The 914,437-nt window shown below is 46.8% G+C and overlaps 57 protein-coding genes and 5 long non-coding RNA genes across 133 annotated transcripts in view; 31 read left to right on the top strand and 31 right to left on the bottom strand.

Moving 5' to 3' along the window:
• The window catches only part of LOC121593693 (gamma-aminobutyric acid receptor subunit beta), a 73,829-nt gene extending 40,835 nt beyond the window's left edge, over nucleotides 1-32,994 (top strand). For 8 of the 10 annotated variants that reach the window (XM_041916277.1, XM_041916275.1, XM_041916281.1 and 5 more), the window contains 4 exons: nucleotides 15,999-16,136; nucleotides 26,460-26,744; nucleotides 30,544-31,022; nucleotides 31,676-32,994. In XM_041916277.1, the coding sequence (XP_041772211.1) occupies nucleotides 15,999-16,136; nucleotides 26,460-26,744; nucleotides 30,544-31,022; nucleotides 31,676-31,840 (1,067 nt within the window). In that variant the 3' untranslated portion in view covers nucleotides 31,841-32,994. Of the gene's footprint in view, nucleotides 1-10,554; nucleotides 10,693-15,998; nucleotides 16,137-26,459; nucleotides 26,745-30,543; nucleotides 31,023-31,675 lie in introns of all 10 variants that reach the window. The other 2 variants (XM_041916278.1, XM_041916279.1) reach the window with 1 other exon arrangement.
• Nucleotides 32,995-35,377: 2,383 nt separating this feature from the next.
• On the top strand, nucleotides 35,378-41,935 carry LOC121592551. Its single transcript, XR_006004680.1, has 2 exons — nucleotides 35,378-36,961; nucleotides 37,026-41,935. It is a non-coding gene; the product is annotated as an uncharacterized LOC121592551 (long non-coding RNA).
• Nucleotides 41,936-43,917: 1,982 nt separating this feature from the next.
• On the top strand, nucleotides 43,918-45,271 carry LOC121591844. Its single transcript, XM_041912883.1, has 3 exons — nucleotides 43,918-44,523; nucleotides 44,597-44,891; nucleotides 44,964-45,271. Exons 1-3 carry the CDS (start codon nucleotides 44,342-44,344, stop codon nucleotides 45,195-45,197), a joined length of 711 nt encoding a protein of 236 aa, XP_041768817.1. The 5' UTR covers nucleotides 43,918-44,341; the 3' UTR covers nucleotides 45,198-45,271.
• A 99-nt stretch (nucleotides 45,272-45,370) lies between these two features.
• Nucleotides 45,371-58,394, bottom strand: LOC121591843 (mitoferrin). Of its 11 annotated transcripts, XM_041912872.1 has the most exons (4): nucleotides 54,838-54,941; nucleotides 54,731-54,779; nucleotides 54,015-54,302; nucleotides 45,371-49,244 (listed from the first exon to the last, which is right to left on the bottom strand). In XM_041912872.1, the coding sequence occupies exon 4, from the start codon at nucleotides 48,978-48,980 to the stop codon at nucleotides 47,739-47,741; it is 1,242 nt and encodes a 413-aa protein (XP_041768806.1). In that variant the 5' UTR covers nucleotides 48,981-49,244; nucleotides 54,015-54,302; nucleotides 54,731-54,779; nucleotides 54,838-54,941; the 3' UTR covers nucleotides 45,371-47,738. The 11 variants fall into 11 exon arrangements, with proteins under 11 accessions (XP_041768806.1, XP_041768805.1, XP_041768812.1 ...); XM_041912871.1 differs by lacking the exons at nucleotides 54,731-54,779; nucleotides 54,838-54,941 and adding an exon at nucleotides 57,874-58,394; XM_041912878.1 differs by lacking the exons at nucleotides 54,731-54,779; nucleotides 54,838-54,941 and adding an exon at nucleotides 57,375-57,396.
• Nucleotides 58,395-62,010: 3,616 nt separating this feature from the next.
• Nucleotides 62,011-66,406, top strand: LOC121591879 (probable nucleoporin Nup54). The gene is made up of 4 exons (XM_041912926.1): nucleotides 62,011-62,252; nucleotides 64,279-65,215; nucleotides 65,299-65,689; nucleotides 65,776-66,406. The coding sequence occupies exons 1-4, from the start codon at nucleotides 62,195-62,197 to the stop codon at nucleotides 66,286-66,288; spliced, it is 1,899 nt and encodes a 632-aa protein (XP_041768860.1). The 5' UTR covers nucleotides 62,011-62,194; the 3' UTR covers nucleotides 66,289-66,406.
• On the bottom strand, nucleotides 62,335-63,499 carry LOC121591881. Its single transcript, XM_041912928.1, has 3 exons — nucleotides 62,973-63,499; nucleotides 62,751-62,898; nucleotides 62,335-62,663 (listed from the first exon to the last, which is right to left on the bottom strand). Exons 1-3 carry the CDS (start codon nucleotides 63,229-63,231, stop codon nucleotides 62,492-62,494), a joined length of 579 nt encoding a protein of 192 aa, XP_041768862.1. The 5' UTR covers nucleotides 63,232-63,499; the 3' UTR covers nucleotides 62,335-62,491.
• LOC121591880 lies at nucleotides 66,400-68,003 on the bottom strand. The gene is made up of 3 exons (XM_041912927.1): nucleotides 67,777-68,003; nucleotides 67,236-67,702; nucleotides 66,400-66,631 (listed from the first exon to the last, which is right to left on the bottom strand). The coding sequence occupies exons 1-3, from the start codon at nucleotides 67,848-67,850 to the stop codon at nucleotides 66,501-66,503; spliced, it is 672 nt and encodes a 223-aa protein (XP_041768861.1). The 5' UTR covers nucleotides 67,851-68,003; the 3' UTR covers nucleotides 66,400-66,500.
• On the top strand, nucleotides 66,747-94,202 carry LOC121591882. 4 transcript variants are annotated; one of them, XR_006004570.1, is made up of 4 exons: nucleotides 66,747-66,900; nucleotides 68,735-68,894; nucleotides 68,981-69,145; nucleotides 77,433-78,101. It is a non-coding gene; the product is annotated as an uncharacterized LOC121591882 (long non-coding RNA). The 4 variants fall into 4 exon arrangements; XR_006004573.1 differs by lacking the exons at nucleotides 66,747-66,900; nucleotides 77,433-78,101 and adding exons at nucleotides 92,638-92,768; nucleotides 93,913-94,202 and having other exon boundaries at nucleotides 68,802-68,894; XR_006004572.1 differs by lacking the exons at nucleotides 66,747-66,900; nucleotides 77,433-78,101 and adding exons at nucleotides 84,535-84,725; nucleotides 84,886-86,298 and having other exon boundaries at nucleotides 68,802-68,894.
• On the bottom strand, nucleotides 68,863-109,824 carry LOC121591877. 5 transcript variants are annotated; one of them, XM_041912924.1, is made up of 5 exons: nucleotides 109,769-109,824; nucleotides 102,884-103,630; nucleotides 71,396-72,058; nucleotides 69,826-71,224; nucleotides 68,863-69,742 (listed from the first exon to the last, which is right to left on the bottom strand). In XM_041912924.1, exons 2-5 carry the CDS (start codon nucleotides 102,996-102,998, stop codon nucleotides 68,863-68,865), a joined length of 3,057 nt encoding a protein of 1,018 aa, XP_041768858.1. In that variant the 5' UTR covers nucleotides 102,999-103,630; nucleotides 109,769-109,824. The 5 variants fall into 5 exon arrangements, with proteins under 5 accessions (XP_041768858.1, XP_041768857.1, XP_041768856.1 ...); XM_041912923.1 differs by lacking the exon at nucleotides 109,769-109,824 and adding an exon at nucleotides 104,340-104,426; XM_041912922.1 differs by lacking the exon at nucleotides 109,769-109,824 and adding an exon at nucleotides 104,073-104,141.
• LOC121591883 lies at nucleotides 105,923-106,929 on the top strand. The gene is made up of 3 exons (XR_006004574.1): nucleotides 105,923-105,951; nucleotides 106,054-106,247; nucleotides 106,764-106,929. It is a non-coding gene; the product is annotated as an uncharacterized LOC121591883 (long non-coding RNA).
• Nucleotides 109,825-113,061: 3,237 nt separating the features above from the next.
• LOC121594285 (ras-related protein Rab-36) lies at nucleotides 113,062-115,727 on the top strand. Its single transcript, XM_041917384.1, has 4 exons — nucleotides 113,062-113,709; nucleotides 113,807-114,002; nucleotides 114,109-114,316; nucleotides 115,645-115,727. The coding sequence occupies exons 1-4, from the start codon at nucleotides 113,354-113,356 to the stop codon at nucleotides 115,713-115,715; spliced, it is 831 nt and encodes a 276-aa protein (XP_041773318.1). The 5' UTR covers nucleotides 113,062-113,353; the 3' UTR covers nucleotides 115,716-115,727.
• A 23-nt stretch (nucleotides 115,728-115,750) lies between these two features.
• On the top strand, nucleotides 115,751-118,351 carry LOC121594284 (dynein intermediate chain 4, axonemal). Its single transcript, XM_041917382.1, has 3 exons — nucleotides 115,751-116,004; nucleotides 116,152-116,286; nucleotides 116,353-118,351. The coding sequence occupies exons 1-3, from the start codon at nucleotides 115,870-115,872 to the stop codon at nucleotides 118,162-118,164; spliced, it is 2,082 nt and encodes a 693-aa protein (XP_041773316.1). The 5' UTR covers nucleotides 115,751-115,869; the 3' UTR covers nucleotides 118,165-118,351.
• A 1,995-nt stretch (nucleotides 118,352-120,346) lies between these two features.
• LOC121593395 (60S ribosomal protein L22) lies at nucleotides 120,347-123,005 on the top strand. The gene is made up of 4 exons (XM_041915692.1): nucleotides 120,347-120,459; nucleotides 120,950-121,692; nucleotides 121,944-122,071; nucleotides 122,376-123,005. The coding sequence occupies exons 1-4, from the start codon at nucleotides 120,429-120,431 to the stop codon at nucleotides 122,635-122,637; spliced, it is 1,164 nt and encodes a 387-aa protein (XP_041771626.1). The 5' UTR covers nucleotides 120,347-120,428; the 3' UTR covers nucleotides 122,638-123,005.
• Nucleotides 123,006-123,494: 489 nt separating this feature from the next.
• Nucleotides 123,495-144,596, top strand: LOC121591811 (serine/arginine repetitive matrix protein 2). Of its 6 annotated transcripts, none has more exons than XM_041912804.1 (9): nucleotides 123,495-124,293; nucleotides 124,400-124,501; nucleotides 134,645-135,124; nucleotides 135,242-135,304; nucleotides 138,279-138,438; nucleotides 139,692-139,747; nucleotides 139,817-142,342; nucleotides 142,423-142,653; nucleotides 143,624-144,596. In XM_041912804.1, the coding sequence occupies exons 1-9, from the start codon at nucleotides 124,052-124,054 to the stop codon at nucleotides 143,739-143,741; spliced, it is 3,978 nt and encodes a 1,325-aa protein (XP_041768738.1). In that variant the 5' UTR covers nucleotides 123,495-124,051; the 3' UTR covers nucleotides 143,742-144,596. The 6 variants fall into 6 exon arrangements, with proteins under 6 accessions (XP_041768738.1, XP_041768735.1, XP_041768733.1 ...); XM_041912801.1 differs by lacking the exon at nucleotides 143,624-144,596 and adding an exon at nucleotides 142,825-143,337; XM_041912799.1 differs by lacking the exons at nucleotides 123,495-124,293; nucleotides 124,400-124,501; nucleotides 143,624-144,596 and adding exons at nucleotides 131,007-134,084; nucleotides 142,825-143,337.
• LOC121591812 lies at nucleotides 125,005-128,902 on the bottom strand. Its single transcript, XM_041912805.1, has 2 exons — nucleotides 127,175-128,902; nucleotides 125,005-126,598 (listed from the first exon to the last, which is right to left on the bottom strand). Exons 1-2 carry the CDS (start codon nucleotides 127,290-127,292, stop codon nucleotides 125,418-125,420), a joined length of 1,299 nt encoding a protein of 432 aa, XP_041768739.1. The 5' UTR covers nucleotides 127,293-128,902; the 3' UTR covers nucleotides 125,005-125,417.
• On the top strand, nucleotides 129,073-130,475 carry LOC121591816. Its single transcript, XR_006004565.1, has 2 exons — nucleotides 129,073-129,904; nucleotides 130,023-130,475. It is a non-coding gene; the product is annotated as an uncharacterized LOC121591816 (long non-coding RNA).
• Nucleotides 144,597-144,942: 346 nt separating the features above from the next.
• Nucleotides 144,943-146,865, bottom strand: LOC121591814 (PXMP2/4 family protein 3). Of its 2 annotated transcripts, none has more exons than XM_041912811.1 (4): nucleotides 146,523-146,865; nucleotides 145,891-146,035; nucleotides 145,435-145,810; nucleotides 144,943-145,362 (listed from the first exon to the last, which is right to left on the bottom strand). In XM_041912811.1, the coding sequence occupies exons 2-4, from the start codon at nucleotides 145,977-145,979 to the stop codon at nucleotides 145,243-145,245; spliced, it is 585 nt and encodes a 194-aa protein (XP_041768745.1). In that variant the 5' UTR covers nucleotides 145,980-146,035; nucleotides 146,523-146,865; the 3' UTR covers nucleotides 144,943-145,242. The 2 variants fall into 2 exon arrangements, with proteins under 2 accessions (XP_041768745.1, XP_041768746.1); XM_041912812.1 differs by lacking the exon at nucleotides 146,523-146,865 and adding an exon at nucleotides 146,111-146,305.
• Nucleotides 146,866-146,997: 132 nt separating this feature from the next.
• Nucleotides 146,998-153,973, top strand: LOC121591813 (E3 ubiquitin-protein ligase RNF185-like). 4 transcript variants are annotated; one of them, XM_041912809.1, is made up of 2 exons: nucleotides 146,998-147,300; nucleotides 152,038-153,973. In XM_041912809.1, the coding sequence occupies exon 2, from the start codon at nucleotides 152,065-152,067 to the stop codon at nucleotides 152,917-152,919; it is 855 nt and encodes a 284-aa protein (XP_041768743.1). In that variant the 5' UTR covers nucleotides 146,998-147,300; nucleotides 152,038-152,064; the 3' UTR covers nucleotides 152,920-153,973. The 4 variants fall into 4 exon arrangements, with proteins under 4 accessions (XP_041768743.1, XP_041768740.1, XP_041768741.1 ...); XM_041912806.1 differs by having other exon boundaries at nucleotides 146,999-147,422; XM_041912807.1 differs by lacking the exon at nucleotides 146,998-147,300 and adding an exon at nucleotides 147,956-148,156.
• A 955-nt stretch (nucleotides 153,974-154,928) lies between these two features.
• On the bottom strand, nucleotides 154,929-164,095 carry LOC121592344 (WD repeat-containing protein 26 homolog). Its single transcript, XM_041913744.1, has 3 exons — nucleotides 164,078-164,095; nucleotides 158,079-161,324; nucleotides 154,929-156,609 (listed from the first exon to the last, which is right to left on the bottom strand). The coding sequence occupies exons 1-2, from the start codon at nucleotides 164,093-164,095 to the stop codon at nucleotides 158,085-158,087; spliced, it is 3,258 nt and encodes a 1,085-aa protein (XP_041769678.1). The 3' UTR covers nucleotides 154,929-156,609; nucleotides 158,079-158,084.
• A 2,512-nt stretch (nucleotides 164,096-166,607) lies between these two features.
• LOC121591815 (transmembrane emp24 domain-containing protein 5) lies at nucleotides 166,608-167,923 on the bottom strand. Its single transcript, XM_041912813.1, has 2 exons — nucleotides 167,263-167,923; nucleotides 166,608-167,168 (listed from the first exon to the last, which is right to left on the bottom strand). The coding sequence occupies exons 1-2, from the start codon at nucleotides 167,632-167,634 to the stop codon at nucleotides 166,941-166,943; spliced, it is 600 nt and encodes a 199-aa protein (XP_041768747.1). The 5' UTR covers nucleotides 167,635-167,923; the 3' UTR covers nucleotides 166,608-166,940.
• Nucleotides 167,924-169,178: 1,255 nt separating this feature from the next.
• On the bottom strand, nucleotides 169,179-178,561 carry LOC121592676 (serine/threonine-protein kinase 3). The gene is made up of 5 exons (XM_041914332.1): nucleotides 176,489-178,561; nucleotides 172,208-173,016; nucleotides 171,752-172,132; nucleotides 171,045-171,676; nucleotides 169,179-170,978 (listed from the first exon to the last, which is right to left on the bottom strand). The coding sequence occupies exons 1-5, from the start codon at nucleotides 176,509-176,511 to the stop codon at nucleotides 170,808-170,810; spliced, it is 2,016 nt and encodes a 671-aa protein (XP_041770266.1). The 5' UTR covers nucleotides 176,512-178,561; the 3' UTR covers nucleotides 169,179-170,807.
• An 891-nt stretch (nucleotides 178,562-179,452) lies between these two features.
• On the bottom strand, nucleotides 179,453-219,750 carry LOC121591329 (transcriptional coactivator YAP1). Of its 13 annotated transcripts, XR_006004528.1 has the most exons (9): nucleotides 216,292-216,575; nucleotides 214,423-215,957; nucleotides 190,432-190,586; nucleotides 185,512-185,715; nucleotides 184,771-184,871; nucleotides 184,529-184,679; nucleotides 184,390-184,454; nucleotides 183,595-184,265; nucleotides 179,453-183,522 (listed from the first exon to the last, which is right to left on the bottom strand). XR_006004528.1 is itself a non-coding variant. In XM_041911695.1 (8 exons), the coding sequence occupies exons 2-8, from the start codon at nucleotides 215,244-215,246 to the stop codon at nucleotides 184,161-184,163; spliced, it is 1,605 nt and encodes a 534-aa protein (XP_041767629.1). In that variant the 5' UTR covers nucleotides 215,247-215,960; nucleotides 219,618-219,750; the 3' UTR covers nucleotides 179,453-184,160. The 13 variants fall into 13 exon arrangements, 12 of the variants coding, with proteins under 12 accessions (XP_041767629.1, XP_041767628.1, XP_041767632.1 ...); XM_041911695.1 differs by lacking the exon at nucleotides 216,292-216,575 and adding an exon at nucleotides 219,618-219,750 and having other exon boundaries at nucleotides 179,453-184,265; nucleotides 214,423-215,960; XM_041911694.1 differs by lacking the exon at nucleotides 216,292-216,575 and adding an exon at nucleotides 219,618-219,740 and having other exon boundaries at nucleotides 179,453-184,265.
• A 2,954-nt stretch (nucleotides 219,751-222,704) lies between these two features.
• On the top strand, nucleotides 222,705-227,856 carry LOC121592091 (mediator of RNA polymerase II transcription subunit 23). The gene is made up of 7 exons (XM_041913378.1): nucleotides 222,705-222,882; nucleotides 222,999-224,941; nucleotides 225,010-225,507; nucleotides 225,586-226,213; nucleotides 226,288-226,444; nucleotides 226,547-226,991; nucleotides 227,079-227,856. The coding sequence occupies exons 1-7, from the start codon at nucleotides 222,838-222,840 to the stop codon at nucleotides 227,713-227,715; spliced, it is 4,353 nt and encodes a 1,450-aa protein (XP_041769312.1). The 5' UTR covers nucleotides 222,705-222,837; the 3' UTR covers nucleotides 227,716-227,856.
• Nucleotides 227,767-229,656, bottom strand: LOC121592095 (probable cytochrome P450 4ac1). Its single transcript, XM_041913382.1, has 3 exons — nucleotides 229,016-229,656; nucleotides 228,678-228,942; nucleotides 227,767-228,598 (listed from the first exon to the last, which is right to left on the bottom strand). The coding sequence occupies exons 1-3, from the start codon at nucleotides 229,566-229,568 to the stop codon at nucleotides 227,899-227,901; spliced, it is 1,518 nt and encodes a 505-aa protein (XP_041769316.1). The 5' UTR covers nucleotides 229,569-229,656; the 3' UTR covers nucleotides 227,767-227,898.
• Nucleotides 229,657-229,800: 144 nt separating this feature from the next.
• LOC121592092 (probable cytochrome P450 4ac1) lies at nucleotides 229,801-232,058 on the bottom strand. The gene is made up of 2 exons (XM_041913379.1): nucleotides 231,182-232,058; nucleotides 229,801-231,092 (listed from the first exon to the last, which is right to left on the bottom strand). Exons 1-2 carry the CDS (start codon nucleotides 232,056-232,058, stop codon nucleotides 230,098-230,100), a joined length of 1,872 nt encoding a protein of 623 aa, XP_041769313.1. The 3' UTR covers nucleotides 229,801-230,097.
• A 55-nt stretch (nucleotides 232,059-232,113) lies between these two features.
• On the bottom strand, nucleotides 232,114-234,428 carry LOC121592093 (probable cytochrome P450 4ac1). Of its 2 annotated transcripts, none has more exons than XM_041913380.1 (5): nucleotides 234,113-234,428; nucleotides 233,658-234,047; nucleotides 233,319-233,583; nucleotides 232,887-233,242; nucleotides 232,114-232,452 (listed from the first exon to the last, which is right to left on the bottom strand). In XM_041913380.1, exons 1-5 carry the CDS (start codon nucleotides 234,360-234,362, stop codon nucleotides 232,115-232,117), a joined length of 1,599 nt encoding a protein of 532 aa, XP_041769314.1. In that variant the 5' UTR covers nucleotides 234,363-234,428; the 3' UTR covers nucleotide 232,114. The 2 variants fall into 2 exon arrangements, with proteins under 2 accessions (XP_041769314.1, XP_041769315.1); XM_041913381.1 differs by having other exon boundaries at nucleotides 233,658-233,988; nucleotides 234,113-234,199.
• Nucleotides 234,429-235,829: 1,401 nt separating this feature from the next.
• LOC121593997 (uncharacterized aarF domain-containing protein kinase 5) lies at nucleotides 235,830-238,018 on the bottom strand. The gene is made up of 3 exons (XM_041916828.1): nucleotides 236,514-238,018; nucleotides 236,278-236,442; nucleotides 235,830-236,165 (listed from the first exon to the last, which is right to left on the bottom strand). The coding sequence occupies exons 1-3, from the start codon at nucleotides 237,887-237,889 to the stop codon at nucleotides 236,057-236,059; spliced, it is 1,650 nt and encodes a 549-aa protein (XP_041772762.1). The 5' UTR covers nucleotides 237,890-238,018; the 3' UTR covers nucleotides 235,830-236,056.
• A 269-nt stretch (nucleotides 238,019-238,287) lies between these two features.
• Nucleotides 238,288-242,021, top strand: LOC121594295 (pentatricopeptide repeat-containing protein 1, mitochondrial). The gene is made up of 2 exons (XM_041917397.1): nucleotides 238,288-239,790; nucleotides 239,858-242,021. The coding sequence occupies exons 1-2, from the start codon at nucleotides 238,393-238,395 to the stop codon at nucleotides 240,488-240,490; spliced, it is 2,031 nt and encodes a 676-aa protein (XP_041773331.1). The 5' UTR covers nucleotides 238,288-238,392; the 3' UTR covers nucleotides 240,491-242,021.
• Nucleotides 241,850-257,074, bottom strand: LOC121594294 (glycogen-binding subunit 76A). Of its 5 annotated transcripts, none has more exons than XM_041917391.1 (6): nucleotides 256,663-257,074; nucleotides 255,611-256,085; nucleotides 254,851-255,181; nucleotides 246,976-247,026; nucleotides 245,069-245,231; nucleotides 241,850-244,219 (listed from the first exon to the last, which is right to left on the bottom strand). In XM_041917391.1, coding segments are annotated over exons 2-6 (2,511 nt in total). In that variant the 5' UTR covers nucleotides 255,612-256,085; nucleotides 256,663-257,074; the 3' UTR covers nucleotides 241,850-242,254. The 5 variants fall into 5 exon arrangements, with proteins under 5 accessions (XP_041773325.1, XP_041773327.1, XP_041773326.1 ...); XM_041917393.1 differs by lacking the exon at nucleotides 256,663-257,074 and adding an exon at nucleotides 256,161-256,515; XM_041917392.1 differs by lacking the exon at nucleotides 256,663-257,074 and adding an exon at nucleotides 256,165-256,515.
• A 167-nt stretch (nucleotides 257,075-257,241) lies between these two features.
• On the top strand, nucleotides 257,242-260,639 carry LOC121594297 (divergent protein kinase domain 1B). Of its 3 annotated transcripts, XM_041917400.1 has the most exons (6): nucleotides 257,242-257,955; nucleotides 258,035-258,137; nucleotides 259,041-259,358; nucleotides 259,420-259,587; nucleotides 259,660-260,352; nucleotides 260,427-260,639. In XM_041917400.1, the coding sequence occupies exons 3-6, from the start codon at nucleotides 259,149-259,151 to the stop codon at nucleotides 260,637-260,639; spliced, it is 1,284 nt and encodes a 427-aa protein (XP_041773334.1). In that variant the 5' UTR covers nucleotides 257,242-257,955; nucleotides 258,035-258,137; nucleotides 259,041-259,148. The 3 variants fall into 3 exon arrangements, with proteins under 3 accessions (XP_041773334.1, XP_041773336.1, XP_041773335.1); XM_041917402.1 differs by lacking the exon at nucleotides 258,035-258,137 and having other exon boundaries at nucleotides 257,242-257,426; XM_041917401.1 differs by lacking the exons at nucleotides 257,242-257,955; nucleotides 258,035-258,137 and adding an exon at nucleotides 258,217-258,814.
• Nucleotides 260,640-260,974: 335 nt separating this feature from the next.
• Nucleotides 260,975-267,056, bottom strand: LOC121594292 (tonsoku-like protein). Its single transcript, XM_041917390.1, has 4 exons — nucleotides 266,745-267,056; nucleotides 263,413-266,656; nucleotides 263,138-263,340; nucleotides 260,975-262,226 (listed from the first exon to the last, which is right to left on the bottom strand). Exons 1-4 carry the CDS (start codon nucleotides 266,761-266,763, stop codon nucleotides 261,070-261,072), a joined length of 4,623 nt encoding a protein of 1,540 aa, XP_041773324.1. The 5' UTR covers nucleotides 266,764-267,056; the 3' UTR covers nucleotides 260,975-261,069.
• A 132-nt stretch (nucleotides 267,057-267,188) lies between these two features.
• On the top strand, nucleotides 267,189-270,637 carry LOC121594296 (deoxynucleoside triphosphate triphosphohydrolase SAMHD1). The gene is made up of 6 exons (XM_041917398.1): nucleotides 267,189-267,922; nucleotides 267,995-268,082; nucleotides 268,158-268,244; nucleotides 268,306-268,754; nucleotides 269,922-270,117; nucleotides 270,191-270,637. Exons 1-6 carry the CDS (start codon nucleotides 267,687-267,689, stop codon nucleotides 270,515-270,517), a joined length of 1,383 nt encoding a protein of 460 aa, XP_041773332.1. The 5' UTR covers nucleotides 267,189-267,686; the 3' UTR covers nucleotides 270,518-270,637.
• Nucleotides 268,778-269,735, bottom strand: LOC121594299 (multiple coagulation factor deficiency protein 2 homolog). The gene is made up of 3 exons (XM_041917404.1): nucleotides 269,411-269,735; nucleotides 269,067-269,329; nucleotides 268,778-269,000 (listed from the first exon to the last, which is right to left on the bottom strand). Exons 1-3 carry the CDS (start codon nucleotides 269,581-269,583, stop codon nucleotides 268,810-268,812), a joined length of 627 nt encoding a protein of 208 aa, XP_041773338.1. The 5' UTR covers nucleotides 269,584-269,735; the 3' UTR covers nucleotides 268,778-268,809.
• Nucleotides 270,638-270,909: 272 nt separating the features above from the next.
• Nucleotides 270,910-391,853, bottom strand: LOC121594298 (heparan sulfate 2-O-sulfotransferase pipe). Its single transcript, XM_041917403.1, has 5 exons — nucleotides 390,684-391,853; nucleotides 314,313-314,473; nucleotides 274,622-274,734; nucleotides 271,680-272,239; nucleotides 270,910-271,592 (listed from the first exon to the last, which is right to left on the bottom strand). Exons 1-5 carry the CDS (start codon nucleotides 390,725-390,727, stop codon nucleotides 271,268-271,270), a joined length of 1,203 nt encoding a protein of 400 aa, XP_041773337.1. The 5' UTR covers nucleotides 390,728-391,853; the 3' UTR covers nucleotides 270,910-271,267.
• Nucleotides 275,101-275,742, top strand: LOC121594301. The gene is made up of 2 exons (XR_006004934.1): nucleotides 275,101-275,317; nucleotides 275,371-275,742. It is a non-coding gene; the product is annotated as an uncharacterized LOC121594301 (long non-coding RNA).
• Nucleotides 391,854-393,218: 1,365 nt separating the features above from the next.
• LOC121591778 lies at nucleotides 393,219-527,026 on the bottom strand. Its single transcript, XM_041912708.1, has 17 exons — nucleotides 526,872-527,026; nucleotides 523,079-523,345; nucleotides 510,343-511,577; nucleotides 467,893-468,079; nucleotides 466,556-466,692; nucleotides 458,645-458,770; nucleotides 456,835-456,939; nucleotides 418,738-418,823; nucleotides 415,229-415,465; nucleotides 402,009-402,167; nucleotides 400,596-400,768; nucleotides 399,623-399,816; nucleotides 398,837-399,538; nucleotides 397,965-398,267; nucleotides 397,212-397,888; nucleotides 396,905-397,134; nucleotides 393,219-396,787 (listed from the first exon to the last, which is right to left on the bottom strand). The coding sequence occupies exons 4-17, from the start codon at nucleotides 468,077-468,079 to the stop codon at nucleotides 396,510-396,512; spliced, it is 3,594 nt and encodes a 1,197-aa protein (XP_041768642.1). The 5' UTR covers nucleotides 510,343-511,577; nucleotides 523,079-523,345; nucleotides 526,872-527,026; the 3' UTR covers nucleotides 393,219-396,509.
• Nucleotides 527,027-540,938: 13,912 nt separating this feature from the next.
• Nucleotides 540,939-541,665, bottom strand: LOC121592989 (cytochrome b5-like). Its single transcript, XM_041914993.1, has 2 exons — nucleotides 541,342-541,665; nucleotides 540,939-541,262 (listed from the first exon to the last, which is right to left on the bottom strand). Exons 1-2 carry the CDS (start codon nucleotides 541,591-541,593, stop codon nucleotides 541,131-541,133), a joined length of 384 nt encoding a protein of 127 aa, XP_041770927.1. The 5' UTR covers nucleotides 541,594-541,665; the 3' UTR covers nucleotides 540,939-541,130.
• A 1,295-nt stretch (nucleotides 541,666-542,960) lies between these two features.
• LOC121592783 lies at nucleotides 542,961-547,095 on the top strand. The gene is made up of 3 exons (XM_041914572.1): nucleotides 542,961-545,982; nucleotides 546,058-546,190; nucleotides 546,267-547,095. The coding sequence occupies exons 1-3, from the start codon at nucleotides 543,520-543,522 to the stop codon at nucleotides 546,647-546,649; spliced, it is 2,979 nt and encodes a 992-aa protein (XP_041770506.1). The 5' UTR covers nucleotides 542,961-543,519; the 3' UTR covers nucleotides 546,650-547,095.
• A 313-nt stretch (nucleotides 547,096-547,408) lies between these two features.
• On the bottom strand, nucleotides 547,409-552,244 carry LOC121592781. Its single transcript, XM_041914568.1, has 3 exons — nucleotides 551,649-552,244; nucleotides 547,961-551,579; nucleotides 547,409-547,890 (listed from the first exon to the last, which is right to left on the bottom strand). Exons 1-3 carry the CDS (start codon nucleotides 552,007-552,009, stop codon nucleotides 547,539-547,541), a joined length of 4,332 nt encoding a protein of 1,443 aa, XP_041770502.1. The 5' UTR covers nucleotides 552,010-552,244; the 3' UTR covers nucleotides 547,409-547,538.
• A 9,753-nt stretch (nucleotides 552,245-561,997) lies between these two features.
• On the top strand, nucleotides 561,998-586,753 carry LOC121592785 (putative mediator of RNA polymerase II transcription subunit 26). The gene is made up of 6 exons (XM_041914579.1): nucleotides 561,998-562,371; nucleotides 576,087-576,278; nucleotides 584,339-584,625; nucleotides 584,703-584,870; nucleotides 585,320-586,308; nucleotides 586,383-586,753. Exons 1-6 carry the CDS (start codon nucleotides 562,279-562,281, stop codon nucleotides 586,403-586,405), a joined length of 1,752 nt encoding a protein of 583 aa, XP_041770513.1. The 5' UTR covers nucleotides 561,998-562,278; the 3' UTR covers nucleotides 586,406-586,753.
• A 1,514-nt stretch (nucleotides 586,754-588,267) lies between these two features.
• LOC121592788 (bladder cancer-associated protein) lies at nucleotides 588,268-589,257 on the bottom strand. The gene is made up of 2 exons (XM_041914581.1): nucleotides 588,548-589,257; nucleotides 588,268-588,444 (listed from the first exon to the last, which is right to left on the bottom strand). Exon 1 carries the CDS (start codon nucleotides 588,831-588,833, stop codon nucleotides 588,594-588,596), a length of 240 nt encoding a protein of 79 aa, XP_041770515.1. The 5' UTR covers nucleotides 588,834-589,257; the 3' UTR covers nucleotides 588,268-588,444; nucleotides 588,548-588,593.
• A 287-nt stretch (nucleotides 589,258-589,544) lies between these two features.
• Nucleotides 589,545-591,275, top strand: LOC121592786 (DNA primase small subunit). The gene is made up of 3 exons (XM_041914580.1): nucleotides 589,545-589,790; nucleotides 589,923-590,880; nucleotides 590,965-591,275. The coding sequence occupies exons 1-3, from the start codon at nucleotides 589,655-589,657 to the stop codon at nucleotides 591,158-591,160; spliced, it is 1,290 nt and encodes a 429-aa protein (XP_041770514.1). The 5' UTR covers nucleotides 589,545-589,654; the 3' UTR covers nucleotides 591,161-591,275.
• A 594-nt stretch (nucleotides 591,276-591,869) lies between these two features.
• LOC121592782 lies at nucleotides 591,870-597,151 on the top strand. Of its 2 annotated transcripts, none has more exons than XM_041914570.1 (8): nucleotides 591,870-592,281; nucleotides 593,388-593,485; nucleotides 593,604-593,824; nucleotides 593,896-594,669; nucleotides 594,736-595,089; nucleotides 595,169-595,612; nucleotides 595,691-596,348; nucleotides 596,408-597,151. In XM_041914570.1, exons 1-8 carry the CDS (start codon nucleotides 592,069-592,071, stop codon nucleotides 597,057-597,059), a joined length of 3,414 nt encoding a protein of 1,137 aa, XP_041770504.1. In that variant the 5' UTR covers nucleotides 591,870-592,068; the 3' UTR covers nucleotides 597,060-597,151. The 2 variants fall into 2 exon arrangements, with proteins under 2 accessions (XP_041770504.1, XP_041770503.1); XM_041914569.1 differs by having other exon boundaries at nucleotides 595,151-595,612.
• A 57-nt stretch (nucleotides 597,152-597,208) lies between these two features.
• On the bottom strand, nucleotides 597,209-609,944 carry LOC121592784. 6 transcript variants are annotated; one of them, XM_041914574.1, is made up of 6 exons: nucleotides 609,551-609,944; nucleotides 608,893-609,295; nucleotides 603,736-604,057; nucleotides 601,670-602,192; nucleotides 601,267-601,591; nucleotides 597,209-600,061 (listed from the first exon to the last, which is right to left on the bottom strand). In XM_041914574.1, exons 3-6 carry the CDS (start codon nucleotides 604,040-604,042, stop codon nucleotides 598,835-598,837), a joined length of 2,382 nt encoding a protein of 793 aa, XP_041770508.1. In that variant the 5' UTR covers nucleotides 604,043-604,057; nucleotides 608,893-609,295; nucleotides 609,551-609,944; the 3' UTR covers nucleotides 597,209-598,834. The 6 variants fall into 6 exon arrangements, with proteins under 6 accessions (XP_041770508.1, XP_041770507.1, XP_041770512.1 ...); XM_041914573.1 differs by lacking the exon at nucleotides 608,893-609,295; XM_041914578.1 differs by lacking the exon at nucleotides 608,893-609,295 and having other exon boundaries at nucleotides 601,670-601,952.
• A 3,501-nt stretch (nucleotides 609,945-613,445) lies between these two features.
• LOC121593943 lies at nucleotides 613,446-657,680 on the bottom strand. The gene is made up of 8 exons (XM_041916742.1): nucleotides 657,586-657,680; nucleotides 656,147-656,342; nucleotides 628,857-629,025; nucleotides 628,544-628,675; nucleotides 616,188-617,468; nucleotides 615,086-615,276; nucleotides 614,460-615,006; nucleotides 613,446-613,711 (listed from the first exon to the last, which is right to left on the bottom strand). Exons 2-8 carry the CDS (start codon nucleotides 656,177-656,179, stop codon nucleotides 613,599-613,601), a joined length of 2,466 nt encoding a protein of 821 aa, XP_041772676.1. The 5' UTR covers nucleotides 656,180-656,342; nucleotides 657,586-657,680; the 3' UTR covers nucleotides 613,446-613,598.
• A 9,008-nt stretch (nucleotides 657,681-666,688) lies between these two features.
• On the top strand, nucleotides 666,689-668,296 carry LOC121591979 (probable prefoldin subunit 2). Its single transcript, XM_041913116.1, has 2 exons — nucleotides 666,689-667,088; nucleotides 667,217-668,296. The coding sequence occupies exons 1-2, from the start codon at nucleotides 666,925-666,927 to the stop codon at nucleotides 667,530-667,532; spliced, it is 480 nt and encodes a 159-aa protein (XP_041769050.1). The 5' UTR covers nucleotides 666,689-666,924; the 3' UTR covers nucleotides 667,533-668,296.
• Nucleotides 668,297-668,375: 79 nt separating this feature from the next.
• On the bottom strand, nucleotides 668,376-671,081 carry LOC121591978 (molybdenum cofactor biosynthesis protein 1-like). 2 transcript variants are annotated; one of them, XM_041913115.1, is made up of 2 exons: nucleotides 670,970-671,081; nucleotides 668,376-670,335 (listed from the first exon to the last, which is right to left on the bottom strand). In XM_041913115.1, the coding sequence occupies exon 2, from the start codon at nucleotides 670,193-670,195 to the stop codon at nucleotides 669,629-669,631; it is 567 nt and encodes a 188-aa protein (XP_041769049.1). In that variant the 5' UTR covers nucleotides 670,196-670,335; nucleotides 670,970-671,081; the 3' UTR covers nucleotides 668,376-669,628. The 2 variants fall into 2 exon arrangements, with proteins under 2 accessions (XP_041769049.1, XP_041769048.1); XM_041913114.1 differs by lacking the exon at nucleotides 670,970-671,081 and adding an exon at nucleotides 670,424-670,961.
• On the top strand, nucleotides 668,844-669,455 carry LOC121591977 (B9 domain-containing protein 1). Its single transcript, XM_041913112.1, has one exon. The coding sequence runs from the start codon at nucleotides 668,844-668,846 to the stop codon at nucleotides 669,453-669,455; it is 612 nt and encodes a 203-aa protein (XP_041769046.1).
• LOC121591976 (molybdenum cofactor biosynthesis protein 1-like) lies at nucleotides 670,988-675,463 on the bottom strand. Its single transcript, XM_041913111.1, has 4 exons — nucleotides 675,032-675,463; nucleotides 672,715-673,255; nucleotides 671,447-671,884; nucleotides 670,988-671,138 (listed from the first exon to the last, which is right to left on the bottom strand). Exons 1-4 carry the CDS (start codon nucleotides 675,239-675,241, stop codon nucleotides 671,083-671,085), a joined length of 1,245 nt encoding a protein of 414 aa, XP_041769045.1. The 5' UTR covers nucleotides 675,242-675,463; the 3' UTR covers nucleotides 670,988-671,082.
• Nucleotides 675,464-700,120: 24,657 nt separating this feature from the next.
• LOC121593815 (palmitoleoyl-protein carboxylesterase NOTUM) lies at nucleotides 700,121-714,483 on the top strand. The gene is made up of 5 exons (XM_041916518.1): nucleotides 700,121-701,147; nucleotides 710,931-711,366; nucleotides 711,460-711,756; nucleotides 711,907-712,113; nucleotides 712,189-714,483. The coding sequence occupies exons 1-5, from the start codon at nucleotides 701,085-701,087 to the stop codon at nucleotides 713,232-713,234; spliced, it is 2,049 nt and encodes a 682-aa protein (XP_041772452.1). The 5' UTR covers nucleotides 700,121-701,084; the 3' UTR covers nucleotides 713,235-714,483.
• An 87-nt stretch (nucleotides 714,484-714,570) lies between these two features.
• On the bottom strand, nucleotides 714,571-716,026 carry LOC121592994. Its single transcript, XM_041915005.1, has 3 exons — nucleotides 715,631-716,026; nucleotides 715,303-715,560; nucleotides 714,571-715,221 (listed from the first exon to the last, which is right to left on the bottom strand). The coding sequence occupies exons 1-3, from the start codon at nucleotides 715,850-715,852 to the stop codon at nucleotides 714,889-714,891; spliced, it is 813 nt and encodes a 270-aa protein (XP_041770939.1). The 5' UTR covers nucleotides 715,853-716,026; the 3' UTR covers nucleotides 714,571-714,888.
• A 162-nt stretch (nucleotides 716,027-716,188) lies between these two features.
• On the top strand, nucleotides 716,189-718,242 carry LOC121592995. Its single transcript, XM_041915006.1, has 5 exons — nucleotides 716,189-716,426; nucleotides 716,496-716,612; nucleotides 716,685-716,975; nucleotides 717,609-717,725; nucleotides 717,809-718,242. Exons 1-5 carry the CDS (start codon nucleotides 716,325-716,327, stop codon nucleotides 718,127-718,129), a joined length of 948 nt encoding a protein of 315 aa, XP_041770940.1. The 5' UTR covers nucleotides 716,189-716,324; the 3' UTR covers nucleotides 718,130-718,242.
• Nucleotides 718,243-721,004: 2,762 nt separating this feature from the next.
• On the top strand, nucleotides 721,005-722,422 carry LOC121593387. Its single transcript, XM_041915678.1, has 3 exons — nucleotides 721,005-721,427; nucleotides 721,505-721,621; nucleotides 721,700-722,422. The coding sequence occupies exons 1-3, from the start codon at nucleotides 721,329-721,331 to the stop codon at nucleotides 722,018-722,020; spliced, it is 537 nt and encodes a 178-aa protein (XP_041771612.1). The 5' UTR covers nucleotides 721,005-721,328; the 3' UTR covers nucleotides 722,021-722,422.
• A 2,454-nt stretch (nucleotides 722,423-724,876) lies between these two features.
• LOC121593386 lies at nucleotides 724,877-726,324 on the top strand. The gene is made up of 5 exons (XM_041915677.1): nucleotides 724,877-725,353; nucleotides 725,412-725,459; nucleotides 725,542-725,652; nucleotides 725,724-725,997; nucleotides 726,082-726,324. Exons 1-5 carry the CDS (start codon nucleotides 725,300-725,302, stop codon nucleotides 726,138-726,140), a joined length of 546 nt encoding a protein of 181 aa, XP_041771611.1. The 5' UTR covers nucleotides 724,877-725,299; the 3' UTR covers nucleotides 726,141-726,324.
• A 135-nt stretch (nucleotides 726,325-726,459) lies between these two features.
• On the top strand, nucleotides 726,460-727,652 carry LOC121593385. Of its 2 annotated transcripts, XM_041915676.1 has the most exons (5): nucleotides 726,460-726,536; nucleotides 726,626-726,664; nucleotides 726,847-726,957; nucleotides 727,020-727,296; nucleotides 727,378-727,652. In XM_041915676.1, the coding sequence occupies exons 1-5, from the start codon at nucleotides 726,477-726,479 to the stop codon at nucleotides 727,452-727,454; spliced, it is 564 nt and encodes a 187-aa protein (XP_041771610.1). In that variant the 5' UTR covers nucleotides 726,460-726,476; the 3' UTR covers nucleotides 727,455-727,652. The 2 variants fall into 2 exon arrangements, with proteins under 2 accessions (XP_041771610.1, XP_041771609.1); XM_041915675.1 differs by having other exon boundaries at nucleotides 727,020-727,465.
• Nucleotides 727,653-727,790: 138 nt separating this feature from the next.
• LOC121592343 lies at nucleotides 727,791-728,572 on the top strand. Its single transcript, XM_041913743.1, has 4 exons — nucleotides 727,791-727,928; nucleotides 727,989-728,105; nucleotides 728,167-728,412; nucleotides 728,481-728,572. The coding sequence occupies exons 1-4, from the start codon at nucleotides 727,791-727,793 to the stop codon at nucleotides 728,562-728,564; spliced, it is 585 nt and encodes a 194-aa protein (XP_041769677.1). The 3' UTR covers nucleotides 728,565-728,572.
• Nucleotides 727,857-737,504, bottom strand: LOC121593384 (probable cytochrome P450 301a1, mitochondrial). Of its 4 annotated transcripts, none has more exons than XM_041915670.1 (8): nucleotides 737,419-737,504; nucleotides 732,882-733,352; nucleotides 730,678-730,828; nucleotides 730,487-730,599; nucleotides 729,735-730,130; nucleotides 729,506-729,671; nucleotides 729,122-729,370; nucleotides 727,857-729,053 (listed from the first exon to the last, which is right to left on the bottom strand). In XM_041915670.1, exons 2-8 carry the CDS (start codon nucleotides 733,211-733,213, stop codon nucleotides 728,727-728,729), a joined length of 1,734 nt encoding a protein of 577 aa, XP_041771604.1. In that variant the 5' UTR covers nucleotides 733,214-733,352; nucleotides 737,419-737,504; the 3' UTR covers nucleotides 727,857-728,726. The 4 variants fall into 4 exon arrangements, with proteins under 4 accessions (XP_041771604.1, XP_041771606.1, XP_041771607.1 ...); XM_041915672.1 differs by having other exon boundaries at nucleotides 737,387-737,502; XM_041915673.1 differs by having other exon boundaries at nucleotides 737,395-737,502.
• A 5,360-nt stretch (nucleotides 737,505-742,864) lies between these two features.
• Nucleotides 742,865-858,622, bottom strand: LOC121591582 (neogenin). 2 transcript variants are annotated; one of them, XM_041912275.1, is made up of 10 exons: nucleotides 857,443-858,622; nucleotides 752,229-752,540; nucleotides 751,400-752,156; nucleotides 751,217-751,332; nucleotides 748,888-749,485; nucleotides 748,029-748,813; nucleotides 746,663-747,952; nucleotides 745,812-746,013; nucleotides 745,616-745,749; nucleotides 742,865-745,542 (listed from the first exon to the last, which is right to left on the bottom strand). In XM_041912275.1, the coding sequence occupies exons 1-10, from the start codon at nucleotides 857,693-857,695 to the stop codon at nucleotides 745,304-745,306; spliced, it is 4,686 nt and encodes a 1,561-aa protein (XP_041768209.1). In that variant the 5' UTR covers nucleotides 857,696-858,622; the 3' UTR covers nucleotides 742,865-745,303. The 2 variants fall into 2 exon arrangements, with proteins under 2 accessions (XP_041768209.1, XP_041768210.1); XM_041912276.1 differs by having other exon boundaries at nucleotides 748,888-749,050.
• A 3,293-nt stretch (nucleotides 858,623-861,915) lies between these two features.
• Nucleotides 861,916-864,754, top strand: LOC121592002 (CUE domain-containing protein 1). 2 transcript variants are annotated; one of them, XM_041913156.1, is made up of 3 exons: nucleotides 861,916-862,007; nucleotides 862,368-862,852; nucleotides 862,910-864,754. In XM_041913156.1, the coding sequence occupies exons 2-3, from the start codon at nucleotides 862,691-862,693 to the stop codon at nucleotides 863,672-863,674; spliced, it is 927 nt and encodes a 308-aa protein (XP_041769090.1). In that variant the 5' UTR covers nucleotides 861,916-862,007; nucleotides 862,368-862,690; the 3' UTR covers nucleotides 863,675-864,754. The 2 variants fall into 2 exon arrangements, with proteins under 2 accessions (XP_041769090.1, XP_041769091.1); XM_041913157.1 differs by having other exon boundaries at nucleotides 861,958-862,007; nucleotides 862,099-862,852.
• A 668-nt stretch (nucleotides 864,755-865,422) lies between these two features.
• On the bottom strand, nucleotides 865,423-867,332 carry LOC121592001 (ADP-ribose pyrophosphatase, mitochondrial). Its single transcript, XM_041913155.1, has 2 exons — nucleotides 867,041-867,332; nucleotides 865,423-866,959 (listed from the first exon to the last, which is right to left on the bottom strand). Exons 1-2 carry the CDS (start codon nucleotides 867,324-867,326, stop codon nucleotides 866,304-866,306), a joined length of 942 nt encoding a protein of 313 aa, XP_041769089.1. The 5' UTR covers nucleotides 867,327-867,332; the 3' UTR covers nucleotides 865,423-866,303.
• Nucleotides 867,333-867,723: 391 nt separating this feature from the next.
• LOC121591999 lies at nucleotides 867,724-887,239 on the bottom strand. 5 transcript variants are annotated; one of them, XM_041913151.1, is made up of 5 exons: nucleotides 886,578-887,239; nucleotides 885,919-886,497; nucleotides 885,490-885,848; nucleotides 876,078-876,201; nucleotides 867,724-867,804 (listed from the first exon to the last, which is right to left on the bottom strand). In XM_041913151.1, exons 1-5 carry the CDS (start codon nucleotides 887,065-887,067, stop codon nucleotides 867,758-867,760), a joined length of 1,599 nt encoding a protein of 532 aa, XP_041769085.1. In that variant the 5' UTR covers nucleotides 887,068-887,239; the 3' UTR covers nucleotides 867,724-867,757. The 5 variants fall into 5 exon arrangements, with proteins under 5 accessions (XP_041769085.1, XP_041769086.1, XP_041769087.1 ...); XM_041913152.1 differs by having other exon boundaries at nucleotides 876,078-876,198; XM_041913153.1 differs by lacking the exons at nucleotides 867,724-867,804; nucleotides 876,078-876,201 and adding an exon at nucleotides 881,658-883,054 and having other exon boundaries at nucleotides 886,578-887,238.
• On the top strand, nucleotides 869,570-871,229 carry LOC121592000 (probable chitinase 2). Its single transcript, XM_041913154.1, has 6 exons — nucleotides 869,570-869,688; nucleotides 869,763-869,942; nucleotides 870,010-870,110; nucleotides 870,250-870,357; nucleotides 870,419-870,673; nucleotides 870,731-871,229. The coding sequence occupies exons 1-6, from the start codon at nucleotides 869,595-869,597 to the stop codon at nucleotides 871,196-871,198; spliced, it is 1,206 nt and encodes a 401-aa protein (XP_041769088.1). The 5' UTR covers nucleotides 869,570-869,594; the 3' UTR covers nucleotides 871,199-871,229.
• Nucleotides 887,240-914,437: the final 27,198 nt, after the last annotated feature.

The raw sequence follows: 914,437 nt of genomic DNA, 5'->3' as shown, positions 1-914,437 counted from the left end.
TCTTCGAACGAAACGTACCTGAAGCACGATCATGAGCGACAGACACGAAATCTCTCGTTCATCTGCCGATTTGCCAGATGCAGCAAAGCACAGTGGGTCCATCGATGGGGGAAAACCCGAAAATCCTTCCACTACTGTCCGGCCTCCGCTCATCCACACCCACACACACTTTCGGTTCGTCCACACGACGACGCACCGAAAGCACCACCATCGAGCGATGCCGTGCAAACTAGCCCGCGGAAGGAACGTACTGTTTCAGAAAGTTTGCGTGCTAAACATTTCGTATTTTATCTTTTTTCAACCCTCCTCTCGTTATCACCCAAGGACACCCACCCTCCGTTATTCGCAACCCTCGTTTTATTGTTTTTCGTTGTGTTTTTTTTTTTTTTTTACACCACAACCAACTAACCAACTAACTGCCACGCAAATAACTGCTGGATCCGCCGCAATAGCAACGCGGCGGCAAACTGCACCAGCCAAACTAAACTGTCGGCTACAACAAAACGGCTACCTATGACAGCATCCCAGGCGGGCAACTCACGGGAACACGCTGTTGTACGATTTCATACGGCTGCGAAATATTTTTCACCTTTTTTGCCTACTACCAACAGCGCTCTTCTTGCACGGTTCAAGCCCTTTCGTTTTTTTTGGGAGCCCGTAAAGCATACCGAAAGGCAGGAAGCACCTACGTTTATGCCAAAGACGGCTTTAGTTTTCTGTTTTTTTCTGAGTCTCTCCTTCTCTCTGTCTTCCTCTCATTGCCCAGCTCGAGTTTGAGTGTTTTTTCCCCCTACTTATGGTAAACGATCGCCACCGTATTCGCCAATTCTCGTCTTTTTCTCGAGTTTTCTCACAAAAAGATGTGTTTTAATTTACTATTCGAAGCTTGCATACTTTCTTGCTCATAGTTTTCTTCCTTGGCCTTACCTTTTACATGTATACTTATGTATTTTTTCTTTTCCTCTTGGTTTAAGAAATCTGTGCGCGCTCCATCGTTCTTTCATTCCTTCCATCAGTCGTCCATCGAAAAGAGCGGGTGTATTTTTCACCCCGTTATTCCTTTTTCAGCTGCGACTTAACAGTGTTTGGCAGCGTTTGTTGCCTGCACACTGTTCCTCCTTTGTACCAACAAAAGCCCTCTTCTTGTCAAGTTGCTGCTCGTTGTTTGTTTTAATGACACTACTGTGTCTCGACTGTGTTTTAATTTTTAGTTGGTCTTGGCTTTTTTATCGTTATTTTTATGTGAACCAATATAAAGCGTAGTTCTTTATTTTTTTCGATTAAAGCGTTTTCCGTATCCCACCATTGGCTAGGAAAATTGAAAGATTTGCGTGCTGCAGCCACAAAACAAGTTGCTTTAAGGAAAATGTCAACAACAACAGTGTGAATCCATGCGTTTAGTTGCAAAGTTGTTTCAGCAACATACACTGCGCCTTACGATACCTTCGATTAGTCCCATAACACACAAAACACACCGTTTGAAGTGAATTTTTGGTTTTGGTTTCTTTCTCGTTTTTTTTTTTATTTTTTCGTTAAGCCGAACAGCATTACCGTTCAGGACATGATGCCACTCAATCAAGCTACTTTTACTTTCAATGCCAATCTAAAGCTACAAGTAACAATCTCTCCTTTGCAATCAGGAACATTGTTTACATTGTTTTGTTCTTTGTTTCCTTCAGCATTTTTCAGTTGTTCTTTTCACATTACACCTAAGGAAGGATTATTGTTTCGGATGTTTTTGTTTTCAACCTTCGTATCGCTATCTTTCTCTCTCTCTCTCTCTTCAATAAAGTCTTTATTTTGCTCTGCCTCTTTTGATCATCTCTTCTTTATCAAAAGTTTTCGATATCGTCCTTTGAAACTCGATGGCATACGTAAAGAAAACACCACAACAATTTTCTCACAACCTAACTCTACGCTCACCTCATAGCCCTTTTTTCTCTCTCTCTCTCTGTCTCTCTATCGTCACTCTCTATGCTCCCACACACATACACACACACACACCCACACACCCTCATCACGCTCTCTTTTTCGTCATTCCATCTCACACGACTAAGCCACCCGCCACGGTCGCTCCCACTGCGCTCACTCGACTCATGCCCTTTGTGAAAATCAAACCATGATCCGCTATGCTCCCAACCTTTTCCCGTACAATTACCTGTGCCAGCCCCGTCCCGCCGTCCACTACCCATCCGTGCGTTTCATTCACATGTTTCATACTACCGCAAGTACAAGTACAAGTACAGCAAATTTCAACGGTTAATTATCGGTCGCCTTCTCTACTACAGCAACCGCAGAAGGTTGACTTGGACTGTATAGTCTCACAAAAAAAAAAAACAACAACAAACTGTAAACAAATGAAACTATTGCTATTACTACCTACTGAAAACCTTCCAAAACACACAAACACACCGACAAAAATGAATACACTCGAATTACTGGTCAGCCAAACCAAACTCCCGAGGTGAAATACTATCGCACACACAACGCGTAATTCTCTCGTGTGTTGTTTCCTTCCTCTTTGTAAGTGTGTCTTTTGATTTTCGTTTCTCTTTTCGTTTTCTTTTCCATACCTCTGCTATCTTTGTAGTTTTCGTGCTGTTTTTGCATTAACACTGATCACTTCCGAAGGGCAAATTTGAAACAATTGCCAGAGATACACCCTCTACCCCTACATTCCCAATTTATTTAATTATATTACTTTATTTAATGATATTTATCAAAACAAAGTATAAACAATGATTGCCTTACTCACCAGGCCTAATTCAGATGATGCCTGTGGGTGTGGTATATAATTTAGCCTTTCAACATCGTACAGACAATGTCACCCAATGAAACAAACTTCAGCCAATCTCGATAAGCTACTTTAATTTTCTCAATCTCCATAATCTTCCGGCAAAATGTTGTGCCTCCGCTTTCCACTCCCGACAAAACGCCTGCACACCTCACAACATTACCTTACCGGTCCCACACATTATTCCCGTTTATTCCCCGTGTGAGGTTTTTGTTCCCCGATCCGATCTCACATCCGCAAGCGGAACCGTGTTATCTTTCTGATTGCATTTGTCCCCGCCCTCCGGGGGAGCGATCGATTTAAGTCATCAATCTTCGGCTGACAAAAAGGAGAAGCAACCGTGACAACAACAGCAAAACACATCCACACACAGTGGTGAGCTACAGCCACCATCTGAAGTTGATCGCTTGGCTAATGCAACAAATCTATGCAATGAAAGGCAAGCCGTCAGCACGGAGCTGCCGAAAAGACACTGACACTGCTGCTTTACGCATCGCACATTTAGCGCCGCCGCACAATGATGGATGGATGGGTGAGAAAATTGTTGCGAATAGCTACGAAACCGTGGTGTGTGAGCCCTGCTGTCGCTTGGCTGTTGTTGTGGCTCGCACAAATGCTTTTTTCCGCACCGCTTTTTCCGTGCCGCTCGTACCCAAATACCCCGGGATGTGTTTAGCGACCACTGACATGGATGGTGGTATCGAACTGAACGTTTTGTAAATATTTTTCGCTGGTTTTAAATAAGCATGCAAACACGAAGTTTACATGAAACATATTGCTGAGATGGTATTGACATCTGTTACAAAAAATGAACAGAATAATCTTCTCATCCCTGTCCGGTTTGTAGATATAGCTCAAATCTTCGATCGAAATGTCGCTCAGACTGTCGTAGTATTGCGAGCATTTCATTGCACCACATGAAACCTTCTAAAAGATAGCACATGAACCAGCAGACTGTTACTTACCAACACGTTGGCATGATACGGTTGGGAAGACTCTTGGTAAAGGCTCCCGAGTCTTGCGACCAGTTTTCTTTCCGAAGGTCGCTTGTCACTCAATACATCCCACCAGGCTTCGATTCCAGGAAAGCCCAAAATAGAGAGCTCCTACTAGAGCCTCCGGTTCCTAGCAGGCAAAGGTTTCGGTCGTCCTTCGAACGACATCCAGCCCACCGACACTTAACTGCCACGCTTCAACTCTTGCCGTTTGCCGCTTTGACTTTATCTTCTCGGTGCCACCCGCCCCGAACTCTTCTGGGTTGTATGATAAAAAAGGAAGAAACAAGACAAGAAATCTCAATACACTCCCGCTCGTCGACCACCCTCCTACCAGTGAAAAGAGATAACAGACACATACACAGATCCACAGCAACAAAACTATCCTCGAAACATCCTACTTAACGACCGGAAACACTTTGCGGTTTATTGCACCTGCTACACCTGATAGCAAAAGGTGGCTCGGAAAAGTGGAAATACTGCCCCGCCTCCGACCGGTGCTCTGTACATGTTCTGTCCCACGTCAAACACAGCCCCACACACAAGGACACACCCTTGTGCCGTGGTTCGCTATTTATCTGGACCTCTGCTAGCGTCGAGGCTTTGCGCTGTGTAATATCGACCATATTTTTCAGAGCCCACTTTCGGTCGATCATCTTCTTCTGCCTCACCGACAGTGCCCGTGAGTGGCCAACAGTGTGGCCCATCTTGTAGTTTTGAAAAGACGCCCGGCCGACGCCCGGGCATCCGTTCCGGAAGCCAAAAAATCGAACCACTTCCGGTTGCGAAAACAGCCAAATCTCGTTCGCACTCTCTTTATCTCGCTCTCTTGCTCTCTCTTTCGCTCTCTGTCTTACAAATCGCCATAAATCAGTACTCAAAACACGCTTCAATAATGGAACCCGCCCCCGTCCCGCTTTCGGACCTCTAACAACGCTCAAACTTCTTCGACGCTTCGAAGGAGATCGATGCCGTTATGATGGCTTTTATCACACCCGCGCGTCTTGAAGTTGAAAAAAATCGAAGAGAAAGAAAACAGAAACTGCCACACCACCACATCATCATGTCCGTCCGCCCATTTTACTTGTGGTTGCGGTTTGGCGAAAAACCACGTCTGTGTTTTATGGGAGGATTAGTGGGAGCCTTCTGCTGTCCGTTGTTTGCATGCTGCATACACAGCCTGCTGCGTTGGATTTTACGTGTACCCAAGTGAAAGGAAGTGGCTTTTATGGTGCTGGAGGAGGGAGAAGAAGACAACAGAAAAAGGCAGCACAGGACGTGAAGTTTCAACTTTCTATTTAAGCATTCCCTTTTGCTTCTACGAGCAAAAAAGGAAGATAAAAAAAAGCACCTCCCCGTCCCAAGGTAACAGACGATCGTCTTGGTGGTGATAACGCCGACGACAGGCTGGTAGTACCTATGTGAAATTTTAAACCCCCCTTGGTTGCTTTCTTCCATCAAGCAAGCAAAAACTAACGAAACAGCTTGTCATGCTTGTGCTTGTGCTGGAAGAACAATGGATTTTGTATGCGTTCTCTCTGTGGCAGAATTTTGGAAGTCTGTAAACTTGCTCGGATCGTGAAACACACGGCTCAAACCAGTCCCGAATGATGGTGAACGTCAAGCAATGAATGGTGAGTGTTTTTTTTTCTGTGCAAAACAGCATAATGCTACAGCCACATGACACACGACGTTTACGCGACTAGCATGTCGTTTCAGCAAAGGGAGAAAACTAAAAAAACGTACATCAAGGGAGTGCGGAGGACAAAAAAAAACACGGAAAAAAGCAAAGAAACATCAATATGCTAGGCATCACATTTTTTCTCCCTCTATACATCTTAACCAACACACACACATACACAATTGCCGAGACGATGGCAGAATGAATTGTTTGAGAAAATTGAAAGCATTCAAGAAAGACACTATCCTGGCGGGGTAGGATGGGAGAAAGCGGAAGGAAACGCAAATGGAAGCCTTTTCCAGCTGCTTTCCATCTGGCCCATCGTGGTGGAACCCGGAGGACTGGGGCACAGATAATTGACTGATCAAATATGTCCTACATAGTACACATTTGTGCGCCCGCACACATTCGTCTTCGTCATCGGGCTACTGCTACGCACTGTACAGCCGTATATGCTAAACTGCTGCTTCGATGTGTCACCGCCACCATCTCCGCTGCGGGACCTCGTTCCAAGATGGGAGCTACCGGCACTGTTGGATCAATTTCTTCGTGCCCGTGCGAAGCTGACGCCTCTGACGCCTGCTCCATTATGTGGCGGAGTTTTCCGATGGCATCGTTTCACCATACGGTTACCCCAACGGCAGCCACCGCAGATGTTGCCCGCGCCCGTGTGCCACTTCAAGACACACTACGGTGATACGGTGATGATGAGGCCGAGAAGCTTTCTACGATTGGGTAAAGCCATACCAGCAGCACAACGAAACTTCTCCGCTGGCCCGGTGCCTACATACTTGAAGTTTGTCCTACTCTTTGCTCTGCAGTTTTTTTTTTTCTTGGTCTGTTTCTGTATGAGCTTCTTCTAAGGACCGAAGCAATTTCCTACCCTTCTACCTTCCCAACACACACTCCGCACACTGGCCCGTACCCGATTGTGTGCAAAGTGCTGAAATGGTGCCAATTTTACATTCCCGAGCGCAAGGCACACACACCCAGATCCACACAGGTTTGGGCGTGCGGAAGGAAGGATGAGGAGGAAGCGGTAGTTTTACAACATTTTTTCCCTCTTCCCCCCCGCCATCGACAAGCAGCGTCTGCATCAAATGGACATGAACTATTCAGGACACGGACGGAACTCGAGAACGAACTTGAGCAAACTCATCTCGTTGCGACGCTGGTACGGGTGTTATACGATCCGTTCGAAGAGCGTCGTTTCCACAGCGTGACGATGTATTATATCATAACATTAGACATAAAGACACAGAGAGATAGAAAGAGAGAAAAAAACATACTACACGGACATTGGCATGGCCATCCATCCAACCTTTTGCCAAGCTCTTGCTGGTCAGCTGTCATTATGCCCCCGCTTCCAACGCGTGTAGGCGCTCGCATTGGGAAAACTTCCACAACCACTGGCTTTCGATTGCACAGTGCTCGGCGTGTCACCATCATCTTAGGCAAACGGCAAACAATTGGACGGTCCAAGGGGGGGGGGGCGAAAAACTTTCCTCCCTTTCAGAGCCCGTTCGGCCCTGGGAAGCTGTATTGACAATGACCGATTCCCTGTCCCAGAACCAGGTTATATTGTTCGATTTACAGACAGCAAGATAAAGACGGGGCGGACTCTGGCGAAGAAAAAAAAACCGGTGCGGGCCGAAGACAATTTCCGGTCTCCTACGGTGCTGCGGTTCTCGTCTCGGCAGCAGTGTCGAGTTTTCTTACGTTCAATGTTAGCAAAACGTATTATGTCACCTACTGGACGTTTTGAATTGATCTTTCATGCAGCGCTGGGTGTGTCCGTGTATGTTTTTTCAATGCTCCGAAGCAATGCTCTGAAGCATTACTAGGAATATCTCGTAACGAGTGATCTAGCATGATGGAGCTTCTGCAAATAATGGAATAATTGAATCGGACACTGCAGATGAAGTTTGATAGATCGAAGGAAGATAGTAACAGGGACGGTTTGGAGATGTGGATGATAAGTATTGCTTTTTAAAAGGCGCCCTGTTTCGTCCTCCCATTGTCGAACATCTTTTGCAGGTGATCTGATCAAATTATTGTTTGGATGGTTGCTTTTTTAATTGAATTGTAATCACACTTAAATAAGGCAAAAAAGTTCAAACATTGAATTCAATAAACGAGTACTTATTTCTTATATAGCATTGATTGATATGTATCTTTTGAGTTAAACATTTAGTTGAACTATTGTGCTACTGTATTCTTACCTACCTTAACTTCTATATGCTGTTTCTATGAGTTTTGTTTCATTTATTATCCCACTCTCTTTCTCTCTATCTGTTGCTAAAAGCATTTAAATTTTCCTATATTTTTTTCTTTGCCTAAAATGACATTTTCCCTCTGAGTGTATCAGTTCCACGGCAACGACTGCGACAAAGTGCATGCATTTAGCACCCATACCATCTTACATTCCTTCTTTTTATCTTATCAATCTCTTCTGTTTTTCTATCTTGTTTTATTTTCCTAACACCTTCAATCCACACGACTTGATCAACCACTCACAGCAGCACAAAGCAGTGCTGCTCTCCATCAAACTGCTTCTCATCCGTTGCTGCCCTACCATGAGCAGCAAAATACGTTTTTTCTTATAGAAACAATCCAGCTTTGTTTTCCCGGGAAGGACTTTTTACTTCCCAAATAAAACTTCCACCGACAGCTAAAGTAAAACTCCCTCGACAGTTTGGTACCGACGAATACTCGACGGTCACGTTATTATTATTTAATGTTTGGCGTCCGGCAAATGGAAATTCGAAACGCTACCTTTTTTTTCAACCATCCCAACCTTTCCATCTCAAAGCGTATGAGACAACCAGTTTTTTTTTTCTGGCCCAGTCGGCCGGTCGGTATCTTTCCGGTTGTGTTTAATTCATTTGTTTTTACTTCGTGCTGAATCGTTTCTCTATAGCCTTTGCCCCATTCATTCCCAGCGCTCTAGCCCTACCCCGAAGGCCAGTCAGTCGCCTAGTAGTCGCCAAAGGGCCTCGCCGGGACAAGAAAGCGAAGTCCAACAATCCACTCACAACTTTTTTGTTGGTGCCATATCTGATCTGCGATACTTTGTCAGGGATTGGTGTTCATTTTGTTCACTTTTTTCTGTTTTTTTCTTTCTACCCTTTCATTGCTACACATTTGTTTGGTCGTTTTTTTATCGGTTTTGCTGTTTCGGCTGCCAATGTTTAATTTATCATTTATCGTCGTCACTGTTACGGTTCTTCCGGAGTTTTGGGGGCTTTTTTTCTCTCTCTCCAGTTTGGCATTTGGTAAGGATCGTTCTGTTATGCATTTTTTTTGTTTTGTTTTAACAGACACTTTTCACTAATTTGGCAATTCTAGTCAATGATTCACGAACTTGCGCGACGTTTTGTGCTCTTTTGCTAAGCAAGTTTTCTTTTTTTTGCCTTTTTGTTCTCATTCTAACATTGAAGAATGATTACGTTCTTTTGAATCATTTATCAACAAACTTGGAGCGATTTAATTAGCTACCGCTAAAAACTGTTTCCATTTTTTTTTTGTCTAATTAATGACTGGCTCACAATTGTAGTATGTCGATTTGCTTATTTGAAATTAGGCAAATATAAATCTAGTAAAAACTTCATGAAAAGAAAGTGCAAGTAAAGTCAATACATACGACCTAATTGTATCTTTATAAAATCTAAAACTCTTTTTTTGTGAGTATCACTGGGATCTTTGCTAACAGCTAACAGAACATTATTCTTCAATAATTACCTCCGTGTTAGAAACCCTTCATACAGCAACATACCAAACTGTTTTTGCATAGTTTAAATTTCTACATTTTTATTGCAGCTTTTCTAAAATCCTTAAACTTCACGCTTTTAGTACTCTCGCTCTGTCTCTCTCACTCTCTGAATCTTTTTCTCTCCCAATGTTTCTCCTAATGTTCCTTGTCTCTATCTCCTTTACAGCTTGTCTGTACCTCATTCCCATAGCGCCATCGAGTTCATTTTCAGTTAAATCTTTCTTTACAGTTATGATATATTTCTATTTTTTTTTTGTGCATCGCAATTGTTGATATCTTTGTGTTATTGAAAGGTTCTTATCATTTATATTTGAAGTGTGTCTTGTTAAAAAAAAAAATCTTGTTCAAAGCTCTTGTTCTTTTCCACCTATAATAGTAACGAAATCGACGGAAAACATCTGAAATATTTGCCCGTCAAATGTTTTCATCAGCCAGGCGTATAAAACAGTACAACGATCATCTACAATTCTGTTAGTGAATTTCTTCGCTTTCACTCGTTTTAAACATCGTATGATAGTAGAATACTCTTCACCAAATGCTCCCGACAGCGCATTAGGAACATTCACTCATGTTTGTTTTATTTCGTCCAGCCTTCTTTCTTTTTCTTCCTTTCCTGACTCACCGGTTCATCTGCGCTAAAAGTCCGCGTCTGCTAACTGGACTAGAGACAGTTTTGTAATGTTGCTAATCGTTGTTTCATTTTTGTTCACTATCACACTAACCTGCTACTCACCAATTAGGGTAACGTACACGTACACGAACGAAAGCGAGGACGAATCATGTTGTGCTCCCCATCCTCAGGATGTTGCTTCTCTAATATCGTTATTAATCTTACGTTTTCTTTCATTTCTTTTCTCGTGTCATGTACGCACGATAATTAATATTTAAAAAAAAAACACTACAACAACAAATGCTTAAAACTTTACCACGAATAATCCATCCGTCCCGAAATCGTGTGAACGTCTGAAAAACCAAACTCACATTCGTGCCGTCGTATTAAACGTTTTAAAAATCGACACATACACACACACACACACACAAACGCACACCAATACTACACGGATGAATATTACACCATCGTCTCTCGTACGTATTTTGCGAACTGGTTCGCGTGTGGCATCTGGCGCTCCCGTGGAACCGTCGAAATACGGTCGACTTCAAAACAAACCAACACTTGCACACCAACATATACACCCAAAAACACCAAAAAACCACTTCGTGCGGCAAACAAACAAAAATAAAACAAACAAACAACCAATTCTCTAACAATCAAAACTCACCCGCCAACCTCCCCCCGCCCGCTCGTCTGCAGTCGGTTATACGATGCGAGATATCCGGTACTTCTGGAAAGACGGCCTAAGTAGTGTCGGAATGAGCAGCGAAGTAGAACTACCACAATTTAGAGTACTGGGTCACAGGCAGAGGGCGACCGAAATTAACCTAACCACAGGTACCCTATCATTAAACAAGCAAACAACAAACAAACCAAAAAAAAAAAAAAAGAAATGTAAAATTACACCTCAATTCATCAATAATCTGCACCCTATCAGTGCAAAAAAATAACCCTTTCGTTCATCATTCTCTCTACTTGTGCATCACTCATTTCCCAATCCTGTTTGTCTGTCTGTTCTCCTGCTCTAGCTCTTCTCCCCCATTCTGTCTCTTCTACTAACTCTGTCTATGTCATTCCTCTCTTTCCCTCTCTCTCTCTCTCTCTCTCTCTCTCTCTCTCTCTCTCTCTCTATCTCTCTGTGTGTCCCGCTATCTTTCTCGATTTCTTAGTACACTAACGCAGTGTGCTAGTTGTGTTTGCACAGTTCAGTTTGTTCAGTTTCATTAGTGTGCCGTGTGTCTTTCTTATATCCCCCCTCTTTCTACGTCTGTTTCCAACGTGCACTCTTTTCCTGCTCTATGTCGTGTTTCACAGTTTCTGTAATAGTCTATCCTTCCTTCTTTCTTCTGTCTTAACACTCACTGTCCCAGTCTGTCTTTCTTACTTCGTGTATCTTACCGTCCTACGTCTATCTCATACTTCATGCTCATTTTCATCATCCCCCAACAAAGCCAAATCAACTAGCCTACCAACTCATACCGTTACTCATTTTTTTATACATTAATTTCCTTTACTTAACAAGGTGTTGTTAAAACGTTGTCCACTGGTTTTATTTGTTTAGTTTTTTATGTATGGCAACAAGCAGTTTTTAAGTTTTCTTGCCAAAACATTTTTCGTTCTTCTCCTTCCTTACACTATTCTGTTTCCAAACACTAAACACACACGATTTACTTTCTTTTCATCGCTCTAACTTTTCACAGCGAAATTACTTACACACCACACGGTTTTATACCCACGCCCTCCCCCTTTTGAAGCACATGTCCAAGATTGAACGAATCGTTTTTCTACGTTTTACGTTGTTTTTTTTTTTTTTTTTGTTGTGCTGACCTGGCTGACCAACCGCTACCAGGGTTTTCGGGTGGCACCAGGCCTGTGGTTGTTTATATTTTCAGTATGTAATAAGTTTTTTGTTTTTTTTTTTTTTTACTTTATTTCATCATACAATTAGCACTTGTTTGAACAGTAATTTTGAGAACAATTTTACCAACCATACGAAACACGCACCAATATATTTCTTTTTGGCGTCTCTAATACACCCTACCCATCACGTCACGTTTTGGATGAACAACACACTGCAAGCAAAGCAATTCGATACACCTCAGGGTTGTGTATACCTTTGTGTGACAGGCAGCCCGAAACCGAACGGCTCACCGAACACGCCGTTCGGGCCTAGCCTTTTTTAAAGCTCGTTTGTTACCGATTTTTGGTTTACCGATTTGTGTTTTACATTTTAGCAGCAACGTATCTGTGCATTTTGGTTTATGGTTTGAAAGCGTATAGCGTGTGTACTATGTTTAGTTTCACCAACAAAGAAAAAAAAACAAACACACAGACACACACACACACCATTTGCAGCAAGTACATGTGTTGTTCACAGTTTCACACCACGCGTAAAATTGCATTTTTTTTTTTATAACCGGCAATTAGCAACAATCGCAAATATAAATCTTGTAATTTTATTCCTTTTTTTTCGTTTCTATACTTCAAATCTTCCCTCAATCGGGGCTATAATGAGAGAAGTGCACCTATTATTATTTTTTTTAATACACAAAACACGCAAAACCAATAAATCGTTGTTCGTTCTTCTTATGTCCATTTTCTGGCTATACGGCAAACATTTTACCAACCAAAACCAACACCCAAAGGTAACAAAAGTGACGCAAAGCTCACGTACGTACCACGGTTGCCAGCGCCGAACGAGATGTACATTGCAGACACACGGATCGTTTATACTTTTGAAATAATTGCTCTTCCTCACACTTTACTAGCGATGTACATGGTTTCCGTCACGCTGAAACAAGGCCAAAAGGGGCTAATTCCTGTATTATTTGTTGTTCGAAGCCAAATTTTGCTACAGCCAGTAAGGGCCTGCGTAACTCTTGAAGGGCTTACCTTTATATTTTCCCCCGTCGAATATGGTGAAGAAAGATGTTTGGTTATTATTTCCTTTTAACTACAAAATCAACAACACTCAACGTCGGTTTCCGAGCACAACACAAGGTACAATAAAGTGGATATTTAGCTCCAAACCTGCGCTGGATATTTCGCTCTAAATGTTAACTCTTCTGCTGAGAGTCCAGCAATCTACCAGGAATAGAGGAATCACAGCTTTCATTTCTCTCCTCTCAGCTGTTCACGCAGCATTCATCGTAGCGCCAAAATGGCTCCGCTTCTCCGCAAAACACCACTTTGCGCCTCATGGCAGTACCGTCTGCTATGGAGCGCAGAGTTGTTTTCATTTGTATTTTGTTTCTGTTTTTTTTTTGCCACAATGCGTTTCACTTCGATCGGGACACTGTCGTGAAACGCATCGGAACTGCGAACTAGCAGAACTCGCAAACAATTACAATTCGCCCTGCCCAAATATCATCAAAAGTTTGCGCCTCAATCATAACTCTATCATAGTGCTGACCTGCGTCAACACCACCGCTTCACTGTGCTGCAGCGGCGTGCATAGAGAAGGGTTCTACTTTACGGACTTTGTTTTCATCGCTCTACATGCCGGTTGTTTATACTGTCCGTATGTTTCACTACTTCACTCTTGCTCATAAACTTTAACCTTTTGGTCTTAGTTTCACTCTTTTAATCTTACTATCTGTCGGTGTTTTTTTTATTATTTTTTATTAACAAAACGTTTACCTTTCTAACCCGTCGGAAGATTCGCGCAGCATACGATGGACAGTGCATACAGTTTGGCAAGCACAAACACACAGTACGGTGCGTTCACTACCGAGTAAGGCTTGCTGCTGTAGCGTGACCGTGTTTGACAATAGTAGCGAACAGGGCACTACACCCCCTGTGTTTGTTCAGCTCCTACTTCTAATACGTTCTAATACGAATTAATTCATGTCGCAAATTATTCATTACCCATTGTTAACCATCAAACCCGCATCGCATTTGCTGTGAAAACCTTATGTTATTGCCCCGTTAGCAGTAGTACGGTACCACACGCGCCCTCTTGAACCGTTCATCTCTAGCTGATGGCAACGCACACAATCGTGCCTGTGCCCCTTTTTCGAATGCGTTGTACACGCCCTACATACACACCGACCGTTTGCTCTGTATAGCGCACCGTAAACTGCCCACATCCTCCCACCTCCCGTTCACCACTTCACTTCACCCCAAGCGAAAAAAAATGGTCCCAACAAAGTGCAGCCAATCCCTTGCAGGTGCAGGAGACGTGCCAGCCCAAAGCCACCCCTTCCCCCTGCAAAACCCGGAATACAACGGGGGCAGCGGCAACAAGGCAAAACAAAGCACGTCCGTCCGCCGCATCGTTGTCTCGTCGCGTGTGCGTTGGTTGTGTGCTTCTCCGTAATTTGTGCTTCAAATGCAGCCTTACGTCAGCAGCTACGAAATGTCAACTACAAGTGACACTTGACACATTTGCTTCCGTTACTGAAAGAAGACGTTTCTACCACACACACACACACACACACACACATATATAAATATAATACACTTTCACACACAGCAGCAGAAAAAACAATCCTTACACAACCGTTCGCTTGGCACTCGGTTCTTATCTTGTCGGATTAAAAGAGAAGCAAAAGGAAAACAAACAAAACAAATCCACCATAACATTGTAGCTGGTAGGAGTATGAAAAAGGAGAAAAAAGCGGGCATTGCATTGTGTGCCACTGACTTTCACGCACACACATGCAGCGTCCATTTAACCTAAATCACTCACTCGGTTAATGGGGAGAGCAAGGCGTCACTTTTGCATCTCTTCCATCCTAATTAGTCGTCCGGGAGACACTTTTGTATGGTACTTTATTTGCACGGTGCATAGTGAAAACCATTCCAAGGCCCTTCCTAACCTTGACCGTATCACGATAATGAACTAGTTCTGTGCCTTTCCTTTCCTCTGTGTTTGTCTAGAGAGCAGAGGTTTTTGAGTTAAATGAAAGTAGGAAATAAAGCTCCATGGGCTCTACAAAACACACAACGTTTGCCTAGCAAAAGAGTAGCTGCAAAACCCCGCTAGTCGTACTCCGTTTCGCGTGCCTCAATGTGTGGATTTATTTCGGTTTTTTAGCTCATGCCACAGTACACTCATCCCCACAGAGGTCACGCTAGCTGTCTTAACTAATAATCTTAAAATTAAAAAAAAATCCTTTAGTTGGAAAATGCGCGTTTTCTCATGTATAAATTTGATCGTTTGACGTTAAGATAAATTACAAAATTACCCAGTGCCAACAAGAGCCGTACACAAACACCCTAGATAACCGCCATCACACCACAAAGTAGCGAACAAAAAAAAATACTCAAAAACAAAACTAACCCAATACAACAACAACCAAAAAAACAGAATAAAAAACAAAACCTCCCTGTTCAGAACTCTCTACATGGTAGATTATAATTGTATCAAGCTGACCAGTTTTCTAATTCACATATCTTTCTCTCTTTTCTTTTTTCTTTCTGTATACAAACAATATCCCGCTCTTTTGTTTTCACTCTCTGTCTCTGTATATGTGTGTACGTGTGCGTGTGTATATATTTGCATTGTTTGGGTAAACAAATGAACCAAACCATCGCCTGCCCGCCCGCCCGACCTGGTTGTGAAAATAAAAATAACTAATTACTAAAAAAAAAAATACTTCTATACGGTTCCTGCACTCCAAATCGCGTTTTGCAAATTTCGAATAATTAATCAACAAAAAAACAAAAACCCCCCTTGTCACGCTCCCCTTCACGCTGGGCATACTCACGCGCACACGCATGTATTCTTCTCCCATTTTTTGTCACCATTTGGTGCTCGCGGGGTAAATTACTTCTTGCCTATTAACCGTTTGTGCTCGTAAACCCGCAAACATTAAACTACCCCAAACCCCAAAACTAAACTAACTGTAACTCTCCTACTCCTTCTGCTAATACTACTCTACTGCAAAACTGAACCAACCAACGCGAAATGGATTGGTGGCCTCGACCCCGACATTGTGATTCAATATCGCATAAAACAACCCCGTAACAACCGTCCATGCGATCGTTGACTTGAATGTATGCGCACGCCAAACCCCGTTCTTCTTCGAATAAAAAAAACACACACACACACAACTCTCTTCCCCTATTACACCGTTTACCAAAAAAAAACAAAAAAAAACAAAAAAAAACCAATGCCCAAATGCTCCCCCCACGCGTAGTCGGCTACACGATGCGAGATATCCGATACAAATGGAATGAGGGCCCCAACTCGGTCGGAGTCTCGAGCGAAGTATCTTTGCCTCAGTTTAAGGTTTTGGGACACCGTCAACGTGCTATGGAAATCAGTCTCACAACAGGTACCTGTAGACGGTCACCGATATCTCTTTGTTAAATATAATCTCCTTCATTAAACCTTCATTAACTTATACGTAATCAGCCTCTCTCCCTGCCACCGTTTGTTCGATCATTCCGCTACCATCGTACCTTCGTCTTTTTTGTTTCTGTTTTCGTTGTTTCCGTTTTTTTTTTATTACTCTATTACTCTACCTCAACCCTACTCTTATTATCATGCTCATTCACCATCCAATGCGAACGTAAAACCCCCGAAACAATCGAACCGTACCCGAAAGCAATAAGCAAAGCAATGAGATTGTTTATCCTGTTTTGTTTTTTATGCTCCTTACCCTTTCCCCTACGTGGTTGCTGGAAAAAAATAAAACAAAACAATAACGCGGCAACGCGAATCCCACCACCCACAATTCCGCCGCATTATCGATCAATCATACTTAAACCGCATATCAATCAAACAAATCAACAAGCCAATATTATATCTCCATAAATGTATGTATAGACCGCTACTCGCTCTCGCCCATTTTCTCTGCCACAGCAACATGATTCTATTGCTCAAAACTACGATCAAGCCTCAGTGTATCTAATGCATCTATAGTAATGTTCCTCTGGATTAAGTGTGTGTGTGTGTGTGTGTGTGTGTGGTTTTCAGTTTAAAGTTGTATTTTATCTGTCAAACTCTGTTGTGTTTTGTTTTTTTGTTCTTTCCCATTTTCTACATTTCTCTCTCTCTTTAATCACCGAACGAGCAATAGTATATTTGCAAACTAAAAACCAAACATCTATATCGCCTGTATGTGACCCCCTTTTCTTGTATCTTAAATATTTTTATATATATGTAAGTGTGTGCGTGTGTGTGTGTGTGATTCTATGTATCTTGCTCTGCAAACTTTTCTCTCTAGTCGTAAGTCATCAGTAAGTCATTTTTTAATTCATTCCATTCCATTCCCTTTCATGTATCTGGATTCCTGGGCCCGAGGATCCATTTACGATCGTCGCTCGTAGCATCGGGCTCGTTTTTTTTTATCGTTTCGCTTCTAACATAGAGATGTATAAAGTCTTAGCAAGTCCCAAGGACGGGAAAAAAAGGAGAAAAGCTCCTTCCCCGAAACAATCTCTGTCACTGAGCCCTCTACACCAACACACACTCACGCTCAACTAATCCTACCAATCCACACGGAAACACATCAATCCCCATTTTCTCTCTCTCTCTCTCTCGCTCTGTGGGTCGTCTATTGTTTCGGACGTTGTTGATGCTGTTCCCCCTGATGTTCCAGTGAATAGAAAAAAAAGATGAATATAATAATAAACAAAACCGATTCCAAAACGAAATCGGTTTGCGGGTCAGTCAAGCGCTCGAGAAGCTCAAGCGCCGCTCATCCTTCGAGAAAAGTATGATTAGCAAATGATGTGTATTGGATCGGGGCTTTTCCTTTCTCTCGTGGCACGTGTGTCTCTGAAAGGGTTCTTGGTGTTGTAGCATTCAAAGGGGGATAAGTATAAGGATCAACATACACACACACATGCACACGCACAGAGTCCCCGCCCTACTTCACCGGTACGCACGATCGAGTGAGAATGAATATTTCTTCCAAGGTTCTATTTTTACGGTTTTTTCACCCAAAAAAAACAAGAAACCTTCGCAGCAGGCTGCATCTATCACTCGGCCCCGCTGACCGTTCGTATTACGCGTTCAACACACACACACACTAGCCTTGGGATGGCTTGTGTGGCTGAAACATGACATGGGGCTCATGGGTACGGAAGCAAAGCCCTCGAACTCGATCGGATTGACAGGTTCATTAAAAAAATCCACGGTCCACGGTCAGCTCAAATCGAGCTCAGCAGCAGCCCGGGCAGGTCGAGCCTCGGGAAAATCGAACCACCCGGAGGGCGGGCCACCAGAAACAGGCCCCAAACAGGGGCAGGGAGTACAGTCGGAAGCGAAATAATAATAATAAAAAAATGCATAGCCCTCAACGGATGTGTTTAACTTTGATGAAAAGTTATCATAAAGCCAGAGAGTGCCAGTGTGTGTGTGTGTGTGTTATGATGGAAAATGGAAAACCATCATCATCGACAGGGAGAAGGTCTGGCCCGGGTGCTGCCCATGTTCGGGTGTTGTTGCCCGTACGAGAAGACGTCATCATGCGTCACTCGATGCGGAAAAAGCTTTTGTCGGAGGGTTTTTTTTTTGTTTTTGTTTGCGCCGTACCAGGTCGATACCACGTGGTTGTGGTCGGATTTGCCTCCGAATGGAAACGTGTTTTGCCAGGGGAACTTTTTTATAGTACAGGAAGATGTTCCTATACAACAGTTGTACTATAGTAGGCTGTATAACTTCTCTCCTAATTCGTGCGAGAGCACTGTAGATAAGATATCGTTTTTCGGAGCTCCTAGAACGATTCCGATCATCTACATTGAGTGCGTTCATTCGTTGTCTGTGGCGCTGTGACAGAACGCGGCGCAATAGAGAGCGATTAATGCTAAACTCGCTTTCACCCGCAAAAGCCGCAGAATCGTTCGTCGTTAAATTAACGACGCTTGTTGCTAGCTCCTCCTAATCCACACACCACCGAGCCGGTACTACAATGCCGGTTTAGCACAAACCGCAAACTATCTCCATTGCCGAACACATCGTTTGGAGCGGAAACCTATTTTATTATAGCTGCACGCATCCGCCACACTTCCATCCTATCGGTTTTGCGATAAAGTGTGGTACGGTGTGTAGTGCGCTTCACCTCCAGGCACCTCCAGAACTCTAGAAGCGCTAGGAATAAACGTGATTTGATGACTGCTTGAACCTCCGGATCGATTGGATTGTCGAAGCCACCGGAACCGGGCACAGACCGTTGTCTCGTTCCAGCCCGTTCTTATCGCAACTATCGCAAAACGATGAAACTCTACTTCCCTTCGATTTGTGGCTGTCGTGCTCTCGTAGGGCAGATAAGCTTTGGGCTATTATTTTTTACGCGAACACGATTCCAATACCGTTGTGATAATACATCACCTAGATGACTGCATTAAGCAGCCACGGTGGCCGTAGCTGGCGCTCAACCACAATAAGGAAATGTTAGCGCTGTAATGTAATGAAGCAAAGTATTCAAATCACGCCTAAAGCGTCCCTTTCTTTTTTGCTGCTGGGTTTCCCCCCCATTGCCGTGCTTGCTTCCTCCCCACCCATCCGTAATCCATTTTACACGCCGCGGGTGGCGCAAATAATTGGAAATCTCATTACCCCGCAAAAGCTCGCCCGCACGCCGGAACGGACAGCGGGGAATTAGTTGCTGCTTTCATCCAGTGTCCCTACTGTCGGATGGTGGAGCAGTGCAAAATGGAATGGATACTTTAAGTCCAACAATAACAATAACATCCCCAAAAAACGAATGGCCACTGGAGCTTCAATATTACACCAAATAAAAGAAGCAGCGATCCACCCATCATCCTACGCATACACCGCGCAAGGCCAGAACGATAACCTTCATTATGCGTAATGATATTTCGGATGGGAGGATGGGTCCCCAGTTTCTTCGTGCCCACCTTGACCAAGTGCCTGCTCGGTGACAGATTTTGTTGCGCGAACGATCGTTACCGCCAGATGTCACCTCACCGTGCGCTCAACCGTGACAGCCGACCATTTATGAGAGCGTGCGGATCGGCCTGGGGGGACAAAAGTGCGTGTGCTTTTATTCTCTCCTTCATCATAATTATCCTGCTGACCTCGGTGTTGTGTGTTGGCTGTGCAATGACGGCAACACCAAACCAATATCAAAACTCGCACGCTCACCTACCTACTACCCCCCGCGGCTCAATTCCAATGCGAACACACACACACTCTATTGCACAGGTTTTTGTGGGGCCAGCAACCCCCGGCGCTTGATTGAGGTTTCGTTCCGGGGGGTGGGGCTGCAAAATTATTTAAATAAAGCTTTAGCCACTCTTAACCTTCTGAGCCACCCCGGCCGGCAGAACCACCCGAAGGATGGTGGATTAATTTGGTACGCCCTTCACCGTCGTCATCATCATCACGGTAGTCACGCAAGCATTACGGGAAAATTACAAACCCGCCAATGTCATGTATGGCGGCCATTCGCCAGCAACGAGTCGCCATGTTGAGTCGTCCGCTACTATAGGAAAATAGTTCCTTCTCAGAAGCAAAGGTTTTTTTGTTGTTTTGTTTCAGTTTGGTTTGTAAAATACGTTCGAAAAACCAACTAGCCACACTAATAACAAAACACGCCGGATATTTACGTGGCATATTTTTACCCCGCCACGTTTCCCCGGCTTCCGGGCATTTCGCGAAACAGTAGTGTAGTGAGAGACGACGCGCCGTTTGCGTGACGGCCAATTATTAATCTCCGCAACATACAACCCTGCCCTGGGCAGCGGGGGTAGGCAGCAGTAGGGAAATGAACGAAAATATTAATTATCTACTCAAGGCACCTCGAGGACGGCCGGGGACGTGAGATTCTTCGGTTGGCAAAGTGTTCTCCCAAAGTGTTGTTAGGGGCATTCGCGAGGCGCCTACGCGATGGAAAGTTTAGAGCTATCGGCGAGCTTTTTTTGCAGGGTCTTCCCCAGGGTTTCATTCCACTTCCACGTGCACCACGTTCTCCACGTCGCGCTTCCACCCAAGCTACTACTAGATGAAGAATACAGGCAAAAAGCACAAAGCACGCACAGGCTGGCGTAGAGGACACACACGCGTTCTCCGTAGGTAATCACAGTGCACCGAACCACCGAACCAGGTAAGTGCCCGGTTTGATTATCTCCCTTATTTTCACTCTTCTTACACCCGTTCGTCCGTCCGTCCGTTCCGGTGTCTTGTATTAACGCCGCCACCACAAGCGTGGACAAACGCAGGTCGTTTATGGGGCTCCCTCTACAAGACATCCAGTATGTGTGGACCAGGTAGAGCGATCCTGGTTGTGATTGTGCGCGCCCAACCACCGTACGACACCGAATGCCTACATCTTATGGCCCATCAATCATAGCACACTTTCCAACGCTGGTGGGCAGACGTACTGGAAGTAGGGAAACATGAAATTATTTCTGTTTTTGGTTTTCGCAAATAATTGCCACTATGTCGCTGAGGTACACACTGTACCACTCAGCGAGCAAACGAGCTCCACTATGGTAAACTTGTTTCCAGCCAGAGCAAACGGACCCGAAATAACGCCTCAAGGTCAAGAGATAAGCATATTTCGTCCCTAATAATTACATGGAAATGGCAAACAAAAAAAACATTCCAAACATTCTCTAGAGTGATTGGTTGGTACCGTAATGTGAACTCAAACTTTGCGCGTTGAAAAACGTATTGCATAATTGTGTGCAGTGTGCAGGTTTTGTATCCACACCAGTCCACACTAGACCCCTTAAATATACTTGCCTAGCCAAAGACGCCCACCCAGCGTACGCTGGGACGACCCGATAGCCGCGAACAATGATCTCAATGCCAGGGTGCGTATCGATGAGAATAACCCAAAATGAGAAAAGAAAACTGGAACCCAACCTACACAAACCCACCCACAAAACTATCCCACGAAATCCCTCCCCCAATACTGCAAATACAGTGTCTAATCGAAAGGAGCTAAATTTTAAGAATTAAATTTGCAACACCCCCTGCCATCTTCCCCCAGCTTCCCCCGCTGCTAATGATTATTCGACCAATTTTCCTCCCTCCTTGGGGCATAGCCCAAAATCGAAATCGAGTTCGGAATGTAATTGGTTAGCGGAAAGTGCCGTCCGTGGTTCAGCTTTTCCACCTCCCTATTGGCGACATAGATTGCGGATGTTCACAGCAAGAAACTGCGATAGGACCAAAAGGACAGAGCTACCAAATTTTCAGCTAAATTAAACTACACGAGGTCGAAGAGGAGGTGAACAGCAAAAGAACAACAATCGATTCGAGTTCCGGGATTTGCTTCTTTTTTTGGTGGGAAAGGAATTCCCAAACTGAAACCTGTGTGCACGCGCGTCATTTTGGTCCTTCGAACCGGATTGACGCTCGGTCGGTTGATGAGATGGCCGGCACCCGTCTTGATGGTGGAAAGAGGGAAGCTAGGGGAATTTAATCTTCTCCCGATGCTCTCACAAAATGCCAACCAGTCCCACTTGTTTGTATGTATGTATGTATGTATGTATGTATGTATGTATGTCACCTTACTCCCTTCTAGTTTTGCAATTCCGTTTGATTGGCGAGTAGATAGGAACTCGAACCTCGATCGGGAACAATCGAAATAGCAGCTCCGAACATGGAACATGCCTTCCACAGGGTGTAGAGTATTGGAAGCTTGAATTAAGAAGGAAAACTACCTCCCCTATCTCTCTCTCTCTCTCTCTCTCTCTCTCTCTCTCTCTCTGCTCGTGCCAAACAATCCCAAACCCCTCTCTGCTGGACACTGTATTCTAAAAACACACACACACACACACTACCCTATTTTTCTCCCCACTTCCTCCCCATCCAAGAAAGCTAGCGCTCGGTTCGCTTTAGCCAAAACCGCTCAAACTCCAAAGCATCTACAGGACAATGTTTCGGATTTGATTATTTGTAGCTACGATGCAAGAAACGATGCACCAACCGACATAACCGATGTTGATGATGCAGAGAGAAAAAAAACGAAATCGCATCACCCCCACACACACACACACACATACATTATTAGCCCACGCCCATCTTGCCCTCATCGCTCGAAATAGCAAAGAAACAAAGCGAACCCATCCTCCACATTGAACTTCATCCATTCGACAGTCGTCCAGTAACTAACGTTGAACCCGTTCGTTTCGTTTTGGTTCATTTTTTTCTTTGTTGTTATCTAGAATAGCATTAGAGTTGCGAGCGGGTTTTTCGAAGTCCATTCTCCCCCCATTTTCGCTCATCACACACACACACATACTGCTTGTGATATCAAAATGGTCAAAATTGCATTATATGCATCGCATCTAGTTTAACTCCTTGTCATTTTTGTTCGTGCTGTTTGATTTTGCTCTTCTTTCTAGCTAACATATTCTTACATAATAATAGAGTTTAAATCATCTTCTTACCGAACTGGTTCCATAGTGTATATCTCCGTAGTGTTCCAAAAAAAAAAAACGCTTGCCTTGGGTTTTGTTTTGCCGAATGTTTCATATATAACGCCCCAAAACAAGCAGCTGCCAGAAACGCCAACAATCATTAAACAAACCTTCAAGAAGAAGCCACAAACACACACACACACACCTATAAAGTAGGATAATCATTAGCATCTTTTAATGACGGCTTGGGGGGTCCGTTTAACCCATCGCCATCGTGATGAGATTTTTTTTTTGTTTTTCTTTTCGAGGGGAGGATTATTTGTTGGAAATTAACATATCATCTCACTCACCGCACCCCCTTTTTTGGCTGTCCCAAATGTGTCTATATGGGTGTGTGTGAGAGGGTGCCTTTTTTTAATGACCATTTTAATTCTTCCCCTCACCGCATGAAACCACACGGCGCCGACTGTCCAGCAATAGGAAAAAGGAAACCCCCATCCTCTAACCAACGCCATCCACGCTAGAGCTTTTCTCGTTTCCTTCCCATCTTCTATTTTGCATCGCATTATACACGTCCGAAAGAAATACGATAAAACCCATAAAATGACTACCAAACGCTAAGAGTCGGTCGGTTAAAACCTCAATCTCCCATTCCACATCCAGCTTTTGTTTCGTTAATTTTCAACATTCTCGTATGTAAAATACTTGTCCAAAAAAAAAGAGGCTTCCACACAACGTGAGCAAAGTCCCTCCTTGACCGCAACATATTAAAGGGATTACTTTACTACATCTTAGTGGTCACACCATACATTTGCTTTGGCGCTTAGGAGCGAGTAGCGTGCGGTTTGGTATCGTTTTACTTGCCCCTTTTTTTTAACCTCATCGTTAGCCATCGTTTATCTTCTGTTCCTCATTTTTTTTTATCTAACCATCTAATAGCTGCATCCCCATTTTCTTTTTTCTCCCTCCCTTACCCCCTCGTTTTTATGCATGGGTTTTTCGATACGGCAGAATTTATCTACTCATCTACTTATACATTTATAATCTTTATAAATATTTGCATCCATTGCATTCTACTGTCCAAACCATTCTTCTGCAAATGCAACGCGCGAAACGGCATCAAACCGAACCCGAATCAAATGAACCACACACGTACACCACACACGTACACAAACACACACAGTAACCATCAATTACTTTTGACTTGTACGATGTAAAGAGTGCTTTTGTAAGTTGTGTGGTTTAAAAATCATGTCCACCTGATAAACAACATTAGCACATTAGCCTTAGTACCACATACAGAACTCTCTCTCTCTCTCTCTCATACTGCCGCTTGTTCAGTACTATTTATTCCTGTTAGGTTTGATTCAAACGTTTTCAAATTAGAAGTTGCTCGTTTTTTTTAATACGAAAAACACCAAAATGAAGTGTGATTTTCATCGATTTTAGATTCCTATTCGAAATTCACCCATTTCAATGTGTCTCTGTTACTTTGTTGTAATTTCTGAATTCTTTTTTAAAATCATTAACTTTATGTTTAAATTTGATAGAGTCTTCATTATGAAAGTAACAGCAACAACTAATATTACCATACCTATGCATTTAAACCCATATAACAAAACCAAATAGGCATAGCGATAAAAAAAGAAGTAAAGTATTGTAGAAACCAACAACCAAGCTTAACACACGTGAAAAACTGCCCATTGCTAATTGAACCTAGCTAAGTAATGTACTTGCATGTTGCATCTAGGATAGTGAAGCTGCCAAATTCATTCACACAAACCGGTTTGGCTCTGACTTTATTTCACCTTGGCTGCGGTTTAGTAATCTTTTAACGTTATTTTATTTGTTATTTATAACATTTTGTTTCGTTTGCTATCTCTCTTCTCTTGTTCTGTGCCTGGTTCTGTGATGCATAGGAAGGATAATGAGCGGATTTAAGTTTGTCCTTACCATACCATACACAAGCTTGTTGGAGATGTTTTGCCCACCCGTGGCTGCCTTCTAAGCTGCCCGGGCGTGTGTTTAAGAGATTTTAATCGTTGCGTTTTTTTCTTTTTTGGATCTTCTATCAGCAAAGTTTAGTTTTAGGACATTACTCTAACCACTAAACCATCACACACCACTAGCAGAAGCATTTTCATATCGAACTCTATTATCAAGCGGGAGGTCAGTTGTGCTGGCAATCGAAGGGGTTTGTTTTTTTTTTTTTTGTTTTCCTTCTCCCGCCAGCATCAACAACACCACACAACGTTATGCGTTTCCAATTTGCCCAGTACGAGTTTTTCTTCACCATATTCTTCACCACCTTGCAAGTTTTGCTTTTACTCATTACAACTATTATGAAGAAGAAAAAAAAACAATTTTCGTTCGAATGTAAAGATTCGTTCACTAGCTCTTCTTTTATCTCCTGTACAAGCTACTGTGTTTTGTTCCTGTTTTTTTTTTTGTATCTCTTTTTGATCATAAATAAATTACTGGTAACGATTACTTTTATCTACCGTTTGTTCTGTTTCGTTTTCATGATTACTACTTTCTCTTGTCCTGCGCAATTGTTAGGTACACTGCGTACTCTACTCATTTTGCATTGTTTCGTTTTAGTCCGATCTTCACTTGTGTATGCTCTTTTTCACCTCACATTTACCTAATTTTCTTGTTACGCTTTAACCAATCTGATAGCTTTTAGACTTTGCTGTTGCTACAGTTTGTTTTTTTTTTGTCACGAATTTTTATTTTCTTTTTACCTCACTAGCCCTTAAGCCTGTTAGGAAATATTAACTACATCTTTTATCTACATACCATTCTTTCCTACACTCTCTGATACACTTTGTTCTTGTACCATTATACTGCGCCAGTCAACCTATTTAAGCATTTTGTGTTTGCCCCTTTTTTACCCTTTCATATCATATCAACGTTCTCTCTCTCTTTATCTTTCTCTCTCTCTCTCTCTCTCTTACTTTCTCTTTTTTGAATGTTTCAATAACTACTTGGCTTTATGATTTTGAAGAAAAAAAAATACTCATCATCTCTCCCCATCATCCATGTCTCAATTTTCTACTGTCAATCATCAGTTCCTTCATCCACTCATGGCAATCATCACCGTCATTATCATCATTATCATCTTCAGTACATTCATGCACCATTCATGCACCATTCTCATCACTATATATATTCACATCTAGCATATAGCATATAAGGAAGAAAAAAGAAACTAAATAACTCTACCTACTCACTAAAGCAAGAATCAAAGCAAAAATACTAATCGAAACATTGTCTGTAACCTTTACTACCTTCTTCTTTTCTGTTTTTTTTTATAGGAAATTATTCACGTTTAGCATGTGAAATACAGTTTGTACGTTCGATGGGTTATTATCTCATTCAAATCTATATACCATCCGGATTAATTGTAATCATATCGTGGGTATCATTTTGGCTAAATAGAAATGCTACACCAGCACGTGTTGCATTAGGTGTAACTACTGTCTTGACAATGACAACACTGATGTCGTCAACGAATGCTGCCTTACCGAAAATATCTTATGTAAAATCGATTGACGTATATTTAGGCACATGCTTCGTCATGGTATTTGCCAGTCTGCTGGGTATATAAAACTACTTTTCTTATTATAACAAAAAAAAACTACCTCTTTGTATACATATATTTATGCTCTAAGTAATTCGTTGTCACTGTTTGTTTGACTGTACTCTGTTAGTTTCGTTGCATTGTTCCGTTTTGTACTGCTCCTACGTGCGGTTAACATACGGTTAAGAACAATCGTTTATGTTTATTTGGTTTTTGAATTTTTGATTTCCTTTTTTTCTCTTTACGTATTTATCTACTCTGCCAGATACACGAGTCCTTGTTCCAACCAATTTCTTCTGATATTGTTTTGCTTATATTATTTCACTTGTTCTTGCTTTCGCTAACGCTCTCTCTCTCTCTCTCTATCTTTCCCTGTTACTCTATTTGTATCGCTTTATTCTTTCGCGTCATTCTGTGGGCGCAATTGTCTCGTACTTGTCACATTGATTTACCTCAGTTTAACGTACTTCTTCCGTTTTATTTGTACTTCAGCTTAACGATGCTTATTAACGTAGTTTATACGTCTTTTGGTTTTATTTTATTTTGATTTTGAATTATTTTTTCACTCTTTCTAATGTGTTTGTAAATTTACTTTATTTTCCTTCTGTTTATCTTGTCTATCCGATTACTTTCCTACTGTCTGCTTTCTTTTATTCACTCCTTCTCTCTCCCACCCCACCACAACCAATACACAGTGCCATCTATGTGCGTTAACGTGTACACCACTTACCCCGAAAAACCCAGCAAACGGCTCCCTCGACTAGCCGTCGTGTGTAAATGGCGTCGCACTGAATATACTAATCCACTAACCACTAACCATCCACCAACCGGGAAGGTGTGGGGTGGGCGGGAAGGAGGAGAAATGAGGGGGAACATTTTCACTTTCTATCAAAGCTGCACACGACGCTGATACTGGCTGGCGCAGACGGCCGTTGGCCAACGGCAAACGGCAACCCAGTATTCAGCGCCGTACGAGAGCTTTTGTGTAGGGAAACGGAAAACCGCCCAAACGGCAAGCGGAACCAACCGCGGCTACTGCCCCTCGAACCGGGAGATGGAAAGTGAAAAGTTCCTTCCACCACCCCCGACCACCCAACCCCTTCCTCCCAAGCCCCCCGGCGGAGCACACACGTGAGCTGTAGGGAAAACACTAGCACTACTACTAGCCCAGTAACCGAACGTTTCCTTTTTCTTGATACATATGGAACCTGTATGCCGTGAAGCGAACAATCGATCGCTTCTATGGAAAATGCCACCAGCCAGAGTGCAAGGACGAGTCTTTCTCTCTCTCTCTCTCTCTCTCTCTCTCTCTCTCTCTCTCTCTTTTAAAAAGTTTTAAATATCTTTTTCAAGCTTGCTTTAAGCGCAAGCCCCTGCACCTCCGTTTTATTTTGTCATTTGCTCTGCCTCATTCAGTGTGCAGAACCGTGTTTGATCTGCTGCGCCTTCACATTGTATTTTCTGTCACTCTACAACGCCTATCGCAGCCGCGCACTGTACCAGCACATCTCACCTTCAACGTGATGATGTTGCAATTGCATTGTTTGAAACTTTTCCATAAAAGATCTTGAGTTTACCATGCGCCTCAGCTCAACTAAATTCGATAAATTCATCTACAAAACCATAACCAGAACAGCGAAACACTCTACCAAAGTAGAGTAAAGCGAAGTATCGGTTGGATTTACAACTTTAATCATCGTTATTTACACCAAAAACTTGCTTATACAATTATATTCATACTACGTTAATAGTCTTACTAAGCAAGCCCAAACTTGCAACGATGCAGGATTTGCGTTTTAATGAAACTTTAGCTTTACAAAACATTTTAAAAAAATATCCCTCACAACGAATGATCTGGATGAATTTATTGAATAATACCAAAGGCCCCCACCCCAACCGATGTGTGGCTGCTTCGCAGCAGATGTGGCGCATCCATCATCAATACCGCGCTACCTTCACCTTCACGCGCGCTAGCGAGACACATAAAAATTACATTGACAACAATCACCCAGCACCTACCGATTGCGGCCGTTCTGCCAAAAACAACTGCAAAATAAAAATGGCATCCCACCCCATGATCCGAATTTGACAGCAAACTTTACTTCCTAACGCGATGGCGCCCACTACAAGCGCGCATTCGCTAGCAAAGATGGAAAAGCTCACTCATGACAGGCACGCGCAGCCCGTCGCTTAGTGCTTAACGCCATTTTACCATTTTACGCTTTTGCCCTGCCGAAATTACACGCAGATAGGAACAGCGAACCAAAGCAAAAAACAAAAGAAACCTGAACGGAAAATGAGCAGCAAAATTTTGGAAAATGTTTTCCATATCGTCTCACTCTTGCTCTGTCTCTGTCTCTCTGTGTAAGCAGCCTGTTCAGCGAACGGAGAAGAAGCTCTCGTCCCTTCTCTCTTCGGCGCTGAAACTGTACAGTAACACACATGCACACTGAGTCAAAATGAGTATCAGACTAGCCGCAAACTGTAACATAATGGCACGTGGTGGTGACAAATAGCGTTACTTTTAGTTAATTTGATGAATTTATCGAATTTTCTCATCTCATGCATCCATTTTTTCAACCCATGCACCCATCGTGAAACCACCACTCCTCCTCCTCCTCCTCCTTCTCCTTCACATGCACATCACTTCACTGTCACATGTTTTACGAGGCATCAAAGTTTAGCTTAATTCTTCAAGTATGCCAGTAAGAGAAGAATCAAGGTAAGCTTGTCTGAAATGTGCAACAAAAGCACATCAAATGCCTTGGCAAAGAAATGTGTTTCACCATCTTGCTCATCGCTCATCTCACCCCCCTCTTGGTACACTCGTGAGGAGAGGAGCGGGATTGGTTGGTTCACGGTTCGTCACTTGCCCATCGTTCACATCACACATCCAGTAGGTCCGGACGAGTGTGCGTGTGCATTGGATCACTCGTTGTTTTGTTGTCGGGGGGGTTTTTTGTTTTCGTTTTCCGTTCTTTTTTTTACTGTCGTGTTAGTTCTAGCTCTCCAACAACAACCCCCCGCCCCCCTTTCGCACTGCGCACACCATCGGCACACTTGCTCACCCGTGCGTCGGATTCGCGAATGGATTCAATCCCGTGGGCGCTATGAGGTGCCACATACCAACACACACACACACACACACCCATACCACCTCACTGTGTGTTTCTGTTACTGATTCCCGTGTGTGTGTGTGTGCGCGCGTGCAAAGAGTTTTTTCGTCCTTCACAAACACTGCAACAACTGGTTTCCTTACTTTTCGGCAACAAGCAACAGTGTGCAACAAGAAAGAGCAAAACCTCCAAAACACAGCCTCACGTGTACATCTCCGCGTCTCTTCAAGCAACTTACTTAATCGCCTCTTCTTTTTCTTTTTTTTTATTTGTGTGTGTATGTGTTTTGTTTCGTTTTCGTGTGTTGTCTAAGTACATAGCGAACTGTTTATTTGATGTGTTTAGTTTCTTTGTTTACATTTATTTTTTGTTTTGTTTTCTTCTCTTTTCTTTTCTCTCCTTTGTGTGTTGATTGTGTGTGTTTTGTTTTGTTTTTTGTTTTACTTTTAATTTTATTTCGTCTTTACTACTTCCGTTGCATCTACTTCTCTAACCACCTTTGTGTGTGCGTGTGATGCTTTTGCCTAATTTTTGTTTTGCGTTCTGGTGACAATGTGTTGATGTTCTAGAGCTGTAAACTTCTAGTGGTAGTCGTGTCGCTCACTCACATACCGTTCCGCTGCCTGTTGTACTGATTTCTCTTTCTTTTCGCCCCTCCCCTCTCCGCTAACCTCCAAAAAAAAACACCCCTCCAAACCCCAGAGTACGCCACGGTCGGTTACATGGCTAAGCGGATACAGATGCGCAAGCAGCGCTTCATGGCAATACAGAAAATAGCGGAACAGAAGAAGCAGCAGCAGGCAGACGCGAACCATCCGCCGCCGCCGCCCCCGGTGGCGAGCGACCACAGCCACGGACACGGTCACGGGCACAGCCACACGCACCAGCACACGCCGAAGCAGCAGATGGGCAGCCGGAGCGGCACGATGCAGAACGTGCCGCCGAACATGGGTTCGCGCGGCTGCTCCATCGTCGGGCCGCTGTTCCAGGAGGTCCGGTTCAAGGTGCACGACCCGAAGGCCCACTCGAAGGGCGGCACGCTCGAGAACACGATCAACGGCGGTCGGGGCGGTGGGCAGCCGGGCGGCGGCGGTCCACCACCGGGCGGACCGCCCGGCGGTGGCGGTGGCGGCCCGGACGAGGAATCGGCAGCACCCCAGCATCTGATACACCCCGGCAAGGTAAGCCCATTCAGCCGAGCTCATAAATTAGTGGTGGGAGCTCAGAATCGGACCTACCCGATTCCAATTCCGTGTTCGGAATCAATTCTGGAGCCGATTCCGATTCTGGAATCGATTCCGATTCTGGAGCCGATTCCGATTCCGGAGTCGATTCCGATTCCAGAGTTGATTCCCGAGCCGATTCCGGAGCCGATTCCGAAGTTGACTCCGGGACCGATTCCGTAGTTGACTCCGGAGCCGATTCCGAAGTTGACTCCGGAGCCGATTCCGAAGTTGACTCCGGAGCCGATTCCCGAGTCGGCTCCGGAGCCAATTCCGGAATCAATTATGGAGCCGATTACGAAACCAATTCCGGATTTGATTCCGATTCCGGAGCCGATTCCGATTCCGGAACCGATTCCGGAGCTGAAACCGGAATCGATTCCGGAAACTGATCACGGACCTACTATCCGGAATCGATTACAGAAAATCGCGGAGCTAACCGGAATCGATTCCGACAAAAACTTCATTTTTCCCATCACTACTCACAAAGCAGTCATACAAATGAGTAACTTTACAGTGAAGAGGACTTATTGCTTAATAGCAGCTCCTATTTCCGTTAAGCGATTGTGACAGAATGTATTTTTAATGTCATTCTTTTCCCACTCCTGCAGGATATCAACAAGCTGCTCGGCATCACACCGTCAGATATCGACAAGTACTCGCGCATCGTGTTTCCGGTGTGCTTCGTCTGCTTCAATCTGATGTACTGGATCATCTACCTGCACGTCAGCGACGTCGTGGCCGACGATCTGGTGCTGCTGGGCGAGGAGAAGTAAATCCGATCCGTGATACGGCGGCAGCCTGCGCCGAAACAAGAAAAAAAACCCCCCCTTCCAGAGACCAGACAGCGCCCGAGCGCCCGCGACGGAAGCGATCCTAGCGGAAGCGAAGCCGGGAGCCAAGACACTGCTCTCCAACCCCCATCACGATGGTCGAAGCGAATTCCGCGGGGCGAACGAAGTACGAGCAGCGTAAGCGCCACCAATGATAGGTTTAGGCAGAATCGCGCTACAACACCCCCTTCCCCTTTCCCCCTCCCCCCAGTCAGTCAGACAGATGAAGTCGAGAGATAGAGAAAGATAAAGAAAGAAAGAGAGAGAGAGAGAGAGAAAATTAACAAAAATAGTCAACACAGTTCATTCGATTTCAGCTCATTCCCCTCATCTCGAAACATAGTTCCTTGGTCCCTGTCATCGCGAATCCTGTTCAAAGGACTTCATCTCCATTTCCTCCTCCCTCAATCCCTACTTTCGCCCTCCCCCTCCTCATCCAATTTGTACCTATATTTACGGCTTTGGTTCGATTTTTATACTTATACACCAAGAAAGATGAGGAAAAGCAGTAACCGAGAAAAACAAAAAACAACTTAACATTAACAAAGCAAAAAAAACACGACATTTAACGTAGTCAAACAACACAGTGCAGTGCCAGCGATGAATTGACAGCTAAGGGGGTGAAAAAAACAGAATTTGCACGAAAACACGCACACACAGACGAAAGAGAAAAAAAACAACAACAACAACCGGTAAACTGGGCAGGACGTGACAGGATTTGATATATATACATTGCAAACATATGTATGTATATATATGTATGCAAAATGTAAAGAATCCTCCTGGGGGGGTGGGTTGTATCGAGTGAAGAAGGAAGAGTGTTTCAAAGCCCCCCCCCCCCCAAAAAAGGGCGTCAAACCTGGGTGTAGATGAAACCGAAACCCAGCCACACAACCCCACAGACAAACACACACGCGCATATATATATATATATATATATATATATATATATATATATATATATATATATATATATATATATATATATATATATAATAGGCGAGGATCGTGCCGCCAGCTCGAAAGTATTAACTTTAGATGGACAGAGGACAGAGCACAGAGGTGAAAGCAGCAACAAAAAAAAAAAGGAGAGATGGTAAAACAAAACGGCAAAAGCAAAACCCCCCAAACCCTAGATTTTATTGTTCAACTAGCGCGATACTACCACGCTCGTCCACAGTTTGAATGGCTAAACGAAAGTACCACACCGTAAGCTAGCATCCAGCAGCAACAACCGCAAACAACAACAACCTTATCTTAATCGATAGACAAACAGAACAAATCCCCGTCGAGAGACGCACACGCCACCACCACAGGCGCGAAACTGCTTCAACTGTTCAACTACACTCAGTTTAGGGAAGTTTAGGGTAAACAGCACTCCATACACCAATTGCAAAACCAAAACACACTTACAGACACGCACAGGAAGCCGGACCCTTGCCCTTTGAAGCTATCGGTGAAGCATGGCAAACGCATTGCTCGATAGTAGTATTAGTAGCAGATAAGCTGTCTGTCGCGTCTATTGAGTCTATCGGCGGTTTAGCGTATCGAGAACCTCATGCCGGTCTTTTTCGACCTCGGATATGAAATGCTGATCAAGCATTCTGGTTGAGGGAGCTCCAATAGCGCACCAGCATTTCTTCACGCACATACACACACACACACTCTTCTCGACTCGACTCGACTCGATCGTTCGATCCGTTTTTTACATGCTCAGCAAACCAGCATCAACAACCTACCAGCCCCTGTTTATATACAGCCCTGGTCCTTTTCTAGTTGTACTTGCACGCAACACACACAGAAAACCCCTTTTAGTACATACATGCCTAGTACATGCCAATGCCCTGTGAATGCCCTTGTAGAGCACGTGCTCTGGTGCTCTCGTGCTCCACAGTGTGTGCGCGCTCTGCACATTTTAACACAAAGCCACAAGCACACGCACATACACGCAGAGAAACTTATCACTACTTGTTACAACCACTTATTACTACTAGTACTACCAATTACTAACTACTAACTCTATCACTGCTACTACAAGGGCAAGAAAGAGAGAAAGAAAGAAAGAAGAAGAAAAAGAAAACCCTGTATCTATTACAACTTCTGGTCGATCGATCGGTGTTACACCCATCACCTTCATTCATTCCACGTACATTTGCGTTGAAAGTGTGGTTTCATGGTTTGTGTGCGCAGGTGTTTGTTTTTTGTGTGCGTGTGTTGATCCCTCCAATTTAGGGATCTGCCACTGACCGCTGGCAGCAGAAATCCGCACAATGCATCTCCCATTGTCACGTCTTTATTTTCACACACACAGAGCCACCCACAGCTAGATTGTTAGTCAAATTAAGCGTTTTAAGCGTGTCCGTGTGTGTGTGTGTTCAATGGTTCAACCGAGTCTAATGCTCTAAAGGCACAGCACGCACCCACTGGTTTGAACCACGTTCCCGTACTTCCGGGGATCGAGAAATGCTTCCAGGACGTATCTTAGTCGAGGATGAGCGAAATGAATTGCAACTGAACAAAAAAACCGATGCACCATCCACCTCCCAGCCCATCTCGATTTTGCCAAAATCATCCACACACCAACCAGAGCAAGGCCTGCTTTTCTGTGTTTAGCTTTCGGCCTGTGGCTCATTTTTTTTTTGTTTTCGGTACCAGAAGAGTAGGCGACGAACGCCCTAGTAGCGAACATGCATTAGAATTCGAATTAGATTACTCGGCTCCGTTCATTTCACCCTTCCTCTTCCACCCGCGTGTGTGGCATGTGTGGCGGATGTGGAGCCCCCAAACCCTCACCCAGCTAGTAGGGGTGCGTGTGTATGTGTGGGTTCGGGTTAGAATAAGTTGTTTCTAGTAGCGAAAAGGAAGCTCTACACTAACCGTCAATAGCGAAAGATATTACAACCAACAAAATAAAACGATTCACCACCACATAATGCTGCGATGCACCCTTCTCACACCTGTTCACGTATATACACACACACACCCACATAGACTCCCATCCTCTCTATCTCTCTCTTTCGTGCATAACCTATAAGAGGACAAGAAAAAAAAACACTCACACACATACACACACACAAACACAGAGAGAACACAAGCAAACAAACAAGCCAGAGAAAGTAGTTCAAACGAAAACGCGAAAAAGAGCAACTCTATCATAACGTGGTTATAAGAGCAAAACAAACAAACAAACAAAAAAAGCGAGTCAAAACAAAAAATCGTGATTACAAAAGTTGTTGTTTCCGAAATTTTATAGTTATTCTATCTCCTATAGGGGTTTGTTAGAGCGAAGCACGATACAGAGCCAGCAAAAAGGAAAAGAAGCAAACAAGAAGAAACAGACGGCGAGGAGCAAGCAACAGATGGGAAAGTAAAAGTAAAAACAAAACAGAAACAGTAAGAACATACCAGCCCATAAAAGAAAACAAAAGAAGCAAAACAAAAGAGAGAGAGAGAGAGAGAGAGAGAGAGAAAGAGAAAAACGAGAAAAGAAGAAAACACGAAGATAAGAAAAAATGGATGAGGAGGAAAAGAAAACTCTAATTAAACTAATTAAATACATACGTAGACATTGACTATTCGGCACCCGATACCAATTCACTTAACCCCGTTAAAGAGAAAAAGAAAAACACAACACAACACACACACACGAGCGCGCGCGATAGTTTCGGAGGTTTTTGGCTGCGAAAACCAAAACCACTAACACAGTGACACAATACCCCACATAACACACTCACAAACACACAACATAAACAAATACACACACACACACAGAAAAGAAAGTAAACCTTCCACACGAACGACACCAGAGTGTACTAGTGTACTTGTACTATCACTACTACTACCACTACTACTACCACTACTACTACCACTACTATTACTACTACTACTACTACTACTACCACTACTACTATTACTTGCTTCGGTTGTTTCGGCCTTCAAGAGTTGGGGGTGTTTTGCGAAAAGTGAATTCGCATGCCCGCGCGCCATTATACTTCATTACTTGCTCTTGAAAATTGCGTAGATGATAAAACCAACAAGCAAACAACCCAAACATACACACACACACAGTACACAACACAACTCACACACACACACACACGATACACAACAACAAAAAAGTACACGCTGAAACAACCACACAACCACAACAAAAACCCCGTGCAAAACGAAGAAACCGCGCAAGCAAAACAAACAAACAAAAAGTACACATTTATACACACATTAGTAAGAGAAACTCGTTGTAACCAAACGTATTGCAAACGTAACACAAACAAAGCAAAGCAACAAAAAAACGGTAAAGAAAATGCAAACCGTTAACTGCAGAAACAACAAAAAAAAAAACAAAACCAAACCAAACTGTCAGATTGATTGGAAAAAAAGGAAAATAGATTGTTTTTTTCATACTAAAGCTAATTTCGTTGTTCGTTGTTTTGTTGTTTTTTTTTTTTCTTCACTTTTGTTCTCATCATCTGAAACGGAATCAAACCGCCTCCACCCTCAAACCAAAGCATATGCACAGTAGGAGCTGATTGTGGATCATTTTACAATTCCCACTTTCCCACGTTTGACGCGCTAGTTGTCAAGCTAATACATAGTAGTAGCAGTAGTAATAGTAGGCTGATATATCACCATAGAACGGGAAGTGCACGGCCATTTTGCACGCTCTCTTTATCCCTTCTCTTTCCGCTCTTTCTCTCGCTCCACATCGTCGGAGCAGTCAATCGTCGTCCTTGGTAACCAACGTAACCTTCGCTCAGTTTACAACCGACTTCTGCTGAAGCCTGGTTAAACGTTCCAGGACACTGCCACTGTGGCAAAACAGCAGCAAAACACACACACACACACACACACACACACACACACACACACACACACACACACACACACACACACACACACACACACCAAAACACAAACACTTACTGCACAGTTTCCCGTTTTCCCGTTTGTTTCTCGATCATATTACACACTTCATCATTCATAAAAGTAAACCAACCATTAGGCAAAACCACGGCACAGAGAACGAGAGAGAGAGAGAGAGACGATGTAAAAGTTACGCTAGGGGTAAGAAACTAGTAGGCCAAGGCTACTGCGATGTTTAATAAAAACAAACAAACTATCGTTCCAGAACTTCCACAGCTACACGAGAGCGGCGTTCCGACCGAAGATACGAAAACAACGGGGAACGTGTGTCACAAAATGCTAAACAGTAAGAAACAAAACCAAAGCACATACGAAAATGGGGGTGAAAAAAACTAGATCAGCATAACTAGGCAAGATAGAACCAAAACATTGAATAGAATGCATCGATACAAGCGTAAAAGGAGCAGTTAAATTACGCTCCAAATCAAAACATACGCCACCACACACATACGTTGTTGCACTTATTCAATGCCGCCGGGTAGAGCATAGAACGAGCAAACGAATTCACTTTGCTCGCCGGGACGAGTATTTAAAATTCTAAATTTATATAATAGCAGCAAAACAAAAAGCAGAAGCAACAAAGTATGCAACATTGATGGAAGAAACAGAGATGGAAAGTGAGAAAGAGAGGAAAAAGTACACTAAATTAAGCAAACACTACCAGTTACTAATTCTCAGTAGGAACAAACCAAAACTGTTGGTCGTGTTTTTATCTTATAAAAGTAAACATTCGCTTACTGGCAATACTTGCAATTATCCGCTTGACGGTTCACAACCAATCCGCTTATTGTTGAGCACCCTGTTTTTTTGTTTTGTTTCAACTTTCAACTTTCTTTAATCCCCATTTGCGCTGATGGTTCTTTTTACTATCGGTTCTATTTCCAACACGACGTTTTATATCAATTTTAGAACATTTACTAAGGACACTTTCCCTTTTACGTTCCAGTGCAACGCTTCTATGTAGATGAAAATGACTTATATAAATGTTACACAAACACACCCAACACTTAGAAGAATGACCATACATAGTAGGGTAATGATCCATTTAATGAACAGAAAAAAAGTGAACAACAAATGAAAACAACAAAAGAAACAAACAAAAACTATTTAAGAAGAAAAAAAAGAGGAAATAAATAGAATAATGTATTCAACAGCAAAAAGACAAAAACAAAGCAAAAGAGAATTATGAAATTACACCTAGATGCTGCTAGATATATCTGTAGAAGAATGTGTCTTTTCCAACGGCGGAACAGGGGCGGTAGGAAGCGGAATTCCGTAGTAGTAAGTAGTAAGTTTAGTTTTGTCCTGCCGCTGCCCTTCTCCGGATCCTCCGGTTGCCGGAACCGTTCCGGTGGAACGAACTGCTCAATTATATAAGCGAATCTGTACACCGGGCGATGCATACGGAATGCAAACCCGGCCTCTATCGCGCATACCGCGTACGACAAGTGGGTGTACAAATGTAGTGAAAATTTAATACAATCACACACACACACACACGCACAATATAATACTGTTACATATGGTTTTGTAGGGATAGAACAAAAACGTATATAACACAATATTTAGTATGTTCCCAATTTTACGGTAACCACACACACACACACACTATAATATATTTGTAAGCGGAAAAACGATACACACACACACCCACACATCCCTCTTAACACATTAGTATGAGCACACACACACACATGAAACCGTGTAGGCCACAACTCTTTTCATGTTTAGAGCATTTTAAAATACCTTATACTGGCTAGCGAAGCAAAAAAGAAGAAAAGAAAAATAACAGGAAATTAAAAACTGTAATAATCAAAGTAATAAACGGGAAAACTTTCGCCTATCGGTATCGGTAAAAGCGTGCACAAGCTCGTCCTTATGATGGCAGGGCGAAAGGACGATGGCCATTATATTAGGCAAGATATAATCGAGGTGAATCGAAATGAGTAAACTAAAGAAAAACACACAAAAACGCAAAAAAGTTAATATAAAAAAAAACATTCAACAGCAACAACAACAAAAAAAACACAGTAAAAAATAACTTATCACCAGCAAAAGCAAACAACGTGAGCGCACTTATGAAATTCGAATTGTGCATGTGTAGTAGTGCAAACAATGGTGCCGATCTATTCGCCGAGCTCCCTTCCTTACTTGAGTGGGACAGGGCGCGTTCGGCCTTTGGACCATTCACCAAAACGTTCCACAAACCAGCCTCCTAGTAGTTTAGTATTGATCGCTGCTCGCTACTACTAATTCTACTACTACTACTACTACTACTACTACCACTACTACTGCTAACACCTGTTTGGGTGAGGCGGTCCCAACACACTTGAACGATATTGGTCAAATAGATCATTTTGCGCAAAACCGCACACATATGATGGGATTCCATCCTATAAGATGGCAACGTTCTTTGCTTAGAATAGTGTTTCGTTCTTCCCAAAAGTCACAATCGAAACTCTACCAAGTAACTCTACTCTTGCACCAACATTGGCAGGAGTGTATCGGGTAAAGATGCAAATCAATCGCTTAGAAAAGCACTACAGATGCAGATTTAAAGGCACTTGATTTTGTTTTTTCATTCATTCCACTTCCTTCACTCTCGCGTAAACAACAAGACTCATGCTGCCCCCTATCAACATTCATCCCGTTAAGCAAAAATGCCCAACGCTTCCCAACACTTCCGTTTCCTTTCTACTCTCACTAACACCAGCTCCAAACCCCACCTCCCACAAACTAACTCCCTCGTTCCAGTAGAACACAAAAATAGCTACCAAATCAAAACAAGTAAGGCAAAACCCACAACAATGTGATTGATCTCGGTGTGTGTGTGTATAAGAAACTTTACCAAACACACTCTTACACACACACAAGGCAGTGATTCTCGAAGTCGAACTCAGAAAAAAGAGAAAAAAAACGAAAAAAAAGTTAAATGTTATTTAGGGGACAAAAACGAGTTGCATAAAAACCAAAAATGAACAACTACACGAAAGAAAAACAAAAAGCAACAAAGCAAATTGTAGTGAAAACTGATCAAAGCAACAGAAAAATGTGTAAGTATGTGTTAAATACTCGCTGTATTCTAATGTATTAGTGAAACAAAGAGAAAAAAACAGAACAGAACAAAACAAAAAAGCAGTAAAAAAACAAACGTATATAAGTAGAGATGCAAACAACATCAGAAAGTTAAGTAGCACTGTTTTTTTCTTCTCTGAATTAAAAGGCTTGCCGTGTACCGCAAGGGTGTGTAGCGAGCGTTATTGAACAACAATTCAGAGGAGAAATAATTATATACATATAAAACAGCAAAGTATGAACACAGCAAAACCTAATGTACGAGGAAATATTACATATATATATACAATTATATATATATGAAACTGGAAACAGAAAATGAGGAGATAAAAAAACACAAGAAAAATTCTAAATAAATATAAATTTTTTATATAGGAATGTAATATCTTAAACAAACAAACAAAAAAAAGCACACAGGTGAAAGGAAATGGAGGTAGCTGATGACCGCAGCAGCATTGATTCAGTTTGCGCACAGAGCTGTGAACATATGTGGAACAGAGAAAGAAGATAACGGAGCAAAACTCTAGAAAACTAGACAAACAAAAAATAACTGGCGAACTGGAGTGGCGAAACAAACTAAGATAAATCGTTACACAAACAGAACAATACACTACACAGGCATACATCCATACAAAACAGAAAAAAAGCGTTCACAAGAACGTCGAAAACAATAGTTTGTAAATAGACACAAACCTGTTTTAGGTTGTTTGTTATTTTCGAAAATCGGTAAAAAGGACATACAAAAAAGCCACACAAACACGCATCCTTTTCTGTCACCTGTGAGAGCCCGAGCCGACTAAGCGGGGTCATAAGGGTAAAGGGTAATGATACCCCCTCTTGCTGGGTTTTAATTTCTCATAGCAAAGTTACGCTCAATGACCGAGTATAGACCCGAGTTCTACTCGCGAAGATTATAATCAAGCATCAAGTAGGTGAGGAAAACACAGCGATAGAGACGATAAAAACAGATAAAAAATCAAATTGCATACATATTCCAGTTTTTATTACCAAACTCTTGCTAAACAGAAACACCCCCCGCCCCCTCTGCTCCTCTTCCCCAACAAACGTAAGTAGCGAAAAAAAAACACAAACAAAACTATAAATATATACATAGAAATACTAACTCAACACAACACAGTACGAAGCAAACCAGAACACGAGAAAAGGAAGGAAAGAAAGAAGGAACGAAAAAAAAACAACAACAACATAAGCCTTAAGCTGGTATTTTCCGTCGGTCCACCACCGTTACACAAATGGTTATAGCAAAACTTTTATCCAAAAAAAACAAAAACCGGGCCATAGCCATCAAAATGCCACTAGTTAAAATATATTTATAAAATAAAAATAACTACTTACGCGATCGTACAGGCGAACACACACACATACACGCACACACAGCAGATCAGGAGCACCCCAGTAGGATGGATGAAGCGAGGATGGAGATGGAGAAAAAGGCTAGCGAAGCGTGCGCCACCATTCCTTGCACAAACAATGCACGTGGCTAGAGAAGAAAGAAAGAGAAGAGAAAACACGGTAATTAATAAGTTATCTCAAGAGCGTCTGTGAATTGTGAAATTGCACGCGGGCAATATTGAATCTAAACTATAGCAGCAAGAAGCAACAAGGAACGATGTGGAAATCCCCCAGAAAGCAATGTCCAAAACCGAGCAAAAGAGAGTCGATCGTAGAGCGAACTGTAGCTGCATGATGATGATAGGCAGGCAAAAAAGAAAGGAAAAATTGGATTCAAAGTGGCAGGAACATCGGTTCGAAACAAGCGTTCGCAACTACTAGAGCAAAGAGAAAGGAACAACCGAGAAAAAAAGATGCGTGTAATGCATAAACTTAAGCTACAGCGGTAACAAAACGAAAACGAAAGCAAAAAAACAACAACAACACTATAGCAAAAATAAATAAGAAAAAAAGAAACAAAAACAAACACAAAGCATATTTATATTGTTCCAGTGCATTGGGTTTTGTTTTGATAGTGATAACAAACACAGAAGGCAAACAAGCAGTAACGAAACAAACAAACAAACAGAAAGCAGCATAGCATGAGATTAATTTTCCACTAAAACCACTTTGTGTACTGTGTTAGGACATTTTAATATGAAAGAAAATTGTAGAACTGTGACAAGAAGAAGGAGCAAGATGAACAAAAGACGAAGAAGAAGAAGAAGAAGAAGAAGAAGAAGAAGAAGAAGAAAGAAAGAAAACACAAACTACAGAAAACACAACATAAAACAAGTAAAAGTAACGAAAAAAAAGATTAGCAAAAACCCATACAAAGCAAATGGATATTATAAGCACAAAAACAACATAACAAAGACACAAAAAAAACACACACACAAACACACACAAAGCAAAACAGTTACTGTTAAGGAAGGCGGGAAAGGGAAGATTAGATGGAATACATAGAAGAGAAGAAGCAGCAGTGAAGCAGAACAGTACACAGAGAGCGGTAAAATGCGTAATACAACAAGGTGACATATGTATCGTTTCGTCATAACTTTAAAGGAGGAAAACAAAAAAGACAGAAAATAAACAAATTTAAATAAAACATTGAATTGTTTTTTCTTTTTCTTTTCTACGTATTGCTGGACCATCAAAGGTCATTATTGCAATTGCTGTACTCAGCAGTAGTGCAGAGTTGGTCTGAGTTTGCCTTGATCCTGTATCAACATTGTCATTTATATGCTTCTTTAAACTAATGTCCATGATCCAGCTTTGTAGTTTGCCGGGCCCCAATTACGGTACAGTATGGGTCCTAAGTTCCAGGGCCGGTATGAGTATGAGGGATTCAGTTCCAGGGCCAATATGCATTCAGTATCAGTATGCGTGGGTCTATGTGGGTTTGGGATACATTTCTGAACCGGGAGCAATTCCTGTCTGTCTGTGAGAGCAGTCATACAACCGGTATGCGTACATAAATGGATCCAGTACCTACATGGGTTCAAGAACAGTTCCAGGATATGTGCCCCAATCGGTATCGGTTCATGAGCAGTCTCACGGCCGGTATGGGCACAATAGGATCCAGCTCTAGGACTGATATGGAGACGAGATCACTTCCAGATCAGTTCCTAAATTTCAGGATCGGTATTGGTTTTCCATCATTCCCATGATCAGTGTGAGAAGTGGATCAATCATGAAATCGGAATGCGTTCAAAAATAAATCCAGGACCGGTGTGAGTTTAAGATCAGTTCCAGAACAGGTATGTTTTCAGCATCAGTTGTATGATTGGTATGGGTTAGGTATCGACAATTCCATGATCTAAATTGATTCAGGATCGGTATGGGTTGAGAGTCACTTCCATAGTAGAGTATAGGTATATTATCTGTTTCCGATTTGGTATGGGTTTGCGATTTCTTCGAGGATCGGTATGGGTTCTCTCCAAGTTTCGAGCTCAAGGGATGGTGTGAGTTCAGAATTCAGAACAGGTAATCTTTCAGGAATAGGTCTAGAAACGATATAAATCCAGAATCATTTCTAGGTTCGGTATGGTATCATGCTCGGTTACAGAACCGGTATGGGTTAAGGATCAGTTCCTGAGCCTAAGTATAGCTTTGCCCGTTCCCTGGAGTTATGCATATACCCTTGAAATTATTCAGCACAACACAACACAGCGACCAATTTAAATAGTGAAAGAGTGACAAATTAAAAAAAAACCTTACTTGCACCTGTACTTCATGTACATCGAAATGTTTAGAATATGTTAACACAATATTTCATCAAATAAGGTACATCAGCATCAATCGGTTGTATTAATTCGTGTTACTTTAGATTTGTTGCATTGCCGTACAAATGAACAGCTGATCACTTCAAATGAACAGAAAGAGAAAAAAATAGAGAAAAAAATAAAAAAAGAAAAAGAGAGAGATAGAACGTCCGCACAGTGTACAAGAGAGTAACAGAGTGTCTATCGAGAGTGAATACGGTATTACTCTCTTTCTTGACGTCAGTGTGATGATGATGATGATGCTCCGTTGCATTATACAAGAAAATTAGAACATACATCATCTTTATTTCGCACTGCCGCACCAAAATCCAATAAGATTTACTCTAACTGTACGTCATCTATAGGTGTCGCAGTCAAACGTCAAATAGCATTCTAACAAACCTTCTCCAACCAGTGCATATGCCTTCCAATGTAAGACATCACTGTTTCTACAGGATAAACACGTCCACTGCGCATGATCGCTTCTTTTGCTCGACAGGCAGAACCGCGAGCGTGGTGGTGGTGTGTCAGCTGTTAACAATTTCTCCTGCCCGCACACAGCTATCCCGGCATCGGATAGCAGAACGAAGCGATTTTTGAAAAGGGCAATGATACAAACTATCTGTGATACTAGTTCGTGACAGTTTCTAGCTTCGAATCTGTGATAACAAAACACGTTCAGTGCACACTTCCACCTCCACCAAAATCTAGCCAACAACATACACAACAAATGCTGCGGTTCTCACTGTATCGTATGGTGGTGCTGCTGTGTGTGGCCATCATGCTCTACACGGTGTACCGCTGGTGCCGGATCCTGTTCGGACCGGGACCCGAATCAGACGGCCGTCAATTTCAGCACACCTGCAACATGACCGAGCACTACCGGCAGGAGCTGGAACGATTGTTCGAAAGGTTGGTTATAAAAAAAGCACTTGTTCTTTATTGTTTTTTCCGTTCCAAATCATTCACTGCAGTACGCTTCCAGAGTACACCGGCTACTGGAGCAGCACGGGCTGACACACTTCCTCTGCTACGGGACGCTCTGGGGGCAGATACGCATGGCCAAGATGCTGCCGTGGCGGGAAAAGGCCGAGTTCTGTGTGCTCAACGAGGAGCTGATGCGGCACGAGGAGGCACGCTTCATACGGAACTTTTACGCGAGCGAGCTGCGCATCCACTACCTGCACTCGGAGGGCATCTACCGGATATTCGCGCAAGAGTCCACCGCCCAGCATGCACCTCCGTACGTGGAGCTGGTGGTATTTCAGCTCGATGAAGTGGTAAGGAAAGCTAAAATGAGAAAAAAAGAATCGTCAATTAATTTCGGTCTGTTTGCTCTCGACTTTATACAGCAAGGTATGTACAAACGGATCGGCTGGAAGCGCCGCCTGTTGCCGCCGAACTGTGACTGGACCCCGTCGCTCGACTGCTTCCCGCACAATCTGCTGCAGGGTACGCTGCCGAAGCGGCCACTCGGCCACCACCACCACTACACCGTACCGATGGGTGGGATCGAGCTGCAAAAGTACCACTATCCGGACAGTTGGTGGAAAGAGGTGAAGGTTCGCAACTGCAATCTGCAGTAACCGTCCCACAGCTCAAGGGGATGCAGTGCTCAAAGCGGCTGTAGGCCGCCGTACCGTGACGGATCTCTTCGGATGCTCACAGTGATAGATTAATAAATCCCATCATTTTTTTTTCTCTCCAAATCAAAGGCGCATTTCATGTGCTGTAATTCAACGGTGTGTTCAAATGCATATACAGGTTGTTGAAATAGTACTGTTTTATTCCTTTTTCTTCTTCCGTTTTTCGAATCTCCTGTGGGCGAGACGGGTATGTTTGTGTGTGTTTTTTTTTACGGTACATACGTTTTGTGACTGTTGTTTGTCGCTGGCTGCCCAAGTTTCACTTACAGTGCGCTTACAGCATCTTATTCTATCCAGCCCTTGCTTTTATTTGTACCTTTGGGGAAAGGGGAGTCGTCTGTCCATCCATCAGCTACGGGAGAAACGCACACATTGTGATGCCCTTTCGTGTTGCCATTTCCCGAACGCTGCCACCAACTCTTTCCCGATGCGTTGCGCTTTATGCCATAAGCATAAGGAAAAGCAACATCCAATCAAAAAGAAGGAACGTAAAAACGTAGAGCAAAGTGGTTCATTTTAGAAAGGAAACACATATTGAGGTATGGAGCATCGTCAGATGGATGTTGCTGGTGGCGAGCCCACCGTCCCCCTCCAAAAACGATCGCCTCTAGCCTGTGCTCGTTTTAACGTTCCGCTGTATGTAATTGACTTGTCGAATGTAATGAGTGCTCATCAGCGGGTTCTCGATCGCGAAAGCGTTTGTGCGATCTACGTCCCCTTTGAAGAACAGTGTTTATTGTGTGTTCAGCAATACAATTAATTTGATTTCATTGATTTCAGCCCCCTTTCTTCCATTCTTTTCCGCAGTTCCCGCGCGCGATCTTGAGCAAAAAAACAACCGAAAATGAAAGCTAATAAAAAGAAGAAAAACATCAACATTTTCACATTCTGTACATTTACAAATGGCATCGTAGTAAAATGGTTACAAACTGATAATGAGTATAGGAAACTGCCGTACACGCCCACTAAACACATGCGCGGGCGTCTCGCGAAGGACAAGGCTCGCAAACATCCTTTTCGTTGCAATGGGGCATCATCATCAGCTGCATTTTGGGGAAAGTTGAAGTTCCGCTCGTGCGTGGTGAAGCTGTATGCCACTTCTACCCTCCCCGTTTGCCAACAGCACACGATCGTTCCCATGATCACTTTCACCAAAGCGGTGGCAATGAGATGTGATGGTATGGCCAGCAGGCAAAGCGTCCCACCGCTTCCTCCCTTTTCCGAAATCAATCCGAAAAATAATGGAGGGAAAAAATACGGAACAAAGACTATGCGAAGATTAATACAGGAGCGGGAATTCGCCAACTGTATTCCCCTTTCCCCTCCGACCGACTGTAGCACACAAAACGGCACACTAAAACGATGTCTTCGAGACATGCGCTTCGTGTGCTCTATCCCTCTTTCTCTCTCTGTATAACTCGCTCTCTCCCTCTCTTTCTCTCTTTCTATATATATGGTAGTGGGACAGCGCAATGTAATCGACAAGCAGGTCGTCCTGTCCCTTTGTCCGACTGTTTTACATCCTACATCCTATCACGTGGCCAATGACGTGCGACCGATCTGTGCGTGTGAAGTAACTCTCTCTCTCTCCATTTCCACAACATCACAAAACGGTCACCAACAGTATCGTTCACTGTTTTCCATCCAATTCCATCCGCCGGCCTTGGAACAGGGTCCCCCTGATCTTTCTGATCCTTTCTTGTGATCTTCCCATTTTGCCTGAACCATCGTTCCCGCGCTCTCTATCTCCCTCTCTCTCACACACACACACACTCTGCTATTTCGCCGGTGATAAGGTAAACTTAACAAAACGCTGTACTTTGTAAGGTGCGCCCACGGTTTCATACACGCAAACTGACTGTGTGCGCGCGCGTGCGCCCGGGAACAGATGATTCTTCTTCGAAGCCGTTCTCTTTTGGAGCGCGCACACGTGGACTCACGCAAATTTCCTCTCTCTCTCTCTCTCTCTCTCTCTCTCTCTCTCTCTCTCTCTCTCTCTCTCTCTCTCTCTCTCTCTCTCTCTCTCTCTCTCACACACATACACACATGCACGCAAACGCACGCACAAACAGCTCACTCTTTTGCCTCAGATGCTGATTTTAACTCGCTATCTAAACGTTGCCGTTTTTGCCTTTCTCCTATAATTTCCACCGTGATCGAGATGATGCTGCATGATCGCCGTGACTTACTGTGTGTGTGTATGTATCTGCTCGTTTTTTCTTTCTCTCTCTTTCTCTCTCTCTCTCTCTCTCCTTCTCTCTTTCTGCTTGCTTCACCTAGTAAACGCTAAACCAACAATATTATTAACTTATCAACACACCGTACATGTTCCGCGCACTTCGAGTGCCGGGTCGTCGTCGGTTTGCCCCATCTAAACCCGAGGGGAGGGAAGGCAGGCATGGCAATAAGGGGAGCCAATCACTCCCTCCACACAACACCTCCTCCCCCCCCCCTCTCCTCCCCATCGTTTTGCCAGGCGCTCTAGTTCGTCCTTCGGACGTCGGTTAGGTGGTTTGTATCATTCGAGTGCATCGTGTTGTAGCTCATCGCACCGTAGATGCCGGCACCGGACATGGCCGGCAGTTCGGGGCCACCGCGCGGGATCAACCCGGCCGCCGTGCTCCCTCCCTTGCTGCTGTCCGCTCCGGCCACACTGCCACCACCACCACCACCACCGCCGCTGCTTTCACGCTCCGGACTTCGGATGAGCAGGCTGGCACTGTTGACGGCGCTGCAGCCGGCAGCCGGTGAGGCCGCCTCGGCACTGACGGCAGCGCTCGCCGGTATCATGTACCGCAGGTCACCATTGCCTCCACCCACCACCGCCGTCGCTCCTGTCGAACCACCGCCGACCGGTTTCTTGACGCGCGACAGTATGTACTTGAAGAACTCGTACGTCGACCAGCAGATGGCGGTCGCCGGCATCTGGTACAGGACGCGCGCCTGCATACCCTTGAAGAAGCCCATCACGCCCGCGGTGCGGTAGATCTTCTTCGCCGCCTCCCCCAGGCCGCGCGTCTTGCCCGCCCCGTCCTCCTGCGTGTTCAGCAGCGTCTTGCACACGTCGAGCGGCGTGGTCAGGGCGGAGGCGGCCGCACCGGCCACCCCACCCGCCACCATGTGGACGGGCGGGTTGTACTTATTGTCTTTGTTGAGCAGCTTCTGGAAGAACTCGTACGTGGGGAACTGGATCGCCGAGTACGGTATGTTCATCACGAGCTGCGTCGAGTAGGAGCGATAGAACGCCCGCCAACCCTCCGTCCGGTACACCTGGGTGGCGCAGTGCATGATCGACCTGTACGGCGAGTTGTACATCTGTAGCCGCTGCTTCACCACGTCCGCCGGGTTCGAGACGGCGTCGTGCACGAGTGTGGCCGCCGTCGCCGACAGCATGTAGTTCAGATGGTCCCGATCGGAGACGGTCGCGATCAGCTCCTTCGAGCACTCGTACGCACCGAAGTAGAGGGCGTGGGCTGGGCCGGCCCCGGCCACCACCGCCATCACGCCGCGGAACGGGCGCATCACGCCCTCGTGCCGGATCATGTCGCGCAGCGTGGACGTGATTGTGTCGTGCGCCTGCATGTGTGTGAGCGACTGCATGCGCGTCTTCACCGAGTCGAGCGGGTACATGACGCAGTGCTCCATCACGCCCGCTATCGCACCGGCCGTCATGATGGCCGGCACGCTCGACGTCGGCAGCTGCTCATATTCGTCCGAATTCATCACATATACTGCAAGCGGGCGGGTCGGCTCTATCTCTCTCTCTCTCTCTCTCTCTCTCTCTCTCTCTCTCTCTCTCTCTCTCTCTTTCCGTCTGCTGACCCCGGTATTTGCAAATAGGTTCCGCCGGTACTGCGTGTTTGTCGCAGGCGTTTGGGAAGGTGATTGTAGCGCACGATGAACGCGTGTTGATTTATCTCGCTTATCGTTAGATGGTCAACATTCTCCTTCGCCAAGCTTCAGCTCCGATCCCTGCTGCTGCTTAATCTGAAATAAAACAATAAGAGCGACAAAAACGGTCAGTGCAAAGGGGACATGATAAAAGGAGGCTTTTTTTTGCTCAAACATCACCCAAGTGGGAGTCATTTCGATTTCAACATTTTCGCTTCAACTTTCGATCGAACAATCTTTCCGCCAGCGAACCAGATTTCGCAACGCAACTCGAGTTCAGCCCGGCGGAGTTCAGGTCATGTCAAGGCGAATCATTATCGTCGTTACCGGTCCGTTCCCTCAGAGGCACTGTTCTGGTCCAATCACCAGGATGATAATTAAAATGCCGCATCCATCCACACACCTAAAAATCTCACTTCGAATAACTTCCCACCGACGCGATTGGGGTCGCTATCTCCAGTGCACGAGGGGGGCACAGAGCAAACTGGCAACATCGAAACTTATTGCTCCAATTGGATGCACAATAGAGCCGTCTACTTGAGAAGCGCAGCAACTCTGTTCTTATCGAACTGTTTCCGTTCCTGGGCCGCCATTTATCAAATAAACACGTTATCGCGGGTTCGTTCCAGCGGTCACGGTTGGGAAGGAGTCCATCATCGTGTGTTGACCGCGTGTGCCACCACTAAAACCAATAGTGTGTGTGTGGCTGTATCCAATGTGTGGCATTCTGCCCCAGGTTCAAGACACCCAGTAGCGGCAGGTTGTTAGTGAACTATGTCAACCGCGATCACCGCACAAACCAACCATTATCAACTACTGATTTTAGTAATCGCCGTGCGATAAAAGTGCGCCTCTAATCATTGTACCACACGCACACACGATAATTTCAATAGTTGTACACACGCACACGAGGATCGTCACCATCCAGCAGTTCCTACTAAGAAAAGCCACAAATCATCCACAAAAGGAATGCTATAAGAAATCGCTGAACCTCAACTGAACACGACGTACCCGATACGATTTTTCGCCGGCCGTACGAACTCACTCGCTGTGCTGTTCGCGATGTTTCCCTGCCGCAAAGCAAATGCCAAGGCGCTGGTCATGTACGGCGTATCATATATTTACAAATACTTTACTACTCTCTCCCCGGCCCATGCTAGTGTTGGTGATTGCCGTCCATCAAGCCGGTCTCCCGGTCCAGACACTCATCATCACAACACACAGGCGTACCTTAAGGGTGGCTCTCCCCATTGCTCACTCTCAACTCTAGCTTATCGCGCGTTGGAGCAGCAAAAAATAATAGCTTCAAGCCGGCGTCTAGCAGTAACAGTAGCATCAATCACAGTGACGTAATGCTGAGACATTGATGACAAAACGGTGGCCGAAGCGCAGGAACGGCTGATAAAACCCAACCACGAGCGCTCGATAGACCTGTGGTGTTCCGGGAGATTATCGGCCACAATCGCGCCGTAAAGGGGGAAAGAGCGTGTGCCGGGCTACAAGTGGAGAGCGAACGGGTTCTCTTAGTCGATTCACACCCGCCGTGTTCGACCTTGCACCCGGGGGAACCGGTGGGATGGTTGGTGGGAGATATGACTCCAGCCACATGGTTGAATGCCAAACCAAAACAAACCATTCGTCAAAACCCTTAGCGAGCGAGAGCCGGTTTCGCACGAACTAAAAACCATCGTAAACGATTATCAGTCGCAACCGGTTGACGCCGCCAAGGGATGGCAGAGTGCATTGCGCATTATTGGCACCACTACTAGAGCCCACAGACAACACGGGTGGCACGAGAAGATGTATCGGTGCGTCACGTTGGTCACGTTTGCCGTTAAACGGCATTTCAAAACTAAACCACTTTGGCGGGTGGCGGTCGCGAAGCGTAAGCTGATTGCTGTAAGCTGATCGTGTAAATCTCGTGCGATATCTTGTCACATAGAATGGAATCTTACACATCTAATCACGCAGCAACTTAGATACAGTTGTCGGTGGAACGCATCACGTTTTTGTTATTCGAATATATCTCACAAAAAAGTTTGTGAATCATTAACCTTTTTTTCCAACTGAGCACATCGCTTGCGCTACTGCACTGCAACACACGGCGGTTACAATGCAACGCAGCCATCTGCATTGCACATGACCCAACCAAACGCACCCGGGTACACACGACGGGTACGGGCGATGCTGCTGTTGCAATTTATTTTTAGCGCTCACACAACAACATTCATTGAACTGGCAAATGAGCAGGAGTAGGAGATAGATTGAAGGCAAATTTCCTTCCCATTAGTGTGCAATACGTGCAAACACACTACTGCCGTCCCCTCTCAACCTAGTTTGTATGCGAATGCGCTAATGTTTAACCGGAATTTCCTTCCTTTTGTTCCCGTTTGCGTAACGCTGCGTAACCACACATCTATGCGTACTGCGTAATACAAGATGCTAGGTGAAACTCATCACTCATATCACCCATATAATTGTCAATTGCAGGACCGGCTACCAAGCCGGTATATCTTCGTCGAAGGGAGCATGATCGTGGCTACACTACTAGCAACACGTCCGCACCAGGTTCGCAGTAATGCAAACGCGTTCGTTTGCGACACGTAGACCAGGTCGTCCATCCTCATACCAGCGTTCGAAGATAGTTGGTGTCTCGACATTTGCAACGCCTTTCCGTGCGCGTAATCGCGTGTGCAATTTTCGCTTTGCGTTTGCATTACGTAGTGATCCTAGAATCGTACTCTTGGTGCGGTAATAGTGCAACACTAAAATAAGAATAAAAATGGTACGCGATTAAACACACATGTAGTAGCATTACCTCGAGCTTCCGTGCCACACACACACACACACAGCACTATATCTCGATAGCCTTGAGTAGGGTAGCGGAGAGGTCCGCTGATTAGAATAATAAACAGCGTTGACAACTCATGCCTTTTTGCATGATTATTTCTCAAACACGGGCGCAAACAGATTCTTCCATTACATTCCATCGGAATACCGTAAGAGAGTAACATCGGCTGCTGATTAAACAAATTCCAGCTAGACGATCGGATCGAGGATAAAGAAGCACTTCTTCTGATAGGATTATTTCCTTCCGGCATTCGCTGGCGCTTGTGTAACAACAGAAAGCAAAAAAATCTCGTGTTTTGATAAACCCGTAACAAAACGCACAAGTCGTCCGCAAACGTATGTAGGGTTGTGCTCATCACACCCTGACCTTGAAATTCGCACCGTCATCGCGAACGCGCGCGCGACGGCTCGGTCGGTCGGTCGGTGTCTATGCACACTGACACTGCTAATGTACTGTAGGGTCGCGCTTTCAATGACTCTGACCTCAATAGCAGTGTTGAAGTACTGGAAAGCAAAACTCGAACAGAGACAATGGTTATCGAGAACCTTAATCAGACTCCCGGTTCGTTTTGAAATGCATCCCGACCCAGAACCTTTCCAGTAATACAGAACAGAAACTATACCAAAACGACCAGATTTTTTGCTTAATCGATTTTTCCCGTCCTACGCAAAACAAAAATCGTTAGAACACACCCAAACCCCTTTCACCAAAGCGTCGTAGCTTCCATCGCCGGTCCAAGGTTAGGGCACTGCCCAAGTTCAGGGAACGAATTCCAAGGTTCATTAACCAAGGCACACCACACACACACACACACACACACACACACCATTCGTGCTGTGTGTTAAGCCCACCTGCCAAAACATTTCATGAGCCGTAAGAGAAAGTTTGTTCGAATGAAATGAAGCTAAGCACCAGCGGCTGTCCCGAAATGGTAAGCTTCTTGAAGGGTATTATACGATTTGGGACGATTTTATGTCGCCAACAAATCGTTGACAACCACAAAATACAGCAGACAACCTATAGCACTGTTGTTAAATCCATACAGTATACCTGAAAGTACCCTATCATTTGTTTATTTTTAGTCTCTACCGTCGTCACTCGTCGTAAATCGTCTCGTCGGGTGTTTTCTTCTTTTTCTACATAAACAAATGTCCTTATCTCATTGCTATTGAAGGTGTAATTTTTGTTTTTATCGAATGACGCATATGAAGAAGGTTATTACTGTGCCGTTTCATCGATTCTAAAGGTAGCTACAGAGTAGTAGTGGAATACACTACCGTGTATGTAGCAATACCCTCTACAGATATGCCCGATGAGCCCAACAAAGCGTAAGGACATCGAAGGGTGGTGCACCAATACACCCAAGTGTTGGTGCTGTTGGTACGCATTCACACATGCACAGAGACCAGAGCGCAGCTACTGCTGGGTTCAATAAGGGAGCAGCAGAAAAATCAATAAAACAGGGCACCACAACCACTATTGGCGGGCGAAAGGAAAATTCCGAAAATAAGCATATTTTACTCGATATGATTTTTTTTTTAATATTATTTCCAGGGAGAAAGTATAGAACAGAAGGGAAAATGTATTAAATTCAAAATCCAATACAGGGTCTTTGACTCTTTCTTATGGGAAGTGAGCTTCACTTGATGGAAATTGGACTCTATGGTACCCTTTTTGGACAGACTCCTTAGAAATTCCTATTGGATTTGTCTCACAAGTGTGCTATAGCGTCCAATTCCTATCCCAAAGATCATTTCACGTCAGAAAGAGTCCATAAAATGTCCCACAACGATATAAACTCCTGAAAAATCCTGTAAAATGAGTGTATTACTCTCTGGAGCAAACGTACATGAAACAGTCACAATCACCAATTTCATCCGTGAATCATCTCAACAAGCCAAATGTTCTAAAACATACCCCTCGACCAAATTGGATATCATTGTTCACTACCATAATCGAATCGAATCGAACTGCTTGAACAAACTGTGCAAATGATTGTAAGTACATACACTTACCGTCTTTGATAGACTTTTCCGCGCACAAACAGCACAGCGACGGTTGTACCATCCAAACCGGTAGGCAGGCAGCACGATGCGCAGCAAAAGGTTCCGTTCGCTACGGGCTTTTAATTTTGAAAACAAACGGGCTGATTGTGATCGTTAGGAACGTTCGGTGGTTAAATTCGGTGCGTCAGCGATCAATTACTCTGCTGCGCGGCATACGACGTACTACTTCTACTACTACTACTTGGCTCGCTCCGTTCAGTGGGCCCAATACTTGCAGGGATGAAGGGATGTAAAATACTGCAAATAAATAGTAAACAGTTGAAAGTTGGTATAAATAAATTACTCGCACACATGGGTGGGTTTGTAAAAGGGCAACAGAGTTCGTAGTGTGTAAAAGTGCACAAAATACGGGGGAACAAACACTTGGGGAAATTGTACTCAGTGTGTGTGCGTGTGTCATCGAATTTGTAATTTGTTTTCCAACAATTGCGACCCTCATTATTCACGCCGTACAACAGTGCTCGATAATCACGTTTCGAAAGCGACAAAAAAACACACACACACACACGTTGTACTGTGTGCGGCCATTCGGCTTAAGCCACAAGCTCATGGCGATCGTGAAGTATCGCACGGTACAGTTGTAAGCATTTCATTTTCAAACGGCCAGACTTGTGTGAAAAACCGACGTCAAACGTGAACGCCGCCATGATGATGATGATGATGACCTTCCTTTAAAATAGCTCTAACGCCTTAAACGCCGTTCTTCTTCTTAGTCTGAAAGCATGTTACATTAAATTAATAAACGATAAAAAGCTTCCAACCAGAAACGGACCAACGCGATAACAATATTAATTTACAGCTGCGTTTAAACGATGACGCTCCGGTGTATCACACTAGCGATCTTCTGCCTTGGCAATGAGTTACACGATCCAATTTCTAGAAAGAACAACAACAAACAGTAGCTCTTCAAAGTCTCAAGTATTTGCTCGATGTCACACTCGTTTGATGTCCGCGGACAACCACACTTCCGGCACCTAAAGCGAATGTGCCGTAGCCCGTACTTTCCAGCGCTAAACAGCAAACAATTGCAAAGATGACGTGTGAAGTAAGATGTGTCCGTGTCTTATTTGAACGGACGCTGCACTCCTCTTCATCATCGTTCAACTATTTGTTTGATTTAATCTCACCCGGCTAAGCTCACTGAAACCGGGACCTGGGCGCACAGAAAAAAAAACTTCCCCGTCCCGTTGTTAGTGTAATAAAACGAGCAACAACAACAAAAATGCCATGCTTTGCTGCAACAATCTAAGCCATAAACGATTCGGGGCTATAAAAAAAGGGTTCTTTTTCGCATTCCTTGCGCTTGACCATCGGCAGTTTCGCGAATTTAACGCGCGACGCAAGCTCAGCGTGCGGGCAGCTGCTGCTGCAATATCACGTGGAACCGGTTTTTCTGCCGGCCTGGTGGTGGTATTTTTGGGCGTGTGTATCCTGTACTGCTGCGTTCCCAGATCGTTCCGTTCGTTCGATAGTTGTGCGTGATGAGTTTAATATTTTCATATTTTACTATTTAGCCGGTTCAGTTAAATGTCCGTTTTTTTTTTTTGGCAGCGCTTCGAAGGTGCTCAGAGCCACAGTACAAACGCGCGGCCTACTCTGTCTCATTATTGATTTGCTGAGTAGCGCAGTAACGGCGGCTGAAGGACGACACCAACTGATTACACTGCCGCTCCGTCCCGCGAAGAATCTTACTAGATTCGCTCAAGCGCCGGTTCATCGTCTGTTTCAAGGCCCTAAAAGTAGTACGGTACAGGCGGATTGTACTTGCCAAAAAAAACACGGTTGCTGTAAACGATCACTGCACAATACACGTTAGATTTTGTTCCAGTTTCACTCACGACTTCAACTTCGGGCTTCGTGTTCGCTTCCTTTCGCAGCAAACGATACGAGACGTTGGCTCCGGGGGCCTACTGCGATGCAATATCATTCAGCAGACAATTGACAGCTTTCTGCTGTTTGTTTCGTTTCGTTTGTGACACACAACATCCGAGATCGTGCATTTTCCATAAACACACACACACACACGCAGCGCGGTGAATCCCGGTCGAATCGCCAACTCACGAGCAAATAGAATGGCACTGCGGCGCTCGAGACGACTTCATATAAGAAACCGGGGCCGACGGTCAGTGAGACCGGTTGATATGGGCCGGAGCAGAGCAGCTCAACTGTGCGCAACCGAATAGCCGCCACTATCTGCCGGTCCTTCTCGTCGGGTCAGTGAGCAATCGTTCAAGGTTGAATTGGCTGGATTGGCTGGATGCCTCGGTCCCACCGTTTGTCGGACAGGATGCTTTGGCCCATCCGAACGCAAAACAAAACCACCGGAAGCGGTACCACCACTATCACACTACCTACCTACCAACGCCTGTGCACACGAACACAAGCGCACACATGCCCACACACCAATGTAAAATTGTTTTTAATTGGTACAAAATAACAGAATCCCATCATCAGCTGGTGCAAGCACGGTGCCGTACAGAACAGTGCAAATTACCGCACCTCTCCGTCAAACAAACAGCCGGCTACCCGCTGCCAGTGTGTTGTTCTTGCGTGTTGTTTTGTTCTCATCGCGCGAGTATTGCGCAATTTTTGACAGCGCTTTTGCTTCGGCGCACCATCCCAAACACGCGTGTGCTTGGGATGCAAAACCGGACTGACTGCGACTGCGGGGCTGAAAGGGCGGCCGCCAGCGATCATCCAGCTCGCCTGTCAGCGCCCCCGTTACTGGTGAGGGATCATTAAAAATAAACGCTTCCACTGCTACTCGCCACTTGTAGCTGCTTGCCCAGCGCTAGGGCTTCGAGAAAGTTTTAGGGCGTACACAGAGCGAGAGAAAGAGAACCAGCACATGAAAAGTGTAGCAGCAGCAGTTCGGCTGCGTACTCGCGTAATGCTGCTGCTGCGGCTGCTGTGATTGCTTTTGCATAATTTGAGATTTTGTCCACCGCACAGTTTGTCGATAACGAAGCACGAAGAGCAGGCGACGACCAAGATGATGGTGGACATCGTGTTAGTTGAGCCATTCTTGCGACAGTCACACCGCGAACTAGCAGCGTAAAGCAATGGGCTGTGGATGTGTGTTTCTTCCCCGTTCACTTTCTTGCACGCACTGAAGCAGTCATTTTGGTGCTTCCTCTTGCTTGCCCCCTTCCTAAATCTTTCCCTTCAGCCAACAGCTAACACCAACACACGCACTAAGGGGTTTCGAGTCAGGTTTTCTCAGTCCCTGGCGTGAGCACCGAACACGTTCACGCACGCACCAACCCATTTACTAGACACACATAGATACACTCACACACGCGTACGTACGGAATCTGGCGGTGAAAACACACGCGTTATGCTTCAATTGGCCGCAACCCACTATGAACCCACTTGCGCAACCACGTTGGGTAGGAGAACGGAACAGTGTTTTCTTCCTAGCGGCCCGGCGGCACCGCAGCTATGCCGGATGATAGGAGCACGTCGAAATGGCACGTTTCTGGATAGGTAATCTCTACCCCGCCAGCTGGTGGTAATCTTTACCCCCGTTTTCCTCTTTTCTCTACGCTCGCCCCGTGAAGGGGATACGTAATCGTGTTTTTACTCTGCGCCCTTTCACGCTCGCTCTCTCTTTCTCGCTCGCTCGCTCGTTCGCTCTGTCATCTCTGCCAGCGAGGCGATGATCTGCGGCACTGTGCCTTCTCAATTGGTTGCATTTTGTCTAAAATGAAAAGAAATCTACGACTCTCGGTTCCTTTCGGAAGCCGCTAAAACCAGGCAGCGGGAAAAGAATCCAGAACGATCAGAATGACAGGAGGCTGGGAATTACCTGGTGCCGATTCACCGCTGGCTCGCGTTCCTTCCTTTCGTTCGCCTTTCTGCCACAGGAATCTTCGTGATGTTTCTTCTTCAGTGTTCCAGTGGGAAGGGGAACCACACTCTGCAGGTTTCCGGGTGTTCTCGGGGCCCGTTTCGTGTGCCGCGGCTGTTCGGTGTGAAGCGATTCCGGTGGCCGCCCGCACGGTACAAGTTGGAGCTTAACGTTCCTCGCTCGCTCGCTGCCAAAACGGTGTGTGTGTTATCACGTAATATTGGCTGCTTCTTCCTCTTCTTCTTTTCAACGTGGTGGAACTTGTGATGGTAGGTGCACGCGAGAAAGTTTGGGAAGATCGGTATCTTTACCACTGCCGGCCACCAATTGCTAAGCAGACGCCTTGGAGCGGAAATGGATTCATCCAGCGACGGAACAGATGCTATTACACGCAGTTTTCCCTTAATTCATAAAACTCTTTCACTTTTCCTGCACACACACGCACGATTTGTTTTGCTAAACCGCCATATTGATGTTGACAGTTGTGGTCCCGTTGGGCAAGGCGAGGATTTTTGACGTCCAAACCAAGGTGGATAAATGAGATCAGATGGTGGGAAAAGGCCTTTGGGGGGTCACCATAGTTAAGGGACTTTACATCATTTTAAAACCGATAACCAATGGTTTCCGCACACAAATAGCAAATAGAACAGAATTCTTTGTTACTAAGTGCATTTTTATTTTTCTATGGTATAGTTTTATTGAAAACATGGGATATATTTAAAAATGATTTGAAGATTTGTTTCGGCACGAAATTTAAAATCATGTGAGTAAGAGTTCTAATCTCACTTAAATTGCCATGTGTCTCGCTCAAAGACTGTGTAGGTACGAGGTCAAGTATTAGACAAAATCGGATTGACTATCTTGGATGCCATGTGACGGCAGAAAGCCCTAGAAAACTTATCAAACCCGTACCAGCATTAAACGGCTTTGAAGGCATTCAGAAGGCATTTAAGGCCTTAGTCGCCTTAGAAGGCGAATTAAGATTTCAACCGAAACTTTCAAGGCTGTAACGGGTTCTTTTCGAAATATTTCAACTTTTTGATTCAACAAGAACAGATAGCTTGCCGCCATCTTCGCTTGTATATATACTGGTTTTGCACCCTTTTTAATGTAACTGCCAAATAGAGCAGTGACAACGCTTTTGGTTCCGAACCGAGAAAGCGTGTGTTCAAATCCTGATTTTTTATGATCTTTTTTCTGTGCTTATTTCTTTTTATATTAATATTTTCTTTCTATAATGAATATAAACAAACTTTTTGTGAAGCAAAATGAAAATAATACCTTTTTAAAAAATATAATAATATACTCTATCTTCACCCATCATTATCAGGATGGGAGAAATATGCATCTCATTTCTCATTTTATTAGATTTATCGAAATGAGTTTGATATATTAACACCTTTCAACGGGTTGGTCTTTAACAACCGAATAATGCAGACCATCATTAATAAAGTGAAATAGCTCATAGCTTAACGCAAGAGAACATAACACGTAAATCGTGCTATCGAATCTCACCGCGCGGCTACATGAGGTGAAATATACAGCGAAATGAACTATTTGACAGGTGAAATATCTGACGGATAAAGCATCACAGCAACCAGCTGATGAGCAATGTAAACAAATAACGTGCACAAAATCGTAATTAAATCCATTAAATAGCTTCAATATAGAGCACTTCGTTAATTTTCAGTCAACAGTTAATAATTTCTTCCAATTAGGGAATGTTCTGCTTGAGAAGATATTATTTTAAATAGAATTTCGAAAGCGGATGTTGTGTCTCCCCCAACCCTTTAGCTATACCTGTCAGATATTTCACCTGTCAAATAGTTCATTTCGCTCAAGGTGGAATATATAATGAGGTGCAGTTATAGCGATTTTGGCGATCCCCCCCCCTGGGCACCGATTTTGACAGATGGTTTTCCGCTTGTATATGTATTGATGGATTGTTTACGTTTTGCATGGTCAATATTTGGTGGAGATCAATTTGGGTGAATATTTTAGTTTATTAGAACACAGCCCGTGATTTAAAATGGAAATTTTCCTTCGAGAACTAGAAGCGTTCGCCAAACGCGGAAAACTAACTGTCAGTTTTCTTCGTTGATTCTTCTTCCACCTAGCTGTCAAAACGGGCTTATAACTTGACCTGATATCTTTACGGTCCTTGATTTCGCTGTATATTTCACCTCATGTAGCCGCGCGGTCACGCTCATATCTGGGAACACTACAACAGTGCAGTGTTGAATACACTTGTAAGGTTTTCTTTTGACAGTTGCAATTTCAAATTTCAAATTAAAAGCGAAATTTTTCATTGACATATTTTAAAGGCATTTAATTGCTGCTAAATGCACTGCTGATCGCCTTCAATTCGCCGGCGATTACAAGGCGATTAGAAGGCATTTAACGGAAATTTGCGGGTAGGGACCCTTCAACCATTATTATTAAAAGAGACATCAAAACATTTGGTGAAACATTCAACAATCAATTTTCCTGTGATGATAAAAATGATAATTTATCATTTCTATCATAATTCAAATTTGAATCGAAAAGGGCTCTTATATGTCAAACCTGTAACGAACTTTTGGCTATTTGTCAAATCTTTCTTCATGTCCCAAATAGCCAGAATTGCTTAAGGCACTGGTCTAATCTTGTTGCTCGCAACATTGTTGCTGGCGAAATGTATGGATTTTGACAGCTAGCGCAACTTTGTTGCATGCCAAATTCAATCCAATTTGATTTTTGTCTGGCAACATTTTTTATTTACCTTGGTCATGATGATCGGGTGTATGAAATGACACAGCAGCAGTGTGCGTTTTGTTGACATCCGCTAAATTTGGATTTTAAGCATTTATAATACATTGTTTGGTGTATATTTTGTTTTTTTCAACACGTTATTCAACAAGTGAATGATAAAAAATAAACTCTGAGCTGTTAATTAGCAATTTTTTGACGCTAAACAATGTCAAAGCGAAATGTTGCAAGCAACATTCATAGACCACCTCAGCGATATGTTTCCGAGCAACAATGTTGCGCGCAACAAGATTAGACCGCTGCCTAAGCAGCTCATTTTGGCACGCTAAAGATCGCTGCTCTAATTCGCCTTTTGCAGTAGATAAACAGCATCAAAGTTCTATGTGGGTCTTTCAAACGGCGCCTAAGCAGCTTCCTTATGCCACGATGCCAGGGATTATTTTTCTTTGTGTTTTACTTTCAAGCAAGCGTCATCGATGAAATAAACAACAAGATTTGTTTCGTTTAAACACATATGTATATTTTTTAATCTTTTGTATTGATGAATTACTCAAAATTTTACACAATTTACTGATAATTCACAATCACTTCACTCAATATTCATTCTTCATTTAACGAATCTAACTTGTGCAGCAGCAATGAGATTATTGCCGGCGTTTGTCTTTGACACTTTGACAAGAGCCACCTTGAACCGATGTCATGCATTAAAAAGCTATAAAGTTCCACCAAGTTCAGCACCCTTTCTTAACAAGCCTTCAAGTTCCATCATGAACCCTACATATAGTGCTAATCAGCCGCAAAGTTCCAAAGAGTACCATGTGCCTGTTAAAAAGCTCCATAGTTCCGCAAAGTACCGTCTATCTCTTAATCAGCCACAAAGTACGACATCGGACCGATTTTTCGTTAAACAGCTCTAAATCAGCTATAAAGTACGAGCTGGCTATTTGGGGTCTTTCTTAAAAAACAAATTTCCTGACCTCTTTCCTACACAGTCTTTGGTCTCGCTGATAATGAGATAATGAGAATTTGAAAATATGAAATATAAATGATTTCTTAGTTTTTATCCTAAACGTGTATAAAACACAATGAATTATGGAATTAATTTACGAAATAACTCGAAATAATACACTTCAATCTATGTGCTAATTGTTAATAAGAACTCGTAAAGCCCAACATATATTTTTAAAGTTTATTCGAAAAAAATGTGGTACATAAATTAAATGAACAAATTAAATAAATGTAAACAAAGTTTGAATTCTGGGCACCTTACGTCAAGTGACGAACTGTCAAAATGCTCTAGATTCCACCACCTGATCTTTTTAATCCACCTTGATATTTCACCCTGTCTGGCCGCACGGTAACGGCGCCCTGTCAAAACTGTAAACACAACCAAACGAAACGCGGCGCGGAAATTCTACCTCGCTGTGCTGTATTTAATTTAATTAAAAGAACCGCATCGCACGGTGCCGGTTGTGTCAGTTGTGCTAAATCAATAAGTGTGTTCTTTGCCTCCGCCCGTGCTTGTGGTATCATGTCGTTCAACTTTGGAAACACATCGGCGCTCGGCTCAACGAGCACGCCGGCCAAGCGTAAGTGTTGATGGGCAGCAGCAGGAAACAGGGAAACGGGGTCAAGTGCTTCTTTCGCTTTGGTCAACAAAAATCGCCATCCTTGGCGTAAAATATCACTAATTTATTGCATCGTCTAGAATAGTATAATTTGTCCCTCAACTAGATAATTTACATCGCACGAAACTGCTGTGCGAAAAAGGCGACCGTCGTTTGTAAAAATATGAACAAATAGAAAAATCGCTTCCTAATCGCCTGGTTTACCGCAGCAACGTTTGTCCCGGGTTGTCTTCGGTGGTAGTGGCGGAAGCGGCGGCTTCCCTCTCCTTGGACATGTTACGCGAGTACCTTCGAGTGGATCGGTGGGTGCTGCTTCTTCGCCGCGTAGTTTCGATGGGCGACTGTGGGCCATCGATGTTTTGGAATCCTTTCCTGTGGTAGTGTCAGGAGAATAGAACATTCCCCCAATTAGGGCTTTTTTATCACTTTAACAACAACAAAAAACACAACTGTTCTTACCTCTTGTAGCACATGTAGCCGAAAATCCCGAGCACAACTATAATGAAGACGGACGTAATCGTGACGGTGATGTAGATGTAGAACATCTGGATCTTATCCGACAGCATGTCCGATCCGGTAGTCGATTTGCTCTGCCACATGTCGGGCACTGTAAGCGAAGCAAAAAAAAAAAGAAAACACTTAATCTCCCTCGAAAATGCTCCATGCCCGTGCGAAAGCTACCTATGTAGTTTCCATTCTCATCACTAACACCTCCGGGCGGGGTAGCCATCGTGGTCGTCGTGCTGGTTGTGGTCGCGGGCACGGTGCTCGTCTGATAGTACAGCGCAGGCGAACGGGTCGGTGGTCCGGGGAAAATGATTTGACCTTTATCGCTGAGAAAACGGTGGCCAGATTTAATGTACATGGTCAACTGACAGGAACGATCGCGATCTTTTCCCCTTTCCACTTGGTCTTTTGGCTTCTGGTTAAAACACCGCATAAAAGCACATTCCACTATACGCGCGTGCGGGGTGAGTGTGTTCGGGCACTTGAAGAGGTCGTTAAAACGTTGCTTTACTAATTTAAAAAGCAACACGCAAGAGATGAAAACAAAAGAAGCACAAACTACGTCACAAAACCAGTGCTACCCTCTTCGTAGAAGAGAAAGCAAACATTCTCTACCGAAAACGTCTGAGCCCTGTCGGGAGCCAGTGACACTTATTGGAAAGCACTAAAACGAAACCCGCAGTGTTTCCGCTTCCGAACACTATCACCAACTGAAGCCACTGATTGCCGATTGTTTGGCCAAACCGTGGTCAATCCATCCAAGGGAGCAGCCTGGGAGGGGAGCAACCACTATTGCGCCACTATGTTTTGAAAAGCCTCCTTGACATCCTGAGGGTGGGGGCCGCCACCTGACCAGGGATGCTTATGTCCTGCTCGATAAACAACGAAACGCGCAATCCAATTAGCGCGCTCCCCTTTTTGCAGCGCACCGTCTGATGGTTGACCGATTTACTGTTCAATTTGTAGTCAAAGTATTCAGGTCGGCAACAATCTGGCTACGGCTACAAGCGAGAATGTTCGTTCTTTGTAAGCTGAAGGAAGACATTTTTAAGCCAAGGACGGGTACGATACGGTCTTTTAGCATAATACCATCCGGTGCTGGTGATTTATATTGGAAATTCTTAGAACGAGACACATTCGTGCTTGAAGACGACGACGCATTGTTATTTGTAATGTTTTGCTTGAATTATTCTATAATATTCCACTTTTTGTTTGCAATTGGAAGGCAAACCGCATTCAAAACAAAGCTCTGCCTCCCGACGAAGGGGTTGCACATGCCGGAAGCGCATGCCTACCATCGCGTGGCCATACGATCTGACGGCTCGTCTTCTGGTCGAGCTGTTCCACCACGTCCACGGGTACTGCACGTGTCCGGCGTGATACGCTTGTGCTCGCTGTCCAACACGAGCGTACCAAAGTACAAACCCAGCTAATCCTATTAACTTTATCGGTTTTTGGTCTTTCTTTCTTGTTTCGCTAGCGGCTTTTGGCAATTTCTCATTCGGTGGACAAACGTCGACGCCGGCTTTCGGTGCACCCGCCGCCACCGGTGCAACGTCCGCCTTCGGTCAGCCGGCAGCCACGTCCGCGTTCGGTGCAACGGCGGCAGCAGCTCCCGCATTCGGTGCCGCGCCCGGAACGGCAACCACCGGCACGAGCGCCTTCGGAACGCTAGGATTCGGCGGGGCCACCGGTGGAACGACGACGGCATTCGGAGCGACCCCCGCCAGTTCGGCACCGACGTTCGGGTTCGGCACAAACACTGCTACAGCGGCAACACCCGCGTTCGGTGGCTTCGGTACGGCCACATCGACCGCTGGTACCGGATTCGGAGGATTTGGAGCCACCACTGCCACCAGCACGAGTGCCCCAGCGTTCGGTGGGTTCGGCGCGACCGCGCAACCGTTCGGCAGTTCGCTAGCGACCACCTCCGCCCCATCGTTCTTCGGGGGGCTTGGAGCGAGCCAGTCACAAGCAAGCACTGCCACCGGATTCGGTGGCTTCGGCACTGGCAGCACGTTTGGTGCGTCGGCTTTTGGCCAGCCGGCCGCCGGTGGTTTAAACTTTGGACAGTCAGCGTTCGGGCAGCAACAGCAGCAGCAGCTGCAACAACAACAACAGCAGCAGCAGCAGCAGCTCGCTCAAGCCCTCTCGCCCGAGGAAGCGTTCGTGCAGTCCGTGTTCAATGTGTCCATCTTTGGCGACGAGCGGGACACGGTCATCTCGAAATGGAACTACCTGCAGGCAATGCTCGGGACGGGCAAATCGTTCTACTCGCACAATGCACCGCCGGTCGAGATTACGCCGTCCAACTTTCTGTGCCGGTTCAAGACGATGGGCTACAGCAAGCTGCCCGGCCGGGACAACAAAACCGGCCTGGTGGGTTTGACCATCAACAAAACGGTGGCACAGATTAAGTAAGTGTCGGATACGATTTCGATCGCAAAAGAGGGAAGTAACAATTGCACTTTTGCTTAATTTATCTTTCCCCTTTTTGCAGAGAGCAGCAGCAACAATTCATTGCCAGCATGAACCAAATCTTTGGCAACAAACCGAACATTACGATCGTGGTGGAGAACGTCAAGTCGATCAACGACACGAAGGTGCAGGTCATTATCTACATCGAGGAAAAGTCAACCATCTCGAACGAGGTGAAGCGCGTGCTGGCCACCGAGGTGGCCAGCTACCTCAATCAACCGATGCCAAAGCAGCAGCTTACCCAGCTCGGCATTGAGTCGGTCGTTGCGTTGGTGCTGCCGGAGGAGGACCAGCTGAAGGAGTATCTGGACAATCCGCCGAAGGGTATCGATCCGCGCATGTGGGAACAGGCCAAGATGGATAATCCCGACCCGAAGCGGTTCATACCGGTGCCGATGATTGGTTTTCAGGATGTAAGAGTTGTTTTGATTATGATTGTGCTAACGTGTGCTAATTGATAATGAAAATGTTTTTCTCTCTCTCTCTCTCTCTCTCCCAGCTCAAATGGCGCATCAAGTGTCAGGAGAACGAAACCGAAATCCATGCCTCGTACCTCGCGAAGGTGGAGAAAGAGATCGCCGAGCTGAAGCAGCGGCACATGAACACGACCGCCAAGATAGCGGAGCATCGGCGCAACTTTGCCGAGCTGAGCCACCGCATACTGCGCGTCATTGTGAAGCAGGAAAGTACGCGCAAGCTTGGGCTGGCGCTGTCCCCGGAGGAGGAAGCGATACGGACGAAGCTGGAAAACATGCACGCGCTCGTGTCCACCCCGACCCAGTTCCGTGGCCGGCTGAGCGAGCTGCTGTCGCAGATGCGCATGCAGCGGAACCAGTGGGCACACGGCAACTTCCTGAACGAGTACACGCTGGATAAGGACGCCACGCAGGAGATGCAATCGTTCCTGACGATGCAGCAGAAGGCGGTCTCGTTCCTGATCGACACGATACACAAGGACATGAAAACGCTCAAGATCATTAGCGAGGGCATGACGCAGCTGGTGCAGAGCTAGGTTGAATGAAGGTGGTGGAGACCGTAGATTTGATTCGGGAACAGAAACAGACAAACAAACAACTCCTTATTGGTTCGATGTACGTTTATTGCGGAATAAAATTAATGCTAAATCGTAATTGCTTTATGCGTGTGTGTGTGTGTGTGTGTTGAAGGATTTTATTATGTGCTTGTGTGTGCAGTGGCTTGAATGGTTCATTTGTTAAGAGTAATCTACCTAAGAATGATGTTATTGTACGGATGGCTGTCGACGATCGGGTGTCCGGGCATGGTGTACCGTGGTGATACATAGTACGTCGTTTTTTCCATCGCTACAAAACGGTTTTGGGGCCAACCGTACATACCTGAAGATAGAAGAGAGAGAGAGAGAGGAGCAACAGTTGTGACAGTTGTTACATCAATTTAAATTTTATCGTTTGACAGTTTGTACTTCATCCAAGAATTCGTATTAGCACACTAATCGAAGTAACCATTGCTGTCTTCGTTTCGTTTCAGTTCAAACTTAATTACTCAGTTGGTGAAGACGTGTTGAAAGGAACGTATGGAAGTAAAATCTAGAGCAGTTGAAAGCTTCATTTCAGCCGCAGAACAGTTCCTCACGGATAAAATTAAGGTAAGTTGCATGCAAAAAAGTACAGTGCACATTTTTAAAACCCTGAATTTTCTACAACCGAACTAGAATCCTTCCAAATATTGAGTTAAGTTTAAAGTCCTACATTCTTGAATTGATTTTCTTGAATTCAGTACAAAAAATAGTCGCACAGAGAATCTGTGTCTACTCCAAACACAGAGAGGGTTGATTGTGCCAAAGAAGAACAAGCAGTGAAGATGCTCCAGAATGTATCCTCCATACGTCATCCTGTCCCAAGAATTCCATTCGTGTGACCCTTTTTCCACTTTCTATCCCCACATCCCCTTGTAGAATTTCCCCTTTTTCGCACAAAATACCTGAGCTCAACGTTGGCACCTTCGGTATGTAGCTGCTGACGGTTTCCACATCCTCCTCTCCCTCGCGTGCACTTCCACCGGAACCGTTCTTCGCTCTGCGCCCTTCACGCTGCTGTTGCTGCTTGCGTTGCTTCTCCAGCTCCTCATCCTCCTCCTCGTCGTCCGTCTTTTCGTACGTATTTTTCGGCTTTTGCAAACACTTGAGCGCGTGGGTGTTGGTACGCTTCCGGCCACACCGGCACGTATCGAGCAGCGTTTTGAACATCTGCTTCGAGACGAAAAACGACTCCCCGTGGCCATCGTACTCGCGCAGGCTAACGTTCTGGTTGCGGGCCTGCTGTATCTCGCGCAGCTTCTGATTGTTGCGCTTCAGGTCGTAGAACTCGGTCGTGGCCGGTTGCGTGATGTAGCCCCACTTTTTCCGATACTCCCGGCGGCCCTTGCTTTCCAGCTCGATTTGCTCACGGCTTGAAGGGTGGGTGAGGAAAAGTTGAATATTAAACGCTTGCTTTCAAAAGGGAACACAGGGAAAACCACTTACATTTTACCATCACGAACGATGGGCTCCAGCGGAGGATGAGAGATCCTTAATTCTCTACGCACTGGTTCGGCCATCGGTAGCTTCTACTAACATAATTTGTACCGGAAGAAACCAATGACAAAATGCTAGGAGTTGTTTGCACGCCTGCAGCTTATTTATAACCGAGTACACCAAGCACATACCCATGGCAACGTGTTTTCTGCAGGAGCTCTGCAACGTGGTTACCATGGAGCACTTGGGGCAATTGTTTGAAAGGATCGTTGCCTTAGAAATAGAATATAATACGAAATAGAAATAAGTTATAAGATATTTGAAAATTTATTTCAAATAACTTATTCTACAATTTGTAATGAAGGATTTATTTTTCTTCAGCGTTTTATCTTTCAAATTTTGAGTAACAACCGTCGTTGGCTAAGAGCCTCTGTAGCCCAAACAACTAATGGAACAATATGTTCATATCAGTATTTCCTGTAATGTGCATAAAACTTTCATGAATTGCAACCAGATCTGCAATAGATGCTTGTGATTGGAATTAAATATCTTGAAATACTGCCGTAACATTCCAGAAATTGAAGAATTATTGGACAGGGATTTATTCCATAACAGGATTCTGAAACCAGACATCTTTATCCGATATAAAGTACAACTCAGATCTTGTAGACACGATCTGGAGTGGAACTGCTCCAATTCTTTCACCTATTCAAGAAACAAGAACCAAAAAGATATGGTTGTAGCGGGATCAAATGAATAAAAATACAATACAATTGGTGTAAGCGCAAAAATAACCCATTCAGCAACGAGGAGACGGCATCGTGATATCATAAAAATAAGGCAACAACCTTCGAGATACTTTCAAATTGAAATGGTTTATCACGGCGAGTGATAACTATTTATTATCGTTCATGCACTTATTTCATGGAAGTTTTACGCTGCTTTTAAATATCATTTGGTTAAACAGTAACGCTTACGCTATCTAAAGTCGACTAACCCGCACAGAAGCAGGTCTACATTGAAGATGCATCCAAGACGCACCAGTCGGCAAACTCCTCTCCCGCTGCAAAAACTTCTGCCGGCCTCAGAGAGACATTACAGAAACCCATGTCCGGCCGCTTCCGCCGGTATGTATCCCTCGTGGCCGTCGCGCGTCCGCACGAAAAACCACTGCTTGTAGTTCTTCAAACCCTTCTCCTGGTACTCCTTGCAGGCGAGCAGCGTTACCACATCGCCCTTGTGCACCGAAACCGCATCCGAGCAGTAGTTCTCCGTGATGGCAAGCAGTGTCTGTCGAACGGCGGCCGCAGCGGCGGCTCCCGCTGTGCAAACTCCACTCCCAGGCACCGATAACGTCCCATTCGCGTTGGTCGTACCGGTAAGTGAGATGCGCAAGTGATTGCTTCCATTGATAACTTTGGTAGGCTTTCCAATCGAGGGTGGAGAGTCGGCTTTACAGAGCTGCTGTTGCTGCTGCTGCTGCTGCTGCTGCTGCTGCTGCTGCTGCTGGCGCAGCTGCGTGATGTACTGCTGCTGCTTGAAGAGCAACTGTTGCTGCTGCTGCTTCAGCAGATGCACGTAATCGCCACTGCCGGAGCAGATCAGCTTCTCCAGCTGCTCGATTGCCAAAGACTTCTCCGACCTGGCCGAAGGAACGACCGTGTTCAGCACCTTGGTGGTAAGCTTCAGCTGCGCGTACTGTGCCTGCCCATCGGCCGTCTTCGGTTGATTGGACGCTACCGTGCGCAAATACAGCGAGTCCAGATCCCGCTCACTGTTGCAGGCGGTGATCGACACGGCACTGCGACTGTTGGCACTGCTTCGCTTCAGCCGGGGCGTTCGGCGGCCCTCAGAGCGCGTGCCACCCCGTAGCTGCTGTATTTCCTTCTCGCTGTCCGTCAGGTTGCCACACGGCTTCGGGAAGACGTCCTTGTTCGACTCCCAGCAAGGGGTAGGCTTCGAACTGGATGAAGATCTGTTTTGAAAAGAATATCACACACATAGGCAATTCAGACATTGCAGAGATCCAGAACAGAGGAGAGCACACGAACATCTTACCTTTGGTTTGATGGCAGTATACCGAGCGGTAGACAGGTGTCGTACGCCACATAGCCCTCCTCCGCGTGGGGCGTCTGCACGTACAGCCAGTTCTGGTTCTTGAACACCGCGTTCACCACCATCCCGAGTGGTAGCGGTATCTCGATCTGGTAGCTGCCGGGCCGCGTCTGATACAGCGTCGCGGCGGACGACAGCACCACGGGTATGTTACCGGGCGAGGACAGCGAACACTTGGACAGGAACTCGTCCACGTTCTGGATCTCGTACCCGAAGCGCTGCGAACGGTAGCGCTCCCGCCGTCGCCTGTGATGATGCCTGCTGTGATGCCGGTGCTTGGTAGAGGCCGACGGTTCCGACACCGTCGTGTACAGGGACGGCTCGGAGTAGGTATTCTTCAGCGCTACTGCCAGCTTCTCCTTCAGTCCTTCGCCGTACGCTGCCGGCTCCTTGTTGAGATTGATCGCGTGCTGATTGTTGTTGTTGTGATGCACCGGTCCGTCCACCACGGTGGTCCCATTCGGGTAGAGCAGCAGCCGATCCTTCTTCTTCAAACGTTCACTGTTCTTGCGGTTGCTCTTTCGGTACAGGTTGGAGCTGGCACCTGTGGGAGTGGCAGTCGGTGCGGCAGTGTACTCGTTCGCATGCACCACGGAGCGCAGCTTCTCACTGTGGTACTCCGAGAGATTGTTATCACTGACGTACTTCTCGCTAAACAGTCGCTCCTTGCTGCGCGTTCTAGACTTTTTCCTCACGATCACGTGATGATGGTGATGTGTATGCCCGTTTAGTGTACTTCCATTGGAGGTGGGTCCATTGGTTTGACCTAGAGGAGCGGCACCTATTCCTGTACCGGAAGTTGTGATTTGCCCTGCAGTGCTCTGCACACCAGCAGCCATTCCATGTCCACTTCCAGCCAATATGCACTGACTCGTCTTATCTACTGGCGATGACCCTGCTGGAGAGCACTTCCCGGAGATGCTCTGTAACACTGGCGGCTGCTGTGGATGCGTCTGGTTGGTCGGGCCACTCCCGGCCGTTCCAGTTCCTTCGCGCGACTGTTCCCGCAGCACCCATGTTAGTGAAATCTTTGGTCTACGAATACTCAAGTTTTGACCCATAGTAGCTGCCGATGGTGCAGCACCACCGATACCCGTGCCAGAAGCGGAAGATGACGGCAGCGCGTCGTTCGTGCTGGACGCTGCAGTGACGTCTTCCTGCTGCACCCTACGACCCACAGCCGACGTTGACGCACCGTCGTTGATGGCAACCGCTGCAAGAGCGCGGCCTACTTCACCAATCTCGGCGTACTTTACCGGCGCGGGCGATGGTTGACGTTCCGGCGATTCGGTCGCAATATTCTTACAGTTTCGCACCAAATCGGGACAAAATGCATCCTGACCTGCCGCGCGCCATACCACAGGAGACAGGGGAAGAAGCAAAAAGGGGGGGAGAAGAAAAAGAGCAAATAAGACAACATCGCCATCGATCCGGATGTGTGTTCTGTAGCGGGAAAATAACCTCTTGGGAAAATAGAGGATGGTCTCCCAAGTGGGTGCTTCGCCGTACTTACTTAGCAAATGCTCCTTGATGCGCTGCCGCTGCTGGTTCGGTACGTTGTAGCGATGCCGCAGTACGGCGGCGGGTTCCGCTCGCTCGGGCCCCCCTCCTCTCGGGCCTCCCCTTCCACCCTCTCTGCGTACGGTCGCACCAATCGACGAGCTATCACCGGACGTTGATCTGCCACGATGAGCGCGGGGCCTGTCATTGCTGGTGTCACTGTCGTCGGTGGTCGTGGCTGCCTGGTGCCTGCTGGCAGTAGCAGCAGCAGCCGGTACACCACCCCCACCACTACCACGACCGTGGGCAGCAGTGGACGGTGAGGAGGAGGATGCGGCACCACCAATCCTCTCGCCAGCTGGAACCGGTCGGTGTGCGTAGTGCGCCCAGTACGGTGGCGGTGGTTCCGGGGCCCTTATCGGTCCGCGAGATCTCGGCGGCAGAACCGGCAGCGATGGTAGATTACGTCCGCCCAGCTGCTGCTGCTGTTGCTGCTGATGTCGCCGTCGGCGTCGATCGGCTACGATGGCCGCTGCAACAACGGCCACGGAACTGCCGGCCGGCGGCGGCTGCTGCTGCTGCTCGCCCGCTACTGATGCGCCCGGTGCGGTGGTCTCGCTCGTTCCAGCCCTCGGTTGGCGGGACGTTCGGGCCGCGCTGCTACTACCGGTCGCTGCTGCACGAAAGCGGAAGGAAAACGGAAAAGGAAATGGGACACAAAACCGCCCAGTTAGTATGCTTTCGCACTCTTTCGTCCCCGGAGGGTTGAGGCTGCCCTTTTCGCTTAAGATAGTAATCGAAGGTTTGTTTTGCTTCTTTTTTTTCACAAACTGGTGGTGCCATCCCAACCGGTACCCCCGTGCATGGACCATAACTTGTCGCAAGTTATTGCTGCGGGCAACCGGTGAGAGGAGCGAATCCGTTTGGAATGGCAGATCGAAAGCTCATTCCTTCCGATAACTGCAGCCGTTTGTGCACAACCACGCTCCTGCACATGCCTTACCGTAATTCGCAATCTCACACACACACACACCGAATGATGAAGCATTCGATATTACAGATGTCAATCGATCGTACCCAATCGAGGAATATCCATGGGGTGGTAAGAGATTCTTGGTGGTCCCCGGGAAAAGATGTCTTATTATTGCCCACTTTATTTACCGTTCGCAACACCTTCAATGCATTCCGAACACTCGGTTAATACAACCTGCTCAAATATCACCCGCATGCGAACATGTGACATTGCAAAAAAAAAACCGTGACAGTAAAGTGCATGATTCACGCCGATCGTGCCACCCGATTGTCGGTTGGCTTCGAAAGATTGGCTTCGAAACCCCCCGCGGGGGCACTATGGAAAACACGACACCAACGAGTCCGTCGACGTGCTGTGCCCTCTTCATGCCCTCCTACTCTGACAGTAATTATGCGCACGATTATACACCTTAATAACCTTCATTCAGTAACTGTTTCATATCTCCCCTCCGACTGTTTTAGAAAGTTGTCACTCACACGAGCGAAAAGGGTTTGGCTGTTGGGGTGGGGGAAGATCTTCTTTCCAACCCAATCAGTGTTCATTCCACCCGACTGTGTTGGAACATGATCACTCAACCGAGGTGCTCAACAAGTGCGCCGCAATTACTCGTTATTAGCGCGCATGATAGCACGATCGTTTGGTTTGGCTTTCTTGTCCGCATGCTAATAACCTCATCATCTATAAGGGGTAACATCTATCTATAGGGTATGAGAGTAATTTGGATTCAGAGAGTGAACTGTAAACACGTGTCCTCGTCAATCGTGCGTTAAATTTGATGAACGGCGCACTCGGATGTATCTTATTACTGGAATGATACACACTTAGGGCCTTACCGATTTGAAAACTTCCAAGACTACGACCTACAGCTAATTAGTTGTCATATTTTGGGCATTAGGCACCTTGCAACAAGGACATTAAAACACAAAGACAACATTTTTGAAGTGATAAGCAACAGAAATTCGCATTATTGCAGTTGAACAACTTTCGCCTATTTTCGCTTGCCAAAGTGTACTTCAATTTTATGCTTTCGCACAGCCCGATAGCGAAGATAAAACTCCAATGCCATATCATGCCGGCAAAACTCTCACTAGCAGTATCTACCTTCAAAGCTAGCAAAGGAATAATTGGCGCCCCATAGACCGCTCCTTCCCGTTTCAAACTCTGCCACAAATTAATCTCATTATACAAAGTGTGCTGCCAGTGTGATGCACCTCCGACGTCGGTGTGTCGGTGCTATCTTAATTGGAATTCCAGCCGACTTTTACACTTTGCAATTATGTCGCTCACTTCCCCATCGCCCTTCCCAATGGCCCCATTTCGATGTGACGCTTGTGTCGATGGATGTTAGATCGCAAGAAAACGCGTTGACGTTCCTGCCGCACCAAAGCAAAAACGCGGAATTGCAAGTGTACACAATTGTTCGCATAGCTTTCGCTTTCCAGTGCGGCCCAATGAACGTCTTGGTCCCAACAATAGACGCGCACGAGGTGACGACAAGACATCCGAGGTTCCGATCGAGACAAAAGCTGACCTTTCCCACCGGGAAGGGAGTACGTTGGTTGTTGTTGTTGTTGGTGTGGTTTTAATGACGTATCGTGCCATCATAAAAACCGGGGTGGAAGCACGTGCCAGACATCACTGGTTCCCTGGTTCAATACTGCACGGGGTTTGATGAATTTCACACAAGCGCTGCCTCGATTTTCCACCCCAAAACGAGGTTCAATTTGTGGCAAATTGTCCAACATCGCCCGTACCATGTCCGCCACCATCTTCACATCTGGTGTGCGTGTCGATGCTCAATTATGCATAAATCGCACAATAACTAATTAACCTGAAAACTACATCCATTCTAGTGTGAGCGCTTGTGTCCCGACCCAAACAGTTCCGTCGAGCATTTGCGGTCGATAATTCCATCTGAGCTCTGAGCCTCCTGTCGAGCCTAGACCGTCTGCCCTGTCTGTCTGTTGGATTCCTCTCCCCCTCTATGTATGCCATCTGGCAATAAAAAGGTGCAATAGACGGCTACGGCTAGATTAAGCTCCGCCGGTTCACAGGTTCACATCTCTCGCTCGTCTCGGCTATCTCGGGACGGGACGGGATGGACCGTCGAACGGTGTCAAAGGTCGTGTACCTTTTGCCCGTGGCCGGGCCAGGCTGGTCATCGCAAGTTCTTCCCATCCGTCCAGATCTTTAGCTGCAGCATTTATCCCGATGGTTGTTTAATTGAATTCCATTATCGTGCCTTTGAACGAAGATCCCGTCCTGCACCAGTCGCCAAGGCGAAGGAGGTCGAAATTAACGGGTCTTTCGGTTTCGGTCACCGACACAGGTAGCCAAGCGAGAGGAATCAAAGTGGACCGTCTTTTCTCCCTCACGGCACCTTTTTCTTCTCGATGCCAAAAACATCCCCTCCACATGTTCTGTCTGTTCCTGGGCCTGCTTGCAATCCAATGAACTCGGTAAATTTGAATTTAATATCATCCCTCCCCGGTTCCGGTTCGGCCGGTCGGTCGGGGGTGGTATGTGCAATCACGTTTTTGCATCTCCGTTCCCAGTGAGTGCCTTATGGGTATCGGGCCTGTGGTATCGGGGTATATTGGTATCAGCTCATCTTGCTCATCCCAGTCTTTCCCCACATCCGCACAGCTGCACTTAAGGCCAATGGATGCAAATTGATGCAGTGTGTGCGACGTGTGGGACGTGATATTCACCTGTGCCTGTGCCTGTGCCGTACCGGCGTAGACATCTTCACTTTGGTAATCTTGGCAGCTAGACTGCGGTTGCAAACGTACGCTCATTAATGTGTCCATCACATGCAAAAGGGCGGGTGGCAGTGCATCAAGGAGCAACATCTGCTAGCGGGCCAGAACGACCACCGAAGCGGAGGGTTGCACTCGTCAAAACTGTCTTGCATTCCATTCGGCCTGACCGGCCTGCCTCGGTCTAGACACGGCACACGGGGGCCCGATCTCTGCTGCCCGATTCTGTGTTGTGGAAACCAGAACGCTGTTTGATTAACATTCGCCGGAGAGTGCAACGGGTGTGTGTGTTTGGACAAGTGGAACAACTTTCGCAATCGCACCGAGACAGACAGGAGGGATAGGATTAATTGTCTTGCAGCGTGTCTCATTATCGCTCAATTTGATGCAGACACGTACCGAACACCATCGATACAAGGGTTCTCACGTACATTGTTCGTGTTGGAATCAATGTCATTTGGAAACCTGCTCAATTGAGTTCAGCAATTAAAGTATGTGTTAGTTGAAACGATCCAACGCTGTGATTAGTGAATAATCCGGTTCGAAGGACCAAACTTATTACGGAACTCTTTTGGATTTGGATTGGGGGTTTCCACTAAATTTAATTGTTTAAATTAACCCTTTTAATCTTTAATCTTTAAAACGAGCAAGTAACTGAACTGCTTTTTTTTAATATTACATTACACAGCAAACCCAACATGAACAGTTTAAATACGGCAAATGCATCGCTATATTAGGTGCGCCTCCGTGGAGCCGTATCGAAACGCACCGACCTGCAACCGCAAAGCGTGTGTTGTTGTAGGTTCAAATCTATTCTATAGCCGCAGTAAACTAACTTCTTTCAACCTTAGCTAATCAGGCAGAACGAGTTAAGCAGCAAAGTATGGTTATAATTGTCCAACAGATATATCTGGAACTAATTGCACTTTTTCAATAAGCAAAAACGTACTTAAAGACTCTGCCTGTTCTGGATTCGGGTGCATGAAAATCCATCCCATTTTTAACACCCGCGCTTTAAAAGTAACCGTGTTCTCTCTCCCTCCGGCACGAATGCATTTTTCCGAGCTCACAAGCACACACACACACATAAAACATGCTCAAATGTCGATGATAGGGAACGGTTCCCGCTGCTAACAATTTTCCCCTTCGCCTGTCGCCTGTTTTGTTTTAGTGCTGTAAATATTTTAATCGTATCGCTCGCGACATTCAGCTGCACGGCCTTTTCCCTGCACACTTTCCCTTCTGCTGCAATAGCATAGCATGGGGTGGAAGGGAGGCAATAGGAAGCCCCTCACTACGTCCGCGCAAAGTAGCCGATTGCGCCGATGTCTGTTTTGCCACAGCATAACTTCCATTTCCATGCTGCAACGGTGGTTCCTGCTTACATTCCAGCAGCGATGGGGAAACGCGCATGTGTGGCACAGACAGGGGCGGTTGAGTTGCATTTTCCAAACCGCGCACACATACGATCGTACACCATCGGGCACAGGTTGTCGGCACATTGTCTGTGTAAAGTTCAGAGGTGCGCAACCGTACGGCCGAAAGCGTTCCCGGGCAGCGTAAACCATCTACTTTCATCCTCGACTTAGGCGGCGGCTTCCTCCAGAGCGTTAGGAAGCGAGAAACCGCGAGGTGAGAAAGCCTCCTTCGCAGACGATCGCAGGCAAACGGCTCGATCGCGGGGCCATCCCGCGGTTCCAGGCCCAATAAATCGCACCGACAACGAGACCGACCAATCATAAAATGCCGTATCTAATGTGCATGTTAATTTATGGAAAATCGACATTATGAAATCCGAGCCACCTCTCTCGGCAGGAGAACACGGGGGGACGGACGGAACCCGGCCTAGACAAAATACACATATATCGCTCATCGCAAACACATGTGTGTGTGTGTGCCTCCTGTGCTTTGCACCCGTTGCGTCGGAACGGGAAAAAAAACACGCCCGGTGGACACGCCGTGCTCGAGTTAAACCCTTCTCGGGCGGTTCCTTCCTTCCCATTAACACACACCGATAGTGTACAGGCGCGTGACGTCGGTCCGATTCAGGGTATACGGTGGAACCTCGTGTGTTATCTTGTGGGGGTAGGTTTTGGGGCTATGCATGATCGTCGCAAAACAAAATACGCAGGAAGAAAATGTCCGCCTCAAATACATCGGAGTGGACGCATCAGCAGCAGCAGCAGCAGCATACGGGCAACCGGTTTCTTGATGTGTGTGGGGTTGCGTTTTAATATCACTCTTTTTTCCCTCCGTAGTTAGTTTGCCCTTTGCCGTCTTGCACAAACATGCACACGCACTACAAGTACACATGCGTATGTCCATCCGCTGCCGTACTGTCTGGGCCGGAGAACTGTTTACAGTGCAACGTGTAAGTGCCTTGCGAACATACCGGCCGGTATTCCATTCTTGATCTGGAGATGATTTTGCGCACAATCGGTGAAGAAGGGGCGACGCGGCTACGGTGTGATCATCAAACCGCAAAAGGAAATTAATGCTTAATGGCCCGAAGGGGAACAAGACGTGCTGGAAGGTGGCATTTGTTGGTACATTTGTTCTAATGATGGTTGTGTGTTTTTTTTGCATTTGCTTTTTACTTTTCGAATTCGGTATAACTATGGCTTCCGATGCTGAGCGCATGACAGCATGCGAGCCTGGAGGAGGGGGGTGGATTTCACGCACAATTACATCCCCGTTGCAACGGCTTTGTAGCAATGGTGACATGACCATGTTTATCGCCCGTCCTATTTGGCTTTGGAATTGCGGATTGTCGGCATTGCTGACAAAAGCGCGCTGTACAATGTTGAAGATTCCCTTTTCTGCGCGGCAAATTTGCAAACATCCGCTCAGCTCGCCTTGTTTGTACTGTGGACGATTAGTCGTAAGCCTAGCAATGGTATTACGCATTAAAGGTGCATTTAAACGAGTGATGCGTGTGTATGTATGAAGTTAATCAAACAAAATGGTGCGATGACTAAGCCACTGGGCAGAGAAAAAAGGCACGGACATTAGCTAAATGGTGCTAAATGGAGATATAACATATAAGACCATCTAACCAAAACATGAAAGTTGATACAAGATACCAGAAACAATTTTTCTGAAATGTAATCCTTGCTTTCCAGTTTCGCAATTCAACATTATAAGGTAAACAAAATTACGGAGATTCATTTATGACTGCGGCACATTAGTTCTACTCGAATTAGAGCACTGTGTCCTGAGGGAATGTGTTGAATCTTGCCAGTATGTAAAAAGTTGTCTAAGTCCGCAGAGTTAGGCTGCTATTTCGGGATTCAATTCAATCGAATTCTCAGCGCAGTTCACACAATTCACTCGGAGTAAAGATAAGAAGTAAGAACTGGTCAGTTTTATCAGTTCTTAGAAGTGGCTGAGAACTACCCATACACATATAAGCAAGAGCGTGTAAACTATGAGGAAATCAACGTAATTTAGCGATTCAAAGGCTATGCGGGATAACGAAACAGAGAGTTGTTTGAAATTATTTAAAAAAGAACAATTTTATCAAACCTAACACTGAGTGAGATGCAAGACAGTGTGGCATGAATGAGAGTTAATCGCTCAAAAACTTTTGAATACTTCTACTTTGAGTCAATTGACTGAAAAGAGTGATCTTTTAATTTCTGAACAACGTAGATCCTAGATATTGTGAGGTGTATAAGCAATTACTGAAACTGATAACAATTTCAAACATGCTTGGGACATCTCTCGTGACGTATCACGCTTACGCAAATAATACTAACAATGTTACGTGAATATTAATACAAGAAAATGTCTTGTTTCATCGACCAAACAACGTTATCCACACAGGTGAAAACATATCTTGCCAAGCTGATCTACAACACACACACACACACACACACACACACACACACACACACGCACACACACGCACGCGCGCACACACACACACACACACACACACACACACACACACACACACACACACACACACACACACACACACACACACACAGACATTACATCACAGCTAAAGCCGACAAACTGGCGGAGATGTTCCGCATCGTCAAACCTTTCGCAAAAATTGGCCTGCGGTGTTCAAACTCATAAAAATGTATACACCGCCTCAGCATCTCCGTACGTTCCATATCGCGCTAACTCTTCTTCCCGGTTGCACGAGCTTTCGCGCCAACTAAAACAACCGTGCCAAGAATTAGATAATGCTCAAGCGCGAGGACACCACGGAAAGCACACACTGCGGCTACAAAACGCCCGCTTAAAAAAAAGGTATACACACCGCTTACAAAACCATATCTCGCGCCGATTCGCCCTCGGGCGAGAAGATGCCCAGATTAGCGACACCCGCTTACGGTGCAGGACCCACATCATCAGACGGACTACCTCCTACCTACCTACCAGAGGCTAAATATTTGCACCCACCAAACCCACCTCCCCCATGGACTCCCTTTCCTTTGCTTTCGCCAACATGCAAAGCCATCGCGTCATTCGCCCGCACTGCTCCGGGGGAATCCGAGACGGAATCTTCATCCCGAGGCTCGGTTACGCCCAGACGGTTACGGAACCTACACGCACAAACCTTACCACAGCTTCGCAAGAAATATGTGAAATTCGCGTGCCGCTTTTAAATATTTCTTTCGGAGCTTTCCGACCGGAGGGCGGAACGAACGTGTGCTTCATTTCCTTGCCAGGAAAAAATGGCCGCGCGCGCGCGCGCACACATCGACCAGTGTTTGTCCCGTATCGCCCGGAACGATCTTTTCGCCCATTCCCATTCTCGAGCGCGCGCTCGCTAGGTCTTTCGATTACGAGTTTGTGCCGTTTTTGTTAGACCTTCTCACTTCTCGGTGGGTAAATTCTGACTCCAAAGTCAAAGCCAAGTTCTGCGGATGCTGCCGGTCCGCGAGCGATGATCGCGCGCTTTTTCGTCCCGGCATTTCGTGTACACAATTTCTTCTTCTCGCTGTCCTCGCCTTTGCTGACCATGCTAATGGAACGCAACCATTCCATTCCGCTCGTTACACCTTTCTTTCGCAGAGCGAATTCATTTCGAATGGTCAACCGCCTGCGAGACGCGCGGCAGAGTGAATGATTTGTAAATAAAAGCGAAAGCAACAAACCACCACATCTCGGGTCGCAGCATCCTCATCTTCTGCCCTGCCCTGCCCGGTGGGAAAATTGACCCCAACATGCCATGCCACAAGGCTCTCGCATGGTTGCAAAACCAGTTTCCCTTTCGCTCGTTGACAACAATTCGTCGTAAATTCTGTGCTCCACTGGGACCGCTGGCGGAGCTAATTAAACCGCACGCGGCTAATTTGTGAACGCGCGTTGTTGTCATACCGAAAACCCAAGGGGGTTGTGATTTAATGTTGGGATGATTATTTTTCGGGGAGTTAAGACGCCGTAGTATACGCAGCAGCACGCAGCGTAGTTGCAACTTACTCTTAGGCACGTCGTAATGAATTAGTTTTTAAGTGTGTAGTGTTTTCTCTTCCCACCATTAAATGCCACCGTTTTGGGGATGATTGTGTTGATCAAATTTGTCACTGGGGTTTTTTTTGTGTGTGGAGAGAATAGTTTCTCAGGTTTGCTGCCTGCTGGCTGATGTCACTCTCCATTTCAAATGACATTCATAGCGTTCTTGTTAGTTCCTAATGAATCGGAACACAGATTTTTATCACACAAATTATGAGCTTCTACTCATCGTTGACCAGTCCTGCTCATCTCAGGACCTTAATAAATTACCGACAAACTACCCCGCTTGATAGCGATCTCCTCTAACTCTTCCTCATAGTGGGGTTCACATGAATGCCTGACACCACCAAACCCTATTTTCTCCCATTCTTTACACCTGTTAGTTCTCCGCCAAGTTCTATCACCACACAGTAACACACCTCAACCGTTCCCTCTCTCAATCTGGCACTGTTTTCTTCCCCTTTTTCTAAGCATTAAAAAGTAAAATCTTTCTTCGTCGCTAGAGAGTACACGCAAGCCTCTGTCTTCGATGGCCGATTTAAACGCACGTTCACACGTTGACGCTACATCCAAGGTGGAATGACCCGGCTCGCGTTGTAAAGATTCGGCCAGTTGGCTTTGCTTCGGTTCACTGCCTCACGGAAATACCACCGTGCTCATGGTTGCTCATGAAAAATGCAACATTGCTCGCTTGCTGTAAGACCGCGGTTAAGTCGATTCATTTTTAATTCCGTAAAACTTCATTTCACCAACCGACTTATTGGGCAACTTTAGCCGAGGGTTTAGCAACAACAGAGCTCAAAGATAGTTGGTTTATTTTGACACCAAACGAAACTCTTTCGCTCTACGCTTGCTCAACGTTCTGTTTCCAGCGACTGTTTGCTGCTAATATTTCCATCAACATGTTTCACAATGGTTCGTACCAAACGAGAGCCAACCACCCGTTCGAATTGCCCTATTAAAGCGAACATTATGTCGCCATTTATTGTCTGCTAAACAGTTCTAACTGTTTTGCGTTACAGATATCTGCCCGTCCGCTATTATCCGTAACAAGAAATGGCACAAATGGACGCAAAACAAACAACCCATCGTATATTAAAACGACAAGCCTAAGAACAGAAAGCATAATAGCTTGTGCGTTGTTTTAAGCATTCGTACAAACGAAAAGAACACACTAAATGGGTGCTTTTGGGAAATGAAATTTCCTAGCATTTGTTTGCATCGAAGCTCGTTAGGAGCTTTCTGGGAGGGCAGCACCAAAGACAACTCCGAAACTGAAGCGTGGGTTTGATTTATTCTTCCCCTACAGCGCTTCCCGAGGGAGCGGGGAGTAACAGCGATTGTGCAGCGATAAACAGTTGGAATTTAATGTGACAAGATAATTTATCGAACCTCATCTCAAGTTTCCGTTTTGTTTTACGTTTTGAATTAACTCATTAGTCCTCAATTCAATGGGCACGCTTTGATTTACTAATGTCAAACCAAAGACAAAGAATCGATTCCTAATCAGCTCTACAAGCAAATTCTTTGCAACGATTTCACACGCACAGATACAAATGCTCCGATCATTTGCTTACCGCTTTAAAGCCAAACCCGGCAGGGAAAAGGTTGCTCCCGTTTTGGCTTGGCTGGTCCAAACTGGTCGTCCTTGAAGATGGCACACGCAAAAAAAACACACACACACAATTTCCGACCCACAAAAAAACGACAACTGACCTTCTTTCCCCGCAGACACACGGACAATCACAATCAAAATTGACACGCTAACGACATACTTCAATTATCGATCGAGACACATCACACACGACGAACGTCGTGTCAGGCACGTCAGGCACGAACGTCGGGACCGAACCACACCGCTCGGCTTGCTGCTGGTAATATCTTCTTCACCTGTCCACGGTGCAATCATGCAGCCCCACAAAGTATGCGGCGGTACGCGCCCCCTCCCCGCGGGCGCGCTGTGCAGCGAAGCGAGTGTCAAAGCGCAACCCCCGAACCGGGCAGAACAATTTCAAACATGTCGTCGGCGGACGGGCATGCACCACTGCCCAAAAGGCAGAGATATTCACCGTTTTACGATTTCATTCATTCCGAGCGCATAGTTTGTTCGTGTTTTTTTTTTCGTTTTTTGCACACTCCACCGACACTTTGTCATTTTTTGGAATGTTTCATATTTTTTATCTTTCGCTTGTTTGTTCTTTTATCTGTGGATTGGAGTTATTTTTTACACCAAACGCATTCCGCTGCTATGTGTTGCTGTGCTTGTGGCACACTCGTTGCGTTGGACGATCGCGATGCTTCCCTGATAACGATCACACAAAGATCGCGTTTGGTTTAAATTTCAATTTTACGCTGCTTTTTATGCTGCTACTTTGCTACTGTTGTTACCTTCACTGTGTTGTGGTTCTATGCTTCTATCCACTTACAAACCCACCGGGGTGAAACTTTTAATTTTCACTCTTCCATTATGCTCCCAAATTCAAGCCGGCTGGATCTGATTGGATTTTTCTGTTTCTATCTGTCTGTCTGGGTGCGAGCGTACACACACACACACACACGTCCAACAGCCCACCCCCCCTCAAAAGCTTGACCAAACTTTACGCAACGAAACTGGACGATTCGCTCGTTTAGTGATGAAGAATGTTTGCTCGTACCGTCTAGCCTCCTAACCGCGCCACGGTCAGGCTGTGGTGCCCAACGACAGCGAAACCCATTCCATCGGCTGCCTTTTTATGTTCTATTCCCTTCCTAATGTGGTTGTGGGCATTTTCTTCTTCTTCTTATTCTTCTTTTTCTTGTATGCTCAAACTAACCGGCAGACACTACACCCGTCGAACGCGACGAGGCACCCCCAAAAATCGGCCGAACCAATTGGCAACGGGCGCGACGGCGCGATCGATCCTCGAGACTCCTCGCGCGTCGAAATTCCTTCCGAGGCCCTATGCTATAAGGCTTCCAACTGTATCGCCTCGAGCACCGTTCGAGCCGTCAAGGTCTTCTAAGAACGCGGTTTGCCCGCGCGTTTTGTTTGGCACACACACACACACGCACACACACCAAGGCTCGATCGCAGAAGAATTTTGATATCCCTTTTTGTCCAAACGGCACAAAGAAATTCAAGGAAGATGCGAACGAAATTGTATCTTGTTGGAAATTATTGGAATTTGTATTTTTTTTCTTTCTCTACTCTTTCCACTCACTTTCGATCCCTGTTTTTCGATTGTTTGGCTACATTTTTTTGTGTTTAATTTCTTGTCACACTTGTCAATTGTTTGGAACTAACAAATTAATCAAAAGACTTAAACGCTGGGTAAAGAAACGAACCTCGCTTAAACTAACCGATCACGCAGCATCAAAGGCATTGCTTGAGCACTGGCACTACCGTGTATCCTTAAACTTCCAGCACACACCAAAAACAAAACCTCACAACCAACACTCGCGGTTGAACACTCGCGACGCAACCTTTTTGCGTAAGCTCCGGCGGACGGGACGGGTTTTTGTGCTCCGAGATCTCCGTCACACAGTGCAATCCACCCGCTACAGCGCTTTGCCACAAACTGACTTCGGGTTGGGCTTCATTTCACTGATCTGCCTCCGTCGCACCGGTCGCCGAGGATGACGACGACGACGATGACTACAGCGACGCGGGCCGTCCCGCGTTCCCGGGGCCCTGTCCGCTGTTGGCTGTATCCGATTACACCTGAGGTTTTGTTCGTTCGTTCCATTTCATCTCTCCCGGCATGCTGTGCACTCTCATCCCAAAACACGCGCGGCCTTCGTGTGTTATCTCGCGCGTGCTTCATCCGACCCGGAATCCGAATGGATGCTGCTGTGCTCTCCGTGCCGCACGGGAGAGCATTGCTCTCTTTCGCTTCGTGCTCTTAGTAGCGAGAGCATAGCAACATAAACGTGGTACCGTGCCGTCACAGTGCAGAAAGAAACGGCCGATTATTTGGAATGAGGCGATGAACCGAGAGAGCGAAACGATTCGAAGAGCATCGCGTTATGCTGCTGTCAACAAAGCAGCGGGCGGGCCAGCAGCCACACGGACAGCGCTGCAAAAGGATTCACGCTTTGAGGTAACGTTTGATAGTTGGTCAAACATAACTTATTGATTGCATAATTTTTACGGAAAATTTCTACTCTATTTTAAAGCTTTAAAGCTTTTCTTCCTTAAAAGTGAATAATGTTTGCCACTTTTTTGATTATTTCATCTCTTGATTGTCTTCTTTCAACCAGAATCCATCTGTTGCTAGACCGCATCAAACACAACGGCCACTCGTTCAACATCCAACCAGCTCTGCTGTCTAGAGTCGGTCGACTCTAGTCAAAGTGTATGCAATGAGCGCTGCCGGTATCTACGTCACTCGATCTGTCGCATTTCATGTCAACGCCGGTACGGCAGCATAACAGTGAGGAGTGAAACGAAACCCGGGCCATAGGCAAACGCTCCCGCAGCAGCATAACAGCCTTACCCTCAACCGCCTCCGGACTACGGCAACTAAAACAAAAGATTAAACCCGATTCTGCCCGATGATTCGGTGTAGCCTGTCCACCTTTAATCCGGGTGGATCGTTCACCGTGGCGTGGCTATTTCGTAAGCCAAGAAAGCCAACCTTCGATACAGTTGGGAGAGATGGGCAGGCCAAAAAAAAGGGTGTCTAGCGTGTGCTCTCTCCTCGCTGCTTGTGCGTCCGCGCTGCTAGAAAAATGAAATCGAAACAACAAACGAAAACAATCTTCACGCGCGCCACCCAAGCCCAGCCTCTTCCAACAGCGCAACTGTGTGTCCACCTTTGGTGTCCCATCTGTGAGGTTCTTTTTTTGGACGTCTTTCTTTCACTCTCGTCCTCTCGTGCCTTTTTTGTTTTGTGCTTGCTCATCCAATTCTGATGAGATTAGATTTTTTTAACCCCTTTACGCACCCTATTCTACCGTGCCGAGACGGTCGGCTGGCTCAACTTCGATTCGATCGACGAACATTTTTCTCCCTGGCCTTTCGAAGCTTGGCAAAAGCATTCGTTGGTGTATGTGTGTGTGTGTGTATGTATCGCGGATCTAACGATCATCTCCCGTGCTTGACAAACCACACCACTGAAACAATCTCGGCCGGGGGGTAGCAGGGCACCAAAGCACTGGCTGGTAGGCTGTAACGCGCCAAATTACACGCTCGTGATGGTGGTGAATTTATTTAGATTAGCTTCCATTTTCGGCCATACGCGTACATATTGGATGCGCATTACAACACACACACACATATACACACACACCAGCACACGAATAAGGGCTAAAGGAAGGCAACAGACAAACGAAAGCAACACGTGCCCGTGTGTTGTTTCTGTGCTTCTCGCGTGCGTTTGTTTAGAAGAAGGGTCTTAATTCCTGCCTGATTAAGATAGAACCGCCGCTTCACCGCGGTCTGCAAAAGAGGGGAGGGAGTAAAGGGGGGTTTCAAGTGACGAATGTTGATTTGTTGTACACCCCTTTCCCGCCCTTAGTCGGGTGGTTGGGTGAAGAAAAAATCGTTTTTCTCCTCCCATCGCAGTGGCGTACAGCTTCTCGTTAAGGGTCTTCTGGGGCCGCTGTAGCTTATCGCGAAGAAGCAAAAACACAGAACCAAAAAAAATATATATAGGAGGCAATATTTCAGTACTATTTTCTCTATTTTCACCCCTCCTTCTGTTCCTTCCCCTGCCCGAGTAATTTATCCTGAACCGTTTTGTTGCCTACGGTTCCACCGGTTGCGCTGTTCGTCTCTTGTGCTCCAGACAAGTCTTTCGACCGATCGAAGCAACAACAACAACACGCTCGCTGTAATTTACACATCGCCGCATTCGTGTGCAACTTGACCGTTTGATCGATCGAATGCGGTTGCCACAAATGGGTGGGGTGGGAGGTAGCACACAACATTGCATTTGCTGACATTGCTCTGCCTTGTTCAAATAAACTCCATAAATTATATCAATCGCGGCACAGAATCGTCGCACGTCGCTGATGGATGGACGTGAAATGATGAGCATCTCCTGGCACCGATACCTCTTGCCAGCGCTGCCGCTGCTGCACATGTTTGTGAAGGTGGTTCAAAAGCCTCCGAGCAAAAAGGAAGCACAAAAACAACCAATCTCAATCGAGAAAAAGGCGAATAAAAGCACACACACACCCAATGCATCTCTCCCAGGTGGTGGTGATGCTGTAGCGCAAAGGCAAGTGTCAAGATTCCGAACGGGCGATAAACTAAATCATGTTTGCCTGCCATATCATCCCCACCGCAACCGATACGCTTCCCCATACTGTGGTTCCCGCACCGCCTGGACACCATTGTCGTTTGACACATGTTTTCCGCCTTTCAATGCTACCGCGGTTGATCCAGGCTGCTTGGCGGGGGAGAGTTTGTGGGGCGTTTCGGGGGGGGGGGGGGGTACAATCGCGTAGGAAATGCGTTGGCGAATGGCTCCGCTTACCCATTTCTGGCAATGTGCGCGCGCGCGCTCGCGTCCTGCTTTGCCGCAGCAGCAAGACGGCTGGGTTGTTAGTGTGCGTGCGTGCGCTATTTCTCGTTTGGGTGGTACGAGCGTGTGCGCGCGCGCCGTCGTCAATTAATTTATTCGTTTGCTTAATTTAAACGTAATTAATTGTAGCATAAGCCTGCTGGTGCAAAAGCGATGATTCCGTTTGAATCGAGCGAACCGCAAACCGAACCTTCGTTTGTGGTTGGAAGAGGTGAGCGCGCTTCTTCTCGCTTCGTTCGCTTCGCTTCGATCGTCCGCAGGTCCCAAGCGGGGAAGCTGGTACCGTAAATGGACGACAGGCGGAGGGAGGAGAAACATACACGCATTACATCACTCGCACACACACACACACGGTGGGGGTAAGGCATTACATTCCGATGCTGGCGCAAACAACCCTATTCGGGTGCGTGTGTTCCTTGGGCTGGGAGAGATCGGTATCGGAGGTATGGTGTCACTGATCTTATCGGATCGCTTGTAGTGATTTACACCTGGGAACAACTATTTGCTTCTTCGACGTGCTGCACGTCCCATTGCACAGGTTTCTAATGTGCCAATGCAATAACATGTGCCACTGAAAGAGATGTTATTGCATGTTTTAAAGTAATTTATGTGTGGCAGATCTGCTTATATCACCTCTTTTGATTTAATATTATTCAAGATATTGGAATTGATGTCTCATTAAAATTGCAACAAAACAAACCTTCAATTTCAATTCCTGCTTTCCTTTTCAATTCTGAGAACAAGTTTGACCTTCAACACCAGTATTCGATCCTCAAACACACACACACTCAGACATTCCCTGAAGTTACCAAAAATAAACCGCCAACCCACAACCACTTGGCTGTTCGTTCTCAACGCTTTCCACTGTCACTTTCAGACAACTTTTCACACATACACACCCCATCTGTCCAAAAAAAAAAAAACGCCCCTACGAGGCCTTTGACATTGCGCTCCACATCCGACATTGACGTTTCATCCGTTGACTTTAATCCGCTGCAAAAGTCCGTTTTCTGTTTCAATTCGTCTTCTTTTGCTCCCTTCGTTTGAGAACCGTTTCGATTGCGTCATAAACAAATCGTTTCCCCGCGCTTTCCTTTCCACAGCTACGAACGGATTCTCCATCCAACTTTTTTTATGGCGCGTTCCTTCCTTCCCGCATCGCAAACTGGAAGCGATCGCTGGAGTGAGCTAATCTCAAAGCTTGTCGCCTTTTGGATCATTGAAGCAACAACAGCAACAACAAAAAAAGAACATGACCGAACATATCCCCGTCCAGCTATCGCACCTCACATTTGTTCTTAATTTTCTTCCCTTCCCCCCCCCCCCTACCCCTTGGGTGGAGAGATTCGATCGATCGCTTGCGGATCGCTCCGATCCGATTGATGATCGCCCGTGACAGGGCAAATTCTTGTCCCCTTCTCTCCCATTCCTGCACGGAGTCAATCTTTGCCTCGCAAGTAAAAACCCGCCCGCTGGTCTAGGAATGTGATGGAAAGAACAATAAAAAAAACTGGTAAAAAAAAACATATTACCTTTAAAAAAAACCCTAACCCGTTGCTCCTCCGGTACACGACACGCTACAGGGTTTAAGGGTTGATACCGTCGGCAAAACGCTTCCAGTATTGGGCACGGTTGGGAAACGGATTAGCACAATAATCATAATAATTTAATCAACCATTAAGATGCGTCTGATTGCCATCGATACCGGCTGCTGAGCAGTCGGGGAGGAAATGTTCACACATCAATCTGCCGTGTGCCTTGGCGAGCATAAAATCCCGCCCGCGAGCGATTATGATATCCGGTACGATGACTTGTCGCTTTGTTTTCACTCTCTGTTACTTCAGAAGTCTGTTTCAAAGCGTGCGCTTTGCTACTGTTGACGCGTATCGTTCGTTGCCCATTCGGGTTTTTTTTTATGGATTTATTGCATTTACAACGATAAATCAGCAGCAGCAGCTGCTGCTGCTACTGGCAACGCAGCACGGTGGAGTTTCGCTCAAGCTTTTGATTGAATATTTTCGCATACAACTTGTTTTGCCTCATCGTTCGGCTTGGCCAGCTTGCAGGAGTAATTAAATCAATAAAACTAAACTTCTTTATATGAGTTTTGGTTTTTTTTCTAACGAGAAAAAGGAAAGGAATTGTTTACCACATCTCCTCGTTCGCTAACGAGTCTAATTCTCGGTGCAGAATGCGTGAGTCATGCAGTCCGTGATAGCACTCTTTTGCTCTTTTTGCCAGCAAAATGTTCGGGGCATGAAGTTGGGTGATTAAAACCTCGCAAACCAAAGTATGAAATTCCATCATTTTCCCCCTAAAAAACAAAACAAAAAAATAACGCCTTAATTCCCGCCCCATTCCCACGGATCAGCCTGCATATATCCCACTCGTTACACTAATTTGCCGCTGTGTTTTAGCGAATGCCACAAGGCAACGGTACGGTACGGGACCCGCCGACACAGAAGAGGCCAAAACACGTTTCGTTTCTCATGAGTTTTCATAATTCCCCCAAGGGGCGTAATAGCTGGCGGCGGCGGCGGCACCGGCGACGTTTCTTCATACAAGCGCTGCTTCAAGAAGCATCAAGCATGGTTTTACTCACACGCATAAAAGGATTCGTTTTGTGCTGCAGCCATCGGTTAAAATTCCAATCGTCCGTTATACATGCCTGTGTAGAGAGATGGTACGGGCCGGTCTGGTGGTACAGTCGTCAACTCGTACGGCTTTAACTACATGTCCGGTCATGGGTTCAATCCCCGAATGGAGGACCGTGCCTGTTATGGGTTATCAAAAAGTCATTGAAAGCCAAGCCAAGTATTTGAGTGCCACAGGCAGGTCTTGACTAACAATGGTTGTTGTGCCAAAGAAGAAGAAGAAGAAGAAGAAGAAGAAGAAGAAGAAGAAGAGATGACTCGGTAATAAATAAAATAAAGAACCAAGCATCAGGGTACTCAAAAAAAGCAGCAGCAAATAGAAGGAAACCATCTTGAGAGGATGGCGTTGTCAGAGAAAATTTTGGAGGCACATCTTCTTCATATAACACATCTATTTTTTAAATCACAATTTTGTGTCACAAGATATTCCAAACACATTGTATAGGCTTTTCCATTAATGGTTTCACACATTGTCGTCTCTAGCAACATGGAGGTACGCATAACTCAACCAACTCAATCTACTTTATTACATAGCTTTAACTAAATGTTGTAATAGCCTAAAAAGTGTGAAATTTTGTACAGTCGGGTTCCCCCTGAGTTACGCGACACTCGAGTTACGCGAATTCGAGATACGGGAATTTTTAGCTTTGACACTTCATACGTCAAATTGGTACAATTTCCTCCAACAATTAATATTATTCCGTAATAACGTAATATTCCACTTACACCAAAATCCGAGTCACGCAAATGTCCCTGGACCGCATTATTTGCTGAAATTTGGTGAAAAACTGTAACCCCAAATCATAGAAATTAGTATAAACGAAAATTTCGTCTGACGTTAGTAATTTATGATTTCAAGTGATATCTTTGCCTGATTGGTCATATCTTTTTTTATGGAATCCAATAGCAGTATCCAGTCCAATCAGTAGTAGTGCCGTATCATGTGAAAATCCCTATCGTATGTGTTGCAGAGACTCAAAATAATTAAGCTTAAACCCTGTTAAGACGATACCATGATAAGGAACGCAATTCCTTCTTGCACGTGTACGCTATCGTGCAACAGAAAGATGCCCTCTCTTGCTCCTTTCTTTTCTTCGCTCACCAAATCAACCCAAACTAACCGAGCTTTATGGTTTCCAGAGTGCATGTTTGCCAACAACTGAGGCAGCCGCATCGCTCCCATCCCATCGAAGGGCCAGCGCAAGGCAGCACCCAGCACTGCACAGCCCCGGCAGCCGCCCGGTACCGCTGCGTGCACAGTACCACCGGCAAAGTCCACACGACATCGCACGGGGGCAGCGGCGCGCGATAGCGCAAGATTACGAACGCGGAAAAGCGGACCATCTCCGCGCCCGGGCAGGAGGAAAATATTATACACTCTATCGAATTTAATAGCCCGATCGTGATATGCGTGACTTTGGCCGTGGCAGCCGGTCATCATCATCAACCAGGCAGCCGCAGCAAGGGTGGCAAGCGGAGGGCAAGTTCATCCTTTCGTCAGCGGACACTGGCAGCGCTACGAGGCAGAACAGGGGGACGCGCTCCAGAACGTGCAGCTCAAACGTCAACGATCTGCCACAATGGAGCGCACACCGGATGGCGCACTGCACTGGCAACAACAGCAATAGCAACAACAACAGCAACTCCAGCTTCCCAGGAGAGAAGGTCCGGCTGCAGACAAACCGGGAAGCTGGCGGCGCACAACGCACCCTTTCGCCCCTAGAACACGGTTGGGAAGGAAAAATTAGGGGCCCATCCTGAGACAAGCAATTCCCGCCGCCCGGAAGATAACACGAATTGACCGCACGACCTTCTGTGTTTTTGCCCCCGCACTCTCTCTCTCTCTTTTTTTCTCCTTCCAACCACTCCTTCCACACCTTCTTGAGACGCGGGTAATGATGATCTGAATCCGCATCACACACATATCTCCGAATGGCACTTGCGAATGGTGTGCCGCTCCTTCCGTCCCTCCGCGTGCAAATGATACTGCCGCAACGGAACGGCCGCAATCAGTCGCAAGTCGCCCCAGCGATCACCCGCATAACATCGTGCACCAGAGGCTTCCCCTCACTGCCTCCTCCCACTTTTTTACCGTACAAGGGGTGATCGGAAGGGATTCCCTTTTTCTACCGACAATGTAAGTAGCACGGCCATGGACAGGGATGGGGCACAGCAGCAAAAAAAAAGGTCGTGTAGTCGCCAACCAGCCAGCCAGCCAGAGTGCAGCGCGCAAACACGTCCATCGCCCCGACACAAGCACACACACCCTGTCAGTGTGTCTATCCCGTGTTTGTTCGTTCGCGCATCGTTCGTGACGGCGGCCCAAAACGGAACGGCCGATGCGAACAGCAAACGGTGGTACCGCTCGTTTTGCAACCGTTTTGCATAATTTCCTTGCCTGTCCCAAAAATGGAACCCGGTCGGGCCGGGGCAGGGCAGGGCAGGGAGGAACGACGAGAGCGACGTAAACGGTTCGGGTGATGTGCGACGCAAGAGGAACCTTTGCGGACAGGGAGGATGATAATGATTCTACCACGGGACGCTTATCCACACAGGCACACACACACACACTGCGGGACAAATCCCGGTGGCGATGGCAATGGATTTCAACGCCCCACAAGCGACTAACTCCGCTTTTTTGTTGTTGGCCAAATGGGGAGCGTAACAGTAGCGGTAGAACGAAGCAAATAACACACACACACACGCGCGGGCAGACATAACGACCAAGATCCGCAAAAAAACACTGATTCCGGCGCACACGTATAATCAACTCGTGTTTGTTGTCTGATTCGCTTTTTTTTCTTTTTTTTTCGTTCATCTCTTTTAAGATTTTGGAGGAAATGTAGTAATACTGGTAGCCAGGTTCGCCATCCGTCCGCAAACGTGTTATCAATTTCCCGCACTTAATAATGCGCTGCCGGGAAGATTGATCGCTCGAAAACAAGCGCAAATCCAGGGGGTAAGCAAAAATTCTTCGCAGAAGAATCATTTTTAGTCAGTTTTTTTAATGTTGGATGGTTTTCTTGTTGTTTTGCATCCAACGTAGAACTAGACAATCTGCCACACCCCCCCCCCCCCCCCCCATTCGGTCTTTTTCTATGTATTACCTTGTAAGGGATAACACCGCCTAGCCCTTTTCGTCCCCTAGTCTCCGCTCGGCTTGGGCAGCATTTGCGCGTCTGCATCACTGATTCGATTGCAGTTCACTCTCCGCCGGAGATAAACGTTGTTGGCAGGCAAATTACGGCCACCATCACGCGCTGGATTAAACTAAAAAGCGTATCGCTAACCTTTTAACATTGTAGCAAAGTGCTCTGTGCACCAGAAACGCTCCAAAGCTCCAAACTTTTACACATTTTGTACCACACCACCTTTGCGCTGGCTACACCAGAACGCCAGAAAGCAAAGCGTTTTATAGTTTATTTACACGAACAAAATGAGCGACGTTTTGTTTTATGTATGCCATTTTATGCATGGGAGTTTAAATGAATAAATATGATCTATAAATTACTCAACACCGCGCTATCCCCCTTTCGCCCAGCAGCGAATCTTCCTTTGCTCGCTCGATCGTGCATGGATCGTGGGTTTAGTTTGGTTCGTTTCAGTTTTTTTTTAAAGTGTCACCTACAAAAATCACAACAAAAAAACAACATCGAAATGTGTTCAGTTTCTCACCAACCCCCCCTGGACGCTCCTAGTGGGGGTAGGAAAAGCATTCAAGGGGGGAAGCCCATTTTATGAATGGTAATAAAAAAATCACCCATAAATTGATACTGTCCCGCTGACGGGCCGACGACGAATGCGCCAGCATCAAATGCCGCCGCAGCACCTGAAAACGCTCCATCGGGTGGACCAAAAAAGTACAGTAATCTCCACACCCTCGCGCACACACACGCAAAGGAAAATCTGTTGGCCTTTTTTTCACGATCGCATCGCGCTTTGGTCGATCGCTTTTTTGATCACTTTTTAATTGCCCCATAAAAGCAATCGAATCGTCCTGTGTGTGTGTGTGCGTTTGAGAGAGATTGTTTTGCAACGGGTGAAATTTCCGTGCTTCTTCTGGACGATATCGAATGATAATCTTTCCATCTTCTCCCTTTCAGTAAACGCAGTGAAGAGATTCTTTTTGCGCGTCAAAGAAACAACAGCCGCGACAGTCTAAAACTCCGCTCGTTGGCGATTAAATTGCTGCCCAAAAGACTTGTCTTTTTATTACCCTTATCACACCGGAGCCACCATACCACCGCACAGCGTTCCGGGTGAGCGATGCGTGACTGCACATCAATATCTTTGGGTCCGGTTTTGGGAAGCAGCGGAAGCAGCCGGGCAATAATGTGCGTAAATGAATAATAAAAGTAAATTTAACTTTAATTCAGAAGTGCACATTTGCTTGCCAAGTGTCGCTTTAGCGTTGTGGGTGTCCACCCATTCACCTCCCAGCTGGCTCTTTATTTCTGAGCATTGTGGTTACTACGATCGTTACGAGTGGTGAAGAAACACGAGTTCCCATCTCCTCTTGCTTGGGATTATGGTTTTATTTTAATCTTATTACCCTCCCAGCGAACAATATAAACACCAACCGAACGCATACATATTTAATACCCACTAGAACCCCCTCAATCAGACGGGGGGAAGCAGTCCATCAAGCTACCAGGTGTGGTGGCGTAAGCACCCAAATTGGAACCCTGGGAGAGGTTACAGTCCTTTCGCCCCGGTTCGGTTTTCACAGCTGCATTCTTTTTGTTTCATCCTCTCTCTCTTTCTCCCTCTTCGTCTCCTCCAACTGCTGTGCTCGAAAGTGCCATAAAATTCGGTACGCGTTCTCCCGTGGAAAGGGGGTATGTATGGATGGCACCAGCACGTCAAGGAAATGCACCCGTCAAACATCGCCGTGGCCATTGCTTTCCGTATTTTTCGTTTCTTTTTTTTTTGTTGCTTCTGCAACACAGTTTTTGCACGTAAATTACCGGATCATTACACTCTTCCATCCCCCGGGTTTGTGCTACAATCTCAAAAAAACGACAAAACGAGTCCACCAATCGATCTTGCCCGCCGCTGCATTCGAGCCGATATCGCGAGCGCGCGCGCGCGCTTGGAGATGGTGATTTGCGATCGTACGCGCATTAGGTTGGAATTTAAAACGACTTCTTCTGACCTTCGATCCTGGCGTCGGTGGCGGGGCTGCCCGATGCTTTAATCGTTTCCGTTTCTTTTTTGTAGCCCCAAAAAAAAAAACAAAAAAAAACTAAAGGAAAAAGGCAGGGAAAGGCCTTCGCCTTGCTGCCATTCTTTCGGTACCGAATCGATCAATCGTGCTTTATGTTTCGTGTTTTAATCCCACCACCCTTCACCAAATTGCGCTTTCGTCACATGGTTGACGTTTCAGTGTGTGTGAGTGTGTTTCAGCTGTTTTTTTTAAGCTGCCTTCAAAAAAGATGCATCGAAGTGCGCACCAAAAGACCCAATTGCAAATTGACCCATCGCGCAAATTGATCTGATCGATCGTGAATAGCTCTGCCGCTGCCTCTCTTTCCACTCTTGCTCACAATTTTTCCCATTTTAAGCCCGTGTGTGCCGCTCCCGATTTCTACGCTGATTCGTTTCCTTATCCTTATCCTTTAAGGCTTTAAGGGCAAAGGGATCGGCCAACCTTCCCTCTTTCTTTCGCTCTCTCACACTCTCTCGCCCGCCGTGTCAAACCGTGTTGATGGGGTAAAGGGTGAAAATTAAAATGAAGCGAAATAAAATTAAACGACCGTACTTGCAATTACCGCCCCATCCTTTCCGCCCTTCCCTTGACTCCCTGCAAAACCGTGACAGGCACAGTGTTCTCTGACCCATCATCAAGCGCACCAGTCCGGCATTTTGTTACTCGCACTTCCTTACATCCTGTGCTGTACCGAGGTGGAATTAAAGCGACTAAAAACAAAACACCAACCGACAACAACATCTCCCCCACCCGAAAAGAGATTATTTATGGCTTTCACGGGCGTCGGTTCACAAAGTCGAAGGAGAAGGACGCCCGGAGATCCGTCTGGTTTTACCGCGGAACAAATGGGAAGGCGGCAGCAGACCGAGCAAGCAAAACAACAACGGTCCAGTTCGGTTCCGTCCGGAGAATGTGCCGATTCGCCTTTCTGTTCTGCCCACCCCAATTTCCAAAACGATAATGCGCTTCGATCAAATCTTATCCCTTCCTTGCTTGCCCCCTCTCCCCTCCCCTATCCTTCACCTTTAAAATCCTGTGCAAGAATCCTGTTTTTTTTTTGGGAGAAAGAATCCACCGAACAAAAACCAAGCATCAAGCGGAACGGAACCGAGTCCGGTTCGGTACGTTGAGCTGCAAATTTGTCGGCAATCACCAGCTCCGACCGGAGAAGGTCCGCCAAACACCCGCAGCAGCAACTTCATACTGCACACGCGGGTCCGGTTGTGTTTTGTTTTACGTTTGGTTGGTGTTATTTAATCTGCAAAAAAAACAAAGCGCTATCCAAACTGTCCAAACGTCTTTTCCAGCTTTTTGTCCAATTTCATTGCCGGAATGATCAAATTTTGAGGATTTTTTTTTTCTGTTAATTTTTTGCTTATCACTATACTATTCTCAAAAACAAAAGACGCCGGTCAAGATGGACAGTTTCCTTCTGCTCTCGCCATCAACAGGGCTCGGTTTTTTGCGCTTTTTTCCCTTTTCGGCAACGGTTTTTTTGTACAATTCGCTCCGTACCACTTTTGCGCACCATCATGTAATTATGATTACCCTCCCGCGTATGTAGAATTGCATATGCACCAGGCGTTTGGTGCAGCCCGGCGGATACATTAATAAGCTTTGCAAACGAAACACAAAACAACAACAAAAAAGTACAAATACACCGTGACCCGTTGGCAGGCACGATGGGCCACATTCTAGCCACCAGGCTGGGCTGTCCGGCTTCGATGATGCATTGCTAAAATTAAATGCACACACACACACACAGACTGTTACTGCCGCCGCCACCAAAAATCGTTTTTCGTGTGTGGAGTTTTTTTTTTGCTGCTGTTGGTACAACACTCCCCGTTCTTAACTTTCCCAGTTTTTTTTTGGTTTTGTTTCTGTTCAACTGCACATGCATTCCACATACTCTCCATATCGTTTTTGTGGGGCGGCCCACAACAACAACGACGATGATGATGATGATGATGGTGATGGGCAAAATGGTGAATTATGATTATATGTTGCCCGTGTGCCTTACATGTTCCGGAATGGCACAGACTCATATAGACCGGGGAGGTTGGCAAACCATAAAGCACCCCGCGGAACATCCGAAATTGTTATGGGCCAGTATTCTTCGCTGCACTTCTTGTATCCTTCCTCCTTTATGCATCATCTACCGTTGGGCTCGGTGCACCGTTCGATGGGTTCAATCTTAAGGAAATGTGGAATTAGCTCAATGCTCTCGTCCCATATGATGAAGGATTTCGTACAGCGCCTTTTTACAATAATCTTAAGTTTCAAACAGTATTTGGATTTGAGCATTTTTGGATGAAAAATACGGCTAAGCTGTTAACAAATAGGTACAATAAATTGATACAGCCGTTAGTTTTTGGTCCTTCGAACCGGATTTTTATATGGAAATCGTAAACTATGCGCATTTGGAATGTCATGCCAGTATGATTACTTTTATATTACCATAGCATTTTAATATGAGCACCAATCTATCAAAAACATATAGAAATTAGATTGCAAATGCTACGAAATTGATACAGACGTTAGGTTTTGGTCCTTCGAACCGGATTTTTATATGGAAATTGTATACTATGAGCATTTGGAATGTCATGGCAGTATGATTACTTTCATACTTCCATCGCATTTTAAAATGAACACAAATCTGGATTTATGTACTATTTCTTCTTCTTCTTCCTCTACTTGACTTAAATGCCTACATGAACACCAAGATATGGTTTTCTATCACTTCTATAAAACGCATTGTTTATCTGAGCTGACATTATTTAATTATTTGAGATTACCGAGGCTTCAAAATTGGCTTTAAACACTATGAATTCAGGTAACCAAATTCAGAAAAAAACAATCTGTAACTGCTACACTAAAGTCAAACAAACATCACTTGCATAGAGTCATCACAATCGCTCGGAAAAAAAACAAATTGAATTGATTAAAAAATCTCTCTTCTACGTGTAATATATGTTACATACGAACTTTATTAAAATAAAACCGAAATAGAAGGAACTATATCGGCTATCGACTTTATGCTTCCATGCTTTCAAACTCAATTTAATTAACTCCTTCCTGTTACATCCACTCTCGAAGCCCGCCCAGCAATGGAATGCCTTCCCTACCTCACCCAAACCCCAACACTTAAAATTAAACATTTCAATCGGATTGGATTAACACGAATGGGAAGCCTCTTTCGCCTTCCAAACGCTCATAACGAGCATCAAAGCACGGCTTTGCGAAGTGTGTGCCACAGCCCGCTGCCAGGCTGGTCGCACCGTATGGTTTAATTTAAACTCCCTATAATCTTCAATTCACTCAACCACCCGTAGCAAGAAGCCGACATAATGCTGGCCGCCGCAGTGCTGGCTCGCTGTTGCCTCCGTTGCCTTTCCCACCTGTGCCCGGGTGATCGGTGCAATGAGATCTTCATCGAGCGTTCCAACGTTTCCCTCCTACAAATCGGAAGGAACGGAAAGCAGCAGCAGCAGCAAGAAACCCCTTGCACTGGTAAACAGGCGAGAACAAACAAATGCCGTGCAGCGGAAAAGCAGATCTCGCATGCACCTGATGATCGCACGGTTGCACGGGGCCGCAAATGCAGCATCATGTCCAGTGCAGCACCCTGCACGCACGCAAACGATCGACCTGTTGTGCGGTGCCGGTTTAATTTCTATTCTTTCCCTTCCCGTGGTGTGTTGTGCTGCCTGGCATAGTCCTACTCCTATCTTGGCGCAATTTCACTCGTACTGTGAACGCAATTATTCCTCCCTCCCCACTGGTTCTCTGGGTGTGTTCGCTGATGGTGGTTTCGGCCCACATGGTCGCTTTGGCATCGGTCAGTCGACCACTACACGACGCTCACCCGCAGTAACCGATGGTGAGGAATAATTGCGGTAGCAATTACGAGATTATGATGATGTTGTTAGCTAAATGTCAAATTTTTAACCCCACGCCGCACGACCACGACGGGCTGAGGGGAAAGGAACCTGCTATCGCTGCTAATGAAAATATTTCACTCAACGTTTAAGATAATTCTGATTGTGCAAGGGGTCGGAGCAGTGTCTGGGTTGTTGGGTGATGGTAAACAATTTCAACACAGCCTAGTTCACCCTGACATTGGACCTTGGCTGCTGTTTTAATTTGGGGTTTTGTTGCATTCCTAGCAAATAGGAAGATAATAATGAAAATAGGGGAGCAAATTTACAGCTAAAGTTGTTAAATAATATCCTCCTAAGGTTGTGGTATTGTGTTCTTAAAGTGGTGGTAGTCAATAAAATCTTTAAAAATATTGGGAGTCCTTGAAATGCAACATATTTCTAAAGTTTGTATGACATCAAAAGCAAAGATGTATCAATTAATGAGGAATTTCAGTTTGATGTGATCATCATAATTCCCATAATGATTATCATAATCTATGATTTCGACAAATTGAGTTTTCTTGTAGATTTGATGTGATTGAAACCTTCAAATAATTGAGACAATTCCAGTACCTGTCTTACCTACTTACTTATCTAGTGCTACAATCGCTTTATGGTCATCGCCAGTATAACTATTTGAAAGTGACTAATTGTCAATATCTCAGACTTAGGAATTCATTTCAATGACCGCATTTTTCCCCTCGATACTTTTCAACACAGACACAAAACTTGCTCCAAACTCGTTGCTTATGAAAAATCATCACTTTGGCTGCTCAAACCCCAAGTAATATAGTGGGATAATTTCTACAGAAATTATTTCAAATCCTTCAAAAAACGCCAACGACTTCTTCCCATACTTTGTTGATTCCTTCCTTCCAAAACTAGGTTAACTAGCAGCACGGGATAAAGCGGCATTCCTGCACTCTACTCTAACCCTCTTGCCAGGGGCCTCAAACCGTGGCAGGGGTGTAAGATAAATTTGTCCACCTTAGTGCCCTCGATGTAACAAACGATTCCGACACGCAACCGCAAAAGGCCGCGCACCGAACCCGCCGATGACGAGTAGGAAACAATTAATCTTGTTCTAGTTGCACTCGGAAGCAAATGCCCTGCGTTGGGGGAGAAGGGGCACCAGCAAACATTTACCCCACCCCAATGCAGATGCATTTCAACCTCAGCACACCAAACGGGTGGACGCTTATTAGCACCGAACCGGTACGAGAGAACGATGATCGACAACTTGCACTCTCTCTCTCTTTCTGGGCGCTACGCGAGCCCTCCGATTTCCTTTCCAAGGCAAAGCGGCAGAACATATTCGCTCCGGTACTCCTGGTGAGGCGGGAAAATTATGATAATGAAATTGGAAGCCTACCAACAACCGGCTGTTGTGCAACGAACTGCCGGCCGTTTGCACCACCGAGCCACGGCACTCCCACGATTTATACCATCCAGTGGTGCCTTAGAACCTATGCGGTAGAATTGTGCTGGCTGCATTGCTCACTGCAACTGTACCATCGTAAATCCAGCTCCAGCGGGCAACCCACCACCAAAAGGAAAGGTGGTTCTTCCCGTACCAGGAGAGGAATTCAGCACCATCACCACCACTGGCACCAGCGTTTCGCATAAAAATTTATGCTCCCTCCGGTGATCGGCACGAACATTCCTGCGAACAGACCGAGCCTCCCCAGCGTTATGATCGCGAGTATACGATTATGTTATAATTTCACCGCAAAGCCCGTGCCTTTTTCCATCCTCTCGATGTTTCATCCTCTTGTTTAGGAGAGTTAAATGCGCGAACGAACACGAATAAGCGATAGAACAGTTGGATCGGTGCCAGAATCCGCACTCCCACCGGCGGAACGCCAGGAATCCACAGCCCGCGAAAGCTCACGAGCTCACAGTGCCTCATCGTTAGGGCATCATCATCTTCGGCCGGGCCGCCTGCGAGTGCCTAATACACAGTGTGAAGACAAATCATCACCATCATCATCATCATCATGATGATCATGATCGTTAATGTTCTCTCGTTCTGGGCAAAGCAAAGTGAAGAAAAACAGACACAAGGTGCAAGAGATTTATGCTCGAAATAGCAACGCGTCTAACCAATCCCGCCACGCCGGGCTTTCCCAGAACAGACATCCTTAACTGCGCCGAAGCCGATCCTGCTGCAAAACCACGTGCAGGCCGGGGCTCTTAGCTTCATTCCGACAAAAATCAATCACGATTTCATCGTTAAGAAACGCTGCCCCGACTGCCATTCCTGTTTCCCGACGATGGTTTTACGCCCGGCTCTGCTCGGCGGTGCAATCGGACGCAGCAAATGCCCGTTGAAAGGCCCATCTGGCAGGCTCTTTGCTGCCACTGATGAACGACTGCACCGAAGGGCACACACGCTCGCCCGGTACGATGGCGGGCACCAGATGACTGATGTTATGATAGGTCTCTCGAAAACTTTGACGATCGGTTTGTAAGAAAGAGATGTGGGGGAGGGGCGGTTAATAAGGGAAGAATCTTTTTTTTCCACCCTTCTAGCTTTCTTTCGAGCGCGCTCTCTGTAGCTCTTTGTAACTTCACTAGTTCTAAAGAGGTTCGGAAGGGCTAGATAGTGCACCGCACGATCATCTACAAAATCGCTGATAAATGGCCCCCGGTTGGTCGGAAAACGAGCCCGCGCAGAAGATAATAAAGGGAGCCCATCGACAAAATAGCGTCGAAATGACGTCAAGCCTTTCCTTTTTCCCTGGTGCCCCGTAGCATAAATCAAATGGGTTTTGGGGAGGGGAGGGAGAAGAGAGAAAAAAGTGAAGATCATACGTAGCATTGACGTGATCGGTCTGGATCGAGTCAAGGCGATAAGTTTCGCTTACGGAAAGAACATTCTTTCAATGTCTTCTGCGATCAGATTTTGTGCTGCGATTTTGTAGCAGTATTAAATTAGTTGTAGTAGTAGTAGTAGTAGTTTCAAGTTACCTTAAAATAATCTATTGTTGCGACTAGGGCATCTTAATTCCCTCAATTTGGTCTCAATTATTGTCCGTAACACATGCATTTGATTGATTGTAGTTCAATGTTACTGTTGTAAATATTTCACTTAATTCCTTACAATGTGCAAATTTAAGTCATCTAAACAATACTTAACTTAATAGTTATTAAAATACTAAGATTGTGAATTAGTGTTGGATAAATCTGATTCTGATTCATTATGATTCTCGAAAGATCCATGAATCTCTAAAGATGCATATATTGCGAAAGATTCACGAATCTCCAAGGATTCAGGAATCTCAAGAGATTTCTAAATCTCCAAACATTCATAGAGCTTGAGCTTTTTATTATTCTCTTTCTAGGCGTAACAACATCTTCTTGGCAAGTACCACGCACCCAGATAGTTGGTTTTGCTACGGGGAGACGGTCTATGCAAGGCTTTAACCCACGACGGGCATGTTGATAAGTCGTGAGAGTTAACAACTTTATCATGGGATTGCGTGAATTCAATATTTTGAAAATCACACATCTTCAAAGATTCATGATGATTTATCATCCCTAGAGATTTATGAATCTTAATGGATTCATGGATCTTGCATATAATCCTTCGAGGATATTGAGATTTTCAGATTTTCGAGGAAATTCATGGATGTTTTGAGATTTATGCACCCTTAGAGATTCACGAATCTTCAGAATTTAATGTTTTTTAATCCCTTATCGCTAAGGATTCTATGAATGAATCTCCACAAAAATTGTTTGAAATTCAACACTATTGTTAATGCTCCAAAGCAGTCTTTTAAGTCGGAAAACTTTAAAAACCACATAGAAAGTAGATAACTTTTTCCTTACTTATTCAGTTATAGATTGATAAATAACAAAACTAGAGACATAATCTACAACGACTGTAAGTGAAACTTCACTAAATCAAAGTGTAATTAAAAGCTCCATTACAAGCACACTCACCTGTCCGATGTTCCGTGCCGCTGTCGCCCTGTGGTGCTGTGGTGGGCGCAGCCGCCGCAGAAGATTGGCTCACTCCCGTAGGGAAGATCGCGTTTTTACACAATCTCGAAAACATTTTCTAATCGTTCGCTTCCCGAACGCGCGCGGCCTAATATTCTTCCGCAAGCCGCACGGTCGACACTTTCTTTCACGCCGTTTCACCACGGCTTCAAACCACCGGCATCGGTTGTGTGCACTCTCGTATGCAACACGTACTAACCACGTACACAGGATCCACAGGACGGGGCTGGTTGCGGATGGCTGATGGAAGTTTTGCTTTTGCTGCACCGCACCAGTTCACCATTGCTCATCAGCATGCCAGCGGCTGCCACTATCACTGCAGGTAAACCGGGCGGCAACCAATCGCGATCAACAGCAACAAAACCGGTCACGCACTCATTTTCACGGCGGCACAAGCAATAGGAGGGAAATTAATGAAAGCAAGACCGCAGCCACGTAGGGAGGGAAACAACACACACACACACACACACACACACACACACACACACACACTGGAGTGTACTGAAGAGTAAAACTTTCACGTGGAAGATTGAGCGAGCTGTTTGTCAGGCACGCGCTAAAGCCCCGACGCCGACACTAATTAATCTAATTTCATAAAGCTCGCGCGCCAAAGGTTCACCGACAAAAAAGACGCACTGCACTTATTTGCTATACTTGATGGCTGCTAGTGGTCGCAGAAGCGGAGCACTGTGTTGGGGGAATGAGGAAGACAAAAGAGATGGCTGTTAATTGTTTCGGGAAAAAATAACCAATTTTTACTAGAACTCTCCGATCGATTCGAACTTGATGCTCAATTTAATGAACGAGTTTCTTTGTCGGGTTAATGAATGTCCAGCATATTCTTAACCCACCCGGCATCTAACTGTGAACGCTTAATTATGCTCTCAACCGAAAGAACTCAAACACTGTCACACACACACACACTGGTCCCTTTTGGCCCTCCGTAACGATGATGTCAGCCCCATGGGTGGCATTAAATTAACAAATGACTATCAACCGGGCCGGGCGGTAGAGGACCATCTTCACGCAAACTCAAACCCACGGTCACAACTGCTAAGGCCCTCAGGCCCTCCAAGGAGCTGACGGTGCACTGATTTTTCCATATACTCTATCCCTCCCCTTCCCTTACACAAACACACACACACACACGCACGCACATACATGCGCTCGAGAGCGCCTAGTTGCGCCGATCGACGACTGCAAAATGCGCAAAACCAGCGTACAGCTCCCTCTAATGCGTTGTTTGTTTGTTTTTTCTCCCTCTCCCTTAGGAAGGGTGTCTCGCTTTCGCACCCACCGCACTCTCCCGCAGCACCCCGTTTTAGTAGCAGCGGCTTGAGTGTTCCTCCCTATGCACGTTCCGTATGTAATTAAAAACAATAACAAGCATACTCACATACGCACGAAATAGCATGTCAAAGAAGGGAGAGAGAGAGAGCGAGCGAAACGATCAAGTGTTCCATGAGTTGGTCCAGCCATCGCAACAGATACAATCCAACTGAATGGGGACACCTTTTTTGGGTGGGGTAAATCCTCACGGATGTATAAAAAATTAAAAAAAAAAACAGACAGAGAAAGAGAGAGAAAGCTTGCCCCCGAAAAAGGGAACAATGAAGCAAGAAGTCCCTCACGGTGATGTATGGAATATTAATCAACCTTCTTCCGTACCTTCGCCTCGCCAAGTGACCAGAACGGTCCACCCCCGCTGTCCCCTTTTTGGGCTGTGGAAGTTGATGTCTTCGTCATGAGCAATTATATCGTGATCCTCACTCTCTCTCTCTCTCCCTTTATCTCTCCATTGGACGGAAGAAGCTCCTCTAAAAACAGGTGCGGGTGGACACAGTTCGATGAATCGCTAGTAGTGCTGCTCATCCGCTTGCTTAACCTTTCCGCCGAAGAACGGAACGGCCCCGGCCAGGGCTCGCTAATGGCTCGTGCTCTCGAGCGTACGTGATTTACGCTTGGCAGACGAAGACGGCACTTTGTCGCAGAGGAAAGCGAGGGGTATCATTTTACGCTACGACAGCAGGATGTTCCACACACACACACACGCCGGATGTCCGTGTCCGTGGTGCTGGATAGCAAAAGGTAACCAAGATTCCAAGACAACAGCTTCTTCTCCATATGCTGCCGGGCTGTAGGCCGTGGCTGTCTAACCGGGGGAAACGCTTCAAACGCAAAGGCGCGCAAAGGGCCAACGAACTGCTTCGCCCCCACTCCCACCACGAAACCAGCGGCGTGGAAAGTGCACCTTCCTGGCGCACAATATGCTTCTTCTTTCGTCCCGACTTCATGATCGTAAGCGACGAACCCTCCAGCAGGTGCGTTATGCTTGTGTGCACACAGGCTAAAACGTTGGTTCGCGATGTGTAAGATCTTTCTCCAGCCAGCGTCCTACTCTCCGGGCTGGTGGGGGAGGGGAGGGGGGCAAAAATCGGTTCCCTCCCTCCGAATATTATCTTCCCTCCCCTCTATGTCTCTCTGGCTGAGTCTATGAAGACGTTTACATCACTGCACAGTGACATTGTTTCCCAAGTGAAAATCTCCTCTTTCCTCTCGCTTTTTTCTCTCTCCCGGCGTGTGTGTGTGTTTCATAAAGTAAAGACAATAATTGCAAATTTTCCTGCAATGGTTCAAAACGAAGGGAGCAAAGGGAACAGAGAGTTGTGGTTAGCATATGGCGGGGAAAAGTAGGGAGGTGGGGAAAACTCTATTGTGCCTGCTGTCTGTGGTCAAGCTGTGTTGCATCGTCGAAACGGTACCGACACACACGTACGAGGGTTGGTTTGGCTCCCTGTGTTTTATGTTTAATTCATAAACGGCCTGCCGCCGTTCCGGTAATGGTTGGACGAACTTTTGCTTAATTTTCAACCACCTGTTTATTCTCACCGTCCGGTAGATTCTTCGCGGGCAGTTCCACAAGACCCCCCCAGGGCTCCCATCCCCTACCCCCGCGCATCGTTGCTTTCGCGCCCATTGTGGCTGCTGTGGCGGATGTTGTTACGACGGTACGTAATAAGCCGCACGGTTTGCCATGTGTGTTTGTTTGCCAGTGAGGATGAGTCATTGTTTGCAGATATATTGCTGTTTTTTTCTTTTTCTTTTTGTAGCCCACGTTCCCACTCTCCGTACTGTGCCGTATGTTGCTATGCTGTAGACGTTGAAACATTGCTTTCTTGAAGAACAATCAATTGAACAATTGTACAAAACGTCTAGCACTGCCCACAAGCGTTATGCTCTGCTTGACAACGTCAACTCTTACCCGATCGTACACAGAAGATGGCTCCGCAGCTTCTTAATATTTGTAAGCTAACCCGATCTTTCCCAACATCAAGGCCCAAACCTGCACATTCAGATCATCAAAAGGGACCGATCCCGACAAACCTTTCACATCCTGTGATAATCTGCCCAGCGTCGAGAATTTTCTCCACAATCTTCACCACTCCAGATCTAGGTTCTGGGTTCGATAGCCGGATCGCAACACGCTGATCGATAAAAAATCGATAAACTTATTAATTTTAACCTCACGCGCGGGCGCAGTGGGCGAGAGCACCCAGCAGTGATCCATTGGAATGTGGCATCCATCACAAGCCGCTAGGGCCCGGGCAGGTGGTCTCTAGCCGCGACACTCGGCTAGAATACATCCCAGGCCCGGGAGAGCGAATGCTCCCGGCGGTGGTTTCAAACCTATTTGGGAAACAGTTTGGAGGAGGAAAAGATCATCAAATATCAATCGATAAAGCCGATCTCAACCACCAGTTTGCCTCTTTATCTCTCTCTCTCTCTCTCTCTCTCTCTCTCTCTCTGTCTCACTCGTTAGGCGATGTTGGAATTCTGGGAAATTCCTGGGGCGCGCACGTGCTCACTACGTACCAAGGTCCTAGGAAAGCAGAGTGACAATTTCTATTTAAATTCAATTCCGTAATAAAAGCCAACCCCTGGCAAAGCGATGCTGGCTTGGTGGCACACACGCGGCAAAAAGGAGCATATGGAAAGCCACATGCAGCAGGGGCTTCTGGATGGGCTGTGATCGCTCTGGAAGACAGTTTAAACGGTTGTTTATGTAATAAAATCCACGATTTTACTGTCACCGCCATGTTCGGGAATGAAAGACGAAACTACCCGGGACGGCTCCAAGTCCGTGCGCCGTAATGGAAGACACCGTGCCTTCCCAAGGTTCTTCCCGATGTCGACAACCTGTCAGCCGGTCGTGAGCTGTACTGCAGCTTGCCTCCAACGGAGAGAATATTTTTCTATTCGCTTTGTTTTCTCTAGCACCGCCGCTAAGCGCCCAATTCTGTTTCGACTGTTGGGAATTGTGGCACACACCATCCAGTACGGTACGCATTCTTATCTTGCAGCATTTCACGCTTGACCGCTGAACCCCAACGCTACGAACCCGGCGGTACGGTGTGAAGAGTTATCGTCCGTCACCATCACGCCACCACCGGCCCGAAACAGCTGCTGTTCGTCCTGGTGGAACGCCGTGATTAAAAACGGGGTTGAAGAAGCTTTCCATCTCTCACCCGCAAGCATCATCATCATCATCCGGCGCGATTGGACCTCTCTTACGAAGACCTCTCCAGTAAAACCGTACCGTAGAATGGTTGTGCTAAATCTTCTTTTAATTGGCTTTTTGTGGATTGTGTACGTACGTACCACGCACGAAGCCACACACAGCCCCCCAGCGGAACGGAAAGATCACGAAGACGATCTTTTTACTATTACGAAACAATCACCACGATCGTTATGGATTATGATTTTCTCTCTCCCCCTCCATTAAGCGATGCTTTGGGGGCGATTTGATGAACCAGCGCCCAAAAGTCATGCGACCAGAACGGAGGAAAAACTGGACCATCATGATGATTATTAAATCATGCAATCCCCCCCCGTGCAAACCGTACCTTACTGTGTCATTTTCGGTATTTTACGGCGAAGCTTTAAGGGGGGTTCCTTCCTTCTCGCTGATTGAAATCATTACCTCGCTGTATGGCTCTGTCTCGCGACGGTGTTGCTGGTGCAGGGCAGTAGCGATGAAGGGACGCCTGCACAAGCACTGATTAATTTTAATGGATCGAAATGTATGCGAAATGCAGTTTCTCTTCATGTACACACACACACACTGAACGCAACGCACAAACACAAACAAAGAGTGGAATGCATCGAGGAAAGAAGTGGGGGGAGAACACTGCCATTCCACGATCGTAGTAGGTCGGTGTATACTACAGGCGGACTTTATAAGGGACCTTAACAAGGCTGAAGGGAGGAACGTGTTTGTTGGAGCTGTTCCTATTGGAATATCTGCGTGCCAAAAGAACAAAAAAACGAGCCACTGCTGCGTAGCGCAACCACCAGTATAATGGAAATATTTGCGTTGTTCTGTTCTGCGTGGGTAAAACGTTAATCCCATCAACAATTGCGTTAATGGGTGGATTATTTTTTTTATGATGTACATTAAAATGCATAGAACTAGATGGCAAACAAAAAAGACCGCAAGTACAAGTTGATATACACGCGATGGCAGCGTTTCTCAAACAAACAAAGGAACAAACATGGCTTATCTGATCTACCATTTGCGAATTAATATTATGAAATTGTGATAGTTTCTGTAAAAGGTAAAATTTAGAACTCAATTTTAGAAATGAAATACGAAAAGGCTCTTCTTTAAGCTTCATGCTTAGCGAAGCTTCTCCTTTTCTGCTCTTTCTTTCATCTACTTTCTAACCTCCATGCAAACAACCACAACCTGTCAGCTGCCTGCTTGCGTTTGCATTGCCTCTCTAGCTCGGAGGTGGCCAAAATTCAACCACAATCACCGCACACCTTCTTGGCGGGCCAATATGCCAATGAACGCGTTGCAAAGCCAAACAAAAAACAAAAAGAAGAGCCTACCATCAACGGCGGCTCATGTCAAGCTCACTAGATAAGGGAAGGAAGGCGTGCAAAACACCCCCCCCCCCCCCCATCCCTTCCGTGAAAGCAAACCTGCCCGAGCAAAGGCCCCGGCCAAGGCGCACGGTAGCAGTTGTGATTTTTTGGAGTAGAATTTCAAGCCCCTACACGACGCGACTGTGCACCTGCCCGAAAATAAGAGGGAGAATGGCGGGGAGGGGGGTGAGGTAAAAGGGGATCTCTAAAACTGGTCAACGGGGCAAGGTTGTCCGGTGTCAAGTTTCCCAGCAGCGGCAACAATGCAGCTGTTTTCGTTCCATCTCAAGCCCGAAAACCGTTTGAAATTATCAAATTCCTTTCAAAAATCTCTTTCTCTCTTTGGCTCTCTCTCTACCCCCTTCTCTTTGCTTGAGAACCGAGGGGGAAAGGAGAGTCGGATCTACTCTTACCGGCTCAAAACGAACGGCGTGGCGGAGGGAGGGGAGGTGAATCATTGACAGGGTTCGTCACTTTGTTTGGCTCGTTGAAGTCTTTTGTTTTCGTGCGTTGGGGCTGCTGCAGTGGCGCGCCGCGTACCGATCGGCGCCCTTATTGTCGCAGCCCGTTTTCACTACCGTAAACGGGAGAATAATTAACTAACGCACTCATAAAACGATGTTGGGGCGTTGTGGGGATCGCTCTTTTGTCTTGTTTTTACCCCTTTTTTTACACACAAAAACACAAAGCAGCGGACACCCACTGAACTGGTGGTTGTTGTGGCAGGTTGCAAACAAACCACACCATTCACCGGTACACGCGAGGATCTTGTCGTCACTGTCACTGTATTAGCGGGTGTTTGGAGGTTCTTTTTTTGTGCGCGCTTTTTGACCTCCTACTCTGGATGCTGCTTTGGCTGCAGCTCGCGGGAGCTTGATTAATTCACTCCGGTCGTACCTTTTACCACTTGTAATACACACACACGAGCGCGCGCGCGCGCACTCCCCGGCACTCGTAGTCGACACCGGTGCCAGCACCGTACTGATCTGATTAATAGTACCGGAGGGAATAGCGAACTCTGCTGTTGCTGCTCTCGCCCCGAGCCCTGCACAGCCGACGCCATCCGTCATCCCCACAGCAACAGCAAAAAAAAGGGGGTGGGGCGACACCTGAGCGGCTTTTGGGGTTACCCTCCCCCCGGGTGAGCCGGCAGCTCTTCATCAAACGCACGGCCCACGGTCGGTTTCCGTGCAGCAGCGTGCGCCTGGAGTCCACAACGCCAAGCTGAGAAAATGCAAACGCGAAACACCATCCATCCGCGCTCGGAAGGAATGAGATGCAAAATATGGAATTGATAATGCTGGGACCGTTTGCTGCTTGCTGGTAGCGTGTCGGATGCACCGACCACTCACCATTCCATTCACAGCGCTCCGTCACATAAGCCTGCGCCGGTGTCGGTGCATCGCAAGAACGTCTGGCGTAAAAATTGCTCAACATTTGCGCTCGGGAAAAAAGGAAGCAACGGGCTAGGTCGGCCGTTTGGTGCCACACGCGACACACACACACACACACACACGATCGGCGAATGAAAAGCACATTAGCACACGCCCGGGTCTTTTTCTTTTTCTCCTGCCTGTCGCGTCCCATTACGCACGCCGGCCGATGTATCGATGATCGATGCTGGCACCCGGCCGAAAGAAGCCGTGAATGGGGGAAGCGAAACAAACAAACGAAACCGGCTCGGTGCACTTGCAAAACACCCGTGGGACACCGCGCACCAGACGCGGCACGACACGGCACGGGGGTATATATAAATAAACAGAAATAAATCATCGTTGCAAATATGATGAGCGCCCCCGGCCGAGCGGCGCGCAGCGACCACGCGCAACAGGGGAGCGATGGATGTCGAACTAGTTTCGGGCCGGTTTGTCGTCTGGTTGGAAATGTTGTCTATTGAAACGCCGGGGGAAGCATCATCACATCGGTGGGCCCATCATGCGAATGCAATCGTGTGAGAAAATAAAGGCAGCAAGCACTTTTGGGCGGTAGTCGGCGTTGCAGGAACGTAGATACACACGGAACTAGTAACTAGGTTCCGTGGTTGCTCGGAATGGGTTGGTTGTTTATTGCGCAAGGCTTTAGGAACGGTCAGGGGTGGAAAACTAACCTTATTTGTTCTTTTCTTGCATCTTACGAATTACCTTAAACACTTCAAGTTCCTCTAAATGACTAACAAACTCCACCAAAAATATGAAAATATCCCAAAAATAATGAATTAGATGGAATATAATTTTAGGAGAAAAAAGAAATCAATCTATTAAATGTCTCTCAATAGATATATAAGCAATAATTACTGAAATGATTGACTCGAATAGTGGTCAGGGTCAGGGAGTGGACAAGATCAGGGACCCAAATAGTCGAGAAGTTGGAGCTCATCTGCCAAACAAATCTCTCAAGATCTTAAGACATTAAAATTTAGATGTTACATACTGTGGCTATTACCGTTTTGATTCCAATTACGGACATCTTCAAACTCTGGACACATATTATGATTTTATTGAATTTTTCACATTTAATCCCTAATTATGCCGTTTTTTTACATAATTTGACATAATTGACATGATGTACTAAACTGAATTTCAAAAGTATCTAACCACTAGTAGGTCCTGATGTCACGAAAAAATAAATATAATTTTGTAGGACTGTTCACCGCCGGAGGCAATTCATTATCAATTTCGTTTCAAACATATGCCAAAGTAATTGCTTCAATAATTCTTGTTAATCCACATATATCAGTACATCGATGCACTCGAACTTCGATACAATGTAATGTATGACCGATTAAATGTGAATTAGTAGAAAGAAGACGTGCCAAAAAAGCATTCAGTGTCCGTAATTTGAAGCAATACGGTATTTGGATTGGACCTTCTACAATAAAATTTCTCATCCCAGAGGCTCAAATCTGAAGTCCTAAAACAATGTTCTAACTCGCGAGCCGATCTTTGTCGAACCCTGATCCAGAATGCTGTCTACAGAGAAAGATAACCAAGACCTTCTCACGTACCAAGTTAAAGTTGTTCTTCCCTGAACCCTCATCCGTCCGGATCTTCACATAGAACACTTGCAACATTGATGCATTCCTTGTAGGCAGTGGGCCTATCTTCCTGTTCAATGAGCCAGTGAGAATGTTTAAAATTGAAGCCAATATATTGACGCACAATCTGTATTGGGACAAAAAAGCACGTACCATGGCAGGCCACTCATCATCATGCTTCGTCGTGTATCGCGACCGCCTAGAGTAAAACGGTAAATGTATTTCAAAATCCTGTTCTATACGCCCCAACACGTGGTTGGCAGCGCGCAAGAAGCTGATTAAGAAATTGGCTTTTGGAAACTGTAGCACTGTAGCACTGCTTTGGACGACTTCTGTTCCATGTTTGCTGCTTAGCTGTGCTACTAATCCGGTTCTAGACGGGGGTAGCATTTCCGATGGAGACATCAACTCATGTTCTTACTGCGTTGCAAACGGTTCTGCGCGTCTTTTCAATGTCGTTTGGTACATCGCAATGTCCCAACACCATCGGTCGTTTATCGGTGGGTCTAGATCTGAATGCTAGACAGACCATATCCCAATCAACCGTAGCCTGTTGCGTCTAGCAAGCAGCATGCAAGGACAGCTGTTTGGTACGTAACAATGAGTGCAGGATCGAACGCAGCACTTCAATGATTCGCCCAAATCCTTCGTACAATTCATCACCCATCAGCAATGGGATCCTATTTCAACCCAAAAAAAACCCGTCCTCCTTCAATATTACAGCTGTTTACCTAACCCGCGAGTGACACGCTCGTTTCGATTTGGCTTGCGATCTTCGTTTCTCACCTTCTTCCAGCACCACAACACCTGGAGTTTCATTCCATTTCCGCCTATTTGCCGATGTGTGCGTGCGTGTGTCCCACATGCGATCTTCACCCATCGAGAGGCACAGCTGTGTGTGTGTAGTGTGCGTGTACGTATTGTCCCGCTGTTATCCTTTTTTGTGTTGTTTCTTTTCCCGGGATATTCGTATTTCTATTCCGTCTCCCATGTGCGCTTCACCTCGCGCTGTGCCCAAGTGTGCCAGGGGGAGAGACACCTTGCGAGCGATGGAATTGCTGAACCGTAGCATTCGCTGGTGATCGTGGCGAGCCGTCAAGCGTTCAGTGAAGTAGATCGGAAATGGTACGCACTGTGGCATAGGGGCCCAGTACAGGACCTTCACTAACTGGCGTGCAGCAGCAGCTCTATTCCTATTGAACTGGCGTGTTGTCTTGCTCGCTCTCGTTTCCTCCCATCCTTGCAACTGCCTACTGAGGCCCTGTGTTTCTATATTGTGGCGGTTGCCGTGGTGCTACCTACGGTCCTACGCATGTATTGGTGCGTGTCCCTTTTTGCTGGCTCCTGGTAGGATTCAGAGCTTGTGCTTGCCCGCGGCTTTGCGTCCTCGCGGCAGTTCCACTCGCACTCCGTTACCGTGCAGACACGCAGCAAACCAGTGCGCCAGTATGTCTATTTTTCGCAAAAACAAGCGCCCGAAACCGACCAGCTACGAGGTGCTGAACAACAACGTCGACTACGGTACGCGGCGGATCGAACAGTTGCCACGGCCGTACAGCTGCCAGGTGACGCCGTACCGGGAGCTGGAGTTCAGCGAGCGCACCAAGCGGGCCGCCCAGGCCGTGGTTCCGTTCCTGCTGCCCGCCTGCAAAGCCATCCTCATCGGGGACGTGTCGGTCGGGAAAACGTCGCTAGTGAACCGCTTCTGTCACGAGTCGTTCGACGGTGACTACACCGCCACCCTCGGGCTGGACTTTGAGGTGGAACGGTTTCAGATCCTCAGCCAAGCGTACAGTCTGCAAATGTAAGTGTTTGTGCCAAGTGAAGTCCATTGGAATTCAAAAAAAAAATTGTGCTAATTGCGTGTCTTGGGTGCTTTGCATTCTTTCTTTGTCTGACAGTTGGGACACAGCAGGCCACGAACGGTTCAAATGCATCGCACAGTCCTACTACCGCAATGCGAGCGTCGTAGTGGTTGCGTTCGACATGACACGCCCGGAAACGCTGCTAAACGGCAAACGGTGGCTCGATGAGGCACTGCGGTTGAATACTGCCCCTGTGCTAAAGTTTCTTGTCGGCACCAAAAAAGATCTGCTGGTAGGTAAAGCACTGAATGGTGTCCTTAACTATCCAACAACCCTCGTACGTCCAGTAACTAATGCACTTCTTGATTTTGGTTTTTTATTTGGTGGACACTCCGCAGAGCGATCAGGCACTCTGTGATATTGAGCTGGAGGCGATTAAAATGGCGTACGACATCAACGCCGAGTATTGGCCGGTTTCGGCCCGGACCGGCGAAAATGTGACCAAGTTTTTCCGCCGGCTGGCGGCCCTCGCCTTCGACTATGGCGTGCAGCGGGCGATGGAAACGAACGCTTCGCTGCTGCAACCGAACGGGAACAGTTTACTGAGTAAGTGAGTGGTTCTGAGGGGTGGTGGAGGGGTGTGTCGCAATGTGGTGGAGATGTAGCGGATCGTCCATAAATTACGTAACGCACAAAAAAGGGATGTTTTGATCCGCTTGACGAGTAGTGCACTTTACGCTAGAGAGTTGCGTCCATAAATTACGTAACGGGTTCAACATAGGTTTGCTATCGTAACTGTTGCGCAACAGAGATCGATGCAGGTACAAGTTTTTGAAGCGCGATACAAAACGATAGCAGTGTCAGGACCGATTTGAGTTTTGGATTAACTCCAGACTCGGTATGGGGCTAGTATCAATTCCCGGGACGGTTTAAAATTCAGAATCACTTTCATGATCAGTATAGGTTCTGGAGCAGTTTTAGGGCCGGATTGAATTTAGAATAAATTCCAAGAGTGGTTCTTTTAGGATCAGTTCTATCTGTTCCGGTATGGGCTGGGGATCTGTTCCTGGATTTTGTTTTTCTTTTGGCATAACAACCGTTGTTGACCAAGGCCTGCCTGTACCAGTATTGGGATTGGCTTTCAGTGACGTATTGATTATGATCCATGATCCATTAGGGGCTTGAACCCATGACGGGCATGTTTTTAAGTCGTGCGAGTTGACAAGTTCCAGGAATGGTATGCATAAAGGCCGGTGGACATTCTCAGTACTCGCTTGTGTAATATTGATTTTCACTAGCGCATCTGGCGGCGGCTGGTGAAAGCTTTTCTTTGATCATCGAGCGAATGGTCGGGCCGGATCTCAACATAAAGTATTACTTTCATCATTTTTCGATGCGAAAATGGCTGAAATGGTTGCACAATATATTTACCTATCAATTGAAAAGCTTTTCCAGTCCAGTTTAAGTAAAAACCATGGAAAAAATACATATCTTCTGAAGCGGGTCCAAATTGTTTGACAACATGCTTCGGTCAGCCGTCGCCAGAAGCGCTACTGAAAATCAAAATTACACTAGCGAGTACGGACAATGTCCCCTGGCCTTAACGAACAAGTCACTGAACCGATAAGGAATCGGGATCAGCCTCAGCATCAGTATGGGTTCAGGAGCAGTTCCAATATCTCTATGGGTTCAAAATCAGTCTTATACATGGGAACTCGGTTAATTATTTAAATTATGAGTTTTTCTCATATGCTGGAGCTACTGAGCCAAATTAACTAGTGCTAGTAGATATCCTTTATCCTTCCTGTAAGCGTTACGTATTTCATGGATAACGCCATACCTGTCTGAAATGAGGAGCAGAGCTAAATTCATTCACAAGATTTTTCCTTTACGAATACAATTATTTACTTTTTTTCTCATAACTTTCATTACAGATCTGTATTTCTTGCGCAAGGAGAAGAAGGAGAAAAAGTTCCTCAAATGTCTAAACTGTACAATAAACTAATTTATTATTGCCCATATTTAATCATCCCAGTAACCAATGGTTTTCTTCATTGTCCGCATTTCTCCCGCGTAGTGTGTTGCTTCGCTCAGTTTTGTGTTGTTAGCAAAAAAAATAACCATCCGAAAAAAGAAAAGAACCGAACGCAAAAACAAACATGTCCTCCAGCCACGCCGCACCGTCCTCCAAATCGGTCAAGTTCTACTCGGCCTCGCTCAGCGCGGGCGCGGCCAGCGACAGTAAATTTGTGGTGGATATCGTGAACCGTCTGGAGGAGCGTAACCGGCTACAGGTATCCGCAAAACAGTTGCTAGGGCAACCCACAGTCAGTGGCCAATAAACAATCAGACAGCGGCGAGGAGGGCTCCTTCGTTTTTTTTTCCGTTACTAAGCAAATGGTTGTTTGTTGATCCATTTCGGTCCCTTCCAACACGCACAGATTCCCATCGACGGTGTGGACCGAACGCCGGCCAATCTTGCGCCACCATTCTTCGGCGAGGAAGCGTTCGTGTGGAGTCGCTTTCGGGAGCAGTTTCAACCGTTGGCCACCGATATGGAAGATGCCACCGTGCCTGTAAGTGTGTGAATTTGAATCTCCTTTTGCATGATTTTCTAATTAGATTCTTATTTAAACTGCCAGACCGCCGACAAACCGGACGGGTTCGACAACTTTGAAACCCAACCAAACTACGAGGGCGTTATCGATCGGCGCAGCCCATCGCTGGAGGCGGGCCAGAAGACGTACCACGTCAAGATCCGCCTGACCGAAACCGACGACATCGTCCTGTTCGAAAGCCCCAGCCATGTCGTGTCGCTCGACGCGGAAGAGGCAGCCCGCGTGCAGGAGCAGAACCGCCGCTTCGAGACGCGCCCGAAAGCGCGCCGAACGGCGGACGCCGAGGCGCAGACCCGCGACCTGCCGTGCAAATCGCGCTCCGTCAACACGGAGTGCATCCACCGGCAGGATGTGGCCTCGTTCGTGTCCAACTACGACATGTACGACACGTACAACGATCTCGAGCGGCACACGAAAGAGATCAACGTGGCGGACTCGGCCTCCAAGCTGGAAATAACGACCTACTCCCGCGAGGGCATGGAGGACATCGACGAGCGGCTCAATCGGAGCGCCAACTTTCACCTCTCGTCGATGATCCTGCAGCGGCTGCTCGCGGGCAATGTGTACCGCGAGCAGCAGATCCGGTTCCGCAACATGTATCCGCCCGATCCGTGCCGCGAGGACATCCGCTACCTGTACCGGCTGGACGTGCTGTGGACGTACCGGACGGTGGAAACGCTCGGCAAGCCGGTGGCCAGCGCGAGCTGGTGCCCGGCGAACGGGGACATTGTGGCGATAGCGTACGGCATCTACGGCCACACCGGCAGTGACGATCGGGGCTGTGGGTTCGTGTACGTGTGGAACATTAAGAACCCGGTCAACCCCGAGCGGCGCTACCGGTTCGATTGTCCCGTGACGTGTGTGGCGTTCTCTCGCCGCACCCCTCAGCTGCTGGCCGTTGGGTTGTACGATGGGCGGGTGCAGGTGCGTGACATCACCGACACCACGCAGACACCGCTGGCCGTCTCGAGCCGGGACCGCTTTCCCGTGTACCAACCGATCTGGGACCTGAAGTGGGTCGAGTTCGACAACGAAGGCAAGGACGAGGTGATTGCCGTCTCGCAGAACGGGTGGGTCATGAAGTACACGCTCACGATCGGCCAGTATCTGCTTCCCTATCCACTGCTGCGGCTCGATCGCGTCGAGGGAACACCGGAGGGACACGGGAGCACCGGGACGTCCGCGCCCGCCGACCAGCAGCCGGTCGGGGTGCAGTCCGATCTGCACCCGCAAGCACTGTGCGTCACGATCCACCCGGTCCAGAAGGACAAGTACTACATCGGCACGGACGAGGGCGCGGTGCACTGGTGCAGCATCAACGATCCGTTCCAGCATCTGGGCGTGCTGCAGATGCACAGCCGCGGCATCTTCTGCCTCGAGTACTCGCCCTGGAGCCCGCGCATCTTTCTCACCTGCAGCGGCGACTGGAGCATCCGCATCTGGATCGAGGAGCTGCCCGAACCGATCGTGACGCTCTGCACCGGGTTCGCCCCGGTCCAGGCGGCCTACTGGTCGCCCACCAACAGCACGGTGATCGCGAGCGTTACGCGCAGCGGCGTACAGCTGTGGGATTTGAAGCGCCGCAGCTCGAAACCGGCCTCGGAAACGACGCTCGGCAGTCTGACGACGGCCCTGACCGTGGTACGGTTTACGAACTGTGGCCGCTGCCTGCTGGTGGGCGATGCGGAGGGCAAGGCGCACGTGTGCGCGCTGGAGGATATGCCGTTCCCGCCCCACTTTCAGTACCGCGAGCTGCAGTCGGCCCTGTACGGGAAGCTGGTGACGGCGCCGGAGCTGCTGACGCGCGTCAAGCGCATGGGCTACCTGGGCTACTGAGTGTGGGATGGGATGGGGAAGGTTGTATTTGGGGTTCGTCGCCTGCTTCGTGTGTGGCCAAAGTGCGGCAGTTCTCACACGAGCTTCCCGATCGCACGCTGCGTTTACATCGGACTGTTTCAGAAAAACTATTATCGGTTGCTTGAGCTATTAAAGTATTGGAGGGGGGGGGGGGGGGGGACAACCATAACACACATACGCACACACACACACACCCTTCTCCAGCGCCTCCTGTGCATTTGCATGTGATTCCTGCGCGGTCGGTTACGAGCGCGCTCTCATGGCGGTTTTACGATCGTTTTAAAATGATTTTAAAATTCGGTCATAAAATTATTTTATAATCTTTACCCACCTCCCTGTACCTCCGCTCCTCTGCGCTCTTACAAGACGCTCAGTTCCTGTGGATGAGAGAGAGAGAAAGAGAGAAAAAGCCTCCGCCAGGCTCCTTATCGAAATGTGTTGTATGCGCGGTGGCTGATTGGCTAGACAAAAACCACTTGCGTGTGTGTGTGTGTGTGTTGGAGATGATCCTGTCCTGGTTTGCAGTGGATAAGGCTGGAAAGCCTCTCCACTCTATCCGCTATCTATTAGATGCTTATTAGAATACATTTTGTGAGCAAAAGCTTGTTTTCGCTGTTATGCTTTTATTGCCGTTTTCGATCGAAACAACTGTTTAGCATCGGCTTTTGATCGCCACCCGCGTGACGATGCTGGTGGGTGGTTGGGTGGGGTGCGATATGATCGGTGTCGATCGTTGCGCATGATCGTTACGGGCCAATAAAAATAAGAAGACAAGAAAGAAGAAGAAAAAAAAAAGACACACATAAAAAAGCAGACGGTTGGAGAAGTTGTTTTGATTCCTTTGCTGTTCTTTCCTGCCCCTAAATCTTCCACCCTGCAACACGAAATGATGGGGGCACGTTTTTATGACTTTTTAATGGGCAACCTAAATCGTCCGAAAAAAAACCCCCTCACGGGTGAAGAAGAGAAACCCGGGGAAAGAACGAAGGTAATGTGAATGTGCCACAAAGCACAAACCGCTTAACGCCGCATGACAAATGGAAAGTTCCTTCCGTTTGTGGTAAACGGGTTATGGTGGGAGGAGAGAGAGAGAGAAAGAGGGGAAGGATCGCAGCAGCAAAAAACGGATGCACAAAGTTGTAATTTTTCAGTTGATGGCATGTCCTCCCCTTAAAAATTAAACTCAAACCAAGCACAAAACGGCGACGAAATCAATCCTAAAGTTGAAGCTTTTAAAGTGAAGAAGCAATGGGACAAGGAAAAAAGTCCACTAAAAACGATGGTGATCGCTTCCCTGGATCGACTGGTAGAAGACTTGGCCGCTTGTGGAAGCAAATGTAAACGTTAAAATGCTCATTTGCGAAAGCGATTCGGTGTGTGCGCGTGCGAAAACCCTTCGGGCTATTAACACTTACAGGATGGAGAAAGAATGAAAAAAAAAATGGCAGAGAGGAATGAGGTTGAGGAGGAACCATTTACATCCGGAGGGTGTTAAAATTGCACACAAACAGCAGCATAAATCAGACGTCTCGCACTGCGCATCGTGTGCATTTTACGCCTTGCCTGCTTGCGCAACGACTCCTATCGTATGACACATGGTGTATTCGAATCGTATGGGAATAATCGTTAGACACGGTGAGAATGTAATTTCCAACAGGAAGACGATTGAGTTGGTGGGAATGAAAAACGGCAATGATTCGATGCATAAAACTGTCGCATAAAGAGAATCAGCGTTTAATAGTTGGTAGATTTCCTAAATCAAACAACAATGTTCTACTCTGTAGCATTTCACGCAATCAACACATTGCAAAATGAATCGTGAGAAAGTGTTATTTTCAGAAACAGTTAAAACGATTGAAATTCTGTCGGATTTTTTGTTGCAATTATTGGTCATCATGTATCATAAAAAAAAATCAAATTATGCATTTGTTTTTAGAGCAAAAAATACACATTTATGATTGTTCGATAAAATTATCATGTAATAAATGTATTTATCTTTAATCAATTAATCTAATCAATAAAACTTTAACGGAAAACTGCTTCATCATTTGAATTAGGTCGACTGTGAATCGACCTCATCGCGTAGTACTGCACAAACTCCGCTAGGAGCGCTAGCGTACTGTTGACGTTGTTTGCTTGACATTCGTTTGGACGTCCAGAATTTTCTACCATGTGTCATCGTTCCGGAAGCCGAGCATAGATGCTAGCTACCTCCGTTTTGACATCTCTTTTCCATCTCAAGTATGGGTCCGAAGAAACCGTCTGAGAAGCCCGGTAAGCTAAATTTCGTGTATTTTGCGGTGAAAATGTCCTCCCAGTGTCGTAATTCGACTGTGAAACAACTCATTAACCGTGGCTGCATGTAGTTAGCTGGTGATTTGCACGGGAATGTGAATTTTCGGTGAAAAATAGCAAGTTGATGTTTGATTGTGTACGCCACGAGGGCTGTGTTCCGTCAGAGGCATGCATCGCATGCGAATGGTGCGACAAAAGGACGGAGCGCGCACCACAAGTGTAAAGGACTGCTCTTCCGTGTTTGAAAGTGTGCCCAATGCAATGCACACGATGTCGTGCGCCCGGAAACGTGTTTACGAATGATGATCTTTACGCGAAGAGGGAATCTCTCTGAAAACTGCAATGTTTGAGATAATTTACTTCGTTTCTGACAACACCCTGTGGGAGGACATAACCCTGTTTCACCGCATTGTCTGTTTACCTTTTCTTAAATTGATACTAATTATGTTTTCATTTCCGTAATTTCTAGCCGGCCAACCGGCCGAAAAGAAAGAGAAGAAGCCGGCAGCCGCCGCCGCTGCTACGGCTTCCGGATCTGGTGAGAAGAAACCCGCAGCGGAAAAGAAGCCCACGGCGGAGAAGAAGCCAGCCGCCGAGAAGAAGCCAGCGGCTGCAGCAGCTGAGAAGAAGCCCGCTGCCGAGAAGAAGCCGGCCGCTGAGAAGAAGCCCGCCGAGGAGAAGAAGGCCGAGAAGCGTGCCGCACCGGCCGCCGACAGCAAGGCCGCTCCGAAGAAGAAGGCACCGGCCGCCGCCGCCGCCGCTGCTGCTGGAACCAGCAAGCCTGCCGGTGAGGCCAAGAAGGATGCCAAGAAGGCTGCCCCGGCCGCTGGTGGTGCCGCTGGCGCTGCTGGCAAGAAGGGAGCCAAGGCTGCCCCGGCCGCTGCTGCTGCCACTGCCGCCGCTGGCAAGAAGAAGGCCGCGGAGAAGAAGGGAGCTGCTGCCGCAGCCGCCGCCGACAAGAAGGGCGCTGCCAAGGGAGCTAAGGCTGCGGCCGGTGCCGGTGCCAAGGGTGGCAAAGCTGCTGCCGGTGGCAAGCCCGCCAAGGCTGGCGAGAAGAAGAAGCCGGTGCGCCGTATCAATGCCAAGGGCAAGAAGACGACCAAGTCCCCGCGCCCGAAGCTGACCAAGGAGCAGGTGAAGGCCAAGATCCAGAAGGGCATCCAGAAGGCTCGTGCCACCGCTATGCTGCGTGCCAAGCGTGCCTCGACCAAGGTGAGTTTAAGTGTGATGATGGGGAGCAGTGGTTACCGATACGGGTGGCGGCGGGTGTGTGCGTGTGTTTTAATGATGAAATGTTGAAGAGGGAATCTCATTGATGCTAGAGCATGTGAAAATATTGCATTACTTCCAACTGAAATTCCACACACCAATCCAGCCCACATCGGATGTCGCTCGCTGTTAGCAATTGTTGTGAAATTCGATGGAACAGAGATAACAATGTTTCTATTTCTCCTGCTCTACAGCTGGTCAAGGGTCCGTATGGAACCTGCGTCCGCAAGATCCGCACGTCCGTGCACTTCAAGCGGCCGAAGACCCTGAAGCTTCCGCGTCGTCCCAAGTACCCGAGGAAGTCGGTCGCCAAGCGCAGCCGGTAAGTAATCCGATCCATCAACAAGTAGAACGTTCTATATTGGCATTCAAATTCAAAATAATACTTACAACACGATTGCATTCCAACTTTAAGAATGCAATCGTGCAGCTATTGAATGCTAGAGCGAATCCTCTTTTTATTTGCAACTGCTTTCTACCACACCCTTACTAGGAAGCTTACTTAATGAAAGAGACAGTTTTTAACACAATGTGCTTAAAAATCACGCCCTTATCCTTCAAGAAACGCTGTTAATGCTCGTTAATTAATCCTAATTTTACATTCTGTTTCCTTTCCATACTATCAGCATGGATGCGTACAATATAATTAAGTACCCGCTGACGACCGAAGCGGCGATGAAGAAGATCGAGGACAACAACACGCTCGTCTTCCTGATTCACCTGCGCGCCAACAAGAACCACGTGAAGGCCGCCGTGAGGAAGCTGTACGACGTGAAGGTGCTGAAGATCAACACGCTGGTGCGACCGGACGGCAAGAAGAAGGCGTACGTGCGGCTAACGCGCGACTACGATGCGCTCGACATTGCCAACAAGATCGGCATCATCTAAAGCGCTAGTTTTGTATGGTTTTTTGGCGAACACTCCTCTCTCTTCCCTCTCCTGCCAAGGTGCGGGGATGGGTGGGGGGAGTGTTCAGAGCGGGAAAAGGAGAGGATGCTGCGTCGCGTGCGTACCGAAGTTTTTTTACACGGTGTGTGCGCGCGTGTGTATCCTTTTTGCATTCCTACTCTCCTCAGATACGTTTCTCCTGGCGCGTTGTACGCGCGCAATCCTTTCCACACCCATCCGCGGAGAAACCGTTCTGTGTAAAGCTTGTGCTGGAATCGTATCTAGCAGAAGGTTAGAAGAAGCACACACGATAACAACTGGTGAAGAAAAAATATAAAACATCTGTTCAGGAGAGGAGAAAATGTAAATTTAACATTGCGTTGTGTTTTCTTTTGTTTTCATTGATGACAACCTTAATTACTGACAGGAGGGGGAGTAGCAAAAGAGCTCAGATTATGTTTAAAAATTACTGGTATTACCATTTATCAAATTCCTCGGCTTTTACTACATTGCGAGCGATTTTCAATCCAGTTTCCATATCAGAAACTAAAATCGACGATCCTGAACGACTGGAAGAGAAATCGGACTACTCACAGCAGTAAAATGTTCGGACACTTACGTTCCAAACTAAAAATTTTAAATTAATATGAGCTTAAAACTACCACATTTTGTCTACTATACAAAATTCAAATGCATCTTACACTAAAATCCAATCCAAATTGCTCTCCGTCATCACGTCCACCGTCCACAACCTAACGACCAATTCGAATTACGCACGCTGCTTTGCCCACCCCAACCGCTTGACAGCTGTCACAACACATGCGCGCCTGTCAAAAGCCCGATAGCAGGAAAAGTGCATGTAGAAAAAAATAAATGATGGCCGAACATTCTGGGACGCAGAAGTGCACGCTCCGTGAAATCGCTGCTCAGCTGCTGTAGCTGGTAGCTTGTTGTGTGATTAGAACAGTTCCGTCACCGTACCGACGGGGGCCCCCGACGCTTTTAGTGCAGCCGTGGCGTGATTTCGTAACCAGTCGCACCAGCGGACAGGAAGCATCATCAAATTCACGCAGCAGCGCGCCACCGTTCTTTGCCGGCACAACCCGTGGTGGTGCTGGTCGGTGGTGGGATTGCCTTGGGCAGAGCAGTTCTTGTCCGTGTTCTGGGAAGGCGCGGAGTATTGATTTTTCTTGCCCGTTCGCTGCCCATCAATATATATAGTGCGTGTGTTGCCTTTCGATCAGTGGTGGAGTGCGGCTGCGGCACGGATACGGACGGCCGGGAGTTTGAAAGTGTGTGTGTGTGTGTGAGTGTGTTTTGTGTGTGTGTGCAGGAGAAACAGTAGGCGGTGTCGACGGCGGTGACTTTCCGCGCTTGGTGATCCTGCGCTCCTGTTGCCGTACATCCGCCCAAAATGTACAACGGCATCGGGCTGACCACACCGCGCGGTTCCGGCACGAACGGCCACGTCCAGCGGAACGTGGCATTCGTCCGGCCGGGCAAGAAGGACAACATCAACTACCGTACGGAGGACGATCTGGCGAAGCTGGACGCACAGTCGAACCGGCAGCCAAACCAGGGCATCCTAGACCACGAGCGGAAGCGCAAGATCGAGGTGAAGTGTGCCGAACTGGAGGAAGTGCTCGAGAGCCAAGGGTAGGTGGTAGATTGAAGACCGAAGAGTCAAGACGAAGAGTTTGTTTGTGACAAATGTGTATTTTCCGATTCTAATCTGTGGCCCATTTTGTTTGGTCGATTTTAGGCTCAGCCAGGATGAGGTTCGTGCCAAGGTGGAGCTGTACCGGACGAAGCTGATGGACCACGGGACGATGGAGCTGCCGAAGGACGAGTTCGGAAGATTGCTGTAAGTAAAGCAGCTTCGCCCCTTTCTTCTTTTGCCCACCACTTTGCACATTGGAACAACCATCCCCCTCTTCAGTCGTGGCACCGTAGCTAGTGAAGCCCTCTAATAATTATGACCCTACCATATAGACACACACACACCCACCCACGTGCGGTATGTACCTCGCACACCTGCGCACAGGTTCACCATCCCATTCCTTCCTTGAATGGTGATTAATCCTGCCCACAATATCGTTTCTGTGTGTATGTGTGTTGGTGCCCGTGTCCTGCAAGGGCTTCGTGGTGACGGTTGTGTCGTTTCTCGCACGCGGTCAAGCATAACGAGTGCTACCCCCCTGGCAGAAACCAGGGAAAGCTAAAAATGGAAATATTTTATGGGGACGAGCCGTTTGCTTTCTTGGTACGTTTTTAGTAAAAAATCAATGTCTCTCCCCCCACGTGTGTGCGCGTTGCGACTTAGTTGTAATGCCATTTGACCTGTGGGGGATGGAGCGATTGTCCTAGTTTTGTTACAAGCAGAGGAAAGATCCTTTGATGAATCATATTTATTGATGTGCTGGAGCCAACGGTTGTAACGATTAAATTAATCCTATACTTACGTATACGCATTTAGGAAAGGGGCTTAGGTCTGCCAGTAGCTCCTAGGTTTGTAGAAAAAGTTTGCTTAATTTATTTCCTTCCATCTAAATTCATATAGCGTCATATTTGTGTGTTTGTGCTTAATGCTAAGGCTTCAAATAATTCTGCTCGCCCCTACACACACTCAGTAGTGCATACTATAGCTGCTCTCTCTCTCTCTCTCTCCCTCTATTTTACACACCTGAAGTGTATGGTGTTATACCCTTGTATCTCGATTTGGCACATTCATTCCCACTCCCGTCCGAGCTCTACTGCTTGCATCTCGATCAAGCGCACGGTCAGTCGTCCTCTCGCGTAGAGTAATCCACCGCCCCATCCCCATTGCCGCCGGCCGGCTGCTGCTCCTCCCCCTCGACGTACATCGTCGTGAGCGGCTGCAGGAAGTCGTTGCTAATGTTGCCATCCTCGCTGCCGGTCGCATCATCACCCCCGCCGCCACCGGCCACACTGCGCACACCCTGCATCGCCTCGTTCAGGATCGCCAGCTCGGCAAACGTCTTGTGCTCGGTCCATTCGTCCGCCACGAACGGTTTGACGCGCGGCAACCGCTCCTTGTGCCGTAACCGCTGGTTCGTGTACCGATCGAACAGCTTGCCGGACGTGTTGCGCTTGACCGTGTTGCGCGGTGCGTAGTAGATTTCCTTTATCTCGGCCGGGAACAGCTGCGTTATCACGTCCGCGTAGTGGCTCATCATGCGGTGCTTGAACAGGATGTTAAAGTGCAGAAACTGGTCCACGATCAGGTGCGTGATGATGGTTTGGCCCCGTCGCTCGAGCGGTTCGTTCGGTTTGTAGCTGTTCAGTATCCAGCGCCCGGACTGGGACGATTGCAGCAGCCGCAGCATGCTGTCCCGATCGATCCGCACCGGTATGTCGCCGACCGCACCGGACGTGCGTTCCTTTAGCGACGGTGGATCGGCCTTTCGCTTCAGCAGCGGCTGCACCAGGGACAGGGAGGCGGCCGCATAGGTGGGCGGTATGAGCAGTGGCGATTCTCGACCGCCGCCACCACGCCGCTTCAGCCCGATGCCATTGGTTGAGGTGGAGTCGTGTTCCGTCTTGATGCTTGCGCCATCATCGTCCGAGCCATTGTTCAGCTGGCCGGTGGCGGTAAGGTCCACATCGAACGGATACTTGCGCTTGTACGATCCGGGTGCGGTGATGCCGGCGGCCGGTGACGATGGTGCACCGCCCGCCGTACCATTAAGCGCGGGGAGTAGTAGTTGGCGCGGTAATAAGGCTGCGGCGGACACTGGCTGCGTCGGCGGCACCGTACCGTTCCCGTTGGGCAGCTGCAGGTGGGCGGCTATGTTGCTGAGGAAGCTTTGCTGGTCGTGGCGCCACTGGCGGAGCCGATGCTTGAACAGTATCTTCTGCCCGAGCAGCCGGGGATCGCTGAACAGCTCGTTAATCTCTGCATCCTCGATCAGCACCAAACTGACCTCGTCGATACCGCAATCTAGAGGGCGACGAAACGAAAAACGGTGACGATATTTAATTAAGAAGGTTATAAAATTTCGATGCACGCGTGACGGAGCGGGGGACGTTCGCGATCAAAAAAAAAAAAAAATACGCTACATACTACGCCGCACACACGCTTCACGCATGCGTTGCTGGATGTGTAATGGTAACGGAGGAAGGAAAAGGGGTAGAAAAATAATAGGCAGGCACGAAACCAGTGTAAGTGAGAGAGCGAGAGAGAGAGAGCGCACGTTGGGATGAGTTCGCCATAGACTACTCTTGCACGATCGCACTGAAAGGACGTGTACCATGCGGTGTTGTGCCTGCTAGTGCGCGCTCAGCAGAGGACTACGCACTGTTCTACAGTCCAACAGTACAGATTCGTCATGGTAACGACACAACGTTCTGTGAGCTGAAATTGTGGCGGGTATGATTAACCACTCTGCCTGTTACAACGCACACACACACACACTGCGCTGAGACAAAGGAGCAGATGCGCGGAAGCATCTTTGTTACATGCTCTCTTGTGCGCGTTCTCTCTCTCTCTCTCTCTCTGTCACCGAGTGATACTTACAAACCATGCGCTTAAATGCTGCCGCACTCAGGCCCCAATCGTTCACCACCAACTGCTCCAAGAGGTTCCGATCGTACTCGCCGAGCGTTTCCTTCGAGTCATCGCTTTGTTCCGACATGCTGTGTAGCCGGGTAACGCACCCGAAATCCCCGTGTTCACACGATGAAAAGTGCAAGTTATGGCCCTTTTGTTGCACCAAAAAACTACACCCCGCACACACACGGTTGTGATTACACTTTTTCCGATTTTCCCCACAATAGCGCGCTAGAAGATCACAGTCGCGCCACCGTTGCCGCTGTTGCGTGCATGATGGGCGTAGATTTTGTTTTCTCTCCACTTCCTATCGGACACGGTTTCTCGGATGGACTTCTCGCCTACCTACTACTCGGCGGCCTATCGGCCTATCTTTCACTTAACATCAATTATCTTCAAACTCTTCTCGCGGGCCCCTGGTGAAGAATAGTATGTGCGGCTGATGAATGCTCACAAACGCCAAACTGCTGCTGCTGCTGCTCGCTCCTCCGATCGGCCCGCGACCGCGACTGGCAAGAACTTCAAAAACTGGCAAATGGTACACAAACGCGAGAACTGTGAGCGCGGTGGTATTAACTATTCTCAACACACTGCCTGCCTGCCTGGCTGCCTGCCTTGTGCGCCACTACGATACTGGCTTCTGGTTGAATGACAAACAACCATTCCAAAGGGGCCCGCGCGCTCGCGCACACACACGGAACCTACACACTACGGATGAGCGCGAAACGATTGAATTGAGTTCTTTTCAAGTACGTAGAATAGAAAGATTACTTTAACGTTACCATGCCGGAGAGACACACTAACACGCACACACTCAGGCGCAGCACTACACCGCGAGCAGCGGAGAGACGGGCAAGGGCCAACCGACTGGGTCTTAAACACACCACATTCTACTTGCTGCTAGCTCGTCTCGTCGTGTACATGCGCCATCCCTTTCTAATACCCTCCAACCCAACCGGATGGTAGATGGCGTGCGTTGGTTGCTCTCGGATTGTCGATTGTCGTTTTAGGAGGGTATGGTTGAGGTTTTTCAGCATAATATGTGCCTCAACACACGCCGCTGTATGTTTTCCCTCCTTTACCCCTGCTACTGCTGCTGTGTACCGGTTCGTGTTGCTGTGGCTGCTGCTGCTGCGACCAACAACCTCCTTGCGTGTCGTCGTCTCTGGCAGCCCGCGTACGATGTGGGGAGGTGTTTTCGTAAAAAGGAGGAAGGTAAAGAGCAAAAAGGAAACCTCGACGAACCTCCTTTATTCTTCCCGTATGGTAAAAGGCGAAGAAAACGAGTCGCCGCTACTATACCAGCCGAGATTGTTGGATTGGCTTGGCTGGCTGGTTGGTTGGTTGGTTGGTTGGTTGGTTAATGTTGGTTTGTTGGATGCTCAAAAATAACTCCGAGGTAGTACAGCAGCACACAAGACACAGACACCAAAACGGAGAGAATGTGGTTTTTTACCCTCCACCGACGGACATGCGGCAAGCTTGACTTGACTGGCTGGTGACTCTGGTACGGTTTTATGTACGTGCGCGCATCGGTATGTTTGGTAGTCGATATATGTATGCTGCTGGTATTGCTGTGCTGCAAAACGATATGTGCGCGACCGGAGACGATGACGATGATGAACCCCTTTTACGGCAAAGGTACGCGCGTACTGCAACTACTAACTCTAACCGACCACCACCACCACCACCACTACTACTACTTAGCACAGTCCGCCCCGGAGAACGATCTCAGACTTCTCGGACCGTATTGTGCGTGTTTGTGTATGTGTGTTTCTGTTTCAGTTTTGGTGAAGCTGCTTCTTGAGAGAATTGATGGATGATGGCGTAGAGAATAGGACAAACGTCGAGGAACACGTAGTAGGCCCCCGCTGGCTGACCGGTGGGGCGCGCAGTAAGCCGGTGACGCTGGCACGGAGAGCAGCATGATGATCAGCAGCAGCAGCAGGACGAAAACTATACCGAGCTAGCGAGAGAGAGAGAGAGAGAGAGAGAGCGAGAGAATATGTGTGTATGTGAGCGAAATAGGAATGCATCACAGGAGGCCCTGGCGTTCATACCGGCTAGCACGATGGCTGTGTGTATGTGAGAAAGAAAGAGAGAGCAAGAGAGACACTCGTACTAGTGAGAGTGACAGCAGCACAACAACCAACAGGGCAAGGGATGGAAAGGACACGGGAGATGACATGGAGAGAGAGAGAGAGAGTGAGCGGATTGAAACAAAAGGGCGAGAGAAATCCGATTGGTACGCGGGGATTGCCGTCCCGCACATCATACCCCCGCGGAGGAGAAGGACCGAGGCGACCGCATGATGATGTTGGTAACGAATCGACCATCTCCAATAATGATTTTTAAGTGTCTGTCTGCAGCCGCCATGAGCATGACTAGCCGCCTTCTCCACCCCTCCACCGGGAGAGTAAGCGAATAGGCGAATCAATAAACAAATCTAGCGTGGCGATAGTGGCAGGAGATCGAAAGGGAGAGCACACACGATATCATCTAGCATGAGATAAACAGATGCCAGTCGAGCGGCCACAATCGGAGAAGGCATAAGAATTAGTGGAAGGCGTTCAGAGAGAGAGAGGCAGAGAGGCAGAGAGGCATGTGGAAGAATAGCTGGGGACTAGGAGATAGTGAAACATGATCGCAATGTTTAGCCATGCGAGATGGCGGTAAGGAGGAAGAAGTAGAGACAGAGTCAGTACACTTCAGAATTATGCTTATTGTGTGAAAAAAATGTGTAAACTCGAAGAAGTTTACAGAGACACACCACGGTGGTGTAGATTTGATTTCAAAATTGTTTTATCCATTTTAGCATAAACTCTAGCAGCCGGACGATATATAAAAGAATATGACAATGGGGTTGCGCACGACGAGAAACTGCGATGAAGGCGAACATCAGCGTAGAGCGAGCATATGCGGGACGAATATGGATTGGAATAGTAAATAACCGAAGCAGCAGAAGCATTCGAACGAAACAATTATGCGAGAAGCGACAAGCCAAGAGGGAAGAGGCCTAGAGCGAATGGGAGAGAAAGACAGCACCACCATGCACGAGAATAACCCTTTTCCATGACTCTCGTCGCCTGGCTATGACCGTGACAAGGACGAGAAGGAGGAGGTGGAGGAGAAGGAGGAGTAGGAGATTGACACTTCTCGGACGGGACGGGACGGGAGGAGAGGGCGCTGCGAATGTTAAATTGATTGTACCATCTTGGCTCCCTAGGCCTTTCCCATACATGTCCATACAATACATTTATGCCCGTGAGTTGAGTTTTTAAACCCTTCTTCTGTAGCTGGGTTGCATGGTATGGTGGAGAGGGGAAATTGCTGCTGAGCCGTTTGATTTCAGCGATGCCAAACAACTACCAACAACTTCCTCTGGAGTATGATGGTAACGAAGATGGCCAACCATGGGCCGGTTGGTGACTAGCCGACTGGTTAAACGGTTGACAATGCACGCGGGTGGTGTACGTTTGCGCGACACGTTTGCTTTTTTGTTGAAGTGAAGCGAAGATGCAACCTACCGCCCTGTGCTGCTCTGCTCTGCCCTACCGCCCTCTGTTACGAACGGATAGGAGAAGAGGGTGTGAAGGAGGCCTAGCATGTAGCTAGCACTTCAAGATACCGCCGCATACCGCCGCCGTCGCCGGTAAGTGGAATAAAGAGCACTCCAAACGGAGATCAGCACGACGAGGGGAGCAAGAGCTGCTGGTGGTGGTGATTGGTGGTGGAGTTTGGTGTGTGTGTTTGAGTTTACGATTGAAATTGAAATGCTCTAGACACGGAGATGAGAAAGAGAGAACATTGAGTGCAGGTTGTACAACCACACACACATGAAAATACCTCCCAATAACACCGCTTGTGGTGCAAAGCATTGAGGGAAAAAGAGCAGACATATAAAAACCTCGGCAGCTAAGCGCATACGAAGAGAGGATGAGAAGGGGCTTGTTTTCGTAATCGTAATTGACAAAATATGATTCTATTTATGGGTACACGGAGCATCATGATCTTTGCTTTAGAATCTCCATCCCGTGCACAGCACCACACGGCAGGTACGTGCAAGCAACCGGCCGGTCAACCGACCCGGGGCAGCCCAACTTCATCGCTTGGAAGGGCATTTTTTGAACCGCATCCAACAGCCAAACTCGGAAAAGGGCACTCTTTTACTCGCAGCAACCAAGGCCTGGCCAAAACATGTTGAACATGGAAATAGAAAAGCATGATGATGAGGATTGTTTAAGTTGGATTTAATTGGCATTGGAATTAGCATACACACAACAACAACAAAAAATCGTATCAAAAACGTACATCAATGAGAGAGGCTCCTTCCGGAAATCACTGGAACTTCATTGTACAGTACAGCATCATCATCCACGACGAGAAAGGACGAACTCTCCTCGGCTTTCGGCTCTCGGCCTCGGTATCATGCGCAATGGACCGCCGTGTGTCGGAACGGTGTGTGGGAACCATTCACGGAGGCGAAAAAATGCCATCTCGGCCTCAGCTTCGTTCCTTCGTCCGCAAAGATATTAACCATTTTTGCTCACAGTGCGAGAGGAAAGTGACGAAGCGGGTGGACAACCCGCTGCGTGCGTGCAATACAGCGCACTACATGAATGAGCTTCCAGCAGGCTTGCCAACCACTCTGCTGCTGTTGCTGTTGCTGTGGTGTAGTAGTGCAGTGTTAAAATGGCCAGCTGCAAGAAACGAATCACCATCCTTCCACCATTTTGCAGCGATGGAAAGTAAAAGAAAAACGGCCATTTCCCGTTAAAAGTGTGCAATGTTAAGTTAAGGTAACAAAGGGATACGCAGCCGGTGGTGTGGAGTTTGATGAAGTGATTTTGCCAGCCTCAGCAAAATGGCAACAGTCGACGACGGATCGATAATCGTAAAATTAAAACCATCCGCACCATGGTGTCGAAGCAGCAGGGAAAAGAAGGATGCGTCGCAGCAGCAGCAGCACACAGCGGGAGCGGGAGCGTGTTGTGTGGACCGACTGTTCTTCCATCATGTGACGCCATTGATGCTGGCGGAGGAAAATTAAATCCCATCGCAAGGATGATGGCACCGAACGGCACCTGTGAGGTTAATTAGTATGGAAAAGATGGAACTAAAAAACACGAAGAAAAACAGCACCGAATGATGTGAAAGCAGCGCTCTTCTCAGTGTCCACCAAACAAATCACTGAAAAGTCTTCCATAATAACCTCCCAGCCTTGGTCTGGGAGTTACCTTAGTGTTTAAGAAAGCTTGTGCTTAAAAGGGAGTGTGTTAAGGGAAGGTAAACAGCTTTCCAATAAGAGTAGAAAACAAAAATCCGTAATCCAACTGTCTTCCAAGAAAGTTGATACACGTAGTTGATAGGTTAAGTAGAGAGATAGTCACAGTTTTGAGGAAAATAGCAACATTATTACGCTCGTTAAATCGACGTCTTCCATAGAGATAAAGTTACATTGTTTAAGCTAACAAAAAATCGTACGGAAGATGAAGAAAAAGCTCTCACCGGCAACCAAATTTCGGCGCCGACTGGCCGCGATGAAGAAGAAACGGGCCAGCAAAACCACTTCCACAACCGCTGGTGGCCCCTTTCTCAATCGGAAGCAGCCGAAGGAACAGTTCTTCGAGCATGATCTCCGGTACAACGTGGAAGAGTCGCCGCAGCAGCAGCAAAGCACCCTGCAGGAGGACGATGGTATGGATCCACCGGATTCTTCCACCAATCCGGAAATGGGAACCTTTTCACACCGTCAACCGTTGTCGCCAATCGCTGCATTGTCCCGTTCCTCATCCGAATCGTCCGTTTCGGCGCGTGCCGTCGGTTCGCCTTTGTGCGGCGGTTCGGAAAGGAGAATCAAATCAGCCGTACAGGTGAACGAGTGCAGCGTGCCAGTGAAAGGGAAACAGCGCACCAAAAGTGGTACAATGTTTGGACGCAAGTATCAAAAAGCGAAGGGAGGAGGACGCCAGATGACAGTGCCGCCACCCTTTGGCATGCTGAACTGGAACAATCGAAAGATGCTGCTAAAGCTACAGCAGCAGCTCCGCCTGCAAGGGCTCTGTTTGTCGTCGCTTTCGGCGGCCGGGGGACAGCAGCAGCAGCAGCGTAGCACCGAGCTGGCAGGCATGCTCAATGGCGCTACCAGTGCCGGCGGTAGTATCGATGCCGATGGTGGTACACCCGCCGGATGCTTCTGTCACTGCGCATGTGCAGCAACACTTCCGGTGGGTGCCGGCGAAAATCACGAACCACCACCAACACACGGTGGCCACGCCACTTTCCACCCCGAGCGGAGGGACGTTTGCAGCCGACCGACGACCGGCGGCAGTGTGCGAATTGCACGACCACGTCAGCCCAAAGCGAACCAGGAGGACAGTGTGCAATCAGCGGCAGGGCACGTTCGCTCGTCCCATCGTCATAACCGACACCTGGGCGACGTTTTGTCCAGGTCTTTGTATCAGCGACAGGGCCACCACCACCGCCACCCACAAGACAGCGGTTCCACTTCGCGCTCGTCGTCCTGTGACTCGTCGGAAGTGGTTTCGTGCCAGGTTCGGAAGCTGTACCACTATCACCACCATCACCACAACCAGGACGAAGCAGAGCTAAACGTCAGGACACAGTCTGGTTGTCCGAATCGGCACCAATATCTCGAGCCACAGCACGCACAGCTAGTGCGGGAACATTGTGGCAGTTTTCAGCCGCATCTACATCCGCATCATTTGCCACACAGTCGACATCATCATCCTTCTGCTCCTCATCAAAAGCTGTGCATCCGTACTACGACTGCCGCTGCTTCCAGATCCTCTGCCGCCGCCGCCGCCGCCGCCGCCAGCATTCCGATCTGCATGCATGCCATGCATAGCGTTGTGAGGTAATAATCGAAACTCGTGTGTTGGCGTGTTGTGAAACAATCCGTGGTGGTTCTAGATACTAGAGCGCTATTTCATCTATCGAAATTTGAAAACTGTCAACGTAGAAATAACTACGTTGTGGCATGTTTAGTTTCGGAGGGCCGGCTTACATCACCGAGCGTGTGCCCTAGTTGCAATTAGTGTTTTTTATTGGGTTATAAAATACAAATACCTCCTTTTACCCTTTGGTCGGTTCGTCACAAGGTTCGTCAATGTCTGTCAATAACAGCAACGAAACCTCCTTAGAGCCCAGAAGATGGTAGATAATATTTACCCTGTGAGCCTTCGTAATGGGACCATTTGGGAGAGAAATGGATCATAAACACGCAAGGCCACATGATGATGGGACACACCGGCTCCTCCACTCTATGAAAAATGGCAATCGTTAAGCTGCTCGTTTCTATATGCAATGGTTCCCCCCACATTTTCTTCGTCCTTCCCATAAACCATATCAGCCTAACAAGGTTTTTACTTACTCTTCTTTCTTGTTTCTGCTCTCTTTTTCTTCCCCCCGCACCAGTGTACGGGAAACGCATCACATCGCACAGGCCCAGCAGGAAAAGAACGCCAAGCTGCGGGAAGCGTTCGGGATCTCGCAGTACTTCGTCGAGGGTACGAGCTTCGACCAGGATCGGAAGGCGAAGGAAGATCTCGCCAAATCGGAAGCCCTGCAAAAGGAGCTGGCTGAGAAGGAGAAGGCCAAAGAGATGGAGCGGGCGAACCGGAAGCGGTACGCGCTCGTTCGCACACCGTCCCCGGAAAAGGAAGCCGGCGGTGGAGGAGCGGGAGCAGGAGGCAGCGATCGTAACGGCAAGCAGCGTAGGCGCGGCAGCTCCAATGACGAGCGCGAGGAAGGCGAACACGATGACGATGACGAGGAAGAGAATGGAAGCCATGATGGGGGGGATGGTAAGGTGAACAACTCCAAATCGACGGCCGGTGGTGGACTGCGACGCGATAAGGAGGAAAAGAAGAAGAAAAAGAAAAAGGCACGAGATGTGTAAGTAAAATGTGTACGCACACGGTTGCGCAAAATCACCGGTTTTTTGTTTGCGTAAAATGAAAACGTACTGATATTGATTCCATCCTTTTCATTTTATTTCTTTTTTGTTTTTAGATCTTCCAGCCCGGAGCGCAAAAAGGATAAGAAGAAGAAATCGAAGAAAAACAAAAAAGAAAGGTAATTATAAAACAAAACAAAATGTTAACCTCAAACGCGCGCCTTTACTTTGCTTCAAAAGCGTGATCCAGTCAAACGCAATATGTGAAGCTTTGCGGGGAATGATCGGAAGTGGAGATTGTTTCGTTTTTCTTCTTTTAATTTAACATTGGGCAACGTGAAGGGAAGGGGAAAAGAGAAAAAGTACGCCAAATTAGTCAAAGTTTCAAAAAAGGCATGTCAGTGTGTTTCGTTAGCTTTCATGTGGTAACTGTGTTGTTTTCCATACAATCATACTCTCTCTCATGCTCCTGGGGTCAAGGTGGGAATGGTATTGCTGTAATGAGTAGTCATTTTGTTATACAAAGCCAGTGCAACACACACACACTCGTTCCCACAACGGAACCAGTTGTGTTGGGCGGTCTTTTCTGCAGGGCAAGGGATTGCACATACATTATTGGGAGAGGTTATATTATTGTGTGTCTTGTGTGGTTTAGTCTTCCCAAAAGAATATGGTGGTGGTAATAGAGTCGACCCAGTCTCTGCCGTACGCCTTGCATCTTTTTGTGTAAATTGTTGTTATTCTCAAAATACTAATCTCTCATCATCTCTCTATCTTCTTTACCATTTTCTCTCATTTTTTATTTTTGCTCTCGAAACACTACTACTACCACTACTACTACCACCACTACTACTACTACTACCTACTGCCAATCCAATATGTCTTTCCGATTGTGCGTGCGCGTCTACCAAATGTTGTGTGTGTCTTCTTTAAAAAAAAACATACCAAACTAAAACCTACATACCCGGAAAAACCATAAACCGTGCTAATTTGATTTGTGGCTAATGAAAACAAAAAAAAAACACAAAATATCTCCAAACGCGCACAACTCATTTTGAAACAAAACAAACGAAAACTATTCAAACTACTACTAAACTTTCCCCCCAAAACAAAACAAAACCAAAAATTCATATTTATCAATACAATCACGCGCTCTAGTTGGTAAGTATTTGTGCTGTGCCTGCCTTTTTACTATAAGTTTTTCGTATTGTTCCTTCTCTCTAATCGTTCTGGTTTAAGTTTTACCCTCATTTCACCATTGTGTTATGTGTGCGCGCGCGTTCCGTCACTGTTTTTAGTTGAGGAGCTGCTGCTGCTGCTGCTGCCGTTGCACCACCATATCAGCCACAATGCAGTTTTTTTTCTTCAGTTCTCGTGATTTAGTACGGTGTGCGATAAGTTTTAGAGATAAAGTTTACACTACATCGTAGCTGTTCTTCAGCGCATATTGCATATTTGAAAAGGCTATTATTGATGTTGTGTGATTCGAATCGTTCTGGACTTGGGAACAGTTCGCCATAAGAATAGAATTCAATATCTGTGAGCATCGCAAAGACCTAAAAATGATAGCATTTAAATGTTAAAATCATAGCACGAAAACGTTCCATTATAAGCATAACAATTTGTATGCTCCTAACGTGTACCGATAGAGTGTGGTTATCTTCTCAGTTGCTTATTGCTTGAGTCTTTTGCAAAATTGTATTTTTTTTATTAATAAACAATCGCCTTGCTCCTTTCTACTTGTTTTAGTGTAGGTTTCTTTTTTTTATGCATTGATTTAGTATAGTGCTGTTGTGGCCAAATGATGATTTAGCAATTCAGTACTAGTGTTTTCCCCGATTCAAACTATGTTTTCTCAATTTGTGTTTAATCCCAGAAAAACCACATCAACGAACAAACAAACAAACAAACAAACAAATAGGAAACGTTTCTTATTTTATTCTTTTTTCTCTCCTTTTTTCCACCGAAAGACAGACCAATAATATGATGAAAATATATTTAACATGATGGAAAGGTAAAAATTAATTATTCCCTTTTTAATAAAAAAAAAACAAGCTGCGATTTCTGTTTACTACATTTTTAACATTGATTGTCCCTTCGTGGAATGACTTTTATTACTTACTGTCTCTCTCTCTACCTCCTACTACATATGTAAAGATAAACACATATTGTTATTATTTTACTATTTCTGCGGTGACGGGTCTACAAAAAAGAAACATTAAATTATTAATCAATTAACACTCGACATGAGGAAATGGCAAGACAAATTGATTGCAAATGCGGGTGAAATGTAGTGAACATAAACCAGCAACAGTCTCTCACGCTATTTTACATTTTCGCGCTAAAATTGGTTTTCGTCCGGCTTTCCTATTTTTGGTATAAACATGAAAAATCAATGCGTTTTTTTGTTTCTTTTTAATCCATAATAGTAAAGCAACATGTTTAGGAAATTAAAATTAATTTCTTTTCTGTTTTTCCTACATTGAGCTTTTGATTGTTTTCTTTGACTATAGGAGACAACTTGTGTCCAATGGTTAATGCTAGTGATGCACCTTAGTAGCAATTATCAACGCTTTTCCAATTATATATAAAAAAACAAAACAAAACAAACTTGCATTGCGTATTATTATGGTAATGTTTTAAGTAGCGCAATCTACGGTAAAAGTTAAAAGCCCTGTCGACACAGGGTTGTTAACCAAAATCTTCATTATTTTCCCTAATCATTTCGAAACAAAAAAAAAAAAAAAAAGAACCGGTAGAGCCAACATCGTCGTCAGAATTTTATCTTTTTCGTAACGATTATAAAATAACAAATAACACAAATCGGAAGCATTCTCAGGCAGCGCGAGATTTACAAGTGGTGTTTGCGCTGAATGATTCTGTTCATGCTATTATACATATATATCTCTCTATCTCATTTTACCCGTCAAATACAGGGAATTGGAGTATGAATTCTTTCCAGCAAATCTTTCAAGCTTTGAAATTCTAATATATGGTTTTTGCACATTTTTCCTTATATTTTTTGGTTTTGATCGAACTCTGGACGTAAACACACACGCACGAACGCTCGCTCTCTGGTGGGAATACGATTACTATGCTGCACTATCGGATCTTCGAAACTGGTTGAAATGAAATGAAATCGGTCCATCATAGAACGAAGAAAAAACACTCGAAAAAATCGCACCGTGACGATGAGAGCGATTCGTCCGATTCGGAATCGGATTCCGATTCGAAAAGTGATGCATCCTCGGATTCGGACCGTGAGAACAACAGCAGCAGCAAGCGAAAGAAGAAGTCTTCGAAGAAGGAAAAGGTATGCTCATTCTACGCTGTTACGCATTCAAACCATTTCGTACGTGGTTCTATGTAAATTTGACACCATAATTATATATAAATCTACTAACTCTAACCCATTATGCGCTTTTCCACACCACAATATAACACACCCTTTCTCTCCGCGTCCTGAATGTGAATAATCTCTCTGCTCTGGTACTTTACTGTACGACGAGCGTTTGAAACAAGGAAATGAACCAGAGAAAAAAAAAGGAATTAGCTTTTAATTGCACGGTATAATCATAATCAGTATCTTTTCATCACAGTATTATGCCCCTCCATCCTAACACATCCACTCTCTTCATACTCTCTTTCTCTCGCTCTCTGCGTGTTACCAAACTATGTCATCATCTGCTTCAGAATTATACGTTACACCCTTTTCCTTCCAACACACGATACGGTTGTTTGAGTTTGGATGCTAGTTTGTAATCTAAAATGCGCTTCAGTTACGATGCTTTTCGCTAAACCGATGAAGCAAACTACTACTACTACTTCTTACAATATACTACTGAAACAACAATGATTTCAAAACCCCCCATGCCCCCTCCCATTCTTACTGCCCGTTTCTCTGTTTGTCGTGACTATATTATTCAACTGTTGTAACACTTTCTTTTTATCGCATAATTAAAAGCGGAACTCTTGATCGAAAAATTAAGATCTGAAGGTATATTTGTAATAGTTTACTTATTCTAAATCGAAAACAACATAAATCAACACCCAATATATCTATAAATATATAGCTTTGTATATTTTTTGGTCTGTTTGGAGTTTTAGGTTTTTGTTTTTCATTTTGTTAACTTGGTTCGATTTGATTTTAGCCCCTGTGTGTGAGGTGGTGGTGAGGATATTTAGTATATTTTATGTTTTTTTTTCATTTGTCCATACTGAAGTATTGTTTTTTGTTGTCCCAGTTTGTGAGCAATTTCAGTATGATTTAACAAGATGTTTTAAATTTTCCTTTAAGTTTACTTCTTAAATTAGAGTACGTGACATATGTTTTTATTTATTTTTTTTATTCATTGCAGCCACTCTCAGTGTCTCTCTCTCTCACACACACTTACCTAGATAATGTTATTCATTCGAAGCTCAAACATTAGTTCATAGTAAAATTGATTACCCTTTGACTTCTTTTTCGTTGTTAGATGTTTCTGATCTTTGAATGCTGTTTTCTGTAATATCGTAGCGTTCTGTCCGATTAATTTGCGCCTGTACATTGTTTCATTCTCTTCGCAGAAAAAGAAGTCACAGAAAAAGAAGAAGGCAAAATCCCGATCGCCATCGCGTAACAAGTGAGTGTCGATGGAGTTACTGTTTCAATGGTAAACTTTTGCTAACTTTATCCCAAATGTTCATTACAGATCGCCGGTAGCCTCCGGCAAAAAGGTTGCCGTGGAGGAACCGAAACAAGACAAACGCAACGAAGCCTCGGCCGGTGCGAAACACGACACGGATAGAAACAGACGCTCGCATGATCGCAGCGCCGGTGGGCGAAGGGATCGTTCGAGCAGTCGAAATCGGTCCGATGTCCAGCGAACGCGGGAGTCTAGCCGTGAACGAGGTATCAATGCTCGCCGTGGCGGCGGATATCGTCCTGATCGGTACGAGGAACCGCGCTTCGGTAATAATAATCGTGGTGGTGGTGACTATTTTAACCGGCATCGCGATCGAGACCGCGATCGAGACAGTAATCGCACTGCGGAGGAGCGTCCACGTCGCAGTCGGTCAAGGAACCGGCGCCGGGAGCGATCGCCAACGAACCAGGAACGTAACGATCGATCACGCTCTCGTTCGCGGTCGCGCTCAGGAAGCCAACGGCGTCGTGCCGATCGTGGGGCGCGGGGCCACAGTCAGGAAAGGTCAAAGCACAGTTCGCGTCGCGAACGCACGCCCCCGAAACAGCAGGCGGAGCACGAGCGCGCCCGCAACAGGGACGGCGATCGGGAGAAGGATCGTCGCGAGCGCAACAAGGACCGTGACTGCGATGAGCACGACCACCAGGTCGATCGTCAACGCGACAGGGACCGCGTGCGACGAAATGACGATCGGGATAGAGGCCGTGAAGGCAAGCGGGATCGTGAGCGGGACAGCAACCGCGATCCGGCAAAGCATCGTCGCTCGCCGAGCCCGCAAAAGAAGGACAAACGATCGCCGGAGACAGCACGGCGCCAGCCGCGGGAAGAGGAATCCACTGCGAAGAAGCGTGACAAATCTCCGCGCCGTTCGACTGATCGCCAGAAGTCCAAATCGAGCACGGTGGTGGAATCGAAAGCACGCAAACGATCGCCAACTCCGCCGCCGAAAGCGGCATCGCGCGATAAATCGATCCCGAGTGGGTCTGATAAGGTGGAACGGCCAGCATCATCCCGTCAGCCGGCGCCTGCCAAGGTGGCAGAGGAGAAGGAACAGGCATCCTCCTCCGACTCAGAGGCCGAATCGGAGCTGGACTATTCGCCGGCCAGACGTAACCCGGAACGGTACAGCGATATATTGCAGCGCAGCAGCAAACCGCGCACGGAGACGAATGGTAAAGAGGATGATAGGAAATCAACCAAAACCACCAAACCTGTATCGTCCAGGTCTGGTTCGCCACGCGAGCCTCGTAGATCGAGCAGCCCAAGGGGAGAGAAAGCGGACAGCAAGACAGCAAAGAAAGACAGCGCACCGAAGGCTCGTCGTGCTTCTGTCAGTCCTTCGCCGCCGCCGCCCGCCCGACGCGATCGCTCTGCTTCGCGTGGCAAATCGCGGCGATCGCCTTCGCCCAAGAAAAGGGACTCCTCGCGTCACGATGGATCTCCCGTCGCGAAGAAACGGGAGAAGTCGGTCGCGGCGCCATCGGAAAAGTCGGAAAAACGCTCCACCACATCGCCCTCCTCCTCTCGGAGGGTAAAGTCTCGGTCGCGGTCACCGCCGGAGGTGAAAAGACGCCGCCAGGAGCAAGCATCTCCTGCAGCAAGGTCGACGACAAAACCGACCTCGGAGCGAGAGCCAACCGAAACGGCTAAGCGCAGCGAAACACGCACACCGGAGAAGAGTGAGTCGAGAAAATCTCGATCGAAGAAGGCGTCTTCATCGTCCGGTGGGGCAGCAGCTACGTCATCGTCCTCGACAAACGCCGCCCCTGTACAGCAGCCGGTAGTGAAGCTCCATTCGCCCGAATCGGAACACTCACAATCAGACGGCGAAGAACGGCAGCAGGAGCGTAGCAGCACGCAACGCGATCGAGATGATCTGGACGCATTCCTTCCCATTTACGACGAAACCCGGGAGCAGGAGAAGGATCTTTCGCTGCTGAAAGCCCTCAAGCACGATCTAGCGGCAAAGGCCAAGCAAAGCTTGGAGAAGAAAAAGTCCGTGTCCGAGGTGGGAAACAGCAGCAGCAGCAGCATCAGCAGTGCCATAGCGATGAAGGTTGGCGTTCTACCCTCCACGAAACCGGGCGAACCGGCCTCCGCAGAGGCACGCGAACGGGAACTGCAGCAATCGAGCAGCAGCCACACAACGGAATCAGCTAGCAAGGCAGCACCGGCGGTGAAATGTTCGCCCGACGAGAAGCTTCCTGGCGGCGCGAAAACAAATACTACCAAATCAACTGACCCGGCAGCATCACAGGAGGACACTAGCAGCACCAGCACTGCACTGAAGAAGGATATCCACGAGATACTTACCACCGTCGGTGCGTGGGCCGTTGCCGATGGTTCGGAGGCGGCTGCCAGCCTGGCGAAAACGACGATTCTGCATGCGGTCGACGGCATACTGAAGGAGAAAATATCGGGCACATCGAAGGAAGCGAAGCCTGCGGCCGTTGCTGGCTCGGGTAGTAATAAAACGCGCCCCAGTACCAAGAGCAGCCGTTCCCGCTCTCGATCTCGTTCCCGTTCGCATAAGTATGTTTTTGCTTGGTGTTGCCTATGGCAACCAGTGGCATACTTTGCTCACACATCTTCTTATCGTTTGTATCTCGCAGGTCGCGCAGCTACAGCAGCTCTAGCAGTGATTCGGGCAGTTCACGGTCGCGCAGCCGCTCGTCCTCGTCGCATAGCCACAGCTCGTCCGATCGGGGCAGCAGCCGCTCGCGCAGCCGTTCCAGCAGCCACTCGTCCCAATCTTCCCCGCGTTCCCGCACCGCGTCCCGGTCGCCCTCGATACCGCGGCGTGCCGGGTCGCCCTCGTTTCTCGATCGGCGCCGCATCACCAGGTAAGAGAGTGTGTGAGGGAAAGAGAGCGATGTTTTCTTTACACCATCAATGCGCACCGGTAAACAAGCGTGTTTAAGCACTATTATTTATTTATTTTTACTTATGTTTCTTCGTTTTTCTATGTTTTTTTTGTATTTGTATGAATCTACCTTCCCCATAATACCGAAAAGATCTTCCCGCTCGCCACCCCGTAGTTTCCGTTCGCGGCCCGATGTCAGACGTCGGGGACGCCATTCGTCCAAATCCCCCCGTTCGTCGTCTGACGCGTCCGCCTCGTCCCACCGCCGCCACTCATCGCGCTCCCGCAGCCGTTCGAGAAGCGCCAAGCGCCGGCAGCGCCGTGACAGCGACCGAGAGCGGTCGCGTTCACGGGGCGACAAGCGTTCTGGCGGCAGCAAAAAGGCGCCGGCACGCCGTGATCGATCCTCCTCCCGATCTCGATCTTACTCCCGGCGCCAAGATCGTCGCGCTGATCGTTAGTTATTATGCTCAACTCAAACTGTCTGACCCCTTTGCGGTGGTTTTTTTTCTGAAAATTGAAATCATAATTTACCATTTAAGATACACTTCCCCAGTATGGGGAGGGGGAGGAAAATCATTAGCATATTTTACAGAAAAAAGTTGGACCTGCAAGACAAGATGTTGGACAAAAATGTTTAAATATATTTCTCATGTTCCCTCCAGCCTTGGATTTCGTTTTTTGCTTTCTTTTTTCGTTTATATGTATTTCATTTCTTTCATTTCATTAGGTTGCGTTTTCTTAGAACATTTTCGCAGTAGTGTATTATTATGAGCTTGTGTTTTAATTTTGTTGCCGATCTTTCGTGAGTATTTGAGCATTATTAAATTATATTTTCGGGTGTTCATAACTTTCCACTTGCAACCCCTAATCTAACTAACCTCTTTATCTGTTGACTGTATTTCTCTAACAAACAATGCTACCCCCTCACTCACCGCTCGGATCAAAAGTGCACGCAAGCGTCCTATACCGTACCGCAGACCGACACCATCGTCACCGTCGAGCGCCAGCAGCTACCACAGCCGTGGCAGTCACTCGAGAAGTCGCAGCCGTAGCAAGAGCCATTAACCACTACAATGCGCGGTACATGGGCACAGCTTCCCGTACACTAAAGAGAGACACTCATCCCATACACACAATCCAAACAGAAATCGTAGCAGATTATCCTATTTACAATTCGTCCAGCGTGTGCGATGAGCGTTTAAACAGAACAGCAATAGAAAAGAGAACTAGGTGTCAAACCTAGCAGTATCCTATTGTGCCCTATTGCAGCCCGATATTTAAACTTCCATTTGAATTTGGATGAGAATAGGAGGACGAAGCACATGCGGAATCAATCAATCTTGTGTACATTCCAGAAGCAAAGGAAAAGAAGGATATTGCCGACCATCAAATGTCCTTTGATATTCATATCAGATGGATGGATCCGTGTGTCATTTCAATGAAATTATTTATTCGCAATAGAGCACACCCCCTTGGGTGTAAATGTAATAAGCACACATACACCCAAGACGAGAAGATGAAGAGAGGATATTTAATGAAAGAATGTTTAGGATTTATTTTGCAGTATGCGCCGTGCATGACTAAGTTGATATTATAGAGGCACTGATTACTTCTACAGTGTATTAATTTTCTAGTCCTTGTCCTAGGTTTACAAAGCCATAAAATGCACACACAAAGCTTATGTATTCGGTTGCAATAATAGTACTAACTCTAGTCGTTTTAGCAATTATTTATGCTATTTATTTTTATTTATTTGAATTTGAAGAATACTCATGCGTGTGAGCATAACTATTATCTTAGCAATCCCTAGAAAGCAAACAAAACACACTCAAAATGATTCCTTGCAATAAATTTCCCACACAGGAGGTCGGCCATCTTAAACTCACAAACGAATAAAAGCGGAATGCATTACTAATCATACTAAATCAGTGTTTCGGCTGCGTTGTGTCATGTACAGATGACGATACAGGGGTTTCCAGGGGTTCTCATAGTTGTGGGACTCTTTCTTGAGTATTTCCTATTGGAAGTGAACTTCATACGTTAGAAATTGGACTCTATGGCACCCTTTTTGGGACATGCAGCATGAAAATTCCGATTAGATTTGTTCAACAAGGGTGCTATAGAGTCCAATTCCTACTAGATTAAGTTCATTTCCCACAGGAAGGAGACAATAAAGTGTCCCACAGCTATGAGAACTCCTGGAAAACCCTGTAATTGTGTTTCTTTCTACCTAATTTAAACAAACAACAAAACGGTTTTAACATCATACTTTCACACTCCTCTCGCCAGGGTTATTTTAATTTGGCTTTATAAAACAAACAAAAAATACAATATCCATTAAACATTTCCGCAGTGTAGCCACTTTTTTCAGCCGTTTTTTCCCCTTAACCCCTTACATCCTATCAATAACGCACTGTTACTGATTTTTTGTGTGTCTGTGTGTTTGTTCAATTTTCTCCCGAAAGAAGTAAACGTGTCCCCGGATTAAATGCAACGTGCTCTCGTTAATTCAAATGCTTGCGTGATGTCACGTGTCTCTTCGCAACCGTTTTGCCAGAGTATTTCTTCAGGTGGATTTGCTCTGTTCCTGTGCCCGCTGCTGGCGAAACTGTTCCGCCTTCCTTCTCTTCGTGGACAGGAACACCATCCAGCAGAATCCGATGATGTTGGCAAACAGCACGCGTAGCTACGTATAAAGAATCGGAGATGAAATTAATGTTTCAGATGGAATCTTTTTATAGAACGCGTTTGAAATTACCATCGGTGGAATGTAGTTGAAGTTGATGAACACGGGCAGGGTAAGGTACTTCCAGTTGCCCCGCAGAATGCTACGATACTGGGTGAACAGATTGCCGAGCGCCTCGTCGTGTGTTTTGTACTCGAACCGGGAGATAAAGTACAGCGACAGGGCGGTAATGACCGGCGCAAAGAGGGCCCGCTCGCCCAGCAGCATCAGCAGCTTCTTGAACCGGGTATCGTGCGTGATGCGATCCAGCCAGCTGTAGAAGAAGTGCGACAGCGGACCGGTAAAGATCAGCCCGAACAGCCCGTACGCCATGACCGAGTCGGTGTTGACCTGCTTCGCACCGCCCAGCTTCTGCGAGACCAGGTTGGCGGAGGATGCAATTACGCAGCTGTGTAAAAAGGGAGCGAAGCGGTAAGTTGCAGCAAAACCAGTTTCTGCTTGGCGGGGCTGCAGACCCTCCTCGCATACCTTGTTATAGCTTTCGTGCGAAGCGGATGCTCGAAGAGCTGCTCCAGATAGGAACCGAGCAGGTTGTAAATCGGTCTCGAGAGGGACATCTTGGCGGTTGAGGGTCACAAATCTTCTTCGTTCCCTTCGATAACGTTACAAAACACTGGAAAGGAATGGAATTCAAATATAATTGACCAAATGTATGTAAATTGTGTTTTTTTTGCGAAATGGGACGCACACTACAACCGTCTGTGCGCGGATTCAAGCTTCAATTAACTCTCTACTTATCAGTCAGACAACAAGCAAGGGAACGATAGCGGGAAGAGTACGCAATGAGAAAGCTTTTTTAGCATTATCAGGCGATAGTACAATCCTTCGCATTCGTCTTCGCTGCGGACAGCCCTCCCCCGGAGAGGTTTATGCAAGTGTGCCACCGAAGAGCGCAACCAAATTGTAGCCCCGTACCGGTTGGATAACGTACGATTATTTCACCTGATAAGCACCAGTCTTACCCTCGTTTCTCCCTCAACCAGCTGATAGTACGACGGTAAACAATTCCACAGTCACGCCATCTAACCCTCGGCGCGCTTAGGTCAAAGGTTCGGGCTAGCCGGAAAAGAGGTCATTTGAAGAAAGAAAAGTGGCCTTACCGAGGATGACTGAGCTGCTTTCAGATGGTAAATAATAATGTTCGTGACATTAACTATACACTTTTTGCTAAAACTACACAAATGCACTTGAAGAAAAGCTAATTTCCAGCGAATATTTCCCCTCTCTTTATGCTGCGCACTTTGGAACGATCCGCGGTATGTTTTGATAAACCGTGCTAACGGTACAACCAACTGACAGCTGGTTTGACAACCGCGTATCAGCGGTAAACAATTGCTCTTCCTTTCCTTGTCTTTTGCACCCTCAAACAACTGTAATTGCCAAAATTTTCAATAGAGTTTCACAAAAAAGTCCTCAGAAAGCACAAAAAAAAACACAATCGTTGCGATTAAATACCTAAATGTTACAACAGTAAAGCGCACCTGCTTGTGTCGCCCGGGCTTAAGCGACCCGCAGCTGTCACTGCACTGACAGCTGTGCGCGCTCTCTCTCTCCCTCGCCCTGTCAAAGTCTGAAAAAGAAAAATATTATTTCATCACACGCAAACTACTTTTCGTACGGTGCGGATGCATCGCAGCGCACCAGCTCCGCATAAAATTCAGGGCAAAGTTATCCACATTACCTACACGCGTTTCCAGTTCAAGTGCAACGCTTCAGTGTCCTTTGAAATCTGGAAACAGGAAACAGGGCGGAAAAAGGGTACGGCGCAACACCAAACAATCGCTCTCGTGACTGTTCGGGGCGGGTACAGAGGTGCGGATCATCCACTCCATCGAAGGGCAGCCATCTGAACGGAACCCAGCGAAAAGCGAAACATACGTACGTGTCTTTTCTGTGCGGCGGCGGCTCAAAGAAGCCCTTTTGTTTTGGCGTAGAGGAAGAGGAGCAAAGTGCGTGACAGTGCGTGGAAACAATAGCTAGTGCTGCTTTTGTTTGAAACGGTACGTTTGTGTCCCATACCAATTTCGTACATTTTTGGTGCATTTCTAACAAATCCGAGACCTTCGAGCTGTGATTCCGCTTGAAGTATATCCCTTTCGACTGTGTCCTGTGTATTCCCGTGAAAAAAAAAAGCAACGCCAACCAGGATCGAAAGGAAAGATCCGATTTGTGTGTGTGTGAGTGGGCTGGAAAGTGAATCGGGGATATCGAACTCGATCGAAACGTCGCGAACTTCACCCGCAAAAGGGGGAGAATATGAAATGGTTGAATTGGCTACTATCATCTGTCTCGTCCTCCCCACCATTCCACCCCGTTCGTGAAGGCTTAAAAGAGAAGCAAAGCAACACTCGATATGCGTATGTGTGAGTGTGTGTGTGTGTGTGTGTGTGCAAACAGCAGGGATGTCACAAGTGCAGCACCAGACAACCAACACCCCCCCCTTCCCACCCTCCACCCCCCTTAGTAGAGTGTGTCCTCTCCGAAGGGGGTTTGGGTGCAGAAAGGGTAGCAGTGTCTGTCCGGGTTCGCGACGATTTGTTTTGCCTCTATCGTCGTCGTGTCCCAATTGACGTTCCACAACACGCACAAATCCACACGTACACACACACACACACACACACACACACACATTGCATATTATTGTGCGCCTGTGCGTACCACCGTGATTGTTTTTTTTTAACATTTTATTATCATTGAGAGGCCAGTTTTCGACGGGTGGTGTCCGTGATCCGTAGTAAGCATATTCTGTATTAAATTGGATCAGTACTAAAGCGCTCAGCTGTGGTAATTTAGGGAAGAGGAGGGAACGAAGGCTAGTGGTGACACGGGAAATTTAACCAAAGGAACGAACAGTACTTAAAAACAATCAGCCCCCCCGCCAGCAAAGTACTACGTAGTAGGCGACGGTGTCCTTTTTTTCGATGTGCTGACCTACCAGAGCATATCTTACGTGAAACCGTAAAACCAGTTCCGACCGGAGGAATCTTGTGTTCGGTACACAGCGCGTCAAGAGCGTTAATGTTCGAGAAACAATTCCTTGGGAGCAGACAGTGTGTGTGTGTGTGTGTGTGTCGTTTTTTTTTTGCAATTTTGTGAATGTCCCCAACTAACAAGGAGAATCGTTGAATTTTGAAACTCTGTTTTTTCTCTCTCTCTCGCCTCCAAGTTTGTCAGCCAAATGGCGCCCCGGGAACGGTGATGGCTGGCTAGCTCGATTGTCCGGCAGCTTCCCGTCTGTGCGTATGATGGTTTTTACTATTTTTTGTATCTCCTTTTTAGGCAGTGCAAAATAGAGCGTGTAATGCACAAACACAATGACCTTCGAAAGGTATGTCGACCGCAAGAGAACGCGGACCATCGAGGAAATGTGTACGCCGTCCTCGCCGCCCCGGGGGCGAAGTGTGCTGTGTGGTTCGCTTATCCCAACCTGGAAGTCATGGGACACACACACACACACACACACACACAAACTGGATCGATACATCTAATAACATCAACAAAAACAACAAGACCCGTCAACGGGAACCACTTCTCCCGACGACCGGTTTCCCAAGGGAATGCAAAACCAGGAAGCGAAACGATTAGCGGCTGTTAATTGAAACTTTTGTCCCCCCCCCGCCCCTTAAGAAGAGAAAAAAAATCAACCGACTTGTAGGAAAAGTGGAAAACAGCTCGTTTTAGGTTTTGACTAAAGATGCGCAGCACTCCACACGTGTCGTCGCACAGCTTCATTGCACATCACATGATCTCGATGCGTTCGGTTGATAACGCCGCACGCGGGCTCCTCCATGCGACGTTGTTGGAGAGTCTGCGGCTAACAGACACACACCCAAACACCCGCCAAAGACGTCATCAACGGTGGGGTGATGCGTGGTGTGCAGTCCAAAAACCAAACGCACGTTTCACTGTGCGCAGCTACCACCACACCGGTTTGCCGGTTGAACGATTTCTAAGCATCCTAAGGTTGGGTTGGCAATCGGTTTCAGTTGCTCCGGTCGGTGCTGGTGCTAATGAAATGCTTCTTCTTCGCGAGCGAAGGCACGAAAATGAAGGGGCACACGGGCCAGCCAGCCAACCGTTTAGCTGATGAATATACTAATCCATCCATCTGTAACGGTTTTCAACGGTGGTCAAATTTCGCTACTCACACACACACACACACACCACGGAGCACACACAACTTCAACGAAACCTTCAGCCAAGGGCGTACTGAACCAACGAGGCGGGGTGAAGAAGCCTTTCTCACAAGCAAAACGCAGGAGGCGGTTGTTTTGCCGTATGGGGCTGTAGCGATTTCCATCCGCTTGTGCATACATATTTATGTACAACGGGGGGGGGGGGGGGGGGGGTGGGCTGTCTTCTTTTTTTTTTTCTGTTCGGTTTTTGTGCAAGTTTCGAACGTTTTCGACCGGACGGCGACAAGTACGTGCCGTGCTGCAATAATTTGGGTCGGTTGGGCACAGTGCGGGACCGGTACACGCCCGGTCGCACGAGGCTGTGGTGTGTTTGTCGCAAAAAGCCCGTCCGTCCGGCAAACCGCTAACCTTGAAAACTAGGTTGTGACTAATTGTTGTTGCTTGTCTGCATTAAAAACCCTCCTGTACATGTCGGTGGTCGTCCAGTATGGCACGATGTTCTTGCGGGGAGAAAAAGAGAAGGGGGGGTGGGGGGGGAGGGGCAGTGATTGTAAGATATGCAAAAGTAAGCTGTTGAACCCGAACCTCTTCGCCGCTGTTTGAAAATTGCTGTGGACGGTCAGGGTCAGCTTTCGTCGTATGTTTTTATGCTCACAGGTGGTGGTGGTGGTGGTGGTGTGCCAATGTGCGTTCGAACCAGTTGGTAGTCAATTAACGAAAGTCGTCCGCACTAGTGCGTTCTAACCAATGATTAGTTGTGTTCATTGCCAATGGCGCAGTTTACACGCGCTCTGATCAAGTTTGTTGTGCAGACGAAGTAGTGGGAAGACGATTGCGGTCACTGGAGAGGAAAGCTATCCAATCATCATAAAACACAAAAAACACACACTAAATGTCCCACTGTTTACGATTTTGTATTAATTTAATATTCTCTTTCCTTTACGCGCGCTTGAAACAATGCCCCCCACCCCAGCCAGCAGTAAGGTTTGCCTTCACCTATTGACCTTCTCTTACACACTGTGGCGGGTGGCGCCACTCACTAATCTCGTCCACGATGACGTATGTGGTGTGTTTGTGTGTGTCAACCAGTGCAGAAGACACGTTCGTTAACATACGATGCACTGGCGCAATCCTACAAAGCACCTTCCTCGAAAAGGACACGTCATACCTTTCCTATTGATTTGTTACGCACACACACAAACACACGCACATGTGTCTAATAATTGCCGGTTCTCCGGATATGGTGTACCACGTTCTTCTGCCGTTTAACAAATACCATTCGATACGTGCATGTTGTGGGTTGGCCACCAGCGTCGATAGACTCTTCTGCTGGGGAGCGTAAAAAAGCGGAAACAACTTGTGGGAGCATCATAATTATTCCACGTTCCGCAGGACAATATGTGTTCCTCGGGAAGCGTTGTTTCGTGTTCTGTTTGCCAGTGTGATGTTGATTTTCTATAAATAAAGCACTCTCCCTGAGGGCGGGTGTGTGTGTGTGTGTGTGTGTGTGTACATTAGTGATGGGAAAAATGGAGTTTTCGTCGGAATTGATTCCGGATAGTAGGTCGGGAATCGTTTCCGGAATTGACTTCGGAACTATAATCGGAATCAGAATCAGTAACGGAATTGAAATCGGCTCCGGAATCGGATTTGGCGCCAAATCGGCTTCGAAACCGGAGTCGTTTTCGGGACCTCCACAAGAAGAGACGTTTGGATCCAATGATGCTACGTATTGATAGCCGCAACGATCCATTATCATGTACATTCCCGTACTGATTTCGCTTCTGCAACTTCTTATTTCAATTCAAGAACTGATTCTCATTCCGGAGCTAACTCTAATTCTGGAGTCAAATCTGTTTCCATTACCGGGCAAATTGCGAGTCCCAGGTCCATAAGATTCCAATTCTAGAGCCAATTCCGATTTCAGAATCGGCTCCCGAATCAGAATCGTTTTCAGCATCGAAATCGGCTTCGGAATTGATTCCGAGCAAGGAATCGGAATCGGGTAGGTCCGATTCCGAGCTCCCACCACTAGTGGGCATAGTGATGAGGTGCAAACAAGTTAACAAAAACCAAACACACACATACACACGCTCTTCATTCTTGAAAGACTGCACCGTCGTAACCTTGTGGGGCTTGAAAGCACATTATCCGTCCTTCAGTGGGTCGGTGGGCGGCAGTATCTAACATATTCCAAAACATCTACCACCCAATCAAAAACACTCCAACGAGACGGATTAGAAATGAGGTGGACAAACTGGTTTCCTCCCCCCAGTGTCATCCCAATATCGGCGATGCAACGATGGTTGACGAAATGGACTTTTTTTTTCTTCTGTGCAGCACCGAACTGAGTGCAAATGTCGACAGGAAACCTTTGCTTTTCGTTGGCATTTTACGACACACCGTGTTATCGTTGCGTTAATGTTCGCCTTCCTCTGACTAATTGCTTTTCCCTCTCTCTCTCTCGATCTCTTTTTAGGATACGAACAGTGTGCTCTAATCCGGCATGGCATCAACGACAGATATTCCTCCGGCCGTGGGCAACGCGCCCACCGCTCCCTTGCTAGAGGATCTCAACGAGGACACGCCCTCCTCCTCATCGTCCAGCACGGCGACGACGACAGACAGTGGCAAACCTTCGACATCGTACAGCTTCTCCATGCTCGGTGCGGATACGGCCATCCCAGGCAGCAGCAGCAGCAGCAGCAGCACCAGCTACAGCATCAAACGGCCACAGTCCGGGGACGATAGTACCCAGCCGGCGGCGGCCGGTGGTAGCAAAACCAAGACACAGCTAGAAAACGACACAACCGGCGGCGATGGTGCGGGCGAGGGCGCATCGACAGGTGCGCCATCCACCGATGCCGGCGAGGAGGAGAAAAAGGACGACTCCATGTTCGAGTGTAACATCTGTCTCGACACGGCCAAGGACGCGGTGGTAAGCATGTGCGGGCATCTGTTCTGCTGGCCGTGCATTCACCAGTGGATGAACGGGTACCGCAACACCTGCCCGGTGTGCAAATCGTCCATCAGCAAGGAGAAAGTGATTCCGCTGTACGGGCGCGGCGGCAGCAAGGAGGATCCGCGCAAAACCGTACCGCCCCGACCGGCCGGCCAGCGTACCGAGCCGGAGCAGCCGCACGGCTTCCAGAGCTTCACCGGCGACGGCAGCTTCCACATGTCGTTCGGTATCGGGGCGTTCCCGTTCGGGTTCTTTACCTCCACGCTGAACTTTGGCGACTTTCGCGGCGCGGGCAATGTGACGCGCGAGAATACGCGCGAATCGGAGGAGGACCAGTTCCTGTCGCAAGTGTTCCTGTACGTGGCGCTCATCTTTCTGGCCTGGCTGGCCATGGCCTAGAGAGATAGAGAAAGAGGGGGGGGGGGGGGGGTGAGGGCGAATGTTAAAATTTTCCGAAATCAAATGGGACAGAGGGATAAACACACAAGGTTGGCGAAACAAGTCAGAAACGGGCACGCGCATACACGCACGGTCGCACGTACACACGTATCACCCCAGGCGTCGCGGAACCAGGTGCAATAGGTGCGGCCGCGTTTAAACTATTAACTGAAGAAAGACAGCTTTTTTTTTTTGGGGGAACGATTGTAGTAAAAACAAAAAAAAAATTACCTCCTCGCGGTCAAAAATGCTATTCCTCATCATTTTTTAGGGAAATACTACAAGCACTCTCGTTTGGTAAGATTGAATCACGAGACGACCGGTGCAATCTACTTTGTGATAGCTCTTAGATGGATCCCAAATATGTTTTCTTCTTCTAGGAAACAATCGTGCTTTTAGGGAAAATAGAACGATTTTTACAACCGAAAACTACTACGGAAAAAAATGTAATGACCCCCCCCCCTCTCCCATGAACCTCATAAGAGTCATTTTATCTAAAAAACAAAACAAAACTGTAATTCCTGATACGTATGTATGTGTGCGCGCGCGCGTGTATGTCAAGTGTTGTCATTTTTTGTTTGCGCATAAAGATGTATGTAATTTATTGAGTGTAGTAATGTATAGGAAGTAAATAGGGGAGAGGAGGGGTGCGCATAATGCATTTTGCGGGTGAATCAAGAAAGGGCGGCGACGAAGATTTTGTAATTATATATATATATATAGATACTATTGTACGTACGTATGCTTTATCCATCTTTTCGTTTATCGTATCGTTTCAAAACACTTCCCACTATTAGCCCTTTTAGCATATGAAGCAATGATTATACATATATTTTTTCTCTCCTATCGTTTTTCCTTTCTCTCCCTCTGCGAGGTAAACGAAAAATCACACACAAGAAACAATCGGAATGAGAATATATGAGGGGGATGTGCAAAATAGAAAAAAGAAAGAAAAAGAAACAAGCAGTGGAACAAGTTAGTGGTGTAGAATCGTGTCAATAAAGTTTAAGTGCTACATACAGTTCAAAACACAGTGAAAGAGCGAAAACATTGTCGAAACATTGGAGTCCAGATAGGGGGGAAAAACCGTATTGAGAACGAAGTAGAGAAGTATTACTGAGTAAGTAAACGCGTTTTGTTTTTCTTATTCTGCTCCTTTTTGGAAGTAAAAGCTTCGGATGTATCCGTTTGGCAGAAGAACAAAACAAACAAAACAAGAGCAGCATGTTTCATTACTCAGTTAAGATCTCTAATGTCTCCTTTACTTAAGTTGAATCGTTGCGTCAGTGCTCGAGTGCTTTCGAGCAAATCCACAACAGACGTCGTTTCACTTTACCGAAATTAGCACGTTTTCCGTTACGTAGCATTAGCTGTATCAGAGTTTGGGTGGTTTGCCCAATTTATTTACCAGATTCAACAGAGCAAAACCAGCAAAAATTGCATCCTTTCTTTCTTGACAACATTCCCAGTTGATCATGTTCCTTTTTCATCTTCATGTTTTTGATCTTTACAGGATTTTCCAGGAGTTCTCATAGCTGTGGGACACCTTCCTGCGTTAAATGTACTTAATCTAGTAGGAATTGGACTCTATAGCACCCTTGTTGGAGAAACTCAATAGGAATTTCCAAGCATCCTGTCCCAAAAAGGGTGCCATAGATTCCAATTTCCATCATTTGAAGTTCACTTCCAATAAGAAAGACTCAAGAAAGAGTCTCACAACTATGACAACCCCTGGAAACCCTGTATTATGTGAGTGTGTGTTCCTTTTTCTTATCTTTCTTAAGCAACACTTCTCTTTTCTCCTTAAACACAGTGAATATGCAAACACCTTTCCCGCACTGTTGACGCTAACGTGTCTCGTCATATCTCAAACTCAGTCGCATAATTGCAAAACTTAAATTCCAGAAAAAAACTAAAAACAGTGACACAAAAAAGCTGCTAATTGAAGAAAAAAAAAACACTCGAAAAAATCTGATTCGCACGTTCGTTTTTATTTTACCTCATTCAGTTAGTAGCAACAAAACGGCTGGGATGAAAAAGACACAAACAAACACGAATTGAACCAATTTTTTGTTCTTCTGCTGCACGGAATAATGTAAAAGAACGACACTTAAAACACAATCTCAGCCGCATTGTTTTGTGTAAGTCACAATGTATAATTTAATGTGTTTTTTTTGTAACGTGTTCTAGTAGCATGGGTTTCCTTCTTTTTTGCTTAACCAGATAAGGAGGATCCCTTCTGCTTCTTCGCTTCAGCCTTCTAAACATTAAAAAAAAACCGTTGCATGCATGCTAAACCATTCTATAAACGGTGTTGTCTCGCGTACCATTTGTGCCGTATCTTATTACCTTCTCCACGGGGAGACAACTGCACAGCGCAATGCACACACACACACACCCACTTGCCTCTTGCTACTTAAATATTCACGTTGTTTTCGCTTGCTTCCTTCCCGCCCTTTCGTGCGGTGCAATTTTCTCCTGCTTTACTAAACGCGCGACATCCTGGCGGCGGCGGTGGTATCTAGCATCGGATAATCGCGGACTCAGTTTTGTGTTTTACCTTACATAATTAATCTAAGCCAATCGGTAAATAAACCAAATGTTGCTCCGCTGATGCTGCTGCACTACTGCTACTGCTGCTGCCGGTGACGATGATGACAGCCCCATTCTCATCATCCATTGCTTGCTTCGATTCATATCGAATCGAATGAACCATTCAACACGCCCGCCCCAGCGCTCCATTATTTGCTACGGGTGTGCGAATCGATCGGGATTGCTTCTCACTCTCTAGCGCATTACAAAGTTTTACAATCGTCTATCGGTGTGGTTATAGAGAAACGCTCTCTTAACGCTTAACACATCTTTCGCTCTCTCTCTCTCTCTCTCTCTCTCTCTCTCTCTCTCTCTCTCTCTCTCTCTCTCTCTCTCTCTCTGTTATCTCTCTGTTCTCTCTCTTTCGTTCGGTTGTATTAATTTTCTTATTCAACGTCAACTTGCATTTTATTAACCTCTTCTTACACACAGTGCCGCTTCCTTTACTATTGCGATTATATGGTTTCGTTTTCTGCAAGCTTTTTCTTATATTCGTTCGATTATTAAAACTACCGTTTAATGTCTAAGGTTTTTGTGTTTTGTTTCTCGTGTGTATGGTGTGGTTCTAAGCTTCATACATTCTGTGGTTTCCATTTCGCGCCACTTACAATCCGCACACACACACACACACACACACACACTATTGCCCCTATCGAATTTGAAACTGCCGACCTTTAACGGATGCAGGCAGGCAGGCAGGCAGGCAGCAGCAGCCGTCTTCGATCGTCGATCTAAGCGCTTTATTGCACCACCGCCACCACCGTTCCTTCCTTTCCTGTTTACAGTTGGCGCCTTTCTCGCGCCCAGCAACAACAACGTGCACATGGTGACCGATGCAGGCGACCGACAAGCGCAACAGCAGCAGCAGTAGCAATGTAACGAATCACACGCACCACATACACACCCGCAAACACAAGCGCTTCTCATTGTTGCTGCATGATGGCGGCTTTGTGGGTGCAGCAGGCGCGTGTGGGGCGATGGTGGACAACCGTTCTTCGTTCCTTAAACGCTAAACGCTCTTGAGACCTGGGAGGGGGGTGATTGGGGTTCATTAAATATCTGCAAAGAAGGAAGGGAAAACCACACACACACACACACACACACACACGCACACACAAAAGAAACATTAGAATAAAGACAATGCGGCAACAACTAACTGCATATATCAGTAACGTACACGTGCACGCAAATTGCGCAAATTATGTATGCTTGCATTCCCTTCTCCTTTTCTACATTATCTATAGTTAATACAGAAGTGGTGCTATTTTTAACGACCATGCATCGATCAATCGACCTTCGTTTTTTGCGTGCCACGCGTACGCTTATCTTCTGCGCAAACACTTTCGATGCATGCTTTCCATGGTGGAGCAAGAGCGGCGAAGCGCAGAGCATCGCACGCAAACATACACTGATGGAACAGATGGAATTGCAAACCAAAACCAGTACGCTTATCAAATTACAGTGCGGCATGGGAGGGAGGAGCATTTTGTGCTCTGCTTCATGCCCCACATTCCCAACAGCGCAAATGCTTCCTCTTCGTTCAGAGCTACGTCCCTAAATACCTCATCGGAACTAGTGATGGGTAAAGTTGGTAAAAATCCGGAGTCGATTCAGATCCGAATCCGAATAATTTCGGAACCGACTCCGGAAGGAAGATCCGCCCAGAATTATACGACGTCGTTTGGAATCGTCTGGAGCCGTCCGAAGTCATCCGGAGTCATCCGAAGTCGTCCAGAGTCGACCAGAGTCGACCGGAGTTGGAGTCGTCCGGAATCGTTCGAAGTCGTCCGTAGTCGTCCAGATTCGTCCGAAGCCGTAGTCGTAGTCATACGGGTACGAGTCGTTCGGAGTCGTCTGGAGGCTTCCAGAGTCGTCTGGAGTCATCCGGAGACGTCCGAAGTTGTAGTCGTAGTCGTCCAGGTAGGAGTCGTTCGGAGTCACCCGGGTAGGAGTCGTTCGGATTCGCCCGGGTAGGAGTCGTTCGGAGTCGTCCGGAGTCATCCAGAGTCGCCCGGAGTCTTCCAGAGTCGTCTGGAGTCGTCAAGAGTCGTCCGAAGATGTAGTCGTAGTTGTCCGTGTTGGAGTCGTCTGGGGTCTTCCAGAGTCTGTTGTTGTCCAGAGTGGAGTTGTCCGAAGATGTAGTCGTAGTCGTCCGGGGTAGGAGTTGTTCGGAAACGTCCGGAGTCGTCCTTAGTCGTCCGGCTAGAGTCAACCGGAGTTGGGGTCATTCGGAGTCGTCCAGAGTCTTCCAGAGTCGTCTAGATTCGTCCGAAGTTAAAGTCGTAGTCGTCCGGCTAGGAATCCCTCGGAGTCTTCCAGAATCTTCTGGAGCCGTCCGAAATCGTCCGAAGTTATCGTACGGGTACCAGTCGTTCAGAGTCGTCCGGACTCTTCCGAAATCCTGCTGGAGTCGGAGTTGTCCGGAGTCGGCCTCCGGAACAATTGTTGGATTTGGATCTTTGTCGTGGTTACGCTGCAAATAGCACATCACTTATTCGAGCCTTACCCAGTACCCCCATCACACTTACCTAACATTATGTGATATTCCAGGACGATGTCGATAGCACTTCGATACTGCCACCGGGTCCTCCTGCTCCACCTCCTACGTTGGGCGGATGGCCAGAACCACCACCACCGCCACCGCTTGAGGATGAGGTGGAGGAGGACGTCGAGGTGGCGGAACCGGTCGAGCTGATCGAGGCACTGTCGGCGGCACCACCCACACCACCACCGCTACCGTTCGTGTGCACCTGCGGATGGTGCTGGAGCGTGTTGGCCACACCGCTACCGTTCGCCGTCCACTGGGTTTGCGGTTGCTGGGGGCCCCAGATCCGCACCGTCCCATCGTCGGACGCGGACGCCAGCAGCGCCGGATAGACCGGGTTCCAGCTGACACAGTTGACCGTGCGCGTGTGCCCGATCAGCGTCGCCAGCGGTTCCTCCCGGCGGATGTGCCAGATGTACACCTTGTTGTCTTCGCTGCCGCTCGCGACGAAGCTTTCGTTGACGCCGCCGAAGCACGAGTAGATCGTGTAGTTGCCCTGCGTGACGCCCTGGAACCGGCGCACCAGACACTTGTCCTGCAGGTCCCACAGGTGCAGCCCCTGGGAGGAGATGTTGAGCAGGGCGAGCCGGTCGGCCGAGTTCACCGAGAACGTCATGATCGGGCACTGCTCCTGCACGATGCCGTAGTCGGTGCGCGGATTGTCGAAGCTGTACCCCCGTATCCGGTAGTGCGTGTCGGCCGCCAGTACCGTCTTGTTGTCCGACAGGAAGGACAGCCCGTTGACGCGCACCCCCTCCCAGTTGTCGTGCAGGATGCCGTCGAGATCGACCAGATAGAACTGGCCGCGGGTGCCACCGGTCACAAAACGCGTGCCGTCCCGATTGAACGCCGCACAGGTGAGGCTGTCGTCGGTCGAGTGGGAAAACTTGGTCACCAGCTTTTCCTGCTCCACGTCCCAGATCCACAGGTCCGGGCAGTCGTCCGGCCCGCACGCAATGAAGTGCTTCGAGTCCGGGCTCCAGGCAATGTACGACACGCCGTACGTGTGCCCCTCGAAGGAGCGCTTGTTGCGCAGCAGCAGCTTCACCGGATCGACCTCCCACACGATCACGCTGTTGTCCTTCGAGCCCGTCGCTAGCCGGCGCCCATCGGGCGAGAACTTGCAGAACCACACCTCGTCCGAGTGGTCGTTCAGCACCTGCAGCGGCTGGAGCGGGAACCCGTCCGCACTGCAGTTGTGGTCGACGAGCAGGGACACGCTGTCGATGCTGGTGCTCCACGTCATGTCGTGGCACTGGCAGCGGTCGTTCTGCAGCTCCACCGCCTGCACGAGCAGGGAGCGGAGCCGCCGCGGGGGCAGCATCACCGTCGCCGGCAGGTACGACTGCAGCCGGTCCATCAGCCGGGTGCGCGACTTCGGCCCCTTGCCCTCCCACCCTGCCCGCGCGTACAGCTCCGCATTGTTCGTGCACATCATGTACGAGGACAGCTGGTGGACGCGGGGCGTCTTGTGCTGCAGCGGCGTCAGCTCGTTGCGCAGCACGTGCAGCGCATCGATCGGGCGGCCCTCCTCCAGATACTCGAGGTACTTCTGCTCGAGCAGCAGAAACTTCATCTCGTTCAGGCTGGCCCGATCGCTCCGGATGTCCACCAGCGACTGGAGCTCCTGCAGGTCGTGGTCGGCCTTGTTCCAGTCGCCGGACAGCACGTGGATGCGGAACTTGGACGCGGCCGGATGCTCCAGGCAGCAGCCCGCCTCCTGCATCAGCATCTCGGCACTGCGCTCCAGCCCAATGTCCTTCAGGTGCTGCCCGATCAGCCGCACGATGTCCTGGTTGGTGCGGTCCAGCTTCACCGTGCGGTGGGCGGGCGATGGGCGCGATGAGCCACCGCTGCCGCTGCCGCCGCCGCCACCGGCCTCACCGTTCGTGGTCAGTCCGTTGCTGCTGTTGCCCATGCCGTTATCGTTCTCGGCCGGGTTGTTGTTGCTATTGCTAACGGTGGCATTATTACTATTACTACTGCTGCTGCTGCTGCTGCTGTTGGCCACGGTGTGACCATTTTGATCACAGTTTGATGCGTCCATCGGGGAAGCAGTTGAGGCGGGGGTGCCACCACCCGGTGCTGCTCCGTTCCGATTACCACCACCACTGCCGACGTTATCGTTCAGCATCTTTCGACGGCGCTTCGAGCGTGGACTGCAGTCGTTGTTGTCGTCGTCGTCACTACGCTGCTGCTGTTGCTCGCTACTCACGGCGATAGAGTAACGGTTGCCCGCCTCCTCCACTACTGCACCGTGCTGTTCTGTCGCCGGTTCCTCCCCGTCTTCTTCTTCTTCGTCGTCGTCGTCGTCGTCGCCGCCGGCTGCGCGATGCACCGAGTCTTTGTTGCTATCGGTGGCAGTGTCTAACGCGCGTGCGGACCGATTAGGTTGCTGGTGAAGTGAATGGCCGCCGCTCGTACCACCCGAGCCGTGCTGACGCAGCAACGACGTCGACGCAGCGCCGGACGAGCTCGAAGTGGCTGGAGCTGAGGACGACGAGCGTGCTGGCCGGCTCACCGTGCCAGTATCGTCGGGCTGATGGTGCACTGCTTCACCACTGTCCACGGGAGCCGCCGCTGCTGTGACGCTACTACTGTGACGCTGCGCTGCGGACGCTCTGGTGCTGCGACGCTTCGATCCTCCGACACTACCACTACTGCCGGCACCTTCCTCACTACCGCCTTCTCCGCTTCTGCCCCCACTTCCGCCGGCAGCTGGCACGAGGACGGCGCGCGACCGGCGACGACTGGCTGTGGGGGTGGCGACAGCAGCAGCAGGACGACGACCGTCGTCGCCCTCCCGTTCCTCCTTCTCCCGATCGGCCACAGCCGGGCGAGAACGATGGGCGTGCGGAGCCGCTAGCTGCCGTTCCTCGCCTTGCTGCTCCTCGTCGTCCTCGGCTGCGAGTGCTGGTCGCTGCTGATGCTCCTGCGGCTGTTCGGCGGCCACCGCGAAACCCCTACCGACTGTGCGTTGCTGCTGCTGCTGCTGCTCCTGCGGACCGTCTACGACAGCGACGACAAGCCCGATACTGTCGACCGGCGGCGAGGGCAAGTCTTGCTGCGTCGGCTGGTACGAGTACTTCCTCCGCTGCGCTGCTGCTGCTGCTGCTGCTGACGGTGGTGGTGGTCGTTCATTGAGGTCTTCGTCCGACGACGAGGACGAGCAGGACCTTGCCGAAGAGCCGCCGCCAATCGGTTTCCGAAGGCAATCAATTTTGAGTTTCTATCGCGGGCACCATTCAAACTCTGCGAAGTACACCATATGTAGGCAAGAGACAGATGAAACAAAGAGCGTTCGGGGGAAGAGGATCGTAAAATCAGCGTAAAGACAAAAGAAGGAATGCTCCTGTTGTTGCGCACGGTGGTGATAATAGTGTGAAATCTTGGTGTGAGAGAGGGAGAGAGCAAAGATCAGGACAAGTAAAGGCGTGAAACTTTGAGGAGGAAAAAAACATGTGTCCCTAACGCAATCTTTCTTCTTCTTCTTAAGTAATCATGTCGAGATTTTCACTACGTAACCCTATCACGAATCGGACGGACTCGAACAGGACGGGAAACGAACCGCATCCGGCCAAAAACTTCACCTACAAGGGCAATCGAGGGGACGCGGCCACCGTGCCTCGCTACTTCGTTACCTTTGCACCAAAAAAATACTTACCAAAAAAGGAAAATTAATCTAAACCACGACTGGTGCGAAGGATTCCACTTCCCAGCACACACTTTGCTCGTCTCCACACGCACACATACACACACATATACAATGGTGATGTTTTCGCGCAGCCTACTACTACTTCGATCGGGCACCTTCTTCCCGAAACGTCTTGTGGCCGCCGTCTTTCCTCCGGCCCCCGTACCAGTCCGCTCCTGGCCCCTCGCAGCACACCGCGTTGCAGTGTCTCTGTGTGTGTGTGTGTGTGTGTCTGTTGTGTGGATCAAGAAATCACATTACACTGCACCTACTTCGATGCAGCCCCAGTAAGCAGGTTGGTGGTGTTCCGTCGTTCTCCCGGGTCCAGGTTTTATGCACCGAACTCAACTGTCGTAACAATGCAACTGCTGGGAAGGGGGATGTACAGGAAGAGCAAAATGAAGAGAGAGAGAGAGAGAAAAAAAAACATCATCACTATTTAGCAAAAACGCACACAACACACGCACACTTGTCACGAAAAAAGTGCATCCATTTATATTGCCCCAACAAGCATCGTCACGGCTGGCTGGTGCAGCAGCAGCAGCAGCAGCACCACCACCACCACTGTGCCTGTGTTGGTGTGTGGTGTACGATGCGATTGAGGTGGAGGTGAGGGCAGGAGGGAGGGGGGGGCGGTAATTTTTGCACGATTTCGATACCGATTGGCCCCCTTTTCGGGATGGTGGTGTTGGCATGGGTGGGCACTGCCTTATTTTCTACACTACTTTGCTGCACACCTACACCTGCTTTTGGCTACGGGGCTTCGGGAATGGAAAACTTCCAAAACAACATTACTTCCGCACAGTTTGTGGTGGTGCTGCTGCCATATGCAATTTCTATTGCTTTGAGCTGCGCTAATTGCTTTTCTATTCTGTTGGAGGGTGTTCTGTGAATGCTGCTGCTGCCACTTTGCTACACTGCTGAGACGACAAGTCTTGAAATCGTTTTCACTTTGACGTACACGAAGAGAGGCTGAGGACAACCGCAGACGAACGGCGGTTTGGGGAAAAGAGAGAAATAGATAGAGAGAGAGAGGTAGTGGAAAAGAGACACGCGCCAGCCCGCTAGCCTACTCTCGCACGCTGCTACAGTGCGACGTTCTCGCGCAGCACTCCTTCTCATCCCCACACATGCACACTCTCTCTCTTTCTCGCTCGGTTGCCGAATGCGAGCAAATGGCCTGTCAAAATCAACCAACACATACAAATACGGTGGCCCTACAGTACGCACATTAGCGAGTAGCGCAAATGCACGGCCAAAAAGAAGAGAGAGAGTGAGTGGAAGAAAGAAGGAGAGAGAGGGAGAGATTCTGTTTCAACACAGCTCAAAAAGGGCGATATCGAATCAAGAAAGTACTTTTTCCAGTGAGATTAATGTGCGTTGTTGCTCTGTTGTAGCCCTTTTGCCTCTTCCCTCGGCTAACGAACCCTTTGCAACGGGCCCTGTACATACGGGCATGTGTGTGTTGCGTGTGCAAGGAGCGCGTGCGTGTGTGTGTGTGTGTGAGCGTTGCGTTTGCGATGTTAGCGAGCGAGAGCGAGAAAGTGAAAGAAGGAATAAGAGAGATATATCATCAGCGCGTAATATTTACGCTTCTTGTACTCCCAAAACCAGCTGATTCGTTCATGATGCTGATGTGTTGATGCGTACACATGCTACAATGTAGGGGTGATTTCGTTTGGAGATTGGACCTTTCTTCGATTATGCTATTATTCGAAATGAAGTGTATTGAGCAAATTCAGCTCAACTCATATCTTCGTAATTTTTTCATGTTTTGCGGGCTTAAAATCTTTGTTTTATGCTTAAATTTAATTTAAAAAAAAAAAAACATTGCAAGCTATTTGTTCTAGAACAATTAAGGTTGAACCAACACCCCAGAAGGGAAGAAAAAATGTGACAGCTTCTTGTTAGGCAAGTTTGTGGAGTAATAGCTTAAAACTTCTCCCACCTGGAGGCAGTATGTGTAGATGTCGCTTTTCCAAACATAAATATCTCTCTTTTTCTCTCTTTGCTACCTTTCTAACAAATAGTCACCTTTCGGGGGGAAAGTAATAAATATAATTGATTTTCAATTAGAAAAATAGCATAGTGACACAGATTTTTTTTCCGCAGCGACAACACACCCTTTGCGTAGCCACAAAATGGGAGCCGTAGGGCGAGCAACACGAAATTCTTTGTTTATACGCCGTAGGCTCAGTTTCTGTGTGCAGTGTGTATAATGTTTTTGTTTACATTTTATACGCACCCTTTTTCTCGGTTCACGCACGCACGCACACACACACACATACGCATACGGGACAGGACATTCATATCCCTTTCTACAGATCCTTTTTTTTCTGTGTGTGCAGCTTGAGCCTGGACTTGGAAGCATAAAAACCATGTTGGTGTGAGCTCACGCACACACAGCCACACAAGCAGCCATATACACACACACACACACACACAGGCATCAACGTTTATATGTGTTTCTTTGTTTGCTGTGTGGATAGTGTTTCAAGTAAACTCCAAATGGCACACTTTGATTTACATTTCATTAGCGCTCAATGGACCGATTTGCACAGGAAAAGATCAAAATCGATCCAGAAATGCATTTTTTTCATTCAACTAACATGGATTCAAGTGTTAAGTTAACACATATGTATGTGTGTGTGTGTTAACAAACGCACACACTAGCGATTGCCCATTCCTGTGTTGTTTTCCATTGATCTTTCAAGCTGTACCTTGAATGAAATCAATACTGCAAAGAAATTCTACTTTATGCTGCGTTTTGATTGAAAACAACGCATGACGAACAGCACCAGAAACGCCATTCCAAGGGGTAGATGAATTAATAATAGAAGTGTGAACTAATAGATGTAACGTGGGAAGCAAGAAGTAGGACACAACAGCAGGGTGTAGCAAACACAACATACATACGCATGCATACGCAGGCGAACAAAAAGAGAAGAAGAAGAAGAGGAGAAAAAAACAGAAAACACCAATGGAGCATAACTCTCTATTGGTTGGTTTTCCTTCGCTGGCCACTCTGCTTTTCTGCCACCATATTTCCATTTCCATGCAAACCTAAACTCTGGCCCTCTCTCTCACTCTCTCTCTCGTTCTCTTTCTCTCACTCCTCTCTTCATGCTTGAGCTGTCATTCTTCTGTGTCCAAAATGAAAATACCTTGTTTTGCACCACCTCAGAACAGAAAATTAGTGATTTTCATCTAATCGTTTTGGTTTTTCACAATTCACACACATTACACACACACACACACACACACACACACACACACACACACAGATGAACTACTCTTATTGGAGTCTGATTAATTTTGTTCCAATTCAGATCGTGAAAAAAGTTATGTTTTCACAGTGACTCGCACACACAAATACTTGCATGCATGAATCGTACACATACACAAACTTACGCACACACACGCACACACACACACACACACATACACGATGGTGATTAAGATGTGGTTTTCTTTAGTACAGTTCTTCCTGCCCTATCCAAGTATGCCTTTGTTCCCAATTCAAGATTGCACATGAGCCTGCGAAGAGGAAAAAGAGGTGCGAAAGGGAAGAGGAGGGGTGTCAAGGAAGTGAAAAGAAACAACAAAAAATCCCCTGCTGCCTTTACTTTCACATACAACGCTGCTGTTTGCTATTTTCAAAGCAATGGAAGGTGTTTTTTTACACTGCTGCTAACACACCACAAAACGTATTGACTGCCATTGACAATTTCATTTTTCCCCACACAAAGGTGCAAAAATAACAACAACAACAACAACAACCACAAAAAAGATAGAATTATAAATGCGAAGAAAATTGTGAAGCCTCACCACCACACCCGCTCGCTCGATCGCCCGCAGCCAGTGTGCGCTCCGTTGCTTGGTGTACTTTGGTGAACGGGAGGTTTGGTTGGGAACGGGATTTTCTTACGATGCGTTTTTCGCTTCTCCGACGCACAGATTGCAATTGAACTTTGTCGTTGACACCAGAAATAGAGAAACAGTAATAACGCGTATGTGTACGGTGGACATACGAGTGAAGGGATGCGTTTGTCTCGTTTCCCTGCAGAGAGAGAGACAACACACATACTCAGAGAGCGAAAGAGAGAGAGAGAGAGGCACAGCACATTAAGCACGGGTTCGACAAAGCAGCATGTTGACATGTGTGCGCGTTTTGACAGGAACGGTTTCTTGGAGCTTGAACCTGTAAACAAATTGCAATTTTAAAACAATTTGACGAATTTTAAAACATAAAACGTGAAGCTTTATTGAGAAAGCTTATTAATACCAATCCTTAACAACAGCTTGCTTATGCAAAATACATCAAAATGAAATTACATGAAACATGCTCCTTGTGTGTGTAAGCGGCACTTTCGCAATGAAAGGTCAGTACACAACACAACCAAACAACACGTCACTCGGTATTTCAACTTTTGCGACACATCTGGAAGATCCGGGCAAAGCAGGCGTAGAGAAAAAACACCTGTACAAATTAAGGAAAAACTCAAGGGGGAAAAATGCGTTAACAGATCGCTCACAGCTGTTGTTTGTTAATTGTTTTGTTTTTGTTATTTCTTGAAAAATATTTTTTTTATTGCTCTTGCACTGAACGTAACAAACAGAAAGAAGCTCAATTCGAAGATGACGGCCGAACAAAATTGACGACTTTTCACTTTTCTTGTACCGCTGACCCAAGCAGTTGAGCAATTTTGGCGCCCTTTGTTGCGATAGCAAATTCAAATGCGCCGTTTTTACTGCCCTTTTCTTTTATCCCTCTATGCTGAAGAAAATGCAAATGGAATGGATGGAAAGCATGGCTTGTTCGAGGTGGAGTGCACTACACAAGCAATCGACTGTATTTTCCCTTTCACAAACCCTGACAGATAAGGATGCGAAATCAATCTTTTGCTGTACTGTAATGGAAGAAAATTACATTAACGTAGAAGGAATTGGAAGAACATTTTCTCGACCGGCTGTAATACAATCTGGCCGCCCGGGGGAGAAAGGGGAATGTGTCTGTTGCGTGCGTTCGTTGGTCCGTGTGTGCGTGATTCCCAATGCCACACACACCAGGCGGCATATTTAACATTTTAAGTAACAATACTAGAAACAACAGCAGTCAGTTCCTGCGCCCCGTTCTTCTGCTTCGCGCGTCTAAATGCGGCTCTTGCCACTGCCCGTCTTGATGTCGAACAGCTTCCGGACAAAGTACACCTGCACCGAGGTGGTGAACACGATCACCAGGATCTGCAGCACGGACCACTTCCAGATGTACGCATTGTTGTCCAGAATCAGCGCATAATCGCGGGCCTCGTTGTTGCGCGAGTGGGCCTGATACTGGAACATGGCGTTCAGGTTCCGTTCCACCGTCGAAATGGTGCCCTGTTTGTGTATGAAAGATAAAGACAAAAACACGATTGTACGATAAGATAATGCTGCACTGCAATAAACCAAACCATTCCCCATGCCCACGCACCGTAAAGTTGTTCATGTTGACGTTCAAATCTTCGATCTCCTTGGTGAATTTTTCCCACTCCTCGTACCGGATCACGGTAATGTACAGGTTGACCAGCTTGCTGGCAAAGCGCGAAAACTGGTTGTCGATGCAGACGGCGTAGAAGCCGCCCATTGCCGCACCGTCGGTGTAATCGCTCGACGCCTGCCACTGGTACGGGTGGACAATTTCGCCGCGCGGATTGCGCACCGCAAAGCCGGCCATCCCGTCACCGCCCCGGATTACGTGGAAGCTTACGTACAGCGTGCTGCCCTGCTGGACGTACTGGAAGTAGCAATCCTCCTTGCCGGCATCGATGTGCACCTTGTAGTCCATCGCGACCGCTGGCAGCATTTCGTACCATGGTCGGTCGTGCTCGGGGATGTCCTGCAGCGACACTACCGGCGGTGGATGGTGCTGTCCGCCGAGCTCGTGCGGGGGTGGCTGCTGGTGAAATTGTTGCTGCGGAGGCGGCTGCTGCTGGAATTGCTGAGGAGGCGGATGTTGTTGTTGTTGCTGGAACTGCTGCGGCGGCGGTGGCTGGTGGAGCTGCTGTTGGGGAGGTGGCTGTTGTTGCTGAGGTGGTGGATGTTGTTGCTGCTGCTGGGGAGCCGGTTGCTGGAACTGCTGTTGCTGCTGCTGGGGAGGCGGTTGTTGCTGGAACTGTTGTTGTTGTTGGGGAGGAGGCGGCTGTTGCTGCTGGGGAGGAGGATGTTGCTGCTGGTGCTGCTGTGGTGGAGGCTGTTGCTGCTGCTGCTGCTGCTGCTGCTGATACTGTTGCTGTGGTGGATGTTGTTGCTGCTGCTGCTGCTGAGGTGGAGGATGTTGCTGTTGCTGCTGCTGCTGGTGCTGTTGCGTCCCAACAAGAACGTACAATTGACAAAACACTAAAACATACAGCACGACCGTCCCGCGAGGGAGCCTACTTTGCCACGTAAAACCTTTCCACACGACCATCGCTTCACGGTGTATGCAACTGGTTGTGCTGCGCGGTGCTGTGCTGCTGCCGAGGCAGACGGCTTGCTGGTGAAAGGCAGTGCGAGCAGGACAGCCTGCACGCACACTCTCTCTCGCTGCTTGTCCGGTCTCTTTCTAGCGCACGCAAGAGCAGCAGGTGAATCGGGACTTGTTTTGACTCGCAGCAAGCCGCACACTAGCTCAGTGTGGCCAGATTAGTTTGGCGGTTATCAGTAGGAGCACCAACATTTTATCTGTAATTTTCAGTTTCAGTTCAGTTTCAATTTGTATGGGTAGTTTTCGGTATGTTTTGAAGTGTTAAAAGGAGGGGGGGGGGGGGGAGTGAGTGCTAATCTGCAAGAGAAAATACATCCTTGTTTATTTAAAGGAGATGCATCAGATTTGGTTCATATCGGTCACACGAATGAGGCCTTTCTGAAGCATCAATCTGAAAACTGTACTAGGGATTCTATGCCAACGAAGGTATTGATTGATATGCACATTTCCTTTTGAGCGGTGGCGATTCCCTTTTCTAGGGGTTCCACGCATAGGATTATTCGCAGTGGCAGCTCTTCTTCTGGTTCTGGTCGCTAAAGATTTCCATATTTCATATGGAGTTTACTGCTTTAATCATTTGGAAAATGGTTTTAAGACTTTTCGGTCATTATTGTAAGAAAATCTGTGATTTTCGGAAGGATAAATGAAAAATCGGTAGTTTTAGAGTGCTCATCTGTGAATCGGTAGGAATACAGATAAATCAGTATTTCTGGTCACTCTGAACAACACACAGGCTTCAAGAATTTGCGTGTTTATGGCTGCGTGTCGAAAGTTTGTGAAGGTGCAGGACGAATGCCCCAGCTTCTTGATCAGCTGGCTGTGTGCATGTTCGGACCGATTCAAATGCAACGGTGTCCCAACGGTGTTTAATATAAATGCATGGCAACCTTAAAGTTCAACTTTATTTATCTCGAGCATGTATGTTTGTTCCGTTGTTTTGTGTGTTTGTGTGTTTTTTAATAATACGCCTCACCTGTTCACCGCTATTATTTTGCTCTTCTGTTCTTCTTTTCACCCTACTCTCTCTGCCCTTCAATCGCCTGTTTCTCCTGTATTTTTTTCCGGGCGAACTTTTCCGTAACGATCTTTTGCCCTCCCGTTTTCCTGTTACACGCTATTACACTACTATTTTTCTCAATAAACTTGTATATGTTTCAAGAATAAAATGTAGCACTTTTGTTCGTCATTGCTGTTGTTCGTCTGCGATCACCAATGGACCCACTTGTGGGTCTGTCCCCCTGCTGTGTCTCATCACGTTTTAGAGCGGCGGGCGCTCAATATGGCTTAATTAGCGTATAAAATATGTGTTCTGATCATCTTCCCAATCCCAATCGATTTCGAGTCCTTCAATTTCATTGTGTGTGTTTCTGTGTGTTGAGTTGTTTGCTTCCTTATATGGTGTATATAATCGTAAATCACGCTCTTGCTGGCTATATGTAGTATTTGTGTGTATATGTATAATTTCTTTGCCTTTCTTTTCCGCCGCTACAGGATTATTGTATTCTACTTTCAATCTTTTCCGGTTAGTTTGAGGTTTCTCTTTTTCAAGGTATTTATTCACGTTCGTTAGAATTGGTTTTACTGCTGACTAGAGACCGTTCTCTTTCATCACCCTCTCCAACTCCCTTTCGTGCACAGCCCGCAGCTGTGGGCTGTAATGGTTGTAATAACGATCAACGAGTGGTCAATAAATTGTTTTATGCTTTTGCGGATTGGCATGGAGACTTCCAAGGGAAAAGGATAATGCCAACTAATCGTTAACGAGGGGAAAAAGGCAATGTAGCCGCGTCCGCAAGCTGTGTGTTCGCTCTACAGTTTAACCAGCGAGTGGGGGTGTATCTCAATGTATAACAGCGACAAAAAGAAAAAAAAACCGTGCAACACATTGCACTTAGCTTAGTTAGAGGACGGAGCGCGCGTGGTAAAGCGGAAGGATCGAACAAATACATACACATTTGCGCCACATGTGCCAGCAGCAGCTGAGCGCAAAGCTAAAAACAGATTAATCTCATCGATAGTTCAGATCAATGCGTTACTACCAAAAATTAAACAAAAAACTGCGTACCAACAATGACTTACACCCGGGTGGTTCTAGGGCGTGTGTTTTGTGTGAGTGTTAATTAAAATCAAATATCAGATCAGCCCTACCAGCCACACATCCGACGAGAGTATTGGGATGGCCGACGGGGCAACTAAAATACTTAAAAAGAGAGGAAACTATCTCTTCCACTATCTCCTCAACAGCCTGCCAGAGACGCTCAAGCGAGCGGTTGAACGCTTGAGGGTCCCTTGAGCGCGACTGAGCAGGGTGTGGATGTGTGTTTGTTTGTTAAAAAGTAATAGGAATTTGCAACTAATTGGCGCGGGGGCCACAGAAACGGAAAACCTATTCCTATTTAAATATGACTATCCGCTAATCACCCCACATCAAGCACACACACCATCCGCCAAAGGCAAACGGGAACAAGAAGCTGGGAGGGGGAAAGCGTTCCCGACCACCGCCGACACACTACTCAGAACTCTTCCAGCTTTTGCTGCCGCTTCTGCTGTTTGGCCTCGATCGCGTCCAGTATCGGTTGGCGTTTGGAGGTGTACCGCTTCTTCGTTTCCGCCAGCTCCTTCTCCATCTCCTTGTCCAGGCTGGCCAACCGTTGCTCGAGCTGTTCGTAGTTCATAAACTTAAGCTGCGGGAGAGAGAGAGATCGAAAGGGTTATTTAAAAAGGGATTAAAGAAAAAAAACGACACTTACCGAATCATACTCGGCCGCCGTCGGTTGCAAAAACTGCATCTGATGCATATTGGGACTGACGGCGGAGATTTGATTCAGCTGCAGCTGCAGATGCGACTGATACCGTTGCCGCTCTTCGTTGAACTGTTGCTGCTGCTGCTGCTGCTGCAATGCTTGGTGCTGCTGGTGCTGCTGGTGGTCTTGGAAATTTTGCGTCATCGGCGGTGCCGACGGCGACACGGGACTGTGGGTGGCCGGCGATGGGAAGGCCGGTGCTGCGGCCGACTGCTGCACCAGATTGCTTACGAGCTTCTGCACCTGCGGCTGCGGTTGCTGCGGCGAGGATGCTAAAGGCGATTGGGGCAGGTGTGGCTGCTGCTGCTGCTGCTGCGGGGCGGAAGCAACGACCGGGGTCGTCGCCGCCTGTGGACTGCCGTAGCCCGGCGAATGGTCCGGCTGCAGGTCGACCGATGCCCCATCGTCGAACGAGCTCATCGCGGACGGTGGCGACTGCAGCTGGTGATGATGGTGGTGGTTGTTGACGGCGGCCGCGACCTTACTGTTGCCAAAGCTGGCCGCCTCCGCCTCCTTCTTGTCGAAGTGGTCCAGAAACAGGGGCCTATACTTCGGCTTGTCCGGGTTTGTATCATGTCCTGTAACGGGGATGGAGTGTGTGTGTGTTTTCAATGCCGAATCTCAACAATCGATCGCTTCAATGCAACACTTACTTTTCATGGTCGATTCCTCCGAATCGGAATTGATCACCATCGTGCCCAGGTTCGACTGCAGCTCCACCATCGTCCCATTGTCCGGCACGAGCGTACCGTAGTCGGTGTGCGCTATCATCGTCCCGTCGCCCTCGTCGCCCCGGCCCGGCACCAGCGTCCCACAGTCGGCCGGGAACTCCTTCATCGTCCTCGAGTTCACCTGATCCTCGTCGTCCGAGTCGCCCCCGTCGTGCCCGTTGGCATTGTTGTTGTTGTTGCTGTTGTTCTGCAGCTGCTTGTTAGCTTGGCTAATGGCCGCCGCGTGCCTGTAGCTTTGGTTTTCCCGTATTTCCTTCGCTTCCGCTATCATCTGGCTCAGTATGCTGCACGGTTTCGCGTTGCCTGCCAAAAAAAAGAAGAAGGACATTAACCCGTTTTTACAACCCCATTTACAGCACTAAGGCCTATTCCACTTACGTATAAACTCGTGCGCCAGCAGATCGGTGGCAGTGGCCCGCTCCTCCGGATTCTTCACCAGACACAGGCTCACAAAGTCAATGAACTCGGGCGACCAGATGTCCGGATCACGGAACGAGGGCGGCGGCTTCGTCGGTATCATGAAGATGGCCCGCATCGGATGGATGTCCCCGTACGGGGGCTTGCCCTCCGCCATCTCGAGCGCCGTTATGCCGAGCGACCAAATGTCCGCCACGCAGTCGTACCCAATCTCCTCGATCACCTCGGGCGCCATCCAGAACGGTGTGCCTATGACCGTGTTCCGCTTCGCCATCGTGTCCGTCAGCTGGCCGGCAACGCCAAAGTCGGCCAGCTTCGCGTGGCCCTCCGAGTTGAGCAGTATGTTGCCCGCCTTAATGTCGCGGTGGATCTTCCGGCGCAGATGCAAATACTCGAGCCCCTTCAGTGTGTCGATCAGTATCGTCGCTATCTCGTCCTCGGACAGTGTTTTCTTGCGCAGCCGCATAATGTCGGACACACTGCCGGCCCCGCAGTACTCCATCACGATCCACAGGTCGGTGTTCTTGAAGTAGCTGCCGTAGTACTTGACCACGTACGGCGAGTCGCACTGCTGCATGATCGAGATCTCCTTGATGATCTCCTGCAGGTCCGTGTCGACCGGTACCTGCTTGATGGCGAGCACCTGCTCGCTCTCCTTGTGCAGCGCCTTGTACACCGAGCCATAGCTACCCTCGCCGAGCTTGCAGAGTATGTCGAACACCTCGTCCGGCTGCCGCGTTAAGCTTTCCTCCGAGAGTTTCTTCAGCTCACTAGGGGAAAAAAAGACAAGAAAGGAAAGGAAGAAAAGGGTATTAAAACCAGGACGATTGCCACACATACACACGCGGAGAGTCTATTTTTATTCTGCTACACCTTTTTCTCAAATTATGTTTTTTGTTTAACGATTCTGTCATGCAATCCCAGTGAAGACAGACCACAAACATTGGCCTCCCCCTTGTTGAGTGGCCTAATGACCTTATAATTTCTCCCACGTTTGCTCCACACAAAACCACCGAACCGGTTCAAGCTTTGCGATAATGTGTCGTCGCTTGGCCACAAAGCAAAGCGAACAAAAAAGCCTCCTTTCGATGACGCAGAACGACCGGAAGGAAAGCCCTTATGATGATGACTTTTCGATGGCCGTTCGCGGTGTGGAGAGATACTTCTGCTCTCTCTATCCTCCCCGTGGTGGGGGTTCATATCCTGCGGTATATATTAATCGCTTCAAAAAGGCGCTATCGGCGTTGGCCGTTTGGTCGGCGCGATACTTGAGCGAAAGTACACACTCAGTTTGTAGCGCGCAGTATCGATTATTGGGAAACTATTTCTGTACCTTTTATAGAACAGCGCTTCCCCCCTCCACACAACACACACGATGATGAAGTTCTACATGATTTAGCACCGTTATTCGGTCAGGGGGTTTTGGTATTCCCCACCGTGTCGCAGCACAAAGAGGCGTGTCACGGTCTTCCTTTCTCCCAGTTGGCTGTATCCTACTTTTTAAGCGTTCTTTTGCGCTCCATTTCCTTTACGGTACTACGGGGCAGGTTTTGGTATGTCGCTTCACATATCGATACCAGCTGGTGGTGGAAAGCTTTCGCCTTCTTGTGTGTCTTCTAGTGATGGGTAAAATTGGAAAACAAATACATAGTCTACTCCAATCCGACTCCGTTAATTTCGGAATCGATTCCGGAAGGTAGGTCCGTCCAGCATTATCCGGAGTCGTTTGAATCCACCTAGAATTGTCCAAGGTCGGAGTCGTCCGGAGTCATCGAGTATCGTCCGTAGTCATCCGAAGTCGTTTGGAGTCGTTCGGAGTCGCCCGGAGTCGACTGAAGTCGGCTGAAGTCGTTGGGAATCGGAGTCATCCAGAGTCGTTTGGAACCACCTAGAGTTGTCGGAGGTCGGAGTCTGCCGGAGTCATTCAGTATCGTCCGGAGTCATCCGAAGTCGTCGGGAGTCATCCAAAGTCGTGCGGAGTCGCCCGGAGTCGTCCGGAGTTGTCCGTAGTCAGCCGAAGTCGTTGAGAGTGGGAGTTATCCAGAGTCGTTTGGATCCACCTAGAATTGTCCGAGTCATCCAGTATCGTTCGGAGTCATCCAGTGTCGTCCAGAATCATCCAAAGTCGGCCAGAGTTCTCGCAGTCGTCCGGAGTCGTTCGAAGTCGTTCGGAATCGTTGGGAGTTGGCCGGAGTTCTGGGAGTCGTCCGGAGTCGTCCGGAGTCGTTCGGAGTCGTTGGGAGTCGGAGTCATCCGGAGTCGTTTGGAGTCATCCGGAGTCGTTCGAAATCGTTCAGAATCGGCTGGAGTCGAAGTCTTCCGGAGTCGACCGAAATCGGCCTTCGAAACAAAGGCCTATATACGAAGTGCACGCGCAAAGTAAAGGACAAAAAAACACAACGAAATGAAATGCCTGATCACTAGCACACATTACACCAGACAGCTCAGAATGACTCCGACACCGGGCGACTCCGGACGCCTCTGACGACTCCGGGCGAATCCGACTCTGAACGACTCCGGATGACTACGGACGAACGACCCCGAACGGCTCCGGGCGACTTCGGACGACTCCGAATGACTCCGGCTCCGGAACTAGTGCTTCGGATTTTGACGGAGTCGCAATCGGACTAACAATAGCCGGAGTCGGATCGGAGTCCTAAGTGCGCTCCAAAGTGCACATCACTAGTGTCTACTATATTATGCTTTGGGGGAAGGTTCCAGTAATAATGACAGAGTTCCAAAAATTAATTTAATAAATTATTCTATTTCCCACGTCTAACTACTCGTCCCACGGCTGTGTTTACTACTACATAACTTACTCCTTCAGATAGTTTTAACATCGATTTCAGGCACTTTAATATTTAATGCAATAATGCGTACTTCCGAAGGGTTTTTGTGTGCTTGGAGAGGTTGGAATTCCTCGAATCGAAGCTTCCTCCCAGCATAACAATTCTTTGTTCTTGCTGCCCGACAAGACGAACCCCGAACTATTATGCGTCAAAGGTACACACAAAGGACCGGAAATATAGATCGTGCCAGACCTAAAGCGGAACAGGTCGATCCCCCCCTCCCCCTAATACGGAACCTGTTTCTTGATGCATCTGAACCTGTTTGAAGGAAGCCGGCAGGCTTGAAGGTGCAACTAACGCTGATCTAACGCACTTGCAGCAAAGTTGGTTGTGGAATAGATCATCTCAAGACACAAAAACCGGCGCTTTGTCTTTTTTGAGGCGAGAAGGAACTCCCTCCAAAGCCTCCATAAACAATTATGATATTTCACAGTCCAGTCCAAGCTCTCAACACGCATCGCCACCAACGGACGACCGAAAGCGTCGTCGTGCCGCTCCGTACGTGACGGTGCTAATGTAAACATAGCGCGTTCAGAAGAGGGGAAGGAGGGCAAGAGGACCTTTGGTTTGCCGCTGCCCTTCTAGCATGGTGTTGTGTGCATATTATATACGCGTTCTAACGAAAAAAAGCCAGGTTCTTACACCAGGCACTGCATTTCGTGCGATCCAACAAAACAGGATGGAGCATGGGGGTTGAGGGACTTCTTCATAATGCTTACCCTCCCCATCAGCCCTATGACTTGGTCATGTGTGTGTGTGTCACAGCATGGACATTTGCCGCAGCAGTGTGTAAGAAGTGGAGCCGTTTTAAGATACACAAAAAGAAGAGTGGAAGAAGGCGGCAGTAGCGTTGAGAACTGCTTGATGAAGAGCTTTACTCCCTTCTGCCTATTTCACCCTCCACTTGCTAAACCCTTCAACGTCCCGGTGATGGTAGTACACACACACACATCATTATGCCCCGAAGGTTAAAGGCTTTTGACTTGAGCGAGCGCAAGCACGCTCCCGCCTTCGTGTGATGCGTACTTGGAGATTGCGATGGGTTGAGTGCGGGGGGGGGGGGGGGAGAGTCATGTAGGCGAGTGTTTCTGTATGTTCGTCTTCTCTCCCCTTTCCCTCTCCACCTCCTCCTCAAGCTATATTCATTCTTTTTATTCCATCCCCCAATCTCGGCGGGGGCTTGTGATTCTTGCGCGCGTGGTTCATATCGCAGCACACCAACGCGCCACTCTCTCGCCCCCCCCCCACCCCCCGCGGGAGTTCGAGTGCGTGCCGTTTCGGGTCGCTTTTTCCTCTACCAGGCAGTGATAAAACCACGTGACTAACTAAACAAAAAAAGAAGAAAAAGAAAAGGCGATGCAGAAAACACGCGCGTACGGGTTAGACTACTTACTGTTTGGAAGACATCGCCAACATATACGAAAAGGGGGCACACGGGGCACAGAGACTGCTACGAGATGATGGATGCACCCCCTCTCAGTTCAGATCGGCGAGCTTTTATGTCTGATTGTGTTGTGCTGGGGCTGTTTGGTTTTCCTTCCGATTAAAGTACGTGGGGGCTAGTGAAAAGTGCGTCTGGCCGAGCCCACACACAACAGCCCGAAACGGAAAAGAAAGCCTTTTAATTAAAGGAAACCACTCTCTCTCTCTCTCTCCGTCTCTCACGATGTGCGCGTGGTGCTTTACGAGATTGAGTTTTGGGAAAACTTAGACACAAAAAAAAAAAGGAAAAAATAAACAACCGGAAAACTAGATCACACACACTCACACGGCTTATTGGTTACCGTTGTGACACGTCCGGGTTGCAATCACGAAATTGAAATCAAATTGTACCAAAACAAAACAAACTAAAAATGCACACACACACACACTATCTGTTCCGTTTTGCTCCCTGACAGGTAGGTGCGCCCTGGGGGTGGCTTTTTTTGTCACTGCTATTCTTTTCTGCACACTATTTACACACTATTGCACCATTCCTTTCACGATCACAAGCGCTCACGCACAGCAACCGAGACACGACGCGGCACCACAGGGGAATTCTGGATCACGATGTTGACCCGCGTTAAATTTAGCCCGTTGCGGTTGACACAACATTGTCTGGCGGCTTAGGCGAGGACGCACCGGAGCATCATCGGGGGGTTCTGCTGCATTCCTCCAGCCTCCGTATCTCTCTCTGTGTGTTTGTGTTTGTGTATGTATCGCTGCAGCGGGTACTGCTGATATGTGTGTTTGCTCCGTGTACACCAGCAGCTGGTGCGGTGAAATGGCCTACTCCGTCGTACACACTCTCCTGTGTGATGTGTAGTGTGGTGAAGATTCGATTTTCTGAAGAGGAATGAGATCTATTTTTACATAAATTTTTCTTCTTTCCCCACCGTGGCGTGTCGGACGACCCTTATTCCTTGGTCGGTTTGCCACCACACACTAGGAGCAAATTTCAAGGCCACAAAGCTGCACTAGCGGATGCACTCGGCGCACTTGCCCAGCAACTTGCTGTCGCGGTCAATGGACACTGGCGATGATGGTGGTGGTGGTCGTGGGTGCATCGACAGGAATGCACATCTCGCAACGGGGAAAGATTCCGTCCTCCGGCCTCGTGTGTGTGTTTTATTGCTTCTTCATTTATTATTTTTCTCACACACCAGCACACAACAGCGGCGACGGGTAGAATGTGTGAGATTGCTTCTCTCGCACTCGCCTGCTACGAGTGGCTCCTACGGCTAGAGCAGGAGAGGCGAATGCACCCCCAACACGAAAGTGCGATGTGCCGCTGCTTCCGGCAGCAGCCGTGCGTCCGTCGTGCCGTACGCGCAATATTTCGCCCTATTTTAGGACAAGCACACACTGTAGTAGTGCTTTGTATGTGTTTGTGGGTGTGGAATGATTGGACCAACTCCTTCGCCGCCTGCAACTAACGAGGGTTTGCTGCTGCTTTTGCACTTTTGCGCTGATTGGGATGCAACAATTTTACAACCGCACACACTATGGGACGACGCGCACTGTAACCAGCGACCAATTCCAGCCTGCCTGGATGTGTTGTTTCACAACCAGACAGCCCCCGCACACAACACTGTGCCGCTGTGTTTATGCAGTCAGCTGCCTTTCACGCTCTGTGTCTCTGTGTGCGTGCCTGTGTGTTTTTTTTATCTCCCAGAGGTTGGAACGGCAGCCGCCACCAAGTGTGGTGACCTTACGCACCGCAAAACCCTTGCCCGTCTGCTGTTCCTCTGTCGCACTTTTGCGGTGTATTCGCACTCGGGATGGAACTTTGTTTCACGTTCGTTGTTGCAAGTGCGTGTTTCTGATCGCGCAAAAAAGGTTTGCAATGTATTCGATGCACTGATGTAGCGCGTACACACCGGGCCCGAAACGACCGGTCCGAAACTCACACCGCAAGCAACACACACGGACTCAGGCGAGGCGAACTGTCCATCCCACCGTCTTTTCAGAACTGTCACCGTGTACGCTCGTGCGTGTATGCGTGTGGCAGCGTGTCGCGATGGTGCTGGTGTGTGTGTGCGTGCATGACGTTTCGCACTATCTTTCTCGCTTTTTGTTCGCGCAGCCATCCCTATCGCACGATTTATGGGAGGTAGAAGCTGCAAAGCGCCCTCACGGTGGAGTTTTATATGTTTTTTTCTGTTATGAAAAGTAAGTAAAGCCCATTTTTGGCTATGTTTTACAATTATACGGTATAACATAACGTAATTTACAACATATTTTAAATAAAAAAAAGTCATATAAAATTTGCGATGAAGTTTCCTTGACTGAAAACTATCCTCAGTCCGGCTTGTTCACTTGGTCACGTGATTCCGTACATCTGTTGATTTTGTTTTTTTTTATGAAGTACAGTTGTAGTTCAACAAATTATTCCAAACATCCTAATTCGATATTTATAACAAACGTAAATTGCTTGTTTTTGGACAGCTGCATCATTTAAAAACACGAATGAAAGGTACGAAACGTTAAGCCCCTGTGAAAATACTACAACATGCACGGAGTGAAATATTTCACATTCCAGAAATCATTTATTTTTAGTTCTATATAAAAAAAATTAGTTGATCCAGTTGAGAACGTGTTCGACAGCATAATCTTTTTTTATTTATATTTGATTTGATTTTAATATAGGCTTATCTTCTTAGCGAATTGCTTTTAAAAACGGCTATTTTGAACTGTTGTCGCTGCTGCTTACGAAGCTCGCGAATAGATGGCGCACTGGTCGTTGCGAAAACCGTTAAATCCGGTAGATTTTTTAAATGGAAGATGTTTATGAAGAGCAATTAATAATATATTTTTATGTAGTCCAAACTATGTCATCATTTCATCCCATGTACTAAGCAAAAGGTAAACAGGTTTGTTCTATTTGTTGGTTCTGGTTGGTGGATTTCTCACTTTTATTACGCATTGCTTTAGTTTGTGCTCTAGAAATAGCTCTTTCCCTTCTCTCTAGTACATACAGTGTATTACAAGGCTTTGGAACAAAGACAAATTTACTCTATTTGCATTATTCCCGTCCCCCCGTTTTTTACAGTGTGTGCTAGAGTTTTTTTTATATATGTGTTTCTGTGTTTTTTGTTTGTTTGTTTTGCTACAATTTTGAATCAACGTTCAATTCTGATTGAACGATCCTCGCTTTTGCTTTCTACAGGAGTGGCTCTAAGCCACTCGTGCATTATTGCATTACCACGTGCATTTAGGCACGTGCCTGTCTATCTCCGTTCGTAGAGCATTGCATGGCTGTTACTGCTTCCTCTAGTGAAGCTCGTAGCACACACTTGCACTCCATGGGAACAACCAACTGTGTGGTGCAATTGTGGTGCATTTCAAACAGAGTCAGTTAATGTAAGTGACACTCAAACCTAGCTGACGAACAAACACTTGGTGGCTTTTGCGGTTGAATTAGCTGCATCTTTTGGTGTGGATTAATAGAGTTTTTTTGTCGATATTAAACATTAAAAATTATCGCTGACAAAGAGAGTTAAAAATATTAGAGAAAAACGCACCTAAGCAAACTCCCTGGTGCTTTTTTGTAGACAACGCTAGCTGCTCTACCTAGTTGAGTACCTTTACCACAAGGAAGTACGATTTGGTGTTCCCTTTTGCTTCCAGAATCCTCACGTGTAGAGCAATAGGTGTCTAGAAGTAGTATTTTCTACCAGTTCTACAGTTCCCACAGAAAGGGAAGCAGAATAAAGCATCCGTACGCTTCTTGCGAATGTGTTGGAAGCGTTCAACTATCTTACTTGAGTCGCATTAGGTGGGGGTGAATTTCTGTACGAAGTAAGAACGTTCTTCTTCTTTTTCTTCTTCTTTGCTCTATCTAATATCGCTTTACGCTAATGTGTAGCTCGGCTCATCAACGCTAACAAATATTTGCTAACAAATACTGCTTGATGAGTGCTGCCAGGGTAAAGCCACTAGTACAGGGCATAAACAATGTGTGCCACCGCGTGTTAGTGTCCGCATGAACTGTTCGTTTGGTTCACCATCACTTACTTCACTGCTGATGCACATAACAGAACACACACATAAAAAAAAGGAAGAAGGCACTTATGTTTGCTAGAGAAACTAAAAAAGACAACACAAAACAAACTGCTTCTCAATGCAATTCTGGACGGCAAAGATAAATGTATCTCGGGCGGTGGGGACGCACCAAACCGTACGCCACCGTTTGCCAACGTTTGCAGGATTTATCTTGTTAAAATATCTGCCCAATGCTCGCTATGCGATTCAACTTGCGCGAGTGATCGCGATCGCCCCACTCGAGGGACCGATCGTTTGTGGATGGATTTTCGCTCAACGAGCGACCAACTCGATCGTACCAACGGATCTACAGCCCAATTCCTTTCCTATTATCATCCCCATCTACACTGCAACCGATCACTGCAAAAAAGCGACTCGGAAAATGGTTCCAACAAATGGATCCCCCAACCTGAAGAGCTGGCGGAAGCTGGCAGCAATACGTTCGGTTTTTTTTTCTTGCGTTTACGTTGCGAAGAAGTAGAACAAAACATTAAAAACGAAACTATATTGGACGGCAATGTTGCAACATTAGCATAGAAACACATCGAAAAAATGAACAAAAAAACGCTGCGGCCAGTTTTCCCTTCCAAAAGAAAATAAAAAACAAACAGTAGCAAGCAAAATCGAGGCAACAATGGTTAACGCCGGGTTAGCAGCAGCATCGAACGATCGACGTTCCTTCGCGCTGGTGCAAATGAAGGGGTGGGAGAGTGGTAGTGATGGTTGAGAAAAATGAAACCATTTTTCTCACCCAAGTTGAATCCAAATCCAAGAACCAACGCTTGATTTTTTTTTGTTTGTCCTAACAATACTACTAAAATCGAATAGGCAACGAAGCTCTGTAACTGTTGCTACCGTTGCATGCTTATGATTTGTTTTTAAATGTTTAAAACTAATGCTGTGGTTAAGCCTTACAATACCAAAGTAGTAAATTGAAGTAATTGCCTTAGCGCGCTTTTTGTTTTAAAACTTAAATCAGTAAAAAAAATGGTTTGAAAAATGGCTTTAGGTATAAAAAAATATGCTGCCAAAAAACTATGATCAGGGAAATCAGCATTGGATCTTTCGATTTTGGTTCAAAAATTCCCCGCAGTTTGTTTTATGTGCGCAAACTTTGTTGACCATATGCTGCCGATTTGCCAGTAAATCTGTATGTTTTTTGCTTTTCTCACTTTTGTTTTCCTTTTTTTTGCAGTAGTAGCTCGATGAGCGTGATAATAGAATCGTGATCGTGCGAATAAGTAGATGCACCGATGGGACACGATCGGTTGGGATATGTGTACATATGTATCTTGTTGCTTAATGAGCTAGGTTTTTTTTCTTCCTCTCTCTTCCCTTCACGTTCACCGTTCAACCGGACATGAAATAGTCACTGTGAACATTCCATTCGCACAGTCCAAACTCGCTCGCTTTACTTGCATCGATCTTGTCGATGACACAGTCACGAGCCAAGCGAGAACGAACGCCCGTTCCAGATGGAGCAAAAGGAGCGGGCGCGCTGGATGTATATAAAAACGAAACATAAAATCTATATAATTGCAATGTTACACCACTTCACGGCGTACTAGCCTAACATTGATGGTGTGTGTGTTTGTGTGTGTGTGTGTGTGTGAACGATATCAATGGATATTGATCGTACTTGTTTGTTACTTTGTTTGTTTGTTAACCGATACGAAGAGGATCATTGTTTTTTGTTTTGTATTGCCGGTCGTACAACGCATCGCAGACAGCAGACAAAGGCAGCCGTTCCTCTTCGCTTCGCTTTGCACATATTACTGTGGGGGTTTGTGTGTTTGTGTATGTGTACACTGGGGCAAGTTGATTCCAAAAAATTAACAATTGACCCTTTCTTTATCATCGGCCGCCCACAGCAGACACTGCTCGATCGGGCGGGCAACATTGATATAAATGCATCTCCAGCCATCGAGCGCCGGAGGAATTTGTTTCTGTGTTGCATTTGGCCCCACACTCCCTTGAAGCGCTTCGTGTGCGCCAAACAAGAGACTATTCTCACTCCTGGGACTAATGGCGGCTGCACCTGCTGGTGCTGCTGCTGCTGCTGCTGCTTTCAAAAACGAGTTGCTCGCTCCATCTTCGTATATCGGTTACGGTGGCTCCTCCTTCTGCTGCCGTGTTACTACCTCTTATGGCTAGAATATTGGACCACATTCATTCACTGTCCCGCATTCATGCACAGTCCTCGCACTCGCACACACTGTCTCAATCATACTAACCTCTTCTCGCACGCTACAACGATTACGCAAACATGAGTTTTAATTCTCCTACATGCCTAATGCCTCCTATACGTTATCCTTTCCCCATTGCTCAAGCTACTTGACCGTATTGCGCCGCTGGGCGGTAGATATGAGAGCTGATCTAGCCATTCCATCCAGGCCGGCGGCGCATACGTAGCACACGCGGTTACACGTACTCGCCGTCGCGTTCTCGCATCTCGCTCGCCTTCGTATACGTGTTCCAAACCGCAAATAGCCAATTTCGCCATTTTGCACATTATAATACACTATCTTCGCAGCTCCCCATCTACTGCCTGTACTATCTGCAGACTGTTTCATGCTTTAATTACTTTCTAACTCCGCGCGCTAAACACCACACCACGTTCTACTTATACCACATATCGTTTTCTTTCTCCGGTTTCGAGTGTTTTTTTCTTCCTCTTTCACTCACTCGAAACGGATAAGGCACTTGAATTGCTTGCAGTTCCTTGTGTCAGCTTGCACGGTGGATGTGTGTGTGTGTGTGTGTAATCTTGTCGCTTATCCGGACACGATTACTCACTCCGTGCGATCTTTTTTCCTCTTCTCATGCTTCTCGCCTATCTTGCGCTACATCCCTCACATACTACGTAATTGGATACTAGTTGCGCGCTGCAAATCTCACATTCTTCTAAGTGGATTAAAAAAAAAAAAAGATTTAAAAATAAAATAATAATCCGTACGTACAAGCTAATCGACTAACCACTAATAATTCGTCCAATGTGCACAAGCACATCGGTGCCCGTGTGCAAGCAGGATGTAGTAATAATAAGAGATGTATATAGGTATCATTAACGGAACATAACTCGGACAAGGAGCAGTTTCCCCCGTTCAGTACGGGAACCACGCTGCGTTTCCTTCATTTGTTTCATTGTTTCCTAAGCTGCGATCGCACCACACGTACACACACACATACACACGCACACTACTTACAGTCTTCTTTCCCTATTTGTATCTCCAAGTAGAACGATTGAGTCTTATCGCTAATTATATTGTTTGGGGCTTGAGTTGTATCTCTAAGTAGTACGTTCGGGCCTTGAGAGTCTCTAGATCAGGTCTTCAAACGATCTTGTCTATGCTGGTGTTTGTAGGCTGATGGTATTTCTTGGGGATGCAAGAACATTGTAAGTAGTATTTGTGTTTGTGTGTGTGCGTGTGTGCAAGTCAGTGGATGCGTGTACTAATCGCTGGCGTAGTGGGCTACTATTACTCTACATAAGATGGTTCTACGCGTTCTGTTGCTGCGGCAAACGTTGCATCATCTTAACGTTAGATGATGTCGTAGAGCGTGTTATCCGGTTTACTACTCGTCGGATCCATCAGGCTCAGGTTGGTGACGGCATCGATCTTTTCCAGCAGCAAAGGATCGTCCAGCTGTAGGTGGGAAGAGCGAAAAAGAGCATATTAGTGATAGGGAAACGTAGCTTAATGTGTCTTATGATGTAAAAATAGCCTGATCGTAGCACACAGTAGGTAACATCACTAAAGTGCAACTCACCATAAACTCATCGGGCGTCTCGAGATTATCCCCAAATGCTATAGTGTCCATCGTGTTGTCCGTCACTGCAATTAAGGAATAAAACGAATTAAAAATTCATATGCCCGATTATAATGCACTCAAACCAATCGCCACTTACTGCTTAACCCGTCCATACTGTCATCTATACTGGAGAGAAATTCGGGCGTGTGGGGCATCGACTGCGTCATGGACGATTCGCTCAGACCGCTGTCACCGGACTCCTGGCGTGCGTGATCGGCAATACCGGACAGGAACGGGTCGTCTCCCATCTGGAGAAGACACAGCAGGATTGTACGAGCACAATGTAGAAGTTGGTTCGGAATGGCAAGGTATGGTACCGATGTATGGGCAGCTACTTACATGTGATTTGATCTCCTGCTGCCGTTTCCGAAGTCGTTCCCGCTCGAGCTGCAGGTTGTACAGACGGACTGTTTGCTCCTGTACGGCCCAGTCTTGGTTAGCTGTTGGTTGTTTGTTTTTTCGTTTTCAAGGGAATTGAAACAGAAACCAAATTAGATCGGTCATGTTTGGGGTAGTTTAAAGAATGGCTTAAACTAATGGTTCCAAAATGAGATGAAATGTAATGATTCAAGCTACTACTACGAGATCTAACAACACTCTACTTAAGACAGGTTGTTTAAGAACAGCAATAGAGACAGATAGATTCAGGTAGGTTAGTGGAAGTATTAGTATGTTTAAAGTTAGTTAGAACGTAAGGTTGGAATAGTTAATACAGCATACTAAATCAGCAAGATGTCATCTACTTTCGCTATCTCACTCTCGCGCGCCTAATGCCAGCTGACTACCATGGCTAATCTACTAAGCTCGTTAAAGCGTGTCCCTGTTCGCTACCCTGCCTATTCGCTACACTCTACCTCCTGCCTACTCAAGCTTTTCTTTTGGCAAAGCGTAAATGCCTACACTACCGAGCAAAGTGTGTTGTCAAGAAGTTGCAGATCGCAACAAGAATGAAGAGTAAGGTGCGGGAAGATTTCGTAGTCGCTTGTTTTGGAGGAAAAAATTGGGAAATGGCGTGAACTATGGCGGGCGAAGTTTTTCAAAACAACAACAAAGGGAAATAACAAACAAAAAAGCACGTACACAACCGAGGATCCCGCCAGGTGGTCGACCGAGTCGCGTGATTGATATAGTACCGTTCGCCCTTCTCTGTGATGCCTTCCTCCCATCCTTCCGGCAGTGGGCCCAGATCGACATTGCTGCCGGTTAGCATCGCGGCCGGCGGGGCGGCATTTGACGGTTGTGCGAGATTGTCATTTGTCATTTGAATTGTATCTGGAAATACCACTGAAGAGAGAGAAAGATAAAGAGAGAGAGAGAGTGATAGAGAGAAACAATAGAGAGCGATGAAGAAACGAGCGAGTAAAGTGAATGGGAATGGGCTGGAGTAACTGAGAGCGGCGATATTTTCTTCCAACTTTCTTCCAGAGCAGTTTTCAGGGCTTTCGAAAGGGTTCTGTGATTGGATCGGAAGATCCATTTGATCACTACTTGATCGTGTGAATGTTAATGGATGTTTTAGATAGGCGCGCGCGCTTCAGACTGTCGTTTGGTTCATCTCTAATTGTGATCTCTTTTTGTTACAACTCTCCAACAATGTTCAAATGATCTTTCTCTTGGGTATGGTGTGGGAAATAGGTTTTTTATGACACTTCGATACTTGCAGCAACGGGGAAAAGGCACAATTTGTGTACTCGTCTTTGGTTGGGTATTTGGAAAGCGTTCGAACTTTCCCAAGCGAAGAACAATTTGGTATAGATCTGTTATATGATCCAAAAGATCAGAAAGATGCTGAAACCCCCAACATATTTAAGGTCCTCCAAAGAGTTGGGATGTCCCTGGGATTTCGATGAATCAATCAATGTGATGTGCAAACAAACGTCCACTCCAATCCAACACGGTCGACACCTTCCAAGAAGTACGACTAGCTTCGCTAATTACCCCGTTACAAAGTGTGTAATCTACACCACCTTTGGCGAACGTTCGTCACCAGAAGCGTCCTCCAAAAACGCTTCAAACTACAAGTATAGACAAGAGGCCCGTGCTATCGCCAACCTCCCATTCCCCTTTCCTCACCGTCCGTCAACCGTGCTTCAGCGGGGGGGCACTAAAAAAGTGACAACGCTTATCTGCCGGGGCCGGGGGGCCCGGGTCGTGACGTGGGGCCTTCGTCGTAAAGTAATGGCACCTGCGGTCTAGACGCGTCTAGACGCTACAAGCGTACCCTAACGCGGCGTAATAGCGAACGAGATTGCAGGGTTTGCTGTAGAGATAACGGAACATAAAGCTTCCTCACCTGCCTGTTCGTTTCCCATTTTCATTTTCCCTTTCTCTTGATCAATCAATGTGGCCAATAGAGGTTTTTTTTTGCGCGCATGTGTTGCTGTTGCTTCGTATCTGATTATTGGATTCGCTTCATTCAATTCCACGGTTTGTTTTATGATACGTTCTTTCCACTTCCTCCCCATCGATGGCCAAAGCACATCGAAGCAAAAACAGGAAAAAGGGCCGTATTAGAAGCCGGACGTACCCTTTCCGGATTGGTGTTCCACCCTTCTTCTCTGTACTCCCTAACCCCGCAACATTGGAACCCCGGCGTCATTGCTGACACACTTCCGGCGAGTGAATGGATGTCTGGAAATGGGTGATGGCTCTCTCTCTCTCTCTCCATTCCCTTTAATACGCGAGCCGAACGCCTTTATTTTGTTTGCTCTTTATGTTCACAATTTCTTATCATACCAATGCTGCTGCTGCTGTTGTGTGTAATCAGTAAATGGTCAATCGGTGCAAATCGGTGATACGAAAAGAGGATGACGCAGTGCACTGGCATGACGGCGTACAAGAGGGAAGAGGGTATATTTGAATACCGGTACGATTTCGAAGTGTATCAAAAGTTCGCTCCCCTGCCGGTGGGAGGTGGCAATGAATGAAATTCGCTTGGAGTGGCAAGTCCCCTGCTAGGAGTAGCTGAGGGAATAGGGGAGACTCTAATGCATGAATGAATCAATGAATGAAACTCTACCAGCAAGTGGGGAGGAGGAGAAGTTGGTAGGCGGGAGTAACTGCGATTGCCGGGAGGACGGTAAAGTAAATAAACAATTGCTGGATGGTAAACAGATGTGCGAGAATGCTCTTCGGCAATAGAGTGTGCTTGTGTGCGTGGTGCGCGCACTGAAACGATTTAGCTAACATTGTGTTTTTTTTTTCTTCGGATACTAGTTTATGGTCTATATCTATTCAGGAAGAAAAACAGAAATGACTATTTAAAGACCTTTCTAACATATCGTTTAGCACACATTAATTGACTACAATCCGACTCGGTCGTTTGCCAGCTCTTACATCCGCTCACACCGATCACATTTCCCTAAAACGGCCGTTCGGGAACCTGCCACTAGAAGAGGTATCGCCTTTCTTTTCCATTTCCACCTGTGTCAGCACCCACCCTCCTTCATTTCCGTGTCCCACGAGGTCCCAAATCAAACCCTCAGTAGCTGCTCAGAGCTCGCGTGAATGATGGTCGGCAATGATTCATTGGAAAGCAATCGCATCTCGAATAACCCTTTTATGGGGGTAAGGGAAAAAAGTGGTCGCTTCTCCGCTAACTTGTCGGAGCCCCTGGGACATCAAACACCACATCAATGCTAACCCGTTTAGCCCCCTCTCTCTGGCGGGTGCGCAGGGCGTTTGGGGATCGGATCATCAGTGGCATCGTATTCGGTGTTGCTATGGTGTTGTTTGGTGAACGGCGACGACGACGACGACGACGACGAAAGTTTTATGAATGAAAGCGCACACGATTCAATTGCGCTCATTCATTGATAGTGACCGTTAGCAGGGTTGGCTGTCTACTCTTGAGCCCCGGTGGCTCTTGGGAGTGGTTGTCAATTGGGAACGCGATTGGGACGGATGATGTGTGTGTATATATTTACATACGTATATATTTGCTTGGTCCCAAATCCGATAGTTTCCAGCCCAACCCCTCCCGGTGATGTTAGCATGAACCGATATTGTTAGATATGTTGAGGGGAGGTGGGCAACATCCAGCAGCTTTATTCGTGTCATTCAATGCACTGGCAGAGCGCGCGCCGTGGTGCATGCATTGTCGTGGTTGTCTATTTTTTGTTTGCCCAAGCTTTGCTTGCACCGGATGGAAGGAGTGGCCGGAGTTTGAAAGCTATTAAGCCACTCTGCGTGTGCCACACTCCAATCCAATGGGTACCGCGTAAGGCATACGGTTACATAAACGCGAAGGGATCGTCTGTTGAATCGATCGTTTGTTGTTTCAGACAAAAAAAAAAAGGGAAATCAGAATCTTGGGAGAGACGTAATGCGAGAGGTTGTCTAGCTCTGCCGATGTGACTAAAGCCCCCTGTGAGGATCGCTATCAAAACATTCGACTGAAGAAGAGACACCACTGACCCACTTTCAAAAAAAAAAAGATCATATTCTTCTCAACGGGAAAAGGGAACTCAATCTGTGTCTCGACTCTCAGGCGGGTCGACTCGCAATCCCTTAATTACGATTGACCCCAACCGGAAGCCTTCGAATGATGCGTTTCGACGGACGGACGCCGACGAAGTGAACTTTACGGCCTCAATATATTTGCCTTCCGATAACCGATTGCCATCAGTCTGGTTAGGCCAGAACTATCCCATGTAAGGGTCTGGCCCTTCGGGCTGCAAAATTCAACGCAACTACCTGCCGCACATGACGGTTCTGTTGGTGTTGGTGGGCCCGATTAGTGTTTCCCGATTTATTGACGTTCCTGGAGGGTCGTACGTGACTGTGCGTGCGTTTGCTCGGTAGGTGTACGGAGTATTTTTCTTCTTCTTCTTCTTCTTCTTCTTCTTATTCTTCTTCTTGTTCCCTCGTTGCTACATCACATCCTGCCCTGGCCTCCAGTTCTTATCGTCTTGTAGACCGCACTTTTTTGCCTTTTTTTCAAGTTTCTTTTTCCTTCCACGCTACACCGGATAGTAGATGACGTTTTTACCAATTTAAGCCCCGAGACAGCGCCGAATCGACCGAAGGCTACCGAGCTTTGGTGGTACACGCGTACAGTTGGTAGAGTGCACACAAAAAAAAGCAGACCAACCAACAAGCAGCCCACTCGGAGCGACCTACTTCCGGTGGTAAATGATGAATGAATCGTTCGTTCCGAGTACTGGCCGTCGTCACCGGACCCGCCGTGATTGGGAGATAGTGAATGGGAATTGGAATGAAAAAAGCCAAAAAAAACCAAAAACTAGCACCTTATCTGTGCGTAAGTTTTTGGGTGGAGTAAATTTCGACGGAACACGTACTGTTTAGCGGGGAAACAAAAGTAAACACACCAATAAAACCGTTTCGATATCGATAAGCGCTACTAAACAGATGGACATAGTATGTTTTTGTCTCCATTTTTTGGGGGGGAGTTGGAGAGAGATCTCGCCAGGGAAATGGGTGGGAAATTGACCACAAAAAACTCTTCACCTCTCTTCACCTGCCCTTTCCTAGGCCCGATGGTTTTTCGGCGGTTTTATCATCTTTCCTTTTCTCACGTTTGAGCTACTACTGTTTAGGTTTATAATAGTAAAGGTTAACGTATCTCACACGCCGGGCGGGAAGATACGCCGGGTTAGTTACAGGTGGTGGTGCAAACGGCTGTTGATCCTGCCCAATCGGATCGAGTTGGTTCTTTTTTTTTATTTTTACATTGAGCTTGTGTTGTTGTGTGATGTGTGTCTTTGGTGGTTTGTTTGTATGTGCGTTAAAGTTAATAAAGAAACATGGGAGATCCAGCGCGAAATGCGAAAGAAAAAAACCCTCCCTTTGTACACGTTTGCAAAGGGGAAGAGGCCCCCAACTCTGCCCAAGTTTCTTTAGCTTGGGCCCAACTGTGAATTTCCTGCGCAAGGAGGAAATCCTTGCCCTTGAACTTTTGCTTTCATGCTCTCGCCCTCTTCCCAAGGTGGAACCCACCCCCCTCTCCCTCACCCCACGGGGAAAAGCGCGGCCACTCACCATTGTTGGTCGGCGTCGGTGAGGAGATCGTGGGGCTGAGCAGTGTCTGGGAGCCGGTGTTGAACAGAGTTTCGACGCTGGACTGCTGCTGGAACAGGCTTTCCTGCATGGCGGTGATGCGCGGGTCCTCCCACGTGGTCGTCCGTGTGTTGTGACTGAGGAGAGAGAGAGAGAGAGAGAAAGAGAGAAGGTAAATCGTTAGCTAGCGAAAGTAGCAGGCACGCGCGAAGGCACTCAAAGAACCCATCGTTGGTTTCCCCTAGCAACCGACTGTTTGTAAACACTCTGTGGCCCGCGAATGGTGGTGGTCCTGCCCGAGGCACTGTGTGTGTGTGATGGTTGGGTTTTTCCCCCGAAACAAGACCACCCGGCGACCGACCCTCCGCCGAGGGGTACAGGGCAGCGGACGGCTCATACCGATTGGAATGTGGCCGGTTGCAAACACGGTGCCACGGTGGTTTGCACAGGTGCGCTTCGACGGTGTGCAATCGATCGACGGAGGGTGGGAGAGTCGGGGACAGGAAAGCTTCACTTCAATGGAAACGTTTTTGCCCGTACTGTCGCAGAACGCCGGGATGATTCATCTTGTGCGGGAAATTGTAACACAGAGTGGGTAAAAAAACAATTGTAGATGCAGCCGATGGTAGTTGAAGAAATGAAGCAACTCCAGGAAAGAATGTAACGCGAGTCTTCCCTAACTCTCTCCTTCACCGTTCAAACCACCATTCCGGAGCAGGAGATGGACCTCCCCGGGACAGTCAGTAACTAATATGTTTACTTGCGCAGCACAACAACAGCCGCACCGCTTGTGGCATACCATCCTGGACCATCCTGCGTGCGTGTGGGCGGCCAGATAAATCCATCACAGAGCAGCGCGGCAAAACACACGTCGAAAAACACGCGCACCCGCTTAAAGATGCTGGACGCTAAGCCCTCCCATGTTGATCTTCCGCGCGCGCACTGCGAAAGCACCCAACACACATACACAAATCCACCATTGCTCTAAACGTCTTCATCGTCTAATGCTCATCGATGACGTCGTGCGATGCCAGGCTATTGGCACCGCCCCACCCGGAGCGGCTGCTTGGTCAAACGTTCCTGGACCTGGTGTGGCGATGGCCATAGATCTTGGGATCGGGAGGAGATTAACCACGTTGGCGGTCGCTTGCGTCGCGTTGGAAAAACGGAAAAAGGCGGTGGAAAACGCGCGCGCATCGAACAGTGGTTTATTTTTAGCGTCATCGCCGAACAGCGCAGAAGGGCAAAAACAACCCCTTGCAGTCACTGCCATTTCCCCACACCCAAACACCCAATATACACACACACCCAGCGAAGATGGTTTGTCCGACCGGACCTTGCGCGAAATCGGAATAGAAAGAAAGGAAGCAACGAACAAACAACGACAAAAATGAAGCAGAACGGCTGCCTAATGCTAGCCAACCCTGGCGCCCCAACATACCCTTCGCTGCTTAGATTTCTCCCTTCCCTGTCTGCGAAAAGCCGCTTGCTTGTGGCATGCCTGTGTGTGTGTGTGTGCTTTCTTCTCTGCCCATCCGCAAACGCTCCCCTTAACCGATCCGATCGGTTACTTTTACTTCGTCGTGTTTGGCTTGTCGTAGTGTTGTTTTTATGTTGTTTTTGTCCCCACTCCCCGCTCGTACTAGTCCGCCCGTTTCTAGATGAAGTGGAGCCACAGTTGTTGTGTTATTGCCGATCGTGTGTGATACATTTTCAGCTTCCCTCCCGCCACCGCCACACGACCCAACACGGCAGCTCGGAAGCGAAGCAATTGGGCCCCGGTGGTGCGGTTGTGCGATCGTGCGAAGCTGTGATGCTTTCCAACTTCAGCTCCATCACCGCTCTCTTTCCCAGCTTCCCCCAGCTGTTTTCCATCGTCGGTGGTTTCCGCTAGCGTGTGTGTGTGCGTGTGTTGGATTTTTTTCTTTTCGGGTGGTTAGAATCGAACTGTGCGAGACTGGGTGGGGCGATCGACACCACCTACCCGTGCGCTGGGGTATGGATTAGAGCGAAGGGGGAGGGAGGGGCTGGCAGCGGAGTGCGGAGAAGGGTAATGAAGGTAATTTGTTTATTTTCCCTGTTCATTTGTTATTATTTCAACAACGTCCTTCGGTAACGGGTTTAAAAACTTCCGCCCCCGGTAAACTTACCGCGATGTATACAGCTCACTGTGATTATGCGTGTGTGTGTGTGTGTGTTAGTGTGTGTAAGAGGAAGGAGAAAGGGTGTGCAAAGAAGCTCGCAAACACGATCGATCAACGCGCAGCATCACGCCTTTCTGGGGCTGCTGTGCTGGGGGATGTAATTTATCAGATTTCGTTTCTTTAGCCGACCAGTGCGGGCGATGTCACTACCGATGGCTTCCCAGCACAGCACAGTAGCGCACAAACAAGGTGGTGCATTTATCAACCGACACAGATGGATGTGCAGCACCACGCACACGTTACAGTTGGGCCACGTGCCACGGCGAACGTTGTGCACATTACGTCATGAAAACAAAGCCGTACGCAGTGCTGATTCACGTCGCGTGCATCACCCGACTGTCATCCGGCATGCACGAGTCATCCGAGGTGCAACAATCTGTCGGTACCATCATTTCTCAGGTGAAGAGAGAGAGAGAGAGAGAGAGAGAGAGAGCGCGCCCGAGAAGGAAAGGCCCTTCCCGTATGCACTTATATGTAACGTCCTTCACCTATCAGCAGGACGTGCCGAATGCACGGTTCTGTTTCGCTGGGCACCAAGTAGCCTACTCTCACTGCAGTACCAGTGCTGTGGGATTGATCCGCGCCGGGCGAATCGTATCTGGTACGTGCCCCGATCCCGGTGGCGTCACGATGTTGTGGCGCACTTGTGATTGTGGCGCCCGACTGGAGGGACACCGAGGCACGAGATAAACGCCATCCATTGTTAGGGACGTGCCGATAAAGGGCATGCAGGCCGAGCACACGATAAAGGGGCTTAAGTATGTGTGTGTGTGTGTGTGTGTGTGTGTGCGTACAAGAAGTCAATTCAAGTGGATATTCCCCTTTATGGCAGATAAGTTGTCATTTATGGTAGGTGTTACAAAAAACCCAATCTTGAATATTAGAAAGGAAAGATCGCATTCAGTTGGAAGCTATAGATATCAACTGCAGATCAACTGTAAAGTACTATTAACACTTGCAGATTGGTACAGAGCTCAAAAAACAGCTTCCCAAGCTCTTTTGTGTATGAGACACGTACACAGATCTTGAGGTTTATGTGTTAAGGAGAGGAGATAAGAACTGCAAAAAGATTTTCCCAAAAGGTCGTACAGCTCCAGCAGATTGTGTTTAAGTACTTCTGAACTTCTCTAACAGTGGTGTGCTCTCTGGGGCGCACCAACGTCTCCGATCCGACTCCGGCTATTGTTAGTCCGAATTCGACTCCGGCATAATCGGAACCACCAGCTCCAACCGGAGTCGGAGGTGCCTGGAGTCAGACTCGTCCCGCGACCGACTCCGGACGATTCCGACTCCGGCCGACTACGGTCGACTATGGAAGACTCTGGACTGACTTCGATTACGGGCGACTCCAGCCGACTACAGAAGACTCTAGCCGACTCCAGGCGATACCGGACGGCTACAGTCAACTCCGCAAACGGATCCGCTAAATGCTAAAGTCCTACCGGTGTCCGGTTCCGACATTTTCGGAATAGGATTGGAGCCAACTCCGGATTTTTGCCAACGTTATCCAAGAATAAATCTCAAACTGACTTCAGACATTTATTTTGTGGCATCTTCCTGGAAGTTACGTTTATTCGATTAAAAAAATAAATGTAAAATATGTGAAGATATCTCAAGATCTCAAGAATAAAGCATGTTTTGTGTTTGGTTTGTTTATAATAAGTAAGTCTTTGGTAATCATCCCTTCTGAATCTAAAGTAGTGCAAAAAATAGATTATGACTACTAAAACATATAGGAAATCAGTTCAGCCGCTACTAAATATGCCGCAAGGTCCATTAAATGTATTTCCTGTCGTCTAAAACCACGAAAGCTGCAACCTAGTAACAAGTGCAGACAGCAGGAGATGCGTTACTATATCTCACTCCTACTTAACGTCCCAATCAATTGCCATTAGCGAAACCCATTAGACACGAAAAGCAATCACGCTACGCTGCAATGTTGTAGCTCAAGATCGCGAAAGGATCGCTGCCTTTGATTGGCTGTGTTTTAGATTTATTAGTCACGGCTTTATTGTTTTCGCTGTAGCTTTTATGTTCATCTCATCGCGATACCCGCGATCGCACCCAGAAACTGAGTGCTGGGGTAGGGAGGAGGGGCACAGTTTGGGATCTGTTGGGGCGATCATATATTTATTATTTGCACTGGGTCTGTAACGCGTGCCAGCACGTGCGTGAGCGTTGTTAGATGTTGCAGCTCGATGCCAATCGATCTTGCGCACAGTCCGAAATTAATCGAAAAGTCAGCGAACCGTCGGATATGGCGTTACGGAAGCATGGGAAGATAAAAAGGCCTCACACGCACGCACAGGCGTTTCCTGTAGCCGATCGGTGAACGATAACGAGCCTCCGGTTTACGGTGAGCTGAGGCGAGATTTCAGAAGAACTCGATGAAAAAGTATATTATAAATCAATTAACAACTCTCCGAATCCGAACACGATCGATCATAGCAAAAGCCCGCATTTGATCGGACCGGGTCGGAAAGCAAATCAAACAAAGAAACATTAAAACGCACTTAGTGCAGCGGCATGTAAGTAATTGGCGTGTCGGAATCGTACATTTCTCTCTCTCTCCCGTTTTGCACCCCCGAGTCAGATATCGGTTGGATTAAGTAAAGTTTGTAGTAAATTAGATTTGACTGGCGATTAACGCATCCCGTTTGACACTGTGCAAAAGAGAAATTTTTGCAATGTTACTACGTATGATCATTACATCCAGCGCCCTAATGATGCACGCCCGGCCTCTTTCAATTAATTATCAGATCGATCAGGTGTATCGTTTGCTTTGTTTGGTGTTTTTTTCGATGCTGTGCGTATGTTTGTTTGGCTTTTAATTGGATTATGATTGCCTTTTTCCGCTTCGTCGTGTTCGATGCGGATGGTAGACACCCACAAGACAAGGCAACCGCGCGCATTTCCGACGCTTCACGCCATCGATGATGGATGCATTTTCTACTTTTCCAACATCCAAGGAATCAAACATTTTTTTAAGTTGTGTATTTGTGTGGGTGTGAATGCATCGACGAAAATGTATCAAACCAAGCGAGAGAGGGAGAAAGAAGTAGAAAAAAAACGTGTAGCTTTCGCTAGGCAACATATGCATAAGCAGGGGCTGTTATTTTCTTCTCCAGTGCCTCCCATGCTTCAAAGTTCGAAGTGATGCTTAACGAGGCCTACTTGTCATAATGATCAATAATGGGGCGCGGGAGAAGGGTACGATCGAGTATCATGTTTCACGATCGTGTGTCGGTAGGTATCAATTTTAACGAGCGAACTCCTTGTGTTCGAAAAGCGCACGAATTTTGTACATCACAATTAATAAAATTGAATTAAAAAAAAAACAAACCCACCCTGAGTTGAGAGCACCCCACACACTCAACCCCTTCTCTTCGCTGCACGAATTGCGACCGATCGCGTGTACGAAAACGTCACGGCAACCAAGAATAGAATGGCGTAGGCGCCACCAAAGCCTGCCTGCCTGTGATGGGCGGTAAAATTAAATTACAACACACCGAAAAGATGAGATGATGATGGGCCCCGAAAAGTAACCGAAACATCGTCGCGAACAAGAATATTGATACGGTTGATGCAATTGTTCTTAATATTCCTCCTTCTCTCTCGCTCTCGCTCTCGCTCTCCATCTCAGCTGCTGTTTGGCAGTTGTTTTTGAAATTGATTTTTTTCACGCTTCGTGTAAGATTAATTGTAAACGAAATGCAACGAAAACAAATTACACAAAAACCCCTGCGAGCGAAAGAAAAAAAGAAAGATGATGCTGATGATCGGGATCTTTAGCCCCGTGCGGCCAAAAACTTGGGCAGCGAAGCTGTTTACGTGTACCGTCGTCCGTCGCACAACATGGCGGCGGCGCAAGCAAAACCGCGTAAACCGGTGCTCACACACACACACACACACACACACACACACACACACACACGCTGCCCGCTGTTTTCTAGTGCCTTGATTCAGTTTTAGATTTTCCTCAACGAAACTCCAAAAATAGCACCACGCCAATCGCCCGAACGTGGCACACACAGGCGGCGGCCGCCAAGAGACGCGCGGGAAAGCGGCAACCAACAAAAACAAAAAAAAGGTAAAGGTGCTGCTGTACGGCCAGACCAGAGTTGGGGCGGAGGAGAAGCAGGGAGGCCAGCAACAGACCGCAAAAACGTATGTACTAAAACACAAAGATATAACGACGGCTTTTTGTTGGGAAGGGAGTACTGCCATGGATGCGAACGTGCCTGCCTGGATGCTATGGAAACCCCAAACCATTTTCTGGAACCCCAAAGTCTGTGTGTGCGTGTGTGCGCGCTCGACGCAGAAATTGAGGAACTTTTTAGCATCAACTCCCGGCTGCTGGTGTTGTGTTGCTGTGGTGCAGTTTTTGGTTCACTGTCACTAGAGCGCACATTCCTGGCGGCTAGGCGCGCTCGAGCCACCTGGACGCGAAGGTAGTGCTTAAGTCCAGTGCGGGTCACGCGACCCACATAAAGCAGCCACGCACTCCCACCCGGGGTGCACCACACCCGGGGAGATGGTGGTGGTGGGTGTTGTGCCAAGAGACTGTTCTCATAGCTTGCGCGTGTAGAATATACACACAGCTGCGGTAGCTACAAAATATAACCCTTTTCAGCGTGAAAACCCACTGATTATACTCTGTGCTTGTGTGTGTGTCTTCACACAAACATGCATACACACATACTCACTTGTGGAGGCTGCACACCGATCCCCCGCACACGTAAAGCCAGCGTCAGGCCGGCGGCAAGCGTGGCGCGTTTATGATTATTTACCTATTAATAAACGAGAAGTGGTTTTCCAGCTCACACACGCACAGCGTGATGTGCGGAGGTGCGCACCCCGTGTGCTATTGCAAAACACGGCACACAGCCAGCCACAGGCAGCCGCTGACGCTGAACATGAATCAGAATTACTGGGTAGGACATTGCCCGGGACGCAGCCGGTCCCACTGTGCACTGTGCGTCCCGGCGTTCTCGGTTTTGTCTGCTGTCCGTTGTCCGGCTGATTTGTTAGAGCGGCCCTTTCCGTACCCCTCCCTCCCCCCTCACCCCCCGCTTACACACTGCACCAAAGTGTTGTTCCCCAGTATCTTTGATGGAGGAGGCAAAAAAAAGAGAGAGAAAACGAATGAGAAGCAGTCGCAGTCCTCGGTTGTTGCGCAAAATGTTTGACTAACGTAACGGCTACAGCGCAACAGGAGGGAAACTGCAGCAGCCAAACGGATATCACATTGGCGGATTATGGGACGCCAACTATTGGCAGGGACAAGCGAAAGAGGGGGAAGGGTTTAACAAAAAACAAGCAGCAAAAAACCGCGCTAGATGCGTGGGCCCTGCCGCACGTTTGCGCACGCTCAGCGCCACGCGGGCGCAATGATCATTGTTGCAAAACTAATAAAACGTCAGCAATGGGAGACTTGCTCTCGCGTACTCCGTCAACCCCCATTGCATCCCCTCCCACAGCGTGGGGTGGTAGTGTTTGTGGGGGGAAAAAGCGAGGCACTAACATACAGCATACGCGATGCGGCAGGCAGAATCGGTCTAACAACATCGGAGCCGCACAGCTGCAGCGGCTCTCCCAGCGAGCTCGCAACAGTGCCTTCGCACCCCCTTCCATTCCACCATACCCCTACGAGAGTGTCCTTAGAGTGTCTAAGAGGAACAGAGGCGAACGTTTCGAACGGTGTGTGCTGTGCAGTGGATGCCATCGCTATCGCACGATCTGCTTCTCGATCGGCAGTACACCTCTGGACGGAATTATTACGAAACCGTTCGCCGCTGGCTGCTGCTGCTGCTGCTGCTGCTGCTGCACTGCAAAACACAACTGCACCAGTAACCATTGGTGACACTGCAGGCTGCATCACTGGTCTGCCACTGCACTAATCTTATGCAGCAATGCAGCAGGGCATTCTTTATTGCTCCATCCGCTGGCCTCCATCGAGGGCTGTATTAATTGTGGAAGGTTTCTTCTGTGTGTTTTTTTGCGTGTGTGTGTGTGTGTGTTGTTCTCTGCTGGGGGAGCAGGGAATGTAAAGCCAGGGAGGGCCTCGTGTGATCTAATGCCTGACCAGCAAGGGTAGGCGGGTATGGAATCATAACTATGGCCGCAGCCCTTCCCCAATTGAATCTCATTGATTAATAAAACAAAGGCAGGCGCGGTGCTTGAGTGAGTGAGAGAGAGAGAGAGAGAGAGAGAGAGAGAGAGAGAGAGAGAGAGAGAGAGAGAGAGAGAGTCCTTTCAAGCAACAGAACAACGACGACGGCAGTGGAGGGCAGCAAACATTTATGAATGAATAAAACAGCACACACTGTTAGGACATGCGCAACCGTCCTCGAGAACAATGAGGCTACACGCATCCGCAGGCACCTTCTCGTTCACCTGATGTGCGGTGTCACCGTTCACAGCTCGGTTTTACTCGTCAAGAGCTCGAGCGGCTTGACGGGGGGCTGTGTCTTTGTGGGCCCTTCTCCACCCATACCCATGTCTCCTGGTGGTCGACTGCCGACTGCCGACATCCCTTTAAATGGTTGTCTCACACAACCCGGTAGAAGAAGCAATACGGACCCGAGAACAGAAGCGATCCTTCCAGGAGGAGAGCCCGTCTGGAATGAATTGCGCCTCGTCTGTAATCCGTTTGAAAGGATCATTCTTCTTACCGCCAACACCAGAACGAGAGGAAGAGAGAGAACGAATGAGATGGACAAAGGACGTCCTGCGGGGACCATTGATCCCGGTCGGAAGATAAATGCCCTTGCGTCTGTGTCTGTCTGTGTGTGTGTGTGTGGCGGTTGTCTCTGTTTCGATTTCGATTTCAATTAGGTTTCCAGGAAAAGATTGAGAAGCAGAAAGCGAACCCGAAAATCCCATGCTCCGTGTTTTTGGGGATTTTATTGCCCGTCTTCGTTTCGTCTGCAGTTTCGTTCGCACGGCGTGAAATCGTCGGCACTTCTTGCCCTTGGCAAGAACAGGGGGAAAATAGGTTTCGAAACAAAAACAGCGTTTAAGGAGTTAGAGGAGTTCGTCGGTCCTTTGTGTGCGTGTCCTTCGAAGCGCCACGCTCGGGATGCCGTGTCGTGGGAATACTCCCCGGCACTAGCTCCCATCGCACAGGGGGAAATGGAACAGGTAGGAGAGTGCCACCAGCGGGAACACAAGTGCACAGAGTGTCTCGAGTAAAGGATTACCCAGGCTGTGTGTGATTTACTTAACGAGAAGAGTGTCGCCAAACGCCGTACGGACGCCTTTATTGCGCGATTCCGGTTCTGTCTGGGCTGGTCTATCGTTTTGCGCAAATCATAAACTTCATTAGGCGGGCCCGTGACGGTAGCAGGCGGTACGGACATGGACTCCTCACTCAAGACCTGCCCTGACGCGTCTGGCGGCTTTCTGCGTGCGTGCGTGCCCGCTGGGACGGGAGACGTTGCTGTTCGGATCATTAAGCAGTCTTCTGTGTCTATAATTGGAATGTCCATGATCTCTACACCCTGGCTCCCTGCACACAAGGCCCGACAGAAAGCACACACACACACACACACACACACACACACACATACACACGCTCACAAGTCCCTCCACAGGGTGAATCAGGGCGCGGATGACTTATGCGCACGCGTTCGGGGTGCGTTCTCGTGCGCGCTTGGGCGGCGCCTGAAGTGGTTTGTTTTCGTACGAAAAAGAGCACGGTGCCTCCTCCCTTTCGCCACTGCGCCACGAAGTTCTCCAATGTCCACTTGAGGCAGCGGAATCTAAAGGACGAAGGATCGGTGCAAGTGCACCGCAAAAAAAAACCCGGCGTCCGGCTGCGCGCGATTGCGATTAGACGCGATCGTCTGCGTACTTGGCGTAGTCAAAGTCGAGCACAAAAAGCAAGCCGTTTGAAGCGCAAAATACACGCAGCACTGTCCCCTGGTTGGCGTTCGGTTTTTGATTGTGGCGTTTCGGAGCAGGAAAGCCCGTGCGCCCGTGCGGGAATGGTTAAAAATAATTCAAACACCCAAATAGCGCGCGCGCCTGCTTAACGGCGACCGAGAAAAAAAAAAATAAAACGACGCGTCTTCCTTCCCCCCGACGGCCGTGGAAACGGAGTGCGTGGAAAACGGCAAATGGAACGACCAAATAGCGACCAAAAGCGGGAGGATGTTGTGCACTTGCTGGTCGTGTTGGTGTGTGCGCGCGCGGTGATCATCGGGAGCGGGACCGATCTCGTCTTTGCCGCCGCCGCCAGTTCGACCACTTCGAAGGCCACTTCTTACCAGATGTTGAGTGGGGATCGAGGGGGATGGGTACGCGGTGGGTGCCGGGATGGAGCGGAAAACTGACGGGATGACGGGCGCCCGGACGTCATCAGTGACGATCGTCGCTGACCCCGCGATCGAGCGCGCACGCGATCATCCACGGCGCGCGTTTTGTTTTTGCTCTTTCTTTACTTTACTGTGTTTTTTTTATAAATCAACGGAGGGTGGTGGTGTGAGGAGGGTTGATGTGTGGAACATATGATCATGTTTAATCTCGATCCACTCCCCCCCAACGCAACTCCCCATCCAATTTGAATTATGGAAAAAGGAATGGAGAGAATTAATTGAATATCGGGTTTGGGGCAGTGCCGCTCCACATTCCGGCCAGATCCTATCGTCCTGTAAAAAAAAAACAATACACTTCTGCCCGGCCAAGCGATCACCGAACCGAAGTGTGAGCCTTTTTCTTCGAACTGTTCAACTGTCCACCGCCCCCCCCCCCCCACCCCACATTTATGTCGCCTATATGTTGCTGCTTGAAAAGTTGGAAGGCGCCAGCCAGCGCCAAGCGGCGTGACAAATGGTAAATAAAAATAAAAGCGGGCTGCGGCGGCCCCAAACCGGTAGCGAAAAGCGACGTTTTGGTTTGTTGGACGTTTGCCATGCGCCGCGCGCACGTTGACCGTCCTCCCCTTCTCCTCTTCACCCCCTTTTTCATCTCCCCCACAAAAACCCATTACAAACAAACGAAACCCACAGGGGGTACTGGCCGCCGCCCTTGCGCCGAGCAAAACAAAGCCGCACGAACGTCGTAGGTGACAACAATATCGCGCCACAAGAAACCCACACACACACACGCGCGCGGCCGCGTGGAAACCCCCAATGTTCCGAAAAATCGACACGCCAGTCTGCCAGTGAGGGCCGGCGAGACGGCCCGAACACGATGGGCCATTTGCCAGATCGAAAACGGTCGACACACCTTCGCGCCGACGCCAACCGGCCGCGGCAGCAAGGGACGGTCGGGCAAAACAAAGCGCAAACTGTGTGTGTGTGTGTGTGTGTGTGTGTGTGTGTGTGTGTGTGTGTGTGTGTGTGTGTGTGTGTGTGTGTGTGTGTGAGGGGGCCAACTTTACCGCACTTAGCAGACGCGCACAGCAACCACTGCGGTTGCTGCCCGGCGTTGCGCTAAGCTGGGACGCGCACACGCGGTTGTTCACGCAAGACGCGCGCACCAGCCAGTGCGCCCGCGGGACGTAGACGGGGTTGACTAATGACCTACCAGAACCAGAACCGCAAGTGGCGCACCGGTCGCACAAGTGTGCGTGTGTGTGTGTGTGTGCGCAACGCCTCCTCGCCTGCCGAGGTCCCGAGACTCGCAGGTAATAAGGGGCGTCGGACGGCGGATTTCGGGAGATGTTGGTCGGTCGGTCGGTCGGTCGGTCGGTGTCAGAAATAGAAATCTCTAACTTTTTCCGAAAAAGAAAAACAACACAACTACACACGCACGCTCATACACTCAGACTCAGAACGTTGTGTCGTCGTCGTTGACTTCCTCGGAAATACTGTTCCGTTCGAAGAGGTTTGGTTTGATTAAACTTGGAAGACGGGGGTGTTTGGTGATCAGGAAGCATCCTGATGCCTTTCCCGTACCCGTACCAGGATGCTCGCCCCCTCGATCCCCTTGTGGCCCTTGTGGTCGGAGCTCCGGGTGGGAGGAAGGCGCGGTCTGCCGAACCACTTATCAATCCTTGAAATAGCGGTCATTTTTCAACCGCAAGCTTGTCGGAACACTGTCGGACACAGTCTATGGGCACACACACACACACACACACACGTACACAAGGAAAGGGAAGATTATAAGCGGAGCGGGAAGGTGATGCGGAGGTGTCTCTATCCGCACGGTTGTCGATAAATCTTCCGGGGGGCCACGCTGAAGCGCTAACGTTTGACATAATATCAAGAGCGAGCGTGCGAAGGAGGAGAAATGCCTCTCGCCCTGTCCCATATACCGACGACCGATCGAGAGTTTATTTCTCAAACCCCCCCCCCCCCCATCCTCCTCCCCCCTACCACCGGTCGGCAATATGTCCCTGCAGAACGCCGGCGTTGGCCGTTGGCTTTGATTGAGATGGCCGATCATATTTCAAGTGGCACCGGATTCCGCTGCCAAACAACGTTAAACAACACTGCTGATGGTGGTCGGAGCCGCTACTGCTCGTTCAGGATCGCTTTTCCTAACTCCCCTCCCCCCATGCTTAGAGGCCAGAGTAAGAAGCAAGTTAAAGAAAGTGAGCAAAAAAAATAAGAGGAAGAACCAGAAGCGCCAATCAAATAAAATTCAGAAAAGAACCATCGCGTTTCCTTGCGCGGTTTTTGAGAGGGGAAGTGATGCCTGCGACACAAGCTGTGACCGGGCAAAAAAGAGAAGAAAAAAAACAGCCGATAAAACACGCGCACGCGGGGAAGAGGTTGTCAGTGGTGGTTCGCGGGCTACTCCTGCACTGACCGGATGAAAGTTAAATTTAATTGGAATTGCTGTTGAAACGCGCCGTGAAAGCTACCATAAATCTGACAACATCTACCGCGCGCAGCGAATGTGGGGACGCGGGCTGCGAGCGTGGCCGTGGTACCTTTCCACCCAGCCCCACCCACCAGTCCGTGCGCGTCCGGTCCGGAAAGCCATTTTCATGCGCCAGGTCCGTCTCTTCCTGGTTGGTGCGGGCGTTTAGTTCGTTGCGTTCTAGAGTGTTGCTCTCCCTCTCGCGAGTTTGGAAAAGGGGAGTGAAAAGATGCAAGATTTACACCGAACATGTGTTAATAGGGGGATCAATGCGTTGGCTAGGTGGTATCAGCGCAAAGTTGGTGTAGGAAATTTGTAGGACCCAGCATTGCCCTCGCTCAAAGTTTTGCTGCCTAATCCAGGGGTTGAAATAGAACAAAACCGAACCGAAAGCATTTCCGACCGTCTTTGATTTCCGGTCTAGCTTGCAGAGTGGAGTGGAGGAGACCCACAGAACACATCTGCTGGACGCGGTGTTGCGAAGATCATACAACAGCTCCAACAACTCCCACATTGGTCAGAATGGGAACGGAAGGCGCGACTGACCAAAACAGACTACCGCACCGAATGTTGGAGGACACATTTGAACCAGCTAATGGAGAATTAGGTTAAAAATTGTTCGTGTATGTGCGTGTGCGTGTGTGTGTGTGTGTGTAGGAGTTGGACGTAGGGGTGGACCTTAAATTTAGAGAGTCTAAATGCTCTTGCCGCCCGCTCCAAACGCAACCGAGACTACACCATCGGTCGCCAGAGAACAGAGACGTTAATCACGCACCATGGAGCGCGTGTGCGTGCGTGTGTGTGTGTGTGTGCTTAGCATAAAGAACTAGTGCGGCATTGCTACCGGACGACTCAGATCAGACACATGCGGTCTGTGGTTTGTGATTTATTTTCACCATGGGTGCCGAGCCGGCGCGGCCTCTTCTTCGCTCGATGCCGATGATTCACCGATTCACGGGGCGCACGGGGTAGTGGTGTGGCACTGTTTGCGTCAGTGTGTGGCCGGTCCGCTCTATCCGTTGCGTTCGATCGATGCCAAATTTTGACGATCACCAACCTCAACCCCAACCCCCTTCCCGCTTGCTACAGTTAGACGGACTGCGTAGGTTGTCTGCGCTCGCTCCAACAGTTTCACTAACCGTGGTCAGTATCTAACGGACGTACCCCGTTTGCCTTGAGCTCCTTCCTTTGCCCTCTCTGGGAGTGTATTTTTCCACACACATACACACACACATAGACACACTCAGTGCGCGAGTGCGCAATTGCCTAAAATGTGTGTAGTTTGGCCCACTAACCGTGCCGCACTCAGGTTTTACTTGAGCCGCCAACAGCGCGAAGAGTCTTCCCACGAAAGGTGAACAGTGGACGGTGGACGTGAAAGGATAAGCGAACCCGACGCTAACAAGCGTGACACACGGCCTGCTCGCGCGCTAGTCACGTATTGGATGCCCTTTTTTTCTTCTTGTTTTTTTTTTTTTTTTGCTAGCCACAGTTAGCCAATTCTTCGTGCGAGTTCGCCAAAAGGTTTCCGTTTAATTTTGGGACATACGGTTGTTGTTGGGTTGTCGCTGACTCATCTTGAATGGCGGGTAGAGGCGGGTGCCGAAACGGTTACAAAGAGCGTGATCAGCAACCCGCAGCATCCGGTGGCCGCCTTTTGACGTCACTGGGAGTTGGAGAAGTTAATCCATCCGCGTACATCTGCCCATAACAACCAGATGTGTGTTCATCTTGACGTGACAGCTTTCGGTGCGCGAGAGATAAGCGCGAGATGTTGTTCCATTGTGAGCAGGGTTAGCGTTGCTTTTAGGTATTTCTCTAGCGCTGCAGGCAAAGCTTGTTTTCAAATTGGCATGGAGACCACAGCACAGTTGATAAAACGTTTCACTGATTCAGGCTGAACATTTCTGCTTTCAAAGGTTATACTAAAAAACCTCCCCTGCAACGCGTTCTTAAGATTATTCTAGAACCTATTCATGAGCATATGAATCGAAAAAAGGGTTAACTTCTTGGAGCAACGTTTTTTGGCTACTCTACATCTTCCAACCAACAGCTCAGCCACTTAATCAGCCACTAGAAACACCCATTAAGGTGAAGGTGGCGGACACATGCACACACCGAAAGGTACACCACACGAAGCACCGAAACCGACAATGCAACCGAAAACTCAGCTTGCAACACCGACATCGATCGCGACAAAACAACAGCCACAATAAAAAAAGACCACTCGACTCGGGCTGGCGGCATGCGGCGCCCCGTTTGCGCTGCCCTGCCCGTTGGCCACCAGGCGGGTGTGTGCGCGCGCGCCTCACGCGATCACGTGTGAGCCGCCGAGGCAACGCCAGTTTTCGCTACCCAGCACAAACGCTTTGTGAAGCTGCACACTTCTATTTGCACTGTCAATATATTTATATAAATATTTTCACTTGTTTCTTTTCTTTGTTTTTGATCGTGTTGTGTTCTCTCGCTTTCCGCAAAGCAGCAGCAGCATAGATAAACGCACTAAAAGCATTTTCCGTTTTGGCGCAGCCGTGTGCGTGAACATAAAAAAAGTCGTTAGAAGAACAAACGCGCCCCGACGCCTTCTGACGGGCAAGTGGGTAGTAGCGAGGGAGACGGAAGGGCTCCGTTCGATCTGCACACACACACAAAAAAAACGTTAACATCGTTGCAGCGCTGAAGTTATCCAGACAGAGCGCGTACGATCATCGTCATCATGATCATGTGCTGCCTGATCGTTTGCATCGTTTTCGCACATCGTTTTCACCGACGGTTGGCCGCGGTTCATCGTGTCGTCAATGAAAGAATGCCAATCAGTGCGCGGAAAGCCCAACCCATGCACAAGAAGAATGGAGAAGGGGAAGGAGGGGAGAATTGGAGATGGCCGGTGTAGGCTTTCGATGCACTGCAAACGCAGCAACACAGCAGAAGAAAAACAATACCCATACCTCAGCGAAGGTTACTCGATCTGCTATTTGTGTGTGTGTGTTGGTGAGAAATTATGGTCGCCTTTTCCGTCAAGCGCTTTTGAATGGTGAGGAATTTTATCGGTTATAATGCGGCCTCAACGCGTCGACTCGGGTTCTTCTTCCTGTTTCCCGCCTTCCTGGAGGTGGAGCCGCGTTGCGCCGCCATGCTTGCGAGACGCGGCGTGCGATGTGATTTCGATGCTCGTTTGATTGCCCATCGAATGCAAATGGCGATCGAGGCGGGCGTTTACCGGCTTCGGCTAATTGTCGTCACCAGCCAGACGCGACGCGACGAGATAACGAGAAACACCACAAAACGTGATGTGTCTGCGTCTTCGGCTGCCGGCGGGAGAGGAATCTAACGGATATCGGTGTACGGAGAGTGTATGGTGAATTTCAATTCGCCGCATCGTTCACAACACATCGTTCGCAGTTTTCTACCAACTAAAGAATGCAAAACAGCATAAACTCTATACAGAGAGAGTGTGAGGGAGTGAGAGAAGGAGGAGAAGGCATGAGCGGAACTGCAGGGACTTAAATTTTAAATTAATTTTATATTTAAGCCAACAAATCTACCGTCACCTCGGTCTTTCCTCTATCTCTTGCACACACACACACACACACGCACACAAACGCCCGAAAATAGCACTCGGTTTAAGGTTTTATTTTGTGCCTCATGGGATTCTTAAACGCGTTTTTTTTTTAATTTTATTTTCACTTTCCGCTCCCTTCTCCCTTATTTTTTTTTCTCGCTGCGACAAAATCGTCCGGTGGAGCCGCCGTTTTCCACCCCAAACACTCCAACCACACCATTGCAACGAGGGTTTGGGCCGGGGTGTGTGATGAATTGCAAGCCGTTATGCGCCGACGACGATGGGACGATCCGCGTCCGTCACTCGCGTGTGGTTGTGTGTGTGCGCGCCGCGATCTTCTTTAATTTATATACGCATTAGCCCACAGGTCTGGGCTCGCTTTTTGGACTTTTGGCCGATGTCTTGGGCAATGGAAAGTTGTCCGTAAAGAAGACGGGGGAAATAAACAAAATGCTAGTTGGCACTAGGGATAAGGATCGCATAGAGATATTGGTTTAGAAGAGCAACCGGGAACTGTGACGATGAGACGATTCTTTGTGTTCCATAGTCTGCAAAAGTGATCTCCTGTCAAGACCATTAATGACATATAATTTTAAACTTGTAATATAAGCAGTCAAAACCGGTCTTTGCTGCATAAATAGGCTGTTTTTGTGTGCTTACAAACATATGGTAAGCGTGTACAACAGTGATGGAAATAGCCACCCAAAAGCATGTTACATCTTTTCGTTACATCTGTTCAAATCACGACTCAAATCATCATCTCTAACTTAACTTATCATCTCTTACTATTTGAATTTTAAGCTATCAAAAGAGTCATCTGATTCACTGAATACTCTGTATGCACATCCCTAAGTGTAGAGTAGTTTGTTTTGCGCGATGGCGGATGGGACATGCATAAAATGATCGTCACCATATTTCCGTGTTCTATCCAACCTCGCATGACGTAGAAGCCTGATGCTTCTGTCGCAATAGCGTTTAGATAGTTGCTGGACGGCGTAGATCACCCACCCAAGGGGGTGGAACGAGGGTGTGGTGGAGGGGTGAAGGTATATTTTTAGCCCCATGTCAACACCGCCTTTGGCCGCGACAGGTGATCGTGAAATACAAACCGCACTGCCGGTGTAAGTCTCGTGGGCGGAAGTGAGAAAGCACACAGCACCGGCCGAAAACATCACCGTTCGAACGGTGTTTTCCCTTTGCCAAAGATAAACAGGGAGGGGGGGCAACTAATCAAAACCCGTTACAGCATTATGGAACTTGCTTGCCATAAAACTCGCATCAACCATCACCGAGCGAAAAAAGACACATTTCACGTCCGCTCCCGAACGCGCGCGCTAAATGTGCAGCAGTAAAACTCGATTCGGTTGTTTTGAATGCGGACGAAAGTGCGGTTTATTGCTAAAACGTTACCTAACCGATCCCGATATCATAAAAACCCCACCCGGTGCCACAAACAACAGCGGTTCATATTTCGGGCGCATTTTTCGCCGTTTCGGACGCCCTCGATCGCCCTCGGTGCGGTTTAATTAGTGTCGCTAGAACGATCAACACCGATTAACTACCCAGTGCCCAGTGTCGACTATCAGTTTACACGCTCTGTGTGTGTGTGTGTGTGTGTGCGGGGAGGGTCCGCCATAAATTTATTGCAATTTTTTTTTGTACAACACCCCACCCCCCTCAGCGGCATTGTCCTTTTCGGCACACATTTTCCGCGCAAAGCTTTATGCTGATGCGGTTACACCGCGGGCCCGGGGCCATTGCGCACCGACAAACGCACCGAGCGGGTGTATCATGTAACGCGTGGTGGTTGCCGTTGATCGTGATTTTATTAATTCTTAAAACAACGCTCCAAATCATACCTTAAGGTATGTGTGTGTGAGTTTCAAAAAATGTGTATATACCGGCACAGCGATCGTCCGTTTGGTTGTGTCACGGCGAATTGGCATACTCAGTAAGAGGGCGATTAAAATTTGTTTGCTGTTTTTCACCTCCTTTTTCCTCTCGTGGCTACGGGGAAAACTGAGAACGATTTTGTTTTTTTCTTGCCTATCGTGAAAATAGACCCAGCGCAGCGAAAATTCTACGAAAAGGATCCAAATGACTGATGGAAATATTTCAAAGGCGCCTACCTGCCGGAGCTTGTTTGTCCTCCGATTGGTACTACGTCGCTTTCACTCTCAGAAGTGAAAAAATTAAATGTAGCCAAACGAGTGCTAATAAACATCGTGCCGGAAAACAACGCAGTTGACGAATTTCGGGGGAAAAAACAAAACTGGGTCTGGGTGAGCAGTGGAAAACAACACTTACTCACACCCATGTGAACAGGCAATAAAATGGTCGCTCAGTTTTCCCCCCGCCGCATGCCAATTCCGGTGTAAGTGGGGGAAACCCGACCGACAAGATAATATTTTCGCGAATAATAATAATAAAAAAACGCCAACACAGAAAGTAGGTTCCTCTCAACAGCGGCCCCAAAGTGGTGTCCAAATTGTCCAAATTCCTGGCATACTTGAACCCTGGGGAGAATGGAGCGGAATGCAAAACATGCTTAAGCTTGTTTCCTTTATTATCCTTTTTGGCTGAACTGGGCACCTCCCCCAACTCCACTCGTTAGCAGCTATTTTGACTCGGATGACGATCTATCCGTCACGTCACTAGTCTTGTTATTGCGTATGATGGATTTATAAACCCCCCCCCCCACTCCCCCTTCTCTCTCTGGCATCCCCAGAGATCTTTCCGTTTTCCAAGAAGCAACCTGTCACACTACCCCACAACCCACTAACACACTACAGCCAAGCGCACCAAGCCGTAAAATGGATTGAATCGGAACGAATTTATGGAATAATTGCTCCGAAAAAAAAAAAAAATGCTTCAGACGCTTCCACCCGGTGTCGGTTCGTTGTCTTGCTGTCGGAAGTGACGTCTTTACGCGCGGTCCGTTCTAGGCAAACAATAATTTACGATCGGCACGCTGTGTGCCGTGGGAATTGAAGCAGGCCGAATGTGATTAACGCGCGCGCCCGTCCCGCGGTAAACAATCGTTATGACTCACGGTAGAGTGGTCCCGAAAACCCGTAAAGACAAACCAAAAAGCAAACACCTTACAAAAGGCGTTTAAGACAGATGGTTGCATTTGTCGATCTTGCTCGATCGCAATTAGCCTGAGATCCCGAGGAAGGTTCAGGTTTTGGGAAATTGAATTAAAAAAAAAAAAACCAAACCTTCACATAATTCACCTCCAAATCTGGATGACGCACTTGGGTGTGTGTGTGTGTGTGTGTGTCAGGTGGTGTTCCACCACCCTAACAAACGATCAATCGATCAATGAGATAAGGCTAACACACCGCGCATGTACACTAGCCGAGTCTAAGACAGCAAAGAACTCAAAATGAAGCATCAAACCATCGGCTTGAATGGTGTCTTGAGCGGCACAAAAAAAAAGGTCTTTGGACTGGCAAGTACTCTGGCTGAAACGATTGCGATTTGTGGAAGCAGAAGAGTTGTGGAAGCTTCTTCGCAGGCTCCTTCTTTGCCGCCTGCTCCATGCGTTGGGGAGGCATGGGTTTTGTGTTTCCCATAGGGTCCATCATTTCACGGTACATTCCTGCCGTATCCGGTTACGCGCACCGAACCCGGGGCCAGAATTTCACATGTGCCTGCTGTGCTGTACATCACGGAGCGTAAAAGGAGAGGGCGCAAACAGTGAGGGGGGGGGGACACAGTAATAATCGTTTTGCTGATTCATTGCGCTTAAGAACTGCGGCTGCTTTGGGGGAAGGGAAACGGGCTGGCAGTGGCTGTGTGTACCTGCAGGGCTTGCCAGTGCACGAAAGACTCTTGTCTGGACGACTCTCCTGCTTGCTCTGGTGGCCACACCACACCAATAACGCCACGCCAGGTAACCGACGAACTTCACATTCCAGCTGACGGACGGACCCGAGAACGCTTTCCGAGAACTGTTCAGGACGAGCTCGTGTTAGATCCCCGGCTGCGGAAAGGTAAATAGTTCTTAGTGTGCAGTAAGCGGCAAAGCCACTTGACGCACCGGTACTTGCGGTGTGTGAGTGTGTGTGTGTGTTTGGTTGGTGTTAATTATTAATTCCTGTGTCCGAGCTGCGAGATGCTGGTCCGTGCTCCAGTGCAGGATACATATTTACATAAAACGGCTCAACCTAATGCACACTTTCTGCATCTCATCTGTGGCAGCGGTGGAAAGCAGAAAAGGAGACAAATATTTACCCCTGTCCAGAAGCGCAGAAAGCGCGGGCTTCCCCATTGCGGCACTGAAAGGCCAGCAGCAGAGGCAGAGGTTAATGAGCGCCCCCGGAGCAGCCTAATGAAGTGTGATGACCGCGAGGAGCGCTTGGAGCGTTTAATTAAAAATAATTGGCCTGGTTTTCGGCTTCCCCGGCAAAATCCCTCAAACATCAAACGAAACACACTCCAAGGTGATGATCCCATTTCGATGACCTCTCGATGAAACAAAAAAATAAACTCTCGTTCCAGGTTGTGGTCTCGTTTGATTGTTTTTCCTTGCTTGGCCGACACCACCACAACCCACAAGCCATTATCAAAAGTCGCGTCACCTTGAGTGAAAACCGCCGAAAAGTAAGCAAATGTTATCTTATCAGGTCGGTGATGATGACAGTAAGTTGTTGTAGTTTCTTGTTTGTTTCGATTCGTTTGTGTCTGTGAGATATTACTCCGTAACACACACCCTAGAAGTTCCAAGCCCACTGACCCTATCAGCAAATCAACGGGGAAAGACCCTCTATCGGAAGTCCCCGTGTAAGACACGGGTTCCACTTCCAATCAAAACAAAAAACAGACACACAATTCTTCTGATCAAAATTAGAAGGAAGGGGTGTGGGGGGGGGGGGGGAACTGGACCATCGGTTGGAAGAAAGAGGCATGGGGCGGCATGGTGCGTTACAGCATCTTCTATTTCCGTCAACGTGAGGTCACTGCCACGATCAAACGGACCGGGTGGTTGATGTCGGCGGACCCGATAGTGTGGAAGGAAGGCTTTGGTGCTCTTGTAAATAGCGCCCATGTCAAAACGATCGCGATAGCCCATCCCACCCAGCCCCACCACTTAACGGGGTAGCAGCAGCAGCAGCGGGCGAGTTAATATTTTTCAATTATGATTATTAGCAGCAGACCCGGGGCCACGGGTACCGTTAGGGAGCGTAAGGCGCTTCCAGCGAGGACAAACCGGATAACACGACCGGAGTGAACAGGAGATAGAAGCGAGAGACATTGAGATGGAGACACACACTTATTTGCATGCTGTGTAAGAAGTAGAACTTCCTATGTGCTCCGAACGTCGATCGGGGAGAGCTGGTAATAACCAACAATCTGTTTTGCATACGTGCATACGGAGGTGTTCCTTGGCCAATTAAACTTCATTAGAGCGTACGCGTACGTAGGAAGAGAATGGAAAAAAGGGAGATTGTATTGAGAAGGTGGTACGACTGGGGCGAACCCTTTTGCTTCCTCCAGCGCACTCTTCATCGCATCGAAAGACGCTCGTTACGAAGGGTTAGCCCGCAGACAGTGTGGGACCTCCCTTCGCACTATCAATCTCAATGTTAATCAAACTCATGCCCAACCCTCGCCGGAGCGCGAACTTTGACCAGGTGAAACCCTTTATCAATCCAATTCAACGCGACGGCTTATCCGATAGACCATCTGAAGAGAGCGCACGATCGAATCTTCTTGATGATCTGCGGCTCTTGAAAAAAAAAAAAAACGATAAGAAACGGTCAACGGCCAGCCGAGTGTGCGGTTCGAAATAACCCATCTTGATCATCTGCTTGAACACACACACACACACACACACACACACACACACACACACACACACACACACACACACACACACACACACACACACACACACAGACGACGCAGAGTATCGGATACCGAGACACGTGCATCCGTCGTGCACAACCCTCGGGTACGCTCTTGACGCGTCTATCCTGTGGAGTGCTCTCTGTTCGCTCCCCCAGAGTGCCCAACGTTGCCCAACACGTGAGGCTTGAACAACGCCGTCATCCACACAATCTCCCGCACACTATCAGACACGTGAATGATCGTTTGGAAAGCAGCAAGATTGCACAGGTGTGAGTGCACTCATTCTTCTTCTCGATTGTGTTCTGGAATTCGAACCTGGACAACTTCCCAAATGTGGGAAAGTGTCTTGCCAAAAAAAAAAAACTATTGTTTCACGGCAAAAGAACCCCCTTTTGACCTTCAAACTGGTCCCATCTCCACTCGGTACAAGTCGTCGCGCTCGTTGGCGGTTCTGCCTTAGTTCTGCCTTGGTGAATGGTTTAATTATGCTTGTTGCCCGGAATGGAGCAACCAAAACGAAGTCTTCACATGATTCAAACAAACAAACAGAGAGCTGTCTGTGTGTGTGTGTGTGTGTGTGTGTGTGTGTGTGTGTGTGTGTAGGTTCCGTTCGATTTGCTCCGTTCGATGCACAGGGCACCCGTCGCAAGACGTGTGAAAACACTTGTGCACATATGTGCCCATCGGTGCATGTGTCCAAGCGTGCCAAATTATGGGTTTTCCGGTGCGGTTGCGCGTTCGGTTTTAGCGTCTGCTCTTTTTCCTCTGCTTTTGTTTTTGCGCCGCCCTGTTTTGCGTGACGGCGTGACTTGACGCAATCGTACACGGTACAGCGGAACGGGGGTTGTAAACAAAGAGCCAAATTGTGCCGCCCTTCGAAGCGAAGTACCCGGCCAGCGCACTTGGTGCGAGAGGAGATGGCGCAAAGCTGCGATACTTGACAGTTTTGCGAGAGTGGCAGAGAGGAGTCGTAGTTTCGAGGACCCACACTGGGTGGTGCTGCACGTGAATCGAACCAGTTTATGGTGTGTCATTAAACAAGGGAGGGGGAGGTATATTAAATTAATAACTAGCAGCAAGTCGAGCCAGAGTTCTTTATGGATGTTTATCTCATCTTTTTATAGCTTTTTGAGTGCTCCAAGACGGCAACACCACGATTGGGGTAGTTGTTTTCATTGCAGTAAAAGGCGGTTAGAAATCGATGGTTTGTGCTGAAGGGTGCGGGATTAGTTGCACTTCTTGAGGTAGGCGAAGTGTCAAGCTGTTTGTTCCTGTCACTGATCCCACTAAACTTGATCCCATGATTAAAGAGAGCATACGAGAGCGAGACCTTGGGAACAAAGGGTGGGTTTTGCTGCAGCTGACGCTGCCAAAGTGAAGACCACCGAGTGCGACCTTCAACGAAGCCACCCAACTGTCTTCGGGTCGGTAGCTGCCCCTGGTCCCCCCCCCCCCTCCCCCGTTGTTTGCCCACCCATCCCACCTGGAGAACAATCTCACGCGGGAAGCCATACACCCTGCCACTGCCCGTGTACTTACTTGATGTAGTAGATGCGCCCGTCCTGTGTTTTCGCCTGCTCCCAGCCCGGCGGCAGCTCGCCAAAGTTCGCGTGCAGGTTCGACACGTCGTACGAGCGGCCCCGGCTGTGCAGATGCTGTATCGCCGCCTTGGACAGGGCCGCCTGCTGCAGCACGGCCGCCCCCAGGCTGGTCGCATCGTTCTGGGCGGCCACGGCCGCCGCCGCCGCCTGTGCGGCGGCCGATTTGCTGGCACCGGCCGCCCCAGTTCCACCAGTCCCACCACCACCACCTCCACCACCACCGCCACTACCGCCACCGGCACCATTGCCGCCGGCGGCAGCGGCTGCAGCGGCGGCGGCGGCCGCCGCGGCCACCGCACCCCCGCCGAGCCCGCTCATCCCGCCCGGGATTTTGCCGAGCGAGGCGGGACTGCTGTGCGCGCGGCTGTGATGGATCGGCAGCCCGTTCGGGCCGGTCGCCGCCACGCCCGCCACCCCGCCGAGTATGGTCGTGCCGGAGCCGAACGCCGAGTCGGCCGAGTTTTCCCGCGAGTGCGACACGGACGGCGACTTGGAGCCGGACGACGGCGGCATGAAGAAGGATTCGGGCAGCTTGCGCATGCGGTACGGTATCTGGAGCGGCACCTTGTTGCTGAGCGCCTTGTCGAACAGCTCGTTCAGCTTATCGTTCGAATCCTTGTCGACCAGTATGATCAGGTTCTTCTTCTTGTTCGCGCCGGTCGACTCGTTCTCGTCGGCGGCCACCGCTGCAACGGCGGCGGCTGCTGCTGCTGCCGCTGCACTGCCATTGCCGCTGCCCGCTGCACCACCGTTGAATGCCATTTTGTACGCACGCACGCGAAATCAACACAGCACAAAAGCACGCACGCACTCACACGATCACTTTGCTAACGCCGAAGAAGGAGGAAAGAATACAGACAAACCAAGCCGAACTCTTTTAGGCGTCCCGACCCAACAGTGCGCCGAGACGTTTGGTTTGGTGCGGGAATTCAGGTTTTTCACTTGAGGTCCCGGTGTGTGGACCTTGGTGTGTTTGGGTGTGTATATGTGTATGTTGTGGGGGGATGCTCCGTACCGAGGCCGGGCTGCGAGAGAGCGAGCGCACGGCTTGCTTCGTTAGAATCTTTCACACTGGCGCGCCTTTCAGCGGGATGCCCGTTGGGGAACGAGGGAGCACTCTGGCGAGCTCTGGGATGCTGCTGCCTTGGCTGCTACTGCTGGAGTTGACGGTGGCTGCTTGGATTGGCAGCGCAACGGTTTAGCAGGAACAAGTTTTCGCAGCGCCCTTTCGGCTGATGTTTTGTTGCACCGTTTTTTTGTTGTTGTTTTCGTTACCGCTTGTTTTCAATTATTTTTTTACTTCAATTTCTGCACCGACTTCACAGACACTGGATGCACACATTCACAGACGCATTCGGCTGCAAAACATTATTTTTTCTTCTTCTTCTTTAATCATCATTTGCACACACACAGATTCACAACTAAATCACCAGCAACTGCACAGCACACACGGCTCGTCGTGCTGGTCGGGATCTGCTATTCCAAATGGGGGGAGAGAGAGACAGAGTGAGAATAATTTACTTCATTATGGAAGCACTTGGCAAGACACGTTGGATCTTCCTACTATGCTTAAATATGTGTTTTTTTGCTTTGTAATTTTTGCTATGATTAGTTAAAATGTTTTGCTTGCAACGCAAACGCAAGCAAACGAAATTGTTTCACTTTTCGGCTCAAAATCACGCGGGAGCTGTTCGTACGAGTGTAATACACAATATCACGTAATATTGATCGTCCAAGCCACCAGCACTGCGATTAGCCCAGAATGGCACACCACAACTTTCAACAAACACACTCGAAAGCTAATCACCTTTCAAACACAATTTTCCATTGAACGCAACGCAAACTGGATCGGATTCGATTGAAGTAATATGTTCCTGAATCCGAAAACTCGATCACCAAGCTGAAGAAGCGAAACAAAAATCCCTTCTTTCGCCGTCCAAAGCAAAGAAAAAAACAGGCGAGCCGGAGCGGATCTCGAGATCGACACACACGGCGACGCTCTACTCTGGCTGCGTACCCGCGAACGAATAAAGCTGCCTGTTGGTGCTGTGTGTCGCCTCCCCCCGTCTCAACAAAACTGCTCAATCTGCGTGTTGGAATTACGCTCTCACTCGCTTGCTCTCTCTCTCTCTCTCTCTCTCTCTCTCTCACGCACACATACATGATCTCTCGCGCTCTCGTGGGGTTGGACGGCGGAGTGCGTCTTTGCTGCTGTTTGCAAACGGGAAATCAGCGCCTACTACTACCACTAGTACAGCGAAGCGCATAGCAGAGAGAGAGAGAGAGAGAGAGAGAGAGAGAGAGAGAGAGAGAGCGATCGAAGGGGTGGGAATCTACTACTACGTACAGCTTAGAGCAAGCAACAGTGGCCAGCACAGTGCGTACTTCTGCTGTCTGTCTGTTGCTGTCTACGTAGTCGCATTTGCGCCCCTTTTGGATCACGTAAAAGAAAAAAAAAGCTGAAACCAGAGTGTGTGAGAGACAAGACGCCAACATGGAGTGTGTGTGTGTGCGATCCCGCGCGTGTATGTGTGTGTGTGCTGGCTCGCGAAAATGCGTGCACTTGCAGTACGAGCAAGGGTTTGGGTTGGGAAGAATTGAACTACCGTTTAAAACGGGGTTGGAAAAGGGGTGAAACGAGAGAGAGAGAGGGAGATGGGGGTGGCTTTTAGTACGATTGTACTAACCATCACACACACACACAATAGTGCTTGTTGGGTGGGTGTGTTTGTGTGGTCGCCATCGATGCGCGATCGATCAACCAACCCCCTTTTTGTGCAACGCAACTTTAATGGGCAACAACAACTGGGAGGTGGGAGGGGGGGGGGGGGGGGAGTGATAGAATTGCGTCTCCGTCAACAACAACAACAAAAGAAGTAATTTAACAAAAAAAAAGTGTCCTAAAGTGTATGGGTGGCCCACTCACTACCCCCTCCCGGGTGGGGGGGTTGTTTGCACGCATCACCAATGCTTATTTGCTAATTCAGCAAACCCCTAACGCACACACACACACACGCGCGCGCGCTCGAGGGGACCTTTTTTTACTTTTTCCTGCTCTTTTGATCGCTCTCTCTCTCTCTCTCTCTCTCTCTCTCTCTTTCCTTCTCTCTTCTCTCTGTTTCTTCTTCCATCGCCTGCACGGTGCAGTTGAATGTGTAAACGTCATCCGCAGGCGTTGTGACGTTGATCACCAGGGAGGCAGCCCATGTAAAGCGGGAAGATCACACCCAAACAGTTGTGGGGGGGGGGGTGGGTTGAGGGAGTAAGGGTGCATGATTAATGGCAAATCAACTCGAGTCGCACCGGATCATTCTATGCTGCAATGCCTTCTCTCTCTCTCTCTCTCTCTCTCTCTCTCTCTCTCTCTCTCTCTCTGACACACACACACACACTCTTGCGACATTGCGTTGTTTTTCTTTTTCGACACACCCGATCGTGCGCTTTGATCGTGCTCTTTTGGGCTTTTCTGATTTAATCACTCTCAAATCAAACTGTGATCAAGCACACACACACGCTCAAACGTACGCCCATTCCAACACACACACACACACTTGTTCTTAGCGGGGCCACGCAAAACAGCGCAACATGAACGGAGCATAAGATTTTCTGACGATATCTTGCGGCTCTCGTTCGTGGGTTTGTGTTTCTTTCCTTCGTTTCCTACATGCACACATGCGCAGTCGCCAACAACAGCAACAACAACAACAGGTCACGAAGTTGCTGCTGCCAACCACACTTTTTTGCTGTCTCTCTCTCTCTCTCTCTCACTCGCACACACTTGCCGATCGACGACGCGCAGCAGAGGGCGGGCGAAAGGCGGTTGGGGTGGTAAGTTCGATCTTTCTTGAAAGGAAGGGTGATTTGGCGGCGGTGGCGATGGCCGTGCGTCCATCTGAGACTGTCGCCCGCACTCGTTTGGTGCGTTATATTTCTGGCCACCTTTTACGTACACAAACACACACACACACACACACCGTGTTCCATCCGCGCACTGCTTAAAACCCTGCAACCGCGCAGATTTTCGTGTGACCTCTGACCTCTGAACCTTCTGGTGGGGATGGGTGATCCCCTTTCTTTCCTAGACTCCGGACTCCGAAACATTACCATCCGCCGCCGAACTCGCGCAGCTCTACGGGTGAAACCACCTCAGACAGAACCTCAACCATGCCCGCACACAGGTTTTGTGCTTCCGCCAGCGTGCCGCAACTCACCCACCTCCTCTCCAACCTGCCTCAATGTCCCTTTTTCGGGGGTTTCTCCCTTATGCTGCGTCCCTTATTTCCCCCCCGCTGGCTGAGCGGACTTACGCACCTTTGCCTGCCCCGGTTCAGCACTTCAACACTTGAGCATTCTCTCACATATGTCTGCTTACGCTCTCTCTCTCTCTCTATTTCTCTTTTTAGCTCTCTTTAATACACTTCACAGACTCTTGCTTTCCTGTTCTTCCATTAATGTTTTCTGAGGTGGTGCTCTCTCACTCCCTCACTCTCTCTGCTCAATTCAACCCGTGCTCAGGTTTTGGGTTTGCCGAGATTTTGCTGTCACTCTTTTTAAGTGCGTTTCGACGACTTTTTGACTGACTTGTTGACGTGGTGGTTGTTGTGTGTTTGTTTGGCTTTTTTGTTTTTTTGCTTCGTTGGTTCACTTTTTCTCTTTCCAACCTCGCTTGGATTTGGATTTCGTCACACTGTGCGCTCGCACAGTGATGTGTTTGGTGTTTATGATAAATTATAAACACTACCTTAATGCTGCCAAACAAACACATCACATTGGAGCTTTTTCTTTCTCCATCGGCCAAATTGTAAGCGAGGAGGAGAAACGGGCACGATTCTTACTCAGCAGCAGTAGAAGCAGCAGAAACACACCACTTTGCACTGCCCCGAGCACACGGACACGAATGAGGCGGATCGAGCTGGGCCGAGGGTGAGAAAGATCGAGCGACTCCACAGCATCCAGCAAGTAGCACTCCCCCCAATAGGAACTCACTCGCTGGACTCACACACACTGTCTCTCTCTCTCTCTCTCTGTCTCTCTCTTTACGGTTCTTGCTGTAGCACTTTTCTGCTGCACAACAAACTGCTGCTACGATATGATCAACTCCGACTAAAAGGGCCAAACGGACGATTAACGAACCTTCTTTCTTCATTTATTTGCCTATTTTTTTCTAATGCCGATCGTCGTTCGAACGATCCGTCACCATTTTTGATCACCAACAACTAAGCTGCGGTTTTTTGGGAGGCTTTTGAAGCGCAAACAAAACTCGAAACACACTGCTACACCGCACCGTAATGACTTCGGACGAGCTGCGGCGACTCCGGCAACACGAGTGACCGCACGGTGCCGCGCTGGGTCCGTTCGAACCCGCTCCCGCCGCTTTGCTCGCGTTTGGTTCGGGTTCGGGCGCTGCGCTTGGAGAGGCGGGAGGTGGGAGGAGGAGGAGGCGGAGGCTTATCGCCAAACTTATCAGAGACCTCACACAAACAATACAGGTATGTGCACATCGGGGAGGCGCGAGAGGTGAACCTGTTGCATGTGGCGTTGCGCATGTGAGCGCTTGCTTGGTTGATTTTTTCTCGATGTGGTTGTAGTTGTTGCTGTGTAATGTTTATTGTAGGAGTGTACATGTGAGAGGGTTTACACCCTTTTTTGTTCTTCTTCGTGCTCCTCTGAGCGAGTGCGTTGGGTGCAAGAAAGGTAGGCTGAGAGAAGGAAAGCCCTTTGAACTGTAGGACTTCTTGCTGTATGTGTGCGTGTGTGTGTGTGCTGTTTTTTCTTCGCTTCTAAACACCATTCTTCTTCCCAGCACACAGGTGCGACCTGTGATTAAGGGGGATTTCCTTCTCTGACTCTTTCTCTCTCTCTTTCTCCGTCCTTTAGGTTGTCGATGGTGCTCTTTTACTAACGCATTACTATGCTGGTCTCGTTCCTCGTTTGCTGTATTGACTGTATTTCCTACACCCTTCTCCCTACGTGCGAGACAGCATCTGAACGTTGCAAGAGAAATGTTGATTGCACCCAAGGTGTGTTTGCATTGAGAATTACAGCAAGTTCTAGCATTGATGTTGCAAGCTGATTTTTCTAATAAAATTACTTTTTAACTAATTTTTATTCAAATAGACATTAGTTTCTCTTCCTGATATATATCTTATCATTCACCAAAGCTAAATATATAGATAGAAGTACGTGTATGTGTGTGTGCGCGCGTATGTGCATAAGTGTTCGCTTCGGTATGGGATCGGTACTAAAATCACGGCAGCTACAAACACACATATCACAAACAACACTGGCAGGTAGAAAAACAGGTTATTTATTCCATTCCTTCGATAGTGCTTTTTTCCTCTTCTTTCTCTCTCTCTCTCTCTCTCCCTCTCTCTCTCTCTCTCTCTCTCTCTCTCTCCCTCTCTCTCTCTCTCTCCTCCCTGCTCTTTTCTAAAAAAGCGGACATTTTATCTGACTTTGGATGTACCTTTGGGCTGTTTTTTGCTGCTGATGTTGAGTAGCTTTAGCTGATGGTTTCCTGCTCTTGCTGCTCAGCCCGCAACACGGTCGCTTTGACTTTCGAGACACCCAGAGGTCTGGATGTCTCTTCTCTAGTCTGTCTGCTTTGCTTTCGTCATGTCTCGAACTCTCCTCACTCTCCGCGGCTCAGTTAGGCCCTTGTGCGGCCCGTGATCCTAATGCTGGGACGAGCTCGGACGCAATCGCAATCGAATGCGTCTCTTTTCCCAAGCGCGCCCCCTCATCGGACACCATCATCATCATCATCCGATCATCATCTTCATTTCACGTCACGTTCTCGAACACACTTTCAAAACGGCTTCTCGGTTTTTTGTCGGTTTTGGTGTATCCCGGGGGTCGGAGGATCTTTTCTTAAACCAAGAAACACACATACACTCACAGACGACATACATGTTGCCGTGAATATGATGACGTTCTTTTATCGTCTTTCTCGCACAACGTGTCTGTATGTAATATGTTGCGATCATCACGATCATCAAGGGGAAGAGTTTGCTTCTTACCATCGATTCTAAACATGATGGAGGAAATATAATATTGTTCTATGTAAAAAAAATATAATAAATTAAGAAAAGTGTACTAAATGTCGTACATTTTTTAATACTTATCAAAACTAAATGCATGAAACACACGACGAAACGTTACGTCTAACAGCCATTTTTAACTGCGACCATAAAAACTACCTGTGACAATCATATAGCCAATGGCACTCCGCAAATCGGCACCGGTCCATACTCCATTGTGTCTGACCCCTCCGTGCAGGATCGGCCATCAATTTCACCGCCAGCCATCTTGGCTGGAACGAGGCGCCATCCAGTGCTCTTGCTCGCTCTTCGCTCATTAGGCAGTCTCGAGCGGCGCTGGTGGACGAGCGCCCAGAGATCGGAGGCGGCGGCGGTGCGCGACAAGTGTTTGCGTTCTTGCAGGATGAAGCGCAAGAACGCACAATCTCAAGATGATCGCTTGCCGCGGACATGGTTTTTGCACTGTTTTGTGCACAGGATTGTTCGAAACGTGATTAGATTGAGCAACACCGTTCCGTATGTTTATTTATGGAAGGCTTAACAAACACGATGCAAATGTACTGCCCCGTGAGTTATCTTCAGAATGGTCAGATGATGGGTTTTTTCTCTCTTTCTCTCTGTCTCTTTCTTTCTTTCTCTCTGTCTTTCGCTTTATGGACGACGAGACATGAAGGAGGAAACTGCGGTGATGATGGTCAAAGCACAAGGCATTGACCTACAACGTGACCTATTTCGTAGATTCTTTTTGCCCGGTTTATCTTGTTGCCTCTTTGATTTGGGGGATTTGAATTCGAAGATCCGTTTGCTAATGTGTTTGTTATTGTTGTGGGGTTTAGAGCTGATTGTTTTTTTTTTGTTAATAGAGGGGGTTGAGGTTCTGAAGGGGGTTTGTATATCAATAACTTACTTATTTTAGATATTGTTGTGGAATTAAGAATCATATAATAGCACAATTTAGACCATTTAATTTTTTTTAAATCTAAATTAAAGGAATGTGTGTTTTCGGTTGACATCGATTAATACGATATTAGTGGCCAAATATCAGATAAGAAAGAAAGATCAAATTTAAGATTCAAACGGACTTTTCGGAACGTCTGTTCCATTTCATTGGATGGGAGTCATTCCATTCCTGGAACAGTTTCGTTCTGCTCCGGAATCAATCTCAACCATCTGGCCATCACTAGCTCCGCCCACCGCTAGCTTTGTTTACATCGTCCGGTAGCGGCGCGTTGTGCCGCTTTGCTACAAATTGTGCGTGAAAATTGATCAATTCTGTATGAAATAGTATGTAAAAGTTGTAAAACAGCCTCAGAATGTCTGCTGATTTAAGGATTGTAAAGCTGTTCGAGGAAGTCGTGGTAAGTGCGGTGGTAAGAGGGCCGCCTCATCGCCACCGCCTGTTTACTTCGGTCCGGTGTACGATGCAGACGCGCTGAGAGTTTCTTCTCCAAACACATACACATTTACATTGCAGGAGGATAAAAACATTGTCCCCAACTTCGATGAGGAGGAGCAGCGTAAAAAGACCGAGGAGGGGTACAAGAAGATCGGCACGCTGTTCGGTGCGATGGCGCCCGAGTCGAAGGAGGCAGCGATCCGGAACTATCTGGGGTACGTGGCGAGCGTCAACCACCAGAACCGGGTGCACAACTATCTGCAGGTGATGAACCGGATGGTGGCGCTGAACATCATACCGGCCAAGCTGCTGTGCGATCAGCTGATGTGCTCGGAAAAGCTGGTGTACAAGAACCCGTGCTTCTGGATCGAGGCGTTCCGCCTAATCCGGAAGGTGATCGGTGGCGTGGACTACAAGGGCGTGCGGGAAATCATGAAGTGCTGCAAGGAGAAGGCGCTATCGTTCCCGGCCAGCGTGAGCGTTAACATACTGCCCCAGCTGCTCGAGCTGGTCGAGCTGATCGAGCACATCTTCAACCGGAACGCGTGCCTGCTGCCGGCGTACTTCATCATCAACGAGATCAAGAAGACGGACTACCAAAACATGCACTGGCGCGTCTCGAACCTGACCGCGAACTTTATCGAGGAGTTTGTGTCGGTCGCGCAGATGCTGTCGATCATCGGCCACTCGGCGATGCTGCCGATCGTGGAGCATTCGTCGTACGCGGACAATCTCATCATCCCGTGGAAGCTCGATCCGGACACGCTGAAGCTGTCGCTGCGCGGGAACCTACCGTACGACGAGGAGCTGTTGCAGCCGCAGGCCCGCCTGCTGCGGTTCGTGCTGCAGCAGCCGTACTCGCGCGACATGGTCTGCTCGATGCTGAACTTCCAGAAGCAGCAGAAGCAAAAGTGTGCCGCCCTGGAGGAGCAGCTCGTGTGGCTGGTGCTGAACGCGATGGAGTGCTCGGAGAAGGAGGCAGCGCAGGGCGGTCAGGGTGCGGCCGGTGGAACGGGGATGAATGAGCACGAGGGCGACCAGAGCCACACGCAGTGGATTTGGCTGCACCTGAGCTCGCAGCTGATTTACTTCGTGCTGTTTCAGTTTGCAACGTTTCAGAACATTGTGAACACGCTGCACGAGAAGCTGGCGGTGCGGAATCTGCGCCGTGGGCGGGATCATCTGATGTGGGTGTTTCTGCAGTACATATCGGGCAGTATACAGAAGCACTCGATACTGAACTTTCTACCGATACTGAAGCTGTACGATATACTGTACCCGGAGAAGGAACCGCTGCCAGTGCCGGACAATAACAATCCCAACTGCACCCACCAGATGGCACCGACCTGCATCTGGATTCATTTGATGAAGCGCGCCCAGACGGAAAACTACAACATCAATCGACCGGTGCCGATTGCGCTGCGGCTACACTTTGAGTACCTGCAGCATCTGGCCATGCCGAGCAACAATCCGACCCTGTTTATGGGGTCCGAGTATCGGTTCGCGCTGCTGTGCAATGCGTACTCCACGCAGACGGATTACTTTTCCCGCCCCATGCAGGCGCTGATCGATACGATACTGGGCAATAGTAAAAACCCGCAGGCGAACATGGTAGGCGGTGGTCAGCCGCTGCCGACGGCACCGCTGTCGATGCGCGTCCTGGACAGCCTCACGATCCACAGCAAGATGTCGCTCATACACAGCATCGTGATGCACATGATCAAGCAGGCGCAGAACAAAAGCTCCATCCCGAACGGAAACAACATGGCGCCGGCACTGGTGGAAACGTACTCGCGCCTGCTCGTGTACACCGAGATCGAGTCGCTGGGGATAAAGGGTTTTCTGGGGCAGCTGCTGCCGCAGGTATTTAAATCGCAAGCGTGGGGCATACTGTACACGCTGCTGGAGATGTTCTCCTACCGGATGCACCACATCCACTCGCACTATCGCGTGCAGCTGCTGACACACCTTCACTCGCTCGCCTCTGTACCGCACACGAATCAGATGCAGCTACACTCATGGTAAGTTTTGCAGCGCAGTTCTGTAGCAGCAAAGAGAAACGTAATTTTGTTCCCGCTTTCAATTTCAGCGTTGAATCCACCGCGCTCCGCCTGATCATCGGGCTCGGTTCGGTGGAGGTACAGGCGCAGCTTTCCCGCTACGTCAGCGAACCGAAACCACCGGGTAACATTGTGTCGGGCGAAAGCGAAGAGCTGAACCGTGCGCTCATCCTAACGCTCGCCCGCTCGATGCACATTACCGGCACGGGGAACGATCCCCAGTCCAGCGCCTGGTGTAAGGATCTGCTGCAAAACATTATGGTCAATACGCCGCACGCCTGGCCCCAGCACACGCTGTACTGCTTCCCGCCCGTGCTGAACGAGTTCTTCATGCAGCACAACATACCGAAGGAAAGCAAGCAGCTGCTGAAGAAAACGGTCGACGAAGAGTACCGCAACTGGGCGTCGATGACGAACGAAAATGACATCATTGCGCACTTCGGCATGACGGTCAATCCGCCGCTGTTCCTGTGCCTCGTGTTCAAGATGATCATCGAAACGGATGGCATCAGTCCGGTGGCGTACAAGTGAGTGGGACCGAATTTTGATTCTTATTCAAGGATTTTTTTTTTCAATTTGCAATTTGTGTCCTTTTTTTTAAACAGAATTCTCGAACGAATCGGAGCGCGTGCGCTATCGACGCATTTGCGCAAGATGTGTGACTATCTGCTGTTTGAGGTGGCCAACTCGGGCGGTGGTGCGCACGTGAACAAGTGCGTCGACACGATCAACGACATGATCTGGAAGTACAACATCATTACGATCGATCGGTTGGTGCTGTGCCTGATACTGCGCACGCTCGATGGCAACGAGGCGCAGGTAAGCTTCTACATCATACAGCTGCTGCTGCTGAAAACGACCGAGTTCCGGAATCGGGTGCAGGAGTTCATTACGATCAACTCGCCGGAACACTGGAAGCAGAACAACTGGCACGAGCGGCATCTGGCGTTTCACCAGAAGTTCCCGGAAAAGTTTGCCCCGGACGAGTCCGTCTCGCATCCGTCGCTGCCAGTGTACTTTGGCAATGTGTGTTTGCGGTTCCTGCCTGTGCTGGACATTATTGTGCACCGGTACCTGGAGGTGCCGACGCAGCTGAGCAAAACGCTTGACGTTATACTGGACCATTTGGGGTCGCTGTACAAATTTCACGATCGTCCCATTACCTACCTGTACAACACGCTGCACTATTACGAGCGTAAGCTGCGCGATCGGCCACAGTTGAAGAAGCGTTTGGTAGGTAGCAGTTGATAGTGGATAAAAAGCCAATCATAATTGCCTAATCGTTTGATGGTGGTTTGTGGTTTCAGGTTGGCACGGTTGTTGGATCGCTGAAAGACGTACGACCGGAGAATTGGGCCCTTACCGAAGCCTACCAGGCGTACATGATGACGAAAGAGTCGGACAACGTGAACTGGGTGCCGGAGTTGAGCTATTACATCAATCTTGTCCGTCGCATGCAAGACAGTATCCTTTTCAATAGAGAAAATCACTATAAATCTTGAATTTTTCCCCTCCAAACGCTACGTTTTCCTTAACCATTACATCCTTTTTCCCCCCTCGCAACAGCTATGGATGGGAAGAATATATTTGCAGGCACCGACTGGCGGTTCAACGAGTTCCCGAACCCGCCGGCCCACGCCCTGTACGTGACGTGCGTCGAGCTGCTCGGGCTGCCGGTTGGACCGAGCGTGGTCGCCAACAGCATCATCGACGTGCTGGTCAAGGGCTACCCGGTCGTGCCGAACGGCGTGATACACAACTGGGCCAACACGATCGGGCTGATAATGGCCGCCCTGCCCGAGGCGTACTGGAGCGTAATCTACGAGCGGATGCAGGAAGCGCTCAGCTCGAAGGCGATGAAGGAATGGACCTACCGGCAGAGCCCGTTCGATATGTTTAACTTTAAGATCGTGAAGGAGGCAATGCTCGACCGGAGCTACGTGACGGTGCTGGCGATCGTGCACAGCATATTCCACCACTTTGGAATAGGGCAGCTGGCAACGATTACCGAGTACGTTGCGGCACAGTTGTCGCGCAAACGCGTGTCGTAGTTTTTTAATGGGTCCTTTCTTTCTATTCTTCTCCCTTTTTTTTGTAGCTCAATCAAGGAAAAGTTGAAGCCACTGGTACACACCGAGTATCAGCTGATCTACCTTTGCCACGTGGTCGGACCGTTTCTGCACCGGCTAAGCATCGAGCGGGCCCGCGCAGTGGCGGACATCACGCTCATGCTGTACGAGCTGCTGGAACAGGTGGACAAGGCGCAGCCGGCACAGCCGCTGCGCTACATGGATCCGATTTGCGATTTGCTGTACCACATCAAGTACATGTTCGTGGGCGATACGATGAAAACGGAGCTGGAAGCAATCATTCGCCGGCTGCGACCGGCGCTACAGATGCGGCTGCGGTTTATCACGCGCCTGAATGTGGAGGAGATTGGCGTCGATCAGAATGCTGCTGGTGGTGGTGGTGGTGGTGCTGGCGGTGCTGCAACGGCCACCGGGCAGGGAGTGGCAGGAGCTGGACCTGGGGTTGGTCCTGCCCCGAGCGGTGTAGTCGCTGGTGCACCCGGAGCAACGCAGGGAGTCGTTGCATCGGGACAGGCAGCACCAGGTACGGCGGCTGGACCACAACAGCCACAGCAGGTCGTAGGCGTTGTGGGTAATCAAAACGTTGCGTTACAGCAACAACTGCAGCAGCAACAGATGGGTCAGGGCATTCAATCGCATCATTAAACTACAACCATAACTTGACTGCAGGATGTGGGAGAAGACATAACGACATGATTTGTCCTTGAAGACTACTTCTTCTTTATTTGATAAGTGTGTAGAAGATCTAATGCTATACAGATAGGAATATAATTACGCTACATCGAAGGACGATCGGCTAACCCTCTTATTTACTGTAGTGTCCTAGTTTTAGCGCCGTTCGAATCTAACCATAATCGGATCCTTCGTACGCAGAATCAGGTCCGCTACGAAGATCAACTCTTCGCGCTTCGTAACGGGCAGAATGCGAAAATGCATCAGTATCGCCGCAAGGACCGTTTTCAGCTCCAGTATAGCGAACCGTTGCCCGATACAGTTCCTCGGTCCCGCACTGAACGGCACGTACGCGTACGGGCTCCGTTCGGCCACACATTCCGGCAGAAAGCGATCCGGATCGAACCGTTCCGGGTCGGGAAATACGGCCGGATCGCGGTGCAGATCGAAGATGTGCACGTTGAAGAGTGTATCCTTCGGCACCAGCCGATCACCGAACATTGTGTCCTCGGAGATGTTGCGCGAAATGAAGGGTACGGGTGGGTACAGCCGGAGCGACTCCTTCAACACCATATCCATGTACCGGAGCTCGTTGTACTCGCGCTGGGTGAACTCATCGTCCGCGTCGGTGCGGGACTGTGCGACCTCTTGCAGCTCTTCGTACAGCCGCTGCTGCACGTCGGGACTGTGGGCAAGCAGTAGCAGGGTGAAGATGACGGCCGCGGACGTCGTGTCGTGTCCCTCGAACGTAAACGTGTCCACCTCTTCGCGGATGCCGTCCTCGTCGATCTGTTCCTTCGCTTCGGCGGCTAGCAGTGTGTCCAGCATGGCGTACCGTTGCTTCAGGTTCGTATATCTACAATCAAATGAAGCACTGTGAGATGTCTTTCCAAGCTACTGAAGATCAATTTATCACTAGCGTGTAGTTGGCGTACATGTTTTCCTCCGAAAAATCCCCAATGTTGCGTACATTCTGATGGAAAAGCTCGCGTCTCTGCTGGATGATCGAACGGGTGAACGCGTGCACCGGTTGGAGCAGCTTCTCGAACCGGCCCTGCAGCCCCGAAAGCTTGTAGGTGAAGTCCTCAAACAGCCACGGATTCATAAGCCGCTGAAGCAGCATCGTACCGATGGCTTCGATTTTGCTGCGATACTCATTCGCCATCATCATCGAGTCGAGCTTAATTCCCATGGCCGTTTCTAGAGCAAAGCATGGGAAGAATGATACCTAGACCGAACTAGAAGGGGACTCCACATGCCTCTTGTGTCTTACCACAGATAGTGTTCAGCGTAAACTTGGTCGCAAGTGGCTGCAACGCTACCGGTGCACCTTTATCAGCGTACTGCTCAATCTGCGCCACCAACCGTCGGCACTCCTCCTGGAAGGTGAGCAGAAAGCTGGGCAGAATGTTGAAGTGAAAGGCCGGGGTCAGAATGCGCCGACGGTGCTGCCACTTCGACCCGGTACTGTTCAGCAACCCGATGCCCAGGAACCGGTGCAGCAAGGTGTATATCATTCCCTTCTCTATCAGTTTCGGACTCGACAGTAGCGGTTCGACGTCTTTAGCCTGGATGGCGTTGAGATTAAGGATCCCGCGCACCAGTATGCGATAGGTGTCACCGTACGTGGCAGCCCATCCACGCGGCAGCTGAAAGGTACGGCGTTGGTCGTTGAACAGGAGATTGTGCGCATTGCCGAGGAGTGGCAATGCCCGAGGGCCGGGGAATTTCTTCCCAGCACGGTAGTGAGTGGACAGTTGAACACGCAGCTCGTATAGGATGAGTAGAAACGCTACCAACAGCAGCACCACGGTAAGGATGTCCATCTCTTGAGGAGTGTGAAGTTGAACTGCAGAGTGGTGGATCGCCTGGTGTACTTTGGCGTTCGGTTGTGAGCGGTTGATACGCGAGCATGACGAGTGCAAAATTGGACTGAATAAGCTGACCCCAAATGGAGGGGAACTATGATTAAGGCTGAGTGGCGATTTCGGCGAACTCTCCTCTTGCCATGATAACCCTGTAGAAGCTCTGGAAGAGGGGAAGATCCTGCCTGGAAGTGTGTGAGTATCACCTGGCACAGAGAGCAAAAGGTTGGAGAATGGTGGTTGATGGTTGATTACTTTTATTGTTTATTTTTCGTTCAAATTAAGTATTGAATTGTAGCTTTACTAGACGCCGTACGCAATGTTTGTCAACGCGACTGATAATCAAAGCAACTCTGCTCAAGCCAATCACGATCGTTCGTACCCACGGCGTTATACAGCTGATAGTGGAAGACTACTACTGCCCACTCTAGCAGGACGTAAACAAACGTTTTGCGACGAGATAACTCGATGAGGGGAACTGCAATATTCCTTACGCATTCTGTCTTCGTTCAAAGCGAACCTTGAGTGGCGTCGCCGATCGCAGCACAAGATCCGCGATGAAGCGTATTTCCTCGCGCTTCGTGGCGGGTAGGATGCGATAGCGCAGCACCAGATAGGCGACAGCTGTTTTCACCTCCAGCAGTGCGTACTTCTGGCCGATGCAGTTCCGTGGACCCGCACTGAAGGGGATGTACGCGTACGGGCTTCTTTGGGACACACATTCCGGCAGAAATCGATCCGGATCGAACCGCTCCGGGTCGGGAAATTGAGCCGGATCACGATGCAGATCGAAGATGTGGAGATTCGCAATGCATCCTTGCGGTATGATTCGCCCGTCCGGCAGGTGGATCTCTTCTGTGACGCTCCGTGAGATGAATGCAACCGGTGGCCACAGCCGAAGACATTCCTTGATGACACGATCGAAGAATTTGGCTGAGTTTAAATCGTTCGGGGAGAGATGTCCATCGGTGAGATCGTTTTGGGTGGCAAGTTGAGAGAGCTCTTGGTGTAGACGGGTTTGAATTTCTGGCTCCCAGGACAGGGTAAGCAGGATGAAGACGAGCGCTGAGCCGGTTGTGTCGTGACCTTCGAACGTGAATGTGTCCACCTCCTCGCGGATACCGTCCGGTTCGATCTGGCCTTGCATTTCCGCTGTAAGCAATGTGTCGAGCATGGCGTACCGTTTCTTACCCCCTGGCGTGGTACTGTAGAGAGAGTGATCTTCGTCTTGCGATGCGCTAAGATCGTTCAGTTTTCCCTGGGCGAAAAGGTCCCGGCGCTGAGCGATGATGCTAGCGGTGAAGAGATGAAGCGGTTTCAGCAATCGTTGAAGTTGCCGCGAGTACCCCAAAAGCCAGTAGGTCCAGTCCACGTACAGCCAGGGACGGACGGCACGGTTCAGCAACATCTCGCCCACCCTGTAGATGCCTTCCCGATACTCCTTTGCACCGTCCAGCGTGTCCAGCTTCACTCCCATGGAGGTTTCTTGGGTTGATCAAAGAAAACGAGAACGATCCTTCAGATCAGATTGGAAGATCACAAAGAGACACAGTGCACTATCTATCCATACGCACCACAAATAGTGTTGAGCGTTAGCTGGGACATTGCCGACTGTAACTCGATCTCAACAGCTGCCCCCTCACACCCATCCCACTTGGAGTCGATTTTGGCCGCAAGCTTTTCGCTCTCCTCACAGAACGTTCGATGAAAGCCGTTCAGGATGTTGAAGTGAAAGGTTGGCGTTAGGATGCGCCTGCGCTGGAGCCACTTTGCACCGGCACTGTTCAGCAGCCCGATTCCGATGAACGGATACATAAACCGATACAGCAGGCTCTTTTCCGTGTTGCGAGATCCACTTAGAAAGGGTTCCGCCTCTGTGCAGCGCGTTATGTTCAGTATGAAGAGGTACCGATTAAGCCACAGCTTGTACGATCCACCGTATTGGGAGGTCCAGCGACGGAACGCATCGAACGCTTTGGCCGCATCCAGCCCGCGCGTGTGATAAAGCGTACCGATCAGTGGCCATACCGGTGGTCCGGGAAATTGCCGGAAGGCAGTGTACGTTGGACCACGCTTGTCGAACACATCCCAAACGAACCACAGGAGAAGAAGCAAAAGGATGGAAAGGGTAGAAATCACTAACGGCGACTGCACTAGTACGTTCCAATCGGATGCCATGTTTGTAACTGAATTGCAAACCCATCGAAGACGCATTACATTCTTTCGCCTCCTCCGCCAACAACTGTGAGGGACTGTGAGACTTGTGATTGTGCTGTTTGTGGGGAAATGTCTTGCTCTAGAACCGATAAGAACCGCTGTTGTCTGATGGAATGCGCCGTGTGTTTGTAAACTTGGTAGCGGTAGGTCATGGAGTACAGGCGCTCTCGATGTAAATAGGAAGCCGGCGCTAAGCCGGCGTAATTTTGTTAAAGGGGAGAATCCATAACCCATTATCACCACTTTTCCATAACCACTTAAGATAGCAATCCTGAACCTCTATCATGAACCTATCGCCGTTCCAATCGCACCTTCAGTGGAGTTTTAGCACGCAGCACAAGATCGGCCATAAAGACGATCTCATCCCGGCGCGTCACTGGTTTGAGCCGAAAGCGTTCCAGTACCGCCACCAGCACCGTTTTCATCTCCAGCTGAGCGAACTTCTGGCCAGTACAGTTCCTGGGTCCAGCACTGAAGGGAACGTAAGCATAAGGGTTACGTTTCTCCGCCACCTCCGGTAGAAAGCGGTCCGGATCGAAGCGTTCCGGGTCGGGAAATTGGACGGGATCACGGTGCAGATCGTAAATGTGGATGTGTGACATGGTGTTGTGCGGAAAGGTTGTGCTATCTGTGGGAAGGTGAGAAGAAGAGATAAAGGAAAGGGAGCTATTTAGCGATTCAGATTCTTGAAGCTTAATGAATTTTCAAACGGGAATTCAAGGGGAATGAATCTAAAACCTGAAATAGTAAGATTCACAATTCTACAATAATTCAAGAATTGCTAAAGCTGCAATATTTCATTCCGTGATGGGTCCCTGAAGATCACACGTCCAGCCATCTGATGATCACATTTACACGTGTGATAAATAATGCAATCTTTGGTGTGATCTCTTGAGGTCTATAAATTCTTAGCGATACACATATTTTGGAAGCTTCATGAATCCTTAGTGATTCATACATATTTCAAAAACAAATGAATGTTCAAAATTCAAGAAGTCCTACGCTAGATCTACGTCCATTAGGAATTCCCAACCCAGTTTCCAACCCAACAGTTATTCTTACCCACAACGAGCTCTCCGGAGGTGGTTCGTGAGATGAAGGCAACTGGCGGGTATAGGCGTAGCGATTCCTTGATCACCCGATCCAGATACGGCAGGTTCTGGTAGTCCTGGACCGAGCGGGGGTCACCGGACGAGCGATCCAACACTTCCTGGAGCTCCCCGTAGCAACGTTCCTGGACGTCCTGTTCGATTGCGAGCAGAATGAGCGTGAACATGATCGCGGCCGCCGTTGTGTCGTGTCCCTCGAACATGAACGTGTCCACCTCTTCCCGGATGCCTTCCTCATCGATCTGCTGCTTCGCTTCGGCGGCAAGCAGTGTGTCCAGCATGGCGTACCGTTGCTTACTGCCGAAGTATCTGGAGGAGGGAGAAACCACACAGTCTTAGTAGGCGACAGACCGGCATCGTGTGTTGTCATGGGATATTTCCTTACATGTTTTCCTCTGTGGTGCAGTCAGCAGTCAGCTGGGCCGCCTGGAAGGTTTCTCTCCGCTGTCGGATGATGCTGCGTGTGAAGTGATGTATTGGTTTGAGTGATTTTGACAGCGGTCCATCGTAGCCTAGCAACCGGTAGACACTGTCACTGTACAGCCAGGGTGACATCGTGCGATGGACCAACATTTCGCCCACCTCGTACACCTTCTGCTTGTACTCATCAGCCTCACGGTAAGCGTCCAGCTTCACACCCATCGCCGTTTCTGTAGCGGTTTGAAGGATATCAACTGATTAATTGGGAATTTTTTATCTCACAAATATCGCCCGTTTTTTTTACCACAAATCGTGTGCAGCGCAAAGCTCGTCACAATCGGCTGCAGTACAACGTCCTGCACTCCGTCGGCGAGCTGGTCCAACCGGCGCACTAGCTGCTCACTTTCCTCCTGGAAGATGGTCAGAAACTTGGGCAGAATGTTGAAATGGAAGGCAGGCGTTAGGATGCGCCGTCGCTGCTGCCACTTGGCGCCCTTGCTGCACAGCAACCCGTCGCCCATGAGCGGATGCAGAAACCGGTACAGGATGCTTTTGCGCGTGTGCTGCGTACTGGAGAGGATCTTTTCCGCCTCCTGTACGCGCGTCACGTTCAGTATCACGCTGCCATCGATCCACTGCCGGTAGGAGGCCCCGTAGCGGGTGGCATTCGCGCGGGCGTACGCGAACGTTTGCACTGGAAAGACGGGAAATCGATCGTAAGGAAGGCTCACCCGGAGGGGGGACTTCACGTTCACTTACCGGGATTTTTAAACAGCAGCTCAAACAAACTGCCAAACACCGGGACGATCGTTCCGCCCGGGTAGCGCAGGGCCGCTCGATAGCCATCCGTCTGCTTGGAGCGGTAGTCACGCACCAGCAGGATGGCAATGCAGCTCCCGAGAACGCACACTAGCACCGCGAGCAACATCTTAAGCCCTCCGATTTGCCGTTCTAATCCGTTGCGTTGGACGTGCGCGACGGTACTGAACGATCGCGTGTACGAACCCATTGCTACCTGGTCGGTATTCCTGATTCCTGATTCGCTGCCGACGTGACTCGGGTCACAGGGCCAACATTGCGGAAGTAGCGAGAGAAGTCCAGTTTCGCACGCTGCCCCACGCTGGTGAGGGGGGCGTGTTTTATGGAGTACGCCGCCACCTAATAATCACGCTAATCGGTGCAACGGTCGGTTGTGCGCGCAAAAGAGCAGGTCAGACGAGATGCACACACGAGACAGAGAGAGAGGGAGAGATTAAGGAGTTGAGTAGCTTACAAGTGCAAGTAGGGTTAGTCACTCTCAGTACTACGGGTCATAGGAGATCGTGTGTTTTTTTTCTTTTCATTTCTGTTAATTCTAGGGCGAAAGGCGCTAGAACCACTGGTGTGTTTGAGCAGGTTTTTGCCGTTGCTGTGTCTTCCTAATCTCGGATCTGATGGGCTTTGCGCTATGCGCCGTCTGTAATTAACACGTGTTCTCAACACAATATCGAGAATGCACTTTGAACGGCTCTCGGTATGGCTCGATCAGCAGGATAGTGAAAGCGTGTAGTATAAAAATATGAATGGTTGTAAAATAGGGTTTACTTGAGGTTTTTTGTTATATTTTGTAAAATGATTAACACACTTAAACAATGTGTGCACGATTTGAGTTCGCGTTCAAGGTTAACACCCGCGTGGAACGGAAGGCTTAGCACGAATGCAGCAGGCAGTGTGGCGGCGCTCTAGACGCGTTAATCGATAAACCGGCCTAATTATGGTGGGGGGTTATTATCACATCTTGAGAACGCAATCTATCGATATATCGGTAAAAGGGTAAATCGTAAAAATGGCATCATTCTCAGTGCAGGGGAAGGAAAGCGAAGTAAGGGTTAAATAATTTCTTCTATTTAGCGTAACGTCCCTAAGCGGCCATATACAGGCTTTCAAGACTCAATAACATGCCCTCGTAGCCAAGGATTGACTATATACGACTGTGTTGTGTGTGGTAATGTTTTGAGTCCTTCGAGTTATACCACTGTACCACGGTACCACCTCTCAAGGGTTAAATTTATGCTATTTAAAACAAACATTTCTTCGCAAAGTTACAGATGATGGTGGAGTGATTTGTGTTTTTTTTAGTAAATAATCAATAGACATCCTTCTAGAGCAGGGGTTCAGCTTTCAGCTCGCGGGCATCGAAAGTAACTAAGTTGAGGATCATTTGACGTTACCTTTGACTGATATGTTGAACCTTTAAATCTCGTTTTTACAACAAAATACTTACGAGACTTGTACAGCTTCGTATTATTATAGAATTTCATCTAATAAAATTATTAAATACAATTTGATTCAAATAAGTTAAAATAATATAATATTTACTTAAACCTTTACAAAGTCTCTTGCCGAGCTCTGGATAAGAGCATTCAAATTGATTAAAAACTCTACAGATTTTCCTTTAAAAAAAACATAAAATAGCGCACAAGCACAAGCGTATAATTTAAAGTTCGCTTTATTTGTAATATTTTCGTCAATTTTTATACATTTTTGTAGCTATAAAAAAAACAACTCAACTCCTTCCATCTGATCACTTTGTACCTTTGAACCGGAATCGAATAGAAAACCCATCCATCGACCGATCAGATCGGTGGAGTAGTTGCCGGATCGGATGACTCTCTAACGATACGACATTTACTGACTCGCCCAGCGTCACGAGAGTGTATGTTTTCACACTGCAACATTAATATTCATCAGGTGCGAAGTGTCCGGCGAGCGGCCCACTCTCGTCAGCAGCTTCAGATAATTGCTCACCATCCAATAATGGAATGATTGTCGCCTACAAACAAAACGAGGAAAAATGTATACAAAAAAAAACAAAATTGCATTACAAAATAGTTTGCAATTGCATAGCGATGCTGGGGTGGGGGGAGAGCCGAGCCCCGACTTACCACAGGAGAAACTCGAAGCGCAGCTTGCGAAAGGTGACCCACAGAAAGTTGCGCACAGTGCGACGGGCTGGCCCGAGTGCGGCCAGTGCACAGCGGGCCATGATTCGGGGCCGATCGATCGGATCGCCATGATCCAGTGCGATCGAGCGAATCGTGTTTAGATTGCTGTCAAGTATACGAAACATGTATTTAGTATAAAAGATTTCGCTTTAACATTTACCATCCAATCTGCTTACCGAATGACGAGAATTAAATTCCGCGGCATAGCCCTTAGCGTGCCCATGATGCGGTCAAAGTGGTCCTTCGCCTGCCGTGTCATGTACGCGAGGTCCTGCTCGGTGAGGCGGGTGGAAAACCCGCGCCCCTTCAATTCCAACGGTCGCTGGAGCAGTATCTCCGCAAAGGTACGATAGTCCGGCACGTTCAGCGCTTGCGAGAACCGTTGCATCGCAGCGTGATCACGCAGCACGATCGCTTCCCAAAAGCGGGCAAGATTTTCCCGCACACCCGGCGCCAGCTGCTCGTACAGACCGTGATCGAGCAGTACGAGCTGCATTCGCCTCGGATTGGCCGGATCTTTGCGCACAAACACGTTGCCCGGGTGCGGATCGGCATGCACAAAGCCGGTGGAGAAGATTTGCTGCCCGAAAGCGGTAAACAGCTGCCGATCGATCTCGGCTAGATCGAGCTGCATTGCAGCGATCGCTTTGCGATCGCTCACTTTACAGCCGTCGATAAATTCCGTCGTCAGGATGCGTTCGTTCGTGTGGTTCCAGAGCACTTTCGGCACGTACACAAAGTCCAGCCGGGCTAGGTCCCGTGCGCAGCGCTCTGCGTTTTTTGCTTCGTGCACAAAATCAAGCTCCTCGCGCAGCGTTCCCTGCAGATCTTCAACTATCCAGCCGAAATTGTAGTTCTTGTGCAGGAGCGCGACCAACCGCTGCAGGAACAGTATCGTGCGCAAATCGCCGTCGAACCGTCGGCGCAAATCGGCATACTGCACCTTGACCGCGACCTGTTCGCCCGACCTGGTAACGGCACGGAACACCTGTGCCAGACTGGCGGCTGCGATCGGCTCGTACTGAAAGCTCGCGAATAGCTCCTCCGGTGGCGCGCCAAAGTCTTGCACGAATAGGGCACGCACTTCGCCCGGCTGGCGGGTCAGGCAACGGTCTTCCAGCTGACGCAGCGTCTCAACGTACTCTTTCGGGATGATGTGATTAACGGCGGCTACCCCCTGGCCAATTTTGATGTAAAGGCCACCGTTTTCGAGGCATCCGGCGAGCAGTTTCTTGGCCGAGCGGAGATGAATTTCGGGCAGCAGTGCTTCGTACGCCCCATCACCTTCCTGCAAACCCTTCAGGCTCCAGGCGTAATCCACCGATATGCTCAGCCCGATGGCGAACGAGCGAAGGAACCGTTGAGCGCCGGCAACGTTTTCGAACCCGTTGGCCAATCCATCGTACAGGACGGTGCCGGCAATGCTACCGGTGAGACCGTAGGCTAGGCTGCGCGCTAGGGACCGTTTCCGGGGGACACTTTTGAGGGCGCGTGATGAGTGGAAACATCGTCGCGTGGTAATGTTCAACACTGGCCAAATATGTTGGAACATTTGCGAGCGACGAACGGCACCAATACACACTGTTCACAGAGCGATAAGTGGAAACATTTTCGATACAGTAAGATTTGTTGATGTAATTTTTGCAACCCAGTGTGACTTTGTTTGCAAAATAGTGACAGCTGATTGTGTGATAAGTGTTTTGAGAAGGAGGAGAGGGAGGTGGAGAAGGAAACTAAATAAAATATGAGTATATTCATAGAATTGGAGTCATAATAATCGGAGAAAACTTGCTAAGGAAAGATACCGTTTTTGTGTGAAATTAAATTTCAAATAATGAGGAAAAACAAATAAAAACTAAAATTAAAAAAAAACGACCATCCAACTTGCCACCGTGTAAACGTACCTTTAGTAGTCAGCTGTCAACTTGAGCCGGCAACGCAATTGCGAAACGTCATGTTGGATGTAAACATAAACACATGCGCTCGGCAATGTGCGGCACGGTCCAGCCTCAGTGGAAAAGAATGTGAAAAAGTGTATTTTAGTGATAATTAAACATGTCCTCCATCATACTGAACACGCTACGGAGACAGTGCGTCAGTCAGTTCCGCACGCGACTACTCCAGCAGTCGTTTTTGGCGACAACAAGCCGTGGATTTCACATCGCACCAATCGACTGCGCCCCCAAACCTCACCAAAAGGATGAATTTTCCCACCTAGAGGCTGCCCATAGTCCGGACCAGTTTGGCACACTGTCGCCCCAAGTAGAGGAACCAGAAACACCCGACGAGGGTGACCTAAAGGAGGAAGACTTTCTGCAAAACATACCCGCCCCGGGACAGAAGCTGTCCGTGCGGCAGTATGCCGACCTGATCAAGGACCACCTGAAGAACAACCGCATCCGGGAGGCGCTGGATGTGGTCGAGGTGCGCATGAAGCAGGACCGGGTAAAGCCCGTCAACTACCACTTCAACCTGCTGATTGGTGGGTGTGCCCGGGTAGGCTACAGCAAGAAAGCGTTTCAGCTGTACAACAAAATGAAACAGCACGACCTGAAGGTAACGGGCGGCACGTACACGTCGCTGTTTAATGCGTGTGCGGTGTCACCGTTTCTGGGCGATGGGCTGAAGCGGGCGAACCAGCTGCGCGAGATCATGCTGGAGAAGGGGTACGAGCCGAACGAATCGAACTACAATGCGATGATCAAAGCGTACGGACGGTGCGGCGAGCTGAAGACGGCGTTTCAGCTGGTGGATGAGATGGTGGCGCGTCGGTTGAGCATTGGCACGGATACGTTCAACTTTCTGCTGCAGGCGTGCATTAGCGAGCGAGAGTATGGGTTCCGGCATGCGCTGCTCGTGTGGCACCGGATGCACCGGTTGCGAATCAGCCCGGATCGGTACTCGTTCAATCTGTTGCTTCGCTGTGTGCGCGACTGTCAGCTGGGCGATCTGGAGACGACGCAGCAAGTGATTGAGCAAATTCTCGCGGAAAGCATTGGAGGTAATGCCGGGAAACAGGTGCCAGCGATTGAGGAACCGTCGGTTGAAGCAATAGAGCGGTCGGAAGAGGACAACGCGGAACAGCAGCAAACGCTCGCTACAATCGTCACAAATCGAGAGCTTACCGAGCGCCTCAATCACGAAGGTGTTCCGGATCTGCTATCCCCCCAGCCCCATCTCGGCAGCTTGGTAAGGTTGGGCGAAGTGCGAAAACCGGAGGACCGTTTGTTGCTGCTCGGTGGCTCGTCGAACGTGTTCGCTGAAATGCGGCGGTGCGGGGCCGAGCCGGACATACGCACCATTACCGAGCTGCTGGACGTGATTCCTTCGACGTATGCCGCCGAAAAGCAGCTGCTCGGTACGATCAAGCAGCTCAAGCTGCGGTGCGATATCGATTTCTTTAACATACTGATAAAAAAGCGATCGATGCGGTTCGACTATGAGGGTGCAAAGGTACGGACCGTTTTGTTTATTTTAATTGAACTGAATATTAATTTACGCTTGTGCATTCCACCCCCAGGACGTGCTGTACATGATCGAGGCGGCCAACCTGGAACCGGACATCGTCACGTACGGTGTGCTGGCGCTCGGCTGCCAAACGCAGGAGGAAGCTCGCTCACTTCTGAAAATGATGCACGAGGCGGACGTGCGCATGAACATACAAATCCTCGGCGCCATGTTGCGGCAGGGTTGCGCGAAGCAGAACTTTCGCTACGTGACGGAAATCCTGCAGATCGTGAAGCGCGAGCGGCTAAAACCGAACGAACCATTTCTGCGCCATCTGGAGGAGTTTGGCCGGGTGTGCGAAAAGCGGGACCGCGAGTACGATGCGAAACCGCGCAAAAGGGGAAGGGATGAGTTTAAGCAGGAGTACAACCGGTACCGGATGCAGCTGGATGCGTGGCGCGAACATATGGGACTGCAGGGGTTGGCGCTCGACCAAGCGCTCGGCATTGTGCGCGAACATCCGTGGGAACAGTTTAAGGAGCCGCAGGCGGAGGGGTACGAGGCGGTGAAAAATCCAAAGCTACGCCACAAGCGAAAGAAGCAACACTCGATACGGAGGGTCGATGTGGAGGCGATCGAGGACGATGATGATCGCGGGCAAGGAAAGGAGCACGATCAGACGAAGGAAGTGAAGTTAGCGCATTAGCCGGCAGGAGTGTAGCCAGCACTAAGCTAAATAAACGTGAGCCGTAGAATGTGATTTAGTCGAGTGAAGAAAACCTTCCGTTCGTTGTTTGGTATTTTAAATAATGCGCACTTTATTTCAACCTCTTAACTGAGTATAACTGGCCACTCGTTCTCTCCTCTCTCTCTCTCTCTATCTTTTTTTTTACAAACATTACATCAACCAAGGTGTCTACTCCCGCCCGTTTTCCCAGGTGAGGGATTGCCCACGTGTCATGGATTGCTACGATGGATGGGCTGATGCGATCACGATGGGCTTTCTCCACCACAGTAGTGCCACACCACACCACACTAATCAGCGCACACTAATTACACCGGCATATTACGCACCTGCTCACAGCTATTGCTAACGTCCTACAAATTACTAAAACAAAAAAACCTTTGGGATGATATTACAATTACTAAACACGCGGGTTAGTGTAGAATGGGATTTCCTTTACGGGATTACAGGGGAAAATGGGAGGGTGGTTTGTTTACAGTGTTCTGCTTTGTTTTTATATTTTAAGACACTATTATTTATTATGTATTACAGGGATTATCGAGGGTTTTCTCATAGTTGTGGGACTCTTTCTTATGGGAAGTTACCTTCAGATGATGCAAATTGGACTCTATGGTACCCTTTTTGCGACAGACTGTTTGGAAATTCCTATTAGATTTGTCCCACAAGTGTGCTATATAGTCCAATTCGTTAAGTTCATTTCCAGTAAGAAAGAGTCAATAAAGTGACGCACAGCTATGAGAACTCATGGCTAGTGCCTCCGTCCATTGCTTTCCCCCTGTTTCAGCATACAATATGGCCTGTTTTTCTTTCGCCTTCTGCTTCCTTCCCTTCCCGTCCGATTGGCGGTCGTGTGAATTAATTCGGGGTGAGATATCGTGTGAACCTTACAACGCTATGCACTTTGCTTCTTCGTCCCTTTTTCGTTATTTATATACAATTAGTAGCACTTCCACTACTACCACTACTATTACACTACTAAACATAAACTTTCGCAAACATAACATTTGTGTAACATTTCTTATTTGTTTCCTCTTTCTCTCCCTCTCGCTCTCTCGCTCTCTCTCGATATCCGTTTTTTGTTCGATTTAGCTTTTATTTTTTTCCTTTTTCACTAAGATTTATCTCACCAGGGAACTGAGTTTAACACTACTAAAGCTTTCTTTAATAGGGGGATTGCCTTCGGCTACGCACGTGTTTTTGTGTGTGTTTGATTGTTTGAGGAAAATTTGTATTCCTTCGAGCTCAATACTTTACCAAAAACTTCGAGTTCAGTGGTTGAGGTGAGGTTTACTTTCGTGCTTTTTCTCTACATTTTTTTACTTACTTTCATTTTATTTTTGCTTTCATTTTTTTGTTCCTACCCTAAGCACACTATTTTGTTGTGTCTGTTTTTGTGTCGTATTTGCTTTCTTTTTTCTTCCTAACTTTGGTACTTTGTTGCTAAGAGTGTGTCTCTGTCGGTGAGTATATTAATTTTCGGTCGGAAGGGAGGGGGGATTGTGTCCTCGCTCGATCGATGTGATAAAAATTCGAATTATTTGTTTTTCTGTTTTTTTTTTAACTCCTCTCTGCTATTTGCTTCTTTGCTCTATAATACTACGACCCGACGAGCCCGATCGGTAGCCGATCCGTTTGCACAAAGATGTTCCTTCCGTTTTTTGTCCTTCAATTTCAATTTTGCACCGTAGCACTGTTTTCTCTCTCTCTCTCTCTCTCTTTTTCGGCTTAGTAGAAATTGCTACACCAGGCCGGTTCGGAGCTGAGGGCGGCGGACGGTGTGCTGCCTACGAGCGGCAGCCGGCTCGCGATCATCGGCGTCGGCTGCGTGATCGGCAGGCACTGGAAGACGTAGTTGGTGTCGTAGTTGTTGTCCCAGAACTGCTCCCCCCGGCAGTGGAACCGGATCGCCATCTCGATCCGCTGCCCGACCTGCACCGAGTTGCCGTGCAGCGTGAAGCTAAACTTGTCCGAGAAGCCGTCGCACGAGTTCTCCGCGTACACCGCCTGCAGGTCGGCGTAGCTGCGCCAGTTGTCCAGCGTGTACCGCACGTACACCGACTTGTGGAAGTCGAGATTGCGCACGCGCACCGTGCCGGTGATGGTGAGCGTGATCGGATCGGTGACGGCCGCATTCTCCAGATTCACCTGCTTCTCGCGCACCCGGTCGAGAAAGCAGGGCAGTGCGCCCGGCTGCTGAAACAGCGGCACCAGCACGCGGTCCGCCTTCGGCCCGAGGCTAATGATTTCCGGCATCGGTTGCTCCGCGGCCGTGACGATGGTAAGATCCTCGTACGCGGACTGGGGCACCTTCGGCACCTCGTCCATGAACGTCCGCACGTCGGTCAGATCGAGCCCGAGCACGTCCGCAAAGCGGACGATCTTCTTCCGGCCCGGTGTGCCCGGTGGCGTCTTACCCGTTTTGAGCGACGAACAGCGCCGGATGCGTTGCGGTTTGCTTTCCTCCTCGTCCTCATCGCCCGATGACATGGTCGCCCGGCGGCCCCCACCGTGCTTCCGGTCGTCCTCCTCGTCGTACTCGTTGCTGTCGTTGAAGCGGCTCGAGGCGCGATCGTTCCGTTCCTGTTGCAGCTGCTGTTCGTGATCATTGCTCACGATCGTCGTACAATCTTTGAGTATTTTCTCCACCTCCGCCAGCTCGATGGTGGCGGCACTCTGGCAACCGGTGCTGTGCGACCCGTCCTGTGGCTCAATGTCCTCCTCGTACTGTATGCCGTGGCTTCTTAGCCGCTCCAGCTCCGTGTCCGCATTGATCACGACGGTGCCGCGCGGCATAATCGCATGCCCGTTGCCCAGCACGGCTGTTCGGCTGTCCGGCACGTCCGTCCCCGGAGTCGTGTGCACGCCCTCCTCCTCCTCCAGCGGTTCCATCGTCACGTCCTGCAGCGTGCTGTTCGAGTTGGAGCTCATGCCCGTAAACGTCGAGTGGTTCGATTCGGTCGACTGGGACGGTGGCAACGATTCGGAGCAGCTGTCACTGTCGGCGGCGGTGGCAGCGATATACCCCCCGACCGGCACCGCGTGTCCGTTGGCCGGTTGACTAGAGTGAAGCAGTGCGGTGAACGGGTTGATCGGTGAGGTAGCGCTGGCCACGGTGGCACTTTCGACGGTTTGGTGCTGCACGATCGTGCGCAATGCGCTAGCCGGCGCTGCCGGTATCGTGCAGTCGTAGTACTCGCAGCCGCTATTGACCGATCGCTGCTCCGGATCGGAGCTGTCCGGATCGTAGAACTGACAGTCGGACGAGCTGCTGTGGCTGCTGGCCGCCGAACCCTGGGGCGTGGAGCAGGGAGAGGAACAAACGTAGCCCGATTCGGGTGCCTGCGGCTGCTGCTGCTGCTGCTGCTGCTGCTGCACTACGGTCGTGGGGTCTTTAGCGTCTGGTGCGGTGGTCAAGGGCAATCCCGTCGGTGTGGCCGTTGCCGTTTCGATTAAACGTGTGTACTCGCATTCTTCGACCGGCGAGCTAGGGCTTTCCACCTCCAGGCCAAAGTCGAAGCAGGAATCGGCCTCGGCACTGTTCGGCACGACCAGGGAGCGGAGCGGCTGCAGGCTCGTTACGCCCGTCTGGTCGGTGGTGTTTGCCGCCGACAGCCAGGTGTTTTCCGTGTGCCGATCGTCCGCTGCCGTAAGTTGGCTCTCGTCCTCATCGTCGTCATCACCGGTGCTGCCCTGGAAGAAAAAGAAGGGGGAAAACTTTAGAAAATGTCACTCGAAGCACTGTAAACACTCAAAGGAAGCAAAGAGCTACAACAGGAAGGGTTCGGTTGGTGTTAGTGTGCCATGAAAACTGCTTGGAAACGGTGTTAGTGATCAAGGTTCATAATTTACTACAGGTCGGTCCGTCCAGTGTACTTTGACAGGTAGGGAGTCCAAAGTTACTTAGCAACTCATACAAAGTCCTTAGCAACTCTTACCTATCTGCCAATCTGCACGGAAATCTCTATCTAACATGGTTACCAAAATTAGAGCTAAGGATCGATACCTGTAGTATATCTAAGCACCTTGGTAGTGATGTGTTTTTGAAGCTGTTTATAATGGTGTGTGTTGGAGTTAAGAATCGGACCAAGTTGGCAAGCAAGAAGTACGGAAACAGGGGAGAAAGGGGAGGGGGATGCGGGAGCTAATGATGCAGTCTAGTGTTGGGTAAGTCAGATTCAGATTCAAGAATCTGAATGAATCTTTGAAATGAATCTGATGAATCTGAATCTTGGTTGGATCTCAAGCGATTCATACATCTCTAAAGATACATAGAGCTTGAGCTTCTTATTATTCTTCTTCTTGGCTTAACAACCTACGTGGTCATGTGCACCATCCTATGCAGACTTTCGAGACTTGTTCGGCAAGTACCGGATAGTTTGTTTTGCTAGATTAATGCAAGGCTTGGAGATTCATGAGTCTTTCGATATGCATGAATCCTTGGAGATGATTCATTAATCTTTGAAGATTCGATTCGAGATTCACTCCTCGCAACCAAGATTCATACGGATGAATGCAACCCAACACTAATGCAGCCCTTACCTGGGAGCCAAGATTCCGTAGGCGTGACTGCAAGCTCCGGGCGAAGGCTTCGGCACGGCTCCGGCAAGACATACCGATCGGGAGCAGTGCGGTGATCCCGCACGGTCTGTCAGGTCCAGTCGCAGACGGATCGCCCGGTGTGGTCATGGAAGCAAGGCAGTTTCTGTGTTCGAGGAAGAAGAGCAGATCGAGACGTGGAGGGAAACCATATGAGTACTGAATCGGGGCAATCGGGAGCAAATTAACTAGGTACTACACTGTTCCGGGTAAGGTAGGTCCAAGAATAAATGTTCCAGGCATCTGTACTGCCCAAAAGGATGAAGCTGTTAGCCACACAAAATGGAATGGAAATACACCAGATGCCTTAATGAAAGGTTAAAAACTGCTATTTTTAGCCGATGGAACTCGAACGCGATAGCGATAAGCAATGAGGCGTAGTGTGGTGTTGCAATTACTGGGGAAAACGTATGTACGGGTATTTTTCATCCACTTCTTGGCGAAATTTCGGGGCAATTTGGCACTCAAGTGTCCGGCCAGACGAGGGATTGGACGATCATCGATTGGACTCTGGGATTGCATGAACACAAATTGATGGTAAATCGGGCAAAACATCCGTATATTTGCCAAAATGGGATGCTTCTTGCCATCTTCCTTTCTTTGATCGAAACCTCTCAAAATATTTTTGTAAGAGAGAGAGGGTGGGGGGGGGGGGGTAAAAGAAGAAAGCACTTTTGCGCAATATTTTCATCGGCGCATCCGCCGACGGTTGAACGCACCAGCGCCACACACATACGTTTTTTTTATTTGCCTTTTCTACATTCAATTAAATTTATTTATGGCACCAAAACGGACGAATGGTCTCCTTCTGGCCCTGTCTCTGCGCCAGTGACGCATGTTTGTCCGCTGCCTTCCCATATGTTTCGGCCTCCATCATGTGGGGCTGATGGGCTGGCGGGCAAGTGGTGAATATCACGAGGTTGATGAATTAAATTGCGCTCGATTTCGCGATCCCCAAGGGGGGGGGGGGGGAAATGTTTCCCCGTTTTGGATCGGTATCGAATTGACGCATCTCTCTCTCTCTCTCTTTATATGCACTTTCGATGCGATCGAGCTCTTTTGTCTCCCTTTTTAGGTGATCCATTGCAACAAAGAGCTAGTTGTATTGCACTTTTTTTTGAGGATTCAAGACACCGTTATCACCTTCAGTGCACTTTAAAAACCAAACCCCTAAGAGCGAGACCAAAAAATTCGATTAAAAAGCCACGGCTTTCGAACGTGGTCATCAGTCGCGGCTATTTTACCGTACACGATGCTTTCGGTTACGGATTCTTTCTATAAATACTTGTTGTGTGGCGCCGCGTAACGTACACGCGCGTCCTTTTTCCTTGCACAAATGGGACATGCGAAGCAACGGCGAAGACGATCGATGGGGGGAGGGGGCGGTCAAATGAGGGCGAATGTTTATAGTAGTGATAGGCTCGATCAGCAGACTAGAGGTGTATTAGGAAAGCGAAAAAGCTTCCGGTATAATGTTTATTTAAAAAGAAACCGGTGAATTGAATGTTTTGTTTGTCTCGTTGCTTGGAAAGCATAAAAAGTATTTTTAAAAAGCAATATTTACATTGTTTAATCTTTGTTTTGCGTGAAAGTATACAAAAACAATACGTAAATTTAACAATAAGTAAACTCATCAATGAATACAGAAAGCGATGTAAACAATTCACAGAAAATTAAAAAAAACAGATAAATAAAGCGACAACAAAAGAAAGTAGACAACAGCAATAAAAAGGCGAACAAGAGAAAATAAACAAAACAAACAGAAGAATATTTTTTTTACACAAAAAAAGCCACAACAACAAAACAAAGAAACGGAGAAAAAGGAGGGACAAAAAGGAAGCAATAAAAACCTGATCAAAATGATCCACCCCCAGGCGTAGAGTGACCAAGCTTCATGTAATCTGGAAAGGAATAAATCGAAAGGATAATTAAAACTATATTCCGACACACGCACACGCACGCACAGAAACACAGGCACACTATATTGGACGGCTATGGTGATGGTGTTAGTGCTGTTGTTGTTGGTGTACGTGAGAGGTTGCGTAAACTGAGCAAACGCCAGCTGACTCCTTCTTCTCCGACCGACACCAGACACGGTCGCGTCACGCCACACAGGGAAAGTGTTACTTTGAAGGACAAGATGGTGGCGCGCGCGTGGTACCACCGAACTAACAAACCGACCAGAGGTAAGTAGTGAGTGGAAGGAGAGTAAGAAAACAAGGATATAACATCGTGAAAAAACGATCACCGCCCTAAGGGGGGGGGGGGGGGGTAAGGGGGTTAGAAAATCCGGTTGAGACCGAAAATGCTTTCGAACGCGATACTATTTCTCTCCTATTCTTAGCTTCGCACCACGCGAACGGGGCGACATGAGAGAAAGACGCAAGGGACCACCACCACACCATCGAAATGTGCGAATGCGAAACCAAACATGACTCTTTCGAGAGGGGAGATGTCACGCAGCATGCTGTGGTGGCGGCCGTTGTGTTTGCAAAAAAAGGTAGGAAAGTGAGTGCGGTCGAATCGAAAGACACAAATAAAAAACAGTCGCAGCAAGCATTGGTGCCATTGATTCCGCGAACGGTGTACAACACACGACACGGGAAGGATGGTTTTGGGACCATCAATGACCAAAGTAGCAGCAGCAGCAGCAATGTTGCCGTGGTCATCGTTGTTGTAATCCCAAAAATAAAGACGAATGTCAATGTCGAGTGGGGCGAGCGTGTGTGTTTGTGTTTATGGTGTGATGATTAGATGATACCGATTTCAAACGGCACACACTCACGGTGGGACGGACACGCTAGCAACGTGGTGTCTGTCGGTGTCAGATTCAAACGATAATAGTAATTTCAATCGAGAGAGAGAGAGAGAAAGAGAGACGAGGAGAAAAACAGAGGGAGAGCAACAACTCTAATAGAATGTTTGAAAATCGTGTGTGCGTGGTGTTGTTACAATTTAATTATAGACGAGTTTCAATGATGCATTGTGTTAGCGTTCCGAACGGTCCGAATATGCCTTATTGAATATGAAGGCATAAAGTATGGGATGTAACATGATTAACTTGGTAATTGAGTTCGCCCGTAGACACAAAACTATGCCTCCACTGTCAGACAGCGGGCAGGCCACGGGTTTGGTGTGTCTAACCTCATCATGGGAGACAGTAAGGTAGAGCTAGAGCATTGGAAGTATTTTGGTAGTTAGTTAAGGAGATGTAATATTAAACGGTAAGAATCACTAGTAGCTTGAGTCAGTTTGTGTTGGACAAACTTTGAGTAGAAGCATTAGGGAAAGGTAAGAATTAGTGTTGGGAGTTTCGGGATTCGGGAAGAATTCGAAGATTCAATTCAAAAGTTCGTATCGCATCCCGATGGAAGGAATTGAATCCCCGAAAGATTCCATTGCCATTGGGATTTGATTGCAATTCGAAGGGATTATTTCATTGGGATACCAATAACGAATGGATCCCAATGAGATTTGGAAATGGAATCCCATTGAGAAACTATAAAGGTGCTAATCGTTGCTCCAAATTGGGATTCGGACAGCCACGATCGAAGAGGAAAAGATGCTTAGATACTGCTGTTGCTTTAATTTATTTCATGAGTATCCTGCTCAGTGTTGCGTAGAATATAGCAAAATGTTCGAAAAACATCTAAGGGAACCACAATTTTATGTCATTTTACAATGACTACGATCGTTCCCGAATTCGATCGAGTTTGGGAAAGTTCCTGGGAGATTCGATTCCCACATAGTATTCCTTTTACGATTCTTGTTTCCCAACACCAGTAAGGATGCTCTCTGGAACCTTGTCAATGGCCAAATAGATACACGTTTTGGCGTCTCGCAGGAGGCAAACGAGGTTCAAGCCCCGTCCAATGCACTGGACTGTGGAAACAGGGTTTCCCACGATTTAATAATTGGTTCCCATCAAGTTTTGGATGGTTCCCAAATTTTGTTGTTGCGTTCCCATGATTTTTTGGCCGTTTCCCAGATTTTTTTGGTTCAATTTTATTGATATCCAATCGGACAATAGAAATAAATTATGGGAACGAACCAATAATCTATAAGATACGATAAATAAATTGTGAGATGAGCCCAAAAAATTATGGGAACTGACCAATAATTCGAGGGGAAACCCTGTAAGAGTAATCTGGGAGTGCTCTGAGGCATTCGAATTACAACAATAGCGACGAAGAATAATAGGAGATCGATGTTTATAAACAAAAATGTAAGCTGGCAGCGATTATAAACACTATGTCGAGAGAGATATTCCATTTCAATTACAGGATGCTATCTACAAGCTAGTACAGTATAATAGGAAAGCTATAGGTACTGATTGGGAACTGATCTTTAAATATAGAGAATACAGATAAGGGAGAGACAGAGAGAGAACCTTAAAAATGGTAAATTATAACCAACCAGAATGAACGCATAAAGCTTAGAAAGTGATCTTTACAGAGTGAGAGAAAGAGAGAGAGAGAGAGAGAGAGAGAGAGAGAGAGAGGGGAGAGAGAGGAGAGAGATAGAGATAGAAAATAGATAGAGAAATATAACTTTCTAATAAGGTACAGGACCCAGAAAGGTAACGATGAATTTAAGAATTATGATCTTCTACGCTCAGAGAACCTTGACAAAACTACTGAAGGATACACTTTTTCCATACTTTCCAACGCTACTTCCACTCCATTACTATGTTGCTTTGCTGCTGCTTTGAATCATCTAAAGGGATGAACTTTATAGAATAAATAACTGATCTTAGCAATAGACAAGGGCTAAAGGCGCCTCACAGACGACTTTTTTCATTTCAAAGTAGTGTGTACGCCATACTGGTGATAATAGCACCATCTAGGCCAGACTAATTCACACTAACTCCCCATGGTGCGATGCAAAACGGATGCCACACGTTGTTGTGACATGCCATTTGACCATCGCAGAAGGAAATGCTGAATAATCTGCTACAAAAAATTGGAATAGGAAACATATCATCCCACTTGATCTTTAAAACTCAGTCCACTAACAAGCATCAGGTAGTTTTGGGTGTGTAAAACCATTTGCTTGATTAGAGGTATAAACTATCCCATAATTAACAAGCTGCTCATGAGCGGTGCATGCATCATCCACGTGCATACCGCTAATCGTAAATCGTACCAAGCTGCAAAAGAAGCTACAACTATTCCTCCAGCACCACCGCCACCACCACCACCAGAGCTTTGCTCTTTGCCCGGGCGCTACCGATACCGATTGCATCAATTACACTGTGCATCACCGTTGCATTCTCTCCTTCTCCCTTTCTCTCTCCCATACACACTGTCCCTACTTCCTAATCAACGGGAACACACACACAGACACACACATCGAACGAAGACCGAGAACCGTTGCACTGAAGCGATCCGGTCCAGTCCGCACGCGCCTATCAGTCGCACAAAACCAAATGTTGTAAACAATAACAGAGAGAGAGAGAGAGCAGCACCGTCTTGGCGTTATCGGAGGATGCAGGCGGATTCACGCGGCTTTCCGTGCTGTTGTGTGTGGTGTCTGGTGCGGGAGATTCGTTAGCACAATGTTTACCAACATACTAAGAGACGGTACGGCAGATAACACACAGCTGATGGAGGAGCGATCGATGAGTGTGTGCGGAACCAAGCTGTAAAGTTGTACACCAAGCGCCGCCCGTGGATTAATTGCCAGAACTCAATGTTCAAGAAGGAAGAGAGAGAGAGAGAGAGGTTTGCGAAAGGAAAAATAATAAGAAAAAGTAAAACAAAAACAAAAACACCAAAATCATTTTAAAGTGTTTAAAGATCATTTGTTTAACGGTCTCTGTCAAGCTGTTTTGAAAGCGACAGAGATTGCAAAGCGCCAGTGAAATGATTCACATTGCATCGGCAGCAGATTGTTATCACACTAACCTTCACAGTCGATCTGGTGTGAAAGGACCATGCATGTAATAATAACGCGTTCTAGGAAAATGGATTTTTTTGCACAAATGCGTCTTTTAATCCTACGGAATAACGGCAGACAAAGAGTTCTATTTCAAACCAATAAAATATGGTTAAATAGGTTGAATCGGACAGATTTACTTGAATTCAAAGGTTTGATTACATTAAGTAATGTATTTAATATTGAAAAATTGTCAAACACCTAGTAAAACATCAATTAGAGAAGGTTTTAAACGCGACCGGATCGACTGAAGGTTAAAATTGTCGTCGAAGCAAAGGCGACATGGAGACGCCTGGTGTTCGTGCGAGGTTCCAATGCTGCTGCTCTCCACCTTTACCGCGCACCACCCTCTCTCAATTTGGAACTAATTTATCAATTTATGAAATTTAACATTTTCGGCACAGGCACGATGGTCAAGGGCAGCCGGAGATTTGCCAAATTGAAGCTCAATAGGCTCAATACGTCTGAAGCGACGCCTCAATCGCGTACAAAAGTAACTCCAGCGTATTGAAGAGTTTGTGTTGTTGTTGTTGTTGTTGTTAGTTTAACAATAGAAAGGTTTTTTTTAAAGCAATACAGCCATTTTGGAACGTTTCTCATGAATACAAACATGAAACATTTTTGTAATATTTTTATATAGAAAATGGATACATTTTGTCACTGAAAAATGAGGTAAGCGAAAGGCCTCCCAAGTGCTGCAGTTAATGCACCAGTCCATTTGAACGTACCGCTTGGAAAACGGTGCAGACAGGAAGGTAGGTGCAAAAAACACAGCACAAAATATTCCGGAGCGTGCCGACCGTACCGTGGTCACCTTCAAATGACATTCCTTGCGTCCACCACCAGCGTTCATGGGAGCAGAAAGGTTGGAGTGCGGAGGACGCGCGCGCGTCAAAAGATATATATTGTTGCGTTGCCGCCTTGTGTTTTTTTCTTCTTCTCCCGCCCAGTACCGTGTGTGTATCATCATGCACTTCCGCGCCCGTCCGTCGCTCCACCAGGGCAGGGACAGGGACACAGGGTTTATATGACCATATGTGACGGTGCGCTTTTGCATCGACGAAAACCATCCCGTGTCGAATGGGGTGTGTCAATTGCATTCGGGAAAAGGGTAAAGAACCGAAGGGGGCGAGGGGCACGATCATAATGATAGCAAATCGATGATAATAAGCGTTGCCGCACCATCGTGGGCTGATTAAATCGATTGACTTTTTAAAAATAAAATCCCGCTTTTAATTATAGCAAGACGAGAGGATGTAGTTTTAGCATTTGAGCGCTTTCCAACCGCAACGCTGGGCAACGAGCGTTTAACCATTTTACGTTAAACTGCACGTGAGAAGATGTGTGTGTGTGTGTGTGTGTGTGTGTGTGTGTGGCTGATCCGGGATCAATCAACCGATCAGCTGACGACTTGCCTACCCTTCCTCGACAACACGGCGGCGCCATGTTTCCAACGGGCTGGGCTGCGGGTGCGGCGTAATTTATCGCGCCCCACAAACGTTCCTTCCCAGACTGGCTGGGGGCAGACACAGGCAGAGGTTTTCACTTCAGTCCGCTAGGCAAGAGGTGCTATTAAAAGTGTACGAGTGGGTGGACATGGGATCAGCTGTGTGGGGGGATGCATTGCAGGTGAAGGGCTCGGCCATTGGCCCCCAAATGCCGCGCGGTGTTTCGCCGCAGTAGCGTCAATCATCACCTGATCGTGACATTTGACCATGATCATCTACCTGTGCGCGATCCTAACTTTCTCAGGGGGGTGATAGGGGGGGGGGGGGGGGGAGATGAAGGATGGGCGAGCAGTTAGTACACCCACTCCCTTGCGGACAATGTTTACGATGGTTACGATCGTGCGCTAAGATGATCGTACCAACACTAACAGGAAGGTGACAACAGATCAGGTGAACCATTTCAATACTTGGTGAATTAGGTGAAAGGAGGGGAGGGGGGTAAGCATTCAGTTAGTCTATTTGGCAATGGCAAACCACCGTACACCAATGTAAACACCGTGCCGAACACAGCAACTCTCCCGCGTGCATCGTGATCGTCGCGATCGTCAGCGTCTGGTGACCGACAGCAGGACCACCATTGGATTCGATTGGCGATGCTTATTTTTAACAGCATTTACATTAATAACACACACCAACACACACCCACACACAGGGAATACATTTACTGTGTAGTAGTGTTAACGTAAGGAAATGCCGGGTAAGAGGGGGAGTTGCAAAGTAGAAGTGTTCGCTTCAATAACGGAAAAATGGCTTTTGTTTGTGTTGGTGAAAGGGCGATCGCAGGATGTTGAAAAAGAAGCTGTTTTCCGTACAGATCCCTGGGCGGTTGTGGTTGTTTTGATTTTCCAATTCGGCGAGAGCAAATTACTTTTCAAGGCGCGCGTTAAAATCACAAAAATACAGTGCTCACACTGTATCCCTTACACAATGGGTGCGTTGGAGGTGAAATTTTGGTCAAAAATCGTTGTTTTTGGGTTCACTGTAGGTGGTGGTTTTGTTGAGTTGTAATGGAGCAGTTTACAAATATTTTACATAACTTATTCGAGGAACGTAAAAAAAAAAAAAACAAAAAATGTATATAGAATTTAATAGTTTTTGCCAGAAAATTGATCCGTTTTGTGCAAATTCGTTGAAGAATTTGCTTGAAATCTTGTATAATTTAATTCAATAAACATTCAAAAAATACAAAAAAAAAGTCAAATTTAGTACACAGTGAAACAGTACAGGACAAAAGTCGACAGTGTAACACTATTCCATTTAAACAAAAATACCAACTAATCATTAAATTATTGATAAAAAAATAATCATTGAGCAATTATATTTTTGCAGAAAAAACGTCAAATTCAACTTACGCGGATGCCTTACGCGGAACGCATAAACCGCGCATCTGGAGCGCAGACTGTAATCACCTACAGGAATTTTGCAAATTCCACGTATTCGATGATAGATATCGATATCGATATCAAATTAAAATGATAAGCATTTATCTAAATTAAAATGCATCACTTTTCTTCGTAAAACGATAAGATGAATTTAATGAAACAATTAACTCATCAACCAAACGAAAAACAAGATTTGGTTTTTAGGAAGCAAATCACAATTTTGTTCAATAATCTGTACTGAATCATGTGAGGTGTTCATAGCTCTCGAAAGAGATGTTCAACACACGGGGTTTCAGCATAGTAGCTTATTCTGAAATTCATTATCCTATCCCTAATAGTTCCTAGCCTGAACTAATTCTAGTTTGCGAGTTGATTCTGTAATATGGAGTTCATGAACTAATAGCTCAATACACTACCATGAGGGAACTCTGACAACCGAATTTGTGTGTTGAATATATTTTAATGTTTCGCAATCTTTAGAAATGACATCGATTACACCAAACATATTGATTTCCTGTGAGGTATATTATATCATATCATTCGTTCTTTAAAACGTAACCAATGGACTCAATATTGCTTCCAGCTTGTCAACTGCTCCAATATCTTCACAGTAGTTTATCGATTAGGCATCTGTTAAGATTGCACGACGCATAAAAGGGGAGAAGAAGCAACCCATCATCAAAATGGTCAATAGCAGAACACGAAGAAAGTGAAGTTATTCAATCGATCCCGCCCGGCTGGAAGAGAGAGAGTTCAGTTGGAGGTCATACTGATGATTGTGGACGAGCGCGCGAACGATCGCTCCAACCATGTGGTGTGCGGGCGCATGCGTCGATACCGAAAAAGAAAACATCACCCCCCACCCCACCCCCCCGAAAAAAAGTGTCCCACCGCTTACCGTAGCTCTATAAGCAGTCCAATAACGATCGCTGTCACGGTGACGATGATGGTGGGCTGATCGGCGCCAAACAGATGCCGGATCAGCTGCTCGACTGCAAAACCCCCGGTCAGGGTCGATGAGTTCGTGGGTCGTAGTGTTCGCGCTGTGCCGCAGCAGTCTGCGGTAGAGTTGTGCTGGTCGTAGTCGGCCGCTGGTGGTACAGGACGCTGTCGTCGCCAAAGTGGGCGCCACTCGGGGGCCGGCTGCGTTTGGCGTGTCGATGACAGACACGGTTCCACTGCGAACAGCGGCGTCGTACACTGGTCAGTGAGCACAAAGTGCCTATGCACTTCGTTTGATGACGTTGCAGAATGCACAGGACACACACACACACACACGGAAGATGAATAATAACACTATAAGGCTATGGACATTATACAAGATTTGTAAGAAACGACACTAATGGCACCGCACTGGAACAATGTAACAGCAACACACACTCGTGTACAGCACCAAGGACGAAGGATTTTAGTGTAAGGGATGGCGGGCACGAAGAAAGGCCAAAAAAAGCGTATGACAACGATGTGATGCTCCGAGGCGAGTGGAGGGGGCCGAAAAGCGATGCTTTATGTATGTGTGTGTGTGTGTATGGCGACGTTTTGACCACCAAAACGAACGACAATTTCCCTTAGTGCACTTTCGAAGGGTTCCGGCGGAGGATTGGTTGATGTTTTAATTTTGCTATGCTGATTTTTGTTTTTTCAAACAATTTTCTCACTTTTCGCTCCTGTTGTGCACAATATTACACACACACGCACTACACACTACTTCGGCTATTCGCGTATCTATCTTTCGAGCACCTCCACCAACCACTCCACTGTTTCACACCTTTTTCTCTGCTTTAGCTCTTGAAGAATCAACACTTTAGCACCATCGGCAGCACACACTCACTGACCGGATCAGCGGAGGATCACTCGCCGCCACACGACACAACCACACCATAACGATCATCCGCGGAACCCAAGGGCGATCCCGGAACAAGGGGGCGCAGCAATCTGGTGAGCCTCTTGAGTACAGAGACGCGCAAACGAGATGCTTCTGCCGTCCCCCGGTGGACGGTAGGTTGGCGCAAACCCTTTCCTGTGACAGAGGATAGCCGTGCGATGCTATCCTTCCAGAAAGGTGCGTACAGCCCAAGGGTGCTGTCGTTGGTGTGTGTGTGATCGAAGTAGCCCAATGTAGCACCAATGTTCCTAGCGAATGAAGAAGGAGGAGAGAAAAGATTAAAAGGTTGTTCTGAGGAATGTTCAAGAAAGAAGCACACGCACACACATATACAAACGCACACACAACTTTGTCCTTCCACTGCTTGAAAGAGGTCACAAGACAACGGAATGCGTGGGACTTCGTATTACACCAACAGTCTGGGAAGGTCCTGCGAGCTTATAAGACTGTACAGCGATGGTATTGGTACCGTTACATTCTCACACACACAAACACACAGACTGTAAGGGCACTTTAAAAAAGATTCGTTCAATTTTGCGCGCCAACGTGTGTGGCACGGCGACGACACAATGTTACAATTTGCCACAATCATCATCCCCCTGGCGAGGACATCACACTCGAGCAGCACGTGGTCTGTGTGTGTGTGTGTGTGTGTGTGTGCGTCTGACTGAACGCGAACCAAAACTAATTCACCTCTGCCTGCTCTGATGCAATCAATCGTCGGCCACTTGGATCGAGAAATGAAACTGAACCGAGGCCCTTTTGGCTTGGTACACACGGACACGGACACGTAGAAGTCCTGCTGGGTGATGATAAGATACTTACCGGTTGTGGGTGCTACACGGGTTGTCCGTGGTGGTCGTTGCCGAAACCGATGATCGACCCCAAAGAAGGGTCTTTCGGCTCTTTGGTAGGGGTTTGGGCAGGGAGCGCTCCTCCTCCTGCTTTTGCCAAAAGATTTTTGGGATGACCACTTCCAACCAAGCTCGCGTACTGCACGCTAGCGGCCACAGGGAATGTCCGCTGCTGTACTGTGCTGTGAGTGTGTGTGTGTTTTTCGGTGGCAGCGTGGCACCCTGGACACGGAGGAGGCACTCGAAAGATGTTCCGCTGCGGACGTCGCTTTGGCAAAGACTCCCCAGGTCAATCGCAGCCCCCTGTGAAAGCGCCAGAGCAGTAGTGGTCGGGCCCGTGTCGGGCCGCCGTCGATACCGTTCGCCCGTGTACCAAAACCCCAAAGTGTCAAGAGAAGGACGTTGCAAGGTCGCGGAATGCTCGCGCTTGTCTCTCTCTCTCTCTCTCTCTCTGTGTCTGTGCTCAAACTCGCTTCGCTCGCCCAGCTGATGAGGGCTCTCGCGGTACACGCGAACGCGTTCCCCGCGCACTCAGTTGCGTTCTCACAGCTGCATAGCAAACATCGCGCGGCCCCGTATGGCATGCGTTTCCTATGCTCCGTGCTATGTCGTGTGTGCGTGTGCAGGCAAATGCGCGCATGCGGGTTGTCGTTTGGGGGCTTGAGTGCTTGATGCTCTGCCGGTGGTGGTTAACCAACGGCCTCGGATCATTTCAGTGGTTCCACGCCTCGTTGTGTAAATTTGAGTAATTTAATTCTAATTTATCGTTTACCACAGCCACTGGAAACCATTGCTTTTGCCTAGCTGCAGCAGCTCTAGACGAACACACATCGTCCTACATGCGCCCGTCGGCTTCCCATTTGACAGATGAGCGCGTAAAGCGAGTGAACTTTCACTCTCGTTCGGTTCGCTCTGCTGAAAGAGAGAGAGAGAGAGAGAGAGAAACAATCAACAATCAACCCGAGAGATGGAAGGCGGGATCCCTCTCCGGGAGCGTACTTTTCTCTTTTTTTGTTTGCTTCTTGGTAGATACTGGCGGGTAAATGCACTTACAGCAATGCAACACCCTTCAAGCAAAGCTGTAATTATGGAGGAAGTTAAGTTATAAGAATACCGATAGTAATGATTAGATTAGATGATAAGATGGAGGGCAAATCACTCAGAAAAGGTGCCACTTTGGGGCAGCAGGATAAATAAAACAATTGTGCAAATTCTTGAGATTAGAACCCGCCATGTAAACACTGTCTGAACTACTGAAGATAAGGTGATAAGGTCCATTGCAATAATCTGCCTTTGTTTTAATTGCAAAAATTCCATGCAATTTTTTTGTTTGTATATTCCAGACAGTCGGGAAGTTTCGACACAATGCCTTGGGAACTAGGTCATACCAGCGGTTGGCTTTGTTTCCTGAGGCGGAGATCGATCAACCCGGTGCAACGACCTCATGTAAATGACCTTTGTGGCAGGCAGGTGGAACACACACGTACACACACACACATGCACTGTTATCTGCAGGAAGTGCAATACACGTTATCAAAAAACGGCGAATTCGGGGATGCAGTTTTGGGACTGCAAGATTACGCGTACGTGAATTGATTGTGCCATTTAAATTCGTGTAAACAGATTCGACTTTTTTTTAAGCTTGTTTGCAATTTTGGGAAATAACAGGATTCCGCTATTCTGACGAAATTTGCCCTGATGCTCACCTCACTCGCTTTTTGTTGTGCAACATGCGCGTCTTCCCCTGCTGCATTCGAGCGTGCGTGCTGCGTGCGGAAGGCGGAACACCACGTGCTGCTTCACCAGGAGTTGAATGAATTCGAACCACGATAAAGGTTAGCACGCGCCGAGTGTCTTGACGCCTTGGAGGGAATTCCAATTCCTCCGAAGCAGAAACATGCGCAATGGCACTCCGCTCCGTTCCATGTTCCGTGCTGTTTGTGCTGTTTGGGAACTTTCAACGTATGCATCCTTCCAAACGCGTCATATGACGTCACTCGCGAAAACAAACCCAAACCTTGAACGCCCATCTTCCCACCCACCAGGACCGACAGAATGGACAGGCGCACGCATGGCAAAAATGTTTTGCGCCCTTCACGGGCACACGGGCTGTGACAGTTTTGGTAGGCGCGGACAGTTGTTTTTATGTAACAAAATCAATCCGGCCCCATAGCCGAAAAAGCCCAAAAAGACCCACCGCAGGCAAAAAAAAAAAAGAACGACCGACAAACGGCCGGCCATTTGTTTGTTTTGTGCCGGGGTCACAGTGTGTTTGTGTGTGTGGGTTGGCGGCATCGCCGGAAGTTTGGTTTAATTTTCTGCTTTTTTGTTTTGTTTTGTGCACCAAAGGTAAGAATGCATCAGCAGTAGCGGCTGCCAAACAAATCAGTCAAGTGACACACACACACACACACAAGTGGGGATATTTTTTTGTGCTGCCGGAAGTAACCCCCAGCAATGACAATCAGCAGCAACAGTGCGCTGGTGATGCACAACCGGTTCAAGAACATGACCCGCCGGTTGCGCTTCTCGCCGCGTAGACGCCAGTACTGTGTGCTGACCAGTGCCGCGATCCTGCTGCTGGTAGTGGTCGGTGTCGTGGGCTACCTGCTGACCGGCATGCACTACTGCTTCGATGTGCTGGTCGAGTGGAAGGTGTCTAAAATAGTAAGTAAAACGTAAGTTCAATGTAAACCGTCTCCTAAGGCACGCTTCACGCATTTCCCAGTGCAATCAGTATTACACGAACGAAGTGACCGGCTACATGTGTCCGGAGCTGTGTGCCGGCGATACCATCTCGGAGTTTCACTGCCCGCCCGCTTCCCACGCGGCAGCGCATCCGTTTAATGCGCATCGCTTTCTGGCCCGCAAAGCCCAACAGTTTGTGGTGGTGAAGGTAAGTGTACGAAAATGTTTGATGAGAGCTTCTTACCGAACTTTGGCTTGCCCCCCATATCTCACCCTGCAGCATGCCGTGCCGGATGCAAGCTACGAGAAGCTGTCCTGGATCGACAGCCACCGGCAGGAGGAGCACTACCCGACCGAGCAGGAGTACGGCGGTATCGTGCGGCGCTACATCGAGCTGCGGTACGGCGTGCAGCTTCCGTTCGACAAGCTTGCGGGGTTGCTGGCACTGAAGAACAAAAACAATCGCATCCTGTTCCACGCCAGCATGCGCAACAGCTGGAACCTGATCCAGAACAACGAGTACCTGCTGAGCCGGCTGTACGAGGAGAAGGAGATCTTCCCGCAGGTGCTCGGTACGTGCGGCGAGCTGTTCCTCACCGAGCTGCTCGAGACGGTGGAGTTTGTCGATGAGGGTCGGTACCATTTTACCAACCACATCGACCTGTCCAAGTGGCGGTACCATCTGAAGGTGGCCGTGCTGGTGCTGGACTATCTGGACGAGATGGGCCAGAACCGGTTCCAGATGTGTTCGGTGGTGCTGGGCGGGTTTGGCATAAGTGACAGCCGGATGAAGTATCACGACCTGCGGTACATCAGTACGGAGGCGGCCATCGATCGGCGGCTGTCGGATGGGCGCACGTGTGCGGTGGATGCGGACTGTAGCTACTACGATTGTCGCAGCCGGTGCAATGCGACCAGCCACCAGTGTACGGCCGGTTTGCTGAACAACAATCTGCAGATTGTCTGTGAAAAGGTAAAGGGAGTGTTGGATTGAGTTGGAACAGGAAGGTACGATTGAATGAGCATTTTACCTTGCTTTTCCCGCAGATATTTCGCGGCACTGCCGAGGAGCCCGGGATCCTGGTGACGGAGAAAAGCTCGCCCCGGTTGCTTCGCATACTGGATCGGTGTGCGCGACCTGCTAGTCGGTCGGATGTGGACGCCGCCCGACCGTGGGGCCCGTCGAAGACGCTGAAGAAGCAGCTGTACAACGAGCTGACCAGCATTTACGAGCAGCTTGCCTCCTCGCTGTACTCCTAACTTTAGGGTGCGCTTTCGCACCGGGAAATGGCGAGACGCGTTAGTCAATTGCAGTGATAATCAAAAAAACGTGTGCGCACAGACACGTTGTGCGTACAAGTAACACACATGGTATTAAGCGGAGATGCAGTTCGGTTGCAGTTCTCGGAGACAATCTCTCTCTGTCTCACTCTCGGCGTAACGATATTCTTTACGATATTCTTTCAACGCTTATTAACGGGCTATGTAGGGCAGAGCATTCAGAGGTGAAGTAGAGTGAATAAACCACACAGTCGACAGTATTGTGGACAATCGACACCACCGCTGCCGGGGAAGATCTTCGGACGTGTTCGGCTGGTATCAGGTAGAATGGCGCAGCGTACCTTTTTTCGTAGTCAAAATTCCTTTAAACACTTTATTTAACCTATCTACAACGAAACAAAGCGCATCATTAGCCTACCGGATCGGTGCTGAGCGTTACCTGTAGCCCGTTGCCTTCGTTTCGCCGCGTTTGGCCCGCCGGCCACAGCGAACGCCACAGCTGCTCGATCACGGCGAGTAGTTTCGCGTACCGCTGCTCATCATACCCGTGGACGGGCAAAATGGCATGTATCTGCTGTGGATAGCGGCCCGTCGGGCTGTGTTCCATCGATCGGATCGATTCGTCCGTTTCCAGATCCACCCACAGCTGCACGTCATGGTCAAAGCGTACCTCTTCTAGGCGAAACACTGCCCTAGCACAGCACCGCAGCAGGGCCACAAAGGAACGCTTCGTGAGGGCAACATTGTGCGATAGGTCGAGCTGGGCCAGTGCAGGACAGTTGGGTCCGATGGAGGGTAAGAGTGAGCCTTCCAGCTCATCGTCCGACAGCCGACAGTTGGTGAGGTTTAGTACACGCAGCCCGTCCAACCGTTGCCGCTCGGTCAGGGTTTGCCAAAGCTTGGGCTTGAAATTATCACAGTGCACAGGAAGCGAGTGGAAGTATGCTTCCCGTAGGGCACCGTCGCTCAGCTGCTGTAGCAGGCACGCTACGGAGCGTTCGGTAAGCTTGTTCTCGGAGATGTCGAACGTTTCTAGCCGGCTCACATCAATGCAGGGCGCATCGGTGGTGCTGAAGTGTGTTACATCGGTCGAGCGAATGCGCAAAACGCGCAGCAGGGGTAAATTGCTGCACAGTCGCGCGAGTGGGACGAGTGCCGCATCTTGCAGTGGGTTGTGGCTCAGGTCCAGCTCGGTTAGCAGTCCTCCACCGAGTGGTGCTGTTGCTGGTGCCGATGCGCCATCCGAGGGGCTCTTACAGCCAAAGCAAAGCATCTCGACACTCCGACTGGTGAGCAGATTCATCCGTAGTCGCAATACACGCAGCTGCCGACAGGCGGGCAGGTAGCGCACGAGCGTGCCAACGTCATCGTCCGTGATGCCGTTCATCGACAGGTCCAGGTGGTTCATCCAGTCCTGCTGAAAGAACGCCACTGTCAGCACCATCGAGAGCACGTGCTTGGGGGGGACGGGTGTCGCCGGAACGGTTTGCGCAAAGTCGGGCTCGATCGTGATGATTTGATTGCGATTCATCGTTATGAGACGCTTGCGCAGGTCTTTGTCGGATTCTAAAAAAATATGAAAGGTTACATTACAAAAAAGGTCTTATTTTGAAGGCAAGTCTAGACACTGGTGGTGCGAGCTCGGAATTAATTCCGGAGCCGGTTTCGTTGGTGGAATTGATTCCGAGTCCAAAGCCGATTCCGAAGTTGACTTCGTCCCGATTCCGGAGTTAAATCCGAATCAGAAATTGATTTCAGTATCAGATTCGGGTCTGGAATCATAATTGGTTCCGAAATCATAATCGGCTACGGAATCGGAATCGACCTGGAAATCCCAATTTGCTCCGGAAACGGAATCAGAATTGACTCCAGAATTGGAATTAGCTTCGGAATCAGCTTTTAAATTGAAATAAGATGTTTCAGAAGCGAAATCACTAAAGGAATCTCCATGAATGTTTAAAAGTAAATTTGGATTCTTTGCGACTATCAATACGCAACATCATTGGACCCAAACGCCTATTCTTATGGAGATGCCGAAACTAACTCCGATTTCGAAACCGATTTCGATTACGATTCCGGAACCGATTCCGATTCCGGATCCGATTGCGATTCCAGAGCCGATTATGATTCCGGAGCCGATTATGATTCCGGAGCCGATTATGATTCCGGAACCAATTCTGATTCCGAATTGGATTCCGAAGCCGATTCCGATTCTGAAACCGATTCCGGAGATGATTCCAATTCCGGAAACGTTCCCGATTCCGAAGACGATTCCGATTCCGGATACGATTCAGATTCCGATTTCGGATACGATTCCGATTCCGATTTCGGAATCGATTCCCGAGCCGATTCCGATTTCGAAATCGATTCCCGAGCTGATTCCGATTCCGGAATCGACTATCCGGAATCGTTTCCACGCACTTTTGGAGCTATCCTACTAGGCAAGATAGCTATTTCATCACTACTAGACATCGTACCTAGCTTGTTTTGTTCGCAATACTCTTCGTAGAACTCCTCCAGATCGATGTGTTCCCAGCCGGTAATTTGGCCGTGCATTTGTAGCACACCGTCAGTGGAAGCGCTCTGCAACACTACGTTCAACGTGTCGGAATCGAAGAAAGAATTCACGATACAACCCTCCGCTGGCTTCAGATTGATAATTGGCCGTTTCCCATGATTCCTGCGGGTTGGAAAGGAAGGCATTAATGATTTAATTCCTCCATATCTGTCCCTAAACTCGTTTGATACTCACATTGCATACTGCTTGGCGACAGCTTTCCGTAACCATCCAACCGTTTGTGTGGTAAAAATGAGCTTCTCGTCGTAGCTCACCCGATACACCTCACCATTGTCCAGCCTCACCTGTATCGTGCATTTCTGCGCAGCATCACGCAACGATGGCTGCGCACTGCATTCGCCCGTCTGTTTAATCGGCGTCCTGGCAGGGGAGCGAGTAGTCCCAGCAGCCTTTGGCAGCAGATTTTCCTTTTCCTCCAGCGAAGGACTAGCAACGCGCTGGAAACCCGCCTCGAGCAGCGACGTTTGATGTGTGGAAGATCGCCGACCGTACAGCGAGCGTGATTCGTTCGAGTTTCGGCGCGATTGTGTGCGCCGGAAGCTTTTGGCTGAATTGTTCATCAGCACGTTAAAAGCACTGCCCTTGCCATTTTCCTGCTGCGATCGTTTGTCGTGCGAATCGGGCTCCACCTCGAACGGATCGTCATCGTCCGAGTCGAGGAGAGAGTTTAACCGCGCCGTTGTCTCGCCACCCAGCTCGACGGCACGACTGGTGGCCGGCAGGGAGGACGAAGATTTGCTCCGCTCCAAACTACCACCGACCAGCGCCGTACGCTGCAGATCGCGTATAACGCGACTCTTTTTAGCCGACTGCTTCATATCATCAACCAGCCAATCGTCTTTCTCATCCTCCTCGTCGTAGTATCTACACGCTGGACGTTTCTTCTGCGCGGAGGTGGTAGGAGCCTTCGGCTCGTCCGCGAGATGGTTTTTGCGCATCGCTTTCATGACGCTAAGGTACTCCGACACACCGGCAGATGTTGATTTCCGTTTGATTACGGCACGATGCTCGCGATCCTCCTCACTGGGCGAATCTTCCGCACTGCTGTAGTGATCGTTCTCATCGTCGTATATGACGTTCCGATGCCTGGCCGATCCGCCCACCGCCTCACTGACGTACCCGGAAGAGTTGGTGCTGGTGGCCGGCGTCAATCGACTCGATCTTGATGGAGATATTGCTGACGGCGGGATGGATGCTTCCAGATCTCCGTTTGTGGAAGTGTGTCGTCTCGTGCCACGACCGACGGTGCTTGTAGGTTTCACAGCCGCTGGTGGTGAGACGGTAATGGCCGCCGCATTAAACTGTGCCACTAGACGCTCTCGCACATCATTATACTGTTTGGTTTCAGCACTCATTAAAGGTGCCTTCAGCTTTTCGTACCACCCATCCAGCATGCTTAGCGCGGTTTCCCCGTAATCGTTCCGCAGCGTTGCGTTCGCTCCACGATCTAGCAGCACCGTAATCACGCCCATATGCCCGTTGCGGCAGGCGTCGTGCAGTGGCGTTATTCCTTCACAACTCGTACCACCCTTATCGTTTATGTGCGCACCACGGTCGAGCAGCAGCGCGACAATCTCCGCATGTCCGTGTATGCACGCTTCGTGCAGCGGAAGCCACCCAGCATAATCGCGCTCATTGACCGGATGGCCCAGCTGGAGCAGCTGCTCGGCAAGCGTTTTGTTGCCGGAGATGGCCGCCTGATGCAGCTGCGTCTCTCCCTTCTTGTTCCGGCGCACCGTAAACCGTTTGCCACGCTTTCTTCCCCTCAACGATGTGTCCGCTGCGGACGCGTTGTTCAAATCTTCGCCGATCGTGAGCGCAGGATCACCGTCAGATTCGTCGGACAGATCCACCTCCAGATCGATCTCATCACCCACATCCGGAGTATCGTGTTCCGCGTCCGCTGCGTCCTCTTCCTCCTCGTCCACGTCGTAATCTGCCAAATCAAGCGATTGGTTTGCATCCGGCAGCTCTTCACTGTCCGGCTCGACGGTGCCCGACAGTTCGATACCCTCCGCGATCGCTTCCTGCTCCAGCTTGTCCGCCATCAAATCCATACAGTTGGCACGCAGCAGCTTCACAGCCCGCTGCACCGGCACACGCTGCAGCTCGATCGAGTTCAGCTTTTTGCCTTCATCCTTCGCCTGCAGATAGACGGTCTGTATCGTGAAGAACGATTGCTTCTGCCGCTCGTACAGCTTGGCAATCTTCATTAGCGTGTGGTACGCTTCCTGCGGCTCGTGCGCTATGATGCTGTGCTCCTTCCACAGGTACTCCAGCGCCTGCTCGTACTGCCGGTTGTCGATGTACGTTTGGTAAAGGCTCACGTAGCACGGCAGGAGCTGCCGGTCGGCCTCACCGTTCGCTTCCGCGCACTCCAGCATGCGTTTGTAGTAGTCGATCGCTTTGCTGAAGTTGCGCAGCTTGCACGCCCCATCACCCATCCGCTCGTACAGCTCCTTGCGCCGGGCGTAATTGGTCGCATCGGTTGTGATCAGCTCATCCTCCATGCGGCACATGGCGACGAGCACTTTTAGCTTGCGTGCGATCCGCTTCGCATCACCGGCAACAGGTGTCTTGAGCCGGTAGGCACGCTTCAGCGCTTGTCGCGCACTCTGGAAGTCATCCATGCGAAGGAAGAACGTTGCCATCAGCGCTAACGTTTGGCACATCTTAGCCGCACGGCTTGGCAAGCGCGATGCAACCTCCAGGCTTAGGTTGAGCAGGCGCAACGTTTGACCACAGTGTTCGCCCCCGTCGCCGGGTGCCGGGTTGATTTCGCACCGTGAGCTGCACAACGCCATCGCGTTGTAGCACGTGTAGAGCAGCTCGAACAAGTCCGCTTCCTTCGCCAACCGTATCGCCCGGTCCATCTGCTCCTTGGCACGATCCGGTTTGTTCTGGTAATCGAACGTGAGCCCGAGATTGAGATGCGCACGGGCCTGCATGTTGATCAGTTCCGTTTTCGACAGCACACGCTTCAACTCATCACAGATGGAAAGGGCCGTACGGAAAGACTTTTCTGCCTCGGCCAAATCCGTCTCCGATTCGGCCGGTTTGCCAAGGCGCTGGTTCGATTCCGCCCGGGCCAGATACACCCGCCCAACGGTGGTGTGCGCTTCCTGCAGCGCTTTCGTGTTGCCTTCCCGCTGGGCGGCCCGCATGTACGCGTGCACGTTGGTGAGCGCTTCCTTGAACTGGCCCAGCGTGCAGTGCATCTCGCCGACCATCCGGAAGGCGAGCCCACGGTCCATCGGTTTGTGCAGCTTCTCGTACGCTTTGGCCGCCAGCTTGTACTCGTTCAGGGCGCGCTGATGCTCTTCCCGATCCTTGTACATCTCGCCGAGCAGCAGGCACGTTTCGGCCAGCGCACCATAGTTGTCCTCGTTTGCGTACTTGACCTTTTTCTTCAGCAGTTCTAAAAGTAAACACAACAAACACCAGCAATCAGCCGACAGTGCCTTCCAGGGGCTGGAACGCCGATACAAGATCGAACAACAACTTACTCTGCTCGCGGTATTCCATCGTGGATGGTAGGAGTATTCACCATACAAACTTAAACTAGCATATAAATAAAACTTTCAGTTAACAGTAATAAAACAAAAATACATGTACAATCTTGGAAACTGCGTCCGGCGACACAGGACCCGCGTAAATCCTCCGCTCCGGTCAATCTGCTGGAGAAACGTCAAAATTCAAGCGCGCACAAATAAGGTGCGTGAAAGTAGCCCGCGCAGTCGTTGGATCCCAAGAGCGGGCTACGGCTGCTGTCAATTTGCGGCCTTCGACGCCGTAGGAATGTTGTTTGGTGTGTGGTTTCATAATTTACATTGCGATGAAAAACAGGAAACAATGTAGCAATGTGTAGACAAAGAAAATTGCTTTCCAAAAATAAAGTCGATTGTGCAACCAGTTCCAAGAACCGGTCTTGAAATCCACTCGAGTTTCCGCCATGCTGCCCGTTACCTAGCAACACAGGCGACCAATTATTCAATGTTTACGTTGGTTGACAGCAGATTGGTAGTGGTCTGGGTGTTGCGAGGGGGCTGGTGGGTGCTGTGTGCCTGCGTGTCCACGGGGTATTTATTTACAAAATCGCTTCCAGATGACATTTCCCCGTCCGCGAAGGCGATGGATTATCGGGCACGGCCGCGTGATTTTCGGTGCTAGGCTGGGAGGAACACAGAAAGCCTCATTGTTTCGGGTTCGATTCGTCAGCGTGGAATTGTTGTTCGCCTTGTACGACGATGCGGGCTGGTCAAGTGTGCTGCGGTTGCTAAGGTTACGAGGCCCGCCCGCCTGTGTTTGGTGTTGTTAGTATCGCGTTCGATGATACGGTGAGCGGGCAATCTTGACGCCACACAGGAAGCACAAGAAGCGATAAGCTATCGAAGAGCTGTTATTGGAGGGGATACGGAGCGACATCAGATAAAAGCACGATCGTCAGAATGCAGCCGTCCACGGTTCGCTGCGGCTCAACGGGCATAGTGCTGCCGATAGACGAAATGGAGCGGTCCGAGCTAACGGTACCCGACGCGGTTTACGGAACATTTCGATTGCCATCGTTTGTACGGGCGGTGACGGAAGCGCCCGAGTTTATGCGGTTGAAGTATTTGAAACAGTTAGGCGTATCGAATGCGGTGTTTGATTCGGCTCGGCACACCCGATACGATCACTCGCTAGGGTAAGTACGGCTAAACGCACACGAAGAAGAGAATGCGTACTAATACAGTTCCTGTTTTTTTCGCTTCTCCAGAGCATGCTACCTGTCCGGAAGATTGCTGGACGCGGTGAACAAGACCCTCAACCCGCCCGTTACCGAAGACGAACGAAAATGTGTAATGGTAAGTCCAATTTTCGGACAGAAAGGATAGACATTCCCGTTTGGGTTCATGTGCGTGCTGCGTTTTCCATTACAGTTGGCGGCCGCCCTACACGACATTGGCCATGGGCCGTTTTCCCACCTGTGGGAAAAGTTTGTCGAAGTTTACGGAGCACCTTGGCGGGTAAGTGGGTTGTGAAAATGTGCGTTGAAAGATCCTTTAAAATACCCGTTTCATTTTGCAGCACGAACGTTCCTCGGTGGAGCTGGCGCAGCGTGTACTAGATCGGCTGGAAAACGTCTCGGTAAAGCAAATCGCTCTAATATGTGCGCTAATAAGGGGCAATGCAGCCGACCTGTTGACGTCAGATCGCCAATTTCTCGCGCATATCGTTAGCAGCGATGTGGACGTCGATCGGTGCGACTATCTGCAGCGCGATGCACACCACGTGCCGGGGGTGATTGAACCATCGCGACCGTTCCGGCAAATGTTTGACCGGGTGCGGGTCGTGACGGTGGAGGGTAAGGCCCGGCTCGCCTACCACTGGCAGGACTATCCGCTGGTGTATGAAATGGCCTGCGCACGGCAAGCGTTCCATCGGCGCTGCTACCAGGACGTGGAGGTGCTCGGTGCGGAGCTGATGATGCTGGACGTGATGCATGAAGCGGAACGGGCAGGCTTTCGGTTCGCGCGGTAAGAAGCAAACCCCATCCCGCTGGCTTTGTACTATACTAGTTTGTTTAACCTTTTATTTAGCATTGCTTTCGGCAGGAACGTCCGTAGGGGCATCGGCGCGCTGTCCGGGCTCATTCGGACTGTTGTCGACCGTCGAGGGTTGCGTTTTGGGATCGTTTAGATTGATGGCATTTATGTACTCGGGGTAGTTTAGCAGCCCATTCTTGTCCGTATCGGCAAACTCGATGAAATCATCAATGACCTCTGGAAAGGTGGCAAAGCACGTTTTTAAAACGGATTTTCTTACATGTGATTACATGCATTCTTTACCAATGATATGGTTGAATTCGTCATCGTCCAGCAGCGGCGCACGATCATCGCCCGTCTGGGTCGCGGCCCGATCGATACCGTGCAGCTGACCGTCGGATTTGCTGTGATGATGGGTGGCCGCGTGCAGCATTTCCAGCCCATCGAGATTGTCGTTATTGTCCGAATCGTGCAGCTTGAAGTAGTAAAAGTTTTTCTCGTCCTCCGACATTTCCGTCAGGCTCTGTTCGCCGATTGGCAATCGCTTCAAGTCATCTTCCAGGTGGCTAAAATGAAGCCGAAAGGAGGAGGGAAATCGTACTCCATATTTCGGGTTTATTTACGGCATGGCACTACCCCACACTTACTCTCGCTCCGGTTGCAAATGCTCGTCCAGGTGATGTTTGTCTGCTTTGCGGCTAAACTCGCCCCCCGGATGATGGGGTCCCTTTGCGCCTACAGTAGGAACGGGGCCATGTAGCAGGGTAGCGCACAGAACGATGGAGTGTAACAGAAGGCTGTTACGGTAAACGAGGCTCATGCTAGTACCGTTTGCTCTTTTTTTGTTGCTTTTATCACTAAATGGCTGTGACTAAAGTGTTTGTAATCTATTCAAGTGTTTGCATCCTGGCGAACGGGGTTTTGACAGTTTGCTGCACTTTATTATTGTTGCTTCCTTGCGTATCCTTGTGCATGCGCAATGGCAGGGATGCTGCGTACCAGAGCGAACCAGTGTTGCCAGTGGATGATTTGGTTTTTAATTTTAAATTTTAAAACAATTTAATTTAGCTAGTATTTATACATTAATATTTAATATATATTTATAATTAATTCCATGCTAATCATTGGTCTTCTTTGAATGTTATTTCTCGCCCACAGTGATGGTAACAGTGAACCACTCTCGAAAGTGCATGACAAACCGGAGCTGTTTAGGTATTTAAACGATAATATTACCTCTGAGCTGGCCGCTAGCAAGCTGCCCGGGCTCGACCGAGCCAAAGCACTCATTGCTCGCTTACAGAGCAAAGATCTTTACAAGGAAATTATCCGTTTTTCAATCGACATGATCGAAGAGGTAGGTGCCGCTGGCCCCTAAAGTGCACTAAATGGCCAATTTTTAACTCCAATTTCCCATTTCTTTTCCCAAGGTGAACAAATTCAACCACCAGCAGGGAAAACCCATCGTAGCACAAGCCTTCCGCTACATAAAGTCTACCAAGCAGTGGTTTGGTAGCTTCAACGTTACCTTCTACAAGCCGTCACTAGCGAAGGGTGATGATGATGATGATGATGTGGCTGTCGTTTCCCTGGAGGAAGCACGGGACCTGAACCATAGTAATACCGTAACGGGCGAATCGGCCGAAGAGATTAAAGAGTATATTATTTACTGTACCGATACGAACCCGACGGTACACAGTACTGCCCAGCAGTACTTTGCAAAACTGCGGGGCGGAAGTGCAGCGAAGGAAAGCTAGTCCGATGTGTAGTATTCGTTTGTGTGAAATGTTAAATTATTATTTTGTTTTGTTTTGTTTTGTTTTCTTTCTCTTCTTCTTTCTGAATTATAAATGAAGAGGCTTTTAGTGTTCCCTGCATACGGTGAGGGCATTGGTATAGAATTACCTCAGGAAAAAGAAACGCATACAACACCCATTTTCAAAGATTTACATATATTTATTTTAGTTCGAGTGTGTGTGAATTGATGTGAACCAAAAAAGCAACAAAAAACAGAAAACAGAATTTCAAGAGATATATTAAAGGTTCGGTTTTTTTTCGGAATTTCAAATTTCGGGTTTTATTTTCTTTCCTTCTTAAATGTTCAACACAAAACAATCAAATAGCACAGCTCATAGACCCTTTCTCAATGTTGTTGTAAATTTAATATTTATTTTACACATGTTTCTTCTGCTAACGACACAAAACAAATACACCACCGACGATGCCGCGATCGTCGCCTCAGGCGATCTCCCTGCTGATCGGTGGTTTAAACATTCTTACGCCGCTCGATGGTGGGCCCCTACACGCTAAATGAATAGTTTATACATAAATAATGATGTTGTTGTGGGAATGGTTCAGTGTGTGCTTAAGGGAGTGGGGTGTCTGCATGTGTGTGTGTGTGTGTGTGTGTTGGGCCAGTTGGCCATCTTTCCTTCTTATCGTAGCTGCAAAGCACCGGCAGTGCTGTTGGGCGAGCGCGCGCGCTCGTGCCATAAAAGGAACAGTTTTCATTTCAGTGGTACCTGCGTCGCCAGGTACTGCTTGTAGAGCCGCTGCTTGCAGAACTGGTAGAACTCGATCTCCTTGGTGAAGTTTCGCCGGACCAGATTCTTGATCTCCTCGCTGACCGGCGGCTTGAAGTTGTTCTTGTTGATCTTCTGCAGCACGTTCACCTCGTTGAAGTAGACCGAGCTGGCGCCGCTGAAGAACCGCGGCACGTACTTCTCCAGCACGGTCAGCGTGGTGTTGAGGTCCTCGAGTACGCCCACCACCGCGTACTGGCTTTCGACCGCGTACTTGGCCCGCTCCAGTGCACCGGCACTGTTGAAAGGGCTGAGTGGGAGAAAGAAAGCAAAACAAAAACCAGTTAATGAATTGTGCCACGTGGTCAGTGAAAGGATGATGGAGAGCTATACGTACAGACACTCTTCACCGTGTCCGCAGAAGAACAGTGTCTGCCGGCGGTGGTCCCCGATGCCCTCGTGCACCGCATTCTGCGAGTAGGTGCACTCCGGGTCGCCCTGCAGCACGCACGTCTCGAAGTCCTTCTTCAGCCAGCGCGGATCGGGCAGCGGCAGATCGGGGAAGGCTTGCTTGCGCTCCACGTAGTACCAGGGCGCCCGGACGTAGTAGTACCAGCTGATGATGCGCTCGACCGGATCGCGCACCATGTTGACGTAGATCGGCATCGGCAGGCCGAAGCGGGTAAAGTTCGTGTAGCACACGTGCTTGACGTAGACGGAGGGCACCGGCAGGTCCATCACCATCTCGGCCAGCTCCTGCTGCCGCTCGGGCGCTAGCCGGATCACCTCGAGCCGCTGGACCACGTCCCGGTGGAAGGTGTAGTCGTTGCGTACGGCTAGCCGGCGCAGCAGCTCCATGAACGTTTGGCTGCCGACCTTCGGCACGCGGTTGAAGAAGATGATCGGCACCTCGGCCCGGCGCGTGTTGTTCAGCTCCGTCGCTTTGAGCGTTTGCATCTGGAATTGGGGGAAAAAAGGGGTTGATGATGAAGAAGGGGGTTTTTGTTTCTGTTTTGTTGTCGAATAGAACGAGCTTGAATCACAAAAGGGGGGGAATGCGCAGAATTGGGTGTCTGCGGAGCGAAAGTATGAATATTTATGAAGCGAAAGAGAAAAGGCAAAGACAAATTCCATCTCGATCGTGACAATGCTATGGTGGGTAGTAAGGTAATTGTTGCTCATCAAACTCTGTGTGTGAGTCGAACGACGCGGAAAGGGACACCAAGAAGCAAAGAGCTGAGATTTGCATAAAAATTAACAAAATTCCTCTTCTCACGCATTCCTCCTCAATTCGGAGTTATTGGTGTTTTTTTTGGGTTTTTGGCCTTGAAAAGGAAAGCATTGGATTGTGGGTTGTTTTTTGGTGTCATTTTAACAGTATTTGCGTGTTTGTGGCGCTTTGGAGTAGGTCAGTTGGACGAAGAAAGTGATCATTGGCGTTAACGTTTGGAGGAGTTTAATGCAGAAGGATAAATGGAAGTTATAATTAAAGAAAACTGAATTTTGTTTACTGCAATTTCTCTGTTCTCGCTTTAATTTCTCATCCTAAATCCTATCTCTTAGTTGGTCCAAGGTAAAAAACACTAAAGTTGATTAAAGCTACATCAAAGAAAGCATTAAGATAATAAACATCAAGCCCCACCTTTAACACAAGTAGGCCATGTGTAATCGTCCGTGTACGTGCTTATGGTCGCACCTCATGAGAAGCGAGAAGTCAACGTGTCTTCACGTTTAGCCTGTGCCTCTGTGGGCATTCTTCCATAGTTCAGGCCAAATAATGATTTGCTGCCCGCGCTTTGAAGTGATAAAGCGTCTCCATTTCCAGATCCTACTCGCCCCCCAAAGGGAAGGTAAGCCTGCACAAATTTTCATCTTTTAATGGACATTATGGGTGAGCTTTGTTTCGGGTTTGTGCCCTCTTTTAAGGCTGTTTTAGTTTTAGGTGCAACTTGAGGGTGGAGCCCAAACCCGGAAGGAGACACGATTTGTTATCACCACCTGTGTCAGCTCTCCCCCGCCCCCCCCCCGCTCTCCTCTCGCACAAATGGACACATGTACACATCTCAAGATTGGAAGAAAATTGTCCGTTTTTTTCTCTGTTGTTCTCGATGACCTACTTCCTGGGCCCCGCGAGCCGTTCGCTAAGCGTGAGCCCTTGGCAGAAGACAAACATTTCGGTAGCAGGACAATTTTGGAGTGGCACACCGGGTGTAACGGGCCCATAAAACGGTTGAATTATGGCTGCACGTGTCAAAATCGTTTGCCAACAAAACGATGGGAAGTGTGGAGCGCCTTTGTGGGATGGGGCAAAAGCTATCCCTCCCCGAGTGCCGGTGAACCGGGTGTAAGCAAACCTTGCTAAACGATTCCTGCAATGGGGTGGGATGTGCTTTTTTTTCTCGCTCTCGCTCTGTGCCTTCTTTCGCGTGTAATCTTCCCGCCCGGGAACGGGGACCCTAGACTCTAGGATGCATTTATTGTCTGGGGCGCAGGCATCGTTGTTCCTGCTAAATCTTTGGCGACAACCGCGTGCACAGAAGCAAGTAAACCAACCGTGCGAAGGGGAAGAGACACACACACACACACACACACACACACACACACACATACGTTATTCGTGTATGTAAAGTGGCACAACATCTTGCAAAGATAAATTTTCCCCGCTTGTCGGGTCGCAAGGGGCGCTTCGTAGCGCACAAATAGAAGGTGGCGTATTTGCACCATCCTCCACGGCACAAAATCGCAACCCGGCTTGGGGAAGGAGCCTTTTTGTAATAAATTTTGTCCACCAACGCTCTGCCTGGCTGGCTTCTCAGGCCGCTTAGTTGCTGGAACGATCGTTAAACGATCTTTGGGGGGGCACACATCCAACAAACGGGGTCCGAGTACGTGCAAGGATCGTTAAGCTTAGGTGCGGGAGTTGATGCTCCGTTTTGCCTTAACCGACCGCCATGTTTGACTTTCATGTTTGCAGCTTGCTTCTTCAATTATGTGATTCTATCTCTCTCCCGAGGGAGCTTCCTAAAAAGGGAAATTAAGAATGCAGATTTAGAATGCATTCAGTTTTTTTCTGTTTCTTTTAAAGATATTTTGGGTAGGTTCTATTCTACCAAAATTGCTTTCCTTTGCTTCTCAGTGCCTTCCCAATGATTGATGTTTGATTAACTGTTTCTGGGGCCGTGGTCGGACAAAACCTAATTGTGGCTTTTTTTTTGTTCTTGCCATATTTCACAGTTCCCCGTGAGCGATGTCTTCGAAGCGGTGAAGTGAAATGGGAAATTGGAATAGTCATTTTTTGTTGCTGTCGTTGTTGTTGTTGTTTCAGCATTTCAACTTTACCTGTCCGGTGCTTTTAAGATAGTTGTACGTATGATGCAGATTGCCAATCAGCTCTCGGTCGTGGTGCTGGAGGTGTTCGTCCGGATGGTGGCTTTGGTTAGCGCCGGCCGACGCTGGAAGAGAAAGAAAAGGATAGAAGAGATGAATGTCAGAATCTCCGGAAATGCCTCTAACGTATGTGTGGACTTCTTTTTTCTCGACTGCTGCCTTTCTTCAGTGAAGAAAAATTCGGTTTCACTTCACCCCCGTATTTTCCCGGAAGGAAGCAATTAGTATCCGTTTTCCGGATGGGTCGGTTTTTCTTTCTGCTCGTTAGACGAAGTGTGTGTGTGTGTGTGTTTCTCGTTCTGTGATGATGGTATCAATTATGATTGCATCAATTTCATTCGTCATTTGCTGCCTGCCTACTGTGTTGTTTGCCTTTGCTTGCCAGTGCTGTCAGGCAGTTCGGCAGCGAAGTAGGCCATCGTGCACTTAATCCTGCCGAAGTTTGTAGTAGGCTTTGAGGGTGCAAAGGACATCTGCGCTGGCAGTGTTTCATTGTACCCCAGTTAAAGTAGAATTAAGTGTGCTCCAGGAATTTACTTTAACATATTTTTCTGCCCACAATCTCCCAGTGCCGTGGAGTGTCCCAGTGATTGGAGTAGGTAAAAGTCCTTACCGGAACACGTACCCAAAGAGGAGAAAAAAACGCAAGTAAGTCGAACCAGTGGGAGAATAAAATTACTTTAACTACTCTCGTCTGACAGACAGGCCGGGTCCGGGCTCTTGCCCCAAGAAAGGTCACTAAAGTTTCAGTGCTCGTAAAAGCTGCAACCGTAATAATGTTCCCGTTTGTAGCTGGAGCGTCTGATGAGCGCCAAGGAATGTTATACGGGCCTCAGGAACGGTCGCGTACCGAGTTTACTACCTCAAGATGTTTCTGTTCCGGCATTTTGTTTTTTTTTTTGGAAACATTGCAAAGGACTTAAGAACGGGTCAGTAACGAATGGCGGAAAAACAAAATCGAAGACACTGGCGATGATGCTCCAGCGTTTCGGGGTAGGGCTGGAGTAGAAGTCATCTTCCTCGGTGGACTCTCGGTTAAAGTTCGTGACAAAATAAACGTTCCTCATTACGCAGATGTCTCTTTCGCTGTTTGCGTGCTCAACGGAGCGCGAACTTTTAAAACTGGAACTTCACCCAACACGGGAAAAAGAATCGAAAAGTAAGGAGAGAGGGGGGGGGGGGGGTTGTGCCTTCATTAGTCTTAATGCATTTTCTTTTTATGAGGAATAGGGTAGTGAGTTTTCTTGAACCCCTTTTTTGCACCGGTAGGATTGTTTCGCTACTTTATCGTTTGTGCACACTGTATGGGGGGAACGGGATTGTAAATTTGGAAAAATCACGTAAATTCTTACCAGGAAATAGGTATGCACAAGTGCATGATGAGATTTTGTAGCGTTCGTAGGTACAGGAAGGTGTACAAGGGCGTTGAAATACACTTTTTTCTTTTACATTTCACAAAGATATTTCACAAAGATATTTGGAAACTATTCAAGAAGATTCGTAGTCGAAAGTAAACAACGAATGAGATTGTTACCTTATTTACGAGAAATGTTATGAAATATTGAAGGAATGGTAGCTCAGTACGTTCCCTATCTGTGTGTGAAATACTGGGCAAGCTTAAAAGTGTGATAAGGATAAAAATAGTCAGTGTTACGTGCCTGGATAAGGTTAATGGAAAGTTCAAATCGTAGACCTTTGCTCGTTTACACTGGAGCGAACCTTGCCATAAGAACACAAGAGGCAGAGCACCAGTACCTAAATGTGTTGATGGATTTTTGCCACCAAACCCCTCTTGTGCGCCAAGAAATATTTTTCTGGATCGTTTGCAAAGGCATTACTTCAGTAAGACAGCATGGACCTTGGGAGGGAACTTCCTGGGGTGTAAACCTCGTCAGCCTTTTTCTTATAAGTCGTCTCTTCTTCTTTAGTTGTATAGTAAGTTTTTGCTACGGGAGTAGCAACCGCATTCCTCTGCAGCTCTGTCTATATTTATCGAACGTTTGAAGACACTCAAAGCTCCACCAATCTTGGATCAAATGCTTTTCCCCATCAAAAATTTCAATCAATTTATCACCAAATTGTACAACGCTAGAAGCTGGCACCATGTCCAATGATAATAGTTCTAGTGCACGCATATTGCTCTAAATCATATACGAGACGACTTAATCCCTTCGATTTAATTGAAGAAGAAGATAATAGGACAAAATTTGGGTTGGTAGTAATGCAGCGGCTTATCAGACTTCTGTTCTAAGGCATTAGACGACCCAATCTAAAGAATAATCCTTTTAATCACTCCAAATGAGCAAAGAAAGCCTGTCAGGCTTTAGTTGTAGATATGTATAGATGTCTTACATAGTTCATCAATGTTCAGTGTATGTTATACCCCTTGGGCTTCTAAAGTGAACTGGGTCACACAATGGTTTTGATTTTTCCCACCCAACGCACACAAAACTGACACACACTGACGAATAAGGGGACTGCTTACTAAACCTCTCATCCTGTTGGCTTTTTGCACTTGTGTTGATGTACCCGCTCGAAGGCACACTCCAACAATCGCTAAGACCCCTGGAAGGCATCGTTTTACATCCCCGACGAAGTTTGTGCACATCGATCAAACCAATTCGAGGGTGGCCGAGCGCTGTGCATGGAACGGAGCCGAACCTCAAAGTGTGTGATGACGATGTGACGTGAATTTGACCGCAGAGCACTGCCCTCCTGTTTCGTTTCCGAGGATGTCCAACAACGCGGTTTATGTCCCTTTTGTGTGTTTCCACCTCCCCCCCCAGGGGAGAGTGAACCGCAGCGGTATCGTCACTGAAATGGAACCTCTTCCACAGAGCCGTGGAGAGAGGGTAAGGTCGACTGCAGCAGAGACAGCTGCAACGTACTGCATCGTCGCTTGAAATCGACAATACATCAGCGGTTGTCCGCAGCAGCAGCGGAACCGGAAGGCTGGGCTGGAGTGTGAGCAACCCTGAATCCGGACAGAGCCGGCTCTGGGGCTCTCTAGTGACAGCCAGCAGCAGCAGCATCACTCGATGCAACGTAACAACGCAACATTTATGCTCGCTTATTCACGGTTCGTTAGCGCTGTTTACCAGTTCAACAATTTTCCCAGCCCGTCAGTCAAGTTCATTATAATTTTTCATCCGTCGATGTGAAAAGACAGTGCTGCTGTGGGAAAAAGCACCCATAAACCCCTCGTCCCGTGATAGCCCACTCGGGTGCGTTTGCACTGTCCGGTGTTTTGTGTTGGCGCGGTCACAATTTCCGCGGGGCCTTTCCGAATGTGTCGGACGGTCCCGACAGTTTGGTGAAGTTTGTTCTGCCAGTTTTTGCTCGATATTTTTTTCTGGGAAATATATCCAGGTAAAAGGGATGCAAGCAAGGATGCATTAATCAAGTCAGAATTGTTTATTTTCACTGAATCTTCGTAGTATATCTAAAATGTAAGTACATAAGAACCCTTAAATATGATAATATGTATTCAAACCCTTTTGTAAGGCTCTCGGGTAATCTTAAACAATCGAAAAACAATCCACACCAATTTGCAACCCAAAGTTCTCTTCACGGTTCTCTCCAAGGAACGCTAATGTCCCGTACCAATACCCTCCCCAAATAAAGGTTTTAGTCGGAAAGCCTTTTCTGGCTGTTCTTTTTGCTGTTGAAAAATGGTTCTCCTTCCTAATTCCACCGTTCGCTGGAATCGATAAAAAGCAATTACAACCCGGGCACAGAATTGCATATACCGCACAGTTGGACACTTTTTGGAAACAATCGTACCGCCCGTGCGCTAACCGAAAGGGCGTAGTCCGAAACCCCCATCGAAACACGGGGGACTCTATTCGCCCAAATTGAACTCGTTCGAGAAGGAAGCGTGACAATGGGCAAAAGGAGGGGGGGGGGAACATTGGGTTTGCATCGCTTACCCAGTTCCCTTTTGGGAACCGGTCACCCAGTTCCGGTACGGTGAACCGATTTGGGACCGCCGTAGCGCCGTAGCGCCGTTTCCAACAAATCTCGGAAGGTCTTGCCAGCAACTGGAGCCGGACGGCGATGGGGCGGGAAGGGAGCGAGTTTATGCATGGGCTCGTAAAATTTAATTTCCGTCCATTGTTTCGCGTCCGTCCGAGACACGACGATGTGGTGTGTGTGTGTGTGTGTGGTATCAACGCGGGCCCTGGCCATGGAATTTTCGCACCCTGGCCCGGTGCGCAATGGAAATGATGGCCGGTTTACGTAGAAGCTCTTCAGAATTTCCGCATTTCCGTAAAGCTGCACTAGCACGAGGCAGCAGCAGCAGCAGCAGCAGCAGATTGCCGCCGGATGTAATGTCGTAAATTTTAGCCCAAGATCACCACAGAAAGGGTGGGTAAGGGTTACCGAATGGATGGTGCATGTCGCTCCGAAGCTATCGATGGAGGCTGATGCTCTAACATTAACACACACAAGGTTACTTACGGAATCGATGCTATCGGGTGGGGATGGGGGTTTTTCGGTGGGTAAAAAGGTGGCCGGCCTTTGTACTCACGTTTATGATCACTATCAATTCCCGATTGCCGAATCCCAATTGTCGTTCCGACGCAGCCAGTTCGGCACAATTGGGATTGCGATACAGTAGTTCCAGTGCTGCTGGTGATTATTATTTCAAGGCCCACAATCGGGCCACAACTACCTGATTGGTATCGTATTGACGCAGGACGCCGGGCCGTAACGCACCTGTAGCTTTGCGTAATTGGTTCCATTTCGAATTGAGTTGGGTTTGATTTGATTCCGTCGTTGGAGCCATCTTGTACATTGGACACTGTTTCGGGAAGATAGTTCAGGCTAAACTCCAGTGAACCTTCCACTAAAGATTTCATGAAAAGCTAGAATATAATAGACATATTCTGCAGCCTGACAGGCGTACTGCTGGGAACGTGCAGCAGGAATGTGGTGCAACCCGGCATGAACGATTCTTTGCACCTTTGCAGTAATCAGTGATGCATTGTTGCGAAGGAATCATTTACCACGGAGACATTCTCGGGTACAGCACTCTTATGAATTCATAAAATGCTCTCCACTGTACGGGAAGAATCTATTGCATTCGGATGCTCTTGAATAGCATCCCAAAAAGCATCCCTAGATGCATGGCTACACTCATTTTGAATTCATTACTGTGTGTGTGTGGGAATGGGAAGGCAAAAAGCGTCACCATTTATCGTGTGTGTGGGAGTGCTTAAATCCCGGTGTCCGGTGTCTATGTAAGTCCAATATGTCCTGTCATTGCCGTTTCCACCGATAGCTTTTCTCTTTTTCTCTGAAACAATTATTCATTTTGAAAACGCATTCGATACGGCGTACTATCTCGTACCGGTTGGGCAGTCAAACACAGTCGGCTTTCGGTTCGAATGTGTTCGCAACGATTGGCAAGGGCTGCTTGCCGGATGCTAGGAATTAATTATCAATTCTAGGACCGTAAGTGAGTGTGTTCAGCTTCGGCGCTGGAACGCTGCAGCACGGTGACCGGTGACCGGGGACGCTTGGGGGCTGTAGGCTGTGTTTAAAGAGCAAAGAGCAATTAGGGTTGGCATTTGTTTCTTAGGGCTTATGGGTGGCATGATTGGATCGATTAGCTGTTTGATGAAAAAAAAGGCCCGGACTGACTGACCGGCGCTGTGGTTCAGAGGTTAACCCCGAACGGATGCTTCACATTTCCTTCCGTTCTGGCTGGTTGCAAGCAGGGACATGGGTGGAACATATGGGTGGAAGTCGAAACATTGAAGATCGATAGACGACACGTACACCATGAATCACGTGGGAAGCTTCACACGGTTGATGGTTAATCTTTGAAGGCTTTAATCTAGTTCTAATCTTTGGTGGAATCTATGACTATTAAAACGATTAGTGAGAAAGCTTTTTGTTTGTCTTTTAAAATCGTTCTTCAACAAAAAGGCATGATGAACCTTATCAACTTAGCACGTTTACTTTTCGCATGAATCTTCCAAGCTGTGACCCATTAAATGTAAATGTATGATAACAACAGTTTAATCCTCCGAGGTAGAGCCCGTTCGGGAGAATGTGCTGATCGCGCGCTGGTGCCTATACCGTAACGCGCTGACAGCTGCTGACATGCTGCCTCGCCTGTACACCCCCGGAAGCGAAACCGAAAGCAAAACTGGGACGACTAGCGCTAGAAACCGGGGGAAAAACAAACGTCAACGGGGACGGATTTTCATTCTCATCATACTTTCAAATGGCGTGAGCGCGGATGCGACTGCAAACCTCCGACATTGCAGCCAACGGGTCAGCCAACGGAATAATTTATTCATTTCCATCGATCGAGTCCGTTCGATCGACTGTCAAATAGTCGCCGTGCCTGAAAGCCTACGACGCCTCCGCTATATATCCGCTGCGATATCAACGCATCACATACGAGCAGCGTTGCCTCAACCCACGTAGACATACTGGGGCCGATGGGGCGGTAGAGGAGATGTTCAGATGAAGTTGCACCATCAATGATGTGTGTATGTGTGTGTGTGTGTGTGTGTGTGTGTGTGTGTGTGTGTGTGTGTGTGGTGTGTGTGTGTGTGTGTGTGTGTGTGTGTGTGTGTGTGTGTGTGTGTGTGTGTGTGTGTGTGGTGTGTGTGTGTGTGTGTGTGTGTGTGTGTGTGTGTGTGTGTGTGTGTGTGCTCCCCTGGCACACTACTAGGGGTTTTAATTCGGTAGCAAAATATTATTATTTGCTCATCACCAAACGCTTGGACTGTTCGAAGGGAACCGCTGCCCGTTGGACAGTCGTACGCCATTAGACCACTTCGGGCAGGGATCGGGATGCACGGGAGCGAATGTTGTCTTTGGAAGGAGCTTACGAGTGTACGCATAGCGGAGGTGTGATGTGAGCGTTGGTGAAGCGTGAAGCGCAAGGATGTCGTTCTCTTGGCAGTGCCCTGACGAAGGAAAAACACGTTCGATCAATCGACATTTGGGGTGGGGTTGTTTGGGAGAAAAATTGAACAACAGACAAACACATAAACATATGAACCCGTTCGTCGTATGGCGCACGGATGACTGCGTCCGTTTAACGTCCCACCGCATGGAGCAATGGAGGTCATGCAAACATATTTCGAGCGATGGGACAGTGTCTGTTTGAAGAGATGGGATTAGCCATGTTGAGCCTGTTTTCGAGTGGCCAATGTATTGGGATAGGGGTTTCTTTATCTTGATTGATGTGTATAAAAGTTGTTTCCTGTACTAAACAGAATGCATTTGAAAGTATCTATCAATAGCATTGGAAAGGGCAGTAAGAATAGGAGCCTGATTTACAAACCTTCGTAGAAAGTACGCTCGATATCGTTGCCTATTCACCTCCGCGAAAAGGGAAAGCACAACCATTCTAATGCAGCTAGCTCGAACTATAAACGGCTTACACGAATCGATCGGGTCGTGTCCAACCGCGTGTCCAACACTTTACTGGTCGGACAGTTCAATCGGTCACCCTTCACCAAAGCTTTAGCGTACACCGTACACCCGTAGACGCATGTGGTGTGTGCGATTTCTTCCCGGTTTTGGAGTTGGAACGGAACGGAGCTCGGTATTCATAGTCGGTTTGCAATTGAGAGCACACGACGCACGACATCGATCGTGAATTTCGTCATTCCATAAAGGAGGAAGGGGGGGGGGGGTACGGTAAGGCGCCGGCACACTTTGGTAGGCTAGCTTGCCATTAACAAACGTTCGGTTTCATGTATGGCCATGTTAAACACGACGAAATTTAATGAGCTCGTCTATTAAAAGTGAATTAACATTTTTTTTGCTCAATTGCCTCAATGCTGTCGTGTTTGGGAGTTTGAATAGAGAGATGTGTAGGAGTTGTTCTGTCTTTGTTTGGCAACATTCTAAACATGTTTAGAATTCAGAAGATTACAATAGAGGGAATGTATGAGGAAGTTGTTGGGGTATAGAAAGAAATCTATGATGTTAGTGTATTTTTTGAGATATTATCATTTTATGTAAGAACCTTCTTTTGTCTATATAATCTGATGTCTGCAAGGTAATATTTTTCAGAAATGTCTTAAATAATTAACGAGGTTGTCTGAAGTATGTAATTGAATTTGTTTCCTTCATGAATTGACCGAATAGCTTCTCCAAAAGAGCAGAGAAAGTCATTTAATTAGGATTTCAACTAGTTATGAAAGATAATAGTCTGTTATTTCGAACAAGATCATCTTTATATTAAGAATATCACCTCACAATTCAAGTACACCGCTCGTACACAGTATCGAATCTTTAGATCCTGAACTAATCGGATATGTTTCAAGATGTCAACAAAGGACTAAGAACCTTGAAATAATACATAAGTGTGCTTGAGATAAATACTTTGTCCATTGCGCGTTCGTTCTGTATTTATTTGTCTCGCTTTGATAAAGAAATTCCTAAATCTGCTTAGAACTTCAACAATGTTTACAAATATTCGGATTTTGAACTTTACCATTGGACTTGAACTTTACGTTGGACAAAAACAAATGCGAATTTTCTTCCGAATGGCGATTTCAGCAAGGACTTCCCTGCAGTGGCAGCAGTACATTCCATCCCCGTTCCAGTTCCGTTCCGCCTGAATTACCGCGCCAGCGACAAAGAACTACGAAATAGCAAACAGCTAGCCAAACGCTTACCATGCCACCACCGACCGGGTACAGTGCGCATACATCATATTGCCCACAAAACCACAGCGTGCTGCAGAGTGCGCGAACCAGCCACCAGTGCCCGTTCAATCGGTTCAATGCGACCTTTAGGGAGGAAGGGGGGGGGGGGGCCAACTCGGGGAGTTTCAAATGGTGTAGAATCAATTGTGGAAGAGAAGAAGCACCAGAAGCGTGTAACCGATAGGGCCGAAGTGCAACCGCGTGCCGGGTCTGTGGGGCCCGAAGAGTTGCAATTACTGAGCGGGTAACGCGTGCTCGCTGCCAAGTTTCCCGCTGCAATCGTCTGTGCGGTGTAATTGATCACGGTACAATGATACGCACAAGGGAGTTTTGGGGACGGAGGCCATGCCAGGTAGGGGCTCGATTGTATCTCTCTCTCCCTCTCTCTGTCTAGTATCGGTCATCCTACCAATCTGCCCCGATTGGGGGTCCGCTCGGGTTGACTAATTTATGGTGCAGAGATTGTGGCCGTACGGGTTTAATGTTGCTTACTGGCGCTAGCGTGTGCTGCATGATGCTACCCTTTCCCCTGGTGGTTTTCTGCTGCTGTAATCCAGCAGATTGGGTCAGGTGCAAAAATGGCGCAGTAAATGGAGGAGAAAAGAAGAAAACATCAAAACACCCTAAACCAGACCAGAACCACCAAACAAAACCATCGGACGCAATCGGTTTCGGTTTGCGTTGTTCCGTGTTGCGTAGTTGCATTGGAACCTAATTGCTCGCGAGAATTGATTTTTGGGCCGCTCGTTCGTTACAATGCCGTTTGCAAGTGTACGAGGCGGCCCTTGACGGTATGATTGACATTGGCATTGTTGAGTGTGGTGTGCCGGTACTCTTGCAGCATGAATGGGAGACATTTTCCCCACGTTTTTATCCCCATGCATTCACGTCCCACTGCCATCGCTATGAAAAGGATAGCATTGAGAGTCGTCGTCTTGTGCGTCGGACGGCTGTACGCACATCTGTGCCAGTGGAGTGGAGACACTTGAAAACGAAAAAACCAGGCTTTGTGGTCGGTTCAACTGTGATAGTACGGATGACAAATTGGTCGAAATATGAAGTAAACGCATCGGACGGGTGCGCTGTCAGTATACAATGAAATCTGTTAGCTTGGAGTGTCGTGCATTGCAGAGGGAGAGGAAGAGAGTTAACGCACACGAGCAGTTGATGGGCAGAGTGCACCCTTTTGAATGTGGTGTGCAACATTGTAGATTGACTGTCCCAAGCTCTCTATGACAACTTTTGATGTCTATGCTCTTGTGAAAGGTTAGTTATTGAATGTTCTTCTCAAAGTTCAACGCTTGGATGTTCTTTTGTAAGTAATGCCGTACCCAAGAAAGCATACATTGGTTGTTGCAATGTTCAGAAACTCGTGGCCGCTGAACATGATGCTGAGCATAAGTTTTAATCCGTTCTATTGGTGTCGGGAGCATCAAAAGCTGTATTCTGTGCCAATCACGAAAGGCTTCATACACGCTCACCATGTCACCATCGCCAGGAGCATCTAGATCATCTCCGATCCGTTTAACCTTGTCGCCAGCGCTGTAAAAGCAAATCTCCGCACCGCGAGCAGCAGCTCCGCCTCGAACCGTCTTGAACCGTGTAATTTGTTGCCGTACCATCTCGAAACGATTCAGTTCAATCCCAGCGACACCAAGAATCGAAAGCCAACAACAACAAAAAAAAAAAGCAAACGAAGCAACTTCAGAAATCAAAAGGTGAAAAAGACATACGGCGTTGGCAGCAACCAACCGGCACCAGCGCCAGAATGAAAGTTTGTAATCCAATTTAAGATGCTAATAAGGATTTGTTTCTCGCTGACATTGGCCACACAAATCCGGCGACTTCTCGCTCGTCTTTCATTAAGGGGGGACGAGATTTGGGCTTGGATTTTGTGGTTCACGCGAAGCAGCACGTAATGATGTCAACGAGGCGCGTCGTCTGACGCGGTCGCGGTGGCTGCTGTTCTGCGGACGTAGTTACATCTTCCGAGATAGACACCGATAGACGAGGAGGGAGAGATAGAGAGGGAAAGGTGGGAGAGTTTACACCGGGAAGACACCGCCATCCCATATAGTGCACGGGTAGCATCTCCGGCAGAGAATCTCCGTTTCTCGATTCGATACCACCCCGAGAGCACCGGGACCGAGACACCAGAGATAAGGCGAAGAAGACCCTGAAGCTTCGTAATGATGTGAAGTGTAATTAACGGAAACTGTTTAATTTTCCAGCGCACACTACTTCGGCTACTACGTGTACACGCTCTCCGGGCCATGTTCGCTCCAGATGCTGTTGCCATTGGAGTCGACAGCTTTAAGCTGCGGCTGGAGCTGATTGGGGCTTCTGTCTTTCCCCAAGAATCTTCGGCAATAGGGCAATCGAGCAACGCGTGCCAAGATTACACAGCGAGACAGAGAGACAGAGAGAGAGTGTATCTGAGCTGGGTGGCAATTGTCACAGCATTCACAAAGGTTTTCGTTTTGTATCGACCATTAGGTTGTTCGCAGTGCGCGCGGGTGTAAGTTATAGCACGATAATGAAGTTTAATTGTACCTTAAATTACGTGCGCGCGCGTTATCGTATCCCGGAGCTCGATGGGAAGACGTGCCACCGCACGCACTTTACAGCGCGAGAAACAGTATTGATTGAGAGTCGTTATGTGTTTCACTACGGTAACGGTGTGAAACGAGCAGCGCAGCGTTACACCAACTGTAATCAAACTCTACTCAAACAAAAGTTTTCGGAGGGGCAAATTTCATAATCCTAACTGAAAGGCATCGACCATAAGGGGATGCTGCCGTCACTCGCCGTGGCGGGTGTGCTGCTGTCGATGTTTGAGAAGTTCGTCAGTTTTAATGCTGCAACTGTTGGGGCGTAAACTTTGCATCGTTCCGTTGGTTTTATGGAGCTGGCGGGCACGGTGCACTATTCTTCCCTTTCGAGTTCCACGCTCCAGGGTAGCTAATTATGTTTATGTGCACATTTTACACAATCCACGTCGCGTAGGAAGGGCGGTAGAGGCAACCACTTCCGCACAGTGCACGCGCTGTCAAACGTACTTACACGTTTCGGTGGAGACGAGATTTGTATGCATCGAGAATAATCAACTTACGCTTCCGTGCTCGTGTGCGGATGAGAGCGAGAGCTTGGAATCTTATTAATTTGCATAAAGAAGTTAGCTTCGGTGCATTATATTGCACACCGACTGCTGTCTGCTGCCATTAGCCGCCGTTTCTTCCCGTTGCGGATAGTATGGAGCGATTTTTGTTGGTCCTTCCCACACTTCCCATACTACTACTCCCTGTTTCAGGTTTTGTGTGATTGTAATTTGCAATAGCATCATCATTGCAGGTAAACGCTTTGCTTTGCTGTGCAGGCAAAGGTGTTCTGTGCACAGAAACCGGCCATCCCGGGGAATGCCGTCTGCCGTCGTGCCACATTGGCCACAAAATCTGAAACCAATCCCGAAACGCTCAGCGTGGCTTAGACACTTGACTATAAGCACAAATAATGTTTCCTACCGTTTTTTCGACGCACTTTTCCATGGGAGCCCATATCTATCCAGCCTTTTGTTGGGTGGTTTGTTGGGTTTAAAATCTGGCAAATGACACCGGGGTAAAAATCTTCCACACCGGCACAGAGCAGCAGGCGAGCTGCACTGCATTGGATTGCAAAACGCCAGGTGTGTGATGGTCGAGATCTGTACATAGCAATGCACACAGCATGTGTAAAACCCGGAACCCCGGAATGCTCAACGAAGCCCCAGAAAGGCGGGGGTCATCTCTGTATGCTGCAAAATGTTGCATGCTTTGTCAGTGCGCGCTGGCTCTGGTTCGGTTTGCGCTGTCCTGATCTGTCCTGGTTGAATGTCAAATGAAAATAAACGATTTCATTTTGCAGTGCTTGTTGGGGTAACAGCAGCATTTGTTGAAAACGTTGCGACAAAAACGGTAAACCCGAGACGATCGGGTGAAAAAAAAAGTGGTATGCAGCAGATTCCCGGATTTGTCCTGCCCTCGTGCCTCTGGTGCCAACGTGATGGTGCGTCCTTGGTGCTGTGCGTGTTCACGGTGGACACTATAACCCATCCGATAAGGCAATGCTCTTATCATTATTATCTTGATAATGATAACGTTTTTTTGTGATTAATAATATGGTAAATAATAACGATGTAACGATGCGACGATAATGGTTGTTTGATACGAAACTCACAACGTTTGCCTTTATGGTAATGATTTGCGCAGTGCAATTTATTTTATAATTTTATTCATGAAAGAGATTGAACATACTTTTCAATCATCTTATCTATCCTTCTAATCAGGCGTTAAAAAGCACTACAAAATGTTTAAATTTGATACCTCCGTTTACAATGATTAAATCGATTGCAGCAAAATGTGATCAGTTTAGCTAAATGTCACTGACACAGTCATGACAAATTCAGACTGAACAAAATCATGTCAGCGTCACGAGCACTACTGTGACGATCAGAGGTGAGACCGCATTTTGGTGGTGACATTGTGTGCAATCAACTCTTGGTCAGTCACTTGGTCGCTACTTTTTTGTCGATGATAATCACGATATTGGCGAGTGGTCTCAAGCAACACAATGAGAATGCTTTCTCGCTCTGCCTGCTTTGATGATCTGTTGGGTAGAATGATAAAGCATTTGAGCGCCGCAAGTGTATCAGTTCCCTTTGAGTCTCACCCCTGATCATCACAGTTGTGTACGTTAGCTGACTTGAACTTCTTTTCAGTTATGAGTATTCGGGTGACTGAAACAGTGACATTTGACAGCACTGTTCACAGCAAGAAAAAAAGTCATGATTATGTTTCCGATGGGATGAAGCTCAGCTTTTCAGTCAGAGTATCTGGTTGGACTTAAGAATTCGTATGTCGTGTTCGGCATGTCATGACGCACTTTGATTGAGTATCAGCAATGAACATCATGTTACCACGGATATATTCATTATTTTCAGTAGTGATCATCACGTGTTGCTCATGACATTTTGCAGCACTGATTAAATCATTCTTAGTCTATGAATTGTACGATCATAGGGACCCCAATTAAAGCCTATTATTAGAATATATTGAAACGCTTCTTCATCTAAATGCAAGGGTTAAGCTGCAAGAGCTGTCACTTCAATCCAATTGGTCTGTTCAAATCAATCCTGACCGAACCAAGTACTTCTCAGCACCAAGCCACATTATGGGCATTGATATCAATTTACTATTTTCTCGCATTTTTCCCGCAACCAAAACCCAACCAGAGCACCGCCTCAGTTAAAGTACCGAGGAATTGTTATTGCCTGGACAACGATCGTATCCTGCTGCGCCTGTTGGACACACACACACACACACACGTCGGCCATTGCGTTTAGTCGTTGCGGTGGCGGACTGGGGAATGGATTTATCGGGAATGGGCGTTTGGATGAGCCGAAGCAGGGTGCAGCGTGTGCACCAGGGAAGGAGGGTTTTGCCACGAGCGGTGGATTATTTGTCTAGTGGTTAGTAAAAATCATCTCCTCCTGGCCGTCTCGGTGGTGTCGCCTGCTGGGCGAGCTGTAGTACGGCAGCGAATCAGTGCCATCATCCGAAGGGCACCGTTCAGCCGTTCACCAACCACCCTCAATTGCTGTTCCCCCCATTCCATCCCCCTGACCGACGACTGTGCAAATTGAAGATGAAAATTGACTGCCCTGGTAACGCCTCGGGCCCATCGAGCGTTTCGCGTGTCATGTCCGTTCCCCCTTGTGTTTGCGCCGGCGTTTCTTGCTGGCGCTCGCTGGCAACAAAAGGACAGGACAGGACGGAAAATTGCGCACACCCGTCGTCATTCCAGTGTTGCCGTTCCGGTGTGTTGGGGGAAATTGTCCAGCCGTTTTTTTGTAGTTGTTGTCGTTGTTGCTGCGTTGATATATCTATACATTTTTTGTCACTTTTTGTTATTTCTCTCTTCGGACGAGAGAGCCTGTTTATTGTACTAGAGCCTCACACAGCTGATGCAACATCCATTCAGCTAAATAATGTTAGTTCCAGTATCTGCCCCCGGGGCCGTACACCAAACGATTGTTGTCCTTTGCATCCATTTGAACCGTTGTTGTCAATTTAAATTGTTGCTAGTATGTTGCTTTTGAGAGAGCGAGCTTTTGTATAGGGGGCCCGCTGCTGTCCGGGGGCCGAAAGATGTTGTGTCGAGGGGCGCAACTAAGCAAACCCCATTTTGTCATTGTGCCCTTTCTGTGCGAGTGCCGTATGGGGCGATGGGATTTTAAAAGAAGGGTAAAGCAAAACAGAACATTGAACCAGTTCCACTAAGCTTTCTCCATAAAGATCAAAAGAGCCGGTACGAATGTGAGTGACTAGGGATATGTGTTTTTTTGTATTGGAAAACAATATTTAGTCCAGCACGAAGCACAAACGCAATGGAATCAAATTCAAACATATTAGAAAGGGTTTTTTTACAATCCACAATGGTGCAAACCCTGTGATTTAGATGTTTTCTCCCTTGTCCAACTAGAATCTGACCGAAAAAATACACCTTTCTCGTTCGTAGCTAAGCAAGGGAAGCGTGATACGTATATATGTTCGTGGAAGCACCTGAATTTTGTGCATTTAATTAAAGAAGCTACCAGCAGTATCTACCGCACTCGATCTACCGTGCACAGTGCCATAAATTAGATCGTCTCCATCCCAAAAGCATGAAGCACCGGAGCGTTCCGCTCGTGTCCGTGCGTGCGTGCGGGGCAAACATTTTTCAATCAAACTCAAACTCGAAATCGTTTCATTCTCTGAGCTCGGTGTGTGTGTGTGGGATCTTATCATGCTGCTAGCCCTGCTCTCGCTGCATGCACACTGAACAATAAATGGGTAAGGTGAGCACAACAATGTAGTACTTTATGCAGCAGCGAGCTTTTGGTGCTGCTGCGAAGCGGAGCTGTCCCGTTCTGGTTGTCTGGGCTAGGATGCAAAACATTTGCGTTCCCTTCCAATAACTACACGTGCCTTTTGTGCAAAGCAAACTTGCAAGTGTAGAGAACCAGGGAGCAAGAGAGAGAGAGCGAACGAGGGAGCAATTGTTTTCGGGAATTCCTTCGGTTGGGTGCAATTGGTGCTGGAACAACTCGAACACAATATCCGGCACTAACGTAGGGACGAAATGTAGTGCGGAAGCGTTGGAATCGTTTTTGGGTGTTTAAACTGCAAAACACTCCTCTTCATTGAATGCTTCACCTTTCCGGGCAGAATAGGGAGAATCGACAGGACCACAGGCCACAACTACTGCTAGTCACATCAAACGGTACGGCACGTCGGACGCTGCATGCGCCCAGTACCATGCCACCGTGACCGGGAAGAATAATCGTAATTTACTTTACCTATCATCCAACCCCCGTGCTTGCGGTATGTAAATATGGCAACAGAGAGTCGGCCTAGTCGACCTAGTGTGTGCTGGCGACGGTGATGTAGCCATACACCTTACTGCCAGCACCCTCCCCACCCAGCATCACTCACGGTCACCGCAGTGACAAAGACACTCCAAAGGATGGATGGGTTGTGGACGCGGATGTGTCGGGGAGCTTTTGAGCTTTATGGAGCGTCAACGATCGAAAGTTATTGCGTACCAGCAGTCGACCGCACGGCTGCGAGAGAGGATTTGCATTTGCAAAGGAATCGCCGCATCCCTTTGCAACCCGGTTCCGGTCGCAGCTATGCGTGCACCACAATGTGCCGTGGGCGGGTTGAAGCAGAACGTGTCTCGTCAGGTGTGCTCGCCTTACAAAATAGGGCATCAAATAAGGGAATGTCCTTCTCCCAGTGCGAATGTCCCGTCCCGGTGCATTTCCAAATCAACTTGCCCACCTGGCGGGGGTACTCTCGGTGCTGGCCTTACAATGATGCAAAGCAACACCACCACTCTGCTTGCCGTAGTCCAGTCGGGTCTTTGAAATTGAAAAGGGCTACACAGAGCATTTGCCAACGACATCCGGGGAGTCGGTTCCGGGGCGCCGATTGCAAGAAGCAACACAACAGAATTAAGGATGATGGAAGGCGCTGACGAAGAAGGCGCACTGAATTAATTTCAGTCGATAAATCAACCGAAATGAGGCGTATCTCGTCAAACGAAAGGAAGGGAGGGGGGGAGGGGGGGGGGTAATAGGCCGTGGGAAACACGGGACGGGAGCAACTGGCTGCTTGCTGTATGGCACCAGACACTTTAAAGGACGGCTAGAACGGATCACGGTGCTGCGTCTCTTTTTCGTGAAACTGATCCGAAGCTATTATTCAATTAGAGCAGGAGCAGCAGCAAGCGACAGCGGTGTCTTCTTTCCGATTTGGCTACCACCGGGACAGTATTTGCCTGAAGACTGCTAGGCTGCCAGGGAAGAAGCTCCCCCTGCCTGAAAGCGACAGGGTTCTGAAGATGCCGGCAGCAATTAATTCTGTTTCTTAAGGCGGTTTAGCGTTCCGTTCGCTTGAGTTTTCCGATTTTCGGTGTCGTCTTTGAAAGATGTATTCTGTTGCGCGAATGGGGTGTTCTGCTCACTAACCCAGCCCGTGTCCCGATAGCAAAGTAGAGCTGTTAATAGTGAGGTTTGCTGGTCGATAGTGTTGGGTTTTTGGGGAGGGTTTGTTAAACGATGGGCTCAGGAGATTAGTTTGGACCTGGTGTAGAATTATTGAGTTTTTTCACACTCTCGGAAGCTGATGATACACTTTCTCGTCAGTTTTTGTGACATTAGGTGGCAGCTTTAAGGTTTGTTTTGACATTTCTTGCCATCCAATCACAAAGATTCGTCGAAGCGGCCGCTAACTTACACAGTGCAAGAGAAAATCCCCTAGATTAACAGGATATCGAGAGCCACCGCTGAAGGAGCTAAGGCACTAAAGCCTGTCAGGTCAAAAAGCTTTAACGCGTGGGATGCGCAATAGTCCACAGTTCCCCGAAATTCTATTCTCATCCCTGTACTAAGTAGTCTTCTGTGTTAAATTGAAGGCATCACTGATGCTACTGCCTAACCTCAATCGGTCAAACTGTATCAAACGATTGTTTGTGTTGCGAGCAAACAGTGATTTCTGCGTAATGACTGACAGAGAGCAGTGAGACAGTTTCTGAAGCCCACCTCAAACCTCAACCGTTCTTCCCAGAACCGGTTACCCCCCCTCAAATCTGTTTCCAGCAAATGAATCATTTTAATCAGAACACAGCGGATGCCGGTGCTTGCTATACCTGCCTTATCAGCGCTGTGGCGTCACGGTGAATTTGTTGCTAAATTGCTTCCTCCAGGATTTAGCTCTGTGTGTGTGTGTGTGTTTGATCGATTTCGTATGCAAACGCGTCGAAGGATGGTGCTGCTGGTGGTGGATGCCACCGTTTGGAAAGAAAGCGACAGTGTACCTACCGTACACCACCGACAAGTCACTAACAGAATCAACAATCTCGCTCTGCTTCCCCGCACGGAGGTCGTCATCGATTGCCTTTGCCTCCCCGAATATGGGGCCTCTCCGGAAGCCGATTGCCGACTAGCTACTACTTGGCTATGCCCGCCCAACCCGAAAGGCCATTAGCAGGTCCCGGGTGTTCCGGGCATTTCAGGCTAAAGGACTGAGCCCGGTGGTCAGCAATTGGGTAAACATTTACACAACTCACTCGGTTTATCTCTGCACCGGTGCACCGCCGTTGTAGTGACGGGGGCGTCGTTTTGTGCTGTGGCTGTGCTGATAGTGCGCCAGGAACTCGGCATACGGGTTGATCAATCCTGGGGCAGAGCTGGAGCGAACGTAGGTAGCCAAATGGGCCCAACAGGTGGACCGGCTGTGGAGCGTCTATACCTAGCCCCCGAGGAGGAAGTTTCCTGTTTCCTGACAGTGTGGCATGGCCAAAACGCCATTAGCCAGTACGCGACAGGTCATCCCTTTTGTCATCGAACGTGCACAACGTTGGAATCTCTCTGGTTCGATTTTCTTACCCACGCAACCCGCTACGGGAATGCGTTGATCTCCGGATCGGGTTGGCTGTGGCGTCTGATTCTAAAGATGATGATGGTGGGTAGTGGTGGTGGTGGTGGTGACGATGGTGTCCTAGTGGTTGACCGCAAACAATGCTACTGCTGCTACTCGCACGTAGCACTGGCTTGCCGGGGAATCGGTCAGTCGGCAAGAGATTCCGGTAAGCAGTGGACTATGTTTGATATGCAAATCTAACAACTGTTTTCTCACTCTGCTCCACCCTCGCCGGGAGTAGGGCGTGTGGTAATGGAGGGATGTCTAAACGATGCCGTGTCTCCCATCAGCACTTGCGGTCCCCGGTACACGATGTCGAACGATAATCAAACGCGTGTTCCGGTTACGAATGTCACCTTAGACCGGTACGGTGAGAATGCACTGAATGCAGACGGTTGCAGTTGCCGGACACAAGAATGCAAGAATACATGTGTGTGTGTGTGTTCGGTGTGGTGTGGATATTAAAATATTTCACTAACTGCGCTATTGAATGGCTTCCGTGCGGTTTGTGTATTGTTGTGGAGGATTCGGAATTCGGATCGAACGACCGGGACGCGGTAAAGAGACATGATGCCAACAAATGGAGTACGTTACTAGGCATGGCTTGCGGCTACTTTGCTGCGGCTACTTTGCTATTTGGAGGAGAGGAGGGTTTTGTTACCTCATTAACGTAGCTGTGTGGAAAAATAGCTTCCTTCGGCTGATAGTGGATTGAGTTTGAGAAGAATGAAAGAGGAGTACATTAGAGCGTCTCTGCTGAAAGATTAGTAAATTGGCTAGTGAATTCCAGTCGTGCTCGCTGTGGTTTCGCGCACTGCTCACTTGGATCACGGGGAGTGCAATATTTTATCGTTTTAATAACTAATGCCTTTGTTTATCTTGCAGCAGAAGCGCTCTAAGCTGTTGCTGCCAAGCATGCCGGTGGGAAATTGCGCCCGACGGCGCTCCCGGGACGCTCGGACGAGAGTGAGTGAGGTACCATTTAGAGCTGATCGTTCCCGAAACGAAGATTAATTAAGCACACTCGCACATACTCGCACACACACACATAGAGCGGGAGAGCGCAAGGTGCGCTATTTAGCCATATTAAAAGTTGGCCCTTTTGGCGGGCCAACGCTTGTCCTGCTGGGCTGCCCGAGGTTCGCTTGGTCCGACAAGGTTCGCGCGATGATTTTTTTCTTTCAATACCGAAACTCAGCACGCTCTCTCTCTCTCTCTCTCTCTCTGTGGCGTTAAGAAACAAGCTCGTGTAGTAAAGTAAAATGCCCCCCTTTGCTGGGTGTGTTGTGGGAAGGACGAACGCACATCTTTGCCGTTCGGGATCACAAAAACAACCTGCCAGACCCCGCTAATGCCCCGCATGCTTCGAAAAGCAACCGGTCCGCAAGCATGGCACACGGCTCTTTCTTCTGGCGCATTGTAATTCTTCTTCGCGTAGGTAGCTGCTGTGCTTCTATTTTCCCCAAGCTAGAGAGAGAGAGAGATAGGACCGGCTCTGGGTTGTGTACGATCTTCAAAATTTTCCACATTAATTATTAACGTCCGCTGCTTACATTATCGACGGAGCGTTGCGCTTTCATCTTTGCCATCGTGCGCTCGGTTGTGATTTTATTCACTTTCGTCCTGGCCCGGACGCCAATTGAGGCCGTCTCAACCCGGTCGCCTGCCAACCTTGCCGCCCCCGTTCCAGAACCAGGCGGGGACTTCGGCGGGTGCTTCGGTGTTCTTGGGACGCCCGCTAACGTCTCGAGTTATTTACCGTAAGCTCAGTTGAGCCATCCCCGGAGGGTGTGGGTTGGTGGGGGCCGAAGGCAGTGAATGAGCGACTGGGTGGAATGGAAGTTAGCAAACGCTCGGAATAGAATTACATCACCGACCGAAGGGAAAAAGATGAATTCTAGCGAAGCTCGCTCGGAACGTGCCAAGCTTCAAGGCTGATTTCTCAGGTGTGTGTGTGTGGCTTGATGACGGTTTGTGCCGGTGTTTTTGTGCCTGTCTGGCACTGAAAGCGAAGGTTCCGCTTTCGTTTGTACTCTCGTGCATCTGTGCCCGGTTTTGTGCGGAAGTGAAAATTAAATTTATCGTGCTCGGCAGGAAGGTAGGGAAAGTTTTTAAGTCGGCCTTCGGTAGGTGTGAAGATTAAGCAGCATTCCCGTACCGGGTTTTGCACGCTCTGGAATGCTGTTGGTGTCTCGTATTAGTTGACCAGCGAACGGAGCGAGCAGGTTTGGTTGGAGTTTTTGAATGCAATTTGTACATAATTGACTTAATCGTGGAAGGAAAACGTAAATTCACTTCAATTGGACGCATCGAAAGGGACGCCATTTATGCTGTTATTTTAATCAAGCAATCTTTATGTATCATTTACGTTTAAAAATGCAACAACAGGGCACAAACTACCATATTCAACCAATTAATGCCACTCTTTTTCCCTCCCGTTGCCAAACTCGACACTATTTAATCGACACACGTCTCGCGCAATCAATCGCGGCGGGGGTAATGCGCGGTGGTTAAAATTAAAGCAGTAATTTATTCCCCACCCAACGCGCAACGGCAAACGATCCCTTACCCGAAGCAGATGGTAATCGGGCGGTGGCGGTGATTTGCGTTAGAACGTACTGAAAAATCGCCAGCGAAAACAGTGTGTGTTTCGCCGCGTAATGAGGCCGGGCGCTGCAAGTCGCGGCGTTCGGGGGGGGGGGGGGGGGGGGGTAGTGCGCGCACTATTAACTATCTTCTCTTCCTCACATGCGGGGAGACTAAAACGAGGGGTGAAGCAACAGCACCAAATAGACTTTGCGCATCCCAATTTCTTCCCCTGGCTGCCCCTGGGCATTATTGGCGCCCCTTCAAGCCCGTTCTGACCGGTGGCAGATGGTTACGATAATTACGCTCGGCATTACGGTTTAATGATACTATTAAGCGGCGGTGGCCGCCGCCTCGCCATCACTACCCTCCCGACGCACAACGAGTATAAGTCTTTTATATTATCGTTTTCTTTCGGCAAAGAAAGGAAGAAAGGAGAGGATGATGGTGGCAAAGAATAAAATAGATTGTTCCTTTGCGAGCTCGGTCGGTCGGTCGGTCGGAAGAGTCGGTGCGATATCCGGAGCTTTCCGTTCGGCAATCTTTAATGATTGTTCTGGCGCTCTTGGTGCTCTGTGTGTGTGAGTGTGTTTAGTAGGAAGTAGTGTTGGGAGATTCACGATTCGGAAGATTCGAAGATCCCTAGAAGATCCCTAGAAAGATCTTCTCTAGAAGATCCCTGCATTGCGAGTGGAATTGCGATTCGATTGTGATTCTGATTGTGATAGGGATTCTGATTGCGATTGGGAATCTGGTTGCGATTCGGATTCTGATTGCGATTGAGATTGCGATTGAAATTACAGGTTGTCCCCGAGATACGCTATTAATGAGGGTCAAGAGAAACCACGTATCTCTAATTTCGGAAGCCGAATCACGCAGTTTTCAGTCAAAATATAGCAAATGTTCGTGTAATGTAGCATTTAATGAGAAGTTATAGGCATTAAATATTTTTTTTGATTTGATAATGAATAAGGAACCGCATATCTCGGGGTCCTGTACTAATTCTGATGTAAGTAATGCAAAGTTAAATAATATGGAGTAAAACAGAATGACCTCTTATTCCAGCTTTAACTAATTCCGCCAATCCTCGCTGCAAACTAGAATAAAACGCTATACCACATTGGGATCGGGATTCAAAGATTCGAATCCCATCCAGGATTGGGATTCGAAGATTCAAACCCCTTCTGAGATTAATTTTTCCTACCACTACGAAGAAGTGATCGCAAAAAAGGGGTTTTGAAAAAAATTATGCTCCACCGCTTGTGGTGCATCACATAACGTGGGCGAGCTTCGTTTACTTTTCATTTGTACTCGCGCGAGCAGCTTTTCTTGCCACTAACAGCAAGAAAAAACGGGGCTAGAAAAGAAAGGACAGGCACCGGAAAGAGATAAGGTACTGGGCTCTGGGCCCTTGCCCCGATAACGACTTTTCGGGGATGATTTATTAAGATTCCTTTTGCCTTGCAACGAGCAGTGCCGGACGCGGGCCCATCCCGGTGCGATTAGCCATGCTCAGCTCAGCCTTTCGACCGTACGCGGGTGGGCTTTAATTAGCATGAAGCGAATCAGTGGACCCAGGCACGCCGGACTGCGGTAAGCCCGACCCCGGGTAATCGGCTTCTTCGGCGGGCGCGCGGCTTAAGCGACGAACCTTCTCGGCGAGCTTCAAACGGGAGCGTGGAGCGAGACACACGGGAGAAGAGATGGTTTAGAAATTAGAACCATAATTAATTCATGGTGGTTTTGCAATATTTAACGAACGATATACACACACACAGCACGCAACTGTCTAGATATGGGGTTTGGCAGTGGTTGGCCTCGCAGCTCCCGGGCGAGTCCTTTAAACTTATCTACCTCACCCGGGCAATCCGCATCGTTGCGTTCTGATCCCGCTTTGCGGAGGATGCCGAGGAGCTTCCGGATTGCGTTGATCGATTTGTTTGTTTGTTTGTCTGTTGAGTCGTTGTGTGTGTGTGTGTTTCCGTTTGTATGCGTGAGCAATTTGGCGTTGTTTGCGGCCGGTTTGGCTTCCGTACTGCCGCCGGTGATAAGTCAGTCGTTTGTGTGGGCTTTCCGTTCAGTGCGGTAAGGGAGGGATTAGAATTTATGGGTCAGTGAAGAACATTAAGAATCGGGACAGAGGACGATCAAACCACAGTCAACGCTACCGGGCGCGGTGCGGTGAACCTAACCGCGAACGAAACAACTCTCGCGTAATGGATTTTGGAGAAAAGTGGTTGCAATTTGAGACGCTTGACAAATTTATGTTTAATTTAGCTCATCAGCGCCAGCGCCAGAAACTAAAGTGGAAATGGAAAAAGCGCATGAGTGTTTTTTTATACAGTTTTATATTAGTTTGTTATTTGATTTTTTTCTCCAGCCCCGCCGCAAAGCGAAAAGTTAACAGTTTCGCTCAATCAAAGTTGCGAATGTAATTCCCACATTTCGTAGTATCACCGGCAATTGGCATTTTGGCAAAAAAAAGAAGCATTTTGGGGAATGGTGATGATGAACTGAAGTGCCTTCGAGCACTGTTTGGTGTAGTTGTACGCGAAAACGCAAAAAAAAAACCAAGACCTATCGGTGTCAGCGTATGTAGCGCGCAAGTGGCACTCGAACGATGTAGTTGATTCAATAAACCCCCCGCTAAAACCATATTCTCGGCACAACCGGCGGCACAAAAGTTAGCGCCGCAAAAGTTTATCTATCGCGCGTTTGAGGAAAAACTTTGGCTCGGTGTTGACATTGGATAAACTTCGTTCGCGATCGTTACCATTGTAAAATGATGTACTCAGGTGTGTGTGTATAAGTGCACGTGTGACTGTGATTACTATCCCGCAACATTGTAAGTGCAGGTGCAGGAATCCGTGAACAAAAGCTCCTTTCCCCTGAATTTCTAAGGAAATTTCTTGGAGCAATGTGACGTTTCAGTTTCGGCATTGTTGCGGCCCCGTGTGTGTGTGTTTGGCACAATGGAGGATGATGATGCGTACTTCTTCCGCTTTGGTGGGTGTGCGTTTGTGGGCTTTGTTCTGTTCTGTCATGCGAACGGGCGGCGACGACACCGGGGAAAGGAAGCTTTATGCAATTACACGTGTTCCTCTCGGGTGCAGCGCCGCCGAGCAAAAGCTTTTTGCCAATTTGTGATGCCACGTGCGATGAATGTCTTGTGTGCGTGCCCTTTTTCTTGTTTGTTTGTTTGCAATTTTGTTGAAAGACCCAGACAGAACGAAAACCGCTTAAACCACCGGCAGATGGCAGCCACGGTGGGGCACAAATGCAATGCTAGTTTATGACAGCTATTCACGGGGTTTTGTTTGTTCCAGCTGCCAGGGATATGTTGCACACACACAAAGAGCTCGGCTTGATGTTGACGAAGTTGTTTTTTTTTATGGATTACTGATGGAGCAGGAGCGGTTGATGTTTATGCTCTAAGTAGGGACATAAAATCGTTGCTCGCTAGCGCCAAAACTGATAGAAACAGAGGGACAGAGTGGGAGCGCGCTCGGGCCATTATTTACGACCGATAAAGTGTGCAATGCTGCAATGAATGTAAAGTGCATCGTGATGCACCTGTCACCGGATGGTTTGGTGCAGACAAAGAAAAACAAAAAAAAAAACCATAAGCCAAACCAACCAACCGACGAGTGGAAAAATATCATAAAATCACATGAAACTCAAATAAACCCCAATTAATGTTCGATTTATCAGTGGCTCTCAGTCTCTCTCACCCGACCCAGCTTACGTGAAGCGTCGAGTGGTAGTGGTTGCTTTTTTTTGGGTAATTTGCCATCGTTGCAGTGGTCTTACACTTATCGCTTATCGCGCGTGGTATCATTTTTTAAGAGCAGTGTGTCTGTGTGTGCCACTGTGTTGCACAATTTGCGCGGGAGATTGCGGTTCGGGAGCGGGACGATGCACACCGCATCGATTTATGGGCCCTCTCCCCTCCCCATCCTACCCGATCATCAATCATCCGGTTTGACTGGAGCGCTCGCGTGCCCTTCGACCTGTGGTTGCGGTAAAAATCGTTGCAGCACCGATTCGCAGCATAATTCGCATATCCAATGCATTTTTGCCCGGGGAAGTGAAGGAAGTGAACGGGTCAGGTCGGGCGCGGATCACGTTCGGCAAGTGAAACAAAAACAAACAAAGCCAGCGCGCGGGTGCAAGGGTTGGCAAGCTGCCGAAGGTCAGTAAGGGAAGGTTTGATATAGAACGAACGAGAAGGAGAGAATCATAAAAAAAGTAATAATCCATAGCAGGAAGCGTAAAACACGTCGGAGAAAAAACATTTGGTCTATAAAAAAGAGAAAGAATTGAGCTACAAAACGGCAAATGCAACGCAATTGGCGATTCATCCTGCAGGTTGCTGCACCAAACACTGCTGCGCCTCTCCTGCGCATTGATTGCTGCTCGCTAATTCATCAATCTTTTCGAACGGTTCATAAATAACGATGCTAGTGTTGCAGTGCGCGGTCAAAACCCGGAGCGCCAGGCGATGTAGCCAAACGCACGCTGTGTACAGCGTTGGCCTGTTTAGGCAGGAGGGAATATTGAATCGAAAGTAAGTGCCATCAATCTTTCCTGCTGCGTTTTTGGTTTGATTCCAAACTTGTTACGGCAAGTGTTTGCGAAATTGAACACTCTATGCGCTGTGTAGCGTTTTGTATGGAAAATGTTGAGCCACGCTGTGGCAGTTGGAATTGTGTTGTGTTGATTGTGTTGAAATTTTTGTTTAGAGTTTGGAGAAATAACTTTTACTGAAATATCTTTACTACATTGCCGCAGCGCTCATGCTTAGAAGCGTATGTTTATCAATTGTTTGGTAATTATCATCCTCGCTTCCAGTGTTTTGTTCTAGAGAGAAAGTAATTACGTGCTGCAGTCTTAGCTAATGAGGAGAGTTAAACAAAAAAGAGAGTTAATTCGCATGCTCGCCATGAAACATCAACTTTACTTTCAATGTATAATCAACTTCTTACAAAAACCTCGTAATGGAAACCCATCGTTTCATTATTAGTCCGCAGAGACACTTGGAGGGGTGTGTAAGTGAATCTCGAGCTTTTTTCCCCCATCTTGAGTGATGTGCACCGATGGCCGGTTGCTTTTTCTTGACCGTTTTGCGCAAATGTTTTCTAACTCCATTTTATCGCACTGCACCGCGGAGTGGAGTAAAACTCGAGAGTCATTTGCATTTGCCCGCCACTGGACGTGCATTCAATTAAGCTCTCTGGAGTTGTGGTTCTTTTTTCGTGGTCGGTTGGTGCTCGCTAGATCTTTAGGCGCATCTGTGTCCACACAAAGTCAGACTGAGCGGCCCCACTGGGCTTTAGTAAAACCGAAAGCCAGTCGCCCGATCTAGTTATAATTACATCCCACTGGACGGGAATGTATATGCCCAGCTGCGCCTTCTGTGTGTGTATGTCCGTTTGCATATTGCTCAACTCCTCCCGTCGAATCAGAGGTGTGAAGTTTGAAGTCTAATTACTTTCCTAGCTGCTTCGGCTCGCTGATCACTTTCCCTAGCAATAAACTCCAACGCACATCAACCATTTCAAAAAGCATAAAAAAATACAGCGCCGCTAACTGTAAAATGAAACCTCGTGCGATGAATGATGGACTCATCACTCAGCGCGGGGGCTGGGTAGTTTATAATAAAGTGTGTAAATAGAAGCCAACCCCTCGCTTGCACCCGACCTGTGGCCGACGGATAAGACGCTCCCGAAAGCTTTTCTGTAGGTGTCATTAATCATCGATCCTTTAGTAGCATTCCTTTCTTTTTTCCCCTTTTCTCGGGTGTGTGTGTGTGTGAATCCGGGAACGGGGAAGAAAAGTCCTTGAAGAGTCAAACGCCGTGCCCGACCGTGTTCGTCATTACTTTTGTTCCTGGTGGCGTAGAGTGGCAGAAACCGGGGAAAAACAACGAAAGATATTGCGTCGTCGGCATATCGACATGCCCGTTTTGGTTCCCTTCTTCCCGGCCCGTGCCGTTTGCAGTGCGATTTGTTTTCTTTCGTCTTCGATTGCGCCATCTTGACGCCATCTGTGCCCTCGTACGCCCCCGTACCCGTTACGAAATTGTCTCTCCTTCGTAACGGCTCCCAATGAGAATAACAAATGTGCTGCACATGGACGTTGCGAGTTTGTGTGAGCCGTGGATTGCCCCCCCCCCACATTTTTAGCACAATACGATCGATCATCGATGAGAGGAACGCTAGCAGTGGATTAAAAAGGATCTTCTTTCGCTTTTTTCGGTGTGCTGCAGGGGTTTTATTTTAAATTCTGTAAAATCAATGCCATTTTGGCGATGAAATATGAACTCCACACACGGCCGTTAGCAGCGCTTTTGCGGGGCTAACATTTAAAAGTGGCTGTTAAGAGGGGACATTTTAGAATGTAAATGGCCATTTCGTTGCTTCAATTTGGCACCCATATTTGGGTCAAGCGTTGGGCTTCATTTGTCACAGGGCGGACCTTTTTCTATTAATATAAATTTTCTTCTCTTTTGAATTTAAAAATTTATTACATGCTATTAGTATTTTAAAAATTCAAAAAACATTAACCACAGTTGTGCACGGCAAGGTCGTTCGCTGTGGCCTGTACCCTAACCCTCCGTGTCAGCTACAGAGCACAAAACAAACACAAACACACAACATAAACGAATTCCAGACAAAAATCGTTGCTTTCGGTCCACTGCTGAGCTGAAATTTGAACGCTGAAATTTGACCCACCCAAAAGAGGAGGGAGGGTACGGTGGAAATAGCTGATCCTATTAAATGCCAACCCTGCATGAGAACCCGAACAGTTTGGAATGGTGTGCAGAAAACAAAAAAAAACTGCCCTTTGTGATTGAAATTAACCCATCGAGGCGGGTTTTTTTTGCTGTAGCAAAACCCTAACGCTCAAAAAAGTAAGCAAATAAATAAAAGTAAAATTGGTACGCTGTCAAGATCGTGCCGTCCGTATTGACATGCTAATGAAAGGTAAACCAATTAAAAGGGAACTGTGTAGGTGCGGGTGGGGTGTGTTTTTGCATGTCGCTGGCGTTGTTAAATTAAAGCGTATGTTACTTTTTTTTCTCCTGCTGCTTTAATCACCTTCCCGCTTCAAAAGCCCTCCCTGTCGAACTTCCATTTCCATTTGATTAGCCCCTTAAACGATGTGAACACACACACACACACACACACACACACACACACACACGGTGTAAACATGTGTGTCATCAAATGTAGGTGTGCACCGGGTGCGCACTTGAATTTAGCTCGAGAAAGAAAGCAAGCAAAAAAGCGAACCTTTGCTACCCCCTGATAAAGCCATAACGTACGGCGGGTGTAAAACAGGCAGTACGACGGGTGCAAGTAATTTTAAACCTCGACGACACGGCGGAAGAATGTGCCGACGCGTGCAAGAACCGACAAATTACTACAATCAGCGCCAGCAGCACCCGCTTTGGGGAGCCGGCCAGGTGGCGGTGAAGCAGCACCCGGGAAAACGGAAAGCAATTAATCAGCACGGCCAGCAGCAGCAGCAGCAGCAGCACGAGGGCGGTGTACTCGTGTCGGAGCTGGCACAAGGGTGTATGTGGTGCGTACGAAGACGCGCGTTGGCTTTTTTGTGTGTGGATTTGTTGCTGCTGCTTTGGCTGGGAAAAATTGCTCGCACACATGTGTGTATTTTGTCTATGCGCGTGTATCTTCTCGGTGATCCGGAAAGCTTTTGCTGCACCGTGTAGATGGGATCGGTGGCATGGGCGAATAAGGGAATGAGGGATAACGCGGAGATGTATTAAATTAAATAAGAGTTTAAACCAAGTAGCGGGTGTCTGACGCTCACTTGTGAGAGCTTTTTTTTTCTTGCAAGCTGCTAGGATTGATTGATGAGGGCAAGATGATGAGGACGCGATTTATGTCCCACGTGTGTATCGCAGCGTTTCATTTTTAGTAGTCACTTATAGGGAAAATCTGCCGTTCGAAAGAAGCTGGCTTTAGCGCAGCTTCATTATTGGGGTCTTTTTGGTATTATTTTTGAGTTTTAAGCAGCACAGTAGTAGGAAAAGAGTCGTTATTTTACGGGTCAAATTTTGCATGAAAGTTCCACAGTGTTGTAGGAATTAATGTTGGGTTAATCTGATTCAGATTCATGAATCTCATTGAATCTTTGAAATGAATCAATGAATCTGAAAATCAGTTGGAAAGGTTCATGAATCTAAAAGATTCGAGAATCTCGAAAAAGGTTCATATATTTCATATATATAATTAAAGATTCATACATCTCGAAAGGTTCATAGAACTTGAGTTTCTTCTTATTCTTTTTCTTGACGTAACAATCTTCATGCTTTCAAAACTTCTTGGTACCAGGCTGCCAGGAGCGTCTGTTTAACTATGTAGAGACGGTCCATGCGAGACCTAATCTCACGACGGGCATGTACCATAGGATCGCGCAAATTCAATAGCTGTCTAATGATTCATGAATCGCGGGATATTTATGGGTCTTCGTGAATTCATGTATCTTTGTAGATCCTTGAATCTTTGAAGATTGAAGATCTTTATGAATTTGTAAATATCCAAAGATTGTTGAAGATGCTGATTGAAATGCTGATTTATGAATGTTTGGAGATTCGATTTTAGATTTGAATCACTTATAGCTAAACATTTATAAGAATGATTCTTAATGAAAGATTCATGAAACTCAACACTACTAAGAATTGCGTTGATTGGGCTCAATTGCATTTTTTTACTATGAAAGTTCTCTTTGGAGGAGACTTTAACCATCCAGGAATAACTAGACTCTAATGCTTGTTGGTCAGATGAACGTAGTTGTTCATCACTAGATATAATAAAACCCTAGAAATTGAATGTTGTTGCATGCCTTTTTTGTCTCTTTTAAGTTCTTTACTGATTCTCATTAAGCAAGATCAACAAATCACACCGTTATTAAAGCTGTGCTCTTTCTTAGGTCGCCTTTTTTATGGTACTTGCACGGGAAATTGCTACTAAATGGGCCAAAACCATCGCGTAGTGCAACTGCAAACTGCAACTGCATGGGGCTAAGATTTTTGCCAAACCCCTACGAACACGGCGCAAGATCCAACATTTCCGACAACGAAATGGTCGGACAAGACGGTAAAATGAATCATTCTCGAAAGCGCTCCAAAACAACTGCAAGCGGAAGTTTACTCTATCGTTCGTCCTGTAACCCCGTCGCTCCTCCTCTACCACCGTTACCGGTGGTGCCATCTACCGCTGCAAAATGGCGGTGGCAATGATTGTGACGAAGCCCCCGTAACCGGAGCAAAGGAAAGGAAGCCAATGATACAATTTATGGCATTCTTAAAAGTGGTCCAAGTAAATGGCCAGTGCCGTTTCCAGGGCGGGATGCGGGAATTGAAATGGACGTTGTGTGTGTGTTTGTGTGTTTGAGAGGAAGTGGGTCAACCAGTAGAGCGCAGAGCAGAGCCGGGCAAACCCTGCACCGTATATCCTTACAGACCTGTGTTTGGCTTTACGCCTGCGGAAACCGATCGGTAGACGTATGTTTGTACTTCCGGGTTTGTGTGTGTGTGTGTGTGTGTGATAGTGTCTACGCGACTAAACCCATTCAGTCAGCCGGGTACCGCAGCAGGCTGGTGTACACCCATTCGAGGTATAAACTGTAATTTATGACTCCATCAAAACAGTAAACGAACAGTTTATCGATGGCGTCGCAGGGACCCGTCGAGGGATGCCTACGCGGTACACGCCGTTTGCCAACGACGGATGTCGTCCCAACTACACGCAAACAAATCCTTTTGCTGGCAGGGTTCAGCCAGCCACTTGAGCCGGGCGCCGAGTCGTTCGTCCCTTTGAGTGGTTCGTTGTTAATTTAATTTATTTTTGTTATTAAATTGCCCATCTAGAAGCGGGCACGATAAGCGCAGGCAAGCAGCTCGCTAGTGGAATAGAAGGTGACACATAAAAAAACTGGGGGCGTTTGTAGTTAGCTTGCAGTGAACGAAATGGGGATATTGCAAAAAAAGCGTCCAGTTGTCGATAAATATTTGTCAACTACGAACTAAACCGGGCCGCACTCAATGCAGTTTTAAGTGCAAGAAAGCAATGCTGTCACCGAAAACTCGGACGTGCCTATTTCATATACTCCTTCTCACTCTCGTCTCCTTGTTTGGTGCCATTAGTAGTCGCAGCACTCGGAGTAGGGGAAGAGGTGAGATAAATCGGATGAGATTATCACAAAAAGCAGGCATGGCAGACAGGAAGATACGGGAAAAGGTTGAGATTGGGTGGGCCGATGATGCTGTGGGCTCACGCGCGCTCTTCCTGCAACAACGGACACAGCCCGGAGAAACCAGTGGAAGGTGCGTACAGCTACTGCTACTGCAAGGGGGTAACTTTTTATTGGATCAATTTACCGCACAATGTTCGACAACAAGTAGGGAAGCCCATTTTAATTCGAGTGGCTGTCGCTGGACGACCATTCCGTGCAGTGACATTTTTCCGTTCGATTGTGCTTTGATGGAAAGGTTCGCTGTTAGTTTGTTGGTAGTGGTTGAATGGGAGGTGCTTTATACCCTGACTACTTTCTTGGTGAAGGGATGATGAGTGCCTTTTCCCTTGAAGATGAGTTTGTTCAACCTTGGGGTTTTTTTGTAAGAAGCGAACAAACATTTTATGAGAAGTAAAGTCATCCGTGAAAGCACTTAGTACATGGATTATAGCCTCACAAACGGAGTACTTTAAAAAGTATCTTTGCTTTTATCTATTGAACCAGCTTGAATAGACCCAGCGATATAATACTGTTTTGTACCTTATTAAAATTGAATATAGTTGACTTCAATATCATATTGTGTGCATTTAAAACAATGGATTAAAATTGTTGACTTTTCATGGGTTTATCTTCACTCGCACTAATGAAAGTGCAATTAACCACTGTCAGTAGTGGTATTCCATAAATCAGCAGACTAGATTTAACACTCCAATCAGTCGAACTCTAATCGTTAAAGAGGGTGGTTAAAGAATGGCACCTCGTAGCGTTTAAAACGAAGTGCAAATGGTAGTTTGTGAACGTCTCATGAGCCTGTTCCGGTATCTACAACAACTTGGCACTATTAGACAACAATCAGAGCATGAAAAGAAAATCCAGTTTCGAATGACCGACGTCCCTAATCGACTTGAGGTTGCAAAGGAAGCTGAAAATCAAGACTAAGGGTAAAATCGCCACATACCTATGTTTGCTTGGCCGGGAGGTCGATACAACCGGCCTAACAGTAAACTAATACCTGGGAAATATAAACATACATGTCTAGATGTTGAAATCGCGTCCACAGGCTACGTAATGGCAAGCAATGACGCCAAATCTCAATGCAATCATTTGAACCGAATTTCGGAGGAATACTCCGTAGTCAGCGAACCGGTCCAACATCTCTCAGCTCCGGCCCATCGGCAATTTCTGGACTTAAATAATGCAAAAGCTCTACTCCAACAATTTTGTCGTGAAATCGTGGTAGAACCTAAGAACATGCCTGAACGCATGTTTCATCTGCCGTGGCGACAATGCCGGATAGCTGACAAAAAGCTGCTCACAAGGTCGTTGATTTATTTTTGCAAGTAAGCTTAGATAATTACTTTTCAAATGATGTTCATGGAAATGAATTATATCTCTTTTTTGTCTACAGTCAGCCGATTTTTTTTTGTAAAAATTATCACATTCATGGTTTATACCTCAGCTGCCGGCTAAAGAACTACGGCAAAACCATTTGTTACTGTCAAATCTGAGAATTAGTAACAGAGATCTAAAATAATTACTCCAAACAATACTTATATTACAAAAAGCCAATATACAATTTTGGATCTTCGATCTACAATTTTGGATATCTTTGGATAAACTACATACAATACACTCGCGTTTACATCTAATTAAAACGTAAATTCTCCATCCCGCTTTGGAGTGGATTCCATATGTTCAAACCAGCACTGTAAAGGTTTTTTTTGCTTGTTCAGGATGATAAATTATTAAACCTTGTTAAACGTTATACCCACACAAAGTTTGACGCCTCTTAGTCTACAGCCGTATGCAGCGACCGGCAGCGATGTAGTAATTTAATACTGTCAAATTTTTTTTACTCATAGCCCCCCCTCTAAAACATGTTTTAGCCCCCATTACCAATCCGTTTGAAATTGTGCAAAATTTATCGCCCCAAACGGCTATGCACAAGGGGGGGGAAATTCTATCCGATGAGAGAGTTTTCCACTGCGCCCGGCAGCATCTCGTCTAAGCGCGCGTGTACCGTTCAATTTCTATAAATTGAATTCATCTTTTACCGATGTCGTCGTATCGTGCACCCCTCGTGTCTTCTCCCCCATTTGCCAGAAGCGTTTTTGCGCGCGATATGATCCGCGCTGGTTGCTTTTACCCTCATCGCCTCGGCTACACCCTGTTTTCCTCTTGTGGCGCGCATAGCAGCTTTAGGAACGGATGTTGCTGCAGAAAAAAAGCAAACTTTTCATCGTCCCTGCAATCTGGCCGGCTAGACTGGGACATTTTTTGTTGTTGTATGTGGCGCTGCTGTTGATGTTGTTGCTCTCCCCGTGCCTGTGTCTGCGCCAACCATCAACGGGCTGGGCAGACGGGTGCCCGAGATTGAGCTGTGAGTGGCGTGGAATATGATCAATTTAACGTTATCGATCGTTATTGGATCGGCTGATGGCTGTGTGTGTGTGTATGAAAAAGGATTCTCTCCTGTACAAGGCTGTTGCTAGCTGCTTGTTGCTCGACCCGGCTGCCCCATGCGCTGCGCGTATGCTCGTGCTTAGGATATCGTGTATGCATGTACGATTTTTCGCTCAGCAATGATAGCGTCAGTAATCTGCCGGCGGATGGCGTTGCGAGCAGCACCACACGCAAATTGACCGAAATCTGCGGGCTGCGGAGGCTGTCGTCGCGCTGACAATTTGTTTTTGGGTAGGAAAAATTGGAAGTAGTTTAATTTTCTCCCCATTTTTCTCATGTTCAGTTTTTGATACTGATACCAGAGTGTGTGGTGTGTGTTTCCAGCTTTGTTCCGTTTTGCATTTTGTGCGAATAATAAACGCCCACAAACGCACACCTTTTTCGTGGAAATAAAATTTGCAAACACGTATTTGCCTCTGGTTTAGTTAGTGGGAACGTGTGGCTTTGGTTTGAAGTGTGCTTGAATGTAGTGCAAGGGGAGGGCTTTTTGTTTTATGAAAATATGTTGGAAAAACGATATGCTACAGTAAGTTTGTGGAATTTTAATGTCATTTTTTTAGAGCGTAAGCAATGCATTCTGGTTACAATTCAATGGGAAAATATGTTCTTTCTATTGTTTTATTATGTTTCAATACCGTACACACCTCGTTTTAAACAATTTTGCTGGAAAATAGCTCACCAAAACTTCTCTAACTGGTTTGTAGAGTAATGCTCATGCTTGAATTAGCTACATATTTCTGAATTGCATTTGCCGAATTACGGTCCGGAAACTACGCCACAAATAAATGCATCTCCAAGCATAGGAGCCTCTCCTTTGTTTTGCCTTTCAGCACAAGCTTTTATGATGCGACTCGGGTTAAGGATTTCTTGTACGCTCCGGATAATGGGCAATGTAACAAGATTTATCGCTCCTAAAGCTTTACATGTACGTCTCTCTCTCTATCTCTCTTTGTTTGTGTGTGTGAGGCACCAAATTATCATTAAGTTGTGCAGAAATTTGCTTCCCTAGCTGCATCGCACTCAAGTAATACTTGCTCGCCAAAAAAGGGTAATTCAATATGGGGGGGAAAAAAGGGACGAAAAAGCTCTTGCAGCTGCCCTATTCTTCCCAATGTTCTCCCCGGCAGACGGTTTGCGATAGGACGCTAAAGTTATTGTTGCTCAAGTGGTTCACATCCTGTGTGTGTGTGTGTGTGTATGAAACAGGGCGAGAAACAAGAGCTCCACATTCCAACCCCCGGTGGCAAACGGCCAAAAAGTCAAACTGTGCTCCTTAAGAAACTCCACGTTGCCTAAGAACGGTCCTTCTCGCGCGCGAAAGGATACTCTGTTCGCGCGCGCACGTAGCAGTGCCAGAGCATGGTGGCACCATGGGGTTGTGGTTTTCCAATAAATTAAAAACTGCACCTCGGTATGTTTTCGGTAAGCGCGAAACAACACGTGATCTTGGCCGGGGAAAAAAGCGAGACAGAAAAACAAAGTCGCAATCGTCGCTGCACTACCGCGGTGGAGCGGTTGATTTGTGCGCTGCCGCAGCTTGGGCAGCTGCTGGATTCAGTCGATTAGGGAAGGAGCTGAAAATCCTCCCAGACGCTGCATAAATTGAATACGCGGAAATGTTCACCCCCCCCTTTTTGGCACACTTGGGATGCGGCGGCGCGCGCGCGGCTAGTGTAAGGATAAATGGGCGTCTCATTTCGGGACTGCCGGGCGCCTTGCCCATGGGAAGCAACCGTTAAAACATACACACACAGGACCCGTATAAACGGTGAGCTAAAACACTATCGGCCCAGTCACAAGGAAAGGGAAATGGGAAGGACTTTCTGGCCCGCGGGGTTGAAGCTAGAGAAAAAGCCCGACAATTCTCGCCCAATCAGCCGCGCGCAAATCCTCGATTGGATATTGGAAAGGGATTCCGAAGACGAGCAAAAGTACAGGCTCGCAAAATCGGCTGGTGGCTGCTGCTGCTGCTGCTGCTGCGGGAAGCCGGAAAAATCAAATAAATAAATTTTCACTTCATGTCCCCGTTTCATGCCCGGTCGCTTCCGGGATGGTTCGAACAGCTCGATTGGCTTTGATTCGCGAATTGGAAGTGGTGTTGTGCGGGCACTTTTTTGGCACCGCCGAGGTCGTACACCTCGCGCGCGTGTGTATCTTGTACGGGTTTTCCGCATTCGTGTGGCATTATAAAAAATATACACACACACGCTCATACAACCGGAAAAAGACACTCCAAAAAAACCACACGCGCGAGAAAAAGGATTGCCTCTTCGCGTAACGTCATTTCCGTTCTCACTTTTCGGGCGCTCGCTTTGATTTCGTCCTGCGTCAAACCGGGCCGTGCCTGCGGAGACACATCGTCCACAGTAGTCGGCACAACAGGATTTGGGAGGCCAAAAAAAGGTAAAGAAAACAACGCCCAAACACCTTCCTCAACACGTCCGTCCCGGGGGTTTAATGGTTCGCACTACTTCCCATTGCCACGGCTGCTAACAGGTTCATGTCAATTGCTTCGATTGCCTTCTTGGGGTGGGGGTAATAATAATATTTATGCAACATATTTTTGCCGGCTGGATTGTAATATTATGCTTCATTAAGTTTTATGCTAGCGTGTGCTGGTGCTGCTGTTCTGCACAACGCATCTCTCACCCCTGCCCTGATGGAACCGTTCGCAATTGCTTCTGATGACAGAATGGGAGATGAGAATTGGTTCGCAAAAGCCTCCATTTTGAGGTGGTTGAAGTTGTGTGTGTGGGTGTATATTCTGTTGAAAAACGTACTTGAAACACCCTGGCAACCCTTGCTGTTATAGGTGTCATTCGCTGAGTTCTTGTGCCAGTGAAGCGTAATTCTGTAAATGGGACAAATGTATGCGTGTGTCTGTGTGTGTGTGTGTTTGACATGTGAAAATTCTCGCGACACGCTCGCATGATGATTATTCGCAAACACCATCAGTTGAAATATCAAATTGTTGTAAAATGTGTGTTGCAAGTAAAAAAAAACAGAAACCCAAAACCACCTCGGAAAACCCCAAGGAGTCAACCAACGAAGTGGGTGCAGGTTTTATGACCCATTTGTGGGTGGTGGTGGTGGGCAGATCGAAAGGGGGAGTGGTGAGAAAAACACCGCTTTTACTCACGCACCATTGACACTGCTTGACTGTCTCTGCACACAGAGAGACAGAGAGAGGTGCAGCCAGCCGGAAGAATCGCTTTGTTTGTGGGAAAAGGGGGAAATATTTAAACATCTAAGCAAGCTTTAACAAGGGCAATGAATTCGACTGAGCGATTAAATTACCTCGTGAAAAGGGTAATTGATAGAGAGATAAAAACTGTATTACTACTATTTGCTTGCGCTAAGTAAATATTGTAATTAAATTACGATCATGATGCGATAGTGCAGGGGGTGTTTGTGATTGTCGCGTTGAAGGTAATTGAACATAATTAAAAAACAAACAATTGTTAACATTCACAATAATTATGGGTTTAGAGAGAAGTGAGCGAGTAATATGGCTTTTAGGAATAAGCTTAAAGTAACATAATTAATTACATGAGCCTTCTGTCCCAGCTTCAACATTTTTTGTGACACAATGCTAGGAGAAAATTCCCCCAGAAATCACACGCCATTTTATCTCCAGCGCTTGTGCTCTGTGTGTTGCCCTCAGAGACTGACTTACTCTTCCAATAAAGACCTCAAGCCTTCGGTGCATTCGGGTGGAATAATTATACGGCAAACATCATTTGGCCGGGTAGAAATTCAATAAATCAATTCTCCGGTGGCGTGTGGCAGATGTGAAGAGTCCTCCCAAAAAGAGAAGCAAAAAAAAACGAACCCAAAGCAAACACAAACACTGGAACAGTATTGTGTGTGCATAGTGGGCTTGTGTGAATCGCCCGAAGCCCGGGCTCCGAGAATGTGCAAATAATTATAAATATTCAATTAGCGTTTTGGGTAGAAGAGGTTTGTGTCGTTTCGAAGCGCTTGGCAGAACGGTTTTAGGGAGGAGGATTTGTAAATGAGCCGTAGCCTTTCGCCAAACCCAACGAGAATGATTTTGGATAATTTCTATATGCTACGCTTTGAATGATTTTGGTTCCGAAAGCAAACATACCGCCCTATAGTTCACTGCTGTGGAAATGAAAATGTCAAAACTACAGCACTAGCACTGGCGTGACCCGATCGTCTGCTCTGTTCGACTTTTCGCGCCATTTAAATGATTGTAATGCGTTCGTTTAATTTCTCTGTACGAGAATCGGCTATTCTACGGTGGCCAATTCACCTGCTCCGGCGTAGGTGCGTCCATTAGCCCTTTTTGTCGATTAGCCGGTAGGTGCAAGATCTTACGGAATGGTTCATTTTGTCGTACCGCTCGTTGTAATGGCAGCTATTCAGCACTGGCCACGCGACGGTTACAGATCGGCAGATGGTTTTCTGTGGGTTTGGGGTGGGCCCTACATTACCACGTGCTGATGGTTCGTGGCAGACGCGCAGAGGCCTATTGGTTGAGTGCACGTTTACCATAACTGGACGGCTGTACGATGAACGACTGGATGGAGTGTTACGTGCAATTATGTAGCGTAAGAGCTTGACGAGATAGATGTCCGAGCTAAAGATGTCCGAAAAAACGAGCTGCCTCTTCATTTCGGACCGTAAGCCCCTAAAATGGGACCACAAGCGATGTCACTGTCCCGTGCAGATCTGGTCTGGTTACGTCAATCAAGTGAAGCGCGCGCCCCGGGCACCATTCGGAGTGTGCATCAGCTTGTGCAAGCCGGTAATGGATGGCCTGCCGAAATTGGGAATCTCGCCTCCGAAGGGTCAACACCACGGTGGGGGGGTGGGCGACTCTTTTAAAGGGAACGCGTTTTGAGCGCGTCAATTTACATACGGCAGGTACAACGGTTGGTATAATTTGCGTGCGGCAAACATCACAGCTCACCGTGGAGTTTCATTTGCATGAAACAATTAAAGTGCGTCTGGTACGCCGTGTGTGGGGGGGTTTTTGGAGTGAGCTTTTGCTCAATATATGTGGCGAAAGATTCGGAGTTCGATCGTTCAAATAATTATGCATAACCGCTGGGTGAGATCAAACGGTTTGAGCGATGGAGCGATCTGCCTCTAGCTTCCGGGTTGAGGTGTGAAATTAACGCTATAAAATAATTATTTAGTTTCTTTGAAATACAGTCCTTGATTGCGTTGGAATTTGTTTCCATTATAAACGTAACCAAATCCTTGAAGTTTGAAATTCAAGATGAACGTCTGAGCTTGATTTTTAATTGTTTTGAATAAATTTAATTCAATCCAAACCTCTATCAGTGTTTGACGTTCCTGTGTGTTAGAAACAACACAAATCTTCTCAGTCTCATTTCCGATACAAATAGCTGAATTTTCCTATATTGAATTCGTTACATAATTGTTGTGACCTCGTTATTTCCGAGTCTGCGTGCCGTGTCGAATCAAAATAAACACCAATGCATTGTAGGAAGCATCAGTGTGTGCCTTTCCCGACCGTTGGGCGTGCTGTTGGGGCGACAATTTCATTTTGATGGCAGCAGCATCCTGCACTCATTACATCAATGGAAACCCCGTGCAGTGTATTGAGTACCGGGAAGGGGAGGGAAGGGGGTGACAAAAAGTCCGGGACCTTACCTTGGCTAATTGAATTACCACTCAGCCCACTGGCGGCGGACAGGGAGGACGGTGGCTGCAGTCGATCCTCCATTTCGCGCAACCGCGACGTCAAGCTCTGGGTGTGCAGGAACAGGAACAGCGTGCACGAGATTGCAATCAGTGCAACGAATTCGGCGTATCTGTGACGGGGGAAGAAGCGAAAACAGGGGGTTGAAGATGAGTAACGCTATAAATTGAGACGAATTCAGTTTAGCTGCGGTATATTATCATCATCATCATCATCATCATCATCGTCAAGAGCGGGAGCGCGTTACGGTGTGTGTTCCAAATCCCATGCGTCCCGGTGTAAGTGTCAGCTGTGCACAGGACGGTGTGGGAATGGGACGTACCTGGACGTCTCCAGCAGACCGTACGCTAATGACAATAATGGGATGGAAAAACTAATAATCCTTCTCGCGTACCGTTTCTGACAGTATGATGTACATTGGGTTTCACACACACACACACACTTACAAACAAGCGCCATGTACGACCACTCATCCTGTCAGTCAGTCAGGTTGAAGTGTTATTTGAGCGCTGTCGGTAGAGCATGCTCTGATACCTTTCGCAGGCCGGAAAAAGTGGAGCCCGCGGTTTAAATCTAATGCACGATGGAGTTGCTGTGGGTGGACGGGTGCGCGGGAACGCGATGGGGGGTTGGGGCAATTTTCTGATTAAATGAAATGTGTCGATGGATTACAGCCGCTTGGCTCATTGATGGTGCTCGGTTGACTGAGCCCGTGAGCTCCCAATTGCCAAGGGATTCTAGATTGAATTTGCCCAGACTCGGAGGCTAACGGGGGCCACTTGTCGCTGTGCGGTCGAATTGATGTGCCGGGCCGTTTGATGCTGCCGTTTGATGCGATTTCGCATCTAATTGGCGCAAATCGGAGTCATAATTTTGCGCTGTAGTGACCTGTTTCGCTGTGTGCTGTATGAAAGGGTAATAAGTTTGGGGGAAAGTACATGAAAGTTGGCACTCAAAGAGCAGAATTATGGCTTAAAACGACATTTTTGGGAAAATTTAGTTGTAATAATTGCAATGAAAAGATAAGATTCAGTAAATTTTGAAGAATAACTGAAGAATTAATAGTGTAAAAAGGATAATCAAAATTTGAGAAAACACAAAACAATTTAAAATAGGATTGTTACTTTCTTTAAAAATTACTAGACTGTATATTGACTAACCGTATCTTGGGGATGATAAGTTTAGATCTTGTTATTACCTCTGAAGTATTACACCCCACTTTGGGGAATGTATTGCCTAAGTAGCACATTTTCGCAACCCACCGAACTACCAAATTGAAAGAACCCATTTACAGAACAAATTTGAATGTACATTCTCATTTTGTACCTAAAATGCTTCAGAGAAACTTTCAAAGTATGTTCTCGATCCAGGTTAAGGACCATCTTTAGGTTCTCTTAACCTTCTCCATCAATACTCCGCTCTCCTTGTGGTCGATTTGCAAACACTTTGCAAACGGGGAACGCTTGCCACTCTCAATTCGCTTTTTTCCAATCTTTCAGAACCCGAAAGTCGAAATTCCGAAAGTCACACGATCGAAAGCCGCCCCAACCAGCTGACATTTACTATCCGCGCGCGCACGTTAATTTCAAAGCAGCACCAACTAATTTGTACTCCTACAATGTTAACCAGCTGGCGTGTAACTAGCGATTGGGGACGATTAGCTAATGATGATGTTCCCGCCACCCGCTTTGGCGGCATGGTTATGCTGTTTTTTTTTCTTTGTTCGTGTCTTTGTGTTTTTACCCCTTTTCCACCATCTAACAAACCATCTTTCGTTGGGCCTTACTTTCAAGCCATAAGTCGTCCCGCGAGTGCCGCGTGCGTTTGGAAGCGTGCGATCACATCGGGGACATAAAACAACGGTTCGCTTTTATGTGAGTCGTCTCAAACAGTTTGCACTTCTTTTCTGTCACCCTGGTTGGCGTCTTTGCTTTCACTTTCCCGGCTGCTGTTCCGCTGTTCCCTGCGAAGGTTGCAAACGCTCGACCCCGGAGCGTTATCTTTTCTGCTCGATGTGTTTCATTCGTACCTTTTTTTTCAAGGCTCAAGGTTTTGTGCCATCATTTCCATTTGCGGGCGGCACAACCAAACCGCCGGGGTCTGGCGTAACAGCATTCCCTCGTCTTAGAAGTCAAGCATGAGGTGGTCCCTTTCGAATTGGTCGTATTTAAAACGACCGTTGGATTATGTCAAGGTTGTCCCAGTTAGTGGGACTTCTTCTATTCTCCCTTCCCTTTCCATTTCCTGCGAAGCGCGTATTCGCTCCCAACGGTGTTGCAGCGCTCGAGCACAAGGGTATGCATCTTCAGTTCGTTAGAAGTGGCGTGTTGCACAATTGTGTGCCCTTGTGGTGCTTTAGTTTTTGCTTTTCTTCTTGCCGGTACTTGTGGGCTATTCTCGATTTTCCCGCGGGGGTTGGGAAAAAGCTTCGGACGGACGAGCTACACTGACTGGCAGAACGGAGGCACGGACCACGCTGGCAGACGTTCCCAGGGCAGCGTGGAACAGAAAACAGCTGAAGAGGTGTCCAACACACCGATGCGATCTATTAGTGGTGACGACTTTGCGATTGTTTAGTGCATGTAAAGCTGGTGCATGGGACTGAACTTGATGCAGTGCATCGGTTTGATGCCGAGCAGGTCGATGGGAGGAATGTGGATGAAATTCCTGATTGAATTCCTGAAGCATTCGTTTAAAGCGAGTGGAGTTGAGTTTGAATTCAATGCTGCTCAGGCGGCGAGGGTGTGAACATTGCGGCTCGCGCTGGGGCCGGTAATGAATGCCAATAGTTAGTGCGAGCTTCATGAGAAAGGTTTTTGACTTTCGGAACTTCGGGGCTGCTTTGGGCTAAAGTTTGAGATTTTATTGCCAATTGAAAGGATTGCCGATTCAAGTGAATAGGAAATTGCTGGAATGCAGCTCAGTGATTGGAGGGATAGCAATCTTGGGATGAGATGGGCTACATTCATCAGATTTCGCTCTCAACACTCTATTGATTATTCAAGTTAGAGACCTAGAGGAATAGACATTTCAGAAACTACTACTCACAAAATATATACAATTGTAGCTTGATTGTTAGTAGAAAAGATTGGTGTATGCATGGTACAGCTAACTAAAAACTTTTGTCTTGGAATCTCAGATTTCCATTAATATTTTGAGTGCTTGTACAGGTACCTGAGCAACTGCTACTTGCTTTATTCGAGTTACGATTACTGTCTTTGACATTGCTCTTGTACTCGTTCCATTGTCTTTTGGTCTCATTTTAATTTAGTTTATTACTCAGCATTCATCCTTCTGGAGATTATAAAGACCTTGCTATCCAACTCTGTTTCACTATCTTCATCTTAGTTTAGCATCTAGCCGTGATTCACACCAATTGCCAGTGCGTTTCGTGGGCTTGCAATTTCGATTTTCGTTCCAAGTCCATTGGTTATTCCCATGGTTAAATCAATCTAATGATACTCATACCAAATGTATGGAGATTATTTGTTGGCACTCCTACGCAGTAACGCAATATAACGCAGTACAAATAACTGGACGAGGACGAGTGGTGAAATATAGTACGGTTGGGGAGATGCAAAAAGGTATCCTACATGATTCACAAACAAAATTGGAAAATAACTGAACCCTTTCGAATGCATTCAATTAATTTGGAAGTTTAATGGAGGAAAGATATGTACGAAAAATGTAAATTAAAACGCGAACTGAAATGTGATCCAAACTGTAACTACGTATGTGCAACTGTTTTAATAAAAGCTTCTGTTCAACATTTCGGTGATGCTCGACAACCATCCGGCTGGTTGTTTTCTGTAAATTTCATCTACCTCATCGCTTGTTCATCGCTCTTTAATTAATCGACCAATTAAAACGCATTCCACTGTTCTGTAACAATTCTTTGCATCGCTTTTTCACTACAACACCACAACGCGGTTTAATTTCACCCATTATCCCCATTAGCAGCTTTAATGGGAGGGCTCCAATTGTCGTTGCCCGCCGGGCGACATGTTGCAGTGCTGACCGCGCAAAAGTTACTGCCACCGATTCTTATCGCAATTTGGTTACACTTTTCCACTTTGCAACCGTCAGCCAACGGCCAACAGGGGAGTGCGGATGTTTGCAGATCCGGCAGACAAAGGGAAGCTACTTTTGCCACCCACCCTCCCACGGTGCCAGGCTCTAATCTGATCGGAACCGATCGGTAAGCATAAATAATTCCGTGGGCCGCGATTGTGTACTACATGACAGGGTCGTGAAGCTTGCATCAGATCGGCCCGAAGTGCGGCTCGTGCCGGGTTTGGTTCAGCTTAGCTTTGACGGAGGGGATGAAGCGTACGTACGGGGCCAGACGGGGCAGATGCACAACGTGCTTAATTTCTGCACAACTCCCCGTACCCAGCTCGTGGTTTTGTGTGTACCCAGCACAAATAGGGCTGTAATTTGCCATTACCGTTAAACGGGCAGGCCTCGTCGGCGTGATGCTACAATCCGAATCCGAAACATCTACAAGCTGCTTGAGCTACAGCACGCTCGTGCGAACGGCGGTGGAGAACAGGATAGACAGGGGTTTGTAGTTTTTCTTTACGAGCATTGTTGCTTGTTGCTCCGCGCGGAGTGTAGCGATGGGTAAGCTTGCCGGGTCACACCGCGCACAGACCCGTTACACTCGCGTGGGGGAGAATGGCGAAGCATTACAACTCAATCCGCTGTACGTTGGTCTTCGCTGCAATGGGGACTATGCTGTCCAGCTGATGTTGCCGGCGCTGTTGAGTAGAGTGGCATTTGCTTAGACATAGATCCGGCGATTTTTTTTCGTGCAATTTTCCTGATTTGTGTACAACTGCTTTGCTTTGGGTAATTGATAAAGTCACAAAGCTGAACCATGCTCGCTTGATCTATGTAAACTCAAGCTCGAGCAAAGAAGTTGTGCTGGAAGTTGGACGATGCGTAGTCGAAAACGGAAGAGCAGGAATGTTTTGTGGAAAGCAGCATAGGCAGCAGCAATTGTAACGTCGCTCGTTTCCTCATGGACCGGGGCAAAAACGGTTATTATGAAGCGGCAAAGTTGTGCCCGAAGTGAGAAAGCATGGCAGAAGAAAATAAAACATAAACTAAACTCCTGCTGCTCCCTGCCGAGAGTTTTTGTTTCGTTTAGTTTGGAAATTGTGCAAAGTACTTGTAGTACGCTTGTTGTACTTTGGCCCTATTATCATGCTGCTGATGTTCTTTAGTAGGTGGAAGAATTTGGAAGACGAGCGAGCTTGTGTACTGCCGTAGCAGCAGGAAAAAGTTGTTTCCTTTCCTTTAATTATTTTTAAGCGGCTTTGTGCTATGGAAAAATTACGCTCCAGTCAGCCGGAACGGCAAACTCGTATTGATGGACTTTGGTGTAGTTTGCTATTGACTCCTTGTACTTCGGTGGGGTGAACCGAAACAATGGGTGCCGGTACTTATCGTCTGCGTTGAAATGCAGAAGAAAAAAGATGGTTCAAAGTACATATGATCGACGGGAGGCTGTTTGTTCGTTCTGTAAGAGCATTTTCGGAGACTAACGAGCTGCTCTGGGAATTGGTGTGATGTTTTATTTTCCTCTTTATTGATGAAATAGTAATGAACTTCTAGAACTCTAGCATCACGGGTAATGGATTATTAAGAAAAAGGCATTTACTTTCTGATAATAAAGACAGATCTTCGCTGTTTGTACCGCTGTATCATTATTTAAAATTTCCATTAAACTTATTAATATTAGTCCTTCGAACCGGATGAAGCAGCAACATGTCGTAGAGAAGCATAAAAACCCTTGAAAGGTATCCCATTTTGTGAGCCACATTGCTAATAGAATTACTACAGCCTCATGATCCGCGTCGAGCGAGCTCGAGAGACAAAAAACAGCTGCCAAGCTGAGTGAATATGTGTGTCACAGGTGTAATCATTAGAGTGGCAGAGTGGAAAGCTGGTCGTACGAAACCATACCTTGAATGATCCTTATCCCACTTCGGGACATCTTCAGGCAGTTTCATTCCATTTTCGGAGTCGGAAAACTACTGCCACACTGCCAACTAACTCACAAGTATGTGTGTGTGTGTAGATCTCTCCTTTTCTGCAAGTGAGCTGATGTCCCGGGGGGCATTCAGCGTCACACATCTCGGAGCAGAACACTGGGAAGCAGAAACCCGGGTGCGTCAGAATACCCGCGAGGTGACTGGTTCGGGCACCAGGTGACACTGGCAAGCGCACGGTAAGGTGCCGAACAATAGCGGATTATGACAGTTGCAACCCGGTGGCGGTGTGTGTGTGTGTGTGTCTGGTTCGCTGCAGTCATAATTTTAATGAACTCTGAACTTGGCACCGCCCGGATTGCGGGATAGGGGTTCGTGCTGGTGCTAGTCACCGGGCCAGGTGAGACGTTAAGTTTGTGAAGTTCTTGTACCGTCCGATGCAGCAAAAAACGAAAGAGGAGTAGTTGTTCAACCACTTGTCCACTCCTTTCCTGCGTTTTCCCATCACACTGCAGTGTCGCCGGTACATCCCTTTGGGGATAGAGAGAGAGAGAGAGATCTCGCGCGCAAAGCACTGCAATTGCTTCCGTGAAATGTGTGTGTGTGTGTGTGGTCCGTGCCCGTTTCACTCTCGACTGGAAAATCGTTGGCAGTGGAGTGTACCGCGGCCCGAATTGGTGCAGCCGAGCTGCTCTGCACGCACCCGACGCGAAACCTTTTTGCTGCCGCTGGTTCTTCTGGTGACGCCGGAGGCACTTTTCACGCGTGAGGTGCCTGCGTGCCCCAGCGTGTGTTGTGGATTATGAAAAACTCGCCGTATGTGTTGCAAAATGAGCACCAGCAATGTGTGTGTGTGCGTGAAGCTGTGTTAATCCAACTTGATTCGTTGGCACAGTCGTTTGTCCTCTTTGTCCGGACAACTGGTGGAAGATTGTTTTCCATGAAAGCGCTTCCGTTTTTCGCTTTGATGGCGTTGGTTGTCCCTACGCTTGATCGTAATTGCACTCCTCTTGCTCTTTGTTTAACATACTTCCGCTCGGCGGGATGGCTGAGTCTTGTAAGTTGTTAAGTAATTTTGCAGAGAATGTAGCTTTTTGCTGTTGTTAGTTTTAATACCCTTTTAGCAAGTGAAGCAGTCTAGCTGTCATAAAAGTGTATCATTTAATAACGGTTGAAATTACTCTAATTAAAACTACCCTCAAAAGTCCCCATTGTGACGCAATAGCGCCAAGGCGTTTCCCACCTATCGCTGGCCTTGAGACGGGTTTGGTCGAGCTGCCGAAAGGGGTAGTCTTGGACAAAATTCCGACGCACTTTTTCTCACCCTTGGTAAGTTGTCGGCGGCTTCACGGGCTTCAATACCTTCAAAATTCGAAAAGCTCTTTTTCCTATCGCTCTGCATCCGCCGAAGCGAAATTGCTTTACTTTGTGCAACCCGTCTACGAGCGCTACAATGAGGGTGGTGTGGGGTGAACGAAATGATATTGCACAGCGCTGGACGACCCACCAGCTGACGGGTGGGGTTGGGGAATTTTCTCACCCGGTTTGTGGTTTGCCGGTTGTAATTGTTTTGGTGTGGTTAACATTTTTCAACCAACAGAAGGCTATGCAGCGTGTTGGAAAACGATACAGAGGACCAAACAAAGTTTAAGATAAGAGTCTGAAGGTTGCGAGCAAGATGGGAGGGTAACGGTCGACACAATGAAGACAAACCATAAACCAATTAATAAGCAGTTGCTTTGGGAATTGAGTTTAGTGTCATAATTTAGAATTATATTACGATTGCAATGTTTGATGTTTGATTTAATGCTACTTGCTTGTTGGTGCGTTTAATTACGCTTGGTTCATTGCTTGATTTCTAGCATAATATCGAATTTCCATAGATACAGCGTGCATACCTGTAATGAAAAGCGAAAGAGATGGTTAAAATAGAGAAAGTTATTTTACTGCTTTTTTAAAGCATCTTCACAATGCAGTCGATGCTGGAGATGTAAGGCTTTTAATTCATGGATTGCAGTTCTAAGGCAACAATTAACAAGGAGCTCGCTGTGTTGGTTCTTCTACAAAGACAGCATATCCTTCTCTTTATAGCTAGCTTTTCGTGTGCCTTTCTGTTAGAAAGCGCTCGTTATAGCCCCTTTTTATTGCAAGAAATGGCTAATCTGAGCTGCAAACAACAAAGCAGAGCATCGATAAAACAGAAGAACACTCTTTGGTTACACTCTTTGGTAACATCATGTTCAGCACAACAAAGGAACAGCGGTTGTGAAATTTCCGCGTCGCTATTTTTAAAACGAAGTACATAGAGATCCCGCTGGACACAAGGACTCGAAGAAACCGAGTCAGTTAATCGACACAGCTTTAGCATCACGGCAATGGCTAATCGGAAATCCTACGCCACGCTGTCCCCGTAATCATTATCGAGGGACGCCCACAGCGCTTTTTCCCACGTCGAATCGAATGCTTCTCCTCTCCGGGTAACGCAACTTCCTGCAAGTTAATTCTGACGTTCGTTACGAGTAGCACGATCGTCCTGAGCATTCAACAACGAGAAGAAAAAAAACCCCTCCACCTGACCTTATGCCTTCAGTTCACAGCACCAGCTTCCCTCGGAACTCCCCTAGAATCAGCCCTGAAACCGACACCAATTGACACCGCGGCAGTAAAGATCCAGCCTCAGCTGGGCCGGTCTAGCCGGTGTCATCGGTGCGCCCGTGTCCCCGGCTAGTCCAATTAAACTTTGAAATTGTGTTGTTTAATTTCATTATCTTGATTTAAAATCAAGCTGCAAAGTTTGGGGCCCCGCGATTTGGGGCTGCGAAGCGTGCTGTTTATTCTTCCACGAGCACCGGGTGACCGTGGCCGCCAGCCGTTGGGCGTGGTGGGCGGCCCTCGGTGAGGGGAGTCGAAGTCGCTGCCTTGCTGCTTTTCTGCTGGGAGTTTTTCCGCCTGTCGGTTGCGCTATTGTCACACTCACACAGCGCGTTCCGGGCGAAGACGCTCGGGCCCGGGATAAGTAGGTTTTCAGTTTCGGAAACAGTTTTCTCACTTTTCGTCATGCCAGATTGTTGTGATTGTGTGCGATTGCGGCATTGCCCTGCGTCCTTCCGTCTGTTGGCCGTCGAGGAGTTATAGAGAAGATGTGGGGTGGACGGAACCTTGAGATATAATCTGCATCTTTGCGCGATGGAGTGTTGCTTTGGCGCAAACGGACGTCCCACTATCGTGCGCACCATCTTGCGCTCCATTTTCTGGTGCAGCGTGCGCCTCCCACCCGGTCCTGGCGCTATCTGTGGGACGTCCTGTTTCTTGATCTCCCTGTTCCCATCTCCCTGATGCACAATCTGTCCCAGCACCGGATGACAGATTTTAATGAGTTTGGCTTTGCTGAATGAGGAAAACATTCGTTTGTCGTGGCATTGTCCTGGCGGTTTTGCCAGAACTTTTGCTTCCACCTGAAGCTTCCTTCACGGTCCTTTGTGTCTGCGAGCGGAGAGTTGTTCGCGTGCTTCGCCTTTCGCAAGCGTATTCAGGTCAACAGGCGGACTAGGGTTCGAAGAAGCAAGGAGCACAGAGGTACCCGGCTGTGGTGCTGGAAGGTGATAAATTTGCACCCACTGAATCGGTTCGCGCCGTGATTGTGTGTGCTCGTCTGTAGCCTAACGTAACGAGCGCTCAGCCCGGCCCGAGAAGTATGATGAAAGATGCTTCCTAATGCCCCACGATCGACTGAATCATTCTGCCAAGATGCGCAAGATATAGCGGTGCAAACGTTAGCCCCCGGTGCGCTGCTCATCCCGCTGGGGTTCCCGCGGAGGGAAGCGCCGAGACGGGAATCAACTTTGCTCAACCCCTTCCCTTTGGCCTATCTTCTGTCAATGGTTCCCGGGATGACGGGTTGCGTACAGATGTCTTCGCCCTGCTTCATCTCGCGCCCCGTGAATGCTGTTCCTGCGTTTGTTCTGATTCGCGCGGATGGGTTGGTTTTTGTTAATTTGAAGTTTTCTCCTGCGAGTGCGAGGAGAAAGCCAAAGGAGTCGTGGTTTGTTCCACGAAAGATGCTGTCAGAGCGCGAATTTTCGCCCGCGCTTCGCATCGCACCGGGCTCCACTATTGTTCCGGCTGTGAGGGAGTGGGGAGTACGCTCACAGTTTTGTGCAGTTTCTGGGCGTCTTCATTGCGGCGGGCGCCCAGTGTGCGCAAACACGCCGCAATAAAGAATGGCCGCTCGGTTTCAATCGTCCCCGGGCCGGTGTGACAAAAGGATTCGGCAGTGCAAATGCGAGAGCGAAGCGAACTGCAATGGATGCAAATTTCACACTCCAACCCTCGAAGTTGGTGGCTGCAACGCTTTTTTTTGGGTAGTTTTGGCACTGTTGGTGGGGTATGTCAGCGTAAAGTTTGTGTGGATTGGGGTGCAGTGTTCGTGGTGCAGCTGGAGGAGTAGCATCAGTTATCGGTTATTACATTGCAGGAAGAAATGGTTTATCAGGGCAAAAAGTTAGATTAGGGCAAGTTTGGTCGGTGCTGCTGCTGCGATCGTTTTGCAAAAACACAGTTAGGCACAGTTTTCCGGGGGGATGAAGGAGGTGAAACGATTGCGGTGTATAATGGTGACCTTTATGAGGATGCCGGCCGGCACGAAAGCCTTAATTTGTAATGCAGCACCAAACCACGGTTCGGCGCACGTGAGCGCGCTTGCACGTGAAAGTTTTGTTCGACAAGAGCATTAGATATGTTTTCTGGGATGGAAGTTGGCGGTTGATATGATTTGGATGGTGCAGAGCGTGCGATGATGATTGGGGTAGATTTGCAAGCAGACAGTGGAGATGCTAATTTCAATGAAAGAGCTTCTAAGCGTTAGATTGGTGTTACTCTCATTCACTGCAGTATCGTACAAGACATCGTGGCTTGGATGTTAGTGAGCTATCCGCTTACTGCTACTTATTGCTCATAGTTCCAAAACTGTCATTCATCAGACTTTATCGTTTTTGAAGGTATGTTGGAGATGCCAACGCTTTTTTCGAAACTTTGCTCTGTTCCACACATATTGTTCTAATAAAACGATCCCTTTGCTTTTCTCAGAATTTGTATCAGCTGGCCGGCAAATCAAATCGCACGGCCAGCGTTCTGCTTCGCGGTTCTAGGATCTTCGCAATGCAGGCACCAAATCGAATGGAAACGAAACTTTTCCTTTCACTTTTTGCTATAGAAAAATGAAAGCCCTTGTAGCGGAAAAGCGCGGAAAGCCCGTAATCGAAACCGGATCGAATTAGGGCAGCCCCGTAGCCGAACGTATTTCCTTCCCGTTAGACATCAGGTGTCTGCGGTGGCGCGGCGAACCGTTAATCAATCAACCTTCCACCTCCGCCACTTTGAGCCTTTTGGGAATGTGTTACAGAAACTGCACACCCACCCCTGGGGTGTAAGTTTTTGCTTCCTCCTTCCTCGACCAGCTGCCCCACCAAGGCGTGCAGGGAAAATGGTTGCGATTATTGTTATTAGTTTGATTAGGCCCCCGGGCTCGTGCCGCGTGCTGTAACACATCCTGCAGGAAGCGAGTGAAAGTTAGCGCTTGCGTTCTGCAGCACTGGCCCATTTGCCCGGCCCAATCGGCAGCAGTGGCGGCCCTTGCGAAACTGTCAATTAGATTAGCGTGTGCGCTCGTACGATCGTACGCGTGCAAGGAAATGGGCAACACGGCAAGCCAGAAAAAAGCACTCCCGGCGCGTGATGGAAACTAAAAGTTGACCCGTTTTTTTTTGCTGCTGTCCGCCATGCCATTAGGCCGCTGGGCCCTGCAGAGTGCTAGGGCACGATTTCTTGTCAAACCACTGTTACTATCGATCGGAGCAAAGACAAGAGACCGGGGGCGAGCCGCCGCCAGGGCGTAATCGTCTCGGTTACCGAAGTCGTCCAGTTAAAGTTGCTCTCCTTGCTTCCCGGCCCTTTCTTAAGAACTGGTTTACTTTCCTCGCTCGGTGGTTCCTCGTGCGGTGGCACCACCGTGACGTGTAATGCATCGCGGCGGCGAAAGTGGAACCGCAGGCGGTGGGTACGCGTACATTCTCCCCGTTCGGTTGCGTTTCGTAGGATAACTGGGTCAGCTGCGATCGCTTTTCGGTCCCCGGGTCCCGGTCTTGATTCGCAAAAACGAGGGCTGGCTCGATCGCGTCTAAAGCAACAGCAGGGAAAAACACATTCAAATCAGATCTGTACCATTGCCCTTAAGTGTTCCACTTCCCCTCGGCAGTGCAGCTAAGCTGCAGCCGCAAACTCTGCGACACATTATCTCGTGGAAATGGTTTCAGGCTGTTTCCAGCGTGAGGTAGGCGCGCATTAGCGACCGAGGATGATTGTTTAGCGAATAACCGTAACGCGAATGAATGCATCTAATTGAGTTTTATTGAGAAGACCGCGATCGTTCGCAGGACTGGGACCCGCTGCTATAGCACGATGTTCCGAATCACGATTTGTGTGCGTATGCGAGAACGGCTAAATTTCATTTGCCGATTCGTGGCCACCTGCAATGGCGCTGGTCATTGATTGTGTGCCAAGCTCATGCGACCCTGACGGAGCATAATAATCATTTCGCGTAAGTGATGCAATTGTGCGGTGCATTCTGGAGCAGAAAGTAAAACAAAAATGGAACGAGCCTCTCCAACCACACGTCCCTTCCAAAACAAAACTGGTAGTCGACCCCTTTCAGTGAAGGTCGACGTGAAGTCGTCGTTGCCAAAAATTGCCCGGTAGCTTTCGCTTTCGTTTCGCATTGTCGAGATTCGTCCGCTTTGCCGAACGTGTTCGCCTGGATTGCGTGATGGACGTGGACGACGTGGTTGCCATTTCACACCAACACTACTCTTTATTCCCCTCTCTTCGCTTATCGGAGGGCAGCCGATATGAAACTGGTTGCATTTTGCAGGTGCGAACTGCTGGCGAGAACGGCGTTCGTAGCGGGCTGCATCTGTTCGCACGTCCCGTTTGGTGCTGAGCCGACGAAAAAGGGATTTTCGCGTGCGTGCGGGTTGCATGCGTGATTGTGGTTTTGATTGATTTTCATACCGGAGATCAGTGCGCACTGCTCGCACCCGGGGATGGATCGGTGCCAACTGTTACCGGTGCGTGCTTGGTTTTCCCCACCCGCTGGGCTAAGCTGGGCCAGGTGAGCATCTGTCGCTCAAGGGTTTCGGTGGAAAATGAACCTCGCGTGGAGCTTTGCATTTTGCTTCGAGGCTGCGGGTTAACTTTATTAGCAAGCGGAAGTGGCTATTCTGTGAAGGGAGCTCAGTTTCAATGGTTTATGTTTAGCTTGGAATAGAGAGAGCCCTTTCGTAGCATGCCAAGGGTAGAATGGTTTGTAATTCGCTTGATTGGCGTAGTAGAGTGATACGAAAACACTTTGTTAGATTACGGATCATGCTTCTGTTGATCGAATACGCAGAACTTGTAAGCTTGAATTGTACATGCTTTCGATTGTAGTTTTGCCGTAGTAGTTTCTGTATTTGCTTACGATTTGTACATATCATTCGTCTGTTTCGGTTTAAATGCATTATCGTTTTCTGATTGCTTTAATTTGGAAATTTATGTCTCAAATGGAGTTGCTAGATAACACTATACTGATACAAATTGTACATCGAAATCAGATGAAGTTAATGTGCTTCTTCAAAACATACGGAATCAAAAGTCTAACATCAACTTCTGGAGACATCCGGAGTCGTCCGGAGACATCCGGAGTTGCCCAGAGTCGTCCAGGATTAGCCGTAGTAGCCGGAGTTTGTTTTTGTGGTCAGGCGTTTCATCTCTGACTCCGACTCCGACTTCTGCTGACTCTGGTTGAATAAAACTGGTATTATAAGAAAGAAAAGCCGGTTTAGGAAGTTCAAGCGCAAAACAAAAGAGGAAATAAAACACCATGAAATGAAATGATTTCGGTCGATTTCGACTGACTTAAGACCAATTAAGTCCAATTCTAGCCGACTTCGACTCCTGACGACTCCAGTCGACTCAAGACTCCAGACAACTTTGGATGACTCCGGGCAACTCCGGATCACTCCGTAGAACTCCGGATGACTCCGGAGAACTCCGGATGACTCCGGAGAACTCCGGATGACTCCGGAGAACTCCGGATAGCTCCGCAGAAATCCAGATAACTACGGCTCTGGAGAACTCCGACCGACTCCGGGCGACTCCGGATAACTCCGGATGACTCCGGATGACTCTGGACGACTCCGGATGACTCGAGACGATTCCGAATCTAGAAGACTCCGATTCCAGACGACTCCGGGCAACCCTGATTCCCAGGAGGAACTAGTGGTGGAACTCAATTTTATTGTTGCATCAAATAAGAAAAATTGGAGTGTCAGGTTGGCTTACGAATCGCTTTAAATTCCTATCAGAGGCATTACAACAACAGACATTTTTCCAATTTGCTTGCACAAGAGTGCTTTAGCTCACTAAAACATAACTATATACATCAATTCACTAAACATCGCATGACAATGACATAAGTGGTATGGTTCTGTAGCACAAACTCAGCTCTTTGTTGGAACACTCTACCTCCCTCTGGGGTGCTAATTGTTGGGAACACTTGCGGCACTCTAAGCCCCATCGTCGCCATCAGCACTTAAAGGAATCGCGTGCCGATCGCTGATGTTGACCAGTGACCAAGCTGCATTTTTACAGTGCGAATAAGGCAAAAACTCCCCCTTCCCAGCGCGTTGTTATCCTGTTCGAGTATCATCAGTCAATTAATGGGAATCTCTCTACACAAAACAATCAATGGCGCGTTCACATCTGAGTGGAATTAAAGCGAATGTTTCCCCCCTGCTCAACCCCTATTACGCTTTCACCTCCGGACAGCCGCCCTCAAGCCCCGAGCAACAAAACGTGTTAAATGAAAGCAGTTTACCCCTAAACAACATTTCACATCAACATAAGTGACGGATTCGATGGGATGTGGTAGGGAGGGCGGCAACTGTTTGTCGCATTGATTGAACCTGCCAGGCCCTGTGCATGCCAGCGCGCCAGACACCACACCTTCGCACACCCAGCCTGTTCCGTTTGTCAGTCGTTTTGCGTTTTGCTTCTTCCGACCACTGACCATCTGCCTGGTAAGCTCTGCTATGGGGGAAGAGGTTTGTGTGTTACGCTTACGCTCACTAAACGCGCATCCCCGTACGGTTCACCGACGGTATGGCTGAAGTTTGTTGAACCGTGGCACTGCCATACCGTCGGTGGTGCAGCGATGCATTGCCACCGTCTGGTACGGGCATACCGGCGCGGTTGGAATTCGCGTTGCACTCCGGCAGCAGTCAACCGGGCGACCACTTGACACGTCTTATCGCTTTGGTTTGTTTGGCGTGTGGCGGGAGGGAAAAAAAGGTGCCGTTGAAATCAGCGAAAAAAGCGGCAAATGATTCGCAAGAGCGATTGGGCAACAGCTGGACAAAACATTGCGTTGAAATTAGCTGCAGCGATGCGCTCAGCGAAGGAGAAATTACTTCAATAAACAATTTATCAAAACATTCCATCACTTAGGCAGCAGCAATTCCACGCAAACACTCCAGCACCACTGTTCAGCATGACAAATGAGATAGCACACAAAAGAAGAGCGCCAAGGGTTTGAAAGGCTGCCAGAGACTGTTCCGAACTAGCTCCATATTTAAATGCGGCTCGCCCGGCGTTCGCCTGTTTCCCCTTGGTGTAAAACTAATCATTTCCATGCCGTTGGTTAGCTAGTTACCCTAAATTGCAGAGCAGCGCAGGCAAGTTGGGCTGTCCATTTGCAAAAATTGCTATGATAAGAAATGAGGTTAATGACAACGGCATAATCAAGGGAATGCAAAAGCCCCGGACCGAGAGAATGCAATAGCAATAGACATGATTTAAAAGATTGTACACTTTGCAGTGAGGCAGCTTTTTACAAACTTGGAGAACCTAATCGTCCCGATTCCTGGTTGTGCTTGGTCCTCCTGCTTTGGTTGGTGCTCTCTCGCTGCGTTGCAATTTAAATATTTAACTCTCTTTGTGTGTGTGTGTCTGTGTGTGGGTATAGTTGCTGCCTTGTGCTGCCTCGTGCATAATTTATACTGCCAACAAGCAAATCGACAGCAAACCTTCGCACCGTCCAGCCATGGTCTTGTGTCGTGGTCCATCCCGTGGTCTTGGCGGGTCGTGGTCAGAGTCAAATGGGATAAGTGCATTTTTTGGCGGCGGGAAGTTGACGGATGTGAAGAGGCATTTGCACTGAAGAGAACACATAGCACAAGCACAGGCAGAGTGCCACCAAAATACACATCACGCCGAGTAGCTTCCCTGGCCTTGGGAGGTTTTTTGTTGATCTTTTTGGTGCGCTTCATGCGAACTGAAACAACCAACGAACGGTGGAAAACTGTGGAGCGACCAGGCTTTTTTTACGGATGACGGTTTTCCTTCCGCGGGCAAAATCCAGCACCGTTCCGGGTGGACCCGTGGCCAATGCGTTTGACTTTCCAGGGCACTCCAGGTTTTCTTTCGCCTGATGCCCATTTTCCGTCCATTCTTGGTAACGGGGGTTCATGTTGCAGAATTGCTGCTGTAGGCCATCGATGGTCACCGATGGAGAGGCGCTATTTTTTTTTTTTGCTGTCTTGTTGGCTCTCTTCACCTTGGCTACTGCTGCTACTGCTGTTGTTGTTGATGTAGTGCGGTCAGTGTAATTTAGCTCTTCTTCCCGGTGTTCGGTTTTCACATGATGCCTTTTTTGTGTGTTTGTGTGTGCGTTGCTTCCCCACGTTCACGAACGTTCCCAGTTCGACAATGCTTGCTTATGTGCTTTTACATCGTGCCCTGGTCAAACCGCAGCTCGGTCTCAACCAGCCTCACAAAACGGTAATGATGCAGTGACGGTGGAAATGCATCATTCGCACTTTTGTATTGCTTCATGTTCGCTCGTTTTTGGCCCTCCGCCCTTCTGCGCCGCGCCCCATTACTGGCTATTTGCTGCCGAAAATTGTTGAAATTTTTTTCCTGCTGCAGTGAGCTGCACTTTGATACACACACACACATACAGGAATACGGGGAAAAAAGGGAAGCTTCTGTGCGCCAATGGTTCGGAGAGTCTGAAGGATTGCCTGGACTCTCCTGGTTGGAAAATGCAGTTCATTGGAAGTGCCCGGGGCTATCCAGCCTCGGGTTGGGTGCGTTTTTTTTTGTAGTTGCTCTTCTTCTCTTCCCAGTACAATCTTTAACGGTGGTAAAGGGAATTTAAAAAATGCATACCGCTCATCACTTTTCACGAGTTTTGCTGCGGGAAAGCGACTGCAGTGGCCAGTGGAGCTTACGGCAAGAATTCTAGCGATCCAGCAGCAAGCTTGTGCCGTTCATTGGCGGTGGTTAGCAGGAAGGGTAGCTTTTTTTTGGTTACGTTGGAAAACACTTTTCCCTCATTAAGCGATGATTCACGATGGTGGGATTTTAATCCGAGCGAATAATGCTAGTTTAGTGATTTATAATGAACTATGTATGCTCTCGCCGAAAAAGGGATAATATTTTATGTTTTAAAAGAGGATTTATATATACAATCTTCTGATTGCTGATTGAAGAGCATGTAGAAATTAAAAAAAAGGTATTTTAAGTAAATCTTTTAACAATGATTGTAAGAAAGATTTTTTTCATTCAGGCTATTTCGATGACATTGTATGATGTTGGTAGTAAGATATTTGGTGTATAATTCGAATCGTTCAATGAGTTGTCTTTAATGAGACAAGCAACCTGATGAATATTCAAGATTGCTGCATGCTTAAAGCACAAATACCGAATGTTTTAAAGGTTTAGTTTTTAAATAAACCTAAGCTCAAATCTATGTTCCAAAGCAGTCCTCGTGTTCAGTTTCTCGATTCAGCAAAAGCGTACGATCTAACGGAATATTTTACTTCGCCTTTTTTTCAAACACACACACACACACTGATTAGTGGTTAGATGCCACAGTAAGTTGGGCGCTAGAAGACAGGGTGCGATGCCCGGGAGCGGGATGCATTTCTACCCAACCCTTCTGCTTCGGTTCGATGTGTCAGCCATCCGACGGGGTACCATTTCCCCGTCGTGTGTCTTTAGCTCCATTTGCCCTGCTGCACTGCGCTTTCTTGTGTACCAGTTTATGCAAGGCGTGTCACCGCCATCGCCCTCGACCGCCCTTCTCCCCCCTGGTACCATAAAACGCCACCGGTTGTGCAGCGGTGCGAACCCCGTGCACAGGCAAGGTTAAAAGAAAGGCAATAATGAACGGTTTAACGCGATAGCTTTTTTTTCAATGTTGCTGTGGCCGAGGGGTGTGTGCCGCCGGCGCCCTGACAACTGTCCACGACCACGGACAGGGCACGTTGTTGCGTGGGTCATGGGCGCAATGGAAGGTGGTGCCGGTTTTGCTTGTGGAGGAGATACGATTCGATGGCTGACGGTGTTGTGGTGCTACCGTGCATAGCCATCCCCGCTTTCTGTCCCGTGCTTTGTGAAGCGGCGGCGGGAAGGGTTAATCGAAGCGTTAGCGAATGGTGTTGCACCGGTGTGTCCCAGCCGGGTACGTTTGCGTCTCGATAGGAAAACAGAAACATTCTTAGCACAGGCATCGGACATCGGGAGCGATGCTGGGCTGCGAAGGTGGCTGGAAACATAAATTACGTCACGTCGTCGACGTTGGCGTCGGTGCATGGACGCGTTTTGCTGCAGATAGCGTCCTAGTCGGGCGTGTAGCAATCGACGTGCTTGCTGTACCTTCAAAGGAAAGCGGTGCTGGAGCGCTTGGGTGTGAAAAGTTGTTTGTGTGTGTGTGTGTGTGTGTGTGTGTGTGTGTGTGTGTGTATGTGAAAAGCGGGAAATCACTTTCGCTTTGTGATTACAAAATACGGTTCGCCCTTTTTTAATACAGAAAATAGGTTACATGTGTGCACAAAGAAGGTGCCGCAAGGAGAATAGCAATAAGCACGATATAGAGTATTCATACAACGTTATATATATATTTAAATAATCTTGCTTATTACAATCCTTTTCTTCTATGCTTACCAGCAATTCGAGACAGTTGATGAAGTGATTATGTTTCGTTACGTGTAGTGTAGGGATAACGATTCAGCTAGAAACCGATTTTCTATTAAAAAATGAATCCAACGACTCAACCACTGGTTATATCAACCAGTTTTGTTACCTGCACTGAATAGCAACGAATTTTTGTTTAAAATTAATGATCAGATGTACAAAATTCTACACGAAACAACTCTTGATTTTAATTCAAAGTGTAACCTGAGGACTATAGTAGTTTGGCAGTGAGTTTTAGAAACGGTGAATTTTGTAGTTAAGCTTTAAAGGCGCACCAACAAAACTAGTTTTTCCTGTATTCTCTATAAATCTTTGCTCACAGGTATTTCTATCGCAATTGACTTATTTTGCTCATTTTGCTCCCTTTTTTGTCTTATTTGTCTTAAGTCATAAGTCTGTTAGAACCTTCTATAGCAGTTTGCAACAGTACGTGATTTAGCAAGCTCTGAGAACTCTAAATCACGTCTGCTATAGAAAAAGGCATTTCGGTTCTTTTAAGTGAGCGATTCAAGAGCGTATGCGATACAAATTAATAGTAGTTTAATTAGACTGATAGACTTCGTTAGCTGTTTTGACGATCGTTTATTTTAACAGGAATGAACAACAAATGAACCCGGTTAAACCAAAACGAACATTAAACGACTGTTAAAATGGGTTGATTTATTCGTGATACCAGCTCTACTTTTCGAAAATCGATAGAACTACAGATTAATTCGTTTGTCTGATCACATGAAAAGCAAGCCAATATTAACACTCTATCATTCAACCCTGGAAAGCAAATCACATAAATAGTTTAAAATAGACCATTTGTTGTTTTGTCTCTATATTTGTGAATGTTGGAAGGTTTTTGCTGTTCGTTACTTCAAAATGATCATGAATGTTTGCACTCATTTTTATGATTAATTTTAATTTGATTTTTCAACTGAACCATAGTGTTCTTCTTTTGTGAACCGGTTCATTCATTTTTTCACGTGAACTGAATGAACCGTACGGTTCTGGTTCATTTGGCACACCTCTAGTCTGCGGTAAGCAGTCAAGAACTAACTTGGATTTGTAAAATACTAAGCAAATGTATGGCAAAAACCTGAGTGTTGCAATTGTACCTTGAAAAAAGTAGCTGATTTCAAAGATCAAACATAAAAAGATAAAAAAAAAATCAACCATTAAAAAAATAGGCCTTCTGCCAATGCAGCATCCGCTCGGTGCAGCAAATCAACGAACCTCCTAGATCAATACTGTCCCAGCGCAAACGTGCGCGAAAGGAATCATTTTTGTGCGGTGTAATTTTAGCACGTACGAACGTCCCACGTTGTAATTACAAAATTTTTCGCCCCACAGACAAACTCTCTGGTATTGATTTTGCACTACTGGTTAGCTAGCTGCACCGGATCGGATTAAGTCATCAAAGAGAAAGAAGCTCCGGTGTGCTGTAACAGCGCGATTGCACAGCGCAGCACTATTTTCAGCTCAGCCCTAAAGGTTCAAATCAGTACATCTATTACACACCCATGCGAACGAAACCGTTGTGGGTGAGGGTGTGTGTGGTGCAATACATAGATACAAAAAAAAAAAACGGACGAAAGAAAACAGCAAAACCAGCGAAAACAAAAATCACTTTCTCTGTGAAATATTTGCCCTCCATTGTGTCGCTATGCAGTCCGCCACTCCGTCCCATTCCCCCTTTGCTACGCGTTTACTGCCACCAATATTTATGTTTCCTGGGAAAGACAGAGAGAGCGAGATGGCAGCGAAAGAATGCATTTGTGCAATGGTGTTTCGATGCATGCGATATTCGAGCACGTGTGTATGTGTTTTTCGGTGTGTTAAACAAACAAATTGTTTTGCTTTGGGGGGTGGTTGTTTTTATTTTGTGTAACCAACCCCCTTTCCCGTTCGGTTCTTTGCTTTGACCACCGAATAAACCGCGTCCCACACCCGTTGCAAAAACGCATGTACCTGCACACACACACGCATACATACGTAATACGATGCCGGGTTGAGGTTTTGTCGTGTTGTGCGTTTTGCTTTTTGTACATTGCGTATTGCCCTCCGTGCGTAATGATGCAGATGTAGTGGGCGTCCATATTTGCGCTTCCCTTTCCGCCCTCGTTTGTCCGCACACATTGTAACGGATGCACACCGGTGTTTTCTTTTCGTTTTTTTTTTGGAAAAGAGCTGCTACTATCGGAACTCTCACTCTCGTTGCCTCTTTCTCGCTCGGTAATTAAATATTTATACAAATTCAATGAAATCAACACGGATCATCCGCTGGCTGGCCCCTGCCACCTGCCCCCGGTAGGTAGACATTTGTAGCTAATAAATTTCCTTGCTCTCTATCTCCCACCCACCCCATTGAGCGGGGGTGTGTTGGAAAAAGCACACATTTCCCCGAAAAATTTACATCACTTTCCTGTTTTAAATTGCATTAACGACGCACTGGCAACGGAGGGACGGAGTATGGAAAATAAACGGGTAGAGGTAGGTCCAAGGGATAAATTATTTCCCCATTTCACTCACCCATCCATCCTTTAGTAAAAGAGAAAAATGTGTGTGTGTGTGGGAGAGGATTGAAGAGCAGCGCTGCACCGTTAAAATATTTGAAGCTCGTTTGCAGTGTAAATAGTTTTTATTTGTCTTTCCGAAATGCTCCGAGCGCTTCGCAACCACCCGGGTCGGGTGCACACGGCGTGTGGTGCAAAAATGTGTGTGCTTAACACGGACGACCACGGTGGTGCGCTTGGGTGTCACATTTTCATTCCATTTCCGGAGGAGTGGAAGTTGTTTTTTTTTAAAGTATTTTCTCCTCCAACCGATCACCGGCACACTACTGGACAGTGGTCAGCGTTTTTGTGCAATTGTGCACGCGCTGTTGTTCGACGGTCTTTCTCCTTTCCTCCCGGTCTCATCCCTCCTCGAGAGCGGGCGTTGCATGAATGCGATGATAGCATACATTCAGGCGGGCGAGTACGGGCGATCGTAAGCGGAAGGGATGAAATTAATATGTTTTTCTTCCGGCGAAAAGCGTCGCCGCTGTATCTGATCGGTGTGGAGCGGGGATGGATGGCAACAAAAAAATGGAACGGTATTGGGTTGAGAGGGAGGGGTGGGGGGGATTGAAAGATACATTTCTGCCAATGCTGTCAGCACATTTGCACTGTATATCATCGACGTTTAAGGCGGGCAGAGTCGGCGGGAGGGGATTGTCGTTGTAAAGCGGTTTTTATTTCGTTGGGGCTTACTTTTTTCTCCTCTCTGCTAGGAACGGGAACAATGGTAGGGAACTGGTTTACAAGTTATGTGTATTTTTTTGTGTTTCACATAAATATTAGTATGTGTTTCTTGAAACTTCAATAATACAGACGTAATTGAATTTTGAATTCAACAACAACTGAATATTTATGGAGAAAATGCCTTTTAGAAGATCTATGTGAATAGTCCAAAATTATTAAACAATGGGGTCTTTCACGATTCTAGTTAGTTTTTTGTATGGAGTTTGACAGTTGGAGGCTGGAATCATGTAAACACTCCATACAAAACCACACATAAAACTAGCCTGCAATTTTCAGACTAGATTATTCTAGCCTCAAAGCTAAAATTAGATTCGAGTACCTGCTCGAAAAATGGCAAAACAAGCCGGTGTTTACATTTATCCCAAGGTTAAAGAGATCTGGTGATGTAATCCAGAAACAAAGTGTATATATTCCAGGTGGTCTCATAGCTTGTTTTTGTAACCAAATTGGAATATCACTTTTTGACAGGATAGGTGAAAACTGTTGCTCAAACAGGCTTTCTGATAACTTGACGAATATACACAACACTCATAAAATCTTCATTCAGAAGCAGAAGCGATAAAAATCAGTCTTCTAAATTCATACACCTTGGGATAACCCCAGCTGTATATTATACCCACTTAGATAGCTGCTCAAAAACTGCATACAATGCAAACAGCTGACAGGCTGAAATTTCAGCCCCCGAACTTAAAACGGAAAGGGCCCCAATGTTCGTTATTTTCATATGAAATAAATATATTTTAAATTCTGTATTTTGTAGCATTTTCAAGTGAAGAAGATACTGCTAAAGCCTTAAAATTGATAAAAATAAGTAAAAACTGTACAAAAGATTAAATTAGACCATTAACCCCAAAAACGGAAAGACACTGCACGCTAACAAATTCCAATTTTGTCACAAAAAATAGGCCACATAAAGCAATAAAAAAAAGAAAAACAACCACAGTGCCATCGTAATGTTGTGGGTGGGTTTGTTTACCTTTCCGCCGGTGTTGTGTGTACAATTTAACATTTTTTTAAACCTTCTACCCCACCTTCCTCGTGCTATGGTGTGTGCAAGGTAAGGTGTGTAAGGTGTGTGTGTGTGTATGTGCCTCGTAAAATGCGCCGACGCGCCGTTCTTTAAGTCAACCCTTCCTGTTCCCCCTCCATCCCATGCCATGCATTGCCAACGTTCGAGTCAGCAAATTTACCACCAAAGTGTGATTTCAATACGGCCCCGCACAACAAAAGGCAATTTTGGTTCGGTTTTGGTCGCGGTGGTGGTGGGTGAGGTTTTGCACCCCCTTTCCCACCCCTTCCCCCGGTCTGGTCTGGTGCCCTGTTTATGTTTCGGATGTTGTTAACGGGTTTGTTTACGGGCTTGTGCAGCCGATAATAGTTGTCGAACCGTTCGTGCACGTTCGCATACGCATACATTGGCGTTTTCTTTGGCGTTTTTAAGGCCTGGCGGCTGTGGTGCGTTAAATGGGTGTTAAATCCTTATTAAATAATTGCCCACCGGGTGGGCAATGTTACACTATGCAACAAACCAACCCAAAAGCGATGTCTTTGTGCAGAATGGTAGTTGTGGTTACAAGCTATGCCGGGAGCTTTTTGATTTGAAACTCGATTTGCTCAACCGTTAAGCATACTAAAGTAAATAATCAGTATTAAAAATTGGCATAACTTTGAGCAGCTTACGGTCGTAAAAATCAGTGCAAGCAGATTTGGAGACATTTAGCCAAGTTGTCAGATTGCAAAACTTTTGCCATCGACATGCACCCACAAGAAGCCGATGGGATCGCTCTTCCTTTTGACTCTTGAGGCGCATCGCAAAACGAGTCACAAATTTGTCGAAAAGTTTCCTTTCGCCGGCGAAGGTTAAAGACAATCGGGCTCAACTTTATGATGATTCAATCGCTCTGTTTTTGCTCCTCCCATCGGGAAAGGTTCGACTGCAAGTTGTCGAGACGCCTCCAGCTCCACGCCGGTACGCCGGACCGAGCACATCCGAGAAAGAAACTAGTCTGTGCCGTTTCCTGTTTGTCTCGCCATTCCGAACGCCGGGAGCGTGAACTTCGTACGGGAACACCTCGCCCACACCGGCAGTCACTGCTCTGCCCTTCTGCTTTTCCGGATGAAGTTTTCTGCCCCCCCTCCCCCTCCTGTTTCTACCGGCTCTCTTCAACAGCTTTTGAATCAGCTATTTGTGGAACCGATTTGACGCTAGCGTACCCTCCCGTGCACCGTGAAGAAGTGTCTCGTTCGCGATGCGCAAAATAATTCAATCACCGAATCCGTCGCGTAGCGGAAAATCGTCTGGGCGGAAAAGTGTTTGCCCGCGTCTCGTGCCACCTTCCTTCTCCCGTTTTGCCCTTTACAAAATGTCGTTATAGCTTCTTTTTTTATTATACAGGGATGGGTAAAGAATTTACCATCTTCCGATAGAGTCGAACGGGGTTTTCGCACTTGCTTAAGACGGGCGGGACTACCGACGGACGGAGGAAGATGGACCAGGGCGGTATCGTTTGGGCGTGCCGGGGCGTGAAGGGGGAACGCGTTTGGAAATGCAATTAGTCTGCATTTATGTTTGTCACTTTGGCGAGAGGCATTTTCGTAACTATTTCCCGCCCGGAACCATCCAACTACTTACCATACCTTCGTTCGGAGGGGAGCTGGGTGTGGCCGCCGTTTAGCCACGTTCCGTTCCGTTTCGCTTTGCCCTGGCGACTGGCAATTGAATCTGGCTGGCCGGGCGCAGCTGCAAACGGAGGCGGTCCGTCGATCGGTTGCAAATATTTAAACCCCCCCCCCCCTGCGAGGCGAAAGCGTGGGCACGGAAGTGAAAGATTTCGTACAAATTTTCGCGATCTATTTTCGCAAAACCGGGCGGCGGTGTTGGCGAATAGTTTTGTTGCCCGGAATGGTGGCGAGAGTTGGGGCAAAATCGGTGCCTTAGAGCGGTGCAAAGTACACGGTTGGAATTTATGCGATGTGGGGATGAACGGGTTGCGTCTGAGGGCGTCGGCAGGATGGGCAAGGCATTTTTAACACAAAACTCAAAATGGGTGTATTTCAAACAATTTCAATTGTTGAGGATTTCAATGAGGATGAATGAATGAGATGGTGTTATAGCGTTCGCCACCTGAACATTTCTTGGTTGAGAATTTTGATAGAGTATGTCAATGCAAATAAGTTCAATTTCGAAAACGAGACAGAAAACTGCAAAAATAAATATCACAATGGAGACGATTTATGTATACAATTATCAAGATATTATTTTAGGTAAAATCCATCATACAGATAATTTATTTTAGCAATGCATATTCATTAAGTTTGTCAAAATATTGTATGAATAGTTTATCTGGACCGGTTACAGGTTTGTACAAGATAATTTCGGGGGTATGTAATAACTTTAGGGTGCGTGCAAAGAATTTTTGAAAATGCAACGCACATTGCAGGTGACTTGTAACTCCAAGGGACTCCATGGGAGAAACTGATTCAGAACTCATGTTGATCCTGGAATTTTACAGAACTCATACTTATGCTAGAATTGAATCTGATCCACACAGATGTAAGAATTAGTCAATAAACCTACACTTGCTCTGGAATTGATCCTAACTCCTTACCGATCCCAGAAATTCTGATATTTATCCCGAAAACATACAGGGTTTTCCAATTGAGGTTAGACTAGCAGCATATTTTTTTTGAATAGTCGCAATAGATTCTTGACTAGCATCCTCTATTTTTGATTACGATCAATGGATTTTTGACTAGGAGCAATTGATTTCAGCAGGCCGGTTGCTGGCGCGGAGTGACCAGATTGTTTTTAGAGGTTATCGGTAGGAAATTTAAAGCATATTCGGTAATTTTCGGTAAAAACAACTTTTTATTCACTCACAAAGTTTTTAAATTCCAATTTTATTGTTGAACGGTGAATACTTAGAAAAACATTTGATTTTCGGTCAGAAAAATTGAGTTTTAGTGTGCTCAATTGCAAACCGATATTCGATCGAAAATCGATAGAACTACATATGGTCACTCTGAAAAACTTGTGCAATCTAGCTTTTGGTTAGGTTATGTCTATGGGTACACTACTGCATAATTCAGCTGTTAAGTGCTTTTGTGTTGTATTGTGCATTCATAAAATCAAAACAATAGCATCGAAAACCTATCAGATAAAATATATCTTTCTTTGTGGATGATATATAACAGTAAAACAAATTATTTAAACAAATGAGCAGATGAAATTAAATATTATCCACAGATTATTATTCAAGTCCATCTGTCACACCGGATGTTATAAACCCGTCGCTTTTAGGCTGTCATGCAGAGACCTGCTGAAATCAATTGCTCCTAGTCAATAATCCATTGCTCGTAATCAAAAATAAAGGATGCTAGTCAAGAATCTATTGCGACTATTAAAAAAAGTATGCTGCTAGTCTAAACTCAATTGGAAAACCCTGTATCAGAACTTACACTAAACCTATTTCAGTTCTTTTTACTTTCATCGGTACTATCGTCAATTCGGATGACTTGAATAGCTCGTTCTGGGTTTTTAAGGACCGTCGCTCTTAGCAAAGATTGACTATCCGTCTGCTTGGTACTTAATAAGCGTTGAAAGCTTGTATAGGCCGGCAGAAGGTTAGTGGTTGCAGTAACTTTTTTTTGTAAAAATGTTGCCTACAATGGTGGCCACCTAAAGTATAACACCTGTATTCTGACTCTTAGGATTCCTGTACAGTTTCTTGGACCACTTATTCGAAAACTTTCCACACTAGTCGTAGATGAGATATTTTAGCTTTGTTTCAGCCAAAAAGTAGGCCAATATATGGACAAATCTCGAAAAACCTCACAAAAGCGTTAATCTATTGAAGTCATACTATAAATTGTAACGTTCTTTTACAAAACTGTCTACCTTGCTTTCTAAAAAATCCAAAATGAAGTCGGCGTAGCGTTTTTAAATAACCAAACCAGTTGCTATTGTATAAGAAGCATCCAAGAAATCAAGTTCTACAAGGAGATTAGTAATCAGGAACTAACTTTTTCCCATAACAGGACCGTTTGCAAAGAAGGCATGTGATGAGATCATGAGAAAATCTTCGAAACTGCTTGGTTTTCTAATCCAAAAAGTAAAAATGAGTATATTGACGCTTAGCTTTGAGATTAGTTCGTGAAAAAGTGTCTGTCATGAGCGACTAAAACACATCAAACAATAGCAAATAGCAAGGTGCACAATCCATTGGATCGATTTCTATCTTAGAAATGGGGAGAGAAGCAAAAAATAACAACATCAACCCAACTAACCAATTTACTCTCACACGCTTGATCGCCCTTAACGCACCTCGATTGTGTCGCTTGCTTCGGCCACCCGCTTTGCACATTCGCGAACCGTTCCGGTGATTTGCATACCAATTTGCCGCTTTCGCGTTGCCGTATCGATTTTCAATCAAACTGCTGCCTGCCAGGCGGAAACATCGATCACCGAAAGAGAGAGAGGGGACATTTGGGCATCATCCTTAAGCCTGAGGAGAGTCGGCGGCGGGCCCGTTTGGGGGAAAGAACGCAGCTAGTTAGATGCACAAATGAACCATATCGGCGGCGGCGGCAGTACTCCATTGTTCCTGGTTCGTATGTGCGCTTAGTTTATTGTTGCATTCAAGCGGCAACATGGCGGTGTCGCTTTGGGCCACGCAAGGAATTATGGCCACGTGTTAACTAAAACACTGATGCTGCATCCCAGGCATGATAAGCATCGGCCCGAAGCCAGTCCAGCTGTGTGTTATCTCATCGTAACAATAATGTGACTTTATCAGCTGGGCGAATGGTTGGCGGGAACAGGGCTCATCCCTTCGGGGCGGAACACACACAAAGCACGTCCTATCCTCTCTCCACCAAAGGCACAGATGCCGGTGACAGTTGGATGTTGAATGCGCCAGCTCCTCCGGTTTGAGGCCGCACGACTCGGTGGCAACCGGGAACGTGTGACTGCATATTTCATTGCCGTTTTCATGCGAATGGTTTCAAATTTCTCAAACCCTCCCGCAGGCTGTCTATTCCCATTCTGAAGCTGCGGAGTGGCGGCGGGGCGAACGGTGGTGTTCTCAATTCCTCGAGCGAGATGTCATCACGTCGGGCGGTCGAGGGAGGGCGGGCGCGAGAGGTACGCAGCTGGAAGCGATGTTCAAATTGGACGCCATTTCGCGGATGGCGGCGGCAGTACGAGATGCGTGTATGGTTTCGTTGTTTAAGGTTTTAATTTAGCACCACATAGGTCCACGCTGCGTCGGCTGCACGGGGCGACCTCTGTGACACAAGCGCGTTTGTACGCTCCCTTCTCCCCTTCAACCCGCCTTTCTCTTTCTCACTGAATTGGAGAGGGAGGTGTAAAAATGAAGTGTTAAAGTGCAGCACGTTTGCTCAACAATTAGTCGTCCCCGCGTTATGTCACCTTTGCACAAGGGATAATTTGCGTTGATTCTCTCTCTTTCTCTCATTCACACGATTTGACGTAGATTTCTTTTCCACCTCATCCCTTTTCGATCGATAGAGATGCAACCAGCTACCGAGTCTATCCTTAGCAATGTCACGCAGTCAACCCGCAGTCAGCACAGCTTGCGAGCGAGCGAGCTTCTCCAGTTTACATATGCTCACTAAATTAATTGTTAACTTTATCATTATGCGAGCATGTGTTTGCCCAGAGCTCGATTGATTCGATGCAAACTCTAGCCGGGTGGAAAATGTTCGCAGATACCGACACCGCCACGGTGATGATGTGTGTGCAGTGCAGGGCTGTGAATGTGCCTGCGATAACTGAGCTCGTAAGCTGTGAGACATATGCGAAGCGTACGTACAATCGGCTTGTGTGCGCTCCCGTCCAACGTTGTGTAGCATACATGATTGTACTTAGTTCATGCATTGATCGAACACAGAGAGAAAGAGAAAGAGAGAGAGAGAGTGAGTGGAATGGAGACTATGGGCGTAGATACAATTGTTGCTCTGCCAATCCAACTATGACCGGCCGATGCTGCTGCTGTTTGCTGGTGGTGTAAATTATTGTTTACAGTACGTGGTGTGTGATACGAGTTGACAATGGGGTTGAGTGAATTGTGAAGGTCAACCCGAAAAGGGAGGAAACGTGGCGAGTTGGAGATTGTTTCAGGCGCAAGACAATGCCGTTGCTTGGCACAAGGCAAATATGATAAGCTTTTGAGGCAAAAAAATGAGACACACTTTGAAGAGTGGTTTGATGTTTAGGAGCATTAGATGGTTGGTTGCATGTTAACAACATTAAACAGTCAGGACACATGGGTCTCTGAGCAATAGAAACGAATAAAAAGTCAAACGAAACTGCCAGCAGGGTTGGGTCACACTGGTGTATGTTAAAGAAAATGTTTCCTTTATTTCGACGTTTTTTATGGATCTACCAAGAAGCTGTATTTTGATCGTTTCCGACTCATCTGGAGTCGGAGAGCACTCAATCAACTGTCAAAATACTATTGGTAGAACTTCAAAGTAATGTTTGAAAATTAAGTTTAACATTGTGAACCCCAGCACAGCTCTGCAATAATGTTTCATTTAAAAAATGGACAACAATTGAATTGGTTTTTCATGGGTTCAACTTTATCCGTACTAACAAAACGTTATTTGCACTTTCAATAACTGTATTCCATGAGTCAGTAGACAAATTTTGACACCTCTATCAGTTGAACTCTAAATGTGATGGCCAAAAAAGTGAAGCAACTTCGTTCAGAAGCGTGCGCAATTGAAGAACGGCACCTCGTAGCGTCCAACACGGACTCCGTGCGGTAGTTTGTGGAAGTCGTACGAGCCTGTTACGGCATCTAGAACATCTTGATACTATTAGACAACAATCAGAGGATCCAGTCCAGCAAGTCCAGCTCCGAATGACCCACGACCCTGAGCTGCTTGAGGTTCCAAAGGAGGCTGAAAATCAATACCTAGGGAAAAATCGCTACATCCCTATGTTTGCTTGGCCGGGAGGTCGATGCAACCGGCCTAACAGTGAAATAGTACCTGGGAAACATGAACTTACATGTCTGGAAGCAGAAATCGTGCCCAAGGGCTTCGCAGTGGCAAGCAATGACGCCAAAACTCAATGCAATCATTTTAGGGGAATTTGGGAGGAATTTCGATATGACACTCTAGTCCTCGAACCTGTTCAACACCCGCCAGCTACATCCCATCGAAATTTTCTGAACTAACAGGATGCAGATGCTCTATTCCAACAATTTTGTCGCGAAAACTGAGCAGGAATGGATAAAAATCGTTGAAAGATCTTAAAAAAATTTCCTACAAGCATGTCTTTGGGTCCACCAAAACGAAAATTACGGATAACTGACGAAAGGCAGCTCGCAAGGTCGTAGATTTATTTTTGCAAGTTAACTTAAAGAATTGCCTTTCACAGGATGTAAAAATTGGATTGACATACCAGTTTAGAGATCTGTCAGAAGATATACGAGACTTTCATGGCAGTTGTAAAGAATTTTGGTGATGCTAACCTCTAAGAAATTAATTGTCAACTTTCAATCATGTTTGAGTCAATATTCATTATTATGAACAAACTGAGCAAATGGTTCATTAATCTTTTGGATTGCTCCAATAATACTGCAAGAATTGAAGAAGATAGATTGAAAAATCCAATATGAAAGAGGAGAAGCGAACAAATGTGTAGCAAAAAGCCCCATAAACAACTATTCGATTAGAGATTTCCCGTTCTAATCACACGCACACGAACGATCACGTGACGGCTACATTACAAATCAATACGGATGTAGCTAATTTTCCCCACATAAACATCAAGTTCCGGTGTCTTCCTCAATAAAAAATAAACACACGTATAACTACACCTTAATGCAGCTAATGTACCCGGGCGATCCGTTGCAAGATAAACGGGGCATCGCATATCCTGCGCTTCATGTTGCTCATGCACTGCACTTAATCTCTCCGTACCGGGGAAGGCAGGGGACGGACAATTTATAGCCTCGTCATCATGATCCCGATTAAATGACCCGCGGGGGTTAAACCGAACCGCGCTACAATCGGGCACCGCGTAATTAATCGCTTCCGAGTGTTTGCGATTCTGGTGCGATTTTAATCGCTGATTCATCCCCAACCCTCATACCGTCCGTTGCACGGTGGTGGTGGTGTTGTAGATGATGGTAATGGAACCGTTGTCAGCGTTCTTACGGTGGCCTGAAGATGGATCAACATACATACACTGCTTCCTGTTGATAATTCAATTGGCACTTGATCGAAATGAACCATATTTCATTTGCCCCTCGTCCCTAACCTAATTAGAGGGCTTTGAGAGATTGGGTGTGGTGGGGAAAATGAGGCAAGTGATCTTATCGCATGATTTGCATGTAACGCTAACGATTCACTGCACACAGCCCGTGCGGGGTGCTCGCGATTGCAATCAATTACTGTCACCAGCGGGCTCAGCGAAGACGGTAACAGATACACCACATCAAAGCGATCTGCTTGCGCGGTCGCCGGTCGCTGGTTTTGTATTGGCTGTGTGTATGTGTGTGAGCGTGTGTGTGTGAGTGAGCAAACTATCAATTTTATGCTTGCTAACTCGAATCATTAGATAATATGATCGAACATTGAAAAGCCACGACGAGCAGCAAAGTGACGCGAGTGTGTGACATTCGTTAGCGTGCCAGTGCAACGGGCTATGGTACCGATATTTATGCACCGGCAGTGCACCCGCGGCAAGGGGGTGGATTAACGCCCAGGCATAAGGTAATGGAATATTTGCATCACCATCAGCACCATCATCGGCATCATTACCGCTGGCAGCACACCGCCAAAGGAGGAATGCGACAGCGGGGTTCATCATACGTTAATAATAATCGCTATCGATCCTCTCGCTATGCTTATGTCCCCAGGGAAACCCACCAAAGCGTCGAATTGCCTGTGTGCGGTACCAGTGGACACATTTATATGTTGGTGATTAAATGGCGAATTTGACGACATTGCGACCACCGTGGCTGGAGGTGTTCCAGGAGGTGTAGGTGTAGCCTGAATGCCGCCCTAATCCACACGGCCACGCTATTAGAACGTCATCAGCATAAACCATCGCACGCAGACAGGGGGAGGGAGCGGCATCTGCGCTTGATTTGATGTTGTGCTATCGTGCCTCTTGGCTGACCCGGGGGAGGTCTGTGAGCCTGTTGCCATGTACATACGTTTCCGATTTTCCATCGACCACAGCCATTTTGCCACCTTCCAACAATGGGAGAATTTATTTAATTTGCTTTCCCACTGGCGCCTTCCGTGGTGAACCCCCTCAATAGGGAACCGAATCGATTTCCGCATTTGAGCCTTTCAAACACACACACGCACACACTAACGCACACAGTTTGACATTCTAAACCGCAATTATTCAGCTTAATGCGCTTGTTTGCGGTCAATCAGTGGCATTTTCCCGATTCGCCGAGGTCAAACAAGTCGGGGTAGTACCAGGGTTTGCCATTTGCCGGGAAAACGGGTGACAACTATCGACCTATACCTGTATGTGTGTGTTTAATTATGCTTCTAGTAGGTCAGTCTTGTGGCATTAATCGACGTTTGACCACGACTTACATAACTATACCATTTCCCTTCCTAGAACGTCTGCTTAATGCCATTTTGTACACGCTCTCGGGCGGTTGGCGAGCGGCCCGAAGGTTGATTGAACGTATTGGGAATAATTACCCGGCTCGGATAGCCGGTTGTTTACGATGGTGTCTAACAAGAAGCCTGTTGATGAAGCGTGCAACTTGACTGCACTTGTGTGTGTGTGTTTGTGGGATAGTTTATTAATTTATTGGTTGGCTAAAATGTCGCAAAACAACCTTTTTTTTTCGTTGTTTCAAAAAGCATTTTCTGTGATAGCTTTACCCATTTAGTGTCCATTTTTTAGTGTTCCACCCTCTTTGGCGCTACAAATCTGCATTTAGCCGCCACATGGTCGTCGGTTGGATTTACCTGCAAAAAAGGGAGAGAGAGAAAAAAAGAAACACAAACATAAATAAATTTTCGCACAGAGAACACCGGGGGTAGCGGTAGATATTAGATAGTGAAATATTTATGGTAACAAATTTTGTCGATGCTCTCTATATTGGTTTGCGCGATATTTTAAGGATTTTTGCTGTTGTTCTCGCACTGCAGCTGTCAGCTTTTGCTCCAGCACCATTTTAAAATTTATGTTTTTCATTTTCCCCCGTTGTGCACACCTTGCGCCCGGCTAATTAATAGCACAGCGCGCATTGTTGGCGGCCGCTTTTCCCCAATCGATGGGTGCCGTGGCTATAAATTAGCTTTCCAAACGGTACGGTTTGCGCTCCTGTGTACGATGCAATGCACGCACCGGCGAGAGTTTGGTACAAATTTAGATAAATTTACAAAGCAAAAAACTAAAAACTTCCCTCGCTGTCATCTGTGTTTGAGGGAAGGGAAAATGGCACCGCAAGAGCGGATTGCAATTATTCATCAATAAATTCTAACCTGCCCAAGCGGAACATGAGCATGCGGAAGGCACGGGTGATTACATACCCCATACCAGCGTACGTTAGAAATGCATCATTTCATCCTTGCGTGTGTGTGTGCATGATTGTTTATTGAATATATTGATCACATCGAGCCCTTCCAGCTGGTTCGCGCGTGTTTATGACATTTAAAATTAGCCATATTTTCATTATCAAGTGCGCGGTGTCCCATTGCCCAACAGATGTCAGAGGCTAAAGTGTTAAGCCGCTGTAAAATGCATACCAAACGTGAGGAGGGGAAGGTACCCTTTTCGCCCAAATGGCTACCTGCTCCTGGCGTCACCGGCCGTGCGACGACTCTCGTGGGGAAACTATTAATTTAAAACGTTTCCAACAATTTCTCTCCAGCAGTCGTTCGAAAAACGTTCGAGCCAAGCTCGGCCATGGCCACGGGCAGCATGATGATGTATGCATTTTTGTATGCACAAAGCGCGTAGAAATGGATGGAGCAGGGGGGAAAAATGCCGAGCTCCAGCATATCGGCAGCTTTGCCACTGGATGCACTGGCACGTTTGCCGGTTTTATCCTCACGAGAGCATCGGGAAATCGATGGACATTTGGGTTTGGGTTTGGGTTGGGATGTTCGATTTACGTGACTAAACAAAATGCAGTACTACCTCCCCACTCTTGGCCTCCAGTGCTCCCCTGTTTGATTGGAAATGTGGTGCATTCTGGTTTGCATGGCGTGATCTCCTCCCAGGGGATCTCCGGCGAAGCGTTACACGAAGCGCTCGGTTGTTTGACTCGGTGGAGGGTTATTTTTGTGCGGGCAGGCAGTACTGTGTTACAGGTTCGGTTGATCTCTCCAGTCGAGTGGTGTTGGTGGATTGGAGTGGGCACGCGTTGCACGCTTTGAATCGTAATGGTATGCAGCCGGGTTTAGCTCTAATCGACTCAAGCGCGGAAAAACACACAGCAGGTTTGAACCGAATGTTGGTATGATTTTTTTGTTCTTTTAAGAGTGCGGGGTTTGTTTGCTTTGTGTAAGAAGTGCTTTTAAAATGATTCCTCATTGCCACAATTTATCGACAAAGATAGCACTATAAAGTAGCGAAAAAGAGTGGCTCTATCGCAAGAAACTGAAGATCCTAGAGACCATTGGCTTTGTATTTCATTATTGAAATATTTTAATGTTGGTGTCGAGTTGAGAAATGTTTGCAAATTTACTTTGCATTTGTCGACTTTAATGCAGCATTTTTTTTAAATAAATGTAAATAATCGTAAATGTAAAAACGGTTTGCCAAAGCAAATCTTAAAGGATTACCAATAACCTTACGACATAATTTGCCATAATTGCCTGTTAGCCCGTTCTTGAGGCTTCTTTAAGCTACAATGGCATATTTTTCAACTAACGAGCCATTGCAACATTGTCCTTATGCTGATCGCAAGGGCATTACCGATCATAGTTGCAAAATCCTTAGTTTGAATCTATTTATTTACCATTTTTACCCTCAGAATGTTTACACTCTTGTCCTGACCTTTTTCCACGTGAGTTTAACCAAGCCCCGGTGTAAACGCTTTCAAATCAATTTGTATGTATACATGTGCTTGCGAGATTGTTACGCTCAAAAGGCAAAGGAAAGCAGCGCGTGCCTTCTTCCCTCAGTAGCGCGTGATCCCTCTTCTCACCGGCTAGAGCCACAACCGCATACAATTTTCCAATCATTTCCTTTCACTTCCGTAGGGCAAATGGTAACAGGAAAAGCTTACCAATCTCTTCAGCACACACACACACACACTGCTGCCGGAAACTATCTGCATGTGTGTGCGGTGTGTGGAGCATTTCGATCTGATTCGAGCGTCGCGTGGTTGCAATCCCCAGCGCGCCCCAGATGCACACCCGCCGCTATCGATTGTCCCGGCCTGACGTGCCGCTGCGCAAGGACAGGATAAGGGAATTTTTCATTTTATATTTATTGCAAATAAATATTAATGAAATAACATCGCTACTCGTGCACACACACACACACACACACACACACACACACACATCCCAAGCAGAGTAAAACGGCTGCCTCTGCGAGTGCTGCTGGTGGAGATAGTACTGGGCTAGTAGGTTACAAGACTGTATCATACTGCACACGCTGCACGTGTATGTGTGACGATCGATTGTAATGGATTATTTTGCACACGAGTTCCGCACACACGCGCTGCAACTGTTGCAACGATGTGTGCCCGAATAACTGCACGCCCCAGGCAGGAGGGGAGGCGCATCCCAAACATTTTTGGGGCGATATCGGCCGCAGTCCCCCGGAATTGTTAAGTTGTGTCAAAACGGCCCACCGATGTGGGATGATTTTGGGTGACCAAAACAGGCGGCGTCCACCACCACCATCACGAACACCAGGTGTGTCCATTTGCATAACACTTTACTCGCCGGTCGAATCGTTCCGACCGGTGCGGAACATCGCCAGCGTTAGCGTGCGTGCCCTGTTGACGCGTTTTGCCAACGGTTACGAACGTGATCATAACGCGCTCTAGTTGGAAATAGTTTGCTTTTTTTATTGATTTATAGATTTTTTTCTGCCTTCACACATTCCCTCTCTTTATTTAGTTTTATTGCAATTTTCATGCGTGGCTTTTCCCGTGGGTGTGTGTGTGTTTTTTTACATCCTGCGGATGGTATGATTCCCGCAGCGAGGCGAGAAGATTATAACACACACACACACACACACACACACACACACACACACACACACACACACACACACACACACACACACACACACACACACACACACACACACAGCACTCTTTAGTGGCCAATCCGGGCACATGCACAGGCAAACATCAAACAGTCACGGTTGGTCACGTCTCACGGTTTTTAGGATCCGTGCCGCGGGATTGGAAAAGCGTCGTACTTGATCGATTGGTATTAGCGACTGCAGTGTGGCAGTGTGCAGAGGGAGGGGATGGAGGTCGGAAACAGTTGTGGACTACTGATTTATTCATAATTTTTAGCATGGTGATAGTCTTTCCGCCCGATTGGAGCAGCGGGGTTTTTTTCTGTCGCCGTTGTACGGTTGCTTTGAAGCGATTAGTGGTTACGGTGCAGCAGTTACTAGGCTGGAAAACAGTGTGAAAACAAAATTAAGTGTGGGGATTTTTTTTCTCTGTTTTGTTTTGTGCGGCGCATAGTTTTGTTTGCTGACGCGTGATTGAGTTTGTGCTTTGAGCGCTTTGGCTGAGTTGGACGGGGGATTATCGGGAAAAGGATTTCTGTTCCGACGTGTTGATGGTTGAGGGATGCTGCTCGTTGGATTTTGAACATGATTGTTGATAGTGTTTGGGGCTCATAATGTTCAATCTATTAGTAATATGAATATTCAGTGAAGGGGAGAATAGAACCCATAAATCATGTCACAAATGGGGCGTTTGTTTTATCTTAAAATGATTCTATGGAAGGTTGAATAACAATTTGATCTTTCTTTGATACTCAGGCGAGATCGATCGGTTTAACTTTCAATTAGGAATTTGATTTGATAGTGATTAATTGACAGCTTGAGTTGTTAATGTATTGTGTCATTGAGAATGACTCATAAACTAATGTTGGGGGGCGTTTACGATATTAGCCAGCAAAATTAGCGTCAGATTTTCAGTCTAAATTATTGCAGCCTGAAAAATATGCAAACAGACGTAGATTCGACGCAGGCACGATCAGGTAAGCTCACGAAAGATTGTATTTTTGTTTGCTGAAGGATGAATATTGTGTGAAGAAAATGGATTGGATCATTTTTTAAGTTTCATAAAAGTACTATAGCTCAAATACTAAAAGACAAATGGATAAAACCCGGATGATGAATATTGCACCACTGACGGGCTGAAGATTTCAGCTTTCTAGCTTAAAATATAGAATAAAAGCCGTTTTCAGAATTTAAATGTAAAAGAAACATGATGAGTTGCATTAAAAAAGCTTAAAATGAAGCTTCAATAGCTCAGTAGAGAGAAAAGATTATTGGATAATCAATCTCTGATCGTATAATACGATTGCTTCTGCTTCGTTACTCATCAGATCGTTACATCTGAGGGACGATGGGCAATCGCGATCAATACAGCACAATCATGCAAAAATTTATTTAACTACAGGTACTTATGCTACCGGCAAAGCACATTTGCTATGCTCCACATAGCCGGGCACTCTTTAAAAAAGTATAATTTCAACATTGCTCAACGCTGCATCGCATCGCTTAGTGTTGATTGGCTTCATTCCGGGCCACCTTCATTCGGCCATTCCGGCTTTACGCTGATGAAACCGGTTGATGCGACCGGTTGACCGGGAATGGGAACGAAAGCAGGTAACGAGCCGTCATTCAATTACGCAGCACGAGTACATCCTAAACATTGGGCGAAAAGTAATAGGCGCTCCACGTTCTGTCCCACGTTGAAAAGTGTTCTGCCACGTCGCGATTGAACTGGAGCGTATCAAATTTTATCGGTCATTAATTTGACATCGGACGCGCTATAACCATTCGGGGAGGGGGAGGAACCCTGGACTTTCTTTAAGTAAAAATGCCTGCAATTTGGACGGAAATGGTTCATTACTGCTAGGAAGTGGAGCGTTGAATTGAGCACGTTCTCAACTGCTTTGAGCTGCTGCATTTTTCGAGCCGCGTGGGCTTTAATATGCTGAAATTGATTACACCACCTGCCCATATTCAAAACAAACAAAGCTTTTTTTTTTTCAAGCAAATGCACCTGATGCTAAAGCAGCTCATCCAACGCACGGCACCGTGCCATCGTTCTGAACCGCTTGCCGGAGGGGATCAGATTACAAATTGCAAGCTAATTTACTGGCAACGGAATAGCCAGGACGGAATGGATGGTCTCGTGCGCACCATCGACTTAATGCTCGATAAATCACAACCCCACTATATGGCGCAGCTTTGCCACGGTGGCTAACGCCGGCTGATCCAGTTTAAAACCACTGATTGAAGGGAGAGCAAAGTGGGCAAAACGATAAAAGAAAAAAAAAAACAGGTCTCGAGCAGGAGCTTCCGCAAAAGCCACGCTCGGGCCCATCATCCCATTGACTACCCGATTTTACCGTCATTGGCGAATGGTCGGCAAAGGCGTTGGGTTGGGAAAACTACGCGAAGGACCGTTGATCATAGGGTGGTGTAGTGGGGTTTTTTTTTCACTTCCGTTGTTGCATTAATCCTTGTGCTCTTCCCAACGCAGAGGGGACTACGGCAGGGCGCTTTGGGGGGGTTTCTTGAGAAAATGGTACAAAGCATCGAGTGTTGCACTTGAAAATGTGGTGTGAGAGTAGATGGAGAAGCGAAATGAAAATGGCAAAATTTCAGCCAGAGTTTTGCAGTGCAGCACCGGCCACAGTAACGCTGGTGGGTCTGGTTGGTTCTTTTTCGTTGGATAAAATTCCTTCATTTTCCTTATGGCTATTAACAAAAAAAAAATCGAAATTCCCCTGCTTTAGAGTGAACCTACGAACGCTTCTACTTAATCTACCGGTTTGCTCGTTCGCTAGCTACAAAATCACCATCATGAACATCATTATCATGAGCAGCGTACTGTTTGACTACGAACGCCAGCTATTGTTCACTGTTCCGCTGAATGCCTGCTTACTGAGCGGTTGCGGAGGCGCATTTTTGTCCATTTTCTTTGTCGATGAGTTCTTACGCGAAAGCTTTCTGAGTAATTTACCATATTTTGAAGAACATGTTAGTTATTTCTATTTAATTATTTAGTTATTTTTTCTTCCCGTTTTCCAGATGATTTGATGCCCGATCGTGTTCCTTTTTAACCAAAAAGTCGACAGGTGTAAACCCCATCCCCTAAATAGCTTTGTGTAGTGCATTTGCAACGAGCGATAATTTGCTCCCGTTCCTGCAACAAAACCAACCAAAAAAAAAAAAAAAAAAAAAAAAACAACGAACCAGCCCATAAACTTACACAAACACTAGCTGACAGGCGACACAACAGCGGCAAACTACGCCGGTACGTGGTACCGAGGGTTTTCGGACGCGGTTTTAATCCATTAAAAAGTCAACCACACGCACACATACACCACCAGAATGTGCTGCTGCTGCTGTTGTGCCGGTGGTGTACACGCGCGAATGGCCACATTGGTGGTGGTGGTCCGGTACCATTTCGGTCCTGGGCTCGTGTTTAGAATACATTCGGCCAGTGCGGGGGGGTACGGCTACGGGTCAGGAAGTTAGCCACCGTAGCCAAAACCAAAGCCACTAGCCAGCAGCTCCCCTTCATGTACAATGTTGTATCGGCGTCCGATCCAGAGTCCACCCAGATTCCGAAATGCTGTGGTCCTTGTTTTTGTGATGCAGGTGTTTTTTGTAGTTTTTTTTATCCAATGCCACAAAATGGTTACAGGAAAGGTGATCGAACCTGGTTTGGTTTGTATGTAGTAGCGCGGTTTGGGGCTGTTCGGGGTGAGCGGAGTTTTTGTTGTCACGTGCTATAACACAGCACAACGATGGAGGCGCATGGTGCGCGACCGGCAGGAACGATGTGAATAGTGTGGTTCATTGAATCGTGAGTAGAGTTTTTGTTACTACGACCAGCAAAATGAGGTGATAAATGTAAAAAGTGTTTTTTGGAACGTATTTAGCGATGGTTTGCATTAAAAAATTGAACACAATTGACAGTTGTACATCAAAGGGCGTTCATTGAGGCGATAAATTGATTTTTTTTGTTCTCCCAAAAAAGTTTTGTTGCAAAGCCTTCATAAAGCTTTGTACAGTGGAAGCTGAGAATCCCAATCAAAAACGTCGTTTGTACTTGTCATCGCTGAAGCCGCTACCTTTTTCGAGAGGTTTTTGCTATGTAAATGAACCTCCAATTGGAAACCCTCTTTTCCAATGTGACCAATCCTCGGTCGGCCGAATCGAGACACCACGGCTCAAGAGCGGTTCAGGCGGCCCAAAATCCATAGTGGCTCAACCATTTCAACCCATCGTTTCGATCTCCCAGTGGGCAGGGATGGACGGTGCGTCGACCGAATGGGTCCGGACGTCCGTCCGGGTGTTGATATAATTATGTTGTGAAGTAATTTATTTTTTTAATGGGATTTAATTTATCCTGATTCCGGATTTGCATTGGTTTAACCCCCCCGCTTTTTTTTTTGCTTGTGCGCCCATTTGTTTGTTTGACTCGCTCGTTGTGGAGTACGAACCATGGGCACGGTCCGTCCGTTTGTGTGAAGTTGTACCGGACGGGACGAAGCCCGACTCACATGGCGCTCAGAGATATTCGTTAGGTTTAATTTTTCCACCGTGCTTCACCGACTTTGAGTATGTTTGTATGTAAACCCCTCTCCCATTCCTCTCCCTGAGTGTGTGGACACATTTTTGCCGGTTGGGTTAATGTTGTCATTGCCCGCCGTTCGTGTCACATCCTCTCCATTGCCATCCCTATTCGTCTCTGAAATGCACACACACACACACACACACACACACACACACACACACACACACACACACACACACACACACACACACACACACACACACACACACACACACACAACACACACACACACACACCACCACACACACACACACACCACACACACACCACACACACACCACACACACACACACACACACACACACACACACACACACACACACACACACACACACACACACACACACACACACACACACACACACACACACACACACACACACACACACACACATACACACACACACACACACACACACACACACTCACACACACACACACACACACACACACACAGATACGCCTCTGAAGCTCTATCGAGCCGTGGTAGAATTCCTCAAACACTCAGGACAGATTGGCATGTGTATGTACGTACGTGTGTGTCCGTGTATGCTTTTTTCGCTTGTTCCGAAACTGACTCAACAGCTACAGCTTCCGCCCCACAAATTCCTACAGCACAGCAGCTTTGGCTAGCTGGTATATGTTAGCGCGTGGTGGAATTGGTGGGTCGCGTCCATCTGTGTGTGTGTGTGTGTGTGTGTGTGTGTGTGTGTGGTGTGTGTGTGGTGTGTGTGTGTGTGTGTGTGTGTGTGTGTGTTGTGTGTGTGTGTGTGTGTGTGTGTGTGTGGTGTGTGTTGTGTGTGTGTGTGTGTGTGTGTGTGTGTGTGTGTGTGTGTGTGTGTGTGTGTGTGTGTGTGTGGTGTGTGTGTGTTGTGTGTGTGTGTGTGTGTGTGTGTGGAGTGCAGCACTGGGTAAAATGGTGGCATCGCCTCGGAACGACACCCTTGCGGCTCGTTAGTTCCGTCGGTTAATGAGGAACCGTCGCATAAATTGGACAATAATGGGCCGGCAGATGGTTTCAAGTGTTCTGCGATATATCGTGTCGGTGTGGTTTGCCCTGTCCTGCCGAACGTCTCTGTCCGTGTGCCGGGCTGCTCGCTGTTCTCGACACTTTCCACTTCCCACCGGTAGAAGCGGAGCAGTGGCAGGAAGCATGTTTTAAAATGACTTCATCGCTGCCCGCAATGTGTGCGGAGGTAGCAAGCAGAACCAGTATCATGTACGATAGTTGTGCTTGAAGCATGCAATGATGTCGCGCTTAATGCTAGAGCGGAGCAGCAGAAAAAATAATCATACACCACTATGGTAAGGTTTTGGGAGGTTTTTGGGAAATGCTAACGGAGTTGGCTTACTTTGTGGGGCCGGAGCAACTTTCGGATCGCATTTGATGCTATCTTGCATTTATATCGGGGCAAATGGTGGTGCAAATTGTTTGTTTATTGTGAAGCTGCCGACTGTGGACGACGTTATGGGTTGCGAATGATGGCAGGGTTCGTCCCCGGAAGCTTCTGCAATTGTTTGCAATAGCGCTCATTTCGCTCATCTCTCACAGGAGACTTGTCTTTTTGGGAAGGAAATTGAATTTATTTAGATTTGCAGTGCTTTTTGGTGTGTTCAATACAGTTCAGTTATGTGTTAGTCTCAGTTTGAATGTCAATTTGTCATTTAGTTGGACATTCAATAAGCCAGTTATTTACTACAAGACTTTTTGGAAAATGTACGTTTTAATTTTCATTATTTATAAATGTTGAGATGAGTAAAGAAATAACGAAAAAGCAAGAGAAAATAGGTATAAAAACATCAATGCGTGATAGTTATTTTCATTATTCCATGCAGTTCCTTTCACACCAACAAAGTTGTTTCACTAGCGAGCAAAAGTTGCATACACCTACGACACTGGCACACACACAAACACATGACCTCAAAACTCCAACTATCCACTGCCGCTGGCAGCGAAAGCCAAACAGAAGCTTTAAATGATCAAGAAAGCGCAATTTTGTGCACGGTCACGGTTCATGTAAAACCCGCCGAACCGTGTACGAATGGGTGAGGAATCACCTTTTTCACTCCCAACCGCCTCCTCCCTCATCCTGGGCCCTTCTTCTCAGCCCCACTGTCCGGTGTGCCTCTTTTCGGACAATCGAAAACGCGAGCAGTAAAACATTTTACAACCTTCCGAAAATCGACAGTAAAAATTGCACAAAACGAGCGAATCGAGAGGAGAAGACGTGGCTGGCTGAAACTCGGGCCCGTAGAATCGAGACGTGTAGCAGCACCCCTCTCCCCCCCCACTGGGCCGAATACATCGATAAGCTTCGTGGTTGGTTGAATCGTGGTCCATTTGTCGAGACGGGGTCGCGGGTTTTACGAGTGTTGGACTGTGGTCAACCGTGAACCGTGTTGATGTTTGGTGGCGAGTTTATGATGTGCTGCTAGCTGCTGGCGGCGCTGATTTTATAGCGCTGGTGTGCCCCGATCGGTACGTGCAGATAAGAGGGCCGAAAACAATGTTGTTCTATTGATGTGCGCGCGCCACAAAGCGAAATTGTAGTATCCTTCGATTTCGCGCCATAAAACGCGGATCAGATAATGGGTGGCGGCCGCAGTGAGTGAGTTGCTACCGTACGCAATAGCCTTTTGGGCACTAATTTTCCCAACAGGTCAAACAGGTCCATTTACTCCTGGCTGCCCGGTGTTGCATTCCGCGCTGAACAGGTGAATAAAATAAAGCGCTCATTATCACGGCAGATTCACGCTGCCGGCCAGGCGGCATAGCGCCGAAACGACAAAAAACCAGTGTCGAACGGGTTTCACTCGTTAGAAGAGCGGAGATGAAAATTGAAACAAAAAGCTTTTCTCCCTCATCACCTTACGGCATTAATAAAAAGGGGAGCACATAAATATGCTCAATCGGATGAGACTGAGTTTGTGTACAGTTGAGCGGCTTCCGCGAACGGCTTGCGGAGTTGCAAATCAAGCACAGCGCATCTGCGGTGCTGCGGTGCTGCTAAAGTTGCCGTCGGGAAAACTTTCCCTCACGGTTACAGGGCAACAACTGGGCGGGGAAATATAAAGCTCACACCAAGCAAACTAACAATTTCTAGTCGCGCACACACACCACACGGTTGGGAAATGATTCGTGAAACGAATGGAAGGAACAGAGAGAGAGAGAGAGAGGATAACCACCGCAAACCAGAGCCCGGGATAATGGTGCCCCCGGACGCCATCGAGTGCAACTGCCACTATGAAGCGGGGCCAAAAAGGATAAGTGAAAATAAAGAATGACTAATAATCCGTAACGCATATGCATTCGCGGTGCGGTCGGAAGCGTTGAGAAGGATGGTATATGAATCCTAGACCTTCTGGTTATTTATGCTGGGTTTTTTTGTGTTGTTTTGTGTTGCTGTTGCGGGATAAACACTCTACACTGCGCTGCGTAATGCTGTTGCTGTTGATATCTGTGCGGGCCGGTTGCTGGGGATGCGGCAAAGCCAACGGTCGTTGGAATGTGGTTTACGGAAGGCTGAGGGATGGGTGGCGCTTTTGTAGCAACTTTCATGCATGTGCATGTGTTGTGGCTAGATTATAGTTTATGCTGGTGAGTGTTAAATTTTTGTTTTGCGGGTTTTGCGCGCCGCGTTTGATTGTTCGCGTGTAGTGCAGTGGAATCTACAATGTTGTATAGTTAATTGGAAAAATATGTTTATTGTTCCGTGTGTGTTTGAGTGGAAGCAAACAAGGACATGTGTTATCGTTTGGCATTCAAACGAAGGGTTAAAGCATGTACTCACAAGCCTTATATTTGATTGAACAAGACTTTTGATTGTATGTACAATTTTAGAAATAGTTAATATCTAATAATCAGGAATCAGCGAGAACATCCAGGAATGGGGGGTTTAGTGTTGAATCTTATTGATGAATAGAAGTCATTCAGTGTTGTCTCAACTAGTAATTAGATCTTCTCAATGGCTGCATCCTATCAAGAAGCCATAGACTAGTTAAAGGCTTTCTCTAGGATTTTTGGATATCTCCCGAAATTCTCTTGAATTCTGTCTACAGTTATTTTTTATGGTTCCCAGGGTTTATTGGGCATTATCCAGAATTTTTAGATCAACTGCATTGACGTTCAATGGAACAATTCCAATAAAACAGGGGAACGGTTGGCTTTATAATTAGTTCCATTTTTGGCTTTAGTATCAGCCCCAAGGATTGCATTAGGAAATTTTGGGAAACCAGAACAGTTGTAGGAAAATGTGTTACAACATAATTCCAGAATTATTGATCCATCATGAGGAATTAGAAATAAAACGCAAAATAATCAAAATGACTTAAAAAGAATGGATTTAATCTTTGGAAGTGAGTCGTTACTCGTCTTCACCCTCGGTAGCGAAGATTTATCGTTAAGACCTTTTCCAACCAGTAACCAATTGATTAGCAAACACAGATGTTAGTAAATCCGCACCTGAAAAGCACATAGCGACGGCTCCTAACCGAAATGAAGTGCATAAACATTGAAGATCATTAATTTGCCCGTACCGAAGCAGGAGGTGGTTGCAGTCGAAAAAACAGCCCAAAACCTGATAACTGCGGATGAGCTTCAGCACATTACTAGAGAGCAAAGCAGGGCAAATGGACAACAAAAAAAAAACACTCCAAAAGCAACGAGTTATTTGCATAAGAAGTAATTCATTATGACACCATACGTGAAGGGAATCGCCGAAATCCAGTCCCGGCTGGCAGCCAAACGCTGCACAAGCACAACCGAGGCCAGGCAACCGGGCGCTCTGGTTGGCTGTAAAGCGCGCGGAAATGAAATATTCATCCGTGAAAGCGGACTGCCCCCCCCCCCCCCCGACACGTGTCTCAAGTTGACATTTGGAAAAATGAGACGCGCAGCCACTGCGCATCCACGGCACCGGATTTGCAATCCCTGGTACGTGATCCATTTCCAAGGATCCCGAACCTGTGCGGCCAAGACACCATTCCCTGTGTGTGTGTGTGTGTATTTCTGTGCTATTTATATTTCGCCCATCCTGCCGTACGAGTGGTTCTTGCACACACACACCTGTTCTACCTCCGCGAAAGGGGTTTCAAGTGTTTGCCCTCTTCTCGCGCCGACTGTAAAGAGCCGACACCTTGGCCGGGCGTCGAGCTAGCGTGTTTGGGGGGGGCGAAAACAGAGCTTTTTTCCATTCGTGACGCTGCACAACACACGGCAGCAGAAAAATGACTTGGCATGGTAATCTGGGACTTAGTGTGAGGCGTTCGCTTGTGCCCCGACTTCTCGTTGCTGATGATTGTTGTGATGCCTCCTCTCGGTTCGAAATGGTGTCTAGAAAATGGACAATTTTTACCAACAGCTTCCGACTCGAGCTCCATGGGACTCGGTTCCGTTTTTGGCTGGCCGGGATCGTTAGAGTCGAGCAAACCGCCTCTGTCCACACGCTACAAAAGCACATCGAACGGTGAATGATAGAGCGATGTCGTTTCGGCTGATGAGAGTACATATCGTGCATAATTTATCATTCGTGCAGGTGGAGTTGGGGGGAGCGTAAAAGATGCACGAGATTCTAAATCTCACACCCGCCCACCCGGTTTGTGACCCGGTTTTTTGGTGGCGCGGAAAGGGGAAGGGGGTGGCGGTGCATGAAACTCCCTCGAGAAAGGGACACAAAACAAAACGCCGCGTACAAGCGTTCTGCGGACGACGTTGTTTCCCCAACGTCATCGTTCGGGTGCTTGTTTACTGTACGAAACAAAGCCAAAAGAACACACACACACACACACACGCTGTATGCTGCTCAATTTGGAGGATATGAAACTAAACAAAAACAATTTCCTCACACCCACGACACAGGAGAAAAAAATAAAAACAAGAGCACGAAAAGTGTAACACGTTAGCTTGCGCTTTGTCGCGCTTGTCATCGTCGGCGGTGGAGAAACTTCCCGCGTCATCTCGCGACGCACCAATCCATATAAAAAGAGCGATGTGTTTTTATTCCTTCCCCCCCCCCCCTCCCCCTCGTTCGTATGCTTCTACAGGCAGTGCCCTGTCGTCTTTCACTCCGTACCAGCGACAACACTGGTTTCGATTGTTAGTTTGCATAGCTAAGCATATTTTGGCGTCGCCCGAAAAGAGGCAAAAAATGGGCAACGAAACACGCACGACAAAACACTGTTCGGGAGCTGCTTTTTTTCTTCTTTTTCTCCTTCTCCCAAAGGAGACGTTTATGTTGCCGGTGGGTGGGTGTGTGTGTGTGTGTGTGCGCGGTTTTTTACGATCTGCTGAATATTTCACATTTTAATTTCGAACGTTTTTCAATCTATCAGCTGCAGGTAGTAGCGGTTGTTGCGGTTTTTTAGGCTGCTCTGGGGGGGGGGGGGGGGGGGTTGTGCTGAGGGAATTGCATCTCGTTTTTTTTTTGCGCCGCACTGTAGATTGCCTTTGGTGAGATATGAAAATTAAATAAACCGTGCCTAATCTGTGCACCTTACGTGGGGAGGTGTCAAAAGGGAAGAGAGTTAATGGAGAAGTATGGAGTAGGGTAAAATCAATCCTTGTTTGACGCTTTTCTAGCTCCAGCTGGACAGAAATAATTGTGGACTTTTAAATGTTGCATTGTTAAATGTTCAATTCCAAAAACACATCGCTCTTCATATCTTTAACACCATCACCCCTTTGACGTAGCAATATCGTCTTTATCAGCTCCTTGTGCTGCAGCATGTACTTCAAACGAAACGAACTCTTGCTTTGCTGAACGAAGCATTATTTGAAATTATAGTTCCCAAAATCCCCCGCTTCAACGTAAACCCGATACGCTTGGCTAGGGAAGCGCACGCAATCGGTTGACGTCTTTGTTTGCCTTTGGTCACCTACGGGAAAGGAACGGGATGGGATGGGTCTCCGTTACCGGAAACCAACGTTTTACAAGCAGCAATTCGGCTTGCACAACGCCCGTAACCTGCCGGAGATAAGCTGCCAGGAGGAGTTTGGTTCGATCGTTGATGAAATCCGGCTCCGGCCACTGTGCCCCCTCCCCAGCCCAAGAAGTAAGCAGAGGCAACAACAAATCGGTAACCGTATGCCAACAGACAAACAGACACACAGGCACACAATAGCCACATTTCCACAAAGTATCTTGTTCTAGATCGTCCAACCTCGCCCAGCTGGTGGTTGGAAAATGGGGTTTTGTGTGCTACGGTGTTTTCGGGTTGCTGCTGCTGCTCGAGACGTTTCCTAGAACGGGGTCGGTTTCGGGGTAAAAGATGCACACATACACACAACACTTGGACACTTGCAATGCTAGATCATGGCCTGTTGGATAGTGCGATGGAAGAGCGGTGGTGCAAAGAAAGTCGTCCGGCTGGCTTGGAATGGATTTCGTCCATTTCGTCCGTCCCGTTTCGATGCAGAGGGTATGTGTGTGTGTGTGTGTGTGTGAGGGTAAAGTTTTAGGTGGTGTGTGGTTGCCTTTCTGAAAATCGGAAAATCAGGTGCAGCTCTCATGTAAACTCGGGGGCACGACAAATGAATGAGGCGAGAAAGTGAATAGCAGCAAACAACAACAAAAAAACTTTATTTCGTATTATTTTCCCATTTTCTCCACGTGTGTGTGTCTGTTGTGTTTTTGGCAAACGAGAGACAGGGAGGTAGGGTGCAGCGCAAAAGAAATCCTTCTACCATTGACCAACGAACGAGTCGCGTTTGTTTTGCTGTGTCAGTGAGACGACACCGCCGACGACAACGACCAACTATCGACAGCTGTCGTCGGCACCACTGTTGCCGGGTGCGCTCCGCGTGGTGTGCCTGAAGGAGTACTGTGCTGCTGTCGATCGGAAATTGCAATACTTCATTTATTGCATCTGCTCGATTGACGTTGGAAGTGGAAAACTTCCCTCCCCCCCTCCCTCGCCCCTTCGCTACAACTTTTGGCGTAGCTGAAAGCAGCAAAGGATGTGAAGTAATCTGTTTTGGAGAGTAAAGAATTGGTAGATTGTTTAGCACTGGAGAGATTAGTTGGCAATGTGGAAGTGGAGCGATCTTTCTAATCTGATACAAATGCACAGAAACGCACACACACACACACACACACACACACACACACACACACACGAAAGCGAAATGCTTTTGTTAATGGAGTGCACTGGATTTGGCTGGGATGCTGGAAGACTGCGAGGGACAAACTAACCCGTTGTATGTGTGTGTGTGTTTGTGGATTAAAAGTTGAAGCCGAGGTACCAAAGACGAACGTGGCACGTGGACGTGTTCCAGCAACATGTGCAGATTGCTAGCATGATGTAAGAACCGTAGACAAACGTGTAGCGTAACAATGGGTTAAATAATTTTACCCACAAGCTCGAGCTGACAGCTCGAACTTTCCACCCTTTCGGAGCGTACAGAAACGATTAACTAAGATCCTGGGGGAACCAGCAACACCGAGAGAGAGAGAGAAAGAGAGAGTTTCCCTTGGTGCGTTCTTAGTTGCAGAAAGGATCTGTGTGCGGATTATAGGAAGGATTTCGGTGCCGACCCCGAAACTGGTGCTTCGGGGCACTTTAGTTGATTTAAAAAGTAAATCATGCCTCCACCAGGAGGTTTACCGAGGAGAAAATATCTTACCCAAGGAAGGAGGTACTCCGAAAAAGATTCCATTGTACTCCGGGCATACCAGGGTTAAGTGCACTCAGCTTGGCACTGCTTGAATGGTTGCAGCAGTTGTAGCCACTGCCATGTTGCTAGGTCGGAGGTACATTGATTGAGATGATTTGATTTCTTCGAAATCCATTTCCCATGCCGCTAGGATAAAGTGCAGTCTCTCCCCAGTAGGATTATGGATGGGGGCACCGGTCTCTTCCGCTAATTCCGGTACCATTGTTTTCTCGGAAACAAATACCCATTAGGGCCCGGTTTGTCGGGTTTGTCGACCCGGCACGCACGCATTTGCATGCCGCTGGCTGACCAATTCAAGATTGGCATAATTGAAATATGTTACGCTTGGTAATCTCAATGGTATCACAATTCACACGCCCAACCAGCCCGGGCCAGTGTGCCCTTGGTGTGCCCAGTGAATCTGATTAATGCCGACGGTGCACAATAGACCATAGGTCGCACTCGATATTCGATCGTGCGATAATTTATGCTTCGCTTCGCCAACATTCTTTCTGCTTCCCGTGCTTCAAAGGCTGAACGTTTAACCAATGCATGCCCAAAGACAGTGAGCACGAAATCAAGCCGAAATCAATCCCGGTGAGGACGATGAGCCATTTGTTGGTGCTGGCGCCCATTAGTGCGGTCGGCCAACATTTGCACACGTGAGCGATCCCACAGCGAATGTGTGTCCCTTTGGCAATTAATCTCGATTCAATTGCCAATTTTGCCGGCCCCGTAGGTTCCATTCGGGTGCCAGTCGAACGGAGTACTGGTGGACTGGTGCCTCAAAGCGTCTTTTAAAGGGCACTGCTCCTAGGACTTTAAGATCGATTGAAGGCAACAGCGAGCTTGTACCGGGAGAGATCATTATCCTGGTAAAAGACAAAGAAGCATTAATTATGTGTCCCTTTTGAAATAAATGCCGTACACACACACACACACATAGACACGCATAGAACGCATTTGCCGCGTGGAGTTCTGGTGTCCCTTTCCGGTAGTTACTTACGGAAGCGAAAATTATGATTATAGTATGCTGCATCAGCACTGTGGCGCGTGTTGAAGTCATTGGAACGTCTCCGAACCAATACAAACACCCCTTGGATGGCGTTGAGGTGCTACAATCTTACACCTCGCCCTCATCATCTCTTCGCATTTGGTGTTAAGATCCAGTGTGCTGGGTATTTGACAAACACTATCACACACATACACGCACATACAAACGAAGAAAAGGTCGTCCAGCAAATGGACATTAATTAATGATTCAGCTGTGTCTGCAGATTAGTGTCGTGCTAAAGTTCAAGCTCAGAAAGCTGTGAAGGCTGCTGCTGGGAAAGGCACCAAAGAAAGAACCACCGGCAAACGTCCCGGATGGACGGAAAACCTCAAAACCTCAAGAACCTTTCGGGCCCCGAACCGGAACTGATGTGTTTTTTGTTTGGAGGTTTTTGCTGTGAGCTAATTCCTAACTGTTGGAAAATCGTAACGTTAGTTGCAAAGGTCAAAAAGCACCGCTTTTGTAAAGTGTACGAGTGTCGTGTTTGAAAGTAAATTTAATTGCCGAGGTAGCGATAGCGCAACGTGTGACGGCTTTATTTCATCGTTAGATCATCTCGTACAAGTGTTGTACAAGTGTTACTTTTACTTTCACCGCAGTCACATACGCTGGCAATGGGACGGGGCAGATTGTGAGCAATAAGTGAGGTTAGCGATGCCAAGCGGTCAAAAAGGGTGATACCACGCCGTCGCTTGCTGTAATGAGCTCATAAATAATCCCGTCAAACGGTCCATACGGGTGGATTTGTTCGATTAACAAGCGCAGGAGAACTCAAGAGGAAGGGAAACAGACACCACCAGGGGTCACTTGGAGTGCTGACTGGGAGCAAGGATTGCATGTAAGCTACATGTTGGAATTGGGAGAGCAAAAGTGAAAGCGTAGCACCAGCGTAGTGGATTTTACGACCCAAAACGGGAACTGTGACAGGTTGGAATAGCAATTTCAATGGAAGCGTCGCAATTGGACGATTACAAATAAAATGCGCGTTAGGTCAAAGATTAGGGAACGAATGACACGCCGTTGGTGTAAGAAGTCTCAGTATCCAGCTGTAATACACTAGCGGAACATTCACTACCAGCACATGACAACGGTATTTAATTTTCTTGTGAAAGTAAAAGACATCAATCGAATCAACTCAGCTACCCGCACTCAATTAAAATGTTACCCCAACATTAAGACCCATTCGTTAGAGCCTGCGAGAATCAATTTCATCCTCTAGCCAAATCCCAAGCAAACATATTCTTCGCAAGCTTTCCACTAACGATCGTTTTTCTTATCCACGTCGTTCGAAACATTCTTCCGATAGCTCATCTCGCTTATTAAACCGCATCGCCATCGCCATGTTGCGGTCCACGAGCGCATAGCCGTGTCCGCCAGTTCGCCGTATTTTCCCGGCTGCGCCGAGGAGATTCAATATTTCAAATCCTGCCTTACCCTTCCTCTAGACTCTCTCTCTCTCTTTTGCCGTCTCAGGCTACCGGTTCCGATGCAGTTTTCTTCGAATTAAATGTTATCCCTGCACCGAGAGCTCCTTTCCGGTTCCGGTTGCTTTGGGAAAGCGAATGGGTCAAGGCACGACACAGCACACCACCGATCAGAGCGGCACGATAATTAATAATCAGGGAATGTGCCATTTTGCCATCCCCGGCCTGGTGCGGGAGCAGGGATCAGGGTCACCCACATTTTCGCTCCGTCGTTTATCGGTCCCGCAAGGTCTTGTAGCATAACACCGTCGCCCCAGCACACCGGCGGTGCTGCGTCATCCGTGCAGCGTCAAAATCGATAGGCTAATAGCGTGATAGGAGAAGACGCCGCTCGGTGGCTGCGAGCCCGGCGGGGATTGACAATAAAACACACTCTCATGCCTTGGCAAGCGCCGGATGGATAATCATGTTCGAGAGCTTGTTGATATCCTGGGTCGTCCTTTTGTGCCAAGGCGCCCGGGCTGCCGTGCACCGTCATGCATTCGATCATGGGGCGAGATGCGAGCCTTTTGGCACACTCTCAGGGTTTGCAAGGGTAGCACCGGTGCATGGGGATGTGATGGCTGGGACGAGGCAGCGATTCGAGTTTGCACTCACCCGCTGGAGGACACGTCTTTTTGGTGTCATTTTGAAGCGACCGATGAAACGATATCGATCTAAGCAGGAGGAGCTCGCTTCGCTTTGCGCAGGGAGGCATTCGCTTTATTAAAATAAGTTATTCTAATAAGAGTAGTACCAACACATCTCCAATCAAGGATATGTCAAGTACGTCAATGATATCAAAGTTAGTTCAAGATTTAGTAAAAAAAAACCTGAAGTCACAATAAACAGAAAGAACATAAAACATTGTCCCAGCGATAAGGCTCCGAACAAATGTTTACCCACCTCCGGTACGGCAAATGGGTCCAGCACCGGAGAATCAATTTCTCATCAAAAGCAGCTTTGTTACGATTGAATGGTGTTACGAGTTTTGATAAACCATCAGCGACAGAGAGAGAGAGACAGAGAGAGAGAAAGAGAGGGTGGCAACATATTGTTCCCGCGTGTGATAGGATCGGGCGCAATCGCGTGTACGTGACACGGGAAATAGGTTAAGTTTACTGCTGCACTACACAAACCGTTTTGGAGGCAAAAACCCGTGGCCAAGACAACCAAGCGCTCCGTTGTTGGATGCTTGTGTGGAAAGCCAACGTGTGCTTAGTAGACACACACACACACACAGACACATCAAATCACTTCCACACAAACGCTTGTGATGGGCCTGCCACGGCCTCTTTGAACGGTTTTGGTCGTACACTGGCTGAAGCTGACGTTCCACGGTACGCAACGCTTTTCTTCCTATCCTGGCCTGTCCCGGACTAAAGCAGCAGGTGAGAGCGTACGTGGGAGCGTGAAAGAAACGGAGCATTTCCGCTTAGCAGTTCCCGGAAGCTCTGTCACCAGCGGTGGGAGTTTTTCGAACCAGTTGCAAGTTCGCCCGCGTGAAAATATTGCACGGATCTTCAAACATGCAAGCGTGTGTCCACACGTGAACGATCGTGACGGTGTTTTGTGCAGTGAACCGGTGGGCTAGGAGGGTTGGGAAGTGAAATAAACCGCCCCGGACGTCCCGGCGACAGTGTATACGGGCACTTCTTCAATTCTGGCACTGACGCCGGTGATGAAGTTCCTGGCGATGACGACACACACACACACACACACACACACACACACACACACACACACACACACACACACACACACACACACACACACAAAACAGTGCTAGAGTAACCGAACCTTACCCGTGTACGATGATGGCGATGATTTTGAGTTTAATACAAAATAAGGAACATCAACAACCTCCAAGCCAGAGCTCGCACCCGGGCCAGGACCGGGATGGGTGCTTCACATGTTGTATTATGGTTCCCGGGGAGCCGGATTATTGTAAGCCCGGGCGAAAGTGAGGCTCGGGAGCGCCGCACCACAGGAGGTGCCTTTCACAAACACAAACATACACACACACTGGCAATCGAGAATGGTGAAAGCGATGGGGAGCTAGAGGCAGGCAACGTCGTCGTCCTCGTCGTCTTCGTCATCGGCGTGTGGAGCCGGTGGTGACAGTTTGTTAATTTATTTTAACTTCACAGAATCTTCCTCTTTCTTCTCCTTGCTTACACACACCGATACAAAGAGGAGGTACGTGGGTACCGTGCCATGAGCGTGGAAAGGGGTTGTGCCATCGTATCCTAGCGTAACTTAATAAGGAGCGGGATTTTATTGAAGTGGATTTGTGTATATGGAATGGAAAATATGTGTACAAGGCGGATACAACCACAAATAAGGTGAAAAAAAAAACTTGGAACTCTGTTAAGCAGCTGTTGCACTGAATGACGTTTGCCTGTGATGTGGTAAGGGAAGCTGCAACAAACTCCACAAGCTAAACTGTCTACCTGGAAGAAGGATATTCTGTTGTTTTTTTGAAGTGCGTAGACTTCATTACAGGTGATGTTAGAAGGTTGTTTTTTTTTGCTGCAATTTTGTGCCTTACGTATCCTTTCCTGTACTTGAGTAGGGCAATGAGATGCTACAATGTGATGCCAAGGAGAGAAAAGGCTATAAATGTGCAAGTTATGATGTCCTTTTTGAAGAACAATCATTCTACGTAAATTTAGATAATGAAATTGATGATCTTGTGCTGCTTTTGACAGATTACTCTCCCTTTATTGTATGGCTGATTCTGTTTGGGATGCGATAATATTCTTCAAACAAAATGCGTTACTGACGACGAAATCTGGTCTTTAATTGCAAAAACAAAACATTTTAATAGAACTTTGAATGTAGTCGCAGTTACAGTTCTATCTTAGCTAGAGAGAAGATTAAATTAGTGGACATTGACCAAAGGCAATCATTCGGTGTCAGAACCAGGATTATGTGTCAGAACAAGAAGTAATCAAAAATCAACACAAATAGCTGTCTCAAAAGTATCCAAAGGATGTTATTAACACAGAATGCAATTGACGGCAGCACATCCACATCCAGGGAAAATTAAAACCTTGTTCCTGTGAAAACAAGTCATGACAAACAATTGCTTACACGGAACTGTTATGGTCCATGGATACCACTCTCACCTTCCAAACAGGCTTCGCAAACAAACAGGAAAAAACCCACAATTACGCTATTTGCAGTAAAAGTGATGCAAGTGTCATTTACAGTTATGATCATTAGCCAATGTAACCGAGGGAAAATGAAACTGGTGGTTTATGCTGTTGGAAACTCCAGTAATATAATAAGTGCATACTGAAATGTTTACAAAGTCAGCGAAATGTGCATCAAAAGTAATAATGAACACGCACGAATATCGATTTACAAATCGAATCGTGATCACATGCCCCACATCACACACGCACACACTCGGTTCGCTGGGTGATTATTTGTGCCGAAAGTTATAATTAGGTTTTGGCAAAGTAATTCTGAAACTTTTACAGCACGCACCCCACGCACGGCCTGATGATGCGCCGTTGACTAAAATGACACTGGTTTCGATTTTTATTGCCCTTTAAAAACCTCCCCACGTTAATGAAACATTTGCAAATTGCATCCGCGTTCAACTCGGTTGCTCGGTTGGGCCCAATCACCATCATCATCATCATCCTCATCAGCCCATACGGCAAATTTGCCAATATTATCGGCAATAGGAAACATCCGCAAAGTTAATTTTTCGTTTCAGCAATCATTACCACCGTATGGAGTGGTGACAAACGATCGGTCGTCGGGTCACGTTATGCGTGGAAGGTACGCGTGGAAAGGTTAACTGATAGTTCCGCACACCGCACAGCACCGTAAACTGATTATGGTGGGAGAGGGGGGCCTTTTTTAACGCGGGAACCATTACCCGATTACTCCGCAAATAAGCACTGCGGCCGGAGGAAAAAAAACCCCGTCCAGTAGTGCCGCGAATTGGCCAACCAGTCTAACGATCTTTCGATGATATTTCCGCCATTTGACTGCAATGCGGTCGAGGGAAAACAAGGGCGATGATAGAACCCGTTCGTGAGGAGTGGGAATGGAATGGTAATTTAGCAGTAAAAATCGGGAAGCTCAACTCCCAACGACTGGTTACACTTTGTGTTCGGAGTTGGTCGGCAGACTCCCCTAGGGAGAAAAAGGTGGTAACAAAAAAACCGGTGGTAAATAAATGAGATAAACTGAACTGAAATGGAAGAAGGCAAAAAAACCCCACTGAAAGCGATGTGCCTTGCCTCAAACGGGTAGGAGAGTTGGTAGAAGAAATCGCTGTAGCAATTTTTCCCATTTCCGGTTTCCTCGCGGCCTCTCGGAAGCTCGAACGCAACCCAAATGTGCTCGCTTGACGCTCGGGTACGACCGGAATCGTTTACGAATATATTTGAAGAAGTAATTGTAGGGATGTGTGTGTTGTATGTTGTGCGTATGCGCGCACACCGGAGAGCCAGCAGCATTTGGAAGGCTGGCTCCGCTTACCAACCAACCAACCAACCGCTGGCAGACGACACACCGTGGGCAATAAAAATCGGTACCATTATTTGTTCAATTTATTTACATTCAATTTAAATTTAACGATCGTTCCCCTGTTTGTGCTTCCCTTTCACACTGGCACCGGGGATTGCGGTGAAGGAAACGGGGTTCGTGTACAGGTGTGTGCTCGAAGGGTTTTCCTTCGTTTCTCACCGCAGCTTAACCTTATCAACACGGACAGCCGGAGAGCGTATCGAATCCGAAACGGGTGGCTTCCGGAGGCTTCGGAGCATTTGGGGCAAGTTCCAGGACGAAGGATCCAAATGGATTGACTGGGTAAAAACGAGGAGATGGATTTCGCTTCTTCTTTTTTTTGTTGCTGCTCCTCAACTACCTTCCTATTAGTGAACTGCATTTTATTTCCCCTGCCCTGTGAGTCCACGGGTAAGCGGATAAAGCACACCGCCGATACGCAGATTTATCGTCTCACCCTGCGCACACGGACAAACACCATCCCCGGACTGGCAGAAGCCAGAAAAGAACCAATTCTATCGAATCGCTTCGATAACAACAAATAAACACAGTGCGCCGTATACAGCAAAGTTTCGCAGTTTGCACTTTTGTTTACCGAAGGGTTAGGGTACATCAATCCGCCCGTGCAAACATCTTCGCGCGCGTTGAGCTTTCCTGTTCCGTCTGTGCCCGCGGGGTCATTAACATTATTTGCTCTTTCGTTGTGGTAGAAAATTATTAAATTAATTTCACTCAAGCTCTCATGCCGGGGAGGGGTGGAAGAATAGCTTGATAATTTGATTGCACGGCTATTTCCTTCCCTCCCGTTTGCTCGATTTTGTCCCGATTGCTTCGTGCGATTGTTTGTCCACCATTTCCACCAGCAGCACCGGAGAGCAAAAGCGAAACCGCAAAGACCGCGCGCTCTCGCTGATAGTGGACACAATTTTCTCCCCTTGTGGCAAAAGATGGCTTTTTTCTGATCGTTTTTTGGCGCACAAAACCGATTGAAATTGTCAATTACATGGAGGAATCGGCTGCCGGTGCGCCGAAGAAGACCCACACCCGGATGTAAATAGCGTAGCTGGTGTTGTTTTTTGTTTTGTGGTTTATTCTGAATTGTCTTAATTATCTCCCACTGGCCATGCCGATAAGCGTACACTTGAAATGCTTACAGCAGGTACCGCTTGGCTTTGTATTCGTTTCGTCACCCCACCAAAATGGCTTTCCAAAACGAGACAGGAAAAACGGACGAGACCGACCGAGGTGGCTGGACGGTTGACAGATTTTGGAGCACGGTTGCAATTAGCAATGGATGCCGGCCGCGCGAAAGATTAATGAATTCGCGTTAATTTGCTAACGACTAGCGTGGGCTTGGTGAAAAGACGACACATAATAATGCCAGTCGCCAAAATTTTAAAAAGGAATATTTTGTAATGCGAAGCAGTCCTAAATATTTCTCAGAATAATATTATTCTTTGCCGACGGCCGCAGGCGGCAGTATGCGACAACGCTTCACTGCAGGATTATCTTTGAGGTGTATTAAATCCACCTGACAAGTATTAGACGAAAATGAGTATCAATCTGTAATACAATTTAATAGCTGTTGCTTAGAAAGTTGGAAAATTGTGGCAGCAGTAAGATAAATAAAACAATTAACCATTCCAATTGCAATTCTATTTCTAATTCCAGTTGCTTTCCTATTGCATCAAGCTGCGTTTTGTTTTACTTTTCTTTGCAATAATAATTTGCAACACTCGGAATGTCGATCAAACACAGAGGCACATACATCATACCACAGATGCAATTTCCTAACCCCACAACCTGGGTCTGGTGCTGCAGGTGCCACTGCGAGAAGAAGAAAACAGACTCAAAAACCGTCACAGCTCAATGGTGTCGGCAACGACTTGGTAGAGCTGATCACTTAAAAAACTGCTTACTGCACTCTTCCTCCCCCCTCCCCCTGTTTGTCTCCATGTGGCAGATTCTTCTCAAGCACGTACGATTGCACGGATATGGCGTTCATTCAGGTTTTTGTGGCCGTTGCACGTTTATGGGGCCACTGTTTGCCACATCGAAATTTCTTGCGCCTTGATGGGTTTGAACTTGACGACTGCGAACGGTCGTGATTCGTGATGACACGTATCGGTCTTTCTTCTATTTGCTTCGCTCATCGTCGATGGTGTGTGTGTGTGTGTGTGTGTGTGTGTGTGTGTTTTTATAATACGCTTTTTTGGTGGGTAAATATTTTTGCCCGCTTGCTAGCAGTTGCAGCAATTTGCTTTCCTTCTCCTCACCGTCTCTTCGCTGAGGGGAATTATTTTCGCTTTCTATTGGTTTTTTGTTGGCTGAAGACAGTCATCATTTTGTGGGGTTTTTTTTTAGCTCTTGCTGAAGAGCTATTTATTCATCAAACGTTATCGTTGGAAGCAGCTTCTCTCCCCGCGGTGCAGTGCACCGTAACCATGCGCTTATTGCTTGCTCCACACCTAACCATCGCATGGTCCCAAAAAAAGGCACACAAAAAAACCACCTGCGACACAATCGTGTGAGTTTGGGTGAGGGGAGTGTAGTTTCGTTTTCGTTTGGCGTTTTCTTTAAAGAGGTCCACCCACAAACCAAATAGGCTCACGACGTGTGGTACGGTTTTGAAACGACGGCTGACACTCGTGCGGGCCATTTCGGGGGTAAAGCGCTCAAACACACTAACCCACACACACACACACACACCCTCCCCTGGTAGGTAAGTGAATTAATTATGCGCTCTGATTATCCGCCAGCCCCTGGAAAAGTTTTACTTTTAGCTTCCCCGAGCGATCGCGCACGAAACCGCGGCAACGGCACGAAACAGAACCATTTCCGGCGGGCGTACATTATCGTCATCGTCTTCGTCGCGGCGGTTGCGGAGCGGGTGCTGAAAGTTTTTGGCGATTTTTGTTTTACTTCTCCCGCTCGCTTCGTCTGTTTGTTTGTTACACCCGCCAGCTTAAAGTTAATTCCCCACGGCCCCCAGGCCCACTGCTCCGGTGCAGTTCCGATTACGATCGGACCACGGTCGCTACGGTACGGTTTTGGTGGGCGCAAGTTTTACTTCACCGTGCTCGTGGTGATTAAAATTATTGAGCGATATTTACTTTGCATACTTTCGTTGCACGGGGAGCTGCTTCCGGGCCTTATCCTCAAAGTGTGGTGTGTTTGTGTATGTGGCTGTGGTGTATATAGGCTGTGCGATGAATTCAAATCCACCTCTAATTTGTCCATCATCTTTCATGACATCGCGCGGTCCCTCTTTCTCTCTCTCTCTTATTTGTTCCTTTCTGCCTTTCCATTTGCTTTATATTCCGCTTTATCGATTTTCCATTCCGTACGAGCGGCACGTTTCCCTCCCGAGTTCGTGGTTTTTTTATTTTTACGAGGGCCACACCGCGTGATACACATTGTATTCAAAATGAGTGCTTAAATAACGGCGCGCAAACGATTCGACGAGGCAAAACGGGCGCCCTGAGACGGTGAAACTGCAAGCTGCTGCCTCTTCTTCTGCGCTTCCTCTTTTCTGTGCGCTTCAAGTCTACATCGTAATCACTTTTCATGGCATAAAATTAATCAAAAATCATACTTAAATCGAATCGAAAGGAACAGTGCGCTGTCCCGGAGAGAGCACGGAAACAGGAGAGTGTCGGTGGTCAGTGAGTAGGCGGTCAGCTTACTCGTTACTGAATGAAATCCCGGCCGGTCGGCGCGTAGTTAGGAATATTAATTGCTCATGCCGCGTTCTCGGGAGGGTCGTTTTTCTCTTTAGCGCCGTCGCCAAACCCACAGTCCACCGCCACTCGTAATGGGTTTTATTGATCACGATTCCAATTGATTTAACTATATCAAAACGGAACTGCCTGCGGGAAGGCACACCAGGGGAGAGGGGGGAAACCTTTGAAGATGTTAATTAATTTTGATGATTTTATTATCGAAATCGAAGGGAAGTAGAAACAACAGAAAAAAAGCGGCACACATAACACAGAAAATCAAAGCCGAAGCGATTCCGGGGCAGATAATCGGTGCGAAAATCGATCGCGTGCTATTGGAATACTTTGTGTACTACTGGCGGTGGAAAGAACCGCGAAAGCAGGGATAACGATTACGATAGCATTATCTTGTTTATGCTGCAGTAATGCTCAATTTACGATGCGATATAGAGGGTAAACAAGCATAATAAAGCGTGGAGCGTGGCTTAGACTTAAAATACAGCATTGTTTTGTAATGGCAATCTTTTTGGGGTGGGTAAAGTTTACAGTTTCAACGTCGAAGTAACATGATCTATTTGCTTTTAATTGTGTGCATAATATTTTATGATAAACATGTTGTTGGAGTCAAGCTTTCCAGCTCAAGCTGGTAATTTAAGTCCTTTCTAAACAAAAGTATCTCAAATGTTGGTTCATGAGAGCTGCTAATGAAAGATTTTCCTATGAAGATGTTGATTACATGAACATTTATTCAATCCCCTGTTGAACGCCGTTGGGAATCGAATTTAGTGAATTTTTCGCATTTCGCAACACATATTAAACATCATTTTTAAATTAAAAAAAGTCTAAAGGCAACGGCCCTAAGTGGTAAGCGCGTTTGAAAAATGTTTAATATAATGTACAATCTTTCCCCGAGCGTATGTCGAATATCACATTATTAGCCAAGTTCACATCGTAATTGATAAGTAGTTGTTTTTCAGTGAGTATTTTTCAGTATTCTTACAATACCATTCTTGTAGAACATTTGGATAAACTTTTAGCGACTTCAATTTTTTTGCAAAAATGTAATTTGTTTTGTATTTGACAATTGCTGGAAAGAATTATACCGCCCTACGAAACTGTTCAAAATGAAAGCTTCGCGTAACTCGAGTGTCTCGTAACTTGGGGAAAGACTGTATACCTAACAGCTAGCCAATAGTCCAATCATCAAACAAAGTGTAAGTAATCGATCATCGATTTGTTAATGACACGCAAACATCGCATCATCGCAAAGCAAACATGAGGGTAATTTAACCCATCTCGCTGAAAGAAAGTAGCATAACTGTATCTGCCTACAACACTGTATTCATTTCAACCACTGCTCACTGCTTACATTCGCTTTGACGAATTCGCCTGCAATCCTCTCAAGCCCGCCCATAATGTCCCCAAAAGGGCTGGCATTGCTCGGGACGCAAAGGGGTCTCATATTTTGTGATCTCCAGCCGTTTAAAAGCGATACGATTTGATTAATGAACCACATTGGGGCTCGCGACCACACGGACCATTTCCGGCTCTGCGTGCGGGTCACCAAATTAGTGGACCGGCTGGCTACCGAGAAATGTACAACCTGATGAGTGGTAACGACCATTAATGAACGACCCGATGAGGGAAGTTTTTTTTGTTGTGTGTAGACGAATACATATATTCCCCCTGATACCGGGCTAATGTTACAGCGCCGACAGTCCCAGTGGGTGGTTTAATTGGCGCTGCTACTCGTAGGGAATGCATGCACACAATCGGTAGCCGAATGCTTGCCGCCGTTGATTTAATCGGTGCTGCGATCGGAATCGATCACGCGCTATCACGCTGCTGATTGCTGCTGGGCAGACTGTTTTGATTGAAACCGATCGTCAATCAATCGTCGGTCATGTCAGTGTTTTGGGAATTGATCGTCCACCAGTTGATGGCTACAAGGCAGGCCTCTAACAAGTGATGCCGTTTTGGGGTTTACGTCAGCACGCCGGACGGTATGTCGAGTAAAGCGAGTCGCTGTTTTGGGGGTGAAATTTAACGAGCTGCCAGTGCGCATTAGAAATGATCTCCGGCGCATCGGGTTTGGATGTTCGCCTGTGCGAAGCGCTGGGTTTGTGTGATTAGAAAGGACACTTGAGACTCGCCGCCGGGAATGGATGGTGAATTTTAAGGGAGCTTTTACTGCTCCCACTGCACTGCAACGCAGCTGGTGAAGCGTAGCTAATGCCACTGAAAGCTTATTTCATCGCAGCCACCAGGGGGTTTCTCACAACACAATGCCGGGAAGGTGAATGAAAATGTGGACACACCACGGAGAGGAAGTTTTACAGATGAATCTGTGTTTTTTCCCCTCGAACTTGTTGTGTCATTCCGCCTAGTTGATGGTATCGTGTTTGGTACAAATAAACGAGAGAGAGAGAGAGAGAGAGATCAAAAAACATATACAAATAAAGGGAAGTTTAGAAAGGTGCCCTGCACCGATGTCCTCATCCTTTCACTAGCCGAGGAAGAGGCAACACAATTGGTACACGTACATGTACAGCTCCGTCCTTGTCAAGTGCGCATTAAAGATTGTGTGCAAAAAGATTAGCAAACCAAAAAAGACCCAGAAAAAACCGTGCATTGGACATCATTTTCATGGGGGATTGGAATAGAAGAAGGGAAAAAAATTAACATCCAAAACAGCCGCGCTGTCGTCCCCATTAATTGTCTCATTTGCGAGTACGAGAGCTGGTCGCTAAACGTAACAACAAGCGGCATCATTATCGACGCGTACTGGCGTAATCCCTTTAAAAAGCCGGCCGACAGTGAATCAATTCCACAGCACAGACGCAGCCGTACGAAAAACGTAACCGAGCGACCGTTACGCCGTTACTGTCACTTTCTGTATCGAAATTGAAAGTGCGACTCTGGTGCGGTGATGGCCTCGTGTGGTCCAAGTGTGACCGCAGCCTGGGCTGCACCGTTCAGTGTCATTAGCGTCGAAATGTGCCCGATTACCAAGGGTTTGGAGAAGAGGTAGCAAACAAAACAAAAAAAAAAAAAAAAACGCGAGATGCAACCATTTCTGATGGACAATGGGCTATCGTTTTTGCCTCTTGGGTGCTTTTCTTTACTGATGGTACAAAATGAGATGGTTATTAGATTTTGAAAGCGCTCTGAAGAGGATTTAGAGAGATAGAGAGACAGAGAGAGCAGAGGAGTGTGCAGATAAAGGAAATACTTAATATCCCCTTTTATTCATCGCTGGCTGTGCAAAAGGAAAGGGGCTTTGCTGTGTTCTTAAATTAGTTGAATTAATGAAGGCACTTATGTAGTAACATATTTCTAATATTTTTTTTTCCCTGTATCAAACAGGCATTATTCAAATGTGACTTCTCTCTGCCAACTGAAAACAATCGAAAAGGCTGAAAGTAAACAGTCCGACCGTAATCGTTCCATGCTGTGCGCGCGCGATCTACTTCTGACAAGTTGCCTTCAACGCATAAGCCTAGCCCTGGCGGGGCGCCATTTAATCCGCGTGATTAATGAAATCAAGATACGTGGAGATATTTCAATAGTACAAGCCTTTCTGTTTACCCTTCAGATAATTGTTTGCCACGTTTTGGGGTATGGCTGCTTAGGCAGCATAGCTTCCACCCATGCATTCAATCATATCGCCCGGCAACGATCTTGTGCAGATGCAAATCGAAAGGTGGGAAACAGAAACACAAACGAGCAGAAGACAAAAAAAAAACAGCTCCCCGATCGAACTTCGTTCGCTCTTCCGCCGCAAAGAATTAAAAGGTAACTTTCTATGCCACGCTCTGTCGTCGGCTGCACAAGTAGGAAGTAAGCTTGGAGTTGAACTTTTTTGTCCATTGGCTTGATAGAGCGTTAGAAGGGGAAGGGGTATTTGATTATCTCTGTAGGATTGGCCGGAAACCCGTAACCGGGAGTGGTTACCAGTTGCGACGCCCGGCTAGGCAGGCGCGAGCTTGAGCAAGATAAAGTACAAGGTTAATCAACCGAAAAATAAGTCCGTGCTGTCGGGCATTTGGTCCGGGAGTGATAAATATGACGGTGGAATTACGCTCCGGCTGCGCATTCATTCATCATTTCGGAGGAGTTCGGATAAATACCTGAGGATGGATTTTTGAAGAGAAATTGAAGCACAAGAGAGCCGTACAATGCTAATCAGCTGTGTTGTGGGTGACTGTGGTAGTCATGCTTCTTCATACAACGCTCAAGGAGGAATCAATTTATTTCAAAGTTTCAAGAGTTGTCTGTATATATAGCCAACCAGCTGTTGGGTCGAATGCCGTGCATGCATAAATCGATGGCTTTTGGCGGAGTGTTCCGTGTGAAGTACACTCAGCACGAGAACGCACAGCGTAACGCGCCACTCCACAACTAGCCGACTTAAGAAGTCGAAGCGTCTGTAAGCTGCTGTAGGAGACAGCTGTGCAGCAGTGTGTACGCAGTGTGGTGTCAAACATCTAGGTCAGCGATCCAGCGATCGCCAACCCGAACGAAACTGGAAACCGATTCGTAGCCGATCGACAACGCCCCGCGCTAGTTCCAATTGCTCCAGGGAGTCGACGCCAAAACCTTGGGAAGGAGAGCGTCGACACCGCCGGGTGGTATGGATTTTTAAGCTCAGCGCTGGCAAATTGTAACCGGAGCACGCTCTGTACATCCATCACCCGTGGAGGGGAGGTACCGTACGACACAGAGTAACCGCAGCCAGTCCCGTTCTGTTCCGTTACAGTGAAGAATTGCACATCCCTTTCCGCTGCCAATGCCCAATACCGGCAGGGAAGGAGGAGAGCAAACAGTCCGAAAGGCCAGAAGAAGCAAAAAAAACAACCCCCAAACAGAGAAAGCTATTGCACAGCAATCGGAAACCAACCGCGAGGAGGCACCGTGACAATGGGCATGTTAATTTTATACCTATTTTTCTACAGCCGATTGGGGGACAGCATAAAACAATGCAAACATTATGCTAATGCGCCAACAGATTAGATGCGGTCGGGATGGTGCAGTCGGGAAGAACGCCGAGCGCTTGGCTTCGTTGCGGACGAGTTCCTGCGATGGCTTTGGGCGGCGGGGGCGATTGTTACGGTTAGGTTAGGTGTGTACACTTTCTAGCTAGCAAAACGCAACGCGGGAGAAAGGAAACGAAACCCCCCGGGACGGACCAAGAAAGTAACCAAATAGCCGAACAAACAGGCACGCAGCACGGGCACGATCGATGTCGCCCCGGGATCGTGCTAGCGACGAGATCGAGATCGCCGCTTGCCTTCAAATGTTTACCCGGGAACGACACGAAGCGGTTTTTCAATTACTTAGCCCCCTCAACCTGCTTGTGGGTTGGGTTACAAAAAACCGGGTGTATGTCGCATCATGCCGAGAGTAAAAGGTGTGTTGCCCGGAGTGCATTTCTTTCGACCGTGCCCATAGCGGCGATAGCCCGTAGCGGAACCCTGTCTGGGTTCCAATTTCCCAGACACTGGGTTTCGTTCTGCTGCGCTGGACAATGCAGCCCGCTACAACGCTGACGGCTTTTTTGTATGTGTGTGCAATCGAGCATAACCGAGTGTCGTTAATGCGTTTCGTTGTCAGATGTTGGGCACAAAAAAATAAACGGACCCCCGGTTTGTGCCCAGTGTCCGCGCTCCAGTGGGTGGACGGACGGAGCGCAATAATGATCGTGTGATGATCGTAGCTACAATGCAATGACACGTTACAGTTGTTAAATGGCGAGTGAGCAGAGTGGAATGGACGCAACAACAACAGCAGAACAACCAGAAAAGTATCATAATGCCGCTGATAACTGGGTGGCGAGTAATGGTGAGAAGCAATGCCGCACAAGGGGCGTTGATGTGAAAAGCCAAGGGTTTGGCAATTGCACGGGCAGGCCGGGGCAGTTGAAATTGCACTTCAGGTGTGTGTGCTTTATTCCGTTTAACGAGCTGTTAAAACGTAGATACAGTCATCGTTTTATGTTGCGGCTGAGGGTTAGGTCAACGGTGGCCTTCTGTGTGTCATAATGGGCTTTTTTTTATTAAAAGCAACACACTAGCTACTTAAGGCTGTAAGGAACTGAGAACCAGTAAATCACAAGAGCATAATGATCCCAGCATTCCCCTTGCGGGGACCGTATCAAACCACGTAATGGGCAATAATAATGTTCTAGTTTGAGTGTTGGAAATTAAACAGCCAATTGTTACCTCTCACGCCTCAATACGCTAATGGATGATCCGTTAGAAAAGAAACCATCCGCCTCATCATCTTCAGCATCATCATCAGCCATTGTTTTGTGCGGGGCGGGAGACAAATCAGTCCCGAAACGGGCGTCTCCCTTTATCTCATTCTCGTTCTCGTCTTGTTTTTACGGGGTTTGTTCGCCCTTCTCTCTTTCCAATAGGGCAGCAAGCCACGTCGCCCGAGCCACGTCAAACTACCTTCAAAAGCTACAAACTCATTCCATCTGATGCCCGATTTCCTTGAAGATTCTAGCGATTCAGCAAGTACACTTTTACGAGCACAGCCCAGGCAGCAGCTCTGCTCTGATTTACCACCACCGAAAATAATCAAACTTCTGCCGGCTCTCCGCCGCACGGGAAAGTAGCGTTTCTACCGATCTGTTCTCGGCCGCATGTCGAACGGTTTCTTTTGCGGTTCATTTCTTCCCCGTTTCTCCACCCGGAGCAAACTTTATGATGCAACACAGCCGCATCCGCTTGGCCACAGTAGAACACAGTTTCTGTTCACCTTTTCAGCCGGTTTGCTTCTGGGTTTTGGTCGGTGAAAATAAATCCAGAACGTTGCGTTTTTCGCGCAATCCATTGCACTTAGTTTCGGTTTCGGATTTGTTGCGAAAACCGCGGGAAAATGGCTCACAGACAGACAGCGAGCAGCATAAATTATAAATCCCGGTTTCGAGGGCGGGGTGGGGAATTCAATTTTCATTTCGCTGCTTTCCATTTTTTGCTTTTGGCTGGGAAAGAGAGTGAGTGAGTTGAAGCGTGTTGTTGCGGACAGACTCTGCCTCCCGCCGGGCGACGCGATACACTTCCAGATCCGGTCCAGCTCTTTTTCGCGTAAAATTTTGTCGCCATCTTTTCCCAACCGTGAAGATGAAGTTGTTGCAAATCTGGACGGTTTCTTTTTTAGTTGTGTCCTCCCACTCCCGGTAACTCATTATTATTGCGTCGGGACGATAAATCAGCCAGTGGAGAGTCCCCAAGAAATGTCACGAATGCCTTGATTAGCAACCGCAAGCATCTCGTAGCTCGGTAAAACAAAAAAAGACAGCGGAAAAAGCACATCCCAACAGTGGATGAACTATCATTAAATCTAGCTCAGAACCAACCAACCCTTGCGACAAACTTCTCCGACAAAGTCGCAGCAGCATGGAGCAGTTGCAGTTCCTCGGAAGGAAAACTTCTTTCTCTTTCGCCTGCAGCACAAAAAAAAAAATAGCACAAAACTGCCAGCAAGCACTTCTTGGCTTAATAATTATTCATCGTTTATCTCCGCTTCGGCGGAGTTTCGACGTGCAAAACCGGCACGAACCGACCCGTCCTCACTGTGCCATTTTTACTACTACTAATGAGCGCGCTCGCTCGCACTATCCCGCACTAACCCGACCGCGGGATTCAAATCACGTGACCGTATCGGAGACGTTTAATTGAAAAATGGAAATGAAAACCGATCGAGCTAACTTTATTCCCGGGAATCAATTTGGCAAACTCCTCGGCGAACAGTCGTGTTGGAATTTTCTTCGCAAAGCTAGGCACGCAAAAATGGCGCCGGCGGGCGGTTTCCAGAAAGGCTGCCGGTACTGTTGAAGTGTCATAATAGTTTGCTGGTAGCTACAGAGACAGGAGAGCAAAAAAGAACAGAGCTCGTATGTAACAGTCAAGGTCACGCCAATGGTAAAAGGGTGATTCGTGTCGCCCCTGTGATGGGAAGTTAAACCCGCTCCCGCCGCGGGGCCATTGCCGCGGGGGATGATGGTTTAGTGTCTCGCGAACGGGTTGCGACGTTCATCTTTTCCTTTTTTTGGTGTGTCGGTTCGCTTTTGTTGTCTTCTTTCGCGCGTGAAGATGGGTACGATGGGAGTGAAGATTTGGCTGATGATCGAGACACAACAGCGCGACAAAGCCCAACGACGGGCGTGCGAGTGATCTAACGCCCGTCCCGGTAGAGAATTATTAGCCTGAAGGTTAAAGAGCTACATTTTGGGCATAATCGCACAATAAATGAAGAGATTGGAGCATATTTTAAAGCTGCTCTCAGTTTTGAAATGTAGAGCTATGCTGCTTCGGGGGGTTTGTTTTTGGTTTGGGCGTCAACATTTGGAAGGTTTCATTGTTTGAATTCCCATGAAAGAAGACGTTTTTTTGAGACATTTAAGAAATTCAAGATGTGAGAATTGAGTTTCGTTTCATGTTTTCATTATTTTCTGTTAATTCAAGAACTCCCTCCAAGGTAGTGAGAACTAGAAGCAGCAAAACCATATTCTTTACGAAACTTTATTAATCTTCCGCTTCAAAGTGTTAAGACATTCCAAAAAAGCTTACAGCAAAGACGTTCGTCCGCCAAAGCACCGCCTGCAAAGTGCTTCCCAAGGTCGCACCCCAGAATGCCAGAATGGCAATCGGTCGCTCCAATGCACCCCTCCCCACTTTCAACACCGAGGCTAAAGGTTATCATCATTATCCCCAGCCCGAGCCCGATAGTGGGTTGGCGAAAAGTGGCCAAGCGCGAACTTTCCAAAACTTCAATGGAGCGAAGTTCTAAATGAGTTCCCCCCCCCAGCACGCCTAATGGGCGCACATTAATTTGCATCTAATTTTTGTGTGGAAGCAGACGACTAATCGATGGCCCGCGCAGCCTGAGCAGCAGCCATTGGCAACTGCCTCCGTCAACGCACACGAACGCGACGAGCCCCCTCTCATCGATCGAATGTGATCGCGAATACGCGCGGGCAGCTAAGGCCCCCTCGCGAGCTCGTGCGGTCACCGTGGGAGGAACGGTCGTTTTTGGATGGGCCATAAATTTTACGCCCGATTTTAAGCAGCAGCAGCAGCAGCAGTGTTTTAAGACGGTGCGAGGGAAGAATGGAACAGGAAATTGTTAGCAATCGCGTTGAAAACGGCATTCGGCCGGCATGGCGCCGCCGTTGGGCTGAGAAGATGAACGGGACTGGGTAGAACATGGCACATTTGGGATGGTGTGTGTGTGTGCTTGACGGCTGTACAAGCGAGGCAGCGCTAAAGGTCAAGATAGGGAAGCGCTGCGATCATCGTATCCGCTGCCAGTGGCGACAGTTTGCTAATTTAGCGATGCTGATGGGATAGTTTGACATTTGAAGATGAAGTGCCTGGCGAAAGGAAGACCGTTCTCTCCAGACTGGTGTGTGTGTGTGTGTGTGTGTGTGTGTGTGTGTGTGTGTGTGTGTGTGTGTGTGTGTGTGTGTGTGTGTGTGAAATGAGTGTTGGAACCTTTCGATTTTGGGATAAGATTGTACCAAGTGGTACAAACAAAGCTAACCCGTCGTTTATCGCAGCCGATCACAAAAGAAGCGAAGAAAACGATGTTTGCGAAATTCGCAACAGACACCCGACTCCAAATTGTACGCCAACACCAACAGAGATGGTCGCGCACTACAAACTCTTCCAACAGATATAGCGCTGGAGCCGGATCTTTCTGGAAGACGTTCCGAGATGCGCGTCTCCAGCAAAGGCGTTGGCAGCAAAAGCAAACAGGACAAAAGTGGCAAACGCTTATCTGACACCTCACCCTCACCCATCTTCCTGTGTGACGGATCAAACACACCGAATGAAATGGGATCTCCCCAGAGCACCGCGTTGCCTTGACTTTTACTTTTACCCCGCCGAGATAGCGCTTTGGGAGTTGCGCTCGGGTGAATCTAAGGCACACAGATCGTGACATATTCCAGACCTTGCTGGAAGGTTCACAAAACCTTGGTGCCTCGCCTGGCTATCGAGTCCAACCCTTCGGGGAGAGTTACTATCACCACCGGAAAACTGTCAGTGAGTCATTGCCAATGCACTGGACGCCCTGCATTGGAAGAATGCACACTGACCTGTTTGTCTCTGAGGTTTGGACTTTGTTTTTTTTTTTTGTCGTACCAACTCTCGTTCAATGACCATCCGCGGTATCTCCCGCGTGTAATCACAGGCAACGAACGGCAACCAACCAATCCCAGTTCAAGTGTCGAATTTGAAAGTGCCCGCCAACCGATACCCGGCGTGCTTGTCGAGAGTAGTGCGTTCGCTGTGGCATCTCATCCGGTTTAGGTTTCCGGTTTCCATGCGCCGCGGAGAATGTCTAACGCGCCTAGGCTCGCTTGGGAGACGTAGGCATCGGTGCCCCAACTGTACTCTTGCAGTGCAACGCACTCCCGCATCGTGTCCGATCGTCGTCCGCGGACCTTAACAGATCCCAAAAAGGGGAAAATTGCTGCCTGTCTGCCCCGTGGTTTAAGCGGGCCGGACAGCGGGAGCGGGTTAAAAATGGTGCACTTTCTCAGCTCCAAAACCCTTTTGCGCGCGCGGCGCCTGCTAGAGGGGACGGGCTCGAAAAGAGAAAGGTTGATCGAGGGGAAGAAGGGGAGAGGAATTGGGTAGTTCGGAATGGAATGGTTAGTTCACTGGAAGTGACTTCTCGAGCGGCCTCTCCTTGGGTGAGATTATTGTGTGCAAGGTACTTGACAGGTCACCGCAGAGCAAGTCCTCGGTCCCCGGTCCCTCTAATAATGTCGTGCGGCGATTTTTATTTCATTTTATTCAACCTAACGCTGGAACGCAGGCCCGTGTTTTTTGTATTGTTTTTCTTCTTCTTCTTCTTCTTCTTCTTCTTCTCTATTCCGCTTCGTTCCAGTTGAGCACATTTCGAGAATCAATCACGCTTCAATGTGTCAGGCACAGAGTGGCGGTGTTTGGCAATATATATATATATATATATATATATATATATATATATATATATATATATATATATATATATATATATATATATATATATATATATATATATATATATATATATATGTACAGCGAAAGCATTGCCATTTTAAATCGTTCATTTTTCCGGCCCATGGTCGTGTGGCTCGATTTATTTTCCCGGTGGGAAAGTAAGGAAAGGGGAGGGGGTGCAGAGAGTTTAGGGTGGTTTGGAAGGACCACCAGTGTGTGTGTGTTGGGTTTTGAGTGATCGAGCGTGAATCGGTGCACGATTTGTTGCGATGCATTATGTTGCCCGACTCGTGGGAGGCCATTTATTTTGTTCGAAATTGTTTGTATTTTTTTCAAGCCTTTCAAATGAGTGTAGAGGATAGCGAATAACGCACTCACACAATAAAAGCAACCAATTTGGCGAACAACCGATGGAGGAAAATCCGGACCTCCAACGCTGGGTGTGATTTTTGTTTTTATTTCGTCCTGTTGATCGACCGGTTGAGTGACTGATGGGTTTGTTATTTACAATTTTGGTGCTATATCTCATCCGGCATCGGGTGGGCAAGCCTAAAAAAACTGAAAAAGCTATGCAATGTCCGGGCACAGCAAACGCAGTTCCAGTTCTAATGAAATGTCCATTCAGGGAGGGAAAAACACGATTCTGAGCTGTTGGTGGAATAGTATTTGCAGATTGGGTTATGCCGGGCGATATTTAATCCGTCAAACAGCGAACGAATGTGAATGAAATTTTAAAAGTCGAACAAATGAAAGCAGCTTTTTAACGATTACAACACAATTGTGTTTGTGTAAAGGTTTCGAAAAGCACTAAAGCCACATCAAAAAGCATTAAGCTTGAGTAGATTTTCATTTAAAAATTAGATCGAGATGTGATTTGATAATCTCCTGCTGCTCTTCGGCCGAAATGTCTATGAAGAGCTGTAATTTTATAGAACAGAGTACAAATGATTGACATTTAATCGTTTTGATAGCATATGTTTCAAATGATAAACAAAATTTTCTAAAAAAAAAACTGTATTTAAGCACACCATTTAATTCAAATCATCTGTTAACGACTTTCCACGCTTCAAAACTGACTCGCTCCAAGCTCACTTTTCACGCCCGTTTCATTGCTTGATCAGGTTTGTTTTTTTTTGTTATCGATCTACAACCCACCGCTCGGTACATTCACTGCAGCAGCAGCAGCTCGCCTTGATGCATTGGGCACTTTTACTTTCCTATCTTTGGCAAAAAGGTGGAGATAAATCGTCTCATCGTTGGAGTTGAAACGAAACGTGCTAACAGCGCGTACGCATTTCTTCCCTGCCAGGGCACCCTCCAAATGGTAGTCGTTTCGTTTTGCTTATCATTTAACGGTCTGCATCAGAAAGTAGGTGTGTGTGTGTGATGCAAACAACGGCATAAAAATACATACAATTTCAAATGCTCTCGATGAAAAGCGGGAAGCTGGTGCTGGGGACGCCGTGCTAAGCAACGCAGACGTAGCAAGCAACAGAGAGAAACTATTATCCCCATAAATGGAACTGTAACAGATTGGTGTGCTTTTTGCGATCCAACTACAAGATGAACCCATAAAATTAAACACCCCCCTGTTTCGAGATGAACCCATCCTTCCGTTCAAATGATACTTTCGGTGCAGCTTTTTTTTTTTGCTGCCCCGAATTTCAAATGTTTCGTTGCTGGTTCGTTTGCTTTACGTAACCACCCTTCTGCTGACCCTCAGTGCAGGGAGTTTGGCGTACCAAACGGTTTCCCTCCAATCGGCGTGGTAGCGTGTGTAGTAGTTGTGTCCAGTGGCAAGGTCTTGTGTCCATTGGAGATGAGATATGCGTTGAGTAATGGGTGGATGGGCCGCACCGGTACCCGGCGAAGAAAGTGAATCTGTTTTTTTCGCTTCCATTTCGGGGGCTTTTTCCGTTTCGGCACACACGCCCGGGTTTGGTGTTCGCGTGCGCGAAAGCAAAAGGAAATGGACGCCGTGCGCCAAATCGCACTTTCTTTCGATTCCCTTTGCTGATGTGATGTGTGTGTGTGTGGATCGGGGCTTGATCTTGTGTGCATTATAAAACCGCATCAGCATCTCCCCCACGCAGCGGTTCCGGTGGTGCGGTTCTACGCACGTTCGTGTCGGTATGTTGTGGATTGCGCGTCGGTGGCGCAAAAGCACCATCCGCTGTGTGCACGCGGAGCGGGGCAGTTGTTTCTTCCATTCCGATCCGGCGCGGCCGTCTATCGACCTTTTGCTGCTCTAGAGAGCGCAAGCATTGCAGACCGCGAAGACGAAGAAGGAGAAAAATAAGTAAAAAAAAACAACGCACGCACCCGAGTTCAGCGCACGCTTGGAAACGTCATGGCAACATAATCAACATGCTCGTCCATGCTCCCCCCGGTCGACCAAAAAGGGATCGGAAATGTTCGAATGCGTGTCGGTCTGGCTGCAAAACTGCTGTTGATGGTGATGGTGGTGGTGGTGGATAAAATACATTTCGATGTGCGAAAGCGTAGCAGCGCACAACCGTTGCACTCGCTCGGCGCCGATAAGGGCTATTACACTTTTAGGTGCTTTACTCGGTCCGATCGCCAAGACCGAGATCTAGTTGCGATCGCATTTGGGACCGAGGTAAGAATCGCAAGCTTGCTCAAGCTGATCGAGCCAGAACCGAGCAACAGACTCCATGTTAAGAGCGCGGGCCCGCGTTAAAGCGTACCAGCAGTTCTTGCTTCTCCGCCGTTGTACCACCTTGTAAGGCACAGCCGTGGTTGGGCACCGATTGGGCGTTTGAACTGAAACTAGGTTTGGTAGTTCTATGGGCCACACCAGCCCCGAACGACCATGATCGATGCCTGCAGACTACAATTTGTGGGGCACGCGCGTCTATCGGCCAGCTCCCGTTCGGGCGCGCGCGCGCGACCGTTCAGATTCGAAAGGAAAGAGAAAGGCGAAACGCCACCAGCTCGGCCTGCTCGGCGTACTTGCATCGCGCTGCAGCTGCCCCGCTGGTGCAGCCAAGACACCACGGCACGAGTCGGCGTTCGGGTCAAGTGATTGTTCCGCACGTTGCACGGGCTACTCTAACAACCGACACCACGGTTCGGGTTGGAGTTTTTGATGAATAGCTCTGAACTTTGAATTTGCAGCGTTCGGGAAGCTGACGGGAAGCTGACGGGAATCGCCCTTTTCCTCGGCCAGATTTCCCGGCACCGGCGCATCGGCCCGCTGTAAGTACGCGGTGGAAGCGTCGTCACGCTAACGGTAACGTGCATTGTAACATAAATATTATTTTCTGTTCTTTCACCCACCCATCGGTGCCGAGCGGACGCTCACGGAACCGTGTAAATGCATGTCTTTGGTTGCTGTTGATGCGCTTTTTTTTGTTGATTTGGTGTGCCGCTACAAACTTCGACACCATCGCTGTTTGCGCTGGTATTAGCGAAGGGTGTAATTTGCTGCACGCCCAGCGGCGTATGGCGCTCCATCCAGGCAAGACGCGGTACAATGTTCTACAATGAAGCAGGAGCGCTAATCAGGCTGAACGAGGGAGGTTCACGGGGGAAGTTACGGAAGATTCTTTCACCTGTGTTGCAGAGGAAGGCTTAATTTGTTGCGTGCTTGTTGAAAGGTTTTGTTTGGGAGATGGATGAAGACATTAGCGTGTGTGTGTGTGTCGAGGAGGGGATGATACTTATCTTGCCTGACTCGCCTGAACGCCTGATTTAAGAGAGAAAAAGGTGTTAATGTAAACCTTGTTGTTGCTTCACTTGTTTCTTTATTATTAGATTTATAAATCAAATTATTGTGATTGTTTTAGAGATTTTCTCCAGTATGTACCAGCTGATAAACAGGTTTTATTTAATGATTCAAATTTAGATCACGCCTTGCAAGATTCTGAAAGAAGTGATTTCTATATCACAAGCGCGCTAAAAGTATCACTTCACGTTGGGTAAAATCCAGAAATCCAGAGTGTGCTAAAAGTACTTCAGCCATGAAAAAACCCGTCTGAAATACAGGCTCTTTGAAATAGAGCTTTAAAAAACTAAAAGTTTCCATCGCTTTGAGAACATTTGTTGTAAAAACTCTTCCAGAGTTTGCGAGTGTGCAACCACGCTTTCAGCTGTAACTGAAAAAGGTTTATTGCCAGTATCTCGCAGCCATGATGATGTGATAAACGTCCAATGCGAAAAGATTGAGAACATTTGGACAAACAGAGAATTCCACGGAATATTATACCACGATACTGTTTCACTCCCGTTGAAACATGATGATCCAACGCGAACAGCTTCAGAACATTTGGACAAATAGAGAATTCCATGGAATGTTAAACCACGAATGTTTTACTCCCGTTAGTTCTAGGTCTAAATCTTCCCGATCATCACGAGCCAAAAATATCGGTTTCAGTGAATCTGTACAAACAAAGCATTCCACGGAATATTAAACCACGTTTCTGTTTTAGTCATTAGTCGGTTAACAGTAAACCTTTTCTGTCCTTTAGCATTCCAGTCAGTTTGAGACAGTTTTACGCCCCTAGTATCGTCTCAGGTAAGAATCTTTTCTCTGTGATTTCAAATCAATATCTCTGTCGCTGACACTTTTCTTCCGAAACACCTTCACATGCAACCAATCGATATCGATATGAAAGGCTGCCAATCATGCTAACGGTATTCGATCGCACTGTCCCGAAGGCTGTTCCACTTTTTTTTTATTAAATTCCCAACCCAGATGTAATCACCTACCTTTTGGGGACAGTCATCCTGCGAGAGCGAAGCATATAATCCATGCCGCAAATGTGTCGTTGGAATGTTGGAAGCGGTGCGGTTACTAAAATCTCTCCCCCGAAACCTAAAATCTTCTCCAGTTGATCAATCACTTAGCACCTTTCGATTCCGCTACACCACCGCGACGGAAATATAACGTACCGCACAGCTAGCTGACAATTTCACGGAAGCTTGTGAATTTGGCGCGTTTTAAGTGAATCACACACCCACAAGCACAACGACACACTGGCACACACGCCCAAGATGGGGGGGGGGACACTACTTTCGGGGGGGCAAAAATGCAATGCGATTGTACCACTTTTAAACCTTTCACCGTTGTCACAGAATTTCGCCAGCGAAGATGATATCCGGTTCCATTACGGTTCCGCCCTGGGGTGTCCAGGAAGATGAGACGTGGTTTAAAATCACTCAGCTCGGCTGCCTTTCTACTTGAATCACACACACACACACACAGAGCACTTTCCTTGTGCGTTGACCAGCCGAGCTGCTGTATTTCCGCTGGGAAGAGAAGTCTGTGGGATTACTGTAACTGTTATTCTTTCGGTGCTGGAGACGGAGCAAGAGTGCTTGATCGTTGTGAGGAACGAAATGGATTGGCCACTGTGCTCAACACTTTTGGTTTGATAGTCCCTTTTGGATGGGTTGCGTTGCTACTGCTGCTGGTTGCGAGCTCCAAGTACGGAGGAGCGTCTGCCAAATCCAGCTGAAACAATTCAATTTGCACTGCCTCACTCGATTTCCGCGCGCAGCAGAGAAACAGTGCAAAAATTGTATCGCACCACGCACCGCTTTTCCGTTTGGAGCAGAGGGTGTAAGGTATTGATTCGATTTACACAAGATTTTATTTTCGAACGAAAAGAAACGTAAATAATGCCGGCGTTTTCTTGCTCCACACACACACACACACACGAAACAAGCGAGCGATTTAACACTGCAACCACAGTTTTGCGCAAGGAGGAATGTCGAGCCTGCTACACTCACCAGGTCGTACACGCATCAAAAGCACGCGCGCCCCGATTGCGAACTGTTCCGATTAGCGTTCGCGGTTTAACTGAAGAGCTGTTTACGGTAATTTTTCTGTTTATTTCTTTCGTCTGATGGTCTGGGCTTCGACCAAAACCGACGCCGGCTGTGGTGTGCACACGGCTGGCAGGCAGGCGATGGAGACCTACATTTGGTGCCCGCCGACAGCATTGCCGTCTCTTTCCATTCGCTGTTTATGTGTGTGTGTGTGTGTGGTGGAAGGGGGAGAGGGTAGAAAGGTAAGCGGTGGGTGCCGCCTGTTGCTTGGTTGTTTTGGGAGCTTTCCTGCTGTGCAAACTCCCACTACTCTTATTTCGGAGGGAGGACTGCAGCAGCATGCAATCTATACAGAGAGAGAGAGCGACGAGTGTGCCGAGTTGGAGAGCTTTTTCTTTCACAGAAAAGTACTTCATCCCCTCATCCCCCTTTAGGCGCAATACACACATACACACCTTCAGCGCAGGCGACCCCCTGGATGGTTTGCATTTAACGTCAGTGGATGCAGACCCGCTTCTAACAGCTGTTTCGGAACATCGCCCGGTCAGTGCCAGTGCCGACTGCTTGGGGGGGGGGGGGAACAGGTTTTTTATGCTTTAAGAAGTGACTGCTCTATGTGTGTGTGAGTGCATGTTTTCTGCCGTGAAGGAGGGAAGAGGATAGACACATTTTCGATGGGGAGCAGCGAGGTTCGTCGCTTGCTCATATGCTGCACGATCGTGCGGCGATCGTGTCTGCTCGGCCGCATGTTCGGCGCTTTTGCTGCGCTGTGGGTGTGTGGGTTAGCGGTGGTTTTGTTTTGATCGCGCGTTTACCCGCGCCACGTGGAGTTGATCGTGTGTATGTGTGTGTATCTAGCCGGGTCAGAAGGCGCGTCTACACGGTGCAGTCGAAAAGTAATTGTATAAAATTATACAAAATCCATTTCCAAGTCTCTTTCGGAGCTTAAAAAATAATGTTTATCAAAGCAACGTTTTCTTTGTTTCGGTCATTCATTGGCCACTGTTTATTATTTTCACTTGCCGTGCCTGTCTCCCCACTTGTAGTTCCTATGCTTCCCTGGCGTTTGTTCCTTATCTCTTTTAATTTTCATTTTCATCATCTTTTAGCTAGATGCACTACCTGCATACCTCGCCCGCTAAGCTGCTTAGCCGTCACATCATCACACTGCTCCCGTTTATAAATCTGTCCCCGTTTTGTGTGCGGTCGTTTTTTCCCTTCCTTCTGTTCTTGTTGGTTTGGTTTGCTGTAAACCCGCCCCAATTGCCAAGTTGCTATATTTACACCTAAACAAATTCCACCGGTTGGAGTTTTGTTATGCTCTGTCTGCTTTTTTATCATTTTGTTTATATTCATTTGCTCGGTTTTGTAAGGTTTTCATCTATTACTTTCTTTGCTTTCGCTTCATTTTATCCTTTTCTTATCATTGTTGTATGTTTTTTTCATTTCTTTTACTTCATCTCACTTTCTATCTTTTCATCTATCAGTTATATAATATCGTGTTCTGTGTGTGTGTGTGTGTTTTTTTTTTCATCTTGCTTTGGTTTTTTGTGTGCAGTTGCTGCAAATAGTATTCAATTGATTGAGCTGCTACTGTATTCTGTCTGTGCCACCGAACTTTTAGTATAAGGCCATCGCCTACACAGATCAATGACATTTACACCGCTACAGCTTAGCCAAGTGGACTGGTTTTTGTTTTTTTGTTGGGTTTTCCCTAGCTTCAATTTAATTCTTATTCTCCCACTCTGTCCCACATTTCAATTTTACAAATAGTGCACGAAAGTTTTGGTTTTTCATTTCAATTCGGTTGCCTGGACTCTGCCGCCCAGCTACCGGTGTAAGGTTGTATTAGTTTGCATTTTCACGTAAAATAGTATTTTTACTTTGCACGCACTTTGCACGAGTTTTTTTTTACCTTCACTTCACTATACAGTGCATAGTTCCTGTGAGCTTTCTGTGTGTTTCCTTCCGCCTTTTTGTTTTCATTTTCTCTTTCTCTCTTTCTCTCTATGATTCACTTGCTCTCTCGTTTTCCCCCTCATTCGCCTTTTTATCGATTTATGTTTACCCTCTTTGCTGCTGTTTTGAAATGATTTTCGCTATTTTTTCCCCGTGTTTTTTTTCTTCTAGCATTTATCGCAAGATGTATACATGTTTCTAAATTGCTCCTATTTAACATTTCGCATAAGAAAACATTCAAACATTCACATTGGTTGGGCATTGCTTACAGACACACGGACACACATACACGCACACGCACGCATCCTCTCAGACACACAGACGCTCAGGCATACAGTTGTTGGTTTGGTTTGACAGTGCACAGAAACGATTCCCAAAGCAGGAACGTGCGTTACAATATGTTTACCTACACTACGCTAGTTTACATTCACTTATACCATTACCATATCATTGTAGCGATAAGTTTGGAAATAGAACAAAAAGGAAACTAAATATTTGAAAGCTAGTACTCTAGACTTTATATAGCTATCTTACACGATCAAACAAGGTTGAAGGGGCAAATAAAACAATCAACCAGGACAGCATACGTGATTGTTCTGAAGGGTGAAACAGAGAATGCAAGGATCTTAGAGGAATACATTGGAAAGAGATAGAGAAATGGAAAGCAAAACAGTAGAAAGTAGAAAGGAATGTATCTCTCAAGATGGCATCAGAAAAAGGAACATTTTGTTCAAAAGATGTTCATGAAAGTTGAGAAAATATAGAAAACATCGAACATGTGGTGTCTTGCGCGTGAGATGATGGTGAAGTGACTTTGCCCTTTTCCCTCTGCTTTGCATGTGAAACGGTTTAGTACGGTGCAATTTGGATCTACCATCTGTTTGGCTCTACCATGTTTCTTTTACTTGCTATACGGTTTGTGTTATGCAGCTTAATTCGCTTAGTTACTTCCTGTGTTTCCCCTGTTTCATTGGCGGCATTAGTGTTCACTCCTTCCGGTTTTTTGATTCATTTTGGTTTCACCATGACACTTTACCGCTAGAGATTGCTGTGTTACGAGAAAAATATAGATACATTCTTCCACACTGGTCTGTCACGATTGTTCATTTCATTTTTTGCCTTTTTGCTAGCTGTAATACCATAGATAGAGTAAGAGGGAAGGGTAGCACAACAGGAGTGCGTTGCACGTGTGTACGTATGAAGGTTGCGTTGTTACGTTTTTCATTACAAATTAAATCTTTCTCATTATTTGCAAAATTTAGCTAGACGGTTGTGCAAAACAATTGTACTACAAAAACCAAGTTAACCTTCTCATATTACACCACAATACAAAACGTTCGTTTAACCAGTTCAATAAAAATGGTGGCAGTGTTTAGATGAAACAAGAACGTTAAAACAGTGCAAAGCAGTGTGTGGGTGACGTGGTGACAGTGTGATGTAGACATCGTTTTGGCAATTGTTTTTTGGTTTTATTTTAATGTTTACTTATCTATTACTTAACGTTAAGAAAAGATCACTTCAACTAAACTCTGTTTCATTTTCAGAAACTTCGATTGCCACTATTTAACGAGAGGAATGTTAAATCAAGTTTAGTTCCCTACAGTGTTTTTCTCTGCTTTCCTTCCGCTGAAGAACACAAACACATTTACCCTTTCGCCCTTTCGGTTGGCGCAACAGGGTAACAACACTGGCTAGATCGACCCAACTCGTCCCTTGGACTAGGCATCAACTAATTCCCGCCACTTAGTGGTTTTGCTTCAACCCATTTGCCCATTTCTATCACTCTCAGCACATGTTTTTAATCTATCATTGAAAAGTCGAAGACAGTGCGCGTATGTCCTGAACGAGGAACAACCGTGTAGGTAGGCGCCACTTGTACGCGAATCTGGCAAAGTGTGAAACACATATTTGTTTGGGTGTGGAAAGTCGTTTTGATTTCTTGCTATAGAAATTCCACACTCAAACTTGCACACGTGTTGCGAAGAATCGCACATTTGCAACGCATTCGCAGTGTATGTTTTATGGTGTGTGTAGTGTGTAGTTGTTTTTTTGTTGTTTTTTTTTGTTGTCTTGTGCTGCTAGTTTTGTTTTACGTGCTCTGCTACATTTGTTCAACTAGATAATTTAAATATACTGGTTGTCACGATTTTCTTCTCGCGTTTTTATATCTTACTAGGAAACAGTGTTTACGCTATGACTTCCTTCCTTGCTTTCATCGTCACACCCCCCATTTCGTGGCCCTTCTACCATTCCAAGCCGGTAGAATACATCGAACGTACCGTTCCCCTTTTGCTTGCATCGCTCGCGCAGTAGCTGCATCATGAAAACCGATGCAATATCCACCGATAGCTGTGCTGCCACACCTCTCCTTTTGAGAGAGACGTTGGTTTTGGCCGTTACTGGCATTGTCAACCTGGATAGCTGGATGACTGGTTGCGTTCTCGTTTGATCCGCTAGATAGTGCTCTACTGAGTGTGTGTGTGTATGTGTGTGAGAGAGAGAGTATATTTGTTTGCTTACCGTTTTGGGTGTTTGGGCGCTTGAGCGCTCAATATGGAGTAGTTGTATGATCGCTCACTCATTTGACTGGGTTTATGAAAAAGGGGACTATTGTAGAGGGTTTATAGGAGAAATAGAGAACGAAGGAATGATGAAAAAAAAGACGGGGAATGGGAACGAATGGAACGAGGGGGAACACTGGTAAGCGGTCTAGCAGTACGCAAGATCATCCATATCCAGGTAGACAGCATGTCACACGGTCGTTTCCCGGTCGACGTGGATGTATTCGACCGGCTGCAGCCCGTGTCAGGAGTCCGGATCGAAGAACAGTGGCTCCTTCTTGTAGTCCTTCTTCGAGAGGGTACCGTTGAGCGAGGCGGCCGCCCCATTGCCGACCGTCGGTTTGAGCTTTTCGTTCGCCTTGCGCCGCTTCTTCACCATCACCAGCAGGCAGAAGATGAGACAGGCGGAGATGGCGGCGGCCACGCACCCGAACGCGGCGTAGATGCCGCCCGGCAGCTCGATCAGCCGGCTGCCACACTCCTGCTCGCTTTCGTCGTACCCGGACGGACAGTTGGGACGACCTGCGGGTGGTTTTTTAGGTTGGAGGACAAAACAGAAGGTCACAGCGTCAAATGCACAAGCTTCACAATGCTTCACTGCACGTCTGGTACGTCAAAGACATGTCGGGAATTACTCACCATCGCACCAGAGGGCGCTACCGATGCAAGCGTCCAGCTCGGGACACCGGTACTCGCACTCCGTTTCGCGTGGATACAGCCCAAACTCCACCAGCGTATCGTTGGTGGTAAAGTTGGACTGTAGATCGAGCTGCTGGATGAGCGACGCCTTCGTCCGCTGTATCTCGAGCCACGAGAACCCTATACTGCCCGGCTCCTTGTGGATCGGTTCCAGCACCATGCTGACCGGCCTGTATGAAACACAGCAGAGCAGCACAAAAGCATTGGAGCAAAGCCCACAAAACCCCGGCAGTTCACCTTCACTCACCTGTCGTACGTCAGGAAGGGCTGATTGCTTAACCAATCCTCGCTGAAGATGTGCAGCGCCGCCGACCGGCTGGACGGGGGCGACGGGCAAATCACCCGCATCACCTTCAACGGCACCCCGCTGTACACGATCAACCGGTTGCGTGTGTTGCACTTCGAAAAATCATCCGCCACCGGTTCCACCGGCAGAAAGCTGCCCCACGTGCGCACGAACAAACTGCGATCCTGCTGCTGCGCCTCGATGTACCACGGCAACCCGTCGCAACTCGCCTCATGCGATCGCAGCGGGAAGTTCATCTCATCCTCCCCACCCGAACCCTTCAGCCGCAACCGGCGCCGACACTCGGGCACCCGTATGAAGTCGTACGCCGCGTGGAAGTACACGTCCGCAAAGTCTTCCGAGATGTTCAGCCGCGTCACCACGAACGTCAATTCCAGCGTGCGCGAGTTCGAGATGAACGTCAGCGGCGCGTTGTAGGTGCTGCTCGTATTGTCGCAGAAGCAGCCGAGCGGTATCCTTGCGTCCGGGTACGGCACGTCGTAGAGGCGCAGCTCGCCGATGCGACTGTCCGGGTCGGTTTCGGACGGGCTGCACCGGGCACGCCCCGTATGTCCATCGCTCTCGGTGACGCACGTTGCAAACTCACCGAACGATACGTTAAACAACTCCACGCGGACCTGTTTCGGGAAGGAGGTGAAGAAATTGAGGTACATTCAAGGGGGGGAGAAAACGTCCAGGAAGAGCTCCACTTACCCGCTCACCAACGGACGCTTCGAACCGATACAGACAGGAGATGTTCTTAGCGCCACCCCGACCATGCAGGAACACGTTCCGGGGTGATTGGAAGTCACCCTTGCGCTTGCGGAACACACGCGAACACAGTATGGGAAGGGAGGGATCGGCCGCTTGGGTAAGGTCCTCCTGGGGGTCCCTTGGTTTCTGTTTCTGCTCACCAAGGTATGGTTCTCCGCCGAGTTCCGTGTCTACAAACTCGTAGTTGATACCGAAGCTCGAAGGAAACAGTGAGGTTCCGGTCATGGTGTGGAATTCAATTTTCTGTGAACATTAAGACCCGTTTAGTGACATTGTTTTAACGTGTTCGTGCTAGTGATGGGAGGGTTTTTCATGGTTGGATCAATCTGATTCCAGATCAAACGAATGCTTTTGATTTCAGAAAAAAAACTGGATGAGTCTGGACGGCTTGGAATTTCTTCGAATGACTCTAGACAAGATCCAGTGATTCCGGATGACTCCATACGAATACAGACAACATTGGACGGTTTTAAATGACTCACACATTATTTTGGATAATTCGAAAGAGCGTTCAGATGAATATCTCCGACAAGAGAGGAGCGGATCATGCAGAAAAGTTTCATCAAGATTCATCAAGCGGATCATGCAGATAAGTTCAAGCGAATACGTCCGGATTCGTCTGGAATTGCAAAGATGAATCCCGTTTGGACTTGGAGTTTGATAGAAGTTTTCATTTGTCCGAAATTGTGGAGTTCAATTCTATTTTGATCCTGATATGAATTCTGAATTCTCCAGATCATAAACCAGAAGGAACCCACGATTCTTCATTCCTCATCACTAGTCCGCCATACCAAACTTCCTCACATACTTACCAAATCCCGCCCCGTGCTAACGTAGCTCTCCAGCGGTGTGCAGGGTCGCATCCGATGTCCCTTACTCTCCAGCGTCATGTGATCGCACAGCTTCGGCGCCTCGTTGTCGAAAAACTCCGCCATTAGACGGCGCGAGCCGTAGGCTGATTTGGACGATCCTCGATCCTTGCGGCCATGATCCTTCGCTAGATCGTACCCACCGGACGAGTCCTTCCCGTGCCGCACCGATTGCACGTAATTGCCTGCCCCAATATCCGACTTGCCGCCCTTGTGCTTCGAATACTTATCCTGCGATCCGGATGAACTGTATGCCGAACTCCCACGACCCCGAACGCCATCGCTCGGTGCCGTTGGTGGCGGCTGGTTGAAGATACTGTTCACCGTCGGCCCGTAGATGTACTGGTCGACCGGGTTCCACACGTTGTCCACATTGATCTTGAGGCTCTTGCCGTTCTGATTGACACCGGTGTAGTAGCTGTTGACGGTTCGGTTCATTAGCTGCTGGTACAGTGCCGTCGTCGTGGTTAGCCCGGGCAGTACCGATGCCGCACCGGCACCGAGCGTCGAGCCGTAGCCGGGGGAGCTAGCAGCACCGCTCGGCGAGGATAGTACGCTTGCCGGGGAAGTGGTACGCACGGGGACAAACGTACCAGCACTGTCCCAAATGCGCGTACGGGTAATCCACGGCAGAGGTGACTCGTTCTGTGAAAAATCCATCAATCAGCGGACAGTGATAAGAGAGTTTTCCTCTGTGTCACACACACACACACACACACACACACATACCCGTCCAATGGTGGAGTTATCGCTCCCGCTGCTGCTCGGCTGCAGTATCTGCAGGTGGTAGTGGGTGAACGAGATCCAGATCAAATCCGTCGGCAGCCCGTGAAAGTAGTACGTGCAGGTCGTGTTCGGTGCGAGTGTGTGGCGCGGGCTCAGCAGATGGCCCATCCGGCCCCGTCGCGACAGCAGCACTTCATCTGTGAAGGGACAAAGCGCAGCCAAAAAGGGAAGCGAAATGATGGGAAAAGCGTGGCAAGCTATGCTCGAAGGTCTCTCTGCCGTGTGACGCAACCGCTCTAAAAGTGTTGCTACAGGAAATTGAATTTATCATTCCCCGCCAGCTCAGATTGCCGTCGTTGTCGGCGGCTGCTGCTGTGTCATTGTTACGGAAGGTCCCGTGCCCCTTGCCCCTTGCTCTCCCTCTCTCTCTAAATATACGCGCCATCGATCGTGCGGCTTAGGAGCCGCCCCATCGATAGACGGATCTAGTGCGGGGAGGGCTTTGGCTCCGTGCGTTAAGCTTGATGTAAATTGATTTTCTTTCATACACTTTTCACTCGCCCCCGACTCTCGATGGAAACGAGGGAAAACCGTTTCCATGTTCCAGCATTGTATGTCGCCCTTTTCTGACCGTCCTGCCCCGTGGTTCGATGGCTTGTTTAAATGTTGTTTGTGTACGAAATGGACGGAACGTGTTTTAAACGGGGCTGATGTTCGTGTCCACGCAGCACAAAGCTCCCGTTTTTTTTTTTTTTTTGCTGAAGCCAGTTGGCAAATTTTGAAGCAATTGTTATGACATCGGCACAAATTTACACCGTCCACCGACAGCTGTCACTCGCAGTGCGTTAATAGAATTTAGGATCGCTTCTTTTCATGCTCTACTCCCCGCCCCTTAAGCTTTTACTAGCCCAAATTACGCTAAGTGTTATTGTAGCGGGTGCAACAACAACAAGACAACCACGAAAAAAAAACCTACCTGGATTCGTTGCGTTGATGTGAAACTCACACTTGCTGCCCTGGGCAAAGTCGTACGAGTCGGAATCGGCAAACAGAATGTCAACGTCCAGCTCGAAGCCACGGTTCGACTGGCCCGACTGGAGCGGGGCCGAGAACGGGCTCGAATGGAAGGCGATCAGCATTTCCGGTCCACTGTTCGGGGAGAGAAGGGTAAGTAATGTGTGTTAAATTTTGTTACAGCTGCAAAAGGATTCTTCTTGGTGTGGTGCGACAGTTTTATATATATATATTTAATCTTAATGTTCTCAAGCCCTCCCGCGACAATTATTCACACGTTCGCAACTTCTCAATCATATCGCACGCTTGTTCATCTCGTTTCCCGTCGCACGCTTGTTCATCTCGTTTCCCTTGCGGGCTCTTTTGCACCGCCCGAGCACTCATCCGGTTTAATCCAGCACGTGGAGCATGTGAAGATATTACACACCACGGATTGCTGGCAAACATTTCTTCCTTCGTTTTGTTCGTTTGTTTTTTTTGTTGGTATTTTTGGGGTATGTGTGTTGCTGTTGGCTGCTTGCTTCCCATTGCTCTCTCTTTGGTTTGGGCATGGGCATGGGCATGTCCTTTTCATGCTGTCTGCGATCTGCCACCAAGGGAAACATAAGTTATATTATCACCAAAATGAGAAAAGTTTTCTGGCGCTTTGGCACACAGAAAAATACACATTCAAGCACACACACACACACACTCAACCACACAGGCACAAACCCGGGAGGCATATTTCACACTCACCCTATGCCGACGGTGCACGAGATTACAGAGAACGCGGTGGTTGGTACTTCAAATAATCTTTTTGACTTACAGCGGGATACAATTTCGGCGTTGCTGGATTCTTTTTTTGCTCAACGTTTCATTTGTTCAGTTTTCTTCACTCGAAAGCTTTTGAAAAGGCTTAATGAAAGTTCCCCGGAACCGACAATTCTGCTACATATCAGACTGTTGGCATCAAAACGCCGTGGATGGAACGCTTGTTTTTCGGCGGCATAAGAGTTTTTTGCTTCAAATTTCTCTAATAACATCCATCTTCAGCCCGAAGGATCGTTGAACGCGAAGGAAACTCATTTCATTTCCTCACTGTAAAGAGTTAAAATTTGTTCCCATTTTTTTGGTGGGGGAAGAAGGATGGGTTGGATTTGAAGTTGGAGCATCTTTTAATTCTCTAGCGATGAGTCGCATCTCGCATCATTCTGTGTTTGTTCATTGTGTCGCCGTAGAGCGAGTGTTGTTTGTTCCTTTGTTTCGATTGTGTAGAACTGCTTATCTAGTTACACAGGAAAACACACACACACACACACTCGCGTCCCATGTGCTTAATTATGCAATCCCTCAAAGAAATATTCCCATATGCAAAAGCGGGGTAGCATACACTTACCGCGACACGACCCGTGGCAGCCAGTCGCCGCCGCAGTACTTCGCCAGGACGGGATCGTTGGTGCTGCTGCCGTCGTAGAAGATCAGATGATCCCGCTCGCCCGTACAGTCCGACCAGGCCCGCACCGCTCGTGCCGTTTTGTTTAGGCTCGCGATGGATCTGGAAGTGTGAAGGAGCGTTGCGTTGGTGAAACAAGATGAGCAAAATGTGAAAATATGTCAATTTTTCGGCGAATTCGCTGCTGATGATAGTTCAAGGAATAATGATAAACAGTTTTAATTGCCAGACGGTGCTGTGTAGTGCCTGGAGCGGGCTTACAGTGAAATGTTGATGTTGGAAGCAATTCGTATGAAATGTGTATCAGGAGGGTGAGTTACAAACTCCTCCGGGTGAGATGTCGCTTGAGTGGATTGTTTTATAACTCCGTAGATTTTGTTACAACGCAACGTATAGCTAAATTATGCTAGGTTTAACTTTTTGAAAATAGTTATTTATGATATATTTATCAAATTAATTATAAATTATTACTCTGCTCAGATTTATCATGAGAAGATCCCCATCGAGCCATGACTACTGCAGATTGTGATTTTTACTGATAGATGGTGGGCTTAGCCAACAACAATTGAATTGAATCACAATACATCGAATCCTGTAAGTTTGTATTTACTCCTGAATGGATTTTGTGCGCCTAAATGTATGCAATGATGAAAGTTAGCAATTGTTGAGAGTTTATTGGGCGGTTTTGCTTTTCATTTTGCATATCTTTAGGCGCATATAGTGTTTCTCAAGGTTTTGGTTCTCTATTTCCCGAACATTTTTGGTTGCTTCCCATTGTTTTTTTGGTACGTTTTAAAGATTTATTGGACGTTCTCCCGAATTATTTGGTTGTATTATATTGATGTCCAATGGTACGATACCAATAAATCGTGGGAACGAAATGTATATGGGAAATGGTGAATAAATCGTGAAACAGGCCCAAACAATTACGACAACCAACCAATAAATCGTGGATACCCTGTAACTAAGTTTGGAATACAATTTAACGAAGAAAGGAAGCGAGCGAATGAAGCAAATTGAACCAAAAAATATTAAAAAAACAATACCCTATCAACTAAACTCCTCAATATCATCGACACAGTAAAGCCAATTAACAGAGTCACAATAACTCAACGATTTCGTATCCTATCGATGCTCTCTCTCTCTCTCTCTCTCTCTCTCTCTTTATCACCTTAGCTTGCGTCAGGTAATGGACTACATATGGCTGTAAAAAGTTGCACCCACCGTGGCCAATTAGGCCAGCACAGAAAAGTACATCTCGGACGGACACGGCGTAATGCGGCAGAAACTACACATCGTGCCGGAAAAGCGATGCTAACTTGCGCTATCAAAACCCACTATCACCATTGCGCATTCGGATCCCCAATTTCCCGCCCATTGCTTCAGCGGACGGGCAAGAGTCCCGACGATGTCCTGATGTCCCCGGGAACGATTCTTTTCCATTGCCAGTGTACGAGCGAGTTTGAATCGTTGCTAACACCCACGGCAACTTTCCCTGGCGTATAGCGGGAGTGTGTTTGGTCCGTCGAACCCAAACCTGCCATACAAGCAGGTGGAAAGTTTTAATGAGTGTGTGTGTATGGTCAAACACAGCAACTCGCTTGCTGTTTGCTTCTCACTCTGGTTTTGTGAAAGCATTGCCCTTTGCAACCTATTGTGGTCCGGGGTAAAATAAATCCCAACCCAGCTCTAGAGGCACACTAGATTTGATGCCAACTCACTGTGGCCGTTCGGAGTCAATTTTATCCTGTCGACCATTCGTCAACCACAAAGGTTCTTTTTTTTTGCTTGATTTTTCTTTGCCGTCCGCTCAAACTCTCCCTCAGTTTCAATTCCGCTTTGGCTTTTTGCAATTAAAAAAGTTACAGACCGAATCGTTTCCGTGGTGCCTACACTAACACGTGCCCTCAAATCCGTCCCATCATATGGTTGCGTAACCTTGCGCTGCGGAAGCGCATCAAGCGGTGTGTGTGTGTTACACCGGGAATGGCATTGCCATGGTAACGAGAGACCGAGCACCGAAAGCATCCTTCAAGTGACTGTTGGGCTGGGGTGTTTGCAGAAGAGATGCACCAAAAAAAAAAAGGACGGACAAACTAAAACAAGGATGTAATGCAATTTTGCAACAGCGCAACTTGTGCAACCATGTATGAATGTTTATGCAATTGGGTGGCTTGCCGGTGCACTCCAGTGCTGAAGGTAAAGTTTCAACCTACACATACACACATGAACGCACAAACAATTCACGCGAACGGATGCAGTGTCGGAGCGGTTTTTGTTGTACTGGGTGCCATGATAAAGCGTATTTTATGCGTCGTCCCTCCTTTTTTTTTTGTTTTTTTTTGTGCTTCTCCCCTGCAACGTCAAAGTTCCTGTCGAACTGTTGTCGGAGGATGATGATCGTCGTGCTGGGTGGATTGTTTTTTTTTTTTTGTGCCGTAAGGGGCAGTAAAGCAAAGCAAAAGTACAAAAAAAAACTCTATCACTATTCATATTTACACTACCACCAGCCAAAACCCGAAAAACGACCCCTATCTCTCTCTCTGCGTAGTTTAGTATTCACTTCCGCAAACCTTCCACACACACACACACACACACACACACACACACACACACACACACACACACACACACACACACACACACACACACACACACACACACACACACACACACACACACACACACACACACACACACACACACACACACACACACACACACACACACACACACACACACACTCACACACACATGGGACCCAACGATCGTTTCGCGTGCTGCAACGGGGCAACCGTTTGTTTCAAGCCACTTTTCACAGCGGTTCCATTGCAAAATGGTAAAACTTTTCTCATAAACCAATGCTCGAACAACAGAAAAACACACACATGCATACACACTCGTGCCCAAATGAATTGGTTTGATTTCGAGTGTCGGTTAGTTTTGGTGCTGGGGGAAACAGTTTGGCAGAGTGGAAAATCGAGCACCGAAGCTGAAGGGCGCTTACAAGAATCTCGCCCAAACGCCGGCACCATCGAACGAGTGCACGAGAACAACCGAAGTGAACACGCGTGAACGAATTTTCCCTCCAATCTCCTTTCTCCCTCCCTCTCTCATTTCCTGTCCCAAATTTACACCAACTGTAAAGGAGCAGGGGAAATGCATTTGGCTGCTGTGCTGAGGGAAAGTTATTATTATTTTGCCGCTCAATGGTTGTAGCAAGCAGCACTTGCAATTGTTTTCTTCCCTGTGCGCCATATCCCCGGGCGTGACTTTTCCGGAGGTTAATAAACTACTGGTTTTGGTGTGTGTGTGTGTGTGTGTGTGTGTGTGTGTGTGTGTGTGTGTGTGTGTGTGTGTGTGTGTGTGTGTGTGTGTGTGTTATGTGTGTTATGTGTGAATGGATTTTTAACCCCATCCTACAGCCCTGCCTGTGTCCGTGCCTCGTTGAAACACGACTCGACGCTTTCGGCAGCACAGGCAACAGCGTAAACAGGCGAAAAAACGCATCGACCTCTTCCTGGCAGACAAAAAAACCCACTTGCAAACCAGAGGAAACAGCAGGAAGTGTGGCAATTGTTACGAAAAGAAAATTATTGTTTCACTTTTCGCTGGGTTGTTGAAGTGAAAATGTAGTGGTTTTTGGGGAGGCCCAAACCACGAACGGTCACGAAGCAATTTCCTTCACTTCACTTCACTTGAGCTGCAGTTGTTGGGCGGATGTGAGCAGCACGTTGCACAATCACTGTTTATGTTAGGGAAGAGAAGCGGGCTTACACTGTGTACGTATCGGGGAACGAGCAGCAGTTTTCAGCAACATTTAAGAGAAAATCGACAGCTCCCAGCCGTGATTGGAATAAAGTTGCTCACGAAATGCGAAAGGGGCATCGAATCGTAAAGCTACACAAACAGGGCAGTGTTGTGGTGTTTTGAGGATTCTTTGCTCCCTCTTAAACAGTATTAAACCTCACCGGCAGTAAATGGGACTGGTGGGTTGTACGCGGTACGGTGGTAATTCGATTTTCATTACCTTTAATGTTGGGGCAATAATGGCGGCGTTTTTTACTCACCGCGAAGACATGCTCGTACCCGGTTTGTTGTTTTACTCCACAAGCAGGTTCATGGGTGGTGGAAAAAAAACCCCACCCGCTTAATATTGTCGGTGAAAAGGATCGCAAGCCTCCAGGAAAACAGCAAAGGAAGCCCTTCTTCCTTTCAACGAGCAACTAGCGACCGTCTTTAGGGACGAAAAAAAGGCAAAAAGAAGCTCCCTCGGACTAGTTCATAAATTAGATATTTTTATCACTTTCCGTTTATCGTTTTCCCCTTGCATTTGCCGTAGCTGGTTCGATGTTGTGGTTTTCTGCAGGTTTTTCGGTCCCTTCTCTAAGCCTCTTTGCTGCTGTGGACGCTGCCGAAGGCGCTAAACCTGTCGAACGGCGCGGAAAAGCGGCCCGGCATGGAATAAAAATCCCCATTTTGCCGGGTTTTGAAACGAGAGTGAAACGACTTCCGATTTTTCCTCTTTGTCAGCTCTGCTCTTGCACTGCCTGTGCACGCGCTAGCGTGAAAGGAAAACAGATTTTTCAACCCGCAACAGCGGCGGTGAAGACAAAAACACACATAAAACAAGAACCAAGCAAGCGAGAAGCTCGTCGGTGCCGTTTTTTCTACCGCTCGTACCAAAACGGTGTCATCGTTTCTGTTTTGCGATTTTGCAAACCCATTTTTCCAGCAGCTTTAGTACACCGCCCTCCGGTAAGGGTTGAGATTTTCGTGAGTGTTGTGCTGCGCCTGGTGTAGGAGTGAAATTTTACAACGAGTTTTTCCCTCTCTCTCTCTCTCTTTTTCTCTCAAGCGTCATTGTCCCAGTTTGTCCCAGATTCCCCCGGAGGGCCTTGGTGACAATCGAAGACATTGGTTTTTTGCTCCCCTTTTTCCCACCCAAGGACACCGCAATGAAGTTGTCGGGAAAGAAGGCTCACAACTTTCTTTCCAAACAAGCGTAGTAAACGGAGGGGAAACAAGAAAGGGCGACATTTGTCTTTGAAACCGGAAACCGACAGCGGAAGTACCGAGCGGTAGTAAATCGTGCCGAAACGATGGTTGAAAACAGAGGCGAAACTGAAAATCAAAACCGAAAGCGTGAGAAAATTGTTTCTTGCGTCTTTCCAAATCCCAAGACCATCGCTCACTCAACCAACAACAGTAAGGAAAAAGAAAGGATTGAGCAAAGGTTTGGTGCAAAGAGGAGGAAATAAATCCTTACGACGGAAGGACGCCAACGCAATGGCAAACAATTGTCAGATGCTTAAAAAAGCGAAGCAATTGAACGGCAGTGAGTCGGCAGCACCTCACTTAAATCGGTCGATGAATGATTTATAGACGATCGGTGACAGTGTGTGTGTGTGTTTGTGTGTGTGCTGGTGAGCATTTTCGAACGGGAGACACGCAAAAGTTTCCCTTAGCTCACTGCAAAACACTCGAAATTTGATGCTCAGCAACGCACACTTTCCCACAGGGTCGTTTTTGTCGCTGGCAATGAAAATGACTATAGACACGTGGTTTTGCGGTTTCGTTTTGCGCCGTGTGGCCGCATTGTTCTTAACTCTAATTAAAAGTTGTGGCGCATAGTTGTAAGCGCGCTGCGAAGAGAGTGGTTCACACGAATGGGCGGTTGGGCGGTTGGAATTGTAAGTAAGATAAGGGTTACTGGTGGCTTTTCCTGGCTAAACGTGCCAGTGATTTATTCCAGGATAAGATAGAAAGGTTTGAACAGTGACGTTTTTGGTTGTTTGTTTTAAGTTGCCTTTGTCTGACTGCATGACGTTGCTCATTTTAGGATTCATTGCACTATTTGGTAAGCTTTTCTTATACATTCGATAAGAAAACTTGTTCGACTGTTACATGGTAGTAGTTTAAGAGCTGGAAATGCTTAGCATTATCAAGTACTTTTACACAAAAGTACAGTTGAAATACAAAATATTTGATCGCTTTTAAGCTCTTAAGTTAAGACTTTGATTAATAGAAACGAATTAGCTTGTTTCATAAATTTTGTCTGCAAATCAAAACAGTAATTACAGCTGCCATATGCCTTAAGCATACTCTTCAAATGTTGTGGTTAAATCAATTTCCGTATTGATTTAAAAGTACGTTATTATTTCTGCCATTTTTGGTGTTATTTTTACTTCCTCCATCCAAAAATCGCAAGTAATTCGATTAGATGGCTTCACTAGACTCGTATCATCCAACATGACAGCTGACAACTTGTTACAGCCGTTCAAATGACGCTTGTTTACTCGAATTCGAGAATAGATTAACCACGCTAAGCACAAATTATGTTACCATGAGCAAGCGAATGTTTATGGAAATCACGCCAAAAAAAAAATCGTCTTGCGATTAGCATTTAAAGGAGCAATTTTAGCTTTAAAAAATACTCCCCAAAGACCCTCTTTCCACTTAAAGCACGCTTGCACATCCTTTCAAACATCTGACAGAATTTACCATTTTTTTTCCATTCCAAGCCCTGCACTGCCCTGCCCACCTGTCTGCACACCGAATATAGGCCCGCAAATTTCGCTCGAAGAAAACCAATTAACTTCACACCTCGTAGTCACCGCATAAAAAGCACCCTGCTTGCTGGTGGAAATTCCACCCCCCCCCCCGTCCCCGTCCCAAACCACGCATTTCAAAAAGATGAAAGATTTAGTGCTACCGGTCAACAGCGTCCTTTTGACGTCCTGGGCGCTAACATTTATCAACGACCACACCACCGCAGCGATTGCAAATCCGAGCGAGCAGGGAAAGTTTCTCGCGCGATCAGATCTCGGAAAAATCTGATTAAGCTCGTGTTAACTTGTGCTGTAAGACGACGATGTTGATCCTATCGAAGACGTTTCCCTTGCGACGGAGTCTCTTGCTGAGTCTCCCACCCCCCCTAGCTGTCTGGCACGGTCAAATCTCGACCAGCTTCACGCAAATCAATGGTTCTTTGCCGGCTCTGGACTCAGATCTGTAGGGTGGTTTCGCGCGGGCCAAAGCCCTCGCCAGAATCATTAATCATCGGCAATGGGCATGCCTCTGAGGGTGTGGTTGGTAGGTCCCTTTTTCGGTCCCTTTGCTGAACACAAACTGTAGGCAAATTTGAGATTTAGTTACGCTTATCGGACGAAAACGGCTTCTTTCCGGTTTTTGGGGCTTCCAATCGCTCCAATCTCGACGGCGCCCGCGCGCGGTTCACCGAACATCGGGTTCACAGTGACCCCTACCCCAAAGAACAGTGTGTTTTCTTGATTGCTTTTGTAAAGGGGATTGGTAGTGGGAGGTTTTTCGAATGGGCGATAACACTGGAAACGTCCCACTTGAAATGGGACTTCATCTCGACCACGGTGAATGAATTCTTCAGCTCGTGCTGGAATGCTTCTGCTGAACTAAAGGATCCGCGTCTAGTGGGGCAGCGTCTTGCCGATGAAAAACAATAAGGAGAAAAAAAAACACCAAACCCTCATAGACAGAAGTCAAAGTTTTACTTGCGCTTGTAACACTTTTCCCCACCCGTGCCGGCGCGGCCAAGAAAGAAGCGACAAAGTGGTTGATGACGTCGATAATAGCAGCAAAACCAGGGGAAGAGAACCAGAGTGGGTGCGAATCAGTCTTTAGACGGGGTATGGGGGTGGGAAAACGGAAGGAAAATTAAACATTAATTCATAAGTATAACAATTTTACCAGCCCGCGAACAGGAGCGCCCATAAACAGTGAGGGAAGGAAGGTGAAGGTTGATTTTTCCGATGACGGACGATTCGCGTGACTGGGCGCCGTTTACGGAACGTGCAAGAGCTGATGACAAAGGAAGGAAGTAGGGTGTAAGGGAGTTGAGCCCATTTTCTTGAGCACTTTTGCGTTCGTGAGCTGTAGTTGTGTTTGTGTGAAGGAAGACCGTTCGAAGCCAGTCCAAACCAATGCCAAAAACGGACCCTTTGGGAGGAGTGTTTTTGGTGCTTGGGTGGTGTGTTTTTTTTCCCATACACGCTAGTCCTTTGCTGCCCAGTCCACGTTCGTACTCCAACTGGTGCCACGTTGGATTAAAATAATTTCCGGAAAATTTTCATAATGATTCATTATTAATTATGTTAACGATCTGCTGCTGCCGTGCGCACCCAACTAATGGGCAGCGTACTGGAAATGGTGCTAGTGGATACATGTGTGCGAGAGTGTAGGAAGGTGCACACACGCACACACCCGCACAGTGTAGGAAGGAAGGTGAGATGTGCTTTTAGCGGCCATTTCCCACTTGGGACAGCAACTTGCCATGCCTTTGTTTTTGTCTCCTTCCTTTCGTTCGATCCGCACCAGACATCCGGGTTGCGGAAAGACCGCGAGAAACACGCACCCTAAGTGAAACTTCCGCCTCATTTACGTGACATGTAGGACCAAAAAAAAAAAAAACAACAACATAGCAAGCGGAAAGTTAAATCAAAATAAAATAAAATAAAACTGTGAACGCGTGATGGAGGCGCCCAGGGAACGGCGTCACGCGACAGTGAGCATGACTATGTCGAATATGTTGTTTACGATGAAGGGAACGACGATAATTATGTTGAAAATTGCTTGCCACCCCCTCCTCCCCCCAACACCCCTCGGTGCGGGTGAATGCGGTGGTACGCTGGATACTCGGATTGGACGAGTATTTAAACAGTGGTGCGGCTTTTTGAAGCCAAATTGGGACACGGATTGACGTTTTATTTTGCTAACAGATTGACAGGTGAGCAGTTTGTGTGTGTATGTGTGTGTTTTATCTATCTGCGCATCAATCAAGCGCTGATTGAGTTGGTTTGAAGCTGAACATGAAGTGTTTGGTTGTTTGGAATGCAACAATTTTCATTTTAGAGGTAATGATGAGTGATTTTTAATTCCCTGCGTATGTTTGTACACTTAAGTAGACAGTGTATTAAATGAAACACAATTTAATGCTATCAAATTATGCCGTCTAAATTGCTCTAGGTCCAAAATTACAGGGGTTTCTGAAACAATACGTAAAGACTTTTCAGCCCAATAGCATCATAGAGCTTGTCAACGCCTACTTTCATGCAGCTCAATCGCGTTCTAAACGGTTCAATAGCTATATGAGCATGTTTAGATCATGGATGTGGCCCCTGTAATGGTTTGTTTAGTTTATTGACAATATTGAGCTCTAAAAAGAGATAAAATAGTTCAACATTCTTCTTGATTTTCCTGACGATTTCATGACATTATACACCTGCAATCTTTGTACGGTTGAATTTTGAATTATTTAAGTCTACTGCCATATATATATTTTAAATTGCAAAGCCTTCTCTATAGATTAAATACGCTTTCTCCGCACAACCACCACACGCAAACGTTCCACGGCGCCTCATTATAGGTGGTTAATCCTTCCCTTTCCAGCATGGCAACAAATCTGTGCTTGTAGTCACCTCGTTCACAACGGCTTGAATAGCAATTTCCTCCCCTTACAAAAAATACTTAGATGTAAGCTACCACTTTCCATCCATAAACATGGCGTTTCTCATCTTCATGTTCTATTACGAGATAAAAAGAAAATGCTGCATATAGAAAAAAAAAGTGCTACAACAAGGTGTACCACAACCTGAACCTATATCCTTATCAACAATTGCACACGCCTTACATGCCCACACACACACACGTAAGCAACCATTGTAACCGTTAATCCGATGCTGAACGAAATCATTTACTTCAGCTTTACAGATATCGCGTCCTGGCGATGTGTGTGTTTTTCCCCATGTTATGCAAATTTCCTACCGTACGAACAGTGTTTCCCGGTGCTCTTCCGCGTGTAGCCATGTTCATTTCACTGTTCAGGTGCGTACGTACGTAAAAAAACGCACGAAGCAAAAGACAATCTCAAGCACCTCAAGAAAATACAGCAATTCACTCGGCCCAAAAATGCCAGCCAAATTCGGGGATTTTCGCACCAAAATGAGTTGAAATTAGAAATTTTCGCATTTTCCACTGAAACCGTGTGGCGCTGCCAAGAAACGTCCGCTCGCTAGATGAAAGCTTAAAGTGCTTTGCGTAAGCAAAAAAAAAAACAAAAAAAAGAAGGAAGAGAGAAATTCCATTCCACTTGTGCGACCGGTTTCCGGTAGCAATTGTTTTTCAACCATCCTCTCGAGCCGGCAAACGAAGCAGCGAAGCTTTCGCGTTTCGCGTGTCGATAAAAATACACCTTCCAAACCATCACCTTAGCTGCGGCGCTCTATTCGGTGCTGCAGCAGAAGAAAAGGGGTTGGAAAAGATCTCATACAACTTTTAAATTCCATTTCGTTTGGTAATTTCGCTCCCCTCTCCAAAGACCCACACCGTTGCTGCCCTGCCTGCGACAGCAGAAACACCTCTACCACCATACGTACACAACTTTCTTCGGGTGTTCATTTCCGGTGGCGTTCTGTTTCCGGGGCCCGGGTGCTCCGCAGTGCAGTGCGAGCGAAGGAAGCGAACGACTTTGCTATTTCCGCAGTGTGTGTGTGTGTGTGTGTGTGTGTGTGTGTGTGTGTGTGTGTGTGTGTGTGTGTGTGTGTGAGGTACAGTTCCCAGAACAGGAGGTTTGGCCGCGCGCTTCCACACAGCGCTGCCACTCAGGAAAGCTTTTAATACGAGCTGAATTATTAAATAAATTTGTGCCCACACTCTTTGCCCCTTGGTCCGTCCGCGTGTGTATGTGTGTGTGTGTGCGTGCGTGGCAACGGGGACTGATCACTGCGGGGTGGGCTGCGGTGTGGTGTGTTTCTTTCTAAAGTTGTTTCTTTTCGCCACTAGCCCGGCACATCACTGGAGGAATGTTTTTTTTCTGTTCTGTGTTGCGCTGCTCCACGCTGAAGCCATTCCTGTGATCGGCGGTAGTGGGTAGTTTTACGATTTTGGACTGCGATTTTCCTTTCCCGCAGAATTTGGCATTCGAAAACGAAGCCTTTTTGCCTAATTTCAAACCTCAAACAATGGTTTTGTTGCAAGCTTTTGGCTGTCTAATGTAGAAACAAAACTTGAAAAGAAATCCAATGCTCCCACGTTCCCTCCCTTCCCCTCCAGGTGTAGTTGTATGGAGGATTTAGCAGGGAGTGGGCAAAGTGGTCAGGTGCAAGATCTAGGATAAAACAAAAAGGGGTTTGTGGAGGCATGGAATGAGCAATGAGTGGTCTCCTCTGAGTGGAGAACCATACAGTCTCTGTGTATGTGTGTGTGTGTGTGTGGATAGCGGAAAACGGAATTAAATTAATGAAAAGTTGTGTGAAAAGTTTTGCACACGCTCTGTTTGAGTTGGCGAATGCCAAGTTCCCCAGAGAAGGCAAGACGAGAGAAAAAAAAACTCACAAACGAACCACGGAACAAGTACCGCATTGACAAAAGCGAAAGAAGTAGCGCCGAACTGTGTAGCGAACTTGTTACGGGTCGCTACAAAACACGAGCAATAGGGGGGAAAAGAATTAAATACGACAAAAAAAACCCTGGGAAACAAACAGTGCAAAAGTGGCGTCCCGGGTGTCCCTGTGTCACCCAAAGAGGGGGGGTTGGAAGGCAGCTCGAGGCGTCACAAGTGAGGGCAAGGAAAACAATCGTCTAACAAGAGGAAACACATTATAAAGTGAAAAGTTCGTTTCACTCTCTCCCACTCTCTCTCTCTCACTCTCTCTCGCTCGCTACCCATTTTCAACCAGCCGGCCAGCCAGTTGGCATTCTTAGCTGGTTCGCTAAAACTGCGGCACTTTTAGCAGTCACTTAAACATAGCGCCCCATTGCACCGTGTCTGTGTGTGTGTAGTTTTGTATACAAAAATATCGCAAAAGTCTAGCCTAATTTTAGACACGACGCGCTAGTTGACTTCTTCTCCCCTTGCAAATGCAGCCCGAGATACACTGACTTTTTTTTTGGAGTGTGTGTGTGTGTGTGTGTGTGTGTGTGTGTGTGTGTGTGTGTGTGTGTGTGTGTGTGTGTGTGTGTGTGTGTGTGGTGTGTGTGTGTGTGTGTGTGTGTGTGTGTGTGTGTGTGTGTGTGTGTGTGTGTGTGTGTGTGTGTGTGTGTGTGTGTGTGGCTTCTTTTCACCACCACGATACAAGCTGCGGCTTGGTGGTTGCTGTTGGCAGTTTTTTTTTAACACAATTTAAAAGTACAGTGGTTGCCGCCCGGCCAGCGAAAAGCCAGCAAGTTTTAAGCAAAGTTTAAAGCTATCTTTCATCGCGGAACCCATTTGTTTGCGTAAAAGCTTTGGCCGCGCGGAAAACTCAGCAGAAGTCAACAAGAAATGGCCATTTTCTTTCCGAAAAGGGAAGGAGTTAGCTGCTGCTGCTGCTGCTGCTGCAAAGACTTGTCCGGTGGTGGGTAATGCTTTAAGCTGCAGAAGTTTTGTGTGCAGTAAGCGGACCTGTAGACAATAGGATTAGTTTCCTGGCGGAGGGATAACATATTTTTGGGGCGAAAAACACATTTTTTTTATTGTTTGTTACTCCTTCTTAAAGGCTTGAAAGTAACGTTTTATAGGGCAAATTCTTTGTTTTCACTAAATGAAAACAGCACTCAAGTCCTTCTGAAGAATTGCGTGATTTTTGTTTTTTTTTCTGATTAACGTAACATTATTCCCTGCATTGTGTTAAGAAATATTCAAGAGTATCAATTAGCAAGTTGCTAGAAAGCAAGTTGACGTCAAACATCGACCTTCAGCTTCAGTTCCCTTTGAAATAGAAAAGCTTTCATGCTATTCCGGAGCCTCCGGGACAGTTATATTCCACATTTGAAGCTGTCTTTCCTGGAAGCCTTTTAATCTTTGAAGGAATGCATAGAAGCTTTTAAAGTTAAGCATTATTTACAGCCATTATAGTCTTCATGTGGCTGTTGTCTACCAACAAACTCGACATGTTTTACATTTCTTGATTTTTTATGTACAGTTCAATCATGATCAACATCAGCATTGTCGCCTTGAGAAGGTTGAAAAGGCTTTACAAATGAATACATTTATAGTTGAATGATGGAATAATGGACGAATGTGGAGCACCGATAGCTGTTATCTTTCGTTTGACTGTAAACAAACCGTACACAGAATAAACTTTCTAACCTTTAAACACGCTTTAGATAGCTTTAGATTAGACACTTCTCCATCGCTTCACCGCACTTACCGTTTCACTAGTGCTTTGTGCTCGTTCTCCTGGCTGATAGCGACCATCGCATGCTTGCAGGTCGGCACCACCTTCTGCCGGATGGTCCAGTAGCAGGTGACGTTGCGCGGGTACATGCCCGGATAGTTGGGGCTCTGCAGGCGACACTTTTTCCGGTAGCATTCGTCATACTGGCGCGTACAGTACGTCCCGGGCGTGACCCGGCCCAGCTCGAGCAGCTCGCTCGGTGCCCCGTACCTGGGTGGAATAAGCATGTGCAAAGTGAGTGACAATTGTAAAGAACATGTAACAGCAAGAACGAGCAACGGTCACCTCGATGTTGGTTGGTTGGGGCACGGCGAATCATTATTTCATTCACAAAGTAACGTGACACGCTGCGCGCAAACGAGTTTCCGCCGTCCTTCGCGAGGCAGTATCGATTTCGAAGCCTTAACAACCGCCACAAAGAGCTCGCTTCGAATAACAGAGCGTCGGTTTTAATCGAAGTAGGCAAAGATACGATGTAAATTATTCCATTTCATCGACTCCACCGCCCTGCACCCAAAAACGCTACAAAGGACACTCGATAAAGGGCGAAGAACAACAGCGAAGGCAAAGGCCTGATGTAGCCACAACAAGCGAAATGATGAGTCGTGCCGGTGGAAAAGAATATTTTAACGCACCGGGCGCGTTCCACCGTACCGTTTCTTCTTACGCAAACAAGCGCTTTTGGTTTTGGAGCTCAATTTTCCGCCTCATCGGTTTCAAATTGAGTTGAAGAAAACGGCATGGAAAATAGGGAGGGAAGTGGAGATGCAGCAAAGTAGGGAAAATGGCAAGATGGATGAAAGTGAGAACAAAATAAATAGAATCGAATACTAGTACAAAAATGGGACTGGACTAGATGGGTGAAACCGGGGACACTTGGTTTGGTTTGCTTTTCGGTTTTGATTTAAAAGCTTCTCGATTCCTGCTGAGCAAGTTGGATAGTTCTGTGTTCTGGTTGCCCGCTTCTTCACTGCTGTCAGCATCAATCGATCGACTCGGCATGTCTTTACCGTGTTTTGCTTCCCCTTTTTACCAACCTACCATACCCCAACAGTATTCCATTCGTTTGAATTATTTAACATTTCAATATCCAATTTGATAACAGCATTTCCATCTCTGATTGGATCAGGTGGTTGTGTGTTGTTTTTTGCGCACACTATGCTTCGTTGACTTGCGACTTGTGCAACATTTGCCGCCAGTAGTTCGTACATCTGCATGGCTCCGGAAATTCTCAATGGGACACTTGGTGTGCAGTAAACCGGTCGTTGAAGCTAAAGCTTTCCATCGCTTTTCGGCTACAACAAAGAGCAGCCTGAGCAAGTCTGGTTACAGCATGGTATTGGTGTGTTTCGGTATGATTGGGATTGAATTTCCATTGTGCTGGGAAATAAGAAGAGGAAGCTGTGAAGAAAACGCATCGCTTTGGAGATGGCAAATCAGAAATATGCTGTGCGCTCGATCATTGGGGTTTTGCTGATGTTCCAGTGTGTTCCAGTCGTTTGGCTATCCCGATTCTGGACTCATTGTTTGTCTCTATCATAATCCTTCCTTGGCAAATTCTAATCTTTCATTCTTATTCCTGAATTTATAACTATTGTTTTCGTTGTATTAGCTTTGGTTTGCATTCAGTCCATGCTTTTGTAACCGATAAGGAAACCGATAAAAACACATCAATATCCAAAGCGGTAGACCTTTGTTATTCTTACTCCGTCTCATGGGAGAGCTTTCATGAAAGTGTAAAGCTCTACAATAGCTTACCAATCTATCAGAATATTTCTCTTTTTAATTCCAGAAATGTAGCGGCAATCACACTTTCCATCAGTTTAATTCCCTTTTTGCTGCAAATTTTCAGGATATCTCCTCTTCGAAGGCTCTAGTTTTAAACTCCTACAAACTACAAAACTTATCCCAATGCACTCAATCTCCTTTCATGAGATGAGAACATACGGCCACCTTACAGAACTTGCAGACAATCTTAGCTGCTAGCTGATGGGTGGAAAACTTTTTCCAGTATCGTCCATTTACAACTTAATCCTTTCCTGGAATATCATTGAATTTGCAAAAAAACAGTTGAACATGCAGGGTTGCAAAATGTATCCATTAGCAAGCATTACTGCTGCCAAGAAGCACTCTACCCAGCCCGTCTACCGGTTGTTGCTGCCCGATCAGAGCAAATGAAAACATTTTTAGCTGTACGATAAATTAACCAATCAAAAAGTAAATTGCAAACACGCCCCCCCCTCGACCGCCATTTCCGAGAGCACCGTTGTAGCAGCATCGTTGCAGCTAGGGGAAAGGTAAATATTTTTGACCCCAATGTCATGTTGACAGCACTGCACTACTGCACTACTACTGTCTGTTTGGTGGGTGGGGGGAATCGTCATTCGTTTGCTGACCAATTTCCTCGTTTCTGGCTGAACACTCGGGGGGTGCACAGTGCACAGAGTACCTTAGCATTTCGTCTTCCTCTCTGAACCGTTTCTGATTGAATCGATGCCAATCGCAACATTTGCTTTTGCAATTTGCCCGGCAAACTTACCCCATTTGGCTGAGAGATCGGTCGGTTATCTTTGCTGGCTGGGTGTGTGTGTTTTTTCTTCTTGCTTTTTCGCGGGAAAACATTTTGAAAGCTGTACAGTGTGGAAGCTCAGGGTGGAAAAAGGTTGAGGGAAAGTTTGCCCTTTCTTCTGCAATGGCGATTGAGTAGAGGAACGGTGATTCAAGGAATCAAATCATATGGAAATATGAACATGTAGCGCTTAGGACCCCACATGGTACAAACTATCAATTCTGAGAAAAACGGAGGCAAGAAAGGGCAACCCATCCAGTAAATCCCGGGAAAGCATTGACTTGCAATAACGCAACTGTCACCGTGTGGCCGGAATCGATCGGTAGGCAATTCCACGGTACCGGTTTTGAGATCCTGCCCGACAAACCGTAGCGAAGCAGGCGGCACAGCTGGGTGCTTGATTGCAAGGTGACTAAAGTTTCATTTCCTTTCAGCATTTCAGCCTCAACCTCGTCAGCTTCCGAGTGGCAAGGTTTTCGGGCCACTCCGGGCAGGGTGGCGGTGTACCTTGTTGTTCCGGCGCTGAGGCGTGTCAGTGTGGGGCGTACGTGAGCATACTTGGCAATATAGGGGAGAAATTTATCAGCGAAGGCAGCCTAGAATGGGAAAACGGTGCGCTCGGATGTTGGTGCTTGTGTCGGTCCCATGTGAGTGTTTGATCGTTTCTCGAGCCATTCTTCAAACTGGGACTTCAACCGTGGACAAGGGGAAAGTCGTGTTCTCCATTCCTACAGGAACTCCAACCTGATCCCCACATCAACACATGCTCCTGCTCATTACACGTTCAGCCCGCTCGTTGAACGAGGCTCTTTTCCCTTTTTCTTCCTTATTTTTGCACCCTCCCCAACACAGGCCAACATCGAAGCGACAGCCGACCGCGCGCGGCTTCACCAACTGGAAGGAATAATTTTACCTGACAATAGCCTCTGATTGACTTATGAATTTGTACCGGATGCGAAATTCGAACGGCGTCCCGGCCTGCATCGGTGCATGAAAGACCTGCAACGAGAAAGAGAGAAGGTGTACGGTGAATGAAAAACAAACTAATAATTCACGCCGTTGTACGGCCGGTGGTGGTGCTGAGGACGCCAATCTAAGCGGAAATGGAAATTCATTCAGCTGCATTTGCAAAACCCCTCTGCAAGTGCCCGGGTAAAGGTAAACAGCATCGAACTCTAAACTGCGTCGATCGAGGCCGCCTACGGAACAGCCGGGGAGTGTTCCATAAAGCGTCGAGATTGGTTGTAACCTTGGGACGGGAGAGAAGGGATGCACGGTACCTGGCAACGTACCACGAAATGAAAAGCTTCAGGCTGTACCGAGCAGGCACCGGATCTCGGAACGCGGTCAAGTGAAAAAGGGTGTTTCTCGGGGCTCATCTATATTCAAATGAAATATACGTTTATTGAGCGTTTGCCTGCAGGCGCCGGGGGGGGGGGAAAACGCGCCAACAAAACCATCCTTTTTGCAGAGAGCGTGAGTGAAAGTAAGAGAGCGAGAGAGAGAGAGAGAGAGCGACCACGATCGAAGTAAAGTACGTAAACACACAGAGATCGGTTTTGCCCGTGTTTGCTTTGCGTCCGATGCGCCCGAGAAGCTGCCGTTAAAAGGAAAACTTTAACCTACGGTGAACACTAGACAGCGCGTTACTGCGGCAGGGGGCCAAACCCCTTTGCCGTGTCTGAGAATCCGCTTAGTATCAACACACTGATATACATTTTCAATAATCCTTCCGTTGCCCGTTGCCCCGGCTCGTCGCTCCGCCCGGCCGAATAGCAAAGTTAGCCCCCAGGAAGGATCGTGGCATCGTGGCATTAATGCATATTCATGATGATGGGCTTTCAAGCGCCAACTAACAAAAAACTCATCCACCGGAACCTGCTGGCAAGGATAGTGCTGGCGGGTGGAATGGTAAAATTTGTCGGAAAATAGTTGATCCATCCCGTGATCTTGACAGGAGCCGCCCGTCTTCGCACCGGATACCGTGTGGCTAGGGCACACGGATCGATACAACTTTGCCCCGGTTGCTTTCGGTTACCGCTGGAAGAGCCGCCGTTCGTATGAATTGATATAAATTTGAATTTTATTGAACGGGTTAGTTTTGCCCATGGCGTTTGGAAAGCACATAAACGTAAAGACGCGCACACACACTCGCTGGTGGAGATTGTTTCACAGAAGTGGTTGATTTGGAGAGGAGAACTTTGAAGCACCAGGCTCAAGCTGGCTAGGAAAACAATCCCAACTACGACAAATGAGTTGGTTGGTTTATCGTTGTGGAAAGCTTATGTAGGCTTGTTGTGTGGGAAGCCTGCGATTCATACACCACAAACGGGTGTGTAAGAGACGGTAGTTTAAACTTCATATCATCATGTTTTGGCAGGTCGGATTATGAGCTGACATGTGTAGCTTATCTGAGCTGTTGGGGAAGATCCCGGAAGAAGCAGCAGAGCAAAACTTTTTGTGGGCAACAAGCATTGCAGTGGAAAATATGGTGACGAATTCCTTGAGCACTGTGTTGTTCGTGTCGACGACACTGAGTAACAAAAAGCTCCAAATGATGCTGAAAATGAAGTCAAAACTTCGCTGCATTCGGTTAGCTGGGACGTCGATGAAATAGTACCAGGGAAACATGAACAAACATATCAGAAAGCGGAAATTACGTCCACTGGTTTGGCAGTGGCAAGCAATGACGCCAAAACTCAATTCGGTCATTTAAGCCGAATTTCGGAAGCATTTCGATGTGACGCCCTAGTCAACAAACCGGTCCAACATCTCTCAGCAAAAGCATGCATGCAAAAGCTCTATATCAACAATTTTGTCCCGGAAGCTGAGGAGGAATTGATACAAATCGACGGTAGAGCATAAAACATGCTTACACGCATGGTTTCGTCTACTATGGGGAAAGTTCTGGATAACTGACGAAGGGCAGCTCGCCAGGTCGTAATTTTTTTTATTGCAAGTAAGCTTAAATAATAATAGTGACTACGTAGGACTGACTATCCTGCTATGAATGAATGAATAAGTCACTTAAAGCCAGTTTCACAAGTAGTGATACAGGCAGGCTTTGACCGACAACTGTTTTTGAGCCAAAATAAGAAGAAATAGTATAAGAAGAAGTATAAGAAGAAGTATGAGAATTAGAAGAATAAGAAGAAGAAGAAGTAGAAGAAGTAGTATAAGAAGAAGTATAAGAAGAAGATAAGAATAAGAAGAAGAAGAAGAAGAAGAAGAGAAAGAAGAAGAAGAAGGAAGAGAATGAGGAGGAGGAAGAAGAAGAAGAAGAAGAAGAAAAAGAAGAAGAAGAAGAAGAAGAAGAAGAAGAAGAAGAAGAAGAAGAAGAAGAAGAAGAAGAAGAAAAAGAAGAAGAAGAAGAAGAAAAAGAAGAAAAAGAAGAAGAAGAAGAATAAGAAGAAGAATAAGAAGAAGAAGAAGAAGAAGAAGAAGAAGAAGAAGACGATGAAGAAGAAAAAGAAGAAGAAGAAGAAGAAGAAAAAGAAGAAAAATAAGAAGAACAAAAGAAGAAGCTTAAATAATTACCTTTCAAAGGATGTTCATGGAACGAAATTTTCTCTATTTTTTTCTACAGTCAGCCGAAAAAAGTCATTTTTTCAATGCAAAGGGAAGATAAACAGCTGATAGGAAACTTTGAGCAATGAACGCTTTACAAAATGACTTGAAAAATCACTTATGTTTAGCAATATGTTATCAGGAAAATTGTACATTGCACCGGGTGAATTATTTTGGGGCTGTACTATTGAAGAATATGTCCTTGAAAAACAGTTTGAAAAAAAAGTTATGCACGTAGTGTGCTGAACGTGTCTTTAAATGAACCATTTTTCTTCAATTGTCACAAGACTGTGGCATTCCACCTACAGTTTTTTGTAACACAATGGCATTTGACAATATTTATTTCTGTTTTATCGCTTTCCGACCCTACTTGGTCGATGACTGGAGAAAGTGTGCCATCTCACAAATACATAGCAAGAAACCTACCCCTGCATTCAAGGACATTCCATTGTGTCCTAAATAATTTAATTAAAGCTCCCCCAATATGAAGTATTCCCTAATCCTCTCTCAAAAGAGAAGAATCTCACTGCTCCTCACCCTCCCCCCCCCACCTCCCCACATGTCCCAGATGCACTTGCTAATAGCAGAATTACGGCCTTGGCTACCCGACAAGGGGTAGGGCCTCCTAATTTGTGTCAAATAGTTTCGGGCTGGTATTTAATTACCAACCAGCCGCTTCACATCTGACGCTATCGCACGCTCTCATCTCTTGCCCAGGGTTTGCTTCCGATTCTTACGAACAATTTGCGTACCATTCCAAGCTCTCCCCTCTTCTCCACAGTACAACTGATAACCGATTATTAGCCATTTTAAGCAAACGTTCAAACGTTGGTTGTTTTCGGTCGAGCAATGAGAGCATAACACAACCTCATGCTCGGTCCGCTGTGTTTGTGGCCTTTCTCGGCAAATGGCTGTGAATTGTTACAGTGTGTGGGGGGGGGGGGGTGAGGGGCGAGTTTAGAGGATTAAAAGTGATGGTTTCCGGTATCCTTAGTCAACCCGGTACAGTAGATCTAACCAGTAGGAACATTGGATACTTTAGAAAAGTGTCTCTGCGAAGCAGCAGCTGCAAGGATGGCATAAACTTTCCCTCTTCTCCACTCCCAGTGCTTACTGTCCCCTCGACTCACCGTAGCTCCGAAATGCACCCCAAGCGTCCGATCAAGCGCACAAGATAAAGGGAAAATTTAATTTGATCCATAATTGCACTCACGTCTCACCAAACGGTTGGTTGGTTGGTTGCAAGGAGGCCGCTGCTACGGTAGGCTCACAGAAGAGCGTATTTTTTGCGCCCTTTGCTTCCTCACATCGAAGCATCACAACACACACACACAACTACAAGCGATGGATGATGGTTGTGCTGATAAGCAGACCGTGCTGCCATGAAATGAAGCTGTGCTGTGCGGCCGGAACGAAACTTGCAACGACTTTCCCCATCGCTTCATCATCATTATCAATTATCCTGAAGGTGTTTTGCAAAGCTGTGGTGCCCAAGTTGCCCGGCGCGGGGAGGGAGTATGCAGGTCGAGCCCTTTCCCAGTGCATGTGCGTTTGTTATCCATATCGATAACGATTATTTGCTAATATTTGCCCTCCCCGATATTGGTGTCATAAATATTGTCGAATCTTTCCTCCCCAATCTCGGGCAGGTACTGAAGGATGAAGCGGGTCGATGGTGTCGCACAAACGGTCCCAACCTCACGCCGAGACCGATCGATAAGGCACCTCCCCCCACGAGAAGAAGGTAGCAAAGCAGCGTAGAATCATTCTGTCGCTCTTGCTTTTCCAAGCGAAAGCTTTTACGATGTTTTAGCAGTAGTAGCACCTTCTCGGGATGGGTGGTAAGACGGGTGCAGTTTACATTCTCCGTGTGCCGGTTCGGTTAGACAGCGCCATCGTTACTAAAGACGAAGGCCTTACCGGTACGGTAAAGGTGAAAGATGGCCCGTAGGCCTTTTAAGGGACAGGGCGATAAGGGAAGAACCGAAGCTAAGGAGGTGCCAGAGCGGTTAAAAGTATCTCTCACTCTCTTTCCCTTTCGGTGCCTTTGGCTTGCGCGGTACCGAGGGGGCGGGTTCTTATCGAACGGGTGCGCACAAGGTGAGCACAAGAAATTACCACCCCGTGTACTAATTAGCCAAACGTTGTCGTGCTCGGTGCGGCAATTGCGGGAGGCAAGGCAGTATACATGCGGAGCTCAGGGAGCTGCCGCTGTCAGAAGTCAGCAGAGCGCCTGGCAGCTGGCGGAACCTGGAGGCGGAACCTGCCCCCCTCCCAGAGGTAAAGGTTGGAAGTTAAAATTTAATCTCACTCTTAATGGTCGTTTGGAGCTTTCTGGGAGGCAGATTTTGATTAAGATTCACTGGGTGTTTCTTGCAAACGGTTTACAGGAATCTTGAGCGCTGCATTGGGTCAGGGAGGAAGCTAACCCCAGGAATGGCAGGGAAACGATACACTCGATTCCTATCGCCGAGAGGACATCTTGCCACAACAGAGCTGCCGGAAGCTATAATCAGCGTTTTCCCCCGTGGGAGAAACTGCTGCCGACTGCTGCTGTGCGGGAAGGTTTAAGTTGTGACGAAAAATGATTAGGTTATTAGGGCTGCCCGAACGAAACACCCATCAACCGGGAGACTCTGTGGGTGAGATCACAGGAATGCCGTTTTACCGGAATGTATCGTACGATGTTTAAGCTAATCGATAATAATCTGTTATCGAACATGAAATTAGGTTCTAAAAGTTATGTGGGCAAAAGGGTGAAAGCTCTGTGCAGGAAATCGCTTCGCGCTAAGGGGATTCCACTTTACGAATGGGATTTGATGTAGTGAAAACTTTGTCTAGAGCGATAAGTATGGTAAGATACTTAAATGATACTAAAATTGTTTATCTAAACTATAATTTTTGATTCCCACTACCTTCACTACTGGAGCCATTTGTTGTAAATCGCACAATGTAAAACACTCTACATACTTCATTAAATACAAAACCATGGCTACAATGGCATCCTAATTACGTTTTATGATCTTAATCATTGCACATACAAAAGCAACACTGATTCGATTTAAAATTGATTTGTAACCAAAAAACTGCAGCTTAACACCAACACCAACTGACGGGCAAAAAAAGGGTTTCCCTTCGCCAAACCATGCGCTCGATGAAGCAACACACAGACACACAGAGCAAGGCCCAACATACTGCACTTGAGCCCACAAACGGTGGTGTGCATTCTTCCTCCGATGAGTCGTTACCATACTTTTGCTAACTCAATTAAAAGCTGATTTATGGCGAACGGGCGAACTCGCCCCGTGTGTCTGCTGTATGCTTATACCCAAGGCCCAGAGTCTCATGCTCCCCTGTGTGGCAGTGGTGGTGGTAATGTTAGCTTATCCTGATATGCTACACTTCACTTCTTTCGACCCGTTTGCCTGCCCCACAATTTCACAGACGTGGTGTGTGGTTTTTTGTACTTTCAAGAATTGACTCTCCCCCTTTTTTGAAATGGAGCAGCGGCTAATGCTTTTACCATGCCACGGGGGAGGGCAAGAAGGGCAGCTAATTGCTTATGCTCTTTCGTGCATGTGTTCTTAATATTCAACCCCCTTCGCCGTTTTTCGGGGTTTCGCTCACCGTGCAAGCCCGCTAACTTACTGCTCGCTCAGTCCACGGGTCTTTAAGTTGATTGTGGTCGTACATTTCGCGCGATTTCCATTCCCTATGCTGCCTTTGCCATTTGCTGGGGAAGTGACCACCCAAACGGGAACCACCCGGTTCTAAGGAACACACTGCCAACTGCCCCAACTTAAAACGGAGCGTCTGGATGGGCAAACAGTAATTGCTTGCTCTGGCGCGTGTTCCTATTGCCTTTGTGCACCCTAAGCACACATACACACACACACACACCCGTGCCGTACGTTTGCGATGGCAGCATTTCCACTCCTGTTCGATGGGTTTTCGGTGTCGGTGTTGGTGTAACATGTGTAAAACCACCACCGGGCGCTCACAATAATGCACGGAACCGGTGTATTAAATCCGGTTGTAATGCTGCTTGTTTTGTCCGGTGAAAGGATGGAGCGGTGGTTGCATGAATAATGGGAACACACACGAAACACACACACACACACAGGTCTACCACCACGTGCCAAAACCTGGGTGTGTAGAGCGAACATTGTAATTGCATGATTTGGATAAATTTCCCGAGGAATTCCAGAGCGTGTGTGTGTGTGTTTGCGGGTACACATTAAATTGTGTTATTAAAACCGGATGCAAGAAAACATCCATTTTTCGAGATGATTAGATTGGAAAATTAATATAATTTGCACGTGCTGGTGTAGCTTTCGCTTTCCCTCTTTCGGCGTACGGTTTCAGCGCGGATAAAAGCGGGAAGGGATTTAAAACGGGGTTTTATGCTCATTTCAGGGTTATCGTAAAGGTTTGTTTTACAATCGAGATTAATTGCATTTTTTACAGTGTAATAAACAAGGATTATTCCATCACTTTAAACGACGGGGTGCTGACCGTAAAACAGTAATAGTGCTTGCAGTTGTACAGTTGTTTGGACAATAGTTTTTATGTTATTTGGAGTTGGAGTCCTGCAGTTATTCTGAAGTTGTTGGGTGTATTTTTATTCGAAAAAAGTGCCTTTTTAATGATCTTGGATGAGCGATGAGCCCATTTATGAAGCTCTAGAAACAAAATCACACATTTTTATAATGTTTCATTACAACAATCGATTGAAAAACCCGCAAAAAATCGTGCTGAATCTAAAGCAGATGCACTCAGAGAGGTCCAACTCAAAATATATCAATTACCATTCCAGTGTTCTTTGACAAATCATAGAAAGTCTTCAGCTATCATTTATCTTCTACGTAACTCACCTTCAGCTTACTGAATTACCTATCAAATACTACAGGGTTTCGTGTTAAGGTAATATTTCAGGTAGTGGTACCCACAGAATGCTTACACGATTCCACTACCGGTTTGAACCATTCATTTAACCAATTTAACTATTCCATTATATGACTCAAACTCCTGTAATTTTTAAATAATTTTTCATAATTGTAATGATTGTAGGGATTCAGATGGGATTAAAACTGAACTGAGTTTGTGAAATCGATCTAATATGAAACTCATTTAGAGCTAATATTATCTTTTCTAGTTAGATGTAATTAGAATCAAGTAAGGAAATAAGAACAAATAAACAGCCCAGCAGTACGATTGAATCTGTGAAACTTCCATAAGTTCTTTGAATTATTAAAACTAGATCATCACTACTTCAAGCTCCTTGTTTGGCTTCAACTCAACAGTCGCAAGTTTGCTACAGAAATACCAAAGCCATTCTCAGACCCTTTCACAATGCGAAAGATGCTTTTGTTTGCCTTCCAAAGGATTAAAGGCAAGATGCAAAGAGCAAAGGACCACTGCAGGGTAAACATCACTCCCGAAAGAAACTCATTTCGACCAGCTCGAGGACCACGGGTCATCGCGAAAGTAAAAGCAAACAGTCTTTTATTCGTTCCAACGAACTCCTGATTGAGGGTTGTGATAGTGGCACGAGTGTTGATGGTTTCGGAGTGTAGCTTCCCGTTCAAGCTCCTCCATCAAGTTCGAGCCGGAGCAGCAGTAGTAGGAACTTGTGTTTCGGTTGCGGTCGTCACAAGATCTAAAATCTTAATATCCCAACACACTCTCCTGACCCGGAGCAACCCGGAGGAAGCTCCTGGTTCCCCACAAAGTTATCGTTTTTATCGCCAATTCTTGACCTTATATGATTAGGACAGGTTTTTTGTTGGAGGAATCGTTCGGTGTACCCAGAAAACAAACCAAAAGCATAAAAAAGAGACTCAATCCCTCTCAAAAGACACAGGACACAAACAGAATGGATTGGATTGGAAGTCAAAGGACAATAGCGTTAGCTCAGGGGGGAAAACTTTAGTCCTGGGAAAGCTGAGCTGGGTTGAAAACGAGAGCAACGAAATAAAGCGAACGAAACTCCCCTTCATTTTGAAAGCCTAAAGCTCTCGGGGTGAGAGGTGCCGCGATACACTGGTGGAGCGTTCAGCGTTCAGAATGACTAAAATAAATGGTTCACTTTCCCGCTTCTATTTGATTTCGCCCGGTTCTGTTCTGCCGTACGGGTGGTACGGCGCTTGCGAGTCAAGCCTTTTTGACCCCCCCCCTCCTCCTTCCTCCCCTTTCCAAGAGAGTTTCCGGATCCTTTTAACTCCTGACAAACTTCAAACCCTGACTCACTCACACACACACATATATATACATTCCCGCTTAGTTCGAGGGAAGAGAAAAAGCTTCACTTCACCCGTCAAAACCGCATATGTTTGTTTAGGACCCGCGTTGCAAAAACCGAACCCCGTGTCCGCTTGCACCACAATCCCACGGCCACACCTCGGCGCTTCGGTTGCGTGAGCAAAGGAATATCAAATTAAAATGTTGTCCCAAGTTTATCTTCCCCCAGCCGCCTGGCCGGCGGCCTGGTATAGACGCCGTACCCATTGGCATGATCCCCTTTTTTGCCCCACCGGAATGAGGCATGTTGCTGCGGGATTGCTGGCTGACTGACTCTATAGCGTGAACAGATAGAGACAGAGAGAGAGAGAGAGAGAGAGAGAGAGAGAGAGAAAGAGAGAGCGTAGGATCGCTCAAGGCCAGAGGAGGCTTTTTTGTGTTGTTCCTCCAACGTCATTATGAAGGCATGAAGGGAAACTTTAAGATTGCACAAGAAACACACATCGAAACTCCAAAATCGAAGAAAGCCATTCTTTGTGCGTTCAAGAAACGTAGGTTTGGTTTTTGGGCAGAAAATGGAAACAAAAACCCGCCCGAACAAGGGGGAACGACCGAACGGAACCCACGAGGACTCGAATCATCAACTTTCCGCCACGGACTGTTGACACGCTTAATTAATAATCAACAGTGAGGACCTTCTGCTTTGTTTTTTTCCCCTCTTTTCGTCTCCGGCATTTTGCATTCTATACAAATTTTCCACCCCAGCTGGTTTGGGGGAGGTGCTGCAATGAAGCGTTTTCAAAAAAAGGGGTTTTTGAGGGAGCTTGGAATCGGAATCTATTGGGTTTGGGGTTTTATGCGCAACGAAGAGGACAGTGTTAGGAGTAGGTCTCACGGTTGCTCTTGAATCAATTCTACCATGCCCGGAGTTTCTGTTCGACGGCCGCAACGTCATACAGCCTAAACCGTTTCGACAGCTTCCGGCACATCGCGTGCCAGGCAGGCAAGTTGTATACCGCCCTTAGAACCACTTGGAGCCGGAGCCGAAGTTCTCATTCGCGCTTAGCAGGATGGATGACTTTCAAGAGTAACTCCACAACACACACTCACACTCTTCGACTCTCCCTCTCTCTATCTCTCTCTATCTCTCTCTCTCTCTCTCTCTCTCTCTTGGTGACGGTTCGATGGATTTTAGAGTTTCCAGTAACTACTTCAATATCCGGGCGCACACTTCCTCTGTGGGAGCAGGCCACGCTCTCGGCAGCAAACTGTGTGCGTTTAAAGTAGGGCACGAACGGTACAGGAAGCTAAACAACAACATCATCGCCATCATCGTCAAAAATGTGTACACTGTGTCTGCTGCTTCCGTGCATGTGCTTTATTTAGGGCGTGCAGGATACTTCCGACATGAGACGATAAACGACCCGGTTACATTACCGCGGCACAACGGCCCTCTGAGTCAAACGAAGTGTGCACGGTTATGGATAAGTTCAAGTGTACCTTTCTGTACGCTTTAAAGCACTTCACAGTCAAGGTAAAGCGTTTGTGTTTGAGTATGTTGAGTTATGTTCATCATAGGTTCTATACCAATAAGTTGAGTACCAATCATAGGTATACCAAGAAGTCGTAGGTTACAAATGGCATTAGGATCGGTATTAGGCATCCTAAACTCTTCCTTAACTGTATTACATCGGATGTACGTTGGCTTTTGAGACGGACCCGCGGTACAGTCTACAACTCGAACATCTTAATTATATACCCGCAATGGGTTCTAATCTCATATGGACCATGCTCCTCATACATAGGACTGACTATCCTACTATGGGCAGCTAATAAGTCAGCATTTGACCGACTACAGCTGTCAGTCATTTCCAAAGAAGAAGTATGTTGAATTACGGTTTCAATGATTTATCAAAATCAGTTTCTATTTCATTTTGGTAGCATGTATCAGGTACAGGTACTACAACTACCACGAATTATTTAAAAATTACCATTAGTAACACAAATTGCATACCTTCTGCATACAAATTTGCTCTGTAATGGGATGGGATCCGAAGCCCTCCGAGGGATAACATAGGCTCTCCCATCCAACTCCTATTCCGACACGTCCTCGTCGTGCAGAGTGGTAACATGTGCCTTCATATATCCTAGCTTGGGTACACGGGCTAGATCCAACCCCTTGGGCGGATGGTGGCATATGGCGAACCAGGAGGGGGGTGGGTATCCCGGGAAACTGGGTGCCTGAACGTCGGGGGGGCAACCCGACGCTAAATAAAACGGCCACGTGGGCGCAGGGCCAGTCACCCAGTCCCATGGAACAACTGACTACAGAAAGCATCAGAAGGATACGAAACGGACTTAACGATACCGACCCAACGCAATGCCCCCGCACAACGATTAAAATGGGCTCATGGAACGTACGCACTCTTAGCAAAGCCGGAGCCTTGAAACAACTTGATGACGCCCTAGCCACATTGAGCATGGACCTCGTAGCTCTACAAGAGATTCGGTGGCTAGGGAACGGTGTGCACAACAGGCGTGGTAAGCAATGCTACGATATTTACTACAGCTGCCACGACCGCCACCACGTGCTCGGAACGGGTTTCGCCGTAGGTCCCCGGCTGAAATCCGTAATCATAGATTTCAAGGCTATAAACGATAGGCTATGCACCCTGCGCATGCGAGGCAAATTTTTTAATATAAGCCTCATAAACGTTCACGCCCCTACCGAAGATAAAGAGGAAGAGGAGAAGGACCTTTTTTACGGCCGCCTCGCTAGAACTATAGATGCGTGCCCCAGGCATGACCTCAAAATCATCCTGGGGGACTTCAACGCAAAAGTCGGTAGGGAGCCAATGTACCGCCAATACACTGGCTGTCACAGTCTGCATGAGCACAGTAACGATAATGGTAGTAGATTGGTCCAGTTCGCCGCAGCGAACAATCTGGTTGTAGGAAGTACCAAATTTGCGCGGAGGGACATCCACAAAATGACGTGGGCGCACCCGGATGGCGAATCCTTCAACCAGATCGACCACGTGTTAATAAGCCGCCGACGACAGTCGAGCCTGTTAAACGTCAGAACTTATCGAGGAGCCAATATCGATTCCGATCACTACTTGGTTGGCTTAGTGATACGTTGTAGAATCGCCCGCCCCCGCACCAATGGGGGCGGAGAAAACACGCAGCCTCGGCTCAACACGGACTCTCTAAGGGACATTACTGTCCAACAGGAATTCAAAGCCGCTTTAGACGAGTCTCTACTACCAGAAAACAGATATGAAACTACGAGCGAGAGGTGGAACGCTCTAAAAACAAAAATAATAAACTGTGCAAGAAATATACTCCCACCACGTCGTGGCAACACCAAATCTGGCTGGTTCGACGATGAATGCAGACAAGTGACCGAACGTAAGAATACTGCATACCGAGCAATGCAGCAACGGCATAGAACGCGGGCATGCGCAGAGGAATATTCACGGCTCAGACGCGAAGAGAAACGAGTTCACCGCTCTAAGAAGCATGCTTTGGAAGAGCAAAACATGCGGGAACTCGAGCAAACCAGAGAGGCGTACGGACCGACACGAAAGTTTTACCAAGCGATAGCAGGTCACCGAAACAACGTGGTACCTAAGGTAACCTGCTGTCGCAACAAGGATGGAGATCTGGTTAGTAACCAGCCAGAGGTCCTCTCGCGGTGGGCTCAGTACTTTGATGAATTACTCAACGACCAGTTAAACGAACAGCTAGAAGCGCCACTAGCAGATAGTGTCATGCTACTGCCACCTAGCATAGAAGAAACACGAAAGGCTATCCGTCGGCTGAAAAATAACAAGGCACCCGGAACCGACGGAATTGCAGCTGAACTGGTCAAGAATGGAGGTGCACGACTAGAAAACGAGATTCATCAAATTGTTACTGAGGTGTGGGATAGCGAATCGATGCCTTGTGATTGGAATCTCGGCATCATCTACCCCGTATACAAGAAGGGAGACAGGTTGGACTGCAACAACTACAGGGGTATTACGGTGTTGAATACCGCCTATAAAATATTCTCCCTGATCCTTCAGGATCGCCTTGTCCCGCACGTCGAAGAGATAGTAGGAAACTATCAAAGAGGATTCCGAAACGGAAAATCAACCACTGATCAGATCTTCACCATGCGGCAGATCTTGGAGAAGATGGCTGAATACAAAAACGACACATACCATCTCTTCATAGACTTCAAAGCCGCATACGATAGCATAGCCAGGGTAAAACTGTACGACGCTATGAGCTCATTTGGAATCCCGGCCAAACTGATAAGGCTAGTTAGAATGACTATGACCAACGTCACATGCCAGGTGAGGGTGGATGGAAAACTCTCAGGACCTTTTGCTACCACCAAAGGTCTGCGCCAGGGGGACGGGCTTGCCTGTCTCCTATTCAACTTGGCGCTAGAGAGGGCCATCCGCGACTCGAGGGTGGAGACTACGGGAACCATCTTCTATAAGTCAACCCAGATCCTGGCATACGCTGATGATATAGACATCATTGGTCTGCGGCTCTCCTATGTAGCAGAAGCCTACCAAGGGATTGAGCAGGCGGCAGAGAGCCTCGGATTGCAGATAAACGAGGCAAAGACCAAACTGATGGTGGCAACATCAGCGGACCTACCAATAAATAATCCGAATCTACGTAGGTGTGACGTACAGATAGGTGAACGCACTTTTGAAGTCGTCCCACAATTCACCTATCTTGGGTCAAAGGTCAGCAACGACAACAGCATGGAAGCTGAGTTGCGCGCAAGGATGCTGGCTGCCAACCGGTCATTCTACAGCCTGAAAAAGCAGTTTACCTCAAAGAACCTGTCGCGACGGACGAAGCTGGGACTATATAGTACCTATATAGTGTAGCGCCTGCAAGATAGGCAAAACGCGCGCAGAATAATTATAGCTAGCTAGGTTTAAATTATACACATATACACTTACACACATACACATAGTTAGATTTTTATTATGCATATATATATTTACACACATACATCTACAATTAAGGTTACACGTAGGATAGAATAGAATAGCATAAGATAGGAAATAGGAAATAGTAAAATAGGCGATAATTAGGATTAGCCAATGAGGAATAGGATTAAGGAATTTTGGCGCGAACGAGTGAGTATAAATTAAGGATAAGTTGAGGTTTAGGATGATTAACAAAAGTCCGATCTAAGAGGAAACGCTGCCCGAGTTAACATAGAAGAAATAAACTCCAAGTAACTACACAAATTCAAGCCACATTATTCTTTTGGGTAGTTAGAAGATTTCATATCACCACATGGCGACCGTGACAAGTGTGAAACTGTGATGCAAAAAAAAAAAAAAAAAAAAAAACTCGCGTAAATACGAAGTTAATTCGCGAGTGCGTAATATTCCTTCCGGTCAGAAGAATATTCTAGTATCTGCGTTGATGTTTAGCGTGAAAGAGTGAGAGAGTAAAGACGAGAGTGAAGCGCAACGCTACAATTGTACGATAATTCGAACTATCGTTATTCAAACGCAGTGATAAAATATAAGGGTTTCCTGCAAAATCACGCAAATTGCACAAAAACTCCTGTCGGGTATCGTCAACGAACCAAGGCGCAGTGAAAGAGAGAGTGTATCCCGGTTATAAAAAAAGTGGCCAGGAAAAGTTAAATGAATGCTAACAAACATTCGGTGTTAAAAAAACAAAAAAAAAAGAGCAGCGATAGTTAACGGGACCGTGCGTAAAGTGATCTAAGTGCAGTGACCTCGATCGGACAAGATTATCGCACGTACGAGTAAGCCACATTTCGTACCATCGGCGATAAGCATCACAGTTTGAACCGGCATGACCTTTTGCGACAAGTGACCAAGTGTCGTTTGCACGAGAGAGACATAACGTTGTTGCGAGAAGAAGGAAGAAGCGACGGCGAAGCAGTGAACTGTGAGAGAGCGAGCAGCGATTTGCAGTGGATAGGAGCGACGGTGCAGCAGTGTGCTGTGAGAGAACGAGCAGCGATTTGCAGTGGATAAAGCGAGATAACGCTATACTTATCGATCGGGCAGCGGTACACGGAGTAAGGATCAAGCGAAAAAAAAAAGAGAGAAAGTAAGGTAGGCTACACACTCAATATAGTTGCAATTTACTCATTTAAATATTTTTTGTAATTGCTCAATTAAATTCTTTTTTATGAAACGTACAATATTACCATTTTCCATTACAATATGCACATACTATTGGGGGAGTTACCATTGGTTTAAAAAAAATAAAAAAAAAAAAAAATAATTAAATAAAAAAAAAGTAATATTACCATTATCTGGGTATCAAAAAAAAAATTAAATAAAAAAAAAATATATATATATATAATAATAATACATAATATATATATATATATATATATATATATATATATATAATTACTATATATATAGCAAAACATCTCGATCACATCTCATTCAATGCTCTTAAAAATTAATCAAAATACTATAAGGCTTAAAAATATTGAAAAAAAATTATCGTGTGATAGAAAGTTTCGCAGATGTTTGCTTGATCATTACAGCGGTTCCGCTAAGTTTTGTTTTGATAAGATCAAGTATTACCTAGATTCAATTCAGGAAACTGAACCCGTTTCAGAGCTAAAACGAATTTTGAAGGAAGCGAGTGACATATACGCCAATATCCAATCGCGCATACAATTTCATCAAACAAACAAAATTCAAGTTAAGTTTAAAACTTTGGCAAAACTAGCTATCGTGTTCAACCGTTGGAATCAAAACAAAATGGAAACTTTCGATATCAAAACAGCCACCGCTTTGGTGCAAATATACGATGGCAATACAGATGGTTTGGAAAATTTTGTGGACTCTTCAAATTTATTAAAGGAATTATGTCCAAAAAATCCACAAATGTTGGTAAAATTTTTAAAAACAAGATTGATAGGAAAGGCGCGTTTAGGACTGCCGCCTAATATTGACGATTTTGACTCGTTAATAAATGATATACGGTCCAGATGTCAAGAAAAACTTAATCCAGATAAAATAATAAGTCAATTGAAATCTATTCGCCAGACGGATACTAAAGCTCTTTGTGATGAGGTTGAATTACTCAGCACAAAATTAAAAAACGTTTATTTGCAGTTGCACATTCCCGAAAAAGTTGCAAATGACATGTCATTAAAGCATGGGATTAATGCTCTGATTGAAAAAGTTCATAATCAGGAAACAAAAATTGTTTTAAAAGCAGGTCAATTCGCATCTGTTTCAGATGCTTCAGAGAAAGTATTAGAAAACGAAAGGAATAGCAACGGTTCACAAATATTAGCCTTCAACAGAAACTACTATGACAATAGAAAATTCGTTCGTAATAAATACCCGCCGAACACATACAATAGATTCCAGCCAAACACAAATAATAGATGGTTTTCCAATAGATCTCCTCTTGGTAATAATCAGGCAACTAGCAACAGATTCCAAAACCAAAGATATTCTAATAACTCTTTCAGAAAACAATTTCCAAATACAAATACTCGTAGAGTCTACAATACACAAGCTGCAGAAGAGGAACATTTTTTAGGGGTACCACAGGCGTTAGAAGAAATCATTCAACCTACAAACGATGGTCAACATTAGCGATAAACTTAAATGCTAATAACTTTATCAAAATTAAAGTAGAAATGGCAATGGGTGAAATAAGCATATTAATTATCGACACGGGAGCAGACGTGTCATTGTTCAAAGTTGATAAAATAAAACCAACACAGCAAGTCTACGCGCAAAATAGGATAAACTTAACAGGCATAACAACCGAATCGGTATCAACATTAGCAACTACTAGCACTAATATAACATTCGGAAATGCTTCTATTAACCACACTTTTCATATCATTCCTGCAGAAATAGATATCACAGCGGATGGTATTTTGGGAAGAGATTTTTTCACTAAACATAGATGTGTTATAGATTATGAGCACTGGCTTTTAAATTTCAATTGTTACGGTGTTACAATCAGCCACCCTATTGAAGATAGTATCAATGATGGTTTCATATTGCCTCTACGCAGTGAGGTTATCCGAAAGATAAATTTGCCCGACCTCGTTGAAGACTCTATTGTCCTTGCGAGCGAAATATTACCAGGAGTATTTTGTGGCAACTCTGTGGTATCAAAACAAAACCAATATGTAAAATTTGTAAACACCACTGAAAGCAATGTGTATATTGAAAAAGATTCATTTAAACCACAGATTGACCCGCTGAAAAATTATATTCAGAAAAATTTAAAATTTAAAAGCACTAAAGCAAATGAATCTAAAATAAAAACATTATTGAGCAAAATCGATAGTCAGAATGTTCCTAAATATATAATCCCTCATTTAGAAAAAATATTATCCGAGTACCACGATATTTTCTGCACCGATAATGATCAAATCCCAATTAATAATTTTTACGAGCAATCGATACAATTGAAAGATAACGTACCATGTTACATTCCGAATTATAAGCAAATATATTCTCAAAGTGACGAGATAAAAAATCAGGTTGATAAAATGCTTAAAAATAACATAATAGAGCATTCGGTTTCTCCATATAATTCACCAATTTTATTGGTACCAAAAAAAATGGAGATAACGAAAAAAAATGGAGATTGGTAGTAGACTACAGGCAGTTGAATAAAAAAATAATGCCTGATAAGTTCCCACTACCTAGAATCGATGATATATTAGACCAATTAGGAAGAGCAAAATATTTTACTACTTTGGACCTTATGTCCGGGTTTCACCAGATACCTTTACACAAGAACTCTAGAAAATATACTGCTTTCTCAACTTCTTCAGGCCATTATCAATTTACAAGACTCCCTTTTGGGCTGAATATAAGCCCTAATAGCTTTCAACGGATGATAACGATAGCAATGGCGGGACTTACTCCGGAGAGTGCTTTTGTTTACATAGATGATATTATTATAACGGGTTGCACAATGCAACATCATCTAGAAAACTTAATGAAAGTATTTAACAGGCTAAGAAATTATAACTTGAAGCTAAATCCAGAGAAATGTAAATTTTTCCAAAACAATGTAACCTATTTAGGTCACAAAATAACAGATAAAGGCATATATCCCGATGAGTCCAAGTTCGAAACGATAAAAAAATACCCAGTACCAATAAATGTGGATGAAGTTAGAAGGTTTGTAGCGTTCTGCAATTACTATCGCAAGTTCGTTAAAAATTTTGCTGAATTGGTAAGACCGTTAAATAATTTACTAAAGAAAGGAGCTACATTCACGTGGTCTAATGAATGTCAGCATGCTTTCGACACTCTTAGAAGAAGCCTTGTATCACCAACTATATTACAGTACCCAAACTTTGAGAAAGAGTTTATCATTACTACTGATGCGTCCGATGTAGCATGTGGCGCTATCTTATCGCAGAAAACAGATGGTAATGACCTACCTATTGCATACGCGAGTAAAAGTTTTACTAAAGGAGAGAAATCTAAACCGACTATAGAAAAAGAGCTAACAGCAATACATTGGGCAGTAAATTATTTCAAACCTTATATTTTTGGAAAAAAGTTTAAAGTACGAACCGACCACAGACCATTGGTATATCTATTCAACATGAAAAATCCTACTTCAAAACTAACACGCATGAGGTTAGACCTGGAGGAATTTGATTTTGAAGTGGAATTTGTGCAAGGAAAAACGAACACAGGAGCTGACGCACTATCGAGAATTGTCATTGATTCAGACAAGTTGAAGCTTATGCAAAAGAATAATGCAAACGAAACAAATGATAAATCACTACTAGCAGTGAAAACAAGAGCAATGACAAGACTGAACAATTTCAAGCCTCCTCCAGAATTAAACGAAGATGAAAAAGATTCCATAACTAAACCTACACTTTGGCAAACAGAAAACCCAACAGAAGTAAACAAACTTTTGAAAATCCTGTCAAAAACAGAATATGGCAAAATCAAAATAACAGTTTTCAATAATAATTACAACAAGGAGTTAGGAAATACAACAATTCATTGTTATGAAGATGGAAGTCAGGCGCTAGAGTCTGCTCTTCTAAAAGTACAACAAATAGCAAAAGAATACAATCGTGACAAAATTGCAATTTCATTAGAAGATCCCCTATTCAGGCAATACTCTTTTTACACCATAAAGGAAATCGCAGATAATGCCATTTCCGGTTTAGAGATCATTGCTTTTATTCCACCAAAATGGATTTCAAAAAAGGAGGAAATAGCAAATATTTTAGAAAACTATCACATGTCACCTTCGGGAGGACATGTCGGACAGTATCGATTATACCTCAAAATTAGAGAAAAATATAAATGGAAGAATATGAAGGAAGAAATTAAAAATTACGTTAGAGGCTGCAAAGTATGCAAAGTGAACAAAATCGTAAGACATACAAAAGAAAAAAGTGCTGTTACGACTACACCTTTAAAGCCTTTCGAAGTAGTCTGTATAGACACAGTGGGTCCCTTGCCGAAAACCAATAAAAATCATAGATACATCGTTACAATGCAATGTGAACTCTCGAAATACATTGTTCTTATTCCAACAGAAAATAAAGAAGCGAACACGATAGCTAGGGCCATGGTTGAGAACTGCATATTAAAATACGGGAGGTTTCTTGAGATGAAATCGGATCAAGGCCTTGAATACAATAACGAGGTATTAAAAAAGGTAGCGGAGTTGCTGGGGATCAAGCAGACTTTTGCCACTGCCTATCACCCAGAAACCATAGGTTCCTTGGAAAGAAACCACAGAACACTCAATGAATACTTAAGAGCATTTACAAATGAGCATGGTGACAATTGGGATGATTGGCTAAAATTTTACGAATTTAATTATAACACAACACCTCATACAGATACGAACTATAGCCCATACGAATTAATATTTGGAAAAAAAGCAATTCTTCCCCAAGATTTATGCCATGGTAATATTGAACCAGTATACAATTATGATGCATATTTTAATGAAATTAAATTCAAATTGCAAAAATCAAACGAAATAGCGCGTAAAAATTTAATTGAGCAAAAAGAAAGAAGACAGATTAGAGCAAATAGTAATGTAAACCCCCTTATCTTAAAAATAGGAGATGCGGTTTATCTAAAAAACGAAAATAGAAAAAAATTAGATCCGATATACTTAGGACCGTACATAGTAGTAAAGTTAGATAATGTTAACTGTACAATAAAGAATACAAATACAAACAAACTAAGTACAGTGCATAAAAATAGATTAATTAAGGGATGAAAAGCATACGCTTTTCATTTCTAAAGGGGGGAGGTGTAGCGCCTGCAAGATAGGCAAAACGCGCGCAGAATAATTATAGCTAGCTAGGTTTAAATTATACACATATACACTTACACACATACACATAGTTAGATTTTTATTATGCATATATATATTTACACACATACATCTACAATTAAGGTTACACGTAGGATAGAATAGAATAGCATAAGATAGGAAATAGGAAATAGTAAAATAGGCGATAATTAGGATTAGCCAATGAGGAATAGGATTAAGGAATTTTGGCGCGAACGAGTGAGTATAAATTAAGGATAAGTTGAGGTTTAGGATGATTAACAAAAGTCCGATCTAAGAGGAAACGCTGCCCGAGTTAACATAGAAGAAATAAACTCCAAGTAACTACACAAATTCAAGCCACATTATTCTTTTGGGTAGTTAGAAGATTTCATATCACCACAATAGTACCAGTACTCACATACGCCTCTGAGACATGGACACTGTCCAAATCTGACGAAACCCTCTTAGCCGCGTTCGAGAGGAAGATGCTCAGAAGGATACTTGGCCCCGTATGTGTGGAAGGACAATGGAGGAGCCGCTATAATGACGAGCTATACGAGATGTACGGCGACCTCACTGTCGTACAGCGTATAAAGCTCGCCAGGCTCCGGTGGGCTGGCCATGTTATACGCATGGAAACGGACGACCCAGCCCGTAAAGTCTTTTTAGGCCGTCCACAAGGACAGAGGAGGCGTGGTAGGCCCAAATTGAGGTGGCAAGATGGCGTGGAGGCGTCCGCCATTAAGGCCGGGATAACGGACTGGCAGACGAAGGCGCGAGACCGTGAGCGGTTTCGGACACTCCTGAGGCAGGCCAAGACCGCAAAGCGGTTGTAGTGCCGGATAAGTAAAGTAAGTATTTCATTTTGGTAGCATGTATCAGGTACAGGTACTACAACTACCACGAATTATTTAAAAATTACCATTAGTAACACAAATTGCATACCTTCAGGCGCTTTGCACAAACCATCCAGGGGTAATCGTTACCGTTTGCCCATAACCTGTACAATGTCAGGTAGATCGTTAGGCGCTAAGCTTTTTGCATACATTTCACCGCCATCCCGTGTTGTGTGGGGCTTAAGAAACTGTACGGTTACAAATTTGTTTCCGAAAGCACTCGTGCAAAAGAGGTCTTGCGGAAGATGTCGGACTCGTTCACAACTTCTGCAAGCCGCTGTGTATGCGTGTGTATGTTTGTGTTCATGTGAACACCATCCCGCCCACCGCCAGGCGAGCCTAGCCCGTGTGCCGCGGTATGTTTGTAAACTTTTGATTGCCGTTCCAGGCGAACGAGTTCTTTGAACTTGACTGAGGTTTCACCTCGTGCCCGCAGCCCACACCGAACCTCTACCCCTACCTGCTCGAAAGTTGTTGAAGATGATTTGATAGCCCAAGATGTGAGATGCACTTTTGAAGGAGTCATGTTTGGCTGGTGCATGCACATCCTACATTGGTTTCACTGTTTGCAAGAAACTAGACAGAGATCTGGAACCGGGAAACGGCCACATTAGAGGATGGAAATGTTCACCAGAGGACACGAGCGACAGCATCGTAATTCAAAGTCTTTCTGAATGTAAAAGGTATAAAAGTTGTTAATTAGTTTTCTCCCCCCCCCCCACGGTGCACCACCCACCCACCGGTGGTAAGCCGCTCTTGAAATGATACTCTGCTAGTTTAATGACTTCTACTTGGGTGTTGCGTTCGCGGTGCGCCTGCCAAACCAATCCCAATCGTTGCCCTTGTGCGTGTGCCTTCCTGCGCGGTGTGGGGCGTAGGCATCATCAAATTCGAAACCAACTTTCGATGGAAGTTTAGCTATCGAATGTAAAAGTTGCAAATGAAACAAGACCCCCCCAGTACAATGTTGCATCGATCGAATGCATGTCCCCTGCGTAAGAGTTTACTGGTACGAGGTTACTGGGAAGACTCCTTAAGACGAAAAGTACCGCCTCAATTAGTAGTGTTCGAAGCAGTGTTGCAGCGTCCGTGTCGGTAGGAAATAATGAACAAGGAAACGGCTTGAACTCGGCCCTTCAGGTTGGAAGCTATTTTAAGATAGTTCTTCTCGTGCAGTTCCCTTTACGGCAGTAGCTTGTAATAAAGAGCATCCTAATTGACCAGGCAGTACATCTCCCTTTCAGAACACTGGAAAGTTTTTCCGATCGAATAAGCTTTCTGGGTTTGAAATTTCAAGCTGTACATGGAAACGAAAGATGAGCAAAGCCGTTCCACCTAAAACCGGATCCAATTATCCCTTCTCACATGTGTTATCAATTAGCCGATGATGCACCACAGCCACAGACCGGCGAATGCATGCAAATTTGAGCCGACAGGTTATTGTGGTATTTCTAGCAATGTGAGAGAGTGAAAAAAAAAACCCCAAAAATGCGGTAAAGAGTGATCCTCACAGACTTGTGCAAAAAAAAGAGCTCAATCGTTTTTTTTTAGTTATCTTCAAGCGTGTGAAAGATGGAAACCGAAACACTTATAATTGCATTTCAATCGACACGCTACGAGCCCAATATATGCCTACAAACCGTTGCAACCATTTCTCTCGCTCTTCCTTCTTGGGCTAGTCTTCCATTTTCTCTCCATTTCTTTACTAACTTGCTTCTGTCGCATGGTTCTGTCTGCATCTTAAAACCTTTTCTGCCTCATAAACGCAGCTCCTGCAGCACGGGGATGCACAACAAACCAGTGGCACGAGAGTTGTACTGCAGCAGCCATCGTCCAACAAAAAAGGGCTTCCTAATTCTGCGGAAAACGGCACACAAAAAAGTAACAGTAACGCTCTGCACTAAATGGCCGCAAAAATGGCCAGTCCGGACAGGAGGGATTTTCGTTTTTTGTTATTGGCAAATGGAAAATGTGTCTGCCACACACCAACAAAAAAAAAGAATGCTATGCTTCTGCTTCAGCTCTTGTGTATCAGCTATCGTTCGTTTCCAATTCGTTCGATACGAATGCAAATCCAATAAACGAATGGAATTTTTCTTTTTTGAAGGAGGGAAGATGAAGAAAAACACTCGGTTTCTAAAAAAAGCCCTTCAAAACCGCTTGCTACGAAGCAAATGCAACCAAACTGCATAAGCATAACTGCTCTTTACTGCTGCTTTCCGGTGTCTGATAGTAAATTTCCCTGCACACACACACACAAAAGGGAACATTTCAACCAGGATGAAGTCGAGCGTACACGCAACACTCGACAATACTCGGGATGAGCCGTGCTTGCGGTAGGTTATGTTGCCGTTGGCAGGCATTAGTAAGCAAACAGCAACAGCAGCGGTACTGCGCACACCGAGCAATGGTAAAGAATGCGATTAAACCCATGCTGCTTCTTGCAGGAAGCAGCGGTCCCTTGTGTACGAACCTCCAGAACCTGTGTCTGTGCAAATGGTTAAGAATACACATTTCGCACACACACATACACACACATACACAAAAAAACGTTATTCGAAAAAGAAAGCAAACAGATTGTGCGGACAAGCTTGCAACGTAAGGGTGGGGTTACGGTAGGGCAGACAAGCTGCATAAGCTTACTGCTGCACACTGGTGAGCGAATGGCTAAGCTTGGTGCCCAAAAAAAGCTGAACTTTATCGCCTTCTTGCATTTTGTGCGTTGAGGAAAATGGTTCACAAATTCATGTTTTACATCAACAGATCACTAATTTCACAGAAAAAAAGGGAGACATAAGCATTTAATAATGATTTACATAAATTTAAAACAAAACTGACTTAATTCTGATTCGCTAAAATTTTAGAACTTGTAGCATGGTGTATTATTTTATATTTAGTCCCTTTTTCTAATGAAAACGTAGACATCGGAGGCAAAGGCTTACATTTTCCTTCGATTTGCAACGCGCTCATCAAAGCGCCTGAAAGTATGCAATATGTTTCTCTTGTAGGATATTGCAAGGAAATTAGTTGTGGGCTCAGGCTGGTTGGGCCCTTACAATATTTTTTTAAATAATTTAAAAAAAGACCTTAACGTATATTAAAAGTCTTTCAATTTGTTAACCATTACTAATGCGAGACTTTCCAGACTATTTTATTCTATTTAACTCAATTATTGTTTGTGTCATACTAGCATGTCATAACAATAATTTTTGCAGTAAATTAACCTAAATTTATGTACAATTTGATTCAATTTCTGTGATGAAAAGACATAAAAAAGTCTCTTCTTCTTCTTCCCATCAGTGAAAAACCGACAATATTTATGACCACCATTTGGCTGCAACAAGCCCCACAATGCAGCCACCCATAGGAGAGGATTTTTTCGCCCCCTTGATCGCCATTTTTACAGTTTTCTTTCCATCCATCTGCTCCGTTTGCAAAAGAAGCTCCGTTCATCTCACTCCATCGTTTCCCACACGCAAAAAAAACCCCTCAACCCAAAATATCGCTGAAACGATGAAGGCCAGGTTATCGGTTGCTGGTCGAAATGTTCGAGGATGTGTAGCGAATATGCTACCGCTGCCAATTCAAATTACTATTTCCCTTCGCTGTTGCTCTTTGTTTCGGTCCTCTCCACTGCAGATGCAGCACTGGTAGATACAGCACACGAACGAAGGTACAATCATGCGAAGAAGAAACAAGCCGCAAGCATAACTCGACGAAAAAATGGCACAAAACCCTTGGAGATTTGTGCAACGAGATGCAACCATTCTTCCCCACACCCTACACCATTTCGACTGATGCATTCCCATTCGGCTAACTATCAACCAGCGAACCGATCTGCCTTCTGTGACAATCTGTAGATTGTCCTTGCGAGCGAAATATTACCAGGAGTATTTTGTGGCAACTCTGTGGTATCAAAACAAAACCAATATGTAAAATTTGTAAACACCACTGAAAGCAATGTGTATATTGAAAAAGATTCATTTAAACCACAGATTGACCCGCTGAAAAATTATATTCAGAAAAATTTAAAATTTAAAAGCACTAAAGCAAATGAATCTAAAATAAAAACATTATTGAGCAAAATCGATAGTCAGAATGTTCCTAAATATATAATCCCTCATTTAGAAAAAATATTATCCGAGTACCACGATATTTTCTGCACCGATAATGATCAAATCCCAATTAATAATTTTTACGAGCAATCGATACAATTGAAAGATAACGTACCATGTTACATTCCGAATTATAAGCAAATATATTCTCAAAGTGACGAGATAAAAAATCAGGTTGATAAAATGCTTAAAAATAACATAATAGAGCATTCGGTTTCTCCATATAATTCACCAATTTTATTGGTACCAAAAAAATCTGGAGATAACGAAAAAAAATGGAGATTGGTAGTAGACTACAGGCAGTTGAATAAAAAAATAATGCCTGATAAGTTCCCACTACCTAGAATCGATGATATATTAGACCAATTAGGAAGAGCAAAATATTTTACTACTTTGGACCTTATGTCCGGGTTTCACCAGATACCTTTACACAAGAACTCTAGAAAATATACTGCTTTCTCAACTTCTTCAGGCCATTATCAATTTACAAGACTCCCTTTTGGGCTGAATATAAGCCCTAATAGCTTTCAACGGATGATAACGATAGCAATGGCGGGACTTACTCCGGAGAGTGCTTTTGTTTACATAGATGATATTATTATAACGGGTTGCACAATGCAACATCATCTAGAAAACTTAATGAAAGTATTTAACAGGCTAAGAAATTATAACTTGAAGCTAAATCCAGAGAAATGTAAATTTTTCCAAAACAATGTAACCTATTTAGGTCACAAAATAACAGATAAAGGCATATATCCCGATGAGTCCAAGTTCGAAACGATAAAAAAATACCCAGTACCAATAAATGTGGATGAAGTTAGAAGGTTTGTAGCGTTCTGCAATTACTATCGCAAGTTCGTTAAAAATTTTGCTGAATTGGTAAGACCGTTAAATAATTTACTAAAGAAAGGAGCTACATTCACGTGGTCTAATGAATGTCAGCATGCTTTCGACACTCTTAGAAGAAGCCTTGTATCACCAACTATATTACAGTACCCAAACTTTGAGAAAGAGTTTATCATTACTACTGATGCGTCCGATGTAGCATGTGGCGCTATCTTATCGCAGAAAACAGATGGTAATGACCTACCTATTGCATACGCGAGTAAAAGTTTTACTAAAGGAGAGAAATCTAAACCGACTATAGAAAAAGAGCTAACAGCAATACATTGGGCAGTAAATTATTTCAAACCTTATATTTTTGGAAAAAAGTTTAAAGTACGAACCGACCACAGACCATTGGTATATCTATTCAACATGAAAAATCCTACTTCAAAACTAACACGCATGAGGTTAGACCTGGAGGAATTTGATTTTGAAGTGGAATTTGTGCAAGGAAAAACGAACACAGGAGCTGACGCACTATCGAGAATTGTCATTGATTCAGACAAGTTGAAGCTTATGCAAAAGAATAATGCAAACGAAACAAATGATAAATCACTACTAGCAGTGAAAACAAGAGCAATGACAAGACTGAACAATTTCAAGCCTCCTCCAGAATTAAACGAAGATGAAAAAGATTCCATAACTAAACCTACACTTTGGCAAACAGAAAACCCAACAGAAGTAAACAAACTTTTGAAAATCCTGTCAAAAACAGAATATGGCAAAATCAAAATAACAGTTTTCAATAATAATTACAACAAGGAGTTAGGAAATACAACAATTCATTGTTATGAAGATGGAAGTCAGGCGCTAGAGTCTGCTCTTCTAAAAGTACAACAAATAGCAAAAGAATACAATCGTGACAAAATTGCAATTTCATTAGAAGATCCCCTATTCAGGCAATACTCTTTTTACACCATAAAGGAAATCGCAGATAATGCCATTTCCGGTTTAGAGATCATTGCTTTTATTCCACCAAAATGGATTTCAAAAAAGGAGGAAATAGCAAATATTTTAGAAAACTATCACATGTCACCTTCGGGAGGACATGTCGGACAGTATCGATTATACCTCAAAATTAGAGAAAAATATAAATGGAAGAATATGAAGGAAGAAATTAAAAATTACGTTAGAGGCTGCAAAGTATGCAAAGTGAACAAAATCGTAAGACATACAAAAGAAAAAAGTGCTGTTACGACTACACCTTTAAAGCCTTTCGAAGTAGTCTGTATAGACACAGTGGGTCCCTTGCCGAAAACCAATAAAAATCATAGATACATCGTTACAATGCAATGTGAACTCTCGAAATACATTGTTCTTATTCCAACAGAAAATAAAGAAGCGAACACGATAGCTAGGGCCATGGTTGAGAACTGCATATTAAAATACGGGAGGTTTCTTGAGATGAAATCGGATCAAGGCCTTGAATACAATAACGAGGTATTAAAAAAGGTAGCGGAGTTGCTGGGGATCAAGCAGACTTTTGCCACTGCCTATCACCCAGAAACCATAGGTTCCTTGGAAAGAAACCACAGAACACTCAATGAATACTTAAGAGCATTTACAAATGAGCATGGTGACAATTGGGATGATTGGCTAAAATTTTACGAATTTAATTATAACACAACACCTCATACAGATACGAACTATAGCCCATACGAATTAATATTTGGAAAAAAAGCAATTCTTCCCCAAGATTTATGCCATGGTAATATTGAACCAGTATACAATTATGATGCATATTTTAATGAAATTAAATTCAAATTGCAAAAATCAAACGAAATAGCGCGTAAAAATTTAATTGAGCAAAAAGAAAGAAGACAGATTAGAGCAAATAGTAATGTAAACCCCCTTATCTTAAAAATAGGAGATGCGGTTTATCTAAAAAACGAAAATAGAAAAAAAATTAGATCCGATATACTTAGGACCGTACATAGTAGTAAAGTTAGATAATGTTAACTGTACAATAAAGAATACAAATACAAACAAACTAAGTACAGTGCATAAAAATAGATTAATTAAGGGATGAAAAGCATACGCTTTTCATTTCTAAAGGGGGGAGGTGTAGCGCCTGCAAGATAGGCAAAACGCGCGCAGAATAATTATAGCTAGCTAGGTTTAAATTATACACATATACACTTACACACATACACATAGTTAGATTTTTATTATGCATATATATATTTACACACATACATCTACAATTAAGGTTACACGTAGGATAGAATAGAATAGCATAAGATAGGAAATAGGAAATAGTAAAATAGGCGATAATTAGGATTAGCCAATGAGGAATAGGATTAAGGAATTTTGGCGCGAACGAGTGAGTATAAATTAAGGATAAGTTGAGGTTTAGGATGATTAACAAAAGTCCGATCTAAGAGGAAACGCTGCCCGAGTTAACATAGAAGAAATAAACTCCAAGTAACTACACAAATTCAAGCCACATTATTCTTTTGGGTAGTTAGAAGATTTCATATCACCACAATAGTACCAGTACTCACATACGCCTCTGAGACATGGACACTGTCCAAATCTGACGAAACCCTCTTAGCCGCGTTCGAGAGGAAGATGCTCAGAAGGATACTTGGCCCCGTATGTGTGGAAGGACAATGGAGGAGCCGCTATAATGACGAGCTATACGAGATGTACGGCGACCTCACTGTCGTACAGCGTATAAAGCTCGCCAGGCTCCGGTGGGCTGGCCATGTTATACGCATGGAAACGGACGACCCAGCCCGTAAAGTCTTTTTAGGCCGTCCACAAGGACAGAGGAGGCGTGGTAGGCCCAAATTGAGGTGGCAAGATGGCGTGGAGGCGTCCGCCATTAAGGCCGGGATAACGGACTGGCAGACGAAGGCGCGAGACCGTGAGCGGTTTCGGACACTCCTGAGGCAGGCCAAGACCGCAAAGCGGTTGTAGTGCCGGATAAGTAAAGTAAGTATTTCATTTTGGTAGCATGTATCAGGTACAGGTACTACAACTACCACGAATTATTTAAAAATTACCATTAGTAACACAAATTGCATACCTTCAGGCGCTTTGCACAAACCATCCAGGGGTAATCGTTACCGTTTGCCCATAACCTGTACAATGTCAGGTAGATCGTTAGGCGCTAAGCTTTTTGCATACATTTCACCGCCATCCCGTGTTGTGTGGGGCTTAAGAAACTGTACGGTTACAAATTTGTTTCCGAAAGCACTCGTGCAAAAGAGGTCTTGCGGAAGATGTCGGACTCGTTCACAACTTCTGCAAGCCGCTGTGTATGCGTGTGTATGTTTGTGTTCATGTGAACACCATCCCGCCCACCGCCAGGCGAGCCTAGCCCGTGTGCCGCGGTATGTTTGTAAACTTTTGATTGCCGTTCCAGGCGAACGAGTTCTTTGAACTTGACTGAGGTTTCACCTCGTGCCCGCAGCCCACACCGAACCTCTACCCCTACCTGCTCGAAAGTTGTTGAAGATGATTTGATAGCCCAAGATGTGAGATGCACTTTTGAAGGAGTCATGTTTGGCTGGTGCATGCACATCCTACATTGGTTTCACTGTTTGCAAGAAACTAGACAGAGATCTGGAACCGGGAAACGGCCACATTAGAGGATGGAAATGTTCACCAGAGGACACGAGCGACAGCATCGTAATTCAAAGTCTTTCTGAATGTAAAAGGTATAAAAGTTGTTAATTAGTTTTCTCCCCCCCCCCCACGGTGCACCACCCACCCACCGGTGGTAAGCCGCTCTTGAAATGATACTCTGCTAGTTTAATGACTTCTACTTGGGTGTTGCGTTCGCGGTGCGCCTGCCAAACCAATCCCAATCGTTGCCCTTGTGCGTGTGCCTTCCTGCGCGGTGTGGGGCGTAGGCATCATCAAATTCGAAACCAACTTTCGATGGAAGTTTAGCTATCGAATGTAAAAGTTGCAAATGAAACAAGACCCCCCCAGTACAATGTTGCATCGATCGAATGCATGTCCCCTGCGTAAGAGTTTACTGGTACGAGGTTACTGGGAAGACTCCTTAAGACGAAAAGTACCGCCTCAATTAGTAGTGTTCGAAGCAGTGTTGCAGCGTCCGTGTCGGTAGGAAATAATGAACAAGGAAACGGCTTGAACTCGGCCCTTCAGGTTGGAAGCTATTTTAAGATAGTTCTTCTCGTGCAGTTCCCTTTACGGCAGTAGCTTGTAATAAAGAGCATCCTAATTGACCAGGCAGTACATCTCCCTTTCAGAACACTGGAAAGTTTTTCCGATCGAATAAGCTTTCTGGGTTTGAAATTTCAAGCTGTACATGGAAACGAAAGATGAGCAAAGCCGTTCCACCTAAAACCGGATCCAATTATCCCTTCTCACATGTGTTATCAATTAGCCGATGATGCACCACAGCCACAGACCGGCGAATGCATGCAAATTTGAGCCGACAGGTTATTGTGGTATTTCTAGCAATGTGAGAGAGTGAAAAAAAAAAACCCCAAAATGCGGTAAAGAGTGATCCTCACAGACTTGTGCAAAAAAAAGAGCTCAATCGTTTTTTTTTAGTTATCTTCAAGCGTGTGAAAGATGGAAACCGAAACACTTATAATTGCATTTCAATCGACACGCTACGAGCCCAATATATGCCTACAAACCGTTGCAAACCATTTCTCTCGCTCTTCCTTCTTGGGCTAGTCTTCCATTTTCTCTCCATTTCTTTACTAACTTGCTTCTGTCGCATGGTTCTGTCTGCATCTTAAAACCTTTTCTGCCTCATAAACGCAGCTCCTGCAGCACGGGGATGCACAACAAACCAGTGGCACGAGAGTTGTACTGCAGCAGCCATCGTCCAACAAAAAAGGGCTTCCTAATTCTGCGGAAAACGGCACACAAAAAAGTAACAGTAACGCTCTGCACTAAATGGCCGCAAAAATGGCCAGTCCGGACAGGAGGGATTTTCGTTTTTTGTTATTGGCAAATGGAAAATGTGTCTGCCACACACCAACAAAAAAAAAGAATGCTATGCTTCTGCTTCAGCTCTTGTGTATCAGCTATCGTTCGTTTCCAATTCGTTCGATACGAATGCAAATCCAATAAACGAATGGAATTTTTCTTTTTTGAAGGAGGGAAGATGAAGAAAAACACTCGGTTTCTAAAAAAAGCCCTTCAAAACCGCTTGCTACGAAGCAAATGCAACCAAACTGCATAAGCATAACTGCTCTTTACTGCTGCTTTCCGGTGTCTGATAGTAAATTTCCCTGCACACACACACACAAAAGGGAACATTTCAACCAGGATGAAGTCGAGCGTACACGCAACACTCGACAATACTCGGATGAGCCGTGCTTGCGGTAGGTTATGTTGCCGTTGGCAGGCATTAGTAAGCAAACAGCAACAGCAGCGGTACTGCGCACACCGAGCAATGGTAAAGAATGCGATTAAACCCATGCTGCTTCTTGCAGGAAGCAGCGGTCCCTTGTGTACGAACCTCCAGAACCTGTGTCTGTGCAAATGGTTAAGAATACACATTTCGCACACACACATACACACACATACACAAAAAACGTTATTCGAAAAAGAAAGCAAACAGATTGTGCGGACAAGCTTGCAACGTAAGGGTGGGGTTACGGTAGGGCAGACAAGCTGCATAAGCTTACTGCTGCACACTGGTGAGCGAATGGCTAAGCTTGGTGCCCAAAAAAAGCTGAACTTTATCGCCTTCTTGCATTTTGTGCGTTGAGGAAAATGGTTCACAAATTCATGTTTTACATCAACAGATCACTAATTTCACAGAAAAAAAGGGAGACATAAGCATTTAATAATGATTTACATAAATTTAAAAACAAAACTGACTTAATTCTGATTCGCTAAAATTTTAGAACTTGTAGCATGGTGTATTATTTTATATTTAGTCCCTTTTTCTAATGAAAACGTAGACATCGGAGGCAAAGGCTTACATTTTCCTTCGATTTGCAACGCGCTCATCAAAGCGCCTGAAAGTATGCAATATGTTTCTCTTGTAGGATATTGCAAGGAAATTAGTTGTGGGCTCAGGCTGGTTGGGCCCTTACAATATTTTTTTAAATAATTTAAAAAAAGACCTTAACGTATATTAAAAGTCTTTCAATTTGTTAACCATTACTAATGCGAGACTTTCCAGACTATTTTATTCTATTTAACTCAATTATTGTTTGTGTCATACTAGCATGTCATAACAATAATTTTTGCAGTAAATTAACCTAAATTTATGTACAATTTGATTCAATTTCTGTGATGAAAAGACATAAAAAAGTCTCTTCTTCTTCTTCCCATCAGTGAAAAACCGACAATATTTATGACCACCATTTGGCTGCAACAAGCCCCACAATGCAGCCACCCATAGGAGAGGATTTTTTCGCCCCCTTGATCGCCATTTTTACAGTTTTCTTTCCATCCATCTGCTCCGTTTGCAAAAGAAGCTCCGTTCATCTCACTCCATCGTTTCCCACACGCAAAAAAACCCCTCAACCCAAAATATCGCTGAAACGATGAAGGCCAGGTTATCGGTTGCTGGTCGAAATGTTCGAGGATGTGTAGCGAATATGCTACCGCTGCCAATTCAAATTACTATTTCCCTTCGCTGTTGCTCTTTGTTTCGGTCCTCTCCACTGCAGATGCAGCACTGGTAGATACAGCACACGAACGAAGGTACAATCATGCGAAGAAGAAACAAGCCGCAAGCATAACTCGACGAAAAAATGGCACAAAACCCTTGGAGATTTGTGCAACGAGATGCAACCATTCTTCCCCACACCCTACACCATTTCGACTGATGCATTCCCATTCGGCTAACTATCAACCAGCGAACCGATCTGCCTTGTTGTTTCCTACTACGCCATTGATAAATTTGCCGCATGCCGGAGGGAGAACAGCGGAAAGGAAATGATGAAAATGCATGCATGTGTGAATTTGGGATGCCGAAAGGAAAACACACTCACTTCGCTCACGTGGGAAAGGTTTTCGCCTTGGAGTTTTTACTGCAATCGTGTGTATTTTTCCGCGAAACCACTTCCCCCTCGCTCCCTCCCTCATCATCACCATTCCCCTTTCCGCTGCAAAGGGTGAGAAACAATATTGCAGTACATCACCGCAGACAGCAATTCTTCTCGCCGCAGAGTGAAAATGTTTCCCCTTTTTTTCGGGTGGTTTTGCTGCTTCGCACTCCCGTCCCGGACGCGGTCATACATACCACACGATCCACATTCTTGCCACGGTGTGAGTTATGTGCAATGTTGGTACTCCCTTTCCCCTCCAATTCCCACTTCCCATGCTTTGCTGTCGTGTCGTTTCTGTCCGTTTGCTCATTTTGTTGCAATTCCTCCCGGGAGTCTTCGCGCGGGACTCCATTAGCTTTCTCTCCGATACTATTCTTCTGTGTGTGTGTGTGTGTGTGTGTGTGTGTGTGTGTGTGTGTGTGTGTGTGTGTGTGTGTGTGTGTGTGTGTGTGTGGGTATTTGGTGCTGTTTTTGCTTCTGTTCCTTCCTTTGCTCTCATTACTGAATGAATGGCAAGCGCAGCGTGGAAGCACAAAGCACCGCCACTGTGATATGTTGCTGATATTTGGCCCACAACACACACACACACACACACAACAAAAACACACGGCGGAAGGAAGGTAAGGGGGGGAAGCATTCAGCATTCACGGGAGCAACGGGAAACCGGGAATTCATTCCCCCGGAACAATAATTGCAAACGTGTGTTCGTTCATTTCCCGGGGTTTCGGTTCGTTACGGACCAACCAAACCGCCCCGCGTGTGGGTCCCTTGAGGACAGTGGAGCACACAGTGCTGCGAATCGGTAATTCAGCAAGGTGTGCAGAATGGATTATTTTTGGTATGTATGTGTTGGTGTGTGTGTATGTATTACTCCCTGGATGCTGTCCCAGTTTCCCATCATACACACAAACGTATGGGTATATATTCCCATTTTTTGTCATTTCATTTGTCAGATGATACACTGAATGGTTGTTTCGTGTCTGTGCAGGTGTTTTTTTTTTGTTTTGCTTCGCTTATATGCTTCATGCTACGGATCGATCCCCTCCTCTACAGCAACAAACTTCCGCACTACATTGCCCATCAGGGTGTCAATTTGGCAAGGGTAAGGATTTTTTGTTTTATTTTTACCAAACGGATGCATAATTTGTAAAGCAATACTGCTGGAGGTTGCTGAAAATGTGTCCACAGAATTTTTAATAGCGGGAGATGAATTGCGTTTCCTCTACCCCATTTTTTTATTTACAATCATGTACGAACATGATTGTCAATCGATTGGGCTCAGGCATCGTATTGCTGTGCCATAATGCATGTAGTGCAAGGGTTATATCACCTGGAAAAGCTTTGTCTGTGAAGAGGCTTTTCGGGAAGTAATAAGTTTCGTGTAACGAGAAACTAACCGGCATCGAACAACCCCACAATGTTTGAGAAGGATCAGATTAGTGGTGTGTTACAAAACGGTCGTTTAAACGAATATATGAACTATCCTTGGTGCACTAGAAGGTTGTTTGTACAACACTTACTGCACTTGGTTATAATTACCTATGTGAGACTGTTGCATGAACTAGTTAACTTAGCACGATTGCAGTCTTACGCAACATACTTTTAGGAGTATATAAAACCTTCAGAGAGTTTGAAACAGGTTTCTTTTCTATAAAATTCATAGAGCACAAGAGTGGAGTTTATTGAGAACCATTAGCGTGGCACCGATTTTGAACCGACATCAAACCCATACCAGTCCTGGTATTGATCTTCACTGCATACAAGTCCTGACTTTGATCTCATTCATATCTCGAAACTGGTCCTGCCTCTATTCCGGTCCTCGAATTAATTTAGAACACGTATCGATAGAGGAAGTTTGCATACAGAACTCGTACCGACCATCGAACTGATCGTCAACAGTTACTGTTTGTTGAGCTGTTACTGGATCCATAGCGGTCCTGGAGTTGATTCAGAACTTATATCGGTCCGTGAATTGATCACGAACTCAAACAGGTTTTAGAAGTCATCTCTAAATTCTACTGACGCTGGGAAAGTTGCTACATCCATATGGGTCCTGCAACCAATTCCAAACCAATATTGCTGATGGTATTGATTCTGATCTCATACCGACTAATATCGGTTCAAGAACTGATACTGAACCCATGATTGTCCTTGAACTGACTCCGAACCTTTGTCGGGCTAGGGACTGATCCCGAGCCCATATCGGCCTTGAGAATCCTGCTGTATTCTTTTGAGTCCTAGAACCAATCGCAAACCAATATCAGTCCTACAACTCTTTCGATTCTGATCCTTCACAGGCCCTAGAACTCATACAGAACTTACACCAATCCTGGAACTGATTATCAACCCATAGAGGTCTTGTAATTAATGCTGTACTGATACCAATCCTACCTCATCTGCCAATGACGTGCAAATGGGAGAACGCACTTTTGAAGGCGTCAAAGAAATCAACTATCCCTGGTCAAAGGACAGCAATGACAACAGCATGATAGCTGAGCTGCCAACTGGTCTTTCTACAGCCTGAAAAATCAGTTCACCTCAAAGAACCTGTCGCGACGGACGAAGCTGGGACTATATAGTATCTATATAGTACTGGTGCTCCCATACGCCTCTGAGTTATGGGCACTGTCCAAATCTGACGAAACCCTTCTGGCCGCGCTCAGAAGGATCTTTGGCCCCGTATGTGTGGAAGAACAATGGAGGAGCCGTTATAACGACTAGCTATACGAGATGTACGGTTATCTCACTGTCATGCATGTTGTACGCATCGCAGCTCGTAAGTTATTTTAGGCCGTCCACAAGGACACCTTCTTTATTCTGATTCAAAATCTGTACCTAAACCTTGCTCTATCAAAGAACGAAGCACGAACTTGTCCCGACCCTGGAATCAATACAGTACCTACTTCGACGCAGTAAGTGCTGGGTAGCAGTTGCTTCAATCCATTTACCAAACGAAACGCTTGCCATTCTACGATCAAAGCTCCAATCAGCGAAATTCATTGCAAATGCCCTACTCACAGCTCTGCTCATGATAGCTAATCAATCAGGTTCATCCTTCAACCATCACTCACCTATCTCTTCACCAAACAAAACAGCCCGCTTTAAGCTCTAATGGAGCTAAAAATCAACTATTACCTAAACTGAGCAGAATTAATGCCCCGCCAATACTTTCCTTTCATGTCGTTTAAGATATTTTAAGAAGAAAAAAAAGCTTAATATCATGTTAGCGGATGCTGATTGGCAGTGTGCACAATTGATTCGAAAATTGATTCAAATACGATAAAGCAACTCAGACTCTTCTTTCATAATTCCGGCCAAAGTGCCCGCATTTGCCCACTCTCTCTCTCTCTCTCTCCCACCCCTCTCGGTTTGTGTATGGAGCATTAAGCGTAGCGTGTTTAGAGAATTTCGCTTACTCAATGCTTCCGAGACAGCCGAGAAGCAGGTGAAAGCTTTTGGCCCCACGCTCCCCAACCACGCAGGAAAAACGGCCCGATGCTCTGATTGGTATGAATTCTCGGCAGAAAAGATGATTGAGATCAGCGCCCCCCAAACCAATGAAGCAGAAATGGGGCACAAGCAGCACCGTTTGGGATTGGCATCGGATGCTGAGCTTACCGAAATCAAAACACACACACACACACACACCCACGAAATAAAAAAGCTCCCACCAATGCTTTGTTTCTCGCTCGGGTCGCTCGGGTGTATGGCACGGTTGAAGAGTTTTCACCAATCACCATACCGCCAAGTGGGCCAGGCAGATCGAGAGCGGGGTAAGGGGGGAGGTGGGAGGAACGAGTGTGGAATGGAAAGATAATGAAAATGTATATTTCCACTCGATTGCTGCTGACGTCCGTGTGCCTTCCCGTCGACGTCGGGCTGATCCTTACAACTCGGCTCCCCAGGTCCCAAGGTCCCCGAGTCTCCCGAGTACAAATGCTGGAAGTAAATTTTGTGTTCCGATACCGATGGCGAGCATGAGAAGAAGAGAGTAAAGCGAATGGGTGAGAGAGAGAGAGACAGAGAGAACCGGATAAACAGTGTGCACATGAGTGATCCGTATTTTTCCTCCAATTTTTTGGCTCCCTGCTCTCCCCCTTTAGTCCCACCACTGGTTCGTTCATCTCGCTGTCATGTGAAGAAGGCATCTGCCTCCTGTGGCATCCCCTTTTCCATTTCGTTGTTATCAATGTCCTCCCCCGCACCCTGTGCTGCTTCCCGATTCGTGGCCATTTTTCAACACGATTTACCGAATTGCAAGTAGCGATACATTCAGCAGAGCGAAAGAGAAAGATTGATACTGCCCCCTGACTTTCTCCCGCTGAACCATGGTCATGGTTCGGTTCAGTTGAGTTTGTTCGCTGGTTGATAAATAAACATTCGCGACATTAAGTACACCGGGTGGCAACCTCGGCACACGAAGGCACTGTAAGCAGCAGTAAGAATGGGACAAAAGCAAAAGGAAGCAAACGAAGACTCATCGCGGCGGTTTGAAGGGAGTGTTCCTGAAGGTGGTTCGAGGTAAACCGAAAGCACAGCACCACACGACTTTAGCCCTTTAGATGGCTGTCGTACCGTAGGTTTGCTTTCGTGGTACCGGGGGAAATTGTTTTTCACCGCTTGTCGAATGGTTGTCCAGCTTGCCCCGGCAGACCTTCACGGCGGTAACCCTTCCGGGAATGCGCTCCTGTACAGGAAATGGAACAGTTCAAGGGGAAGGCACGTTGTGTGTGTGTGTGTTTAGACGTTCGCTCGGTTCGGTTTTAGCCCGTGCGCTGCAGTTCACAATCCCGACGTAACCGGAAATGAAAATAAAACTCCCAAACCCCCCCTTTCCACGGCACACAAGCGTACACGCTGGCGAAGCGACCAAACACACATACACACACACACGGCGACGACCACCTTGGGAGACGATGTCAAGGAAAGCAGACCCAAAGTTCCCGGTGCGCCTGTTTGCAAGTGAAGTTTAAATTACCTTGACAGATGCTGTCACCGTGGATGTTTCGCTGAAGTACAGCTGATGACCGGAAGCCTTCCCGCACCAAGATCCACCGGTGAATGGGCGTCCCAGTTCGCTGAGCTGTGAGGGAGAGGAAGGGGAAAGAAAATAGATAAAGAGTTTAATGCGAGTGTTTGGCAGAGTTTCCGTCATCCTAAAGGGAAAGGGGAACAGTTTCCAGTGAAACCCAAAAAAAACCCGTCTCTCCAGCAGGTTGGGTTCGTGTTTTATTGAATTTTGGAAGAGGGAAAAGAGCGATATAGAGCAAGGGAACGATCGAATGTACCCTATGTTACGTTACTGTCAGACATTGATTGATGCATGGGCACACGTTTTGGGGAAATTTATTTGCCCGTTTCATGGAACCAAAAAAAAAAAGCAGCAACCGATTGGAACCGGGGAAAAAAAGGATTCGGTAACGAACAAACGCTACCAGCATTGGAGTCATCTTCGGCAGTTTGATTGTTTGAGTGACAGGCGCTGGCACGAAACACATCCCGAGCGGTCAGGGGCACCCTGATTGAGGGACGATGCATATGACATGGGAATGCTGCGTTTCTGTGGCAGTCTTCTGTTTTATGTAAATTCGTTGAATAATCGAATCATGAATTATACCCGATTAGTTCTAAGGACAAAGACAGTCAAAAGCTAACAGTGCGAAATGAAACTGCAATTCCAGCGTTTGTTTCAAACTTGCCACACTAGTGCCCCTAACTCAGCTGCTCACTCAAACCACTAATCCAACGTAATAGTATCGTTGCCTTCCGCAAAAATCAACCAATCGCCCGCTTAAATCCAATTTCTATTGCCCACAGATGGAGCAAAACGAGTCAAACAAACCACAGGCCCCACTGTCTGGACGATGGGCGCATCTGTGGCTACTCCCATTTCCTCGCTGCCGAAGGAAAAACATTGATCGGCTAGTCGGCAGGTCGGTCGGGGTTGGTCTTCCGGAGTGGATCGGTCCGTTTTTGGCCCGGCTCGGCTAAACAAACTTCACAAAAGTTAAGCCGTCTGCGAATGTGAGTAGTAGTCCTTTTATCAGGCTCAGGCTTAAGGAAGGAAGGGAAACCACTTGCGCAAAGGAAGTGGCTCGGAAGGAGGGCAGCAGGTAGGTTCTGCAGCTGCTCCCTGTCCGCTCGCACGCAAACGAATGTAAGCAATAACATGTAAAACTTCCCCCCCCCCCCCCCCCCGTTGGCAGTTGCAATTGGTTCGAGTGATGCTTGGGCTTAGGTAGTTCCCGGGGCAAAGCGTTACACTGGAGCGTGCAATGTCGGGCACGAAAGTTTTGTCAGCTTGCGATAAGGCTGAGCGACGACTGGCTGCAGTTTCGGATGAACGATTGGCCCTCGGTCCGGATTGGTCCGGTACTTGCAGCACCGGAGTGCGCGTACTTTTTGGCATCGATACAGTCCGCTTGCAAGGGCCTGTGTGTGTGTGTGTGTGCCGGAGTACTTACGAAGCTAATTGAGTTGTCAGCTACATGTCTGGTTTGAGGCGATCAGAGGGAGAGAAAGCTGAGCTGGAAAGTTTTAATCTACTGCTGCAAACAAAACGCCGTTTTACCGTGTGCATCAATTTATGGAGTTGATAAGTTTAAATCTCTTGCCAAGAAGTGTGCTAGTGTAAACTCTGATAATTGGGGCAAGCTTTTGCCAGCTGTAATGTGGAATCAAAGGGTATAAGTCATGTTTTAATTTGGAAGTTTAGTTGTATATTATGAAGTTTTTAGGACAATTTTAATTCCAAAATATCCCTATAATGCCATTCGCAGCACTCTTACCTGCATGAATCCTTCCGGGCAGCCTGGCAAATCGCCCCCGCTGGTAAGGCTCGCGTCATTGGAATCCATGTCCGGGTCGATCAGCCCTTCGTCGAACCGGCCGACGGTGAATTTGTCGAATATGATCTGCAAAGGAAGGAAATCAAAGCAGCAAATTTTAGTTTGTTTTGTCTCCAAAAGAAACATTTTACAATCGACACATGCACATGTGTGGCACCATATCCCTTTTGTTATCGTTTTATCCAGGCTCCCAGGTTTGCAAAAACCGTTCCCAAGCAAAACAATCGCCTTCGGGGTGCCAGTTAGTATGAAATGTCTGCGTGTCAGAAGCATCTCCGAAGAATGCCAGTTTAATTTATGCCCTTAGCCCCCAACACAATCTGATCATCATCCTCCTTGTTCTTCCTCCAAGACAGGGAAACAGATCCAGCCAAGGAAGATTGTCAGTACAAGGTGGTTCCATGTCCCGGTGCGAGCACAAACGAGCTTTGCGGTGGCAGTGGGAAAGCAGCACGTTTAATCTTTTCATCGTACATATCTTAAAAGGATCTTCAATCAATGGACCTCGCTGGGTGGTGCGTGCTGTTGTTGCTGGGCGGTTTTGGAATAATAAAGCACAACACACACACACACACAGGGCACGTTTGCCAGCGCTCCGGATGCGTCTTGGTCTTGTGTGAATGGCAAAACCCGCACCTGTCAATACATTGGCAGCGTTATTGGGGAAGGTGTGCGAGACGAGAAAGCTCCACTATCTCATAGAGCGTGTGTGTGCGAGAGAGAGAAGAAGAGAAAGGGCTTTGTTTTTCTTGTGCTTTTGCTTTTGTATGTCTTCTTTTCCCATGTCCCAGCGTCTTTGTAGGCCAAGGCTCGTCAAATTAAATCTGACTTCTCAAAAAAAAGGGAAAGAGCAAACAGAGAAAACACTGGACGCCTTTGTCTCTCTCTCTCTCTCTCTCTCTCTCTATGTGTGTTTCTATGTTCAGTACGGGTTGCAACACTGTGATTAGGGCTCAATCCTCTACCGCCCAGCTCAACAATGGCCGGCTTTACGAGGGCACAGTTGTTGATAAAACAAAAACGTTAGCTTTTCTTGCCCGTTGACGAGTTCCTCGAAGGACTTTCCTTCCTTTCTGACGGATGAAATGTCCCGATGTTCATCATCGTGAGCTTCGGAGTATGAAAGGAAAACAGTACCCATTCTTGTGCTCCAGCGATAAGCTTACTTTGCGGCTGGCTGGGGAGGTTTTTTTCCCACGCTGGAAAGAAAGTTACGCTCTGTGTGGCATCGAACTCACTCCCCGCCTGGAATTCATGTGCACAATAAAAACAAAAGAAAAACCCTCAACAAGAAACACAAGTTGAAGGAAATAAAACTGTCAACCGAAGCGACCAGCCCTGCTGGGCCGTGTGGGAAGTGGGTGTAGAAAAACGCTTAAGCGCCATCGGTTATCCGACCCTCTGGATTCCCTCCCCAAAAGCAGCCCCAATCCCACCGAAAACCTTCAACGCATGATGGACAAAAACCCGGGCACCGTTTGACCCAACGAATCCTTCTCCACTGACCGGCCACTGAGCTGTCAGGGCAAGCGGTTGGGCCGTATCATCATTAACTTCCCTCCCAGGCGCCTTGGAAGATACCAGAACAGAGCGCAAAGAAGTGGCACAAGATGCTGGTCCCGCACCAGCCCTCACACAGAACGTCTCAGCCGTCCTGTCCTTCCGCAAATAACAGAGAGCAACTAATTTTGTACCCCAAACTGCCCATGCTGAAAGAAAGCGGCAGCAGCAGCAGCACTAGCAGCCGTCACTCAATGGTTTGAGCGTGATGATTTTCCTTAGTTTTTGCACCACTGGGCCCGGAGCCGGGAAGAAGGCGCAAAAGCAGGTCAACGAGCTAGCGAAGCGAGCCGGCGAAACAATGGCAAGGCTGGTGCAGATAGTGGAAGATTATTATAAGACGATCGTGTTCCTTTAGGCATGGGACCCGCACCTTCGGGTGTGGCGGGTTCGTACAAAACAGGGAAAGTTGATTAGAGGTAGATCGTAATAGGAACGAAACGGTGGACATTCTCTCGTGCCCGTCGGGCTAACTTTCTATTCCCTTTAGGAGCATCCCCGCTCGGAGCGAAGACATCCCCCCTGTTCGCCTTTGCTTGGGCCTATTGTTTAGTTCGGCGCGTGCACGTGCCTTTGCAGTTGGAGAAGTAATACAGTAGGCAGTAAAAACACAGCCCAGCGCACAGGAGAAAGAAAAACACGCACACTCCCAGGGACGTTATTATTAAAATCCCTTAAAAAGAGAATGGCCAGAGTTTGCCACACCACGCCACCACCAGGTCGAAGGGAACACTCACCCATTCATGAAGCTTCCTCGGGTCCTTCTTCGAATTCCTGGAACGGCTGAACCGTCTTGAGCGCTCGGCTTCGCGATGGTGTTGTGGTGTGCTATTTCCGTACCATGGTTTGACTCCTGCTTTGCCTATTCTTACCGGCACGAAAGAAGCGCACCGAGCAAATACACACTCGAGATGAATGAACGATCCACCCCCAACAACTGCCAGCCCAGTTTGGTGCTGAGGGCATCCTTACAGCAACACTCCAAACAAAAACACAACAAACCCCCGTGCGAACAAACAAGCAAACAAACAAAGGCCAGCTCCTTCCCCAACAGGCACACACATACACAAATTCTACAGCAGCGTAATAAAACAACAAAGGCGGCGTTGGGGTTTTTTTTTGCTTGGTTGAGGAAAAGTTGGCCCTGGAAAAACGGCACTGTGAGCAGGCACTCCTCCCCGTTAGGTCATTTGGGATGTTTTTTGACACGGGAACAGAAGCGCCATCTGGTAGCAAATGGTAGCTGGTTTGTATTATTTTTTTTTTTGCAAGGCACAGAACGGAAGCTTTCGGAATGTTAGACATCATCTTAAAACATTAGTAATAACGACCAAAGGACCAAAAAAACTGTGATGAGTTGCACCTGAGCCCTCTGGCCCAAAATATACATAAATCCAACCGAGAGCTGCGCAGCAGCTGAACTGAGCTGAACAGTAATTAATTAAGCGCAAGTAACGGGTGTAAGTGTTTGCTCGCGTGCCAACCACCGAACCACTCAACCGGTTCCGGGGTCACGTTCACCGCTGTCAGCAGGGTTAAAATGGGAGCAGTTTAGGCAAGGTTGTTTTGACCCCAAGCACCAAGCAAAAGCAACAATACAGCACTATGGCAGGGGGTTCATAAAACATTGGCCCGAAATTCCGAAACACTGAACGCCTCCCTGACTCTGATTAATGAGCGACAGCGCACAAAGTGTCACATGCCGTGGGGAGCCGGCAACTCCCACCTTCACCGTTGGACGGTGGATAGTTTCTTGGATGATGTAACCGAATAGTCGTCGTACCCGTCACCAGTGCCATTGTCGTTGTTGTTGCTGACCGAATGCTGACTGTTTGTTTGAATGGTGAATGTTGATTTCGTCCGCCCAACTATTGCCGATGATCACGAGCGAAGGAAAAAGAAATCACGGAGCGAGAGAGCGCGGAAGGACATTACTTATCATCCACATTGCGTGCCAGTCCCTAGCCCGGTCGCGTGGGTAGTGTTCGTAATCTTCCTTCTGATGTTAGTGCACACACACACACACAGAGTTCTGTCCAATGCTGTTGATGATAAACGTTTGTGGCAGATACTTAGCGATAATGAGTGCAGCACGCGTTTCATCAGCTAATTAGCTAAATTTAGATAAATAGACACAGACTAGAAGGGTCGAGCAAACGGTGTTGCGACACTCTCTGTAGAGTAAAACGGGTTTACCGAAAGGGGCGTGTTGAGAAGAAAAATGAGTGTCAAAGTTGTTGGTGCTGACCCATTGTTACCTTTTTTGCCGAGGGTCGAGCAGGGCCTGATTGTCCGAGGGTTTTGATAAATTAGGCAACAAGCACCTAATCCTACCAGGCGGCTAACTTTTCAATGAATGTGTTTTTTTGGGGGGGGGGGGTCGTTAAAAAGCGTTATTGGGTGTACGGGGAGTATCTCTTTGCTTTGAAAATAAGATTACTATTAATTAATTAAAATGTATGAACAATTTGAACAAATCAACTATTTAGATTTAGCAAGTAAGTCACGTATATTGGACTCTAAAAGGAAATATGTAATTTTTTGGGTATAGATTAGTGTCACCTTTTACCTCCCAGAGGGCACTACCATACCATAGTATCTAAGTACTGGAAATCATTTATCTTTCATTATTGCCTTAACAGCCGTTGCCACCAAATTGTGGCTTTAATCCACCACTGTGTCTTAGACTGTGTACTGTATACGCTCGGTAATCCCTTTTCCAATAATCCGCACTTTTGACAATCAAATTTATGAGGTGAACAGTGCTCGGTCAAAAGTAGAAAACTATGATTAAAAAGATAAATATCTTCCTTTTTTTTAATTATAGGCATTATTAGTAAAACACGAAAATGTATGATTTATTTAGGATTTTTCGGGGGTTTTTATAGCTGTGGGAAGCTTTTTTGACACTTTCTTATGGGATATCAACTTTATATGACCAGAATTGGATTTGGATGGCCCGCTTTTAGACAGACTCATTGAAAATTCCTATTGGATTGGTCCAAAAAGGATGCTATAGAGTCCAATTCTTTTCATTCAAAGTTCATTTTGTTTCGGCAATTGTCTTGAAAGCATCCCACTTGAAAGTCTTGAAAGTATGAGAACGAATAAAAACACTGCTTAATTAACTCATGAACTCAAGGCAATAATGAGAAGTTTAAAAAAGCACCTAAAAACGTCATTCGATAATCCGCACTCAACCAAGTGTGGATTACCGATCGTATACGGTATACCATGATGATTTTAGATGAATTTAAACATTATAAGTGAAGCAATGTGGCCTGCGAACTGAAAAGTTTGTAAACATTTGCCCTGCTTTAGAGTAAACATTTGGCAGCAACGACTGTATTTAAAGGGAAAAACACCTCATCTCACCAAATCGTCCTCTGAGTGGAATCCATCCCAACTATTCGCAGTTCAAAATATCGCTCATTTCTCCACACTTTCCGCATTACAATAGTTCCAAACTATGCTCATTACTAACACGCCTCTATTGTACTCCGGAATGTTCTCGCTTAAATCGCTCGCACTTGCTTGGTTTGCTGCTGGGTGGTGGGTGAATGATAAGAATGCCACGATTGCCCGACACTGAATGATGCCCCGTGCCAGTTATTTAATTAAGAGCCGTGCCAGTTACGGCCTGGCTCGCACCGCCCAGGTATCGCAGGGAGCGATTTCAACCCGGGCGATTTGCGTAACCTGCCGATTGATTAGCAATTTAAATGCTGTCTATTCAGCGGGCCGCATTTACATATCATTCGTTGCAAAGACTGAGCGTAGGCTATGGGCGCAAAGCTCAGGGCGAGGGCGATAATGCCAAGAGACGCATTCACAGTCCCAGACCGCACCAGTCCTTGATGGGTGCTTCATTTCGTTAGTCTCATCAACGCTGACGATGAGGTAGCGGGAGACAAAGCAGGATTTATTCGTTTCAATTGTTCTGGTTCAGCACATTGTTGTGTGCGCTGCTTTGAAGCTGCCTGCCTGGGACGAAAGAGTTTGCCGAATACGAACGAAAGTTCGCGCTTGAAGACAGTGTCGTTCTTGATGTCCTTCTGGAAGGTCTGCGGGTCGCGTACGTTTCTTTGTCTGTGTGTGTGTGTGTCTTTGATTCAGGAGACGCTGAAGGGTATCTCAGACCAGCGGGCATCATTCGGCACACTGATTGGCCACCGTTTGGAATGGAGCACACGACATGCACAAAAAACAGGTTCAACGAATCAACGACGGCGCTCTCTCTCTTTCTTTCTTGCTCGCTTCCCCATTTTACGGAATGTTCACCGGAACTGGTTCACCGCTCTCTAAACTCGTCTCGCAAACTGGAACCGAAAACCCGCTGGGTTGTCAGCACAACAGCGTCAGCACATTGCTGAGCAAACGCACGCGAAGAAAGACACCACCGACACGGCACGAAAAGGAACTGCATTTAGAATTCACAGTGCCGCAATGCTGAAAAGATATCTTTCCCTTTAAACCTATCCGTTTGCTCCGGTTTGCTGTCAGTGGTACCTTTTTAGCCGTGCCGCGTACCCCCCCATTGGGCCACCGGTTCCCCCGTTTTCCAGGTTCTTTCGGGCGAGGGTTTTGAAAATCTTCATTACGGCAAATCGCACGATTCACACACAAAGCGAAATCGCTTTTATCTGCTGTTTGTTTAATGCTCGAAGCAGTACCCCGAAGCTCCACAAAAACCTCTGCCTCTCTTGCTCTCCCCCTCCCCCTCCCCCCTTCCCCTGCTCCACTGCGCCGCAGGAACTGAACTGAAGCTCGGCAGCGTGTACAGTTAAGGCGGAAGTGAAAGCATGCTGAGAAGCGTGTGCTCGTCGCCCCATGCGCCACCACTTCAGGGAAGCTCTTGAAACAAATCATACGGCCGTTCCCGTACACTGTGACCGCGCACGTGTGTGTGTGTGTGTGTGTAATGGAGAGAGAAGCAACAAAAAAAAGGAAAGCAAGAAGAACATCTCATCTCAAGTCTCGTGCAGTCGTGGATGCTGGATTTTGCTTTGCCTTTGCGGGGGGATGAAAGCAAACCCGAATCGACTTCCGGATCCGTGCAGGAATCGATATTAGTTTTTACGGAAACTGGAATCAAACGCTTTTCGGTTGGTTGTGCGGAAAGGTGAGGGCACCAAATTGGAATCGATATCTGTGTAGCACATCATACCGATTGCTCATCAGGGCAGGGAAGTATTTGTGTTGAGCCTCTCTCGCTTTCTTCTCTCACTTCAGGCATTAGGATAAGGACGCTGTCGTCATCGTTGATTTTTTGGCAGTCGTTTGAAGAGATGCTAGTTCAATTGACGAAATAGCGGCCGATGAGCACTTTATATTGTTTGCCACTCTTTACTGTTTGTTCGTTCGCAGGGTAGGAGGGGCCTGCTAGGCACGTGAGCTTTCCGTGATTAGTTGTAAAAGTACACATAATACATAGCTTATAGGCTACTTGCATGGATGGATTAGTGTTTTTTTTTTCTTTTAGCGATAAAGACGTACTAAATTCAGTTTTCATATTTGCCTTGACACTTATCTGTTTGACATTTGCACAATCCATTTCTTTGTGCAAAATATTACCTAAAAAACATATTTTCCACATGCACATTGCGTCAGTTGTTCTATGATTTTCACAAGCTCGTTGTGGCGTGCAGTGCATTCAGTGCGTGACCTCATTGAGTAACAGTTGGAAAAGTTTCCCGCGGAGAGTGGTGATTTGAAAAAGCATGTACAGTAGTGCTTTAGCACCATCACGTAATAAAAGAGGCAGCATGTACTGGATAGCTTAATTGCATGTTGCAACGCTCAAAGAGTAAGGAAGCAAAAGAAATGGATTGAAACTAAAAATGAAACAAACTGTAGATGACAAGGTCTTTTAGTTGTAGATAACAAATCTGATTCATATGAGTTCTATCCTATAACTTCTTCTTTAGTTGAGTTTACTTAAAAAAACCAAGTCAAACTTGATAGGTTTCATTCAAGCTTGTCGTCTTAAGACGAGCCATTTTTATTACTTTTACAGCTTCCAGCATACATCAATTTTCTTAACATGCCATCAAACTTGCTTTCACTGCAAATGTCTCTCAGATTCTCTTCTCGCCAACTGTCCATCCGTTTTAATCGTGAGACAACACTTGCACTAACCATTCGCTGCTTCTAAAAGTGCCATTGCAAAAATAATATTTCATCCCTCCAGCAGATAAATTAGCGATGACCTCCATGAGCTTCAGCTTGCCGCTTGCCCGCCACGTGGTTTCAGCATCCCATCCCCCTCCTCGTTGCAATGACAAAACTTACCTGCACGATGTCACCCTGTTCGTGACCGGAAGCGGTAAACGTAAGATGGCAGAGAAATGGCAGCCGGTTCCACTGCGGTGGCGGTACCGTGAGCGTGTACGTTCGCCCTATATCACCGTAGTACGTCCGATTGCACACTGTAGTGAAAATAAGGGAGAAAGAAAATAGTAGTGCGGTCAAGTAGAAACAGGTTGTATAAAAGTAAATGGCTGGTCACGACGAAAGGCTGTACCGGTGTAGGAAAATTATATTGGCCACAAAGTGGAAAGCAAAAAAAAAAAAGGAACGAGAAAGAGAGCTATCAAAGCAAACACCCGAACACCCGGTGGCAGCGAAACTTTTCCTCGATCGATGGAGGCGCCAGGTAGCGCGTGAGCGATGGAGACGCCCGGTGGTTGGTAGAAAATAGCAACAACACGAGGGCAACCAGAGCCAGAAACAACACGGCAGCATCGGGGTTGGAGAGTTAAATTTAATTTCTTTAAATGAAATGAGCTAGTTTTCCGGTGGTAAATGTTGTGGGTCGACCACGACAGGGGCACAAAATGAATTCAGCCAACGTGTTGAAGCGCCTAGCCGTGACGTAAATTAATTAGCGCTCGTTGCAAGGCGAATCCAAAGGGGTTTGCTTGTTGTAATTTTTTAATACCGATGTGGAGAAATTGTTTCCTTTCGAGTTAAGTTTATAGAGCGAAAAAAGACAAACCGGTTTTTATTAATTTAATGCTCATCTTAGCCATGTTAGAGCTTTTTCTGGGAAACAATAACATATGAAGTAAGAAAACATGTACAAAATGTTACAAAAATAAACCAAAAAGCACGAAAACATTTGACCTGCACATTCGTTTGATGGACTGTACTGTTGTTTAAACTCATTTTTTGTTATGAAAAAAAAAGTTCAAGCACGTGCCATACAACAAAACTTCCCAGTTTGTGATTTCTTAAGCCGGAATGGCTAAGACACTTGTCCTGTGTGTTTGCTGCACATACGAAAAGAAATACAGTACACTGGTTGTTGTCAGTCAGTCATACGCTACCATAACCGTAGGCATTACGATGGATGACATGGTTTCCGTTGAAATTACACGACTCGTTAGTGATACCCTTGAAACATTGCCAAAGTCCTCGCTACTCTTGAATAGCTGAGTCGAATTTTACGAAGACATGTTTTCGTAACAGTAACAAAAAGACTAGCTGACCTTTAGACTCCTTAACGTCATAAAAAAAGAATCAATGTTCTAGCTTAACTTAAATTAAAAATGTACAAATAACTCAAACCAAATATATTTTACATATTTTTTTTAAATAACTGCAATTGCAAACGAACATAAACTCACCTGTACATAGCTTCGGCTCGTCGCTGCCATCTCCACAATCATCGCGCCCATCACAGTATTTGTCCAGCGGCACACAGCTGGCCCCGCCCTTGCACGGGTACTCGGAAATTTTGCACCCATAGCACACCCCCAGCAGCTTCAGGGCCAGCGCTGCCAGCAGCGAATACTGTATTGCTTTCATTATCATCTGGAAAAGAGAAAAAAAAACCCAAAACACAGACACATTTACATATGGAACGATTTATGAAAGCTGAGAATAATTATCTAGGTTTATCCTAAACCTAATTAAAAATATAACGAGTTCTGAGGGGAAGAAAAATCTAGACAAAATCAATACAAATTCAATTGGATCGGTTAAGGGCAGCGCTTCAAAATCAATAAACGCTGATTGACGTTGTTTCTTTTTTTTTGGAAACCACAATTGTGTCAATTTTCTTCTACATCTCCCTCCAGCTAACACCATCAACCAACACCAACGATACACACACGCACATGACAAACACGAAATGCATTAGTTTGCATTCCCACGCAGCAAACTCCGGACCCATTTGGACTGCACATAATTAAATAAGCTCAAAACGCTCCCAAAGGTTCTATTTGCCCGTGCGTCTGCCCTATGATCCGTGAGAAAACAAAGGCCGGGCGCCAACGCAACAACGCAAATTTGATTATGGATTATAATTATCTAGCTAAAATGATTATTTATTTTTTTGGGAAATGGCAAATTTATGTCCCTGCTTTTCTTGCCTATTTTTTTCGTGCTCTTTCGTTGTGGTGGTGGAGGGAAACAATTGTTTAATTTTGGCTTTTGCACCCTGCACCCGTGTGTGTGTGGCGGTATGAAGGGAGACAGGCGCAATTGCGCTCCACTAACCGGGCGATAATTATGCTGCCGAGCACCAAAAACACTGACCGAGCGCGAGTTGCGTGTTGAATAAACATAGACATGCAATTAAAATATAAATTCGTCAAATAATGCACAAAATTAATGCCGATGCAAGCACACATCACATCCCAGCTCAGCGCATCGGCCCGCCCTCTTTCTCTCTCCTTCTCTTTGCTGTGAATTGTGTGGTTTCACCGCTTGCCGACAACAGACAACAGACAACCGACAACAGTAGTCCAGTTTGCCGGAAATGCACAAAGTCGTGCCCTGGCGGTACGCGCTTTTGTGTATGTGTGTGTGGGGAGGGGGGGAACTCTGTGTTATCATGAAATTAGCTTTTCCCCGTAGCATTCTAACCCACGTCGCACAGACTTGACGCGTACGCGCGTAGCCCTTTCACGGGCAGCTCCCGGCCCGAATCGTAAGGATTACTACTGCCTGCGATGCGATTTCCAACCACCATGTGTGTGCATGTGGGCTTTGTGTGTGTGTGTGGCGGGTTTAAAACTTTGAACGGTTTGCTGTTGTTTTCCGTTTGGCTTTGCTATGGGCGCCCTTGACGACCGGTTAATTAAAAGTTCACTGCCCACTGTGATGCGCCATAATAAACAGCAAACGCCGGTGTGGGCATTGTGGCGCAGTCTCGCATCCCGTAGTAGAAAGCGCTACACTAATAAACACGCTGCCTTTATGAGTGTGCATGCGCATGTGTCTCCTTTAATAACTTTTAATGATTTCAGTTGTTTCAGCGCCAAGCAAACAACCACGGAGCACAACACAATGAATTAGTTTCTAAATTGTAAAGCAAGCGAATTTGTTTGCCCCTTCTAGAGTGAAACACGGAAATTCTGGCCATTCTAAACAACTCTCCACTACACCCATTATTAAGACATTCGACACCCTTGCACTGCCGGTTTATCTGGAAACCTCAAAAACTTCCCCGATGATTGCCGTGTAGTATGGACGTGTAGGTATAGATGGTAGTAAAACTCATATTATACCCACAATTAGCCTCAACCGCCCTTACCCCTGCCACAACAAGGTAAAAGATATCTGTTTGCTCAAGCTTGTGGGTGCCCCCCGAACCCAAGAACCGGGGGAAAAAGAGGGACCAAAACTCTTGTCGCATTCGATCCATCTTGAGGGAGGGGTGGCCGTATAAATTGACCCTTCCGGGATGAGTTCGGGGAAGGCAGGTAATAAAGAGACAGAAAAGTTTGTCCTGTACAAATGTGATGCCGATGGCTACCTGGGAAGCGAACGGTGGGATGAACGGTGGACAAAGTATTTATTTTTAATGCGTTTTTAAAGTAGGAAAAAGAAAATGATGTAAAATGTGGTACAATTTTCACAAAAGCGCTTTAACGGTAGATGTTGCTTGTGAGTGTGTTTGTATGTGTTCAGAAGTTATAATCTTCTTACTGCACATAATGGTTATTAATTATTTACTTTACTTTTTGCTTTTGGTTCTTCAAACAACTCCTTTCAAGGACACTTTTCCATACATTCTTTATTTTTGCTTTTCTTCTTGCTCCATTAAAATGAATGCACTTGCCCGTAATGTCCACAGCACGTACAAACCAGCCGGCAACCTTTGTAAAAGTTTGTCCATAACTTTCTGTTGACCCCAGGCCCCTATTACTCCCTTAGGATGGAGTTCTCCCTCGCTCTCTCATTACATATTATCATTACATATTACATATTAATAGGGAGCTTATTGTTTTGCGCCCCTCTTGGGTCAACAAATTGTTCCTTCGGAAACAGTAAAACAAAAACACACACACAGAGAAGCACAACTACACCTTTTTGAAAAAGAAAAAAAAACTATACTCGTACTTTGATTTATCCCAAACCTCACCTTTTATGGTTTCCTGTTTATTAGTTCGCACCACAACAATTGGGTTGCTGCTTTAGTCTTTACCGGGGCAGAAAAAGTTTTAGCCCAACATTTTTCGGTTTCGTTGTGCACAAACCCCCCCTCGGAAACGTTGCCACAGATGGAAGAGTGATGGTGATAATGCTTAAACATTTATGTGTCGAAGAATTATGTCACTTCCGCAAAATGGTTTGTTTTCGTTGCATTTTCCGAGTGTCCTATTTTTCTAATAAAGGTTGAAACGATCGCAAAGACTTTATGCTCCAAATGTGACTCCCCTTTTACGGGGGGAAACAAAAAAAAACAGAACAATCTCGGCCATTTTAAAGGCAAAACTTCACGCGTTTCCATTTCAAGAGGCCGCTGCCTCGTGATGAATCGCAGTGGCAGTAGAGTGGAAGTTTTCATTTACATAAAAAATCAATTAGAAACTTTAGAAGCAACCAACGCGCCTACGCTCTTACCAAACCGGTATGAAAGTAATGAAAATACACATAAACTCATTGTCCCACACATACACACACACACACACACAGACAGCCCGCGCGGAGCAAGTACACAAGTGCTTAATATTGGCACTGGCAGGCTCGGTTTTACACCGGTTTAGCACGGGCCGCTAAAGTTTTCCCAAAAAGTTAAGAAATTACCCCCGCCATACTCTTGCGCTGGGGCGTCGCACGAATCCGACCGGCTGACTCGGCCAGTGTCTGCATTATTCCTGCCAATCTAAACTCAACTTTACAAAACCAACATCTGAATCGCAAATGTGGCACTGGGCACGGTTTTTTTTTTTTTTGTTTCTTTTCAACTTCCACCGCGGGGTCAGAGGCGTTATTTTAAAGCAATATGTCGAGTTGACCCCGTTTTGCTTACCCCGTTGGTGGGTTGAGAGTTTATGTGGTATGTGGTGTGAGATGGGAATTGATTTGTATAATTACAGGGTTTCCCACGATTTATTGGTTGGTTCCCATCATTTTTTGGTGGGTTCCCATATTTTTTTGGTGCGTTCCCACGATTTTTTGGTCGTTTCCCAGAATTTGTTGGTCCAATTGTATTGATATCCAATCGGAAAATACCAATAAATTATGGGAACGAACCAAAAATCTATGGGATACGACCAAAAAATCGTGGGAACGCACCAAAAAATCATGGGAACTGACCAATAAATCGTGGGAAACCCTGTAAATTGTAATAAATTTGAACAAAGTATTATTATACTTTTCATACCGCAGCTAAAGGTCCTTTTTAAGCAATAAGCACTTCTTGGTGTATTTTGAACAAGGTTGATTGTAAATTGGGTTTGATTTATTCTACAACACTTGGGGTATGGTAGGGGAAGGTGGGTAAAGACGGGTAAGATGTACACTTCTCATAATTGGCTGAAAAAGGAAATTTTCGGAAAAATCAACAATGCAGCATCCTAACTTAAAGTGAAACAACACATTTGGGAACATTTTTGGCATAATATTTGCAAAATTGGTTAAATCCACGAACAAAATAAATTTTCAATCGTGTGCACCCTTGTGGATCTAATTTGACTGCTGAGGGTCTTAAGCTCTTGGGTTTTCTGGTGGTTTAAACATCCTGAGACCAAAGCGAGAACATCGGACACTTTGTCGTAGGGAAAGATGGACATCAATTTTTTTTTATTTATTTTACCAATTTTTTATTTATATCAATTAGTGATGATTAGATTTCTTCAAATTCCTAAAATAAATATATACCGAAGCTATAAACCGATCTATAAGTCAACCCAGATCCTGGCATACGCTGATGATATAGACATCTCTGGTCTGCGGCTCTCCTATGTAGCAGAAGCCTACCAAGGGATTGAACAGGCGGCAGAGTGCCTCGGATTGCAGATAAACGAGGCAAAGATCAAACTGATGGTGGCAACATCAGCGGACCTACCAATAAATAATCCGAATCTACGTAGTCGTGATGTACAGATAGGTGAACACACTTTTGAAGTCGTTCCAGAATTCACCTATCTGAGGTCAAAGGTCAGCAACGACAACAGTATGGAAGTTGAGTTGCGCGCAAGGATGCTGGCGGCCAACCGGTCATTCTACAGCCTGAAAAAGCAGTTCACCTCAAAGAACCTGTCGCGACGGACGAAGCTGGGACTATATAGTACCTATATAGTACCAGTACTCATATACGCCTCTGAGACATGGACACTGTCCAAATCTGACGAAGCCCTCTTAGCCGCGTTCGAGAAGAAGATGCTCAGAAGTATACTTGGCCCCGTATGTGTGGAAGGACAATGGAGGAGCCGCTATAATGACGAGCTATACGAGATGTACGGCGACCTCACTGTCGTACAGCGTATTAAGCTCGCCAGGCTCCGGTGGGCTGGCCATGTTGTACGCATGGAAACGGACGACCCAGCCCGTAAAGTCTTTTTAGGCCGTCCACAAGGACAGAGGAGGCGTGGTAGGCCCAAATTGAGGGTGCAAGATGGCGTGGAGGCGTCCGCCATTAAGGCCGGGATAACGGACTGGCAGACGAAGGCGCGAGACCGTGAGCGGTTTCGGACACTCCTGAGGCAGGCCAAGACCGCAAAGCGGTTGTAGCGCTGGATAAGTAAGTAAGTAAGTATAAACCGATCAGCAACTAGAGAAAGTATTGAAACAAGCGAGAAATGAAACACCGGTCAAAACAGTAGCCATTCGTTATGCTATTACTGGCTCGACGCTGATGAGTCGCTCCACAAAATCCAAAATCTTATCACGCCTTGGACAACTTCAAGCAGTAAAAAGATGAGACAGTGATTCGACAGCGTTCAGGAATAGATGAGAAATTCTATGGGATTACAAATACAGTCAACTTTCTCTTATTTGAGAGGCGATGGGACTGTCGAATAAGAGGGGGTTTCAAATTACAGAGGTTTAAAGTGAATGAAAGGTTCATACAAACAAGAAAGAAACAGAACATTTAGTATGCAGCCTTAACTGTTGCTATAGGAAACTGCGAACAGGATTGCCAATTTGAGCATACATCATTCAATAACCATGGCAACACCATACTCAAATAAGAGGGATACAGATTTCAGAGGTTTTCGAAATTAGAGGGACAAAAATGTACTGGAAATGAAGGGACTGTGGAAAATGTTCAAATATGAGAGGTATTTAAAATTGGAGAGGTGTCAAATAAGAGAGGGTTCACTGTATCAAATTTTGATTTTTGATATGGTGAAAAATGGCTTAAACTATTAACAAGTACCTCCAAAATGCTGGAGTTGTGGACTTTTCGTGAAGTAATTTCCTAAACGGAAGTTCTAGACTGTTGTTTTGTAAGCTGGTGCAACGTCAGCTGTTAGTGCGCGATATTTCAATAGTGCTTTAGATGCTGCATCCCTTATGAGTACCCTTCATGGTGTCCATCTTTCCCATGCCAGGTGTCCGTCTTTACCTACCTTCCCCTACATTTAGCACGTTCGAAAGGCTTATTTCTTTTATTAAATATTTTACTTATAAGTTGATTTTTTTATTTCTCAATTCACCATTCACCCATAAAACCCATTCTTCCTCCGTTTCCTCCGAACCATAAAACATACCAAAAAAGGATGCGTAAAACCCGAACCAGTCCAAAGCAGACGTGTTTGTGCTCTGTCGCGCTGAAATGTCATGTAACGGTACGGTTCCCAGCTAACGAACAAACCGCCTTCTCCCGTGCGAACGTGCGAGGCCACCGTCACCGTTTTGTCCCCGCTTGCTGCATCGAACGGGCTAACACGATTATGCTCTTTTCGCAGCCAGCTCGACGGTCGGTCGGTCGGTTTTTTTTCCGCGGGGCAGACGTTGCCTAATTTTGCCATCGTTCTATACGACACACCAGCACGGGCACAGCACAAAAGCCGGCCAGCTACCCCGGGTAGCTGATCCCGCACTCCTCCCGTGGCAAGGAAGCGAACGACCGCACTAGCTCGCACAGATAAAAAGGTAGTTAACGAGAAAAAAGAGCACCGCTGGGGTCCGCGTAACCCACATATTCCTGCTGCTGCTGCGGCCTGAGCTTCATTGCCCCGAGGGTGGAATAGGCATAAAGGAAGGAAGCGAGAGTGAAAGAAGGAAAGACACAAGCGACTGCACGGCCGAGGATTATGAGAGGAACGCACGTGGTTTGGGTGTACAGAGAGAGTGAGACCACCGGAGCTCGTTAAGCGATTCACGGACTGGGCGACGTTTGAGACATAATTTTATGCGCTCCCAGGGGTAACTGCCCCACTCTCCAGTTGGTCCCATTTCTCCCTCTATTGCCTCGGGCAAAAGGATCTGCATGATCCACTTAACCTACCGCAAAGGGAAAGAGTTGCATCGCACCAATCGGGTGAAGGTGTTTTGAATGCAGGTACTAGCACACACACACACACACACACACACACACTGAAGGGATTCAGCAGGAGCAGCAGCCGATCATACAAACTCTCGCGTTGAAATTTGCTGGAAGTGGAAGCCAAAGCCAAAGGGAAGAGAAAACCGCACCATAAGGCGTTTTGGTAACGTTCCAAGCGTTCGTTCCTTCGTTCTTTAGCGCGCAACTCCCCCTGTGTTTTTTTTCCTTCCATTTTAAGCGGGCGAGTCACTCCAGGAATGTCCCTGACGTGGTACACAGTACCCACCCGTGTGTTTCAATGGCGTAACGGAGCACTTTTGAGCAAGCACAAGCAATCATTCCTCCCCGCGGCGCAAAGAAAGCGCACCGAACCGACACGAGAAGAGCTCGTTAGAAGCAGCAGCAGCAACACCAGTATACCGGGCCCGGCCACTGAGTACTCTGTAGCTCGATAGCGGTGGTTAAGGTACGGCTAGTCCGGTTGGGTCTTTTTTCACCGACCAAAAACGACGCTAAGGGTGATCACAGGAGCATTTGCGGGAAAAGACACCAAGCACCACACGCTCGAAGAAGCGGCCAGCCAGCCAAAGCGGGACAGAGTGCGACCGAATGGCGTCAGCCATCTTAATCCTTCGCAGCAGTCGTTCCAAAAACAACCCTGGCCGAGGGTTCCAAGAAACCCGGCTCGCTCGTGAGTTGGCTTTTATTTAATTTGCACGATAAATGATACAGCGATAGAGGCGGCAGCAGCAGCATCAGAGCAGAACTAGTTCGAACGGCGTGGCGAGTGGCTTTTTTTTGTTTTACTTTGCTCGCTCCCTTCAGTCCGCCCGTCAATAATAGCAAATTGGAGTTTGTAGGCCTCGATTTTGTGGGTTCCGAGAAAAGGAAAACAACACACACACACACACAAAATTAACTCACAAACCGTTTGTGCCATTCTCTTTCTCGCTCGGCCCAACCGGACGACTGGTCAATGTGAACTGCCCGGCAGTGACTTTCGTCCCCGAAAAACAGAAACGGAAAGCGGCACCATAATGTTCGTTACGGAGCTTTGTACGGACCACTTCATTCACGTGCCACGAGTTCGCTGGACTAGGCAACGGAACCGACTTTCGGCCGGAGTGCAGGAACAAGTTGTGGTCCATTCTGTTCGTTCACTGTCCACGCGCGAACGATTGCCTCTTCCTGGTATTGCACTGAGAGTGGAAAACTGGCCAACGTTCGAATGAAGCCTGTTAGCACGATCCAGGCCGGGAGAACAAGAGGGCCACCCAGAAGGAAAACGGGTGGCTTAGGATAAAACAATAATAATAAAAGTACATTGCACTTAAGTATCATTTCTTTCGGTTTTATTGGCCGGTGGGTCGTGCGCTGTTTTTCACTTACTCAGTCTCGTCTCGGTGCAGTGCAGAGATGGGAAGATGAAGCAGAAGTAAAAAAGAGCTTTCTTTTTCTTTTGATATCCTTCCCCCCAAAGAACGCTTCACTCCTTTCTCAAGCAATGAAGCAACTGGCACGATTTTCCACTTCCCAGAGCTTCCGAGAGAGTATGGTTTGTCTTGGGGCCGCAAGAATGGCACACACACACACACACACACACACACTCACAAAACCCGCACCAACAAACGCTCAACCATTGCGCTTTAATGGTTCTCCCATTGGCTGGGAGCAGCATCAGCTTCCCTTGCGACCTACCACACCACCGCAACCACCGCACTCCATAAAACAGCTCTGAGGAACTGCTCTACAACGCGAGCAGCATCAGCCGTTTTGCTCGGCTAAAGGGTTATGGCGTCACGCGTCAGTTGCGAGGGGGGGCAGGAATTTAGACATAAAGAAAAAGGCCCGCGGGAAAAGAAAGAGAACACCGGACACCGGACGCCATCATAACTCGCCATCATCAAATCCGGTTCCCACCGCGCACAGCTGGTTGGACAGTTATAGAGATGTGTCGAACATAAAACGGCGTGGCTTGGCCTTGCCCGGCGACGACGACGACGGCCCAAAACTGCCCACTCGAAGGGCACACAATCACACAAAAATGCACCAAAGAAGAAGGGCGGAGAAAGTGGTTTGCGGTGGTGCCGCCCCTCCTGCTCCATGCTACGTCTTACGAGTGAGAAATGAAGAAATTTTAGAAATGTGAAACCTGGTTTCAGGGGATTTTTCTGTGCAACACGCTCCGTTCTTTATGCTTTCTTTCTCTCTTCCTCTCTCTCCCTCTTTGGCTGATGCCGCCTGCTGGCGAGGTACATAAAACATTCCAGCAACAATATAGCAACCGAAAGTTCGTTCCACTTTCGTTTTTAGCGCTCCAAGAGAGCAGGCTGCGGGGCACGGGCAGTTAATCACTGGACCAACGGATCGAGGGAGTTGATTAAGGACTTTTTTAAGAGGAGGAAGGGTAGAGAGTTTACGTTTGGGAAAGAGCAAGATAAATAAAAAATATAAATAAGTTTGTTTGTAATAAGTTTTGAAAATATTTTGGCAGCTGAGTGTTTACTATTTACTTCTGCATTTTTGCTGTTTGGTTGCTTCTCCGTTGAGATCATGTAGACGAACCTACCAAGTAGCATGACACAAATTGAGCTCTTTTAAGGGGTGAATATTACGTCACATTTTTTATACAGCTTTAACATTTTTATTCAAAACTTGCTAGACACTGCGCAGAAGCTGCCTGTATGTGTAATCGCCTAAATGTATGCAATGTGCAACAAAATCTTCTTCTTTTGGCTCAACAACCGTTGTCGGTCAAGGCCTGGCTGTACCACTTGTGGGGTTGGCTTTCAGTGACTTTTGGATAACCCCCCCCCCCCTCCCCCCATAGCAGGATAGTCAGTCCTACGTATGGCGGCACGGTCAAGTAGGGACTTGAACCCATGACGGGCATGTTGTTAAGTCGTACGAGTTGATGACTGTACCATAAGACCGGCTAAAATAGTTTGCATACAACAAAATAGTTTTCTCATAATCGATGGATCTTTTACTTTTATAACCTTCTTTCTGTTGAAAAGCGCCTTAATGTATGCAATACGAGAACTATATAAATTATGTTTAAGCAAAAGCGCACGAAGTAAAACCCAAAAACTTTTGCTAGATCATTTATTCAATGCAGATACAGGGTTTCCCACGATTTATTGGTCGGTTCCCATCAATTTTTGGTGGGTTCCCATATTTTGTTGATGCGTTCCCACGATTTTTTGGTCGTTTCCCAGAATTTTTTGGTCCAATTGTATTGATATCCAATCGGAAAATACCAATAAATTATGGGAACGAACCAAAAATCTATGGGATACGACCAAAAAATCGTGGGAACGCACCAAAAAATCATGGGAACTGACCAATAAATCGTGGGAAACCCTGTAATGTAGACAAACCCACCAAGCAGCAAGTAGCTAGTCGAGCTTCTTCATGGCTTAGTTTCACGTTATATTTTTCAAAACAAGCTATAAACTGTATATGAACACAGCATGAATGTATGTTATAACCGCCTAAATGTATGCAATATGCAATAATGGGAACGGGAACGAACGAAGAATTTAAGCGAATTCCAATAATGGGTTTCAAACAAAAGCCAACAAAGTAAAAACCAGCAGCTTTTGCTTGATCATTTATTTTTACTTTTTGTTACAATCATCAAACCAAAAATGCATATCAAGCATTGCTTGTTTGCATACTGCTTCTTTCTGCTACAACCTTTCACAAACACACACAAAAACCATCTCCAAACCACAGCAAACCAGCTTCATCTGTGAGGGAAAAAATACTTCCTTTTTTCCATCTAAAAAGCTCTACACGCAGTAGTTACAAAGCAACCGTTACACTTAATCACCAATCGGGATTATGCACCGGCAGTGACTTTTTAAGCACGAAAGAGACAACTGTGGTTTTGAAAAGCTACTCTGCGCCTTCATCTCCTAGAACGGGCTAGAAGTGTGGAGCCAGTATCACCCCCGAAAGACCCCGGAAGATAATCATCCGGGGGAATAAAAGAAATGTGTGCATGTGTATACACAGTTTGCATTAGAAATCAGACCAACACACACACGTAGCAAGCAGAACGAGGTAGAGCAAGAGACACAGCCCGACTCTTCCGTCCCACAGCCCACCGAGACCAGGAATGTCCGGCCAGGAATGGTAGAAATTGCAATCATGGCAAAATGTTCCTGATTTCCATATTCGCAATCAAACATGAATAAATGGAATTAGTTTCTGACTCACAATTCACAGTGCCTTCAACACTGTCTCCCACACACACACTCTATCTCTCTCTCTCTCCCATCCGCTCAGTATCTCTCTTTTCCTTCCCATCGGAGTTGGTTGATGGGGAAAAGCGAACGAGCGCACATGCCACATGGGGGCACGGGGCAGCAACCGAAGTGCACAGTGCTGCCGGGACGACCCGGCATGAGCTTAGCATTCATGAGAATGGGTTCGATCGCACCTACACGACCGTTCCGACCCAGTCCAAACCCCGGTCGTCAATTGTGTCTAGGCATATGATGCAGTTTGTTTGGGATTCGTCATTCGTTTGAACTGAAAGCGCACGGTTCAGCCCGGTTTCCCATGTCCCGACCGAGCTCGATAACGAGCTGCAAACCTCCCGTTGATTGTTGTCCAGCTAGAGTGTGACCGATGCAGAACGGAAATGGAATGGAAGGATCAGACGGCAGCAAATACGTACCGAATAAAAAACACACACACACACCAATGAAAATGCAAAGCTTGATTAGAAGCAGTCCGTGTTTGTGTCCATTGGGGTGCAATGAAAGGAAGCGTACCCTGCGCCCCCCCCCCTCCCAGCAAGGCTGATAAAGCAAACTCCCCAATTGGAGCGGAAAAGAGAATTACAACAGCAACCAAAAAAAAAATGCTAGGGTCCACCTCTTCGGGAGAAGGCAATCAAAATCAACGTCAGTAAATATGGAATCCAATTGCCGGAAAATTAAGTAAATCACGGTAGTGGATTGTGCACACACAGACACGCACACTCCAGTCACTCGCTTGTCCGGAAAGTCGTAAAAATAAATTCTCATCGATAATTTACTTTATGGATTCGAAGGGAAGGGAAATCTAACCCACCCGACGCCACTGTATGGTCTGAATAGCACCACCACCACTATCTCTTACAACCTATTATACCCAACGCCAGAGCCTAACGCCCATCAACCCGAAATCTATTTCCTTTTTTTTTGGAGGAGGACGACGATAAGGGTTCTCGGGGTACCGCAATGGACCGCAGCAAACCGTACAGCTGTTGGAACCGTTCTTCGGGACGCTTGGAGCAACTCTGTAGCTGTTCCTACCACCCTCCCCATTGGTTTGTGGGAATAGTGTAACGAGACCCGGAAACAGAAACAACATTTCAACAAAACCACATTCCGAGAAGCGTCCATTCCCATAGCCCGATAATGATCCACTTGAAATGGGACGCTTTGGAAGCTTGGTTAAAACGCTAGCAAACCCCGAATGCAAACCTTGATGGTTCCCTGTTTTTCGGTTCGCTAAACCACACACACACACACACAAAGTGAAACCCTTTCCCCTGGAATGGCCATGCTTTTTTCCCGGAGCGAGACTGTGGCCGTACCGTGCACAACAAAATGGTCGAGCAGGATGATAGCGGCATTTCTTCCTATCGCAACCCATTCCCTCCCTTATCCTCTAAAAGAAACGAGCTACAGCTGAAAAACGCATGTAGTCCAAAATTTATGTCATGCAGATAAAAACCCCAAACCCGGGACAACTCGGGGCCAGCAGTGTGTTTTTTTTTTTGCCTTTGCTATGCTTGCTCCTCTGTGGTTGCTCTTACCATCAAAACCGTACACGCAGCACTGGGACACTGGGGTTCGTGCTGTGTGTGTTTTGCGGCAAACATGGCAAACTTCCGGCTCAACGGACAAAGACCGCCGTGAGCGAGCCACGGAGCAGCCAGAAACCTCTCCGTGGACACGGCAGCAACGGAGCGCACGGTGTACGCATTAGTCACACCGCGTGTGTCGTGCGATTCTTCACTGGATTCTTCACATGCATCTCCGGTGTGTGCGCGCGCCATCCCTTTGCGTTACTTTTGCACCACCCAAAAGCATAACTCCAGGCGTACAGAGGACGGTGTGCCCGCCCCTTAATGCACGCAACCCGCATGTGGCCGCCGCCAACGCTGATCTCGCTCGCTGTACGCTGTCTGTGCGCTGTTTGTCTTTCGCGCTTGTTTGTTTCTTTTATATGGTGGCTTATGTTCTATCTTTGAGTTGGTTTTTTTTTGTGTCGGCCTCAGTATATGCAACATTATTTGGCGACGTGATGAGTTCAGCCAGCTGCAACAAAAAAGCTGGCCTCAAAAAATACACGCAAAAGGTTCGTCGCTCTGAGCTCGTGCCTAAGACTTTGGCAAATTGCCATCCATCTCCGCAGTGGCGGCGAAGATGGCGGCCGGGGTGGATTGGGAAGGCGAGACGAAGATTATCCTTGCAACGGGCAGATAAGGCTCTGCTGTGTGACAAACAGGCCCGCGCTCATCGGCTGGAATCGGTCTTGTGCCCACGCAAATGTTACGAACCCAGGCGCAGATGCGCCAGGAAAACTTTAGCTCGCGAGCTTTTGTCGCACACAGAGAGTTTGAGGGAGAGAGGGACGCTTTGGTTTGTTTTATCTTTTACGATAATATGCAACGAGGACCTAAAGAAACAAAAAATAAGTAAAACAACATGTAATAAAAACAGTGACACAATCTTCATCATGAGAGATGTGATCCAAAGCTCAATGTTCGTTATTCTTACTTTACAAAACTAAGCACAAAAATTCTACTTTAATATCTAATAAGAATTCCTTTACAGGAATGTCGTATCGAAAGCACGAACGAGTTCTCTGCATCCATTTTCACATCATATTATCCCACAGCAGTAGCATTCTGTTCGCACCTTCACCAGCAATTCACAGCTTCCATTCCTAGCTCGTTCCAGGTCCCCACGACAGCGGCAGCCTAATTTTCATTTACTCCTCATTCTGCAACTTGCCAGCGGGCGGCCAACATTCGCCCTAATGGTGGCAGATAATTATCGACGTACGTGTCGCGATGTCTCGACTGCGAACAGCAGACCGAGATTAGAAAACCGAGCACAGCAGACATGGACAGAGCAGAGCGAAAAAGTCGACCCGTGTACACCTCCCCGACCATTCAACTGTAATGTACCGTAACCGGCTTTACCGGGCGCCGTCAGAATGGCGTGGGCTGTATACCACAACCGAGCCTGTCACTAGCAGCAGTGCGCACACTAGAACCAACCCGGAGCAACCCGGTGCTCACACAAACTCATTTTCCTCCAGTGCCGCTGTATTATGGATGATGAAAATATCATTTACATTTTACGGCACAATATTCCGAGTGTCTTTTTCTCTCTAGTGTCCCTGGTGTGTGTGTGTGTTTCGAGTACCAGCATTCGACACAATGAAGCTACCGGTCCACCGGACCTGCTCTGGTCAGTCTTTTCAGCCCATACCCGACGTAGGTCGTTCCGTTGGTGCCCCTTCATGTCAACTGTGTGCCAGGTTGACCTTTTTTTCCAGTCCGCAACGATTCCCACTCATTTTCAAGGGATAAAGACCGGTACTACCGCATAGCACTGTTCAGTCTGTGCTTGCCTGGCCCGAACCAGACAGAAGTAATGCCGGTGCGCTGTCACTGGTGCGCCTTTCTGCAACTAACGTGGCACGGACGTTCCGTCTCTGCCTGGATTGACCTTTTTTCCCCCCACAAACACAGAACTATGCTTTGCCGCACACTATAGAGAGAGAGAGAGCGATCGATGTGATCCTTTCCCATTTCCTTTCCCATTTTGTGTTGTTGTTGTTCAGTGCCTTCTCTGGTAACCATATACCATGGCTTTATAATGAACCACCCTCTCGCACAGTTTCCGGCCAGCTTGCTGCTACCTACGGCAGCGCCGCACTGCTGCTGTATTTTGTTTCGATCTTTCATCACCCTGCACCCCGGGACGGGGACGAGGCTTTCACCCATCGTGCACCCGCTCGCTTTAATCCCAACCCGGCAGCGGCTCATTTCGTTTTGATAGAGTTATTCCGTGAATGTAGCCATCCATTTTTCGACACTTACTCAGAATACGCTCCAACTTCCATTGCACAAGCAAGGGTAGCAGAAGGAGGAAGTGATGGGGCTCTCGTTTTTTTAACAGGATAACATTCGTGCCTTACGCTCAATGCGGGTAATGCGGGTAGAGCAGGGAAACAATTTCAGGTCAACTGGCACTGCTTAGCTTAGCCTTAGCGTCCCTTTCCTATTCGCTCTCTGGTTGGTAATTTTCTGGCCCAATAGGAAAACCCCCGAACGTTGGCAGCAGATCCGAGTTCCAACGGCGGGGAACATCGTGTCTGCTGCTGCATACCAAATCTCGACACCGAACCCCTACACCATTGGGCGACGTGTACGGCGGGGCAGGGCAGCAAGCCAACGAGCCCACGAGGTGGGTTAGATTATGTGACAAAAATACGAAACAACACGTTTCATCACAGTAAGCTTCACCTGTCTCGAGACACAGAGTGAAGTAGCGCGTGTACAGGAAGGCGAATGATAGTCAGGGTGGAAGTTAACTGGGTTTTGGCCTTACCGGGAAAATGGGAAATTGACATCCCTCCGACATCCCAATCCGAGCTGCACGAGTAGCTTGATATTGTACAACTTGTTCCCGATCACCTGCCTGCGATGAAGATGAAACACTTCTACGAATCACATTATAACACAGTGCAGTGAGCAAAAAGAAAACAACTCTCTCTTTCTCGCTCTCTCTCTCTCTCTCTCTCTCTCTCTCTCTCTCTCTCTCCCTCTCTCACCCACACACTCACTGCATTGGAGAGTTACAGATGGAATTTGTACGAATGTTAATTGACTTCACAAGCGGAGTGAATGTTTTGCGTGTGCCAGCAGAAGTTCCATGGATTGGCAATGGTTAATAAATATTCTCCGCACATTTGCTCGGCTCGAAATGTATTCGAGCAGCTTCCGTAGCGGGTGGTATAGCGGCCAGCACGGAAAGGCCGGCAGGAGGTTTGGTTGGATTAAGCAAGGGTTCTCCCGTGCTCGGGGTGGAAGATGGAAATCCTTCGATGGGATTGAAATTAAATCAACGTTGTTTTTTTTTCGACTGCTGCTGTTGCATTGCCACGTCGACAGATCGATAGAGGATGGTTTACATACGCAGAAAGGGAGCACAATTTATTCACAGCACAAAAACTGACCGTATTGAAATCAACACTGGGGCTGGGTGGAAATTATGTTAAATACGGTGCGAACAACAAACATGTAAATTAACAGAAAACAGTTGCATGAATGATGGATTCATTTGTAATTAAATGTATAAAAAAATGCGATGCTGTTTTGTATCACTTTTCATCAAAGCTTTATGAGCTTTTTGCAAGCTTTTCTTTAACTTAGTTTTTCGAATCGACTCAATGATATCCCGCTTGACAGTTTTGTTATGATTTCTAATCGAAGGAGGCATTTAAATAATTAATTAAAATAGCACGTTCAAGTTCTTTCTTTACCTTCAACATCAGCTGTTTCTATCTGCTAATAAATTCCTTTGAAAAATACCAAATATTCAAAATGCCTTTTCATATCTCCCTGATTAAAACTAAGAGACACGTAAACGATATCATAAACCAAGTGATCGTCGTCTATATTTCGCACAAAAACCTTCACCCGGTGACGCATCTTGCTTAAGCTAGCGAACTAACCCCCAAACTAACCACAAACGACCGACTTAAGCGAAACCGAGCACTTGCTGTAATTGAACGAGAATGATCCAATAAATCGCCCCGCCCAACCATACATCCATACATACTGTGTAAACGTCACAGGCTTTTTCCCCAGAAGCTTCAGCTCGGCGCGGTCTGCAACAGCAAGCAGTGCAAAACCCTTACCGAACCCGAAACGGAGGGTCAATCATGGGCGCCAACCGCCCCCGTGTGACGATGTGATTTGCATACGCTGTAGCTGCACCCGTCCCCGTCTCCCTTGCAGGAGCACAAATCACAAACAAACGAACCTACGAAATCCGCTACCATTCCGAAAATCCCCAAAGCCGCTAGCAGCACACACACACAACAAATGGTCAAACATTAGCAGGATGGGAGTGGAGGGATCCTAGAAAGGGATTTTCCAAATCACCGCAAACGAAACGGGCCAGTTCATGCGATGCGGTTGGATCTCGGGACCAGCGAGCAACGCGGTCATGGCCAAACCGGGTCCCGGGCAACACTGGGCACTTGCTTCATATTTCACCGTGAAGTTGGTTGGAGCAAACATTAATCATATCATTTGGCGTGGGCCAATCCAGCGCCCATTTGCATTGCTGATACTTCATTCCATTTGTCAATGCTTTCGATGGGTGCAAGTGCTCGCCCAGGGATGCTACTTGGGTGTGTTTGTGTGTGGTTTAGAAAAGCTTTCTTCTGCCCAGGCATGACATTTGCGTAAGTGATTGTGTACATTTATGCATTTGATTAGGGTATGCACAGTGTGTACAGACTAGACTGCCGTTAAACAAGAAACAGATGAAGTAGTTATCGTAAAGAAGTGGTTCTGCTGTCGCTCACGCCAAATGTTTCAAACCTCAACAAATTATTTTAAAAAAATCGGTTGCCCAAAAGGCAAGGTTATCGAATCCGATTTTTATTTTACGATCCATTTTAACTCTCCATTAATATTAATCAATCGATAGACCTTGCACACAAAAATATAAACAAAACTAAAGCTCTCAAATAACTCGACGAAATGCAATACACTTCCCCCCCACCGACACTGAAGCAACAGTCATTTGAGTACCCCGTGCGCGTGAAGTGGATGAATACCGGGAACACTGAACCGAGCCCCGGCCCGGCTCGTGCTTTTCAACCTCCATCGCTGTCTGCTCATCCAACGAGATTCAGACGAATCCGACGCAAGCACCGAATCGAACGGAGATCGACATTCCTGGAAAGGTGGCCCTTTACAATGCTTCGCAGTTGAAAGGATGCTCGAGCCAACGGGTTCGAAAACGGCGTAATGCGTCTCGGAACGCGGGCTTTCGGAACGCTAATGCACCAATCGTTGTAGGATGATTATTTGGTTTATTTTTAGATGCTATAAGGACTAAATATAAACACATTAATAAATATTAAATTTACTTTAAAAAAGCTCCAAAAATACAAAACTTTATGGGAAAAATGTGATAGACATTTGATTTGCTTGTGCACGCGTTCGATGTCATTGTTTACTGTAAACCACTGTTACTAATGTCAGCAATTTCACCGTCGGAAATTAATGTACAGCCAAACCTCGAAACGGGCTCTCGCGCTAAATTAACTTCCACATCAATATAAAATATTCTAAATGTTTCCTCACATTTAATGACTGGCGGGGGTGTGGTTGGGCATCGCCGAACCGTGGTTATTGTAGCACTGCACACAGTAATACGCTCCGGTTTACCACATCATCATCCTAGCACGAGCCTCGATGGTCAGTAAGTTAGCCACCGATCGTTTGCGTGAATGTTTGCGGTTGATGATAGATTGCATAGCAACGGTACGGTACGGTTTCGTGGAATAGATGCTTCCCATTGTTGCATCCGTTGGGCCTGAAACGGTACGAACTTTAAGTCCTGTTTGATTGGAAGCGTTGAATGCTTCAACTAATGTGATCGTTTGGCATTATTCTCTATCTGCATATTAGCAGGAGTGGTGGGAGCTCTGAATCGGACCTACCCGATTCCGATTCCGTGTTCCGAATCAATTCCAGAGCCGATTCCGATGCTGGAATCGATGCCGATTCCGGAGTCGATTCCGGAGTCGATTCCGGAGTCGATTCCGAAGCCGATTCCGGAGTTGGTTTTGGAGCCGATTCCGGAGTTGAATCCGGAGCCGATTCCAGAGCCGACACCCGAATCGATTCCGGAGTTGAATCCGGAATCGACTCCAGGATCGGAATCGGCTCCGGAATCAGAACTTGACTCAAGAAATGGAATGGTTTGAATTGAAATAAGAAGTGTGGGAAGCGAAATAAGTCCGTGAATCTCCATGTGAATAGATCATTTACAAGTAAATTTTGATTCTTTGTCGTTATCAACACATAGCATCATTGGACCCAAACGCCGATTCCTATGAAGATGCCGAGACCGACTCCGTTTCGAAGCCAATTCTGATTTCGGAATCAATTCCGATGTCGGAACCGATTTTGATTCCGGAGCCAATTCCGGAACCCATTCCGATTCCGGAGCTGATTCTGATTCCGGAGCCAATTCGGATTCCGGAGCCGATTCCGGAGCCGATTCTGGATCTAATTCCGATTTCGAAGCCGATTCCGGAATTAATTACGGATCCGATTCCGGAACCAATTTCGGAGCCGATTCCGGAACCAATTCCGGAGCCGATTCCGGAGTTGGTTCCGGAGCCGATTCCAAAATTGGTTCCGGAATCGATTCTGGAAACTGATCCCGGACCTACTATCCGGAATCGATTCCAGAAAATTTCGGAGCTAGCCGGAATCGATTCCGACGGAATCTTTATTTTCCCCATCACTAAATAGCAGCTCTTAGCAATGTATTGTTAAACCAATAATTTGACTCCGCATGTGCAAAATCATCTTTCAAGCCATTAAAAGCAACTATTTTGGGTTTTGTGATAAAAAAAATATCTGTGACAGAGTCATTACAAAGAGTGTAATTTGCATGTCATTTTTACACCCTTTACCTTCCATCAAAAGACCATCAAAAGACCAGGCAGCAATAACGTCGAAAACAATAACATTTTAAATGTACCTTTGTCCTCACACAATCCCTCCCAGCAAACCCTTTGCCGTTGGCATTGGAATTATTTCCAATCCACTCGCCTTTTTAATTCGCAAAATCAACAATACCCGCTTACGGGTTATAGGAAAAGCGCACCTGTCTTCTCCATACCGCCCCACCAACCCCCTCCACACTCAATCGAGTCAATAAAAGTCGAATAAAAAAGGCACGTGGAGGAAAAGAATGACATTCCTTTGCACAGCCTCAGCGCAAAACAAAAGAGCCTGATGCCCGATGCCGTTGGAAGGCTGTGGGGAGCAGTGAGATTGGCAGAAAACCTACTTACCGGGCGACAAGAAAACATAACGATTATAGCCTGACAGAAGAAACACACTCATAAATCTTCTCTGTGCGTGTGCGTGTGTACGTGTTTGTACAGTCCCCGAGAGGAAGGACCGACCGGCTTCGGTAGGAGCGCTTTTACAAACGGTTTCGGGCTCGATAATGGAAGCATAAACATACACGGGAAGCCAGGTAAGAAAATGGGGGGGGGGGGGGGGGGAACAGCAAAGCCCCAAACAAACCTTCTGTGTCGTAAGCGACCTGCAGCCGAGGTGCTTCGAATCGAATATATCATACGACCTGAGTAAGGTGGGGGAAAAACTGAAGAAAACGTGAAGGAAGCAGTGGGATGGACAAAAAAAAAGGAAGGTGGAACATTAAACTGTCGCAATAGTCTTAACATAAAAGCACCAACACTCTGCTCTCTTTCCTTTCTTTCTCTGTCTTCCATTCCGGAGACTCGATTCGGAATGGGCTGTGAATGTCGTCATTGACAATGGAAGTGCCCCTCTCATCTGAACCTTCCGAACGAACAGCTTATGCTTTTCGTAACGGTAACCCATACACAAGCACACCACAGAAACCTTGCGAAATACTCCACTCCCACTGGAGCGCCCTGTGTGAAACAATGGAACACATTCTAGGGAGGCTTGGGTACGATTTGCTTCGCTCCTGGTTTCTGCAGCCAAAACCCGGGAAAGGACGGTCGCACAACAGGACAGCCTCAGTTCCCGCAGGCAAATGGCCGATAAATTGCACAATCCAATTTATCACCCCACGATGGCTGGATTTTCCCATCCACCAACACGAGCGATTGGAAAACGGGCGCAAAAACCGGCAGAGGTAAAACTCATTTCTATCGATGGCGTTCTGCACTCGGCTCGTTCTATTGTGATTGTGTGTGTTTTGTAGGAAAGAACTGTTAACGTCTCATCCGCTGTTACTTAGCACACACACACACTCACACACGTGTTCTAGTGGATCTAGAACAAAAATGGAAGTAAAACCGAACTGATCGAGCTGGTTGGTGTCAGCGTGATGATTGGATTCATTTAACTTAGCGTCATCTTTTGTGATCGATGTGATGATGGGTGGTTCGTTCGTTGGTGGGCTTGTTGGTGCTGAAGCGTGCTGTACCGAAGCCGCTCTGGGAGGGTAGTTTTTATTTGCTTCCTTTACTACAATTGATTATATTATGCTGAACGTAAACAGGTTTGTCCATTGGACAGATTGGAACTTGAGGTTTGAGGTTTGATTGCAAACATTGAGATGTTTTATGGTTTTAAACCTTCTACTTCACATAAAGGTTAATGTTTGGTTGCTGAAATGAGGTCAACACTTTACACACATTTCATAAATAATTTTACTAGATGCATGCTTTTAGTGAAATAACATGAAAGCTTGAATATGATTGAATGATTGAGTTTTTTTTTTAAATTAAAATGTACAAGTCGATGTTTGATTCAAGATATTAGGAATCATTGATAGTTAATATACTTAATAATTTTGTCTTAATAATAATATTTTTGTGTCAAGTCCCCATAGTTACAAAGAAAACGTTTTTTATGCTGAAGTTCAGTAAAATTTTACTAAAGTTTTGTGGAGCTGAAGATTCAGTAATTATTTCAGTAAAAAGAATTCTAACTGAATCATTCAGTAATGTTTGATGCTCACCAAAATGACAGCTCTTTTACTGAAATCACAGTAAAGCCTTATCATGACATATTACTGATTCTTCAGTAGTTGGTAGTGATTAAAAAGTGACGAAATATTTCCTTTAAATTGAGTTTTATGTTATTGATATGCAGAGATTGCCAGTCCCTCAGCTCGTATTCATCCGTATTTTAGATTATTTGATACAGTTCTTATGCTGTTTTTTGCTGCAAAAAGTTTTGTTGGTTCAAAAAGCGCTCACAGATGCCACGAAATTCCAGCAAGCACAGTGTATTGTATCAAAGATGTTAAACACCAACACGACTGCCAATTCGTTCAAATTAACCTCTGAAATAAAGCTGAAATCTCACCTGAGTTTTTATCGAGATGCTTGTAAAACCCTACCGACAATTCAACTTTTTGCTCACCATGAGCGCTAGGACACCGCGTTGTTTTGTTTTGATGTTCTGACTGACAGGTTCAATTAACAGAATGTGTTGCTGCAATTTTCAGCCATTTGTTTTGTTGTTATTGGGGCCCTTCACGATTGTAATCAGTTTTTTTGTATGGAGTTTGACAATTGGAGGATGAAATCATGTAAACACTCCATACAAAACCACACACAAAAGTAGCCTACAATTTTCAGACTAGATTATTCAAGCCTCAAGGCTAGAATTAGATTCCAGTACCTGCTCGAAAACAAGGTGTTGTTTACATTTATCCCAAGGTGCATTAAAGAGATCTGGTGATGGAATCCAGAATCAAAGTGTATGTAGTCCAGGTGGTCTCATAGCATTTTTTATAACCAATTTTGAACATCACTTTTTGACAGAATGAGTGAAAACTTTTGCTCCAACGAGCTTTCTGGAGGCTTGACGAATACTCATAACACTCTTAAAATTTTCATTCAGAAGTAGAAGCGATAAAAATCAGCCTTCTAAATTCATACACCTTGGGATAAGCTAACCTGTATATTATACTCACATAGATAGCTGCTCGAAAACTGCTATACAATGCAAACAGCTGACAGGCTGAAATTTCAACCTACCAACTTAGAACGGAAAGGACCCCATTTAGTGAAACGACTAATTTGACACTGATTTCACTGATTTTCTGTAGAATGTGTGTTACTGAAATGCATTCAGTTTGTTGTTTTATTGAAAATCATGACATGACATTTATGCTGACATAAAAACATGACATTTATGCTGAAATCCACTAAAATATTCTATCACTTAACCGTTTCAGTCAAGGATGAGACATTTTGCTGTGTACGACTGACTATCCCGCTATGGGTAATGCGCATTAGTCACCGAAAGCCAAGCCCATTGGTGATAAAGGCAAGCCTTGCAAGACATTGGTTATTGTGTCAAAAGAAGAAGAAAAAGTATTTGCAATCGTAAAATATATTCAGAAAAGATCGACCCTCTCCTAACTCTCAATCAATACCAAAGATCTCTTAAACATTGATTCTCCGAATGTGTTTTTATAAACATTGAACATTGACTAATAAATGTGAAATTTACAGTACTTAATTCTGTCAATACTGTCACTGTTTCTGGCGATTCATTTTTATTCCGCTCGTGTCACGATTCTCGAAAAAAGCATACTAAAAATATAATTCCCTTACACCAAGCCAAATCTCGCACGCATTTCTCCAAATTTGAAGCATTCATTTCTTTCCATTTTTATTCATTTTGTCACCGCAGCAGTAATAGGTAGCCAAATAGGGCCACCAACACCATCAACGATGAAACAAGATGTTGTGCCCTCATATAATAAGCTGCTTTTCCACGAATTATTGCCCTACGATTCGCTCTCCCATGTCCCCCCGCCAATGTACCGTGGTGAATTGATTCTGATCTGGCGGATTATAGCGTCCCAATCAGCTGAATTATGTCCGACTGTAGGTTCGGAATGGTTTATAGCGCCCGTACACATGCACATAGCAGTACAACCAACCACCTCCAATCGTACATAAAACATTTGCGCAAACAATGCATGTGCGCGGTTACCTGTGCGCGCGGAACCAACTCAACCGACCGAAGCTGGACTGTGAATGTTCTGTGTATGGTGGTGCGGTGGTGTCTCCTCCCCAAAAATACAAACTACCACCGCAATGGGATGGGTGGTGAGGGTATTTTATTTTAGCACTTGTTATCCTTTCCAACTGTGGCCGTCCATTTCGATTTCCTAAGCCCGATTGCTCCGACCATTCCGACGCGGTGGTGAGCTTTATTGTTGCCTTCATTAGAGCCGCCCGGGCGCTGTTGGGAGAGTGTTGGGGCATTAGATACGGTTTCAGATACGAAAGAGAAACAGCAACTAGGCTTCCTGCCTCTCCGTTCATGCCCATTCCATACAGTGCAATGGTTTCTTTGCAGGTGAGTTTCCCACCGGACAATACCGAAGTTTGCTCCAGCCACGAGAAATACCACCGCCACTTCCTTCGTGGGTTTGGGAGACATTTGGGAATTAGTTTCTCGCGTCTTCATTTACCAATTGGTGCTTCAGGTACAGCAAAGACACAAACACACATGCACGCTCGTGCGCGGTGGTATAAGAACAATGGCAAACAAAATGGTGGGCTAAATCCCTTCTCGACTAAGTGTCTCGAATGACGTCGGCAGAAAGTTGGCCGAAAGTTGGCAGGACGGCGCGGGCAAGAAAAACCCCCCGCATAACGACAAACCCAACACCCAGCTCGCCCCATCTTAGCCCTCCTTTTCCCTCAGCGTTGGGTGCAAATTCCGTCAGATAAACATAAATCTTCCCTTTCTTTCGCGCCGTTTTTCCACGCGCAACTCCCGGTCCCCTGGCTGTAGCTTGCTGTTTGGGGTTTTATCGGTTTGCACGGGGGTTCATCCCCACAAAAGCTCACCTGAACGACGACCACGACCGTGGGTCGGCTGGTGGAGCATGGAAAAAGGACTCCCTTGTTTCCACCTCATGCCCTCACCGGGTGGATGATGTGGGCGCCACTTACTTCATTCGTAATGTTGAAGGTACGCGAGTGATATACGACGGAATGTGCGCCGAAAAATAATAAACAGCAGCATCGCGTCCGGGGCTCGCCAAATAAATAAGCAAAACTGCACCCGGGCTAACACGGGCGTAGGGGCCCACGGCCAACTCGGCGTGACTCGACGGGAACGGAACATCCGGTTTTGGCGCAAAGGTTGAAAAGGCAACCGAAGGGTCGACGGTTTGCAGGGTAAACGGTCGCGGCTCGCAGGGCTCCGCCGAAGAGATGGAAGCTGTCCGAAATGAAATATACTCTCGTCCTTTCTGTGTGTTCCATTTGGCTGCTTTTTTTTGCTGTGTTCGTCTGTGTTTGTTGCATCGTCAACGAAAGCTTGACGAGATTCCGTTATGGTTAAGGGTTTTCTTAGGATCATAAAAAAAGAAACACCGGACGGACCATCCGACCATCCTTTTATGCTTTCTCGCGGAAGGGGGGATTACAATACAGGTGAAATCATATTGTATGCCCGTGCATCCACAAAAAAAAAAAACACGAAAACCAAGCGAGGGTTAATTCTCATTTACATCGATCCGCTCGTCCCGGTTGTGTTTTCGTTGCCGTCCCGCCGTTAAACGAGTTTATTGGACTAGCAAAAAAAAAAAAAAAAAAACAATGTGAAAGGTGAAGCATAAAAACCCAAATTCCAATTAAGAAAATCTTTCAATGTGAATTAATTAACTGTGGTGAAAACAACAACAACAACAACAACGAAAGCTCATCATCGTTTTTAAGGGATGAAGAAACTCAAATAACTTTTCCTAAATTTTGATAATGTTGTATACACGAGGAATGCAGGCTTACCAAAGACTGAACATTTAATGAACCTCTACCTAATACTAATGTGTTTCATTGTTCAGTTTTGCAAGTCACCCAGTAGTGCTCCAACGGGACGCACCCCCTGTCGACAGGAGGGAAAAAGCCACCAACCAACTGTACAAAAACTGTTGCCGGATGTAAAACCTTTCCTCTCGTATCTTGATGATGGAAGAGGGAAGAAGCTCTTTTGTTGCCCCCAAATATAAAACAGACCATCCACGCACTTTCTTTTTGTAATATTGTGTGTGTGTGTGTGTGTGTGTGTGTGTGTGTGTGTGTGTGCGCCTTAGATTTGGATGTAGATTTCACTACTGCAGGAATAACAAAAAAACCTTTTGGAGCTATTTTCCCACCCACTTCCTGTACCCGCCATCGTTTGGTAACAGCTGTAAGGGGTGGCTTTTTATTTTTTCTCTCTTCTTGCTTACCTTACCAAACCATGAACTGACGAAAAATAAACTTCATGAAATGAAAATTTATGACCGTTTTGTGTTTGTTTTTTTTTTCTTTCTTTTGGCCTACCTTTTGACATCGATTTCATTAGAGTTTGTTAAAAAATATAGGACGTAACCAAAAAAAAAAAACAATGTTCTAGAACAGGAAGCAACCGCCAGAAGTGAAACAAACAGTTTTCTGGCTTTCCCTCTAAAAACACCCACACACACACACACAAACACACACATGATCAACGATAGCTCGGGTTAGTGACAGAACGTGGGTAGAAGAAGAATATAAATATAAAAAAAACACTATCAAACTTTCTTTTCACTGTGCGCATAGCGCCAATCGCAATCGTGCAGCCCCCGGAAGACAAAAAAAACGGGGGAAAACGAACACTTTGCCCCAGCAATCCCAATCCCAAAAACCCAAAAAAATCATATCTGTAACTCGTTTAACGCACGTGTACACACATCAACAGCTGCGCGAAACGGAACGGTATCATTCGTTTTTGGTGGATTTTTTTGCTTCTCATCCCCACCCCACCCGTCCCCACATAGGGAGTCTATCGTGTTTTGGCAGATAGAGGAGCAAGCTATCAAGCCAGCTAGCGTTCTTTCATTAGTCATATTTTTTTTTTTTTTTTGTAAGAACGTACCACTGCTTCTTGCAACCAAAAGGGGAACCAAATGTCACAACTAGGACCTTCTGTGTTACAATACGCAGAGTGAGAGAGAGAGAGAGATACAAAAAATGAGACTATTTCGCTGAATCGTGCGGGAAACAAACGAAACGAAACGAAACGCAACGTTATAAAAACGCAACCAAAAGCAAAAGCAGTGGGGAATGAAATAGAAACGAATAATGTAAAATATTACCCCCAGTGTACGGGCCGAATGCGCGCCTTAAATCCAATTTGTCACTACTCACACAAACGCGCTAATAACAACACAAACACATGCAGGAAAAGCAGGGAGGAAACGGATAAAAATAGGTCAAGCCCGTGTGGCTGCTTTTGTAAAGGCGGTGCGGGTTTTTCTTCATTTTAAAGTTTTCATATTGTGATTTCGGTGCGCTTTGTTTTGTGAGAAATAGGGAGAGGAAGGATTAAAGCCTGTGCTGCGTTTTTTTTTACAATGTTACAACGTTACAGGGTTTGGGATCGAGTTGAAAGATACATAGCAATGCTTTTCGGGCAATTTTGATTCTTCTCCAGTCGCGGTTGGCTTAACAGCTGATATTGCTTTCATAAGAAAGCCAATTCGTTGTAGCATTTTCTTTCTTATTTTATGATGCGAAGGAATGATTTAAGTAAAGATTTTATGTATTCAGTTTAATGAACCTTGTTGGCCCTTTCATACGAAACTAGAGGAACAAATCTACTCTTTTCTTCTCTTCAAGTATATCAAAAACATGTTTATAGGAAAATTCAATAAAAACGCAGACAAATTACCCGTATTCAGTATCTTTCATGAAGTAAACTCTCAATATGTGTACATTGGGTTGATCTAAGAACCCTGTAGAAAACATTATGCTCGGCCTACCGTGTCTCTAGTTTTAGGGCCTGACTGACTGACTATGGCTTATTTTTACTCTTAACAAGTTGATGATACCTGCATAAGATGAACTTGGCCAGATCCATCCATTAATAGATCCATCTTTTTACATATTTTCTATAATTCAGCAATAGCAAAGCAATTTCGCGTCAGGACATAACTCAAATGTGTCTTATTCGAAAACAAAGAAACAACTAGAAACGTTGTCCAGCTGCAACTGAATACGACCGTTAGTAATGTTCAAATACAAAGGTTTTTAACATCTCTTTCTCAGCAGACCATTCTACTATTAATCTGAAGGACTTTTGTGCTGATCTACAACATCGAGCCATCTCACTGATAAGTGCCTCTCTTATCTAGATCACACACTGGGATTTGAAGAAACGCAGTATTTTCATTGCTTGAAGCTCTTTCAATCATATTTTTCTTCGCTAGATTTGGTAAGCAAAACAAAATCGATTCCACAATAGTCGTGAATCTCCAGTAAATTCCTGCCGTCATCGCCTTCCAAAGCTTAGCTACGTAACAGAGCTACAAAGATCCTTTCATACGATCCAACTTTGGCAACAAAAAAAAAGGACACCTCAAAGCACTAGCGTCACACCAAATAGTGTGCCCAGACCGCACAAAAACAACACAAACACAAACGAGGTAAAGGTGTCCCAAATTTAGCTACCACCTCACACCAACCCGGCCACTGGGCCACATTCTTCACACCCGAAGACGCTTCTCGCGGGGAAGGAGGAGTGCGAACTGAATACCGGAGAACTGTTGTCCTACTTTGCCGCTCGTTGGATGGGGTTGGATTTGCAAACACCTTTTGTAAAGCGTCTCGTCCCCCTCGAATAGAAGCAAAGCAAAAACTCGTACGATACGATCCAGAACTGCCCCGGTGGTGTCCTTTGAGATGCAAAACAGACCTCCTAACACTCTCCACTCGTGGGTAGAGAGGTCCAGCAACACCTCGGTAAAAAGGCAGCAGCAAAGGGAACGCGCGCTTGAACTTCTGCACCAATGCAAATGATGTTCCCTTCATCCCTGCTCACCCATCCTAACCACACTTCAAGTCGTCCGACAAACGCTCTGCAGCAGTTAAGCACCCCTCTCGCACCCATTTGTGCACTTACTTCCAACACAGTGGCAACTACCGACTACTATCGTTGCCTTTAGTTCCCACACACACACACACACACATACAGCGTCCCAGCTCACTTCAAACAGCAGCATAAACAAGCTCCAATTCATCTCTCCCGTGGGGGCGAAATGAGGCGAAATGTTTCTCGGTTTGGGTTGTGTTGCGCGCGCTCCACACCTCAACACACATCTTCAAAACACACACAGTCGGTGACACATTTTGTCGGTGCCAGTGCAGCTGCATGCAAATTTGATTGGGCACAACTTTTTGGGGTTTTTTGTTGCTTCCTTTTCCTTTCCTGCACTTCCTCCACCAAAGCGGAGTGCTCCTGCTACGCCACAGAAACCGGAGATAGCTCCGGCAACATACACTACCTCCACCAGCTCGAGAATGTTTGGAACGCGTTTAGGCAATTTTCCGGAGCGAAACCCGATGCCGTACCATGTAATGAAATGTCTTTCTTTACCACACACACACAGGCACACACACACACACATACGACCGGTCGGTCGGTTTGGGTAGCAATTGCATTCCGGCATTTGGTTTAGCCGGGCTGCTTCTATGAATGAGTAAGTTCATGAAGCCTCGTCTGCCGGGCTCCGTCCCTCAATGGGAATTGAATTGCTACATTCGAAACGAGGCGCATCCTCCACTAGGCAACTGGGCCGGTTAAAGTTGAAATGATATGTCATCAGATATGCTTGTCCGTGCCCCAACAACACGTTTTATCGTGCACACACACACACACGCCTTGTTGGTCACGGTGAGCAGACTTTCATAGGAAACTAAACACACACAACACTAACGAACAGCAACTGTCTCCGAAAGCGAGTGAGTTGTTTTCGGTGTCACTCCGCAGGCCCGGAAACCTTCTGGGAGTGCTACTCTTCCTGACCGTGGTGCTACTGCCGATTAACATCGCACTTTTTGTGGCACACAAGGTGAAACTTTACTATTAATTTTAGGGGCAGACCAAAACCCAAAGCCACAGAGCGCAACAGAAAGCTTAACTCCCGTTGGAGTTAAACGGTTGCTGTGCAGGTTAATTTTCAGCCCAAATGTAGGCAATGACATTGATGCTGCTGAATGCAATAGTGATGGGTAAAGTTAGCAAAAATCCGGTGCCAACTCAGACTTTGATCCGGACTCCGGATGACTCCGAACGACTCCAAACGACTCCAACTTCTGTTGACTCCGGACGGCTTCAGTTTCGGACGACTCTGAACGAATCCAGACGATTCCGGACGACTCCAGACAGCTCCGGACGACTTCGGATGACTTCAGACGGCTCCAGACAACTCAGGATGGCTCCGGATGACTCCGACTCCGAACGACTTTGACTTCGATTAACTCCGGAGATTCTAACTCTGGACGACTCCGAATAACTTCGGAGTTGAACTCTGAACGACTCCAAATGATTTAAAACGACTCCAGCTAACTCCGGACGGATCTGAATGACTGCAAACGACTCCAGACAACTCTGGACGACTTCGGATGATTTCGACTCCGTGTGAAATTAGTTTCCGATTTTGCCAGAGTTGGTTTGGAGTCGTGTGTGCTCTCCAGAGAGCACATCACTAGTGTACATACACTACGTGGGAAAGAATGCCTGCGAGTTTTTTTTAACAAGTGAGAGATGGAGAGAGAGAAAGGAAACAACTTCCTTCAACAAGAATACTACAAAACAGGATACTCCCAAAACCATGTTTTTTGGGTCGTGTTTCGGTTGGGCCACTAAAATAGACCTACCGTCAAACTTTATTACGCACACAAACCTAGTTTCCTGGTACACAAACTACCCCCCCTCATATGGCAGGAGATCACCCCGGGGGAAAAAAGGGATAGCCAAAAACCGCCTACTTTAACTACAAACGGAGCAATCTTGCACGAAGCAAACGCAGCAAGCGGGGTAAAAAACCCTCAAAATCGATCCAATCGGTGCTGGTTCTTCTTCTCCGGCCAGCAGCACAATACGGTGGCACATTTAATCTCCCCTGTCCTCTCCCGCACACACATAGAGTGGGCAGTGATGTATACGTTTCGCAGGGGGAGGAGGAAGGCTTTTTTACGATTCTGTTTTTCATTTATTTTTATGACGCCATCATTCTCGGTTTACGGTGGCGGTAGGTTTTGGGAGGGAAGATCCTGAGACACACAGGGAGACAGAGAGAGTGGATTCCGAGGCTCAATACACTCTCCGGCGTCTTTATGGTTGGGAAAGTGAAGAAAGTGGATTTTCGATACCGGGCGGGCAGCAAGCCGGCAGCATCTGAAAAACGTGACCGATTTTCCACTCGTGTGGTAGCGTTCGCTCTCCCGTACCTTCAGACACGCATTACGAGGCGATATAAAGGGAAGATAACACTACTAAGCCCATTTTGACAAACATACACACACAACACACACACACACACACACATACACAACACACATATAGTAGCATAGTTGGTTTGAAGCGGAAGTTGTTAGGCTAGCGATTTCAATCGCATTTCATCGCCATACAAGGCCAAAAACTATCAAACAACTCAATAAAAACGGTGCTTACTTCATCTCGTCAACGGTTAAAAGATGAAAAGTTTCTGCCTGCTTTTCTTTGCTGACAACGTTAAACTCCCACACACACACACACACACCCGCACGGCAAACATTTCAACGAAATCACCAGAGTCGTTACACGGGCCCTCCAACGGGAACGGCTTCAAACAAATCATAAGAAGATCTCCCACCGCCAGTTTATGCCGCTCCTTCGTGACTCGTTCGGACAACTTTTATTCACTTTCAAGTTTGTTTTTAATACGTCGTGCACCTCGCCGTGGTCCTGCCGTGAGGGAGCTTTATCGCTCACAGAAAAACAGCCCTTTCACTTTCCATCGAGCACACCCCACCGGGACTGTGTCGACATTTTTCACACAAAAACGCAATTCCAGCGCACACAAAGCGACCCCATCACGCGCTGTGCCGTGCTGTCCCTGGAGTGTTCTCCGTCGCACCTGATCACCCGTTTGCAAACCCCCCCCCCCACTTCCCCACACAAGGGACGTAGGGGATGTAGTGTTTTTTTTTTATTGTTTGTCGCACTCCTTTCTCTCGTGTTCTTCCACCTCAATCCTTCCAATTCGGCCCGCGCACTGGCCGCTCTTGCCCTTTCAAAGGAAAAGGGGCCGTTCGACAAACGGCTTGAAGATGTTCAATTTGTTTTATTGCCAGCTATTGTTCGTGGCCGAAAGCCGCTCGTGCTTCAGTTTCGGCCACTTTCCGAGCTCAGCAACCACCCGCTTCCTTCCCTCAAGTGAGCAGCGGTCACAAGAGGGTAATGGATTTTCATTTTTGATCATGCTCTACAGTTGATTCACAAGGGTCTGGGCACTTCACAGCGTTCTGTTTTATGACAACATACACACACACACACCCTTGCTCTCACCACACTGACAAACGTAGAAAGTAATCAGGAAAAATGACTTCCGGAAGAAATCAGAGAATGGGAATGTTTCCTTCCAGCATTCGATTCCCCATCTTGAGTCTCCCAATGAGTCCCCCCCCCTGCTATCACTCATATTCTGACATTCACAGTTCACAGTGCCGCAATAAATCGTTCTCTGTTGGCCGAAAAAAGGGGGGGGGGGGAAGAGCCACAGAAAATGCTTCCGTTTGGCCCACACCCAAAGATTCTTGCCTTATTATTCCCTTCGCCATGATCACCCATCCACAGCGACCAGATAAAAAAAATGCTCATTTAATGGTTCATTTTATGGGTTTCCTCTTTTACTCTCCAAACCCAACTCAACCCACTTGGCTCCGCTTACTCTTTCTCTCTCTCTCTCTCTCTCTCTGGGCCTCGGCTTGGCCGGAAACACCTTGCGACCTTGCTTAATTGGGGACATAATTTATATCTCATTAGCGATTTTCCGGTCCTGCGTACCCCGTCTTCATCTTTACGAAGGGGAAGGAAAGATGGATCCTTTCGCTAAATTTCGGTCAACCCATAGTCAACCATCGCTGCTGGTTGTCCGCTTTAGCGTGGACTCCTTTTTTTTTCATTAATCTTCGCCACTTCATCACAGAATCGTCCCACTCTTTCTCCGAACGAACGAGGGAAGCTTTCCATCATGCTTCGCCTTTATCCCCTGACTAACAGAAGGGCTTATCCTTCGAACTCTTCGCTCTAGCTCCGGTTCGGGGGACATTGTGTCCTACTCTTCCTCCTCGTGGGATCGCTGTATAGCCGCATGGCGCGTTGGCAACACATTCCTTATTTACGTTCACAAGATGTGTACTCATGAATAAATCATTGCAGTACATTCGGTGTGCTTTTCTTTCCTTTTTCGTGCTTACATTCCTGCACTACGTTACTTGCCTGTCGGTGAGGAACCTTCCCGGTATCACATTGTGCTCCGCTCATGCCGGTACAGAGATCAACTGCTTTGGCTCGGTTCAATATTTCCACCCTTTTCCCGCTGTAATGGGGATAAATTTCAATAAGTTCCTCCAGTCCTGTAGAGCACCAAGCATCTTCCCAGCTGGTGCTGCTGGGAATCGGGGTCACTTCATTAGAAAAATGGCAAGTCAAGCTGCAAAACTCTCCCCATTTCCGTAGCGTTTCCAACAAATTTATGAACCCCTGGCTGTGTGTTTTGTGCAGCTTTTTTTTTTTGGTTTTAGGGCTATTCTGATCTATGTTGGTTCTCCCCCGTTTGGAAACGAATGGACCAGGAACAGGGTACCTTCCCACTTCCCCACCTGCAACGTTATCCCCGCACTGGACCGGTGATGAATGTGATTGAAATGTTTCATTTATCATACTCATGTACAGTGCCGCCCGAGTACGTGCCCGGGAAAGGTGACTTTCGGTGCGTAATCTTGGCTGCTGCTGCTGCTCATGATGTAATAAATGTACGCACGGCCTCCCGTCGGACGACCACATCACCCCAAGCGTGTGACAAAACTCATGGCTGAGTAAAAGCAACTCATTCGGATAAAATTTATTGCTACGCATTTTCGCAACCAGGCAAAATGGCAACACTCGCTCCCTGCCCGCTGTTTGGGGGATAATGATGGATTGGTATTGGTGCTGGTTCGCTTCCCAATTCGAGACCAGTGTGTGAGGGAGAAAATACACAGTCTGTGTACTGTATTCCCTACCTCCATAGGTGTGTGTGTTCGTTGCACTCGTTTTTCGTCATAAGCAGGTAATAAAATATTCATTTACCGATGGGAAAAGGGGGCAGAAAGGAAACGCCAGAAAGAGGTTGCAGCTATGGGGAACGTCGGAATAGGGGTAGAAAAATCGATCGGGAAAAAGTGGATCGATCAATTTAACTTTCAAGTGAGTTGAACTCCGTTTGCGAATAACTGACAACACAGCACAGCACAGGCCGACAAGCGTGACAGTTAACTTGTGCAAACTGGAACGACCAAGTGACGTGACGCTCTTTATCCTGCAAGAAAAGTTGCACGAACAGGACACACACACATACACCAGATCGATGCTCTGCATGTAAGTAAGTGTTCGATGTAGACTTTTTCGTGCTTTCGAGGGATGTTCAAACGTACATGCTTTGGGGCATTTTTTTCGAGTGCCATTTCTGGTTGTTGAGTGACTGGTGTCTGGAAACTTATGAGCTAAACGCCGACTGGAGGAGTACATTGAGTTAAATATTATTGCAGTACAGAAGAATGTTCAACATCAAACACTGTAGAAAAGGAATTACTATCTTAAGAGCATCTTACCGACAGTTTTCAGCAGATGGCTTTTAACTTATCGAGTTGAGTCGGCAGTTAGCTGATGTTATTAGCAACAGGAAGTGAATAGTTTGAACCGATCCTAAGCAAATAGAAATGTTTTAATCAATCCCTTACAGGGGTTTTCAATTGAGTATAGACTAGCAGCATACTTTTTTTTGAATAGTCGAAATAGATTCTTGACTAGCTTCCTCTATTTTTGATTACGATCAATGGATTTTTGACTAGCAGCAATTGATTTCAGCAGGTCCCTGCATGACAGTCTAAGAGCGTCGCGTTTATCACACCCGGTGTGACAGATTGACTTGAATAATAATCTGTGGATAATATTTAATTTCATCCGTCGACTAGTTTAAAGCATTTGTTTTACTGCATCATATATCATCAACAAAATAACAGATATTTTATCTGATAGGTTTTCGGTACTATTGTTTACATTTTATGAATGCACAATATAACACAAAAGCATTTAACGGCTGAATTGAAATATGCAGTAGTGGACCGAGAGGCATAACCTAACCATACGCTAGATTGAGCAAGTTTTTCAGAGTGACCATTTGTAGTTCTATCGAATTTGGATCGAATATCGGTTTACAATTGAGCACACTAAAACTCAAATTTTCTAACCCAAAATCAAATATTTTTCTAAGTATTGACCATTCAACCATAAAATTGGAATTCAATGAGTTTTATGAGTGAACAAAAAAGTTGTTTTTACAGAAAAGTACCGTATTTGCTTTAGAGTTCCTAGCGATAACCTCTAAAAACAATCTCGTCACTCCGCGCCAGCAACTGGCCTGCTGAAATCAATTGCTCCTAGTCAATAATCCATTGCTCGTAGTCCAAAATAGAGGATGCCAGTCAAGAATCTGTTGCGACTATTCAAAAAAAAGTATTCTGCTAGTCTAAACTCAATTGGAAAACCCTGTAACATGCTGGTTGGTTGTTCAAATAGCTCAAATCAATGAGAATGCTCTTAGTGTGGTGATTTTATATTTCCAACATCACACTTACTGATGCCAATGTTTAACAGCTTTCAATCTTACCCAACTGAATCAGCATACAAGACCGTAAGACCGTAACAGTGTACTTGTTGCCTATCTTTAAGTGCAACAAACAGACGAGCTTGCTTTGTACAACCACCCAACACACCTTCTAAAATCAACTCCGTTTGTCGATTAAATTATGCACAATGTTTGCAAAAAAGAACCACACACACACACAAATCTCACCTGAAATGGCCATTGTTTGTTCACAATCATCAATATTCTATATATACCCTTCTGGCTAAAATCTCTCTCTCTTCCACCGGTTTGCTCTCCATTTGCTTCCAATTATCTCCCACATTCAGCGCCTCACACGAATGCGCTTGTTTGAGAAGATCAAATGTTTCTTGACTCCCTCCCTTCCTTCCTGCCTTCCTCCTGCATGAGTGTGTGTGTGCCAGATTTGTTTGAGACTTTCATCAATCTCGACACAATTAAGTGCCATTTTGCTGCTGCAAAAGGGGAATCGATCGGGGTCAACGGGTTTCGGGGCGTTCGAATGTGTCGATAAACTAACACTCTGCCACATGACAGACACACACACACACACAGACACTGACAGGAAGATGCAGTTGTGCAGTTTTGACAAAGGGAACACTTCCAACTAGCTCCACTGCAAGTAGATAGTCCACTGGAGCGACTGGTCGGTGTTGCTGGTTCTTTGAATTATTGAACAACGTCAAACAGCGTACCACTTCTCGAGCTGCCCCCGGGCCTCCTCCTGCTGCAAGAGCCCAACGAGCCCAGGGTTGGCAGTAAAAATGAACACACCGAGCAACTTTCTATCCCTTCGCTAAGATGATAAATTGCAAGGCAAGGTACTACGGCTACGGCACAAAGCATCCACAAAACGAGCCAACGAAGAAAACGAAATTCAAACAAAAATCCCCCACCGTCACTGTCACCGAAACAAGGGTGCTTTATGGAGCTGCTAATGTCTGCGCAATCCCCTCCCCCGGAGGGCAGTCGCATTCGGTCGCAGGCCATATGAGCAGAGCATAAGCGTATGCCGTCTAAGAACAATGCAACGGTGCTGCTGTGAGCTGTGGTCGGGCAAGAACGGCCAAACATAAGAGCCTCCGGCCGGCTGTCCGACTGTCGTGTTCCATTTGCTCGCTCACACATCCCCCCCCCACACACACACACGCTCACCATGTAACGCTTGCTGTCGACTCAAGCAGAGAACTGTCCTCAGACGTGGATGGAGTATCCATCGGCATGTCAATGCATAAAGCACCAGCACCACTCTGCTTTTCTTCAAAACGGACGGACCGAAAAGCGGTAACACACCCTCTGCTACGAACTTTATGGGTGCCAACTAAACGATTATAGTATTCCCCCGCCCCACTCCCTTGCCCACTCCACAGGTCCCACAGAAAGCGGATCGTCTTCGAGGGCAGAAACACAGCCGAGCGATATCTTATAACGAGTGCAAATGAATCAAAACTAACACGAGAGCGCTTCCTCTGGCTGGTGGAAGACGCACACGAAACATATGGCCCGGCATCGTCGCATTTTCACAGGCAATCTTTCTTCCTTCGATTCGCTGCGAAAGGTCGAACTAAGGAATGCTTTTGTTGCCAACCACACACGCTCTCTCTCTCTCCCTCGTGCACTAGCTTCCCTAAGCTGCTCCATAATAACGGTTGATGACGAGCGATGATCATGATGGCGCTATCGATGCATAAGCAGCAACCCTCGGCAACACATCGGACGACGACGTTCGGTCGCGTTGAACAACCGCCAGAGGGGGGAGGGGGGGGGGAGGGCGTGAATTGATCGATGAACCTTGTGAGAACGGGAGAGGGGGGACACTGGGTTGAGGACGGGCATGCTGGAATGCTAATAGAATAAAATGAGTCCTTCCTGCGCTCGGGAGTTTCTTGTCGGATCTCTCGTTTCTTGTTAATTTCTTTCGATATACCATGCGGCGCTTCGGGCCAATGGCAATATGGGGCCAGCACGTTTAATGCCGTGATTGGCTGGCGCGGTGGCGTGGGGTGTGTGGGACACATAATCTTACGATTTCGTTTGCCCTCGAAAGACCAAAGGACACACTGCAAGCGTGCACGAGCTTGCTCTTATGGTCGATGGTGTCTTATGGTTTTGTGCGAATGACACACGTGGTGCAGGGGCGGCTCTTGAAATAATATCGAATTGGTGTCGTTCGGTGCGACCATCGCTCGGTCGGTTGAGCACTCGTTGTCATGCGAGCGTTTATCATCGAGGGAGTGAACAGTTGACGCTGTACAAACAATGAATAGGAGGAAAATGGTTATGTCCTTAATTAATTTTATGGCCTTCCTGCATAAAAACCATATGGAAATGGGACCGTGCGAGTATGAAAAAGGAACTGTTTATGAAGACGAGTTAGATTCCTGTACGATTCCTGTAAAAGCAGGATTTTCATTCCTATCCTTCTCTGAATCTCTTTTTCTTATCTTCACAAAATCCAATGAATGAAACGAATTGGAATTAGAGACCGTGCCGTGTCTCTAAATCATACAAAATTATGATCAATAAATTAGGATGATCATTCAAGGGGAAGGAAATGCTTGCAGTGCCGTTTCTTGTTTTTTGCACCACCTCACGGTGGCACGATGAATGGACACGGTCACAGTAGCAAAATCCCTAAAACTGGGATAAAATACAATCCCAGATCAGCAGTTTTAAGCGGCACCAACCAGCAGCCGTGCTGACAGGTGAAGCGACCTGTTCAAACAGAAAACTCACAAAACCGCTCCAAATCCCATCATCCCAGCCTCCCATCAAGCGTCCTGTGAATCCTGTTGATTTATTTAGGAGGAGGGCCTACACAATTCAACTTTACGATGCTGTTGATTTATAGGCATCTCATTCCCACCGTGCTTCCTTGTGGCGTTTTTTTTTGCCATGTGTTTTCGATTGAATATGAACCACCTACGGGGAGCAGGAGAACACAATTACCTACCCCATGGCATGAGGAAAATCCCTAAAGAAAATGGGGGAAACCGCTCACTCCCTGCCGCGCAGTGTAACAAAAAGTTGTACCAACATGACAGAGGCACCAACAGCGCAGGAAGCCCGAAGAGGAAGCAGAACAATAAACAACACTACACAACTCATCAGGGAGGAAGGAGGTCAAAGTTTTTGATGCTACTGGGGTACGGGGGTCCCAAAAAAAAACACCGAGTAAAGCCGGAACTGGACCTAAGCCTTTCCCATCCTAAAAATGGTTGAGTTTCTGCTGCTGGTGGTAGTAATAAAAAGGCTAGGAGCTTCCATTTTCCCTGTTTTTTTTTCGAGCTCGAGCACATCAACCACAAATATGCGTTGGGCGTTGTTTACGACCGTTACGAGGGAGGGATGGGCGAGATGGTTTTAGCCTGGCATGATTGTGATGCCCTTTTGTGTTGCAAAAGCAAAAACTAGGGCCCCCGTTCCTTCCTTTGTCCTACGAGAAAAGACACAAACAGCTTGATTGTGTTACACCCATTGACAAGGACTGTAATTCTTATTCTAGCTGACATTTAATGCCCCTTTTTCTCGGCCATGCTCTCGTTATACACCATTGAACAAACACACATCCACACACACACGGGCAAGCCACTACTCCCCCTGAAACCTGGATCGCTACAAATTGGATCACGGCGCAAAATGTTCCGATTCCGGATTTTCCATTTTCCGTTTTCATCATGTTCACTGTCAATTTCAATTTTCTTATCAGCCGACAGCCGATCCGGTCGCTGCGTCGAGTTTTGGGCGAGTGAAGAAAAGGGAACAAAAGGGCAAGAGTGAAAGCTGAACGGGGCAGCGATGAGCCTAACGATCAGCCGGTTTTGATGGTCCTCCTAACATTGCCTACACACATTATCCAAACCGGAGCGGCCTGGATCAATCAGCAGTGGGTGCGATGATGAGGCTTTACCATATACACGCAAACACACACACATAAACTCCGTGAAAATGGGTTGGAACATATTTGGGTCGATTTGGACGGGTCTGGGAAAGGCTACCAAACAGGTGTGGTTGTTGTGATCTAATCTCATACCGGGCGGTACGCCGCTAATCGGACGGGATGTATGGAAACGATTTACAACATCCCGCTTGTCCAGGTGTCAAGCAGCTTGCTGTCAGACTAAATTTACCGATCGTTACACACACGCAGACACACCGTGGTTCGAATTTTGGCTGACCAACCAAGCAAGCATTGAAGTGGTCGTAATGCAATCGCGCGCCTAAATGTATGCAAACCGCACAACGAAGTTGGTTTGACGTGGATTGAGGGTATGCAATGCAAAAAGGAATTTTACGCTTCATCACGCCAATGAACCACTGCGAAATGGGTACAAGCAGCCGTGTTTATATTTAGCAGCTCGGAAAGCACACCATTTTCTATTTCTGGGGAAAAAATATTGCAAAAAGCCTTCCCCTAAATAATCGATAAACGTCCATCGGACAGCATTGCTGAACGCGTAACGGAATAATAAACCGAAATAGAACACCACTTGATGAAGTAATTGCTCTGGTAAGTGGGAAACATTACTGCAAACGAGCCTGTTCTATCAGATTTGACGTATCCACTGTACGTGGTCTTACTTCCACTAGAATTTATCCACCAGCTCTCACAGCCTAGTAAAACCATCCCCGTTCCGTTAATTGAAAAGCGATTCGCCCGTCCCAACCCTCGGTGCTTACCTTTTTGCGCTCAATCAAGCACAGGCCATATTTTCGGAGCAAACACAGCCCAAATGCATGACGTTGGTGCTCGGTGCGTTCGGGGCCTGTACCACCACTCTAAGGCGGATGATATCACACTCCTACCACTCACATTCCCACTCGCAAGACACACCACCTTGCCGCGTGCCAGATGGACAGATGCCTTCCGACGTTTCAGCGTGCTCGAGAGCAAGCGAACACAAAAAAAAAGCAAGCAGTCAAAACCATCATCTCCCACACGAAAATCTTGCTCGGGGCAAGAAGAAGCCCGAGGCGACTCACGCAAACACAGCAGTACTAGCTCCAAAAAAAAAAAGGCCCTTTCCACATCCTCGGAGAGTTTAAGTACTTCATCCCGTGCGTTGAGTTATTCTTTTTCCAATCAGTAGCATCAGTCAGAATAAATTGAATTTGTTTTGCCCTCCGAGGCCGCCAGTGGCTACGCTTCCCTTCTCGATCCTTCACTGCGCGGGGCAAACGCTTACCGGCCTGCCCTTGCGAGTTGCAAAACATCGGGAACCGCATAATGTATGCTTGCGCACGGCAGGGCCCAAGAGATGCTCGAACACACACACACACACATACACATACAGGCCCACAGCAGAAGGCAAAAAGTATAATAAATGGATAGTAGACAAGGGAACACCCACCTCTTGCCTTGCCGTGGTCAGGAACGGAACGAGCGCTGGCTAATGCTTTTAGGCCAGGTTATTTTGCTCGGTTGACGCTCGGCGAAGAATCGAGGGCGAATTGAATACTACGCCCATGGAGCCTGTTTTTGGGCCCGGTCTCGCTCGGTCAAGTGTACCCCGAACCAGTCAACCAGTGCGCTAGCTGCCAGCTTATTGCTACTGGAAGCACAACAGGCTCGGCGAGGCTGCACAGCATTCTACGCAAATCGTTCCGCAGCTCCGTTTCCAGGCGGGATAAACGAACCGACCCAAAATGGGGGCATCAAATCTCGGCCAGCATGCTCTCCTTCCTTTGTGTGTGTGTGAGTAAGGAAATGGAAAATGAAAAACCTCACACACAACACAAGAAGCCATCAGCAATCAGTCAACAGTAGACACAAGAGCAGCAAGAACATTGAAAGCAGCTTGCCGGCAGCTTGCCCAACCCAAACCCACTATCTGATGGTACACACACACACACACACACACCCGCAAGCATCTTGTAGGTGAAGATAATTTTCCTATTTGCTGCAGCCCTGCCAAGGTAGGTGCCAGTACGCACCCAACCTTCGACCTTGTGCGATTGTGCGTGAAGCGTCAGAGCGTACGATGATAATATCCTGACAAATATTGCCGTAATAATTTCCACCGATCCATCACCTCGTGCGGGAATGCAGAGGGAAGAAGAGAGAGAGAGAGAGACTGGGACGGCTGCCATCCCAGATGGGTGGATAATGCGCCGTCCCTGAAAGACGTGTCGGTCTTATCGGGCAAATAAACATCTCCTCCAGGTGCGGAAGACACCGTTTCCGTGTCTGTACCCACTTTGTCTGCGGCTTGTAGCATTCTGTCCTGGCGGCTAGGCCCCCACAAAGCGAGCGAGTGTTTGTGTAACTGTACAAATTGATAATTAAATGTGCGATAATGTGGTTAGCTTAAGTGTTCGTTTACGAGCGTAATGGCGTTGGGCTGAGGGGCTGAGAAAGTTTCCCTGATTTCGCAGACCGTATGGAACAACTTTGCTGCCACTGGAGCAAGCAGGCTTTTCTGTGTTTGCTCTTTACTTTCTGTCTCGCTCTTTTTTGCTCCTTTTCCCTGAGCGTGGTATAATAGACCAGCTTTTTATGACGTCACTCACAACACAGACAGCTCAACTGGGATGGAAAAGAGTTCGGCACGCTTAGTGAAGAGGATCGCTGCCGCATAAAAAGAGCAAAACTTCCATCGAAACACACAACAGGGGAAAAAAAACTAAACCCTGTAAAGGCAACGTTTATTGATTGTTTCTCGTTCAACCCTACGTAGCCCGCTCCCTCCCGTGACTGCTAATCAATCAGAAACGGTTTATCCCAGCTCGGCACACCCGAGCACCACTCGAACGCCCCTTCTGCTCGATGGGATGTGGATCGGTTTTACCGCACTAGAGGTAAGGAAACATGTACAACTTACCTTTGAAATTCCTCCAGCTTTTCCCAACGCAATGGTACCGTCGCTGCCTTTCCTTTGCGTTCTCTTCTCTTGCTCTCTCTCTTGCTCACTCTCTGATACACCTTTTGTTCGTGGTGTAAGGATGCTGCTCCCTAACCGATCACCGTTCTACTTAATAATCCTTTATTTAAACCATAATAAATCCACTTAATAGATTATCCCGTTCGCCATACACTCACTGCCACACAAACACACACACACACGCCTCTCTTCTTCGAGGGCTCCTCCACTACCCTCCGTCACCGGGGAACGCACTCATCCTGCACCGAGGAACACACCGTTGCTACAGGAACCGGTTGGGTTGGGAAACTGGGCACACAATATGATCGCCTATTTCTCGCTTTGCCTGCAACTTCAAACCATCAACCATATCACCTCACCATTTTCTCAACCCACTTTTTCACACTCCAACACACACACACACACGTGCACACTTTATCAGGGACACACACTAACGCGCTGCATGGTTGTACCGTTTCAAAAAGGGGTTCCGGATTGCTTGGATTTTTCCTCTCACGCGCGCGGACAGGCAAGATGGTAAACGGTGCCCATTCCCTATTGCCACTGATTTAAACGCACACACACTCACATTTACCACTGCTCGGAAAGTGAGCAAAGGGGGACTCGAGATGGAATTCAATGCGGCGGTTAGCGGTCACACCCTTTTCGCTTACAGACAGCCAAAGACGCAGGAGACAAGCGATACGCACGATGGTTGCACTTTGCACTCGAATTTTCCCGTACTTTTTCTTCGGTTTTGTTTAGAAGAGTGTTTAACGTGCTGGAAACGATACCTATACCGTAACGCACTGTTCCGAGGGTTTCGGGTTTCAATCAATACGCTCCTTTCAGTCTGGGTATTGCTTGTCTCTTCACAAACTGGGTACATTCGATGGAGTTTTGCTTAAATTCCTGAGGGGAAAAATCGATCTCTTCCCTTTTGCATAAGGTTACACACACACACACTGTCACCACATTCAATTACATCGCATCGATGAGTTCCGATCAGCTTACCGGTCTTGCTGGTGATGTCGTTGTCACGCTTGCTGATTAAAATTCGACCACAGCTGGGCGCCGGCTGCTGCAATGTGGCAATGTGGAGTGCATCAATATACCCTTGCGTGCTTCGTGCTCGTGATTAACCATCCTCCGGGAACGCACACAGACACACACACACACTGTGGTGAAAGACTGAGCTGTAATTAAAAAGCAAAACAAATGGAGGTGGTTTACTATTTTTTTTTTTTCGATCAATCCAAACGCAAATACCTTCAAACGATTATCAAGAACAAACAAAGTCTGCCCTATGTATTCATTATGGGTAATGAAAATCGCATGTTTTACCGTTCAATCCCGCACACTCAATACCCCTCTTTTTTGCGGAAAAAAGTGTCTCATCAGTGTCCAATCACAATAACCCGTGGGTCTGCCCATTTCATCGTTCTCCCGCCGGGTCGATTCCGGGGTGGGGAAAGCATGGGAAAGGAATTAAAGCTTAACGAACGAACGGCTGTCGTACGGATAAGCTCCCCGGAAAAATCTGTCAACCCTTTTGTGCGTGTGTGTGCGGCTGTGTGTGTGTGCCCTCCAAGCTGTGTCCGGAATGCAACATTTCCACTTCATCAGCCGCGCCCCGGTGCGGTAATGAATAAATCAGAAACACATTTCATCAATCCGCTGTCGGTGTTGATTTTTTTTTCTCATCATCAGTGTCCCCTTCCCCGTTTGTCCACCAGTGTGAGGCACAGACTGCACGCAAAGAGGCAAACAAACATTAAAATGGTAAAAAAAAAATGGTATGTTGGTTGGGTGTGTTGAACGGATTTGTTTGATTTCTCATCATATCGGATAATTAAGCAGCGTTCGGCCGCTGCTTTTGGGCTACTTTTCTTCCCGCCGCTTTACAAAAGCCACCGGGAAATGCACATTTGTATTGCCGAATGATTGATGTATCACACATAACAACCTTTGATGAGAGAAGATCACTTCATTGGCAAAGATAATTGAACGCAAAAACAAAACAAAAAATGGGACAAACAATTAATTTAGCGTTCCAAGCGCCTTTTAATCTACTTTTCTGCGAATGCCATTTGATAATGACAGTGAAACAGAACAGCAAAAAGCTTTCCTTTATCACTTTCTTTATTCCTTCCTTTATTTTATTTCCAAAAAGCACTTCCCGCCACTCTAAAAGCCTTCAATTTGATCAGTTAATTGAAACGGCGGTGGAGTTATTTATTCTACGCTTTACCCCTGGCCAATCGCTCACAGGAAATGCAACTCAACTAAATCAGCTACCGAAGCTGCATTGCCCAGTTGATTTTTTTGTTTTGCATTTCATACCATCTTCAACCATTCAGAGCGCTCCACAAATACTCCAATTAATCATTCGCTCGAATAGCCCATCCATTGCAGTGCTGCTGCCGTTGGATTGCCCATTTAATCCTAATGGAAATGACTAAACTCACACAAACTTCATCAAGTGAACTGCTGTTGCCCTTCGCCTCCCCCTCCCTCTTCCAGTGCAAACTTGCAATCGTAAATTGGTGCCAGATTTCGGTGCGAAATCACAAAATTGAACTCTAATTTGCGTCAATCAGTCGATCGTTTGCCGGATCCCGGATAAAGCGGATCCAAACGCACCGGTGTTTGGAATTTCCATCTTCCCGTTTTTGCGGGGCGGGGCGGGGCGGGGTGTGAGTGCTGTCCCTGACACTTTGAACACTCCAGCTGGAATCGGTCCTCGGGCGGCTGGAGCAGCGAGGTGCAGGACGGACCAGGAGACGAGCCAAAACAAAAACGATTTAATGCCGATACCGCCGGAGCACTAATGGATGACGCTACAGAATTCGATTAATTATCCGTAAGCCAGTAAGTCGGGGCTTGGACGGGGTTCGCTGATAGAACCATTTTAATTTTCTCTTTGAAATTGATTTTTTTTTTTTTGGGGGGAGGGTTTTCGATGTTATAAAGGATGCTGTAAAGGCCAGTGAAGAAAATAAATTTTAAATAATGTATCATGAAAGTGAATCTATTAGCAATGAACAGCTTTACAGCCGATAAAATATTCCTTCCCTTTCTTTATATGCAACGAGCAGAGACCTTATGTTAAAATCATTTGGAAATATCAACAAATGCTCCTCCCTTTGCTTTGTTATATTATTGCCACGCGCTTGTTAAGTCTTCTATAATAATTAGCAAATCAAACACGCACACACGCTACCGATGGCGTGCGAGCGCGCGCGTGTGTTTCACTTTGCTCGACGCATTTCGCTTGTTTACCTTAACCTTTGCAACCCGAGTTCCCCTACCTTCCCATCCGTGGGATGGAATTCGGAAAATGTCACAACGCCAGCTCCATCCAATGATGGGGATGGGGTAGGCCCCTTTCATTGCTGAACATGTTTCGTTAATGAATTTTGCTCTAATTAAGAGAACAATCGTCATTAATGGGCTCGGCTTCCGGTGCTCGAAACGGAATTTCATATGATGTGAGTTGCTTGTGGAAAAATTAAATAATGCAAACACAGCAATATGATTCAAAGCACATGAACGGCTTTATTTTGGTGCAGCAAGCTGTTTTCGTGCTCCCTATTGATAATAAAAAGTGTTATTTGGATTGTAAAACAAATCTTTCTATCAATGAATTATATCATGTTTCCATCGCTCACAGAGTTTTGACGAATCCAAACCAATAAATTGATGTGTAACTAAATACTCGACTTGAACCAACCGTTCACATTCCGTTTTCAACTACGGATGCCCTTCATTATCTGCAACCGGTAGAGCATAAAGGCTTCTCAAAAAATAAAAATTTGAAAAGTGCTTTCAAACATGCAATATTTATTTTAACAGTACACATGCCCACCCTGTAACACGATACCGGAACTAGCACAGTGGGTTTTTCGTGCCTGTTTGCTTCGCCTACATTGCAAGCTGCTCACGTTCGCTTTTCCCCAGCATAAAACGTCAACCCATCATCGTCGACAAAACGATACTCGTCATGCATAAGCGCGTGGAACATATGCGAAAAAATGCTCACATTCACACAAACACACACACACACACATAAACAAGCACCAGTGTCATGTTACGCGCGATGGAACGCACAAAACGAGCTGTGTATTTGTACGCTGAACAATAAACGACCGCAAGCCGCAAAATGGGAGGACGTTGGAAGATTATTTTCGCATGAAATTTTTAACCCTTTTCTTGCCAAATTCGTTGCGCAATGTGGTGGAAGATGTCAAGTAAATAACAGGCCCGCTTTTGGAACAACAATAACGGTAGCGATTCTGCTGCACGTCGTTGCTGTTGACGTCAAGTACCGGGCGTCTCCTTTGTGAAGTACTGGGCGCCTCCACAGGAATTGCTGGAAACAGAGCATGGGCAGGCGCTGAGCAAGCATTTTCTGCATCACACTTGCCTGCAACCCTCAGTTAGCAAATCAGGTGACTTAGTGTTTAATTAAAATTTTCGGTAACACTAACACCATTCCATCGGGAAATGAACTAAACGAGACGGTCTCAAAATCGAATCAATCGCTTTTACGCCGAAATGAACCGCAACCGCTTTGAAGAGCTCCAACGATCCCGACCACAATGATCTCTCTGATGTGTCCATCATATGCCTTCCATGCTTTTTTGTCCTTCTTTTATCGAGTAAATCTGTCCCACGGTCGTCTGCCTGCTAGAATATGCTCTCTGCTTCCGAACTAGTCGCGATGGCATCTATCCCGATCGCAATGGGAGAAAAAGCAGACGCAAACATACGCGCTGAGAACGCTGAGGGCATCGTTTGCAAACGGCTTCAGCTGTTATTTCACTCACCATCACGACCGGCCAGCATTGGCAAACGATGCAGGATAAACATGTTTACCACTTCAAAAAGCTTCTCCAGCTTCCACCCCTTCCCACAAGCCGTGCGGAACTGTTCGATACGTTGTCGTAACGCCTACAGTTGGATTTGAAACGAGCAGGAGAACCACCTTTGCACAGGTCAAACTAAACCGAAAATTTTCATCCCACCATCCCATTCACGGCAGACACAAAGCGTGTCCGCAGTGGACAACAACAACAACAACTACATGCAACAAAAAAAAAACAGGAAATGTTGCTGCAGCGTGTGCACCACCACGGAGCACAGATAAAATACGTTCGTTTGGATGAATCTCCGGTTTGCGCTCCAACAGCAACAACAACGCTGCGCTGCGAACATGGGCAAGAAAAGCCCACGTTTTGGCCACGGTTCAAAGAACACGGTTCGTTAGACGGAGCTGCACCGGGCTGACCGATCGGCAAATACAAATATGTGATACGTCCCTAACGAAGGGTCGTTTTCCCTTCGCTTGGACTCACGTGTAACGCCACAAAGCTTCCACAAATCCGTTCGACGGCGAAAGTTCAGACTTTTTCCGAACCCGATCCGATCAAACGACCCACGCTTTGCTATGCTATGATGCCGTAAGCCAATGACTTCACCTTTTGACCGGTTGAATCGCATGCTTGGTGTACCAGCGTGTTTGTTGCTGTGACGTAATAAATTCCCTACATCGAGGCTTTCGAGCACTGTGCAGTAGGGGTTTCATGTAATGTTGGAGTAAGTTAGTTCTACAGCGCTTCATAACGATGTTTTACAATTGATTGGCGCCTAAATGTAGGCTACATCGATCAACCACTGCAAACTAATAAGGAAGAACGAGAGGCGCTCATTTCGTTCAGGGACTCAATCGTTTAACTGAACAGTTTATAACTCACAGAAAAGAAGGCAAGCTTTGTCATCAAGATACTCCTCTAGCCCTTTATTAACTGGACACAAATTGCCCATCGAAACAATGTTATTATCTGACGATAATGATGATGATGATGATGATGTTTCCTAGCCAAATGGCATTCGACCATATCATTTCGAAAGCAACCCCCCTCTACCCTACGGTCCTTTGCGTTTGCCCTTCTACAACTCCTGCAACGACCCCAATAAATACTGCTAATTGGTGTAAATTCCTTCCCTTCATAAACTCTCGCCCTTCAAACACAGTTCATATCTTCTCCGGTAAACGCTTCGAGCCGGTCCAGGCCATACAAGTCACACCCCACAACTACATGGAGCTCACAGAGCAATGGGAAGGACAAAATATGGCCACCTAAGTTCGACCCCCCTGGCTAACCGTTCACAGGACGATAAAATTGTGCTGCGTCGGTGTTTGTGTTTAAAATAACAACAACACACTAACAACCGTCCTCGTGCAGGGCGTCCCGTTTGCAAAACGTTCCTTCCGAAGCATACAAGCGCGACACCATTTTCCTTCCCGTGGTGAAAAGTTGACCAATAGCAATTAAGATCCAGCAACGCTCCAGCGGGCTTGCTGGAAGGAACAAATTCTGCCGCTTGTCCAAGCAAACCATCACAACCGAGCGTGAAAGGGATCCATCCCGTCTTGGCGTCATAATAAGCCAGCGTCCCGTTTCCCGTGATTTGCCCTTGTTTAGCGGTGCCCTTCTGACGCGCTACGATTATAATCATAACATTGAACGACTTTTCGAAAGGTTCGCCTTTGGTTGTTGTTCCGGCCAGACCGGCCCTTTTTCCGCTTCCTTAACAGTGAAACGCACGATTCTTGGGCGGGCGCTTTCGCAAAGACGCGAAAGGGGCACCACGGGCTTTGGGGCTGGACTGTTGATGGGACTGTCGGTGAAATATTCCACCCACTTTCAGCGTCCCTTTCATCGTGCATAACATGATATAGAAACACACACACACACACACGCATACGTACACATGCTTCAATCGCAGATTTCAGACAGTTTGGAGCCGTAGCACACGCGTCCGGGCGCTAGTTTTGCTCTTTCTACCTCGAACGGGCAGCGTAAAGCACAAACGTTAACGCAAGACTGGCGGGACATTGGGCAGAGGGGGCTCGCGCTCGCTTCTCCATTTAATGTAACCTATATTTCCTGCCATCGTCGTAAGATCAAGGGTAAGACCACGCACAACCCATTTTCATTCGAGTCGAAGCACGATGTGTGAAATTTGGAAAACGTGCTCACAGCACTACGGACCAGCGGCGGATCATGAAGCATAATGGTTGGGTTTCAAACGAAGATGTTCCAGGCACACACACACACACCCACGTGGACAGGATGAAATCACTTAATCTGTAAGAGATGATGCTCAGAATGAAGGCATCAAGGAAGTGATTTTTTGTTGGAAATATTTCAAACATAAAATATGGAACAAGATCATCTGTTTTTATAAAATCAGGGTTAAAATGTTTAAATTTTTCCTTTTTTTATTTTCAGTAGTTGTGTTTTCTAGCCAAAAAAATATTATTTATACAAAACATATTAATCTGAACGCAGTTTTATTATGTTACTTTTATCTTTAGTAAACTATCCTTCTTATAAATCAATATAAAAATCAGTCGTCAAAGTCAATAAATAAGTCACAAAAAGATACAAAGAAATGTATTAATAGAACGATTAGGAAGTTGCCCATTTTAAACACATGTTGTATGTTTAAACCCTAAATAAATCATTTTACGACTTCTATTGCTACTTCTGAAAAGTAAACTACACCAAAATAATTAACAAGTTGAACTGTTGGCATACTTTCAGGCACTCTGCTAGGCTTCAATCACGCACAAATAACGCCTAAATGTAGGCTAGATCAAATACAATTGCATGATAATTAGAAACAAAAGCGCAGCAATCGGCAACGGACTTCTCAGTAGCGCAATACACACTATACATCTAGACTTGTTGCAAAAAAAAACGCCTCACTAAACGCTGTCTACAACTACTTCCCCTTCAATGAATCGACATCTCGTTCGATAAACCTGAACCGATTGAACGTGCACAATTATCCTGCACCTATGGTGCATCCAGCGCTGAACGCGTAAATGCAATGCGCATCAACATGATGTGTGCGCTCGTGCGCTCGTTGCTGATTGAAAGAACCACACAGAAACACACACACACACACTCAACCCGTCCTGGCATCAAGTGATCTCTCATAGCATCTGCCCCGCCGACAGCATTGAACTAAATACCTTTCTGTTCCCGTTTTCCCTCCGACCCACCAATGCCCCAAGCGGTCCCCACGCCACGGATAATGACTTCCGGCCAGCGAGAAATGAAGCAACTTCGAGTTCCGGTTCCGCGAACGCACACACCAAGCATTCCATTCGAGGGCTTGCACGATACTTCTCCGAAAAGTGAATCATTTTCCTCCCGGGCTCAACCTTCCTACTTCGTTCGGGATCTACCGCTGTTGCTCTGTCTCTTGTTTTTTTCTTTTTCTTTTTCTTTTTTTTTGCTCATATGTGTTTATAGTTGCTGCTTTTGCAAACTCCGGGTTCGATTTTTATCATTCTGTGCGAACCTGTGATCCGCATCCGATTCGGTCTGATGGATGTGTGAGATCCCGCATGTGTACTGCCCGTGTCCAACGCTGTTCGCCGCGCATGTATCCTGTGCCGTGCTCATACATGTGTGCTCTTCCCCTTTGGGAAAGGCGCCGGGAAACGGAAACTCCCGTGGCCGTGGCCAGCATCGGTCGTGAAATGTGCACAAGAAAAATGAACTCGGCCCGGTCACTTTGACCGCTCAATCGAAACGATCCGGGCTGCAGCCGAAAGCGAACGGACCCTTTTGCCCCGTGGCGGTGCAAAATGAAGCCAAAAACCAGTTAAGCTTACTTTCCGCCCCGGTCTTTCGCCCAGTTCCCAATCCCCTTGCGCCCTCTCCCGCAGCCTTGTTTTTTTGTGTTGCCGCAAAATTCTACTTCCGACGGGCGCTTGGAAATCGGAATTCCCTCGAGCAGCCGCGAACGCAGACACACAGCCACAAGCACACATTCACAGAGGAAATATAAATCTTTTCTATCATCAGTACAGAATGTGGCCCGAAACAGGTCCTGCTAAAATCCGCACCACCTCCTTCTAGCGAATGCTTCGATCCAAATGCCCTTGGCAGCCGTTCGGCCGGTGCCGTTCGACTGTTTGTATGCTATTTTTAATCATCGATCCACAACCGGTGGCTGCACTGGTGGAGCGGGGCACGGGTTAGGTGTATCCCAGGCGGGCTGTTCCGATTACGGATGTCATATGCTGTCCTATCGGGCCTCCCATCCCCGGAAGGGGACAGCATGAAAGGAAAGCCAACGCGAAACGAAACGTAAAGAGCCAACGAAACAAATAACCCTCGCTACCCTCACGGGCCAAAGCCAACACACACACACACACACACAGCACAGTGCAACTGTGTCACTGTCATGGGCGGAAGCGTGGCACAATCATCCGAAGCACCTACCTCCGTCTCCCGTACAGTCGCATGGATGTTGGTAATAAATATTTACCTCCAATTGGCAACTGCCAACAATGCACGGAAGGGATCGTAATGGGGAATCGGGTTTTCATTTTTATTTTTTCCTCACAATGAGGACGCTCGTGGGTGGGGAAAAAACGACACACGTCAATGAGGGGGGTAAGGGTGATGGGCTTGCAAAACCTGCTAGTTGCTGGGTAAGGGATACCTTGACCTAATCACGGGAAGGCAAATCGATACTTCGGTGTGCACTGGTTGAAACTATTTTCGAGTGCAGCTTGGGTCATAAAGCTTAAAAATGAATTGATGTTAACATAAATATGATGAAACATAACATATTCATGTAAATGCTGTGCCTACGTGGTATCTGTGGCAGGAGATTCAGAAGACTAGACTAGAAGCTTTCTTGTTTTTGAGTTGCAGCGATTTAGGCGTATTTGTACGTAACCATTTGTCAACTTTCATCCAACGCCTAAAAGTATGCAAACATATGTTTTTCATACAGTTTTTCTTCGAATTGAATTCACATTTCATACCAAAAGGTAAAAAGCCATGATAAAAGCCCATACACTGTATAAAACAATGATTTATAATTTAATGACTATAATGTAGCTGTTTGCAAGCAAAAACACTTCGAACATTGAGATGCGAACAATGAAGATTAATCACAAATTAAAAGGACTTTTTCAACAACAACAAAAAACCTTAGAATTTCAAACAAAACATTATCCTTTATAAACATACACACACACACATCAATGACAAGGCGCTAGAACACACCCCAAGCACACTCGTCTGTGAACTCAACGCTCCCGAGCGCAAACAAACGTAAAAAGCATTATTCTTTCGCTATCACCCTGTCCGTCTTATCATATTACCATCAGGCGATGAAATATTTGCTCTATGAAGTCGTAAGTGGAATGCCAAAACCGGGGACAGCAGTGTGAAAAAAAAACAAACAAAACAAAGCAACCGTGGGGGTGTACAAAAAATAGCAGAAACATCACCCAGAATGCCCCTATGGATGTGTTTATGTGCAAAAGACCGAAACCCGCATGGAGTGCGGAGCTAGTGGAGCCACGAACGGCACAGCATGTGAAGATGTTCAGTGTGCGAATGTGCTTTGTTCTGCGTTTACATCACGCAGCTTCGCATCGTAATTCATCTCGATTGCATTCGAGCATAACTTGCATAAATTTTGCAACTGCCTTCCAACGCTCGGCGCCCGTCACGTACGTAGCGTGTGAGCGATTCGCCCAGCACAGCACGCGGCATTTTGGAGCGCAAATGGATTCGTATTCGTATTCACTTTGTGCGGGCTGGCTTTTTTTCCCCCTCACGTGCTTCGTCAACGAGTCGTGTGTGTGTGTGTGTGGGTTGTTCGAGAGATGAATAATCCCGACCCCGCACGGCACCCCGCTTCGAGAAGCTTGAGCAAAAAAAAAGAGCTACTCCAAACGACGATGAAGACACTGATCGAGGATCGGATTGGTCCTTTTTTCAGCCTTTCATGCATTCCGTCGGTTGGTTTTTTTGTTTGAGAAGGGGGAGTTTGGTCGACGCTCTACTCTTTCACTCACCCGGGTCGTTTCAGTCGTTCATCTTCACTTTCGATTTTTTGCCATCATTTTTTTTAATTTTCAAAATTGATTCTCTATCCTCCACCCCTGTCCTGAACTTGGGGTATTTATTTTTTTTCATTCACTGAGAAATAAACCGAAGAACCGAATGCCAGCAGCGTTCAGCTGAGTGTTCCGATCGGCGGCAACTTTTGCAATGTTTTCTCCCCCATCCGACGTCTACCGTGCTGCGTCGGTGTGACGAAAAATGCTTCATTTTTCCTTCGTTTTTTCAACAGAATCCACAAAAAGGGGGCCTTTTTCTTTTGGTTCCCAGCTCGCAGCTTGATCATCTTTGGCAGCAGCAGCAGCAACCAAGAGCACAGGGGAAAGCGTCAGGCAAACCACGTGCTATCGTTTATAATTCATCTCTCCGCTCACGCACCAAACATAAATTGTGCTCATCCTTGCCATTTTTCCTGTTCTTTTTTTTTTTTGCTGTGCGTTCTGGTGCACTTTCCACCGCAAGGGACTAGCAGGCGGCAGAAGAAAAAAAAACATGAACTGTATGAACTGTGCATGTGTGCCTGTGTGTTTTCCCACAAATATACTCCACTTTGGCACAGACTCCGTCCACTCCGGCGGGCTACGGGCAGGTGCCCTGATGGCGCCCGCCATCTTGTGAACCAAAGAAGCAAACGAAAAAAAAACCCCCCGGCACCAAGGGACCGATGCCAACATATTTTCATGTTTACCGCGTGACCATATCGTCCCGATGCTTCTTTGCATCGCTGCTCGCTGATGGGTTTTACCACTGGCGGGCGCAACCCACCCAATCCACCCAAAAAGTGTGAGCGCTCCGTTCCGGAAAGAGCAGGCGCCAATTCCCTTGCAAACCTTGCTGGATGGATTTCTTTCTTTTTTTTTTTTTTTGGTAGAGACAGAAAATTCCTTCTAGCTGTTTACGTGCCACCTCCGAGCTGCAACCGGAAGGAAATCATAAGAATTTCTCATTTTGAACTAAATATGTACGACGGCCCAATGGGATAACCAGGCAAGCGGCAGGAACAGTGGAAGCGAACGGGAAGGATGTCTCCCTCGGTTCGGCCCACACACAAATGTCAACCCGGAAAGTTTGGTAAATTGAAAATGGTGAATCGAAGCAGAAGAAACAGGGCAAACACTGCTTGCACTGGAAAAAAGGTAGCGTGAAGCAAAAGGTTGATTAAAATTCACTTTAGCGGAGAGATTTTTGGGCGAAGCAATATTTTGCGCTATCGAACGAGTGTTTGGGTAAAAATTACAAAATAGTTCACTGATCACACCATCAATTAATTGGAAGTAGATGAGGCTTTTTGTAGAGCACAGCACTTATACACAGACTCACATTTTTGCCATTGGTTCTTGGAAATGTAAACCTTGAACCTTCGGAGGCTTTCCAATGAAACTTTCAACCATAACAGCCCCGACTGTAACTGTACACCGTCCGTTGTTGGATGGAAACAACCATTCGTTCCCATTTAACGTAAAAGTGGGCACTGAATCTTCTCAGTTAACTGGAGCGTTCTTCTTCCCTCCAATCCTTCAAATTGTTTCCTCCCAACACTTCAACTTAATTTGAAAATCTATCAACAATTTCATAAACCAATACAAAGTGAACGTTTTGAACCAATTTTTGTTGCTCATAAATTATAGTTTGTTGTTTGCTTGCACTAAATTATATTTAAATTGACAAATTAAATGCAAAATTCTGGATTCTTTTGGCAATTTGATTTACACAGGATGTAAGGCATAAATAAGCAATTTTCACATTACCTGTTTTATTCCGGAAGCAGCAACTCACTCGAAAACCAGTTCGAAGCATTCAGAAATTTCTTTCTTTCTTTTTTTTTGTTTTTACAGGAACAAAATACACTCTTCCGCGGCTTGGGATTTCAATACTTAACCGTAAATTACATTTTGTTCACATTTTGCTTTGCTTTTGGTAACTCGTGTGTGGTCACTTTCATCACCGGACGTCAAGAGTAATAGGATGTAAATTCACTTCAGTATTTGTTCAACACTGCTACTGCATTAGAAACACTTTATAGGGAAAAGAAAGGAAGAATAAAGCAATTAAGCATTCGAAGAAACCAATCATAACCACCATTTAATAATCATAAACTGTAACACATTAATTTTTTCCCGTTTTGCATAGATTCGCATCACCATCCACTGATTAACTCATTCATTAACACTCACACACACCAGTACACTTCAAATCGAATTTAACATCGCTTTCTGGCGCATTCTTTCCACCCTCTTCTCGTCTTCCAAATGTGCCACCGAACAAACAACCTTTAATCACACGACATTTCATTAGGACACACACGGGTCGTACGAACTCGCAGATGCACACGGCGTCGAACTGCATCCAGCGCCCGAGAAGCCCCAGCAACGAGCGGCCGAGTAGCATATTCACACTGCCCAAGCACCCGTGCTGGGGATGACAATTTTTCCTATCACTCGTACAACAAGCACACACACACAAGGGCAAACACATACAGATGCGTTTTTTTGTTGCTTCATCTCCATTCCTACAGTGTTTTGTGTTCGTGCCGTTCGTCGTGCCCGAAAACCTGGTGACCAAATGCTCACAGCATTTTCTCTCTCTCTCCTCCCTTTTTCTCTCTTGCTCTCGGGAAGGTTTTGCGGATGCTGCTAGGCGCGCATGCAAACCCGAATGCCCTCACCGTCGGGGCAGCTCAGCTCCTCATCAGGGCTCCTCACCGACTCGCTACTTGCTCCGCTTTTGCCCAATGGCTGGGAAAGCACCCGCAGCAGCACACGAAACAGCTGTGAGCGAGAGAGAGAGAGCGAGAGCGAGTGTGTGTGTGTGTGTGTATGCGAGAGAGTGAGCGTGTTGAAGAAGAACAAAAAAACACAATAGTCACAAAAGCTTTCGCTCGCAAAAGCTTACATAACGCAGCTGCTTTCGAGGGTTTCGCTCTTCGGAAAAAGCCAGCTGATTCGGAACGCAACCCATACACGCTCACCCATTTCACACGAAGGTTATCATCCATTTCAACACATACACACGCGTATAGATCTGTATTCAACATCCTTTTTCACTTAAACCAGGGTAAAAGGGAAAATGATGCTCCCATCAACGCACTCGATTCGATCGAAGTAAAAGGAAAGCGCAACGACAAAAAATGCCAACAAATGAATGGAAATAAAACTGCATGTTGACTTGAAGCATGCTTTAATCAAACTTATTTGTGTTAGTGTGTGAGTGTGTGTGTGTTGCATGAAAGCATGAAACTCGGGAGCAAAATAAAAACAAATTGTGTGCGAGCAGGATGGCGAGCTGCGAATCATCCGCAAATAAAAACGCAATACACGCCACAGCCAAACGTTTGCCAAGCTGCGTGTGTCTGTGTGATATTATTGCAAGAGAGCACACGAGCGAAAGGGATAGAGAGAGAGAGAGAGAGAGAGAGAGAGAGAGAAGGTTTTCTATTCGCAGGGGAAAACACGCACACACACACACACGTACAGATAATGGACTGCTTTATGACCTTCAGTGAAGGAAAACTCATGTAACCTTAAAACACCATTTGCCGAGCGGTTTTGCGAACAGTGGTTGAGTACGGCACCACCGAACCGGAACGTCGCAGGTGAAGGATAAGGGTGGAGGAAGGGTTTGTAAGCCACACAATCACACACGTGCACAGAAACACAAGGAAGGAATTGCTTCAAAGATTCAAAACAACAGCATCTGAAGCGGAGTGTGCCCTGTGATGGAATCGGTGCCGTGCGGTGGGTAGAGTCAGCAGTGCTTCCACTCTCTGCCTCTCTCTCTCTCTTTTGTAGTCACAATTATGCGTCCCATTTTTTGCGTTAACCATCTGATATACAAGATTGCCCTCATGTCTTGCGAATGGCTTAATTTTGCAGCGCAACGATTCTCTTTCAGTCTCTGCGGCAGACGAAAGGCAAACAAACCTTCTCCATGCTCAACACCCACAAAAAAAAAGACAAACAAAAAGGACATGGTAAACAAACTGCTTTCGGTATCGAACATAAAAGCTTCATTCTTTGCCTTTCCCTCGCCCCCACCACACACACACACACTCGTTATGACGTTTTCGTGTTTGTCACCGTACACTAATTATATCGAATGGAGTGGAAAGGTAGAAAAGGTACAAAGTGCGCCACACTCTCTCTCTCTCTCTCCCTCTCTCGCCCAGTTTTTCCACAAAAAAAAAAAACACACACACACACACATAATTTGATGGACGTTTTGGTGGCATAACCGCTTCCGACCAGGTGGGTACGCTGGGTGTTGAATTTCATCCTTGACCCAATCTTCATTGTCGTTTCGCACGGGCGGGGGTGGGGGAGGCGTCCGTTCCGATTTCATTTCCGAATGCTTCACTTTCATCAGAGCAAAGCAAAGGGTAGATTTCACACATCGACACAGATATCCACGTTCATGCTTTTGCAAATGTGTTGCTTTAATAGATGTGTGTGCGCCGGTGCTTTAACACAAGTGACGAGCGTTTTTTTTTTGATGATTTTTGCAATTTTATAACAAAACAATCCGCTTTCCACCAACTCACAGCAAACTCTTGCACTCAAACGCTTAAGCACATTTTATTTAATTTCTTAGAATTCGTAGCAATGTGTGTGTGTGTGTATATATATAATCAGTTAAGCCCACACACACACGCACTGCTTCATTGCTTTATTTATGTTTCCTTTTTGCTTCCATTTCCCCCCCGTCTTTATTCGAGACACTGAGACAAAAACCACCCAAAGACGGCAGCACACGGCTGCTTCGGGGCAAATTGAATCAAATATTCAATTGTTGTTTCGCTCGGCAAAATTGGAAGCAGGGCGCTGCTTGCTGGCTGGCTGGCTGGCTGGCTGTGCCGCTTGCCTGCGCGTAGAATGCGTCGATGTCGTGGAACCATCACTTCCAGCAGCAGTCAGCCAGCGATTAAATATTTATGTTTTTGCTTCCATTTTGCCCCTTTGCCCTTGCCCTTCTTGCGCCACGGCAAATGACGCACTCTGTGAGGTTCCTTTTTTACACACACACACACACACAACTGTCACGCACACTGGTGAAGCACACGGTTCAACATTCTGCGGTCCTGTCTCCGAAGCGATCGGATCATCGGTGGAAAAAAAACAGCTTCCTCGCGGTTGTCGTCTTCTGCATCCGAACGTACAGCCGTTTGGGCTGTAGCTCGACTAGCTCCAAACGCAACGGGCTGTGCGCTAGGCGTGCTCACTGAAGCTCACCGAAGCTCACCCACCACGGTGGAGCGTGGAGCGAGAGAGAGTGAGAGAGAGAGGGAGTGTACAGGAGCGAGAGTTGGGGAGCGAACGGAGCTTTTGGATGAAGGAAGATTAAATATCTCTTCTTTTTTTTTTTGACTCGAATGAGCTAGAAGATATGCTTAGAGGATGTTCACCAGCACACACACACACACAACTCTTGTGCGACAAATCACATCACCGTTTGACAATATTGAAGGAACCAGAATAGAAACTCTTTCTAATAATATTACTTTTTCGCTATTGATACCTCTTTTTTCATCCATTTTCCTTCACTAACCTTGTTCACGCACACACATACACACCACTTTCTCCCTTCTTCTACCCCTCACCACACGCACGCACACAAACAAACACACACAGGCCAGCAGTGCTTCGAACACACGGTAACGCGACCGAACTGCGATCCGCACGCGACGATGTCCTCGGCCGAACTGAATCGCTCTGTCCCCGAAAAGCGCTCTCCGATCCTTCGTTCGGTCACAGCGCGCCGTGTCGTCATAACCGCTCGCGTCGCTTGTCAATTACCGCTCCGTCGGCAGTGTCCTGGCACATGACACTCTTAGCACACCGTGATCTCGTCCTTGCTCCGGCACTCCGGCGGCACTCACTCTCTCGCGACGATTCGGACGCTCAAAAAAAGCTCCGCTCGGACCACTCACGGCGTTGTCGGTTTTTCTTTCTACTGCCACGAGGCAGTTTCCCACCGCTGAGCAGGCCGAGCTGGAGGGAAAACGCTCGTGACGAAGTATCAACATCATCGATGTCGATGGGTAAAAATGGGATGATTTACCGCCCAAAGCCGCCGTCCCTCCCGTTCCCCCTCGCAATGAGTGCTCGATGGGGTCGTGCTGCTGCTGCTGCACCGTTGCTGCCGGTTTCGATTGGTGTGGTGACATATTTCTAGCACCCCGGGTCGGAAGAGGGCAGGCAGAGAACGAGCGCGCGCGCTGTTAAGTAAAGCACTTCAACACGTACGCTGCAACGCCGCCTGCCGCCACACTTGAGCGGTAGCCAGGGTTTTCGGAGCGGCGGCAACCAGCTGCCGGTGCAAACTGATGCCCCATGCAGCGAGCAAGAGTATTCCGCGAAGACACGGTGGATGCACCTGGATGCACCTCCTGCACAAGGAGATGGCACCCTTTGCGATGGTCCAATTTGTAATTTATGCCTCAGCATAAGGGGGGGGGGGGGTGGGAATAACGATAGGGGATCAGAATCTTCAGCGATGCTGCATGGGTAAAACATTATTAGTGTTTTAATGAATCGGCATCGGGCGTTGTTTTCGGTAGGGATCGACTATTGGAAAGCGAATGAAGTAAGGCACGACAATAAACCCATGGGCGAATCTCTTTGTGCAAATGACATGTGGTGAATCATAATTCGGTGTATAATCTTATACCAAATAAGCCACTTCAAAAGGCCAAAGGTCAACCAACCACTATCGTTTGGCATGTTCTATTCCATCACAGTAGGATGCATTCTAAGAAACAACGTACGGCAAGGATGCACACTAGATTGGAAGAGAGGTTCGTTTTAAAGCTACAGTCAGTCCAAAAAGTATTCGTCTAGCTGAATATTTTGCAGAAAAACGCGAATTATGGCCGCAATAGGCATGGGGTGGTAAAAGTAATGATGAGGTTTGATAAAGGGACCATCAATACACACGTTTTGCTAAAAAATAGACATTTAAATAGTGCAATAGCAATCAAAATACATAAAAAACTACAAAAAAGTCGTTTAAGGGGCGCGCAAAAAGTATTCGTCCATCTAGCTTTTTAATTATTTACGCTGTACAAACACTACGTAGACGTGAATTAAATTTTTTATTATCAATCTACTGGCGACTTCCTTCTAAATTAATGCATTTATGTTGTTTCAATTGCACTTCAAGCTGTCAGAGAGGCACTAAAGGCGGGAGAGTTGAATGATTGGACCATGATGGCGAAAATCGTATCTTTGACTTATGCATAACCTATCCTACCCATTTTTGAAGGTTACAAAATGTGTGGGAGACCTCGTTTCTTCATTTGATCAGAGTTAGGCCATTTTTCTGACACTAATTGAGTGACAAACTGCCATGTAAGCAGCCATCCTTGACGGTTAATCTAACGAAAGCAGTCGTTTAATGTCCAAAAAATAAAATCTTACCAAGGAATCAGTGCATTTTGTGATGGCCAATAAGATCAGGAAAAGAGATGGGTCACATTTGGTTGATGGGCGGCCATAATTCGCCCTTTTCTGTAAAATATTCAGCTAGACGAATACTTTTAGGACTGATTGTATATTTCTTTCAATAAATTCCGTAGATATGATATTATATCAGTGCACTGTTTTATTACTCTAGATTGTAAATTCCACTCCCCTGCTGTTAAAAAAAAAATCATGATTTTCTGGTCATTTTTCTGTATGAAAAGCGCCTAAATGTATGCAAAATGTTAAAATTTACCTGATCCTTTAAATCAGTTGTCGTCAAACTTTTCAGTCCGCGAGCCACATTGCTTCACAAATAACGTTGTTGAGGGCCATTTTAACGTAGCCTTTAGAGTGATTGAAAGTTCTAATCTTGTTTGGTTTAGAAAATATTAACTGAATTTACCAACTTCCTACAGCTTGCTTTGAATCTTGAATCTTGATTTTCATCTTTAAAAAATTAGTAAAAAAAAAGTCAATTTATTTTAACCTTTACAAAGTCATTGCGAGCCACATAACAAGCTCTTGAGAGCCCCATGTAGCCCGCGGGCCGTAGTTTAGAGACGTTTGCTTTAAATGATCCTTTACCGGAACGTTTACCGCCACAGCATTATGTTGTTTATTGAAGACTATAACATTTAGCTCAAAAAGTATGTAACAAAAGGTATCCACTATCGTTTTTTTTTGTTCTGTGGAATAAGAATTTCAACCACTTTTCAAATTTTAAGTAAGTTAATATATTTTTATAATTATGCTTTTAAGCGCATTTAAAAATGTTCATCAGTTTACATACGGCTAGACTTTTTTGTGGACTCGTTATTGATGTTGTTGTTGTTGTCACTTGAGTCATTTCCAATCATCCAAATAATCCATACTCATTATCAGTTGAATCGATTATGGCTTTAAAACCAATTATCTTGAATTTTAAACTGATTTATTGCGAGCATCTGACCAGAATGAACGAGATGATATAAGTTATGGTTGGTATATTAATAAATAGAAAAAAAAACAGGTTTTCATTTCTGGAAAACCAACAAACAAATCAAAACCTGTTTTTAGTACAATCGCACCAACAAACACCAGGCTTCTCCATTATTATTTCTATTGCCATCCAGCACTGCATCCACAAACCACCAGGAACAGATGGAATGAAAAATAATGTTAACCAAATCTATTGATAACAACCACCCAAAACAAAACAAAAAACCTCAACCTCAATACAATGCATCCTGGTGCGCTGGCGTCCGATGAGCAATAAATATAAAATTACTGCACCGAAACCGGTTTCGCTCTCCGCGCCGAGCGCCACCGATAGTAATCACGTTTATCCTACTTTCTGCCACCTATTTGGGCTTGATACATAGTGGGGCGTACCATCGCCGTACAGTGTGTAACTATAGACCCACCCACACACACACACACACACACACACAAGCAACCAAAGCGCGCGAATAATGGAAGTTCCAGCACGATATTCCGCGAAAGGATACTCACAGATGAACAAAACGATTTTCATATTTCATCATCATTCTGCTTCTTGCTTCCCCTTTCACAACGGTTTGATTTGAATGTACTTGCTTTCTACATTTTTTTTTGTTTTTTTTTTTTTCATTCATTTGTTCGCACGCACGCTTCCACTAGCCATGTTACCAGTCAATAGAGAGCATTGTCGTGTGCGCCCGAGTTTATGCAAACCGTGTGCCACTATCGCCACCACTGACTGCTGCCAATTTTTGCTTGTCCCTCTGCCGGCACATCTCCGCACTATCGAGCTTGTGTGCGGTGTGGTTACCAAATGCACATTTGGCCACAGCAACAACACAAAAAAACCGGGCCACAGAAGTGGTGAGGCCACGCAAATAACATGCAGCACACATCTAACGGAGCGTCTCCTTCTCTCTCTCCTACTCTCTTTTTTCCACCAAACAAAACCGATTTGTGTTTCTTCTTTCTGTTCCAGTGCGGTAACACACTGATAACGCAGCAACATGTCCCCGTTTGCAGACAGTTTACCCTGGTTCACTTCAACTCGAACCAGCCAAACCGACAGACAGGCAGACGAGAGTGCAGGAAACTTGCCGACAGTGCCAGTGTCCTCCCTGCCGTGTCCTCCGGTGGTCCGGAGCACTGTAAAAGCGGGAAAAGTTTTCGACCAATATAGAATTAAATAAATGTGACAATGAACGAGGACTGAACCGTTCCCACTGTTCCCGGTTCGGTGCTGCGTGGCTGGTTTCCGTTCCCACTTTGCCCAGTTTTCCCTGCTCTTCCTATCGCACAGGAATGGTAGCGTTTCTTTCTCCCTCTACGGTTTTGTTCTCGCATTCTCGATCGTGTTCAGCTATATTGAATTGACGGCTGCATAGTAGTAGTTGCAACGTGTGCGTCTTCCCTCCCCCGCCGCGATGACAAGCTCGATAGTGGGTGTCGTAGTAAAATTACAACTGTTTCCGGCGATGGAGAAGCAAGAGTAGGAGATGTAGATGGTGGAGAGAAAAATCACATTATAACACCCATTCTTTCCTTCCAGTCTCTTTTTTTTTGTTTGGAAAGATATGAAAAATGGCGCAATTCAAACTAATATCTGATCAAGCATGCAGTACCAGTTTCTCATTTTCGCTGCTAGCTACTGCAATGGAATGCAATTGGAGAACACTTTCTATGCAGCTTTCCACTTGTTACACGTCAGACGACAGACTGTGTTGTGCTTTACCTTTCTAGCTAATTGAATACGGCCATGCAAACAATCCCCACCTTCGCCAGCTCCATTTCCCACCGTTCCAATTAAACTAATTTCGTCCTCAAAACCACTGCCAGCAGGTCTTACCGAAGAGCACAAATCCCTCCCATCCACGGCGGGCTCACATTTTGACAGTTTTATCTACTCCCGCTCCACAACGGCTGCAATCGAGCGACGGTGCAAGTTCCCGAGTTGTGGAAAAAGTCGACGAAAAGCCTCCGCCCGTCAAGGAAAATACAAACACAGACCGCGAGGGAGGCGAGTAAAGTAATCTTCCCGGTTTGCCGGTGGTTCGGAGAAAATTCTAAGCCAACAGCGCTAACCTAAGATTGCGAATGTGCTTCAGGCACAACAGTGCTGAACTTCATCAACCGACCGACCGACCGACCGGCCAACCGACACCATTAGTCATATCTTTTCGTGGCCGCTGAAGCCTTCGTGCTCTCGAAACTTTGTAACCAAACTTTGCAATCTGCAGCATTGGTTTGTCTAACAATGGGGAAGCGAAAGGTTCATTTCAAGATGAATTGAGGATTGACTCTTAAGTTTGTTGTATTTTATAAATTGTTGGAGCAAAAGTGTTTCAAATATAGCCCATTTTAAATAAAGATTAAAATTATTTCAGTCGCTCTAAAACACCTCCGCTACAAGCTCCAACACAATCACACCCATCAGAAGTAGCACTGCACGCAGCGTATGTATTAATTTAATAAATCACAAATTAAATTATCCTCGCCTAATCCACAGCCAGTGCCAGCACCTGTTTAGACCAGGGCTGGCTAGGTCCCGAGCCACCCATTTTTCCTGCTAATTTATAACCACCCCCCTCCCTCCGTTTGCACCTAGCCCGGCCTTGATGACACGCGCTAAGCTCTCGCGCGCAGACTTTTGCTCTCGCTTGCCGCGTGTTTTTCTTCCCCATCCGTGGTTCTGGTTAGGGTTTTTTTTTATTTCAATTTGTTTGCTCATTTACGTACAACACTGCTCCCCAGCACACCCTTCCTGCTTTTGACTTTAACACCTTCGCAAACGGGGGGAAACCTCCGGGGACAAAAACACATATACAACCCCATCCCGTCGCGTGTGTGTCTCAGTGCATGTGTGCACAATGTAACCGCAGGAGCACTCAAATTATCAATATTCATCATCGCAAATGGCGCCCCAGGTTGAACGCGGGTAATTAAAGCGAATACATACAAATAACATTTGCATCTCCGTCCTCCCCTCTCTCCTTCATTCCGGCCGCCTGTTTCCTTGCACGTGCAGCCTCCGGTGTGGGTGAGCGGGCGAAAGGATAACATTTATCCCCCCTCTCTCTCTCTCTCTCTCTCTCGCTGGAACGATATTTTTTCATTAACGAAACCTACCCGAGGAGTGCGAGGAGTCGGTTTTTGAGCTGAGTTGAGAATGTTTTGAGCGCTGTCTTTCAGCTTAATTTATCACTATCACTTGCATTTCGTGAAGGGAGGCGTGAATGCAGCGCGTTTTGATGCTTCCAGCACCCGGCGGAAAGGAATCGTTCAACACCTTCTTGCTGTACTGGGTGAGGTGTGAATTATTACTTGTCTTATGGTTCATTTTTGTTGAAGCTTTCAGAGAAATCCTCTCGATCTAGAGAAGTAGAAGCCTTTTCTATTTGTTAAGTTGATTACTTTACCAATTTATCAATAAATGTAAGCTAAAGTGTAAGTCATGTGTAGATTAGTACAATGTGTTTAACATATTGCATACCTTCAGGCGTTAAACAACGCGTTAGGGGCAAATTGTAATAAAAGCCCTTTTTAGTACAAGTTTACTAACTTGAAACTGTGAAACATGATAAAGTTGTGCAATTATTTATTATCTTTTTTTGCAATTTTAAGAATACGGAAAAGATAATAAATTATTGCTTCAGTCTATCATGGTGAGGAATAGAAAAATGTAGATTTTATACATGCCAGATTTTTTTTCATTTTTTCCCCTTACAAAAAGTCCACTCATAACATGATCTTCGTCTTAATTCCTATATGAATATTACACTTTCCTCTACATTGCATTACATTAACCTAAATTCCAACTGGAACTTCCTTGCCCTTTAAAATGCTTCCCCCAAAAAGATTTAACGGCGCAATGGGCGCACAGGCAGTAAATTCTAATTACTTTGCGACGTACGAGTTTATGGTCCCTACCCCTATCATCAGGTGTGCGCGTGACGTATGCCACTCAGGAAAATGAAGGATGCTATTGTTTTGCTGATGTTATTTTCTTTTTGTTTCCCTTAATCCCCTCCTGAACAGCCCTCAATAATTGCTCGATCGATGATATCGAGAGAGAAAAAAAAACACACCTCAGGCGAGGAGAGGATGCAATCCAGGATGGTAATGCTAGTGACGTTCCATACAGCTCATCTGCCAAGGTGAAATGGATTTCAATTTAATAATGCCAGCCACTAATGGATTATGATTTGCTGATTGGCTAAATAATGTAATTGAATTGTTGTGAATGCTATAAGGACACTTGTTTTGTTCAGAGTGTCATATTTGCCCTCCTAATTCATCAATACAATTTTTTTATTTATTGTTTTAAATTCTAAAAACAAATAATCAATAACCTTCATTTCAGCAGAGAAACACATTGATATGAAACACCTCACAACGCGTACAATATTGCTTAAAGTACCGATCGAAGGGATTGACACTAACAAGCGACCGCAGTTATGCTGCAAACAACCCTTCCCCGCCAACCCCACTGCAAGCTCTGCAACCACGACCGAACAAACAGACGGTCATGGATCCCGCTTACGATCCTACCCATATCGTACGCTGATAGCTTATAATTACATTTAACTGACGATTAACATTTCATCCCTTGCACTTTGACTTGCCGTATAATGAGCCACACACACACACACACACACACACACACACACACACACACACACAACCATACGCACTGGCGCTCTCATTTGCGTGGTGTAACCGTGCTTTAAATTTATTGCCAGCGCCCGCCCAGCCACGCTCAACATGTTGCAACAGCTAATTTGCCCGAAAGTGCCCCCATTACTACCAATTATTGGATGGATGATAAAATTTGGTTTTGCCAGATAGTGCTACTGGTACGACGGACTTGCCAATCAAATTCATGCATGAATTACGGGTATATTTTAAGGGTTATTTTCGGTTTGGTCTTCCCTTTTTTTTTTTGCCTTCCCACACACGTTTCACCGTCAAAGCACGCCGCTGTTTCAAAAGGTTGGGGGGCGAGCCAAATCAAGCGCTATTTTCCCATCCAAGCAGGCTGGCACTGCATTCGCAGAAGTAACAACCCCGCAACGCAAGGGAAGGTTGCGCAATCAAGCATAAAGCCGGTGCGCTAGAATGAGCGCCAGCCTAAAAGGGCCCTCCGGTTCACGTGTGGACCATATCTTTTTTTCTTTTTTTGGGAAATAATTTAATCATACCGTTTTCAATGTGACCCATTTGATGCGCACACACACACAGACACACTCGCATGGGAGCACATGTGTACTTTCGAGAAAACTGCAAAGCATCACCCCCACCCCGTTTGGAATGATCATATTTCCCGTTTCCCTGCGGGCAATCGAACGCAAATGCTTCATAACGCTGCGAGCGAGCGAGCGACGACGGGTGGCAAAAGCAATGAAAGAAACAACAACAGCAACAACAAGAAGAAAAAAAATGCCACGTTTTTAGCATAAACAAACAAACCATCCTCTTCCTCTGCCTCCTCCCATCCACAAATCTCGGAACTTCCAGGAACGGAAACGGACGCGTCACACGAAATCAATCATCGTAATTAAATTTTCTCTCCGGGCGCAAACTGGGCGCCTTTCATCCCCACAGGCACTGCCGGCTGAAGGGGAGGGGTCGAATTTATTTGACTTCTCATCGATTGGAACGGGCTGAATTTTAACTCATCCTTTTTCGCGATGTCCCTTCCCCCGTTTAGTTTCGCTTTCCACCAACAACGCAGGAGCTGGAGAAAATTCTCGGCAAAATCGTATTGACTTTAAATCAATAATGAATCGGCCCGCTGAAGCGCAGAAATGGCTTCTCGGGGGTGGGAGGGGGCTGGCTATCACCGATGGGGATAGAGAGGGGAATGGGGTAAGGAGGGCAAAGAGAGCAACCGAATCCATCGCAGTGAAACGGTTGCAGTTTTCAGTTCCATCTCTACTTCCTGCTCCTCCAGCCAGCCAGCTTGGCTCGCGAATGAAGTGCAAACCTGGGGAAGCTTTTGCAACTTTAATTTAACCCTCCACGAGGCTACGATTGGACCTGTGCTGTGCTTACTCTTAGAAGAAAGTGGTTCCGAAACGAGCACCGTGCACGGGTCGCTGTCATCGTAACGATCAGAAGTTGTTTTCGTAACGCAAGTCGCGCGTTTCGTGAAGCGAGGAGCTAAACCACACAGATGAGAGCAGAAGGTAGGTCGGTGAAGGTAGGTGTGAGAGCCTCAGCCTCAAGGTAGGGCCTCATCTCGTGTGGCATAAGTTTAAATCAATATGATTGTAAATGAACAGCACAGTGGTTGGTTGTACTGGAGAGGGGGTAGAATGTTTTTTATTCTTTTAAATTGTGTATACTAACTGGGTAGTATCCTGGGTTTTAACATTTGCGTTTTAATCTCAATGTCTTCCCGATTTTTTGTCAAAAACTTGTGTTTGCCTTTAACAAAAATGGAATTTTTTATTTCCATTGACGCCCTTCCATGATTTCCATGCACCAAAGGACGTGAAAGGTAAGTTCACAAGCTTACTTGTAAAAATAAATCTACGACTTAGCGAGAACGAAGACATTGCAGTGCAGAAATGCTTTAAGATCTACCAATGATATTTATGTGAAATGGGGAAGAGTAAGGAAGCGTGGGCGAGCGACGGAATGTGCGCGAGAGGGAAAGAATAACGTGCGATAATGAGCAAGGAAGGAGAACGCGGCTACGGCGTGTAACGCGGAGCGAGAGGGAAGATGGGCAGAAGCTATAAAACCGGTGCGCGCTTTGGGGACGAGGAGTTAGTTTGGGAAACGATATGGGAACGGATACATGTGAACTACGAAACGAATGAAAATAAATCGTGTAGAACTCAAATCTCCGGTCTTCTTATTTACTCCCCATTACAGCTAACTTCACATTTATTTCTTCGTAGATTTTCAATTAATTCATTAATTCGCGACAACATTGTTGAAATAGAGCTAAGACGAAGCTGAGGGATGTTGGACCGGTTCGTGGACTTCTGTGTCATATGAAATTCCTCAGAAATTCGCCTGAAATGATCGCATTGGAATTTGGCGCCATTGCTGGGCAGTGGACTCGATGTTTTGCTTCCTGATATGTTTTTTCATGTTTCCAAGGTACTAGATCACTGTTTGACCGGTTACATCGACCTCCTGGCCAAGCCGAAAGCAGCAATATTGCCACATGTCCCTCGGTCTTAACTTTAGGCTTCCTTTGGAACCTCAAGTCGCTCAGGGTCGTCGGTCATTCGGAACTGGACTTTCTTTCGATGCACTAACTGTTGTCTAATAGTGCCAAGATGTTGTAGATGCCGAAACTAGTGTTGGCCGTTCCGGTCCGAACCTAGTAAAAAAGTTCCGTTCTTTATGTAGGCCGTTCCGTTCCGATCCTTTATACAAAATCGTTCCGTTCCGTTCATTCCGTTCTTTCCGTTCATTCCGTTCTTTCCGTTCATTCCGCTCCGTTCCGTTCATTCCGTTCATTCCGTTCCGTTCCGTTCATTTCGTTCTTTCCGTTCATTTCGTTCTTTCCGTTCATTCCGTTCTTTCCGTTCATTCCGTTCCGTTCAATACGTTCTTTCCGTTCACTCCGTTGCGGTCTTTGCCGCTTCAATATTGTCAGCAAGGTGCTATCGTTCGTGCGTTCCGTTCTTTAAAAAAAACCGGCTTTGTCCGGCTGTTGCTTGCTGCATGCAAGATAACTGTTCACTCTTTCTCGCACACAGTATGTGTTGCCTGTGCACTCTCCCATGCTCACAGGAATATTCATCGCATTTCGTCGCGTATCGTTTATAAAAATCGTGATAAGCGAAACCAAAATATGTTATTTGGTGTTATGGTGTTATTTGTAACATCTATTATACTTTTTGTTATAATTTAGCTTATCCTAACCAGACAAATAATTATTATAAAAATTAAATCTGTACTCATATGGCAGAACGGGTTGGAAGAGATGTATTTTAATATGCGATTATGAACAACGAAAAATAAAATGTATTTATTTTTTATGCCACGATATCCGCTTGATCTTGGTACTCGGCATGATTCCAATATTTAGCCATTCGATTCGAAGCATTCTGTTCCATTCGACAACCGTTTGAGTGCCGTTATGTTGTAAACGATTTATGTGAAAAAAAAAACTATTTGTTGTAAGTAGTAAGTGAACTTCAAATAAATAGTCAATCTCGTGATACAATCGTCAACTCCTACCGCTCAATAACATCGGCATGGGTAAAAGCCTCGAATGGATCGTGCCCCCATACGCTGGGATGATTATCCTGCTATGGGCATTTAAGTTACTGATAGCCAAGCCTATTAGTGGTACAGGAAGGCTTTGACCGAAAATGGTCGTCGCATCTACAAAGTTAAAAAAATGCTAGATAATAAATGCATGCTTTATATTAGCACAGCTGGTACAGCTTACTGGATATAGGATGAACCCATTTGGATTTGGTGATTTCAGAATGATGATTTAAGAAACGCCTTTTCATATCCTGTCTCAAGTAACACCTCCCCCCCCCCCCCCCCCCCCCCGGATGACAGTTTGGCTTGACAGTGACAGCTCTGGGTCGGTTCATTTGCACCCCAGGTTCACGTTCCGTTCTTTTTGAAAAATGAACTAGTTCCGTTCCGTTCCTTTTTTTTAACGAAATTCCCAACACTAGCCGAAACAGGCTTATACGACTTCCACAAACTGCCGCACAGAGTCTGTTTTAGACGCTACGGCATGCCGTTCTTTTATCATGCACGCTCCTGAACGAAGTGGCTACACGTTTTTGGCCATTACGGTTAGAGTTCGGCTGGATAGAGGTGTCAAATTTTATCTACTAACTCATAGGATACTATTATGAAACGTACAATTAACGTCTAAACCCATGCAAAATCTGCCATTTTTATCCATTTACGTTTTAATGCAAAAGATATGCTGTTAAGATCAACATCATTACAGACCACTACAATTTCAACTGTTGTTCCAATTAATTCAAGATACCAATCAACAAAAGTGGCTCGAAAACAAACCTTTCTGTATGATTCCATGACAATCGATCAAAAATCAAGATGATTTAAACCTAACCGTATGACTCAACGACATGCCCGCCATCTTACGTTTCAACCCCTGTATGATCTTAATTGCATAGGACTAATAATATTGCCAATGGGTAAACCAGCAGGACAAAGTTAAGGATGTTGATTAGAGCCTAGGTAAGCCTAGCCTAGAAGTATGTTCCTGCTTTTAGTACTCTCTTGTTACGCTTTTAGTACAAGTCTACTATTATTCGTCCCTTAAAATACAAAACAGTATCAATAAAATTGCCTGTTTTCTTTTACAATTATTATTCAATCTCATCCTTCTTCTCTCTTCTAAGGGCACAGTAAAACATACGATCGATAGCACACCACAAAAAAGCAACATCAAGTGATCAGACAGGTCAGCCGACAGTGAGCAGACCGAGTGGTGTTGGCATCCATGGCAACACCCTCCCCGGCCCGGCCAACTATCGAACTTATTTGATTTGACACTAAGAGCCTTCAGCTGCTTTTGCTGCCCTTGCTCACGAACCGAAATCTCGTTAAAACTTTCCCATTTTACACCTTGCCCGTGTTCGGGGCACCTGTCCGGGGCGATGGTGGTCCGAGCAAGGAAGGGAAAGCGGTGTCGATAGGGAATAGTGTTTTTTCCCCCCACTTCCTTTTCCTTTTTGTTGCATTTACTTGAGAAGGAAGCGTAAGTCCCTGCTCAGTCTTATCCCCGTGTGAAGCCAAGCCCTGGGCTGGACTGAGGGCAGCCCTGATCCATTATAGGCCCTTAGCGTCCTTTTCGGATAAAGCTTTGTAACTGTTAGTTGAGCTTTCCCCTCTACAGTAACAAAAACTAGCAAAAGCGCATACAAACTAAACAATGCATGCAGACAAACCTGCTCTTTACACGTGTAAGCCTGCTGCTGCTGATCGAGAGATCTTTGCCAATAAAAAAAAACAAAAACAACAAAACTTGAAACCCACTCACTTCGCTTCTCGAAAGCCCATGTAAGACAGTAAAGTTGAAAACTTTTCGGCATGCTAGCACTTGGCTGTCAGCGGCATTGCATCGTGTGTTGCAATCCGGGGTCTCGGATTTGAAGTCAAACCAAAAAAAAAAAAAAAACAAGAAAGAAAAACGGCCCAGAAAACCCCTTACAGCAAACGAGGGAAAGCAAAGTTTTTTAATGATTTATGTGGCTACTTCACCTTGTTGGCTTTGGACGGCTTTCCTGCTGCTGCTGCTGCTTGAGGGGAGCGAGTAAGCCATGTGAAGTATTTTTTTTTCTCTCCCCTGACTCCGTGTCTCGAATCCCTTTCCCAAAGTTCGACGACGTGTGAAGCTGTTATGGAGCCCCGCATGGTACCGATTTGGTGCACTCATGCGAAAGGTTGACTGCGGAGAACTGGCTTCCCAGCGCGCCCTATCCCCTGTCTGCCCCTGTCTGCCACGCAGACTGTGTGCAGCTCCGGTACGTGTGGCAGGTTGTGCATGTACAAGTTTAGTATTTATTTTTTGCTACTACTACTACTACTACTACTACTACTACTACTATTACTTTTACAGATTTTTCCCTCCTAGCTGTTGCAGTTACGGTGGCGTGTGTATGTGTTTGGGGCAGATTTTTCACACAGATTCGATCAGCAAAAAAAGGAGGGATAGCACAGGAAGAGGTAGTGTACAACATGCCTTTTTTTTGGCCCAGTGAACTTCTAATAAATAATGCAATCGCGTACTAACATGGCAACTTTACGGCATTATTACTTCAAACACCTGTTTAACCTGCTCATTACGCTTAAATGGACAGCAAACCCTTTTTTTTTTGTATATGAAAACTGCAACAAATTACCCCGACAAAACCCGCACCGGGGCTGCTGGGACGAGTGCATACGATCGATAATTCCCCGATACCTCGGTGTGGTTCGGTCCGTGTTTCAACATCAAACCACAATCCCCATTCACCGGAACGGTGTCATGCTACTTCCGGTGTTGCTGCTGCTGCTGCTGCCGGGAAAGTATGTTACGACGGAAGTTAACTTCGCTGACGTTATCGGTATCGTCGGATGGGAAAGTTTTACACCCCCCCTTGGTTGGTGGTTGGTTGCCTTCGTGTGCCCGGAATCGATCGGGTACGGTTTTGTTACTCACGTTTCAGTAAGGTTTACGAGAAATGTTCACACTCGGAGGCTAATCTAGGCGTTGTTTTATTTGATTATTATATTAAATACTATGTGTTGTGTTTAATTTGAGTAACAAATAATACACAATTTTCAGATTAATGTTCTTAGAAACTAGATATCACATAGTGGTTTTAATGTGGAAGATTTATCCCCACCCGCTCCACTTAACGCCTCAACCGCACAGGATAAACATTCGCCGCTTGCTGCGTCGCTTCTTCATCAGCTCTTCCGGCGACAGCTGTTCCTCCGCCAGCTCCTTCGGGCCATCTGTGGCATTCTTTTTGCGATTCTTTGCCTGATCGCTCTGCAAATTGGAAGCAAAATTATTATTCCTAACTTACTGCACCTTCCATCCACCTCCCATCCATGCAGCCACTACGTACCGCAACGAGCACGCCAACCTGCAGCGTCTTCAGCAGCCGCATCGCATCCGCCGAGTGGCCAAAGTCGTCGAAATCTTTCGTCCCGTCCCTGCCGGCCCACTCGCTGATGAGCTCGCTGCCGCCCGGATGGTCTTCCATGTACTGTGTCACATCGTACACGGCGTCCCGTATCACGATCCAGGTCGGGCTGCCAGCCTTCCCATTGCGCACTGCCACCTCCGCCAGCGTGTACTCCATTAGCTCCCCAGGCATGGTTTTGCTAAAACACTCGGTTGTGCGAATATCCGGGCGAACGAATTTGTTTGCTACTCTTACAGCAGACAGCAGGCGAACGAATGGCTCACCGGTAACGATGGTCGATAATTTTATAGATTGGTCTGCAGTTTCCTTCCTCCTCTCCCCCGTCCCTGCTTTGATCTGATTAGTGTAATCTGGGACGCGTGCGTAGATTATGGAATGGGCAGTAATCGGTACGTGATTCAAATAGATTTCATCGGTCAGTTCCAGACCTACCACACGTCCGAGTGAGGGACGGTGATTGTCTATTGACGTCAGATGGATTTGTTTCCCACTATCACCAGCGTTGGTGCTATTATCTATCGTCTTGTGTTTTGATTGTTGGAGAAGTTTGTTAAAGCAATCAAAATTTTATAAATTTGCATCAATTTTGGAGCTGGGGGTTCTCATAAAAAATGTTACAATCGTTGAGCAGAAAGCTCTAATCCACTTGTTGCTCTACCTGCTAAAAATGCGTGTTATCGTCCTATGCATCTTAAGATTCACGATTGCACTCCCAAGTGCTACATATAAAGCTTAAATGATTGGAGTATCAAATATCCATTTAAAAAAAAAACGAAAGCTTCACTGGTTCGTTCGATAGATGGTGTCCTTTTCTTGCAATTTGTTTTGCCTGCCTTCATCTAATCAAGGCCTATCTAGCTTGCCGAGCAATAAGAAAGGTCGTGTAGTCAGATACACGGGTATCACCATCTCTCTGTAGTCGGAATCGGAATCAACTTTGCCAGAACCGGAGCGGAACCGTAGGTGCGATCGGGAGAATCCATCTCTAATCAACACCATCATCTATTACTCAATTCTCATTTACTTCTGCACTGATGGTCCACATTGGAGTTTGCCACCAACAGATGTGCCAGTCGTTTACCGTCTTTTTAGATTCCGTTTAGGACGAGAGCTTCAGACGTTTAAACTTCTTTTAGGAGTCGTTCAGTGGATTTGTGTGCTTGTTATTTGTAAAATAGATATAGATTATCAATGATTTTTTATACAGAAAAAATGTGTAAATTTAGAACAATTTTAAAACTTTTAACTTTTTTTAATTTTTAACATTTTTTGTCAAATAATCAAATATGCTACTATTTTTAAAAGAATCATTTTTTAACTCCTATTTTGAGAAGTTTGAGAGTAGTTTCAATCATCCAACACATAAATAATCCCTTAAAACGGATCCTAACAAAAAAAAACTATCAAATTCAAATAACCCACGTACCGAACGGTCATTTCAAATTAAACGCCATTTCACAAGAATTCAACCCACCCCTGGTATACCAATTTCCCATTCCTGACAGCACTTATCGTTCTTATCGTTTTCACAGGCAAAACAACGCAGACGGGTGCGGGGTTACAAAAGGCTAAAAAAAAAGAATCAACACATTCAGTGGTCGTGAGGAAAAGACGAAAAAGTGTACCCGTAAGCAGCATATTTGTGACTTGTTCTTTACACCCCCGTTGTCAGTGTGTCAGTGTGCGCAAGGTGAAGTGAGGCAGCATAATTTCACATTCGTTGCATAGATCCAGCAGCAGCAGCAGCACCACCCTTTCTCTCGGACGTTCGAGCTGCTGCTGTGTACAGATTACGTGTTTTGCGACGTGCAAATAGCAAAAGAAACAACATACACACACACACACACACATACTCCTCTCTGCTATCATCCGATTACACTCCGACGACGGCAAGGACAATCCCCCCTCCCCCAGTAGTGCCATTGTGCCGTGAGGATTGTGCGCGTTGTGGGAAACGAAGTAGTGGAACCAAACTCCAAAATCCGCGTGGGCAGAAGTGCACGGGGTCAATCAATCACGAACACTCGACTCGGCGTGTAATGGCATTCCATCGTACGGCCGTCGGTTGTTGTTGCACCCGCCAAGCCTGTTGATAGTATGTCGACCACCGGAAGACGTCGGATAGTGTCACGGATCCGTGCGGAGTCGGTCGGGCTGAGAAGAATCGCAACCACTGCCGCCAGCCTGTACCCGATCGGTACAGCAGCAACCACAACAACATCAGCGGGCAGCAGCCCCGAGGCGAGCGGAATGATGGAAACTTCCATCATGACCACGGCGGATGCACTTGCCACCGGTGCGGAGATGGTGGTCGTGGAGGATGTCTCAGCATCGATCGAGCACCACCACCACCACCACCAAACGGCGCTGATGAACGGCATCACCGTCACGCTGGCGAACGGTGGCACCGTCACCGTCGGCGAAGAGGAGGAGGAGGAGGTGGTAGAGGGCGACGACGGCGATAGTAATAATAAGTACGATGTCGCTGATAAGGATGAGCACGATTTGGGTGCTATTGATTTTGCCAGCGCAGCGACCCACAACAATATGGAAGCGGAGTCGACGCCACCGCCGGGCGGCGGCGATAAGATGCGGTGCTACGGGGCGACCGCGGACGACGATAACGACGGCACGGGTGCGGCGATGATGATAGTGGATTCTGTGGGCGCTACCGAGACGGCATGCAGCACCATCAGCAACAGCAGCAACAGCAGCAACAGCAGCAGCAGCAGCAGCAGTAGCAGCAGTTCGAGCAGCTCGAGCGGCTCTTCGAGCGGTAGCGCGCGGAGCGGCCTAGCCCAGCGCACCGAACCGGGCGAACGCGCCGAGCAGGAGGAAGCAGAAGAGGAAGAGGAAGACGAGGGGGAGGAAGAGGAGGAGGTAGAGGAGGATGGGCAGGCGCCGGCGCAGGTCGCCGAGGAGCCGGAGCACGGCGGGGGCGTGAAGATCAGCGTGGACAAGCTGCAGCTGCAGATGATGCAGACGGACGACGATCCGCTGCTGCAGGAAACGATCAACGCGCTCATGAACGGGGCGGCCGGCATCGAGGTGGTCAACACGTCCGAGCACGATCCGAACGATCCGGCCGCATCGGCGATCGCGAGCGATCCGAACATCGCGACGGTCATCGCCACCAGCGGCCGACCGTTGAACGAAGAGGCGGGCGAGACGGACCGCAACTACGAGTGCACCTACTGCGGGAAGCTGTTTACGCGCTCCAACACGCTGTCCTACCATCTGAAGGTGCACACCGGCGAGCGGCCGTTCAAGTGCAAGCACTGCGCGAAAGCGTTCCGCGAGCAGTACCGGCTGATGAAGCACCTCAAGACCCACTCGAAGTACCGCAACCGACGGTTGGAGCAGCAGCAGGGTCAACAGGGCCCGGAGCAGCGAGCAATGAGCGCCCCCCGTATGCGGGTCCATCTGCAGCGCGGCCGTGGCGCAACGGTGACCGCAATGATGGCCGAAGCGAACGGGCTGGTGGCGACCGGGGAGGAGGACTACACCACCGGGGACAGTGAGCGGTTTTTCAAAAGCTACGATCTTCCCGACGGTTCCGTTGCGATGAAGCTCGAGCCGGACATTTCGCTGACGGAAGATGCGGACGTGTCGGAGGACGTCGGTCCGGAAGCGATGCTTGCGACGGAAGAGGTGGAGACGGCCGAGGAGCACCACCAACACCACCAGCACCACCAGCAGGAACAGATCATTGTGGCGCAGGAACCAGACCCGAACATGCTGCAGGAGGACGTTGCACACGGGGAAGGAAGCGAAATTCGATACCAAATCATGGAGGAGCGGATAAAGTCGCTGCAGCGTGAGGTGCACATGGTCAACCAGAGCCTGTCGCGGGTAGAATCGAAGGTGGACGGACTGACGCGCATCATTTCGCTGTTCATTGGCAAGTTTGAGGATGAGTCGGAACTCGCCAATCAAGCGGCCCAGCAGCAGCAGCAGCAGCAGCAGCACGAACAGGAACAGGAACAAGTGCAGGACCAGGAACAGGAACATGAGCAAGAGCAAGAACAGGACCAGGAGCTAACGACCGTTTCTGCCGACGGCGAAACAGTCGTGCCCGTTGCCTCCCTTACCATGATGTCGCCCGAGCAGCAGCAGCAACAGCACGCTTCCACCTCAACATCTCCCTCCTCGATACAGCCGAAAACGATCTTCCTCACCACGGCGGCACCACAGGGCACCCCGACCGCCCAGCTAAAGGTACAGCCGGTCGGGGTGTTTCAATCGTCAGCCGCTCATCCCGCCCAGCATCGATCCGGACCGCTCGCAAAGGAACCGCGCACCTACACGCACTACTATCAGTTCACCGACCCGGCGACGGTGGTGCACGTGAAACCGGAAGGCGATCCGTCGCCCTCGCCGACGCCACCGCCCGGCCACACGCAGCACCTAAAGCTGGCCAGCAACGGCGGTGGTGGCGGCGGCGGCAACCAGCTGCTCGACACATTCCCCGACATACCGGAGCTGCCGATCCGGACCGTGAGCGACTTTCTCGACCTGAACGATCACTGTACCGATAACGAGCAGTTCCTGCTGCAGATGGTAAGACGTCGGGGTTGGACATTTTGGGTGGACACGGTTGTTAAAGGGCTTTTTTTTGTTACCACACCCTTCCAGATGATACGCTTGCACCAAGAGGTACACAACTCGCAACCATTCCAGCGGAACGTGAAGCGCATGATGGAAGCGCTCGTGACTTACGACGTGCTGTGCCAGTTTAGCTGGAGCGGCAAATCGGCCATCAATGGACGTACGTATAGCAAACGGTCATCCCCCATCTTTCGATTAAATGCTTGCACAAAACTTATTCAAAATTGCTTTTCCAGAGTACACCAAGTACGTGTTTGGCAACAGTTTGGGCATCATCGATCTGCTGACGAAAACGCTCAACCTCGGCAAAAGTGCGGCGGAAGCGCAAGCCGACCAGAAAGCCATCTTTGCCGCGATACAAAGCTTCATCAAGCATTCGCGCCAGAATATGATACGCGACAGCCGGAAGCGGCGGGATCCGATGATGCGCGGTGGCGTTGCGTTCACCGGTGCCGGCGGAGAAATCATAGCCGGCATGATGCCCGACACCACCACCGCATCCTCCGCCATCACGTACCACGTGACGAACGGGGGCGAACGGTTTCAGATCAAGCAGCTTAAAACGGAACGGCACCATCATCAGGAGCAGACGGAGCAGCAGCAGGCGAATCCGTTCTAAGGCAACATTTGACCCGCTTGGTTGACACGGCCAAACGCGCCTGTGTGGCGACCTCTTGTGTAAATAGATGTCTTATTACTTATTTTTTTATAGACGCATACGCATTGATAGAAATATATTTGTTCGGAGCTAGTTGTAGATTTACCAAGCTGAGGAAAGCACACACACACAAAAACACATACAGACACGCGTTTAAATGTAGAGGAATATGTTTAGCACGCAAAAAAAGCAGCATCAGCAGCAACTAAAAGCTAACCACATCCACCTTGGGGTAAGGGGAGATTAATCTGTAAATGTTTTTCTTTTTTTTTGGTAGCCTTGTATGGTGTAGTGCGTGCATTATTAACCGTTATTTAACACAAAACAAAACAAAACCGATCAACAGGGTGCGAAGAGCCGTGAAACAGAAAAAAGGATCAATAAAGAGGAACTCTTAGCAGCATAGAGAAAAACAAATGGCTCCTTTGCGTTACCGCTTGTGTACGATGGAAAGGATAAATTGACGCAAGTTTGAGTTTATTTTTGCTACGAGAATGTATAGAGAATTCCCCTTCACGTGCGATTTGGGATGCCGCAGAAGATGATGTATAATGGAAATGCCCTTGCAATGAATTACAACGTTAAAAGGGAACAACTAACACCTACCGATAGACCCTTCCCACGTTCGACAGCTTTTGCCCATCGTACAACCCGCACGAGACCAGTTTGCTTTACTTACAATCTATCGATAAACAAACGAAAACAAAATACTCACGGCTATTAAGGGACAGTTAGTTCATATTTCTTCTTAAAACGATTCTAAATTCTTCTACATCCTCTACAGCCGACCGTAACACCGTCCTGTACATTGCTGCGCCGTCCAGTGGTCCCAGCTGCACTGCGCTACATTCTACGGCGCATTGTCCTCTCCGGTCTCGCTCGCCACTGCCGGCTGCTGCTGCTCCTCGAAGCAGTGGCTGAGCGCATCGAAGTGATCTACACTGAACCCACCACCACCGCCAGCCGGTTTCTGCTGTCCGAGCGCCAGCATCACACCTGTCGACGTCGATTGCTGCTGCTGATGTTGCTGCTGCACCAGCCCGGCAAAGTTGCGCAGATAGTGGTAGAACCGGCTGCCGCGTCTTTCCAGCGACGAGCGCGTTCGCTCGTAGCGACAGATTTGACGCAACAGCGGCTCGTAATCGCATGCCGTTACACGCGACCGTACCCCACTGACGCCAATGTAGGACGCGATCGTTTGGCTGTGAACGAGCAGAAAGATTTGCATTAACACTTTAACGGCGCTTTTAGCTTCATTAGCACGATACTTACCGAGGCTCCTGCTCCACCTTCCGCAGTGCGTCGTACGCTTTGGCACCCATCGCTTTCTCGCCGTCCGTTGCCTTCCGGACGCTTCTCGGCTCGGCGCTCGTGTCCCGCCGCCGGCTGAACCACTCGATCCAGGAGCCTTCCACCAGCGCGTGCCCGATCTCGTTCGCCAGCTGCTGCTGCTGCTGCTCGTCCTGTATGTCCTTGCCGTACCGTATCCGGTTGCGCTGCGTCACACCCCAGCCCGCCTCCGCGTGGCTTACGTTGTCGTACAGCGAGGCGAGCTCCTCGCACAGCAACACATCCGGCGGCGGCGGTGCTTCGTTCTTTGCCACGGTGCTGGCACGCTTTCCGCCGCGCTTCCCTTTACTGCTCTTCGGCAGCGGCGCCGGCGAGGCTGTCACTTTTGCCGCAGTCCGCAGCACCAACTCCATGTTGCACCAGAGCGCATTGAAATCGACCGGAATCCGGAGCACAATCGATTCGTTCTGGTTGCGCGTAAACAGCTCGTACAGCGTGGCGTGATGGTGCTTCGTGAGCTCCCGGTCACGCTTCGCCACCTTCTTACGGCTTACGGCCATCTTCGCCCCGGGGGAGTTTTCCTCCTCCATCTGTTCTCCCCCATCGTCCTCTTCGCGCGTCTCGTTCAGTGCCGCCGTGTTGAGTGCCTGTGCTTCTTCCCCCTCCTCAGCATCGCGCAGCTCCACCGCCCTGCGAACGCTCGTCACCGCAGAGGGGAAGCGTGCCATATCGCCACCGCTCTGGATGAAGAACTGCAGCTCGTTCAGCGTTTTGCGCATATCCTTCCCGTTGTACGCGTACAGCCGGCCCAGATCGTGCTGGTCGATCGGTATCCGCTCGACGAGCGCCAGCAGCGACAGAAACTTGGCCACATTCGCTATCCCCGGCGCGACGTACCGGATCACGTTGTTGCGCGCCATGTAGCGCGCCATGTGGCCGCAGGCCGGGTTCGTGGTGGTCAGCACGATCGGCCGCTTCGACGTGGCGATCAGCTGGTTGATCGCGCCGAGAAACCCGTCATCCTGGTCGAACACAATGTCCGCGTCTTCGATCAGTATGAGCGACCGCTTTTTCGACCCACTGCCGGTCGTTTCGTTAAACGAAGGGCGTCGCTCGAGGCAGCGGAACATCCCGTTCAGCCCATTCGCTTTCTTACCCGGGCCTCCTCCTCCCTTCGGGCGTCCGTTCACCATCAACCCGTCGGTGGAGTTGGAGCGCTCCGGCTTCTGGCGCACCAGATGGCTCTGGGTCGCTTCCAGCAGCTCCTGCAGGATGATCTTGCCCTTCCGCCGGCTTGAGGCATTGATTTCGAGCACGTTAAAGTTCAGCTCGTTCGCGACCGCGTACACGTTCGATGTTTTGCCACAGCCGGACGGTCCCACCAGCACGACGTGATTGCAGAGGCCGGACGACGACGAGCCGCCGGGAATGGACGACGAGCTGTTGCTATCGTTCGACAGAAGGAAATCGTCCTCGTCCCGGTTGGAGGAGAGAAAGGCGTAGTCGCCTTCGTTCGAGCGCTTCCCACCGAAGGCGCTGCTGCTGCCCTCCTCCTGCCAGAGGGACAGAAACTGCGTCAGCAGGTTCGCAGGTGCAAAGTTGATCAGTATTTGTTCCGCTGTCTGTGGTTTGTACTTTTCCGTAAACAGCAGCTCCCCATTCCGACAGCCGTACGTCGGCTCGATGCACTCGACACTATCATCCGGCGCTTGCCGGTCGTCCTGCTGCTCCTGTCGCTGCTGCTGCTGCTGCTGCTGCTGCTGATGGTCTTGATAGATTGCGCGGAACTGTTTGTAGCACCGAAAGACGGGAAAGTGCGGATAGCGCTGCTTGTAATCACGCACAATTTCCTTCACATTGCCCACCTCCGGCAGCTCGGCGACGGCGCCATTACGGCCCACGTCTTCCTGATCTTCCAGATCGATCGGTTGGCTGCATTTTTCCAGCGCTTCGTCAAAATCGTCCTCGCTCGCTCCGGTAAACATGCCGAACCGAATCTTCCGATCCTTGACCGCACCCTTCATGGAGCTTCTTTTCGGTGAATCGAACTCTTCCGGGCGCAGCTTAATGCAGCTACGATCGAAGTTTACTGGCCGGATGGATTCAGCTCCGGCTTCCTGTGCCACATGGCTAATCAGCGGAAAGACGGGTGACTCATTCAGCACGTGCTCTTCGTACGCGATGCGCTTTTCCCTCTCCTGGCGCATCTTTTCCGGTATGCCCGACATGAGAAAGAGCTGCCGAGCTCGTGCCTTTTCCGGATCTTCCGCCGGTGGTTTCGGTTTGCCCCCGGACGAGCGAGCAAACAGCGGCGCCAACTTTACCGACTTTGGTGTCGATGGCCAATCGGTGGTGTTTGCTGGTTTGCTGGCACTACCAGCCGTCGATTCCACACCCCCGGAGGAGGAAAACATTCGCAGCGAGGGACTCCTTACCACCTTCATGGCGCTCGGCGACTGTACATTGATAATCTTGAGCGGTGTCACGATCGGCTGTTTCTTGCTTGTGGCCGTTTTCGGTTCATCCTTCGCCGGGCTGTACTGCTCGAATGCGGAATAGTCTTTGATGCGATTGGCGCAGGAGCGCCGTGGACGTGAAGTGGGCTGCGATGGAGGTGTACTCGGCTTATCTTCCTCTTCCTTCACAACCGGAGTGGTGGTGCGGGATGTTGGCTTTGTATCCCTCTTACCCAACGACGGTGAATCGTTCGGTTTGCGTGTTTCGGGCGTAAGCTTGGGGAAGTACCCCAGCAGGCTGTCCTTTTTCTTTCTCGGCGAGGAAAGCTGCTCGAGAAACTCATTGTCGGACGCGGCGGTCTCCTTCACGGCGGGCTCTTCCGGCTGTACCGGGACAATTTTCCGAGGCCGTCCACGCTTCTTCGGGATCTGCTCCTGCTTCACTTCCTCCGACTGTGGTGTCTTCGGGCTAGCCTTGTACGGTGGCTTCGCCGTCACCTTCCGCTGCTTCACTTTGGGGCGCGCGGGTGAGGCGTTGGAAACGTCCGACACCAAAAAGATCTCGTCCGCTGACTGTGTATTCTCCGCATCTTCTTCTCCCTTGATCTCCACCACCACTACTTCCTCCTTCACCCCTGCTGGCTCGTCTTTTGGCAGCATCTCTTCGTCGGTCAAAACCACCTCCGCGCTCATGTTGCCGATCAGCTTCTTCAGCCGCTTGGCCCGCTTGTTCAGCCGATGCTCGATGTACTCCTCTTCCGCTTCCTCCTGCAGCTTGCGCTTGCCGGCCCCCTTCTGGGCGGCCCACTGCTGCAGGTGCAGGTTGCGCTTTGCCTTCTTTTCGCGAGCCAGCTGCTGCGACGGGCTGAGCTCCCGTGGCTCCCGCTCGCGGCCGGGAGAGTTCGAGCCGATGCATTTGGAGCGTGCCGTCATCATCAGCTGGAAGGCGTTTATTGTTTTGTTCTCCTTGCCCGTCTTCTCGGGCGGTTGACCATTCGTCGCTGGTGATGCGGTACCCGCCGGGCCCGTAGCCGTATGGTCGTGCTTCCTGCCCGGCTGCACTTCCTTTAAGCTATGCTTTGGGGGATCCGTTTTCGATTCCAGTGTGCCATTCTTGTGGCCCTTCTTATGCTGGGATTTGGCACCTGGAAAAAGGGCAGGAAAACATAACATTAGAATAAAACACAACACACGAAAAAAAAGCTTTTCCTCACCCTTTCTCTCTTTGCGATCCATCTTCTTGGCTTCAGTCTTTTCACTCGATCGCTTTGCTTCTTCCACCACTGTTCCCTCTTGTTCCGTTGCAGCCGCCTGCCTCAATCGTGCGTGCTTCTTTGCGTGTTTGCGTTTCTTCAGTGACTTCAGCACCGAGGTCATGTTCTCCGCTATCAACCGATCCAGCTCGGGCTTCGACAGCGCCAACAGGGAACTACTGCCGGACGCCGTCGACAACGAGGAAACGGATGACGATGACGAGGCCGTCGAAGCTGAGGAGGCGAGCGATTCCGGTGTATGTAGCTCGTCGTGGTTAATGCATGGCTTGGTACCCGATTCTGTTGCCATCATCATCATCATTGGCGTGCGGTAGACTCTCGTCGTAAGCGTGCTGCAGAACACGGGACGAATTCACTGCATAGCGGCAGAGGCAAAGGTGGCCAAACTAGCACTAAGCACGGGTTTACGGTTGAGGAAGCTACGTCAGCCCGAACACTTGTTGAACGTGGTACCATCACATGGAAGTGCGTTTAATTTCGGTACACGAGTGCAGCGAGTTTCTTGGCACTGAAGCAATAAACACCAGAATTTCTTCTTCGGACTCCGTTTGACAGCGGGCGTTCGCGCGTATTTTTGTTGTTGCCAAGGTTTGCTGTCAGACAGCTGTTGTCGGAAGGCGAGACAGAGAAAGAGAGAGAAAGAGCAAATGGAGGAGCTATTGGTAAATACGACTGTTATCAGATGGTAATAGACAATTTCTATTAGATTTCTGTGAAAGTTAAGCTTGATTATGTGTAATAAAATAAGCAAACATAATTAAAAAGGGGCACTCCTCATATGGCTTTATGCAATGCAGCGAGTGGCAAGGTACGGTTGTTCCGAACAGCCGCGTGGATGACAAATCATTCATTAAAACGGACGGTTGTTTGAATCTGTGCAAAATGGAATATGCGCGGTTTTAGCTAAGAATTTTTTTTGATAATTGATTCGATCAACAAATTACTCCTAAAACATCACCGCACAACCTTTATTTACCCCTTAATTTTATTAGCTAAACACGTGTTTGTATTATTTTATCCACGTTTCTTACCTACCAAATGCGCACAATGCTGTTTCACGCTTGTATAACGGCGTATTAAAACACTAATTTAAACATAAAAACATGACAATCGCGTAATTAACCCTCCCACATCCTACCCCCATTTACCGTCAGCTATGGCCGCTCGAGCTTTATCGAGCTTTACGGCTTATTATGAGATATCGCATATCGTAAACACAACCGCAAACTTGCATTTCCCATTTCCGCAACTGGTGCGCGGCATGCGCGATTTTTTCACGCCTGGCGGCTAGCCGCCAAGCACGATCTGGCGTGAAAAGCTAGCGACCAAAACAAATGGCAATAAGATTGGTGGAATATAACAAAAACGCAAATGCACACACAGCACCGGCATATCGACACCGTGAAGTAATCGATCGTCAAGTTTTCCGATCGGGTTTCGCGGTTCACCCGGAGGGGAAGGAAATTTTAAGACACAAAACAAAGGAAGAGGAAGAGAGCACAAAACAAAGAAAAACAAACTCCATGCAAATGTAGCGAATGCATTTTGAAGAAATTTGTTAACCTCTCGCCTGACTGGACACCCATAGCTGACTAAAATGAGGGAAAAAAGTCACACTTTTCTCGATGCACTTCGTCAGTTTCCCCGATTTTGCTAATGCAGCGTAGCAGAGTTGTTTGAACTCGCACGGGAAACTATTCGAGAGGGAAAATGATCATTATGCAACTGGAAAGCATAAATGAAAAATAGATCGCGCTTTATATGCATTCGATACAAGTTGCAGATCACTTCCCCCATCAGCCACAATTCAAATGATGAAAAGAGAGAACAAAACAAAAATAAAATAGTTATCGTAAAAACTTTTCAGTGCCTTTCACTAAGCTTTGTTACACCCATCATTACACCGCGTTAAAGCGCATTTTAATCGTCCCTTAAAATAAACACTCCATTGTAGCATTTGGCAAAACTTACCGAAAAAATATGCAATTTTCCCAGCTTTCCTACTGCCCGCGCGTCACTTCACTGCAACAATACGGCACCGACGGGGAAACCCATCCACTCTGGGGGTCGTTCCTCGAGGGAAGTAATGCACACGCTGCTCCGAAACGCAACAGAAGATGAACAGTTGAGCAGATGAGTTCGCTAGATACCGAGGGGTGCTTTACTTCACTTACATAATGCCGTCGTCATTGTCATCGCCAAAGTCGTCCGTTTGCTGCGGGCCGCATTGTTTAGAGCGCTGTTTTGAGCGCAAATAAAATCCGCTCATCATCAGCTTTCAAACGAGAGAATCTTTCTTTCCTGCCTTCCTGCATCTAACGATCATCTCCTCGCGTTGCATCCCCCAGAGGTACAGATTGTGTGCAAATCGGGTACCAGCAACGATCACGACCGGCGAAGTTGCCACGGACGGTCGACAACACACTGGAGGCGAAACGAACGCTTCTACAGCATCCAAATCAGTTCGGCTCGATTGCAAATGCATCTCGAACAGTTTTAAATCATTTGTTCAAATCGAAGAGATTTAGGCAGCATACTCCCTTTCGCGCAGATGGCACGCTAACGAGTACTGTTGTTTCAATTGTGCCTCCAATTTCCAACCTCGATTGCCTGAAGAGATTCAATGGATAACAGAGTAAAAAAAAAAGAAATGCCATCGGATACCGTTTACGGGCGGTCGACAGGGAAAAGGTTAGAGACTTTCGCCTCGTCACAACACGCGCAATTTGTGTGATCCTCGGAGCGTTTTCGTCAATCAAGAGAGCAATCGATTTGTAGGCTTGCTTACTGATAGGCTGTTGTTCATCCTACTGTTAAGAAAGATGGAGTTGCCTGTGAAGTTTGTTTTTTTTTTAATTCAAGTATTTATCTTCTTTCCGTAATACCAAAATATCTCCGATCTCAAATAGAAATTTAGATGCCTTATTTATGGAAGATATTTGGAGGATTTCTATGCTGCTTCAATGCCAGTTCCAAACCAATGTAAGGCCTACAAATGATTTGTTTCTTGAAATTCTCTCAAATTATATACGTTTCTATCAACGGTTGATGCAAGATCCAACATCAAATCCAACAGACTCACTCGACTCTACTCTAGATGTACAACGATCACCTGATCATCTTACAATCATTACCTGATAAGGTCCTAAAGATTTGTTCTTTTCCATCATCACAGATCTGTGACACAGGACATAAAAAAAGAGTCTACCTGTTATACGAAGGTGTCGCCCTAGATCAGCGATCGGCAAAGTACGGCTCGTGAGCCGCATGTGGCTCTTTGGTATGTAACACACTACAAACATTTTTGTAGAATTTGACTCTTTTGGTCGCAAAGTTTACCGAACGCTGCCCTAGATGATTTGTAGACAAATACTATAAAATTGTACAAATATAGTACCATACCGAGAAGTAGTCATTGTACCTGATACAGGGTTTCCCACGATTTATTGGTCGGTTCCCATCAATTTTTGGTGGGTTCCCATATTTTGTTGATGCGTTCCCACGATTTTTTGGTCGTTTCCCAGAATTTTTTGGTCCAATTGTATTGATATCCAATCGGAAAATACCAATAAATTATGGGAACGAACCAAAAATCTATGGGATACGACCAAAAAATCGTGGGAACGCACCAAAAAATCATGGGAACTGACCAATAAATCGTGGGAAACCCTGTAAGGGTTTTCCAGGCTCCAACAACAGTCTACGGTACAAGGAACACGAAGTCCTTCCCCAAACTTCTCAAAGCTAGAAGTAATTCAAAGATATATGTGTGTAGAGTGAAAACACTTCCAAATGTCCTCTTTAATCCTGCTGCATCGCCTTTGTCTCGATAAAATCCTCACCGTTTACTCAGTCGGCATTTCCATCTCCCCACTTCTCCGTCACATTTAATTTGCACAAGACGCTACTTTTCCACCCAGGATCTAATCCCTAGGTACGCTTAGCCCTGGCGTGAAAACATCCCCTCATAGCCATGTAACCAGTAGCGCTGATTTGATTACTGCAAAGCGGAAACCAAAAGCGCCAACCCAAACAGCCAGAAACAACGCCCATTACAATGTGCTCGCGCGTTTGTGTGTGTCTGTCAGCCAATAATCACTTTGCCAGATGTCATCACCGTTCGGTTGATTATGTTTTGCGTAATGCCGCAGCCAGCGAGCCACACGAAGCAGTACGGGGAAGTGTTTTGTTCCCCTCCCGCAATCCCTCAATCATGGACATCCATTGCTGAGTGCACACAAATAATGCTAAACCTGCTGCATGCAAGTTGTCGCCCCATTGTGTATCGCCCCACGGCACACATTATCAGGCGACACGTGAGGTGTGAGGAGCATGATTAATGGTTTCTTTGCAAACAAACCGCGACCACAATGAAGCAGCAGATGTGCCTGCCGTTGTCTTTAAATAGAATTATTAATTTACAAAACTTCAATCACAAACCAGCGCGAACAACGGAGCGGACACACATTGATGCCGCACAGGGCAAAGCAAAACAACGGAATCGGTCGGAATCGGTCGGTCATCAGCGGGCACACTTTATATTCAATTTTCCAACCTTTCCTTTGGGGAAGGCAGCACGAAACTTTCCAACCGGTCTCCCCCTCCCGAATCCCTCTCAATTGCCGCTCTCCGGGCATCTCCGATAAAGCGAGCCACTAATCGTTATGTTTTTCGACCCGGTCAGTCATTGTCCGGCGGGCTGGTGTGGCTGGTTTTTGGCCAACCGCTACCATAACGATCACTGAAGCAGATCATGAGCGGAGCCGAAGGTCCGATTGAATCATAAAATATGCACCCCGTTTACGATGGAACAGAGACGATCGTATTTTGTTGGCTGGCTTGTTACTTTTGTGCGTTACCGGGCTCCATCTGCGGAATGCGCACAGCTGGTACCACTGGTGCGCGCACGTGTGCTGGCACGGGGCTGAAATCTCCCACCATTCTGAGCGAAGAATTGCAGTTCAATATCATGCTGCTCATAAATCATGCTAAACGGCTTCCCTTGCGCAAAGCCCCTTTCCCGCTTTGGCTTGCCCTCGTTCGTTTAGAGGGAAATTTGAATTTTCCTTTCCAATTTTCCCAACCGAATCCATCCTCAAAAAGCCAATCAAAACACGATCGTTGGCTGTGGATAGGGGAGAGACGAAGAGGGAAAGGAGGAAAAACATAATTACCCCACCTCACCACCCCGTTCCGGTGTTCCGGGGCGGTGTGCATCGTTCAGTTCCGCGGTGTACTCGGACGGTTCCTTGCGCACGCCATAATTTTAACACACAGGGTGTTGTGGCACACACACCGCGTTGTACATTCATCCGTGAGGTAATATTTTTTCCGTGAGTTTCCTCCACTTCTTGCGGCTGTCGTGTTCAATTTTTATTTTTGATGCGGATCATTATGCTACCTTCCGAGGCGGCGCCGGCACCGTGCTGGTTGGAAGCCATTTTTCCGTACGAGTAATCCGCTCGATCGATAAGCAATGCACTGTTTGATGCTTTTGGAGAAGACCAGTGATCTTGCGACAGTAAGTGAAAAGCACCGGAGGGTAGTGTAGGATAGTACACTGCTTCATCCACGAGTGGTGCAGATAATAGCGCACGTACGGAGCACGGCTCAAGATGACACGATGACGATCGCGGTGGTGGTGTTTAATTTCCCGAAAAGCTTACAAGCTCATCAGCTTCAGAGCTGAGTTGACGGTGAAAACTACTGGGGCTCCTCTGCAACAAGTCTCTCGATTTGCCATTCACCGATCGGCTGAAACGTACGCCAAGAACTGCTGCAATCAGCGGCCTGCGAAAGTTGGACCCATTTAATTGCCTCCCTCCTGGGGATGGGTAATTCAATTTAACTACCGGCTCGGCCTCCCCCCGCATGCCACCCCCCCCCCCCAGCTCATGCAACGCTCCGATCCTCTCCACCCACTGCTAATCTGCATCGTGCGAGTGTACAGTGCAGCCGGCAGATCGGTAGCGCACGTGAAACTGTGTGTCCAACGCTTGCCCGGGACGGAGATTTAAGTCGTCCGAGGGACCGACAGCGACACAACTGGCGAATGATTTCTTTTTCCACTCCCCCGCCCGGGGAGTATCGAGCGAGAAAGTGCAAGCCGTTTGTTGGGGGGGGGAGATACCGTGTACTTTCGTAGTTCGGCGCTGGATAGCGGGATGGGACAGTCGCCAGTCAAGCTGAAATCAAGCCGGGGCGAAAATCGCGCTGCACAGTGACTATTATGACGATGCGTCCTCCTCGGCTCTGGCTTGCTGGACGCAAGGACGCGCTACTTCGGACCGTAATTATCATTTTCGTCATTATTAAACCATCCCCGGGATCACCCGTTCATTTTGCGCGGATTGATTGCGGATGAACTTTTGCTTTCACCGTCCGGCGGCGGTGCGCCCTTTAACGGGCTGACGGTGGAGAATGATTGAGTGAAACGTTTGCCCGAACCTGTGGCCGAACACACCCCAAAGTGACCCCCGGGGGTCTAAGAGCTGACTTGCTTCACAGACATTGGTGGTGACTTCAGACTGATGGTTTTGTACGGTGCGATCGCGATATCATGGGACTAAAGATCAGCCGTCAACTTGGTTTCGATGTTAAGATCTTCAGAGTATCTCAGAGATTGAGGTTTGAGCTTGGCAAGAAGTAGGTTAGAGAGAAAGCATTCCGCAGTTGAGTTCAAGATTTCTTTTCAAAAATAGTTTCTTGATGTCACTGTGACCAGTGCAGCAGTTGTTAAAGCTCAAGTAAATGATCGAATGATGAGATGCTAACAACTCCTGAGAGTCTAGTTATGCAGCTATATGTGTTGACATATGGAGAGCTACATCATTCATCAAGATTTATCTTTTGTGCGAGTTATTGAGATATACAAATCGAATCAGCGTGGACATCACTTATTTCCCTCACAGTTGCATTGAAGATGATGAAACGTCATAACAACAGCAAGATATCCCTATGTGTTCAATGTGTTACTACAATAATCTACTAATATCATCAAAGTATACTAACTCATTCCCTGCGACGAACGTGACTGTCACTGTGCAACAGTGTTTTGTTGTGACGATCACCAGCAAACAAACGCTCTTACCACACCGCACACTACCGTACAACGTATCTGTATTTACTAACTCACCAGTAGTGACGACAGTGCCCTATCGATGCGAACCTGCAGGAGAGTAACCTCTCCGCATGGTAATCACAGGCCCGCCACAGGCAAGCCAGGTAGGAAGTCGGTACACCATCTATGGCCTGACGACACCTTTCCGTTGGCGCCGCAGCCTCGTAGCCCATCATAATGACATTTACGTAAGCATGATTAGACAAAACGGTAAACGGTGCTCGCTGCGATGATGCGACCGCCGCGGTGCCCCAGTGCATGCTGAAGTGACCATGCTGCCTTGCGCCAGGCAAACTATAAACAGGAAGAGCACATTTAGAGCTGCCAGCGTTGCTGACATTATGCAGGAATTGATCGTGCGCGCTTCCACGGACGGTGGAATCGTGTTTAGCAGCGGAAAACGTGCAACGCAACGCAACCGAAGTGGGATACAAAGAATTGCAGCTGGTGGTGTTGGCTAAGTGTTCTAGGAACCAGACATACTTCACACATCAACCTCAAATATTGAACTGTTTTGGTTTTGGCCAAAGTGGCACAAAGCTGAGCAAACAAACGTGCTGTGGAACAACGTGCAAAACAGCCAGACACATATGTCACTGTATCTCCTGCAAACTCACACACAGCTAATTTCACCCAGTACCCAATTAAAGTCGATGAACTAATTCACCAGATTCCTCAACAAAAAAAAAAACCCTTCACTAATCGTATATTGTAGCAAGAAAAACATGTCACCCTGTGTCGTCTTACCCCGCCCGCGACGTGATCGATTTCCAGGCTGCTCAAATTTCCTTCGTTTTCTCTTTCCCAGTGTTTTTGTTTTGTTTCCATTTCGTTTCGTTTTTCTTTCTTCGCCACGGCGCTCCGAAACGAAAGGGAAAGGCCCCGTGGTGCGTTTTGCGGGCCCTTTTGCGTTTTCCACCAAACCAAATCCATCCCCTGCCTGCCGGATCGGTCCAAAACCCGTTAGCCGGCATCGATCACTATCGGTGGCTTCCGTCCACTCCAGATCCCGAGTTGCAGTTTTTCCAGTGCATGGGCCGCCGCCCGGGTAAACCGGTAATCTCGAAAACGAAATGATGGCCAAGCGTCTCGCTGGTAAATGGAGGTGGTGCCAGTGAAGAATAATGGCGTTCGGGCGGGCAATGTAGAGTGAAAGAAGAAAGAAAACAAGGGAGCTTGTACCTCGGGCACATTCAATATCTCTCTGTCGACCTGGGAGTGTGATCGAGTCGACGGACACCCCTTGGGTAGGAAGGTGGTTGGCGCTGCACCCCGGGGGTCGCGAGGGGTGGGGGGACGTCTGTTTGCTGCAATGCTGCACCCCCTCTCCCATGCTGCCATGCTGCAAGCATTTTAAGGGTGGGGCAGACCCGGTTCAACGAAAGTGTTTAGCATCGCGGGAACTGGAAAAACGCGTTCTTTCGTTCGTAAGCCTTTCGCTCCCCGTCTGTTTTTAGCTTCTTCGAGTTCCACACACCAACACACCAGCCGCCACCGCCGCCGCCCCGGGCTTCCGTCTTCACTTTCCCTTGGAGCCGCCACTGTCAGAGCTTCCCCAATCACGGGGTAGATATGTAAGCGGCACGCACACAGTGATGCGGCAAGACGACGCACACTACGATCCGACTGGGGTAGGTCTGTAAGTGCAGCGTTGTACAGTGCTGGACACACTTTGAGCGATCGCGCTGAGCTATCACTTTTTGAAGCATTTGAGTGAATCTTTTTGGAATGATAAATTAATTCCTGATATAATTTGAAATTTTTTATCTTTAGATAGAGTTATATCACTTAACTGTGCACAATTATTAGAGTCATTTATAAACCAAACTTTGCAATGACGTCACGCGATTCATGTATGCAAAATGAACTCGAAAAATATATTAAACTAAACATAAACAAATGGCCAACAATCAATCTAATGCTACACACACATAATAATTGCAGAAACTTTAGAGAGTTGATGCCTGCTTGCAATTGAGACGACGAACCTGACGCTGATTGACCGTCTAGAAGTGAGTTGACAGGGTTTCCCACAATTTATTGGTTGGTTCTCGTATCTTTCAGGAATCATTTCATGATTTATTCACCGTACCCCAAAGATGCTTGTAGTTATGTCCTCTCTGGAGCGCACCCACGACTTTGATCCGATTTTAACAGTTGTTAGTCCAACTGCGGCTTCGGCCAAATGAGAACCACTAGATCCACCCAGAGTCGGAGTCATTCAGAGTCCGAGCCACCCGGAGTTGTCCGGAACATTCAGGAGTCGATCGGAGCAGATGCTTGAGATCAGGGATTACATTCGTTGCGTTTTTTACTGTCTTTCACTTTGTGAGTGCACTTCGTATACAGTCCTTTGTTTACAAGTCCGATTCCGGCCGACTCCGAACAACTCCAGACGACTGCGACTTCAGTTAATTCCGGACGTCTCCAGGCGATTTCGAGTGATTCCAGACAGATCCAGACGAATCCGAACGACTCTGGATAATATTGGCCGGACCTACCCTTCGGAGCCGGTTCCGAAATTGTCGGAGATCAGAGTCAGAGTCGACTCATGATGTTTGCCAAAATAAACTCATCACTAAATTGATGGACCGTTCCGACGATTTATTGGAATCGTCCCAATGCAAATGTAAACAATTGGAGAAACGCTTAATCGTTAAAAAATCGAAAAAAATATGGAAGTATGCAAAAACATTGGGATACAACCATTAATCCTTGGGAAACCCCTATAAGTCTTGCAAGACAGGTTAAGAATGAGTGTTGCACAGTAAAACACAGTAAACTATTGCGACCGAGTGTGAAATGTATTTTAAATTAGGTGTTAAATAAAAAAAAGTAACAAAAATACGCCTTTTGAGAAAGTAGAAATGCAGATCACGTTCCAACAAGACTTGTTCAATTAAAATCCCTGTAAATATATAATCTTCTACAAATGTATCTACTTTACTGCTCTATTACCTTTGCAATGAATATAGTGTGTCCATCACTGTACATCGTCACCACTCCACCGTTCAAACACCACTCGCGATCACGATCGTGCACCCTCAACAGCGGCGTAAAAACGCACACACACACACACACACCGACAGACAGAGCACCGCATACGATCGCATCCCCATCGTGTTGCGCCCTGAACGTGGCTCGCGCGGATTATATGGTGGCGAGCGGTTTCAAACTAATTCAAACGTTCCGCGACTGTTCACGCGAACGGACGTCCCCTCGGTCAGAGCAGCAAGAAGCAAATCGCGTATCTTCCCTTTTCCCCACCCTTGGTCCGTGCCAGCAGGAACCAAGATCTCGCAAGCGTTTCGTAATCCGTCTTTCGGGTTTCGGTGTGCCCTCGGTCCGTTTCGTTTGTTTGTTTGTTCCGTGGCTTCCGTGGTTTCCGTTTTGCGCAAACAGTGCTGTGAGTAGCGCGAGCGATCAACGCCGATCATCCATCCTACCAAGATGCTGGAGAAGGAACCGGACTCGATGGCCGTGACGATGAAGCAGGATTATGCTGCGAGTGAAGTGTACAGCACCACCAGTGAAGCCCCACCCGTAAGTGTCGCCTTGTCTGACTCTCTGTCTGCCCATCTTTCTCATCCCGTTGCCAGTTGCATTCATCTCATCGTCCAAATTAACAAATGCATCTGCCAAGCGCTAAAGTTTTAGAGCTTTTGTTTTTTGTGAAAATTCTGCCCCGGCAGCTCCCAACTCAATTGCTGCCCTCCTCCACGTAGCTGCAGCACCGGAAGCTTTCCAAGTGATTTTCTAACGCTTGTACTGTGTCGTGATGATCGTGTCGGACCGTGTGCAACACGAAACAAAACACCACACGGCACTCCACAAGCAGCGAAGCCCCCCACATTAATGCGCACACCTCGGGAATGCATTGTTTGGTGCCTGACTGTGTGTGCGATGTAAACCCACTGCATTAAGGTCAAACCAACCAACCAGTGTGTGTGTGTGTGCGATTGTGGTTTTTCGTGCGATTTTTCCTCAGCGACAGAGGCCGACAGTCACTGCTCGTGATCTCGTGTCGCCGCCGTTTCGAACTCTTTCATCACCGACCCGGGGGAGCGGTTGAAGGGATTCGGTTCCACTCAATCCTACTACATCACCTACCCGGTCCACCTTGGACGCAAGGTGGCCGGGCGTCGAGCGTATCCGGCTTGCCGGCTGAAAGTGAGACTCTTGCGCTGTGGCACACAAACAGCAAACGAGCACACGGCGGTGGCAGATTTGTTGCTCATTTACATCTTCTCTACCCTCTCCGCTTTTCCGTTGTATGGGGTTTTAATGCGCCGAATCGATTCGAATCGTTTCCATTGCAGCTGAAGCTATAAATCGTAGCCCGAGCGAAGATGGTTCTCGGCTGGCAGAGCAGTGCCGCTTGCTTGCCGTCTTGCGATCCGCGCCAGCTTCCATTCTTAGCAGGCCCGACGCGCGATGACGCAGGAGATGTGTGTTAAGGCTATATTTTACTCAGCTCCGTCGAGAGACCTTGAGAATAATAATGATACTGTTGATGCTGCTGCCGATGCTACTGCCACATCTTCGCTACGGCGACTGTTACGGGTGGTTTCTCGGTAAAAGCTCGCTGTCGATGTTTGCTTCCAACTGGACGGAGCATGTTTTTTTGTTGTTGTTTTTTTGGGGAGTTATTTTGGTGATGTGGCATCGCTTGCACTGGGAGAGCTCGTTTTAAGATCATTCTTTTGAACCTCAGATATGCAGAGCAGTGAAGCTTGAGAACTCAAAGAATTGACCTCGACCAAAAAAAAACCCCACCATTTTACTGTTTTCAGAAGTCGTTTTAATGTTTCACGGATCTTCTATAAAAAAAAGATTGTCTGATGCGCGCATCGGTTCCCATCGCAAGCACAGCAAATAATTTGCCCACCAAATCGTGATCGTACACTCGATCGTTTGCCTGCGGTTTGCGTACCTTTTCGGGCGCGATGGCGAACTGGCCGGTTTTGTGGATCGCCTTTTTGACAAGCTAGCAATGGTTCGCACCCTACAGGGCACCAATTTATGACTTCAGAACTGTAATTATGGTCCTCTAATTAAAGCTGGTGCTTGTTCTGCAAAACGTTTCGCTTTGAAACACATAATTTGCTGCTTCATTTTGTACTGATGTCAAGTAAAGGTGTCTGCCATTAATATTGCTATAAAAAAAATGAAGTCTTTAGTGACTGACGTGAAAGTAAACCACAGTTCCATGGTCGGTTGAAGACAAGAGCAATGAAAGCATGACATTATCACTCCACACACAACACCTCAAATAGCGGACTATGTTTGAACTGAATTGTACCTATGCAGCTACTAAGCGTGTAACAATTAGATGCAGCTGCAGTTACTGCAACACGCAGCCGGCACCATCTCACCATGGCAAATGCAATCCGTTCCGATGTGCAGCTACACTAATGTGTCGCACAGTGACAATGATAATGCATTTGCAGCTAATGCAGCTAAGAATCCTAATTAAAGCGATCGCGATCCATCGGCACCCCGTTCCCGTTGTGAACCTAAAAACGCACTGACTCCGAAAGCAAATGGATTATCAAAATCGGTACCGAACCGTGGCGCTTCTGCATGTGGACGAGCGCGAGCACCCAACAATTGTCTCATTTTTGGGCGGGTTTTTGTTTTTGAGTGGTGAAGAGGGTGGCGAAAATTTCAGCCCGTTCAGTGGGGAGGGCTCCTCTCTCTCTCCGATGCGTTGGCGATGAAACTAAAAACACAACACCATTGTTGTGTTGTGTTGTATGCCTATTGTTGCCCGCTGACCCGATACTGCCGATCGCAACGCAACGTCCCTGGCCCCGTAAGGCACCATCTGCCAGCCAGTGTGCCATCCTTCCCGCCTGCCCCCTGGGTTAAGTGCTTTTATTTGCGATTCACGCGTACACTGTCCAAAAAACAAAACACCCTCCCATCGGGGGTTTCTCGTTTGCCAGTGCGTTCAAGTCTTTCGATCGGTTAAGTATTGGGGCGATGAAGTCACTACGGCCGGGTGTGTTTGTGCGGATTCATTGCACCTTCACTTGCCGGGCGGAATTTATGCACTTTTCTCAACCGTTTTCGAAGCATTTATCTCCTCGGGGAGGGTTCTTCGGGTTTGGAACGTGGGCGGAGATTAAAAAAAAAAGAAAAACAATCGTCACGGAATAATGAGCCGCCGGTAGCTTTGGGAAGCTTTTTTCTATCGACCCCACGGGGGAAGGTGTTTCTATTTCCATTTCGTTGTTTCTTGACTCAACACAACTACGCCAAAGCATCGCCGCAGAATTTGTAGCACGGTCGGAAACAATGCAGACCAAACCATCAGCTTGAACGCCTTTTTTTCCACAACCGCCAATTCCACCGGCAATCCGGCACAATCTAATCGCTTTTCGCCCTGCACTCCAACCGGAATTGCCGGATTTTCTTCCCCTCCTTCCCATGCTGGGGTAATTGTTTACTCCTCTTCCTTACTTTCGATTCGGTTAAGCATAACACTTCTGATTAGTTAACAAGATGCAATTCTCGCAACGCCAAGCCAAGCAAAAATGAAAGCAAAACCCGAAAAACAGCAAAACGGAAATGAGGAGATTGCTGTTGAGGCAACCCACAAAAAGCGGCAGCCCAAACGGCACACTCCAGCAAAAAAAATGGAAAGGAACAAGGAAACGAACCGCCGCGTAGCATATGCTGCAGTAGCGCATACAAGTGTGAGGAAAGAAGCATAAATAGCCGAACGCTTGGTGAAAAGAACGAGCGATCGGTTGTGCGTGAAACAAACACTCCTCCGCCCCCCCAACACCAATGGTTATAATAACAGACGTTACATTTAATTTTATTGAACGTCTATTACCGCGCCACAGGGTCCAGTGCCCCGACGCGCGCGCGATCGTTGGTGATTTGCAAACGCGGGCGTTGGCGTTGCATAATCAAAGCCCTTTCCCCACGCTGGGCGAATGATTAAATTTCCTTTCCAATTAGATCGCCCGAAAACAAAGCAAAGCACGAGCAAGATAGGGAGTTGCTTGAGAGAGAGAGAGAGAGAGAGAGAGAGAGAGAGAGAGAGAGAGCAAACGCATTGCCAAATAATTCGCCAAACCAGGTGTGTAGCTACCGCAGCGCCTTCCAGGCAAATGGGTTCGGCCAACAAATGCGTTGAGAGAATTCCTATTTGCTTTTATAGCAGCGTATCTGTCAGTTACTGAATGTTTTGGGGTGTTTTGTTTTTTTTTCGAGGGGTCACTTTGAATTCGAAACTCAAAACTGCCCCCAAGTCACAGCTGGAGATGGTGGAATGTTACACAAAAATGCGAATAAAAGTCCGATTTAATTAAGCATCCCCTGCGTGGTTCGTGTTCTCTAGCCTCCGAGCATAAAACGTTTGAATCCCATTGGAAATTAAAACGAAACCTTCCCACTACAGTTTCTGATTCAATCGGTTTAAAGCTGCCATCCCAGTGCGAACAAAAAAATGCAATCTTTTCAAAGATGGGCAAATAATGATTTTCGCAACATGAAAACAAAAAGCCAATCCAACGTTCGCTCGTGCACCGACGGTCGCCTCAGCTGGCTTAATTGGCAAACGTGTTTATTTCCACCTGGATGTGGTGTCACTTCTGGTGGTGGTGGTGGTGCCAAAACGCGATGGACACGAACGACGACACGGTTTCTAAACGCGCTGGGAAGTTTTGGTCGCGGGTATTGATTCTGTCGCGGCAAGAAGTAAAAGGATGATCGGACCACGCTATCCCAGCTACCGCTCTAAGTTGACCTAGATCTTGGGGGCCTGCCACTGCCACCACACGGATCGATCGGCGAGAGCGACAGAGAGGAGAGGTACATGTACATCAAATCCAAACAAACGGCAGCTGGTTTGATGATGAATTCATAGGCAATCGGTTCGGTTCGGGGCACACATTTTCCACGCTCGCTTGCTGTTTTCCCTCCAATGCAATGCAGCGCAACACCTGCCAAAGACAATCGAAAAGCTCCACTCCATTCGCTACGTTACACATTTCAGTCTAGTTTCACCCCCAAACCAATCGATTCGATCGGCTCGAATTCGTTCTCCGCGAGTTGTTTTCTATTTTTAAAGCTTCATCAGCGTGGAAAAAATCACTCCTTTCTCCGTACTTATACTATTATTATTTTTCGCTCTTCGAGATGAGCTTTGACAATGTTTTCCACCCTCCATTTGGTAGTGTGCTCGATAATTAAGCCGTTCTTAAGGTGATTGTTACGGCGCACTCGTTGCACTTGGGCTGTAAGTCACGAACGGTTTCGTAAATCGAACGCGCTCTTTAAAAAGGGAACAAGCTGTTTGTTCGTTCTCTGTGTTGCTCTTCTTCTCATTCCCATCGATTGTGACACGCAGCTTGTGGCAGTTTCCTGCGTTCCAACTGTTCAAACACAAACATTGCACATGGTGGCAGTACTGCCGTCTTTGCTACGGGAATAAAAGGGAAGATAGAAACCAAGCACACGAGACCTGGGACGTACAAAAGACGGACGAGATAGCTACCGGTCGGTGCGGTATTTCCCAGCCATGGGGAAAAACAGCCGTGCGTTGTCACGTACTCGACCGACGTGCCGATATCGCATCGACGTGCCTTTCAAAAGGGAACCGGAAGACAAAGAAAACTAATCATATCTTGGTGGAGTGGAGTTTCTTATTGTTTCTATTTTTAAAACCTTGTCAATAGTGCACATTCTTGTCGGGGAAACCTTTACGCCCTACGTCTCAACTCGCTTGTCTGTAACCTACATTGGGTAAGGTTTCCCATTAAAATCTAATTTCCGAGGGAGCCAATCGAGAAACGGCTGAGACACAATCGCCCCGAGTGAGGGGTTGACTGACCGCAAAAATACCCCCGAAAAACTGTCACCACCGATTGCAATTGCACCGCATAATTGTTGACCTCGTTTGGCGCACTGAGGCGGCCTAAGCCGCGGGGCAAATTTCTATCCTCTCTCTATGTGTATGTGTGTGTGTGTGTGTGTGTGTGTGTGTGTGTGTGTGTATGTCCCGAGTTATAATACACAAATAATGGTGTGGCAACGCTCAATTCAGCGCACGCGTCACCCCACCATACCTTCAGGGGGAAAGTAAGGCATTAAGCAATGGACTCGGCCTGGTTGCCTGCAGGTTTCGTTTCGTCGCCGCAGTCAGCGAGAGGACAGCAACAGTGTGGCAAATGTGCAACACTTTCGCCATTAACCGAAACCGCAAAACCTTTCACGACCCTTTGCCTTGGGAGACACCAAAGTGGTCCTCGCGGAACGAAGCGCACACGCAAGCGGTGAGCAAAGTAAAAGAACGCTCTCCGAAGCGGGGAGCGGATGATATTATCCGATTTCGAAATGGTTTATACATATATTTTTGCCCTCCAGTACCAATCGGATTTTTTGAGCACACGGGACCGAAAGTTGCAGCAAAACCCCCTTGGGCCAGCGAGACGCATCTCGCCAGGCCGGATGAAACTGAAAGTGAAGTAAAAGTTTGATCGTTCCCAGCAGCAGTCGTCGCCTGGGAAACGGGTGACACAAACTCCCACGCCACAACCGAGACTGTTGGGAGCTGCTGGGAGCACCCGACAGGCGTTTTCGATACGGCTGACTGTATTCAGCGACAGCAGCTTACTTCCTTCTAGGGGTGTGTGTGTGTGTGAGTGGACAGGCAATAATGCTTAACTGTAACAAACTTCAGCCGGGACAGATACGCCACGGAGGAGCAGAGGTTGACAGTAATCGATTACCATATAAAGTTGGTGCTGAATTACTTTATGTGTGCAGTTTTGTGTCTGTCTGTCGGTGCAGAAGTGAAATGGGGAAATGGAAAGCAAATTTCTATGCCTGATTTTGTGCGACTTGCTCCTTATACAAAGCATCACAGCATCACAAGTTTGCATCGAAGGTATTACGTTACGTGATTCTGAAGTTGAACATCTTCCAATGCTTCCAATTAGTGAAGGGTTTAGTTGGCATCCGGAGTCCACTCAGATCCGACTATGACAATTTCGGATACAACTCCGGAAGCTTGGTCCTCCCAGCATTATCCGTAGTCGTTCAGAATCGTCTAGAGCCGTCCTAAGTCATCTGGAGTCGTTTGGAGTCGTGAGGAGTCGTCCGCAGTCGTCCGGAGTCGTCTGGAATCACCCAGAGTCGTCCCGAGTTTCACCGGACAATCCAGTTAACATTGGCCAACTTGGATACCGGTCGACTCCGATCGACTCTAGACGACTCTGAATGACCTCGACGCTGGTCGATTTCGGACGACTCCGAATGACTCCGGATGACTACGGATGACTTCGGATGAGTCTCTGGACTGAGTCTGGATGATTTCGGAAGACTCCGACCAAGACAACTATGACTCCAGACGACTCCAACCATGACGATTACGACTCCAGACGACTCCGGACTAACAATAGTCGAAGTCAGACTTCTCTGGATAACTACTACCAATAAAAGCCTGCGTCATTGGCACCCAATGGTGCGCAAACTCCGTTCCTTGAGGCTCTTCACGATGCAGGGGAAATGATGCGAGATCTGAGCAAGAACCCGGTAACTGTTTCTGTTCCAATAACAACCACCGCAACCTTGAACAATTCGTGATTGTCTCACGCTCTACAGGACGAATGGCCAAGCGCAATGGCTCCCACGATCAACACCAGCTTGATGAGTGCACACTTGAGTTTGAGCACCACCATAACCAGGAAGCAATTAGTCGTACCAACGTCATCGAAACATCACATCATCCTCTCTCTCTCTCTCTCTCTCTCTCTCTCTCTCTCTCTCTCTCTCTCTCTCTCTCTCTCTCTCTCTGCCATCGTCTCTTGAAACAGTTGCTGGATAATTGATATGTTTCGTTGTGCCATGAAGCAGATACTTGAAAATCGATACCCGCGGGGACCGACGAGTTCAACACGATCTTGTGATCGCGCGAAATTGGAAACTCATTCCAGCACTTAAAGTGTGCACCCGATGGCGATGGCGATTGGATGGGATACACGGGTTTTGAGTTTGCCAATTGTGAAAATGGCCCAAAACAAGGAAATCATACGCTTTTGCTTGGGACGTTTGCCTCCGGTCGTCAGCAGAGGGCGTGATATTACCTTACCCGTGCTTTAGCTTTGAAAGGTCGGAACAGGATAATTTGACACTTTGAAGCGATTGTTGCAAGCAACCAGGGGGGGGGGGGGGGGGGGGGGGGGGGGGGGAACAAAAGCTTTTATCGCTCGCTAGCGCCCCTTTGCAAAGGTTCCAGAAAATGCACGCAATTAAAGCGTGCTTGCGCCAGCCCTAACGCAAGGGTCAATGGGAATTATCTGCTTAACTGTGGAACCTTATTATGGATTATAAAACTGGTTGCGTTCAAAACCCAACAGCAACATCTCCAGCAGACCCCGAGAATTGCAGATCGTTCAAAATACACTCCAATGATCGTAGGTGCTCCGTCCATACCTCCCTCCACCTAAAGCTCCCTTTAAACCAATCCCAGGGTCAGTGCGGCCACGGATCCGAAACAATAAACATGTCCGGTGCAATGGTTCTAGCTGAAGCTGACGTGGTTCATGCGCCATGGAGCGTTTTGGCTGGCACGCACAAAACAAACCCTTTACGATTCATTCGTGTAATGACCGTCCGGTGCTATTAATGTAATGAGGGTCCATTTTTGTTGCTGCTGTCCGCTGGTTCCCCTATTTTGCGTCTCGTCGCTCTACTCCTACGCTGATGAGCAAATAACTACGGCTCTCCACCTTCAACACGCTCCAACTAACTGATGCTCGGCTTCTGATTGCTTGGCTAGTTTGCGAGAAATTACCTTTCCCCTCTGGTGATGCGGGCGGGAGGAAACAAAAACACAGAATGTAATACTTCCGGCAGAGCGGCGGCGCAATCGTGTCCAGTTCGGCTGCGCGATGCGGTTGGCAGACAAAAGTGAAACTTTACACACGCAAACACGGCCCCACATGACCTAATGAGGGAGTTTGCTACAGTTGATAGCAGATTGGAGTAATTTAACGCTTTGCTGCATCGCTGGATCGCGCGAGATAGTAATGCAGGCAGGAGGCTGGTTCTTTCAGGTTGGCCAGTTTTGCAACAAAAAAAAAAAAACAAAAAATTGAGTAACGATCGAATGATCAATTCTTGGCATGCGATCATCTCTACCGGCAGCGTCGGCTGTTGAAAGCAGCGTCAGATCAATGGAAGGGTCTTGCGAAGGGATCGTTCCTCTTGTGTGGTTGCACAACATTTACGAGCTCCCCAGGCCCCGCTTGCACAGAACGCAGGGAACCGATTGAACCGAAGGGCCGAAGAGGTGGTAGGAGATTGATTAAATAACTTCTTCACAGCAGAGCGAGGAAAAACAATTCGACTTCTTCCATCGAATAATTGCAATGCGATACGGTTAAACAACCGATTAGACACGGAACTTTTGCTAAGACGCTGGTAAGACGCTAGTAAGGCCCAAGCGAAGCGTAAACTTGCTCTAGCGAAGCAACACAACAACAAAAAAGCACACACACAAAGGGTTTTTTTTTTTTCAAGACGTAACATCCCCTGACAAGACCCGATCGGTTGGTACGATGGATTATGACTTCCAAGCAGCCAAAACCCCTTCCCCAGAAACATTGTCCACAAAGACTCACCCTTCAGCACAACATAGAGTGTGCGCAAAACAATCGATCCCTCTGTCTGCCTGCCTGCCTGTCGGTTGGTCGGTCGTTTCGTCGGTTCGGTTTCGCTTTTCATCGCGCTACGAATGTGGGCCACACATACCCGAGCGCGCGCGTGTGTCCGTGTGTCGCTTAATGAACGACAGGCAGGCCCAGACTTGCCCTAGAGGCCCCCAGGCAGACAGATTAATGCCGTCGTCAGGCAACTGACCGCCGTTGGTCGGTTTTGATTGACGGTCGCTTGCTCATTCCGATCAGGGTGCAGCTTCGTGCCAACTGGAGAGCGCCGAACGCATGTGTCGATCGGGCTACTTTTCGGCTTCACCATTGTAGGTTAGTTGCACATTGCGTGCAAAACAAGCCACGGTGGGGTGGGTCGGACCTACTGGGCTGGGGCGCTAAAAATAACGCATCATCTCATACGGTCAGGCGGTCAGAGCAAAAGGGCTAGAAAGCCGGTTCAAGACATGAATCGTGGTTGAAAGTGATGACTGTTTTTGTTTTTATTTTGTCCGTTTTCAATTAGCTAAGAAAGATTGATTTTAATTACCTAAAGTGTGTTAAAACACTTAAAAAGGGTTTGAATGTAAGGGGGAAAAAGTGTAAATCAACTTCCACCCTTAAACAATTCCCACCCTCACACACTCACCCAATCTTTCTCACCGGAAAATCGAACAAAAAGGTACGCACGCGCATTTTTCCGAACGCCCGTCCGGCCCGTATTTCTATCGTGAGTACAAATACCTTCCCAGCAGTAGCAGCAGCTAGTGGCAGTAGAAAATAGAAACACTGACACATTAAACCCCATTCCGCGTTAGCATTGCTGTGGTGGGAAAATTGTGGGAAAATAGCTCACAAATAGGTGAAACCATCGACAATAACTCGCAACGGAAGGGAACACAAAAAAAACAAAACACACAAACACTGCCAAGTGTCGGGGTCGGCAACTCAAAAAAAAAAGGGAAAGGAAAACTGCATGTCCAGCGTGCATTCAAACAGTAATTTTCAGCCTGCACACAACACACAGCACACTTTTTCGTGTACAATTCCCCCTACCGACCGATCAGAGCAGGCGAGCGCGCCCGCGCGCGTTCGTTGCGCATTCGCGCGTTGAAGTTTTCCTCTTTTTGTAGCCGTTTTTTTTGTTGTTGTTGACGCTCATGCTGATGCGCCAACGACGGTGGTCTCCGGATTTTTGCCGACCAAAAGCAAGTAATCAATCTGATGCTGCCGGTTGGCCGACCAACCAACGATGCACAATTGCGCACGTAACGTAAACGGGGTGTTGCATAAGTGCGCCATTTACATTGGGTGGGAAGGGGAATACATTTTACTACGCTCAACACCAGCACCACCAGAAAGGAAGGTTTGGTTGCAAAACTTTACGTTCGACCTTAAGCGACAATTAAAATGGAGGGTTTTAAACAAAAAAAAAAGAACGCCCTCAAATTTTAATCGTTTGCACTAAAATGGTTTCGTGCTTAATTTAGATGAATGTTTAATGGGTGATGGAATGAAGACGATCCGTCTCTCCCTCTCCCTTGGTGGCACCCAAAAGCACAAACTCAAGATAGAAAAAAAAAATAACAAAACACAGAGCTTGTGAAGATGGATGATGTCAGCAGAAGGTTAGCTTCTTTTTTTTTATTGGTTGCTGCGCTTCTAATAGCGAAACGATTCAAACATTTTGGGGCCTGCTCACCCCGGCCCGGAAAATTACCATACTCACGTTAATGATGTTAGCGCAAAGTACTCTTTATGCCCATTTCGTGGTCGTGATGATCCACCGCGACTTCTCGGCTCAGTGTGTGTGTGTGAGGAAGCGACTGTGTGCATGTGAATGGTGTTGTTGTGCTTTTTTTTTTTCTCCTTCGGTTTCTTCGCCTCAGAAGAGACCCACACTCGCTTCTGCAAAATCGTTCTCGAGTGTGCTTCAAAACGCAAACGCCGTCTTGCCACTTGTTGCCACGTCTTGCCACCGAGCTCAATCAGCAGTGCACAGTTCACGTCGATTCACGCATGCAAATGCCTCATTCGTTTAACAGTGCACGGGGGCTGGCTGAGATGCTTCAATCAAACCAACAGTTCAGTTCATCAGTTCCCTTTTTCGGTAACGGACGATGAGTAGCTAAAGTTAATAATGAGCGCACACGCTGAACAGACATGGAGATGATCTCGCACACCTCCACCGCATGAACCGATGATGTATGCAAAATACAAACTCACGCTCGGAGTACGATTTTTGACGATCGAATTCACACCCCGCAGCAGTAGGGCAAAGAGCTGATCGAGCATGATGATGCTGGCAAAACAAAATGTACGGCGTGATTTCAGCCGATCTGGACGATCCGGTACAAGCTGTGACGTGCAGTTTCCTGCAGCACTTACAGCCAGACAAGCTAGGCGGATCTTTGTGTAATCGAGCGAGGTCAAGTGAGCAAAAAAAGCTAAACAAAAATATCTCTTAACGATCCTCCTTCGGTGATAAAGCAAACCCGCGCTCATTACGGTGCGGCAGCTGGGAATCAATTAAGGGAAGAGAATGTTATACCATGATACCGTGCCACAGCAAGCTGGTTCAGATCTCATCATTAACCACACACACACATGCCACCCCACCAGGGCAAGCGATTTGTAAACAAACTAATCCCGCCGCATTCAAAGCCTTCTGCTAAGCTCACTTCTGCCTATTACTTTTCAAAAAAAAGCCGCATTTCAAATTCCATCCCCATTATTCCTCGCGAGGGGGTCGAGAGCTTCGGATTTTCATCCGGGAAAGTGTACCCTTTCTCTTGTGACCTTCGGCCCCTTTCCCGCTGGAGAAAGAGGGTTCCAATTTGCCCCGTTTGCGCGGCGTTGATTTATTTCTGTTTAATTACACTAACCACGGCAGTGTGAGCTTACGGGCGTTCGGGCTAATCTTTGCCCTTTTCTGGAAAGGTTCAGAGGCTTTATCAGGCGTGACTGAGTTGACCTGGAATGGGGGATGATGTGCAATAGGCCCAGCACGGTGAAAAGCAGTAAATCATCAATCATAAAAGAACCGAAACAGCTGATGAGAGACGGTGTGGAACGATCGTGTTGGTGGCAAAGTTTCAGTTACCTTCCCGAGCTTGTATTGCTATCCCGATCATAAATTGTAAATTTCGATTTTAAGTAGACCGATTAACCGGTGGGTGTTGTCCTAAGCGAACGATACGATCTTAACTGTGCATCCGGTTGCTTATTTATCATTTTGATATTGAACAGGAAAGAAACCCATTCCTTTCGATTTATGAAAAATTTACCTCCAAAGATTACGTGACATCTAAAGCACACAGCGAGCAAAAGCAGTTCCGGTGGGACTTTCAGACCCGAAGATAACATATATTTTTGCCAAGAAAAATTTCCCGTTTGTTTTTGAATGCGATTATACTGGAATTGGCACCGAAAAATCGCCACAAATCAAAGCAGGAGTTTACTCAAAGCACATTTACTTTCACTCCGAAAGTCTGTTCTCCTCGCTTTTTGCTTTATTTGAAGGAGCTTTCTATAAATACCCATGAGGCAGAATTTGCATGTCTCTTCCACCTTTGCAGGTTGAAAAGCTGCTCGAACGACACATTTAAAATGGTTTCCAAAAGAAAAAAAACACAAACGAACCAAAACTGCAATTGATTTCCGGAATTGAAAACACTTAAGTGCTTAGGAGCATGCTGCATCATTGTTTTCCGGTAGAGCGACAAAGTTGCAAACAAAACTACTGATTGTGCCTAGAGTAAGGGGATTTCCCATCTTTACGCCTTTCTCTCTTTCCAATTTCACAATTCCTCCTCCTCCCGGACACATTCGGGCGAATGGCATGATGTCAGCGGAACAAAAAGGTGGCAAAGTGTTTAACGCGAATATTGACACACGGCTGGGCTAAAAACAATATTGATATGTTATTGAGCATCTCCCACATTGCCCATTCACTTTGTGTGGAACTTTCTCACTCAAGTGAGGAGTTTTTTTTTGCCGCTGTTCTCGCTTTGGGCGGGTTAGTCGCTTCAGTCCCCAACGGCTCAACAAATGAAAGGGGAAGTTTTATTACTCAGCGTTCGGAGCGGTTAAACATTCCCGGGAATATATTTATATCATACTGCTTCCCATCCATATATCGATGGAACGTCCAACCGCAGCGGCCAGGATCGTTTCGGATACCGCATATAAGGAGCGGCGATTACGAGTGTTGCAGCAGGCAAACAGCCACAGCCGTCGGATGACGACGTAATGCGTACGTGTGCGGAATACTACTGGGCCGGCAAAAAGGAGCTTGACTCGTTCGTTCCCATGTGCAGTTGCTCCGATATGCTAATGCGAGCTCTTTCCGGTGGTTGGCTAAGCCGGATGCGCTCCCCGGAGACAGCGAGCGACCGGAAATTGGAACTGAATCGAACCATTTTGTCCAAAGTTTGTTGGTTTCACAATAGCTTAAGCCTATTGTGTTTGGCGATTGGCATTGCATGGTGCAGAAAAACTCCACCAATGACTTCTATTTATGCATTTTGCACAATTTAATCGAATATTTCAATTGTTTAGTAATTATGCCCTTTCATTCTCTTCTTGCAGGCCTACAAAATGCGCCAAGCCAACTCGGTGAAGATCGCCAAGATCATCGCGATCACCGTGGTGCTGTCGTCCTTCATACTGGGATCGTTCATCCTGGCCTCGTCGTACCTGCAGGCGAAGCAGTCCTGCGACCAAATGCAGGCCCTCGATGCCGTCCTCAACAAGGAGTTGATGCTGGAAGCGATGCAGCAGGTAAGTTCAATTAAAAAAAAAAAAAAAAAAAACATCCATTAGTATTCCACACAGAAAGCCACAAGACGGATGTGTCAAGATCATGGCCACATCGAACGTTGTGTGATCTTCAGTATCATCTTTCTATTCACCCCCGTCGGGAGTCAAGTACAGGTGCTCACCGAAGCATACACAACAAAAAAAAACTGGGCGGTCACGCCCGTTGTCAACACTTTTGGCCACGTACGATTGCGTGCCCGGTCAGCCGGAAAGCTATAAAACAAGAAGCGAATAGGAAGACCCGGGCGGGCAGGCGGCTAGTTTGTTTTCAGAAGAGACAGCACGCGGAGAAAGACACGCGGCTGTACTTCAATGTTTCTCGCTTGCTATTTTTCGTGTGTTGGTAGTCACAACATTGGGGCGCTTTCTTGGAACAGCATGGAACCACAGCAAGGCGGCGTTGGTTTCCATAAACCACACAATTTATTTACCCCAAAACGTCAAGCAATTTGTAGACCTTGCAGCCCCGAGGGGTACGCGGTGTGTTGCTATTCTCGCTGTAGGAAGCATCTTTTTTGCTGACACCGAACGAAGCACCTAACCTCAACACTTCTTCGGGCTAGCAGTACTTAGTAGAGCTAGCAGCGCATGACGATTTGTTGCTCGCTTTGCCATCATCACACACCGGAAAGCTTTTAACGTCGTGGTTTGGTGTTGCGGGCCCCGCAGAGACCATCTTTGTGGGAAGAGGACCGGTCTGCAGATGCTGACCCACCTTGCTGCACACCTCACTGACTTGTGCGTCCTCTGCACTATCCACCGCATAGTACACCACAACAGGCGAATCGTTTGTCGTAATCCACTTATGCCGATTGTTCCTTCGTGATTACCGGCTGGATGACGTTTGGGGAGTCGCACTACTGGTGCGAGATCTTCGCGTTCACCAGCTTCTGCTCCAACGCCGCTGTGAGGCTGTGCGGCGATCGTAAAAGTCAGGCGGCCAGGAGGCATCGCGAGCGCTTGACAGCTTTATGGTCTGCGGGGTTGTGTGCTTCTCGCCATCTTATTTTGTTTTATTTCCAGCTGGTCCCCGTACAAGACGTGCTAACGCATGGCAGTGTACAGCTTTACGAGTGGCGATAGTTCAAGGTTCTGTGGTATTGCGGGGAGGGATAACAAAACGCTAAACCACGGGACCATTTGATGCCTCGTTGAATAACGTTGATGGACCGCAGCTAATGGGGTTATCGTTCGGATGTATCTTTTGGAACCTGGCAATTGGCACGTTTTATCACTGCCCGTGCTAGTTGGTGGCGGGTAATAGGGGGAACTCATCGAGCGGAAATGTGAGCACTTGTAGATGTGTAATATATGCGTTAAGGTGCAATATTTCTTCCAGTATGTCAAGTATTATCTAAAAAACATACCTGACATAATCAGATAGCCAGAGAGCTTCTTTGAAAAGCCGACCAATACGATCAACAATTCAGATGTTACAAGAACCTTGTGTTTAGTTGTAATCTTCATCGCTGATTTCAAGGAAATGATTACCAAAATCTGATTTCTGAACGTTGCAATTGGGAGTGTCACTAAGATCCAATGTACACTCCCACTTCCCAATGGAATAACCTTCTCGATAGAACTAACTATTATTAATTAACCTTCAGATGCGCAACGGAAGATGCCACTTAATATCCCACAATCAAATGAATCTGTTTAGAACACTCCCTCCAACGACGCAACGCTGGAGAACCAATTCCGATGCTAATTGTACTGCGATGCACTAGTCACCGGGACGCAGAGACATCCATCCATCATAAATACCCTTTTCGTGCGGTTTACTGCTCTTACAGCACAATGCATCCGATTGTGCCCTCACCGAAAAGCCGAACCTAACGATGTGGGCATGACATTTTGGAAAATCAAGGACAGGTCGTGACTAAACGGTGCTCCTCTCCGATGCAATCACCCTCTAGAATGACCAAGACAAGACAATTGGAGGTTGATGGGAGGGTTGTGAAATGTATAAAATATAGCCCTTTTTTATTGCAATTAGGTTCGGAGCTAATAGCCAGCGACACAGCGACACCGTCCGTTAGTGACGCTAGTCAATCTCCCTTTAGCCAGTGAAGCCATCTTAAAGTTGCCGTCTATAAATGGTTGTCTGTGGAGTTTGAATCGCGCCTGTTCTCAACATTCCTCCAAAAAAAAACCCCCCCAAACAAAACAGGTTTAGTAAATGGTCAGCGAAATTGTTTATCAGCTCTCCCAGGTATCAAAAAGCTGTTTTGTTTTTCGAGAAGTTTAACGCCCCGCGAAAGATGATTCTCGAAACAGGAAAAAACCAAGCTTTTCGTTTGTTGTGCAACAATCTGGAAATTCTGGTTTCATCTCGCAACTGAACAAGCTCAAACCAGTTTCGATCCAAAAAAGAGAAGCTTTTTCAAACGCAATAATAAGCCCCACGGACGGAGTTGCCGATAAGAAGAGCTTCTTTTTGCATCTTATTAGTGTGGCAGAGCGAGAGAGCATGAGCATCTTGTGTATCATTTTTCCTCTCTTGACTTGTAGCGATGTATCAACAGAAGGCAAATTGACACCACCTTGTGATCGCAATCCGTTTGTCCGGTTGTGTAACGTCGGGCTACCCCAGGGTACCTTACCGGATATTGAAGCTCATTACACTGCCACCGCCACCGGTGCCTTCCAGTGCAACTACTACAATTGCGCCGCAGCTGCTTTCTTATCATCCGCGAGATTGAGCGCAATCGGTGAGAAAATTAAGAACAAAGAACGCCGACAGTAGCGGCATGTAACAATCTGTGGAGCTTGAATTTGATACCGCAAACACCGGGGAAGATGCTGCACTCGCACCGTTCGACCTAGTCTGTCGCAGGCATTTTATTTATTAGCAGCCTTCGCATTGCAGGCCAATCTCGGGGTTTGGGAGGTTCGAGAGCCGTTCCCATCGCCCCACTTTTTTGCCGCAAGGTTAATTAAAGCCTTGATCACCTACCGATAAGCTTGGTAATGGGGGTTAGGCAATGATTGGACGAAAAAGCATGCCTGCCCTCTCCCTATCTACTACTATCTCGAACAAGCGCCACGCTTAACGCAAGCTGCCCGCCTCACCTCACACACAACAAAAAAAAAAGAGCGCACTTTGTAGATGCGACTCCACGTGATTAAAGTTCGCATGTTCGTTGACGGCGATGCAAACGCGGCAGGAACAAAAAAGAGATGTTCCAGATTTTGCTGTTCTAACGAGTTCGTGACTGACAGCTAGCAGGGAATTGGGACGGTTGGCCGTTTTTCTTGCTTGCGACCCATCTACAGAGATGACAATTTAGGTAACAAAATTTCACCTGATTTCCCCCTTGGTTTAAGTTCAAAACCCTGCACGAATCGCGCCCATAGTGCCTTTCGCGCGCGATTTCGAAACGATTTCAAAGTTTGGAATGTCCAATTCCCTCATCCCGTGGCACGTTTTCCTGCCGTACCGTGGTATCGATCGACCCTTTGAGAGCTACACAGGCTGGGAGAGGGAAAAACAATGAGCAATTGATTTTCTATAATTTGTACCTCCAAACATGGATCCCTGGAACCTTCCGCCATCGTGTAGCATCGCCTAAGCACTCGAAACCAATCGTCTACCCCCAATGCCCCCCCCCCCCCCACCATTCCATCCGACATGCTAATAATGGAGGGCGGCCCTCACCCACCCTCAGACGAACCAGCCAATCCAGCACAATCGTGCATTGCGATCGCGATCGTATCATTAGCGACTCACGGTGACGCAGGTCCACCCCATGATGGATGGATGATGCACCGTTCGTAGATCGTCTTTTTTTTTGTTCCTCGGTACGCAATTGATATCTAGGGGAGAAGACACTAAAGGCCAACCCAGGGAGTGGGTGGTGGTGTAAAGATGCGCTGCTGCTGCTGCTACTCCTCGTCCCCATTTTTGGACGTTTGGAATTGACGATCGCCGCTCGAGCGCGAATGCATTGCGCCAACTGTCCAGGCGCTGTGTCGGTCGATGGTTTTATTCGTTTGTTTGTTTTACTTTTAAGTACACAATTTCTTTTAATTACAATTACGTAAAGCAAGAGTGCTCTATTGCCACCCATCCGCCCGCCCGCAGTTGGGTTGCGTGTGTTCGTCCGACGGGTTCGGGGGTTCGTCGCTTTGATAGCACCAACCATCAAAGCGAAGCAAAAGGCAAGGCGAGAGACAGGCGGTTCGTTGTTGTTTTGCCCACTGACCGGATTTTGATTCACGTAACATTAAACACCCTCCATAACCGTGCTCTGCCCGGCGAACAGGAAGAAAGGATATAACAGGCAAAAAAACGGTCCAAAAAAAGCTTTCCATTTGCTTCGTTCGTGATCGAGTACACTTCCCACTATCTACTTTCGCAAACAAGCGTGGCGTGGGTGGCTTTTTTTTTTGTTGGTTTTGCGAAACAACATCACGCACATCGTGTGAATGATGTTTGCAACGTTTCTGTCGGGGGGAAACCATCAAGACAAAACAACTACCAAGCTCCAAAGCAAACGGCGGCAAAGGTAGGATAAATGGTGCCTCGCCTTTGCTTGTTTAGCCGGCAGGCAAGCAGGCAGGCAAAGATAAATTATACTTTCGGTTCGTCGTCTGGCTGTTGTCAACAAAACGGCGTCGCTCTGGGCAGCGCACCTTGTCCCGGGAATGTCATTTATTATTTAAAAAAAGCGTTTCGCTTTTTCTTTCGACGGGATTTGGCACTAACCACCATCACTGGTAGAAAGAAAACGATTTGTGTAAAATGTTTATGAAACACGTTAAATAGTGACACACTGTGCAAGGTTTGCCCTCTGACAGCAAAACAAACATCCCGCGACCAAAGACCCGGAGATGTTTCCTTTTCATTGCCAAAAACTAGACGACGAACCCGGCGTTCGTTGTTTGCCAACCTTCTACGGTTGATCATCAGGTGACTGACGAAGGTGGTTCGAGGTTTGGCTGTTTAAGTAGCTGATTAGCATGATGCAAAATGCGAACCGAACCGCTGCCCGTTCACGGACCGATCGCATGATCGGCGCCACGGCCGCTTTTCGTAAATATATTGCAAACGGAACGGAATATGAATCCACCAAGCCGCCGTTCACCGCTCGGTAAGAGTGATTTCCAAATGTACAAACCGACACACACACACACACACGCACTTAAGCCTTCTCTTTTTGCTGATTGCGCGCGAATCTGTTGAAGATTGCCACTAAAAGGGGGTGGTAAGGTGACTTTCTGCCCCATTCGTGACAGATCGTTTACCTCTCACTTTTTGGAGGATTTGTTAATGAGCCGTGTACTCATTGGGGAGAGGGAGGAAGTTGGCATACTAATGTAAGCAAAAGCAAGATGCCCCTTCAAGCCGCAATGTGTGAATGACTCATAACTGGGTAAGTGGGAATGAAAGTGAAACGCGATATGTGTCTCGCTTGTGGCACACAGCATCATATTTAAATCATACCGACCGCTCGAGTACACTGTCTTCTAAGAACACAGATCGTCCCCCACTGATCGGACGGGGTTCAACAGCCTTTACAAACATTAAAGCCCCGTTATATAACGCATCCCTTCAGCTCTTAAGCCACGGCTTGAAGACAAAAGAGACGGCAGCAGCATCAGAATTTCAAATCCACCAGCACCAGCTCCAGTGAGCCAGAGTGCCTCGCAGTGCAGCGTCATCCGCTGATTTCCATCCCAAAACCGTCTTCGTCTTCGTTCCATCGGAAAGGTCACTAGACTTTAAATGGGAGGCCCTTTGGATTCATGCCTGTGGAGGATTTACAAATCAAAAGCCAAACGAAACCCGCTGAGCCGAACCGTTCACCGTTTGGTGGCGTTTGTGTGTAAGCCAGCCACATAAAACTAGTCCTCCCCCCCCCTTCTTCCATGTCGCTTGATTAGGTCCCGCGCGTAGATAACCTAACGACGGGTTCGTCGCTTACCTCTTGTGTCGTTGAAATCATCTCGATCTCGAGCTCTACTCAATCTCGCAATGAATCTGAAAAAATCCAAATGCGATCTGTACGTGTGGGAGAAGTTAATACACCGCCCCGGGGGGAGGAGTAGCGGTGGCATGAGCAGTCATAACGGGTAAATAATGGTAACAACACAAACCCGCGCAAAGAAAGTAAGCATTTCGGGTGGGGTGCGAAAAGTACCACCGACCAAGCCGGCCGCCCCGCTAGCTTTCCGAGTGCGCCGACGGGATTGTGGTAAAACCACTTTCACTTTTCTTTCCTAGGCGTTGTTTCCATGCTGAGCGTGTGTATGTGTGTGTTGGATGCTGGCTAAACCATCCCTACAAAGCCGTGGCTACAAAGAGCGAGCGAGAGTGAGAAGCGAAGCGAAGATCAAAGGTTCACCACCGCGCTCTTCTTGCCAAGGACTAGCCCCTTAACCATTCCTCCCTCTCCAAAGGGTGCACAAATAGATGGACAAGCCCTCTTCTCCGGATGCTGCTAGAAACACACAGGCGAAGATGAAGTAACCGCTGCCATACGCGCGCCAAGGGGGTTCGTCGCTTGTGCGGTGGTTTGAAAATAAAAACGCTTCAACAGTACATTCAACCGACCCGCAGCACCGGGCGGCCACAGTGGTGCTACTGGAGGTCTAATCCGATGTTTAGGGGGTCTTCGCCACCATTTGTACCGTTTCCCCGAGTGAACCCGAGATGGGCTTGTGTGTACTTCACTGCAGAAGGTGAAGAAGACTGACTGTTTTTGGACTCCTCACAGCAAAAAAAAGGTCGTTTCATAATCGCTACTACGATTTATCATCGCAGCGGATCGTACATCGTAGGAGCTTCTGGCTGTAGTGCTGTATTGTACTGCTTAAGTGCACGCTTTTTTGCTGTTTCGAATACTTCACTATTTTTGTTACGACGTATTCAACCAGGGTGTGTAGAATGTGCCACCTTTTGACTGATGTTTACCACACGGCAGCTTTGCAAAGCGTGTAACGAGCGTGTGTAATTGCACAGACAGTTGGACGTGAAAGCGCGCCTGACATACGACGGGGGATAAGAGACAGAGCTCGCGACAATCTGTGGCTAATCGTGTGACTGATGGGCATTAGTGCCTACCATACGTTGCTGGGATTAGAAGGACAGTACATTTGCAACATCATTATGGAGGGAATGGAGGGTAGTAACATGAGGAGTATTTCACGATCATACAAACGATGTGCTCTTGTGGAATGAGAAATGTTCCACCGGAGCGCTATTTAGACAAATCAAGTACAACAAATAGACTTGTTGATTATTGCATCTTCTTGAAATAGAAGATCACCTGGAAGTACTCGTCCCACCATTGGCCTAACCAAATGCATGTGACGATCGTGATCGTATCGTGACATCTACACGCAATCCACACATCACACGCATACTCTCTATCGATGTCCGCACGAAACACCAAACATGAAGAATCATTTTATCACGAATCTAGCGTAACATCGACACCGAATGGACATTACAACATACAAGCCACCGAGTGACACACCACTAGAGACACGTTGGGACTTTCGTAACTCCCCGGTTTTGACCAAATCTGACCCCCCTGGTAACTGCAATACATGCAATTCCCTTATTAGAATTGCCATATGGCTCACGTGACGAAGAGTTCGAATTCCAATCCAAACAGCCACTTTGCCACTATCCGATACCATGGGAAAGAAATGGCTTTCTCCCTACCCCCCCCCCCCCCCCCCCCCCCCCCCCCCCCGAATGGCATAACACGTAGGCGCTCTCGTTATCGCGCATTATCATTGTTATCGTATCGAGAGTTGGTGGCCAAAGGGTTTCCCAACAACGCCCGCGAAAGGCTATGTAACCGTGTGTTTGTTTGGCACGCTTTACGCAATGTTACTTGCAGCGCGTGTAGGAAGTGTAAACAAGCCTTTCTCTGTACCGACGTCCGGCATCGCTGGTTACACTAAACACTTACATCATTGCGTCTTGTTACGAACTGTACAAAGGAACCCGCGAATGTACGAAGTTGGAGTTGGACTAACACATCGATTTTATCTTTGCTTTTGTCCAGGAGATGCCAAAGGCTCAGGCACTGATGCAGGACAACCTGTCGGCCGATGAGAGCAACCTCCAGACCATCGATCGGGAGGAGAGCAAGAAGCACAAGCAGGAAGCGGAGGCCCACAAACATCACAAGGAAGATTCGGACGAGTCGGGCGACTCGGAGGATGAGGACGATTCGTCGAACGATGGCGAAAGCGATGAGTTGATCGACATGAACAACCGTCACCGTGTCAACCTGCCGCTCGATCTGCATCTGACCGATCTGGCGAGTGCTATCCTTCGGGAAAACCAGAAGTGAGTGGGCGCTTGCGAGCAGGAGTTTGAAGTGAGTGGGATATTCAACTTCGTTTTTCGGTCCCATTTCCTCGCAGGTCCCGCATGAACTGCATCGTGGAGCGACGCCGTTCTGAGGAGTTGGTCGATTCGCCGCCGAAGATGGTGCGCCTGCCGTTCGGCATGGATCTGACCACGGACCCGAAGCAGCAGAAGGTTACCGGTGAGCGCATTGCCATCTTCTGCGAGTCGGGCAATGAGCTGAAGTAAGTGTTGTCAACTACCAGGAGTTCTTTAGAGTAGTGATGTGCTCTTTGGAGTGCACCCACGATTGAAATCGTTCGGAGTCGTCCAGAGTCATCCGAAGTCGTTCGGAGTCATCCAGAGTCGGCCAGAGTTGGCCGGAATCGACCCGATTTGGAGTCGGTTGGAGTCAACAGCAGCCCTTCGGTACTTGATGTGGCTTCGACTCCAACCGATTCCGGACAATTCCGAAGACTCCGAACGCCTCGGGATGACTGCAACTCCCAAAGACTCCGAACGACTTTGGACGATTCCGGACGATTCCGAACGACTCCGGATAATGCTGGACGGACCTACCTTCCACAGTCGATTCCAAAATTATCGAAGTCGGATCGGAGTCGACTCCGGATCTTTGCCAACTTTACCCATCACTACTTTACAGTGAACTAACAAAGTAACTCCTTCGCAATAGGAACGAGGATGCCGAGCCTGTCCGCCAGATTCTGATCCCGATCCCGCCGGTTCGTACCTTCGGCCCGCTCACCCACCTGCCCCAGCAGATGGGTCCACCCGCCCAAACCATCATTCGCCAGATGCCACGACCAATCTTCCCGATGCCCCTGATGAACCCCCACCAACAACAGCAGCAGCAGCAACAGTCTCAGCAGCAGCTGCCCCCGATCCCGGCCTCGATCATGCAGGCCCCGCGCCCGGACGGACCGATGGGTCGCCCGAACTTCCACCCCTTCCTCCAGCAGCTGCCCCAGATCATGGCCGCCCAGATGCACCAGCAGCAGTCGGCACCGCAGCCCCAGCCCGCCGCCATGCCACCGCACACCGAGGTCCGCATCCATCTGCAGCGCGTTCCGATCCCGGAGTTCATGCGCCCCTTCCTGCCGCCCCAGATCGTCCGCAGCCAGCCGGAACCGGAACAGCAGCAGCAGCAGCAGCCAGCTCCCCAGCAGCAACAGCAGCAGATGCCCCAGCAGCAGGAGGTCCAGATCCGTGAGATGCCGATCGACATGGCGATGCACAAGTTCCCGGTGCCCTCGTCGGAGGAGATGAACGTGGCCGACTTTGCCGCCCAGAAGTTTACCGAGCAGCTGCGCTCGCTCATCGCCCGCATTGCCGAGTCGGAGGAAAGCGAGGAGGAGACCGATTCCTACCGCAACGTGCCGGACCAGGAGGGCCCATCGCCACACTCGGACGAGCGCGAGCTGCAGGAGCAGCAGCCGCCGCGCCCAACCGAGCCGGAAATGGCACACCAGGCACAGGAGGAGCAGGAGCATCAGGTCCAGCACCAGTCGGAACAGCAAGTGGCGCAACAGCAGCAGCCCGTGCCGCAGCCGATGCTGCCGATGGGACGAATCCACTACGGTCGCAGTCTACTGACCCCGATCAGCCTGCCCGGCAAGGTGGTGGAGACGTCCGCCTCCGAGGAGGATGCTGTCCGTCCGCACTGTAAGTATTTTGTTTGTCTCGGAGCAGCACAATCGAACGTACGCTAACAATCCTTATTCCCGGTGTTTTTCCAGATGTCCAGCCACGATCGGTTTAAATCGATAGTAACGATAGGAGAGGGCTTACCCAATATCCAAAAAACAGAAAAACGGTAGCAGCACTCCTTTTCTCCCCACAACACCCTATGGGCTTGTTATTTTTTCTCCTTTTCTCCCGTTTTGTGTGTGTGCTACCCCAAACACAACCACACGCCGACACAAATTGTGATGTGATTTTAAAAAAATGCAGAATTACCACGCCACGGACACATATCCTAGCTACTACCACATCCACATCCTACTGGACAGCAAACCCCATCAGCGATAAATCAGCGAATCTCAACGTGGTGTGTGGTTGCCCGCACGCAAAAAAAAAAAAAAAACATCACCCTTTAAAGACAAGGGAATAAATGAAATAATGTGTAAATATGATTTTGGATTTGAACAAGGGAACGAATGGTGTGTGCGTCTGTCGAAGCGGCATTAAACATCGCCTTCGGCAAGAAGGAGTAAAGAAGGAATTAACTGGATTGATTAGCGCGTTTGAGTAATGTGTGTGTGTGTGTACGTGAAGCGCAAAGCGCGTTTCTTTGAACCACAATCTGCTCGAAGTGATAAGTGAACGCGCCGACGCATTTTGGGAAAGCGAATGGAAGACGAGTGGTGTGTTTGTTGGTACCTGGGAACCGGGAGGGAAAATTTAATACATCCCATGTACAAGTACAAGCGCGAGCGACTTCAACAAGACAGTCGGCTTTCGGAGATGGTTTTTACTAATTGAGGATCCCCTTTTAGCAAGCAACAACATACAAAAGAAAAACCCGGCAAGCACACCCACTTCCCGCCAGGGGAACGATACAGCAAGCAACAGCAAAAAAAAGCTGAGTTAGACAGCATTCAACTGTGTATGTTCAAAGCTGACAAATAAATCTTATAAATATGATTTTAAAAACGTGTATGATGCGTCTCTCTTCTTTCTCTGCACGAGGTTCCGGTTTCACCCCTTTTTATGGTAACAATTTGACATTATTTTGAGTTGGTTTTATTTAATGGTGTGTACAGCTGCTGCTTTAATTGATTTTCAACACGCTAACCTAAGGACATTAAGGATTGTAATTTAAAAAAAATAAATACTACATGTATGTTCATAACTATGTACAAGTTATCGTTATCCGAATTGCACCCCTCGCCAACACGCTGCGCGGGCTAAGTTCGCGTGAGTTTTCGTGCTTTTGTAGCGTCTTTGTTGAGTCTTTTTCCTTTAATCCACTGTGGGTGGTTTGTTTTTTGATATTTGTAGGTGAAGTATAGCTTAAATTCCCCCACGAAACCACACTAGTGACACCCTCGGGAGTAATGATGCGCACTTTTGAGGGACTAATTTTTTTTTTTGGGGCACTTCTTGGCACAGAAGCACTCATTCCTTAATGACCAGCTGCTTCGGCCAGAACAATGATAGGGGGGACGTTTTTATCAATTTTGAATTTAGAACTGCCAATATATAAATATCGTTAACAAACAACCATTAAACCTGAATGCGTACTACACGCCGTATCGATTACTGTTCCAAAAAACGTGTCACTACTTTAAGCTAGTAAAGTTTTCTGTTTCTGTTGCTCTATCCTGTATGTTTTCTCTAAGCTTTTGCTGCTTCATAATTCCTTTGGACACATGCCCACCTTCGCGCACACCTTCTCCAGTATCAATCACATCGGGCAAGCTACGACTAATGTTTTTTTTTATGTTTATGTTTATGCTGCGCTCGTCTGCACGCACGCTTCAAGCTAGTTTATCAAATCTCCCGTTTACAGCACAACCGCCTTTGCGTTTAAGATTGATCTGCGTCCTGCAGTCTTTGTGTTCTCAAAAAAAATTACCTATAAATCCAGGACTCCACACGAGTGAAACAACGAAACCTACATCCAATCGTAAGGCAAAATTTTTACTAAACAATTCCAAACTCAACTTCTAAAACGAAAAAAAACAGAATTATTTTATCTAAACATGGTGCTGGCGCTTTTAACGCTTTTAAGATTTCTGTCTCGCTTCGTTTTCATCTCCTCGTGCACCCTCACAATTAACACGCATTTGTCTAAATCTTTGGCCATTTTTGGATAGAAAACGGTGGAAATGGAGAGATAAATCAGGATAGAAAGTGTTTAAAATCAAAGCGGTAAACAAGGAAGTAACCACTGCCCTACCAGCGCATCAGCTCACGCGTCTTCGACTTGTCCGCGTCCGGTTCGATTAGCCGTTGTCGCACGTGTGGCCCTCGCAGTTGCCCCAGAACAGGCAGTTGCCGACGCCACTGTTGCAGATCAGGAACACGGCCATTAGAAACACCAGGCTGCAGATGGTGCACGGTTTGCGCTCGAGAAAGAAGCCGATCAGATAGAGCACGATAAACATCACATGCGTCTGCATCAGGGCCGGGTTCGTCGGCTTGGGAATCAGCAGCACCGGGATGAGACACTGCAGGCAGTACATGGTGCCGGACGTCCCGCCGTCGGCGGATCACACCCCGTCCGGGACAGTTTTGCCACACGACGACAGCGGTGGTGTTGGTGTTTTCTTGCCTTTCGTCGCTCGATGCCAGTGACACCAAGGCGGGCGGATGCTTTCACTGTCGTCTGCTTTCGTCACCCTTCTGCCTCCTGGCCTGAGCCAATGTATGCGTATAGATGTTGTGGTCTGCTTTCTTATCGCCCGCAGAATAATGTGCTGTTGCTTCTCCACGTCTTATCTCCGACGTGGCCCGATTCCACGCCTACCCGGGGACAGTTTTAGCATTGAATCTTGATTGCAACAAGCTTGGTGATACTCTTTTTTTCGGAGGAAAACGTTCGTATTTACACTTTTTCTCTTGTGCTTTTCTCTTTTTTTAGAAGAAATTGTGACACCTGTGCAACATACGTATACATCAGGTGAGCGCAGCATGGTGACGTTTTGGATTGGACTCTATTTACCTTGGCCATGGCGAAGGCTTGCCTTCAATGCAAGTTTTCACAACATTCGTACAAAATTGTTAAAAAAAACTCGCATTTTTCTACTTTTATGATAAAACACAGGAATTCAAGTAAAATAACTCCTGGATAATTATAATAATTAATAAACAACTGTATCAACGAGTACCGCAAAGAAGTACCGCTGTATTTGAGACCGCTGTAAAATGACAACTGTCAACGGGAACGTTTGTTTATTTGTTTACGTGAGTTTGGCGCGCATTTTATTCGATCGTTCGTTTGCATTCCCATAAAACGCAGTGCGTCCAAACAATCCCTAATTGCTTGTATTAAATAGTTGTAAAAATGCCTGAACTGGAAGATTCTACCGTGAAACCAAAAGCAACGTTCGATCCCAACATACTGCAGGACCTGTTGCCACTCTACTACAAACGATTGTTCCCCCACAAGCAGTTTTACCGGTGGATGTCGTACGGACGCTGTAAGTGCTTCTCGCTTATTATTCCCCAGAGAAACTGTTACGTTCCCTGGGCTACCGTTTCATTCATTAATTCGTTACTACTATTTTCGGTCTCTTCTACCCACTTGATACGTTCCCGTGCGTCAACCTTAGCCGAATCGTCCGTGTTTTCGAACCGAGAATTTTCCTTCACCCTGCAGGACGACATCTACATACGCTACCAATCGTTCGAGACGCAGCAGGAGCTGGAGCGGGAAATATGCTCGAAGGCACCGTTCAAGATCGATATCGGTGCGGTGTACAACATCCGGCCGAAGGATCACCGGGGCAGCACCGCCATCCAGCCGGTCCAGCGGGAGCTGGTGTTCGATATCGACATGACCGACTACGACGACATTCGCACGTGCTGCAACGAGGCGAACGTGTGCCAGCTGTGCTGGAAGTTTATGTCGATTGCGTGCCGCGTGCTGGACGAGGCGCTGCGCGAAGACTTTGGCTTCGAGCATCTGCTGTGGGTGTTCAGCGGTCGGCGTGGCATCCATTGCTGGGTGTCGGATAAGGCGGCCCGCCATCTGGATACGGCCGCCCGGTCCGCCATCGCCATGTACCTGAATCTGCTGATATCGGGCGGCGAGGGGACGGCTTCGCGCGTCATCATACACGACGAGATGCACCACAGCGTGCGGCGCGCCTATCGCATCGTTGCGCCACTGTTCGAAGAGATCTGCCTGGTGGATCAGAACATGTTCGGCAAGCCGGAGGGTGTGCGGAAGCTGCTGGCGCTCGTGCAGGATGCATCCGTACGGGCGGAGCTGGAAAAGCGCTTCAAAGCGGTGGCGAACGACTCGAAGGGCGTGTGGAAGGAGTTCGTGGCGTACTTTGACGAACTACGCATGTCCGGCAACAGCAACAGGTACCGGCGGTTCAAGTTCATCGTGGAGGAAGTGACGCTTGCGTTCACCTACCCGCGGCTCGACATTAACGTCACGAAGGGCTTTAACCATCTGCTGAAGTCGCCCTTCTGCGTGCATCCGAAGACGGGCAAGGTGTGCATACCCTTCAACCCGAACATTGCCTCCAAGTTTGATCCGACCGATGTGCCAACGATAATGTAAGATATTGCACAAGTTTGCGAATTATGCGTTGGATTATGCGTGCACGCGTAATGGGTAACACCTTTTTTTGGTCATTACAGCGATCTCCTGAAGGAAGTGAACGCATTCGACGAAAAGAACACGGTAGAGGGCGAGGAGAACCGGTCGAAGATTAAGGACTACAAGAAAACGAGCATGTTCAAGGGAACGGTCATATTCGAGGAGTTTCTCCGCAAGCTCGAGCAAACGTTCAAAGGCAAGGCGGCGGCACTGAGCGACATGAAGATGGAGTTCTAAGTACGGTCTCGGGTGTTACATTTCGTCGCAGCGTGGCTTTAATAAATGTCGGCCCAGGGCGGATAAGGTGTGCACACGCACACCCAGTTCCTTGCCCGGCGTATGTCGTAATGAGTGTGCAAATAGCTCTTTTTTGTATTCGTCCGAAGTTATGTAAATTGTTGCCCCAATTGCCCCCTAACAACAGACAGACACAAACCGTTGAACGGGTTCGAGCGGGGACAATGAATGGATTTCCTTTTATGGAACTATGCTTTGTCCCTTTGTATTGTTCTGTTTCTAGGCAAACAATTTTAAATCCACTGGCCACTGTCGTAAGCTTAGGCCGGGAACTTGCTGTTGTGCTGTTGGTTTAAATAGTAAATCCCCGTTCTACCCGTTCATAACGTAGAACGGATGTAACAAATGCGCACCATACGGAAAGACGCTAAGAGATACACAGGCGAAGCAACACGCCATTAGCCGTTGCGTTGCGGTGCTGGACACTTTCGAAAACACAACGTAACATGGCTTTTGTGTGTGTGTGTGTGTGTGTGTGTGTGCTTTGTTGTCGTCCTATTCCCGCACATTTCGCGCTGAACGATATAACAACCGCGTACCCAAGAATGTCCCTTGTTGAGCCCATCTTCCTTCCACTGTGGCAGTTGTATGGCTTCCGGAAAGCCGTTGTCGTTATCCCAAGAGGGCCGTAGGAAATCAGTATCAACGCGACTTTCAAACGGAACGAACACGCACCTACCACAGCTCTGCGGAAGTGACTCTTAGCAAGCAATTTGGTTCCCGTTTTTCACAACCTATTGCAATACCGCGCCAAAAACGTGCAACGTGTCCGTGGTTGAAAAGTGGAAGCTGAATCCTTTTCGAAAATAGAACCCGAACCCAACATCAGGATTATCGCGAGTTCGAGTATGCTTTATAGTGGCCGGTTGGCTAAACGCAATCCTTGCTCAGTTCCGTTCGCTATCGCACTGCTAGCGCTGTGCCTGTGCCTCTCGCCGGTCCAATGTTTGCCGAAAGTGTTCCGGAGCAATGAGATCTGCGGCGTGTACAATGGCCACCGGGTGTACTTCGAGCTGGGCGATCGTGGCCAGCTGCAGGCGACCAATGTGTCCGTGCCTTACGTAAGTGTCTTCGTGGTGGTGGTTGTGGTGATGGTGCAATGCAATCGATTTCTGTGAGTCATTTAAGGCCGTTAATTGGATTACCGTGCCAATTATAATGCGAAAAACGCGGCAAATGTTGTAGCGCCAGAAATCAAACAGAAGTGTGGAGTGATCGATGACGTATCCGTGACGAACGTACTGTTTCAGTTGTTTTCAAAATTCAACCTCTAATGGACTGTGATTGCAAGCGGGAGAGATTGAAGTATTGGAACGGGTTTCCTGCAATTAGTGTCTTTAGTTGGTACTACATTATCAGTGAGTCATGTACGGTGACCTAATGGACAATGGCTGCATACAAAGGTCAAGGCCTGTAAGCTGGCTTAGAAGTACTAAGACGCACCAAGGACTGTTGTTACCTGACGCGCGTGTGTTGCTTTCAACGGATGAATGACGGTTACCTTAACGGATGGTGGAAGTGAAGTGCAAAACAAGAAACGTATAACTTTCTTTAGATTACAGTATAGCGGCTCTGTATCAATATTGCTAGCGGGAAATAAAATACAGCAATAACTGGACGTTGTGGAGCTGGTTCTGTAGTCCAGCTGTTAAAACCAAGGCTTCATGTCTTGCTCGTCCTGCGTTCAAATCTTAAATAGATCGAGTGCACGCACCACCAACCTCTTAAAAGGGGGCAGCCAAAGCCAAAATTATTTGATATCAATAGAGACGGACCTGATTTCGGCTTGGCAATCCCTAATGAGAGACAGTCGTAGAAAATCCTGGATATATGATACGGATATAATAATATATAATGGGGATGGATCATTATTTAAATTTTGTTACAGTTACCTAGTATAAGAAACCATAACGAACGATACTGACTTATACAAAGATCCCCTGAAACACATAACTTTCTTAAAAGCTTTATAGCAAAGTCGAAGCTTTCTTAGAAAACCTTTCAAATTATGTTGTTTTTACAGTTGGGTACAGTTGGACGTACATCTTGTCTAATTCTTTTTCAATTCCAAATTAAATCATTGGAGAGATACTATACATCTAAATTAAAGGAAAATGGCCTATTTCTAATCCGTTATGCCTACCCCATTTTTCCTCCAACCTTCCAGATCCCTCGGGCCGCACTCGTCAACCAAACGTTCGTCCCCAACGTCTGTACGCTCGAGCTGGTAACCTGTCCGTCGTGCAATTTTAAAATCTCATTAAGGTAAGCACCCAGCAATCAACACTTGCCCGCTTGGCGCTTGGCCAAAACGGATCAACCATTCAGGGGGCGTTGGATAATAATTTTAATCCCTATCGATTGTTGCCACCTCGACGGAAAGCTACTCGAACTTCCCAGCCAAATGTTCGGTGCATAATGAGCCACCGTGTCGGTGCGATTATCTCGAGTTCACCGAGCCACCGTTCGATTCGACGGAATACACCGGTCGGCGAAACTGTGGCCACGACGTGGTCTACCAAACGCAGACCCGCTCCGTGCTGATCAAGTTCGTCTACTGGAGCAACCACAGCCATGCCTTCACGCTGGAATACGTTGCGGAACGTAAGCAGTTGAACGCGTTAGACGAAGTTCCCGCAGAGGGTCCTAAAGCATTCCTTTAATCTTTTGCGCAGGAAATCGGGAAACGATACAAGCGAATCCTGGACCGGCCCAAAACATCACCAGCATTAACAACTATCTGCATCATCGGATCATCACCACACCGTACTTCCCGTCGTACTATCCGCGCGACTTCGGCAAAGAGTACGTGCTCAGCTGCAATGTCGAAGCGTGCCGGATCAATGTGATCTTCAGCGACTTTCAGCTAGCCAAAACGTCCACGATGGAGTTTTACGACTGGAATGGGCAGCGGTTGGGTGCGGTATCGGGATCAATCTTTCGTCCGCCCGTCTTCCAGAGCACCGGCCCGTCCATGATCATACGGTTCTATGCGAACGGTGGCTCTGCGCTGGGATACAGGGCGCTGGTGTCCTTTCTGCACGCTACCAGCGCCTCAGATGTGGCCCTACACCCGAACACGAACTGCGGCGGAGTGGTGGAAAACATTGGCGGCGCTATTACGATGATGAAGATGCTGAACAATGCTAATGAGAGCCGGATCTATGATTGTGTTTGGTTGATCAAGCCACCGAACACGTACGCCCACCTGAAGACGCATCTTTCGCTGAAGGTGGACACGTTCGAGAAGCTCGGTCCACATTCGATGCTGACCATCATACAGGGTACAACGTCGGACGGGACGGTGCTCAGTGTGACGAAGGCGGACAGCGCACTGGTGCGGAAGGATCTCGTCGTGCCGCTCACGTCCGGGTTCTATGTGCATCTTAGAGCCTCCTTTGGACATTTGTCCCGATTGGCATTGGTCTATTCGGGGTTCAGCTATTTGGGTAAGTGGTCTGATCGTATGCTTTCTTCGCATAAATTTGACATTTGATTGCTGCCTATCGGTCCAGATTGCTACATGGGAACCGAATTTCTGTGCCAGAACCGAAAGTGCATCCCGATACAGCTGCACTGCGACGGGTTCGACCACTGCGGCGACAACAGTGACGAGCCGGAGAGCTGCGTCCAGGAGTGGTCCAGTGGTCCGATGGATCGTCGCTGGTACGCCCACACGCCCAACTACTACTTCCCGAAGATGGATCGCTATCCGGATCTGCGTACCGCCACGATCATCTTCATCGCGAGCAGTCTCGGGCTGATCATGCTCATCTCGGCCCTCATCGTGCTGCTGTATCGTACGGGCAATCGGGCCCGCCAGCAGCGGGAACTCCAGAGCCAGCTGCAAACGATCAGCGAGCTGTTAGGTAAGTAGTCCGCGCCCATCTCTGCCCCAGCCGCAGTACAGCATGAAGAATCCATCCATAGTGAGCGTTATTCATGTAGACAGCAACAACACGCACGGCGCGGAAGAGCTGGACGACCCGCCGGTCTACGAAGCGCCGCCCGACTACGACGAGATCATCAAGGTCGGCATGGACGAGGAGATGAAGCGGAAGCGCCGGCGACGTTCCTCATCGTCCGCCTCGGGGCGTCGCAGCCGGATGCGACGATCGCGCCGCCAGAGCAACACGTCCGAGGTACACAATCCCATCCTGGAGGTACAGCTGCCCCCGGAATCGGACAGTCTACCTTCCTCGAGTGGCTATTCCATGGGCATGGTCGTTGCTGGCGGACGAGATCAAGGACCGACATCACCACAGCCGGACAATGACGCTTACGATCGCTACTCCGATGCGGACCTGGATGGAGAGGATTACGATCTGCGGCTAGCGAACTGGAGCACCCTGGACGAGGGCGGTGACTTCTTGATCAGCTCGCGCATACTGGGTAAGTAGAGCGGTGCAGGCCGACGCACTCGGGACGTCCTTCAAGTGTAAGCTTTGACGTTTAGAATGGCGCTTACAGAAACTCCAGCGTCGACTGTGGGCCCGATCCAGAGCGTTGTCAGCCAATCCACGTCCAGCCCGCCACCAACGTACGACCAGAGCAATGCCCGGTTTTTCGCGCTCCATAGTGGGGCCGCGCCAGCGGCCAGCAGCTGCGCTACGAACGGCGGCAGCGTATCGGGCAGCCATCCGGAAGACGCTGTTCCGGTCGCGATCGGAATAAACTATTTGTCTGCTAATACGGGCTCCTCCAGTGCAGACTCATTGACCCATTCGCTTCCTTCCAGTACCAGCTCCACTGTCCCGATGGCAATGCCCTTTACACTCAATTGTGATCAAGCAAATAATGATCGAAGTAGTATCAGTGTTACTACTACCACTGCTACTGCTACTACTACTACTACGTCTGCTAGTAATAGTATGTCACCGAGCAGTAATATCGAGCCTTGTAATCGTCCCATCCTACCAACTCCCATCTGGAATGGTTCCGCGCAACCCGATCGTCCCTGGCAAATGTTTGGGGGCAGTTTAGACGAGCCTAGGTTGGTACAGGCCAATCCTGCGCCCTCCGCATCTGCAGTGCAGAACAGTTTCAACTCACTGGACTTCAATCAGATGCAGGAAATCGACGCGTACCTGTTTGGGTACGGAAATGACGCCTCCAGCGGCCATGGAATGTAAGTTGCAATTCGATCGTGTCTCGATTGAGCAGAATTTAATGCCTACGGCGTTTCAGATCCACCGGAAGCAGTCAGGAAACGATCGACTCCAACAGAACCACCCAATCACAGCTGACCACATCTGCTTCCTTCGTGCAAAGCTCCTGTCTTTGCGATTCCAGCAGTCCTCCGTCGAGTCAACCACCAAGTATTACCACCAATCACTCTGCTCCCATCTCGTCCAGCTACGACATGATCCGCCACTACTGTCCAGTCTGTCGCGATCAGCATCAGCAGCACACAGCGGATGGCGTTCAACTCTCCACTGCTGGAGGTCCTCCTGCTCCACCACCGAGCTCCGTGTACTGCGCAAACTGTAACGGGCGTATCGTCACCGTCGACTACCTGCAGACGCTATCGACCAATCACCACGGTACGGAGGCTCTTGATCCAGCGGGCGCATCAGCCACCAATTTCGGCAAGTTGTGCAGCTGTGTCGCGAAATTCCCCTCGCAGGGTAACATCACGCGCACTACGTCCTCGGTGGGGATGCTGCTGACGACGCGCACCTTCTCGGTGGACCAGCTGGACGATGGGGCGTTTGCCGGCGGAAGCTTCGGCAATGATCGACGCAGTGCGCGCAGCTCGTGCAGTGCCGTGTCCCGGTTCGATGCGTACTTCAACGCAAACTTCGGAACGACCAACAACGATCGGCGGCATGAGGTTTAGGGGGCGCTCCGGTCTCATTCCTTCTCTTTCCCTTTGCCATTCCTCGTATTAAATATTCTAAAAATGGGAAAAAATAAAATAAATGCTACACTCTTAACGCAGCAAAACAGTGAATTTCGGAGCTAACTAAAACGCGCACACGATCCTCGTTTGTTCGCACTTGATTCTTCTAAATCCATTTATTTTAACTCGCTGTTCTGCGCTCAATAATTCCACTACTTCGTAAATAACAAAAAGTAAAATAGTGTATTTCATCTGCGTGTTGCTCCCCCGTTTTGCGTTTTGTTTGATGTGCGTCTAACGTTGTATATTTGTTTCTAATCACGGTATGGAGAGGGAGGGGAGGATTGGATTATTTTATCGGATTTTTGTTTTAAATTATTTACAAAACATGGTCTCATGCCTATGGAAGGGCAGGAGCCGACATTAATGTTTCAAATCTTACGGGTTCTCTTTCGGTTTTTCTTCTTCTAAAGGTAATCACTAGCACTCTTTCTCATTAGGTTTGCGTATGCGTGTCCCGTCTGCGGTATTTCTTCTGTTGTCTTGTGCGATTGCTGGTCTCTGTCCGTCTCTTAGTCACTATTGATTTAACGTTTGAAAGCGTATCTGAACGGTCCCGCGCGCTCGTCTTAATCAACTATCTCAATGCAATTAATGTATAAATTTTACCCTCAAATTCCTAAACGGTTCTATAACTTCTAGTTCACAACATTAGCATGGGGCCAAGCCATATGATATCTACCCCACAGCTGAGTAAAAATATACTCCCGCATTCCTTTCTTTCGATGCAAGTTCACGTTCGTTGCTACCCTTCCCCCACATTACAGCCCATTCGTGCGCTACTAGCATGCTGTTGGTCCACGCTAAATCAAGTTTCTGATGCTCACGATCATGCTTTTGATCGTTTAGTAAATAAAGAAAGAAAGATTGCTCTCTTTTTCTTCTCATACTAATAATGAAGGTGTCGGAATATAATCGATGCTGCTCACTAGCGCGTTTGTCGCTTGGGTTTCTTGTAACCTAGCAATGTTGGCGAGACACGGCGACTCCACTGTAACTCCAACCTGATCACTACACCTCGCTACCTCACTACGAATTCAATTCGTTTGCAATAGTGCTTTACACTTGTTGCCTGTATTTTGATTATTCACTATTTCTGCTTTGCTACTGTTACACTCTCTATCTCGATCACATTGCCTAAAGCCTACACAATGCTTCACTAAAGTTCTCCTCTTGCCCATTTCCCAATCACCCATCTTGGCACAGTTTTACAACAGCTTTAGTAGATCAGCTTGCCCTGACCTAAAAGGAACGTCTGATTTATCTTTTTTTTTTGCTGTGATGGTGAAGTTCGTTAAGTTCTAGGATCGTTTTCTTTACAGTAGTTCTGCTAACGATAAAGTCTAGAGAGTTCAAGCGATGAGTTCAATGAGACTCTTCATCCCATGAAATAGGAGTGGGCTAGAAGATTTGAACACAAATAATCAAAATTTTACAAAATAAAGTGCAGGATAGGTTCAAATCTAACATGAATTGGAATGGTTCAGGACAAGAGCTTTATAAGCCGTTTGAAAACAGGAAATGCACCCAGTAGGATGGCATATTCCAGCTAGTTTAGGCCGCCATAAAAATTAACAATATCTACGTTACTACAAAAAAAATTCCTTTGTCCCAAATATGGGCTGCCCGACAAGCACCTTGTCTATCTTTACTGTCATTTTAACTTCCCGAGATCGCTCCAGCTGCAAGCAGCAAACGTCCGCAGACCTCACTCAGAACAGCTTCGTCCGCTGGCAGTAACAGTACTTGCGCAGGTAGTCTATATGCATACACTCGCTCTGGCTGGCGTACTCGTTCAGCCGACTGATCGACCCCGTGATCTCGAACGCATCGCGCTCCTGATAGTGTCGCACCGTCGACTCAAACTTCCCACCGCCCGGCTTACCGTCAAAGATCAACAAATAGTCCCGGTACGGCAGCCGGCCCTTCGGTTCGTGCGCCATCTTAGCGAGCGTGATCGACCCAACCGCTAGCTTTGCGCACGCATAGTTCACCGCCGTGCTGTTGCGATGCTCCTCCAGATCGCGATTCACATAATCAATCACGAACGCGATCGCCCGCTGCACCATGGGCGAACGCTTATCGATCGGCTGGAAGTTGGCGCAGGTGCACCAGTGCGATTCGATGGCCGTCTCCTCGCAGGATCGATTCCACGGTACCTCCGCGAAGATGCTCTGGCAGTTGGGGCAGCTGAGCGGACCGGGCAGATTGTCGATCCGCCCGGACAGCTCCAGCACGTGCTTCAGTGTGGCGTGCAAATCGTACGGGTTCGTTAGCCGATTGCGATTGATCTTGAGCGCTTGCACTATTTCGGGATGCTCCTCGCGGAACCATTCCGGCAGCCAGATGAAGTTAAACGGCAGCCGTTCCTCGAGCCACCCCGTCAGCAGCATACGAACGGGGCCGAACCGTAGCCCGTGATCGCTGAAAAACACCACCATGCTGCTGTTCAGAATGCCCCGCTCGTCCAGCTCCTCCAGGTAGTACTTCATGCGCAGATCCATCGAGGACGGATCGCTAATGTCGTTGTGGCTGAACGTGTTCGTCCAGAACAGCCCAAAGTACGGCTCGGTCCGGTACTGCGATGCAAAGTCTAGCGCATACTGGTAGATGTGGTCGGCGTAGTTCTGATACCCGAGACAGAAGGTGAGCGAGTTTTTCATCTTCTTCGAGAGGTTCTTCTCGGCCGCGAGCGCTACCGGGCGGAAGTAGTGGTCGGTCGGTTGCGCCACAAACCCGTACTTGTGGTAGTTGAACGTGTTGATGCCGGCCTCGTCCTCGGCGTAGGCCGTCGCGTACCCACTGTCCGCGAAGTACTTCCACATGAACGGGCACTCCTCGAGCTGGCCGACCTTCTTCGGGTTGCAGATCGAGTAGGCGAGCGAGTTGTTGTACCCGGTCAGGATCGCCATCAGGTTCGGGTAGGTGTTGTCGTCAATCTGAAGCAAAAACAAAAGAGTTCAATCAGTCAGTGATCGTAATGTTCTTCTAGATAATTGATGTGGTGTCTAGAGCGCACCCACTATTGTTAGTTTGGTTTTGACTCCGGCAATATGGGAACCACTAGTTCGGCTTGGAGTCGAAGTCGTTCGGAGTCATAGTCATCTAGATCGGAGTCGTCCGAGTCCGTCCCGAGTTGTCCGGAGTCATCCGAAGTCATTCGGAGCCGTCCGGAGTTGTCCTGAGTCATCCGAAGTCATTCGGAGTCATAGTCGTCTGGGTCGGAGTTATCCTGGATCGTCAGGAGTTGTTCTGAGTCGTCCGAAGTCATCCTGAGTCATCCAGAGTCATCCGGGGTTGCCCAGAGTCTTTTGAAGTCGGAGACGACCGAGTTGTAGGGAAACGTCCGGAGTCGACCGGAGTCGTCCGGAGTCGTATGGAGAGCTCCGTCCGGAGTCGTACGGAAAGCTCCGTCCGGAGTCATTCGGAGTCATCCGAAGCCGTCCGGAGTTGTCCGGAGTCATCCGAAGTCATTCGGAGTCATAGTCGTCTGGGTCGGGGTCATCAAGGGTCGTCAGGAGTTGTTCGGAGTCGTTCGAAGTCGTCCTGAGTCCAGAGTCATCCGGAGTTGCCCAGAGTCGTTTGGAGTCGGAGACGACCGAGTTATAGCGAGACGTAATGAGTCGTCCAGAGTCGTATGGAGAGATCCGTCCGGAGTCGTTCGAAGTCATCCGGAGCCATCCGGAGCTGTCTGAAGTCTTCCGAAGTCATTCGGAGTCGTAGTCGTCTGAGTCGGAGTCGTCCAGAGACGTCAAGAGTGGTTCGGAGTCGTCCGAACTCATCCTGAGTCAACCAGAGTAATCCGGAGTGGCCCAGAGTCGTTTTTAGTTGGAGACGATCGAGTTGTAGGGAGACGTCCGGAGTCGTCCAGAGTCGTATGAAGAGGTCCGTCCGGAGTCGTCCGGAGTCGTCCGGAGTCGTCCGGAGTCGTCCGAAGTAATCCGGAGTAGCCCAGAGTCGGAATCGGAGTCGTCCGGAGTCGTCCGGAGTTGTTCGAGTACAGGCCTTTGTTTTGGAGGCCGATTCCGGACGACTCCGACTCTGGCCGATTCGGGAGTTGGTTCCGAAACTATCGCAGTCGGTTCGGAGTCGACTCCAGAGTTTTTGTCTACTTTACCTATCCCTAACATAGACCTCACCGTACCTTATTGTATCCCTTCAGCTCAAACCAGCCCGTATCGTACAGATGCTGGGCCGTGTGGGGCATCGCACGGATGAGATTGAGCCGCGATATGCTGTCGATGCCGATCATCAGCACGCTGAGCGGTCGCATCTCCGTCCGCCCCCGGAACTTGTCCATACGCTCGCGCACGCTCGGCTGCGGCCGGATCAGTGCGTGCACGTTGGTGTAGATCGCCTTCTTCGATTTGCTCGACTCGGACACACCGGCCTTGCAGCGTACCAGCACACCGTTCCGTACCGACGGTGGCAATAGGAACGATTCGTTGAATGGGACACACTCTCCCACCCTACGCAAACATTTTGCAGAAGCAATAAAGTATTAGCTTAGCAAGCGCAAGCGCCCTTCAATCTCACCCATTCCTTACCAGAAATTCTTATCAGCCTTATCCTTCGTGCCGGCCCGCTCGATGCTCTGGTAGCAGCACCGGACGTACCGCATGTAGTGCGGCATGAACGCGTCCAGCTGGTCCCGGTGGTAACGCACCAGCACCGTGTCGTTGTCAAAATGCTGCTCGATCGACGTGAGCGGTTGCTTCGGGCTGCACGGCACGAACCGCTCCTTGCTGAACAGCCGCATCACATCCTTAGCTACCGGGTTCAGGTCCATGATCTGGCAGCCCGGTCCCCACACGATAAAGCCCTTCGGCACTGGAGCGTACGGATCGGTCGGTATCGCGCCGGTGGAGGTGATGGTGTTGTTATTGATCGCAGGGACAATGTTGTTGGTGGTAGTGGTGTTGGTGGTGGTGATGATGGTGGTAGTAGTGGAGGCATTGGTTTGGGGAACGATCGGAACAATTCGATTGAAGGTGAGTTGCAGTTCGTCTGCGCTCGCGTGTGCAGCAGCATCAGGCCCGTGGTTATTGGTGCATTTTGTTGCAATTTGATCTTTTTCAACGTTCAACATCGTTACGAAGGGTAAGGGAGGAGGGGTCCGGGGGTGGGTGGTAGTGGCAGGGGGTTATGTGTTACGGTTTAGTGCACGTTAAACGGTTATGGGGGGTTTTTTAAAGGATTTTGTTTTAACGAAACAAACACATTTGCCAATTTTTAAACGAAAAAAAACGCACACAAAACATAAAAGGGCCCCATGGGGTGTTGTTTTAGGTGTTTTTAAGAAATTGTGTTTGATTACGGTATTTTTTGGTTGAACATACATCAACGAAAACGTGTGAGTTTTGGCGTGCAGTTAATTTTTTTTACAGAAAAAAGGCAATTCTCACGGCGAGGGGGAATGGTGTTGTATTTGAAATGTGCAAAAAATATATAAGAAGTTTCGTGTTGGTAAAAGTGTATTTGTTACAAAATTATACGTTTTACACCAAAAAATACACACAAAATACACAGATAAATTCAAGGTGTCGTATATACATAAAAATATATAGCGAGAGAGAGAGAGAGAGAGCGATAGGAAAAGGGAGCAATACGGGGCGTTTTAAAAATTACATAATTTGGTTTTGATTGCACCATAATAATATGTGTACGTGATATTGTACCGACAAGAAACGGGAAAGGTGAAAAGGGGGTGGTGAAGAACAATTTTGCAAACAAAACCGAGAGCGAAGAGGGGGGGTGAGGAAAGAAGAATAAAAATGGGAGATAAAAAAGACAGAATTAAACAACCAATCGATCTCTTTGCGCGTTGTCGCTGTGGGGACTAGCTTTCGACATCGTGGAAGAAGGCAGCGTGTGTGTGTGTGTGTGTGTGTCTGTGTGCACTAGGGGGGAGGGTTGGGTGGAACAAGTGCAGGTTTGAGTGTTTGCTCAATTAATTGAAAAGATAGAGAAACTAGCTATCAGAAGAAAAGGGGAACTGAAAACAATTCTAATAAAAGGTGTGTATGTGTGTATGGGTGAGTGTTCTAATATCAACACAGCAGACTCAAGCAGACAGATCTCTACTACTCATACTGAAGCTTTTTTATTTATTTATTGATGTAAGCGGAATACAATTTAATGCTTCGTTGCATTTAATTTTATACAAAATTAATTTAATATTTTTTATATAGTTTTGTTTCTGTATGGAACGAATTAATTCCAATTGGTCGTAACACGATTTTAAATCACCCAGATAATTTGAGAACAAACACAACATCGTAAACCGAAGTAATAATCCAATCACTACTACATATACTCACACAAACACAGCTAAGGATTAATTATAAATTAATGTTTTAAAGCTACAATACGAGTGTTGATAAGCATTTTTCAAATTAATTTCATTGAACTGTCTTATCAATCACAACCCAAAACAAACAAAAACGATCAGACACACACACTCATCAATAAAACCATGCAAAACAGGCAAACATGCACACCTATCACACACTGCACCACCACACAACCAACCGAACCGATTGGTTCGTGTGTCCCCTGCTATCCCTTTACTTAAACCCCCCCCCCCTCATTCTTCTCCCCCCAACATTCTTACCTTTTGGTCCGGGTAGGTCCGCATCGTCCGCCGGTATGGTCACGATCATCTGGGTCACATCGGTCCCAGTCATGAAGTACAGGTACACGGTGACGCAAAACAGCAGCCCGATGGCGAGTACTGGCGCCCGGCCGCACCGATCCACCGGATGGAGCAGCCCGCCGGCCACTCGGCCACCGCCGCCAGCATCGCGCCGATTGTTGGTGCAGGTTGGGGATGGCCTGTGATGATGCTGTTGCTTTCTACTGAGCACCGCCAGTGCGGTGGTCGCAGGCTCGAGCAGTGTCTGTAACACCGATGGTTTCATAGCGGATGCTCATTGCTGGAGAAGGAGAGAAGAGGGAATAGATCACACCGCAAACACTGAATTACTCAGCCTAGTAGCAAAGTGGAATCTCTGTGATGATCTCACAGCAGCTTGCTCGTTCATCTTGGCGGCATTCAAGCATTTAATTTAACTGACCTCTGGAAATCAAACACAACGAGCGATTCCCGATTTTTTATTTTGGTACACGCATCGTAAGCCATTTAAGACATAAATAACATAAAAAGCAACAGATCGTTTGAGCTATCACAAAAAAAAGTATAACAAATAATCATTTCAAATGCTTCACTTCGTTAGTTTCCTATTCGTTTCATCCCCGGAGCCGGTGATTAGAGTGCCCCTCTTGTATTGGGAGCTCTTGAGATTGGTCGGAAAGGTTTTTTTTAGACAGTCTTTCCCACCAACGATAAGTCTTTGGAACGATTAACACGATTCAAGCATCAGGGCATGTGGCAAAAGGAGCGCAAGTCTTTTGTCTGATGTCATGATTGGGGGATTTTGTTGTTGTTGGCCAGATGTTCACATGACGACCCTCAAGGCCACCTATCACCAATGCTCTCTGGTTGATGAACGTGTGCGAATCTTGGCAAAATATCACAAGAATCTAGACAATCCCCAACGGTGAGTGATCGTTTGCCTTTTTTGTTGACACCATCTAAGTCTCGCTCCCTAACATAGTGCTTATTTCGCTACATTGCGAATTTATCCGGTTTCGGGAGGTCACAAAGGTTGTGGTCATTAAAACACGTTTACCCCAACTCCCCCCGCCGGTGGTGCAGATTGGCGAACATTGTAAATAACTCCTCGTGTTGGTGAGAAATTCGATAATTACTACCGCTGGATCTCATCAAATTCCTGTTGATGATGCGATAAAATTCCATTCGTTGCACAATGGACAGCCTTGCCTTTTTTTATTGCCACTACTGACCGGAATTGTGGCCCGGAGATGCAATCAAGCGTATTCCAGTGGTCCGATTTGGTCCGGGAGGCGCTCTCGCGCGCGATCAAGCACCGAGATATGATCACGATCGTCAACACAACGCGCCGACTGGGCGTAATTCAAGACGAAACATTCTAAACCTTCCTGATCTGTTCTCAGCCCTTGAATAGACTAGCCGCTGTTCTATGTCGCTTCCGTGAGGGGCGAATGCAGCTGCATCTATTTTTACTGCGCTCTACTGTATACGCTCTACTTGGCAACCGTTTTGTGCACAATGCATCTTATTTTCCCAGCTTCCCAGCAGGGTGGGTGGGTGAGTTGGTGCGTCTGAATCGAGCGCAAAGTGCACTTGCGATGAGAATTGTTGCTATTTTGCTCGCTTTGCTATTGCTGTGCACCGTACCTGCCTTTAATATTTAATCAAAACATTATTAAGAATTTAATCACCACCAACAATTCTTGCCAAACTAAACAGACTCCCTCATTTCCCACACCCTTGCCGGGACAGAATTCAATCGAACGACTGTCTGGTGGGACCAACTTTAAGCCTATTAATAATTCATCCCATTTTGGCTATGGCTACCCCGGCTGCTTGTGGGATGGGGATCAGGGCTTTATAATAATCCTTCTGCCTTCCCTCCCCAGTGGTGCTCGTTTCACTTTTCTTCCCCAGAGCAAACTTCATGGCAAGTGCAACTGCACAACACTACAGCTATGCTTGCCGTGTCATGCCGATAGCGGGACAGCGTAAAAGCCACGAAAGCCAACGGCCGGTGTATGGCTGGGACCAAACATGGGTCGACAGGAGCTGGTTGACACCATGAACTTTCTTACCAAGCAGCCTGCAGGTCCTTCAGTATCCCTCCTCCCCCCCGCCAGGGCCGGAAAATCTATTCAAAGCCCAACTAACGACGTGGCACAATGCATCAATAATTCCGTGCCCTATTACCGGAACCCTTTACAGCGTTCACTAACAGCGCCTCTCTATCTTCCTCCACTTTCTCTCCCGCTTGTGGACAGGTTCCTTTTCCACCGATAGGTTGAGTAATTGCCGGCCCATTCAACACCAACAAGTTTAGCGGGAAGGCGGGCTGGCGAAAATCGAACCAACTTCGAACGATGCAAACGAAGGAATAAGCAGTTTTCGTGTGTTCTTGTGTGAGTGTGTGTCTGTGGGTATTGGTAGACGACACTGTTTGATTAACAACGCCGGATGACTAATACCGGCAGCGGCTGACGTCACCGATAGTTTGTGTCCTTATTGAGATATCCTGGTGGGGATTTTATGCCTTACGGAGGCAATTCAGCGAAGCTACTCAATGATGTGTCTCCGGTGCTATATTGAGCTATTAAGGATGATGATGATGAGACATTATTCCTTTAAGAAGATTTTCTTATATTTGTGTATCTTCTACAAAAAAAAATTTACACGTAGTTAAACCCTCCGATATTCCGAGATTCCTGGTTCCGTAGTAAGTCGACTTGTTCATCCTAAAAACATTGCTCGAAACAGGTTCAAATCTTGAATGAGAACCGAGTGTACTCTCTACTCGCCGTAGGATTCAATACTATTTTACTGTGTGGATAAACTATTCCAGTAACAATATAATAAAGCCCAAGGACCTAGAGACATTAGCTAAAGTTTGTTAACAAGGAACAAGGACACATTTGTTAAAGAGCCAGGCAAGAAAACTAGTGCATCATAAGTTCGTATTTTAACATGTGAACTCAAAGCTATATAATTCCAATCCTGTCCTAGATACAGTGCAAATAGCGCAACATGAAGTTCATGTTATTCTAAAGGTTCGTGATAGGCTTGGTTAAGGCAAAGATATCAGCGTAACTCAAATACTCTCACTTTAAGGCCATGTAGCAAAACACTAACGAAAATGTGACTACATACGATTTTAGCTGAGATCAGACTGTACTTCAGTTGAGGATAGCTGCCAGTAGCACGTCACTAGAACGATGCAGCCAACGATCAAGCATAAACGGCTTTCGTCGGATCATCACCGAAAGGTTGATAAACTGTCTAGACTTAGTCACCGTTTTGATTGAATGAATGATAGTATTTATACCAGAAAGGGCTGGGATTAACAATTACTTACTGAAGTGCACTCGAGCATGAAGAGTGGCGTTCGCAGGCAGTTGCTATGTCTGATAAGCTAGTTTGTGATTCTACAGATTGGTTCAAAACACACCTCTGACACAACCTTCAACTATGCAGTGGAGTTCTGCTGCATCACACGAGGGTGTAATACTGCATCTATTATTACACTACCAAAACCTGCGTTTAGTCAAGGGCTCTGCTTAACATGATCTCCGTATCGAGCTGTATGATCACTTGGGTAATTTATTATCCCCAGATGCATGTTAAATGCCGCTGCCAACCGAAAACGTCAATCATTCGGTCACATTTCGGTTATGAGTTTTTAATTGCAAAACCATTGGGTAGTTTTGGCAAACATTTCTCAGGCCTGGGTGATTATCTCGGAATCCCATTATTTTAATTATTCCTTGTTTTCTTTTGCAAATGGAGATCATTCAAGCATTTGTAATGATCAGATAAATTCATCTATTACAGCTTATTCTGCTCGTTCTGCAAACAGAGGCGACTAATGTTTGCTCTGTTCCTATACACACTCTGTGGAGAGTTCACACGTAAGCCATTCTCTGTATATGGTCAGGTTTTGTCATGACAACGCTACAATCGTTACTCACTCAACTTTGACAAACCACCTAAAAAAAAACGTACCCATCATTCACACGGGTATGTTAATGATTGTTTGCTCAGCATGTGGTGTGTTGGATTGCTGGTTTTAGGCCAACACGCTTCGTAGGACATGTCTACGATTGGCCTCACCCTTATCGCGTCTAATGCCGGATGATAACTTTTTCCATGACACTTACTGACACACATTCGATATGATCGAATAGAAGCGTGATAATCTTCCAATGTTTATCCGGTGAAAGTAGTCGCTAGATCCGTTTATGATACCCGACACGAGCCTTAATTCCTAAACACCGATAACCATTGAAGAACCTCAACTCGTGCTTAACACTCTGTCGGTGGGTGAGAACAACCGGCATTGTATGCATTTTTGATGAACACGGGCCATTAGGTGGTCGAGACTGCCGACAAACCGTTTGTTATACTGACCTTTTCACATTTTGCCACGGACAGTTGCCTCCCAACCTACCCCACAAGCCATTAAATCTGTCTACACACCGCACACACTGATTGATACTACACGAACACCTCACAAAGGACAATATACTGCGAGGGACACGAAATACGCCCGGGTCACGCTATATCCTGGGTCACCAAACCATAACAAACTGCGTCTTCCTGCCACCGACTTGTTCCGTCGGTCGTGCTATCTCGGCACTGAGAGCACAAACACACACGCGACGTCTTTCGTGATTAAACGCTCATTACAGACTCTCGCAGGACGTTATCTCGACGTACGCCAACCCAACAGAGATGCACAGCACATCTCGCTGCGCGTTGAACCATACGCACCAACGGAGAAGCGTCACAGCAGCACGCTCTCTTGTTGACGTTGATCGGGTGAATAGTATTCGTCTACAATTGCATGGGAAAAATCGCAAATCGCTTAAACCGGTACGGGGAAAAAGTGGGCAGAGCGTGAGCAAGGAATTCACTTCACGGACGCAAATTTTAATGTTATAAATAAATCACTCACGGCACGGCACAATCTGTGAGCACTGCTGCGAGTGCTACAAGGCAAACGTTAGTGTCGCCAATTTTTAACCGCCTTCCGTTACCCCATCTGTTTTCTCTGAGGGATTGAGTGGGAAAATGGTTTAACGAACAACAGCTGGTTGTCACGCGTCAAACATGTGGAGCACTGGATGGTGCGGAAAATACCTTTACGCAAGCCGAGAACACGAACAGCTTCGCACCTCAGCTAGAACGCGAGACCTACAGCATCAAACACACACTCACGCGCACACACACACACATGTATCATCACAGCGCGCGCGTCACAGCAAAAACATCGAGCGTCGGTGCGGCAGCGGACCCCAACAGAATTCGCACAAGCCTACGCGAAGCAAGGCCTGTAATGAACTGAGCGGCGCTATTGAGCATGGATGCTGCTTAGGCGACGAGATCTCGCGCTATATTTGCACAGTCGGCTTCGCTCCCTCCACTGCTTGTCGCCCTTACGCAGCTGTGACGGGGGGTTTTTGGTGTGTTATTTTTGAGGGATTTTGGGGAAGGGATGATGGCAGCATAACATAAAGTAAATAAAAAAAAACAGGAAATAATACTGTAAAGGGAGTAAAGGGAGAGTGTACGGAACATTGTTTAGAATAGTATTGTCGTCTCGTTGATAACACATTGTAACACAAACTACACTTTCTTCTTCGTCTTTGCATTGGCGTTTTGTTACATCAACTCAGCATAATTGCTTAAAGAATCACACTTTACTTCCATCCACTGTCGATGGTCGGCAGAGGACAAACGCAGCATAAACCCCTCTCTCTGGCACCCTCCCGGCCCGTTCGACGCATCTTCTACCTACCTACAGTACGCAGCTTTCACAGTACGCTCACATAGGACGCAGCGCAGGAAGTAGCTCCGGCAGCCCGAAGAACCATCCGGACCATCGGTACCAGCTAGCAGCCAATCAAGGAGCAAAGGTTGTGGGTAGCTTTTTTAAAGGATTGCCATCGCCACCCTCGGATTGACGGGACCGTGACGTTTCGTTTTGATGTTTTTTATGCGCTACACGCAATTAGCACAGCACTGGGACGACGACGGCGATAGGAGCCTTCACTTCCTTGCACATCCTGGAGCAAAGGAGGGACACACGCACACCAGGGGACGGGCCCGCTTTTGCAGACGCAGTACACGCACAGAGCTTGGGAACTTTGCGACCGTCCGAGGAATACTGATACTGAGGATACGTTGGTAGTTTGTTTTTCGCAGCCAGTCCAGTTACACATATACACGCTCGCACTGGATGGGCTTCTGCGCAGTAGGCTGCATCAGCGGCAAGTGCGCTGTGTTTGCCACGTGCCAGAGAAGGAAGGCGATATGGCTGTTTTGGAAGGAATTGTGAACGTTCTGGGAAATTAGTTCATTTTAGACGTTGACAATCGAAAGGAACTGGGTGCGTTTGTGTATGTGGTTGAATGTATTGTTTATCGTTTAGGTCAGTGGTCGGCAAAACGAAAGCTAAAGTCAACCGTGCGCGTCGCTTACAGTTACCTAGGTGGAAGCTCTGTTATTTTGTTATAGTTAGAATTCATTTTGATAATCCGCCGGCATTTTCCAAGAGTAATTTAAACCAAATATCCTTTTTTCGAGATTGACGCATCAACTGTTCTATCAAGTTTGCATTAGTATTGTGTCATTACATTATTCAACAATATTAACCAGAGTTGTGTAAAGTAACTCTCTGCTAGCTTTTAGTTAGTTAAAAGTATGCTTAAGGCAAATAGACGCATACCAAGTGAAGGCCAAGCGAAATAGGACAAAGGTGAAATAGATTGCTATCAATAACGCATGTACTTATAGGTTAAGCCGTCATAGACTTCAGACGCACGCCAGGGAATCTGATTTGTGCGGTAGGAAAGCTGTCGACCAGTCATTCTACAGCTTTAGGATGTAGTTCTTCTATCGTTATCGTTGTGGTACTAGTTCTTATATACGCCATTGAGAATTAATGGACTCTGTCTGAACGGTCGATCAAACCTGACGAAACTATCTTAGACGCGTTTGAGAGGAAGATGCTCAGCAGAATTTTGGTCCCAGTATGTACAATGGAGGAGAAACAAAAACGACGAACTGGATGAGCTTTTCGGTGTACAAACTGACAGACTCCAGTGAGATGAGCGGGAATAGATCCGGAAGACCCAGTCCGTAAAGTCCTTTTAGGCTGTAAAACTTAAACCGAGGTGTGAAGATGGTTTCAGTGTATTACAATCAAGCAGTACACACGTTTTTGTCATAAAAACTTCTACGATTGTCGCAAGAAGTTCTGCGATCGTCGCAAGAAGTTCTGATCGACACAAGATCGTGAGTGAACTTCTTCAGCAAACCAAGGCTTGAGCAAAGCGGTTGTTGCGCTAGATAAGTAAGTGGATAAGTACTATCAATTAATTCGCTCAAGTGATTGATTGATTTGATTTGATTTGATTACTCTGTTGATTACAGATGATCTTGAAATGTACTTTACCTGTTTGAAATATTTGCTCATGCTAAAAACATAGCTTAAGAAACCCTGTAAAATGACGTAGATAAACTACGGAACATACACTGAGCTCTCACTTTCAAACGGAGCGGTCTCTCTATCGCTGTAGCGCTCCGCTCAGCTCTTTGCCTTCTTTTCGCTGCCAAACCCCCTGCAAGGTGCGATGATGCGAGCAAATTAACAGCAGTTCATCTAATAATAATTTCTTAATGGCACCATAAACGCTAAACGTTATATCCGCTTCACCATACACTACAACCGCATGCAGCGTGTATGCTAATACCGTCATCTCCGTTGGATAATTGTAAAATCCGCCATCAGCTGACTCGAATTTTCTCATATTTTCTTAGTTTTCAGGAGATTGCTTTGAAATTAGATTTGTGATTGTGAGTTCTACCAGTTTCATATGTATTTTATTTGTTTTTTGAGATTTATTTTACTAAAATCTCTAACATTTTCAATCACACCACACGTAAGCAGCTTCAATCGCACAGCACCTGCGACTGTTCGCTGTCCGCTGTTTTGAAGAGGGTCCATAATTCTTGTGCGTCCTGAAACCGTGACCTTCTCAATCATATTAGCCGGGCGGAGAAATATCGGCCATTGCTCAATTTACGCTGGCGCATGCTCAATCGACTGCGTCGCTTTTCGCAGCGCGTCGCAAATCAGAATGGTGGGCCGTATATGCTTCCAGCATCCAAAGTCTAACTCATAACATACTCGTGTCTGTGTGTGTGTGGGTGTGTGTATCCACCCCCGAGAGCAGCTTGCGCATGATAAGAACGACCCGAATTGCCTATGCTAAATGGACGTACGCAAAAAAAACAACAACACAAACGATCACCACTGTTGCGGCTGGATCTGGGTTTGATTAAAATTGCAAAGCGGAAGCTGTTCGTACGAGACGTACTTGCACGCTTACTCGTTTCCGTAGGCGAAGCGAGGGCTTAGGGCAAAGAACAGCAGATTCGTTGTGATATATATGGAAAAGATAAAATTTAAAAAAAAAAAACACGAGAGTTTGATTAAAATTTGTATTTTACATTGCCGCCAGCGCTACTACGGGCTAACGATTGGAAGAGAGAATATTAAATTATTATTTCGGGTTTAGTTCGCAACGTTCGCTTCTAATTGGCCTAACGCTCTAATCTCTAACGTGCACTATCTTCACTATTGATAGACAGCTGTTTGTCGATGTAGTTAGAAAAATGGCCTGTTGTTTTTTTTTAAATATGTTGTTACATTTTGACACTGAGTAATGCGACCCCATAAATCGGATCGGGGGAAAAAATATGAATACTTGAAAAGCAAATAAATAAATAAGCTAAAACGGACGCAATCAGGCCTCGCCAGACTATTGAAGTGCATCATTCAACGACATGCAATCGACAATCAAAGTGTCTGTGTGTTTGTGTGTGTGTAGGTGTGTTTATGTCGGCACTTCCTTTCCTGCGAAGGAAGCCGCCCTGTCCTCCTCCGAAATCGTCGTTGAACCAGGCTTTCAATAGTGGAGCCTAAACCTAACAAACGGCTTATCGTTCTGCTCGACAACGACTCGTTCCATTCTTTTTTTGTGTTGCTCTCCAATCTGTTTTCTTTAACACTTATCAATAATCTTCGTCGGCTCGTTAGACACATAGAGTAGTTAGAAAATGATAAAAATAAATAATTTTCCACTTCCACATAATGTCCCGCCGCGGTCGTTTGTGGAATCGTCGAACGAAAAAAAGGGATTGACGCATCATTTTATTGCTTCTTGTGCCTATCAGCACATTCAAATAGTGTTCCTTGTGTCGTAGATCCATTAAGATTTCTTTTTTTTCTCTCTAATGTTTACCGAACCTCTCTAGCCAAAGTAGGCAAAGCCGGAAAACCGCTTCTTCCTACTTCCGGAGCATCCCTTTCGCTCATCATCGCTTAAAAGTATGAATCTATCGCACCCTGTCCCTACTGTAACACACGCTAGCCTTACTAAACGAACGATAAATAGTTAGAGAGGGATGATGTAATTATGCTTTCTAGTGTTAGTGTCCGCTGCTAAGCTCTCGCCTACCTTCCATGCTGCGTTACGCATTGAGTTACGCATTTACTTAATTTCTAGTATCCGCTTGCGTGCTGTTGTATCGATAGTGTTCGCACCACCTCAACACGGGTATGTCGTATAAAATGTTGTCTCCTTAAAAGGGACAAGCGTTCAGCTCGCCCCATTGCGTCTTTTGGACCTTTTATTTACAAAAAAAAAAAAAAAAGAATCAGCACAATCACAGCACAGCGTGCTGCCGAGTGCAGTGGTACCGCGAACCTATTTATGGCCGTTCGAGCCGTAGCTGCGTGTAGCCACTCAGCCCGCCAGGTCCATGGTCCTGCGAGGACTTTATGTTCGTGACCAGTGTCCACCGGTGATGCGGCTCGTTCTACTCCTTGGCTTGGACACGACGGCCGGTACGATCGGTGCGAGGACGTTGTTGTAGGCAGGCGCCGGGCATCCTGTCCAGGAAAAGAGAAACAGAGTGAAGTGTGGGCATGAGAAAGCGGAAACAAAACACAGCCGTCATGTGGGGGTTGGGCATTTTGAAATGGAAACGTATTTCCGTTCGTGTGGCCATGGGGGTGTACACAAACATGCAGAGCTCTCATTTCCCGGTTTGCTGTGAATGTGCTGTGAGAGTGTTGGTTGAATAAATAACAATAGCACAGAGGGTGGAGTGGCATTTAAAAATCAAACTTTATGAGTGTTCGCGTGGCAGGCAGGGCATGGGGTGGGTGAAATTGTTAAAACACACACACACACACACACACACACACACACACACACACACACACACACACACACACACACACACACTGAGTGTGTTGTGTTTTATCCCTAACCACCCACTGAACCTCCCACAACGGCAGTTCCGTGCCAGGACTGGTGCCAGGATATTAAAATATTTAACTTGACGTCGCGCCTTTAAACGTTCTCAAAGTAGGTACGGGGCGATATGGATGGAGGGTGGCTTATGCCATGGGTGAGAATGTGGATGTGTATGGGTATACTATTTTTAAACTCCATACCATGCCATCGTCCGATATGTGGTCTTATGGAGGGGACTATGACAGTTGTGAGCAGTAAAAGTGGAAACAAAATCGATCCTTATCATTCAGCCGACATATGTTTACCATTAAAATAGTCGATAGTGGTGTGTGTCTGTGCTGTTATAACGATGTATTCTCCCCCCGAAGGACTACTTACGGCAAACGGAGCACCGATCCTCATCGCTACCATCACCACACCCGTCCCGGCCCGAGCAGACAATCGCGGTCGAGCGGCACCGTCCGTTGGCGCAGCGCATCGGGCAGTAGTTCCGGCCCCGTGCCGTCGGACCGCTCAGCAGCTTCACGAAAAAGTTCGGCACGGCACGCGATCCGCACAGGTGCGGCGGTTCGTCGCTTCCATCCCGGCAGGACACGATCGCATTGCAGTACTCGTACTCGGGCAAACACTCCCCGCTGCGGCACATGAACGTGTGCTCCGGGCACTTGCGCGACTTGCGGAAATCGCACCCAACCTCGTCCTCGCCGTGCGGGCACTGGGCCTTTCCGTCGCAGATGCCGGCCCGCGATATGCAGCGGCCACTCTTTTCGCACCGGAACGACAGCTCCGGACAGCTGGCCGCCCGCTGCTGCTGCGTACCGTTCGCCTTCTGTGAGAAATTGCACTCCTCATCGGACGCGTCGCTACAATCCGGGCGTCCATCGCACACGAAGAACCAGCTGATGCAGATTCCGCTCGAGCGGCACTAAAGTGAGAGCAGAAGAAATGGAGGGTGTTATTTTATACGTAAGAAAGAACTCGGTTCTAGGATGTGGGATGCGTACCTGGAACGTTCCCCGAGAGCAGCCAGTGTTGGTGGCCCGGCAAGCATCGTCCGGCGTGCGGTAGGAACAGTCGCAGCGTCCCTCATCGTTACAGTAGCTGTACGGGTCGGCCAACTGGCACTGTTCGTTACTGGCACAGGACAGTCCCAATGAAACGGGTCCGTCTCCCAAGTCCACACGAGTGCGTATTCCTGTTAATGGGTAAAAAAGCCATTTTGTTAATATTTGCAGATTGGATTGACGAAACTGTGTTCGGTATTGGTAATTTACTATACAGCTTGTTTATATTTCAACTAAAGATGAAGTGTTCTGAAAGTAGTTAACATTTGAGCAACAAAAATTGAATTAATACACAACTTTGTAGAGAAATTAAATTATCCATCCTTTGTTAATGATTTAGAAGATCAAAGGTATTTGTTATTTACACGCCTCAAAGATCTGCAAATATGTCTTTTAAATTTAATACGGCCAATTTATCAGACCAGACAATTTATCAGACCTTATCAACATCTATGAAAAGTTGTAAGAATATATGAGATAAAATTACTATTGTCTTATTTTGAATAAAAATAACTCAGTTTGGTGGAAAGAAGTGAAATGTTGACTCAATCTGACTTCAAACTACTACAACAGAAATTTACATATTTGATTTATAATTACAAAACAATCAATCAAAATTAGCAAAGTATTCATTGGCTTGAATTGAAAGTATTAAATATCAGGAAAATTTTGTTTACCTGTTATAAAAAGAAATCCTAAAATAAAATAAATAAAATGTATAAATAAAATCTATTTGAAATGGTTGGCTTTTTGGGAAAATGAACCCACAACTTCCTCGACTAATTCAATTTCTTCTCATTTTGCAAAAGTTTGCCGACCCCTGTAAACGTCGAACGTCTCTGTGGCTATTTATGGCAGAGCGTGACGTCATCAACACATCATGGTCCGGTACTATTACTATAAACTCACAACTAGATGGCGCTGCGCTGAGAGATTTCAAATCTCACGTGCTCGTGCTTTAACGGAAAAAGCACGTTTATGGTCTCGGAACTACTAATTTCCCCGCAATTAATTTCCTATTTTTAATACACCTTCTACTTACTTGCAGTGGATGTGGCTGCCGTGGTGGTGGAGAGCGGTGCTTCCGGTTCCATCGCCGTCGTACGGCTGGCCAACCTTAGCAACGTTTCCGTGGTCGTGTCAACTGCGTGCGTGTCGACGATTTCGTTCTCATGCTCGGCGTGGCGGGTCGTTTCGCGCGCCTCAAACCGTTCCTTCGGGGCGGAACTCTTCTCAACTAGCTCCTCTACCTCTTCCTCGTCGAACAGCTTCGAGTCCTGGCGGCGCAGCTGCACATCGTGGTACTGTTCGATCAGCTCGGTCGTCGTTAGTTCCTTCGCATCGTTCGCTTCCGTGTTCGATTGCTCGGTGGAGGTGGCTGCCAGTGTCGTTTCTTCCATTTGTTCCGTAGTGGCATTGGTAGTTTCTTGCTGTACCAGAGAAGCGGCTTGCTGGGTGTACGTAGCTTCAGGTGCATCCGTACGATCGTACTCCACCAGCTCCACTTCGTTCTCAACATCACTTGGTTCCTCCGTGTCGTACTGCAGCTCTGTGGTGGTAGGCTCATGGTTCTGTGTTAGGGTCGTCGTCTCACTGCGTTCCGTCGTTTGTCCATCGTTTGAAACGGTCACCACTTCGATCGTCGTCACACCCTCGCTGTCACTCTTGTCCAGGGCATCCTGTTCCCGCTCCTGCGACGTAATGGCTTCGGCAATTTCGCTAGCCCAAGCACCGGCCGTCGTTGTCGCGAGAGCGTCGGCAAGCTCCTGCCGCTTGAACTGCTCCTCCACCTCCTGCTCCAGGTTCGCATACTCCTCCGTGTTCTCGTACCGCTCCATACCGCTCACGGTCGTCGTCACACGCTCACCCTCGCCCGGATAGCGGCTGCTCGTAATCTCGATAAAGTCCGTCGTGCTGATACCATCCTCTTCCGAACCGGCCGACTGATATTCCGTGGTAATGTGGTCCTCCGCCGACGACATCCGCTCGTCCTGTGCATCGTCCCGCTGCACAATGTTGTCCACCACGATCACGTCGTCCTCCGTCGTGGTTGACATTCGATCGATCGAGCCGAGCTCATTGTCCATCTGCTCCGTAACGGCGGGCGCTTGCTGCTGCGGTTTGGTGAAAGCTGGCAGCAGCTCCGGCTCGGCTGGCACCGCTTCCGTTACCGGGTCCGTCACACAGGTCGGTCCGTTTTGGCGCGCCGGCGAGGTGCACTGACAGCGCCCGAACAGGTTCGGGATGAGGAAGTCGCAGTGGCTCGCCGCGTCCCACATGCGGCAGTGCGCGTGGCTGTAGCAAACCGTGCTCGGCTGGGCGGCTGCAAGAAGAGTCCGAGAAACACATGATAACGATTAAACGATTTGCAAAATACATGCACACAAATGGACACGGTGACATTTGTCAAATGCGTGCGCATTAGGGCACGCCAGCCCCGTTCCCCGGCGGGCGGGTTTTAATTTATGGCGCATACAAAAACGTTCCCGCTACCCGATTTTCGATTTCCGGTCGCACGCACACCGAGCCGAAAGAGGACAAGTGTTTTCGATTAAATTATTAGAAAGCGTACATCGCGCGGGCTGCATAAATGAATGCACTTTTTATGCATTTTCTGGCATTAGTGCTCTCTGAGTTCAGGATTTAAATGGAATGGGAAGAGCGAGAGAGAGAGAGAAAAAGAGGGAGCTGCATAAGCTCATTGCAGCGATGTCTGTGGCGTGCGGAAATTGAAAACGGAAAAGCTAATTCCCATCGACATTGGGGACAGAGTATCGGATGCAGTGAACCGAGCCAATCGGAATCGCTGTTTGTACGGTGAAAATGTGCGAAATAAATCATTCCATTGTTTGGGGAATGCTTAAAATTATATGTGACGTTGGGTTATTATTCTAACGTTAATCGTATTTTCAGGATCTCCAAAATGCTGTACTCGTATTGTCTCCCCACTGACATGCGAAGCTTGCTTTCTTTCCTTCACTTCATCCAATAGCTAGTTATCTTCATGACATCGAGCCGGTTCCATTCATTGCAAAGACCACCAAACAAAAGGCCCCATAACTGATCGGCAGTACTTGTGCGTGTCATACTGTCCCGCAAAACTGCTCGGGAACGGGTGACATCATACTCGAAGAGCGTTTCGATGGGCTAACCTTGCTAGTTGACCTACAAAGGGCGGGTTGAAACCATTCCCAGGTGAAAACTGCGTACACAAACACACACACACACACACACACACGGTGGTCGCATAATGCTCTACCATTTGTGCGAGAAGTCGGTACGCAATCTTGGCGAGCGAAATTATGTCACTAGCCACTCGTGTGTCTATTCCACTGACATAAATCGCACAGACGGGCGACCGGAAGCATTTTACTGCACCAAGCAATTCCGTAAGCATTGGGCAGGGTAGAAAACCCACTATTTACTTGGTCTGCTGCATCGCATTGCACACATTGCCAGTGGTGGAATCTTGCTGCGAGTTCTCAGCGTCATCTTCATTCCAGGGCGCGCCACAGTTGCGATATGCGGCGAGCACGCGATGATGCCTTGCGAGGCAGATGGGAGAGCATTGCGATATGCAACGATACCCCCCCCACTCATATCACATTTCCGTGTGAATTCGAAGCTGATCTGGGTTGAGGTTGGGAGCCTTCAGCAGCAGCAGCGTGACGGTACGTCATCAATTAGCCTACCTGGTGAAGTGTTTCGCAACTGGATACGGTGGCCACTTATCGGGTGTTTTAAGAGGTCATTTATCCGTCATTTTACATTGAAAATGCCTTGTAATGCAAAGACAGAGCTGTGCTCTCGGAGTTGCTGTGGAGATTGAGAACTCCCGGATCTTTGTGCTTATAATCGCCGTCCATTTATCAAAATGAACGTCCTATTAAATAGAAATCACAATTTCATCCTTAAATGTTACACTTCCCAGAAAATGCATCTAAACAAGCCGGAGAGGATAATTAGAGAAAATGGCTTCACTTGCGCTGCATTTCATCACAAACGATTATGGCCAATCATAAAGCATCGTTACCATATAAGCTCGGAACGTTCGATACGGAGCAGAAGAAAGGAGAGCCTCAAATCGTTTTCAAAGCACTTCGATTACTAATAGCACGCGACACGCGAGCGCGAGATCGTGGCTTCTATCAATCTCGGAATCCCCTTAGGATGGGAAACTGAGGTCAATTACCATACCTTACCCTCTCCCCCCCCCCCCCCTGTGGTGGCAATCGACCGTGGTAAAGAGGCGATTCAATTAATTCTCACCAACGACTGGCTGGCACGGAAAGCCGCGATTGCCACGATAGCAAGAGCATATCGAAAAGCACTCGGCCCGTCCGACGGATAATCGTAAAAACAAATGGTCCGTGTGCATCCGTGATGACATCTTGGTGATGCCCTCATCTTGCGCACAGTTACAGTTACGCGTTGTCCAAAGGAAACTTGATACCCTTTGCTTACCCAGCTCTTCGAACGCTCGGAAGAGTAACGATTCGCCTGACCTTGATTTGTGCGACACAATTCAGGTGCGAGTGAGGAGGCGGGAAAAAAGGGAAAATGACACTCTTATTCCGCGATGCAAACACGCAGCTTCTGGAGCGCCTGGTTAACCTGCCTGATTAATGACAGCGAAATTGTTTCGCTCCACTCCTCCCAAACTGCGAGCAGAAAGGGGTTGAAGCATAATTTTAGGTTTGTTATGCAAATTGAAGCTACTGCACGAGAGACATGCGCGCGCGTGTGTGTGTGTGTGCTTTTGTTTCCCTAAGGGCGTCTTGAGCGATGCGCGTCTTCGTCGAATGAACCTCGGTGGTGGAGAGTTGAGAACCATGCAAGACGTCAAGATCAAGATGAGTAAGTGAGTGCAGCTTTTGGGGCTAGGGCTAGGGAAGATAAAAATTAACCCACTTTTTTGTGCTTTTATTCATGCATGCTTTATGAGCTACCATCCCACCCTACGGCAAGGTGGGAGGGGGTCTTTTGTTTTGTGCCCTGACTTACATTCTTGCGTATGAATTTGTTCAAATTCCTTTTGATATTTTAATAGCCGGGTTTGTTGTGGCGATTGTAGTGATGGAAAATAGAATGAAGTCTTTTGTTAGCGGAACGGTTTGGCTTTTTGTAAGGAAAAATGGAGTGAAAGCTACAACTCTGAACAGTTTTGGGGGGTTGTTAGTAAGGGGTTTAGTAAGGTTAAAGCTAAAGTTTATTGTTTATAATGAATAGGAAGTAAGAATTGGTCAATTTACGATTTTTTCTAATTTTATTGTTCGTAAATATAAAAGGTAACCTAAGATAACTTGCTGTCGCAACCAGGATGGAGATCTGGTTAGTAACCAACCAGAGGTCCTCTCGTGGTGGCCTCAGTACTTTGATGAATTACTCAACGAGCAGGTGAATGAACAGCTAGAAGCGCCATTCGCAGATAGTGTCATGCTTCTGCTACCTAGCATAGAAGATTATAGAAGAAGATAAAAAGGAACCGACGGAATTGCAGCTGAACTGGTCAAGAATGGAGGTGCACGACTAGAAAACGAGATTCATCAAATTGTTACTAAGGTGTGGGATAGCGAATCGTTGCCTTATGATTGGAATCTCGACATCATCTACACCATATACAAGAAGGGAAACATGTTGGACTGCAAAAACTATAGGGGCATTACGATGTTCAATACCGCCTATAAAATATTCTCCCTGATCCTTCAGGATCGCCTTGTCCCGCACGTCGAAGAGATAGTCGGAAAGTATCAAAGAGGATTCCGAAACGGAAAATCAACCATTGGTCAGATCTTCACCATGCGGCAGATCTTGGAGAAGATGGCTGAATACAGAAACGACACATACCATCTCTTCATTGACTTCAAAGCCGCATATGATAGCATAGCCAAGGTAAAACTGTATGACGCTATGAGCTCTTATGGAATCCTGGCTAATCTGATAAGGCTAGTTAGAATGACTTGCCAGGTGAGGGTGGATGGAAAACTCTCTGGACCTTTTGCTACCACCAAGGTTCTGTGCCAGGGGGACGGGCTTCCCTGTCTCCTGTTCAACCTGGCGCTAGAGAGGGCCATCAGCGACTCGAGGGTGGAGACTTCGGGAACCATCTTCTATAAGTCAACCCAGATCCTGGGATACGCTGATGATATAGACATCATTGGTCTGCGACTCTCTTATGTAACAGAAGCCTACCAAGGGATCGAGCAGGCGGCAGAGAGCTTCGGATTGCAGATAAACGAGGCAAAGACCAAACTGATAGTGGCAACATCAGCGGGCCTACCAATAAATAATCAGAATCTACGTAGGCGTGACGTACCGATAGGTGAACGCACTTTTGAAGTCGTCTCACAATTCACCTATCTTGGGTCAAAGGTCAGCAACGCCAACATCATGGAAGCTGAGTTGCGCGCAAGGATGCTGGCTACCAACCGGTCATTCTACAGCCTGAAAATTCAGTTCACCTCAAAGAACCTGTCGCGATGGACGAAGCTGGGACTATATAGTACCTATATAGTATCGGTACTCACATACGCCTTTGAGACATGGGCACTGTCCAAATCTGACGAAACCCGCGTTCGAGAGGAAGATGCTCAGAAGGATACTTGGCCCCGTATGTGTGGAAGGACAATGGAGGAGCCGTTATAACGACGAGCTATACGAGATGTACGGCGACCTCACTGCGTGGTAGGTCCAAACTGAGGTGGCAAGATGGCGTGGAGGCGTCCGCCATTAAGGCCGGGATAACAGACTGACAGACGAAGGCGCGAGACCGTGAGCAGTTTCGGACACTCCTGAGGCAGGGAAAGACCCCAAAGCGGTTGTAGCGCCGGATTAGTAAGTAAGTTAGTACAAAAAAAAAATCAAAGATTTTATCGTTGATTTTCATTTCAAAAGGTACAAATGGCAACAAATACATTTGCTCTAGCTAAATAACACCAATCTGAATAATTAATTTGAAGCTTCTTTTCCTAAATTAAAAGCCTAATGAAGTGTTTTTGTAAAGTCAAGAGGCAAGATCTTATACCTCTTTTCTCAATGAACTCATTGCTAGCCCACTTTTTTCCCCGATCAAACCATTATTACCATGTCGAGCTGACAGCGAAACGCGCACAAAACACCTGTCAGTGAAGGGGCCTTCAGCCTCCATTGCAGCTCAATTGTTTGACCGTTTGTAAATCCCCCGACCGCGAGCGGGACTAATTTCATGAACACTCTATTAGGCGCAAGAAGCCGTTATTAAAACCCTATTTGTCCACCTTGCCCCATTGTGGCACCGGGAGCAGGACGCAGGTTTTCACTTTTCTTCCTACTGCTTTCCTTTTTCATAGCTCGACCGCGACCTTTCTCCTCTGTGGTTGGATAGCTCGCCCGTTCCAACACAAGAAGAACGAACGGCGCCCCGAACGGGCTTTATTGTCTGGGCTGAACTGTTTGAACAAATCATGCCCGCTGCCTGTAAATCCATTGCAAATCGGTCGGATAATGAGTGCACACTGAGTGGCGGTCCGTTTTTCGCCCTCGTCTGGTTGGTTGGCTGATTGTGCCTGCTGGTGGCGGTCATGGCAAGCTCGTGCCTATAGAATGAGCATAAGCTTTTCTCTAGCATGGTTTTTGGTGAGGGTTCCGGTGTCCAACGAAGGCGCTGGTGGAGGCTGTGCTGATGCTAAAAACACTTTGACACACTTCGATAGGGCCGAAGAAAGTTGCGCACAAGTTGCTTCACCTCCCTGCTGCCTTTCGAAAAACATATTTGTTTTATTGCACTTCAAATGAGTTAGTCGCGGCGTGTGCAAAGTCCTGTTCATTATGGGAGTTCATTATGGGCAGAAATAGGTCCCCTTTCGCAAGGTTGTGGCCTAGATGTGTAAGTAATTCGATTGGACATTTCGATCTCCCGTTGGTTACAGTGAGCAAGAAAAAAGCGAATCAAAAACATAATTAGAATACCAATGCCTTTCCTATTTTGTTGGTTGTAATAAGAGCAAATTCCAGTATTCCTTCAGATACGGCTGAATAAGTTCTCACAGTTCTTTGCCGCTTAGGTTTCGTCACCCGCTCGGATGGCATCTCATTAGCGAGAATATGCTTTCGAATGGACAAAGTTACGCAATTCCAGCGACCGGATTGCAATATTGTGAGCGCTTAATCCATGCTTCTCTCCTATCGGTCTCCCCTTAATGTCGGCAGGGCTCTCTGGAATGTTGATAACGCATTCTCCAAGGTAGTGAGAAGTTGCTGAACAGCAGGATTAAGACATACTTCAATGTACTGATGGGACAAACAAAACATGAGCGGTTGATAGGAAGGAATTATTTAATGATGCTTTTGTTGTGGACAGGAGCTTCTTGGGGGTTTGTTTGAGTTTGTAAAGCATTCATTGTGAAAAGGTGTCTGTAAGTAGCACCGTAACCATTATTAGCCCGCCTGAAACTCGTGGAAAATGGTGTTAATTCGCCATTGTACCAAACACGGGAAGAAGCGCAACGATCGGGGATTTTGTGTCCGATTTTGTGTGATTTTGGATTTTGTGTCCGATAAATTGGAACCGGATTTTTGTCAAATTCCTACCGCTCTTGCTTCGTTTCTAACACACACAAAACCCGACGGATGCGCCCTAAATGTGTGCTACCCTTTCCAAGTGATGGCAGCGAAGGGTGTTAAGAGTTTAAATAAATCCCTTCCCATTTCCCGTTAGAGCGTAGTCAGCGCGGGTGTCTGACTCAAATAAACGCCATTTGTGCTGTATTGTTGTATCGCCCAGCAGCCGCAGCAGCAGCAGCATCATAATTGTAGCACCCGAAAGATCAACCTGCGCTTGGGTAATCGAATATCCGCTCCGATTTTTTTGTGATTTTTTTTTTCTCGATCGGATTGGAAAAGAAATTCTTACGGTACGGAACGCCAAACCAAAACAAATGAAAGGAACAAAGCGAGAGAGGGTTTGCTGCATTGAAAGGGGGCGTTTGTTGAATAATGTAATTTTCGTGATCATTACCGCCTTATAATGGAAAGGCGCACTTGTGCGCGCTGCTGTGTGTCTGCCGAGGAAGCCACAAAGCGCAGAAGAATGCAGCGCGCCGCGGTTGATTGGGCGTACCCGGGGTTGTGGTTTTTGATTATAATTTTTCCCCCCTCCGTCTCTTACCGATTGACCTGCCCTACGATCGTTCCCTTTTTTGTTTTGTACGCCTGCAAGCTGTAATCGAGGTAGAAATGCTCATCCGGTGCCGGGAAAGTTCAAGTTCACGACCGGCACGCAGCGCACCAAGGCCTCCGCGGAGCATTAGCATAAGCCACATCCAAAGAGCCGGGCTGTGCCGGTACGGGAGTGCTGCAGCCGCCCAGACAGAATGCAGAACGTGCTGGAGAGAAGATGGGGTTTTGCGCTTAATAGAATTAACTGATTTCACGTCTACTATTACAGACCGTGCTTTGCCGGCGAATCGGTTGAAGCAATGTTTAAGGTAATGGTGAAATCGATCACCCCTTACTGGCGGGCTACAGTTATTGCAGTTAAATATTAAAAAAAGGCTCTGTGGTGTCTAGGTGTGCAGGAAGATTGCCCGTAATTACTTGCTTGCTTCCAGATAATAATTTCAGCAAAACGATCGTTTATTGCGTGCAAAATATATAGCTCAAACCGTCTGCAATAATTTAATGCCCTTTTTTGCGCACACGAAAAGAAAGTCAAATAATTGTCGAATTAAATCAAAACAACAGTTGCCCTTTTTTTTCTTTTGAATGATAAATCACTACCAAAACAAAGCTTTTGCCAACAAAAAACATCATATCTATTTCTCGAACCACTTTGAGAGTAAAACAGCAACCCAAAACAAGACGCTTTTCATTTCCGCCGTTCAACTGCAGCAGCCTCGTTTTTCCACGTGGCTCGTTAATCATGATGATGCGCAAAAAACCCCCAACAAACCAGTGTACATTACCACCCTCAATCTGGTGCATAGCATAATTTGTGCAACAAACAAACAAAAAAAAGTCCATTACGAACGAGCCCGCGTGGGAAAATGGCGTGTGAGTGCTCGTTTTTGATAGCTGCCCGGTCTTTTTCGAGGTCACGGCACGGGTTTTTGGGTTGTTGTTATTGCTTCCAGGTTGCTTTGTTGTGGTTTTGCACGCGCGAATTTCCATGCACCACATTGCGCCGAGAAGCGCACGTGGACGAGCCGCCGTTTGGTGGAGAAAGTGTTTGACAGTGCAAAGTTTCACTACCCACCAAGAAGGAACTGATCGACCGTTCCACATCATCGAAAGCCTCCGGAAAAAATGGTCGATTGATTGATTTTTACGAGAAGTGATTAATACTAGACGCGATCGAGGGGAACGGATGACCCGCAAGCTGCTACTTAAGTAGATGAAAATTAGACGTGTGCGTATCCTGTTTGGATTTTCCTGCAAAATAGGAAGCCTGACCACTTTCGCTGACTGCGTCATTGATCTGGTACCTAGTGATCGGTATTGTTCTTTGGGAAGGTTTTAGAGCGGGTGTTACGAAGCTTCATTTCCTGGGTGAAAGCGACGCGAACCATCGCGGATTAAAAACGAAGATTCGTTTTTTTTTTAAATGCCTCGCAAAACCCGAATCTATTATTAGATTGCTCTCCCAAACGTATTTCCTGTGTTATTAAGCCAACCCTGCTTAGTGAGCGCATTATGTGCAGATAAATCCCACTATAAATAGAAGAACAAAAATTATACAAATTTGTAGCTTCGAGGCTCTATGCCCTTTGTTGGGGAGTTAATGAAACTTTAGAAAACCATTTTAGAGATGAACCAATAAATTTCCCATTATTAATTGTCAACACAGATCGAGGATCGATTACCTCAACTACTCGCCACTTGTAGCTCGCTGTACCTAATTGTCGATCACTGTGTGTGTGCTCCACATTCCTAATAGACGAGCCGAGCTATGGATCCACTTCAAATCAATAATAGACAATTAAGGGGCAGGTTAAACGTATGCTTCCATTCCATACTGCTCGCCGAGGCCAGCAGCTGCTGCGGCAGCATCAAGCTCCACCGTTTTGCTCCCATTTTTTTTCTTCTTTGCTCCCCACTCCAAGCGTTTGTGTGTGTGTTCATTATTTCGGTAAAACATCGCTAATCGTCCACCATTACTGTCGCTGTTGTGAGCGAGATTTCTCCCAACACACACACACAGATACACAAATGCAACGGCTGGTGCTTGGTGCAGGGTGTGGTGCAGGTCCGGCTCACATGCTTCACATGCTGGGGTAAGCATCAAAATTGGACCAATCTGTGTTGGTCCGGCACTTATGTCCGGCGTGTTTGCCGACATAAAGACCCCTTCCGTCCGCCCGCCCGAACCCATTCAGCATAAGTGGGGAGAGAGACAGCGGCGATGACGACGACGACGATGATGATGGTGCAATACCATTGTTCCTGGTACCGCGCGGAACGTTGACGGTTGCTGTCACGTCATGGATCCGGCGTTGACCGGTTGACCGGAAAACGGGGAAGCAGCTCGCGCTCATTAGGTCGCCTGACGGTACCAGGTCATAGCCTGTGACATAGAACGGAGAACGGTACAGAAACGTGGCGGTGACGTTAAATTACGCGTAACATTCGTACACGCTCACACTGGCGTAGCGCGCCGGAACACGCGAGTGAACGGTTGCACTGTGGACCAGAACACAAACACACAGACACCATTAGCAGACTTTTCTATCCATTTCCGTCTCCGATGTGGTGGTCAGAATCGGTAGAAAGAAAAGAAAACAAATTTGCGAACCCAAAAAAAGGCTGAACACGAGCCAACAAGCCATCCCAGATAAGGCTTAATCACACGCATCCATTGCTTATTAGGTCCCGCATTCGAACAGTGAATGACCATGATTTGAGGCAATTTTGCGTCCAAGATTTGCCTCCCGTCCTGCGCTACCCTAGAATCGCGTCCAAAAACAAACCATAAAGCTCGGCGCTAGTTAGCGCATTAAGGGAAATGGGGAACCAAAAGGCAAAAAAAAGTTTTCCCTAAACCATAAGAATCAAAGATCGGTTTACGGTCGAGCGCGTGCTTGCAAGAGAGGAAGTAAGCCTTCGAAGGAGATGGGATAAATGCCATTGTTCGGCCGGTGCTCATTATCTCTGGAATCTTTGGTGTGGTGTGTGTGTCAATCGGCAAATCGGTTTTCCCTCATTCCGTGACCTAACCACCCGGGAGTGGGGAATTAATGAGGACGCACTACAAGAGCCATGAGTCGTTGATATTGGGAAAAATCAACAAGAAAAGGGTGCTAGCTAGAAGAAACATGTAGCATCAACAAGGTCTGTTTTTATTATACTTAAAGATGTTTTGCAAATGCATAAATATTAAATCACTGCAGCCGTTGAAGGGCAAATGGAGGGATGGCAACATGTTGTACATTAATGTTCCTGTAGTTCCGCTATAACTGTACATCTCGACAGAATTTTAATGTCATTCAACATCGGGACATGTCTATTAGCTATGCTGGAAATTCCTGTACAACCAGCAGAGAACAACATGCGGCAAAACATGCGCCCTTGATGTTTATTTCCCAACATCTCGAAACTGTCCATAACTAACGATTGTCCTGTCATGTTCAGGAGCGGATGGAATTCTCGTAAGCATTTTAGCCTCCTCAATACGTTGGGGAGTCAATACGATCGTTTCCACAATCAGTCACCACCGTTTGGACGCTTCATTCGCCCTTTGCCTGTCTCGGCGTTGACGTCAATCAATTCATTTCGAAAACTGATCCCGCTAACTGTCAGCCCCTTTTATGTATTGATGATGATGATGATCCCTTAAGAAAGGTCCCTCTGGGTGGGCTAAATGTGTGAATAATTGTGGTATCAGCGATCCGTCGTAGCTTCTCGTCACGTTTTCCGGCTTTCCGGTTTCCATCAATAAGCGGAAAATGAAACCAAGACACCCCACCACGCGCAGGCTGACTCATAGTTCTTGAGAAATGTTCACGTACGCATACTTTCTAACTGATGGCAACAAATTTGCATGAGCGGCCTGATTTCGAATGCATCGCAGGCTCGTGTCATGTGCGATTTTTGTGCTATTGCTTCGCTGACGACTCTTGGTGGTGCATTATTGGCATGGAATCGGGTTGGCAAAAAGTTGGTCACCCAGCGCGGTAGTAGCATCGCGTGAGGGTCGAGCCATCCCCCCCCCCCCCTCCCGGGGTGGTTCGTCCAATAACGGGGTCAAGCTAGCGAAAAAGGGGAAACAGCAGCGCCCATAACTGGTTGGCCGGGGCTGTGATAGCGGCAACAGTGATCGTCGGTATCGGTGGGAAAAATTGATACACACTATTCGGCCCCTTCAAATAAGCTACAAAAAAAAAAAACGAGCGGGTAAAAGGAAAGAGGAAATGGGAAGATACTTACGCGAAAGACAGGTATGTTTGCGGAACTGTAGAAACCCTCCGTCGCACTGGCAGCGACCACCGATGCAGCTACTGTTGGCCACACGCATCGAACACTGCTCGGACAGGCTACATTCGCTCTCCAGCAGCTGGGCTGTGGTGCGTAAAAGGAGACACGGAAACGGAACGGGAGGAAAGATTAATTAAATGCAACGCTCTACACACCGATGTAGGTCTGTGTCTATTTTTCGGGAACGGGGATGGGCAGTCAAAAATGTTTCCCATGGCGGAATCAGTGCACCGGGAGGTCGGTAGCACCGGAACACGATACGTACATGGTAGACAGGAAGACTCGTTAAGCCGCACGAAGAACGGACTGCACTCGCAGATGCCCTCCAGGGTGCAGTAGCTGCCCTTGACGCTGTCCGAACAGTCCATGTCGTGCTGGCAGGTGTCGCCCAGCAGCAGTCCGGTCGCGGCCATTGCCGTCGTGCCTATCATTAGCTGGAAAATGGAGAGGCGAAGAACAGAGAGCGTTAGAGCATTTTCTTTGCTTAATAATAGTTTAGCTAGTTACTAGAATGTATATCAGATTGATTGAAAGTTAATCGTTTTGAAACAAGTTAATGTTTTTCAGACATCGATGACCTTTGCTTGTTTAATTTTGAAGAGTTTACGATAAGTACATAATCATAACGTATTTTATTAAGTAAACTCGTAGTTCTTCGATTAGACATTTAACGCCATCTGGTGAGCAAATTATGAACATTTTAGGTATTTTTTATACAAAGATCTTCATTAGTGTTGCAAATTATAAGGAGCCTAGGTCTTCCTAACTACTGTGATCCAATCGGCAGCCTCTCTGAGCTTTACTTTTGCACCAAGTGAAAAAGTTAGTTTGGAGACTCCTTTAAGGCAAACTCTCTACTATACGGACTGGCAGACGAAGGCGCGAGACCGTGAGCGGTTTCGGACACTCCTGAGGCAGGCCAAGACCGCAAAGCGGTTGTAGTGCCGGATAAGTAAGTAAGTACTCTACTATAATTCTTACAGTTGTTGCCACCTAATTTTGGCTCTAAGGCATCAATTTTTGACAGTGTGCATCAATGTTTGCCTCTAACGCACCTATTTTTGTCTGTAAGTCATCAATGTTTGACTCTTGTAGGAATCATGCTATTTTTCAAATTAGACATTTGACTATTGTAGTTTTAAATCACCAATAACATGCCCGTCATGGTTTCAATCCTAGAATGGACTGTCCCCCCGTAACAAGGATTGACTATCCGGCTGTGCGTGGTAATGAATTAAGTCTCGAAAGCCTGTATAGGCAGGCTTGTCCGCGTAGGACGTTACGCCAAACAGAAGAAGAAGTTTTTAAATCACATTATTTGATTGTTTTTTGAGAAAAAATAATGAAATTTTATAATTTCTACAGCCTTTGTTTACACCTAAATATACATGCCAAATGTTTTCACTCCTTTGAAACTTCCAAAATTGGCATAAAAATTGTTACATTTTAAATTCTATCAATAAAAAATAGTCACTACTTAATATAATTTCATAAATTTCAGACAACACAGTTTCATGACACGCTAAAAAAATTGGTGCCTACGAGACAAAAATAGGAGAGTTAGAGTCAAAATATCATCAAAAAATCAGAGAAATACTTATTATAAGCGAAGTTCTTCATGATATTAGCGACAATTAATGAGGATTAAATCTTTTAATGAAGACTAAATTGCTACAAATCAACAGCGCGGTTGTTTGATACACTTAGATTTGACTAATAGCTCCCTATCGCCATCTAGCGGCAAAACCTTCCAACTTCATTTACCCATATGCACTCTTCGCGTAATCCTAACCTTACAAAATTATAAACAAATCAAAGCCACTCTGTTTCGTGTTCGGGCTAGAGGTGATTCCTATCTCGCACCGAGCACGGTTTGTTTTAATTCCGAAACACCCGCCCAATCCATTCCATCTCATTAATGAACCAAATTAGAAGCCCACAAGGGCCGTCTCATTCATGCCAGCTGACGATACGTTACGTTCGGGTTGCCTCCTTTCCCCCAGCCAGCACCACCCACAGAGCGCAACAGGCGGGAGGTCGGATAATTCCACATGGAGGGAAAAAGTGCATCACGATTGCACCGTTAGCAGCGGACCCCTATCGAATTGCGCCTGTTGCCTTTTTTGTAGCCGTTGTGGTGAACGATGCCGTTGCCACCTTCCGCCAGTGTTGTTTGGAAAGATCCTGCCCCTCGGGCATCCTCCTGCATGACCTTCATTCGTGATCGCGCCCGAAGGAAAGTAGGTGCTGCACCCGGGACCACGGGAGAAAGCCAACTGCACGCGCACGTACACATGTCCTAGCCCTGTTCCCGAAGACCCCGAAGACAAACCCATATATAGCGGAAAGATTCCGCCCCCCCCCCCCCCAGCCGGGCAGGGATTTGCTTCTGAATGGAAAACGAAAACGCTGCACTGCGCTGCTACGGTGCTAGAAAACGTGTCCCGATCGTGATCAAACATGTGAACTCATAATGGATTTAATCTCGATGACTTTAACGGGAGAGCATGGGACATTGCTTCCACCCCCCCCCCACCTGCCCGTCTTGACGGCACGAAAGACGATGCACGACAGATCGTGTTGCAAAGTGGCCGGGGGATCGGCCAGGATGCGATGGTGCGGGTTCCGAGATTCCAGAAGGCATCCGCCAGGAACCTGTTTCTCCCGGTTTGCGATTCTGGACCGGTGCGCAAACGGTCATGCAAACTTCCAGCTATCATGTGTGTGCTTGTGTTTTTGCTAAGCCCTTCTAAGCACAGCGACTCTCCTCGAGCCAATAAATAGGTCAAACAGAACCAGTGCAACTCCACAGGAGCAAATGCCAAACTTGAAACGAAACTCAACCGATCTGGCTTGGGACTCCACTTGCACCAAACGGTCCAGCTAAATCCATTTGGACAAAGTTACAGTTGGATGGCAATCGTGAGGTTTTTTTTGTGTGTATGTGTGCTTGTTTGCCACTGTGCCAGCGTACAGGTGATAGACATTGGTAACTAGGACCAGTAGGTTTGGTACGGGGCACAAATCGGTGCCAGCTCGCTGGGGAAGCGACCGGTTCCTCATTTTCGCCTTCGTTTGCTTCCAGAAAGCAAAGAAGCATTCCAGAAGTGCGCCTGTGCTGCACTTGAGCCGCCGTACTCGATTCGCGCAAAACGCTCTCACTGGCTGAATGCCTTGCACACTGTGCCTGAGTGTTTGACCTAATTTGATAGCCGGTTGCGGAAGGTAAAAGGGGTTTTGGATTGCATTGATTTCCTTCCCAGTTTCCCGGCGGTGGCTGTACCTGTTTCTTGGTGTTTTTATTTTTTGCTGTTCCTTTGCTCTCCCGTTTTGTATCTTCTGGCCGCTTAAACAAACCACCATTGACGAGCTTAATGGTGTGTTAGTTTTCCTTCATTAATGCGGTGACGAACGACATACGAGTGGAGCAGTGGCAGAGTGAGGGTTGGCAGGTTTGTGACAGCCACCGGTTGCCACTGTTGCTTTTTTTGCCATTGAAAGGGAACATTGGCCGGATGTCTGTCCATCGCATTCCTTGTCACATTGCCGCGAAGCAAATGATGTGGAATGATGGCTTTATTTAGATGTGTATCGGGAAGGAAATGTTTCTAACACGTCACACGACCACACCAACCGGTCAAGTGTATCGAGATAATTGACGTGTATTTGAGTGTGTGTTTGGGGGATGGTGGGGGTATTAATTTCTGGGTGGCGCTTAAATGCGTCAACGAACCTACGGTCAAGGTGATTGTCAATCAAATGGACATGTTGTTGTTGCTTAATTCCGCAATAGAAAGTGATCCCTTTTGAAGGTGGGAATTACCCAAGACAGCAAACTATAGTAGTATCTAAATACCCTCAGGAAAGCTTGAAATGTTAGAATATTTCAGTTGATGTATGTTGAGGCTCCAGATTGCTGCACTTTGACCAAAACTTTGTCAGTTGTTAACCTATTGCGCTAAGCGCGTTCTACATCGATCAAAACTCCAATTGAGACGTGATATGAGTATGGAATTGTTGAAGAAGATGCTGTAAATCTATCTGAGAATTGTGGTAAGACATCTGGCTTGTCGACAGGCTACCAGATGCCAAAGTAACACAAGCAAATCAACAACTCTGCTGAACCAGAATCTGGGAAAATATAACTAGTTTTGCCTTAACAGCACAACAAGAAAGTACTCTGTACATACTAGTACATGGGAAAGTCTCACATGGAGAGCTCTTGTTTTGGGAAGGAAAGAAGGACTTCCAATCAATATTCGTCTTGTCCTCAAAGGGAAAGCCTGGAACTCAAATTCACTCACTGTAGTAGAGTAGCAGCGGCATGAGCCCCGCTGCAGAAAGATTTTGTTAAAATCAGCTCCTGCAGGTCTGAACATCTCATCGATATTCTTCGGTTTCCAGAACTAGAAGGAGTTAGTCCGGGAATTCGAATATGTGTTCTTGGGTTGTTTGCAAACTACATTTCCGCATCGTTGAGGAGATAGATTTAATCGTCCATAAGGGTGCACTACATTTGTACAAGTATATCGATGTTATAATATCTTGTAAATATGTATCCTAGAACATACTACACATCCTTCACGCAAATAAAGATTAAAAAAATTTTATATGGCTAATTAATTCGTGTGATCCAAACTTATTGACAGATGTTTAGTTCTTAAATATGGTTCCAACGATCTGACAACCTGTCCATAATGTACTGGTGGCGTTAATGCTGTACACCCAGCAACTCCAAATTTCGATTTTAAATTCGATTTCAAATTTCGATTTTAAATTCAATATTTATTACCTCACTGGGTGTGTCTTTTTCTTGTCTATTTATAGAGTCACTTCTTTCCAATCTATCTTGAATCCTCTTTAAGACAATCATTATTCCATTCCTCCTGATGCCTAAAACTCGATGAGGTATCTTAGTGCTTGCGGTTCCCTCTTTTTTTTTTCTACACTTCATGATTCATGACCCACATTAAATCGAGCCATCCATCTCCTAAACCGCGACCACAGGCAGCCCGAAACCCCATTGCAGTGCGTAACCGTATTCTTTTCCCCTTAAATATGCAAAACGATACCCCGTACGATCCAGAACGAACGTATGGCCCCCGGTTCGTTCGGCACCAGTTGCAATCCGTTTTACGTGTCAATGTTACTGACACACACACACACACACACTTCTTACACGGGCGTGTCAAAACGTGCAGTGCCGCATCTGGTCAAGCGAAACCGCCCCGCACAGAGGCCACAGGGGATACACGCTTTTCGACACGTTCTCCCGGGGCCAAATGGTTGATGTTTTTTTTTGTTTTTGTTTTCTAGACAAGTTCAAAAGCTGTATCCATTCGCGTGCATGCATTCTCACGGCAAGGGTTGCCCGCCCTACGGTGGAAAGCGTAACGACGATGGTTTGTCATGCAAAGTTATCGCCCAAATCGCTGCCCCCCACCCGGGTTCGTAAGAAATACTGTACCTGACTCGTCAAGATGGACAAGAACTCAATTGATCTTTGGTTTTCGTTTCTTTTCTGCTCTTCTGCAGCATTGGGAGCGTACCGAAGCACGGTTGTAACGTTAGCCATGACTGCGAAGGGTATTGGTATGACGGCTCGTGTACTCGTGCCGGGACGGCTCACGGTGCTCGGTCGATCCGGTATGCATGTTTTACACCTGACCATCAATTTTAGGCAGAACCGGACCCTTTAAAATTGGACAATCACTAAACGTATGCTACCAGTTGCTGTGTGGTGTGATATGTATGGCGTTAATGCGGCATTCCTGCACGCTTGCTGGCTGAGGCTTCGTTAGCATGAGCTGCATGAGCTCGTAAATTACTTTCGACACTGTTCGTTTGGAATAAAATGGAGTGGGACCGGTGGAATCAACTGGTGAGAGAATAAAACTGCTAGAAGATTTACTAGCTCAACATGTGGCCAAGAATATCGTTTTATATTTATAAAATAATAACTGATCACAATGCAAAAAGAAACTCAATTATTGAATTGCTGTCAGAAAATAATTAAATTAAGCACCCCTTTAATAAGACCTTAATAATCAAGATGGAAAAAGATTACGAAGCACACATTAATCTGCAGTTCAAAAACAATTTTCACGCTTATCACACGTTTTGTTCATTGTCTGGCCTTCCCTGTTCAACATTTCCCAGCAGCAGCCAGCCAGCATCCACGATTAGGCGAAATTTCTCCACCAGCTGGAACGGTTAAGCGACGATCGAAACAAATCGTCCACACCGAAAACACTTTAGCAACAACAATAAGATACAATTTCACCCCCTTTTACCAGCCCTCAGCCCTGTGAACCTCCGGGCGCCACTGTCAGTGACCTGCAGCTCCCAGTGGATCAGAAAGAAATTAGCTCCCGAAAAAAGCAGCCTCCCGAGAAAGCGTGCCTCAATGTGTTTCGCGCGTTATCACACGGTCACAATAATAATCCCCCCCCCCCCTCCCATATCCGCCAAGTGAAAGTGATGATCGGGCGGGAAAAAATGCGTGTACCCATAACGCAACGGCATTATGAAGGCGCCCGCGGCCATCGTAATCGGGCGCAATCACAAAAATCACCGAAACAGGAAGGTTCGGGTAATGTGTGAAAGCAATCGTGATTCTGCACGCTCGGATCACAATCACACACACACACCCCTCCCCCCCACAAAAGGGTCAATTTTGAGGGGTTAAAACTTTCGCTTATGTTTTTCTTCTCCTCCACCGTGTCGCTAGATGATGATGGTGATGATGGGAAAGATGACAATTTTCGACGCATTTCGCACGTAGTCGGTTCACACCGGAAGCGCACCGGTGTCCACCGATGGTGATGATAATCGAGCTCTACCCCCCTTTGGTGGCCAAGTGTTTGAGCGCTAATAATGGGCTATTGTTGCCCTCCAACACAGACAGAAAGAGAGTTGAGCTTTTTGATACTTTCGCGTGTCGGGGGCGCCACACTTACGAGTCAAATGTCACACTCGTTGGCGGTGGCGGTCATTGGCGGCTGGAAGCATTGTTGTGGTCAGTGCGAGATCGCTGCTTGGTTCTCGTGTTCGTGTATGCAAACGGAAAAGAAATCAAGGAAGTTTCAGCCACCCACACCAGTGGCGCTCCCAGTCCCAGGGAAATTAGGGGAAACGCACCCACGGTGAAAGTGCGTTGGTGGGTAGCGATTTGGGGGAGGTGATTTTTTATGCTGCTGCTTATTTGTGTGTCTGGTAGGTGTTTTAGAGCGTTCGTTTACCTCTGGGGAAATGAGTGGCGCTTTAGCATGACGAAATTTGGGAAGTGTTTTAATATATCCGTGCGTCATGTTTAATTTCGGAGCGGGTGAGATTTTATGTATAATTTGCAGGTGAAAATTAATAGACGCAGGAAATAATAGAGATATCAATTTAATGATCATTTGTTAAAAAGATGGTTCTGGTTCATCAATGTGTAGCAGAGAGCTGTAATGTGTAGCTGGACCATAAAACCATACAGGGAATAATTAAATTCTTGTTTTGTTTATTTAATGTATCTTTTTTATTTAATGCTTTCGACGTGTGATCTACATCAATATTTCATTATTGTTTAAGCTAACATACTGGTTCGATCCATACTAAGTGAGACAGAACGCGAAAGGCCACATAAATTGCAGCAAACGAACGAGAAGTAAATAAATAACAAAATGTCAAACACATCGTCAAGAACCTACTGTAAGGACTACTGTTCTCTTAAGCTTTCTCTGAATGCTTCTCGGGACAAGTGAAAGTCAAATTGACCGAAGTTTTCATGAAATACACTATAATGATAATATGCAGTTTATATTAGAAACGTATTATGAACTGACTGATTGTACAGATTAATGCAAAATAATTAATAAAAATCTGAACCCAGACAAACGATGTTACAAGATAGTTTTCTACAGCGACACATCAACAAATGAAATTAATCAAGAAACCGTAAAAAGTAAATGAAGTGAAGAAAAGACGATACGATGGAACTTCTTTGAAATATTAAAGCATTTATCAAAGGTTTGTTTCGCTACCTTTTGGCTTATTATTCCCCATGACATGTAATTGGTTGTTCAAAAATAGGAAAATAAATTTAAAAAATAAATTCAATCTATCCTAGACATCAAAAAGTCCATAACAGAACTTAACATGATACTGCTATTGAGAAAGATATGATTAAATTTAATAAAAGATCAAAAATAACAAAGATGTCATTCAACAAGAAAACATCTCATATTCTAGAAACTGGTGAACGTTTTGTTTCAATTGTAAGCGATTTTAATAAATTAGTTACTCAAAGCATCTTGCTATTTCATTCTACATACATCTCTCCGTTTAAGCTTTTCTGCGCTTTCTGAACCCCATCACACCAGCGCAACTCGATCACACACTTACTCGATTAATCTTCCGCGCTAGACAGAAAACAGCTAACTCAAACAAAACGCTTCAACATCCCCTGGTACACGTGTTTGCCGCTCGCTTACAGCTGGAGTGATGCGCCATCCGGTTAGAGCTGCAGCATAAAATAATAAATGAATTAAGCGCCGAAGCATGCGCAAGCGTAGCACGGACACAACACAAAAAACAAAACCTCCCCCTTGGGCAAACGATCCAACGGATGCACACAAAGCGATCGTTTGAATGGGCTTTCCGCGATGCTCCCGCTAGCTTTGGCCGGTTGGCACAAACAAGCGTGGGCATACAATAACAATTGAAACTTTAACAAAAAAACGGGTACTGTTTCATGCATCCTTCACGATCATACATTAAGCGCCGTTGGGCGGGCCAATTGATGTTGCTTATGTAGCGATAATGTTTACAACATTTTAATCAAATTATTGCCAACCCGCATTATGCTGAGCGAAATTGTTTGTATTGCTCTGTTATTTTTTCTATTCCAGCTGCTACTCTTTTGTTTGCACATTAAAGTATGTTATTATTCAACTAGCGAAAGGGCGATTTTTTGTTCTGCTGTGGTGAGTTTGTTTGCAGTAGCGCAATTCCGCAAAAAAAAAGGAAGTCCCGGTAGAGTAAGCTATGTTTGGATTTTCCCTTTTTTTGTCCAACATTTTTTTTTTGCATCAAATTATGCGGAAACATAGATGCAAAAGGCGGCAGGCAGGCGTTATAGTTTTTGTTCCCCTTCTGCTCCTGCCAGCGAAGAATGCATCCTTTCGTTGTTGGAGGAGTACGTTTAATGAGCTGCCACACAAAGTAATAGAACGTTATTAATTATAATAACAACGAGTTTGCTAATAGAGCAAAAGATGGGAGGGAATGGGAGCGTTGGATTAATGAAGGCGGCCACTAATAAAGCTAACGGTAAACAAAAGGCTCTGGTGTGGTTTTTTTGTTGTTGTTGATGATGTTTTGTAGCTGATCTCGTTTAATGTTAACCGCCCGGGCCCTCGATCGTCGGGGAAAAAGTGAGGAAGACGATCGAGTTAACGTTTGAAGCAACAGGCGCACCGCTTTGGAGCACGTTAATGCGCACGGGAAACAAACATCAGCGTTGATGAACTGATCGATTAGTACTGAGGGAAGCAGCTCCACGGTGCTTGAAAAGTGGACGAAAAGCGCTCCAAATTATAATATTACGATATTACACAATTAGGTTTTCATGCAATAAAGCACAGCGCAAGAGTCGATTTCCCCTTTTTGGGAGGAACAAAAACAGAAATCAAAATTGGAGTAAAAACACTCCTCCAATCGGTTTCCCATCCAGCAGCAGCAGCAGCAGAGTGAGCGATTATGTGGAATGTGGACACTGCTGGCTTGCGGTTGTGGGCTTCCGCCCGCCCAGTTTGCCCGCCGGCGGTGCATCACTTTAATGTGCGTTCCCGCGCAACCTGTTCGTCTGCCTGAGTATCCGATACAGCCGGTCGCGCGATCGATGGCACAATGCTTTCGAGCGCCGATCGCCGCTGGTACCGATGGTGGATGATTATGATTACCCACCCATTATCGGCTTATGCAGGTCAGCGATGACCCACATTTGATAGCTGGCCGGGATCGGAGCGCTTCCCACCGTGGACGCACCCAATGTGTAACAGGATTTTTATTACCAGAACATTTGCGCAGGGGGAAAGAGTTGTCTATAGGGAGCCGACCTACCACACTCGGAGCCGAAATGAGTGCGTCATTTCGAAGGGGTCACAATTGATTGGCTTGATGCGGTAGGGGTTATCACGAGCTCAAAAAACCCCACCCACGTGGAATGAGATCTTGTTCCGATCGGCAAGATGATTATTCAATTTATCGCATCACACGCAACTCCCGTTCGCTCGCGAGATAAGCCTGTGGCGCTGAGCCTGTCGTCAAATCCGTTCTTCCATCAAGGTTTTGACAGTGGAGACAGAGGATGAATTAATCGGAGCTACAATTAATTAACAGTAATCTCCACAACAATGACGCTACACCGTAGAAAGAAAGAGATATAGACGAAATACGATCACATCATACGACCTCAATTTTGGGCCGGAATATCACGTTCATTCTCTTTTTATTCTTTTTTTTTTGAAAAGAAAGACCCCAAAGAGAGGAAAAGAAACCGAAAATAGCCGAAACAGTCGGATCCGGATATCGATCATTCGGATTCGGTCCCGCGAGCGCGCGAGTGTCACGCTGCGTGAGAATCGGGTTCGTCTACCGTGCACCCGTTGATGTCTTTCTCTCAGCCCGTTGCATGCATGAAAGGGTGTACCGGGATGTACCGATTCACTCCACCCCGAGCGTGTATCGATCGTTCAGCACAAATCTTTGTGAAATAACGGGAGGGAGAATACCGTTCTAGAATTGTTTGTCCAATGACGGTGCAAGCGGTAGGAAATGTGTACTTAAATGGCCACAGCACAAACACTTTGCCACTCTTTGTGACAGGTGTATGTGGGAAAGGAGCTTTGGTTCTTTTACGTTAGAAAATCGTGTCCGAACGTTTAGCGCACCCCAAATTTTAGAACGGATCCACCCCGGCGGGGAGGAAAAGCTGTACAGTAAGTACCTCCATTTCCAAAGATGCTGTTAAAAATGCCCCTTTCCGCGAAGAAATGCTTCTTTCCCACACGGCAACAGACACAGATATAGAGTTGTGTCAATATCCGTCACCGATTCTCGACTCGAATTTTGTTGCTTCCCGTCCATTTCCGTGCCGTCGGGTACGCTCGTTACCGGCGGAGAGCTTCTTGCGTGCGGCTGTAATACTTTCGTTCGCATAAATTAACGTCGCGCTCGATTTGCGCCTAGAAAAAGTGTTTCCATTCTATTTGCATAATTTATTTCGCAACGCCACGTAACTTTCGCCGACCTTTATGTTGTTGCTCACGTGGAAAGAATGTTTTCGTACGAAATCAACATCCAGTAAGGGATTAACGCACGTTTGATATAATTAAAACACTGGGCTCCATAAAATATTTGAATCGGAAGTTCTGCCCAATTCGATCCCCGGAGCTTTGGTCGATGTTCGTGTGTCGTCCGCTCGCTCAACCTTGTTACGGGTGACACACAGTAGTCCGCACAGGAAGCGAGTGACGAAGACGGAGGGAAAAGAAAATGTGTAAGAAAAACAATCGACAGAACGATCCGAGTCGTGGTTGGGAGATTTGGGTCAGCAAGTCGTTTGGAGATGCCGATCAAGATTGAAAAGGTGCGAATGTGCGACGGGATGGAAACTTGTTTGTTGCGTTTGTCGTTTTATCTTAATTCGCTTGTACGGTTGGGCGGTTATCTTTTTGGCATTTAAATATTTAGAGAAAAAATAGGAACGTGCCACATGTTTAACTCATTCGAATGGAGCGACGGTAAATAATCCTCCACGTCTGTGGCATTCGTTTGAACGATCGAAAACGCATTCTATTCCTTTCCTACCATTCCTTTCTCATTAAACCAATTAGCAAGAGCTCGGTGTGCTCGGTTCGCATGGAATGGAGTTCGGCCTAAATTGATTAAAGCCTTTTTAAATCCCCATCTAGGCACAGCAAAAATGGCAAACATTCCAAGCGTTCGGTAAAATTCTTTCCCCTTCCCGTTTCCGTTCCGAATCTGCGATCCGTACGTGCTACATAACTGCATGCTTAATTGGGCGCAGATCGACGAATTAGTGATGCACATGAAACAGTTTCTCATTACCCCGCCGGCCGGCCCGGTACACAAATACGACTGCGAGCAAACGTTCGCGCGAGTGGCGCACTGCACAAGGGGGAGATTAGATAATCATTAACAGCTTCCCCCCCTCCAGGCACTTCCCGTTCCTCCCTGGGCATTTCATTTGCAGCGCCTTTCTGCAGCTACGATCTTTGCGTGCAGTACGATCATGTATTTGTGGCTGCGCTAACGGGCCTCCAGTCAGCTGTGCGCACTGGACTAATTACAACACAGCAAACCAATCTTCCTTCCTCCACTCGTGTGTTGCCGGTTCATTTTCACATGATTTACATCAAATCTCACGTACGGCCGAGCATGACATCGGGCGCATCCCGCAAGCTGCGTTTTCGGTTTTGTGCTGCAGTGCTAACCACTGAATCGTCTCCGCGGTCCACCCGAAAGAATGGCCGCGAGCGAAGGGAATTTCGCAGGCCCGTTCCGCATGCACGCCGAAGCGGGTCAGGCTCGTCGTGGGAGATCACGGCAGTGCGCTTCCGTGCAGTTGCCCGTACCGAAAACGGGGGCAGTTCAGAATGGAATGGAATGGAACGGAAGGCATTTATTAGCAGAAGCCACACTGGACTGGGAAAATCAACAACAGATAGTGCGGAAGATGCACTTTCGTTTCCTCCCTTCTTGTAGGTTCTTTTTAATTAAGAGAAGAGATGGTGCAGGGTAAATGAATAGAAGTGCTGGACAGCAGCAGTAGTGGTCGTTGCGAGCGGTGGAAGATTGTTATCTTTTCAGCAGTTGTTAGTCTAACTATCTGCCGGGGCGCTTTCGTTCTGCGGATTTTAGTGCAACGGGAGTCGGTTGTTTTGCGCTTTGCTGGGGGGAGAAATGAAGGCACATAAGTCAAGGAAAATTATGCCTGCAAGAGGTGATACTTCTTTCTGTTTCACCTGTGTAGGAAGATGGTTAACGATAGCGTTTATTCACATTTGTCATAAAAATGCAGTATTGAGGGCAATAATTCAAAACAATAATTTTAATGAGGATTTTATACAAAATGGGAGCTTTCTGCTTGATATTTTGAACCATTTTAAGTAATCAAAGCTACAACAGATACATTGATTGTGTAGTAATGTAATGCTTAATAGTGAGATACTGAACTCTGAACGAAATATCTCTGAAATAATTCTCTACTAACAACAACATTAAGTTCTTCCAAACTGCCCTGAGTCACTGTTCCTCGAATTTCTTCCTACCAACAAAACCATAAAACACGTCCAACCCAAAACCGACCATGAATCAAATTACGTTGAACGCCTAAATGTGCGTAGAACCCGTTGCATGCACTTTGTGGCGGTACCATATCCGGGCGACATCGTACTGGGAAGTGAAAACCCCGAAAAAACATCCATTAACCGACTGTAAGACACAGCTTTTGTCGTACCGAACCGAGATCCCCCCTCTTAGATGGGTAACGCATTCTTTTTTTTGTTTCGACAGAAGCAGAAGAACAAAACTCAACCCCTAAGACACGAACGCGAGGAAGTTCTAACGGTGCCACACAAGACAAACGGCGAGGGAACCGGCGCATGATGGCGGGTGCGGTGTGCGAGCTAAGTGAAAAATCAAACGACAAACATTGAAAATCCAACCAACATTGGAAATGGACGCCGTGTCAGTCCGGCGGGCAAACAAAATCATGTTGGAGTCGTCAGAAACGGACTCCGATGCTTTACGCTTCAAGAATACATTACATCGCAGCAAAACGAACTCAAATAAAGCAGTGTAAACAAAACGTTCTTTTGCCGTTGGGTCCGTTTCTTCGCGTGCTCTTCTCACCACTTTGCCGGCATGCAAGCCGGCTGTGCATCGCTCCGGTGCAACGAAAACCACACCCGAAGCGATGTGCATTTGCCTACGAGCGTATGTGAGAACGATAATTACTCACTCGGCCGAAGTCAACGGTGATGATGATGATGATGATGATGATGGGGTGGTGCATGGTGGTTGCACATTAAAGAGTGATGCATTCTTTCGCGCCACTTCAAGATGATATCTTTCTCGAGGAGCTGGAGGGATGAAGCATTTTTATTTCCCAAATGGCCACCCCGGCGAGAATGTTGGAAGTCTGTATGTATTCCGTCTGTGTGAGTCATATTTTTATGTATTTTTGTGCGCATCCAAACAAAAGGAAGGGTGCGTCCTTTAAGCTTGAGGTGATTTGCTCTGCTTTGCTCTTTTTTGTCTCTTTTTCCCCCATTTTTAATCTTTGGATCGTTTCACAAGCAATTCAACTGAAAGAAGGGATTTGTTTGTAACGTTTAAAACAAAAAACACACCAATCGGATGTCTCAATCAACGTTTTTGGGTTAGTTTGGATCCTCCCCAACAGGACAGTCCCAAAAAAGGCCGTAAAAGGTAATTTTAATTGAAATGTTTTAACCTGCCTTCCAACATACTTCAACAGTCTCCATCCACATCCTTTACTACACTACCCCACTCTGTTCGGTAAGTGCTGTTGAGGATCAACACTTCAACTACTGCGCCGAAATCGAAAGACATCAACGTTGTGTGCAAATCTTGTGGCAAACTGTGGCAGCTGTGGCAGTAAAGCAACCAATCCAGTCATACATCGAAAATCAGATTATACCCTTAAATCCAAATTGATTTTGTTTGTTTTATGGCGATTTTTGCCCCCTCCCTGTGGGACCACCACCACTACCAAAGGGAAGGTGTGAACGTAGGAGAGCTGAGCGGCGTTCAATCAACGGCTTACGGCGCATAGCAAGTGAACCGTCATCACGCGCCGTCGTCGCCGTCTTCAGGCTTTGAGCGCAAAGCGGCACTCTATTCCGCTTTGCCCTGTGTGCCCATGAAATCACCGAAAAAACGCCAAAAGACAAACGCGCTGCCTTTTTGGCCAAAGCGCCCGGCTGCAATTAATCCCTACGGTTGCGAAAAACGAAACAGAAACGAGTGAACGATGTTCGAGGCGCATTTAAATCATGCGAAATCAGGGTTTCGCTGTTTTCTGTTCTGTGGAAAACGATACACGCAATCCACCATACACACACACACACACCATAGAGAGGACAAAAAAACGGTCTGTAAATGAACGTACATGAGCTCTCCGGCCAGTCGCGTGCAGAATCAAGTTTCATCCCCTTTTTTCATCCCCGTCACATAAGACGAAACACACTGTATAGTAATGTAGCCGTCGCTCAGCGACGGAATGGGGGAACTGTGTCCCGGAAGTGTGTGAAAAACCGGAAGCAAAATCATAAAATCTGCCAACATGATAATGTACCGACTGTTTGTGTGTGTGTTGAGCAGGCAGGCAGGGAACGATTATCCCGTGCAAAGGGGCGCCGGTAGTCGCGGTCCAGCCGCACTGTCGGCACCCCTCTTGTGAACAATAATGTGACAATCGTTTTGTGGGGGAAAGGGAATGACCGTAACATGAGAGGATGCACTGTGTGTGTCTCTGTTTTTTTTCGCTCTATACTTCAGAATAGTTCTAGATTCCCCCAACACATGGGTGTTTATGTGTTGTTCTACACAAAGCAAAGGGCAACGGGGAACAAAAACTCATCCAACAGTCGTGTAAGCATCAACCACAGACTACCATCGTCATCAAGTGCGGCATAATCATCGGTTCCTAACAAATGCTCGCTAGCGTGTGCCACGAGGGGGGGGGGGGGGGGAGTTTTCGTTATGGCGAAAAATTAAGCCACCGTCATCGGGGCAGTCGGAAGTGCCCTAAAACGACGGTGTGGTTAAGAAGCTGAGCCGAAGAAACGCGCGTGTACGGTAGGGGGCAACGAATGCAATTTGACATTGAAGACGATGGTGTTGTTCCGCTTCCCGATGGTATGGAAAAACACCAAACCCCGGAACAAGCACAGTTCTCCCCTCTGGAACTTCGCAAAACAAAGCAACCGTAGGGACGTAAGTTGTGTGATTGTGACCATAATTAAATCATCAACCACTGGCACTTACTGGCTCCAAACGACAACGACACACAATGATGCTGATGATGTGATGATGTGTTTTTCTTCTTCTTCTGTGTCCCAGACACGCCGGGCACAAGATCGGCAAGATTTCAGCCGGACAAACGACAGCGAGAGAGGGGGAAGGGTCAGCAACATGACAATTGGCAACGGCAACGGCTGGAAGTAATCGATTGTCAACGGCAGCCCGTTGTGGCGTTGTGTGCATGTGTTTTCAAGTGCTCACGCGTTGCGCTCAGTTTGCGAATGACTTTATTAATGGTTGGCATTTCGCTACACGCCACACGGCTGTGGCTTCCTTGGAGATTCGATCGAGAATCATAATAATTATGCCTGCACACAGGCGCATTTTAACGGTAGATTTAAAATGATGCACGAGGGCAGCCGGGTACGGTTAGCGTTGGGATTTAATTAGGTAGGTGGTGTCGTTGTAATTGATTCAAGTGTGAAGAAAACGTTTCACAAGGCTTAAGGGATGGTCGCTGTGAGACAGATGTGAGTAAGATATCTTGGAGGCTTTGATGAAGACACTTTTAAGGCCTCGGGGTGTGAGGTGTGTTTTTAGATGTCAATGGGTTTATGTAAGAAAGAAATAAGTTTATAACATAGTCGAAAATATGTTTATGTGATAAAAGGTTGATCTCCTAAAAAACTCTTTAAAGTTATTTCTAAGTATCCTAGCTATCTCATAAGTCAGTAGACACAATTTGACACCTCTATCGGTCGAACTCTAACCGTGACGGCCTAAAAAACTGAAGCAACTTCGTTCAGAAGCGTGCGTGATCAAAGAACGGTATCCTGTAGAATCTAAAACCTTTCAAAGTGCGGTAGTTTGTGGACGTTGTGGAACCTATTCCAGCATCTACAACATATCTACATCTATTAGACAACAATCAAAGCATGAAATGAAAGAAAGTCCAATTCCAAATGGTCAACGATCCTGAGTGACAAGAACCTCCAAAGGATGCTGAAAATCAAGACTAAGTCGCTACATTGCTGCGTTAGCTTAGGCCGCGACGTTCATGCAACCGGCCAAACAGTGAAATAGTACCTGAAAAACATGAACAAACATATCAGGAAGTAGAAATCGCGTCCATTGGGTTTGCAGCGGCAAGCAAAGACGCCAGAACTGAATTCGATCATTTTAGGCGTATTTCGGCGGAATTTCGATATGACACCCTAATCCACGATCCCTAATTCGATATGACTCCAACAATTTTGTTGCGAAAACTGGTGGTGAATTGTTAAAAATCGAAGATATATCTGAAAAATATGCCTACACGCATGTCTCCCTTCGCAAAGACGAAAATACCTGAAAACTGACGAAAAGTAGCGCATGCTCGTAGATTTATTTTTGGAAGCACGCTGAAATAATTACCTTTCAATGGAAATAAATCCTGGTTTGATATAAATATGAGTTAAAATAAGAATCAATAATAAACTGGAGAGTATGTGAATGTTGTGATAAGTAAAGCTCTTTAAAGCCGTTGTCATTTACACTTTTTAATAGCTAAAGACTTGTGTTCTTCAAACTGAACACTCGCTCTCGATAACGACTTTTCTTTTTCAGTTTATTTGCTTGTAAAACCTTTCACACGAAATGCATTCCCTCCAGCCCTCCAGTGCTGAAGCAATCAAACGCGTAATGAAAACATCGTGTACGCAAAACAACTGATCGCATGATCGCATTGCCATGCAGAGCATCGTCTTCAATCATGCTCCGTACACTCACCGACACCTGTTTCTGTCTATGTGCCTGCCTGCCTTCCGGCAAATGCAGCTGAACCGAGTGAACTGAGTGTGTCTGCGCCTAACAAACGCCCTATGGGTTCGTCGCCTTCTCCACCCGCACAACAGCAAATCACCTTACAAAAAAAAGAAGTTCATCGCACTAAAGAAAGGGTTCACTGTACTAGCATGGCAAACAATCACCACCACCACCGCCGGAGCCGTCCTACGCAGATTCGTTCGCTATCAATTACGCCAAATGCAAATCTGACCCCGCGCACGGTCCGCCCAGGTCAGCTCCAGTGGGCTAATTTTCTTCCTTTAGAACGGAGCGGAAAGCCTCACTCCCGAGGCCGGTTTGGAAAATGAATCTGTAAAATTGGTGTTCCCCTTGGTAGCTAGTATAGGGGTGTATAATCAAAGCCTTTGGAGTGTAGTTTTTCCCTCCCGGCAAAGGTTTTGAGCCCAAAACAGGAAGCAACGAGGAAGGCAGCAACCGATAGAACCGAGCTTCATCGATCACCGTGCGCCGAGGTTCTAGAGTGGGGTGGGCCTTGCTTCAACGTTTCGTTTTCGTTTGCCTTTTTTCGATTTAATTTCGCGCAAGCGAAACGAACAATTCGAACTGTCTTACGTCAAGCTGGCCTGGGGATGGAACGCTTTTGTGGCGTTTTCTTCTCCAGAGACCAATTTCAATTTCAAACAGCACTGCCCCGTCTCACGCCCATTTGGGTTGCACGAGGAGCGTTGATTGTTTGCTTCTCTCGTCTGTAATGCGGTTCGCGGGCAGACGGACAAACACAGCGACGGACGATGTACCATACGGTCAATAAGTAAATCACCATTTGGGGTAAAGATCTCGTGCGCAAACGATCCAAGAACGGACGTACTTTCCATTTCACCAATTGCGCCACTGCCTCCGGCCCGTCTCTCTATCGCACAATCGTTTGATCGCTTGATCGTTCGCAGCTAACGGATTCTAACGAGAACGTTAAACTACATCCACCGGAAGCCGGTGCTAAGCCGGGCGCTGCTGTCTGTGCGGTGTCGAAAAGAAAAAAGATGTGTCGGGAAAAAAACGCGAAATGGCCAGCGCCAGAAGATGAATGACCTCGTTGATCAATCGGTAGCACCTGTCACGAGCGGGCCGGGTGGCTGGTGGGTAGAGTAGATTTTTATTCGAACAAAATTTCTGGACGGATTTAGCTGAATGAAGCGAAAGGAAAAATGCTCCAATCGAAGCGAAGAAAACAAAACCCAATCCAACGTCTCCACATAACGAGATCGACGAATTAGATTGAATAACATTTATGGTCCTTCTACACCACCAGTGGGGTGCTCCATTATAGTGCAAATGTTCGCTAAAATAGATCTTTTCATAAAACGCTCCACCATAAAATGCAAAACGGGCGTGCTGGTGTGCGCGTGTAATGCGCCATAAAAGCAGCAGCACCCGAAGCGTCCGAAGCGAAAGTGATAAAGCGCTGTTAGCCCTCCGCCCCCGTCGGCAGGCTTCATTGCACCGTTTCGGTACGATCTGCGATGTCTGCCCTTTCCTGCGCCCTGTCAAGTGTCATTCGATCGAGCCCGAGTGGGATTGCTGTCACGATTTCATTCTGCTTCGAATTGAAGATCATCGCCAACCGCAAGGTCAAGGTGGATTGGCCTTCACGTTCCACGAAAACGATGCGGGAAAATGGGAATAAGATGAGATGGGCACACAGAAAAATGATTAAGGTTACGCTCACAGGGTGGAAAAGACACACGGGGCCAGACGGATCGTTGTGTTGATGAGGTGATGATGTGCCGAACAAACGGGGCAAATAATAAACTTTTGACGGTTGAATAGAAGGTCTTGAAGCTGCTGCAGAAGTACAATCGGCTCACTAATGTTTGTCCAGCGGGTTCAATGCTTTCCTGCTGCTTGAACCGTTCCGGCTACCGAGATGGGGTGAACACGAAATTTGATTATAATGATACACCATTGCAAGAAAGATATTAACCTAAATTGCTAGCCACTGACACTGCCACTGCGGCACTACGGCGTAGCTGCAGACAAGCAACGCATTAGTGGTACTTGAGGCCGACAAAAGTAAATCGAATTACATTTTCCTCTCTCGCTCTTTTGATGTTTAATGTCTTACTCGGGTTCAACCTGCCAAAGCCTGCAATGTTCACACTCACACGCCGTATATTCCTTTCTACGCTCTCACACTCTTGGCGCTATAATTAATATCCTGCTCCTGCCCGAGCTCGTATTAACATGATAATGTGTCCAACACTGATCAACCTTTTGGCATGAGTTTTTTGAGTTTTCAATCATCCCTCAACACACAAAAAATAGAAGCCTGATCGAAGCGGCATCTTTATGGTCCGATTCGATCCGCGTCTAGACAGCACGCCCAGTTTCAGGTGGAACGGTTTTCCTTTCGTACGATACTTAACAGGCTGACCGTCGCCCTCCGAAATTGCAATCAAAGCTGGAGCGGGTCTGGAAAATGTGGAGAGAAGAGAAAGGTGTACAATGCTTACACGGCTCAAGAATCTATGCGCCAAGAATCAATCTCGTGCGTGCCTTTTGTGTAAAGCCACCGCGCCATTAAACGATGACGATGTCGGTTATTTCATGAACCAGCTAGCTAACGGGTGTTTTTTTCCCCCCTAATATTCCCCAACTATTTATTTTCACTTTATCACATTCTGACTCAGTGATTCTAATTCTAAGGAGAGAAAGAAGAGAAGAAGAAAAAAAACGCCACACCGCCACTTGGTTGGAAGCGCCCGGCGATCGTTTTTAAGAATGCGATCGCGATTGGGAATGAAAGCGACTGCAACGAGCGAGCAGACGACGAACCTCCCTGCCCGCTGCAGCCGTTCATGGATCATGAGCACCGCAACCGATGAGACAAAACCCTTTTTACGGTTAGGTTTAATTGGATTTTTACCGTCCACTACAGGGGGGAGAATGGGTATGGTAGGATGGTTTGTGCACGCGCGCTTCAATTTACCCCCGTGGCCAATGAACAGTGAAAGACGGGTGGCGCTATATTTAGACGGGAGTGGTTTGCCTCTGTGTTTTTTTTTTGTTTTGTTTCTTCAAATTCATCCACCAGAGAAGCTAAAGATTAACTCCCCGGTTTTTTTTCAGTCCGCTTTTGCTTGCAGTTTGTTGTTTTATTTCAGAATAATCTTAACAAAACGAGCTTCTCAGCGTAAAACTGGAAGCTAAGGGTAAAACAACAACGAACGGAAAGGTCGGAACGATGAACCACGATGCTGTTTGAAAATAGTTTTCCTCCCATCACAGCCCGATTTTGGGTCATTTCATTTCCGGCTGCCACCCCTCTTTTCACGATAAAAAAAAACGGAACAGAAAAGCCACGAGACCTTGATGTCAACCACACAGCCGCTAAAGCGTGGAATTTTGCACCAACGGATGGATCGCTCTACGAATTGAAAAAAAAAATCCAATCTCGTGGGTATGGGATGGAAACAGAAGCAAAAAAAAACGGTACAGATAAGCAGCTAACGACCCGCCCCCAGTGACACCCGGTGCAGCATCAAGTGACATAACACGGTTAGCAATCGCGGGCATTGCATCAAAAGGGGATAGCAAACGGTTCACAAGCTAAAGCGGAAAACCCGAACTACTTTCACACACAAACGCTCGCTTTGGAGATGCAGCATGCAATTGCTCTTTCCTTAATTGACTCGAGCTGCACGGGCAAAGCGGCAAAATGAGATCATCCTGATCTGTGTGTCTGTACCTATTGGTGGTTTTATTTATTACCACTTTTTTCTTCCAGCTCGAGCCGGTATTGTTTACCCTTTACTTGCTCACTCACTCACGATGCTATGCTCAGGTTTCGCGCCTGACGTGGTGTCGTGTTTGTTTGCTTACATTTGCCTTTGTATATTTAGGCCACAGATCCACATCGCCAAACAGGAGCGCGCCTAGCTTCGCCTTTCAATGATCAAGTGTAAAGAAAGCAATCGCGAAATTAATAACCGCAGCACAGCCGCTTCATTAAGGAAAGGTGATTTATTTGCATAAAGGTCTTTCAGCTTCCTGTAGAGCATTGCCCCTCGCCGGGAGTATTTGTTTTCGAAACCCACACACACACACACACACACAGAGCTGTTTGACTTGCTGTCACAGCGGGAGTGGCACTAAGCGGAGGGGAAAACCGAATGAAAGAACAAATACCTGACCGACATTTGAGTCCGGCTTTTTGGTGGGATTGGAATACATTTTTGTATTATTATGCTGTCCAAAAAGCCAGCCAAACCTGCCCACACTGCGGATGAGTTGAGGATGCTAATCCTGCCCGAGATCGTCACTGGAGATGATTCTCTGTTTGCGTTCGAGTCAACTTCCGCCCCAAAAGCGCATCACCGAGAAATTGTCACTAATTGGGTCAAGTCGTTGCGGGGTTTTCGGGAGACTTCTTTCCTTCTTCCATCCACCGTACAGGCGATAATGCGAACTCCGAAGCACCGAAGCTAATCGATCGTCTTTCAGGGAACGTGCCTTTCACTTTTGTGTGCGTGTGTGAACCATGTGTGTTTATTTTTCTCCCTCAAATATTCATAATTTGGGACAATGTCATGATCGGGTCGATGATGTTCCGGGCTCCACTAAGGCGCGCGGGCCTGGAGCGAATGGGGCAATAATATCCGGCGCTAAAACACTGTGCCAAGGCTGTGGCACAACAATGCCGGCCGCTGATTGTTGGATTTTCCATTTCCTTTCGAGCTGTGGTTTTGGGAATAGCTTTTGGGAGGGTCAAGATGAAGACATCATCACAATTAAGCGGCTTAGCAGGGTAGCGCCGGAATAATCCATCACACGATTAGGTTTGTTTGCTCTACACCCGCTGGTACAGGTACGGGATGACGACACAGTCGTATCAAGCTTTAATTCCAGGCAATAACTAACACACACACACACACACACACACACACACACACCAAAAGCGTTCAAGCAGCAAACCGCTAAAGTGAATCAGATCAGAAGGCGGCCTCATTAAAATTGCATAGAGCAGAAACGCAAACTACCAGCATGTAGCGTTGTGTTTGATTGCAAAATGATTTATGTTTCAATTATCCGCGGTCTAAGCCTGAACTTCAAACCCCGCTGGGGATGCTCGCTGCTAAAGACGACGAACCCGAGTACCATTGCACTCTGATGCGTCCCTGTGTCGTGCGATCGCATGATCGTGTGCGGTTACCCTTTGATTGATCACGGGAAAGAGAGACAGAGCAGTTGAACAAGGCCAGACAAAGTGTACCGATTGTAGGTTTTATTTCCTCTAGAACCTAGAATTTTGCACACAACAACAACAGCAAACAGGCCCTCAAGAGCCCACTCTCAAGGGACCATTTCCGATCGTTCGCACAGGACGATCGCATCTCTAATTCCTCCCCGCGTTTGCCTTCACGTGCAATGCAGTGCGGGAAAACGCAAGAACAAAAGGATAAGTGAAAAATAAATACCACTTGCGGCAAACAGCAAACAGCAATCGCACAGCGAGCGCGCGGTACATCACGCAACCGTTCAATTTCAATTCCCCCAAGTGCGGCACGCAAGCGCGTTGCGCAAAGGAACGGAGAGCACAATCACAAACCGCGCAAACATCGGCGATCCTTGGGCACAGTGAGTAGCGAAAGGATCCCGCAGTTGGTTCCAAAACCGTACAAATTGTTCCGCATCGGGCGTGGCAGATAAATAATCAGCGTGGACTAACTTCGCCACCGCTTCTTCGGCAGCGTCGGTGTCGGTGTGATCGAAACTAAAGCACAAGAACATTGAGCCGCAGTGAGAAGGCAAAATTGCAAAAAATCTGCAGACAAATCGCAACCGTTGCGCGAGAACCTCATCCGTTCCATTGGGAAGGCAGTTGTGCTATATGCGCAAGACAACGCTAGCAAATCAACCATTCAATTTGTTCGTTCTGCTGTGGAAGATTTGTGTGTTGAAGATGCTTCTTTTTTGTTGTTTCTGTCTGTTCATCCAAAAAAACAAAAAAAAAAAAATGGCTTGCTCTAGCCGCGCCGAGGCATTGGCAAACGATTTGAATGCAAATTTCATTCACAAAATGAATTTACAAGCCAGATGTGTTGCTCTTTGGCTTCAGATTCGTTTGCATTCTTTTTGGTTTGTTGCTGTTGCCTTTGTTCGAGCAACAAAATATGGGTTTTTATTCATTTTTTCGGGGAATGTATCTCCGTGAAAGCGATATTGGAGAAAGTGGAATCTATAGTTGCTTCTAGCAAAACAGAAACGCACACGGCATGCACATAAATTAAACTCCATTTAATCGGCTCCAAATATGGACCAGCGAAGTGCAGTAAGCAGTGATAGTTACACTTCCATTCGATTCTTATTGATTGGTTCTTTCTCCAATCTACCAAGCTTCATTTAAACGTCTTCACGCCACTGCACACAATGCAATGCACTGCGCTCGGGTGGACTCGCGTGAAAGGTAAACAATTTAATTTTAATACGGTACTTCCTTCGCCTTCGAAAATGAGGCCCTGTTATTATTACGCACGCTTTCGCCGCACCGACTATAGCCCCCGCTGTGGCCCGATTTATAATGCTCGGCGCAAGCATACAGTGCCGGATTATCATAATCCAAAGCGATGGTTTTGAATGCGCGGCACACCTACTTGCCCAATATGGATCAGTGGCAGTAATTTCGGAGGTGTTAAATCCAGCAAACAAATGACTAATCATGGCTAAACTGGCCCACATGCGGTGATCTGATTTGTGTTCTGCCTGTTTGATTGTTTTGCGGAAGAAGACATACTTTCTTTCGAATGCTTTTTAACCTCACTGTTACTGTGAATAGTGTGACCTCTATTTGATTAGGAAACTCCGGGCCCCGTAGGAACAATACTAAACACAGCGCAGTGGATTTCGCAATTCTATTGCCGAGCAAAAGCCAAAAACCGCAGCGTGTAACGGACACCGTGGGATGGAACTCACGCGGTCTAGGTAAGCGATAAAAACGCAATGGTAAAGTACACATAAACCTCAAAACTGATTCATACTATTGTGGCCCTTTTTTCCACTCCCCCTTTATAGTTTCTCTCTCTCTCTCTCGCTCTCCCGAAGGCGGGCGGGCAATGGTGCAATGCGGGCTTAAATTATGCGTAAATTCTTCACCCGAATGGCCATCGCTTACGGTATCTTTTTAGCCCGTTCATGCATAGATAAACGCGTGAGCGGCAAATGCGGCACGGCACGGATGGTTTGGGATAGAGTGTCGGTAGCAATGGGCCGTTTCAAATGGGTTGAGATTCTCCTTCCCTTCCACCTTCCCCGCTAATCCCGCCGACGCATTGCTTTATGGTCCTGTTGCCCTCAAAAGAAGCAGATTAGCAAAGAAATGCACGAGACACAATTAATAAAGCTCATGTTTGCATTCAAAATGTCTCGATCTCGTTTTTAACAATCGATTAAAGTGATCGTACGCTTGGTGTAAGGTTCGTCACTTTTCCAGCGTTGAAGTCTTTTGTACCGAAATTGTTCGTTCAGCAGCTTTATGGATCTTTTCGGGTTTAAAACATGTACATCATGCTTCCGAAGCACTTGTAAACTAAATCTGAATGGTTTTACAAGTTGCATCGCTTCCCTTAGATCAGTCACTTCCTTTGCACTCAGTCGCTCGTTGTACAAACAAAACAAACGCGCAGTAATTGAACCAATCTTTCCACACATTCTTAAGTTTGTATGTAAGTGTACGTTATGGTAAGTATGGTGCAGTTGTTTTGTACCTGAGGCATTACTATTCTGTGATTTTGTTTTTTTCCCCGACGCATTTTTCCTATTTTCTATTCCCTTTTTCGGTTGCCCCGTTGAAATGGTTCTTGTGCCGGTTGCCTATCCAATGCAGAAGACACTCAAATTGTTCCACTCGCTACCGCGTCCGGGCTCTCGCCACGTAAGAAAAGGGCAGCATCATTTCCCGCCAGCCCCGCGGATGGAATCTATTACTGGCGATCGTCCATAAATCTCCGACCAAACAACAGCACCACCACCAAAGTTGCCGGACGCCCGGCCAAAAGATGGTGCAAACCTACCGCACGGTGCGAAGCGAAGGAAAAACAAACAAACAGCACACATTTACCGGCGTTTGCTCTTGCCTTCTGTCCCACACTCCCCATTTTCCTTTACAAGCGAGTCCAAGCACTTTTGGCATCGCATCGCACGAGCCCTTTGAGGAGTACAGTTGAGTTGGTTTGCTTTTTGTTAGGACCAGTCCGTCCGTCCATCCGTCCGGCCGTTCGTTCGTCCCGGAAAGGTAAGGTATCAAGCGTATTTCTTATCGATTTGGCAGCATCCAGTCTGGGCGCGATTGAAACAGCCTTGCTGTCCCGATAGTGCAACAAAACAATGGAAAAATGGCGTTCCTTTTTGCACCAGACAGTTTATATGTGTGCGGGTTAGTATCATTAGTTTTGAGTTATTGCAGCACGATAGCAAATCAATTCGCAAATACCGTCATTGTGTTTATGCATCTTAGTCTCTTTTGTTTTTTTTTGCAACACAAACCAGCTGAAATCATATCATCACAACGGATCACACTGGGTCGCCACGGCTCTCGCGTGAAGCCACACATCACAGATTAGGCAAATTTAATTTGAGTGCAATAAAAATCAAAGCTGGAAACGATTTATAGACCCGATTAGCTAACCTCTCACACACTTCACACGCCGTTAGTGGTTTCATTCGCTTGTTTTTGCTTTATTGCTTATCTTGCTCCTATCGCTGCTTTCACTAACTCGAGCATGAAGTTTGCACAAACTGCCCTCCCATTTTACGTGGTGTTAGATACATCGTTAATTAAGTTAGCTTCTGTATGCGTATCCCTCCCCCCGTTTTTGTTTGCGAATTGGGACACATCACCGGACGGAAAGGCAGCGGTAAAATTCGGCAGAAAAGATGACACCATGCTGCGATGCGAAGATGGTAGCGTCACTTTACCGAAATTGGTCGTTGGTCCCAAGCGTGCTTTCGCTCATGATGACCAACACTCACCGAATGACACCGTGGCAAACAATCAAGCCGAAACACACGGTGGTGACACGGTGGTGGAGTTGAGATCTTTAAAGTTGAAACCTTCTTTTTTAAACTCCCACACACCTTCACCGGGTTTGCACTACCCCCCGCCCCCCCCCCCCCCCCAAAAAAAAAGGCCCACAAATAGCTATCCCAGCTCGCACTTGTTTTGTTCAGTTGATATTTGTCTTAGAAGTGTCCCGTTGCTTTTACATTGCCACAGCACCTAGACTGGTATACCGACCTGAATTTTATTTTCTTCTACACATTTTTTTTTCTCCTTGATATCACAGTTTTCGCACTGGACGATGCAGTCAAACACCATCATGGTTGTAATAAAGGGAGAGAGAGAGGAAGCTGGGTAGGACAAACCGTTTTGGCACACTTCCACAACCAGCCATGTGCATTATGATTTTGTGCATTTATTTGTCGTTCTTCGTTTGCTGCTTCTGTTTGTTTTTGAAGACAGCAAAACCACGTGTAGACGCGACCGTTTTCGGATGAGTGATTTTGAACGGTGGCTTGTGAGGCTTTTTTTTTTTGTTGTTGCTGCAGTGAGTCCCGGAATAGTAAACGCATAATGTTTGTAAATTATACTCCTCAAGAGCAAGAGCAAACGCTCACAAATTAAAGCAAAATTATGATAAAGAATGTTTAAACACTTACCATTAAAGCTAGTAATGATATTTTTATGTTCATCGTACAAGCCGTTCTGTTGGTAACTTCTTGTAATAAAGCGTAGTTGTAGTTGTCCTGGGAAAAGCCTTTCCTTTTTTTCGTGCTCTTTTGAACTATTTTTATCAATTTAAAATGCACACTGTTTGCACACTGTTTGTTCACAACCCCCTTTTTGATTGGTTCACTTGATAAGACAGGAAAAAGATGAATTCGTAAGTAATCGTAATTTCAATATAGATAAGAGCACTTTCTCCCGTGTTCCCTACTTTACTAGCAGCTCCCAAAACTGAAGCTAAAAATAAAGCATCCTTTTGTTTGTAATTCCAAAAAAAAAGGGTAGAAAATTAAAATTACTCCTCGCCAAACGAAAGGTGAGTAATTCAAGCGCAATTGGTAGCACAACAACAGCAGCACCAGCAAACACTTCCTTCAAGGAAAAGCACACACAAGCACAATGATTGATGAGCTATTAATTTAGATTTCGCGCCAAACGGGCGCGATCTTTTGCTGCACGATAGCGCGCTTTTCAACCCGAAGGTAGAAGAGAAAGAAGGAAAAAAAGCGGGCCCCCTTCGAAACGAAAGCATAATCATAAATCGCGCCCGGTGTGTGGTGCTTTATCTCCACAAAGATGCACACTCACACACGTTGCACGCAAAATGATCTAGATTTTTATTTCCCACACACAAACCCAACTGTTGCTTTATTACACTATTGCGATGATTATTTTCGACACAACGTAACGCCTTGCCCGTACCCCAAAAAGTAAAAAAAGCTAAAAAATGACCGTGTGCACGGGAAAACGGAAATTCGTTGATCGACGGAAAAGGTCTCGCTCCGCGGGTATCAACGGCTATTAGCCGCGGCTAACGGAAACAGATAAAACTGCCCGATAAGTTTGGGTGGCCACTTCATCCAGGGAGGAATTAAAAGGTAAACTAAAAATAGTACAATCTACTTCAGCTAGTTTGGGAAGCGCTGGGAATGAAACGTTCGAGAACGAACGGGAAAACTGCTCTATCTCTCCAGCTCCGGCTCTGGTAAACCAGCTTTTCACCAGCAACTTCAAAGCCGGGAGTGGAATCAGTTTCCTCAGTGCCCTAATCTGTCGGTCGCAAATGCATCGTTCTTTCGATCGCATTTTGAGGCAGCTCTGTGTGAACAGGTTGGCGCCGCACAAAAAAAATCACGAAAAATTGCTCAAAGCGCTTCAAAGAACCGCAAGAAGTGCGCCCTGTCCAAAACACCCGGTCAGCAGTCACACTTCACCAGTCACTAACATACACACACACACAAACGCACGCTTGCTTTCGCACAAAACGTCACAGGTGAACAGTTTTTTCCCCCAATTGATGCACTGGTTCACTGCTTCCAAGATCCAAGATCGCACCAAGCACCACAAAAGCACCCGCAGAGGGAAAACTAACCGTCTCGTCTGCCGAGCAGGGTGGAAGATGAACAACACCGAGCGCGAAATGGAAAAAGCCGCGAGATGCCGGGAAATGTCGACTATCCAGCGCGGACGTCGAAGCTTAACTGAACGGACGGATTTCGGTGCGGGAACGCTTTTTACTTCGCTCGGCTCGGGGAGTTCGCCCGTTCGTTCGTTCGCTCGCTCGTCTGGTCCGATCATCGGTGTTGGAAAAGCGTATGTGCGGCGGGGCACCATTGCTGGAGGTGGCGGCGCGCAAACTCACAGCGAGTGGCGAGCGTTTTGGTACAGATGTGGAAGAGATTTGTTTTTTGGGGTTTTTTTATTCGGTTTGGTAGAGATAATTAATTTTGTTATATTTTGTTATATTTTTATTTTAACTTTTTTTATTTACTTTTATCACAGCTAAATTGTTCATTGTTATATCACAAAATTAAAATTAATGGTATTTTATTCAAATTATTCCTTCTCTTACATCTTCAATATAGCTTTTAAATGAAGCTCATTATATTAGTAAAAAGTAATAATTTATATAACGATAACCCAATCATAATTTTGTTTACTGTGTATCACTGTAACTTTTAGATATTTTTTTCTGTTTTTTTTTTATAAATTTGATGAAGCTTCAATTAAAAATTTAGCTATAATTCCAGTTTGTATCATACTACATAATGATATATATATTTAACTTTTTACTTCAAACAGATGCACTTCTGAAAAAAGGCTACAACTCGCTGCGGCCGTTCTGATGGTATTTATCAACTTATACGACTTTACAACATGCCCGTCATGAGTTCAAGACCCAAATGGACCGAGCCCATACGATCGACTATCGAGCTATGGATAATTATTAAGCCAATGATAGCCAAGTCCACTAGTGGTGAATACAGACAGGCCTTGACCGACAACGGTTGCTGGGCCAAAGCAGAAGAAGAATAAGTTGTACCGCTGCATCTTTTTGTTATTAAATACGCATTCCCCTAACAAATATTATAAACTGGGGAAAAAATAGGATATAGCCCAAGCGCCACAGTTTAAGTGTAAATAACTGAAAAATCGAATATTTGTAGAGGAAAACAAACGAAAGCTTCATAGCATCGTTGATGTGCTACATACATTTTGTGCTATTTTTTAAGACATTTTTTTATATTTTTAGAATGCTCCAGTGGTTTACCGCCTATTAAACGAAGTCTTTTAAGATGCCCTTTAGGCTGAGAGCTTGAGCCGATTAGATCCAGTTTAGGAGTCGCTTAGTTCATTGGTGTCGCTTGCGAGAACCTATTTTTTACTTTTGAAAGCATGTTAATACGACCTGTTAATCAAGTATAAAACAAACTCTTTCTTACATGCAAGCTAGCGTCCCCAACAGTGTAAATGAAACAGCTTCACAACTGCTGTTCCAGGTGCACCGCTAACCACTGTGACTGTACCGGGTGGCACCTCGTGCATCTCCCGCATATCGTGTACATCAACAGCGGCCCAGGGAGAGGAAGGCACCCGTACACAACCGGCCGTAGGAAACAAGGCCGTTAATGCGTCGGTAATGGAGAGCTTCACCTTCACCAAGCTCTCACCGGTCGGGAAAGGTTGGAATAGTGGCGATGATGCTGCTGCTGCTGCTGTGAAGCTTTCAAGCTTCCTTTCCCAGCCTGAGTGGAAACCGGGTTCCGGGAGGAAAATGGAAAGAAAAACACACACACACACACACACACGATCAAGCGCATGGAAGAGACATAAGAGAATCAACACAAGAATGTGGGTAATGAAAACCGAACAGAGCGCAGCGCGGAAACTGGAATCTGGAAAGATTTGAAAAAAGCTGAATGCACTAACGAGCAACAAACGCGACTGGAAGGTAGTGGAGAGTGGAAATACAGATAGATCATCGGGGAAAACTGAATGCAGAATCGAAAGTGAATAAGCCAACTGCACAGCCGAGAGTCCCGCTTGAGGAGAGAGCAAAAGAAAGGAATTATTACCTGTCAGAAAGGAAACTAGAAAAAACAAAAACCGGACCAGTTTGGAAAGGAAAATTAACAGCGAAACCATTAAGAACCCGATGAGGCGATGATTTCCACTTTTCGCTGCATTTCCACCGCTCACATCGGCTAGCAGGACGCAGATCGGATCGGCGGATCGACAGACGGACGGTAACTCACGCGATGTGTTGTGCTTTTGATAAAGTCCGACTTGCATGCATCACCTGGAAGAGAAGACCAGCAGAACCAGGATGGAAGTAGATGGACCAAAACCAGGTATCTGGGACGGTTTGTGATTTGAGTGTGTGGCCCAGATTGTGTCCCAGCGGTGCGACAGAGCGATGGAAGCGGCTGTACGTATCTTTCTGCGCCATTTTACTACCATTACAATTAGATGAGTTTCGTATTATTGTCACAATTTTCTTAGAGCGGTGATGGTGGTGGTGGTGATGTTGGTCACTTTTTTCAGAACCTTGTCACATGAATCATGCGCATTATGACACGATCGTTTTGACCGGTGTTTCTCGCGCGCATATTATGGAACAAGAAGCGGGCGGCAATGGAAGCCAACGTGGTGTGGCGTAGCGGCCGTTCCTGACTGGCAAGCGGAATGAAGATTGTTCTAATTTTTCGGTACACTTTACGACCCTCGCAACGCATCGTAAAAATGAAGTTGTAAAGGCTCTTTTTAATGCATTTGACACACTCCATATAAACGTAATGTGGGGCTGTTGTTATATGATAATAATGCGTTGTGAGATATTCATATAAATTATGCACTTTTCTAGTTGGAATAGATGCTTTGCAAAAGCTTTTTTTGAAGAGCGAGTCTTGGTAATAATGTGTTGCACCGAGCGAGATTTGAACGCAAGACAAGCGTGCTGGCAGTCTCTTGCGTTGACGTCTGAGCCATACGATCGATGAAGATCTCCGCTGGTTGATGGTCAATATAAATTGCTAGCCCATTCCTTTCCTAATGAGCGCCATTCTTCATAACAGCTCAAAACGGAATTGAACACACCGTAAACAAATGAGATCACATAACGAGCCGAGAGGCGAAACAAAACGACGACCCATTAAATAACATGTTCAATATAACTCGTGCTGCTTTCCTTCTAATTCCGCTAGATGGCAATGCATGCACACACACACATACACACTCTGCCCATTAGCTCAAGTATTGCTCCATTATTTAAACAGTCCCTTTCGAAAGCCATTCAGATTTGTCAACGCAATTCCTATCGCTCGTCATTTATGCGTTTATGGTATGTGGTGCTGCAGCAAAGCAAAAAACCGGCTTCAAAAATAGAACATTAGTGCGAAAGTAAACATCATCCTTGCCCATTCCCCCCTCGGTGATGGTGGAAAGTGTCTTTCACTTTTTCACCCACCCCGTGCCAGAGGGGAAGCAAAATAGAAGAACCGGAAATGGGCCTGCAATCGGTCGCACGATCAATACACACACACGCGGTGGTGCCATTGATCAAAGTTGTTGTGCCGTTGCAGTTGTTGCGGGCGCAACTTTTACTACCACGGCACGATCGCACGATCTTCTTCTGCCCCGTACCGTGCGTGACACACACACAACGCACCACAACGGCCGCTCGTATTTAGATCAATGCAGGGTCTCAGGACCCGATTCAAGCTCTTCCGGACCGGGCTGACCGTAATCGTTACGAATCCTTCAGGGGAGCCGGATTCCGGAGCGTTCGTAAAGCAAATGCTGCTTCTACGTAAAAAAAAAAAACACGTCCAGAATGGGTTGCTCGTGCCAGTTAAAACCGGGTTCCCTTGGGTTGGGAGGGATGCGTTGGATGCATTTCTCACATAATTATTTGCCTGCGGGTATGGTGGGGCGAGGGGATGGTTGGTTTCTGGTGGCACTTTATCTTTTTCACGCCCGCAAGCCTCTCTTCATGGTTTCACCGGTGATCGGTGACAGTGAAAGAGAGAGAGAGAGAGAGAGAGAGAGAGAGAGAGAGAGAGAGAGAGAGAGAGAGAGAGAGAGAGAGAGAGAGAGAGAAAGAATGGAGAAAGAAACAATTGTCGCGCAGTTAACTTGATGCGTTCCATGTGCGTACACGCAGCAGCATGCTCGTGCTTTTTACTGCCCACGGACAATCATGCACTTGCGTCGCCGTGGCTACGTGATCACATTGAAAAGTCTACTCTGAAGGGGGATTAATTTTACGAGCAGCGCAGTGAGCTTAACACAACACGATGAGTTTTGGTCGCTGACGGGGCTTTCACACGCAGTTATTGGTGCTGCGAAAAAAAATAAAAAGACGATAATAGTCGTTCAACTTGACTGGAGAACTTCCAACTCTGCTGTGGTGCCTCGAGGGTGCTTCTAATGAAATGCATTCTAGTTACATTTTATGCCTAATTTCTTCCTCATAACTACACGACCCGATACATGCCTCTTTTTGCCAGCCATTTCCGTCGCGGCTTTCCTTTCGGCTTGTGCACCCTTCGCCCAATAAACACATCCGCCGGGGGCCGGGGAGAGATTGGCAGACAGCAGTGCTTTGACCGTTTGGCCAATATGCATGTGCTTTGTGCATTGCATAATGATCGAAAAAAGAAATAAAGAAAAACAACCGGCAGGTAAATCCGTTCAACCTACACCTTGTCTCGATCGAGTGTTGGTGTGTGCTTGTATTGGTTTACTTGCTCACTTTGAGCGTGTTAAACTTGACATGGGTTCGTGCAGTGCATAGCAAGTGCAAACCATTTCCGCTGCAAATGCATCAATCCCGGTACGCGGATCGATCAGACAGGTGAGTTGTGTTGGGTTGTGTGTTTTATTATACGCGAAGAATGTTGCTGCCCAACGGGCGAGAGGGTGCTGGGGAGAGCTATGTCGTCGATCCTTTGGTGAGGTCTCCGACCTTGGCCATGATGCGGCCCGGTGGGGCCAAAGGAAAGGGGCAAACTTCATGTCGGAGATGAATGTACCGAGTACGAAACTTCCTGTCTGGAGGCGAAGCTTAGTAGTCAAGATAGTAGTCAAGTAACCTTCCCAATTTTTCAAATGAGAAAATTGCACTCATTTATATTTTGCACTAATGTAATAATAGGGCAAATATGTGAATATGAGGGAAAAGTTATTTACAAATAGCTCGGGAATGGACTTCCACAAGAAATAGCGATTAAATCAATCATCAATCATCAATCGATCTGACATGGACACGTAGATCGTGGCATCTAGAAAATGATGAAGAAAAAATGTAACGCTCAATATGACTATTTTCAATTTCAAAAGAGATACAACGAAATCCGGAACGTTTTGGAACATCACATCATGGAGGGATGGTTCATGATCATGCATGAAACACGTTGCATTTTTTTATTTATTTGAGTTCCACCTACACCAACGCTTCGTAACGATCAATTGGCGAATGGCCTCGTCAGAACTGGCAAGAAATAATTACCGGCTTTCCGGCAGAACAGGTCGCCAAAAGCTAATTTCATTTGCAAAAGCTTTTTCCATCGCAAAACCGTCGCAAAACGTCAAAACCGACGTCACAAGTACTTAAAACCGACGTCGCCGGCGAAGGAAATTCGCATCGATTTGGAGGCGCTGACGACTGTATGAAACTGCAATAATTTGCGAGCTTTGGAGGAGCTTTGGCTCGAAAGCTTTGAAAAAAGCGCCGGAGTGAGAGAGATATCGATAATTACATCTTGCATATATCTGTCGCATTCTGGCCAAAGCTAAATAGCTGAACGAAGGTGTATGGATATTAGGAGTGCAAATTGCTATTTAATGACTGAGGACATTCAAAAATAACTGGCATAAACGTTTTGAATGAACATCTAATCATCATTTCCATATACATATGTACATTGCTCCACCAGTCAACCGCAGAGATTTTAAAGACACAATTACAAAACTAATCCTTATATCAATACCAAACAAATAAATACAGTCCGAACTATTTGGTTGAACTTTGATTCCCTGCCAACTATTGATTAAGTGCTCTTTAGTTGGCACGTGTTTCCATACAAAAAATTTCTGATTTTTTTCTCGGCAGGCCATGAGATTTTTTTGTGAATTTTACAAAAACCGGGTTTTCCGATACAAACGCATGCTTTTTAATCGAACTATTAGTCAGCTCTCGAGCGTTCAACTAAACCCTACCTGCATATTTCCATTAAATGCCTTCTAATCGCCTTGTAATCGCCGGCGAATCGAAGGCGATCAGCAGTGCATTTAGCAGTAATTAAATGCCTTTGAAATATGTCAATGAAAAATTTCGCTTTTAATTTGAAATTTGAAATTGCTACTGTCAAAAGAAAACCTTACAAGCCTCTTCAGCACTGCACTGTTGTAGTGTTCCGAGATATGAGCGAACCCGTTACAGCCGTGAAAGTTTCGGTTGAAATCTTTATTCGCCTTCTAAGGCGACTACGGCCTTAAATGCCTTCTGAATGCCTTCAAAGCCGTTTAATGCTTGTAGGGGTATGGCCATCCCAACGAGAAACAATATTTTACGGACGGATCCTGTTCAGGCGTTGGCACAGGCTGTGGTGTATGTAATACATCCAAACAAGCCTTCTTCAAATTGAGACAGTCATGCTCAATATTTGTCGCAGTGTTGGCTGCCATATTTTACGCGCTGCTTCTAATAAACGCGAGTCCCCCGGATCAATATTATATATTCACTGACAGTCGAAACTTTGAAATCCGTTTAGGCGATAATGAGCTTTGATTACTTTGTTAAAACAATTCTAGAAACACTAAGCTCTTTGTTCAATAAAGCGTTTCAAATATCGCTTGTCTGGCTACCTGCTCATTGCGGAATCCCGGGCAATGAGAAGGCAGATCTCTTGGCCAAACGAGGCGCCTCTGAGGGCGATTCCTTTGAACGATCGATTCAGTCTCACAAATTCCTCCGCATCCCACAGCAATTATTGCTGGCTCGTTAGCAGAGCATGTGGGATGCCGATGATCTCGGGAGATTCTTTTACTCCATCTCTCCTAGGGTGATACAACGTCCGTGGATTCATTCGCATGACATCAAGACTCATGTCAAACCACTATGCGATGAATGCACATTTACAACGCATAGGGATCGTCGACTCAAATGTATGTGGCTGTGGTAACGGATTCCACGACATCGACTACCCCAAGTGCCACAAATCCACTAAACGACCACTAAACGGCTTCTAAACGCCTCAAATTCTCTACCTAAACGGAATATAGAAAGACTTCGTTTAGCAGACGGCAAACGACTCATGCATTCTAAAAATAGCAAAAAAGCTGGTGGCGCCATCTGTTTGTGGGATACCCAACCTGTGGAGCTTCCTCGCTTGGAGGAGAGCTTTCTCATTTCCTCTGTACTGTTGTATGGTTTCGCATTGAAGTTATGCATCGCTAGAACTAGAACGGCGATACGATTGTTTAAATACTAAACTCCAACGGAAACCACCAGTACTGAAGCAAGTGAGATTTGAGTAATGGTCGTTGGTGTTGATACCCACGTATCTGACCACACGACCATTTATATAGATTTTTGCTCTGAAAGTTAGAAGGCTATATAGGTCATTATAAGATGAAACTTGTCGAAACACATTGCAAGAAAAGGATAGCAATATAATGATGAGTTGTAATACGCCATCTATTGATCAAACCAATGAAGCTGTGAAGCTTTCATTTTTTTCCTATGGATATTCAATTTTCCAGTCGTTTAAGCTTAATCTGTGGCGCTTGGGACGTCATATTATCATGTGTGGAGTTTGAAACAACAAGACCCTCTACGGCTGAAAATGTTCGCCACCATTGAACAGCTGTCAATGATATGCGCACGGTTAAACCGGCAGCCGGTTAATCCGTCACCGGATAATTGACGTTCTACTGGTCTAATGTATTTATTTAGTACTTCTTAAACAAAATATCAATGATATTCGGAGGTTTGAACTTTTGGTCGTACTTGTGTATATTTTTTTTTTCAATTTTGACCAAGTCGAAAAAATTTCAGCATTTTGTCACCTCCGTGGCCCCTCGCCGAACGATGAAACGAGCTAACAATTCACCTTTTCAATACATACACCTTGCGCCCGAACGGCACCCTGTCAACAGTGTGGCCAGATGATTTTGGCAGATTTCGGTAGGAGCACTAAAATTTTATCTATAGTTTGCGGTATGAGTTTCAGATTTTGTCGGTAGTTTTCGGTAGGTTTTAACTCGAAACTCAGTTAAAAGGAAGGGTTAAGCAGGGGGAGGGACGGGATGCTAATGCGTCAAATGAAAGTTTCATGTCACGATAACATGCATCTTTTATCTAGGATATTGATTAAGATATGGATTAGATTTGGTTCACCGGTCACACAAATGCAGGTCTTTCTGAAGTGTCGATCTGAAAATTGTACTAGGAATTCTAAACCTTTTCTCGGGGCTCCACGCGCCCGCTTAGGGCCGCTGCAGTGCTCTACCGGATACGAATTTATCATACGTGCTGTCGTTAGATTTTCGCTGGATTATTTAGATTGACTAGATTATTTAGCTGAGTTTTATAGTTCAATAATAAAAAAAAATGATTGCACGACTTTTCGGTCAGCATTATGAGAAAATCTGTGATTTTCGGTAGGTAAAATGAAAAATCGGTAGTTTTAGCACCGACAAACCGACGTGACACTGGTGTTACAAAAGTGTCCCACACGAAAGTACTGTCATTTACCAGTGAGGCGAACACTTCTGTCAAAGTAAGCTCTGTTCACTGCTGCTTCGATGTAAACAACTTTTCTAAATACAAATGGCGAAGGAAGTGTGAGGCAAGATTTTGTGAGAATTATTGGACAAAACACCCAGGAAAATCATTTTATAAGTTTCCAAATCAATGCAAAAGATGTGGGAAGTACATAAAACAATACGCATTGGAATTTGCGAAGAAAAACAAAAAGGGGGTTTAGCAGTTTCTTCTCTGTGTCAGTGTAGTAAGCGAATCATTATAGAGATGGCGCTAGTGTTTAACGTATTTTCATTTGAAATAAGGAGACAACTTTTGAAGCTCATTTTGTTCGAAGTGTCACGTCGGTTTGTCGGTGGTTTTAGGGTAGTCATCTGTGAATCGGTAGGCATATGAAAAATCGGTATTTCTGGTCACTCTGCCTGTCAATGCGAAACGTCAAACGTCGCCCGATTTCTCACATTTTTCACAGCGAGCTGCGAGCGAAAAGAGAGAAAAACAGTTCGTAAACGGTGTGAAAATAATCCTTCCAAATAAAGGAATCCTCCAAAAAGGAACCCCCCGCGCGCCCGCATCCTTGTCCCGAACAGGCACACCAGTGCCAGCGCCAGTTGCCGAACAGTTGCCGTTCTTTATCGACGACCACCACCAACCACACAGACGATGGCCACACTAGTCGCACCACCAGCCGGCGGCAGCACGGGCGGCAAACCGAAGGAGAAGAAAAGCCAGGAAGAGATCGCGGCCGAATTTCAGCAGCTGCGAAATCAGCAGCGAAATTTGGTCAACAACCTCAACACGATCGAGATGGATCTGAAGGAGCACAAGTGAGTGGGGTGTAAATCGAGCGGGGAGTGGGTGAGGAACACCCCTGGTCCGGCGAGCTCTTCCCAAAGTGCACATGTTTTTTCAACTCCCCATTTTCGGCTCTGTGTCTGTCTCTCTCCTTTTTTAGAACCGTCATCGACACACTGAAAACGGTGGAATCGAGTAGGAAGTGCTTCCGGCTGATCGGTGGCGTGCTGGTGGAACAGACGGTCGAGGTGGTGCTGCCCCAGCTCGAGCTCAACAAAGCGCAGCTGGAGAAGCTGATCGAGGAGGGAAAGGAGCAGATCACGAAAAAGGGGCTCGAGATTAACCAGTTTAAGGACGAGCACAACATTAAGGTGCGGGGCCAGGAACCGTCCCAGCCGGCCGGTAGCGAGAAGGAGGAGAGCGCGGCCGACGAGAAATCGTCCGGCAACCGGAACGTGCTGGTGGGCAACCTATAAGGGCAAGCGGATCACCATACCGCTCTGCTAGCCTTTTCTGTTTTGCCCCCCACTCCTACCCCTACCCCGTGCGTACGTGTGTAAGTGTTTGTACTTTTTTTCCCTCGGTGTGGGAGCAGGTTCTTCCCGGCTAGCAGCTCAAAACAAACAAGAAAAACAGTGTGAGTGTTTTTGTATGAGGGATCAGAAGAGGAAAAGCGGAGCTTAAAATGTTACACACTCAAACCCTCCGCAAGAAGGCTTTGAAAACCGAGCAGCCGGGCTTGTTGTGGAATAGATTTTCCTCGCAAACGATACGAAACAACCGTAAAACCAACGGCTCCAACACACCATTCACCTCTTTTTGCGCACACAGTTGTTGTCCTGCTAACACTCAACGCCCGAAGAAAAGAACGATTATCACTACAAGGTTTTCCAGGAGTTCTCATAGCTGTGGGAAACTTTATTGACTCTTTCGTATGTGAAATGAACTTAATGTAATGGGAATTGAACTCTATAGCACCCTTGTTGGAGAAATCTAATAAGAAGGCGCCTGTCCCAAAAGGGTGCTATTAAGTCCAATTTACTTCATATGAAGTTCACTTCCAATAGGAAAGAGTCAAGGAAACCTTGTATCATGGCCTCCTGTTCTGGATCGTTAATTTAAGCCGTCTAACTAATGAATACCGAATATCGAGAACCGAATTGAACAAAGCAAGAGACGAGGAAAATGCATTAAACAAAGAAAAAAGCAAACAAAATAAGATGCAAAATAACATAACATACTACCAATGTGCGTTGTTGTTTTCTTTCCATCCCAAAAGTAAGTCACAGGGAAGCTGCTTACAATAGACAGCCTCTAACTAGTCTGTGCAAGTGATTTATTGTGTGATGTAAAATAGAAGTACATACACCTAAAACAAAGATATACCTCCCCACAGTAACGAGCTCGCTTTGCCCGTGATTGTGTGTGTGTAGTCTAATGCTATTTCTAAACGTTTGTCACTGTTTTTTGTTCACTTACCCGCTAACCGCTAACAAAATAATTCCCAAAAATGCTTACACTTGTACCGCCTTGTTACAACGTCAACACGCACCTTTGGGTGTGTGTGCGTGTATTGGTGGCGTTGCCATGGAAATGGTTATATGTCGGCAACACAACAGAAGAGGTTGTATTCAGCACATCCGTTTCTTTTCCTTCGAAAGCAAGTTCTTGGCGTTTTGTGTTCGTTTTGCTCGGTCGTTTGGTCGACTTTTCCAATCAATTCTATTGCATGTCCACGTGTGTGTGTGTGTCCCCGCGTGAGTGCTCATATATCGTTGTGAAAAAAGATGCTCGAACTGCAGCTAACATCCGGCGAGAGCGAAAGCTTCTTCCATCTAACCGTGACGGGCCAGCTCGAATCCGCCCACTTCCCGATGGGCCCGGACGGCGGTGGTCTGTTCTGCCGGTACGACATTGTGGCCGGCCCCGACTGGGAACTCGTCTCCGGTCTCCGATCGGCCGTCACGCAGAGCGCCCGCACCGAGTCGGACTATCGCACGGTCGTGTTTAACATGCCGGTAGAGTTTACGATGAAATCCACCAACCCGCACGGTTGGCCCCAGATCGTGTTCAGCCTGTACGGTGCCAACATCTGGAACGTGGAAACGAACCGTGGCTATGCGCGGGTTCACTGTCCGCTGAGCGGCACGGGCTCGGAGAGGACAATACGAGCACCACTCTTCATCCCCAAGTACTCGAACCTCTGCTCCGCGGCGATGAGCTGGCTGAGCGGCGTGAATCCGGAACTGCGCGATCCCAAGATACTGGCCGACGGCTCCAAACACAAGGGTCTCGCGTGCGAGACGTACGGGGAGCTGGTGGTACGGCTGCAGGCAATATCACGTGGCAGCAGCCGGATGGCACTGGACTGGGGCCAAACGGCCGTGGACGATCGATGAGGAGTGCGCGCGCGTGTGTGTGTGTGTGTGTGTGTATGTAGGAAAGAAACGCTTGCTTAATGAATAAAGGCACACAACGGCACGCTACGCACACGCAAAGCGGATGTAGTTTTTTTGTTTGCTTTTGGTGAGTGAGACCGGGGGACGACACGACGGGGGTTGACTTTTGGCCTTCAGATGTACATCGGCACAAACTGTTCGTTCGTGACGATCGGATCGGTCCGGTAGGGGCGCGTTGGCGGCGGCATCCGTTCCGGCGCGCGCTGCTCCATCGTGCGCGTCTCCAGCGTGGACGCATCGTGACCGAACTGCTTCCGGTAGAACTCGCTCTTGCCGCCGGTCTTCTCCACCAGCATAATGTTCTTGATCAGGATCTCGTGCGAGACCGCCTTGCACATGTCGTACACGGTCAGGGCGGCAATCGAAACGGCGGTCAGGGCCTCCATCTCCACACCCGTCTTGCCGTCGCACTTCACCTTCGCCAGTATGTGCACCTCGTGCGTGGAGCTGTTCAGGTTCGTTTCCACCTTGATCGAGGACAGCGGGATGTTGTGGCACAGTGGGATCAGATCGGACGTTTTCTTTGCCGCCACTATGGCGGCCATCTGTGAGATCGAGAGGACGTCGCCTTTCTTCAGCTCGTTGTTTTCAATGAGCGCCGCGATGGTAGGTCCAACGTACACGGTCGCTTGCGCTTTGGCGATCCGCTTCGTGGACAGCTTGTCGTCGACGTCGACCATGGTGGCGCGGCCCGTGTGTACGTCCACGTGGCTGAGCGACGCATAGTGCCGGTGGGGCTGTTGCAGTTGCAGCGCTGGACGGCGCTGGAAGAGGGTGGTGGTTTGTGCGTAGGTTGTGTTGGTGGAACGTGCTGGTGCTCCTGCAATTCAAAAACAATAAAATGCTTTCAATTAGTAATGTTCATAAATCAATGGAGCGTTTAAAAGGGGGAAAATAAATCAGAGTACACTCAACCACAAAGCCAGCACTGTATTGGCTCTACTGGAGAAGGTCAAACGACGCCACGGTTGTCAAACGCAACGGATCACCGATCGATACAGAAAAGTATTTTGCGCAGCGAAACATTAACCGAACCTTGACGGTTTGTAGTGGGGAGGGCCGGTCGGCAATTTTCTCGGCCCGAACGTGGTGGTGTTGGTGTGTGCGAACTTCTGTACCACTTTGAGGCGCTCTTCTTACTGATCATTTTCTTCCGAACGGGGTGTTGTAAGTACCGTCTTGAGCCGGTTATGATCGCTGGCCGGGGCCTTGTTTGTTTATCGGAGGTTCCCTTTTCTCCGGCAAAGCATATTGACACACACACATGCACCGCGTGTCACACGCATACTGACCGCGCACCATTGAAGCAATATATCGTCAATATGCGCCATGGAGGTCATAGAACCTTTTGTGCACTCATTTGAAGGCAATCAACAAACGCGCGGTCATTTGATCTATTAAAGTTGGCCATCAGTTCCTTCCTCTTTCTTTCTCTCTCTCTCTCTCTCTCTTACCCTGCTGCTTGTTGCTGCTTGCTTCGTTAAACCTAAAAGGGGGGTGATCGTCATCATCATCATCGTCGTGAAAAACTGCGGCTATCCTGGTCGATCTTCCACCGTAACCGAACCTACCCACCGATCAGTATCATCGGTCGGTTTTCCATCTGCGAAAGATTGAGCATTCCTGCGAAGGAAAAGTGGGTTGAGTGAGGAGGGATTTTGAAACCCAAAAAAACAGACGCTCGTCCGCGAGAGAGGACAAGGGACAATCCAGAATCCCACCGGCACCGGTGTTCGCGACGGTTGGTTGGAACGAAAATGGAAATTCCAGTTGCGCATCGGGTGCGAGTTGCGAGTTGCGTGTGTGTGTGTGTGTAGAGCCAGGAATGCAAAAAACCTGTTATTACACAAGCATCACACACACACCTCATCATCATTGCCGATGCAACTTCCCCTCTCTTTCTCCCCTTGTCCCCGTGCCACACCCTTTACCTGCGTGCTGTTTCTTTTTGCGCTTGACGGCGGCCGAGATGAGACAGCGCAGATCGTCCTCCGAGCAGCCCGGGCTGCGCAGCGCATCGCGCAACGACACCTCCGTATTGCCAAACAGGCACACCTTCAGGTTGCCGTCCGCGGTAATGCGCAACCGGTTGCAGCTGCCGCAGAAGTGCTCCGTCATCGAGGTGATGAAGCCCATCTGCCCCCGGTAGCCCGGCACCCGGTACGCCTTGGACGTGTCGTTCGGGCCGTTCGGAAGCGCCTCGAACGCCGGGTAGCGGGCCCGGATCGTCTCGAGCATCGCCCGGTACGGTACCATCTTGTCCGTGTCCCACCGGTTGCCGGTGAACGGCATGTACTCGATGAACCGCACGTCCACGTTCCGGTCGCGCGTCAGCTCGACAAAGTCACAGATTTCGTCCTCATTGAAGCCTGGCCAGGTTGGGGGAAATGAGAAACGTAATGTTCAGGTATGATCGTGTGTGTGTGTGGGGGATGTTGTGGTGGGTGTGGCACACACACACAAAACAGTCACCCGGAATGGCAATGCCGGGGGAGGTGTTTGCGTTTGTGTGGGGCAATTAAATACAAAATTTAAAAAACAAATACGTCACGTTGCACCCAGGGGTTGAAGGAGCACACGTAGCAGCAGAAAGACTGGACACGGGAAGAAGTAATTAAAATAGACACACACACACACGACACATACAAACACACAAAGCAAATGTAGCGTGTTAAACACGTTTTCAAATTCAAATCAAAACCACGTGATTAAATGCAAAGGGCTTTCAATGAGGTTAATCAAAGACCGCACAACAAGACCCGCCACTATTGGTGCATACAACAGTGTTTCGAACTTATCGTTTCATCACCATATGCACACGAAACTATTATCACATTCTAAACCCTGCTTGAGGCAATTTGGAGGACCTTTTTCGGCCCTTATCGCTTTAACGCTTATCACACTTGCCTGGCATGAAGACACCAGTGTCGTCACTTAAGCTTTCGGGAACGATCGTTATGGGTTGAACGAGTTCCACTCGATATTTCCCTCTTTTTCCTCTTCATTTTCCATATAATCCAGTCTTTATTCTCTGATTGTAACGTATTTTTCAAATTTTGAATTCCTTTTGCACACAAACACACACACAGAACACAACCACTTCGGTTCGGTTTTGTGCGGTCACACAACAAACTCCACAACACATCTAAAAACAAACAAAATCAAAAAAACACAGCCTACTTTGCGCTTCGCTACTCACCCTTCATCAGCACACAGTTCACCTTTGGCCGGTAGCCGAGCTGGATCGCCAGGTCAATGCCGGCCATCACCCGGTCCCAGCCTTTCCGGCGCGTTATCTGCTCGTACCGGGCCGCCCGCAGCGTGTCCAGGCTGACGTTGAGCGCATCGAGCCCGGCCCGCTGCAGCCCGACGAGCTGGCGCGTTAACATTAGGCCGTTCGTGGTGATGCCCACGCTTTCGAGCAGCGGATTGGTGGCCTTCAGCTGGGCAACGATCTCGGTCAGGTCTTTGCGCACGGTGGGTTCGCCGCCGGTGAGCCGTATCTTGCGGACGCCCTCCGCCACGAACAGGCTGGCTAGCTGGAGCACCTCCGCGCTGGTTAGCAGTTGCTGTTTCTGGGTCAGCTGCACACCGTCCGCCGGCATGCAGTACTTGCAGCGTAGATTGCACCGCTCGGTAAGCGATATTCGCAGATAGCTGTGAAATCGGCCAAAGCTGTCGCTGAGCGTCGAAGCTGTAGTTGGCTGTGACCGTTCGCGTTCACTATTCGATTTGTTCTGCTGTGAGGCGGGCGAAGCGAAAAAACCAGAACCAGTGTGTGAGAAGCGACGCCGACCGTGAAACGGGTAAGAAGGTGGGTTGTGGGGGGGGGGGGAGGAAGGGAGTGGTGGTGCCGTTTCAGCTCGGCTTTACGTTATATTTGTAAACAACGGACGAAACGGCACGTACGCACACCACGGGACAGGACCGCGCAAGGGTACACGAATACAGCTATACATAGAGTGCGCCCTCCCCCCCCTCGGCTTATGTTTTATGCTAGCGCGTTTATGCTGTGTGAAGACATTCGCCGTGCGTGTGCGTGTGCAAGGAAGAAAGTGAAGACGTGACCAAAGGCAGGCCATGACGGTAGTGGTCGCTACCACGCATGTTCCGCAGCCCTCTCTCTCTCTCTTTGGTCTCCCTGTACGCGAACGGCGACGATGCTTCACGAACACACTGGAACGGTGGAGTTAGGTGTTTCGTTTTTATGCTTTCGTTTATGTTTGTGACCGAATTTTGGTTCAGGTGGCCAGGGGAGGAGATGCATGAGTGTCGTGGTGAGTCACCTTGAGGGTCAATGTTGTTTATGTTGTGCTTTTGTTCTGGAAAGCCAAATGCATTAATTTGTTTATTTTATCAGTTCTTTAGATACCTAGTTGAAAATGTGTTTCTATTTTTAGCACTTTCAACAATAATTCTTTCTTCGATCTTAAATCCCCCAGCTGCAACCACAGCCTGGTGGTAAATATTGATGTTTACTGCTTTTGCCGTTACAGATCGATCGGTCATCAGAGCAATCGGGTAGGATCGTTGTTAATCGTCAGCAGTGTTCGCCGTTAGCATCTGTTCGCTAACAGGCGGGGCTAATTGAATGGGAAAACGCGAAGGCTCGTTAGAGGCCGGGAGCAAAAAGGTATCAATTCTGCTTGACGACTGGGAAAAAGCAATCGTTGCACAAAAGCAAGAAGAGATGAAATATCCACCTTTGTACTCATTTACATGGCAAATATTATACCTTCTCTTCGTTATCATCTCCCTCCGAAGAGCTGTCGTAAGGTGCTTTTCGAACCGAACCTTATGATTCATTTCTGTATGCAAACGAAATTAGATGTGTTGTGATGTTTGCAAGTCACGGAAGTTGCATTGGGTGCATAGCGTTGCACTGTTCAAACAACAAAGTGGAAGTGATTGTTACCAACTGCATTTTTTTTTAAAAAGAAATATCAAAATACGTGGCCTTAACGACCCTTCCTGAGTGTCAGAAGCGAGACAACAATGTCGTTGCTTTTAAAATATTAATTCCTTTCAATTATTGTTAACATCCATGATACATTTAGTGCCTCTGGTTCAAAATTAATATGCAAAATCTACCATCGTCAATCTCAAGTGCCTCGTTCTGTAGACAGAAGACAGTAGCTATTGAATAGCCCTAATTGATAGCTTCACTATCTATTCCGTATGGTCCGAAGGGAAGCCATTGTTAAAGAAGGACGTGATTTCATCCCATCCAGCTCAAGAGGACTGATAACTGATTGAGTATGGTTAGGGAAACGACTCCAAAATCTGTGCCAACACGCTGTTGACGTCTGGATTATTTCCATTTCTTAATCAAAATTCCAATCTGCTGCGCCTTTCCCGTACTTTCCAACCAATTCCAATGTGCCATTTTCTTCGCTACAATTTACGTCTTGGTTTGCTCTTTGCAACCATGTAAACAGAGTCGCATCGTTCGTTTCGAGTGTGTCTGCCCGGCTAGCTAGTTGGTCCGCCGGTCTTCTTTCCTGGCTCGCGCTCACCTTATCAGCACTATCAACTGTCGATGATGTTGCCGCCGATGACGCGCTGGTTTCCGGCGATTGTGCCCGCCGATCGCCGCTGCTGCCTGCGTCCGATAAGCACGGCCTTGCCGTGTGTAGCAACTTCGGGCCCGGGAGCACCCACCGGCTGGAGCTATCTATTGAAGCTGCTGCTCCACGCACTACTCCACGCACCAGCAGACGATGCATTTTCGGGTGGAGGGTATTCTATACTACACTACACTATCACATCGGTTTAGAACCGGGTTTTTTTTCCCTTCGTTTTGCTTACTTATTAGTTAACCATTTACACTAAACACCACTTTTAGAGTGTTTTAAAGTAGGTAAAAACGCAACAGAAACAACTAAAAGGTGGAATGGATTAAAAATAACAACATCATTTTTTGCGTAGCAAATCTGACAGCGCGCAACAAGTGTCAGTTGGGCGGTGTGAGATTCGTTAAAAATGTTTCGTTAAATCGTTCGTTTTGTACCGCGAGGCAGGGTTGTTCCGCACAGGTGGTTTGTGGTAAAAATGAAATTGTATAATTTAGTGAAAACATAATTTTTAGTTTTAGTTTGTCGTATACAGTCTCCTTTAGTACGTTTTCACTAATAAAATAATTTTTATATGATATTTTAAAGCATCCGGTAGTGGTGGGCAGGTCAACCCCAAGCGCCACAGATTAAGCTTAAACGACTGGAAGATTGAATATCCATAGAAAAAAAAATGAAAGCTCCACAGCTTCATTGGTTTGATGTATAGATGGCGTATTAAAACTGATTATTATATTGCTATCCTTTTCTTGCAATGTGTTTCGGCAAGTTTCATCTTATCATGACCTATATAGCCTTCTAACTTTCCGAGCAAAAATCTATATGAATGGTCGTGTGGTCAAATACGTGGGTATCAACACCAACGACCATTACTCAAATCTCACTTGTTTCAATGCAGGTGGTTACCATTGGAGTTTAGTATTTAAATAATTGTATCGCCGTTCTAGTTCTAGCGATGCATAACTACAATGTGAAACCATACAACAGTACAGAGGAAATGAGAAAGCTCTCCTCCAAGCGATGAAGCTCAACTGGTTAGGGTATCCCACCAACATAGAGCGCCACCAGCTTTTTCGCTATTTTTAGAATGCATGAGTCGTTTGCCGTCTGCTAAACGAAGTCTTTTTATATTCCGTTTAGGTAGAGAACTTGAGTCGTTTAGAAGCCGTTTAGTGGTCGTTTAGTGGATTTGTGGCACTTGGGACAAGTACCTATCGGAGCGCATCGAATCGTGGTTCGGGTACTGGTAGGTTCTCGACAGGTTTAGAAAGTCGTACGCGATTACAAGCTGAGTGTACAAAAAGTTCGTACGACTTCTTACAAGGATCATCACGCTCTGGCAGCAATTGGAAAGACATCAGACTTAAAAAATGTTTGGAATTTGACAGGTTCGAGACAATGCTTGTCTTATTTGTTCTAGATACATGACGATAATTCAATAGGTTTGTTGAAATCTAAAGTCTTGTTCGATTCGTGCTAGAGCGTAGTGTAAGAATCGAACCTAGTGATGGATTCGAAACATGAATAGCGACATCTGATTCCAACAAGGGTGATTCCGGATCCGAAAAATGGACTACTTTATTTATTTACTTTACTTCTTCATTTCTTTTATTTGCAAGTTAGCTTCGTAGTTAGCTACGGAGTAATACATAATGTGCTGAATTCTTAAGTGGTCCGATGGGGTCAGATAATTCCAAATAATACTGACGATTCCAACGATTTCGACGCTCTCAACGAATTTGACGAATCCGACAGTTCCGTTGATACTAGACGTTTTAGGAACAACACCAGAAATCCGGAACTGGGTCCAAAAATGTTCCAAAATTGTCCAGCTCCACATTTTTGCCTATTTTATCTTTTATCTAGCTCTTCTGTACTACACATGTTGAACCTGAGGGACGTAATCGATTCTGATAGAGGGCGCACAACTCTGAGATAGTGCCTTATAAGCTACTTCTGGCTATTGGACACAGCAATTGCTTACAACGAACAAACTTATATCATTCCAAGGATATCGAGGGAGATCTAGTGCAGGGACAGGAGTTGATAATTGTGAAGATGTTGTCCCCAAAAGACGCTTCTACAATGTTGATCAAGAAAGAATCAGCAATTAAAAAAAAATACTCTAAATGTTATGTCACTGGAAATCATCCAACAATGGACGAGCGAAATAAATATTCTTATTTCACCCATCTTGTTAGGACCTCGTACAAGAGCTTGGCTACGCATCCCAAGCAGACGACTATTGATTCACCGCTGCCTGGGTCTGATAGTTCCACCGCTCCTTCTCCTCACCCGACACGACACGATATCTAATTATCCCAACAAAAGCCCCAACGATCGTGCGTTTTGCTGCACAAAACGCGAGTTAGTTCGGGGCGCGCAGGCGGCTTGTTAGCTTGTCTGCGCAACCGTCTCATCTTACCGACCGCTGAACTGCCGTTTTGGGGCCCCTTGCGCGAGCTGAAATAATATGTAAAACCGTACGATCGACGAGCGTACGAAGATTACGCGCCGCTGATAACGTTGGACCAGATATTAAAGCTGCAAAATTTATGACGGTTCAAACGCCCGGAATGGTCGCCGGAATGATGCCGCCGATTGAAGCGCGTGAGAAGCGATGTTTTCGGCCGATCGGGCTGACCGGCTTCAAGCCGCCACGCACCGTGTTTGGGGACCAACGGTGTTGGCCGCTGATATCTATCCATCATATCTCGCCATTCGCATCTCGATTTTCCCAACACCGCCGCCGATTGGTCCCGCACAAATTAAAAAACAGCAGCGAAAAAGAAAAGCATACACGGACCGCAAACCTTTAAACACAGTTTTAACCGATCAAACTGGAATTCCGCGGTTCAAAGGCATGGAGCTTTTTTTTTGGTTTTTGAAGGAAAAAACCCACCCCACTCGCAGAAACGGGCAACACACATACCGGGCGGCCGAGGCGTTTGGAATAAAAACGTAAAAGAATGCGAGAGTCTCATCAAACAGCGCACCATAGGTGTCTTGATTAGGGCCATAAATCTGGCTCTTTGCCGCCTGTTCCCCATCGCCCGGGTGCTTGGTTCATTTGCCACCCCAAAATGGGGGGTAGGTTTGAGTGTGTGGAGGAGCGGAGCGGCGGAATAAAAACACACGCGGTGCGTGCGCAGCATTTTCGGCATTGGCGGCATAGTTGGAGTGGATGCTTAGGCACAAGATCCCGTTCCGTGGCGGCAGCTGCGGGGAATTCAAGGGGGGAAGGGTTTGGAGAGAGAAATCTCATACGAAATCTCGTAATTCGCCCCGTTTTGGCTTATTGGCAATAAAACAATTGAAATTTGATACAGTTGTCCGGCGATGGTACCGCGCGACGCGATACGAACACACCGCGCGAATGGTTGGCCGCGCGAAAGCGTATGCGCAAACATTCCGGCGCAATATTTCGGCGTAGCTTATGCGTTAGAGACGGAGTTAGAAGACGTTCTGTTTTTTTTTCTTTGTATGAATGTTTTAAACGATATAGAGAGAAAGATAAAGCGTAACAAACGCAATCGCGCACAGGCGTACGCAAAACAAAAGACTTCCAGCGCCCAAAACAGGCGACGAACCCCTTCATACGCACTTACACAGGGATTTTCCCCTAATGCTCAAAAGGTATCAAGCCAAACCGCACGCACTTTGCCCCGAATATTGTTTTCTTTTTTCTGTGTGTGTGTGTGCGTGTGTGTTCATTTTGTTTCGTTTTCCTAAACATCGACCCAGAGCGCTTCAAAGCCACCAGAGCGGCATTCGTGTAGCAAAGCCGAACGACGCCAAAACGGCGCAAAGGACGTGCCTTCTCCGGGGCTGACGCACCGGGCGGCTGAGAAAAGGGAAAATCTAAAATACGCAATCTGTCACAGGCGGCACAACATCAAAGGGGCGGAAAATGTTGCGTAGAGAGAAAGAGAGACATTTTACCCCCTGGACCCGTTCGCTACGGCTCATCTCCGCCGATGATATGATTCATTATACGGGTTTGCCGCACGGTTGCCCGTTGCTTCCCCGTTTTCACCTACCAGCTCTTGTCTGCCCTTGCCTCTCTGCTAGCACCCCTCCGTCGCTCCCCTTTCCGCCGTTCGCTTTTGTGGCTCGTTCGGTGCCGTGCCGTGCCGTGCCGGGCTGTCGACAGGAGACAGTGCGCGTCACGCCAAAGATGCGCCCTTTTCCCAATCCGTGAAAGGGGAAAAGAAGAGAAATGTGGGCGCAACCGAGTCTTTCTGAATGTTTTTTTTTTTTTACCGCCTTCCCCTATGTGCGTGTGTGTAACTTAATACGCGGTAAGCGGATGCGAAGAAATGGTTTGATGTGTCGTGAAAGGAGTGCAATTTTACTACATTCTGCACACGTGTGTTAGGGTAGCGTGCAGGCTGAATGAAAGTTCAACATGCCGGCGGGTTAGAGCGCTACAGTAAGGACATCAGCACAGTCTCCAAGGATGTGGCGAGGCCGTAGCTCGTCCGTAGAGGCCCGCAGTAAATGTAAACAACAAAAGGCTTACCGCAGGCGCGCGGTACTGGCGGGCATCTTCAAAGACACCCACGGCGAACGAAAACGGGGGTTTGGGGTTTTCGGGGCTTTATTTAGGGTTTCAGGTTGTTTGGGTTGTTATTCCGCATCCAAATCTCCACCGCTTCCTTGCAACATTGTAATTTTGAGCGGGTTTGTGGCAAAACAAGGGGCAAAGAAATATATGTTCCCTGTCACGGCAGTGGCTGGCGTTTTGGTCGTGCTTTTTTCTGCGGCACAAAACACGCAACGCGGTAACCTTTCGTGTATTTTTCGCGCTCCCCTCGCGAGTGTTTGACAAAGCACCCACATGAAATAGGGGATAAGCGGGCGAAGCTCATCTTAAAAATATGTTACATTAAAATTTAATAGAAGAAGCTAATTAATTTTCAGACTAAAGCAATAAACCAACCGCTTCATCCATGCTGATGCTAAGTCTGAAGCGAACGTTGACACCGGTCTTTAGCTGAAAACTGATATGAGCGGTGCGGCTTTGTGAAAAGCAGATCAGTTTGGAGCTGCCTCAAGGGTTGGATCCATTACGAATAAAAAAAAACCGGCCAAGATTCGCTCTAGCCTTGGGGCATGGTGTAAGCTAACAAGCGTCTAATAACAACAATGTATGCGAAGGCCATCGGGAGCCTTTTTGTGGTCGTGTTCAGCTAGCGCACAGCATTTAGCATTTAGATGAACGTTTTGTAGAGAAGGAAGGAAGAATAGTAATGGGAAATTAAATGTGGGTTTTGTTAAACTTTTCTTTAATTTAAGGAAGCATTTTTACTATTTCTTTCTATTTTATTCTACTATTTCTGTAAGCATGGGCATCAGGTGCAGAACTCGGTTAGAAATCGTTTCCAAGATCATTTAATGTTTGGTTCCAGTTCCAGGATTGGCATAGATTTGATCTCAGTTCCAGTGGCAGGATGAATTGGGTTCAGTTTCAAGGATATAGCAACTGTAGTGCCAGTTCTTGAGGTAGGGATTAATTCCAGCCATCATTATGGTCAACTTCCTGGACCGATGTTAACACCGGCATCTGATCCTAGACTGGAATCAATTGGCGATCATATCCAGGATCAGAAGAAGATCAGATGTAATTTCTAAAAGTGAGATGAGTTTTCTCCAATACATAATATCTCACATTAGTCAAGAAATTTTGCAAACTTTTTATAATTATGAGACATCTAGGCAGTTTGCAAAACGTCAAAAGTATTTCAAAATGTTGGAATTTTGCTGCAAAAAAGTTGAAAAGTATGTTAGCATGTCTAAACTAAGTTAAAAAGCCCTGAATTATTTTTCATAATTACATCTTCTCGTTTCCTGGGAAGTAGATCCTTGTATTCAAAGGCTATTAGAAGCCTTAACAACAATTCAATATTGCTTGACAACTCACTGCACGTAGAATGTCGCTCTAATGGTCCTACCTACCACGAAGCATCATACAAAGTAACGCCGGACCAATTTTTCGAGGAAACAAATCCAACCCAAAAGTGCCACATTCCTCGCTACACACATCCCTATTGGACGCCTGCACAGGAAATGAAGACGTTCAATAGGCAGCCCAAGAACCCCCGGAGGTCCCCGAAACGCCCCGAAAGCGACATTGCAGTGCGGTATCCTGAAACGATACTCTACAATCCAAGTGAAAAGTAAGCCACACAAAAGGTTCGCGCGAGCTCACCCGTAAACACACACACACACGCACACAATACTCGTACCACCGGCATCGATACCAGCCATAGATCAAGATCGTTAGCGGAAGGTGTCTGTTGTTATGAAGCAAACCGAACATGGTTCGTTAAATATTTTGACATCAAGATAAATCACCCCTTTGCGGGTCCCGGGACTGTCCCGGAGCTTGCGCGTACGGCTAGCCGGACACCGTGTTCTTGAGAAAACGCAGCGGGCGGTGTCCGACTCACGGACCTTGCTTAGAACGGACGCGGGGGCTCTTAAGGGCGGCCCGAAGCCATGCACACACACACACAAGAAGCCGATCATCTCGCGTCGTCTGTCGTGTTTGTTTTTTCGGTGACTTCAACCGTGTTGTACCGCCGCCGTTACCGCATCGTCATCGCATATCCCACGCTCGGGCGTCCCGTCGTGCCGTCCGCAACAGGGGCTTCGGCAGTACCGGCGGTGGCCGCCACACCTGCCCTGTAAAGGCGACGACCTACAGGAAGGGGGGGAAATCGGGCCTGTACATTCCGCACCGGCATTTCGTGGAAAGGATCTCCGGATCTTTGGAAAGTGGACGGGTTCCAAGTACCGGGGGAGGAGTATTGCAGCCTCCCTCCCCGGTTAAGCCACCCAGCAGGTGATTTTTTGAGGTGATTGAGGGCATCTCTAGAGCAGCGCACGGAGGTTCAGGAATGTTTGTTTTCCTTGCCCCGTTTTGTATCACGACGATCAAGCCGAATGCCGACGACGCTGAGCAGGCGGCAAGGATTATTGATTTTGTTTGCTCTTTTCGCTTTCAATTTGCCTGCCTGTCTGCCTGGCTGCCGGCTGCCCCACCTCTGGCTGGTTGGTAGATTCTTTATTGGCTTAGTCGCAGCAAACATTTCCGGCGCGAGCCTTTCTGGGATGGGAACGCTGGCAAGAAGGTTTGTTTAAGGAACGGGCAGGCAATATCCTTGCGTTATTTATTTCCATTCACTTTCTTGTTTCTCGACGTAATCAATATCCCTTTTTAGCAAAACTTTATCGCGTTTCTTGCTGCACAACGAGCACGTAAAAGTAACGTTAAATACACAAGCTGCTGTAGCTCCTCGGGCGATTTTAACCGGTGCTTACGATCGGCGGATCAAAACCAAGCTCAAACATACACACATAAACACACGCTCACACGCTTACTAATAAATTTCCACAAAACAACAAGGAGTTAATCCTTTGATCGTTTACCGACCGCGAGTTTCGGGGAGGCGATTTCCCTCTCTCTCTCTCTCTGTCTCGCTGTATATATATCTCCTTTTCGCTCTTCCTTTCTCCACAACATCTCTGGAGTCCTGCGGTTTCGTAATCGATCGGTTTCGAGCATCTGTCAGGCGGGAAACCCCTGACTGTTTGGCTCGACAGCGCCGGCCCAAAAACCCTTTTGCCCTATGCCAAAACGGCAAAGCTAAAGCCCCGCCAACGACCAAACAAACGAAAATAAAAAAAAAAGACCCGCCAAATCTCTAGCCCAGCTCGATCTAAGCACCGCGTCGGGTTCCTTCTAACACACCGCCAAAACCAGCGAGAGCCTTCATTTCTAAGCCGCTGCTCTCGAGACCCTTGCAAGCACAAAACGCCGCACCGCGATCGTTCGTTCTCGAGAGCTTTTCTTTGCCGGTTCCACACGTAGGCTACGATCCTAAACCCTTTGCGCTGCTGCACACACACACACACACACAGAGGCATTTTAGAGGGGGGCGGAAGGGATGAGACAACAGTGATGAGGTGGGGATGTCAGCTGAGTGGAACGCATACGCAAAGGGCTCCCGCAAATGGGGAGTTTTGGTCCGTCGATCAGGCTTTGCGACCAAGTGGGCTACAACGCGGGAACAGCGGCACGGGACAGGGCAGGCTCCAATGCCTAGGGGCCTGCGAAGCACGAGATGGCGGGAAGGGGGAAGTGGGAGCAGCAAGAGAACATAATCTATTTATGCTTGTTATCTTCTCCCTTTTTGTAAGGCATCTGCTCGCCTGTAATCGGCCGGTCGGTATCTTTTCTGTGATGTTTTTTTTTTTTGTGTTGTGTTGTGTGTGTTGTGTGTTGGGGCTGTGTGCCCTCGCCCTCGAAAATGCTGCTGATCATCATCCTGGTCGGGCGGTGTTGGCGGTCGTGAGGTGATTCGTGTGCGCGGGCAAGAAGGCGATCGCCCCACAGGGTAGTAGTGGCGGGACAATATTTTTGCTCCGTTTGCTCCGTATCTGCGGTTCGGTTGCGTTTGTTGAGAAACTGTTCAAACAACCAATTACACTAGCATCGTACCGTGTTTAGGGCGTACGGTGTGGCTGCTTAGAAGTGATCGACCCGCAGCTTCCAACCAACGGGGAAGGTCTGATAAGAAAGATTATTTTGGGGAGTAGAAACGAGATATTTGTTCTATAAGGTCCTATAGCGAAGAAAGATAGGAATGGGAGATTGCTCAGAAGAGTAGCGTTTAATAATAAACATTTGTATTTAACAGCTATTAAAGTAGATGTACCTAGAGAAGTTGCTCCAATGTTGCTGGGACTGCCAGAGGTCTTTTAATATGTTAAATTGAACGGCTGTTATGCAGTCTAGTTCCTTTAATTTCTAAAGATATCTCTCCATTATCATCGCAACAATCATCCCCAACAATTAAGGTCAAGTCTTAGACGTTACGAAGTAGTCGTCTAGTTGAAGAAGCTGATAGGATTTTATATTTCTTTGGTTCAGTTGATCCACAATATCAGAGTCTCGATTTGATCTAGTTTCAGTCATTGTGAGGCACTAGGGCCCTCGTTCATTTGTTAGGCTCCAAGACATACAGAGGACAACATTTCAATTTTGAATTGTAACTAGCACATAAAGTTCAATTTACTTATCGGCCATTACTGTATATGGAAATCCTAATTTCTTCTTCATAGGTAGGATAAACGATGACCATACAAATTGAGCCCTTTCTTACTAGTTATTGAATCTTGAGGAATAAACTTCTTAATGGAGATAGTTAGCTGAATTAAATGTTCGTTTGAATTGATTTATTTTAAGACTTCAATAATATAATCCAACTAGAAAGAGGTAACAACCACCGTCAATACTTCATTACATACATTGAACTAGCTGATCCTTGCAGATCTATGTGATTTCTTGACGAGGCTACCATAACAAGGGCTACTATTTAACGAATAAACAAAGCTACAGGTGTATGGTACAATGCGCAGTTTACTCCAACTCATCGGCTCTAAAAATTGTATGGAAAGAATCCAGAATTTCCCCAAGATCCTTCCCAGTGCACCTGAACCAGGGAAGATCTGGTGGAAATTCCTTACATTCTAGCTGTGCAGACGAACTTGGAAAAACACGTCCAAAATGAGAGACAAAATGAGATCGAGAGAGTAATAAAGAAAGAGAAGAGAATTGAGAACGAGAGAGAGAGAGAGCGTTAAATTCTCTCCTAGTACAACAATCTCTCTCTCTCTCGGGCCCTCTCACCTATTCTCTCGGGCTCTCACTCTCGCTCTCTCTCTCTCTTCTGTGTGTGCCGCCGCCGAGACCCGAGAATTTACCAGCGCGCCCCCGACGGGTTGTCATCGGCCGTTCGGGCGACCGGCGGCCGGGCGACGGTCGGCATTTTCCTTTGATCTCGATTGTAAATAAATCCGGGCGCACTTCAGCGGCCTTTTCCCTTGATCAATCCGGTTTCTTTTGTGTTCCGGTTCGCTTGACGGCGGCAGAGTGCCCTAGATGGCAGAGTAGTGGAGTTGTGGAGGGCGCGACAGATGAAAGCGCGGCCAGGAGCGGGAAGGGAAGGCCGATGCTTACGAAGATAAATACCTTACTGGAGAAGAAGTGTTGTTATTTGTGGCCCGCGTTCTCGCTCTCCCCGGCACGCCCTTCCTCCCCTCTTCCCGCGGCCATTCCTCCAGTTGTTGGTGTTCGTTTGTTCTTTCTATTTCCATGAGCGAAGTATTCGGCGGGCTCAGGGCGGTTGCGGAGGGGGGTCGGGGTGTGCGTTGGTTCTTATTTTGGTTTCCACCGGGAGAGCGGGCGGGAAGAGCGTAAGTTAAGGCCGCAGCTTCCTTTTCGAGCTCATTGCTCATCCTCCCCGCTGCCCGAAACGTTAATGATAGTTCCGACTTTTACTTCCGCCTTACTTCCGCAAAACACGCACGCGGCCCGGCACCGGAACAGAGGATCTTCTTCCTCCCTCTCTTCCTACCGTTTGTTTATCTTGCTGTTCCTCGCAGGGTGGGTTTTGTTCTTTTGCCGGCAGCAAATGAGATAATCGGTTTTTCGAGAGCACAGGCACCGCCAAAGCACACAGACCCACACACACACACACACACACACACACACACACACATACACCCCGGAGCGGAAGCATTCGATTAAGGGCTTCCCATAGGCGAGCGGAAAGACGCTGGGAAACGGTTTTGAGTCCCCTTGGTGCACTGCGGGGCCTGAAGATGCGCATTGGACCGGCCTGGGTGGTCAAATCGGTCGACAATTACCGCGAGAGTTTCGAGAGAAGGCCCTTCGGCAGGGACTCGGTGCCAGATAAGCACCACCCGCGAGGTCCGGTGAGTAATTTCCACCCCACCGAGGTTATATTGAGGGCTCAGCTCAGGTGTGTCCTAAGCGACGCCTCACATTTCCTCTCTCTCTCTCTCTTGAGCTCGCCACGATCAACCGCTGCACAGTGTGCTAATGTTCGCAGCTGCCAGGCAGGTCGCAGGTCGGCGCGGCCGTTTCTTCGTAAAAATGCCGCCGCCGCCGCAAAACCGCCTCAAGTGTGTCGGCCCTGCAACACACAGGGCCTGCGGTGTGCGGTGGAATGGTCTTTGATGTTGGGAAAATTTAAATGTCTCCGCCGGAGACGCTTGCGCGTCGCCAGTAGCTTGATGTTGGCCTCCCGCGTCGCCCGCCGCACCGTTTGAGCTTTGCTCGGGTAGCCGGCAGAAGGTCAAAGGATAATGCAGGCGGGCTGCATGGGCATTTCTCTGTGCTGCCCGTTTGGCCGTGGTGGAAAGGATTTAGCGATTATCCCCGCACCGAATCCGGGCTGAACGATTCGGGGTTTTAGACGGACCCCATGGGACACAAGCAAATGCGATGAAATTTTCACCTTTTCGGCACGGCCATGATCCCGTAAGCTGGGAGGATACGGTGCCATTGCAGCCATACCGAACAGTGAAAGTGCGGCACAAATCCTGAAGGTGTGAAAGCGTTGGTGAGAAGGGAAGCTTTCGGGATGGTGGAGTTAGAGTGTTAAGCGTGTACAGAGTTTGAGAGAGGTGTAATAAGCCTCGGAAAGAAGTATCAATTTTTTAAAATTTGTTATACGTTTTGACATTCGGGCTCAAGGCTACTCGAGTTCTCGGGATACAGTTTAAGGAGTTGTCTGATGAAAATGATGTTCTCCATTCCACTTGCACCCAAACGCTTGAGCCATTCCATAAAAGCATAAACTTATAAATGAAGCAGCTAACAATGCTCGAATAAAGCTACAGTTTATCTTCCCGTTTGCCAACAGCATCAGTTTACGATGTTGGTTCAGGGTACAGCCCTCTGCTGTGCTGCCTCAGAAGACCTAATCCTATTTACCGTTTCGCTAGAGCTAGCTCAAACTCTACCTTCTTTAGCGCAGCAATCTTTTCATTGCGCGTTATCATTCGCTTGTAGTGGCGGTGGAATTAAAACCTTTCGCAATAAACGGGGAGCAACTCCAGCGGGTGAACATTCTCAGAGCGGAAGCACCCAAACACTCCCAAAAGACAGTCTCAGCTTACCAGCAGCGGCCCAGCTGAGATAAACGGTACACACGCAATAGTGTTATTACCACATGTGCGTATGCCTCGGGATTTACCTTTTGTCAAGCGAAGCCAAGCCAAACGACGACCAAAACGGCCCAAGAACGATCTTTGCCGCGGGCGGACAGTGCAGACAAGCACCTTCGAGCGCAGGACAAGGGCTCACAGCCGGCAAGCGAAAAGGGCTCACAAACAAGAGAGCTCAACTACGAGAGTGAGAGCGAAACAGAGAGAGAGAGAGAGAGAGAGAGAGAGAGAGAGCTCAAACGCCGCACAGGAGAGATCGACAAGCGCTGTTATGGCAGTGTTTCCTCAGTGTGGGTAGCGGCGGTGGTGGCAAGGAAAAAGGGATAGAAACTTTTCTCGCTCCCTTCTTTCGGTATGTGTGTGTATGTGTGTCGGCGGCTTCTTTGATCTTTTCGTAATTGGTTTATTACTTTGTCGGTGTATATTCATTATTATTTAGCGTGTGTACGTGTAGTATTTTTAATGTGTAATACGCTGTTATGCTCGACCGTTATTGTGTGGTATCGGGAGGCGACCGTACCGTGCATGCATCAAGGTGTATTGGGGTTGTTTTTTTTTGTTGTTGTTGTGTCCATCCGGGGGTCGTTTCGTTGGACCAATGTTTTGCTCTCGTTTGCGCCACCAGAACGCGAGGATCTTTTTTTTTTGAACACTCGATGAGTGTTGAGTGTTGTGGGGTTGTTGTTGGTGCCGTTTTTATTATTGTTGCTGTGTGCTGTGGAGCAGCAATCTGTGTCCGTCAGATGGCTGTAAGGTGTATAAACTGTCCCCAACAGGTATGTGTGGAGAACGTACTGTAAGATGAATCTGTGTATTTAGACCTTTTGAAGAGGAAGAAGTATACCGAATTCAAATAAATCTCATCACAGGCTGGAAACATCTTCTTTCCAGACAACAGTTGAAAAAAGCCTGTGGATTCTATCATTTTAAACATTGAATGTGTTAGGATCTATTTTGTTATGCTATAGTAAGATTGTTAATGCCCAAACACGCTGATGATTCTGCACAGTAACTATACCTTTTAGATATTATTGGATAACTTCGGATCATAGTCTCCTTCAATGTCTCCAAAATGCCTTAGAATGTTACAGTTTCTATAATATACTGCAACGTGTAGATCATCCTCAGTTTTGAAAAACAAGGTATACATGCTTTTTTTTTAACATAGTACAAACCTTGGGGGATTCATATTACGCCCTAAATAATCATAATTTTATCTGTGCAAAATTCTGAATGAAAACAAGATAAAAATTAGTTTTTCAAAGTTTTTGATATGCTTAAATTGACAAATAATTGCTAAATCACACAACTATTACAGATCTTAAACAAAACTTAGCACTTAAATCTAAGATAGATCTTAGAGTAAAGAACCTAGACCATATCAATATTCAGGTTGATTGATGATAGAACCTAGACAACCAAGGATCATAGAACATATTCAAGATCCAAAGATTTGAGATGTAGAATCAAAGATATTTAATTTGATATTGATTGGATATTGATATTGTTCTTGATGGAACCTCCAATAAATATACTAGACACTATTCTTATCCAAGATCTTGATTTTGCAACCTAGAACAACAGAAGAACTTATATCCTTTACAAGATCTTGATAGAAGATTTAAATAACTATCCATGCTCCAATAAGGTATTCATATCTCAGATTTGTATGCGAAAACTTAGAACAAAGATCCTAGACCAAGATCTTTATTGATCTACACAATTACTTTCAACTGAATATGAGCTATGGATTTCACAATTCTTCTACAATCTTCTTCTTCTTCTTTGGCTCAACAACCGATGCCGGTCTAGGCCTGCCAACACATTTGTGGGGTTGGCTTTCAGTGACTTATTGATTTCCCCCCATAGCAGGATAGTCAGTCCTACGTATGGCGGCACGGTCCATTTGGGGTTTTGAACCCATGACGGGCATGTTGTTAAGTCGTACGAGTTCACGACTGTACTACGAGACCGGCTCTTCTACAATACAGTTCTAATATATCCCTCCCGTGTCTAACTGACTTTGCTAAACGTACAAATGTGCAATCTCTAATCTTTTGGTGCAAATTTATGATCGTTTTCATTATCGCAACCTGCTGAATCCTTCACAGCACGAATCCTCCTCAGCACCATTGCAGTATTGTAACAATCCATAGTAAATCCTACTTTTACGCTAGATATCTCCCAGAGAGCCTACAGCGAACGAAAAACTCCAACGAGACTCAAAAACACTTTTATTACCATTGACAGTGCGCGTCCAATCGATGTGTCTATGAAATTATCAAAAAAAGACGGACCCGTTGAAAGGTTCCGTCCAGAAAGAGAAGAAAACACCGCCACTCGATCATGAACCGTAACCGAACCTGCACGTTACCACCCACGACGCACAGCCCGGGTACGACTCATAAACGATCCTTGTCAAATGTCTATCCGTATCGGATGTCCGAACAGGTATCGTCACCCGTGCTGTTGTTCTTGTTGGTTTCTTCCTCGCCTGCACAACAGCTCTCCAAAATGCACCGAATCGGTCTGCTTAAAAGGGGGAAAAGAGGACTTGCTCATCAAGTATGCATTACATAATTAGTTTCGTCCCCGAAAAAAAAGAGAAGCCCAGAACTCCCTTTCCCTGCTTGTTCCATCGGCTCCGAACCTGCTGGGTGCTTGTGTAGTCTCGACACCGTTTTTCGATCGATCGAACTGCCAGCACCAGCAGCACAAGGTTCACCCGTGAGGCTCTCCCCGTCGGTCGTTTAATGTCCCGTGACCGGGATCGGCGGGTCGCCGCCGCTCGACTTGATCACCGTCACCGTATGCGACCAATCGATCAATGAAGTGTATCGAATCCTCCCGGCCCTGCAGAGCGACTTTAGGCGCTCACGGTGTGTTTCGGTTGGTCTTTTTTTTTTTTTGCCTTGATCTCCTGCTGCCCATGGCAAGCGGGTGCCGCGCGTTCTCCTTTTGCTGTAAATGACCGGCCCTGCTGTAGGACTTCTTTTCGGCCGTTTTCCTATTCGTTCCAGTCACAGCTGTAACCTGCCCTTCCCTTCGGTCGGTGCGTAAGGCGGGAAGCTGCCGCAACGGGTCGGTCCTGTTTGGTGTATCTCTCTCTCTCTCTTTCGGTCTTTCTCACTTTGCACTTTGCGGCAAGTGTCGGCTTCTGTTTGGTGTTTGTGCATGGGCGTACAGGTGGATCGAAAAGTAACTGAGGGTCATGTTGAAGTTGTTGAAGGAAATGATTTTTAGGTCGGCAAGGTTTGTTTGAAGTGGAAAATATTTCTCAAAAATGCACACAGAGTCATCAGAATGTTAAAGAATCAAGAGAAGTGTAGATTGAAATATGAAATAAATTTTAATGCCCGAGTAGGACACTTTCCGATGCATCCTTCAAACCCATTTTGGCTCGGCCGGCTCGAAACGAATCGGTCAGGTATCGGCCTTTTGCCACCGGTTTTACTCGCCGAAGCAAAGAGAGCACCCAACAGAGAGGGAGGGGGAAACACTCTTACAAAACAACACACACACACACACACACAAAGCCGCCGCACGGGAAGGATGATCAGTGGCAGACCGACGAAAAAAAAGGGTCCAACCCCGGGCCGAGGAAACAACTTTCTACACTCCACGTTCGCCCGTGGAGATCGAGATCGGGTGACCGGGAGGCGCGCGCGGCGGTAAGCCAAACGAGGTAATATGTATACACATATAATCTTAATGTCAGAAGCAATTTAGTCACTAGAGCTACCGGTACTACGCACGCCACTCGGACCTCCTCCGTTAGCCGTGGCTCGCAGGCAGGCTAGAGCTGGAGGGAGACGGGAGCCGGGCGGCTAGGCGGGTCGGTTTGGTCGGGGCTTGAAGCATTAGCACGGGTTGTTGCATTCGGGACGCTGGTAGGCCGAGCAGGGCAGCAAAAAAACACCATCAGCACGGCCACGTCGTATGATGAAGAGTAGAAAGACGAATAACAGCACAGGATGAGAGAGAGCATGAGCATTGAATGTGGGACAGGGAGGACGCTGACAACGTGTTACGGCGAGGATCAAACTCGCGTATGATCAATGAAGGATTAAAGTCATGTTGTAGGTAAAGCGGTACGAAGAGTGTGTGTGGATTGGGGAAGGGTGAAATTTGAATAATTTGCTCTTCTTCTCGTCGTACTACGATGTCTTATGCGATCAAACACACTTTTCCAAGTTGAGAATTGAACCACGGCTGGAGTTCACAGCAGGACGGCGCATTTACCATTGGACCACCACAGACGCACGGCTCATAAATGACTAATAACAGGGTATAAAGGTGTACGAATTTTATTGCAGCAATGTCACAAACACTTCCCCCAGATGACTTCCAAGCGAACCAAACGAAGGTGGATTTTATTGGACCGAATGGCCCCAACACCCAGCGACCGTTTACGAGGGGCTTACCGGGACATTAAATCAGAACCTCTAATGAGTTTTCGGCTTAAGCTACCCGTGTAAAGGTGCGCCGACAAAGAGCCAGGGAAACGGTACCCCGACCGGCAGGGAAAGTGAGAGCCTTCGCGCGTACGATAGCGCATCGGCTCAGCGATGATCATCCCGCGTCATGATCGCACATCAGTAGCATCATAAATGCATCGCGAGTGTGTGCTACCACTTCTGTGGCGACCGCGAACGCGGCAAAAGGCGCGAAGGTCCACTTACTCTATCTGCATTTCCCGCACAAACGGACACAACAGAAAGCCTCCCTTGCAGGCTGCGGGCCAGGCTTCGGCCAGGGCCGTAAAAAAAAGAGGCAATATTAATAAAATCAACAGGCACGGCGTCGGCATAACCCTGCAGGTGCCAGGAGAAGAAGGGGGAGGAGTGTGTGAGAAGAGGTGGGGGGGGGAAACAGCAAGCGAGAAATAAAACAACATTAAACCGGTCAATTTCTCGAAGCCCGGCCCAGTCTTTTGCGCCCTGGGGGCCCAGTGGCGGCAGTTTTCGAGCGGTGCCATCATCGGCATCGGCGGGTGCTCCAAGGGATATTATGCTTCCGACTCCTGTCCGACGCCTGGACCGGAACGGAACCCAGGGATGCGAGGAACGAGGCGGTAAGGGAAGTACCCCAACATCAAAGGCACGCCGAAACGGTCACAATGATAAAGTTATGCACAATCATTTCACCCAACCCGCGCGCGCGCTCGCGTCGAGCTTCGGGACCGTCCGCTGCTATACTACGGCGTGCTACGGGGGCATTAAAACCGCATCAACCGATCGTCACTCCGGTCGCCGAGTGCCGCAGCATCGAAATGATGCTAAGGCCGACACACAGACATACACACACACATACACTATTGCTTCTGTTGCGGTTGTTATTTCTCTCCCTTCGCTGAACGCGACGCAAGCGACGGCGGGTTCTTGCTTTCTTGCTTCCTTTTACCCGTGGTGTGTGGACGACGGGTTTACCGAACACCCCCGGCTTCTCCGGTCAGTGTGCGTCTACATCCATCAGCCGATGATGATGATGCCCGGGTGTCGTTGAGGCCGTTGTTGATGACGCTCTGGGCCCGCGGCAGCGACGAAACTAGCAGCGCCACTCCACACATTTGTGGCACGGCAGAGTGGCGCGGCCTGCCGGGAGTCGATCGCGTGCTGAGTGGATAAGTTGCTGGAAATTGTGCGGAATGACTATGGATGTGCCGATTGGGACACTGTGCTGTCAGGGAGTGCTCTTATGTCTAGCACAGTAAGCAGTTTATTGCATGAAGACCTAGGAACATCTTTTCCAGGAAAGTTCACGACCTTCAAATAAATGTATGTGTATCATGAAGATGTCAGGGAAAATCAGTGATCAGTAAGAGGATCTATTTTCGATCCAGATACATTTACTTTTATTATGGATGGCGTAGAGGCGTAGATCTTCGATTTTTTTTCAAGCTCTCTATCTCTTATGTGGTTTTGACAAACTGGCAATCATATTGAAATATATCTAGGAAGACCTTTTCCATTACCTCTTAGGTCCTACGCGTTATTTATTAGCGGCATAGAGATTTCATTTATTCTAAGTCATCAATTTGAATCTATTTTCTTTTTTCGACAAATTGATGAGCTTTTATTGACCTAAACTTCATTATATAGACTAAGATCTGCAGGATCTTTCAAGGTCTCAACCCTTGCGTCCTTCAAACTCCCTTCCCTTCCCCCCAACTGGTAATCTAACTAATCTTCAAAAATCTTTCGACATCTTTAGCGGAAATTGAAGGTCCTCTTCTACTTCAACGTTTTGGAAGCTGCAGATATCGTAATCAAAGCCACCAGCAACCAAAAACTACTCTCATTGTACATCCCAGCATATCCCAAACACTGATCAATTCACCCATTGCCCGTGGTGACGTTGCCGGTGGCTGCAAACCGACCAGCGCGACCCGGTTCGGCCGGTATCGGAACGAATAAATAAGGTATAAATTCAACGGGGCACACGCCATTTTCAAGATCAAAGGAAAACTAGCCGACGGGGGCAACAAATTCTCTTCCACTTTGTCGCTCTCTTTCGCTATCTCTCTCTCTCTCTCTCTGTCTCGCACGCTTCTTTTGGGTAAATGTGTTGGGCAAGAACTCCGAACTTGCCACCGGGTCGACCACGGTCGGAGAAGTGGAACGGAACGAAACCGAAACGGAGTCCGCTGGGCGCTGGCTGTCGGTAGCCTCCCGAAACACGGTGGATACTATAGGGAGTGACCCCCATTAGGGAACCCCACGGGTTGGACGGATACCGTGTCAGTTAGGGTTCGCGCCACAGTCAGCTGGAGCGCTGCCAAGTCGTCGGCTTGGCTGGTGAAGCTGATGGGGATGATGATGAGCATGATGACATGGAACGGTCTCTTCCTGGGGAGAATTTTCCATTTTCGTTGCTTTGGGGTTTTTGTTTTGGTCGTTGGAGCAAAATTACACCATAACGATGAAGAGTTGGATCAGAATTACATGAAATATTGGACATGGGACCTCTGCAAATGACAGTTTTCCCACGCCGGATTGGGCAAGTATGCGTCAGCGCTCAACAATGCATGACGCCATCGTGTTTCACTTCCTGCCACACGCTGTAAAACCAACCGGTAACGAACCGCAAGTCACAAGTGCGGCCCCGGCACCATAATTGCTCCACATAATTATGTTTCTGCCCTCCGTCCTTGCCCCCCCCGCCCCCGCCCCCGTCGGTACGACTTCAATTATCGCCGGAAATCGGCCGGCCACCGCGCGGCGAACGAACATTTTGATTTCGAAATTTCTCCAACCACCGGAAAACCGACTCCAGCATTCCAGCCGACACTCTCGCGGGGCTGGGCTGGTGCGCTGCCGGTGCCAAAACTATTTGCGCTGGCATGCGTGGAATGTGGTAAGCGTCGTCGCTTCCGACACGCTACCACGCGCTAAGCGCCATCCCTGGGGCCCGTAATTGAAGATTGATCAATCGAACGAAATCGGATGAAGCGCGCGGGCAACCGTTTTGGGCAGTCCATTCTTCCCCTCCCTTACCATTCATCGGCTGGTTGGTTGTGGTGAGCAAATTGGCCGGGCCGGCACTTTTGCGCCCGGGCAATTATCGTGCCCTTCCGAGTGGCGGAGGCGGAGATACAGCTTGTTTTGTTTTGCTGGTCGGGGGGATGGGGTCGGTTAATTCGTGATATCCTCTTTTTCGGGAGTGGTGAGCCCCAGCGCTAACAAGGTTTTCGGGGGGGGGTGTGCTCTCGGATGGGAAGACAAACGCACGGATGGAGACTATCCTGGTAAGGCACGCGGTACGATCAGGGAGCTGCAAGTTCGGAAGGAGCTGCGAAGCTGGGTTTGTTTGAGCGTTGCAATTAACATTCTTAAGCGCATGATTGGTTTGTATCGTTGTGAAGTATGCAGCAATAAAGTCGGTGCCATAAAAACTTAGAAGTAGCTAGACGGACCAAAAGAACAAAGATAATAAAATAGCAAATACATATATACATATTAGATGAATCATCAAATGCTATTCGTAAGTAACAAAATAAATATTCTAAACATACTAAAAGAGAAAATTTGAAGGAAACAAATACGAAAAAAATAAAGAAGTTAAAATGAAAAAACAAAAGAAAGAAACACAAAAAATCTGAAGAAAAGAACAAATATTAAATGATACAAAACTCTTTGTTGACGAATAATGTATAGATGTATCTGCTCAGAGGAATAAATGAAAAGAACTAATGCTTGTTCATATTAATAAAATAAAATAGACATAAAAAATATAGTAATCATTGTGCGATAAACGAAAGTGGTAACAAAAAAAAAACAAAAACGAAATAAAACAATAGAAAAACCATTTGAAAGCGTTCTAAACGATGAAGTTAAGCATAAAAATCACCAAAATAAGAAAAAACAAACCTCAAAATTTGAAAACAAAGGGATTTACAAGCAGTTTAGCAAACAAGTCCCTTCCAAATACCAGTCATTTGCCAGTCAATTTCCTAATTTCACCAACAAACGATGGGAAACAAAAGTGGCCCAACGCTTGAAAGTCATTATGATAAAAGGAAGCACCCATTCCCAAACCCACTGACAACGAACGGGAAAGCGGAAAAAGAAAATGAAACTTTAGCAACAACAAGCAACAACAAAATCAAAGCAATGCCTAGAGTAAAATAATTCAACGATCAAAAAAAAAAAGCGAGGAAAGCAAGACACGAACCACAAACCTTGCAGGAGAAAAGCGTAAAATCGTTGCTTCTCCTGGGCCGGTGGAGCCACGTTAGAAAGAAGGAAAGTGAACTAACTAAGCAGAGGGATGGAAAAACGAAACGAAGCGAGAGCGAGACAACACGAACCGGCGAACAAAGGGCGACGAAAAAAGACACATACAACAACAACAGCCAACCTTCACCACTCAACCCATCCCCCCCCTCCCCCGTCCAAACAATCCTTCTAAAGAAAATAGAGAGAACACAATAAAAGAAAAAATAAAGAGAAAACGAGCGAGAGAGAGAGAGAGAGAGAGAGAGAGAGAAAAGAGCCGAGAACTAAGCGGCGGAGAAACAGCAAATCAGAAAGGAGAAGACGGAACGAAACCAAACGAAAAGAAAGAAGAAGAAGAAGAAGACGAAGGAAAGAAAGAAGGAAAGAAAAAAAAGGTGAGCGATTTAGTACAGCTGTTGTGTTGGCGGCGGTTTTTCTTTCATCCTGTCAGTCTATTGTTTCCGTATCAAAAGACCACTATTATGTAAACAACGGTGCCGTTTGAAGTTTGCCGCCCTTGGTATAACAACCACCGGAGGGAAAGAGAGATAAAGAGAGAAAGAGAGAGGGAGAGGGAGGCAAAGAAAAGAAGAGAGAGAGAGAGAGAAAAAGGCCAACCGACACGCACGCACGTCCGATGGAAGCCTTTTCGGGGTCGGCACCTGGGGTTGTCGGGGAGGGCGAGCAGTGTTTGAGGGAGGAGGGGAGCGGGGGGGGGGGGCGGACGATTCAGGAACTGGAAGGACGGACTCATTTTTCGTCTCATTTATACAATATTACTATTTCACTTTAACGACCTGTGTGTGTGTGTTTTTTTTGTATTTCGGACCCATTTCCTAACCGCGTCTCTCCATCTCCCTGTCCCTGTCTCATCCACCTTGGGGAATCACTTCCCCCCCTTCCCCCCCATGTTCTCCTATTGATTGCTCTCGTTTTGGTGGATGCTGCTGCTGCTGGTGCTGCTGCTGCGGTTTTTTTTGTTTTTATTTGTTCGTGGATTTTGTTTGAAGATTTTCTGTTATCTGTACGCGCCATTCGCGACTCCTTGCGTCGGAGTCGCAATGGTTCGGGGAAGAGGGAAGGTAGGGTGCCCCATCTGGAAGGTGAGGGTTGCCGTGCCGCTCACAAATAGCATGTCAAACGAGAAGATGAAGTGTTAGAAATGCGGCAAAATATTAACCAAAATAACGATCAGCTTAACATTCGAATGTGTCTCCAAGGAGCCAGAGAGAGAGAGAGAGAGAGAGAGCGCTCGCGCGGAAAAGGAGCGTGGGAGCCGCTGGTGATTGTCTTTTCCCGCTAAAATATGGCCGCAGTTTTGGATAATGTCAGATAAATATGTTTAATAAATTGGGATGAGATTTTCGATCCATCTTTTGTTTTGCTGTTTTTAGCGTAGGAGCGTGTCTTTTTTTTGGGGGGGGGGGGGGGGGGGGGGGGGGGGGTGCAGGCAGGCGACAAGATAAGACTAAGTCTTGCATAGGGGCTGCGCACAGAGAGTGTGATCGGTCATCACACACAGCTAGAAGTACCCTCCCACTTCTTCTCTTCCCCCTTCCCTCCGCATTCCACCACCCGGGCGTGTGGACCACCCGAAGGTCGGGGCTGGCAAACCGCAAGGAGCATAAATTAAATCGTAAAACTAGTAGTTGATTGTATATTCATCGAGCTGTTTTATATGCCAGCGATAAAGTTGACTTGCGATGACTTCGCTTGCGCCCAAACGGCGCCGGTGGTGAGAGCGTCACTAATAATCCTTTCTCGAGGAAGGGAGGGGGGAGGTGAGGGAATGGAAAAGAAAAACCGGCATCCCGAAACACTGTATGGGCGAGCTTTTGGGGTCCATCGCGGGCGGCTTCTGTTCACTTTGGTCAATTGTTAGCATCGTTTAGTGGGCGAAAGGATCAACACCAGCGGTGCGGGTTGCTTATAATCTTCAATAATACCGCGGCCTGGTGCCTTCAGCTCCAGGTTTGACGGATTCGTTTGGGGTTTTGAAATGAAAATTACATTAAAAACGCATTACAAGCAAAAGGAATTATAGCCGCAGTCTGATCGCGAGGGAATTAAAAACAATAAAACGGCTCACATATTTCACAATGCCGGAGAAGGTGGCTGTGGTGGTCAACAATTTGGTGAAAAGGTAGCAACACTTCCCAACTAGTACGTGCATTTCCCAACGATCAGGACAGAACATTTTGCTCGATTTTCTTCCTAAGCCCTTGCGTCAAGAAGGAGCAGCTTCTCTACCGAAGAAGCGAAGAGGTGTGATCGGTGTGCTGTGTCGCTGTGCGTATGTGTGTGTGTGTGCGTGTGTGTGTGTGTGTGTGTGTGTGTGTGTGTGTGTGTGTGTGTGTGTGTGTGTGTGTGTGTGTGTGTGTCCTCATTAGCAACAGGTTACAGGGACGACGTCAACCTGCTTGCACTACGCCATCGCACGAGGCGTGTGCACGCGTGCGATCATCGCCGGGGCGTTTAGTGAGGATCGGGTTTACTGCAACCGTCCCACTGTGTCCTCCGTCCCTTGGAAACCTTTCCCCACGGCCAACCCAACCCGGTACCGGTACCGGTTGCGGTACGGCTCAAACGAGCCCGCTTCGCCTCCTCTGTCCCCATCATGGCAGGTGAGGTTTAAATTTTTTAACGATGATCATCACCATTAATTAATATATATAAAATAGACATAAAGTGGTCTTTTTTATCATGCCGCCTTTCGCAGAGGGTGGAAGATAGAGAAGAAGAAGCTTCGTTTGTGTGTGTATGTGTGTGTGTGTGTGTGTGTGTGTGTGTGTGTGTGTGTGTGTGTGTGTGTGTGTGTGTGTGTGTGTGTGTGTGTGTGTGTGGTGTGTGGTGTGTGTGTGTGTGTGTGTGTGTGTGTGTGTGTTGTGTGTGTGTGTGTGTGTGGTTTGTGTGTGAGCGAGTGTAATGCACGTTTGATGCATTCGTCGGCATTAAACGTGCACGTTCTGGGGGGGTGCGAGCGCTGCGGGCGTAAACTAACAAAATGCATCGCCATCCCTCACCCACACAAAACGATCACCGTTGCTAGCCGTTAAGCTTGTAGGCCATTTCGGAAAATGGTTTATCTACCGGTTGATGCATCCAGCCAGCATATGGGGCCGGAGCTACAATGTACAGTTGGGGTGGGGCAATCGCGCCGTAACTCTTTCGCCGTACGCAAAAGCTGTCTGTGAGCGCACAAACACCGGTTAATTGCTATCGAGGCGGGGGTTTTGATCAGCTTCAGGTAGAATTTATTGCGATACTGGGTTTTAGCAGCCCGTAGACAACTTTGTGCTCCTTGTCCAGGGAAGCAAATTACGAATATTTAGTACCATCGAGCGGCTATTACCGACACACTCCTGCGCCGAGGCAGAGCGAGCAAGAAAATAAACAAATAAATTCATTATAATGAGATTGTTTGCCAAGCCAAACGACACGTGTAAGGTCAGTCGTTTGGTCCCCCGTGAGAGAGGTCCCTTTTTTTGCATTTTTGTACCCTTTTTTTATAAACTTTAGCTATTGAAAGTTGAAACCAAAAGCAAGCTGACAAATTGACCTGACTTTCCTTATTTTCGTGCAATGCCAACCGGTGGATTTTCCGCGGGATTTTCCACTTTTTGTGTTCCACGGTACCCATCATGCCAAAATTTCCCACCATATTTTACCTCCCTTTTACCTGCACGGTGCAGGGTAATGTGGGTAGAACGAAGGTCCTTTAACATTATTCTTACTCCTCTCTCTTTGGCTCCTAAAATGTAAATCATCTTGAAACAAGCAGCTCTAGAGGATCGTAACATTGAAAAAGGCGGGTAAATTCGTTTGCATGACCTCATCAGCAAACAAAAGAACGGTGGAAGAAAAACAAAGCTTATTGTTTTAATATTAAATTTGTTAAAATTAATGTTCAAATGAATTATTATTCAATTATTATGTTTAATCATTTCAATCACATTTTTCATATACAAAAAATCTTGTTATTTTAACTGTGTTCAATTATTTGCATTAAAAGGATAAGTATTCAGTTATGTAGGCTGAATGAGCTTAAAAAAATAAAAAATAAATCATTTTTCTCCAGATTTTCCAGTAACAGGTTGGTGAAAAATGCTTCCATCGCGCGGTGGTTAAAAATGCCAATAATTTGTCCTACTCGTAGCCTGCTTCGTTCCCGCCGTGTGTTGTGTGAGAGAAACCTTCCCTCCCGATGGCGAGAGAGCGTGAGAGCGGCAGAGAAAGAGAAAAACAGAGCGAGAGCGAGAGCGAGAGAGCGCGCACCTTAGCCTGGGAGTCGCGCGCACGCTTCGGAGCCCCGAAGAGGCAGCATAAAGGCAACATAAAAATGCGCAGCGCCGGCAAGCTGAGCATAAGCGGACCGCTCGATACGCTCGCACACTTTCCAGCCGCACGCCGTCCGGGTGAGATGTGTGAACGCTCGCTGCTGCCGCTAGTAAACGAAGTGCGGGATTTTGCTGCCCAAACGCAGATTTTTCTTCTAGCAAAGTTTCGAGTGTCGTACTATAGTTGGAAGTGAACAGTTTTCACGAACAAAACATATTGGTGCAAATAGTTGCGGGGTGTAAAGTGTGTCAGCTAGTGTTGTGTGCTTTTGTTGAAAGTTTTCACACGGAAAATCTGTGCTGATCGATTACCGTCAGTGTTCCAGCAATCAACGACGGGCGGGAGGTGATGAGTGCGCAGAACCGTGTCTCCCAGCTCCAGGGCCAATGTCGAATGGGATGAAGACAGGTGGGGGCATTGCGAGTCCTTTTGAGAGTGTATTGTAAAAAAAAAAAAGAAATCTCTACAATTTTTGTGGTCGTGCGTGAAAAATGTATGATAAAGGCGAATGTTAATACTGCGCCAACAGCGGAAGCAAAACAAACCGCAGCTCTCTAAAACCGAAGACGAAACGTAAAGCGTGTTCAACAGTGTGTGGGTGTGCGTGTGCGTGTGTGTGTGTTGTGCATATCTGTGTATGAAAAGCAACCAAAAGCAAAGCAAAGCTTGCAATGCAGTGGATGAGTTTGAGTGCAGATCAAGTTGGAAATACATTACGCTGAGGGAGTGCAGAGAAGAAAATTCAACCCAGTTTTGATGCAGTTTTGATGCTTGTGAATGTGAAAAAATAACAAATATTGTGAAGCTTGAAACCGTGAACGCCAAGAGAAGTCGTGGCCGAAACTCCTTGCAGTGAAACAGACAAGAACGTGTGCACACAAACACACAGAACACACAGAATGGCCTTTCACGGCTGTCGAAGGAGCAGCTCCACGGGCCACGGGACGCCACTGATGACGACGGTAAGTGTTGGCCGCCGTACGCGCCAGTTTAGTTTAGAATCTTGTTCACGTGTTTACACACACACACACACACACGCGGGCGCACTGAGACAACAGGTGGGAGCATGGGATTGCATTCCATTTCTCACACCCACGTGTGGTAAAATCACTACGATATGATCGAGCATAACATCGTCTGCGCCGTCCATTGACGGCGTGAAAAGAATCTCTCTTGCTCTTTCTCTCCCTCCTTCTCTCGTTTTCGCTCAATCTCGATGAAAAAAGTGGTAAAAGATCAAAAGAAAAACTGCCGCCCTCGGGCATGGCTGTTTGGGGGGAAGTTTTTGTTTTGCCGAAGTTTCGTTATCGGCGCGAGGGGAAAGAAAAACGCACCTGATCGTAATCGCGTGCTGTTGTTGATACTGACTCCATCTGTTTCCCGCGCGCGCATTTGATGCCTGGTCTGGTCACCATGATGCAAATCGGCAGCCACAGAGTGCCTTCTTGGGATGAATTTTAGGTTAAATGTTGTGCCACAAAGCAGCTTAATTTAAAATACAATTTATGCTTCATCAAAATGAGGCGCAAAACGGTGCCCTTTTTTGTGCGATCACGATCACGTACACGATCACGCGAAACCCTTTTGGGGGAAAAGTGAAGATGCTGCCGACTCTCTCTCTCTCTCTATCTCTCTCTCTCCCTCTCTCTCTCTCTTCTTCACCCTCCATCCTACCGCCTCCCTCAAAGTATCCCGGGGCACACGCCGCGTCGGCACTGGTCACTTATTACTAAATTATGTATAATTCCAGGTACAGTTTACTATCATTATTATATCATTAATGATGTTTCCGAGCGCGCGCGCGTGTTTTTTGCCTCCCCCCACCGACATGTTGTGGCGGTTTGGCGAGTGCGACGTCACGGTAACGGAGAAACCGACGAGCGCTGGCTGCTCGTGCCACGAAAACGGTCGCGGATTCGATTCCGCTGAAATAATTACCGATTTGTTGGCTGGCTGGCTGGCCGGCTGCCGGTTTTGAGCCCTCACTGTGCCGTGGTGTTTTGTGTACCCTTCCCCCCCGTTTTCCCCCCTTTGTTTTCCTGATGGGCCGACTCCCTTTTGTACCGGGTAGCTCCCGTGGGCCCAGTTATGATGAGTTTGGTTTAGCTGCCTTTCTGTTGCTTCGCCGCGGCTTTCTTTGCCTTTTGCCGTCTGGTTCAATCGTGCGGCTGGCCAAAAAACCCGGCACTACCGGCAGTGGCAGAGCGGCCTAGGCGAGAATTCCCATCCCATTTCGGGCGCGGACCATGAAATTGATCGATTGGAAAACGTGCTCGACCAAAAAAAAAAAACACAGTCCCGAGAAACGTGCCCCAAAGGGAAGGCAGGGGGGGGGGAAGCGATATAACGAGTCAGAAAATAAGGGAAGATGTGAGGGCACGTGCGCCGAGCTCGCGCAACGAGCTGGCGCAAAACACAAAAAAAAGAAAACAGAAATAAAACTCACACACACAGACAGACGCGCGCGCGCGCGCGATCCAGCAGCGAAGGAGAGGAAACGCGAAACGGTGCGAAGGAAAAATAAAACGAAAACTCGCTTTGATCTTTGGCCGGCGGCTCTCGTTGCACAGGTACGCTGGAGGGTTGGTGGGCTGGTGGGGGGAGTTGGGGTGTGTGATGGGCGGCCCACAGATCAAAAAGGGACCGCCACCTAGACCGCGATGGGCAGCGGGGAGCTGTGGGTGAAGGAGCGGCTAAAGGGACACAGAGGAGGAGGAGGAGGAGGAGGGGGGGTGGGAGTAAATGGGGGGGTATGTAACTGAGAGCGTAAAAGAAGCTGTGAGAAAGAGCACGCGCTAACGCACGGGGGCCGGCAATTTTTTGATCGTACGGCTCTGATGTTCGCCCGGGTGCACAATCCTTCTCTCTCTCTCTCTCTCTCTGTATCGGTCTCGCCGCTGTCTACCATTAACCATCTGATCCGATCTGTCTGTCCGCCTGATCGGATCGAATCGCTTCCTCCCTCGCCCTCGCAAAGGGCCCTGCTTGCGCCCCCTAGAGACGGATTATGATTAACGACGGTGTGGGCAGGCTGGGCCAGGATGTTTCAATTAAAATTGGCGGCAGCCCATGTGTGTGTGTGTGTGTGTGTGATCATTAGCGCTAGTTGACAACCGTTTCCCAATCGATCGATCCGGGCTGATAGCTGTTTGTCGGTGGTGACGGCGCCTCACCTTTCAAATTGGTAGGCAAGGGCTGACCAACGGCGAGGGGGGGGGGCTGAAGGTTGAGTGTAAAGGACGTAGCGGTAACCCTGTGAAAAGGGGCTGGTTGGTTGTTTTGCTGTTGTGCGCGCCCAAGACGATCGCCGTTGTCAATGAAACCGGAAACCTTTTCCCTCCCTTACAAATGGGACGCCCAGCCAAAGTTTTTGGCGCGATGGGATGGGGGTTGATGTTGGAGATGAGAGGAGGGCGCCCGGTGGGTGTCGCAATCTTGATTTGCACCGGTAAGAAAAACAAAAAAAAACAACTCCCCAACTCTGTCGCCATAAACACCGGGAGGCTTTCGTTCTTTTGTCGGCAGCGGCATTCGTGTTGATTACAAGATCGTGCCGTACTGACAAGCGCGCGTGCGTCGGGTACCGCTGACCGTACAGCGATATCTACTTATTGCGTGCGGTTGAGATGAGAGGAGAGTAGGCTTCTGTGGGTGTGTGTGTGTGTGTGTGTGTGTGTGTGTGTGTGTGTGTGTGTGTGTGTGTGTGTGTGTGTGTGTGTGTGTGTGTGTGTGTGTGTGTGTTTGTCGGAAGGGCTGTCTGTGTCCGTAGAGAGGTTGAGAAGATAGAAGTAATGGCTCGGCTCGACTCTAAGCAGTGAGTTTTGGTCCTTCGAACACGATCTGAGAAGAGAATGGTTCAATCACAAAACTATCACTATCAATTTATGGATTTGATTTGGTCTTCTTTCAATGTTTTAAGGAGATGACCTTTGATGAGATGAGAGATGATTTTGAGTTTGGTCCTTCGAACACGATCTTTCATTCAGACAGATCCTTCATTCAGAACACGACAGAATCATTCGAGATCATTAGATTAACTGATGGTTGAATTCTTGGTTTAAAGATCTGAATAGTAATTTAGGATTTAGTCTCTCAAACGCGATCTTTCCAGGGGCCGATCAACGTGTTTTAAAGACAAATTCTTCACCTTGAGTAACGATTAATCGAGGTTTTAGAATACGCTTATAGCCAAATACGGATCTAATTGAATTTTGGACCTTCGAACACGATCGACCCACAGGGTGGTTCAAACGCTACAAAAGTTTCAGAGAAATAACTATTTTGGGTTTTTGTATTGGGTAAAGGCTCTTCCAGGGTCTCTGGATAGAGTAGCTTAAATTGAATAGAACACTGTCAACGAATGGGAATTTTCTAATGTTGTCATTCTAAAGTCAACTAATGGGAATTATTAATCCAATTGAACCAATCAATTGAATTGGATGATATAAAATTACGTAGAACACAATCAAGTTATAGATTTGTTTTTTGGAATAACATCTTCAGTATTTATGGACTTGGTCCTTCAAACACGATCATTGCAACAAGAACTTACTACACACTCTTGCACTGTGCGATTACTTGTCCAGCGAATGCATTCTAACGCAACAGTAAGCACCAGTTTCGTTCAAAGTTCATTAAACCAACACACCCCTGCCCATGTCTGTAAATCGTTCTAAAACCTCAAAGACCCTCACAGTTTGTCTCACTATACCGTTCGGGTCTACCGTTGCCCAGCAATCAAAGAGCATCCTGCTTTGATCTGTCGTTTCCCTCGCGTGCTACTGCTTAATGTTTGTGCGCCTTATGCGCCGCCGCCCCGAGTCCGGGTGTCTGATCGTCTGATCCCGCATGGTGGAGGATCAAACAGCAGATCAGCATCGGAGTTTTCGGGCTGAAACCCGGTTTTCGTGTAAATAAAGCGCAGCGGGCGAATAAAAACATGCACCTTCCATGCCGTTTGTTGGTTGCATCGAGGGCGCTCCTAGATGAAAGGCATGAAATACACACGAAAAAAGAAAAAATACACGAGCGTGCGCGAAAAACCGGACCGCATCATACCATGAAAGGGAACCATCCGGCCACTAGTACACAGTACGCAGCTCCCTTTGATGTTGTCTACGATGTCTGCTGTGCCGCTTGCTGCGGGACACCGGCAAAAATCACACCAAAGGCCGGTGCACTAATCTGAAGGCGGCGCGTCCACAGCGTCCCGGCTGTGCTTTGCTAGCCGTCCCACTTTGACAGCTATTAATTAGATGGGCAAATTATTTAAATTACATTATAATTAAGCGGACGGGGGACGGGGCCCGGTGGCCAATTATAAGACGATTAATCGCACGTTTGCGCACGCGTCTTCAAGACTGCTGCTTCGGGATGGCAAGCCGGACTGGACCAGATGCACCTGTGTGTGATTGTTTGCGGTGCAGTTTGTTTTGCTTGGCACTTCGGGAAGGGGTGAGTGGCATTGTTGCTGTCTCGAACGAACGAGCTGGACGTCGAGCTGAACAATTGGTGGCGCTTGTGAGGAAGTCGCTTGTTATTGCAACCAGGGGTCCAATTTGCAAAAGAGATTAGAAGCCCTTGACAGGGCTAGAGCGATTAGAATAATGTGATTGGGCTAGAAATTAAAGTAATAGGTGCTGTGTGTTTGTGTTTCAACTGAATTCATTCCACTCCATTTAGTGTCGGCCCACTTAGTGTTAAGGTATTTACGGTATTTTTGCTTCATTTTCATTCTAACAAATGTTTCGCTCCATGAGTAAAACATCCCCAAAAAACATGCAAACACACATTAAAAAAGCTAGGTCGGTAAATTGAAATTAAAAACAAAAGGAAACCCCAACCACTAGGGAAACCGATTTGGCAAGTCAGGAGATCCTTCAGGAGGATGGAGAGAGCTATGCGGTAGCCCCAGTGGACATCAAAGTGAGGCAACCAAGGCAAGCCCGGCAAAAAGGCCGAACCGCACACTGTCTGCACCTGTTGTTGTTGCTGCTGCTGCTGCTGCCTTCTGCTTCATCGGTGCCCTTTTTTGTCTACCTCGAACGATGCGCTGCCGCCGTGTCCGTCTTCGATTTTCACCTCCCATCGGCTTCCCTCTGGGCGCTTTGTGTGCCTTGAACTTTGCCGCCCAGCTTGCCACCGCCGCGCGTGTGTGCAGCGCGAGCGCAAATGCAAATCGTTCTCTCGCCCCAGAGTGGCGGCAATTTCATAAACAGCGCACTAGTGCTTCCGCTCGGTGCTATCGATCCTTGGAGCCGAGGCTCTGCAGCCGCTGCAACCGTTCGCCGATGGCCCCGAGGTGTGAACGAAGGAGAAGGATTTGCTGCGCGCGCGCGCGGTTTCCGGGGTTCCACAGCGCCTCTAGCCCCTGGTGCGCGTGTTGCTGCTGCTGCTGCTGCTGCGGTCGCGCAGAAGAAAACCGATGCAAAGGTGCATCTCTCGCGCGCACGCTAATAGACGGTCAGGGTCGGTGCAAATGTATGTAATTTACGGTGCAATTTTTGCTTTACAATAAAAGGCGAACCGCCGGCGTTGCGTGCCCAGCCACCGAACGGAGACGGATGCTAATCTTGTTACAGCGTGCCGGGCACGGCAGGGTGAATCGTAGGTTGTTGGGGAGCAGTGGCGGAAATTCGCCCTGGGTACGTTTGGAGGTTCATTTTCGGCGAGAACGAAACGAATGCAATGCTTTGCGCTTTGTGTCGCGGAGTTTTTGGTTGCAGTTTTGCGGTTTATTGGGGAAGGGTTTAATTGAGCGTAGGGAAACAATTGGCTGCTAGAGTGTTCTTGGTTTTATTCCATTAGCAGATGCAATAGTCAAAGGAAATCAATTATCGTCCTTTCGATCTGAGGAACCGTCCAAAAAGCTTTAACGGCTTCTCCTAAGTTAAAAGCAATACTTGAATGATTAAATAGGTACCACAAAAGGTCGTTGCAGGCAGCAGAGCAGCTGTAGCCCAACAAGGAATGTAAAGGAATTAAAGAACTATGGAGTGAAGTCTGAGTTAAGATGCCTGAGGAGATCTGTCGCTCCACCAACTGAATACTAGTGAAGAATAGATAATTTTTGAATAGTTGTGTCTTAATTTGTTGTGGAATGTTTTAGTTTAGCATAAAATGTTTCATCATACCTCAAGATTAAATGAATTATTTGAACATAAAGCAGGGCTCACAGTTTCAGGATTCAATTTCCAAACTAAACGCCATGAACAAGTATGTAAAATAGACCATTATGTGCTAGAATCCACCTTTCAACATCTCCAAAAGTGCCTCTTATGTGCTTAAAACTATCATAGAATACCTTCAAACATCTCCAAAAGTGCATCAGATGTGTTTGGAACTTTCGTAGAATACCTTCCAACATCTCCAAAAGTGCCTCTTATGTGCTTGGAGGTATCACAGAATACCTTCCAATATCATAAAAAGTACTTCGGGTGTGCTTGGAATTATCATAGAATATCTTCCAACATCACCAAAAGTGCATCAGATGTGTTTGGAACTATCATATAATACCTTCAAACATCACCAAAAGTGCATCAGATGTGCTTGTAACTATCGTAGAATACCTTCCAACATCACCAAAAGAGCCTCTTATGTGCTTGGAACTATCATAGAATACCTTCCAGCATCGCCAAAAGTGCCTCTTATGTGCTTGGAGGTATCACAGAATAGCTTCCAACATCGCCAAAAGTACTTCGGGTGTGCTTGGAATTATCATAGAATATCTTCCAACATTTCCAAAAGTCCGATGTGCTTCCGATGTGCTTCCGATGAACTTCAGATGTCCACCATATTCATTTGAGTAATCGGGTCATCAGTCGAGGATCGTTCCAGGTTAATAATTATAAGGAGTTTATTGCGTCAAACTCTAGTATCCACTTTTTTTTCGTCCTTATGATCAATTAGGAATAGCATTCTATACATATACCAACGAGTTTGTCTGGTCTTACGCTAATGACATGAATAGGCAAGCTCATTCACCTAATAGTTTATTTGATCCTCTAGTCCTGATACTCTAATCGGAAGCTTTAAATAAACTGCTGCTAGCTATGTAAAAAAATGTGATAAAGTGTTAAGCATTTGACAGTTGACCTCCACCTTGATCGTTTAACAATTACCGAATCATTTAACCGAAAGCGCTACCGCGAACGCAAAACTTGCATGCTGAATGCTGCAACCCAAACCCTCAACCTGCGATCGCTTTGGCGATGGCCAAAACTCTCCAAACCCTCCCTCAACATCGTCGCAGCCGTCCAAGCGGGCCCGGGACAAGAAAATGGATATAAATAAACCATAATAGAAACACACGCTGCACACAAACAGAGCGAGCGAGCGATGCGAGCGGCCGGCGGCATGTTTATCAGAAACCACGTGAGTGCGGTTTAATGGCTGGAAGCGATCGATCTCGCAACACGCACACATGCGGTTTTTGCTTCCGTTGCTGCTAATGGGGAGGGGGGGGGGAGTATGGGAAGAAAACACTCCGAACAGGTGAAAGAGCCCTGGCCGCGGCGGACGCATCATTGCGCAGAACGTCCTGCGCAGCGTGACAGAATCGCCGCAGCAGCAGCAGCAGCAGCAGCAGCGTGCAGCCTCCCGGAAAGGTACTGAGCGCAAACAAAAAACATTAAACTTGAGGCAAGACGAAAAAAAACAGTGCTCACACACACACACACACTCAACCAGATTAACCCCGGGCAGTAGGGGAAGGGCAAAGCGAAGAAACATTCCTGCCCCATTCCGCCCGCCCGCCTTTTTGGAAACCGATTCAGCTAAACGGAACCGGCCAGCCGCCGGGATACGTTTTCTGTGGCCGGTTTCGTTTTTTTTATTTTCTTCTCTCGTTTCTCTCTTTGCGGGCTCTGACTGGCGATCCTTCCCCCCCATCCCTTCCCTTCTAGCCTTCGTCTCTGTGCTAGCGCCCCCCCAACCCAACCCAACCGTAGCGTTGCCGCAGCTGGGTGTTATTTTGTCGGTGCCTTTTCTTTGATCTTCGGTTTGTTATGTTTCGGTTTCGGTGCCGTCACTGCCCGTCTGGCCTCCTGCTCTCCGCCCAGGCCCTCCACAAGCTGTAGCACCACACGGTAGCACGAGCTTGCCGGCCAGAAAAGGGCAACGCGAGCGAGGTTCAGTTTCGGATCAGTTTGCTTGCCGTCTCTGTCTCTGTGCGCTCGCTCTTTGTGGCTTCGTTTCCGACTTCTCCGACGTGATTCTCTCGCCTGTTTCTTCTTCGCGATGGGCCCTCAGCCCGCGGAGTAGTTTCGAGCAGCAGCAGCAGCAGCAGCAGCAAGATCGCGCTTGAGCCCGCAAGCTGCTGCGAGTTATGATCGATCGGACCCTGCGGGTGCATCTTACGCCGATCGCCGAATCGAGCAAATATTCGCGCAAAGAATTCGCCCAAAAAAACCCAGAAACAAATTAAACACTCAACAGGCCGTCGCCGGGAGGCAGGTTGCGCAGACGGTCAAGCAAACAGCAAACGCGCAACCGCTTGTCGCTGTCGCTGTTTGTTTTCGTGTCTCGTGTACTCTCAGTCCAGCCCCGGACGGTCTGCTGCCCCAGTAGTCCACTTCCTGTGTCGCTCGGGCGCACACGATTGTCGGCGGGTTTGTTCGAGTGTGTGTTTGTGTGTTTGTTTCGAATTATTAATTACCTGTCTGACCACCACCCCCACCTCCCCTCACCCGTGGGCCTCACAATGTATAAACAGGGGCCACCGTTTTGGCTTCCTTTTTTAAGAAGGCGTGCGCGCCAAAACATACGCAGCGCTACATACGCAAGAGTTGTTTATTTTGATTTCTTTCACCACTTCCACCACTCTGGTACTGGTGCCATTGACGAAGGGACGAGAGGTAGAACCTGGTTTGGAGGGGGGGTGAGTTCACCTGACCCCATGCCAGGCGGTGGTTCTGCCGGCGTCCGTTCCAGCAGTGATCGATCTCACCACTCTCTTCTCGCGCGCATTTCCTCGATCGATGGGGAATCCCCCTCCCCCCTTCCTTTCCCCCACCCACCCCATCGACACGTGCGGCACGTTTGATCAGGCAAAAGGCCGTGGCCGCGTCGTGATCAGCGGGAGAGTAGATAAATTGGAGTGGCCGAAAGATAAGCCGGCCCGGCCCGGCTCGGATCGGGGGAAGGTAAATTAATCGTTTGTTTATGTACGGCCTTGTACGGCTTTCGTGCACCTGCCCCGAGCCCTATCCCCTTAGTCGGGGTGAAGATTGATTTATTGTCCAATGGCGTCTGCTACCGAACTGTTTAAAGCCCAGCGGCTACTGCAGCGTACGGTAGTCGGTCGGACGCTTAGTTCCCTCCGCTCGGTGGGATGCGGGATGATCGCGAGGGAAGCATCCGGTGTAAGGTATGTTGTCCCCTGTGGTGCCGCATACTCTTCGTTTGGCGTTTTCGGCAGACATGCTGGCATGCTGGGATTGATGTCGGTGCGTTTTGTTCTGTGCCGACCGGGAGCTCGGCACACCCGGCGGGTGTTCCCCACGGCTGCCCATTTCCATATCCGGTGCAACGATACAGTGTTGTAAGGAAAGCATTCCCCTTTTAGTTCGCTTTAAGAGGCAAATTTAAATATTAGTAAATTAAAATAAATTTAAAATGGTGCGCATTTCAATAAAAACTATTTATTACATTTTAATAAAGTTCGTCGCTTTTTGAAGCGTTGATGTCATTCGTTTGTCACACTCGCAATCTAACGCTCATTGTTTCTCTCTCTCCCCCACCACCAGGTGACAGTACTGGTACTCATCGTGGCACTCACACTACCCACCGTCCGGTGTCGATCGGTGAACGTGAACCAGCCGCCGAACCATCCGCACAGCCGGCACCACCGGTCCAACATCTCGATCGAGAGCAACTCGATACAGCGGCTCGATGCGGCGGGCGCTGGCAACCGACCGGCAACGCACGGCAATGGCGCCACGTACGGCGGTCCGTCGGGCCAGTCGCCGCCGCTGCTGAAGCGCGTCTTCCTATCGAACCGCACCGTCACCTGTAACGATGGTTCGCAGGCCGGGTTCTATCTGCGCAAATCGCCCGGCTCCCGCCGGTGGGTGGTGTTTTTCGAGGGCGGCTGGCATTGCTACGATCACAAATCGTGCCGGGCGCGGTGGTTAAAGCAGCGCCATCTAATGACATCCGTGCAGTGGCCAGAGACGCGTGACGGTGAGTGAGACTGTTCTTTACCCAGAAAGACGTCCTTTTGTGCGTGTGTGTTTCAATATTAATGTATATTTTTCGCTCTCCAATTCATTGCAGTCGGTGGTCTACTGTCCGCCCTGCCCTCGGAGAACCCGTACTGGTACAACGCGAACCATGTGTTCGTGCCGTACTGCAGCAGCGACTCGTGGAGCGGCACCAAGGTTCGGCCGGACACGCGGGACGGCCTCCGCTTCATGGGTTCGCTGATCGTGCGCCAGGTCATGTCCGATTTGGTCCCGCTCGGGCTGGGCCATTCGCAGGGGGCCGACCTGCTGATGGCCGGCTCTTCCGCCGGTGGGCTGGGCGTCATGCTTAATCTCGACAAAGTGCGAACGTTTCTGCAGAACGAACGAGGTAAGATTCCAATTAGAAACCGCTGGATTCCAAGCGGAGCGAAAGCACAAATCCGCCCAAATGTATGCAACACGCAGCGCACACTGCTCGCAAGGCAGCGTTTGTTTACGTCGTTCTGATCGCATTCGTTTCTGTTGCTTCTCCTGCCAGGTCTGAAGGTGAGCGTGCGTGGTGTTAGCGACTCCGGATGGTTCCTGGACCGGGAACCGTACACACCCGGCGCGGTGGCCGCCTCGGAAGCCGTCCGGCAGGGCTGGCGCATGTGGGACGGTGCGCTGCCCGAGGCGTGCGTTGCCGAACACTCGAAAGAGCCGTGGCGCTGCTACTTTGGCCACCGGCTGTATAACACACTGAAATGTAAGTAAAACAAACCATTTTCCTTCTAAGCGAGCGCAATGTTTAACCGTTTGTTTCTTGTCCCTTTTCTTGTAGCTCCCCTGTTCGTGTTCCAGTGGCTGTTCGATGAGGCGCAGATGCGGGCGGACAGTGTCGGTGCGCCGGTAACGCCCCAGCAGTGGGACTACATCCACGATATGGGCGGTGCGTTGCGCGAATCGCTGAACAACGTGTCGGCCGTGTTTGCGCCGTCCTGCATCGGCCACTCGGTGCTGACCAAGCGCGACTGGATGAAGATCCGGATCGACGACATTACGCTGGCCGACGCGCTGCGCTGCTGGGAGCAGTCGAACGCCGACGAGCGCCAGTCCCAGTGGCGCTCGGTCAACCGTAGCCCGCAGAAGCTGCACCGCAAGCACAACGGTGCGCGCAGGAAGAACAAGCTACAGCAACAACAACAACAACAACAGAAACAAAACGCTCCGGTTGGTGTGGAGCCGGCGTCGGAGCGGCCGCCCCGTCCGAAGCTTACCAAAGAGGAGCGCGAACGCAGGCGCCAGGAGCGACGGAAGCGCCAGAACCAGCGCCTGAAGCAGACCAACGGTGCGCCCGGCAAGCCCGACGGCCCGAAAGTTCCTAAGCTAGAACGAATGCCAAAAAATAATAGTACTACCACTACCACTGCTACGAGCAAACCGAACGGCAGCAATCAACCGAAGCGCAACCGGCACCGGGAGGAGGCCGCAACCGCCACGAACGAACCGGCCGCGCACAAGCTGCGCAACCAGAACAAGAAGCGCCTGAACGGACACCGCAACCGGAATCGCAAGGCACGGGGAGGCGGCGGCGGCGGCGGTGGCGGTGGGGGCCGTAACCGAGCGCCCCAGGCGGTGGTGGACATTGCGGAACCAAAGAAGTGCGCGCTGCGGTTGCTGGAGCGGTGCAGCTGGCCCCAGTGCAACCATTCCTGCCCGACGCTCACCAATCCGCTGACCGGCGAGGAGATGAAGTTCCTCGAGCTGCTCGCCTCGTTCGGGCTCGATATGGATGCGGTCGCGACGGCGCTCGGCGTCGACATGCAGACGCTCAACAACATGGACCACGCGGAGCTGGTGAATCTGCTGACGCAGCAGGTGACGTAGCAGCAGCGCAAGGGCGAGCCATCCTCCGAGCCGGCGCTTCGACCAGAGCATTCCAAAACAAGCCAAAAGATCGTACTTAAGCGTTAAAGCCCCCTTGCCCTCCCGTTTGCCGCACCGCCATGAGCCAGTAGTTGGCAGGGTTTCCAGTATTTATTATGTCCGCCGGCGCTTGCCTGCCTGCCAGCGAGTGAGCCAACACCGCTTCCCAAAAGAAAACCAGCTGATATTAGACGAGGAGCGGGTGAATCTCCCCGACCTCCGTCGCACCTGTGAATACTCCCGAGCAAAAACGGACTGACAAAAAAAAACGGGGGAAAATGCTTCCTCCAACACACACAACAACACACTCAGAGCTCCATCTCTTGAGTGTTCCCAGTATTTCTTCGTCGTGTGTACTATTAGCGGACGCAGATTGGTTAGTGTAAGCGAAAGCCTGATATTTATTTGACCTGCTGCCAAACACATAGAGCAGCAGCATCCTCTCCCTTCCCCAGTGTACATATAGCAGCTTAGTAGTACGATAGTAGGGTAGGCACTAGGGGCACACGGCCGTCACCGGCGCTTGTGTGTAGCGTTATAAAGCCCTCTCTCCAATCCCCCCGCCTCCCCCCCAGAACGAAATGACTACCTCACCGAATAAGTATGAACGGGCATGCGGATTGGTTGCGTATGGCGGATGGCGAACTGGCGTCGGTGTGGCTTAGTAAACCGATGCGCGTCCATCCGCCGAGTGAATGAGTGTTGAACATAGAGCAGTGTGCGTGCGTACGTAAGGCTTTTTAGGGTTAAGATCTGTATTATCCTGTACCTGCGCTTAGTCATACATATTTTAGCAAACAATCGTTTACAAACCGTGCGAGCGTGTGTGCGTGCGTTATAAAAATGTTACAAAATCTAGCTGTACGCCAGAAAATGAATGGAACAGAAAGGCACGCGCAACCGCCACCACGCCACCAACCTAGAAAAGATAGACGGGGACACGCTTGATTTCGTGTGCGGTAGTGCCGATAGTGTACATGTATATATATATATTGTAGTGTTGAGCAGCTATTTATAGTTAGTCGATAGAGAGGGAGCGGGGGAAGCAGCAACCTTCTTCCACAAGCCCACCGCAGGTGTATAAAATGCTAAATGAATTGCCAGTGTACACACACACACACGCGCGGGCGTCTCTGCCGCCGTGCATGTTGTTGGGTTTGGGATTGCCAGCGGATTGAAAATTGATTGAAAAATATTTTAAAAATAAAAACCAACTCAAACAATTAAATAAAATGTTTTTGTTTCGTATTTTTTTGTACTTTTATTTAATGTACTGTTTCAAAATGATAGTAATTTACGTCTTTTTTTGGAACTTTTATCAGTAGAATCGCTGCAAAATCCGATGTGGAAGCAAAATCAGCAATGAAATGCTTATTAACTTTCTATAAAAATATGACACACTATCAACTAAAAACAACTTTCTCCTCTTTCTTAATTTATTTCTAAATTTACTAATTTAAGTAAAAAAAATTCCCTTCCAAGAACATTTCAATTGACGGTCGTGCTTGCACCGAGCATACAACATCGGGTGCAACTTGCAACCCTTGCAACGAATACTTTTACGCAACTTTCATTCAAAACGGCCGTTAAAGCGCTTCTTCCTTCTTCTTTTTCTCTACACCACATAACCTCCATCATCACCCGTCCCGTACCCGTTTCCATTCCGGTTACGTTCCGTCCCTCTCGGATAGTTGCCTCCCCGCTGATCATACTGCCCTCCCCGACTGTACCCATCGTTATCGTCGTAATCGTAGCGAGGACTTTCCGTTCTCCCCCCGCCACGGTACGGCCGATCGTACTCCTCCTCCAGTATCCGATCGTCCCGCACGTACCCTTCGTCGTTCAGCACCACCACCTCGCCGAGCGTTTTGTACGGACAGCCCGTCGCTAGCAGCTCACGCATGGTCTGGCACGATCGCGACTCAATCCACGTCGCCCGGGGACAGTGCTGAGAGGGAAAACAGACATCAAATACCACATTACTTTCAGGAGACTTCCACTCAACAAGCAACGAACCCTTCGAACTCACCATAAACATTTGCGCCTGCACACAGTCGCCGAAGATGTCCTCCGCGATCTCGCACTGCTCCATCTCCTCGTCGGTTCGAACATGCCGGCCCTGCAGCTGCGTTACCTTCGGCTTGCAGTAGCTCAGCGCCTTCAGCACAACGTTGATCCAGCCCTGGTCGATGCCGCGTGTTTGCAGCCGCGGCCGGTACACACGCACCCGTTGAATGCGATCCGTCATCGTCATGTTGATCTTGAACAGGCCACACCTTGCTTCACACTGCGAAGATGAAGAGGACATGGTTATACTTTTCCCCTTGGAATGGGCTTCAAAGGGGAGTCTTTCTTACCGATCCTCGCTCGTACCGGCTCCCATCGACCTCGGCATGGATGTACCGACATCGCCGCACTGCGTACCGGTTGATCCACTGGGGCTTCGAGCAGCACTCGTTCGGGCTGGGAAAATCATCGTGCCGCAGACAGTTTTCTTTCCCCCGCAGCAGTTCTTCACTGTTGCCGGACACAACTATAACCGCACAAACCACAATTAACCAAACACTGCTCGACCGCATGTTGATACCGTTGGTGGTGTTCGTTCGCACAAAAACTAAACGCAGAACGTGCGCCGGGGCAGTGATTTATTGCAGTCGCGTTTCATCTGATATGCGGAAGTTGATAGAGCGTCGGCGGATTGTGGATGATGTAAGAGGATCGCTAGTACATGACAATTTGCGATTGATTTCGATCAGCAAGCACGCTGCGCTGGATGTGCAGTGGATGTTTGTGGGCGAAAAAGGGGAATTTCCAGTCACATTCGATGACTCAGTAACTCAGTGAAGCAATCAAATCGGGATGGATTGGAACGAATAAAGCGCAATTTCAAATTGTTATGTTTTGAGAGCATCTGCAAAGAATCAATTCGTAATGCTGCATGGAAATGGATACTACATTTAACCATACTTCCTTTATAATGTGTATAAATTCTTGAACATTTTAACTCAATCAATATCACTGTGGAGCGCCATTCGATCCCAAAGCGTCACAATGGAGTGGAATTGGACCTTTCTACTCGGGAGTTTCCTCCTATTGACTCTTCACCAGCTTCCACAAACAGGGGCGGACGACTGCATCGATATGGACCTGCATGTAAGCTTCAGCGTCTTCCACAACCCCCTGTGTAAACCATTTAAACCAGCTTAACAATGTCGCTTTTAGTCGATGGAAGTCACCCGCTGCTGCCGATACGAACCCATCAGCACGGAGGAGGTGGCCGAAAAGTGCTACCAAGAGTTGGCCCACAAATACCCTCCCAGCTCGTCCGATTTCTCTGTGGTAAGTCGGGTCAGGTCGTGGACATAAAGCATTCAATACCCTTTTCTTTAACGCTTCTTCACATCTACCAAGTGCTTCATCGATTGTTCCTACCGGGAGATGGGCTACATAACGAACGAAGCGAATGAAATCGATCAGCCAAAGTATGGTCAATTTCTAGCGGGATTCGATACCGCTTACAAGATTGCTGTGGAAAGGGCGGTGGCTGCTTGTGCAACGGTACAGGAGGACATTCGGCGTGATGTGGCGAACGTTCCCACAAAATGTAATGCGTTTGCATTGCTGTTTCACATGTGCGTTACGCAGATAACGCTGAAGCACTGTCCCGACGATCGGTGGATGGCGAGCGAAATCTGTGGCAAGGTTAGAATGGGTGTACCACCCTGTGCCTAAGCGATTTGTTAAAATGCAATAAAAATAAAATAAAGGTGTAAGCAGGCATAAGGCTGTTTGGAACCTAGTGGTACAGCACTTAGTATGGGATGGAGCGGACAAGAGAGAATGTACATGAGACGCCACCAATACACAGGATTTCGTGTATTCTTACCTCCAATGAATGTTGTAGTAAACGTTGGTTGTTACCAACACTTAAAGCCGACTGAAGCATTCAGCACATAGCTGTAAACACTTCACCCAAGCGATTTGAATCACTCCGAAAGCACGTGGCGCTGCGTTGGTTGATCGCTGGGATGAGTTACCAGCACATTGCCGCGAGCCAGCTTATCGGCATTATCTAGTCACATCCTGCCTCAAACCATCACACTATAAATGCGCTCATTTTCTTCGACCGTGAAAACAGTTTGCGACTATGAACCTCCACGAAATGTTTCACCGTGGCACGTTGCTACTGGGCGGTTTGTTGCTGCTAAGCTTTCAGCTTAGTGCTTGGCCAACGCTAGCCGAGGAAGACTGTATGGAGCTGAAGGTTTACGTGAGTCACAATACAAACCCAGACCGGACTTTTTAGAACTTACTTGCCTTTCCCGTTTCTTACAGTCCACAAAGGTAGCTTCCTGCTGTCAGCTGGAAGCGTTCTTAACTCCAGCGACGTACGGCAAATGTTTGCAAACAATGGCCGAAAAGTATCCCAATGCTGTATGGCAAGGGACGGTGGTAAGAAGAGATTTTAAAAGACTGCTTTGGTTAACTTTCTACCCTTCACTCCATATCACTTCTTCCATTCCTACTTTGTGCAGTGTGCCTTCGATTGTACGTATCGGGAGATGGGTATACTGACGGGTGTGGATGACATTAACGAGGAACAGATCAGCACCAACCAAGCGGTGTACGATCAGGTGTACCAGGAGGCAATTGCCAAAGCGGTCACTGCCTGTGTGGCACAGAAGGATAAGATACGCGAGGAGGCTGATATGGTCCAGTCGGAGTGTAGTATGTTTGCGGTCAAGTTTCATGCCTGTGTTTCACTGGAAACGATGAAAAACTGTCCAGCCGAACGGTGGGACTCGAGTGTGTTGTGCGAAAAGGTGCGGAGTGGGGTGACTGTGTGTCCACTGTGAACAGCCAAACCTGTTAGCTTGATTGAAAGTACAGTGAAAAGATTTGAGAAGCTCAGTGTAATAAAGCCGTACAATATAATTTACCTATTTTATTTGTTGGGATAATTGGATTTTTTGCTATAATTTACACACACTCATTGCTACCTAGATCATTACTATTCGTAACACTTAACTAGTGGCGCCCTCTAGTAGCATTAAGCGATACTATCACAGCAGCCAACTTAAGTTCAAGCTGTTTACATTTGTCTTATTTATTTGTTCTCATCTATCTTAATAGCTCTAAATTAATCCCAAGTCTACTTAAAGTCACTTCTGAGACTTGGTTATTTTCTATTGTTTAGTATACCCATAGCAATGATACTTAAGACTTGTGTATGGTACAGACACGATTCACGCGAGCTCATATGAACGCATGTTGTTCGGATCTGATATTTCAATAACAATTCCACCCAGTAAATGTGAAAGTTACTTACTTTTCTGTCGTAACTGTTCAAGTTGACACAACTTATTTAAGAATTTGTTCTACAGCACGGAATAATTCAACGAAGAGTGCAGACGAGCGCTATCCGAGAAGAATGCAGCGCGCGACCGCATGCTACGGCATGAAACCCGTCAGAACGTGAAAATCTACCGACGGCTGAGGAAACAGCAAACCCTGCTCTTGCAGGCCAAGCAGCGCCGTTTTGAAGAGTCAGACGAACAGCTGCTGGAGCAGTTATCCCAGTCGGGGGACACCCGCTTTGTTCTACAGGAGATTGAAGGAAGCACGGAGCGGGTTTGCTCCCAAAACCGCAATGTGCCAGGATGCGGAAGGAAATCTCCTGAAGGACGAGGGGGAAGTGATCGAAAGGTGGAAGTGCTGCTACGAAGGACACCGGAATGGAGTAGATGCAGGAGAGGCAGGCGCAAGTGACCTTCTGCGAATGAATAAATGAAGGTTCTGCGATTTTCTGCAAAAACTTCTGCAAAAACTTTTAGCAAAAATCGCAGAAGTTTTTGGGAAAATCGCAGAACTTTTTGCGAAAATCGCACAAGTTTTTGTGAAAATCACAGAGGTTTTACAAAAATCGCAGAAGTTTTACGAAAATCGCAGAAGTTTTTGCAAAAATCGCAGAAGGTTTTGCGAAAATCGCAGAAGTTTTGGCGAAAATCGCAGAAATTTTTGCGAAAATCGCAATTTTTTTGCGAAGATCGTAAATGTTTTTGCGAAAACTTTTTGCGAAAATTGCAGAAGTATTTTCAAAAATCGCAAAACTTTTTGCAGAAATGGATTTTTCGATTCGATTTTCGCAAACACTTCTGTGATTTTCGCAAACACTTCTGCGATTTTCGCAAAAACTTCTGCGCTTTTCGCAAAAACTTCTGCAATTTTCGCCAAAACTTCTCCGCTTTTCGCAAAAGCTTCTACGCTTTTCGCAAACACTTCTGCGATTTTCGCAAAAACTGCTGCGATTTTCGCAAACGTTTCAGCGATTGTTGCAAACACTTCTGCGATTTTCGCAAAAACTTCTGCAATTTCCGAAAACACTTCTGCGATTTTCGCAAAAACTTCTGAGATTTTTACAATAGCTTTTGCAATTTTCGCAAAAAGTTCTGCGATTTTCGCAAACACTTTTGCGATTTTTGCTAAAACTTCTGCGATTTTCGCCAAAAACTTCTGTGATTTTCCCAAAAACTTCTGCGATTTTCGTAAAAATTTCTGCGATTTTCGCAAAAAGTTCTGCGATTTTCACAAAAAGTTTTGCGATTTTCGCAAACGTTTCAGCAATTTTCGCAAAAACTTCTGCGATTTTCGCAAAAACTTCTGAGATTTTCGCAACAAGTTTTGCGATTTTCGCAAAAACTTCTGCGATTTTCGCAAACACTTCTGCGATTTTCGCAAAAACTTCTGTGATTTTCGCAAAAAGTTTTGCGATTTTCGCAAAAACTTCTGCGATTTTCGCAAAATCTTCTGCGATTTTCGCAAACATTTTTTCGATTTTCGCAAAAGCTTCTGTGATTTTCGCAAAAACTTCTGCGATTTTCGCAAAAATTTCTGCGATTTTCGCAAAAATTTCTGCGATTTTCGCAAAAACTTCTGCGATTTTTGCAAAAAGTTTTGCGATTTTCGCAAACGTTTCAGCGATTTTCGCAAAAACTTCTGCGATTTTCACAACAAGTTTTGCGATTTTCGCAAAAACTTCTGCGATTTTCGCAAACACTTCTGCGATTTTCGCAAAAACTTCTGTGATTTTCGCAAAAAGTTTTGCGATTTTCGCAAAATCTTCTGCGATTTTCGCAAACATTTCTTCGATTTTCGCAAAAACTTCTGCGATTTTCGCAAAAACTTCTGCGATTTTCGCAAAATCTTCTGTGATTTTCGCAAAAACTTCTGCGATTTTCGCAAAAACTTCTGCGATTTTCGCAAAAACTTCTGCGATTTTCGCAAAATCTTCTGCGATTTTCGCAAAAACTTTGGGATTTTCGCAAAAAGTTTTGCGATTTTCGCAAAAACATTTGCGATTTGTGCAAAAACTTCTGCGATTTTTGCAAAAACGTGCTGGGGCATGTCATGAGGATGCCGGACTCATGCCCCACCAAGAACGTGTTCGACAGCGATCGCCAGTTCGGCATAAGGCGCAGGGGTGCACAGTGAACTCGATCAAGTTGAGCGAGACCTGGCGGAGATCGGCTTTTTACATGGATTGGAGGCAGCAGCCAGGGACCGAGCATCCTGGAGAATTGTTGTTGACCGGATCATGTCACGTGCTCTATCGTAAGCAGGCGAGAGAGAGAGAGAGAGAGAGAGAGAGAGAGAGAGAAAGGGAGAGAGATACTATAGAATGTGGTATGAGTGCAATGCCACCAAATAATATGCCTGTTTGTGTGCTAATATCGATTGAATGTAAGCGGTGATTGCCACCAACTCTTTGCCACCAAACCATTGCTCTCAACTCTAACTGTATGCACTCATAACTGTAGCACTTTACTGAAAGCTGTAAAAAGCCCCAGGCGAGTTCCAATCTGATTCAAAAGCACGTGCCACTTCGGCGAATGATTACGGGGATGAGCTACTAGCACGTTGCCGCGAGCACGCTTATCGAGATCGCATCCTGCGATCGCTCCGCTTGAACAAACCGTCACACTATAAATGAGATTAATTTCCTCAACCGTGAAATCACATCCCATAGAACAGTGACCGAACACGAACCTCCACGAAATGTACCACCGAGCGTTGTTTCTGTGCGGTTTCCTGCTGCTAGGCTTACAGTGTGGTTGGCAGACGCTAGCCGACGACTGTATGGACATGAAGATTTACGTGAGTGGCACACCATAGCTTCTCCGTCTCGATAGCGCTTCCCGAAAGTTAAGTGCGTTTTTTCCTCTTTCTTGCAGACTACTAAGGTTGCTTCCTGCTGTCAGCTGGAAGAATTCCTAACCCTAAAGACGTACGGCAGTTGTTTGAACACTATGGACGAAAAGTATCCCGATTCAACCCTGGATTATTTGGTCGTAAGAACTATACTAATCAAACCGGTTACTTCAAACCCCCGCATTTCATACCGCTGTTTTCTTTCATTCTTTTTGCAGTGTGGACTCGATTGTACGTACCGGGAGATGGGCATCCTGACGGGAGAGGATGACATTAACGTAGAACAGATCAGCACCAACCAAGCGGTGCACGGTGAGTCGTACCAGGAAGCGATTGCCAAAGCCGTCGATGCCTGTCTGGCACAGAGGGAAGAGTTCCGCGAGCAGGCGAAATTGATTCAGACGGAGTGTAGTATATTCGCGCTCAAGTTTCACGGGTGCATTATGGTGGAATCGATGCGAAACTGTCCCGCCGAACGGTGGGACTCGAGTGTGTTGTGTGAAAAGGTGCGAAGTGGTGTAGCCGTGTGTCCACCGTGAAAGGGTAGGTTTGCAAGTTTCTGGCGAACTGGCGCAATGGAAAGCATTAAAAATAAAGTTAAGGAACTACATGCAATAAAACAAAACGATTCAATTCACTTGGACGTTTGTGCAAGAATCTATTGTGCAAGAAGAATGTGTTGCTGCCTGGATCATTCATATTCGTAACACTTAACTGGTGGCACCCTCTGGTAGCATTAGGGTGTACTACCACAAATGCTATTTAAACTGTTCACTATCCCGTTCTGAGTATTTAAATGATAATACATGCTTACATAGTTTTCAGCTATAATTGTGCTCTTCCCTTCTTTGTGATTTGATTGGTTTGAATTCAAGTCTAAGCCTGCATTAATAGCTTTAGGGGATTCACTATTTTTGACTGTTTAGTATACCAATTAGCCGGTCTCGTAGTACAGTCGTCAACTCGTACGACTTAACAACATGCCCGTCATGGGTTCAAGCCCCAAATGGACCGTGCCGCCATACGTAGGACTGACTATCCTGCTATGGGGGGATCAATAAGTCAATGAAAGCCAAACCCACAGGTAGTGTGGTACAGGCAGGCCTTGACCGGCAACGGTTGTTGAGCCAAAAGAAGAAGAAGAAGAAGTATACCAATAGCATGATCGTTAAGACCTGCTTGCGCGCTCGATGTACTTCCAAGAATGCTTGCAAGAAGAGCATGTTGTAGAACTGTATATATTGAACGGCTGTATCATCATGCGGTCTGTCGTTAGCTTATTGCTCCTCTTGCTAAATGCCTTCGTGATCACCGTTAAAAATCTTTGCACAGGATAGCGAATCGGTTCGTTTCATATCATACGAATTTTCCATGTCAGGAATAGAACAGTATATTAAACACACGATCGGCATTAATAGAACAGTAAACTCTTGTATCATGAGAGCGCTTAACCAACTTGTTTTTCTTCTTCTAGTAGTGAACTCAGTGCGCTTTTCTATGGTAAAGTATATACTGCTGTTTGAATAATAAAAAACTGAAAAACATAACTTCTTCCTATCTCTGCCATGGAACGCCATGGAACTGCCTATCTCTGCCAGACCACTCCAAACTGTATTTCAAAACAACAGGTAGGTGTTGAGCAAGTGTTTTAGATGTCCACTTTCTTCGCTAAATATCCGAATACAATTTCCACCTTCCTAAAAGCAATCGGAACTGCCGTACTGCTGCCAGACGGAATCACTCATCCCGGAACACGTGTCGACGAAATGTAAGGAACGGGAAGCAGCTAGCCACAATCCCGGCACAGAGCTGTTCGAAGTGGTAATACTCGTATCATCTTTTATAATATTCTGTAAATGATTTTCCTTTCATTCCTCTAATACCAGTGCTACCAGCAGTGCATTTACGAGGAGCTGGAAGCTGTCGATGGGTTGGAGATACGGGTGGAAAAGCTCTACGCACTGGCGGAAAAATTTCCCGCCGATTATCGACACGCCGTCCATCTGGCGGTTGATGAGTGTACTAAAAGGCTTCGCAAGACAAGACATATGTTCGAACAGATGAACGCACAGTGCTCACTGTTTGGTTTTGCAGTGGATCGGTGTGTGCGTTTGCTGATCTACGAAAACTGTCCCACCGCACGGTGGAGTGCTGGCATTGCCTGCACTAAAAGCCGACAGGGTGTACCGTTTTGTTGAAAAGGTATGATAAAAAAAAAAGGAAATAAATACATTTCTTCAAAGATGTTTCCCCACAATTGATGCATCGTAAAAGGCAACGTCATTTTAATATTGATGATGACATTTTCTATTTCAAATAGCATTCAATAGATCCGAGACTAAATAAACTAAATAAAAGACTAAATCAGAGACTAAATAGAGATCAATGATCTGTTATCTAAAATTTTTCTTCACGCTACTCTTTTGTAACGAATTCCACTTCCTCTTCATGTACAACATATATTACAGAGCGCTCTGGTTATTTTTAGTGTAACGTCAACCTCAAAGCACTGCTGTTAAAATGCCTTTTCGTACCTTTTTTGCGTTGTTTATTCTTCTTCGTCTATTTGTTATTTGCACGGTAATATATTTCCACTGCTGTCTTTCTAAAATCGACAATTAATCACGAGTGTTTGCTTTTCAAGCCTATGCCGGAATGCATTTCCCAGACACAGGTAGGCTAAGATAGATCGGTAAAGAACACTTTAGTCATCTAATCGCTTTAATTTTACGTTCAAGAAATTCGAAGCTCCTCACTGCTGCCAAATGGAGGAGCTTATTCCACGTCCCATTCGCACCAAATGCCAAGAAAAGGCGGCAATCGATCACAATCCTGGCTTCCAAGCGTACTATGTGGTAAATGGTAAGAGGACAATTTTTAGCTGTCTAGCTTAAAAAGTGTATTTTTTGCTCTTTAGTGTCTAGCACACTGTCAGCTAGAGGAGCTGGAAGTTATCGACGGAGAAGAGCTGCATCTAGAAAAGCTTTACCCACTGACGGAAAAGTTCCCGGCCGATTACCGGCACGCGGTTCGCCAAGCGATCGATGAGTGTGATGCTTGGCTGCGGGGCAAAAAGAAGGAAAGACGGCAGCCCGATGGTAAGGCGCATTGCCCCTTGATTGGGATGGAGGTGGAGAATTGTTTGCACCGCACGACGTTTAACAATTGTCCCAACTCCCGATGGAAGGCAAGCATTACCTGCAACAAGGTGCGCCAGGGGTTGCCGTTTTGTTGATGCCGTTTTTGTTTGAAGAGTTGAATGAAAACTGTAACAATAAATCAATTAAATGTATTGTGTGAAAGGATACCACAAGGCAATGTCTTTGAAAACATTAAGCATTTTACTGATCAGTTTCGAGCAGGTTGCCCGCTTTATGCAGCATTGAAGTCTTTGGTACAACATCATTCAGAAAGGTGTTTAATCCGTTTTTGCTTATCCCATTGCCATTGTTCATTGCTTTTGAAGCGCTTTTACATCTGTAGCTTACTCATTTCATCTTTCAGCACGTGTTAATTGTTAGTTTTTTCTTTGCATACTCCATTTGTCACACTCAAACCCGCCGATAAGATCGATCGTATCAATCAAACCACCGGCGGAAGATCTCTTTAGTCACGCCGCTTATCTCCTCACAGAATCAGCTCGAGCGGGGTAAAAATGAAATTAATGTACCCATGACACACAAAGGCGTTCGTGTCGCCGCGTGCCAATATGTGTATAAAACTGGCCCAACAAAGTCAATTAAACAGTAAAGTGAACCGGCTTGTGTGCAGTAGAACACTTCGTAAACGCATAAATCCCACTGTGTAAGCGCTGTAGGATGGATTTGAAGAAAAGTGTAGCAGTTGTTTTCGTCTCGTTCGGGTGCATGATGGTAAGGAAAGGTATTTTTGTATCGGAATTGAGCTTGCATTGCAATTTTATAATTTTAGCTTCTAGCGACTGCAGCTGACCCCGACTGTGAGAACTTAAAAAATAGAGTAAGATTAAAATTTAGTTAGAAAATGTGTTGTTTTGTGAAATCTCTCCTTAAATACAATTTTACGATCATGTCACGGCCAGCGCGAAGAAATGGAGCAGTGCTGCCAGGTGGACATGATCATCCCACTGGACGGGGCGGACGATTGCTCATCCACCGTTGACGAAACCTCCGAACCGCACGACAAAATGGTGGTAAAGTAGCAACCGAAAGGATCAGTCATTTCCCCGCTTAAACTACACAGCTTCCCTTTCCCCTTCTCAAGTGTCCGCTAGAATGTAAGCTCAAATCACTCGGCCTACTGAACGGGGACGACTTAGTGGAGGCAAAGGTACAGGAATACGTCGATCGTTTGGCGGGTGATTGGAAGGACACGGCAAAAACCATCGTCACCGATTGTATCACGACCATCACGGAGATGAAAAAAAAAATGCAGGATCGAGACCACGGTATGAAGTGTTCCCCTACTGGGGCTTTCTTTATGATGTGCCTGATGAAGCATACGCATGCCAAGTGCCCGGAGGATAAATGGCAAAACAGTGAGTTTAGTGGGAAAGGGCAATGGATCAAAAACTAAATTATTGATCGTTTGCTTATTTGTTTTCTTCCCCCCGGCAAAACAGCAAACTTCTGCAACAAGATGCGAAGCGGTGAATGCTTCCCAAAGCGCGGCAGACAGTAGGGGCGGTGTTGGAGCATGGCTTAATCGGCGTAAAAAAGCACCTAATATACGGAAAAATAAAAGCAAATGTTAAAAAAAATGTAATTCAAAATATCTCTTCTTTGTTTTGTATCTTATTTATAAAAAAAGTATCAACACGTGCCTGCTCTCTTGTCGGTGTCACACGATCAAGCACGGTTGATCATTAAACTCTACACGCGGTAATTATAGCTGTTTGGTTGTAGCCGCTAATTAAGCTTCTTTAAATCATGTAAACAAATCTCCATTTTTCATACTACTTCCTGTATTAGGAAACGGTAGAAACACTTTGTTTAGCGTTTCAGTTGGTCCAGTACAATGCTTCCCACCGGCCTTGAACGGACCGTTCTTTCGGTAACAGTTATTGTGCTTGTTAAGGTAATGGTCGTGTGTGTAAAATAACGAAGCAATGGGAAGCAAAACAAAGGACTTGCTCTATTTAAAACATTTAATGCTATCCTCCACAGGTGTTAGCTATCGTGGACTTTCACATCGACGATGATCCTGTAAGTGAGTGGAGAGTGATTTGGGAGACTTGAAGAGGAGTGAAGCGAGCAACCCTGCAAAAGATCGCAGTTGTTCTTCAATATAATTAATTAATAGTAACTCTCTCTCTCTCTCTCTCTCTCTCTCTCTCTCTCTCTCTCTCTCTCTCTCTCTCTCTCTCTCTCTTTTCTTCTCTTTCAAGAAATCGGACGCACAAATATGCTGCATGGTGGAGCACACATTTCCCCAGGAACCGTACCGGGCGTGCCACGAACAGCACGCCACCCCGCGGATGGACAATGGAACCGTTATGGTATGCGGATCACACTCCATTTCCCCATAAAACCCCCTCCTAATCTTCACGCTTTCGCTCAGTGCATCCACGAGTGCTACTACAAAGCGATCGGTATGTTTGCCGCCGATGGCAAAGTGAACACCGACGCGTACATCAAGTACCGGGACGCGCTGGATCCAACGCTTCGGGATGCGTTTTCCTACTCGCTGGTGGTGTGTGCTAAAGTGACCGCAAAGCGTATGAGCCACAATATCGCCGAAATCAACCAAATGCGCTGCAGCCCGCTGCCCTACCTGTTCAACCGTTGCCTGATGGAGGTTGGCATCGGCAACTGTCCGCCGGAGCGGTGGATGAATTGTAAGCACGGGAAAACGCGGGGGTTCCAATTCGAAAGGGGGGAATTTAAAGCAATGCTTTTTTGTTACTGTATTTTTTAAGCTTCCCTCTGCGATAACGTTTTGGAAGTAATTGTGAAAATGTATGGAGCAGGCGTAATATACAAACCGGTGGAGTGAAAATGGTAACAAAAAGGGCAGCCAGGTGGTACACAGACGCACAAAAAACAGGGTCAAACCCAAATGTGTCCCATTAAAAAGGGGTAGCAAACTGTTTGAAGTATGTTTGGAGAAGAAAAAAAAATCATCCAATCATCTGTATTGTGTTAAGCTTAAAAGTGGTACTGGAGCAATAAACATGTCTGCGTTGTTCTATTATTTTTGTGATTTTCCAACTGCAAAAAATGGCACACAGCAAATCATTCCAATCTTCCCAAAACAGCCTCACACTTTCCACATTCATCGTCTGACCCGCGTGTCGCACAGACCACACTGCTACTGCTCCGCCATTGAGCAATGGTGCCACCTCAGCGGACAGACTCACGGTGGAGGCTCATTTTGCTGCTTCTGTTGTCGTTTAACTGTTGCGCGGCTCTTCCCTTTCAAGCCGAGGGGCAGCCCGCCGTTCACTGCAATCAGCCACCGTTGGAAGTGGTAAGTGGTAGGACTACCGTTCTGGCTACTAAGCCTACTAATAATGCAAACCATCACCAGCATCCAAAAGACTGCTGCCAGCTGCCTTCACTGATCGATGAGGAGCTGCTGCGCAACTGCAAGACACTGTACGGTGGGGAACCGCTTCAGCGGAAGCTAATATACGAGCGGGGCAAGGTGAGCTCACTCTCTTCGCTTAGTAGCTGTATTTTAACTTGCTTGAACTTCAACTCCGCAGTGCTTTGTAGAGTGCGCTCTTAACGCAACGGGTACGCTAGTGGGCGGTGTGCTCGATCAGGCCAACATACTGCACGTGATCGTGACGGCCACGCAGAACGATCCGGCCGTCATGCAGCTGTTCCAGAGCAGTGCGTTGCAGTGCTTCCAAACCGTGGGTGCTGGTGGTGGTGGTGCAAGCAGCCCAACAGGCTGCAGTAGCTTGGGCGTTGATTTTGTGGGGTGTGTTAACATCAAAAACTTTGTGGTAAGCACCGTCGCTGTGTCTCTTTGCTGCTTCTTCGCGGTTCCATTGCAAGCCGTTTTCCGTTGCAGAACTGTCCGCCGCACATTTGGAGCAACAGTGCGCAGTGCAACGCCTTGAGGCAGTACATTCTGGAGTGTCCCCAGCCGTTCTAGCCGTTCTTTCGTGCTGCTACACGCCCTTTCCTTTCGAGATTCGTTCGATCGCTCCTATTCAAACAGTTTATTTAGCGTTTCCGCTTTCTCTTGAGTGTATATTAAACAAAATCCCTAATTTAACAAACAAAAAAAACCCTTTCTCCTTCGCCCTAACTCTCCCTACTCTTCCCGCGGCGTCATCTTAAACTTGAGCGCACCCTCGGGCGCGTACATGAACGTCACCTCGTACTTGAGCGGTTTGTGGTGGTACTCGAGCTTGAACGAGCGCAGCAGCTTCGCCAGCAGTATCTGCATCTCCAGATCGGCAAACCGTCGGCCGAGACACATGCGCGCCCCGTACCCGTACGGCAGGGAGGCGAACGGGTGCAGCTGATCACCGGAACCGCCCTGTGCCGGCTTCAGCCACCGTTCCGGCTTGAACCGTTGCGCATCGGACACGTACTCCTCCATCGTGCCGAGGACTAGATTCGGAAACACGCACTGGACCTGCAAGAGAAAAAACACGAAATATAAGATAAAAATCGTTCCAAAGAATTCACTGTTTAGGTAGTTACCCCTTTCGGAATTCGGTAGCCACAGATGACGGTGTCCTCCTGCAGGGTGCGCCCATTGCCGATGACGGTGCTGTACACCCGCAGCACCTCCTTGATAAATGCCTTCAGGTAGTGGGCCTGATCGAGCAGCTGGATCGTGAGCGGTGTCTTCGGGTCGGGCATGAGCCGCTTCAGCTCTTCGTACAGCTTCTGCTGCTCGGCTGGCCGGGTGGCGAGTTGGTAGAGAATCGAGCAGACTGCCATCGAAATCTACAAAATTGGAAAGAAAATTAGAAAAATATCAATTTTATTTTAAAAGCTGTCAAAGTTGAAGTTTGCGCAATTTACGCTAGAGGGCGCTGCTGTGTACGGTTAACACTTAACCAGTGAGCGCGTCACGCTTACCGTATCGATTCCAACCAGTATCAAATCAAGCGCCATCACAACGGCCAGCTTCTCGTCGTTTTCGCTCTTGATGACACGCTCCAGCAGCGAAGGTTCGCCGTCTAGTGCACGGCCTTCGTTCAGCTTCATCCGCTGCGTTGCATTCTTGATGTACTTCATGCAAACTCTGCAACCGGCACACTCTCATTAGCTCTCTCCAACTCTCTCATCACACTCCCACGATACTCACTTGACGAAGTAGTCCATGTTGCTGACGTACTTGTACCAGACGGGCGTCGGGAAGTAGCGCCAGTACGGTGCCTTCAGCTCGAGCGTGGCCACATTGCGCAGCGCATACTTGGCCGCGTTGATGATTTGCTGCGGCTCCGATTTCGGATCCAGATTCGGCTCCAAACACCCGAGCCGGGTGTCGAGCGCCACCAGCCCAATGCACTCCAGCGACCATTTGTGGATCTCGTTGTCGAAATCGGCGGGCAGCTCCTTGCGATCGTCCAGCAGCTGCTGGCACCGGTCGATGAACTCTTCCGTCACCTGCTCGAGCGGGGACACGTACCGCCGGACGGTGGACAGCTGAAGGACGGGTTTTTGGACGCGCGAGCGAAACTCACGCCATGGTTCACCGTGACTAGACAACAAAAAAAGAGGAGCGTCAGATCAGACTGCCGGGAGACGGAAACTCGGTCAGGAGGGTGATGATAATGGCAATTAGAGTTTGTGCTACTCTTAGGATAGTGTTTCAGAGGAAAATCGGCATAGCTTTCCCACGGCTAGGTAGGGGTGCAGTAATCTAAGCGAAACGTTAGCCCTAGAGGCCTAATTAAGGCAAAGACTAAGTCACTCATCCGGCCATAAAGCATCTAGATTTCACTACGATTAATTGTGTGCTTTAATTATACACGTAGACAACACTCAACACTCTGTTGCATCATTTCCTTTTGCTATTCCACAACAACTACAAAAAATAACACCTCAAGTACTTACACTCCAACGACACCGGGAAGATCGCCGAAGAAGTCTTTCCTCAGCTCACTCTTGTACTTCACGAGGCTGGGCATGGAGGGTCGGAACGGTGTTGGGCCCTCATTACGGTACACCTGTGTAGAGAGGCAAAGATGTCACACCCATTAACAAACTCCCCTCCCGTTCACTTCCTTTCCCGCGCCGGCCCTTACCTTCTCGATTTCGTCACAGTCGTACACGAACAGCAGATCCGGGCGGCCGATCAATCCACCGAGCCGCACGATGCGGCCGTAGTCGCGGTGCAACAGGAACGATATCATCGCCACATCCGATATCTTGTACTGGCCGATGATGGGGAAAACACTGCACAAATAGGAGAAGAAGAAGAAGAAAAGTGTGGTGAAAACAATGTGCAAATCTCCTATCCAAAGAACGAGCCCTTTTCGTTTGTGCGATGTTTGTTCGCCCCGCTGCGTGCTGTAAAAAGGGTACATGGTGTGGTTGAAATTGGTAAGGCGCTTTGTACACGCTGTAAGTAATAGCAGCGGCACCATTGGCTTCTGATTCAATGTTTCGATGAGCTCGGGTAGGTGGTGTTGTGGCTAAGCTAATGAGCCGTTAAAACATGTGGGTCGGCATGGTTTGGGTATTGTTTGCAAAACATCAAACTTTTTTGTTTTCGGTTTTGACAGCGTGAAACAGGTGGAAACAAGTGTCGGCATTTGGCAAGCTGAATCTGTCGGCAAGCTGTGTGATGTAAGCTGTTTTGATGGAAAGCAGAAATAAATCACTTTTGTTAAGCGTTGTGTCAGAGGATCGACCAGCAATTGAGTTGCAATTGATGATTGATGTTGCTGAATTTTAACTTTCAGCGGGTAAAGCAACAAGGAGCGAGTATCAACAGAGAAGCTGATTAGTATTGAAAGGGAAGAAAACACAATGAGCTTTAAAAAAAACCTTCGAAACAATAATTTCTTTTTTGTTCTTGTACCTTAATTGCATGGTAATTTGTTGATTAAGGTGCGATTTTTTCAAGGTTTTGTTTATCGGCAAACTCAATCTAATTGTCTTTTAATGGCTGCAAAGCGACGCGTGCCGTGTGTTTAAGCTAGATCGACAAAAAAAACCATGGACAAAATTGTATTGAGCCTCCCGAGTGTTGTTGTTTTGACAAAGATTGGTTGTTGTTTTGCCGTTATTTACATTTTTTTCCAGTTTTGGGAAGCTTTATTTGGTCTTGTATGGTCAGAAAATGCTTTGAATTAAACATTGATTTTAGTACAAAAGTTTGTTTTAATGGGTTTCATGCTTAAAGCATTTGCAATGAAGATGCTGAGATCCTTGCGATAAGCTGGTCACGTCAGTGGAGTAACATCATCTGAACGATAAAGTAAAGCTAGATAAAGGAAGTAGTAAAGTAATTAAATAATAAGCCTACTCCAAACTAAAGCCTCAAATTAGCAAATTATCATCAAATGAATGAATAAAGAACAGCACTATTGTAGGGGTTTTCCGAGGTTCTAATAGCTTTGAGACATGTTTTTGACTCTTTCAAAGGGGAAAATGAGCTTGATGTGTAAGTAATTGGACTCTGCAGGACCATTTTTGGGACAAATCCAATAGGAATTCCCAAAGAGCCTGTTCTAAAATTAGAACCTCCTAAACCCTTTGTCATCTTGATGTTAATGCTATTAGATTGATATTCACCTCAACATATTAGAACACTAATCTGAGAAGATTTGTATTGCAATCAATCACAACTCTTCACCCCTCCAAAACTGTCATCGAATTCAAATGAATATCGACAAAAAAAAAACACCATCGGGATCACAACCGTGCTGATGATAATGCAAATTCATGCCACTAAAACTGGGGTCAAACAACCCCTCGGGTGCTTGAAGAGTGCCAAAACGTTCCGTTCCTTCAACCGGTAAATTGCGTAACGCACTGGCAGCATCCAATTTATCATTAACGCCACAATCGATGGGAGAGGGGGGCAATATGACGAGTTCTATGATAAGAAGCTATTAATCATAGTGTTTGAGTGTTTTCCCGTTTGACAGAAAGGAAACAGAGACTGAAGAAATGCTGTTGCTTTGCACGTGTTTCAGCAAAACAGTAATTTTGAATATACCATTGTAGTTTCAACACATTTTTGAGCTAATTTAAATAGTTTGTTGGTAGAGTTATTCTTTAAAATGCGTCACAAAATCATGGTTTTAAAATTATGTTCTTCCCACAGTTCCAATTGACGCATGTTCAAATACCTCTCAAGATCTGTTTCGCAGGCGGAACGTATTTTGACGTCAATTCCCAAAGCCACACCACAAAATACCAATGCTCCCATCGAAGCTAAACCTGTTTGTGCCATCGCCCGAATGGCACACATAGAGAGAGCGACACACACATTACTTACCGCCAGGTGTTGCCCAGTATTGGCAGCGGTTTCGGTCCGGGCACTTCCGAGTAGGGCCGCGCATCTTCCAGCCGGATCGTGTTGCGTGCACTGCTGCTGCTACTACTGCTGGCCGTCGTCTGTGCACCGTCCGCTCCGACGTTCAGTGCCTCGACCATGTGCGGACAGGAGGCGGTAGAGTGTGTGTATCGGATCGGGCGGTCTGTGCTGCTGCAACGGGTCTGCTGCTGCTGCTGCTGCTGCTGTCGCTGAAGCTGCACGGCCGTCCTTGGTTGAGCGATCGTACGCACCGCAGTCAGCTCACGTATCAACCGTTGCCGGGTGTGGTTCATTGTGGTTGCTTTTGTCACTAAAAGTCACTAAACGAACTCTGTTTCCTTTCACACTGTAATGTCTTTTGGGTGGAAACGGATCCACACTCCACGCGTTTACGCTAGTTTGCCCCGTCGACGCCTTCTCGATGCGAAAGAGCTGAAAGCGAGATTGTCTAATCGTTAACACAAAAAAAAGTGGAGTGGCGAAACATTGGTTGAAACTGGTTTGACAGGCTCGGTATGATAGTGAGCGGTGTGTGGACCACCTATCGATTGCCAAGTTCAGTTTAGGGCATTCTTCTTGTGGAGAGACAATGTTTCACATAACGATTTATTCAAAAGCATAAAGGTGGGATTTGAAGGGCCACAATGTGAAGATGTGTCAGTGTGCTTGAGCTTGCTAACCTTGGACTATGCTCACAAGATTGCAATTAAAAATCGTTAAATCGTGTCCCATAAAATATAATGTCTGGCTCGATCGAAGAAGTATAGCCGATGCTTCAATGGCGATAATGATCACTAATTGATAAGCATACAGTTTCAAAAGTTCACACACTTCAATAAACATCAGTAGTGAGGTTTGTTTTGCTTATTCGAAGGAAGAAAGATCATCGCTTAACCTAGGACGACTGTAGGATTTAAGACGTTAAGTAGTAAAAACTGTGATAGATTGAGGTGAGCTGTGAGATGTCAATGCAACAGAAACCCAGAAGATGGTACAGACGAAGTATTTAAGTTGTCTTATCAATCCACAACGAGATCCAGAAAAATCAGTTTTATAGACTTAATAAAACATTCCAGTGTACTGGGACGGCCTAGTGATCTATTGGATAGACGTTTCGACTCCAACAAGGCTGGATGGGTTAGAATATAGTACTATTACTACTACTAGTCTCAGATCTCAGTATAGATCCTGTATGATCGTGTAGGTCGTCTAGCCAAAAAGAGGAAGTTATCATTGAGTTGGTTAATGTCCTAAATCTCATATATTCAACCCAAAATATTCTTCTCCAGACAGATATTGTATTCCAAATCTCTTGAAGAATTGTATACAATATACAAGCTAGCCTACTTTGATAGTTCCAGATAGATCATGATCGACTTCAGAAATTGTTGGTACAGATATGTCAACCATTAGACAACCCAACTGTCTTTGAGGATGTCGATCATGCAGGTCATATCATCTATGTATTAAAAGATCATTTGTTATGAGAAACATACAGGAGTTCTACAAGTTCCTAGAGATCTAAAGCTTCAACATATATCTCCAAGCAAGTATATTAATCATTTGAAACTCTTAAATCATCCGCTATCATTGTCTTGTTTTAAACAATTATTTAGTGAAGTGTGTTTCTTTGAACAAAACTTTGCGTATTAGAAAACTGAAATCAATTTCTTTGCTTTCCCGGTTTGCCTCACCTATTTCTAAGCCACTGAAGAAAGAGAGAGTGAGACATCTTTCCATGAGTATGTCTGTGTGTGTGTAAATGTGTGATAAAATTCGAAAACGCAACATAGTGCGATATCGCGCGCGCTCGGGCGCTGATATCCATAGCCAATCAAGAGCTTCAGCTAGTGGAGCATCGCAATGAAGGTTTCCACACACACAATTCGTAGCTTTCACCGACGCAACGGCAACACACCGGCACGCCGCCCCACAAACAAACACACACACGCGCGCGCGCGCTTGGTGATCGCATTTTCTTCAAGGGCCTACGGGGTGAACCACTATCACCAAAGGGGCAAAGACACACACACAAAGTAGCTTCAATTTAATTATAAACGTTCGATAAAAAAAAAGAACTAAACTAGGGCACGAATTTTGCTTTCATGCGTGTATGTGTGTGTAACCATTGATGAGACGGGTCGGGAGATTGTTTCTGGTGTGGCAAAAGAAAAAAAACGGATAAAGTTTTCTTTCGGTAAAGCATCAGCTTCTGTGTTGAGCAACGCAACGTGGCGCTTGATTTGCGCACGATCGTGCCATTCCCAAGGCACGGGAGATCAACCACCACCGTTGCATCACGTTGCATGTTGAAAGAGGGTCGATTGGAAGAATTCTTTGGGCTCCAGCAAGTGCTTAAGAAATCACGCTCCAGCAGGCTTAGGTATGGGGGGTCTCTCTTTCGGCAAGCTGCACACGGCGGCAACTGTGCAGCTCGAAGATTACACATTCGCCGTTTGCCTTTTCGGTTAGCTCAAGGTTAACTAGCCCAGCTCGAACGAACGGACCCCGAACAGCATCAACCGGTTCCAAACAACTTCAGGCCGGTGCAGAGGACTACTTTTGAAGAGTGGCAGAGATGTCGTTGCCATCGCGCACGACCACGGTTAATACAGGTGGAGAAGTCGCAAATATGTTAAGACACACGGTGTAAGGTGTCATTGTTTTCACCAGTTGATGTGTGTACGCAACACTCAAAAAAAGAAGGGCGAAACAATTGGATGGTACGGTAAAGGTTATGTGCTGTACACAACATACCATGATTACCGCGAGACGCGGTGAAGGCCATCAACACTCCAGCACCGGTGACAATCAAACGAGTGGTGAAGGGTTTTTATGCGTTTGAAAGTAATTCCACGGTTTTTGTCAAGCCAATGGATTGATGAAGCCCTGTATGTATGTGTGTGTGTAGGTAAAAAATGGCTTCTTCAAGCCACACAATGGTTACAATGTTGCATAAATGAAGCCATCGGATCGCTTGAGAGGCGTTTGAAATTGATATGGGAGGCAGTTTGCTAATTAGATAGTTTGCATATTAGGTTAGATATTATACAATATCGGGAGTTTATCAGCCTTTTCAGTAGTACTAGCAGTGGAAAGAGTGATTAAAATCATGAATTAAACACATCAAGTTGTACACATCTTTGAATAATAAATAATAAATAACAAAATAAATAGAAATGACTATTAAAAATTAAATATAACACAATTATAACGGTCACTAAAATCCTTGCGCTGATTCCAACCCTCAATCGTGTGCCTCTTTTCTCTGTCAATTGTCAATCAATTTGTAAAAAAGAAAATCGATTCAAATCGTCTTGTGCAACCTTGAAAGTGTTCTCACTCGCTTCCCTCTTTTCGTTGTTATTTAAACAGCTTTTTTTTGCAAGCCAACAGTCATTGTACGACCTACGGTCATCAGCCCATCAGTAGCCTGCTGTAGAGGTGTGAATTGGTTCGGTCAACAGTTTGCAAATCTCCAAGCCCAAATCGGTCTCTGAAGAGCATGCGAACTTGACACGGTGCAAGGAGAAGGCTCTACAATCCAAAACAGATCAGTCTCACACAAGCACCCCCTACGCTGAAGAACGCTTCCGGCTTAAGGAAACTTCAAACCACTCACACACACACACACCACAGCAAAGTCTGCGGAAAGTGAATTCAAATTTTGGGTTTCACTTTTTCGAGCAAGTGATCGGTCGGCTGCCACGTCGTAGCGGGTTCATCTTCTTCGCATTTCAACGTGGAGATTTCACCACGCCAAGCCATGACGTTGCGTTGGCCACGCGATACCCTCCCGATGGGTGTAGATTGTTTGATCGGTCAGCAGCATCCACCTGAGCGTGGCGACGGTTCAAGGCATTGGCATACGGCAAACAAACCCCATGCGATCCCTCTCCCCTTCTCTCCTAAGCAGTGCTAGATGGCGTGGAATGTGTGTCCGTTTAGGGTGTGTTCTCCGAACGGGGTCTCCCATTTCTTTGACGCTCATTCTCACAAAGCGGTTTGGTCATTTGCACGCACTATTCGCAGTCGTAGCTTTGCCAGAATTTCACACTGTAATGAATCACACTGGAACTACGTGCACCGTCGTAACGCAGTTGTGTACTTTGACACGAAAACCTTGACCTCGGCAGTTTCACGAGCAACTGTAGGGAAACGAGTTTTCGCCCGTACCAACACACACACACACAACAAGCAGCCACACAATGGCCCTTGTTCGCGTGACACAATCCACCTCAAACTCCATCATCCCATTCCACCGTTTCGAGGTCAATGAAGATGAAGAAATTCGACTCGGTCCCCACCAGATTCGATGCAAGATCGTCGTTTGTCTTTTGGTGGAATAAACCGGTCACAACCGGGGCGCTCCCGCGAAACGATTGCCAACACACGCACGCTTTTTGATCTGAATTTCTCTTCCATTCCCCGGTAAAGTGGGGTAAGCAAAAAAAAGACACACATACACACTCACACACACTGGGAGAGACACACTTACAGCACTGTGGCAGCGAGAGAAACGATCGCGAAACTATTCCGACGGCGAGTGACTTCAACGATCGAACGCACGGGAAACACTGACGATGGGAGCGCGCGAACTGATCGTGTTGAGCCGTTACGATCATCATTCCCCCAAACGGAGCGCGGATGACGTAGCCACGTTTTGTGAGTGTGCGCTGTACGTTATGTGGCCCCATTGCGTTTGGGGCGGACGAGAGAATCGCGAGTATACGGTAAGGGCTGAGAGAGAGCGAGAGAGTGAGCCAACAAACGCGAAAAGAGAGTCTACTATTTGAAAGGTGTTAACCCTTGGGTGCCCGTCATGGGTTCAAACCCCAAATGGACCATGCCGCCATACGTAGGACTGACTATCCTGCTATAGGAGGAAATCACTGAAAGCCAAGTCCACTTCACTAGTGGGTACAGGCAGGCCTTGACCGACAACGGTTGTTGTGCCAAAGAAGAAGTGTTGAAGAGCAAGCCTTGAGTAAAATAGTAGGCTATGATTATTAATGTAAGATTCTAGAAATATAGTCTTGTTCCAACCAGCAACCTTTACACAGCTACTCTCTACAGGTTATGGGCCCAGATTCGAAAATTGATTAAAGATCCAGAATATCGAAGACTTGAATCTAGAAAGTTTAGTGAAAATGGCGCTTCCTAGCTCAAGCAATTCCTCGTCAAGTTTCGTCGGTTCGACAAGTATTCCCTCCATTGAACGTCTGCTCGGTCGGGAAAATTGGACATCCTGGAAGTTTGCTGCTAAAACGTTTCTACAACTCGAAGGACTTTGGGAAGTAGTAAAACCTGTGAAAAAAGAGGATGGAACTTTCGAAACGGTGGACGAAAAAAAGGATTTGCAAGCCAGATTGAAGCTCATCCTTTTACTCGACCCAACAATTTATGTCCATATTGAAGACGCGGAATCGGCTCGATCTGCTTGGGACAAATTGGAAATGGCGTTTGAGGATAAAGGGCTTTCTAGGCAAATCGGCTTGCTTCACAAGCTGATTAAGTCTGATTTGGATACATGTGGCTCAATGAATTCATACGTGAATCAGGTAATATCCACGGCAAACCAACTAAATGCCATTGGTTTCAAATTGCCCGACTTGTGGGTAGGAATGATTCTTTTGGCTGGTTTACCGGAAGAGTATCGACCGATGATTTTGGCTATGGAGAATTCTGGTGTTGCAATCACAGGCGACTATGTGAAGACAAAACTTCTTCAAGAGAGGCCGTTGCTACGTAACGAAAATGTTCAAGCGTTAGCCACTAACAAACGTCGTGAAGTTTTCAAGCCAAAACAGAAGCCTTCTTCGTCGAAAGGTCCGCAATGTAGGAAATGTGGCCGGTATGGTCATATTGCGAAATTCTGCAAGGATGATCGAAAAGGAGGAACAACGTTGTGTACGGTGCTATCGACATTTGGAAACAGTGAAGCTAACGAGTGGATTTTGGATTCGGCAGCGTATGCGCACATGACTAGCAACAAGGATTTATTGAGCAACCTGCAAAACGCAACAGGTAAAGTAGTTGCTGCTAACGGAGGAACTCTGGACATTGTCGCTCGTGGAACTGCTATAATACAACCGAAATGCATGGAAGAGATTGTAACGATCAGCGATGTAAAGCTGATTCCAGGTTTAACATCGAATTTACTTTCGGTTAGCAGGATGGTAGAAAAGGGATATACTGTTCAATTCAACACCAAAGGTTGCAAAGTATATAACCCTAGCGGCAAGTTGGTGCTTACTGGTATTCACAACAATAATCAGTTCAAGGTGGAACAGGTAGCGAACAACATGCAGGAGGCTCTGTCGTGTAACACAGCAGAAAGTTTCGAATTGTGGCATAAACGGATGGGGCATCTGGGTGCTGTGAATCTCAAGAAACTTGCTGGTGGTTTGGCAACTGGCATCACATTGAAAAATATGGACGGTGCGGATTGCAGAGTTTGCCCGTTAGGCAAACATTCGAAGTTACCGTTTCCGAAGAAAGGTTCTCGAGCTGAAAATGTCTTGGATTTGGTTCATTCGGACATTAATGGACCGATGGAAACGCACTCGCTTGGTGGACATCGATACTACATCACGTTCATCGATGACAAGACGAGGCGTATATTCGTTTATTTCCTTAAGACGAAATCTGAAGTAGAAGTTTTCGAAGCCTTCAAGAGATTCCACGCGATGGCGGAGCGTCAAAGCGGAAGGAAGCTTAAAACACTACGTACAGATAACGGTAAGGAATATATGAACAAATCCCTAACATCGTTCTTGCAGAAAGAGGGCATCCGCCATGAAACTTCGAACGGATACACACCACAGCAAAATGGACTGGCGGAACGTGCCAACAGAACTATTGTGGAAATGGCGCGGTGTTTACTGTTCGAAGGAAACATGACCAAAGGTTTTTGGGCGGAGGCGGTTTCAACAGCAGTTTATCTTATCAATCGTTCTCCTACACGTGGACACAATTTAACTCCTGAAGAAGCGTGGAATGGAAGAAAACCTGATCTTTCACATCTGCGTGTGTTTGGAACGAAAGCGATGGTAATGATTCCGAAGGAGAAGCGACGTAAATGGGATCCGAAATCTCATGAGTGCGTTCTGACTGGCTTTGATGAAGAAACGAAAGGATATCGTCTGTACGACCATAAAAAGAAGCAAACGATCATTAGCCGCGAAGTAATTTTTTTAGATGAAGGTTGTTCATCGAACGTGACAGTTACAGCAATGCAAGAGCCAAGAAGAACATTCGTTAGACTGGACATCGAGGAAACAACTTCAATCCAACCTGTGCAAATCCCGGTTCCCAATTTTGCACCCGATGCTGGATCAGACAGCACGTTGGAAGAAAATGATGCAGAAACGGATGGTGAACTCGATGAAAGTACGACAGATGACGAAAACAACACTAGTACAGAAACGATGGTACAATCTGAAGACGATTCGAGTGATTTTCTTGGGTTTTCCGGAAGCGATGTCGATGGCTTTGTAGCAGTTGCGTCTGGTATGTACAGTGGAACATATGCTGATCCTGTTTCACACCAAGAAGCACTCGCTAGGGATGATAGCAAAGAATGGGGGACTGCCATGCAGGAGGAGTATAACGCTCTGATGGAGAACAAAACCTGGACGCTAACTTCGCTCCCGAAAGGAAGACAAGCCATAAAATGCAAATGGGTGTATCGGACTAAATGCGATTCATCTGGAAATTTAACTCGATACAAGGCTCGTTTGGTCGTCAAAGGATTCTCACAGCGAAAGGGGGAAGATTATGATGAAACGTACGCTCCCGTGGTACGGTATTGTTCGCTGCGATACCTTTTTGCCCTGGCTATCAAGCATGATCTGATGATAGATCAAATGGATGCAGTAACAGCATTTCTGCAAGGAGATCTTGATGAAGATATTTACATGGAGCAACCACCTTGCTTCGTTGATGGACAGCGGAAAACGTTGGTATGTAAACTTAACAAAGCTATTTATGGTTTGAAGCAGGCGAGCCGAGTTTGGAACAACAAACTGGATGCAGCATTACAACGGTTCGGCCTGATACCAACTCAGTACGATCCTTGCGTGTATGTAGGTAGCGAAGGAGGTAAGATCATTATCGTTGCTATATACGTTGACGACATGATGATTTTTAGCAACGATGTGGCATGGAAAAAGCAGCTGAAGAAACATCTTTGTAGTTGTTTCCGTATGAAGGATTTAGGAGCAGCTCAGCACTGCCTAGGTATAAGGATTCAACGGACAAAAGAAACCATCAAGTTGGATCAAGAAATCTACATAGAATCTATTTTAAAGAGGTTCAATATGGATAAATGTAAACCAGTGGCAGTTCCAATGAACAACAGTGAGAAGCTGACCAAGGAAGAAAGTCCGAAGAGTAACAATGAAACTGCTGCGATGAAAGATGTGCCGTATCAAGAAGCCGTTGGGTGTTTGATGTATTTGGCACAAAGTACTCGACCAGACATTCTGTACGCGGTGAACATGCTGAGTCGATTCAACAAAAATCCAGGACAAAAACACTGGAACGGAGTGAAGCATGTTATGCGCTATCTTCGAGGGACTTCTAATTTTAAATTGGTTTACAAAAAAAATGTAGATTCGAAAATTATCGGTTACTGTGATGCTGATTGGGGATCTGATCCAGATGAACGAAAATCCACCACTGGCAACATCTTTATGGCGCAAGGAGGAGCAATTTCATGGATGTGCAAGAAGCAACCGACGGTAGCCTTATCTACGTGTGAGGCTGAATACATGTCTGTATCGGCGGCGGTACAGGAAGCCTCATGGTGGCGCGGACTTTCTGCGAAACTGGCGAATGCGGATGAAGTGATTGAAATTCGTTGTGACAATCAAAGCTGCATTGCGATCGCGAAGAATGGTGGGTATCATCCACGAACGAAACACATTGATATTCGTCACCATTTCATCAAAGATGCTCTCAGCCGTGGGATTGTCACTCTAGAATATGTTAGCACGGAGGACCAGATTGCAGATGGACTTACTAAACCATTGCAACGGACTAAATTCGAGATTAGTCGCGAGTTAATGGGTATCTCTGAGGCTTGAGGAGGAGTGTTGAAGAGCAAGCCTTGAGTAAAATAGTAGGCTATGATTATTAATGTAAGATTCTAGAAATATAGTCTTGTTCCAACCAGCAACCTTTACACAGCTACTCTCTACAAGAAGAGCCCTTGGGTGTAATGTAATGTATTTTGAATACAATAAAGTATTTTTAAAACATGAAAGTCATTCAAAAAGTTGTTAGAAATGTTTGATTATTATAATAAAACATAAAAAAGCTTTAATATATAAAAAGTAAAAATGAAAAATATCAAAACAATGAAAATATTGTGCAAAAACGAATAGATAGACATGACACTAACATATACACAACTCTATATATATCATATTACGGGTTTTTTTTCTTTATTTCCACTTTTCACTGTCGAATCTATTTAATGTTTATCTCATACTTTTTTTTCTTCCTTCTGTTCATATTTCCATTTGTTTCCTTTTCTTTTCATTTCTGTTTTTGCGCTTTCCCATTACTTGTGTGTATAAATACAGTATTACTAGAAAAAATGCTACCAGTTTTAGGCTTACTCACACACATCCACGTGTCGTCGTAGCACAAACAATGTTTTGCTTGGTGGTTGTTGTGCTCTCCTCCCCCTTTTTCGTCTTTTTATCCTTGAGTTTTCGAGTTTTCCATTTGTTTGTGGTTTTGTTTCCTTTTGTGCTTTTGATATTTTGTGTGATTCCGGTTTTTTCACTGAGTTTTAGTGTGGTTCGTTTCGAGAGAAAAAAATCGAGGTTTTCGTATGATGGGAGATTAGGAATATTGTTTCTTACGCCTACAAAAACGGTAAAACAATCTCAAAATTAGTTTCATTTCCTCAGCTAGATAATATAGCTTCTTTCTGTGCTCGCGCTGTACGATGTATGTACTCTGTATCTTTGGGATGAAGATAAAATAAACTGTTGGTTTTTGTTGTTGTTAACTATTGGTTTTTTTTTTACAATAAGTGGTAAGAAATTGTGTAAGAAATCATCCGGCTGCATTCAAATTTTCTTTTTCAAAATCTTTTTTCACTCCTCAATCGTGTGTGCTTAGTTGGAATGAAATGAGTGCTTTTCGGATGCATTGATGATGAAAATGAATTTGTTTATACCCTACAGAAACCTTAAGTCCGTATTCGCGCTAGAGTTGAAAGGTGGTGTGGAGGTAATGGCGAGTCCTCCTGGTCGACCGCATGAATATGGGGATAGCGATGAATCGACGCAAAGCATGTACCAGACGGATCTATATTCGACTGGGGGAAATACTATTGCTTCACAATGACCACCACATCCTCTACACATCCTCAAAGAAAAGGATGATAATGGTTCGTGTATATTCGCTGCATTGATGATAGGATATTCGATTCTGTGGCATGTGTATGTGCAGTAAATGTGTTGAAAATGGGGGCGGTCTCTGCTCTTGAGATGTACGCTGAATCCTGTCTAGGAGCACAATTTATTTCCTACTTACTCATCCACTCATACTGCTTTCTAGCTATTACTGGGTGTGATTGTGATGTACACACAGGCGGGGTGATGTGATTACGGTGTGATTTTCCTTTTTCCTCTACCACTATTCGTTTGGTATTTGTTTTACAATTTCCTTTACGGTGTATACGAACAAACATGAAACAAAATCCCCTTCCTCTCGTCCACCATTTTGAGTGTAAAAAAACGTTCAAAAATGTTACAGCACACCTACATATATAGTGAAGTGTTTTACATACGGGTTTACATATAGAGAGAGTGAGACGGTGGCTAATGAGAGGTGATTAAAGTACACTCTAATGTGTTCGTCCTGTGTGTTGCTGCTTTTTTGTTTTTCATACGAGAGACACTTACTATACATACAGATGAAACAATGTACAAAGAGAGATGACCATGATTTGGTGGTGGCGTTGCTATTTGAAACAAAACTTGACGAAAACACAACGTAAGCACAGAATGTACACGGTGTGTAGTATCTAACCTAGCAGAAGAATGGCCGTTAGGGACCGTTTCCAAACTGATCGCTCTTTACTCTAAAAACGCCTCTCGAGCGCTCCAACCTTACTATATGGCAGTACCGAGTGTACGATCAAGTGGCATGTAAAATTGATCCCTGTCATTCGTTTGTGTGTGTGTATATAGGTTTGGGTTTGTTGTTGCGTGATATCGTGTTTTGAAGCTTTCACTGGCATTTCACCTACAGCAACAAGCATCTAGCTGAAATGCAAACTATTTTCGGTTGAGTTTCGTTTTCTCGTTTGAACTAATCGCACTTTGTAATAAAGAAAACAAAATCACTGGGCCTATCAGTTTTTGGTTTACGATACGATGTTTTACAATGGAAACGAGCACGAGCATGTGTTTCAATAAACGCAACACAATCCATTTGTGCGTATTGTACTTTTAGATGGAATATTGTTTTCGCTTTCTGCGTTAGAGCTTATATTACATCTATAGACACATAATGAATGAAATTGAACTAATACAGACGAAAAAACGAAAACATAAAAAAACACAAAGCATCTTCTGTCTCTTCAGTTTCGGGGTTCATATTTACAGTCTGAAGTATGTCTGCCAGTCGCTAATCTAATAAGAGAGCCGTTTCCGAAATGGAAAGTGATTACACACACGAGAGCAGACAGAAACGGGCTTTCCATCGACCCTTCCCTTGGTCAGAATAATTCATACGTTAGTCCTAGCCTACCGACCGAGCAACTGGTTGCTATAAAAGTGTTGTCCGTCCCGTAATCGCTTAAATGCGAAATATATTTTCCCTAATTCACTCAACCGGCCGCAGGTGAGACGTTTCACCCCCATTCGGAGTGGTAGTTTTAGATGTGATTTTGTTTAGGTCGTTTCGCGATATAATTAGGAGAAGAGCGGGTTAGTCGTCCTTAATGAGTAGGTTTAATAAATTAATGTGAGTTATACGAATGCAGTTATACACTTGGGGACCACTCGGTGACATTGTCACTCCAGCGTACCGCATTATCATCTCGTTTACCAATTATCCTTTACCGGAGTTGTTGCGTTAAAGTAATTGTAATACTAATCATAATGCCTAACCCTGCACGTGCCAGACGCAACACGCTCAGTCGATCGTGCATGATGATCTCGTACCTTCCGTTTTCCGTACGATCCACGTTCATTCGCTCGCTTACACACTCTTTCATTCACTCACTCACAACACACGCCACACACATGCACACCAAAATTAAAAGTAATAATGACTAAACAGTTTTGATCACGCGTTTTGCACCGCCATTTTTCCCTGGCGGGACCAAGAAGCATACAAACAGAAGGAGAAGCAATCTAGCACTCAAACTCGTTCGCCGTGATTGCGCTCAGATCCTTCATCAGGCCCTCGAGGTTGGCCATCTCCTGGTTGAGCTCCTCGGTCGAGGTGGACGGTGCCAGCCGCTGGATTTCGTCGTTCGAGTGTGCCACTACCGGGCCGCTCTGCAGCCGGTTGGTCAGCGAACCGGACGAGAGCGAGGGCTTCTTGTAGGGCGATGAGTTCTGCGGGCGTATCGTGACGGCAGGCGTTGGTGCTAAAATAGATAGAAGAAGCATTGTTAGTTTCTGTGGTTTGTAATTTCTACTACGTTCAACAGCGATACTCACTGCCATGCTTGCCCTGGCCGCTGATGATCGGTGTGGATGCGGGCGGTGCTGGTACGCTGAAGCTTTTCAGCGGGTGTCCCTGCCCCCGTTTCGGAGCATCCACCGCTATACCTTGGGCGTAGGTAACGTTCGGGCTGGAGAATAAAATTAGCTCATTAGTTCCAAAAACAGTTTGCACAATATTCTTCAAACTCACCTATAACTACTGTCGTAAGTGTAGGGATTTTCGGGCGTTTGAGCGAGCGGATTTGCGGGCGGCAGCTGTGGCGGCTGCTGGAGAAGGTTTTGCTGTGACAGTGTCTGCTGCTCCATCGCTATATGGGGCCGGGCGGCCATGCTGTACTGTGTGCGCGGGTACTGCGGTCGCTCCATCGTCGAGCTGAGTGATGTCGTGTTTCCTGTGAGAAGACATGGAAAGAAACAAAAGACGTTACAAACTAGTGATGGGAAAATTGAAGTTTTGATCGGAATAGATTTCCAACGAGCTCCAATTTGTTTAGAATTCATTCCGGTTAGTAGGTCCGGAATCAGTTTCCCGAATCGGCTTTGGAATCAGCTCCGGAATCAGCTCGGGAGTCACAATCACCTCCGGATAGTAGGTCCGGAATCAGTTCCGGAGTTGATTTCGATTCCGGACCTGATTTTGGAACCGATTTCGGAAACTGATTCGAACCTGCTATCCTGAGTTCATTCCGATTCCGGAGCCGTTTTTGAATTCTGAGCGGATTCCGGAACCTACTCCGGAATCGGCTCCGGAATCGGAATCCGAATCGGAAGTAATTCCGGAATATGAGTCGGCTCTGGAATCTATTCCGTAATAGGATCCGTAATCGGAATCGACTTTGGATTCGGATCCGGAAACGGATTCGAAATTGGATTCGGCACCGGAATCGGTTCCGGAATTAAAATCGATTGTAGACGCGACATCAGTTCCGAGATTGATTCGGAACCTAGTATCGGAACCGGGTAGTATTGGTACCGATTCCGAGCTCCCAGCACTATTACAAACAATCCATCCGCATCTAAGAAACATTCCAACAAACTCACCATTATACCCAGGCACGTAGCTTCGCTTGTCCAGCGAGTTGGTGACGTGCGTGATCGGCGTTTCGCTATCGTAATCGTGCCCACCGCCGACGGACCGGGGCAGCGTCATCGTACCGCTGCTCGACGCACCGCCATCGACCGAGCCGGGCGTCGTCCCGTGGTTGCCGCCCTTGTCCATGTTCTTCAGCTCCATCTGATCGTGATGAATCCAGAGGTCGGGTGGTTTAATGATGCCCGCATTATTCTTCTGATAGCTTTTCTTCGCATGCTCGGGCGTACCCTCCGGACCCTTGCTGCGGCACTTCATTACCGAAATTCCGATGATCACCAGGCAGCCCAGTATCGCGAAGCCGGTGGTCACGTAGATCAGCTCGACCGAGAACGACTTGTCCAGCGTCAGGTTGCCGCTCGAGTCGAGCTCGGCGCCCGTCTTCAGCGACACCATCGCGGAGAACGGGCCCAACCCTTTGGAGTGGCGCGTCTGCACCTTGAAGTAGTACGTCGTGTGCGGTTCGAGGTGGAGAATTTCGGCCGACGTGTGCTCGCCGGTGGTGGATTCGATGTTCCAGTCGCGATCCCGCTTGGTGTTGTCCGTGGTGTACAGGACCTGGTAGCCCGCGATCGGTCCACTGACGTGGCGCGGGGAAAGCCAGCTTAGCAGGGCCGTTAGAGGGTTGCGCGGATCGAACGTCACCTGCAGATCGCGCGGTGGCGAGACGGGCGATGCGGGCTGGGTTGAGTTCAGCACCGACATAGACCAGGCCGATTGGCGGTGTCCCTTCACCACCTTCACGGCAAACTCGTACTGTGTGTTGGGGCGCAGGTCACCGATCATGGAGCTCAGCACGCTCGTGTTGTGGTAGCGGTAGCGGTTCGACCCGTTCGGGCTGTACCGCACGACGTAGTGCCGATTGTCTGACACGTGCTGGCTTTTGCTGAGCGTTGTGTCCGTCCAGTACACGACGATGGACGTGCCGGACATGGGGATGGCACGCAGCCCGACCGGCACTTCCAGCGGCGTTGGTGCTTCGATCGGAGCGTCTTCCCGGGTGCGCACCGTATCGTACTTGGGCGCACCGTCGCCCATTGCGTTGCGAGCGCGCAACGAAATCACGTACTCGCTGTTCGGTTCCAGGTTGGGTATTTCGAAGTAGCGCATTCGCTCCTCAATCTCCGCGGTGTCCTCGTCCGGGATGCCTTTGCCCCAGCCCAGGATGTAGCTGCGCACCTTAATCTCTTGGTGGACCGGCGGGCCCCACGTGACCGTAATATTGTCCGCTCCAGGGCGAGCTGCGCAAAAAGGAGAAGAGAGAAATAATTAATCAAAATGTTGGGAAAATTTGCACAGCGTCCAACAGAGACATACTTTTCAGCCACGCCGGCTGTCCTGGCACTTGCGATTCGTCCAGATCGTTCTCGTACGTCTCGATGTGGTGCCACTCGGTGAACGGCCCGGTGCCGTTGATTGTCATCGCCGCTATCTTCACCTGGTAGGCGGACATCTTGTCCAGCTCCTTCAGTATGTAGTACCGCACGTTGGCCGGTGTCGTCTCCACCTGCAGCGGCTTCTTGTTCTTCCGGTACTTAATCTTGTACCCCGTGATCTGCCCATTGCGATCCTCCAGCGCCGGCGGTTCCCAGCGTATCGCGACCGACGTCGAGCTGGTCGTTTCCAGCGTCACATTCGCCGGCGGTTCCGACGGTGTCGACGAGTACGTCTTCACGTCAATCTCGTGCGAGGGATCGCCCATCCCGGCCTGATTGAACGGCACCACGTACATCGTGTACTTCGTGTACGGGCGCAGCTCGTTAAGGATCGCCTCCGTGGTGGTCGTGTCCGCGTACATCTCCGTCATACCGTTGTCCGTTTCGGCGTAGTACACGCGGTACTTCGTTATCATGCCGTTTGTTATCGCTGGTGGATCCCACTGCAGGTGGATGTCCTTCTCGGTGATGGCGTACCCGCGCAGATTCTGCGGCGCCCCGGCAATATTCTCCTCGGATAGTGTGCGCACCTCCAGCGTTTCCGACGACTCGCCCGGCCCGTGGTTGCTGTTGCCTACCACGCGGAAGTGATAGTTTTTGCCCGGCTGCAGCGATTGGATGTTGATTTCCTGCTCGTCGCGCGATTTCGTCGTCATTTTGCGCTCTCTGGTGGGGAAGGGAAGGAAAGAAACATTGAATTTTCCCCGGTTTCGATGATTAATGCCAAAAAAATCGCTTACCTATCGCTCGTGTGCATGCGGTAGTAAACGGAGTAGGAGATAACCTCGTCCGGGTTTTTGGCCGGCTCCAGCCAGCTCAGCGTAATGAAGCGCGACTGCACGATCTGGGCCTGGAGGGTGCGCGGCGGCCCCGGCAGCGGTGCCGCAAACTTCCCACTCCCGTCTACGTACGATGATTTCGAGTATTTCCGCGTGACAGCGTTAAGGGGAGACTTGGGATTAGAGAAATGGCCAACCATCTCGGCGCCGTCCTCCCGGGACCGGGACCCGGTCAGCGTTTGGTACAGCTTGTTCGGGTCCTCGTTCGGTCGCAGCGGGTAGATTTTACCCTCCTCCTCCTCATCGTCCTCGTCTTCGTCCTCATCGTCCTCGTCCTCGTCGTCGTCGTCCCCGTCATGGTCACTGTCAAGCATGCGGTCGTGATCGGCATAGTCATCGTTCGTGTACTTTGGGCGTGCCTTGGTGCGCGACACCAGGCTGTCCAGTACCGATTTCGACAGCTTCGGATCGGACTGCAGCAGCAGCGGCGACTTTTCGTACGATTTCGTTTTCGATTGCGTCTGCTGAAACTTTTTGCCCTTGTGCCGTTTCGGCAGACCTGTTCCCAGATCGGTCCCACAGACACACACACACACACACAAGAGAGCGTTTGTCATGGAGTGGAGTTATTTCGGTCGAGTTGTGTCGATCGTACACAGGGTGGGGAAAAGATGAGGGGTGAGTCGGGTCATGGATCAATGACGAGCAGCGGATTCATGCAGCAGTGGAGCGATAGTTGTATCACGTGCAGTTCGAATGTTGGGCCGTACACCAATACACACAGAATAAGTCAACGTAACGAGCATCCCGAAGGAGACACGTGACGGGGTAAATCGGTAACAAGTCACGTAACGGAAAATAAATTGCAAACGGCGCAGCAAGGGGGGAAAGAGTTTGAATGGTACATACAGAAGCGTGCGCACACACACATAGACAAACATCAATAAGACAGATAGGACATGAATGGAGCAGACCCGAGGATGGGGCGAGGGATTAGGGGATGAAGACAGCAATGATAGCAAACAACGAAACGTTAGAGAGCAAGCCAGCAAGCCCCCCGGTACCATCATCATGCACGAAGAATCGGGGAAGAAAATCGTTTGCATGCAAAGTCATCCACAAATGGGCAAAACGGTAATAAATCATAATCAACAAGAGTACCGGGGCCGTCGTCATCGTCGTCGGTGGTGGTGGTCGTTGTTGTTTTGTGGGAGGGCGACCAACGAAAAAGACCGATTCCCATTCGAAAGACGAACAGAAGACCACAAACAGGGCAAAACAGAAACCAAAGAAAACGTCCCACAGAACGGAAGATAATCGAAATCGATAGCCGTGTTGTTGGATGGGTTTTCGGTAAATCATACAACGAAGGAGTAGAAAAAGAAAAAAAACAGAAGAAAAGAAAAGAAACAAATACGTCAAAAAGAATTGCATTAAAATGTGATTGCGATTAGTGATGTGCTCCGAGTCCGATTCCGACAAAATGGAACCACTAGATACGCCCTGCGTCGGAGTCGTTCGGAGTCGTTCGGAGTCGTCCGAAGTCGGCCGGAGTTTATCGGAGTCGGCGTATTTCGAAGTCGTCTAGAGTCGATCGGAGTCGAGCCGTGTGGTTTAATGTGCTTGTGATCAGGCATTTAATTTCGTTGTGTTTTTTGTTTTTCACTTTGCGCGTGCACCTCGTATACAATCCTTTGTTTCGGAGGCCGATTCCGAACGTCTCCGGACGACTCCAGACGATTCCAACTCCGAATGACTCCGGGCGACTCCGGATGACTCCGATTCCCAGTAACGACTCCGGATGACTCCGGATGACTCCGGACGACTTCGATTCCAAATTACTCTGGGCGACTCCTGATGACTCCGGACGGCTCCGAACGACTCCGGACGACTCCGAGTCCAAATGAATCAGGACGACTCCGGACGACATTGAACGACTTCGGGTGACTCCGGACAACTCCGAACGATTCCGAGCGACTCCAAATAATGCAGGGCGGACCTACCTTCCGGATTCGATTCCGAATGTATTGAAGTCGGATTGGAGTCGACTCCGGATTTTTGCCAACTTTACCCATCACTAATTGCGATTGAGGAAACAACGCGTTTGCTCTCAAAATAAAAGATGCGATCCAAGTTCTGACGGATATTGCTAAATTACAGAACACAAAAAAAAAAAACAATCCCTTCCGCACACAACCTACAGAGTCCCAGATTTGTCAGAATGGTACGGTGTTCTCGTCACCCCTGTGCTGGTGCCGGTAGACACTACCCAGTCAGAACAATCAATTACCTGGCTCGATTATTTCCAGCCGAGCTGCCGCCTGCACACTTCCGGCCGGATTCGTCCCGATGCATTGAAACATTCCCGCGTCCGACCCGATAAGTCCAAAGATTTTTAGGTTGTGGCTGAAAAGACAAAAAAAAAAATTGGTTTAAATTGTTGTTTTATTAGCCACAGAAAAAGCACCCTTACCCTCCAACAATCTGCATGTACTCGCTCGGCGTGATCAGGTCCCCATTCTTCAGCCACTGTATGATGGGCGTCGGCTTGCCGTGGATGGAGCAGGTCAGCTCGAGCTCCTCCTTTTCGTACGCCACCTTATCGTCCGGGCTGAGGATGAACTTGGGCGGCACCTGGACCTGCACCGTGGCGGACGCATCGAGCGAATCCTCCGTATTGCTCGCCCGGCACTGGTAGTCGCCGGCGTCCGTGTCCTGGATCGAGTTGATCTGCAGCGAGCCCGTACCCATGATGCGGAACCGCGAGTCCAGATCGTTCATGTCGATGTCTTCCCCGTTGCGGAGCCAGCGGATCGTTGGTTTTGGGTTGCCGTTGGCCGCACAGTCCAGTATGACGGTGTCGCCCTCGCGCACTGTTTGGGGCTGCGGGACGATCACGAACGCCGGTGGGGCAAAGCTTTGCGGCTGGCCCGCGGTGGATTTGATGTTGAGGTTCGATTTACTGCTCAGGCGCGAGAAGGTGCCTGCCGTTACGTTGCACTGGTAGGTGCCACGGTCCGCTGGGACCACTTCATCAATCTCGAGCGCACCGGAGGGCAGCAGGAGCATGCGCGTCAGGTCCATCCGGAGCGGTAGATCGTCCTTTAGCCACTCCGTGTGGTAGCGCGATTCGATGCTGTAAGGCAGCAGGCTGGACATACACTTGAAGTAGGCCGTCTGGCCAGCGTACAGATAGATTTCGTGCGATTCCTGATTAATGTCCGGCAGGTCTGGGGAAACGGAAATGAAGAAAGTTTAAGTGTGCATGCCTTTTAGAGTGGAGAGAAAACGTGGATGCTTACCTGCAATTGCCACACGTGCAGATCGGCTCACGATCGTGCCGATACCGTCCACGCTGAGCAGACAGTGATAGAAGCCGGTCAGGCCGCGGTTACTCTCAACCGAGCTGATGTACAGCGAGCCGTTGGTCAGCTGCGACCGGAACGTGTCGCCCACGATGCCAATGTCCTGACCGTCGGGGCCACGCCACCGAATGTTCGGCGCTACCTTACCGTCCTGCAGCACTTTCCGGTCGGCCCGGCCAGCACACTGCAGCATCACCGAGTTGCCTTCCGGGATGGTCACGTCCGATGGTTCCACCGTAAACTCGAGCGCTGTAAAATGTATCAAGAAAAAAGAAAATGGTAAAGTTAATTACGAGACGAGATCATGATTGCTGTCAACGATCACCGTACGGTGTTAATCAATCAATCGGTGTTCGAAGAAGTGTTTATTCGATTAGTGAGTGCGCTGTGTAGGCAGCTTCCGGTTGTGTCTGTTCTTCGCTGCCTTGGCAAGACGTTCGCACCACAGTATTAACTGACCGTGGGTGAAGTTTATTAAACGAACATCCGTCGAATCATCGCTAATAGTTGCCTTGTCATCGGCTCCGGCTTATACTCCGGGCTGCTTCCGAAGGGTGCTAAGTGATTGACGCTAATGAAAAGCATATGTTTTCGATTTTTCATTGTACGGGGAAAATGTACAGGGTTTTCCAAGTCATTTTCAAATTTTAACATTGTTATTCACCGCGTGCAAGGAGTTAATGCACATTAGACTGATTATTCATTCCCATATTTTTTTTTTATTTCCTCAGTATGATTTTCAACACTTCGATGATCTATTGTCATCGTTTTGGCACAGGGAATGTAAAACGACATCTCAGCAAGATTTTTACAACATTTTTAAAGTTAATGCTATATGCATTTTAATGTTTTTCAAGCAGATTTTCGCTGTACACGGCACATCAACCTAAGCCAAAACCTTAGTCCTTCTCCAATTGATACACTTTTGTAATAAAAATGCAAGAAAATGTATGAAATATATTTTTGAGAATGTTACACACATCTTGTTACGTTGAATTACATGACGTGTTGAAAATCATGCTGAAGAAATTAAAAAAATATTATGATGCAAATGAAATAGCGTGATGTGCAATAACTTCTTGCACGTGGCGAAAAACAATGTTTAAATTAAAAAAATTGTCTTGGAAAATCCTGTAAAATGAATCGAGTGAATACAGGGTTTTTCGATTCAATTTCCAATGTCAACAAAATGATTCATTCATTCACATCTCGCAATCGTTTTTAACAGCTGTCAAAAATATTTTATTAGCATTACAATAATATTTCAGTTCTTCCACATGATTTTCAACACATCTCAAGCTGTATTGAGTTGTGTGACAGTTTTTTGCGGTGTGTTGAAAATCATGTGTAAGAACTGAAATTGTATTGCGATGAAAATCAATCATTTGACAGCTGTTGAAAAACATCTTGAAGGTGATGAATAATAATGTGCGCATTCGAAAGTGTCTTAGAAAACCCTGTAATGTTGAAGCATGGGGAGTCGGTGCAAGTAGCTTGTCACAGTTCACTAGTAAAGCTTCCTTCACCCTCACTGCCCACTCTATTATTACTTCTACTCGTGAGTGCTCTCAGGAACACATGTTTTTCGCGCACACCATCCACCGCCAACAGGAGCGGGCAGCAGCAGTACCAGTGTTCATTAAACAATGCATAATAACAGCGTTCATTTGTTTCGTGACTGTCTATGTGCAATGTAGATCAAACACTACACAATAAATCTAAAACCTCCCTCCTTCGTGTCCTACCTCGTTTGAGGCTGCCTGTCTAATGCCGTCTAATGTTAAGAACCATCCAACACAACCATCCCACGATAGCAGGAAGGGATAATTCACATTTGCATTCGAGTGTTGCCTGTTGCACACACAACACAAGTTTTGCTCCCATCCAGTGTACGGGAATTAGTTTTGGGAATTACTTTTCACTCGCGGCATGTGCATGTGTGTCCCACGAGAGTCCTAGAATACCACCAGTATTGGATGTGGTGTGAGTGTGTGTGTGTGCGGTTGTAGTGATTAAAATTTCACAAATAACAAACAAAATTACATTTCACCCGGCACTCAACCGGTGCACTTCACTTCAGGGGGTTGTTGTTTGATGGGTCGTCAGGTCCCAGACCCTGTCAGGATGCAGGCGGAGTGGGTTTATAAGCCCTGTTAAAACTTCTGCCATGCTCAGCTCAAGCTCCAACATGGACTGGATTAGGTGAAGAGGGTTAGGCTTTTTGAGGAAGTTACTTCGAAAGCAGTGGATAATCGTGCCGATGCAACAAGCTATTTCAACAGGATATTACGACCAGGTTCGACAAGAGGACCACAGAGTACATTTCTAGGCTGAAAGCGCTTTTAATTAACGAGAAAGTTAGTTGAACATTAAACGCCATTAGGTACAACGACTAACAGTGTTAATGCATGACAAAAAAAACTGCAAAAACTCCGATCGTTCTAAATGAACTTTATTGATTTCGATTCCATAACTATCGCTAACTCCATAACGATGTTCTTCTCCATAGACAAACAACAATCATCGTCGACAGTCATAATAAACAAGAAACAACCCAACAAAGAGAACGATTGCGTCACTGTCCCAGCATGATTAGGCCGCTGCCGGAACTGCCGGCAAGCAGATTAAAAACCCATGAACGAGCCCATAATACTTAAGCTAATCGTTCTCATTAATGCTGCCCATAACTGCAGTGTGTGGGCGCGCAGTTGCGCATTCTAGGCATCGGCAATCGGAACGCTGCACAGTGCCACCCACGGCCCCATAAGCATGACGAATTAACCTACTTTAAGCGTTGCACCCGAACCGTTTGCTGTGTGTGTGCCCAATGCTACACTCTGGCCTCTCTGTCCGAGTACTGCGTTTAAAATATCAACACCACCGGCCGCCAGCCACTCCACTTGTGCGCCCCTTTGCGGTGGGAAGATTACTTCGGACGCACCAGAAACTATCAAACATCTTGAGCTGCAACCCCATAATTGGGCCCTTGTTATTTAAGTAACCCAAACCCCCATCAACTTGAAGGGTGTATACCGAGAGTGCTGTCGCTAGGCTAAGCGCTCCCTACTACTACTGCTAACCGTTTTCGACGGTGTTTTTTTGGCCCGAAACATTCACGCAACAGTCCACTCCTCCGACTGTTCGGCGCACTCTGCATTCTCAATTAAATTAATGTCTTCAAATGGCATCGGAGCGGAAAATCAGATTACATTTCTGAGCAGGGCCGCGCTCGGCTGGGAGAAACACAAACCAGACGACGAAAGCGTGATTCGTGTGCGGGCCCCACGTTTGGTGCATTCTTGTCCAATTGGAATTGCATTTGAAAGGGCCAGCATATTATTGAAGATGCACAACATTCGCGTCCGCATTCGTTTCGGTAAGCTAAGCAGAGTGCTAGGCAGAGGCTGTACGCTGCTCTGCAGTCCCTCCTCTGCCGACTTCTCAATGGTGAATTTTCAATGCCAATTTTGTGCACTCAAAGTGTCTCCCCAAACGTGTAGCAGGCGGGCTGCTTCATGGGAGAAGCCAAACAAATAGCAATTCATATTGCCTCCGGCCGGTAATTAATAAGCCGTGGCGGTGTCCTGTACGTTTGTCCTGTGCAAAAAGAGTTGCGGTGCGCGTTGTATGATCGTTTGTCGGTCTGTCACAGTCTTCTATTCTGGCAAGCCAGCCAGAACATACAGCTCGGGGGAGAGCTCTCTTGAACGTCATTATTCATCGTTAACCATGGTGATGCGTTGCTGGACACACACACAACATGCAAGGAGCACGAGATGGACGGACGACACAGCAGCGCAGCACTGAACTGAAGGGCAATGGAAAATCACTTCCCGAAAAACAACAACACCAAACGCTGGCGAAAAAGGCTGGCGGAGAGTGTAGCTCCAACTCGCCCTGTGCGTTTTGTTGTTCGTAAATCGCTTCCAATCTGTCAATTAAGATAAATTATCCGTCCGATTTAAAGCCAACAGCAGTGTGGTCTGTCGATGGCACGTGTACTTTTGACTTTAAAATGGAAGTACCCGCAGTGGCTTCCAGCGTACGAGGAGATACGGTCGCATGCAGTTCGATTTAGTGTTGGCAGGAGGGACGCGACAGAGTCTGGGCCTGGACACAATGTGGACAGAGAATAGTACGTCGCGCGATGCCGACAACATAATAAAAATGTCTGTTCATTAGCGTTAAACGAGGCAAACAAACGATGGGGGCTGGAGTATAAGGGCTTTCCAGATTTACGATTTAAATTTTTAATTTAGCTCAATTGAACAGAGAAAAACCTTCTGCTGCCTATGCCTCTACTGGTGGTTGCCTTTTGTAGCTGGAGTGACTAATTTTCAGCACCATTCGTGTCAAGGCAAGTCCGCCGCTGACACATACCCGGCCGTTTCTGGGGGGGGGGATCCTCGTGTGATACAACAAATCGTCACTGACATCGGGACAGTGGTCATCGCGATGGGAGAGGAGACACACTCTTGCCGACCAGAGCGAGCGTGTGATTGACAGTCTACATTGATAGAAAATTTCGTAAAACGCAACCACACTCCTGTGTACTCTTGCGCCGCACCGAAAATGCGTGGTTGCATGCCGATACCGATCTACGCGCTGACTGCTGCTGCTGCTGCTGCTCGCTGTGAACGTTTGATTACAAATTCATGTCGCACGAATCTAGCTCCAGGCTTTTTTTGCCACGGGTGGCCCAACGCGGACAGGGTTTTTTTTGGGGTTAGAAGGGAAGAGCGGCACATTGCAATGGTTGTCCGCACACCTTCACAGTCGTTTCTTGCTCCTCCCCAACAGTTCGAATATATGCCTCACAGCAATGGTTCCGAACCATTTCACTCTCGATTGGTTGTTTTCAATAATTGGAGTTTCGCTCCGGGCAGTCGCCACCGAGAGGAAACATCAAACGCGCCCGTTTGCTCTACGCCGCTTCTACGCTTACGCACTACTTCGATTGAAGTATCTCTCTCTCTCTCGCCCTGTTTCGAGGAGAAGAAGCAAAATATTGATAACAAATCACACAAAAATCCGATACATGCAAGAGATAAGGTGGTCGAGAGACGACCCCTCGTAGAAAAACTGGGCCTGTTTGTTACATTCTCCCTTCTATTTTTGCCGGCTGTCGCTGTTGGGGCGCCATTTCGTTGCAATTGATTTTTATTTACTTTCTATAGGCCCTCAACGATGGTACTTTAATGAATTCTTATTCCTACTAGCCGGCTTTCCCCACTCTCGCTCTCTCTTAAAAGGGCGTCTACGATGTTGTGTGGCATTCTGCTTCCGTGCTGGTGTTGGGTTCCCGCCGCCGGCAGAACAGTGGCGCCGCCACCGCCGGGAGATACTTTTCCCATGTTCCTTTTTCATTCTGAACGAAGGAAAGGACATCTCTTCGACGTTCGACGCTCCTCTCGAAACCGGGATGGGTGTTTATGCTTCCGGCACGCGCGATACGCCTAAAATCCAGAACCTATGACTGTCTCAGTGACTAGGGGGAGTTAAAAGAAATAGATTCCGTTGCAGTAGCAGTAGCAGCCGCAGCAGCAGTCTCAGTATCAGAATGTGTCGCCATCTACCCTGCCACGAGGCGCACAGTAACGTATGTGAGGCGTAGTGGTGGGATACGGTTGACCCGGAAGTGAAGTGAAAGGAAGCAAAATTTTCTCCCATCCAGAACGCGGAAAGGATCCGGGCTTTTATTTTTTTTTTCTTTTCGACGTAAAAGTCATGCATAAACCATTTGCTGGGGCTATTCCCCCTGGTGCTTCTGGTGCCTATGAAATGTAATGATTTGGGTGGGTGTTCAGGAACAGGCGCGATGTGTGCAGAATAATGCACACATACATACATTCATCCACATAGTGGTGGTGATGGCAGGGGAAAACTAACTGCCAAGGGAAAAACGATTTCTGTGGTTATTTCGAACTAACCGCAAAACTTAGTTTCGCCCTGTGCGTCTGGCGCGCGCGTCTGGCGAAGAAAAGCGCTGGACGACGACGTTGTGCTGCCGTAAGCACTGATTAGAATCGAATTTGCTAGCCCCGGCAACACAAAGGACCGGTGGTCATCCCGGCACGCCCTTGCGTTCAGCAGCGGCAGGGTTATGAGTTATGGTTTCTTTGCATTTCCGTCCGCCGCTTGGGTAAAACGGGGGAAAGTTTAGCACCCATTTATGTGATTTGAGTAGGTTAATGCAGTGGAAAACTTTTACAGTGACAGGTTGAAGTAAACTTTTATCGCTTGTAAGTTCAACTCTTTGTAAAACTGATGCTTATAAATATTGTAACAAGACATTTTCCAGTGGTAGTCATGTCGATCGATCCATTTCCCTGCACAACCGCATATCAACAAACTCGGAACCTCTGCTCGTGTGCTTCATTTACAATTCTGTCCAAATTAAATCGCTACTCCATTCATGCTTACACACCTCCACCTGACGTTAGAACCAATCAAGCTCCCGTCAATCGTTTGTTTTGTTTTCTCCTCCTTTGCTTCGCTCCCACGCAAGCACACGAAATCAACATACAACGCGCGGCAAACCCGACCCCCGCCCGAGCGACTCCAATCGTGCAGGAATTTGCAATCAATTTCTCATTTTCCTCCCATTCACGGCGAGAGGGACAACCGACACGGTAAACAAACGCTCCGAACCATCATAACGCGAAGCAACCTAGCGGCCTCCGCGTATATGCCTTTGCCTTGTCCGCTGCCTGCTCCCAGGGAAACGGCGAGGAAACACGGTACAACTTTTCCACCGACACGTTGTTTTTCTTTCGGTAAGTTCTTTTGCTGCGCTTCGTTGCTTTGTTTTGGCGGTCCACCGACATCACCGACATTGCCGTTTGCCGTTTATTGCAACAAAATTCCCATGCTTCCCAATATGGAAAAATGGGATGGTGGAGAAAAGAGCAATCATGGAGCGGGAAAACTTTTACCCACATGGGTGTGTATACGTGTGAGAATGTGTGCTAGTTGTTTACCGACACATTTAGCAGACAGCGTGCGTTGGAAGGACCTCGAATGTGCCTGGAATGGAGCGCAAAGCAATCTAAAACTCAGCTCACCGAGACATCGTTGTCAACTTTAAGCACACGCCGCCGCCGTACAGTGGAATTGGAATAGCTGCAGTAGTCGGAGAAGGAAGTATGTTATCCGCCATGCCATTCCAGGAAGTCTATTCAAACAACACCACACAGGAAGGATGCAAAGGTGCGCAAAAATACTTAGACATCTTATTGGCTCAAGCAATTGAGCTAAAAACATACACTGTTTTTCTCCGGAAGATACTAATTAACAATCAGACATACGACGGCTCCCAATCTCCCTCCTCTCAACGGTATCTATCACCCCCACAATACGTGATTCTTCATTAGTTGTCTGTTCCCAAAATTAAGCACGGCATCCGCCCTAGCGCGTAGCTTTTTGCGACTTATCGACAACATCATCATCTTCATTTGTTTGATGTGTTCGTCCCTGAGCACGAGGAATCTGCTAATGGAGATACATTTTTGTTACAGCCCACAGATCCCGCCTCCAATTCCTCCAGACGACTTGCGCTAAAAGTTAGTTCCTGCTACTCCTGGGTGCACAACAATAAAAGACAAACAAACAAATAATGCCGTAGATTGTACGGAAGCTGGAAATCCTTTTATCCTCCCACAGTAGGATAACAACCAAACCCGCGCACACGTGTCCCAGTCATTCGCAGTTTGCGTTTTGTGTGGGACGCACCCCATTTACTTCAAGGTAAAGTCGGATGAGCCGCTTTTGTGGAGGACATTCGTTCTGCGAAAAAGTAAATAAAAATCCCCATAACATCTTCCCCCGCATCAGAATATGTCCGAAAAGCCAAACATCAAACATTGTCTGAATCTCGTCCTCGTCCAGGCTTCCGTCGCTGTCGTACTGCTCACGCTCCTGGAACGCCACATTCCTGATCGTCTGAGAGAGACAGTGGGTGGCCACCATCTCTATTCACTTTGTGGTTAGAGATACATCGAGAAATGTCAGATACTTCTTCGCAGCAGAGCAGACGAATCGTGTAATTGAAATGGAAAATCACGATACATGAAGAATTATTGCACTCGGGGTCGAGCTGTAATGCGTACCCGCTGGCGACGACGGTTTGGGGACGGAATTGCCACTGAATGCTGCTGGGACTTCTGGGAAGGTTCACTTCCTCGGCATGACGACAGAAGGCGAACCACGCCAGATTGTTTCTCGAGCATCATGCGCTAAATGTCGTCCTCCTGCAAACCTAGGGACGTTATTTGTGCTACAGTTGTGATTTTTTGTCCTGCGTGGTGCAACACAAAGCTTTATTTTACGATGTCGTCACGTCCTGGTCGGAGGCCCTGCGGTGAATTGCGAGTGCCGGCAGCCATTCCATTCATTTGCTGTGGCAAAATCCAAGTGCAGGAGAAGCATTTACACATTTGGGTGGCGGTCACTAGCAACCGACGATGATACCAAGAGACCGCTTTTTCCACTCGGCCGGATTGGAACAAAACGATTTCTTCCTGCATAGACAACGGGGACCCCTCCCGGTAGATGGTTTGACCGTTCGAGCCATTTCTCTTCATTAATGGGGTGATAGAATGTGCATAAATAAGAAATATCCCGCATAAAACTGTCAACTCGCACTGGGAAACGCATCCATTTTGATGGTGATTGTGGAATTGAGGTAGGAAGGTTTAGTGAGTAGAGAAACGATAAAAACTTGGGGGCTGTTATTGTGGTCGGGAGACGACACTGGTTGGGGTCAGAAGTCATTGAAACCATAATCCTGCTTGTAGGACTTCTTGGAGAAGTAAATTGATATTTTTATTACACTACATCTTCAATAGATTCTTGGCAAGAGCAACCTATTTCTGGAGTAAATTAAAGATCTTAAGTCCTCCAGCAGCGCCAGACACCCTATTCGATACGACCCATTCGATTAATTCTCAACTATTTGTCCTGAAGCTTTGCAACAGGAGCTTTATTGCATCCGCAAAGTAACACTTCAAAGTGAATAGTCAATGCAGCGTCAATGATATCCAAAGTACTCGGAAGAGCACGCCAGCACACTGGCCACATCGGTCTGCCTCCATGTACGGAGGGCGCTTCGAAGTGAAAAGTCATCCGAATGATTCAAGTGCCCACATAAATGCCTCTTGATACCCATCCCCATCATCAACAGTGACGCTCCACTGCTGACCATACACCTATTTCCTTCGACAGGACCGAAGGACCATTAACCCTTCCCCAAACCGGCCATGTGACCGGTTCTCGATCAGATTGTCACTGAGTCGGCACTTTTCAGAATTCGGTTCTCGGAAATCGAAACACTTAAATGCGGGTTTGGGGAAGTTGAAGGAGTAAACTTGCAACCACAATTTCTACAATCCCCCGCACGATTGCAGCAGCAGAAATCACTGAAACGGAGGGAAGGAACGTTGTCTGGCAAGTGCAAACTAGAGTCTGTCACTTCAAATATTGTCCAGACGGCTTTTCGATGGTACAGAGGACGAAGTGTGGAGTGGTTCTTTGCTTGTGATCGATTTAAAAAAGGCTCCCTTTTTCCATTGCTTTTCCTTTTATAGATCCATTTCGTCTAGCTGCGATGGACGGAAGAGTTTCTCGGACTTTTCCTCGCGCAATCGTTGTTCCTGGTCGTCCTGTTTGTTTTTAAGAGTTCGTTCTGCTCTAATAACACTGCGCGCTCCAAAAGCAGTCGTAGCTGTTTTCTCTTGTATTGTTTTCCCTTCAATCGTTGAAACCCTCAGCCCATGGATACATGGAGTTGGCGATGCATTAAAGCCATATCGCAAATGTTTGTTCCGTAAACACAATGCGCACATAGTACAAAGTCCCAGAGAGCATGAGCATGAAAAATCCAGCGAACTTCGGCTGATGACGAGCAGAAATGAAAACCCCCAAATTAGGAAAGGATATAAGCAGGGCCGGTTCGGTCCTTCCGTTCTGTAGGATGACCATAATAAAGTTTTGCTTCAATTTCCTCAATCATTCTTTCTTTCTTCCCCAAAATCATCGCCTGTGTCTTATTTTTTCAGTCTTTGTGTGTGTGTGTGTGTGTGTGTGTGTGTGTGTGTGTGTGTGTGTGTGTGTGTGTGTGTGTGTGTGTGTGTGTGTGTGTGTGTGTTTGTTGAGTTTGTCCCTTCCTCTGTCACTATCATTTCCGTGATTCGGGGGGAGTTTGCTCAACTTCGGCTGGCCGTTTCTTGCAATACCTTCTAGCATTGCTCCAAATGATCGTCCCCACTGTCGTTTGTTTCAATGGTTGAGAATAGTGCTGAAACAAAACAAAACAAGGAAAAACTTGGAAAGAAAGCAACAGACGAAAAAGCTCCAGCTGAGCGAAAATAAAATAAAAACTTGTGCCAAACTTGTACTCCCCATCGCTCGAGACGATGTGATGGGGAAAAAAATACTTCCGTGATGCTTTTCCCGTTCAGTGTCCGAGATTTTCCTGCAGTTTTTTTTAATTTTCTTTTCCTTCCAATTCACGCCACCAAGAGGGAGCGTGCACAAAAGTTTCACCACCCATTCCATTCCATTCATCCGGAACTGCCACGACAATCGTCCCCATACCACTACCACCCACCACATGCAACACAACTCCTCTCGCGTTCTTTTTCGCGAAAAATGCTTTTAAAGAAAGCGAAGGGAGGGAAAAACTTAAACCGTCCACCACCACGTTTAGCCCCGTGAGTTTGGTTCGAGAGAATTATTAATTGAAGAGCAAACTACAAAATTATCAGCTAAATAATGGCTCCTCGAAATTGGTCGTTTTCGGTTAGTTAGCCTTCCTTCCGTGCCGGAAAGTTGATTTATGTTTAACGCTGCACAATCGGACGGAACGGGAACCGAGCAGCATACCAGCTGATTGAATCTCGACCCGTGGGGTGCACCGGACCATTCACCGGACTGCAGTGATTCGACAGCACACAATGGCTAATTGCAAATTAGCACACTGGTCACTGTTAAAAAGTGCCAAATGGTCAAAATCAAATTGAGGAAGAAAAAAAGAGTGCCACCCTCATTCACCACGAGCGAATAAACCAGGAGGTGCTGATGATGAACATTGTTGAGCGGAGAGTTCATAAAATGTATTTTCCACTTCTATCGCTTCGCGATTCATTCGCAAGGGCGACAGATTAAAAGGCAAACCGGGGCGGGCGCGAGCGGGATTTATAAATAAAAAAGTCAATCATACCCGTCAGACTCAGCAGAAGCAGCAGGTTCGGGTTGATAGGGGCAAAGAAACTGGCCAAGAAGCGTGTGGTTCCCGCGGGCGGGGATGGGGTTTTCGGTTGACGTCCGGTAAATAGTTTGCAATTACCAAGATTAACGAACCTGTCAATCAGCGGAGCGCACACAAAACGTCCCCGACCGGACGGACGGATGGATGGAAAGAAGTTTTCGTAAAAAAGGCTAACGAGAATTTCACGATACATTTTAAACACACACACCTCGGGAAGTGTGACCAAGCGAGCAAAAGATTGAGAGGATTGGATTGTGGGAGAGATAAGCAATCGATTTTAGCCATTAAATTTGGAATTAATGAAATCAGATAGGAGAAGGAAACATTCTCGCCAAACACGCATAACCCAGTTTCGATACATCTTTCCTATTTAGGTCCCACAATCACAAGATAAGCGCGCTCTAAATTAGAGCACGATACGCAAATCTCGATCTCACACACGCGCGCCCAATAATAAAACTCGCACAGCTTGATTGACGCGCTTCAGCGCGCCGTTTATCTTGGGCTGAACATAAACCAAAAAAAAAAAAAACGGCTCAACCTAATTTATTATGATTGTGAAGCTCCACCACCGTATGGTGCGCTGGCGAGCGCAATCGCGATTGATCAAATTTTTCGGTCATTAAATTAGCGAAACCCAGGCTCTTTTGGGGCTCACGATTTTGCCATAAACGGGACCGGCACGGACTGTGGCCACAACACAGCACACCGGCGGGGGAAAGATAGCTTCAGCAGGCCGTCCGTTAAAACCGTCCGTGAGCCACCCACTTATGTTAATACACTGTTTGTGTGTTTGTGTGTTTACGGCACGAGATGTCCCGGCGAGAACCGAGCGCGTGCTAATCACGTTCCCGCTGTGATATTGGAACTCGATCACGAGTACATCTCGCCATGGTGGTCGGTGCCGGGTCGGGTGTGGATGGTCTATCACGAATTAAAACACAGCGAGAGAGTGGTTCGGTGCCCGTCGAGGTGGAACTGTTTACCAGAGTTTATGTCACTTGTGGTGGAAGCTTATTTTTCGTTCAGGGTTTCCCTCCGTGTACTTTCCCACCGTCCACCGTGTGGCTCCACTTTTCAATGGCGAACGCAAATAATTGTTGACACTGTGCTGTCAGCGAGTGTTATGAATGGTGGCCCGATTCTAACGCGCGAGATAATCGATCTCGCAGGAAAGCAGTGGCGAGTCATGGCGTGCGAAGCAATCGAAAACCGCCAGAAAAGAGCAACACAAAAGAAAAGCTCAAAAAAATAATGAGCCACTTAAGAATCGGGGGGGTTTGATTTATTGTGCCGAGAGTCTGTTGTACAAGAAGGTTAAGGAAAACGGTGAGCAAATATTGCTCCAGAAAGCAAAAATTACACCAGATTCCATCGATAGCGGGAACACGCTAAACGACGAACCCCATTTCCGGTGGTGGCAGTGGCGCCAAAACAAAATCCAAACAACAAAAACGAGTGGCAAGATGGTTGTGCAAGAAAATTATCAAATGATTATTACACTCCGGTCACTGTTCGGGGTTTTTGTTCTTCCTTTCGGGAGGCGCACCAGGAAATTAAACCGATTGCTTTAATTAATCTTTATGTTTGTTTTAATTTCATTGCTGCCTGGACAGGCACAACTTTTCATTCGATGATCGAAACAGGGAGAGCGAGCGAGATGGTGTGAAGAGTTTCCCGTGAGAATGGCAAAAGCCCCGGTGTGGAATCTATCAACGGTTAGCAATCTACACCCCTCTTGTTTGACGGTACCATACAGACACAAAACCCAAACAGTTATCGAGAGGAGGTTGGTCGTCTGTCGACAACTCCCTTCCGAGGGGTCAGGCCAATTTGCTGGTTCACTTCCCCATATTTTTTTTTTTGCTGCAGCTATCCTTCAAGCATGGTAGAAACTATAAAACAAAGGGCAGTAGAGCAAGCAACCCACATATCCCACACATTTCGGGTTGTTTCAGCTCTCCAAGAGCACATATTTGCTCCCGTGCTCCAGAGCTATTCCAAAAAGGCTTATCGCAAACGCGGGATGCCCTTTTTGGGGGTATTGGACACGAGGAAAAGCAAACAAAACTCCTCAGAATGTGAGGATTTGGACGCTACGGTTCCATAGATCCATTCTGACCAGCTGCCTAACTTCAGCAAAAAAGCAGAGCGGCGACGACGGCCTCGAGCTAAACAGGTGCAGTTGAACGTTTTCGTTTATTAAAAATTAATCCTTCTGGTTGCAGGTTTTCCCCCTGTGCCAGCGGCAGCTGCCCACGCACACGTACATACGTGCATCTGATCGCATTCCATTTGAGTGCGAGCGAGCAAGAAAGGGTGGGAAAAGCTTTTAATTTTGCACACCACCCATCAACCAGCCGCTCGACCCAGCGCTCGAGACACGGGTACGGACGGTGCAGCAAACAGCGAACCCCGGGTGGGCGAGGGCGAAATGGTCAAACGGTTAAATCGTGGATGCATTTTAAGAGGGATCTGGGTAGCAGTAGGGCTAGTTTTCCCACTAGTTTCATGTCGGACACGTTTTGGAACATGGCTGCAATGCATGAATGGGTGAGAAATAAAAATTCGTTCACGGGAACGAAGAGGTTAGGGTTCGGGGTGCAACAGCTGTAAACCGGGACCAGGGGCTGTAAGGATTGTCGCCCGATTGTTAACCGAACAGCGTGGGAACAGGAAAGCACACAAATCGATTACCCCTGGCGATAGGGGGAGGGCAGCACGAAAAGGGGAAGAGTTCAATTGGTATTGAGTGTCAAAGTGGAGCAGTTTAATTAAAGGATTTTCAGCAATGTTTCGTAATTCAGATAGTTTTGTAGTAAAGTAATATTACAATAATTAAAGCAAAATAACAATATTAAATAATATTGCAATTTAGCTTATTAAATTTAAGTTCAAAATGTCCGTTTTTTAATATAAAAAAGCTAAACAATCATATGTTAATATCCACTGTGTCTCATTTTTTGGACTCCAAAACCGAAACAACATTTTCATATTGCTGCCCCCCGGAGGCAAACACATTACCATCCAAATTGGTACCGGCAAGCCAGTTGGTTCTCCGTTTTTTTTTCGAGTTGGAGGCCGTAATTAAAACACAAATTATAAACTTTTCCACACGATACGCGGATACAATTCTGGCGAAAAACATTAAACATGGCCCGGAACGGAATGAAAATGCCTGCCTGCCTGCACACTGCTGCCTAAACTTTTCCATTCTCCAAGCAGAGAGTCTCATCAGCCGGGCCGGGAATATGTTAGTAGGGCGCTTGTAGAACATTTTATTGAAAATCTTCTTTTTTTTGGTTCATCCCATCGCACACACACAATACTCAGAATCGGCAAAATTCGAAACCGAAACATTTGCTACTTAATTACGGCATGAAACTTTGCCCTTCCTGTCAGTGTTGCTCCGTTCGCCAAGGGGCTAACAGGAAGAGGGAGAAAAAAAGACTAAACGCATTATAACAATTTCATCACAAAACCACCTCAAAGCGAACACAAACAGTCCGCACCGTCGACTGCAGCAGCAGCAGCAGCAGCCAAAAATGGTTTGGAACTAAAAACCCACCCCGCGTACCGAGACAGTGCAAGACATTTTACAGACGCACCGCGTTGCAGCAGTGCTGTGTTGCATTCTTACATCGCCGTCGTGCACACACCCCGTCGTTCCTCGGAGGGAAAAAGCGGCACCGTTTGGACCGTTTCCTGTCTGTCCGGTTCTCATGCGATGTAAGTGTGGCAGGCAGTGCGGAGGAAAAGGCAATATTTAAACCGCATGCAGCAACCGGGCGCTTCTTGTTTTCGCTGCTTTTCTTTCAAGGCGTCCCCCGCGCACGAAGTCAATTGCTCATATTTCTAAGCGAGCCGAGGGCCTGGCCCGTCCGACACCACCACGAACCAGTTATGTTTTGTTTTCCACTCCAAAAATAGCACCCAAGCCCGCCAACGACGGCACGCGGTCGGTGCGCATATGTGTATGCAACGCCGGTCTATGTATGATGGTGCATATGCTGCGCTTCTGTGTCTTCCAGTGCAGATGCTGACGATTAGTGGGGCGCAGCAGCCGGAGAAGAAAGCAACGGAGCAAACGGGAGCTGCCTGGAGCTGCGCTGCTGGGTTAAGTTTCCCGTACTTTCTTTTGATTTTTAGAAGCACGACACGGACGATCCCAGCGTGTCAGCGGGATCGTTTCACTTCTTCGAAAGGAGTCGTCCAACGCAAAGCAAAGGGTTCATCAATTTACATCGCTCCCCTTTTTCCATAGGTCCCGATTGACAGTCGTGTGAAATATTACAAAAACCATCCGAAAAAGCCCTTCAAACTAAAGCGACATGGTTTAGCTGTCAGTTTGAATGTTTGTCTTCGCTTCCAAGTGTCCATTCTCGGCATCAACCTGATGGCACTGACGAACCCCCTCCCCGACGGGATATAATAGACTCCCAAACCCTAAAAATGGAAACATTTTAGAAATCAACCGTGCACCGGGTACAAGGGTGTGAACAAAAGTTACGATACGATCTGAAATCGTCGTCGAGCTGTCAAAACGTGGACATGATGCGTTTGTTCGCGAGTTATGATCTTCTAACGACAGCACCAACGGGCAATAAGTTTTGAAGGCGCCCACGGGCGGCAAACAGGAAAAGTGGGCATTAAACTCGAAACTTTACTTTATCGCGACATTAACTTGAAGCATGTTTTGAAGCGCCATCGATACAATCGCTTCAGATGGCACTGAAACGCTGTGTTTCAGGTGTTTATCGTGCAGGCACAGCAACACGCTTAGTGGGGTGTGTTAGAACAAGCATTTGTACAACAGCTTCCACAGAAGTTGATTAATTTCTTACGGCGCAGTTGGTTGTAAACGTTTGGGTGATAATTTTTCAAACTTTTACGATGCACTTTCCCCGGCGAAAAGGCTCACACACAACACGAAGAAGCATCTGCTGTTACGACTTACGAACCAACAGGAAACAGGTACAGATCCTTGGTACGTGTAGTCGGTCGCTTACCTGTAAGTAAAAAAAGAAAAATAAACAATGTAGAAAGGAAATTCCTTTTTACTACAATCACATTTTACGAAGGTGGTCGTAAACCAGCGTAAGAGTAGGTGCATTTACACGATACGTTTGCATTTTGTTTGATGTTTGAGCTTGGGAGCGTGTGTGTTTTGAGGAAGGGTAGAAATTTAATTTCAACATTCGGTTGCAGATTTTTAGCGGAAGTTTGGACCAAAACGAACAGGAAGCGCAATGGTTGCAGTAGAAACTGGGAAGTGTAATAATCACAAAATATAAATGTAAAAATAAAACATTTAAAGCAATAAAATGTTTGCTTTTGTGATGAAGATCCGCCCAGCATTGTCCGGAGTCGTCCGGAGTCGTCCGAAGTCGTCTGGAGTGGTCCGGACTGGTCCGAAATCGTCCGAAGTCATCTGGAGTCGTCGGTCGGAGTAGTCCAGAAGCGTCAGGAGTCGTCCGAAGTCGTCTAGAGTCGTTCGAAGTCGACGGAAGTTGCCCGGAGTCGTCGAGAGTCGGCCTTCTATACAAAGGGCTATGTACGAAGTGCAGGCGCAAAGTAAAAGATAATAAAACACAACGATAACATCTCTGATCACAAGCACATTGTAACTATCAACTCCAGACGAATCCGAACGACTCCGACTCTGGACGACTTCGGATAACTCCGGATGACTCCGGAATATTACGGATGACTGCAGATGACTCCAGATGAATCCTGATGACTCCGGATGACTCCTGGCGATTCTTGATAAATTTGGACGACTTCTGACAAATCCAGACGACTCATGACAAATCCGGACGAATCCGCACAAATTCGACTTCGGGCAGAACTAGTGGACTCCTATTTTGCCTGAGTCGGATCGGAATCGTGGGTGTATATCAGAAAGCACATCACTGGGGCGTTTACTTGGAATGTGTCTTATCTTATTTTCACCTTTAAGAAAAAGATGTAAAAGTATTGATAAAATCTAAACACAAATGTAGAAATAAGAGATGTTAGATAAGATGAGCAATATATAAAGTGACATCAAATTTAGAATTAAATTTAAAGTTCATGTCTCATTACAAACAAGAGCAATAGATTTCACTTTTATTTAAGCTTAAAATGAAGCACATCTCCACTGCACCGACAATTAGAATTCTTTCGCCACTTTTCATCTCTTTTCGAAGTCAGTTCTTCACTACCCACAGGAAAGCGCTACGAAACAGTAAATGTAACGAGGCAAACCATTTCGTCCTGCACCACGTAATCGTTGCGCACTGGGGCACACAGCTTTAAACATCAAACGAAACGAGCTGGATGCAGAAATCCAATTTTGATAGCATCGCCAGTGTTTACTCAATTCCTCCAACACATAAAACCCCATCCACCAGCCACCGAACCACATGGCGCAAGGAAACGGGAAGCGGAAAATAAATACATTTGAAGCGCTCTCCGTGTGTGTGAGCGTGTGTCGATGCTTTGATTTTGAATGCCGCCGATCAATACACACCCCACAGGCAGAGAGAGTGGAGGCTTGGATGCCGACTCCAAGGAGCCACACCATGGACCTGGAGATGGCATCATGGTAAGCGAGATAAATCCACCTGTCGGAGCCATATGGTGCAAGCTGTGGCAAACACTCCCGGAGGGGGACTTCCCGCGTTTGATCTAGATCTAATAACTTCGACAGTACGAACAAACTAGCACGTACAATTTACAACACCCGGAAAGGCTGTCCGGCGGTGGCGGTAAGAGTGGAACCGAACCAGTCAGAGATCGTAACGCCGCTGGCGAATCGGCTCTCGGAAGATCATTCCCCATCGCAGATAACGTGGCGTGTAATCGACAATCAAATTACTCTTTGAACATTTTGGTTTTGCAATAATTTCTGCCCAAGCCGTGAAACGGGATGCTGGAGAAGGGATCATTGGAATTTTGCTGCAAATCAAATTTGTATTCCAGCAGCACCCAAAACCGAACCGAACAATCGATGACAGCTTTATTGCCCCGTAGCGTTCGTCATACGCATACGGACCCTTGCCAATTGACTGGCATGGATGGTTTGCATAAAGTGCAATAACATTTTAACAACCTGCATCAATCGGGCGACCACACGCACGGACCAAAAGCGGCGGTCGTCAGCTTGCGGACACATAAATCTTCCCCCTTCTTCACAACGCCATCGTACGGCGCGCGCGTGCTCGATACACCGGTACGTGCTGCTCCTCCTCGCTCGGTAGATGCATATTGAGTTAATTAAATTATTAATCGAGACTCAATATACCTGGTGTGGTATATCATGTGCACTGTTTGCGTCCGCACTGGCAGTTGCTTTGTATATTTACACCACAGAATAATAACAATTTAATGAACGTGTTCCATTGCAGGTTGGGCAAAGTTATAGACAAAAGGCTACATCAGTCGAGAATAAATTTGATTTCCCTGTTTGGGAATGAGTTTCGTGCATTGCAATGCAATAACTTTACGCATCTATCACACACAAAACGAGCGTTTCGTTATTGCTACAGCAACATATTTAAGACGCATCGTTACTGAAATTTATATACTCACATATTTGCCAACAGCAATACATACATCATTGGTCTCTCTCTCTCTGTGTGGATGGTATTTTGCACAAGCGAAAACTTCATCGACGTTGTTTGGCAAATCCAATTTCACACTTTCCTACACAATAAATGTACTTTATCTCGAGCTTCGAACATTTATCGCTTCACATTCTATAATGCATCACAGGCACATAGCACAGCTCCTCCACTCATCCCCGCACGTTTGACTCGCCCAGAAACACATTGGCACGCAAGGAAGAATCCTAGCAATAATTTATTCAAGCATCACTAAGCACCCAATACACCCAGGGCAGCATCAGCTCCATATGCATGGTCCAGTGAGCCGGCTCTACTCGAAGACAAGCGCCGAAGAATATAGTATAAATCAAAAAATTAAACAACCAGAAGTAATACTGCCCTGTTCGTTTGGCCAACAGCAGCAGCAGCAGCACGAGACAACAGACTCCAAGAGACGTTTCGAACGCTGCTTCTTCAGTCCCTCTCGATGGCAAATTTTTCCAACTCACAGAGCAAAGCAGCAGCAGCAGCACGTACACACGCTTGCTGCTCCACAGATCAATCCCAGATAGCCTTTAAAACAGACGACAAGCCCGTTTTGCTCGGTGCGTATTCTCACACGTTCACCTTCTGTGCGGACGGATAAGGGGAAAAAGGGTTTCAGTTTTAGGGGTCCATCCACACGAACAGGGAAAAACATAAAAATAAAAGTAGATACACACACAGCCACTGCCAGGCACAGCATTCTGCAAAAAACCGGTAGCGCACAGTTGGTTCGGAGTTTGTAGCATGGTTTAATGTGTTCGCACGTAGTCGACAGCCATCGTCGTCGGCCTGCGCGCTGTTGCCGAGCTTCGGTTTGGGATGAAATACGACTGGTAATTCCCTTCCGACAGTGCCATCATGTGGACAGATGTAAATGGAGTTCCGAGATCCATGGGGGCAAGACCATGGAAATTGGAGGAAAACAACTTTGTTACCTTCTCTTCCGGAAGAGAGGCCCACGTTGCGTTTCGCTAACGAGCGTTGACGATCGTTTGCAGTGTGTTGTGTCTGGAGTAACAGTATGTGGAGTAGTGATGTGCTCTCTGGAGCACTTTCGCAACTCCGATTCGACTCCGACTATTGTTAATCCGATTCCGACTCTGGCTAAATGAGAACCACTAGTTCAGCCCGGAGTAGGATTGAGATTCGTCTGGAATCGGAACTCCGAACTACTCCGGACGTACCACTACGGCTACAACTCCGAACGACTTCGGACGACTTCAGACGACTCCGGACGATTCCAGACGACTCCGGAAGACTCCAAACGACTCCGGACGACTCCTGACGTCTATGAAGGACTCCGGACGTCTCTGGACGACTCCGACTCCGGAAGACTCCAGACGACTTCGGACGACTCCGGACGACTCCGGACGACTCCGGACGAATCCTGACGTCTCCGGGCGTCTCCAAACGACTCCGGACGACTCCGGACGACTCCGGACGACTCCGGACGACTCCGGACGACTCCGGACGACTCCGGACGACTCCGGACGACTCCGGACGACTCCGGACGACTCCGGACGACTTCGATTTCTAGCGAATCCTGGCGATTCCAAACGGCTCCAGGCAATTACGTACAAATCCAAATAATTCTGGGCGGATCTACCTACCGGATTGTTGCCAACTAAACCCAACACTACTGTCGAGGTCCCTCAAAATGAGGAAACACAGAAGAACTGCTTTAAGAATGTCTTCTGTTTTCAGTCGAAAACTTCAGAAAACACACGGAGATAGCAATCAGAGCTTGTTGCTATACGCGCTTAGATGCCTTTTTCTTTCTCTCTTGCAAAGCTACACGATTGATTTATAGATTGCTGCAGTTAGCACAACTGCCCAATCCCTCTTCCAGAAGGCAAATGGATATTTGCTGCTGATGCTGATTAAAGATTCCTTCCGGAGATTCAACTCTTTATCATAGCAGCTAGAAGTGAACGCTGCAGCAGTAGTTTGTTGCAAACTCTTCTTTTTGCCCACATTTCATTCCCATACCGAATACCGATGAGCGGACGGGGGTTTAATGAAAACGATGAACCGTCCAGTAGCACCAAGCAAACACAAAATGTTAGCCCGTTCTGTCCTTTAGACTTTCAATGCGTCGGTGCCTCTTAACAGTGTGTGGACAATGGTTTAGTGTGTGGAATCGTGAACAACCAGCCATCGTCTTGGGGCGCTCTCGAGGCTGCTGCCGAGATAAGATAGTGCCCAGCATGTTTCGTGGTATGACCCCGACAGGGCGTCAACATTCTCATCCCTCACACGACTTTCCCATTGCAGGAGGCAGCAACACAGCCGCGCCCCACAATCGCTTGGCCACTGCTGCTCGGAATCACCCAAAATGGAGATGGAGGTTTCGCTAGAGCAAATGGTTCGTAAATATTAACACCCGATTATCGCACGGCCCATTGAGAATCGTGCACGTAAAGCGTGTGTGTGCGTGTGCGTTTCTGTCTGTGTGTAAATGTTCAATAATTCATCCTACTAATTTTGCCAAGCAGCGCCATCGCCCTGCTTAAGATGCCGCCCTGGTGGGCTGCTTCACAGTGACACACACACACTGTGGACCTCCTCTCGCACATCAAAACAGACCGGCCGTCTCGAGCATCCATTTGCACGCCAAATGAGAAAAGGGTGGAGGCAGGTGGCTGAGGGCATAATCCCTAATTAAATTTATGACCAAAGCATGACCAGCCTCGATACCACCCAGCAGCAGCAGCAGCAGCAGCAGGAGAAATGAACGAACTACACACTACGAACCACGGACACCTTCTTGCCCGATGCGGCTCGCAGCAGACCAAAACCAGGCGTCTCCACCGGGCGGTCGGCGGCAGACTAAAGAGGTTGAGTGACAAAGTTTCATTTACTGGGAGTTTTGCCTAGCAATTACTTGCAACATACCCAGGCAATCCTTCTTATTAATTATTGCTGGGACGTTTTTACCATTTCGTTTGCCGTTGTACCGAGAAAAAATGCACTCCTTTCAACTTCAAACGTGTAAGTGGTAAGCAAGGTTTGCAGCGATTTTACTACAAAGTTGCGCTTAATTATGTGCAAACAGTCATGTTCTTTCCATTTTTTTATTTGAGTGAGTTTAACGTCCACTTTTCCCCTCCAGTAGAAGCGAGCGATGCTGTCGTGTGGAAAAAGGCAGTTGTTAAAAAAATTAACATAGACATAAACAAACAACAGCCACAAACCGTATCTGACAAACCCTCGGGTACACGAGCAACCGTCCCAATGTTTTGGGAACTCGGGGCTTCCCGAGGATAACAACACCGTCCGCCGCCCGACGTAAAACAATGAAAACTTAATTAAAAGAAACCGGAAGGGACACTCACACAACCGTTTCTTCGATTGGAGGGTAAATTAAGCACGATCGAAGAAAACAAAAAAAAAAAACAAAAAAACGGAAGCAAATTTTACGACATTGTTTGAAGGGTCGTGCAGGGTGGGTGTGACCATTTTACAACACAATCAGCGGAAGATGATTTGTTTTGCTTAATCAAGCGAGCTCTTGTGTGTATGTTTTTTACAAGAAATACTATGTGTGCTCAGCAAGAAGAAGTTCGAAAATGTAATTTCTTTTATGTATGTTTAGAGCGTTTCATACAAAAATGTGGGAACAAAAGGGATTGTGTCTTAAAAAAAAAAGAGAAAAAAGCCTTCCAAGAAGAAAAAAAACATACCCACAATAAAACGTCAAATCTCATACACTTTCTTTTATTTTTGCAGTCCGCACACGAAACAGAGCCGGCAAAACAAATGCGAAACAAATCAAGCCAATCAAACCAAAACCTGTCAGTGGTTTGATCGACAGCGTGGCAACTAATTAGAAATTTTATGAATAATTAAATTGTTTGCTTTTGCCGATGTCCGCCGTAGGACGGGTCGGGTTCGGTCGTCTCTTTGGTTTCTTTAGTTTTATGCCACGCATGGGTGTGTGTGTGTGCAAGAAGAGACGTCGCCCCAACGCCCAACAGCCAGTCATTATGCACGAGGAGGAACACCGCTGTCTCTCTTGAGTTTGATTGACATCACCACGGGATGGGAATTTGTACCAGAGTGTTAGGGTCGAAAGCCAGCCAAGCGCTATCGTGACTCGCATCAATCGGATATTGCTGCCAAAGCCCGGAAAATGAAAATCAATTTCGTTTGATTTGTTGAACACTGGGAGCAGCAGCAGATTGATGCGTGCGTTGTTTTATTAGAATTTTTTTGTTTCCTAAGAAGCAAAAGGCTACAAAAAATGCATTTCCAAAAAAAAATCCATTAGTGTCCTGGGGATAAGATAAGCTTGGCGCAGACTTATTCAGAGCAAAAATACCTCACCATAAAAAAATAATCATGGACAATATAAAAAAAACACGAAAAAATGTTAATGCACTGCTACGAGGAGTACGTGTTTTTGCTGTCAGGACTTAGGATTAGTAAAAGAGAAAAAAGAGACAACGAAAGGTCCAAAAAGGTCCCACCATTTGCATAGAAATTGACTTCCAATATTACAACAGCAAACGAGAAGATGGATTTGTTGTAATTAAGATCAGCCGTTGAACATTAAAATTCATGCGACCCGGCTCCCGAGGACATAATTATCTCTAGGGTGAGCTTCCCACGCCTTCAAAAGCGTGCCCAACTTGTGCATCAATAAGACAATTCTTGTCCTGTAAATTACAATTCTAGATCAATTTACAACAATTAATGAAATCATAATTTTACAAACAGCAAAAGTGGGAAAGAATGACACCTTATTGAGACACATTATGGCATTTCTAAAACCCAAAAACTCGTGATAGACGAACAATATATTCAACAGCATCAAATAGAAAACTTCACTCTTGATCCTTTCGAAACATTCCTTCCAAGTATGTCCACCATCCATTACGGTCAGCAGGATGTCAACGATGCTAAAGCTACTTCCGCTACCGATGATCGGGGTGCCAAAAGTGAGAAACCAGCATAAAATAGAAAAGCACAATAAAAGCCGCCCATTTCGTTCCCTTATTCCCCCCCCCCCCCCCAAAAAACATAAGTAGTGGAAAAACCCTCATCAAGATCCATCAGAGCACACGGGACACGGGTTCCACACTCCTTTTCTGGTGCGGTTTTTGGTGCGGGTTGATGATGCCCTTCCCTTACTTTGTCACAATGAAGGCATTTATGCTATGTACATTTCCACTTTCCGGAGCCTTTTTGCTTCCTTCCTTTTCCCCCCGTGCTGTTATCCATTCATTACTTCTGCTGAATGATGGCTTACACGCTCTTGTCCACACCTCGCACTCGCTTTCTGTGTCCAAAGCGGCTGTTTCTGTCCCGTTTTTTTATTACTTCTTTTCTCCACTTCGGTAACTCAATTTTGCCTACTTTCAGTTTCCTCTTGTTTTGTTGTTGTGATTCTATGGTGTGCTAGAATTCCACCACTGAAATCCCCAACCGAAAAGGAAATACCGGACGGAAAAAAGCAGTAAGAACAGAAGTGGGACAAAAAAAGGTGTGCCACACGATTTTTCCGCCTTTTAGTCATTTTGGGGCCAAAGCACTGTTGTCGTCGTGCGCGTTGTTATTTGTTTCTTCGTGCGTACTACGCCGTTCACTTTCTTATCTACAATCGGACCAGCGCAAAGGCATTAAACGTGTAAGAGAGAGAGAGGCAAAAGAAAAGGAATGTCTTGGCATCTATTTAATATTTAAGAATTATTTAACAAGGGCTTAAAATTACTTTTATGGCAAGACTGGAATGGAGGGAAGCAAAATGGCAGAGAGAAAAAAGGAACACCATCACCCAAATATTACACATTTGACCCTGGGGAGTGTTTAACCCTTATTTTGAAATGTTCTTCCATGCCAATGAGAGCCATGCGATCAATGAGAGTACACCTCCCATCCTATGTGCAGCCACGAGCCACGATTCAATGTAGCTCGCTTTTGTCTCTTGACACACATTTTTCCCCATAACAAAAAAAAAAAGATCGTCAAAAAGTTCCACAATTTTCACTTAACTCCAATTCAACTTTATCTCAATTTTCCATTCCTTTCAGCAAACAATTTCTAACAAGAAATGGAAAAAAAGATTCTACACATTTTCTTGCTCTCTCCCCCCTCGTGATTCGCGCGAAGGGCTCATGTTTTGACACGAAGGATGATACTAAAAAAAGAACCGTCAGCGTTTCCCTCCACCCCAACAAACCTTGAAGAGCGATGGGGATCCTCCTCCTTAAGGAGATGCCGAAGAGTTGGGGGAAAGAAGGTAGGAGGTAAATGCCCAATTCTGCCGAGACGAGACACGATGCAAATGACATCACGATAAAGAGGACAGTAAATAATGGTCCAAATCGTCGTTTACTGTCCGTCGACAACGACGACAGGGACGAGACAACGACCAAGACGACCACGTTGTTCTCCTGGATGCAAAAGTGCGTGATTTGCTGAGTGGGTCATTCTGCGTGCGAAGGGTGTGTGCACACGGTAGAGTACGCGAAGCAGAAAATGAGCAGCGTATCTTTCGTCCCCCCCACTTGACTTCTGTCCTGCCGAGTGGTAGGTAGCGTGCTTGCTTTAAATCTTTTGAAGGTAAAAAATAGTCTGGCGGGGAATATTCATTCCCGTAGTGTGAGCTTCTTCGTTTTCAGAGGGATTATAGTCTACGCCCGGGAGGTAAAGCAATGAAAGAAGTTAGTGAGAATAGGTGTAAGAAGGGAGCGCAAAAGTTACACAAAAGGGCATCTAGTTGCTGGGTAAGCATTTCGCTGCGATTATCATTACACGAAGCACGCGCCAAAGAAGTGGTAGAAGTATTGCAACGAGAACTTTGGTATATTATTATCCCCTAAGCTAATTACAGTCATATTTTACACTGAAAAAGTGCCTCAAGCGACTATTGCACATGAAAAGTGCAATTCATGGTGATCCTTTAATTGCTTTCGAAGGATAACTACTGTTAAACATTGTCGGTTTCCTTTAAGTGGAATAAATTTAATTTTAAGTCTTTTGGGAAGTATTCACCCTGCTTTAAAAGCTTTAAAGGCTTTAAAAAAATCATCAACAAATCGAATTCTGTTAGACACTCGAACAGCAAACAACATGATTTGGCAACATTCTACCCAAAAACACACTCGACAGTGCGCTCCCATGTAATAGCGATAGGCAACATGGCAACAATAACAATATTAATAACATACACCACGGCACGTAAACACACACACACCCATACAGTGAATATCCCTTCTCTCGTGTCATCTGCTAAGCCTTGGGAGGGAAGGGAAATGGTCTGCCATCGTCCTGATTTTCCATACCCATACGTTCGTCCCCTCGGTAACTGGAAAGATATACCTTTTTTCCCTCAATAGGATCCTCGATGGGCTCTCGTTCGCCCTCCGGATAAGGTTATGAAGGTTATGTTTATTTTTCACCTGTATTTTCAACACGATAAGCAGCCAGGCGTGATAGCACACCATCCAAGGGTGATCTCTAAGCTAAGGGGCATGAGATGGAATAAAGCCCTAGCGACACACAAACACACACGAGACCATAAACCCGTCTCACAGTCCTTCGTTCGTCCAACTAACCACTTCACCTTTCTCCCGCTCGGGACCCAACAAACTCGGGAGGATAAAATCACCGAACGAAAGCTTTGGTTTGTGTCGTTGCTGTGTTCTGCATTTACGAACGCATTAGTTTGTTGTTTTTTTTGCCTTCCCATTCGTGGATGTTAAAATAAACTGTCACAAGCTCTTCGGGTGGGCGTCGTCCCACAGACACCAGGCTCCATTGCCGCGTTGATCCTTCTTTTTTTTCGGCAGCCGTTATCCGATACACGCATACAAATCGCAAACGAAACGGTACTTATGTACGGAAAACGCTCTCGCCTTACCGACCCGACCGACCTTAGAGGCGCACCGGCCCGAATGGAAGCGCTTTTCATTTTACAACACACGTTAAAAATAAGTTAACATGCAATGGTGTGCTTTTACTGTGAAGGCGAGACACTGCTGTCTGTCTAACGGTTGACAGGGAAAAATTGTTTGCCGCAAGCCAGAAAGCGGCAGCGGGAGCACACTCGACAGAGTGCGATTTTCGAAGGTGTTTACAACACCCGCATGCATGTACTTCATGCCAAGCTTCTTCATGTCATGGCGCTTCGCAAATGGTTAAGCGTTTTATGGTGGCGGGGCCAGTACACTACTTGCTTTCGATTTGTCTCCGAGGATTCATTGCAATCTAACAACAGGTAGTGCTGCTGCTGCCGGGGCTATACAATTTGAATCATTTAATGGGGCGCGTTTATTTGCGAAATAAAATGGTGCTTGAAGATGGTACAAAAACATAACGCGCCTAGCGTAACATACAGAGAGGCGATATCAAATATCATTGCACCGCTTTTAATCCTTTTGCGGTATTACTTTTGCAAACGCTTGAACCGTTTTTTTGTTGCTGCCGAGCACCATTAACATTAAGGCGAAAGTCCATACACACCAGCAGCAGCAGCCACACCGAATAACAATCTGGTTTAATGCCACTTTGAATAATCCTGCCCGAAAACCTAATTACAATAAACACCGGCACCCAGCAGCATGCATAAAACTTTGCATATTTGCCGGGTCCTTTTCCTCTGCATTGCTTTTGATTCGCAACACCATAATTTCATTTCATTACAATTGCACCACACCACACAGATGTGGCTTTTCTTGTTGTTCTTTTTTGTTTGTTTTAGTTTACCAGGTTAAAACCGCCTAAGCTCGGCACGTTGTTTTTGGCATATGTTTCAAGGAGCGAATGGCACAACAACTGGTCGGAAAACGGTTATCCCTAAAGTACGCTCTGCTGGGCTGGGAGCCAATTGTTGCCGATGAGACAATCAGTTTCCCTTCCTACAGTATAGCACACTTCCTGGGCTGGGGAAATTCATGAGAAAACGGCAACATGCACAACATAAGATTCAATTTGAAAAACTTTTACAATTTACCCGTACCCATTTGCAAGCTTCACTTGATGGAGTGAGAGAGCAGCATGGTTACTGTGGTGTTTTGGTTCGCCGGTTGATAATGTAATGAGCTGGCAGTTTCGGGAAATGTAACCACACTCCCGACGAAAGGATTGAGCCGGTAATTAATCTTGCACAACGGAAGCTAGACGGAAATAGTGATGGGTAATCTGCTTAGCCAGAGTGAGTGGAAGGATGTTTTATTCAATGAAATGAAAATGTAATGAATGCTTTCGTCTGGACATTCAACACTTTTATTGCAGGCTTCTCGCGGTGAGCTCAGTACTTTGATTACTCAACGACCAGTTTAAGGAACAGCTGGAGGCCCCACTGGCAGATAGTGTCATGCTATTGCCACCTAGCGAACTGTTGCCTTATGATTGGAATCTCGGCATCATCTACCCCATATACAAGATGGGAAACATGTTGGACTGCAAAAACTATAGGGGCATTACGATGTTCAATACCGCCTATAAAATATTCTCCCTGATCTTTCAAGATCATCTTGTCCCACACGTCGAAGAGATAGTCGGAAATTATCAAAGAGGATTCTGAAACGGAAAATCAACCACTGATCAGACATTGACCATGTGGCAGATCTTGGATAAGATGGCTGAATACAGACACGACACATACCATCTCTTCATTGACTTCAAAGCCGCATATGATAGTATAGCCAGGGTAAAACTGTATGACGCTCTGGGCTCATTTGGAATCCCGGCCAAACTTATAAGGTTAGTTAGAATGACTATGACCAACGTCACTTGAGAGGTAAAAGTTAATCGAAAACTCTCAGGGTCTTTTGCTACCATCAACGGTCTGCGCCAGGACGACGGGCTTGCCTGTCTATTAAGCATATTGGCGCTAGAGAGGGCCATGCGGGACTCCAAGGTGGAGACTTTGGGAACCATCTTCTATAAGATCCTGGCATACGCTGATGATATAGACATCATTAGTCTGCGGCTCTCCTATATAACAGAAGCGTACCAAGAGATCGAGCAGGCAGCAGAGAACCTCGGATTGCAGATAAGCGTGGCAAAGATCAAACTGATGGTGGTAACATCAGCGGCCTTACCAACAACAAATCTAAGCTAACTGACTTGTGCGCAAGGATGCTGGCTGCCAACCGATTATTCTATAGCCTGAGAAATCAGTTCATCTCAAAGAACCAGTCGCGACGGACGACGGAATATAGCACTTACAGTAACTCACATACGCCTCTGAGACATGGACACTGTCCAAATCTGACTCAACCAAGTGACCAGATTAAAAAAAAAAACATCACAAATCTCCTAATTGTAACAACGGAACCCTTCTAATTATTGTCCAAAAATCCTATCCTGTTCAAATAAAACCTCCCCTTCAACGACATGTGTTATTAAAAAATCACCCTCCAAAGTGCGATGAGCTCTTACCGCTCTGTTTACCTTTTCACTATTAATCCTTCACGGTGCAAATGAAAACGTTCACTGCTGCCGGGCATCCTGGCCGATGCAACCATGTAATTCATACACCGACCTGACAAAACCTCAAGAGCGACAAGCGCGCGCACTGGACCGCAGCACAAAACGCGAAAGAGTAAAAACAGTCCCCCGCCGTCAAATTGATGTAAATATTTCTCTCCAAAGCTGCTGTCAATCATTCCCTTCCACATTCGCATGAAAAAAAAAACCCCCAACAGACTACCAGGAGTTGACGACCGCGCCTCGTTAAACATCCCGCGTATGTACCCTGAACGGCCGGAAAGGATAACAAGAAAAAAACCCCCTCTCTAGCAGACATGTTTACCCATTCATGATCTTTCAATCTAAAGCTGCAAGCAAATACCATACTTGATTATTGTTTATCGGCCATGTTTACACGTTGTCCCTGTGTCGGGCACGGGGTGGGTAGGACTCGGCAAAACGCAACATAACCATGAAAACGCAAAGGCTAAGGGAAGGGAAAAGAACGGCCGAGTGACACCACCGTTGATAGCAACTCTGACGGGGAAAACGAAAGGTGGAAAGGTTGTTCGAAGCTGCAACCAATAGAGCCAACTAAGCGGGGTGGGTTGGGTGTTCTCGACGCGGTAGGAGGATGATTTTGTGCATGAGATGATGATGTTGATGATGATGCTGGGTTAAAGATAACATCACCGCAAGTGCACTTGCGAGCAGGGGTTCGGCACAGCCTTACGGGCAGACGACAGAGATTTTATGAAATGGCTGAAACCGTTCCCCCTAGATGATGCTTTAAAGCGTGTGCCCATAAAATGTGTGCGCTATGCAAATGAAAGATAAATAATAATGGCATTATTTTTCGGAATTATGAGTCGATATTATCAGGCCCCCCCTACGTGAGCTGTAGAGCGTTCTTAGTTCATCAATAAAGCTATAAAATTAATGACTAATATTGGAGTAATTTCGTTTTAGTGTTCGTACTGCAGAGCATGTTACTTTGAATAATACGGTTGATAGAAGAGTTCGATGTAAAATTAACATAAATAAAGGTACACTTAGTCATGAGAAAAGTAATCCCTACGCTAACTTCACCAGACAAACCACCCTTCCCCGGTATGTAATCGCTTGTTGTGCCATTACAATCTCAACCAAATAGCACTCAAAACATCATCCCTTGCCTTCCCAAACCTGCCAGCTGCAAACAATGACAATGCCTCGATGCGGGAAAGGGAATCGTACAGCGCCGCGATAACAGCCCACACGATGTGGTGATGAATTGTGAAAGCTGATTACAAAACGGACACACATTATCTACCGCATGATGCAGATGGGGTAGATTTTTATCGGATCTCAATGTCTCTCTCTCTTTCTCTACATCTCCCCAGGCTGCAACAACCCTGCAGCAGAGTTCTGAAATGAATGTATGACGGTCAAGCTGGGCGCAGGGGTGTACGTGATGCTGCCGGAACAACGGCAATGGCAAATGATATCCTGATCCTTGCTTCGCCAGACACTCTGCAGCGAGCTGGAAACAAGCCCCTTCACGGTGGGAAACGCATGGTTGGCAAGGCATTACATCGAATCGTATCCCAGGACTGACAACTGGAATAGTGGAGTGTGGGGAAAAAGCACTAACGACCCAACGGCTCACACACAGGTTGAACCTCATTGATGATGTCCGAGAATGTTGCGAAAAAAGGACATTGAATGATTCGAACATGGCGCATATAGTTGAGAGTTTCCCAGAAAACACAGTCACACACACATTACGTGATGCTGTGCGTGGCAAAATGTCCACCAACCGATGTGTCCCGAAAGGTCCTTCCATCGTGTCAGTAATGGACATTCATTTGAAAACGATCAACTTTCCTCGCAGAGCGGTTCTAAAAACTCAAGCTTTAGAAAAACCGTTGACGATTCGTGCGACGATAGTGTGTCCGTCCCTTGTACAAGCAGCGACAACTGAAACAAAACTTTCTGACCAGGGCTTTTACAAACCTCGCTATTGTGCGTGATTTGGTGTAAAGTTTCCAGACCTCTTTCACGACTGGTTATAATTATGAACCAGGTTTGGAAAGTTGCTAATTAGCTTCTGCAAAATGGACGACAGTTTATATGAGTTTAAAAGTCATTTTCTTTTATATCGGGTACAACATTCCGAAACCAAATGTTGCCCTCCGTTTTAAATAAGCTTCAGAGAAGTTACGGATATTCATTTCTGAGCAACGACCCGTACGAATGTTTCCAACAAGCAAACACAAATCACACGGTTTAAATGGTTCAATAAACATTGGTTGAACTTCAAAACTATCCGGTAACTGTAAACCATCCTTCCTTCACAAGTAGCAACGCCCACTAGAAGGTCCAGCTGTAAGCAGCTGTAAAACGGGCTTGCTCTAGTAGTGGCTGAACTGAGGGATGGGCTTCTACAACCGAGGCCCAGGTTAATCGGTCATGTTGAAACGATTATGGGCTGCGGTGGTCTTGATGTTTGGGCGATTTTGGGCGATATCCTTACAGCACCCGACCGCCGCCGAGCGAACGTGGTCGAGTAGTAACGCCCAGCAGAACGTGCCAGACCGCTTACGTTTCCGGGCATGTACACGTGTGTGACACACCGGTCCGGTCCCTGTTGCCATCTGTCGTAACGATAAATTAGAGCATTTATATCGCCCATCGACGAAGAGGGATCGGTTCGTAATTTATTGCCTTTTAGGCTCTCGGGGTCCTGGTGTCGGTCGGAAGATCCTCGTCGTGCTATCGGGGGTTCGTGTAGCGACGTTTGCGACCCGGAAAACATTGGCTTTCAAGTCGGAAGTTAAACCGGGCATTGCTACAGTGTTTGAAAGTAGTTGACAAAGATGCGCGGAGTTTTAAAACTCAACCATGCAGCTCCGATTTAATAGAATAAAATATGTCATTACGAAACGCACGTTGCCCCCGGGTGGCACAAGTTTTTGCAATTAAGAAACACAATTTGCAAGCCAAGCCATTTCGATCTTAGAGAACAGAAGCGTCCTGTGGATAAGTTGAGAAAGCGAGAGAGAGAGCGAACGGGAGAATAATATTCCGCATCCGCAAAATCCGCTTGATAAATTAACTACTTCAAAGGTAGGGCAGCGCGTCGGGCAGCAGTCTGCAACCGACAACCGTTTGTCGTTTGCCGTTAGTTTTGATAAAAGTTCGGTCGCTTCCCAAGCAACGGCGCAAGGGTAGCAGGGAGTAGGTGTTGGTGAACAACTCGACGAACTAGCAACTTTGAAATAGCAACACCTTAACAAGCTCACTAAAACACTCACGCGCGAAGGAAGCAAGTGGATCCTTGGAGTTGGTGGCGGCATCGCGCAAAAGCGAAAAAGTAAAGCAATTGTGCCCTCGCTTGACTCTGGGCTGCACAGCGCAGGATTTTCCCCCTTGGTTCTTACCTGTAGAAGAAAAAAAAACGATGAGAAAATTTGCGGAAGAGAAAAGATAAAACAACGATGAGAAAAACGGAAGAAATTAATTATCACTCAGCGTTGCCGCTTACGGGGCAGACACACTCATACCCGCCTGGGTAAGCGAGACCGGTGCTCCAGGTGCTGTGCTTCGAGTTTGCAGCAGCGGTAAAACACTGCCAGCGAGGACTTATAAATCGGAGCAAAGTAAGGGACACAAGCACCCGGACCCAGGCGCACACGGGAGCGACAAAATTTGCAATGAAAAGTAATTAATTTTTCACAAATAAAATCTTGCCCAGGGAAAACAGTCACGCCCGGGGTCTCGCAAAGCCAACGGAGGCAGGGAAGCAGGCTGAAATGTCTGGGCAACTTAGCGCAGCCAGAGGACTGGAATTATGGACAAGTTGTGGTGAAGGGTTTATGGATGGAACATAAACGAACTGGGATTAAAATTATTTCTTTATTCGAGGAAGAGTTTTAGCAACTTTATTATTGCACTTGAAAAGATGTCTGAGAAACGATGGAAGGCAGCTTTGGGAGCGACTTGGCTGAGAGTTAACAATTTCCAAACAAAAAGTTAATATCTTCCAAGCATGATAAATAATCCTTCCTTTCTATCTCACATTCCTGCCAATCAAAACCTCTAAGCTGAAGAAGGTTTAAGTCTGCTCGTTTTACGCTTCGAGTTTGCTGCTACTGAAATCAGACAAACCGAACCTGATTGTCGGTACAATCATCCTCAGTCATCGATATGCCACTTAATGTTCAATGTGCAGCACAGCTCTCTTCTTTTTCACAATCTCGGTAAAGCACAGCAGAGCTCCCGAGGGTATCGTTCATGCAAAACCCGCAACATACAACCCCATCTGAAGTCATATCTTGTGCAAGTTAATATCGAATGTAACGTGCACATATCGAAGAATCAACCTGTGAAGCCGAAGAAGCAAGCCGGATGCTGCTCAGTGATGATGAACAAATCGATTTCTCGTTAGCACTCGTTTACCTCGGAACGGCTCAAAATCAAAGGTCTTAACCATCTTACCGAAAGCCACAATGGTTCGATGTTCAGGAAAAAACGGGATGCAGAATCAGAGCACTTAATACGATTACAAAATATCTACACTTCAGTCATCAGATCAACACCGAAGCCCGATAGCTTCACACATCCATGAGAAACGAATTTCGGAAAACGATTCACACACACACCAGTTCCAGCAAAAGCTAATGGAAGCAGAAAATTGATACATTCCAATTTAACGCTCTATTTGTGAAGGTGGTTTGATGTTTGGTGATGAATACTCACGAGCGCGATTGGTAGGACACTCGTCTCGTGAGGCATGCGTGCGTAATTCGACGTGGGATAAAAACATAATTCTAATAGTGACATCACAGAAAGATTGAACGATGGTATCAAGTAGAGATGCATTACCATTTCCACAGAAATCGATATCGAGTAAGGTTACATTAATTATCTCTGCATCGCGTATCATTTGCCCAAACACGTGGCATAGCCAGTGTGCGTATAACAGCATAATCTTCTAATATTATTATAATCAATACTTGTCCTCCATTTTGCCGCTCCCTGCGGCGCTAACCATTTTGAATGTTCCAATTGCGTTGAATGGAAGGCTCATTTCTTCCACCCAGCCTGCAATTTGGTTACTACACACACACCCTACTGGGCACGGTGTAATAGGACAATTTATATCGTCCTGCCCAGGAAAAAAAACACGTGCTAGTTTTTCTGTGCCTCGAGTGCAACTATCCCATTACTTCACGTGCGCGCAGAGGTCGCGTTTCTATCCCAAAATGTTGTCCTTGGGTTCAAAGGAATAAGAGAGAAGGAGAGAGTACACATCCTAATGTGTACAAACCAGAGGGTGAAAATACATTACCTACATCATCCCTCTTAGGCTTTGGTATACCACCGGAGGGTATAGAGGTACCTTGGGTCGTCTTGGGTTGGAACAGGATAAAATTTAATTTCTTCATCAATTTCATCGTCGGGATCAACATGGGAAATTAAAACCGACAAACACGGTAAGTTGTCCAAACCGTCTAATCGGGGACCAGCCGGATCGGGGTTTGGATTACAAGTGACGAGGGTACTGTACCTTTGCACTATGGATCCGTCAGTTTCTCTAGGATTATTTGAATGATCCGATGGTCGAAGAAATTAATGTTAAAAAGTGTTCGTTTACAATTACCTTACGGTTTCATTAGCATTAAATAATTGAAAACAGCTATCCCAACTCATATTCCACTACATTGCGATGCCAATGCTGTACCACATGCAAGGAACATAGAGTTGGATTTTAATTTCACAAAGTGAAAAATCATATCAAGTATTTGCTCGCATAACTCAACTCGCAGAACAATCTACAATCCAGTTTTCCATCATCCGTGAACAATGAGTTCACAGTGCAAAACCTGCAACTGGAACCACTCCTGCAGTCACTTGTCGTATTGCATTTGCACGTACGCTTTGCATGCATACGTCACGCGAGAAAGAGAGTGTGTTGCACAGCTAAAAACCCAGCCGTAAAACTGTCCGCATGACGTGGGATCGTTTGCATTTCAAAAAAGGACCTTGCTCATTCACCAGCTCCACTACCACCGCCCGTAACAATACGGTTCGGGTGTTGGGTGTACATTACTAACGTTTTGCTGAGCTCTCTCTGTCTCTCTCTCTCTCTCTCTCTCTCTCTCTCTCTCTCTCTCTCTGCCTCCCCCATCCACGATGCACGCCAGTGAGTGTACGTTTGCTATTAAGCTTATCCGGGGTAAATTGAAGTACGGTCGTCGCCTGAAATATGCTGCGATATATTATCCCTCGGCAACCGTGTACTATTTAAATTAAAGAATTTTCCATCTATTTCACCGCAGCAACTCCGATAGGGGAAAAAAGGTATGGGACGCAAAGCGAGTAAGCGAGCAGTTTTCGGCAGGGGTTAAAGATATTGTACGAGCCAAAACGAGCAAGTGTGTCCCGTGGAGGACCTGCTTCCCTTGTGAGGAATTCATTCGCAACGAACCATCCTTCGGAGCGCGGTTTGTACAATGATTCAAGCAGCAAACGGCGGTTCGATTACAACCATGATACTTGAAACTTTTTAAACAGGGACGTAGTAATACAAACTACAAAAGTTACCGGAAACCTGAACCTGAAAACGATTCCACAGCTGCAGCAACAATACTGAAAACATCTACAGACTTGTGAAACTGTTGGGCCAACTTTAAGCATCCTCTTCAAACTATTGCAAGGCTCTTCCGGGTTTGGCCGGTGTTTCAGCAGCAAGCAGCACACAGGTTGAATCATCAGCTTGAAGTACATCTTGCGAAAATGAAGTCATCCAGCCCGGAAAAGATAGGCCCTTGCCCGTGGAGTTGAAACAATGAGTTACTAAATTTCCCCACACTTATGCGAAAATGTCAGGACGAGGGCTGCGGTGTGTGTCTGATGATATTGTCGTCCACTCGAACCAGGCCGTATGCTAGAGTCCTATCTTCAGCTATCTCTGCAATCCAATGAACGGAGGATTTTACAGTCTAGCACCTTTTGCATCCTATCGTGGGGAAGAGATCAATTATTTCTCCGCCCCATGAAATCTTCTGCCCCGGCAGCTTCCGGCGATGACTCGACAGAAGCGACCCCTAAAATAACAATCACCCATCATTACGACACCCTTCCGTGCGTGTAGCGCTGCTATAATATCGTAGTCCTGCGTCCTGGAGCTGAAGAGACGGTTGCTGGAAGAACGTTGCTGCTCCCTGCGCCCGTTTGGGTTGAAAAATCCACTTGAACTGCCGTAGTGCCTTTGCTTTATATATGTACCTATGCCTGTACTGCTCTCGAAAACCTGGGGTGGAGTGCTCCATTCTTATGTGGCTAGCCTTGTAGGGTGAAATATTTCACCTCACCATTCCAGGTTACCCCAATTTTGAATAACCCTAAGTGGAGCCTGGAGCTGAATGATTCCCTCTGTCGGGCGCACAGCAGGAATAGGAGCTGCCGGGGACACCGAACGATGGTGCTCCTTCTTCTTCTGGAGCAGTAAAAATGGAATTACTAGCAGCGGTGTGCGTCGAAGGTTCCGTTGAGTCACTCTTAATATTAACGTTTGCGTGCTCCCGTACTTGTACAGTGCGTCCCCCTTTGCTAAAATTTTGAAGATGCCACCGTGGGGAGCGAAACACGTTCCCCGCTTTGCTCACAATCCCTCGCAGAAAAATGATGGAAGTAATTTAAAGTAACTTGCATGCATGAGCGGACTCCGTGCGCAGCGGGAACGCATCGTTTCGTCATCCGCTGATGTTCTCCTGAAGATACAGCCACACCACCGGTGTGGCATCCGACAATCTCGGCCTCCTACGCGCACATATGAATCTCTATTAAATTAATAAATTTCTACTTGACAAATTCTTGAAATTCTCACTGATTGAGAATAAATTACGTTTCGTGCGGAAGATGCAGAGCAAGTCGTACACGAGCGAGCAGACGCAACGCTTAATGTACAATAACAGCACAGTAGAGCTCGAGGAACGCACGTTGGCGCTGACTCTCAACCCACACAGCTCCGACGGTAAACGACTGCAGGGGGTAGAAGTCAAAACCCATTCTCGCGCCCCAGATAGCAAACGTTCGTTCACTGTCATTCGCAAAATTTTGGCAAACGGTTCAACAAAACGACAATGCCTTGCCCGGGACACGGAATAGATGGAGAAGAGATCTTCATCGGTGGCGAGATTTCAATTACGGATTTCCTGTGATAAGCACGGAATGGAATGGCATGTGGCTAAAGTGTGCGCACTCTCGTCGAGGCGAAAACGGGACAAGAAGATTACTGCTATCCGAGACGAAGGCAAAGATTGCGATGATTTCATTTGCGATTAACGTGGTTAGTTGAGCCCAACGCCCCAAGGTTCGCGGAGGTTGGTGAGCAGCACAGGTGTGAACACTGAAGGTGTTTTCTCCATAACTCCCAAGAGGACAGACAGAGCTGTGGGCAAACGAATCGTATCATCATTTAAGTTATGCCCGTTAAAGCGAGGGAAGAAAAAAAACGCGAGCAACCGTTTAATCCACTTCACAATCTACCGGCGGTATGACTATGGTTCCCCGGGTACCGCGCCTGCTGAAGCACGCTACTCGAGTTGATGAGATCATACCACGGATCGATGCACTTTTAAACGAATTAACCGCAGGCTCATATCATCGTGAAGGATTCTGGTGTCAATTTCATGTTTAAACTTCATTGCGAATTTTATCACTCTTCATTAATGTGCGCTACCGATTAACGGATCTGGCAGTAGATAAATATGCGAATCATACACCTGTTTACACCTGTAACTGGTAACGCCGGATCTTGTTACCAGAGCACATGATGGGGCAATCGAACAGGGAGATAACGCTGCTTCACAATCAACACATACCCTGTCCGTGTCAGTGTGCTATGTAGCATAATCAATCGAATCAACGAACAAATCCCTGTGTCATATCTAAATTATAATCACGACATACTTCACCTGACACACAGCTCACAGCTCTAGGGAGATGCTGTTTTATATCTACATCACCTTCCTGTCAACCATTTAACACCGGAATTGCATTCACAATCCGAAAAATCCAATTTTAGCACACCCATCCGCAAACCACCGCCGCCGCACGCGGCAAACAACGACAACATGAAAGAAATATTTAAATTAGATTAGCCCAAATGAACAGACTGGCACAGCACCGCGGGAAACATCCAATATACATCTAAATTAGCTTCAACTTACACTAAACGGGCAAGCGGGAGGGTGTGCTCCGGTACACGATGAAATGCACATTCCCGGAAGGGTGCGCAAAAGAGAGAAAGCAATGCACTGTATGTGCGTGCAGTAGAACGATTTTTTGTAATCCAGGACGAAATAAAAATTGGTAAAAAAAAGATTGATGTTCGATACAAAAAATGACCCTTATCGACATGTGGCTAATATTACCGAGACTTACCTTCAATGTCCGATGCTCGATGGAGGGAATGAATGGACACATTTTTCCATCGCGACATGGGTGAACGGGAAATTAAATTGACTTTCACAATGGTCCCTGCCTAAGCCTGATTATTTATTTGTGTTTACGCCCACCCGGCCAGTTTACACCCTCCAGTGAATGTGTTTGCAAAAGTTTCCCTCAGGCTCAGCTGAGAGCTCTTCTAGCCTGCACCTACGATGGGTATGTAAAAGTTTTTGAAACTGCTTCCTAATCAATACTGGAGAGTTGGAAGAAATTTTCCAGCACGATATCGTTGCAAGTTTATCCCGTAGGCGATACTACGGGTTTGAGTCCAGAGTTTGATTGACGGCTGTTGAAAGGGAGGACTTTGAAGTTAGGGAGTTTCAATATGAATCTTGGCAGATATGACAGATCCAAGCAGCATGTGCATTATTGCGTTGAGCTATGTTTGTACATTGATTCGAGAATTACGATATTTTTTTGTACAGAAAGTGTTCTAAGCAACGAGCAACACTTCTCTACTCATATTTAGCGGCCATTTTGTTACCTCAATGTTGAAATGAAGACGAATACAGCCAAGCATAACATCGGAACTCGTTAAACAGTCATTTATAATCTTTCCTTTCGCATGCTAATGGTAACATTTATATCCATCAAGAGGTCTCATTGGCAACTGACGAATGGTATTCCTTCGTTAGGTACGCTTTGAGAGTGGAAAAAACTGCACACATTGCCTGCCATTGATCAGCATCATTCCCGCACGGTGGTGGATGTAATCTGACGACCCTGAACTGTGGGTAAGTGAACCGTAAAGAAATAGAACGAGTTCAAGGCTCATCTTAGTTATGACACCATGCCAACGAACATATTTAGTTCGAGCTGACAGTTAGTCTTAAATGATTCACATGCTTCTTTCATGAAGTATCCTTAACTTTAGTTATAATAACTTTAATTCTTCTGAAGCGTTTTGAATAGAGGGATGAATATATCATATAAAAAGCTTTAATTTTGTCAGCTTCATTCCCTTTATAAGTGATTATTATTGGTACCAATAATCACCATTAAATCAACCTAGAACAATAGATTCCTATTGGAATTGGCCTCTTTCAGTGGCAGATTTTAACGAATAGCATCACCTCTTCTCAGCCACCATTTAAGCCAAAACATGCTGGCCCAAACTTTATTAACCCTGACAGCGTTAAACCCGTCGTGCCGATTCAATTGTCCCATAAATCAACACAGAGGCGAGCAAAAAACACCGCGCCAAGCGCGTGTTGCTTATTTCATATTCATGCGACACAATCATGCACACACACACACAGTGCGATAACAATCGGTCTAATGAAATCCACAAATAACCATTTCACCATCACAGGCACCGAAGCAAAAAGGGGGAAAATAATTCTTCCTGCCGTTGTGCCGTCGGCGCAAAATCTACCCCTTTTTCGGGCCGTAAGGCAACGCCGAAAACGTCGCACCAAGCCAGCCAAGTCGAAATTGGCAATGGGTCCCCTGCGGCTAGCTACCCAGCGCGGACACGGACAATATGGTTTTTACGACACAAAAGGTTGTGTGTCCCCGCACGGCTGGCAAAAACATTGGCTGAAAGGAAGGAATTAACTGCAATCAAGCAAGGGCTGGGCGAAATCTTCCCCTCCCCGTGTTATCGGGTGGTAAGTGCATACGGAGTGCGCCCTTAAGCTAGGAGCCAGGATTTTCCCCGTTTATATCGTTCCATGTCCTCCATCTCTCGCCCGCTCCCTTCTGGCTAGAGCTCCCGGGCGATTGGATAAAGCCAACTGCTGCCGTACTTATCATTAACACCGTGCCAAACGCACATGACCACAAAGGGGTTTGGAGCGACCATTCTTCAAAAATTCTTCACACATCCTTTCCGCATTATGAGAAGGATTATGTGCTTACTTCGCATATTAAACGGCACACAGCAAACAGACCCTTCCATGCGAAACACATTATTGAATTGGCTTCGATTACCTCCGCGCTCTGGGTGAGTTGAGGCTTTACTTGGCCCTTTCTTGTACAACTTTGTTGCTAAGCTGGCGGCCATATTATCGCAACAGAACGCTGATTCAAATCAATAACGGCAGCCCGAGCACGGGCAGCGCTGTACGCGCTTCGGGGTGTACAGCAGGGCCAGGCACCGGCCGCATCCCTCGGTATTGAGCGCACACGCAGGGCGTCGTCAATCGATAGCATGATCGATGCACTGTTCCCTTTATTTCCCTGCGTACTACTCCCTGCGGACCGAATCCGATACCCAAAGGGCACACGATGAAGATGAAGCGCGGACGGAACAAAAACACATTGATCAACATAAAACCTGCCACCCAGCGCCCCCTGGTTGTCTTATGCCGGGCGACAGCTGAACGAGAGTGCCAAAGTGTAACAGATGATTGCCTTCGGGCGGCGGGAAGACACGCTTGGCGACACTGCATCTCGCTGATGCACAAAAGTGATTGAAAATGAAAAGCGCGACACTGATGCTCCCGCGTCAACTGCTCCCGAGTGTCTTGAGCATTGTAGACGGGGATAAAGAGCGAACTGAAAGAGCAAACGACGACATGATGAGCGTTTTGTTGGGCAGTGTGGTGACACGGCGGTGGTCGTAACGAAAGTGTTCAAAAGTGAACGTTTAATATCCGTTTGGAGCAGGGCGCTCCGGACAAAGACGACAAAAGGAAAAGGCTGCCAACGAGTTTCAGACGATAGAAGGGCAAAACTATCCGCTGTAAGCTATTCGTCTGTCATCGATATTGTTTTGAGTTGAGCGACTTTAGCATGTTGGTAACTTTGTAATTGCTTTAACTGCTGACATTCAGGGACGATAGCAATTGAATTATAAAATTCTTTGGCATAGGTATTTGATATTGATTTTAATTTTTAAGTAATTTGAGGACTAATTTTCGTATCAACTGCTATTACATTTCATGAGAGAAATATTTTACTCCAACAGAGCATTGAAACATATACAGGATTTCCCACGATGTATTGGTGAGTTCCCATTGGATATCAATACAATTGAACCAAACAATTCTGGGAAATGGCCAAAAATCATGAGAACGCAGGAAAAAAAATGAGAACCAACCAATAAATCGTGGGAAACAATGTATTAATAACTAAACAATGTAGTATTTAAATTCTTTAATTGAAAGTTCATTGAAAAGACCGTACTGTTGAGGCTCTAATTTGTAGTTGAATATCAAATCTTACTCTGTTTTGATCACTAAATTACCCACAAACTACTAAAACACACAACACCACAGCATCAGAATCATAAATTGGCACCATCGTCAGCTAAATCACACTCACATTTAACAAATTTATCCGCTCCAGCAGCCAAACCGGACAAATGCAACACCCAAATTAGTACCGCAGCGATGCTGAAGAAGCTAGTTAGCATAAACAACGCTTCCTGCGTACTTTCAGCATCATTAACCTCTTCTCTTTCGCTTCACCACTCTCCAATCACCTTCCCTGCCGGAGGGCTGGCCAAAGAATCATTTGGCAAAATAAAGCCGGGCCACTCGTAAAACTTCTTAAAATATTGCCCTCATCAAATCGACCGGATTGTGATCGCCGTTCGCGCAACGATAGCGCGTTTTTCCTCGGCCAGCAACGTTGTGCTGTTGCCTTTTGCATCCGTCACGGCGACCAGCACCACCACCACTGCCGCCGTTCTCAAGTGTGAGGATCGTAATCATAACGCACATAAAACCCATCAGATAAATTGCTTTCGTCGCGCGCCCGCCTCAAGCACGAAAGTATGCGCTTCACCGTTCATGCGCGCGCCCGGTTGAGATGCTGGTTGCGCTCTCGCCATCAAGAAGACAACACACACGCACACACTCTTCCGCTGGGTGGGAATGGAGTGCGAGTTAAAAAATGATGAAAAACGCCAACCTGCAGCGGCAACTTGGTTCAATCGAACGTTCACAAGGAGAGTGTGTGTGTGAGGTTAAATGATCTTCCTTACGACAAACGTCATCAGCCACCCGTGAGGGGCTCGTCGTTTGCTCAAAACGTTGTCTCACTAACCCACCCCCTCCTTGGAATGCTTATTGGGGCGGCGAGAGATAGAGAGAGCAAAAGTAGCGTAGTGGTGTAAAGAGCAATTTTTCCCTCTGTTTAGTATCTTCTGCCCAAGCGCCTCACTTGGATGCTGCGGTCGATGCTATCGGGCAGCGTCTGTTCGCACACCACGCTGACCGCATAAGTGAGTGTCGCTACCAAACGGCAAAGCGCGCCTTCAGCTTCTCGGCGCACTCCATTTAGCACACACACACCGTTTGCCACTACTTTATTCCACTGTACCGGGGAACGAATGAAAGGGGGAAATGCGAAGCAGAAGAAAAAAGTGCGCCCGGGTGCCATATAAATACCGATCGATTTGGTTCCAGTCGATTTGAAAAGTTTTATTATTAGAAAAGTGACTCGGGGAGCGAGAACACAATCGTACACCAAGCGTTCGGTGCCATGTCGACCGTGTCGTCCTACCGAGTGCGACCGAAGGGCAGAACCCGGGAACAGAGGCTCTAGCGAATAAAGGCTCCATCGGTTTCCCCAATTGCCTGCTGGAACGGCTAGTGTGGTGGCAACCCGTATGCAACTGTACTTTAATGTCACCCCGAACCGGGCTCGGTGAATGAAGAGGTAAGTTGAAGTAATTTTCCACCTATAACCTTACCACCGCACTCAAATCAGCTGCCCGGGGGGAGGGAGAGCTTGAGTACGCGGTTTTGGTGGACAAGGCAATTGAGTTGGAAAATTGAATGTAAACAGAAAGCTCTAAAAAGAGCAAAAAAAGAGCTGCTACATTGCCAACGATTGGTGTGAGATATTGAAATTTATAGCACCAGGGAACATATTTTCCTATCGAACGGCTGCAAAACCCCGCAAAGGAACAAAGATTTTTATGAGCTCACAGACATTTTCTTCGCACTTGCACACACTTTAGGCAACGAGTGGAAAATGGCATGTAAAAGCGATAACGTTTGCTCGTACAGCCGCAATTTCACGAGCTTTCTCACTTTATGCTCTCCTCACTTCCCTATCAAAGCCCTTTTGTGATGTGTGTGATGTGAGTGTGTGTGTGTGCTTAGAATTATAGCGCGTGACCGGGCAATCTTTTGAACGAGAGTTGGTCACATAAAAAAAATAACAAAGTGCTAAAAAGTACACGATTTTTGTCACATCGCTATTGAAAAGCTATTACCCTGCGTAGCCCACATTTAGGGGCTTAAGTTGAAGGTGAAGGGAGGGCCTGGTGCCTGTTTTGCAAGTAGCCATAAAAGTTGCTCCTTTCTGCCAGCCACGCAGCAAATGTCCTTCGTCACACACACACATCGTGCATGTAAACACTGCCGGGTTAAACTTGTGCATTCAATTTACTTTTAACTAACCATCCGCAAAACTTTCTCCAATATAACGAAGCAGGCGAACTGCCTACACACAACCAGCCAAGCCATTCGCATCGTATGGCGGCAAACAGCTTCACAAAACAAATTGGCCGTTGCCTAGCAAATCTTGCTCGGGCGCGTGTGTGACACAGATTTCCCGCAGATCGACCAAACACAAAAACCCGCGCACGCATCACACAGCGTCCCCCAAAAAGGGCCGGGCGCTCCAGTTAAAAGGGACACAGTGAGGTCAAAGCCATGTAGTAACATCTTCATAAATTCCTCGGGCTCTCCGGGATTTTATAGCTTCTAAATTCACACATAAATCAAATTCGTTACAACTACTGCGCGTGCTGTTGTTGCGTGATGGTGCGCGTGAGATGGAACCCACGCCGAGGTTGGTGGTTGGTGGATCGCTTTCGCCTCCATTCGATTAGTAGGGGAATCCGGGGCAATATTGACAGGTGAAGCACTTTGAACTGGCCAAAAAACACTTTTATTCTTCCATTATAATATGCCTACACCATTTATATATGGATTTAAATTGCAACATAGCCAGTGTCAGCACGATATCGACCGCAAGCGTATTAGACCAAACCACAACATTTGTTAACATCGATCTGTCAAGAGCAGCTCGATCAAGTACCCATTTTACCCGACGGATGGCGTATTAGATACGCAGAAAGGGACGACAGGATTAGCTTGTGCGACAACTCGATCTCCTAGAATAGGACCTATTAGTAAGCGGTTCAATCAGGGTGAAGTTTGCATAGCTGATTGAGAACAGGACGCCAAAACATTTTACATTTTTTTGATCTTTTTAAGCTGTGTCTGATAACATAAATGTGTGGATAAATACAACACTATAGCCTCATCAAGCGCCAAACGTCAAAATTATCTTCCTCATTTGCCTCAAATATGACTTCACATTTTATCCCACGTGAAGCATTTTTATATTGTATGTTATATTAATTAAAATACAAATTCAATTGCTTTGCTTTCTTTAAACAAAGTGTAAAAAATGTCATATCTTTAAAAATATACCATTTAAAACTTCCACGCAATCCTGTTACCTTGCATGAAGCTTACTTCCGGTATGGTATAGATAACATCAATATGCTGCTAAATATTATTTTGTATTTTAGCAACGGAGACCACTCCAATTTAAGCCTTGAATTGTATCCTTGCTGTGAAATAATGCTTAAATAATATGTGCCCATTTTGCCCCGCCTGCTCGTTTTCCCCCATTTACCTATAACCCAGTAACGAAACGCGCGCCGAACTGACGAAATAGGAATCAATCATATTTTGCTCCACGAAAAAAAGGGCCCTTGCCCACTGTTACACCATTACAATCGACACTTCGGAAGGTCTTCGTGTGTTCTTTTCAGGGGGCTAAGTGCATTGAAAGACACTGATATTCACATTCTCAGTTTGTTTTTCATGCTAGTTTCACGGCCCACCAAAAAAAAACGTGCGCGCACGTGATTCATTTTGGTTACACATATTTTGACAACGAGGTGAAGATTTATTTTCACCCATTTATCACCTTCACCTTTAGTTGCTTTTTTGTTGTTGCTCCCACCAGCAAACATGATTAGCCTCCTCTTCGGCGTGTGTGTACGTGTGTAAAGGGAGGAACCAATCGAAGAAACACTAAAATCCTCTCCCGTAAAAGTGGATGATTTAATGAGCACGGTCGGCAGCAACAGATGGTCCGGCCAAATGCGATTGAATTTATGTCCATTATCGGTGGACGGTGCCACACTCGAGAGGCGAAGCAGCTGAAAGGCGTATTTTAACACGGCTAATTTTCTTTCTATCGCTTGCAGGGGAAGTCAATATTGGTGTTGGTAGGTAGCACAAAGATCGAACACATAAAAACGATTCCTCTTTTTGGGGTCGGGTGGAACGGCTGCCCCAGCAATAATGAAGCCTTTGCACAAGGCCTGAAAAGCTCGTTTGTTGGCGGCAGCCTCCGAAAATGAGCCTCCATGGATTTTCCTCCCTCCGGCACAGCCACCGAACGCGTGCGATCTCGCGCCTCGCTCGTAATCATCTCGTTCTGCAAACGTAAGCCGTAGCAACACTCACCTGCAGGAAAGAAAAACAAACAAAGCGCAATTAGAATGCTTCTGCCTTGTTGTAGCTTGTTCCGCGCTGGCCGAAGGAAAACAGCCGCCCGGTAGCAAACATAAAACCCTCCCACCCCGAAAAATAAAAGCTACCATTCTCACCGTTCCATTGGGCCTCAGCGTGCTTTAGGGCAGTGAAGAGTTTTCAGCTCCACACAAAAGCCGCACAATGAAGATCGTTCTTCTAACAAATCGTCGCTTCAGCAAACTGACACATTACGAGTTTTGTGTGTGTGTGTTTGCAGCTACACCATTCCCCCTGGGGAGCAATTAAATTCGGACCCGCTTGCCCCTGCGTGTGGCTTGCGCTTACAAGCGGGTCGGTTCGTTTCCGGGCTCCGCACGCAAACGCGCAGCGAGACACAGCAAAAAGCAAATAATTCCCTGCTCCGCTTTTCCGGAAGTACGCTACACGAGAAAGGTAAACACAGACATTGGGCTCTGCAGGTTTCTTTGTGGCGAACGTCGCTAAATTCAACGCAATTCAACCTCAAAACCAGCGAACCAGCGAGCTGTTAGAATGCAACACCAGAAAAAAAAATGCGGAACTTTCCGGGAAAATCACACCGTAGAAGAAATTTTTGGTTTTCTACTGCTGCTTAGTGTGTTTTCATAAAATATGCATTTCTAGCTTAACGGTGGTAGAGCGAGGGGTGAAGACGACTGCTGATTTGGACTGATCCGTACCCCAAACCTGTCCATAACCGGCCGGGAAAGATATTTTTATTCCTCATTGTTTCTGCCCCGGCACCGAGCTCACTTCAGGTGAGCATTTACATTTCTTTCCCAAAATCGCCTCTCACCGCAAGCAATAAGCTCGCTTAGACAATGCAACATAAATTCGTTAGATTTCATAATTTCCTGCCCGCCGGACGAAAGTGTTTTCGAGGTAAAATTTAACACGATTCTGAGCGATAAAGTTTAGACTTTATTTGATACAAACGCCGTAGAACGGTAGAACAAAGGGCAAAGCAGCATTTCGTTGGCTGTGAAGCTTGAACACCTTCTTACTGCATTTAAGGCGTCCGTGTTTCTCCCCAAAAACAAACAGAGCTGCCAAATGCTGAATTGTAGCGGCGCAAACAGCAAAGGAAGGCCCTATTATGTTCTTCGAAATATGTTCCAACGGATGTTCTTCGCCCCGGTCGATGTCAGGCACGAATTTTGTACACTTTCTCACACACAAAAAAAAACAACGCTTTCATCCTCGCACCAAACAAGGACTTTCCAACGAATGCGCGTGTCTGTGCCTGAATGCACTTTTATCTACTCTTCTCTCCCAAAACACGAGGAGAAAATCAAGCAACGCGATAAAACTCCACCGTCATCTATTGAAACGAAAAGGGAAAATTTCTCTATAAACTATCACCCGCTCCCCTACTCCTTTTCCCAGGGCGTGTGCGGCGGCTGACAATTATGTGGCCCTTTGCCGGTGGTGCGGCTCGTTTGCTTTCGGTGGGCGCCCGGCATGCTTCATGCTCTGTTGCTGCGATTGGGAAGCGGCTCTTACCCGAAATCGACCCCCGTGCGCCCCTGCTGGTGCGCAAGTGATCATTGATAATGTCTTCATTCCCGGGCGACCGCCCCACACGCCGCCGCATTCGGTCATTGGAGCTGAGAAGATGAGAACAACAATAATAGAGCTTCTCTATCGCACAACCGATCGATGATGGCGCGTCGTGGCGGCGGAGAGAAAACATGTAACCGATAGAGCAGAGGGCCCCATTCGGGAATTACCACATTCAGTGTGCCCCAGCAGCGGTTTGGAACGCGACGCATCATTGGTGGAATGTGTGGCAGAGACAGGACCCACGAGTAAGTGTGCATTCGGGCGACCGGGCGACAGATAGCGCACACTCACGGGCGGATGCATTCGAATGCAAATGAGTAAATAAGAGCCGGAAAGATGCCGGAAAAGGAGGCGAGGGGGGAGCTGCAACTTCCTCCCTTGCACGTCCTATCTTACCCTCTATCGGCGGGAGAAAATAAGACAAAAAATGCACAATGGAAATGCAGGCCACGATGGTGCCTTTCGGGACCGGGTCGGGGGTCAAATAAAAACTATCAAATAAATAAATTAAACACTCTGCGGACCTCGGCGCTGCTCCGCAGCGGAAACACACACCGGAGACGTCAAATTATGACAATTTTAAAAGCAAATAATTGTACTTCAACATCATTAATTCTGGCCGGACGCATGAATGATGATGATGTGGAGAGATGAAACCGAAATAATTGTATTGAGAGTTTGCAGTGGCATCGTCCAGGTTTGCTTATGTTGATTAACAATTTATTTTATTCAAACTATTTGGCTCTCTTCTTCAAACTGAGGATACAGGAAAAAAGTGTGAAGTTTTGTGTAGCTACCATTAAAAAAGAAACTTTTCACATCATAATACTCCATAACCATTCCCATGAACTCTGCTGTCTTGAGCGAGCTCCGGCGGCGTTCAAACAAAACAGCTCCAAACAGCATTCTAACTTCCAAGAATAACATTCCAACTTCAGGAAAAAATGTTTAGACACGGGTTGTGCCCAAACATCCAAACAGAAGCTCTTTAACTGATTCTACAAACTGACTTCGACTTTCACGCTATCGTAGCTCTCCCCGTGTGTGCTCACTAAACCGTGACGAAACACTTCTTCTAGAACCGAGTTCACCTCCAGCTACAAAAGAATGTCTCCCTACATGCTGCTGATGTTCGAAAGAAACTACCTCTGTTCTATCTCTTGATTGCCAGCCGTGTGTAGCACACACAAGCCTACGTGTCGTGTCGCTATCGAACCGATAATTACTCATCCATTACAAATTGTTTCGCAAACGTTTACGCCACCCTGGCGCACGCTATCTTCATTTGGAGTGAGAAACATTGGAGCACTGGGGGGGAGAGATTGGTCAATAGATATCGGTTTCCAATCAGTGCGCTAGGTCACGGTATGTGGTTCAATTTGTCTTTCGTTCGCTCTTCTCCCCTGTCCTCTCCCGGAGAACCGACACTCTATCGGGATGATTGTAGTTCGATGGATGGGGCACATCTGTCATTGTTGGGTAAACGGTGGTGCCATTAGTTCTTTTGCAGCCGTGTTTTGCTCCAAACGATTCAACCTCCCACCTCCATGCAGTGCTGCTGTGACGTTCAATTCGGCTCAGAAGTCACTCCCCCGGAGACAATCGAATGCCGAGGTGCCAAATAAAGTCCGGAAAGGGGCTTAATTGGAGGAAATAGGTTGGTACTTCGCCGCAGAGCATAGACGCCCGACCAAACTTCATTAAGAAGCTCTTTTATTACATCTGCGTTAGAAGAAGACCTCTTTCCAATTAAAAGATTGACTCTTCACCGAAGAATAGAGTTTAAGGGATACTATGTAAAAGTGTTCCTCCATAAACCAATGAGCGTAATAATACGGGTGACTTCAGCTAAATCGGATATGGTTCAGAATCACTCATGAGACATGAGACGACTGGTAGACTCCTAGACACACCACACCACGATTAACAGACAGCTTGACACCTCCAAGAATTCCGCCAAACGAACTTCGGCTTTCCAGTGTTGTGGATCCCTAGTACGGGATAAGGAAATATGATATCGCACATCGTCTCTCCGCTCAAGCCTCGTGTGCCTTGCCTACTGCTCCAGAAGATTAAGCGAGTTTGATGCCTCAGCTTTCTTTACCGGTTAGAGTTTCATCGAAGCAAAACAACTGGCGCGTGGATCGTACTGGAAATATGCTCACTTGTTAAACTGAAGCCACAATTTTCAAACATTCTACGAGATTATAAAAAAATAAATAAATCAAAGAAAGATAAAGATGTATGTTTACGTCGTCTATTCGCGCATCATTATAGCGCATCAAAGACACGTGCCCATTATGCAGAGCGGCAGTGCTGACGAGCACCTACTTCAACGACAGACAACCAGCTGTTTGTGAGTTTCCAAGAACTTTCTTTCTCTGGACACAGAACTTCAAGGGCAAATCGAAACATGATCATTAAGCTAAGGACAGCAGCGGCAAAAAAAAACCAAATACCGTCATCTCATCACTTTAGTTCTATTTCTACCCTGCCCTCTCTACAAGCTTCTCGGGTCAGTGGGCTGTAAATTAACCGAAGAAATTGAAAAGTTTCCCCCAGAACCGTAATCCAATACGCGATCCAGAGGATTTTATTTCGCTTTCAAACGATAAGTGTGAATGCTGGATGCATTTCAGTTTTCTGGTTTTATTTTGCAGTTTTGCAACCGCTATTTGCAAGAGGTTCACAAGGTTCAGTTCCAAAGGAGCGTTCCAACGTTATTCCATTCCTTCCCCACATCACTTCTTCGCTGCGTTAATGCAGCAACAAGGGATGAAACAAATTATTTAATTACAAATTGCCATATTAACACAAATTACACCGGCACGCTAAACATCCCCCCCCGTCTATCAAAAAGGTGAAGGGAGAAAAAACGGCCACCATAAAGAATATTGCTTTCCAAGAAATTGATAATCCAACGAGATGAGGAGAAACACAACACTCCAAAAGCCAGGTTCTCGTTGCCTCGCACGTTTCGTGTGGCGATTGCAATTTCAGTGTTCATTATTTCATCGCATCCGCAATCATCCGCAAGACGAAACACGGAAGGAAGAGCAGAATGCACACACAAGAGAAATGCACAAGTTGCAGTGTTGTGCGCCGGTGGTGAGTGCATCCCGCACAGGTCTGCTGCCGGCGACAGGAGCGCACACACCGAGGGCGAGAGCACGCATGTGCAGTTTGTTAAACAGTTGCCAGCTGTCAGAGAGCATGTGTGGAAAATGGATCGCTGGGAAAACGATCACCGAGGCGGCGCTGTGTGCATGTGCATCAAAAGGATGATTTCCAACAATTGCTACCGCAAACCCAAAAAAGGGGTTACACACTGCATTGAAGCACCGGTGGGAAGATGCAGCAGGGCCGAGAGGAGCCGTAAAAATCCGTCAAACCTGAAAACCATCCCAGCAGCTCGAGCAACACACACACACAAAGAGAGCGCGCGAGAAGTATTTGGTTTTATGTGGTTTTGTCCGTTCCGTTTTTCGTTCCACACGCCGCACACCGAACGCATATGGTACAGCTGAAGACATGCACACACTGGTGCGGCACCCCGGGAAGGGGATGGCCGGACGGTGGGCAACAAAAGAATCGATCGGAAAGAACTCGTGCTGCAACAACAAAAAAAATCCCAAAAAGTTCTCGCCGAACCATCATACCCATAACACGATGGTCGATATAGCATAGCGAGACGAACGGGGAACCGAAAAAACACGCTAAAACATAGCTTAAGATAATCTCTTTGCCGCTTGTACGGACATGCACGCGACTGACCGGGGGGATGATCGTTTTGCTGGCGAGGGGATAAGCGAGGCAAGCGGAAATCGCCTCACATACTGTGTGGTGTTGGATTGGGAAAAAAAGTTCAACTGATGTTATTCTAACCCACGGCCAAGCCGTTATCCCTCCGCTCTCAAAATGTTGCACCGAGGGGAGCAACCGCCGGGTTCAATGGATTTTAAGTTCTGTGTTTTTCGTTTTGTTTCATTCCACCGATGGCTTGGGCATGGTGGTGGTAGCGGGTGTGAATTGGCCACGCAAACTGCATTCGGCACCTTCTGCATATGCAGCTGCTGTCGGCGGCCACACCAAAACAGCTGTCCGCATGCGTTTTGTGCGCCCGAAAAGTTTATCACTATGTTGTGTTGAGTGGTCTTCGTGCTTTCCCACTGTCCGGCTCTCTGGCCTCAGCTGCCAACAAGGGACTCCCCATTGCTGCTAATCAAACCGACACGCACACACTGCTGCTGCTGCTGCTGCTGCTGCTGCTGCTGTGGTTCGGAATTGGCGGTACTTTGATTAATTGAATCGTTACCTCTTTTGTTTGGAGCGGCCAGCCGGCAAAAGGGTTTTAGTTTGTGGTGTGAGGAGGCTTAAAAAAGAACCCAGACCACCCAAACCGTGTTCGAAAGCCGCACTAAATCCGCCATAATCATAGACAAATAATAGGGAGCTTGGGAAAGGGATACAGTGGAAGAATACAGCGAACCGAGAAAATCGAGAATCTGATATAAAAATTCAAACCACATTCCACAGCAAAACCCTGCGAGCCGGAAATGGACAAAACGGGTAAACACTGCAGCAGCAGACAGGGACGTGTCGATTTGTCCACCATGCTTCTATCTCTATTTCTCTTTATCTTCTCTTTGGTCCGAAGCTAGTTGGGACTTCGGGAACGTTTAGGAACAAATTTGATATAAAATAACGACTAAAGCATTCCCAATTAGAAGCTCATAAATTTGGTGGTTTATCTATCTAGGAACGAAGAGGGAACGACGCGGTACCACCTCTGCAATCGTGATCGTTATTTTTACCGGAACTGCACGTAGCATCCCTTTAAGGAAAGCGGAAAAAGCACACACACACTGCTTCGTTTAATGTATTCTCCAGCTCTAGTTTTTTTTTTCTTCTTTTGGGTTGTTGGGAAACCTTTTTACCTCATGCTACAGCCCCAGCCCCGAATGCCAGACATGCGCGCCACTACATGCAGAGCTAACTAAAGCAGAGCGCCAATGGTGTTGGTTCGTGTTGAGCGATTGAAGTGCGCTTAAGCAAAACGCGTAGCCTCTGAGCTGATGGGGAGGAGGTGGAGGTAAAGAACGCCATTAACACTTATTTGTATTGCATGAAAAGTAAATCAACACATTGAACGTGATGTGGAAGCAATTAGCGTGAGTGTGTTGCTGTTTGAAACGTTTTTGTTTTGCTACCGCTGGCTATATAACTGATCCTTCCGACGTTCTTCCCACAGCAAGTAAATCTGAATATTTTGTGCGCCCCCTTCCCGTGAGGAGAGAGAGAAGGAACAGCAAATTGCAGCAAATTTACATGCAACTCTTGCATGCCCAGGTCACCACCAAAAGCGAATCTCGTTAAAAGCTGTCGTTTGAAGCTAACTCATGCCATTGTTTCGAACGGTTCCTTTCGCATCCTGGGACCATCCGGGAATACACAGCTTATTATGCCAACCCAATATGTGTGTGATCGATGTGAACGCACGTTATTACCATCCGCCACGGACAACGGCTATGGACCGTGAGCGCCGTTTTTGGAGTTTGGCACTGAGGGAGAGATATACGTTGCGGGAACGCTGCGGAGACCACCGCATTTAGTAGGCTTTACCGTTGTCTCGTTACTCTGCTTCGGATACAGTGGAACAAAGGACACAATTTGAGATCTTTGTCTGAATGGATTAATGTCATTAGATGCGAGCGAGTTCGGTTGCTTGTTAGAAAATGGCCAAAGACACGTGTTCCAGCAATGTTGTCTCGGTACCTGGACTCGGTAGGAAGATTAGAAAACCATGTCCCTGCTGGAACGTATCTACGCGGGCAAGTTCGAGCAAACGATACGGAACATCTCAAGAGCCCGCTGAAGTTGCCTGAACTGCAACAGGCACCCAGTGCGGCAGGAACACACTATGCCCGAATGTATCAAACACCACAAAGCCTGCACAATAATGTTACCCCTTTCGCTTCGTAATCGACCGACAGACCCTTAGAATGAGTCTGCGTTAGCGTGGTGCCGCCAACAATGGTCGCGCACGTTCCTGTCTATCCATTCCGATTCCGGCCCTAACAAAAGGGACATCCCCTTTTAAGGGAATCCGCTCGTTCGTGCCGGCTAAAGTTAAGCCAGAGGGATCTCGGAGTGCCTCGGAGTGAGCTCCACACAGCGGCTAACCCCATTATCAATTCAATGTTCAATTAAAATTGATTGAATTAACAGATAGCATTCCTCCGGCCGGCGTTCCCGAAAGAACGTGCAGTCCTTCGTCCGACAACCACCGCATCTCCCCCGATTCCACTTCAAACTCTGACCGCGATGTCACAAGCCACTGGAAGGGATATCCAGCGAGGCCAAAGTTATTGACATGAACCATCCATAAACTCACCACACACTCCCTCGCACTCGCCAGATCCTGGGTTTGTTTAGTCTGATCCTCATGCAACTCTGGATCTCGCGCCGGGACGCACACACGACGCTCTGGGAGACACTCCGCACCAACAATTCGTGCGGCGTTCGTGTTATTTACATTTTAGAATTTGTTTAGCTCTGCTGCGGCAACTTTGTGGCGGGCGTTTGTGTACGGGGGAGAGTTGTGTGTACACACCAGGCTCGAAAAACTGTTATTCACAGATTAAGGTGAAATTTGCATACGACTGCATAATGGATGCTAGCACAACGGCGTGCAATGCACTCCCGGCCGTTCTGGGCAGACCCTTTGGACTCGAGAGCAACTTCTAATCCCCGCTAGATGTCCACATGGGACAATGAGCACAATAAATTTACACTTTGTTAATCCATCTGCCAGGCGCTTCCGAAATGGATGCTCGGTATCTTCGGTGTTGCGGTGCCCTTTCCCAGGACCAACCGGTGGTACACCAGGAGAGAAGATTCAAATCATCTCCATTTGTTGGTTCAGTGGTCAATGTGTGAATAGCCTCGTTCCGGCGTACTTGAAGCTTTATTAACTTACTGCACAATGGCGCACTTCAAAGGGAGATTGCCTGGTCAGTGTATATCCTCGGCCAAGATAATCGAAGGAACGGCCTTTGCTTTGAAGCCTCTGCAGTACACACATTTGCTAATCCAAACTCTATCAACAGTGCCAGAGGTGAGAGGATTTCAATGTTTTTGTGCCCCTTCCCAATGTTGCTGGACTTTGTTTACTTGCGTGTGCCGCCCAAGCGAAAGCACGGAGAGCTTAATTTAGTTGTGCACTCAGCGGCAAAATTGAAATGAAACAACTTCGTCAGGTGATGGATTCGCGTCGAGTCGGTGCGTCCTGGTTGGTTCAAGAGGTAGCGTAAGAAGACACAAACCTGCCAATTTGGTGTGTCCTCTGCGAAGACGAAGAAGCAAGTGTCTTCGTAGCAGCTCAAGCTGGTTTGAACTTCGACCGTTCGAGTGCGCTGAGCTGGCGAAAATCCAGTCGATTGAGGTCAAGTACCAATCAATCGTCAACCGATGGCGAAGTGCAGTACGCTCTTGATGGGATGGAATCTAATCGTAAGCGCACTTTGGGACATCAATGTTTGGGAGGACCTTTCATCAATTGCAGAACAGGCTCTTCTATTTATAGTACGCTTGTTGTTACAACGTAATTTTGTTTGCTTGTACGAATAGGTTTCAAACAATACATCATTAATAGATCCCAATTTACTATGACGTAGTAACTCAGTGCCTGTTTGCGTTTCAGGAGAAACTCAAATCCCCAATATCTCGTAAACGTTTCATTTAACTTGTGCATTAAATCACGGCTAAAATACACCACGCCAGATACAAAAAAGCCCCCACTTTAACATCAATCCTTGCCAGACACACCGGCAGACAATCCCATGGGTCGTTGTTTAGCGGTTTAAGTAGAAAATGTTTGCCACTCAACAACCATCACCAGGGCCGAAACGGGACGAAAAAAAACATCACCCCACAAAACCTCAGCTCATCAAAATATACCGAAATACGTCTGGCACAGTCTACTAGCCCTCTCTCCAGTCCCTCGGGTCGTAAATAATTCCGTTTGTTAGTCCAGAACATTTTGCCCGTGTTATTATCGAAAGCCACACGCGGTCGCGGTTTTTGCTCTCGCCTCACTCAGTGTTACAGTTACTGTTTTGCGGCCCGTGTGAAAGGGAAAAACTCGGTGCTTACACACCATGGCAACAAACGCCAATGGTGTGGGTTGAAAAATAAAACTAGACTCACTGGACGATCGGCTAACCACTCTCCATCCTTATTGTGCGTAAAATAAAACTGATACTTTCGTTTGAAATAGAGAACAAAAAACCATCAGCCCGCACTCCAATCGGATGAGCATAACGACCGCCTCCTCCCTCGCTTCGCACAGGACACACAGGGCATGAGCATTAAAAAAATATGCTTCCACTGTATCTGCCACTTCCGGGGGCGCGTAATAAACGAACGCAGACGCACCAAAAGGGAACCCAAAGTTAGGGAGACAACACCGTTCGAATGGCAATAAACGCGATCACAGGGACACAGGGACGCACGCAGGGAAGCGTATCGTGAAAATATCAAATTTCACACTCTACACCACACGCACACGGTTTTTGCCATAAAACGGTGGTGCGTTCGAATAGATAAAAAGCTTCGCGCAGGAAACCGAAAACAAAACTGGAAAAAATAACTAACGCACTAACGAAATTTATGCAGCATCGAGATGCTGCATGCACCATATGGAAAAGCAGCGAAAAAAGGAAAGGAAATCGAAATCGATGAAGTGCTTTACCATGCCAACGGTATTATTAGCTAACTGAGCTGTGAAAAATGCAAAGCTCTAGTTTAGGTGTTCATCGGAAAAAAAAACAAAAACCCACACTCGTGGAAAATTCAAATGCATTGAAACAGAAATAATACCCGTAGTCTCCGCAGTTCGTTATAAAATTATGCTCACACAAGCTGAAACTTCAAAAACACATAAAAATTGAGACAAAACAACAGTTGGTGTAACGCAACAATACGTCGCCCCGAGTGTGCCCTCTCTCAATCTCTCTGGAAGGATCGGAAAACAAATTATCCTAAAATAACATAAACAAGAAACGGATCAAACTCTGAGCCAGACGGCCAGACGCTGCAGACGCTCGGAGGATATATGCCTCGCAACAAATGCAACTTCAACGCTGACGATGCAAGACGACTGCTGCTGATATCGTCAGCAGCGCTGGAAGTGTCATAAAAATAAGACAAATAAATAAACAATAAAACTTTTATACGAATCTCTGGACACGGCACAACCAACCGACCGACCGGCCGTTCCACGTTCAGCTGGATGTCAATTGATTTTCCCTCGTCTCCGTTAAGCCTCGAGAAGAGCGAGAGATTGAGCGATGATCGACTGTTGGGGGGTAAGAAAAATAAAACACCATCCACACCCCGCTCGACTCTCGCGACTTAGTTTGCAACCAGGATTATACATACGACGGGCGATAAAGCAACTTCTAACACACACACACTTGAATGATTGTTATGATGGAAAATGATAAATAAATACTTCCAGCTAGGCAAAGCAACTCGGCGGTAACAAATCCAAACGCAACCAGCAACGCTAGCTGAAAGAAACGAAAGCATCGTTAAGAGCTTCCTGGAGTGTCACAAAGCAGTTGAAAAAAAAAACTCCCTCAAAAAAGAAGAAACACGGACATAAATAAACTCCATCCTGTTCCAGCGAGCGCCCAGCATATGCGTTGGTCTAATTGCACGAGGTGTGTGTGTGTGTTTCTCGAGCTCGCAGCAAATCGATTGCAGGAAGGTAAATATTTTCCAAACCAGCGGGCATTTCCTGTCCGAGCAAGGACTCGTTACCAACAGCATCATCATCATCATCATCATTTACACTCTCAGCTCAACTGCAGCGCGCATGGGCAACGATGGCCAGAGAACAGCAGCCTTCTTCCCCCGGAGCGATAAACCATAAACCATTCCAACGTGTGACAAATGTGACGTGAGATAAATGGTTTCGGTAGGCCCGAAAAATGCAAACCCAGTGATGCTGGGGCAACGGAGTTGGAATGGTCGGGTGCTGAGCCGGGTGCAAAAAAGAGAAGATTGCCTTCAAGGTAGGAAAGGAAAGAGTTTCCATACATTTCCCTATCACTAGCGATTTTTTCTTCCGTTCCGATGATGAACGAGTGGAAAAGCAAAAACAAAAACAAAAATGCTTCCGTTTTTCAGTTTATTTCGTTATTAAGCTACAAAATAAAGGATTAATTCGCCATCGGAATAAGAACGAGGGGCCTTTTCTGAGCTCTCTCCCTTTCTTTTTTTTGTTCATTTTCCGGGACAAATCCGGGATTATTTTTACTATTTCTGTGCCACAGCTCTTGTTTAACTCTCCAAAATTTCATGTTTGTTTACCTTTCTCTCACTACCTCTGGTTGTTTCAATGTTTTGTCTTTGTTCTTGATTTATTTTACCCTTGTTTTCCTTCTTTCTATTATTTACTGTCTTTTTCATATGTTTATATCAAAGCGTTTTGTTTACTTCCTGTGTTTTTGTTTTATAATTTAAAGTGTACGCTTACTACTTACACATTATGTTTGAAATGTATCTGTGATATGTACCTGCAATAAAAATAATAAGAAGAAAAATATTTAGTGAACGATTATATTCAAATAAAAATATCATATAAAGAATATCAATGAAAAGATTGCCTTCGAACGTTTGAAAGTATGGAAGACCTTAAGAAAATAAATAATTCATAACCTGCTCCTTCAATGAACCGTCGACACCTGTGCTTCTTGAGACCATCCCTACTCCTTCGCAACACATGCACAACGTAAGCAAAGCAAATGAAACTAACTAGAAAATCTGGCCAATCAACCCCAAAAACCCCAACACAGCAACATTTCAAAATCCTTTGCTTTGCCCCGTTCGCTCTTTTCATTCTGAATGTTCTACACCTCGACGGAATTGATAAAATAAAATGCTCCCTCTCCCTTCCACAGCTGCCTGCACACGGTGAAACTTTATTAAATTCCATAACTTCACCTTAACCGGCTTTGTAAGAGTTATCTTCCCCATTTCCGAACCGAACACCAAAGCTTCAGCATGCTGCTCAGATTTTCTAAACCCGCATAAACAAGGGCCCTGCTGTACATACCAAGCGCATCCACAAACCCAAGTAACGGGGACTAATGGGGAGGGTAGGAGCACGCGTTCTCAAATTCATTCTCCCCGTCTCCGAGCGACGGGAGAAATGCTGAAAAATAGCATACATCGAAAATACCGTCACGTATCGGATACCGGAGGCCAACTCACTGGCAAGACCATCTACCCCGCGCCATGATGTGACACAACTCCGTTCAAGAGTCTCCACAAACTCCACACGATTGGGAATCGATACCCGAAATCGGGTGCCTTCGAGCAATGGCTATATTTGGATGGCGACCCCTGGCGACATTCTCCCGGCTTTGGCGGTAAACCCTCCCGATGGCGGAAACGAAATAGAAACAACAGCAAAACAGCTTCGGTGCAACCGGTGCCAGATTTAGGATGATGGCGTTTATCTTGATAAGCTAAGTATTTATTTTTTCGTACCGCCTGCATTCTTTCACTGGTTTTGGGGATAGTGCCTGAACTTTCGGTCCCTGAAACCGCGGACACACGAGCAGTTGCAGTTTCCAGGAAGTGATTACTATTCCTGTCAGCCCTGCCGCCACCCTTTCGTGCGTCGTCATCTGGGGGTGATATCGAAGGGGAATAAAAGGCATGAAAAAATAGCCCCAGCACACACTCACCCGCATCACAGACTGTGGGTGACAGACTGTAGATGCCCATGAAGAGAGCAGCTGAACTAACTGCACTACCTCTCTCGGCGCTTGGGTGTGACAATGCCAACCGCTGAAACCAACCACACACCCCACGGCAGCACACGGGATGACACCGGCACAAAAGATGCGGAAGATAGTAGTGACCGCGAATGCGGGTGTGTGTTCTTGCCATGTCACGGACTAAGCTTCCGAGTTGGCATTGTGTTGGCCATTGGTTATGCTGCTGCTGTTGCTCCTGCTCTGGTTTCTACAGCATACTGATGTGTCGTATTCTGCTTACAGTATTGCACCGGAGCAACGACAAAAAGTTGCATCTTTTATAAACCACAGCGACGAGCCCCGTAGAAGGGGGAAAAAGATGACTCGCTGCAGCTTCATTGTATTTCATTGAACGATGGCCAACGCCAACACCGTTTATCTACCGTATGCGTTTAATGTAAAAATATTACCCAGCACGTACACATGGACAACGTGATACACGGTCTGTTGGGTCGATACAGTTATGTCAAGATTCTGGTGTACACACGCGCTTTGTCTGGAGAGCATTGTTGAGCAGAATTTCATCCACACGTACTTCACGTTCGATTTTTCTTTACCTTTACCTAATGCTTATATAGATAAAAATCTTGTCTACGAGTACAATACTACACAAAGCAAACAGAAGCAACAGTCCACAGATTGAGCACCCTCTCAGACGGAATTAGGATCTTACGGTTTATCAAAACTTCCGGGACACCCGCGAGACATCTCTGTGGTCACGGGAAGTTGAAGATGCAGGCACACGCACACAAATCATGCGATGACATTCATGACAGTGTAAACGTCGGAAGTGATGAAGAATTGGAGGTTCGCTGATGGAACGGAGAAATGGTCCCATGAAATCACCACACCGTAATTGTGCAAAGCTGTTAAGAAGCCCCATCATCCCGTAACTCCACGTCTTCCGGCAAAGGGCACGTTACGAGCTTTGATAATAGAACGTACCACACCGACACATTTCGGACAGGATGAGGTCGTCCGCGTTTTAGCAACAGCACGCTCCTTCCTTCCCGAACACGCAAAGCCACGCAAAGTAAACCACACCGCCGCGGTGAGACGATGCGGCGGCAACGCAAATCGTCCGCAAGAGCTGCGCAAAGTTTATGCAAAGCAAACGTTGCCGATTGTTGGGGAACAAACTTCCCCAAGCGAGGTGATTCGCCGATTCGTTCGCCGCACCCACGCCGCTTGGCGGATGTTTCACTTTGACATCAGTCAATGTTTGCACGTTTTATCTTCGGCGCTCGCAAGGTTGGCGGCTCGATAGGGCTTTGCGAAAGCAGCCTAGCAGCCACTGTCATGGCGGAGGTAATGGCAAGGATTTTTGATGGTCTATCACTGTTGTGTTAAGTTGTGTTTGGAGTTTGCTTAAATTTGACAAAGCTGTTTAATTATGGTTTACTTAGCACCGAGCGTTGTGCTTACCCTGCAGTCTGGTTCTTCTCTGTTCGTAAGAGGTAATTGTGGTCCTTGAAATTGGCTTTACCCTGTTCAAAGATTCTTCAGTTCTTGGAATCATTGTCTATAAGTCGAGTTTATGGAATCCATTATTATATCTGCGTTATCCTTAGCATCTAGGAAGGCACGAGAAAGGATCAAGCTAGTATTTCGAGAGGTAGATTTTTCTAAGAAACAAATAAATTAGGCCTAAATGACCTTTAGAGATGCTTAACGAGGATTTTTGGACCTAATTCTTCTGTACGATGCCAAAAATACCCCAAAGATTCTCAGAGATCTGATATATAAGGATTAATTCTGAGATTTGCATCTTTTCTGAGAGGTCTGATGGCCATTACGCTGTGAGACTTCAATTACCAGGAATTTAGTGTGTTGTCTCTAATATCTCAGATGAACGAATCGAGGATCTTAAACATGTATGGTCACGGTTGTGTTAGGAACGCATATTTTTAGCGTTATTACAGCCACGGTTAGAACAAACTACACCAACACGTTACGCATACATAAATCAATGCATCAAATTATTTGTTTGCGTTTCGGTCATATTTCAAACATAATTTATGCCCGTGTTCCATATTCATCCGCCGACCTAAAGTGCACTTCTTTCAGCCCGTCGGGTGCATAGCATAATGTGCATCCTCTCCTAGTATAACACGGTAAATTACGCTAGATGTAAACATCCGCGATTTGCAGCAGTCCCGGGGGTTCGCTTTCGGGGTGCCCGCATTAGTTACATTTCCTTCCCGTGCAAAGATGTGTTGCAACTGACGACAACGAGCTGTTGCTATTTAGTGAGCAGAAGAGAAAGAGGGAGAGATAGATAGATCGAGCAGGAGGGAGAAAGAGAGCAAAAGATCAAACCCATTGGCCCCCGTAAGCGCTGGAAATTTGTTTTCTCTTGGCCACGCCGGCACATAACTCATATCACCGGGGCGCAGATGATCGGTAGTCATCTTTCACCACCCCGTCACCCGTCAGAGGCTAAAAGGAGGAATGGCAAAGGTGAATTTTGGCAAACGTCAGAAGCAACGGAGAGCTGGCTCGAATCATTCATCACGCTGCTTTGGAGCGCTGAGTAATAGGGGGAGCTTGGCGGAGGATGCCCTTTCTCGTCACTCTGCACTCACGTGTTCGCTTTCGCGCCCGAAGGCACTATCGATGAGTGCGCGCTGCTGTTGGTGAAGCCATAAAACACCCATCTCATTGCGTACGCAACGGACCAGCATCCAGCCATCCCGGGAAAGGGGGTGAGATGTTTTCCCTTTTTCGAACTGGATGCCCTCTGGGCAGGTCTGGGCCAGTGCCCCACACTACTGGTGCTTAGTTTCACTAGGTGCTCAAGTTTCGGCCGTCGTTCCATGGAGCGGTGGAACACAGATTTAAGCGAAAGTGCAACAAAGAACGTACAAAGCGGGGCCTAATCAGCACCGGAGCATCTCGTAAGCGTATGTTTTTCAACGCCGGCATCGGTACATGGTACACATGATGCACCATTCTGAGATCTTCGCATGCGGTGCGCTGCTATCGGTTGCAGCGCTGTCGCACTTGGTCGTCTTTGAAGTTAATTGGAAAGCACGTGCAGTGATTCCAGTGAAGCCACTTCCCGTCCCAGCTGCAACACAACTCCGGGAGCTCAATCCTTTGCCGGCGAGGTGTCTTAAAATAGACGCTGGGAAAACCGGAGAAGAGATCTGCGTACCGCAAGATAAGCTTTTCACTCAGTGGAGCGGTAATTAAACCATAAAGCCGATGTTCAACAACAACCCCGGACGGGGTGCAGAAGGAGAACGTGATGAGTGATGGGTCGGGGCTAAATAACATTGTTCAGCAACAAACATGGCTACGCCGGGGGAGAGACTTGCGTTGAAAGGGAGAGGGTTGAAAAATGCACACATTCTCGTTCCATGTTCCACAAGGCCTTAGCGTTCGGGAACATCTTTTCCAAGCAGCACAAAAACGAGTAATGGTGCAAGAGAAATACAAAGTTTTACGTGAATTTAAGGGAAGAAAAGCATCTTCTAACACGTCCCAACTAGCAACAATTTTCGGCTTCACGTGCGCATTCTCCGTTTTCCCTATAAATCAAGCAGCGAACCCGCTTAAAGTGGCGAACAATCGCAATGATCCCACCCATTTGCCAGAGGCCACCCATCCGAGTTACTGGTACAACAGCAAAAAAACCCTCGGAAAAGGAGCAAAGACGCGACGAACTGCCGCTATCAGCCCATCACTGACACCGGGTGCATAAATTATGACCCGCACACACCTTCTTCCTGGGTTCTAATATGGCTTGACGCTTGACACGAACGACACGATCGGCGATCGATTGCACTTGCAGCACCACTTGAGCCGCCCGTGCACTTGCCATGCCACAACCACCCGGTGTCCGTCAAGATACGCCCGTTCGAGTTACCACCATCCTTCGCAAAGGTGGGATGGACGCACAAGCGGGGCTTCTTGCCCGGTGTATCGAGTGTCGAAGCCGTCGAATGCCGTGAAAGACACGGTCGCGCATCGATTCTCCCCCAGTGAGCTGTGTAATCTTGCGTATGAAATATGTATAGCAAGTTGTCAAACAACTTGCAACACCCCTCTCCTTGATGCCTTCGATGGTTTCTTCGTTATTTTTGTGCATGGAAGGTTAGAGCCCCTTTTACGATCCCGGAGACAGTCTGCCGCCATATGTTGTCGCCACCGCTTCTGAGAAGGTTCAAACAACATGTGAGCGCTCTCTCACCCCGAAAATGATAGCGCGTTTGATTGCACCCTTCCCGTGTCACACATGCACACACGCATGATGCATAAGAAATTACCTGCACCGAATTGCACACGGGATTGCAGTTGTTTATTGTCCTCACAGCGCTGACAATGGATGGTTGACATCACAAGGACAGTATTGTAAAAAGGAGGAATTTTCAATTTAAAAAGCAATTTAAAAACAATCTCCCGTTTAAAAACAATCGTACAGGAAACTTTTAAACTAGACAGGAAAGAAGTACCTTGCCCAACCTTGATGTGTTCGGAAAACTAACATGACATTTAAAACGGACAATTTTACATATTTCCTCCCACAAAAAAACTCGTTGACAAGTAATAAAGACATCATTACCAACGCCAAGAGGGAAAAAATCAACAAAATAAAGGAACGAACGCTCCCCGCGCGTCAAAAATCGGCACCATGTCAGTAACTAAAGGACGGCATAATATTTACACAATTCCTAATGCCATCCATGGTATGGCGTACAGCAAAAAGAGACAAAAAAAAACTGCTATAGCGCAGTGTAGAACTTCACTTTTGACGAGCTGGGCAACTCGTTGGGTGTGGCGTGGTCGACGAACGCTGCGCGCTAGGGTGTGAAGTTTGCCTTTTTTAAACACATTTAGCACCAAGCAGAATAACGCCAGGCGATAGGAGAAAGAGGGGCAAAATGCACATTTTTGGCAGTTGAATGTTCCATTGATTTTTTCCCGAAATTCTTCTAAAATTATTTTATTCCGTCATTATTTACCTAGGGATTAAATTTGCATAATAACTTTAAAATAACGTAAATATATGAATAAAATTTAAAATAAAGATTCACGTGTTGCTATTTTGACAAGCGGGGCAAAATGAAAATATGTAAACAAAACGTGAAACGTCAAAATACTGAGGCAATATGGGCCACAACAAAGCGCTTTGGTAATGGTCAAAGCTTTGGCGCACGTTTCGTGAAATGTATTCTCTTCCTATCTTTTTTTTTTTTTGCTCTTTAGGAAAGCCCATCAATTTTTCTAAAAATGTGTTATTAAAATTAAAGCATTTTAGATTTTTTTCAATAGTAAAAATACGCATTCAATTGCCTTGCAGGCGAATTGTACAGAAATATACCATGGAAAACTGCCACAAATCCCTATAATGTTGCTTAAAACATACTATCGAAGTGGTAAGAATTAAATCAATATGCTACTAAATAATATTTTGTATTTTTCTTACCTCACCTGTCAACTGTCAACTGAGTTGTTACGTCAAAATTACGAGTTATAAAAACGTATATGGTGTTCATAGAACAATGAATCCATTTTGAGCCTTGGAATATATCCTTGCAGTGAAATCATGTTTAAAATAAAGGGTGACCATTTTCCCCGCATGTCCATTTCGCCCTGTTTACCCGTACATGGGACTAGCGAGCTTGTAAATATGGTCGCGCACCACACAGTGCTGCCAGTGGATGGTGAAGGGCTGACGTTTGCCGGAGCTCGGTAACTTCATCAGACACTGTCACATTTGCATACTGATGACAGGTGAAGGAGCATCCTTTCGATACTCTTGCGCCACGAGCACGAAGCTGATTGACTGCAGCGAAAAGGTGACCCCAAAAAAAGGGGTTTTGATGGAGTCCTACTTTCCGGGAAAATGTGTCCCCTCGTGCAAGGACGAGCGATGAATCCAATATTGTAATACAATTTTATTAAATTTTAAATTGGATCTATTGAAGTGAAAAATGAACATTCGTAATAATTCGCGATTACAAAGAAGTATGAAAATAAATCTACAAAATTTAAAACACATTCCATTTCCGCTGCACGCCTGCAAAGATTCAACATAAACAAAACTTTTCGCTTTAATATTACCGCTCAACAGCGAAGCAAAAGCCACCAGAGTCGAAGGACGGCGATCCTTGCCATAAAGTTTCCTACCAAAGCATGGGGGGTTCGATGATAGCTTCGCTGTTAAATTATCGTTCTAATAAAACCGACCGGGGGCTTTCCATTTTCACCGACCGTTTAAAACTCCATCGAAATTCGCGAACGCAGCGCAGCTTACAGTGAAGCGAAACACGCTGGCGGACACACACACACACAATACATTTTCATTATGCAAATTTCAACCCAGCCTAGGCTCCGTCGGATAAGTATATTTCCATGTTTCAATCTCGCCTCTACTAACGGCTCCTGGTGTGGCAAAGGCGCGCATGCCCCAGCACCATCATCAGCCAGAGGCCTATGGATTTTTATGCTACCTTGCACGTTTGATGCACGCAAACGAATGCGAGCGAGCGAGAGAGAGAGAAAAAAAACATCCAAAGAATAAAGAAAGCGTTCGATTCAGGACATTGGGGTTTCCTTTCGGCATTCCACCATGCCGGCTGTCTCGTAAGCTACACAAAACTCATCGCTTCTCTAATGCGCGACGTGGCGGTGTATAAAATCTGATTATTTTTTTCCCCAAAGCTAGGGAGCTTCTGGTGATCCATCGGAATGTCCGGAGAAACCGGAGCTCAATTTGGAATGATTTTGCTTATCTGCCGGCAGCAGCAGCAGCAGCAGCAACCCACCCCTATTTACCCTTTTATAGAGAGCGCGGGCAGTTCGCTTCTGCTGTCTGCAAGGCGATGATAAATGCTTCGCAAACATCGGCCTTGGAACGCAAATAGATCCATTTGCTGGCGGTCCGGAAACATCACGCCAAGGAGCCCGCCGCGTGCCCAGCAGTGCAAATATATAAGTTCAAAAACTTTCCATTTGTTCATGCTCCGGGTGGGGAGTTTTTTGGGGTGTACTTTGCCTGCCTTTAGCAAGATCGCGGAAGATGTTTATCGGCACCATCGGCACCAAGGTACACACAGTTAATTAATCATCGCGCTTCCGTTTTTGGAAAAAACCTCTCGCATAATGAAACGATACGCGAACGGGGAAGCTGGCAACAAAAAGGAAGTGATGCCGGTCTAAATTGATATCGCGTTAACTGTGCAGAACGCGAGAAAGAGAGGTTGTGTGCCTTCCTTTATTTTATTTTCTTAACACAACATCCTTACGTGTACTGACGAAGGTGTTGTTTCTACTGAGGACACCTTTTACACGGATCCGTTACACACCCACACACCGCTACCGGGGTTCGGTTATGAATATGAAAGTGAGGTTAAATTTTAATGCACAAACACTCGAAAGTCCCCGGCACACCTTCGTCCACGTGCCGGTGGTGTGCGTACACACGTGACCAGCTCTCGACAACTCTATTTCAACTAGCTTGTTCTGTGCACGTGCAGCCTTACTACTACTCGAGAACACCCAAAGACACACACACACACACTGCAGATTCGCTAAATTTTCAAACGGAAATAGCAAAAGCCTTTCCACCACCACCGTTGGAAAAAAGGTCCTCAAAGGGTGTAATTTATGCTCATTTCTTCCCACTTATTTACCACCGCGCGCTAATGAAAATCTCAACGGGCGGAATTATCTTACACAGGTCTCGCAGGTCTCTCTCTTGCAGGAAAACAACACCTTCTCCACCGTCGTGGCTTTTGTTGTGCGGAAGGAAAGGCGCACAGCGGCGGAAACACTTTCTCGGGGTGATACGGTCTCTAATTGTCGTTTTGAGGCACGATTAACATAACGCAAGAGCGTGTAAATTAACTTACACAAAGGCCCTGGTTCTGGGGCGGGGGTTTTGGATTTTGGAGAAGGAAGAAAGTCAGGGTGGGTGTGCTGGATGGATGTGCTAGTTTACACACTAAGCGGTTTAAAAGGTAAGATGATGAATGTCTTAGCAAAGGTATGATTTATATCTCGTTCGCGCGGAGGGAGGAAATTTATTCGCTGTTTCTTTCCATTTGGAAATTGCTCCACGAACGCAATTACCGTTATCTAGTGAATAGAATGAATTGGAGTGAATAAATTTGGAAAATTTGCACCAGTAAGCTGCTTACAATGTATTGTCTCAGTTTCTTATAAAACATCAAAAATAAAGCGATACGGCTTTGGGCGTGCAAATCCATTTCTTAAAATGTCTTGAAATCAAAGAGAACATTCCTCCAGAAAAGTGTGATTCCGAGGAAATGATAATACACCATTTTACGCAGCCTTTTGAGACGCTGAAAGTGCTATCATTCTGCTGTTCGAAAACATCTGAAAGGAATGATGATTTGTCGTTCCGTTAGATTGATTGCATGACAAAAGTGCGTCCGCTCTTGTGAGCACTTGTAGCTGGGGCACGGTAGAATGGAGTTAATTCCTCGCTGCTATAAATAGACTCCGAAGTCCTCCTTTGCTAGAGAAGAGAATCATTTTCTCATCCCCTGAAAGTCGTTCAAAAGACTCTGCATCCTCCTTTTGTACGAAAAGTTTAAGCCTTCCGCATCGCTAAAAGACCATCATTTCGACGCCTGCAATGGCCCAGGGAGTTTGTTTTTTTTTTTTTGGTTCCTACCAAACCGATAACGAGCAGTAAATAATTCGTTCAAACCAGGACACACGCGGCTCGGTAAAGCGGATCATAATGGTGGCCCTCCTCTCTTTGCTGTTCCATCCTTTTCCGTGGGCTATTGCAAACAAAAGACTAAATACATTTAATACCATACTTTATGCTCTTTTGTTGCGTCGTCAAACGCGACTCAGACGCTTACACACAGAGGACCGTGGTCCGTCGCGCAAACATTTGAGACAACTGTCATGCGTTTTTTTTTCTATTCTTTTATCAAGAGCCTTCCTCCCCAAAAGGTCGCGCGCGTACAATCATATTGCACGGTCGGGTGTTCAACTGTACCATTGTGCGGAAAAATAGGAATCTAAATAAAAGATACACACACACACTTGCTTCCACTGTTGGCATGATGTTATGCTCTTCATACGACAAATTCATTACGCGAACGTGTGGGACAAAGCTACGATGCCTTGAAAGGCATCATGTTGGGGACGGTCAACTCCACTGCATGGGCACATAGAAGCGAACTCTTCCCCCAAGGGAGCCCCATGCTGAGCGTTTTGTTTCATCAGTTCCAAGCTTATACTCCATTTCGTTAACCTTCAGCCTTGGGCACACACACACACACTCTGAACCCTTTTGGGCATGCAGAAATACACCCCACGTTTATTGTAATCGTGCCCATTACTTACTGCACGACTTTTATTTCTCCTTCGCCCTTATCATGTACCAGCCAACCGTGCCTTGAGCCGTTTCGTCGTTATTTATTTAAGGTCCTAGCTTCTTGCTGAAGTTCAAGTTTCTTCGATCTCGTCATCAGGATGTTTGCTGATCTTTTCAGCATATACCCTCGGGAGGAGATCGTTCTCATTGTAAGCGCAGGTGTTAAAAAAGAACCAGAAGCATTACATATGATATTTCATCCATTTTGGTGAAACTTGACCTAACCGAAAGATTTCCAAAAATATCCTTTATTAAAACACATCTAACGAGCATTTTATTCTTTTTAGGTAAACCACATTTTTCCAGAATAGAATAACATGCTCTAACGCTTTATTCTACTTCGTTCTTTGCATTTGTTTTTCCATCGAAGTACGAGACCATCGAAACGGTTTGCTGCACGAGAGCGGACAATGTGTTCCTGCTGAGCTGATTGTGGTATTTATTCAACTTCATGCGCAAGTAATGAGGCTCCTCTCTATCACCGAAAGAGCGCCTTACAGTTTGGTTTTTTTTATTCTTTATCTTTCGTCATCTACAGTCGAACAATGAACCATCATTCTGCCGTCCGTATAAAATATTCTCCTCAAAACCCTTTTTTTATTTTTTTTTTGCTCCGTGCTAAGGGTTAGTACTTTTGTTCCCAATCTGCTCCTGCCTCCCCCCCAAAATCCCTTCACACACATTTGCGTCTTCTCGCGTACGCTATTTGTCTTCTATTGTGCATCGCGCGCGCCTTTAAAGCGCGGTTTATCTTGCTCCTGTGATCCACAGCAGCAACTCTTGAGCGCTGTTAGGGACTGGACGAGGGGGGGTTTTAAGTCTAATTCCACCTCTTATTGTCTTCTGCCGAACGGGTAAAGTATGATGGGAAATATTTGTCAACGCAACTGGTACAAATCCAGCTCCAGCTCATTTTGTTGAAGTTGTGTTTTTTTACGCTGTTTTTCTGCTTCAACACACCTCAACAATCAGACGAACGCAACCAAGGCACAGTAAGAACCACATTACTCCATTATGTGCGGCTGTGTCCTGTGGACATCATCTTCAACATTCATCAGTGCGATCACTGAATCCGTTTCCGAAACCGCAGCGCAGCCAACGCCGTGGGGCCTTTTCAATGGACACGACGCTTTTTTGTGTACACGCGGCGAGACATTTATGCATTTGACAGCAAAATGACAAAAAAAAAGTAAAAGGACACACAGGGTAGGCGAGAGAGGACAGAAAAGCGTGGAGAAGCTCATCACAGTGAGCGCAACTCTGCACCGGAAAGCATCGCACAGGAATGATGATGTGCATCAATAGGCATTATTTGTATAATCGCCGGAAGATGCAAATGTTGCATGCATTCTACTGCATCAGATATAGGGGGAGGCTGGTGTGTATAAAAAACACAATCGCAGCACAGCATTGTTTCAGAACGTGGCTGTGCAGAGCGAGCGAAGGAGTGAGCAATCTCTAATCCTTTCGAGTGTTAGAAGAATCTATGGCAAAAGAGTTGTCTACAACAGTTGTCTAAAGCAGCAAGCTTTAAAGCAAGCCATTAAACCGATTAATATTAACATGCAGTATCTCAGGCTGTCCACAGGACTGTGCCTACAGTATCTCAGCTTTTAACTTAACGAAGAAGTCAAGCAAGTATGGTTTAGGTATCAATTATCAGCCTTAAAACCCCATGTATCTCAAGGAAATGTATCTCAAAATTATTGGATACGAAAAACAGTATCCTTTCACGAGCAAAACAAGCTTCTTATGACAATGTCATTGCACTGCAGCAACTAGAACCTAAAAAACAATATCAACGAACTACTACTAAGTGCACTCTCAGGGTATCATAAAAAATTAAGACACCTCTTTATCGATATGAAAGAACGAGAGCAAACGAAACACGAAAGATGCCAACAGCATATCCATTAAAAGCTTTTCCGAATTTACATTCAACCCACTCCGACACTCGAGCTGTAACATCCTCCTGCGAGGACAGCAGCATCCGAGGCGGCGGTCCATATTGCTAATTAGTGGCAGTAGTGGCAGTAGTAGTTGCAAAAATCGATAGCGAAAGCTAGCGAAGGAGAAAATTAGCATCGAAGGTAGCAGCAACGTCTCGTGGAACGCTTCGTGCAGACGCTTCAATATCGCTTCCCGCCAGAAGCCAACACACGTACGCCCGGACACAACGAAGGGGCGCACAACACGATGTTGATGATGCTGCTGCTGGCGCGTTCAGACACTATCGAGCGATCCTTAACTTCCTGCGAGCTGTGTGCACTCGTGCAGAAGAGGCTGCCGTTGCCGACGGCCGCGGGGAAATTAAATCAATGATTCAAGTTACTCCCGCGGCCACGAGGAATAGCTTCCAGCCCGGAGGCTGTTACAAGCGTTCAAGAAGCAGCAGCACGTGCGCTGGTCAAGGTTTTTTTTCTCCGGTACTCATTATTTACGAACCGTACACACACACACACACACACACACACACACACACACACACACACACACACACACACACACACACACACACACACACACACACACACACACACACACACACACACACACACAGAGGCGCGTTGGGCGTAAAGATAGAAGTTCACCAAAGTGAACTCAGATGCACTGCACTTTGAGCGGTCGAGATGACAAGCGCCAACTAATCAAGCCACTCGATCGAGCGTCAAAGACGTGCAGCGCTAATTAATGAGACACATTCTAAGCGGCATACCGTCGACGTACAGTGCCTGATGCCTTGCCACCAGACGCAAGATTGGAGTTGCAATAATAGCAAGTCAACCAAAAAATACAACAAAAAAGACCCAAACAGCCCCCGCAGGAAAACAGGGGCATACTACACCCCCGTGGTAACATTATTTTAATGAGTTTTTCCTTTAGTTCCCTTTGCGGGTGGGGTGGAGGGAGCCACTGAACGTTATGTCAACAATAGGCATGAAAAATACACGAATTCGGGTAGAGAGCAAACAGTCCAATTGAATAAACGTCGAAAAACGCGTAAAGCTTCAATCGAAAGGAAAACACAGGAGCCCGAACCCGAACACATACTTACATATTTTCCATCGAAATTCCCGCCCGGTTCATTATGTTGCTTATTTGTTTACGAACTGTAGCATGCTCTCGGGAGGGGAGGCACGTTCTGGTGGAACGGCAGGGCCCAAAGCAAAGTCCAGTCGTTTCGGCCCACAGAAGTCATTTTAATGGCGGCGCAGAACATTCCCAGCCGAACAGGGCCGTAAAAAGTGCCTGCATGCAGAGACAGCGCAGCGCAAGCAAACATTCGGCAGCTTCGTTCCCAAAAAATCGTTCCAAAAATAAACGAATGCTGCCGGCCAGGCTTTACCCGGGTTTTTTTTGTGTTGCTGGTGTATTACTTCCACGCTATAGTAACTTGTGTTTCTAATGCAATATTTCTTATTCCATCGTTGCTTTTTTGTCCAATGTTTAAATGTTTGCTTTTGTACGGAAAATTGGGGGCTGTTTTTCCCATCCACTGTGAGTGATGTGGAGCTTCGTTTGAGGTTCAGAGCAAGGGCTAGTATTTTTTTGTTTTATCATACCACTCAAATGACTGTTTATCTTTCACCCATTTCGCACAATTTATCACAAGCCTCGGCAAAAAATCCTATGAATATTTACCTTTGCTTTCTGAATAATTTGATGAATCCGGGGCGTTGGGTGTGACAAAAGAGAAAAAAAGAGGTGCCGAAACTCGAAAATTTGGCTAAATTAAAGCAAACCAAGAGTAATTAAATAAATTGGAGATGCTTGTTTATAAATGAACATCATTTTAGACAGAATATTGTTCTTAAATTTTAATAAAACTAATCAAAGCACGATATGTAGCTCCACAAAAACAAAATGAAGAACCAGTTACACACGGGAAGCCATACGCATTTGCATACATTTGCAGGCGATCCTTACTCTCGTGGAATTCTGTAACCTTGGCGTTGGTTCTTGGACTCCGGATTAATGTATCGAGTAGCATCGAAAATATACATTCTCGGCACGTCGTACCGTCACTGAACCACGACGACGATGACGATGAGAAGTAGAGCTGTGATTTCGATTTCCAATCATAACCCCTTTCTGGGCGCGTTCCTGCTCACACACACACACACACACAGAATTATCGGTTTTGCTTCAATGCACCCGGCAAAAGGCATAGCGCAAACGGATACCGGGATCTGTGGTGCTCTGCCAAAGAAAACCAAACATCCGTAACGGAAGGAGAGTGTGCACAATTTGAGAGGCGTATCATGTACACTCTTTTGCAAACCAAAACTACATGTCAAGAAACTGCTGAAGAGGACTTAAAAAAGAGGTTTGTTTTGTTATTTTCTTCCTCATTTTCAATGTTTAAGATCTTCTTTGTGCAAAAAAAAAGCTCCTGAAATCTACCATTTATTCTCCTTTGGAGATGGTTCAGTGAATTCGTTCTTTAAGTTCGTTGTACCTAGAACAAAAACAACAGAACCATCAAACAGATCACTTTACAACAGTCCCGCGACCGTTGAGGATTGGACAACAAACTAAAGACAGGATATAAAACACAATCGATTTCCTTTCGGGGATCCTATCCGACACTAGACAAACCTTGCAAACGGCACACACATCAAGCGCAGGCGGCAAAGCAAACAACCCAAGAAAGAGACCTCTTTTCCTACTGCTAACCAGCACACAAGCTAAGATCGCAGTTCTTTGCTTTTACACGCGTTGCAACTATCGGACCAGTGTCGCAGCATCGGACCACACGACAAGGCAAACACAGTTGGTTGCAATTGATGTCAAACGGACATGCTACTGACAGCGGCCCATCCTGTGTAAACTTGTGGGGCCATCACCAAACCACCGGAATGCGCTACTGCACTACTGATGACTGCAACACAATTGCCAGCGATAGCGCTCACCAACGCCATCCGGAACCGGTGCCAAATACTTTTCCTTCACTCCCACCCACCTTGGGCTCATCATTCTGGGGGCGCTGCTTGTTCCGGGTGTTATGTTTCGAAATCGTGTCATCCCCTTGGAAAGTCTGAAGATGGGCCGGCAACTATCGAAAACTATCATTTCACGCGCGGCCCAGTTTGCTGGGGCACCAGCAGTTTATCGAACCGGGCACCAAATAGTTCGATTGGAATGCATTGAGCCGTGTTCAATATCACGACCAAACACAGCTCAAAATGTCACTCTGCTGGGAAGGTGAGTAAGGTTGTAAGAAATCAGATCAGGTCGTACCATTTGCATAGTGTATGTGTTGCTTAAATGGATCAATTTACACAACAGTTTCCTAGAAAATGGATTGCATAAGATGCTATTCAAGGTAAATCAATGCTCTGTTGTTAATGGTTTTATTGATCCAACTTTGCAAACTCAGCTCGATTCTTTAATTGGTACCTAGAACAAGACTAAATTTTGTATCATTTGTGTTACAAAATATTTTGTTTGCCTAGTATCCTTTTGTTCAGATGTTCAAGTGAATAAAATTAAGCAAAACCCATCTAAAAGATAGCCTTAAAATAGACCTTCTTTAATTCTCAGAATCCAACGAGAACTCCAAACCTGTGAACTCTATACCTTCACAAGTCCCTGTAATTGCTACATATAGGCAAAAAAAAGGAATACAATCAGAGCATTCCGAACAGATGACATCGCATTCGCAAACAATAAAAACAAAATGTAATCTACCAGAAATTGCACGCACCAGCCACAGCAACAAGAGACATAAATGTGGCACAGAGTACTCGCACATGAAAAATATCGATTTCTAGACAAGAGAGGGAACACTGTAAAAACCCAATCAAACCCACGAGGGGAAAATGATTGCCCAGCAAACCAAACGAAAACTACCCTTCGCTTTATTAACCCAGTTTCCGACGACAAACCAGGGCGCAAAACCCTTATCCTCCATCCCATATCCGTAAATGCTCATCTCGGTGCTAAACCCCGGAATAAGATCTGTGACCTAAACATCCTGGAGAGTAAGAAAAAAACATCCCAGAAACAAGGAAACCAAACGCTAAAAAGACAAGAAAAATTTTATCCTTTTCTCCCACACAGAGACAGGAACACATCAACAGATGATGTCACTAAAAGCGCGAACAGAAAAACAACATTCGAGGCAGTTGTGTTGTGCTGGATAAGATCGACCGAAAAAAAGGGACCAGAGGACGAAGAAACCAAGGGATAATGGAAAAGCAGAGAAGAGAAAAAGGACATCATCCCGTAGAAAGCATCCTTTTCGTGGCTAACCCTCTACCTCCTCGAGGATGAGTACGTCCCTCTTTGCGTGACACGATTGGTTTTGCTCTACAAAACCAATAACCTAATTCCTACTTGGTCCGAGAGCATGCACCACGTACAGATCCTTCGCTTCTCGCCCGGTGGTGGGTGAGATGGCGAGTCCTGTCCTTTAGATGGTATCATTATTTTTATGGGCGACCACAAAACAGGATGACGGATGACGAAAAGCTTACTGACCTGCGAACGAGATAAGAGAGACGCAAACAAAAAAAAAACAGCTCATTAATTATCCGGTAAATGAGGAAGCTCTAAAAAGGGACAGAAGGGTTTTAATTGAGGAATTTAAAGTGAGGTTATTAAGTCACTTTAGCGATCGTTTTCAGTAAACAATATGTCATTTTGAGTATGACAGTTATAATACAACGTAAGTAAGTAGTTGGAGGAATAAAATAAATAACACCAAAATATACAACGATGGCTTAAAGCAGGTATATGACTTCATCAGCACATATAACCCCAAAAGATGCCGTTACAGCTTAACATAAAAAAACTGCATCACGCTGTGAAAAAAAAAATGGAACTGACTCTACCAAAATCTTTCAAAAACTCGATCGATCCATTATTTTTTTGCGGGGCAACACCCTCCCACAGGGATATCGCACAAGACACCGAAACCGAAAAGCCGATCGGACTAATTGAGTTCGGTGGCAGAGAGCGTGGAATCTGTTCCATTATCTAGCGTCCCGCTGCCAACCCAAGTTCTCGCACCCTGTCCCAACCGCGCCCTCCCCCATAAAAACCCCCCCAAACGGGATGGAAAATTGTGACGGCAATAAAAATTATTTATGACTAACGCTGCAGAGCAAACGCTTTATAGTATGTCCCACAGCTACAGGGTACGCGCGCGCCGTTTGCGGTTGCGGAACGAACGCCATTCGCCATTATTCCATTCCACGAAACGATGCATTCCGAGCGGGCATCGCACCACAGAAAGAGCGGGTCGCCGCCAAACGCCACATACATTTTGCTCCAGGCGTTGTCTTTCTATTTTTTGTCCGTTCGTTTGGCCGTTCGTTTCCTGATCTTTTATAAATCTTGTGATTTTATTTTAAACACACACACACACACAGGGCGTTGCGCGGCAAAAGATTGCAATCGAAGAGTATGGGGGGCTTGGGTAGCGCTAGAAAATAAAGTGACTGCGAACCAACCGTGGTTGACGGGGGGGGGCGCGCACAAGGGGCAGTCAAATGTCAAAAAGCCGAAACCGGCCCAGCCTGCTTGCGTGAAAACGCGTCAGCGAGCTTCTAAGTCTGTCAAACGGAGCGTGATTGAGGCAGCTCTTTCACTAAACTAAAGGAGGAAATTAAAATGCTACGAGCAAAAGGTTAAAATGTGGAATGATTTTTTTCAATGCTCTATGCTTTAGGCTTTTGTCGTCAGTTGACAATGCCCGGCAGGGGGAACCGGAATTCCGTCACTAATCGTAAAGCCGGATGATGAGGCAGAAAGTAACAAAAAAAGTCAGACTCAGTCCGAAAGGAAATCCTTTTTTAAATACGACCGCACTGCTGTTGTTGACGTCAACAAAGCAAGGGTTGAAATGATAACGCCGAGCACAGAATGAAAGCCGAGCAGAAATGTTGGTTTGTCGATGAATATGAAGTTATCACATCCACTGCTGCTATTTGTGTTGAAATGAAGTATTAGAAATAATATTGAAACGCTATTTTACTGGCAGAATTATAGCAAAAGCTCAAAAAGTTCACCTACATAAATCACAAAACATAAGCGCTACCTTGTGGACCTTGTGGAGTCCACGCGAAGCAACAGCAGTGCTGCAGCAAACCCTTTCCATACGCCGACGCACATTGCAAAGGGTTCGTTGCGGGCATACATCAAACAATGTTTCATTTAATCATTTTGTCGCACAAAATGAAAGCACCGGGTAAACATACAAAAGGACAAAGCGAAGGCTAATCAACTATTCCACCTCCGAAAGGTACACTAGTGATGGGAAAATGGAGTTTTAGTCGGAATCGATTCTGAATAGCTTCAAATTGATTGAGGAATTGATTCCAGATAGTAGATCCGGATTCAGAATCGACTCCGGAATTGGCTCCGGAATAGAAATCCGCGTGGGAATCGTAATTAGTTCCAGGATTGGCTTCAGAATTGGCTTAAGAATTGGCTCCGGAATCGGCTCCAGAATGAAATTCAAGTTCGGTATCTCCATGAGAATAGGCATTTGGACGATTGAGACGATGGAGCGACGATTTTTTCGATAGCCACAAAGACCCAAATTTATTTGTAAACGATCTTTGTTCATTGAAGATCCCGGGACTGATTTCGATGATTACAGGACAAATACTTCTGATTTCAATTCTAGAACTGACTCTGATTACGAAGCCATTTTTAATTCCAAATCTGGAGCTGATTGCGCTTCCCGAACCAATTCCAATTTCGGAACCGATTCCGATTCCAGAGCCGATTCCGGAATCAAAGTCGGAGCAGACTCCGGAATATACTCCGGAATTGGCTTCGGAATTGGCTTCGGAATTGGCTTCGGAATTGATTGGTCCGATTCCGAGCTCCCACCACTAGTTCACACATAGCCCTTCTTTATGGATACAAAAGAAGCCCACACGTAGTACACGGATACAACACGTGCGATGAACTCGCACTGATAATATGTACGATTATGAACGCCCTCCGCACCAAATGGCGTGTATGTATGCTTATGCGTTGCACATTCTAGTTGTTTTTTGCACAGCGTCCACGATTCGCCGCACTCAAAAGGATTGTCGCAGAGCGGCGTATACTATTGCTATAAATGCAAATTTAATTCCACCCTCTATTAATCATCGGCACGAGATCGACATTGGCGGCGAACGCGCGCGCATTGGCACACATACGATTTGTCAACACAGCAGAAAGGGACCCGTTGCAATAGTTGTTTGCATGTTTTGCAAAACAGAGACACATTCAAACACGATTTCCAGCGTAAAGATAAACGAACCTAACGTACTCCATCACACCCGTGTGAAATTGCAAATATTGCTATGCTCGTTGTTATCTACCTTTCACGAATGTTTTACATATCAATCATTGGAGTTCAATAATTCATGCATACAAAAAAACTATCATATTTTGCGTTCAACAACTTAACAAGCTCCACAAAATAGCAACTCAAGCAGCATACAAAAGTTCATCTTGATGCTCGGAAGGCAAGACACACTGATGTGAACTACCCATTCGCCAACTTTCTTCGCACGATTTCCCATACTCTCCCGTACTCCCCCGGGGGGCTTCCACGATTCCGCGTACGTACCAGGTAACGATCAAAACGGCTACCCGAGAAGCAGTACCCGCCGCCCCATTACACATTTATGCCAAAAAAAAACACATGATAGCGGCGGGGCAGTGGCACCAGAGCACAAAAACCGCCACCGGGCGCTTCTGGGCGGAAAGGGCGATGCCAGAGACCGTTTGAAGAGTGACCTAGCATGATTTCCGAGTTTCTAGGTTCCCGCAGAGAACGCCCTGTGGATCGCGAAGGCGAGGGGCAAGTCGGGCAAGAGCGAGAATGCCAAAAGGAGCCAAAAGATCTCACGAAACTTCCATTTCCACTGGTGGAGCCCTCTAATCCGAACAGTTTTCTCCTTCCGGCAAGCTTTCATCGACAGACGTTTCACCCGCCCCGGGGCTATTTTTTGGAACCTCATTCATTCCAGCCTTCCTCTTCAATCGATATTGCGCCCATCAATGATAGCGATCGGAGCTCATTCGCCGTTCATCCGAAACCGGTGGCGATTGTAAGCCGCTATTTCGTAAACGAGCTTCCACTTCATAAATGTGTTTTGTATGGCCGCAGCAACGGTGCTTCGATCGAAACATCCTTAAGACGATTTGTTGCCTGTTTCCAGCACGTTACACACAATACTACATGTTTCTACAATACTACCGATTGCATACTTTCAGGCGTGCGTACACGTTTCGTTTCGTTACGAGGATACAAAGGGCTTAGTGGTACACGAGTCAAATTAAATAACCATTAGTGAGGCATTTCAAAGCCTCCAAACGTCAGGGAAAGGCCGATGAAAGATACTAGCTGGTCAGAGAGAGATACCGGGTTTAGCCGAAACATAAACCACAATCAATTCGATAAATCCATTTTTGAGGGAAAATATTACACAGAAAGGGCACACGCAAGTCTCGGCACTCGTGAGTGAAAGTGAAACCGACACCGCACACTGCAGACTGTGCCGCGTTAAGCCCCGTAACGAAACACGCCCTCGCTCTCCCGCGTAACCTAATACAACCTCGCCTGCCCGGTGCCGACCCAATCGAGCATGCACAATGTCATCCGGGGGGTACGGGCGTACAAGAAGGAGATTATGGCGACGTGCCATTACTTTCCATCATTCAATTTTCTTATCGTTTCCACGCCAAGTGGACTCGAGGTCCACTGTTATGGTATCTGTGGAGTGGAGTGGAGCCAGTGGTGATCCGAGTAGCGCTCCAGTTGAAAGACGATGTAATCCAACGAAAATTCGCATGTCCCAGATATCGGACGGCACCTCGGGTTCGATTCACCGACAACAGCTGGTGTGCCTTCGGGCTCCCTTTTCCCTCCCTGCTGGGAAATTTGACACCTCCCGAAACGACCGTCGTCCATCCGTGTCTGCGCACAAGCTGCCACTTCCATTTGGCAGCATAAGGGCGGTAGCGCAGTAGTGCTTCATCATTGCACCGATGTTGTGGCCGTACAGTAATGTCTGGAGCTTTCCTCAGCAAACCCTCTGATTCATGGACACTCCCGTAAATAGATTTTTGACACTTTATTATCGCTGATCCTCTTATAGGCGAACCGTCGCTTCTCTAACAAATGACCATCGAGCAGGTCCCCACAGTTTTGTCCATCACGGCAGCTGCGCGTGTGCGTGTGTTCCGAAAGGACTTAAGCACGTCCATTAACCACCCCGGGGTCAGAGTCCGGGAAAATGGTCAGCCAATTGTCAGGCGTGTATGTGTGAACTCACCTCCCGCTACGGACTCTACCATAACCGTTGTAAGTGGTTTTGGAAAGAATTTGTTGTGTCACGACCGATGACCAGCTGTGATTCTTCCGGTCGTTGTTCCCGATATTCGCTCTCTCTCTCTTCCTCTCCATGTGGACAACTTCCAGGGATTTGAACGGAGAGTAGAACGTGTGCAGACGGTACCGGGTCCTTTTGTTGCCTCACAGAATGCAGGAAGAACGAATACCACAAGCAAATCCGATCCGATACTATGGACATAACATACTATGGAGACCACCCTTGGAGAGGGCCCGTCACCGAATGTTTGGCCTAAATTGACAAATGGAATCGAATGAAATACGCCTTACGGAAAGGTTTTTATTCACTTTTGCTTTTAGGACGAGCTGTTCGTTGAAGGAGAGATACCGAGAGAGGACTATTGGAACCGTAAGGACAATGAGATATTAAAGACAATGATAAATAAAGCACCAACCAACAACAAGTAATTGATAAAAATAAAGCCTTAGAAATACCTGAGAGCAGTTTCAATTAATGTGTTTTTTGGCTGGAGGATGCTCTCAGACCTTGTGATCCTATTTTGTGTTACAATGTAGAGATTGAATTTCCAAAATCAATCAACACTAAACGATGCAACACAGAGAACAGATCCCCAAGAAATACCTTCATTTATCATGCTACCTAAACGATGTGACACTAAGCCATGCAGGCCAACGCTCCGATGCGTCCAAAAGAGGCGATAAAAGTACCTAATTAATCTCTGTATTTATACTCTCTTTAATGCTCTTCAATGATGCACTTTCTTTACCGCTTTACCGCAGAGCATTCATTTTCATGATGCACACAATGAATAAACAGAAGAAGAAAAACAGACATTCTAGATAAAATATATCACAACATGGCCTTTCAATCTCCATTTGCCGAACACCGCGCCAAAGATCGTACGAGATTACTCCAGGCTACTAAACAAAACTACTCCAGCAGCAGCAGGAAGCTCTTTGTACGTACGTACTCTGGTACGAAAATAACCACCACAGGCAAAAACGGCACGAAGCTGCGGTTCAGGGGGATCCAGGTTACAAATGTTGCTGTAATTTATTTTAATAGTTTATGTTCGACATTAATAATTGTTTCCATACACAATTTTCGGGACACAAACAGCCAGGACAAGCAGTAGGGCCTGGAACCCACAAGTAATGACTATGGCGTGGCTTAATCCGAACGGTGTGGGGAGGGATCGTACGCATAATTCCCTTTCCCCGTAGACTAGAAATCCCGAAACCCGAACCGGGGCCAGATTTTACGTACGATGGGTATAGACACACACTAATCCCACTATCCGTCTGGAATCGGAACCTTTTTTTGTTGTTGTTTTAATTCCGGGACGCTCTATCTTCCTGTACGTTCAGGCTCTTCGCCGTAGAACCATGGCTGAACTAGTCGACTCGATTAAGTACCACGTCCCCCGACACACGGAAGGAAACAAAACACTGGCAGCAGCAGCAGCAGATCCCGTCAAGATGTGTGCACCGGATGAAAAACCCCGACGACCCTGTTCGATGCCAGCCAACGAAGGATGCTGAGAGAAGGAAAATATTAAAAAGATTTATCACGATCAAGCAACGCACGGGGGGATGCAGCAAAGCCCTAGCAGTGTGCCGCCTGTGGAACGATGCATACGAATGGGGGGGGTATGGGAAATCACTTTACTGCTTCTTTTGCACAAAGCTAACAAAAGCGTTATGGGCTGTTACCCATTCCACACGGCGAGGAAGCTTTCGCATGTAGCGCTGTAGGTCCGTGTGCCATTGGCCGGAACCTTTATCCATTGCGCGATGGATCCGATCCGAAGCGGATTACAGACCTTTAACTGCTCGACAACAACGGCTTGTCGAACTCGGTGTTGTCGTGGCTGAGGTTTCCTCTGTTTTGTCTTCCATCTTACCACTACCGATCGATGGGTTGTGGAGAGTAACAGCGAGCAGGAGGCAAGGAGTTCATCATCATCATTCATCAACAAGCAGGTCCGGAAGATGGGGCTCTACCACCGTCAAAGATAACATCGATAGTGCTCTACAGAGATGTAGAGTGAGAGGGTGAGATCGATGAGATACACAAGCTAAAATATCGCAAAAAGGATAATGCCTCTTTCAAGCCGACCCAGGCACAATGGCTAAGCGGGAAGCGGATGATTCTCAAGTGCTGAAGAAGTTGTTCACAGCGAACTTTTGCTCCAGAAGCACGGAAATCGATACCCGAGAGCAGAGTGCTTGTGCAACGTGGAAGGAGTGCTCCCCTCTAAACACGCCTCGCTCCACAAATCCATTGGTCGTACGCAATTGCTCCCAATAGAAAATGGCACGCCTGCTCATAAACGCCTGCCCAGTGCTGCAGCCTACCACTACCACCGGGCCCCGGAATATTAATTGTTGCATTATTGCAGCGAACACAGCCTGTGCGCGCCCGCAACGACTAGTGGCGGTCTACCGTCGCCTCCTAGCGACGCATCGGCGGCGGCTAGAACGCCATAATAACGAGAAATCTGTTGCCCGGATAGCAATAAAGCCGCGATAAAGCCCGCGAACATCGACCAGGGTAGAGTATAGTGCGAGATGCGATAATCTCAAACGCTCGACATAATCGTGCTGAATTTTAAGCGAAGGGAAGCGAAGAAGGACTTGCCGGGCGGAACATTTTATTGCATTAAGCTGATCACGTACCAACGCGCCATTTGGAGTTGCAGGCAAGTTTGTTGCAGGCATTTGAGGAACTTTGGTTAGATTGTCTCTACTTTGTTAGTGCGAACTAAACGATTTTAAAAACATTGGTTCTGAGTAGAGTGAAATGGTAAAGTTCTCTAATGTCTCAAATGTGTTCAAAAACAGGGTTTCTTTTTGGTGAGAAATTGCGTGAATATATTCATGTCTTATCCTTTACCTTCTTCAGCATATTTCAACGTCAGATTATGCAAACAGATGAAGACGAATCTTCCAACTCCAAACACACCTGTGGTCTGTGCTGCAGCTTGCTATAGGTTTTTCCTCCTCTAATACGACATCATCACACTTTTCACCCCTTTTTTAGAAGCGAGAGCACAAAAAGGGAGCCATACAAACAAGCAAACAAACAAACAAACGCACCACCTACGCATACGGGGAAAAATTTAATTCCATGCTAATTTTATTCAACAGAAACACCTTGCATAATATTTCACACACTCGCTGCTCGCCACAAAATCCATCACCTTCATCACCACTGAAACAAAAAATAAGAAAAAAAAGCACACAAACACCTTTCTACTGACACACAAGGTATGACACACTTGAGAGTACGTGAGTGTACCGAGAACACAATTCTGAGATATGGCATGAAGATAGACTTAGACAAGCCGAAAGGAGGAGAAAACAGGGGAAAAGCATAATCAAATCACCCTTTTCCGGTAAATCTCGGCGGTTGCCATGGCGATGATGACTTTTCCCGGAACACATCAAAGTCTTCCCATAAATAGGGCACCACTGTGTGGCGGCGAGAACACTTGCGCACCAAATTCCAGTACTCTGGATTCTCGGCTGGCGGCGGTTGGGAAGAAGGATTCAAGCGAAAAATAACACCCGCTAGATACGCTCGATATGCGTCTGCGTTTATTATTATTTCCAACCACCGGGAAAAGAAAAAAAAACCGATGAGTAGCACATTCCTTTTAACAAAAACACGCGTGCAAGAAGAGACCCCACCGACGAAGGGAAAATATGCAGGTTGTATCTTCCCAAAAATGCTTCCAAACAGCTCCCAAAACAGTCCGCGGACAGCGAGCAAAATCAACAAACCAGAAAAACGCGATCGGAGTACAAACACAAAAAAAAACAGAATTTAAACCATAAAGTCGTTGCTCCATCGCGAAACGGGAACGATTATAAAACAAGTTATTCCCGGAAAGAACAGACATTGGGGAAAGGATCCCTTCAGGATGAAGATGAAAACAAATGTAAAAAATGGAAATGTAAACGCAATTACTCAATCTCACCAAATGGTAACACTTTTTCTCGGTTGCACTTTGCATAGATCCCGTGTTGTTTTTTTTGCATGAACCGCGAACTGCAAACGACGGGTGGCACCACAAAAACAACAAAACGTCCTTCTTGCTTTTGATGAAGGTTACCCCTCCTGCCTTTGGCAGTCGTCGTCGTCGTTGTCAGGCAAAAGTCAATGTTGCAGTTTCCAAACTGAAAGAGCAGTTCCACCAAAGAGCAGAGGCAAGCTCTCAAGGGTGAAAAGAGGTACTGGCACTCTGCACACTTGCATCTCTTCTCTACGGCTTGCCGTTAGTAATTCTCTGGAGGATACTCACATGATGGTTCCAGCAAACCGCTTCTGCAGACGTAATCGTTGTGTATGTTTACGGAATGTCTGCCGGTTGCAGTTTGCCGTGGCATCGGAAACCACCGACACACAGGAATCAACCAGGAGCGAGATGATGCTGTGCTTAAGGAGCGGTTTTATCTCGCTAGATATGATGGATAAAGTTACCCAAAGATGATATTAAGCAAGGGTGCTTGAGGTGCCGGGAAGTGATGGGATAATATTTGGCGAAGTAAACATCCACTGTGGGCCAAGGTGTTATAGTGCTTAAAAGGGCCAATTGGATGTAAGAATTTCGATTTAGATATCTAGTCTTACTGACATTCTTTCTGTGATTGTATGTTAAAGTTACTGCTCTACAGAATAAGAAGACTAGAATCTAAATTGTTGAAAAACTCAGAAGATATTTCAACAGTGTTCAACTCAATTGCTTAGCAGTATAGCAATGCCATTACAATGATACCCAACCAACCTTCACTTCAGTTATTGTATGTCCTAAACTATAAAACTGAAATGATTGAGGACCTCAAACAATCTTCAAAAATGGAGTCTCTTTAACCTCCGTACAAATACTCAACAAACTCAATAAGAACTAACGACCGAAAGTCTGAATACTTCACGCCCTCCCAAACATCGGGTGTCATCGCCGGAACAATATTGATCAACACAAGCGCTTTTAATGAGGAGCATAATCAACACTCCAGCAGGAGCGCAAAAGGAGAGCAAAAAAGGCTGATATACTCTCCGAAAGCTTTGTGCCACACCCCATACGCCTGGTGGTACGTACTCCACCACTTATAACTGTCACGAAACGAGACGTTAAACGTCGCATATTTCCTCACATTTACCGTAGGGTAATTTCATTTGCCCGCTATGTACACGGCTTGCACCTCTCTGCCTGTTACCCGTCTGTGTACCGTAGTATGTACCGCAGCCGTTGCGTTTACACGTCTGTGTGTGTGCGCGTGTCAAGGACCCCCGCGCGTTCGTGTAAACAACCTCTCCATACGAGTCCTTCGCCGAAAAGGGACCAGGCCAGGAAGGGAAAAATTGTTCGACGCGTTCAAGAACCGTATCGCCCGGTACACACCCTTCTTCCCTTTGCGTCTGCCTCACCAAAACAACGCAGCCGCAGCCGGCAGCCGTGAAGAAGGGAGTTTTCCTTTACACGGGAAATCAAACACTCGACTCGCGTTGTCGCTTTTCTCGCGATCGTTACCGGGCTTTTTCGCTCGCAGGCAAAGACACTTACCCAAAACGACGCCAACGACGACCTTTTGCTACCGAGCGAAGAGACGCACCCCCCTCTCTTCCTACCGCTCTCGGTACAACTTTTCCACTTTTCCATTATGTGTCAGTACATTCCGCATCGTCAAAAGACGCAGGAAACATGAAGCGACAGATTCGTCGTCGTCGTTTGTTGTCGGTTTTCTTCCACCAGCAACAACCTTTTCTACTGCAGGGTACACGACGTTGAAAACTTGTAAGTTCGATGCACAACATTTCCCCCCAACAAATGCTGGCTCCAACATACACACGCCCACCCAGTTCCCACACGATCAGCGCCGCGCGCGTCCCCCAATGATGACGGGAAAATGGTGAAAAATCGTAATTTCACTCACGACACGACAAACGATGATGTGTTTGGAGTCGCGTGGGTGTGTGTGTGTGTGTCGTTCTTAATTCTAGGTGGATTGAGCTGATGTTTGAAATCGTACTGTCGCAACAACCGAAATGCCTTTTCAACAGCAGCAATCGGCACAAGTACGGGAACACTTTTCATTTATTAAAAGGAAAATAAAATCAAATCAAACAACCAGTGAAAGACTCGTGCGGAGTAGGAACGAGAAGAGCAGCGTGTCCTTTAAGAAATGCCGGCGGAAGTAAGCTCTCACACACTCCGAGCGTCGGAGGTTAAGGATGGCTTCTTCCGTTGCTGCTGCTGCTCTGTTTCGCAGCTGCCGAGCTGTCGATAAGAAGCAATTTTCTCCGTCCCATAAACCGGATGGGTGGAAAATCATGCCTGACTTGGGAGAGGCCGAAGATCTTTTCTTGTGTGTGTGTTCCGTTTGAGGGGTAATTGCTTTTAAGCCGATTTAAAGCGTGTGCTGCCATGGTAAAGCCGATACTAAAGGCAGCAAACAGCAAGCGGCAATCATTCAGGAACTGTAGCAGACGTAAGAGAATCCTTAGAAAGTGGGTCTTTGGCTGGCAATGGAAATGGGTGAATGAACTGCACCAAAAACCGATGCAGTCCTGCAACACTGAGTTGCAGCAACACATCGTTGCCGTCGTTGACCGTGACTAAATAAATAAGCTACAGGGCAACTCCATTCTTAAAAGAAGTTGCACAAAAACACACACAGACACACACACACACACGTATACGTTGCGAGTGCCTTGTGTGGTGGGAAAATAATTTATTTTCCACCAAAAGACCGACAGACACACACTCAACTCTCGCCTTGCAAAAACACGGCCAATATTTGCCGGCTGGTTTACAATGGCTGAACCAAACCAGCCGGGGCCCATGCTGAAGAAGGAAAAGTGTGTTTGTGGAAAAGCTTGCTCGCCGTCCTTGCGCAATGCAAAACAACCCCCGACACAACGCAAACAGTTGGCAAACGACCGGCCGGAAAAGTTGGCGTGTAATGGGCGAGTTAAAAAATATGAGCTCAAGAAACGGAATTTCGTCTGACAGTGCTCTGCCCCGGAGGAAGAGGAGGAGGTTCGTGAAGCTTGACACTCGACTGGCAGGCCGCAGCAGCAGCAGCAGCAGGCACCAGCAGCAGACAGAGCCGCATTTTCCCTGGACGGAAGTTTGCCCGGTGCCGCGGCGATCCAGGAAATAACCGACACCAACACAACCGGGCCCGACATTTTTGCGCCCCCAAACTAGGACCTGACGCTTTTCACGCTTCTCCACAGTGGTCGCGCAGACGGAAGCTTGACAGCAGCAACCAACCAGCCAGCCAGCACCAACACAATTCGTTTCCCACCGGAATCGAATAGTTTCCGTCTCTTGTGTGCGGCGGCGACGGCAGCGTTCGTTTAATTTTCGCGTTTGGGTGCATTTTTTGCTCCCCCGTTCGGCTTCTGAGCGCGCCTTTTTGACTTTTATTTGAGTGGCTTTCTGGCCGCGCTGTGAGCTTGGTAAAGTTTTTCCCGCCCACTTTAGCGTTTCTTTTGCATATCCGTCCCAAACGAAGTATAATAATGCGACCGGGAGGTAACAAACACAAACGCGCTCGGGAAGGATGGTTGATGTTGGAACGGGGTGGCGATGTAGCACAAGTGCAAATTATTCTTGATCTTTATTTTGCATCCCACAGTCCTTAACCGGCATATGGCGGAAAAATGCGAAGGTTCATTCGGCTGTGAAAAACGGTACGGTAGTTTGATACGATGCAGCAGACGTTCCGCCACGACGCTTAGAGAGGTGGCGCACAAATTTACGCCCTGCCAATTCTTGACACCCTGCTGTACCTTAGCGCAAGTAGAGCGCATGCAATTGTGGAACGTGTTTCTGGAGAAATTGGTTCAAGCAGTCAATAATCCGTATTAAATTGCTTGTTTCACTAACGCGATCGGGAATGCATCTGAACTTGGAGGGTTCTTGTTTGCCATCGTTAATTAATCCATCTTCTCCAGTGCGATACGCCAACATATTGGAGCGCTGATAGAACAAATAGTGTTCACGCCCTGAGCGTGGTCTAATCGTTGTATATACTAGTGTTAGTGATAGGATTAGGAAAAGATAGATTAGTGTAAGAATAATTGTGAAATGATGTTGAGTCTAACCCTATAATCCATTATATCTTTCAGTTGTTGAACTTTGATGTAATGGTTAGCAGAGTTGCCTTCCAAGCAGATGGTCCGGTTCGAAGGACCAATGTTCAATATCACAAACAAATAATGATGTTACTGAGAGGGTTTGCAGGCTGAAGCTTAACATTATTTTACAGTTAGAAGAATTTAGCCCAGTTAAAGGGACATGCAAGTTTATTTTGCACAACGAAAGTTCCAGATGACTCCAGAATTTCCAAGGGACACATTAAGAGAAATCTAGTCAGAAACCATAGCGATTGATTCCATTCCCTTACAGACCCTTTAACGTATGTCTACTGGTACTGGAACTGATCTAAAATCCATACTGATCCTACAACAGATTATGATACCATATGCTCCTGGAACAGATCATGACCCCATTCTGGGCTCTGATACTGCTCTCTTTATAATACGGGATAAAAAAAAATAGTATCAGTCATTGAATTATCCAGTCCAGTGGTTTTCCTATTATAAGCCGGTAGAAATATAAACACAACATTTTCATATGTTCTCCTAAATTGGTACACTTATCATCTGATTTTGAGGCTTCCTGGACAGTTCCTTGGACCTCGTATTGAGCCAAAATGTTGGACAATAGATCGGAAATATCTCACAAAATCACTAATTAAAGTTTACTTGATTTAAGCATACTTACAAGACATACGTGGATTAGAAAAGAAGGAAAATAGTGTACGTACCTGTGAAAAGAAAAGAGAAAATAATGTTTAAAATATACAAATTATACTTCAGAACCTTAATGTATACGTCATACGTAGCCCAACAATACCTCAAACAAGGCAATGGACTTCAAATTGCAAACCTCATCCGTGTTGGGTTTGATACCACAATCATGCTGGCGATCCAAAACGATCCCTCCACCCAACTTCATAAATCCGTCCGGTTTCAAACCACTCATTTGGTCAAATTACTATTATTGTCCCCTAAAATACACCCTCAAGCAGCATTCAACCTTGCATCCTCGTCCCTTTGCTTATGGAAAATAGTTCCCTTTTCCACCCATCCGGACGACAAAACTCACTGGACACATCCGTCCGGTGGGCACATTAAAGGATGCGCCCATTGCTGTGTGACAAATGTGCAATCCCCATTCCGCCTGGCAAGAGATGGGGTAAAGTTGGTTTATGTTGGTGTGTTTTCCGTTCATTGACAGGACAGACCCTCGCCGCTTGCGTGCGCTTTTCACTGGTTTCAACGGAGGTAAAAGTAGGCAATCGTTCTCTCTGTGTACACCACACACTGTGTTGCCTCAAGGTAGATTCATCATCTTTCCAAACGACTGGAAGGCACACAAACATACACACACCATGAACTGGTAAACTCCTGTGTCGAGCAATTAGGCTAATAGATATTTAGATTTCCTGTGGAATTTAAACAATTTTCACTCCACCCTTCCAGTTGGTCGTCGTCGCCAGAGAGCGTTGCTTCAACTCGGAACACCGAACTTCCCCAACCCCGGAAGACTGATCTTTGCTCCCGTGTATGTGTGTGTATTGACAAGTTTGACAGCAGCTGCTCGGAACGGAAGGTGGGAAGAATTTACTTACGCAGGCAGAACTGTTGCCGCTTCAATCGAAAATTACGAAAGCGAGCAACTTCAAAGAACAATGAACGCTGTGCAGGTCGAAGGTGTTTGCTGGCAAAGACAGCCCGGTGGGTTTTATACACTGCCGCCGGTGGTCGTAAACTAGCGAAACTAGCTATATGGAAATAGTTCCGGAATTATGGTCCTCCGGAGAGGCAATAGACGACGGCGGCGGCAACCCTCTTTTTACACCATTCCTTCCTGTCAAACTCGATAAAACGTTCACTCTTCAGCGGGCGAATCCAGGAAGTTGTTGTGGGAGAGCAATAAATCACCGACGAACAGTCGTGCTACGAGCAATGAGCGGAACACATGCACACACACACACATTGTTTACTTCCCGCAGTTCCGGAATTATTACGACCGAACCCGGGGAATGCTGGGGCTAATTATTATTGATTTGCATTTCCCGGCTCTGGGTGCAAAACGGGAGGAAAATGCATTTCCTATTAAAGGATGTTGAGCTGCAACAAGATCACAAGACTCGCTGTGCATCTACATCTGCACATGGTTGGAGAATTTAATTCGTCTTAATTGCTTGCTAGAACCGGACGGAACGGCAAACAAAATACTGGCATTGTGATTATATCTCCTCATCTCCCCGCAACTATGCTCCACCGTAGATTATACACACAAAGCGCATTCGGAAGCAAATTAAATTAGTAATCCCGATCGCTCGACTAATCAAACCCGAAAAGCTCTCGGCTCGCTTCAACGCCAACATCGCAACAATGGAGCGTTTGCGTTTGTCCTGAAAGCGGTGAAGCATAACACCAGAAAGGCAGCTCAAGCACGGTTCAAGTAGAGAGAACGATCTGGATCCAACACTTTTGTGCATAAATATGCGTAACCGTGCGTGATTTGTAAAGCCACACCCCATAGCGAACGCCAAACCAGAGCGGAAGGCAGCTGTCCTGAACTGATACTAATTCAATTAAGTTCACCAAGCGCCTTCCCGAGGAGGACTGCATCACCATAAACCTGCCGCGTGAAATGCACAAGTTGCCGGACCCGAAAGTTGCACAAGTTGCCCCGTTTGTTAAACAAGCACCGAGATTTCCCGCAAACAGTGTGTCTATGCATGTCGGCAGGTTGTTTGCCAGGCTCTGTTAATTGTTTGAAATATGTACTTAAATATGCAGAACACTTTAGTTGGAGCAAATTCATTCGTCGCTTCAGTTTGCACAACAGTTCCGGAACATCCTATCTTCTGTTCCAATCTAAGCAAAGCGAGAACTAGAGCTCCGTTCCATTCACCTACGCAAAAAAAAACCCCGGAACTGAATCCTTTTCCCAGCGTAGGAGTTGCTCGGCAAACGGTAAAAGAAAACCCATTATAGTAAAGTGAATATTTGATAAGCTCTCACCTTTCCACCGAAACGCATCCGTAGAGAAAGGAAGCGACGACGCCACTCCGTCCCAAAAAGGGCTCGACGATGACCCCGCAGGGTCAGGGAAGTTAGTAAGTTAAGTTCTTTTGGACGGCGAAAGATTTGCCGGTCAGAAAGAAGGTATAGTTATCAAGCATAACTTCCAAGCTATAATAGAGGCTATGGAGCCAACATACCACCAACCACCAACAAGAGCAACAACAACAACAAAAAAAGCCAGCCCGGAAACTGAAGGACACTATCACCGACAAAAAACTATCATACACACACACACACACACGAGGCACAACATTTCTCAAAGTTACGCCCGGGAGCAGCAGCCAAAAAGCTGCTGTTTCGAAGGTCGCTCGGAAAGGTAAAAGTTTGAAGTGAACTTTTGTAAACTATGGCCGTATGCGGCAGCGCAAAAGCCGTCCCTGGCTCTTCGGCCGAGCGATAGGTTTCGAAGAAAGTGTCCGGTTGCGGAAGAGTTTGGTTGCAGTGATCGCGCAGTGACCGGTTGGTGCTGCAAGAAAGTTTGACTCGGAAGTTGGGAGTTTGCATAAGGGTTTTGTTAATGGAGTTCGGCCTAGAGAGCTGTGCCTGAGGGCTTTGCTGTTGAAACATTTTACACAAATCCACTCCTTATCAGTGGAAGGAACTGGTGCGGATACTTCCCGTCCAGCATCAATTCCTGAACAGGATGATTAAAAGGCTTAACGAATTTTTTGGGAACCAACAATCAATAACGTTCAAAATCTATCAAATTGCAATTAATAACAATTTCCCCATCAACGAGGAGATTACCATGTACTAATGTCTCTGTTTTTTTTTGTAAATCCCTCATTCGCTTATCATTTGCATAGTATCCTCTGCCCTCTGTGTGCTGTCCCATCAGGCCCATCCATCACACTCGATGGTAGTTTAATGAAGTAGAGACATTTGTAGCCCATGGCACGATGGTGCCCGATGACTTCGACAACGTCCACCTAGTCAGTTGGATAGAGCCTCGGTCCTGGTCTGCGCAAGGTACGCGCCCAGCAGCAAGAGCCGCACACCAGGACCAGATGCAAATTATGGCTTCACTTTGCCTTCTCTAAACCCCAGCCAACGTGGCCCGCAAACAACCGACTAATAAACAAATAATAATAGCACAATTTTATGAACCACCCATCCCACCATAAAACCATTTGCTCTCTCTCTCTCTATTCCTCTTCAGCTCTCTATTCCGCTGTCCAATTCCTGCATTATCCTTGCCCAGAAGGTGTTGTTCACCAGCAATGGCGGTTGATAATGCCACACCATCGTGTTTGTGTGTTCGACGCGAACGAACGCGCGTTCGCGTACAACCTCCTCACGGCAGGGTTTTATGATGCGCACAAAATGCTTTTCCACCCGTAGCGATGACCCGGGTAGGGCGAATGCGGCCGCGACGGACGCCAGTGATAATAGAAATTCAATTCGCTATAATTATTTGCTAATTTGCATATTTATCCCGGATTATCAGCCACAGGACGGTTCGAAGGCGTTCTCCAATGGCACAAACAACCGGCGCGATTTGACATAGTGCCATGGGTTTTCCATTTGGGAATGGAAATTCCACCACACACTCTCTCTCTCCTTTTGTCTCTCTGCATTCGATGTAATTGACAGTGTAAAGGAGCGCTGAATGGGTTGCAAAGGGCGCGTAAAAAGTGTCTCGGGCTCGCTGTTCCATCCTACATTGTTGTTAATTGCAGGGGGCAAATAGCGCGTGGCCGTAGTGCCGAATTAAACTTGCGCCATTCAGACCTGCAGCAGCCATAGAGCGAGGGGAAGGCTCTCACCAAACCGCCCGCCATTCGAGCGGGAATTATTCCAGTTCACGGATTAGGTGTTAAATGAAGTGAGCTTGTGTGAAGCTTCATCTGTTCAGCGCCCCTTTTCTGAATGCATTTGTGTTTATTAATTTTGAATTTTAAACAAACAGGCTGCTGCTGCTTATTGCATAGAGAAATAGATTTTGCGCGGAAAACATAATTTAAACAAAAACGCTCTACAATGCCATTTTGCAATTGCATATTCATTTATGGCAATACGGCGCCTTGGGACTCGTGTTCCCCAAAGGGGGAGGAATGCGAGCGTTGTGAGGCACCACAAACACCCATAAACGGACAACGGGATGCGCTATTTAGGTGTGTGTGTGTGTGTGTGTGTGTGTGTGTGTGTGTGTGTGTGTGTGTGTGTGTGTGTGTGTGTGTGTGTGTGTGTGTGTGTGTGTGTGTGTGTGTGTGTGTGTGTGTGTGTGTGTGTGTGTGTGGGTGTGTGTGGGTGTGTGTGTGTGTGTGTGGTGCAATTTATTTGGAAAAGTAAAACCCCGAGAGAAGAATGCGGCAATGCTATCACAAATCGCAATCTAATTTGCACGCAATTTGGTGCCTTTTGGGAGCAAAAATGGACCCAAAATTGCCACAACAGGAGAGGAATATGATTATTTACCCACTTCCGTTTGAAAGGGCTGAAGTCTGATGATTATCATGTTGATTATTTATTACCTTTGGAGTATAACCTTTTTTATTGAATTGTTTTTAAATTATTATATTAAAATGAGATTTTTAAAATGATTTTTTGTCTTTGAATGTTGACTAGTCATACGGAAATACATCAAAACAGGAACTCCATCTCCTACCCTACCTAAAGCAAGTATCTTTCATCAACCTAACACCATACAGTGCTGTGCCATCTATCTCGACAGCGAAATGAACATTCGCCGTCCGTCGTTGACAGTACCCAATAATGCCCGTTCCCTCTCCGGAAGAACGTGAGATGCACACGAAAATTGATTTATTGCCTCCAATGCGACGGGCAGCAGCGAGCCCAGCAACCGGCTAATAAACACCAATTCAAATTCTGTACCGTTTTTTCTCCCTTTCTTCATCCGCTACGATGCGCGGACATGAACTTACGGGCTTGGCTGGCTGGCTGTGTGTTCTAGCAACGATGAGCCCGTGCGGTGGTCCTACACAAAATCCGCGCGCTAAAGCCAAGCTTCAACACGACCCACAGAGTACGGGGACGTACAAGCACGCCCTGATGGAAACTGTCATCCGAAGATGGAAAGCAGCTCATCATCATCATCATCCTACTCCTACTCATCGTGATATTGTATCCGGTACCCCAGCGCACAGCAGCACACGAGAGCGTTACTGCAGCGAGCAAGATACGAAGGATCAGCTAATTCAGCAACGACACCAGAAGTATAGAAGTACACAAACAACAGTGAGAGAGAGAGTGCATACTGCACTGCAAGCTGCTGAAGTGATTATTCCTGGGACAACGACTGACGGCGGCGCCGAGCAGAGTCGTTCAACAACATCGCATCCAAACGCGTTTTATCCGTGCACGCTCGCGTAACAATAGCACAAGCCGGGGGAAGGATTTTCCTAGACCTTCGGACCAACACAACCAGCGGGCTAATATTCATCAATTAGTCGTGGGGATTGTCGGTGGTGGGTACACAGCGGTTCGATTCGTTTGCGGTACACGCACCAGAACCCGACGTAGAGGAGCCTCCACAACGGCTGATGAATTGCTTTTTATTGCTTCCTATCCAGAACGCAGACCGACCTCCCAAAGTCCAGCGGAAGAGTTATGGGCTTTTATTTTTTGGTGGAGTAGGCAGTTTGCTTGTCGCTTATGAGAACTTTTTTTTGTATTATGGGAGCTACTACCAGGCCCACAAGACCAGTAGACAAGCACCAGTCAGTGTGAAAGGGCTTTTCGAACACGGGCAAAGGGTAGAACATGTGTTTTCCGTAGCCTTTCCATTAAGCGGGCATGACGATCACGACCGTCCAGGGAAAGCGCCAAAACCAACGCCTATAACAACTTGCCCACCACCGACATTGTCACCCCACGGAAGGGTGCTCGGTGGGTCGATGAAAAGCGACGTCGTGATACGCGAGAAGGCTATTTTTTCGCCTTAAACCGTCATGTTTCCTGTTTTTTTTTTTTTTTCAGGGAAGGACACAAACTGTTTTGGAGAACGTCTGATGAGCTGCTGCTGGCACACGACAAACCGGAGGCAGGAAATTTATTGGAGGTTTTCAGTTTTTCACCCAAACCCCAACCAGAACGCTGGTCAAGCACATTCCTGTGCACGCTGCTTCTGCGCAACGGAGTGTTTTGTGTGTGTGGAAAAGGGTGTCCCAATCTCAGAAAAGAACAGTAAGCGGAGGGGTGGTAGTCAAACATAACCAGAAATGTCCACGTCCCTCAGTGCACAAGAGAATGGAGGACATTCATGAGCAACTTTTACAGCGACACCAGGCCCCTCCAGGACACACCAATTCCACTTCCAATATCTCAGTCCCTGTACTAAAGAGGATTGTAGTAACTTCACACTTTGCCCCTCTCCACATTGATTCTTATCAACGCTGAGTTCTGAGCACGCTTTCGCGCGATTCCGAACGGTTGATCCGCGTTTAATGCGCACACACACACCCGCCGACCAAATCTCGCCCAAAAAACACTTATGCGCGAACGGACAGCAGCAACCACCCGCGCGGCACACAAATGGTTTAATACGATTGCGAAAAGACCATGTCGTCAACGGCGGTGGCAGTGGCGGCGGCGTCGTTGTCATGTAAGGACCGGGAGGGCGCCAACCACACAACACACAAATGTGCGACGACAACGGCCGGTAGCAGCGGTTGAATGAAATTATTCAAATTGAATTGCTGACATTCTCGCGCTCGCCGTGCACGCTGCTGCTGTGCGCGTCCGTCAGCCAGAAGTAGTCGCCGACCCTGAGGAAGACCTGCAGCACTAAAGCGGAGACACAGACACATATTAACCCACCCGAGGAGTGCGAAGACCGTTCAATTCCGTTATGCTAATCGCGCGCTGTGTTGTCGAGACAGAGAAGGGAAAGAACGTACAACATGGCGAAAATTTGTTGCAAGTTGCTGGAGTTTGATTTAGAAATGGGGCGCGCGCAATCGTTAATAGATCGTCAAAGTTCACGGAAAGAGACAGACGGCAGACATGTGCGTTTAAACTGATGGGAGCTCCAGCACAGTGCCGTCACAATTCCGTCCAGCTTCGAGCGCTTCATGGGAATGTGTAAATCCCAATTGCTGAATAAATGGCGTATATTCCCATGCTGGAAAGCGTATGCCAGCGCGAAATGGAATGCTCTTTAGGAAGCATAAGGAAGAAGGGTAACAAAGTAGAGTAGAATAAGAGGAACATATTGGCAAAAGACTCATTCCAGACAATCTGGTCTTTCAACACATTTTATGACAAATTGTTTCCAAACACACAACACGTACTCTTCGCGCGTTCTTTCCAGCACGATTTGGGCGTTTTCAAAAAGGCATCACATTAGCTTAAACTTTATAGGCCGCACAAACTTTCGCATACAAATTGAGCCACACCACACCAACAAAGCAAATCACACAAATTACACCTCTTATCTACCCCGCCGCCACTGCTTCGTTTATTCATTTCCTTTCTAAACGCGATCGCCAAAGGAACTCCAATATCCAATTTCCGATAACAGCAGCGGCCACCGGTTGTGGTTGTTGTGTCACAAATAAATCCGTCCAGAAGCCAACCATCAACACCCGCTACGTGTCCGTTGTATGAAATGAACTCCCATTCCCCAACTACACACCTATGCTCCCTTTGGCCCCCTTTTTTTGGCATAAAGGGCTTTGCATACTACACCTTCGTTGCCCGTGTGTGCTACCCTCTGTTTGTTGAGCGCAAGGGACCGATAAAAAAGAGCTAATCAAATCGCAATCCAACACCTTCACGATAACGCACCTATCGAACTAAATCGATTTAATCGCAGGGAGGGAGACTGAAAGCAAAGGACACTCCCAAAGCACACCATAACGGTGTTTGACGGTGCCCCCACTTACTAAGCGTGTGGCGTGCTTTTTAGCGATTACTACTCACCTATCCAGCATGGGTTTGGCACTATCGAACCTATCACAGGAAGCGATGGATTAGGAGAGGGTTTTAATTCCCAAACAGAGTGTGATTTGTTTACACCCCAATCGGACCGTCCAAGGTCTTATCAGTTCGTCAGTATCATCATTATCCCCTTGTCAAAAGGGTTATGAGAATCGCAGTTGACCTTACTAGACAATGCTGGTTCGTCTCCACAAGCACAACAGCTCTTTGACATGTTCGTGTCATTGAAGAGTGTAGTTTATCAAATGCAGAAAGATATGCTTTAGACAACTCTCAACATATCTCCAATGTCTGGTGTGCTAATGCCGATATCGACAGGTGTCACGAACAACAAAGCTTTCCGTTGATGAGCTAAGCACCATTTCAGCTTTAATTTCTACCCGCCGTTCAAGAAGCTTCTCAACATGTCCCAACCAGAACGCGTCCAACATTGGCCGATTGTTTCATGTGCGGAATGTACTGGCGACAAGTCATACCATGCATGCTCTGCCGGAATTTCAATTCGCAAAAGAGACTTTACTTCAAAACGGGCAATATTCCATCCCTGTCGTTTACAATGATATCTTATATTTGTTTTGGCTTAGTGCCAACGGAAATGTCTCTCTTCTTCTGTCTCTCTCTCTCTCTCTCTTTCAAACAATTTTTAGCAAAGATAAGTCCTCCCCCAAATCCAACCAATGTGTGTTGTGATAACAGTAAGTTATCACGTTTCTGATAGCAGTGCAAGCATTGATTTAGCACTCGGTCCCACAAATCCAAGCCCTCTGAGCTGAGATTTGATCGATTTATTGCTGCCGTTTGATCGGCAACACCACCCATTCCAAGCTGGCATTGTGGCAGCTGCATCGATGTGGAGGAATTTGCTTTCAACCGGCCCGCTTGTCACATAGAAAGGAAAAGCAGAAGAAAGAAAAAACAAACGAAAAGACCTTCTACCATAAAGGGAAATAGCAGCCGGGCGAATAGAGAAATAACAACATAAAATTGTCATAAGACAACAATTTCCAGTCCAAGCAAAGGGGAAGGGAGAGCTTCGCTTTACCATACACGTTTGGCATAATGGCATAAATTATCAGTCAACCAAACAACAACACTATCACACACACCAAGCAGACCAAACACACAAAATCAAGGGATGCCGAAAAAGGAGATGGTGGTGGTGGTGATGGTGGCCGAAGAAATAATATTGAAACAACATCAATCATCTGATTTGCATTGAAAACAAGACATCGGTATGGGATCGATGACGGCCTGTTAGAACGTGGTGGTGGGGTTTGATTGACTTTAGGACGCATTCGGAACAACATGCTGGAAGAATTTAAAGCTTGTGCCACACACGACGATTGCGGTCCTTCAGATGGAGTGATTTGATTCTGGGTCCGACCAAACCAAACATTGTCCTATTGCTACTGTGCCAAAGACAAACATGACACACCACCATTCAGAGACTTTTAAGGAGCCGATGATACTTTTGGACTGATTTCCACTACAAGAATTCTTACATGCCGTCATCCACCCGTCAACCTCTCGGTGTGTGTGTGTGTGTGTGTGTTTTGCTGTGATGATACTTCTCAACACCTCAAAGACTCGCGTTATCACAATGGACAGCAGAACCAGTGACTGAATCTGCGAGCTTCGACGTAATGCGCTTGTGCTCCAGCAGCAGGCGTTACGGCGTCACAAACCATGATGATAAGCGCACAGTCTACCGGGGTGCTCTTCCACCAAACTAAGCAAAGCCAGACGAAATACAGAAAAAAACGAGTCAAGAAACAGGCTGTAAACGGTGGGACAGCAATACTTTTCCTAATCAAACTCCGACGCCGCTGCCGCCGAGGGGTTACGAAAACTTATCGGAACCTTCCCGGGAGGTGAGTGCGACCGGGTTTTGCTGTTGCTGTTGTTTCGCCGAATTTGGGCCAGCCGGGTTCATCGAAATTCGCGAAACCGCAAACTCACCCACTGTCCCTGAATACTGCGTTGCACCGGGGCCAGAGTGTAGTGCCACAGCAAAGACGCAGCTTTTATTGGCATGATTTGCTCAATCACAAGCGCCCAAACAAACAAACAAACAACAACGACGACGACGACCAGCGGAAAGCAGCAACAGTGGTTGTCGTCCAAGTGTGTTTCGAGAGAGAGAGAGAGGCGGCGCGATTTTAATGGACCACGGGGATCCGGTTCGGTATTCATGGCGACACAGGTTTATGTGTTTGATTAAAATTTTAATTTCCAACCTTTTCTAGAAACCTTTTTTTCTCGCGGAGAAGAGGAGAATGAGAGATATAGAGGGGTGGAATTTCGTTCGTTTTGATACTTTGATGTGACACTAGCACACCAAAGTGGGCATTGGTTTTGGAGATGGAGATTTAATAATATTCTCTTTGGAGTTGGTAAGATAACCATTGGCGACGTTGTAAGAGCATTAGAAACAACATTGGAAGACATGTTTTGAAGCTCAGAATATGGTTGAAACCTTGACGAGAAGATCAGAAGACTGTAGAGAAGGAATTCTCAGGTCCTCACATTTCAATTCGTTCCAAATCAGCAAGAGATGTTGAAGTTCTCAGTCTGACGTCTGATAACGTTCTTGAATATAAGAATTTTGATTCCCGACTAATTCTATAATTTAGATTCCATGAATCTTCTACCCACGTTATGACTCATGGAGCTTCAACTTCACTAAACTTAAAACAAAACATTCACCACCTAAGGACGTGTGCTGGGAGAACACATTCCAGGAAGTAAAGCTAAGAATACGGTTGAAGCTATCCCAAAATACTCTTTTCGGAAGATCACAAGACATCAGAAATCCCAAATCCTCATGCTTTAATTCTTCTGAAGCTCAAGATCCGCAAAAAGATGCTGTAGAGTTATTTTTAGTCGTCAGAATCAGAAATCAGAATTCCTACTGAGAATCAATTCTTCTCCAAAATCTCAACTGTACTGTAACTGAATCTTCGACCCACAGAATGAAGCTTCATCTTCACTAAACCCGAACTATCGCAACTCACGGCCTGGGTACGTGTACACGTGTAGGACTGCTTCCAGAAAATATTAACCACACATTCCTAATCAATCACTTTACCATCACCATCGTCGCTGATAAGAAATCCCTTCTCGGAGAATGGGAGGGTGCCGCGGTGTAAAACCGCGCGCAAATGTCGGCTAGGCGCGCTGATTCATACGCACAAACACATCCTGCTACTGCTGTTGCATCTTCAACACTGCTAAATAGTCATGATGATCGACACGCGTAACAGCCCTTATCACGTCACGGAGCTCTCGTCGAACAAACAATCAGCTGGTTGTTGCTTGCTCCGGTTGCTACAAAATCCGGTGCAGAACGGATTTAGATGTAAGCGTTGTATTCCAGTGACACGAAACCGCTTCTTCGTGCAAACTCCATCCCAAAATGTAAGGATGTGCTGGACGCTGGCAGCGAGATTTGGTTTTCTGAAGTCCTACGCGTAAACGCGTTGTTGCGTAGGACAAACAGCGGTACGGCGTTTTGGAGGCGAGATGTTTCCGTGTAAAGAGACAACGACGGTTATGCCAACGCAAAACTTGTTTACCGCAGCTTGGCCGTTGGGATTCAAACCACCATCACCTGCAAGACCCGGCAAGAAGATGAGCTTTGTGCCGTGCAAAATAGACTCGCCGTCGTGTACTGCCTGCCCGTGTGTATCGGGCAAAACCCCATCGATGGCAGCGACAACCTGACGCCGGGGACGTCTGCCTGGAATCTGCCACCCTACACCCCGTCCCTGCTGCTGCTGCTGCTGCGAGGAAGAGCTGCGTACACACAGTGGTGCGCAAAACTGGTTCGTCCTCCTCCGCCTTTTCAAGGCATACTACTGGACGGACTCTGCGCGCAAGGAAGACTTTCGAATTGTTTGCTCGGCGTGCCTCGGTGTGATCCGTTTGCGTGACTGTACTACTACGGCGGCGGCGACGACATCTCTGCCGTCCAGTCCAGTTTGTGCACCGTTGCAATATCCCGGTGTTGCCTTTTTTGGAGGACAAACACAGTCGCACTCGCAAGCCCAAATTTGCGGGGGACTATATGGTCCTCCGATCGGGAGCGTTCGCTTTTTTTTGGTACGCGCGTCCCATTTCTGGACAATTCTTGCCAACGCTCCCAAAGGGAGAGAATAACCCCTTTCACCAGAGACAGAGCTCACGACAAACGGGCCCACATAGCGCACCCGTCCTTCAACGAGCCAGGCCGCAGCCTTCGCGCAAAAGTAATGCTCACAAGCAAGTTATGCATTATGCACCACCAGCACACCACCGCCATCGCACACCAGCCATCGATCAGAATGGGCAAGCTAAAGGGCCCGGTCGGGCAGCACGCCCTTGCCGCTGGTTAAATGATATTTAGCTGATCCGCTACCCGATTATCACCTGCAACCGTCGCCAGCGCGATCCCAACATGGCTAATTACTTCATTTTATTACCATTTGTTACCCATTCCCCAACGCTCGGATCAGATCGAAGTGGCAGTAGCAGACAGTGGAGCAATAACGTACGAATGGGAAGGGGGACAACTTGATCATTACCACATTTACCCTTTCTCCCAGCCTACCAGCCAGCGCATGTTGCCAAGAGAAGAGAAGACTGGTACAAACAAAACGATCGAACACAGACGACGACCAAACCAATCGGGGGGCATTCTCATGTGGAGCAAAACTCGTACGCGCTCGGCGCTCATACAGAGAGCAGACAAATATTCAAACCACACCAACACAAATCGACGAACCGTTTAGGCTCGGAAAAGGCGCACACACATGGGTGACAATCAAATGCTTGATGGTCTGCTCCTTCCCAGCCCCTCCAAAAAAAAATACCGCAAATGAGGAAATATGATACATTTCCATCGGTTTGCCCAAAAAAGGGCAGCTTAAGGGCCCGCAAGCAATGGTGCACCAATGGTAAGCTTCCACATGGCTAAAGGTTGATTATTATAAATGTCGTTCTGTGGTTAAATTCGATGAGCAGACGACGGCTTTTGGGGGGAGAAGTGTGATTTATGTTGTGAATTCCTTACGGGGCAGATAAAAAGAACGGGTGAAGAACTGTTTAACGGTACTGGATGGTTTGAACATTTTGGATGAAAAGCATTGAGAGGGAATTAAAGCTTGCACGGCTAATACATTGATTGAGACTCTGATTGATGCAGAAAGCAATGTCCTGATTTATGATTGAGAAATGTTTGTAAAATTAAGCACTTTTGCTATTTTGGAATGTTTAATGGTATCCAATTAATGTCTATTCGTATCAATAGAACGCTAAATTGTATATGGAAATGAATAATTTGTCTTTTGTAATGTTAAAACTCAGCAATTATTATTTTTTGGAGGGTTAGGCCTACAAAAGCTTACATTCATTACATTTTATCTAATTTTGTTTCTCAAAATTTCAGATTTAAGGCTTACTTAATGCCTGAAAGCTTGTCTCTTAATTTGAAGACAATACTCAAACTTAAAACTGTCAAAAAATATTCTTTTCGGTCAAATCGAACGATTTACTCAAAGAAACATTGAATAATCCTTTCAAGGAAACTAACCTGTTTAGCGTGTTGTGAATCACGCAAACTGATAATTTCAGAGTGATTTTTATATCTGTATCACTTCATCTGTCATTTTGTTTGTTTGTTTGTTTGTTTCCGTTGTGTTTGAATTGTGGTGCGCAAACGTAATTGTACAGCCACTTTCACAAACTCGATCGAATTCGGGAACGATCGTAGCGATCAAGATCTATTAAGGAGTACAGGTCGATGCAAAGCCCGTTGCTAGGTTGCCCTTTTTAGCTCGCTTTTGACAGTTTCATGAAAAACCACCACCACCAACAAACAGTGAATAGTTAACGCGGAAAAGTGGACGAATTTACTGTTAGGAAGATTATATTGGTTAAATTTCTTGCGTTCAATAACTTCTGGAGAATAAAGGGGAAGTTATTGCAGTCTACTCTGTGTTCAGAAACATTGATACACTTTTTCATTGCTTGCCAACTGTCCTGCTAGAAGAACGAAAAATTTAACAGGCATAAAACAGCACAGTAGATGTTCCAACTAGGTAACAGAAGTCCTATTTATTTTCATTCAAACATTGAGAGTAAAATGAAACACTCAATCGACACACACACTGGTACAATACGCATACTGTCCTTTGCTTATAACCCGGCGACGACTAATAAAAGAGATCCTTGGATTGTATGTAATATTCCAATTGGATTCTAATTCTTATAATTTTCTAAAAAAGAAATAAGTGTAAAATGCTGAAAAAACCCTCAATGTTCAAATTAACTGTCAAAATTTTCCCCTGGCTGTCTGTCAATTCGATGCGTTTAGGGTAATTTCTTCTTCTTCCCATCAACCTAAAGAGAAGAAGAAGAATTTACTCTAAACGCATCGACCTGTTCTCTTTCAAAGACCTTGGTAGCGATTGTAAAAATGACATAAAATTGTGGTTTCCTTGGATGTTTTTTTTTTAACATTTTGCCATATTGTACGCAAGACTTAGCAGGATACTCATGAAATAAATTAAAGCAACCGTTGTATCTAGGCAACTGCAACAATCGTTCCACTTCGATCGAGTTTGGGAAAGTGGCTGAATAACTGAAAGAGCTAACGTGCAATTTGAAGATACAATTTCAACGCCTGCTTTAATTTTACACACAAAAAAAACCGTTTAAAAAGTGTACTTTTCCGTCAAATCGAACGATTAAATTCAAGAAAAACAGATATCATTTTCCGGGTATTTTTACCCCCAAAACAACATTTCAATGTGAATCGCTTTATAATTCGAAATCAACATCATTAACCGTATTGCAGACAGCATCTAAATTTGTGTCCTCGAGACTCCCAAAACGAGAACTAACCCATTTCCCCGTCAAGCAATGCTCTCCCATGTTCAATCCCATGTTGCGTCTGACGGCGGGCACAAGAAAGGAGTGCAGGGAAGAGGACATGCTTTGCTCATTTGTCTTTTGTCACCTTCACCAACCAATGGCACCTCATCAAAGCCACCAAGGCGCGCAATCGCGCGTTTCGAACGCGAACCCGGGGTTTTATATTAAACTCGCCGAAATGATGGAGTTTTGTGTGAGCCGCACGATTTGTTTCCCCCCGCCCTCACCACCACCACCACCCCCGTTTCTGCACAACAAAACGTGTGACAACATAAAACACAACATATGCGCAGCATCAGGGGACCCGCCGCCGCGGGTCGGCTGGTCGGCTTAAAACCTGCTCCGAAAAAGCGTGTAACTTCTTACCTCCCCCCTACTCCCCCCTCCGTTCCCTGGCACATGGCAAACGGCTTCCTTCCCAAAAAAGGCAACTGCTGTTTGACTTTGCAATTATTCAACCCTCTATTCAAGCGAAACCAAAACCAACTAGCACCGAGGGAAAGAGAGAGAGAGAGAGAGAGAGAGAGAGAAGCCGCGTGTGTGTGTCCATGTTATTTCGTGGTTCGAAGGAAACCGGCTTCACCCCGACCAGGCGGAGGGGTTATCGATCTCGGGTGCGTCTTGTTGTACTGTAAGCCTCAGCGCGTCTTGTCTTTGCGCCTTCTCTTGCGTCTGGCCCATCATCCATCAACCTCATCATGCGGCTGGCGTCAATCGGCCCCCATGCCTTCACCCACCTTCTCCTCCCCCCACTCACTGGCTTACCTTGACTGGCGTAACATTTTGTAAACATTAGCGAAAACAGTGTCGCCATGCACACGATTAGATTCCGGCGTGCCATGCTGCTGCTGCTGCTACTACTGGGTGGCGGCCGCTGACGGACGCATCTGCTGCAGCTGTCGTCGTTGCTAGGCGATGATGCTGGCGGTGATGATGATGATGATGATGATGATGCACTATTGTTGCAGCCACTTCCGGCGTGATGCTGCATCGTAGCTGCACCGCCGAAGGGCTTCATGCTGCTGCACTAATTGCAATCGACACTCACGATGGGCGCATAAACGCAGGCGAAATAGGGCACAACCAAGGGCACACACACACACACATACACACAAAACACACACACGAGCACACACAAATATTACACACACAGAGAAACCGCGCTAATCTGCACAACCGCACAATCGAGTTGGAAATTTTATTTCTTCTTTTCTGATAAACACACTTGTTGGCTCAACCCAACCAGCCGAGCTGCACCATTTCTTCCTCACACTAGCAAACTGAACGACATCACTTTTTTGAATTTTAGTTCTTTTTTTTTATTTTTCGAAAATTCTGTTATAATTCTTCTAACAACGAAAAAACAGAGCGTTGCGGCACCACACCTTGCTGTTCCTAGTTCACAAACACAACTGGCCCCGCAACGTTTCTCAACCAATCTCCTCAGAGCGCATGAGGAGACGCTGCTTTTCTTCTCCTTTTAACGCCGCCGCATCAAAACATTTCGTCACAGCGCGTACCGGGCGCAGGCAAGCACACTTTCAAAACTTTATCAATGAAATCGGCTGCCGGTGGTAAAGGTGAGCAATTTTTTTGTTTTTCGTTCTATTTGCCGGAACTTTTGCGTAGCTTCTGGGCACGAAAACCGGATTGAGATTTCGGCTCACAGCGAGAAAAAAATACGGGATACAAGCGAACGGAGCCGCTGCTGCTTGCTTGTTGATCGATTGAGCGTGTGCGTGGAAGGTTCTGCACGAAAGCCACACGGAGCACACACTGGTCACAAAAGGCGCACACACTATGCGGTATAGAATTAGTTAACTATTTCGAGAGCGATTAATGGCTAGGCAGAAAAATGCATTGGTAAAACGCTTTTCGACGTGCTCGTTCACCACCACCAAGCCAGGGACGCGTTCGGGCGTGCGTCCGCTCTCGCTGCGTGCTGGAACAACAATAGAAAAAGGTAGCGTCGTCCAGTTGACAGATGGCCCGTTTGACAGCTCCCAACTGACGGATTCGAAGGCGATAGAGAAAGAAGATAGTGTGTATACGGTTATCTCGCTCTTTCTATTTGATTGCTGATTCCCAAAGAACAAAATTGAAAAAGGAAATGATACGCGTCGTAAATTTAATTAACCTACGGCTTTTTATGCAGCTTTCAAGGCAAAGAACAAAAATTAACTGAAAACAATAATTTAATGATTGGCCTGGGAATAAAATAATTAAACAAAAAATTGAGCGTAAAAAATGTGTAGTCCCAAGTGCCACAAATACACTAAACGACCACTAAACGGGTTCTAAACGGCTAAAGCTCACAACCTAAACGGAATATGGAAAGACTTCGTTTAGCAGACGGTGAACGACTGATGCATTCTAAAAATAGCAAAAAAAGCTGATGGCGCCATCTGTTGGAGCGATACCCAATCAGTGGAGCGCTTTCCTCGCTTTGAGAGCTTTCTCCTTCCCTGTGTACTGGTGTATGTTTTAGCATTGAAGTTATGCATAGCTAGAACTAGAACTGCGATACAACTGTTTATATGGTAAACTCCAATGTGAACCATTTGTACAGAAGAAAGTGAGATTTGAATAATGGTCGATGGTGTTAATACCCCTGTATCTGACCACACAACCTGACCTGAATTCAGATAGATTTTTGCTCGGAAAGTTATACAGGGTTTTCCATTCCAATTAACAACTGTCCACAGTCAACTAGCAATCCTCGATTTGAAAAACACGATTGTCTACCACTTACAAACAAGTCAAGCCGTTTTTGGTACACTGTCCATTTCAATTTCACAATTGTCGTCTTCGAAAACACACGTCAGATGCGGCACGGGTTGTTTTGGTTTTGGCTGGAACGTGTATCACTTGAAGTTGAGAAAGCTGAGCAACATGGACATGTTAGGCAGTTTTATCTATATTTTAATTTTTAATACAATGCAAAAATTTGTACATTAATCAGTGCTTTTACTGGTAGCAAATGAAAAAAAAATTACAACGTCCCAAAATAACTTAAAAACTGTAACGCTCCAATAATAACTAAAACCAAAAGATAAAACTGCTTAGCATGTCCATATTGCTCAACTTTTTCATATTCTCATATTCAATCAAGACCTGTTTACAGCATGGTTCAATTCTTATACACAAGTGATACACGTTCCAGCCAAAACCAAAACAACCCGTGCCGCATCTGACGTGTGTTTTCGAAGACGACAATTGTGAAATTGAAATGGACAGTGTACCAAAAACGGCTTGACTTGTTTGTAAGTGGTAGACAATCGTGTTTTTCAAATCGAGGATTGCTAGTTGACTGTGGACAGTTGTTAATTGGAATGGAAAACCCTGTAAGCCTACATCTCAAATAGCCAAATTTGCTTAAGCAGCTAATTTTGGGAAGCTAATGATCGCTGTTTGAATTCGCCTTTTGTAGTAAATACAGAGTTTTCCATTCCAATTAACAACTGTCCACAGTCAACTAGCAATCCACGATTTGAAAAACACGATTGTCTATCACTTACAAACAAGTCAAGCCGTTTTTGGTACACTGTCCATTACAATTTCACAATTGTCGTCTTCGAAAACACACGTCAGATGCGGCACGGGTTGTTTTGGTTTTGGCTGAAACGTGTATCACTTGTGTATAAGAATTGAACCATGCTGTAAACAGGTCTTGATTGAATATGAGAATATGGCAAAGTTAAGCAATACCCAAGTGCCACAAATCCACTAAACGACCACTAAACGCCTTCTAAACGCCTCAAATTCTCTACCTAAACGGAATATAGAAAGACTTCGTTTAGCAGACGGCAAACGACTCATGCATTCTAAAAATAGCAAAAAAGCTGGTGGCGCCATCTGTTTGTGGGATACCCAACCTGTGGAGCTTCCTCGCTTGGAGGAGAGCTTTCTCATTTCCTCTGTACTGTTGTATGGTTTCGCATTGAAGTTATGCATCGCTAGAACTAGAACGGCGATACGATTGTTTAAATACTAAACTCCAACGGAAACCACCAGTACTGAAGCAAGTGAGATTTGAGTAATGGTCGTTGGTGTTGATACCCACGTATCTGACCACACGACCATTCATATAGATTTTTGCTTGGAAAGTTAGAAGGCTATATAGGTCATTATAAGATGAAACTTGTCGAAACACATTGCAAGAAAAGGATAGCAATATAATGATGAGTTGTAATACGCCATCTATTGATCAAACCAATGAAGCTGTGAAGCTTTCATTTTTTTCCTATGGATATTCAATTTTCCAGTCGTTTAAGCTTAATCTGTGGCGCTTGGGTATGGACATGCTAAGCAGTTTTATCATTTGGTTTTAGTTATTCTTGGAGCGTTACAGTTTTTAAGTTATTTTGGGACGTTGTAATTTTATTTTTTTTTTCATTTGCTACTAGTAAAAGCACTGACTAATGTACAAATTTTTGCATTGTATTCAAAATTAAAATACAGATAAAACTGCCTAACATGTCCATGTTGCTCAGCTTTCCCAACTTCAAGTGATACACGTTTCAGCCAAAACCAAAACAACCCGTGCCGCATCTGACGTGTATTTTCGAAGACGACAATTGTGAAATTGAAAGGGACAGTGTACCAAAACCGGCTTGACTTGTTTGTAAGTGGTAGACAATCTTGTTTTTCAAATCTAGGATTGCTAGTTGACTGTGGACAGTTGTTAATTGGAATAGAAAACCCTGTAAAACTGCATAACATGTCCATGTTGCTCAGCTTTCCCAAAACCAAAACAACCCGCGCCGCATCTGACGTGTGTTTTCGAAGACGACAATTGTGAAATTGAAATGAACAGTGTACCAAAAACGGCTTGACATGTTTGTAAGTGGTAGACAATCTTGTTTTTCAAATCGAGGATTGCTAGTTGACTGTGGACAGTTGGTAATTGGAATGGAAAACCCTGTAAGCTTAATCTGTGGCGCTTGGGTGGTCTAAACCGACCTTCGTTTGCCTTAATAAAAAATAGAAGGAACGCATATCGTTCCTCATAGTTAGACCTTAACATGGTAAAATGATATTGGTCTTAATTTTCTCATCCCTAGACACAACGATAACATTGCGTTCACTTTCAGCTTCATTCCATTAGTTTTGCGAAATATCTCGCCCCGAAAGTATTTACAGCGGTACGAGCGTAGTGTATGCTCGGCCAAACCGCTCTGTTGACATCGCAAATCAGTTTGACAGCAGAGCTCGCTCCCTCCAGAGCTGTCAAATTGGGCAAAACGCAAAATAACAATAATTAAAAGTCACTTTCCCAACAGGAAAAACGCACACACAAAATTTCTGCACTGAAAAGAACCTGCTAACAAGTAAAAAAAATATATCCATCGGGAGCTAAAACTTAAACTGCTCCCCGTAATCGATAACACTACTCAACTCTATCACCCCATATTATCGCAGCATTTATTTTCCACCAGGATCAGGTTTTTCCAGCATTGGAATTGGTCGTAACTGTGAGAGCCCCTTGGAAAAAGTGTCCATCTGCTTCCCTCATTTCCTCGGTGTCGTTTTTCACAATCTGGGTTCAAGCTTTTTCCACCCTTCGGCGTAGGTGGTGGTTGACCACTCGGGCGAAGGTGGATGTTTACGAAGCAAAAGCCACAATCATCTCACCACAATCACTGGTGGATTAAATGATAAGAAAGATTCTTCTCTTTTGCCCTAAATAGCCGTGAGTTAACCGTGCGTGCGTGTGTGTGTGTAGGAAAATCGTAACACAAACATGATCCGGATGCGGTCGGATGACTCCCATTGGAGTTGAATCATCACCACGAACAAAAAGGGCTAAAAAACTCGCCCTTCTGCGTTCCACACGTAAACCAGCCGGAGTTCCTTGGTGTGCCCTTTCCCGTGGACGATCGTGCTTCCCCTTGTGTGTGAGTGTGTGTGTGTGTTCGTACGTGATTGTAGGGCAAAAACAAAGGGCACTAGTTTGCTGCTGATAGCGACGTTGCACTCACAACAGCCTCCCCTGCCGGCAAACGTTACCAGAATGGCTTCCACGATGCAGCTGGAGTTCTCGCAGGCCATGTCCGACTTCAAGAACATGTTCCCGGACATGGACCGGGACGTGATCGAGGCGGTGCTGCGTGCGAACCAGGGAGCAGTCGATGCCACCATCGACCAGCTGCTAGCCATGAGCACGGACAATCAGGTAAGACGTTCGTTTCGCCCCTGCGACGCCCACTGATGCAATGCGATCTAATTTTAGAACGAAAAGCTGCGTCACGAGCTGGAAACGGACGGCAGCGTTGGACCACGGGCGGCCATAAATCAGGCCGCCGCCACCGAGCGTCCCCTTCTCGACCTGTCCAGCGACGAGCCGAGCGCCGGGTCGGACCGGTTTCTCTCCACCTCGCCGAACGCGGCGGCCGCCAGCTCGATCGTTGCGCAACAGCTGGGCGCTTCGCCAAAAGTACGCAAAGCGCCGGCGGGCGGCAGCGCGACCGCAAGCGCCACCAACAGTCCCCGGGCGCAGCAGCAGGCGCGAGGCGAAGCGGGCGCCGGCCATCCACCGACCCCGGCCACCATGAACCGGCGCTGGAACCCGCCGCTGGTGGGTCCGCTGCCGCCCACCTTTCTGCGGCTCGGCGGGGTGGCCGCCGTCGGTACGATCGGGCCGGACGGGCAGTACCGCAGCGCGGCCGAGTTCGACATGGGTGACGAGCAGTTCGCGATGATGCTGCAGAACGAGGAGTTTATGGCGGAGCTGCGCTGGAACCAGGAGTTTCTGTCCGCGCTCGAGAAGGACCACCAGGGCAAGGTGCAGGACGATGCCGCGTTCAAGGAGCGGTTGCGCCACATGGGCAAGGTGTCGCGCAAGAAGTTCGCCCAGCTGGCGCGCGTCTTCACGTGGCAGCGGGGCGGCAACAAGAAGGCTAGTGCGGTGCGGCATCCCGACTCGCTGCTGCTGCAGGAGGAGCACAGCGACGACGAGGCGGCCGAGCCGAAGCGGGTCGCGTCGGGTAAGAAGTAGAGCCCAGGGCTGTTGGATGCAAGCACGCTAGTAGGTTTAGGGCGCAAGTGAATCTCCAGAAAATGGTTTGTGCGCGGCTGTAGGAAGCGTGTCGCAACCGTTAGCAATCGATTTTAGAGTTTTTTAAATTATTAATTCTTACCCCGTAGTGTACACACACGCTCCTTCGCACACACACACACACGGGTAGCGCGTACTGATACTTCTCTGTACTAGGCAAATGAAGAGACTGTGTGTGTTTTTTCCTTCCCGTTTTCCCACTTTCTCTCTCTCTCTCTCTCTCTCTCTCTCTCTCTCTCTCTCTCTTCTCTCTATCTATCTCTTCTCTGCATTTCCATATCGCTCCCTTTGCCCGCTCGATAAGAAAACACGCGGGAAGGGTGAAAATGGTCTTCTATACAATGCAACATGGGTTGCAACTCACCTTTCTCCTCTACTGGGCCGCCCACCACGTAGCACGTTCGAGGAGGGGCACGAGATTAGGGCGGGAACAGAATATGAGACTGGGAAAGCATTTTTTTCAGCAACGTGAGAAAAGTGTGATACGAACGATGTGCAGTGGAGAGCTGGTTGTTCAATCGTGATCGGATTAATCTCTTCCGTCCTTTCTTCTAGGACAACATTTCCTTCTTCTCGTTTTTTATTTCTGTTTTAAAAGTTCTAAAAAACGATTATTTTATTATTTATTTGTACATAGTGAAAGAGTTTATTTATAAGCTTTGTTATGTTTTTTTTGTTTTGTTTGCCATTAAGAGACTTTAAGCCAGTAGCAAAATGGCTTCTCCTCCTCCTATTCTGCCTAGCTGGCGTCAAACAATCTAAGTTGCAATCGGGAGTTATCAAAGAAAATGAAAACGACCCCCCTCCCCATAAAAAGGTGTAAGAAAAGTATATATATTAATTTAATTAGTACTACTGCTTAGTGCTTAACCGTGCGTCGGCTGCCATCGATGCTGATTGACATAAGAAAGTTCATTTTGAAATTCGTTCGGTTTTAGCAGTTCTCTTTTCCCCCCGAATCATGAGCAAAATGCTTCAAAGAGGTTGAGTTAACACACCACCAGTATAATAAGAAGAAAAGAAGAAGAAAACTAAAGCAAACAACAACAAAAAGTGGAAGAAACAAAAAAGCGGAAACATTTACATGCATATTTAAAATAAAATATATATACACAAACAAACAAACAAAGCAAAACAAGCAAGCAAGCAAGCATATATACATAGATGGAAGCAATTAGGGTAAGAAGGGACGAGCGGGAAACAACCAAAAAAAAAAGAAGAAGAAGAAGAAAACTTGTGAATGCAACCAAGGTACTAGTCATAGAGCTACGAACGCGCGTAGAGATAAGGGCGAAAGCCACCCCCTTTGGCTACCCCACAACCACCACCACAATAACCACCACCAAAACAAACACACACACACACACATTTCAACGCAAACGATAGTGCAAAAAAAGAAAAGAAAAAATAACCGTTTAAAAAACAAAAAATCCTAACAAGCCGGATATGATACTAAACCGGGAGAAGCTTTTTGGTTTTGTCCATTGTTGCGTGTGACTGTTCGGTTCGGCATTTTGCATATATATATGTGTGTGTACCTCGCCCCCATATAAGTGTGTAGTGTATTGGAACAAAGGGGAAGTGTAGTTCCAAAGCACGCAAGCAATCTCAATGATAGAATCTAAGCTAGCAAGGGACAATTAATAATGTAATTTCACGTTCACTCGCAACTCGATACCAAATAACCTTATTTTTGCTGTGTGCTTTAACGCTTATGTTTAAGGATTATTGTATGGTAGGGATTTAGATTATGCTGGATAAGTGCCATTAGGTTCTGCTTGGGGACGGTTCAATTATGTTTTATTTCCCTATAATTAATTTATTCCTCAAACTTATCACATTCAAACCAAACCAACGCTCGCGAAGGGCTTCAACTATATTAAACCCGTCGGAAGAATCTGGCTAGAAAATTAAAAAAAAAAACCTATAAGCAAAACATAGTGTAACAGCAGTGCATACTAAACCGAAGAAGATACAGTGTATGGACCTCACTCTAATAGGATTGTGTTCTAGAAGCCAATCCTGTTGGCCGTGTTGAAACGACAGAGAAGTGAGTGAGAATTTCCCTCATAAAAAAAGTTATTACTATCCCACAAACACAAAAAAGCGAAAATGGATGAATCTCGTGCAAATAATCCAAACCAAACGCAAGCTTGAAGCGAGAGCTGCATTGCAGAAGTTAACCGCAGGAAGAACAGGGAGTCGAAAAAAGGGGGCAGAGGCGAGGAAAACAAAACGGGGGAAAATGGAAAACAAAACAAAATCCTGGGAAGGCAGAAATACATGTTACGATTATTTTAATCACCAAAAAACAACATCAATTGTGCCAACAATCTCTCCCCCACCCCTGTGCAACATTGTAGAGTAAACCGAAAATGGCGTTTATTTCGTGATCGTTTGTGCGAAAGCCTGTCCCGTCTGTCTGTCTGTATGACTGCACGAAGGTCAAACCGTTACCTTCCCACCGCGAAAAACACTAACAACAAAAAAGGCTACCGTGTGCCGATTGCCGTGCGTGCCAATCATTGCTGCCGCTTTTCCGTTACGATTTTCACCCGCGCGGCGCCCCTCACCAGTGAGCCTCCAGCATATCGACCACACGCTTGACAATGTTCGAATGGCTGGCGTACAGCTTCACCCCCTCGCCGACGTCCATCCAGCGGACCTGGGCCGCATCGTCGCCGGCGTGCAGCGGGAAGCGGCCCACGACCGAGCCCGACCCGTCGTGAAAGTTCACCGCCACCGTCTCCATCCACGCGCAGTCCGTGTTGCGCGGATCGTCCACGTAGCCCTTGTAAATCTCCGTCCCGGCGGCAAAGAACTGCTCCACCTCGCCCGCCATCTCGCCCGCATCGTTGTCCATCGTTTCCTCGAGAAACTCGCGCCGCAGCGTCGCGCTTACCTTCTCGCCCGGGTCGACCATGCCGCCCGGGATGGCCCACTCGCCACAGTCCTGCCGCTCGATGGCGCACATCTGCAGCACGCGCTTGCCACTGGCCGGGTGCACCAGCGGGTGGCCCTCGGGGCCGTCCGGCTTCCAGCGCGTTACGACCGGATCGGCCGCATGGTTCGGGCCCCAGCGGCCCAGCACACCGCGCCCCCGGATGCCGGTGCGGCCGAACGGGTTGAGCGGGCACCCGTCCCGGATCTCGTACGCCCCGATGAAGCTCACCCGATTGACCTTCCCGTCCAGCTCGTTCCAGTTCGGTTTGAATGAAGGATTATCTGGAAGCAAAAAAAAAAAAGGACACAATTATAGTTCACCTTGTCTTTTCGACCTTGACCCCAACCACCACGAAAGCTTACCAATATCCGGATCGGCCCACTCTTTCCCTTGGAGTACGGGCGATTCGTGCACCGGTGGCTGATAGTCGGCGTACGTTTGCGTCCAGAAGACGGACTCGTCCGGCACCGGGTACCGCCGGACGTCACTGTGCGGGTAGACGCTGTTCCGGCAGCGCGAGTGCTTGAATATTCCCGGTATGATCCGTGCCATCGCTCCGACACAATCGTCCGACACAGCACCGCTACTACCGCTGCCAGCGACGGCCGATAGCAATCTGCACGCGGTTTGTCGTACCGGGCCCGCCATCAGGATACTTCGCGGTGGTACTATTTATCCGCAGCGAACTACGTCCGTTACATAAGCGCAACTTCGGCGGTGCTGGAATCAATAGGAAAATAAATAACACCACCCCCCCCACCCTCGGACTGGGGCACGAAAACGAAACTTTTCCGAAGGATAATGCGATTCCGTGTTGATGAGAAACGATTTATGACGCGCCTGCTGGTTGGCACCGTGCCGCGCTGCCGGTGTTTCGGTACGTCCTTCTCACCTTCTCCGGTCGGCACGGTGGTTTGTTTACGTTTTGCGATGGCTTGCGTAGTCGTACCCTGTAAGGGTAGCGCTACGTCATGTGGAATCTTGCCATCCTGCTCACTCGTACGGTTTTGGGCGGCAGTGCGCGATACAGCATGGGGTACGGCTACGCATTGTTTACAAACTGTTTGCGCTCACGCACACTACTGCAACGCCACTGTAGGGGTTTTCATGGACATATCGAAGGCGGCTGGAGATTTTGGGAGAACATAATGAACCATCCATAAATTATGCAGTGCAAAAATGTAGAAACAAATAAAATGACTTTTCTGATGAGTTTTGCACCAATTAAATGTATGTATGAAATTTTATGAATTTATGGAGAAAGATCAGATAATGTGAAATTGAGTGATAATGGCTGGGATGCAGGTAGGTTTGAAAATGTTTGTCACTTTTTGATAGTGATGCTCAGATTTACCTTTTTCATCCATTTTCCCAACAAAAATCGAAACCAACCCAGGAAGGTAGAATCGACCATCATTATCTGGAGCCGATGGCCAGACATAATTGTATGGAATCAATCGAAATCGGCAAGGAAGTCGAAGGAATCGGCCAGAGTCAGAGAAGTCGGCCGGGATCAGAAACGGCAGTTGTCAGATCCGGCTGATTCCAACTGACTCCGGATGAGTTCGTCTCCGGACGACTATGGCTCCAGAGGACTCCAAATCTGACTCTGGCCGGAGTTGGTTCGAAGGCGTGGATGCGCCTAAAACTAGCTTGGCTTCCGACTATTGTGTACGGAACAAGATAAACTACTATAGGTTCAGGGAACCGATCAATTGATTTAACGAATAGACTCAGAGATTTACAAAAGAACGGAAATTATTGGTTAGAAGCTAGGATCATTTCACTTACCTAGGACCAAAACTATTATACTTTGAATCTAGTAATAAATCATTAATACTTCTTCTTATTCTTCTTCTTTTGGCACAACAACCGCTGTCGGTCAAAGCCTGCCAGTACCCACTAGTAAAGTGGGCTTGGCTTTCAGTGACTTTTTGATACCGTAGCAGGATAGTCAATTCTACGTATGGGGGCGCGGTCTATTCGGGGCTTGAACTCATGACGTTGTTAAGTCGCACGAGTTGACGATTGTACCACCAGACCGGCACATTAATACTTAAAGAAAAAGAAGAAGAATAAGAATAAAGTAAGAAGAAGAAGAAGAAGAAGAAGAATAAAAAGAGGAAGAAGAAGAAGAATAAGAAGGAGAATAAGAAAAAGAAGAATAAGAAGAAGATGAAGAAGAAGAATATGAAGAATGAATCAAATGTTATCTAGAGTTGTTATGCAATGTTTTAAGATTCGTTTCTTCCTAGTACAAATAGAAATTGCAACATTTAAACCCAATTTACAAATTGTATCACCCCAATCAGCATCTCCAATAGCTTACCAATTCCCATAAGGCAACCAATTCGCCAACACTCGTGCCCCACACCCAAGCATGACCCAAACCCACACAAAACACGCACGAGATGCGCCTCTTGTTTCGTGGTTATTTTGAATGTCATCCCACGTTCCAGTTTGCCAAAATAAACCCCTATTCCGACTGCATACGCGCGCGACATATATGCATTCAAATAACGAGTTCAGCAAGAGCTTTCCAGGTCGTCGAACGCTGACCGAGCTCGGGAGCGCGGAAACGACGACACTTTCAAATGTCAAACGCACAAATGAAGGAAGATCGAGCGCACCCGGCCCGGGTTTGTGGGTATCTGTTTCAAGGTTGTTCACAAAAACGAGAAAAAACTAAAACGGAGCACCACATGGAGTGTGCTTCCCGCTGGCAAACCTGGCCTGAGGCAGTTACAATGACGTTTTTTCCCCCCAAACGAAAGTTCAATTCACACAGCACGCAACAGTATCGTTAAGATCGATGTATCGTAAGATCTTACATACTCGTTGTAGATAGCATTTTATCTCAAAAACGCCCCAAAAGGCTCCCAATAAATGGGAAATGGCCTGGCCATCTCAGTTACAATGCAACCGTTACAATTGCTAGGTATTGGAGCAACGTTGCTCTGGAGTTTGGTGGCTTTGGTGGGAGTCTATGGAGCAGTGGAATGTCCAAAAAGTGAGCAATTTTCCCGTGGAGCAAGAGTCAGATCGAAATGATCTTCCTTCGTCTACCTTTCCTTCCTCCACTAGAGCCGTACCGTGTGGTGTGCTATCTGGCAAGCTGGTCGAACTATCGCGAGGGCAGCGGATCGTTCAACGTTTCCTACATCGTGCCCGACCATTGCACACACTTGGTGTACACGTTTGCCGGGTTAAACATAGGCGGTGGGATTGATTCGCTCGATTACTTCAACGATGTCAATGTGAACAGTGAGTTACGATTGTACTTGTATCGGTAAGGAGTGTATGGTGGTATGAACCATTCTTTGCTTCTCAGAGGGTTACGCGCGGGTTGTTGCCCTCAAGGAGGAGAACCCTTGCCTGAAGGTGCTGCTCGCGATCGGTGGCTGGAACGAGGGTTCGGAGAAGTACTCACTGGTAAGCGTTATCAATCGAATGGAGCAGCGAACACACATTCGCTTTATGAAGATAACGATTGGTTTTGTTTTTGTTCTCTTGTCCGCCGCTGGTTCCAAACATACAAACACACACACACACACACACACACACACACAAGATGGCCGAACGTGAGTCAACGCGTGACGCATTTGCTGATCAAACGCTTCGCTACCTCGTGCACTATGGGTTCGATGGGCTAGATCTCGACTGGGAGTATCCTACAATGGTAAGTTACGCATCCCGATCATCCCCAGCAAACAAAATCACCTTCAGGTTTGTTCTTCCAGCGCGGGGGCATTCCAGAGGATCGCGAAAACTTTGTCCTGCTCGTGCAAGCGCTGCGGAATAGGTTCGCACGCCGGAATAAGATACTTACGGCCGCAGTTAGTGCCTCGAAGCAGATCCTGCAGGCCGGTTACGATCTGCCCAAGCTGTGCGAAGAGCTAGACTTTATCAATCTGATGACGTACGACTACTCGAGAAGCGATAAGGCAACGCTGGATGCTCCACTGTATGGAGATTCTTCCACCGGCGAGACTATTGTAAGGAACAGGGAGGATCTCTCTGGCACGAATTCATTAATTATCTCCCTTCGGCAGGATACAACGATCGCGTACATCAGCAAGAGCGGCTGCCCGATGGACAAGTTCTCCCTAGGCATCACAACTCACGCGAAAACGTACACCGTCGTACCGAGCCGTCTGATGGCACCGGGGATCAAAGCCGTCAGCCCTGGAGCACCCGGTCCCTACACTCGCAGCGCCGGTTCGCTCGGCTACAATGAAGTGTGTGAGATGTTGAAGCCAAACCGTACCACACCCAACCCCTGGGTGGTTAAATCTTTGGCACAAAATGCAGTAAAGTACGCGTACCACGACGATCAGTGGATGACGTTCGATGGGATCGAAACGATCGGCACGAAGGTGAAGTACGCGATGGACAAAAAGCTTGGCGGCATTATGCTTTGGACGATCGATACGGACGACTTTCAGGGCGATTGTCACAATGAGGCATACCCGCTGCTGCAAACCGTGCTGCGAATGTTGGGCTACGTGCGGAAGGCGTGAGGCCAGCAAAGGGTATTTGAAATGATGAAAACGAAAGCAAACTGAAGACAAACCGTGCACACGGATCGTGCTTTATACTTTCGTTTGCGGAAAGAAAACAACCATACTGCGTGCCTTGGGATGCTTTAAGGGTTATTTGCGCATTTCAATAGAGTATCTGTGTGGTGGAGGATGGTCGTAATAGATATCCGATCCGAGTAGATTTCTTATTTGCACAGTGTGCTTTAATACTATCATCACTGGGAAACCGAAACCAGAGCTATCCAACCAATCCCAAATTTCGTGTTTTTTTGCTTGGTACGTTCTGTTTGTTTAGCGCTAGTTTCGGAGCTCCCCATGGGGAACCTAAATCAACTCCGCACGGCAATGGATGGCTTTATTTGCATACGAAGTTCTTGACTTTGTTCGAAGTTCCAGTTTTCGGGAGGGACCGGTTTCGAGCATTCTAATCAAAGCCCCGAAAGCATCCCCGAGCCAAGCCACGGGTACGACGTGTAAATCAGCACGACCTTAAACCGTAATCTCTAAAGGCAGGTTTGCTCGTGTTCGATCTCGCGTCGAAAACTGACCGACTGGCAAATGACCTGCAATTTCCTTAGTTTTGGGGCAAATGTTTAATCCGAGCAATAAAATAAAGCTCGCTGCCTCTAAACTGAATTTAACATATTCCGGTTAATTACTAAAACGCTCTATAAACCTTTAAACTGGCGGGTTTTGTTAACTTTTTTGAAATTCTATTTTAATCGAAACGTTGCTAACTTCCCTCTTTTACATTTCTCGGCCTCTCTTTCGAACTCATTTCAATCGGTACAAGATTCGCTTTCATTTGCCCCGTTCGCCATATCGAACTTCGGTGATCGATGAGATTATGTAAACCCTCTATCCTCTCCCATCCTCTCAACTCTCGCCAAAAACTACACAAAATAAGTGGGGAAGGGAGCAATGCCGCGCAGAAGAAAAAAAAACCGCTCAAGCCGGTTTTTGGAGCTCAGGCCCCAGAATAAACTCTATAAAAATGAACCGCCCGCTACGGATGCATCATTAGTTGCCGGTGCGAGCCGTTCCGAGGAAGATCTACGCGCTGTTAGCAAGTGATCCGTTTCGTTGCGTTTGTGTGAGTGTGTGTGTGTGTGTCATTATGGTACTGTTGCGAAGATATTTGCTACCCTCCGTGCTGCTGATTGCCCTATTGGCAACGATTGTGCTAGCAGACGACACCGCCAAAGATGCGAGCAGTGACAGCAACGACAAGATCGTGGCGTCGAAACCGATCGCACGGTCCAGCTCGCGGATGATGCGCAGAGCGAGAACTCCCACGGCACAACATCCAGCCGGTGGTCATCAGAGTGCACCGACGAGTAAAGCCGTACCAGCTACACCTACAAAGGCTGGCGCCCCGAGTGCCGAGCAGGAGCGCAACTACGAGCAGCAGGTCATCGTGGTGAAGGGTAACCCGTCGGAGGAAAAGCTGAACGAGGAGATTCGCAAAGCAATCCGTGCGCTGCTCGGTCCGGAACAGGGCGATCAGGTGCAGATCCGGGAGCTGAAGAACGAGGAGGAGCTGCGTCGTGTTGCACCCGGTGCCCGTCCGGTCGGTGTAAGGCTGGTGCCCTAGACGTGGTCGAATCGGCCATCCAAGCGGGGTACGAACCGGATCTCATTCCCATTCCATGTCGGCTGAGAGTCGGCAGAAGTTAATTTTGGACTCGCCAGCACATTCCGTTGTACGTGTAAATTAAGTTATATCAACTAACGCCGTGTAGTATATGCTGAAAGGATCCTTTTGCGATGTATTTTGGGATATAAAGGGCAATAAAAGCTATTCACAAAAATAACAAGTTCAGGGCATTTTGTTTTGATTGTTTTCCTGTGTCATTCCTCTCTCCCTGCGGAGACTGCTTCAAAGGATCATAAATTATCCAAAGAGCAGAAAGGTTGGCTAATTCTAAAACCAATTAAATTGTTTATTACATCCTGGACTGGAAATTCCAACGCTGGAAGCTACTGTTTGGAATTCATTGTACATCGGTCCAGCTGGGTGTGGATGTGATAGATGAGAGGGAAGCAAATTGGGGGAAAAGAACAAGACGAAGGCTCTGTTAACATTGCTTCCCATTCCATTCAGTAACGTCTGGACATCAGAGGAATTTCATGATACAGTAGATAAATAAACAAAAACGATTCAGAGCTCTTCGAGCACAAACGAGCTTACCGGAGACGAAGAACGTAAAAGTACCATTTCTAGTACCAAGAATTCTATCCATTTCCTTCAACAAAAGTGCAAACAAAACGTGTAAGATAAGCTGCAACTCACTTTTACACGACTTGCTGTAAGAGCAATAAAATATACATGACCAAGGTTGTACTAAACTATCACAGAAAACTTTACCCGGATGCAGCAAAGCAGCGGAAGATAAGAAATTACACAACCTCAGCAAAAATCATCGTACAGACCAACTGCACCAGGGTGAGTACTTCTAGCACTAGTAGTAGTGAGTTTGGTGGTACTAGTTCCGTTTGTGTTTTGTTCCTTTCAGTACCAGTTACCTTTAGCATTTACTTTGCCAACAAGTGTGCAAAAGTTGACCAGCTAAAGCCCAAAGAGCTGAGAACATAGGAAACCAAGCACACGTACGGTAACACGTTTTGAGCACAAGAATAAAACCGTTCTTCATCGTCCGACGGCGTCGTCGCTGAGTTCGGGCTGTCGTCCCTTGTTACATCCATCACTTGGGGCTTGGCCGGATGTTTGAATTTAAGCAACATGGAAAATGGAAAGAAAACTTGCTAAAAAGGATACCACGGTTGGGTACGTTCCTTGGACTCTGCTGCAGACAGTGTTGCTCAAGGGACGTTGCATTTTGTTGACGTTGATTCGTCAAGCTGGGCGGCTGCATCGACTGCTTTAGGCCTTTAGTGAGAACAACAAGAAAACAACAAAATCCGTATTTTACCCTTTTACGGCATCTTTTATGCTGTTGAAATGCTTCAGTAATGGATTTGTTATAAATAAACTGTGAAAAATCTGAAGCAGAGATGCTCCAAACACTGACGCGAATACGATAAAATAGAACTTCTTTCTTTAAGTTCCATATCTTTCCCGTCAGATGGCACTGTAGTGTCCAAAGGCTAAGCTCTTCTCTAAGGACATGACCAAAAGTTAACAGAGTGTCTCGTAATATTAGTCAACACTAACTTTTTCCAACTCCACAGCAACATATGACAGTCCCAATTCCCAAAACCCTCCCCCTCAGAACACCAAGAAGGTTCTTCGTTTGGGCAGAAAACTACAAATTGATCGCTGACAAACTATAACCTGATTAGGCGTTTAACGCTTCCGGCTATTCCCTGCCGCAGGACCATCTGTCCTCGAGATGTTTTCCCTTCCAAGAAGGGAAGTAAAGCGAACGAAGGGAGTGATTCCGGCGCACAAACCACACCATCCAGCAGATTGGTACGAAGATACTGGTTGAAATTGCATCTCAACAAGCGGAATGAGCAATAACAACTCATCACACTGGGGAAGCAGTGGAAGTTTGCAGAATTTGATTTTGAAAGCGCGCACCGTTGAAGTGAAGAAACCACCCACGTGCCACCTTCCTTCCAAAGGCCTAGGGCGCCCGCTGACGCCCAAACAACACAATGGCATATCGGTGTACTACAGCAAGCGAGCGGAGTGAAAGTTTAAATGAAAACTTTTATTTATTTTCTCGGCTCCAGTTTTTGCCACTGCCAGCCAGCAACAACGAGCCAACCTCTGGTGGTTCGTTCGCTCCTGTTGATATCGAGCGATGGGCGCCCTTCTTTGCACTCTGGCTTTCTTTGCACGTCTTGCCGGAGCGGTGTCCTTGCTTGCGGCGTTTTGTGCTGAGGGATTTCCATTTTCCTTCCGCTTTCCAACGACTGGCACATCCGGTTCCAGTACATTGGTACTGAGAGGGCGGAGAGTCGATACCCATGTGTGTTTGTGTGTGTGTGTGTGTGTTGGGTGTTACGAGACTCACTCGAGAAGCGAGTGAGGTTCCAATCGTCTACACGATTCAATTTCGGAAAGCCCTCCCCTTGTTCCCAGTTTTGTAATGGTGCTGCCGTAAACGATTGAAGGCTACAATTGCGCTTCCGTTTTTTTTTCGCCCAAGACGCACCAAGGTTGCGAATGTAACCGCTCTGAAGGTCTTGCTCCCTTTCCCAGTACACACATTTCAATTTGCACGAGACCTCGTTGGGTTGCAAGTGAAGTTTGCAACTCTTCCCCCCAAAAAAAAAAAAGTTGGAGCGCATTTCTGCATAAGCTGGAATTTATTTGGCTATATTTCGCCTCGGCCGTGTGTGCAGCAGCTGCGTTCTTGCAGCGGGCTGTCTCAGTTTGGACACATGGAATGCTACCACTTTGCAACTTCCCAAACCCAACGCTACGAGCAAAAACAAAACAAAAAAAAAACCCCTTCAAGCTGGAGAAGCATGAAATATGGCTTTTTGTGGGCAATCGCATTCACACAAAACCTCCTTGCCGCGTAGCGCAAAGTAAATGCTTTCCCTAGGAGCAAGAAAGAAGCAGAACACCAAAAACACACCCAAGACCTTATGCAAAGAGTGGCACAGCAGGGCTATGATTATTTACCATCCTGCATTTCTCGCTGCTCGTCTCGGCTATCACTCGGGGCGCGCAGTTAGCCTTACATGCCTTATCCAGCACGTCCCTCGCGCTTGCAAGTTTTGTGCGCGAAAAATGAATTGAGTTATAAATTGTTGCCTATCTTTGCCCGCTTGATCATTACTCTCGCGCGTGTCCATCTGCGCGTCCTCCTCTCTGCCTATCCTGAGCGAGGTTTCCTAATGGTAAAGTACACGAAGTGAGCAAAAGTTATGATAAACATACCTTTTTTTTTGCTCTTCTGCAAATCGTACACAATCGCGTTCCCTTGGGAGCTACTGTACTTCATTTTGTGTTCGGTTTGCTTTCCACCTTTGCTGCCTTTCCACTGTTGCTGCTGCTGCTGCTGCTGGAAAGTTGGAAGAAGGAATGTTAAAGTTTAAGTAACAAAAGAGTTCCAGCGGTATTGCTGCATTCCGCGGGAAAAATGTGCCAATGTTTTCTTTCTTCCATTTTTTTTTGCGCACTTCCTGGTTGCACAATCCATGGCCGGCGAAGCTACGGCAACAGGTATTGGACGGTCTCCAAGAAAGTGGTAGCGGCTCTGGCCCAACGAATTACGTGTACACACGCCGGTACTTGCTTTTGTCAATTTTCAAGTCGTATGTCAAACCTTTGTATCTAGCTGGCAAGTAAAATAAAACACAAAATAGTAGTAGTAGGAAAACAATCACCCTTCGCGTGATTGTGTTGGTTCCTGGGAAAAAGTTTCCACCCGAGAACTTCGCGAGAGTCTTGTTGGTGTGTTTTTTTTTGTTACGTTTTGCCGTTGTTGCTGGAGAGGGGCACAGGAATGGGAAAATTTGTTACATTCACAGGGTTCTGGTTGCTTGGAGATGGAATCGGGGGATGGGACGATATTTATGAACCGCACCGAACAGAGCAAAGCTAGCCCCGGTCTTCCGGTGACTACAAGTGGACATGCAGTCAGCCAGATAAGCGATAATGTGAAAAGCGCTCCAATTTACTGTAAAACACGACCTAACGTAGCGTGAAATTGATTCATCGAGAGGAGAATTGCTTGTGTGTGTGTGTGTGTGTGTGTGTGTGTGTGTGTGTGTGTGTGTGTGTGTGTGTGTGTGCATTTTTGTATCTATTTGTCTATGTGAGCGTGTTTTAGATTCATCCCTAAGCGTCCATGTACTGTTTGAATGATTCAAGGGAAAGAGCTTACAGCAATCAGCTGATGATGTACGATGATGCGTGAGATTGGGCTTGAAATTAATGTCAACAGATGCATTGAATAGACGTAATGTACAAGCTTACCCAGAATGATAAAAGTTAAAAAAAAGCAATGAAAACAATAATTACAATGCCCTTAAGTCCATTTTGGAAGCTTAAATCGCTAGCGCCATCTGCACAGCACTTCAGCGCCCTCTAGAATCAATTAAACAAACAAAAAACCATCCAAAATGTGATGTTTGCTGTCGTTCTCTAGAAAGCAAATAAGAGCATAGACAACTTCTAAGCTCACTCCAACTATTCTATTCTCTATTTAAAACCTCTCTTACTCTTGCTAGCTCTCTCTCTCTCTCTCTCTCTCTCTCTCTCTCTCTCTCTCTCTCTCTCTCTATCTCTCTCTCTCTCGGAGGCAAAATTTCTCTCAACTCTCACCAAAGGGAACTCACTGGAAGGAGTGAAACTAGAAAATGAACCGTGTCAGTATCACAACAAAGGCACTCACAAGCTAGAAAGGCGATAATAACAAACACAAAGCATCCAGTGTGTGCGTACGCCGCCGCCGTACGTGTGCCTGGAGGTGAAAGCTTACGGTGGTAATACAGATTTATGCTTCCGACACCTATTATCATCAGAATCAGCTTCGGCGTTTGCCAAAGCTAATTTAAGTATCATTCTCATCCAGTTTTATGATCTCACGTACCAGTACCAGTGCTTAGCAACCAGCATCATCGTGGTCAAAAACATAATCCTCTGTGCCATGTTGCATGTTCCTCCTGCCCAGAAGCCAGCCCGATAAGTAGCCCGACATTAAGCTGATCTGATCTTTCCGCATCTTTCGGTGCTCGGGCGTTGAGTAAAGTAAACGAATGGTCAATCAACCACCAACTTACTCCTCCTGTCCTGGATTAACTCGGAACAAAGTGTGGTTCTGTTGTTGGTCTGAGAAGTTGAGAAGCTGAAGTTAGTCTTATCGGTCGTGTTTCATCAATTAAATGAATGGTCGCCCGATTTGGCACGAGCGAGCTTGCGAGAGTAGGTTACACTGTTGCAAGTGGGACCTAGAGTGGCTTTTGTGGTTTCCTGTACTACCTTCTACCTACTAGCCTTAGTATCTCTTATTCAACTTCTTCAACTCCATTGCTCTTGTTGATTTGTTTACGTACTTACTTCCCCCCCCGCTTTTGCTTCTCCGATGAAACAATGCTCGTTTCGAAAGTATCGTTACGACTATTGATTTAGCTTTCAATAAGAATGCCTCATTTACCGCCATCATTACTCTTTGCTTGCCACTCACCTCACCTCACCTCAGCAGACAACCTACTGGCTGATTCCGGGGGATTCTGCTCACTCATCGCCCGGGAGTAATAAATTAGCATGAGCTTTAACATCAAACCGAGCGGAGAAAGCAAACCATCCCTCCCCCAAAAAAAAAAGCAAGCTGCTGTACTCTGCCTCATGAAGTGAAGCTCAGCTCAGACACACTGTACAAGCCCACACTTCCCTCTGTGCCGTCCACAAGCTAAACGAATCATTCGCATGGTTTGGTGCGCAAAATGAAGAGCACGCCAAAGGAAGGATATGAAGCAAGAAGCAAAAAAAAAAACCCACAACGGGACGAAAAAATCCGTGATGATTGCGCATTGTTCGCTTGCGGGTGCGGTTTTGTTCGGGCCGGTTGAGCTCAGACTGTGAAGCTAGTGAAGCGAAGGATACAGTGGGCCCTTTCACGTGCCCATGCACACGTGCCCTTTTGCTGGGGCCTTTTCGTTCATTTGTTCCAACGCAACGTCTCGAAGGAATTCTACCACCGAACAGGCAGCGACAGACATGGAGGAGGAAGGGAGAAAGAAAAACACCAACCCGAGGGAAACCGGCCCTGAAGCCTGAAGAACGATGACAGTGGGTCGACGTGACGCCCGACGTCGCTTTTTGGAATGCTTTTTAGCCTTACCGGCGCACTAGTCTGAAGTTTCTTTCTCTCTAGCCCATTTCTCTCCGTTCCGGTCATTCCACTCGCTGTTTGGTGTTCGATTACTTTGGTTGCGTTTGTAGTAGGGCTCTGTGTTTACTTTACCCTCCTTCAAATGCTCCAAACCAATGTATCCAAAGTCGCCACCTCTTTTCCATTAAGGGAAAAGGAGAAAAATTGTCAGCAAATTGTTTCGACACGACCATGTGTGGGCCGCATTGGAAAGCATTGTCCCTTCCTTCCATAGTTGATAGCCGCAGTGCTGCACTAGGCAAAGTAATTTGGGTTCGGGTGGAAAATAGATTGCTACGCCTTCGGATCCAACTTCAGGATAACTTGCAGGCCTTCTGAAATGACCTTCCGTATCCATATCCGGATGGTACCGGAATTAGCCGGATATTTGTTTGTCCGATTTCCTGGCTTGTCCTTGGGCACTGGAGCAGCAATGGTTCCAAGCTACGGTGCAACACACTTTATTGCGATTTCCCGTTGTCATGTGTCCTCTCCTTTCCCCGTTGGGGTAAAACTTTTTCCCCCGAGTTCTTCCGGTAAGACACTACGGCTACATGCTCCGTTCGGTTCGGTTAGATTGCAAAGGTCAACAGGGACGCTGTTACAGTCGCAGCCTTTCAGCGATGCTTGCGTGCAATTTGTGGACCCATTCACCGTGACACTAATAAAGACTTCTCGGGCTGAAGTGGAAAGTTATCGCATGATGGGAAGGGTCGACAAACGAGAAGAGTTGTGAAAGTGGGAAAAATCGACTACACTCTGATTGCGTTTCACGGTGGAGATACATAAATCATATTTGTACGAGGGGATGGAAATGGAATTTCCCCACAAGCAGGTATTCATTCATACGTGTGTGTGTGTGTGTGTGTGTGTGTGTACCACACTCGTTCCAGAACGCACATTTTGCTCGCTTGAACAATCATTCATGGGGAATGAACGAAAGAGCGCTGGAGAAGGAAAGGAGCTTCTTCGCAGGTGCGGTTTTTGACATGGCCGTGTTTGGTTCTTATTAGAAACGCCATAAAGGTTCCTTTCATCTTTGAAATTCAGTCATCGTTCGCGTATTCAGTCCGCATATGTCTTTAACGTTTTCAGGCGTATGGAATAATCATGGGGAGACACACTCGTAGAGACACCAACGATCCACATCATTATGCGGCTTTTAACGTAACCTTTTGACTGTGCTCCTGTGCCTTCTTGCAAGGATTAGAGCTGGTTGAAGGAGTAGGAATCAAAAGTCAGTATTTTTAAATTTTGGGAAAGATGGTTTAATGTAAACTCATCTAAGAACTGAAGCGACCAGCATACGAAAAAAACCAACAGACCTTTCGGGGGGTAGGAATATCGTTTCTTTGGAGCTCGCTATGCTTTTAATTTTAAATCGGTATGTCGTCATCCTTTAGGAGCTGAATTGAAAGGATGCTGTGTAGACACCTAAAGGCTACCAAAAACACACCTTTATTTAATTTTATCGTAGTTGTTTGACTATAAATTTCTGCTTCCCTTAAAGGATTTTAAATGGTAAATGCATATAATATGTTGATAATTAATGTATAAGACCATTTCAGCTAACAAAACAACCACAAATTAAAATAAAATAATACTCTCCTAACAACCACTGCAAATCCATCGTGCAACCGAATCCAACCGACCTTACTGAGGGGTAGGAACTTCCGTCCCCGGAGCACTTCCACTGCGCCATAAGTAAGCAAACCGCGCCCGCTTTACCGAGAAAACATCAAGGCATAATGAATTGTGCAAACTGCAAACGAAGCAAACGAAATGAAAGCATAGAATAACTAACCAATTCGCCGGCTCCCACTGGAAAACGTGCGGCAGCGTCTGGTTGCCCAGAGAGGATGCCTGTTAGCTACTGTTCTTTCCTTTTTGCCCTGCCACCGGCAGTCAGCCAAAGAAAGCAAACGTGAAGAAATTCAATTTTCATTTCACTACCTTTACCCCAGCTGCCGCGTCCTCGACGCATGACGCACGGTTGCGTGTACTGCACCTTTGCGGGGTTTTTGGGCGATCCTTTTTTTTTGCTTTGTGCCGAACGGTCGTCGCTACACGGTTGATTTCTTCGCCGATATGGCTGGCGCCAACGCCAATGGGTCGTTCTTGATCGTGCTTGCACATTAGCGATAGAGGGGGTCGCTTCTGCTAGCGAGAGAGAGAGAGAGAGTGAGAGGTAGCGCAACATTCCAGAGAAAATTTCTCGCGTGCGTTCTGTTTGCTTTTGTTCGTCGTCGTTTGTTTTCCCGGTTGCGGTTCTTGAGTTGCCGGGTACCAGCGCGCGAAAGGCAAAAGCGCTTTCTGCGTGCCGTTTGCGCAAGGAGTCAAAGAGATCAAACACTTTGGGAAGCAACAGCAAAATAGGGAGAGAAAAAATGCTTAAGGAATTCCATCTCCGATGGTCGGAATGGGTGGAAAAACAGGCCAAATGATGCTGGAGTTTTCTTCAGGTCATTCGTTCGTTTGACGCTACCTGGTTGTACGGGGGGAAGGACAGTTAAATATCGAACCCACCCGCCGGAAGTGTGATTTGTTTCTCAAAATTGAATTCCACCATCTTTCCACCTCCTTTTTGTTTGGGCAGGGCAATCGTTTATTTTATTTCTGCTTACTCAGAGACAAGTGCCGGTTGCCGGTTCGCAGGTGCTGCAAATTGCTCCTTTTGCTCGGTGCGCGTCTTTTTACAGCGTGTTCGGAAGGGAAAGAAGCGCAAACAAAGCGCTCTCCACTGTCGGGCGCTTCTGAAAGGCAGACTGAAAAGCTTTTAAATTGTATTCACTTCACCAACAGCGTGTGGTTGTTTGTAGAGCGTTTGGTAGGCTAGTCTGCTTGCGACGACCTTGCGAAGCAGCAAACTGTCAATGGCGCGTACACACGAGTTGGAGGCTCCAATTTACCACGAACCATCGCTAATGTATCGAACACGCTGCCACACCGCGGCAGACGATCCTGGAGAAAACGACGGCGGGACCTAAACACACTTCCCGCGAACACAGAGGAGCTTGTTTGTCCTTGAGCAGTAAGGCAAAAAAACACAAACAAAAACTGAATCACGGCGTTCGTTTGATGTTGGTTGCGATGCCTCCAGCAGGCAAGTGAGCTCGTGCAACAAATGTGACAAACCGGCAACCCGGGGGTAGTTACCGCACATAATTCTTTAAATTGACTTCTCAATTGACCCGTCCTGATGCCATTCTTCACCCAGCGCCCATCTCGAAACTCGAAGGAATTTTTGTTTCGGTTGTTGAGGTTCGGTCGTTTCAGGCTCGTCGAAAGACTCGTTCATATGTGGAGGATGTGTTGGCTACTAAGCAACATCCCAGCAAACTCACTTTACCCAAGCCCACCCAACGTTTAAAGGGCATAGACTGTAGGATCCTTTTTTTTTGTAAAATGAAAAGCTCTTGCGCTCAAACCCAGATAGTCGTGGAGGCGTTGGCCATGTGCGACGTCCTCTAGGGAAGTCAACGTACAGTTGGGTGTCTTTTGATGAATGTAGGTGGCACTTTAAAGTGGTTATGCCGATAGCCGAGAGCCGCAAGAGAGCTTTTTCCTCGAGTTTGATTATGCAAGTTGGTTAATCAAAGAGTTTCTCTGAAAATGCCAATCACTGAGGATACTCCAACACAATCCTGCTGTGTGCATTACTTGGGCCACACTACAACCGAAACACAACCACTGGGGAATCTCGTAACAGTGCCAATGAAGATGCTTAAAAGAAAGTTTAGAAAGCTTTCCCATCATCGTCGCCCATCGATGGAGTTAGTGCTCTTTAGCATACATTATATTCACTGACCCAAAGGACTCCTTGGCTAGGGTTTGGTGTAAACCGGTCAAAGTCACTGGCATTGGAGAGAAGGGAAAAAATCGCCTCACACCATTGTTGCTACACTAAACCCAGCGGTGGCCACAAATCGTTGCTCATCATCATCACCATCAGCAGCAGACGCGATGCTCAGACGATGGGTTAGGGCTAGAGAGCGGTGGTGGCGAAACGACACGAAGTCTGCAGCATTACTCTGAAGGACTGAAAGGAAGAAAAAAAAATGGGACGTGAAGACGTGGAAGCAAGGATAAAATAAAATATGCATAACCAAACCGTCGTCCAGCATCGCTGGGAAAGCTGAAACACCCATAGAGAGAGAGAGAGAGAGAGAGAGAGAGAGAGAGAGAGAGAGAGAGAGAGAGACAGAGAGAGAGAGAAAGAGAGAGAGAGAGCGTATGAGAAAGGGAGAAAGGCACTATGTATGTTTGAGTGCGGTTAGCCCTGCCGGCTAAGTTTAGCCAGCCAGCAGGATTCATGCCGTTGTCATGTTGGCTCGCTTCGGGTTTGATTTGGACGACGGTCCAGGCCCACGGCTGGTTACGACACAAGCTAGCCATTGCACACTGGTGCATACGGACCGGCTCTTGCCCTCCGGGGCCTCCACGTCCGCACCATTGTTTGAAGGCGCTAAACCACCGAAACACCAGTATCAGAGTACATTGCATACTGCATGCAGCAGCAGTAGCCAGTACCAGGACAGCACCAGAGGGCTAAACTAACCGAACGATGCAAACTACTGCAACCTAACTACCAGTGACAATGTACATATTGTGTACGCGTTGGGTTTCGCAAGTGCCCGTACTCGTTACGGCTGGTTTTGGGCTCGTAAAACTAAAACTAATTAAGTGGAATAGTTAAAGTTGGAGCGATGGTCGGTGAGTTTGCCCCGCAGCAGCGCAGCATACGGGTACGGAATTGGACGGTAAATATCATTAACCGGTTCGGTATACGGGCCCGTGGCAGTGCTCTAACACTCTCATGCTAACACCGGAGCTGGCACGAGAAGACGAGCCAATGGTGTCTTCAGACTAGTGGTGTGCTTTTTATGGTGTGCACTCAAGATTCCAATCAGATTCCGGCTATTGTAAGTCTGATTACGATTCTGGAGAAATCGGATTCTCAAGTTCCGCCAGGAGATGGAGTAGTCCTGAGTTGTCTGGAGTCGTCTGGAGCCGTACAGAATCGTCCGGAGTCGTCCGGAGTCGTCCGGTGTCGTCCGGAGTCGTCCGGAGTCATCCAGAGTCGACCGAAGTCGTCTGAAGTCGTCTGAAGTCGTCTGGAGTCGTCTGGAGTCGTCTGGAGTCGTCTGGAGTCGTCTGGAGTCGTCTGGAGTCGTCTGGAGTCGTCTGGAGTTGGCCCAAGTCGGCGTTAGACGAAGACATGCTGGTGCATTTAATCAGCCATTTAATTTCGTGATTCGCTTTGCCGGTGCACTTATTAAACAGGCCTTTCTTTCTAAGAATAGCAGTTGGACTGAAGTCAGCAATAGTTGGAGTCGGTGGAAGATCAAATGCCTGACAAACACATCGCAACGGCCGTCTCAACCCAACTCCGACCAACTTTAGACGACTCCGGATGACTCTGGCTAACTCCGAACGACTTCGGACGACTCCGGCCAGCTCCGGTCAACTTTAGCCAACTCCAGACGACCCCGGACGAATCCAGACAACTCCGGCCAACTCTGAATGTCTCCGGAAGACTTCGAACAACTCCGAATAACTCCAGACGACTCCAGACGATTCCAAACGGCTCAGGTTAACGCTGGTCGGACCTACCTTCCAAAGTCGGTTCCGAAATTTTCGGATACGGATCGGAGTCTACTCCGGATTTTTGCCACCATTACCCATCACTATTCCAGACTCTCACTTTGGCTCAAAACAGCTTCTCCACAGTTCTCCATTTTTGTGATGTTTGTGTTCCTCTAGGTCTTCAAATAATTCCCCCCCCCCCCCGTGTCTGACACTTTGCTCGCACGTTCTAGTGCCACAGCTCCTTTAGATTCTAAACTCTCCGTGGAATAATTGACAGTTCCTTATTTTGCTGCCCACCAAACACCAAACTCGAAGAAAATGGACTCGACGGCACTCAGTTTAGACGGTTTACGACGGCAGTAGCACCAGCAGCTCGGTGCTAAACATTATTATTACACCCACAGCAGTGCTCCAGCGCACTGGGGCAAAGAAAACACCGGTTCCACCGGTACCACTCCACGTCCTTGGATCACTGTCCAGCGCCTCCACAATCCAGCCCCGATACTGGAACACATCGGTGTACACACCGGGGAAGTTGGCCCTCCCGCAGCCCCAACCGAAACTAACGATGCCATAAAGTGCACCGCCTCCACCACAAACCAGCGGACCGCCCGAATCGCCCTGGCAGGAGTCAACCCCTCCGTCGAAGCTCCCGGCACAGAGCGTACCGTCCGGCACGGTAACGACCGTGTGAAGCGAACGATTGCACCGCTCCAACCCCAGCACGCTCACGCTGGCCTTCTGCAGACAGACGGGCTGGAAGCGCTGCTTACGACCTTCCGCCGTTTGACCCCAACCGTATATGGTACAGGGCTCTCCATCCACCGGCGGACGGTTTGGCAGTGCGATCGGCTGTACACCGCCATCCCACTGAAAAGGACTCACCAGCGCCACGAGCCCAATGTCCGCGGCCAGTGTCCTTGCGTGCCAGCCCGGATGGGCCAGGTAGCGCAAGACACGGCGCTGCTGCATACGCTCCGATCGATCGAACCGATTCAGTACGCCAGCCACCACCACCATGTTGGAGGGTTTTGTGGTGAAGCAGTGGGAAGCGGTCAAGACGCGACTGGCAGTAATCAGCGACCCGCCACAGAACAACCCACTGCCGAAGCCGTGCCGCCGCTCGTGGTAAAGGCTTCTCAACGACACGTGAAACGGCGCATCGCCGTACAGTGCATTCCGCCCGCCGACGATGCGTCCGCCCAGATCGGAAGGGTCCACATCGCATTCGACGCTTCTGTACGCTGGAAGAGCAGCGGTGAGTCATAATTTAAATGGAGTTTTTTTTTCACTTTTTTTGGGGGGAAAACTAACCTTGTTTCACCGAGCGGTCAGTTTCGTTCGTTGAAGAGCTATCATTTCCTCTCGGCAGCACGTTTACGATGAGTTCCGAACGATTCTCGAGGATATTTACCGTGCAGAGCACTATCCTGGGGACGACCGGGCACATGTCCCGGCTAGCAACTGCTTCAAACTTGTCCAAAAACTTCCCGCCGGACAGCTCTCGAGATTGTTTCCGTTTATCAATTCTTTCGTGCCGAATCCAGTGCTTCCCTGTGGGTGCTTCCCGTAGGGACACTCGGGAGCCGTTCCGCCGGCCATCTGTTGCTTGGCGACGGAATGGGGCGCACTGGGTGAGTGTTCTCTTCTCAGTGGTGAAGTGATGCTGAAGCCTTTTCAAACCAGCGTACCCCCCAGGTGCGGCAAGGTTTTCTCCATCTGTGAAATCACCACCAATCCAGCCGAATGCACTTTGGCAAAGCCCTTTAGCACCGTGTCCTTGTGCATCGTTTACCGGCTGCTCAGTTCGTCGTTCAGCCTGGCCACAAATCGACTCGAACACTGCTCGACCACTACAATTCATCCAACCGGAGGGGCACAGTCGGGTCACTGCTACGAGAGGCCAATTTGAAACTCCTTCTTATGCTGCACTCCTTATTGCTTGCTTGCCGCTCGTACCAAAATGTACTCACCATTAATTCCAGGAAACTTTCTTCCACCACCACCACCATCATCGTCATGCCAACCGCTTCCTACCGTACTGCTGCCTCCTTGTTCCGCGTTGTTTGGTACCACGGTGGCGGCACCTTGCTGAAGTGGTGAGCTGCCTTCGGCAGATTGCATGTCGACCTGTTTGCGGTTAAATGATTGCACCGAAGAGCCTTCAAAGTAGCACTCTATCAATTTGCTGCCGGTTCGCTGTTCGTTTGCCGGTAATTGGGTCCGTTTGCTGGAGACGCTTTCTTCGGGCTTTACACTCCATTGGGCTGGGTCTGACGATATACGGTAGGGAGTGATCTCTTTGTTTCGTGCGCAATATGTTCGAGTTAAAGCTCTATTGATTGTGGTATGGAGAGGGAGAACGGTTTCTTGGGACGGTGCAACCAATAACAGAACCCAGCTGAGATACGTTGTTACTTCAAGAATAGTCGCCATTTTGAATCTTGTCTTGAAAGTGGACATTTCAGTAATGTAGAAATTGTTTCCATAATACACTAAGCGACGAACTTTTTGGGCGTTTTCAAATCAATTTAGAAAAATTGTGTTTTTCTTCCACTATAAATAAACAATCCAAAGGCAAGCTTGCGAGGCCTACGCTCGTCTAAGCCTACTAAGGCTCACAGGCCTCTAAATTGCATTCACTCCCTGCCCAACAACTGTCACCAGTCAGCTGTGTCACCCTGTCTTTAAATGGCACTGTACGATAGCACGCCAATCGATTGGTTATCAATTGTTATTTCGCGACTGTTTTCTCTCGCTCTTTTTCTCTCTTTTTCCAATAAAACTAATAAAAACACCAAAATGGGGTGCAACAATTTGAATAAAGCGGTTCGCCAATATTCGAACACGCTGTTTCGCAACGACAACATCAACAAAAAGGAACTCACCGGCAGCAATAACAAAAAAATAAAAACTTCAAAACAGCAAAAGACTAAATTGGTACGGCTCGTTTAATTTGTCCGTGTATGTGTGTGTCTGTGTCCACGGGTGGCAGATTTTTCTCATTTTCACGCTCGTCGATTTCGGTCCGATTCAAACCGTCGGTGGAAACAATCGCCTACCAAAGCGCTACTGCGCTACATTTTTCACTGCACATGCACACGGAAAGGGAAAGGAAAAGAAAGGTAACGACAACGGTGTGTCCGGAGCTACTGAAACTGGACCATGTTTTCGGGTTAGAATTTTCACCGGCATTCCACTCACACACGGAAACGGGATTCGCTCGTTCGTTTTAGGGGTGCGAATTGGCAGTGGATAACGGTGGACCACATTCATCCCAAACTCCACCCCCCCTCCCCTCCCTCCAGCTAATATTTATTGCATTCCCATTCAAATGAAAACTCACATGAAATATGTAGCGTCGTGCATTTCACCGATGGGTGTGCTATTTTTGTCTGTGAGTGGTGTTGTTTTCTCTGGTGCCTATCTTCTTTTTTCTGTTTTTTTTCATACTGGCTGAGAGATTTTGTGCTCTGGTAGCGCTCTTTAAGCTCCAGCAGCTGTGGTAGGTGGATGGCGTATTTAGAAGCATTTGGCTAATTTATAGGAGATTCCTCTCAAAATGTGAAAAAAAGACGAAAAATGTTTGTTAAAGAAAACACGATAAACTTGCTAAAACTTTGGAATAAGTGTGCGTAATAGAATAACAATCCTTTCCTCAGCACCTGCACCCGCTACAACCATTCCCTTTAGTATTGATGGAGCATTTTGAACGCTTCACACATTTAATCAGCTCGTCCAAAAAATATCAATATCCATCGCTGCTTGATTTATACTCGATTAAAAATGTATTTTCTATTCGACGCTCTATCACGAGACGCTTACTACACCCTACACCTTGGCACGAATCACTGTCGCATCGAAAATTCATTGCTCCAATACGTAAGCCCCCCCCCCATCTCCCCTTTCGGTTCGAATCAGCTGACGCCAGTGTCCTTCAGCTCGGGCCGCCAACCCCAAACCGACCCAGCACACGAGATGCCATTTATCATTGATAGTCCGGGCGGGAGAACCGGTGGTGACCTCCCGTTTCAACCGAATGTGGAGGTTTACATATTTTATTACGTTTTCATTACGATTTCAGTTCAAACGAAGCAATTTATTGTTGCCGTGCCGTGCCGGGGTCGCTCGTACCAGCGGCGGCGTTTGCGTTGGGTGTGGTAGCATCAACCGGCATTGCCGGCAGCATCAACGTGATGGTTCGAATTTTCATTCGTCTTTTTGCTGCTGTTGTTGTTGTTTGCTTCTGTTCCCATCGCCACTCGTCGTCGTTCTCGTTGACGCTGCTGTCTGTTTGGTGGCAGCGACAGAATTGAATTTCGTTTCATCTTCCGCCGGCGGAAGGTTCGAACAAGGCTTTCGTATCAAAAATGTATAAGCTTTGTCATGGTAAAACCGGCACGGGCTGGAGCGTGTTGACAAAGGCGATGTTTCGTATTTTAATGCAATATTATCCTGCATGGTAAGGCTGGAAGGAATTTGGCTGAAATTCGTTTCATACTTGCGATGTAAAGAGATAATAAACGTGGACAACTTGTACCGGTTTGGGTGTTTTACTTGGAGAAGAAAATTAGACAAAAAAGACACAATTTTATCTTAAATGATCTTTGACGCACATAAAACTCCAATTTTGCTTACTCCAGCGTAAATGGAAGGGAACGTCTGAGATGAACTTTTCAACGCAGGAGCTACAGCACAAAGAAATGGAATCTAAATTGCTGCTAAAAGCTGACAGCGGGAAGGTCAACACAGACGAAACCAGCGTAGTCTGATAGCTTTGAGCGTATTATGACACCCAAAGGATCATGGCTCACATCAGTCTCACACACACAGGCAAAAGAAAACAATATAGAACCATGATGAATTTGAAATGCGACAGCAAGCACTTTGAGCACGAAGCTGTGTGCATGTTTTTGTAGCTCTTCTTAGCCAACAATTTTGGAAAACCCCGAGAGACTAAGAAATGATTTTATCATGCGTCTTTCAAGCTTCTATCTTGAGCAGAATTAAACCGATTTCAGAGTAAAAAGACTTAAAATTGTCTAAACTTCTCGCGTTCATATATCCAGCGTATAATGATGATAAATTTCCTCCTGCAACAGCAAACTTTAACTACATCCGTCGACCATCGAAAGCTATCGACGGAACAGTGGAAACTTTATACCCGCTTCGTTTGTTCGGTCTTCTATGGTTATGGAGTTTTCGGCGAGTCGAAATCTTGTCGAAAAACTTAACTCACTACGTCCCGAACCTGATTGCAAACGAAATATATGAAAGGAAAGTTGTTTGAATGCTGTTTTGTGAATTATTCCCCTTCATACAGAAATCATACGGCGAACGAAACTGGTTTGGGTGATGATTTATTAGTCAATCGAATCGTCGCTAGCGTAAATCCGTTTTCGATTTTGATTGCCTCCCCATGTGCCGGCAACACAACCACCAGTAGCAGCAGGTCCACTGGCAGCAGTAGTAGTCGTAATCGTTGACCCGTTCCTCCGAGTGAACAGAAACCCGGCGGGGGAAATTTATGCCTTTCGCCGGTAGGGTAAGCCGCCTGGGTAATTACCGATAAGCAGAGCAAAGGCTTTTATGGACTTTGCTGATTGATGTGGTATGGTAGCGGGTTAAGCGGTACCGAACTTTTGCAAAGTTATGAAGGGGCAACGAATTGGTTTGTTTGCGAGAGCGAAAGATCAATGTACTTGATTCCAGGAACATTGTAGAAGTTTTTTAAATCAGTAATATAACATTGAAAAGCTCGAATCGATATTGTTCGTAAAGGACTTCCCTGGTCCCTTATAATGAAGGAGAGCGCAAGAATTTAAAAAAAAACATAACAAGGAACATATTGAAACAAGAACAAGAACAAGAACAAGAACAAGAACAAGAACAAGAACAAGAACAAGAACAAGAACAAGAACAAGAACAAGAACAAGAACAAGAACAAGAACAAGAACAAGAACAAGAACAAGAACAAGAACAAGAACAAGAACAAGAACAAGAACAAGAACAAGAACAAGAACAAGAACAAGAACAAGAACAAGAACAAGAACAAGAACAAGAACAAGAACAAGAACAAGAACAAGAACAAGAACAAGAACAAGAACAAGAACAAGAACAAGAACAAGAACAAGAACAAGAACAAGAACAAGAACAAGAACAAGAACAAGAACAAGAACAACCTTGACTTTTTCCAGTGCAAAATCTAAAGCACGGTTGGTTACGCTCGGAGCGTAAAATAACCGTCAACATAAGTGAGTAAAGCGAGTGAGTTTCATGCTGCCCAACTCAATCACACGAGCAACTTATGGCACCCATTTACGCCTTATATGGCGTCGTTTGACATCACTCGCAATCCCCGCTTTTCTCATTTCGTAACAGACTGCACAAGCTGCACAGGGGTATCAGTATGGCACGTTTTTGCTCGCGAGTCAAGCCGGTCTGCTTCAGCCATTTTTATGGACAGCAAAGTATATCTTTTTCTTCCTTTTTTTTGTCTCGGTTCTTACCACCGCAGGAAGAGGCGTAACGTGTCCTAGAGGCGTCAAGAATGTGGCGCATTTTCATCATCTTGTACCACACGTGTACAAACTTGCGTACCAGCCAAAATGTACATTGAGTTATGGGCTCAGCAGGGAGCGTACCGTTGTCTCGTTACCTCGTTGGCCTCGCGGGCAGTACGAGTGGAGTCTCGGTGGAGAAAAGAAAGCATCCCCACAGCGCAGCGTAGAGAGCAACACGGGGACGTTGTTACAGCAATTTCCACAGCGAGAAATGGGAGGATAAATTCATAAAATTTATTAGCAGAACTAAGAGCTTTTTCACGCTCCATCTAAAGGGGACGGTTTTGGGAAGGGAAAAAGAAAAAGGACAGGTGTGGTGGAAAACTCGTGTCTCTGCTCAGGGGTCGGGAGCGAAAGAGGTCAAAATTTGATTCAATTTTGATTCACTTCGCTTCATTGGAGGCGCCTTGGAAGGTGGTTTTCTGGCAAGTTGATTTTTTAAATTATGGCACCACAACCTGTTCTGCCAGTCAGTTTCACTTACAGTCTCAGACTGACAAAACTCAGCACAAATCTTGCTACACGCTGCTCACCTCACTCAACCGTACAAGAAGTGACGATGCACGTGTACATTATTATGAAAAGAACATTGCGAAAAAGAATTAAACCGCTTCAGACGATAAATGTCGTGCCCAATTTTACGAGCGAAGCAAAGCATGAAGCAAATCACGGTTAGTGCAAGCGAAAAAGAGCAAACGAGAGCACGAAAACTGCAACTGAAATTTATGCACAAAAAATCACCACCAAACTTTTTGGATCGGATTGTATTTGAATAAACTGTGACTCTTTTTTTCCTCCCCTGCCTTTTTGTATCACCAGTACTGCACCAGCTCATGGTGATGGTAGTAGGACATTTTCATGGGCCATGATTTTGGTTCGTTATTATGCACCCGACTTGCTCACCGTTTGTACCGTTCGTATAAACGTTTCTTTCTGAGATTCCACTGGGTCGGTGCCTCTCTTACCCGGCGTTTTTTTATGTTGCTGTGCAGCTTTTCTTTGAGCTACAGCTTTGCAAAACTTAAAATGCAACTTTAGCTCATGAATTTAAACATGGGGTGGAAAAAACAGGGTTCGAGGGAGTGTGTATGTATAAACGTACACTGAGAACTAGAGCGAATCCCTTTTGACTGCTCAGAGCCACTTGGTGAGCTTGCTATTTTATGCTATTTTTATCACCATATGCATCCGGCGTTGCAACGTTTTGCGCTCAAAGGTGCGCAACACAGAAAGGGGGTTGTAAAAAGGTGTTACAAAATCAATTGAAATTGTATTGGAAGCAGCGTGCAAGGTGAGATGTATGAGGCTACACTTTGAACGATATTGATTTAAACGGCGAAGAAAAGGATGAAAATTGCTCTTTAAACTGTTTATAATTGCGCATTTATTGATGCAGATTATTATGTTGCATTTTTCCAGGGAATTAAACGTTTTAAAAAAGGAATTTTACAATAAATAAAAGAAACAATGTTTATGAATTAATTGTAACAAAAAAGGGCAACGTAATACTATAACTTTTGCTGGATACATTGATTATTGTAGCAACAACCAATTCTTCGAATTGATGGGTGACTGTGTAGCTCCGCTCTAATTAATGCGTTTTGCGATATTCCGCGAGCGTTTTGCGAAGTCATGCGGAACTGTATGCGCACGTACATGCAATTATACCAACGCAATGAGGTTATCAAATACCCAGCTTTTCGGTAGAAAATAGTGCACCGATAGTTCTTTGTAGTTGGCCAACGAGAATTCGTAATGCAGCGCATTTTTTATTGGGAAAGTTGTGATTGATGAGTGCAAAAAGTGGTGCATATGTCATACGAGACACCGAATTGATCGGCTCTGATTGAGGGACGTAATTATTCGTGCTATAATTACTATGAGTTGCATTCGAAATGTGTGAACTGGGTTTAAGCAGTGACTGAGGAGCAGTTTTAAAAATGAAAAGCAATCATGTGCTGTACATTAATGAGAAGAAAGAAATTACCGACATATTCGAGGGATTTTAGCAATCAGAGATCAATTATATGTTTTCCTCAAATACAGCAAACTAAAATTCAGTGGAAATTATTATTGCTGCCAATGAATTTCTCAATTTTACTAAACAAGTAGGTTAATTTGATTGAACATCAATTTCAAAATTTCTTCTGAACTCTGAGGAGGACGTCCTATAGTGGTGGGAGCTCGGAATCTGACCTACCCGCTTCCGATTCTGTGTTTGGAATCAATTTCGGAGATGATTTGGATTCTGGAAGCGATCCTGGTACCGGAATTGATTCCAATTGTGGAGCTGAATCCTGTTCTGGAATCGATTCCGGAATACACCCGGGAATTGCATTTTGCTCCGGAATCGGAAGCAGAATTGACTGCGGAATTGGAATGGCCTCCGGAATACAATACAGTTCGGAAATTGAAATGAGAAGTTTCAGAAGCTAAATCAGTCCCATAATCTCCATGAGAATGGATCGTTTATAAGTAAAGTTTGGATTCTTTTCGACAGGCAATACAATAGGCATTTATTTCATAAACTGATTCCGAACTTACTATCTTCAATTGATTCTTTACGCTCCTTACGAAAACTTTGAAGATAGCCGAAATCGATTCCAAAAATAACTTAATCTTTCCCTTCACTAGCTCAAAACAGCTGATCGCAAATTCGTACCGCTCTTAGAACTAATTTCGTTCTCATACTAGATTTAGACCAGATTCTGAGCATAATCCAGTAATTGAACTCAGCCCGCACTAATATCAATCCAGGATTTATTACCGCACCTATAACCGATCTTTGGACTGATCTTGAACCTATACCGATCGTAGAAATTTGGGCTGATCCCAACCAGCCCTTGAACTGATCCTATACCAATGTCGGGTCTTGGTGCTGTCTGTATAGCAGTTCTGAGGTTAATCTGAAATTGAACGGTTTCAATGGGGGGCAGATTCAAATGTGATTCACTGTTTTAAAAACTCTCTCTGGACTGAATCACAGTCACGGAACGGATTGCGTATCTATCCCAACTGAAGAACCGATACAATACTTGTTCGTATATCTAAGTTTTAATAATTCTTTCATTCGTCTTCATACAATGAATTCATTTCTATCAATCTTCAAGCGTGTTTTAATTTACTCAAACTTCACATTAAAGTGATGTCGTGGCCAACATTTCATCCTTGCTGAAAACCATTTTAATAAATGATCAAAAAATCCATATCGCACCATTCGATCGGTCACATACAAATTAACACGTACCGAACGTTAACCATCCACCCCGCCCGGCGACACAAAACACAAAAGGGCTATTTGTACGCTCTCGACCATAAAAAAGGCGCTCCTTACGATAAGCGATTTTACTGCCTGCCCAAACGCTTCGCCCTTTTATTCGCGCTCGGGTTTCCGGTTCGTGGAGCGTAAAAAATGGTACAACAAAAGAATAGCATAAAGAGCGGGACAACCACCGTACCAAATGTCACCGTGCGAAGGAAATTCCCTGTCCGGTGCCTCCGAGGAATGTCCCTCCACCCGACAAAATCGGCAGTTCCGAATCTTGACGGGGTTCCGTTCCTCTTTTCCAGCCATCCTGATGAAGCAATCAATTTCCAATTAGGAATTGTTCTAATTGCTGTCCTCGCGGCTCGCTGCTTCATGCGCTGCTTCACGAACGCCATCCCCCGGGGTGTTCGACAACTGCTTTTATGTTTTGTTATTATGTGCGCTTTTGTGCGCTTCAATCGCATCATCAATCAACAACGCCGAGGCACACACCCGCGTACACCCACGGCACGGTGACCTCGCGGTGGCTCGCGACAGAACAATTCGCGCGTGTGTCTTTGGTCTTTGGCGGGCGGGAATGATTAACAGTTGCCAGCCGGGGTCGTGAATTCCTTCGCACCATCGTTACCGGTTACCGGTTCCGTCTTACAACTTCCTTTCGCACAGTGGCCATCCGCTCACGCCGGCGGATGTGCGTGATTTGTTCGGCCGGGCGCGTACCACCTTTCATCGCACGCTTTAAATCAGCCCGCGTACAAAGTCTTGACGCTCTTTTTTATTTTTTATTCTCATTCTTTTGTCCAAAGAGAAAAGGATTTCCTTTGGCTCCTTCCAAACGGACGAGCGGACGGTGAAGAATACGGGCCGCAAACAGCTTGTAACAAAAGTCAAGTAATTTAATGATTGTTGTCAGGCGAAATGTGTTTCAGCAGGTTGGCTTCCCGGCGCTTGAGCTGGTTGGTTCGAGTGCTGGCTTCACTTTTTCTGTTTTTCTTTTCACCGCTGTGTTGTTTTTCACAGAGCCTCAGGGGAGGTAAGGGAAATTCCTATGGCACCATAACAATGGAACGGCAATTAGTGATCAGGAACACTTTGTTAGTTTCAATCTGTAGATGAGATCTTTCGTAATTGTTCTCGGTCACTTTGGTTTGGGTTTGGTTTGGTGAGGTGGAAAATTATAATCAGTTGTTGTTTATTTTTAGCTTAAAGCACGGGTTTTGAGTTTATAAATAAAGCTATGAATGATAAATAAAATAAAAATGAATCAAATGGATTTTTTTGTGATAAAGTTTGAAGATTGAGTACGCAATTATTTGAAGAATACGCTAATGGTTCTGTTCATAACGGCTTGAATTTGAGTTTTTTGTTCTTTAACCACTCTTTATTGACGATTCTTATCAATATTTGAGCTCACTACATTTGAGTGAACGTCAAATTTCATAAACTAAATCAGTTTAACTGCCAAAACCCTCCCGAAATATCCAAAAACTATAGCGCGAAAAAGAAATCGAGCTGATTGAAGGTACTAAAACAATAAAAATTAACATGAAAAGTCTTAAGTGTTATTGCTCTATATTCTTTCCCTTGCATTCTCCTCCAGTACACGATTCATATCATTTTTTTGTCTCTGTACATCTTCCATGTTCCATTCACATGCCCGGCAATGCTTATTTGCTTTATGAAATTGGGAGCCCCAGCAGCAGCGTCTGGAGCGTCGTTATTTCTCCGCAGGTGTAGGGGACAGGTGCAATCCCCGCCAATGATGCAATCTTAATCTCAAGTTACGATCGATGCAATGTGGCTTCTGTTCATTACCCTCAGCTCAGGGGAGCGAGAAGAAGTTGATGATGGCCTTGTTATAAAAGGGCCACAGCGCTCGCTACCCCTGTCCCAAAGGCGGGGAGAGACTCTCTGCCCTACTCTTAGAAACAGTATATCGTGTGCCTCCACACTCCACACGAAACCTACGCCGCCCTTCGCTTCCAATAAGGTATATTGTCCGGGCAGTGGTACGTCGCGTTCTCATTACCGAGACAGAGATACGTCCCGTCGAGCGTCAGGCGTAAGTCGTTCTTACACACAGAAACACACAGAAAGAGTGCACCATTGTAGCAACATTGTCGTCATTGCCACTGTCATCCTCATCGGCAACACTGGATACTTTTGCTACTGACATCGCGGTATTACGTTCCGAAAAATAAAACCATAAAGGATGAGCGCTGGAGAGCGTGGTGGCGTAGCATTCCCGCTGTTTGTTGGCGTAATGCTGCTGCTGCTGCTGCTGCTGTCGCTGGTGAACGCCGGTGTGGGAATTACGCCCAGAACAACGTGCCAACCGGTCACGAGGGCACCAGAGCCGCCGTCGAAGGTGCCATCGTTGCTGCTCGAGACATTTGGGACTGATTTTTCCCTCCTGTACGAGCGACTGCTTCGACGGATAGAATTAACTGGTGATAAAGCTGCACCGTCCAACTAGCGGAGCTTAAATTAGTGCTGTTTGTTTGAGTGAATGGGAGTGTTTTTGTGGTAGATGAAAGGAATAAGTTGAAAAGTAAAATAAAAGTGCAATTCATTCAAAAAATAAAAAATAAGGATTTATTTATAAATGTTTGAATAAGACTCATTTCAAAATAAAGCTCACATCGTAAGCTTTTGTTTCTTTCAGCCTGTTTTTCATTCACTCAATCCTTCCCGAAAAGCACATCATCCCGAAAAATTGTCCAACCGGGACGCTTGGCTGTTGGGATAAAACTCATAACTGTCGTCCCGGGAACATATTACACACTTTACCTATTTTTTTTTTATTTCATGTTTCCTCATTTTTTGTCCCTTGCACCCGTCCCAAAGTACAAAATGGAACAGTCCCAACGGGGTGAAATATCATCCCGTATCGTTGACGCAGCTGGAGCGCTTGTATGAGGGCGGGAAGCAATATTATTGAGCTCCGGATTGAGGGAAATAACATGGAAATAATATTTTAATATTTCATTATGGCATTTTTCGTTACCCGGGCTCGGCAATACCTCGGTGCGACATGGTTTCATTGCGCGCTCCCGCAAAGCCTTCAACAACCGAGGATGGAGGCAAAGAATTTATGGCGGCAAGGGTAGGATGTTGTGCTTTTTTTTTGTTGAAATATCATTTTGCCAGCTGAGACGAGCGGAGCCATTTTCAGCCATTTTTATCTCCCATTTCTGGGGAAATTCAATAAAAATCAGGTTTCATTTCACACGGCCAAAAAGTTTGTGACTGTGTAAATTGATAAAAAGAAATTTAATCGACATATTAATGAATTCATTCCACCTTTCCACGCTGTGTGCAAACATGACGCACCGATTGCCTAAGCCGTGGCACTTCGGATTGGAATGTGCCGGCTGTATCTATATCTGTTTGGGGAGGAAAGCATTTGAACTTTTATGAATTATTTACACAGCACTTTTGGCAGCACATTCCATTCCATTGGTGGGCATTGCATGTTGGCATCCCAAAGGTGTGTACCAGTTTGTGCTCAAACTCACCAGCACAAGACAAATAAAGCTGATTGTGGCGGGGGGCGGAGAAAATAGAAGCACAAAAATCTGGGTTTATTTTACCTCAAACACAACCCATTGGCACTGGAATGCACCCAGGCCCAGTCAGTGGTGCGGTGATATGGAATGTGGAAACTGTGTCACACACGACAAACAGAAACAGATGTCAATAATTTCATCCCCAATTATGGGGCTGCATACCTCCGAGCATGTTTCCCCTACTTTCTCCCGCAAACATGTCGAAACAGTCGTGACAGCGTGTTAAAGCATCACACAAACTCATCGTACTCGGTTTTGCTTTTCTTTTTTTCTTCTTCTCTTGCTAATGAGCTTCAGTGTGATGTTTATTTAAAATATGTGCATGCCCGTTCCGGGTGCACATTAAAAACTGAACGGAGCGAGCTGGCACACGGGAATGTTCTAATTAGTGTGTATTTTAACCGCGCCCGTGTGTTTAAAGTGATTTAAAAGCCTACACATACGCACAGTCCCGAAATGCAGCCGGTGGTGTAAACTCAATTAAAGTACGCAACAGACACTCACACACACACACACACACATACGTGTGGACTGCACAGGTGCAAATAAAATCACCATTATCGCGGTGCAAAACATCCCCCGTGTGCCCGGTACGAAAGCGCAACAATCGAATTATGCTCCATTGGCGTGAAAGTTGCGTGAATGTTGCGCTGTGCTATTTTTGCGCACGTGGAAGCGGTACCACGAGCTGCAACGCTGCAGTTTCGAAGCGATTGTTCAAACAAAGGGAATGCATTAGAATACGTCAGGTATGAAAGGAAAGACGCTTTTTTTTAATACGAACCAAAAATAATATTTCTCACAGGTGGAAAACACCCCAAGAGCTTGCAACAGGGTAGCAAAATGGAAGGGAAAAAGCCCACCACTAAAAAAAAAAAACACAATAGAATAACAAACACATCTCCCTTGATCCATTTGCATAGTAATAAGAGTGCCCTGCGTAATCGAGTTTCCCTGCGACAGTGGCTACACAAACAACAGCGGCCGCCTGGGCCCGTATCGAAAGGCTTTTGCTTGCGTTTTATTCGATGCGAAGCCCACAGATGACGTCAATGAAAAGGGGAAATAATTCATTGCATCCGGCTACGGTTAAGCAATATGTTGGAACGTTCCCATCCTCATTGGGTTAGGGGGGAAAAGGGAATTCGCTACATCCCTTAGCAGCATATACACTCCTTTATTGCAGTGATGGATATTGCAAAAGCCACACCACACACACACACACACACATGCACAAGGGAAGAATGTTTTCGAACTGCGAAAGGGGTTAGAAGCGAAAGGAACGTTATTAATATCATTATCATACGCAATTTACACAGCTGGAGCTCCCAGGAGCCCCCGGTGTGGCGATGGTCAAACATCAGTACAACCACTCGCCGAGATTGCGCTTTACCCAGGGCTTCTAATGCATTCCCTAACCACCATTCGTCGGTCGGTTCGATTGGACGTCATTTTCCCCTACTCACCTACCTACCTGATCCAGCTGTTTAATACCACTCCTTGTTACAATACAACCATATGTAGGAGCGCAGGTAAACAGCTTCCCAAATATGGATGGGGAAATAGAATTTATTGAATCCCAACTCCGTGTGTAGGTGTGTGTGTGTGTGTGTCTAATAATTGATTCTGTTTAACTTTTGCAATTATTAATTTATCTGCATTGCATTACAGTGCGGAGGTTGTATCTGGTATCCGAATTTGGATGCAGCAGAAACATTACAAACATCACTGGTTTTTTTTATATATTAACAGTGAATTTAAATTGATTTTGTTTTTCCAAGCACGCCAGCGATAGTGATGCTTGCAGTAGTAATTTAACGCCGTTTGCTAAATCAAATAATCATTACACAATTATGCAAATGAGACCGTAATTGCGTCGATTCGAGTGCCGTTGGACGGGGTATTACTAGCTAGAGTTGTTGCATGCAAAAACCACAAAAACCATCACAAAGTAAACGCGTACACATACACACGTGCAATGCTTATGATGGGCTGATATATTACAAATTGCATGTAATTACGTGGAGTGGAATTTTTGCATAGTAATGGGAGCAATATTCTAAAACAGCACAGCTACTGGATGGATTGTTTGTGAAGTGGGATGGTTGAATGAGAGCAAACATGATGGAAGAATTCGGTAGTGTAATAGTTGGTGTAGATGAAGTAGGTTTTCACACAAAACCTCCCCGATTGCCACAGTCTTATTAGGGGTAACCAGGGCAAAATGAGCATGCGGGGTGAATCATGAGTCCTTTATTTAAACATTATTTAACAGCAAGGATAATCACCATGGCTCAAAATATATTCGTACTCATGTATAAAAATAACTTAGAACAATATTTAAAGAAAATCTTTTTTTTTTTGCAACTGCAATTGTAAGTTAATGTAATTTTTACCACTTTGGAAAAAAAGAAGGTTAAAGCAATGTCACAGGGATGCGTGTAAGTTTTTCATGGTATATTATTGAAGATATGTTTAAACATTTCTGTAAGAAAAATCGTATTTTTTTAATAAAACAAAACATATAAAAATGTTGCTCGTGGGACAAAATGGACATCATGTTTCAAATAATAATACATTCTTTGAAACATTCCTGAACAGCAAAGCCAAACGTAGGAAGAGAATATATGTCATAAAACGTTTGCAAAAGCTTTGACCATTATCGAAGCGCTGCTGTTGTGGCCCACACTGCCCCAGTGTTTTGAGGTTTCACGTTTTGTTTACATGAGTCTATTTTGCCCCGGCGCAATGCCCATTTTTCCCCGCGTGTCATGCGTAACATCAACTTTTATTTTATACTTTTTTAATGTGTTTAAGTTATTTTTACGCTATGTTGCAATTTTAATCCATCCCCGTTTTTAAAGAGGCATAGAAAAGGGTAAGAATAATTATGTTTTGTCGAAAGTTCAAAAGAATATTATTATTATATATTTATATGCCCATTTTGCCCCACTTTCCTCTAAAACTTTAACTGATCCCTTTGAGGATATCAGAACGTTTTGCTAGACAACTGAATTGAATACTCCGACGGAAGAATAATAATGATTTTCATGACTCTTTTTCAAGCTAAAATTCCACGTATCTGTAACCTTACAAACCTGATCAGTATAACTCCTTACAGTGATACTTCTACAGCCTACCTCCAGAGACGATAAAGCTCTCCATAGCAATGTCATACAGAGTCATCCAGAGTACAGATTCATCAAGTAGTGTACAGCACATCTGATATCATGCGCACGTTTTTGTGTAGTATCGATTTTTTTTTATATCGGAATGTAGCTGAGCGCATACATATCTGGGTGATTGATGCGAGATCAAGCCTCCAAAAATAAGCGAAAGCAACTGCGAGAAACGTTTTGAATCAGTGGCAAGATGCGGAGGGATAGTCCTTGAAGTTAGTCAGGCTCCAACTGTCTGCAAGAATGGACGCCAGAATGGATTTGCCTGATGATTGATTAAAATTCTCTGCAATTCTGAGCTTTTATACACAATAAATAAATATCCATCAGATGATAATTTAAATAAGCCAAACATAAAATCCTGGGTTCGAACCAAAAACTGTCCCATTTCATTTCAACTGTAATTTAATTAAGGAAAAGCGATGAAACCTCTCTCCGATTTCCATTTAACACACCTTTCCTTTTGCGCCATTTACCGCTCATAATGAATTCAATTAATCAATGCAAACGCGCAGCGCTAAAAAACAACGATCCTCTCGAGCGCAACGACCCTAACGAAGCGCTTCAGATTGCAGCTAGTGTTCGCCGAATGATTATTGAAGCACCATTTCAGGTCCAAGCTCGCGCCCACAAGCCGATGCCCCAATTCATGTGTGCATCAGCTCGTCCGATGCGTGCTGTGGGCTCTTTTTTTCTGTTCACCTTCAACGGCTCTCATCAACTTACTTGGAAACAACAAATGTAATTAATTTAAGTGTTCTTACCCCCCCATACCCCTGATTTTCCCTTTATTGTGATACACTCCCCGTACGGGATGCTTGCCTCGGTTACATGCTCACGTACGGGCTCTCCAGCACGGGTTTTTCTTTAGCATCGCGGCTTTGCTCGCGGCCAACCTCAAGATGGTTGGAATTTACAACGCAAGTGCGCTCGGTCCCAGCGGTCCCCTTACACACACACACACACACACACACATTGCCATCTCAAACATCGTTATCGTTTACAAGGGCAGAATGGCAAGCGGGAAGAAGCAGCGACCACGGGTGAAGACACACAACAAATTCCCTTTTCCCGCGCAAGAACCCACGCGCTAAAACCCGCGGGATGGAATTTATTCAGTTTCCAAACCAAAGATTCCATCCACGCTCAAAAGTGCCCACAAAGCTCCCTGAGGGGGAAGATTTTTGCACAACCAGTTCCACGAGCTTTCCACACACATACACAAAAATAAAGGTGATGGCGATGATGGTGAGGAAATGCCGTCCGCCCGCGCGTAAGCTTTCCTTGCGACGGTTTTGCGTCAAGTCAACGATGCCACTACGGTGCAGCTTCGTCATTATCGTCTCAGCCAAGGGCCGGATAGCAACGCACATTAATCGTAGCAGGCTAACGGTGACATCATGATGACGACGACGATGGCGGGAATTTGTGCCCGCGAATATTTTGAACTCCCAAAACCCAAACATCTTGCGCTCGATACCAGACACTCTTCGCCGGTGGTTTCCGTGGGCGCAGGCAACAGCAAAGCACTCGTGTCCCTCGGTGGTTGTTAGAGCGTTTTTTGTGGGTTTTGGGTAAGAAGAGAGAAGAGAGAAAAAAACAGGCCACATTTGTCTACAGCGTAAGCTCGGTGTCTTTTTCTTCGCACGATGGTACACTTTGGTCTCGTTCCCCGTTTTAGAGTGTCGCACACGGGCGCAGCCGTGTGCCATCATTTACGTGATGCTTGGGGATTTTCGGTCCTCCTTCAGCACACTCGACGAAAGCAGAGCGTTCTGGGAACGTGAACGACAGCTATAAAACAAAAATACATACACCGCTATCGCTAGTAAAACGTTTCAATGGGACGTCCTTCTTCACCTTCCTTTCCATCAGTTTGCAGCTTTACTGCAGCCAACGCTGCTATCAAGCAAAACGAAGGATTAGGAAACGAAGCGGTTGGCTAAGTAAATGCAGCTAATGAATGCATCCAGTCGGCAATTACTCAAGACATGGGTTTGGCCGGGAAGCTTTTAAGCTTAACCGCAGCTCCGTCGTTGCAATTTGTAGCCATTTTTAAATAAATTAATTACCTGGCAGCGCCGTTTTGCACCGTAAGCAATTGTAGCAACAACTTTGGCCCATAAAATGGTGTTTTTTGAAATGATTTTATTGTCACGCTGATGTAAAAGTGTTTTAGTTTGTCAAACTATTATCGACATTTTATCGATTTAGTGCCACGGATCTGGCAGCAGTGTACGCATATCTGGGTGTAATAAAAGCGAACGCTTCACCGATATGCAAATCTCCGACGCGCCAGCGCCAGCAGCAAACGGCTAAACTTTACCAGCTCAGATTCCCTTTCCGGGGAAGGTCCATGCATACCGTATCGCCGAAGATTTACGATCGTTCCATCAGCCCTACGCGGTTTACGGTTGCGTGATGGTATCGTTTGGGAAGGCTGTGATTTGTTCTTTTACGTCCCTGCCACACCAGACGCAGCCCAACCGGGCCGAGATAGTGCATCGTGAAGTGGAAACCACCAAGACCACACTGCACACCATCCTACTTCAACTTCGAGCGATCCATCACATCGTTTCGCGGCAAAAGACCGCTCGAAATTGAATGCTTTTAGATGCATAGTGATCTGCACTAGGGGCTAATGCCATTGCAGAACCTGTGCCTGTGTTTTGGTGGGTAATTTTGCTCCCGGGGCAATTTGTCGGCAAGACGATGGAGACGCCTGGTCGGTGCTGGAGCTTTCGGGGCGGTGCGGGAAAGGAAAGCCAACAGCATTGTTAGCGGGACGTGACCGGTGTAAATGATGCAGTTGGTTATAGAGTGAGTCTGGGTACAGAATTTTACTAATCGTGCTTCATTCAGCTTGTAATACGTGTTATATTTTAAAAGTTTCGTCGCTTGATGCTTCTTATGCTATTTAAAATGCTTAAAATGCTATTTATTTTCTGTAGGAGTGAATCTTACAGTTATTTCTTCTTATTTAGAAAACCTGCAAAACTTGAGCTACATAACGCCTGGAAGTATGCAATCAAACGTATTTTAGAAGTTTAGAAATGTATTACGCCTGAAAGTATGCAACCACATACTATTTTTATAATTTAACCTGTCAAATGGACTTCAATTTGAACGATTTGAACGCCTATTGCATAAGAAAATTGTTGTTTCATAGAAGTTAGCTACTATAATAGGAATTAACAAAACATAAGGATCATTCTTAACCTCCTTTTCGGGCCAATACGGTTAATGATGTAAGTCTCTTCAATACAAATCAATCGCATGCTCTGGTAAAATCCCACACCATGCAACAGTGATAATTGTAGTTTGCAGGTAAATCATACTCATGTCCCATGATTACATAAATTAAGATTTTTTCTTTACCACCCACTACCCTGTACCCAAACCCTGCATCCATTCATCCATCTCCCGGGCACCACAAGAATGACACCTAACGGTCACAATTGCTGTCACTTTGATGACAACATTGTGACGTGCTGCATCATGACGGCAACATGACAACATTTCCGCCTACATGAGAACACGAAGCAAAACCGCACACACTTCACACATACTGGGGAACAAAATATGATGAATTTATTACGAACTACTGTAACAAAGCTGTTTCTCATCCTCACTGCTCCGCCGATGCTGCACCGATGCTGCACGTGCCTTCTGCCCTCGGCCACCGCCTGGTATGAAGTTGGCACTAGAAAATGAATGATAAATAATTTATAATTCATTCGAGTGGTCAATTTATCATCGGCCATTCGCGTTGAGTTTCCAACTTTTATCCTTCGTTCCTGCGGGTCGCACCGTCCCCGGGAAGCTTCGTGCGACTGATGAAATATGGTTTTTGGGTTGGCATTCCGTTACATGTGATGTGATAAAGGAAGAAGCGTCCATTTCATGTGATCTCTCTTGCTCTCTCTCTCTCTCTCTCTGTCGCTCTCTCTCGTCATATCCTTCTGGCACGCGAAGCCACGTTCACATGATGGATCGGTTTGACCAAAACGTAGCCATCGGTCCTGGGTGCATTGCAAACAGCGTTGGAACCCGTTGGAATGTCGTGCTACGGAAGATTAGAACCTTGCAGCATCCACCATACCCCCGCTACGGGAGGGAAGAACTGTCTGTCCCCTGCTTCCGGCGACGACACAGAAGCACTTTCCCTCTTCCCAGAACGGCGCTTTGCCAATCTCGTGCAGTCTTTTTGTGTGATAAATTGTTCCACCGGATTTTCCTTTGCTGTTGCTGTTGTGTGAGTAATTACTTCACCTTCATCACGGAAAAGGGTGTATGTGTGTGTTTTTCGTGTCGGCAGCAGATTTGCAACGCAGCAGCAGGTTGAAGAGTGCAGCTCGGTTTCGCTTTGATCCGTGCGCTCGTGTTGCAGCAACATCAAAAGTGCAACATACGTTCCGTTTCTGGCATAATGTGGACGGGGCAGTGTGTGTGATGATGCATAATTTACCATCTGCCCGGGAAGTAATTTCCGAAGAGCGAAGAAAGCCCCGTTTCACGCTCTTTCCTGCTCGCATTAAATGGTGTCTCATTGCGTTTGAGATGGATAAGCGAAACCGGATTCGCTCTATTTTCACCTAAACTGGTCCTCCTAACAAGAAGGTTGTGAAAAACATTCCTTTGAATGGTTAACTTACTCTTTTCATTAGAATAATTTATGTAAAAGACTCAACAAATCGTTAATTCGTGCTCAAAACAATTAAAATTCACCCTTGCTCGTCGTTTCCACTGCAACCAGCATTCATCCAACGTAACAAAAGTATCACAATGTTGCATTTTCTACTGCGAATCCTTACTACCCGTCCATCAACCATCGCGGCTGAAAGTGACGTGTAAAGAATGCAATTTCATGCAAAATATGCAATCATCTCCGCTGAAGGACAAAGCTTTTTATACTTGCACATCAACACATCGACACTATCGCAACGCAGTGTGGTTTGGAACATCGTTACACGACATGAAAGGCTATTGTGGCTAGATGTTTTTATCTCTACCACAATCTATACCACCACTGCTGTATATATGGCTCTATGGCAGCATCTCAATTATCCTTCGCTAGTTCAGTGTGCCATAAAAAAGCGTGTTTGGCAAAAAATATGCACTCAAATCCCGGGCACAAAGGATGTAATGATCCTATCAACAACCTCCAACCACCATCCATGTGGTCGACACTAACCATGCCTGGTGCGATAGTGGACCCATGCGGGAGTGGAAAGACAAAATAATGAAATGATTGCACGAGCACTGCATTGTTTTGCTGACTGCCTGTTTGCACTGACCGTTGTAAAACAGGGTAATTACTGGTTGCTAACATGCTGTTTTGTGGCGGTTTTTTTAACGACAGTGCAGGGTTGTATGTTGGTTTGTTGGCTCAAGCGAACGGCCACAATGGTGAAAAACTTGAAGCAAATTTATCAAAGCATGAGTTATTTTTCCTTTTTTTTCGTAGTTTATCAATATTTTTTTACATTATGTTTAATAACGCCTTGTTTCTTGTTTAATCAATTTTATAAACTCATGTTACCACAATGTTAGACATGATATTTTACAATCATTTTGAGATAACAGTGAATTGCGCAATAGAATCATGCAATAATCTAATTGGATTTGCGGAGTGAGAATGCTACTTGGTTTTCAATTTGACTTGCAACAACACACAAAAAATTGCATAATTCTTGATGCAAAACGTATGCACGCATGCACATCGTATTTGCATTCTATTCGGTGCAATGAAAGCAAATTGCTGCGGGAACTATTTTGCATATGCGCTTTTCCTTTTCTTTCTTTCCACCGAAATCATGCACTCAAAGTAACAAAGTTTCCTCTCTTGTTCCTTTGTCTTTGTTATTTTCTGTGTCACAAATGCTCCAAAAATTCAAAACGACAGTTTGGAGAGAAAAGTGCAGCAGCAGCAGTTTTGCTTTCAAACAAAAAAAATTCTACCAACACGCGTTGGCTTGCTGTCTGGTTTTGGGAAACTGCTTTCCCCCACCCGTTCCAAACAATACTTAAATTGTACCAAATTGCTTAAAGGGTTGGCGCGTGCTTCTATTCCCCACACGGAACTCTGCTTAATTGAAAGTAGTTGGGTAAACTTGCTCCCTTGTTTTCCGTTAAATTCCGCCACTCTCACCTTTCAATCCAAAATGTCGTTGAGTGTGTGTGTGTGCTTTTCTTAATAAAAAGAGAGTGTCTCACTTGTCGGTCGCTCTCGAGTGCAACCCGTTTTGTGGCGAAGCGTGGAACAAACAGCAAAACGGGAACGATAAAGTTACAACCGTTAAAGTAGATAATGAAAATTAAAAACCATAGTTCTCCGTGCTCCGTGACCCATTTCGTGCCGCCGTTCGGTTTGGTGATTGCTTTTGCATTTAATTTCCCTCTACTGAAGGGTTTGAGAGAGAGAGAGAGAGAGAGAGAGAGAGAGAGAAAGAGAGAGAGAGAGAGAGTATGGTGTGTGTAAGGAAGGACACAACAACAAGCCATTAGCGTAAGCAAGCGAGGGAAAGACAGAAAGCAGACGGTGATGGCTATTTTCATCAACTTCTTCAGTTTGTTGGGGCTGATTTTGCCCGTGACCATGGTGACCGGTGCCATCTCTTGCGCCGGTAATTTAATTGTTGTGAGCTTCGGCAAAGCAGGCGAAGCTTTTCCTTCATTCCCGAGCGGACTGAGTTGTGCAACGGAACGCCAGCGTCCGGTGCAATTCAATTTTACACTTTTCTGTTGCGAGCTGCAAGTAAAACCAAGCCGTCGGGGGACTGTTGTTTTGCTTGTGAAGTTTTAATTTTTGCAATTGCAGTTTTCTAAAAATAAACTCAAACTATCAAAAGAAGATTCTTACTCGCAGGAAACCCAAAACAAGCGCCTTTTATTGAGCTTGTTGTGTGTTGTTTTGCATTTATTTATTTTTTTCATCTGATACTCAAATCTGTTTTCATTTCGCTCCAATGGAAGACAAAGGAACAGATGCGGTGGCGATCGTTGCGTTTAATTTTATGGTTCAATTAATTTGCCCACTAACTAGCGGAGACGTTGGTACGCAATCTATGCCGCCGGGCAAAAAACGGACAAGATGGCGAAAGCAAACGATCTCATCATAGTCACCCATCGTCACCGTCCAGCGACTGGGCGCCTCCTTCAACCCCCGGCTGGTAGGAGGCTGTGGCTGTGGCAATAAAATCAGCATTACACCAGCACCAGATTCGTCCTATTGGCGATTCCCGCACCACTACACGCGGCACAGCTTCGTCATTAGGTTGATGATTTTTCTCCCCCCGGTTCTTTCACCCTCGACCACTGTTCACAGTTCGATTCCATGCACATACAAAAAAATCCTATCTCTCGGCGTGTGAGTGTCTGTATGTGTGTGTGTGAATAGATAAATTTCTCTCGTGATGGTTCGTCCGTGCCCGCGGGCGATACGCAAATGACATTTCCCGCTGGCCGCACGAGAGATCAGCACTGGCAGATATTTTTGCGCTCGCGTACACGTGTACGCGCCAGCGGTGGCGTTGCCAATTGCGCTGGAACGGGAACGGTGCCGTTGATGGATGGTTGATGGAAATTGCTTTTGCTTCTTTTTCTCTATCTCCTTCTTTCTTTCGTTGTTGTTATCGTTGTTGCGTCCGGCACTCGGAAGTTGGGTGTTTTTTTTTTCATTTTCGCACACCAGTGTCCTACTTTTGCAAAGGGACGTTGCAGTTGTGCTAGCGCCCCCCCCTTGTTAGGTGCCACTAGCTGCCTGTCAGCCCGTCGCGGCCAACGCTGCCTTTCAGTCTGATTGGTTAGGTAATGCGATTTAGCATTTTTCATGATGAAGCAATTTTTTTAAATCACCTGCACTGATCGTAAAGCTATCGGGTGGGAGGGTGGACGGGAGCTCTCGTATGGTCGTATTATCCAGGGGTCAAAGTCTTTCCGTCGGTGGGAGATGATGAGGATGATAATTTGTTAAATTGTTGCTCGAGAAAAATGCCATAATTTAAAGATTTTACGTCTTGCGCATTATAAGGAGGAAAATAGCAACACATATTCTATTTGCCATTGATTATTTTATGTTGTTGTAGGTTTTAAGCAGATTACAAAAGATTTGATATTTAAGTTTCCATTAATATCGTATTTGTTAATTATTTTCAATTCAATTTTCAATCAAAATCGTTTTAAAATTATCAAATTTAAATTTAAATAATTACGAAATACGTCGCATTATTGTAAAACCAAATGTAAAAGTAAGAAGCACATTTTTCAGAAGCAACAGTATTCTCGGTAATGAAATTTAAATTTTTCCCCTCCAATTGTATCTAAATTTTTAAACACCCCTCTTATGCTTATGCTCTCACGAGATAGAAACTTAAATCCATTCTAAAACACCCTGGAAAAAAGAAAGCGAAAACGTAAATAAAATTGCAACAAAATCAAATTAAAATTCCACACAAAACCGGAAGCCACTGTGCTTTCGACTTGAGGAACTGGAAACGCGATGCTTTGAACGCTTGGGCGCTTTGTTCGTGCTCGATGGGATCGTGTTCGCACTAGCCCTGGCAGAGAATGAACGAATGCACTCGAAAGCGGAACTAATTATTTCATGGCAAATCGTTGCTCCACCAATCGTTGTTGATGCTGGTACTGGTCCCTGGATAAAGTTCCTGCGGCACGGTGATATGCGGGAGCGTATCTGTGTTAAGTGCATTAATGATGCAAACCGAAGCGAGATTAGATTATTTATCGCCCGTTCAGAAGGTGGAACAAGCGTGCGGCAGCTGAGAGTTCGGCACAGGTTTAAATAATGCACGCGAGGCTGAGAGGCAAGAATGTGTCCTAGCGTGTGTGAGTAGGAAGATATCGTAGAGGTTTTTTTTTATTGAAGAGAACGCTTCTCGATGATCCTGTTGAAAAGATAATGTGTAACAATTAGTTTGGAATTTATTTTTTATTTGCAATGGAAATGGAGCAGCCTGGTGCTTTGTAGCAAAACAGCACAATTCAACTGTTTAATGAATGTTTTAGCCAATTAAAATTCCTATTTACAATACTAACAATAGACACCCAACCTGCATCGTTACAATTTAATCAAATGATTAAAAAATCTCCTGCCGAGCTCTAATCTGCCTTCATTTGACATCGATTGCCAGAACAGAAGAAAGAAAGCCCGCTGCCCGCTGTGCCCGGCCTGCGCCGGAACTCTGTCAAGTCACTGTCTCGACTAATTACATTCCAAATTAGTAATTACATTTCACCGCTCAGCGCCGCTTGTTGCTAGCAATTAGCAAACGATCCGACAAGGCCAACACCAACATATCCTTCCCTCCTCAGCGAACTGAATGCTCAAGCACGGGCGGGAGGAGGATTTTTAAATTACTAAATCGCTGTCGAAACGTTCGATAATAAATGGTTGTGTTTTATGTGCATGCAACACTCAGACATGCCCGTGTTAATTACCATTTCTCGCCCTCCTCCCCCCATACTTCTAAGCAATACCGCCAACAATCGTTGAGGTTGGTTATGTATTCGCAGCTCGCTCGTTGCTGCACGAAGCGATTCGTCAAACGGTGGCGAAACCATCCGAACGATACGCACTTGACCGAAAACCATAAACCCGGCAGTATCTAATTATCTGCCAGAGCGAGAGCATCCTTCCGACCACTTATCAACTGCTCCCACTCTCCCATCGCAGCCCTCAATCAATTGCAACCCTCCCAGTCGGCTTCATTTTGCGTGGCATCGATCTTTCGAGCTAATAAATCATTCTTATAGGGTGAGGAAAAGGATCCACCGTACCGTTCCACACTACCCAACCGTACCAGGCAGGATTCCTCATTTTCCATTAACAAACTAATTCGAAGGATCGAAAGGAGCAAGTGCAGGGAGAAGGCTCAAAACTGGAAGGCTCTTAGGAAGCAATCCGATCTATTCAAGGAAAGATTTTCACACCCAGCGCCTCTCCTTTCAAACCACCACAAACCACTCGGTATGAATGTGGTTCGGGTTGTAAAGTTTACACCCTTCAAGCAGGCTGGGGGTGGGGGGGGGGGGAGCTCCTTGCCAGCGAACTCATCAAGCCTGCGGTCGAATGACAACGGCGCTGCCCTGATGCGGAAAATCCATAAATACATTAGCGGCGTGCGGTGGAACCTTTGGAAATGTGGCGCAACCGCAACCGCCGTGACAGATGATGCTCGAAGCTTCAGGGGCTCGAGCGCCTCGTGGGTGGGTGGTTTCCATTAGTCATAGCTTTGAGGACTGGGACAGAAGGTAGGAGAAGTTTATCACAAAACCCGATACTAAGGATGATACTAAGACGATACCATTTATGGATTGGGGAAACACACTTTCCGTTCGCAAATCCTGCTCAATGCTTCCACGCAAGCCACACAGGCAAAGGTGCGTTACTTTCGCAGGTCAAAGTTTATGTTTCGACTTTGCATTACTCAAAACCTGCACCCACAGCCGTCCCCGTGTTGGGTGAAAAGTCGGTGAAATATTTCATGCACTTTCATACCGTGTCTGCTTTATCTGCTTCGATCGATCGGGATCGTGGGATCGTGAAAAGCGCTCGGCGTTAAGGTCGCTTTCTGTGATAAGATGTACAGCAGCACCCGTGATGGAGGACACTCTCTACGTGAGCCGTTTTTGCTTACCGCGTTCCCTTGCTACACACGTACGACCTGGCTATCAGCGGAGCATCAGCAGGAGTAGGAACCTTCGCTCGCTATCCCCTCTATGGCATATGGTTTTGGGGAAAGTTTGATAAATTGATTTTGCTCGCCCTTTCGCAAACGGATGGTTTCGTAGAAGTTCACCTTGCAGCACAACCAACCAAGGAGACCGCGCTTGCTTTGCGTAAAGTTCTTTAAACGAGTACGACGTAGTGGGACCCTTTTGGGAAGGAAACTGACGTCAAGTTTAAAGTAGCGCCGTAGCGTTTCTTTTCCCTTTTTGCAAGATGAAATCTAACGAAATTATATCCATTTCAGGAACCACACCGTTCTTACCGTACACTCCAAGGGCTTTCACTGCCAACGTTCCACTCCGAAAGAGGAAGGCGCTTTTTCGAATGAAGGTTATATTAAAACCACAAATACCAGCCCGCAGCAAGTACGTTCTAAAATCTTGCCAACCCCGAAAAAGGATGGTGCCCGAAGGACGAGGCAATGCCGTTAAAACCGTTCAAGTGTGCGCTAATTGATTTCCTGTCAGCAGCTACCGTAAAGTTCTTGATCCGAGTTAACCGCCGTTTGGAGCGCTCGTTCCTTTCCCGCACAGCACACGACGACAATCGGTGCTTGGCATCGTTACAGAGCGCTTTACATGTGTGGATCCTTTTTTTTGTTGTTGCTTCTCTATCTCCTCCACTGTTGTGAACTCTTCTTGTACATTCGTTCACCTTTCGCCGCAACCCTGAATGGGGAGATAGCAGGGGAGGTTTATGCAAACGATGTAAATGGTGTCTGCGTGAAGGATGCATCGCCCTCCTCGGGACAGAAGGGACCGTATCTTGTAAGCTAGCGCACAAGCTATTTAAGAATTTCTTTCATCCCTCAAGGGTGTACGAGTGAAGAGATTTCGCCTTCGCGCCGGTCGCTTCATTTCACGACGGAGGCAGACGATAAGGCGCTTGAGCTATTTGTGATGTGCAGCTGTGATAAGATGCCACAGATTGAGTGTAAGAGTGTGTGTGTGTGTGTGTGTGTGTGTGTGTGCTTGTACACGATGAAGTTGGGAGATGTTAAAAAAATGCAACAACATATAAGATTTCCAAAGTTGTAGCTCCAGTGGCTTGACCTGCGAAGTCTCCAATGGCCATGTAGCGCTGAGGAGCATTACAAGTGCTACAATTCCGTTGCAAACTAACCATTGTCTCTCCCACCAACACACAGACGCCCAGCAAAAGGCTACAATTCAATCTGGGTCAATTTATGGTCGAGCTTGTCGCCATTTGGACGCCCGCTCGGCAAACCTTACCATTGTTTATTCATTTTTAAAATGTAGTTTACTTGTAAAATTGACCAACCTCACTAAATGGGCACCACGAGGGCTTGAGAAAGGCCACTCACCACTCCTCCGCCTGTTTGCTGAACGGCAGAGTGGTCTTTCCCTCAGCAGCACTGACTAAAACAAACACAAGCTACAACAGAAAAGCGACAATCGCTTCCTGCCCCTTCCTGCTGCCGGTGGACTGAAAGTACAACACGGGCTTGGTGCCTTTTGCTCCGGAAACATCTCAGCCTTCCTCAGCGTCCGGAGCCCGAGAATAGCAGTACAGCCGCACAGCCAACCATTGATGGCACAGAAGCCTACAATCGAATTCTCCGGCTTTTGCACCGTACCACCGAGCCACTGTGAAATTGGAAACACAAACGAGATACAATTTATGAAGGAAACAAGTTCACCACCACCAACAATACGTGTTGTCCACTCTTTACCCGGTGGTGCCGCTACGGCAGAAAGGTAGCGCAAGGTAAAAAAAAAACAGGGAGAAAAAGGGGTTTCACTTTTCCATCGGTGAAACATGGTATTGAAAGGCAACAGTAAACACAACCAGTGTTCCGTTTCGTTGCTGCTGTCCAATGTACAACTTCCGCTGGCAGTTTTTCGGACCGTTCGCCGTGTAGATGTCGCTTTTGACGAGACGCCCTCTGGATGACTGAGGCGCCTGGGGTCGAGCAGGAAAAAGGGAAAAAAAACAATGAAACAATCGTCCGCCATCAGCTAGGGCTACCGAGAACGTCATTCGGTGCTAAACAAGCGATAAATCCACTGACCAGCGTTACGAAGCGTTTCACCGGACGGCGTATTTCAGTATAAATCCACCAGGTCGCGTCCAGCCCGCCCTAATACTAAGCTTGGATTGGTAAAAGGTTGCACGGGTTTTATGCTGCTGCTAATGGATGTATTTTACAGCTCGATGACATTAAAGAAGCAAACAAACAAGTGGAAATTATTGTTTGTTTTTTCTTTCTGGAAAGAATTAAAATTATGTCTTGGTTTTCAGTGCTTGAATATGCAATGGGCGCACATAACCCGTCGAAAGCTGAGCACAAAAAAGGGAATATAGTTTTTCAACCCGTTTCCAATTCTAAATTGAATCGTTTACCTTCCTTATTTATATAAAACATTGAACTGGAGGGGAATAGGAAAACTCCTTAAACCAAATGGTCTGTGATGGTAGTGATGTGCTCTATGGAGCGTACCCACGACTCCCATCCAACTCAGGCTATTGGTAGGTCGGAACCA

Source organism: Anopheles merus, chromosome 2L (assembly GCF_017562075.2).
Source record: "Anopheles merus strain MAF chromosome 2L, AmerM5.1, whole genome shotgun sequence".
Taxonomy (NCBI): domain Eukaryota; kingdom Metazoa; phylum Arthropoda; class Insecta; order Diptera; family Culicidae; genus Anopheles; species Anopheles merus.
The sequence above is the reverse complement of the archived record's forward strand: the minus strand, read 5'-3'. Positions and strand labels throughout refer to the sequence as shown.

Excerpts from the sequence above, each read along its gene's own strand:
- LOC121593385 (XM_041915675.1), top strand. The coding sequence starts at position 726,477 with ATGCTTCCCACCGGCCTTGAACGGACCGTTCTTTCGGTAACAGTTATT. Across the intron at positions 726,665-726,846 it reads TTCACATCGACGATGATCCT|AAATCGGACGCACAAATATG; the intron begins GTAAGTGAGTGG and ends TTCTCTTTCAAG. Across the intron at positions 726,958-727,019 it reads TGGACAATGGAACCGTTATG|TGCATCCACGAGTGCTACTA; the intron begins GTATGCGGATCA and ends GCTTTCGCTCAG.
- LOC121593386 (XM_041915677.1), top strand. The coding sequence starts at position 725,300 with ATGGATTTGAAGAAAAGTGTAGCAGTTGTTTTCGTCTCGTTCGGGTGC. Across the intron at positions 725,460-725,541 it reads GTGAGAACTTAAAAAATAGA|CGCGAAGAAATGGAGCAGTG; the intron begins GTAAGATTAAAA and ends TGTCACGGCCAG. Across the intron at positions 725,998-726,081 it reads GGAGGATAAATGGCAAAACA|CAAACTTCTGCAACAAGATG; the intron begins GTGAGTTTAGTG and ends CCGGCAAAACAG.
- LOC121591843 (XM_041912871.1), bottom strand. The coding sequence starts at position 48,980 with ATGAATTCGGACGAATATGAGCAGCTGCCGACGTCGAGCGTGCCGGCC.
- LOC121592092 (XM_041913379.1), bottom strand. The coding sequence starts at position 232,058 with ATGGGTTATGGATTCTCCCCTTTAACAAAATTACGCCGGCTTAGCGCC. Across the intron at positions 231,093-231,181 it reads AACGCTCAACACTATTTGTG|AAACCTCCATGGGAGTGAAG; the intron begins GTGCGTATGGAT and ends GATCAACCCAAG.
- LOC121592785 (XM_041914579.1), top strand. The coding sequence starts at position 562,279 with ATGCTGGAGAAGGAACCGGACTCGATGGCCGTGACGATGAAGCAGGAT. Across the intron at positions 584,626-584,702 it reads ATCCTTCGGGAAAACCAGAA|GTCCCGCATGAACTGCATCG; the intron begins GTGAGTGGGCGC and ends ATTTCCTCGCAG. Across the intron at positions 584,871-585,319 it reads GAGTCGGGCAATGAGCTGAA|GAACGAGGATGCCGAGCCTG; the intron begins GTAAGTGTTGTC and ends CCTTCGCAATAG.
- LOC121594284 (XM_041917382.1), top strand. The coding sequence starts at position 115,870 with ATGTCCTCCAGCCACGCCGCACCGTCCTCCAAATCGGTCAAGTTCTAC. Across the intron at positions 116,005-116,151 it reads AGGAGCGTAACCGGCTACAG|ATTCCCATCGACGGTGTGGA; the intron begins GTATCCGCAAAA and ends CAACACGCACAG. Across the intron at positions 116,287-116,352 it reads TGGAAGATGCCACCGTGCCT|ACCGCCGACAAACCGGACGG; the intron begins GTAAGTGTGTGA and ends TTAAACTGCCAG.
- LOC121591778 (XM_041912708.1), bottom strand. The coding sequence starts at position 468,079 with ATGATAATGAAAGCAATACAGTATTCGCTGCTGGCAGCGCTGGCCCTG. Across the intron at positions 466,693-467,892 it reads CGAGCCGAAGCTATGTACAG|TGTGCAATCGGACGTACTAC; the intron begins GTGAGTTTATGT and ends TTTTCACTACAG. Across the intron at positions 458,771-466,555 it reads AACAGGGTGACATCGTGCAG|ATCATATTCGACAAATTCAC; the intron begins GTAAGTTTTGTC and ends CTTCCTTTGCAG.
- LOC121592091 (XM_041913378.1), top strand. The coding sequence starts at position 222,838 with ATGTCTGCTGATTTAAGGATTGTAAAGCTGTTCGAGGAAGTCGTG. Across the intron at positions 226,214-226,287 it reads CACAGTTGAAGAAGCGTTTG|GTTGGCACGGTTGTTGGATC; the intron begins GTAGGTAGCAGT and ends TTGTGGTTTCAG. Across the intron at positions 226,445-226,546 it reads TGTCCGTCGCATGCAAGACA|CTATGGATGGGAAGAATATA; the intron begins GTATCCTTTTCA and ends CCCTCGCAACAG.
- LOC121594295 (XM_041917397.1), top strand. The coding sequence starts at position 238,393 with ATGTCCTCCATCATACTGAACACGCTACGGAGACAGTGCGTCAGTCAG. Across the intron at positions 239,791-239,857 it reads TCGACTATGAGGGTGCAAAG|GACGTGCTGTACATGATCGA; the intron begins GTACGGACCGTT and ends TTCCACCCCCAG.
- LOC121594285 (XM_041917384.1), top strand. The coding sequence starts at position 113,354 with ATGTCTATTTTTCGCAAAAACAAGCGCCCGAAACCGACCAGCTACGAG. Across the intron at positions 114,003-114,108 it reads GCACCAAAAAAGATCTGCTG|AGCGATCAGGCACTCTGTGA; the intron begins GTAGGTAAAGCA and ends GACACTCCGCAG. Across the intron at positions 114,317-115,644 it reads GAACGGGAACAGTTTACTGA|ATCTGTATTTCTTGCGCAAG; the intron begins GTAAGTGAGTGG and ends CTTTCATTACAG.
- LOC121592784 (XM_041914574.1), bottom strand. The coding sequence starts at position 604,042 with ATGAAACCATCGGTGTTACAGACACTGCTCGAGCCTGCGACCACCGCA. Across the intron at positions 602,193-603,735 it reads GGACCTACCCGGACCAAAAG|ATCAAATTGCAACAAAATGC; the intron begins GTAAGAATGTTG and ends ACGTTGAAAAAG. Across the intron at positions 600,062-601,266 it reads AGCTGAAGGGATACAATAAG|ATTGACGACAACACCTACCC; the intron begins GTACGGTGAGGT and ends TTTTTGCTTCAG.
- LOC121591880 (XM_041912927.1), bottom strand. The coding sequence starts at position 67,850 with ATGGCCGAACCAGTGCGTAGAGAATTAAGGATCTCTCATCCTCCGCTG. Across the intron at positions 67,703-67,776 it reads ATCGTTCGTGATGGTAAAAT|CCGTGAGCAAATCGAGCTGG; the intron begins GTAAGTGGTTTT and ends CCACCCTTCAAG. Across the intron at positions 66,632-67,235 it reads GGTGCCAACGTTGAGCTCAG|GTATGTACGGTTGGCCCCAA; the intron begins GTATTTTGTGCG and ends TTCTATCTTCAG.
- LOC121592093 (XM_041913380.1), bottom strand. The coding sequence starts at position 234,362 with ATGGGTTCGTACACGCGATCGTTCAGTACCGTCGCGCACGTCCAACGC. Across the intron at positions 234,048-234,112 it reads GCTGCTGTTTAAAAATCCCG|TGCAAACGTTCGCGTACGCC; the intron begins GTAAGTGAACGT and ends CCGTCTTTCCAG. Across the intron at positions 232,453-232,886 it reads CTCCGGAGAGCTCGTTGTGG|ATAGCACAACCTTTCCGCAC; the intron begins GTAAGAATAACT and ends ACCTTCCCACAG.
- LOC121592781 (XM_041914568.1), bottom strand. The coding sequence starts at position 552,009 with ATGATGATGATGATGGCAACAGAATCGGGTACCAAGCCATGCATTAAC. Across the intron at positions 551,580-551,648 it reads GGATCGCAAAGAGAGAAAGG|GTGCCAAATCCCAGCATAAG; the intron begins GTGAGGAAAAGC and ends CCCTTTTTCCAG. Across the intron at positions 547,891-547,960 it reads AAGGTGGAGCAGGAGCCTCG|CCAAACGATCGCGTCCTACA; the intron begins GTAAGTATCGTG and ends GCTCGTTCACAG.
- LOC121591329 (XM_041911695.1), bottom strand. The coding sequence starts at position 215,246 with ATGGCATTCAACGGTGGTGCAGCGGGCAGCGGCAATGGCAGTGCAGCG. Across the intron at positions 190,587-214,422 it reads GGGCGCATCTACTACATCAA|TCACAACACACGGACGACCA; the intron begins GTAAGTACACGG and ends CTCTCTCCTCAG. Across the intron at positions 184,872-185,511 it reads CTGGCGGGATCCTCGGTTGT|CTAACCAAGACTGGGCCGTA; the intron begins GTACGTGCTTTT and ends AACAACCAACAG.
- LOC121591811 (XM_041912799.1), top strand. The coding sequence starts at position 132,697 with ATGAAGAAAAAGCTCTCACCGGCAACCAAATTTCGGCGCCGACTGGCC. Across the intron at positions 134,085-134,644 it reads GCCATGCATAGCGTTGTGAG|TGTACGGGAAACGCATCACA; the intron begins GTAATAATCGAA and ends CCCCCGCACCAG. Across the intron at positions 135,125-135,241 it reads AAGAAAAAGGCACGAGATGT|ATCTTCCAGCCCGGAGCGCA; the intron begins GTAAGTAAAATG and ends TTTTGTTTTTAG.
- LOC121594297 (XM_041917402.1), top strand. The coding sequence starts at position 259,149 with ATGACAATCAGCAGCAACAGTGCGCTGGTGATGCACAACCGGTTCAAG. Across the intron at positions 259,359-259,419 it reads AGTGGAAGGTGTCTAAAATA|TGCAATCAGTATTACACGAA; the intron begins GTAAGTAAAACG and ends CGCATTTCCCAG. Across the intron at positions 260,353-260,426 it reads TGCAGATTGTCTGTGAAAAG|ATATTTCGCGGCACTGCCGA; the intron begins GTAAAGGGAGTG and ends CTTTTCCCGCAG.
- LOC121592343 (XM_041913743.1), top strand. The coding sequence starts at position 727,791 with ATGGTGCCACCTCAGCGGACAGACTCACGGTGGAGGCTCATTTTGCTG. Across the intron at positions 728,106-728,166 it reads TAATATACGAGCGGGGCAAG|TGCTTTGTAGAGTGCGCTCT; the intron begins GTGAGCTCACTC and ends TCAACTCCGCAG. Across the intron at positions 728,413-728,480 it reads TTAACATCAAAAACTTTGTG|AACTGTCCGCCGCACATTTG; the intron begins GTAAGCACCGTC and ends TTTCCGTTGCAG.
- LOC121593997 (XM_041916828.1), bottom strand. The coding sequence starts at position 237,889 with ATGTTCCAACATATTTGGCCAGTGTTGAACATTACCACGCGACGATGT. Across the intron at positions 236,443-236,513 it reads AATTTAATTCTCGTCATTCG|CAATCTAAACACGATTCGCT; the intron begins GTAAGCAGATTG and ends TATACTTGACAG. Across the intron at positions 236,166-236,277 it reads CGCTTCGAGTTTCTCCTGTG|GCGACAATCATTCCATTATT; the intron begins GTAAGTCGGGGC and ends TTTTGTTTGTAG.
- LOC121592995 (XM_041915006.1), top strand. The coding sequence starts at position 716,325 with ATGGAGTGGAATTGGACCTTTCTACTCGGGAGTTTCCTCCTATTGACT. Across the intron at positions 716,427-716,495 it reads GCATCGATATGGACCTGCAT|TCGATGGAAGTCACCCGCTG; the intron begins GTAAGCTTCAGC and ends TGTCGCTTTTAG. Across the intron at positions 717,726-717,808 it reads CTGTATGGCAAGGGACGGTG|TGTGCCTTCGATTGTACGTA; the intron begins GTAAGAAGAGAT and ends TACTTTGTGCAG.
- LOC121594298 (XM_041917403.1), bottom strand. The coding sequence starts at position 390,727 with ATGGATTATATGCTTCGCTCTCGCAGGATGACTGTCCCCAAAAG. Across the intron at positions 272,240-274,621 it reads ATCTTAAAAGCACCGGACAG|ATGCAAACGCTCAAAGCGAC; the intron begins GTAAAGTTGAAA and ends CCCCAATTCCAG. Across the intron at positions 271,593-271,679 it reads GGACACGGTGAAGAGTGTCT|CCCTTTCAACAGTGCCGGTG; the intron begins GTACGTATAGCT and ends TCTCCCACTCAG.
- LOC121593815 (XM_041916518.1), top strand. The coding sequence starts at position 701,085 with ATGGCCTTTCACGGCTGTCGAAGGAGCAGCTCCACGGGCCACGGGACG. Across the intron at positions 701,148-710,930 it reads GGACGCCACTGATGACGACG|GTGACAGTACTGGTACTCAT; the intron begins GTAAGTGTTGGC and ends CCCCACCACCAG. Across the intron at positions 712,114-712,188 it reads GCTGTATAACACACTGAAAT|CTCCCCTGTTCGTGTTCCAG; the intron begins GTAAGTAAAACA and ends CTTTTCTTGTAG.
- LOC121591979 (XM_041913116.1), top strand. The coding sequence starts at position 666,925 with ATGGCCACACTAGTCGCACCACCAGCCGGCGGCAGCACGGGCGGCAAA. Across the intron at positions 667,089-667,216 it reads ATGGATCTGAAGGAGCACAA|AACCGTCATCGACACACTGA; the intron begins GTGAGTGGGGTG and ends CTCCTTTTTTAG.
- LOC121591881 (XM_041912928.1), bottom strand. The coding sequence starts at position 63,231 with ATGCGGTGTTTTAACCAGAAGCCAAAAGACCAAGTGGAAAGGGGAAAA. Across the intron at positions 62,899-62,972 it reads TGAGAATGGAAACTACATAG|TGCCCGACATGTGGCAGAGC; the intron begins GTAGCTTTCGCA and ends CTTCGCTTACAG. Across the intron at positions 62,664-62,750 it reads GGCTACATGTGCTACAAGAG|GAAAGGATTCCAAAACATCG; the intron begins GTAAGAACAGTT and ends ACACTACCACAG.
- LOC121592095 (XM_041913382.1), bottom strand. The coding sequence starts at position 229,568 with ATGGACATCCTTACCGTGGTGCTGCTGTTGGTAGCGTTTCTACTCATC. Across the intron at positions 228,943-229,015 it reads TACGCTGAACACTATCTGTG|AAACGGCCATGGGAATTAAG; the intron begins GTAAGACACAAG and ends GCTTTGCTCTAG. Across the intron at positions 228,599-228,677 it reads GATTTTTCGGAGGAAAACAT|ATATACGAACCTGAAGCAAC; the intron begins GTACGCCAACTA and ends ATTTGATTGTAG.
- LOC121592989 (XM_041914993.1), bottom strand. The coding sequence starts at position 541,593 with ATGCCTGGGGAGCTAATGGAGTACACGCTGGCGGAGGTGGCAGTGCGC. Across the intron at positions 541,263-541,341 it reads AGGTTGGCGTGCTCGTTGCG|AGCGATCAGGCAAAGAATCG; the intron begins GTACGTAGTGGC and ends TCCAATTTGCAG.
- LOC121592001 (XM_041913155.1), bottom strand. The coding sequence starts at position 867,326 with ATGGCGGGCCCGGTACGACAAACCGCGTGCAGATTGCTATCGGCCGTC. Across the intron at positions 866,960-867,040 it reads GTGGGCCGATCCGGATATTG|ATAATCCTTCATTCAAACCG; the intron begins GTAAGCTTTCGT and ends TTTTGCTTCCAG.
- LOC121593395 (XM_041915692.1), top strand. The coding sequence starts at position 120,429 with ATGGGTCCGAAGAAACCGTCTGAGAAGCCCG. Across the intron at positions 120,460-120,949 it reads GAAACCGTCTGAGAAGCCCG|CCGGCCAACCGGCCGAAAAG; the intron begins GTAAGCTAAATT and ends CGTAATTTCTAG. Across the intron at positions 121,693-121,943 it reads CCAAGCGTGCCTCGACCAAG|CTGGTCAAGGGTCCGTATGG; the intron begins GTGAGTTTAAGT and ends CCTGCTCTACAG.
- LOC121591879 (XM_041912926.1), top strand. The coding sequence starts at position 62,195 with ATGTCGTTCAACTTTGGAAACACATCGGCGCTCGGCTCAACGAGCACG. Across the intron at positions 62,253-64,278 it reads AACGAGCACGCCGGCCAAGC|CGGCTTTTGGCAATTTCTCA; the intron begins GTAAGTGTTGAT and ends TTGTTTCGCTAG. Across the intron at positions 65,216-65,298 it reads AAAACGGTGGCACAGATTAA|AGAGCAGCAGCAACAATTCA; the intron begins GTAAGTGTCGGA and ends CCCTTTTTGCAG.
- LOC121591978 (XM_041913115.1), bottom strand. The coding sequence starts at position 670,195 with ATGGTCGACGTCGACGACAAGCTGTCCACGAAGCGGATCGCCAAAGCG.
- LOC121592994 (XM_041915005.1), bottom strand. The coding sequence starts at position 715,852 with ATGCGGTCGAGCAGTGTTTGGTTAATTGTGGTTTGTGCGGTTATAGTT. Across the intron at positions 715,561-715,630 it reads GCCGGTACGAGCGAGGATCG|TGTGAAGCAAGGTGTGGCCT; the intron begins GTAAGAAAGACT and ends TCATCTTCGCAG. Across the intron at positions 715,222-715,302 it reads TGCAGGCGCAAATGTTTATG|CACTGTCCCCGGGCGACGTG; the intron begins GTGAGTTCGAAG and ends TTTCCCTCTCAG.
- LOC121592786 (XM_041914580.1), top strand. The coding sequence starts at position 589,655 with ATGCCTGAACTGGAAGATTCTACCGTGAAACCAAAAGCAACGTTCGAT. Across the intron at positions 589,791-589,922 it reads GTGGATGTCGTACGGACGCT|CCGAATCGTCCGTGTTTTCG; the intron begins GTAAGTGCTTCT and ends CGTCAACCTTAG. Across the intron at positions 590,881-590,964 it reads ACCGATGTGCCAACGATAAT|CGATCTCCTGAAGGAAGTGA; the intron begins GTAAGATATTGC and ends TGGTCATTACAG.
- LOC121594292 (XM_041917390.1), bottom strand. Across the intron at positions 263,341-263,412 it reads GTCGCCAAGCAGTATGCAAT|GAATCATGGGAAACGGCCAA; the intron begins GTGAGTATCAAA and ends TCCAACCCGCAG. Across the intron at positions 262,227-263,137 it reads TTGCGAACAAAACAAGCTAG|AATCCGACAAAGACCTGCGC; the intron begins GTACGATGTCTA and ends ATATTTTTTTAG.
- LOC121591999 (XM_041913148.1), bottom strand. The coding sequence starts at position 887,067 with ATGTCCACTTTCAAGACAAGATTCAAAATGGCGACTATTCTTGAAGTA. Across the intron at positions 886,498-886,577 it reads AAAGTTTCCTGGAATTAATG|CAGTGACCCGACTGTGCCCC; the intron begins GTGAGTACATTT and ends GGCCTCTCGTAG. Across the intron at positions 885,849-885,918 it reads TGACCGCTCGGTGAAACAAG|CGTACAGAAGCGTCGAATGC; the intron begins GTTAGTTTTCCC and ends CTGCTCTTCCAG.
- LOC121593384 (XM_041915670.1), bottom strand. The coding sequence starts at position 733,213 with ATGAACCACACCCGGCAACGGTTGATACGTGAGCTGACTGCGGTGCGT. Across the intron at positions 730,600-730,677 it reads ACTGTGACGAAATCGAGAAG|GTGTACCGTAATGAGGGCCC; the intron begins GTAAGGGCCGGC and ends CTCTCTACACAG. Across the intron at positions 729,672-729,734 it reads AACATGGACTACTTCGTCAA|AGTTTGCATGAAGTACATCA; the intron begins GTGAGTATCGTG and ends TGCCGGTTGCAG.
- LOC121591812 (XM_041912805.1), bottom strand. The coding sequence starts at position 127,292 with ATGTCGGAACAAAGCGATGACTCGAAGGAAACGCTCGGCGAGTACGAT. Across the intron at positions 126,599-127,174 it reads AGCATTTAAGCGCATGGTTT|ATTGCGGTATCGACGAGGTC; the intron begins GTAAGTATCACT and ends GTCGCCCTCTAG.
- LOC121594294 (XM_041917391.1), bottom strand. Across the intron at positions 247,027-254,850 it reads GGACTGCTTATAGAGCTACG|ATTACATGAAGCTTGGTCAC; the intron begins GTAAGCGGTGGG and ends ATTCCTTTCCAG. Across the intron at positions 244,220-245,068 it reads TACGGAATCTTGGCTCCCAG|GGCAGCACCGGTGATGACGA; the intron begins GTAAGGGCTGCA and ends TTTTTCTTCCAG.
- LOC121592002 (XM_041913156.1), top strand. The coding sequence starts at position 862,691 with ATGGCTTCCACGATGCAGCTGGAGTTCTCGCAGGCCATGTCCGACTTC. Across the intron at positions 862,853-862,909 it reads CCATGAGCACGGACAATCAG|AACGAAAAGCTGCGTCACGA; the intron begins GTAAGACGTTCG and ends ATCTAATTTTAG.
- LOC121591582 (XM_041912275.1), bottom strand. The coding sequence starts at position 857,695 with ATGAAGCCCTTCGGCGGTGCAGCTACGATGCAGCATCACGCCGGAAGT. Across the intron at positions 752,541-857,442 it reads AAAATGTTACGCCAGTCAAG|CGCTCGAGTTTACGGTGGAA; the intron begins GTAAGCCAGTGA and ends TACATTTTACAG. Across the intron at positions 752,157-752,228 it reads TGCACGTGTGGCAATTGCAG|ACCTGCCGGACATTAATCAG; the intron begins GTAAGCATCCAC and ends CCGTTTCCCCAG.
- LOC121593943 (XM_041916742.1), bottom strand. The coding sequence starts at position 656,179 with ATGAACATAAAAATATCATTACTAGCTTTAATG. Across the intron at positions 617,469-628,543 it reads CAAACATACCTGTCTTTCGC|CCGCCCAGCCGAGCACGGTT; the intron begins GTAAGTATCTTC and ends CTCTTCTTGCAG. Across the intron at positions 615,277-616,187 it reads GGCAGCCACATCCACTGCAA|GAATACGCACTCGTGTGGAC; the intron begins GTAAGTAGAAGG and ends ACCCATTAACAG.
- LOC121592676 (XM_041914332.1), bottom strand. The coding sequence starts at position 176,511 with ATGTTGGCGATGTCTTCCAAACA. Across the intron at positions 172,133-172,207 it reads GCTGGCGCACGAGTTTATAC|GCAACGCGAAACCGTGCAGC; the intron begins GTAAGTGGAATA and ends TTTTTTTGGCAG. Across the intron at positions 170,979-171,044 it reads CGGCGGCCGAGTATGATTCG|CTTAAGTTTATGAACTACGA; the intron begins GTAAGTGTCGTT and ends TCTCTCCCGCAG.
- LOC121594299 (XM_041917404.1), bottom strand. The coding sequence starts at position 269,583 with ATGAGCCTCGTTTACCGTAACAGCCTTCTGTTACACTCCATCGTTCTG. Across the intron at positions 269,330-269,410 it reads CATTTGCAACCGGAGCGAGA|CCACCTGGAAGATGACTTGA; the intron begins GTAAGTGTGGGG and ends GCTTCATTTTAG. Across the intron at positions 269,001-269,066 it reads CGAATTCAACCATATCATTG|AGGTCATTGATGATTTCATC; the intron begins GTAAAGAATGCA and ends CCACCTTTCCAG.
- LOC121591977 (XM_041913112.1), top strand. The coding sequence starts at position 668,844 with ATGCTCGAACTGCAGCTAACATCCGGCGAGAGCGAAAGCTTCTTCCAT.
- LOC121591814 (XM_041912811.1), bottom strand. The coding sequence starts at position 145,979 with ATGTCCCTCTCGAGACCGATTTACAACCTGCTCGGTTCCTATCTGGAG. Across the intron at positions 145,811-145,890 it reads CGCACGAAAGCTATAACAAG|CTGCGTAATTGCATCCTCCG; the intron begins GTATGCGAGGAG and ends CTTTTTACACAG. Across the intron at positions 145,363-145,434 it reads TCAACTACATTCCACCGATG|CTACGCGTGCTGTTTGCCAA; the intron begins GTAATTTCAAAC and ends CTTTATACGTAG.
- LOC121592788 (XM_041914581.1), bottom strand. The coding sequence starts at position 588,833 with ATGTACTGCCTGCAGTGTCTCATCCCGGTGCTGCTGATTCCCAAGCCG.
- LOC121591976 (XM_041913111.1), bottom strand. The coding sequence starts at position 675,241 with ATGCATCGTCTGCTGGTGCGTGGAGTAGTGCGTGGAGCAGCAGCTTCA. Across the intron at positions 671,885-672,714 it reads GAACTGTGTGCTGATGAAGG|GCTTCAATGAGGACGAAATC; the intron begins GTGAGTAGCGAA and ends CAACCTGGCCAG. Across the intron at positions 671,139-671,446 it reads CAAAAAGAAACAGCACGCAG|GAATGCTCAATCTTTCGCAG; the intron begins GTAAAGGGTGTG and ends TTTCCTTCGCAG.
- LOC121593387 (XM_041915678.1), top strand. The coding sequence starts at position 721,329 with ATGTACCACCGAGCGTTGTTTCTGTGCGGTTTCCTGCTGCTAGGCTTA. Across the intron at positions 721,428-721,504 it reads GTATGGACATGAAGATTTAC|ACTACTAAGGTTGCTTCCTG; the intron begins GTGAGTGGCACA and ends TCTTTCTTGCAG. Across the intron at positions 721,622-721,699 it reads CAACCCTGGATTATTTGGTC|TGTGGACTCGATTGTACGTA; the intron begins GTAAGAACTATA and ends TTCTTTTTGCAG.
- LOC121592000 (XM_041913154.1), top strand. The coding sequence starts at position 869,595 with ATGCAACCGTTACAATTGCTAGGTATTGGAGCAACGTTGCTCTGGAGT. Across the intron at positions 869,689-869,762 it reads AGCAGTGGAATGTCCAAAAA|AGCCGTACCGTGTGGTGTGC; the intron begins GTGAGCAATTTT and ends TTCCTCCACTAG. Across the intron at positions 869,943-870,009 it reads CAACGATGTCAATGTGAACA|AGGGTTACGCGCGGGTTGTT; the intron begins GTGAGTTACGAT and ends TTTGCTTCTCAG.
- LOC121594296 (XM_041917398.1), top strand. The coding sequence starts at position 267,687 with ATGCAGCCGTCCACGGTTCGCTGCGGCTCAACGGGCATAGTGCTGCCG. Across the intron at positions 268,245-268,305 it reads TTTACGGAGCACCTTGGCGG|CACGAACGTTCCTCGGTGGA; the intron begins GTAAGTGGGTTG and ends TTCATTTTGCAG. Across the intron at positions 270,118-270,190 it reads CAATCGACATGATCGAAGAG|GTGAACAAATTCAACCACCA; the intron begins GTAGGTGCCGCT and ends TCTTTTCCCAAG.
- LOC121591815 (XM_041912813.1), bottom strand. The coding sequence starts at position 167,634 with ATGCTGCCAGCGGTCGCGATGGACTACAAGGTGCACATCGATGCCGGC. Across the intron at positions 167,169-167,262 it reads TCAACATGAACAACTTTACG|GGCACCATTTCGACGGTGGA; the intron begins GTGCGTGGGCAT and ends ATACACAAACAG.
- LOC121591877 (XM_041912924.1), bottom strand. The coding sequence starts at position 102,998 with ATGTTTTCGAGATTGTGTAAAAACGCGATCTTCCCTACGGGAGTGAGC. Across the intron at positions 71,225-71,395 it reads CATCAAGGAGCATTTGCTAA|GTCAGGATGCATTTTGTCCC; the intron begins GTAAGTACGGCG and ends GGCGCGCGGCAG. Across the intron at positions 69,743-69,825 it reads ATACTGCCATCAAACCAAAG|ATCTTCATCCAGTTCGAAGC; the intron begins GTAAGATGTTCG and ends TTTTCAAAACAG.
- LOC121591813 (XM_041912809.1), top strand. The coding sequence starts at position 152,065 with ATGGCATCAACGACAGATATTCCTCCGGCCGTGGGCAACGCGCCCACC.
- LOC121592782 (XM_041914569.1), top strand. The coding sequence starts at position 592,069 with ATGCTTTATAGTGGCCGGTTGGCTAAACGCAATCCTTGCTCAGTTCCG. Across the intron at positions 593,486-593,603 it reads AATTTTAAAATCTCATTAAG|CTACTCGAACTTCCCAGCCA; the intron begins GTAAGCACCCAG and ends CTCGACGGAAAG. Across the intron at positions 595,090-595,150 it reads AACGATCAGCGAGCTGTTAG|TGAGCGTTATTCATGTAGAC; the intron begins GTAAGTAGTCCG and ends ATCCATCCATAG.
- LOC121591844 (XM_041912883.1), top strand. The coding sequence starts at position 44,342 with ATGCTGCGGTTCTCACTGTATCGTATGGTGGTGCTGCTGTGTGTGGCC. Across the intron at positions 44,524-44,596 it reads CTGGAACGATTGTTCGAAAG|AGTACACCGGCTACTGGAGC; the intron begins GTTGGTTATAAA and ends GTACGCTTCCAG. Across the intron at positions 44,892-44,963 it reads TATTTCAGCTCGATGAAGTG|CAAGGTATGTACAAACGGAT; the intron begins GTAAGGAAAGCT and ends GACTTTATACAG.
- LOC121592783 (XM_041914572.1), top strand. The coding sequence starts at position 543,520 with ATGTCGACCACCGGAAGACGTCGGATAGTGTCACGGATCCGTGCGGAG. Across the intron at positions 545,983-546,057 it reads AGCAGTTCCTGCTGCAGATG|ATGATACGCTTGCACCAAGA; the intron begins GTAAGACGTCGG and ends ACACCCTTCCAG. Across the intron at positions 546,191-546,266 it reads CAAATCGGCCATCAATGGAC|AGTACACCAAGTACGTGTTT; the intron begins GTACGTATAGCA and ends TTGCTTTTCCAG.